This window comes from Saimiri boliviensis, chromosome 13 (assembly GCF_048565385.1).
Source record: "Saimiri boliviensis isolate mSaiBol1 chromosome 13, mSaiBol1.pri, whole genome shotgun sequence".
Lineage (NCBI taxonomy): Eukaryota > Metazoa > Chordata > Mammalia > Primates > Cebidae > Saimiri > Saimiri boliviensis.
The window spans coordinates 40,031,939-41,007,113 of NC_133461.1; the positions used below are offsets into that span (position 1 = coordinate 40,031,939).

Consider the following 975,175-nt stretch of genomic DNA (forward strand, 5'->3'; position numbering starts at 1 on the left):
CAGCTCCTGTGTGAACTTCCTTGCAGTTTTGTTTATAAAGGTATAGTTAGAACTGCCTCAGTAATGGTGATCTACCTCAGTAATGATGGACTCTCTCTGTAATGGTTGACTGCCTCAGTAATTGAGGACTGCCTTGGTAATGCTGGACTGCCTTGGTAATGGTGGACTGCCTCAGTAATGACAGACTGCCTCAGTAGTGGTGGACTGCCTTGGTGATGGTGGACACCCTTTCCCCCACAGAGCTGGACCATAAAACTCTCAATCCTGAGTGTTTCAAATTGCTGGTCTTTGTGGGGGTGGGACCGGCCAAGTCAAATCACCTGGCTCCCTGTTTCAGCCCCCGTTTTTTCAGTTGAATGGGCGACTCTGTCTCCCAGGCATTACAGTCACCAGTTGAAACTGCGCCCGGATTTATATGAGTTTTTGTGTGGAGACCCACTGCACTGGATGAAATAGCTGTGCTGGAGACTCATGGCACTTTTCTGCCCAGGAGTCTCCTGGTCTGTGGCAGTAAAAATTCATTTGGAAATCTGGTGATCACTCATCGTCTGCATTTTCTCTGGGAACTGCAATCTGGAGCTGTTCCTATTTGGCCATCTTGGATCTGAGCCTCCAGAGATTTCTTTTAATACCTTTGGCATCAGGGTAATTCATACCTCATTAAATAAATTGAGAAGTTCCTATTTTTATATTTTCTGGAAGAATTTTTCAAGGATTGGTTTATCTGTTCCTTAAATGTTTTGTGCAATTTTTTAATAAAGTGAGATAGACTTGGATTTTTTTCTTTGTGGTTAGGTGCTTAACTACAAATACATTTTTTTAAAATTCATACAGAAATGTAAAGTTTATATTTTCTTGATTGAACTTTAGAAGTTTGTTTATTTTAAGGAATCTATCTTTAGAAATTATGTAATATATTGGCTTAAAGTTGGCAGCATTTTCTTTGAAATCTTCAAGATCTGTATTAGTGACCCCTCACTGCTGATATTGTTTATCTGTGTCTTCTCTCCTTTTCCTTACTATTACGTATATAAATTTATCAACAACATTGATTGCTTAGAAAACTAGATTTTGGTTTCATTTATTTTTCTCACATTTATTTTCTTACATTTTTGTATTTATTAATTTTAGGTCTTATTGTTATTTGCCTCCTTGTACTTACTGTTGGTTTAGTTTATTATTTATTTTCTTGAGGTAGAAATTTAAAATATTGATTTGAGACCTTTATTGTATTCTAATAAAAACACTTAATGGTATACATTTTCTGGTAAAAATGATTTTAGTTGCACTTCACACATTTTTAATATGTTGTAATTTGATTTACAACCGATTAAAATATTTTCTAGAGTTCCAGTTTTTGGTCAGAGGAAGTTACAAAACTTCACTTTTTCTCTCACTGAATATGACTATTAATATATATACATAATGCATGGAATGATTTTTGATGATGCTAGAATAAATAACAGCAGTAATATTGAGAAAGAAGATAAGAATTCAAAATATTAAGGAAGTGGCAATGAGCCTAATATATTTTATTCTGCCAGTATGCCTGGTGGAAAGAAATATTCCCTTCTCAAAGTTTTAGCTATTGTAGTCTTCTATGGTGATCTCTACAACTGTAGAGGGATTATTTGGCAAATGGGTTGTGAAAAATGGAGTGAGGAAAGAAGAACGAACATTTTTCATGCTTTCTCTGAGCATTGGGAGTTACTTTTCTTAAGTCAAAATTAGCAGACTTGTCATGGTGCTCTGCCTGTTTATACTGCTGTGCACTTCTGAGTTTCAGACAGTATTGAGTTCAGACTGATAGCTATAATTAAATAATCTTCCTGTCCATTAATGCCTCTTGCCAATTTTTTTTTATTTGCCACAGAGCCATTAGCAGTTTAATTATAGCTATTTTAAAAACCTTTCTCTGATAATTTCAACATCTGTGTCATCTCTCAGTCTGGTTACATTGGTTGCTTTGTCTCTTGAATGGATTGATAGGTTGTGTTTTTCTTGTTTTTCTCTTTGTCTTGTAGTTATAACAGTAGGGACTGAGGCAAAAAAGTATTTATTCAGAGAAATGAGATGGTTCTCCTTCTACCAGGCTGTGAATATGGGTAGTTGACTAAATCTAATCAAGTATTGATTGGAATTTGGGGATTGAGGTTGTCATGGTTAACTTCAATAGGACAACAGATTCACATTTCTCTTTTATCAAGACTAGTGCTTAACATTTGCACTGGGATACTGGTGCTATTTTCTCAGAGTTAGTGTTTCATCATCATCTTTCAACCACCCTTATAAACCTCCGCCACAGAAAAAAGTATCATTCTACATGCATTTACATCTCTTCTAACAGTAGACTGCTATTGTTTGGTACTTTTCATTAGCCTCATGTTCATGGAAGAAAAGGTCTCTGTTTTTCTCCAGCCTGGCCTCCATCACTGGGAGAATCTATGTACTAGAGGCTCAGGGTGAAGCTTTTTTAAAGTTCTAGTCTTCTTTCCCTATAGCAACCTGAATCTGCCTTGTATGTTCAATTAATCTTTAGTGATATTTTCCTGTCCCTCTCCCAAAAGACAGAAACTACTATTTGGTATTAGAAGAAAATTTTAAGACCAAGACAGTTTTCTACCTTTTCTACAAAAGGTAAGGAGTTGCTTTTTACACTCTGTTCCCTGCGGGCCATAGTCTTTGCTAACCATCTTTAAGAGGCTTTAGTTTACTGTTTCATAGGAAAGAAAAATTTGGCAAACTGCAGAATATAGTTTGCTTGTTCCTCTACTTAAATAGCTGATGATCTCTGTTTGCGTTACTGCACCAACAACAGAAGCTCTTTTTTTTTTTTTTTTTTTTTTTTTTTTTTTAAGATAGAGCGTCACTCTTTTGACTCTTGTTTCCCAGGCTGGAGTGCAATGGCACTATCTGGGCTCACAGCAGCCTCCACCTCTCAGGTTCAAGTGATTCTCCTGTCCCAGCCTCCTGAGTAGCTGGGATTACAGGTGCCTGCCACCACAGTTTTTTGTATTTTTAATAGAGACAGGGTTTCATCAGATTGGCCAAGCTGGTCTTGAACTCCTGAGCTCAAGTGATCCACCCTTCTCAGCCTCCCAAAGTGCTGAAATTACAGACATGAACCACCACACCTGGCCTAAAGCTCTCTTCAATTTTACATGCTATCCACCATCTTTCCTGTGAACACCTAGTAAAGAACCCCAATAATGAGTTTTTTGGCTAGTGCAAATTCCCTTTTTTCAGATGACCAAGCTATTTTAGACTGACATGCTGTCCACACTTGACCTTTGGTAACTTTTGTAAAATTTTCGCATGTAAATTTTCACCTGCTTAGAGTGTAGCTAGCAGGATGCCTCTTCTCCCTTTGTACTGCCATAGGTGGAAGGGTTTGCATATCCTGTCTCTCCTTGGAGGGGTTAGTATCACTTTAGACTTCTGGTTACCTGGTGGCCTTGTAAATTCAGCATTCTGGGTGGCTTTTCAAGTGTTACTATTTGGTAGTTTAACCAGCATTTTCTAATTTTTATAATGAGAGCATTATCCTTTGCCTTTCTACATTCTAAGTAGAGAAAGAAGACCCTTGCTTTGTTTTTCATATAGTTTCTGCCACTAATATATCTTATATTCTCACTTTTCCATGTATAGAAACTATAAGCATGATCATTTGACTTCCTAATTCTCTGGATTTGGAAATTTTGTCTGTACTGATTATTTGTCAGTTAGCATTTAGTACCTTGTATATTTGTGGTGTTTTTTTTTTTTTTTTTTTTTTCTCATATGTGACTTTACAAGTCCTCTGAGAAAAGAAACTCTTTCTGTATACATTTAATAGCCCCACATCTTACCCACTTGAAATAGGAATGGGCTACTAGTTAGCACATAGAAAATATTTTTGAATGAACGTAACTTTTTTGACACAGCTCGTCAGACTGAGCAAATATAGCTGATATTTCTCTTTCTCTCTCTTCATTACCATCAGGATCTTTCACAGAATTGGATTTTAAAGATGACTGATTGTAATTATGATAGTTGTACTCTGGCTGATGCTCTGAATGAGGAGTTTGGGCTATGGCTGGAATCAGATGATCAATCTCTTTTCCTGCTAGTATCTTATGACCCAGATTAGAGCTCTGTAAGAATCTTGGCCTGAAGTAGGCCTGTGTCTATGTTTATGGGCTTATATTCTATTTATGAGTCAAGGACACCTGTGTTAACACTGTCATCTGTGGTTGGAGTTGAGACCAAATCCTTTTTGGTCCCTACTGAAAAGAGCAAGTTTAGATAATGAGCTTAGAGTTTGACCTCATGATGTGTGCACTTCACTAACCTAAAGCTCTAACCAAATGAATAAACTTCCTCAAATATAACACTAAATGCCATCTATGTCAACCCAGAGAACACAGCAGCACTCTAACAGTTGGAAACCAAATGAGTTTCCCAAGTAAGCTTTCTAATTAAACAATACTTTTAATTTTAAACCATCAAATTCAGGTAATTAAAAATTAAAAGATCTACATATTTATAGTTTTATACTTCATACATTGTATGTATGTGTATATGGGGGGGCAGGGAATCTAGAGGAAGAAAAAGCAACAAATAATGATCTTGTTTATATTTGTTTCTAAAACTGTGCTCTCAATTAATATATCTAAAATTGCCTTAGAACAGTGCCAGAAAAAATTAATGCAAAAGTGATACATTCTATCTTTTATTTCATTTGTGTGACAGAAGTCTTACAAAGTTGAAAAGCTGCTAATTTAGTAGTCAACAGTGTCAAATAAAATTTCTAAACTGTATGTCTATAAAAGAACATCTTAGCAATAAGGCACAGCAAATATGCTTCAAAACAGGGCAGTCAGCAAATCTGCTTCAGGTTTTGAAATATCTAGCAATGACATTTATTAGAAAGAAACTATAATATATCAGTGATATAAAAAGCTGTCTCTTCATCAGCATTGCTTTATTATAGGCACTAATTTTGTGCAAAATCCTTTAGGTTCTTTGCAAAACACCTGCTGAACTTAAAGAAATATGGTGAGTGCTTGCACAGAGACAGATGCAGCTTAATCACATAATACTGAACTTGACTTTGTGGTGCTTAACAATAAATGAACTGAGCATACCAGTACAGAAGGCTTAAATCTTCCTTAAATTTGTATGAAGTTTTCAATGAGTATACTGTTCGTCCTGATTCTTTCTTCATCAAGTTTGAGGATATAAACAAATAGCAATTAGAATTCCATTATGATGGATTTTTTTAAATAAAATTAAATCAAACCAAAGACACTGTCTGAAATTTTACTCCCCCTTTTCAACTCCCCTCTCCCTTCTATTTCAATTTTTCTAGCTGGCTGCTTTCTGGTTACTTTTCTCTTTGTAGTTTCCATCCATGCATCCATCTATTCATCCATTCATCATTCCCTGTTTATTCTATCAGATTATTTGAAAATTTCATGTTATAGATGAATCTGTTTCAAGGTCAGATATGATGGCATTATGGCTCAGTAAAAGATGGAAATAGAATAAGAAATACCATTTTCTCATTCTCTCTTCTGCTGAACATGAATTAGTTTTATATGTTGATTGATTTTTGGTGGTAGGTTAAGTCGATTTCAATGAATTTCACCCACCTAGTGTTGACCAGATTAAAATCCACAGTTGTTTACCCATATCACTATTTTTCTTCTTTCCACAATCTTCTAATTCATATGTTCAGAAGATGTTTTATTTGTACATATATGATATAGTCCCTGTACACATACCTACATGTATTTACATTCTCTAGTGAATTAACTATTCTTTCTTCATTGATTCTTATTTGCATTGTAATGTTAAATAATGGTACTTTAATTTTACTTCTTCAGATAAGCTGTGTGCTTGAGAAAACCATAAAACAATGAAATCTCATGAATATTTATGTCAATGACTACACAGCATTATAGTCATAATCTCTGGAACTAGTTCTCACCAGTTCAGAATTAATTATCAAATTCAGTTTTAATTGCATTCTTCTAAATTACAACTCCTCCCTTCTCCCCCCTCCCCAACACAAAAACTATAATGAATTATCTGGTAAGTACTTTACTGGGACTAATGCATCTAGGAGAGAGATTCCTAAAATCCCATTCTTAATGTCTAATAACCAAATGAAGGCATATGATCCCAAACCAGCATTCTAATCCTTGTTATCCAATGTATTAGACATTTGCGGCTCCTTCTTGGGGTTTAATATATTTCATTTTCACTCAAGATTCAGTAAGAATTTAATTGAGTTTGGGGAAGTTTTTATTAAAAATTAAACGCTAAACACTCATTGTTTTGCTTTCTTATACTTGGGAATCTGAGATAGCATATGGAGAAAAGTATTGAATAGTGCAACCTCTGGAGAAGAGTTGTCCCTGTATTTAAAAAAAAAAAAAAAAAAAAAAAAAGGACATGTTTTGCATGAGGATGTAGAGGCGTTAGAAAAGGAATATTGATATATTTAATTTTAAGTAAATGAGATCACGTAAAACTTTATACTCAGAGTGCTAATTTGTGGGGAATATAGAAAAGAATAACCATAATATTCTTACATAAAAATGCCCTAAAAAATTCAAAATTTTGAATTAAAAATGTTGATTAAAATTTGATGGAGTAAAAACTGTAAACTTTTTATTTTATAAGGTAATACATACTTTGTTATGTCTAAAAACTTTTTTAGTTAGTTTTAAATGAAGACTTGTGATGTCCAGCCTGCATTTAGGTATGATGGAAAGACTATAGGTGAAATTAGACATGTGACAGTTTGACCGCATTTATTCCCAGAACTTTCCCTCATACTCAGTGATTGTAATCTACTCATGGTTGAGAAGGCAGAAATCAAACAGATAATTAGAAGTACAATTTCCATTAAAAATCTAAATTCCTGGGAAGATATCATTGAAGTAACTGAGCCCCACTGATTTACCCAGTAGATTTCCTCGACTCAGCTGAAGGTCCTGTCAAGTTTTAGTGAAGATTTGGTCTTCAATATATCTAACGTTTGAGCTTAAGAAGGGTAGAAAGAAGACGGGAAAAGAAAAAATTCTCACAATGTTAGCATGGCAGAAATACGTCACCAGGCAGGGAAAAATGTGGGGGGAAAAAAAGGGAACAAAGGAAACAAGTAGTCAGTTGAGAATTAATATCAATGAATCAACATAGGACTAGAATACAACCAATAAGAAGTCCTAAAAGATGAGTCTAATTTAAAAAAAAAAAAATCAGGTTCTGGCTTAAACAGAGGCTCAGTAATCATAAGCTAAAAATAATGTTGGAATTAACTTACAAATACATGCAAGCATAAACAGCTACATATATATGAAAGAAATACCTCACACTTGAGTGCCAAATTCTAGAAAATCTGACTTTTTTGAGAATATTTAAAAAGTAATAAGTGCAGCATACATATTTGAAAAACGAAAGAAAAAATGAGATTTTGAGTTGTTCCAAATAATAAAATAAAAATGTATTTGCCTAGAAATCAGAAAGAAGATATTGTCATGTTCCATCTTTATTTTATTCCAGATTGATTCCTAAAATGTTTATTATGCCTCTACTTCTGAAGAAGAATTTTTTTTCTTTTTTATTTATTTATTGCATTTTAGGTTTGGGGGTACATGTGAAGAACATGCAAGATTGTTGCATAGATACACACATGGCAGTATGATTTGCTGCCTTCCTCCCCTTCACCTATATCTGGCATTTCTCCCCATGCTATCTATGAAGCCATTGACAATGACACATTTCATCTTTTGGGTTAGTCAGCTTCCTCACTGGCTTCCTTATAAGGGAGTCTGCCCATCCTAGATAACCCAGGAACTCATAAGACAGCTATACCAACAGGCAGGCTGTTCGTTTGACATTATGTGGCAGCAATTTGGAGTCACAGATTATATCTTTTAAGAAAATATTATTCCTGTTCTCTGGCCGGCCAACAAATGGTGACACTGGCCTATTTCATCAATGTAATTCCCATTGAAGTCAGTTTCAGAAGAAGTGAGCTACAATCATAGAGAATCAGATTAACATTTTTTTCTTAATTCAACCTATTTTTCAAAAGGTGGAAAATATCCCAACCGTGTGATTTTCATCATCTGCTGCTTGAATCCCATCGCTGCCCAAATCAGGCACAAATAACAGCATCAGATCTGTATGATCTGCCTCTTTTAAAATAAAGTTTTAGAGCACGCCACTGTTTTTTGACACATTTATTCCATAATATATTAGACACAGTGGAGCTTCAGTCATTATTAAACATCTTACAAATGTCCAATTAGGAATACATTGCATATAACATATGACACAGCATGTGTTTTTATCACATTGCATTAGAATCATGCCTAAAGTGACAAAGTAGATGTGGCATGCTGTTTTTACACTACAGTGACAATGTAACAACAAGGATCACTGCAATAAAGATGAAGTAAATGTACACAGGACCTGTCTTCTATGGACCTTAGGCAGACAACGTATATGAAAAACAGTTTTGTAACACATACCCTCTTCTTTACCTATCGCCTTCATTCAAATTCTGATATGGCTCAGATGTAAAAACTGTTCCATGAAAAAGCCTGCCACACTATCTTTCAGTGATTAAATGAGCATTCCCTGCAATTGCAGAATGATTCTATATCTCTCAGACCTAACAGAAACGCCATCTTTTTCAAGTGTGATTCAGAAATTCAGGATTAGAATTAAAAGGGATATAAAGAATGTGAAATAATATCTGTAAGAGTAGACTTATATAAAAGACAAAGAACAAGAGAGTAAAACTGATGGCTTCTTAGGCAGTAACTTGTTTATTGTATTTGCTCAATATTAAGTAAAACTTCCTAAAATATTTAAGAAGTCTTGTGTGTTTCCTCTCCAAGAATGCTGTGGGCTATCTTATATCACAAAAAACTAGTATAGCTTTTATTTATTTTTGTACGTTTGCAAATAGTGGTATTCATTGTTTTTGTATATTGTTCTGTGAGTTTAACACATAGTTAGATTCTCATAACTACCACCACAAATAGGCTACAGACCAGTGTCAACACCCTGTGGAATTTCCTCTTGCTGACACTTTGCAGTTGTAATTTCACCTCACTATGCCTCTAACAAAATGATACAGCCACTCTAGAAACAATCTGGCAGTTTCTCACCCTTTAATTTGACCCATAAATTATTACCATATTTACAGAATCATCTAGGATGAAAAGGTGACTTTAACATATTGGATATTGATTTGCCATAGAGAACACCACAGAAAGAGTCAAAAGTGAAAAAGTTAACATTTTTCATGCTGATGAATACTGGAGTCTATAAAGAAAACCATCCCGCAGGTTATCTGCTGTTGACACATACCTATGAGAAAGTGAATGATGAAAAAAACTGAAGCTTAGAAGTCCGTGAAATCATCTTCTTTATATATTCTCTTACAGGGGCTATCTCTCATAACCTGGTGTCTTTAGTTTGAGTTCAATCCACATGTCACCTTACCTGAATATATGATTCCCCCAGCTCTGTGTAATGCTCTTTCTTGATGCATACCAGAGCAATTACTCAGAATGAGTAAACTGGGCATTGATTTGGGGATAATAAACTCCCCCTGCCCCATGCACACTCTGTAGCTGTCCTCTTGACTTTAGCCACCAATCCAAACTCTTATATCGTCATTTTTACCTTTTTCTACATAAACTTTCATTGCTTCATTCTATTTTGAACTCACTGTTCTCTGTATACTTCTCATGTAAGATTGGAAGCTAACTTTTTGAAGTATTAGGAGCAAACATGTGTTGTCTTGCAATTGAAATTTAAGTTCTGAGAAGCTCCTGTATCTAACTTTGGTTACATACATAAGCTAGAAGTGAATGATTAAAAACACCATTAAGACGGTAATGTCTATAATGGCAAGTTTCTTGATTAGATGATAGGTTGGACCACATGATCTTTAAGGTATTTTCCAATTCTTAATGACCAGTCCTGGAACATTACAATCCATGCTAGCCTATGTTAATTTACTGACTGAATTATGCTGTCTTATCTCCCCACGTCACTTGTCCTGTATAGTCCAAACCCCAGTGAGTTTAACAAGCATTTAGCTGCTTGTTAAAATCAAGCTTCTGGAACTTTAATTAACGATTGACTTGTTACTAGTTTTATTTTATTTCAGACTCTGACTTTTCATTTGAGGGCAAATTATGCTCATCATTTGGCAAAACCTCTACTCTTGTTATCTGATGGCAACCTTTTAGGTAGCACATTTTTATGACATGTCACATTGACATGATGATCACTTCTCTATGGCTTTGTACACTTAGGCCTTGGTATTTATACTTTTCACTGGGTTCTTTCCACTTGATATAAAGTATATGGTAATTCAGAAAAATATGAGATGTGAGAAGAAAAAAAAATCATGCAATGTTCTGGCTAAATAAATGCAATGTTAGCATTGAAGTGAGCACAAGATAGGAAGGAAAATAATGATCTCATATGGCCTATGATGAAAACTACGTCACCTAAGAGCCCATACAAAAGTCATCATTCGAAGTCATCTGCTAACACACACACACACACACACACACACACACACACACACACACACACCATACTTTATACTAAATAAGATTTGATGAAGGTATTTCCTTTAAAATTCCAAAAGAACAAATATGTCTGCTATCACCATTTTTATTCAGTATTATGCCAGAAGGACTAACTAGCACAGAAAGGCAAAAAAGAAAAAAAGTGTGGGATTTGTAAAGGAGCTAATATATGCCTAAAATAGTTCAAACACGACATAATTGAATACATAGAAAACTCAAAAATTCTACAATAAATTATTGAATTCATAAGAAAGTTTATAAGCATTGCCAGAATCAAAATTAATACACTATAGTTGTTTTATTTTTATGTAACAGCAGTAAGCACATAGAAAAAGCATAATCAAAATGTCATTTATTACAGTTAAATAAATTGCAATCAATTTTAATAAACTGTATACAAGATCACCATGGAGAATTTTTTTTGTCTTATGGAAAGACATAAAAAATAAGTTATCCTTCCCATGAATGTGATTTATATATACATTCCAAAACAGAGCAATTGGATTAGGAGTGTAGTCACTCTAACCTAGAAAACTGATTTCTGAAATCTGCCAATTTGACAACAATACATTCAGACCAAAAAGAAGGAAAACAACATAGAGAGCCATGTGTCTTAAACATGCAACAAACAAATAAGGAGATATATTCATGGATTGATGTACTATATTTGAAATATTTTACTCATATTGATCCATAGATTTATAAAGTCGATGCATCCCAAATTCCCAATAGTATCATGCATGTAACTTGACATGCAAGTTTTAAAATTTACAAGAGGAGACAACAAGAATAGCTAAGTCACATTGGAAAATAGAAAGTAGAAAAATGTGCTTTGATAGATATTAAGACTTAAAGATATGGTCTTTAATACTGTGTGACAATAATACAGAAACAGACAAACATTTTAATAAAAATTTGAGAAAGATGAAAATTCAAAATAGTGGGAAAGGAGGAAATAACCAATAAATCCTATGTATATTAGTTATCCCTTTAAAAAATAATGACATTTCCTAGCACTAAATCCAAAAACCAATTTTCTGTAGATTAGAATCCTAATAATGAAAGTTAAAACTATAAATAAATTAGAATACAATATAAAAGAATATCTTTTAGACCATAGACTAGAAAATGATTTCTCATGCAAGACATAAAAGTATTAACCAAAAGAAAAAATATTAACATATTCAATTACATTACTAGTAAGAACTTCCATTCATCAAGTGGCATCTTAAGGAAAAAAAAAAACTCAAGTGTTGGAAGAATTAAATAATAACATACATAAATTAGAAAAAGTTTAGGATCTAGGATATATAAAGTAGTCCTACAAATCATGAAAATATCATAAAAATGGTAAACGAGCTCTCTATAAAATAAAAGTAGTAAACATATAAGGGTAACCAATCTTATCAGTTATTAGTTAAATACACATTAATACTGTAAGACAATATCATTTTCTCTGTCCTATTGACAAAAACAAAATCAAGTTTGAAAGTATTGAGCATTTTTAAGTATAGGAGCATCCATATCAAAGTGTTCAGCTTAAAACTACAGACAGCTTTGAGACACCTTATCTATTGTTATTGGGTGTGTAGATCTGAAAAATTATCACCATTATCTAGTTTAAGATGATTTATCCCACAAGTTTGCAACTTCACTTCTTGAGATATACTATTAAAAAATCTCATTGATGTATGCCTCAAAACACATGGCCAATACATGTCTTAGCAGCACTTTTGATCATAGCAAAACTTTTGAAAAATGTGAAAGTTTATCAATAGAAAATTGTGGTATTTCATAGTGTAGTACAGTATAATATAGCATTGAAAAAGAATGATCTGTAGCTACAGACATCACAGATACATCTCATAACCATAATATTAAATTTAAAAGCAAGTTGGAATTAAATATAGATGTTTTCTATATTAAAAATATAATGTTTTCCATTAAGCATGGCTGAAATGTTGAGATTAACTGACAGATGCCTGTGTGTGTGTACACGTTTTGAAGCAGGTCTTGCAAACAAATTACAGGGATGAAGGAAGAGTTATTCTCTGAGATTATAATAGTTTTGACACTTCACCATCAATACTACACACATATCCTCACACGCACGTACACCCGTGGATATGATTAAGGTAGAAGTGTAATATTTGTCTATCAGAAATTATTGTTGGAAAAGATATTGCAATATAAGTTGTTTAAATTTTAATATGAAATTTAGTTTTCAGTCTGTCTCTGTGGTATTTATACTTCAACCCTTCTAAATGCATAGTGTTTTACAATTCACACACACACACACACACACACACACACACACATTTTCTCAAATGATCATTACATCTGTTTCTTGGAGTACTACTATCCTGTTATGGAATAGAGGAATGTGAGACTGATAAATGCAAAAGTGACAGTAAGAACACACAGCTAGTATGTGGGAATGAGAGAAAAACCTCAATTACCACCAAATGACACATTTTTGAATTCTAAAGCACCACTGTTCTTCCCTATGTATTATCTAATCATCACTCATTAATTATCTTTCCATTAGTAAGTTAATAAGGACATCTGAACTTTGAAAGTGTACATTGGCCAAAGCCATCTCATGTCCTCTTGCAATCTTAACAATGACTCTAGAGACTAAATGTTTCAGATATCATGATTCTCATTTTCCTAGGAGACTGAGATCCATACTAATTAACTCATCAAATCACCAGTACTTGGTATTATTATTCAGTATTTTAGTACTATATTTAGATATTTATAGTTTTTTACCCATCAGCAGTCTTTTGCTTTCAACTGACAAAAATATATATTGTAACCAAGAAGTGGAATTGTGCCTTATGTAACAAAACCAAGGAAAGGTCATCTCTCTTTCTTGCCTCTGCTTACCTTAGCTTGCTATTGTTCTCTGTTACAAATTCTACCAAGTGAAACATGAGCACTAGTACCTCTTGTATTTCACTACTAACCCTGTATCTGCAAACAGCCCCCCCACACACACACACAGGAGATTATTTTTCTGTGGTTCCTGGGAACAGCAAAAGATGTACCTTTCTCTACTCTAGCTCATATGACCACAGTTGGAGCCAGAGGGACTGGATATCTCATCTGAAAAAGAGAAGGGAGGCTAGAACACTGTCCTCTACACCTGGTCAGGTACTTCACAGTTTCCCCTCCCATTTCAGAAAAGGCAACTGAGGACCAAAGCCACCCAGTGATTTGAATAGTGTCACACTGTGAGTAGCAGAAACATGACAAAGTTCCAGTTCTCCTGAGTCTCACCACAATATTTCTTAATGCTGATACCTTACCAAAAGTTTTAGATACACCCTCTATTCAGAGTTGGTGCATTCCATTCTTTCCAAAAATGGAAAGCATGGATGACTGTTCCAAGCACCATCATCAGTGGTTGATTAGGAGATTCCTTTTGAATTGGGAAGATAGAAATTGACTATCAAGGTCAAATGGTATCCTGGTCTCCCTGCCCTCTACCACAATAGCATTTGTTCCCACAAGTGCTCTTTATTGCAAATGTTGGACAATGTAGCACTTTCCAGCAGACAAACAGATTAACTCTCAGTGGTAGCTATAATTTTCTTAATGATAAAACCCTGTGGGGGCTAATTTATACATCATCTTATTTTTGGCACTGGAATCCTTCCTAAACATTTCAAAGGGTGTCCTCATGCTAACGTAACACCTGAAGCAATGCTTTGCAAATATCTGGTATTCATTAAGAGGATCTTTATATTGAAATAAATGCAAGTCACAGCTGTATGCATTGAGAAAACAAGCCGAAAATATTTATCAAGCACTGTCTGAATAGTCAGACTAATTTTGTGAAAACTGAAGAAACGTTATAACCCTTCCAGGCAGTTAGAAAGAAATGACTGACTTATGAAGAATTGTTCTAAGTTGAGTTCTGGAGTGCCTGGCACAGATGATGTGCACTGTAGGGACTGGTGAAGGAAGAGTTTGAATTAGAGATGACTACAGTGAAGGATCTGAAGTGGACCTTTAATGAACGATTCAATAGATGGAGAAAGGGGAGCAGGGAATAAAGGATATTTCAAAGGGGCACATTACCAGCAATTGTACTGAGGCATGGTGGCTCTTAATTATTTTGATTTGCTGCTGCTAACTTTATTCAGTATCTCTCATATGCAACCATTCTGAAGAATAAAAGAATGAGGGAGATTTCTATCTTCAAGAATCTCTCTCCCTGAATGCAGAGCTGACAAGAGAAATAATTACACAAAGCTGAAAAATACAAGATAGGAATAGGGATTTCACTGGCTGAGATTCAGAATCACTGGGGAAGTCTTAATAAAAGAGGTACCTGGGCTCACCTAAAAGTTTCTATTTCAGTGAGACTGGTGTTAACCTAGAGTCTGGTTAGAAGGCTGGCCATATCAATATCCAGCTATGATTAGCATAGGAAGGCAACCTATGCTGAAAAGGAATGAAAGATGAAATCAGGCTCTATGTCTGATAGAAATCCCAAAATGTCAATGTCATTAGTTCAGATAGAGATAGTAATGATGTAGTTGTCATGCAGTTAAGAGATGGGCTGATTTCAGAGGGTGTATTCAGATACACTGAAGTCTGAAGAAACCAAATTTGGGGGTTATCATAAGACTCAAACTTCTCAATATCTTTGTAGACAGAGTATTAGAAAAGAAGAGGGAATTATTTAGTATTAAGCCCAAGAGTAAGAAATAAGCAAGAGAGAGAGAGAGAGAGAGAGAGACAGAGAGAGAGAGAATTCTTGCTAAAGTTGGTTGGAGGCTCTGAAATAAGTTTAGTCCAAGCAAGAATCAATAAAGGCAATCATGTACAATCAACTCTTATGTGTATTTAAGTCATGTGATTCAAGAGCTTAAAATAGAGTTGAATTAGACCAGATGGCAGCTTTCAGAGCAACAGTGTAGGTGCAAGAATGCTTTACTTAAAGGAGATTTCACTGAGGTGTTACTGGCAGACAGAGCATTTTACAGCAAGTGAGGCAGGATTCAGAGTAAATCACAGCTAAAGGCAGAAGTAGGTGTAACATAAGCAAGGCTTTATGGAGATGTATAAGTGCTTCTGCTTATATATATGCAGCCTCGAAGAGACAAAAAAAAAATCACTTGAAGATTTTTCTGTCAGGCTGAGCTCCTCTTTCCCCATTCACAGGCAATTTACTTCAAGCTGAATCTTGAAAAGAACATCTTGACATCTAGCAAGGGGGTTAACCTTTTAGGAAGCTTTTCAATATTTATATCTCAGCACACTTGATAAGTTTTCCCCTTTCAGGATAAGTCCTGCATATGTACTAGGGGCCTTTACAACACTGTCCTAAATCGCACTTGCATGTAGCTCTATGTGTTTACTTCTGTGCACCCTCCCTTCTGCTAAGGAAATATCACCTTGCTTTGCCCCCATTCTAAGGGTGGGAGATCTAAGCTAAAAGATTTTGATTGGAATTTCATCAAATACATATATCAGCTTGGGAAACATTGACACCTTATCAATATTGAGTCCTCTAAGCCAAGAGTAGAGTATAACTGCATTTATTTTGGGTCCTTTAAATTTCTCTCAGTAATGTTTTGCAGTTTTCAGTGTACAAAATCTGCAAACTTTCTGTCACATTGTTCAAGTGCTTTTTAGATTTGATGCTTTTGTAAAGAATGTTTTATTTCAATTGTTGATTGTGCATTTCTAGTATATTGAAATACAATTGATTGTGTAGGTTGATCTTTGATGGTGCAAATTTCCTAAACTCATGTCTTACTCATCTTTTGAACATTCCATAGAGTTTTCTAAATAAAAGATAATATCATCTCCAAATAAAGAAGATTTTCTTCTTTCTCAATTTGGATGCCTTTTATTTCTTCTTCTAACCAGTTGCATTGTCTAAAATCTCAAGTTTTAAACTGAATAAAAGTGATAGAAGTGGACATCCTCACCTTCCTCCTGATCTTAGGTGGAAATCAACTAGTCTTCCACCATTAAGTATAAAGTTAGTTGTTCAATTTTCATACTTACCCTCTATCACGGTGAGGAAGTACCTTCCTACTCATAATTTCTAGGGGTTCTATTTTCTTTGTAATAAGGAAGGGATATTGAATTTGTTAAGTTCTTTTTATTCATTTATCAAAACAATCTTGATTTTTTAGCCTGTTAATGTGGTGAAATTTATTGATTAATTGTCAAATGTTAAACCCACCATGAATGTTTTATAGAAATGCCATTTTATCATAGTGTATTATGCTTTTTAGGTATTGTTGGATTAAATTTACTAAAAATATGTAGAAAATATTTGCAACTATGTGTTTAAGACTTTTTGCAATCATGTATATGGTTTTCTTGTAATGTCATCAATGGTTTTAGTATCAGTATAATACGGTATTAATGAACTTGTTGGCGTTTATTTTCTCCTCTTCAATTTTTGGAAAACTTTATGTAGTATTTGTACATTGTTTACTTAAGAATTTGGAACAATTATTAATTAAGCCATCTGGGTATGGAGTTTTTTACATGGCCAACGTAGGCTGAGAATGTTATCTATTTCTTCTTTAGCAAAGTTCAGTACTTTGTGTTTTACAAGGACTTTGTCCATTTCTTCTAAATTGTAGAATACATTGGCATAAAATTATTAATATTCCCTCTCATTTCTGATTTTCATAATTTGATTATTTTTTCATAAGTATGATTAAAAGTATATCATTTTATTAATTTTTTTCTAAGACTCATCTTTTGGTTATATTTTCTATCTTTTTGCTTTTAATCTCATTGATTTGAGCTCTGATTTTTTTATTACTCTGTTTTATATTTCAATTTTTTTCAGCTAGAAGCTGAGATCATTCATTTGAGACTTTCCTTTTTCAAAAATTTTACTTTAAGATCGGCACATGTGCAGATCTTGCAGGATTGTTACATAGGTGTTCATATGCCATGGTGTTTTGCTGCCTCCATCACCCCGTCACCAACATTAGGTATTTCTCCTAATGTTATCCCTTCCGAGTCTCCCCACCCTTGGCTAGTGCCCTGCTCCCCTAGTGCCCTGCTCCCCAACAGACCCCAGTGTGTCATGTTCCCATCCCTTTGTCCATGTGTTCTCATTTTTCAATACCCACTTATGAACGAGAACATGTAGTGTTTGATTTTCTGTTCTTGTGTCAGTTTGCTGAGAATGCTAGTTTCCATCTTCATCCATGTCCCTGCAAAGGACATGAACTCATCCTTTTTATGGCTGCATAGTATTCCATGGTGTATATGTGCCACATATTCTTTATCCAGTCTATCTTTGATGGACATTTGGGTTGGTTCCACATCTTTACTATTGGAAACAGTGCCAGAATGAACATACATGTGCATGTGTTTTGTAATAGATTGATTTATATCCTTTGCGTATATACCCAGTAGTGGGATTTCTGGGTCAAATGGTATTTCTATTCCTAGATCCTTGAGGAACTGCCACACTGTCTTCCATAGTGGTTGAACTAATTTATATTCCCACCAACAGAATAAAAGCATTCCTATTTCTCCACATCATCTCCAGAATTTATTGTTTCCACATTTTTAATGATTGTCATTCTAACCGGTGTGAGATGGTATCTCAATGTTGTTTTGATTTACATTTCTCTAATGACCAGTAATAATTAGCATTTTTTCACGTTCGTTGGCCACATAAATGTCTTCTTTCGAAAATTGTCTGTTGATATCTTTTGCCAACTTTTGATGGGGTTGTTCATTTTTTTCTTGTATATTTGCTTTAGGTCTTTGTGGATTCTGGATATTAGCCCTTTGTCAGATGGGTAGCTTACAAAAATTTTTCCAATTCTGTTGGTTGCCACTTCACTCTAATGGTTGTTTCTTTTGCTGTGCAGAAGCTGTTAAGTTTAATTAAATCCCATTTGCCTATTTTGCTTTTGTTGTCATTGCTTTTGGTGTTTTAGTCATGAAGACCTTGTCCATGCCTATGTGCTGAATGGTATTGCCTAGGTTTTCTTCTAGGGTTTTTGTGATATTAGGTCTTATGTTTTAATTTTTAATCCATCTGGAGTTAATTCTTGTATAAGGTGTAAGGAAAGGGTCCAGTTTCATCTTTCTGAATATAGCTAGCCTGTTTTCCCATCATTTATTAAATAGGAAATCTTTTCCCCATTGCTTATTTTTGTACAGTTTGTCAGAGATCAGATGGTTGTAGATGTGTGGCTTTACTTTCAAGGCCTCTGTTCTTTTACATTGGTTTATATCTCTGTTTTGGTGCCAGTACCATGCTGTTTTTATCACTGTAGGCTTGTAGTATAGTTTGAAGTCAGGTCGTATGATGCCTCCAGTTTTGTTCCTTTTGCTTAGGATTGTCTTGGTTATGCAGGCTCTTTTTTGGTTACATATAAAGTTTAAGGTGTTTTTTTTCTAGTTCTGTGTAAAAGGTCAACGGTAGTCTGATGGGGATAGCACTGAATCTATAAATTACTTCAGGCAGTATGGCCATTTTTACAATATTGATTCTTTCTAACCATGAGCATGGAATGTTTTTCCATTTGTTTGTGTCCTCTGTTATTTCCCTGAGCAGTGGTTTGTAGTTCTCCTTGAAAAGGTCCTTCACATACTTTGTTAGTTATATTCCTAGGTATTGTATTCTTTTTGTAGCAATTGTGAATGGGAGTTTGCTCTTGATTTGGCTGTCTATTTGTTATTGGTGTATAGGAATGCTTATGATTTTTGCACATTGCTTTTGTATGCTACGACTTTGCTGAAGTTGCTTATCATCTTGAGGAGATTTTGGGCTGAGACAATACGGTCTTCTAAATATACAATCATGTCATCTGCAAATACAGACAATTTGACCGCCTCTTCTCTCAATTGAATACCTTTTATTTCTTTTTCTTTCCTGATTGCTCTGCCTCAAACTTCCAATATTATGTTGAATAGGAATGGTGAGAGAGGGCGCCCTTGTATAGTGCAAGTTTTCAAAGGGAATGCTTCCAGTATTTGCCCATTCAGTATGATATTGGCTGTGGGTTTGTCATAAATAGCTTTTATTATTTTGAGATACATTCCATCAATATCTAGTTTATTGAGAGTTATTAGCATAAAGGGCTGTTGAATTTTTTCAAAGGCCTTCTCTTCATCTATTGAGATAGTCATGTGGTTTTTGTCTTTGGTTCTGCTTATGTGATGAGTTACGTTTATAGACTTGCATATGTTGAACCAGCCTTGCATCCCCAGGATGAAGCCTACTTGATTGTGATGGATAAGCTTTTTGATGTGCTGTTGCATTCTGTTTGCCAGTATTTTATTGAAGATTTTGGCATTGATGTTCATCATGGATAGTGATCTGAAATTTTCTTTTTTAGTTGTATCTCTGCCAGGTTTTGGTATCAGGATGATGTTGGTCTCATAAAATCAGTTAGGGAGGATTCCCTCTTTTTGGATTGTTTGGAATAATTTCAGAAGGAGTGGTACCAGCTCCTCTTTGTACATCTATCTGGTAGAATTCAGCTGTGAACCTGTCTGGACCTGAAGGTGTTTTTTTGTTGTTGTTGTTGGTAGGCTTTTAATTGCTGCCTTTACTTCAGAACTTGTTATTGGTCTATTTAGGGATTTAGCTTCTTCCTGGTTTAGTAGTGGGAGGGTGTAAGTATCCAGGAATTTATCCATTTCTTCTAAATTTACTGATTTATGTGCATAGAGTTGTTTTTAGTAATATCTGATGGTAGTTTGTATTTCTGTGGAATTGGTGGTAATATCCCCTTTATCATTTTTTATTGCATCTATTCAATTCTTCTCTCTTTTATTTTGTATTAGTCTGGCTAGGTGTCTATTTTGTTGATCTTTACAAAAAATCAGCTCCCAGATTTATTAATTTTTTGAAGGGTTTTTTGTGTCTCTATCTCCTTCAGTTCTGCTCTTAGTTGTTAACTTGTCTTCTGCTAGCTTTTGAATTTGTTTGATCTTGCTCCACTACCTCTTTTAATTGTGATGATTTTAGATCTTCCCTTGCTTCTCATATGGGCATTTATTGCTATAAATTTCCCTCTAGACACTGCTTTAAATGTGTCCCAGAGGTTCTGGTACATTTTGCCTTTGTTCTCATTGGTTTCAAAGAACTTATTTATTTCTGCTTTCATTTCAGTATCTATCCAGTATCCATTCAGGAGCAGGTTGTTCAGTTTCCATGCAGTTGTGTGGTTTTGAGTGAGTTTCTTAATCCTGAGTTCTAATTTGATTGCACAGTCTCTCAGACTGGTCGTTATGATTTCTGTTCTTTTGCATTTGCCGAGGAGTGATTTACTTCCAATTATGTGGTCAATTGCAGAGTAAGTGTGATGTGGTTCTGAAGATGTATATTCTGTGGATTTGGAGTGGAGAGTTCTGTAGATGTCTATTAGATCCGCTTGTTCCAGAACTGAGTTCAGGTCCTGGATATCCTTGTTAATTTTCTGTCTCGCTGATCTGTCTAATATTGACAGTGGAGTGTTTAAGTCTCCCACTATTATTGTGTGGGAGTCTAAGTCTCTTTGTAGGTCATTAAGAATTTGCTTTAGGTATCTGGGTGCTCCTACATTAGGTGCATATATATTTAGGATAGATAGCTCTTCTTGCATTCATCTTTTAGCATTATGTAATGCCCTTCTTTGTCTCTTTTGATCTTTGATCTTTGTCTGTTTAAAGTCCGTTATATCTGAGACTAGGATTGCAACCCCTGCTTTTTTATTTGCTCTCCAATTGCTTGGTAAATTGTCTTCCATCCCTTTATTTTGAGTCTGTGTGTGTCTTTGCACGTGAGATGGGTCTCCTGAATACAGCACACTGAGGGGTCTTGACTTTTTTATCCAATTTGCCCGTCTGCATCTTTTGATTGGGGCATTTAACCCATTTACATTTAAGGATATTATTGTTATGTGTGAATTTGATCCTGCCATTTTGATACTAGCTGGTTGTTTTACCCATTGGTTGACACAGTTTCTTCATTTTGTCAATGGTCTTTACCACTTGGTATGTTTATGCAACAGATGGTACTGGTTGTTCCATTCCATGTTTAGTCCTTCCTTAAGGAGCCCTCGTAGGGCAGTCCTACTGGTGATGAGTCTCTCAGAAATTGCTTGTCCATAAAGGAATTGATTTTTCCTTCGCTTGTGAAGCTTAGTTTGGCTGGATACGAAATTTTGAGTTGAAAGTTCTTATCTTTAAGAATGTTGAATATTAGCCCCACTCTCTTCTGGCTTGTAGGGTTTCTGCTGAGAGATCCCCTGTGAGTCTGATGGCCCTCCTTTCCTGGGTAACCTGACCTTTCTCTCTGGTTGCCTTTAGCATTTTTACCTATTTCATTTCTGGTGAATCTGACAATTATGTGCCTTGCAGTTGCTCTTCTTGAGGAATATCGTTGTGGTGTTCTCTGTATTTCCTGGATTTGAATGTTGGCCTGCCTTGCTAGGTTGGGGAAATTCTCCTGGACAATATCCTGAAGAGTGTTTTCCAGCTTGGATTCATCCTCCTCAAACATTCAAGTACACCAATCAAATGTAGATTAGGTTTTTTCACATAATCCCTTATTTCTTGGAGGCTTTGTTCATTTCTTTTCACTCTTTTTTCTCTAATGTTGGCTTCTCATTTTATTTCGTTGAGTTGATTTTCAATCTCCAATATCCTTTCTTTGGCTTGATCAATTTGGCTATTGAAATTTGTGTATGCTTTGCGCAGTTCTCATGCTGTGTTTTTCAGCTCCATCAAGTCATTTATGTTCTCTAAGCTGGTTATTCTAGTTAGCATTTCGTCTAACCTTTTTCAAGGTTGTTAGTTTCTTCACATTGGGTTAGAACATGTTCCTTTAGCTCAGCGAAGTTTCAGATTATCCACCTTCAGAAGCCTGCTTCTGTCAGTTCATCAAACTCATTCTCCATCCAGGTGTGTTCCCTTGCTGGTGAGAAGTTGTGATCCCTTGGAGGAGGAGAGACATTCTAGTTTTTGGTGATTTCACCCTTTTTGTGCAGGTTTCTTCCCATTTTTTGTGGATTTATCTACCTTTGGTCTTTGAAGTTGGTGACTTTCGGATGGGGTCACTGAGTGGCCATCCTTTCTATTGATGTTGAAGCTATTTCTTTCTGTTTTTTTTTAAGTTTTCCTTCTAACAGTCATGCCTCTCTGCTGCAGGACTGCTGGAGGTCCACTCCAAACCCTGCTTGCCTGGGAATTATACACTGGGGCTGCAGAACATTAAGGGTTGCTGCCAGTTTCTTTTTCTGTTATCGTCATCCCAGAAAGGTCCCCACCAGATGTCAGCCAGAGCTCTCCTTTATGAGGTGCCTCTTTGGATATACGGGACTCAGGGAGCCACTTGAGGAAGCAGTCTGTCTCTTATTAGAACTCAAGTGCTGTGCTGGGAGCTCCATTGTTTCATTCAGAGCCACTATGAAGGGACATTTCAGTTTGCTGTAGTGGAACTCACAACTGCCTCTTTTCCCAGATGCTCTGTCCTGGGAAGGTGGGGCTTTATTTATAAGTCTGTGACATGCTGCTGCCTTTTTTCAGAGATGCCCTGCATAGCAAGGAGGGAGTCTAGTCATATTCTGCCTGCAGAAATGTTGCTGAGCTGTCATGAGCTCTGCCCAGCCGCTGTGTAAACTTCCTTGTGGTTTTATTTGCTCAGGTCAAGTTAGAACTGCCTCGGTAATGGCAGTCTGCCTCAGTAATAGTGCACTGCTTCAGTAATGGTGGACTTCCTTGGTAATGGCAGACTGCCTCAGTATGGCAGATGGCCTTTCTGCCACGGAGCTTGACCATCCTGGGTCAAGCTTAAACTGCTGCACTGGCTGCAAAACTCTCAAGCCAGTGTATTTCATATTGCTGGTCTTTGTCAGGGTGGACTCGCAGAGCCAGATCACCTGGCTCCCTGCTTTCAGCCCCCTATTTTTAAAGTGAATGGGCAGCTCTGTTTCCCAGGTGTTCCAGGCACCAGTTAAAAGAACTGCACAGATTTGTGCAGGTTTTTGTGTTGGAAACCCATGGCACTAGCTGAAGCAGCTGTGCTGGAAACCCATGGCACTTGTTGGCCGGTGGGCAAGAATCTCCTGGTCTGTGGCCTGTAAAGACCTCTGCAGAAGCACAGTATCTGAACTGGAGTGCTGAAGTGGCTAGAAAAGCCTCCGATGGCTTCCATTGGGTGTGGGGGGGGGTCCTCTGGTTCATTGCACTTCCCAGGTGAGGCAGTGACCCACCCTGTCTTGGCTCACCCTCCTTGGCCTACACCCACTGTCCAACTGGTCCCATTGAGATGCACCTGGTACCTCGGTTGTGAATGTGGAGATCACTCACCCTCTGCGCATCACTCTTGCTGGGAATTGCACTCCAGAGCTGTTCCTATTCAGCCATCTTGGCCACTCTGAATTTTAGAGTCTTTTCTAATAAAGGCACCTGATAATTTACATCTTCCTCTAAATACTGCTTTAGCTGTATTTAATAATTTTGATACGTTTTCCTTCAGTTTCAATTTTAAAAGTGGTGTATATTGTACAGATATTTGCAAATTTTCCAGATATGTATTTTATCAATTTTGAATTTAATTCCACATTGGTCAGAAAATAATCTGTGTAATTTATGCCTTTTAAATTTACTAAATCTTTAAATTTATTAAAACTTCCTTTGTGCTCAGAATATTGTCTATTTTAATAAGTATTCTGTTTGTGCTTAAAATGGATATATATTATATTGCTGTTGGATGGAGTGTTCTATAAATATCAATTATGTCCAAGTGGTTGACAATGTTATTCAAATATTCCATAATACTATTAATCTTCTCTGTTATTCATTCAGTTATTGAGAGATAAGCTTTGTGCTTTCATGAGGTGTTTAGGTCACTTATATTTAATATTATTATATAGTTAGATCCATATCTAAAATCTTATTATTGGTTTTATATTTCTCTCATTCTGTTTTTTGTTCACTATTTCCTCTTGTGCATGATTTTGAATTACATGAGTATTATTTATAGTATCATTTTATCTCCTTTGTTTCTTAAAATACAATTATTTGGGGTGTTTGTATAGTTGCTTTTAGTTCTATATATTATGATTTTAACTCATTAAAGTTTACTCTCCAAGGATATTATACCACCTCACATACATTGTCAAAATCTTTGGTAGTATATTTCCATTTCTCCCTTCCAAGCATTTATTGAAGTACTTTTATGTCATTTATTTTTACATAAGTTATAAATCCACAGTGTATTGTTATTATTTTTGTTTTAAACAGTCAATTTTTTTTAAGAGTTTTAAACAATAAGAAAAAAGTAATTGGATTAATACTCATAATTACCATTTCCAGGGCTTTTTCATATTTCCTTCTGGTATCATTTTCTTACTGCCTGCCGAACTTGATTTTGCAATTCAGGTAGTATATGTGTGCTAGTTTTGAACTTTTACAGCTATTGTATGTTTAAAACAGTATTTCACAAACCTTGGTGAAAGATACTTTTGTTGTTGTAGAATTTTAATTAGACTTTCATTGTTTCTGTTTGTTTTTTATAGTTCTTCAGTGATGCTTTACTTTTTTCTGGCTTGCATTGCTTTAGGCAAGAAGTCCGCTATCATTCTTATGTTCATTTCTCTGTACATAATTTTTCTGTTTTCTCTGGCTGTTTTTAAATATTTACCTTTATTTTTGATTCTAAGCCATTTGACTCCAATATGCCTTTCTCTAGTTTTCTTCATTTTCCCTGTGCTTTGAGTTCACTGATTTTATTCAATCTATTGGTGTTTAGTTTTTATATATTTGGAAAATTTCCAACCATTATTTATTCAAATTTTTTTCAGTCACCATTTGTCTTTCTTGTTAGGACATTTTAATTATGATATGCCACTCACTGTTGTTTCACAGCTCATTGATGTTTTTGATTATTTTTTTCTACTTACTTTCTCTATTTAATTTTTTAAAGTTTCTATTGCCACACTTATAATTTCATTGATTTTTTCTTCTGCAATGTCTAATCTGCTATTAATTCCATCCATTGTATTTTGAATTTCAGATATGACTCTTTCTCTCTGCAGAAATTTAATTTGGGTCATTTTTAGATGATTTTTATATCTACTTATTGAATTAGTTGTGCCTCTTTGTTCTACCTTCTTGAACATATGAAATACATTTCTATGAGTCAAAATTAACTTTTGTACATATTCAATTATCTCTGTCACCTCTGAGCCTGTTTGTATGGATTGATGTTTCTCCTCCTTACGCATAATAGTTCCCAGCTTCATCCATGCCTGGTAATATTATTTTTTTCCAGTTGTGAATTTTATAATACTTTGTGTGTATTACAAATTTTTTGAACAATGCAGTGATTTTTAAAAATTTCCATAAACATTCTTGAAAGTTTTTATGTGATGCAGCTAAGTTACTTAAGAACAGTTTGATCTTTTCAGTTTTTGCTTTTAAGCCTCATTAGGCAAAAGTAGTGCAGAATTATCTCTAGAACTAATTTTGCCTTACTACTGAGGCAAAATTTTGTTGAGACCTCTACCTTACACCCTGTGAATAATGAAGTTTTTTACTATGTCTAAAAGGAACAAGAACTAGCATCAGTTTGCTGTCAGATCCCAAAACTGCTATCTCTAATACTTCCATAGTAGTAGCTCTTTCTCTGGTCTTCGATAATTCCTTCAAATGCATGTACTGACCTCAACTCAGTTGAAGATTCAAGAGGGACCTTCAGCCGATATGGAACTCTGTGTACAATTCTCACATTTATGGTACTATGCCTTACAAACACTTGTCCTTCCTGGACTCCCAGCTGTATCAACTAAACTTAGACTTTACCTTCATTCCTGCAATTTTTTTTTTATGTCCTTAAAGTTCTCTGCAGACAATGAGCTGAATTATCATAAAGTTCACCATGTTTATTTCCCAACGCAAAGGAATCCTGTTCTTTGTTTCCTGGTTCCAAATGGTTCCAAGTCTGAGATCTTCTTTTGGAATGTTGTTCACAGCTATACATTTCTTTCTCAGGACTCCTTCTATGGTATCGTATAAGTTTTGGTATCTATTTTTATTGTCATTTGTCCCAAAGTATTATAATTTCCATTGTAATTTCTTCTTTGATTCAGTGATGGTTGTAGACTGTGTTCTTTAATTTCTACATATTGGTTAATTTTCCAGTTTTCTCTGCATTATTGGTTCCTAGTTTCATTCCACTGTGATAAGAAATACACTCGATATGATTTCAATCTTTTAAAAATGTATTAACACTTGTTCTGTGGACTAACAGGTGGTCTTTTCTAAAGAATGTTTCATGTGCAATCAAGAATATATATTCTGGTGTTCTTAGAGTGTTTTACATGTCTGTTAAATCTAATCCAGAACAAAGACAAAAACAAAACTAGCTAAGTGCATCATATTCAGCTAGCTGAAAACCAAAGGCAATGATAAAATCTTAAAGGGAGCAGAAAAGGAAGACACATTTTCCACAGAAGGACAACATAAGTAATACAAAATACTTATTATCAGGAATGTGGAAGCAAGAAAACAATGAAATAATACATTTAAGTATATATATATATATATATATATAGAGAGAGAGAGAGAGAGAGAGAGAGAGAGAGAGAGAGAGAGCACGAGCAAGTGCTATATAATACTCTTTACTAGGTATGAACAATGAATTCATACAGGCAAAAAGTAAAAAATACCAGTTTGTAGAATTCAGTTTAAGTACTTTTTGAATGGAAAATTATAAAATACTTATATTAGAAAAGATAAAAAGTATAATATTAACCTATGTTTCTACAAAAAAAAAAAACCTAAAGAAATAAGAAATTAAATGTAAAATAAGCAAAAGGAAAGGTCTGATTCTGATTAAGCTAAAATAAATAAAATAAAAATAAATAAATAGAAAGACTAGAAAAAAATATATATATAAATAAAACCAAAAGCTGTTTTTTTTTTGAAAAGATGAATGAAATTTATAAACTTCTAGACAAACTAACCAAGCGAAGAGGACACAAAATAGCCAACATCAAGAAGGAAAAAGGAGACATTAATACTAATCCTATAGTCATTTATAAAAATTAAATACTTTAGTTTATGTATATCAAAATATGTCTAGGATCTATATGCAGATAGGCACAAAGCACTGATTAAAAAATTAAAAATCTAAATAAATTAAGAAATGTACATTTATATAGTTGTAATTCATGGATTGGAACACTCAATATGGTTAAGATATCGGTTCTCTCCTATCCAATCTATCAATTCAACATAATTTGCATCAAAATCTCATGCATTTTACAGACATAAAAAATCAGATTCTAAAATAAAGGGAGGGATGTTGTGATTTTTAAATGTAGATAGGTTCACAAAAAAATTACACCTGTTAATAAATTTAAGCAAACAGATATAAGCCAAAAAAAGCAGCCCTATAGGTGTTTTGAAGAAAAAAAAAAAAAAAAAGGTGTGCATTAGGGGAAGTATATATACAGGCAAAGGAACTTGAACAGCAAAAACATTCCTGAAAAGAGGAACAAAGTTGGATGCCTCACACAACCTGATTTCACAGATTACTATAAAGCTTCACTAATGAATTCCATAGACACATAGATTAAGAAACAGAATGGAGAGTATGTAAATAGATCCCCACCTCCTCCTCCCACCTTACACACACACACACACACAGAGAGAGAGAGAGAGAGAGAGAGAGAGAGAATTGATTTGACAAACATCCTAAGCAACTAGATGGAGAAAGGTTACTATTTTTATTAAATGGTACTAAAAAATGGGCTATTCATATGTCAAACAACCCAGCTCAAATTATACCAAACAAGATAAGTGAAAAAAACTATACTATTAAATATAATAGATATAGTATAGAACCCTCCAAAAGACACAGTCTTTAAAATGGTCAGTAATTCAGAGTAAGGAACTCTAAAAACAGTGATAATTAAATTGCGATTTATTTGGCTTTTCAAGAGAAACAATAGCAGTCAGTAGATTTTGGGAGAAATTATTCTGTTTACTGAAGAAAACATAACTATCAATCTAGAACTGAAAAGAAATGAAGATATTTTTATGTGAACAAAAATTAAGAAAATGTGCTACACCTGCAGAAGAAAATGCTAAAGGATATGCTTTTGGCTGAAAATAATTAATTACAGATAAAATGGCAGAAGTCAAAAAGGAATAATCAGCAAAAGATAAAATGCAGAGGTAAATATATGAATGATATAAATAAATTTTGGCAGGGTCAAAAATAATGTCATACAGCACTAAAATTAGATATATTTAAAATTTAGACCACATGGAGATAGAGAATTCACTGATTACAGATAACATATTCTAGAGTTCTTATATTTTTTAGGAAGAAATTATAATGATTTTAGTTTTAGACTCTAACAAACTAAATAACTTTATTAAATATTTCATGAGAAGCATATAAATAATATTATAGCATATAACTTCTAAAATTTTAGAGTGAAATAATATTTTTAAAATACACTGAGAAGAAATAATATAGAAATTATGGGATAAATAGAAAAAATAGTAAAATATATATAAACAAATGAGTATCTAAAATAAACTTAAATAGACTGTTTTATAGTTATGATGAAATGAAGATCTATATGTATCAATTTAAAACAGACATTGACATATTATGTGGGGAAAGAGAAGGAGAAAGTAAAGGAGAAAAAACTGTATGGCAATAATATCAGATGATATAGATGCACAGGCAAAGAAGTAAAATAATTTATATATCATCAGTTCTCAAAGGAAGAAAAATATTCTAAACATCCATAAGGATAGTAATACAAACTCAAATATTAATAGAAGAATTAGAAGAAATATTAAAAACCGTGGTAGCCTATTTTAATGCAATACTTTCAATAATTAATAGACCAATCAAAAAGGATAGAGAGGATTTGAATAACACATTAGCAAGATTTATCTAAGGAGCATATATAGAACAGCACACCCAGTAATCTCAGAAAACAGGTACTTCTCAAGCACACGTTAACCACATATTTGGCTATAAAGCAAGTTTAAACAAATTTAGTTACTGATATAATCAAAACCGCATTCATGGCCACAATGCACTTTTAACTTACAAATCAATAACAAAAACTAAGTGGAAAAAACACGTTTATTTGAAGATTAAGAAACACATTTAAAATAAGTCAAGTTCCAAAAGAAATAATAATGAAGACTGTAAGATGTTTATAAGTTATCCCCATACCCTAAAATCATGAGATATAATTACTAATACCAATAGTAGTTCTTCCTTGGTATCCATGGAGGATTAGTTCCAGGACAACCCCATGAACCTCCATATGGAAATCTGTGGATGCTCAGATTCATTATATAAAATGTGTAATGTTTGCATATAATCTATGCACATCCTCCTAAATCCTTTAGATTATATCTAGATTATGTACAAAACCTACTACAATATAAATGCTATACAAATAGTTGTTAACTATATTGTTTAGAGAATGACAAGAAAAAAAGTCTGTACATGTTCAGTATAAACATGATATTTTTTTCAGATATTTTTGATCCACAGTTGGTTGAATCCGTAGATGTGGATCCCATGAGTAAGAAGGGCCAATGATATTTATGTGGAAATGTATAACCTTAAATGTTTATTTTGAAAAAGACTAATAAGTATCCATGTTAAAAACAAAAAATATATATATTTCTAAAGAGAATAGAAATAAGTAAAATTTCTTTAAAATTTGGAAATTAATTAAATGGAAAACAATAGAACAAGGATTATCTGAAAAGTTAAATATTTGTGTATACGTATTTAAAAGGCTAACAAAATAGACACCTTTAATGAGACTGAACAAGAAAGAAGAATATATGCTCAAATAATCTATCTTTTAAATGGTTAAAATGAAAAGTATTGTTAATATTAGACAATAAGAGAATATTATGAACAGCTTTATTTCAATAAACTTAAAAGATGGACAAATATTTTAAAAAACGAAAACACCAAAAATTATTAAAAAAAAAAAAAAAAAAAAAAAAAAAACAAAAAAAAAAGAAACCACCCATTGAGTAAAATAGCACAGTGTGTAAGAATCTTCTTATAAAGAAACATCAGGCCAAAATGCTTTACTAACACACTGTTTAAGAGTAAGGAAAACAGGGGAAAAGTGCAAATTTATTTTTATAATTTTTGTCTTGAAATATAGAAGATTTACAAAAATAGCCCAGTGAGGTATCATATACTCTTCACCCAACTTTCACAAATTTAACTTACTTTGCATGATAAATTTATTAAATATTAAATATGAGAAATCAACATTGCTAAAATTGTATTAATGAAATCAAAAACTTTATTCAGATTTCACCAGTTCATACATTAATTTTTTTTTCTGTTTTAAAATGCAGAACAGAATATAACTTTTCATTTGGTTATTATGTCTCCTTAATCTCCTCTGATTTTACAGTTTTCAGTCTTTTCTCATTTTTCACAACCTCAGAACTTATAGAATGTCTCACTTTTAATTTGTATGATGTTTCTCCTAAGTTGTGGCTACTAAGGAAAAATATCAGAGGTAAAATGCCCTCCCCATCATGTCATATCAGAGGGAACATGATATTAACAAGACATTACTTATGATCTTAAACTTAATCACTTGATTAGGGTGGTGTTTGCCACTATCAAATTCTCCACTGTAAAGTTACATTATTTTTTAATTTTGTGATGCAATTTATTAAAAGTTAATCACTAAATCCAGCCAACACATAATGAATGGATTATATCCCAAATGTAGGAATATCAAATAATTTGGAGACATATGTTAAAATCACCCTTATAACTAATCAATATGTTTGGGGTGATATTTTGAGGTTGTACTTCTACTGCACTTCCTTAAAATTTCACTTACTAATTTTAGCAGTGTATTTTCCCTGTAATAATTATTATTTTGGAACTCAAATAATATTTTTCTATTTCCCTCATTCCTGTGAGGGGTTCTTTAAGGAAGATTTGTCCATTCTCATATGTATATATTTGTTCTTTCTCACACACATATATATATATTATGTATATAATATTCTCATATATGTGTTTGTGTATTCATATTGTGGGTATTTTATACTTTGGGTTATATTTGGTGCTATCATTTTTTATGTTGTTGTTTCTCAAATTGTTTCTGCTTTGGCACTTGGCAACCCTGTTAGTTTATTGGATCCTAGTATATCCTTTTGCTATGCCTCCATATATTTGTGTCTTTGTGTGTACTTTCTTATTTTCATTACAAATTATACCTAGCAAGACACATGTGTACTTTTCTTATTTCAGACCTAGAATCAATAATTTTTCCAAGCAGCCCCGGTTCTCATTATTGAAGAATGGTATTAGACACCAAGAACAGGGTGCTAAATGTGCTTGAGCTATTGTGTCACCGCTTCTATGAAATAAATGTATATATACTAATCCATGCATATACACATATCTATACTCATTTCTGGATTTGTCTATGCATTATACATATGTGTTTATATGGAAACATTTATACATATATATATGTACATACACACACAATATGTACATATTCTCCAACTCTAATCCATCAGAGCAGAGATCATTTCAGCCTTCTCAGTAGCTTATTTGTAACTTTTAACTCTGACAGTGACAAATGTGGTTCTCATTATCTACACTTCAGTTATTTGTTCAGCTATAGCATCTATGTAAAGTAGTTGAAGAATTGCCAAGCCATACATTCCCCCATACTCCTGTAAGAAAGAAAAGTGCTAATTAGAGGACATTGTTTCTGTAAAGTTCTTTTTCTCTTTAGTCTTACAGTATTTAGTCAAATCATTATATTTCAAAGTTACTTAGATCAGTTCTCACCTACCACCTTCAGTGATGTTTTGCTATATATTTTGTAATACAGTTGAATTCATTTGTCACAGACTATATTTCATCTTAGAATCTCTGGACAACCCAGATAATTATTTTTCAATGTTCATAAAATTCAATGTTTGATATCTACTGCTCTATGAAATTTGATATGTGTTTTAGCTATATATCCACTACTATGGGGAAAAACATTTCATCACCTTAAAATGTCTTATATAGTCCCTTTTTAGTCACTTTCCTTTTAGCAAAAACTGATCTGTTTTCTGGCCCTACAATGTTTTCCCTTTTTCCACAATGTCATATAAGTAAATAATAAAGTACTGATCCCTTGCATTTATCTTATTCCATGTAACAAAATGCATTTAAAATTCATTTATATTGGGCAAATCAGTAGTTTGTCTCATTTGATTGCTGTGTAGTATTTAATTTTATGTATACTAACACATTTGTTTAAAACATCATCTGTTGGAGAACATTTGGGTTGTTTCCAGTTTTGGGCAATTATGAATAAAACTGCTATACATATTAACATACATGTTTTTGTATGAACATTCATAAGTTTTCAATTCACTTCAATAAATAGCTAGAAATGTGATCATTAGATAACACAATAAATGTATGTTTATAACCAACTACCAAACTGTTTACCAAAGAGGATATGTAATATTGCATTATCATTAGCAATTGAGAGTTTTCTTGTGCAATCATTTGATATTTGTGATGGTTAATTTTGCGTGTCAACTTGACTGGGCCATAGGATGCCTAGATAACTGACTAAATATTATTTATGGATGTATTTGTAAAAGTGTTTCCCAAAATGATTATCACTTGGATTGATGGCTGAGTAAAATAAATGGCCCTCTTCAAAGTAGGTGAGCATCATGCAGTCCACTGAGGGCTTGAATAAACAAAACGGTGGAGAAAGGTTGAATTCACTCTCTGCTTGACTGTTTGAGTTAGTACATCAATTATCTCCCAAACTTGACACTCCTTGTTTTCAGGCCTTTCTTCAGACCCAGACTGAAATATAAACCATCAGCTCTCCAGCTCTCAGACATTTGAACTACACAGCTGGAATTCCTGAGTCTCCAAATAAGAGACAGCACATCATGGGACTTCTCAGACTCCATAATCAAGTGAGTCAATACGTTATAGTAAATCTCTACCATCTATCAACTATGCATCTGTCTTTATCTATGTATCCTATTGTTTTTGTTTCTCTAAAGACCCTGACTAACATCAACTTTCGTAATAGGAGTGGTTCTGGAGGAATAGTATTTTAAGAACAAGTTTCTGAATTGTTTCTAGGGTTTCTTCAATTTTTTCTCTGATAAAATTCGATTTAAAAATAGAAAGACTGTATTTCCAGTAGGAAAGAAAGAACTGATAGTCCATGGTATGAACATGCAATAAAGATTAACAAAATATCACTATTGGATACACCTAATTTAAGGATACTGTAGTATATGACACTTTCAAATGTTTTGGGGGAAATTAGAGAATATAATATGGTGATTGATTATGCCTAAAGTTCCTGGACAAAGTAATGAAAGAAATGGATGAGCTCGGGTATTTGTATCGTCAGCTCAAGGGCCACATAAATATCTTGAAGATTTCTATGAGTGCCATGAAGGAGACCCTTACTTTCCATAGCCTCAGAGCTGAGACTGCTGAAAATCAGGTGCAGAACCTCATTTTGCAATTGTTTAAATTAAAACTCAAGTTGAACTCCTAGCTTTGTAAGGTATTCACTGTTAGAGAAAGTATATAATTTGGGAAAGAATGAGATCCTATAAGTTGGGATGAGGATGTGTGGAATGACCCTAATGAAGCTGGGGACCTTGAGGTCCTGAATACTGATGAGTCTATGAGTCTTCTTTTGCACTGAAAGAGGTCTCTCAATCCCCCATGACAGTGGCCCCTCTACCCCTAAAGGCAGCAGCATTCCCATCCCAATCATGTGTACTTTTTCACCCACATCAAAGAGTATTAACCCTGCATTTCTTGAGAAAACTGTAATCCTCACCACCACCTCCTGAGACAGTTCCCAAGCAAGAAAATGCTTATTCTTATCAGGCTCCACCTTTACCACCCCTCTTTGCTTCTTGACCTATAACTAGACTCAAGTTCCAGAAAACCCCTAAGAATGAGTGAAGTATAAGGTGTGAGCCATGAGGAAGTGTATTATACTCCAAAATAACTACTTGAGTTTTCTAATTTATAGTCAGAAATATGGGTAGATGTGTAGGAATGGATGCTAAAAGTATGGGCCAATGGTTGAAGGATTGTAAAGTTGGATCAGGCTTAATTTATTGATATAGGCTCAGTAAATACAGAAATTCTGCATTTAATTTTGTAACTCAGGAGGTAGAAAGGACTGTAAGTTTGGCTGGTGTGCTGGACAAAAAGGTTACCAACAGTGAGTAAGTTGGAAATACATGATCTGTCTGCAGACTTACGGCTTTAGCTAGATGGTCACAGTTTCCCTAGAAACATAGGAAGCCTACTAAATTTTCACATAATCTGCATAAGGACAAAAGTCTTAATTCAAATGAACAAAAGTCTAACCTGAATCTTAAACACAGAGTTACAGAGCATCAGTCAAGTTTCAGAATTGAGCCAGTTACAGATCTAGAACTCCTTGAATGAAGGAGAGGCCTGTCCCCCTAAGGAAGTCTCTAGCACTCTACCGAAATTGTACACTGTTAACATGTCTCCCAGCCTTCTTCAAAGAAACCTATAGCCTTTTACCAGGATAACTATGCATTTAGAAATAGGAAATGATTGGACTTTTCAGGAACTAAAAGACACAGGCTCTGATTTGACACTGGAGATCCAAGACATGACTATGGTTCACCAGAGTAGGGGCTTATGGAGGTTAGATGATTAATGGCATTTTAATTCATGTCTCACAGTGGCCCCAATGGGTCCTCAACCCCATTTTATGGTTATTTCCCCAGTTCTGGAATATGTAATTGGAATAGATATACTCAGCAGTTGACAGAATCCCCACGTTGGTTTCTTGAACTGTGGAGGGAGGGCTATTCTGGTCAGAATTACTAAATGGAAATAACTGGAATTGTCTTTGCCCAGGAAAATAGTAACCAAAAGCAATACCACATTCCTGGAAGAAATACTGTGATTTATGCCACCATCAAAGACTTTAAAGATGCAGGAGTAATGATTCCCACCAAATCCCCATTTGACTGGCCTATTTGGGCTGTGCAGAAGACAGATGGACTTTAGATAATTGCAGTGGATCATTGTATGCTTAACCAGGTAGTGATTCCAATTGCAGTCACTGTACCAGATATAATTTTGGTGCTAAATTAATAGTCTTTATTTCTTAGAAAAGTTTTATGTTTGCATGTATTTGTTTATTTAAGACAGTGAAACTATTCTATATGACACTACAGTGATGGATATGACATTATAATTGTCAAATTATCATGTTGGAAGTTAAAATCTATGGACCCACACTAGGAGGGTCACAATGTGTGTATCTCCTCAAAGTCATGTAATACACACATTGATTATTTGTATGTGTATGCACTAATGCACTGACTACAACACACGTGCATATATAAATATATATACCCATATATGTGTCTATATAGTCCATGTGTATAAGTATACGTGTATATATAGGTATCTATGTATATATAGCCATCTATACATACATAGTGTATATATAGGTTATTATGTGAATATATGCACACATATATAGCCAATGTATACAGATATATATGTATGTATACATAAACATACACACAGCATAATTAATGAATTATTAACATAGCTATATAATGTATATTAATGAACATAGCTATATAATGTATATATTATATATTTATTTGACAATTATAATATATCCAACCACTGCAGTATCTTATAGAATAGTTTCACTTCCCCAAAGCAATAGCAGTGAAGTAAAATCTAGCACAAAGTGAGACAAAGATCTTGACTAAATATCCAAATACCCACGTAAAACTGAGCGCAGAAGAAAATACTGTGAAAGGAAGGTCATATGCCAAGAAATCCTTAGAGAATATTGTATTTGCCATAAAATGGAAAATTTCTTTTCACTACCATTAAGATCTGAGCTCACCAGTATAATGTCCTTCATCTATATATAACTTTTACTCATTTTTGAGGTATGTTATTAGTGTATCAAGCTAGAAGGACAAAATATTTTAGACAAAAGAGAAAAGAGTTCAGGGAAATGTAATGGTTATCTTTCAAAAATTTTATAGGAACATTCAGAAAGAGGAAGAATCATTATTTTTCTATGTCAATTGGAAAAAATAGAAACAGATTATAGAACATAAAGAAATAGATTATAGAATTTGGAAGTTGTATAATTATTTTATTTTCCTACAAAATAAGTAGCTGCTTATGGTGAAATACAGTCCTGTCACTAATTAAGCCAAAGGAAGTTTAATAAGCACAGCCCAGTCTTCTAGCACTTCATTCATTCCAAATCTGAGGACCTGCATTTCTTATGTGAGCATGTTTGTGTGTATGTATGCATGCATTTGAAAAAGCGTGCTTGTGTATATAGGAAAAAAATACGTGTGTATTAATATATATGTGAATAATTGCCCAAAAGTATACTTCTGATTGCATTTCTATAAAGTGCACTGCACTTTTATAATGTATAAGAACACTGTGATCTTCAGGACCTGCGCTAGCAAATTTATGAAGTATGACAAGACTTTATTTTACAGAGTTTGAGGACTATTTCACAGAACAGTTTTCCTCTTTTTTCTTCAAGGCATCTCTCTAAAAACTTCTTATTCATACTCTTGCAAAATTTTCATAGAATTTGAATGTAACATGTTGGCTTCATAGTATGGATTTAAGGCCCTGTCTTTTTCCCTGCAGGCAAATTTGTTTAGATCTTTTACATCCAATTGAAAAATTAAAGTGTCTGCCCTATCCTAAAAAGTTCTACCAAACCATGATTAGGTACAGAATGGGAGTTAAAGGGATATATTGTGGCATCTCTGAAATCCCAATATCAAGTAGATACTTAGAAAAATATAACAGATTTGTAGAGACAGAATTGAAAGTGTTATGAGTTTTCTTGTCCAAATGCTGTGGACTTAGAAGAGCAGCATTTGAAATGTGAATGGGTCTCTCTCATTCCCTTGTCCCAATCACATCCCAATGCATGTAGGCAAGCAGTTGCCAATGGGTAACCACTAATTTTTCTCCCTTAAACATCTCTCTCCTGAGTCACAGGACTGCCCTGCTAATAGATGCAACTTTCTAAAGTAAATGGAAACATTGGGAGGAAATGAATAAACAGCCTCCTTATTAGCAAGTCTTGATGGGATTTTTTTTTCCATTGCTCCAATCTTCATATGTGAATTATTAGGAGAGAAATGAGTTTTGTAAAGTGAAAATTAAACTCAAAGTCAAAAGAAATCAAAGTTAGGCAGAAGGGTCCTCAGAGAAAAAGAACAAAGGCAAGAAAGACAAAGAAAAAAGAAGAGCAGGGAAATAGAAGAAAGCATGGAGGCCCTAGATGGCCATGGGCAAGAATGAAAATTGCATTCTGCATGGACTCTCATCTTGGGAGACCCTGAGATAGAAGACAGTGTACTGGGAAGTCTCTGTGCCAAGGAAGGTATTTTATTTTGTGATATGAGATTCCTCTGAGGTTTGTTATACAAATGAAATTATAGCACACAATCATCTTTTCTCATACAGTGGCCAAAAGCTAGACACATGTACTTCCTGAAAGCCAAGATCAGTTTAAAAATTGGAAGATTATATTGTCCAAATACTATTTGGAGTATTTGTCTAGGAATCCTTTGAAGCCACACAGCCTCTCATAATCCATTTTATTTCTTCTTAGCTTCCTACTTATGTGAATGTCTTATGAGCAAGGACTATGTCAGGTACCCCTTTCCTTATGGCCTCTTCTTACAAAAGCTAGGAAAATATCCCTCTGCTTTTAAAAGTCAGAGTTCAGAAGGGTAAAATCAGCCTTATATGGACAAATAAGTCCCGTGAAGGAAAAAAGTATGGTTTATTTGTTTCAAATTATTGGCAAGATGTGAATAAAATAAAAGAGAAAGAAGGGTTTGCAACAGTAGGACACATCCATCAATGAGCTGATAGAACTAATTACTCAATGCATAGCATAGAAAAAAATACAAGTGGACCAATGGCCCCTGCGTAGATTAGCTAATAGCAGAGCCACACATTAAACTAAATCGAAGCATTAATATATCCAATATTTCTGGATATGACAAATAAGATATGTAGACCATCTGACTGCAAAACCTGGAGCCTATGTTGTCAACAGTTCACTGCCCTGAGGAGGACTAACTGTTGCAAGGAATCTTGTGTCTCTACAATTGGAGAGAAAGTGAAAGACAGACCTGAGGCTGGTATGAGCATGTTGCGTTTGGAAATTAAGATTTTGTGTGCTGGATGTGGATGGGGGTTAGAAAAGAGGAATTCCTCCTTGTCTAGGTCTTTTAGTGGGATATAGTACTGGAAGTTTATTACTTTCAAAACTTCCCTTTTTATAATTCTGAATTTAAAGGCATCAGATCCTTTAATGTGTGTGTGTGTGTGTGTGTGTGTGTGTGTGTGTGTGTGTGTGTGACTTAACATTTTACCCAGGGCTCTACCTGTGGTTATCAGGCCATCTACTACATGTTTTGCAATTGATTTCCTTCACTCAAGCCTGGCTAGTATTTCTTTAAATACACAGAGATCTACAGCTTGATCTTCTGATCCTTATCAGTCATGTTAGCAAATCCTATGATTTTCCCATCATGCTTTCCCCTGTGGCAGAAGAACTATCAGGGGAGAAATAGCAGTGATGTCAATAGTCACCTTGAAGTCCCCAAACTGGTGTGCATATCACAAGACCAGGATATGCCTCTCGAGTAGGAGATTCAAGTGATAAAAACCATCCAGCTATTCAGGGCTGAGTCAAAGCAACATTGCAACACTAAAGTGAAGCTGCTAGCTTTTCTAAATTATCTCTTATAATGTACCAAATACCATCTTTGGTTCCGGAAATTCTCATGTTTATATATTCAGTTTTGACCTTGTTTTAGAAGATTTAGATTCTTTCAATGATGGGCACACAACTGGAAAACACTTGAATAGATGAAAGGCAAAAACGATGAGTTCGTGTCCTTTGTAGGGACATGGATGAACCTGGAAACCATCATTCTCAGCAAACTGACACAAGAGCAGAAAATCAAACACTGCATGTTCTCACTCATAGGTGGGTGTTGAACAATTGGAACACATGGACATGGTGAGGGGAGCATGACACACTGGGGTCCATTGGAGGGAAATGGGGGAGGGATGGGGGGTTGGGGAGGTGGGGAGAGATAGCATGGGGAGAAATGCCAGATATAGGTGAGGGGGAGGAAGGCAGCAAATCACACTGCCATGTGTGTACCTATGCAACAATCTTGCATGTTCTTCACATGTACCCCAAAACCTAAAATGCAATAAAAAAATTAAAGAAAGAAAGAAAGGCAGAATTCTTGATAATTTCCAAATGAAAAGAAAGCTGCCATGTAGGGCCACACAAGGTATGGCATCTAGGAATAGAGGAACAGAAAGCTGGAAATGTCAGAGGAGGCTTATGTGTGGTAAGTACGGTGAGGTTAGTTAGGTTTCACTGGCTTCCAGAGGATTGAGTACTTCGAGTAATTCTCTGGGACCACTCGAGAAAGGGCTGTCCCTGGATCCCCTGGATATCTGGGGAGCCTCTTAGAGCTGGGTATGTGTGTATTATATCCTAGGAATGCTGCAACCTAATAAGGAAAGTAGTTGGGATAGAGAGTTAGCAAACTTCCTGCAAAGAGAAATTGAGGAATTTTAGCTATGACTTCAAAACTTGGTTAAGATAGAACTTACAAGATATTATGTTACAGACTGCTCCCCTGAACGCCAGTCTTAAATATTTAATTGCCTTCCAGGCATTTCTAATTTGATGTCTAATAGGCACCTAATACTCAAATGTCCAAAACTAAATTTCTCATCCTCCTTACCCAGGCCTGCTCTTTCCAAAATCTCTTCCCCAGTCTTAGTTGCTATAAGATTGACTTTTACCTTGCGAAGTATCAAGACTTTCACCCATCTCTACATCTGTTTCCAAACTTTCTCACTTGTGTCATGCAGTGAGATGACAGTTGAGGTGGCAGTTTGCTATACAGTGAGATGGCATGGCTGGCAGCTTGACCTTCTCTAATATGATGGAGACAAGTGTTGAAGCAACAGAAAACAGGACTCAGACAGGTGGACCAGCTGTGACTTCTGATTTACAGTGAGTGCCATCATAAGTTTTTATAGTATGTCACTAGCTTAGTCTTAGTCAGTGGTGTTAATCTTGGGTGACAAGTCATGAATGATAAGCAGCTGTAACTCTGAAGTTTCCCCCATCACACATTTGACAGGGCTTGCAATCTTGACCTGAGATAAAACACCAGCTGTTTGTTCACTGACTATTTAATACCAAACAGTGCAACATAGAGCACCAAAGACATGTCAAAAGTTCTTCAATACATATCTCATTAATACTAGTCAATTGTTACCATTAATTTTAGAAAACAAAAAGTACCTAGTTGTCTCTGTAGAAGGAAAAAAGTATTAGTATAAATTAGTTTTTTTCCCTAGTTTTTTATAGAGATACTTCCTTTTTCACACTATTGTGAACTCTAGTCCACAACAGCTCTCCACCAATCTTGTTAATTAAAATTGTATGTATGGATAATAAACTTAAACATTATGGTAATAAGATTTTTGGAATTGTCCTTCTTTATAGAATAAAAAAACTGAAGGACTATAAAGAACCTTAGAGTTAATTTGGCCTAAAACCTCATTTAAGCATGAGAGATAACCAGAGCTCAGTAAGGAGATTTCCCAAGGGCCACACTGCTTCTAAGTGATAGAGGTAGAATTTCAACTCATGTCTTCCAATTGTGAGTCAGGTTTCCTTCCATTCATCACACTGTCCTCTCTTTCTGTGTTGATTCAACCATTTGAATGAAATTGCAGGAAGTAAGAAAAAATAAATAAATGAAATTATTTTCCTTGTATTATCTTTGGCTATACTTACAAATAAATAGGCAACTTCATGGTGATGAAATTTAAAGAAAAATGACGAAGAAGCAATTGCATTCAGAAATGATATACTTATGTAGACGTAAAAAGTAAATAGCAATAAATTTTAGGAGGTGAAAAATGATTAACTCAACATGGAGAATATTCTACATTTTAGTAAGCACAGGATACTTTAGAAAATGCACTTAGGGCCCAGAAGCTGGAAACAGTGAGAAAAGCATTCATAGTTAGACACTTGGAAAATATCTTTCTGTTTCTTAATTTAAAATGTGATGATATTTTGATAATAAGAAAAGGAAAATCCCTTTCTGAAGAAAGAAGGCAGGGCATCCAGAGAAGGCCTTGCTGTCATCTTAATTGTCAACAAAAACAAAGCTCCAAATGAGCTCAGTTGCTACTCTCAAATTTTAAGTCTCTTTAAAAGTTAATTTGTCGCCGGGCACGGTGGCTCAAGCCTGTAATCCCAGCACTTTGGGAGGCCGAGGCGGGTGGATCACGAGGTCAAGAGATCGAGACCATTCTGGTCAACAGGGTGAAACCCCGTCTCTACTAAAAATACAAAAAAGTAGCTGGGCATGGTGGTGCGTGCCTGTAATCTGAGCTACTCAGGAGGCTGAGGCAGGAGAATTGCCTGAACCCAGGAGGCAGAGGTTGCAGGGAGCCGAGATTGTGCCATTGCACTCCAGCCTGGGTAACAAGAATGAAACTCCGTCTCAAAAAAAAACAAAAACAAAAACAAAAACAAAAAAACTTAATTTGTCAATACAAGATCTGAATCCAACCCCTGAAATGGGCCCCTTCACCACATAAACTCACTGTGTATTTAAAATAACTTTCATTCGTTCCTGGTTCCTTTTGTGGGAAGATGAGCTGTGTATGCCTGTTCTGGGACAAGCTGGTCCCCATGTGGCCATCCTGCTGACACACTTCCTTGACCAATGGCTGAGGTGAGGCACTGCAGACGTCCACAAATACAGAAGAGTGAGTCCATAAAAAGGACAGAGACCAATTATTCTCATTAGCCAACAAGGACAGAGTAGGAGCTAACGGGGCTTCTGTTTCAACAGAGGGAGAATTTAGGTTAATTATTAGGAAAATCTTTGTAACTATTGGAACTGTTAGGACTCTGGAAACAAGGTACCCAGGGAGAAAGCAAAATCACCTTCATTTATAGATACTTCAGGTAAGATTAATTCACCATTTATCAAATAATATTAAAAGATTATTAAATCAAAACCACTAAAAAATACAAAAACAATATATACTCTCACCTGAGAAGAGTGTCTGGCACCTCAGGTTGTGTCATTTACAGAATGTCAGGCATTAGTTTAGGCATTAGGGAGAAAACAGAAGAGTTAATGAAACCAATAAAAAATCACTGCTCTAAAAAATTTCATGATCTAATGAGGGTGGGGGAAGGCAATGGAGTCCACAATAAATATATAAGTAAACTAAATATTAATAATATGTTAAATAGCTATAAATTTTGAGGAGAAAACTAAAACCAGAAATAGAGATAGGAGGACTAAGAGTGAACATTTTAGATAAGGTTGGCAGATGAAAACTTCCTAAAAATATGGCACTTACAGTTCAACAAGATCACTCTGGCTGCTGTTTGCAGTACACTAAAAAGGAGCAAAAATGCAGAAAATAATCTTCAAAGCTTTTACAATAACTCAAGTGAAGGAAAAATAAACCAAGATGGCTCCAGTGGAGATGGCTTATAGAAGTCAAATTCCAGATGTATTTTGAAAGTACAGTGAACAGAATTTGATGAAGAGTCAAGAGAACATACTGAGTGAGGTATGAAAGGAAGAGGGCTCAAGAGTGGCATCATAAGAGTATAATTCCAAGATAAATTATTAAAAACCAGTGAAAATGATATATTTAAAAGTCCAACAGAGGAATTAAATGGAAACTAAAAATTAGAGGTAAACATAAAAATATCTACAATCATAGCTAAAAATTTTAACATCTGTCTCCCAGTAAGAACCAGATAAAATATCACTGATGACATATAGGATCTAAACAATATTATCAATGATCTTAATTTAATAAATATTTATAAAACACTAAGCCAGACCAAAAAAAAAAAGATATACATTCTTTTCAAGATCAGAAAAAAATCAACAAATAACATACTAAGCAACAAAAAAGAGAAAGTGCCAGAAAGTACCAAAAGCCTTAAATATCACAGAGTATATTCTTTGAACACAGTAAAAATAATTTTAAAATTAATGAAAAAATACACAGAAAGCTACCAATATTTATTAATTAAAACACATTTCTAAATAACCTATGAAGAGTAGGTTGAAAGATATAAAAGAAATCAAGAGGAAAATCAGAAAATTATTTTTGAAATGAACAGTAGTGAAAATCCAACATATTAGAATCCACAGGATGCAGCTAACACAGGTCTTAGAAAAGCAAAGAAGACAAGTTAACTATCTCAGTCTCAAACTAAGGGAGTATATGAAAAGCTATTTAATCACAAAGGATAAGAAAGGAAATAATAAGATAAAAGCAGAAATCTAAGAAAAAGAAAACTGACAAAATACAGACAACTTAAAAGAAAAAAACTAGTATTGTAAAGGATTAATAAAATAAAATCTAGCAAGACAGATTAAGAAAAAAATGAAAACATAAATTGTTAACATCAGTGGATATTATTATTTTGAGGTATGTTTCTTCAATACCTACTTTATTGAGAGTTTTTAACATGAAGGGATGGGTGTTGAAGTTTGTTGAAAGCCTTTTCTGCATCTATTAAGATAATCATGTGATTTTGTAAAGACTAACAGAACTAAAGAGTTCTATTTACATGTACATTTGCATATGTTACTGATTTACTGATTTGCATACATTAAACCAACCTAGTATCCCAGGGATAAACCCTACTAAATCATGGTAGATAAGCTTTTTGATGTGCTGCTAGTATCTTGTTGAGGATATTTGCATCCATGTTCATCAAGGATATTGGCCTGAAGTTTTATTTTTTGTTGTTCTGTGTCTGCCAGGTTTTGGTATCATGATGGTGCTGGCCTCATAGGATGACTTAGGGAGGAGTCCCTCCACCTCAATAATTTGGAATAGTTTCAGCAGGAATAGAACCACCTTTTCTTTGTACGTCTGGTAGAACTCAGTTGTGAATCTTTCTGGCCTTGAGCTTTCTTTTTGATTACTAGGCTATTTATTACTGACTCAATTTCAGAGCTTATTACTAGTCTGTTCAGGGATTTAATTTCTTTCTGATTCAGTCTTGGGAGGGTGCATGTATCCAGGAATTTATTCATTTCTTCTATATTTTACAGTTTATGTGAGTAAAGGTGTTTGTAATAATCTCTGATGGTTATTTAAATTTCTGTGGGGTCAGGGATAATTTCCCCCTTATTGTATCTCATTGTATTTATTTGAATCTTCTTTGTTTTCATTTTTATTAGTCTAGATAATGGTCTATCTATAATTTTTTCCAAAAATCAGCTCCTGGATTCATTGAACTTTCTAATGATTTTTTGTGTCTTAATTTCCTTCAGTTCAGCTCTGATTTTGGTTATTTCTTATCTTCTGCTAGCTTTAGGGTTGGTTTGTTCTTGTTTCTCTAGTTCCTTTAGCTGGAATATTAGGTTATTAAATTGAGGTCTTTCTAACTTTTTGATGTGGGCACTTAGTGCTACAAATTTCCCTCTTAACACTGCTGTAACTGTGTCCCAAAAATATTGGTGTGTTGAATCTTTGTTTTCATTAGTTTCAAAGAACTTCTTGTTTTCTGACTTAATTTCATTATTTACTAAAAAGTCATTCAGGAGAAGTTTATTCAATTTCCATGTAACTGTGTGGTTGTGAGTAAATTTCTTAGTCTTGATTTCTAATTTGATTACACTATGATCTATAAGATTGTTTGTTATACTTTCAGTTATTTTATATTTGCTGAGGAATGTTTTACTTCTGATTATGTGATGAATTTTACAGTAGATGCCATATGGTAATAAGAAGAACACATATTCTTCTGTTTTGGAGTGGAGAGTTCTGTAGATGTCTATCACATCCATTTGATCCAGTGCTGAGTTCAGGTCCTGAACATCTTTGTTAATTTTCTGTCTCAATGATCTCTCTAATATTATCAGTGAGGTTTTAAAATCTCCCACTATTATTGTGTGGGAGCCTAAGTCTTTTAGAAGGTCTCTAAGAAATTTCTTTGTGAATATGGGTGCTACTGTGTTGAGTGCAAGTATATTAAAGACAGATATCTCTTAACAATATAGACATTTAAAAATTTCAATAAAATAATATCAGATTTAATTTAGCAATATATTATATACCTTAAACAGGTGGAGGCGATTCCAGGAATGCAGTATTGATTCAATATTTGTCCAAAGACAAAATTGAAACAAATTTATTTTAAGATATTAATTGGCTTTTGTTTATGGTGGTAGAATTAGGCAACAACTCATTCTATAAGATAGAATGAGTATTTTTATGTGTCGAGCAGAGGAACCTGGCTTTATAGACAAAAACTGGCAGAGGAAAGAAGAAACAGAGAAAAGAAAACAAACTGATGATTTCAAAGTTACTTTTCATGTAAAGATTAAAGCAGAGAAGACTAATCGTGCAGGCTAAAATTGGTCTGTTTGGTGATTTAGCTATTCTTTTTTCTCTTTCTCTCTCTTCTCTCTCTCTCTCTCTCTCTCTCTCTCTCTCTCTCTCTCTACCTCTCTCTCTCATGATTGCTTAGAAAGTCAGATAAACAACTTATTTCTGGCTTGGTGGCATGGAACTTCATGATGAGTAACTCCATTTTGGTTTTATCTATTGGACCCAGTGCAGCAGCTCACTCCAAATGAATGGCCTCCTATAAACTTTATTTAACACATTTTAAAATTGATTAATGTATTTTGGTTCCAACACAATAAAGAAGAGAACTTACATGAGCAATTTAATATTGTGGAAATGATTTTTGACAAAATTAAACAGCCATTCATATTTTTAAAAAAATTCTAGGCAAACTGGAATTCGAGGGGAACTTTCTAAAACTGCTGAAGTTTTCTAAAACAAAATCATACAGGCTCAATGATGAAATTGTAAACTCTTCCCCTGTAAGATCAAAAACAAGGGTACAATTTTTATTTCCATTCCTTCCATTTAGCATTATATTGGAGTTGTTGGCCAAAGTAATAAGGCAAGAAAAATGAATTAAAGTGATAACATTTGAAAAGGGAGACAAAAGTTGTCTTTACTTGCATACTTTATAATTTTCATAGAGAAAATTCTACATGAAAAACAAAACATATTAGAAGGAATAAGTGAGTTACAGGGGCCTAGGTTACATAATTAATGTACAAGTATCAATTATATTTCTATTACCAGCAGCAGTAATTTGGATGTAAGATAAAAATGTAATTTATACTAGCATTAAAAAACCTATAAAAAAACTTTGACTTTGCTAAAAAAAAAAAAAAAAAAAAAAAAAAAAAAAAAAAACCTAGAAGAATTTTAACTATTCAAACCTGCTATATTGAAAGTTAGAGTTGGCAATATTTAGGAAGATCTAAATTGATAGAGAAATATATCATGCTTACAGATTGAAAGACTATGATTTAAGAATTTATAATTTCAAAATATCCAATTTTTCCAAAATTGGCCTATAAATTTAAAGTAATCTCAATTATGATCACAGCAGGCTTTGTTATAGAGGTTTGCAAGCTAATTCTATACTACATGTGGAAAGACAAAGGACCTAAAATAACCAAAATCATTTTGATAAAGAACAAAAAGAAAATTTAAACCACTTAAAATCAAGAGTTAATATAAAATATTCAAGAAAATATAAAATTGGCATAAATATACATGCATAGGTCAACTGATTTTCAACCAAGTTTCCAAAGCAATTTATGGCAAAAAGGTAAGTCAAATTGTTCTGCAGCATACACATGAAATAGAAAAATAAATTTCAATCTTTATGTCAAAACACACAAAAATAAAGACCTACACATAAAAGCTAAAACTATAAAAGATTTCAAAGAAAATACAGAATAATTTTTTGTGTCCTGGAGATAGGAAAAAACTTCTTAGCTAGGATCCGGACAGCAAAACCATAAGTGAAAAATAAAAGGCCTGAGAAATTTAACTTCATTAAAGTTAAGCAACTTTACTCATCAAAGGCAATTAGAGAAAATGAATATGTACAAATAAGGAGAAAATAGTGCCAAAACATTTCTCTTCACAGATGTATGATTCATAGAGTTCATAGAGAAGGTCTGTATTTAGACATACAGCTGAAAGTCAATAGTGAAGAGATTGTAAAGACATGAAATTGGTTTAAATTGCTTAGGGAATTAGTGTACATAGAGAATACTGGAGGTCCAAGAGCAGAACTCTACTAACTGGAGAAAAGGAGTTGAGGAAAATACAGGTGAAAATGTGTTAGTCAAAGAGTAGGAAGCAAATCAGGTGGGTATGGCATCCTAAAAGACATATAAGAAAATATACTTCAATTCTAGAAAAAGATCAAAATACGGGTTTCATATACAAGAAGTTATGTTTTCACATGCGAAACTAAACTAACACACATGGAAGGACATTTATACACAGAAAATTAAATATGAAGTAAGCCATAATATAAGAAATTCCAGAAGGTGTTAAATATGTACCAAATAAATGATTCGAAAAGTCAAGAAGGCACACTTACAGAAAAATTAGACTTTACTATGGATGAGAGTTGCCAGCAAAGACTTGTTAGAGCAAGTCTTTACATTGAGAAAACATCAAGAAAGTACCTTCAAGGTAGCAAAATGGTAAGCAAATAAAGCCCATGTCATGCACAAAAATATTTTGGTGATGAGAATGCCAATAATGCAATACGTAAATAGAACTGGGACAAAAGTTGAGACTTCAAAAATAAGAGAACCGCCCAGATTTCTGAGAATTCTAATTGTCCAGCTAAGTATTTTGACTTCTTCCAAGAAGAGTTTTTAGGGTTCCTAAACCTTGAAGGCATCAGTAATGGCTGCCCCTCAAGAAAAGTTTTGGCAGACACCATTCTAAAACTGTCAGTCCTGACAGTGTGAGAAGGGTTACTAGACTGCTAAAATTCCTATCTATTTATTTATTTTTTTTACATCAATGTGGAAAGATTTCATTATAGAACTTTGTAAGCCAGGTGAAAGAGGGCCACATTTCTATTGCCCTGTTTTTCCTAAAACAAAGAAAACAATTATTAGACATTTTTACAATTTTCTCTTCTCTCCCTTCACTGCAAGAATATGAAGCACCCTCAAGTAGAAATAGAGTTGCTCTGTGAAAGTTTGTCATTCTTGTGCTGAGACTTGATGAGAAGGAGCTGGAAATACAATGCACTGAAGAGGGTTCTGTTTTGTATCATATACCCAAGAAATAGCAATCCTGTGTTCCCCAAGTTACTACTCCCAGGTAGAAGACACTTTCTCTCCTCCCCACTTTCTCAAATCCTTCCTTCCAACACTACCAGCATGAATATACCTCCTTCGACTGCCTTGAAAATTTGCATTTTATTATTGAAAACATTGTGGGCATATACAGCCCTTTAAATGCTTTGTGATTTTTCTCTTTCTAATGGAATGTTTGTTACCTTAACGGAAATGACCTATTCCATCATATAAGTTTCTATTTTCTAAGACCTTTCCCAGGACTGGATAGTGAACAGCTGCTAGAAACATCTTTGTTGAATTGACAGAATTAAACTTGAGTAAAGAAAGTTTCACACAGGAGGAGGTCTTAACAAACAAAGAAGCTGAGCAGCAGCTGTTAGAAGTTATAACGTTAGCATCGATCTGAAGGTTGTTTGGAAGCTTCTTTCATTTTCCTGCTAATGGCATTAGGGGCTCAGCAGCAGATAACAGGCTCTGACATCAAGACCTTAATCCAGGCAGTCTGCAGAAGCCCTGACCTTCAAGGAGTGCAGACATTGATCAGCACTGAGAGGGTGGAGGGTCAGAGATTGAGAGTCATCAAACTACACACAACTGCAAAAAGCAAAGTTGCTCACACTATACTTTGGAAAAAAGGTCTGTATTCAATCCAGCCCAGGAAGAGGCACATCTTCAGGGAGTTCCTTATCAACTTGGCTTGCTGACACCGTGAATAATATCCTGAAATTTCACTGGCGATCTAGGAAGTGTTAAAGTATTGGGCTAGCCTCTCTAGAAGAAGAATGGAATGGAGATTCTGAGACTACATCCATTTTTTCCATTCTCACCCCACTCCTATTTCCATATCCTCAGGTGGAAGCTAAATTATTGAAATTTAGCTATCTTTTATGAGTGATTTTCTTATAGGCATGTTCCCCTTTTGGGTTTTCTTTACACAGGCCAAATGCTCAGACTATAGTGGTCTGGTTTCATGCCATATATCTTTCCAAATAACACTAGGTCAGAGCAGAAGAAAAGAAAGTTTTTACAAACATGATTTCATTTGAGTATCATATGCTACCAATTTTTGTTATCTTTGTCATGATTCATCATCACTATTAGGCCTGCAGTGTTCCCTTTTTGAGTCTATTCTGCCTACAAAAATTGAGAAATATTTTCAGGAAAGTGTCATTAATGTATATGATTTTTTAGAAACTAAGAGGGTGGAAGAAATAGAAATACAATATTGAATGTCTATTATAGTCAAGGATGAGTATTTTATATATTTAAATGTACTTATTTTGTTTCAGAAAGTTGTTCTACATCAAATGTAACTTTTTTCCACCAAGAAGTATTTCAATGAATAACGTTTAGTAAAATCATCACAAAGGTCCATTTGTATTATATGAATTTTCTCTCTCTCTGTCTCACACACACAAACACATTCACTCTCTCATATGTATACAAAATAATGTACTTTAACTTGGACTGTTGAGTTTAGTAAATGTATCTATACAGAAGGAGGGAAAAAGCTATTTCAGTTATGGATTTAATAGACTTTCTCATGAAAGTTACATGTGTGAAGGTTTATCTATATGCTTATGTATATACATATAATTTTACAAACATTAAATGAAATCACTGTTTTTTTGTAAAATATTCAAACCATGCCTAGTATACAATGAAAACAAAACCAGAAAAACTTACTTTCATTCATAACCACCTCCCCACCACTCCACTGACACCCTAGAGCAGACAAGACCAGGTTTGTACACAACCAGAGAGTTGCTGGCAGAGCTTCCATGTACCTATGTAAGAGGCTCCTTAAAGAGCTCAAGGGAGAGGGGTGACTAGGATGGAACTTCAAAGAGTCTGGGAACTGCAAATTTCCAACTGGCCTTCCAGATTTCTATTTAGTTATTTTTGTTAAGCTGATAGAATATATTTCATGTAACAGTATGTTAGCTTGATTTATAACTCTTAAATATTTTGACTTATGATATATGTTCCTCCATTTGTGCTTTTATATCAGACCCTGCCAATGTTTAGGGGATGCCCTAAATATAAAATATAAATTTAAATTTTGTTTAGATACTTCCAATTTACTTTTAAAAAGACGTTTCTTTTTTCATTTTTGGCCACAATAGAGTAACGGGGACTGTATCGAATTTCTGATGTTAAACAAGAAAACTGGAAAAAATATATAAAACAACACTTTTCCAGACACTGGAAAACTAATCCAGTGCAGAACTCTAATCCCTGAGAGAAAGGAATCAAAGTTTTGAGCCCAACATTGTCCTGGCTTTGTTCTGCAGAGAGGAACATTCCATTCTGGGGTGAAGGGAAGCTTCTAAGCACAACATTGCTGTCTCATTGAGTTGAGGAGACAAAGATTAAAGTTCAGGGAGTCAGAGGTGGCCAGAAATTGCAGGGCAGAGTTCCAGAATGGAAGAAAACATGGAGAAAAACAACTTTTAAAATGTGCATATTTTTCCTTGAGCTGAATAATAACACATGCTGCAGATAGTGAACAATAGGTCTGGTAAGCTGTCTAGAGCCTGGAAATCATCCATACCAGGAATTGCTTCAGCTCCTACCAAAAACTGCTCATCCAGAGAGGAGAACCATTACTTACTATATTTAGCAGAAACTATAATAGGGTCATACCCCAATAGTGGGCTAAACACTCCCAGAATAAAGGCTACTCTAGCCTTTGACTAACCAAGCAAGATTCAAAAACATAGAAATGAACTAAACAATCATCTAACTATCTACCAGAATAAAGAGCAAAGTTTTCTTTAGAAGGAAAATAAATTCCATACACTTAATACTCTAAATATCAAATTAACAGGAGAAAACAAATTAGTAAACAGAATTAGTAGGAAAGAGCATTAAAACAGCTATTTAAAAAACAAATCAATGAGGAGAGAAGAATAAAATGGAACATATAGAGATGTAGATACACTATTTGAAATGAAAATCTTATTGGATTTTCTGGACAGTACACCATTTCTACAGACGAAATGTCAGTGGACTTAGTCAGTGATATAAATTATTCAAAAAGAACACAGAAAAAAGTTAAAAAAAATAACATGAACAGAGTGTCTTTGACCCATGGGACCATATTAGGAGGTCTAATATATTAGTAATTTAAGTTCTAGAAGAAATAGGGCACATAGAAATTATTTGAAGAAATAATGGTACATTTTTAAAAGTTTATAAAAATTATAAACTCAGAGACCAGTTACCTCATTAAAACCTAAGCAGGATAAACACAAGGAAAAATCACACCAAGATAGATTATTATAAAATCTCTGTAAATGAATAACAAAGATAAAATTTTAAAAGCAGCCAGAAGGGGGAAAACAGAAAGGAACAAAGAGAATGTAATCACAGATTTTGCAGAAAAAATTATGCAAGACAGAAGTCAATGGAATGTGTTCAAAATGCTGATATTTCAATCTATAATTTGTTCAAATATTAAGGCAAATTAAAGACATTTTCAGAAAAACAAGAAAATGAGAAAAATTATGGCAAACAAAAATGGCCTGCCTGTAAAACATATAAAAAGTTTTTAAAGCAAAAATAAAATAATTCCAACTGGAAAGTATGAGCATATATGAAGTTCTTTATTTGTATGTCTTCTGGATGTTTACAAATATTTGACTATTTAAAGAAAAAGTAGTTGAAATATTTCTAGGTCTTATACATGTAAGTAATTTTTATGAAAAGGCACAAAGGAGAAGAGAAATAAAAGAATGTTGTAGTTAAACTTACATTATATGTGCAATGTTAAAATATCTCAAACAATAATAATTTAAAAGTGTATACTGTTTATTTCAGAGCAGGATCAGCAAACTTATTCTGTGAAAGACCAAGCAGCGAATATTTTAGGCTTTGTGAGCTATGTAGTTTCTATTGCAGCTATTCAGTGCTATTGTTGTAGCATGAAGTAGCTATGACCATTACGTAAACAAAGGAGCATTACTGTGTTTTAGTAAACTTTATGAAACAATTGGCTAGTATTTGTCCATTGGTCGTAATTTTTTCAACCCTGCTCTAAAATGAAAGTGATGCAGCATTTTTAATAACTGAATTTTGTACATAAAATGTAATCTTTAAAACGTTAGAAAGAAAGTGGGAAAAGGGAGGAAAGGAACAAAAACAGATGAAATTGGTATGAAATAAGCAATATGTTGATAGACTTAACCCAACCATCATAGTAACTTCATTTAAAAGAAACAATCTAAATTCTTCAAATTAAAGAAAAATGTAAGTTTGCCTACAAATATTAAGACAGTACCATACATTTTCTATTAAAAAACCCACATTGGGCCGGGCACGGTGGCTTACGCCTGTAATCCCAGCACTTTGGGAGGCTGCCTGAGGTGGGAAGGTCATGAAGTTAAGAGATGGAGACCATCCTGGCCAACATGATGAAACCCTGTCTTTACTAAAAAATACAAAATTAGCTGGGTATGGTCGTATATGCCTGTAATCCCAGTTACTTGGAAGGCTGAGGTAGGAGAATAGCTTGAACCCAGGAGGCGAAGGTTGAGGTGAGCTGTGATTATGCCATTGCACTCTAGCCTGGACAACAGGAGCAAAATTCTGTCTCAAGAAATTTAAAAAAAAAACACATTAATTATAAAGACACATGGGACTATATTAATATGAGACAAAGTTGATTTCAAAACAAGAAATAATACCAGAAATAAAGAAAAGTATTTTTAATAATAAAAGTGTCAGTTCAACAAGACACCACAATTTTGAATGTGTATGCACACAATAACAGATCTTCAAAATGCATTAAGAAAAAAACTAAACTGAAAGGAAAAGTAGAAAACTTAAAAATTGTATCTAAAGCTTCAATATTTTTGGTCAATAACTGATAAACAGAAAATCCACTGAAGATGGAAAGGACTTTACCTCTGTGGCAACATTTGCAAATTTGAACTTTATAGAGCATTCCAACCAACAACAGAATACATATTATATTCCTGTGCTAATTAACATTTAATAATATATACAATGTGTTGGGACACAAAACAACTCTTGATATATTTAAAATATTTAAATCATATAGAGAACTTTTCTCTGATACAATGGAATTAGAAATTAAGAAAAAGATCAGAAAAAAACAAAATAAATATCAAGATATTATAACATCTAATAAAACATTCACACATAACCCACAGCAAACAAAGAAACTATGAAGAAAATTGGAATATGTTATGAAGGAAACAAAATAAATATTTGTGAGATGCACCTTAAATAGATATTACAGATAAATATATAATTTTAAATACTTTATATGCCAAAAGGCAATAAAGTCCAAACATGATTTAAGCTGTCACCATAGGAAGCATAAAAAAGAGCAATGTAAATAAAAGACAAATTAAAGGAAAAAAACAATAAATGTAAAAACAGAAATCAATGACTTACCAACTAAAAACAAAGATAAGCAATAAAATTTAGAGGTTTTAAAAAAATCAATAAAATTATAATAAAGTGTTGTGAAGTTTCATCAAGAATAGTAAGAAAAAAGTTGCATATTATCAATGTCAATAACGAGAGTTCATCATTACAAATTCTATAGCTACTAAATGCTAAGTAGTATCAATAATTTTATATTTATAATTTTACCAACTTACATTAAATTGGCCAAAATAGTTGAAAAATAAAAATCACTAAACTAAACTAAAACTAACTAAAGAAATAAAAAGTAGACGTATTCCTCTATCAAACACACACACACACACACACACACACACACAAACACACACTTTCCCACAGATAATTCTAGGCTCAAATAGCCTCACTGGTAAGTTCTATCCTCTGTTTAAGAATAAAATAATTCTAATCCTATTCGCCTCTTTCAGAAATATAAGTTGAAGGAATATTTTTCAGTTCATTTTTTGAGACTATCCTATTCACCTCTTTCAGAAATATAAGTTGAAGGAATATTTTTCAGTTCATTTTTTGAGACCAGCATTACCTTATTCCAGAGAGAGAGGAGATAGAGAAAGAAAAAAATAAGAGAAAAGAAGGGAGAAAGAAATAAAGGAAGGACAATAATTGATAAAATATTAGCAAATAAGATCTAACATCTAAAAACAGTAATAAAAATTGATTTTAACATAGGTAAGCAAGAGTGGATGAACACTAAAAAATTAGTCAATATAATTTATCTTAATAATAGAATAATTGTGATCCTCCCAATATATTCTGAAAAGCATATGATAAATTTTGACATCCATTCATAATAAAATACTTTGGCAAATAATAAATAGAAAGTAACTTCCTTAATCTAATGAATAGACATCAATGGAGCATCTATAGATAACAACAAATTAATGATAAAAACCTGACTGTTTTCCCTTCAGATCAGAACAAGTCAAGTATATCAGCTCTCTTTATTTTAATGTAATAATGTACTGGTATTTCTATAAATAATTAGAGAAAATAAACAGGATAAAGATTATAAAACTATTAAAATAGATTTTATTTATGAATAGCATGATTGTTTATGTAGAAACACTAACAAATCAACAAGAAAAGTTTCTACAAGTAAGAAAACTACACCAGAGTTTGGAACAAAAGATCAATATAAAAATAGTGTTCATATCCAATATTCTTGGGATAGAAGGGTCAGAAGATACAATACTGTTAAGACCAGACTACTTCTGAAATTCATCTATAGTTTCAGTGCAATGGCTAGCAAAATGACAACTGGTCTTTTATTTTTCTTTTGGGGAAGGGGAAAATAAATCAACTAGCTGGTCTAACATTAGCATGAGGATGCATGAAACTCAAAACAGTCAAATCAATCTTGAAAAAAGAACAAAGTTGGAAGATTCACACTTTCCAATTTCAAGAGTTAACACTTAACTATGATACTCATGATAATGTAATACTTGGATAAGGACAGGAGAGACACAGGTGAATGCAATAGAATTGAAGTTCTGTAAAACAAACAAACAAAAACCTTACATTTATAAATGCATGTTAATAGAGACAAATGCACAGTAGTAATTGAAGATTTCAACACTCCTTGCCCAGCAATACAAATAACGGGTAAACAAAAAGTATCAAGAAGGATAAAAAAATAATTAAATAATACCATTGGCTAACCAGAGCAATTTGACATTTATATAGTACTCTAACAGCAATAGAATATACATGAAACATTCCCCATGATAAATTATATTTTGGGTCATGAACTTTAACATGTTTAAATAAACCAAAATCATACAAAGTATACTTTCTGACCATAATGGAAAGAAATTATAGGTCAATGACAAAAACAACATGAACATCTCTAAATAACTGAAACTTAACACAGTTATAAATCATCAGAGTTCAAGAGAAACTAAAAAACCTTTTGAACAAAAATGACAATACAACATATCTAAATGAGTATGCTACAGCTAAGGCAGGAATTAGGGGGAATTATGTAACATCAAATACTTCTGTTAGAAAACAGTTTCTTTGAATGAATAATCTAAGCTTACACCTCAAGAGAAGACTATAAGAAGAAGAGCAAAATGAACCCAAAGAAACTGTAAAAGGAAGAAAAAATAACTCCAAAACAAACAAAAGAAAAAAAATAATAACAACTAGAAACTGAAAACAATTACATAAAAAACAGAAAAACAATAAAGAAAATTAATGAAACCAAAAACTGGTTCCTTGAAGAGTTCAATTGAATTAATGCACCTCTAGTCAGAAAGCAAAAGTAGAGAAGAAACAAATTACTAATGCCAGGAATGAAAGAGAGAAATCATAGGGACATCCTTTAATGGAAGAATGGCTAAACAATCTGTATGATCAGATAGTGGCACACCACACAACTACAGAATGGAAGAAATCTATTTCTGGGTTAAAATTCAAAGAAATGCCCATCAGAAAAAAACAAATCATTTTTGCTGAATCAATTTTAAAAAACTAATTTAAATTGCACATATTTTACCATTTTTACAGTTCATTTTGAAAGATATTCATTTTGAAAGATATTTATCTTCAAGTTCTCAATCATTAGATTATTTTGCTTTAAAATGTTATCTATCCAATTATCATATATCTTTTAATTTTTATTTTTTCATTAAATGTCAAACCAGAAACTTGATATGTCTATCTTTCATTTGCATTTCTTTTTTGTGACTTTACCTAAATTATTGCCTCTTTTCTCTCCAAATTGTACTATTTTTTCTTTAATGCATCAATTATTCAGTGATTTTCAACATATATCTTTATATCTCATTTAAGGTGGTCTTCTTTTTTTCAGTGTTAAACAATTTTTTGCCATATCACTAAAAATTCTAAATGTTCCTGTAATAGCATTATTTTTTACACTTTGTCTTGTTATCTATCTATCTATATATGGCATGCATAAATAAATATGAAAATTTACTTTGTTTTCCAAATACATTTTCAAATATCCCAAAACATTTTTTAAGAGTCTACTATTTCTAAACTGATTTAAAATATCAGCTATAACTAGGTACATTTCCACAATACTATGAATAAGTTCATGTTGTTTTTCTTTCCCCCCATTCATCTATCTTACATAATATCAGTTATTTTAATTACTAAAGTTTTTAAATATGTGTTACTATCTGGAACATTAGTTCTCATGTTATACCTTTTGGAAAATATATTAAATAGACATTTTCTGTACCATATGTACTTGAGAATTTACTTGGCAAATTTATTTTAAAATGTTGGTTACCATTAAAATAGGTTATTCTGCTTAAGAGTATCAAATGTATTATTTAATTTGGGAAAATGGGTAGTAGTAATCTTAAATCTTCTCATCCAGGAGCGTAAAATGGCTATTTGTAGCTTTTAAAGCCCTTCAGTGAAGAATTTCCAGTGTTTGTAATACGTGTTTTATGATTTTTAATAGAATTATTTCTGTGTATTTTTTCCTTTACTTGTTTGCATGTTTTCACAATTGGGGGTTTAAACACAATGTAATCTCTTGTGTATTGAAGGGCTGTTGGCAGCACCATTGGTTGGCCCCCACCCTAGTCAAGAGGGAAGCTGTAACACTCCATCATCTCTTGCCCACTGAGGTCCAGGCAACTCTGTTGACCAATGCTGATATATTCAGAGGATGTGGTATTTGAGTTGCATGCTCCTTCTAGGCTCATGCTTTTTTTCCAGGTCACTAACAACTTTCTACATTCATTCATCTCCTCAGACACTTCCCAGCTTTTCTTTCTCACTGATCTGTTATCAAAAATACCTTCTATCTTCCTATTACAGAAGCTATCATTATGGCAATTGCTATTTTTTTATACCTCCTCACACTGTTAAAAAGATGTAATGATGACATTATCTAACTCTTTCTAATGTCATTAATAACTCATAGCTATCATACTAATCATTAATTACTACAAATTTCATAGTATTTCACACTGAGCCAGGATATCCAGTTCTATAACTGCAGCTTTAATTGGGAACTGGAACAAGTAGATCAAAGTGGGATTTAAAACCTGGGGAAGTTTTCCTGGCAACTATGTGATTGCAGCAAAACTGCAATTGTGATCTGGGTATGTGGATGGGAAGGGGAATGAGAGAGTGAGGGAGGAGATACTTGTTTGTGATCTTCTGTCCAGATGTCTTCCTCAAGCCAGCCCCTGTTTACTCAGAGCTATCAGGAATCTGATCTTGGATAAAGTCAGCCTGGCCCTTGCCTTCAGGAGACACAATTAAATTGGTCTTGCAAAACCACACACATTTTGTAATGACATTCTCTTCCTCAAAAACCCTTGTAAAGGTCATGTCTAATCCCCAAATGCTAAGCTCAGTCCATTTCTCCAATCCTGTATCCGACATTGCCTATCCTATGCCTCTTTCCCACACAGCTCTCTCATTTCCCCACAAAAGCCCTTGTTCATTACCACAGCTACACTTTCACTCATGCTGTTCTTGACTTCCCCACTGTCTCTTCTGAATCCCTCCAAGGCCAGGGCAGATTCCATCTTCTCTGTAAAATTTTTGTCATCATCCAGATCTGTTCTGCTCTGAAGGTCATATGAACAACTCTCCATTAAAAGCAGTGATTTGGTGGCTCATGCCTGTAATCCCAGTACTTTTGGAGGCTGAGGCAGTGGATCAAAAGGTCAGGAGTTCAAGACCAGCCTGACCAATATGGTGAAACCCCATCTCTACTAAAAATACAAAAATTAGCCAGATGTGGTGGTGCATGCCTGTAATTCCAGCTACTCAGGAGGCTAAGGCAAGAGAATTGCTTGAACCCAGGAGGCAGAGATTGCAGTGAGCCAAGATCGTGCTATTGTGCTATAGCATGGGTGACAGAGCAAGATTCTGTCTCAAAAAAAAAAAAAAAAAAAGGAATGATTTGACAGGGAACAAACACAGAACACATCTTTTCAAAGTGCATATTTCTTGTTGCTTCTGTGAGGTTTACACTCACTGAGGGCAGGGACCATGCATCAGTTTTGCTCTATATACATGAGAAGCATGATAAATTATGCAAGTTACATGAAACAGCATGTGTAAAAGATGGATGAAGAGAATATTTGCCACAGGGTTATCATGGACAGCATTTTCTATTAAAAAATAATAAGCACTTGATATATTCTATTACTTAGCAAGTGTTATGCTCTCAATAAATAACTATTGAACATCTACTCTATGCCAAATAGTATTTCAAATATAGTTTTAAGCCACAGACTATTCTTGTGGAGTTCACATTGTTCTTCTAATAATATCCATGATGTTAATAACTATGGTAATAACAATAGTAAAAATAACAATAAAAGGTCTCATTTGTTCCACACTACCTATATTTTTCAAGCATTTATTAACAGGTATGTCATAGAAACACTAGGAGGTGATTATTATCATGATTTTCTAGAAAATGAGAAACCTTAGAAGGAGAATGGGCAAGTCACTTTTCTCTGGGCACTCCTTGGTGCATCTAAATATTATTATAATGGTTCTAAAACATCAGTGGGTATCGGAGTCAGTTGTGGTCCTTGCTAAAAATGCCAAAATCTGGGCTATAGCTCTCAATATTCTCTTTCAGTTGGTCTGGAGTAGGCTAAAAGGAGAAGCGCATATTAATAGACACTAATGGTTTGATTAAAAGGTATTTGTGTTTGTTATCTCAAGATCCTGAGATTACTAATTGGAAATACTGGAGTTACAGTGTGTCCCTGAATTGTCACTTTATTGTTATAAAGTGACAATTGTGGTATACTGCAAATCATAGCTGCAGGGTTTTGAAGCTCTTCCCAGTAAGAGAGGAAATCCGTTTACCCATCCCTGGCCTTAGCCAGGCCTTTGTACTTGCTTTGTTCAACCAGATGGGGTGAAATGAAGTTGTGTGAGCTCTGGAATCAGGCACATAAGTAGCAGCAACTTCCATCTTGAGTTTATTTTTGTATACATGTAAGGATGAGGTCCATTTTCATCTTCTGTACATGGCTAGCCAGTTATTACAGCACAATTTATTGAATAAGGAGTCATTTTCTCATTGTTTGCTTTTGTCAGCTTTGTTGGAGATTAGATGGTCATAGATATGTGGCCTTATTCCTGGGTTCTCTATTCTGTTGCACTGGTCTATGTGCCTGATTTTGGACCAGTACCATGCTGTTTTGGTTACTATATAGTTTAGTTTGAACTTGTGTAATGTGATGCTTTCAGCTTTGTTCTTTTTGCATGGATTGCCTTGGCTAGTCAGACTCTTTTTTGGTTCCATATGATTTTTAAATAGTTTTTTTCTAGTTCTTTTACAAATGTCATTGGTAGTTTAATAGGAATAGCATAGAATCTGCACATTGTTTGGGGAAGTGTGGCCATTTTAATGATATTAATGTATCCTACCCATGAGCATGGAATGTTTTTCCATTTGTTTGTGTCTTCTCTGATTTCTTTGAGCAGTGGTTTGTAACTCTCATTGTAGAGATGTTGCACCTCCCTGGGTAGCTGTATTCTTAGGTATTTTATTATTTATTGTGGCAGACTTGAATGAGATTGCTCCTGGCTTGGCTATTCTTGGTGTATAGGAATGCTAGTAATTTTTATACATCTGCTTTTTTATCCTGAGACTTAATTAAAGTTGTTTATCAGTTTATAAAGCTTTGGGGCTGAGCCTATTTGGTTTTCTAAATATAGTATTACCTTGTCTGCAAACAAGGATAGTTTGACTTCTTCTATTCCTATTTGGATACCTTTTATTTCTTTTTCTTGCCTGATTGCCCTGGTCAGGATTTCTAATACAGTGTTGAATTAGACTGGTGATAGAGGGCCTCCTTTTTTGTGCTGGTTTTCAAGGGAAATGCTTCCAGCTTTTGCCCATTAGTCAGCTGTGGGTTTGTCATAGATGGCTCTTATTATTTTGAGGTATGTTTCCTTAATACCCAGTTTATTGGGATTTTTTAACATGAAGGTATGCTGAATTTTATCAAGAGCTTTTTCTGCATTTATAATCATGTGGTTTTTGTCTTTAGTTCTATTTATGTGATGAATCACTTTATTGATTTGCATATGTTGAACCAAACTTGCATCCCAGGGATGAAACCTACTTGATAATGGTAGATTAGCTTTTTGATGTGCTTCTTGAATCAGTTTGCAAGTATTCTGTTGAGGATTTTTACATCAGTATTCATCAAGGATATTGTCCTGAAGTTTTCCTTTTTTGCTCTGTCTCTGCCAGGTTTTAGTTTCAGGATGATGCTTGACTCATAGAATGAGTTAAGTAGGAGTTCCTCCTTCACAATTGTTTAGAATAGTTTCAATAAGAATGAGATCAGGGGGCCGGGTGCGGTGGCTCACGCCTGTAATCCCAGCACTTTGGGAGGCCGAGGCGGGTAGATCACGAGCTCAAGAGATCGAGACCAACCTGGTCAACATGGTGAAACCCCGTCTCTACTAAAAATGCAAAAAATTAGCTGGGCATGGTGGCACGTGCCTGTGGTCCTCGCTACTGGGGAGGCTGAGGCAGAAGAATTGCTTGAACCCAGGAAGCAGAGGTTGCAGTGAGCTGAGATCGCGCCATTGCACTACAGCCTGGTGACACAGCAAGACACCATCACAAAAAAAAAAAAAAAAAATGATATCAGCTCTTCTTTGTATGTCTGGTAGAATGTGGATGTGAATCCATCTGGTCCTGGGCTTTTGTTGCTTGGTATACTACTTATTCCTAATTCAATTTCAGAGCTCATTATTGGTCTGTTCGGGAAATCAACTTCTTAGTTCAGTCTTAGAAGGATGCGTGTGTCCAAGAATTTATTTCTCTCCTCTAGGATTTCAAATCTGTGTGGATAGAGGTTTTTGTAGTAGTTTCTGATGGTTATTTTTATTTCTATTAGATGGATTAAAGACTTAAATATAAAACCCTAAACTATAAAAGCTCTGGGAGACAACCTAGGCCATATCATTTTTGACATACGAATGGGCAAGTATTTTATGACAAAGATGTCAAAAGCAATCACAACAAAAGCAAAGGCTGACAAATGGGATCTAATTAAACTTAAGAGCTTCTGCACAGCAAAGAAACTATCAACAGAGAAAACACATAATCTACAAAATGGGAGAAAATATTTGCAAACTATGCATCTGACAAAGGTCTAATATCCAACATCTATAAGGGACTTAAACACATTTACAAGAAAAAAAAAACCCATTAAAAAGTGGGTGAAGAACATGAACAGACACGTTTCAACAGATGACACACATAAGGACAACAAACATATGAAAAAGAGTTCAACATCACTGATCAGTAGAGAAATGCAAATCAAAATCACAGATACTATCTCACACCAGTCAGAATGGCTATTATTAAAAAGTCAAAAATTAACAGATGTTAGAGAGTTTGCAGAGAAAAAGGAATGCTTATACACTGTTGGTGGGAAGGTAAATTAGTTCAAATATTATGGAAAGCAGTACAGCGATTTCTCAGAGACCTATAGCAAAACCACCATGCAACCCAACCATTATTGGGTATATACCAAGAGGAATATAAGTCACTCTACCATAAAGACACATGCACACAAATGTTCCATGCAGCACTCTTCCCAATAGCAAAGACATGAAATCAACTTAAATGCCCATTAATGACAGATTAGACAAAGAAAGCATAGTATGTATATACCATGGAATACCATGCAGCCAAAAAAAAGAATGAGATCATATCTTATGCAGAAACATGGATGGAGCTGGAGGCATTTATCCTTAGCAAACTAATGCAGGAACAGAAAATCAAATACTGCATGTTCTCACTTACAAGTGGGTGCTAAATGATGAGACCACATAGATGCATAGAGGGGAACACTGCACACTGGGGCCTGCTTGAGGCTAGAAGGTGGGAGGAGGGAGTAGAACAGAAAAAATAACTAGTGGGTATGAGGTTTAATAACTGGATGATGAAATAAGATGTACAACAAACCCCTGCAATATGAGTTTACCTATATAATCAACATGTACATGTACCCCTGAACCTAAAATAAAAGTTAAAAAAAGAAGCAACAACTTCTACTTTCTGGGAATGCTGCTGCCATCCTGTAGGAGAGTTGAGTCATATTATGATTAAAAAAAAAAAAAAAAAAAACAAAAAAAAAACATGAGGATCAAAGTCCAGTGCTGAGGCCCCAGAAATGTGAATGAGGTTATCTTGGACCTTCCTGTCATTGTGGCTGCCATCTGATTGCAACCACATGAGTGAGCCCTTGTTTTTTAAACATGAAGTTTCAGAATGAATTTTTTACACAGCACTTGATAACTGAAACCAAAAAATCATCAATTAACAGCATAGTGGGTCGTGTATAAATCTGACCCCAAGCCTGGTCCACATTTTCCTATACACTCCTGTAGGTACCATGCCTCACCACTCTCCCTAGGGTACCAGTTCTATGGAGCCAAAGGAGATGAAACGGTTTGAATAAAAACTAAATCATAAAATGACACAGGAGCACAGTGTATTGAGTATATCCCTTAATTGCCCCTCCTGGGCCTCTATTGTAATTACTCTCTCACACAGTTGTTACAATTTAAGACTTGCTTCAAACTTCTGAGAATCGGCATGCATGCAGTCACAAAGTTAACTTTGGACCCTGAAGCCCACTTTCACATGACGTGCAAATGGACCATTCTTGCAGTAGTTCAATTATTTAGACATCCACTGGGCACCTATAATGTTTAGAAATTTGGCTTGACAGAATTACTGTATTTAAAAGCATGAATGGTTTATATTTTCCCCAGGGACAATTTTCTGAGACCCACAACTTACTCCTGGTGTCAGAAACCAGGGCTGCATCCCCAGTGCTCCGAAGAATGGATTTGCCAGATCATCCCAGCTCTGCTGTGCTTCCTGCTGTGATTCTTACCACAGCTCTGCTTTTACTTCATGTTTCCCATGAGCTCCTCCTCCCCTGACACATGCTGCCTCTTCCCTCAATTTCCTCTCCTGGACCTCATTTTCTGCTGTTTTAACTTCCACATTTAGTTCTACACATGCTTCATCAATAAATCTCTCCCACTCATTTATCTCCTTGAGTGTCTCCGATTCTGTTTCCATCACTCTCGATCTTGAGAAAATTCCTCTTTTAGAATGTGTTTCAGCATCTGGTGGAAACTGGGTTAAACCTCTCTGGTTCTCTTCAATAACATGATCCCATCTGCCCTACTTGCTGGTCACAACCCTCTATAGTTTCCAAGTTACTGTTTTCCAACCCCTAACAGCAGGAACTTCACTAATGCAACATAAGAGTTTGGTGAATTTCATTCTTTCCAGCCTAGGGCTGCATTAACCTCTCCTTCAAAAAAAAAAAAAAAAAAAAAAAAAAAAAAAAAAAAAAAAAAAGCAGCAGCAGCTAAGATTAAAAATAAAACCTTGAAACAGACTCTGTCAAACAATTAGGTGCTTTTAAAACTTCTTTTAGAGTTAATTCATCTATTAACAAGTAATCAAAATTAAGCATCAAATATTGTTTGAGGATCTTTGTCTATAAAGACACTACTGTGTGCTGGGGAATATGTAATGTACAGAAATCACCTATGCCCTCCCGGTACTTGAAAACATAAACAAGGGGGACAGGGAAGACATGTGGCAATATAGCTGACAGTATGCTAAGTTTCTAATGACAAACTTATTGAAAGCCATGAGATAAAATTATTAAACCAGGCACTGGGACCATCAATAACATGAGATCTTATCTGGGCATGTTGCTAGCACATCTTGAGAAAAAAAATTTTTTTTTTTAATTATCTTCTTTGGGTAATTAGAAAATTACACTTCTTTCTCTTTCTTTGAATACAGTTGCTGACCAGTGCCTCGTTTGGCAAATGGAGGATCAGAAGACTTCTGTCATCCCTTTGCTCTCCAGCCCACACTCTCTGTAACATTCATAACTTGCACAAACTTCCTCTGTAATGTTTCTGCCCTGGGTACAAGAGGGAATCCAAAGATGGAGCTTCAGAGGCTCTGAAATTTCCTGAAATGGAATGCAAATTGTAGTGTTTTAGAGATCCTTGCTTGTCCTGAGGAGAGAGATCACAGTTTCCTCTGAATTCTCAAAAAATTCACGGCATAAATGCTTAAGAATCACCACTCCAGACACACAACCTTGTAAGATCCTCAGTCTTAAGAGTTCAGGGACCTGGTTTTGCACTTTCATTTTTCAACCTGTGAGCCGAATGACTTTCCCCAAGTGGATTGAACACTCTTTGCTTTCCTTTTTTGTTGCTTTCATGTTGGTGTTCTTCTTGCTTCATACACATAACACAAATAAATATTCTTAGTGGGTTTAAATTCACAATAATAGCATTTTGCTCTGGTTCAGGCCATTTGAATGCCTAAATATAAACGCGTAACTCATGATATTTTACTGTTTTCATACTTCAAGTATTAAAAAATTTTCTGACTAAAAAGCAAAAATATGCATTTAATAGGTCGGAGAAATTTGTTCTGCCTCCTCCAATTCTGTCTACATACTTTGTTCTCCCTTTGACTGAAATCTAAAGCTTCCTTTTTAAGATTTCCATTTGATTCAGTGCCCAAGGGTAAAACTATGCCTCCCTGCCTACCTCTCTGCAGTGAAGGTGAAAGGACTTCTGCTTATGGGTCCTAAACCCGTCTTCTCTTGTCCGTCTTTCACTCAGGTCTTTACTTCATAATCTACCCAGTTTAATTTCCATGGAACTTAACATGCAATCACTCTCTTGATAAGATCTTATTTCTCTTGCCCTTTCTATCATAGTCAAAGGAGAAATCCACAATCTGGTTGAACCTATCCTTCCACCTGTTTAGTGCCTGTATCTAAGCAACTACAAACCACTACTGGAGGGAGTAAAAATTTCTACCACCAATTTGGGAAAAAACTTGGCACTATCTTAAACTTGTGTCTACTCCATGGGCCAACAATTTCATTCTTAGGTAAATAACTCAGAGAAATTGCATACATACACCAAGAGATATGCATGGGAATGGCCATATAGCATTTCTGTAATAGCAAAAACAATGAAAATCTATACACTGAGTGGAAATAAATGAGTCACATCCCTAAGCAACAATATGGATGTAGCTAACAAATATAGTATGGGACAAAATTAAGTCACAGAAAAACACATTTAATATATTTTATAGCTCAAAGCCAGGCAAACTAAGCAACATTAGGTTTACAGCTACACATGTATATGATGACTGCGCACACACACGCACACGTAGAAGGAGATATAATTCAGAAGACCCATTATATCTTCAAAAAGGAAAAGAAAGTCATGTAATTACTGGTAAGTTTTAAATCAGCTTCTTGACTGATTTCACTTTAAAAATATGATTCAGGTGGACCTTCAGTACTATCCAGAGATCCTCTTACAGCCCACTAGTGAAATATCTCTCCTACTTTTTGAGGTGGATCTAGAGTTTTCTTCCTTTTTCTTTGTATCAAACCACTAACACCTGCCTTCTCATTCTCCCCTCTAAGAGCTTAAAAGTTAAATCAAATATTTATTAATTCTGGAATTTTTCTTTTTAAAGTCCTATACTTTAGCTTTTCTTAAGTCAATCATCTCTTTTGAAGCCTACTATAAAAAATAAAAGTTAAATAATGGTTCAAATTTGACTAGATCTGAGGGTTAGTGACTAGAGGTGACAATTATACCACTCTTTCTTCCCCAAATTTTAATCTATGGAAAGAATTGGCACAAGAATCATTAGCCAAAACAGGACTAAAAAATTTAGTTTTATTATTCACGTAAAAACAATGATTAATAAGTAGGATTTCTCATAAGCTACGCTGAAAGAAATTGCTAAGGTTTGGGGAATCAAATAGGATATCAAATTCTGTTAACAATTAACTGGTTTCAGCTGAACCCACAGGACTCCATAAACCTCACTAACTCACTAATCATGAATGAGGAGGATAAAGGTGTGTTCTGAGGGAGGAGAACCTCCAGTAAGAGGGACGAGAGCAGGTGAGAACCCACTGCTGTAATGACCAATCCAGGAGACTAGCAAAACACAGGGAGAGTCAGGGTAAAACTATTAGAGGCATTTGAACCAGAGTGACTCCATCTTGAACAGGGACTGGATAAAATAAAACTGAGCTCTATTGGGCTGTATTCCCAGGAGGTTAGACATTCCAAGTCACAAGCTGAAATAGGAGGTTGGCACAAAGTACAGGTCACAAAGACCTTGCTGATAAACCATGCTTCAGTAAAGAAGCCAGTCAAATGCCACCGAAACCAAGATGGTGATGAAAGTGACCTCTGGTGGTCCTCATTGCTCATTACCCGGTAATTATAATGCATTAGCAGGCTAAAAGACACTCTCACCAGCACTATGACAGTTTATGAATGCCATGGCAATGTTAGGAAGTTACCCTTTATGGTCTAAAAAGGGTAGGACCCTCAGTTCTGGGACTTGCCCACCGCTTTCCTGAAAAACTCCTGAAAAATCCACCCCTGTTTAGCATACAATCAAGAAGTAACAAGTATAAGCAGCTGAGTAGCCCATGCTGATGCTATGCCTATGGAGTAGCCATTCTTTACTCCTTCACTTTCCCAGTAAACTTGCTTTCACTTTACTCTGTGGACTCGCCCTGACTTCTTTCTTGTGCAAGATCAAAGAACCCTCTTTTGGGATCTGGATCAGGACTCCTTTCTAGTAACCAAACCTGTGCCTCATAGTTAACTCCCAGCAAGCATCTGACTCCGACTCATCTCATTGGTTGCTCTTCCGTCTACGGAGAGACGTCAGTGAGAAGAAAAAGAGGAAGGCAGTGCATCCTTTCTCTAGTCTTCTCAAGAAAGTACGAGAGTTGTGAAAAAGTTCCTCGTCTCTGGTCCAGGGGAAAGAACATTGGTCTAAGGTAAAGAACCTCTTTTATCAATCACACCTCACATCGTGCCTTTATTTGCTAACCAATATCATGTTAATTGTTTTGTTTTTCCTAAAGTCTTTGAGCTCTTCTGAAGAATACTGTAATTTATTAATCCGGAGCCCCTCAGTATATTATCTGGGTTTCAAACATTTTAGTCATAAATGACTTGATCATATACTTTTTCCTATATTAATAAAAATCACAAATGTAATGTTCAGAGCAAGAGATTAAGATGTATATTATTTGGGAGAGGGAGCTGATTGTAAGCTGTTTTCTACCAGTGTTCTACAAATTTGGTTTTGTTAAATTTTATTGCCTCTTACTTTGCTAACTCCTCCATGTGAGTATGTTTTCTGTTCTTTGTGTCTTTCTTCTTAAATAGGGAATGAACAATTCAAATTAAAGATTATGGCTAATTGGGTCCTGGTTAACTGAGGCTTTCTTATGAATTGACAAGTACTTCACTGTCCCTTCAGGCACAAGGTACATTCGCCAAAATGATTTATAAAAAGTAAAGAGGACTTCCGTGCCTTTCAGCCAGAGCTTGTGTGAATTGCATCTGAGAAATAAATAGTCCTCTAGCACAATTCACTCACCCAGCAGGGCTTGGTCTCCTGTGACATCTCAACTTGGGAAAGCAAGCAAGGAAATGTTAGAAGGCAGCTGGAAACCAAGCATTTAGTGCACATTTGTTTAGCACCTACTATGCCTAAGGCAATTTGATTAATTTCAGGCAGGAGAGGAGGGAGACATAAAAAGATGTAAAACATAGACGCTGCCTTCAGAGAGCCTTCTCCTAAAATGAGACGGAAGCACTGCAAAACTCCCACAAAAGGATGGACTGTGGCAAGGGTCATTATGGAAAAGATTTCAAAGATAGTAGAGAGAACTTTCTCTTGTTGACCATCAGTCATTTTCCATCTCAACATTAAAGTGTCCACCCCACCCTATTCCGATGACTCCACTTCTTGGAAGGGGCAACTGGAAGAAAAGCATTGTTTAAACTGCAGCTATGAAGTGGGACTACACTAGTATGCAGTAGCTCAAAAGAGAGGTAGCAATAGTAATTTCTGTAATAGAAGAGAGTGTGTTTTCAAGCCAGGTTCCTTCCACTCATGCACAAGCAATCACTGAGACAGTGGGTTTTACGAAAGAAAATATTTTATTCACAAGGCTGCTGGGCAAGGAGGCAGGAGAGAAAAATCTCAAATCTCCCTCCCGAAAAATAGAGCTTGGGGATATTCATGAGATAGAAAATGGGGTGATAGGAAGTGTGCAGTGGTCTAAAGTGTAGGGCAAGGTGATTGGTGGGTAGGAGAGATGAGGTAATCAAGGTTTCTACATAAGCGTAATTGAGCTGCATGGGTCTTCATAAGATACATGTGCAGAAAACGGCAGCAGTTAAGCACAGGTGGAGGTTTTGGCGTTCTGACTTCAAAAGGTCTGACTTTAAGGGTGGAGGTTTTGGCGTTCTGACTTCAAAAGGTCACTTTCCAGGCCCAGTTGAAGGTCAGTGGTTTCAACCAGTTCCAACTGGACAAGAGCTGCCACTTAGTTCCTAAAAAACAACTTGAACCAACTGTTTACTATAGAGCCCCACAGTTGGAGATGTTATCTGTAAGGAAGCTAGTGGGAGTTTAGTTATGTACTGTTTGGCTATGTGACTTGCTAGTGTTACTTTTAAGATCAACCAGAAGTCAGCAATTAAAAGCAAGCAAGGCAGATTAAGTTGGGCAGGCTTAATCAGGTTAGCCCTTGGCCTCAAAAATGTGACTTAAAGGTTCAGAGAAACAGAAAAAGTTACTGGAGAAGTCACTTAGGAGTGGGGACCATGGCTTAGAGTAGGACCTTCACTAAGACCCCCCAAAAAAAAAAAAAGTTAAGGGTCTGCATTATCTTCTCAGTGTTAGTTTATGACGTTGAAAGCAAAGCTGCATGGCAGATGCTTGAATGTAATTGGCTTTGCAGTTATGGATGGGTGCAAAGGCCCCTTCAGGTGGGCTACTATAATGAGCTGAATTTGTGTTTCTGTGAAGGCAGATAGTATTGATGGGTGAAATTTAATGAAAGCACATGTCACTAATTTATATTCAATTACAAACAAGAAATAAAGCTTGATTGTTAACATCTTTGTGTTCAATTAGAATTGAAATATTAGGCTCTATTAGAATGATTGTGCAGTTTTTAGAAAAATTAGTAAAAACTTTGTTCAGACTTTATTTTAGTTGTAAAAAGCAACAAGCTAAAAAAAAATCACAAAACTTAAACGTGGCTTCCCCTCTCCTAAGCATTTCTAGAAGTATTATCAGTAATAGAAGATTCTAGGATGAAACTGCAGATTCCCACTGGCCCCTCAGAAGCTGTTAATAACCCAAGTCTAAGAACAAGATCAGAAATTACCCGATTGTATATTTCATTGTGAGTGTATTTGCCTAAGAGATCCTGTATGTGTTTTATTTGGGAAGCGGGGAGGAGAAGGGGGTTGGGGTTGAGTGAAGGCAGGTAAAAAAAAAAAAAAAAAAAAAAAAAAAAAAAAAAAAAAAAAACTGCCAACTCACAACAAAACTTAAACAAGACGTGGCCTTTTAGAAGTTAGAGATGTCTTGAGCGACTGGCACTGGTCACTTTTGTTTTGAAATGTCTCGAAGTATTTTACAAGGTCTGCAGGGGCTCTTCACTGTTATCTTTGACTTGGTTCCTGTCATGCAAAACATTTTGGGTTTTTAAATACCTTAGCTCTAATGGATGCCCAATTCATGTTCATTGAGTGATTGCATGAATGAATGCATGAATAATAAAAAGCAAAGTACTGGGAACTAATCAAGCAAGTAATATGGCTACATGAAAATGCTGCCTTTTGTTTATGGTTTATTTCATGTGGAAGAATCTCCTCTTCCTGGTGAGATTTGGAACTACAAGAAGGAATAGGGCTTCATCTGATCCTATGCCCCTTCCCCAAAGAACTTCTCAGTAAATGCAGGTGATTTAGATTGTAAGACTAGTAAAACGAAGTAAAATTCAGTGGTAATTTGCTACTTGTACTTTTTCTTTCCTGCTCTTGTGGAATTCTCAGTGAAAATCTCTCTGTAAGACACCATGAGGCTGCGGGCAGTGTTTCAACAGTGGAATGAAATGGAAGTAAGAGTTCAATTCTAAGTTCTGGAAGGGTAGGATGATGAGTGTCCTGTCCAGGGTGATATTCTCAGCACCTAACAGTTCTCTGTATTTGTTTAATCATTTTTAAAAAGAACAGAGTATGAAAGGTAAGAAGAAAGGAATCGATTTTAGTCCTATATGAAGCAAAGAGGATGTGATTCCTAATATTTTAAAAAAATCTAATGCCTCTGCTCTTTTACTTCTCCTGTACCCTTTCTTTTTGGGAAATTGTGATGACTTCCAAATTATGGTAATCATGGGCGAGAGTAGGTCATATAATTCCTGGAACCAGTATTAACGTAGCAGCTCAACTCTTCTTGTGGGCCAAGATCTCATTTTGTACTAGTGACCTCAGATCTGAAAACCCATCATACTCCAAAAACTATGGGAGAATAGAACATCTCTGTACTTGCTTTGGCTGAGATCAAACTAGCTCCAGATTTGCTTCTAGAAAGAAAAAAAACGCTCCCCTAATACCTTTACAATTATATAAAGATGTAGCGCTTTCTCTAGTTTGGACTACTTCTGTTTGAACAATCATTTCTAGGGCTTTGGAACAAAGTCCAAATGGCTCCATTGTCAAAGCTAAACTTGCCCACCAGTCCACATGCCTCTGAATAGAAAATGAATGGTTATTTGAAAAAGATACATAAAATTCTATTCTCTGATACCTTCCACACAACCCATCACTAAATCATTGGAGCAGGTTTCCTGTTGGCTTGTTTCATCTTCATTTTATTATCTGGGGATGATTGAACTCCAAGAGGATGGATGACTCATTAAGACTTAGGTTTTTCTGGCTCTAGATTTTATAACTTTGTGTCTCTTGTAAACCAATTAATCTTCATGTTATAACATTGAAAATAATGTCAAAAGACAAAATTACAACAAAATTTAAAGATTTTAATTGGCTTTTGTGATTCTGGAATTGGCCAACACCTAATTCTATAAAATAGAATGAGTGTTCCCATGAGCTGAGCAGAGAAGTTTGGTTTTATAGACAGAAAAGGGCTGAGGATAGCAGAAAACAGAAAGCGGATTGTTTGTTTCAAAGTTACTTTTCTTGTAAATTAAAGCAGAAGGGACTTCCTTATCATCCCTGTCTAAAACTGACATGTTTGGGGATTTGGCTGTTATCTACCTCCCTCCTGATTGCTTGGAAGGTCAGATAAATAATTTAGTTGCCACTTGATAATGTACAACTTTAGCATGAGAAGTTTGGTTTGGTCTATTGAGTCAAATGCAAGCAATCAGTCCAACCAATGACCTCCTGTAAATTTTATTTAATAATAGTAATGATTCATTTTTCTAATGTCTATCTTATAACAAAGCAGAATCACGTCATCAAATTAAAAGGAAAAGGTAGCTCAATGATATCACACTCAAAGCAGAAGGAACTGCCAATAGCCTCAGATTAAGAAAAAAAAATAGAAAACTTTAGAAATTTTTACATGAATTTCAAAACACAGCTCTAAGCTTATTAACACTGGAAGCAAATTGCAAACTGTATGAAATTAGCAGCAATAATTATTTTTTAAAGATATACTGTGTTTAAGACATTGGAGATATACAGCATATTTTAACATATCCTCAAGACAAACTTTTTAACATTATGATAAATAATTAACATATTTTACACACTTTTGGCAAATATGTACATTTGCACAATAGTGACTAATCAACACTTTAATATGTAATTTATAACATTATATATGAATTATGTACTATATATATTATATATGTATATGTTATATATATTCGTTCTTCTGTAATTATCATTGCCCTCTCTAACTTTCTGGGCTGAGTTTCGCTTGGATGCTTTCCTTTCATCCATTCTTGGCTTCATTATGCATCCTCTTTAATACACAGTATGGTTTTAATATAGGAATTAAGAAGGAATTACTTAGGCAGATAGTAATGGTATGGGAGTCCTCAGTAAGGCTTTTCCCTTTAAGGAAAAGCAGACCAAATCATTTACTAACAAAGGACAACCTATAAAGTTGAGCTGCAGGCAGGGACAAGCAAGCTGAGAGCTTGCACAGGTGAATGCTTGCAGGAACTAGGGACTAGACATGTTCAAGATGGTGGCTCCATCTTCCCTTTCTGCCAGCCATGTGTACAGTAAGGTACAAACAAGATGGTGCCAGCCAAAAAGAGTTTATTTGCATCATAATATTAGGGTGGGGAGACCAGCCTTCCCACCTCCCCCCGCCCTCCATCGTCCCCTAGCACTATGTAAATGTCACACCTAATCAAACCAATCTGTGAGCCCTAGGTATATCAGACACTGCCTCCTCAAGCCAGACTATAAAATCCGGTGTGTTCATCACCAGCCGGTGTTTTCCACTCAGAAGACCCCTTTCTATATATAGAAAGAGCTGTTTCTCTTTCTCATCTCTTCTGTCTATTAAACCTCCACTCCTAATTTCCTTGTGTGTGTCTGTGTCCCAGATTTTTCTGGTGCAAGACAATGAACCCCAGGGTTTATACCCCAGACAACATAGCTGCTTAAGTTTAAGCCCTTTGGGTGCTAGTAAATACTGAAAAAATAATTTTTTTTAGGAACGTCTAAACCCTGCTGTTTCACTAACTACTTATTTGCCTTTCCTAGTCATTAGAGATGGCCATTCCAAACACAGGATGTCACCAGATATTTAGGAGGATTGCACAGTGGTGTTACTGGTCCAGGGAACAATGGAAAAATTCCAGGTGAGCAGAATCTTGGTGGAAGCGGAGTTTTGAATGCTTAGGTGAATCAGAAGAAATAGGGTTTACCCTGGGGAAGGCCAAAAACAATCATGTAGAACAGAGTTGGAAGAAGTTGCAGTGGAAGGAAGGATAAGGCTCATGACTTGCGTTTTGGGACAAAGCAGAATTTCAATAGCTACTTATGGCACCCTAAAGACTATAAAGTTTAGAACAGGAGATAATGTGGAGGGCGAGGGACATGCCCTGAATTCACTGACAGAAAGGCAATTCTGCAACAATTATAACTTATCTTCCACCATAGAGTCTAAAACCCATAGTTGAGCAATAGATACTGTCCACATATTCCCCTAATGTGCAAAGACACATTTTTGAGTGGCAATGCGCAATGGTTGAGGTCTGCCTTTAGGTTCAGGGGAAGAACAGTTAGTTGGAGCAGAGGAGAGGGAACAGCCTTTTCCCAGGTTAGGAGGTTTCCCCTGCCTCCTACGCCCAACAGTGTAAAGGTATCTACCTATGATGCTAGACAATATCAATGACTTTGATATTCTGAGTGAGTTACCCAAGAGTTAGTTGGCTGCTGATTTTCTTTGCCCTACGGACCTAAAGGCCTACAGTGATGCACAACAACATCCTGCTCTTGAATAGAGTACGCCAACTGCTGTTTGCAGTTTGACTAATCCTAGACCCCTAGTCATAACCAGCTGTCATTTTGGAGAGAACAATTTTAGAATAGGAGCTTGCTGAGAACAGCGTCTATGTTAAAGAAAGAATTTGATTGCATCATTTTTGGTTCTTTAGCCTTTAGAAGCCAGAAGTAATTGAATCATTACAGCCCTTCCTCCTACTCACCAAGTTCTCCCAGCTCAGATATCAACTCCCGTGGTAAGCCTTTCTTTATGTCTAAGTCTATTTTGGATATTTCTCTTCTATGCGCCATGACATTATAGTAGTTCTCATATATTCTTGCAGTTAACTAAATGCTTGTCACACTTTGAATGTCTCTTGTTCCTTACTAAGCTGTGAGCTTCTTTGTGGTAGAAACTGGATCTTTTCCACTGTTGGATCCCTAGCTCCTAGGGTGTGCAATAAATATCTGTTGAATGGGTGGATACCTGAATCAAACCATCTCCATGTCTGCCTGCTCTCTTTCTGCATTCACCATCTGGCCCTGGCCCTGATTCTTAGTTTACTCAGATTGTGGATGATGACACGTGTTATCACACATATGTAACCAACCACAGTCTGCTCCCAGCCTACTTCTTCCTCAAGTTCAGACTCAGTCACCACCTCGTTTAATGAGCCAGGCCTGACTGCTGCAGGCCAAAGTGCTGTCTCTTTCCTCTGACCTACACCACTCATTATTTAAAATTTGTACAAATACCTCTTTATCACACACTTTCTTTAGTGTGAGTCTGGTCTTTGTGAGCCCCTCGCACATAAAGCCCATGTCTTCCCTTTCTCTTTTATCCCTTTGTGTATCTAAGCTCTGAACTGGGCACAAAGAATACTCCAAAGTGGTACCAAATGGCATGAAATTATCCTAATCGAAATGAAGACATAGTTCTGAAGGCAAGGTTTTTGTCCACAGAACTCTACCTGTATTTGTACTACTGAAGCTGCTTCCTGGAAATGAATAGAGCCACTAGGCAATGGATGTAGGAGGAGATGGAAAGTAATTGGCAGAGGCAGAACTGTCCTTTTGTTATTTTGTTATAAATAAACTCCCACAGTGGAAACTTGTTAACCTCAGTCCTTGCCTTCACATCTACTTATATGCAAGACCTCCCTCGACAAATCAATCTTTACACTGCAGTGGCACTCTCTTGACAAGATATGTTTGGCTTAGCCACTGTTGATATTTGTTCTTGAAATCTCGGTTGTGTGGCATGGTACACTCTGAGAGCAGAAATGGAGACGCTTAGTTTATATGCACAGAGGACGGGCAAGATGCAAACAGAAAGAGATGGTCCACAGCAGGGCAGCAGGAGTGGCGGGAGCTGAGCAGCACTTAATATGTTGTGATGTATTGAATCTATGAAACGCCTGTTCAATAGCTAGTCAAAGTAAATTTAGAAGGGCACGGGAAAGGGATTTATTTTTTCACCACTGTATAACTGTTCATTATATCTTATGCTGTTGGTCATGGTCTACCTGTGTCCTTTTGATGTCCCAGTGCCCTTAGATGCTCAAATAGCACCACTGAGAAGAAATAGGTGAGGTTTGTTCAGTACACACACACACACACACTCCTATGTATTTCAAGAATTGAGGCATTATGGGCACTTTGGGATTGAGCTTTTTTTGCTGGATTTTAATCTCTGAAAAGAGAGAGCTCCTCCAAAGTAAATTACTTGATCTTTTCTCTCCTCTTGTGTATAACCTTATTGGAGCATTTCTCAGATTTGACTGAGATCATTTAAATAAATGTCTGTTTTGATCATCAGACAGCATTTGCAAACTAGACTGAATCTTACTCATTTATATTTCCCAATAGAGTAGCAAAATGTCCAGCACATAGGAAACTCTCCTGAAATGTTAGCTGAACAAGAAATCCTAATATCCATGAAAAATTGTATATGCAAGGCAGAAAACAAAAGGGTAAACAAAAACTATTTTGAGCCAACTTAAGAGAAATGCAGACACTATTAGATTATTAATTAAATTTTAATTTTCCTGTAAATAGTCTCCAGAGAAAAATGCTGTTTTAGCATTTTACACTAGTTTAGGATACTGTGTAAATACTTTCTGTGGGTCTACTTTTAAGCTAGATGTCATGGGAGAATAATTGAATAAAATGTGGCCTCTGCTACTAAGAATGTTGGGTGGCATCTGGAGAAGCAAGGGTCAAGAAAGGACCCAAAGCATGCGGTAGATACAGTGTGATGATGGGCCAGATGGAGGAGTGGAGGCAGTGTGGATCAACGGAGGTCAAAATAGGACAGGATGCCATGAGCTAGAACAATTAAAAAAAGGCATTAGGAGGAGGTAAAACTGCATTGCAGTGAAGTTCTAGTTGATAATTGACATGTGGGTAAGCATTAATTGAATCATGCTGCTATTTCATATAAGATTCTGGATGGGAATGTTAGATATTATATCTCACAAAGGAAATGTTTTTCAGTGGTGTTGGTGAATCCTTAGATCATGAGAGTTTCCTTAGGTTTATCAGTGAACAATCTTGTCTTTAAAAAGGCAGTTTGGTGTTCTGTAAAGGAAAAGGGTGCTGAGTGTAGAGACCTTGATGTTAGGTGGCAAGTCTACTTTTAGCTGTGTGACCTTGATAAAGTTAACCATTCTCTGGGCCCCACTTTCCTTTTTTAAAACATCGGCAACAGGAAAAACGTGCCCCCACTTGACCTCAGGACATGGAAAAGACTTTAGATTGTGAGAGAAAGTCACTTGTATAAAGACAAGAAGTCACTTCATCCTTTGGCCTTTTTCAGACCAAGACTCAGATAAAAAGTGAGAGAATTGCATGATTTCCGCTTTTCCTCACGGGCACTTGTGTTTTAGGCATTCAGGACACTTTCTCCCACCCCTTTAATTTATTTCCTTTTGGTAGTCAGAAATTCTTGGAACACATTGAAGCATTTATGCATGTACATTTTAACACATAGAATAGGGTTCTCCACAAGTAAAAAATTCTGTGTGTGGCACAGGATTGGGGTGAGTGTCAGAAGAACCTCGATTAATGGGTGTATTGCCAATTCTATTTTTCTACCCGTCTTTCAATTTGGGAGGTCACTAAGCCAACATGGATAGGAGTGAATTCATATTCTGTAGTAAATCTGCAGTAAATGGATGTCTGATGAGAAGCAAGGACTGAAGTTGGGACTGTTCAGAATATGCATAGGGAAATTTGAAACAATGTACGTTTAGAGCTAGTTCTAAACTACGTGACTAAACTGCACCTTTAAAGATGAGCAAAGAGAAAAAAATAGAAAAAGAAAAGAGAACCTACATGAAAAAACTCTGGAAATTACCTCCTATGGAGTCGAGAGATTGACTTTTTCAATAGGCTACAATAATGCAGGATCTCTTCTAGAAAGAGCAGAGGCCATAAGGGGAAACCAACCAGGCTAAGATGTAAATACTATAATATAAAAAGAAAGATTGATAAAACAATTCTTGTATATAAGGAAATAAAATTAAAAAGCATGGTGGAGCATGCACAATAAAGACCTGATTTTAAATGGCAAGAGATTCAATCACTGTTTTGAAGAACAAACTTGAGAAGCTTCCACAGATAGCAGAGATCGAAGTCCTGAAGTAGTTTATAACTTGCAGTAATAATGGGTGGAGTATGGTGGCTCACACTGGCAATCTCAGAACTTTGGGAGACCAAGGCTGGAGGATTGGTTAAGCCCAGAAATTTGAGACCAGCCTAGGCAAAATGGTGAGACTCCCCCATTTCTACAGAATTTTTTAAAAACTGGCTGAGCATGGTAGCACATGCCTGTGGTCCCAGCTTCATAGAAGGCTTAGGCAGGAGGGTCGCTGGAGCCCAGGAGGCTGAGGCTGCTGTGAACCATAGTCATGCTGCTTTACTCCAGCCTAAGTGACAGAACAATTCTCTCTCAAAAAAAAAAAAAAAAAAAAAAAAAAAAATATCAAAAATGGGCCAGAAATGCATGGATAAAAACATTTCTAAAGAAGAAAAAGAACAATAAATGCAGAGGAAAACACCAAAGATATGCTGGGGGATAAGTCTGCAGCTCTAGAAAGTGTTGTACAAATTGAAAGGCCCAGACGTTTTAGGGCAAAATCAATGAAAAACCTCATGTTTAGATACACATCTAGTAATTTCATTCTAAGTACAAAAACAAGAAAAATAAAAGAACTGGAGAAGTAAGCAACACTCAAAGATATAAAAATTATGTTGCCTCGAACTTGTATTTGCAAAGCAAAATACTGAAGGTGGGGAGTTATAACTGTGCAACATAATTTTGAGGAGAAAAATTTTCAGGACCAACCAAGAATTTCTATGCTTGCCCAACTTGTCTTTCCTTTGTAAAGGCATTCTTGGATATGTGTGTGACTCCTCGAGAAAAAAATAAATGACTTAGAAATAGAATATAACCGATAAAGATAATAAAAAGAAAAAAGTAATGGAGAATCCATTTAAATAAAATTTGGTGAAGGATTGTTGTAAATAGTTATAAAACAGTGCCCAAATATTAATGGATTTTCTAGAAACAAGATAAACAGAGTAAAAAATATAATTTAATAATAATGATTGGTTCATGTATTAATCTGCTCAGGCTGCCATGACAGAATACCAAAGACTTGATGTCTTCAATAATAGAAATTTATTTTCTTGCAGTTCTGAGTGCTGGAAGTCTGAGATCAGGACACCAGCATTGTTGGGTTGTGGTGAGGCCTCTCCTGGTACAGATATCAGCCTTTGTTCTGTGTCCACACGTGGCCTTTCCTCAGTAACTGCACAATGAGAGAGCGAGCTTTCTCCTCCTCTTCTTGTGCAGCCGCCAATCCTATTGGATTAGAACCTCATTTAACTATCCCTGAAAAGCCTTATCCCAAACACAGTCACAGGAGGAGTTACAACTTTCACTTATGCATTTCAAGAGGGACACAATCCTAGTATCATAAAAATTATAGGAAATATGACTAAATATCAAAATCACATTATATTTCACAGCCTAAAAATGGTGAGATGCAGAGGTAGTTTCTTTAGTACAAAATTAGAGAAATGTGGATTAAATAATAATTTTGAAAACTGTAAAGGTAACCATTAGTCATGAATAAAACCTTCCAAAATATGTTAGAATACACAAAAATATATAGTGCATGGAGCAAAATTAGAAAACAAATACAAGGGGAGATAGACTTAACCAGGAAAATACAACAAAAGCAAATATACGTAGAACAACTATACAATTATTCTAAGGGGGGTAAGTTCTCATTAAAATATATAGAATAGACCTATATGTGTTCTGGAAAATGCTTATAAAATATCCTTCAATGTTAAGATAATAAAATAATTGAAACTTAAAGAATGAGTAGAGATATGTTAAGTAAATTGAAATAAAGTGAATGTGAGAATGATAATAAATAAATCTCGCAAATCAAAGAACTATTTCAGAATAATAAAAATGCAGTTCACAATAAAGCAAGACCTAGGGGAAATTCATATCTAGTATAGCAAGGTATTGATACACATCAGCCACATTTTCAAATGGCAAGGAGTATTTTACAGAAATATAGTAGTCTTGGGAGAGTTTACCAAAATATATAATCCTTCATAGATTTACTGAGCAAAATAATAAATAGAAATAAGTATACAGAAGATGGACATCATAACATCTTTTTTTATAAAGACAGGAAATGTTTTATACATAAAGAAAGGGGAATATATACAGTTTTACAATAAACATTGAACATTTGCCAAAATTGGCTATGGCAAATATTATTTTATTACTTGAATTGGATAAAAATCGAGTATGACAATATAATAGTTATTGTGATCACTAGTAATCATTCTGTCTTCACAATATGCCAGGAAACATGCCTTTACATATATTAGCATTTATTCCTAATAACAATGCTATGAAAATTATGCAGTTACCTCTCTATTTGACATATCAGGACATTTAAACTTAAATATTTTTTCTGAGTTAGATGTTAAAATCGGTGTTCTCAAATTTAGTGTGCATCAAAGCCCTGTGGTGGGCTGCTGAGTCCCACACTCCATTTCTGATTTGGAAGGTCTGAGGTAGGGCCCAGTAATTTGCATGTCTAATAGTTTCCAGGTGATGCTCATGCCACTGGCCTAGGAGCCTGCAGGTTGAAAAGCAGTGGGCCAGGTGCTGCCAAGAACAATAGCTTTACTGCTTTCAGAAAGGAGAAATTGTCAGAGAGCAGGTTCTGACAAAAATGCAGTAAATTTAGAAGTTTATAATTAGCGAAGCTAAAAAAAAAAGTGCTTGGAAATTTAATTAAAAATTAAAAGCAATCATTCCCAAGTTAATCAATTTAATGCATTTCCAATTAAAATTCCAATTGGATTTTTTTCTTTGAACTTGGCAAAATGATTCTAAACTCCATGGAGATAAATAATAGAAAATAATAGTCAAGAAAAATTAGAAAAAGAAGAGTATTTGGTGGGAACTTGCCTGTATAAAATAAAACATTGTATATTTCCATACTAGATTGCATACCAAATAGTTTTCACATGATGATTTTTTAAAGTCTCCACTGAAACACTGAAAAGAAAACTTTTAGATATGATGAGGAATAAGCCAGTAATAGTGGTATGGAAGGGAGGCACCAAAGAAGAGAGTACAAAGATTTGGGAAAGATAAAAAGATGAAAATGTATTTGTGATACAATCAAAGGAATGAAACTTCCCTGACCTGGTATAATCCAGAGAGTGCTGGGCTCCATAAAGAATTTTGGCCTTTCAGAATCCTGGATGCAGAAGCCTTGGGCTCAACAGAGGCAGATGCTAGAGAGTAGGTGTGAGAGGTAGGGCTGAAAACAAAGTGGCTGATTAAAGTTCTCTGAATCCAGCAAGTGAACCGGAGACCCCTCCTCCTTTCTATTCTTTCCTGCTCTCCTTCCTTGAGTTAGAGCAAAGGTAGCTTGATATTTATCCCCAGGCACAACACTAGAACATTACTGTCAGCAGAAATGGATTGAATGGTTGAAGACACTGAGGGTGGGTGATACTGACACCTTGGAGTAAATCCTGGCTTATTCTGACATTTGGGAACCCTCACCTTTGGAATGAGCATCATCTTGTTCAGAGAAAATTAGAAAAAAGTTATCTAAAGAAATTGAATATCCCAAGAGATAAAACATCCAATACTGGTATGTGAGATCTCTCTAGTATAACAAAAACCCTAATGCAAAATTGTAGCTCCAATAAAACCAGGAGCAAAAAAGTAAAATTGTGGATCCCACCAAGGAGACCATTTAAGACACAGGTTAAGCTGACAGGCTTGCAGGCAGGCCTAGAGAAGATCTAGGCCAAAATAGACCCTAGGATAAGGGTTTCCAGAGACAAAGGTGCTTGGGGGGGGGGGGGGGAAAGTGGTGATTAACACAATAACTGTATAGCAAACGTTGATTTTTATGAGGTAATCATTGGAAGGAAAATATTTCAAGAGGGACAAAAAAGGTTCATCAGAAACTCCAGTTACAACAAATGTATATCTTCTCCAAGAATCTGATCAATACGCACTAAGTGATTGTTCTGCAAACAATGTTGAACAAAGTACAAATAATACAGCCAGCCTTTACTGAGGTGCATAACAACAGTTAGTAACCACATAGGGAGGATGAAGAGACTAGTGGAAGGTGGGAAAAAAGAAACAGATCTCCACCCATAACAGCAGAAAATGATTTGATAATGTTTACAATTTATAAACTAAAAATAATATGTGCTCTTGAGATTGGGAGTTTATTAGAAATAGACCTTAAAACAGCTAAAATTGGTTGCCTCTGGAGAACAAAACTAGGGGATTGGCAGTCATGGGCCATGGCAGGGTACGTTTATTAGAAATCTTACTATTTCATTGTGGAAAGTTTTTCAAAGATTTTTGTTACTTTATGTTTCCATGCAAACTAAAAACCCACTTTATTTAAAAATCAGGTTGTATTTTCATTAGGATCATGTTAATTTTTAGTTTAATCTGGGAGTATTTCCCTGCTAATGACTTTGAGTGGTCCTGTCCAAGAATGCCTTTCTATCTTTTCAAATCACCTTTTGTATCCCTGAAAGAATTTTGCTCTTTCTGTGAAGAAATACACAGCAAATAGTGAATGAAAACAGAATTAAAGCTATAAAAATAGTTTTTATAAGATAAAGGACAGATCAAGGGCTAAAGAGATCAGTCACTCTCAGTAAAAGTAAATATCTAAGTAGGCAAAAGACTACCGTTCATAGAAACAGGTGGTAGATATCATAAAATAAAACCCAAAACTCTGTTGAATGGCAAACACCTACAAAAGAAGTGGCTTGCAACTGATGAGACTAAAATATGAATAAAGGCAAGCTAGGTTAGTACAGAGGATAAGACTGCTCATGTTAGGCAGGTTTGAATTCAAGGCAAAGAGAATTAAAGGAGATTTTGAAGAAGGTACTTTTTAATGATTGAAATATAAAGAGTCTAATGCATAGAAACTTCAATGGTTTATGTTCTTCATGTGCACAGCATAGAGCAAACACCACTGGTAATATATAACTGGATATGAGAAAACATATTCTTAGCAGGACAGCATAATTTATCTCTATTGGTCTCTGAAAGCCATATACTCTACAAGCCAGGAATGACTCTCCAGCATGGTTATACCAATCTATGTGCTCAGTAAATGTTCAGGAGAGTTCCTGTGTACCCACGTCATTCATCACCCTCTGCTTAAAATTATCCAGCTTTACTCATTTCTCCTGGCTCTAGTAGGTACAAAATATATATTGTGTTTACATTCACAGTTTTCCGATGATTTTGAGTATCCTTTTATATGTATTTCAGTCATTTAGATTAATGGATCTATACATTTTCTGTGTATGTCCTTTGTCCATTTTCCATTTAAGTCCCTGACTTTTTCTAATTGATTTGCGAGAGTCTTTTGCAAGTCTAGATATTACTCCATGGTTAGTTTCAAATATTGTAAATATCTTCCCCATTGTGTCACTTGCTCTTTATTGTTGCCTATGATGTCCTTCATGAATGAAAAACTAATTTTAATTTAGATAAAGTAATCATTTCTCCTTTAGGATTGCTTATGATTTTTAAATTTTTAAATCAATTTTATTTAGGCCTAATTTACATACAATAAAATATGTTCATTCTACTGTACGCTTCAATGAGTTTTGACAAATGTATAAACATGTATAACCTCACCACAATCAAGACATAGACATCAACTCAAGAGGTTCCTTTGTGTCCCAGTGCAGTCATTCACCATTCCCTGTGCAGTCATTCAACATCACCATTGCAGTCAATTTCCTGTTGTGCATTCTTTCACTCTACATTTGTTTTGTTTGTCCTAGAAGTTTATAAATGAAGAATCATACAGAATGTACTACTTTGTGTCAAGCTTCTTTAACTTAGCATAAGTGATTCGACTGTTGTTTTGATCATCAGTGGTTTGTTTCTTTTTTACAAATATGCCACGCTTGTTCATATGATTAACATTTGGTTTACAGTTTTTAGTTATTCTATTTTGAAATTTTGTGGAATCTCCATACTCTTTTTTATAGTGACTGTTCTAATTTACATTCACACTACCAGTGTGCAAGTGCTCCCCTTTCTCCCCATCCTTGCCAATACTTGTTATCTTCTGAATTTTTGATAATAGACATTCTAACAGGTGTGAGGTGATATCTCATTGTGGTCTAATTGACACTTCTCTGATGATTAGTGGTGTTGAACATTTTTTCTTTTACCTGTAGGCCATTTGCATGTTTTTTGAAAAATTTCTATTCAAATCCTTCACCTATTTGTATTATTGCAAGTTGAGTTCCTTATACATTTTGGATATTAACTCCTTATCAGATGTATGGTCTGAAAATATTTTTTCCTCTTCCATAGGTTGTCTTTCCCACTGTTTGTTTTCTTTGCTGTACAGAAGCTCTTTAGTTTTCTGTAATCTCATTTGTCTATCTTTGCTTTTGTTGCTTGTTCTTCTGGGGTCATATCCAAAAACTTATTGCTTAGACCAATGCCCATGGAGTTTTCCCCTCCTGTTTTCTTCTAGTTACATTATAGTTTAATATTTTTCATTTAAGTGTTCAATCCATTTTGAGTTGCTTTTTATATATGGTGTGAGATAAGGATCATATTTTATCTGACTGTATATAGATATCCAGTTTTCTCAATACCATATGACCCAGTAATCTCACTACTGGATATATAGCCTAAGGAAATGAAATCACTGTATTAAAGAGGTAACTCCACTCTCACATTCATTGCAAGATTATTCACAGTAGACAAGATACGAAATAAAACTAAGTGTTCATTAAAGAATGGATGAGTAGAGAAAATACGGTACATATACCAAATGAAATTCTATTCTTTAAAAAGAAGGAAATCTTGCCATTTGCCAAAAATGAATAAACCTGGAGGACATTATGTTAAGTAGAATTAGGCACAGAGAGACAAATACTGCATTCTCACATAGTTTTTTTATTCTTTTTCTTTTTAATGTGAAAACTAAAAAACTCATAGAAGCAGAGTAGAATGGTAGTTACCACAGGCAGAGTAGGGAAGATACTGCCCAAAGGGATACAGAATTTCAGTTAGACAGGAGCAATACAGTTTAAGAGATCTATTAGATCTATTGTACAACATAGTAACTATAGTTAATAACAATGTAATGTATACTCAAAAATTACTGAGTGGTATTCTCATTACAAAAGTAAGTATATGAGATAATGCATATGCTAAGTAGCTTGTCTTCACTCCATCATATATACATATTTCAAAACATGTTGTACACCATAAACATGCATACGTTTTTGTGTAAATTTTAAGAGAACATAAACAATCAGAAGAAAATACAAAAAGGCTGAGCATTTTATACATCTTTTTATAAAAAATAATGTATTATTTTTTGATAAGAGCCCTTAGTGTATGAAAAAAGTGCATGTTTATTAGAAACTACTAGAAGGTTTTCCAAAGTGGTTTTATCATTTTACACTTCTGCTGACAAAGACAGTGGATATTATTTTTCCTATATCATTGCCAGGACCTGATTAGAGTTTGAAATTTTATCACAAATAGTATGTATTTTTTGGAATCTCATTGTGACTTTAATTTGAATTACCCTGAACACTAATAATGCTGAACATCTGTATTAGTCCATTTTCATGCTGCTTCTAAAGGCATACCTGAAACTGGGAAGAGAAAGGGGTTTAATTGGACTTAGAGTTCCACATGGCTGCGGAGGCCTCAGAATCATGGCAGGAGGTAAAAGGCACTTTTTACGTGGCAGCAGCAAGAGAAAAATGAAGAAGCAAAAGCAGAAACTCCTGATAAACCCATCAGATGTTGTGAGACTTGTTCACTATCACTAGAATAGCACATGCCCCGGTGATTCAATTACCTATCCCTGGTTTCCTCCCACAATACGGGGGAATTCTGTGAGATACAATTCAAGGTGAGATTTGAGTGGAGACACAGCCACATCATATCAACATCTTTCTAATGTGCATATGACTATGTACCTTCTTTTGTGCAGTTTATACAAATCATTTGCTATTCTTTCACTAGAATGTTTGTCTTCTTATTATTGCATTGTTAGAGTTCTTTGTGTATTTTGCATATCAGTCAGTGGTTCGATATGTTTGGTCAATATTCTTTCCCAATCTATGGCTTGACTTTGAATATTTTAACACCATTTTTTAAAAAACAGTATTTTTAGAATTCTGATTGTCAAATATCACTTTATTTTTATTTATAGTTCTGGGAAATTATTGCCCTACTACAATTTCATAAAGACTTTCTCTATGTTTTCTTCTAGAAATTTTGTAGTTTTAGCTTTCAGGCTTAAATTCATGAAACATTTAAAGTAAATACTTATAAATTGTATGATGTAAAGGTCAAGAATTATTTCTTTTTCCCAGGGGAATACCCAGTTGTCCCAGCACCACATGTTCAACACCCTCACTTCTTAACATTGATATTGGTCCAGCACATGCATGTGCACACATGTATGTACAATTGTACATATAGGTATATATATTTTCTGATTCTACTGGTCCATTAATATGTTCTTAAACCAAAAGCACATTTTTGATTAATGTGGCTTTATAATAAACTTGAAATCAGGCAGTGTAAGTCTTCTGGTTTTATTCTTTTACTAAAAGTTGTTTTGGTTATTACAGGTCTTTTGTATGTACACATAAATGTTAGAATCAGTTTAATTTATATATAATATATATATATATAAATTATATATATATATATAGTATTTTAGATTCTGGGGTACATGTGCAGATCATGAAGAATTGTTGCATAGGTACATACATGGGAATGTGGTTTGCTGTCACCTATATCTGGGATTTCTCCCCATGTTAACCCTCCCCAACCTCCCTACCTGCCACTGTCCCTTCTCTAAAACCCCACAACAGACCCCAGTTTGTGATGTTCCCCTCCCTCTCTCCATGTGTTCCCATTTTTCAACACCTGTCTATTAGTGACAACATGGGGTGTTTGATTTTCTGTTCTTGTGTCAGTTTGCTGAGAATGATCGTTTCCAGATTCATCCATGTCCCTACAAAGAACACAAACTCATCTTTTTTTATAGCTGTACAGTATTCCATGGTATATATGTGCCACATTTTCCTTGTCCAGTCTATCATTAATGGGCATTTGGATTGGTTCCAGGTCTTTGCTATTGTAAACATTGCCGCTATGAACATATGTGTGCATGTGTCTTAATAATAGAATGATTTATAATCCTTTGGATATCTACCCAGTAATGGGATTGCTGGGCCAAATGGAATTACTATTTCTAGGTCCTTGAGGAATCGCCACACTGTCTTCCACAATTGTTGAACTAATTTACACTCCCACCAATAGTGTAGAAGTGTTCCTATTTCTCCACATCCTCTCCAGCATCTGTTGTCTCCAGAGTTTTTAATGATCACCATTCTAACTGGCATGAAATGGTATCCCATTGTGTTTTTTATTTGCATTTCTCTAATGACCAGTGATGATGAGCATTTTTTCATATGTTTGTTGGCCTTATATATGTCTTCTTTTGAAAAGTGTCTGTTCATGTTCTTCACCCACTTTTGAATAGGTTTTGTTTTTTTTTTCTTATAAATCTGTTTTGTACTCCTTCGTAGATACTGGATATTAGTCGTTTGACAGATGGCTAGATTGCAAAAAGTTTTTCCCAGTCTATTGGTTGCCAGTTCACTCTAATGATTGTTTCTTTTGCTGTACAGAAGCTCTGGAGTTTAATTAGATTCCATTTGTCTATTTTGGCTTTTGTTGCCAATGCTTTTGGTGTTTTAGTCATGAAGTCCTTGACTATGCCTATGTCCTGAATGGTTTTGCCTAGATTTTCTTCTAGGGTTTTTATGGTGTTAGGCAGGTGTCCCTAAACTACGGCCTGCAGGCCGCATACGGCCCCCTGAGGCCATTTATCTGGCCCCCGCTGCACTTCAGGAAGGGGCACCTCTTTCATTGGTGGTCAGTGAGAGGAGCACAGTATGTGGCAGCCCTCCAGCGGTCTGAGGGACAGTGAACTGGCCCCCTGTGTAAAAAGTTTGGGGACACCTGGTGTTAGGTCTTATGTTTAAGTCTTTAATCCATCTGGAGTTAATTTTAGTGTAAGGTGTCAGGAAGGGGTCCAGTTTCTGTTTTCTGAACATGGCTAGCTAGTTATCACAACACCATTTATTAAACAGGGAATCCTTTCCCCATTCCTTGTTTTTGTCAGGTTTGTCAAAGATTAGATGGTTGTAGATGTGTGGCATTGCATCCAAGGCCTCTGTTCTTTTCCATTGGTCAATATCTCTGTTTTGGTACCAGTACCAAGCTGTTTTGTTTACTGTAGCCTTGTAGTAGAGTTTGAAGTCAGGTAATGTGATGCCTACAGCTTTGTTCTGTTTGCTTAGGATTGTCTTGGCTATGAGGGCTCTCTTTTGATTCCATATGAAGTTTAAGGTGGTTTTTTCCACTTTTGTGAAGCGGGTCATAGGTAGCTTGATGGGGATGCATTGAATCTGTAAATTACTTTGGGCAGTATGGCCATTTTCACAATATTGATTCTTCCTAACCATTCATTCCATGAGCATGGAATGTTTTTCCATCTGTTTGTGTCCTCTCTTATTTCCTTGAGCAGTGGTTTGTAGTTCTCCTTCAAAAGTCTTTTACATCCTTTGTTAGTTGTATTTCTAGGTATTTTATTCTCATTGTAGCAATTGTAAATGGAAGTTCATTCTTGATTCATTCTCTTTTAGTCTGTTATTGATGTATAGGAGTGCTTGTGAGTATTGCACATTGATTTTTGTGTCCTGAGACTTTGCTGAAGTTCCTTATCAGTTTAAGGAGATTTTGGCTGAGACAGTGGGGTCTTCTAAATATACAATCATGTCATCTGCAAGTAGAGACAATTTGACTTTCTCTATTCCTAATTGAATACCCTTAATTTATTTTTCATGCCTGATTGCTCTGGCTAGAACTTCCAATACTATGTTGATAGGAGTAGTGAGAGAAGGCACTCTTGTCTAGTGCCAGTTTTCACAGGGAATGCTTCCAGTTTTTGCGCATTCAGTATGATATTGTCTGTAGGTTTGTCATAAATAGCCTTTATTATTTTGAGATATGTTCCATCTATATCTAGTTTATTGAGAGTTTTTAGCATAAAGTTATGTTGAATTTTGTTAAAGGCCTTCTCTACATCTGTTGAGATAATCACGTGGTTTTTGCCTGTGGTTCTGATTTATGTGGTGGATTATGTTTATAGACTTGCAAATATTGAACCAGCCTTGCATCCCCAAGATGAAGCCTACTTAATTGTGATGGATAAGCTTTTGGATGTGCTGTTGCAATTGATTTGCCAGCATTTTACTGAAGATTTTAGCATCTATGTTCATCATGGATATTGGCCTGAAGTTTTCTTTTTTTGTTGAATCTCTGCTGAATTTTGTTATCAGGATGATGTTGGTCTCATAAAATGATTTGGGAAGGATTCCCTCTTTTTGGATTGTTTGGATTAGTTTCAGAAGGAGTGGTACCAGCTCTTCTTTGTATGTCTGGTAGAATTCAGCTGTGAACCCATGTGGACCTGGGCTTTTTTTGGTTGGTAGGCTATTAATTGCTGCCTCTACTTCAGCCCTTGTTATTGGTCTATTCAAGATTTCAACTTCTTCCTGTTTTAGGCTTGGGAGGGTCCAAGTGTCAAGGAATTTATCCATTTCTTCCAGGTTTACTGGTTTATGCCCATAGAGTTGTTTGTAGTAATCTCTGATGGTAGTTTGTATTTCTGTGGAATCAGTGGTGATATCCCGATTATCATATTTTATTGAACCTATTTGATTCTTCTCTCTTTTCTTTTTTATTAATCTGGCTAGTAGTCTATTTTGTTGATCTTTTCAAAAAATCAGCTCCTGGATTTACTGATTTTTTGAAAGGTTATTTTGTGTCTCTGTCTCCTTCAGTTCTACTCTGATCTTAGATATTTCTTGTCTTCTGCTAGCTTTTGAGTTTTTTTGATCTTGCTCCTCTCTTTCAATTTTGATGATAGGCTGTCAATTTTAGATCTTTCCTTGCTTCTTATGTGGGCATTTCTTGTTATAAAATTTTCTATAAACACTGCTTTAAATGTATCACAGAGATTCTGGTACCTTGTATCTTCATTCTCATTGGTTTCAAAGAACATCTTTATTTCTGCCTTCATTTCATAGTTCATCTAGTCAACATTCAAGAGCCAGTTGTTCAGTTTCCATGAAGTTGTACAGTTCTGAGTCAGTTTCTTAATCCTGAGTTCTAATTTGATTGTGCTGTGGTCTGAGAGACTGTTATGATTTCTATTCTTTTGCATTTGCTGAGGAGTGATTTACTTCCAATTATGTGGTCAGTTTTAGAGTAGGTGCCATGTGGTGCTGAGAAGAATGTATATTCTGTGTATTTGGGGTGGAGAGTTCTGTAGATGTCTGTTAGGTTCACTTGGTCCAGATCTGAGTTCAAGTCCTGGATAGCCTTGTTAATTTTCTGTCTTGTTGATTTGTCTAATATTGATAGTGGAGTGTTAAAGTCTTCCACTATTATTGTGTGGAAGTCTAAGTTTCTTTGTAGCACATTAAGAACTTACTTTATGTATCTGGGTGCTCCTGTATTGGGTGCTTATATATTTAGGATAGTTAGCTCTTCTTGTTGCATTGATCCCTTTTCCATTATGTAATGCCCTTCTTTGTCTCTTTTGATCTTTGTTGCTTTAAAGTCTATTTTATTAGAGACTAGGATTGCAACTCCTGCTTTTTCTCTCTCTCTCTATTTGCTTGGTAAGTGATCCTCCATTTCTTTATTTTGAGCTGATGTGTGTCCTTGCATGTGAGATGAGTTTCCTGAATACAACACACAGATGGGTTTTGACTTTTTAGCCAATTTGCCACTCTTTGTCTTTTGATTGGGGCATTTAGCCCATTTACATTTAAGGTTAATATTGTTATGTGTGAATCCTGCTGTTTTCATGCTAGCTAGTTGTTTTGCCTGTTAGTTGATGCAGTTTCTTCATTGTGTCAATGCTCTTTAACATCTGGTATGTTTTTGGAGTCACTGGTACTGGTTGTTCCTTTCTGTTTAGTGCTTCTTTCAGGAGCTCTTGTAAGGCAGGCCTGGTGGTGATGAAATCTCTCAGCAATTTCTTGTTTGTAAAGACTTTTATTTCTCCTTTGTTTATGAAGCTTAGATTGGCTGGATATGAAATTCTAGGTTGAAAGTTCTTTTATTTAAGGATGTTGACTATTGGCTCCACTCTCTTCTGGCTTGTAGGTTTTCTGCTGAGAGATCCATTGTGAGTCTGATGAGATTTCCTGTGTGGGTAATCTGACCTTTCGCTCTGGCTGCCCTTAGCATTTTTTCCTTCATTTCAACCCTGGTGAATTTGACAATTATGTGCCTTGGGGTTGCTCTTCTTGAGGAATATCTTTGTGATGTTCTCTGTATTTCCAGGACTTGAATGTTGGGCTGTCTTGCTAGGTTAGGGAAGTTCTCCTGGATAATATCCTTAAGAGTGTTTTCCTGCTTGGATTCATTCTCTCTGTCACATTCAGGTACTCCTGTCAAACATAGATTAGGTCTTTTCATATAATTCCATATTTCCTGAAGGCTTTGTTCATTTCTTTTCATGCTTTTAATCTCTAATCTTGCCTTCTCATTTTATTTCATTGAGTTGATCTTCAATTTCTGATATCCTTTCTTCTGCTTGGTCAATTTGGCTACTGAAACTTGTGTATGCTTCACAAAGTTCTGTTTTTCAGCTCTATCAGGTTATTTATATTCTTCTCTAAGCTGTTTATTCTTGATAGTATTTCATCTAACCTTTTTTCAAGGTTCTTAGTTTCTTTGTATTGGGTTAGAACATGTTCTTTTAGCTTAGAGAAGTTTGTTATTACCCACCTTCTGAAGCCTGTTTCTGTCAATTCATCACACTCATTCTCCATCCGTCTTTATTCCCTTCCTGGTGTGGAGTTGTGAAACATTGGAGGAGGAGAGGCATTCTGGTTTTTGGTGTTTTCATCCTTTTTGCACTGGTTTCTTCCAGTCTTTGTGGATATATCTACCTGTGGTCTTTATAGTGACTTTTGAATGGGGTCTCTGAGTGGATGTCCTTTTTGTTGATGTTGAAGTTATTTCTGCTTTTTAGTTTTCCTTCTAACCGTCAGGCCCCTCTGCTGTAGGCCTGCTGGAGGTCCACTCCAGACCCTTCTTGCCTGGGGATCACCCACGGGGGCTAAAGAATTGTAAGGGCTGCTGCCAGTTTCTTCTTCTGTCCCAGAAGGGTACCTGCCAGATGGCAGCCTGAGCTCTCCTTTATGAGGTGTCTCTTTGGATATACAGGGGTCAGGAAGCTGCTTGAGGAGATAATCTGTCACTTATAGGAGCTCAGGTGCTGAGCTGGGAGCTCCATTGTTCCATTCAGAGTTTCTGGGCAGCTACATTTAAGTCTGCTACAGCAGAACTCATAAATGCCTTTTCCCCTAGGTGCTCTGTCCTGGGAAGGTGTGGCTTTATTTGTAAGTACCTGATGTGCTGATTCCTTTTTTCAGAGATGCCCTGCCCAGCAAGGTGGTAGTCTTGCCACAGTCTACCAGCAGAGGTGTTGCTGAGCTACTGTGGGCTTTGTCCAGCTGCTGTGTGCTTCCTGTTAGAACTGCCCCAGTGGTGGTGGACTGCCCCAGTAGTGGCTGACACCCTCCCCCCACCCCCCACCCCGAGCTAGACTGTCTCATGTTCAGCTGTGCTTGCTGCAAAACTCCCAGTCCAGAGTATTTCAGATTGCTGGTCTTTGTGGGGGTGGGACCCACTGAGCCAGATCACCTGGCTCCCTGTTTCAGCCCCCATTTTTTTCAGTTTAATGGGCAGCTCTGTATCCCAGGTGTTCCAGGTGCCAGTTGTAATGGCTGCCCAGATTTGTGTGAGTTTTTGTGTGGAGACACAGAGACCTGCAGTGCCAGCTGAAACAGCTGTGCTGGAAACTCGTAGCCCTTATCAGCCCAGGAATCTCCTGGTCTGTGGGCAGTGATCTCCAATTTAGGATCTCCAATCCTAAAAACTCATTTGGAAATACAGTGATCACTCACCCTCTATGTTCTCCTCTCTGGGAGCTGAACTGCAGAGCTGTTCCTATTTGGCCATCTTGGATCTCCTCCAGTTTGTTAATTGTTAAAAAAACTTGCTAAGAAATTGATTAGGCTCATGTTGAATCTATACACAAATCCGGAGAGAAATTATACTTTAACAATATTGAGTATTCTGATCTAAGATATGGTATATCTCTCCATCTCTCCATTTTTTTTTTAATCTCCAATATCTTTTTGGAATTTTCTGCACTTCTTTTTTTTTTTTTTTTTCTTTGAGATGGAGTTTCGCTCTTGTTACCCAGGCTGGAGTGCAATGGCGCTATCTCGGCTCACCGCAACCTCCGCCTCCTGGGTTCAGGCAATTCTCCTGCCTAAGCCTCCTGAGTAGCTGGGATTACAGGCACATGCCACCATGCCCAGCTACTTTTTTGTATTTTTAGTAGAGACAGGGTTTCACCGTGTTGACCAGGATGGTCTCGATCTCCTGACCTCATGATCCACCCACCTTAACCTCCCAAAGTGCTGGGATTACAGGCTTGAGCCACCGTGCCCGGCTTGGAGTTTTGTGGACTTCTTAGTGTATTGATTTTACACGTATTTGTTAAATCCATACTTAGCTACCTGTTGTTTTTAATGCTATAGTAAATAGTAATTATTAAATTTATTTTCCAATAGGTCATTTCAAAAATATAGAAATCCAGTTAATTTAATAGTGAGTTGGTGTCCTGCAAACTCACTAAATTCCTTTATTAGGTTTTGGTAAGTTTTCTTGGAATTTACACATTATTATCTGCAAATAAAACAGCTTTACTCTTTCTTTCAAATATGCATGGCTTTTCTTTCTTTGTCATACCTTATTGCATTTTTTAGCACTATTTATATAATGTAAAATTCAAGTGGTGAAAGCAAACAACTTTGCCTGATTTCCTATCCTGGAGGGGGGTATATTATTCAGGTTTTCACTATTAAACATGGCGTTATCTTTAGATGTTATCAGATTAAGAGATGATCCTTCCAATCCTAATTTGCTGAGGGTTTTTTTTTTTTACCTTTTTTTAACATGAGCATATATTGAACCTTATTGAATGTCTTTCTGTGTCTACCAAGAAGATCATATGTTATAAATCTCTTGTTCCATTAAGGTTGAATTATTTGTTATTTGTTTGATTTTTGAATGTTAAACCAACATATTCCAGAAAAAAACTCCACTTTTTCTTGTGTATTTTCCTTTATAATGGTATGCCTTTCCATCCCTTATGGTTTGTGCTTTTATATTTTTTATTTTTGAAGTATCTGTCAACCATACATCACAGAAGCACTGTGATCTTACACATTTATGGCTTGATCCTTTTATTTTTATATGTAGAATTTTAAACTAGAATCCATATTTGTATGTAAAGTATGAATCCAGTTTTATTATACAAAAAGTAAACCATTTTCCAAAATTGTCTAAAAATTTGTTTTCTCCCCCATTAATTTGTGGTGCTACCTTTATTATATATAATACTCTCAAATAATCTGAATCAATATGTTTTACTTATGATACTTTACTGGTCTATTTTTTAGTCCTTTTAAGAAAACCATTTGTTTTATCATTTTACTATAACTTTATACTACATCTTAATTTCTCATATGATTTTGTACCCTTTCCCATAAAATTCAGGATTTTTTAAACAAATAAACTTCTTTCTAGATTTTCATTTTTCTATATGAATTTCATATTAAAACTTAGGAAGTTTAATAAATCTAATTGTATATTTTTATAGAATCACATTGTAATTGTAGACTAAATTGAGGGATAATTTACATGTATATAATAGTTTATCACCCCATCTAAGATGGGCTTTTCTTCATACAAATTATCTTCTGTGCACTTCTACATGCTAAAGTTTTTCATAGGAAATCTCATTTTTTGTTAAGTAAATACTTAGATATATTATAGTTTTGTTGCTATTGTAAATTGTATTTCATTTTTTACTAAGAATTTCTAGTTGATTGCTGGTATTGTTAAATTTTCACTAGTATTTAAAGTTTATCACATATATAAATTTTACACCTATAATCTCAGCACTTTGGTAGGCCAAGATGGGTGAATCATTTGAGCCCAGGAGTTTGAGACCAGTCTAGCCAACATGGCAAAACCCCGTTTCTACTAAAAATACAAAAATTACCCAGGTGTAGTGTCACACACCTGTAATTCTCACTACTCAAGGAGGTTGAGGCAGAAGAATCACTTAAACCTGGGAGGCAGAGGCTGCAGTGAGTGGAAACTGTACCACTGCTCCCCAGCCTGAGCGACAGAGTGAGACTTCATCTGAAGAAAAAAAAAATTCTGAACTTGCTTAAAAGTAAATTTTATCTATTAGTTGTATATACTTTTTCATGGTGATGAGCACGTTATCTGAAAATATTAGCATTTTTATTTTCTCCTGATTTCATCATTTTCTTTCCAGTAAATTAATTTGCATCTTTAAGTTTTCTTTAGGTATTTTACCTGCTTCCTACTGGTTTTTATATGTTGTGCATGCATCATTCATTATGAATAGTTATTTTCATTTTCATTGACTCTATAATGTGTTATTTAAAGGTGTGTCTGTTTCTGTGTGTGCATGCATGTACTTACAGATGTTTAGTGCTTAATGTCCACGTGTATAGATTTTTATTGGATCAAAAAACCAAGTTGGCAAATCACATTAATGTCAAAAAATGCCTTGATCTGAGTGGCAAAGGGAGCAGATGGTTCTGGTTATTCTCTGTATTCCCCAGATAGTCTTTGCCTTTCTCTCTGCTACTTTCTACCTGTGAGGCTCACCTCTATGGCCTCAGTCACTAAAGATGCTTGCGCCCAGCTTCTGTGTGTGGGAAGGTAGTGTCAAAAGACTAGCCTGTAGGAGGAGAGAAGTAGAGGTATTTATTCCCCCATTCCTTCCTTGCTTTGCTACAATTCTTCCCTGGCTGTGGCCTCCCTGGCTGCTGCTCCTAAAGTGTATTCCTTGACTTTTCTCATCTTAAGGGACAAGGCATACCATTTTCTCTTACTGGCTTTTCAGGCTTTGAATAGTAATTTATTTAGGCTCTTGCTGGTTTCTCATCATCCTTTTCTGATGTCCTTACCTCTTCCCACATGCCTTTAAAAAGTCTCTTTATTAGCTTTTTTTTTTTCAGTTAAACCCGTTTTGAATGTGTCCTTTGTTTCCGCTCCAGACCCTTACCAGTGTATACAGGAAATGTCAAATAACATAATATCAAATAAAAACATTATAGCACAATTTGGAATCATCAAATTCTTGATTTAAAAAAAAAACACCACAAAGGACATATGACAAACTCCATTTCAACATCCCATCTCCTTAAGACTTCAGATTCTTTCCTACATATACCCCCAAGTCTGAAACCTCAACCATAATGACTAAGGAGCATTGTTGAATGAAGGCTTTAAGTAACCAACTCAGTAGCAGTTAACGACACTACCAGGTGCCTGTACTATACAGTAAATGAGGACTCCTAAGGGTGTGCCCCCTATCTGAATAAATTTGGCCTGATCTACCCTTTTGAAATCCAATTTGAAAGATCCTGCAACTCTTTCAGTGCATGTATTACATCTTTCCAGAATAATTGTTTTACTTCTGTGTTTGAAATTTACCTGCTTACAGTGCTAGAAGCAATGAAAGGTGGTACTGGAGGGCTATGAGGAAAGGCATCCATGTGTGGGTCAACTGCTTCTAGTGATTTCACAATTTTTAAAATTTTCTTTTTTTCCCCAAAAGAAGGCTAGATTACTCAGATTATAAGAAGAACTTCCAGAGAGACATGAGAATTCAAAATTACCAGATTTCATCTTTGCCTACCCAAATTTCTTTTCTTTTCTTTTTTTTTTTTTTTTTTTTTTTTTTTTTTTTTTTTTTTTTTTTTTTTGCAGAGTGGTTTATTAGGCAGAGACAGAGAGGAAGAGAGAAGGAGGAAGAGAGCTCCCACACTGCTGTGGGAGGGGATTCAAGGGAGGAATCCCCCCAAATTTCTTTATGCCAGATTCCAGGTCATACTCTTTGCTAGCCAATACCCTTACTTAACATACAAACTTGATGTAGTGTGTATTGCAAGTCTGAGATGTGTCCATGCATATCTCCAGTCTGATTTTCACCCATGCCCTCTTGGTATTTAAAAGGAGAAGGAATTCCCTTAAAGCCACCTTAAAGTCTTTCTGATTCTTTGTCTATGCCTTGAATTAAGAGGTTAAATCCTTAAGCTTCTTTTTTTAAAAACATTGCTTTAGTCCCTTTAGTGCAGTTGAAGCAGTTGCCTCACCACCCCATTGTACGTAATCACCATTATCACTGTAGCAATTAAGTGCCTCAATCACTCAATCTCTCTTTACCTTGCCTGCCATCTGTAATTTACTCCATATCATCACCAGGGATAATTTTAATAACTATAATCATGGATTATCAATGTCTTCATGGAGATTATATATGCTATTCAAAAATATGAGCAGTTCTATCTCAGAGTTTCAGCATTTTAGAGTACAAAGGGGTGTAGTATTCCTGGTAGTAATAATTCTATTGGTTAGGGTTCCTGTTGGAAAAACACAGTACAGTTTAAAAGAATAATTTACAGAAGTGTGGGCAAGGTCAGGTATCACCGGATGACGGTGAAACAAGACACAAGAGACAGTGGAAATCATCTCTCCGGGTCTGAAGGATCAAATAGAGAAAGTAGAGTTAGCAGGAGTTGGAAAAATTGGGTTGCATCATCCACAGGAGTTAGAGCCTTAGAGAAGTATTGCCACTGACAGTTTCATCAAACTGAGGGATTAAAAAGAGACAAACACCTCAACCTCTCTCTCTCCCAGCCCTCTCCTCCCCTACTACTTTCTTCCAAGGGCTGGGCCCAACAAGAATCCTAAGGTGAGGGAAGACTGGGTAATGTATTTTATTTTAGTCACCTTCTAGAAACACTGAAGAGGATAGAGACAGGAACAAAATGGATTTGGATGGAAGTGTGCTGCATCTCTTTATGAAATCCACATAAAAGGTGGTAGTTGTTGCCACTGCTATATGTGAGGCTAGGATGATGAGAAATCTTAGAGACAATGGTATAGCAGCTGTAATAGTGTAATAGTCTAACAAGTAAGATTCCCCACCAGTGAGCATTCCGAGTATGGATGCTTTTCACTGAACCTAGCATTACCACCAAATTAGAGAATTGCCTTTCTCTTCTACACAAGATCTTGTACTTTCTAGTCTAGCCTGGAGGCAAATCTCTCCAAAAGTAATACTTAGCCCCAGGTTAGGTGAATGCTCAGAGTTTGATCAGCCAGGTTACTTCACTGAGATACTCCACCTGATAAATTAGCCTGGTGCTTCCATCTGGCCTCCCCTTCCTAGCTGTCACCAATTCTGGGCATAAATCATCTTATATGTAACTTCCAATCACTACAGGAGAATTTCTTAAGCGTGTCATTAGCTCTAGTTCCCCACTAAGTGTGGTCCTATGACTTTTTCATTAGTATTGCATACTTTGCCTTTTACAGAAAGCCCTCCTTCCTCACTTTTTCCATGGACACACATTCATTTTAATATATCTTATATCATTTTGAGATAATCTACATTTAGTAGATATTCTTCAGTATATTCTCAATCTGTGATCTAGAAACATAAGTCTCAATGCGATGAACATCTTAGTAACTTTATCATAAAATAAAAATCCCTTGATTAGGAAATAAACCTATGATAAAACTCAAACTGTTCAATTTCTCAATTTTCTTCACTTGCTCATCATTTAAATTTATGTTTTTTGGGGGAATGTATCAATTTAGAGGAAAAAATGGCTTAACATGATATTTATTCATGTAACATATTTCTTAAGCAACTACTTTTGTAATGTTTTATTCTGATGGGATTGAGGAAGACAATTGGCAACTACTTTTATAATGTCTTATTCTGATGGGATTGAGGAAGACAATTGCTTTACCCCAGAGCAAGTTCAGAGTGAAAAGGCAAAAGTACTTGTTTTTCTTAAACAGGCCACTTAGAGGAAAACACGTTTCATCGCCTGAAAAATCAAAAGGAATAGAGAGTAAGTTTAAAGTAACATGCTTGCCAATACAACTTGATAAAACTTCCAATACCCTTATCCACTTCAAATCCGTAACATTGGTAGTCCATGTTAGGGTGACAGTGTTTCCCATATTTATAACACTAGTCTTAATCCATGTAAATTTTGACTTCCCTATACTGAAAGCTCAACCAGAGTGGATAATGGCTGAAGGTAGGTAATTGTATCAGATAAATCAAAGGGTATTATGTCAGTATGGATCACATTTTGGGGGTAGCTACAAGAAATTCCCTATTGTGACAGACAACCTCACATTATGATATTTAATATCTAGTATATCAGAAATATGCAGCTGCAATCCTGTTCTATGGAATCTTACAACTTGTTAGTGCAAAATACCTTTTCAGTAAGAATACTCCCTTTACTTGCCTTAATCCTAATTATCCATCAAAGCCCATCTCAAAACTCTTTTTCATTATGAATTTCTATTTGGCAAATGCAGGTCACAGTAATCTCATCCTTCTCCTGGTGCCCAACTTTGTTTTTTGCTTCAGTCTTTTGGCACATCAACATTATGCAGTTCCTTTTATTTTTCTTTTAATTATACTTTAAGTTCTGTGGTATATGTGCGAGTCATGCAGGATTGTTACATAGATATACACATGCCATGGTGGTTTACTGCATCCATCCTCCTGTCACCTACATTGGGTATTTTTCTTAAAATTATCCCTCCCCAATCCCCCCACCTGCTGCTATCCCTCCCCTAGTCCGCCCCACCCCACAACAGAACCCAGTGTGTGATGTTCCCCTCCCTGTCCACGTGTTCTCATCGTTCACCAACTGAGTGAGAACATGCAGTGTTTGGTTTTCTGTTCTTGTGTCAGTTTGCAATTCCCTTTATTCTTGTACTTTTAACAACTTGACATAAGTTTCTTACATCTTAAGTTCTGAAAGGCAGTCAGATAGCACCTGACATGATAGCGTATGCATTGCAAAAACACGAGTGTGGTAAAAAACTGAGTAACTGTTCATCTCATCTATCTTTCTATTTATAATTTCAGTTAGCATCTGAGGTTTGGATTTTCTTGGACATTAGGTTATTTTCCCCAAAATATTATCAAATTACATTTGCTTTGATTTTTTTATATATCTTCAGTATAATTTTAAAATTATTCCCTTCTATAATCTTTCATTTAATTGTCAGTTATGAATACGATTACTTCGTATCTGAGATGATTTAAAATCGAGTAAACTCTTATTTTAACTGTTTCCAACTTTACCCTTTCCAGTTGATATCAAATAAGTTATAAAATCTCGTCCATAACAATATGGTTTATACACCCATATTTATACTTGTGAATATATAGAACACAAAATTGTATCAAAGAAAACTTAGGCCAGGCATTGTGGCTCGCTCCTATAAACCCAGCACTTTGGGAGGCTGAGGTAGGCAGATCAAGGTCAGGAGTTCGAGACCAGCCTGACCAATATGATAAAACCCTGTCTCTACTAAAAATAGAAAAATTAGCCAGGCATGGTGGTGTATACCTATAATCCCAGGAGGCTAAGGCAGAAGAATTGCTTGAACTCAGGAGGCAGAGGTTGCAGTGAGCCAAGATCGCGACACTGCACTCCAGCCTGGGTGACAGAGTGAGACTTTGTCTCAAAAAAAAAAAAAAAAAAAAAAAAAAGGAAAAGAAAACTTAGTCTTTCTAATATTTCTGTGTAGTTATTTTTTCAATTAAGTTACAAGCTCTAAATTGAAGAATGTGTCATCTTCTACACTATCCTTTCTACTCTCATGCTAGATGCATTAAAATGTAGGTGGATTAAAAGGAAATTTCATAAATACATAGAAATCTTATAATCACATCATGCGGAACACATGATAGCTCCTTAGAAGGCAACTACCAGTTTATTTTCATAGAATTCTTATATTTAGCAATGAAAGTACTCCTGGAAAATGTCTAGAGATACCATGTCTGCAGTTAACAGAGTTATCAACCCGGCCCAGTGGTTAGTAGCTCACTGGTTCCTTTCTTAATTTTTCCCACCCAGCGTCAGTCCCTTCTTGTCACTAGGCAGTCAACCTAAAGTAGATACTCCAAGGGCTGAAGTTTCTGCTTTGGGGATCATAAAGTTGTCATCCCAATAATTTAAGGACTCTTTGGAAGCTATTTGGCTATAAGATATAGCTTGATAATTACAGTCATGTAAGGCAGCTAAATGTTGAGCGTATCTTGAAAGTTGGTCTCCAATCTATTACTTCATTTCCTTCCAGTCATATCCATTAAGATGGTCCAAAGACCTGGTTCACATTTTCTTTATGTATTGCCCTTTAATTATACTGGTATTTCATCTCCCATATTTCTTTTTGCCATTGATATTAATAGCCATGTCTGAATTATTCTCCTTCAGACTATAGGTAGATAATACATGAAAAAAGAGGCATGTATAATGTTCTATTTTAATACCAGTTGGAAAGAAATACTCCCTTTTTTCATCCTCAGTTTACTTTGGCATGATCCATTTATTGCATTTTTTTTTAACATCATCTCACTTTCAAGTTTTTGCATCCATCTTTCATTCCCTGTATTTTCAGGCTTCATTGTCCTATGCTACTTCCTCTGCCTATAAAACCTTTTAATAAAATAAACACAACTAAAGATACTACCTTTCAGAGCGATTTACCATCTTAATCTTCTCCAAGCTGTAAATATTTAAGACAAAAGGAATGATTTCAGGTTGGTTGCCCTGGCTCATGCCTGTAATCCCAGCACTTTGGAAGGCATTGGTGGGCAGATCACTTGAGGCCAGGAGTTCAAGACCAGCCTGATCAACATGGCAAAAGCCGTCTCTACTAAAAATACAAAAATTAGCTGGACGTGGTGGCGGGTGCCTGTAGTCCCAGCTACTGGCAAGGCTGAGGCACAAGAATGGCTTGAATCTGGGAGGTGGAGACTCCAGTGAGCTGAGATCATGCCCCTGCACTCCAACCTGGATGAGAGAGAGACTGTCTCAAAAACAAACAAACAAACAAACAAACAAAAAAGAATGCTTTCCAGTGAGAGCAAATGGGAGACACTGAAGAAGCGGTTGAAGAGGGACGTATTTCAAATGTTTAAATGATACTTTAAAAGGCAGTACTTTAGTCTCTCCAGTGCCAATCTGATAGTCACATGGGGATTTCAGGTATAGTGCTCTGATTTAAGAAATCCACAAGGAGGAAGTTTATACATCTAGAAAAAGAGGCTCCCTCCCAACCTGCCTTCCTAGACTCAAATGCAGGAACAGAAGGATGTGTGCCTTTTCTCCACAAGGAGTGTCCTCCATGCACAGTGAGATGGCTATCTGCTGTGTCTCAGAATTCAGGCTCCGATTTGCCATCAAAAATGTTATATTCATGTTGTTTGTGATTTTAATTAGTTTTCCAAACATATGACAAACTAAATTGAATAAATCAAACTGACCTTTAAATTTCCAGAATTATAGCCTATTTAAATGTCCATAATACTGCAATAATAACCCAAGTTAATAACCATTTCACTTTTCTCCCTGAGAGTCTCTCTGGGTGATACACAATGTTATTAATTTTGGCATGATTACAAATTATTCCCATAGTTCAGGTTTAATACAGTATTGATGTTGTTATTAATATAGATTTGTCAGTAAAGATACAAAACTGAGTCAGTCCCAGCTAATGTCAGTTTTAAGGTTAAACAGTAAAAAGAAAGCTAGCTTATATTGGAGGAAGGTTGGGAATACCCATAAGACCAGAGTTTCATTATAAGGATATTTGGCTTGGTATGAGCAAGGACTCAAAATGATAAAACAGCAAAAAAAGACATTGTAAATCTGCTAGCAGTTTAAGTTTTTTAAAGTATATATTGGCAATTTCTCTATTTTTCCAAATTTCTTGGGAGATTGATTAAATCATGTGACAATTTTACGAGGATTGTCAAAAAGTAAGTTTAGAAAGTTAATCATCGGGGTCCAGTGAAGAGGATAATAATAATTCACACCATACTATTTTGTGAAGCATGTGACACATAGCAAAACAAAGCAAACTAGCAATATATGTGTGATTTGGCATGAACAAGAAAAAAATCATGAAAAGTGGTACAGCAAGGCAATCTGACACAGTGGTGACCGAGTTCCAGCTGGACTGAAGTGTGAACTTGGATTTAAGCTTTGGCATTGCTTTGCTTGTGTTCATTACTAAAAAAAATCTTTGTGCAAGATACTTCATTGAAATGTTATGTTAAAAGCATTAAATATCTCAGAAGTTTGCAAAAAGTACTTGAGATAATGCATGAAAAGTGCTTAATGACGCTTGGCCCATAGTAAATGTTCAATGCATGCAAGTTCCTATTAACAGACTACCACTATGTGCGAAAACAGACATCACTTTCATCGCAATAATGTCAGACTGAGAGAAATAAAGTCATTTCCACAAAGACTCATAGTTATTAAAATTTGTGATGGGATTAAAACCGTATCATTTCTAATTACTCAATCAGTTACTGTGCTACCCATTTGCTTTGATTGTTTTCTGAGGTATGATCCCAGGTAATGTGTATATGGATTTTGATTTTTTTCCACATAAAAATTAAGTTTTCAGGACTTCTGCTTTCAGTATTCAAATAAACCCTTACAATACAAAAATTAGAAAAAGTGGATCAAGTACTTTCCTGTTAAAGGTATTAGACAGTTATAATGAAGTAGGAATAATATACGGGTAAAATATAAGGGCAATAGAGTAATTTAGAAAGATTAACTCAGTTTTTGGATCCGCATTTTCCTTAGAAGAGGTGGTAAAGATATTAGAAGAGGTGGTAAAGAAGCTGCCTAATACTATTCTTTCCACTTTGTATGTATTTAAATTTTTTTATGATATATAAAATGAGAAAAATAAGCTTTCCGTGAATGTATCCTAACCTGCTTTTTCAAACCCATCCCCTATTGCCTATTGATCTTTGAAAATTGTTTGCTGTTTCCTTTGCCTGGAATGTCAAATGTTCATCATTTTGCATAGCAAAATATTTTTATTTTCACAGTCTGAAGTTATTTCCTCCGTGAAGTCAAGATTGCCACACAAATGAAAATAACCTCACTGTGTCCTCTTTCCTCTTTCTTTGACTTTCCCACTGCAATGAACCTATTCCCTTTATAAGTATGAATATTTGCATATCCTTGTCCCTTTGGAAGCATTTTTTTAAAGAAAAGGAGCTATGGCATTCTCATAGTGTATATTCCTCTGCTATGACAAACACAGGGGTAAATTAAGTTCTGTCGAACCTAAAGCTCATGCAATTGCAGAGAGGAACTCCTTAGTAATAAGAATACAAAAATACAAATATGAAATTAGATAGAATGCTTGGGAGACTGTCATGCAAGTTAGGATTCCTAAAAACCTTAGCTTCAACATAGCTATGGTAAATCCATTTCAGCCGACACATTACAAGAAGCATTTGGTTTACTGAAGTAAATCCTCATTAAGGGGACCATGTTCACCAATGTTTCAAAATGTTTTCTCTGTGATATTTGAAACCTTTTTCTATTCCTCTACATCTAGACCTCAAAGGACTGTGAGACAGATGAAGTGGCATCAGTGGGTTCTACATCTTACATTCTAGGCTTCTTCATTAATCTTGTGACTTTTTTTTCTTTAAAGATTATTAACTCTCAGACATGTCACCAAATAGAATAAAATTTTCTGAAGTGAACCGATAAATACAGGGCGAAGAAGAGTGTACTATGGACTTTTTACTCCGTGTTTGATAACTGAATTTTTTAAACCTTACTCTTTCCTTTTCCTATTCTGCTCCACATCTGGGCATCCGACACAAAAGCCCATTTGTTCTCTTCCTTGGCCAGAAAACCTAAGCAATAAACACTCCAGCTCCCATCCATATAGCACCCACTCACCCCAGCCTCTTCCCACAACAAAACCCCAAACCGGTCTCCTTTACCTGATCTCAAGATATCAGCCATTTTCATACCTGCCTGGGAATCTGCTTTCATCTTCTTGCTGTGTGTGTGGCAGCATCAGCCTTGACATTTAGATCAACTCTGAGGGGCAGTGGGGTGGTCTGTCTCATTTCTGTAGTATGACCACTACATGGGAACATTTCCTTATGAATGTAGAAAAATGTTGTTTAGTGAAGATTAAAATCTTGAGTATATTCATACAAAATGCAGATTTTATTTGAGAATCAGAATGTTGGAGGTCACATATTCCAAAGTAAAACACACAGATTTTATCTCATAGACAGGAATGTGTTGAAGAAAAGTGACATGATCTTGTTGTGTGCGTTAGGAAGATGTACTAGATAGCTACATGCTAATTTGCAGTAAGAGAAACAGGCATGAGAAAGAACAAGAGGAACTTGACAACATGGAGCCTGGAGGACAATGGGGTAGGATTAGGGGAAACTCTAGGTTGCAGATGCTGGTTCCAACAAGGACAGCAGGTGGTTTGATGCACAGTGGTCAAAGGGCATATTAAGCTCAAGCTGGGCAAATACCATCATGTGAGTGGGACCAGGGTAGTAGAAATGGAAATCCAATCAGTCATCCAGTAAAAGTGTTTAGTGGCACAAGTTCTACCTCATACTCAAGAAATTTTATAACAGTGATTAGACAGATAGTAAACAGGATCTAGGCCTGAGAAATGTGACTTTCTGTAAGCCAGACTAGGTTCCAAATTCCCTACTGTTAGTATGCCATCCTATACAGTGTCTAGGGATCTAAGCAAGGCAAGAAGTAAGACCATGAGAGGAGTATCTAAGTTGAATTCCGTCATGATGAACTGGATGAATAGAAGAGAGCCACATAAAATACATGATTGGGGGCCACTTGTGAAACTGAGCATCCTCTTAGCCATGTTGAGGTATGAGTGACATATGTCTGAAGATTTAGGCAGCAGAAGAAAGAGGAGATGTGAAAGACGTTTAGAGTGGGAAGCACTGGAGTTCTGTTGTTTGCTCAGCTTCAGAGCCATAGGTTTGGAGAACATGGCTGTATTTTAGGATTTAATGATGGTGAAACTCAAATTTAAAAAGGGCTGAATCCCAAAATTCTATTTTGTACATCTTCTGAGGTGAGTATCTTACCTTTAGAGAGCTACATATCTGTCTATGTATCTACCAAATTTCTCTAACTGCAAAAAAACTTCTAATCTGAGGAGATCATTGAACATGACTTGTATCTTTAGATCTTTAGTATTTACATTTAGAAAAAGATAATAGCACAAGGTATGATCAAAGTAGTGCCAACCAAGTGAGACCACAAATGCTGAGGAACACCAAAGAAGAGAGGGCTCATCCAAACACAGTCACTCCTGTTCTCAACTGGAGATAGATTCAAAGGGTAGTAATTTTTAGGATATTTGTGGTAAGTACCAATAGTCGTTGTATCAATTAAGATGTCTAATAAAATAGTGAACTATTAGTGGCTTCATCAAATGCAGTTTACTTTCTCACCCAGCAAAAGGTCCAGCAGTTGATGATTGCTATGTGGATATCAAGACTGAATCAGGATCTTTGTCAGTCCCTTATCCTTCCTTTCATGGTCATAAGATAAATGTAGCCATTTCGGGAATCATTTCCTCTCAAGACCTCATACAAAGGCAGGAATTTGGCAAGTCTGTCACCTTATATATCTCTCCTTTAGCAGAAAGGAAAATTATTTCTGAGAACTTCCTTCCAGCAAAATCTTCCTTGCATCTCTCTGGCCAGAATTGCATAACATGCCCACTCATAAATGAGCTGGTGATATCCAAAAATATTCATCCTATACTGAAACGATAATGGGGTATTGTAACAATAAAAAGGAAAATGGCCTATAGATGAGCAAAGGACAGTCTCTATTCAAGAGGTTTAGGCCTTTCCCTTTCGAGATAGCCTTTATGTTTAATGACGGTGACCAGTGTTTCATTTAAAAAGTTCCTGGTAATAAGAGTTTCTGATACAATGATTGGCCAGCATTAGACATATTTGGGGCAGTGAGTCCTGCCTAAATTCACACTTCAGAAGCAACCATCTGCTTTACTTTGTTTATCTACAAGTGGGGACAAATCTGTCCTCCTTTAAATACTTTCTCAGGATTTGCTGCTTCTGTGTACCTTTCTAAGATTGACCATCTCTCTGATGAACCCAGACCTTACCTCTGTTTCTTTGGTTAGCTCACATTCTGCCTAGCAATACTTGACCAAACACCATCACTCCTACTAAGCAGAGACCTGTCTCCTTGTTCTATCAGGAGGTGAGCCTTTTCTTACGCTCTGCAAATGAATAGTCGACATGAGTTAAGTCAGCCTATTGCTTAGCAGATAACTCAGCTTTCTTCTATATGTGGACCCCAAAAACCACTGCCAAGAGATATCCATGGATGTATTTTTAGGTACTAAAATATTTGGGGAGCTATTTTCATTATTTATTTGCATATGATGCATAGTGGGGAAAAGGAAGAATGTAAAGAGTGTTCTCCTTTTCCCTCTTTCTTTTCTCTCTTCCCAAAGCCCTCTACCCTATAGAATTAAGACTGACTTTTCTATGTGATATTAAAATCCCTGTATATTTCTCCAAATGTGTCCAAAGTGCAGCTTACAAATTTTGAACATAATAAAAGCATAAAAATCTCCATTGTACCCACCTTCCACCATTTAATATTCAATAATAAAGAATCAAATGTGCTTTGTTCTGGTGAATACAAATGAAAATTGTTTGCTTTCCTATCCTTTGTGAGACATCCCTTATGGGAATACCATAGTTAAGACAGCTGAGTCTATCCCTTACTCATTACTTTAAGAGAGAAGCAATGTGAACTCTGCCAATGAGAACTACTGTCTTAAGTTATTTACCTGAGATTGTCTTTTGTTTGTGTGTGTGTATGACTTACATGAGTTGTACTGCATATTGGGTACTCAGACACTAGCGTGTCCAAAAGTATCACACTATATAGAAGCAGTCAGCACTATTTCATTTAGGGTACTTTGAGTAGCACTAGAAGTTACACCCTGATCAAAACAGCAGCTCTGAAAGCCTCATTGCTACTGTCACTATGCGCTAGTTATTATAGCTATCCTATGCATTATGTAGATTAAACATACTCTTCCTAAATCTGATAACATCAAACCCCTGCTCAGAAACCCCTAGAAGCTCCCCATTACAAAAGCTTTTTAGTAACTATATGATTCAGTCCAGTAAATAAATTTTACTATTTTTTGTCTTTCAACTAAACCAGGTACATACATGGTTAAAACAAAAGAGTTAAACCAATTATAAACATGAATGCAACTTAATAGTACCAACATGACCAGAGAAAAAAACTAATTCTACAACAAACCGATGTATCATTAAGGCGCTCATTAATAAATTTTGTTATATCTTGAAGTTTGAATATTTTATTAATTGCTTGGAAGTTACACAATCATAGTCTAAAGATTTATACTCAAGATGCTTAAATTATGGAGTTCTGCCTTTTCTTTGGATGATATCAAACAGGAAAGATGTTTTCCTTATGCAAAGAGAGCTTTCAGAATAATCCAGAGTTTCCAGGACCCTCTGAAGGCCTTTCTAATTCCAATAATAAGAAAAAATAAGAAAAAAAATTAAGCTGTGCAAAGGCAGTATCTCTGTCATTGGCTGGCATCTCTGTGTCTCCAATTTTCATACAAATAAAGAAATAACTTATAATACAAGATAAAAATAGCTTATTTTGAAAATAGCTTCATGTAGTAGGTTAAAAACATACCCTAATAATTTTGTTCAGACTTGCTTTACATCCCTGGATATTTTAATCTAAAACTCACATCATGTAATCCTTCTTCCTCTAAAATAACCTAATCTATTTAAATATTAAAATTTCTTTCCCCATTAGTAAAAATAAAATCATGTAGGTGCAATTTTGTTTTCTTTGTGCTTTGGGGACTAAATTTAACTAATTAACATTTTAATAACATTCCACCATTTGTTCCTGCAGAATTAGGGGACTTGCTCAAGATAGATTAAGATATACTTTGAACCATCTGGAATTCAAGTAGCTTTGATTTTAAATAAGTACTTGTTTTCTTATAAGTTTGTGGACATTTTGGAGTGATTAACATGCAGGCCATAAGGTAAATGGAAAGAATTGAATTTATTTATTTTTATTATGCTTCTCACACTCAAAATATTCTCAATTGCTTCCCTAAATGGTATTTAAATATTGGTGAGTATTCTGGCAGAACAGACATTCAAGATAATATTGTGAAATCTCACTGATCCAGAATGAATTGAAGGAACTCAGTCTGTATAGAAAAGCTTTTAAATTATAAGAGTGTAAAGAACAAATATTTTTATTACCTTTAAATCTACATGCAGTAACTCAAAGTATTATTGCTGATTGAGATGCCAGGGAACCCAGTTTAATGAGTGACTAAGGACTAGTTTTGTGAAAAAGACACACTGAGGACAGTGGTCTGGGTGAGAAATAAATGTCCTACAAGGTAAAATGGAAGGCATTTTAGGTGAGATGAAATTGGGACAAGGAAGAAAGCATTGAATTTGAGGCTAGGCTACATGACTTACAGATTAAATATATAAGCCAGATGGCTTCATTTGATAGGAACCTGAAGCCAGTTTAGGCAATTCCTTGTTATAGGACCGATAGCACTGGCCAAAGTGATCTTTCTTGGCAGTTGTGGGCACAGAATTTTTTTAAAAAAGACATTGAGAAAGGAAAATTGTATAAAATAGTTGGTTTGAGGCCTGACTCACCTGAGAAATTTTGTAGTATGCAATGGCCCAATTCCAGAACTCCTGATTGGGTTTGGTGCTATACCAAACCCACAGCACTAAGTCTCTTAAAATGGAATCCCAAATTCATGGATAGCCCAGAACAGACTCCTTAACTCCCTGGAAAGCTGTGCCAATCCACATGTACCTCACCTCTGTTTGCCTTAACCCATTGATTTGTCATAATTCCTCCTGTTTTTCCAGCCCTTTTTCTTTCTCCTATAACTTCGTTTCCTTACCTTCCTTCTCTCCTTTTATCCTCATTCATCTGTTCTGATTTATATTCTGCAAGGCACAGATGCCCTTATTTTCTGTATTTATAAACGCAGTAATAATACACTCATATATTTATATCACATGTAATAACTTTCAAGTGTTTTTTATTTGTAACCTTACTTAATCTTCATAATAACGTTGGCAACTATCATTTTCCATCATATTATAAGTGAAGAAATGCAAGTTCAACAACTTAACAGGCTTATTCTTAACAACATTTCTTGATTCAACTTAATTGGACATAGGAAAAATTAATTTTAATTGTAGAGAATTTGAGAGAGAAAATGAATAAGAAGGGTCAAAGGCAGCTATGAAAAAGCAAGGCTCTCCTGGAACATTTCTTTAAATTTGAGTTTGTAGGTATTTTCCCTCCAGTAAAAAAAGATTTTGATATAATAAAAGTATCACTTTTTTGCTTAAAATTTGCTTAAAATTTCTGAGTTTTACTTCTTTCCTTACACATACAGCTCATTCTAACAAGTAAACCAATAAGAAATCCTGCAAAGAGCAGGACATTTGTAATTACAAAGTCCTAAATTTCAGTCTTTAGACAAATTACTTAAAAAACTTCTGAGTTGGCCAGGCATGGTATCTCATGCCACTAATCCCAGCACTTTGGGAGGCCAAGGCAAGCAGATCATGAGGCCGAGAGATCAAGACCATCCTGGTCAACGTGGTGAAACCCCATCTCTAAAAAAAATACAAAAATTAGTTGGGCGTGGTGGCATGTGCCTGTAGTCATAGCTGCTCAGTAGGCTGAGGCAGGAGAATCACTTGAATCCAGGAGGCGGAGGTTGCAGTGAGCCAAGATCGTGCCACTGTACTCCAGCCTGGTGACAGAGCGAGACTCTGTCTCAAAAAAATAAAATAAACTTCTGAGTCAATTTGTTCATAACAGAAAGGTGGAAATAACAACTGCTGAATACGGTGGTGGTGGAGAAGTAGAGAAGCCTATACATGTGGAACCCAGAGCTATCCCTGGCACAGAGTACTTTTTGTACACCAGCTGTTAATGTCTCTGCTGACTCAGAAATTTGCTGGGTCTTGATATCACCCTATGGGTTACAGATTGGGCCCCACAATCTTCATCACAATACTTAACTCGGCTGTTGTAGCTGGAAAGCAGCCATAGACAATATATAATTAAATGAGCATAATTGTGTTCCAGTAAAACTTTATTTACCACAAGAAAAAAAAAAATACCACAACCCAGATTTGGCCTGTGGGCCATAGCTTGCCAACTCTCATCCTGGCTCCATGGCTTACAGGGATTTGCAGTGAAGATGGAAATAGCAGACAGAATGGAATGTGATGCTTTAGAAACTGTTATTTATTCCTAATATAAATTTTAAGATATGAAAGTCTGTCTTTGAAACATGCCACTTCCTGCTAAATGCCAAATATCCTTTTTTCCTGCCTGCCTGCCTGCCTGGGCGGAGAGTGCAGTGGCGCACGTTCTTGGCTCACTGCAACCTTTGCCTCCCGGGATCAAGAAATTCTCATGCTTCAGCCTCCCAAGTAGTTGAGATTACAGGTTTGCACCACCATGCCAGCTAATTTTTGTATTTTTAGTAGAGACAGAGTCTCACCATGTTGTCCAGGGTATTGTGGAACTCCTGACCTCAGGTGATCCACCCACCTCAGCCTCCCAAAGTGCTAGGATTAGTCATGAGCCACCAAGCCAGGCCCTAATGCCAAGTTTTTTTAACATGCTTCAGATTAATCTAGGTTAGCCATGACATCTCTGACTTGTATTCCATATTCACAAGGATCAAAGAAAAGCAGTCAGGAATGAACAGACAATAGAGCTTGTGAAGTAGGCAATTTTTCTTTAGAGTTACATGTGTACCTCTCTGAAGTGGTAGGGTAACTTGTACTGTTCACTGTTTCTGGAATCAGTTTGACAAAGTATTACCATCCCATACCAGTTCTGCCATAACCAGGGTTAGCACAGATGGGGAAAATGCTCAACTACGTGATTCCTTAATACTGAAATGTCTACCTTCTTTCCCATTTGAGCAATAGCCATCCAACCTTCCCAAGATTTTTTTAGATAGCACTTTCGGTATATTACTTCTTATAAAAAACCTTCTCTGATTACCCTTGTCACAGATGGGTACGCCTCCTTTGTGCTATTACATTACTTATCTAAATCACATTGTCTCGTCCTTGCTTATATATTGATGCATACCTTTAAATTGTAATATTTCCATAAGTTTTATCTCCCCACTTTGATTGGAGTAAGCTGAGCATAAGGATGGAGACTTTTCCTTCTCTTCCCCTCACCTATACCTAGATTAGGGATGGTAACATAGTCTGTATATAATAAAGCACGCATATTTGATCTAATGGGTTATAATAGTCGGAACTCTACGCTTATTCTTCCCTGGTACTGGTGGAGCCTGGGCTAATGGAGCCCATCCCGTTGGGTGCTAACTGTTGCCTGTTCTGAGTGGAGTTTCAGCAATCATCTGAGCACTGACTGCTGCTGGTATTGTAGCCATAGCTAACCAATGTATGACATCAGATGCAGCAAAGAGAAGGAGAGTATGAAGAAACATTTTCCTCACCTTTTCCCCATCGTGTTCTCAATGTGTTTCCCACAAAAAAGCTGACTTCATTTACCTCTGAATAGACAAATCCCCTCCAAATAGACAAAGGTTGAGATAAAGATCATTTTTGCCAGGCTGTCTTAGGTGCATTTGGAGATGCAGAAAAGCGAGATTTAATTAACTTGGTGACTGACTTGAACAGAGGTCTTTGCCTAGAATCCACATTGCATACATGGTTTAAGATCTGACACAAGCACTTTGGTAGATAGTTTATTGACCCTCCCACTGTTACTGGCCTCTTAACTCTGTCTTCCCCCAGGTGAGAGTTTTGTTGAATAAACCATGAATTAAGCAAAGGCCTTTTGCCAACATTTTATTACCATGCCTTTTATGATGGAAATATTCAGTCCAATGACTTTGGTCAACAGCTATCCAACTTAATAACCTTAAGAAATTTTAATAGTGAGCATCTGTCCCATTTTACTCATTAACATTTCAGACCTTTTAAAGTCTTTTAACATTTTCTCTCATTTGCTCAGCAGTATAAAGTATGTAGGGTAGATTTAATGGTAACTCCTTTTTAAATAGTAATCTCAAGGCTAAAGAAATGTGAACTATCAAAATCACACAGCAAGTTGGCAGTGGAGTCTAGCCTGCTTTTCAAGCCCTGTCCCTTAAACTTATGTTATCCCCAGCACGTTGTACTTCTCCTCCATTACTTACCTGTAATTTTAACTTCGTATAGCATTAGTAGTTACTGTAATTCCTCTCTCACATATGAGATTTTTTTACTTATCTCTATTAACTAGCAAAAATATTTTTTCCTGAGGAAGGCAAACTTATTTGCTGATAACTAATGTAATTTCAATATAGAGCAGAAAACAGAAAGGAACTTTCTCTATGAGAATGTAATTCTCTACTTCCATTTTAGAAAATTGAGTTTATTATAGATTCAATATGCTTAAAATATTTTGAGATTATAAAACATCTTCCCTGGAAGGAAGGGAAGCATGTGTGAAGGTCCTAAACCTAAGTAAGGATTCGAAGAGTATCTGGAGAAAAGAAAGAAGTTGGGGAGGAATAGATTATTCATTGAATTTTGGACATGCCAATCATCTCAGCTCTGAAAGTACATCTGAAGTAGGGGTGCTCAGAAAGTAATCAGATTTTGAGTAGGAGAGAGAGAGAATCCTTTGAAATAGGAAACAGTGAATATCATATGCTAACCCCGGTAGGAACATAATAGCTACTGCAGCATCTTCTGAGATGATGCTTCTCAGCTTTGGAGCCCTAGGGCCAATAATGACACTAAGAATAAGCAGCAAAAAAGGAAATGAGAAAGACTTGTGTCTCTGGAAGGCACTCGCAGAGTCTGTCCCAGAGAACAGGAGTCCGGAGAAATGCTCCTTCCTAAAAAGGTTTTTGGTCAATAATTGGGAAATGCCAGGTGCTATAGCTCCCCTCCTGAAGATTGAAAATTCAAACTAACATATTAAAAATCCTACAAATAAAATGAAATGCAAACATGTTTAACTATTTTAATTAGAAAATACTTCAAACATACTAAAAGTCACATAGTGTAATAAAACACCCATATACTCACCACTCAGATTAAATACAGATTAACATTTTACTTTGTGGCTTAAGATGTTTTTTTCTTCAAGAAAAAAGAGTGTTTCACATATAATGGAATCTTCAAACGTTTCTCTCCTCCCTCTTTAGAGATAGTGTTGATTCACTGTTCAAGTTTTAACTTTGATTAATCCAGCATTTCTCAAACATGTTTACTCACAGAATCATCTTCTTATGTAACATCTATTAACAGACCATGAGAGATCTGAAGTAAGTTTATAATTTTGGAACACTGATTTAAGATTCCCATATGTCTTTTTTTTTTTTTTAAAAAAAAAAAAAAACAAAAAAAAAAAAAAAAAAAAAACCAATCTGGTGAATATACTTCAGACAGAGAGAAATGGGTCAGAAAAGAAGGATATGAGTTTGGGGCCAGATTGAACAATAATTTTAGGGGAATAAAAGCTGCAATGTGAGGTCTCCACTGTAAAGTTTAGCAATCAGGGGTGACTTCTACAAGCCAGATATAAAACTATCTCCCTTTCCCAGGGTATTACCCAAGGGTAGCCCCAAGAATGCTTATCTGGGAATAGATGGGATACTCCAGAGTTCACCCTGAATAAAAGGAGAGACAGCTTCTGAGTAAAAATAAGCAAAGTGTACACTTCTAGAACTAGAAGCAATCCAGTCAGATGTCCAACATCCAGGTAAAATCTGCAAGGTCTCATATAGAAGCAATCCAGATAGATGTCCAACCTCCATGTAAAATCGCAAGGACTTGATAGTCTGTACAGATAGGGTACCTGTGAGAGACTCAGTCTTGTGGTCATCTACCTCAGAAAGCTCTACTCCTGCTCTCAGGAACACATCTCAGTGACCCTCTGTGTTTTCTACTGGTGGGGTGGGGTGGGGGCTCCCCTCCGTATTCCTTAGCCATCAGCTATTTTGGTTGAAAATACTGGCTTACATTTTAAGTACATCTCACCCCTCAATGCAGACATACGGAAATGACTATCTCCCTCCATTCATCTCAGATGAGCCCAATTTTTTGGAACTGCACTGAATGGCAAGGGAGCAGTAACAAGTACATTCTGACTAGAGAGAAAAGAAAGCTGATTTACACTTGCAGCAAATTTGCACAGAGATATCCTACACGCTTAGCTGTGGGAAGTTCTTCAAATGCTACAGAAATTTAGTAAATATAGTTTATCAATTATCTGGAGGAGCTAACTGCTTTGAGTATCTTTGGCAGCCCCTTATTTTCACTAGCCCAGTGTTTCCACATTTGTTTTCCCTGTGCAATGCAGTGTGAGAGAAAAAGCACACATTTAGCAGGTCACAAAGTTGTAATCTGACTTACCACTTAGTAGATATTTGACCTTACACATGGCACTCACCTCTGAACAGGTGTAACTGTGTCTTCCCATAGGTTTAACATAGGATTGAGTCAATGCATGTGATATGTTTATCCTAGTGCTTAGCAAATATTAGATCCACAAAGTTAGAGCTATTTTAATTACTGTTATAAATAACTATAGAACAAAGAGGTCTATTTTTTAGGGATAGTGAGGCATGGTTGTTTGAGGAAGTAGGAGATACTATAGGAACCTGCTTGAAATTTTTCCAGTCAGAAGAGACAGAGTAGAGGATACTGATAGAAAAGGGAGAAAAGGGCAAACATTTGTGACCTAGCAGGGTCAGGGAAGTGAACAGTTTAATTAATATTTAATTAACACTTCACCAGCCTGGGATAGAGATAGAAGCCTGCTGTTGATCTGACACATAATGTTAATGTGTTATTGGATACTACTAAGTATCCCTTTGTCCCCAACCTCTCTTATCCCTGGGAATATAAGAGAAACTGCAAGGCACATGAGCATCTCTTCCAAGGCTCTGTTTTATACTTCTGTGAACCTTCAATATTAGAAGAGTATGCAGCTGCCTACTCTACTGGCTTACAAAAAAGTTCCTGATCACATTCTATATAGCATCATGGAGGACGCTAGAGGGTGGGGATGATGGCAGTGCAAGATACACTGGTCCAGGTGTCCCAGCCAGCCCAGCAGTGGCCCTGAGTATGCTCCATTCACACATACCCTTGTGCCACTCTGAATCTTGTGCACAGGGTTCAAGTCCTCCCACTTCTCCATTCTTGCCTCTTTTCCTTTTCCTTAACCCCTTTTCCTCCTACCTAAGAGTGTTCAAGTCACCCCTCTTCTAGGAATTTCTTACTGAGCCCCTCAGCCCATAAATATTTGTGGATAGCACTTACTGTGGCAAGCACAGTTTAGCACTTAACACCTGCCTGGCACTGGGGTTGAATGATCAGCTTTACCTATGTCTCTTTCAGTAGGATTGTATGCCCTGTTAGGGGAGAAACTGTGTCTTTTAATTTCCTTAAGCTGCTAGCACAGAAGTAAGCACAGGAGAACTAATTAATAAATTCCCATGAAAAGAAATATTTAGAGACCTAAGCTATGGCCAGTAAATTCTCTAGGGACCTAAATAGTTTTAGAGAACTCCAAGTCCAAATATATTCTCCCTCACAAATGCAGTTAGAAAGGGGCCTTCAGTGCAGACCCCAGAGAGCCTTCGAAGATATCTGTCATGTGAGGTTGAAATGCAGCATTGCCATTATTCAGATAGAAAATAGAATCACTTATGAGATCATGGCTCATTGTCAATTCTCTATATATTTGCATTTATTGTGACAGATGCTGTCGAATCTCATCCTTGCTCTATTATTCTACAGAAATAGATTGGCCCTCTTATGCTATATAGTAATAATTAGGATAATATCACCCATTAACTCTTCATGTTCCTTCCTATCTAGAAGGCTCAGAGAAAGCCATGATTATTGCAAGCCTAAACTCTACTCCATCAGTTTCAACGGGACCCTCTCTTCCTCCAAAAATTTTATTTTTTGACTGAAATATTTTACAGGTTATTCACATCCCAAAGGGTTTTTTTTTGAAAGTTTGAGATAATGGGTTTCAGCCATCTTGACTTAGAGCAGAATGAATAAATGCATTTTCTCCACAGAAAATTCATAATGCCTTAAGCTGAGTTTGTGCCTGTGACATATTCTTAACCACCTACAGAATTGCTTTCTCTTCATTTTTGAGGTTAAATGGGAAGCCTGGAGCCTATAGTAGAATTCCACCATATGTGCTGGTGGAAAATTTAAAAAAATAATAAAGAAAAAACTACAGTTCTGTAGTTATCAGGCAGCACAGAGAAAACAGTAAAATTTTCCAAGAACTTACTGCCACGTTTTAGGCCAGGTGCCCACTGGTTACCTGCCATCCACAGGCTTCTATATTATAGAATTATTTGCCCTATACTGAAAATGTAGTGACTGCTTATTTATCTTCTTAGGAGCATTTACATTTTAAGGAGGAAGAAAGCATGCAATATGTTGAACTGGTATCTCTGATTTCTCAATGATGTTCCATTAATGTGTTACTGTATACTACTATCCGATGGGTGGAGACAGGAAGCAAACCAGACTTCACAGGATAGGGGCTGAGGAATATGATCTCATTGTGGGGGAAGATGTATTAGTCAGGATGTCAGTGGTTGGCTTCTCAACATCAAGTTAGAAGACAAGGCTCAGGCATGGCCCAGGTCATGGGGCAATATGCTAATAGTCTGGTATCTAGGAAGTAAAATTGGGAAATATTTTGATCTATGGAAGGAGACTTGGCAGTGAAGAGGAGTCCAGTTCTAGGTCTATCATTATGGAGGAGAACTCAGAGAAGATTGTCAAGCCATCAGTCTTCCAGATGGTCCAAAGCCAAACGTGTGTCTCAAGTGACAAGGTAGAGATTGACTCATGGGCACTAGAGGGCATCAGGTAGAAAGGTCAAGCCACACACCTAGGAAAGGAGGTAGATAGAACTGGAGCTTCAACCAGCAGGCTCTGCAAGTCCTGGGAGAATCAAGTCTGGTTCTTGGGGGCATCAGGACAACTGTGAAAGCAACAGGTTAACTCAGCTGCCATGCCTAGGTCCAGAGACTCAGTCTAAGAATGTGCCCGAACATGGATGAATTCCCCTGCCTTCTGCATTGGCTCAGGAATTGGGTGGGCTTAAATCACAGATCGAGGCTCCCAGGGGTGTTAGCTATTAGGAATGGGTCCTAGGTTGACAATGGGTATAGAACCTAGATTTCTGATAAATCTTTTCAAACTGAGATGTCTATAAAATGGACTTGAAATCTGGAAATAAATTTTTTTAATATATTATCAAAGAAATACATGTCTGTGGTTTAAAAATGAAATAGTAACACCTTATAGAGAAAAACCATAGTCCTTACTTCTTTCTTTGTCTGGTCTTCTAGAGGCAAGTACTATGAAATCCTTAATATATATCTTTTATACAATATATATTTAAATAGCTTTTATATCCTTCCTATTATATGTTAATATTTTTATCCATATTCTAGAAAAGTATACTTATATGTCTTCATTTATAATACCTGTGGACATCCTTTCATGAAGAATGTTTTGACGTCACTCACCCCTCCTCTTCTCTCTCTCTCTCTCTCTCTCTCTCTCTCCCCACCCCCCACAATCTTTTTCCAATACAGTTGTGTTACAAAATTGAATCTTAACATAACACATGTATTAGTCTTCTGCTCTCTGCCTTCTCTCTGTTTGTTTCGATTTGTATTTTTCAGTGTTTGTGGTGGTTGTTTCATTCCTGTTTAGTTTTTGATGTCTTTATTCAAAATTCTGGCCATTCTTGACTGCAACTGTATGTTAAAAAGAACTTGAGAGCTAATGGAAAGCTAAACGCTTGGGTAGGACTTGGCAACTTACTAGAGTTAGAGGGCTGTGGACTTGGCTTCCCAGTGGAAATATCAAACAGATTTGTAGGACTTCTCGCCATACCAAGGTCATTACATTTCTTCTAAGAAATCTCCTGTGTCCTCCTGCATGGGGTTATATGTTGACCTGATCATGTTATGGAAACAGGGCCAAAGTGGGGAAAGAAGTACACAGTTCAACATGAAAAACTCTCTTACAATCATTGAATCACTGTGTTTCAGTCTTTGTGCTCCACTGTACTTGATGGAAAATATTCTATACTTGTTTTGATAGGCCAATGTGGTTTAATTATTTCAGATGTTAAAACTCAGTTCCTCTGCAATTTAGGCAGAAGGGGTGATAATGAAGAGGAAATAGGTGGTCTCCATGAGTAAGAAAGGGGTCTTCAGGTATTATTTGTACCATATAAAATTTTTTTTCAGTTTGTGACCCAAATACACTTAGTATCTCCTATTTCTGAGCCTTTCGAGGGCTTCAGAGAACAAGTGTTTCCACTAATTTGTCAGTATCTCTTAGAAGGTACATGGATTATTTTTCTCTCTCCTCTGAAAAGTCAGTTACTACTTTATCATTTCATTTCCACACTCCAGTAATTTACTGAGGCCTTCAACCCTGCTCTCCTCCTTCTGTGGTTGTGGTCAATTCACCATGCTTAAAAGAATATCTATGGTATTTTTAAAAATCTGTCAATTTCTTCCATCATATTTGCTTTCAAATAGAGAAGCCTCAAAAGCAAAATGTTGTAAAAAAAAAATGAAATGATATGTTAGTAGTGGACATTCTGGACATTGTGGCACCTCACAGCTATTTTAGATTAGGGTTGATTCTAGGAAGCTCTCAAATGATGCCAGTAGGTAGATTTCTATGAAACCATCATGGCCCTAACACAGCACAAGAAAAACTGTTGATTTTCCACATGTATATGACTCAGTGGAACCTCATCTTGTCATCATTCTGCAATACATCTTCAAAGTAAAAAGGATATGGAAATGTATCAGCTACGTGGCTTTCCAGAAACCATTGTAGGACAAACTTAGACTACAGCAAGCCCAGTTTGGCCAGCAGATAACAACCTAAGCTTTACACTGAGAAGTTCATACACACCTGGACAGAGGGTCATCTGGAATAAAAGAATTTCATCATTGTCACCTTCAGTTTTTCCCCGCCCCCACAGACCAACCTAGGGAGGTTCTCAGACCCAGAAAACAACTCTGATATTTCAGTAGTGCCGGCTTTTCTCCTGCCCTGCCCAACTAGTGGTATGAAACTAATCAGAATTCCCCTCATGCCACAGCTATTTCTGAATCTTAGTTTGGGTATCTAGAATAGTAGAAAATGAAATTATACTTTCAGGCTTTAATATATTTCATTTTTGATTGCAAAAGAAGTTATAGAGGATTATTTATGCTTGGAACGATGTCTGAGCTCTTCTAGGAAAGATAGAATTTGATACCACACCAATTCATTTACTTTCTTTTCAACTAGATTTCCAGAATAGCAATTTTTGTATTTATTTATAATGTTTATCATTGCCCTAATGCTAATTTAATCTCTTTGAAAAAAAATCTTCAGGCTGGTAATAAATGATACACTGGGAAATAGGGAATTGATAATACTGATTTCAAACTCTAAAATTCCAGTTTAAATTTACACTTAGGAATTATTTATATCCTCTTATGTCATATCAATTTAAATAATATCCCACTCACTGGGGCATAAAGAATAATGCTAATATTAAAGTTTCTATTTAATATTTGCTAATTGCACATGAAGGGGTTATATCAGCTGCATTTAGGGTGTTTTTTATTTAATTTTACTGTATTAGAAAGTCTATGAGGTTAAGTATCCTGAAATTATTGCTTTTAAATATTGAGCAGTAAGAATATTGTCCCCATGATGCACCCTATATCATCTGGTCTTGAATAAGCTTTCTCCCCTTTGCAAGGGCATGGGGTGGTAGAGGCAGCAGGGAGCTCAGTCTAATCTTGGTATAAATAAGGGTGACTGTAGTCCTCTTTTAAAATAACAAATCTGCATTTAAAAAGCTGTTATCTTTGTGAGATCTAATGTCATTAATGGGAATATAGACTTTATGAAATCAAAATTCCCATGAATGAAATAAACTTTATTGCTATGAAGTTGGATTCTATCCTTAAGGGATGCATATAAACCACATTTAGTGCCCAATCTCAAACCCTTAACACAGTCTTTATTTGTTGGATTTTTCAACAAATAATTGAAAACTTCCAAAACATAGCAAAGTGGTAAGTTTGGAAGGAAGCTCAGACCCTGAACCAAGATATAACCACAAATCTATATGAGCTGTGTGACCTTGATCACATTGCTCAGCTTCTCTGAACCTTGGTGGTTTCTTGGGCTTTAGAAGGGAAATAATAATCCCTACCTTAGAGGACTCTATAATATCAGAAAAAAATACTTTAAAGTTTCTAGTACAGGATAGATCTTGTGGGAAGGTTTCTTATCACAATGTAGTAATAATAGTAATAGAGAAGGTGGTAGGAAACTTTTGGGAAGTGATAGATAACTTTATGACATAGATTGCAGTGATGGATTCATGAGTATATACTTATCTCCAGTCTTATCAGGTTGTATACATTAAATACATATAGCTTTTTGTATATAAATCATACCCCAGTATAGTGGTTTAAAAATAAAGTTTCTAGCCCATAATACATATAAATACATGGTTCTATAATAGTGTTCATAGACCTCACCAGTGTATGGGTACAAATCGGTCACTGTAAAATAATTTAGATTCCATAAGCTCTGTTTACCACCTGCTCAAGGAGAATCTCTGACCCCCCAACAGAGACCTCTCTGGCATCTCCAATGTGCTAATTATTAAGCATGCATAGATACCATGCTGAAATCAATCCCATATCTGCTATCCCCATTCCTGCCCTTCCACCAACATCCACAAAAAAAAAAAAAAAAAAAAAAAAACTATTTTTTTCACAGTTTGTTGTTCTGTACCTGACTCTTTTTCACCCCACAATAATGGTCATTTTTCTCCCTAGAGATTTCCTAGATGTGGGAAGACACACTCATATATCCCTCAATCTACTTAGATTCTAACTGGACTCCCCACAGGATAAGCTGAGCTTTCTTTTGAGCTATGACTTTGTCAAGAATAAATGTTCCCAGAAACAGAAGCATTCACCTTCTGTAAAGGAAATGTCATTTAGACAAACAGCAGCAGTTCTTGAAAGTATACTACAAATGGAATAAAAATTCTATAGGCAAAATTCCTCAGAGAGAGAGAACCCTATGTATTGATACCATGAGGAAGAAGTTCAAGGAAGGTATTGATTTTTATATGGAGCTAAAAAATAAGGTATAATTTTAGCAGAAAACTGGGTAGGAGAAAACCTGGTATCATTGGAGATTGGAGGGTTTTTCTAGAGCAAAAAGAAAGTGTGAAGGGATAGGCAAAGGAGAATTGGACAGAGATAAGGCAGGAAAAAATACTAAGGTGGGGGTGGTGATGTTGAAATACTGTATTCTTTCATCTACCATCAGTAAGACATGAGTTTCCAACATTAAATGTGTTTCTACCCTGAACTGTCCATACTTACTTTTTTGTCCCCTTTATTACTCATAGACCATGTATACTGCATAGCAATGTAGTAGTTGTAAAGTGGGAGTAGAGAGAGGTCTTATCACAATGTTATTACATGTATTACAACCCACTCTTATCAAAATAAGCAGAGAAATTGATGAGAGGCATAGTTTAAGGTAGAACTGGTATGTTCCTTCATAAGAGAACACATACATCTTCTTTGTTTTCATATTAATGAAACATAATATTTCACTCATAAAACAAATTAAAACCATGACTTGTCTCATCATTTGAAAAGCTAGCTTCATGGACCCAAAGATTCCACATTCAGCAGCATTTGGGGAAGTTTTAACGCTCCTCTTCTCCAAGCATTGCCATTGTGTCATCAGGATATGTGAACAGCAGCAGCTAGAAATTCTTATCATTTTATTGGAAGAAGATTGTTGTATCCTCCTACTACCCTTCCTTCTATACTACGGTTTTCCAGAGATCAAAAAGACTCTCTTTGCAAAAACCACTGTTAATTTCTTTTGTCATATGTTTCATGGAAAGATAATCCAGTGAGTCTCACACATCTGTTTGCTTTTTGAAAGAGCAACCAAGGAAAAGAAATTCCAAGAAATGGAATTCCAGTTGTGGAATTATATGGCAATAAGACAATCATTTAAATAACTGAAAATAGGATATTCTAGAAGGTACAAGCACCACCACTGCACAGAAACTGTAGGGAATAAGTTCAGGTTCAGTACACATAAAAAATTTTATACTGAGATCTGTGGGAGGAACATTCCAGGAAGAAACCAGTACTGGGTAGAAATTTCAAAAATATTATCTCAAGGAGATCCGCACATCCATGAATCTCTGACAATTTAGGGTGACCATCAGTCCGGGCAAAGATATTTTTGACTGGAGAACCCTGTGCAAATTTGTCAAACAATAGAAAATAGGAGGGTTCTGTCACACATGCACAGGAATCTTGAATCAGGCACAAATCTCCAACACACAACTTAGTGAAATGTGCCTGGGTCATACTCTGAAACATTCTTTATAAGCAAAAATTGTTAACATTGAGTCAGGTAATTTATGAGCCTAGAAAAGATGTTGAATAAATGTCTCTATTCTTGAGACTATGCAAGAATTCTGCTTTAACATATGGCTAATCAAATGAAGCTCAAGAATGTGTATACACACACATTTATAGCTAATATTTTTTAAATAACTCAATTTGTAAGGTCACAGTTGACTTATGAACAATAACTTAATAAATGCTGATATTGACCAACCAACCAATCAATAGCTGCTTAATAAATTAAAGGAAAATAAAAATATATTGGACTTAGATTATAACATAAAAATTACTTACAAAGCGTAATATTTGCCAAAAAAGTAAAGAACACTGAATATTTAATTCAAAGTATGTTATTAGTGTGACCATTCTTCAGAACCAATCAGAAAGGAAGAAAGGAAGGAAAGGAGAAAGAGAAAAAGGAGGAAAACAGATTTGCTTCTCAACTTAGCACAAACAGTAATGCCTGCAAGAAAGCACAACAAAATTTTCCCTGGGTCTCCAGTACCATGATGACTGTACCCTCCACCCTGCCCTCCAGAGCCACTACTCACTGAGTACTTGCTCCAGTGAAGCCAAGGCACTGCAGGAAGTCGATCCTCATCTCCTTGTATTAAGTAACTCAATTCTTAGAAAAATTCTGCTTAGTGGGCTCTACCTATTAGTACTTCAGTTTTTCCAATGAAAGGATTAAAGATGAGAAAAGGTAAATGGCTGACAAGGCTGAATATAGATGTACGTGAAGGTTTAAAGGGTTTTATAGTTCAGGAGAAAATGATGTGGCCAATCAAGGCAGGAGTTACAGTAAAAAGAGGCCCTAGAGACTAGCAATGGTGGACACTGTGGCCACAGAGTGTGTGTCCGGCACGTGACATAATCCAGGGTGTGGTTCTGGAAGGAGTCATGTTAAGGCAAATAGAAAGGAAAGTCACTGGAGATGGGTAATTTATGTCCTAAGTCCTTCACATGTCTGGGGAAGCCTCCAGCATGAAAGTGAGCTGCTTCCTTCAGTGATGGGTCAGGTCAGGACCTGCCGCTCTTGACAGCACACTGTGCCTTATCCAGAAGGAAGGCCCTCTTCTTGACCCCACTCAGACCTTGCCTGCCCCACTCAGAGTTCACATGTTAAGAGTGCACTCCTACAGCTTCAAGTTGCAGTGAAAGCACCTTGAACCTAAAAGCCAATGTATATCAAAATGGCTGGAGTACTATCTGTAGTCCCATTTGAATTGAAAAATATCCAACTTCCATGTCCAGTAGAACGAATTGATTGAAATGAGCCTGCATAATAAGTCTTCAAGGACAAGATGAGCACTTGGTGACTCCCAGTATTACCCTGTTGCTCACTGTGCCTGTTGTTCTCCCATTGAAATGCATACTTTTAGCTCCAATGGAGTTCTTCTTTGTAACCAAACTGTAAATCTCTCCTGTAAGAGCTGTGGCTTAGACTGATTTTTGTTGCTTATAGCTTGGCATAAATTAGGGATCTAAGAGCAGGTACTGAGAGAGAAAGGAGGACTCTAAGAGAAAAGAGAAATTGGAAGAGGGGTATGCTGGGGCCACAAAAAACAAACTATGCTGATGTCTTCATCCTGCATACCCCTTCTCAGAAGTTCTCCAGCCTTCTTTATTCATTCAGTGCATAGGTCTCTAGCCTCATTCCTGTTTACCCTGGTCAAATGGTAACATTTCTGTTAGACAAACCAAGGAGTTTGTAGGGAGGAGGTTTTAGTCGATAAAATCAATATCCATAACTAAAATTTAGTTTAGTCGTATATTTTATTTCAAATGTATATGGATTAATCTATCTGTTGCCACATAACCCCAGCCTCGGTAAGGATAGACCATTCCTGTATCCTCCCTCCCTCCAGAGAGGGATTATAAAGTTTTTATGGTCATCACGGACCTTCCCTACCCTGGGGATCTGTAGCTTTTTTTTTTTTTTTTTTTTTTTTTTTAATCTTTCAGACAGCCTCAGCTAAAGCTTGGAGGAATCTAAATAAATCATAAAATGTCCCCGTAAAAATAGTTTGTCCTGGTAAATAATGAGGCCAGTTTGGACAAAAGTAAATCATAGGGCCCTTCCTATAGTACTATTATGTCTGGGCTCCTATTTCCATTTTTTGATATGTCCCCCTGTCCAAATGCCAGTGAGTCAACTGCTAGGGAAAAAGTATCTCACAAAATCCCTAAGGCTAGGCCAGGTGCAGTGGCTTATGCCTGTGATCCCAGCACTTTGAGAGGCTGAGGCAGGCAGATTGCCTGAGGTCAAGACTTTCAGACCAGTCTGGTAAACATGGTAAAACCCCATTTCCACTAAAAAATACAAAAATTAGCCAGGTGTGGTGGCATGTGCCTGTAATCCCAGCTACCTGGGAGGCTGAGGAAGAGAATCGCTTGAACCTGGAAGGTAGAGATTGCAGTGAGCCAAGATTGCTCCATTATACCCTATCCTGGGCAACAAGAGTGAAACTCCATCGCAAAAAAAAAAAAAAAAAAAAAAAAAAAAAAAAAAAAAAAAAAATTCTAAGGCTGAGGTGTCAGGGAGTAAAAAGATCCTGTGTTAAGGGAGGTGACATCTGGAAAAGCAATGGTTTGGCATCTGTAAGACCTGGGTTCACCCCTAGCCTTACCAGGTACTAATGTGGGATTGTGAACACTTCACCTTTTTATTAATATTAGTTGAAGTTCTTATTTCCAAGTGATAAAAATTCAGATCTAGCTGTGTATCTCGAAGAGGAACCACTTTGGCTTGTGTGACTGGAAAACCCAAGGGGTGGGTTACTGCATTACTCACAGCTGGACCCAGCAGATCTAGTGACTCTTTCATTTATTCCACAAATACTGGCTGAGGGCCTACTTTAGGTTTGGGAGCTGTTCTAGGTGCTGAAGACACAACAGTGAACCAAACAGAAAAATCTGTAAATATATGGCATATCAGATGGTGATAAATGCTATGGAGAAAAATAGATTACGATCAGGCAGGACAGGAGTGGCTGATTTTTACTGAGTGGTTGGAGAATGCTATGTTTGGGGAGAGATTCGAGAAAAGCCAGGGTGCGAAGCCTTTGAGAAGCTCTGTGATTGCCTCCATCTATGTCATGGATTTTCCCCTGTTTCTCTCCTGGTTCTGTTTTCTTCTGCATTTGGTCTCAGATGATTCATTCCACATGGCATCAGAGATGGCCATGTAAAATCACTGGGTCTGCCTGGCTCTGTCTACTCATCTCTTAAGAGGAGAGACATACTCTATTTCAAAATCTCCCTATCAGTCCCTGAGAAAGGACTTTGGTCACTCCTTCTCATTGCCTCACCAGAAGAGAGTCGTATTTTATTGGACAGCCTGGATCACAAGTCTAAACTTGGGGCAGGAGAAGAGGGCTGGGTGATTGACAGCCTCACCAGGTGAAGAAACATTAGCTGGAATAGAATGGGTGCAGGGACACTGGTCACGGAAAAATGACAGGTGTTCAGTATACCACTAATCCTCAGTATTCTTATTTGTAATAAGAGAATAAACATGCCTAAGTGAAGAACTAAACACACTAGAGGGAGCATATGTGAGCTGTCTTATGCGTAATGACAACTTAGTGAATAGTGACCATTGTCTTATAGATCCCACGGGGCTTGCCACTGCTCTGTGTGTTTCTAGCGGAGGGTAGGTGAGTGAAGGAGGCAGCATCACAGGCTGCTTCTGCTCATTCCTATTCCTAGTGGCTGCCACAGCTGATTCTCTCCCTTAGGGCTTTTCTCCCCAAAGTGGTAAGCACCTTCCCCACTCTTCCTGCAGCCCACTTCCTTATTACCACTGAAAACAGGCATCCAGGCCCCTTACTCATGAGAAATGCATTGCTAATAATTCAGGGGAACAGATGCAGCATACTAAAATGATAAATCACTAAAATCCACAAATATAATCATATGTTACAAAATCTTTATGTCTTTAATCTCAGAAATGAAAGATAAGTAGAAAAACAAATGAAAGTCTACTTTCTGTTTTCATTCCCTACACGGGGCTTAACTTCAACTCAGGTGTTTTCTGAGACCTCATTTTAAACTGGAACAAGTCCCCAAATTCAATATAGCCTCTCTCCCCAGCATGTAGACCTGTAGGTAAACTCAGCATAAAACATATGTCTTTTTACCTCTAAGTGTTGATCTTTGGGATAACACTGAGAATGGACAGGAGGGATAAACACAGAAGATATATCGGAGGTCTTGGTCACTGTAATGATTGCTTTCATGTGTCAACTTTACCAGGCCATGGATGCCCAGATATGTATTTGGTTAAACATTATTTGTGGGTGTGTCTTTGAGGACATTTCTGGAAGAAATGAGCATTTAAATTGGTGGACGGACTGAGTAAAGCAGATGATTCTCCCCAGTGTGAGTGAGCATCATCCAAACTGGCAAGAGCCAGAACAGAACAAAAAGTGGAGGCAGATTCAATTTGCTCTCAACCTGCCTGGTGCAGCTAGGAGATCTGTCTTTTGCCCTTGGTGTTCCTGGTTCTCAGGACCTTGAACTACACCACCAGCTTTGTGGGATCTACACTTTACAGACTGTAGGTAATGAGAATTCTCAGCCTCCATAATGGCATGATCCAACCGCTCATAATAAATCATATGTATATGTATAACCTCTTAGTTCTGTTTCTCTGGAGAATCCTGACTAATATGACTAATACAGTGACTGACTGGATGTGGAAATTGGGGAAGGAGAGGCAGAGATTACAAATGACAACTAGATTCTGACAAACTGACAGGGAAATTGCAGGTAGAAAGTCAAGGTAAGGAACTAATACAGAGAAGTTTAAGGTAATTAGTTGTATGGATAAGTAGAGTGAATTGCATGTAGAACTACAGGTGGACTGTAGTGGTGGCAGTGGAGACAGAGAAAACAAGACTGCAGATAAAAGAGAAGAGGACTAAAGAGAGTACCATAAGGTCTGGGCAGAGGAAGATGGGCCCATATAAAAGAATAAGAATGATTTGCCTTGTTGTAAATGCCCATTGGGAGGGACAACATCCATACAAGATCGGTATGGAAAAACCCTGTCTTTGTCACACTTGGGCCTCCCTTTCCCACACATCCTTCCTGTTCTTCATTTGCTACAGATTAGTGTGGTAATGTCCCTAACCTCCTCTCTAACTTTCGGGATTCTGGAGATCGACTTCTTTCCCTAGGTTACCCTCTTCATCTCTTAGAGTTTTGCACTCTGAGGTCTTCATTTTATACCTGATTTCTTTCTTCTCCTATTCTCCAATTAAACTCTGCCCTGAGTTTATTCTCCCTGTTCCTGCATTCATCTTTCTTATAAGAGTGGGGTATAGACACACAGTGTAAGTTCATGGCAAGGATACTCCCCTGTAGCTTCTCAAATCTCACCATGTTAGCAATTAACTCCTCTTGGTCCACACTGAATCAGTTCCTTGATGGAACTTGGTCCAGGACTAATCAAAACTGGAGTGCATGCAGCATTCAGCTACATCATGGGCTGAGCTGTGGCCTCAGGAGCAGAGCAGTCCTTGTGCACTCCTTTGAAGTCCATTTATTTTCTAAATGATCAGCTTCAGTGAGGTAACCCTGGCAATTGTCAGGGAATGGGTTACTTGGCAACACATTGCTTTTTACAATGTGGGTGATGACAATTTTACATACCAGTACTATTTCATGACCATTGCAAATGATGGTGTCCAAATGGAGGAACAGTGTGATTCAGAGTGAGGCATGGCTCAGGGACAAGCACAGAACCCATTCTGCTGTCCCCCTGCAAAATGTCTCCCCTGGGCTTGAAAGTGACGTTTATCAGCAAACAGTTATTATTACTGTTTTATTATTGCCTCAGTTAGCATTTATATGGCATTTTGTATTTTCAAGGTGCTTTTCAATCATTTTTATTATTGAGAGAGGGCAGATTCTCAGGCACAGGTGGAAGAAGCTAAGAGGCTGGGTTTTCTTAAGAAAAGGAAAGATGTTTCTACAGACAGACAGTCATTCTGCTCTCTAAATTTGACTTTTTAAATGGTGGTTGAGAGACATAGAAATCATTTGTGTGGTAATTATCCAATAAAAAGCCACTAAGCCAACTGAAATGCCAGGAGAAAAATTACAAATGCCGTGCTGCTAGGCAGTCACAAGGAGAGAAATTCATTCATTCATGCATGTATGCATGCAATTCATCCATCATAATTTACTGGAAATGGAACACTTCCCCCCGCCCTCAAACTTTGGCCAGGCACTGCAAGTAATGCACAGAAAAGTCAATTCATGGCCTTTATCTTAAAGTATTTGAAATTATTATTTGGAAGATAAAATACATTAAGTAATTATGGCCACAAAGCAAATAGTACTGAATTAAAATCCAAGAGAGATCTAGAGAAGGAAGATATTTGGGCAAGAATATTCAGAACAGGTTTCCTAAGGCAAATGGGATTTGATTTGGATTCTAGAGAATGAGTAGAATGTGGAAACCTTTTTAAAGTGGTGACCTCAAGAAAACATGGTGTCTGGTTTTCTTGAGGTCTAAAGAATTTTCAGTCTAAATAGTTGATACAATAAGTTTCTTACATTTAATGAAAAAGAGGGTTACACAGGCAGATATTATAATTAGTGGTAAAGATATGACATTATTTAGAATTTCAAAGTAAAGAGATACTTTCCAAACCAGAGTGAATTTTGCTTAATGAGAACTTGTCTCAGCTAACAGTATTGAAGAGGGATTTCTAGAAGAAATATTAATGCTTAGAGTGAATAAGGACCTACTTATATGAGGGTATCTATTTAGGGCTTTTTAAAATTGAACATAGTCTACAATTAGTCACCCAAACAGAGATCTATCATTCAGGATGTCCGAAGACTGTCCAATATATTGGGTATCAGAAAAACTCTATTCATATCTTTCTCTTCAACAATGGAAAAAATTTTAAGCCTGGATGACTGAAAAGAATTCAGCCAATGGGCTAGATTAAATCCAATATTTGGTAGAAAGAAAGGGATTTATGCTCTCAGTCCCAACCCCTTTTATACAATCCATCTATGAATATGTATCTATTAGATGTTTCCAGTCTTGAGCTACTATCTGAAATGGAATTGTAGAAAAAGACCACTTCTGGTTCTTAGAAAAATTATTCTGCTCTAAGTGGCTGATCAGAGTATTAGGAAGATAATGTAAATGACTCAAGATAAAATTAGATAATTGTGTGGGGAGCAGGAGTAGAGAAGGTGACACAAGACATTATGCTTTTCCTTTGGGTGCAAATCACTGAATAGGATCAATGAGGGAATTATGTTGGAGAAAATGGAGATTTGGAGGAATTCTTTTACCTTTCCACCAAATGTACAATATAAGAAAGGTATCAGAACTGAAAAAACAGTATATATGTACAAAGTGACACCTGCAAGTAAAACGTGAAAGAATAGGAGCTGAGTTTCCAATTTACTCTTCTCTTTAAGTTAGCACATGTTTCCAAACTTATCTCAAATACTAAGTTCTCAGATTATGCAATTCTGGTTTCCTTCTAAAACCCAGGATTGGTACACTGTGGTAAGTGCAAGGCAAGGTTACTGAATGCTTAAGACCTTGAGCTTTGAAGACCTCTATTAGATACTGAGGTGACCTTGAGGAAGTAAATTAACTTCTTTAACCTTTATTTATTACTGTATTTTGGGTGTAACTACCTCACTAGGCTATTGTGAGGATGAAATGACAATATATGTATGACATTTAACATCTTCAGCACACAATAAATAACAACCAAACATTCTTTTTATTATATTTCAAATTTACCCAAAGTCCACAGGATTTTGCTGTATAAAATTCTTTCAGAATTTTAGCACATTCCAAAATAATGATGAAATCAATCTTAACCATTAATCTCTACTAATCGAATGATAACATTTACAATAGTTTATATTTCTTTGATGCATTAACATTTACAAAGCTACAACATATACTCAGATAATGTTTAGCTTAGCAGCAGATGAAACTATGATTTACAAAAATTAAACAAGTCGCCAAGTCACACAGCTTGTAAGAGGAGGGTCTGGGCCTTGAACTTAGGTCTTTGTCCTCAAGTCTTCCATAATTTTCACACTTCATACTGTCTCATCATGTATATCAGTATGAACCTGTTTAGAAAGATGAATGAGTCATACAAACAGGGCCTTTTCTCTTTTCTTGGAAAAAAAGTATTTATTTAAGAAGAAACCCATGTTTTTTTAACTCTAAGGAAGAGGTTCTAATGATTATCGTTTTAGAATTTTGGAAGACTGTTGGAAAGGATTTTTTAGAAGACAATGAGGGTTGCAGACACTCAGTTCTTTTGTAATAGACATTGTCAGCCATTACATTTAAAACAAGAGTGGAAACAATTTTCTCTATGAAGTACCTGTCCCTGTCTATAGGCATAGAAGAGAGTGAGATGAATAATCCAAATTGTCCCAGGCACCTTGAACTTTTTTTGAAATTAGAGAAACCAAAGGGCCTAGCCAAAGCTTCCCTAGCATTTCTACATGAAATTTATAGTATTACCCAATGGTCCAATCAATAAAGTTGACTAGGAGCCAGGAAATAAAGAATTTCTGTTTGCTGGAAACTTTTTGATTTGTTCTATTATCATAATTGATGACCTGGAATCAAGAACTTACTGAACCAGAATATCAAACATCTCACTCTCAGACAGACAAATGCCTCTGGAAACCAATTAGGAAAATGTTGTTGATTCGCTTAGCTGTTCCCTTTCCCAGTAAATTTATTTTTTTTCTTTATCCATCTGACTTACATGCTACTCTATAGAAATAAGTGTGTGACCAGGGAAAGGGGAAGGTGTCTGAAGGGGCTATTTCTTAGTGAGTGTGATCACAAAGGCCCAAGTCATGGAGAGAGCATTTATGAAACTTCCCTTTAAAAAAAGTTGACTCCTTCCAAATAGGTCCTGCCCCCTTGGTTGTCAACCACCATTTGGCCTGTGGTATTCAATACAACTCAGATTGTTTCTTGTTCTCAAGAGCCTCTTTTATCTGGCAATTTCTCAAGTTCATGTTTATCTTGGGATTGTGTTACTGGAGTAAGACCCAACTGTGACCTACCTACAGGTTTTTCCATAGTTGGTGCCTTTCAATATTTAGGACTTAATTCAAATATTACCTCTTTAGAGAGGGTTTCCCTGACCTTTCTAGCTAAATTTTATCCCTCTGCCCTTTCTGTCATATCATCCCATATGATTTTTTCTTATAGCATTTGTCACTCTCAGAAATTATCCTAATTATGCACTTACCTGGTTAGTATCTATTTCTCTACACTTGAATAGAAGTCCTATAAGGGCAGAGGCATTTTCTGATTTTCTATACCATATCCCCAGCTCTTAGATTAGTGAGTGACATGCAGTAGATTCTTAATGTTAGTGGAAGTAAAGAAGTGGGGGAAGCATTATGGATTTCATTTTATTCATATTTTGTGCGTATTCTATATTGCTGTAAGATTTATTTCAAATTACTTTTTATGACGTTTTTCCAATTAGTTCTTCAAAAGAAGAGCCCATGTCTTCTATGTTCATTATATCTCCTATGGCTGATTGTAAAACTGGTACTTGGTAGATTCCTAGTGATTGATTCATGGTTGAAAGCCAAAACAAACAAAACAAAAAAATCCTAGTAATCATACGATTCCAAACAAGTCAATCAGACAATGCAGGTAGATAAACAAACATTTGAAGGTCTTCAGTTATTGAAAGAATTAGCTTAGTTTTCTGCCTTGCCTTTGTGTGTACTTTTGGTTAAGATAATACAATAAGGACATGTACAAATGGAGATTGCTAAGGCCTGAATATTGTGTCCTGCCAACATTCATATGTTGAAGCCCAATCCATAACATGGTATTTGGAGGTGGGGCCTTTGGGAGGTAACTAGGTTTAGATGTCAGAGCTCTCATGAGTGGGACAGGCACCCTTACAAGCACAGGCAGTAGAGGACTTGCTTGCTTTCTCTTTCTGCTGTCTGCCCTGTGAAGATACAAGGAGAAGACAGCAGTCTGAAACCTGGAAGAGGGCCATTACCAGACCATGATGGCACTCTGATCTCAGAATTCTAGCCTCAAGAACTGTGAAAAATATTTATTGTTTAAGCCACCTAGTCTATTTGTTATAGCAGCCTTAACTAAGACAAAGATGAAAGCATGGATGTAAAAAGCATCAGAAAGGAAGCCTGAAAGGGACATTGTGAATGGTAAAGGGAGCTGAAAAAGGAAAAATTACTGAGGATACAGCCTCCTAAGTCTGGTGACAAGAATGGCAATGTCTTTGGAAGAAGTTAAGGAGTCAAGATATTTTTAATAATTTGTGTGGGTACATAATAAGTGTATATATTTATGGGGTACATGAGATGTTTTCATACAAGCATGTAATGTCAAATAAGCACATCAGGGAGAATGATAAAGGACTCATTGAAGATAGAAGAAGTGATTAATTTTAGTTTAGAAAAACTGAGCCCAAAATGGTGGCAAACATGCAAGGAGTGGTGCCCAATAGAGAGGGAAAAATGAAGCAAGAAATTGAAGACCTCTTATTAGTGGTTATCTTTGATTTTGTGAGAATGGGTGAAAATTACCAAAAAAGAGGGTAAAAGGGTTGAAGACTCACCCTAGAGAATAAGCACATTTGGAATTGAGAAGGAACAGGAAAGATCAGGAAAGGGAAAGAAAAAAAGAGAGGCAGGGTGGAGAACCCAAAAGGAAAATATTATGGAAATCAAGAAAAGATAATATATCATTTTGTTAAAGTATGAAATATATCTATGACTCTAATTTCTCCAACCAAAGAACCCAAATGTTAATATCTTTGTTTTTATGTGTATGGTGCAGGGTAGAAAAATTTTGGTAAATAAGTTATTTTATTTATGCCCATATCATTTATTTAAATTATTTTTATTTACTTAAATCAGTTACATAAATTTGTTATAAATGTGTGATAGTAACAAGATATGTGCACACTTCCTGAACAGCCCTCTCTTCGCATCCCAGTGCCTTCAGGAAAGTAACTATTTTGTATATGCCACCCCAATCCTCTTCCATAAATTGATATACCTACAAGGTAGAAATGTATAGTTGTTCTTTTTAAGTTGGTTTATAGTGATACCAAGTGGTATTACATTGTAGATCATAATTTGAAGAGTTTTTTTATTTAACTCAACCATCTATACTTGAGACTATTCTGTGCTGATACATGGATCTGTTATTCGTGTTTACTGCTGCATGGACTCCAAAAGAACAGCTGGACTTGCCTCACTTAACCAGAACCTTTGTCATGAACACTGACTCCCCTGTCCATGCCTCCTGTGCATATATGTGTCACTCCTCCTGGTGTGGACACACTGAAAGTTGGAGGGTACAGCCCACTTTTCTTTCAGATATTGCTTCAACTACTCATGGCCTAATACAGGCCTCGGTATAGAGTAGGTGAAATAAATGCTGGCTGCATTGAAATCCCTAGAGTAGAACATTTTCTCTGGCCCTTTCTCCCCTTTCACATTACTACCACTTTGGCTTTGGTGCAGGCATAGAGCAGGCACAAGGCAGTACAGATACTGCAAAGGTAAACGCAAGCCTGTGTCCTGGCCTACCAATGAGCAACTTGTGGCCTTTGCACTCTTGGCCTCTAGGATCAAAAAACTGACACAGAAAGATGGCAAGCATCCTACCAAATATCCCATTGAAAATCAGGCATAAGAAAACTCATGTCTTTCCCTATTGCCAAGGCTTCTATGTGTCCTACCCATAAGCCCCAGAGGATTCACATTGCCAACTTCTCACTGCACTGACACACTGAAACACCCACCACACTCAACAAATTTTATACTTTTCATTTGGTCCCATTCAATCCCATGTGGTGTTTTGAAAATATGTAAAGGGAAAGTGAGGCTCCAATATTTTTCCTTTCCTCATAAATATGGCATTTTAAATAAGTTTCATACATATTCATCATTTGCTCTTTCTTTTTTCTAAATGTGCACCTATAGCTTAAGTTTTATTCATACCCTTTTCTGGTTCCCTGGTTTGAACTGGAAAATTGAAATGTAAAATATTAACCAAATAGTAAGTTGGCTAAAACTCATCTTTCAGTGTGAGCCTGAAAAAAAGTGGAGAAAATATTTTAATAAGCATGGTAGTGAGAGAAGATACACAGCTTAAATAAAAAACAGCCATAGGAAGACAGAACAATCTGTAAACAGAATATTTATGAGGAGTGAGAAATTGATTTGTGGGAGTAATTTGTGATGTCAGTGTTATTAATTTAGAATCACACTTCAAACATTTAATCTTAAGAATTCTCAGGTGGCTTAAGACTTTGCCAAAGTTTCTAAAGAACTTGAAGATCCTTACACATTGGTTCCCCTCAGCTATATGTCCAAATGTGTCCAGCACAGATGAACTCCTTCCAAAAATCATTATTTTTTTTTCTTTTTCTCCCTATCTTTTAAAAAAAGAAACTGAGCAGGAAATCTCACTTAAACAAGCTGTCTCACAACATTTCTGGCAAATCCTGATTCCAACTAAGTTGAAAATATCTCAAAAGCAGCCTGTCATACAGAATTTCAGTGCTTCTGCTCCTGGAAAATGCAGAAATAGATGGCTATGTGGGATTCAGATTCAAAACACCTTAAGAAAACACATCGTGATGTGAACTTCAGGCTGACCTGCTTTTATGTGAGAGACATATGCTATTCCTCATGTATCAGTTAGCTATTGCTGTGTAACAAATCACCCCATATGTACGTGACTTAAACAATAAGTATTTTTATTGCTTATGACTCTAAAAGTCAGCTGGATGATTCTGTTCTTGGCTGAGTTTGATCATAAGTGTTCAGCTCTAGGTAATATAAGCTAACACTGCTATTCTTGGTTGATTCTTTCATATGTTTGCAGGTTGGCTGACTATGAGGTAGTCTAGAATGATGCTAATAAGACAAGTGGGCTGTCTTGCACATGGTCACTTATCCCCCATCGGACAACTACATGGAGATAGCAGCATTCTAAGAGAGAGCACATATATGCAAGACTTCTTATGGCCTAGTCTCAGAAGTGCCACACCATCACTGCCACTTATTTCTTTGTCAAAGTAGGTCACAAGGTTATCCCAGGTTCAAAGGCTAGAGAAATATTTGTGAATTCCTGATGCAGTAACATTGCAAAGGGTATGGATATAGAGATACCATTAAGTAGGACCATCAGTGGATTCATCTATCACACTTCCTTTTTACAGAAACATTTTTGAGGAATTCTATAAAGATACTTTTTTGAGGAATCCTATAAAGATACTTTTAAAGTATACTCTCCAATACTTACCTGATCACAATATCTTCACCAGGTACGCAGACAATGGGACTGAATGAGGGCCCAGTGAATGCAAGATTTATTTGCTAGAATTTGAGGATAAGTGAAGAAAATAAAAAATAGACATTAAAGCACTAATATTGGGAATATATATACATGAGAAGGTTTATGTATATTGTTGTTTATGTTCTCTGTCCTTAAGCATGTTGGTGATGCACTATTTCTTAAAAGACACTTCTACTATTGTATACAGAACATTCTTCCAAACCACTCCCCCTATTTCTGCAAGTTTAGAGGAAAGTGTTTTTTTGATCCTAACAAGTGGTGTCAACTGAAGTTTTCAGAAAAGAATCAACATGCAAATTTCTTCTCCAAATGATCTTTAAGAGATGTAGTGACTGAAATATTGAGAGGTTATGATTACTGAGATACACTATCAAAAATAATAACTGAGTCCTCATATGTGCACATGATGACAATTGGACCTGTCACCTGAGCATTTATCAACCTTCATTAGTTGTAAAATGATGCCAGAAATGTTAAAATGTGAACACTTTTTGTTTTTATACTTCCCAACCCCATCTCAACTCAGGAGATACACTGGGCTCTATCTGAGTTCTTCCTCCCTGCTCCATAGCCTGATATTCTCTCAAGGCAATAATTAGGAAAATGTAGCTCTTACTTCATTTGTCTTTCATCTTTCATCGATCACTGTTGTCAGATGTCCAGGTTTTGGAAATGGTTGCTTTATAACTTTTGTTTCTTTCTTCTTTTTTTTTTTTTTTTTTTTTTTTTTTTTTTTTTTGTAGGAGTAAGTTGTTTCATGTGGTAGAATAAGTCTGGTCCTTGTTACCTACCTTAACCACAAGTGAACACGGTGCACATCTTCCAATTGATGAGCTACAGTATTAAATATCACTACATGCAAAAATATTTTTTCAGAACCTCACTCAATGCTTTTCTACCATTGTCCCCAAACAGTTCCATTAGCCTTGCTATTTTTTTCTTTTTTTTTTTAATTGCATTTTAGGTTTTGGGGTACATGTGAAGAACATGCAAGATTGTTGCATAGGTACACACATGGCAGTGTGGTTTGCTACCTTCCGTCTCCTCAACTGTATCTGTCATTTCTCCCCATGCTATCTCTTCCCACCTCCCCACCCCACCGTCCCTCCCCCATTTCCCCCCAACAGACCCCAGTGTGTAGTGCTCCCCTTCCTGTGTCCATGTGTTCTCATTGTTCAACACCCGCCTATGAGTGAGAATATGTGGTGTTGGATTTTCTGCTCTTGTGTCAGTTTGCTGAGAATGATGGTTTCCAGGTTCATCCATGTACCTACAAAGGATGTGAACTCATCGTTTTTGATGGCTGCATAATATTCCATGGTGTATATGTACCACATTTTCCCTATCCAGTCTATCATCGTTGGGCATTTGGGTTGGTTCCAGGTCTTTGCTATTGTAAACAATGCCGCAATGAACATTCGTGTGCACGTGTCCTTATAGTAGAATGATTTATAATCCTTTGGATATATACCCAGTAATGGGATTGCTGGGTCAAATGAGATTTCTATTTTTAGGTCCTTGAGGAATTGCCACACTGTCTTCCACAATGGTTGAATTAATTTACATTCCCACCAACAGTGTAAAAGTGTTCCTATTGCTCCACATCCTCTCCAGCATCTGTTGTTTCCAGATTTTTTTAATGATCGCCATTCTAACTGGTGTGAGATGGTATCTCAATGTGGTTTTGATTTGCATTTCTCTAATGACCAGTGATGATGAGCATTTTTTCATATGTTTGTTGGCCTCCTGTATGTCTTCTTTTGTAAAGTATCTGTTCAAATCCTTTGCCCATTTTTGAATGGGCTTGTTTTTTTCTTGTAGATCTGTTTTAGTTCTTTGTAAATTCTGGATATCAGCCCCTTGTCAGATGGGTAGAGTGCAAAAATTTTTTCCCATTCTGTTGGTTGCCGATTCACGCTAATGACTGTTTCTTTTGCCGTGCAGAAGCTGTGGAGTTTGATTAGGTCCCATTTGTCTATTTTGGCTTTTGTTGCCATTGCTTTTGGCGTTTTGGTCATGAAGTCCTTGCCTACGCCTATGTCCTGAATGGTTTTGTCTAGATTTTCTTCTAGGGTTTTTATGGTGTTAGGTCTGATGTTTAAGTCTTTAATCCATCTGGAGTTAATTTTGGTGTAAGGTGTCAGGAAGGGGTCCTGTTTCTGCTTTCTGCACATGGCTAGCCAGTTTTCCCAACACCATTTATTAAACAGGGAATCCTTTCCCCATTGCTTGTTTTTGTCAGGTTTGTCGAAGATCAGATGGTTGTGGGTATGTTGTATTTCCTCTGAGACCTCTGTTCTGTTCCATTGGTCTATTTCTCTGTTTTGGTACCAGTACCATGCTGTTTTGATTACTGTAGCCTTGTAGCATAGTTTGAAGTCCAGTAGTGTGATGCCTCCCGCTTTGTTCTTTTGGCTTAGAATTGACTTGGCTATGTGGGCTGTCTTTTGGTTCCATATGAAGTTTAAGGTGTTTTTTCCAGTTCTGTGAAGAAGGTCATTGGTAGCTTGATGGGAATAGTGTTTAATCTGTAAATTACTTTGGGCAGTATGGCCATTTTCACGATGTTGATTCTTCCTAACCATGAACATGGAATGTTTCTCCAACTGTTTGTGTCCTCTCTTATTTCGTTGAGCAATGGCTTGTAGTTCTCCTTGAAGAGGTCCTTTACATTCCTTGTTAGTTGTATTCCTAGGTATTTTATTCTCTTTGTAGCAATTGTGAATGGCAGTTCGTTCTTGATTTGGCTCTCTTTAAGTCTGTTACTGGTGTATAGGAATGCTTGTGATTTTTGCACGTTGATTTTGTATCCTGAGACTTTGCTGAAGTTGTTTATCAGTTTCAGGAGATTTTGGGCTGAGATGATGGGGTCTTCCAGATATACCATCATGTCATCTGCAAATAGAGACAATTTGATTTCCTCCTTTCCAATTTGGATACCCTTTATTTCTTTTTCTTGCCTGATTGCTCTGGCTAGAACTTCCAGTACTATATTGAATAGGAGTGGTGAGAGAGGGCATCCTTGTCTAGTGCCAGATTTCAAAGGGAATGCTTCCAGTTTTTGCCCATTCAGTATGATATTGGCTGTTGGTTTGTCATAAATAGCTTTTATTGTTTTGAGATACGTTCCGTCAATACCTAGTTTATTGAGGGTTTTTAGCATAAAGGGCTGTTGAATTTTGTCAAAAGCCTTCTCTGCATCAATTGAGATAATCATATGGTTTTTGTATTTGGTTCTGTTTATGTGGTGAATTACGTTTATGGACTTGCATATGTTGAACCAGCCTTGCATCCCCGGGATGAATCCTACTTGATCATGGTGGATGAGCTTTTTGATAAGCTACTGCAATTGGTTTGCCAGTATTTTATTGAAGATTTTTGCATCTATGTTCATCATGGATATTGGCCTGAACTTTTCTTTTCTTGTTGAGTCTCTGCCAGGTTTTGGTATCAGGATGATGTTTGTCTCGTAAAATGATTTGGGAAGGATTCCCTCTTTTTGGATTGTCTGGAATAGTTTCAGAAGGAATGGTATCAGCTCCTCTTTGTATGTCTGGTAGAATTTGGCTGTGAACCCATCTGGACCTGGGCTTTTTTTGGGTGGTAGGCTCTTTATTGCTGCCTCAACTTCAGACCTTGTTATTGGTCTATTCAGGGTTTCGGGTTCTTCCAGGTTTAGGCTTGGGAGGATGCAGGTGTCCAGCAATTTATCCATTTCTTCCAGGTTTACTAGTTTATGTGCATAGAGTTGTTTGTAATAATCTCTGATGATGGTTTGGATTTCTGTGGAATCTGTGGTGATATCCCCTTTATCGTTTTTTATTGCATCAATTTGGTTATTCTCTCTTTTCTTTGTTATTAATCTGGCTAGTGGTCTGTCTATTTTGTTGATCTTTTCGAAAAACCAGCTCCTGGATTTATTGATTTTTTTGAAGAGTTTTTTGTGTCTCTATTTCCTTCAGTTCTGCTCTGATCTTAGTTATTTTCTGTCTTCTGCTAGGTTTTGAGTTTTTTGATCTTGCCCCTCTAGCTCTTTCAATTTTGATGATAGGGTGTCAATTTTAGATCTCTCCTTTCTTCTCATGTGGGCACTCATTGCTATATATTTTCCTCTAGAGACTGCTTTAAATGTGTCCCAGAGATTCTGGTATGTTGTGTCTTCATTCTCATTGGTTTCGAAGAACATCTTTATTTCTGCCTTCATTTCATTGTTTATCCAGTCAACATTCAAGAGCAAGTTGTTCAGTTTCCATGAAGCTGTGAGGTTCTGAGTTAGTTTCTGCATTCTGAGTTCTAACTCGATTGCACTGTGGTCTGAGAGACTGTTTGTTATGATTTCTATTCTTTTGCATTTGCTGAGGAGTGATTTATTGCCAATTATGTGGTCAATTTTAAAGTAGGTGTGATGTGGTGCTGAGAAGAATGTATATTCTGTGGATTTGGGGTGGAGAGTTCTGTAAATGTCTATTAGGTTTGCTTGTTCCAGGTCTGAGTTCAGGTCCTGGATATCCTTGTTGATTTTCTGTCTGGTTGATCTGTCTAATATTGACAATGGGGTGTTAAAGTCTCCCATTATTATTGTGTGGGAGTCTAAGTCTCTTTGTAAGTCATTAAGAACTTGCCTTATGTATCTGGGTGCTCCTGTATTGGGTGTGTATATATTTAGGATCGTTAGCTCTTCTTGTTGCAGTGATCCTTTTACCATTATGTAATGTCCTTCTTTGTCTCTTTTGATCTTTGTTGCTTGAAAGTCTATTTTATCAGAGATGAGAATTGCAACTCCTGCCTTTTTTTGCTCTCCATTTGCTTGGTAGATCTTCCTCCATCCCTTTATTTTGAGCCTTTGTGTATCCTTGCATGTAAGATGGGTTTCCTGGATACAGCACACTGATGGGTTTTGGCTTTTTATCCAATTTGCCAGTCTGTGTCTTTTGATTGGGGCATTTAGTCCATTGACATTTAGGGATAGTATTGTTATGTGTGAATTTGATACTGTCATTTTGATGCTACCTGGCTGTTTTGTTGGTTAGTTGATGCAGATTCTTGATTGTGTTGATGCTCTTTTACCATTTGGTGTGTTTTTGGAGTGGCTGGTACTGGTTGTTCCTTTATATGTGTAGAGCCTCTTTCAGGAGTTCTTGTAGAGCAGGTTTGGTGGTGATGAAATCTCTGAGTGCTTGCTTGTTCACAAAGGATTTTATTTTTCCTTCACGTATGAAGCTTAGTTTGGCTGGATAGGAGATTCTGGGTTGAAAGTTCTTTTCTTTAAGGATGTTGAATATTGGCCCCCAATCTCTTCTGGCTTGTAGGGTTTCTGCTGAGAGATCTTCTGTGAGTCTAATGGGCTTCCCTTTGTAGGTAACCCGACCTTTCTCTCTGGCTGCCCTTAGCATTTTCTCTTTCATTTCAACCCTGGTGAATCTGACGATTATGTGCCTTGGGGTTGCTCTTCTTGAGGAATATCTCTGTGGTGTTCTCTGTATTTCCTGGATTTGAATATTGGTCTGCCTTGCTAGGTTGGGGAAGTTTTCCTGGATAATATCCTGAAGAGTATTTTCCAGCTTGGATTCATTCTCTTCATCACATTCAGGTACACCTATCAGACGTAGATTAGGTCTTTTCACATAGTCCCACATTTCTTGAAGATTTTGTTCATTCCTTTTTGTGCTTTTTTCTCTGTTCTTGCCTTCTCTTTTTATTTCATTGAGTTGATCTTTGACCTCTGATATCCTTTCTTCTGCTTGGTCAATTCGGCTGTTGAAGCTTGTGCATGCTTCACGAAGTTCTCGTGTTGCGTTTTTCAGCTCCATCAATTCACTTATACTCCTCTCTATGCTGTCCATTCTCGTCAGCAGTTCGTCCAATCTTTTTTCAAGGTTCCTCTTTTCTTTGCATTCGGTTAGAACGTGTTCTTTCAGCTCACTGTAGTTTCTTACTACCCACCTTCTGAAGTCTGATTCTGTCATTTCATCACCCTCCTCCTCCATCAGGTCTGGTTCCCTTGCTGGTGAGGAGTTGTGATCCCTTTTAGGAGGAGAGGTGTTTTGGTTTCAGGAGTTTTCATCCTTTTTGCGCTGGTTTCTTCCCATTTTTGTGGTTTTATTCACCTGTTGTCTTTGTAGTTACTGTCTTTCAAATTGGGTCTCTGAGTGAGCTTTCAGTTCATGGATGCTGAAGTTACTTCTTCTTTTTTTTTTTTTAAGCTTTCCTTCTAACAGTCTGGCCCCTCTTCTGTAGGACTGCTGAGGTCCTCTCCAGGCCCTGCTTGCCTGGGGATCACCTGCAGCAGCTGCAGAACAGTAAGGGTTGCTACCAGTTTCCTCTTCCGCTATCTTTGTCCCAGAAGGATGCTCGCCTACTGTCAGTCCATTCTCTCCTTTATGTGGTGAGTCTTTGGATCTATGGGGGTCAGGGAGCTACTTGAGGAGACAGTCTATCTTTTATTGGGGCTTAAGTCCTGAGTTGTGAGCTCCATTGTTCGTTCAGAGCTGCTGGACAGGTACATTTAGGTCTGCTGCAGCTGAACTCATAAAGCACTTTTTGTTCCCAGGTGCTCTGTCCCGGGGAGTTGGGCCTTTATGAGTTTCCATTGCACTACTGCCTTTTTTTATTTTTCTTTCAGGTCTGACCCGCCCAACTAGCAGCCCACCTAGCCACTGACTGCCCGCAGAGGCTTTGCTGAGCTGCTGTGGGCTCCGCCCAGCTGCCCTGTACTCTTCCCTGCAGTCCTGTTTATATGGGCGTAGTTGGAACTGTCTCGGCAATGGTGGCCCCGCCTCTCTTATGGCGGACTCTCTCTGTTGTGGCAGGTTGCCTTGGCGATGGCGGCCTGCCTCCGTAGAGGTGGAGAGTCTCAGTAATGGTGGAAGCCCCTCCCCCACCGAGCTGGACTGTCCCAGGTTCAGCTGTGCTTGGTTTGAAGGGCTCAACCCAGAGGGTTTCCAATTACTGTTTTTGTTTTCCTTGTTGTTGGGGGTGGAGGGGTGGGATCAACCGAGCCTGATCACCTGGCTCCCTGACTCAGAGTCTTTTAAGTTGAACGACCCCGCGTTCCAGTCGCTTGTTGAAAAGGCGCCGGGATCTCCCATGTTGCGATTCACTGAGTCGGCTCAAACAGCGGAGCTGGCTCCTGGCGGATTTTTTGCCTAGGAATCTCCTGGCCTGGCTCGCTATTTCAGATGAATGGGCAACTCTGCCACCTCAGGGCTCCGATCGCAAGCTAAGAGGGCTCCCAGACCAGTGGCTTTTCTACGGAGAACTGCAGCAACAGGGCGTGGTCACAGCAGCTGCACAGGCCAAATCAGCCCTGCGAGGGCCAAAACAGCCACACCAGCCAGGACTGCGGCGCTGGCGACCCCTCTGCCTGGGTATCTCCTGGTCTGTGGGCAATAAAAATTCGTCTGGAAATGCAGTGTCCACTCACCCTCTGCACTTTCACTGGGAGCTGAAGTCCTGAGCTGTTCTTAGGCGGCCATCTTCCCAGCATTCCAGCCTTGCTATTTTTCAAGATGAAATGTCTTCTTTAAAGTTTGTCCTTTTTTTTTTTTGGTCTAACTGAAGAATCCTATTAGAATGTTATTTCAATGGCTTCCAGGGGCAAAGACTTTCTTAGGAAGTTAGGTGACATTGTGTCTGCAGATGAACATATGTCTTTCAAAGATCCTTAAAATACTGGAAAGCATGGGGCAAAAAGGACACACAGACATAGCATTCAGGGCACTTTTTGTTCTTTTACTATCTTTACCTTTTCAATAAATTAGTGTCTCAAAGTTTAACCTTCGTCTATAATCCATCTGGGGCTTCCTCTCATAATTCACTCCAGAAGGAACATTAGTGGATGTGAGTTTTCTCCCAGGGATTCACCCTCCTTCTGTTTTAAATCAAAAAATGCTTTTGCAAATTAGCCAAAAGAGACAGGCTATAAGCTTTCTGTAAGAATCCTTCAGTGTGCCCTCTGGACTTTTTGCCTGGCTGTTTCCAAAAGTTGTGCAACTTAGGATGGACATTAAAATCTACATGGAATGTGTAAACATGGCATGTGGGGACAAACACATCTTCCATAAAAACAACAGGCATCTGCAGAGTTGCTGCAATTGAAATGCATGGTGTAAATGCTTACCAATCAGAGGAAAGCTGGTAGTTTTTAGATTTTTATCGTTCAAACAGTTTCTAGAGACCATGCTCGAACAAGCCCCTCATTTGACCTAGGAGGAAACTAAAGCTAATTATTCTTTCATTTAAAACATAATTATTAAGTGCTTACAATGAGGCAGGAACTGTTTTAACCCCAAGATATAGCCGAACTAAGATCAAGTAACTTACCTGGGGGCACATAGCAAGTCGGTGATATCCCTGCCCTAGAAATCCAGTGCCCTCGTACCTTGTCCAGTGTTCTTGACAGTACCTGCACTTTAAATTGACTTAGAATATTTGGCAACAGAGATAAAGAAAAAAAGCATCCTGGCTCCCAATACTCTGATCAAATATTTGTCCTGCTCCAGTTTTTCACTTACCTTTAGGATAACAACAGAAAATCAGTTAACAGAGGGCTAACTGGCAACCTCAGAAACATAGCAGAACTGCCAAATCAGCACCCAGAGACCACTGCATTGAGGCATGAAGGAAATTTGCATTTCATGCGTTTACTCCATTGTTTACACTACACTGACCCTGCACAAAGTCTGTAACAAAATGCAAAAGGGGATATAAGAGAAAGATGCAGCCCCAGTCCTCATAAAACTTCTTTATCATCCAAACTAAAAACAACAGCAACAAAAGCAAGTGTAATAATTTGGAGACAAGATACATTGTAGCATATATCAATTTGTGCTGCAAGAATAGAGTAAGTTCTTACTCGGTCAAAAAGGCTTGTTGGGGAAGACCAATCTTAAGTTTGGTTTTGAAAGCAGTAAAATAACTGAATGAAAATTAAAGTCATCTTTTACTTATGAAAATTGTTTCTCATATTTAAGGATAGTTTTAAATCTAATTTTTTTTTCTTTAGGGTACTATGTTTATGTTTAAGTCCCTTGGTTTGTCTTCCTTATTTGCCATTCCATTATTTTTAATTTTGTTCATTTCATTTTGCTTACTGTTCTGAATCCTGATATTTGTCTCTCAATATTTGTTTTCTTGAACTTTGTTTTCTTCAAAGTCTGTTCTCCTTTATGTTGTATGGGCTTCATTTCTGCAATGGTTTGTTCCTTTCATCATTTTTCCAAGATAGATTCTCTGCCCCTTTCTGTTTATTATGCATCTTTAAATGGGGCAGGTCCTCTAGGACCAGCTTCTGGTAGCTGCAGATTGGAGTTTACAGGGATTTCATCATGGCTGGTCACAGGTTAAGGTACATGAGTTCTCATAGCCACTTAACATTATTTCCCTCCAGCAATGAAGATAAACCCTACAAGGCTTTCCATAATGCAGACTTTTACTTCCCCTCACTTCACCAAATCCTACCTTCCTGAAAATATGACTTACAGTATTACCAAAAACAGCTTGATTTTCTTGTTAAGAGAATTTCTAGGCAAGAAATTGGGTCTTATGAAGAGAATTTCTAGTCAAGACCACAGCGGCATTTATTCAAAGATGAGTTCTCCCTCACTACTAAAGAAAACTCCTCTGAGCACTTCATCAAAACTCCATACATTTTGAAGTGTCCAGTCTGGCTGGTGGGAATAGGAAATGGTTGGGCGCTGTGTGACCCTGGTGCCCTCCCTCCTCATCTTTTCCAGGGATCCTGTCTCTGGCCTCGAGTAGTTTCCTCACATGCATGTGCTGATGAATACTGTGCTGAATTCTTGAGGGTCAGCCTCTGCAGATCTCAGGTTTCTCTCTCTGGGCAGCTATCCTCTCAATCTGCCCTGCAAATTCTAGCCACCTAGACTTCCTCATATTCTCAACCCCATCTCAACTCAGGGGGTTCACTTGGATCTGTCTGGGTTCTTCCTTGCTCCATAGCCTGAAATTCTCTCAAAACAATACTCTTAGGAAAACGTAGCTCTTACTTCATTTGTTTTCCATCTTTGATGGGTCACTGTTGTCAGATGTCCAGGTTTTAGAAATAGTTGTTTTATAACTTTTGTTTCTTATTTTTTTAGGGGTAAGTTGTTTCAGGTGGTAGAATAAATCTGGTCCTTTTTACCTACCTTAACCACAAGGAAAAGTCTAGGTTATGGTATAATTATTTGTTAACTCCAACTTTCTTTCCATTAAAGACTTGTTTCTAAGAGTATTCAGCAGAGCTCCCTCCATATCTATGGTTCTGAACAAAGAAGTATAGATTTTGTTACTCATAATATGTCACTTAGGCTGGAAACCTGGGTGATTGTTGAGATCCTCCCTCAGCATGTTCTGCAAGGCTATTAAATGTTTACTGCATTGGCAGCCCTTCATCTTTGGTCATGTATCATCAGATGTCTCCTAGGTGTGTTTGTCCTAGGAGCAAATGTCTCCTGTATTTGCTTTTCATTAACTTTAATGAATGCTTTGTGGGAGGATCTATCATATTGACTCTGCCTTCTCTCCATCTAATGCTGAGCTTCTCTTAAGTCAGTATGCATAGAAGGCCCTGCTTGTGGCATGTAGCCTGCACAATGGTGACTCTTAAAGGGCATTTGTTGATGATAAAGAGGAATGCAATGAGATTAATGACATCTGAGGAAGCACAAGAGTATGGTAAGGACTCAGCAAAGCAAACGGGTAGCTGAATTGACATACCATTTCTTTGTTCCAACTTGAATAAAAGTCTAAATGTATAAAACTATTTTTAGTTAAAATATGCATTCTAGAAATGTCTTAATAACAATCTAGATAATAATAGCAAGATACAGGGTGACTAGCCAAAGGAAGAAAGAAAATCTGTAGGAAAATAAAGCATATGGGAATACAGGCATGGCACACAATATGTGTTTGTCTTTCTCAAAAACTCAGTAAGAGAAGCAGCTTTCCTCCTTTCTAACAGACACCCCTTATCTTGGCTTCTATTATGCATTCACTAATTGAAATAAAAATGAACAAAACTTAGAAAAATGTGATAGTGGGGGAATGCTGGGAAGATGGCCGCCTAAGAACAGCTCAGGACTTCAGCTCCCAGTGAAGGTGCAGAGGGTGAGTGGATGCCGCATTTCCAGATGAACTCTTATTGCCCACAGACCAGGAGATACCCAGGCAGAGGGGTCGCCAGCGTCGCAGTCCCAGCCGGTGCGGCTGTTTTGGCCCCTGTGGGGCTGATTCCGCCCGCGCGGCTGCTGTGACCATGCCCTGTTGCTGCGGTTCTCCGTACAAAAGCCAATGGTCTGGGAGCCCTCTTAGCTGGCGAGCAGAGCCCTGAGACGGCAGAGTTGCCCATTCATCTGAAATAGCGAGTCAGGCCAGGAAATTCCTAGGCAAAAAATCCGCCAGGAGCTGGCGCCACAGTTCGAGCCGACTCCGTGAGTCGCAGCACGGGAGTTCCCGGCGCCTTTTCAGCAGGCGACCCGAACGCGGGGTCGTTCAACTTAAAAGAAAAGACTCTGAGTCAGGGAGCCAGGTGATCAGGCTCCGTTGGTCCCACCCCTCCACCCCCAACAACAAGGAAAACAAAAACAGTAATTGGAAACCCTCTGGGTTGAGCCCTCCAAACCAAGCACAGTTGAACCGGGACTGTCCCGCTCCGTGGGGGAGGGGCTTCCGCCATTACTGAGACTCTCCACCACTACAGAGGCAGGCTGCCATTGCCGAGAAAACCCGCCGTTGCCGAGGCAACCTGCCACAACAGAGAGAGTCCCCCATAACAGAGGCGGGGCCACCTTTGCCAAGACAGTTCTAACTACGCCCATATAAAAAGGACTACAGGGAAGAGCTCAGGGCAGCTGGGCGGAGCCCACAGCAGCTCAGCAAAGCCCCTGCGGGCGTGCTGCTAGCTGGGCAGGTCAGACCTGAAAGAAAAATCAAAAAAGGCAGTAGTGCAATGGAAACTCATAAAGCTCCAACTCCCTGGGACAGAGACAGACAACAGGTGGATAAACCCACAAAAATGGGAAGAAACCAACGCAAAAAGGATGAAAACTCCCGAAACCAGAACACCTCTCCTCCTAAAAGGGATCACAACTCCTCACCAGCAAGGGAACCAGACCTGATGGAGGAGGAGGGTGATGAAATGACAGAATCAGACTTCAGAAGGTGGGTAGTAAGAAATTACAGTGAGCTAAAAGAACATGTTCTAACCGAATGCAAAGAAAAGAGGAACCTTGAAAAAAGATTGGACGAACTGCTGACGAGAATGGACAGCATAGAGAGGAGTATAAGTGAATTGATGGAGCTGAAAAACGCAACACGAGAACTTCGTGAAGCATGCACAAGCTTCAACAGCCGAATTGACCAAGCAGAAGAAAGGATATCAGAGGTCAAAGATCAACTCAATGAAATAAAAAGAGAAGGCAAGAACAGAGAAAAAAGCACAAAAAGGAATGAACAAAATCTTCAAGAAATGTGGGACTATGTGAAAAGACCTAATCTACGTCTGATAGGTGTACCTGAATGTGATGAAGAGAATGAATCCAAGCTGGAAAATACTCTTCAGGATATTATCCAGGAAAACTTCCCCAACCTAGCAAGGCAGACCAATATTCAAATCCAGGAAATACAGAGAACACCACAGAGATATTCCTCAAGAAGAGCAACCCCAAGGCACATAATCGTCAGATTCACCAGGGTTGAAATGAAAGAGAAAATGCTAAGGGCAGCCAGAGAGAAAGGTCGGGTTACCTACAAAGGGAAGCCCATTAGACTCACAGAAGATCTCTCAGCAGAAACCCTACAAGCCAGAAGAGATTGGGGGCCAATATTCAACATCCTTAAAGAAAAGAACTTTCAACCCAGAATCTCTTATCCAGCCAAACTAAGCTTCATACGTGAAGGAAAAATAAAATCCTTTGTGAACAAGCAAGCACTCAGAGATTTCATCACCACCAAACCTGCTCTACAAGAACTCCTGAAAGAGGCTCTACACATATAAAGGAACAACCAGTACCAGCCACTCCAAAAACACACCTGGGGGGTGGGGAGGTGGGAAGATAGCATGGGGAGAAATGACAGATACAGGTGAGGGGACGGAAGGCAGCAAACCACACTGCCAAGTGTGTACCTATGCAACAATCTTGCATGTTCATATGTACCCCAAAACCTACAATGCAATAAAAAAAATAAATAAATAAATATATGAAAAAAAAAAGAAAAATGTGATAGTGTCAACTGCACTCAAAGAAAAAAATATATAATTACTTAGTCACTCTAATTACACATGCAGAGTAAAGCAATTGCTTGCTATTTACTGGTATATACCAAAAAAACTTATATTAATAAATATATATGAGGAATTACTTGTTAAATTTAATTACTTAACAAAAGCAATAAAATAATTTTTAATTAAATAGTATGTGCACCCATAAGTAAAATGACCCTTTGTGTTCCAATATAGTGGCTTCTTTTGGAGCTGAATGATGAAATTTCCAAGTCCCTAATTATATACAAATCATGAGGGAGCAAAGGGGCTAAATAACATATTGTCTCTTCCCAATGGAAAATTAGGAAAGAAAATTGCCAAAGGAAAAAAAATGAAGATTGAAATAGGTCTTTAAGATATTCTCTTCTTATTTTTAAGGAACATTATTTTTTTTTCTAGTAAAGTAAAAATCCAAAGTTCTTTGGATTGGTAATCTATAACCTTGAAGTTCTGAAAACTACTTTTGTGCTCTTACTGCCATACCAGTCTCCAATGGGCTAACTCATTACAATTCTTAGCGAATGAAGTAATTGATATTTTCTTTGGAAATTACAATCAATTGGTGAAAATCAGCACTAATGACTTTTTCAACAGACACAAACAGTTGTGTAATTCTTATTAATAATTACAACCACTAATAAACTGTAATTGGAAAACAACTTATGCGTGGGGTGAGGGATTAGTACTCTGAGTTGCCCCCGGTATGTCTGGAGTAAAAGGTTACATGAAATGGCCTTACTTTGCCATCTCAGGAAATTGATTCTTCCAACATCCCTAGTATGACAATAGCAAACCATATAAAAAACAGTTTTCCTTATTTCTGATTCATTTATAAAAATTCTACCCCTAACTGGTATATGCCAAATCCTCCTCATTGTAACACAGAAAGCTCAAAGAATGAAATTATTCTAGTCTTCTTTGCAAGTTTTGTAACTAGGTTCTTCTCTGGAATTTTTTACGTTTCTGAAATTCTGGGTAAAACTATCCTTGAGTCTTATTCCTTCTTGATAGAGTCTGCAGCAGCAGAGGCGAGAGTGGGCAATGAAAGGGAGCAAGAAAAGGACAGTCCCTAAAGCAGACTTCTTTTCAAAGAGATGACTTACTAAACGACCTTCTTGGCACAGGCCTCCGACAAATTCCAATCTGAACAAGGAAATACGGTCAGACACTACCAACAAAGTACAACCATAGTCATTCCTCTGATAACAGCAAATTAGCCCGAGAAAGGAACATGTATCAGCCTGAAAAATTCATGAAGATTTGATTCTGCTGCCTAATTAGCCACAGTGGTTGATACAAGAGAAAAATAAAACATAGCCCATAAGTAACAATGTCAAATTAGGAGCATTTGCTAGAACTTTCTATTGAATGGCTGAATCCATTGAAATAGCCAAATGACCAGTTAAATACATGGAATCAGGACCACTAGAAAGTTTTTATGTGCTTATGCAATCACAATGAAGTCACACTCTAACTGTGACTGCACAATGTGATTATATAATCACATTGAAGTCACAAATAAGACATATAGGTGTATGCAATAGGAGGCTTCAAAAATTTCATGAAAAAGTGAAATTAAAAGATAATTTAAAGGATTCAACATAAGCTCTGTCAAGGTCAAATGGCTGATGATACCAACCATTTAAGCCATCTCTAAAGAACTGTCAGTCTTGAGAATTTAACTATGTCAAAGCAGTCTTTTTTACATTACTAACTGAAGAAAAATGGGTGCCCTTAACAGATTCTTTAAGAATAGTAAACAAAAAGAATTCAGAAGAAGGCAAATCAGGACTATAGAATGAATGCCTAATAATTTCTCATCAAAACTATGACAGAATTGCGCTTATTTATAAAAAGAATGAGCAGGAGTGTGGTGTTTGTGGAGAAGGACTCCCTGATGAAGCTCTGACTGGTCCACTGTCGTGTTGACCAGACCACTTCCTACCCTTGGTAGCCATTTTTTTTTTTATTTTGCTTTGTCTTCAGGATTGTATTGGTAATGCCATGTTTCATCTCCTTTGAAATTATTTTATTTTTTATTTTTTTATTATTTTTGAGACCGAGTTTCACTCTTGTTACCCAGGCTGGAGTGCAATGGCATGATCTTGGCTCACTGCAACCTCCACCTCGTGGGTTCAAGCAATTCTCCTGCCTCAGCCTCCTGAATAGCTGGGACTATAGGCGTGCACCACCATGCCCAGCTAATGTTTGTATTTTTAGTAGAGACGGGGTTTCACCATGTTGACCAGGATGGTCTCGATCTCTTGACCTCGTGATCCACCCATCTCGGCCTCCCAAAATGCTGGGATTATAGGCATGAGCTACCATGCCCGACCTCCTTTGAAATTATTTAAGAAATACTTCAGAATCTTAGTTGTGGCAGCAACTAATAGCCTACCAACCAAAAACAGTTCAGGACCAGATAGGTTCACAGCTGAATTCTACTAGAGGTACAAATAGGAGCTAGTACCATTCCTTCCAAAACTATTCCAAAATATACAAAAAGAGGGAATTCCCTCTAACTCATTTTATGAGACAAACATCATCCTGATACTAAAACCTGGCAGAGAAGCAACTAGAAAAGAAACTTTCAGGCCAATATCCATGATGAATATTGATACAAAAATCTTCAATAAAATAATGGAAAACCATAATGAACAGCATATCAAAAAGCTTATCGATCACAATCAAGTAGGCCTCATCACAGGGATAAAAGGCTGGTTCAACCTCCATAAATCTATAAACGTAATCCATCACATAAACAGAACCAAAGACAAAAATCACATGATTATCTCAATTGATGCAAAGAAGGCCTTCAACAAAATCCAACAGCCCTTTATGCTAAAAACTCTAAATAAACTAGGTACTGATGGAACGTATCTCAAAATAATAAGAGCTATTTATGACCAACCCACAGCCAATATCATACTGAATGGGCAAAAACTGGAAGCATTCCCTTTGAAAACTGACAAAAACAAGGATGCCCTCTCTCACCACTCCTATTCAACATAATATTGGAAGTTCTGGCCAGGGCCATCAGGCAAGAGAAAGAAATAAAGGGTATTCAAATGGGAAGAGAGGATGTGTCAAATTGTCCCTGTTTGCAGATGACATGATTGTATATTTAGAAGACCCCATCGTCTCAGCCCCAAATCTCCTTAAGCTGATAAGCACCTTCAGTAAAGTCTCAGCAATGTGCAAAAATCACAAACATTCCTCCTATACACCAATAATAGACTAACACAGAGCCAAATCATGAGTGAACTCCCATTCACAATTGCTACAAAGAGAATAAAATATCTAGGAATACAACTAACGAGGGATGTGAAGGACCTCTTCAAGGAGAACTACAAACTAGTGCTCAAGGAAATAAGAGAGGACACAAATAGATGGAAAAACATTCCATGCTCATGGTTAGGAAGAATCAATATTGTAAAAATGGCCATACTGCCCAAAGTAATTTATAGATTCAATGCTATCCCCATCAAGCTACCAATGACTTTCTGCACAGAACTGGAAAAAACCACCTTAAACTTCATACGCAACCAAAAAAGAGCCCACATAGCCAACACAATCTTAAGGGAGGAAAAAAAACTGGAGGCATCATGCTAAATGACTTCAAACTATATTATAAGGCTACTGTCATATAAACAGAGATATGGACCAATGGAACAGAACACAGGCCTCAGCAATGATGCCACACAACTACAACCATCTGATCTTTGACAAACCTGCCAAAAACAAGCAATGGTGAAAGGATTCCCTATTCAATAAATGGTGTTGGGAAAACTGGCTAGCCATGTGCAGAAAGCGGAAATGGGATTCCTTCCTTACACCTTATACAAAAATTAATGCTAAATGGATTAAAGATTTAAACATGAGACCTAACACCATAAAAACTCTAGAAGAAAACTTAGTCAATACCATTCAGGACATAGGCATGGGCAATGACTTCATGACTAAAACACCAAAAGCAACAGCAACAAAAGCCAAAATAGACAAACAGGATCCAATTAAACTTAAGAGCTTCTGCACAGTGAAAGAAACTATCTATAGAGTGATCTGGCAACCCACAGACTGGGAAAAAAATTTTTTTTGCAATCTACCCATCTGACAAAGGGCTAATATCCAGAATCTACAAGAAATGTACAAGAAAAAGCAACCCCATCAAAAAGTGGGCAAGGATATGAACAGAAACTTTTAAAAGAAGACATTTATGCAGCCAACAAACATATGAAAAAAGCTCATCGTCACTGGTTCAGAGAAATGCAAATCAAAACCACATTGAGATATCACCTCATGCCAGTTAGAATGGTGATCATTAAAAAATCAGGAGACAACAGATGCTGGAGAGGATGTGGAAAAATAGGAATGCTTTTACACTGTTGGTGGGAGTATAAATTAATTGAAGTACTGTGGGAGACAGCGTGGTAATTCCTCAAGGATCTAGAAACAGAAATACCGTTTGATCCAGCAATCCCATTACTGGATATATATCCAAAGTATAATAAATCATTCTATTATAAAGGCACACGCACACATGTTTACTACAGCATTGTTCACAATAGCAAAGACTTGGAACCAACCCAAATACCCATCAATGATAGACTGGATAAAGAAAATGTGACACATATAGACTGTGGAATACCATGCAGCCATAAAAAAGGATGAGTTTCATGTCCTTTGCAGGGACATGGATGAAACTGGGAACCATCATTCTCAGCAAACTGACACAAGAACAGAAAACTAAACACTGCATGTTCTCACTTATAAGTGGCTGCTGAACAATAAGAATACATGAACACAGGGAGGGAAACATCACACACACAAGGGCCTTGAGGGTTAGGGGTTAGGTGAGGAACAGCAGAGGGTGAGGAGGTTGGAGAAGATTGCTTTAGGAGAAATACATAATGTAGATGACAGGGCGATGGATGCAACCAACCACCACCATGGCACATGTATACCGATGTAAAAAGCCTGCACAATATGCACATGTACCCCAGAACTTAAAGTGAAATAAACTTTTTAAAAAAGAATACTTTAGAATCTTGAACCTACTTGTTTATAATCTTCTTGGAAAGCGCTGCTCTTGTCTGAAGCTGATCTGGGCACAACAATTTTGGCACCCATCGAATGAAAATTTTAATGAACGTTAATTTTTCAGTCAGAATTATGCAAGCTTAACTAATTGACATGTCTATGGTTCTGGCTACTTTTCGTGTTGTTAATCACTGCTTCTCTTGGCACCCATAGAATGGAAAGTTTGTTAAACTATACTTTTTCAGTCAGAATTGTGTAGACTTAACTAACTGAGATGTCTGTGGTATTGGCCATTGTTTGTGTTGTTAATTATCGGTCCTCTTTAAAAGGCTATAAACAAGATTAATTTTTCCTTGCAAATTGATGTGGATGATCTACTACTGTGGGCTTCATCTTCAATAGCATCTCTTCCTTTCTTAAAATGAGTTATACATTGGCAAATTGCTGATTTTTTGAGGCATTATCCTCATAAACTTTTCATAAAGCATCAATGATTCACCATTCTCCCAATCAAGCTTTACCATAAATTTGATGTTTGATCTTGCTTTAATTTAGCAGAATTCATGTTGTCCTGATAGGAACTTTTTAAAACTCGTGTCTTATCTTTCTTAGTTCCTCAAACTAGATCCTGTTCAGGGATATTATAACAAGTAAGTATGAGTTGATTTTTGTGCAAAAACATTTTGAAATCCATGCATAATTTTTTCTTAATATGCATTTTCCATGAACTTTTGGAATTTCCTTCATATTGATGTAAATTTCAAATATTCAATAGAGTGACCATATACATGATTTCTTCAGAGACTAAAAATTTGCAGTCCTTCTAATCTTCCTACCAATGTATCAGTCCCTCTCCTCTATCAAAATTAAAAAAAAAAAAAAATAAACATACACTTGAACACTTCTAGTGAAATGTATAACAATATGTCATTAATGGTGTTCATTTCCAAAATCAACTTTACTCCTCTCCAAAATCTTTACCTTAGTGATTTCCTGGCAACACTAACAGATGGTCAATAAGGTGAGTAATAAGAGTCTTTATAGCTACTAAAATCCTCAACAACTTAGATAAGAGTTGGCACAAAACAGACCTCTTCCATCATTTTCTGTGTGTGGACATTCAAGAACTGAGGATGTAAGAGGAATTTTCTGTAAGAAAAAAATATTTATAAGAACTAATGATGAATATTTAGGGACTATTTTATTAGCTTTTCTTTTCTGCACTGGATATGGTTGAACTTGGGGGCCCTGGAACAAAGCTGAATACCGACTAAGAAAGGTGGGACATGGAAACTTTTGCTTGGGATCTAAAGGATTAAAAGTTATCAAAGGGCAGTAAGGATAATCAGAGAAAATGAAACAAACAAAAAAGTCTACTTAACTTTTGTTGCAGGCAGTAGGCTTTACAAAGCAGCAAAGGGAATTATGAGGTTATCTTCTAGGTTTCCAATGCACTTCACCTTGTTAAGAGGAAGAAACTCTGTGCAGGAAAAGAGAAGATGCATTTTCTTTAGGCAATCACATCACGTCACCTCTGAGGAAACTCAGCCTAATGGTGGATGGACAAATAGAATGTACCAAAGCCAGAAAAGGAAAGCCATTTTTCATTATTGAACCATTGTAATTGCTAGTTTCATACTGAGTGTTAGTCTACTTCCCTGTAATGCACTTCTACTGGTTATTGAAGAAAATATATTATGCATCTTTATCTGCATAGATACAGATATAGGTAATATATGTATATATTCTCTAATTTGTGTAAATATGCACACATACATATATATGCTAAGTCATATGCCATGTGATGAAAGGAAGGATCCAAGACAAAGAAAAATGTGTGAGTTTATTTGAATTCTTGAGCCCTGAAATCAATTTATGTAGATAAAAATATACATGTGAATATACCAAATAATGCAGCCAAAAAAAAAAAACAAAGAAACAAAAAAACACTTCCCAGGTAATATGATGGATAGTCAGTGAAACAAAAGTTAATATTAGAGCATCAAATTTTCAGATATTTTGGAAGGGTGTCTTGAGGATATCTAAAGGCCAGAGAGGGTTTGACCCAATGGATGTGAAGGGAAAATGGTGAAAAGGCAGAGGATCAGCATGAGAAAAGGTGTAGAGGCAGGTATGTGAACATTTCCTTGCAGATTAATAAATAGCATGATTGCCTAACTGAGTCAGACCTAAGTTACCTTTGTACAAACCAATGAGAAGGCTGCCTAACTCTATCTGTACCTTACTTTTTCTGAACTCCCACTGCTCCACTCAGGAGTGACTGTACGTTAGAAGGAAGTGGGGACCTCACAAGGCTAACATTTTGCTGAAGGAATTTACTTTCCTAGGCTTGGTGCTATCCCCTTAAAGGACCACTTTGCATACTTTCACTTAAGCATCAGGCATTCAAAAGGGCTCTAATCCTTCCACATCATGTCAATGTTGAAGTTAGGTTTTGATGACTATTATCTATAATAATGTTAATATTTAACACATTTGCACTAAGGCAAAATTTTTTGGGTTGCATTTTAGGAAATCCTGGGTCTCTGGCTGTGCCATCTGTTCAAGACAAGGTGTAATCCCATTGCTTTGGGGTATGTGGGTCTCCCTCTAGTTATCTCTTGAATTAGAGCCCATCTGGATGTCAACTCATGCCTGTGCTTCCTGTAGATCCAAGAATAGCTTTTCAGAAAAAGAATAAATACTGTGATGGTTAATACTGAGTTTCAACTTGATTGAATTCAAAGATACAAAGTATTGATACTGGGTATGTCTGTGAGGGTATTGCTAAAGGAGATTAACATTTGAGTCAGTGGGCTGGGAAAGGCAGACCCATCCTTAATCTCATGGGCACAATCTAATCAGTTGTAAGTGGGGATAGAATATAAGCAGGCAGAAAAATAATGACAAGAGAGATTGACCTAGTCTCCCAGCCTACATTTTTGTTCTGTCTGGATGCTTTCTGCCCTCAAATATCGGACCCCAAGTTCTTTGGTTTTGGAACTCCGACTGGCTCTCCTTGAACTCCCATGTATATACATGTACATATATCCTATTAGTTCTGTCCCTCTAGAGAACCCTGAATAATACAAATACCAAAGTGCTGGGTAAAATTATTTATCTGGTATGGCCACCAACCAGTCTTGCCTATTCTGCTACAGATATTCTAAAGCTAAAATGTGGGCTTTTGTGTTCTTTCTTTGTGTTAGCAGTTGATGAAGGACAGAACTAAGGAGCAAAAGCAAGCAACTTTGTTAAAACAAATTCAACTCATTGAATTTGACATTTTCAGTAATATAAAAAAGATATCTTGATTCAGAACCTTTAAGAAATACAATAACCACTATCTAAAAACAATAAAAGAAAGAAAATGATCTCAGTCAAGAGCAAAGGAACTTGGTGATTTTTTAGCCTATCATTGATGAGTGTTACTGATGACGGCTGGAAGTAGGCAAGTGGGAGTTACTCTAAAGGTGTGAATCGGGGAGAAAAATGGTTCAGTAAGACTAAAACACAAAATCTTGACTGATCAGGATTGGCTAATGGTTTTAGAAAAACTTTTGTTGTAACGTGTGAACCCTTCCAAGAGCTTTTTGCCTGTATACAGCTAAGAGATAAAGCTGCTCAATCCTCTGGGCACTAGGAAGGACCCAAGAAAGCAGAGTGTTAAATTCATCAAGGAGATTTTTCTTTAAGGCTTTGGTTTGGGTTAAAAGCCATGTATTTCTGGGATATATCATGCTAAACTGACATTGACCATGTTTACTTTGAAGTGACAAAAGAATGTCATAGCAGGTTTTATGAAAGAGAAACAGAACTAGGAAGGTGAGAGTGTTTGGTTCTGGAAACCTGAAATAGATGGAGAAGGAACCAGATTGGAAGAAAGATGGGGCATTAGAAACAATGATAGGGCATGGCTTATCACTGCATCACAGTAACTGATGTGGGAGGGCTCACTGACAGTGGGATGCCTGAAAGGTTAAGAGAAATTTTAGGGATTTCACATGTGTCTGGGCTACACTGTCTACCCCAGATGTGGCCACCAAAGCTGACAAATCCTTCCTTTTATTTGCCTTCTTCCACCCCTTAAGAATTGGCGAAAATTCGTTATGAAGATTTAAGACATTGAGATTTCTCCTGTGGTATAAAACGACAGGATTGCCTCCCAGGAAATGCAGAATGAGGCTGGGATGTGCTTATTATTTGTTTTTAATTTACTAAGTCAGCATTTGCCTAATGTTCCATATTTTTTCTGAAAAACATTGAGAAAATCTGACCATCAACATATCAAAACTCCTTAACATTTCTTTCAAGTATTATGCAGCACAGATGTGTACCATCCTTCCCATACCATGTCACCTTGCTATTTTATTTTCCATCACACTAAAACTTGGGGACAGGGAGACAGCCAAAAAGGGAAACACAGAGGGGGCAATGGAATCATATGAGATAATGAATAGACATAGGGATATGAGAGAGACTAAAAAAAATGTATAATGGCTACTCTAGAAATCAAGAAGGAAGGTCTTCATACTAATACCAAGAGATTTATTAAAACTGTGTCTTGTATGATCTTCTCTGGCTTTGCCAATAATAACGAAGAAAGGCAAAAGGAAAGGCATAGCCTCACTGCCATCTTCACCTTTGTCTAGGCATTTGCTCCATCTGGCACTGCAGACACTCCACAGTATGGCCTGACCTGTCTTTGTAGTCTGTACCTGTTCTTGTGTTTGACAAGCTCTAGGCTGCTCTCCATTGCTCATGCCATCCCTGCTTATAAAACACCCTTCCCTCTCATCTCTACTTTCCTCCATTCTATTCTTTACCATGAACCACAGAAGGTTCCTCCTTGGTGAAATTCTCACTGCCCCTTCCAATGAAACATGATGTCTTCTTTCTCTGAATAACCAGAGATGTTTGTTCAGACCATACTTCTAACACTTAACATATTCTGTCTTATTTGATCCAAAAATGTTTATGAAACATACTATGTGCCAAACTCTCTTTTAGGTGCTATTCCTTGCCTTCATGAAATTTAAGATTATTTCTAACCAGCGTTCCTAAAAGTTTTTTAAAGAGAGGTCATTTCATTCCTCTTAAGTCTTCTGCCTACCAGAAGTCTCTGTCAAGTAAGTCTCTGTCAAATCCAGTGGAATATAATTCTAATAGCAAATGTTCTTCTTTCCTTGAATGACTGTGTTCTGTAATATTAGTCCTTGTTCCTATAAGTATGACTAGTTCCCTGCCTCTAGGAGAGAGTTTCTTTCTTTCTCAGGAAAGTAAATGCGTAAGAGATATGCTGGGGATGTTAAGAAAGCCCTTCTGGCTGGAGCACTTCATTAAAGGTCCAGGAATTTCCAAGGTTTTGTGAACCTCCTAATATAGCATGTTTTGTCTTGTTTCCCATATATTCTCTAAGGCATCAGCAAATGCCCAAAGTTGAAAAATATATCAAAGAGAAATTGTTCTTAGTTCTGAGGAGAAAGCTACTGGGTTGCAGAGTTGTCATTTGACTGCTCTCAGGAGTTTCTCTGGAGTATCACCTTCCAGCCTGAAGAATTCCAGTCTACCCTGGCCAGTAAAAATGCAATGAGAGCCATGAGCTGATGGGATCTCAGGGAAAACAGACCCTTTTAACATGTTCATGTTTGAAGCCTTGGTTTTGGGGTTTGTGCCATAAGAGCTCAATGAGTAATACATGAATGGATCAAAGGATAACAAAGTACAAGTTGGGCAAGCAGTGGAAAGATTATGCTGGAACAAAATTAACCACAACACAGCCAGTTTGGCCTGTTCCTGGCTTCTCCACAATGTTGATATCTGCTGATATTGCTCAATGCACCACCATCTTCACAGTGTGTCTGTCTTCTCTCTAGAAGTTTGCCATAAATGAGGGGACTTCATCTTTTTTTGTTTTTAATTAGCCCCATAGTCCTTTTTATTTATTTTGAGATGAAGTCTCACTCTGTCCTGCAGGCCGGAGGGCAGTGGCATGATATTGGCTCATTGTAATTCTCATGCCTCAGCCTCCCAAGTAGCTGGGATTACAGGGATGCACCACAGCAACCAGCTAATTTTTCTGTATTTTTAGTAGAAATGGGGTTTCACCATGTTGGCCAGGCTGCTCTCAAACTCCTGACCTCAAGTGATCCACCTGCCTCAGCCTCCCAAAGTGCTGGGATTACAGGCGTGAGCCACCATGTTCATTATAGCTCCATAGTTCTTTGTGCAGAGCTGAGCACATGGAAGTGGGCTGAAATGAACAAGGGGAAACGGATCTCGTAGGGATACATGTGGCCCAGCCTCTCTACAAAGTCTCTCAGATCCTTAATATCCTAAAATGCATCAGCTGTGTCTTTCTCATAATGTGTAGTCCTAGGCATCAATTGGTCTTTATTCAAGATGACTTATTAAAAATATTTTCCCAATATTCCAAACACACTATCTATGAGGGGGGGAAAGAGAAAGAAAAGACAGAGGACACACATATATAATGAAAATTAACCATTATATGTCATAGTCCCATGGTAACAATGTGAGCTGCTTCCTTCCATCTTTTCTTATCAATATAAACACATACAAAAACATATATAAATATCACATCATTAGCATGGCACAATTTAAGAAAGCTATGCGTTGTAATATTTTGATCCTCTCCTAACCTTGATTGCCCCGGTTAACAGTGAACCCTGATTGAGACCGGTCCCCAAAACCCTGAATCTGAACCTTTAAATTTTACCTTATAGAGACTTACGATTCCTAGCATTTAACTTGGTCTATTAGTTAGAATGCTCTTTGGGAACTTCAACTTGGCATTAAAAATTGCTCTGCTTCCCATAGATGCCTTTGGTACATAAGTTCTGATGAATTTTTAGAACAATGAATGAATGCTTTCATAATCTTATTCTCTACAGTTCAACATATTGGATCTTGATGATGGAGTAGGAACCTGGATGGCAACCAGAAGTCAAGCAGAAGCATCTCACCATGCAAGCTGCTCTGTTATCTCACTGCTCCAAAGCTATGGTGGTCATGGCTGCCAAATGTGTGGTGATAGCCACATGCATGCTGAGACCTTCATGGGGAAATGCCAGTCCATCAGGAATAAAACACAAAGCATGCTTCCTTTGCTTCATTTTAAAAACTATTTTGTCTTGCATAAAAAACTTTTCTTAGAAGAAATTTTCCAAGTTCTCCTAATCAAAGTGTGGCAGGTTACCTTGGCTATTGTCAGCATCAGCTCTAATAACATGAACTACTTTCTGAAAATAAAGTAGGTAATGTCTTCCCAGTTCTAGTTGTTAGCACAAATACTCTCCCACAGATTTACGGGAAAATCAGCTTCCCAGGAGGATAGTTGAGAGACTCAGTGATGGTCCCTCAGGGAAAGAGAGAGAGGCCTAACTCACCTCACTGGATTTGTCCAAAAGCAAAGTATTTAGAATTCAGGAAATCTTCAGAGGTTGGAATTAATTAAGCATGACATGAATAACTAGTAAAGTAAATGGTGTATCTGTTAACACTAACAATAGGTCAAAACTCATTAACAAGGACTGTTTATCAACAAGAATGTTACTGCGGGATGTGGGTAGTGACAGGTCAGTTGTAACAAAGCAGGGTCAGAGATGGCCACCAGCCATAGCAAAACTGATGTTTTTCTGAAATATACCAATATGGAGTTAGAACAGCTAATGGACCAGCTTATCTAGAAGATATACGATCTTTACCACCCATGAAAGAAATGCAACATAAAACTGGGCAATACTGGGTTAAACACTCGTAATTTACAGAAAAAAAAAAAGTCATAAAAACAATAGCGCAAAAACACTGCCCATTTTGCTTTGTAACTTTTTTAGAATATCCCTTAAATTTTTCATTTGATTTTTAAAATGAAATAAATGCTATTAAGACCCTTATACCAAGTTCTTCCTCATGCCGAGCACATAAGACATTCAATAATTTTTAATGTTTGCTAGTTGATCAGTTGCTGTTGAGGACAAGCAAAATCTAGTTTCATACTAAATATTTTATGTCTATTTTATTCTTACGTTATAAACTGAGGTGTATTGTAGTCAGCGTTGTCTCCCACTGAATCACGTGACGTTTAAAATCAAAACGATTTAAAGGGCAGTTAGGAAGTCTTAAAATAATTTATTTAGGTTTTAATATTTACTTAAGCAAATCTCTCTAACTATGTAGGACTCCAATAGTTTTGTGGAATTGGGTTGATTCTGCCTATTCTGTGTATATTACATGTATATTGTGAGACACTATATATGAAAGCCTGAAAAAGGTCAAAATACTATGAACACTGAATACCATCGTCATCATCATCATCATCAAGGAAAATAAACCCTGCAGTGCAAAACTAGTTGTTTTTTTTTTTTAAATATATCACTTCTCACACTTATTACTTCTGTGCTAGAAACATAGCAGACACCTGAACCTACCTTACCCTAAAGACACATGACCATGCATCCCTGACACTATCACCCAATACAGCCTGCACCAAGACGAAGCTATTGGTGCTTGTTACTAGTGTTTTTCACAAGAGCAGCATAAATGTTTCAAGTTTTTATCCTCTCTCCAAAATAAGCAATTGCATCATGTTAACTAAGTATGACACTGTGTTTCACATTTTTCAGAAACTACATTTTCTTGGGAGACTGTTAATTGGTGGCCTGCAGGGGACCACCAACAGAGCTACAAGTCCGTAACTGGAGGACTTAGTGCTGTAGTGAAGCATCCATTGAAGTGAGGGCACAAAGGCATGGCTCCCTTCATGGTGAAAGGAGAGTGAAGGTGGATGATAAATGAATGACCAAGGGGTCAACTTTTTGATTGAGTGCCTGTCCTGTGCCTAACATGGAGGCTAGAATTGCAAGAAAAGACACAGTCCTGTTCTTCAAGACTTATCCAATATAGTTGAGATGATGTGTATAACACATATTTTTTAAAAACACAAAATATAAGATTCTGTCCTCATAAGTGGAGATGGATGGCAGAAAACACATGCTAAGGAGTTCAGAAAAAGTAACCTGAAGATTTCAATGATGGGGGAAATACACACAGGAATTGAACTTGTGCTGTGCCTTACAAACACAGGTGGAATACCTGGATGTATGGAGGATGGAATGGGAAGTAAGGATGCTAGCCCATACCAAGCAGATGGACTGTGTGGGGAATAGTGGGATAATGAAAGGTCTTGACATCTTGTCAAAGTTTAGGTTCACTGCAGCTGGAGGTGAAGATCCACTAGAGATTTTGAGTTGGGAATACTCTGACAATATCAAACAGCCGAAAATACAAAACAGCAATCAGTTTGGGGCTTTTCCCATGGGTACAGAGAACTGAGAGATTAATTCAGGTATGACAGACTACATATTTTCTATGGCCTCCAAAGCATACCCAGCATTTCTAATGCACAACCCTCCACAATCAGTGCAGGTTTATGGGTGTCCAAGCCCCATCATAGGAAAGGGTTTATTCAAGAGCAAGTTGTTGAAAAAAAGAAAGCTGTCAGTATTTAAAATAATAGTGTGATGGTTAATTCCCAAATTAGGTAGTCCTAAACTAGTGAAAATTTACAAAAATACCCTGTTCAGAATTTAAGACAATTAATCCAGAGGATACAAATCTTTTCCCCTGTGAAAGGAACAATGGTTAAAAGCACAGACTTCAGAGTCAGAACAACTTGGTTTGAATCCCAGCTCTGACACTTACTTGCTTTGTGACTTTGGATAAACTTATTAATCTTTCTGGGCCTTGGACTCCCACTTATAAAATGAGCAACCTACTTATGGGTATAACTTATGGGTATGTTACAAGAATTAAAGAAATTGAGGAGAGCTTCACCAAGATGGCCAAACAGGAACAGCTCCGGAGTACAGTTCTCAGTGAGAGCGATGCAGAGGACAAGTGATCATCACATTTCCAACCGAGGTACCAGGTGCATCTCAATGGGACTGGTTGGACAGTGGGTATAGCCCAAGCAGGGTAAGCTGAGGCAGGGTGGGGTGCTGCCTCACCTAAGAAGTGCAGCAGACCAGAGGACCCCCTGTCCTACCCAAGAGAGCCCATGGGGGCTTTTACAGCCACTCCAGCACCCTGGTTCAAACACTGCACTTCTCCCACAGCCTTTACAGCCTACAGACCAGGAGACTCCTGCCAGTGGACAAGTGCCTTGGGTTTCCAGCATGATAACCTGCACAAATCTGGATGGCTTTTTAACTGGTGCCTGAAATGACTGCAAAACAAAGCCACACATTCCCCTGAAAAAGTGGGGGCTGAAGGTGGGGAGCCAGGTGATCCAGCTCAGTGAATCCCACCCCAACAAGACCAGCAGTCTGAAACACACTGGCTTGAGAGTATCACAGCAAGCATAGCAGTTTGAGCTTGACCCAGGACGGTCAAGCTCCATGGGGAGAAGGGCATCCGCCATTACCAAGGCAGTCCGCCATTACCGAGACAGCTCTAACGGTACCTGTGTAAACAAAACCACAAGGATGTTTACACAGCAGCTGGACAGAGCCTGCAGCAGCTCAGTGAAGCCTCTGAAGGCAGACTGTAACTAGACTCCCTCCTTGCTGGGAAGGGCATCTCTGAAAAAAGGCAGCAGCATGTCAGGCACTCATAAATAAAACCCCACCTTCCTGGGAGAGAGCACCTGGCAAAAGAGGCGGTTGTGAGTTCCGCTGTAACAAACTTAAATGTTCCTGCCTAGCAGCTCTAAATGGAACAACAGAGCTCCCAGCACAGCACTTGAGCTCTAATAAGAGACAGACTGCCTCCTCAAGCAGCTCCCTGATCCCCATATATCCAAAAAGGCACCTCATAAAGGACATCTCTGGCTGACATCTGGTGGGTAACTTCTGGGACAAAGATACCAGAAGAAGAAACAGGCAGCAACCCTTACTGTTCTGCAGCCCCCGTGGGTAATTCCCAGGAAAGCAGGGTTAGGAGTGAACCTCCAGCAGTCCTGCAGCAGAGAGGCCTGTTAGAAGGAAAACGTTAAAAAAAAAAAAAAAAACCAGAAAGAAATAGCTGCAGCATTAACAGAAAGGACGTCCACTCAGAGACCTCATCGACCTCATCCAAAAGTCACCAACTTGAAAAACCAAAGGTAGATAAATCCACAAAGATTGGAAGAAACCAGCGCAAAAAGGATGAAATCAGCAAAATGAAGAACACTTCTCCTCCTTCAAGGGGTCACAAGTCCTCACCAGCAAGTAAACAAAACTGGAAAGAAAATGAGTTTGATGAATTGACAGAAGCAGGCTTCAGAAGGTGGGTAATCACCAACTTCTCTGAGCTAAAGGAACATGTTCTAACCCAATGCAAAGAAACTAAGAACCTTAAAAAATGGTTAGATAAAATACTAACTAGAACAACTAGCTTAGATAAGAACATAAGTGACTTGATGGAGCTGAAAAACACAGCACAAGAACTTCACAAAGCATTAACAAGATTCAATAGCTGAATCGATCAAGCAGAAGAAAGGATATCAGAGATTGAAGACCAACTCAATGAAATAAAACTAGAAGGCAAGATTAGAGGAAAAAAGACTAAAAAGAAATGAATAAAGCCTCCAAAAAATATGGGATTATGTGAAAAGACCTAATCTACATTTAATCGGTGTACCTGAAGAGGATGGGGAGAATGATTCCAAGTGGGAAAACACTCTTCAGGATATTATCCAGGAGAACCTCCCCAACCTAGCAAGGCAGGCCAACATTCAAGTCTAGGAAACACAGAGACCATCACAAAGATATTCCTCAAGAAGAGCAACCCCAAGGCACATAATCATCAGATTCACCAGGGTTGGATGAAGAAATAAATACCAAGAGCAGCCAGAAAGAATGGCTGGGTTACCCACAAAAGAAAGCCCATCAGACACAGCGGATCTCTCAGCAGAAACCCTAAAAGCCAGAATAGAGTGGGGACCAATACTCAACATCCTTAAAGAAAAGAACTTTCAACCTAGAATTTCATGTCCAGCCAAACTAAGCTTCATAAATGAAGGAGAAATAAAATCCTTTACAAACAAGCAATTGCTGAGAGATTTTGTCACCATCAGGCCTGCCTTGCAAGAGCTCCTGAAGGAAGCACAAAACATGGAAAGGATCAACCAGTACCAGCCATTGCAAAAATGTACCAAATGGTAAAGACCATTGACACAATGAAGAAACTGTGTCAACTAATGGGCAAAACAACCAGCTAGTATCAAAATGGCAGGATCAGAGACACACGAAACAATATTAACCTTTAATATAAATGAGCTAAATGCCCCAGTCAAAAGACACAGACTGGCCAATTGGATAAAAAGTCAAGATCCATCAGTATGCTGTATTCAGGAGACCCATCTCACCTGCAAAGACACACACAGACTCAAAATAAAGGAATGGAGGAAGATTTACCAAGCAAATGGAGAGCAAAAAAAAAAGAGCAGGTTTGCAATCCTAGTCTGATATAACGGACTTTAAGCCAACAAAGATCAAAAGAGACAAAGAAAGGCATTACATAATGGTAAAAGGATCAATGCAAGAAGAGCTAACTATCCTAAATATATACACATCCAATGCAGGAGAACCCAGATACACAAAGCAAGTTCTTAACAACCTACAAAGAGACTTAGACTCCCACATAATAATAGTGGAAGACTTTAACACTCCACTGTCAATATTAGACAGATCAACATGACAGAAGATTAACAAGGATATCCAGGACTTGAACTCAGACTGGTCCAAGTGGACCTAATAGAAATCTACAGAACTCTCCACCCCAATTCCACAGAATATACATACTTCTCAACACCATGTCACACTTACTCTAAAATTGACCACACAATTGGAAGCAAATCACTCCTCAGCAAATGCAAAAGAACAGAAATCCTAACAGTCTCTGACTACAGTGCAATCAAATTAGAACTCAGGATTAAGAAACTCACTCAAAACTGCACAACTACATGGAAACTGAACAAACTGCTTCTGAATGACTACCAGATAAATAATGAAATGAAGCCAGTAATAAAGATGTTCTTCAAAACCAACCAGAATGAATACACAACGTACCAGAATCTCTGGGACACATTTAAAGCAGTGTCTAGAGGGAAATTTATAGCACTAAATGCCCATATGCAAAGTGAGGAAAGATCTAAAATTGACACCCTATTATCATAACTAAAAGAGCTAGAGGAGCAAGATCAAACAAATTCAAAGCCTAGCAGAAGATAAGAAATAAGTAAGATAAGAGCAGAACTGAAGGAGACAGAGACACACAAAAAACCTTTCAAAAATTCAATAAATCTAGGAGCTGGTTTTTTGAAAAGATCACCAAAATAGATAGGCCACTAGCCAGACTAATACAAAAGAAAGCAGAGAAGAATTGAATAGATGCAATAAAAAATGATAAAGGGGATATCACTACCAATTCCACAGAAATACAAACTGCTATCAGAGATTACTATAAACAACTTTGTGCACATAAACCAGTAAATCTAGAAGAAATGGGTAAATTCCTGGACTGGTTAATCCCAAGATTAACCAGGAATAAGGTGAATCCCTGAGTAAGCCAATAGCAAGGTCTGAAGTACAGGCAGCAATTAATAGCTACCAGCCAAAAAATGGCCAGGACTAGATGGGTTCACAGCTGAATTCTACCAGACATACAAAGACGAACTACTACCCTTCCTTCTGAAATTATTCCAAACAATACAAAAAGAGGGAATCCTCCATAACTCATTTTATGAGACCAACATCATCCTGATACCAAAATCTGACAGAGATACAACAACAAAAAAAATTTCAGGCCAATATCCATGATGAACATCGATGCAAAAATCTTCAATAAAATACTGACAAACTGAATGAAACAGCACATCAAAAAGAGTATCAATCACAATCAAGTAGGATTCATCTTGGGGATGCAAGGCTGGTTCAACATACTCAAATCTATAAACATAATCCATCACATAAATAGAACCAAAGACAAAAACCACATGGTTATCTCAATTGATGCAGAGAAGGCTTTCAACAAAATTCAGCAGCCCTTTATGCTAAAAACTCTTAATAAACTAGGTATCTATGGAACATATCTCAAAATAATAAAAGCTATTTATGACAAACCCACAGCCAGTATTATACTGAATGGACAAAAACTGGAAGCATTCCTTTGAAAACTGGCACTAGACAAGGGTGCCCATTCTCATCAATCCTATTCAACATAGTATTGGAAGTTCTAGCCACAGCAATCAGGCAAGAAAAAGAAATAAAAGGTATTCAATTAGGAATAGAGGAAGTCAAATTGTCTCTATTTGCAGATGACATGATTATATATTTAGAAGACCCCATTGTCTCAGCCCAAAATCTCCTTAAGATGATGAGCAACTTCAGCAAAGTCTCAGGATACTAAATCAATGTGCAATAATCACAAGCATTCCTATACCCTGATAAAAGAGAGCAAATCATGAGTGAACTGCCATTCACAATTGCTACAAAGAGAATAAAATATCTAGGAATACAACTAACAAAGGATATGAAGGACCTCTTCAAGGAGAACTATAAACCACTGCTCAAGGAAATAAAAAAGGACACAAATAGATGGAAAAACATTCCATGGTCATGGTTAGGAAGAATCAATGTCGTGAAAATGGCCATACTGCCTGTAGTAATTTATAGATTCAGTGCTATCCCTATCAAACTACCATTGATCTTCTTCACAGAACTGGAAAAAAAACACCTTAAACTTCATATGCAACCAAAAAAGAGCTTGCATAGCCAAGACAATCCTAAGCAAAAAGAACAAAACTGGAGGCATCATACTACCTGACTTCAAACTATACTACAAGGCTACAGTCATAAAAACAGCATGATACTGGCACCAAAACAGAGATATAAACCAACGTAACAGAACAGAGACCTTGAAAGTAAAGCCACACATCTACAGCCATCTGATCTTTGACAAACTGGACAGAAATAAGCAGTGGGGAAAGGATTTCCTATTTAATAAATGTTGTTGTGAAAACTGGCTAGCTATATTCAGAAAGATGAAACTAGACCCTTTCCTTACACCTTATACAAAAATTAACTCCAGATGAATTAAAAAATTAAACATAATACCTAAAACCATTACAAACCCTAGAAGAAAACCTAGGCAATACCATTCAGTGCATAGGCATAGGCAAGGACTTCATGACTAAAACACCAAAAGCAATGGCAACAAAAACCAAAATAGACAAATGGGATCTAATTAAACTTAAGAGCTTCTGCACAGCAAAAGAAACCATCATTATAGTGAATCAGCAATGAACAGAATGGGAAAAAAATATTTGCAAGCTACCCATATGACAAAGGGCTAATATCCAGAAGCTACAAAGAACTAAAACAAATATACAAGAAAAAAACAACCCCATCAAAAAGTGAGCAAAAGATATGAACAGACGCTTTTCAAAATAAGACATTTATGTGATCAACAAACATATGAATAAATGCTCATCATCACTGGTCATTAGAGAAATGTAAATCAAAACCATATTGAGATATCATCTCATACTAGTTAGAATGGTGATCCTTAAAAAAAATCTGGAGACAACAGATGCTGGAGAGGATGTGGAGAAACAGAAATGCTTTTACACTGTTGGTAGGAGTGTAAATTAGCTCAACCATTGTGGAAGACAGTGTGGCAATTCCTCAAAGATCTAGAAACAGAAATATCATTTGACCCAGCAATCTCATTACTGTATATATACTCAAAGGATTAAAAATTGAGTCTTTTATAATACACATGCACACATATGTTCGTTGAGGCACTGTTTACTTGGAACCAACCCAAATGCCCATCAAAAATAGACTGGATAAAAAATGTGGCACATATACACCATGGAATACTATACAGCCATAAAAAAGGATGAGTTCATGTCCTTTGCAGAGACACTGATGAAGCTGGAAACCCTCATTCTCAGCAAACTGGCAAAAGAACAGAAAACCAAACACCGCATATTCTCTTTCATAAGTGGATGTTGAATAATGAAAACACATGGACACAGGGAGGGGAACATCACACACTTGGGTCTGTTGGGGTATGGGGAGATAGAAGAGGGGTAGCAAGGGGTCGGGAGATTGGGGAGGGATAACATAGGGAGAAATACCTAACGTACGTAACGGGGGGATGGAGGCAGCAAACCACCATGGCATGTGTAAACCTATGTTAACAATCCTGCAAGATCTGCACATGTACCCCAGAATTTAAAATTAAAAAAATAATAATGTAAAAAAGGGGGGAAATGAATTAAAGAATCAATATTTGTAAATCATGTAAAACACTAAGAGTTAAGGACATAGAATATGCTATTAAATGTTTGTTAATAATAAATAACAAACAATATAGAAGAAAGCAGAACTTCCCTAAGCATTAAGGTGGGTCATAGGAATTTGCTTAATCCACTAAGAGATATAAATATTTTAAGAATTCTAGAGAATTAATTATAGTAGTGTATCCCAACATGGATGGATTGGGGGAGTTATGCAGATTTGTATTTTCTGTTGTCACAACTGTGGAGTAAAGGTGTGGAGGAAGTAGGAGCTACTGTCATCTAGTGGGCAAAGACTAGGGATGCTTCTAAACATCATATAATACACAGGATTGCTCCCACATAATGAAGACTTACTTTGCCCAAAGTGTCAATAGCATCAAGGTTCAGAAATCCTGGATTATATGTACTTGTTACTGTTCATTATGAACAAGAGATTCTCATGAAAAACATCATAGCAGAGTAAGAACAAAAAGAAAATCCTGAATTTATCTTCTAATGCACTTCTTGTATTTTTTATATTCCTCTGCTAACCCATTTTTGAACTATGGTTACTGATTAAGGTTTTCCACTATATGCTTTAAATCAGAACAGAAGGAGTGAACATTGAGAAAGTGTTTTCTCATTTCAGTCCAGCACGATGAGCTAGCATCATCAATATGTTCATTTTAGTGCCAAATGGAGTGTTGTAGAGAAAGGACAGAAGCTCTTCCCTCAGGGATCATTCTCTTTGGTTGAAGAACCAAGAGCCACACCTAGGAAATTATTAGGAAGTCTCATATAAACTGTGTGTGACCAAGATTGAGAACACAATTCGAGACCACAAGTGCCCCAACTGGTCCTGGAAAGAAGAAATTGGCATAGCTATAGATTATGTGAAGGCTTGGCAGACACTATCAAGTCTAAGTTAAGCTTGAGAGGTGAATAGGATTTCAGTGGATGAAGAAAAAGTTTTCTTTTGATTAGTACTATGATTCGCGAAAGTGTGGTGGTGGGAATATTTGTGTGTCCAAAGGACAGTGAGGCATTCTCTCTGGAAGGACTATTTCAGAGGCTGGAAGGAGAGTGGAGAGAAGCTTGGTGAGAATAGAAAATAAGTTTAAATAAAGAGGGAGCTAGTGAAAGCATTAATTTTTCTCATTATGGGAAAATTTATGCAAGTTCTTCATACATGAAAAAACAAAAAGGAAAAGGTGTTTAAAAAGGCTGGGCTGTGTATCAGCATGAAGGTAGACTTCAGCAAGGAAAGAACATAGATGAATCCGACTTCCTGCCCTTGCTATGAGGTGAGGAAAGGGGCCTTCTGCCCTGGAGTCCAACGCATAAAGCACAAGCTGCTAAATCAGTTGTGCTTCATGAGAAAGGTGTTGTTTAACCTAGCAACAGTTTTAAGTTTGTACACATTTGCATGCCGAGATGTGCTACCACACAGTGCCATTTACAAACACCACCACGAGCCCAGCCTTTAGCTTGGGGTGGGTATTCATGTTTACTTAGCTATGTGGGTTTCTTTTTTTTCTTTTTCTTTTTTCTTGGTTGCTAAATTATACATGTAAATCAATATGTATCTTGAATTTACATACCAAATGCAAATGGTGTGACTGTCACTTTTTCTCCTGTTCCATATTTGTTCTCTGCAGAATGAATACCATATGCACCTTCACTGAATCACTCTGGGCCTTTGCCCTTCTTGCTTCTCAGAAAATAATCATGGATGAAATGGAAGAAAGATTTCCGCAGGGCATTTCAAACACACAAGCAGTGAGGCTTTACTGCACATACCCTAATAATAGAAGTTCAGAATCAAAATTGGACAGTTAATGTAAACTAAGGAAGCGTGGCCAATATCAGACAATAGCAGGTGATGGTAGCTGCTGTGACTGGAGAATGGAAGCCTGACTGACAGATACTATGTTTAAAAAGAAAACTAAACCTGCTGGGAAGTAGGGAACACACACTAGGCCAAAGGGCCTAAGAGCTACTCATTGGCTGCCATCATCATGGGCAGGCAGCAGTAAGCGTGCAGGTCAAAGGTCATAATTCCTCTGAGGGATCTTGGCCCTTGCCCCAGTGCCCTTGTCAAGCATAAGCCCTTGTACTCCTAGGAGGTGACCAGCATTGATCTGTGGTCCCCAATTCCTCATAAGATGGTTTCCTCTTTTTTTGGCTTACCTGCAATTCTTTGAGGGCCTCAAACTCTAGATGGTATCTCTGGGCAGGGCCCAGCACCTTTTCTGTCCCCTTCTAGCCTGTGCACATGGACTTGCAGACAGCATGGCTCATTTGCCTTCCTGATTAGTCAGGTTAGTGTTTATAATCCAAGCCCCACCAGAAACCCTCTCTAGGAAATCCTGCTCCATCATTAATTTTAAAAAAAATCAAATAGACTCTTTGACATAAATTCCAGGAATATTTTGGAGCAGAAAAACAAATTACCTTTCCTCTGGTGCCCTCTTCTAATTCCAGCTCTAAAATTCTACCTTATTTCTGACATTGTCTTTCTTCATGTGAAATAATTTCTACTATTAACTGCATAAAATTGGCAAGATTAATTCTGAGGGTTTAAAAAAAAACTAAGTTTGAGTTTGATCCTTTTCACTAAATCTCATTGCAATTTTTTTTTTTTTTGCTAGTTCAATACAGTTTCCCATTAAGAGCTATCAAATTCAATCAAGGTACTCAATTCTTACAGTTCAACTTTCCTGAAATTCAGCACTCTTCTCGCCTTCTCAAGGAACTTTGCTAACAACATGCATAGAGTTGTCATTCAACGTTAGTTACATCAAACAGCTGCATTTCAGATCTTTCATATCTAAGACAGGAGCAGTAAGACCTTAATCATTTCCAAATGGAAACAAAGTTCTCCCACCACTGACAACCATGCTGTGTCAGCACCGCAGATTCCGTGGTCCCAACCAACGGGTGGAAAGAGCTCTACTCCTTTCCTTCTGACCTTCCCCCACTCCTCACCTACTGAAGGGCTTCTTTGGGAATCCAGTTGTATTTGAAGGGCAGTGGCTAATTTCAAAAATCAAAGCATTTCAGAATTCTCACTGCTACCTTTAAATATGAGAGTGAATGCTCAGAATACCTTAAAATAACTTAATCTGTGCTTATTTAATTTACTTCCTCCAAACCCACATGCACATATATCATTCTTTTTGTGTGTGCACCAGGAGAGAAAGCAAACCAATGTACACGGTAATGGAACCACTAATGAGCTGATGCTATCTACTGGCCTCTTTAAAATGCTGTTCCCTTCCTGTTTTGCATTTGTTGGGTTATAATTTTAAATTACCTATGCATCCCCAGCTCTCCTCCTTACCCCTCCTCTTTAGTGTTATCCTCCCTCTTTCTGTAATCCAAGAATCATACTTTCTTAAGAACTGACAGATTCACACTTTTATGTTCATACACACATACATATATGCGCACAAAGACCATACCTTATGATCACCCAATTTTAGATTTTAGGTTGAAGAAGGCACGTGTGTGTGCACAAACTCCTCCTCTGCAGCTCCCTTCTTCCAAGCAATGTTCTGAGCTTCAATTTCCTGACACACAGCATTCTTTGTTTGCTGGGGATTCTTTGTTTCTTAAAAGGTGGCTTTTTTGTTTATTAGCTTACGTGTTTGTTTTTACATAATATTCAGTGTCTGGTAAGGGTATATGGATGCAGCTTTCTAATTTGGGAAGAGGGAGAGTTGATGACAGGTTGAGAAGAAAAAGTGATATTTTATGGATAGAGTGATCATATGTCCAGCCTCCCCAGAACAGTCCTGGTTTTCAACTGTTGTTTATTATCAGTACCAGCCTTTTACTCTTAGGTTGTAACCTACTAAAATGGTAGCTACCAGCTTTGAACTGACAAATCACCTCTCCATTACCTCTACCTCATATTCAACAGAAGTTAACTAAGGGAACTGCTGTGTCAGAGCTTTGGATCTCAGCCTGTAGTGTATGTGTGTGTATTTGGGGTAGGGGTTGTTGGGGCATGTTTAGCTGTCACCCAGCGGGAAAGTGCTGGGGAGATACACAGAATATTTACTCTCCAAGGCCCAGTTTATACCTCATCTTTGCCTGTGGTCATTCAGCCCACATGCAACTCATGCATCACTAAACCCAAAATATTTTGAGTCTATAGTTATCATTTGGCAAAGAGCATGAAGGTCTAAGTGACATCTCTTGTCTTTTGTTGTTTTTCATGTTAATGTGGCTCCCCAATTAGACTGTAAGCTTCTTAAGAGCAGGGACAGAATCATCCTTTCAGCACTTATCCACAGGCTGAAAGTTGCTGACTGAATTTTGACTGATAACCACTCTAAGCCACTGGGATGAAACCCTGCAGTTGCACACTGTAGTCACTTCATAACAGCTTCCATGAAGTGGTAATGGCGCCTCAGTCAGCTTCTTGGCCATTGAGTACTTACTCAAAGGGAATCTTGCCCTCCAGGATCATAAATGGTTGAGCTAAATGAATATCATAGTGGAAAGGACTTTAGAGATGGTTGGACTCAAATGTGTTGCTTTACAGATGGGTAATGGGCTGATGCGGTGAAGTAACTCACACCACGAGTTAGTGGCAGGCCTGGATCCTAGAATGCACACTGATCTCCTTTCTTCTCCTGCTATCCCCCTTACAAGCCCCACCCAGCCTTGGCAAAAGAGACTCTGAGGCAGGATATCAATTTTCCTGTCAGGGGTTTTTGATTTGGCCGTGAAATAGAGGCTTATTCTCCCTCAATACCATTTCTTGGCTTTCTCTCTTGTAATTATGTAACTACTTGGATATTTTTTTTTGGGGGGGTGTAACTATTTGGATTTTTTTCTCCAACTTTATCTCCAGACCTGTAATCTCCTGAATTGCTTGTCCACAGTCACTGTCTGCCTTCCACAGGAGGGAATCATCTGCGGAGTGGCTGCCAAAACTCAAGACTGTTCTTCACAACATGCCTCTGCCAAGCGGACCTCTAGACCCACCATCCTGCTCTCCTGTGGATTCTTACTGCATCTTTCTCTGAACACTCAGGTGTCACTCAGCATTGGATTTGTGTGCTGTTACTGCTTCCGCTCCCCCTGCCCCCACCCGCCCTTTCTTTTTTCTCCCTCCCTCTCCCCAAGCAGACATTTGTGTTCAAAGGCATTGCCCTATCTGGCTCCAGTCTTTTCACAGCAAATTCCTCCTCCCCAGCCCTGGATCTTCCCTACAGAGGTTTTTTGGCTCTTTCTTCTAAGACTCAAGGCCCTTCCATGCTGCCTAAGAAGCTCCTTTCTAGGGAATCTCTTTTAAACCATCAAATAAAGTACAATACCTGACTTTGCTGTGTTGCTTAATTACTTTGTATAACATTTGAATACAAATACTATTATATTCTGATATATAATTTGGAGGACATTCCTTGTGCTATATGTGATCATTTTTTAATAAAAACTATTTACATTATCAATCTAAAGGTCCATATCACAACCCTGTATTACAATATTGTACTCAAGGCAAAATCAGATTACATTTGGACTCACGATGCCTCCAGAATGTGGTTTGCATATCGCTTGCTTTTATTTTCTGTAAAACATGCTATTGCAGCACAAAATTTCTGACAGTATCCAGCACTCTGGGCAAGGTAAAATATAAAATTTAAATGTTAAAGAGAAACAAAAAAGTGGTGTCTCAGCTGGGGAAGGCATAGTGTCTGTGCCAGCCTCTTGGTCCATGGACCACATAGGTGCACAGCATTGCACTGTCCTCTTTCAGGAATGAGAGATTATACAGTAATACAAAGGGAACTCTGCCCTCCAGGAGCTCAGAGTCTGGCCAGAGAAAAGGCACATGTACATGGAAGGAAATAAAGATTATAAAATAAAAGCCATTTAGAGTAAATTATGGTATAGGCAGTGGGTGCTTGAGCAAGGAGAGAAAGAACAGGTCCTCATGGGAGAATGGCAGGAAGGGCTAGACAGAAATGGGGGCTTTAGGAGTACTGGAATGCTCATGGCTCAGAAGGGGAGGGAGGGACCCAATGCAGTGCCCTCCACTATAGCCTTCCTCCTTGTACCACCTGGCAGTTTTAAGAAAGCAATGAAGCTACAACAGCCAAGTACAGTCAGAAGGAGGTTTGGGGGTTAATGAGTTTTGTTAGCATGTTACTTTAATTGCTGTCGTTATTTCTGTACATACGCCTAGAGGCTTGCAGTGAATGCATTTTATTATTAATATTAAGCATTTTGTACAACACTTTCTGTTTGCAAAGTGCTTTACAATCATTAATTAGTTATTCCTCCTGACACCCTGGCGAGGTGATCCAGGCCTCATTCACTCCCCTGCTCAGTTATAAATGACGGCCCCAGTGTGTTGAGGTGAAATGACTTAGCCAAGGTCACCAGGCCCATCAGGGAAAGTCTAGGATTAGAATTCCCCCGTCTCCCTTTAGGCTGGGGCTGATGCCACTGGACCCAGCAGCTTCCCTGGACAGTGCTCATAAATGTTGCAATAAATAAATAAATGAAGCCAGAGGCAGGAAAAAAAAAATGGTTCCTAGGCCTCATTGTTAAGGCCTAGGGACACCTCCGTCACAGTGGCAGCAACTAGAAATTGCTGAGAGAAGACCAAAACAGAGCTCCAGTAATAACATAACCTTCCACATGCTCATAGCCAGTTTTAACGCGTCCTCCTGGAGACCCTTGCTGTCCTTGTTGCTGACTCCTTTGAGTCCATTTCCTTTGCACAATCCTTTTTAACTCTGAAGGCATTTACTGCCCAAAAGGGCTCCGAGATGTATAATAACGTGGTGATGCCTGAAAGAGCACCATGTCAATTTAATTTGAACCAATTTGACAAGTCTGATACACTTTCAGGACAGCAGCCCACCACAAGACGACACAAGGCTTCTCGTTAGGTTCTTACCCTCGCTATTTCTCCTGGAGGTAATTACCTTAGATCAAGAGACCGATTGTAAACACATTATGTTTTGCTGACAACACAAAGCTGGGGAGAAGCAGGAACTCCAGTTTGAGAGGCAAGGAAAATGCAACACGATGTGCTTCCCTTTCGAAGCTGCTATGCGGCAAATGAAATTCAGTATTGACAAACGCACATTAATGCCATTGGCCAGGGAGAGGGGTGGACAGGAAAATGCTGACCTGCTGAAGGAACATTATCTAAAAGTGTCCCTGGGCCGCACTGCTGAAAAATTCACAGAGGTAACCATTAGATTCCAGAGACTCTGGGAGTTGTCTTTTTATTTTAAAATAATGCATCAACTTCGAAAAGAATTCCCCCTACCTTACTTCTTTCCCTACACCTGCCCACGCCCACTCTCTGGCACTTCTGCCAACTGGAGTAGCTCCTAAGACATTTTCCAGGGATTAGTGATCAAAGCCGACATCCTGTAAGGAAATAGAGATTCTTCTAAAAACAGGAGTACCCGATTTAAATCCTCTGATGGCAGATGTTTTTTAAAAGAAAAACCTGTTTTGCCTCAATTTGGGCAGGACAAGCCCAGCCTTGATTTATGTTCATTACTCTCACAATCTTCCTTTCAGATGTGAGAGGGGATCATGATTGTTCAGTTTGTAGCACATTTCTCACTTCCATTTTGATGATATTTCCAGAAAAATGTCAGGACCAGATGGGCCACCTTCCCCCGCAACTCCTAAAGTTAGCTTTACCTTCAAGGGGAAGAAAACACCATCAATGGTTTAGCACATACTTCCCAAGATTTCCTTTTTTGGTTTGTTTACTTGTTTTAAGCAATCTTTCCCTGTGCTAAAATGAGCATATACTAAGGATCTGTCACCCTGCAATGTGCTGGATAGTAGAGGTGGGCAGTAGTTAGTGGACACATGAGGAAAAGAGATCACACTGTGTTTTCAGGGAACTTACCGTGGGGGCAAGGAAAAAAAAAGTGGGTTTAAAAATAACAACACTGCTCAGCTGTACTAGAGATGGGTCAGATGCCGACAGATAATCATTGTGACAGGAATTTGTGGGTCAGGGATAAGAATAATCCACTGGGAACTTATAGTGGTAGAAAGGTTTCAGCAAGGCCTTGAAGAATGAATATAATATACCTACACTCACGCGCACAGACACCTATGTTGATTTTTTCCCCCTAATCTAAAAGTCTCATCTGACCTAGAATCACTGATCATTGCTCTTTGAATTCTACGACTGCCCTCAAGGTTCTAGAAGCTGGAGAGGAAAATTGGTTTTGAGTTTATTTGGTTCATAGTGAAGGCATCTCAGGACAGGCTCTGTGTTTATGGTTACCACAGCACATGACCTTATTCCTGGATGCAAAGAACTTGATTTTCTTTTGTGTGGCTTTTTTTTTCTAGTGAGGCTCTAAATGCATGAGCCAACCCTGCTCCCCTCCAACCCAGGGATCCCATGGGGCACTGGGACTCTTGGAGGAGGGCACGTACTGACTTTTCCTTGACGGTGCTTGGTCACTGTCAGAGCCACTGGCAGAGGACAGTCATTCTAGGTGGCTTCTCTCCTTCTGCTGACACTCAGGGCACTGTAAATCCCTGATCAAGTTTTCCAGGGTGGCACTCCCTCACTGTGCACATTTTTGAGTGCCTTTGTGCCAAAGTGTCATTTGTTTGAGTAGTTCTCAGTAGTAATATGGAAATAATCTCTAATATTAATTAAACACATATTGTTACTGTGTGTAAGGAGCTATGCTAAATGCATTGCAGTATTACTTTATAGAATCCCCATAACAGCCCTCTGAAGTAGGTATATCCATTATTCCCATGTTTAACATGAATAACCTCAGGCTTAGAAGGGTTGCTAAGAATTTCAAGCTTATACAACTAGTAATTGATGGTGCTGTGGTTAAAGGCAGCTCTGGCCGACTCCAAGCTTTCTTCTCTTAATCCTCACCTCCTTATGTGAACACAAACGAGATGACAATACAGTATATATACAGAATGGCTGTTCTTCCATCTCAGCTGTTTTTAACCCAGATGAAATCTTGAAATTAAGAAGAAAGATATGTGAACCACCAAAACAGATACCAAAAATTCCCTGTACTGATGGACTTCCTTTTAACTCATTAGAGAGTCATTCATTGACTACTGAATGTTCTTTTACAAATAATTATCTTTTGTTCCTATCACTTACAAATGCAGATCAGACAGAGCAGCCAATCCCATTTTAACCTATAACGAAAATGAAACTGGTGGATATATGGTTACATTCCCAAGGAAATTATGCTGGCAGATGGAGAGGTCAGGATGCAAATCTCAGTTTGTCTGAGTCCTAACAATGACTTTGAGAGGGTTTCTCAGAAACATTCTCTGACGTCAAACCCAAATGTTAAGTTAATCTTCAGGAATCTAAAGAGATCCTCGTACAAAGGGGATCATAAGTCATGGGGTGCTAGAACTGCAAAGAGATTCTTTTAATCAAAACCGTAATTTAAGAGTTGAGCTCTAAGTCTTTGTAAAATGTGAGAAATATGGCAATTGAAGGATTCTGGACTTTTTGATGTGGTTTTACCAACCTAGACTAGAACCTGTCATTACTCTAGAATGTGATTATTCCATGGGTTAGCTATAACTAGCCCAAAGTATAAAAATATATCATCTCAAGCAGCTTTTCATGCCTTAACAGAGCATGCCAAGAATAGCATAGAATCTTAAATCAATAGACTAGTTTCAGTCTTTGACTTTTTCTAGCTTAAGTAGCTAAAAAGTATCAACATAGCACTCTTATGAATATACATAAAAACCTTCAATTGAGAGATCCAAGATGGCCAATTAGACACAACTCCAGCACACAACACCGAGCGAGAGAGATGCAGAAATCCAGAAATCTCCTAGCTCCAACCAAGGTACCAGGTGCATTTCAACGTGATCTGATGTGAGCAAAGCCCACTCAGGGCAGACCAAGGTGGGGAGGGGTGCTGCTTCACCCAGAAAGCGCATCTGACTGGCGAGTCAGAGGCTCCCCTCTGGCATTCTGATCCAGATACAGCGCTTCCCACAAAGCCTCAGCAACACACAGAACGGGATCTTTGCCAGTCAAGCACCAGGAATTACAAGCGCAGAGTTGAAAAAGAGCCTGCAGACTGAGCTATCGCTCCCTCCCCCTGCCCAGAAAGAGAGGGAGCTATAAGCAGGAGCAGCTGGGCAGGCCCCTACCCCATGACCAGAGAAAGAGGAAGCCGAAAGAGGGAGATGGCCGGGTACAGCTGGGCGGGTCCCTACCCTCCCCCACAAACCCCAGAGGGCTGAAGCTCTGACTCTAGTGGGTTGCGTAGCCAGTGCCACAGCCTGAGATGAACTCTGAATGATCCAGCCCAGTGGAGGAAGGGCACAACCCACCATTAGAGGGGTGGGACTGGGCTACATGTTTTAACAAAAAACATAGGAAGCCTACTTAACAACGGGATGGTGTTCTTGACAACCCAGTAGTACCTACAGGTCAGCAGAAGAGGTGGACCTAATCTGCCAGTATAAACAAAAAAGACACAGGAAGCTTCCCTAGTAACCTGAAGGAGTCCCTAGAAACCCAGTAGTGCCTCCACAAGTAGACAAGTGACCTCATCAAGCAGCTCCCTAACAACACAGCCAGGTAAATCCACAAATATGGGGAAAAAAACAGTGCAAAAAGGATGAAACCATCAAAGATCAAAACACCTCTTCTCTTTCAAGGGATCACAGCTCCTCAACATCATGACTGAGAAGCAGTGTGACGAATTGACAGAAACAGGCTTCAGAAGATGAATAATAAAAAACATTTCTGAGTTAAAGGAACACGTTCTAACTCAATATAAAGAAACCAGAAACCTTGAAAAAAAGGTTAGATGAAATGCTAACTAGAATAACCAGCTTAGAGAAGAACATAAATGACTTGGAGTTGAAAAACACAGCACAAGAACTACGTGAAGCAACACAAGTTTTAACAGCAGAATTGATCAAGCAGAAGAAAGGATATGAGAGATTGAAGATCAACTCAATGAAATAAAAGAAGGCAAGACAAGAGAAAAAAGAGTGAAAAGAAATGAATGAAGCCTTCAAGAAATATGGGATTATGAGAAAAGACCTAATCTACGCTTGAATGGTGTACCCGAATATGACGGGGAGAATGAATCCAAGCTGGAAAACACGCTCCAGGATATTATTCAGGAGAACTTCCCCAGCCTAGCAAGTTAGTCCAAATTTCAAATTCAAGAAATACAGAGAACTCCACAAAGATATTCCTCAAGAACAATCCCAAGGCACATAATCACCAGGGTTGAAATGCAGGAAAAAAATGCACAGATTCACCAGGGTTGAAATGCAGGAAAAAAATGCTAAGGGCAGCCAGAGAGAAAGGTAAGGTCACCCAAAGAGGGAAGCCAATCAGACTCACAGCAGATCTCTTGGCAGAAACCCTACAAGCCAGAAGAGAGTGGGGGGCCAATATTCAACATCCTTAAAGAAAAGAACTTTCAACCCAGAATCTCATATCCAGCCAAACTAAGCTTTGTAAGTGAAGGAGAAATAAAATCCTTTATGGACAAGCAATTATTGAGAGATTTTGTCACCACCAGACCTGCCCTACAAGAGTTCCTGAAAGAAGCACTAAGCATGGAAAGGAACAATTACCAGTCACTGCAAAAGCAAACCACTTGGCAAAGACCAAAAATGCAATGAAGAAAATTAGTCAACTAATGGGAAATAAAACCAGCCAGTAACAAAATGGCAGGATCAAATACACACATAGCAATATTAACATTGAATGTAAATGGCCTACATGCCCCAATCAAAAGAAACAGACTGGCCAACTGGATAAAAAGTCAGAACCCATCGATATGCAGGAAATCCATCTCACATACAAAGACACACATAGACTCAAAATAAAGGGATGGAAGAAGATTTACCAAGCAAATGGAGAACTAAAAAAAGCAGGGGTTGCAGTCCTAGTCTCTGATAAAATGGACTTAAAACCAACAAAGATCAAAAGAGACAAAGAAGGACACTACATAATGGTAAAAGGATCAATCCAACAGGAAAACTAACTATCCTAAATATATATACCCCAATACAGGAGCACCCAGATACATAAAGCAAGTTCTTAACGACCTAAAATGAGATTTAGACTCCCACAAAATAATAGTGGGAGACTTCCACACTCCACTGTCAATATTAGACAGATCAACAAGACACAAAATTAACAAGGATATCCAGGACTTGAATGCGCAGCTGGACCAAGCGGACCTAATAGACATCTACAGAATGCTCCACCACAAATCCACAGAATACACATTTTTCTCAGCAACACATTGCACTTACTCTAAAATTGACAGCATCGTTGGAAGCGAATCACTCCTGAGCAAATGCAAAAGAACATAAATCATAACAGTCTATCAGACCACAGCACAATCAGACTAGAACTCAGGATCAAGAAACACACTCAAACCCACACAACCACTTGAAAATGGAACAATTTGCTTCTGAGCATCGACTGGATAAACAACGAAATGAAGGCAGAAATAAAGATGTTCTTCAAAACCAACCAGAATGAAGACACAACTTACCAGAATCTCTAGGACACTTTTAAAGCAGTGTTGAGAGGAAAATTTATAGCAATAAATGCCCACCAGAGAAGAGAAGAAAGTTCTAAAGTCAACACCCTATCATCAAAATTGAAAGAGTTAGAGGAGCAAGATCAAAAAAAACTCAAAAGCTAGCAGAAGACAAGAAATAACTAAGATCAGAGCAGAACTGAAGGAGATAGAGACACAAAAAACCCTTAAAAAAGTCAATAAATCCAGGATCTGGTTTTTTGAAAAGATCAACAAAATAGACTTCTAGCCAGATTAATAAAAAAGAAAAGGGAGAAGAATCAAATAGATGCAATAAAAAATGATAAAGGGGATTTCACCACTGATCCCACAGAAATACAAACTACCATCAGAGATTACTACAAACAGCTCTACTCACATAAACCAGTAAACCAGGAAGAAATGGATAAATCCTAGACACTTGTACTCTACCGAGAGTAAACCAGGAGGACATTGAAACTCTGAATAGACCAATAACAAGGGCTGAAGTACAGGCAGCAATCAATAGCCTACCAACCAAAAAAAGTCCAGGTCCAGACAGATTCACAGGCTAATTCTACCAGATGTACAAAGAGGAGCTGGTTCCATTTCTTCTGAAACTGTATCAAACAATACAAAAGGAGGGAATCCTCCCTAACTCATTTTATGAGACAAACATCATCCTGATACCAAACCCAGGCAGAGACTCAACTAAAAAAGAAAACTTCAGGCCAATATCTATGATGAACATCAATGCAAAAATCTTCAATAAAATACTGGCAAACAGATTGCAACAGCACATCAAGAAGCTTATCCAAAACAACCAAGTAGGCTTCTTCCTGGTGACGCAAGCCTGGTTCAACATATGCAAATCCATAAATGTAATCCATCACATAAACGGAACCAAAGACAAAAACTGCATGATTATCTCAATAGATGCAGAGAAGGCCTTTGATAAAATTCAACACCCCTTCATGCTAAAAACTCTCAATAAACTAGGTATTGACAGAACATATCATAAAATGATAAAAGCTATATGTGACAAACCTACAGCCAATATCATACTGAACGGGCAAAAGCTGGAAGGATGCCCTCTCTCACCACTCATATTCAACATAGTATTAGAATTTCTAGCCAAAGCAATCAGGCAAGAAAAGAAATAAAGGGTATTCAATTAGAAAAGGAGGAAGTCAAACTGTCTCTATTTGCAGATGACATGATTGTATATCTAGAAGACCCCATCATCTCAGCCCAAAATCTTCTCAAACTGATAAGCAAGTTCAGCAAAGTCTCAGGATACAAAATCAATGTGCAGAAATCACAAGCATTCCTATATACCAACAGAGTCAAATCAAGATTGAACTCCCATTCACAATTGCTACAAAGAGAATAAAATACCTAGGAATACAACTAACAAAGGATGTAAAGGACCTCTTCAAGGAGAACTACAAACCACTGCTCAACAAAATAAGAGAGGACACAATAGATGGAGAAACATTCCATTCTCATGGTTAGGAAGAATCAATATCATGAAAATCGCCATACTGCCCAAAGTAATCTATAGATTCAATGCTATCCCCATAAAGCTACCAATGACCTTCTTTACAGAACTGGAGGAAACCAGTTTAAACTTCATATGGAATCACAAAGGACCCCACATAGCCAAGACAATCCTAAGCAAAAAGAACAAAGCCAGAGGCATCACACTGCTGGACTTCAAACTAACTACAAGGCTACAGTAATCAAAACAGCATGGTACTGGTACCAAAACAGAGACAGACCAATGGAACAGAACATAGACCCCAGAAGAAACACCACACATCTATAACCATCTGATCTTTAACAAAGCTGGGGAAAACAAGCAATGGGGAAAGGACTCCATGTTTAATAAATGGTTTTGGGAAAACTGGCTAGCAATGTGCAGAAAGCAGAAACTGGATCCCTACCTGTCACCTTACACTAAAATTAACTCCAGATGGATCAAAGATTTAAATGTAAAACCTAACACCATAAAAACATTAGAAGAAAATGTAGGCAAAACCATCCAGGACATAGGCAAAGGCAAGGACTTCATGACTAAAACACCAAAAGTAATGGCAATAAAATACAAGATAGACAAATGGAATCTAATTAAACTCCAGAGCTTCTGTACAGCAAAAGAAACTATCATTAGAGCAAATCAGCAACCAACAGAATGGGAAAAAATTTTTGCAATCTACCCTTCTGACAAAGGGCTAATATCCAGAATCTACAAGGAACTAAAATAGATATACAAGAAAACAACAAACAACCCCATTCAAAAGTGGGCAAAGGATATGAACAGACAGTTTTCAAAAGAAGACATATATGAGACCAACAAACATATGAAAAAATGCTCATCATCACTGGTCATTAGAGAAATGCAAATCAAAATCACACTGAGATACCATCTCACGCCAGTTAGAATGGCGGTCATTAAAAAATCTGGAGACGCCGGGAGCAGTGGCTCAAGCCTGTAATCCCAGCACTTTGGGAGGCTGAGAAGGGTGGATCACGAGGTCAAGAGATCGAGACCATCATGGTCAACATGGTGAAACCCTGTCTCTACTAAAAATACAAAAATTAGCTGGGCGTGGTGGCGCGTGCCTGTAATCCTAGCTACTCAGGAGGCTGAGGCAGGAGAATTGCCTGAACCCAGGAGGCGGAGGTTGCGGTGAGCCCAGATTGTGCCATTGCACTCCAGCCTGGGTAAGAAGAGCGAAATTCCATCTCAAAAAAAAAAAAAAAAAAAAAAATCTGGAGACAACAGATGCTGGAGAGGATGTGGAGAAATAGGAACACTCCTACACAGTTGGTGGGAGTGTAAATTAGTTCAACCATTGTGGAAGACAGTGCGGCAATTTCTCAAGGATCTAGAAATAGAAATTCCATTTGACCCAGCAATCCCATTACTTGGTATATACCCAAAGAACTATAGATTGTTCTACTATAAAGACACATGCACACGTATGTTCATTGCAGACCTGTGTACGATAGCAAAGACCTGGAACCAACCCAAATGCCCATCAATGATAGACTGGACAAAGAAAATGAGGTATATATACACCACAGAATACTACACAGCCATAAAAAATGATGAGTTCATATCCTTTGTAGGGACTTGGATGAATCTGGAAACCATCATTCTCAGCAAACTGACACAAGAACAGAAAGCCAAACACTGCATGTTCTCACTCATAGGTGGGTGTTGAACAATGAAAACACATGTACTAAGGTAGAGGAACATCACACACTGGGGCAGTTGGTGGGGTAGGGGAGAGATAGTGGGGGGTAGAGAGGGATAACGTGGAGAGAAATGCCAGATATAGTATGTACCTAAAGTAAAATAAATACATTTTTTAAAAAAAACCTTCAATCATCATTTAATAGGCATGAAATAAAATACCATCACAATAATAAAAGCGAGAAGAGCTGTGTGAAGTTTTATAAAGTCTGAATTAGTGACTATCTCAAATAGATATAAAGCTTTATTAAAAAATACTTTGTAGGTATTCAAACTCACAGCTGTCTAGCAAGGACTCCATACATTTTTCCAGGGAATAAATAGCGAACATGTAGTCAATGCAGGTCTTACAAGTAAACCTCTTAAATAGGCTGACTAGCCCTTCATCTCCACTTTCAAACGTGTTTGCAGCCAGGGGCAGTGGTTCATGCCTGTAATCCTAGCACTTTGGGAGGCCAAGATGGGCGAATTGCCTGAGCTCAGGAGTTGAAGACCAGCCTAGGCAACATGGTGAAACCCCATCTCTACTAAAACACACACACACACACACACACACACACATACACACACACACACACACACACAATCAGCCAGAAATGGTGGTGGGTACCTGTAATCCCAATTACGCAAAAGGCTGAGGCACAAGAATTGCTTAAATTCGGGAGGCGGAGGATGCACTGAGCCAAAACCGTCCCACTACACTCCAACCTGGGCAACAAAGTGAAACTCTGTCTCAAACAAAACAAAACAAAACAAAACAAAACAAAACAAAACAAAACAAAACACCCACAAATATTTGCACTATAACTCTGCTTCATCCCTACCTTCTTTGAAAATTAAGTTCCTTCAGAACAATGCTTTTCTATGTCTTTTCCTGGGGCTGTTCATAATTCTATCATAAGGAATTTCCAATTTATGGTATCCATATTAATTCACCACAATTTAGTCTCAGTCATAGAACTTCCCTTTTCCTCTGTGGGTATGAGGAATTTAAGACAGCCTCACAGGACATTGGTATAGCAATCTCGCTTTAAAATCCCCAAATCTAATTTGATTTACTTCAGCATGTGTATGCTAAACATCTACAGTGAATTCAATGCAATTTTTTGTTCTGAGGGATACAAGAGAAAGTGCAGAACATTTTCCTGGGTAAATTTACAGCTTACCATAGAATAAAGAATGTGTAGACATGAAAAAACAAATAACCAGGTAATGAAGAATATGAAATTCAAAAACATAACAAAATGTAGCAATAGTATAGACGGGAACATCAGTGAAGGAGAGGTCAATGTTGAAAATGGTGTTGTCCTGGGAAAGTTAGTGGGTAAATGCCTAGCCAAGTTTGCACTGGAGAGAAAGGTGATCATCTAGAGATGGATGTAGGATTTTCCACTAAAAGGAGGTTATGGTTATGACCAGCATGTGGGCAGGACATAGCAAGATACTAAACAATCTGATGTGAGAGGTACATGTTACAGAGGAGGCAAGGTCAGCTTAGAAAGAAAGTTTGGTGCAGTAGATAGCCACCCCCATGCACCACAATACACAGATCTACAGGACGGCCTCCTGTTCACAGGAGAAACGACAGGCTCAATTGTAACTTAGAAGGACTGGTCGGAGCTCCCTGCAGATTCTCATTGAAATATTTCTCATCAAGAGAACATTTAAGAGGATGGAGAGGGGTTCTAATGGCCAATAGAAGGGCTCACCGAAATGAAAGCAACAAAATAATTTCCCAGATTGCCACTGACTATTAAAATAGGCCATGAGGGTCCATGGTTATTACTTTAACAATTAGTTAATTTTAGCAGCAGGGAGGCCATTAGCTGACCAGCTCACTCTTCAGCCCAGCATATCCTAACCAATGAGCTGTGATTGGGGCAATAAAAATGAGATTGTGCCCAAACAATAAAATATTTAGACTTTTAATATGTTGGTGGAAATGGACTACAGTTTAAAGTGACAGATCATCATATTTTCCTTCACTTTATTTATTTTTCCAAGGCCAATGTGCCTAATCATTGCCTCAGCAGTCTGAGAGAAGGGGTAAAAAAAAAGCAACTGAAGAAGGAAAAAGGAAAGATGCTGCGAAGAAACAAAAATTAATAAAAGGTAAGCATACAAATACATTCTGTGTGCCTCAGTGAGTAGACATACTTGAGTTTTATTTCTAAAAAAGAAAACAGGCTATGTGTAAAATCGCAGCAAAAATATCAAATTGGCATAATTTATAAAAAATATGGAAATTAATGATGTAAACATAACTTTATCTTTGAAGAATGTCTATGGGTAATGTCTTCATCCATAAATGACACTTAAACATAATTGTCAACTTTAATTTGCAGAATGCATGCAAATAACTTAAAATTCTACATACAACTTAATGCAAATATTGTACAACTCCTGAAAATGGAAATGAGTATGCCTAACTTTCTGCACCAGTAAAGTTAACATTTATATTACTATTTTCTTTCAACTGAGGTTTGTTTTTCTACACCAAATGAGTGTAATGTAATTGTGAATTTATCCTGAGGTGAGCATCCTGACTTGTTTCTTAAAATCCTCCATCCCACATACACGCAATAATGACCACACAGTCAGAACTGGTCTCTCTTCACCCATGGTCTACAGTTGAGCATCCTTGTCTCATCTTACTGGGAATGTACTTTCTCGCTCTATCCTAATACTACTCAAACATTACAACATATAATATCCATCCTGAAAAACTGAGCTTCTTGCTTGTAAGTGCACCTGATTTCTCACATGATATTAAAGGTTTTTAGTATTCTGCGGAGATTTCATTGTGGTCTAAAGCAACCAGGAAAGGCTTTGCAAGGAAACATAAACCTGAACAGCCCTTAAAGAACGAAGATTGTTTGGATGGGCAAGAGGAGAGGGTAAAGCCTTAAGTCTAACAGTTAAGACCTAGATGAAGGAGGGTTAAAGGAACACACTTGTTACTTTTCTGAGAGCAAAGGCCACTTGAATGAGGGCAGCGCAAATGCAGAGCAATATCAGAGCCAACTACAGACTACCCTCTATAGCTGGTCCTCCAAACCGGCCAGCCCATCCATGAAACAACCCTCTCCAGGTCGGCTTCCCTGGTCAGGAATTCTTATGGCTTTAGACTAGCAGATGGGTAGGCTTTGCGTTGCTTTCATGGCATTACATCATCATTGAGTTCTTGGCACATCAGTTAACTTCAAATTTACTAGTATTCATTATTTGTTTTAAAAAAAGAAAAAAGGAAAGAAAGAGGATAATTTACATTTCCTGATTCAAAGCCAGGGCCTATTCATCATCGCCTGCACATCGCTTATAAAGATGATAAATGAATGTATAGTAACTGAACCCTAAAACAAAATAATGTGTTTTTCTTAAAGCTTTGTGGGGTTGCATTTCCGCTGTAATTAGTTTACTTTTTTTAATCAAATTCTGTTAAGCGGCAGTCAAAATGAAGGCTGATTTTCAGACTGCTAAAAGCAGTCCAAAAAAGAGAAGGCGAGAGAAAATAAGGATATTTTTTCACATTTAATGGTGCAAAAATATCAAGGTAATGACATAACTTTCAGAAACAACAAGAATATTATCATGTCTCGCTGCTTGTATGATAGTCAAATATAGGATGCTATAAGATAACCTACCATTTCATAGAAAACCTAGTTCAATTGCTATTCTGTCTTTGGAAATTCACATTGAGAACATCTTTAAATTTCTATGGGTCTACATCGCCCATAGGATAAATTCCAAAAGCCAAAATATTACTATTTCAACTTCATACTTTATCCTAAAGTTAATCTGTGTTCTCTCAAAAGTATCCACTTATTTCATCTCACAATTCCCTGTTTTTGAGCCTCGTGTTATTCTCTCAGCCTGCAATGGAGTTGCCACTGCATTCTGCTAGTTTGCTTCCCTTCTGTGTAAAGCTTTCTCTGGCATCTTCACTGACAATGGTAGCTCATTATATAGCTAGATATTTCCATCACTCGCATTTCACTTAACACATAAACACTCTTGACATTGTCTGTATTGTTTTTAGATTTTGAATGGTTATTAATTTCTCAGATGTGTGGCTTGTCTCCCTGACTAGAATTCATAATCCTTGAGAGTAGAGTTTAATATATGAGACTATTGCTGAACACAGACTATCATTCATAAACTGACAATATTGGGAGAAAGAAAGCAAGTTCTTATTGGACTATAGCAGCAGTGCTACTCACTGATGTGATCTCTCATCAATTGCATCCCAGCCTTGGAGGACCTGAGATTCCAGGGTAGTGTTATTGCCTTCCTGTTACCAGGAAAGCAAGTGGAAGGGAGGAATGTGTGCCCACTGTCCTATGTGATATGTGTTGGAGATCTTTTCTACTAAGTCCTGCACATGAAATACATTTGGAGTATGTGAAAATTTCCTGGAGTAATCCTTTCCTTTTGTCTTCCTTCCTCCTTTCTTCCCTTCTTCCCTCTGCCCCTCATTCATTCATATTCATTCATTCTCTCTCTCTCTCTTCTCTCTCTCTCTCTCTCTCTCTCTCTCTCTCTCTCTCTCTCTCTCTCTCTCTCTCTCTCTCTCTCTCTCCAAAGTTTCACTCTTTTTGCCAGGCTGGAGTACAATGGTACAATCTTAGCTCATTGCAACATCTGCCTCCCAAGTTCAAGTGATTCTCCTGCCTCAGCCTCCCAAGTAGCTGGGATGGCAGGTGCCTGCCACCTCGCCTGGCTGGTTTTTGTATTTTAGTAGAGACAGAGTTTCACCATGTTGACCAGGCTTGTCTTGAACCCCTGACCTCAGTTGATCCACCCACGTTAGCCTCTGAAAGTACTGAGATTACAGGTGTGAGCCACCGCACCCAGCCTGTTTAACATTATTTCTTGCCATTATTCTCTGAGGTTCACAGCCACAATCCCCAAGCACATACTTGGTCACACAAAATTTCCCATGAGATTTATGCTTTTTTTTTTTTTTTTTTTTTTTCCTTGACAGAGTCTCGCTCCATTGCCAGGATGCAGTATAGTGACACAATCTCGGCTCACTGCAACCTCTGCCTCCCAGGTTCAAGCAATACTCCTGCCTCAGCCTCCCGAGTAGCGGGGACCAAAGGCACACGCCACCAAGCCCAGCTAATTTTTATATTTTTAGTAGAGATGAGGTTCCACCATGTTGGCCAGGATGGTCTCAATCTCTTGACCTTGTGATCTGCCTGCCTCGGCCTCCCAAAGTGCTGGGATTACAGGCATGAGCTACCACGCCAGGTCGAACATTTATGCCCTTAACCCTCCTCTGCATTTACCACTTTGTCTGGACCTTCTTTCTTGGGAAACATGTAAATGACCTAGACTCTAGGGCCTAGAGTATGGCACCTTCCAGGAAATGAGTTAGGTTCTCCCCATTCCTGGGCTTGTGGTGCTGCAATAACGTGTAATGGCTAGCACTTAAGTGGCCACAAACCATGTTTCAGGAAATCTATCATATGATTTACAAGTTTTCAATCTTGTTTCCAACACTTTGTATATAATATTTCATTCCTTACTGATAGCCTTGGAGGAAAAATTATCCATCTTTCTACATAAACCTAATTTTTTACTTTTTCTGTAGATCTGATGCCTACACAAAGATTTTTAGTCATAGAGGCAGACTTTTCCCCTTCCTTCGTTTCTTGTTTGTTTCCTTCTCTCCTTGCTTCCTTCCCTCCTTCCTTTCTTCTTTATGTCTGTTCTTCTTATGGTACCCCTTATTTCCCCTCAGAATTAATTAGCTGTGAGTCTTCTTGTTGACTTTGCCCATATTACAGAAAGCCTTTTCAATGTGCATGCACAGTTCTTCCCTAACTTTAGAAAATGTTTCTTGTACTTAATTTATATTCATATGTTGCATTTGGAATTCCTTTAATACTCTTATTTGGGAAATCAATTATTTACATCCCTTTCCTCTCATCTTGGGGTGGGGAATCTGAGGCACACATGCTCTCCAACTAGCTGAGCCTTCACATCTGCAAACTTGTCTGGATTTTATATGTCTGGAGCAGTGGCAGACAAGGGATACCTGAGGCAGCCAGGGAAGCTACCTGGGAACACTCTCATTATAGCAAGCAAGTCATTCTCCTAATTCAATGATTCTCAAACTTGAGCAGCATCAGAATTATCCACAGGGCTTGTTAAAGCACGAACTACTTGGCCCCACTCCCAGAGTTTCTGACTCAATAGATTGAGGTGGTGCTTCAGAACTTATATTTCTAACAAGATCTCAGATGCTGCTGCTGCTGCTGCTAGCCCAGTGAGCATATTTTAGAATCACTGTCCTAAATAATAAACCCAAATGATCTTCTCTTGTCAGTGTGAAAGGGATTTGACAAATGGTTCTTTCGTTTTCAGTAATTACAAACAAATATATTTATCCATACCAACGAGTGAGTGTGTGATTGTTTTTAAATCAGCCTCAAGATAGAAGTCAGAGCAGGGCAATGTCTGTTTTGGAAAAGTTTTTCAAGTTCTTCCTTTGCATCACTGATCAATAAAGTTCCAATGCAACATCACATTCCCATAAATGAGGACTTTAGTTTTGGTACTACAGTTTCTATTTTTTAATCTTTATTTTCTTATGCAGATTATCTTCCGACCCAAGTTATTATTCATCACACTGTAGTTTGATTTTAACCTTTTCAGTACTTACAGATTTCTTTCCTTATTGCATATAGACTATGCCTTATATCTTAATAAACATGGCATGTAGTTTTCTGAAAAATTTTCTGGTTATTTTAGTAAGTTATTTTCAAGTCTTAGCTTTCTATTAATGTTTAGAATAATATTTCATATTATTTTTCCTTTAGTATTTTTGTCCTAGGTTCTGGTCTATTTTTTGTATGTTCCTGCATTCTTAAATAATGAGATTTACACATATCAGTTCAATATAGGCATTTAGTATTCCCTTTAGTGATTCCATATTTCAAGGAGTAGTGATATATTTCAATCCAACTTTTTTCAGGAGATGAGATGTGTAAACGTGCTTTGATCTTACTAGTCACCTGGTATTTGTCAAAAAGCAAACAAGAACAACAGTAGCAAAACCTTCCCAAATCTTCAGTTGGATGGCAATTTGATAAAGAATCCAACTAGACCAAGGCTGCTTTGCTGGATATGGATTCTTAATATCTTATTCTATTGCCTGGTTCCTAGAACTGATGCAATCTGTAATAAACAAATATTTAAAAAGTAAATGAAAAATGCCAAATAATAAAACTAGCGTGAACTGTTGTTAAATATGTTCTTATTTTTGTCACTCCCAAGAACACTGTATGTATGGCATTTATCAATCAAAATGCCAGATACCAAAAGCCATTCCTTGTTTGCACCCCATCCTACCTTCTTCTTTCCCTGTTATCTAAAGATAAAAGAGAAACTCTGCTCCAAAATGCTACATCAATGCAGTGAATTCAGGTGATCTCCCAGTGTTATGACCAGCATAGACATCAAAGGCAATAGGCATTTAACCTAACAAAAAGACTCCAGACAGGGTAAATGAGCACCTTTGGGGTGCTCACTAATGTGGGGCTGCATGAAAGGCCACAAATTATTTTTCTCAATACAACCACATGAACCATGTAAGTGTTAAAATATCTCCAAGAATATGACACTGGTTGTCTGCCTTAGTTTCTCCAGAGGTTATGAGTAATCATTTTTTAATTTGCAACAAAATTTCCATTGGCTAATGTGTGCAGACTATTTCAGAGATTGCTAATCAATGCTCATTTAACCAGAAGTCAGAATAAGCTTTCTAAAATAAATTTTATCATCTGTTTTTCACAGGTAAAATCCTTCGCTATCTCCCCTTCAATGGCAAGATAAACCTTAAAATTCCTTAATATGAGACTTGATGTCTTTTACATTCTCATCTGGGCCACCTGTCCAGACTCCTATTCCATCACTTTCTCCCAGTGTTATGGACTGAATTGTGTCCTTCAAAATTCCTGTGTCAAAGCCTAACCTCCCAGTGCAACTGTATTTGGAGATGTGTCCTCTATAGAGGTAATTAAGGTTAAATCAGGATCTCTTAAAGGTGAGATCCTGATTTAAAAGGATTAATGTTCTTATAAGAAGAGTTGCCAGAGAGTTTGTATATTCTCTCCTTCTCTGTGTCTCTGTTTCTTTCTTTCTTCAACCCCACTCGCCACCACCCCTGCCCCTGTGCACATGCACCAAAGAAAAGCCATGTGGGGACATAGCAAGAAGGTGGCCATGAGCAATGAAGAAAAGCCTCACTATAAATAGAATTTGCAGGCACTAAGTCATGGACTTCACAGACTCCAGAACTATGAGAAAATAAATGTCTGTTTATTAAGCCAACAAATCTGTTGTATTTTTTATAGCATCCAGAGCAGACTAAGATACCTAGGATTCTTGTGTTAGTCAGAGCTCATCAGGGAAACAGAGTAAGATAGATGATTGGTAGTTAAGTAAGTGGGTAGATAATTAGAAGGTACTGGTTCACAGGATTATGGGGGCTAAGATGTCCCAATGTCTAAAATTGGGAACCTGGAGACCTGGGAGAGCCTGGTATAGTTCCAGTCTGGGCATTAGTTCAAAGGCAAGGAGAAGAGTAATGTCTCAGTGAAAGACAGTCAGACAGAAAGAGCAAATTCTTTCTGATTCAGCCTTTCCTTCTGTTAAGGCCCTCAGCAGATGAGGCCCACCCTCATTGGGGAGGGAGATCTGCTTTCCTCAATTGTTGATTCAAATGTCATCTCATCCAGAGACCCCCTCACAGACACACCCAGAATAATATTTCACCAAATATCTGGGCAGCCTGTGATCCAGCCAAATGGACAGGTAAAATTAACCATGCCAGTCTCCTTTGGTAGTGGTGATAGTGGTTATCAAACACTGCCATGGATTAAACATAGTTCTACTGATTCAGCAGGATATTGGCTGTCTGGTCTTCTTAGCCTCCATGATCATGGGAACGAGTACCTTGTAATACTCTTGGTGCACGTCATTTATTCCTCTGCCCTAAATGCCTTCCCTCGGCATCCATTCACTGTCCATGTTCACCTAAATCTCCACTCAAGGGCTGATTTCTCTGAAGCCTCTCCTGATTTCCTCAAGCAGAATTGCCACTTTAAGCAACTGATGAGAAAGCCCATATTAGGTACTATTACAATTTTTATTTATAAATATAAAAGGCTTATTTCTCACCAGACTGTGAGCTCCTCCTGTTCAAAATGCATATTTATTTCTCTTTATATTTTTGCAGTTAGTACAGACCATCATGTAGAAAAGTACTTTAATAAGCTGATGTTTGAAGTAATGCATATTTGAAAAAGAGCAAGGTTAGAATCAAAAGACAAGAGTATGAAACTGTGACAATACCATCTCAGGCTTTAGCGAGGGGCACATTGCCAGGACTCCTGATGGCAGAGCATAAGGTGACTTATTTCCCCATGCAAACATGAGCACTCTATCCAGTCTCTGCAGCACCATCCCATCTTCCTCCCTGTTCTCATTCCCTCTATTTAGTTAGATAATGGGTGGGCTCCTTCTGAGAGCTCTGTGGGAGCTCTCAACAATTTTAGCACCCTACACCTGAAGAATATAATTCTCCTGCCTATCTCCATGTATAAGGAGATGGAGTGCAAAGGAGAGCCCAGCTGAGCACCTAAAATGGCATCACTCAGGCCAAATCAGGCACAAAGTCCCCTAGAATCAGACAAGAAAGGTTGGTGATGACTCGTGAACCCTCCAGGATGGGGGAAGACAAAATATGTGGAAGCAGAGCTAAAGGAAGCCTTCCTGTCTCCGACACGGTGCTCTCACACCCTGCCTGGAGGGGAGGAAACCAGGTGCTGAGTTCCACGGTGTCACAATGCTGGAGAAGCTCCCACACTCCTGGTCTGAGAAAGCCCTTCCAGGAGAGAGAATGCTTGCTTGGAGTTCTAGGACAGAGAAAGACAGATAGACTGGGAGGCCAGGTGAGGTACAGGCAATGCCTGTAGTGGAACTCCCAGGTAAAGTGGAGGTAGGGGTTTACTGCCAGAGGATGGAAAGTCCCAAGGGGAAATACAGGAACTCAGTAAGAAACTCTCAATGTGGTCTCCTATCTCTCTGCTGTCTTGATGTCCATGATATTCTGAGTCACAAAAATGCCCAGTCCCCATATGTGTATGCCTTCATTACATGACGGCAGACAGAGGGGTGGCTGCCTTTCAAGAGACTTGAATGCTGTCTCTCGGCTTTCTGTTGCTTTCGAATCACTGTGCCTGGGTCCTAGGAGCAGAAATCTGATTTCTTTAAATTTTAAGAAACTGAGAGCTTGTTTTTTCTCCTAACTAGAAAATTGCAGCCAGGTTGCCTCTGGCAGGGTTTTTTTTTTTTTTTTTTTTTTTTTTTTTTTTTTTTTTTAAGGAACTTATATAAAAATCTGGCTTCAATAGGTAAACCCATCCTAACCGGCAGCAGTATTACACTTCAGGTACCAAAGGGCTGTGGGTAAAGGCATAATTACTCTCTCCCTGCTCTCAATGCAAGTCTTTGTGTTAGGGAATGGAAGAAAAAATACTCAAAGGTAGCTTGAGGGAAAACTTGATGTACAAGTTCATATTCACATTCATACAGACTCACCCTTCAAGTTTTGGGGGCCAGGGAATTTGTATACATTTGCCAGTTATTCTTGAAGTTTTGCTGGAATTGATACAGGAGTGCTGGGAGGAGAAGAGCATGGTCCCTTTAAATGATATGGAAGTGGGGAAAGGAAGTGCTGGGTAGAGAAAGGCGGGTCCCTGGTGAGGGCTCTATTACCACAAACGTAGGTTAGGACGGGCACTCCTGCCTTCACGTACAAATGTTGCATTTTCCAGGACCACCTGGCCTGCCATATCCCCATCCTGGGCCTACAAAAACGCCCAAGACCCTGGCAGGCAGACACACAGGCAGGTAGACATCGAGAGGAGCACATCAGTGGAAGAAGATACAAGCAGCTGGACAGCGAGAGGATGTGGAGGGAGCACGCAGGTGGAACAGCACACCAGCTCAGCAGCAGGCGGTCCACTGGCAGGATGAGGTGGAGTTTGGCAGGGGCGGTTGGAGGCTGCCAAGCACCCTGACTCCAGGGGAAGACCACCTCCCTTCTGATTCCCCCATCTGCTGAGAGCAACTTCCACTCAATAAAACTCTGAACTCATTCTCCAAGCCGTCATGTTATCTGATTCTTCCAGTACACCCAGGCAAGAAACCCTTGAGTACAGGAAGCCCTCTGTCCTTGCAACAAGGTAGAGGGGTCTAATTGAGTTAACATAAGCCACCTAGAGACAGCAAACTAAAAGAGCACTCTGTAACACATGCCCACTGGGGCTCCAGGAGCTGTAAACATTCACCCCTAGACACTGCCATGGGGTTGGAGCCCCACAGCCTGTCCGTCTGTATGCTCCCCTAGAGGTCTGAACAGCAAGGCACCGAAGAAGAAACCCACACCCCCATCACATGCCCTATGAGGGGGACAATGAAACCTTCCCAATTTCAGAATGATTCAAAGTGCTGTTCAAAGTGGGGGAATCTGGTGGCATTGGCCCTGCCGTCCTCTGAGTTTTTAAGGCAATACTGTCAGAGCGGCAGGCAGAGCTCTGAATAGTCCACAGTGACACCATGTAGCTGGTCTTATGGTTGATTCAGTAGATCATCCTGCCACTGGATTCTAACCCACTGATGAGAAATCAGTGCTGTGACCAGCCATGCTTTCTAGTGAGGTGGCAGCTCTGCAGAGCAAGAGAAGATATCATCTCTTTAGGGTCTATGATCTGTAGGTGACATGGTGTTGCATGTCTGTGTTAATACCTGAGGTTCATTGCCTCACATCAAGGAATCAAGGATGCAGACACATAAGGAGTGAGGTTAAGAGCAGGGGTTTAATAGGCAAAAAAGAGAAAACTCTCTCTCCTGCAGAGAGGGCTCCCGAGGGGGTCTCCCAGTCTGCAGATAACGGCAAGAGGTTTTATAGAGGAGCTTCAGGACACAGTGTCTGATTTACATAGGTTCAAAGGATCGGTTGGACCAGGTGTGCCATTTACATTGCAGGTGAAGAAGCTGGCCACCCTGCCCTAATCTTGTACTATGCAGGTGGCTTCTCTACCTGGCTGGTGCCATGTTGCCTGTTCCCTGACTGCATACGTGGTGACAAAGAAAAGGGAAGATGGAACCTCCAGGTTGGATATGCCTGGTTCCTAGGTATTCCTTTTCTTCTGGCACTGCCTCCAGCATTTACCTGTGCAAGCTTCTAGCTTGCTTTCCTGTCTGCAGCTTGATTTTCTAGACAGTTCTTTGTTAGAAAATACATGATTTAGGGGCTGCTTTTTTATTCAAAGGGAAACCTTTCCAAAGACTGTCTTACCCTCAATAACTGTTTAAATAATTTTTTTTTTTAGCTCTTTTATAGCAGGTCCCTCAGCTGCCTCTTTCCTGAGGCAGGAGAAGCTTGGATGTGGGAGAAGCTTTGCCTGCAGACACAGTGAGGGCAGCGTAAGTACTTCCTCTGAGTGCCCTCATCTGGGTGTCAGGGTTTTCTTTGTCCCCAACTCCTGACGTTGTCCAGGGTTATGCAATCCTTTAATAAACAATTAAAAGTTGTTTGAGTCTCCATTATGCTTGAGTTCACAAGAAGTCAAACATTCTATGGAGTATTCATCACCAAGGAATTCCAGGAATTTCCAAGAAATGCTTACAATTTGTCCAACCCTCTGTCACCCCAGGCAAGCAACTGTTTCCAAGGAAAACACTGTTTGCTCCCCTGATATCACCTCTCCAAACCATAACTGAGTCCTGTAGGTGGCTATGGCAGCGCTTTGACTACATCACCAAATGCAGGAATGGAGCCTCCTCTAAACCCTGCCTCAGACCAGGTTGTGGGAGTTTAAATCTCTTCAGTAAAGTTTTTAAGATAATATATAATAGTAAAATTCTTGACACTGATTACAAAATGTGAGGATTTCTAGATTGAATAGGCTGTATCACCTATACAGCCAACCCCTCAATGTATATTTCTTGGACATTGTTCCGCTGTTAGAAGTATGGACCCTTCTCTAACACCTCAAAGCTCAGCACTGGGAAGGGAGAAGTGGTTCTTCTCGTTGTCAGTCTCACATTCATGTCCCAGACTGCATAATAATCTGTGGAACTACAGCTCTGTCTATAATTGAACAGATTTATAAAGGCAACTGACCAATTATCTCCTCCTTGTAAGTTACACACAATCTATAGATTCAGAAAAGTATTCAAGTCATTGAAAAATAATATTAAATAACATTGGCTGCATTTTATTGAAGCATTACTAGACTCCAGGTTTACCATCCTAATGGTATTACCTGTGTTAACTCATTTATTATTATTTTCATTTTGCTGCTTAGTAAAATTAGAAGCAGGAAAGGTAAATACTTTTCCAAAGCAGAAAATGAAGAAGCAACTAAATGTCAAGTGCAAATAAAACAGAGCAAAAAATTGCCACAGTTAGAGAATAGTAGTATTCCTATCTTCTATCATTCCTGTTCCCTGCCCCACCCCAGCTCTGCCTCTAGACATGAAATGCAAATAACAGTGTCTAAACTCAGAGCCTCTGTAGAAGTCTGAGAGCAACTTGCTAAGGTCCTGCCTTGCCATATGACATTTTCCACTGGGTGATGAATGGCCCCTTTCATGAACAGGACATCCTGTCACTTAATCTAGGCTGGTTCTGAAATGCAATGGCACTCCTCGCTGCCAGAAATGTGGTGCAGTTGTATCTAAAGGCAGGCAAATTTATCTACCACTCCTACAAACCACTGACTTCCATCCAGGTTTTCCTTCATTCCTTTTCTGGCTCCTTTAGGAGTGTCAGTGCCCAAGCAAAAATCTTAAGTGTGCGGGGAATACTAGAGGGAATCTCTTTCAGGCCTCTTTTCCTAGAGATAGTTTGTTGATTTGGCTCAACTACAATAGAATAAAGATTTCAGTTTAGCCAGATAAAGCAGAAATTTTCTCTAGATTCCCAATCTAGCTATAGTCCCTCCATTCTCAGAAAGTGGGCATACCTCTGAATCCCTGCATTCCATGCAGTAGGCAAAGATCCTATTAGGTGCAATAGAAAAAGTATTGGAGCCCATACTTGGAGTAGCCAATGTGATCATCATCAGAAAGTCTTTCTTGCCTGACTCTATAGCTGAATGTGCAGGCTGAAGGGTCATAGCTGTGATCCACTGACCCAGGAGAAGGGCAATTACATTTCCAAGGCTTTCCAGCTCACTGCACTATCTAAGCCCAGTTGCCTAAGAAATAACTATGGGTTTATGGGCTAGAGAGAGACTTGTTGGCCTAAGTCTCATAATGTAAGTGAGGGAACACATAACCTAAGGAAGTATCCAACATCAACCAGGGATTCAGAGGTTAGTAGGCTGGATAACAGGTTAAAAACACATGACCTTTTTATTGCTAAACAGTATTTCATTGTAGAAGTAAGCTACATATTCTTGATCTATTCACTAGTTAATGCGCATATGGAAATACCACTCAGCAATAAAAGAGAACAAAGTGCTAATACACACAAGGGCATGCATGCGTCTCAAAATATTAGGCTAAGGAAAAGACCTCGTCTATGGTTGCCTGGCCTGAGGCTGTGGTGGGAGTGGGGGCTGACTGCACTGGTACAGGAGGGAGATTTGGGGGGCAACAGAAGTGCTCTAAACCTTGAAAATTATAGTGATTTTATGACTGTAAACACATACTAAAAACCATTAAAATTTAAATTTAGACGTGAATTTTTCAGGTATTTTCATTAGATATCATTAAAGTTGTGTTTGTGTGTGCAAATATGTGCACACTCACTCCCACACACACAAGTCCAAATTCACGACAAAGTTCTAAACCATGTATCTCAAATCAGAGAATAAATAAAAGTGCTTTAAGAGTCAGATTAAAAAAGAATAGAATAGACTACAGCTATAGGCTAAAAGTGTGCCCAAAGTTCTCTCCTGGAGAGCTAGATGTGGCCCATGGTACTCACGTTCCATTCCAATATGCAAAACTACTGGAAATTCATTTGAACTCACGTGACAGCAAAACCAGACTTGAACTAACATTAGACTACTTATATAATATGACTATTAAGAGGTTTTACTCCAGAATATAACTGTGTTTATTGGTTTGTTCTTAAGATTCCACTGTATATACTATGCTATCTTTGTAAAATCTAACGATTTAGAAACCTATCTGGCCCCAAGATTTTCAGATAAAAGATTGTGGGTCCATATCACATTATGGAAATTTACTAGCCTTAAAGGCTGCAGTAGAGCTTCCGTAACCTACACTGATGAGTGACTGGGATATGGTATGTGTATTCAGTCTCTGACAGCTTTGTCTAGTCACACACACACACAAACACACACACACACACACACACTGTGACAAATTCCAAAGAAGCACAAGGGCACTGGATTAGTAGATGTGATAATGAAGAGTGAAGGAAAGAGGAAGATAAAAAGAGAGGCAGTGGAGGGAGGGAAGATGAAGTAGGGTAAAGGCTGACCTGATAAACATTGCCACAGGGCAGATCTAATTTAGTCCTCCAAATAATGGTCATTGGGTCCTAAATTTTCTAAAGAGCAATGGTGTCAGACTGGAGAGAAAGGCACATTTTGTCTCAATCAGAATCATGATTTAATATATGTCAATTATGGTGCCATTCAAACATGTGATTGACTTTGGTCTCCCCATTTCTTATCTGGTTTCTATTGCGGACTGTATCTCCACAGTTAGAAACAATCTAGCACTTTCACCCACCATGAACGAGATCTGCACTGCTCTCTGTCAGCACTCTGTCGCTTCAAGGAAACAGATCAGATTAGAACATGACAAATGCAGCTGATGGGTAAAACCGGAGAGAGAGCATGGTACAGAAGGAAGCATATATGCCCCACCTAAAACCCTCTCTCTGTCCAGTTAGAAACCGTATGTTGGTGGACAAATCACTTTGTCACTCAAAGTTATAGTTCTCTTGACTGTCCCAAACCTTACTTGAAAATGCATGCTATTATTGTGTAACTGAATTAAATAATGAATGTAAAACTGTTCCCAGTATGTTCACATATCAATTAGTACATATTATACCATAATCTATTCATCCATTTACTTATTTAATGAGCTCTTATGAGTAAAGCTGTTATGAACATTCATGTACAAATCTGAGAAGGTATGTTTTCATTTCTCTTGGGAAAATATCAAAGAATAAAATTATGAAGTCATATAGTATAACTTTATTTTAAAAACCACTATATTTTCTAGTATTATTGTATTATTATACATTTTTCACCAACAGAGTGTGAGTTCAAGTCACTCTTCATCTTCACCAAAACTTGGCATTTTAAGACATTTTGTTCATTTAGCCATTTTACTAGATTGTAGAGCTATCTCGCTGCAGGGTACATTTTTATTTCTCTGATGACTAAGAATGTTAAGCATTATTTTATATGTTTATTGGTCATTCCTATCCTCTTTCTGAAATGTCTTTTCAAATTCTCTGCACATTTTTAACTAGGTTATTTGTCTTCTTAGATTATTTAAGATTTTTATATACTCTAAATACAAATACTCTAAATACAAGTACTTTTTTCAGACATAAGAACTGTGAGTTTCTTAGCCTGAAGCTTGCTTCTTTATATACTTAAATGTGTCTTTCAAAAAGCATAATTTTGATCAATTAATGATACAAATAGATGATAGAGGCAGTTTTATCAAATTTTTGTTTTCAAGTTTTGTGATTTTTATGAGTTAATGAATCTTTGCTTCCTCTGAGTTAGCAAGAATTTTCTGTTTTCATTAATAAATTTTGTATTTTTAATTTGGTTTTTAATTCATTCCACATAAACATTTGTGTATGCCAACCTTTTCCTGCTATAAAAGTCAGAAGAATCAGTAAGAAAAAAATTCTAAACTTAAAATTTTTATCCACCCAAGCTATTATTCAAATATAAAAGCTATAAAAATATTACTAGCCAAATAAGGCTTAAGAAGCTTTGATACACAAACTACCATATAGAAAACAGACATGAAGAATTTAAATAACAGGAAAGACTAATCCAGGTGACAATATCTCACACACACACACACACACACACATGCACGCACACACAAATGCCATATATGAAAAATGTCACACATGAAAAACATAGATATTGTATGGGATATATGTATATAACATGATGTGTGCAATGTGATATATATCTCTTATTTTGATATTGGCAGTTGCTTTTAAATGTAACTAGAGCAAAGCAAAAGAAAGCAAATGTATTCATAACAGCCTACAATGAAAAGCCTTGTTAAGTTCAATATGATAGAAGTTGGAGCAGAGAGACCAAGAGATGTGAAAACACACTGAAGTATTTCATCATGCATTAGAAGATGCAGATATCAGTTTTAAGAAATTATTAAAATAATGCACATATGAGTGAGACAGCATAAAAAAATAAAGACAATACATTTAAACACAGACTTTTGAATTACTGATAGTACAGGTAGATAGCTAAAATAATAATTTGAAAGATAAAAACAATATAATAACTTCAAACTAATGACCATTTATAGAGTTTCACAAGCAACAATTACAAAGTACACATTTCTCTCAATTACTAATAGAACATTTACAAAAATTTAATAATGTGGCAAGCCATCAGAAAGCTTTAATATATTTCAAATAACAAATATAATTCCCATAAGTACATGGTTTTTTATACTTGTATTTTGGTCTTTACGATTCTAGATCAGAGTTCTGAGTCATCAAAAGTAAGGGTAAAGACACTGTTGTTCTCAATATAAGAAGAAGACAGAAAAACATGAAAAATCTTTCACTGTTACTCTCATCATTTTATGTCCTGCAAACATACCTGGTAATCAACAGGCTTATGCCAAAGCCACCACTCTCCCTATGCATCTGTCTAAATAGCCTTGTATGACTTTCCGCAGTTGGTTAAGATAGGGCAACTGCAGCAGAACTTTTTTTTTTTTTTTTTTTTTTTTTCTGAGAGCAACCAAAAATACTGGATAAAATGCTGCCAAACAATATTTATGCAAAAACACTGGAGAGCTTCTGAGGAAGCCAAAACATGTGAGGCCAAGATCTTAGAAGGGGATCTCTGCGAATTTGCTGATTTTTAAGTAGTGAGGAATAAGAGCCTGAAGATCTAACCATTTATCTATCAGAGACAAAAGGCAGTTGGACTTTCAGCAACCTCATGGAGTTACAAATGCCAAAACTGAACATGGGCAATCAAGGCAGCTGGGCTTAGAGGGTTAGAATCCTTGCTAAAAGCAAAAAGAGAAAGTCAGAATGACATCCTATGCTTGCCAATGGATGAGCCGAAAGTAGCTATGAGTTCAGTAGAACATCCCATAGCCTCATGGCTTTGTGGAGGAAAACTAGAGTTCATAAACTTCCTAGGAAGAGGTTCCCTGCTGATCACCCCAGGATCTCAATGGGGAATCCTGGAGAACTACAAGTCAGTCAGGGTGGGAGGCAACTGAGAGACATAGCAAAACTTACGAAGTTTGAAATCAGCTTTCAGTCAGCTCAACTGAAGACGGAACAGAGGTAATGTACTCTCTTACTGCCTGACAAAAATAAGTTTTATTCTCTTTGGAGGAATGTAATATTACGAAGAGCCTCTGCAAATCGTGGGTTTTTTATTTTTATTTTTATTTTTTGAAACAGGGTCTTGCTCTGTTGCCCAGGCTAGAGCACAATGGCATGATCTTGGCTCACTGCAACCTCCGCCTCCTGTGTTCAAGTGATTCTCCTGCCTCAGCCTTCCGAGTAGCTGGGACCACAGGCTGTGTTACCACACCTGGATAATTTTTGTATTTTTAGTATTGACAGGGTTTCACTACGTTAAGTTAGCCAGGCTGGTCTTGAACTCCTGACTTCAGGTGATCTGCCCAACTCAGCCTCCTAAAGTGCTAGGATTACAGGTGTGAGCCACCCCACCTGGCCTTTATTTTATTTTTTTGGCAAGTATTTTTTTAATAAAATTTTTAAAGTCCATTACTCAATCAAAAATTACCATGCATTTCAGGAATCTGGACCAAGAACAAAAACAGACAATATCAATACACATATGGTTATTTTATATATTAGTTATCTATCAGACATGAACATTAAAATAACTGTGATATGTTCAGAAAAAAATAGATGACAGGATGGAGTATTTCACCATAGAACTGGAAACCATAAAAAAAAAGAGTTAAATGAAGATTTTAGAATTGACAATTGTAGTATCTGAAATTCAGAGCTCAATAAATGAGGTTAACAGCCATTGAATCACCACTGCTAAGAATAAAATAAAATGAAAGACAGATTAGTAGAAAATAAGAAAAAAGAATGAATTGAATAGAAAATATTAGAAATGCATCATGATAAAAACATGTAATATATAAGTATTACTTTTTAAGGATAACCTTTTTTTATTAAATTTTCAGTTCTGAGATACATGTGAAGAACGCTACATAGGTATACATGTGCCATGGTGGTTTGCTGCACCCATCAACCTGTCATCTACATTAGGAATTTCTCCTAATACTATTTCTCCCCTATACTCCCACTCTCCAACAGGCCCCGTGTGTGATGTTCTCCCGTGTCCATGTATTCTCACTCTTCAGCTCCCATTTATGAGTGAGAACATGTGGTACTTGGTTTTCAGTTCCTCTGTTAGTTTGCTGAGAATGATGGTTTTCAGCTTCATCCATGACCTTGCAAAAGACATGAACTCATCCTTTTTTATGACTGCATAGTATTCCATGGTGCATATGTGCCACATATTCTTTATCTAATCTATCATTTGTGGGCATTTGGGTCGGTTCCAAGTCTTTGCTATTGTGAACAGAGCTACAATAAATATATATATATATATATATATATATATATATATATATATATATGTGCATGTGTCTTTATAGTAAAATGATTTATAATCCTTTGGATAGATACCCAGTAATGAGATTGCTGGGTCAAATGGTATTTCTGGTTCTAGATCCTTGAGAAATCACCACACTGTCTTCCACAATGGTTGAACTAATTTAGAGTGCCATCAACAGTGTAAAAGTGTTCCTGTTTCTCCACATCCTCTTCAGCATCTGTTGTTTCCTGACATTTTAATGACTGCCATTCTAACTGGCTTGAGATGGTATCTCAATGTGGTTTTGATTTGCATTTCTCTAATTACCAGTAAGGATGAGCTTATTTTCTTATGTTGGTTGGCCACATAAATGCTTTCTATTGAGAAGTATGTGTTCATATCCTTTGCCCACTTCTTGATGGGGCTCTTTTTTTCTTGTAAATTTGTTTAAGTGCTTTGTATATTCTGGATATTAGCTGTTGTCAGATGGATAGATAGCAAAACTTTTCTCCCATTCTGTAGGTTGCCTGTTCACTCTTTTGAGTAAAGAGTTTCTTTTGCTGTGCAGAAGCTCTTTAGTTTAATTAGATCCCACTTGTCAATTTTGGCTTTTGTTGTCATTGCTTTTGGTGTTTTAATCATGAAGTCCTTGCCTATGCCTACATCCCGAATGGTATTGTCTAGGATTTCTTCTCAGGTTTTTATGATTTTAGGTCTTACCTTTAAGTCTTTAATCCACCTTGAGTTAATTTTTGTATCAGGTGTAATGAAGAGGTCTAGTTTCAGTTTTCTGCATATGGCTAGCCAGTTTTCCCAACACCATTTATTAAATAGGGAATCCTCTCCCCATTGTTTGTTTTTGTCAGATTTGTCAAAGATCAGGTGGTTGTAGATGTGTGGTGTTATTGTTGAGGCCTCTGTTCTGTTCAGTTGGTCTATGTATCTGTTTCTGGTTTCTGTAGCCTTGTAGTATAGTTTGAAGTCAGGTAGCATGATGCCTCCAGCTTTGTTCTTTTTGCTTAGGATTCTCTTGGTTATATGGGCTCTTTTTCGGTTCCATATAAGATTTAAAGTAGTTTTTCAATTCTGTAAAGAGAATGGGAATAGCATTGAATCTATAAATTACTTTGGGCAGTATGGCCATTTTCACAATATTGATTCTTCCTATCCATGTGCATGGAATATTTTTCCATTTGTTCGTGTCCTCTCTCACTTCTTTGAGCGGTGGTTTGTAGTTCTCCTTGAAGAGGTCCTTCACATCCATTGTAGGTCATATTCCTAGGTATTTTATTCTCCTCGTAGCAATTATGAATAAGAGTTCACTCATGATTTGGCTTTCTGTTTGTCTATTATTGGTGTATAGGAAAGCTTCTGATTTTTACACATTGATTTTGTTTCCTGAGACTTTGCTGAAGTTGCTTATGAGCTTAAGGAGTTTGGGGGCTGAGATGATGGGGTTTTCTAAATATAGAATTCTGTTGTCTGCAAACAGAGACAAGTTGACTTCATCCCTTGCTTATCTAAATATGCTATATTTCTTTCTCTTGCCTGATTGCCCTGGCCAAAACTTCCAAAACTATGTTGAATTGGAGTGGTGAGAGAGGTCATTCTTGTCTTGTGCCAGTTTTCGAAGGGAATGCTTCCAGCTTTTGCTCATTCAGTATGATATTGTCTGTGGGTCTGTATAAATAGGTCTGATGAATTTGAGATAAGTTCCATCAATATCTAGTTTATTGAGAGTTTTTAGCATGAAGCATTGTTACATTTTATTGTAGGCCTTTTCTGCATCTGTCAATATAGTCATGTGATTTTTTTCGTTGGTTCTGTTTATGGGATGTTTTACATTTAGTGATTTGCATATTTTGAACCAGCCTTGCATCCCAGGGATGACACTGACTTGATCATGGTAGATAAGCTTTTTGATGTGCTGCTGGATTCGGTTTGCCAGTATTTTATTGAGAATTTTCGTTTCAATGTTCATCAGGGATATTGGCCTGAAATTTTCTTTGTTTTGTTGTGTCTCTGCCAGGTTTTTGGTATCAGAATGATGCAGGCCTCGTAAAATGAGTAGGGAGGAGTCCCTCTTTTCCTATTGTTTGGAATAGTTTCAGAAGGAATGGTACCAGCTCCTCTTTGTACTTCTGGTAGAATCTGGCTATGAATCTATTTGATCCTGGGCTTTTTTTTTTTTTTTTTTTTTTTTTTTTTTTTTTTGTAGGCTATTAATTTCGGCCTCAATTTCAGAACTAGTTATTGGTCTATTTAAGGATTCAACTTCTTCCTGGTTTAGTCTTGGGAGGGTGTATGTGTCCAAGAATTTAATCCATTTCTTCTAGATTTTCTAGTTTACTTGCATAGAGGTGCTCATAGTATTCTCTGATGGTAGTTTGCATTTCTGTGGGTTCAGTGGTGATCTCCCCTTTGTCATTTTTTATTGTGTCTATTTGAGTCTACTCTCTTTTCTTCTCTATTAGTCTTTGTAGCAGTCTATTTATTTTATTAATCTTTTCAAAAAATCAGCTCCTGGATTCACTTATTTTTTTGAAGGGTGTTTTGTGTCTCTATCTCCCTCAGTTCTGCTCTGATCTCAGTTATTTCTTGTCTTTCACTAGCTTTTGAATTTATTTGCTCTTGCTTCTCTAGTTCTTTTAATTGTGATGTTAGGATATCAATTTTAGATCTTTTCCACTTTCTCCTGTGCGCATTCAGTGCTATAAATTTTCCTCTAAACACTGCCTTAGCTGTGTCTAAAAAATTCTGGTACATTGTGTCTTTGTTATCACTGGTTTCAAAGAACTTATTTGTTTCTGCCTAAATTTCATGATTTCCCCAGTAGTCACTCAGGAGCAGGTTGTTCTATTTCCATGTAGTTGTGCAGTTTTGAGTGAGTTTCTTAATTCTGAGTCCTAATTTGATTGCACTGTGGTCTGAGAGACTGTTATGATTTCCATTCTTTTGCATTTGCTAAGGAGTGTTTTTCTTCCAATTATGTGGTCAATTTTAGAATAAGTGTGATATGGTGCTGAGAACAATATATATTCTGTTGATTTGGGGTGGAGAGTTCTGCAGATGTCTATTAGGTCTGCTTGGTTTAGAGCTGACTTCAAGTCCTGAATATCCTTGTTAATTTTTTGTCTCACTGATCTGATATTGACAGTGGGGTTTTAAAGTCTCCCACTATTATTGTATGGGAGTATAAGTAAGTCTCTTTGTAGGTCTCTAAGAACTTGCTTTATGAATCTAGATTCTCCTGTATTCAGTGCAGATATATTTAGAATAGTTAGCTCGTCTTGTTTCATTGATCCTTTTTTCATTATGTAGTGCCCTTCTTTGTCCTTTTTGATCTTTGTTTAAAAGTCTGTTTTATCAGAGACTAGGATTGCAACCCCTGTTTTTCTTTGCTTTCCATTCGCTTGGTAAATATTTCTCCATTCCTTTATTTTGAGCCTGTGTATGTCTTTGTATGTGAGATGTGTCTCCTGAATATAGCACACTGATGGGTCTTGAATCTTTATCCAGTTTGCCAATCTGCATCTTTTAATTGGGGCATTTAGCCCATTTACATTTAAGGTTAATATTGTTATGTGTGAATTTGATCCTATCATTATAATGCTAGCTGGTTATTTTGCCCATTAGTTGATGCAGTTTCTTCATAGTTTCAGTGGTCTTTACAATTTGGTATGTTTTTGCAGGCTGGTACCAGTTTCTCCTTTCCATGTTTAGTGCTTCCTTCACTTCAGGAGCTCTTGTACGGCAGGCCTGGTGATGACAAAATCTTTCAGCATTTGCTTGTCTGTAAAAGATTTCATTTCTCCTTCATTTATGAAGCTTAGTTTGGCTGGATATGAAGTTCTGGGTTGAAAATTCTTTTCTTTAAGAATGTTGAATATTGCCCCCCCCCCACTCTCTTCTAGCTTGTAGGATTTCTGCAGAGAGATCCACTGTTAGTATGATGGGCTTCCCCTTCTGGGTAACCTGACCTTTCTCTCTGGCTGCCCTTAATATTTTTTCCTTTATTTCAACCTTGGTGAATCTGATGATTGTGTGTCTTGGGATTGCTCTTCTTGAGGAGTATCTTTGTGGTGTTTTCTGTATTTCCTGAATTTGAATGTTGGCCTGTCTTGCTAGGTTGGGAAAGTCCTACATAACATCCTGAAGAGTATTTTCCAACTTGGTTCTATTCTCTCTGTCACTTTCAGGTACACAAATGAAATGGAGGTTTGGTCTTTTCACATAATGCCATATTTCTTGGAGGTTTTGTTCATTCCTTTTCATTCCTTTTTCTCTAATCTTGTCTTCACACTTTATTTCATTAAGTTGATCGTCAATCTCAGAAATCCTTTCTTCTGCTTGATGGATTTGGCTACTGATACTTGTATAGGCTTCACAAAGTTCTCATGCTGTATTTTTCAGCTCCATTAGGTCTTTTATGTTCGTCTGTAAACTGGTTATTCTAGTTAGCAATTTATCTAACTTTTTTCAAGATTCTTTGCTTCCTTGCATTGGGTTAGAACATTCTCCTGTAGCTCCGAGGAGTTTGTTATTACCCACCTCTGAAGCCTACTTCTATCAATTCTACAAACTAACTCCCTTCCAGTTTTTTCCCTTGCTGACAAGGAGGTGTGATCCTTTGGTGAAGAAGAGGTGCTCTCGTTTTTTGAATTTTCAGCCATTTTGTGCTCGTTTTTCCTCATCTTTGTGGATTTATCTACCTTTGGTCTTTTAACGGCATTGACCTTCAGATTGGGTTTTTGTGTGGATGTCCTTTTTGTTGATGTTGATGCTATTCCTTTCTGTTTGCTAGTTTTCCTTCTAACCGTCAGGCCACTCTGCTGCAGGTCTGTTGGACTTTGCTGTAGGTCCACTCCAGACCCTGTTTGCCTGGGTATCACTAGTAGAGCCTGCAGAACAGCGAAGATTGCTGCCTGTTCCTTCCTCTGAAAGCTTCATCCCAGAGAGGCACCCACCAGATGCCAGCAGGAGCTCTCCTTTATGAGGTGTCTGTTGACCCCTCTTGGGAGATGTCTTCAAGTCAGGAGGCAGGGGGGTCAGGGACCCACTTGAGGAGGCACTCTATCCCTTAACAGAGCTTGAGCACTGTATTGGGAGATCAACTTCTCTCTTCAGAGCGAGCAAGCAGGAACGTTTAAGTCTGCTGAAGCTGTGCCCATAGTTGCCCCTTCCCTCAGGTGCTCTGTCCTAGGAATATGGGAGTTTTATCTATCATCCCTTGACTGGGACTGCTGTCTTTCTTTCAGAGATGCCCATTCCAGAAAGGAGGAATCTGGAGAGGCAGTCTGGCTACAACAGATTTGCTGAGTTGTGGTGGGCTCCACCCAATTTGAATATCTCACAGATTTGTTTACACTGTGAGGGGAAAGTCACCTACTCAAGCTTCAGTAACGGCAGATGCTCCTTGCCCCACCCAGCTCGAGCATCCCAGGTCAACTTCAGACTGCTGTGCTGGCAGCAAGAATTTCAATCCAGTAGATCTTAGCTTGCTGGGTGGGCTCTGTGCAGGTGGGATCCGCTGAGCTATACCACTTGGCTCCCTGGCTTCAACCCCCTTTCCAGGAGAGTGAGGGGTTTTATCATGCTGGTGTTCCAGATGCCACAGGGGTATGAGAGAAAAAACAAACAAACAAACAAACAAACAAACAAACAAAAAAACTCCTGCATCTAGCTCAGTGTCTCCCCAAACAGTCACTCGATTTTATGCTAAAAACCCAGGGCCCTGGTGGCATAGGCACCCCAGGGAATCTCCTGGTCTGAGGGTTGTAAAGACCGTGGGAAAAGCATAGTATCTGGACCAGAATGCACCTTTCCTCATGGCACAGCCCCTCAAGGTTTCCCTTGGCTAGGGGAGGGAGTTCCCCAACCTCTTGCACTTCCCAGGTGAGGCAATGCCCCTCCCTGCTTCAGCTTGTCCTCCATGGGCTGCACCCACAGTTTAACCAATCCCAATGAGATGAGCTGGGTACTTCAGTTGGAAATGCAGAAATCACCCACCTTCTGCATTGATCTCACTTGGAGCTGCAAACCAGAGCTGTTTTTATTCAGCCATCTTGCCAGCCACTTTCATATGTGAATAATTATAATCCAGAAAGCGAATAGGAGAGAATGAGGTAACAGAAATATAAAGGAATAATTTCCAAGAGTTTTCCAAGAATTATTAAAACGTTAAAGGCACAGATTCAAAAGCTCAACAAAATAATCAGAGGAAAAAGGACATTACCTTTGAAAGAAAAATAATGAGTGAACACTGACTTTTCCTCAGAACATATAGAAGCCAGATAATGATACCCATAATAATCTTCTTGAAGTGCCAAAGAAAACACCTGCCACATAAAATTCTAAACTGAATGTAAATGTCCTTTAAAAATGAAGGCAAAAAAGTGAGATGTCTAATCAAACAAAAGCTGAGAGATTTGTTAATGAACACCTGTGCAAAAGGATATATTAAAGAGAGTATTGAATGCAAAAAAGGCCTTCAATAAAATTAAACATCCTTCATGGTAAAAACTCTCAATAAACTAAGTATTGAAGGAACATACCTCAAAATAATAAGAGCAATCTATGACAAAATCACAGCCAATGTCATATTGAATGGGCAAAGCTGGAAGCATTCCCCTTGAAACCTGGCACAAGACAAGGATGCCCTCTGTCATCACTCCTATTCAACATAGTATTGGAAGTTCTGGCCAGGGCAAGTGGCAAGAGAAAGAATGAAAATGTATTCAAATAGGAAGTCAAATTGTCTTTGTTTGCAGATGACATTATTCTATATCTAGAAAACCCCATCGCCTCAGCCCCAAAACTTCTTAAGCTGATAAGCAACTTCAGCAAAATCTCAGGATACAAAGTCAATGTGCAAAAGTCCCAAGCATTCCTATACACCAACAACAGGCAAGCAGACAGCCAAATCATGAATAAACTCCAATTCACAATTGCTACAAAGAGAATAAAATACAGAGGAATACAGCTGACAAGGGAAGTGAAGGACCTCTTCAAGGACAACTACAAACCACTACCCATTCTACGCTATGGATAGGAAAAATCAGTATCTTAAAAATGGCCATACTGACCAAAGTAATTTATAGATTCAATGCTATTCTCATTAACTACTATTTACATTCTTCACAGAATTAGAAGAAATTATTTTAAAATTCACATGGAACCAAAAAAGAACTTGTATATCCAGGAAAATCCTAAGCAAAAAGAACAAAGCTGGAGGCATCATGCTGTTGGACTTCAAACTATACTAAAAGTTTTCAGTAACCAAAACAACATATACTAGTACAAAAACAGACACACAGACCAATGAAACAGAATAGAGAACTCAGAAATAAGACTGCACATATACTACCTTCTGCTCTTTGACAAACCTCACAAAACAAGCAAAGGGGAAAGGATTCCCTATTTAATAAATGGTGCTGGGAAAACTGGTTAGCTGTATGCAGAAAATTGAAACTGGACCCCTTCCTTACAATCTTATAGAAAAAATAACTCAAGATGGACAAAAGACTTAATTGTGAAGCCCAAAACTACAGAAATGTTAGAAGAAAATCTAGGCAATACCCATTCAGGACATAAGCACAGGCAAAGATTTCATGATGAAATCACCTAAAGCAATTGCAACAAAAGCCAGAATTGACAAACGGGATCTAATTAAACTAAAGAGTTTCTGCTGCACAGCAAACAAACAAACAAAAAATCTATCATCAGAGTGAACAAGCAACCTACAGAGTGGTTTGGAATCTATCCATCTGACAAAAGTCTAATATATAGAATCTACAAGAAACTTAAAGAAATTCATAAGAAAAAAAATCTCAATAAAAAGTAAGCAAAGGACATGAACAGATACTTCTCAAAAGAAGACCCTCATGCAGCCAACAAACATGAAAAAAAAAAAAACTCAACATCACGGATTGTTAGAGAATTGCAAATCAAAACCACAATAATATACCATCTCATGAAGTCAGAATAGTAACTATTACAAAATCAAGAAACGGAAGCTGGCAAGATTACAAAGAAATATGAATGCTTTAACACTGTTGCCTGGAATATAAATTAGTTCAACCATTGTGTAAGATGGTGGGTGACTCCTCAAATATCTAGAAGCAGAAACACCATTTGACCCAGTATTGCCATTACTGGGTATGTACCCAAAAATATTTAAATCATTCTATTACAAAGATACATGCATGCATATGTTCACTGCAGTACTATTCACAATAGCAAAGACATGGAATCAACCCAAATGCCCATCAAGATAGAATGAGTAAAGAAAATATGGTACATATACACCATGGAATACTATGGAGCCATGAAAAGGAATGAGATCATGTCCTTTGCAGGGACATGGGTGGAGCTGGAAGCCATTATCCTCAGCAAACTAATGCAGGAACAGAAAACCAAACACCTGCATATTTTCACTTACAAGTGGGAGCTGAACAATGAGAACACATGGACACAGGGAGGGAAACAACATACACTGGGGCCTCCGCAGGTGAGGTGGAGGTAAAGAGCATTAGGAAAAATAGCTAACGCATGCTGGGCTTAATACTCAGGTGACGGATTGATAGGTGCAGCAGCAAACCATCATGGCACACATTTACCTATGCAACAAACCTGCACATCCTGTACATGTACCCCAGAACTTAAAAAAAAAAATTGAGTACAAAAGACCAACAAAACAAACACAAAAGAGAGTAATGGAGAAGAAAACTATTAAAGATGGACTCAAAAAAGAAAAGTACAATAGAAAAGGTAAATATGTGTATAAACATAAATGAACCCCACTTTGTCCCCTTAGATAATTTCTAGACTTCTTGCCATTCTCATGACTATCTTTGAATTGTACTTGTAAATCTTGCTCTTAAAGTGTAAGGTTCACTTGTGGGTAAGATGTGACACATTTAATTTGCCTTGCTGCAATATAGAAACTCTGCCTCACAAATACAGTCTTTATCTGAATGATTTCTATGTTATGTCAAACCTCCTAGTGGCTTATTTCAGGGTAGGCATTTACCTAAGAGCATCAGGTCTTTTAAATGAACTGATGTCAACCTATGACTTCTCACACTGCCACAGCCTCATCACGTGAGTCCCACATGTATATGGTTAGGTTTCTCATCCTGATAATTTCATGTCATTAAGTGTTATTCATACCAACTTATTTCATTTTGGCATGGTTCTATCCCCTTGGTTTTGAGGAAAACTCAAAAGTTTCCAGCATTAACATTACAGACTTCCCATTGCAGCACAGTCTGCTGGAGCACTATCCTCTTTCTCTGTGTATGGTATCCCATCGGAAAAAATGGACACAATTATAAGTCACATAACTAATAAAAATCTGTCCCAAATATCAATTTATTATGCAAAGAATAATTGTGTCAGTTAGTTACCTAGTCCCTCCCAGTCCTACATTGATAGTTCTCTCATCTCTGGAATGCTGATGCTGGGTGTCTTTAATTAAATTTGCAGTTTCCTTTGCCAACCAGTTTTCTATTAGTTTTTTCCCAAAGGAGGCATTAGTTAGAAACCAGAAGAGATGATAAGAGAAGAAATTCTTTTTACTTGATTTCCCTCTGCTCTGGCAGCATTTTTGGAAGTGTATATGCTTCTTCAATGATCTTCATTGGACTTTGATTGATATAGCGCTTGATACCAAGAAGAACTGGTATTTGCAGAAGTTGTAAGTTCTGTCATACTGCCATTTAACTAGTCTTGTTTACTATGAGAAGATGGCTAGGTCTCAGAAATGACTGTGGAGTTCTGGGAAATAAATCAGGTGGTAGCTTAGACTGTAGCTGCTATTCCTGTGTAGTATCTTTCCCTGAACAAAGCAAAATCCCCTGGCACCTGGCATGTAGCTATTTATATATCATTTTCTTCCTCTTATAAAACAATTTCCAAAGACGATGTGAAGTAGGAAGGTTTCACCACACTCTGTAGTAATATTCTTCAACTGACTTGCTCCAGAGCTACATAAACCTTCCTGACCTCTGTCATAATCTTGTTTACAGGGACCTTGAGCATCCTGTAACCCCACAGAACATCATGCTGATTTGACTTGATGAGTAGAAAGTGGCAACTACCTTAGTTGCCTTAATAGCATTCAAAAGTGCCAGAATTTAGAAGATAAACCTCATAAGAATATATGGTCCTGATACCTTGGTAACATTTCTACGAGTCCAGTGGAGTTTCCCCTTATACAGTCTACCACTAAGAAATAAGCACAGTGCATGTTTGGCTTCTTTGGATTTTGGAGGCAACATGTACTTTATTTGTGGGTACTGTTTCAATTTATTTACTGACTTGCTGAAAGGCTTTCAGTTGTGAGTGAATTCTGAGGCTGATCTGGGTTATAATGGATGCTGCTCTGACACAGTGACTTTAGTATCCAGCCTCTCCAAAGGAACACAGAATAACTATGGTGAACACCAATGCTGTAAGAAGTCTATGAAATTCACCAATAAACAAATCATAGTGCAGTTCCCCAAGATTTTGGAACAAAATAATACACCCTTCTAAGTATACTATTAGCTTCTAGAATAAAAAGTTAATACTGGGCCCTGGTAGAGATTTACTATCTGGTCGCAGGACAACTGACCTAGCAACCTGAATTACGTCTTGATCAAGGTGTTTCCTCATTCGCTAAATCACAATTGTAGGGATGTAGAGCAGCACTCTACCATCATGTGTAAGTGTTACCTACTAAAAGAGATTTTAGAAGGGTCTAATGGCACAAGTCAATTGCAGAAGCAGGAGGCTCTGAACTTCCTGGCATCTCCACAGATGCACTATCTCTTATCACTCCTTTAAACTGCTCCTCTGACCTAAAGGAGTGACCCCCACAATCAGTATACAAAGCAAAAAGTAACTCAGACCTAGTTTGCAAACAGTTCTACATAATATTCTGTCACTAGCCATAAGTGTCATTCATCAACCCCAATCAGAAGTAATGCAGACAGACAGCATGAGGAGAAATCTACTTTGTTGTCTTTTTATTTTCTTCCCCTGCCACTTTTTTTTTTTTTTTTTTTTTTTTTTTTTTAAGAGACAGGGTCTAGCTCTGCCAGCTAGGCTGGTACGATCATAGCCCACTGCTGCTTCAAACTTCTGATCTCAACCTCCTGCCTCAGCCTCTTTAGTTGCTAGGATTACCGGTATGAGCCACCACATCCAGCCCAACTTTGCATAAAAGAAAATATGGCCAGAAGTGCGAATCTATACTAATTCACAAACAACAGATAACTATTTGACTTGAGAGTCAGGTATTTATGAAGTAACAAAGATTCAGAGATTAATTGTTCAGGGGCAAAATCATGTGATGACCCTTTCAGGATGAGCATAGCAAAGAGGATATATTTGTTCTATGTTATTGATTACCATAGGGTATTCCAAAAAGAGTAAGTTCTCAGATATTAGGTAGAAAAGATGACTGGGCCAGTTACTGCTCTACTGCCTCTAAGCTTCATGCCTCCCTTCTCAATTCTGTTCAGTCATGGCAAGGCTGGAAGTCTTTTCATCAGACTTCCTGGTCAGTGTAACCATTAGGAGATATTGGTGGGATCAGAGACAGGAGTAGGGAAGAAGCAGCACATCTTCTTTGCTTCTCCCTTAAACTCTAGTGGCAACTCCAGAAGTGTTTGCAACCCTAATTTCAACCAGGAGGCTCTTCATGTTTCCAGCACCGTCCAAGTGGCCTTTGCTCAGTATTTTTGGACTGTGATAACACCACTGCCTCCTTTTCCTTCCACCAGCTCTAGGAGTGGTGGATGTTTCCTACATTCATTAATTCCTGAGCTACCACCCCAACCCCATTTACTCTCTCTCTTTGAAACATACAATGTTTTCATTTCCCTGACCTACCACCCCAACCCCATTTACTCTCTCTCTTTGAAACATACAATGTTTTCATTTCCCTGACTTACCTACCCTTCCTTTTCCCATTCTGTCCTTTTCTCCTGGACCTTTAACTATCTCACATTTTCATCTGAATCAGTGATTGTTGCATGATTTCCTGGGGACTTGGGGGTTTTCACAAGCACCCCCACAACACACACAGGGTTTCTGACAAAAAAAAAAGGAAAAAAAGGAAAGGAGAAAGATGATCTAAATTGTTTGGAAAACACTCACTTTAACCATATTATTTCTGTTCCTGTTTTATTTATTTATATTCCTTAGAAAGATTTTATTCAAACAAAGGATTTTGCTTATAATAAGTGTTTGAAATCATGGATCTTTGCCACTGATACACATGTTAAATAGAACTTGGTCAATGATGAAATTATGGCTATGGCCTCAGTGGACATTGCTTTATTCTAACCAGAAGGAGCGGGGAAGACACTACCTCAGCCTGTTTCCTCCCTTTCTTCCCTTTTATCCCACCTCATCAATTATAATTTTCTTCCATGGCCCTGACCCTCTGCCCTTGCTTCTGGAATATTCTCACCCTCAGAAATTCAGCTGAAAAAAACTCCCTGAATACACTGCATATCAAAGGGTAAATGCATCTAGAAAGCCTGCAATAAAAATAACCCAAACAAATGACTAACACATCACATGTCCTATTAGCAAAGTACTTGTGTAGGAACAAAATGTTGTTGTTGGTTTTGTTTTCATTTTTTTTAATACAGTCAAGGCCCCAGTGGGGCATGAATGTAGAATATCATCCCATTTTATAATATATGCACCATAATCTTCTTAAAATGAGTTTTCACTTCAAGAAACATAAGGACTTAAATATGAGCAGCCTGTTTTGTGCATTTGTGTGTTTGGCATCTCATTACACTTCAGACCATTTTGTCTTCTTAGAACAATTGAATATCATTAGTGGAGGCATATTTTGTTGCCAGAACTTGCTTGGTTGCGATTGCGCTCGTTAAAATGTGTCCATTTGCCAGCTGATGGATGGGAGTTCTGAAGGGTGCCTGGTGGGTGAGCATTTGAATATCAGAAGTTTCATCTCTTTCTTCCAGAGAGCAAAATAGCTTTGCTACCAACCAACACAAAGCATGAATTGTCCTTGACTTTCCCTCCCTCCTTCTATCTTCTTTGTGTAACACTCAGTTTAGCTCACTGACTTTCAGGCACCCAAAACTGTGCAAAAACATAAACGCTTCACAGCCAAGCAAACCTGGGAGCAAATGCAGGTTCCTTAGCATGACTTACACTGTGACCTTGGGCAAAACACCTTGGGCAAAACACTTAACCTCCCAGGGCGACAGAGTTTGAATTTGTAAAATGGGCTTCCAAAGATCTACTTTTCAAGGTCCTGACAATGAAAATCCCCATCCCATTTTGGGAATATAATAGATGCGCAATAACTGGCAGCTGACCAAACTGACAGTGGCCTAAAGCACTGCATAAACAATTAGAGAAAAGGTCAAAAGCAAATGTAGCACACATCCTTAATTAGAGCATAATCAAGTACTAAAATGTAAGGTACCTCAAAACAAATTATTTTAGAGACAAGACCTAGAAGATATCATTGATTCTTATTACTCACAGTTGTATAAAATTGTGTAAAGTCACCAGGAATGCTGAATTGGCACTGAATCAACAAAAACACAGAATCATTGCTCCTAGAGTAAAAACAGGGTTAGGTTCCTGTGAGCCCCTAGCCACAACATTTTCATCAACTAATCAGTATATAGCCTTGTTTCATGTATGTTTCTGTGACATGTCATTTAATATATTGTATTGATTCATTAAAATTGAATTCACAAACAACAGCATTATAACTCATGCCTGAATGAAGCTTACCCAATGCACTTATTTTCACCAAAAGGTACATCCCAGATTTCTTGTCTGACTTGCTGCAGAACACCAGACAGCAACTTTTCACTGTTTTGAAGCCATTTTAAACAGCTAAATCACCACCAAAAAGCATTAAAAAGCACAAAAATGTGAAAAAATGTCACACCAAATAGATAACAACCAAGACCCTTGTTTACAATAGGAAAGCTGAAGCAAGAAGGGATAGTATCTCTTTGTTCAAACTCTGCTGGAAAGTACACATAAGGCCACTAAAATTTTTCTTCACTCTGCATGCCCATGTTCTCAAATGACTACAGAAACGCCATGAGTATTGATTTGGGCATTAAAATAATGTAAGTAGGCAAATTCACAAAAATGGAATCAGAAAATAATGAACATCAGCTGTAAACACCAGAGAGCGTTCTTGAACAAAGGAGAGGTAACTCAAAATGAGTGATGAGAGGAGAGTCCAGGCAGAAAAAAAGCCATATTAGCATAAGGAAGAAGGTAACTAATAGCTGGGAATAGTATATGGGAAAAAGTCATATCGGTTAGGAACCAGCCTGACTTAGATCTCATGTGACATACCTGATCAGTTCCTTCAGATCTGATTGAATGTCCCCTATTCAGAGGGGCCTTCTGTGGCCTCTCCATTTAAAAAGCATCCACCTCTAATCATTTGCACTCTTGCTTTTCCCCCCTGCTTTATTGTTCTCCTGAGGACACTTTTACAAGCTGACATATGTGGGTTTGTTGTTGTTGTCAATTGTCAGCTTGTCCTTGCCAGAACGCATACTCCATGAGGACAGGGATGTTGTCTGCTGTGTTCACAAACCCTGACATCTACAGAGTGCCTGCAACAGCATATCATTATCTACTGAATGAAGACATAAACCTAATGGTCTAAATAACACATTAAGAAATATATCTCTCATCTAAGAAGGAATAGTCATTTGGGCAAAGAGTCCAATCAGATATGGAAGCTTTGCAGTCTCACACTGTATGCAAAATGAAAGAAGAGAAAAATCATTCCTACCCTCACGGGGTAAGCATTGCAGGGAAAGAAGAGAAATGAGCTGAAGATAGAAATGTGGATATTGTTCTAAGCTTGCATCAAGCATTATAGCTAAGCAAGATCATTTATTTAAAAAATTGTTTTGAATGTGATAGGAGTCTATGGAGTTGTGGAGCACAAGGGAGGAGAATGTGGATTAATGTTCAGAATATGTATTCAAAGTGGTGACACCTACATGCCAAAACCAAGTAGGCACAGGTTTCTCTGTCTCAAAATCTTTTAGGATGTTTGCATTTAAAAGCACCAACCCCTCCACCAAATCTCATCATGTAAAGCAAGTCTGATTACCGGTGCCTGCTTATGGTTCTTCCCTACTCAAAATCCCTCACAGAAATCATAGAAAGCATCTATCTTTAACAAAAACATTTTTCTGTTTTCTGACCATTTTTCTGTCTGCCTCAATTGCAACTGCATCCTAAATGATATGATTTGAAGGAAATTGGGAAGCTCTCTGCATTGACAGTGGTGACTAAAATGAGACTGCTGCAGAACCTTTGGGGTCTAAGGACTTTCAGATTTCACTGTTCCTGGATAACTAACAAATTAAGCCACTGTCAATCATTAATACTTGAGTATAAATTAGCTTATTCTGCATTTCGAGCAGTAATGATGTAATTCCAAACTTTAATTTTATAAAATGAGAAAACTGAGATCGATACTGGGAACACAATTTTAAACCTAATTTAGTAATTTGAGACAGAACAAAAACCTACCTCTCCTGTCATTTAATTAACTGTGGAATTCTGATCCAAAATCTTTCCAAATGTGACAGCTTACAGAGGTGGTTGAGACCATCTCCTAATGAAATTTCCAATTAGTGATTCCTTTTGAGGAAAGAGTATAGAACTCCCAATAACAGGCAAATAATTGAAAAAAAATTCAAAAAGCTAGTAAAGGTATTATATTCCATTGGTTTATTAAAGTCATTCTTCCCAGAAGTCAAGTCCCTTCTAAGGGCACAGTATTCTCCTTTGGAAGATAAACTGGTCTTCATTTTTGGTGTTTTTTTTTTTTTTTCTTTAAAAAAAAAATGGATCCCAAGAAAGGACTAGAAAGACTTAGGGCCAATATGTCAAAAAGGCAAAATATAGGAAGCTCAAAAGAGACAGAGAGGAAATCAGAGAGCTAGACTTAAGAGCACCCCAAAACAAACATCAAGGTTTGCCACTTGTCTACACTTGACTGCAGAATGTGCACAGGAGTCCGGGGCCCACAGAGGATGGCCAGCAGTTACAGGGAGCTGGCTCTTCCTAAGCTCATAGTGGCTCTGTGAGTCATGTAGAAGCAACTTCAAATCCTTGTGACAGCAAATGCTAATCTGGAAACTGATTACACCCCACTGAGAGGCAAAAGATGAGCTGATTCCTTAATGGAGGAGCTGGGTTTGACTAAAATGCCTTTGGAAACATTTATTTCAATGCTGCTCATTTCCTTAACACATGCCATCACTGCTTTCACAACCACATCTTACACAACACACACCACACACACACACACAAAGAAAGCCTGCCTAATCTAAACGTTAAATCTACATTCCTCTTCCCTCTGTCCCACATCCCAATAAACCCTTGTCTCACTGAAAAGGACTTTATAAACAATCTCACTTAGCTGTTAATCCTACATGCTAGCCTAGAATAATCTCCATAGTTTTGTCTTCAATTCATTTTTCCTCTCAATAAATATTTCTTAAATTCTCAGAAGTCTTTAAATTGTCAGAGAGAAATTTGTCCTTCTTCCTCCATGAAGGTAGGAATAAATATTCTCTTCTTTAATTTGCATACTATTTGAGGAAACGTATTTTTTGCTATGAATGAAATTGACCTGCTAAAGTTCGAACTTCTAACGTAAGAGCAGGCAAGTGAATGAGTTACTAGGAGAACCAGGATCCGTTACCAGTCTAGCTTCCAAAATAAACAATATGTGCCACCACAGTTTTGTACATTCATCTCTTGACAACATTTAAACATAGAGATATTGAACACCAATAATAACATTATATGCAAAACTATATAGATCATTAAAAGAAATAGCTGGCTTTCTATTTTGAAGCACCATGTTTTGCTAATTTCTTTTCAAAATGCATTAGGTTACTATGTTGGGGAAAGGAATAATACTGTTCTAAACCACGTCAGCAAAACAGTCTTTGGGCTAGTTCTGGCATACTGCCTTTTTTATTTTTATAATTTTATTATTATTGTAGTTTAGGTTCTGGGATATATGTAAAGATCATGCAGGATTGTTACATAAGTACATACATGGCAAGGTGGTTTGCTGCCTCCATCCCCCTGTCACCTATATCTGGCATTTCTCCCCATGTTATATCTCCCTAAACTCCTCACCCCTGCTGTCCCTCCCCTAGCTCCCCCAACAGATCCCAATATAATGCTCCCCTCCCTCTGTCCACGTGTTCTCATTGTTCAACACCCGCCTATGAGTGAGAACATGTGGGTGTCTGATTTTCTGTTTTTGTGTCAGTTTGCTGAGAATGATGGTTTCCAGATTCATCCATGTCCCTAACAAAGGACATGAACTCATATCATTTTTTATGGCTGCATAGTAATCCATGGTTTATATGTGCCACATTTTCCTTGTCTACTCTACCATCTGTGTGCATTTGTGATGGTTCCAGGTCTTTGCTATTATAAAAAGTGCCACAGTGAACATATGTGTGCATGTATCTTTATAATAGAATGATTTATAATCCTTTGGATATATACCCAGTAATGGGATTGCTGGGTCAAATGGAATTTCTATTTCTAGGTCCTTAAGGAATTGCCACACTGTCTTCCACAATAGTTGAACTAATTTACACTCCCACCAACGTGTAAAAGTGTTCCTATTTCTCCACATCCTCTCCAGCATCTGTTGTCTCCAGATTTTTAAATGATTGCCATTCTAACTGGCATTAGATGGTATAAAGATTTGTTAATGGGACACAGCCAGGTTCACTTACTTACATATTATGTATAGCTTTTCTTGTGCTAGGTGAGCAGAGATGATAAGTTGCAACAGAGATCACGTGGCTCACAATGCCAAATAGATTTACTATTGGTACTTAACACAAAAAATTTACCAATTCTTGCCCTAATCCAGTATATTAGGTTTTGTACAAGGACATTTATGTCTTTAACAAGGCTTCCCAGAAAGTCTACTATTAACCGAAGTTTGAGAAACGCCACAATAAAATAAAAAGTGCCAGGCTCCAGGGACAGCCTGTGATGCAAGTACAGAAGGGAGACATTTAGAGACAGTTGCCCAAAGTCAGACTCTAAGGAAATTCTACACCATAGCTTGCTCTTAACTTTTTGAGTCTCAGATACCCTCCAACTTCCTGATTTAGCCTCATATTTCCTGGTACAAATCTTGGTACTTTTCCACTTGGCTCTTGGTATCCTCTTTTTAGACAGCCAGTTTTCATTCTTGGCATCACTCTTTAGTTCCACTCTTGCCACTCATATTGTGTATGTTTATCTGTTCCCGCTCCACTGCTGATCCCAGACATCCAATTCCCATCTCAGTTCAAGTACAAGCAAAACAACAACAAACACTCTTCGCAGTCAAATGATTTGTCTCTCAGGAGATCTCTAACTCTTGATGTTTGATCCCAAGAAAAACAGAAAATTGAGACACTAAAGCCATGATTTTTACCCCATATTTCAAGGTTAATAAGTGCCCAAGGAGTTGTTAAAAGGGACTTTCAAAGGACACATTAATTCCATGGCCTCAGGAAAAGCTCTGTCACCAAGTCACAGAATAGGATACCTGGTGCATTAATTAAATTTATAATCAATATTGTGTTCAGATTTTTAAAAAGCAACCTTTCCCCCCAACTGTATCTATTTTTTCCAAAGACTTGGAACAGAATTCGTACCTGAATTCGTCTGCTGACAATGAAAACGTGGGTGGTAACAGTTTCTCTGCGGATAACCCGTAAAATCTCCATGCAATTGAATGGTCTGAACTTATCTTGGCCACTAAGGTACCCCAACATTTTTTTGACTGGAAATTATAATATACTAAAAACTATAACATTAAGTTGAAAGTATTAATCTTAGAAGATTTATAGAGAATCATAATTAGGAACATACCTATTTTTAATAAACTGAAAGAGGTAGCTTAAAAAGCATATGTAGGCCACCATATATTGTACATAGTCACACACATGTATAAACACATATGGTATTATTGTGAGATATATGTGTATATGTATTAATACTGCAGTAAAGCAATGAAAAGTAGTTGTAAGAAGCCAAGCATCACTATAATTTAAAGTCATTTATGGTAAAGTCAGATAGCCTTTTTTTTTTTTTTACCATAAAGCCTTCCAATAATGCCACAAAATTAAAAATATAAAATAATGTATATTTGTTATGACCTTGAAAAGCTAAATACAAATTTCAATTATGCTCAGTATCTCCTCTTAAAAATTTGAAACATTCATAAGTTTTATGAACATATTCATTAAAATATTAAGAAGGGAACTTCTCTAGCAACAGAATACAGGTTTGCTTATGTGGATTGATTTCCATAATGTTTCCAAAACCAGGATTCTTGTGGATAGCTATTTAGATGGAGGCTGATCATGATGTTCTGAAAGTTCCATGTAACCTGATGTGTGTTGCATATATTACTGCATCACTGATGTTTTGTGTGATACATGGAATCCAACTACTTTCAGGAAATTCTTATAGCTTTGTCCTCTTGGATGGATGCCTTTGGATTCAAACTTCAGTTTGCATCAGGTAGAATTATTTTCCACCTCTGAATGCTGGGCCTTAGGACTTTAGGGTCAACTCAACTACTTTCAAGACTGATCTGTCCCAGCACTAGCTTTCTTCTCATCAGTGAATAGCAAAAGTGTCTCATAACTGTGTTCCTTCAGATATAACAACTCTCTCCTCTGTAAAATTTGCATCATCCGATTGTTACCACCTCTGAGAAACTGTATGAGCCACTTCCAGCAGTTCTTTCCAGGCCCCTGGAGTTCCTCTCAAGGAGGTAATGAAGACATGTGTCAAAGTTAAATGAAAGCAAAACCCCACAGGGTAAGAGCAAATGCAGCCATTGAGAGTGATAGAAATAACAAAGGCTGTAATATAGAGACTGGATGTGCTCCTGAGGGCACAAGGTGATGCAGATTTATGGAGGATCCTGGAGGAAAATAATTAAATTAGATTTTAAAAATTGGATTAAGACTTTGGTTAAAAATAATAATAAAAGAAAAAATAATACAGCAAAAGATGGCAACTCAAGAAAAAATGGTGAAGACACTCCAATCAGTGACAGTGGAAGGGATTCCCTGAACCTTCTATCCAAAAGGAATGCTTTGGGTTAGAAGTGACAAGACAGAACACACTTGTTACCAGAGATGGCCATCGATATGGCAAGTGGGTAGGGAGCATGGCAGCAGCATGGCTGAAACAGAAGCAAAGAGGATAAGATCCAGGCTTGAGGGAGATGGAGCATGTATGTGTAATTACAGGAGTCCATTTTAATCGTTTCCATCAGGTAAGTCTTATTTTCCTACTTAGACTGCCAGTTTCTTCAGGTAAGGAAAAATGTTCTTTAAGTATTTGAAAACACAGCGAAATGGGAAAGTTTATTGATCCCCCTTGCAGGACATGTGACATGGGTGTGGCTCACCTGTTGGATTGCTGCCACCACTCAAACCCCTGAGAGGAGGAGGAGCATAGATGGACAGGTGCAGGAGCCCAGAGAGGTGTGTATTACAGTGTGCCCTTTTAGCCCTGCCATCCTTGGACAGCTTGAGTGTTAACTGGTTCAATGGACCCTCTGCCTTTTCTCAAGGGCAGAGGGCCAATGTGACAGCTTTCTGTATCCCAAGCTCTTGCCCTCCATCCTGAAAGAATTGGGTCACACATGGACCTGAAGGATGAATGTAGGATTTTACTGAATGTGGAGGTAGCTCTCCACAGGATGGATGGGGAGCTGGAAGGAGGGTTGGAGTGGGAAGATGATCTTCCCCTGGAAGTTCAGTCCAGCAGTCAAACTCCTCTTCAACCACCCCCAGCCTAACTCTTGGCACTCAGGAGTTCATCTTCTTTTTCTCTGCGTGTCATTCTGCCATTCGTCTGCTTGTCTCCTCATCTCCTCAACTGCTCATCTGTTTCTGGATCCTGTAGTTTGGGGTTTATATGGGTTTATACAGAATAGGGGGCATGGCAGACCAAAAGGTAATTTCCTGGGTTTGAAAACAGGAATGCCTGTCTCCATTTAGGGTTACAGGTCTCCAGACTTGAGGGTAGGGTCTTTGCCAAGGAATCACCCTCTTCTACTCAGTATTTCCCTTTCTCCTGTCTGTGTCAACAGCACATACAAAATCTTATCCAAATTCATGAACAAACTTGTCCAAAGTAACATGGCTCATGAATATCAGAACCCTTTGACCCTAGAGTTTTATTGACCTACTTAGATCAAATATACCCTTTTTTATATGCTATGTATTTTATATATGCTTCATTCTTGGCTTCATTTTAAATCTCTTCTGTTGCTAATTTTTCTTTCTTACCTTCTCTTAATGTCTTACACAATTATCGTTGATAAATCTCTAAGCCATCCTGTGTCCTTTCAAGTACAAAGCAGTTAACTGAATGAACAAGGAATATAATTTATATGATACACACAGAAACACACACACAAATGCATGTGTGTATTTCCCCTTAGGTGAAATAATTTGCACTGTGTAGTTATAAGTTGGTTAACTTGCCCTTCAATCTCTGGGAATCCTTAAAGCAAAATTCTACCTTTTTACATTGCTTAACAAAAAAAATTACTTAGGAACCCAAGTAAAGGTAAACCCCCATTGAACTCTGGTCCCTCTTTAATATCCTTCTCTTTCAAATCATCTATCCCAAATACTTTCCTGGTTGCCCGCCTGGGTGTCTCCTTTCCGACCAAGTCTCCACTCTATCACACCAAGTTCAAAGGACTTAGAATGAAGACAAAGGGACCCCCTAAGGGTCTTAAGGCAAGCATTTCTGTTATTTAATGCAGTTTCATTACTTTTTTATCACTGGAAGGCATCTTGGCATATGGGAATGGAAATTTAGATTTAGTAACTTTCAGCAATGTCAAAGGAGCTATTAACAGAATCAAATTCTATGGTGTCCTAGTTGCTCTTGGAATATAGGTTTCAGAGTCTCAGCACCACAAGATGACCTCTGAGTTTAATAGAAGTCTACCAATAAAAAATAAATAGGAAATAATAAAAATGACATACTGAGGAATTTAAAATCATAAATGCATGCAAATTCATCTTAAAGATGATTAATCAATCATTAAATAATTAATGAGGACTTAATGTTTTCTTGGAACTGTCCTAGGCACTGTTGTGAATGAAAAAACAGGGGTACTTTAAGGCATAATTGTTGAAAACAGGGAAGCCATATGAAATGTTACATTAAAAGGGTGAAGGGAGAAAAATAAAAGCGCCAATGTACATAGTAAATTTACATATATACATATTATAGACTATATGTGTGTGTGTGTGTGTGTGTGTGTGTATGTGATTATTCTAAGTGGCGTAAAAAAGGTATAAATGCCTTTGAAATGAAACACTAGAACAAGCACTAGATTAGGAAACTGGAGACTGGGACCAGCTCTGACTTGGCACCCAGCAAGTTGTATGTCTCTGGGAAAGTGAGTGTCTATGCCTGGCTCTTTGTTCATCTGTGAAAAGAAGAGAATTGGATTATTTATAAACTGAAATCGTATTTTATGTTATGAATATATAACACATTTCTTTATATTAAACACTGACTTATAGATCAGATGAAATTAGAAATATTTTGGAGTTGCTGCTAAGTTAAGAGGGTAGTGTCAACAGAGGAAATCGTGGTGCTCTGAAAGTGTTCCTCAATAAATTGAAATAGAGCCCACAGCAGAAAGGTAAGGAGAACAACCTCAAGATGACTATTTTTAAAGTGCTTATATTCTGAAAGAGAATGAGTGATGGTATTAGTAAAAAATCAAGGTATTCCAATAGTTAGAATTTTTATAACACACTTCTACATTGCATTTTTCATGGAAGATGCAAAGCATTGTGACTAAGTCTCTAAGACGTGAAGATGAGAAAAGGCCTGGAACCAAAACCCAGCTCTTGCATTTATTAGCTGTTTCACTTGGAGCAAGTTAACCTCTCTAGAAATCAATGACCTGGACAAAGAAACAAAGGCAACATTATCATGTAAATCATCCTTAAATAAAATATTTGCTATACATACTAAGCCTGACACATTTTAGAAATACATCTTAGAAAACTTAGTTGTTATAAATATCTTTAAAATGCTAACATAGTCATACCAGCTGATGCCCATGTAAGAATTATTGAACTTTTATTCCTAAAATTAATATTGTCCAAAAGTTATAGCCCTCATTTTAATCCATCTCTCTAGGAGGAGAAATCTCCATGGTTTTCATATACACATTCACCCTCTGGCCTAGGCCTTACTGTCTCTCCTTAATGCACAGGTAAACGTGATTTCTTCAAATGAATGAGTCCGCAATTCTTTTTTTTTTTCTTTTCCTGTCAACTCTTTGAGGGCATTGGGTTGACATTTCTGGGTCGGACTGAGTTTAATCTTTTTCTTTCAAATCAAATTATGGGGAAAATGCCAGGGAAATGGCTCCCTAACAGCTGGCATTGTTCAGAAATCACTGAGATTGGTGAATTTGTAAGATAAGTGTCTAAATTGTGGGGAGAGGCAGACAGCTTCCCCTCTTGGGCTGATATCTGAAGAACTAATGACTAAATGACTCCATTTTGCTCTCGACACAATGGCCTGTCCTGGAAGACTTGAGAGGCCCTCAGGGTTCAGGGCCCTCTCCAAAAATCAGCCTGCCTAAAAGCTGTCTTGGGATCTTCTCTACTTTCTTTGCTCCCTATTTAATAATGTTATAACTTTTTAAACTAATGAGAATAAAAGAGGATAGTTTCTTGCCTGGAGTAATGTTAAATTCATGAAAACCTCCCTATCAAAATACTCAGAAAAATAGCTAAGAAAACAGAACGAATTCGTAGGACAAAAGCCAAAAAGTGAGAAACAACTTTTAAAATATTACGGGAGGCACCACATTCACATTAAATACTAAAATATTAAAATTTATTGAGGTTGTGAAATAAGTGAATTACTTAGTCTCCCAAGCATTCAGATTAATTTTTCATCTCCTTCTGCAGGCCACTTCCCACTGGCTTTCATTGAGCCCACTTAATATTTTATTTGCTGAAGGGAAAAGGTTTCCTTTTGACATATTGGCATTCCTGAGGTTAGTAGACTCTCTCACTGCCAACTCCATGAGCAGCTTTCTCAGTCCAAGTGAAGCAACAACAAAGAATAAAGTATTTGTTATACATCCTAAGCCTGACACACTTTTTTTCTAACCAGATCCTTCCCTAAATACTTATATCCGTGGATCCACTCCTTTTGCTTGTTATAATAACCCAGTGCCCCCTTTCTGATTCTCCCTCCAACATTCTCAACTATTAGCCTATTAGTAATATATCCAGGAAAAACAAAAAAGAATAAAACAACCAAAAGAGAAGTTGTGATCCCACACTTGAGCTTCTGAAACTAGCTCTTACTTTGTCTCTGTTTTTTTTTTGTTTGTTTGTTTGTTTGTTTTTTTGTTTTCAGGAGACAGGATTCTATTCTGTCACTCAGGCTGGAGTGCAGTGGTGTGATCACAGGTCACTGCTGCCTTGTCCTCCTGGGCTCAAGTGACCCTCCCACCTCAGCCTCCTGAGTAGCTGGAACTATAAGCAGGTACCACCAGGCCCAGCTAATTTTCTGTATTTTTTTGTTTTTTGTAGTGATGGGGTTGTTGCCCAGGCTGGTCTCAAACTTTTGGGCTCAAGTGATTCTCCTACCTCAACCTGCCACCTTACTTTCCTTTCTTGGGGCTCTGGGAAGGGGGCTTACCTTCTTGGAAATTTAGATCAGTCAAAGAATGATAATCACTAATCTCTGGAGCTCAGGAATTAATATGGTAGATCATCTGTAATTAGGAGGTAATTCTAAACTAGGTATCAGAACTGATGCTATAGGAAGAGTGGATACCTGTACCGAAGGAGTCAAACAGGCACTCACTGGGCTTTGGAAACCTACCAGGAAATTAAACATAAAAACCTCAATTTTCCCACAGTACATTCACATGCTGAATCTGGATTCCTTCCTTTAAGAAAAGTTTATGCAAGGCCGGGCGTGGTGGCCCAAGCCTGTAATCCCAGCACTTTGGGAGGCCGAGGCAGGTGGATCACGAGGTCAAGAGATCGAGACCGTCCTGGTCAACATGATGAAACCCCGTCTCTACTAAAAATACAAAAAATTATCTGGGCATGGTGGCACGTGCCTGTAATCCCAGCTACTCGGGAGGCTGAGGCAGGAGAATTGCCTGAACCCAGGAGGCAGAGGTTGCGGTGAGCCGAGATCGCGCCATTGCACTCCAGCCTGGGTAACAAGAGCAAAACTCCGTCTCAAAAAAAAAAAAAAAAAAACAACCAAAAAAAAAAAAAAGTTTATGCTTGTGAGAAAATTAGATCAGAAATTCTCAATGTCTCTTCAGAATAAGAGACATTGTAGGATTTCAAATCCTCCATCACTCTTTAATGCACCCATTTAATTTCTTCATGATCACAACAGTGGAACAGTGCTTTTGTGTACTAATAGAGTTATCAGTGCTAGATCTAGAGATGACTTTGAGCTTAGCCTAGTCTAAAATCCTCCTTCCAAATGTCATGAAGCAGCAGCAACAAAAGATACCTAGCTTTCTCCAGTCAAATCAGAACAAATGCCTGCTTGTGCATCAGCACCCTGTCTTTCAAGTTTCCAGTGTAGGACTTTTGCATATTTAGAAGAATAAAACATTTTCCCCTGCCCTCTCAGTTTCTGTGGCTGGGAGCTAGCAAATTAAACAGAGAAAATACAGATTAATAGAAGAAAAGGCATGTATTTCTGTATCGAAGTTAATATTTTTACATGTGTAGGGGCTTCACAGAAGTAAAGACTCAAAGAGGCAGTTGGTTCTGAAGGCTTATATACCATTGCAACCAATGGTAATAAACTGGGTAAGTGACTAAGTGGAGATAAAGGTAGTTTGGGCTCCTACAGATGTTAAACTATGTGAAGGTGACTAGGAAATGTGTAGCATATAAGTTGTTTGGTAAGGTTCATTATGAAGACTCAGGCTATCTCTAGTGATGAGAGTTGTTCAATACTTCCTGGTATGGGATGAGGAGAGCTTTTTACAAAGGAAAGTTTATGCACTGCTTTTAGGCAGAGAGCTCCTCATGCATCTGCTGCTTCTTGATTGCCTTCAGCTCAAAACAGTCAATATACCAAAGTGACATATTTTGAGGGGCATATCCTGAGCCCCTTCACACAGATCGTTTTTAGGACAGCTGGCAGCCAGAGTATGTCTTCTTATTCTTAAAAGTATTTCTTCTTCTATCAGATTACTCAAGATTGGGGGCCAATGCTAAAACCATATTATTTCACACCACTTGAGTTTAGAGGCAATGGTACAAAGAAATTATCTGCTTATAATATTAACACACTCCTGACCTTGTTCAGTATTCAGACTAAAACCTCAGTGTATAAAACTAGTAGGCATCTCTATATATATGAAACACTATCAACCTGTTAGCTCACTCCATTCCTGTAATGATGGTTTTAGGAGAGAAGACAGGAGTCATTGGCCCCACTCAGCCTATGGGAAAATATTGATTTAGCTTCATTATTTATCCAAAGTTACAAAGTCCTAAGATACAGAGCTCAGCTGCCCCAATGTGAGTTCTGTGTTCTGTCTACTGTTCCCAAATGGGAGGATAAGATACATTGCAGCATTTATTTCAAAGACATCACTTAGATAGAAGATTCCCAAAGCATAAACAGAAGGGAACACTAACCCATGAGAAAATAACAGTGTTTTCAGGAATACAGGGAAATTGCATAACAACTAGTTAGAGAAACTAAGCTAAATAGAACTAAACACATTTTTGTGCTGCAGAAGTTTTGGGAGTCTTTAATATCTTGTTTGGTTTTGCAAGCATATAAGAGAAGTATATACTAGGCCTATCATAAACAACATGACCCTGGAGAGCATCAATTGAGGAGAATTTCAAGTGAATACTGAACCCTGGAATTCACCACAGAAAACTTGAATTCTTGCCTGCAGCATCTCACTATTCTTCATCAGCTTTACCAGGATCCCAGGATGCCAGGTAATAAAAGGAAGCTAAAGGATTACTCCTTTATAACTCTAGTTACTTTTGCTAGTCTATACTCATATCCTCACAATTCTCAAGATTCCAACAATCAGCTCATTGTGAATGTGCTAAAGTCATAATACGCAATTTCTCTTCTCAGACCAGACCTATCACTTCATAACTAAACCTCTTACCTGTTCACAACTTCAGGATTTTTTTCACATTCATTGCAATCATACCCCTTGCTTTGATCATACTTGTCCATTTACTGTTCCTGTAATGGCCATTGTGGTTTTAAGATCTTGTCTTGGCTTATATTGTTCTTCATATCTGTAATGAATTGTTTTCTTTTTCCTCTTGGTCTAGCAGAATCCTCATTTTGGTGTCCTTATAACCTATCGCCTTTTCATGTCAGAAGTGAATTTCTTCTGCTATAAATGTTTACAGTGTCATTTACTTTCTGCCTAGTTTTGCTAGTTATATTTCACAGATTTGGGTTTCCTCTCCTATTTAGTTTACAAAGTCTTTTACTCGTCTTTGTTTTGCTGTCAGCACAGAGCCTGATGTCTGGCATATAAAACATTTCAAGTAATTGATTGTTAAAGTTAAATGAGACATGGGAATTGTAGTTCTATCAATATGTTGAAATCAGATTACAGAGGGCCTTGAAAGCCACATAGAGGACTTTGGCTTAATTTGATAGATATCTGGAGGTGTTCTGGATTTCTTCTTAAAGAGAAGGTATCAGAGAAAAAGCACCATCCCTAGTTGGCCAAGTAATGCAGCTTGGTGGTCATAGGCAAAGCTTTCTGAATCTCAGCTCTTAGGTCTGACTCTCAGCCCTCTCCTGTCCCTGTGACCTTGGGAAAGTTGCACATTTTTCTGGCTTTTGGTGTCTTCATTTGTAAAATCAGAATAGCCTTACTCCTAGGGTGATTGTGAATTTTGGATAAGTTTATCCGCGGAACGCCTTTAAAGCAATGTCTGGTACCTACTGAGCCTTCAAGAAACATTAGCTAGTATTATAATTAACAACAAGGAGAAGTGAAAAGAACATTGCCTTGTGCATCAGAGATCTGAACTCTGCTGCAGTTTGAAGACAAGGTACAAATGAGGTCAAGTATTACCAGTCAAAGAGCCTGATTGGCACTTAAAGAAGATGTATGTTTGGTGAGTTCACCATTCTTTTCATTCCAGGCTCAAAATCAAACTAGTAGCACAACAAATGCATTAATCAAGCTTACAGAGATGATCTATAAAACACAGAAGCTCAATTCATTAATATACAATGAGAATTATAACTATTAAATAGATGAGATGTTGGTGACGGAATGGCACATTCTTCCTTATAGACAAATATATCCAGGAAACCAAATTATAATCCAAGGTTGTTTGATGTAAAGGGAACAGAGCAAGGAGAGAAAGTGGGTGACTTTGAGCACGTGATCAAGCTCATAGCCAGATGTATCCCTCGCTACTGTAGGCACATACCCACCACTTACCAGATGCCCCCAACATACTCTGCACCTCACCCTCCCAGTGGGACAGAGAGCCCCTCTCCTTTGCTTCTAAGATCCCCCTCTATAAAAATCATATATACCATTGTTGTCTTGTTATAATGCATGTTATAATGGATGGATGTTTTCTAAGTGCAATAAAAATATAGTCAGAATTTTGCTTGACTATATTCTTGATGCTCAGAGACCACTTATTAAGATAGTTTTAAGACAATTATCTTCTTAAACTTCATTGGTGGGCCTCTGATAGCCCTAAGAGACTCTGCAGAAAATATTTCTGTATCCTATCCACTTTGAGTTTTCTTAAATTTATCCTTATATAAATCGTGTATCAATTAGCTTGTGTTACATAATAAACTATTCTACCCAAAACTTATTGTCTTAAAATGTTTATTATGAGTCCTTTTGTTTGTTAAAGACTCTGTGGGTCAGCATTTTGGGCTGAACTCAGCTGAGCTCATTTCTTCCTCATCACATGATGTCAGCTGTGCTCGAACATATGTCTGGGTTCAAACACTGCCGAGATAACTGTGACAGTCAGGGACTCTTGCCACATGCCTCTCCACATGTTTCTCATCCTCCCTGTTCTGTTAGGCCAGGCCAGGAGCTGAATCAGGGTGAAACAGACTCCACTTCTTGATGGGAGAAGCCATGAAGAATCTGTAGCCAGATTTCCCTTAACTTACTATGGATGGGAGTAACTTACAAGTGAACAAATTGATGAATAAATGAATATGTCTTCAGGGAGAAAGGTCATAGTAATCAAATACATTAGGCAGGTGAGTTGGCATCTCGGTAACCCATGAGTGCAGGAAACTCACTCATCTAGGTCACAGTGAAAGGGATCCCAGTGCAGCATGCATTATTCTCTCCTGACACTAAAATTTTGTGATCTTAAGAAGGTAATCAGCAGGGAAGGTTAAAGTCCCTGAAAGGCAGCTGGCATCGAGTAACCCTTCCTGAGGAAGCTGACACTGACCACTTCTGCCCAGTGATCGAATTTGATGGATTTCATCATCTTCCTCCCCTGTCCGCTCCAGTTCTATCGATTGCATCGCCTTCAATATCTCTTTTGTGGTTAAAGGCTGCTCCCGAGACTGCCCTGTCTGAGTTGCCTAGTTTTGTCAATTCCAATTCAGCCAGACATCCTTTTACCCTTTCCTAGACAACAAAGCTTTTCGGTCGATGTTTAAAAAAAAAAAAAAAAAAGGAAAGAAAACTCATGGAAGACTTAGAAGCCTCAGAAAGTCTTACTAAACCCTTCCTTCCTTCGGACCAATTCTCCCTACCTGGGTTGAGAGCAATTCTTCTTCTCTGATGAGAGCTCATATTTATCTTCTCTTCCAGCCTTTTACCTCCGCCTTGGGACCTCAGACAAAAGTCTCCTTGTTATTCTTCCCTTTCTTCTTTCTGAAAATTAAAAAATGTGGTGAACATAAAGGTAACCTGTACATTTTAAACTGTACATGTCTTTCACCTTATTTTCCAGATCAGAAAAAATACTGTTCAAGAATTCTCATTAGGCCTAAATTATGGAACGGGGACACTTTGTTTTATGCTTCAAGTCCTACATATTTCTTTAAGATGCTACAGAAATACCTCCTAAACCAGGAGAGTTATGAAACTGACAGCCTCAGAAGAATGTTTCAGTTATCAAGAGTCTTTTGTGCCATCCTGTCTGTAACTTTGTGATAGACATGAATCAGATCATCAAAAGCCAATATTAGAAAAAAGTACTCAAACCACAGGGTAAAATCCAATCACCTTACTACAAATAACAGCTAAAAAATATAGTATCTCATCCCTGCCAATTGGTCCTCCTTTAACCTCAGACACCCCATTCTGTCTCCTCTGCTCAGAAGCCACATCAACCACTAGTCAGAACTCTCCTTTGTCAGCCTCCCTGAGATCACACGGGTTATACCTCTCCTAGAATTTTGTCTACATTAGTTGGCCTGGAAAATTCCTTTTCATATTTTAACACACATTTCAATTGTATCCTTTTCCAGTAAGCTTTTCTCGCTCTTCCTAGTTTTTTATTTATTCATTTATATTATCACTATATGTATTTTACCTCCATTAACTTCACCATAATAAAAATGTTGTGCTTTTTCTATAGATCTATAAATAGAGTCTCTTCTTGAAGAAGTTGCAGAATCTTGTCTTAATGTTTTTACAGATCCCTACCATCCTGTCAGAGATTCTTCTGCTCTTCTAGGGGACTGGTGTTTGGACAACCTGCCTTTGTTTTTGTAGCACTTCCTTTCCATCACCTCTCTACATCCTATTTCCTCCTCATCTTCCAATGTCCCTCTCCATCAGCATACTGCTCTCATACTAGAAACATGTGTCTTCTTTGTGCTAAAATCTTGTCAATCTGTTCTTGCTCTTCCATTAACCTCCATATCATTCTTCTTTACCTGTGTACCTAACTTCTTTAAAAAAAAACAGTTTACACCTGCTATCTCAACTGCTACACCATTCAGATACTCCTTAATTCTTTACAATCGGATTTCTAACTTCACCACTGTTTTTGTAATTGCCTTCAAAAACAGATATAACTGGCTGGGCATGGTGGCTCACACCTGTAATTCCAGGACTTTGGGAGGCTGAGGCAGGTGGGTCACCTGAGGTCAGGAGTTCCAGACCAGCCTAGACAACATGGTGAAACCCCATCTCTACTGAAAATACAAAAATTATCTGGGCATGGTGGCAGGCACCTGCAATCTTTGCTACTTGGGGGGATGAGATAGGAGAACTGCTTGAATCAGGAGGCAGAGGTTGCAGTGAGCCGAGATTGTGCCACTGTACTCCAGCCTGGGCAGTGAGAGCAAGACTCCATCTCAAAAAATGTAATAACTTATTTACTGGCCAAAAATGCCCACCTGCACACACACAAACACACATATATAAATATAAGATTTTAGGCAATTTTTATTATCCTTAATCTTTCCGCAGCACTGGCCCCTTGAACTCTCATTCTTTATGACCTTGCATTCTTCTTTTTCCAGCTGAGAGAGAGTCTAGTGAGAGACTGTAATTAACACTTAAGCACCACACTTTGGATTAACTGATGTCCTCTGTTATGCACAGGCATACTGAAAGTGCTGGGAGCCAGGCCTCGGCTTTCCTACACATTTCTGTTCCCATTCATGAGGTTCATACTCACTGAGGGTCGGTCATCTTTATGACCAAACATATTTTTGCCATTTGGGCTTTCTGTTATAATGACACATTTTAAATAATATGTAGGCCATAAATAAAAATGTAAGCCAATATGAATGCAAGAAATAGAATGATTTCTTTCATGAAAACTAAATGATAAACGTTTGATGAGGGCAATTTGGGGAAAACAGCACAACAAACCCTGTTGAATTAGAGATGTTAGTTGTAGGGAGAAAAACATCATAAAACTTTTAAGTGTCATCTTTCATAACATTTAGCATTACTTTAAAGAAATCAAAATGGGAAACAGTAGATGAGGCATCATGGTTATGGTTTATGCAGAGAAAAACAGCAGAGTGCTTCTTGCCTGAAAGTAAAATTCTAGTGGAGAGAGAGAGATGTTAGAATCCAAACAAAGATTTTTTACTCCTGGAAAGGATATTTAAGTATTTTGATCTACCATGACCAGTTCCTTTTATACCACATAAGGGCTTCTAGAAGAGGTAAGTGCTCATAGCTTATATCAGCCAAGGTGACATTAAATCCAGCTCAGCTGCTTATTATCTGTGTGCTCCTAGGCAAATTACTGACCCCCTCCAAGCTTCAATTACCTTATATAAGTAGAGGAAACAATAATACTTTACTTACAGTACTGTGATAAGGAATTGAAACATAAAACAACCAATCACATAAAAAGATGTTTAACCTCATTAGTATGTAAAGTTTATTACATAGTCTCTGACACCAAGTGTTCAATAGTGTCAGCTATAACTTTTATAGAAAGTACTCAATAAGTTATCATCATCATCATCATCATCATCACTACCAACATGAGTGCTATTCATTGATGTTCTTCCCTTCCCTCCATCTATCTTCATCATGGGAATTCCACATGGTCTGTATTCACTTCTCTCTTCTCTTCATAATAAAATTTCTCCTTTAGCAAGAGCATCCATCGCCATAGCATCAAGGCACTGCTCTGCCCGTCATTCCCCTGCTTGGAAAGGTGTGAATTACATGTCTATTATGGGCAAAGTCTTGAGAGTAAAATGTGGAAATGATATTGACCACAGGAAGCTCAACTTCTCTATGACTTGCTAGCTCAGCCCACAATTATTTCTTGTGACTCTGGAAGTGCTATCTATACCTCTCATTTACAAACTATACTATATCTTGTATTGTTTCGAAACCAGGTATTATATATATGTACATACATAATCTCCTGTTGGTTTTGTTTCTCTGGAAAAGTCCAACTAATACAGAGAGTGTTCAGCTTTCATTACATGTTGAAATTCTTGAGTCCTCTTCTTATTTTTGAAACAAAGCTAGAGTTTAGGACTTGGATCTATTTTCTAATAGGCAGCAACATGGGCCTGTCAACTTTAGCAAAGGGTGCTTCTTTGAAGTTAGAATGAAATTGTATGTATCCCAACACTGGACAAGGCTAGCATCAAATTTGTGGGTTCACATCCACCAGTAAATGACTCTAGACTTGCCTGTGCTACTATGTAGTGCTCCCCAAATACCTGTATGCCCCCTATATGCCTCCCTATAAGCCCCTGCTGTGCATGCTCACTCTCAGTGATGACACCTTAGCTTGGGTTTACAGTACTTCCTGGTGCCTGAGCCTATAACCTCAACCACCTTGTTTTGAATTTTTACTATTTTTTTTATGTTCCTGCCCTTCCAACACTTCATCCCACCACGTACTCCTTTGCTGCTATATGTGTTTCATAAGCAGTGTCTCCAAGAGTCAATACATTTTGGCTTTCTTGAAATAACATCACTACCCAAAATTCCTTACTAATAAGTCCTTTCACCAGACTGAGCCTTTTACATATGAGTTCTGGCCTAAATGTGAAATGAGGTCACTATTGCTTTTTGGATTCCAGATGGAGGACTGCCTGCTCCTTTCATCTAGCTAGGTTGATATTTTGCATTATGATCCACCCTATTTTATTTTCTCCTTCCCCCTATCCCTTGCTGCTTGTGAGGGCACAGCATGACTCTTACCTTTGTTAACTCATGCTATGGTAGTATGCAGCTGTTAAATTTTTGATGAGGAATTGGTTGATCCTATTAAATAAGCCCCAAGGGCAGGTAATACATGGGACAGGTACATAGAACAGCAGGAGGAGAGTGAAAACAGGGGTCAGCTGCACTTGAAATTGCATCAGACAGAAAGCCTGAGATCTTGGTTAGCTCGTGGCAATCTTGAGGGCCGAGAGTTGGGGTAGTGTGGGGGTCCTCAAGGGTCCTCAAGGGATACTATAAAAGAGAAAGTATCGTGCCATCAAAATCAACCAACCCTACAACTATAGGGTATGTGTTAACATTTCCCATTAATAAGAAGACAAAGAAGAAAGAAAGGATGAACATATGGAAAAATCAGCAGGGAAAAAACAGCCATTCTTTCCTCACAAGAAGCTGAATAATTAATCGTAGGAGGTGGGTGTTTTGTTGATGAAGAAAATAGTAAAAAAATCCTTATGGACAGTGTCAGAGAGGTCAGTGATAGGAGATGAAGGGACTTCTAATCAACCCAGATACTCATGGACATTGAAGTCAGGAATAAGAGTTTCGGAACCACACAGAGTGCAATTATGTGTGATACTAATGGAAAAGGAAAAAGCAATCTTTTGGGGGTGATTCACACAGTGAGTAATTGACTCTGGGCTTGGAGAATAATTGCAGCAATGGTGCCTCTGGACAAAATGACGAGGCTTTAGGGGCTGCAATTAGGCAGGTTCCAGATCCAGTGGCTTCCTGGGGGATCCAGGAGAGCTTAGAAGGGCACAGCCATGCTCTATCCTTATCTGTCCTCCTGAACCCTGAGCCTGAAAGCCAAACTCACCGACATAGCCTCTTGAAGGTAGCTCAAGATGGTCATGGGCAGAGGCAGACCCTCAGAGTGGAGATGGAAACAGTAATCTCTGTGTATACAGTGGGGCTGGGTCAGTGCCCACAGCAGCTCAACAACGCATAGACTCCCATGGGCCTCCATAATCTTTGCTTCAGGATGGCGGCACCCCTAACTGCCCTCTGAAATCCACTTAGTACCTCGGCTCACACTCCCCAGTCTAAAATGCACTCCATTCCTCTGGCATGTCTCTCTCAAGGTCAAGCAGAACTGTTATTCCTTCAGTAAGTTTTTTCTAGCTATTCTAACCTACAGATCCTCTCTCTTCCCTGGTTGTCCACAGCCCTGGGGTCTAGTAAACTGTAGTACTGTCATTGATTACAGTTTGAGTCTTATCACCCTAAAAGATCATATAAGCTTCTTAAAAGCCAGAGCTGTATACCAACAATATCCAGCACAGACTAGCAGCATTAATTGCCTAGTGAATACATATTGATCAATTGATTATTTAACTCACTTAACACTTCTACATGACTTGGCCTAGGTATCTGATAGTTAAAAAAATTCAGTGGAAATCAAACAGATTTAATTCTATTTAATGAGGAATAGAGATGAAATAAATGGCTTCTTTGGACAATAAAAATAGACAAAAAATAAAATGAACAATCACATAAAAAGATGTTAAACTCACTAGTAACCAAGAAAATATATTTTAAAACAGTAATGATATGAAACTTTTCACACATTAATTTTGCAAACACTGATGTGGGAAAATGGTTACTAACACACAGTATATGCTTTGGTGGGATATATAGAGATAGAATCTTTATAGGACTTAAACCATTGGCTTTTTAAAAATTAGCAATCCTGTTTTTGTGAACATGTCCTAAAGACAACTATATACTTAATCCAAAATTATAAGTATCAATATACTTTTTAATGGCCATAAGGAAAAACTAGAGACACCTAAATGTCCACCAGTAATATACAGCTTCAATAAATTCTGAGGCTTCCTTATTACAGGACATCGTCGAGCTAAAAGCAATGAAGGCAACTGACAGGGAAGGACCCCATCAAGGTACGAGTTGAAGCAATACATTAAACAACTCATTAGAATCATATGTATATAGATGATCCCATTTAGGTTTAAAATTCATATGAATATATGTATACACTTGAATATGTATCTCTATCTATCTCTGCATAGAAAAGAGCAGGAGGGATACACATCAAATTACCCATTGTTTTTAGTATCCTCAAGAAGAATGCAATTAAGTAGGAGGAAAAGTGAAGAAGTACTCTGTGTGCTTCCATACAAAATACAGAGTTGAACATAAAATAGAAGACTCACTCTAGAGCAATTCAGTCCAAATCTCAAGAAAAGGTTTCTGCATGTCCAATGTGCACATACACAAATGTGGGATGTGTTCTGCTTCAAACAGTTGACTGCATGATTGGGATTATCAAGGAACTGTGACTTCACATCGCCCGGAGGACACCACTGCCTTCCACCTTTGCTGCACTGTTCCTCCCATTACATACTTCAGCACTATTCTTCTGTTAGGGCCCCTTGAGCTGCCTCAATCCACATTGGTCTCAGCCCCTCAGAACTCCTATGGCATATGTCTGTGTCAATCAATTGATAATTAATTATGAATGATTTTGTGACTTTAGTGGGGAAAACTTTCAAATGAACCATAAAGCAATTCCTATATTGTAATGCTTACAGTTTTGTTTGACTTTCTAGCAAGTGGTAGAATTACAGAAGCCTGTTTTCTGTTTCTTTTTTCCCCTTCATTCCCTTTTTTCTTAATTCCCCTCTCTCCTCCCCTATTCTGGAGATGCTCTGCTCAAAATAAGAACACAGAATACTCAGCTAGGTAGAGAGCACGGAGCCTTCTCTCTCCCAGCATACTGTGTCAGTTTCCCCCAAGGTCCAAAGGCAATGTGGCACTTTAATTAACATGAAGGCCTTTTTCTCTGATGGACTTCATGACAATAGAGTAAACACCTGTCTATGGCAAACTGACCTCTACAAATGAGTGCCTACAGTCTCATAGGTGAGCTCAGCTAGAGTTATATAACCATATGAAAAATAAATATTGCAAAAACAAGAGTCCCATTTCAAAGGCTGATTCTGGGTATTGTGCGTCTGTGTTTAAAAAGCTGGGAAAATAGCTCTTAAGCGCCAGTCAATCCATTTGCATCCATTACTCAGTCTCCATTCAAAGGAAGGTCAGGCCATCTAGGATTGCAACTGGTCCCAGGGCAGAGTGGCCTCTGCTCAGTAGAACTATTCCCCAGGGCTTCTGATTGTTGTGCTCTTGGAAATTAAGGGGGGCTGCTTAAGGACTCTCAGAGTCCTCTGGGTCTTCTCTGTTTTCCCATCCTGTCTGCTTTTACTCAACTGTGCCTTCATTCCCCAACTTCTCCAACTCCTAGAATTTCATAATAGATGCACAATACATTTTTAATGAATTAAATTAACATTTTAAGCAACATCACAGAAATAAAAGCTCTGCCTCTGGCTGAATTTGAAAAAAAGAGTTACTGCCTAAAATGTAGGTGTTATAGTAGAGAAAAAGGGGGTGGGGGGATTGAAAGAGAGAGAGAGATGTTTGATTTGAATTCAGGAAACCTATAGTTGAAAAGTAAAAGATAATAGAAAGGTAGCAAAGGAGAAGATATGGAATTTTAAATATACCATGCTGAAAAATATGAATTCATCATACCAGGTGCCAGTGAAGAATTTTAAGTAAGGAAAATGACATGACCAAAGGCTGGTTTTAGAAAGCCCACTCTGTAGCAGTTTCAATGGTAGACTTGGAGCAAACACCTTCCAAAAAAACCAGCAAAGAGCCCATTGCAAGACCCAGGAGTTAAAGCCTGCACTAAGGCAAGTCCCAGGCATTACAAGTGAGAAACAATCTGGGAGATGCTGGATAGCATCACGAGGCCCTGGAACCCAGAGGTGGCAGAGGAAGTAGAGACACTCACAAGATAGTGAGGGCTGGGCGAATGACAGTGTCATGCACAGAGACAGAAAGCCCATGGAGTTGTTTGGATGGAGAATAAGGGGAGTTCTGTTTGAGACATTGTAATTTCCAGGCACTGTGTGGGAATTACAAGAAGGTAGAAGCTGTGGCATGGCAGGGAAGGGAGAAGCCCTGAGCTCTGAAGAGTATGGTTAGCGATGCCAGTCATTGGTTAAGAGATGGGTCTGATGCCCAGTGAGTAATGAGGTCACCCAACAGGTGAATCAAGTAAGAAAAAACTGAGGATGCATTCCTTAAGAAGGCTCAATTTTAAAGGTTGGGCAGAGAAAAACAGAGTCTCTTTTGACTTTTCATTTCATCACCCTCATTTAATTTTAGTTTAATTAATGCCCTGGCTTTCTCTTGCATCAGAGATGAGTCACCTCTTCTTTTAAGTCCTCATGCTACCTCCTGCATTTCTGTCTTGATTCTTTTCATTCCTGCCCAGACACCCTGTCTTGACACATCATTTTTCTTTCTATCCCCTCTGGCATGGCATAAAGCTCCTCTGCATGTTTCCTGGGAGCACTTGCTTGTGGAGGGCATGAGGGTTGGAAACCTATAAGGCTGGGGAGAAGATAGGAAGTGGGCCCAAGGCCTTAGAAATAAGCATCAAATAAAAATTCTCATTAATCCTCCGTGGGGATATTTTAGAGTCAATGATTGCTCAATTGTTTAGGTACCATTATATCTACATCAACAGTTTCTTACCCCAAGGAGCTAAAACCTCCTATGTTTCCAGTGTACTTAAGGTTTTAGACATAATTCCAACACATTCTCTATATAAATGAATGCAATTCATCTCATCTATACCAGTAGGAATAACAAAATTAATAAAATACTAAAATATGTAAAATAAAATGATATCACATTTCAATATAACATTTTAAAATGTCATATATTCAGAAGACACTCAGGAATGTACATAGATCAGAGATTATTCTCTTTCAAAAGAGTACCTGAGGCAGAACCAGGACCAGGACACAAGACCCAAGCATAATATCAAACCCACCCATGCTAATTTCCAGTAAAACAACTTCCGAACATTCTGCCTATGTCTCTGCTTCTCCAGCTGAGAGACAGTATAAGTCTTTCTGTTTCACATGCATCAGAAAGCAGCTAGTATCTAAACGTACTATAATGAAAAAACTTTCCCCTCAGGTGGGCCGAGGAGGTGGAGAGGGGGTGGCAGGAAGCTGTAACTGCAGAGAGGTATTGGCATTGCTTTGTTGGAGTTAAGGAGAAAGAGTGTTTCTAAAGGAAACAGAAATACCAGGACACAGAAGCAAGGAGCAAAGAGAAATCTAAACACAGGATGAAAAGTAGGAAGGTGAGCAAGAGAAAATGAGAAGGACCAGAGAATCTGAAAACCTGATTTGAAAAAGCATTTGGAAATTAGGCTTGTTTCATAGCAAAAAGAAATACACTTTTTGGTAAATAGATATGATTAAAAAATTTTAAATGAGGCTATAAGGATAAAAATATTTCAAGCATGGGCAAGTCGTTGGAAAGTATAAAGCAGTGCAGAATTGCAGAAACTGAAAAAGAGGAGGCTCATTTAGGGTGGAGTCTGATTCCAGAGCCCCAGGGAGCAGCCCTGAGCCCTGACTGAGCCATCTAGGGTTTGCCCTTCACCAGTCACTTAATTCCCCTTTGAAACTGCCTGTCAATCACACCCCTGAGGGAGCCCAACAGTGTTAGAACCATTCTTCCCAAGGCACTCCTTCCATTATCCTCGCTAAACCTGCCTCTGCTGTAGGGATGCACGCAGATTGCTCACATTAAGAAGCAAATTGATTATGAACTGAGTTTTGTCTACCAACAATTTTTAATATGTAATCTTGTCATGAGTGAACGAAAGTCATTAATAATACAGTAAGCAAAATGTGCTACAGTTAACCTTAAATTATAACTTACAAAGAGCATTCTTGCAGTTTCGTCTTTGATTTATGAGCTCAGTTTATTCTATGCAAATTCATGCACAGTTTCTAATAAGAGGGAGGAGGAAAGATAAAGGAGCTTTGAATATTTTATAAGCTTTTCCCACTTACCTTAATTTAGAATTATGAGGCTGAATATGTAAGTAGAGAATAATTACCTATTACCAGTCTCCCACATAGTTTATCTATTTCAGCTCTGAACATCCTGAGCAATGCAAAGCGTAACTGTTTTACTACCTGTACCACTGTGAATATGATAATTAGGCCTCCTTCAGCATTACTTGTTGCTGACACATGAGAAGATACACACTGTAATATAACCAGACAGTCCTGCACTGTTGTTTGATATCCCTTTTAAAAATAATATGCAGGATGTTCAGTATTTCATTCATTGTACATAGTTAGTGGATTTTTTAAAGAGGTTGGGCCCTGAAAAAAAAAAAGATTTCCCTACCTTTCTTCTCCCACTGCTGCATTCTGTGAGCTCCAGGAATATGGGATTAAGTAAATGGAGTTGTTCTATTGCAAGAGGTAAGATTGATGGCCTGGAAGATAGAAAGCTCATTCCAGGAGCAGCATGGGAGCTCTGTTCTTTCTCACCCTTCTCCTCAACGGCCTCCCCACCCACTTCTCACACACCAATTCTGTGCCTCTGATTCCCTACCCACCACCCACAGTCTTAGGGTTTTACACCACATGGATGTTCAGGTGAAGTGGATGAAGAGAAACAGGAAGAAAACTCAGTGTTTAGGAGATATGGCAAAGAAAAGTTGAAACTATGCCTCATGGGACAAAAGTGGCTGCTCAATTGTTAACTACAAGGAAAAGGAAATGGCTTTCCAGGGTCACTAGATCTTGATTAAATCAATAGCAGGACGTGGTGACTATTAGACTCCACAGTGAAGCAATTTCTGGAAAGAAGCACTAATTCTTAGGTGTAGGCTTAGGAACTGCAGCCTGGACCAGGTGGCAATTGGTCATGCCCAGACTTCAGGATTCACACACTTTCCCAGGGAAGTCGCTAGTAATGGTGGCTTTGCTTTTTAAGAAATCTGGACCTGGGTAGAATATTGAAGCTGAGCAGCCCATTTAATTTAGGAAATAGGATGAAACAGATGGCCAGCTCTTTAGTACCTGGACATACAAATGGATTCAGAGCTCACAGGAGTAAGAAGGGGCTAGCCTCTGCCTGCTCATCATTCGAGTCAGCTGGACTCCCCATTTGAAGGGACGCAGGATCTCAGATTTGTTTTGTCTTCTTTTATTACCAACAAAAACTCTTAAGCACCTAGTGATGTGTTGAATTATCTGAAAAACAACATGGATTGAGAGTGAATGGTCCTTTGCTTTAGTTAGGGTTCAAGGCTACTGCGATGCAGTGGTCTCCTCTTCTATCATAGTAAATGCTGATCAAATTTAACAGAGGGAGCAAGCAGTTTCCAATAAAAAAAAGAGAAAAAAGGTTTTCCTTCTCAGTAAATCATATCATTGGATTTCATGATAATTAGCACTTCATGTTGTATTATGGTGATGGTGTCAGCCCAACAGCCAAACAGAACAAATGAGTTAAATATCTGTCAGCAGGATGTTTCAGGTCTGATTAAGGCCACTGCAGGTGTATCTGTCTATGTCTTTTCTTTCTTTCCTTTTTTTTTTTTCATGGTGGACAGTGTATTTAATTGTCTGTCATCATTCTATTAACATCAATTATCAAAGAGTCAAGAAAATTATAGTCCCTTCTCTTGACCATAGGAAGAAAACTTCAGAGGATAGTCATTAATATATTAAGAAAAGGGAAAGGCACACTAAAATGAAATTTTTAAACCTGCTCTTTAGTGTCTAATATAAGTGAATAAAGGAATGAAGTATGCCTCAACTCATTCATTTCTATCCAGCTGCTGCTTTGCAACAGCCAGGTAGTTTTGTGACATAAAAGTCACCGGTGAGTTAATCCTGGGAAATATAAAACTTACAGAGATTTACCAAGTGGCATGCACTCTGCCTTTAACTTTACATACATTGTTTGTTTTTTTCTTTTTCTTTTTCTTTTCTTTTCTTTTTTAAAACAGAGTCTCGCTCTGTCATCCATGCTGGAGTGTGGTGACACAATCTTGGCTCACTATAACCTCCACCTCCCGGGTTCAAGTGATTCTCCTGCCTCAGCCTCCCAAGTAGCTGGTTACAGGGACCTGCCACCACGCCCAGCTAATTTTGATATTTTTAGTAGAGATGGGGTTTCACCAGATTGGTCAGGCTGGTTTTGAACTCCTGACCTCGCTATCCACCAGCCTCAGCTTCGCAAAGTGCTGGGATTACAGGTGTGAGCCAACGCACCCGGCCAGTTCATTTAATCCTTATATTAGCTCATAATATTTTGTTATTCTAATTTTAAGTAAGGAAATGCAACATCAGTGTTTATCTTTTATTATAACAACTAATATTTATTACACACCTCTCTGAGTATAATTACATGCTCAGCACAGACTAAAGAAGACTATAACAGAAGGGGGAAATATCACCCCTATCATAAATGATTTTCGGGTGAAGTTACAGTTATAAAGCAAAAGGTGAAGAAAATAAAAAAAAACACAGAAACTTAAAAACAGAAGAGAGGAATAACGATAGGTTACAATGTAATATCAGAGCTGTCACAATGCATTATATAGTTGATTGTCAAATGAGTGGCAGAGATAGAAACTGCTATTAGTTTAGAAAGGAAAGAGAAAATTATGAGCTAAAGTGGTCTGAAGATTGTAGGAGAAGGAGGGGAGCTAACTTTGGTCATGAGATGCGTAGGAATTGGATACAGCAAAAAGGTCAGTGGGACACGGTAGGGCATTTCAGATGTTTCAAACGGAGAGTAGGAAAGAAACATTTGAGGGAAGTGAGCAAGTACCAGCTCAAACTGAGAGGCAAAGAGATGTTCAGTCAGATTGGGCAGTAAGATTCATATAAACAGACAATGAGTAGTAAGGTCGAAAGGGTTATTCAACCTTATTATTATTATTATTATTATTATTATTATTATTATTCAATAAGGCCTTAAAGAGGAGAGAGAAGAATTTGGATGACATTATTTTTTTAAAAAAATTGAGCTATCCTCATTTTAATTAAATCTGTTGTTGGCATTGGCTTGCAGTTAATTGCCCTTACTGATCATGTTGGCCAGTAACCTTGTACTTTGCCTCTCCACTACTATTTTCTATCATTACTATTATGCTTACAGAAAATACTTTCAAAGGTGGTTTTACATCTGTCCTATAATCCCTTACAAACCTTGAACCTCAAGTCTAGTGGTCTCCAACATTTTTTGGTCATACATATCTATCAGGAAAAAGGCTTATACACACACACACACACACACACACACACACACACATATATTACGAATTAATATGCTACATTCATAAGACAATTAAAATCCAAATTTTAAAACATGAGAAATGAAATAAACAATATTTACATTTTTATTTTATTACGTAATGTAATATTAGCCTTTTTGCTGAAATTGAAATAATTATTCACAACAACATTTTCAATGAATGCAATGAGACTGAATGTGCTTCACATTTCAGAAAGTCTTGCTTTAGTGCCTTGTGATAGAACAATTGTGAGGTCCAGCACTGACTGCAGTTTATTTTGGTCCTTGGTTTTCATGGCTGCTCTAACTAACTGTAAAAGGGACTCCATAAAGACCCATGATGCCCATGAATAAAGTCAGAATTGCCTATGCTGACTAGTCATGAGGTCACTTTCCAATCCTGTGTATCCATAGAAGAAAATTATTTGTTGGAATTTTGCTAGTCAATTTCTAGCTTATTAAATCAAGCAGGTTAGAAAATGTTTTTCTGATGTTTTCAATGGGCTTATAGGAGAGCTTTTGTCATTACTTTTGGCAATAAATCACACAGGTTGGAAAACTGCCTTTCTAACCATTCACTTTCAAATGGAGTTACTTTCTGCTCATTGGCTGACCCCTCTCCAGATCTAAGTAGGTAGCTCTTGTTTCTACCTGGTAATGGGAAGAGAAAGAGGAGGTGTTGGCTCCACCATGTCCTAATGAAACAATTCTCCTGGGCTGGCATTGTGAGTGTTATCTTTAGTCTACAGTTTCCTCACAGGAATATCAGAAGTCATTTGGCTATTGTTTGAAGGTTATTTTAATTAAAAGGAGATTATATAATTTACGAATTCACTTACCTGGATGCATATGAACCACAAGAGAACAAAAGGAAGAGTGGTGGTGCCCCACCAATCTCTGTGTTAAGGAACCTTCACCCTCCCCTCCAGATGCCTCAGCTCACTGTGAATCAGGAGACTGTCTGGCTTAAGCACTGAACGAGAGGTCTTCTATGACAAATTAAAAATTAAATGTTACTCATTTCATCCTTTTACTAGTACAAGTTTCTGATATTTCTATACCTCAGTGGATCATCTTATTCATCCTCTGATTATGAGCATCATTTTGGAAACAATCGTTTTGCACCGTTTTGAATGTACAGCATCTAAAGGCAAAGGAGTTTGTGATTTGACCCAAGTACCACACTCATACCATGTGGATGTTTGCATTAGAAACAGGTCTCTACACTCGCAGTCCCCTCCTCCCCCGCCACTGTGCCCACAACGGAGTGGCTGATAGTCAGGCATTCACAAGAAGTACACTTAGAGAAGTCAGAATCTCAAATGTTATTTCAGATTCATTTGTGTAATTTCTTCCTTCATTCTCTGACCACCTCTCCACAAAACACACAAACTTAACAACATATATGTTAGACTTAAATTTAATCCAAAGCATTTCCCTAGAGTAATGAGCGGTTAACACAAACAAGTGCTTACAGGCATATACACTAACTAATGTACGGATGCAAGTTGTTCTTGAGACAAAAATGTCATCTAAGGGAGCCTTAGCCCAACTATAACCCCTAAAGGCCCATATAATGTCAGAAATGTCTACCATCAAAGTTATTCTTAACAAGCTCTTTTCATTATGTGCTGCTGCTTGGGATATGAGCTTTGTGTACTTGAGGCAACAGTGCCTAACACATGTCATGTTAAAATCATATTGTTAATACCAGCAGAAAGGGTTATATAATTCAGAGTTTAATTTTAAGGCTTAAGTTCTAAATGCCATAGGAATTAGATAAAGAAGGGATGAGAACAGGCTGAAGAACCGAGAGATGTTTTTCTGAAAAAGGAAAAAAATCTGAATTTTGAGGGACTCGCAAAGCTAGTCTGCTTGTCTGATAAGGACTGGCACTTGAGAAAAGCTTGATTCAGGTAGCTCAGCAGCTGTGGTATGATCTAGGTGTGTGTAGGGCCAGTGAGAGGGTCAGTGGGCCAGGATAAGACTCATGGAGTCCAGCATGCTGTGTGCTCACATGGACCTTTTCTCCTAGAGATGGCTTTAGTGCCTACTTCTGATGGAAATACCCTCCTGGAAGTGTCAGCTCTGTCAACTGAATTTTCATATCTTCCCGTTAAACAATCAAGATGTGATTGGGTTGTTATATTTATGAGGCAGTTTTTGAACCTCTTTGAAGATCATTATCAGTTACTGCAGTAAAAAATGCCCTTCATGAGATTTTCCCCTGAAAGCTCCCCAACTTAACAATCTAGTGGGTTTGCAATTATTGGCTGTATTATCATGTCCTATAAAGACTAAAATACAGGGTGATTTCCAGGGGCCCAAGGGGTGGGGCAGAAAATAAACATATGATGTTCTAATTGCTATTTAACAACAGCAATTAGAAGATTAGAAGAGAGAAGGTTATGACCCACCCCAATGCATATGCAACCTTCCTAATTCTGGATGGTTCCCTGGCTTCTTTGATTAACCGCTGAAGGAATGCAGCCTCCTCTGGAGGTTAATAGCATCCTCAGAAGCCTCTTTGCCTACCCTGTGACTAAGCCATAATTTTTACCTGTGAAAAACACACACCCACCCTCTTCTCAGCTTTAAAAATGATGTTTCTAGCTTTTGCCATGCCCCTAGCATGCCCGTGAACATGGCATCACAGGACTGTTTTCTAAGATAGTCACTATGTCCTATGTCCTGTGCCATCATAAAACCAAGTACAAAGAACACCAGCTGAAAAAATATGGCCAGTGCACTTAAGGGAAACATTCTCCAATGTGCTCAAGAAAATAAATTTCATCTTACCCCTAACATAAGCCTGTAGCTAGATCAAGGTAACCCCCATCATGAAAAGTTCCTCTGCTTCTGAGTCCTGTGCACACATATGCATTCACTCAGAATGACTACACACAGTGTTCCCCTCCTTGATAAAATTCCTCAAGGATTAACCCAAGATTCCTTGGACACTCCAATATACCCAGGTCTGGTCTCTCCCTTTGCTCTTTCCCTTGAGCCCTTCTTAGCTAATCCCTTTACCTTCATTTTTAGCCAAAGTCTGTAGTTTCTTTTCAACATGTGTGTTCTTGCTTCCACTCTGTTGCATGTATTCTGAGAGCATATGCAAATTTTGTCTTTTTGGTTCACATTTCTCTGAATCGAGAATACAGCTGAGATAATATATGCAAGGACTCCCAGAGACATTTGTACTTAATGCAGATAATAACATGGACTCCCAACCATATTCATGTGATTACATGAAACTTTTAAGATATTAGAAAGAGTGAGTTTACTTTTTATGTGAGAGTCACGAATTACTGGGACCAGAGGGTAGACAGTTGCAATGGTTTGAATGTGGTTTGCCCCTGCCAAAACTCGTATTGAATTTGATTCCCAATATGGCAATGTTGGGAGGTGGGACCTAGTGGGAAGTGTTTGGATCATAAGAGCACTTCCCTCTTGAATAGATTAATGCTGTCTCTCAGGAGAGGGTTAATTTTCACTTTCACAGGAATGAATTAGTTCTTGAGAGAGTGTATTGTTATAAGTAAATCCAGCCTCTCCTGTGAATCCATTTGTATGCACCAACTTCCCTTTCTGCCATGAGTTGGAACAGCAAAAGACCCTTACCATATGTCTGCCCTATCTTGGACTTAGCCTTCATAACTGTGAGTGAAATAAAATTTTCTTTTATTATATATTACAGTCTTGGGTGTTCTGTACAGCAATGCAAAACAGACTAAGACAGCTAAAATAGATTGTTGTGAATCATGCATCCTGGTTTTCTTGCTCCTTTCTAGTGTTCTTATATATTTATTTTGGCTTTGACATGTAATTTTCTTTGGCCAACATGACATCAATAAATAAGACACAAAGTCTTGAAAAGCTTACAAAATGGGGCTTACTTTCTTGTAATCCTGCCACCATTGCCTTAAAAGGCCCAGAATCATTTATTTGAAGATATATGACCCAGCTGACAGCAAAAAAATAAACACCAGATGTGAGAAGCTATCCAAAATAATCCAGCCCCATTTAGCCATCAGATGACTACAGCCACAGTGAGACCATGTGAGATCAGCAGAAGAATCATTCAGCTAAGCCCAACCCAAATTCCTGACCCACAAATAAAATGGTTGATGTTTTAATTCCCTATGTTCAGGAATGGTTTGTTTTGTAGCATGGATAACTAATGCATATTTTAAGCAAAATGAAGGCATAATCAAATTTAAGTTATAAAAGAATCTCTTGGGCTCCTGTATGGAGACTATGTTATAGAGAAATGGGACAAAAGAAAAAGACATTAATAATACAATTGCAGTAGTTAGGATTGATGTGGGATAGAAGAGAGACTCTTGGACTAAAAGAGACTGAGATAATTCAGAAACCATTTGGCACAACTACCTCTTTGAGGATTAGAAATGTTTCTTAACTGGGACCCAGCTCTGCTGGACTCTAACTAGGATATGATTCTGCTTTCCACCCTTTGAAGTTTGGCGTTCCGAGTTCTATTTTTATTTTGAATTATCTCAAACCTTCTTAGTCCAAACTGGCAGGGCTTTCACTAATTTTAGTAATGCAATTCTTTGAAAAACCTTTGGGGTTTCCTAGAAATCTTACTGATCTTCAACCAATGCCCCAAATCCACATTTAGAATTCTTTTTTAAACAAACATCTCCAAAATTTGGGTGTGTCAAACTACTGTGGGATAACTTGCTTAAGATACTTATACTTTTTCTTACTAAAGTTCTAGAAAGCATTGCCTTAAATGTTTCTGAGGTCTTTACAAAATTTTACAAACTCTTTGAGCTTTACTGCGGCTACTTTTCACTTTGAGAATCACTAGTCAGCTGAGAAACTGTAGATGTGACACTTTATTTTCCAGCCTAAGAAGTCCTAACTCCTCTACATTTCATCAAAATTTTACTTAAAAATTAAATAGCCATTATTTTAGCTAATTTCTTTCTTTCTATATCTTATGCATAGTTAAAAGAAGCAAACTGACACTGTTAAATCTCTGTTTGTAACTATTCTTAGCCAAATCCACAAGGTTATCAGGTACCTTTTCAATCTTTCAAGTTACCACAGGTGATATTTTGGCCAATATTTTATACATTCATAGACCACTAGTTTTTAAGCATCTAAAAGCACTTTCTCAACATTTTTCCAGCCTTAAGTCTTTTGTTTACTTTTCTTCCAAATTTCACCAGAAGATTTCTTCCCACATGTCCAGACCTCTCCTGCTGTCCAACCCAAAGTCAATGCCACATGTTAGGGGTTTTTGTTGCAATAACACCTTGCTTGTAGGTACTCCAGTAAACTAGTAATGTTCCCCTATAAATCATATCCCTGGTATCCATCACAGCCTTATATTGTCCCTTCACACATAAACTCTGGGGTTGGTTATTTGACTTTTTTGGCCAATGGGATATCAACAAACATGATGCAGCAATTTGAAAGTGCTTAAGCATTGCAGATGGCACTCTTAAAATGTAGTTGCTATCATGTGAGACATCTAACTCTTCTATTGGAGACACGTAGCCCAGGTGACATCTCTAGCTATCTAAGAGATATGTGAAACCATCTAAGATCATTCAGCCTGACACAAGTTGTCATATTATTACAGCCATAGCAGAGACCCCAGGCAAAACTAGCATAAGAAATATCCACTTGATTCCCTCCAAAATTCCTGGACCACAGAATCAAAAGTAAATAAAACTATTGTTATTTTAAGTTACTATGATTTGCAGTGGTTTTATAAACAGTGGTTTTTATATACAACATTAAATAACTAAAAGAGAAGTTAGTACCAGAAATGTGATACTGTCATATTAAATACTAAAACACACATCATTGGCTAGGGAACTCGGCAATGAAATCTGGGGAAAAAAAAAAAGAAAAACCTATGATACACAGTGGCAGAACAACTGACAAAAATATTGTTGGCAAGAACTTGGAACATAGAAAATATACTTAATAAATTTGTGGTTCTAACTAAAGCAATCTCAATCTAGAAGGTTAAAAATATCAGTTGGATCTTTCTAGTCGTGTACGATAATGTGTTGCAAGAAAGAATAAGCTAAAGAAAGACTGTTCTGTTTGTCAGCAAATTTGACAGGCATATGGAAGGCGGCATATGGCAGACCAGAAAATAAAACTATCTTTTATCCTCAGTTTCTCTAGCCAGACAAACATTCTTAAAGAAAGAAGTGGTCTCTATGTAAATACCAATTCAAGAGTGTAGTGTAACAGCATTCATTAAAACTTTAGAAAGGTAGAAGTGGCACCTAACAGATCCTCTCTGGTAGAACATGTGTCTTCCAGGAATATAAACGTTGTGCCCCTCACCAGCCTAACATGCCCCAAATAGAGAGAGGTTTACCTAAATTAAACAAACATGATGTGGCTTTTCTCACATATAATGACAGGAAATTAATCTTATACTTAAGAAATCCACAGGTTTTTTAAAGGAATTTTATTAGCTTGTACTAAGTTGACCAGAGACAGTTCAAAATAGAGCCCAGAGGGATGAGCTAAACCTTCAGAGAGAGAGAAAAAAAAAAAAGACAAGGAAACTACTACCACCAGAAGCCGAAATGTTCCCTAATTGAGAAGCTTCTCTGGCCCCAAACAAGCCTAACACCATGTGCCTGGTTCAGTTTCAGAATTACAATAGATTAGTTAGATATTCAGAAATTTTTTAGACATTGTTAAATCATTGGTTGCTTGAAATCAATCATGTTTGGAATATTTATATAACAAACATTAGCAAATGCTATAAGTCAGATATTTTAATTTTTTTCAGAGACTCAACTGATCAGAATAGTATGGCTGCTGGGTGAAGAGCCCAGTTTTATTTATTGGAGGATGAGAGGTCACCTGAACAGAGATGCATGATCACAGTTGAAGCCTGCCTAGATCAAAAAGTCTACCAACTGTAAGATGAGTAAGTGAGGCCATCCAGGATCATCCACACCGAGCTGACCTGGCAAGATGACTTTAGAATGCCCCACCTAGATTGCAGACTTGTGGGCAATAATAAAATGGTCACTGTTTTGGCTACTACATTTGCGGTGGTTAGTTATGCCACAACAGATAATTGACACAGTGTGTTAATAGTTTCTTATCCCACTCAGAGAAATTTATAATTCTTGCCATGATCTAGAAGCCCTACATGCTCTAAACTCCTCGCAGGTCCTAATCTCACTTCTTGCTACTCTTCCCCTTTGCCTTTCCTGCCCAAGCCACCCTGGCTTTTCTATCATTACTCAAACAGGACAAAATGCTTTCCAACTTTAGAGACTGGCTGAACTCCAGTTCTCTCTACCTGGAACACTCTTCCACCAGTTAGCATGTAGCTATCTCTTTTAGGTTTTCTATCAAGTGCCTCTTATCAGACAGGTCTTCCCTGACTACCCCGTATAAAATAGGCCCCTTCACTTCATTTGCTTTTACATTGCTATATTTTCCTTCACAGCATATGTAATTACTTGTATCATTACATAATACACCATATATTATATATTATTACATATTCTATATACATTATACTTTTAAAAATGTACTGTTGCAATGGTCTATATGACTATATGTATTATATAACATTAAATACACATTTATACACAGTTGTAATTACATGTAATATGTTAACCATTATATATTTATTATTTATCTTCCACCAATAAAATATAAATTATTTAAAAGCAGGGCATTGTCTCTTTGGTTTTCTTCTGTATCTTTAGCCCTTAGAATTAACCGGACACCTAGAAGGTGATTAATAAACATTTGTTGCATAAAATGCATGAAACATTAATTACATATGTGTCTGACACTCCACCGTGCACTTGGAAGAGAAGATGGAGAAACAGCAACAATCAGCCTATACTCTGATAAAAATAATAATAGTATACACACATACAGTGCTTATATATACCTTGCATTGATCTAAGTGCTTTACACATACTCACTCATTCAGTCTCCACTTAAGCTGGTATATATACACTATTATTATCCCCATTTTACAGGTGAGGAAAGTGAGGGATGCAGGGTTTAGGTACTTGCCCAAGATCCCACAGCTAATAAATATCAGAACTGGATACCAACCAGCAGCTGACTCCAATGTTCAAGCCTTTTATCACTATTCTATGTATCTCTCAATTAACTTATGGTAGTTGCAGAAACAAAAACAACATCCTTAAAACAGAAAATAGTTAAATGATGCACTGTCAAGCTTAATTGCAATTACAATAATAATTCAGGGAACCCGAATGTCTATCAAAACTGGAATGGCCAGAAGAGGTTTCCTTGAAAAGGCAGGACTTGGCCAGTGCTAAAGAGCCAGTCAAAAGAAACTACCACTTCAGAAGGAAGATTTGACTTGAATAGTGATGCAGCAGAAAGAAGGAACTCAGTAGGAGCAGGAACATGCTGACGACCAGTGGTGACCTAATGAATCGATCTTATATTTGGTTTTAGGGGAATCACAGGGCCTAATGAAACTTGGAGGAAGGTTCAAGCAGATCATGTCCTAAGTGGAGAAATGATTTGGTTAAAAATCAATTTTCTGATTATTAATTTTTTTCTCTAAAAAGAGTGCTTTCTGAGCACCTGCCTAATAAGAAAGACCCTGCTATGTACCTTGGGGAGTATGAAGCAATGTAAGAGGTTATATTCAACTTTGAGAAAATATATCCTAGTAAAGGAGTTAAAGCATGAATTCAAAGACCTGCAGTAGGAGGCAGATGTGGTGAGCATTCTTGAGTCAATCAAGCGGCAGTGCAATCTGACAGAAAGGTGAGATTTCTTTCTACTGAGAAGGTTAGAAAGGACATTTTGTAGTAATAGTACAGGACTTGAGTCTTAAAAAGGAAGTAGATTTCTCACACAATGAATTGAGTGAAGATGGGTTCCAGGTAGAAAGAGGGGTGACAAAATGCACATGGGTCATTTTAGCAGAAGGGGGAAAACGGGTTTGCGGAGCAATGAATAGATTAAGTTTAAAAACAAAAGAAGCACCGGGCACGGTGGCTCAAGCCTGTAATCCCAGCACTTTGGGAGGCTGAGGTTGGCGGATCACGAGATCAAGAGATCGAGACCATCCTGGTCAACATGGTGAAACCCCGTCTCTACTAAAAATACAAAAAATTAGCTGGGCATGGTGGCACGTGCCTGTAATCCCAGCTACTCAGGAGGCTGAGGCGGGAGAATTGCCTGAACCCAGGAGGCAGAGGTTGCGGTGAGTCGAGATCGCGCCATTGCACTCCAGCCTGGGTAACAAGAGAGAAACTCCGTCTCAAAAAAAAAAAAAAAAAGAAGCATTTTTTCAAATTACGGTTTCAGAAACACTAGACTCCCAAGACATTAAAGGAAAGAAAAAAGGGTGTGTTTTTTTTTTTTTTTCCATTGAGTGTGTGCCTGCTCATGAGTTCGTATGTATGTGAGTGTGTTTGTTTTGGGCATGCGTGTGTACCTGTGTATGTTGAGTTAAACACATTAAACACACCGGAAAACAGAAACAGAAGACACAAGTAGTACAAATATGGCTACAAAGGTAAGTTGAGAACAGATTGTACGAGTCCTTGGAAAGACTGTGAACAAAGAGGTGACATGAAGCTAGCAGTACACCAAGATCCACCTGGGAGAGAGACTACAGGAAGAATGAGCTGCTGCTTAACACTCTAGATAGGGAGCAACAAAGGTGTGTTTTTATTAACAACAACAACAACAACAACAACAAAAGTCTTACCAGAGGGTGAAGTAAAGTAGTTTGTGTATGTTTTCATTCATGTCGAAAACCTCATCTCACTCTTTTTTTCCTCCTAAAATAAATGTATTACATAGAATAATGTTTTAAATCCTCATTGCCTAGACTACTGATACTCTGAGAATTCAGATGTTTCTAAGGTTGGTGGCAGTAAGAGATGCCCCTGGAGATACCGGGCCCAAGGCGAGAGATCACTGGTTTCCACTCCAGTGATGCAAGCCTCCAACACAGAGCAGCTCAAATAATGTGCAGCTCCAGAACCTGAAACTAAGAGAACACCTTGCTATTTGGACTTCTCATTCTCAGCTGGTTCTCAAGATTATCTCATTTTCCTCTGCCAGAGCCGTTAATGCTATCACCCTGAATGCCGGTTAAAGGGCATCCTTTGCATGGCTTGGCATGGTTCCCAGATATGTATTTCATCCAAAATATAGAGACCAAATTACCAATAAAGAAATTATGAGTGACTGCCGCTGCTCTGTCTCTGTCATTTTCCTCCACAGTTGAATACTCTTCATTGTTAGGGACTCGTTTTTTCTTGCAATTCAGCTTAAATTTTCCCTCACTTGGCTTCCTGTCATCACTCCTAATTACAGACTAATAAAGCCTTTGGATTACTGTGAGCAATTTTCTTTCCTCACTTCTCCCACCTCAACTTTGCTCCAGAGGTCTTCTGGACCCAGCCCTGGATTGTACAAAATGGTAACAAAACAATACAAATTCATCCTCAGAATTAAGATCTGGAGTTTGAGACTTAACATTCAAAGGTTGCTCTTTATCCTCATTCATTCTCCTTACTCTTTGTTTAAGAAAAGTATCCATTATTAAGCCTATCTGAGCTGAAGGCTTCATAGAACAAAGTGGAAGCACAGAAATGGATCTGTGGATGGTGCTTGCAGGTCAAATTTCCCTGAAAGGGAACTTTCTTCTGTATTGGTGAACCTAGATATTTAGCTTCAGCGCAGCCTGTCTGTCTGCACTGGCTGGAGGGTCATTGCTAGAGACTTACCATAGAATTGCTAGAGACTTACTGGAGGACCCATGAGCTTTTCCTAGCCCCAGAAACAGAAATACAGTTCAGTTCACGTTGTATTCCCAAGCCAGTCTCTAGCCCACTGCAACTCACATCCTTAATGAAGTTTCTTTCCCATCAAGATCAAATTACCCCATGGAATAAAACATTGAAATAGAGCTTAGGAACAAGCATTAATTACTAATTGTGTGATCTTGGGCAAGTTACTGGATCTCTCCACATATTTATTTTGAAGTTTCAGGGAAACATTTTGTAAAAAAGACTCATCAAAGTACAATGTGATAATTGTCAAGCCAAGTGCTATTAATATTCACTAGGGCGGAAGTTCAATAGAAGAAAAGCTAAGGACTGGAATATTAAAGGAGGACTTCTTTAAAGGAAAGGGGATTTAGGCTAGACCTCCAAGGAGGATTAGAATTGAGCACTTGCAGACCCTGAGATAGGGCATTTCAAGCAGGTGAGCATTATAAACAAAGCTTAATTTTTCTTAAAGAATAAGGCCTTAATTAGCCTTGACCTTTCCCCCTCATTTTATGTATATAGCCACAATTAATAAGATGTGAAATCCAACCCTAAACCTTACTAGATCTTGTGTATCACTTCAAGTAATTTGGGAATAAAGGTCTACCATTACCTGCCCTGTTTACACTTCAGTACTTAGAAGTATCCAATCCCAACCTCCCAGCCCTGCCACTGCCACCATCATCATCTACCACTCTCCCCTACTTATCCCACTCAGTCATAAATCATCAAGACCTGCTTAAAGTGTGCTTTGTGGAATGAATAACTCAAGAGAAATAAAGTTAGTTTTATGAATGACCCCAGATTGGGGGCAATGACATGGGCCTTCCAGTGCTATGGAAATCAATCAGTATGGCCTGACTCTGGGGACACCCTGACTGGCTCACAGACACCTCTGGATGACAGAGGAGGTGAAGTGAAAGCCCTCTCATTGGCTACCTCTGGCCTGGAAATCAAACATGATTTATCTACATTAGTGGGCTTCATCTTTGTCTTATTATCCCAGCCACAGCTTGCGACCCAGGCCGACTCTCCTGCCTTTTAATAAACGGATTTAATAGGCCTGATAGTTTGGCAATTTGTAGAGTAAATTAGATTTAATTTGGCCTGAATGCCACTGATTTCTCATATTGTTCAAAACAATCTTATCCAGGGATGCATGTCATCCCAACACGTTCTTTTCTGATGTAGCTGAAAACAGCCAGCTGACAGACTTAAATGAGTATATGTTCTCCAAGAAGGCTGTGGCTTTTCCCTTTGCTTCCTGCGACTTAATTGACTTAGAGATACAGTGCAGTGGGGTATAGTGACTGTGATAATGACAAAACCAGTAATAATTCCATTGTGTCTTCATTGTAAGGCATCTTTGCACAATAAAGACCCAAACAGTGTCCCCTTACATACAGAACATCAACATTTGGGGGATTTGGTATGGAAATAATTTTAATGTCATATAAATGCCTAAACCTTCTTAAAGAATGTATACAACACAATGTTACCTTTCCCTGATGTTGCTACACTGTTCTAGAAAGCAATGAGTAAGTCAAGTCTGTGTGGCTAACCATCTGCCCCTAAACCATATGGCCCAGTCTTACACCTTGACTTCTATCTAGCCTTTTGTTTCTCCCCTCACAAGTGATTGTCATTCTTCAGTGCTGTGGGGGACCCTGACAGCTACCACCTTCTCTCATCTCTGGAGTAATCATTATTTCTGATCACCGAATTTTTTTTTTTTTTTTTGTCTTTGATAACATTGACTTTTCTGGCTCCCTTGGGCTGAAGGAATGTGGCCTGTACCTGTCATTTTTATCTGAAGTATAAGACCACCCCATCAGTTTTTCTTTCTGACATCATGACTGGCAGCATGTAAACAGACTTATCTGAATGTGCACCCAGTATGGAATATTTGTGACCAATCAGAGGTGGCTGATTTGTCAACCAGGGCCCTCAATCAGAGCCCTCAGCCAACTTAACAATGATAGCAAAGAGAAAGAAATGTACTAGGCAATCAGGAGTTTGAGACTGTTTGTTAGTGCAATTTAATCTAGACTACCCTGGGAGTCTCACTTTCCTGCTTCCTAATTTGAATATTCTGAGATGATATGAACATAGATATACAATAACCAAACATGGTTTTTTATTGTACATAAAATTGTAACCTCTCAGTGGGCTCTTATCTATAGGTAAAATGCATCAAAATGCACTAAATTTATGACTCTTGTTGATGTTTAGAATTTTTTTTTAGCTTATCTACTACCCGTGGCAAATTCATATCGACAGTGAATGTCTTTCCCAGTAAGAACAATGTGCTACACCTTCCATGATGGAATTAAGCCAATGTAATCAACCTGCCTCCAGGTAGCTGGCTGGTCACCCTGGGGAATGATGCCATGTCAGTGTTGGTCTGTGCTACTGGCAGATTGAGCACTCAGCAGCAGCCTACCCAGGTCATCCTCAGTGAGTGGGAGTGCATGTTGCTGAGCCTATGTATACCTCCATCCCTGCCACCATGGCCACTTTGTTGATGAACATATTAGGCAATGACAGCAATGGTTAGGGAAGGGAGCTGACTGTTATACACAGAGCAGGTCATTTTATCTGCATGACTATTAAAATCCTACTCTTCTGGGATCACCTTTGGTAAGCATTCACACGGGTCACAAATATTCCATACTGGGTGCACATTCAGATAAGTCTGTCCATGTGCCTCTTTCCCAGACATTGTTATAACAAATTTTCCATTGATGTTATTTTCAAATCCCTGACCAACAAGCTAAACCATTCACAGTCCATGAACTGATATGAACACATAACTCTTGCTGTCTCTCCTTCTGGGCATTGCCCAGCGTTTTGCCACTGGGAAGGTTTCCCTTTATTATTGTTTTCAGGGCCATCTGGAACAGGGCTATAGTGTAGCAGACATATACTTTTTGATGGTGCCTGCATATCATGCAGAATTATCAGTAAAACACAAGGCCAAGATTTTCTTCAATGAACTGGTCATAGAGAGCTCCTTGTGAGGCCGTAGGTTGAGAGAAGACAATGTAGCACGAATAGGGATCCTAGGTGTCTGGACCACTTCCTAATGCAACTTACTTGTGCCTTCAGACCCTGCTTGAATCCAATCATATGTATATCACATCTATTTGATAATGAAGAACTTCTGTGCATGCCCAATTGTATGGCCGGGGTGATAAGGCAGTATCGGTTTATGATGGGAAGCTCAGTTGCATGGTACCTTGGTGGCCCGGGGTCAAGCATTCACTCTCTAATCAGACCCAATAGAAAGTAAGTGTGTATCTCAACAGAAGAGTTGTTACATGAAGAGATAATATGGTTTTATTCCAAAATACCGAGGTTCTGTTTAGTGATTCACCTATAAGGACTTGCCAAAGACTCTAAACAGCATTTCTACATGCCAGGGACACTTCAAGTACTATTGAATCTGTTAAATCAGATGCCCCAAGTGGCAGAGTAGTTTGCATGACAACCTAGACCTGTTGCAGAACCTTCTTTTAGCCTGAGCCCCACTCCAAATTAGCAGGTTTTTGTATCATTCAGTAAGTGGGTCAGAGAAGCACACCCAAATGAGGTATATGTTGCCTCAAAAAACCAAAAAGGCTCTGTAGGCATTGTGCCTCTTTCTTTGTAGGAAGAATAAGACACAGCAACTTATCCTTCACCTTGAAAGAGATATTTTGACCTGCTCCAGACCACTGGACATTTAGAAATTTTACCATGACAGTAGGCCCTTGAATTTTTATACAATTTATTTTATACCCTCTAGCATGCAAGTGTCTTACTAATGTGCATAGAGTAGTGGTTACTTCCTGATTGCAGGGTTCAGTCAGCATAATACTATCCATTTAATGAGCCAAGGGAAAGTCAATCAAAGTCTCTGTGGGCTGGATTATGAAACAGGGATAGAGAGCAATAACAAGTTAGATTGTACAAGCATGAACTACAGGCTATGAAGATAGACTGAAACTCACGTGTGTTCTTCTTGCTTATGACTTTGAGGGCATCATGCAGAGGCCAGGGCCCTGTATCACAGAGCTAAACATACACACTGGTCTAGGATTCAGGGGAAGGAAGGGTAGTGGCAGTCCCAACTATTGTTTCACAACAAGGTGAGTCTTAATTTCACAACTAAATGACTGTTTCTTCCCTTTAGCCCTTCAAACCTCCTGTAAGAATCTCTTCTGTGGCCCAGCCAAACTAGAAACATATAGGAAATACAGTTCAGCCTAATTAAATCGACACGTTATAAAGCCACTGTGGCCTATAAGCAGACATTCTGGGTGTATGTTTTCTTTTCACATGAGTTGGGCAAATAGAGATGCATAGTGTGAAGCAGATTCATTCTTTCTAAGGACATTATCATCATTTCATAATGAAATTTTGTCTTCATTATAGTCTTAGTGACCACCCTGTCAGACTTCAGGCTGAAAGCATGGTTTTTTGGACCACATGGTGGCAACCAAGTTCCCAACACTCATTTAGGATAGTATATGCTGATACTGCCAGCAAAGGGCTATTAGGAACTCTAGTCCCTAGAGTTCTGGATCTGCACTGCAGCACATTTTAATTTATACCAAGGAACAGGTGGCATGCTATTAGAATCTCTTCAAGAGAGACAGAGAGGAAAAGGATGGAAAGGGAAGAGAGGAGGGAAGGAGGCAGGAAGGCAGTGAGGGAGGCAGGAAGAAAGGTAGGAAGGGAGGCAGTGAGGGAGGCAGGAAGGCAGGGAGGGAGGGAGGCAGGGAGGGAGGCAGGAAGGGAGGCAAGAAGGGAGGCAGGAAGGGAGGCAGTGAGGGAGGCAGGGAGGGAGGCAGGAAGGAAGGCAGGAAGGGAGGCAGGGAGGGAGGCAGGAAGGGAGGCAGTGAGGGAGGCAGGGAGGGAGGCAGGAAGGAAGGCAGGAAGGAAGGCAGGAAGGGAGGCAGGGAGGGAGGCAGGGAGGGAGGCAGGGAAGGAGGCAGGGAGGGAGGGAGGCAGGAAGGAAGGCAGGAAGGGAGGCAGTGAGGGAGGCAGGGAGTGAGGCAGTGAGGGAGGCAGTGAGGGAGGCAGGGAAGGAGGCAGGAAGGAAGGCAGGAAAGGAGGCAGTGAAGGAGGCAGGAAGGGAGGCAGGGAGGGAGGGAGACAGTGAGGGAGGCAGGGAGGGAGGGAGGCAGGGAGGAAGGCAGGAAGGGAGGCAGTGAGGGAGGTAGGAAGGGAGGCAGGGAGGGAGGTAGTGAAGGAGGCAGGGAGGGAGGCAGGGAGGGAGGCAGAGAGGAAGGCAGGGAGTGAGGCAGTGAGGGAAGCAGGGAGGGAGGCAAGAAGGGAGGCAGAAAGGGAGGCAGGGAGGGAGGCAGGGAGGGAGGCAAGAAGGGAGGCAGAAAGGGAGGCAGGGAGGGAGGCAGGGAGGGAGGCAGGGAGGGAGGCAGGGAGGGAGGCAGGAAGGGAGACAGGAAGGGAGGCAGGAAAGGAGGCAGTGAGGGAGGCAGGAAGGGAGGCAGGGAGGGAGGCAGTGAGGGAGGCAGGAAGGGAGGCTGGAAAGGAGGCAGGGAGAGAGGCAGGAAGGGAGGCAGGGAGGGAGACAGGAAGGCAGGCAGGGAGGGAGGTAGTGAAGGAGGCAGGGAGGGAGGCAGAAAGGAAGGGAGGCAGTGAGGGAGGTAGGGAGGGAGGTAGGGAGGGAGGCAATGAGGGAGGCAGGAAGGGAGGCAAGGAGGGAGGCAGGGAGGGAGGCAGGGAGGGAGGCAGAGAGGAAGGCAGGGAGTGAGGCAGTGAGGGAGGCACGGAGGGAGGCAGGGAGGGAGGCAAGAAGGGAGGCAGGAAGGGAGGCAGGAAGTGAGGCCGGAAGGGAGGCAGTGAGGGAGACTGGAAGGGAGGCAGGGAGGGAGGCAGTGAGGGAGGCAGTGAGGGAGGCAGTGAGGGAGGCAGGAAGGGAGGCAGTGAGGGAGGCAGGAAGGGAGGCAGTGAGGGAGGCAGGAAGGGAGGCAGTGAGAGAGGCAGGAAGGGAGGCAGTGAGAGAGGCAGGAAGGGAGGCAGTGAGGGAGGCAGGAAGGGAGGCAGGGAGGGAGGCAGGGAGGGAGGCAGGGAGGGAGGCAGGAAGGCCGGATGGTCAGGCCACACAGGTGGGGTGGCTTGCCCAATCCAGTCAGGTAGGTCTGTGGCTCCAGAGCCAGGCCAGTGTTCCTGCTGTTATCCTGGACTTAGTTCGTAGGGCTCCTCAGCTCCTTTATCATCAGAAACTCTTGTCACTTTGACAAAATTAAGTGTTCCAATACACTGTTCGCTTGTTTCCCACCTCCAGGAGTTTCTGGGGGGCCACAGGTGGCTCTACCTCAGGAAAGTGCTCTAGAGGCAGTCTTACATCCTCTGCACCAGAAAAAAGGAGATGGAAATCCTGCCTACCAAGGAGTTAGGGGCTTCTATTTTGCCACCACTCCTTTAGTCACTGATATGGTTTGGCTCTGTGTCCCCACAAATCTCACGTTGAATTGTAAGCCCTACATGTTGAAGGAGGGGCCTGGTGGGAGGTGACTGGATCACGGAGGTGGTTTCTAACAATTTAACACCATTGGCCTAGTGCTGTCTTCCAATGTCATTCTCAAGAGATCTGGTTGTTTAAAGTATGTAGCACTTCCCCCTTCAGTCTCTCTGCTGCCACATGGAAATGTGCTTGTTTCCTCTTTGCCTTCCACCATGATTCTAAGTTTCCTAAGGCCTTCCATTGACGCTTCCTGTTAAGCCTGCAAAACTGTGAGTCAATTAAACCTCTTTTATTCATAAATTTCCCAGTATCAGGTAACTCTTTATGGCAGGGCAAGAATGGACTAATACAATCACATCACAAAATTAAGGTATTTTTCTATTTCCAAACATTGTCCTGTTGAGAACACTCCCTGATGACTTTCTGCTGAGCTTGTGATTTTAGGCGTTAGTTCCAGAAGATGGATTCTTCTAAAGAAGAAGGTGTATAAGAAAGAAACAAATATTGGAAATGATTAAAACAAAGTCAGTGTCCTCATTCATTTTTTTCTTCATCCTTCCCATTCTTCCCTTTATTTATTCACGTGTGTGTGTGTGTGTGAGTGAGATATATAAAACAAACCCTCCCAAGGAAGAGCTCACAGACTCAGATCTATGACTCTAACAAGATGACTACCAAAAACAGTTGTCCAGGTAACATGCAGTAGAGGACAAAGAGAATCAGTATGTATTCTAACACCAAGCTGTGACATTTCAGCTAAAATGAGCTGGGAAGAAAGGAGAGAGGAGCAGCAGGATGGTCTGTGGTAGCTACTGTGCTCAGGCTTACTGAGGGGAATGGCTCATCTAATCATCACGGGGACTCTTAAGGGTGTTTTATTGCTATACGATCCCCACTTTATGGTTAAGAAAGCTGAGGCCCTGTGCCTGCAGCAATCTGCCTAAGGTCACAGTGCATATAGACACAGTAAAACAGGGCACAAACTCAAGAGGTTTGACCTTGACTCCTTAACAGCACGCTGCCCAGTATCCAGGCTAAGAGCTGGGGTGAGGGCAGAATGGAGCACAGTGTAGGAGAGTAGGGACAAGAACAGCGAGGGTCAGATTTCCAGGGCTCTCTGGGAAGCCCAGCTCTCTTCACATTGACTGCTTTGCCTGAGCCTGACCCATTCCCTCTGTGTATGGCTTGGCCCCATCCAGTCTGTCAGCACTGGGAGCAGATGCTCACTTAATCCTTGGGATTAGCTCCAGATCCTGGAGAATAATCAGCAGTCAGCCAAGGTGCAATGCAGGTGGTACCTTGCATGCACACGCTTTCAGATCCAGTTTCCTAAATGTTATGCCGATACCCAGTTTTATCCCTAAATTCTCCTCCATAATGCATAGAAGAAACAGCTGAGACAAGCCTGCCAAAAGTTCAAGCTATCATGCCTGACAAAGGAGATATTGTCTTGTTATTTGGAAAATGCTTCGAAATCTATGAATGAATTACTGAGTATGTCTGTGTCTGTGTTTCTACGTGTATCTGTGTATGTGAGAGAGAGACAGACAGCAACAGGAAGACACAGAGAAGAACAGAGAAAGATGAAAAAAGGGAAGATAAAATACACTCCAAACTTGATAGCACTATATATTTAAAGTATAACTCATCTTTTGATGTATGGAATATATTACACATGTGAATGTGGAAAGAAATACCTATCCTTCTGATGAACCAAATACGTAATTGAGGGACAGATCTACTGATCAATAAATGCCAGCGTTCCTTAATGAGCTATGACCCAGGATGAAGGAACTGCACATTTTAACTTCTTCACTCCTCATCTCCAAGATGGGTTGAGCAGCATCCGACCTTCTGCCTCCTAGGCTTGTGGTGAAGGGATATATGTGTAAGTATTTTAGAAGGTAGAAAATGCCAAGTAAATGAAAGGGATAATTACCAGTAATCACTGTCATCATCATAATGTGATCCTGAGGGTGACAGGATGGTCAGGGAGAAACAGACTCCAATATAATTATCTGGCAGATATAGTCAAAAGCACATTTCAGCCATATTTCCCATCTACCACATTTCCTTCTTCTGTGTTTTCTGTCCTGAATCCCAGAGATCCATCAGGGAGCACTGCTGCTTTGTTACCGTAAGGCTATTATTTGCATAAAATCCACAAATTAAAAAGGCCTTTCTTCCCACTGCATTTGTTGAACTACCTCTAGGCTGAAAATGCTTGCATGGATGTGAAAAATCTGATTTGCCTTATTTGTCATAGAACATGTATGTTTTCCCAGGTACAAAGCCCTATTCAATCTCATCCCTTCCCTCAGGACTTGCTCCCCTTTAGAGACTCTTAGTAATCCCCAGTCCCTCTCAGTAAAACACACCTGTTTGGGAAATTAACCTGGGCTAAGCAAATGGAGATGCCACCAAAATTATGCAAGCTTACTTTTAGACTCCCTTAGGGGGCCACATGCCGACTCTAGCTAAAGTGCACTAGTTAACTAATTGTTGGCTCCTTCCAGGAATTGGTCTCAACCCTCCTTCTCCAGTTGAGTTCCTTGTCTAGAGTTCCTTCTCTGTTTACTTCTTCTCCCAAGTTTTCCACTCACAAATATAGTTTGGATATGTGTCCCCACCCACATCTCATATTGAAATGTAATCCCCAGTATTGGAGGTGAGGCCTCATGGGAGGTAATGGATCATGAGGCAGGTTTCCCATGAGTAGTTTAGCACCATCCCCCTTGGTACTGTCCTTGCTAATAAGTGAGTGAGTTCTCCAGAGATCCAGTCATTTAAAAGTGTGTAGCACCTCCCCGCTTGCTGTCTTGCTCCTGCTCCTGCCATATGATCGCTTGGTGCCCCTTCCCCTTTCACCATGATTGTAAGTTTCCTGAGACATCCCCAGAAGCTAAGCAGATGCCAGCATCATGCTTCTGTGCAGCCTGCAGAACCATGAACAAATTAAACCTTTCTTTATCAATTACCCAGTCTCACACATTTGTTTATAACAATGTGAAAATGGCCTACTGCACCCATCTCAAATCCCTTTACCCCCTCCCCACCCTGAAACTTTCTCTTCTTTCTCCTACTTTTCTAAAGGCTGGGACAGAAAGTCACAAATGAGGCTCTGGTTTTTCTCCGTCTGTCTCCTCCTTTGTCTTTGCTACTTCCTTAGATTTATTTTCTCAGATGGTTTTGTAGGTCCTCTGATCTTTGTAATCTAATGTGATTGCTATTTAAAAAATAAGAAGCCTATGCAGCATTCTTCTCCTTTTCTCTTTTCCTCATTGAATTATTGCACCCTGCTCAGTTACGTTGAGTACTGGAGGGGAATAGACAGAAGCTGGGAACAAAACTTCTGTTTCCAGACATTATGGCTGAGGTAAGGGAAAGGGGATACATGATGACCTAGTCACCATGCTCACTTCTGGGTTGATTCGTCTCCCTGTTGAATGAATATTCCTGGCTCCCTTCCTACTGCCTCCACTCTCACTGGCCTGATACAGGGTCCAGTCATCTCCAAGACTACAGAACACCCTAGAGCAGGCATCCCCAAACTTTTTACACAGGGGGCCAGTTCACTGTCCCTCAGACCGTTGGAGGGCCGCCACATACTGTGCTCCTCTCACTGACACCAAAGAAAGAGGTGCCCCTTCCTGAAGTGCGGCGGGGGGTCAGATAAATGGCCTCAGGGGGCTGCATGCGGCCCACCGGCCGTAGTTTGGGGATGCCTGCCCTAGAGGAAAATATACTGTTAAAGGAGCAGCTATTCCAGGCCTGTGGGCTTGTGGGCAGCCTTTGATTTCTTCTACATCACTTTTATTTTCCAAATATTCTACTTAGAACCTGTGTTGGTTTTAGAGAAAAAAAATACAATAAGGTACATATTTTTAACTTCTCCTTGACAAACATCTCTGCTATTTACTGTACCATTTCTCTCCTTCCCTTCATATCCAGCTGATTTCCACAGAAGATTCCACCAGGACAGTTATTTATACCTCCTCACACTGTTAATTCATTTGAAAGTAATGTTTCACATCAAATAAACCCTCTTTGACCATACTTAATGCTTTTTGCTTTAATTATGCATTGATCAATATTAATATTTACAGGGCTGACTTCCATTGTGTTTTTGTTTTCTCTTTATCCAACTTTTTTATTTCTAACTTTTCTTTCTTAGCCATCTTGTGAAGGTGATTCTTTCTCTTAGATTTATTATTACTGCAATAGGAAAGTTATCACTTTTAATATTGAATATTATGGCATATATAAGTATTGGAGGAACATATATCTTGCCCTAATTTATTTCATCCTATAAGCTATCATTTCAGCATTCTCACTAGAGCTTTGGTTTTCTCTCTTTAACTCTATAGATGCAATCTATCTGCTTATAAGTTGTTTGTAAATAAAAATTATGTTTTTATTTCTAATAGTTCACCAAATATACATTTAAATTTCTCTCTAATTATCAAAGTTGATATCAAATCAATACATTTTGAGCTGATTCTCACTATTCTCACATTCTCTCCCCTTCTTTTTTCAAGAGTTATTTCCCGGCTTTTGCAACTTGAATCCTGTGTATTCTCATTTCCAATATTTCCTTATTTCCGTTTGCTCCTCAGTTCCCAATGTCCCCTGCTCCCATTGTGTGGATGACAAGTATAACAGGACATGTTTATTTCCATTAGAATAAGCAGCAAACTGGAAGAATTAGTGTTTAACTAGGGAATATAGAAAGCATTTTGAGAGGGCATGGACTAGAGTTAGGTGTGGTGGTGGTAGAGAAATAGCTTCTGCCCATGATCTGATTTCAGGGCAGGTCCTGGTCACCTCTGAAGACCTGAAGGGACAGCGACACATGGAGCTTCTCAAGAAGATGTGTGTGAGGTTCTGGGTCAATCTCAGCTGCTTTGGAACCAGTATGGCCCTGAACTAGAAAGGAACCTTCCTTCCTCTGAGTGTGGCCCTTTTCAGGTCTGTGTCTCTGAAGCCTAAAGCACAAGGATCCCCAGACACTGTTGCCTGACTCTGTGTCCCCACAATGGGTGAGGCAGTAGGCATGGACATACCAATGGACATCAGAGCAGAACAGGCAAAGGGGCCAGAAACCACGAAGTGATCCTGAGGCGAGCGACAGCTCTGCTTGCCCATGAGTTACTCTCTTGTGACTCTCAAAAATAATCAGTGACCTTTGCACAGCAGTCTGAGGTTCTACTGTACACACAGAAGGGGATCAATAGCAAGTTCTGGACTGCAAATTTCTTGACTAAATTGTCTGGATTTTTCTAAGTTATTTATCTTTTTCATGTTTAAAATAATATTTATAGCTATGCTGCTTCTTAAAATATTCAAAGCACTATTTGTTATACAATTACAGGCTTTAAACCTAGACACACACACACACACACACACACACACACACACACACACTTGGCAGCTAGTGGTTCCCATTTCCTACATGTTGCTCTGTACACTTTGGCCTCTGCCTTTCCATCAGTCATTTTTCTGGCCCCCATGTGCTCTTGCTTGCAGTTCCTGTTTCCATTGCAGTCACGACCCCTCTTGTTCTTATATGTGTCACTGCTTCCAGCCAGAAGGGCTCCTGCACACTTACATGGTAACACCATAGAGCCACCTCTTCCACAAAACCTATCTAACCCCATTCTCCTCCTTCTTGTACCCTTCCTCTGCCCTAAGCAGACCTCCATGACAGCATCATAGATATTGCTTTATGTGGTTTGGGTTTACATCTTTATATTCTTCTTGCAGGATATTAGACCTTTGAGAACAGAAGCCTGTGTTTTTCTTGTTTGAATGCCCAGAACCTAAGACAGGTATAGTGGAAGAGGTGGTGAACACATGTTTATGGCATGAAGAGTAAAATGAATGAATAAATAAGGCAGATGGATGCTGAGAGAGCACTTTCAAACTAACTGAAAAGGGAAATGGCAGGCCCGGCTAAGGCTCTCAGTTTACTGGCAGTAGGGAGCCACTGAGAGCTCCTGAGAGCAAATGTTCTAAGTATGCTGCATAAAGCACCAATAAAGGGCAAGCTCCTGGGCCCCTGTGTATTCTGACCTCAAGTGCACTTGATGCATGGAAATGGCACCCTAGAAATCAAGCATGTAGGCAACATCCCTTCTCTACAGTCTCCAGTTAGAGGGATAGAAAAAAGTGGGAATCATAGGCTCATGGACCATAGGGGCCTTTTTCTACTATAATCATAGAGGTCATGATCTCAGGAATTGTGTCTAACTGAATAGGAAATTCAAAATATAATACAGGAACTAGGAAAATAATTTAAAACCCCTTTATTTCCACTCCCTTTTTTTACTATAATTACCAATAACCCACTATTAGACTTAAAGGACAAAAATAACTCTTAAAGCCCCAGACAGAGGAGCCAAACTACTCTTTTTCACCCTGGAAGCATTTGAGGAAGATGATTTCTTTGGGCCTCGAGGGTCTGTAATTGTCAGCATCCTCAAGCCATGGAAGCAGGGGGTCTCTACTCTATGATTACGCCTTGCCTGGGAGCCATATTTTGACACCTTTGGGGCTGTCAGTCTGGAAAATATTTTCCCAAGAAGAAGGGAGTGGGAAGGAGAGGAAGGCAGGGGTAGTCTAGGAAAGAAGAGGTTGGCATGGGGACCAGATAAGAAGCTCATGGTAAACAACAGTAGCTGGAGAACAGTGGAAAAGGAAAACAGAAGTACAAGATCATCAAAGACAAGTCCAACCTGTCCCTATTTAAAAGACTGAAAGAGCCACTGTATGCTCACAAACTGCAGGCCTGACTCTCAACTGCTGCTGGGGAAGAGTGGTTGTAGGAGATGCTGATCACTCCACCACCAACAAACTTCTCCTTGTCCCTCTTACACATAGAATTGCTGTGCGAGAAAGGAATCCTTCCTTTCCCATGATTTACAGTGTCTTTCCCCAGCCTAACACAGACAAATCCTGTTCAGTAAGGCTGTGATCATTGCGTAAGTAAGGACTATGTTGTATCAGGGCCACTGGGACTGAGGATACAGGGAGATGGACAGTAAGCAGCAAGGGGCCACATGGCCAGTGGGGATGGCAGTGGTTTAGGAACAAGGACACATGGGGCCTTTTTCCTGGAATAAGCACTATCACTCAGGTGGCAGCAAACATGTCCTCAATATCCGTGATGCTCCAGTTTCCCCTATCACAGGCTTTGTAGCCCACTTGCCAGAACAGTTAAGGGTATATGAACTCAGGAGGCCTTGCATGAACTGTGTAAGCACAACTCAGGCTCTCTGTGAGATATGACTTCTAAGAAGAGAAGACAAAACTTACACGGAGCCAGCTACCAGTATGATCAGGAAAACAGGATTCTCAGCATGAGGCAATGATTGAAGAGGCAAGCGTCTGCCCTTGAGGAGCCCAGACTCTGAAATGGAGAAGGTCAGAAAGAGATTTCTTATGGAAGCTAGGTCGAGGCATTCAACCTGGACCAGAAGGTTTCCTGACTACCTGCAGACTCTGACCTGCACTGTCTCTGCCTCATTTTGTATTCCTGCCACAGAGGAGTGGCTAGAGGTGAGAAGACCTGGAGAGAGGTGGCCCCCAGCTAGGGCATCCGAGAGCTGGATCCCTGCTCAGAATACCTAAATCCACTGGGAAGGTTCAAGCAGCAGCAACAAGCACTGCAATCAGTAGTATGTTTCCCTTTCATTCATGCACCAGTGAGTCCATGAAAAGACAGCACTTGGCTACAGCTTGTTGAATCTGGAGAATACTGTTCTGCGAGGTCCAATTTGCAGAAGACTACTTGCTGATATCATCCTTCAGTATCTGAGGCCAGATCCCAGCTGCTGCACTTTAATCAGACAGAATGACACCAGCACAGCCTCTCTCTCCTCATCCCATACCCTCCCCTGGCCCACAGGAGGTAGGAAAAGGACAGCCAAGGCCAGAGTCCGAGAACCTAAGAGCCAATTAAAATCCTTTTCTTTCAAGAGAGCAAATATAATGAGTCTCTCAACTCTGAGTAGGCACAGGAGAGGAAGAAAGGAAAACACACTGGAGCTCCTAGGTCACTGCCAGGAATAAGATAGGGATAGAAGTGAGGCCACCTGGTTGGACTTGGACTCTCACTCAAACATGCAGAGCCACAAAGTGACTTTGGACTCAGGAAGAACTTTCCTTCTCCATATGTCTTCTCGCTCTGTGTACAGCAAAGCTCCCTCTTTCACACATGATTAGGAACTCTACCTTCACGCTTTATTCATATTATCATGAATTTACAGTGGTACACATTGGAGTTACAGCCATGAATACGTGGGGGTGAACATCCAAGAATGGTTACCTAGTTTGCAACCTACACAACCTTCCTTACTAGTTCAGCAGGGAGGTATCCGGCAGAAAGACCTGATGAATGCTGCAGGGAATGTCTGAACAGAGAACTGCAGGGCTCTTTCTGCCTGAATGACTCAGGGAACATTTCCAAAAGGAGGTGAAATTTGAATGAATAGAAATTCTCCAGGTCACGAAGTGGAAACATACAAATGCAAGGAGCCATGAAAGAGCCCTAAGTGCTTGTGCAAAATGAAAAGTTTGATGGGGCTCCAGCATGGAATGGTGGGGAAGTGGGGGGCTGGCAAAGGAGTGGCACTGCATCATTGGAAGGTAAGAAACCACATCTAAGTATAAAGGGGAAGAGTCCAAGGGCAGAGAAAAATAAGCATGCAGTTTCTTTTGTCAGTGATATAAACAGATTATTAAGTCAACAGCATCCATGTAGCATCTACCAAGTGCTAGATACTGTACAGGGTGTGGGACCATGGAAACAATTAAGATTCAGTCTTCATCCATGAGGAACTCACTATCCAGAGAAGGAGGTATGCAAAGAATCATATAATCCAGTACAATGTGGTACAGGAGCAGACTAACTGGGAAACTTTAGAACCCCTCCATCAATTTTATATTCATTTATAATTTTTTTATTTTAAAGAGGGTCCTCCAATTATAAGCTTCAGACTCTATAAAATCTAGATCCACCCATTATTGCTAAATAATGATAACAATGTCACACAAAGAATGTGCATGTAACTCTGATTTAGGCTGAGAGAGGGTCAAAGAAGCTGTTACAATGAGTCATCATCTGGCTTAATTAACAGACAAGATCATTAATTAAGAAAAAACTCAAAGGATGATGGAATGAAAGGAGGAGTAAAGGAATATTTTGAACTCAGAGAAGAGGCAAAAAAACAATGACATCCCAGACCAGTGGTTTTTAAAGATGGGGGAGTAGGGTCTTCAGATCAGCAACATCAACATCCTCTGTGAAGTACAAGTTCTTAGGGCTACTCAGATGTATTGAATTGGAAGCTCTGAGAGTGGGCCTAGGAATCTGTGGTTTAACAAGCCCTAGAGGTGCTTCTGATGTATGTCAAAGTGTGAGAACCACTGCCTTACACTAAGGGGTGGGAAATGAGGATGGCTTCCCTAAGAACTCTTCTAAAACTGCAGTCTAGTTCAGGTGAGAAGGGAATTCTGTCACCAAGAAAAAGTGATTTCACATGGTAAGGAAGAAAGAGAGAAATCTACACTCAGGATTGTGGTAGATTTTGCAGGGGGGAGAACCCATTAGTATAGTCTGTCAAGACCAAACTTTTCACTGTTTGATCACACCTCATTTGCATTTTTAATAGCCCCCATTAGACAGCCTCTGAGCTAATTAGGCAGGCGTCTATAATAGAAGACTTCTGTTTCCTGTTTTCAGAACTCAGAAACTAATGGCTGAAGCACTGCTAAAACAATTAAGTAATAAGAAAAATACTGTGTAAGATTGGCAAAAGCACAGCTGCCATAAATCATTACAAATGACTCACAGCTCCAAATGTTTAATTAGGGAAGAAAAGTAACCTATCACACGTTGGGATGGCAGGGGCAAGCTGAGGGAGAGGGCCTGGAGCAGAGTTTCTTGCCCTCTGCCAAGTGGGGATGAAGTTGGGGTTTGAGAATCCAGGGATTTTAGAATTGATAACAAAACCTCATGCTTTAGGGGATACATAGAGGCAGCTTTTACTACATCTAACTAGCAGTAAATGAAAACTACAGCAACGCAATAAAATCAGGTTTACTAAAGACTCAGGCTTGAGTCATGTGGGTTAGCCAACAGGAAAAGGACCCCAACAACCTGAGATCCTGGCTGAGGGCAAAGAAAATATGTAATGAATAGGTAGTAAAATAAGGACGTATCAACTACAGGTTCATGATTACTTTCAGAATTGAGAACAGTATTTATTTCCTTTCAGTTTTATGCACATATTTGTACATGTTAATTAGTTTCCTACTCCTTGTTTCCCCTACGTTTTATAATCAGGAGTGTGGGTGATGGTTAGCCTTGCAATTTAGTCTTCAAGTTCTATTCAGACGGAATTGTTACTGAAAGTTTAATACTACTCAAAGATAAATAGGTGATTGATAGGATTTTATGTCTCCACTTTCTAGGAAAGGACCAGCCAATCTTCATTAATGTGAGAGTCAGTTGCAGTCTCCCAGGTGGAAGAAATATGGTCTTAATATCATTACATGAAAACTTAACTATAAGCAGAAGAGGATGGGTGTGGATGCTGAGAAATCAAAGGGGTGGACTGTGCAAGTGAGTCTCTCTTGCTCCTATCTGCACATTTTCTCTCTTCTCTCTCTTCTCTAATTTCATGACAGAGGTTCTGCAAATTACATTTCCAACTTTGCTTTCCCTTCCTTTGTGAAATACCTAGAATGGTTTCTGTTTTTCCTGAGAGGACATTGGATGAAACACAGGACTTGATTGATTAGAATGTAATCTATATGCAAATATATTTTACCTGCTAGTGTCACTGTAAAGGCTCACCCACATTCTAAATGCTATTTATTTGTATTGTTTAAGGGTGAATTCCTGTAATTCATATTGAGTAACTTATAAATTTAATACAATTTCAAGACAAATTATACAAAATTTTAAAAAAAGAATTAATTTGATTGAGAATAAACTCCAATTTGTATTTATTCTTTGTGAATCACATTTACTATTTGTAGACCATAGACCATGTATTCAGCACTGTGCTAGGCACTGTGAGGAAAATAAGGAAGGATAGCATTTTTCTAGGTATTGATTAAAAGAGATATTACAAGGCAATAATTGAATGAAAAGAATAAAAACATGATAAATACACATTTAGGGAGTTATATGTTCATAGGAAAGAGTAGTAACATAACAGCATGTTAGAGGAAAGTAAAAATTCGGCTGAATCTTGAAGGAGCATTTAGAATATAGAAAGAGAAAAGAAGTTTGTCTAGACAAAGTTAACATTTCAAAATGTATTCTCAATTTTACTCACTTTACCCATTCTTCTATTCTCTCATAGTCACTTAACACAGGGGTAAAGAAATTATGGTCTTTGGGTCAAATCTGAACCACTACCTGTTTTTATTCATTCATGAGCTATGAATACTCTTAACTATTTTTGGAAAAAATTAAAAGAATAATAATTTATGATAAATGGAAATGATCAAATTTTAGTGTTCATAAATAAAATTTAATTAGAACACAGGCATACCTATTTGTTTACATATTGTGTATGGTTGCTTTCACCCTACAAAGGAAGAGTTGAATACTTGCAAGAGAAACTGTATGGCCTGCAAAACCTAAAATATTTATCATCTGGTTCTTTACAGAAAAAGTTTGCTTACTCCTGACAATACATTATCTTGCAATTCAATTTCACCATCTCAGTTCAAAGCTCAAAATAGAGAAGGCATTTCCAGAGGCTTTGTGCTTGACATCTAATGTGGCTCCTCACCTGTTCTCATCTCTATCTTGTCATGTACTTGTCTCTTTCTCCCCATTTTTTCCCACTTCCTGGTTCTCACCTTATATTCAACTGGCTGGCTCATAGATTCCTGTACACCAACCAATTCCCATTTTCTTTCCACTTAAATCTCTTCTCTCCTTTTTTATTTTGCTTTGTTTTCAGAGAGTGATAAAATATTGAGTAGATACAAAAGAATAGACATGAAATATCTGTTATAAAGAATAACAATAAAATGAACATGCATCCTCTCTCTAGTTCAAGAGACAAAACAAACATATCCTTTCTCTATTTCAAGAGACAAAACACTATCATTATTTTCATAGCTCCCAGGACACCTGTGACTTCTTTTATATCTTTGATTTTCAAGTCTCACTTCCTTAGAAAAACCCTCCTAGATAACTCCAGCCAACACTGCTGGTGCCGGTAGCTTACCATCAGTACCACACACTTTAGTGATAGCTTGGAAATTTAGAAGTTAAAAATTAGGCTTAGAAGCTCGATGCAGAATTTTAAGTATATTCAAACCCTCCCACAAAATGTATGCAATTTCATATGTAACTCTTTGCCTGTAATATTCTGTATCCCAAATATCCACATTTTCGAGCTCCTTTTCAACCAAGAGAGTAGACAGTTTCAATATGCCAGCTATGAATTTTATTTTCCACTTTTACTGAATCTTTTTAGACATTTGGAAGATGGGTGCTCCTGCTTTTCACATGCTACCATCTAATGGTGATTAAAATCTATGAAAGTACGTGAAAAGGGAACTGGGTCAACTTCACAATTTTATGTAAGTCCAAAGATGACTCTCTATTAAACTACCCAGATTAGTGAAATAAGAATCTAAACACTCCCTGTATCTTCCCTGCTCAAAGTAATAAATGTCAACCTCTTATACATGGAATGGTGCTTAAGCTCAAAGAAACTAATGCAGTCAAAAAAGTTCTGGGCTAACAGCTAGTGGTGTTAAGGTCTAGTTCTGATTCATTGTGAAATCTCTCTGAGACCCTTGGGAAAAAATCACTACTGTCTTGTCCTCAGTTTCTTCATCTGTCATTTCTGAGGTACCTTCTGTCTAACATTCTCTGCATTCATGGGTCATGGCCAACATAAACTGGTAACAAGGCCAAAGCTCCCTCTCTATCCTCCTCCCTTCTAAATCTCTCTCACCAATGCAGCCTTTTACTCTGACAGCTGAATATTACTAATCAAGAAATTGATTTACAGCATTCTATCAGCTGCAGAATTTAGGCTTAGAAATCTATTTCCTCACCATGAACCAGCTGGTCACATGAAGCCCAGCCATTAAGAAATGGTCAGGGGGCCGGGGGATGGGGGGGATGGGGGGGAGGGAGGGAGGGGGAGGGAGAGTGAAAGTGAGAGAGAGAGAGACAGAGAGAGAGAGAGAGAGAGAGAAAGAGAAACTACTGTTGCTCCTGTGAACCACCATGCCAACAACTGCAGCTGTAATGACCATCATGGGGAGAGTGAGGTTGGGTTTGCTATTGCCAAAAGGGAATTGGCACCAAAATTGCTAGCCTCAGTTGCTCATGGAGCACAGAGCCTGCTCAAAGGAACTGCCTGCCTCCCAACACAGTCTCAACACATTGTTTTGATAGGCAGCGGGCCTCCACACTTATCCCATTATTTTGGCGAGACCTTACTTCCTTTCCTCTAGGGTAGGTGCTCTTGGCTATTTACAGGCCAATCATATCACAGTTCTAGCTACATATGCCCTACTCTCAGTTCAGTACTTTTCCTTAGGAATAATGTGAAAAAGTATGTATAGAATGCCTCCTCATAGACTTCTCTCCCCACTAAAAACTTAAATCTGATTCTTCCTTGAAAATGTTGCTTAATCAAAACTTTGGCTATTTCATTCTCCCTTTTCTGAAATGTATTTCAAGACAGTGCTTTCCTGGGTGTTGTCAGGATAAAATCACTCTTTCTCTCTCTCCTCCTTCCTTCCTTCCTTCCCTCCTTATAACAAAATCATTCTTTCTCTCTTCTTCCTTCCATTCATCTTCTGTTCATCCTTCCTTCCTTCCTTCCTCACTTTCTTTTTCCTCGCGCTCTCTCTCTCTCTCTCTCTCTCTCTCTCTCTCTCTTCTTTCTATCAGTTTCTTTTTCTCCAAATGCTTGTGCCCCCACCAAATACCCTGAAACCTAATGTGGGATAATGAATACCTGGGAGTATATGTTTTCCAGAAGCTCCCCAAGTCAAGGACGAAGGTAGGTGAGAAACACTGATCTAGAACATGCATGAGAACCCAGGAAGACACTAAAATGTCCTCATTAGCCAAAACAAATACCTAAACATTCAGTTATTACATGCCTTCTCATGGAAGATGATTTCTTTTCTTATTTTATCATACTTTTTATTTAGGCACATTATAAAAATTCATTTCCCAATTTTCCACAATAAATTTATAAGCATAAATGAAAAGTGTATGCAAGATTTGACTAAGAACAGACATGCCAATCATACAAAGAAGTGACAATGACTCCCTAGAAAAGGTATGCAAAGCGAAAATAAGAGTGTTAAGAAGACTTTTGCATCCTCCCCAGGCCCCTTGCAGCTCTTTTCTTGTCCCGCCAACAAGGGATACTTTGGAGTTTGTTTTTGGTTCTTTTTTTTTTTTTTTTTTTTTTTCTGTTTTAGTTCTTGCCATTTGGGTGGGTAATAAGCATTTGTCTCTTATTTCAACTTCCTTCCTCTATGAAGGTTTATTAGGTTGGTACAAAAACCTGCTATTACTTTTGTGCAACCCTAATAAATGCAGGTCAAAGAGAAATGTAGAAGATTCGACGTAGGCCACAAGCCTGAATTTCAGGCCCCAAAGACCTCTGTCAGAGCTGTCCATAGAGCTGTTAAAACCTGGAACACTGAGAGCCACTGTTCTCTGTGTTTACATTTAGTAAGTTTAGTCAGCATAGCGGAGGAAGAAGGGGCCATAGAGGTGATTAGCTAGGACAGATTTCTGAGTATTATGCCCTCGATGCCAGTAAATCGCTACCATAGCAGTGTCCAAATATGGCTGCCAGAAATCCTTTGTTCCCTATAAAGCATGCCACTTCTCACATCAAAAAGTGGGGACTATTCTCCCTCTCCTTAAACTTGTAGTAACCTTGGGAATTGCTTTGACTAATAGAACGTGACAGAAATGTTATGCTGGCATTCTTGAGCTCAGATGACTTCTGAGGATGGGTGGCCTCTGCTCTCTCACCCTTAAAGCCTAGCCACCACGCTATAAGAAAGTGTAGAAACAGAGGCCCTGGAAGGTGATAGGCCATCTCAGACACCCCAGCCCCAGCCAAGCTCTCAGCTGAAAGCAACTGCATGAATGAGCCCAGCTGGTGTCACATGGTGCTAACGATCTCCCCAGTTGAACTCTGCCTGAACTCCTGACTTACAAAATTGGGAGAAATAACAAACTGTGTCTTTAAGACACAAAGTTTGGGTGTAGTTCATTATATCACAATAGATAACCAAATACTCTGCCTCACTCTGAACTAAAACCTTATGGAGCACAGCAATTTAGATCTTGCTTGGGGCAGGAAAAACAGTGAGAAACTGTGTATTACAGTAGAGTGTACTGATATTAATAACAATAATCTTAAGCCATTGTGATGGCTTAAATGCTACTTAAGGAAATAGGAATACCCTGCCTAAGCCTGTATGATATATTTTAGACATAATCCATTTGAATTTATTAAAAATTTGAATATTAGAATAGCAAATTTTAGACTAAGTATCAGGAATCTGGAACATTGGCTTATGTAGGAAGCTTCATCCCTGAGGAAGTTAGACAAATGATTTGTTGTCATACAGAGGAATTATCCTTGCCTTGAGATCAAAGAGAAAGCAGATGAGTACAGGGCTTGCAGAGGGAAGACCAAACTTACTCTGAAATATATCTGAAGACTAAGGGTTGGAAGGATAAATTTGGAGCCCTAGAGAAACTTCCCTAACAGCCTACTACCTGTCCTGACCTTGTCACTGAACAATGTGCTTTTCACAGAAAACTCAAAGAGGATGTCTGGATGCTAGCCACACCATCACCATTTATTTACTATAGGATTTTGGCTAAATTATCTAACCTCTCTTGAACCTTAGTTAAAGAACATATCTGAATCCCACTGATTGTCCTCTCAGATAAATGCTAAAGACGTGTGTTTGGGTAAAGGAAACCATATTCCTGGTTGGGAACTGGGACTCCAAGAGAGAATAGGTTCATCATTCCTGGGCTAGCTGAGCCTCCTGGTATATTAGTTCTTTAGGCTTACACTAACAAAAGGATACAAACTTAGTGGCTGAAACCACAGAAGATATTGTCTCACCATCTGGAGGTCAGAAGTCTGAGATCAAGGTGTTGCAGGGTGGGTGTTTTCTCCTGAGGACTGTGAGGCAGAATGTTTCGGGCCTCTCCCCTAACTTCTGAGGCCTTGCTGGCAATCTTTGGCACTCCTTGGTTTATAGATTCATTATCCTGATCTCTGACTTCATCTCACATGGCATTCTTCCTATGTGCATGTCTTTGTGGTTGAAATTTCCCTTTTTATAAGGACACTGGTCATATTGGTTTAGGGCCCACCCCAAAGACTTTGCTTTACTTTGATTACCTCTGTAATGACCCTCTCTCCGAACAAGCTCACATTTTGAGAAACATGGAGTCAGGACTTCAACATATCATCTTTGGGGAACACAGTTCAAGCCATAACACCTGAGTTGGTTAGGATATGCTATTTCAACCTGCAAAACCTTAGAGTCACAGTGTCCATGGAAATAGCAAACCCCACCAATGCCTATCCTGATGTCTCCCAGAGGCTGACTCAGACCCCTCATTCCATCTTGGCCTGAAACTTCCAAAGAGTCCTATTACTTGTCCTGACAGCCCTTCCCAGCCTGGACCCCAACTGGGCTTCCTCTATCTGCTGCCTTAAACTCCAGTACCACCCTCATCACTCACCCTTGTCCCCCACTCACTCCACAAGCATCCCCTCAGGGCTGACCCCCTGCTTCCCTCCCAAATCTTGGCCCTTTCCAGGATTTCTTCCACCAAAGAGACTCAGACATTGAAATTAAGGAGCTCATTTGGTTTGTTTTTGTTTTTGTTTTCTGGGTTTTTTTTGTTGTATATATTTTTTCAAGTTTTTTCTTTCCAAAAAAAAAAAAAAAAAAAAAAGACACAATATCTGAATGACAAATGTGTTGTGTCTATCCCCTTGCTTAGGTATTTCAAAGGAAAAGAGAAAAAACAACAACCACCACCACCACCAAGCCTCACAAAGCAGGCAGGAATAACCACTTAACAATACAGTGGCTGTCTTGGTGCACATGCCTCCCTCCTAGTTAATTCTTCTACACTAACAACTGCTTTGGGCACCATAAATTATATGCCTGTTATGACTAAAAGGAGTTGCATGATGAGTGGTGGGGCTTATCAAAATCGAGTCCACATTGCAGGCGCTGTCAGTATGACAGACAGAAAGGTATAGTGTAATCTCAATGACTTCCCAATGAAACACAGACAGAAGCTTAACCTGATCCCTGAAAGAGTGACAAGGAAAATAAGGTGAAAGACCAATTAGCCTCTTTCTACATAATCCTAAACTTATTGGCTGGCTATTTTTACTTCTTCCACTCCCTGACTCACCAGGTGGCAGCCAGGAGGTGACAGAAGTCAATGCTTTCTCTTCAGAGCCCTCTGATAATTTTTGGTGGAAAAGCTACCTGACTTTTACTGGACTAAAAAGTGTGTCATATCAACCTGACCCAGAGCCTTCTTTTTCTTTTAGAGTGTTGAGAAAGACAACACCCGTGCACCTGTTTTTCTAAGTGGGAGAAAGAAGGGATGTGGAGACAAGCAGCAATTCTCTGAAATGTTATCCTTCAGTTGCTGGGTGCCTGCTTTGTGTTCACCCCTTGCTAGACATTGTAGAAGAGACAGGAAAAGAAAGTCACATTCTGCTGGGCGCGGTGGCTCAAGCCTATAATCCCAGCACTTTGGGAGGCCGAGGTGGGTGGATCACGAGGTCGAAAGATCAAGACCATCCTGGTCAACATAGTGAAACCCCGTCTCTACTAAAAATACAAAAAAAAAAAATCAGCTGGGCATGGTGGCACATGCCTGTAATCCCAGCTACTCAGGAGGCTGAGGCAGGAGAATTGCCTGAACCCAGGAGGCGGAGGTTGCGGTGAGCCGAGATCGCGCCATTGCACTCCAGCCTGGGTAACAAGAGTGAAACTCCATCTCAAAAAAAAAAAAAAAAAAAAAAAAGTCACATTCTATGGCCTTTCAAAATTAATTTAGTGGAGAGTAAATAGATAAAACTCCACTGTAGAAAAAGAAAGTCTTAATGATGCTGCTGGTTTTCATGTGTGATGAAATTGTCTCTCCCTTGTTAGCAGGTCAGGTATTACCTTGCGGTTTTTATCCAGCTCTGGGGATGGATGTGCACTGGACACTCATCTTCCTGGAGTCTTTCATTTAGCATCGTTTGTGACCAATGGGATATAATTGAAGGGAAAATAAGCAGGGTTCAGAACAGCATGTGCAGTGGTACTTAGGGGCTGAGACCAGGAATAAACAACCATCTGGCTTAAGCCACATAGTTATGTGTGGTGAGATGATGTCCCCACAATGGGAAGTTGACCAAAGGTCAATGTGACAGAAACTGGAAGAAAACCATGAAGGGTAAGGGAATCACTTAGTAGTTCTAGAACAAAGTTTCCTCCATTTTCCTGGAGGTGATGTTTGCAGTGCTCAAATGTACTATCCTGGCCGCTGCAGCCATGTCCTAACTGAATTTCCCATATAACCTGTCCTGAGAGAGCTGATAAAGCCACCAAAGGTGTTTCACTCCCAGGACATGGATCAGTCACTGAAGGACCACAGCATCCGAGCAACCAGGCAATTCCCAAGAAACGGAGCAAGTACATTCAGGAGCCAAAACCCTTGTTAATCAATTTGGCTGTTGTTTCTCCTCTGTTATCTTTGCCCACATATGCCATGTTCCCTCCAATCAACTTCAATTAAAGTTATCCTAACAAAGATTGATACTAATTATCATTAGTATAGAAAATCACTCTTTCTCTTCTCAGTGCTTTTTTCCTTCGAAACCATTTTCACACACATTAGTGAATTCAGGTTTATCATCTGCTGTGTGCCCAGCCAGGGGCTAGGTACTGTGGCGGATGCAAGAAGCAGGGCTCTGCACACCCACTGAGTGACTAGTGCTCTCTCTCCCTTTGCTTTCGCTGGTCATTGTGATTAAACCATGAAGCACAGATACCAGAGAAAGGGCAGCACTCCAATCCAGGTAGAAAAAAATGGAAATCTGTCACTCTGCCCACACAGAACCTCCTGTTATCACTCTATCATAGTCCATGACTGACCCAGTCCCCCAGCCCCTAAGATTTTGAAGCTACTATTTCTCTTTTCTAGATGGCCCTGGTGTCATATTTCCAATCTTAACCACACCCTCTTCCTACTCGCATATCCTCACAACTTTTCCAGATTCCTTTGTGTTGCATTTTGGCTCTCTGCTGGGTTTGCAACTCCTCCCAATTTAGCAACATCTGAAAATTTAATTAGCAGGCGGTTGTCTCCCTCTTCCACGTAATTAATGAAGATGTTAAAATAAAACTGGATTAAGAATTTATTACACTATAATTTGCAAATCATTGCCACAGTTACTAGATAAGCTCTAACAAGGCAAGAGGGAGCAACTCGAGAGGGACAAGGGTGGCTAAGCCAGCACCCTCCTCCCTCTAAGCTGAAGGCAAAACGTTATAGGGGAGAGAACTCAGATTGGGAAATGGTAGACAGGGTACTGGCTGAGAGTCTATCACTAACTGGTAGACACTCCCACATCATAATCCATCCCTAAACCCCAAGGCAGAAATTAAAGAACACCAAAAGAATCTCAGCTCAAATCACTAAGGGGCCAGGGAGGTTTTCCTGTAAGCTTGGAGCAAATGCAGTGATCCATTAGAAAGGGAGGAAGTGCCATTTATTTCTTTCTCTTGCTTGATTGCCCTGGCCAGAACTTCCAATACGATGTTGACCAGGAGTGGAGATAGAGGGCCTTGTCTTGTGCTGGTTTTCAAAGGGAATGCCTCCAGCTTTTGCTCATTCAGTATGACACTGGATGTGGGTTTGTCATAAATAGCTCTTGTTTTGAGATATGTTCCATCAATATCTAGTTTATTGAGTGTTTTTAGCATGAAGAGGTGTTGAATTTTACTGAAGGCTTTTTCTGCATCTATTGAGGTAATCATCTGCTTTTGTCATTGGTTCTGTTCATGTGATGGATTACATTTATTGATTTGTATGTGTTGAACCAGCCTTGCTTCCCAGGGATGAAGCTGGCCCGATTGTTGTGGATAAGCTTTTTACTGTGTTGCTGGATTTGGTTTGCCAGTATTTATTGATGAGTTTCACATCCATGTTATCAGGGATATTGGAAATTTTTCTTTTTTTGTTGTGTCTCTGCCAAGTTTTGACATCAGTATAACGCTGGACTCATAAAACAAGTTAGGGAAGAGTCCCACTTTTTTCTATTGTTTGGAATAGTTTCAGAAGGAATGGTATCAACTCCTATTTGTACTGCTGGTAAAATTTGGCTGTGAATGCTGGACCTGGCCTTTTTTAGGTTGGTAGGCTATTAATTACTGCTTCAAATTCAGAACTTGTTGGTCTATTCAGGGATTGACTTCTTCCCGGTTTAGTCTTGGGAGGGTGTCTCCAGGAATTTATTCATTTCTTCTAGATTTCTAGTTTATTTGTGTAGAGGTGTTTATAGTATTCTCTAATAGTTTGCATTTCTGTGGGATCAGTGGTCATCTCCTCTTTAACATTTTTATTGTGTCTATTTGATTCTTCTCTCTTTTCTTTTTATTAGTCTGGCTAGTGGTCTATCTATTTTGTTAATCTTTTCAAAAAACCAGCTTCTGTATTCATTAATTTTTGAAGAGTACTTCACGTCTCTGTCATCTTCAGTTTTGCTCTGATCTTATTTATTGCCTTCTGTGAGCTTATGAATTTGTTTACTCTTGCTTCTCTAGTTCTTTTAACTGTGATGTTAGGATGTTGATTTCAGGAAGACAGAAAGTCAAATTATCTCTGTTTACAGATGACATGACTGTATATTTAGAAAACCCCATTGTCTCAGCCCCCAAACTCCTTAAGCTGATAAGCAACTTTAGCAAAGTCTCAGGACACAAAATCAATGTGCAATACTCACAAACATTCCTATACACCAATAGTAGACAGAGAGCCAAATCTTGAGCAAACTCCCATTTACAATTGCTACCTAGAATAATATCCAGAATCTACAAGTAACTTAAACAAATTTATAAGAAAAAAATAAATAACTCAATTAAAAAGTGGGTGAAGGATATGAACAGACACTTTTCAAAAGAAGACATTTATGCAGCCAACAAACCTACTTAAAAAGCTTATCATCACTGGTCATTAGAGAAATGCAAATCAAAAGCACAATGAGATACCATCTCACACCAGTTAGAATGGCAACCATTAAAAAGTCAGGAAACAACAGATGCTGGAGAGGATGTGGAGAAATAGAAACACTTTTACAATGCTGGTGGGAGTGTAAATTAGTTCAACCATTGTGGAAGACAGTGTGGTTATTCCTCAAGAGTCTAGAACTAGAAATACCATTTGACCCAGCAATCCATTACTGGGTATATACCCAAATGATTATAAATCATTCTATAAAGACACATGCACATGTCTGTTTATTATAGCACTGTTTACAATAGCAAAGGCTTGGAACTAACACAAATGCCTATCAATGTTAGATTGAATAAAGAAAATGTGGCACATATACACCATGAAATACTACATAGCCATAAAAAAGAATGAGTTCATGCCCTTTGCAGGGACATGGATGAAGCTAGAAATCATCATTCTCAGCAAACTAACACAGGAACAGAAAAGCAAACAATGCATGTTCTCACTCATAAGTGGGAGTTGAACAATGAGAACATATAGGCACAGGGAGGGGAACATCACGTACCGGGGCCTGTCGGCGGGTGGAGGGTGAGGGGAGGGATAGAATTAGAAGAAATGCCTAATGTAGATGATGGGTTGATGGGTGCAGCAAACCACCATGGCACATGTATAGCTATGTAACAAACCTATACATTCTGCTCATGTATTCCAGAACTTAAAGTATAATAATAATTTAAAAAGAGCAAAAAAAACCCAAAAAACTCGAAAAAACCAATACACACACACACACACACACACACACACACACACACACACACACACACACAAAGAAAGGGAGGGAGTGAAGGATGCAGTGGGGCAACATGTTTCTTTTACTGAATATTGTGTCCTAGTAAGAACAAGCTTTTCTTGGAGACCGAACAAAACAGTAATAAGTCAAATCATTTGACCCAGGAAATCTTTCTAAATATCTATTTTTGGCTAATAAAAACAGCCAACTCTAGACAGAACTGTTCAATCACAATGTTCAAAAAAAATCATAACATTTTAAAATGTTTCTGACATTTAAAAATAATAGACTGGCCGGGCACCGTGGCTCAGGCTTGTAATCCCAGCACTTTGGGAGGCCAAGGTGAGTGGATCATAAGGTCAGGAGTTCAAGACCAGCCTGGCCAACACAGTGAAACCCCATCTCTACTAAAAATACAAAACTTAGCTGGGCATGGTGTTAGGCACCTGTAATCCTAGCTACTCAGGAGGCTGAGGCAGAAGAATCACTTGAACCCGGGAAGCTGAGGTGGCAGTGAGCTGAGATTGCACCACTATACTCCAGCCTGGGTGACAGAGGTAGACTCCATCTCAAATAATAATAATAGACCATGGGGAAAATCCTATACCTTATTTTTTCTCAGTTCATTCCCAACCAGTCTCACTGTCTCTGCTTTTACCTTCTGGTGGCCCTGGCCTGACTTCAGTTCCTATTGTTTCTTCTGAAATGATCTCTCTCAGGTATATCTTTTGCCTTGACTTTTCTCTTATTTTCTTTGACTTTCATGACGTCACACCCTCCTCCAGCCTCTCCTTCAGCCTAGCTCTTTCTGGAACTACATGGCTCATATCTTTCCAGCAATAATAAACAAGTCCCCTGTGTAAGTTCATTTTCACATGACTTATAAAGACATACCTGAGACTGGGCAATTTACAAAACAAAGAGGTTTAATTGGACTTACAGGTCCACGTGGCTGGGAAGGCCTCACAATCATGGTGGAAGGCAAGGAGAAGCAAGTCAAATCTTAAGTGGTTGGCAGCAGGCAGAGAGCTTGTGCAGGGCAACCCTCATTTTTAAAACCATCATATGTCATGAAACCAATTCACTATCACAAGAACAGCACAGGAAGGACCTGCCCCCATAATTCAATCATTTCCCACTACCGGCTTCCTCCCACAACACATGGGAATTGTGGGAGTTACAATTCAAGATGAAATTCATGTGGCGACACAGCCAAACCATATCAACCCCTCACCTGTTACAACACACAGGCCAACCCCACCTCTGGCTCCTGAAATATGCTGGTGCAGATATTCTCTGCTCTTTCATGTTGGATCTGCCATCTGCTCTCTGGCTATGCCTACCCAGTAAGACCAGAGAGCAAACCTGGGAACAGGATTAAATACCATTACGGTGGACAGACACAAAATGGATTATTAAAGGGGTTATTAGTGTGTTTAGGAGAACACCCTTATCTTCACAGAGCAAATGTTAAAGAAGTCGCTATACCTCTGAAACCTTTTCAAGAAAACAAATGTTGAAGAATGGAATTCCTAAATTGAATTTGATTCCAAAGTCATTTCGTTTTGTCCATCACATGATTTGACAAATCATGCAGAACTTGACTTACTTGCTGGCCCTATATTGCGAATTCCAAGTCAAGTTTGGCACCAAATATACTAATTTCAAAATTTGAGTAAAAAAGAAGCCTGTTTTGTTGAAAAAAGAAATAAAAGACAAAGCAGAGATTCACGCAAGGGAATACCTTGAAACGGGTGTAATTTATAAAACAAATTACACTTAATATGACAGCAGTCAATTTAGCCTGATATAAAAGAGGGTCTGTGTTTTCTTTCATTTATATTTTTATGATACGTAATGTCTTTATAATTTCGCCACTCCACATCAAAGCCGCCAACCACTGAGTGCCTAAATAAGTAGCATGTGAAGAAAATGAATGAATTGCTAAATGTCCCATTATGTCCACAGAGAATATCCTTCTATTTGGAGTCAGGAATCTTAAATTGAGACGACAAATGAATGGTTTTCACTCCAATGGAGGGAGAGTTTTGGCAACTTTATTACGCTCAGCATTTGCATTGGAAAAGGGAAAATATAGAGAAATGAAGTTTTAAAAAATAGTAAGTGTTGCTGGTGTTGGGTTCTGGCTCTGAATGTCAGTTCCTCTGTGAGACAGAGTGATAGGGACTGTGGGGGGCATAGCACATGCATAAAAGCTCCAGGGAGATGGAGCAGAGGGCCTGTCACTGTTGTGATTTCTCTGGCACAAAGAAGCTATTTGAAGAATCTTAACAAGTTCCAACATGTTTGGCCCAACACATTAGGACTGACATCAAAAATGGAAAAGCAGAGAATCTGTCGAGCTGGTTAAAGGAAATCACAATAATCAGCAGCTCTTAGGGCACTTAACCACAGACACCCAGGGAGCCCCAAGTCAAGGAGTAAGAAATAGGGCAGGGGAAATGGTGATTGCAGCAACATCCAAGAGCTCGTTGACCTTAAAAATCTATCCAATATGCATCGGTGGAAAACAGGATGAATACTATAGCAAAGATAACACAACTATGGATCTGTTTACGCTGAAGCAACAAAGGCTACTGAGATCCACTTTCACTGGCCCTAATTCACCCTCTTAAAGCCTCAACATTTAAAACTTGTATCTTCATATTCCAGATCTCATCTCTCTTTCTCTTACTATCTGAATATGTCCATAGAAACCTCCTCTGAGCAGAGTGTTTGTGCCATAACTGATGATGGAGAAAAGATGGGCTCACTAGTGTGCTACAGTGTCCTCCATTTCAGGAGGCTAGCCTTTTCTGGGTAAGACACTTAACATACTCATTGAGAATTAACTATGAGTACATGATCAAAATAGGTCAGGTGTACTTAACTTCTGACCTATTGGAGTGATGAGATCACAGTCCAGGGTAAAAGGTTAGTAATCAAGTCAAATGTTTTATTCCCTGAGGTTGATCTGCACATTTGTGACTGTGTGAGAATATATGTGTTGTGCAGTGTGCACATAGTCAGAGCAGAGTAGGAAGAGGCTTGCTCACTGACACTTTTTAGGGTCTATATTTTAAAGAAAAAAAGTTCATACCCAGATAGGAAAAAAAAAAAAAACCCTGAAATTCAAAGGGTCACCTTTCATGATAAATAGAGTAGCATTTTACTCCTTTAACTGGGAAAATCTGCTCTATGTGTAGCAAATACAGTATAAAATTGCAACATAATGCATGTAACTATGAATGTATGCTTTGAAGCTTGAACACCGTTCTTTTAAGACAAAATAATCAATGGACAGTCTGTTCCTGATCTGGTCTGGATCTACGTCCCTGCCCAAATCTCATGTTGGATTGTAATCCCTGATGATGGGGGTGGAGCCTGCTGTGAGGTGACTGGATCATGGGGTCAGTTTCACATGAATGGTTTAGCACCATCCTACTTAGTACTGTCCTTGCAATAATGATAGTGAGTTCTATGAGATCTGATCATTTAAAAATGTGTAGCACTTGCCCCCCAACCCTCTTGCTCCTACTCTGGCCATGTGATGTTCATACTCCCCCTTTGCCTTCCACCAAGATTGTAAGTTTCCTGATGCCTCCCAGAAGCTAAGCAGGTGCCAGCATCATGCTTCCTTACAGCCTGCAGAACTGTGGGCCAATTAAACCTCTTTTCTTCATAAATTACCCAGTTTCAAGTATTTCTTTATAGCAATATGAGACTGGACTAATACAGTTCCTCTCTGGCCTCAGTTTTTTAATCACAGGAACAAGCAGCTTAGATTATATAAATTCTAAATTCCAATCCAGTCTCATATTGTATGGTCTTTAACAATATTAATGACAATGCCACAATTAATACCATAATGGCATATCCTCAACAACAATTTTGTCAACAACTATTTGCTAAACACTTAAGAGGTGTCAGACAGTGTGTTGAGTGGTTTATGTACTTTAACTTAAAATAATTTAACTCACAGTAACTTGATAAATAACTATTCTCATTTTTATACATGAAGACAAACAAATTTCCCAATAGTACATAGTTTATTGGTGGCAATATTAAAATTCTAACTCAAATCTAACCCCACAACCTGTGCTCTTAATTTTTAAAAAGCTGTATTGAGTATTTCAGTTTTACCTAGCATAGAGGGAGGGGAATACAGGCTATAAGAGACTGAAAAGCAGAAATGGTTTCAATAAGTGTTTACAATATTATTGAAGAGAAAAGAGCCACATGGGAAAGAGATAACCATACAGTATAGTATGTGTGTAAGTGCCAGAGTGAATAGATCCGTCAATAAGAACTACAGGACCTAGAGAAGGGAAAATCATTATTAGTTAGATACTAGCAACAACCCTAGCTAGAAAGGGCTTCGTGTCATTGGGCTTTCAAATGGAGAGAAAACGAGGCAGACAGAAAGGCTAGGACAAGGCTTTTTCGTGGGGAAAAGTGCATTAGGAGACGCAAACACTGCGATTGTAGCATGAACAAAAGACAGTGAAGAGAGAAGCTTGCATTTTCTAGTCTAAAGAAAACATGTAAACCTTTGTATTTTGCAAAATAAGTTAATATATTTTCCTTATAACAGAGAAGACTTCAGAAACAGCACATTCTTTGTAGCTAATGGTTAATTCATTCATTGTTGCAAAATATAACAGCATTTTTGGACATACAGTAGTATGGCAGATCAAAGTTTCACCACATGTATGAAGAACAACCTGGGACTCTTGCTGAAGATGAAGAAAAGTGCTTCTCACCACAAACCCACGTGGCAGAACTTCTACTGAATTAATCCAGGAATTTGCATGTCCAAATGCTTCTCAAATTGTTTTTTTTAAAAAAAAAAAAGTCATTGCAGTATAGTTATCATACAATAAAATGCAGATTGTAAATATTTAGAGTGATAAATTTTGATAAATATATCAAATACTACCCTGCGGTAACCTTTATCCCAAACAAGACACAGAACACTTCTATCACCCCCAAAAGTTTCTTGTACCCCTTCTACACTTTTGATATTTGGCCCTCCAAACCTCATGTTGAAATTTAATCCCCAATTTTGTAGGTGGAGCCTACTGGGAGGTATTTGGATCATGGGCCTGATCCCTCATGAATAGCTTGGTACAGTCCTTGCAGTATTGCTTTATTAGTTCCCATGAGAGATCCCCCAAGAACTGGTTGCTGATTGTTTAAAAGAGTCTGTCACCTCCCTCTTCGATCTATCTCTCTCTCTCTTCCTGCTATCACCATGTGATAGATTCCCTTTTGCCTTGGGTGGAAGCTGTCTGAGGCTCTCACCAGATGCAAATGATTCTTATACCTCCATGGGTGAAATAAACCCCTTTCTTTGCAAATTACTCAGCCTCAAGTATTCCTTTATAAGCAACACAAATGGACTAAAACAGCTCCTTTGCCATCAGTCCCCCACTGCTTCAGGAAACTGTAGATCTGATTTTCAATTTCTGAAGATTAGTTTTGTCTGTTCTAGAGCTTCCTATAACCATAATCAGACATAGTATACATTTTGTGCCTGACTTCTCAACATAAAGTCGAGGAGACTCACCACTGTTGTTGTGGGCATTAGCAATTTGCTTGTTTTTGTCACTGAGTAGTATTTCATTTCATGAATATACCATTATTTGTTCATCCATGGTCTTGTTAATACACATTTGGGTGGTTTCCGTTTTTTACTTTTGTGAATGAAGCCATTATAAACAATTCTATAAGTCATTTTATAAATAGTTTTTGTTGCTCTTGGATAAATAAGAGTGAAATTGCTGGGTAATAGGGTGGGTATATATGTTTTAGCATTAAAATAAATGACCAGTCAGTGATTGTGCCATTCTATTGTCGCATCAAAAACATATGAAAGTTTCAGTTGCTCCACATCATCACTAGATACTGTCAAGTTTTTTAATTTCACCCCTCATGACCAATTCTTTTACTTTTGTGTCCATGAGGTCTAAAAATTTTTAGTATTTTCATTCTCATTCATTGAAAATATTTTCTAATTTCTTTTAAAATCTCTTCTTTGACACATGGGTTATTTAGTATGTTTTCTCAATTTCCAAATATTTGGCTATTTTTCTTTTTATTCTTAATGATTTTTAATTTAATTCCATTGTAGTCAGACGACATATAAGATTTTAATTTCTTGAAATTTATGAGACATATTTTAGTAAACAATTAATAATCTTTGTTGTTGAATGTTCCATATGCGCTTAAAAATAATTTGTATTCTACAGTTGGGTGTGATGTTCTGTTAAAGTCAATTATGTCAAGTTGGTTGATACTGTTGTTTAGATTCTCTATATTCTAAATGATTGACTTATTTGTTCTATTAACTAATAAGAGGTAGTTAATACCTTTCAGTAGCTAATACCTTTCAGTGTTAATAGTTAATATTCTATCATAAAGGATAAGAGTTAATATATCATACTGAGAGGATTTATTAACATTATATCAATAATTGTGTTATAGATTTCCATCTTTTTATATTCACTCTGTTTATATTAAATTGTCTCTTATAGACAGTATATATTTTAATTTTATAGTCAGTCTGACAATCTCACCCTTTCAATTTGCATGCTTAGTTCATTTATAATTAATTATTTATATGGTTTGGGCTAAATATATCACCTTACTAGATATTTTGTATTTATTTATCTGCGTATTGTTTTGATATTTATTTCTGAGGTTAAATGAATAGTTTTGGTATTATATTTTCTTTTCTCTACTGGGTTTTTAACTATGCTGCTTTTATTATTTTGTGACCTTACAATTAATATTTTAGCAGTTCACACTTTACACTGCCAACTTCACAAATGTAAAAATCTCAAATCAGTTAATACTAATGAGCTCTACCAACTTTTAGAGAATTATTGTCTTATATTTTATCTCCACATAGGCTTTAAGCAGATGTTATAATGTCATTTTTGCTTTAACAAGCCATTACTCCTATAAAGAAAGTAAAAGAAAAACTAAAAGTAAGTTTTTTTGTTTTTTGTTTTTGAGATGGAGTTTCACTGTTGTTGCCCAGGCTGGAGTGCACTGGCATGATCTCGGCACACTGCAACCTCCACCTCCTGGTTTCAAGTGATTCTCCTAACTCAGCCTCCCGAGTAGCTGGGTATGTGCCACCACACCTGGCTAATTTTGTATTTTTAGTAGAGATGGGGTTTTTCCATGTTAGTTAGGCTGGTTTCAAACTACTGACCTCAGGCGATCCACCTGCTTTGGCCTCCCAAAGTGCTGGGATTATAGGCATCAGCCACCATGCCCAGCCAGTAAGTTTTTATATTAGCTTACTATTTACCATTTTTAGTGCTTTTCATCTCTTCTTGTAGAATTAGATTTTCATGTGATATCATTTTCCTTCAGTGTGATTTTTTTTGAGTATTTCTATAGTCCACATCTTCCAGCAACACATTTTCTCAGCATTTATTTATTTATTTATGAGATAGAGTCTTACTCTTTCACCCAGGCTAGAGTGCATTAGCACAATCTCAGCTCACTGCAACCTCCACCTCCCAGGTTCAAACGATTCTCCTGTCTCAGACTTCTGAGTAGTTGGGACTACAGGCACATGCCACCACGCCTGGCTAATTTTTTGTATTTTTAGTAGAGATGAGGTTTCATGGTGTTAGCCAGGACGGTCTCAATCTCCTGACCTCATGATCTGCTCACCTCGGCCTCTCAAAGTGCTAGGATTACAGGTGTGACCCATTGTGCCCAGCCTCAGCTTTTATTTATAAAACCCAATTTAAAAAAAATACTTTCATTGCATATCAATTCTTAGCAGGTTCTTTTGTTTGTCTTTTCTTTCAGTACTTTAAACATGGCCATTCCATTGTCTTTTGGCCTTCATTGTTTCTGATGAAAAATCAACCATCTTGCATATTGTTGTTCCACTGTGTGTAACGTGTTGTTTTTCTCCCAGCAGCTTTTAATATGTTCTCTATATCTCTTCAATCTTAGTTTTCATCAGTTTGATTATGATGTCCTAAATATGGTATTCTTTGCATTTATTATACTGCAGCCTTTTGTTACAAGTAGGAATTACTGATTCCTATCCCAAATCCATAGCATCAGAGTCACAGTGTAAGAAAGTTCCAAATGTCTAAATACTCCCAAAATTATCTTTACTGACAGTTAAATTTAGATAATCACTAGGCTATAATAATAAAACTCACCTCTAGCCTGAAGACATTTAAAATATTTAATAAACTAAGATATGTACTCAAAAATACATAATATCATTAGGACACAAAGATATTCCATATCAAGAGAGATGATTTGCCATAAAAGTTAAGAAATTAAAAAAGAAATCTACATGGTAAGAAAGAAAGGCATGCTGAAAGGCATATCATTTAAGTAGAATCTTAAAACATCAGTTACATTTTCATTTGGAGAGTTGGAGGGGAGCTGATCATTTCTAAATTCTATTATAAAGAATAATTTTACTGTTCCAAACCTAATCTTGAGACCTCTATCAGAGATGGAAAATAAGGGTTCTAAGTCAACCTAGAGGAATATTTCTGACAGACTTAAAATTAAGATCTGCAAACTTTCAACCTTTAATTCAGAACTGTACCCCTCCTCCCCACCCCTCAGTCCCCCATACACACATTGATAATCCTTTACCAAGCAGAAAAACAGAGCTGAAATGCTTTCCAACTCACTAACAAAATGCAATGGCTTCTTATTTTTTTTAATGCAACATAACCTGCATGTCAGGTTGCATTAAGATTCCTTGGGTTACGATGACATAAATAGTTCAACATAATGAAACATGACACTGAGAAATATGGGCATTGATCTGTGCCACTAATTTAAAGATGCACTGGGTTTTGCCTTGATCTGTTTTTATGTCCTCAACAAGAAAATGACACATGGATAATGGGTATTGTCTGCTTTGTTGTTCCCAGGACGGGCTGCAAAGAAGAGTTTTTTCATTATTGACACATGCATCGTATTGACAAAAGGGTTATCATATCCTCTTTCTCATGGACTCTTGTCAAACGGTCATAACTTACAAAAACAACAATAGAATCATTCTAAAAGACAGTCTTTAGGAAAATATATTCCAACTGTATCGTCCTCACACTTCATTCTGCATTGGAACTGAAATTCAATCTTAATTTATTTATGCAATCAATAAACTATGGGCCAGGTACTATGCTGGGGTTAGAAATACAATGACTAAGATCCTTACTTCATAGTCTTGTCCAGTGTTTATCAAAATATACTTTTCAGAGATGTTACTAGGTGTAGCCCTAAAAACTCTGTGTTTGGGAAACAGTTAAACACACAGCAAGAATTGGGGACCAAAGTGAAATTAAACTGATTAAGAATTGTGTGCCCCTTCTATATCAGAGCAATATAGTCACAGGCCTCTGGTGTATGGGAACTGGAACTGAGTTATAAAATCTGGGAGTTGTCAAGTCCTTTTCTGTCTATGAAATGAAGATTTAAAAATTCTACCCATCAGCCTGGAATAACAGCAAAGAATCAGATTTTAGCCATTATTTATTGAGACTATGGCTGTGGTCACTATAAAGTCGTCAGAGCCTGCTCTAACAAGGAGTTGTCAAGCCTGTTCCAAATATAAGCATGAATTCCAAATCTGTATATATAGCATAGAGACCCCAAATTGGGACTAAATATAATATTGATTTGTAAATAGTGACGCCCCAGAATGGCAAAATAATCATCTGTCATAAAGACCTTTATAACAGTCCAGGAACTGATGAATTCCTACAGAAAACAGACTCTACCAACTGCAGATAATAATGACAATAATAATAAACTAAAAGCTATTTCAGGAAATAGTTCTCTCTGAGAGAAAATGAATACAAATAACAACAACAAAAAAGACCATGCCACTGCATGTTGCACTCCAGCCTGGGCAACAGAGTGAGACTCTGTCTCATGAATGAATGAATGAATGAATGAATGAATGAAAATAAATCCAATTTATTAGTATTTTCCTTGATGTTAGTTCATTCCATGTCATGTTTAACAAACGTTTGCCTATTCCAAGGCGATATACATAGTTTCCATTTTTTCCTTCTATAAACTTATTTTAAATCCGTATGTAAAAAGGTAGTACAGAGTAGATGAAGGTGTTTGTAATGCATATAGTGACAGAAACGTCCTATCCAATATATATTAAAAACTCTTGCAAATCAATAAGAGAATGAAATCTAGTAAAACAGTAGCCAAATATTTGAATAGGTACTTTAAAAAAAAGGATATAAAAGTGACCAATGACTGTTAGAAACAGTATTCAACAATGTTAGTTATTGTGGAAATAAAACTTGAAACCACTACAGGATACAATACACCCTAGAGGATATCTAAAATTATAAATGCTCTTAATATGACAGGTTGGCAAGGACGTAAAGGAACTAAAATTCTTATTTGTTGATGGATTTAATTGCAAATCATTATAACAACTTATAAAAATGTGTTAGCAGTATCCATTAAAGCTAAACACATGCATAACTTATGACCCAGCAATCCAACTAATGGATATATACCCAATTAAAATGAATGTTTATGTCTAAGATATACAGAATGTTTATCACAGCTTTATTCATGGTTATCAAACTGAGAACACCAAAATATTCATTAACAGTAAAATGGATAAATTGTGGTATATCCACAAAATAAAATACTATATAGCAATGAAATTTTAAAAAGCTAACTGCCTCACACAACAACAGACCTAAATTTTACAGACATTATATTGATCAAAAGAAGTGAGACACCCCATGATATGATGCACTGCAGTAGGGAACACCAAGTCTGTTGCATTGTATTTGTTTTGTATATTTAAAAAAGTCCCAGTCTTAGTGGCTTAAAACAGTATTTATTATCTCACAGCTTATTGAATCAGAGGTCTTATTGCATTTTAACTGAGTTCTCTGCAAAGGTGTAATCAAGGTACTGGCCAAAGATTGATTTTCATAGAGAGGTTCAACTGATAATGGATCCACTTTCAAGCTCACTCCAGTTGAAAAAAATTCATTTCCTTACAGCTCTAAGACTGAGGTCCCCAGCTGCTTCTTGGCTGTTGGCCAGAGGATATTCACAACTGGAGGCTGTATGCAGTTTCTCTTAACATAGCACTCTTCCTAGGTCCTCTCACAACATGGCAGCTTGAGTCTTCAAAGCCAGCAAGGAAGAGTGAGTGAATCTGCTAGCAAGATGGGGTCTTACGTAATGTAACATACTCAAAGGAGTTACATCCTATCACTTTTGCCACAGTCTGTTGGCTAGGAGCAAGTCACTGGTCTCATGCACACTAGAGTATGTAACTATACAAAGCATGTATACCAAAACACAGGGATCGTTGGAGCTACCTTAGAGTCTGTCTGCCACAGACAATAATGCATAATCTCGATATAATCATGAGAAAACATCTGGCAAATGCAATCTAAGGGAACGTCTACAAAATAACTAGCTGCCATCAAAAGTGTTGAAGTTATGACAGTTAAGGAAGGAATAAGGAACTGCTATAGACAGAAGGAAACTATGGAGACTTGACAACTAAATGTCACATTGATCTTAGTTTTGGTCCTGGAACAGCAAAAGGCATTAGTGGAAAACACTAAATTCAAGCAATTTTGGCATTTTAGTTATTAGTACAAGGTTAATTTTTTAAATTTTGATAAATATACCAGGGTTATAAGAGCTTTTGACAAAGAAGCAAGCTGAGTGAAGAGTATATGAGAACTTTCTAAGTCTGTGAGTCTAAAATTATCTAAAAATAAAAAGAAAAGTGCTAAAGAAGAGGCCAGACAAAAGTATAAACTCAAGATTCTATATAAGGATTTCCAAAAATAGGCAAAAGTATTCTATGGCTATAGAGGACTCTTTGGTGAGATATTGACGAAGGAGACGTGAAGGAGACTTCTGTGGTACTGGAAATGTTTTATATGTTTTTCTGAGTAGTGTTTATGCGATATATATGTGTGTATATATATATATGTGTGTGTATATATAATGTAAATATATATGTATATATCATATATGTGAAACAGAGTCAAACTGTTAAAGTCAACATACAGTGATAATCCATTTGAATGCAGTGTTAAAATAGAAAGAGATGGGAAATAAGAAAGAAAAGAGAAGTGAAGGACAGAATGAAAAGATCCATCTATATCTAATAGGAATTTCAGAAATAAAATTAGAGAATGGGGGGCAGTAGTATTTGAAGATATAATATCTGAGACAGTTACACAATTTAATAAGGAGGTATCTTTCATTTGAAAGAGCACATTGAGTTTTAAATGGAGTAGATTAAATCAACACGAACTTCCAATGTAGTGAAATAACAGAGTATCACAGGTCAAAAAGAAAATCTTAAACTTTACCAGAATTAAAATTCTTATTGTTGGAGTGGGATTTTACAGATAAGTCAGGGGACAGTAGAATAATCCATGTGGTAATGGATTAGAATTGGCAATGCAATATATGTTTAGCTTAATTTTGATATAGATGGTTACATAAAGAAATATTTGTTGATATCCAAGATCTTTTCCAAGGTCTCATCCATAATAGCACAGTCAATTCAGTCATCATGTTTCATTCAGCTCCTTTGACTATAACAGTTTTTCAGACTTTCCTTGTATTTGGATGATCTTGACAGTTTTGAGGAGTACTGGTCAGACATTCCATAAGTTGTCTTACTACTGAAAATTTTCTAATATTTTTCTCATATTAGAACTGGGCACATGGGCTTCGGGGAGAAAAATCACAGAGATAAAGTGCCATTTTCGTCATATAATATCAAGGTTATACACTATCAACATGATTTTTGACTGTTGATGTTGACCAATCCTGTATATACAGATATTTGTTGATATCTGTATATTCTGGGTTGGTATGCTCACATGTATTTCTTTGCTGTCAGCTCAGAGAGCCTAAATAAAACACACGACAAGCTACTAGTGCCTAAATCTTGATCTCTAATGCCTTTATCTCTTAAGAAAGGCTTCTTGGAGAAATGGATGATTCTAGAATTGGATCAGAAAGTGTACAAGATGAGCCTGAAACATCCTGTAATGCCAGAAAGTAAGGGGGAAAATTATGAGGATATGTCAAAGAAGCTCAGAAGTTAACAGAAAGAGTTCCCAGTGATCAAAGCTGGAAAAATTTGAGCAATAAATTAAATAAAGTACTAGAGGATTATAACCCAAAGCATAAAATATTGATTTATTCATATTTATTGTGAATACTAATATAAATAAATAATTGAATACATTAATATAAGAAAGAGAACAAATCTCTAATGCAGAAGAATTCCAAGTAATTTCTGTCTTGCCCTCAAGGAAATAGAGTACGACTCCCCATTCTTTTTTTTTTTTTTTTGAGATGGAGTTTCGCCCTTCTTACCCAGGCTGGAGTGCAATGGCGCGATCTCGCCTCACCACAACCTCCGCCTCCTGGGCTCAGGCAATTCTCCTGCCTCAGCCTCCTAAGTAGCTGGGATTACAGGCACGCACCACCATGCCCAGCTAGTTTTTTGTATTTTTAGTAGAGACAGGGTTTCACCATGTTGACCAGGATGGTCTCGATCTCTCGACCTCGTGATCCACCCGCCTCGGCCTCTCAAAGTGCTGGGATTACAGGCTTGAGCCACCGCGCCCGGCGACTCCCCATTGTTTAGATGTGAGCTGCACACAGTGACTTCCTTCCAGTGAGTATATTTAAAGGGGGCAAAAAAAGAGTAACTTTACAATGGATAAATCTGAAAAAATCTTAGCCAGGTGATCAAGGTCAACATCAACAGTCAGAAATCATGTTGATAGTGTATAAACTTGATATGATATGATGAAAATGGCATTTTACCTCTGCAATTTTTCTTCCCAAAACCCATATGCCCAGTTCTCATATGATAAAAAAATTAGATAATTTTCAGTAGTAAGATATCTTACAAATAGCTGACCAGTACTCTTCAAAACTGTAAAGACCATCCAAATACAAAGGAAGTCTGAAAAACTGTCACAGTCAAGAGAAGCTTAACAAAACATGATGATGACTACATAGACTGTGTTATTATGGATGAGACCTTGGAACAAAAAATGGACATTAAGTAAAACCTACAGAAATCGAAATAGACTACGAACTTTAGTAATAATGTATCAACATTGGTTCATTATTATAATGAATGTTCCATACGAAGATTTTAATAAAAGGAGAATGTGGGTGCAGGGTATTTGGAACTCTCTGTAATATATTCCCCAATTTTTGTTGATCCAAAACTATTCTAAATAAAATTAAGTCTATCAAAAAATACTACCTACAGAAGAATGCCAATTGGATTGACAGCAACTTGCAACAATAGCTATTAGTGGTCATAGAAAACAGATTATATACAAAGTTTTCATCAAATAAAGAAATATATTGAAAATAAGAGGTGCCAAGTTTCTCATTCTCAGAGAAGCCAATTGCAAATATGGAAGAGGATAAATAAGAGTGAAGCCTGGAGTGTTAGATTGGAATTGGATATATCAATATAAATCCAGAATTTTCTTTTTTTTCTTTTTTTTTTATTGCATTTTAGGTTTTGGGGTACATGTGATGAACATGCAAGATTGTTGCATAGGTACGCACATGGCAGTGTGGTTTGCTGCCTTCCGTCCCTTCACCTGTATCTGTCATTTCTCCCCATGCTATCTCTTCCCACCTCCCGACCCTCCCACCCCTCCCCCATTTCCCCCCATCGGACCCCAGTGTGTAGTGCTCCCCTCCCTGTGTCCATGTGTTCTCATTGTTCAACACCCGCCTATGAGTGAGAATATACGGTGTTTTATTTTCTGCTCTTGTGTCAGTTTGCTGAGAATAATGGTTTCCAGGTTCATCCATGTCCCTACAAAGGACGTGAACTCATCGTTTTTGATGGCTGCGTAATATTCCATGGTGTATATGTACCACATTTTCCCTATCCAGTCTATCATCGTTGGGCATTTGGGTTGGTTCCAGGTCTTTGCTATTGTAAACAGTGCTGCAATGAACATTCGTGTGCACGTGTCCTTGTAGTAGAATGATTTATAATCCTTTGGATATATACCCAGTAATGGGATTGCTGGGTCAAATGGGATTTCTATTTTTAGGTCCTTGAGGAATCGCCACACTGTCTTCCACAATGGTTGAATTAATTTACATTCCCACCAACAGTGTAAAAGTGTTCAGAATTTTCAAGATGATGACAATTGATAAATAGAAAGGAAAGGAAAGAGAGAGGGGAGAGATATCTAAATGTATACACATACCCACCCTCCCACCTCCATGCACATACATGTTCCTTAGCTTTGTTCACTTAAAGGACCTGAAAGAAGTGGCATCTCCAAAGCAATGAATGTACCTTGTTTTCTAAATGCAATTCCCCACTAAAGTGAATCAGTGCTCCTTGTAGAACTGGCTGATTCCAGGACTGAGATAGTAGAAGATGAGATTGAAACATCTTGTACTTTAAAGGAAGGAATGACGGGGATGTGTTATGTATATACTTGTGTATATGTATATTTCTCTTCTTAAGAAATGTTCAATTAATTTATATATATATATATATATATATATAGTGTGTATATATATATACACACACACACTTGTGTATATATATATTCAACAATATATATGTACAACAATAACAAAAAGGAGATATACATATATACAACTGAATACTATTCAGCATTTAAAAAGAAGGAATTCTTGTCATTTGCAATGACATTAATGAACCTGGAGGGCATTATATTAAGTGAAATAAAATAGGCATAGAAAGGCAGACACCATATGATCTCACTTATAGGTAGACTCCAAAAAATGTCAAATTCATAAAAGCAGAGCATAGAATGGTGGTTACAGGGGATTAGGAGGGTAAGGGGAGACGGACTGAGGAGAGGTTTTTCAAAGGACACAAAGTTTCAGTTAGACAGAAGAAATAACTTTAAGAGATCTATTGTACAACAGGGTGACTACAGTTAATTAAAATGTATGCTATGCTTAAAAATTGCTAAGGGAGTAGATTTTAAGTGTTCTTACCACACACAAACAAAAACTGATAAGTAGATGAGGCAAAACATACATTAATTAGTTTAATTTAGCCATTCCACAATGTATATGTATATCAAAACACCATGTGTATACTGCTAATACAATTACTATATTTCAATTTAAATAAAGAGTAACTTCACACAGCATATTAATAATTACAGGAAAAAAAAACTTTATTGTGGAGAAACTGAGCAGACACCAGTCAAGTGATTAAAGCGAGCATTTCCAGTGATGGCATGAATCAGTATCGTGCCATATGAGAAGATGTAATGAGCAGAAAACAGCATTACTTCTGTGACATTCCTGCCAAAGGAATAAAACTTATCTCTAATGATGAGGAAACACCAGACTAGCCCAAATGGAGGGATATTCTTCAAATTAGCTGGCCAGTAATCTTCTGAAGTTAATGAAAGTCAAGATAATGAAAGTCAAGAAAATAACTGAGGAACTCTCCCAGTTTCAAGAAGACCACATAAATGGACATGACAACTAAATGTATGTGATTCTGAACTGAATCCTCTGGCTATCAATGATAGTATAAGGATAATTTTTTAAATGAGAAGGGATATGATGATTACCTGAAATGATGCATTAATGCTATTTTTCTCATTTTGATGGTTGCACTGCTATGTAGGAAAATATCCTAATTTTGAAGAAATACATACTAAAATATTAGGGATGATGGAACATCGTGTTGGTAATTTTAAAAAAGCTCAAAGAAAAAAGTTATTTAAATCATTTTATCAAAAGACACCTGCACTCATATGTTTATTGCAGCACTTTTCACAATAGCAATTAAAATAGTTTGACTGTATCACCCCCAATCTCATCTCAAATTGTAATCTGAATTGTAATCACTCCCCTCCCCCATCACCATGTCACCATGTCCAGGGAGGGACCTGGTAGGAGGTGATTAGATTGTTGGGGCAGCTTCACCCATGCTGTTCTCCTGATAGTGAGTGAGTTCTCACGAGATCTGGTTGTTTGGTGTCTTCCACTCCCCCCTTCTCTTTCTCTCTCCTGCTGCCTTTTAAGGAAGGTGTTCCCCCTTTGCCTTCCACTATGATTTTAAGTTTCCTGAGGTCTCCCCAACCATGCAGACTATACGTCAATTAAACCTCTTCATTTATAAATTACCTAGTCTCAGGTAGTATCTTTATAGCAGAATGAAAATGGACTAATACAGCAATGTCATGGATCAACCTGTGTCCATCAATGGTGAATTGGATAAAGAAAATGTGGTGTATACATACGCTATGGCATACTACAGAGTCACAGTAAGGAATGAAACCATGCCTTTTGCAGTAACATGAGTGGAGCTGGAGGCCATTATCACAAGTTAAATAGCTCAGGAACAGAAAATAAAATACCACATGTTCTCATTTATCAGTGGGGGCTAAACAATGGCTACACATGGACATAAAGATGGAAATAATAGACACGGTTCATACTAGAGTGGAAGGTGGGAGAGAAGCGAAGATGGAAAAACTACCTACTGGGTATTCCCTATCTGGGAGATGAGTTTACTTGAAGCCCAAACCCTAGCATTACTAATATACCCATGTAACAATCCTGCACTTGTATCCCCCGAATCTATAATAAAATAAAAAGAGAATAAAAAAAAGAAAAAGATTCTTTTGACTGTCAGTGAAGTTTTTTAAGTTTTTAAAAAAACAAAAAACAAAAAACAAAAAACAAAAAACAGACAGAGAAAGAAAAAATGAGAGGGCCTGCAAATTTTGTGAGCCATGGAGGCCACAGCCTGGCCCCTATATCATGCTGTGCCCTGAACACACAATCCTACCTTCAACCCAGTCATAACCAGCATCAGCGGAACTGCCCTGCAATCTAGTTTCAACTTGATCAACTATTGAACTTGAAATCTTTAAGAAAAGTGGGAGGAAATTTTTTTTTTTCTGCCAAAGCCCACAAAATTTTATTATAAGCAAACTCTCAGTGAGAGAGCTCCTAAAAGACAGACAATTGGGTATCAATAGCAGAAAGAGGCTCAGGAGAGGTTACATTATGCCAAATGAACAAACCACCACGCAGCTTTCAGTGGATCACATCCCATGTTGCCCAGAGATCACTGGAGGCCCACCCCAAATCCTCTTCACTTAGCAATTCCATTTCCCTAATAGTAAAGTCTCCTAAACCTTTAGCTCAGCAGTGGCATACTTAAATTTGCCCACATTTCACTGGCCTAACCAAGCCTGGCATCCAGGAGGGAGGGAAACATAATTCTATGACAGTAAAAGACAGTGAATGTTTTGAACATAATATATCCTCTACATTTTGATAGGAGTGGCATGCAAGAAAAATAGTAAGCACTTAATAAACTAAACATGTTGGTACATTAAAAGTATTGATGAAAAATAATTAAAAAACTAAACTGAGGTTATAAAAATAAGTCAGAAAATATAGAACAATGAAAATGGAAAAGATATGTATTTTAAACATTCTAAGATCCTTGTTTTTTTTGTATAAGGATAAAGGCATTGATTAACTCAATCATTTTAAAATAACTATACAAGTTACATGAAGCTGTTAAAATAATAGAAATATAATGTATACTTTCTTATTTCAGTTGAAAAAATGGAGGATAGAAATAAATCATGTCCCCTCTAATATAAATCAGAATGGCAGGTTTAAAAAAATAAAGAAGGAAACACAGTAAACCGAAAACACAAAATAAGATGACAAAAATAAGTTCAAATATTCAATGGTGATATTAAATATAAATGGATTAAATGTAAGCATTAAAGACCTATAAACTAAACATTTTTAAGAGATACATAACTGCATCTACATGCTGTCTTTATAAGACAATCTTTCATAAAATGATATAAAAAGTTGAATATAAAAAGATAGAGATATAACTAATATGCGTACAGTTCAATATGAACACAATTCTATTGATACTAATATCAGACTAAGTAGAATTAAGGAAAAGAGCATTGATAGACCCAAAAAGTCTTTAAATGTAGCATAAATTACAAGCAAGATATAATCATGAGCTTAGCTGCACCTAGCGACATTTTCTTGAAATATACAAAGCAAATCAGATAAAATTGGAAAGAAATAAATCACTCTAAAATCAGTGTAGGCAATTTTACTACAACTTTTTAGAAACTAAAATTTCAAACAGACCAAAAAATCAGTAGGATTAAATACAATTTGTATAACAGAACAACAAACTTTATTAGTTAGATAACTCCAATTTCAACAAAATAATAATATTGTTTGCAAGGGTACATTGTAAATTTATAAAAATTGGCCATGTAAAAGACTATAAAGCAAGCCAAAAAATTTTTCAAAATATTTACTGTCATGAAGTTACTTAATTAGAATTTGATTTAGGTAGGAAATATAAAACAAAATTTTAAAAAACTGAATAGTGTAATCCTGAAAAAAATGAGTTGAGAGAAGGTATCAGAGACTTGTGGTCAAATGGAGCAGTATTCGAGAAAAAAAAAAAAAAAAAGAATGGAGCAGTATTTTGACAGTCTATATGCTCAAATCCCATAGCATTGAGAGACATAAGGGAAAAAAGTGAAAAAGATTAAGCTGAGCATGAATACAATAAAAATACCCCTTGAGGCAAGAAATGGAACAGAATACAAGTAGTTATGTGTAAGTTGCAACCAAAGATTTGTGGTTTCCCATCAGGCAGAGAGGGGCTATACAGTTTTCAAAGCCACTAGACGAAAGGCGAGTAGGGGTGTCCCACTCAAAACAGGGGCCTGATACTTTAGCCTGCCTTGCTAAAGCTGTGGTGGAATTTGCTTGCTTGGGAACTAGAGCAAAAAAAAAAGTAACTTAGAATTGCTGTCTTGGATCATGGCTAAAGCAATCTTCAAGCCAAAACAAGTGCAGGAACAGAAACAATCTTTCAACCAGTTACAGAAACAAGATACCTACTGGCTAGCCAACCGAATCTGCAAGAATCTCAAAAGAAAACTATGGAGAAAGGGTAGGAATGAACAATCATGAAAGACCTCGACAATTGGGTGACGACAATCCAGAAAAATCACTAAACAGGAAGGAGTGAACAAGGAGAAGAGAGGGAATATATATACATATTGCTATAAATATAATTGTACACATACACACACACACACATATATTTCATGAAAATAGGCAAAGTAGTCTGGGAAGAAAAATTATAGTCAAGAATTCTGATACTACCAAAGAGATAGTATTTGCAAAAACACTATAAATTTATAAAAATTATTACATGGCATACCAAGGTGTAAACTAGTGTCTGCCAACTCTCTCCCTTTTTAACCTTTTACCCTTCCCACCTTTCTTGGAGGAACTCCCTGAAGCCTGATTATGTGAAGAATTCAGAGATACTCCCAACCACACATGTCCCTCCAGACTAAAGAGTGGGCAGTTGATTCCGGGAACCTCCCCAACAGAGGTCACTTTACAGCTGAGCAAAGATAGACCTTAATGATAAAGTTAGGTTCCAAGAGGGAGAGGAAGACTACCTGTATTATTTTCCTAGGGCTGTCATGACAAATTGCCACAAACTTGGTGGCTTAAAATAGAAGAAGTGTATACTTTCACAGTTGTGGAGGCCAGAAATCCTCATCAAGGTGCAGGCATGGTTGTGCTCCCTCTGAAGAATCTAAGGAAAAATCCTTCCTTGCCTGTTCCTAGTTTCAGTTGGTTGTCAGCAATGCTTGGTATTTTTTGGTGTGGTATCCCTTCAATCTCTGACCCCATCCTCATGTAGGCTTCTTCCCTGTCTTCTCTGGTGTCTCCCTCTCCTTTCTCTTTTAAAGAAATGAGTCATTGGTATCCTTGGATACCAATCTTTGGATTAGGATGGGTGATAATCCAGTGGGATATCACCTTATATTGATTACATCTTTGAAGACCCTGTTTCCAAATAACGTTACATTCAATGAAGGTACTGGGGATAAGGACTCCAGCATATCTTTTGTGTGGATACAGTTCAACTAATAATACTATAACCAATACATATTTTTATCCCTTTCTATAGTTTTGGGCAAAAAAAGTTAAAGTTCTGCACTTTCCCTGATTTTCTCATATCCAGTAGAGATCCCCACCTAAACCTGATGTCTTATTAGGACAACATCACTATTTTAGGCTTCCCTGTCCCAAACCTTAGCTATGACTCAAAGAGTTCTCTCTGTGCTATCAACACAGAAGTTGATATTTAAAGCGGAGGTAATCCCTTAAACTTGGTCAGGTAGGCTGCAACTCTTAAGAAATGTTTTGTCCGCCCTAACTCTAGGATTCTCAGCAGTACCCTAGATGCCTCCAAAGTTCTTAATAAAAAAAACAATATTTGTATTTTTTTTTTTTGAGGTGGAGTCTCACTCTGTCACCCAGGCTGGAACGCAATGGTGCAATCTTGGCTTACTGCAACCCCTGCCTCCTGGGTTCAAGCGATTCTCCTGCCTCATACTCCTGAGTAGTGGAGCCTACAGACACCCGCCACTGTACCTGGCTAATTTTTGTATTTTTAGTAAAGATGGGGTTTCACCATGTTGGTCAGGCTGGTCTCGAACTTCAGACCTCAGGTGACCCATTCACTTGGCCTCCCAAAGTGCTTGGATTACAGGCATGAGGCACTGTACTTGGCCAACATTTGTAATTTTAAGTAAGTGTAACATAGATTCAAGCCAGGTGAAGTTTGTTTTATAAAATGACTTACAAAGACTTCGAATGTTTATGATTCCTAAAAGATACACAAAGGCATAACATGTCCTTTAAAAAAAAAAAAACAAGAAATTATGAAACAAAACTAAGCATGAGAGAAGCAAAAGCACAGAGATTAAAAAAAAAAGAAAGAAAGAAAAGAAAAATATCAAAAATCTTGAAAACAAAAATTTAGTTTTTGAAATTTAAGGGAGGTTTAAAACTCCATCCTGGATATTAGTGAGTTGGAAATCATGAATTTAATAACTTCTAAAAACAGATTTTTTTAATGTTGAAAAATCAGTTGAGAGCCTAGTAAACTGAGAAATTTCTGGGAAAAAAAAAAAACATGAAAAAGGTAGAGAATATTTGAGAAGGTACTATCTAATAATTATTCAAAATATAATAAAACCCTTAGCCCCCAGATTTAAAAGAAACTTTTAAAAGAAAGTTAGAATATGGAGCAATGCATGTATATATGCATATGTGTACCCACACAGACATGTACATAAGACAAAAACATATCACTTGGATTTACAACGGAAGGGATTACTGACCTTAACAAGAGAAAATTCAGGAAAATGATAGAAACAAAAGCCTAACCGAGGCATAAATCAAGAGATTTGGAGATGAGAAGAAGTGAACAGGTTGATATAGACAACTCTCTTCTATTTTCTTGAAAAGACTGTTTTGGTTATATCAATACTAAACGAGTTTATTACCCATGGACTCTCATCATAGAAATTATTAAGGTATTCACTTTTACAAGAAGTACATGTGCTTAGAGGTAAGACTCAGAATGATGAGCACTGAAATGGATTTTACAAATGAGTAAATTTAATTAGCTATGGAATATAAATAAATTTAACATTTACTTTAAAAACTAAAAATAATTTTAAATTAATAAGTTAGAACGGAGGGTTGTTCAATGAAGAAATATGTCATGCTAAAACTGACAGAATTTTCAGAACAAATGACTCATATATAATTATAGAAGAAAATTTAAAACATCTGTCAGGGACTGATACATTAAAATGACAATAAATCTCTACCAATATGGAAGTTTTGAACAATAAATTAAATATACCTATCTGATGGGTTTTTGTAGAATTCTGCTTTGAAATTAAATAAAGATTATGTGATATTTTAATGTATATATAAAATATGTTTTAATTCACTATATATAAATGAAATCAGAAAGCAAGTATCAAGTAATTTTAAGCACTCACTCTTATGAAGGCCATGATTACTGACCAAACTGACATTAAATTAAAAATGATCAGGAAGAAAGTAATAAAAAAAAGTTTGAATTGTTTTAATGATTGCAAAGTAACTTGTGGGTTAAGAAAGAAATCACAATGGAAATTATGTTTTAAAAAGTTGCATTTAGCTGTAAAAGTATTAATTAAAAATTATAATGATTAAAAAATAAATGAATTAAGTTTCCTTGATAAGGAAAAGAATAAACCTTAAAAAGTAGAAGGAAATAACAATGATAAAATCAGAAATTAATCAAGTAGTTGTACTTTAAAATGTTTATAATTAAAAAGAAAAATCACAAAGAAGCAATACAAAGAATCAACAAAATAAAAACTGGTGTTGCTTTGAAAAAATTAATAAGAAAAATAAACTTCTAACTTCAATGTGTAAAAAATATAGAAAAGGCGAAAATAAACATTAGTAATTAATAAGGGACTCCATGAATAGATATATAAGATAAAATAGCAATAGATCAATCTTATAAAAACATTTGGAACAATGAAGGGTACATAAATTAAAATGCCAATATGATTTTTAACTATGAAAAATAATACTTAAACTTTATAACAATGAAAAAGAGACTATAAAATATAGAAAAGTACTCTACTAAAAATAACATGCAGATACTAAGAAAGAGATAGTCTATTTATTACATGATTATTTCAAAGAAGGGGACAAAAACATCCAATTTTTAAAATTATTATATTGGCATAACTTTGACACCAATGCTGACATGTAGAAATAATTAAGCTGTAGACTAACTCTCATAAATATAGACACAAAACCCCCAAATAAAGCATTAAAAACTGAATTTTATGTGCATTTAGACATAATACTATGGTATGCTTAATAGACTACAGTATAGCACAAACATAACTTATTTGAATTGGGAAACCACAAAATTCAGGTGACTTGCTTTGTTGTGATATTCCCTTTATTGCAATGGTCTGGAATTCAACTTGCAATATCTCTGAGCTATGCCTGTAATTTCTATGGTGTAAATTTTTTTATCGACTTTCTTTTTCTTTTGGTGTATGATTCTATGAATTATAAGATGTGTCTATATTTGTGTAAACAACACAATTATCATACTATGTTTATAACAGCCCAAGTATCTCTCTAACGCTGTCCTTTATTAGTCAAACACTCTCTCAATACCTAACTTCAGGCAACGATTGATCTGTTCTCCGCTATGTTTTGTTTTTAGAATATCATATAAATGGAATCTCACTACTGTGAGACTCACTTCTTTCACTGAGCATGATGTCTTTGAGATGCACCCAAGTTGTGGCATGTTTCAACACTTTATTCATTTTAATGTTTTTCTTCTATAGTTTTCTGATAGCTTTATACATTTACAATTACATCTATAATTCATTTTGAGTCAACTTTTATATAAGGTGTGAGATGTAAATCAATGTACATATTTTTGTATGTGGATGTCCAATATTCCAATACTATTTATTGAAAATACCACAATTTCTCCATTGAATTTATTTTTCACCTCTGTCAAAAATCAGTCATATTTTTATGTGTCTACTTTTAAATATTCTATTCTTTGCTATTGATCTACATGTTAATTCTGTCACCAGTACCATAGTGTTTTAATTACTAGACTTATATTATGTCTTAAAATAAGTTAGTATAATTCAAGCCCAATTCTCTTTCACAAGTTCTATTTATAAGTACTATTCTCTTTCAAATTGTTTTAGCTATTTTAGTTCCATCTCTTTTCCCTATACATTTTACAATTGCATTGTCAACACCTATTTTTAAAATCATAAGATTTTGATTGGAATTAGGCATAATTAACATGTTAGCAATTTTGAGTCTTCCAGCCCATGAGCAACATATACATCTCCATACATTTCATCAGCATTTTCCGGTTGTCAGCATGTGGAGCCTGTACACATTTTGTGAGGTTTAGTCTAAGAATTTTCTTTATTGAATGACTTTATATGGTAGAATACCAGTCAATTCTTGGGCAGAAGAAAAAATTATTTCAATATGGGTCTATTCACATCACTGTTTTCCTTCCTACTTTTCCAGGCTCACATTTCAATGCAGTCACTAAGTATATTAACTCAACATTCCATTCAGTACATGTATACAGAGAAAATGTTACGCCCCAAGTACTAACAACACAGTTGTCTTACGAAGCCTGGGGCCTAAAGCTCTGAAGATCTACATTTCTCCTTCCCCTGTCCAGTGGGGATAAAAATACTTGTCCTCAAAGTCTTGTTGTAAGAACCCAATGTCACATAAAAGTACTTTGGAAAGTTGAAAGATCTACATCACCAGTTCTCAATGGGAGTTCATTTTCCCCCTACTCCCTCTACCCCAACTTGCCAGGGGACTTTTAGCAATATCTGGAGACATACTTTTGATTGTCATCACAGGGAGGTGGCATCCCTAGATCTAGTGAGTAGATGCAAAGGATGCTGCCAAACATCCTACAATTATCAGCAAAGCTCTCCTTCATATGAAATTATCTAGCTCAAAATGTCAATAGTGCTGAGCTTAAAAATCCTGATCTAGATAAATGTAAGACATTACTATCATTACATTACATACAAGATTAAAACCTTTTGGCTAAAGCTAAGCTTCACACACCAATAGATCAAATCTCTTAAAAAATATGAAAGAAAGAAACAAACAGAGAATTTTTTGGAAATACTGACTCCCAGATTATCCCATTAAGGAAAATACAACATGGCTCCTCCATGCTTTCACTGAATGGCATATAGGACTGCAGCAAAGCTTCACTCTAGTGAAGAAGACTCACTCATCCTGGAGACTCATTTCATAATGAATCTGCCTCACTTAATTTCTGCAACAGGAAAAAGCATAATTCCATTTTCCTTCAAAGTCTTTCTTGAAATTTTAATCAAATTTATGCCCTTGAAAAGCTACAGAGTGCCCTGATCCTAAAGTAGATATAAGCACAGGACAACTTCCTGCTCAGCAATTCAAGAAGCAATAGGCACCATGAGGGTGCACATTGCCTGAAATGAACAAGACTGCTGCATCTGTGAAATTTCGGTTTGATAGTCATCTACTCAGGCTCCTCCAGACATTTTAATTTCTCAGTTGTAAATGGCCACTTCAACTGATTTGGGTTACATAAGCAGAATGGGCATTGGTGGTGTGAGACAGAAGGAATAATGTTTGGGGCAAGAGAATGGAAAGACACACTATGCTTTATAAGTTTAATTGTATTCATGCAGCTTATTTATCTGTCCTGTGGAGAACCTAGAGCTGAAGTACCTTCTGAGAACTTACCAATGTTTAGTAAATTACGTTTATGCCATGGCAAATCTGGTCATTTTGATCCTGACATTAGTCACCATGTTCATACATAAAATGACCCCTTTAGTTTGGCCATTGTCACTCTCTTAGTAGCAGGCAAGAATGTGGCTATCAAATGGCTGACTAATCCATCCCAGACACACATCAAGCTGGAGTAAGAAGTTCAATACCTTTGCAACTGACCCCATATATTCCTTTCAGTTTGCAAAATTGGGAACTTCTGGTTTTGCTCTCCGGGGTTTAAGAAACGTTACTGTGTTCATCCTCTCTGTTTCCTTCACATATTTAAGCTATATTAGGTAAACGCATATGCCTATACACAGTCATCTTAAAATCATTTGCATTATTGAAGTGTCATTTCTTGAGCCTACTCCCCTTAAAGAAAAACTGTTGGATTTTCCCAAATTTGTTCAAAATGCTTTTTTCATAGAAAATTCAGATGTGGAGAAATTTTCTCCATTATAGCCATAGTGTATTTAAGATGAGTCTTATATTGTACACTTTTCTGAAAGCAGGAAGATTACATCACATCAGTTTAGTGACAGCTGAATATGTTTTGCTTTTAAAATACCAATCATTCCACTTTGGACTTAGACGAAAGGGGAATAATTTCAGCGTTTTCTTTGAGAAAAGTTTCAAAATTATGTTTTTTTTTTTTTTTCACAACAGCTTTTCTTGATAAACTTGAAGACATTTGACAAAGAATTAACCTAATTCTACCAAGCAATAGGGACTTCAAAGATTAGAAAAATCTGTAGGAAACAAGGAAGTATAAGCATACCTTCTTATATGTTGGGCATAGAAATCAGAAGCACATTTGACATAGAGGGAATAAAAAGGCACATTAACCGAAAAACAGTGCACTGGAAGGTAACTCAGAGGAAACTTTGTTTCCTCACACCCAGTGTGCTAACACACAGATGATGAGCACAGATGATGAGGAGCCATCTGAGAGATATTACTAACAGTGCTCCAGCAGCCCTTCCAATCCAGGATTCTAACATAAATTACACCCCTGAAGTATAGTCTCACAGTATGTGTATGGAAGTTACAATTCTTAAAATTATTATTTTTCGAGACAGTGTCACCCAGGTTGGGGTGCAGTCGAACAATCACAGCTCACTGCATCCCTGACCTCCTGGGCTCAAGCAATTCTCCCGCCTTAGCCTCCTGAGTAGCTGGGACTACAGATGCATGCCACCAAGTCCAGATAAAATGTTTTGTATGTTTTGTAGAAACGGGGTTTCACTTTGTCACCCAGGCTGGTCTCAAACTCCAGAGTTACAGTGATCCTCCTGCCTCAGTGTCCCAAAGTGCCGGGATTACAGGTGTGAGTCACCATGCTCTGGACAATTATTTCTTTAAACCAAAAATAAATTTACTCCTCCTCTCAAATCCCTAATGTTTCTTCAACAATACAATTATCATTTAAGAAAACTTTCCTCTTTGAAAAATGGCTTTCATCAATTTATATCCAAGCATTGGAACCAGAACTTGTTGCTATTGTTCAACTTATCTTCACCAAAATGCAAAGAATACTCCTGTAGGATCACATTTGGAAAAGTGGTGAGAAAGTCCACGTTTCTCCCAACTGCCAAATGTTTAAATAGTCCTACTCACCTTAATTTTGTATGGACACATAGCCCATATATATTTATTCATCACTGATTACAAACACCATAACAGAATCAAAATACAAAACACTGTGTTCCCTGACCTAATGTGGTTGGAGGAATATTAGAGAAAATGAGCCCATAAATAAATCATTATACTAATGTCAACATTACTATCATGAAAAGAATGTGCTGTGGGAACACAGTGGTAAGCTGCATAATTTCAATGGGAGGTCAGAGGTGATTTTGGAAGTTTGCTGAAGACTAAAGGTCAGGAAGACCAATAAAAAGCTGGGGGAGAAAAAATGAATAGACACTGAACTAATAATATAGTAGAGTTGTCTGTTTATTGAGGAGAGGTGACATATATATGAGGATAATCCAAGAGTTCTCAGGAATAGATGAGATCGCAAGAAGTTTATGATGACATTCTATTTTTCTAGGACTGAAGACAGGTAATACAGGAAGAGACATGTGATACCACCACTAGTTACTCTTGTTACCTTTAGTAAATTACTAACTTTAGTTTTCTACTCTGATAAACAATAGGCTTCCACCTTGGGTATATAGGCCCTCAAAATATTTTCAGTTGAAATGAGACTGAAAAGCTATTTTCAGCATCTCAAAAACCTACATGAAAAATAGGAACTTTCTTGATCATATCATTTGGGTTAATATTTTGCTCCTTGGGTTGGAATTATAGAAACACTAAGTAGTAAATTTCATTGCTTTTTTATCAGTCCAAATTCTAATAGTAATCAGGTAGGTCTGTGAAGAATATGGGAAACACACAATTACTAAATAAATACATTACTATTGTTAAGTAACATTTTACACAGATCTCATGGAAAAATCTGTAAGGAGAATGTTCTTACAGATTAGGTCAACAATGAAGTCTGTACTTACTCCAGGTTCTGCATGCTTCTTTAAACTTGTTATAAAAACATGCTGTTCTCCCTGAAACCTTAGTCCTCGCTGATTATAAGTACCATAATGGAATCAAAATACAAAACACTGTGTTCCTTGATCTAATATGTTTTGAGGAATATTAGAGGAAACAGACTCATAAATAGATCATTATACTAATGTGGGATATGCATGTACAAACCATTTCTGAAAAGAATTTCTGAAAACTCAATACCAAGGACTAACTGTATGGGTGCATTACTGCTTTCGAAGTATTATATCATGATATGGAGAAATCATGGTGGTATCCATCTAACATGGATAGATGAAAATGGATATAAGAAATTGTTCTCTTCCATAAAGGAAAAACATATTTTCTCTTCTCTTGAATCATATACCTTAAACCATAAGGGACCTTAGCAATTCTAGAATATAGCCTCCTCTGTATGCTTCAAGACTTCCTGAAGATAGAGACATCCACAGATGTTACATGGTTTGCCCTACTGCACATTAGATAATGTGAGGGCAGTGGCAGTAGAAAACTTGGCACAGAGGTGTTTCATAAGATTTTCCCCATTCTGCTTCTGTAATACTGAGAAAAACAGTATTTGGAAAAGAGGGAGGAGGGCAACAGAGAAAAGCGTATTCCTTACAGCCAGTGATTAGGTCACTGTTAAATGAGAGAATATATATTGAAGATAAACTTTGCAAATAACTCTAATAGAGTGGACACATTTTTTGGTTCCAAATAAAGTAATATTGGCCTAGAACCAAGTGTTGGGATTCTGAAATTAAATAAAGGAGCTAGAATTTTCTATCTAAGAAGTAAAAACTAGAAGTTGGTGTAAAAGTATGCATTATACCTCGGACGTAAGGTACAAAGCTTAACTATTACTCTCAAAGACCATACTGAATGTACTCTCCATTTTGTTTTATTTATATTAATCTGCTTTAATATATTCTTTAATAATAATTTACAATAAAGTTTCTTACTGTAATCTGGATAATTGATGCATAACATCAAGGGTATATGACTGAGGCAAATTCTGCTACCTAGTGCCACTACATATAAATTGTAAGCTTCTAGCTTTTCATTTGTTTTTTGTTTTGTAGTGACTGAATTGACAGCTTTTGTAGGTTGAGTGTAAAACCACGTTAAAAATAAATGATAGACACAGGAATTTGTAAATGAATAGACAATGGTTATTTATTTGTGTGTTGGTTCAGTCAGTTAAATTTTGCATTCTTTGCAATACAAACTCTTCAAGGTATCAGTACTCACTGTCTACCTCCCATATCCCTCTCATCCTTCCATAAATTTTGCCTGTATAAAGGCCAAGTATCTCCTCACAATATTAACCAAACTTTTGTAAAAGAACATTAGATAGTACTTCTCTGTCTCTGGGAAAGCAGAAACTTTAACAATTAATCAGCTTTTGTCTTTCCATATAATAAGTACAGAAAGCAGTAATACCTTTTTTTCTTTTTTTTTTTTTCTTTTTTTTTTTAGCTGCAAGACAATAGCTTGTGTCTCTTAAGCTGACAGTGCCACTCCTGCAGAATGAATTTCCAAAGAAGATAAATGGAAAGTCACTCTCGTCATATCTTGGAAGTGTCTGTTAAAGCAATAATAATCGTGGTCTAAGCCACTGCCCCTGGGATTAATGAAAATCCAGGAACAGCTGATAGTCCAAGACGCACAGAGTCATTATGCCCCAGATAACTATTAAGTCTCTGGTAATTCACTGTGGCTGAAGGAGGTGGATGGTGATGCAGGCATACCACAGTGATGGGTCTGGGAGGGACAGCAGGAGACAGGTGTGTTTAGTGAAAAGGTGAATTTCCCACTGCCCATAAAAATGATTGCTTTGTACAATTAAATACTTAAAGGCATATCTTACTTCTCTGACTTCACATCAACAGTATGAAGCTGAATGATTTTATCTGTGTAGTATTCAGTAGAATCACTCCTATTTTCATGGAGTTGAAGTTAATGTCTATTTATTTCTCTTCCTTCCCTGCCTTCCATTTAAAGGTCTATTTCACTTGATTCCATCCTGCAAATACCCATTAATACCAAGTAGTTGGACATTATGAGGATAAACAAACAGCAGCAGACAAAAAGTTAACATTCGTGTCCTACAGTGTGTGGTAAGATCTTTGCCATTTGAACTGAACTAGATGTGTGTTACACTCTAAATGTGTATTATACTCTGGAGCTCAGGAAAAATAGAAATAAGTCTACTCACCCCAAAAAAAGCATGTGCCAGCAAAAGGGTTCTAATGACAAGAGTGAATAAGAAAACCAACACTACCCAAACTGAGATTGGTATCGGTATTAGTTCGTTTTCACACTGCTATGAAGAAATACCCAAGACTGGGCAATTTATAAAGGAGAGAGGTTTAATTGACTCACAGTTTCACATGGCTGGGAGACATCAGAAAACTTATAATCATGGCAGAAGGTGAAGGGGAACCAAGAACCTTCTTCACAAGGTAGTAAGAGAGAGAAAAGTGCTAAGGGGGAAAAGTCCCTTATAAAACCATCGAATCTCATAATAACTCACTCACTATCATAGGAATAGCATGAGGGAAACCACCCCTGTGATCCATTCACTTCCCTTACTCGACATGTGGGGATTACAGGTTCCTCCCTGGACACATGGGGATTACAATTACAGATGAGATCTGGTTGGGGACACAGAGCCAAATCATATCAGTGACTCTGTCACAGCCTCTTATTTTTTATTCTTCAATGTGTTCATTCAACATGATTTCAAATTATTCATTGGAGGGCTACTGTGTGCACAGAAGACACACGGATGAATATAACCTATGGTTTCTGATCTGTATTACTTTTTCTTGAAAGATGGTAAGTTCTCAATAAATATTAGCTATTATCACTATTATTATTATTATTTCCCAGACAAGAAGGGTGAGATCTTATAATCCTACCACGTTATGAATGATGGGTGCCACTCTTAAAAGTATCAATTCCTTTGCTCCCACATCAAACATTCCTCATCAGGGTGGTTTAAAAATAATTATGGTAAACTAATTTTATTTCCTCAGAAATATATTAAAAATGTAGATCTTTTATAATTCCTTCAATTAACAGTAGACACTTCTTGATTACTTTCTAATTAAATCATTTCACTCTAAGACTTGGTAATTACAACAAGAAGTTATTAAAATTAGAAAACATTTGCTAACTCAGTACTTTTGATTATTAAGCCTTTGTCATTTAATATTGCCAAACAGTCTATGAAGATATATGAGCAAAGAAACTGATTTTAATGTCTTTAACTGTGCTAATTAACTACAGGTGTCCCAAACATTGCATGTTTCTTTCCTATCATATATTTTTCTGTAAAATCTGTTGTTAATGTCACCAATTGGATTTTTTTTCCTTTGGCCTATTAACTACATTTCACCTGTATATTACTTATTTCCACAGAAGAGAATTATATCCTTGAATCTCCTTTGCTTAGGAATTTTATCTGTCTTTGGTTCTCTGATGAAAATACATACACAGCTTATTATAGGAATCAGAGCTATACTAATTTTGATGGTTTTATCTGACTGATCACCACATTCCAATCTATTGAACAATAAACTTCCCAAATCAGATACATTTCTAGAAAGAAAACTATCCATATTGCTAGGGCCTGGGAAATTTGCCATCTCAGTATGTCAACAGAATGGCAATTTAGTTTCATCAGATTTCTTAGGAGGTGTGAAATCTTTTATCTTCAGTTGCTGAGGTGGGGAGAAGGGGAGAAAGAAACTGTTTTCTCCTTTAGACAAGATTCAAAGAAAACCAAAGGACTTTTTTCTACCCTGTTCTTTGCAAATCAGTATAGGCAAGGAGTACACACATCATCACTGATAGGAAACAGCTTTTAAAACATAAGATTGGATTCACAGAACCAAATGATCCTTGCAAGCTGTGATCAGTCAAAGTAAATTCCCCCAAATGTGATTCTGAAGCATAGGGTGAGGTGATAATGGCGTCTATTGGAATACTGGTTTGACAAACCGCACCTAGAAAAGATATTGACAAGCTCTTCAGTGTTCTAGCAGGAAAGAGATTCTTGAAATCAAGCCCATTGCTCCTCTGCCTGCCTTCTGCTGAGAAACCAAGGGAAGGATTGAGCAAATTCATCACCCGTTAACAAAGCAATAAGTAAAAACTGATGAGTGTGCTTGATGGAAAGGTAGTATCCTGTTCACAGTGAATAACAGCTCCCTTATACTCCACACTGATCAGAGAACATCTAGGAAATTGTGTTCTATTTGGGGCACAATCTTTTCCCAAAGACAATGAGAAATACCCAAAAGAGGGGAAACACAATGTGAAGAATGAAAGGGAGAATAGAATAGGAAAGCTGAGCCTGGTAATGGAAGATTGGAGGGTGGCGTGGCAGGAACATGTGGTTGTCTTCGAATATGTAAGGAATGTCATGGTAGGGTGGCACTACACAACTGGCAGAGGACGAACTAGGTCACAGGAGTGGGAGTCAAGGAAAATCTAATTTAAGATTAAAATTAGAAACAATATTCCTATGGCAGAATGCGTTATTTCCATCAATGGTGGACTCCATTTATTGGATGTTTGCAAGCAGAGCCTGGCTGAGATGTTGGAAAAGCAATGAAAGTTGAATCAATGCCAGTTTCATATGAAAGAACATAGATTCTGAAAATAACCTGTTAGGAGAGAAATCTCGGTTTGGCCTAAGTATACTACATGACTTTGGATGAGTTTCAAGCCACGGGTGATTGGTTATACCAGGTTCCTACAGAGATTGAAAAGGAGTTTTAAATTCTGTGAACGATCTTTAATAATTCTGCCTGGGTCTCAAGAATGCATTTTTCATTGAAAGGTGTACCTTATAGGTATATAAATAAAACTAATGAAATATTTGTATGTTACCTCAATAAATGTGTACATACTTACAATGTGTATTGCAATTCCTGTGGAATTGCAGGAAGAAACAAAACAAATAATTAAATGAATGGCACCTAAGCCATTCAGATCTCCAAAATGTTTAATTACTTAGGTGGCTTAGGCAACTTCTTATCTCTTGTGCTTTGTAGTCTCATCTGTAAAAAGAGACATCAGATGAGACCATCACTGAGATTGTTGTTGTTTTTTTGTTTTTTTGTTTTTTTTAATATAAGAAGCCATGATTATGAATATGTGCCCAGAATATAAAAGCCTATCAATGTATTAGCTATGTTATGAAATGTAATGCCACAGACAGCTTCCATTGTAAGAGTATTAGTTTTGCCCATGTGCCTCACATTTTTCATCCCTGGGACCCTAGAAGATGAAAGTGTTGAAGAAGAACTTCAGTAAATGCTTTGATCCACTAAGGAGATTCACAACATAAGCTTGATATTTCTTGAGTTTTAACCATGCTGAGATAAGCCCAATATCTCTATTTCTGCATTATAGTTATAAGGAAAACAATGTAAATCTTCCCAAATGGCTTATTTACATACCTTTGAGATACAGACTCATAGGCTATTAAAGCAGCAGGGGGGCTTTGAGGCCATCTAATCCCAACCCCCTCATTTGACAATGAGGACACTGAAACTCTGAAATATTAAATGACTTAACCAAGGACACAGAGTTTTTTTGGCCCAAGGCTAAGAATAGTTACCACGGCTTCTAACTCATCAAATTATATTCTTTTATTAAAACGTGTCTCTTGCCCATTCTTGTTTGTTTTTTGAGACAGAGGTTGCCCAGGTTGGAGTGCAGCGGTGTGGTCTCAGCTCACAGCAACCTCTGTCTCCTGAGGTTCAAAGGATTCTCCTGCCTCAGCCTCCCAAGCAGCTGGGATTACAGGTTCCCACCACCCCACCCAGCTAATTTTTGTGTTTTTAGTAGAGATGTGGTTTCATCATGTTGGCCAGGCTGATCTCAAACTCTTGACCGCAGATGATCTGCCCATATTGGCCTCCAAAAGTGCTGGGATTATAGGCATGAGCCACCATGCCTGGCCTCTTGCCCATTCTTATTAATGACTTTTAGGCTTTTATATTTCTACTAGGGTTATCAATATTAAGTCATAAATTCACATTGAATAGAAATGTTATGCTTTTAGAAACATTCTTATTTAGTTTTGCCCAGAATATTTTGTTTTTAATCTCAACTTTTATTTTAGATTCAAGAGGTACATGTGCAGGTTTGTCATATGGATATATTGCATCATGCTGAGTTTTAGGGTAGGAATCCCATTACCCAGGTAGTGAGCACAGTACTCAGTAAGGAGTTTTTCAACCCTACCTTCCTCCTTCTCTCCCCCATTAGTCTGCAGCGTCTATTGTTCTTCTGTTTATGTTCATATGTGCTTAATATTTAGCTCCCAATTATCATTAAGAACATGTGACATTTGGTTTTTTATTTCTGCATTAATTCTCTTAGGATTATGGCTCCAGCTGTATCTGTGTTGCTGCAAAGAACATAATTTCACTCTTTTTTATGTAGTATTCTCTAGTAAATAAGTACCATTTTTGTTTTTTTTTTTAATCCAATTCACCATTGATAGGCACCTAGGTAGCTTCCATATCTTTGTTCCTGTGAATAGTGCTGCAATGTACATAAAAAGTGACCCTCCATCTGGGTTGAGAATACACAGAGTGATTGTGGAAACAGAACAATTCTCTGTCTGGCCTGACCTGGTGATCCTCTGGAAGTTCTCCCATAACTAACTCTAGTCTCACAAGTAAAGAGGAAGGACAATAAATAAAACCATGTTTGTAAGTAGACCCCTGGCTGGTATGAACACCTCCCCCACATAGCTAAAACTTTAATACTGCTGTCTTTTTGGGAGAATGATTTATTTTCCTTTGGAGGTATACCTAGTAATGGGATTACTGAATCGAATAGCTCTGTTTTAAGTTCTTTGAGAAATCTTTAAACTGCTTTTCACAGTGGCTAAACTAATATACATTCCTATCAACAGTGTATAAGCATTCCCTTTTCTCCACTGCCTCTCCAGCATCTGTTTTGTTGTTGTTGTTGTTGTTGTTGTTGTTTGACTTCTTAATAATAGCCATTCTTACTGGTGTGAGACAATATCTCACTATGGTTTTGATCTGCATTTATCTGATGATTAGTGACAATAAGCATTTTTCATATATTTGTCAACTACTTGTATGTCTTCTTTTGAGAAGTGTCTGTTCATGTCCCTTGCACATTTTTAAAGGGGTCATTTGTTTTTGCTTATATGTTTAAATTTCTTATAGATTCTGGATATTATTAGACTTTTGTTGGATACATAGTTTGGGAATATTTTCTCCCATTCTGTAAGGTGTTAGTAGTTTCATCAGAATAGCATTGAAGTTATAAATTGCTTTGGGCAGTATGGCCATTTTAATGATACTGATTCTTCTAATCCATGAGCATGGAATGTATTTCTATTTATTTGGGTTGTCTCTGATATCCCTCAGTAGTGTTTTGAAGGTCTCTTTGTAGTGATCTTTCACCTCCTTGATTAGCTGTATTCCTAGTTATTTCATTTTCTTTGAGGTTTTAGTCAATCTCCATATTGATAAACAGATGAACCTTGGACTGGAACCTTCTGCACCTTCAGATAAAACTTCTCAGAGGTAGGGTATAGAATCTGTAGGCCTACTCATTAAGGACTTGGGAAAACTAGCTAGGACATCATTTCAACATGAATGGATGGCAGAAAGGACACTCTAGGAGCAGACAACAGCCTAAGTGGGAGCATCTGTGGCCCATGGCAGAAAGCAGCAGCAATCTGGTTTTGCCAGAGAGTGAAAACCATGCATACAAATCCCAAACATTTGATCATTGTGTCATGATGACTTATTTGCCCAGCATCCAATGGGTCTGGCAGATTATGAGAAAATCAGCATTGTTTCTCTGGATAAGGCTCATATTCCATTCTGATAGGACACAGAGAAAACTGTGGAAAATCTAGATGGTTTTCTCAGATTGCCAAAATCAAATAATTTGCAATTTAAATTTTATATCCCTCAAATGCCTTGAATAATCCAAATTTAATTTCTGATACTGTTCTTAATCTTCAAGAAGCTAGAAGCCTTGTTTGTCATAGTGAATTAGTCAGGCTTAATAACAAAAATGACTATTAATGGGTAGAAAAAAAAAAAAACTAGAATTGAGCAGATGGTTTGCCCACATGTAGACACAGTGTTTCAAAGAAATTCTGTGCATCATTTCAAAGAGATTCTATGCTTGTTTGTTGAAAATGACCTGGGGTGGTTGGGAAATGATGTGGGTCTTGGATCAATACAGACACAAATCAGTTTTTTAGTATTTCCAACAACTTGTGACCCTCCATCTGGGTTGAGAATATACAGAATGATTGTGGAAACAGAACAGTTCTCTATCTGGCCTGACCTGGTGACCCTCTGGAAGTTCTCCCATAACTAACTCTAGTCTCACAGGTAAAGGAGAGGAAGGACAATAAATAAAACCATGTTTGTAAGTAGACCCCGGGCTGGTATGAACACCTCCCCTGTGTGACTAAAACTGTAATACTGCTGGAGTCAGAGAGAGTCCCCTGAAATGAATTGTCTTGCAATTTATTGTATGTCTCCAGCTGAGTCTCAGCAGATATACCACTCTCCAACCTGGAGAATGAAGCTTCCTTGTTAATGTGGGCAGGCTATAATATGGTCACCCCTAGTCACTCATCAATCCAAATTATTTGATATGGTTTTAATTAGTCCATACAAGGGACCCAGTATTTACTATAACTTGACTGTAGAAAGGGAAAATCAACTCTTTGTTTACTTCTGGTGCCCCGGACACATAAAGACACACCAAAATAACTGCTATTTATTTTACAAGATGGAAAAAATATTGACTGCCCTCTGGTCATAGAAGGCATTTTCTTTTGGGATTACAAGTGCAGAGATGAATTAGGTACACTTAGGATCAATATCTGTTTCTCTTCTTGGCTCAAGATGGGATTTGTCAAAATTCGAGAGCAGTTTCTATTGAGTGTCAGCTACAAATCCTTCCACTACTGAGTCATACACCTATTCAGGTTGAAATATAAAAGGCAAAGGGCTTTTTCAGCTACAGGATCTGGGGTTAGGATACTGAATCGCTTCTCATCCTTTTCCTTTAATGAGCTTTAGTTTGATGAAGTGACCTTACTGGCAGAGAATGGAAGGGAGTAAAGGGTCTGTGTTAGCAAAAGACAGTAGCTCCTGGGGATGGAGGAACATGCAGGCAGAAGGTCTGGAAGAGTGGAAGACAGGGAGGCAAATTGGTAGAAGAAAATGTAGATAAACTACTCTGGCCAAAGATATGGTGGCATAGATATTATAAAGAACTGTGAGGATAGAGTACAGGAGAAAAATTTGCTTTAGAGCTGCCTAATTTTTAGGACTGCAACAATTAACGAATGCAGTGTTCAACATATGGTGGTCTATCCCTGAGGACTTCAAACCTTGGAAGATTTCCCTTTGCTTGCATAGAGGTTAGGCAATAATGTTGTCAGGGATCCCATGAGAAGAGACAGTGATAAGGGGAGAAAGAATTCTTGAAACTATTTCAGCCATCCCCAAAGCAAGGTTTTGGAGATTTACCTTTCACAGTCTAGGACATATATGGCCATCGACTAGTCAAAAAAGCCCAAATGCAGAAGAGACTGCTTGTATTTGTCTTTGAGAATTCCTAATACTCAAGATACTACCAGAAGTAAATGTGTCTCCGGTGGAATTAGGAAATAGAAGAAAGAAAAAATAGTGTCTGTAACCCAAGGTACCAACCCTTTTAGACAAGGAGGCAAAGCCAACCACCATGCTTTACAGAATCAGGAATGATAAATACCATGGAGTGATTGAAAACAATCCCTTAGAAATCAGCAGAGTTGCCAAAAGTGCTGTAGAAATAGGACAGAGAGGAAAGCCATGTGATGCAGGGTAAGACGTTCTCTGTGAGAACCTGGGTCTTGAGCTAGACCCTGCAGTAGAGAAAGGATTTGGTAGTGTGGACAGAAAGAGGCAGGCACTCTGAGTAAGGAAAACAGCTGAATCACAAGAGATGAGGAAGAAAATTATTGCAGCAGAGGGGAAAGCAGCACTGAGGTGTCACTGGGGGCATAGATAAAATAAGCTGGGAAGAAAAGGCAGGCACTCATGCAGTACCTATACTAATGAACTTCATCTTCATTCATTCTTCAAACTTCAGTTTCCTCTTCTCTAAAATGGGGACACTAATGCCTACTGCACAGAAATGTTGAGGAATTCAACACTGAGATGATATGTGCAAATTATCTACCACAGTTGGTGGCTCAATCTATTAAATTTCTCTATTCTGCACCCACTCTCAGCTCAGGCAAGGAGACTGAATTTAATTCCAGCATTTTCTTATGTCTTGTGGTCACCCCTAATGAAAATCAGTGGTTGTTTCGCTAGCACATAATGATATCTGAGGGGGTCTTGACACCTAAAGCACTGTTAATTCCTATCCTGGTTGATTTCAGACTGCTGTGCCTTTTGAAAATCTTATGTCTGATTTTTAAATTTTTCTTTCTCCCTTCCTCTGTTAGAATATCAGCTGCCACTTTCTGATACTGCCATTTCTGCCTGTGTGAATACTGATCTGCTAAAGACTAGAAAATCATTGTGAGAGTATATTAAATTCATGTAACCCTGAAAATAAGGAATAAAGATGAAAAAGTAAATCCAGAAACCTCTATAAATGTTTTTTCTTATGTAAATCTTAACATGTGGCTAATTTTTAAAAACTATTTTCTGTAGGGTAACACCAAGAGCCTTAGACCAATATGTTAGAATAATAAAATTGCACACAGTAATAATCAAAGCTAACCCTCTGCAAAACTGTGAGGGTGGCTAAGTTGATATGCCCCTTTTTTGCATTAGTTACCCAGCAACCTAATCATTTAGGCTTCTTTCTCCAAAAATGGCCCTCAAACCTCTAATTCTATCTAATTCATCTAATTGATGAATATCATCAATTAAATATGGCACCACTCAGATAGCTTGCATCTTAATGGAGGTATCTTAAGTTGGCAAACGAAAGTTCTACTAGGGAATCTTAGACCTTTGAAGTGGGTGAGATTTTTGAGGGTAAAGAACTAGAAGAACCAACCATGTGAAGTCTCAACAGGTAGATGGTCTCCTGCCTTCCTAGTGCAATTTTAACCACTAGCCAAGTGACTAAACCATTGCAATGCAAGCCACAATGTTGCTGCTTAATAACACACAGCTGTCAGGTATTCCAGAGGTATCTATTCTTTTCCTTCTCTTGGTCTGAACTTCCCCAGATAAATCTCATGATAATTTCCCTTTTTCGTGTTAAGAGTATGTCCCAGAAACAAGTCATTTACTTTCAACAGGATTTGAGACTGTATGGAGAATAATACCATCTGAGGTTAACATGGCTTCCTGGTCTCTCAGCTACCTCCTCTCTGTATTAGACAGTTAAGCTGACTAGGGAATTTCCAATTGAGAAAGACATGTATTTGGGTTAGATTTAACCATACAGGATAATTAATATAAAGCAGCAACGGTTCACAAGCCAGCTCACTCCTCCTTGAAATTTCAGTCGCTGGAAAAATTAGTCTCCTGTTTCCTTTCCCTTCCCTTTTTTTAAAAAAATTATAACTTGCTGAGGCACTAGCTAATACCCTTTAATCTCTTTTAATAACTACCCTATCCTTGGTTTCTCTAATCATCCTTCTCAAGGCATCCACAAATCTAAGAATGCTCTTAAGATTGACTGACTGACTGACTGACTGACTGATCTCTCAGTTCTGTTGACTTACTGAAGCATGGTCTATTCCTCCAGTCTCAGCTCTGTGAGGATAAAAGCAAGAACAAAGATAGTAACCCTTTCTAGACCCAGGAAAAGGCCACCCCTTAGGAAATTCGGAAGGTAGACAAGTGTACTTTTAGACACCCTTGTCCCTCATTTCCTTAATGTTTTTTCTCCCTCAAAGCTCACATATCTCCTGCCTAGCATCTTTTCAATCCTCACTTCTTTTTGGGATCTGGGAGTTAATAAGTTCTCCTTCTCACGGGGATTTCACATATCCAAAGAAGATGAAGGCATAATGAGAAACGCCATCTCTACTGAAGAAACTGCAGGCACCATGTCAGGTCTGCATGGAACAGAGCTATCGCAGTTATCTCAGACAAACTCCTACCAGTCATAATAGGTCAGAAGCCATTGAGTCTTTCTTTCTTTTTTTTTTTTTTTTTTTTTGAGGCAGAGTTTCGCTCTTGTTACCCAGGCTGGAGTGCAATGGCGCGATCTCAGCTCACCGCAACCTCCGCCTCCTGGGTTCAGGCAATTCTCCTGCCTCAGCCTCCTGAGTAGCTGGGATTACAGGCACGCACCACCATGCCCAGCTAATTTTTTGTATTTTTAGTAGAGACGGGGTTTCACTATGTTGACCGGGATGGTCTCGATCTCTTGACCTAGTGATCCACCCGCCTCGGCCTCCCAAAGTGCTGGGATTACAGGCTTGAGCCACCGCACCCGGCCTGAGTCTTTCTTCTTGTAACACTCAGACACATTTTGGGTGAATGACGTTAAGCTTAAAAACAAGCCCCCAAACTTAGAAGGCATGGCACCTGGCCTCAAGCTGCTTGCCATCACTACCCTTCTCCACAAGAGGTACACACTGAATGAGAGGCCCTGGCAAGACAGAGAGAAGCAATGATGCAAACAATCAAGTATTTATTAAAGCATCCACTCTGCTTGGCTCAGTGGGGCATAAAATATAACCTAGAAGACAAGACTTTCCACATGTGACATAAGAAGACGTTAATAGGCAGTGTGTGATCAAAACTATAATTCAGGAACTAAATTCCCAGGAACGAAAATTACTAAAAATTCCTGTAGAAAGGGAAGGTTTCATGAGCCTTGAATAGTGCTGAGTATGTAGAAACAAGTGAGATACTAGGAGTTTTTAAAAAGAGGAGGGAGGAGGGAGAGAGGAAGAGAGACAGACTAGTATAAACATGCATGGAGGCAACAGGAAGATCTAACCAGCCTGTTAAAGCAGAACTGGTTAGAAATACAAGTTTGATACAGAATACGGATCTCCTAGAAAGATGCTTTAGATTTAGAAGACAAATAACTGATTTGATCAATTGGGAAAGTGCCAAGTCATGAATCTACATAATGCATATTTCTTTCACCAGCAGAGACTCCTCTCAGAAGCTAATTCAGGCAGGTTTTGCCCAAGACAGTCCAGAACATGGGTACTTCCAGCACTCACCATAACTCTACATGTAGCAGTCCCATGATTCCAAAGCCCTCTCTGCAGTTCAAAGACCCTCACTGGATGGTACTTCTGTGGGCAGCACTTCAATAGAAACAACAAAAGCTACAAATGCAAGCTGCACATGTAATTTTAAACTTTCTAGTGGCCACATTTTCAAAAAGAAGAAACAGGTAAAATTAATTTTAATATACTTCAATGTAATATATCCAGATTGTCATTTCAACATGTAATCTATATAAAACAATTATCAATGATATGTTGCATTCATTTTTTCATAGTAAGTTTTCAGAATCCACTGTGTATTTTACACTTACATGTCAACTCAGACATTTCAAGTGCTCAATAGTTGCATATAGCTAATGGCTACCATATTGAACAGCTCAACTGTAGACTTGCCAGTCTTCAGTTTTAGCCTCTCATGTCACTGCTTCCTGCAAATGCTCGTCTGGTAAAGTACTCCATCGTAAGGTGCTAATAACTACTCATTATTTGCTGTGTCAGACCCCTTAAATAGCATTTTACTTTAGAGTGGGAATCTGACATTGACACCAGACCCAGTGGGTAGAATCCTGCAAATGAAATTCCCATTATCTTCTGGAATCCTCTCAACTCTAAAAGCCCTGCCACAGGTTCCTCTCCACTCATGGTTTCAGAGGGGCTGGACTGCTCTCTGTGTGATCAGACCTTCCTAGGAGGGCTAAGCCTGTTGTTGACCTCACGATGACCCTGAAGTACTCAGGATACCCAGTGTTACAAAAACTTGTTCACCTCTTTCCTCTGTTTAACAGCTGGTTAGCCCCTCCCTCTGGCCACCTTCTGTGACCCAGGACTGATCTTCACTCACGTAAGCTAGCTTTGGAAATGCCCAAGGGCCCAGATCTGAAATGCAGTGAACTCTGTACTAGGAAGAAGCAGCTCACTGATTAGAGGCAGGTACTAAAAATGTTGTCTGCACTACATTGGAAGAAGGAAAGTGGTCTGACTATAGGCCTGGACACTGACTGGAGAGACTACTCAAGGAGCATCATAGCTGAGGTTGTAGAAGCAATGCTTTAAATGGCATATTGAAAAACATGAGAGTGAATGCACACTGGCCCTAAGGCAGAATCTTTAAAAGCAGACTGTATGTAGAGAGCTGTGCCTGCTTGAATTTGATCCCCTGCGGGGCCACTCACAAGTTGACTGACCTTGGGCAAATTATTCAGCTTTCTAAATCTTGGTTCTTCAAAGTAACCTGAGGTTATAAAGGCAACCTCAGAGAGTTATTATTTAGAAACATTTAACTAGGTGCTTTGCCATATAGTATTTTCAATAAAGTCTGACTGTTAAATAAAAATAGGTAGATAATAAATAGGTAGATAGATATAGACAGATAAAGATTAATAACCAGCAGAAGAGAAGGGGACAGTGGTCTAGACAACAGAGGATATGAACATGTACACAGGATACTCATGTGCAAACACAAGCTTACTCATGTGCACATATGAATGTACACATGTGCATGTGGGCTCACACATAAGCAAGTACAAGCAGCATGTGAGCACAGGTGCTCACACCCACAAGCATGCACACATGCACGTATGCCTGCAGAATCTTGCTGACATTCTGAATCTCAGAAAGTTAGCTTGGGTCTCCAGGCTCTACGCCTGTAGCCGATAGTCTGCTGCTTCAATACATGCCCTGTCCTTGTGACCTCATCGAGTAACACTGCCTCCCTTGTATCCTGCCTCACACTCTGGAAGAGGAAAAATAAAACTGTGACCTTATTGGGAAAAGGAGACCTTGCTCTCCCTCCACTCAGTGTGGCAGACATTTGACTCCCTGATCACATGCTCTCATAGGAATGGATTATGTTGCTTGTGTATAAAATAGTGTACCCCCTCTACAGAGAGCATCCAGAGGTACTTAGTAGAGACAGTAAATTAGTATTGGTTGAAAGGCTTTGATACCCTGGAGTAATCAAATTCTTCTTCCTCACTCACTTCAGTTGCTGCATGAACCATGTGTAATTAATGCTATGACTAGATTTGTTGCTACAATTTATTCCCACAAAACGGAGTGAGCATGTAAGGATCTGTATCAAAACTGCATAGCAGAAGGCAAGGTAATACACTAAGATGTGTAAGAAGAAACAAGAGAGGCAACTCAACAGGGACTTATTAGACCTAGTAAGTGTTAGCTGCAAGGAAGTCCACAAGAAAAAGAGGCATGTTAGTGATCTCTAAAAGATTAAATGTTCAAACCATACAAATGAAAAAACAATACTAATAATATGACACTGCTCCTATTAAGTCTGGGTGGCTGTGTTGTATGCTTCCCAAATATCTGCTTCTGTGCTAGAATTTTTTTCAAGAAGTTCAGTTAAATAATATTATCCCCATTTATAGAAGAGAAAACTGAGAATTAACCGACTTGCCCCAGGTCACACAACTTGATTCAAAAACACCAATGCCCCTGAATAGTAATGGCGCCAAGATTCCAGCCAAGCGTGACTGAGTTAGAGCTTACGTATTGAACCCCTAGAGCCCAAGTCAATGCTGGGACTCCCCCCAGACACATCCCTGCTGGATTGTTTGTACAAATTCAGTCAACCCTTCCAAAGCCAGATCATTCCTTGCCTCCTTCATGAAGTCTCTAAACTCCACCTTCCCGACGTCCTGCTTAAACATTTTCTTGTCTAGCATATTTTTGTTTCTCCAACTAACTGCTAAGTTATTTGAACATTATGTCAAAAGTGAGTTAATAGTATCTTGCTGTTATTAATCCTAGTGATATCGGCCGGTCTGGAAAATGTCCTGCTCATTTAGTAACGAGATAAAAGAGCAGTGACTCTGTCTTGTTTCTCAAAGTAGCGTCAGTGCCTGATGCTGTGCTCAGCATAAGGCAGTCATGAAAAAAAGTTACACATTGTCCAAAATGAGAAAGGCCGTATGCAGTGCATGGGCATAGTTAGGAGAGGTGTGAAAAATAAATCAGATACCTCACTTTCCCTCAAGGCACCCTCAATAAATAGCACTTATGATGCAAACCAGAAAGTGATAAGTGCAATAAGAAGAATGAGATCCAGAAAAGGGAGAGAGTATGAGAACAGATCAGCACTGGGCCTTAAAAATATCTGGCTTAATTTAATCAGTTTACAATACCTGAATCCTTAACTTTTTATATTTTCCACTTTATTTAAAGGTGTCTGCATCAATAAATACAACTGATTTGATCTTGAATCTATAGAGTTCCCAATAAAGAAGGGAGGGAGTGAGGATATTATGATTTGACTGTCGTGTGATCTGTTTTTTTCTTCTAATTCCATTTCATTTTGCAGGGCAAACCATATCTCTCTGCCTGTCATGATGACTTTCCCAGTTTTGCCTACAATAATGTGAGTAAATCATAAGTGTACCTTGAATGTCCCCTGTGGTTGGTCACTCACTGGTCCCTAGATGGGTCATTGTACTGCAACTTGTCCTTAAAGTCACAGAATCAACATATTCACCTTTTAAGAGGGGATCTTGGCTCTGCTCTCCCTCCATGCGTCCCCAGTGGGATGTGGGAAGGGAGCATTCTTCACATTGTATATGGCTGTGACCTAATCCTCTGTTTGTGGCTTTTTGCATTGGTGTAGCCTCGAACCTCTGGCTATGGGACTCCCTGCAGCGGACGGGTGCTGTCCATTTGCCTTCAGCATCCAGATCCTTGGCGGTCATCACTGCTGCTGCTTCCAGTAGTGAGGCACTAAGCTTTGGATCCCAACTCTGGAACTCTCTCTCTCCCTTATCTTATGACCAGACCTATCCAGAAGGTTCCTGACAGCAGTCCAGTGCTGTCTCCCTCCCAGTGAACATCAATCCAGAAGCAGTGGGTCAGGATAGGTTCAGCTGCAGCTTCACATCACCAGACTGCTGTTCAACATCACCCTGACATATCCCTCTCCCTGATGCGCTCTGTTTATCCTCTCTGTTGTTGGCTTACGTCAGGCAATATCCTCATCCACAGGTTATGTCTGCACATGCCTGATCACTAAATGGTGTGGCCAAGGAACCTCAAACAAGCCATTACATTAAAAATGGCTTTGGCTGCCCGGGACACACAGAGGCCCTCCAGGGATGAGAGCTGCTGCCAACCCTGTATATTTTCCTATGTAAGTGGCAGAGTCATGTTGTGAAGAGTCACTCCTATGGACCAAAGGAGGACAGAAATTTCTAACATGACTGGATTGTGAGGTGACCATTTCCTTTTCCTGCTATTTGTTTTATATCCAACTGCATAAGGTAAAAAGATTCAGTTGACTCTCCGCTCATCAAATAAATCCAAGGTAAAATGACATATGGGTAATGGGGGAGTGATTGTAGAAACCTGATAAAGACCCCCAGTACTTCCATTTTTTGAAAAAGTCATTAAAGTATTAAGAAATAATCACTATCAATGCTAATAAAAATAATAAAGTTACTAAGTACCTTCTACATGAGTGCTCTTTGATAAACTATTAGCATTGTTTACATAAAAACCTAAATATTCTCATGTGGGTATTCTGGACTGGGAACTACTGTTGCATGTGATCAAGTTCTTTCTCTTTAAATAATAGTGATGGACAGAGATCTGGGGAGGGGTGAGAGTCATGGGATCAAGTCTAGCAGAAGATCAGGGCAGAACCTGCAAGACGGGCACTGAATACAATCAGAGAGCCACCGAAGACCTTAACTTGCTCAGGATGGAAGAGCTAGAGGAGAACTGGGGTGGAGTTGAGGCTAGGATTCAAATTGGTTTAGGGTTCAGGTCGGGAATGGGTTTGTAGAATATTGACCACAATAACCCAAACAATGGTTTAATATTTCTTCTAAAAGCATTTCCCAGATGCTCCATGAACAAGTTTACTCAGGAATCTTGTTCAAAATATTATGCACCTAGTTCTCACCCCATCACCTGCTGAAGCTAATCTCCAGTGGTGGATGCTGGGAATATGTAGTTTTCAAGAAATTCCCCAGGTAATCCTTACATTCAGTCAGGTTTAGGAGCCAGTTATTTTAACACCCTCAGTAAACAGCCCAGGCACAGGGACATAAGAGTCTAAGGCAAAATAGTCCATCTTTAGACCACTCTGCTTTGATTTATCATAAAATGAACTAAGATGCATCTCTCAATGATCATTGCTGCATTCTGCTTCTATTGCTTGGGACTTCACAAAACAAATTAAACCCCTTTTTTCTTTTTTATGATTTGTCATTTCATCCATAAAAGAGCCAGAATGTCTTCTGATTGCCTGAGCAGCCCAGTGTAGCCTTGGCCTGATTGGACCAGGGCTTTGGGCTAGCTTTGAATGCCATTTTGGAACTCTACTGAACTGCTGGAGAAGCCACAGCTATTATTTTAAGTCTACATTCATGTATACATAACATCTTCTGGACCTGGAGGCTGAGCTACAGTCTACAAACTGGGCCTGCTCCTATAGGCTTTTCTTGTTTCTACTGCTGTTTTTCCTTTGCTCTTCCTGCATCCTTAAAGTTTCTTTGTTTCAGCTTCCCTGAAGCACAACTCTACAGATTTGCACGTCAATAAAAGAGCCAGAAGAGACCCTCTTTCTGCAGATTCCTTCTTGCTACAGAATGGACAAACGGACCGACTCTTCTCTGCACATAAGTACTCTTGGCTTTCTCTTCCACACAAAGCAAAACCACAGGGCAATGGACATGAGCTAGCTCCATGCCACTGGTTATAGCATTCCATTTTATTCCTCTAATAGTAGCTTTGGCGTTTGGTAGAAACTGTGCTTAACTAGCATTATGTATGTATTTAAAAAGTGTTCCATGTTCTTTGGTCCAGTATGCCAAATATATTTAATTTGAGGTATTAGGTACAAGAGCATGAAAAATAATAGTTGTTAACAATGAAATTGTCTCTTGTGCCACAGTTTCCTTGAGGGACATTGAAAGAATGAAGGAATTATTGGCTTGGGTCACTTATCCCCAAACTATCAAACTTCAAGGTACACAGAGAATGTGTGTGATTGCTTTATCATGGTGCTCCACACTCCAGGCAACTTTTCAGACACAGGAAAGCCAAATAAAAGGATGTGAGATAATCAGCATGTATTTGTACTACTGCACTGCTCAATGTTTAAATAAATGTACATCATTTGGGTCATATGTACTCATACCGCATAATCCTTTTTATACAATGACAGCCAATAACTTGAATAGAAAAGATGTCCACAATGTTTTCAGAAAATCTGGAGAATCTGAACTCAGAATTTATATTCAGACCATTGACAACAACATACGCTGCTTGTACCTGAAATCTAGCCTTGCCCCCTGATGACTTGGTCTGTCTCCCTTGAGGAGAGTATACTAGTCCAAGTATCTCCTTGAGGCTTCTGCCTTTGGCTGGCTGTCTGTACCTCTTATCCTGCACAGGTACCTGATGAACAGGTTTCTGATTTTTCACTGTGATTTCATAATCATTTCCTGTATGTCTCCAAATTCCTATGCAGCCTTGCCATCTGCAGGGGTTCTAGTCCCAGGGCACCTGCTTCATTCTGACTTGTCTGACCCATGAGCCCTAACTCATTTCATGGGAAAGAATTTGGGAAAGAAGAAAGTAAGAGTGTGCCCAGGTGAGACCTTGGATTTTGATGTACCAAAGAGTGCTCAGATACACCTGAGTTCAAACATTATCTCTGAAAAACACTGGCTATGTAATCTGTAAGACTACAGGCTCAATAGCATCAACCTCATGGGGTGGATGTGGAAATTAAATGGGATAATACATTTAAGATTAATGGCAATCAGGAACCTCATAACTATTAATTTTTTCTCCCTCTCTTTCTTTTACCCTTCATGTGCATTCGACTTGAGGAATGAGACCTTGTCTCTTCCTAATGCAGCTAAATGATCACACCTTGCATTCGTATAATACTTTGTAAAATACAAAACACATTTCAGAGGGCTTTCACCCTCAAAGCTCTCCTATAAGTGGGTGGAGTAGATGTCATTATTTTCATTTTTCAGATTAAGAAATGGAACCTAACGGGGTTAAGTGATTTGCCCAAGGTTCCATACTGTGATCTCTTGAGTCCAGACAATACATCTTCTTAAGATATTGCTAAGCAATCTGAATATCTGCTAGAGGAGCCACTGCTAGTCATTCCACGCTCCCATCAGACCTGGCATTCCTTAGGAAACAAGCTCTTCTATCCTAGTTCAGTTCCTCTGAGAGCTTGCACACAGCAATCTGACAAATAAATTCATATGAAGGTGCCAGAGGCTGATAATGGCTTAATATAATTAACATTCCACAAGTATTGACATCTTAACAAGGAGAAACTCTGGACAATACCTTAATGCATGGAGAGCAAATAGATTTTGTCCCAAGTGCCAGCTCTGATCAATTAGTAGTGTACTCTCCACATTGTTTTAAGAGACCCTGAGGCTGTGTCTGGGCTAAGAGGAAAGCCTGTATGATCCATTGTCAAGGCCTGCCATATGTGTGGATGGGACAAGAGAGACAGGCTTGCCACTTGACCCCTCCTCCTCCAGCTCTGATCCTGAATGCACCAGATAGCACCAGGACAGCATCCTCATCTTCCACCTTCCCCATTTTGACCTAATCACTTCAAGAGCTGCTATGTGAGCTAGAGATGACAAAACGAGACTAGGTCAAGTCCCCTGCATGAGTCCTATTACCTCCTGAGTCTAGGCTTTCTCATGATGAACACTGAGTGAGATATTAGATACAAAAGCACATTGAAATGATAAAATGCTATTCACATATGACAAGTAACTGCTATTAGTCCAGGTACCACAGCCAGCTGGAGGGGTGGGAGTCTTCTACCATTCCTTGATGGCTCCTTGAAACAGTGAGTGACTTATTTTGCCAGATTGAGGAAGAGGGTTTGGTTTTCTAGGGTGACCTTTTTCTTTGCCTGTCTCTTCCTCACTCCTTTCAACCCTCCAGAAGATAAACCAAGCAAGCTGCCCCAGCAGCATTTCCTCCCTCCTGAGCTGGGTATTGGCATCATTATCTGAATATCAGCAATAACAGATAAGAGCAGCAGATACTGATGTTTCATTACCTTTGGTGCCGCTGGGGATTGCTGTCCGGATATTTGGATTCATGTGGCTTTCTCCCCCAGAGACTGACTTTGAAAAAAAAGTGAATTTGCCTCAATAGGTTAACCACTGCAGGCCTGGGGAATACAGCCCCTCTGGCCTTGGTCTGACTTTGGTTCCCAACCTGGGCCCATGCTTGGTGTCACCTGTTTCTGTCCATAGTAATGCCAGGCTCATATTCCTGGAGTCAATTAATCACTTGCATAAACATAACAGCCTGGCATGTAAGGACCTGCATAGCCCTTACCTGTATTTCCAAATTATCACATCTGCTCCGTGTAACTCCCTTTGCTTCCAGCTAACTAGGCTATGTATTCATCCCCATAAGGGTCAGCCATGTCCTCACCTCCACAGTTTCCCAGGCTGTCTGCTGTCCCTGGCTTCAAGTCTCTACCTGCTAAGTGTCACCCTTGCTTAAAGTCCACCCCAGATGGCACCTTCACGAGGTCCATGATGGCCTCTCCCAATCATGGGTCATCTTCTCTTCTTTCCAGTATTTAATAAACACTAACAACCATGGGGTACATATGAGGGCCCTATTCTATGCTTTACTTTATATCCACAGTCTCAGTTAATCCTCACAGTAGCCCTACGATTAGGCACTACTATTAATCAATTTTTATAGATGATGAAACATGCCAGAGAAATGGGATTTGCACCCAGCAAGGCAGATAGTAAGTGCTTCAGCTGAGATTTAAGCCCAGGTCTCTGTCTCCAGTTTCCATACCTGGAAGTCCCACACTCCAGGGTTCATTGAGCCTAACCCTAAGCCCCAGAAGCATCTCTCTCCTGCCTACATGGATTATATTCTTCTGCATGTGAAAGCTCTTTGTGGTCTTGTCTTCATCCCCTGCCTTGACTATAAATTTTTGTATAACCAAGAGAGGTCATACCTTCCTCAGCTTTATTTCCCGAGTGCATAGAACACGCTGAGGACCTCTTTTTAAATTAACCACCCTCTTATGCCAGTCTGTTCTCATGGGCCCCACATCCTGAACCCTCCTCTTCACAGCCTAATCCACTGATATGTTTCAGCTAGCCAGTTCTCCCTGCAGCCTCCCCCAAAATCATGTTGTTTTTCCTGCATGCTCTTTATTTGTGCTGTGCCATTTACACTCTCCATCCTGAACCACTTTCTCAATTTTCTCCAAACTTCGAAGCTCAACTCTAAAGGTTTACCTCCTCAGGAGAACCCTTCCTAATCATTATAGGTTGCATTGGCCTCTCCCTCCTTGAACTAGTAACACCTTATCTCTGAGGTGTTAGATCCTTCCCCAGGTGTTAGATCCTTCCCCAGGTCCTTCACTAATTGATAATTAGTAATGCCTACCATGTGCTCAGTTACATGTAGAAGGCACTGTGGGGATATTTTAAAAGTATGTCACATATGTAGCCCATGGATTCAAAAGGTCAAAAATACTGGAGAGACAAGGATTGTTCAAATGAAAAGCTAATAAAAAGTCCAGTCACTTAAACATGTCAGGTGGGAAGTTCAGACAAAAATATGTGCTAGGTAAAGCAAAGTGGCTCACATCTGTGATCCCAGCCTTTTGGGAGCCAAGGCAGGAGAACTGCCTGAGCACAGGAGTTCAAGACAAGCCTAGGCAACATTGCAAGATTCCTTCTCTACAAAATAAAATGAATAAATAAATTAGCCAGGTGTGGTGGCACATGCCTGTAGTCCCAGCTACTTGAGAGGCTGAAGTGGGAGGATTTCTTATGCCAGGAGGTGACCTGGAGGAAGCAAGGTTTGGAGGATAAGTTTAATCTGGGCAAACAGAAAGGAAAGGGGAAATACTATGGGCAGGGCAAAAATGCAATCACCTGGTGAGATTATAAAACAAAACTGACTTATGAAATAGGTGACAAGGAGGCAGGTTTGATGGGTGGGAAGATTCGACTTGGAATGAGACAGGAAAAATCAAAGCTATGAAATACACCTATGTGTATACACCAAGCCTAGCTTCTGTGTAGACCACCTCTCATTCCATCTTTTATTCTTTATATGAGATAATGGAGGCCAAGGATGGGGATGTGGCTTGGGAATGGCAAAGGTGGGATTAAAAACTAGACCCCCTACGTTCCAGGTCTGTGCAAGCAAATGGAAGAAGTCTTTAAGCTGGACAGTGCCACAACACCCTGGACTAGCTTGCTGACTCTCAGCCTACATCAGATACAGTACATCTTAGTGTTAAGACCAGGGGTCTTAAAGACTGCGGTCTCTGCCAACAGCCTCATGGCTACCTTGTTCACTTTAGCTTATCAGAGCTTGAATGTCTTCATCTCCTGGGAAAAACACAACCAAAAAAAAAATGCTTAAGGTTAAGCCTAATTTCAGGGTCGTGGTAAAATTTAATGAGATGAACTTTTCTAATGCACAGCTCAGTACCTATCACAGAGGAAATTATCAACACAAATCATCTTTTATGTGAAATGGGGGTTATGGTGCCTCTCCCAAAAGGATATGCAGTCTATGCAATTAAACAACAAAGAAACCAAAACCAAGGGTTCAGGGGACCAGGAATCTATTCCAACTTGAATCTACAAGTGCCAGCACAGTGTCAACCTGCCAGCCACAAATGTGGAAATCTGCACTCTCTAGCCCAGGGCACAATCCATCACAGATGTTTAATAAAGATTTCTGAGATGACTGGATTTAAATTGGATCAAATTTAATTGGATCCTTTGTTTAAGATTTAAAAGTCGGCCTCTGAGAAGAGGCTGAATAGAACACTTGTTGGGTTTGGAGATTGTTCATTTCAGCAGTCAGACTTGACCTGTCTTTCATCATATTGATAATTCCCAACAGAATGCCCTAAGTTTTCCCTCCACCACTGCTCAGAAAGTTGATTGAACATGAAATCCACAACTGTGGTTGGGGTTTTCTGGGAGTTGTCCACAGTGATTACTTCCATGGGATCCTGACTGCCCACATCTACAGGCAAGATAATGAGCTTCAGGATTTCAGGAAGATATCCCTCTCCCAGCCACATTAAATCCTAGGTTTTACTTTCAACAAGGTGTTTAAAATGTGTTTTTCCCAGATGTTATAAGTAACTCATCCTCTCATGCCACCACTGTGTACAAAAATTTTTAGAGCCATTAATGGGTATGTTTGCATACTGACATACAACCCTTTTCATGCACATCAACACAGGCAAGAATGCATGCTTATATATGAAAACATCCACACACATGTGTGCACATAAACCACACAGACACACAGCCAATATTTAAGATAATTATTTACTGTCTTAGAGGAATTTCTATGATTAGAGTTATATATGTATAATATGTACCTCAAAATTTCTTTTTTCAAATGTCACAGTACCACGAAATTCCCACCACCAAAGAGTCCTAAAAGATCTTTGATCTTCCACCCCTCATTTTATGATAAAGGAACAAAGCCCAGAAAGGTGAAGTGACTAGTTTGAGGTCAACTGTCCAATTAGACATAAAACAGAGCCAGGACCTCTAATGTCCCTGATCACTATTCCAATGACCCTGTCTGAACTGGTGTCATGAAGGGCTCCCATTCAACTTCTAGAGATCCTCCCAGGAGCTTCATCCTCTCTGGACAACGTTGTATTTTCTGGCCCACTTGTCGCATACACTCAGTGTGCCAGATAGTATGTACCAATATTCAGACTCAATTCTACCCTACTTTGCTTCCCTCTATTACTGAGCTGAAAGCCTGGAAACTGCCACCCAGAATCCATGGCCAGCATAGACTGCTGCGGAGCAGCACTCACTGGAGATGGGAAGGCAGAAGGTAGGGGGATGTCATGCTTCTGGCTCTGTCAACAACCACTGGGAACTGAGTGCAATGGAAGGCTCTGGCACTAGGGGTTTCAGTATCAGGGCTTAAGCTTGTGGTTTTCTTCTGGCAGCAAAGGTCGGTGATTCCAATGGTAGTGATATCTGCCTGCTGTGGAGCTCCAGCCAGCAAGTGCTGCTTCCTGAGTGCTGCAAAAAACCACACTGTCATTGTTCTCCTTCAGCCATTCCAACACGCATGCAACCAAGTGCCTGCACTGAATCCTCGTCTGCATGAAATGCCTAGAGTTTTCTGTGTTTTTGTCACTGGACGCTAACTGATATACCCTTCTCTCAATTAGTATAGTATTGCATAAATAAACTTTTTATGCAATTAATGATTACCAATTGAGAGAAAGCCTTTTCTCAATTAGTATAGTATTGCATAAACTTTTTATGCTATTAATGATTGCTAAGGAAAAGTTTAGCTCTTCTAACAGTAAGTCCTTTTTAATCATATGCTTAAAGGAAAACATTTCTGAAGACAGAGGATTTCCTTCAAACAGACACATGATGAGGGATGTTTAGCCCCACAGGTCCTTCCTCATGTATTGATAAAGCAGGACAGAAATAGCTATCTGCAAAAACGACGTGAATGGCCAGCCACGAAATGAATGGTCCATATGAAACAGGGCACCATGAGCAGTTGCCACAGTGGCTGCAGATTATGAGATGGAAAGGGAGAAGGCCAGGAAAGTTCTACAGCCCACTGAGAAAACTCCATCCTCACTCACTGGGTTGGTCCAAGAATGGCTCATTCACTGTAGCACTAGCAGGCCTCTGAGGCAAGCAGTACCCAATGGGGAGCAGTGTTGGGATTATGTTTCTGAGTCAAGGCTCCAGGATACCTCTGAGGCTGAGATCATAGAGAACACCAGTGCCCAACTCTGCCGTCTCCAGGCTAACTCCTATACAACGCTCAAAAAGAACATTTCTCTACTAAGTTAGACAGAGTTATGCCCAGGTCTCTAACTCCTTGGCAAAATATGACCTCAGTAAGCATCGGGGATTCCTCTAAGGTAAAATCGCAGATCTTAGCAGCATTCACGGCTTTGAAACGATGTGTGCCTTAAAGTTATTGCTTTTTGCTTTGTTTTGTGTTTAGAGAGAAAAAAATAATAAAAATTCAAACCTTTAAGAAATCTAATTATATGTTTGAGTTATAGACTAGTTTTTAACAACAAAAAAAATTAACAAAAAAGGGGGCTCATTAAGAGGCTTTTGTCTCCAAAACAAGTGTGTTTTCGTAAGCCATAGAGCAAGCAAATTCTAATTGCTGGCTTCATTATACAGAAAAGTCTAAGTGTAACAATCAGAAGCCTTATTACACATACATAATTGAGTTTCATTGCAACTTATGAAAACATAAACTCTCTTAAACACACTTGCAGAAAATGTCGCATCATCAAATCAACACTTTTATTATACAAAAGTAATTGTGTTTAAAGACACCAAACATATGTTACTTATACAAAAAAAATGAGTCGTACTATGATTCAGAAGTCTAAGTCTTGAATCTGAACGCAATGTTTTGTTTGCAAATGCAGGATGAAAAAAAGGCAAATTAAAAACTTTACTAATGAGATGTAAGAGAACTTGCTTTGGAAATATTCTACTTTGGAAAAAATGAAACAAAGTCTCAAATTCCTTTTTCTGGTCAGATCTTCCACGACCTTACATTCTTCTGTGCCTTGCTATTTCTAAATCTATTTCTCATTCTGCGTCTTCACATTTTTCCTTTTGATTTGAATTCTTTCTCTGTCCAGTCTAAGCTGTAATCATTGAATTTCTCTTTTGCTAACACCAGTAGTTCCTTTGCCCCTGCAAAGTTCCACCATTCTCACCTGGTCACACCCATCCCTCAGTTAATTGCCCCCTACTTCCTACACTCTTTCAGGGCAGATGGGCCCACCAGGATTGTGTAAGCTCAAAATCCAGCTGATCTGTAAGGGTTGCCCTGCAGCCCTCTTGCTTCTCCAGGCGATGCTCCTTCCTAGGGCAGGCTACAGAATTTGTGGGGCCTGGCGGAAAAATGAAAATGCAGGTCCCCTTGCACAAACAGCAGAGGAAAGACCTTTTCTGTTTTTTCAAATATTTTTATTTACTATTTAATATCTTGTTCCCTCCACTATAGGAATACTTGCAAATACTTGCAGGGGAAGTGCAGACCCCCAGAGGCACCTCTCAGCATGTGGGATATATGTCAAATCCCCAAATCCTGCACCCAGGCCTCTAGTGAAAAGCAGCAGAGGTCAGTGAGTTGGAGCAGGGGGCAGAGGAGCCATCCTGGGGAGGTGGGACCCCATATGAGCCAGCCTCCAAGCCCTTGCTATGTGCTCTGCATTTCCCCTGGACTCACTTACAAGACATAATTCAAAGATAAAATTATTAAGAATTTCAAATTGCCATCACAAATTATTAAACTCCAATGGTGGGACCCTGTGTGATTGCACTAGCCACTGGCCCTTGAGGCTGGCCCTGATCCTCACCATTCTCATTACAGCATAGGGTTCCTGTCACAAGCCTCCATCCCTGGGTACCCTTCCCTTACCAACTGCACAGGCTGCAGATGAGCTGACCTGCATTTCACAGGTAAGTCAGCAATCATCCTGACTCCCTCCACTGCTCCCCAACCTGCCTCTGCAAACACTGCAAGCCATACAGCTCCATCTCTTTTCTCACAAAAGAAAAATCTTATGCCTCAGCTAAGGCAGCCCCTCTACTGCCACATGGGGCTCAATCGACACCTCCAAACATTTCCTGTCTCAATGTTCTGTTCCTCCTCCAACATGCTGCTAAGGGCTTCACCAAGACTGGCACATATGCCTCTCTACAAACTGGGAGAGTGTGTGCTTTTTTAATCCTCATTTTGCATTTGAGACTTAGGAGTTGAAAGTAATTCACTCAATATTACACAGATACGAAGGCGCAAAACCACCATTTGAACTCAGATTCCAAAACCTAATAATACTTAGCCAGCAAATCATCTGGCGTTTTCAAAATCCTCTCTTACACCACATCCAAAGACAACCACAGAGAGCCAAACAAACACAAACAAAGATTACAAAGTTTTCATGATCCAGCTTGGTTCAGATGTCCCCCTTTCTTCCCTTGGCTACTGCGCTTCTTTATATCATATTACATGATCTCTGCCATTGCTTTCCCCCTCTATTGCTTTTCCCCATCTGCACATCATGAAGATGTCTGCCCCTGGTTTCATCAGTTAGGGATCCTGCATTTTGTGGATTCTTTTTCTCCCTGACCTCTCCTCAGTCTAAAGCACTGGTGTCCTACCTGTCTCTCAGCATTCGCTCATCCTTCACTTGCTTGGATCTAATTCTACCTCTGTCATTCAGGTCACACCCAAATGGCAGTCCCTAAGCTTCACCCTTTGCCCTCTTGTCTTCTGACCTCTTACTACGTAACTCCCAACTTTTGTATAGGTATCTCCTAGATGTCACAGACATGCATAATCTCACACTTATGAGAAAGTCAGAACAATAAACAAATCAGGTATAAATCAGACATTTCATGCATATCATCCTCTTGAATCTTCACCAGCTCTTCAAAGTCATAGATTTGAGTCAGCCTGACATGGTGGCTCATGCCTATAATCCCAGCACTTTGGGAGGCTGAGGCAGATGGGATTGCTTGAGCCCAGGAGTTTGAAACCAGCCTGGGCAACATGGTGAAACCCTCTCTCTACTCAAAACAAAACAAAACAAAAAAAATCAAAAAATTGGTCAGGAGTGATGTTGCACACCTGTAGCCCTAGCTACACTTTGGAGGCTAAGGTGGGAGGTTTGCTTAAATCCAGGAGACGGACGTTGCAGTGAGCCATGATTACACCACTGCACTCCAGCCTGGGTGATAGAGTTCTCAAAAAAGAAAAAATAGTAAGAGAAATGAGAATTTTGAAGCTCATGACATCTAATTTCTCTCTGCAAAATCACCCTGCTAAGCAGTCCAGAGCCAGGATTTCAGCCAGGTCTGCTGACCCCAAGTCCATCTCCCACCACTGCCCAGGTACCATGGCATCTCTGATGTGTCTGTCAAATTTCATAGGTAGATTTCTGAACTTCTTACATTATATCTCATATACCTAAAAGTTAAAATATCAAGATTTCACTAGAGTGCTATCCCCCTAGACTTCCTTTTTTAATTAATAGAATAGATATGTGACCATGCTGTTCCATTTCCTTATTCAAAATTCCAGAGGGGCCCTCTTGTTCCCTCATGATAAAGCTGGAAAATTTCCTCCAGGGCATATAAACTCCTCTGTGACCTGGCTCTTGTCTATTTGTTCACTGGTCTTCAATGGTGCCTGTTGAAAGCATTTAGATGTTCTAGTCTGACTGCAAAACCCCAGTACATCACAGTCGATGGTTCATCCAGTCATTCATTTGAAAAGTAATTATCTACTGAGTGACTACTATGTGCCTGGCTCTATTCTGGGTACTCTGGGCTATATCCATGGGAAATAAAACAGCAAAGACCTCATCACCTTTGACCTTTCAACCTACTGAAGACAGAAAGGCAGACAACAAATGAAAACTAAGAGTAAATTATGCAATATATAAGAAGATGATGAAACAGAAAAGGAAAGCAGGGTAAAGGGGAGTCATGAGAAATTCTGTGGTTTACAATGAAATGGTATGCTCAGAGTGAGCCTCATTAAGAAAGCAAGACTTGAGCAAAGACATGAAGGAGTTGAGGAAGGGAGCCATGCTGCCATCCGGGAAAAGAGTGTCTTAGGTGAAAGGAACAGATCATGCAAAGGCCCTACAGTAGGAGTGGACCCCAAAGAGCCTCAAAGAAGGCCAGCTGTGACTGGAGCAGAGTCAGCAAAGGGGGAGGGTAATAAACGAGGAGGCTATAAAGGTTAAGGGGGGCAGGTACTGTAAAGCCTTGGATATTGTGAGGACTTTGGCTCTACCCTGAGTGAAACAGAAAGCTCTTGTAGGGAACGACCTGCTGTAATTTACATTAAAACAAAAATTCACTCTGTCCACTGAAATTAAATAGACTATATGCAGCCAATGACAGGAGCAGGGAGCCAGAAAAGTAGTGCCGTGAACTGGGTGAGAGATGATGGTAGGCAAAACGAGAGGTGTCGCAACAAAGGTGGTAAGAAGTAGTCTGAATGTCAGCACATGATGTCCCCCTGGCTTGGAATGTTCTTCCCAAGCCATCTAGGCTTCAGACTCGCCTGACCTCCAAAAACATTCTACTGTCTTGGAAATCTTCTCAAACCTCTTATCCTTGGCTAAATTCAGAGGTTCTTCTATTTTCTCTCCCTCTGAATTTTCATGATACTACAGATATTTCATTATTAAAGCATATATATGTCCATGTCAAAATTACTGATATTATTGTCTGTCTCTCCTCCAGGATGTGGGTGTCTTGAGGCCATGCTAATTAACACTTCTTTGTATGTTCAGGTTGCAGGTTTCATAAATGCTCAATAAAGGCTGGTGATTGAATGAATGACAGAAATGTACAGGGTAAACTATCTCCATCTAGATTCTAAACCCCAGTGTTAAGAAATTTATGCACTGTTCAGTACTCAGAAGACAAATGTTCAGTAGTAATCACCTACACAAGAGTCCTCTCAATTGGGAAAGGATAACAGGACCAGATAACAGTCCCATAACCCTATCTTCAGCCACAGAGTGAAGAGAAATCGGGAGGGTCTGCAATTGATATGCAAAGTAACTGGATGGAAAAAGGTATATGTCCTGATCACCTCCAATTCACTCTATTGGTGAGAGAGAAATCACTTTTACTCAGTAATATGAAATGGCAACATAACACCTACATGGGAGAGATGAGACTGACAGCAGTTCATTAGTCACTTATACTCACGGCTTCAGGGAGTAGGACACCACACACCATGAAGGACCACACAGACACTGCACTCAGGAATAGAGGGAACAAACAGAGGCTCTGGGAGGCAACTTTTTTAGTAACAAAAGAATGAAGTTACCCCAAGTTTCCACAAGTGGATGTAATTGGCTTGTTTGAATGACTTCATGGATTGACCTGGTGGTGTACAGCTGGTCCTGCTTATCAGGGAACTAACTGAGTAGAAAGGTTTTCCTACTAATTGGGGGTCATATCTGATGAAAGCAGGGGAATTCGTGGTTAGGCCTTTGGAGCTCTATGAGGCTTAAAGATGTGATGTCAGCATTTAATATTTTATGTCAATTTCAGACCCCACATTACAACATGGAAGCAAAAGAAATGTTCAGTTCTAAGACTAGAAGCGGAAGGATCTAGAAGAAGACAAAATTAGGAATAGTTTGCAAATTGGGGACAGCACTGGAATAAGGAGTTAACACTGATGCAATGAATAAAGAATGCTACTAATAACAAAAGATGTGCTGGTAACAACATGTATCATAGCACAATTCCAGGTCTAGATGGATGAGCTAATTCTAACGCACACTAGAACAACACCTCAGGGAGGCTGCAAATACATTGCCTGCCTTGGTCTGAAATTTCCTGGAAAATGGAGCTGAGCTGATCTAGTAGTGGGGAAAATGTGTGGACCCAACTGGTGGCTGACACAGGACCACCCAGAGAAAATCTATTATAAATTTTAATACTGTATTCAGAGCAATATTCCTAGAACACAGAACTCCCACTACCAATGCATTCATTATCAACAATTCTTCCCCACTGCTGAACAATAAACTCTGAACTCCTGAGTCTATTGGTGAATACCCTATAGAAATCAATTCTACTTACTTATCCTTAGCTTTTATTTCTCTCCTACAAGCACTATCCTTTGTCAAGTCCCACCTTCTTTGTGAAAGCCTTCCAATGTAATGAGTCTCACAGTTATGACTCTTTTGGTAATTAATCTCCAGCTGTAAGAAATACTTACTGGGTACCAATTTGATGACAATACTATGCTAGGAGTTGAAAATACAAAGAGAGAGGAGATAAGCTCTTGCCTTCAAAGGACTGCAAATCTGACTGAGGAACAGAACAATGCAAGACTGAAACAAGTCATGCAGGATGAATGGTAAGAAGTGGAAAGAGGGAGAGATCACTGTTCTAATGTATTTTTTATGTAAATCGGGAGCAAAGAGACATATTTTGCTTGTTCTATCTCATTATACATGGTACAAAAACAAGGTACCACCTTCTACTTTTCTACAGCCAGCACCTAACATGTTTTCATGTTGTTGACTGATTGACTACACAATTGACTCATATTTTGATGTTTGCTTGCCCCTTTGGAATATTTAAAATGTGTCTATTTCTATTCTCTAATCATATCAGTAGCTTTCAAATTAACTCATCTTAAAGGGTCTTATTACCCTTGGAAAATTTAGTATCACTAACTTAATATCCTACTTTTCATGATGAAGGTAGGTATTATTACTGCCATAATTAAGAACATATTAATTATATTTTTCTCAGTCGCCTAAATTTCATCAGACTCCAACACTGGGGGCTGGGTAGCTATTTATGACATGGGAAATGTAAGGCATAGGAAAGTCTCTGTAGTCCCAAAAGATCATGCCCAGTTGGACTCCTGTAGTGGCTAACACTGGAAATCACATTAGATAACACCAATCTTGCCCATTAAGAAATTGTTTTTGGAATGTGAATGCCTCTAGTACAAATGAAATGAACTCAAGTTATTTGTGGAGTTGGGATTTTGTTTGCAATTGTTGAAGATCTTCTCCAGTATACCAGATGTTGTGCTGGGCATCACAGGGATGCAACATTAATCAAGTTTCATTTCCTCCTTTCAGTACATCACTATCTGCCTAGTTGAAGGTCTTCAGTTACCTGGCCATGCAGTGGATATTTACAGGGCAGCAGCACATAATTAAGTGACAATTACAGATTTATTGTGTAAAGAAGACTTGGTTTAAAAGGGCTGGAATCCAGTCTAGATTTTGTCATTAAAGCACTGTGTGACCTTGGGCATCAGTTGCCTCCAAAGATTTGCCCTGGTTCTGATGCATTTTGCTTCCATTAGGTGATCCCCAGCTTCAGGAGTTTAGAACACCCTCAAGGATATCAAGGGAAGCAGAAATCAGAGCCTAGTACAGTGCCTGACACACAGTTGGTGCCATGATCTTAGCTCCCAACTCTATTCTAACCCCAACCCCAGAAGGACTTGGAATTACTATCTCCAAAGCAGAGTGGGAAAAGGAAAAAAAGTGAGCTGGAGTAGCTACAAGAACTTCAGAGATGAGGGGCATAATATGGACTTCAAGGAGAAGGTAGGATTTAGAAGGAGCAGGATGGGAGGGCATGGCAGGTAGGGTGAGAGTCATGAGAAGGCCCCCCTTAACCTTACTGTAAATAATTTTTATCATAGACCTGTGTATGTGATGGCTTTTGATACCTTCTGGAGCTCATCAGCAATCATGCCTTTAGCTATGACAACTTAGAGGTGAAACCGTCAGCATCACAGACACAATCTGCTTCCCATGATTGTGCCCTTGTTTGCTCATTATGGGAAGGAGGTAAGGATTTGCCTTGAAGGTATAGCAAGGCATTAAAACCCTGAGATTTGATCCTATGTTCAAGTTTGACCCTTTGGCTCCTACTACATGTGACAGATCTGCTCACATCTGAGAGATCTCCTGGGATTCATATTCAGTCTCCATGAGAAAACTACAGCCTTTAGCCACTGCATTAAGGTGTTTGTTTTTCATTTGTTAGTTTCAGGTAGGAAGTGTACGCTAGAGATACAGAGATGTTCTCCAAGCATCTCCTCTACCTCTACTTCATGTCCTATTTGTGATACCTCATACCTCATGCCTGCTAGAATCCTGAGAAGTAAGCATTAGGCTGCCTATTTTACAGGTAAGGAAAATAAGGGTCAGTGAGGTAAAACAGCTCACATAGGCCCCAGCTAGGAAGTAGCTGAACACAGATTTGAATCATGTAAAAAGAGCCAGGTCTAGGTGAAGCAAGTGAAGTGCCTAAGGTGCAAAGTTGTAGGAGGTCTCGACTCTCTGGGGTGGACTCTGCATCTAAACAAATGTGAAAATAAATATCTTACTTCACCCTAGTCCTGGCCCTGCTCAGAAGGCTGTCTGGCTCCAAAATCCATATCCTTTTTCTTATACCACATTCAAATTCTGTAAGGCCAACTTTTCAGCATTCACAACATTCCCCTTAGGATCCCAGGAGGAGAAAGGATTCCCAGGCAAACCTAGGCCTAGAAATCTTTACTCCCAACCACATTCTAACCACAAGCCCAGATGATGCTCAGATAAGGTAGACAGGGAAGTAAAGATGATCAGATGACTGTCAACCAGAACTGCTCCTGGAGGTGCCACATAACACTCACCTGTCAAGCGAAACCTGGCCATGATGTAACCCCTGCTGGAGCTAGATGTGGGTACAGGAGCAGTAGGTCTGAATATATCAACTTTCAGAGAGTCAGAACGTCTACAGGAGAAGTTGTACTCTCCAGACATCACAGTTCTTTTAGTTTGTATAGATGCTGCACAGAGCATTCCCTTGATAAAACTATGCTATTGGGTCAGGAAGTTGTTAAAAACCTAAAAGTGACATAACCTTTAGGCCCTAACCAGACACTCCCCAGTAACAGACAGAGTTGTCTTACACAGATGGTCCCAACATCCTTCACAATTTTTGTGCAATTAGGACAACGAGAGACCCATGTGCCAAACAGTAAGTTGTGGATATTCAGTCGGACAGCAGGGCCATAAAGCCATTGCAGCGTTACATTAAAGCAGTATCACAAATCCCTTTGTGGCAGTATTAAGTCTCTGTCAACCCTGGCATCGAGTTGCGCAAAACACATGGAGATCCAAGATGCTCACTGAAGTTATGTTCAGATTCTTCACAGTAAAAAAAAAAAAAAAAAAAAAAAAAAAAAAAAAGACATAGAAGAGTAAAGAAATTAAGAAATGACTCTGTTCTTTGAATGCTATGCATGCCCACCTGGTCTCCATGCAATTCTCTTCTATACTATTCTGTTCCCAAGTTCCCTTGATCCTGTCTCATCCCACCCATCTCACTGTCTCCCACTGAATTAGTCACAGTTTTCTAGAGGGACAGAACTAATAGGAGATAAATGTACATAAAATCTCCTATTATATAATGTCTCCTATTAATAGGAGATATATATATATACATAATAAACATAGATATGTATAGATATATATATATACATAATATACATAGATATGTATATGTATCTCCTATTAGATTATATATCTATAAAAGAAGATATTATACATATATATCTTATATTAAAGGAGCCATTAAAGGATATGTATAATATCTATATAATATATATAATATATATTATATCTAATATAGATATTATATTATATATATTATATATATTATATATTTTATCTATATTATATATTATATATATTATATATATTATATCTAATATAGATATTATATATATATATGTCCTATTATATCTCCTATTATACACACACATATATATATATATATATATATATATATATATATATATATGTGCAGGGGAGTTTATTATTGACTCACATGATCACAAGGTTCCACAACAGGCCATCTGCAAGATGAGGAGCAAAAAAAATCAGTTGGAGTCCCAAAACTGAAGAATTTGAAGTCCAGTGTTCCAGGGCAGGAAGCATCTAGCATGGGAGAAGGACGTAGGCTGGAAGCCTAAACCAATCTAGTCTTTTCATGTTTTTCTGCCTGCCTTACATTCTAGCTCTGCTGGCAGCTGACTAGATGGTGCCCATCCAAATTAAGGGTGGGTCTGCCTATCCTAGCTCATTGACTCAAATGTTAATCTCCTCTGGCAAAACTCTCATAGACATACCCAGGATCAATACTTTCCATCCTTCAATCCAGTTAAGTTGACACTCAGTATTAATCATCACAAGTCCACCCCTTATCAACTTGGACCCATACACATCTCCTGAGATCATACACAATCTTCAAATAAAGACAACAGGGGCCGGGCGCGGTGGCTCAAGCCTGTAATCCCAGCACTTTGGGAGGCTGAGGCGGGTGGATCACGAGGTCGAGAGATCGAGACCATCCTGGTCAACATGGTGAAACCCCATCTCTACTAAAAGTACAAAAAATTAGCTGGGCATGGTGGCACGTGCCTGTAATCCCAGCTACTCAGGAGGCTGAGGCAGGAGAATTGCCTGAACCCGGGAGGCAGAGGTTGCGGTGAGCCGAGATCGCGCCATTGCACGCCAGCCTGTGTAACAAGAGCGAAACCCCGTCTCAAAAAAAAAAAAAAAAGACAACAATAAGGTCATAATTACACCTAACATAATACAACTATCTTTCATACAACTGGAAATGCACCAATCCCCAACCCAAATATGATTACATAAAGTTAAACTTAAATGCTGATATGAAGTCAATAAATCTTATGTCACATGATAAAGAAAAAAGGAAATAAAATGAAGATATTTTCTTCATACAAGTGTAAACATGCACAAACATGTTTTTAACAAAAGAAGGAAATACAACAAGTACAGTTGTTGCTTTTGCAGCTTGTCATGTGGCCATAGCTGGCATTGAGGATTACCTTCTTCTACTACCCATTCTGTATTCCCCTTACGGTCAGAAAGCACTTCAGCAGGTCTTCCTGAAAGCTCTGGGCCATTTGTAGTCCTGCCTGGATTGGGATGTTGTAGTTTCCTATTGATCTTAATCACAGGGTATGGTAATACTCAGAGATGCCCTAATGAAGCTCCTGTATTCCATGCATACTCTTCCTCACCTCCATTGTGTAGTAGTAGACCGTTTTCATCTTGATAGTCTGGATCAATCACCCCAGCCAACATTGTAACTCCCTTCTAAGCATGTTTACTTAAAAGTAGGAAGAGCCCAAAGTGTCCAGGTGGCAATCTTAACTTCCAATTACAGTTGAAGGCAATGTTCCTCCCTTCAGAACTAAAACCTCTAGGCCAGCAGAACGTAATGTTGCAGAAACAGGAAGCAAAAATTTTGCTAGTGGATTAATAGGGGTGATGGTGAGTGGTGCCACTTCACTTCCACCCCTTGATTAATGGACCTGATCTAATCCTGGTTATGGAAGAAACAGTATCATATATTGGACTCTGATTCAGAGCATACACAGCCTTCTGGAGAACTCTGCCTCAGCTCTGAAAAGTATTGCCACCTAGTTGGCATTGTAATTGTGACTTCAAAGGACCATTCAACTGTTCTATCAATCCAGTTGCTTCAGGATGATGTAGAACATGGTAAAACTAGTAAACTCCATAAGTATAATCCCACTGCCACACTTATTTAGCCATAAAGTAAGTGCCTTGATCAGAGGCAATGCTGTGTGGAACACCATGACACTGGATAAGGTATTTGTGAGTTCACAGGTGGTAGTCTTGGCAGAAGCATTGCATAAAGATTAGGCAAAACTTTATCCAGAGTGTCTATTCCAGTGAGGACAAGTCAGCGTAATGTCCTCAATGCAATAGACCAGTATGATATCTTGAGGAAGCAAAAAGTGATCAAGGTCTCTCCAAATAAGGTTATGGCATAAAACCAGAGAGATGATATACCCCTGAAGTAGGACAGTGAAGGTATATTGCTGGTCTTGCCAGCTAACAGGAGTGGAGAAAAAATCTTTTGCCAAGTAAATAAGATACGTTAATTAGCTCAGGCAATGAAACCACATCTGGTACAGCAGCTGCAATTGCAGTCACCACTTGGTTAAGCTTATGATAATCCACTGTCATTCTCCAAGATCCACCTGTCTTCTGCACAGGTCAAATGGGAGAGCTGAATGGGGATATAGTGGGAATCACCACCCTTGCATCTTTCAAGTCCTTGATGGTGGCACTAATTTCCATAATCCCTTGAGGGATGTTTTTGATTTCTGACTTTTCCAGGTGGAGACAGCTCTAATGGTTTCCATTTGGCCTTTCCCACTGTAACAGCCCTCATCCTATCAGTCAGGGAACCAATGTGGGGGTTGTGCCAGCTGCTAAGGATGTCTATCCCAACTATGCATTCTGGCACTGGAGAAATGACCACAGGATGAGTTTGGGGACTCAGCAGACTCACTGTAAGTTGGATCTGAGCTAAAACTCCATTAATTACCTGACCTCCATAAGCCTCTACTTTAACTGGAGGACTACAATAACATTTTGAGTTCCCTGGAATCAATGTCAGCTCAGAGCCAGTGCCCAGTTGTCCCCGAAATGTGTGATCATTTCCCTTTCCCCAGTGCACAGTTGCCCTGGTAAAAGGCCAGAGGTCTCCTTGGGGAAGGATGAGAGAAAGATGAATAGCATAAATTGTTCGTAGTATAGTGGGGCCCTTCCTCAAGGGCACCTGGCCTCCCCTTCATTCAAGGTGTTCTGGGTCTGCAAACTGGCCCAAATGTGGAAATTGATTGAGAGGCTGTGATTCTGTTTTTATAATTCAAATTAGTCTTTTGTCCATTCAACCTAGAAGTTTTCTGCTTATAAAAAATTAAGTAGGAATGCAGTAAGCTTCCTATCAATTTCACTTCTAGGAACATGATAATTAATTAGCCGATGACAGAGCTCTACATGAGTCAGACTATTCTGATTGCTGCTTTGCCTCTGCTGTCCATTATAATAGCTATGCCCACCTTGCTTTTGAAGGTTGAGTGCTGCCACTGGCCCCTGCCACCTAGGGATCCAATTACTGCCATTGTATTTAAATTTTGTAGTTGAGTGACTGCAGTTCCCACTGTTAGATCTGATGTACAGAGAAGAGCAATTACAGGGTCTTTCAAAGATGCAGGTGCTGCCCTGACAAGTCTATTTCACAAGGCATTAGTCAAGGGTATATCTTCTGGACCCTTCCAGCTGGGATGAGTAGTTCTAAAGTGACTAATCCACTCCAGCATCCCAGTCTCCCTAAGCCTTTGGATCCTTTCCCCTACATTAAAGCAAGGAAGATCATGCATTTCTAGCTCACTCACAGTGGGCCACCTTTTAATCTATATTTCAGCTACCAGGCAAGTAAACTATTAGGGCCTTTTTCAACTCCTCAAGCTGCAATATTAAATGTAGAGTCCCTAGTTAGTGGGCCCAAATCAATAAATTCATCTTGATCCAACTCTATGTTCCCTCCACTATTACCCCACACCCTTAATATCCATTCCTATGCCTGTTCTCCAGATTTCTGCCTTTATAAAGTAGAAAAGTCAAGTGGTTTTACTCTAGTATAGTGCATCTTCTCATGGATCACACTCTCCACTCCACCTCTAGGGTCCTGCTGGGACTTTAGTATAGTTATAGGTATAGAAGCAAACAAGAGTATTGCAGGTAGCTCCTGAGGAGAATCAACATTATCTTGCCTGGCAACTGCCTTAGGGGAGGCCATCACTGTTGCCTCAGGAGGCCATCACTATTGCTTTAAGAAAAGACTGGACCATCCCTAGACATTGGTTTTGTAGTGTGATTCAGGACCAAGTGAACTGTAAGATGTCTGTCATCTCTGAAACTTCCTGATTCTGTTTCTCCTCATCTTGCTCATCTGGGAATCCTCAGAAGAACCCAACAGATACCTTAATGAAGCACAGTCCCTGACACCAGAATACACTAGCCTTGACCATCTCTGTATCCTTTGTCTGAGGGTTTATCTCCTCAGACAAAGGTAGAAAGGCTAATAGCAGCATTGGTCAGGGAGGTGATGTTGCCACTACTGGGGATGGGGAAACTGTTTCTTCTGGCAAAATAAGTTAATCAGAGTTTACAAACTCAGTGTCCCCAGCTTCATCAGGGTCTTCCCACAAATCCCCATTCTAAGTTGCAGGGTCCCATTCTTTTTCAATCAATGCCCGCACTTTAACGATAGACACCTGGCAAGGTTGCGTATGCACCTCTCACTGCAGTTCAGCCACTCACGTGATAAGAGCTTGTGTCTATTTCCCCACAATTTCAGCTTTTTCTCCACAGGAGATGAGATTCCTGTCAGGGCAATCTTAGCAGATTTCACAAGACATTAGTCAAGGGTATATCTTCTGGACCCTCCCATCTGCGATGAGTAGGTCTAAAGTGACTAATCCACTCCACCATCCCAATCTCCCTGAATCTTTGGATCCTTTCCTCTACATTAAAGCAAGGAATGAAGCTCAGCATCTGCTTCTGAAGCTGGGAGGTAGAATCCTTGAGTTTGTCATTTTCTTTCATCGTTTTGTCCAGTGAACTTAGGAGCAACCAACCAGCTTCATTATGTTTCTTGGTTCTCTAGATATGGTCAAAGTTATGTAAAGAGAAATTGAACTCCTTGCCTCTCATAAGTGGTGAATCAGGAATGTCAAATGCATTTATTTTGCATAACTATCTAAACTGTTCACACCAAGGACTATCAGCCTTCTCCATACTATTAGAAGTAGAATCCTTAGCATTTTGGGGTCTAATTATATTAAGCAGACAACTCCAGAAACCCTATAACAATGAAAGAATGCATCCTTAATATTCTGTCACTCTAGAACCACTTCTGGTATTAGTCAGGATTAGTCAAAATCTGTGTTAGTCAGGATTCTCTAAAGGAACAAAGCTAATAGGATAGATATATAGGGAGTTTATTAAGTATTAACTCACACTATCACGAGGTCCCATAATAGGCCATCTGCAAGTTGAGGAGCAAGGAAAGCCAGTCAGAGTCCCAAAACTGAAGAACTTGGAGTCAGATTTTGAGGGCAGGAAGCACCCAGCATGGGAGAAGGATGTAGGCTAGGATGCTAGGCCAGTCAAGTCTTTTCACGTTTTTCTGCCTGCTTTATATTCTAGTCATGCTGGCAGCTGAGACAGTGTTCATCTAGATTAAAGGTGGGGCCCACCTTTCCCAGCTCACTGACTCAAATGTTAATCTCCTTTGGCAACACCCTCACACACAAACCCAGAATCAGTACTTTGTATCCTTCAATCCAATCATGGTGACACTCAGTATTAACCATCACACCCACTCTATTCCATTCCAACTCATCTCAAAGTTTACAATTTATATTCTATTCAGATTACAACTATTTTGTTCTAGTTTATCCTGTATTTTGAAATCCAATTCAACTTGAAACCTACATATCCTTATCAAACAAGCCTATCCCATACACAACTGTCATTTCAGTGATATTTCTGAGCTGGCATGCTTACAAAAAAAAAAAAAAAATGTAGACGTGGAGAAATTGCTATTATACTTTAATGAACTTCAAGCCTGCCTACAATGTCCAAAGACTCTAAATTATTGAGTAATATCACTATGAGAGAGATTTCTAGTGGTTTGATTCTTGGCCTTTTTCGATTAGACATCTTTATCAGCATATGGGCTGGAGACATAGAAAAGGGATTTAACATTTGCTGAATACCTCCTATTTACTATGAGCTAGAGCTTGCCTTACCAGCGCTTGCCATTTTATTGTCACTACAACTTTAAGAAGTGTTATTTTTGTCCCCATTTTACAAGTAACTGAGGCTTAATGTCAAGAAACCTTGGTCAAGTTACATAGCTAAGAAGTGCTTTTAGACCCAATTGAGCTGACCATATGGATCCCATCATCTTTCCAGATCTCGTGTGGTTGGTGATATCTGTGCATGGTGCTGGTGGTGGGAGCAGTGGCAGTCCTGGCATTATTGCTATCATTGTCATGCAAAATTGTTTCCCCGTGGTTGTGGATGACATAAAGTATGGAGAAAATATGGAGGCTGAGATACACAGCATATGAAGTAGCAATACACTTTGTAAGAAAAGCTGCCTCACCCAGCTCTCTCATGTTTTATTTTATCCATGCATTGCTAGCTTATTCATCAAGTATTTCTCTCCTGTAACTTGAATGTAAGCTTAAATAGGGAAAACTTACATTCACTGCCACATACTCAGCCCTTAAAAAGTACCTGACACCTAGTTGTTGCTCAAACAGTATTTGTTAAATAAATGAATGAATGAATGAATCAGTATAATATATTTCTAAAGGAAGTTGATATTTGAACAATAAGCAAGAGATCTAAGCAAGGAATCTAAGAGAGACACTGCTCTCCACCAGTAGATGAGAATGATATGACTTCATTTTGTTTAAATTGCTAGCACATAAATATACTAAAATAAGAAGAGACCCCCTTTTGATCCCCCAACACTGCTGATCAGAATTCACTAGCATTCTGAGGGATAGGCAGAGACTGGAGGGTGTGCAGGCAGAACTCAGGCTGGCAAGAAGATCCAGGCCATTATCCTGGAGAAATAAGAGCTTTTACCAAAATAAGTGAAGACATCCCCTGTGGAAGGGTCACAGGCATATCAAGTACAATTCCAAAGGCAGAACAAGAGCCTCTGAATGGAAGTCATATGGAGTCACATCACGGTTAAATTAAATATAGGGATGACAGTTCTACCATGCTAAATTATTCAAAAATTGAATTGGTGAATTCTCCCTAAAAAGCCTTCCACGTGCTGGGAAGTACTAGAGAAAAGGCTGGACCATCACTAGACATTGGTTGTTATAGTGTGATTCAGGACCAAGTGAACTGTAAGATGTCTTGTCATCTCTGAAACTTCCTGATTCTGTTTTGCCTCATCTTGCTCATCTGGGAATCCTCAGAAGAACCCAACAGACACCTTAATGAAGCACAGTCCCTGACACCAGAGTGCACTAGCCTTGGCCATCTCTTGATCCTACTGTAGATGCTCAGAATCCCCTGCTAAACCTGCTCTCAAGCCTCTTGCAGACTCTTGCTATAAATGACCTCCTCTTGCTTCAGCACCTTGCCCTCATCCTTCTATCCCATTATCTACGCATGTCCCGAGTCCGCTCCCCCAGAGCCTGCTCTATGTTGCATGCTCACTAATATTTATAAAGGAAACCAATCCCTGTTTGTGTACTAGAAATATCAAACAGAAAGCCTCATCCAAGTGAAAATGCTCACATTTTTTGAAGGGCATTTATTAAAGAATAAATACCAAATAATCTCATGTATCATCAAAACCCATAAACAAACATAATAAAGAGTAACAGAAACCATAGTAAGGGGTGGGTGTTGCAATCCAATTAGAAGTAAAAACTAGAGGGGCCTGTTTTGAAGTTAAAATTGCCTCACAAGGAAACTATATTCACTTAAAATTTATTTGAATTGGTAGTAGCCTTATGTAGAGTTTACAGAGATAATGGAAAGCTCTAGGTCTCCAAGCCCAATCTTGGTGTTGTGACTGACTTGGAAGTATGGAAAACAGATGTTCCCTAATTCTTATCATGTTAGATATATGGTAAGGGTGTCTGAGGAGAAAGATAAGTCAGGAAGAAAAGGCTAATCGTAGTCTTGAGAAGATGTGAGCATAAAAGCATAATCAATCATACAATATAGAGTTGCCAGAATATACTCCCTCCCCCAGTAAGTGCTTCTTTCAGAAACATGGATCTCAGAAATGCAAGTTTAGGAATACAGAGCTGGGTGTGTTTGAGGAAGTTTTCATAGACAGTTGAACTCAGTAAGCAGGACTCCAGAAATACTCAGTGCCTCAGCAGTGACATAATAATAAGGCAGTCAGGCACAGTGGCTTATACCTGTAATCCCAGCACTTTGGGAGGCCAAGGTGGATGGATCACTTGAGGTCAGGAGTTTGAGACCAGCCTGGCAAACACGGTGAAACTCTGCCTCTACCAAAAATACAAAAATTAGCAGGGCCTAGTGCCATGGGCCTGGTGGTACACACCTGTAGTCCCAGTTACTCGGGAGGTTGAGGTAGGAGAATCATTGAACCTGGGAGCAGTGAGCTGACATCATGCCACTGCACTCCAGCCTACTGAAGACAGAGTAAGCACCTGTCTCCAATAATAATATTATAAGGCCATAGGAATTGTTACTTTGTAATTATTTTGAGCTAACTTGAACTTGTAGGTTGGAGCTATAATTGAAGTATTTTCTCTGGACCCAGTGGGGAACTGGCTGTGGTTGGTGAATTGCATTGTTAATCCACATCAGGTATGGGCTGGAAGAGGCCAAGGAAGCTGCTTCAAGGCCTTGTGACACAGTCACCCAGTTATGCCATGGCTCAGAAAGTTCTATAAACCCCACAGCACTCAGGGCTACAGGCATTCATGCCATGTTAGAGAGGCCAGCTTCTTGCTGAAATTTAATACAAAAATACAGATGTCCCTATGGTCCAGAGGGAGAGTGCGCCAGGGAAAAACCAGATGGTCTGTTTTCTCACTCCTGAATTCCAGGCTGCAGAGGCTGTGAGATGCAGTGAAGGAAGGAGGCTTACGAGGTCTCCAGGCTCTCCTTTCTGAGGCCACAGCTCTCTCCTCATACCACCTGGCCTCAGACTCCTTACCTAAGTTTCCTTTGGAAGTGGCTCAGGTTCTTCCTTTTCTCCTACTCTCTGTCAAAACACCCCACCTAGATTCAAATACTATAAATTTTCTTTTGTCAATGACAAGCTACTGACAAAGAAATACCTGTGACATGTTAATGCATGATATTAGGCAAACCACTCATCTTCGTGAACATTTATCAAGAACTCCTGTGTATCCACCAGAGTTTCTTGTCGTCACTGGGCCCTGCTATTTGGATAGCAGAATAGCAAATACATCTCAACTCTTTTCCTAAATTCTATTTCTGGAAAACTTAGGAATCTTACTGGTAAAGCCTATGGCTAAAACAAACAAAAAGAAGCAGTGTTTGGGGGTCAGGGAGCCTGTGACACCACTCCACTGTGCTGTCATTATCACCACTCACGTGTGTATATTAATTTTCATACACACACAAAACATTCCCAGTTTCTGTATTATGCCAGACTGTGGCAACAGGCTGGAGCTATAACCAGCAAGTTGGTGCAGCCCTCGGCCCTGGGCTCTACCTCCCCATCTTTCTGACTTTAAGCTTAATGAACCAGTTTTTAAATTTTCCTAGCTAGACTGGTCTAGTCTTAAAGCTGAGGTGCCCCTCCTCCCTGTTCAGGGGGTTTGCCTCTACCAATTGAGTTGCATAATTTGATTTAATAAATCAGGAGAATTTCCAGTGGGTTTTGGATACTTTCATTAGGAAAGATATATGTGGTATGGTGGCTGTTTGGTCATGTGTTTAATTAAATTAATGAATTAATGCTTTGGTGGTGAGGATTTCAGGAGCATATACCCGTCTTGTTCTTTACCCCCCAGGCTTCACTCAGGAAGGTTCCTATTTTTAGCACAAATAGATTGTGATGAAAGAGTTGGGACTTACTTGCTGTTCTACCACTGCAAGAAAGAAAGAATGGAACCTGATGACCCTAAGAAAAGAGTTTTCATCAGTTTCTACTTTTGGAGTTAACCCTGCATAGCTCACCCATTCCATGCCCTCATCCCTACCTTGTTCCCTGACCCCTCAGTTTCCTCACTCCCTCTTCCTGCTCCTTACATGAGGACACCTGCTTTCACAACCATAATTTTCACAGAAGAGATGACCCATGATGATAGCTTGACCCTGGAGCCCTTCTGGCGAGACAGGCATTTCAACAAGGACCAAACTCAAAACCTAAGAGACGAATGTTCAGAACATTATGTTATACATAGTAAATACATACAATTTTATCTGTCAATTTGAAAAAATTAAATTAAAAAATAAATAAAACCTAAGAGATGAAACACCAACCTTAGTGATTCAGACCACAAGCAGCAGGAAGTCAAGAGGTTCTGGGTGGGTACAGCATCCTTGGAGCCACTGAGGGCTCCTTTCTCAGGCTGGAGCCAGTGATGCTCAATGGAAGGAGGAGTGAGATCACACAGACAGCCTGCTCCAGCCCCACGGGCCCCACCACCACTTGCTGGAGTCTATTATTCATGTTTACTGTGGCTTTAACTGGCTGCTGGAGTCTTGCATAAAGCAAATGAAGCTGTAATCAAGGTCTTTGTCACTGTCCCACATTTGCATGGAGTAAGTGCTGCAGTTTGGGGACAGCTCATCAGTCTTTGGTCTGCACTTAAAGAGGATTCTTTTTTAAAAAAAGAACAAAAGGAAAACAACTTGAAAAGGACCCTAAGCATTTTTGGACTCTGATTTTGGAGATACAGCAGACAAAAATATTCTAATTCCTCCTTGAAGACACGGTAGACAAAAATATTCCAATTTCTCCTAGTTTACTTTGCATAATATATTGATTCAAACAAGCTAAGGACTGGACACACAGAAAGGGGGCACCTCAGTTCTTGATGCTACTGGATAGCTCCACAGCTGGATCAGAGAGCAGGTTGCCCACAAGACGATGCACACAGCCCTAGAGGCAGGGATAGCATCCTAAATCTAGCTACCACAGTAACTATCAAGAGGCAGAGGGAGAGTCTTCTCATAGAAAGGGAGAGTCTGGGCCACACCATCCACAGGCAGGTATCAATTCAGCCCATAAAGCCTGGCTTTAGGTTTTGGATACAATGTTGCAGAGTCATCAGTAGCCTATCTATATGGTTAGACATATTTAGGGTTTCCAAAAATCTTTCTATAGTGTAATTTAAGTTTTCTAAAAGAAATATTGCAAAGAAGCCCTACATATAAGTCAGACAGAGAAGAAACAAAGGGGAGATCCAGGTTCTCATCCACTCTGACCAAAGCCCTTCCTATAGCCCTCCTGGAGTTATCCCTAGGAAACCTGTCATAGAATGATAGCCTCAGGATCACTGTACAAGACCCTGGATCAGAGAGAAACTAAGGTTTCCTCCAAACTCAACAAGCTGTAACTCTGAGTTACAACATAGGCTTCACAGATGATGTGAAACTTCTTGGATCCTTCTACTTTCTTTCTCAGTTCCTGATTTTGGGGAGAACTGCTACCTTCCATAAAAAGCAATCTGGATTATTGGTTAAAGCCATGGTCCTTGGGGTCTAATCAAGTAGGGGTCTACCCTTAGCCTCAAAAGTTACTGGTTGTGTAATGTTGGGCAATCCAGTTAACACAGCTGAGTTTCAGTTTTCGCACATTTAATAAAAAATAAGGCTGGGCATGCTGGCTCATGCCTGTAATCCCAGCACTTTGAGAGGCTGGAAAGAACAGATAACTTGAAGTCAAAAGTTTGAGACCAGCCTGACCAACATGGTGAAACCCTGTCCCTACTAAAAATACAAAAAAAAACTAGCCAGGCATAGTGGCAGGCACTTGTAATCTCAGATACCCGAGAGGCTAAGGCAGGAGAATCACTTGAGCCTGGGAGGTGGAGGTTGCAATGAGCAGAGATTGTGTTACTGTACTCCAGCCTAGGCGACAGAGTGACACTCTGTCTCAAAATAAATAATAAGATTTCTCTTACAGAGTGTTTGTAGGGATCAACTGAAATATAGTACCTACCACATAGGGAACAATAAAACTGTCAGCCATTATTATGTACATCTTCAAATTTAGTAAGCATCTCAACCACACACTCACATAAATTCTGGAGCATAAGATAAACATTTTAAATTTAGAGACCCATCTCTATATTTTATTTGACTTCAATAAGTCGTACTAGATCCAGTCCCTGGACCATGGACCAGTACTGGTCTGTGGCCTTTAGGAACTGGGCCGGACAGCAGTAGGTGAGTGACGGGTGAGTGAGCAAAGTATCATCTGTGTGTACAGCCATTCCTCATCACTCATATTAATGCTTTAGCTCTGCCTTCTGTCAGATCAGTGGCAGTATTGGATTCTTGTAGGAGTGTGAACCCTACTGTGAACTGTATATGTGAGGGATCTAGGTTGCACCCTCCTTACAAAATCTAATGCCTAACGATCTGCCACTGTCTCTCATCACCCCCAGATGGGACTGTCTAGTTGCAGGAAGAAAAGCTCAGGGCTCCCATTGAGTCTACATTATTGTGAGTTGCATAATTATTTCATTATATATTACAATGTTATAATAACAGAAATAAAGTGCACAAAAATGTAATGCACTTGAATCATCCTGAAACCATCCTCCCTGCTCCCAGTCCATGGAAAGGATTATCTTCCATGAAACTCCTATCTGGTGCCCAAAAGGTTGGGACTGCTGCCTTGGATAATTGTGCATGGAAAAAAGAATGAGGTTGAAGCCAGTCTGCTGGTGGTGGAAAAGATAAATATTATGAAATGATTGTTAACTTCCGGTGGTGGAAAAGATAAATATTATGAAATGATTGTTAACTTCCTGAAAAACTGATCGCCTCTTTCTCAATTGTGGTGGTCATCAGTGATATTCACCAAATATTTACAGCTCTCTGACTTCTAGAAACATGGTATGATTGCCCTTCCTGTTCCTCCCTAATGGTTAGATGGAACTGTGGAGCTAGTTCTGGCCAATGAATTGTTGCCAGTGAACATTCAATTACTGATGTCAGGCCTACAGCACTTTCTTTTCTCTCCAGCACAGCAACCAACAGATGGTGGCTTCCTGAGTGCCTGAATGACTACGGGGAATAACCCCTCTTCCCTCCAATGACCCATGATGACTATGTAGCATGAGGTGAAATAACATTCTGTTGTGTTAAATTGCTGAGATTTTGGGATTACTTGTTACTGATACATATTCTGGCCAATCCTGAATAATACATCCCCTTATGACATCCCCACAATTCCACAAAACAAAGGTCAAATTGATTGGCTTCATATCAGTAAGGCAACCAGCCAGTTTATTAACTAGTATTTACTAAGCCGAAAAAGTGCCCTGCCTCATGCTCATCAAGTATATAAAAGAAAAACAGGTCTCTGTCCTCAGGGGCTTACTGTCTTAGCTGGAAATACATTTTTCATGCAGGGAGACATAGGGAGATATTTCAATATAAAAATGTGAAAGGGTATTTTCTATAAGTGCCAAGGAATGTATACCTTGGAGAGTGTTACAGACTGAATGTATGTACTCCCTCCCCAAAAATCTACATATTAAAGCCCTAACCCCCAGTATGGCTGTATTTGGAATAAGAAAATAATTAAGATCAAATGAGGTCATAAAGGTGTGACCCTGAACTGATAGGATTAGTGTCTTTAGAAGAAGAGACTGCAGAGAGCTCACTCTTTCTTTCTGTGTGCAGGCACTGAGGAAAGGTGTTGTGAGGACACAAGAAGGCTGCCGTCTGCAAGGTAAAAAGAGAGCCCTCACCAGAAACCAACCATCCTGAATCTTCATCTGAGACTTCTAGCCTCCAAAATTTTTTCAAATGAATTTATGTTGCTTAACCCATCAGGTGTGTGGTATTTTGTTATAGCAGTCCAAACAGGCTGAGGCAAACAGAGAAATAGAATTCTGGGCTATGCTTCCAGGAAGATTTTCTGAAGGAGGCAGTACTGGCTCTGGCCTTGAGGAAAGAAGCTGAGAGCAGCTTTTAATGCTAGTTGCCTTACATATATTATCTCCTTTAATTCTAATAACTCTACATGGCAAGAAGAATCATCTCCTACTATAAATGAAGCTCAGGGAGGCAGACAGGAGAAGACATGGCAAATCTACAGGTTGCTCCTGCCCTATCCTGCCTCCCAATGCTAGATGGATGTAGGTTTATTGGCAGAAGGGCAAGGGAGCACTAGCTGGTTGGGGAGTGGCCTTTTCAGAGACAGAGTAGAAAAATGGACCTGAATAGGACTGAGACTGCTTGCCTAGCAGCAGTGGGAGATATAGCAGAGTGGGAAAGCTCAGATGAGTAAGATGCAGGCACATCTGCTACAGAAATAGGTAACTGGAAGTCCCTATAGAAATACCCAATTTATCCATATTTAAAATCTGTTCCTGCAATTTTGTCTAGACTCAGTGGACTGTTAATAATCAGATTTTTTTTTCCTGACCATCTTAAAAATTGATCCAAGTCAGATGGGAAGATGTCCTAAAAAGCTCTCTCCACTGTGTTTTTTTGACTTGATGTATTTCATCATCTTGACACAGCCTCGGGACATAAGCCTCATCCAGAAAAAACTGGACATTAAGGTGACTACTTTCAGACACACAATCTAAAGTGAGGGATAGGAGAGGGGGCACGAGTCGTATAAAACCTCCAAGTCTCATTATTACCAAAGATTTTATACTCTGAAATAACAAAACTTTAGTGCCCCTGATTGGTACTTCTTCAGAGCCTGGGTTTGCTGGAGAGAACAGTAGATTGCCACTCTGCCCAGCAGCTGGCTCAGCCTTCTCTCCTGCTGCTTTAACAGCCTTTTAGGTAATAACCTTTTTTATTAAGACAAACCCCCAAACCCTTTAAGCCCCAGCAGAGATGAGCATTAAAGACGAGACACTCCAGGCAGCCATGGTGAGCTACTGAAACTTCTCTGCCCGTTTTCCTGAATTTTACCCTCCCCTAGGGCAGGAGTTCCTGACCTGGAGAATACAGAACAGCATCTGCAGTCCATTAGCCCTTGAAATTTCATGCAAAATATTGGGTAATATGAATTTTTCCAGGGAGAAGGTCTATGGCTGAAATACCACATCCTCAAAGAGATCCAGGTCTGCAAAGAGTCACAACTCTAGAGATCCTTACCTTGACTCCCACTGAGACCACTAGACTCCAGAATGCCAAAGTGGCTCAGTAGAAAAGGTGTTAAATACAGAGACAGAGAGAAATGGGTTCAAACCCTGACTTAACCATTATCATCTGTGGCCCCAGGCAAGGGATTGCATCACTCTAAATCCAATTTCTTTATGCAAGCCTTACTTTTTTTTTTTTTTTTGTAGATTTGTAAAAATAGGAGATAAAGTACATAATGGGTGCTCAGTAAAACTCTTCCCACTTTAATACTCCTATCCAAGGTGGAATGAAATAATATTATTTATTCCAAAGAGAATCTTTATGCAGCTCCACAAAATTGTTCAGTGTACAGTTCAGTAAACTCTCTTGTATGCATCTGTGATGGTAGGGGGCAACATTCAGTGAAGGATCTGATAGGCATCTAAAATCCAGGAAGGAAAACCAAAGGAAGGAGTAATGCAGTGATGGGATTATTACGCCACTGGTAGGCAAAGACTCACCATTATCTTCTCGCAATGTGATGAGAAGATCAATGTTACAGACCAATGTTACACACCCAGGTTCTAGTCTGGGCTCCAAAGCTATTCTCCTTGAGAATTCTTTTAACCAATAACTTTATCTCTTTGGTTAAATGAGAAAAAATACTACCTTACATAGAATGGTAATAAAGACAAAAGAGAAAGTTGTATTTTATGAGTGTGAAACAACTCTGGAAAGCATCAAGGGCTGTAAATGGAAGGAGTGGTCATCAGTGTCAGTATCATGATTTTCATCATCAACCCACAAAGGCATCTTTACAGGATAAATAAGCAAACTGGGTTAGAGATGAAAGGATAGTGTTGCCCAGAGAAGCAAAATGGTCTGGCCTCAGACAGTGGGAGGCAAGCCATCTGTTCCCTTTATCCTTTTTATTTTTCCCAGGACTTACAAGGATGTGTTGCATGATTCTTTCTGTGGGCACTCATCTCCTCTATGACCAGTGTGTTGATTTTCTTGCTTTATATATTAATAAAATGACACCCATTTACAAGCTCCTTATGCCATTCCTATAATGAATCTCCTCCTCCTTCTCCCTTTTCTTCTCCTTCTCCTCCTGTTGTTACTGCTTCCCCCTTCACCCACACATATGTATTCCTAACTTTCCTTCTCTGTCCATGCTTTTTGACTTCTACCCACAGTGATACCTAGGCACTGACATGTAACCACAATTCCTGCCCATCTTTCAAAGTCCAGCTCAGAAGCCACCATACATAGTCTTCTCTACTCACCCCCTCCCCAGCCCACATTGACCTATCATTTACATCCTTATAACATTTACATCCTTATAACCTATAGAATCTGGGAAAGCTGATCATGCAATTTGATATACAAACTGGAACACTTAATCATAACCATCAGGGCAACAGCTGTAATAGAGCTTGCACTGGGACAAATCTGATATATGGTCACTGTAAGTCTGAGCTATAAAGCTGGCCTTTTGTTGTGTGGTGCCTAGTCTTAACATTGCACTGTTCCTTGTAAGAGTCTGCTCTTCCTGTTTGGGGTCCCATGGGTTAAGATTCATCTTGCTTCTCCATCAACACTCCACCTCCATCAAGCAGATTGCCTTTAATCTGGTTCCATGGGAAAATATTCTGCAGTGAAGATTTGCATGCAGAAACTTCACTGGGACATGCTTTCAAGAGCATGATCCCTCCCCCAAGAAGGAGTTAGGGAAATAGGAAGGGGAAGAGATAGAAGTTAAACTGTTACGTAGCAGAGGCTTTGGACCATCTTACAAGCAGCACAAATGCTGGGATGGCCCTTCAGAGTTGTCACAACTTTTGTAAAGAAAAGAGATCTATTTGGCTTATGATTCTGGTAGATGGGAAGTTTGAGATTGAGCAGCTCCATCTTGTGAAAGCATCACATTGCTTCAATTTGTGGCAGAAAGTGGAAGGGAAGCAGGCATGTGCAGGGATCACATGGTGAGAGAGGAAGCAAGATTAAAACTGAGGAAGCAGACTCTTTCTAACAAATTCTCTCACACAGGGACAAATTAATTCCCATGAGAGTAAGAACTCAGCTCCATTAGCAGGTATTACTATATTCTCGAGGGATCTGCCCTTATGACCCAAAAACATCCCATGAGTCACCACCTCCCAACACTGCCACATTGGGGGTCAAATTTCAACAAGAGTTTTGGCAGGGAGAAACCACATCTAAACCATACACAATGTTTTATTTTCTCTTCATTTCTGTGTAACATTGCTTTTGAACATGCCAGCCTTGTCTTGAAGGAGTTTGCCTTCTTCTGGGTCTGGCTCTGCAGGGCTTGAGGGTGGACAAGTATGAGTGTGGGTGGACAGGCATGAGTGTAGGGACTGACACCTTGGCTTAGAACCCTGGTGAGAACTTGGGATCTAGATTGTTCCTATTGAGGCACATGGCATGAATAGATATCACAGGTGAGAATCAAGTGGAGCGAAGAGAACTTGCAATCATGGCCCAGGGTTTATCTAACTCTGAAGCTCATAGATTGTCAGTAACTGGTTATAATGGATTCTATGGTGAACTAATATTACCCCCTCAGGTTTGTGGGACACAGGGGTCTCAGTCCTACAATTATGGGGACCTGAATTCTTCCAACCACCTGAATAAGCTTGGAAATAAAGCCTTCCTGGAGCTTTCAGATAAGAATGGAGCCCAGCACATACCTTAATTTCAAACCTTGTAAGACTCTAAGCAGAGAACCCAGCCAACCCCAACCAGAATTGTGAATTACGAACTGTGACCTCGCAAGTATGCACTAAATTTGTGCTCCGCTAACTTCTTATGCAGCAATAGAAAACTAATACAATGTTCAAATTGCTCATTGCCATAGTTGTCTGGAGTGCTCAGAAGCATGTCTCACTCCAAAACTCATCCTGGACTGAAGGAAGCTGCCTTGGCCAAGTTATGTGCCCTTACTTGAGGGCAGCCTGCATCTAATGACAGATTGCTACAGAAATACAAAGTGTTGAGCCCCTTGCCCCAAGTTGTGTGTGACCAGCTGTCATTTTACAGTGTACTCTATTAGCCAGTCCCCTTATTAAGCAGGAAATCACACACATGCATTGGGGCAGCAGTCTATCCTTTCAGGGAAAAATGGGTTTTCTGAGAAAATGAAAATCCTTAATTTACCCTGAAATTTTATTGAAGGGAATTATTTTGTATTTGAATACAGATGGGAGATAAAAAGATGCTGGAGCACTCCATTCTTTCTTTATTAATGAAGTAGGATACAAAAAAGGCCTATTAAAATTACATAGAAGCCTCAGAAGCTTCTTTCATATCTTAGTGACTTTCATGTCTTGAGAGCAGCATTTCTGTGACAAGGTGTTACCCACTCACACGTGTACACAGTTTGGTGGTATTTATTCATTTATTTATTCATTCATTACTTCAAAAGGTAGACTTTGAGCTCTGAGGATGAAACAGGCATTGCCCTAGTTATGAGGACTCTAACCATGGATAAATTAAGTTTCCTGCTCTGAAGATACTGACAGTTTAATGGGAAAAAAATGAATAAAGCAAACAAGCAATTAGGGTCAAGGAAGTCCTTGAATCCTAGATGTTTAGGAAAGGAATATCTAGTATTGCAGATGGGGGACAAGAAGATAAGTCAGGGAAAGATTTTAGACTAAAACTTGAAGGAAAAGTAGGATTTACCTGGTGAAAAGGGAAGAGAGACAGAGACAGAGACATAGACCAAAGGAGAGAAAGTGAGCAGAGTATTCTAGTCCAAGAGAAGAGAACCCCAAAGAGCTCATAGAAGGATTACAGTAGTTCAGTAGGACTCAAACAAGGTGTTTAAAGGGAACCAAAGGAGGGTGAGGAGAAGGGAAAGGCTTCACAGAAGGAATAGTAAGAAATAAGACTGGGGAGATAAGAGAGAGTCTGATGATCAGGAGAGCACTGTCAGAGGCAGTGAGTTTTGGTCTGGGAGGTGAAAGTAATGGTTATACCAGATCCACATTAGGGTGTGGTAAAGGTGGCTGCAGCCACAGCAAGGGTACATTCATAGCAAATCAAATGTGCTGCTGACACCTAAAGTTCACTCATTTACTTAACTACCCATTTATCAAATTTTGATTGACTCTCTAGTATGTCATAATGCTATGCTAGGCCCAATAAAAATCTAAGCAAAATCAGACATGAATCCATACCTTTGACTTATTCTTAAGCCCAAAGACAAGCTTTCCTCTTTTGAAAGCTGCACTGTAACTGCAGGGTAGGAAGTGACAGTGGGGAATGATGAAACTTGCAGGGGGCATTCAAAAAGTTGATGGGGCATAAAGACCCCTTTCTGGCATCAGAAGCCATTACCTGGAAAATAAACAAGTGACTCTTGCCCTTTTGAAAACTGTCTGACCTTTCCAATAATAACATAGGTTGTCTTAAGAAAAGAGCTGATTGAGCCACCACTCCCATTGACCCTGGAGTTCCTACTAGTGACACATTTGGACACACAGGCTAAGAACATTCTTTCTTGTATGAGCAGGTCCAGGAGTTCAAATCCCTGTGGTAGCATGCATAGGCCATTTAACTTTGATGTAGTTATTTAACCATTCTGAACCTCAGCTGTTTTCGGTCTCTAAAATAGGAATGGTAATATCCACTTTGCAAGTTTGTTGAAATAAAATGTAACCAATGTTAGCTATTTATAATAAATAACTTTTTAAAAGAAAAAACAAAGTTGCATAGTGAGTTCCAAAAGTTCTACATAAATTCTAGTAAAGTAGGATGTAGGTGAACAAAGTCAATGAAGAGTTTTGAAACATGGTTCGTAGTGGAACCCTGAAAATCAATCAAGGGCTTGTGTGGTTGTTTTAGGGACTGCCTTACATGGGACAGAGCCCTTTCAGGCATTAATTCATTTATTCATTTAATAAATAAGAATCATCTCTGTGCTGACCCATTGTCTGGAGTAGCTGTCTTCCATCTTATCCTACAATGTTTTGTCTTCAGTTTACCCATCTTTCAGCAGCAGACGTACTTTCCCTGACCCCCATGGTAGGATCTCTTGCTTGCTGCATTTACCCATCTTGGTAGCATGGTCATTCTGCAATAGCCGTATGTTTCCTACTACATTGAGATTATTTTCTCTTTGAATATCAGACTCTTCCTGGAAAACAATCCTGTTGACAGTAGGGAGCACATCTCTTTTTCATACCTCTGGTCATATTAGAAGCCTAATAAATGTGTGTTGAGCCAAGTGTGTGGTGCCTTGTAGTTTATAAGATGCCCTGTGTTCCAGAGCTCTGTTTAACTGAGGTGTGTAAACTATCCTTATCCTAAGTAGAAGACTAAATGATGAAATAAACCAATAAAAAATAACTACAACAAATTTTCAAGACATAAACAGTACAATAAATATGAATAGAAACAACGAAAAGTTAAAAAGGGGACAAAGTTAAGATGTAGAGTTTCTGTTAGTTTTTCTGCTTGTTTGTTCATGTAAACGGTATTGTTATTAGCTCAAAATAATAGTTTATAAGACAGTATTCGCAAGCCTCATGGTAACTTTGAACCAAAAAATATACAATGGATACACAAGAAATAAAATGCCAGAAAGTAAATAACACCACCAGAGAAAATCTTCTTGACTAAAGAAGACAGGAAAAAAAGAAGAAATGGGAGACCACAAAACAACTAGAAAACAAATAACAAAATGGCAGGCATAAGTATTTACTTATCAATAATAACATTGAATGTAAATGGTCTAAACTCCTCCATCAAAAGCTCTAGAGTGGCCAAATGAATGAAGAAACAATATCCACGAATCTTTTGCCTACAAAAAACACACACTTTACTTATAAACACATAGACTGAAAATAAAAGGATGGAAAAGGATATTTCATGCCAACAGAAACTAAGAAAAAGCAGGAGTAGCTATATTTATATCAGACGAAATAGATTTCAAGACAAAAACTAGAAGACAAGACAAAGAACGTCACTATATAAAGATAAAGGGGTTAATTCAGCAAGAGAATATAATAATTTTAAATATATATTCACACAACCCTGGAGCACCCAGATATATAAGGCAAATATTTAGAGCTAAAAGGAAGATAGGTACCAATACAACACAATAATAGCTAGAGACTTCAATAACCCCACTTGCAGCATTGGACAGATCTTCCAGACAGAACATCAACAAAGAAACATTGGACTTAATCTACACTATAGACCAAATGGACCTGATAGATATTTACAGAACATTTCATTCAATGGCTACAGAACAGACATTCTTTTCCTCAGGACATGGATCATTCTCAAGGATAGACCACATGTTAGGTCACAAAATAACTCTTAAAACATTTAAAAAATTGAAATAATATCAAGCATTTTCTCTGAACAGAATGGAATAAAATCAGAATTCAATAACAAGAGTAATTCTGGAAACTATACAAATTTGAACAATATGCTTCTGAATGACCAATGGATCAATGAAAAAATTAGGAAGAAAATTAAAACTTTTTTGAAACAAATACTAATAGTGTTAAACACAACATACCAAATCTATGGGATACACCCAACACCAGTACTAAGAGGAAAACCTATGGGATATACCCAAAAGCAGTACTAAGGGGAATGTTTATAGCTATAAGTGTCTACATCAAAACACAGGGAAAACTTCAATCTAATCATGCATTTTTAAAAACTAGAAAAGCAAGAGCAAACCAACCCCAAATTAGTAGAAAATAAAAAGATCAGAGCATAAATAAATAAAATTAAAATGAAGAAAACAATACAAAAAAATCAATGAAACAAAACGTTGGCTTTGTGAAAAGTTAAACAAAATTGCCAAATCTTTACCCAGGCTAAGCAAAAAAGAGAGAGAGAGAGAGAGAGGAGAGAGGGAGAGAGGGAGAGAGGGAGAGAGGGAGAGAGGGAGAGAGGGAGAGAGGGAGAGAGGGAGAGAGGGAGAGAGGGAGAGAGGGAGAGAGGGAGAGAGGGAGAGAGGGAGAGAGGGAGAGAGGGAGAGAGGGAGAGAGGGAGAGAGGGAGAGAGAGAGAACATCTAAGTAAATAAAATCAGAAATGAACAAGGAGGCATTACAGCTGATACTACAGAAATTCAAAGGATCATTAGTGTCTACTAGGAACAACTATATGCCAATAAATTGGAAAATCTAAAAGAAATGGACAAATTCCTAGACACATACAACCTAACAAGATTGAACCAGGAAAAAATTCAAAACCTGAATAGAGCAAAAAGAAGTAACAAGATTGAAGCCATAATAAAAAGTCTTCCAGTAAAGAAAAGCCCAGGACTCAATGGCTTCACTGTACAATTCTACCAAACATTTAAAGAAGTTTTAAAGATTTAACACCAATTTTAGAATTTAATACCAATCTTACTCAAACTTTTCCAAAAAAACAAAAAAGGAAGGAATACTTCCAAACTCATCCTATGAGGCTAGTATTACCCTGATACCTGGACAAAGACACATCAAAAAAAGAAAACTACAGGTCAATGTCTCTGAAGAATTTTTATATGAAAATCATCAACAAAACACTAGCAAGCTGAATTCAACAATACATTGGAAAGATCATTCATCACAACCAAGTAGGATTTATCTTTGAGATGCAAGGATCATTCAACATATGCAAATCAATCGGTGTGACACATCATATCAACAGAATGAAGGTTCAAAACCATATGATCATTTCAATTGATATGGTAAAAGCATTTGATAAAATTCAACATCCCTTTAGGATACAAACCCTTAAGAAAACTGGATATAGAAGAAACATATCTCAAAATAATAAAAGCTATATATAACAGACTCACAGCTAGTGTCATACTGAATGAGGAAAAACTGAAAGCCTTTCCTGTAACACAACAAGAGTGCTCACTTTCACCACTGTTGTTCAAGATAGTACTGGAAGTCCTAGGTAGAGCAATCACAGAAGAGAAAGAAATAGAGGACATCCAAATTGGAATGGAAGAAGTCAAATTATCTTTGTTTGAAGATGATATGATCTTATATTTGGAAAAACCTAAAGATGCCATCAAAAAACTATTAGAGTTGCTAAATAAATTCAGTGAAGTTGGAGGACACAAAATTAATGTCAAAAAATTAGCAGCATTTCTACATGTCAACAGTAAACAATCCGAAAAAGAAATTAAAAAGTAATCCCATTTACAATAGCCACAGATAAATTTAAATACCTAGGAATTAATTTAACCAAAGAAGTAATAGATCTCTATAATGAAAACTATAAAACACTGATGAAAGAAATTAAAGGGAACACCAAGAAATGAAAAGATAGTTCATGTTCATGACATGGAAGAAACAATATTGTTAAAATGTCCACACTCTCAAAGCAATCTATAGATTCAATGCAATCTCTATCAAAATATCAATGACATTCTCCAGAGAAATAGAAAAAACAATTGTAAAATTTATATGTAATCACACAATAACCAAAGCTATCTTTACCAAAAAGAACAAAATTGGAGCAATCACATTATCTTACTTCAAATTACATTACAGAGATATAGCGAGAAAAACAGCATGGCACTGCCATAAAAACAGACACATAGACCAATGGAACAGAATAAAAAACCCAGAAACAAATCCGTATGCCTAGACTGAACTCATTTTTGACAAAGGTATCAAGAACATACACTGGGGAAAATAGTCTTTTCAATAAAAGATGCCAGGAAAACTGGATATCCATATATAGAAGAATGAAACTAGACCCCTCCTTTATATGGGGGTCTCGCCATATAAAAAAAAATCAGTTCAAAATCAACTGAAGACTTAAATCTAAGACCTCAATCTATGAAACTACTACAAGAAAATGTTGGGGAAAATCTTGGGAACTTTGTTTTGAGCAAAAATTTCTTGAGTAATACCTCATAATCACCAAATAGATAAATGAGATCACATGAAGTTTAAATGCTTCTGCACAGAAAAGGAAACAATAAATTGAAGAGACAACAAATTGGAAGAAAATATTTTTAAACTGCTCATCTGTCAAGGGATTAACAACCGGAATATGTAAGAAGCCCAAACAATTCTATAGAAAAGAATCTAATAATTCAATCAATCGGCACAATATTGGAATAGACATTTTTCAAAAAGAAGACATACAAATGGAAAACCAGCAAATGAAAAGGTACTCAACATCACTGATCATCATAGAAGTCCAAATCAAAAACTACAATGAGATATTATCTCACCCTAAGTTAAAATGGCTTATATTCAAAAGACAGACAGTAACAAATGCTGGTAAGGATGTGGAGAAAAGAGAACCCTTGTATACTCTTGGTAGAAATGTAAATTAGTACAACCACAACGGAGATTAGCGTGGAGATTCCTCAACAAGCTAAAAATAGAACTACCATATGATCCAGAAATCCCACTGCTGAATATATACCCCAAAGAAAGAAAATTAGTATACTGAAGCCCTATCTGCACTCCTATATTTGCTGCAGCATTATTCATAGTAGCCAAGATTTGGAAGCAATCTAAGTGTCCACTGACAGATGAATGAGTGAAGAAATGTGGTACATACACACAGTGGAGTACTATTCAGCCATAAAAAAAGAATGAGATCCAGTCATTTGCAAAATCATGGATGGAACTGGAAATCATTATGTTAAGTGAAATAAACCCAACATAGAAAGACAAACATTGTATGTTTTCACTTAAAGAGTCTAAAAATCAAAACAATTGAACTCACAGACATAGAGAGAAGGATGGTTACCAGAGGCTGGGATGGGTAGTAAGGGAGTCAAGGAATGGTGAGGATGGTAAATGAGCACAAAAAAGTAGTTAGAAAAAGTAAGACCTAGTATTTGATAGGACAACAGGGTTACTATAGTCAATAATAATTTAATTGTACATTTAAAAATCACTAAAAGAGTAATTGGACTGTTTATAACACAAAGGATAAATGCTTGAGGGAATGGATACTTCATTCTCCTTTATGTGTTTATCATGCATTGCATGCCTGTATCAAAACATCTCATGTACCCCATAAATATATATACCTACAATACTCACAAAACAAAAAATAAAAATGCTCTGTATTGATCATCTCAGGAAGTTTTAGGTATTCCTCACAACAATCCTTAGAGAAGGCCAGAAAAATCTATATTTTAACTCTGTTTTGGAAATGTGCAACCAAAATGAAATGCTGTGTGAACTTGAGTTACTTCTCAAGAGCATAGATTCATGACTCTACGCTGTAGACAAGTCACTGATTTTACACACTAGGAGACTGAAGAAGGTGAGACAAAGGAAAAGGTGCGTATTTCATAAAAAACACTAAAACACATTGTTACAAATCTTTCAGAGGGGCTTTAGCAAGACAACATGATAAAGGGGAAATAACAGGGGCTGGGTTCAGAAATGATAAGATTCTAAGTTTGCTTCTGCCATTTACAGGTTCAGTGATGTTTAAGAAAGAAAATAATGGTCCAACTGCTTGGAGTCTCCTTGCCCATCTGCAAGAAGACAGTAGTACCTTCTTAGATTACTGTGAAAAATTAAATTTTTAAACGTGTATAAAACATACAAAGTATGTTTTCAAGCAAATATCCAATAAATAATAATCTAGCCATCTCTGACCCTCCCACAGAGTTTAGGAAATGGGGTTGTACCATATTGGAAGAGAATCAGTGGAAGCTTCATGAAGTATGTAACAAAACCGAACTTCCAGAGTCATGGATCCAGAAGGAATGGGAATAAGAGGTGCTTCGGGAGGAAGAAATGGACTGAAAAAAGCTGAAAAGACAGTATGTATAAAGTGTACCATTTAAACAGTAGTTAGAAGAGAGTGAATTTATGTCTGTAGTGTATGTATGTCTGGATGCATGTGAGTATGTATGTGTGTGTGACTGGTATATGGTTATGTGCACACATGTGTTCGTATAAGGCAGAAAAAAATGGGAAATTGGACATTTCAACTTCACTTCCCATTTCTCTGCTTTAGACTAGGGAAACTCCCACATGGACATGACTCACAAAGGTAAGGGTTTACTCTGCAGCATTTGGGGAGACTGGAGCAAGTTGCTAGGCAGGGAAGGGCACGAGCACATCAGCAAAGTAGAATAGCATTCGCTTGGGTGGCACTTCAGAGGAAGGAGAGATCAGACCTGGGAAAAAGAGTGAGCCTGCAATGGTGGGCTGAAGGGAAGGATACCACCCAGGTTGGGAAGCAAAATATAGTCACTGAAGAAGTAAAATGGAAAGTACTTTTCATACAGCTGGTTAATGGCAAAAGCAGTTAATGCCCATTCCAAGATAGGAGGCAGAGTCACTGGGGGAACATGGTGCCACTCAAGGGACTTGTAAATCAGAGAGATATGGAAAGGGTCAGGGCCAAGTAGCCTACTAGGCTTTCTGGTTTGAGGACAAGGGGAGGAAATCCTTTAAAAGCTATGTATTCAAGTTCAAATGCTCATTAAAAAAAAAAAATCCTCCTGTTAAATCTACCATTAGAAGTTTATTCTAAAAGGTCTACAAGGCTCCTTAGTTCCCAGAGAACTTTTGTTAGAAAGCAAATACCAGGAGAGAGGTAACACGTTTTCCTTAGCTAACCAGTGGCCTGAGGAGGAGACAATTCTCATTAGTCATGAGGCCACAAAGCTCCAGGAGGAGGACTGGACCCCACAGAGAGGAATTTGTGCAAATTCCATAAGAAAGATGCAAGCAAAACGCTCTGGTGCTCTGAGGGTGGCAGAGAACTGATGATGTGCCACCCGGGCAATCAGAGACATCCCCATGAGGTCCTCACATTTAATCTGGGGCAGAGGAGGGCTGAAAGAGAAAGCAGGGAGGAGGTGAGTGTGATGGATTTTGCCGAGGGCCCACTTGAGTATATCAGGGACCAACAAAAGAGAAATTTCCTTAATCTTCAGCACATTTTGCAGAGATGTTATAAACATGGCTATGGCTTCAGGCTCAGGCTGAGACAGAGATGCATTATCTCACCTACCCAGAGTGAACTAAGCATGAGGCCCCTTCACAAGGTAGCCTTGTGTCTTTTTGCCTCTTGTTCTCCTCATTGTGCCCAACCACATGTTGTCAATGTTGTCACAGCCACACTTTTCCTCCTGGATGAAACAGACGCTGGATCTTTCTGAGGCAGTTGTTCTATCCACTTGTATAGGAGGGAAGCTGACAGTGACAAGGTCTCTGGGTGCACCTCCCTAAGCTCTCAGCTGAAAACCCTACAAAGGTCAGCACCCAAGGGCCCTACACCACTGCCATCACCACCTCCCTACCCTGTTTCTCTCAGTGCATGTGTGTGTGTTTTAATTTCCTTACACAGCACATATAATTGTGGGGTATTTGGGCCCAGTGCATTAGCTCAGCTGACACACAAACCTCGCCATGTGTGGCAGCACAACCTCATGATCGGAGCCCAAACAATTTTACAAAACTGGCAAAATATCAACTCATACAAAATCACTAGAAGTGCTTCAGTACATACCAACACTCTTGATAAACAGCATGCACAGTAAAGGTATATTTTGGCACTTCCAATAAGAGTGGATAAATCAAAGTTCATTTATTATTGTTTATTTTGCAATTTTCTTTTATTTTATACTGAGTAATATCCATTCATTCAACTGAAATTTTGAGTACCTAGCATCAGTTAAAATAGTTTTAAACTATTATTACATGCTTATTTTAGTATTGGGCACAACCACAAAAGTGAAAGACACATTAACAATGCCTGTAATGGTGAACTCAGGAGTCAAGGAAGGACTTAAAACTGTAGAATTCCAATCTCCTCCTTAAAATTCTAGTGCCCCTTCTAACGTCCCTGCAAGATGTCATAAAACCTCAGCTTCTGTAATCCATGCCAGGGAACATGATCTTTCAACAATAGCCCAGGCTGTTTTCAGACAGCTAGGATTCATGCAAATATTCCCACAGCCCCTTAGAACATCCCTCAAGTATTCTACATTTTTTTTATCTAGAAGAAAATAATAATTATTTTTAAGTACCCAATCCCTCTTCATGTGATGATGGCAATTACTTTTGCACCAACCTAATACAAGAGAGTATCAAGTCTTTGTGATAGAGTAACATTTTGTATGAAAACTTTTGAAGATTTATCAGAGCAACAGGTACTTTGATTTTGGCAGAATGTTTATGACCCGGTTGATCAGAATTGGCCATTTATACTGGGAAAAATTGAAAGGTAAACTCGGATAACAATAACAAATTCATATTCTGGAGAAACTAGGAGAATACTGTTGAAAGTGAGGAGGTCCAAGAGTACAAATATGAACACGTTGCATTAAGAGGATTTAACCTGGAAGCCATGGGCTAGACATGTCTGCTTGGAGTGGAGCCCTTGAGGCAGACAGTTTGAATGAGGGCTTTTGCAATACTCAGACATACCATGATGGGAAGAGGAGAGAGACTTGGTAAACTTAGAGACCAACCCTGTACGGAGTGTGACAGAAGAAAGTAGTTTGCTGTGATCTAGCAAGAGCAAGCCTGGAGGAGCATGGTGAACTGATACAAATATACTTCCATTTACTGATGTTCCAGAGAGTGTGTGTGTAGAGAGGACATCCACAAGTATGCTGAGAAACAGGGGCCATAGATCAGTACTTGAAAGCTCCATTCATCTGGTAAAAATAAAAAGTCTGTTTGCTACTCTACCACACGGTATTGGTGAAAAAAAAAAATAAAACAAAATATGAAACATTACCCTAATCACATTGCAAGGGTGGGGGTAAAGTAGGATGGTTCACAAATGTCTATAAAACCAGGCAGTACATAACATGCATACCCCAAAGCAAAGTGCCTACGAACCCACAGCAAAGCAAATAGCTCTGGCCTGGCGACCTATGTAGGCTGCTAACCACTGCCCCCACTGCCCACCAAGTAATACCAGTATAATACAATGGGAATCTTGTCACTCCCTGGATGGAAATGTAGTGGAGGTCACTTGAACAAAGACAGGAAGCATGAAGCCTAGTTCTCCAGGGTGAGTGGAGACACAGCTAATCCTGGCTGCATTCATCAGTGAGATAGAAGAGAAAAGCCAGATAATGGCCAGGGCCTGACTTGTCTAGCAAGTCCATGCAGCCTTCTATTGAGAAAAAGAGCAACAGCTGCACATAGATCTATGCCTTTTAACTGTGAGACCCCGAACACCAGTAAACTCAACCCAATCAATTATGCCAGACTCAATTAAGGCAATTGGGATAATCCTTCTTCCTTGTTGGGGAAGAGAAGAAGCTAAGAAGAGATGAGTGGAAACAGGCACGCCTGACAGAAAGGATGGAAAGATGGAGGTGTTCGCTCCTCAAATGGTAAGCAGGTCTGAGCAAATTCCAGCTCTCTAAATTCCCCAAAGCCTCAGTACTTCTTGTTTTGGCCTTTTGGGGTTCTTAAGGGGCATAATGCAATAAGAATTCATGAATAACACCTGTAATCTCAGCACTTTGGGAGGCCAAGCAGGTGGATCATGAGGTCAGGAGATGGAGACCATCCTGGTCAACACTGTGAAACTCCATCTCTACTAAAATTACAAAAATTAGCCAGGTATGGTGGCAAGTGCCTGACCTTCCAGCTACTCAGGAGGCTGAGGTAGGAGAATCGTTTGTACCCGGGAGGTGGCGGTTGCAGTGAGCTGAGATTGTGCCACTGCACTCCGGCCTGAAGACAGAATGAGACTCCATCTCAAAAAAGAAAAAAAAGAATTTATGAATAAAATGATGGTGGTAACACAGAGCCCTCAGATTCCCACCATGGCCACATAGCAGGGCTGGGGGCTTACAGCCCTAGTGACAGGTCCTAGACAAAGCAGAAAAGGAAGCAAATGGTGGCCAGAAGTGAGAAGAAGGACTGCAAAGGAAGGGCAGGAGGCAAGGTAGTACAGGTGATAGATAAGGAGTGTCAAGAAATCCCCTTCCAGGAACACTTCATCCTTCCCATCTGATGCAGCTGTAATTGCAGGGGGATTGAGCTGATGAGGCAAAGGACCTTTTCTGCTTATGTTTGCATCTTTCCTCCATAATCATCTTTGAGAAAATCTTAGAGATGGGTAAATGGCTCAGAGGCCTCAGATCATCTGCTTTGTGGGTGTGGAGTCTCTGCAACTGGGCTGTTTATCCAGAACCATTCCACCATCAAAAAATCCAACTGCCCCGTGTGTTCACTTCTCGAAGTACTCAGGCAGATCTCTGAGCAAAACAACAAAAATCTGCCATATTTGCCCCCAAGGCCTCTTTTTGGAAAGTGTTCTCTTCAGAACACTGTAGGCACTGTGGAAGCTCTTTATGAAAAAGGCCTAGTGCCCACCCATAGTGTGGACAGGAGAAACACATCTCACCCCAATGAAGAGTAAGTGATAGTAAAGGGGAGGCTCAGCTTCTGCGGGTACAAAAACTGGGAAGTCAGTGGGCTTTGGCTCAGTGGGGACAAGCTCCCTGGAACAGCTAGGAATTTCACCTTTGCCTTGAAGACGTGCCTTTTAAAGAAAGACATGGAGCAGGGCCTTCCAGGTAGTGTGATGACAGAACAAAGTCTCAGAAACTGAAGTGACCATGGCAAGGGGAATGGGGCACTGGGAACAAATACCTTTGGCAGCCTCCATCCTTTGAGACCCTCTTCTGGGTCCCCTTTATCCATGGAGCTTTCACTGCAAATGAGCAGTGTCTTCCATTTCCTCTGAACTCTGGTAACCTGTTGTTTCCATGCCTTTCAAGGCATGCATCATATATTGCCTTGTGCTGGTGTTATTTACTTGCCTGACCTAAAATGTACTTCACCCATATTAGGAATTTAGTGGCGGTTGCAGTGAGCTGAGATTGTGCCACTGCACTCCGGCCTGAAGACAGAATGAGACTCCATCTCAAAAAAGAAAAAAAAGAATTTATGAATAAAATGATGGTGGTAACACAGAGCCCTCAGATTCCCACCATGGCCACATAGCAGGGCTGGGGGCTTACAGCCCTAGTGACAGGTCCTAGACAAAGCAGAAAAGGAAGCAAATGGTGGCCAGAAGTGAGAAGAAGGACTGCAAAGGAAGGGCAGGAGGCAAGGTAGTACAGGTGATAGATAAGGAGTGTCAAGAAATCCCCTTCCAGGAACACTTCATCCTTCCCATCTGATGCAGCTGTAATTGCAGGGGGATTGAGCTGATGAGGCAAAGGACCTTTTCTGCTTATGTTTGCATCTTTCCTCCATAATCATCTTTGAGAAAATCTTAGAGATGGGTAAATGGCTCAGAGGCCTCAGATCATCTGCTTTGTGGGTGTGGAGTCTCTGCAACTGGGCTGTTTATCCAGAACCATTCCACCATCAAAAAATCCAACTGCCCCGTGTGTTCACTTCTCGAAGTACTCAGGCAGATCTCTGAGCAAAACAACAAAAATCTGCCATATTTGCCCCCAAGGCCTCTTTTTGGAAAGTGTTCTCTTCAGAACACTGTAGGCACTGTGGAAGCTCTTTATGAAAAAGGCCTAGTGCCCACCCATAGTGTGGACAGGAGAAACACATCTCACCCCAATGAAGAGTAAGTGATAGTAAAGGGGAGGCTCAGCTTCTGCGGGTACAAAAACTGGGAAGTCAGTGGGCTTTGGCTCAGTGGGGACAAGCTCCCTGGAACAGCTAGGAATTTCACCTTTGCCTTGAAGACGTGCCTTTTAAAGAAAGACATGGAGCAGGGCCTTCCAGGTAGTGTGATGACAGAACAAAGTCTCAGAAACTGAAGTGACCATGGCAAGGGGAATGGGGCACTGGGAACAAATACCTTTGGCAGCCTCCATCCTTTGAGACCCTCTTCTGGGTCCCCTTTATCCATGGAGCTTTCACTGCAAATGAGCAGTGTCTTCCATTTCCTCTGAACTCTGGTAACCTGTTGTTTCCATGCCTTTCAAGGCATGCATCATATATTGCCTTGTGCTGGTGTTATTTACTTGCCTGACCTAAAATGTACTTCACCCATATTAGGAATTTAGTATAGGTTAGTTGGATTAATTAATGTATTCATGAGTGGTGGGACATATTTGAACTGCCTGGTAGGTGGAGGTCTGACAGCCCCTGGCAAATCTTTTCTGGGTCCAGAAACTTGAAAACCTGGCGATGTGAAGAAAGCTCCATTCCAATCACCCCAGTGCATGGCTGCTCAGTGCCTATGAGTGTTTCCCATTTTTACATGTCTTTTGTAGGCTGAGCACAGGCCACATTCCAACCTTCTGCTAGATTCAATGGCAATCTCTACCTGCAAGTTTCCCTAACACCCATCCCCATGCAAACCCAAAGAGAAAAAAATTGGAAAGAAGTTCTAAAAACTGAAGTCATGGCCTAGCAGTAGCTTAAACAGGAGTCTCTGTTTCAACATATGGAGACTTTAAATAATATAGAACATAAATATTATTATCACAATGCCAAAGGATTCATCCAAATGAAATTCATGATGTATTTTGTATTTGCTTTCCTTTAGTAGAATATTTTTCTTGGGCAAGTATCAGTTGGCCTCAGCTTTCCATTTATCCCTAAATACTTTCCATAATCCCTCCAGCTCCACTACCCACCTTCTTGGTGCTTTGCTCCAGGCTGACTTTCATGGACTGAATTATCCAGACTCTCTAGACCCCGGCTTCCCAAGGCCCTGGCAGGAGGTGAGGGGTGGGAGGAGAGAGTGGTCAAGGCCTTGGTCCCTCAGCTCCCATCCTATAGGACTGTGGGTTTGTAGGAGCTTTGTTCCTCCACCAAAGGCTCCTCTTCTACAGCTTCAGCTATGTGTCTCCAGATCCAGCAACTGTCTTGTTCCATCAGGCCCTAGGCTAGTAATGCCCCTTGCTCTTGCCTTCCTTGGGGCATTCTGACACCTTTTGTTGGTTTTCCTTAATGCTGTCAACACATTACCCTACTTGGGTGTTTCCTATTCCTGTTTCCTGCAAGGACTGTGAATGACACAAGGTCCCATTACCCAAAGAAAAGCCCAGGGAGAAACAAGATAATCACTTTTCTATTTATATTCCCAAAGCCAAGATCAGCCTGATCTTTGAGATGGCTCCAAGTTATGCTGGGTTTTTGGGTATTTGGGCCAGTTGTGACTTGCTCCTATGGACTTGCTCAGAATCCTAAGTTTCCATCTTGACTAATCAAATCAACTCATGAAAACCGCATCAATATCTTTGACGAGTACAGTGAAAAAAATCTCAGAGAAAGCAAACCAGGCCCTACCCTTTAGCACATTGTGTGAGGAGGCCTCTTCTCTGCACTCTGCCCTGGTCTGTGTTCTTACTTTGGAGCTAATAGGAACTTCAGAAAGGGAGGTTTATGCTGACCCAATGAGACCTTTTTTCACTTTTTTTTGTTCTCATATTTTTGAAATAGGAAAAAAGGGTATGCATGTAATTCCAGGTTATATATCACCCAGCCTCTTATTTTTGCAGCAGGAATTTTAGGTTATAGAAGCAGCTTTGTACTTATTTGCTGCCATCAGGGAGGTGGTTTTGCTACAAGGTTTTGTGAGGTTGTCAAAGTCAAGAAGGTTGCTGACCTCACGCTTCCTAAGGGAGAAGCTGACCATGGTGTATGCAACTCACTACATAGTTGAGCCCTTCCCTTCTGTTCCTGGATTTGAGGGACAATCTCTAGGGTCCCATTACCCTCATTATCCTGAGCATTCCTCTCCCAGAAAGACTCTCTCCCCTCAGGCCCTCAGATTCTATACTGTATAAGAAGCTCACTCTTCAATGATTGCTATGATTTGAATGTCCCCTCTGAAACTGATGTTGAAATTTAATTGCCACTGTAACAGTGTTGAGAGGCAGTACCTTTAAGAGGTGATTATGTCATGAGGGTCCTGCTCTTACAAATGGATTAATGTCATTATAGTTGGAGTGAGTTACTTAGCAATAGAGTGGATTCCTGATAAAAGGATGAGTTGGGCCAATTTTCCTCTCTGTCTCAAAAGCACCATTTCTCACCATGGGATGCCCTCTCCCATGTTACAATACAAGAAGGCTCTAACCAGATGCAATGCCTTGATCTTGGACTTTCCACTCTTCAGAAGCATAAGCCAAATAAATCTCTTCGCTTTATAAATTACCCCATCTGTGGTATTCTGTTATAGCAACAGACTAAGACAATGATTGATTTAATGTACACACTGTTCAATGTTTGTTCAGTTGTCAGAATGGCTTTTATGTTTGTTCTTGTCAGGGCTGGATGACAGTCTCTAGACCCCCCAGGGGCAGGCATCTTGCCTTTTCTATAACTTTATACAAGGCCCAAGTGGAGAGGAAAGTGGGGTTAAGAAATAGTGGGATTTTTTTTAAGCAGTAGGCAAATTCAGATTATTAACATCATCATTATTAATAGACAACAGTGATGTGGTAATAGCAGTGATGGTGATTATAATAATCTCTCAAAAAACATTCTTCCCTCCTCCCTTTAGAATACACAAGCTGGCCCTCACAGTGATTCACTACAAACTGCATACTTGTGGAATCCTGGGTAAAAACTTATTCGATTTCCCTGAGCTTCTGGTAAAGTGCACAAAGGGACATGTATGTGGGTATGTGTGTGTGCATGCATGCATGCAGGCAGGCACATAGACTGATTGCCTTATGTCTCCAACGGGAAATAACTCCAGGGTATGGCACAGGGGGAGTCGTTGCCATCTGCAAGCTCCTGGGGTGTAGCCATAACCATAAGGGCTGAGGGTTTGGGGAAAAGTAGTTTGAAGTGTGGGAGATGTTCCTGCATTTGAGGGGAGCATTTCTTCAGGCCATTGTGGACCAATAAACGGTTCAATTTTTTCATTGTTCTAATTAATTTAATTAAGTTAACTTCCAAGGTGTGTTAAGAAGCAATGCCTTGGGTGATTAACTGTTCCCATATTGAGGTGTTTTCACAAACACATTTACCCTGATTAGTGTACACATTATTATGTAATTAAATACCTCACACAGAGGAATTTATTAGTGCCTTCTTGTCTCCTAACAAATAAAGCAGCCCTCCGAATATCTTGGAAAAGATAATTCCAGTTGCTAGGAGAGAGGGACAGACAGATGTAGAGACACACCACGATCTAGATTGGGAGGGAATTTCCATGATTTCCATGGCTGTACCCTGTCAAGATCTCATACGCCTCTGGGCAGTGCTTCCTCCTAGAGATTGCAACCTGACCCATTCCTGAGCTCTTTGTCCTTCCTTTCCTCTTTTCCCTGCTTGGTCCCAGCAAGTCCATATCACTTACCAGAAAGGCCCTTTTTACAAAAGGGAATAAAGACAAGGTCTTTGCACAGAAGGTATGAGGCCTCTCCCTTCATCTGTGCACATCCCTCTGAGTTGGCCTTCAGAAAACTGGTGTTCACAAAGTTGCATCTTAACCTCCTCCATCTCCTCCTTCTCTTCCATCCCCCACATACCACTCTCTGCTGAGCCAGTTTCTCTGGAGTCCACTTCCTATTGGATGGGAAGGAAGGGCTTATGTTTTCAGATACTGAAGTAAGTGCTGGTCAGATACTGCGTTCTGAGACAAGTTAGAAGAATAGTTCTGGATAGGCCAATTTCTGAAAACCTTTTCTCTCATGGCCACCAACTGTATTACATATACAGTCAACTCTACAAATCCTAAGTGTGTTCTAACATTAGCAATATTAATAACACACTTATTGAACATGTCTACCCCCTGTACAACTGTGTGAAGCATTTATGTCTCTTCTTGATGAAATTTAAAAAAAAAAAAACTCAGTAAAAGATTTAAATGGGTTTATTCAGAGCCAGTATGAGTGGCCATGGCCTGAGGTATAGTCTGAAGAGATCCTGAGGCTGAGTGTGGTGGTTTCCACCCGTAATCCCAGCACTCTGGAAGACCAAAGGTGGGTGGATCATTTCCTGAGGCTGAGTGTGTTGGTATACACCTGTAATCCCAGCACTTTAGAAGACCAAAGGCGGGTGGATCATTTGAGGTCAGGAGTTTGAAACCAGCATGGCCAATATGGGGAAACTCCATCTCTCCTAAAAATATAAAAATTAGCTGGGCAGTAGTGATGTGCCTGTAATCCCAGCTACTCAGGAGGCTGAGGCAGGAGAATGGCATGAGCTTGGGAGGTGTAGGTTGCAGTGAGCCAAGATGGCACCAGTGCACTCCAGTCTGGGCAACAGAGTAAGACCCTGTCTCACTAAAAAAAAAAAAAAAAAAAAAAGAAAAAAAAGAAAAAGAGGTCCTGAGAAAGCATCCCTGCAGATGTCAGGCTGTCAGGTTACAACTTAGTTTTACACATTTTTAGAAAGACAGAAGTTATAGGCAAAGACATAAGTCAACATATGAAAGGTATACATTGGTTTCAGGTCATAGGTGGATTCAAAGATTTTCCATTTGGTAATTGGTTGAAAGAGTTAAGCTTTGTATAAAGACTTGAAATCAGTAGAAAGAAGTTTCAAGTTAAGGTACGGGGGTTTGTGAAAGCCAAGGTTCTTGTTATGTAAGAGCAGCCTCTACTAGTAGCAGGCTTCAGAGAGAATAAATGGTTAATGTCTTTTCAGACCTTAAAAGGTGTGAGGCTTAGTTAAATCTCTCCTGGTGGCATGCATCTATGGTCCCAGCTACTCCAGAGGCTGAGACAAGAGGATCAATCACTGGAGCCAAGGAGATTGAGGCTGCAGTGAGCTATGATCATGACGCTGCATTCCAGCCTGGGTGACAAAAAGAGACCCTGTCTCAAAAAAAAAAAAAAAAAAAAAGAAAGAAAGAAAAAGAAAGAAAAAGAAAAAGAAATGTAAATCTCTTCTGGATCTGAGAAAGACCTAGAAAGGAAAGGGGTTTCTGAACAGATATAAATTTCCCCCACAAGATGGCTTGACAAGGCCATTTCAAAACATGTCAAAGAAATATATTTGGGGGTAAAATATTTTTATTTCCTTCAGGGCTTGTGTCTGTCACACGATGCTATCCCAGCGTCTGGTTGGAATTTGGTGTCTATTGACACAAAGAGTCTGTTGTGAGTGTTGTGATCTCTATGTTACTGTTAATGATGGCCACCTGTGTCTAAACACCAAAAGGAAGGGGATGTAATGAGGCGAGTCTGACCTCCCTTCCTGACATGACAGGAAATTTAGTTTTTCAGGTTTTCTTGGCCCAGAAGGGGTCCTTTCAGTTGGCTGGGGGACTTGGGATTTTATTTTTGGTTTATATCTTCATTTAATATAATCCTATAACTCCAAGAGGTAAGTGCTATTATTATCACTACTTACCTGATGAGGAAGCTGAGGCTAAGTGACAGTGACTAGGTACTGTATTCAAGACTGCACAGTCAGGAAGTAGCCAAGTCATGCAAATGAAGCAAGGCCTTCTGACTGACAGTCCTCACCCTTGGCCTCTGTCCTAGATGCCTGCCCCATCATCAGTGTTGAGTGGAAGAAACTAAGACTCTGATTTTCAGGTCTAGGGGCCCTCAGTCCCATGCCTTTGATGTGAGAAGCCAAGCACGTTTTTTTGCTTGCCTGCTCCATTTGATAGTGTGAGGCCCAGGCAACTTAGCCACCTCTGAGAGGTTAAATTAAGTGACATTTCTGGGGGATGTAGAAAATACTACTGAAGGCCAAGTGAATCAATGCTGAACGCAGAACAAAACAGTTCCCACCACTGGGATCAGACTGTTCAGGTTGGTGGCAGGGAGAGAATTATGTGAGCCGGGGGCTACCTCCTGAGGGAGCCAAGATTGATTCTGTATGATTGATGACTCAGGGACAGAATGCCAAGTCATCAATTGCCTCAGCTCATGCCACGGACAGCATCAAGATCACTTTTCCCTGGTGTCCAGCCTGAAAGATTTCTCTTCTGTTTGTTTGTTTGGCCTGGGGCAGGCGCCTGCCGGTCTTCGCTGTGTAACTTTACCAAGGCCTTTTGAGAAAAGACAGGTGACAACATCTGGCAGGAGGACATAGAACTTGAAGGAGAAATAGCAGAATTGGGAGTGGGGTAGAGACTGTGTGTGAATATGTATGTGCCTCAGAGACAGAGAGAGTAGAGAGGCAGCAATAGGCTATGCTGAAAATCTTGAATTCTGGTTCCACATGTACCAGTGTATAATTACTGACCAAAACTAAGATATTTTCTCTGTGACTCAGTTTCTTCATATGATGAATCAGAATAATCAAAGCTATGCCTTCTGTCAGATCAGAATGTTAGGAAAGATTCATAACCCTCACCAAAATTTGCTCATGTTAGCCTTGGGATTTAATATTTCCTTCCTTGCCCTTTATCATGGTTTTTGGGGAAAATTTATAGCTTGCTTTATATAATCTCACACTACTGGATGGCCTATGCTAGCTCTGTATATAAAAGTCCTACCACCCAATGAAAATGGATGTTTCCTAAGGTCAGAGACCACAGCTTTTCTTTTCCTAGATCATCTATAAGCCTGAAGCTTAGCAGATCATAAGATCCATAATTATTTATCCTGATCAGTTTTGGTTTCATGTGCATGTATGAGTAAATATATATGGTCATGTGTGTATTTATGTATATACACACATATTCCACATATATGTGTACACACACACACACACACACATTTGCACATATAACACGTATATACCTCATAAATCCCATGAACTTATATCAATGGTATCAGGGAGGCTACAGCTTAGAAGGATTGAAGCCATTAAACATTTTTACAAAAAGTATAACTGTGATTTTAAAGACATTAGAGGAAGGACAAGCCTACTGGTCTTTGAAGATAATATCAGGTTAAGAGATGATAGTGAAAAATCTCAGTTCCTCACTTCCTATTTTGTCTGTTTCCTCTGACAACGTTAACGAACTTTAACTGGAGCAGTAGAATAATGTGGCTAAGATGAAATTAAAGCCCAACATAACTGAAAGGACGGTGGTAAAACACATAGCCACTTTTAAAAATCTCTACATCTAATTATAAAATGGGTATTTCATACACATGGTAAACCAATTGGAAAAAAAATGTGAAAGGCAGAGAGAAGAAAAAAATAAACATCCACAAACCATAATGTTCAGTGTTGAACATTATTAAATACTACTCATATTTTCTCTAACACTTCATCAATCTGTGTCTGCCTGTGTATGTGTGTATTTAATTAGAATTTTAATATGTAGTTCCTTTAAATTAGTTCAAGTCTTTGGGCTTAAACTAAAATTCTGCCCCAGGGAGGATAAAGTGATTGGAATCTCTTACATCAGAAAGCAATCCCAGAAATCATGTGTGAGTTAGCTAAAAAAAAAAAAGGGGGAAAATAGTCTTATTTTCTTCTTAGATAAAACATATCTTAATTTTTTAAGTGATTTAACAAAATTGTTCATGGTATGAAGATGAGATAGAGAACTATGGGATGGCACATAGTCCAAGGATACAGAAAGCAGATTTATGCCTGAATGTGTTGACCACCCCCACAGAGTGTTGGGGTGGGCCACAAAGGCTCTACTTCATCTACCCATTTACACATTTGTTCTTTCAATTATTTACTTAGGGCCTGCCCTGCCCAAGCACTACTCCTGGGGCCTCAGGACCCAGGGTCCAGCAAGCAGAGTGAATTACAGCAAGCAATCTCCTCAGGAGTCTTCCTGAAATGAATCCAGAGAAGTGGCGAACAGGATAAGCAACAAATACTAAACTGAAGACATTGACCAATGATTAGCAATACTGAGACTACCGAGGAAGAATGTGCAGGCTTCCATCTAAGTTTTAAAAATCAACACCTTGGGAACAGGATTGGAGAAAAGGAATTCAAGAGTCATTCACATGAAGAAGGACTGAGAAATTTTTCTTAATTACAAACTAATCAACAGCTGGATGCAGATGCTAGAAAAGCTGAGATAGTCTTACCCTAGCAAGTATAACCCTTCTGTCCATGCCAGTGGAAGGGCAGCCCCATGTTCTATGTTCATTGTGATTGTGTTAAGTTCTGGGCTTGGAACCTCAAAAGGGACCTGGACAGGTCATCATGATGAATCCAGATGTGAAGCCAAAGAGGTGACAGACTTGGAAACCTAGTCATGAAAGAAGAAAGAAGAAAAGTGAAATGTTTAACCAGAGGAGAAAAGCCACATGGTGACAAGTGAGTAATCAGCAGGGAACATGAGAGATACTGTCATTTAAACCCCTGGGGAGACAGTTTTTGGAGAAGTAACATACTAATCCCTTAGAGCTCCCAGAATAAAGGCTGGAAATTACTGAGATAATCAAAGGTTTAAGTCATTATAAGGAAGAACTTTCCTCTTAGTCAAGATGTACCATGGATGCACTAGTTTTAAAAAGACTAGTGAGTTCTCTTTGTTAAATAAGAATATATGGGAAGCTGTTGTATTGAACTGAACTCCTGCACTAGGCCCCAACATACCAGACCAAACCAGAATATGCTCACTCATACTATGTGCCACCAATCAAATTGAACTTTGAAATGGGCCAGTTAGAGAGAGACAGAGAGAGAGAGGGAGAGAGAGGGGAGGGGAGGGGAGGGGAGGGGAGGGGAGGGGAGGAAGAGAAGAGAAGAGAAGAGAAGAGAAGAGAAGAGAAGAGAAGAGAAGAGAAGAGAAGAGAAGAGAAGAGAAGAGAAGAGAAGAGAAGAGAAGAGAAGAGAAGAGAAGAGAAGAGAAGAGAAGAGAAGAGAAGAGAAGAGAAGAGAAGAGAAGAGAAGAGAAGAGAAGAGGAGGAGAGAGAGAGAGACTGACTCATTGCACCCAATCAGAAGAGGCCCAGTTTACAGGAATCCTCTTGATAAGAAAGGCCCCTCTGTTATAACGCCATAATGAAAGTAACTCTGAAACAATCAGTCCACCTTCGGTAACTAATTTTGCTTTCTTCAGCCCTTTTCTGCCATAAAGTCCACTTCCTTTGCTTAGCTTGTGGGAACACCTATTCTGTTTTATAGAATGAGATGCTGCTCCCATTCATAAAATGATAATAAAAGCCAAGCAGATCTTTAAACTAAATTTGCTGAAATCGTGTCTATTGACAATTTTGATCAAGAGTATAAACAAAATCAGGGTACTATGTGTCAGAATCATGTAGAAAAAACTTCTGTGCTGGTCAGAGACTGGAGTCCATACCTCAAGAAGTCTTTCTGTTGGACATTCCATGACTTTCTGACAGCTACAATTTGGTTATATAGCAGGAACCAGAAAACTGGGGAAAGATCCATTTTTGGCATTTTTCTTTCAGTTCTCCTCCAAATCCCATGATGCCTTACCAGCTCAAGCACCCCTGAAAAACTCTGTTCTCAGTTACTGAATAGGTTAAAAAAAAAAAAAAAAAGAGTACACATCTGCCTCACTGTCTAGGGACTCACTCCCACAGCTGTTAACCCGACCAATGGGGTTAAAGCCTAAACCTAAAAGCCCAACTCCCATTGATGTTGAAGGCAGATGTTGCTGGTAGAATACTGTTCATCAGACAGGTGGGCAGGGTGATAGCTTCCTGAGGCAGTGTGGACTTCCTGAAATCCATCACGTAGCACTACCCAGGCCACACTTGTGATTAAGCTGGCCATGCAGGAATGTAACTTGTGTTAACAAATTACCTCCTACAGTTACATCTCTACCTCTTCCCATAAGGCTAGGACCGTACCAAATATTGAGGCTCCATCCCTTTTCTGAAGCCCAAATAGGTAGCCCCCAACCTAGCCTTTGATGATGAATTCAGTTGAGGAATAAACAATATCTGTTTCAGAGCAGCAGCAGGTCGAAATGTGTTAGAGACACTCACTTTGAAGACCTAAAGCCATGGGGTGTTAGAATGAAAGGGTCCAATCAGCAAAAGCCTTTCTTCACTGAAATTTTACCACAAGGTATAAATTTTTCAAACGAATAAAAGCATGTCTACTCTGAAGCAGTGATTAGAAGTGAAGGAGTCTAGAGGTTCACGTACTTAATCCCCTGCATCTTGCCTGTGTCTCTCAGGGTGACCCCTTAGAAGGATCTGCAGAGCCTAGTTTGAAAACCAGAGTCACTTTGCATATTGGGACATGGTGAGGCAAAGGGCCCAGAAAATAAAAGTGACTCACCCAAATTGATAGCTAATTAGCAATGTACATGGAGTCTCTTCTCTTAAACCCCACAGTGGTCATATGCTATGCATGACTACATGGCTACATTAAGAGAATCAGAGAAATGTTATCACCAACTGCAAATGATGAGTCACTTGCCATCTTTTACTTATCGGATCTGGGATTAGCTACATCATTTCCCCCCCAAAAAAGTATTTTATGTTGTGGTAAAAATGGAAACAAACAAAAAAGGTGGAAGGTGACATGAAAAAAATTCTGCTTTGGCAACACAAATACATATTTTCTGCAAATTTGCTTATAGGCATGAATTTGGCTTCCCCCCGCCCCCCAATGGAATGTCAGCATTTTTAGTCTCAAAACAGCTTTCTCAGCAAAATAAGTTTCTGGCCCATGGAAGTTGCCCCTTGTTTTTGCAAAACAGAAGTTGGAAGCTCATTGAAAAATGGAATGTCTATACCATCTCCTCTCTCTTTCCTGGGATTCATAATACTTCATGGGCTTATGGCCTGGGGGCTGCATCCAGAGAGACGTTTATGAGAAGCAGAGGAGAGGTTTCCTCTGCAAAACCAAATGGTTCAACAGCATGGACATCCACCTGTATCTTTTGTCTGAGAACATAAAAATAGCTCAGAGCAGTCTGAGCTCTGTGAGGAATGCAAAATTTATTAAGCCCACGGAGACTTGAGTATGGGACTTCAGTCACACTTCCCCACTCATGCCTAGGGGCAATTGTTTAAAGGCATTTTGTTCCTGACTAGCTCATCTTCATGTTCCTGGAATTTATGATACAAAGAACGATGTATAGCCAATCAATAGCTTAGGTTATTTTTATGTAAATTCTTGGCAAGCAATTTAGGAATTGCTTCTTCTTTTCCTTTAAAAACCCACTTGTAACTGCGGCTATATTCAGGACAAATGGAATTTATGCTCCTGAGTTACAATCCTCAAACTTGGTGCAAATAAACTCTATTTATAAAAGGATTGCCTCCTTTTTTTTTTTTTTTTTTTTTTTTTTTCATTTAGGTTAACATGTGTGACCCAAAGTCCAGCCTTCTCTCTCCAGGCCTCACCTGGCTGTTGTCCAGCTCATGAGACCACCGTCTGGTGTGCTAACATCCTGCCTATGGTAGGTCCTATTTCATCTGTTATTTTTTTATTTTTTTATTTTTTGAGACAGAGTTTCACACTGTCACCTGGGCTGGAGTGCAATGGTGAGACCTCAGCTCACTTCAACCTCTGCCTCCTGGGTTCAAGCAATTCTCCTGTCTCAGTCTCCTCAGTATCTGGGATTACAGGTGCCTGCCACCATGCCCAGCTAATTTTTTGTATTTTTAGTACAGATGGCATTTCACTATGTTGGCCAGGCTGTTCTTGGAACACCTGACCTCATGATCTGCCTACCTCAGCCTCCCAAAGTGCTGGGATTACAGGCTTGAATAACTGTCCCAGCCTTATCTGTTACTTTAAACTTACCCTCATCTCTTTTGAATTTGTAAACTGTCTTCACAATAGACTTTCAGTTTTCTAAACCAGAAAAATATTTGCATATTCCATGCCCAGCCCAGGGCTGAGCATATAGTTAGCACACAGAGAACAGTACATAAATAATTGAAAGGTAAGTGAAAATAGTGAAAAGTAATTGAAGTCAAGTACACCATGCAGCCACAACCACACTTCCTGGTCATTCTTTTCCTCTCCTTTCTTCTGCAAAGTGTGTGCTACCTTGAGCAAGTTATCTTCTCTGCGCCTTAATTTCTCCACCAATAAATGAGAATACACATACTGTCATCATAGGCTCTTTGTAAAGTTAAATAAGAAGATGTGGGAGTACAGTAAAAACAATCACTAAAGGTTTCCTTCTTCCTGCTTCAGCTTTTTCCTTTGTCAACTGAAGAATTAGGCTCATAAATTTGGAAATGAGAGCTTTTTTTCTCATAAAGGGTTGCAGGCTGCAGGCTGGCAATTTTGACAGGCTGGGAAGCATAGCCTCCGGCCAGAAGCCAAAAGCAGACATTTCAAGGAAGAGGCAAAGGGAACAGGAATTTATGCAGAGATCAGTGGCCAAAAATACATATTCAATAAGCTATAGGAGGAGTCATTAATATTTATTTAAAAAAGATGAAATGTGTACATGTGAAACTGAGCTCCATGCCCCTCCATGGGACCCAAGTTCAAAAAATGGCAGCATTTGCATGATGTGAGGGTAGAGTTTTTGGTCCTTTGACATCAATAGGAGAAGCACAGGTCACAAAAACCCTTACTTTGCATTCTTCTTAGACTGGCCTAAACCACTCTCTAGTCAGTGATCTCTTATCAGGCAGAAAAGGCAAGGGCAGAATTAGGTGGTAGATTGATACCAGCGATGGAATCTTCTGAAAGGGCTGGTTTCTGTTTAACCCTTAGGTAAAAACGCCTAATCATATTGAGCAAGGGTGTGGGTATAATGAGGCACCTCTGATCCCCGTGCCCTCATGACAAAGAATTCAGTTTTCAAGGTTACTCTGCGATCCCTTTGGCCAAGAGTTGGTCTGTTCAGTAAGTTGAGAGGCTTAAAATTGTACTTTTAGTTTACACCTTTATCTTTCTGCAATCTTCTCTAGCACAAATATGTATAAATGCCTGTACTTCTCTGGTTAAGCAAGTAAACACTTGTCTACCCAGGGTGCCTTGACAAAAGGAATGCCCTTCCACCCCTTGTTTTATCTTTGTAGAGGTATCTGGTTGACAGAACATTCAGTAGTCAAACCTCAGGAGCTGAGGCTAAGGGTTAGGTGGAGAGACATATGGGCCAGGGATGCCTTAATAATTGTGGAATCCAGGGATCATTTGTAGCTATCACTTCAAGGAGCAGACAAGGAGCTATATAACCCACCAAGCCAAGCACTCAAAGCAATAGAGTTCAGGAAAATAGTGCATCAGGCCCCCTGAAGCCCTGCCAAAAAAAAAAAAAGAAATGCTAACCACACAGATATCAGAGGAAAGAGCAGTACTGGAGCGCTGAACATTCTTCAAGAACCAAGAGGCATCTGCGGCAGCAGAAGTGGAAAACCCGGAGTAAGTACCAGCATACCCATCCTTTGGCTTTGCCTAGTATCCTTGTCAAACAGGTCATAGCCCCTGGCACTAGATGGGGCATCTTCAGCCAGGCTCAGGTAATCATACCTCTTCACCAGCCTGGTGACATCAGCCCAAGGCTTGTTTGGTACTGTTTATCATTTACTCTAAGCCCAGCACAGTGCTAAACGCTTTGCATGGATCATCCTTATAACCTTAGGAGGGATGTTCTATTCTTAGAATTATTCTATTATTATTCCTTTGTAAAGGAAATTAAAGCAAAGAGAAATTAAGTAAACTAAGTCAAGGTCCCATAGCTAGACTGCAGATGCACCCTAAACCAGGCTGATCAAACTACTTTCTTGGGATTTTTCCCAAGAAAGTAATCAGGGAAAGTAAATTTGTGAAGATTGCACTGCCCAATGCAGTACCATTTGGGACCATTTGCACCTTCCTACTTTTTTTCTGGTTAGCTTGGCAGGCTGTAAGCCAGGATTTGCCTACAGCCATAGTTCTTGCCTTAGGAGAAGGGTGGTTGGGCTATCACCCAAAATTCAGAGACAAGATAGGGAGCTCCAGTGAGGTCTGCCCCTACAACCAGCCATCCCTGTGGTAGGCTCTATTTCAGGCCTGCTTTTCCTTGGGATTTGATGATGTAAGCCAAAAGAGGCAGAACTCTCCCCTGCCATACGCATATGTTATTGTTGACTTAAGCTGGTTTAAGTTGGTTGTCTGTCATTTCCAACCAAAGAGTCCTGATGGATTCAGTAACTCAGAGCTTCCAGTCTATGACTTAGCTGGCTTTAGTCCCCTCACAAGGTGATGCACAGTCCTGAAGGAAGATTATCTGAAGGCCTAGATGCTAGGCACCTGAAAATAGCAGATGGGACAATGCAGAGGGTGCAGGGAGGATGGCAGTCAGCAGAACTTACTGTGGCAGGAACCACACTGGACAGTGGCTCTGACCACCATGGAGAATGGAGAGGACCAGAGCAAAGCCTTTTCCTCTAAGTTGCCCCATTCATTCTGACAGAGCCCTTCGTAACATTCCACATATGCCTGCTCCAGGGTAGCTGCTACCCTCAAAACACCCTAGAGCAGGGTCCCCAAACCCCAGGCCACAGAGTGGTACTGGTCTGCGGCCTGCTAGCAACCAGGCCACATAACAGGAAGCAAGCAGCAGGCAAGAGAGCCTGAGCTCTGCCTCTTGTCAGTTCAGTGGTGGCATTAGATTCCCATATAGCTCAAAACCCTGTTGGAAAAATTGTCTTCCATGAAAATGTTCTCTGGTGCCAAAAAGGTTGGGGTCTGCTGACCTAGAGAATCATTCCAAAGGCCACTATCATATTTACACCTGGAATGTTCACAAATAATTTGGTCAAAGGTTCACTAGCATATTAAATCTGTAAAAAATTTAAAGTTCTAAGTTGTCTAAAAGAAGCTCACCCAAAGTAAGAATCCCTGCTTTGGCATCCGTGATAAAGGGATTTTAGTACCTGCCCGGCAGCTCACAGAGACAGCAAGTTCATTTATTTTTGAGAAAGCACAAATGAGGGCTGGGGTGGCTGGCTGTTAAATGCCCATTACTACTCTTCACTGTTATTTTTCTTTTTAAAATTCCTATAAAACTTATTCACTTACCACATCTTTATCCAAATTGTGATATATTACTAAGGGGGAAAAATCATTTGTATTCCCCACCATCTAGATCTAATAGACATTAATATTTTGACATGTTTTCTTCAAATTGCACTTTTTATGAGAAAATAGATGGTTGCATATGGAAACAGCTGAAGTTTCCTTTATAAATCCTTCAAGTCACATTCACCTGCATCTATCCCCAGGTGTAACCACATCATTTGCTCCTTGTGACTTTACTTTTACTACATGTGCATAGCCATAAAAACATAGACATTGTTTGCAGGTTTCCAGCTGTACGAACTGCATTTTTTTTTTTTTTTGAGATGGCGTCTCACTCTGTGGCCCGTCATCTCAGCTCACTGCAACCTCTACCTCCCAGGTTCCAGTGATTCTCCTGCCTCAGCCTCCTGAGTAGCTGGGACTACAGGGGCACACCACCATCCATCCATACTGGGCTAATTTTTGTATTTTTTAGTAGAGATAGGGTTTCACCATATTGGCTAGGCTGGTCTTGAACTCCTGACATTGTGATCCACCTACCTTGGCATCCCAAAGTGCTGGGATTACAGCACTGCATTTTTTACATGACATTAAGGTTTTCAAATGCTCTGTATGTGTGCAGGCCTCCTAGATCATTCACTGTAGTAGCTGTGCAGGTATATTAGGTGAACATCCAATTTATAATATACAATTTATTTATCTACTCTCATCTTGATAGACATGTGTACTGCTTCCAATCTGCTACCACAAACCATGCTGAAAAAGACTTACTTGTGGGCACCTTACTTCAGCATCTGGGTCGGAGTTTCTTTAGTATATATATACACCAAATAGTAGAATTCTAAGGTCACAAAGCATTAGCATCTTCTACTTTAGTCCACATTGCTAAATTGCTTTGCAAAATCATTGTTACCTACTTATTTGTGTATCAACAGTGTACAAAAATCCCTGTCTCTCCAAAGCTTCCCCAAGACTTCAAATTATTAAACTTTTTACCTGATGTATAAAAAGGAATTTGTTTTCAAATGCTTCTTACTAATCATGGATGCATTTGCACTCCTATTCAAATGTTTACTAGCTGAGTTTTCTTTTTCATTTTCTTTAGCTCAGGTTCCCATTATATTCTTTGGCTTTTCTTATTGGTTTGTAGGGCTTATTTACATATTCTGATTACCATTCCTTTGCTGATTAAAGTTATTGCAAACATCTACCTATGTGTGGCTGTGTGCCTTGTCTTTGAATTTTGTGTTATAGTGTCTTCAATTATACAAAAGATTTAAGATTCAATGTGAGAAAAATATAAAATGTTTTCTTTTTGATTTCTACTTTGTATGTCTTGCTTAAAGAATATTTACCAATATCCATATTATAAAGATATACTTCTATATTATAAGCAATAAAGTTTGCTTTTCCTATTAGGTCTGTAATCTGCATGAATTTTTGCTTTTTCGTATGAAATTGAAATTGGGATCCAATTTATTTCCACATGGAAAATCATTTCTGGCAGTACAATTTATTAAATAGTCTACCCTTTCCCAGCTGCTTTATAATATCATGTACAGAGTTTGGACAGACACTTGGGTCTGTTTCTAGGTTGTGGTTATCATTTGATGTATTTTTTATCTCTGTGCCAAAACCACATATTTTAATTACTTTAACTTTCTACTAATTCCTAATAGCTGAAGGGCAAGATTCACTTATTATTCTTAAAATATTCTTATTTCCATATGAATTTTAAGATCACCTTGTCAAGTTCCATAAACAACACTGTCAAGATTGCAATTGAAATGGATTTAATTATGGAGTGGTGGAGAGTATATTGACACCTTTGTGAAACAGATTCTTCCCCATAAGAACATAGTATATCCCTGCATTCATTTGAGTCTTCTATTTTCTTTAGATAAAATTTCTAACTGTCTCTCTAAAGGTCTACAATTAGTATTTGTTTAATTTGCTTAAGAATTAGAATTTCTTAGTATTTGTTTAAAATATCCTTTTGCATTGCTTAATTTTAAAATCATCTGTTCTAAGCAAAATCTACCTTTTTGCTACTTAGAGGTAGATATGCTCAGAATTTTGTTTCTTTCTGTTAAATCCAGTTGTTGCTATTATTTTTTAATGGTTAACAGCTATATAAATGTAAACTTTATTTTTCCCTATTCCTCCAACATTTTCTCATGACAATGTTTAAACATAGCAAATTTTAAAGAATTTTGCATTGAAAGCCCATATAACCACCATCTAGACTCTACTTCTAATATTTAAACACGCTTATTTTATCCTGTATCTATTGATTCATTCCTCTATATAACTATCTATTCATCTTACTATTTGGTGTATTTCAGGACACATTACATAGATTAGTACACTTTCTGCTTGTTTTCATCTTATAATTGATTATTTAAAGCCATATTTACATAATTACTGGTAAGTTTGAGTTCAGTTGTATCATTCATATTTTTGTTTTGTGTGTGTGTGTGTGTGGCAGCCATTTGGTAGAAAGCTTTTTACTTTTTTTGCTACCTTCTGTTATATTCTACTGATTTTTTTTCACAATAAATTGGTATTAATTTGCTTTATCTGCAATTATTTAAAAGCTTATGCGATTTCTCTCCTTGAAGTGTTAATACAAGTAATTGCTTTGGTCAATGCTTTTATGTTAAACAATCTTTCATTCCTGGGATAAGTTCACTTGCTCATAAAAGATTATTATTTATATATTTTGTTGTATTATTTTGCTAATATCTGGTCAACAATTTTTATGTTTCTGTATTCATTAAGAATATTGGTTTGTAACTTTCATTTTTCATAATGTCCTTGAATGGTTTTGTTAGCAGAGTTACATTGACCTCATGAGATGAATTAGGACATGTCCCCTTCTCTTCTATCTTTTGAAAGAGTCTGTAAACTACTTTCAAAGTACGATACAGTTCATTTAAACAAGCAATCGAAACCCTGAATTTTCTTTAAGGAAAGGTTTTTTGTTTACTTTGTTCTTTTTTACATAGGCTTTTAGAACAATTTTATGCTTTATATTTTATGGGAGGAAGGTATGGTAATTTCTCATATTCCCCGTGCTAACACATGCATAGCCTCTCCTATTACCTATAGCGCCAACAATTGGTACATTTGTTACATTTGATGAACCTGCATTAAAATATCATCACCAAAATTTCATTGTCTACATTAGTATTCATTCTTGGTGTTTTTACATTTTATGGATTTAAATAACTGTATAATGGCATGTATCTGTTACTGTGGTATTATTTTACAGAGTAGTTTCACTGCCCTAAAACTCTGTGCTGCCTATTTATCCTTCCCTTCTGCCTATCCCCTAGCAATCCCTGATTACTTTACTGTTTCCATGGTTATTTCATTTATAGAATGTCATATAGTTGGAATCATATAGTATGTAGCCTTTTCTGATTGGATTCTTTCACTCAGTAATACACACTTTGGCTTTCTCCATGTTTTTTATGGCTTAAAAGCTGATTTCCTTTTAGTGCTAAATTTTAAGATTCCATTGTCTGGATGTGCCACAGTTTATCTATTAACCTACTGAAGGACATCTTGATTGCTTCTCAGTTTTGTCAATTATGAATGAAGTTGCTATAAACATCTATATGCAAGGTTTTGCATAGACATAAGTTTTCGACTCTTTTGGGTAAATACCAAAGAGCACAATTGTTGGATCACATGGTAAGAGTATATTTAGTTTTATAAGATAGTGCCAATTTATCATCCAAAGTGGTTGTACCATTTCTCATTCCCATCAACAATGAATGAAAGCTGTTGTTGCTTCACATCCTCATCAACATTTGGTGTTGTCAGTGTTCTGAACTTTGGACATTCTAATACATGGGTAGCAGTACTTTGCATTGTTTCAAATTGTATTTCTCTAGCAACGTATGATGTTGGAGCATTTTTATATGTTTATTTGTTATTTGTATAACTTCTTTGGTGAGTATTTCTCATTGGCCCATCTTTTAATCAGGCTGTTTATTTTCTTAATGTTGAGGGGTTTTTTCTTTTTTTCTTTTTTTGAGATGGAGTTTTGCTCTTGTTACCCAGGCTGGAGTGCAATGGCGCGATCTCAGCTCACTGCAACCTCTGCCTCCTGGGTTCAGGCAATTCTCCTGCCTCAGCCTCCTGAGTAGCTGGGATTACAGGCATGCGCCACCATGCCCAGCTGATTTTTTGTATTTTTAGTAAAGACGGGGTTTCACCACATTGGCCAGGATGGTCTCGATCTCTTGACCTCGTGATCTGTCTGCCTCGGCCTCCCAAAGTGCTGGGATTACAGGCTTGAGCCACCGCGCCCGGCCAATGTTGAGTTTTAAGATGTATTTATATATGTTGGACAATAGCCTTTTATCAGAAATGTCTTTTGTAAATATTTTCTCCCAGCATGTGATTGCCTTATCATTATCTTGATGTGGCAAGGTCTTTACTTATAAATTATATACCTCTAATGAAAACAGATTTTCAAATTTTTGTTGTATTGGTTTTGAAAGTTATGGTGTTTCGTTGAATATATCTAAACTGTCAACTAGTATGACATAGTATAAATTGTGCCTTTAATATGCTTTTAATATCTGTGACACTTGTAGTAATTCTCTTTTATTTCTAATATTGATAATTTCTATTTTCTATTGTCCTTGAATAATCTTGATTGAGGATTATAGAGTTTATTAATCCTTTTATGAAACCAAGTTTGTTCATTTTCTCTATTGTTTGTTCATTTTGTTCTTTGTTGATATTCAGTGATCTTTATTTCCTTTCTTCTAATGACTTTGGTTGTGATTTGCTCTTCTTTTTTTACTTTCTTAATATGGAAGAAGAAATCACTGCTTTTTATATCTTTGTCTATAAGCATTTGAAGCTATAAATTTTCCTTAGTACTGTTTTAGTCATATTGCACACATTTTGATATATTAGATCTCCATTTTCATTAAGTTCAACATATTTGTAATATTTTTGAGGTTCATTTTTTAGTCCATGAATTATTTAAAAGTGTGTTGCTTAATTTTCAAACATTTGTATACCTAGGTATCTTTGTTATTGATTTATAATTTAATGTGTCTTTAGGAAATGTATTCTACATAATTTCACTTCTTTTAAATTTATTGAGACTTATTTAATTACCAGGCATATGGTCTGTTTTGGTATATAATTCATGTGTGATTGAGAAGAATGTTCAATATATTGTTGGATTTAGGGTTCTATACAATGTAAATTTGGCCAAGTGTTTGACAATGTTATTCAAATTATATCCTTAGTGATTTATTTTCATTTGTTGTATCAATTATCTTGGTTGTAGATTTGTCTATTTATCAGCTTTTTTCTGTTAATTTTTGCTTCATGTATTATGTAGTTTTGTCATTAAATGCATACACACATGAGATGGTTATGTTGATTATGTCTCCCTGATGAACTGACCTATTTATAATTATGAAATGTCCTTCTTTATTTCTGGCATAATACTCTTCATCTGAAAGTCTATTTGTGAATAAAATCTGGATTAAGAGTGTGTCTACAATTTATCTGACATTAAGATGGCCAAGCCAGCCTTTTTTATGGTATATATTCTTTCATGCTTTCACTTTTAACCTATTTGTGGCTGGATGTTTAAAGTGTGCTTATTATAAACAGCAAGTAGCTGGATCATTTTTAGTTATATAGTATGGCAATCTCTATACTTTCACTAAGAGTGATTAGTCCATTTACATATGGTAAATGTAATCTATTAATGTAATTATTGTAATTGTTATATTTGGGTTTAGTGTAATTATTATATCTGCGTTTAATTCCACCTTCTTAGCACTTGTTTTCTATTTGTGCCACTTGATCTTTGTTCATCAGTTCCTTCTTTATTATTTTCTTTTTGGTTAATTGAATATATTTTAGAATTCCATTTTATTTCCTGTACTGGTATTTTAATTGGGTCTTTTTGTGTATATGTGTGTGTTTTAGTGGCTGCTCTGGAGATTTATTATTCATCTCTTACTGATCACAGTTTATAAAACATTATCCTACTTTATGAAAAAACAAACATAAAAAGTAAGGTATATTTTCAATTACCACCCTTCTGCCCTCTGCACGTTTGTTGTCATATGTTTCACTTCCACATGTACTTGTCTACTGGATCCATCTCTTCTCTTCTCCTCTATAATTCTTCTCCATTAACTCTCCCCTCTTTCCCCTGAATCATTATTTGTTTTATTTTTATAGGATCATGTTTATTAGGACATAAACATGCTATTATTTCTCTCATCTTAAAAAAAAAATGCCATTAATGCCACATCCATCTACATGATAGCCTGATTTCTCTGCTCTACCTTACAGCAACATACCTGGAAAATTTTCTGTTCTTAAATCTTCTTTCCCATTTTTTAACCATACACCAAGCAAGATTTCTTCACACAGTTTCTGTAAAAATGCTCTTAACAAGGATACCAATGATATCTACTTTGCTAAATACAGGGAATATAACGATTAATTCTCAGTCCTCACTTTACTCGGCCCATCGGCAGTACTGGACACAGTTGATCCCTCCCACCTCCTGAAGTATTTTCTTTGAATGGATTTCTTATAGATTTTTCTCCTACAATACTTTATTTTCTTTCTCTGTCATTTATCCTGATTTCTTCTCAGCTCTCATATGTCCCAGGGTTCAGCCTTTAGATTACTTCCCTTGCCTGTTTATGATAATTTCCTTGGTGACTTCACCTTTCCTCGTGGCTCAATTCCTAATTTATATCTCCAGTCCAGAGCTCTTCACTGAATTCCAATTTCATACACCCAACTACTTGTTTGACATCTTCACTTTGATACGAAAATGGTATTTTAAATTTAAGGTTAAAACTGAAGTCTTAATTACCTAATCATCCAAAATGTGCTTCTCCTACAATTTTCCCCATCTCAGTAAATGACAACTTCATCCTTCTTATTGTCCAAGTCAGAAATCTTGGAATCATTTTTCCCCTTTCTTTCATGCGCCACAAAATCAGAGGATCCTATTTATTCTGCTTTCAAAGAATATCCAGCTTATCACCACTTCTCACGGTCTCCACTGCTACCACCTTAGAATTATCATCATCTCTCACTGCAGTTGTAATTTGCAAACCCATCTACCCTCCAGTCTGTTCTCTATTCTTATGTCCAAGTAATCCTGTTAAATAGGAAGTCAGGATATATCATTCATCTTCTCAGAGTCCAGTTGTGCCTCATCTTACTTAAGGTAAAACCCAAAGTCCCTATAATGACCTGAGGCCCCATGTGACAGTTTCCTGTAATCTCTGTGACCCCCACCTCTTAAGACTTTTCCCCTTACTCCTTCTTGTTCATTGTCTGTCTCACTGTTTCCTCAATGTGCCAGGCACATTTCTATCCCTGAGTCTTTCCACTTGCCCTTTGTTCTATTAGAAATGCTCTTTTCCCAGATACCCTCATGGCTCAGTATCTTACTTCCTTCAGGTATTTGTTCAAAAGTTCCCTTCTCAATGAGGTCTTTTCTGGATACCCTATCTATAATTGTAATTCCTATTCCCACACATTCTTATCCCTATTTTTTTCCCCTCCTGTGTTAGGGTTCTCCAGAGAAACAGAACCAGTAACCAGTGGGATGGATGGATGGATGGATAGATATTTATTATGGGAATTTTGTTATGCAATTATGGAGGCTGAGAAGTCCCACAGTATGCCATGGTCAAGCTGGAGAATCAAGGAGTCCAGTGGCATAGCTCAGTCCAAGTCGGAATACCTGAGGTCCAAGGAAGCTGTTAATGTAACTCTCAGTTCAAGGCTGAAAGCCTGAGAACCTGAGGAGGCAGGAAGTGCTGGTGCAAGTCCTAAGTCCCAGAGTCCAAAAGCCAGAAAACCTGGATTTCTGATGTATATTGCCAGGAGAAGGCAGTCCCAGAAGAGAAGCTGAATTTGTCTTTTATCTGTCTTTTTCTTCTATCTGGGCCTTCGACTGATTGGATGGTGCCTGCTCACATGAGGTGGATCTTCCTTACTTAGTCCACTGATTCAAATCCTAATTTTCTCCAGAAACATCCTCACAAATATACTCAGGAATAATGCTTTACAAGCTATCTGGGTATCCCTTAACCTAGTTAAGTTGACACCTAAAATTAACCATCAGACCTCCTTATTTCTTCTCTACATACTTATCATGTATTGTCATCTCAGAGATTTTTGCTCTTCATAGCTCATTCACTGCTATGTTCCCGGGGCCCAGAGCACACCTGGTACATGGTAGACATTGGCAGCACCTAATCTCTTTGCATGCTCCACCTCGTCAGTTTGGCTTCAAGTTAGATCTTTAAATATGTACATCCTTTCTCCCATTAGCTACAAACCCCATGACCTCTACATACCTGCCAGTCCAGGAAAAATGGTATGTCTATTTAATAAATATTCATCGAGTATCTACTGTGTGTCAGATATTGTAGGAGATGCTTAAGACACAATGGCCAGCAAGTTATACAGGGTTCCTATTCCAACGCCCAGTGAGTAGGCAGACACCTCCTTCCCCAAAAAATTAACAAGTAAAATAAATATGGTTCAGAAATAAATTGCTGGTTGAGTGAAAAAAACAATGTAAAATGTTTATTTTACAAATGGCACATAACGGATCATATTATGAAATGATCAAAATGATTGCGATGACTCCATCAACAAATTCAAGTACACTGAATTAGTCTGTTATCATGATGCTAATAGACATACCTGATGCTGGGTAATTTATTAAGAAAAGAGGTTTAATTGACTCACAGTTCCACATGGCTGGGGAGAACTGGGAATTATGGTAGAAGGCAAAGGAAGAGCAAAGTCACATCTTACATGGTAGCAGGCAAGGGAGCATGTGCAGGGGATCTCCCCTTTATTAAACCATCAGATCTCATGAGATTTATTCGCTATCATGAGAACAGTATGGGAAAGACCTGTCCCCATCATTCAATTACCTCCCATCAGGCTCTTCCGATGACACATGAGAATTATGGGAGCTGCAATTCAACATGAGATTTGGGTGGGGACACAGACAAACCATATCAAACAGTATATTTAATGCATGGCTCATATGTGTGTAGAGTCCTCTTCTAAGCATCCTAAAATGTTAAGATGCCACCCCTTTTCTTGCTGGGCTTACAACCAACTACACAGCACCAAGCCACATGCATTGTAAAAATAACAAATCAGGGAACATGATACTAACATCTATCCTGTGTATACTGAGCACCTACCTGAGGGCTGGGAGAATTTAGATACTATACACCAAGTATATATTGATTCATTTACTCTTGACTGCTGACATAAGAAGAAGGTATTGCTAGCCTCATTTCACAATGAGGTAACAAAGTATCAGAAGATAATCCCTTCACTTTCAGCAATCAAGTGAGGATTCAAATACCTGATAATCACATCCCAAATCTTATCTATTCAATTAATCTCCTGAAAAACTCCTGCCACAAATTTTCTAGTCCTCACATGTCCTTTCTGCTCAGAGCTAGTCTGCCAAGCTCTGTCAGAACAGTCACAAGTCCTAAGGACTTAGGACCCAGCACAAGCCCCAAGTCTGGAAATTTGTCTTTTCCCACAGTACCAATCTCCCACCACCCTCATTCCTTTCTCCTACCAATCAATATCTATTTCCTGAAATCTTCCATTCTCCCTGAAGTACAAGGGATCAACAACAGCTGAAAATGCAACACTTCCTATGAGAAGGTGTACTGAACATCTTTCAGAATTTTAAGCTAGAGCCAGAAATTTTAATGATGGAATTGTATCTTTTTTTTTTCTCTAGCCACATGAGAAATGTTCATGAATTTGAGTTTTGCCAGTAGTCCCGAAAATCACTCCTCAGGTAAATTTGGCATTGGAATGGACTCCTAAGAAGCTTTGTGAGGATTTTCTGGCTACAGCTCTGAAGCACTGATACTTATTAGGTGCAGAGCACCTAACTTATGTCCCTGAGGTTCCCAAGCATACCTGCTGCCTGGGACAGGAAAGATGCAAGTGTCACTGGCCCTCTGGCCATGAGAACTCTAGTCAGTATTTTCCACATCTGGGGTCTTTAAATGAGTCATTGTGAGGATTCAGAGATGGTTTCTATAAAGTACTAGCACATAGTAGGCACTCAATAAATAGCAGTGGTGCTTAATGGTTTTCTCTATCTCTCCTAATCAAGGGCTTTATATCCACCCATCCCTCCTCAAAACTGTTTAATAAACTCAGGACACCATTTAAATAAAAATGGTGGTGGAGTATATTGCCTAATTAATTGTGCTGGTAATTAAATTGCAATAGAAATGACCTATATGCACTTCACTGGACATTTATTATAGCTGAATAAGGTAACGATTATATAATAAATACATGCCAGTTTATTATGAGGAATAGATGCTCTGAACTTTAATAAATGCTGGTCAAAGGTTAAAACTATTCCAGTTTGTGGAGATTCTGTCACTTAAGAAGGAGGTTCATTAACCCTTTCACATACTTCTTCACTTTTTAATATCAATTGGTTAGACAAACATAATCAAACAATTTGGTAGGTCCTCATTGCTACACGTCATCCCTGCTCCTAGTTTTCTGATTAAGTATGGTTGGCATCAGATGCCACATGGAGTGGTAACGTATCAGGGCTGGTAGGGCTCGGGGAGGCTGGCTGGTTCACCTTCTCATGCAAAATCCAAGGACCAGAGAAGAGGTATGTATGCCTTACCCAAGGCCACACAGGTAAGAGGCTCAGGACAAAAACCCAGCCCTCATGCCTTCTTCCATGTCCTTCACCTTACGTAAATATGTGCTTTTGAAAGGCAGTTTTCTCTTCTTCCCTGGAGTATTTTCTCTCCCTGCTCATTGACATGAAAAGACCTGTTTATTTTCCAAAATGGAAAGACACATTCCCTAAGCCAGTTAGCTCAGGAGCTGGAATTCACAAAGGTGTAAGGGACTGATATACAATCCTGTTCAGATGATGAGTTTTGACACAGATGGCAAGAGAAGCTAACAGCATTGGGGCAGTGATGTGCAGGAGCCAGCCTCTACTGAATCAGATTGCAGGAGTTCAATTTGCATATTCCTTCCCTGCTTCAATGAGACTTCAAGTTGGTAGTTTGCAATCAGCCATTGTGCAAGTATTTCACCACAGAAAAAAGTAAATACTATAAACTGGAGCTTTAAAAAGCAATGTTTTACCAGAAAACCACTGATTAGGGCTTTATGGGTCTGCAGGGAGTGGGTAACAACGGATGAGGGAGCGTGCAGGAGGTAGAGTTCAGTTGTATTTGATGAAGGCCAACAGAGCCCATTTTCCAATTTTGACAAGAGTTGTTCCTGGGCACAGCTTCCATCCCCAGGATCTGTCTGATCCAAGTCCATGTGCACAGATATTTTTTTTAATCAAAAGAAACTGAACACAGAAAGGAGAAAAATAGGGCTACAGAAGAAGATAGTTCAAAACACGCGTCTGCTTGATTAATGCTGATTAGCATTCCAAAAAACATATTTGAAAGAGTTTCTCTATTGGTTGAATATGAATTATAGTGCTTGCCAAAAAGCACTGTAGATTTTTTAAGCTTAACTAAAGTTAAAAAAAAAAAAAAACCTTCAAAAATCATGGCTCTCATGATCACCCGTCATTTAATTAAAACCCAGTAATTGCTTTATTATATCAAAGGAATTTCTTCCTGGATGCATGCAACAGAGAAAAGAACCTTAACTTAATATATTTTATTAAAACCATGCATTTGGTTCTTTGTTATACTAAAAGATGAAAGGACACAATGATGGTATTATCCCAATCGTATGAGCCAGCATTGCAGGATAGGAATTAGAAATTAAAGGAACATTGTATCAAGTGAGAAATCATATGTTTAAATCAATGACTTACCTGCCTTATTGCTAATACACATTAAAGCCCAAGCGATTTAGAGGGCACCCAGCACTGTTTTTCCTTCCTATTATTTTCAGGCTATGATTAGAGTTGATGTCTGTGAAGGTTGAAGCAGCCTTTGCCTCCTGTGACTCTACAATGACCTACCTCCTATGACAGCAGAGAATGTGAATTCTCCCTCATCAGGCCTGGGAGGTGAAGACCAGCTGATCCCAGAGCCCTAGACCATGAACCTTCTGTGGGAAGCAGGTAGACAGGCAACTCCCCAGATGAGTTTAAAATCCCAGATGACTTTAATGAGTAGCCAGGGCTGACAGCCACTGCTCCTGGTCCTTTTCATCATGCCTTGCCCTCTGTTCCAGAGTGAGCACGTCTGTCATGTTTATTATCAAATCACAGAGAACAACCCAGATGCTTCTTCCCCTTTCTTCCATGATATGCACCTGCGCAGAGTAACCTTCTTTATTGTATCACATTATTTCATTCAACCCTCAAAATCATTCTGCCAGGTAGATATTATTATTCCAATTTTATGATAAAGAAGATATGAACTGTTTTTAATCACAACACTTCTGGCAAAATGCATGGATTTTTTTTTTCCCCACACCAAACAATTTTCCAAATCTCTAGACACCAACTGGGTGTCCTAGAATTAGACTTAATTCTGACAGTAACTACTTCTGAGTTTGTGCAGACCCCACAGGTTAAGGGCCAAGTCCCACAAAACTGACCCACTTCAGGCACCAGGTATAAGTCCCAGGTTTTCACCTGGAATTCCAACAAATTGGTTATAAATTGGGGGTTTCTACAATCTTTTTCTTATGTTTGATAATTTACAAGAACAGCTCACAGAACAAACCTGGATGCATCATGCTACCTGACTTCAAGCTGTACTATAAGGCTACAGTAGCCAAAACACATGGTACTGGTACCAAAACAGACATACAGACCAATGGAACAGAACAGAGACCTCAGAAATAATACTACACATCTACAACCATCTGCTCTTCAACAAACCTGAGAAAAAAGCAATCAGGAAAGGTTTCCCTATTTAATAAATAGTGCTGGGAAAACTGGCTGGCAATGTGCAGAAAACTGAAACTGGACCCTTCCTTACAACTTGTACAAAAATTAACTCAAGATGAATTAAATACTTAAATGTAAAGCCCAAAACCACAAAAACCCTAGAAGAAAACCTAGGCAATACCATTTAGGACATAGGCATGAGCAAAGATTTCATGACAAAATTCCAAAAGCAATTGCAACAAAAGCTAAAATTGTCAAATGGGATCTAATTAAACCAAAGAGCTTCTGCCGGGCAAAACAAACTACCATCAGAGTGAATAGGCAATCTACAGAATGGGAGAAAATTTTTGCAATCTACTCATCTGACAAAGGTCTAATATTCAGAATCTACAAGGAACTTAAATTTATAAGAAATAATAAAACATCAAAAAGTGGGAAAAACAAATGAACAGACACTTTTTAAAAGAAGATATGCATGTGGCCAAAAAACATGTTTTTAAAAAGTGCAACATCACTGATCATTAGAGAAATGCAAATCAAAACCACAGTGAGATACCATCTCATACCAGTCAGAATGGTGATGCTAGTGAGGCTGTGGAGGAATAGGAATGCTTTTACACTGTTGGTGGGAGTGTAAGTTAGTTCAACCACTGTGGAAGACAGTGTTGCAATTCCTCAAGAATCTAGAACCAAAAATATCATTTGACCCAGCAATCCTGTTACTGAGTATATACTCAAAGAAACATAAATCATTCTACTCTAAAGATATTTGCACACGCATTTTTATTGCAGAACTATTTACAATAGCAAAGATATGAAACCAACCCCAATGCCCATCAGTGATAGACTGGATAAAGAAAATGTGAGGCTGGGAACAATGGCCCACACCTGTTATCCCAGCACTTTGGGAGGTCAAGGTGGGTGGATCACTTGAGGTCAGGAATTTGAGACCAGCCTGACCAACATGTTGAAATCCCATCTTTACCAAAAATACAAAACTACAAAAACTATCCAGGTGCAGTGGCAGGAACCTGTAATCCCAGCTACTCAAGAGGCTGAAGCAGGAGAACCACTTAAGCCCAGGAGGCAGAGGTTGCAGTGATTGAAGATGGCACCACTAAACTCCAGCCTAGGTGATAGAGTGAGAGACCATCTCAAAAAAAAAAAAGAAAAGAAAAGAAAAAGAAAATGTGGTACATATACACCATGGAATACTATGCAGCCATAAAACGGAAAGAGATCATGCCCTTTACAGGGATATGGATGAAGCTGAAAACCATCATCCTCAGCAAACACACACAGGAACAGAAAACCAAAACCAAACACTGCATGTTCTTATTAATAAGTGGGAGGTGACAGCAAGAACACATGGACACAGGGAGGGGAACCACACACTCCAGAGAGTGTTGTTCAGGAGGTGGGGGATAAGGGGAGAAAGAGCATCAGGACAAATAGCTAATGTATGCAGGGTTTAAAAACTAAATGATGGGTTGATAGGAGCAGCAAACCACCATGGTACACGTATACCTATGTAACAAAACTGCAGGTTCTGCACATGTATTTCGCAACTTAGAGTAAAAACGAAGAAAAAAACTTTAAAAGTCCTGGCAATTATTCCCAAACTTCGATGTGCAGCAATGTTCCTGGGAGAGGTGGGCAGATTAAATGCAGATCCTGGGGTTTCACCTCCAGGGATTCTAGCTCTGCCACTCTAACTTGAGTCTCAGGAAGCTCAAGTTGATTCAAACACCCATCTTAGTCTGTTTTGTGCAGCTATAACAGAATACTTGAGACTGGATAATTTATGAAAAACAGAAACTTACTTTCTCACAGTTCTGGAGGCCGGGAAAGACATTTAAAGTCAAGGAACCGGTAGGTTTTGTGTCTGGTGAGGGTCCAGTGTCTCCTTCCAAGATGACATCTTGAAGTCTCTGCCCTATGGACAGGAGGAATGCTGTGTCCTCACATGATGCAAGGCAAAAGGGTAAAAGGGGATAAACTCCCACCATCACATCCTTTTGTAAGGGCAACAACTCCCTTCATAAGAAAGGAACCCTCATAGCCTACTTACCTCTTAAAGGCCCCACCACGTAATACTACCACATTGGCAACACCTGAATTTTAAAAGGGACACATGCAAACCATAGCAATGCCTGTATTTGCTCTGAATGAGCAAGGAACTCATTCGGAGAAACACTAGTTTTTTTTTTTTTTTTTGAGATGTAGTCTTGCTCTGTCACCCAGGCTGGAGTACAGTGGCACAATCTTGGCTCACTGCAACCTCCTCTTCCCTGGTTCAAGCAATTCTCCGGCTTCAACCTCCTGAGTAGCTGAGATTACAGGCTTACACCCCTACACCTGGCTAATTTTTGTATTTTTAGTACAGATGGGGTTTCACCATCTTGGCCAGGCTGGTGTTGAACTTCTGACCTCAGCCCACCTCAGCCTCCCAAAGTGCTGGGATTATAGGCATGAGCGACCATGCCTGGCCTGAGAAACTCTATTCTTATTGCTAATATAGATCAGAGACAAGAGGTAAGTGTAGACTGCAGGCAGGTTTACAAAAGTAGCAGATTTGAACTACCCCTTGAACCAGGCCTTAGAATATGAATAAGAAAATCCTCCCAACTTACATGTTTTCCTAGACCAGGCCTTCATGTTTAACCAGCTGCCTAATTTCCAGTTAGAAAGTATTCACTGAAGATTTACATGGATCCTGGGCTCCACTCTCTAGACCTCACCCATCCCACTCAAGCACAAGAGTCTGTTTTCAACTTAAATGAGACCCACCCTATTGCTGAACTTCAAGGAGCAACACCTGCTTCATTTGCAAACCCCATCAGGATCCAATCCATGAAAAGGGCAGAGCCATGGAGATGAGCTCTTGCTGGTACACAGCTAAAACAGGGGTGACTCCAAAATCACAAAACAGAAGAGCTTTGGGAGCACAGAATCTGACTCTTTCCCATGATATGGTCCCAGAAGAGACTTTTTACCCTTGTCTAGGGAGATAGGTGCAATTGCCAGGCTATAAGCCAGCTGCCCCTTATTAGCTGTATCTAGCACACATGAAGTATTTAAGAGAGTCAAAAGCCAAGGCATGCGCTCTGTATACTTGAATCTGCAATAATCCAGGCTAGAGGACCTTTATTGATGAGAATGCTGGAAATTATTTTTTCTCTTGTGAATTTCCAGGATCTTGGAAATACGCAAGCAGTCTAAATTCAGTCACTTGGGGATTTCGATGGATTGTTTGATTTGCTTTTTTCCAGATCAAGATGTGGTCTCTTTGAAGAACTGTCCCAGGACTCTGAGGCAGCAAAATTGTCAAACTGACAGACTTTGCTCCTCCTAAAAGGGAACTCTGTCTGACCCCACTTTGACTGTCCTCCATACTGAGCGCTTACCATATATCAGGAATTCAGAGAAGCATAATCTATGTCCTTTAACCAGAAAAGAGGCTAAACACACAAACCCATGGAAATCCTATCCTTGCAGCCTTTCTTCCAAATGCAGAGTACATAAAAGTGAAAAACCTCCTGCTCCTAAGACAATTCTCTAGAGGCTTGGCTTCGTCATAATTCCCAGAACTTTTAGCCTAGGAAAAATTTGAGGCTGACAAGGAGAAAACAAGCCTCACTGAATTCCTCTAAAATTTCCCTCATAAGATACCTTAAAAATTGCACTGCAATCCCAGATGGAGCAGAGTGGATCTAATGAGCCCCGGAGGTGGCCTTCCCCTCACCTGGCTCAGCAGCCCAGAACATGTCCCATACCTTATCTGGGCCTCAGTTTCCCTTCAGACAAAAGAGGGTTAGAAAGGCCTCATGTCTACCCTAGAAGACAGTAAATCAGGATATGATTAAACAAATGTCTCCTCTGAAGGCACTTGGAAAAAAAATCTAATAAGCTCTACAAACAGAGAGTGTCTCCACATTTTCAATGTTCGTATAGTCTTTAATGCTAGCACCCAATCTATCCTGGGAGTGGGGAGTGAGGAACAACATTTGGCAACAATTTACACTACAGATAAATACACCCACCTTGACATTTTCAAAGCCTGGCTCAGAAGAAAAAGTCCTTTTTTTCCCTGAAGCATTAAGAGAAAATGTGCATGATTATCATCTGTCTAAAAAAAAAAAAAATGAGGAAAGAAAGAGGGAGGGAAAAGGAATACAGCTGAACTGACACCGAGAAACTCACCATTTTATTCTGCACAATTGAACTTCATTAATCATAGAAAATCAGAGATGGAAAAGACCTATTAGGTCACCCCATCTATCCCTCTGAAAGCATTAAAAGCTTTCAAATGAGACAGAAATCGGAGGTCCCTGACTGCTGATGGCCATTAAAGATAGTTTTTGTGAAGAAAAATGTTAACCTTCGTGTCTCTGACAAATTACACTCTGGGTGGTTACGGGCTGCCTTTGCCAGAGTGCCCCAGTTCTGGGGTTGGAGGTCACCACCCCTTAACATGAGTGCTGCTAAGTGGCTTCAGCAGGGACCCCTAGGAGAAAACCACCACTCGTTGACAGAGAGGACCCCGCAGGAGCAAGCATGGCCCAGTTCCCTGCTCTTCTCTGTTCTCCATGCACAGAGGAAGGCTGCAGTTTCCTCTCCAAAACACCTTCCATTCAGGTCCTGCTTTTCCCAGGGAGCCATCCTTCTCTAGCTAGCCCACAGTACAGCCCCTTTGCTGAGCCTTTACATCCTTCCATTCTGGTCCTTACTAAGCAGCCCTGGAGTATAGATGGAGCACCTGCTGTTTCAAAATGTCCCAGATCTCTTTGTCCCTTCCTCTGGCAACAGTCCAATCATAGGGAGTTGTCTTTATCCCACTCCATCTGACTGTGGTGAGGTAGAAACCCATTTTCTAGTTCATAAGAGTGTTCACATACCCCAGCCTGTTCATCAGTAGTTCAGCCCTCTGACTACAGTTATTGGCCAGGGATGAGCACATGACCTAAGCTGCTCCAATCTAGGTCATTCTCTGGAAGGAGAAGCTTTCTCTTTCATCTGATGACATGAAGGTGGCGGAATGCAAATCTGAAACTGCAGTAGTGGCCACTCCCACTGCATGGAAGTAGCTCATGTGATCAGAATAAAATGAAGACAACCCATGAGGAGGCAGACACAGGGCTGTATGCACCTCAGGAGTCCCCAAGGACAAGCATTCCTGTTTTTCTCAGTTTGTAGCCAATACATTAAGTTTCTACACTTAAGCTACAATCATGCATCACTTAATGTTGGAATACATATTGTCAAGCAATTTTGCATGAACATTATAGAGTACACTGAACAAATCTAAATGGTATAGCCTACTCACAGGCTGTATGGTACAGCCTATTGCTCTTAGGCTACAAACCTATACAGTCAGTATATTACTGTACTGACTACTGTAGGCAAATGTAACACAATGGTAATGGTACATCCAAATATAGAAAAGGTACCATAAAAATACGATATTGTAATCTTATGGAACCACCATCATATATGTGTTCTATCATTGATAATTATTATGAAGAAAGATCATTATGCAGTATGTAACTATACCTTCAACTTAATTTCTCTCCCTGGGACCTGTGGAGTCCTAATTACCAAATGCCCACTAGGTTCTGTCATTCGACACTTGCTTACATGTGAAAATCTTGAATCCCCAACAGAATGACAGCTCCAAGGGGGCAGAAACCTTGCTGCTTCTTCTCTTCAGTGCCAAAGTCCAAGCTCCACCCATTTGGTCATGATTAAACAGCAGTTCATTGAATTGTATCCAAGTATCTTTGCCCACAGAAACTTGCCTTTACTTTTCTTTCCTGCAGGGACTGCTGGTAGCTGAGAAGCATTATGAGTCACACCCCAGAACTCACTAGCTGAGTGACACCCTGATACATGCATCCTCTTCTAAAGATGCAATAAACATGACACAGCAGGTTGCTCCCAGCACTGGCCTCCCTTTCCCCAGGATATCTTGTGTTGTGGTTTTTCATTGAGGGCTCAATTTGCACTTTAATATATCACACATGACTGTTTATAACAACCAAAGGCTGGTTCCTTTATTTCCTTCCTATAACATCTTCTTGCTATTGTGGTTATGGATCAGGCCCAGGTTGGGGACCTGCCCTTCAGGGCCAAGAACAGAATTTGGTGAGAAGAAATTTTAATAAAAGCAGAGGTGACATCAGAGCTCTTTAGCCCAAAGGCAGAAGGTGACAAGAACAAATTAGTCTTGGTGACACAGAAGAAATAACTGAAGTTAAGACCTTAAACAAAATCACAAAACTTTTATGCCCCTCCCTCTCCTGTGGCATCACCTCCTTCCTGCATCCCTTCTCTAGGGCCCTACCCTCCAAAGTCACCTCACCCCTTGTGTCTCTGAAGGACTCCCAAAACCTTCCCAGCCTCAGATAGCCATCAAGAGATTACCTAATGAAAGCCGTTTTTCATTCATCATCCCGGGGGGAGTTGTATGTTTTGCCTTTGCTCTCTAACAACGATAATAGCAGCACACACTTATATACCACTTCCTAGGTGCCAGGCACCATTCTAACTGCTTTATAAAGATCGACTCATTTCCTCCTCACAAGAACCTTAGAGAAACAGCTAATATAATCAATCACCAGTGAAGTTAGGTAATTCATTCACATCTGCATGACTGATAGACAACAGCACTGGCATTGTATTTTATAAGAAAATATATGTAAGCAACAGAATTAGAAAGATGATGGATTGTTTTAAGTAGGGGATCATTTGGGGTATTGGCAGTTTGGGAACAAGCTGGGTGGGAGAATTAGGAAAGGAAAGTGGGAAAGATAAGCCACAATTGGCAGGCAGTTGGGGCTCACCTTGAAGAAGTGAGCAACCACACAGAATGTGGACCAGATGTCTTTGAGAAGCCTGGAGGGAGATAATACCAGACTCAATGCATCTAGCAAATCAACTGGTGGGTGGCAGGCACTCCCGAAGAAGGGCAGCACAGGCACCAGAGGTGCCTCACAGATGCTTTGGCTCCAAACTGGCCCTGGGCAGCCTCTGGGATGGCCAACACCAGTGAGAATGGCACAGACCAGGAAACAGAGATTTCAATCAGAGTTCTAATAGTTAGGACTCTTTTTGACTGAGACTTTGTCTCTATGTAGAAATATAATTTGAATTTCAAACACTGGTACATACAATGGTGAGAATGTGGGGATTCATATATTATAATAATAAATAATTTTGATAATTTTTATTATACTCAGTAAAACACGTGACTTATATTTAATTGCCTTGCTTAAATGAAATAAAGTGGTTGAACTATAATTGCTACATGCAATATAGAATTCACATTATAAACTAAAATAATTCTATTATCATAAACTAGTACATGATTTTACTAACAATTGCACATTGCAAATGTTTGACCTGAAGGTTTGTTCACATTCAGTTGATGCTAAGGTTTCTCAGGTTGAGGTCTATTTTGTAAAATTCTGTACCTCATTGCCAAATCAGGATGTGCACAGCCCCCACCTGGGTGACAGGTGGGCTGACTGTCAAAAGGAAACAATCTCGTGGTCCTTGACAGGTCAGCCACCTTAAGATAGGCTTACCTACATTTCTTAAAGCAACTTTTTATTAAGGTATAACTTACCTATAATATACCACAAACATTTTGGGTGTACAAGTCAGTGAGTTTTGACAAATCTGTGTATCCACTTAACCATCACCACGATGCATAACCACTGAATTGAAAATAAAGAAATGCAAATAGGTACAGTACAATGAATATTTCTAATGATAAGGAATAGGATAAATCCACATAGATTTAAAACTTTATAAATAAGATTTTAAACTCACACAGATTTGTTAGATAATGGGTTCAGAAGCACGTAGGGCAATGACTGACACTTTAGGCTTACTATAGAGAAAAAGAGTGTAAATCACCAAATATCCAAGAAGAGATAGAGGAATGTGTCAGAAAGTAATCTAGGAGTAGGAAACCAAAAACTCTAAAGATATTCATTGATTCTAAGTCTTGCTCCAGTTAATACTGAGGGTTGATGTGTTGGAATAGACCAAGTATGGGATAGTACTATCTATAGCTGTATTTTATGAATCAAATTAAAAGACTGGGTTCAGTGATCTTGCATGTGACCACACTTCATCACTGACCAAAACGTCTCTCAAAGTCACAGGTCTCTACATGAGCCCCCATCATCTTGGATCGTCAGAGGTTAAGATTTGGCTGCATCACTAATGTGACTGTAAGAAAGCCAAAATTATTAAATACAGTGGGATTAAATGTCTAGCAGCTCTCATGCATTTTATTCTTTCAGTACTCTTCAAACACGGGAAATCTTAACCCTGTGGTTAAGGTTATTCTGGGAGCCAAGGACATATCTTGCCAAAGACCAAGAGTGATAATGTACCATTAGGATGCAACACTTGAATGCAGCTGTTTTCTGAGACTATGTTTCCTACAAGATGAAAAAGCAAACTGCCTCTTTCAGAAGTATGGGTGCAAAGAGGACAAGAGGGTGATGGGCAGTTTGGGCACATGCTGAGACTCTGAAATCTCAGGTCCACTTAAGACATTTCAGATGCTCTCAGAGCCTGATGAATCTGGAAAGCACCTCACTTTAGTCAAGAGAACTCTAAACATTTCCACTCTTCTTGAGTCTTCAACTCCAAGTCTGACTCTGTCAGTCTCTGAAGACTGAGACTATTCTAAACTAATAAATTAAAATACATGTGTTGCTCATCCAATGTGTGCTGACACTCTACTCTTAAGAAACTGGCATATCCATTGAAGTGACAAGACATGGTAATGAAAACATAAACAATGAGTAATGGGCACAACCAGGACTGGAGGAATTCAAAGGTAGCTAGTATTACAACCAATATTGGAGAAAATTTACAATAAGACTTCCCCTTCTCCTTATATTAAACCGAAATTTAAATATTTTATACCCAAATCAAATTTCTCATGCCTTAATTTTCTTTCACAGAGCCCTGTACATATGTGGAGCTAACTAACCAACAGCTAACTCATAAAGTTCATTAATTCCTAGGATACAGCTTTCTTTAGAAAAAGACAGGCAGAAATACATCTTTAAAATATTTATTTCTGGGCTCCTTCCCTAGTTCATTTTTCTTTAGCTCTTTTTTTTCCTCTTAGTCCCTAAATACAGATTTTTGTAAGATTCTGATCTTGCTTGTCCTCTCCATTCTTTTCATACTCTTTCCTGAAACTCTCAAACACCCTTAGAGCATTAGGATGGTAAAAGGTCTTATGATTCCATGGATGTTATGTAAGAATACATTATGTTACAGACACCAAACTGAGGCCCAGACAGAAAAACTGACTTTCTGAGACCATACTAAAACTTCATCTGGGAACAAGTGATAAAACCTCTTTCTATAACAGCAAAACTCAAAGAAGAAAATTGACTTACATGGCTTTTCATGGTTTTCACCAAATTGGCCAATGGGATGTTTTAGGATTCTACAGAAACAAAGTCAGTGAATGACTTTAGTCTAATGATTGGATATTCAAAGATAAGTATCCACCTTATGGGAGAACATATTTCTTCTTGGGTCATCTAAGATCAACACTCCTAAGAATACACATTTTGGGGCTATTTTATTAACAGGGAAGATTCACATTGTCAAACATAAACCCTCATCTCCTTTTCTTTTAGCAGTGAACTAACAGGTGTTACATAGTTTTCAAATTAAAAAAGTATATATAGCTCCCTAGTTTTCTCTTCCTTCTGCTACCTTCATCTCCCAGGTGATACCAAGATCCTTTGAGAGTGATTAAGAGATCTGTGACTCTGTGACCAGTGTTGAAAAGGGGCTCTAGTAAGCAGAATAAAAAGGCCACTGGACTAGACATTTTATCCAAGTTCTACTATTAACTCACTAACCATATTAGCCTCAGCAATACACTTAATCCTTAGAGTTAATTGTAAAACAAGAGTAATATACATCCTGCCCACCTAGAGTGATCCTTCTTTCTAAACCAAATGCCTATGTACATATGTGAAGTCCAAGCACCCCTATATATGCTATAGTTTCTTATTTCTCCACCATCTATAATGGTAGATATTACCTTTATTTACTTAGGTATCAAAGACAGAAAAACTAGGATTCACCCTATAGAAGCCCCAGAATCTATTTTTTCAACACAACCAGTTTTGTGAAATCTTGCTTCTCTATCCTCTTTCTCTATTTAAGACTTTTATCATGTCTCATCTGGATTGTTCCCATGGTTCCAACTGGTTTTCAGAGCTCCCTGCCTCCCATCCTTGTATTCCAAGTCATTTTCCACTATTACCAAAATGACATGTCTAAAACTTATATCTAATTATATCATCCTCTACTTAATATCCCTCAATTGCATTGCCTTCATAAAAACATTAATGGTCTTAGGTAATATTAAAACATCCTTCACCATCCCTATCTCCATAATCCCATCCTTGCTTATACTATTCCCTCTACTTGTGTCTTCATTTTTTTCCTCATTTACTTCTGTCTTTTCTCACCCCACATCCTCACAGACTCAATTTTCCTAGCATTCTTCATACCTCACAATACCATTGCTATTGTACTTGCTCAAACAAGCATCCTTCTTCATATTCCCAAGTAGCATATTTTGAGAACTTTGAAGAGTCTGAGATTAGCCTGTCATAGCTTTATGGATGCTTGTAGAAGACATAAGACTCCTGAATCAGAGAAAAGAGACAATTTATTCCTCATAGCATTGCAGGAACCAGAGCATCAGCATTTGTTCTAGTTTCCAATTCCTAGAATATAACTTGAAGGGGGCTAAAAGGCATCTACGAACACTGTGAACCATGTTGTAGGAGAGGAATTCTGAGTTTATGGAAGCCAAATCTTTTGTAATGGATAGTAAACACACCTGCCTTTTACTCCTGAAGAAAAGACCATCTTTTATCTTTCAAGATTGTCTGTTACACTAACATCTTTGAAAAGACAGTCTAAAACAAAGGATAATTAGCACATCACTTAGATGTGCAGAAACTTGAGAGACCTATACCCCTAGAGAACTAACTTTCAACACACTAAACAATCTGCAGTCATAGTTTTTATAACACTGAGTTTCTGTTAACCCTATAACTGTCTATCACTGTCATTAGATGTTGAACTTCATGACAAAGAAACTGAAACTTGTTATTCTGGGCTTTACTTAGCATATAACACATAGTTGGGGTCTCAAATGTATGTATTGAATAATAATATGAAAATTTAATCTAGATAAAATCTTAAATCTACATCAATTTGGGCAACTTTAAACAGAGAATTCATGTAATTTCAATTAGATTTTTAAAATGTGAAGTTTTCTAGAAAGTTATAATGAGCTATAGTGAAGTAAGATGTTTTTAAATTCTTGAAAATTTTTCTCCAAATTATTTCTTTCTTATATTCAAAATGGAGTAGTCGAGATGGAGTCTCACTCTGACACCCATACTAGAGTGCAGTGGCCCCATCTCTTGGCTCACTGCAACCTCCGCCTCCTGGGTTGAAGCGGTTCTCCTGCTTTACCCTCCTGAGTAGCAGGGATTACAGATGCACCTGGCTAATTTTTGTACTTTCAGCGGAGACAAGGTTTCACTGTGTTGGCCAAACTGGTCTCAAACTTCTGACCTCACGTGATCCACCCACCTTGGCCTCCCAAAGTGCTGGAATTACAGATGTGAGCCGTCGCACCCAGCCAGGAGTAGCTAAATTTTAAGATGCATTTATTGATCAAAACCTCACCCGCAGGTCTCCCTTCTCTCCTATTTCTTTAATTCCTATAAGACAACATATCCTAAACCCACATTGTCTTCAAGGAAAAATTCCTGATAGAAATAGTTATTATTTCTACTTCCATAACTCCCTTCAACTACATGAACACACACACACGCACACAAAAAACCCACAAAAGAATATGAGAAAATTTTTGGAGGTGATAGATATGTGTACTACTTTGAATATGGTGTATACATATATCCAAATCCATTGAAATGCATATATTAAATATGTGCAATTCTTAAAATATCAGATTGTAAAATATTAAATATTTATATCTCAATAAAGATATTTTAAAAATAAAAATATTTTATTTTTAAAGCTCTTCTATTTAATTCCCATACAAAGCCTCCATTCTCCTTCAGCCAAATCTGCCAGGCCTGATTTCTCCATCTTTTCTCTTACATAGAGGCCACACTATGAAGTGCTTCCTTTCTGGGGTCTAGGACAGGGTGGCATTGTCCTCTGAGGCCCAGATTCATGCATGGAGCTAGAATTCTCTGAAGTCATGAAAGTAATGTTCTGGGTGTGTGAAGAATTGAAGGGAGGTTAAGGTTTGGAGATTAGAACTAAATTAATATAAATAATTTTCCTTAGTTATCTGAGAATAGTCCAGTTCAGAACCACTTTAATCTGCAGAAAATATATTTTTTCTTTTTGCATCCCAAATTATTATTCTCACTGACCTGTCTTTTCCTACTTCTCTTCAAAATATTCTTGCCTGAAACACCACTGGATAAATTAGGTACATTGTCTCAAGGATATAATTGTGATAGCACAAATATAATTCAAGAAGAAAAAAAGGAAATTACTGGGGAAAGGGCTCACCTATTGTCCTTTTGCATTTGTACATCATTAAAAACATATGAGTTTTATTGTATTTTATTATCTTTTAATGGGGAAAATTTTTAAGCATTTATATTTATTGCCATAATTGATGTCCTTAGGCTTTAGCACTTTATTTTCTCAGCTCTCTTGCTATTCCCTTAATTTTCTCTCTTTTGCTATATTATTTTAGCTGTATTTAGTTACCTATTTGAAAAGTTATGAATCCATGCTTTTAATTATATTAATAGATAATTTTATTTATTTTTATTTTTTTGAGACAGAGTTTCGCTCTTGTTACCCAAGCTGGAGTGCAATGGCGCGATCTCGGCTCACCGCAACCTCTGCCTCCTGGATTCAGGCAATTCTCCTGCCTCAGCCTCCTGAGTAGCTGGGATTACAGGCACATGCCACTGTGCCCAGCTAATTTTTTCTATTTTTAGTAGAGACAGGGTTTCGCCATGTTGACAAGGATGGTCTCGATCTCTTGACCTCGTGATCCACCCACCTCGGCCTCCCAAAGTGCTGGGATTACAGGCATGAGCCACCACGCCAGGCCAATCGATAATTTTAAAATATTTTTGATGAATTATACATATAGAAAAGCGGATATTATTCATATATTTCTGTTTTCAGAAATACAAAGTTATAGAAATAACAAATGTATCAAGAAACAGAACATGACTAGCATTTCAGAAGCCCCTGTTGATCATTCCAGTCTCTGGCCCTCCCACGGTAACTGCTCTCCTAATTTTCAAAAGCACAGATTAGTTTTGCATGGAATTAGCTAGCACATACTCATTCATGACTGGCTTCCTTAGCTCAGCATTATATTTATGAGTTACAGCCATATTATTTTACATAGTTAAAGTGCCCTCATTCTCATGACTATATAGTAGTTCTTTAGATAAATATGCCATAATATATTTAACCATTTGACTGTTAATAGACACTGTGTCAGTTTCCAGTTTGGGGTCCTAAGAATAGTGCTATTTCTGGCTATTGCTTAAGATGTAGAAAACTAGAAAAAGCATCACTTCAACTGCTGCAACAAAAATGCTACAAAATCCACAAATTTATAATTTTACTTGAACCCATCAGAGATCTGAGCTTACAGGGAAAAAAATAGCTAATCTGAAATCTAAGTATATGCAAGTGTCTGCAAGGAGAGATAGAACATGAGCACTCAGTTACCCAGGACAGATGCTGCTAGACGCTGGTAAGAATTTAGCTAAAATTGTTATTGAACTGTTAAGGCCAAACAATGGGTCTCAGGAAAACAGAGTACTCTTGAGAGTGGAGATATAACAAAAATTTGCACCCATTCACAGGCTTTTCTACGTGCAACTCACCAGTGATCACAAAACAGATTGATGAGGGTCCTGAAGAAGCATCGCCTTACAATGCAAGCCTGAAGGAAGAGAACAGAGGCTGTGTCAGGAAAGGCACAAAACCCCACCCAGATTATCCTTACCTTTTTCCTCTTCATAATAAGGCCAAAACTGCTGGAGGAAAGCCAACAAGCACTGTCACACTCAAGGCAATGGTGAAAGCCTACTGCATCTAGGGTAATAGAACAACAACAACAACAAATCTGCTTTAGGGAAGATGCAGAAATACAAAATTGGGCTCGGAATTATGCCCAGCAGAATCACAGGAACACCATGAAGACCACAGTCCTGAAGCTCAGGTCCAGTGCCTATATAAGGCTGAGGCTTAATTAGAAGAATAGAGAATACACCTGCTCCTTACCACAAGGCTAGGAAACATTGAGTAACAAGCAATAGTGGAGTTCTGCTACAACAGGGACAAGAGCATGGGAAAAAAAACTCTGTCTACTTCTGCATAGCAAAAGAAACTATCATCAGAGTGAACAGACAACCTATAGAATGGGAGAAAAATTTTGCAATCTATCCATCTGACAAAGGTCTAATATCCAGCATCTACAATAAACTTTAACAAATGTATAAGAAAAAGCCAAACAACCTTATTTTTTAAAGGTGGGCAAAGGATATAAAAGAAGACATACCTGTGACCAATAAACATAAACAATAGCTCAACATCACTGATCATTAGAGAAATGCAAATTAAAATCACAATAAGATACCATCTCACATCAATCAGAATGGCTATTATTAAAAAGTAAAGAAAAAAAACAGATGCTGGTGAGGCTGTGGAGAAAAAGAAATGGTTTTATACTATTTGTGGGAGTGAAAGACAGTGTGGGGACTCCTCAAAGCCCTAGAGGCAGAAATACCATTTGACCCAGCAATCCCATTATTGAGTATACAACTAAAGGAATATAAATTATTTTATTATAATGATACATGCACATGTATGTTCATTGCAGTACTATTCACAAAAGTGAAGACATGGAATCAACCTACGTGACTATCAGTGATAGACTGGATAAAGAAAATGTGGTACATATACACCATGGAATACTGTGTAGCCATAAAAAGTAATGAGATCATGTCCTTTGCAGGGACAAGGATGGAATTGAAACTCATTATCCTCAGCAAACTAGTGCAGGAAAAGAAAACCAAATACCACGTGTTCTCACTTATAAGTGAGAGCTGAATGATGAAAACACATAGTCACATGGAGGGGAACAACACACATTGGGGCCTGTTAGAGGGTAAGCGCTGAGAGGAGGGAGGGCATCAGGAAGAATACCTAATGGATGCTGAGCTTAATGGATGCTGAGCTAGGTGATGCTATGATCTGTGCAGCAAACCACCATGGCACATGTTTACCTGTGTAACAAACCTACACGTCCTGTACATGTACCCCTGTACCCCTGAAATTAAAATAAAGCTGGAAACCAAAAAAAAAAAAAAAAAAAAAAACCATAGGGACACTTTTATGTGTTTGCTCCTCCAAATTGTCCATTACAGTTGGAGGTAAATAATTATCCCTTTCTATCTTTGCAGTAGAGTAATAACTTATTATAAAGAAGATATTCTAAATCCAAACATCGTCAAAAATCTCTTACGTTGCAATTAAAGTACAATAAACACACACAAAAATAGAAATTTTAAAAATAAAGACCAAAAACAATCTCTCTAAATCATAGTATAAATGGAACAGCTAAAGCTGAGTGAACTAGACATGGAGAAAAACTATATGGAAAAAAAAAAAAAAAAAAAAAAAAAAAAAAAAAAAAAACAACTCCAGCCTAAAGACAAGGTAGTGTTTGAGCAATTTGAAGCAAGTGATACATCACTAGTAACCATAGCAGTAATTAAACTCAGCTTAATTCCTAATTCATGCAAATTCTCAAAGTTTTAACAGAAGGAGAGTCATGCCTATATTCAAGCATATCAACGGTTTACCTCAGCTTCAGAGGTCCTACACAAGTTGTGTGTCTTTCCACAAAAACTTATTGGAAAAAAAAAAAAAAAAAAACTGTCAAGAGACAATTCAATCAACAGAACCAGATACATTTATGACACAGATGTTGGAACTATCAAACAAGGAATTTAAAATAACTATAATTAACATGTTAAAGGCACTAATGAAAGGAAGGATACCATGCAATATCAGATGGATAATTTCAGCAGAGAAATGGAAACTTTATATAAAAGAATCAAATGGAAATGCTATAAATGAAAACAGTAACAGACATGGAGAAAGCCTTTTATGGACTCAACAGTAGACACGACACAGCTGTGGAAAGAAGCAATGAACTTGAAAATAGATTAAGACAAATGATCCAAAATGAAACAAAAAGAAAAGAAAATAGTAGTAATAGTAGTAGTAGTTGTAGTAGTAAAAGAACCAAACACACAACAGCTATGGAACACTGTCAAAACGTATAGCATATGTACAGGACTCTCAAAAGGAGAAAGAGAGACCATAGGTCAGAAGAAATACTTGGAAAAATAAGGGCTGAGAATTTTTCAAAATTAATGATTGTATGACACGAAACAGGGGAAAAAAATGAAACAAAGCTAAGCATGTCGTATTCAAACAACTTGAAACAAAATTCTTGAGGCAGCCAGAGAAAACTGGATGAAAATGAAATGGTGGGAAAAAAACTGTGTATTTAGAACTCTATACTCAGGGGAAAAAAAAAAATGCCTTTAAGAAACAAGGGAGAAATAATTACTTTGCAAGCAAAAAAAAAAAAAAACCAGAAAACTCATTATCAGAAGAGACCTACATTATAAGAAATACTAAAGAAAGTTTTAAAGGCAGAAAGAATATGATAACCAGACAGATCAGAGACTAGGATCTGCACAAAATAAAATTAAGAGGGATGAAAATAGAATTAATGAAGGAAAAATAAAATTTCTTTCATTCTTATTTTTAACAGCACTAAAGTATCTAAAGCAAAAATAGTAGCAATGTATTGTGTTTACAATGTATGTAAAAGTAAAATGTGTGATAAAAATAATACAGAAGATATAAAAGAGAAATTGGGAACAATATTCATGCAAATAAGCAGTATCTGTTGTATTTAGCAAACATAATTAACTCCATCTTTCCTGGTCCCCCGATCTGTATGGAACTGCCAAGTGGCCAGAAGTGCACTGGACCAGAAGTGAAGTCAGCCAGGCTTCCGGCCCACAGGTTGGTCCTTGCTCACAGGCTAGACAAGGGGAAAACCCGATCAAACTCTAGGAGTAAATAGCCACAGAGGCACCTATAAAACAAGCCCAAGGAGAAAATAAAGCCAACTACTTTTCTGTATTCTTCTTCCTGCTTTTCTTCAGGCCCTGACAGATTTTTCAGACTTGGAGAAACAGCCCATCCACCTTTCTCTCCTGGCTATAACTCAGTTTCTATTCTATCCTATTCTGTTTTATTCAGCCCCAGCTCTTGGGACAAAAATCTTCTCTGTAGAAACCAAAGTCTTCAGGCCACATTGGCTCTGGAAGGAGCAGTTCCCCTGTGGTATTAGTTTTTTTTTTTTTTTTTTTTTTTTTTTTTTTTCTTGCTTGCTTGCTCTCCTTTCCACCATATGAAAGGAGTCCGCTTAGAAGCAAATTTGCAACAGAAGCTGGAAATCCAATCTCTCAGGCAAGAAAAAGCTGGATTTTAAAATAACTCAGGAAGGTAGAATTTGAGAAAGGAATAGCTGCAGTTTTGAGCATGTGTCAAATCTGTAACGGCTGAGTGAACTCCGGGAGCTTCCTGGTACTGCCTGGCTCTGTGGGCTCTGAGCTGAGCAAGAGGTTGGCAGGTAGTGATGGAGACAGGGCGGGACTGCTGTAGGCAGCTCTGATGAGGAGGCAAGGGGCAGGCTGGGGATGTAGCACAGACCCAGTTTTACCTCCAGAGCTGCCTGTATCATTCTATCATGATCCAATAAAACATGTACCTGGAAGAGCTGCAGTTTTAAGGCAGCAAGCAGCTACCTGTGTGAGATCTAGGCCTAAAACACACAGCAAGACTGAATCCTCTAGCAGTGACCAGCTCAGGCTGGAGGGTAAAAGCAGCTGGCACCAAGGAGCTGTTCTGATAATGCCTGCTTTTCATGGGAAGCCTGAGAAGCTACCAAGGGTAAATAATCCACACACAGAGTCCCAAATGTGCCACCATTGTGTTTCTAAGGTGTCCCGTTTCTAAAAGCTGGTCCTAGTACAGTATAACAGTTGAAAGTGGACTCCTCAACACCATTCACACTCTCTCCTTCACCTCCTAAAACTAACCTGTGTCTATGTCCACAGAAGGCAAATCTTCCAAACACTGAGCCTCAGGACAGACTGTCCTTGTGACAAACAAGTTTCGAGAGACTTCCCCATGCATCTCAGCAGGTTAGAAGCCTCAAGACCACTAAGAATCCCAGGACATTAGCTAATGCCACTGTTCCTATCTTCAAGAAAGATATCCTCTGCTCCCAGAAAGCTAATTATCCTTCACAGTTGATGATTTCTTCCACCACAAAGCCTTCTCTAACCATGCCAGTCAAAACCTGATTTCCTACAGGGCTTTATCTAATACTTAGATATGACTTTTTACCTAATAAATAGCAAAGATAAAAATACCCAGTCCTAGCAAAATGAAGGAAAATAAGAAAGGTACTCATTGGTCCATTTCTCTAAAGGCTGGGTCAGCAATGAGCACAAAATGGAGAATGTATATGCCACTGGACTCGGAATTCCTCTTCTAGGAGTTTTTCCCACAGCAAAAACTGTGGGGAAAATATATCTACAGAGGTGTTCACTGAAAGCCAACTCATACTGAGGGTAAGTCTGGAGACAGATTTCCTAGCTCTGGTTCCTGGCTCTGGCACTTAGAATCTCTAACATTCTTTGAACTTCAGTTTCTGCTTGCAGAGTTAATATAAAGATTAGATTATGTAATACACGTAGCCTGATACATCCTGAAAAACCAATAGCTTCCCATTTTTGTTATTTTAATTCAAATATTTTAAATAAACTCATATTGCCATTAGGATTTGATTAGCTACAATGTGATTGATCTACACAATTGAAAACTACACAAGCTTTGTGGTTTTTGTTTGTTTGTTTGTTCGTTTTTAAGACAGGGTCTTGCTCTGTTACCAGGCTGGAATACAAAGGCACGATCACGGCTCACTGCAGCCTCAAACTCCTGGGCTCAGGCGATCCTCCCACCCCCGCCTCCTGAGTAACTGAGAGTACAGGCATGCACCACCATGCCTGGCTAATTTCATTTTGAATTTTTTTGTAGAGACAGAGTGTCTCTGTTTCCCAGGCTTGTCTTAGACTCCTGCTTTCAAGCAATCCTCTCTCCTCAGCCTCCCAAAGCACCAGGATTACAGGTGTGAGCCACTGCACAAGTCTATGCAAGCTTCTAAAAAAATACAAGTTCTATATACATGTTGAATCAAAAGAAGAAAATCAGATTCAAGAAAGCCTATGCATTTATGTGTGGGTCTATTTTTCTGCCATGCTTTGAATATGTCTTCTAAATTTCATGCGCTGGGAATTTAATCCCAAAATTTACATGTTGATTGGAGGTGGGGCCTTTGGGAAGTAATTAAGATTAGATAAATCATCAGAGTGGAGACCCCATGATGGAATTGGGGGTTTTATAAGAAAAGAAAGAGGTCTGGGTGGACACCCATACATGCACACTCCCTCATTCTTGCCATGTCATACCTTCTACCACGTTATAATACAACACAAAGGCCTTCCACACACACCAATACCAAGCTCTTAGATTTCCCATTCTCCAGAATCATGAGTTTAATAAACTTCCCTTCATAAACTTCTGTTTAGCAACACAAAATGAACTAAGTCTTTATGTGTGTACATGTCTGTATGGTTGTGGTTGTGCATTGTCTAGTGTGTACATATGTAATGTGTATGTATCCTGTGTGTAAATCTATGAGGTTTATATGTACATGTGGGTTTTCTGTTTGTCTGAAATGTGTGCATATGTGTGAGTTTTGTGTGTATACCTTCAATATGTGTACAAGAGATCTGTGTGTCTGTGGTATGTGTATGTGTGTGAAGTGTATATGTGTAGTGTATGTATGTGCATTCTGTGTCTGTGGGTTGTCTGCATGTGTCTGTGTCTGCAGTGTCTGCATGTGAGTTCTGTGCATGTGTGGTATACTTGTAAGTTCTGAGTGTGTGGTATATTTATATGGGAGTTGTATGTATGTGTATGTATATATGTATGTGCATGCATCTACAGGGTCTGGGGGAATGTATTTGCATGTAAGTTCTATGTGCATGTGTGATATATTTATGTGTAAGTTCTGTGTATGCGGTGCATTTATGTGGGAGTTCTCTGTGGGGGGGGGTCTATAGGGTGCATTGTGAGTTTTTTGTAGGGAGATGTATTTTCATATGAGATCTGTGTATGTGTCTGTGGGGTGCATATGTGAGCTCTGTGGGGCAGTATATGTGTATGTGAGTTCTGTGTATGTGTCTGCAGGTTGCATGTGTGACCTCTGTGGGTTGGTGTATGTGTGTGAGTTCTGCATGTGTATCTGGGGGGTGCATGTGTGAACTCTGTGGGCTGATGTATGTGAGTTCTATGTGCATATCTTCAAGTTGTGTTTGTGCCTACATACCTAGCCAGTATCAGAAGGTGAATAACAACTTGGGTTCTGAGTGAGAGGACCCTGAGTTGGATTCCTGCCCTGTAACATAGTATTTCACTCTGGACAAGTTATTCAACTTCTCCAGCTCTAGTTTCCTTATCTATAAAATCTCCATGTCCTCCTTCCTATGGGACATGTGAGAATTAGAGGGCAGAGTTTATGGGAAGCACACAGCATTGTGTCTGACACATAGTAGGTGCTCGATAAAATGTAGCAATTGTTCGTCATTGTCATACTTATAGAGAGGTGTCAGAACAGATGTTATCTGACATCTTAAGGCAGCTAGGTTGTAGGAATCATTGTGCTTTTCATCTCCCTTTACAATTTTCTATATTGCTTGGATATTTTGCATGCATATCTATTGTCTCTATAATGGAAAAAACAATACATGTTTCTTTCAACAAAACAAAAACCTGAGGCTGGTATTCGTCTCCTTCACAGTACAGATAAAACACTCCTCAATCCCTGACCCTAAAGTCAAGGATGGAGATCTCCATCTTTCCAAGTGCTTCTCCCACTTCTTCCCTGAAATTCCCACTCTCCGTTGTACCATTTCTGGATTAAAAGCTCAGAATGTGATTTTATGTCCAGAAAGTCCAGCTTTAAATTTCCATGATACCTGGGATTGGCTATCTTAATCCCACCAGAATTGATTTTTTAAAAAATCAGATTAACTTGCTGTCATTTTGGAAGGTATGGCAGTAAGGGACAACTCAGTGTCAGTGTCTGTCAGAGACCGAGGAGGGGAAGCCAGGAGGGAGATTTCCGAGGCACATGGTTGACACCGTGGGCTGGGGCTGGAGCTGGGGACTGGGTGTGGGGGACTGGAAGCCCAGCTTGAGTGGGGAGTGGGCAGGAAGGGGACCAAGAGAAAAATACGCTTTCTTTACAATAGGGTTCAGGTCAGGTGTTCCCACAAGTGCAGAATTCCCCTTCCACATGCATGTCAGAATCATGGGGGAAGCTTGTTAAAACCTGAGATTCCAGGCAAGACCCTTCCCTCTTCCAAGAGATTCTGATCATGGTTCAAAGGGGGCCTGGGCATCTTCCCAGGTGAGAACTGGACTAATGGTTGTGAAGCAATGAGGAAGATCCTTGGTGTTAAATATCCCACTGTGAAAAACCCAGTGCTCGACCACTGTCATGGCTGTGTGGCTTCAGTGCAGTTACTCAACCTCTCTGGGCTCTTCATACCAGTGAAATAGGGTGGTGATCCAGAACAAAATGATGATGGGGCCGTTCAGGTTGGGCAGCTTCCGCGTGACGATAGAATCTTGCTGATGTGAAGCCAATGCACGGTCCTGTCATTCTCTGAGAAGAGACCCGGTGCTCTGAAGATGATTTCTGACCCTAGGGTCGCCCGGCCTGTTTCCCCTGCCACAGCCGCTCTCGCCGCCTTTTCCTGGTCCTGTGGCGGCAGGCAGCCTGCAGCCTGCGCGTGTGCTCCACTGCCCCCTGGTGGTCCCATCTGGGAAGGCGAACAGCGGCTCCTTCCCTATTCGCTTTATTCAGGTCCCCGAGCAAAAACAGCGCCAGCCGCAAGGCCAAAGGTGGAGAGGGGAGGTGGCCATGGGAGCTGACTTCTGAGGCTATGGGGCCTGGACTGCCCCTCCCCACCACCGCCGCTTGACTGCTGATGCCCAAACTGTCACTCTGGAGCAGCACCACTGAAACACCCTTGGCGCTCCCTGACCCTGGGCCAGGCTCTCCTTGGAGCAGAGCAATGGGGGAGGGGGAACGGCTGGGGGACGGGGTGGGAGGCACACCTGTTGCTTCTGGAGCTTGAAGAAAGGAGTCTGACCTATCAGATAATGTAGGAGGCTGTACAGAATTCAGCACTAAAACTGGTTAAAAGGCCAGCCCCTAAGGAGCACACTGCAGACTCTCAGCAGTCCTCCAGCTGGAAGAAGGTGCTGAAGGCTGAACGAGAACTCTGCACCCATGGGAAACCCTGCCCTGAGGCTGGCTCTGGCAAATGTCTAAACTTAGGGCATGAACAGAGGCTCTGCCACGGGCAAGACTGGCACTGGACAAAGTGGACGTAACTAAAAACCAAACTCAGCCCCCACCCTCCTCCAGCCTGGGAACCCGGTTGCCACGAGCCTGACCTTCTGACATTCAGGCCGTAGGCTGCTCCAACTCCAGAGGCCATGCCCCCCATCACGCCCTCTTCCCTTCTCCCCACAATGAAACGCCCCTGCCCTGTACCCTGTTCCTGCAAGCACATACCCCTGGGCGGGGCCTTTGGGCAGGTGATACCTCTACTTGCACCTTCTCAAGGAAAGGCCCCTTCTTGGTCATCTGAGTCCTTAGTGACCCTGCCGATTTCAAGTGGAGACTATGAGGATTGGAGGGTGGGCTCATCGCAGAGGATGGGGCACATCTTTTCATCAAAAACATGCCACCTCGGTTGGGCACGGTGGATCACGCCAAACATCCCAGCACTTGGGAGGCAGAGGCAGGCAGGTCACCTAAAGTCAGGAGTTCAATACCAGCCTGGCTGACATGGTGAAACCCCGTCTCTACTAAAAATGCAAAAATTAGCCAGCATGGGCACCTGTAATCCCAGCTACTCAGGAGGCCGAGGCAGGAGAATTTCTTGAACCCAGGAGATGGAGGATGCAGTGAGCCGAGATCGCACCATTGCACTCCAGTCTGGGTGACAAAAGTGAAACTCTGTCTCAAAAAAGAAAAACAAACAAACAAAAAATGTCATTTGGACATGGTCCAATCATAGGGAGCAGGCATTTTGGGATGTCCATTATGGCACCGTGTTTCTGTATCTGGGCACGTGCTCCATGGATTAAGGACTGGCTTACTTCACAGGCTGTAGTCACCCATCCTAGGTGTCTGCAAGGGCAGAGGACAGGGCTGGAGCTCCCAGAGCTTCCCACCTGCCACAGTCAGCCACAGACAGCATCAGGAAAAAAGGCAGAGATAGTGGCTTCTAAGCACTCCCCTGAGCATGGAGAATAAACTCAATTTCTGCTCAGGAAGCTGTTTCAACTCCAGACTTCACTGTTCCTTCAGTAGGCTATCTGGAAGGGCAAACTATGAGCTGGGCCTTCTTTAGGAGCTCACAAAGCTATGTACAAGTATGAAGCCTCCTCTCTGCCATCACTGTCCTCCTTATGCTGGAAGAGATCTTATTAGGGTTCCAATCACCTTCCTTGTTTGACCCTGAAATTTCCTGAATACTCACTAACCAAAGACTACTTTCTCTGTTCCTTGTTTTTTTCATTGTTGTTTCTCTAGAAAACAAGCCTCCACAGAAAGGAGTAGCAAAAATTACAAAGATGAAGAAGATAAATGCATTGTCCTTTTTTTTTTTTTTTTTTTTTTTTTTTTTTTTGAGACGGCATCTCACTCTGTCTCCAGGCTGGAGTGCAGTGGCGTGATCTTGTCTCACTGCAACCTCACCTCCCGGGTTCAAGCCATTCCCCTGCCTTAGCCTCTCAACTAGCTGGGAGTACAGGCATGCACTACCATGTGCAGCGTTTTGTTTGTTTGTTTGTTTATTTGTTTGTTTGTTTGTTTTGTATTTTGTATTTTAGTAGAGATGGGGTTTCACCATGTTGGCCAGGATGGTCTCGATCTCCTGACCTCATGATCCACCTGCCTCGGCCTCCCAAATGCATTGTACTCTTATAATGAACTAGGTCTCCATAAATTGTCTTTGGTATAGCATGTCCCATTTCGCTTTTACAGAAGTTCAGATAAGGCAAGGAAATACTCAATTTCAGAGGCAAAGGGACAAAGACTCAGAGAGGCCAAATGAGGAAGCTAGATAGGATCCCCAAATTCTGACCTTAAGTTCTTCTTACTTTAGAGAAAAGTCTTGATTGCACCTCTGTAATTTCCTAGTGGTATTTCTTTGTCTCTCACTCTGAGGATGGGGATACATTATTATCTAATGCAGGTGGGGTCTTAGCATTAGATACTAGTGACCCACAGAGCAAGGAGTGTTCACCTCATGTTGCCCAGGTACCCATGACTCCAACTCCTCTGGGAGAGGTCAGCTTGGGGCAATTTCTCAGCTTCCTACCACTTTTCTCCCCACACGTCACACTCACACACACACACTGCTCATGGCATAGCAACCCTGTTCCCATAGGACCAGCCCTGGGCTCGGGGCTCAGAGCTGACATCTCACAGATTCCCTCGTCTCCTACCAAATCCTCCTCCAAGTCACTGTTCCAATTCATCCTGAACAGGTTATGGTAGACCCTGGAAATATTTTTCTCTCTTGGTTTAGGACATCATGTCCCTTGGCTCCTTCCCACCTCTCTGCCTGTTTCTTCTCAGCCTTCTTTTCTGGGGCTGGTCCTTCTCATCTGTAAACTTTGCAGGGCCCAGGGCTCAGTCCTTGCTCTCTTCTCTGTACTCTCTCTCAGAGATCTCACCCTGCTCTAAGAGCTTCCAATACTGGATAGATAGATTGATGATAGATAGATAGTCAAGTAGATAGGGAGACGGATACCTCCTAAAGACTCCTGCTTCTAACCAAATATGACATCTTCACTCAAATGTCAAATAAGAACATCAAAGGTAACATGAATAAAATCAAACTCTTCCATTTCTCCTCAGATACGATTTCCCAACAGTCTCCTGGCACCTCCATAGAGGCAACTCCATCTTCTGGTTGCTCAGACCGTCGAGTCATGTTTAACTCTCCTTTTCTCTCGCAGCCCCCATCCAAACTGCCGGTAAACCTGGTAGCTTCCTAATCAATATGGACCTAAGATCCAACTGCTCCTGCCCTCTGCTGAGAGCCACCAACGCTCCTCAGCCACCCGCAATAAGAGCCAAAGCCTCATACTGGCCTTCATGGCAGGTGGCCACACACCTGGACCTGCCTTGGACCCTGGCGCTCACGACTATCCTAGTGCAATTACTAACAGCACTTCCTTTTACGATATAGGGCCCCGACTGGATGATAAATTGCATGCTGTGCCCCACAACATGCACATGTCCAGTCAGATCCTCATTCCTCTCCACCCTCTCTACTGCTGTCTCCTCCCTCGGGCCACATTGGAAACACCTTCCTCCCCAGCGGGCTGTGTTCAGTGCCTCTATATGGAATATGCTCTCCCTAGAAAGCCTATGTCACATTACTTATTTCCTTCAGATGCTCAAATGCCAGCTTATCTGCTCAGTAATAAGGCTACGCCGCTCTCAGGACAACAGCCTGGTCGCTCTCCACCCCCTAACCCTGCCACACCCTTTTTCAGGGCAGATGTCCCTACCTGGCAGCTACATCTTCACTGTCACCCTCCTCACTGGAAAATTAGCTCCTGAGCCCAGAGCCTTTGTCTTTCTACTCATAGCATCAACTCCAAGGCCTCACACAGCTCTTCAGACGTAGGGGTGCTCCATAAGTATCTGTTAGAAAAATAAATGAATGGCCAGGCTTAAGAAAAGTCACAAAATGTGGAGTTCAGAAAGCTTAAAAACCTGCTACTTCTAGTCACAATGTGCACAGAGGGCAACTTAGATTAATGGAAACTAAGTGTTAGGAATCGTCAGGAGCTCACATACTGGTTTGAGCTCAGAAGACGTGGCATTTGGTTTGGACTACATCACTTGGGCCTGTCTCAGGACTCCCCTGAACCTCAGTTTTTTCGTTTTTAGAATAGAATAATGCCTATAATTGTTTCCAGCACTAGAATTCTGGAATTCCACATGTTGGGCCCCAGAAAGCTGAGAGCACAAAAGAGCAGACTAAATAAACTGGGTCGTCGGGAAAGTGAGTACTTTACTGCCTTTTCGCTGTCCCGTGGACTCCCAGCGTCACCCACCATCTCAAAAGGTACTTCCTCAACATGGCCTGCTCTGGATGCTCTGGGGCCTAGCCAGACACGTGCACAAGGAATCGACCATGTCCTTTACAGTGCTGTCCTCCCAGAGGACACTGACCTTCAAATATAAAGGCACAGCTACCTTATCTGGAAGCAATCTGCATCACCCCATCCAAGCACATGAGCTACTCACAGACCACCTATAGTCACTTCAAGCCATGACACTGGAAACAGGAAATTCAGAAGAAACACACATGGGGCAGCAGGGAACACAGAGTGCCCTTCCCGTGGTCATCTGTGGGCTCCATGAGAGCAGGAGCAGCCACGCAGCTCTTCCTGGGCCCCCACTCCCTGCCTCTGGCTCTCCACATTGAGAGGAACCTTCATGGGAGCAACACTCCCAGCCATGAAAGGACCAGATCAGGGAATCAGGTGGGAATTTGAAAAATTGGCCCCAAATTTGGCAAGCCAGGATTTCCTTCCTCCATCTCCTTGAGGAGATGAACCCTGTTCTCAGGATGGCCCTTATTCTCACCAGTCACCGGCACCACCCCAGTGCCTGCAATATGATGGACACAAGAGAAACAGAAAAATATGTATATTTATGTACTATATATGTATTCTTATACATGTATTATTATTGTAGAATATACATATAAACAATATACATATTATACATTATATATAAATAACACATGCTGAGTAGATGAAGTGAACAAAAAAATGAATTAAACACACGTATACACACACACACACACACACACACACACACACACACACGCACATTTGTTCTGATCTATCTATCCTGTTCCCCAGGAACCTAGGCTCTATCTTGGGTTACTATCTGTCAGTTCATCTGCTTCTTGGAGACTTTGAGACAAGGCTGGTTATGAAAACAATCCTGAGATTTTTCTGCTCGAAAACTACCTCCTGCTGGGGCTCCTCACCCTCGGTCAGTGGCATGCTGTTGCCAAGGCTCTGGTTCACGGCATTATACATACACTGAGTTTGTAATCAGAATCTAGCAGAATCTGGTTTAAATATGTGGGGACTACAGTACATATGAATATGCTAATCAGCTAAGCTTAATAGTTCTCATTTGTATTAATGCAGATTAGGCAGCTGCATTTCCCACCAAATATTTTCCTTGGTATTTACTGACGAAATCAAGGTCCTTCTAATAAGTTCTAATATTTAATCTAAAAGCTCTAAAGAAGGTGCTTTAGTTGAGTATAATCTAATTTCACTGAACAAAATTGCATCTAAAAGCAATATAAAGTTACAATTTGTTCCTTGTCAAATAGTAAAAATGGCCTTTAAATTTTACATGGTTTTGACCTTTGGTTTTTGCATTTCAATTAAACTTCCCTCAGAGCCCAGTGGATCAAATGTTCCCTGAGTGTGAATTAGGTCCCAGCAAGAGATGCCTACCAGCCCTCTGTTTCTTTCCTTTTCAAACTGACATTTGTCTCCCTTTTGATGCAGAGCAGAAACTTTCTCCCTCAATGGCTGGAGCAGAGGTAAACAGAAATATTAGGTCTGGCCAATACTTTGTCTCTGGACACCTGAAATTTCTACAAGTCAATCATCTAAATCCATTCCGGAATCAGCACGCCAACCGGCAAGCCTCCTTATAACTGGTCTGAGAATGACCCAAACTCTCCACTAAGCCATATTTTAGTAAGGCTTTGACTTTTGCAATGTCTGTTACATCTTGTATTATACTCATGCTTCATAAGAACCCAGGGATCCCAAGGTGAGGTCATCATTTGACTTCTGATAGAATCAGATGCTGAGGTCTGAGAGACTGTGATGCCACCCAATATCCATTCTCCCCTCCCTTCTTGGTAATAAAGTCCTATTTTTATTTAGGGCAATGATATCTCCAGCTAAATACTATATTTCCCAGTCTTCCTTGCAACTATTGAAACAAACAGATAGAAAAAGTCTTGTGAGTTCCTGATGGCATTGTAGAATCACCACACTAGCTCTGGCTACTACCTCTAGGCATCCTTCAGATGACTGAAAGAGAACCAGATGTGATTTTCTGTTACATGCAGTTGAAACAAATCTTAACTCTGGAAAAATTTATGTAGCACAATTCCTGGCCCATAAGTACAAAATAAATTATAACAATTTCTCAGGCATGATCAGTTCAAATGATACTTCATGGAAACCAACCAAGGGCTCAGTGACAGAAAGAGAGAGAACAGACGATATCTGCATATCTACAGAGATCAAGCAGAAACTGAGAACTGTATGTATCAATAAGAAGAATAGTAAATATTTACTGGGCTTATAGGCACCAAGCACTATTCTAAACATTTTACATGTATTAGTTCCTCTGTATTCTCAGCAATTAATACAGCACTAGGAAAATTGTGGGTCCACAGTAAATGTGCTGAATAAACAAACAGACAGAAAGCCAGATGACATCTTGCTTATCTGGATCTGAGCCTGACCTGCTGACTACCCTGAGCATGATCAAGATTAAGTGACACATGAACTCTTCAGACACACAGACAGCATATCCTTATGACCATGGTTCTTCAAAGGTCAGGATCATTTTATCTCCAGCAAACTGGGGAATCCGTGTGTGCAAGGCATGTGTCTCTCCCCTCAAAGAGAGAATTTCACCAGAACATCTCTTTCCTGAATTTGAAAAAAAAAAAAATTAGCCGGGTGTGGTAGTGCACACCTGAAGTCCCAGCTATTCTGGAGGCTGAGGCAGGAGAATCACTTGTACCCAGGAGGTGAAGGTTGCAGTGAACCAAGATCACCCACTGTACTCCAGCCTGGTGACAGAGTGAGACTCCAGCTCAAAAAATAGAAAAAAAAAAAAAAAGAAGAAGAAGAAGAAGAAAAGAAAAATATATAGCACTCCTAAAGATTTTGCTATCTCCCTGACCTAGGTGGTTCCAGAATGAAGACATTGTCAGGGCATAGATTTAAGGGAGAGATACCTCCAAAGGCCATCTGCCACACCATAGGGCCAGGCCCAAGCAGGAAGTTCTGGAGTTTCTGTAATAACCGACCAAGAACTAGACACTTGGGAAATGCACTGCCACAGTTCATGGTTACAATGGCCTCATGAGTTATGATGCCATTTCATGCAAAACACAGGAAGAATTAGAGACATTGTGACTTACTTCACCCAAACTTATTAAGCATGTACTATGTGCTAGGCATTAACTTTGGGGAATGTAAGAGAAAATATGGGATATTACTTTTAGGAGCATAGACTTCAGTGAGGAAGATAGACACATAAACAAAAATGATATGTTGTAACTGTTGCTGTAATGAAAGCATCAGGTATTACGGAGACATATTGGGACTAGCTCACAGAAGACTGGCTATGACTGCTGGGACAGACTAGGGCAGAGACAGAAGGCAGAAGGGAGGTAGTCTAGGAAAAGAGGGCAGTTATAGGAAGTATGTTAAAGAAGATACAGTTGGTGTAACTGGAGCATAGGTTTGATGGCTTCATAATGTTTTGATTTGGTAGGCTGAACTACATCTTTCATAATTTTCTTAATTGTATGTTTCTAGTTGTGGGGCCACAAATGAAATTCTTGGGAGAATGGGGTATAGAGAGGCAGAAATGAAACAATAGCCATTTTGTAGCTCACATATGTTATAGCTGAACTGCTGATTTACCTCAATGGAACGGAGCAAGTTCCCTCTCTTCCCTTGGTACTCCTTAGTTCTGCTGGCTCCTCTAGTTGTATTTGCTTAGCTCCATAATGAAGGGCCCAAGCTGCTGCTTGTTACAAAGGTCAGAGGCAACAAGTAGGAACACAGGTTTCAGCCTGTGCTCACAGTCTCAGCTGTGCATATGGGTTGCAGCCTGCTCATGACCTTCTTTTCCCAACTACCTGCTTTTGGACCTCAGTCTCTGGCATTAGAAGAGTCTACAGCCTTACAGAGACCACTTAAACAGTTCCCACAATTGTGCAGCCCTGTAACAAACCCTTATGTATATATAAATTATGTATATATACATATACATATGTATATATATATATGTATAAATGTATATATGTATGTACATAAATGTATATATCTCGTATGGGTTTTTCCTCTGTAGCTGACTAATAAAGAATTTGGTACCAGAAGTGGGATGCTACTTCAACAAACACCTAAAAATGTGGCAGTGACCTTGAGATCAAGCAGTGGGTACAGATTAGAAGAATTTTGAGGAGCATAATAGAGAAAGCTTAAATTGCCCTGAATAGGCTTTTAGCAGAAATACAGAAATAAGAAGCCTGCCAGTAAGAGCTCACAAGTAAGGAAGGAACATATTACTGGAACCTGGAACAAAGAGGGGTCTTTGTTACATAGTGGCAGAAATATCAGCAAAATTGTCATCTGCTTTAAGGGAAAAGCAAAGCTTATAAAGGATGAACCTGGTTATCCAGCTAAAGTGATTTCCAAATAAAATGTTGAAGGCACTGCCAGCAGCATCTTGCTGCTAATAGTGAAATGTGAGAGAAGAGAGGTAAATTGAGGGAAAAACTGTTAAATAAAAAGAAAGCAGGACTTGGTGATTTTAAAACTTCTCAGCCTTTCCAGGTGGCAAAAAATGCTGAAACTAAGAAATGACTTCTGAGCAGTCAGGAAAATATGGCATGAAGATGAGACTACTCCCTTCCTGGAGTTTCCTGAACCACCTCATGATAAACTATGTGTTTCTGATTCTAATTTATGAGTAACCAACCTAAAATGCATCCTTGCTTGTTTTTCTAAATTTCAGGGACTTGAAGCTCAACCACATACTCCCTCAAATTCTAGGCCTCTGACCCTAGTAATAAGACTATTATGCAGAAGCTGGTTACACCATTGTGCAGCTAAAAACACACACCTAGTCCAAGAGCCAGAGGGGCTGAAGTAAGACCCAAGGAAGGTACAGAAATTTCTCACTGACCTTTCACCCTACTCTTGTGATACTCTCTGCCAGTGCCTTTCACAGTCTTTTCCTTAAGTGTATCACAGAAACACTAGTATATTGGCCCGGGCTCCTCACTCACCTCTTCTAGGAAATTTTGTATCATCCTATGCCTTGACACAGACACATTACTAACTGTATTTCAATCCCAGCCCTTCCTCCTAAACTACAGCTTATCTATCCAACCTCCCCCTGGAAATCTACACTATGGTGTTGCAAATGCAGCAACCCACATCAGAACTCATTCATTTTCTCGCTCTGTCTCCCTCTCTCTCTCTTTCTCTCTCTGTCTCCCTTTCTCTCTCTCTCTCTCTCTCTCTCTCTCTCTCTCTCTCTCTCTCTCTCTCACACACACACACACACACACACACACACACACAGAAAATACCTTTTCCAACACACCTGGTCTATGAAACCAGACCACCTGGATTTGAGTCCTGATCCTAGCATTTCCTGACTGTGATACCTTGAACAAGTGTCTGTTTTAACCTCCTTATGTTGCAACTTATTCATGAGCGATTGAGGTTAATGATAGTTCTTACATCATTAGGTTATTGCAAAAATAAAATGAGCTCTATATGTAAAACAGAAGTGACTAGCACATATTATACTCTCCATAAATTTTAGATGTCAATATTTTTACTATCATGATGAACTGTATCACTCAATAATCCAAGGAATAACTCTTGAAATCCCCTACTGCCCTGCAATACAAACGTATCCAACTGATCATTCAAATTCATTGGTTCTACCTCCTGAACATCTTCCTCATCTATTCACATTTCTATATCCCAGCTGTTACCTCTTTAATTCAAGCCTTCATGTTTTCCTCATCAATAAGGATCAGTGTATAACTGTCATGGCCCCTTAGCTGGGTTTTACATGAACCATAACCAAAACAACCCCACCCCTCTGCACCTATGTCCAAATCCCTTCTCCACACTGTAGCCAGAATATCATTCTAAACCAAAACTCTCATCATATGTCTCCGCTTATTAAGAATAAAATCTTGGCTTGATAGGGTGGCATTACCCAATGGCCTCTACACCCTTCCCTCAGTGCTCCCTGCCGTCAGCCCCGCCTTCACCGTCTTACATCCTACAATTCAGCCACATTGGACTCTTGGAAAATTTTAAATTGTTTAAACACTTAACATGTCCTTCCTCCTAGAGTCTTTGGTGCTATTAAAAAAAACTAGAGCCAGACAGTAGTTAGAGCAGTGAAAACAGATTTCATTCAGGAACTACAGCAATAGGGGAAAAGAGACCTCAATATAGAACTGGGCTCAATTCTGAATATAGCAAGGACAAGTGGGGATTTATAGCCAAGGAGCAGGGTGGGTGTGAAAGGTAGGTGGATGGAAAATTACTAACAAGAGGCATCAAGGGTAGGGGAATTCTTTCTAAACTGATCTAACAGGATCCTTGCTGAAGGCAAGTCCGAGTAATCAGATATCAAGCATGGAGGATGAAGAATTTGATCAGACAGCAAAGGTGATCAGATGTGGAGCTGGAGGAGTCCTTCCCAAACTTACTTAGTAGGATTTCTTTTCTTTTTCTTTTTTTTCCGAGACAGTCTTGCTTTGCTGTCCAGGCTGGAGTGTAGTGGCACAATCTTGGCTCACTTCAACCTCCTGTAATCCCAGCTATTCAGGAGGCTGAGTGATTCTGATCACTCCCAGATTCAGGTGATTCTCCTGCCTCAGCATTCCAAGTAGCTGGAATTACAGGCATGTGCCACCATGCCCAGCTAATTTTTGTATTTTTAGTAGAGATGGGGTTTCACCGTGTTGGCAGGCTGGTCTTGAGCTCTTGACCTCGTGATCCACCCGCCCCAGCCTCCCAAAGTGCTGTGATTTACAGGTGTGAGCCACCATACCTGGCCACTTAGTACAATTCTTAATAAAACTGATCTATGAAAGTTCAGCAAAAATTGGAGCCAAAGTCAAGGCCTAGTTGAGAAGAGATCTCAGAGTAGCTTTATCAAAGTCTTATCAAGGAGAAAGTCTTTGTCAGTGCCAAAATAAAACAAAACAGGGAATTATTATGGCAAAGAATACTTCTTCTATAGTATTTATGCCCTCCCTACCACTAATTCGTATATGGAAATCTAATCCCAAATGTGAGAGTATTTGAAGGTAGGGGCTTTGGGCGGTAATTAGGTCATGAACGCAAAGGACTTCATGAATAGAACTAGTGCCCTTATACAAAAAGCCCCAGAGAGATACCTTGCTCCTTCCACCATGTGAGGACATGAGAGAAGAGCTGGCCATCTATGAACCAGGAAGCAGGCCCTCACCAGACACAAAATCTGCTGACACCTCAATCATTGTATTCTAGCCTCCAGAATTGTAAGAAATACATTTCTGATGCTTATAAACCATCAAGTCGATGGTACTTTGCTATAGCAGCCTAAATAAACTAAGACAGAAAATTGATACTCAAAAGTGGGGTATTGCTATACCTAAAAATATGGAAGAAGCTTAGAACCTGGACAATGGGCAGAGGCTGGAGAGACCTGAGACACATGCTAGAAAAAGCCAACATTGCTGCAAACAGACCTTTAAGAGCAATTCTGGTGGTCTGAGACCTCATCAGAAATTAGGAACTTGTTGGACAACGAAGGTAAGGCCATCCATATTATAAAGTGGTACAGACCTTGGCAGGGTTGTGTTCATATCTTAGTGTCTGGTGGAAGATAGAACATGTAAGCGACAGAACTGGAAATGTGGCTGGGAGATAGCTCTACAAGTATTAAAGGAATGGCATAGTTCTTCTTGACTGCTTAGCAGGCGTCCCCAAACTTTTTACACAAAGGGCCAGTTCAGTGTCCCTCAGACCATTGGAGGGCCGCCATATACTGTGCTCCTCTCACTGACCACCAATGAAAGAGGTGCCACTTCCTGAAGTGTGGCAGGGGGCCAGATAAATGGCCTCAGGGGGCGCATGTGGCCCACGGGTCACAGTTTGGGGATGCCTGGCTTAGAGTAAAATGTGAGAAGAGAGAAGTGACTTACAAACAGAATTATTAATCAAAACGGAAGCTGAACTTAAAGAATTGGAACATTTTCAGCCTATCTACTTTGAAAATAATGAGAAAGACTACTCAGGAAAGAATACTAAGGTTGTGGCCAAATAACTATCCAATATAGTCAGCCATCTCAAAAGAAGCCACAAAAAATGCAGAGGAGTAACCACCTGCATTGCTCAACACTGCCTCACATCACTGGCCTCACTCCCCACACTGCAGTTCCAAGCAATTCAGCCACCTCTAAGTTAGGCTTCAGTGGGCCCTAGTGGAAATTACCCTGTAACCAGCGAAGCTTTGGGGATGTGGCTGCCTCCACCTAGATTCCAAAGGATGAGCTGCCTGGAGCTGCTGGCATAGAACCAAGGTGGAGGGCCACTGGGAAGTTTGGGACCACCAGAGATAAACCTGACTAGGGCAATGCCCAGCAGAACTGTGGGGGTGAGGCCCCCTAGAGAACCCACACCTGTAGAGCCTCCAGCATACAATCACAGTCTGGGAGAGCATCAAGCACACAACTCCATCCCATGAGGGCTGTGGCAGAGGCTGTGCCCAAAACTGAGGGGACAGGGCTACTCAGAGCTTTGGGGGCCCAACCCCTGTCCAGCAAAGCTGCAGAGGAAGGACTGCTATCTCAGTGGGTCTAGAAGACAGAACCTCACCACTGTGTGCCTAGAGAGCAAAGCATCAAGCAAAGGAGGCTTAAGGGATAATGTAATTGCCTGTTGGATTTTAGACTTCCTCAGGACCTCTTCATCCTTTCTTCTTTCCTATTTCTCCCTTTTGGAAGAGGATTGTCTATCCTATGTCTGTCCCTCCACTGTATCTTGGAAGCACAGGACATGTTTGATTTCACAGATTCACAGCTAGAGAAGAATTTGCCTCAGGATGACTCATACCTTGAGTCTCACCCATATCTGAATTAGATGATATTTAGAAGATACTTTAGACTTTGGGCTTTTGAATTCATAACATGTGAGAAGTACATGAGTTTTGAGGGGCCAGGGTAAAATGCTATAACTATTTGCCTCTTTCCCAGGGTAAAATGCTATAACTAAATATTTGCCTCTCTCCCAGTGTATGAAACTCTATTCCCAATGTGAGAGCATTTGGAGGTGCGGCCTTTGGGAAGTGATTAGGTGAATTGGGAATGGGATTAGTGCCCTTATAAAAGAAGCCCCAGGGGGACCTCTCACCCCTTCAGCCATGTGAGGTTATAGTGAGAGAACAGCTATCTATGAACCAGGAAGTGGGCCCTCACCAAACACGGAGTGGGAAGCCACCTTGATCTTGGACTTCCCAGCCTCCAGAACTTTGAGAAATAAATTCCTGTTGTTTATAAGCTACTCAGTCTATAGCACACTGCAGCCCAAATGGATTAAGACAACCCCTATACTTGTAAGTGTCCCAAACAGCAACAGGTGAGTGAGGAGGTATGTGGTTGGAGTCCTAGGTGGGAGACGTAGGCTGGGGAGCAGGTGAAGCAGAAGCAGTGTGCTTGGACACTGGACTACCCTGACCTGCTTCAGAGGGCCACTTCCAGCTGACTGTAGCCCCAAACTCTGATTTGCTTGCCTACAAGGCAAGGGATAATTCTGGCAACACAGGTTAACTAATCTAATCACAGCAAAGGTCAGGACCCCAGCAATGGAAGCAGACCCTTCCTGCAACATTGGAGGACATCTCCATTGGACAAGCAAACCAAGACACTCTGATAGAAAAGCTTTTATGTTATAGGGTTTGAGTTTCCTTTTTTCAACCTTCCGGGAGAAAAAAAAAGTAGTCAAGAGGCTGTCAGGCAGCTCAGCGTCTCCATTAGAATTCAGAGTATTCCACGGTAATTACAAAACAGCTGTAATGGAAAATTGGTAGTCAAACCCATTTTCCAGCGACTAGAACGGTGAATGGGCTCCATTATGTTCCTAATTCTCATTAACTTAATTTGCATAGGAAACAATGAAGGAATACATAATGAGGTACAGTGGGTAAGCAGCCCAGCCCTGGCCCCCACGGTGCTGGGTTCAACCCACAGTGACCCACCCCAAGGGAGGGAAGGCCAAGTGCTAGTGCTGGGCTGTACTCCACCAGGCAGCCTGAGGCTGCTGGCCTGAGCTAGTCCCAGACCAGCAAGGTGGAGGATGACTTTTTGCATGTCACTCCTTGCCTCAGCACACCCAACGCAAATCCCATTTCTTCTCTCCACCTCCCTCCCCTACTTTTGGTAAGGCTGAAGAACTGGAGCAGAAGGAGGAGGTAACTTGTTTTCGGGTAAGCAATTCCAGGCTTTGGCTGTGTGTGCACGCGTGTTTCTCCCTACAAATCTGGTTTTAATTATAATTGGCCCTGGCAAAAGAATGAGATCAGCAGCTGGGGAGTAGGGTAGGACTGGGGTGCAGGAATAGGCCCGAGCTGAGCCCTGGGTGCTTTTTGGGAAGTGAGGACAGCAAAGCCTAGTTCCAGTTTTGCTACCCTAAGCCACAGTGACCACATCAAACCAGCTCTTTGCTGGTAGATTAAATGGAACTTGAGTTCAGGTAAAAACAGGTCACACCCAAAGCTCAAAGCTCAAAGAGCCAAGCTATCTCTGATTCCACCTAGCAAGATGTGGTAGTAGTGGAAAGCCAGAATTTCTTTGTGTTCTCTATTTTAACAAATAAAATTACAAACAAACAAACAGTGAGTACATTCAACTCACTGTTTTGGGCATCTTTGATATTTTAGACACTATACTGGACTGTCTAAATGATTCTTTATAGCCAAACCACCAGATAAGAATTATATCAATTTCACTGATAGGAAAACTGAAGCTCAAATAATTTTATATGCTGATTGTTTAGCTCTTCACAGGCAAAGCCTGGTCTTACGGACCAGCTGGTCCAGCTAAGCCGATGTTTCCCAAACTTTTAACTTCATGGCACTCATGGAAAATGATTACATTTGTATAGAATACTCAGGATGAAGGAGGGAGAATGTGGAATCTGAAGAAGGCTGTCATAAACTCCACTGGGTGGAGGGGATCAATATTTCAAGCCACATGAGTTGGAAACCTGAAGTCTAATTCATAGGAAAATGCTGGCCCCTTCCAAGAGCTACTAGGAAGGTGTGTGTGCCAGCAATATCTCAACAGTGTCTCAGTTAATAAAACAGAAATGCCTGAAACACCACTACTCGTTTGGGTTAATTATTGCCCTCCCCATATTTCTTTTTAAATGCATATCTCTGTAGGTGATGTATATGCATCCCATAAAGAAATGCAATGTAAGGAGCATTTAACTCAAAGTAAGAGACCCAGGTTTGTTTCCTAATTCTGCCACTACATAGCTAAAAGAGTTATGCAATTCATTTCAAGGGAACTGGACCAGATAACTCTCCTTCTCTTAAAACTCTGCAAAGATACCTATGTAGGCTTTTGTCTTGAGGTGAGAATGGGAATGGGTCAGTGCTGTGCCAAATGCTGAAAGGAAGAATGGCATAGGCAAAGTGAACGAAAACAACTTTTTTTTTTCAATAATTAATCATTCCTCGCTGCTCCACACCAACCCTATTATCTTTATCATCTCCAACAGCAATTTCCTGAGAATGTACTAAGTTCTGGGCATCACACATGTATCATTCATAATCCCTGTAACAACACTATGAAATGGGTTTCATCATCACCATTAGATATGGTACTGTCACGATAAGAAGTTGAAGCCATACATCTAGGTGTTCCACCTGCTCTTCACGTGCTTCTCTGTCTCATTTCCAGCCTGCACTCTGTTTTTTACAATAACCTGCTGCCTCTCCTTTACCTAAACTCCCTCTGAGCCTGGAGTGGATGACATGCTCTTCAGCATTTCAGTGAATTCTTGATGCTCAGGGTGAATTTGGGAGCACAAGCGTGTCTCATCTCTCATTGGCTCTCAATCTCATCCTGAGAGATACTACCTGTATCCCAAATAACTGGAGACAGTTTAAGCAGAACTTTTGGTTGACTTGACCAATTGTATTGGTTCTTCAGGTGCCATAGCCATGCATCCCAGAGACACCCTTGATAACCAACACGGCAACCCCTGGTGTGCAAGGCCAAGGAAAACACATAGTCTGCGTTCATGTGCACAAACTTCCGTCTTTCTGTTTGTGCCCACCAGAAACCAGTTCATACAGTGCTCAGTGTTTGTTGATTAATGAATTGACTTATTGCCTTTATTAATAACCAAGGTTATTTACTCTGTGCCTGACATGTGTAATCATTGTACCAAGAGTTGTAGAGAATTTTACATTTCTCTACATTAAAGTACATTCAGATTTTCCACATTCAGATTTTCCATCTAAGTCTTCATATGATCCTCAAAACGTCTTGCTTCAGACTAGGCATTGGGAGGTGGTCTTCTTTCTTGATGCCAACCTCATGGCTTAGAGAGTTGCTGTAGGATATGGAAGGAAAAGCCCAAGAGACCAAGTTCAATGTTCTAACGTTGTTCAACTTCATCTCTGACTTTAAAGAGAAATACCAGCTGGCCTATTTAACCAAGCACCAGTTCCAAGCAACTCCCACTCTCAAATGGACTGGCTTTTAGATTAGTTTTCCTGCAGGTTCTCCAAGCACTGTCCCTCATTTCCTATATATAAGAGAGCAAATCTGAAGATGTGCTAGAAAGATTCAGGACTGTCTTGTTTGTTCCCTTCTTGGGTTCACTCAATGGCACTTACACACAGACAAAAACCCACTTGTGGCTGAAGTCTCCCACGCAGAGTTGCAGGCACGCAGCGTTCCCTCAGTAAAGTGCCTCTTGCTGTGTTCCTGGGAACCAGCACCGTGCCACACAGCTCTGCCAACTGCATCACTTTTGGATTCCGGGCTTTGAAACCAAATAAAAATTGATATGTGTGTAATCACATTTGTTTAATTAAAGTAACACATCTGTGCAGTAAATATTCCAGCACGAGCTGGTCAATAGCAAATCCTCAGCATGTACAGTAATAATTGACTAATGTAATTAAATGCATGTCAGAGTTTTAAAAGAAAATATAATGAGATTTCATCATTTTATATGTACAGGTAATTAGTTCTTAGGAATGTGAGTAAAAGCAAATTATCTACAGATTTGAACTATCAGCAGATAATTCAAATGACCTAGTTTGGGAGAGAAAATGGTATCTAAAAACTAGAGAAATTTAAGCCAAAACAAGTGTGTTTTACTATTAAATCAGAAAGCTACATTAAGAAATAACGAATAATTTTGTTCAACATGTTTTCACGGAGCTTTTCTCTTTGGATGAGTTGTGCCATAGTGAGGGTACCAGGTCTCTCCTGGTTTATGCTTCTCTTCCAGTGGTCTAGGTATCCAGGAACTTCCTAGCCCCAAGCTCTGGGTCATTTTAAACAAATCTTTCTTTCATTTTTTTTCTGTATTTAAGGTAACCCACCTCCTGCTACTCCTTAACAGTTCCTGTTTTGTCCAACAGTTATCATCTAGTTCCTGGATAGCACATGCACAGAGAGAGCTTGGGAAGAGCATTCCAAGAGTAGGGAACAATAATGAGCAGATGATGCAAAGGGAGAGAAAAGTACATGTCCTGTTTGGGAAGCAGAGAGCAGCTTGGTCTGGCTAGGGAAGAGTCCAGTAGAAGAGGAGGAGATGAGGCTGTCAAAATAGGCAAGGATATGATGAGCAGAGACTTGAATATCGGCCAAGAAGTTTGAGCATCATTCTCTGAAGGCCATATAAAGTTGCTGAAGATGCTGTTTTTTGCTACTTCACTCAATGCTAATCATGCCAAATGCTTCAAAAATCTCAGCACTCAAATATAAACTAGCTGCTTGTAGAAACAGTCAAGTCCTCATCACCAAAGCCTGGCCATTTTGACCTTAGGGTTTTCTCCACGATTACAGCTGTCTGCACACTTCTCTTTCCCACTGGGTGATGCCTCAATTTCCTTCCCTTCTCTAAACTCCTACAAATGTTGATACTGCCACCTTCATGGCCCACCTTAGTGGCTTATCTTAGCAACTGTAGCTCTGGATTGTGAATCATGTCTTGTGTGAGTTTTATTGCCATAGGCAGACTAAGCATGGGCAAGGACAGCACAAGCCTGTCCTGTGCACATGATTTTAAATTTTCCATATGTACACACAGGCTGTTTAGCTTCATCTTTGCTGCCACAATTCTGTGTCAGGAAATAGCAGTGAGAGAACAGAATGACCACGATAAATGCAAGATTTGGCCATCGTTTGATTTGACAGCCACATATTCCTCACTAGTTGGAGGGCAGAAGCTTTACAGAGTTTCACGGTTAGTGGCTGTACTGAGGGATATGCCACCCACTCCCTTGCTTGCACCCTGTGATCAGAGCTTTCCTTCTCTGGGACAGTTTGTGCTGGTGCATCAGTGACCAAAACTAAGTGTCAGTGTGGTCCCATGTTTAGAGCTTAATAGTTGGCAGTTAATAGTTCCTACAACAGCAACAAAAAATGCAATCACAATAGTGATAAAGAGGAAACCTATAAATTAAAAGAAACAGACATATCAACCAGTAGCAATGCACTTATTTTACAAATAACAAAAAACTTACTTGGATCAAACAGGAAATTTCCACATATAAACAATTGGAGAAATATAATCACTTGCTAGATATTTGTGCATAAGAAATTTTTAAGTTTTAGGTATAACAATTATGTCATGGTTTTAATCTGTCAATCTTTTTTCAAAATTGCCCTTACATTTTAGAGATACAAAGCAAAACACATACAGATGATAGGATATAATGATGTCTACATTTCCTTCAGAATAATAAAGGAGAGGGAGGAAAAAAGAGTCAGTAAGGTTATGAATGAAACAAAAATATACTGGTAATTGTTGGAGCTGAGAAATACATACATAGGGCTCAATATACTAGCTTCTTAACATCTATATATATATTTAAATTTTTAATTTAAAAATGGATAATCCTGATTTGTAGTTAGCCAAAGAGACAAGTCTTTCTGGGTTATTAGTTTATGGCTAGATTTTGAGGTTGGTCTGAGGCTTGAGCTCTAGGTTCCATTTTTGACTAGCATTATAAATTTATAACTTATCAAGTATGGAGCAATCTATGACCAAAAAAAGAATCCAGGAGTGGCCAGACAAAATATAAAGTAGATGATCGTGGTTATGGGGTAACTTGGGTCTGGTCTTGGGATCAGTCTGTGGCCAGCTTTAGAGATTGATCTAAAGCTGGAATTAAGAAGAAACAAAGTAGGAGGTCATTCTTTCTGGAATCAAAGATGGTTTAGACCATCAATTACAGAATTATGTATTTCCAGAGCTAAAATTCAAACATGTGACCAAATGGAGAGAATGTTTTATATTTTCTTTGTGGCAATGTGGGGTGGGTGGCATGTTGGATCTGGCATGACATCATATCAGTGATGGACAAGATTTAGAATCCAGTGTGTTGATGTCAGGATCAGTTGTGAATGATTTCAGGGAGCTTATTTGTGACTGGGGTTAAGGGGATCTACAATTTCTCACTGGTGTTTGAGGCAGTTTTACACTCTAGGATACACAATTAGTATTACTTGAAGATGGAGGGTATCTAACAATGCCAATATCTAGGCCCTAGCTGAGGCCACTGATCCTGGAACTCTGAGGTCAGGGCCAAGACGTTGAGAAGCCCTGAGTTAGCGTGTCAAAGTGACCAGACTAAAGTATCCTTTATATCCGAAGTTAAAAGGTGTTCTGTGACCAGAGTTTCAAGTGTAAGGAGTCAGTCACTGGCTACATAATAGAGAATTATGTGGGCCTCCAGAAGGATGTAGCAAGTATGTTTTATTAGCACTGAGCTAATCCTGGGGTCCCCGATTCAGAGCACCCAAGAAGCACACATAAATAATGTCATGCCTTGATATAAAACAATGCTTCTGACCTACCTATGTAGCACATATCAGAGTCTTTACCTGAAGCAAGAATAGCTTTCTCCACTGAGGAGATCAAGATCCAGAGCCTATCCCCATTCAAGATCATGGATAAATGGTCCATTAGGAAATGGAACCTCAGATCATGGCCTCACTTGATTCCTGTGTCAGTCCACTTAGCTAACTCACCTAGCAAGACCTTACCAACAACAGCCCTATGTAGAGTAAAATACATGATAATCAATGGGGTTGAATGGAGAGAAAGTCATGAGTATTATACATTTAAATGATAGAAAAAGGGTATTTTAGTCCATTTAGTGTTGCTCTAAAAGAATACATGAGGCTGGATAATTTATAAAGAAAAGAAGTTTATTTTGCTGACGATTCTGATGGCTGAAAAGTATAAGCCTAAGTAATTGCATCTGTGAGAGCCTTGTGCTGCTTGAATTCATGGTGGAAAGTGAAGAAGGAGCCAGCATGTGCAAAGAGATCCCATGGGAAGAGAAAAAGCAAGAGAGAAAAATTAAGAAAGTGAGACTCCTTTTACTAACCTGCTCTTATGGGAACTGATACAATTTGGATATTTGTCCCCTCAAAATCTCATTTGGAAATGTGATTTCCAGAGTTGGAGGTGGGGCCTGGTGGAGGTGATTGCATCATGGGGCAAATCCCTCACGAGTAGTTTAGCACCATTCCCTTACTGATAAGTGAGTTATTGCTCAGTTAGCTCACAGAAGATCTGGTTGTTTAAAAGTCTGGGATCTCCCCTTTTCTCTCTCTTGCTCCTGCACCCACCATATGATGCCCCCATACTCCCCCTTTGCCTTCAGCCATGATTATAAGCTTCCTAACGCCTCACCAGAAGCAGATGATTCCTGTACAGCCTTCCTTCCACCAGCCAATTAAATCTCTTTCCTTATAAAACCCAGTCTCAGGTATTTCTTTACAGCAAAGCAAAAATGTACTAACAGAAATTAATTCATTCCCATGATAACTAAAACTCACTCACCCACAAGGGATCTATTCATGAGGAATCTACCCACATGACCCAAATGCCTCCCACGAGACCCTGCCTCCCAGCACTACCACACTGGTGATCAAATTTTAACATGAGTTTTGGTGGCGCAAACAACACCCAAACCGTAGCAAAGGAAGAGAGGAAAGATGTGTCTCTTAACTTTTCCTTAATTGGTAAATGCTTTCTTGAAGAGGTAAAATTCTGCAACCCAACATGTTGCTATGGATTCCATTTAGTTAGTCTATTACATGCTTAATCTGTGGCTATTGTTTGCACCCATGAGGAGGATGTCTAAGTCACAGCTCTGTTCATAAGAAGCTTGTAACCTAGGACAACAGAGGGTCAGGGGCAGCAGAACAGGAAAGACATGAGAAATTATGTGAGTGGACTGGGTTGCAACAGCACTAGGGCGATGGCCCCTGTCGGCTCATGGTTCTGTGAGCTGTACAGGAAGTCCAGGCCAGCATCTGCTTCTGGTGAGGCCTTAGGAGGTTTATAATCATGGATGAAGGCAAAGGGGAAGTAGGTGTTATCAGATGGCAGGAGCAGGAGCAAGAGAGAGAGAGGGGCAGGTCCCAGACTCTTTCAAACAACCAGATCTTTCGTGAACTAACCGAGCAAAACTCACTTATCACCAAGGGGATGGTGCTAAACTATTCATCACTATTCCACGCCTCCAAATGGTCTTCCAGCATCTCATTGAGAAAAGGAGTTAATTATTGTTTCCCTCTGAGATGCCTTCTGGGACCAAGAACTGGTTAGAATGCTTCCAGCATCTCACTGAGAAGAGGAGTTAATTGTTTCCCTCTTAGATGGCTTCTGCGACCAAGAACTGGTCAGAATGCTTTTTACATCAATCCTGAAACCACCAAAAGGTACATTATCATTTCTTTAAGGTGGCCTGCACTCTACTGAGATCCGGACCTGGGTTCTGGCAACAGTGAGAAAAAGCACAGAGAAAAGGTAGCTATGTGATGAAATGTTCCGAGAGAAGGGGGTCAGAAAAATGGAGGGTAAGGTAGGTTAACTGGCATCATTGGAGATGATAAACACTGTAGTTGCCTACCAAATACTATCATTTTTCCTTCCTACAAATAGAATTCCAGTTTAATTCAGGGAGACAATGCGCTCAGTTTCAAAGACCATTTTCTGGCCTTCCTTGCTATTAGATGTGATCATGTAACAATGTAACTGATGAGATATTAGTGCAATTCTGCTGAAGAAACACATAAAGCACTCCTTCCTCCTTTACAGACATACTTCCCAAGTTCCAACCCATTCTTTTCTTGCCACAAGTATAAGAGCATTGAAATCGCCAGTTGAAACACAACAGCATCCTTGAGTCTGTTCCAGAATTGGATGCACTCTTCTGAATCATTCTTCTCCAGCTGATGACAAGGAAAGAGACATTTTCTAGGTAGGAATCTGTCTTAGTCTATTCACACTGCTGTAACAAAATGCCATAAACTGAGTTACCTATGAGTTATTTACACAGTTCTGGAGACTGAGAAGTCTAAGATCAAAGACTTGCAGATTTAGTGTTCAGTGACAGCCTGTTTTCTCCTGGCCTGAACCTTCTCACTCTGTCCTTACACAGTTAAAGTGACAAAAAAGTTCCCTCTTTTATGAGAGCACAAGCCCACTCATAAGGGCTCTGTCTTCACAGTCTAATCACCACCCACCTCTTAATACCATCATATTGGGGTTTAGGATTTCAACCTATGAATTTTGGATATTCAGACCCTGACAGAGCCACTACTAGGTTTGTGCTAGAGCCTTGGATGGTGCTATGACCCCACCATGCCAGCCTGAGCCATTGCACATTGCCATCCAAGCAATCTTGATAGAGGCCCTGAGCATCAGAAGAAGCACCTCTTCCCTTAGTGCTTCCCCAATCACAGCAACAGCAGGAAAAGGACATAAGCAACTCACACCTCACCTTACCTGTGAACTTGTGACATCTACAGTAGAAAAGAGGAAGGGTGTACAGATGACCTGCAGAAGTTTATTTGGGAATGTCAATGGATATGGCAAGGGCTATGGCAAGAGCTAAGACATGCAGGATTCTGGGTTCTGAATGAAACTTTTCCACCTTCCTGTGGAATTAGCTGAGGTTGTAGTAAGTCAAGGATCTAGAAGTACGGCAAGCTTCAGAGTGTGTGCCAATGACATGTGAGAGTCACCATACCATGAGGCTACAGAGGCAGACCAGATACCAGTCCAGAGTTCCTTCTGTAGCCAACAAAGAGGAGGTCTTGGCTGAGTGAAAACTGGCTAAGGGGATAGGACTAGATCTTCATTATCTCTGCTTACCAAGGTTGGACCTCAGAGAATAACTTTCTTTCTTTTTTTTTTTTTTTTTTTTTTTGAGATTTTTTTTATTGCATTTTAGGTTTTGGGGTACAGGTGATGAACATGCAAGATTGTTGCATAGGTACACACATGGCAGTGTGCTTTGCTTCCTTCCGTCCCCTCACCTGTATCTGTCATTTCTCCCCATGCTATCTTTTCCCACCTCCCCACCCCCCACCCCTCCCCCATTCCCCCCCAACGGATCCCAGTGTGTAGTGCTCCCCTCCCTGTGTCCATGTGTTCTCATTGTTCAACACCCGCCTATGAGCGAGAATATACGGTGTTTGATTTTCTGCTCTTGTGTCAGTTTGCTGAGAATAATGGTTTCCAGGTTCATCCATGTCCCTACAAAGGACGTGAACTCATCGTTTTTGATGGCTGCATAATATTCCATGGTGTATATGTACCACATTTTCCCTATCCAGTCTATCATCGTTGGGCATTTGGGTTGGTTCCAGGTCTTTGCTATTGTAAACAGTGCTGCAATGAACATTCGTGTGCATGTGTCCTTGTAGTAGAATGATTTATAATCCTTTGGATATATACCCAGTAATGGGATTGCTGGGTCAAATGGGATTTCTATTTTTAGGTCCTTGAGGAATCGCCACACTGTCTTCCACAATGGTTGAATTAATTTACATTCCCACCAACAGTGTAAAAGTGTTCCTATTTCTCCACATCCTCTCCAGCATCTGTTGTTGCCCGATTTTTTAATGATCGCCATTCTAACTGGTGTGAGATGGTATCTCAATGTGGTTTTGATTTGCATTTCTCTGATGACCAGTGATGATGAGCATTTTTTCATATGTTTGTTGGCCTCCCGTAACTCCACAGCTTCTGCACGGCAAAGGAAACAGTCAGTAGAGTGAATCGGCAACCAACAGAATGGGAAAAAAATTTTGCAGTCTACCCATCTGACAAGGGGCTGATATCCAGAATTTACAAAGAACTAAAGCAGATCTACAAGGAAAAAGCAAACAAGCCCATTCAAAAATGGGCAAAGGATATGAACAGATACTTTACAAGAGAATAACTTTCTAATTCTCCCTCCAAAACAAGCAGGAGCCAAAGGCTCTCACACAGGCTGAGTTAGGTTGGACGCAAGAGCTAGGAATGGAGGAAAGCTGGGTAGCCACTGACAGCAAAAAGAGGAGCAAATGGGAAACAAAGTCTGTCATTTTAAAGGCCAACTCCAAACAGCTAAGTAAGGGCCATGAAGTCCAAATTGGGAGGGGAGAATCAGAGAGATTCTCTTGTCTCCAAAGAGAAAGGACCTCAGCAGAGGGCAAGCAATATGGAAGAATTAGGTTCCAGAGTAGGGAGTGTGTCCTAGCCCATAGAGGGAAGATACTGTGACAGCTAGATTCAAATAACAACAATCCTGTGTCACCAGTATTATTATTACTTGATAAATAATAATATTACTATCTATGAATGCAGATGAAGCTAAATAAAGGTTTGCAAGATGCACAGTCAGGCAAATAGCGAGCAGCATAAGAAAGATCAAAGCTATAGCCTGCATGTTCTGCACATGTATTCTGCTTTCTTTTTAGAAGAAATAAAGAAAAACTAAATTTGAAAAAATAAAATTTTTTAAAAAGAAGATCAAAGCTACAGCTGTAATACCAACGCCCAAATTTGTGTGTGTGTGTGTGTGTGTGTGTGTGTGTGTGTCCATAATTTCATGCTGAAATACATTCAGAGAAAGAGAAAAAGAGAGAGCACCTATGTGTTGGGGGAAGGGAACGAGCAGAAGGAAGAGTGTCAGCCAGAAGAAAACAATGATAATGACAGATAGTCCTGAATATCTACCTGAGAGGTTTTCGGTTGATTTGACAATAGAGAAGATCCATTGTAACTCCTTGAACCAGGGCAGAAACCACAAAAATGGTGTTTGAGGATGTCTAGTCTTTGAGAGAGAAGTGGAAGATAAAAGCTTGGGGAGCAGGGCACTCAGGTTTCCAGAATCAGGGTTACCTGTGTTCCCTCCTTGGCCACTGAGTCAAGAACAACCCAAATTATTTTTTTTGTCAGTTTCCTTTTTCAGGCTTGTTTCCCACTTCCAAGAGAGAATGAAGGTTACCAGCTATGATCATTTGTATTGGGATTCGCACCTCTGAGAGAAGTTTCTCCTTTAAAACATAGTGATATGTTAAATCCTCACTGGTCCTCATTTCATAGGAAAGAGAAATGTCACAAGCAACATTCTCACCAGCTACATTAGGGGGCTGAAGTTAGTCTTCCATATCAAGGGGAAAATCCTACAAACAGCCAAGTGTGGCAGACAGCCTTATATGTTACAAGATGGGATCTTCTTGAATAAGAACTTGGAATTGATATTGCCAGGGTCTCCTCCAACTCTGTGATATTATAAGGATGAGATTCTAATTTTTTTTTAAATGTGTCAGGTCCAGCCTTCTGCCTTTAAGCAGACCTGCACTCCTGGAGGAAGCTCAAATTCCTGTTTGCCAAGGCGTTCTGCATTCCAGGGACTTGGCACTTGCTGATTCCTCTTCCTGGATGGCTTTTCTTCTTGCTCTTTGCAAAGCTGGCTCATTTGATTCTTTCAGGTACTTGCCTGAAATGTCTTTTGCTCAGAGGGCTTTCTTGACCACATACTTAGTTGGACCACCCTGTTTTTTTCTCATAGTAGAACCCCGGTTATTTCTTACATGAATCTTACTACATTATGACAATTGTATATATTTGTTTGCTTTCTTAATGCTTATCTTCACAACTAGAATACTAAACTCCATACTGGATCCCCAGGATGTAGTAGTGTCTGGCACATAGTGGGTAATCAAGAAATACTGTACTTTGGGATGCTGAGGCAGGCAGATCATGAGGTAAAGAGATCGAGACCATCCCGGCCAACATGGTGAAACCCCATCTCTACTAAAAATACAAAAATTGGCTGGGCATAGTGATACATGCCTGTAGTCCCAGTTACTTGGCAGGCTGAGGCAGAAGAATCACTTGAACCCAGGAAGTGGGAGTTGTAGTGAGCTGAGATCACACCACTGCCCTCCAGTTTGGTGACAGAACAAGACTCTGTCTCAAAAAAGAAAGAAAGAAAGAAATGCTGAATGGGTACCTAGAAGTTTAGATGAATGGATGAATAAGTAGATGGATAGATGGGTGGATGGATGATGGGTGGAGGGATAATGGAGGGATGATGGATAGCTGGATGGATGGATGAAAGAATGAACAAACCTTTCATTAAGTATGCCATGTAAAAAGAAGGTTATGAGGTCAAATGGGTTTGGAAAATGTGTTATCTTCCCTTTTTGGAGATTCACATTGCACATTAGCATTTTAAAGGGTATGAAAATTCCCCAGGAAGAAAAGACTTGCTTAATTTTATTTTACCCAGCATTTCCTAAAGTTATTTTAACTCAAAATACTTTTTTCATGGTACACTTCCTTAACATCCTGCCAAATAATGTTCCTTGAAACACCAGTTTGGAAAATCTGCTCCTTTATAACCATTGCCATGTTAAATAGTAATTATTTTTTAACTCTCCTTCAGGCTGTGAGGTCTCTAAAGGATACAGACTGAGACTTACTCTTCATATACTCAACCTATAGCACGGTGCCAGGCACAGAGCAAATGCTCAGAAATAATTGAGTACCTCAAAAGGGAGGAAACAAGGGGGAGGGAGGAAAGAAGGAAGGAAGGAAGGAAGGAAGGAAGGAAGGAAGGAAGGAAGGAAGGAAGGGAGGGAGGAAGGGAGGAAGGGAGAGAATGTAGCTGGGTTAGTCCATAACCCACAAATATTTCCTGATATGTACTTCAACTGACTTTGAGGCAAATAATAAAATGTTAATGATGACCTTACTATGTCAGAATTCAGCATTACATTAACCATCTCAGATAAATTTTAGATTAATAATTGACCTAGGGTTAGGATTTAGGGTTAATTCGCAATAACACCTCCCTGTGTCTCCTACCCCCTCTCCCCCAACACACACACAGCATTCTTAAGCTGAGCTCTCTCCTGTGTCTGAGAGTCAGATAATTATTATATTTAGAGAGCTCTAACAACAGTATTAAATAGTGGTTAATAACATAGGATTTGAAGGCAAATCCAGACTCCACCCTTTACTAGCTGTGTGAACTTAGACAAAGTACTTAACCTTTCTAAGGCTCAGTTTCTTCCCCTGTAAAATGTAGATAGTAATAGTATATAATTACAGTGCTGTTGTGAATATTAACTAAGATTAAAATGACATGAGCTTAGGACAGCACCTATCATAAAGCAAGTAATCAATAAACTACCGCCTGGAGTAAGACTCCCTTTCTGATACTGACATCAGGAGCTAAGGTATTTTATCTCCCAGGTGAATTACCTTTAGAGGAATAGCTAGAGAAATGCTTAACTCAGAAGAACAGTGTTAAAATTGTAACATTTCAGGTCCATAGAAGGACAATTTCAGGGAATGGGGCTCTTCAAATCTTATACCAAGACTCTATATCCCCCTTGAACACCTTGTGAAATTGCACATGATCCTATTTCATCTAGCACTTTGTAGATGCCCTCTGCACCACAAGGTTGGTGGGAAACCAATAATAAGCACACTTTCTCTAGAGAAAATTCAACCAGCACTGTGTAGAAATGCACCTGGAGCCAGCTTTGTCCCCTCCTTCCTTGTAATTATGGAGGATTCATTCCTTTTCTCTTCACCGCTCTTTGGGGTTTGTGAATTACAAACACAGGTAACTTCTGTCTGCAGTGTCTGTATGTACCTCAAGGAAAGGAGGAATTGAAGGGGCCATGAAAGGTAGAACTATTCATGAGCTTGTCCTAGGGTGGGATTAAGGAGGAGTGGGCTAGAGAGGGGTATGGTTACAGATTTAGCACCTATACAGGGCTGAACACAAGCACACTGGAAAGACTGAAATGAATTGAATACAAAACAAAAATACCATCCAAGAATTATTCTTTTTAAGGAGGATTTAGATTCAGAACAAAACCAAAAACAATATTCTCCCTTTCTGATTTAAAATATGCCCCAGTTATGGCCCCAACAGAAGAGTTACCTGCTCCAAAGGCTGAAAGAAACAGAGTATAATATAATCCCCCAGCCCCTAGACAAGATTCACCTTAAATCAGCTCAAATGGTCTTTATCTTTCTTTTAAATAAACTTTAAACTCATCTAGAAAACATCAGACTCTTAGAGGTGGAAGGATCTCTTTCCTGAAATCCAACGTCTTTGACAGATGGCTGTACAGGCTTGGAGGGAGGAGGGGGATGAGTTCAAGAGCTTCATCCCACATCTCTATTCTTTAGAAAGTTAGTTCTTGTGTCAAGCTGAAATCTGCTTCACTGCAGCTTCCATCTGCTATTCCAGTTCTGCCATTTGGAGTCACACAGGACATGTCTTCTCTTTTCCATTTGACACCCTTTCATTCCTGACCTCCACCTCCCATTGTCTCTCTTCTGTACAAAACATCCCCCTTCTCTTTGAACATTCCCCACATGCTGTGGTTTCCATATTCTTTACCATGCTAATAGCCTCCCTGTGAAGCCACTGTTAGGTTATTGTCTGTCTTAAAATGTATCCTCTGCAACTGAGTCCAAATGTCCTAGATGTGTTCAGGCCCACATAGAGCACCAAGAAAATCAGTGGTGAAGAGTAACAGCTTTTTCGGTCAGATACACTTGGTTTCATCATGTCCTAGCTCTGTGTCCAGGCCAAGTTAAACTCTCTGAACCTAAGTTTTCTCCATTCATAAAATGAACATAATAGTGTGGTTGTCAGCAGTTGTAGTCATGTATAAAAAAGTATTAAGCAGAGTACTTGGTACATGGTTAGTGCAGTACAAATGGTGGCCACATAGAATGCTTGTTTTTTGTATTATTAGACTATTACATTGCCAGCATAAAATTTTAAGTTATTCATGCCATTAATTCACAATGAATCAGCCAAAACATAATTTTTTCTACAAATTATTGTCAAGAAACATTTCTCCTACCTTGACTTTGTACAACTTGTTATTTGAATCTGAATTCATAATTTGTCTGTATTTGTGTTTATCTTCTGGCTCCTTACTCCAACATACCAATGTCATCTTTCATGGGTAAAAAAAGACCCTCCCTTGACCGCAAGCCACAGAACTTGACTACACACAAAGTCGGAAGATTTTCTAATATAAATAGAACCCCTGTGTAGTTGAGGTCTTATTGCATCATGGTTTTTTCCCCCCACCTGGGACTCCAGTGTCTAAACTTCCACCATCAGGAATTTGATGAGTTCATTCAACAAGTTACATGTACGTTTGTTGAATGTCTTCTCTGTGGTAATGACTTCTCTTGACTGGAGCTATGTAGTAGATAAGATAGGCAAGACCCCTACTCTCATCAAGTGTACATTCCCCAGGGGGAGGACAAGCTAGAAGTGAATACATCAGATAAGTATAGACCATACATGTTATGTGTGAATAAAGCAGATGGCAAAATGGAGAGGGATGTGGGTGGGGAGAGGACCACTAGACTGGTGGTTCCAGAAGGCACCCCCTGTCTAGATCAAGACCGGGAGGTGTCAGACCCAACAGATGTACAAGTCAGCAATCCCCTGGTTTATTTGGTGGTTCCTTTTTTAACAAATATGAATGACATCAAAATGTATGTCATTAAAGGCAGTAAATTGCTCTATCTTCAAAGCTTCTAAAAGCCTGGCTCGAGTTGTCTACCCACAGCAAGCTCCTCTGGCTCATGAAACAGAGACTTCTTTGCTGTTGCCAGGAATGACAGCAGTTTAGTGTGGTAATCTGGAATATCACACACTCTTTGGAAGTTAAGGGAGCAGTTAAAATGGGAAAACATATTTTTACTAAACTGGTTCACTTGGGAAACAAAATCTTATGATATCCATAAGAAGCTGGACACAGTAGGCTTACTTTGTGGGAAAGAGTCCAGGTGTTGTTTCTGCACAGCTTGGAGCAGGTAGGGCCCAAGCTCATTCCTTGAATTGCTCTCCATTCACGTGAGAGTAGCATCCTCATGGGACTATCCAATTTCTCATGAAAAGAGGCCTCCCTCTTTTCTAATCAAAAGGTTAGAGGTGCACTAGGGGAGGGCTTGTTGTGTAAGCCATTCTCTCCTGGGATTCTGCCATTAATAGCAAATTGTCCTATTTTTTCCTCATGATGGCCTCTTCCTACCTAAGTATAGGACTTCACTTTTTCTAAAGCCCTATTGGAAAAAGCATGAGAAAAGAGGAGACTAATGGTGCTAACTAATACATACACCTTGGTCAGAACCTGGAGAGAAGCTCCACTGGTTCCATGACTCTGGAGCTGAGGAGGTTACTGACTGGGTACTTGAGCCTGATAAGGAGAACAAAGCCACAAGCTTGAAAAGATGGTCTCGTCTTTTCCTATGGAGTAAATTAAGTCTTGAATCAGAAGTCCAAAGTACCTCATCCGACACTGGCCCACTCACTTCCTATTGCAGGGGGGTCTTCTTTCTTAGGTAATCAGGAGTTGTTCTGGGCCCCTACCCCATCCCCCAGCCCCCCAGATTCCTTACTGATGCCTTTGACATATATTCTCGGGTTACACATTCATCAGAATAATACTATGTCCACATTTACAGATATATAGGGGTAAATTCATAGAAAACTTAATGGAAACATTCATACAAAATGCTTACAGTAGTTACCTCTGGGGAAAGGGTTTGAGTTCAGGAAAGTGAATGCAAATAAGAGTTTTTTGTATATCTGTATAGTTTTAATATTTGGAAGAACAATGTTTTCAGAAATTACTTGTGCAATGGAAATTAATTGTGAAAAACAAAAAACAAAAAACACACTACCAGCATCTGGGTAGAAACAGATAGACTACAAGACAAAAAAAAAAAAAAAAAATGAAAGAAAAAAGAACAGGTTCAAACGTTTCCTATAGAGCACTAAATATGAGAAGACTTAAGAGAAATAATATAACTTGGGGAGAAATTCTATAACAAACCCAGTGGTTAATCTGTAAAAACTATGGCAACAACATATCTTCTGAATAAAATTACTCAGAAACGTATCATTTAATCCAAAAAGGAACTGAGTTAAATAATTTAGCATAGAAGATTGCAGTTCAAGAGGAATGGTGTAACAAAAGTACTTAAATGTAGAATTGAGTCTGAATGATAGAAAATGTAAACTCAAAAGAAATGGAAATATTTTAATTTAAAGAATATACATAAGGTAAAAATAATTAATTATTAAAATTCCAGTTCTGGAATTCCCCAATAACAACAAAAAAAGTAGGACATGAATGGAGAGTTGAAAGCATGGCATAAAGCAAAACTGTATTAATGTCTCCTTCCACAGAATAGGCAACTGACAGTTTCTGCTTTGCTTGGGCAAGTCACTTAACTTTCTGTGGCTCCAAACCCTGCTGTGAAGACTAACTTAATGAATATACATGCATTGCTTAGCACAATAGCATGACATATATTAAGAGCTCAATAAACATTAACTGATAATTATGACATAATTATCACTATATTGACTTTTATACTTCTAAAAATATAAGCGCAAGTATATATTAGTCTACTTGGTTTTTAGTAGAATAAAAAAGATGCATCCTTAGCAATTCACAGGAGAAAACAAAAGCAAATAAAATGTCATCTACATGCATGTAACAGAAAACCAAAAACCAAAGAGAAATAATACATAAAAAGCAAGAAATAAAGGTAAAAAGTTTAAAAATGAACATATTGCATGGGTTGGGTACTCTTTCTATAAGAAGCTAAAACCCTGATTTAAATTGGTTTATGGCCAAGCACAGTGGCTCTTGACTGTAATTCCAGCACTTTGGTGAGGCAGGTGGATCACTTAAGCCTAGGAGTTTGAGACCAGCCGGGGTGACACGGTGAAACCTCATCTCTACCAAAACTAAAAAAATTAGTCAGGCATGGTGGTGGACACCTGTGAACCCAGCTACCCAGGAGGCTGAGGTGGAAGGATCACTTCAGCCTGGGAGGCGGAGTTTGCAGTGAGTCATTATCGTGCCACTGTATTCCAACTTGTGCTACAAAGTGAGACCTCATCTCAGATAAAATAAAATAAAATAAATTGGCTTAAACAACAAATAAAAATTGCCTAATTTTATGTAACGGGATCACAAGATGTAAGACAATGACAAGACCATTGGTTTAGAAGCTCAGGGATACTTTCAAGTGTCCCAATTTGTCCCATTTCTTTCGTCTGCTGTCCTTCTGAGGACTACCCCCAAGGCAGGCAGCAAGACTACTATCTACCACATTTCCTTGAGTGCCATTTCAGTGTGATCCAGCTCAGCACAAAGACCATCTTTTCCTGTGGCTTTCTTAGGAGCAAAAAAATATTCTCCAGAAAAGCCTCCCAAGCCATTTCCTTTCTCAGTGTCTTATCCACAATTGAGTTACCTGCCCATTCCTAAGCCAATCACTGACACAAGTTGGGATTATGCTTGTAACAACTGGCTCACCCTGGGAGCTACAGTGAAGTTAGGTTTTCCTGGGAATGCAATGGCCAAATTCCTATAAATATCTGGGCTCACATGAGACAAGGCAGGAGGGAACAGATTCCGGGCAGGGAATGACCATGTTCACTACCCATATCAGTTTTGAAAATCACTGTCAGTGTAATTAACTCCCTCATTAATAGACAAAGGCTTTTTTTGTTGTTTGGTCAAAATACAAAATACTTAAGCTACAACTCGAACAAGGTCAGAAATAAAGGCTAAGCACTTAACCAAGATGTATGCACACAAAAAGGAAACGGATAGAAATTGCAAACAAAGCATTAAACAGGCCAAGAGGGGCATTTTAGATTGATTATGGGTGTAATCCACAATGAAGACACACACACACAAAAAAAACACAACCTCATTTCACATTATGTTACAGCATAATAGAATGAAAGCAAAATCTCTGACAAATGGGAGAAAACCAAGAGTCAGTCATTGCAGAAAAGTTGAACACATTTCTCTCAGGTTATGGCTGACTACACTGTCAGAAAAGGGTGGAAAATTATAAATAATACAACTAATAATGCTTATCTAAAATATTTCTAATTTAAATGTCTTCTAACCTGGCTAGCCTGGTCCAAAATAAAGTTCCATTGATGGCTCCAGTCATGATCATTTTAATCACCCACCTACCCCAGGAGGCAATAATGATCTCATGGTGTACTCTCTGATGTTTCTTCCCCCCCCCTTTTTTTAATTGCATTTTAGGTTTTGGGGTACATGCGAAGAACATGCAAGATTGTTGCTTAGGTACACACATGGCAGTGTGGTTTTCTGCCTTCCGTCCCCTCGCCTGTATCTGTCATTTCTCCCCATGCTGTCTCTTCCCACCTCCCCACCCCCCGCCCCTCCCCCATTTCCCCCCAACAGACCCCAGTGTGTAGTGCTCCCCTCCCTGTGTCCACGTGTCTTACAGAACCTCAGGACTCCTCATCCCAGGCTTGCTTCATCAAACCCCAGGACTGAGCCTTCCTGTTCATCCATGTACCCCCACTGCCTCCAGCTGCCCAGCCACCACCTTTGCTACCCTGCCACCAGGCCTAACGAGGGTCAGCTAAGCTGCCCCTACCTTGGTGGAGTTCTCATTTCCCCCTCCCTCTCTGCACAGGTCTAGAAGATACCTTTCTTTTGGATCCCATGGCCAGGAGCAGATAACAGCCTTTAGCAAGAATTTACTGAGATTTCATAAAGAAGGAAAGAGAGAACCAACTGTCCCTTCCAGCAGATGTATCCACTTCTGGAGGCCTCCTCCAGCAAATCTCCCTGCCCTGCTTCTCTCTGTTCCTGAGAACTGGACCCTTCTGTCCAGCTGTGCTCTAATGCACAATCCAGGCTAAGCTTGGCCTCCCAGCCTTGACTCCTGTTCCAGGCACTGATTGACCATTGGAAAGTCTGACAGTTTCAGATGGAATCATTCATATCTCTAATGGCTGTGCTGTGTGTGCTCCAGCCCAATGGTCTCATCAGTGCTATACAACAACTTTTGCTTTCTATTATGTTTTTGAAATTCTTAGAACTAAATTTCAACTTGGGTATCCTGTTATAGACATATATCTAACTATAGATAACTACCAACGGAGAACACTGTATCTTTTCAAATACACATGAAACACTAAAAAAAATTTTTTTAAATACATTCTATATTAAGTCATAATAAAAATCTAAATAAGTTGCAAAGAGAAGAAATTTTGCAAATGAATAGCAAAGAGAAGTAACAACAAAATACAACCACTTGGAAAATTTAAAGGTATTCTTAAATCACACTAGAATTCAATGTTTTTTAATGATAGTTGAGAAAATTATAATAAATGGAAAATTATATATAAAACTTTTGGTGACAACCAAAATGTTTTCAGTGTGAAATCTGAGGTTTTAAGTGCCTATGAAATTTAAAATGAAATGTGAAAATAAATGAACAAAACATCCAACTTAGTTAACAGAAGAAAAATAAGATAAACTCAAGGAAACCAGAAATTTATAAATACATTTAAAAATTTGAGTTTAGAATGAGAAAATTGATAAATCCTAGATATAGATTTTTGGAAGGAGAAGCTAAATATAGCTAAATATCTAGCATGTGTGCGCAAGTAAATGATAGAGAAGATACAAAATCGAAAAGTTAAAAATGAGAAAGCAAATATATTCATATACTTTTTAAAAAATTGTATAACAATGATGAAATGGGCAATTTTCTAGGAAAACCTAAGTGAATCAAAACTTAATCATAAACAGAAAAACTATCTGAACTGATCAAAAATACAGAGAAAAATCTCAAAAGGCAAATATATATTGCTTCCTAAATGGCAGAGAAATATATGTGAGTTCTTTAAAACTCCATGCCATAGAAAATATTTCAGAATATATTTTTAACAGAAGATTTCTAGATTTTCCATAACCTTAATACCCAAACTTGATGGAGAAAGCACACTCCTAATCACACACACACACACACACACACACACACACACCACCAAGCCCTACTTACTAACAATACAAATGCAAAAATCCAAAATAAAATATCAACACAAACCAAAATCATAAGGATACTGAAGACAGAGATCAATACACATGATCAGGTAAATGTGACTTCAGAAATTTAAAGATTAAAATATATATATGTATATATTTAAATAAAAAATATTTCTGGTTAAAGTCATTTCCATATAAATTTACATAATTATATATATATATATACACACATACGCGCACACACACACACACACACACACACAAAGAATAAAGCTTTCTTGCTTTATAAAAAAAATCTTTCTTAAAACCGGACACTTGGTTAAATAATGAAACCAAAGGTCCCGCACTAAGATAGATATTGCTGCTCACTCTAAGGTAGAAGGAGGAATCTACCTTACAGTGAGCAGCAATAAAAATAATACAGGCGCTGTCCCTGTTTTTACATAATACTTTGAAAGTTCTAACCAATGCAACAAAACAAAAAAATACATGAGTAATATACAGTTTAATGAAATAAGCAAAAAGAAAACTTCAGAGAAGCAACCAAAATATTAGTGGTCAAATACAAAATGCACATAACACACAGCACACTCCGTAATCCACAATAGCTTTCCACCAGCAGTATCAGCAAATATATAAAATATCTATCAATAAATGTAGGAAGTAGGTAGAACTTGACAAAGAAAATTGTTATGCTTTACTGAGGAGCATAAAAGAGTCTTAAATAAATGGTGAAACAAATAGTATTCCTGAGTAGGAAGAACACATTTTTCAAAAGGATGCAATACTGTTAAGTATATCATTTTCTCCAAAAAGAATTTATGTTTCCATAAATCTTAAACAGCAAATTTTTTTCAAAATGAACATAAAAATTCATCTAGAAGAATAAACACAGAAGCTTCTCAAAGAGAGTAATGAAAAGAGACTAACACTATCAGAAATGACGCTTACCACATTGTCAAGCTCAGTAATTAAAGCCATGTGGCACTCAAGCAAAAATTATTAAATGAACCAGTGGTACAGGGAAGCAGCTTCAGAAACAGACTCTAATACTAATTAAAGTTCAGTATTTGACCAAGATCACATTTAAAATCAAGGGAGAGAGAAGAGAATGTAATGGCTTTTAGAGAAATTATTACATTTTTGAAAAAGAAAATCTTAGATTTCTGCTCTATACCATATCCCAGAAGTGCTGACCAATTACTTGTAATATGAAAAAAAAAAAGAAAAGAAAAGAAGGGAGGGAGAGAAAAGGAAGGAAAGGAGAAAGAATAAAACAGAAGAAAATGTATGTTATTTTAAAATCAGACTGAAATCTAAAAACAAAGAAAAAATATTAAGAAATACCTATTTTTTATAACAGACATGTCTGTTTATGGGAGAAAATTACTATTTAATATTTAAACAAAAGCAATACCTAGGGAAAATATTCATAGCATTTATCAGAGCTCTCCAAATAAACTTTAAAAAGCATTTACAGATCATTAGGAAAGGGACAAGAATATAAGCAGGCAATTCACAAAAGGGAAACCAAAAAACAGTAAGAATTTATTTAGTGTTTTATGAAAGTGAAACAACGTTGTAATTTCCTTTTTGTCTGTTTATCAAAATAGTACTTTCTTTCTTTTTTAATTATGTTCTTCAGTGCTGACAAGGTTGCAATGGAAATATATACAAATGTGGTTAATGGGAGTTTAAATTGGTTCAGACTTTCTGGGGGATATTATAGCAACATGTATCAAACACTTTAATTATTTTTTAAAATCTACTTTTAGCAATATTTACTAAGAAAACAATTTAAAATGTGCCCCAAAATATGTGTATAAATACACCCCTATATGATATATCCCTAATTTAAAAATTAATGAAGAACAACTTTTACATCTTCAAAACAGGGCTTTGGTAAAATGTTTTTAAAAGTTTGACAAAGATGTTCATCTTCTAAGTGAAGAAGCAAAATTTGTAGCCTGAATCATGTATAGCATGAATATCAACTTAAATTTGTGAAATCGAAACAAAGATAGATGAGAGAGAGAGAGAGAGAGAGAGAGAGAGAGAGAGAGAGGTGAGGGCAAGAGTGAATAAGAATAAAAGAGAGAGAGAGAGAAGTAGACAGAGAATGAGAGAATAAGCACACCAAATGTTAGCCAAGTGGTGGGAATAGAGATGTGCTCTATTTTCTTCTTAAATTGTACTGGGTGTTTATTTCTTAATTTAATGAATAAGTATTGCTTTTAACATCAGAAAAAAAAAAGGTGTCATTTTAAAACCAGTCATTATTTACATCAGGATTCTTATTTAGGTGGAAGTATTTCAATTAGAATCAAATCTTCTTGAACTCTATTTCTACTTTAAATGTTGTATCCACAAATAATCATCCCTGTCATTGTCATTATGAAGACACTTTTGTTAAGCTTCTCTTTATTTCAGGCAAGGAGTGGGTCCAGAGATAGAGATATATAATAAATTCACTCACTTCAAGGACTTTATAGTCTAGGTTAACCTTGTATATGGAACTTGATGCCCCACTGAAGATTTAATTTGTATTTATTGTGTTTCTCTCTCTGGGCTAAACATAGTGTTGGTCTTTCTTAGGATAAACCAAAATTGAGGAGCAAAGATGACTCTTTCCTTTGCAGTGGCAAAAAGGGCAAATCGTCAGGAAAAAAAAAAAAAAAAAAAAAAGGGCTATAAGCAGACCATGTGCTTCTGTGCTTCTGACAAAGAGAAAGCACCTCCTCCCACAGTGGTCCTGGGGAGGAAAAAGAAACAGCAGGAGAGACACTAGACACCCTGCTGATACCACAGCTGGGGCCTATGGGACAGCTATGAATGGGACTGAGTTAGTTAAGTAAAAGCATTGCAGCCCAGGGAACCACAGCAAAGGGCAAACTTTTCTCCTGATGGCCCCAGAGAGAGAACCATTCTCCACACAGATGCTGCTGGAAGATTCCTTCCTCCCAGGGCAAATTTGACAAAGATGCTCACGACGTAATGTACTAAGTGAAAAAGCTTGACGCAAAATTTTGTCACACCTAGCATGAATATAAAATTAAATTTGTAAAAACCCAATTTCTTTCCATTCAGTAGTGGACCACCAATTTACAAATCTGGGAAAAGGGCTTTCAACACCATCAAAATGGCAGCAAGAAGAAATTATAGCATTAGGAAAAAGAGCCTAATTCATAACCAGGGCACTCCCCACACAGCTTGTCATTTAAAGATGGCACTTTCCCCTTTTGAATTTTGTAAGACTGAGATTTCATGCTTTCTCAAAATATGATTAGACATTCAAAGAATGAGGAAGGAATTCCAGTAAGGAGAACTACATAAGCAACAGAAAAAAAAAAAATGCTATTTTATCTGCAAGAACCAATAAATGGTTGCATTTTCTTTCAGTGTGTTTATTATTACAGTTTGTCCCTGGTACAAGTTTTAAAACAGTTTATCCTTCCTCACATAAGGGTGAATTTTTTTAAAAGACATAAATTGCATTTACCCAGCTGGATTTGTCAACAACAAGAAAAAAATTTTTTTCCTGCTTTCCTTTCCTTTGTTTTACTCAAAATATTTGGTCCTCCTTGTATCCCAAATAGAAGAAAATAATAATCAACAGTTGATTTATTTGTGTGGACAGAATGATTTGATGCTATTGCTTGTCGTTGACAGAATGATCTGGGTAGAATTGCATTCCATTGATAAAACTGTGATGAAATGTTATTTGTTGGATGAATAAAGTTAGAAGTCAAGAGAAATTGCTTTGGCTCACATGATATTTTTTCTGCTGTCAGTCATTTCTTGGCATTTGATCACATCATTGTCTCTGCTCCCATCATATTGACTCCATTGTCTGTTATTAATTGAAGCATGACTTTTCCTTCAAAACTACAAGGAAGAGGACAAACTCTAGAAAATAGAAGTTTCACTTTTACTTTTTCTGTCTTCTTAACTATCTGGTTCTCTCCAGAATACCTCAGCTTCCTTACTGGTAAACTAAGCATCACAGGCAGGGCTCAGTGGCTTATGCCTGTAATACCAACACCTCGGGAGACCAAGAAGGGAGGATTGCTTGAGGCCAAGAGTTCAAAACCAGCCTGGGCAATACAGTTAAGCACCATTGCTACAAAAACCTTTAAACAAAATTAGAAAATTAGCTAGGCATTGTGGCACATACTTGTAGTCCTAACTACTTGGGAGGCTAAAGCAGAAGGATTGCTTGAGCCCAGGAGTTGCAGTGAGCTATAACTGCACCACTGCACTCCAGCCTAGGCTACGGAGTGAGACTCTGTCTCAAAAAAAAAAAAAAAAAAAATTATAATAAACATTTTTAAATAAAAATTTAAAAATTAAATATCACAAACTGTTGTGCCTTTCTTTTAAAGATGTACTCTATGAAATGAAACTTCTCACAATTTGGCTTTATCCAGCATGTCTTCAAATGGCCTCATGAAGATATACACTTTATAACAATACTCCCTTGCTATGCAATAAGAATACCACACAGCACTGAAAAATAAACAACTGATCATGCATAACGGCATGGATGCATCTCACAAACATAATGTTGATTGAAAGAAGTCAGGCACAAAAGACGTATACTGTGAGTCCATTTACAGAAAGTTTAAAATCAAACAAGACTTATCACACTGATGTTTGATTCAGGAGAAGAATCACTTTTGTGGGGCAGTGACTGAGAGGTAACAGGGGTACTTCTGGAAGGAAATTTCTGGGTTTTTATCTGAATGGTGATTATAGAGAGATATATTCTACTTGGGAAAAAAATCCCATCATATTGTGCACTTATGGAAGCTTTTTGCATGGATGTTATACTTGAACAAAAATTTACTAACTAAAAAACAGTTTAATTACTAATTAATTAATTTTAATTAAAGGAGGGGTTTGTCATTAACTGATTAGATGTAGAAGTGAGAGGAAACAAGGCTGTAGGACAACCTCTATGTTTCCTTCAGGTATCAGTGGATTGGGTATACAGAAGGCAAAAAGGACACAAGAGAGGGTCTTTTATTGGGGGGAGTTAGTTTGGAGAAGTTGAATTTGAAGTGCCTGCAAAACAAGACATAAATACTCCAGTATACACTCAGAATGGAGAGCTGAGATGGAGTATATGATCAGGAGTGGTTAGTATAGCAATCATAACTAGAGCCTTTGAGAGGATACAATTGCCAGGAGACATGGGAAAATAAAAAGAGCGGGACTGAGGAAGGAGCAGGAGGAGGCCCCTAGGGTGGGCTACAAATTTCCATCCCAGGACACATGGGCAGGATGGGCTTCCTGGAAACTTAATTTCCATGAACCCATGGGCCTTGGGGCTCATCTCACTCAGAAGGAGGTGGGGCTATGCCAGAACCAGTCTCCTTCCTCAATGATCCTCCTGACCTTCACCTCCACTTTTTACATTCAGACCTAAGCTCCTTGCACATATTTGATGAATGAATGAATGAATGAATGAATGAATGCTTCACAGATAAGTCCTTAGTCATATTGGCATTTATAGGCTTTTAGAATGCCAAACAAAAATGAAATAGAGGCCACAGGCAAATGCAATTGATGTGTATGTATGTTGGCAAAATGAGGAAAGCAATTTAAAGCACATATGGAGGGGAATCAGGGACCATGGATATAGGAGTTTTACATCAACTTTGGCCAGAGCAGTGGGAAGTGGGGTGGAGACAGTTACTAAGAATTCTCCCATTTATATTTCCCTATCCCCCTTCTCCTAGTTCAGTTCAACAAAGACACCCAAAAATAAGTTCTCTTTCGTTCTACAGTCAAAAAATAGCTGACAAGAGGCAGGTCAGCAAAAATGGTAGTTCTATCTGCAGTATGGAAATCACCAAATAAAGCCATTGTTTTGAAATTAATGCCTTTTAGAATCAATAATACATTGCAAAATTGATATTGACTACAATGTGTTTGTGGGTGGCTTTCAGCAGGGTTGGAAGGTCCATCAGCTTTCTTTTTACTGCACAGGTTAAATTAGCAAGTCACAGTGCACAATAGTTATAAGGCCTCTGTCCACCCCATTCTTAGAAAAGAGCACTGTCACCTAATAAGAGCTCAGTGAATATTAGCAACTATTTTTCTATTTGTGTTTTGGATGTTAGTGTTTTATCATTTGTTGGTTTTAAAAATCACTGTTAATTAACAGTAGATATAATGAAGGATTTCGTGTATATGCCACTGTCACCTTATGTCTGGCTCTGTGCTACAGACTCTCAGGAAACTCAGAAGTAAGACAAAGCCCCTGCCAGGGTCAGAACCAAACCCAACTTAACTAAAAAGGTTTTGTACCAGCATCTTTGCCAACCACTTTGTTTTCCAGGTAGGAATCTGAAGCAATAAAGGACTAAGTCTAGAACTCAGTTTTTCTGAGTCCCAGTTTAGGGAACTTTAAATTATAGCATCAGATCTCTTCTGTACTTGAAATTTTAATAATTCTATCAAAGAAAACACAGGAAATATTTACAACAATAGAAACCAATGTGTTTGTGGTTTCTGGTTCAGGGTTTGCTGGCAACAGTGTGCTGAGAAGGGAGGAACCTCAGAGGCAATGTGGTATAATGGAAAGGGATTGTAGTCAAAGAGTCATGGGTTCAAATCCAGCTAGCAGGATGACCAGAGATAAACTACCTAACCCTCATGAGTGTCTTTAAATTGAAAACAAAATAGTAATACCTACCTTAGAAGTAGCTCTCAGGAAGAAACAAAATACAGCATGAAAAATGACTAACAAGGCACTTGGCACATCAGGCAATATTGGTTATATTCTTCCCTTTTTTTCCCTCCTTCCTGTAGTACCCATCAGAGGTTCATAGAGAATACAGACTGATACTGAATCTTAAGCAATATCGTTGTGTTTTTTTTCTTCCCCTGAGTTGGTGTGTTGAAGTTTCCCATCCAATATCCACAGTGCCAAGGCCTGAGCTGTGAATCCCGACTCTTGGGGTAATCACTTACTTGAGTTTGCTTGCCAGGATGTAGGGTATCTCAGCTCCTTCCCAGGTTCACTCTCTAGAGCATAGGCTGGGAAAACAGAAAACAATTATGAAGCAGCCTCCCTTCCCACCTACTGCACGCTTCCCTGCTGGCTATCCAATATGCAGACCCACAATGCAAAACCAAGGTCTCCACAAAGGCTTTCATCTTTATCTCTTCCTTCTGCTAAGAACCTTTGAGAACATCTGGATTTCTTTCCTCAAAAATAACTGAACCAAGATGAAGTTCACTGACTTCACTGAGGTGCTTGCAGGAGCTCCCTGGGCCCATGGGTGATTGTGCACTGACCTTGACTAACTCATCCACTTGGGGCCTTCACTCAGACAGTCTTCATTACCAAGTCTCCCTCCAAAGACTCCATTTCTACTGAGAATGACTGAAACCCACTCAGTAGACCTCCTCCCTGGGCTGTACACATTGTGAAAGCAGACGTATCACAGGAGTAACTCTCCTTGTTCCAGAACTGCTCATGCAGAGTCAAGAAGAGATGGCACAAGCACAAAGACATGGGGTATTATGCCCATATACTCCCTAGGCCAAACAGACACCCCCACAACACACAGATATGCAGGAGCATAGAAAGATGCCCAAGCACACAAATTATGGTACACACATACTCATCCATACAGCTTCACACGAGAACAGTCACACATGTTCTGCATATACACACATACCTCTGCAGAGACTACCATTGACTGTGCATGTCTCTCTGTCTACCCAGGGACTGTGTGTACCCTCTCCCAAGCTTCTCTACTTGAAGCTCCACCTGGCAGGGTAGTTCAGCTCTGGAGTCAGAAGAGAATTGGAATTTCTGTTCTAACTTCTACTTTAGAGCCACGGGCCTAGAGCTTGGGCAGGTTGTTCAACCCTGCAGGCTTCCTTTTCTTTATCTGCAAAATAGGAGAAATGATGGCTTCTACCTATAATAGTATTTGTTTTGCTTTTTCCTTATAGGGCTGCTGTGAGTTTTAAATGGGAACACGTATTTGAAGTATTTGGCACACTGCTCACCAAACAGTTAATGTTCCCCAAATGATGTAGGTAGGTTTTACAAGCCCACAATTGCAGAATCCAAAAAGATTCAAAAACCAAAAGGTTGTTCATAATCTGACCTGGAGAGACATGAGGTTTTTTATAATGCTTATTCATCCCACTTAGGATCAATGTTCATACCTTGCTGCAGAAGTGTGAGTGTGTTTGCTTAAAACACTGCTCCATTCACTACTGGGTTTTTGCTTTATTCACATTATTTATCGCTTTACTTTTGGGAAGTGTGAAAAATTCTATTATGGTCCCACAGACTTGGACAAGAAACTGTAGAGGAGAATTATCATTCATATCATTATACTTTATAGCAAAAATAAGAACATATTATATGTAATAACATTACAATGTGATTCAGTAGTACTGGAATAACAGCTCTCATTACTGTCATTACACTCATACTCTCTGTCTCTCTAGCATATATATTTAAGTGTCAGCCGTGATGGTAAGCTCACATATCGGCCTGCCTTCCTTACCCACTCACAAACCAAGCCACTTTCTCCTGGCATCATTTCCCCATTTCAGGAGGGACTGAAGCTTCTCACAGCTTGCCAGTACAATGAGCATCTGGGCCATCGAGGCTGCCCTTGTCTTGCTCCTGCCCAATCTTACTTGGCTTGCAGCACATCCTGACCTCTCCTTCCAACCCCCACTCCATCACACACACACTGGACTCTGAAGTCCCCAGTCCACGGCTCTATGTAAGGTACTGTTTCAGTACTGATGGGGTGTGGAGAGGAGAAAGCATCTCTCCCCATGTGTGCCATGAGCCCCAGACAAAAGAGGTCTCAGAGCTCGTTTCCTTGAATCCCTCACACGTCTGAGGACCAGAACCATCAAAAATTTACTTGGTGCATCCAAGAAATTTACTTGGCTTTCTTCTGTCTTGTAACCCCGAGTACACTCAATTAATAGATGGCTCTCTCTAAGTCCCTGCCAAGGAGACTTCAGGCCAGACCTGCGCTTTTCTGCATTGGTGGCTTTAAGGGTGGTCTTTAGTGTTAGCTGCTCACTAGAATAATGTGGGGAGATTTTTAAAAATCACAATAGGTGGCCCACATCCCAGACCAATTAATTCAGAATCTCTGGGGATGAGATCCAGGTATCAATACTTTTTTAAAGTCCCTAGTATTTCCACTGTGCAACCAACACAGAGAATCCTGTGTTCTGGGCCACTGGAAGGAAGACCACACCATGTGTGATTAAACCTCACTACATGATTGTTTCTGGGTAATCCCAGGAGCCAGGAATAGTGGGATAAGTACTGTGAGGAGGAGAATCTTCTCCCACAGAAAACCTGCATGTGTCTCCCCGGAATAAGAAACTGGAATGAAAGTGGCACCAGCTCCTTGGAGGACTGGGCAGGGGACAGCCCCAGAACCAGAGCTCCTGAGTGGGCTTACTTGAGGACTATAGAAGGCAGAGTTGCCAGATAAAATACACAGCACCGAGCTAAATCTGAATTCCAGATAAAGAGAAAAAAAAAATTTTTAGTTTAAATATCAAATATTACATGGGATATACTTATACTAAAAATTCTTTATGTGAAATTCAAATTTAACCACACATTCTGTAGTTTTATTTGCCAAATTTGACAATGCTGGGGGTACAAATTTACCCTGACTGCTTCCCACCTGTGTTATTAAAGTTTGTTTATGCAAAATAAAGAAAGCAGTCATGTTATTCCAGACGGCATTCGTTCCATTTGCCAAATAAATAGATTTTGCACTTGCCTTTTAAAAAAATAAAAATAAAGCTTTTCACATTTCTTTTTTTTTCTTCCAGAGACTTGGTCCTTCATTTTATGCTGACACCTTAACTCTTTGTCAAAGGCCATTCCAATCTGTAATGGAAGGAATTCAGGGATGCCTTCCTGTTCTGCCTGCGTTGCATAAAGACAGAATTGAAGATTCACTGACAGAAATCCCCTCAGCTGCCTTCAGCCTCTCTGGTCTTTCCCAGTAACTCCCAGAGGGGCTCTGATCTCAGGGCTCTTGACTGCCCCAAGCCTTTCTGAAAACCTTTACTCAGGGAAAGAGGAACAGAGGGAACTGGGCTGCAACAGAGATGGTGTTAACTGGAGCAAAAGATTTCACCTACTGGAAATAGTAGCTGTAAGCAAGATCAGATCCGAAGAACCCAGTGAAACTCTAAGGGCCTGCCTGCAGCCTGGCTCCCATGGGGAAGACAAGACTGAACCCCCATAGAGGCAAGGCAAAAAAGGCTCAAAATGAATAAATTAACAGCACCTATAAGAGAATAAATGCCTATATATATTTTTTCTTCTGTTTTTGTGTGAAGGTTAAAATCTAAAAGGAGAAATATTTGTTCCATAGCCTCAGGATCTGCCAGTCAGGTCAATTCAAGCTTCAGTACTGAAGGGTCATAGAGGATGGCCTTGGCCGGGAAATGTCACCTTACTGTTTGCAGCCTGCTCGAGCTGTGCTGGCTCCTGGGTTGGGTACTCTGCAGACCCATGAGTGGCTGGTTTTGGTTAAGTCTGGCTTCCTCAAGGCAACATCTTCCCCTATCTCAGAAGCCTCCCAGAGGAGACCATCCTGCTTCTGAACCCCACAGCACAGCACTGCACCTCTCTTACGTAATCTTGCACACCCCAGCCATCATCATTGGTGGCATCAACCCTACCAGACGTGTGCGGGTGGGAGAGATACACAGTGCCCATCCCATCATCCTTTCATCTATGCATTAGCTAGCCCAGTACATCACTCTGAAATATTTGATGGATGAATGAGTGAAAAAATAATGAGTGACAAGCACCTTCCCTTTAAATATACATGCTTGCTATCTTCTTCCTTTTTCCAATTGCCTCATCAGAGTGGAAGGGCTACAATTATTAAGTTTATCTTGCAACCTAGAAAACCAGATTGGATAAATGGCTATCCCAAATGGGTTCCAACTCACTTCTGGCAAAGCCAGATTAGAGGTCCCCACCCTGAAGTCCTTCCTGAGTGCTCTTTTCTGGCATAGCACTGCCTCTTCGCCAGGCTGTGGAGAAGAAGACACACTGGACATAAATCCCCCAATGCTTGAGAGTTCATCAGCAAAAACATGGAGACCTGATATGGTCCATCTCTTCCATAACAAATAAATAATACATAGTAATAGCTGTATCAAAATATTAGGGAAAGGGCAAGAACTGCAATGCATATTATTTGGGTAAAATACACAGACTGAATCCTTTTGAGTAAAAATTGTAGTCAGCTAGAACTGGTTTCCCAAAAAGGAAATCAAAGCTTTCCAAATCAAACAACATCTCTTTGGGGCCCATTTGTTTATTTAGTCATTAAGTAAAGACTTGCCATGTGCCTGCTCTGGGCCAGGCATCACTTTGAAGGCTGGGATAGAGTTGGGGAGTGAATTGAGGAGGTTTTCTGACCTCATAGAGTCTCCATGCTGGTGCAGGGAGAGACTATAAAAAATAAACCCAACAAACAGGCAACACATTGCCAGGGTGTCATCAGGGCTATGAAGAAAATAAAGCAGGGTGGTGCAGGAGAGAGGGTGAGTGAGTGGTTGCTTTAACCTGGTCAGGAAAGGCCTCCTAGTAGAGGTGGCATTTGACCTGAGACCTGCCTGACAGGAAGCAGGCAGCCCTGGGAAGATGCAGAACAAGAACATCCCAGGCAAAGGACACAGCCGGTGCCAAGATCCGAGGTGGGGACAACCTCAGGGCCTCTGAGAAACAGTTGGTGGAGTGGGATGAGCAAAAGGGGAAGCAGAACAAGAGATGATATCAGAGAACCCGGCAAGGGCCAGACCCCAGGAAACCCAACTATGTGGGCCAGGATAAGAAATCTGCATCTTATCCTCAGCGTGATAGAAAGACCCAAGAGGGTTCTGAGAAGAGGAGTGCGAGGTTTCATTTCTGTCCAAAAAATGCCATTTGATTCTGTGAAGAGTGGATTTAAGTAACAGAATTTAATGCAAGGGGATGCGTGAAAAGATTTTGCAATGTTCCTGATTGTGAAGATTGTGGCCTGTCCTGGGTTGAGAGAGAACAATTTAGAAGAATGCAGTATTCTACAGCCTTTAAGTAGTCAGTAGGATTTGTCAATGAAAGCTATCCAGGGAACAGAGGGATGAGATAGATTAGAATTAGGCCTCTGCCTGGCTTGAGCAACTAGGTACATGGTGGTGCCGTTTACTGAGACTGGGAAAAAGAGAAGTTGCAGAAGGAAGCAGAGCCTCCTTTGGGGATGGTTTGAGGGTTGGGATTCCTGTTACACGAACAAGTGGAGGTGAAGAGAAGACAGTTGGATACCTGAGTCTCAAGATCACGGAAAAGCCCAGGTGTACATACTTGAATTTTGAAGTTATTGATATAGGTTAGCAATTAATACCACGAGGTAAAAACATTTCCCTGAAAAGAGGAAGTGTTTGTAAAGGAAAAAAGAGACCCCAGCACAGTGCCCCGGGTATTCCAACATTCGGGTGGGTGGAAGAAGAATGAGTGAGATATGGGGAGTGAAGCAGGAAGAAAATTAGAAGAGTCCAGAATCCAAGAGAACTGGGGAACTAAAGAAATCATGAAAGGCTTCCTGGAGTAAGTGGTATTTAAACCAAGCCTTGGAGACTGGGTGGTGTTTAGATCAGTGTAGGGCAGTTAAGGACATTCTGGGTGGATGTAAAGGTGTCAGCAAGGCCTTGGAGGGGGCCCCAGGCACTGAGGATCCTCATACAGGAAGAGGAAGAGTCAGGTGATAGTTACTAGGATCACTGTCCTTGTGTTGGGGTCCCCAAGTGAGAGACAAAGCCAGGGCTGTGTGAAGTCAGGAGGAAACCAAAGCTGACTGCATCTTCTACAGCCCCTTGTCCTGCCTGAGCTTCAGACACCTTAAATGCCCTGGGAGTCGGGCCTGGGCACCCAAGGCTGTTGCTTTCTGCCTTCTCCAGGCCCATCAGCAAAGGGCCATGTGGCAGGCTGTCCAGGCCCCAGGGCCCTGTGCCCATTGTGCAGCCAGACCATCAGCTTCCCTGGCTCAAACATGCTCCTTTAACTGCTGTCTGCTTTGGGGAGGGATGCCATGGGGAGTCTTTAACCCAAGAAATCAGGAAATTAGCTCTACTTCAAGCTCTACTCTCTCCAACCAACTTTCTATAAACCCCTCTCTGCCCCAAATTAAGGTGCTTTCTTAATTAAGGTGATCTCCTAGTTTCTCTGTAAGCAAGAGTACCTTGTTTTCCAACTTTCCTTCTGATTTACTTCTAAAAGTTCACTTAATGGTCTCAGTTTCTCTAGATGCTTCTTATTTTGAAGAAAACTTAAACTTTTCCCAGACGAAAAAGATGAGTCCAGCCTGGACAAAACACACCATCAGCAGTGTCCTCTAATACTTATGCACTGGAAACATGCTTCTCATCTTGAAGTCTGGAAGCAAGGAGAAGTCCAGAGCCGGACTGGAGCTCCAGCTCTTCAGGAGGAACCTGTATCTCACAGGGAAAGCCAGCCAGACCAATGTGGGGACGAGTTCACATGACTTCACAGGGAATGCTTCCTGGAATAAGAAAGAGAGCAGATTTGATGATTAGTGCATGGGTATCTTCAGCCTTCCCCCAACAGAAAGGAAGCCCCCACAAGTGTAGGCACACACAAACAAACAGGTACATATTCTACACACAGTTATGCTCACAAATCATAAACTCGTGCATACAAAACGCCCAAGTAATGCTGTTAGAGGCCCCTCAAATATGTCCTCTTGATAATTTTCATGCTTTCACGTACATGTGCATACAATTGCACAGTATTCACTTTCAGTATTGTACAGCAGTCACTGCTTGCAATTAGGTAGAGCACTGGGTTTTCTAATATCGAATGCTGTACCTACAATGTACCTCCTCCTGCCTGGAGCTCCCCACTCCCACCCCGCCCTTATCACCACCTGATTTGGCTGAGGGGTAATGAGGGGCTGACTCCACGTGTTTGGGACATCCTGCTCTCAGCTCTGTCTCTCTGTCCTATCTCTTGACACTAGCTATTCACCTGTAACCATTTGCACATGTTAATGTCTTATTTGTGTCTTTTCTTAGGTCTTTTAAACATGTATGTTTGTCCTAAATACTGGCCTGTGGCAGAAACCGCATCTCTCAAATTAGGCCAGGAGGCCTGAGGCTCCCCAGGGTGCAGATCGTTTGTCTTCCACCAGACTTGAGACCCCTGGTGATAATGTGCCTGTCAACCCACTTCTGGAGGCTGCGAGAAGGCTGGGGCCTTCACTTCTATTGCACTGGCCCACACCAGGGCTTGGCCCACAGGGGATGCTCTGCAGGCAGCACGAGACTGTTTGAGGTTAGTGGAGTTATGGCCCTCCTTCTCTTAAGTACTGCTGTACTAGCCATCCTCTTTTCAGCACACAGAGAGGCAGTTGTCACAAAGACCCAGCCCTACTTGTTCTCCATCACCAGATCTGGAGGTGCAGGGCTGCACAACCTCATCTGCACACATCGGTCCACGGAAGTCCAGTGTCAGAAGCACTGGGAGGACCCCTTGGATGCTCCGAAACCTCACCCACCTGCTGGTGGATGACTGTTTTCTCTTCTACCACTTAAGAGACAGGGGGCAAATCTCCCTTGGAGGGTGTCACATTGACTCTGATATTATCTCCCTAACAGGTCAGCTCTCACCCTGGAGCTTCTTTGTGGGAAGGACTGAATATAAGAGCTCTGGGGGCCTGGTCTTAGTGATGGTGATGGTGAAAAGCCTCCAGGGAGGGAAGGGGGAGCCACAGATGAGAGACCCAAACTGAACTCTCAAACTGTATCTGTGTTACTCAAGGTTTGCCAGAGAAACATAACCAAGGGCATGGATGAATGGATGAGTGGATAGATGATTGATAGATAGATCGAGAGAGAGAGAGAGAGAGAGAGAGAGAGAGAGAGAGAGAGAGAGAGAGAGATTGGAGTGTATTTATTATGAGAATTGGCTCACATGATTATTGAGTCAGAGAAGTCCCATGATATGCTGTTGGCAAGCTGGAAAACCAGGAAACCCAGTGGTATAATTCAGTGTGAGGCCAAAGGTCTGAGAAACTCGAGGGGAGGTGGGGGAACTGGTATAAGTCCCAAATCCCGAAGGCCCAAGAATATGGAGTTCTAACGTCCAAGGGCAGAAGATGGATGTCCCAGCTCAGTGACAGCAAATCCACCTTTCCTCTGTCTTTTTGTTCTGTCTGGCCCTCAGTGGATTAGATCATGCCCACCCACATTGGTGAGGCCAAATTTTCTTTACTCAATCCACTGACTTAAATGTAAATGTGTTCCAGAAACAACCTCACAAGCATACAGATAAATAATGTTTTGTCATCTAAGTATGCCTTAAACCAGTCAAGTTGACATCTAAAGTTAACCATCGTGATGTCCTATGTACCTTGGTTCTTTCACTTTTTTCTTTTCTTTGTTTTCTCTCCTCTACTCACCATTTTCTCCCCTACAGCCCACCTAAAGTGAAGTAAAGACTACCTAGAACATACAAGTTTGTAGAGGCAAGCAAGAGCAACTGTTGTTTCAAGAAGAGGTTCAGCCTCCTAGACAGACAGCTAAGAGCAGTTAGAATATATAGACCAGAGTGGCCTTGGCTGCCCTCCTTGGCCAGGACATCAGCATCCCCTTCTTCAGTGCTCCCATATCACTTTTACACTGTTATCACAGCAACTCAGAAAGGGCATTGGAGGTGGCTATTGACCAATAGCTCTGGTAGATGGCAAACCACTTAAGTAAAAACCGGGTTTTATTTCTCTTCATATTCCAAGCACTCAGCACAGAATCCAACACGGTAAGCACTCATAAGTACTCACAAAAGCACTATGAACAGAGAGGAACTTTTACGGGTCAGGTTCCCCAAAACACAGACTCTGAGATTAAAACTGGCAGCAGAAATTTGTTGGAGAGTGTTTTTGGAATCCACAAGTTCCCCCACCATGGAGTGAGAGAAGGAGGGTTGGGCAAAGGGAGCAGTTGAATTTCACTGCAGTGACTACAGGGAGCTCTGGAAGTGAGAGGGCCCTTCAGAATTATCTTGTCTTCAATACATCTTCATCCACCAGTCTCTACACGGTGGGCCAGTGCACCAGCTGGGGGAAGGAGTGCTTTAGTGCTGGACAGGGGGTCTGGGGGCACCATGGCGTCCATCACAGGAAACTTGATGGACTATCAATATTTCAGAAGTGGAAAGAAAGTACTAGTGGAAGAGCCATGGGACCCAAGTCAGGAGCCCTGTGCATTAGTCCACACATGTTTTCTGATCTTGGGCAAGTCATTGAACCTCTCTAGCCTCTGGCTTATTTTATGCTGGCTGCACATTAAAATCTCCTGAGAAGTGATTTTTTAAAATCACTAACTCTGGTCCCCACCTCATACCAGTTCAATCAGGTCTCAAAAGGTGAGTGTCTAGGCATCAGTGTTTTTAAAAACTTCCTGGTGATTTTAATAAGCAGCCAAGTTGGAAAACCAATAGAAAATAGATGGGCCTTAGAGCCTCTCCTAGGTGATTTCTAATGTTGGTAGTACTGGATTTCTAGTGTCTATGCTCTGTGGCCAAGAACTGGCTTCTCTATGAAGAGAAGGACATATATGACTTCTGGTTGCAGAAGCTTCCCCAGATTTACTCCTTGTTATGTCTCAATGGTATCCTCACAAATTTTGTATGTTGAAGTTCTTACCCCTTCAAGTACCTTGAAATGTGACTATATTTGGAGATAGGACCTTTAATTAAGTTAAAATGAGGTCATGAAAGTGGGTCCCAATGTAATATGATGGATGTCCTTATAAGAAGAGGACATAGTTATGTACAGAAGAATGACCATGTGAAGACACACAGAGAAGATGACCATCTACAAGCCAAGGAGAGAGGCCTCAGAAGAAATCAACCTGCCAACTTCTTGATCTCTGACATCCAGCCTCGAGAATGGTGAGAAAATATATTTCTGTTGTTTAAACCACGTATTCTGTGGTATTTGTTACAGCAGCCCTAGCAAACTAACAGAGTCCTCAACTCCAAACCCCTCTGCTTTCTCTCAATTTCTCTCCCCAGTTTATCCTTTGACTTCTCCCAGAGACCAAAGTTCATAAACACCATCAAAGGCTCCCAGCTCAAATGCTGATATCACAGGACAGAGCTTAGGAAACTCTCACCCTTGTGAAAAATCAGTGAAAGCAACAGCAGAACTGTTCCCCTGGTGTTCTCTCACCTTTCCCTCCAGGCCATCAGCGAGGAAAGCTGATTAAAGTCCTTCCAGGATAGCCAGCCCATTGGACCCATTCTCAGAAAACTCATTGAGGGATTTATGAGGAAAAGAGGGCAGTCATAAGAGAAGTTCTTTTCTGTGTGGAATGGTGGTGTTATCAGAGTTGAGGAAAGCCAGCCTGCCCATAATAATCCTCCTACCAGCCTCTGGCCAGTTCCTGAAATTCAACCATCCAGGACAGTCTCGTATTAGTCAAGGCCTCTGCTAAAATGCCAATGCCAAAAAGATGGAAAAACAAAGCCATTATATGCTGTTTATACTTTAGGCTCAATTTGCTATTGAAGTTGCTTCCTATGGGTTGGTTTGATTAATGGTTGTTAAGATAGAATTAAGGCATTAGTTACTTCAGAGAAAAAGCTGGACTTGTAGAAGGCCTGTTGCCTGCAAAAGCTGCCTGCTTGACAGCATTGGCCACTATTTCCTTTCTTATTTGACCATAAGTCCCCCAGCAAATAATCAGGTGGTGTTTCCCAAACTGCATTTGCACTGAGCAATCTTTGACAAGCATTCCTAGGTTTCTGTTATGCTCAAAAGGAGGCTAATCAATTTGTCCAAACACATATCATAAATACAAACTGTTTTAAAAGCAAAGGGGAATGGAAGGAACTTCTAGTCAATCATCTTCCACTATAAATAAATACTGGTTTCCAATCAATTCCCTCAATGACCTAAAAAGTCCTGTGGACACAGCAATGTATTTCCTGGGGAGAGTTTCCCCCTAAGAATGCAATCTCCTAACCCATTCCTTTGCATAAACAGGAATGAAGTGTGAAAAATAAAAACGCTCTGAACAAGAGATGCAATTATTTTAGGTTCTTTCCTACAGGAAAAGAAAACATCATCCTGCTATAATATTCTCTTTACTTCCCTCCCTCATTTTCTCTTCCTCTTCTACCCACTGTTTAATGAGCCCCAGAATTTTCCTCCAGAGAACTTTTCCCATCATATAACACAGCCTTGGAAATAAACACTGGCTCCAGTTGGATGGCCTGAACAAACAGGGTGGGCCTAAAGAGAATGCATTCACTGTAAGGGAATAGAGCAAGTCTGTGCATTGGATAAGCCTGGATGGTTTCTGCTTTTTTCCATTCCCTTATTCAGGCAGTTCCCACATTTAAGAAAACACTCTGAAACTGATGTTCAGCCTTGCCCTAGAATTTGGTCAACACAGAGCTTAGAGAAGGAGTATTTCAGAAGTCTATTACAAGACGCTGGGACTCAGCACTGTGAGCTTTAGTTAGTATGAACCAGACTTTTGAGCTCTGAGAGCTCTCTTGCCTGATTCTGGTCATTTCCTTCTTGCCTTGCTCCCATGTGTGAATCTCTGTCTTAATCATCAATCTAGTATCCAGACCCTCCCTGCTCCAGACTCCAGTGGCCAGCCATGGAGATGGCCCTTGGATTGACTAACCCCATGCTTACCTACTGAGTTTGCCTAAGTCAGCTGTCTGCTGCGTTCCTCAGTTTCATGCAGCCCATCATTAGGGCTGTACTCTGCAGAGAAGCAGTAGAAGGAAGTTGTTAAGGGCATGAACCCTGCAATCAGCTAGCCTAGGGTGAGGTCCCAGTACCATTTACTAGCTGTGTTACCTGGGAATGTTCACTCTGCCTTGACTTCCTCGTCTGTAAAGAAAAGACTTCCTCATCTATAAAAGAAAAATGAGTACCACCTGCCTCACAGGTCTGCAGAGAGGAGAAAAGGAGCTGGCACATGCAGAGTGCCAAGAATAGTGCATGACACACAAACACACATGGGGACTGTGAGCTTCCTCACAGTGGTTTCCCCTTGGGCTGCTTGCTTCAGCAGCCACACCCTCTGAACGCCACATTTTTCATCTTCTGGAGTGTGCTCCACACAGTATCTGCTACACACATATGGGCCCGTCTAATTCCAGGGCGCACTAAGATACTATAAACAGCAAAGAACACATAACATCTCAGCCAGAAAGCATTTATTGAGCACTTACTATGTGCCAAGCACTATACTGGATGTGGGGTATGCAATTAATAACTTATATTCTCTCACCTCCTTAAGGAGCTGGGGGTCTAATAAATTTATAGGATATCCCTAAGATCAATGGAAATTAATAGGAAAAATAATCTTTGCTTCCCCCTGACATGTCATGTGACTACTGCATACAGTTAGATTCCCCAGAAAGCTTGATGCTTTTGTTTTTCAGGACTCAGTTCTCTGGGTTGGATGAGATTCGGGGAATGGAATCACCTATCTCAGCATCCCATGAAGACTGACATTTTCTGGACTGTGGGGTGAATGGATCTCCAGGGAAGAGACCCTGGGGAAGAGGCCCTTTGGCAGTTTTCCAGTTCTTAGATACAAAGCCCTTGCTGCCATCAGAGGATTGTGTTTATTGTGGCTATCCTGGGAGACACAATAGGGTTATAAAATTAGAAAACCATTCAGTTCAGTGATCCCCGCCCCTTCTCTACTTCATTCGATCACTGTCCCTATCACTCCAACCCTTAGGAATCCAATAGGTTCATATGCATTCATGCTTGTTTTCATCCTCCCTTTTAGGAATCAAAGGTGTTGCAGCGAGCATACTCTGCGGAGACAGATCAGAATGCATTTCCTGTGCTGAGGCCTTCAGCCAGCACCAACTGAGGACAGCTCAGGGTCCCAGTGAGGAGCAGAGTCCATGCCAACCTTTAGAGCCCACAGGCAGGGTGGGCACCTGCATTTGTTGCCTTGGCAGAGAAACTCTACTATACATGGAGGGATGAGGTTCTGGGGCTGCAGCATTTCAGTCAGCACAGCCCTATAGGACTGCCTATTTACTGCAATAATCATGTTTCCCATAGAGCCCTGGGAGCCCCAAGGCAGAAAGTAGGGTAGTTCTAGAAGCCTTCCCAGAAAAAACAATGCATAAATTAGACTTAAGGAGGGTCCCATCGAGGGTGATGTTTAACCCAGATGATATAATGTTTAAGCCAAGCAAGAAAAATACCTCAGGCAGCCTTTTACACAGCCAAGACAGAATGATGGGCAGACGCATGGAGCAGGGAGACCTTGCTGGCAGCCCTAAGCCTTGCCACCAGGCACACTGCAAGGATATTTAAGATGGCTGTGCAAACAGACTATGTAAACTGAATGAAAAATCAGAACCTGAGGCACAGGGTGCCCTTTAGGAAGCGTTTTCTCAGGCCTCAGCCTCTAGGGATTTCCCTGTGTGATGTCAGAGACCTAAATGGTCAGTGTGTCCTTCCTGCCTTCCCCTCCTCCAACCTGCCTCTCAGCCCCCAGGAGTTGCCACCAGGTGGGTTCCTTTCCTGGGTCTACTTCCGCAAGATGGGTTTTCAGGAGGCAACATAGAGGCCTGAAAGACTGAACATGTCAACTCTTCTTTGTCTTTTAACATCATTAAAATACGCCTGTCCCTGGGAAGCCTGTTTATCCAGCAGCAGCATCAAAAAGCCATTTCCCTATTTCCCTAATGTTTTTTCTGAGACACGTAGTAGCTCATAGGAACTAAAGCCAGAGCTTTTCCTCCTTCTCTCTGTGATCTCTGTGTTCATGGCATCAGCATCAGCATCACAGAGACTAACAGAAACATAGGGTCCCTCCAGGTACCCTGAGGCTGCCCCTTCCCACAACACACACACACACACACACACACACACACACACACACACACACCACTGATGCGTGTCCATCCTTCCTCTTCCTCTTCCTCTCCCTCCTTCCCTCCTCCCTTCTTCCCAGCACTCTTTTATATGTGACTGTCACTCTCATCATGGTGTATGACAAGTGTCCCTTCACTTGCTGGACTCCCCTACAGATGGCCACAAGCCCCGAGAGAGTAGCACACAAAGCTACCCGGTATAGATGCTCAATCAGTGTCAATCGCTTGTTGCCTTCACTCACCCATCTTCTTCTCAAGGAGATCTTCCTCCTGGAAAAATGGAATCCAGTTTCATCATTCCAGGCTCCTAAGACCTCCAAGCACTAGTGAGAGAGTTTATCCCTTTCACTATATTAGTTTGCCATGCCTCCCTCCCTTTTAGGGTCATATCCCCACATCTAGCACAGAGCCAGCTCATGGTGAGAGTTCAGTATTTGTGGGGTGAATGAGTGAGTGAATGTGTCTTCTATGGCAAGTGGGCCCCCAAGAGAGCAGGGGCACCATTTCACTTTGGTCTTGATCTGCCTTCAGTACTCCTTACATAATTCTACACATAAAGACACTCAACCACAGTAGCTAATGGTATTTGCAAAAGCCATCTGGAGGTGTTTGAGGGATGCCTGTATTTTGTCCTCTCTACCTCTTCAAATCTCACCTATCCCTGTCCTAGCCCATTCCCCACCTACAGAGGCCTGATCACCCTCCTTACCCTCCCTCGGCACTGCCTAGGAGTCTAAGCAACACTGCCACCCTATTAAAGTGTGGGTATTTGGGCTGTTTTCCCTGCACAGAGGACACCACCCCCTCCCCCCGCCCAGTAGAGGTGTGCAATCTCTACTGCCTCTTCTGACCCCAAGGAAAGAGGCATCGAGGGCTCATGATGAACTCTGAAACTTCTGGTTGACCTGACTTGAATCACAGCTGCAATCTACTTCCCACAGGCCCCTTAAAGGGGCCACTTCCGAAACCTGAGAGCTATGGACCTTGGCTTTCAGTAACCACAGACCCACCGCCCCCCCCACCCCTCAACAAGGAATCAAAGGCAACTGAAGAAGTCATTGCTGTGCAGCTGGACTCCTCCTTATGACAGAATTCTGTTGCCCAGGAGCAATGTGCGTTTTCTAAATCAAACCAACCTATACTGCCTTCAGAAGGGCACTCCCTTTTATTGACAGAAACCCAAATTCTGGTCACACTCAGGTTTTGTGTGTCACTAAAGCCTGATGGCCCTTCACTCCCCTCACTGCCACCTCCCATCTCTTCTCCAGACACCCCCACCCTTTTACTGGCTCATCTCTCTTCTGGGGACAAAATATGCCCTCCAAGGTCATGTGCTCTTCCTGTTCTGTCCTCAGCAAGTTCTGACTCACTCTCAAACCTCCCAAACCCCTGAAATCTCCCTCGATTCCCCAAGCAGAGTTTGTTTCTCTCTGCCCTATTCTAAAACTACACCCGATGCCACATTTTCCCATACAGTCATTCATGTAGGTATGGGAAATAAATGGACCCTAACTGTGGCCATGAAGACCTCTGCCTAAAGCAATCCTACAGGGAATTGACAAGGAAACCACCTCTCCCTCCGACATAAACCCACATCGCTCAGGGCTGGCAATGCTGAAGATTCTGCCCACAAGGGACAGGGAGAGGCTGGTCCTTGACCACCTGCACCTGCCACTGAGCCAGCCTGTCCTGGGGAGACTCTCACTCACTAACACATTCACAGCCAGGCTGAGCACATACACGTCTTACCTGCCTTCTGCCCACACTGGGACATAAGCAGATTCAGGGGTAAAATAAGTGAAAAAAGTGAAGAGGTTGGGTACTCCCAGGATAGCCTAACAAAACAGGATGGTGGTGTGAGGCAACAAAGACCACCACATGGGGCCTTATTCAAGTTCACTAGGACTCTCTCCCAAGCTCCATGGCCAAGAGTGCAAGGCAAGAGAGGCCCAGCCCACTCAAAGTTCCCCTTGCCTGCAGAGGATCCACTTCTCTGCAGTCAACACTGAAAATTACGGTGCCCTGCAAAGGGCATCCAGGTGTGTCCTTGCCAAATGACCTCGAGAAACCAACATGTATAATCCAATCATCAATAAGCCCAGCATTTATCTTAAGGGGAAAATACCTTTACTGAGGCAGGTGGAGGGAGGGAAATCATGTTTTAATTTTGTTTTTAATTAAATAATTTTTAGTAAAGGAAATGTTATTTTCTCCCACTAATCCATCAATACAGCTGTCTGCTAACTCCAAACCGCCTGGGGACAAGCTCTATCATGTGAATTTGGGGTCAAGGAAGGAAAGCTGTGGGCTCTGGGTAGGAAACTGCCCACCACGAGGTGACAGAGCCAACAGAATACACGAGTTAGTCTGATTAACTGATGCAGGCTGATATGCTGACAGCCTGGGCCTGGTGAGCCTCCCCACCCCTTCCAAGCAGGATCTGTGCTTGAGTGGGGGGGTCTCTGGAGGGCATCACCGACCTAATCATAATGGGATTGGGTATGAAGAGCAGAGGACAGGACTGGCTGGTCTAGAACACAGGCCTGGTGAGCTGCTGTGTACAGCTTCTTCCATGGCTGGGACATACAAGGTCAGCTCTAGGGCCAATAGGGACACTCAGGGGAAGCATGCAGAAAGAACCATTCCATCCCTCTCCTCCCATTATATAGCATGCGACATGCAGTTAAAATGAACCTATCAAGGGCAGCTTGATCAACACAACTGAGAGTCTAAACATCAGCTCAGACAGAGAAGAAAGGGCATCCCAGATTGGGAGAATGGCCTGAGCAATGGCTTAGATAGAGGAATAACAGCATTCTGTCCTGAGCAGAGAGAAGAATGCAGCTGATTTGGAGAAAAGGTCTATTAGGGAAAAGAAGATTGAATTTTCTTCTTGTACGTTTTTAAAAAGAAATTAAATAGAATTTACTGATTTCCCACAAAGAAGGCCAGTCCTTCCCTTAAGGAGCTTAGCATCTGTTAGTGGGAAGAAGATAATAAACACATATAATCAGGCCAGAACATAAAAACACCACAGGACCTGAGGGTGGGCGTGGAGGGCACAGTTTGAGGGGAAAATAGTTCCAAGGGAGGTCAGAAAATGCCAGCATTTAAGAGGGTCTTGATGTCAGGATCATATCAAAAACAGTTTTCCAGGATTTGAGAATGCTGCCTCAGGGAATAGCTTCTCTATGTTTGGCCCCCAAAGTCCGATGGGCTGTGGAGAAAGCAGGAAAACCATTTTCAGGTAAGACAGGCCCAGAGTAGCTGCTTCAGTGATTCTGCAGGTGGGGACTCATCTCTCTCCTGTCTCTGTGATTTATAATAAATGCCGAGGGTGCCTAGAGCCACCACTCTGCATTGCTAAGTGTGTGTTTCATGGCTCTTTGGGGAAAAGATGGAACAATTGGGCCAGGCTTCCAGCCCATACAGGTGAGTGGGTGGGAGGCTGTGTGATGTGCAAGGTAAGAGCAGAAAGAGCTTTTCTACTCAGCTGGCCAGCTTTTCCCTTTATCCTCCTCCTTTTATTGACCCTTGGAACACCCCCAGCCCATATTTAGCCTCCCCAGTCAGGGGCCCAGCAGAAATGGGTAATGAAGGAGAGCTTGTGCTCCTGGCTTCCTGGCCCCCTGCTGCTATAAAGAGAAAGGAGCCAAGTCTGAACCGGTGTCCTACTCAGTGAGATGCAGGACCTGTCTGGGCTGGATGCTCCCAAGAACCTTTCAGAGCCTAGAGTCAGCGATGCCCAAAGCTGACACATGTGAGTGGTGGTGCTGAAACTGCGGGATACTTTGTCCTTTTCAGAAATCAGCTGCCTGCTTTGGCACTTGTCTCCCTGGTCTTCAGTGATGCTCAGTAATATCAGTTCCTACATGAGAGTGGCTCTTCCCTACCTGGTCCAAATGCCTCCTCTTCTTGTGTTCAGTGCATGTTCAGTCTGCAGCGAACTCCAGAAGACGTATTTAGGCACACACAGACCTGGGTCATCTCAGCGGTGGGTGTCATTTCAGCTGACTGTTCTACGTTGACCTTTGGGACCTTGAGGCAAATGACTGCATCTCTTTCAGTCTGTTTCCTCATCCAGAAGATGGATGTGAGTATGCCAAACTTTTCAGATAGTGTGAGTGACTGAGATCACGCACATAAAGCTCTTAGCTCAATGACTAGTGCATAAAATTAGATCTTACTTTACATCATTTACTAAAATAAGGCCCAGATGGATGAAAGACTTAATACTTTTTAAAAATAGAAGAGAATATTAAAAAACATGTTTGTGATGTTGAAGATAAGGACAGTCTTCTTATAAATAGGATATAAAAGCAAAAGTCATCAAGGAACAGGGTGATATAAATGGGCTAAATCAAAATTAAGCACATGTATAGGACAAAAAACAAATAATGGATAGAAGAAATTAATGTCACCAAATATAACACAGATTACTGTCCAAATTATATATTTTTAAAACTCAAAAAAATTAATGAGAAAAAGAAAGTTAACTCAATAAAACAACAGGCAGCAAACCAAACAGGTCATTCACAAAAGAAAAAATACCACTAGGCAATAAATATATACAGAGACTCAACTTTATTAGGATTAAGGAATAAGAAAAATTCAAATTAAAACCTCAATAAAATTGCATATTTTTGGCACTGCTTAGATTGACAAAATTAAATTTGGCAGTATAAATGGATGGTGAAGCTGTGTTGTACAACCACTTTAAAAATGAGCAAAATGTATAAAGACACATCCACACATATATTTATTGCGGCGCTGTTCACAATAGCAAAGACTAGGAACCAACCCAAATACCCATCAATGACAGACTGGATGAAGAAAATGTGGCATATATACACCATGGAATACTATGCAGCCATAAAACAGGATAAGTTCATGTCCTTTGCAGGGACATGGATGAAGCTGGAAACCATCATTCTCAGCAAACTGCATGGGAACAGAAAACCAAACACTGCATGTTCTCACTCATAAGTGGAAGTTGAACAATGAGAACACGTGGACAAGGGGAAGAGAACATCACACACTAGGGCCTTTCGGCCAGTGGTGGGCTAGGGGTGGGATAGCACTAGAATAAATACCTAATGTAGATGACAGGGTGATGGATGCAGCAAACCACCATGGCACACACGTAACTATGTAACAAACCTGCACATTCTTTGCACATGTTCCCCAGAACTTAAAGTATAATTTAATAAATGAACAAAATGGCAACCCTTGAGAAACCTTTAAGATATATTCATATATTAAGACATCTACAAGAATATTTATGGCAGCACTGGTTGTATCAGGTAAAATTTTAAACAATGGCTAAATTAAATGTGGTATCCTTATAATACGAAATAATATAAAGCTGTTAAAATGAATATGGTGTATCTCTATACTCTAAAATAAAATAATCTCTAAGACACAATGTTGAGTGAAAAATGCATATATTTGTGATATCATTTATAAGACATTTATGTATATTGTATGATTTTTAAAAAGGTACATATATGTACATATAAAAATCATAGAAAGCTGCATGCCAAACTGAAAATGGATAACTGCTAGGGAGCTTGGCAATGAGGGTATTCAAATGATATTTAGTTTCCACTGTAATGTTTTAATTTTTTACAAGGAGAATGTATTCATGAATTCGTTATATAATTAAAATAAATTTTTAATTGTACAAATAAAATACAATAAAACCTATACCTCATTACAAACTTCAAATTCTGATCTAAGGGATGCATAATGATGACCACTAATGTTAATTGGAAGATTATCAAATGTCAGACAGACCCTGTTATAAGTGGTTTCTATTTATGTTTTCCATGTTGATATGTTTCTATATTTCCTGTGTTTTCACCTTTATCCTCAGAACATCACTACGAGAAGGGCTTGTTCTCAATCCTCCTGTGTGGATCGGGACGCCGAAGCAACAAGGAGATGAAGTTAGTGGCTAAGGCTACCAGCCACAAGGCGTTGTAGAGCCAGAACTTGAACACAGGCAGGCAGTCTGGTCAGAGGAGCCTGCTCTGCATTGTCCCTTAGCTCCTTCTGGGCCCAGAGTAGAACAAATGTGGCAGCAGTCTCCTCACCCAGGGAATGAGCAGCACTCCCAGCTCCAGACCCTGGACTTTCCAGAGAAGATACAGTCTGCCATCCCATGGCCTAGGCTCCCCATCTCTGCAGGTTGTGGGAGGACGGCTTGCTAAGGGTTCTGTAGAAGGTGGCAGGAGTGGGTCTTGAAGAGTAAGAAAAACTGGAGAGCCAGTACAGGGAAATGGGACAACGAGGAAAAATAGGCCAGAAGGCCTTGAGTCAAACAGTTCTCAGCAGTGAAGACGGCTTGAATCGGAGAGGGATCCCAACAGCCTGGCCTCTGCCTAGTCTGAGAAACCAGATTTTCACCTCCAGCTCTTGCTGGAATGGGAGAACACACCATATTTAATCCTTCTAAATTGGACATGAATTATTCAAAGACATTAAAAAAGAAGAAGAAAATCTCTCTCCTGGTAAATGTGACTCTTATGGACGCTAATATCTGATGATTAACAAGGGATAAAATGAGGCATTTGGCAGAGGGCAAGAGCAATAAGTGAAACATTTCCACTGAGACAGATCGCGCCTGACTCAGCCTCAGGGCACCAAGAACCAGGCACCTCTCTGGATTGCTGCCCATCTGACAGCCAGAGATGGCTCCCAAATGAAGTTTGCTCATGGAGGTCTTCTCCCAGGGACAAACCTTTGCACAGGTGAGCAGAAGCCTGTAGCATACATATGATTTAAAAGTCATGATGATGTACTGTTGGTCACAACTATGCCCCCACAATCAAAGATTCCATGATTGGAAATTCCACCATAGATCCCACAAGGGTTGAGGCCATTGTCTCAAGAAGCCCCATAAAAGGGTACTCACTTAGAACACCAGAGAAAAGGGTTGTCCTGGGCCATTCCTTAAGGAAATTCCCAGACTCATGGTTTTCAGAAATCCTGCATCAGAATACTAATGGGTAGCACTTACTAAGTGTCTGCTGAGTGCCATGTGTTTTGACCTATTACTTAATCTTCACTGTAATGTAAGACAATGGGTAATGTTACCCTAATTTCACAGATGAAGAAACTGAGGCATAGGGAGGTTAGATAACTTGCCCGGGATCGTGTAATTAATTTCTAGGTGCCAGGGGACGGATTTGAACCCAGGGAACCTAATACCAAAGGCCACTCTGCTCTACTTCCTCTAATCATATAGGATAGTATTAAAGTGGAAACTCTAGGGCGGAACCAAGGAATCTGCATTTGAATAAGCTGCACAGGTGACTCTTACACATTCAAAGTTTAGAACTTCAGAATATTGTGTGCCTTAGAAAAAACAGCTGCTTCTCTGGAACTAACTCTGTGATTTAGCTTATCTCACTCTGTAGACTTTGCACTCCTTGGAGAAACACTGTTTTCATTCTTAACACTTCCCTGCCAGCCCACCCTCCAGCCTCCTTAGCACAGTTCCAGGTGTGGAACTCAGGCAATACTTATTAGTCCAGGGAGAAAACTCTGGACTCAAAGTCTGAAAATCAAAATGTGTATTCCAGCTCTGTTATTTAATTTGCCTAGGCAGGTCCCTGCAACAGATTTAGGCTCAGCATTCCCATATGTTCAATGGAAATAATGTCAAAAAGAGATTTTAAAATACTAATTTTTTGGCCAGGCGCTGTGGCTCATGCTTGCAATCCTAGTACTTTGGGAGGCTGAGCTGGGCAGATCACTTGAGGTCAGGAGTTCAAGACCAGCCTGGCCAACATGGTGAAACCCCATTTCCACAAAAAATTCAAAGGTTACAAAAATTAGCCAGGTGTGATGGCACATGCCTGTAGTCTGAGCTACTCAGGAGGCTGATGCCGGGGAATCTGCCTGAGAAAAAATAATTAAAATGAAATAAAATACTGTTAAAAAACAACAACAACAACTATCTTGTATTAGTTGCTTATTCTGTGATGGGTTCTGTGCTAGAACCTTTGGCATACATTGACTCTGAACCACAGGGTTCTTCAAGGTAAGTTTATTACTCCCACGTTACAGATACAACAACTATCTTGTATTAGTTGCTTATTCAGAGATGGGTTCTGTGCTAGGACCTTTGGCATACATTGACTCTGAACCACAGGGTTCTTCAAAGTAAGTTTATTACTCCCATGTTACAGATAAAGAAACAGGATTTCAGAGAGATTGGGTTGCTTGGATAAGCCTGCACAGCCAGCACTGATGGGAAAAGCCTTCTTACCCAGGTCCCTTTGATTTCACATCACACACTCTTTCCTTGACACCACACGGTGTGATCTGCCTTTTCTCTATCCCATGGACATAATGAGAGGCAAATGAGATCATAGATATATCAGTCAGGATGGGCTGGGCTATGCTGTAATTGAAAAACAGCTCCAAATCTCAGTGGCTTAAAACAGTAAACGTTTATTTCTTGCTCTCACTACATATCTATCAGGAGTCAGCAGGGTGTTTCTGTGTGGCGTAATCACTCAGGACACCAGAGAAAAGGGTTCTCTGGTGTCCTAAGTGAGTCCTAAGTGAGGGTGGAGCAGCCTCCACCCTCAGTGTTGCTCAAGAGAAGTAACACCAAATATTGCGGGCACATAGAAGGTGTCTGTGAAGTACAAATGAGCTGTACATCACATCTACTCATATTCCATTGACCAAAAAAAGTCTTGGCCAAGCCCAGAGTCAATGGGGTGGGAAAGCATGGCAAAGGCAGAAAGGAAACAATAACTGTGAGCAAATATTTAATCTACATAAAGACCATGGATTACAGAAGGCTTTGGAAGGTGCTCAAGTGAAACAGCATGAAGTATGCTTTCTCCCATGGAGGCATGGTGGCGGGCCCCATGGCTCCAAGATGAGCCTCCACATGCTGCAAATTCATGGATATCTCCCCTGTTATCAGGAATCTAATTATTACTCTGCTTTCTGCTCAATTATTAAAGACAAGGCAGTGAAGAGCCATGGAAGAGGAGAAAAGTCTGTTTTGCAGCAATGACAAACCATATTTCATACGCATAAAGGGGAGAAATAAAAGAGCATTGCTTTTACTCTTATAATTGCAATTTCCTGCTCGTTTCCTTTTCAAATTAGTGGATGTAATTGTTTGGTAATAAAATATCAGCATAATATATTAGAGGCAGAGAACAGACGGGCTTAAGGGACAGTTGCCAAGAACAGGAGGGAGAGAAAAGATTGAACAGAATCAGAGTGTTCAAAGCTTGTGGGCTTTTCATAAAATGTATACCAGATTATTCCTGCCACTCTCTCTGCTTGACTCATAATGGAAGCAAATGAATGGTCTAGACAAATCAGTATCTTGACCTAGCTTAAAATTCATGCTGGTCCAGGTTCAGAACAGAAAAGGAGACCGAAAGTGCAAGAGAGAGGAAGAGTACGAGAGAGTGAGTTCAGCAGGAAAAAATGACTGTGGTAAAGACCAACAGTTTTGAGATCATGCTTGGATTTAATACCAGCTTCACCATCCATTGGCTGTGCCACCTTGGGAAGATTATTAACCTCCCTGAGCCTCCATTTGTTCATTTGTGAAGTAGGAATAAAAATACTCTAGCTCAAGAGGCATTACTCCATAAAGAGTAGCTTTCATATTATTAGAAAATTAGAGTATGTGGTTGAAGCCCTGCTGAGGGGATGTGATGGATGGCAGGGTCACCTTTGGCAAAATATCAAAACTGGGGCAAATCTTCTTTGTCGCCTTTAGTTCTACCACTAGCTTCCCTTTCCTACGTCCTGGTGCCCTGCTCCCCTACCTGCCCCATTTCTTCAAGGCCTACCCCATTGTCCTCAGGTCAATATTGTCTGATGCTTACCCCATGGTATTAATGAATACCAATGTGCTACCTGATAAAGAAATCCCGAAGGTGGCCGTTGTGGAGGAATGAAAGGCTCCTGGACTGGCGACATGCTGCTGCCTCCTGCAACACACTGCAGAAGCAGCCACTATCATTAATGCCTGCCCTAATTGAGCGGTTGGACCCCATAGGCGAGCCCTAAATTGGGAGCCATGGGAGGTTAGAAATTAAACAGTAGATTTAGTCTGTAACCTCAGAAGCCTCTCAGACTGGTGCGAGGAGAAGCAGCTAAATCTAGTGTGGAGGTTCTGAGCTCCCTGGGAAGTCACCTTACCTGGCTGTGTGAGTTCTGGGACCTGGGGATCCTCTAAGGGAGAGCCCCTCCAGCTGCTCACAGGGGCTCCCAAGCTTGACATAAGAAATGATTCCCTTATTCAGACAATGATGAATCAGATGCCCCATGAAAAGTATCCTCCAGGCACCCTGTAATTTCACTGCCTGATTCCAAGGGGAAGGAGACCACCAGCACCCTTGTGAGGAAGGTCACAGTGAGGGGAAGCAGAAGGCAGAATGCTGGGGGAGAACTTCTCGGTTCATCCTTGAATGCACCCCAGGGAAGGTGAGCCATGCCAGAAAAGAGGTCACTGGGAAGTTGTTCCACAAAACCAGCAAAAGAGAAATTGACCCTGTTTTAGCAAGAGAAACTTAGTGTGCATATAAAGTAGAACCTTCTGGTAAGGTACTTTTTAGTCACTATCCCCAAAGCCACCTGAATGAAAAATTCCCCTTGTCGAGGCTTTGTGGGAGTTTTAAAACAAAGATAGTAATTTGCCTCCAGAGGGAGAGAGGCTGTAAAACAAATTCCCCAAGGGAGACATCAAGCCAATCCGTGCAAAATGGATAGGAAGGTGGGGAGAACACAGGTCCTCAAAGGGCATCTCTGTCCTGTTAGGGCCACCCTCACCGGCTTGGCCTTGTCTTCCCTGACAAAGCCTCCTGGACTGCATCCTGGTCAGAGTCAAAGCCAGAGGTACCTTGCATCAGCATGACCCCAGAAGTTCCTTCTCAAGCTCCCACTCAATCAACTCACAAATCCCTGGCACAATTACTATGTGCCAGGAAATGTGTTAGATACGGATAAAAATTCTCAGAGTGCTGGACTCTTCCAATGCAGGGGATGGTGACTCAGAGGCCCTGTCAGACTTGCCAGCACTGAATACAATCAGTACCTGTGCATTGTGAGACCCCAGAGGCCATGACTGAGCCTAGATGAGAAACCAGCACTTGCAAGGGGGTGAAGTCCAGGTGAGACACAGTTGGTTGCCAACCTCTTGAGAAACTGTCCTGGATAGACAGGAGCAAAGCATCTCTTCTTTTGCTGAGTTGAACCAAGTACTCTGTGTCTTCACATTCAGATATACTATCCTCAGCAGTGAGTATAGTTATTTGCTGTGTATCTCCCATCTCTTGAGCTACCTGGGAGACTTTAACTGTCTCTCAAAATCTTGAATAGAGTCTTGAGCAAAGTGGTGCATGATGTGTGTCAGGGGTTGGGGAGGTGGGGAGAGAGAATATATGTATGAACAATGATCAGTAGGATGTCTAAGTGCTTCTGCAAAATAAATGTTGTTAATCTAAGTTGACCTCTTCTCCCATGTACTGAGTATCTAAGGAGGCTTCTGGAATTGGCCAAAAAACACATATAGGCTGATAGGACGAGGTTCACATGCACATGGTGCTTATTATAAGTGCTATATTTCATCATCTTCAGCTCCTCCCTGCAGGAGTTGCCGGGACCCTGGATGCATTTTCTCAGCCAGTCATTTCCAGCCAGAAGAATCCTTGAAGCTTGGCTCATCATCTCAGAGTGTTTGAATCTTGAATTTCAAGTAGGAAAGCAGTAGACTGCAACAAGACTAAAACTGAAAGCTTTGAACACACACTTGTGACTCCATCTCATTTCCCCACTTTCTACCACCCGCCCAAACCCTAACCTGAACCATGGAACTCATTGTCTGTATAACTGGGACTTGGGGCTACTTGACTTGTAACATCTTAAATCTTGTCCTGGTTTTTTTAAGCCCCTTCCTATAGACTGTAAGGCCCTTGTGAGAGAGAAGGATGTGCAGCAAGATAGAATGAAATACATTCTGCTTCATTTCAACATCATCCCTTTATGCAGAATTTACAAAAGAAAACAGATAAGCACAGCTTCTCAATGCTTGGACTTCCTCAGCTGTCAGGTATTTAGGTGGGGTAGAAATATAGCACATAGATTTCCCCAGGCCTAAGGAGGGATTATCCAATGGGACCTCTTGCAGAAATTTGAAATGTATTTCTATACTTGAAAGACACAGAGGAATGTCTGCCAACTCACACCTGTGAAGGTCAAGGAGACTGGAACCCGAGCTGACCCCCTCCTGAAAATCTACAGAGTGAAGGTAGAGTTGACCAACTGCCCTGGTGGTAAAGGCTGCTTCACCAGGACTGGCTTTCACTTCTAGAATAGAGGAAGAGATGCATGAGTGTTTCTCATGAACTGGATATGGGTCAGATGGGGAGGGCTACCTGGGCCCTTCTTGGGTACTAACTAATTGAGCTGCCTGGAGGAAGGCAGGCCATCAGCAGAAAGAGGCTGGAGTTATACTACTGGATTCACATGGCAAAGGAAGATGTCACGTGTTTAGCTGAATTATATGGATTAGGGAATCACACACAGGTCACAAAAACCTGAGGTCACAAGACCCAGCAGGAAACCTCTTAAGATCCCATGACAGTGTGCTTTCAAGAGAATGAATCAACTCTATCCATTGGCCACCACCAGAGACCATAATGCCCTTAGCAAAGCAGACACTACCTCATCTGCTCACTTCTCCTTCCTCCCATGCCTCCATCCTTGTGGTATTCACTACAGCAGCTGGTGACCAAGTCGGGGAGAAGATGAGCCAAGAACCAGGAAAAAAGAGAGAGTCAAAGAACCATCCCCCATCTCCCACCACAAGCTTCCAGCCAGAAGCAGTCCAAACCAGGACAGGGAAGAACGTGTAATGCTAATTCCAGTTCAGAGTTTTGACCAACACATGAGACTAGATACACTATTTATTAGCTCTAGCCTGTGTTTGTGGGCTATGATAATGACCACAGGTCTCTCTAGTGTCTACAAATTAGCTGAAAAGCCAGGAGACCTGCCAAGTTTCTTGTTGAGCATAGGGAAAATTATTCCCACTAAATAAGTTTAAACAAATGTCACTAAACAAAAATAAAGTTGCATTTTGATTATGTCTAAATCACTCACATTCAAAGTTCCATGGAACAATGCCACATTTCAAAGTTCTGGACAAAAGTCCAGCTTTTTAAAATAAATAAATAAATAAATAAAAACCAGTCCTAATAGTGGGAAAAATTAGGCACCAAAGAACAAATTTAATAGAGAAAACTCAGAAAATGGTCACCAAGGCCCATTCCAAGCCTCCAATCCACCCAAGAGACCACAACATCCAACTCATGCATAGTCACAGAAGAGTGGCATGGACAGAAAAATGAGACCAAAATTTGTTGTGTCATTTAAAGAGATGAACAAACAAGCCAAGATGTGTGTTGACTAGGAAAGTTTACAAAAGGCAAACAAACAAATATACAAACAAAAAATCCTCTACTTTAAATACATAAAAAATGTAAAATCTCTCCATGTTCCTTAATCCAACTGATTCCTTTTGGTGCCAGCAACTCATTAAAGGCTTCAACAGCTGCTTAAGAGTTACAAACATGGTATCTCTAAGTAGCAGAGTCTCCTTGGAAGGTTATCTGAATACAAGGCTCCACTGAACCACATGGTCCTTCTGAAAAGTCAGGAAAGACTATGCCACACTAATAAGAATTATAAAGTATCCAGGAAGAATATGGTGTTCAGATGTTTGTACTTGGTGATCACCGTTCAAATCAGTCCAGCAATGGGGTTCATAATGTCAAACTCTGAGGCTGGATGGCAACAGAAAAGAATGTTCATGGTCTATGGTAGGAAACTTCTTCTTGCCCAGCAGGCTTTGGAAAAGTGGGAATGTGGATTAGAATTAGAAGTGTGTTGATGGAAGCAGGAAGTTAGAGCCTGGGAGTTGCCCTAACATTGGCTCCCCAAGCCTCCTGCTCCCTAACACAGCTGCTCCCTCATGATAGACCATTCTTGCAGATACTGCCCCTCTCTCAGCCACAGGGTCTCTCCAGAATCCCTGCTTTCAAAGCCCTAGGCAGTCCTCTTAGCTCTCTGATTTGCATCTTAGTTTAACATTCCATGGATCTCAGCTTGCTTAAGTTTATTTAAAAGGCTTTTATATAGAATATTTTCTAGCTTGGGCACAGTGGCTCACACCTGTAATCCCAGCACTTTGGGATGCTGAGGCAGGCAGATCACCTGAGGTCAGGAGTTTGAGACCAGACTGGCCAACATGGTGAAACCCCATCTCAACTAAAAATACAAAAATTAGCCAGGCATTGTGGCAGGTGTCTTTAATCCCAGCTACTTGGCAGGCTGAGGCAGGAGAATTGCTTGAATCCAGGAGGTGGAGGTTGCCGTGAGCCGAGATCATGCTGCTACAGCCTGTGTGACGAGCAAAACTCTTTCTCCAAAAAAAAAAAAAGTGTGAGTGTGTGTGTGTGCATGCGTGTGTATTTATCCCTGATAAAAAACCATTCTGCCTCAATTTGCAAAAGGGGAAGGAAATCTTCATAGACAAAACCAAGAAACCAACCTAAGAAGGAGGCTGGCTTGCCAGCATTGTCTGTCAATCTGCCTGCTTTAATACTACTACCAGTAGGAAAGCAGGCCATTATTAAATAATTATTTTTAAGTTTTCTTTTTACCTTTTTTGACATTAAATTAGTTAATAGAGTAGTCTCTCCTTATTCTTAGTATTAATTTCAAATAATCCTTCCTCAGGTACCAAATCTCTCCTCACCACCCCACACAAGATTTCCTTTACACACAAGAAAATGTCATTCACACACACAAGGGATTTGTGCAGTAAGTCACTATAACTCAATTTCCTTGATAATCATGTGGGAGAAAAAGAAAAAAAAAAGAAAAGGAAAATGAACAGGAGGATAAATGAAAGTCTAGCTAACCTGGCAACTTGAAAGAGAAATACAATCAATTGACTCAGAATTTGAGGGAATCAGGGGCTCTATAACTAAAGGCAAATAGACTCTGAGTAGAAAAATCGTGTGGGAGGCGATGGAGAAGTGGAGAGAGGAAGAGATTTCTTTGGTACTTACCTGTATGGCATCAACTTCAAGTCGTCTTTAAGTGGAACTGACGGTATTACAAACACAATAAGCACTTCTAGACAAACTGGAATAGCAATCACTTCGGGAGCTGGGAAGCATTCACGATTTTGCTGTTGTCAACGCTTTCAGTGGCTTTAATTTTCAGTGGTAAGCACAACTTCTATATAGTGTTGTCAAACCCGCAATGAAGTTATGTCATTGAATATTAAAGGCCCAGCCTGCGGAATGCCAACACACAGATTTGAATTTCATGCTCGCTCCTAAACATCAAGACAAATATGTCTAATTTCATAAAAACCTGGCCAGCCCCAGGGAGGCTGACAATCATATCTATTGTTACCCACGTTTACTAGTATAAAACCTGGGCCTGCTCAGTGTGTGAGGCCAAAAGGAAGCAGGGAGAAGAGGAGAGAGAGAACCAAGGACTATCAGCATAGTGAAAACTGGCTGACTTTGTACAGCACTTGTCAGACATGCAGATTCCTGGGGCACTCAGTGCCAGTGAGTCTCATCCAGCAGGAATGGATCCCTGTTTAATGAGCATCTTTAGGAAATTGTCAGCTAGGTCATGGAATAGATGTTGGGAAGCTTGCAGGAGACAGGAAGTATGACTGGAAGGGAGAAGAAGCATATGGGCCCTCCATTACATTCCAAGGCATTTGGACTCCATCCTGAATGCAGTAGCAATCCCAGTAGGATTTTAAGCACAGATGAGGTCATACTTGTTTCTTAGAAAGATTACTTTGGCTTCAAAGTAAAAATTGGATCAAGGCAAGGAAAGCTGAAAACAAATAGAACAGTTAAGACTCAAACTCCACATGAGGCTCTAACCTGGGCAAATCTAGAAAAAATCAAAACTAGGCAGCTCTGAGATGCAACCAGAAGATCAGGACCCTTGATGGAAGATTAGAAGTGGGGTGAGGAGCAATGAGCAGTCTGGGGTGACATCTAGGTTTCCTGCTTGGACAACTGAATAGTTACTAGTTGACGTTTATCAAGTGCTAGCTGTTGCAATATGGAGGTACAGCCAGGTATGATAAGTTCCCAATTAGAAAGTGGGAAATGGAAGATTCAAAAGCTCAAACCCAAGTCAACTGGGTCTAGAGTTCACACTTCTAACCACTGCACCATGTTGATGGCAGAGTTTGCTCCATGATGGGGAATGATACCCAGATTGAGATTGGGAGTTTACATAGGACAGGAGAAGAACAGAGAGAGAAAGAGCACTGTGGTAAGTAGGCAGAGAGAAAGAAGGACACTACAGAGAAGTCGTGTCCTGGAGATCACAAGAGGAAAGGTGTTTACCAAGATCCCATAGGAGGAGGTTTATGCTCATTTATTGCAGAACGCAAGATAAGAACTGAAAAAGTCCTATGAGTTCAGCCACCTGAAAGCCATGGAGAATTCACCTGTATTTCCAAGAATTGGTAAGGAAGGTGATAGGTGAATAGGAAGTAATGAGAGGAGTAGTAATCCTCAGCATGAAAGAGAAAGTAAAGAAAAATGAACTGTTCAGATTCTGGGGGCAGAGAGGCAGCAAGGTGTTAAAGAAACAGGTTAGGGAGGGACGGAGACGGTGGCAACGATATCGGAGGAGTGTGGGGAGGAGTGTGAGTGAGTCAGAGGTGGGACTGGGCAGCAAATGTCTGAGGAAGGATACGGGTCTGGAGTGACAACCTTCAGGAATGAGAGAGCATCATGAACATACAAATGGGCCACTGGGAAATGCTGAGGCCCTGGTAAGCTTGTGGCTCCACCTTTTGCATGGGCAGGGGGCTTCCTTCAGCTGTGCCCACCAGCCTGAGTATGGGTGCATGGCTGAGTCCACAGCTGAGGATTGGCAGGACAGTTTTGTGTGTATATGTGGTCAGACTGGATAAGAATATAGTAGACAGGTGCATCAATCTAAATTAGTAAGGAAATGTATGGGGAAATGGGTGGCTAGATAGATGGATGACAAGTTTCTGAGTGTAGCCCCAGAGTATATATCCCCATCAGAACAACATAAAGCAAGCAGTGAGGCTGAGCAGAAATGTGACACCCTCATTCTGACAGGGAATCCAGGAATGAGCTCATTAAGAGCTACAAAGAGCCCTTAAATGCAAGTGGCTGTGCCTTAGAAAAGCTCAACTCTGCATCCACACTGTAGACCCTAAACCAGAGCAGCCAAGACCACTGGAGCCCAGGGTCTTAGGGAGAGTCACAAGGCCTGGGAAGCCACTTCCTGAGTTCCTTAAGTCAGAGAGTCATTACTTCTGGACATAGTACTGGCATTTGTGTCCTCATCGCTCTTCACTTTCTCCACATAGCCTCATTGCTTTCCTTTAAGGTGCAGATCAAATCTTGCCTTCTAATGAACTCTCTCACGTCCCACATTGCTCTTTCTGGGTCTGACCTTCTATTGCACACAGCGTTTGAGCTGCATCCCACTGGCACTCTGATTCACATTAACCTGTAAGATTTTATATTTCATGAGTAGACGTGATATAGCTGCAATAATAATCATGGTTTAGAGCCAAAAAAACTTGGTTTTAAATCCAGTTCCAGCAGTATCTGGCAAGTCACCTGGTGTCCTGGGTATCAGGTTTCTTTGTTTCTAAAATAGAGGTTATAATACTAACATTGCAAGGTACTGTGAGAATTAGGAACAATTTGCATACAGTCTACTATATGCCGCCATGCCTAACACATATTAGGTGCTCAATAAATAAGGAAATCATTTTTTCATTATCATTAGTTATATTGTTTTGATGGTATGTGATGTCTTATATCCCCAGCCAGTCTCTAGATTTCCCAAGGCACGGCTCTCACATTCTCATTTCAGCCCCTCACCTCCATTGCCTCAAGCCCACACAAGTGTGCCCTCATTGACAGATGACCTTCATTTCCATCCCTGGGAGTGATATGGTAAAGTCCCCAATCAAACTGTACACCAGAAAAGGATAAGGACAGAAACCTTGGGTGAGATAATAGGGAGAGTCCCCCATATCTATGGCCAAATCTCACCATTACCTTCAGAGAGAACTTCTCATTGATGAGGCCCCAGCAGAAAATGCAAGGCATCCAAGATGGGGTTTTGAAAAGAATTTAATGATGGGATTAAATGCAGATTTAAGGAAGCCAACAAGAGATGTCAAGGCACCCAAATATTTGTACAGCAGGGGCTGTTGCCACCCTTAACCTGAAAGGGCAAGGGTGAGAGGAAAGATATTACCAGAACCCAGAGAGAGCCAGAACCCTGGAAGAGGGCCCAGCTGTTAAGAGCTGCAGGTATAGAGAAATGGTCACACCAGAACCACTGTCCAAAGCCACAGAGCAGGGAAGAAACACCTTGACTTCACCTTCCTTGCTGCAGCTCCAACAGCCTGCTGGTGTCTCACTGTGGTTGAAGCCAACAGGCAGTTAGACAGAGAACTGCAAGGGAGCCTGGGGGGGATGTAGAATGCAAGGGTCAGCATCCCAGAGCAGAAAGCAGGTGGTAAAGGGCAGAATAGGACAGTGGTGGAGCAGCAGATGTGGCGTCATCAGCATAATTAGCAAAGACAAAGCACCAATGGCCGGGGTGTTTGCAACATGCTTGTCAAAGAGTGAATATTCTCAGAAAGGGCTGGACACCTAACTGACAGGAGGTAATTGGTATCATTAAGTATTTGCTCAGTAGTTGCTGGGGACACACTAGTAAAACCAAGCACAGCCTATTCAGGCAGTCAGATGAGTGCCAGCAAGATGTGGGGATTTCTTGACCCTTCATGATAAGGGAAGATTGCAAAACATTCTTAGCCAGTCTTGGTCTCATATCCAGCAATCACCATTACGTGGCAATAAAATAAACAAAAGTAAACTGAGGCCTTGCACAGAGAAGGGAAGCAGCCATCACTGTGGCAGGCCTGAGAAAATGAAACATGAGCAAACAGGTATTAGTTAAAAGGAAAGCCCCCTAAGAATGTTAAGAATGTTTGTGAAGGGTGGTCCACTCTGGGGTCACTGGAAGCATGACACAGGCGTAGCTAGAGACTCTGATGGCATTTGGAGAGAGATTCTGATGTAGTTCACAGACCAGCGGTTATTTTCTTTTTGGAAGAGAAAGCAGTCTGAGAAATAAGTTACGATGCTCAGGGGATTAACGGTGCAGCCCCTGCCGGGAGCAGGTGGTAGCTCAGCAGGCTGGAGAGCTTGTAGCCCCATATCCCTTCCCCACAACAACTGTGAGTTTTATTAAGAGATGATCAGATTCGATGAGAGTGGGGATTATGTGGAACTCATCTCACCACCCATTCGATTCTGTTGATTAAGTTTCTTTCTGTAAGACCTCGTGATGTGAGTGCTTGGTAACACAGGCCCTAAAAACCCCATCCCTGTGGTGGCTGGTCCACAAGGACTCTAAGCACAATTTCCATTTAGGCCCTGTCCCCATAAAGTCCTCCATCAAGGTGACACATAGGAGGAAGATGATAATGGTACTAGCCCCTGCTATCTTTTTAGTTGCTGTTTTGCATCATAATACATGAAAAAAGTTCTCTGATAAGGCAAAAATAAGGGCCAAGAAATGTATCTATATATACAAATGAAAGGTAAATCTAGAGTTTCCCTCTTTAGATTATATGTATTCATAACACATATAGGTATGTATTACACATATATGTCACACACAAAAGTATCCATGTACATGTATATAGACAAAAACACCTCTCCTATTGGCCCTGTTCCAAGCACTATTATCTCTCTCATGAACTATTATTCTCACTCCTGATTTTCTAGCTTATACCTTTGTTTCCTACAATCAATTTCAAACACAGGTCACATCTCACCCATGTCCGTAACCCTTAAACATCTTCCCAATTTATTCACAGGAACAACCAAAGTCCTCCAATGGCCTACAAGCCCTGTTGATGTGGTCCCCATCAGCCCTCCTAACTCATCACTCCTGGCTCGTTCTATCTCACTCCAGCCATAATGGACTCCTTGTTAGTCTTCAAACATGCCACAGCTTTAGGATTTAGCATAGGCTAGTCCCACTTCCTGGATGCTCTTCTTAGAAATACCTGAATGGTTAACTGTCTCCTCTACTTCTTTTTCAATGTTATTTCAGTGAAGGCTGCCTTGACCACCCACTTTAAAATTACTTGCACCCTAATCCTCACAGTCTCTATTATTTTCATAATGCACAGCAGTCTATCATACTATTTAGTTTCTTTGTTATTTGTTATCTGTCCTTCCCTAGAATATAAGTTCCATAAGGACAATGACCATCATTCACAAGTGCTCAGAAGAGTGCCTAAGATAATAAGGCACTCAATAGGTATTTGTTGAATGAATAAACAAATGAATGAATGAATGATCCAGTGCATACCAGGCTTTTCATTGCAGATCTTATTCCTGCAACATGCCTAGCATAGATCTTGTCACAAATTAATGCTTCTTAAGAGCTAATTAATGATGTTATTTATTCAACAGACACTACTGAGAGCCTATTTTACCCAAAACTCATGGGAGACACTAAGAAATATAAGAAATGCAAGCTGCTTTCATAACTTTATCTAATTAGGGATGTGTTCCCCAATATCTAGTTCTTTTCTCCTTCCGGATACCTGGAAATTTTTCAACTGCTGGTAAGTGTGTAAGTTTGTGTGATTAATTGGCCAATGAAAGGTGAGCAGGAATGGTAAGTGTCATATCCAAGGTGGGTGAGTGAAACGTAAGATCTATCCAGTGATAGTGATCAAAGAGGCCCTGTGCTCCAGAGTACAGTTCCTTGATGGAAGAGACTATTTGGCTTAGATCCTTGAGTCACCACATGGAAGTCAGTTGCTTGGAAAATCACCTAGACCTGCAACTGACTTCATGTGTACAGAGTATAAAGCTTTGTGGTGCTGAGCCACTGACGTTTGGGAATCCTTTGTTCCTTCATACAGCAGCCTATCCTGGTGAGCACAGAGACCAGGGGTGGCAGGGAACAGGGAGAGGTGGCAACAGGGTGCAGGGGCACTATGAAACTGATAAGAATAAAGACAGCTGAATGAATAGCTTTCATGAAGCTGGATGTAAAAGGTGGCTAGTAAGAGATATAATCATTGAGGTATTCATTAGAAGGCAGGAATGTCGAAGAACTGTTGGGTAGACTGGATATAAAAACCCAGGGTGTTATAAGAATGAGTAGGATTTAGATAAGCAGGAAAAAACGGAATATTGTAGTTTAAACAAATGGCTTCAAGGAAAGCATGATGATGATGATGATGATGATGATGATGATGATGATGAGCTATTGAGGGGAATGTTCGGTCAGAATTGAAGCCCGCTGAGACTGTAAGAACAGGCTGATCAATTCACCAATCAGTGAGGACTGACTTACAGGAGTGTCAGCACTGGGACAGGCCCCAAACAAGGAGGACATTTCACAGGAGCAAATGTTACTTAAAATTCTATTTACTCTTTTTTGATTTAGGGTGGCTATTTAATTAGTTTTTAGCATTGCACATTGTTTATGGTCATTGTTTCAATAGAAGTTAAAAGTAAGAAACTTTACCATGCCCTTGATTTGTAGACAAAATAGCTAACTATTCCAGATGTCTCTCCTGTTCCCTTGCCACACTTCTGATTTAACAGTGTCTGACCTGGTGAATTGCTTCTAAATCATATCACCAGGTTTCCTGAGATTCTGTTGTATGGAACTTCTCCCATAAGACAACATCACTAGAGCTGAGAAAACACGTCTTCTCTTGTGTCCCAAGTGATAGGTTGTCTGATAACAAATGCATTAGGCCAAACATTTGTGTTATGGAAATGGCATTCCTCAATAAGGAAAATTCCACAAAATTTGTAGCTCACGCTAAGAAGTTCACTTTGGGGTCCACCAAGACTTGTCCCTGAGCAAGCCTAGGACTTGGTCATGAACCAAACCAGACTTGGAAAGGGCTCCAGGAAAGGCCACTTCTTTTCAGTTGTGAATCTCTAATTAATAAATACAAGGTCATCAAATTTGAGCCATGTACAAAACCCTATGCTGAGAGCTACTGGGGTTTAAGAGCAGACCAGGTTCTGGCCCACACTTCTCCCAGCTCAATTCGAGTACACATAATTAGTTCTCAAGGAAAGGAGGCTAACAGGGTATAACAGCAGCCATGGCATTCAGGCTCCCTTCCTGTCTGCCACCAGCCTCACAGCCTGCTTGCCCAAGCACATTTTGTGAGCCAAAAAGAGGAACAACCTCAGGAAGAACTTCCTGAGAGAATTCAAAGCACAGACAACTGATAGAAAGTCAAGATTACCTAAAGTTCTAAAAATGAGACAAGGACGAGGTTGATACAAACTTAGCATATGAAGGAATGGTCTATTTCAGGAATATTCCTATTTGTGGGAATTGCTGTAAGTTGTGAGAGGATGTGCTCTTTGAAAAAGAGGCTTTCCTCAAAGCCCACCAGATTTCTCCCTTTCAGAGCTCCTATTCTTCTAGTCATTCCTAACTTCTTCTCCTATAGTAATGTGGACCCTCTGCCCTTCCAGGTCAGTCTCTCACTAGGCCAAACCCTGTACACACACACACACACACACACACACACACACACACACAGACAGAGAGAGAGAGAGAGAGAGAGAGAGAGAGAGAGAGAGAGAAGAACCCACATGGAAACATAGCACAGTAGTTAAGAGTTTGGATAGGGATGGCTGTGGTATTTATGCCTGTGATCCCAGTGCTGGGAGAGCAAGGCAGAAGGATAGCTTGAGCCCAGCAGTTTGAGGTTACAGTGAGCTATGTGATCACACCACTGCACTCCAACCTGAGTGCAAGATGCTGCCTCTGAAGAAAGAGAGAGAGAATGAGTTTGTGTGGTGGAGCCGGACTGCCTGGCTCAAACCTCAGCTTTATCACTCTTTAGATATGTGACCCTAACACCAAATTACTCAATCTCCCTTTATCTTGGTGTCCTAGTCTATAAAATGGGGTTAGTTATGGTATTTACCTCCTAGGGCTCTTCTAGGAATTACATGGAGTAATATGTGTGAAAAACTCGTAACAGTGCCTGACCTGTGCCCGTGTCATCTGTGGTTATTGTTGTTGTTCTGTGTGTATTTCAATTAAATGGGCAGATAGGAGAGTCTTTGCCACTTGCTAGGGATACGGACTATAAGAGAAGTATTGTGCATTTGACTCTCCCACTCTTTTGACCCAAGGTCTGAGGCTTCCCACTGTGACCTGTGGTGCCTGCAATGCAGAAAACAGGGATTGACAGGTGCTCTTCTCTGTTCTCTAAGCTACTATTTCTTAAACAGTGAAGAAACACTTCAATGTGGCTCAACGTACAGCAGCTTTGGGCTTCCACTTTGCCATTGCTTATGTCTAGAGGAAGGGAAACAAGCAGCATGATGGGTCCTCACCTGTGCTCAGAGCAAAAGGGGGAAGCACCACCTGCCATCCTGTCTGGCATCCTTTATGAGAAACCCACTCACTGCCCTCTTCATCTTAGCCCATCAGGAAACCTTCAATCTCTGTCCTCTTTCCCTACACACTCTCCGACCCCAGGACATTGCAGGGCATTGTATAAAAATATAATAGTTCCTAATTGGTTCAATAATACCAGCCCATCTGTATTCACATTTAAAACAATTCACAATTCCAGCTGATAGCCAGACCCTATCAGCAGATAGGGCTGGGGAGGGAACTTTCCTGAGTCATTCTCTCCCATCACAGGGCTCACAATTCAAAGAAGGGAGGTATCAGTAGTAGCTGGGCAGTCAAGAAATGCTTCTCAAAGGCCAAAGGACTTTTAACAGATGCTTGAGCAATGGCTCATAATAATATGTAAGGCTTGGTTAGAAAGGGTCAAAGTGTGCCAGGCATGAGAATCGGCAAAGACAAAGGTGCAACAGATATTGATGTGTCCCCACACAGGATAGTGCTACCATTATGACAACATGTAAATGAGTATGCAGGGGCATAAATATACTCAGATGTATTTATTTATATTAGAGGACATTTCACACTACACAATACCTCAGCCTATGTTACCTCATTTGATTTTCACAATTTATCTGTTGGATTGGCAAGGTATGATATGATTCTTCATGTCACAGGGAGGAAATTCAAGCTCAGAGAGAGAAGCGACTTGTCAAGTTCTTAAGATCAACAAGTACGAAACTTGGAGGCCAAACCACAAGTTCTAATTCGAGGTTCTCTGCATGCCCTCTCTCGTTTCCCTCTCCCCTTCCCCTCTACTTCTCTCCTCTTTTTCCTTTCTGTCCATCCTGTCTCTCCCGCCCCTCCCGCTTCCCCTCCTCTCAGCAGTCCTGTGCTTGGAGAAAGGTTTTGCAAGTAACTCAGGTTCCTAGAATAAGGCTCCTTTGTACCAGATGAATTCCTATCTCCTTGCAAGTCTCTCTTATGAGGAATGGGTTCCAATGGTTAGAATGCTAGCCTGTCCATGTGTGCCATCTCTGGCCTGCTGCAGAGCTGAAGCTCCCATTTATATGTTCTCTTACCACTGCGGAGTCGAGTATACCTGAGGCAGAGGGGAGTCCTTCTCAGGACACTCATCTGCTCAATCATGCCACATCAGTGACATAATATCCCAGTGTGAGAACAGGAAAAAGAACAAAAGGGCCTGAAAAAATATCCAGCATTAAGAGAAGAAAAAAAAAAGCCAATATGGCTGGCTGGATTGCTTATATTGATGGAGCTAAATGCACATAGGGGCTATAACAATAAACAAACATAAAGAGAAAACGAATTGAATTGCTGAGGAGGCAAATGTCAGGCTGTATGTAGAAATGTCACTATCAGACAGTCATTCCTGGCCACCCAGCTGGACCAGCAATGGATCATATCTTAGCACAAGAGACTTGAGGAGGTGAAGAAAGATACAACCTGGTCTCTGAGATCTCCCTTCCTCAAGCAATTTCTAGAATCTTCTTTGGTTTGGGGACTCCATAGGAATCTTGGATGCAGGTGCAGGTGTCCCACCCCACCACACACACACACACACACACACACACACACACACACACACACAAACACCAACCATCTAGACTTGTACTCACCAAGAAGATCCTGTGCCAAGAACGTCTCTTCACACCAGACCCTCATCTCCTCCAAGATGCCACCTGGAAAGACTTTGATCATCTCATCCCAATACGGGTGACTTCCAAGAAAAGAATTTCCAATGCTTTTTCCTGGATAACATATGTATGCCCATGCCTTAAGCCAAGTAACAAAACTGCAAGCGAAGCAGTCTTCCAGGGAACACCCCTCATTTCCCCACAATGTCCCAGCACAGGGAAGTTGAAAACTATTAGAAGCTCTATCCTTGGCTCAACCTTCAATTGCAGTACTAGAGAAAGGGACAGAGCGGTCCTGGACTCCCTAGTTTCCACTCCAATTTGTACTTCAGAAAGCTCACGGCCTGATGTGATCTCCAGAGTTACCAGGCAGTAGCGCCATTTACTAGCAAATAAGAGTCCCAGGAGGCCTTGCTCACCCACCCCTCCTACTCCTGGACTCCCAACCCTGGGTCTTGAAAGCCCCCACACCTGGAGAGATCTAGGCTTGCCCTTTCTGACTCACCGGCTCTTTTGCACATTTGCCAGTTCTTAGAGATGGGATCCCTCAGAGCCCCTCTGGGAGTCATCAAAACCTTTTGAATCAGTTTCTACCTCCCAACTTAGGAAAACAAGTACCATGCAGTCATTCCTCTGTGATGCAGATTGATTTGTGATTTCACCCTGAACCTCTCTCAGCATCCAGAAATACCCTAGTCTAGATGTTTAAAAAACATTCTTCCTTTCACACTCCTGCCCCATTCTCAGCTCCAGCTTTTCCACATTTTCTTCTTACCCCTAAACGTCCCCTCTAAGTTTTTCTGGACTTTTTCCCTCTGTGCCCTGGGGGAGCTGGTACACAGCAGCAGAAAAAAAATTAGGACAGTAGTACTGGGGCCTCTCTGGAAAATGGAATGAGGTTTACCCTGGTGGGGAGAGAACAAGGGCCTTCCCTCCAAAGGGAACAAGGAACCAAGGTAAGTAAAGGTGTTAATGGCATAAATGACTTTACTGTGAGAAGGACCTAGGGCCACTGGCCTTGCTTAAACCCAAGGGTTTGGGTGGGAAGGTGGGAACATGAGATCAGAGAATAAGAATTTTCTAAACACACTGATCCTCAATGATATGGACATTACCTGGTCCTATGTGGTCTGCCTTGGAGCCCTCACTCCATCATGGGACACTCCACAGGGATGAACTTAATGGCTGCAGGCACTTGTCATCAGAAGAACCCTAACACACGCACCTAACCAAACACTACTTTAAAGAGTGCCATTCCACAACACACTCTGCCTTACGAGTTGTATGTACATTTAAGTCTCATCTGCAAAGAAACTATTAGCTGCTCTAGGACAAGGTACATTTAAGTCTCATCTGCAAAGAAACTATTAGCTGCTCTAGGACAAGGACCAGATCTCCTTTGGCATTGCTTTTCCTCCTCACCACCATCCTCTACCCCAGTGCAGGGCTGGATGCACAGTAAGGAAGTTGCATGGGAACCATGGGAAATGCTGCACTTGTGAACAGGAGATCCAGGCTTTAGCCTTGGATTTGTTTAATTATCTTGTGCTTTGGGAAATTCACTAAAATCCTCTGAGCCTTTGCTAGCTCACCTGTAAAATGGGGCTAACAAGATATTTGGGCCACCTTACTTCTTTAATGGAAAACCAGCTTGAAAATGCTTTAAACTAACATATGCTACTCAAATCGTATATATTGCAAACCCTGGTAAGATTCTCTTACCCCATCTTTGACTGTTCTCATGAAACCCCAAATCATATGACATAAGAGTAGGTTACCCTTTTGCTGGAGTCTGATTTCCATTTAGAGGCTGATAGAGTAAGCTGAGACAGGAGCCTGGAGAACAAACCTGGCTGACTGCCCCACATTCATTGACCCCCAAGTGTAGTTCTCTGCTTTGGGCAGGCACTGCCCCTCTCACTAACAATCTGAAGGTGCCATGTCAGTTCTTATTTGTGCCTCTATATCTTCATAACATATCTAGAATACTTCCAGTTGCCACTTATGCCCAACCCTGGACTATCTAATTTCCCTTGGGCTGTTACAACATCCTTATAACTCATCAGCTTACTCCTGCCTTGTCCCTAATGGACTGCTTTGCCCACAGCAGCTGATATGATCCTTGAAAATCATAAGACACATCCTGTTGTTCCTTCAAACACTCCCATGTCTTCCCAGCCTCTCCATCATACCCAGAACCCTTGGAGGGCAGAGACTACTGTGTCCAGGACATGGAGAGCATTGAATAAATATCTGTAGAATGAGCGAGTGATCATTTTTCTGCATTTATAGAGAGAGGGAATTACACACGACTGTGTTTTTCATGCGTTTGAGATTCACAGAGGCCTCAGGATATAATCTCACAGATGTCAAGACTCTCCCACATAATAGTAAATAATCCATACATATTTAATTGTATATGGAAGAGAATTGAATGACACCTAAATCCACATTTCCAGACAATGCCCGGAATTGGTGAACAAACAAATCCAAGATGTGCACTGAATCATAAGGTTGGCCCATATGCAACCTAAGAGAGGATGGGGTCAGATGACAGGGTGAGAGGGAGAAGGCCACCAACAAGTATAGAGAGCCCCCTGAAGCTGCTCAGGGCAGGACAGTTATCGCTACCCATAGGGGAGGGGTGCGGCACGTGGGTGACTTGCTGAGAAAATTCTGTGGAGTATGTTAATTTCTTTGGGACTTCAGAGGCCCCATAACTCTTGGAGATTAATAAGAATCTGGGAAGTATCTGTCTTTGCCAGCTGCTTTCATTTGTGCAGTAATAAAGCTCTCCTTTCTTGTTTAATAAAAACAATGTGGAAACAAATGGTTCTGTGCACAGAGGAACTTTAGAGAAATGAATTCGGCGGCACGGAGGGAAGTGTTTCATCATGCTGCCGGCTCCCCAAGTCTAAAACATAAGCCATGTTTTCTTTCCCTTCTGCCCCCACCACACTCGCACACCCCTCCCCATGTTGTGATGCCTCTGGACTCAGCCCTGGTACACCAGCCACATGGGCAGAACAGAAAGGGACAGGCAAGTCCCCTGCATCTGTTGACCCACACCTGTTCTGTAAACAGAAAGCCGGGGCTTGGCTCCTGAGGCCCCAGTACCTAGAAGTGCATGAGTGGAGGCCCAGTCCTAGACTGGAAATAAACAACAATGAGGAAAAACTAGCTTTCGTGTAAAGGAAAATCTGCCTGAGAAGAGAAACAGACTGCAGAATGATTTAGTAGTCTCACAGAGATATGAATCGCTAATGGGTCCCAAGAAGAAACTGGATTCCATTGCTCACTGGTTCATTCAATATGAACAAAGGTAGGCAGACAGTCCCCATCTGACTGTCTGAGCTGCTGAGTCCAATCACTAGCTCACCAAGCCAACACTCTGGCTCAGAACAGTGTTCCTGATGCCACCCCCTTCTTTTTTCAGTTGGGGACCCCTGAGCTTGTAACACAGATAGGGCATGAAAGCAACAACCTTTGCTAGAAAGTTGTGTTTCCTCTTCAGGGTCCTGTATGACTGCCTGGGAAATGGCAATAAGGCTGGTGAAGATCTAAACAACGTTTGTGCTGGGGAGAAAGACTAGTGGAGAACCTTCCCACTGCCAGAAAACACAGGATTTATTAACTACCTACTATGTGCCCTGCCCTGCTGGCCACCATCCCGAGGGGGACACATGAATCACAGTAATGAATTAGAACCTCATTAAATTAGACAAGTAGGGGGTCTGGCCTATCTGCATTAATGAAGATCTGATTTATTAACTATCTTTAAAGAAATGCAGTTTTATTACTTTCAAGTGTACGCATTGATTCATATCAAGTGCCAGCAAGCTTTGCCAAGTGGAGGTCCTGACGACCCTGCCTTAACGAAAAGATAAGATTAATTTGTAATTAACGGCATCCATTTGCATGGAAACAATTAATGGGCTAAAGTCCTCATAAAAACAGTGCAATCTATTAACTAGATTAATAATGCCCACCATACAATCTAGGATAACTTATTAGTTTTTTCCAGAAAAGGCAAAGGTCAGATCTACAGGAGTTTGGGTGCCATGCTGAGCTCAGAGAAAATTATAAAGGTGTCCAGGCTTGTTTGCATGGTCCCCAGCTCCCTCATCTCTTTTTCCTTCTGTTTCTTTCAGCAGGCATTTCTTTTGGACAACTGAAATAAATTTAAAGACAGAAGTATAAGATAATTATTGACTTCAAGGAGCTTTCAGCATGTCAGGGAAGATAAGATATATATGCATTAGATACTAGGGAAAAATTCAAGTATGGGATAAAGGCAATGTATAACTAACAAATGCCAACTGTGGTTAAACCCTGATATGGTTTGGCTGTGTCCCCACCCAAAATCTCATCTTGAATTGTAATCCAAATTATAATCCCCACATGTTGGGAGACGGACCTCATGGAGGTGATTAGATCATGAGGGCGGTTCCCCTATCCTGTTTTCATGCTAGTGAGTAACTTCTCATGATATCTGATGGTTTTATAAGGGGCTTTTCCCCACTTCACTCTGCACTTCTCCCTCCTGATGCCATGTGAAGAAGGATGTGTTTACTTCCCCGTCCACAATCATTGTAAGTTCCCCAAGGCCTCCCAGCCATGCAAAACTGTGACTCAGTTAAACTTCTTTTCTTTATAAATTACCCATTCTTGGGTACTTCTCCATAGCAGCATAAGTGGACTAATACAAACCCCTAGCTGTGCTAATCCTTGTGGGAAACCTTTGATATGTATATGTCAATAAGTAAGCAACACTCAGAAACAGCCCTTGTAACTTCTTTTCCCATTCTGTACCTGAAGAAATGGAGGCACTGATTGCTCTAGGCCTTGTCTACATTCACACAGCTAAAACAATGTGAGGTAGCCTCACAATGAACCAAACATACTTCCTAGTATTTACACCACTATGTGGATATTGCCTCTTAAATCTGGGCTGATTTTACAGCTTGCTTTTGACCAATAAGAGTATTCCAGAAGGGGGCCAGGCATGGCGGCTCACACCTGTAATCCCAGCACTTTGGGAGGCCGAGGCAGGTGGATCACTTGAGGTCAGGAGTTTGAGACCAGCCTGGACAACATGGTGAAATCCTGTCTCTACTAAAAATACAAAAATTAGCTGGGTACGGTGGTAGGCACCAGTAGTCCCAGCTACTTTGGAGGCTGAGGCCAGAGAATCACTTGAACCTGGGGGGCAGAGGTTGCAGTGAGCAAGATCATGCCACTGCACTCCAACCTGGGAGAATCTGTCTCAAAAACAAACAAACAAAAAAAAGAGTACTGCAAAAGAGGTGCTGTGTGACTTCTGTGGCTGGATCCTCAGAAGCCTTACAGCTCCGCCTAGGCCTCTTAGAATACTCGTTCTGAGGGAATTCAGCTACTGTGTAAGAAGCCAAGCTATGATGAGACTGACATTCTATGAGGAAGCCCAAGTTAGCCCCACTCAGAGGCTGCTTGGGAAAATAAAGATACCTGAACAGTTCTAGCTATTCTAGCCATCTTCACTGAGATATGAGACATGTGAGTAAAGACTCCATCCTGGACATAAGCCCAGTAGAGCTTTCAGTTGACTCCAACATCAATCAGTTACAGTCACCATAACCAAAGGAAAGACCCCACTCAGGAACTACCCAGCTTAGCCCAGCTGAACTACAGAACCATCATTTCTCATGGTTCTGTGTAACAAACAACCATAACTAACTGGAAAGATTTGAATATGAATGTTCTAATGCCAAAATTAAAAGCTTGGTCACTGTGCCACATCAGCAGTTGGGTAGCACAGACCACTGTGTGATGAGTTCATGAGTTTGCCCACCTTATCTTTTCTTCTTCCCCCCTGGAGAATCCCAAACAGGTTTGCTCCTTCATTCTGATTTTCTGGCCTGTGAAAATGGTGTTCAGTTTGTAAGCATGTCTCAAAGCAGCTGTGACCCTGCCCAGCTCTCATGTATCAGCATCCATGAGACAGGTCTAAAATACTGAGGAAAGGGCAGGGCAGTCTAGACTGTGCCTGTTCTGAAGACAGTTTGCCATATTGTTGTGAAACTCTCCTGAGTACCCTATTTAGACTTCCATCTCTCTGGTATGAGTCCTGGACCCTGGTCTCCACTTTTAAGCTCATACTGACCTCTACCTGCTTCCCCTCTGAATCCATGGAGGTTGGGCTATTGAGCTCTGCTGGTGCCTGATTTTGCTTGGGACCTAGGCATGTGTCACTGTGAGCTCAGATGAATCTGTCCACATCAATCTCTGGAACTTTGATCTACACTGGTCAATCTACCAACAACAAATTCTTGCCTAAGTTTTTCCTTGTGCTCTTCTGGTTTGTGGTCTTCTGGCCTCAATAGTGTCAACCAAAGATGTTGGGACTCATGCACATTAAGGTGGACAAATAATGACAATAGCTCAAAACATTAGACTGTTGTAGCCTGCCCCCAACAAACTTGTATTTTGTCAGAATCAAAATCTGTTACTAACAAATGAAACACTTGTTATAAAATTTCTGACATTCTGACAGTGTGGGCTAAGTACTTTGATGAGCCTCTTCAAAATCCTTGAAACTTCTACCAGGTTGGATGGTCACTTCAACCATGTATGTCTATGACTGGCTTGATCTTCCCCTTGCTGTCTCCACCACAAAGACTTTATTGAAGTTTTTTGTTTGTTTTGTTTTGTTTTTTATGGCTTGAAACAACACAAGAATTTCAGTTGGAGGATGAGGCTGTAACAAAGAAGAAAAATCTTTCTCCCTCTTCCTCTCAGCTGTTCACACCTCTTAGAACTGAAAGAAAACCCCAGTTGGGAAACTTCTGTCCCAGAGATAACATGGGATAAGCAAGTATGCATAACTGAGGGGAGGTGTCTTCCTGAGGACATCCTGGCTCTGACTGTGCCTCACTGAGGAAATCACACGGCCAGGGGCAGGAGCACCAATCTAGAGCCCACACCCTGAGTGTCACTTCCGAACTCTGCGAATTCCAGCAATTTCCTTAACCTCTAAGGCTATTTTCTTCTTATGTAAATGAGAGAGATTGCTGTCTGCTGTAAAATTAAATGAGAAAACACTTTCAAGACTTTTATATATAATACTCAGTAAATGACATCTATTAGCAATAGTAGTATACACAGTAGTATGTCAGTAACAGAAATATGTTCTGAGAAATGTGTCCTCAGATGATTGTGTCATTGTGCAGGCACCATAGGATATATTTACACAAACCTAGATGGCACAGTCTACTACACTCCTAGGCTACGTGGGGTAGCCCGTTGCTCCTAGGCAATAGACCTACGTAGTATGTTACTATACCGAATACCGCAGGCAACTTGTAGCACAACGTCAAGTATTTGTGCATCTAAATGTATCTAAACATAGAAACTGTGCAGTAAAAATATAGTATAAAAGATCTTTTAAAAGGTACACATGTATAGGGCACTTACCATGAATGAAGCTTGGAGGACTGGAAGTTACCCCGGGTGAGTGAGTGAGTGGTGAATGGATATGAGGGCCTAGGCCATGGCTGGACTCTACTGGTAGATTTTATATACTCAGTACACTTAGGCTACACTAAATTAATTCTTTTTAATTTTCTTCAATAATCTATTAACCATAGCTTACTGTAACATTTTTCTTGATCATCTTTTATCTTTTTACTTTTATAATAATACTTAGCTCAAAACAAAAGCACATCATATACCAATACCAACATATTTTCTTTCTTTATATCTCTATTCCGTAAGTTCTTTTCTATTTTAATTTTTTTTCTTTTACTTTTTAAACTTTTTTGTTAAAAACTAGACACAAACACAAACATTTCGCCTAGTCTTCACAGGGTCAGGATCATCAATATCACTGTCTTCCCCCTCCACATCTTGTCCTACTGAGAGGTCTTCAGGGGCAGTAACACACATGGAGCTGTCAACTCCTATGACAACAATGCTTTCTTCTCAAATACCCCCTAAAGGACCTGCCTGAGACTGTTTTATGGTTAACCTCTTCTAATAAGTAGAAGGAGTATACCCTAAGACAACAACAAAAAGCATAGTATAGTGAATACATAAACCAGTAATATAGTCATTTATTATCAAGTATTACATTCTATACAAATTTGAATGTGCTAGACTTTATACAATTGACAGCATAGTTGGTTTGTTTGCACCAGCATCACCACAAACACATGAGTACTGTATGGCCCTATGACAAGATAAAATATATATATATATATATATATATATATATATATATATATATATATCACCCAAACCTTTGAAAGAGGTCATGACCTAGCAGGAGAAGCAAGAGATATATAAGTACAAAAATTATTTTTAAATAAAATTTTTAGCTCCATCATAATCTTTTCTTTTTAATACTTTAAGTTCTGGGGTACATGTATAGATCTTGCAGGATTGTTACACAGGTATATACATGCCATGGTAGTTTGCTGACTCCATTCCCCCCATCACCTTCATTAGGTATTTCTCCCAATATTATCTTTCCCCAATATCCTCCCACCCTGCTATCCCTCCCCTAGGCCCCAACCCTTCAACAGACCCCAGTATGTGATGTTCTCCTCCCTGTGTCCACGTGTTCTCATTGTTCAACACCCACCTATGAGTAAGAACATGTGGTGTTTGGTTTTCTGTTCTTGTGTCAATTTGCTGAGAATGGTTTCCAGTTTCATCCATGTCCCTGAAAAGGACATGAACTCATCTTTTTTATGGCCGCATAGTATTCCAAGGTATATATGTGCCACATCTTCTTTATATAGACTATCACTGATGGGCATTTGGGTTGGTTCCAGGTCTTTGCTATTGTAAATAGCGCCACAGTGAACATGCATGTGCATGTGTCTTTATAACAGAACGATTTATAATCCTTTGGGTATAAATCGTTTTATAATCCTTTGGGTATAAGGCGTAAGGAAGAGGTCCAGTTTCAACGATTTATAATCCTTTGGGTATAAGGTGTAAGGAAGAGGTTCAGTTTCAACTTTCTGCACATGGCTAGCCAGTTTTCCCAACACCATTTATTAAACAGGAAATCTTTTCCCCATTGCTTGTATTTGTCATGTTTGTCAAGATAAGATAGCTGTAGATGTGTGGCATTACTTCTGAGGCCTCTGTACTGTTCCATTGGTCTATGTCTCTGTTTTGGTACCAATACCATGCTGTTTTGATTACTGTAGCCTTTTAGTATAGTTTGAAGTCAGGTAGCATGATACCTCCAGCTTTGTTCTTTTTGCTTAGGGTTGTCTTGGCTATGTTGCTCCTTTTTAGTTCCATATGAAGTTTAAGGTGTTTTTTTCCAGTTCTGTGAAAAAGGTCAATGGTAGCCTGATGGGGATAGCTTTGAATCTATAAATTACTTTGAGCAGTTCACAATATTGATTCTTTCTAACCATGAAATGTTTTTCCATCTGTTTGTGTCTTCTCTTATTTCCTTGAGCAGTAGTTTGTAGTTCTCCTTGATGAGGTCCTTCATATCCTTTGTTAGTTGTATTTCTAGGTATTTTATTCTCTTTGTGGCAATTGTGAATGGGAGTTCGCTCGTGATTTGGCTCTCCGTTTGTCTGTTATTAGTGTATGGGAATGCTTGCGATTTTTGCACAATGATTTTGTATCCTAAGACTTTGCTAAAGTAATAAAGGGTATTCAATTAGGAAAAGAAGAAGTCAAACTGTCTCTATTTGCAGATGACATGACTGTATATTTAGAAGACCCCATTGTCTCAGCCCAAAATCTTTTTTTTATTTTTTATTTATTTTTTTTTTTGAGATGGAGTCTTGCTCTGTCACCCAGGCTGGAGTACAGTGGCACAATCTTGGCTCACTGCAACCTCTATCTCCTAGTTCAAGCAATTCTCCTGCCTCAGCCTCCAGAGTAGCTGGGATTACAGGTACCCACCACCACACCCAGCTAATTTTTGTATTTTTAGTAGAGATGGGGTTTCACCATGTTGTCCAGGCTGGTCTTGAACTCCTGACCTCAGGTGATCCACCAGCCTCAGCCTACCAAAGTACTCAGATTACAAGTATGAGCCACCATATCTGGCCTCCATTATAATCTAATAGGACCATCACATATGCTGCCCATGATTGACTGAAAAATCTTATGAGGCACAAAACTGTACTAGTTTTTAGATTTTTAATTGACTTATAAGTTTTCAATATTGGACCTCAAATTTTATCTCAAGATTCAATATATATAAAATAGAGTAAGAAGCTTTCTTAAATCAGATTTTATTAAGGCCTCACAAAACCACTATCACAGTCACACTTTTTAAAAAATTAAAATGAAATATGAAGCCATGCAGTAGCTTACATTATGCCAATTTTGAGTGAAAGAATTTGAGACTTAGAAAGAGCAATGATTTTGTTAAGGCGGCACAGCCCCCTAAAAAGAGAAGGCCAGGTTTGAAGCCTATCATTTGAACTTGAACTCTAAGCCCATGCCCCTCCACCCTGATCTTGCGGACAGTAGCACTGGAGCTGTAGCCAGCCTCCCACTGAAGGGAGGAGGAACAGGAGGAGCTACTGACTCAGAGAGAGGCTCATGTAGGGCAGACCACAGAGGAGGCAGGGACCTTACAGTGGCAGGTGGAGATGATCCCACAGGAGGGAATGAAGAGAGGAAATACTTTAACCACACTTAAATCCGTCCTTATTGGCCCAAACAGCCAGAAGCCAAGGAGCTCACATGCCCATTGACTTAATTCATACAGGGCACCCCACAGGTTAGAAGGCAGAGAGCAAATGGGGAGTGGATGAGGCATGGGAGATATGAGGTATGGGGGATTCTGAATTGTGGGTGAGATCTGAGTAGATAGGGAAGGAAAGCTTCACACTGAGGAGCCAGTGTTTGAAGGCAGGATGAAGGTGTGAGTGAGACCAGTGGCAGATGGTAGTTGGTAAGAAACCTGGCCAAGGCAGACTGAATGGGCTTGGTAGGAGAAGAGTGGGATTTAAAGTTGGGCCAAACATTCATTTCTTAAATTACAGGTTAAATTTTCAGCACTTGGTAGAATCTCAATGAATCATTTTTAAAGAAATAAATCAATCCAACCATTAAATACATGGGCATGAGAATCAGGGATGCCAAAAAGGAAAGTCTCTTTAGATCTACATGCAGGTAGGAGTGTTATAGGTGAACTGGGAGAACATGCTTGGTGTCTTTCATACATTTTCTTCTTCCTGGCCTTTAGTTTTGAAATCTCTTTCCCATTCTTCAGGTAGAGCCAAGTAAGGTGCAGGAGAGTCAAATTTCCTTCAAAGAGAGTCTAATTCCAGATGTTTCTCCCTGCCCTAATCTCAAGCACCAGTCCAAGGCATTTCTATTAGGATTACTTGTGGGGAGGGCCTATGGATGTGGAGGGTACAGCAGGGCAGAAAAGAGCAAGGGAGGAGCTAAGCAAAAAAGCAAGATCTCCAAACCCCAGCAGAGGCTGGCTGAGCTGATGGGCTGCTGCCATATCCCAGATCCAAACACTTCCTCTCTCCCCAAACCCCACATTAACACTCAGGGCTGGTGCTCTCTACTAGCAATGTAACAACAAGGAAAAAATCTACTTTGTTCATGTCAGTCACCATGGGACCTTAGGCTGATACCATTAAATACTCATGGAATGAACAAAGAGTGAATTGAAAAAAAAAGAGAAAGGAGAGGTGGAAGTAGGGAAGAAAGAATTCTTAAATGGCTACTCATCCGTGGGCATGTCCTTACTGACCACCTGTGTCTCTCCAGAACAGTACAGAGTGCCGTTGAAAGACATGAGAAGAGAACACACTCCAGCTGAGGGATAGGACTGTGTCAAAGGGCAGTCACCAAGGAGAACTGTCAAAGGGCAGGCTAAACAACACAGAACTGGTCATAAATGCAGAATGAATGCAAAGACAGCAGAGGTTAGGGAAGTGGTGAATCTGAGTGGCTCAAAGGGTAGGCTATGTTTCAATAGGATGAGTGGATTGAGACAGGTTCTCAAGTAAAGGGAACAGCGTGAATGAAGACAGGAGGTCAGAATAAGCAAGGCTGGTGTCCAGAACATTGAAGAGACAGAACTGCTAACTCTCCCAATTCACATCACAAATATCGACACCTCCTAACCCAGTACTGCACAAAGCACGGGGGCCCTGGAGATTAGAGAGTCGTGCCCTCCAGAAGCTGCAGGGTTACCTCCAGCTCTGAAAATCTAAAAGTGATGGTAAACTAGCCTGACTTCTTACCCCAAACAAAGAAGATTCCTTCCAGAGAATTCTGGAATGCTGATAGGCTGGCTTCTACTCCAAAGTCCCCAGAGAAGGTCATCTTCATCCACTCTGGGACAATTTTAATTGATAGAATTTCTATTCTACAACTTAAATCATACCCACATGACATTGTTTTCATGATGAAAACCACTATGATTATGATCATGGCTGTCAATCTCTCCACACCCACTCCTCTCTGTGGATTCTTTCTCAGGACTCCACAAGGATTCTGGGACCACCACCCTCCTGGGAGGACCTATGATGACAGCCTCTACTCTTTCTCAGAACAAGGCCCCAGGTCTGCTCCAGCCTTAGATGCTCCCAGGACTCTGGGCCTCTGTGTTTTGGTCATGGCGCAAAACCCATCTAAGCCTCCAGTCTGGTGGTATAGCACACATTTCTGGGCATTAAATGTCCAGAACCATCATAAGAAACGTCCATATCACAAGAACTCCCATCTACAACTGCTCTCCTTCTCTCCCTGACACAATCCTCTGAAAAGTGTTGGGAGTAGAAAATTGCTTTAATCAAGGACACTCTTTAAGATGCTTAAGTACAATACTGTTTAAAAATGGGCAGTTTTATATAAAGGGAAAGGGAAAAAAGTACAGCAGGAACATACAGTAGTATATCAGATTGAATTAGTTTTTCATGCCACAACATGTAAACAAATCTGTTTAATTAGAACACCTTGTTTTTATTGCATTCTGAGCAATTTTTCAATGATGAGAAGAAAACAAGACACTGCAGAAGAGATTCTAAAATAGTCCCAGGGACATCCAGAGATCTCTACTTTCCCTGAGCCCAGCTCCTGGGGGGTTCCCTTGTATTCTCCAGAAGTGCCCCTGGCACCCCATCTTCCCTGTTGCCACCACCCCACCACCTTCAAAATAACAACCTCCATTTATAGAGATTTCAACAAATTTTATGCACAGAGGGGAGATGACACATAGTCAATGACATGATAAAAGCTTGGAACCCCAAGAAATGAAGAGCAGGAAATCCTCAAAGCCCCCAAGGCTCCAAAAGAGAGGAGTGAGCCCTGGACTAGAGGAAGATATCTGGTTCTGAATCTGGTGCTACGGATGGCTCCCGGCTCACTTCCCCAGCTCAGGCCCTTGTCTCCTCAAGAGATAAGCCCAGTCTATGTAGGAGAGAGCTTGACTAAGTACCCTAGCAGCCCCCACACTAGGAATTCTGTGCCTCAGACCCACACATACACCTGACAGACACATGGCCAGAACGTCACACGCACTGTCCAAGTGCCTATCATGTGAACTCCCACCAACTGCTGGGAGTGGAAAGAAATCTCCATTTCTTTCTTGGGTATGCATATATGCACCTGGATGTTGCTCGTGACATGGCTTGTTCTGGCATGATATTCACCTGGACATTCCCCTGTGCTTCAGACCCACACACACGCTTGGCACATAGAGGCCTAAATCAAGGGATCAGAGAAGAATTGAGGAAACATCTGGTTTCCCCTCACCCCACTCAGAGCCCAGAGGATACCCTGACTTCTCCACATTCTCTGCCGTGGTTCTCTCCTCCCCAAAGTGAACACTCTCGGGTCCTTACATCCACCCACGCGTCTCTCCTCACCCCCATCATTGCACTCACACCTGCAGGGGTGTATGTGTTTGTATTTTTGGTTTCTGGTTGGTTTCCTAACAAGCAGAAGATTTAAGCTTTTAATCCATCTGTTGGGTGCAAAGCATAATATATTCTGGGAGTGGATTAGGGGACTAAATTTGGGAAATGTGTTGTCAAAATGTGGATCTGCAATGCAAGCTTATTGATGAGGGTGTCATTTGGAGTCTGAAGGCCTTTTTGGAGTCTCTGTGATGAGGGTTGAAAAGTAGTAGAGCAACAGGTGTACAGAACTCACCCTCCACAGGATGGTAGAGATGAAAATATTTCCTTTGGTGGGGGGGGTACCCCAATCACTACTTTCTGGGTTCTTCTTTTTCTCTCATGTCTTCTCTCATATAGTGAGACCACACACATTTCAGGATCCCTCCCCTCCATAGTACCACCCTCAGGATACTGACTTATATTTAGTCTCACTCAGGAGGGATATCTAATAATAAAACAGAAATCTCAATTTCTGACTTGGGTATGCACATTTTAAGGATGATCAAAGTCTTATGTTCTTATGGTGGTGGGAATATGGGCACCAATCAGCATTTTGGGGATGATACTGGGAGAAATGGAGAGAACAGGAGACCCATCTCAGGAACCCAGAAACAAGCACCCCCTGATGGCATCTCATTAGTGTGACACCGAGGATCAGCTTGGTCCTTAGAACACAGATATCTTCCTGTGCACGGAAGTGGCCAAAAATAGCCTCAGTTTGTTTTGTGACTGACACTATTCCTTGCAACACCCCCAACCCGCTGTGCCATGGGCCTGAACTGAGGCAATGGGCGAAGATAGCCTGGAATTCAGGAGTCAGCTGCAGACTTGGGATAGGTAAGCAGCAGGGTAACTAGCTAAGAGCGTTGGTGGGACTAAGGTATGAGGAGGTGGGGATGTGTACGCATAGGGAGTTATCATTTTCTCATCTAGGCAGGGCTGGTGCATCACAGAAAACCAAAATGGTCCTTAGAGAAAACCTACAGCAATGTAGGAGGCCCATCCACAGCACCCCTCATTGGTAACTACTACCCTCTAGTATACGATCTGCAGCAAAGAAGAGCTCACCACCTCCCATGGAGGTGGAGCATCCAGCTCCAGGTATGGACTAAGTAGGCAGAGGAGAGAAGACTGGCCAAAACTCATTTTTTATAGAGTCTAAATGCATCAGGCAAGGGTGACTGGCTTCCAGCCTCCATGCTACACATTTGATACAAAAGGCTGGGATGAAATCTCCCCATCAGACCCACTTTGGCCTTGTTCCAGCTGACTTAAAGATGGGGCCAAAATGTCATTCTGTTTGTAGGCTTCACTCCTAGCTGACCCCATCATCCCCATCTGCAAACTGCAAAGTGTTACCCCACCTTCTGCCCTGCTCTAGACAAGTGCTTAGTGCACTGGAGCACAGGAGAAGCCCAGTCCTTGGCCGCAGAAATGTCACAGTCCACATGAGGGAGATTCAGAGAGTGTATCCAGGACACAGAGAGTAGGGGAAGATAGTAGGAAGGGATTTTGATGCTAGCTCAGTAAAGCTTTTTTAAAAAAAAATAAAATAAAATAAAAAAATAACAAAAAAAAAAAGATCGTTTAGTGGGAAGCCACAGAAACGAGACCCCACACCTTTCTGTGCCACTGCACCAAACGTGCTTCTGAGTAGGGTATTTCTCACCACACATTTCTCATTAAAATCCCTTAAGCTGTCGACCTGACTTAGCCCCTTCTCCCATGGTTGGTCCCATTTTGTCTCAAAATGACCCTGGGGTATTTAAAATAGAATTTGTCTTATTAACCCAGGGACTAAGGTCAGGGAGCCCAATCCTGCTTCCTCGTGGTCCTATCAGTGCAAAAATACAGAAAGCATAGGAAATGGTTCAGGGTTTCATATTTAGAAAGTAAAAAATGTCCTGGTTCTCCCATTCCCTCAGTGGAGAGATGATAGATGACAACAGAGGAAACACTAAAGCTAACAATGGGACTGAGACTACCGTGGCACTCGATGAAATTGTTGGATAAGAGAGAATCATAATGTAACGGATACCCCTATCTGGCTAAGGAACACCAGGAGTAAAAGTCAGAAAACCTTGGCCAGTTCCTTTGGTGGTTTCCATATCACTGTTCTTTAACCTTTTCTCTACTGCATTATCAATTTTTCACTCTTACTAGATTATTACCATCAGCACATAAACATGCCATTAGGTCTGCCATTAAATAAAACTCACCTGACTGTACTCTCTATTAGCCCGTTTCTTTGTTTCCCTTTGCAACAGACGTCCTCAGAGAGCCATCTACATTCTCTTAAATTTCTCTCCTCTTTTTCTCTCTTAAGCCCCATCCCATCCACTTTCACCCACACCTCTCAACCAGACCTGTCCTCTTTAGAGGAAACACTAAAGCTAATGATAGAACTGAGGCTGCAGTGAGAGTCCACATTACTGTATCCACCCGCCATTTCCCAATTCTCATGCCACTTGACCTACCAGCAGCATTTGATAATGCTGGCCAAACCCCAGGATTCCACAATCGCTTTTTTTGGCGGGCGGGGGCGGTGGGGGCAGGGAGGGGAGTATCTTACTCTGTTGCCCAGGCTGGAGTGCAGTGGTACGATCTCAGCTCACTGCAACTTCTGCCTCCAGGGTACAAGCGACTCTCCTGCCTCAGCCTCTCGAGTAGCTGGTACTACAGGCACATACTACCTTGCCAAGCTAAATATTTTTTTTTTTTTTTTGCATTTTTAGTAGAGATGGAGTTTCACCACGTTGGCCTGGATGGTCTCAATCTCTTGACCTCGTGATCCACCCGCCTCCACCTCCCAAAGTGCTGGGATTACAGGTGTGAGCCACCATGCCCAGCCTGACTCCACACTCTCTAAATGTCCAGTGCTTTGGAATGTTCCTTGGTCCTCTTAACACTCACCGCCTTGCTGATATGACTAGTATCATACACTTCGAATGCTGTTGCAGGATCACGAATCCTGAATTCATCTCTCTGGCCAGGATTTTGCCCCTGAATCAGAGATGTGTATCTCCAAGTGCCTATGTGATGATCACCACTTGAGTGTCTAAGAGCCCTTTCAGACTCCACATGTCCAAAATTGAGCCCCCAGTTTTTCCTCACCCTAATCCTACTCCACCCATAACCTTTCTCTTCTCAGCCGCTCAGCTAAAAACCTTGGAGTCATCATCCATGACTCCTCTTTTTCTGTCATACTCCATAGCTAACCTGCCAGTAGATTCTGTTGATGTGATCTTCAAAACACCCAAATCTGAGACACTTACCACCTTTGCTGACCCCCACAAGTCTAGTTAACTCTTACATCCTTCCTGGATCACTCCTGCAGTCTCCCTTCCTTCCTTGGAGGTGTTCTTAACACAGAGGGCACAGGGATGTTTTGAAATGCAAGTTTCTTGTCATTTGACTTATTAATCATGTCATGTGTCTGTTTAAAACCTCCTAGTGGCTCCCCTTCCAAGAGCGAACTGAAGCCCTAACAGCGGCTTATGAGGCCCTTCCTCCCTATGACCTCTTTGATCTCAACTTCTATTACTCTTCTCCTCACTCATCACCTCCAGTGACATTATCCTCCTTTCTGTGCTTCAAACACACTCTGTACCCCTACCTTAGGGCCTTTATTCTGGAGTACCCCTGGTTAGAATGTTCTTTGCCCCAGTGTCTTCTTGGCTCACCTCATCACCCCCTTTCATGCCTCTGCTCTCACTTCCTAGGGAGACCCATCTTGACAATTCCATATATTCCTGTGCCTGCCTGCCCCATAGGCAGTATGCCCAATCTCCTTACTTTCCTTGGCATTTCTTTCATGGCATACATCAGCATACTCTATCATTTACTTATTTTTATGGTTTTTCTGTTTTCTTTCTTTCTTTTTTTTTTTTTTTTTTTTTTTTTTTTTTTTTTTTTTTTTTCTTTTTGAGACTGAGTTTCACTCTTGCTGCCCAGGCTGGAATGCAATGGTGCAACCTCGGTTCACTGCAACCTCCGCCTCCCAGGTTCAAGCTATTCTCCTGCCTCAGCCTCCTGAGTAGCTGGGACTACAGGTGCGTGCCACCACACCTGGCTAATTTTATATTTTTAGTAGAGACAGAGTTTCTCCATGTTGGTCAGGCTGATCTTAAACTCCCAACTTCAGGTGATCTGCCCACCTCGGCCTTCCAAAGTGCTGGGATTACGGGCATAAGCCACTGTGCCCAGGCTTTGCTGTTGCTTTTTTTGAGATGGAGTCCCACTCTGTCACCTAGGCTGGAGTGAAATGGTGTGATCTCGGCTCACTGCAATCTCCGCCTCCTGGGTTCAAGCAATTCTCCTGCCTAAGCCTCCTGAGTAGCTTGGACTACAGGCGTGTGCCACCACACCTGGCTAAATTTTTGTATTTTTAGTAGAGACAGGGTTTCACTGTGTTAGCCAGGATGGTCTCGATCTCCTGACCTCATGATCCACCCACTTCAGCCTCCCAAAGTGCTGGGATTACAGGCATGAGTCACTGCACTTGGCCCTACGGTTTTTAATATGTATCTTCCCTTGCTGGAATATAGGCTCCAAATAAACAAGAATCTTTGTTTTATCCTCAAATATATGCCAAATACCTAGGGTGGTGCCTGGCACATAGGTGCTCAATAAATACACACTGAATAAGTAGATTCCCCTTTTACTACCCAAACATAGCCCATTTTACCCACTCCTCCCAGCTAACAACTCTGAGTCCTGCTCTTTGGGATAACAAGTGTCAGCATTTCTGACAATAGTAGTTATAACAACAGCTATGGTAACTATAATTTAGGAATTGCTTACAAGGTATACAATCTACCAACCACATGGAAGTGCTCACATTGTACTAGATGCCATGCTAAACTTTTAACAAGAACTATGTCTCTTATTTTTCCTAATAGTTCAGTAAAGCAATGTGATAAAATGTATTAATGAATCCAATATATTACTCCATCCCACCTGCAGCATCCGTACCCTTCAAGTGCCCGAATGGTGAGCAGGAAAGACTTTCTGTCCCCTTGACTTTGAGTGTGGTCATGTGACTTGTGGCCAATGATAAATGAGTGGAAATGATAGTTTCCAGATCCAAATCCAGGATCTAAGAGGCTTTGCAAGGTTCCTCTTGCTTTCTTGTACTTCTGCCACTCCCTTGAAAAAAAACAAACCCTGACTGGGGTGCCGCTAGTGGAGAGAGATGGAAAGACCCAAGGAGCAAAGCCACCCCAGCAAAAACCAGCCCAGATCAGGTGCCCTCACCAATTCCCAGCCACAAGTGCAGTAAAAATAGTGGTCATTTTAAGCCACTGAGCTTTAGTGGGGTTTGTTGCACAGCAATAGGTAAGTAACAGAGATATTCCCATATCTCCCATTTTAAAGGAAAAGAAAATGATGCTTCTCAAAGGGAAGTAATCCACCCAGGGTATCACAGTTGGTGAACAGTGAAAACAAGGTCTAGCTTGGGCCTGACTCCAGAGCCTGAGCACTAACCATTAGGTAATACCACCAACCCCATTTTTGCCTTCTTTGCTCTTCCGTAGCACACATTGCTTAGACACATTCTGAATTCCTCTCCAGATACACTCATTTATTCATTCATGCTTTCAAAAAATTAAAACTAAAAAGTTGAGTACCCCATTGTGCCTGTAAATTGAACATTGCTGGAAATGCTGAGGCAAGATCTGAACTATATAAACAGAAGCATAGCAGAAAAGGAGAAAACATAGAGTGTAGCTGAATAGAGGTGCCCAAAGGAAGCTGAAAACAATCACAAAGAAAGTGCTGGTGGCAACTGTCATCAAGGCTCCAAGAAAGTAGACCCTGATGTGGCTTGGGGCATCCAGCTTAGGGCAGGGTGCTTGGGATGATTGGACAATTTCTATCCTGGGTGCTGTCAGAGCACCACCCTCCCTCTTTTCTTTAGAGATACTCCTTAACCCTCGTGACCTTTTGCTTCTCTCTGCTCTCAGAGTAGGACAAAAGAATCTAATATTATTAGTTACTGCCACTCAACGTTAAAAATAGACAAGCCATTTTCAGGCTTCATCAAAACAATATCACAATGAGTCACTTATTTTTCAGGATTGTGATTATCCAGAAAATATTAAAACATTCCCAAGACAGTGAGACAGTTCTCAATGTAAGCAAACGTGATTCTTTGCAAGAATTTGCAGCCTGTCTGGTGTCACCTGGTTAAAAAGTGGCATAAACCAAATGAGAGTTGGAGTATTTAAGGGTGAAAGGACACAATGAGTGGAGAAAAGAGGAGGTAATTCATTAACCTTGGGTAAGTTGGTTAACCTTTCTAAATCTCTGTTTCTCTATTAATAAATTGGAAATGAGAATACCTAATTCATCAGGTTGTGGTGATGTTTAGGTATGTTAAAGGAAAAGAAAAAGAGCCCAAGAAGGTGTTTGGCACCAATCTATGAGCAGAGATCATCATACCATTCATTCAACAAATATTCAGCCAATGTCTACCATGGCCAGGTTCTACGCTATGTCCTGGAAACACAGTGGTACATAAAATGGACCCATTTCCTCCTCATGGAGCTCACAGTCTAGTAAGGGATACAGACAAGTAAAACTAGCAGATACAATGCTGTGAGCCATGTGCTCTATTGGTCTATGTGCAGTAAAAAGGGAACATTCACCAGTTTACACAGTTTCAGACTTACACAGTTCCCAAACCTGAGGCACTTATCTAAACCTCAGATGAGACATCAAATGGTAATGCAAAGAACATATTCATCAGGGTCTACTCATACTATAATAAGATGGGAAAGACCATTCCTAACATTCCGATGAAACAACCATGGAATGGTGACTTCTAACCCAAAGGGAAATGTTACTGCACTGGTAAAGCTCAGTGAAATTCACTGGTTGCATCCAACCAGGACATACAAACCTATCTCATTACATAGGATTCTTATCTGTTCCCTGTCCTCATTCTGCATTAATCCCACTCATAGATTAAATGCTTACTCCACAACCCCATGTAATCCTCATAACATCCCTGGTAAGTGAGTGGTATTTTTTTATCCCCTTCTCACAGATTAATGAACAGGCACTTAGAAAAATTCAGTAACTTCCACAGAGGTCACAGAGCTTGGAATTGACAGGCAGGAACTCACAGGGTTGGGACTCAAACCCAGGAGCTCTTATGGAGCCAGGGTCCTGCTCTCCCTCTTAATGGGCCTGTCTGATGGGGCAAAAGGATCTCAAAGACATTTTGTAGGGTGCTTGTGCAGACTGAAGCCTATTTATAACTGCTCAGCTACCAAGAACCACAAGAACAAATTGGGGTCATAAACATGAGGGCTGTGGACAATCTGTGCAACTTGAGTTATTAGGGAAGACTCTGAAATAGAGTTAGGACTTCAGTTCATGCCTGGGTGAAGAATAAAAGCACCATCCGTTCAGTAATTCTTTTGATAAAGATGCATGTTCTGTGCACTGAGCTGCAGTTCATTTCTTATTCGTCTGCTTTTGTCCTGTTTCTTAGAACATCTTAGATGCATAAAGAAAACAACCAAGCTTGCTCTATTACTGTAATTACAGCATGACACGGTTGTGATTGAAGAGTAAACCACCTCAGGGGCTGGGGAAAGGAGGGACGAATGCCAAGGGAGTCACCCGTGCCTGTAGGAGGGCAGGTCACAGGGCTTGCAAACAAAGAATGAAAGCTCTCATTACACAGGATTCTTATCTGTTCCTTGTAGCAAGCCCAGCACGATCCTGACTTAGAAACTACTTATTAGTTGATGATTCCATCTGTGCCTGGCCCTCCCAACAGGAAAAGTTCTCTCTTCTCTGACCTCCCCTAACCCATTAACTATGCCTCTTTTGGGAGATTTGACATTTTCCATTTTTTCTAATATTTATGCATGTGCAGGTTATTTCCTTGCTCAACTTTCATCTCTGTGTGGGCAGGGCTGTTTCGATGTGTCTTTGGGTCCTTCATAGCCCATGGTGCAACACATATACCCACCATACATGTCAACAATGTTTATTGATAAATGAAGATACAGCTCCATCCCTTGAAAAAAAAAATTGCCTTAATCATAATGGCTTCCTTCAGGGATCTAGATAGATGGTGGGGGGAGGCGGGACAGATGTATCAACTGTTCTCAATTTATACACGAGAAAGACTGGCCCTTAGAAAATCCTGTTTCTCCAAAGATCAGCTGCTAAGATCAGCTGATAAAAACCACAGGCAAGACCTGAGAGGGACATCAAATATTTAGAGTTAGAGACAAAAATGAAGAAACACCGAGCTGAGCAAACACTGCTCACCTTCCCAGCCATTGCCTGCTCCTCACCTCTCCCTGCCCCTCCTCCTCATCATTGTTCATTCCCTGACCATCACCTTAGTTCAATGCTCACCACAGAGCCTTCCAGCATTTAGGAAACTCCCTGACCCCAAGCATGCCCCTCCTTCTAAACTATACAATGCTTCTGGATTAACTTTCTCAAACTCTTATTTGATCATATTGAGAAATGAATATGCATAGTGATTGAATGCAGAGCTTTGGACACGACCAGATCTGGACTCAGTTCCAGCCCTACTGTGTACTAAGTCTCAATCATCTCAGCTATAAAATAAAGACAATAATAGTAACTGCCTCATAGGCAGAGGTGAGAATTAAATGAGATATTACATATATTTACAGAGTACCTGGCTCCCGCCAAGCCCTACAGCAGGGCTCCCCAAACTATGGCCGTGGGCCGCATGCGGCCCCCTGATGCCATTTATCCGGCCCCCCGCTGCATTTCAGGAAGGGGCACCTCTTTCATTGGTGGTCAGTCAGAGGAGCACAGGATGCGGATGCATCCTGTGCTCCTGGAGTGCTGTATGTGGCAGCGCCACAAAGCACGGCATCGCTCACGTACAGTACTACTTCCAGTGACGCAGGACACATGCGTCACGGCTCCGGAAGCACGTCATATGATGCACATCCGATCTGCAGCTGCAGCGCCCCCACATCACTGGAAGCAGTGTGAAATAACAGCAGAAGTAGGAAGAAAGGCAAAGCACTATAACCATTACTACACAGTACAATGGCCCCCATACTCCCCAAAATGTACAACAACATAATGGCCCCTATAACCTCCCTTTGCCCAAAAGTCTCCCCCCACATTACTACACACCGTGTTTCCCCTATTATAAGACCCTGTCTTACATTAATTTTACCCCCAAAAGACGGGGGCTGTCTTATTTTTAGGAGGTGTCTTATAATAGGGGAAACATGGAGCAGTGGGCTTCCCACAGAAGAGGCCCACCGCTGCTGCAGATGTCCAGGATGCTGTATACACAGTGTCACAGGCTGATCACCACCATCCCTGTATACAGCACTAGAGGCGGTGCTGGGCCTGTGACACTGTATACCGCTGTCTGGGATAGTGGAGGCAGCAGCGCTGGCTGTGAAGGGGGTCACACCTTGCATAGTCCGGCCCTCCAACGGTCTGAGGGACAGTCAACTGGCCCCCTGTGTAAAAAGTTTGGGGACCCCGGCCCTACAGAGATATCAAGGAGTGGGAAAAATAATTTTCTTACTCCCAGTCCTAAAATGGTCCTCAGTGCCAATAAGGCACCTTGCTCTGCTTGGCAGGCCAGGCCCTCAAGCATTCAAATGCAGTTGCCCTGCAGCCCTGACATTTCCAGCACCTACAAGTGACTCTTTACTTCAGCCAGGTTCTCCTCATGCTGAATGTGTGTAGGTCACAGAATGCTGGCCTCTCCCTCTACCAACCTAAATCTCATCTGGGTAGATACTTGGAAAACAGCTTTTGGGAGACCCTATTCAGAACACATTTTAAGATATAGTCCAGGCTGACTCAAGAATTGCATGGCATGTGTGTATGTGTGTGTTTGTGTGTGTGTGCACACATGTGCATGCACATAAACACAAAGGAAAAACAGTAAAATTATCTTATTATGGCTAAGACCTTTCATGAATATGAGCGAAAGAAAAATATACAAATAAAAAAGATTACTAGATTCGACCATACAAATGCTAAGAAAAGTCTCTATATTTGAAAACACACCATAAACAAAGCTGGAAAACAAAAGATCAAATCGGGGGGAAAACATTTAAGCCATATATGCTAAATAAAAGATTAATAATTTATGAAGCACTATTACTAATCAATCAGAGAAAAATAACCAATAGGAAAAATGAGTGTTGGACCTAAACTAGCAAATCACTGAAAAAGCAGCCTAGATGATAAAGATATATACAGAAAAATGCTACCCTTTTAATAATTAGACAAAATCACAGTAAAGCCCAAAGTCTTACTTTGGCCTCTCAAACAGAAAAGCTTCTTTTATGGCCAGTAGCAATTGGTATTGCCAAATCTGCAAATAAACATGGATTCATCCTGGGATGGTGAGCAGTGAGTACAACCTGCCCCTACAAGCCATAATGACAAGACACATACAAGGTTTCTAAAATGTGTATAGCTTTTGACTAGTAATTCTAACTTTAGAAATTAATCCTGAGACTAGTCATCAATAAGCACCAAGATTTCTGCATAAAGATTTTCATCACAGTGTTCTTTGCAATAGAATAAAAAGGAACATCTTAAATTTCCAGTAGTAAGATATTGAAATATAAATATTAATAGTATATTCACATGAAAGAATGTTGTGCAACCATTCAATATTATATTTTAGAAGAATATTAAGGAGTTAAGGGAACTATTTCCAAAACATTGTAAGTAAAAATGTTAGGTAATAGTCCAAACAGGCAATTTTCTATATATTTCCAGAAGGGAAAAACCTGGGAAGGATATGCATGACAATATTAAGTAGTTGTCTCAGTATGGAAGAAGTGCCAATAATTATAATTTTGTTTAATATCACTTCTTTTCTTGGAAGAGATGAACATAAATTACATATAACCAAATGGACTTTACCCAGGTTTCAAAGTCAGCTCAAGGACCTACTTCCTCCATCAAGTCTGCTCTGACTACCATAGACCTCACTGAACTATTTATCCTTCACACTTTCTTAGCCATTATTATCCATGTTATACAATCACCCATTTGATCAGATGCTTCTTTGTACTGCTGTCTAATTACTCTGGGTTTGAAAGTATTAATTCCTCCCACTAATATCTAGATCCACCTCATCCATGGCAGGTTGTATTTTCCAAGATGGCTCCAACAAGTTCTCCCATCCCACATACTCTTCTCACTGCTGACATGGATACTCTTGCTATGAACAGGTACAGCTGCCACACTGTGAGGAAACCCAGACCACATGGAGAGTCCACTTGTAGGTATTCTAAGATCCCACCTGAAGTTCCAATAAACAGCCAGCAAAAAAAAAAAAAAAAAAAAAAAAAAAAAAAAAACCACCAATATGCAAGTGAGAAAGGTGTTAAGCTGACTCCAAAACCATCATCTGCCTGCAAACACAGTAGACCCTGTACAAGAACTGCCTAGCTGAGCCTAGTCAAGTGTGTGACCTTTGACAGATAGTAACAATAAAATAATTTCTGTATTTTAAGTCAATAAGTTTTGGGGTGTTTTGTTACATGGCAATTGATAACTGGAACTTATTCACATTATCTTTTTTTTTTTTTTTTTTTTTTTTTTTGCTGCCTCACAGATACCCTCTCTGGGCCACTTTCAGTCCTCAATCCTTTAGCTTTATAAAAACTAATCCATGTATATTTATTATACAAATGAATGAATGAGAGTTCTAACCTTCACTTTATTCCTTAGATCCAAACTTGTACATGTCAAAAAGTCTTCTTAGTAACTTGCTCACCTAAGAGAACCAGAAAAAAAATCTTTTATACAAATATTAACTTTATATTTCCTTCTGAGTAAATCCTTTCAATTATACCCTTAGCTACCCAGCATGCAGAAAAATTTTACTTATTAAAAAAAGAACAGTGCATAAAACAAATGAACCAGTGAAGAGACTGACTTCTCTGGAAGTCAGTTTACCCACTTCTCAGGAAGAAGCCACTGCCTAGGAAAATGAGGACCTGCTTTGGTAACCAATATGATAGTAGGATACTAATACCTTCATACCCTCAGTAAATAAGGAGGCCAACTACAAAACAGCAGTCCCAAAGAGCAAACAGACCTCTCAGTAAGTCACTATTACTATACCCTAATACCTGGTGCCACCTATGTGGTGTAGTTTGACAAACAAAGGGTCTTCTCTATAGTAACCCACCATGCCAGATCCACTCATGGGTTAAGCATTTTCCTCTCCAGTCATTTTTGGTTTTGTGTTTTGTTTGTGAGACAGTCTTGTTCTGTCACTCAGGCTGGGGTGCAGTGGCACAATCTCGGCTCACTGCGACCTCTGCCTCCTGGATTCAAGCAATTCTTCTGCCTCAGCCTCCCGAGTAGCTGGGACTACAGGTGCACACCACCACACCTGGCTAATCTTTTTGCATTTTTTTTTTTTAAGTAGAGACAGGGTTTCACCATGTTAGCCAGGATGGTCTGGATCTCATGACCTCATGATCCACCCGCCTCAGCCTCCCAAAGTTCTGGGATTACAGGCATGAGCCACCACACCCAGCTGCCTTTTTGGTTAAGAAAATCCCCCGGGGAGGGAGCACACATTCACAGAATGCAACAGAATACAGTGCAACAGAATCAGCTGCAGTACTCTTGTTATTTTACCTGACATCAACATTGCATGAATGTGTTCATGGGAGTTTGTCCCTGGACTGGAGGTGGTAATTGTGCACAACCAAGGCAGGGGCTCATGGGTGAAGATGTCCACCAAAAAGAGAAAATTAAAAGAACAGAAATCCAAGAATTCCAAAATCAAGCTTCTTATGTTTTACAAGCTTCTTATGTCTTACAATGGCACCAAAATCTTACTTGATGGGAAGTGATTAAATTTGGTGCATCTTTTATTTTTCTGCTGAATTTGGTAATCAGTAAAATTGGGTTTACCAGGAACTAGTGTTGCTCACCTCATTTATGAAGCCTCAGAGACCCTCAAATTGTCCTGGACCATTGGGGTACCATCAATGTCATGCCCAAGAGTCATCTAGACATCAAAGTTCCTTTGCCTTAATGCTGTCATCTTACCAGTTGGACCCAGTGACTCAGACAGGCAAGGAGATCATGACTCAAGAGAGGAAACAGGGAAGAAGAAAGACCTATTCCAAGCACAGCTTTACATGAATGCTCTTCAAAGACAGGGGGATTGTCTCAGATCCTGAAACATAGTTTGATGATCGACTTTTTCATTCTACCTCTCCAGGTACTGTTCAAAGCATGGAAATTAGGAAGATTGGCACCTTTTTGTATTAATCTGACATTTTAGAGGTTGCTTATTTGTTTTGTGGCCACTCATATCAGCCTGAGTTTGTATCTCCATGTAAATTCTCCAGGATCACTAGCTGTCCCCCTAGAAAGCCAGGGATATGGTACTTGATATACCTGACATCACTAGATGTGCCCCTAAAAAGCCAGTGATATGGTACTTGATATGCTTCATTTGCTTTGACAGGACTGACCAGAAGCAAAAGGTATTTTTGCTTTCCCCTTTCCCAGAGGTAGGTATTTTTTCTGCCAATAATCTATTATGCCAGACAAAAAAAAAAGTGAAGTTTATGTTAAGGTTAGTTCCCTGGATTTCTCAACAAATTCTAAAATTGAGCTACCTGCTACTGCCATCACCATCACTATCCCCACCCTGACCATGTGTTCACCTACTCCATCTTTCCCAACACCTAAACAGGTTGGCCTCATTACTTTTACTCTCTCCATGATTAGTGCCAATTTATCACCACCACAAACATCATCAGAATGGCCTCTGCAAATCCCACCTGGGAAAGTCCTGCTCCCACAGCTGCAGGAATGTACGTATTAAGGCTTTCAAGCTGGAAAGCTCGAAAGCTCTGGAATATGCTAATGGAGAGAAACCATGTTGGAAAAGACCCCTGGGAGAGGTAGAGAGGTAAAGTGTGCCCCAGTCACCTCTCAAAATATCCAGCAAGCAGCCATCAGGGAGCATGTGCCCGTTCTTTGAACTCCCTCAAAGTACCTTTCATCTGTTCTAAATCCAGGATCATCTTTTGTACAAGGCTTGCTGTTTCTGGATAAATCCTTGGCCCTTGTTCAAGTCCTGGACTGTGTCAGGATGTTCCATAGACCCCAGCAGGAAATCATTGCTAAACGAGCCTTTCCAGCGGGACCCCTTTCTTGTGACACGAATTCCAAATCCCATCCCAGAGCATCTGCGTTCAGAGTATCAATGACAAGGCAACATCGTTGTGTTCTCGTTTCAACCCCAATTTTCCTGGAGGAGGGCCCCACACCTCCACCAGAAGATAGTCATCAGTTGGTAGTTTCTTTCCTGAGGCACTCTATTTTCAGCTTCGTATCATATCACGGACTCTCTTTCCCTGTGGAGCAAGCTGGTGAAACATTTTTCCTTGCCTAAGCATTTGCCTCATCTCTGACTCAAATCTCTAACCTGGAAATGAGGGGGAGAGCAAGCTAACATGGCTCCAAGGGAAGGCCTCCTGCTCTGCCAGCAGACGGCACCTCAGTCCTGAGAACTGCTGTGTGAGGCTAAGCTGATATCCTCTCCTCTCTGAGTCCCCATCTCACCTCCCATCATCAGAGAAAATTTGGCACCATCTGCTTCCTTGGGTGTGGCAGAAGACTAACACTATTTTCCCAAGTGCATTTCCAAAATTAGACACTTTCTCCTGGTATCTTTTTTTTCCTGGTTGTCAAATGATTCTTTATTGAAATATTTTCCTTTACAGGTCTAAACTAGTAGGGCATTCCAATGCATCACTGTTGACGTCATCTGTGATATCATGAAGGTGGTAGCCACCAATATTACAGCCCACAAATTGTGCAGTACTCCGAAACTCTTTAATGGTTCCAGAGTTCTCTAATTAAAGAGCAGTGCTGCATCTGTTGGGCAATCTTGACAATGTCATCAAAAGTCATACTGTCACTGTGCTTAATGCTTTTCTGCTTCTGTCTCTGGTTGGTTCCTTGGGGTCTTTGATGATCAGGACAGAAGCAAAATGTACCACTTCAATCTGGGACTGACTGTTCTGAATGGTCAGTTCCACTGTAATACTTAGACCAGTCTAGTCACCAGTTGCCTTGGTGATGTTATCACCAACCTATTTGAAGACAGAGAGATCCAGGGGGGTCAAGGTCAGACCTGGCACCAACTTCCCCACTGGTGCACCTCAGGTACAGACCCATAATCTTGCTGGGGTCAAATATGGGCAGAATGGTGGATGTGGCCAGTGTCAGATGAACCTGGATGTGGGATGACTGAAGAAAGTTATAGCTTGGCCTTCTCCCAGCTAAAAGCAGAAAGCTTCCCTCACATTTTTAAATAGTCTCTATCTCTTCATTGCATTTTCATTTAGTGTGTTTTCTAAGTCACGACCAAATTTATGAGCAAAAAAAGGTGATTTCATTCCCATTTTGCAGGTGAGAAAAGGAAACCAGAGGACTATAGCATGTCTTTAAGGTCCTTAGCTAACTGCATAATTGCCCATTGTGAGGCTGGAACCCAAATGATCTAACTGTTGGAGCTCAACTCCTCACACTTCCCACCCACTGGCCTGTGTGTAATAAACACTAAGCCACAAAAACAAACCTGAAACCAGTAAAAGGGTGCATGAAAATTATGAATAGACTGTGAAATGTGAGTGGACTATGAAAAGTAGCCATTCAAATATGCCTCACACTCCCCTATGAGGACACTTTCACCCTAAAACACACAAGGCCCACAGCTTATTTAAGAGACACAGATATTCCCACCCTAAAACACACAAGGCCCACAGGTTATTTAAGAGACACAGATATCCCACCCAAGATATCTATGCTGGAAGAGGACTAATGAGTCAGCTCATAAAACACTTCCATTTTATAAATGAGAAGACTGAGGCCCTGCCAGGTCACTGACTAGTCAAGACCACTCCAGGACTCAGACTCATTGGATGCCCGTTTCCAAAAGCTCTCCTTTCAGAACCTTCCTCTGCCTTCTATGAGAAGGGAATGACCTCTGGTAGAGGCCTAGGTATTTCACTGTGAGCCAGGAGAGTTGGCCCACACCCATGGACACGGGCAGAGTAACCGAACACCCAGCCAACCAACTTCAGAGGGACCAGGAGGAGGAGCATCTTTAAAACCATCCCTTCAGCATCCTGCCTCAGCGCCTGAACTTCTGAAACAGGAGTTCCCTTATCCCCCCTCACAGGGCATGAGATAGGAGTGTGGCTTGCTTCACTTCTTCGGTGCCCTTTGCTCAAACCCTTACAGGGAGCAGGCAGACAGGCAGGTAGTGGGGAGCTTTTTTGGGCTCTGATCCCATGGCAGAGTCTAGGGTTGAGTGTTTACAGCTCCCAAAGCCCCAGTCGGCGTGTGTTAACAGTGCACTTTTTCAGCTTTGCCATCTGCAGGCGGTTTGTGTTAATCAGCTCAATTAGACCCTCTGCCTTATCGCAAGGACAGAGGGATTTCCCAGGTTCTTGCCACGTTGGTGTACTGGAAAAATCAGATCACACATGGGCTTGCAGGATGGATGCAAGGTTTCATAGAGTAGAGGTAGCTCTCAGTGAGGTGGATGGGGAGACCAGAAGGAGAGTGGGGTAGGAAAGTGGTCTTTCCCGAAGGTTGGGCGGCCCAGCAGGTGGACTCTCAAAGTTCCCCTTGGCATCTGCATTATTCTGCAGTCCATGGCCTCCCAGTGTCTGCTGGTGTGTTCTTTTGCTGGTGTGTTCCTCTCGACGTTCAGTCACCTGTGTGTGTGCCCGCTAGGGTCTCAGGGTTTTTATAGGCACAGGATGGGGGGCATGGTGAGCGAGAGTGGTCTTAGAAAATGCAATATTGTGGGGGGGGGAAACAGGAGTGCCTGTCCTCACTCACTTAGGTCCGTGGGCACAGGCTCAAGGGTAGCGCCCTCACCAAGGACCCCGCCCGTCTCTACCCAGAACTTCCCTGCCCCACACCTGCATCACTTCCACTGTTAGGTATCCAGTTTCATAAATTATGGCATAAAGGACTATAGCCCAAATGTAAAAAGACCACACAGGATCACTGATACCTGGAGCAATTCGTAGCCATCAATACCCTGATGTAACTTAAATGATCACTGGCAGAGAGAAGGGCCCTAAAGAGACAACACAGGACAGGTATGTTTTAACAGAAAGAAAAGGGAAGAAGGTGGCCCCTGGTCTGAAACAGGGCTCTGACTAAGGAATGCTTAGTCTAAGCTCTGGGTCCTCAGTCTGGAGGCCAGACTTGGAAACCCGAGACCCAGAGGAGGGGAAAAGTGATGAAGATACACGGATAGAGAAAACCTGCGCCAAGCGGTAAAAACCTATGCAAGCTAGCTTAGCATTACATTGTTCAAATTTTTGTTTTTAAGATACGTATTGGCTTGTGAAACCCAAAGGTCAGAAGGTGCTCTGGCCTCAGGCCCAGCCTGCTCTCTTACCTGCCTGGCCCTGATTTGCCCTGGGCTGGCCGTATTCTCCTCAAAGACAGCAGGCACAATCCAGCGCGGCCCCAGGCTCACTGGCCAGGGCCTTAGCCCCTCTCAGCTCAAGGAGAGCTCCTTCTTTCCAAGGTACAAAGCTGGCTTCTGATTGGCCAATCTAAGATATGTGCCCCTCCTTAACTAATCCTTGTGCTCTGATTGGCCAGGTGTAGATCACGAGCTTTTCTGACTGACAGCCACAACTTTCAATAAGGAGGCTGGTTTAGTCAGGTCAGAGCCAATCACACGCCTACCCCATAGGCTGCCGCACAGTCGGTGTCACGGGAGGCCAGCCCCTCACCCAGGTGCTCCAGGTTGTTGGCCCTCGTGGAAGGGCACACGGAAGGACTGCTGGAGGGAACCTAGGGCCCTCCAACGCTGAGCAATACCGTTTCCTCTGGAAGGGCGCTGTCAAAAACGCCATCTGAACTCACGTCATTCTCTAGTTGTCTGATACGTGCTGCCCGCCTCCTCCAGTGTGAATTTTAGCTCTCTGAAGTCAGAGACTCCGAATTTTTCTTTCTTGCGGAATCCCCAGCACTTGGCACATGGTGCAGGCTCAGTAAATGTGTACAGGGTACAACTGAAGCCTGGAGTGTGCCTGGGGATGCCCTGTGAGTCTCACCTCTGCTCAGGTTGGCATTCCCACTGCCCTTTCGGGGCCCAGAGACAAGCTCAGGCCAACGGAGAGCAGTCACCCCTTCCCCTGGGCCACCTGCACGCAAGGGAAATGTACCCGGGGTAGCACCTGCCTCTCCGGCTCCAGGTACTGCAGGGTCCTGCATTCCTTACCCCTGCCAAGGCCTGCTGACACTTTGCTAAGGTTAAGCCCTGCAGGTGTGATGGAGGTGTGATGCCCCTAACCGGGGAGCAGCTGAGGGCAGCTCCACGTGAGGGCTTAAGGGCCTGGGTGGGTGTGCCTGGGGACTGTAGATGGCCAGAGCAAGTATTCTAGGAGCTGCATGGAAGGAAGTTCTGCTGGTGTGAGGAGAGAGCAGAAGAGGAACGGGAAATGGCAAATGGCCTAAGCAACGCTCTGCTCCCAAATCTCTCACTGCATCTGTCTCTGGGAGGCAACAAGGAATGAGGAAATGTTGCTGCCGTTGTCTTCCTTTCTGCACAGACACCTGTAATCAAGGGCTCCATCAGACTTCCTGTCCCTGCATGGTAGCTGCTTGCCACAGTGAGAACCTCAGCTCCAGACTGGAGTTGCCTAGCAACTCGGAATCCTGAAAAGAAAGCAAGAAAACAGGAGCCAGACAGAAAGGGCAGAGGGACGTAGGCCTGGCAGAGGAAGGAATTAATCAGGAACAAACAGCCTTATGCACAGGCTCAAAGCACAGGACAGCTTCACAAGTCCTTAGGACCTCTCCACCCCAGCCTCTTGCTGGCTTCTCACCCTCTGTTAGGTGCCCGCCACTGAGGATACTTCCTTTCAAACTGCCTACCTCCCTTTAAAATGCAAATCCTCTGAAGAGGGTTGTCCTATTTCAGTGTGGGAGGAGCTTATCAGGCCCTTTAGGGCGGCGAGAAGAGGAAATGAGAAATGTTTCTAATCCCATTCTAACCCATCCTGTGTGTTTTACTCTATTCCATAGCAATTCGGTCCATTCCATTCTTCTCCATTCTTAGTCTTTCCACTGGTGCAGGGCAAAGGTGTCAGATGTGGGTGTCTGGCAGCCATCTGTGTGGCACTCAGTGAGCTGCTTACTTCAGGGAGCCTCTCAGTTCTGTCCAAAATAATCCGAAGTCATGGGTTGTTGTGCAATCCATTAAGCAAAATCCTGTAATTGAGAATATGTGGCACAATATTTTACAGGTAGACAGCACACAGTACATGCTGGTTTCCCCTACGGAAGAGTGGAGTCATAATGTCATCATCACTGGGATCCCCAGGGTCTGTGTATCCCTCCTACTTAGGCGCCAATTAACCAGACTCTAAATTTTGGAGGTGAAATGTAGTCCTGGAACCCAAAAGTGACTTTAGTCCTTACTCTTAGGGAACACTCTGTGGGCAAGGTAGAACCCCAGCTGCCAGGAGAGTCAGAGAACGGTAGGCAATGGCACAATATTCTGCTCCTGAATTAATCAGTTGTTCCATTGTCTTTCTTTTTCCAGCACTGCTGGGACTATTCTTAAATCCAGTTGCCTTTGATGGGTCCTTTTGGTGAACCTATGGTGGTGCTTCTGGTGCATCTCCCTGTCGTCATGGCTGCAGGACTCAGGGCTGGGGTTAAGAATTTGTCTGGAATTGGGTTTGCCATTTTCCAGGTTGGGGGTCAGGCCTCTGGATGAAACCGGGGCTTCATCTCAGAACCTTGAGCCCGGGCTTAAATTTCACTGGCAAATGGAATTAAAGTATCAATGTTCTGTTCATTCTTCCATCTATCCTGCACTTACTGAGTTGGGCCTAGCACTGTGCTAAATGAATGGAAAAGAGGATATGGCCAGGAACAGCCTGAGTTTTCTGCCCAATAAGAGAACATCGGAGAATCACATATTATTCAAATCCAAACAGAACAATTCCTTTTGTCAGGGCAGGAATAGCTCAGAGAAACTGGAGATGGCTGGTTAAGACAGAGGTCTCCTGAGGCAGAGGGAATTTTTGGAAGCTCATCATCCTTTCCCAAACTGATAAAAACAGTTTGTAAAGGTAATATGATCTTTTCTAAATTTCACATTCCTGGACCCAACTGAATCCTGAAAAACAAGCATACCTAAGAATAGAGAGAAAAGGCATAGGCAAACAAGGACCCCCAAAGCTTGAGGGATAATTAGAGCTGATGGAGAATTAATAGGAGAGGAAAGAAGAGGGGACAAGAATGTCCCAATGTCATTTCTACAACTACCTGTATGGGTGTTTGATGAACAGTGTCATATAGAATCTTGTCCTGAGTCTTCATTTATTCACTGCTCTCAAGTTAGAGCAGTTCTGTCATCTATGTTGCCAAGGCATGTGTGATTTTTGAGTGTTCACGTGTGCATGCATGTATGATGTGTTGTGTTGGGGTAGACATCTTTGTGCTTGTTAAGGGAATGAAGGGACCCCTGCAGTGCAGGCAGGTGGAGTCTGAAGTGTATAGATGTGTAATACTGTGTGGATTCATAATCAAAAACACCCTGATATTAAAATAAGAACTGGCTTGAAAGCCAGATGTTTCCGAAACCTTTGGAAATGTCCAACAGTTTTTTTCTTTTGGTGCCTCTGTCCAGATGAATTCCTGGGACAAGCCTTTGAGCAGAGAGATGGTCTGAGATAAGAAACCGTCTTTTCTGAGCTGCCCAGAGTTGTCCTGATGATTATCAGAGCTACCTACACCATGGTTGTCGTTAGATTTCATGTTTACTTCAAGTGGGCTGGTCTCATCTATCCATGGGTGACCTACTTTCAGGGCAAGGCAGAAAACAAGGACATCAGAAGTTGGATCTCTGTCTGATGGTTAACTCCTAAGGAAAGATGCTGCCAAGGGGAGGAACCCCCTGGGCTGCCCCTCCCTGCCCTTCATTTCTGTCCTACTTAGGAATGTTCTTAATACCCCCTGAATATGGCTTCTCACGTCCATTCCTAGCCTTTCTCTGTGCCATGCACTCCACCAGGAATGCTCTCCCTGTTCTCTGTCTCTCCAAACCTCTGCATCCTGCTAGGCTCACACTGCACACTGTCTCCACTGTCTGCTCCTGGACTGTCTGTGTGAACCACTCCTCCAGAATTCTATTCTGTCTCTAATTGTTTCTGTCTGAGTTTTGTCTTGCCAATTGAGGCACCTCCTCCCCCGCCACACTCCCTGACTTAGGCCGAGCTTTTAATAAAACCTGCTTCCCTTGAATTAACTCTGTAGCAGTGCTGTAGTGTTTACAAGAAGCCACTTCCCATGAATTACATAACTCAAGCTTCACAATACTCTTTTGAGGAAAGCAAGAAAGAGCTTGTTATCCCCATGTTACAGGTAAGAAAGGTGAGGTTCAGCGAGATTAGTGATGTATTCTAAAGCCATGTAACCAGGCTAGCAAAGCCAGCCAGCCAATCCCAATGCTACTGTCTCACTACAGCAGTATTGAGATGGCCAGGGCATTTCCTAGATACCCCCTACCTCTTCATCTCAGCTATTTGTTCTCATAGCTCAGGGCTGTCTTGGTAATATGCCTTTCCAGCTGCCTTCTACCTGTGCTGAGTATCCAAAACCCCACCCATAATGCTAAATCTTTGGCTTGTATCTACCCCAGGCAGATCGGAAAAAGGTTTGAAAAATTCACTGTTGCTAAAGGTTGATGAGGAATTAAAACAGAAACACTTAAAAGTTGACATAGAATGGGTGACAATACCCTAATCTACTCCCCGTCCACTGAAATAGCAGAATATCAGAGGAGAAAGGGCTGTTGGAGCTGTGTTGTTCAGTATGGTGACCGCTAGCATTTGAAACAAAGCTCATTCCAATTACAAAATGCTTTAAGCTTAAATAGACGTGGGATTACAAAGATTCTGCATGAAGAAAAAGATGTAAAATAGCTCAATAATTTTTATAACATTTTGTTAAAATTTGGGGATTTTACATATTAAATTAAAAGTATATTCATAAAATTAATTTCACCTGCTGCTTTTTACTTTTTTAAAGTGGCTACTAGTACATTTGAATTATGTATGTGGCTCACATTACATTTATATTGGAGTCTTAGTGTGAACAATAAGGCTTTTCTAGTACTTCAAATAACTCCACACAGGTTATTTGAAGGTATGCTCAGATTATGCTTGAGGTTCCATTATCTGCAGCAATAAGAATTCAGGACAGAGTTCTTCTAGAAGATGGTGCTTGCTTTCTCCCAAAATGAGCCACCAGCTGTCAGCTTCTTGGGCCCCCCAGGGTTGATGGTCTGCCCCACCACAGAAACACCCAGTATCCCCAGTTGAGCCCAGACTGAATTCCCTGAGCCAGGCTCCCCACCTGAGCTGGGAGTCTCTCTAATGCTCCTGTCTTCCTGGCTCCTGCAAGAGGGCCTCTAGTTAAAATCATGCCTAAAACTCTCAAAGCCTCCATGGAACACTGAGAGGCTGTACTCTCTAAGGAATCTTCTGAGAGATTGCTAGCTTTGACCAAAACAAAAGAGATCATAATTAAAGACTGTTTAAATCAAAGTTAATGTCATTTAATTAGAGTGGAATCTGGGGCCTGCATTGATTGAATCCTTGCAGGGAAAAGCCACCTCCCTTAAATAGCATAACCCAAACTTCCTAAGCTGGCACTGGAAAGAGAATCTATTTATAAAAGCAACTTCTGCCTAGGGTCTTAAGTATGCCCCTAAACCTTATCTCCACTTTAACAATCTGTCATTATTATCAGCATGCTGGCCTAAAGAGAATGCTACTTCCCCTTTGGAGAGAACGCTGCTAGACTCTGTGCCAGTTCAGGGGACTAGAACCATTGAACTGAAGTCAGTGGTCAAGTTCTGGACAAAAAAGTCCCAGCCACCTTTTCTTCATAGACCACTTTCAAGGGGACTGCTCAAGCTCGTGTCCTTGTCACCTCTTGAGGGGATGGGGAAAGCCCCTGGAACTACAGTGTGTTTCCAAAGATTCCACATAAACCAAAGGAGGCCACCCTCAGAGGCCACTGCTGGCCTCGGCTGTGCCAAGAAGCTCTGAATGAAGAAAAACAGAAACACACAATCAGCCATTTTCCAGTAGAGGAAAGCCTGCGACCCCCTGGAAACATGAAGTCACAAAGCCAGGAAAGCCTGAAGATCTCAGGCTGCCCCTCACTCCAAGGTGGGGGTAAGGGGCACATAATGATGTCATTTCATATGATTAAAACTATATTGCATAAATAAGGCCAAGGAAAATAGAATAAAATATAAACTAAAAATAAATGGTTGAGTCAACTCATCTTTAATGCTTTTCCGTGTAACATCTATTTTGTATAATGGAATACGACTTTCATACTCCGACTGCAAATTTAACCTTGGCCACAAGTTATGATGTACATTACAATACACTTTTATTATGTTACACAGTATTGTGGTGGTTTTTTTAATCTATTGCTAAGCCCCTAACAGTATGTCTGCGTCAGTGAAGCCCATCTGTCACAACCACAGTGGAGACATTATTATGTAAATAGTTCTAGGGCCTCCTTTTGGGGGAATTTAATATACTGTCCTAATATCCCAGCTGGAAAAAAAATGTTTATGAAAAAAATTTTTTTTTGGTTTGTTTCATTTGTAGAGAAAGGCAGGTTGAGTTGCTCAGGGTTTTGTTTTTTTTGTTGTTGTTGGTTTTTTTTTTTTGTTTTTTTAATAGTCCAAATCTCTTTTCTTCTGTCTCTCACTCACAATGCCTTTAAAAGCTAATGTTACGGCTCCTAATAAAATAAAATAAAATACATGAGAGACTTCTTTTAAACACACCAGCTGAAGTATAGGGCATTAATATCACGCAGCCTAGTGCATTAGCTATCTTTTCTATATTACAGTCATATTTCAATAAACTTTCTTAGCAGGTGCCATCTTGGATTATTTCTTTATTAGACTGAGTTATAAAATATGCAGAAGGGTATGCTGAATTTTTGTGATTTCTTGCCAATTTTAAGCCTTTGCCAAAATCCATACATCAAAATTTTCCCTCTTATAGGTGGAGAGCAACACCTGGACAGGACAGACAGACACTCGTGCTTGCAGGGCTGAGTGGACAAGGGCATGACCGAATGGAGTGTGGCTTGCAAACAGAAGATGCCAGTGTCCCAGACTTCTTATTGCATCTTAATTAACCAAGCCAGGACTTTAGGACAGCACAAAGAAAGGGGCTAATCATTGGTGGGAGCTGGGCCACCTGGACCTCCCAGCCCCACATCAGCCAAATCCTGACTTTAAATCAGACCTCAGACATTCACTGGGCTCTGGCCAAGCAGTGCGTTCTTTCAGAGAATCAAGAGAAGTTAATTACATACTCAAGGGTGTACACTGCAGATGAAGAAAGAATAATGTGAGGATAAAGTGATCACATGATGGTAAGGGTGGTTTGGACTACAGGCAGCAAGAGTTGAACAGAGGAAACTACAGTGCAGAACCGAATAATCAAGGGAAGCTTCTCTAGGCAGTGAGGGCTCAGCTAGGCCTTGAAGAAGGAGAATTTAAATAGTTGGAGTGGAGGGAAAGTGCCCCCAGGCATCACAAATCAGGCATGCATTTCTACCTGCTGTGAGCAGGAAAGAAGACACAGTGAAGGCCTGGAGGCTAAAGGAACCCAGGTGCATTCGGAGTGATACGGTTTCTACAACCATACCATCCCAAATGCACCTGGTCTCATCAGAGGGCTTGATAAAGAAGCAATGGGCTTAGAGAAGCAGATTCTTCATCTTAGCTTGCTGGGATCAAGACAAGTCTGGCAAACAGACGAGGTAATTCCGTTGGGCAACTATTTTAGAGAATCCTCTTAAAATAAGCAGAAGTCAGGAAACCAAGGACAGAGAAAGAGTGGTCAGTGAAGGAAGATCATTCTGAGGGCAGCATGATGCTCGTCCCTCACACATACCTCTCAGTCCAGCCATGTCTCAGGTAGAAGGGAGAAAGGGGACTATAAGGCAAATCAAAAAAAAGGCACTTCACCAACTTGTGACCTCCTACTTGTGACCTCACCAAGAGCATGTCACACAGAGGGTAGTGAAGCACACTCTGACATGTTACCCTTAACTCCTCACAGCTTACCAGAAAGTCCCTATGAAACACCACCTGGGAGGCTAAGTGTCATAGCAGAAGCTGTCAGAGTGCATCAGCAACTGGTCATAGTGACTGTAACTCCATATACCCACCCGTGCCATGTCCTCAGTATACATAGATCCAGGTAAAGGAAGGAATGGCCAGCATGTTTCCTGGGGCCCGGGTTGAAGACAGAGGTCTTGCACTAAGAGCATCAACTTTCACCCTCATGTGTGGCACATGAGGACCATGTGGGTGACCAGCCATTCCTCTGCTATCTGTTGTCCTCAGTAAGGATCCAGCTAAGCCCTCTAAGCAGAAGCTCAGCCTGTGCCTCCAGACAAAGCTGGTTTATCTCAGAACCAGGCAAATGGGAGCTCAGAAAAAGGTCCTGTGGCTTGGCTACACTGGTTACTCAGTCTCTCCACATGGACCACGGCAGAGAGGAAGAGCAGGAAAGGCCCCATCTACGCCGGCCAGGAGCACCAGTCCAGACAGAGGAAAGAGTCCCACATGGAGAATTAACTTACTCGATTCTTCCTGCACAGGCTGTAGTAACTCCAGGTGACCAGTGGAGAAGAGAGGGTGCAAGAAGGAGGTATACGAGAACTTCCCGAAGAACTGAGCCTGGACCTGGCTTTGAAGAGTCCTAAGAACTGGACTTGGGAAGAAGGCGGAGCTGAGGATGATCAGTGCCTGGGTGCCCCTTTCATCTCGCTCCCTAGAGCAGTCAAGAGCCAAGCATGCCTGGTCCCCCTTACCTGGGTTAAAGTCTCAGCTCTGCCAGTTGTGCTATGTGTGATCCTAGGCTAATTTCACAATCTTTCTGAGCCCCCATGTCCTCATCTGTAAAGAGGAGCAATGATGCTTACCTGTTAGGATTGTTGTGAGGGGTAGATGAATATCAAATGCCATATAGTAGGTGTTCAACAAATGGTAATCTCATTCCTGCCTTAAAGGTCCACTTTGGTGGCTGGGATTTATAGTCCATGGATCTAGTTACATTTCAACCTGTGTTGCCCCTGGGGGTAGCAAATCTCACACAACGACCCCCATTCCAGGATCTCCTGCTAGAGCTTCCTCAGTGCGAGACGCGCCTGCCCAAGTCTCCGAGTCCCATGTTCTCCTGAGAACACATTAACTCCCTGAGTCTACAGTGAGCTTTTAGGAGGCCAAGTCAGGGATGAAAAATGGTTGATTTAAAGAGGCCATATGAACTTAAGCCTGGTGCCACCACAGATGGAGACACAAAATTCCAGAAAGGGACCTTCATCTTTTTAGTTTAGATCCTCATAAACCTGCAAGGCTGCAGAGGAAGAGCACAGTGTCCCTGCCCAATCACTAGCCCCTTGGGGAGAATCTTAGCAGAGTGGGTGGGAGTGGAGAGCCTGAGTTGGGAGAGGTTCTACAAGAGGACAGCTTCACTAGCCCTGTGGCTAGCTCCAGAAGATAAATGACAGGAGCCACTCAAGGTCACATTCAACAACAGGAGCTGAGGACTGCCCACGTCCTCCCAGGTATCTCCCACCGGCCAAGCCTTCATTTCTGCCTCCTGTTCTCAGCAGGGGGCCAAGTAGGTCCCCTGCAGCCCCCTTTCATCCCCACAGAAGTAAGGCCATGGGAGGTGGCCCAGCCCCACCCAGCTGCCCAGGATTCTGTCCCCAAGGCTATCGTCCTCAGGCATCATGGGAGTCAGGGAAAAGAAGGTGGCAAGAGGGGGAGACAGGAGATCAGCTGTCTGGGGAAAGGACAGTGACCTTCCAAGTGACATTTCCCAGGGAAGACCTACACAAGAACCTCTTTTCATCTAGTAGCAGTTAGAACCTTCCAGGCCATGGGGAAGCTTCACAGTGATTAATTATCTGTCAGCGGAGAGTCAGTGGTACAGTTGCCTGAGGGTAACAACCAGGGATAGGACCCCAGAAGAAACTAAGAGGACACCACAGTGGCCAGGGAAGCCTAGCGGGCATGTTTTTCCTCTTGTTCCAAGCTGAAGATACCCTCTGACACTTGAAACTATCTGGCAGCCCCTCTCCAGGATAGATATCATTTCAGGACCCCTCCAGTCAGACCCTACCACAAATCTGAGATGCTACAGAAAGAGGAAAGTCAGTGAGGAGGGAATGACAGCTTCCAAATTCCATCTAAACTCTCTCTATCCAAGCTCAGAAATCAGATAACCAAAAATACTGCAGTAAGATTGCATGGCCTGTCATCTCTCCCCAAATTATTCAGAAGGGTCTTCAATGCCTTATCTTACAGATGATGAGACTGGCACTCAGAGAAGACTCACAACTTGCCAAGACCACACAGGACTCTGTCCCCCTGACCCTGACTCCTATTTCTGTGTCCATTTAATAACCCCAGAGTTATTCAAGAAGAGGTTGTGGAAGCATGAGAGCAGCTGTCGGCTCCTCCTGAGCCTGGAATTGTGATGCCCAACAGCAAAGCTGCTTCTCCTGGCTGAACCGGGGTTGACCACGTCCAGAGCTGAGTTAGCTGTTTGGGCACAAGTGGCTTATTAGTAAGAGGAAAGCGAGCACTTTGGGAAAGGCCTAACGGGCAGGCACGCGGATGCATGTGGAAGAAGTCAGGGGACGAGGCAGCTCCATTTGGAAACACCCCACCAGGATGCAGATGTTCCAGCAGCTTGCTGGGCAGCAGGCCTTGCAGGAAGATGCTCTGGCTCTGACCTCAAAATCCCCTTCTCACCCTTTCTCTCTTTTCACTCTGCCCTCCTCCCTCCCTCCCCCATTGCCTTCCTCTCTCCAGGCTCTTCCCACCCCCAACTTCTCTTCCCTTCGTTGCATTTCCCACTCCCTCTGCCCCTCATACTCTACCTGTCCTTTCTCTCCCTGACATTTGTGAGGATGATCTCCCTCCGTCTCTTCCTCTCTCTCTCTCTTCCACTTCCTCCACGTCTAGCCATTCTGGTCCTGAGTAGTTCATCTGGAAAGAATGGCCAATGTGGCAATCTCTTCATATCTTGATCTTTTTCTTCTGGCCAAAACCAGAGAGTGCAGACACAAGCAAAATGTGCCCAAGAGGAGAGGAGGAAGAGAAGAATCTTATCTAAGAACGTGTTCCATTTTCATATTCCCTCCGTATGACAGATGGATTGAAAAAGAGAAAGAGAATCAGCCCATTAATCATTCAGAACTCACAGGGACAGACATGAAATGATTTGCTTTTTCTCCAATCCCTGTTTTCAAACAGGCCCTGTTAAATTCCCTTTTCCATCCTTAATGATGATCTAAGCATATCTCATTGCCGAATAATCACTTCCAAATATTAAAAAGTAGAAATGAATGGAGGCATTCTTAGAACTCCATGGTATATCCAATATAGGTATCATTTCCTCCTCTCCCCAGCATTGGCCAAGCCATGGCTCAAAGGACAAAGAGATGAGAGAGGGAGCTCTGTTACTCTTAGAACGCCACCAACTCCCTCACTCTTCTGTATGTTGTGACAAAAAAGGATAGATAAAAAGATGGAAAGTGACAAATGTCTTTTACGTATATAGTGCTGGGGTGGTCCTTCCTTGAATTCACTGACCACTACTGTCTGCTGGCTTCTAAGCCTCAGCTCACTGGCTCTCTCATGGTGGGCATGTTGAAGTCTTTGAAGACTACCCACAGGGCCTACCCCTACACATTGCCATAAGGTGCGAGATTCAGCTCCACCTCCACCTCTCATAGCCTCTCATCACCGCCTCTACCTCTGCAGTGGAGGTTTCTTCCCCAGGCAGCCAACTTGCTGGTGGATCTACCAGACAGTGGCAGGTACTGTAGACAAGAGGGTATATGTACTGGGCAGTACACATAATGGGCAGTACAACCCACTGTCTACATTTTGAAACATGCTCTGGTGGGGACATCCAGGACTCTGTGTATGCTAGTCCCCCATGAGCTAGCTCTATACGTCAGTTGATCTTTGAAGTAGGGCAGAGCTGAATTCAAATTCCAGTTCACAACATTCTCATTGAGTGACTTGGAGCCAGCTATCACCCTCTTTTGTACCCCAGTTTCATCAACAAAATGAGGGTAATCATATCATCCATCCAGTGATGCTAAATATGATCACACTTAAGCATAGGGCTGGCACAAAATTAATATTCAGTAAGTAATAAGAACATTCTCTTACCTCTTGCAGTCTAACTTTCCCCATATTTAAAATAAAAATGAGGTGATGAGTTCCCAAGCTCCTTTTCAGCTTTTGATTTTATGGAGAGTGTACACATTTCTCTTCTCTATTGAAGTATTAGGTATGTTTATGCAGGCAGGGACACAAATCCCCTTCCATGCGTGCTCAAATGTGCATCCTGAGCTGAAAGGCTGGGGGACTCAGCTGTGAAACACCCATTCCCTTTATGGATCAGTTAGCATCACTCAGGAATTGGGCTATACACCTAGGCTGGACCTCTCACCAAATCTAAAAAGTAAGCTCAATTCAGTATTGTACATGACCAGCGCTAGAGATGGGATACCCAGTAGACACATCACCAAAATAATCAGGACTGTCATCTGTGTATCTGGAAAACAATAATTTCTTACTGTGATATTTTTGTTTCTTAAAGTCGCAAACCACACATTAACCACACAAGCCATCTCTAGGAGATGGATCAAGAATTGCAGTATCATTCTCCTACCACATTTTGGGGAATTGGAAAATAAAAAATAAAAAAAAATGCTTTTGCTCAAGGTCACAGTGTCTGGAATCAAAACTCTCTTTGTCCTGAACTTAGTCTCCTGGCCAAATTGCCTCTGAAACACTTTCTCCCTCCCCTGGGCCATCCCTCCGACTCTGCTAGGAGAAAGGACAGGATATCTGAGATCTCAAAGATGCTTTCTACTTTGTTCTTTTTCCAACATTGTCAGACTCTGGGAGCCACTGAGACTACTGGAGGAAAGAGCAGAGCTTTGCAAGTTTGGAATGACTACCGTTCAGAGCATTCTCCACACTCCCTGGGTTCCCAGTGAAGACAAAACTCAAGAACCCTGGGATACCAAAAAGATCTCAAGATTATGTTGGTATTTCCTGAAAACTCACAGAGAACAGGGCCATGCAAAGGACATGTCAACAGCTTTTTTGATGACTTCAATGTAAGTGAATCAGAAACAGATGGATTAAGTCTCCCTTCAAATACAGATGTGCTGGAGAGTTGCAGCTGAGAAAATGCTTAGACCCATGCATTTCCAAGGCCTGGTCAACTCCAAACAGAGTGGGATGTTTTGCTGAGTCCCAAACACTGACTTATCTTCCCGTCCCTAAAAATAACTGAGCTGTCCAGCTGTTGGATGGATATTTTCTCCTTTGGTTTTTGTTTCATTTGATTTTCTCACAAAGTATCAGGGTGATAAATGACTTTAAAACCTGGTCGAATGTTCTTGGGGAATTAGGCATTCAGAAAAGTAAAAAGTAAAAGTAAAAAAAAAATCTGCCACGATCTCACATTATTGCCCTCACCAGACATTCTGTCCTTTGAACATTACCTGTCATTACTTACCCATCCATCAATGTCAACCCCAAGATCTGTTTCCTCTGGGAACTCTTTGGGATTATTTTTGTTCTCATGAATATAGAAATCAATCATTGAAACAAGTTTTTGAGCACCTAGCCTGTACCCATGGTGAATGTCTAAGACAAGGTCCTTGCCCACAGTGGGTTTATGACATAATTAAGAAGCTCTTACAAACCCATAAAGGAATTAAGAGAACAACAGATGGTAAATAAAAATGTGTGATACAAGCATAGGGGCCTTCGGTCTTCAGAGAATAGAGAAGGCACTCTGTGTTTCAAAGAAGGTTGGAAGTCAGAACCAACATTCACTGACCATTGTGTTTTGGGGAGTTTTACACGTGTTTTCTGTAGAGCTCCACAAAAGCCCTTTAATATAGACAGGGTATTGGTCATATAGATGGGAAATAGAGACTTGGGAATATGAAGTGTCTTCTTCAAGGTCATTAGGAAGTGGTGGAGCAGATGTAGAGCCAGACTAAAGGCTTATTATTCAGGCACCTGTGCCTTACGCCACACCGGTTTTTGAAACAGTTTGTTAAAATTTGATAAGTAGGTAACTATGGCCTTTCCTGCAGATGACTGGAATCTCTGTGACATTTCTAAATATATTCAAAGTTGACTTGCACACCCTCACTTCTCCATTTTGCTAATGAATGACACCCATCTGGAATTTTCTCCTCCTTTCTCCCATTCCTAAAGATTCAGCATAAGTTTGTGCCTTGGATTTCCCCGGCCTAAAATGTTTTCTCCTTCTTTGGAGTAAGTAGGGCTTAATAACTGTATCTCTTACATGTCAACTAATTATGCGCTGGGAGTCACATCACTTCTGTTCTCTTGTACTTAAAGAATCTTAGGTTGTTGTTTAGTACATCCATGTCTCATCTTCTGCAGAGATTAGCTGCTCACTCAGGAGAGTTCTTATGCATGATACATGGTCCCAACTGTTTTGAGGGTGGTCCAATACTATGCTTAGTAAGTATGTGTTGATAGGAGTGAAAATATCCACCCTATGCTGAGTCCTGCAACTGCAGGTCCAGCTCCCATCTTGGTGTAGAATGCTCCATCTGCATGTACTACATTATTCTCAAGCTCCTTTTGTTGAAAATACTACCATCTTCCCCTAAAACTAGCTTCTTTTTCAGAGGTTTCTCTTGCTGCCAGTAGCAATGAAATTCTCCCAGTCAGCCTCCAAAGGTGATCATCAGTTTTGATCTTGATGCCCTGGGGTCCTGTTGATTGTTCATTGAAGTTTCTTGGAAATAAAAGGTGCCCTACCTTGTGCTGGATGCTCTGGCAGAGATCAAAGGAAGAGAAATTCCTAGGAGAGCTCCCAAGCAAAGAAAGGACAAGATACACAGGGATCAAATTACACAACAATGCAGGCTTTTGTGCAATCAGTTCACACTGCCAATGCCATACTTCAGAAGTGGGGAAGATGATCTTGTGTTGAAGTAGCACATAGATGCTTCCTGGGAAAGTATTTGAGTGATTCCTGGAGGCAGGGAGGACTGAGCTGAGAGGAGAAGGGGAAGTCTCTGGGGGCAGCCCTGTGGGAAGAAATGAGAAGATAAATGCATGGTCCCTACTCTCAGGCATCAGAAGTTGTCCAGTAGCCATGAAAAAATACTTCCAGGGCGGGAGTGATGCCTCACACCTGTAATCCCAGCACTTTGGATGCTGAGGCAGGTAGATCACTTGAGATCAGGACTTTGAGACCAGCCTGGCCAACATGGTAAAACCCTGTCTCTACCAAAAACACAAAAATTAGCCAGTCGTGGTGGCAGGCACCTGTAAACCCAGCTACTCGGCAGGCTGAGGCACAGGAATCACTTGAATACTGGAGGCAGAGGTTGCAGTGAGCCGAGATCGTGCCATGGCACTCCAGCTGGAGAGACAAAGAATGAGACCCTGAGAAGAGGAGAGGAGAGGAAAAGGGAGGGGAGGGGAGGGGAGGGGAGGAGAGGAGAGGTTCCATATCAAGGAAAGAGACTCACATAAAGCATAAATGACTGAGGGTTCCAACTCCTAACTTCTTATATTCATTCATTCCTTTTACTGAGGGGCATAAGGCAGAAAACAGAGAATGAGGCATGTTTCAGAGCAGGAGTGGAAGTTTATTTTAAAAGGCTTTAAAACAGAAGAAAGCAAGGTACACTTGGAAATAGACCCAAGTGGACGACTTGAAGAACAAGTGCCCCCAACTCCTACGACTTTAAATTCATCTCAGCATTCACACTGAGTTGACAGTTCCCCAAGGCTGCTCCTCACAGTGACTAAATGTGGTGGGGATTCTAAGGAAGACCTGCTCCTGGGAAACAAGGCTCTCTTGTTGATAGACTTTGGCTCACAGATAACCTGCAGCTTTGCAGAACCTTCCTTAGACTAATCCAGGACATTTCCACCTATCTTCTTCTCTCCACTAAGTCAAACATGCAACAAACCAGTTCTGACAATTCTCTACTTTCCCCGGTTTCTTCTCTTTTTCCTATCACAGAGGAAACTCCCTACTTCACCTCTCCCTGGGCTCAGAGAGCAAGCAGGGAAGAGTGTGTCAATGAATTTATCCTTGCAGAGATGCCAGGCAACATCCACCAGACCTGTCTATGTCTAAGCAGGTAGGTAATATTCCTTAATCCAAGAAGAATTCAAATTATTCATATCACTGTGAATAAGGGGCACTTAAAAAAATCTCAGCCAGAGTTTATTTCCTACCATCAGAGCACCAAACCTCCGAAGAGTATTGCTCCTCCTGTCCCCACAGCTGCAGAGACTAACAGAAAGGGTAACATAACTCCAGACCAACCCTGAGGTGACTAATGATTTGTCTGCGCTTTCGTTTTAACATGTCTTCCAAAATATGTTGCTTTGGAGAACAAAATAGTAAAAAAAGGAAAAAAAAATTGAGGGAAAAAATATTTGTTTTGCTTTTACATAAAACAGTTCTGAAATGTGTAGACCTAGATGGTCAGGGAAAAAAAGAGCGGTGGGGAGGAGATGGGGACAAGAAGGAAAAGAGAAAAACTAGTGTTTTTTGTTTTGTTTTGTTTTTGAGATGGAGTCTCGCTCTGTCACCCAGGCTATAGTGCAGTGGGTGCAATCCCGGCTCACTGCAACATCCGCCTCCCGGGTTCAAGCAATTATCCTACCTCAGCCTCCCGAGTAGCTGGGATTACAGGCCAGCTAATTTTTTGTATTTTTAGTAGAGACAAGGTTTCACTGTGTTAGCCAGGATGACCTCGATCTCCTGACCTCATGATCCACCCGCCTAGGCCTCCCAAAGTGCTGGGATTACAGGCATGAGCCACCACGCCCGGCCAAGGGTTGTTTATCTCTCAACTCTGACCCACCTCTTTTGCACTGCAAAATTATATCACAGGTGCAGAAAGGAACCTAAAATATAAATGTCTACTTTAATAAGTAGTTACAAAATGAGCAGTCATGTAACTACTACCCAGCTCAACGTAAAAACATGTCTAAACATTCCTGTTTCGTTTTCTTTATAATCTTATCACCTAATTTGCATTCCTGAACATTATAGTTTAATTTTGCCTGTTTCTTATATACAACGAATCACGCATGTATTCTTTTGTGTTTTGATTTATTGGCTTAACGTTTGATTTGTAAAATTCACCTATGTTTTGCATGTTGCAGTAGTTTACTCATTTTCATTGCTCATTTCATTGTATAGTATGCCTGTATCTGAAGAGACTATATATCCATTCCATCAGTAATGGATATTTGAGCTGTTACCAGCTTGAGCTATTGCAAATCATCTCTTGGCATATGTGTGCATGAATTTGTGCTGATTGTATACTTAGGAGTAAACCTGGTAAGCGATAGGGCATGTATATCTTCAACTTGGGGAGTGTAATTTTCCAACATTGTTGTATCAGTTTATACTCTCACCAGTGGTGTATAAAAGCTCTGCTGCTCCACAGCCTTATGAAAACTTTTTTTTTTTTTTTTTTTTTTTGAGGCGGAGTTTCACTCTTGTTACCCAGGCTGGAGTGCAATGGCGCGATCTCGGCTCACCGCAACCTCCGCCTCCTGGGTTCGGGCAATTCTCCTGCCTCAGCCTCCTGAGTAGCTTGGATTACAGGCACACGCCACCATACCCAGCTAATTTTTTGTATTTTTAGTAGAGACGGGGTTTCACCATGTTGACCAGGATGGTCTCGATCTCTTGACCTCGTGATCCACCTGCCTCGGCCTCCCAAAGTGCTGGGATTACAGGCTTGAGCCACCACGCCCGGCCTGAAAACTTATTATTAATAGGCTTTTAAAATTACCTATCCTATTGTTATGTAGTGTTACCTCACTGTGGTTTTAATGTTCATATTTCTCATTATTTCTGATTACTAATGAAGGTGGATACATGGCCCTGTGAACACATTGTTTTTATGTGGAATCCCTGTTTAAGTCTCTTGCCCATTTTTCTATTGCACTATCTTATTTTATTGATCTGTAGGAGTACTTTATTCTAGAAACAAGATTTTTTTGTTACTTATATGTATTATATATATGTGTCCCTCCCAGGGTTGCATCTTCACTCTCTTGAGGGTTTGATGATAAAAATTCTACAGTTGAATGTAGGTAAATTGACAACCTTTTTCTTTATGATGGGTGTTGTTTGTTTCCTGTTTAAAAATCTTTCCCTCTTCTGCAATTATGAAGATACTCTCTATCTTGTCTTTCATAAGATTTACTGTTTGGCCTTTTACAAATATATGCTATTAATATTTAATATATTAAATTCTATACACAATTTTTATAATTTATAGGTTGTAAATTTATAACAAAGTTATATATGCAATCTATATGTTATTGATTTTTTTGAAGTGTTAAGTAGGGGTCAAAATTTCTTTTAATTATATGGAGATCTATTTTGTTCCCAAAGCACTTATTCAAAACACCATTTTTTGTCTACTGCAATAGGTGCCATATTTGTTATAAATCAAATAATACAAGCATGGGTTTGCATCTATTAGCCTCATTATTACTACAGTACTATACTATCTTAATTATTATAGCCTTAAAATAAATCTTAATATTCAACCAAATAAATCTTCTTACCCATTCTTCTTCAAGAGTGTCTTGGCTATTCTTAGCATAACTTACATCTTACATAGCTTTTTTTAGATTTATTCTTAGGATTTTATTTTATATGCTAAAAAAAAGTGCTAGATTTTAAATTCTATTTTGTAATTATTTATACCTGGTATTTAAAAATCAATTGGTTTTTGAATACTGTTTATTTTAAAAAGTGCTAAACTTACTTGTAAATGCTAGTAACTTATCTGTAGATTTGTTGAGATATTTTTACATAAAAAATAATATAGCCAATATATAAATACTTAACAATTTTATCTCTTGCTTTCCAATTCAAATGATACTTTTTTTCAGCTTTTCTTGATGCATTGCCTAGGACATGCAATATAATGTTCAATAGAAATTATAATAGTGAGTACCTTGGTTTGGTCATAATCTCAAAAACAAAATCTGTCAACATTTCTACAGAAGTATTATTAAAGGTGGTTTTTGTACATATTCTTATCAGAAAGATTACCCTTTGTTACAAGAAAGTTTATACTTATTCCTAGTTTGCAAAAGACTTATCATAAATTTTATTAGACATTTTTCCTATACCTATAAAAATAGTCAATGTTTTATCTAGTGTATTCTACTAATATGGTGAAATATATTAATTTATTTTCAGATATTGAATCAATTCTGTATTCACAGAATAAATTCACATGAGAGATGACAAATTTTTTCTACATATTGTTGGATTTTGGTTTGCTATTATCTTATTTATGATCTTTGTCCAAATGTTTAGCAAAGGTACTAACTTGCAATAGTTCTTTTTTTTACAAGTTTTAGTGTCATGTTTATGATGGCCTCATAAACAAGGTAGAAAATATTTCTCCCTTTTTCTGTCCCTCCAAGAAGAGTTTGGTTAAAATCACTACTATTTCTTTTTTATTATACATATTTGGTAAAATTTGCTAGTAAAATCTTATTTCAGAAGTTTTTCTTTTGGGGAATTTACAAATTAAATTTATTTTTTAGCTAATTTACTAACAATTCAAATTTTAAATTTCTTTTTATATTTAGGAGATGTCGTTTTCTAAATATTTGTCATTTCAAATAAACTTTCAAATTTATAATATATTCTCTTTGTTATGTTAATTAGATCCATAATATCCCCCTTTTTTATTATTTGTGACCTTTCTCTTTTTTCATGATTAATCCCATCATGAGTTTATCAATTATTTTATTCTTTTCAAAGACTGATTATTTTATTTCCAATGATCCCCTATTCTGTGTGCTTATTTTTAGTTTTATGTTTCTATTTTATTTTTGACTTTATTCCTTTTACCTTCTTTGTGTTCATTTTAAAGTTTGTTTCTTTTAAAATGGATGCTTATATTATTAATTTTCAGCCTGTTTTCCCCTAATATGTACATTTATGGCCATAAAATTTCCCCAGTAAATAGTTCTTTTACCATACTCTGCAACTGTTGATGTATTTTATATTTATTATATGCCAGTTTCAAATATTTGCTATTGTGCTTTGTGACTTCTTCCTTAAACAGTGGGTTATCTAGAAGTACATTTCTTTCTTCCTTTTGTTAACCTTTATTTCAAGTTCAGAAACATATTTGCAGGTTTGTTAAATAGGTAGACTTGTGTCAACGGGGTTTGCTGCACAGATTATTTCATCACTCAAGTATTAAGCTTAGCACTTACTCATTAGTTATTTTTCCTGATCCTCTTCTTCCTCTGACCCTCCACCCTCCAATAGACCCCAGTGTGTGTTGTTCCTCTCTATGTGTCCATGTGTTCTCATCATTAAGCTCCCACTTACAAGTGATAACATGCAGTATTTAGTTTAAAAGTACATTTCTTAATGTCCAAACAAATGAGTTTTTCTAGTTATCATTTTATTTGTCTGGATTATTCATGTTTTTATCAGAGAGCATAGTCTATATGATTTAAATACTTTGAAATGTTGTGACTTGTTTGATGGCTCAGAATGTAGTCAAATTTATCAATGTTTTTGATTGCTTGAAAAGAATGTACATTTTATAGATACAGTGTGTCATATACGTACATATACACAGTTACACATTTTTATGTAAACATTAATATCTTTCAAAAATCTTTAATATCCCCACTCATTTTTTTCTGTTTGCTCTTTCAGTTAATGAGAGGTAAGCTAAAATACATATTACAAGAGTATATTTGCTCATTTCCCCTTTTAGATTTGTCCATTTTTATTCTAGTTTAAAGTCATATTTTAGCTGTATTTAAAGGTAGAATTGTTATTTTTTTCCTACTAGGTTGAATCTTTTATCACTAAGAAATTTTTACTGTCTTTAATAATGTTTTTGCCTTTAAGTCTACTTTTTCTCATCTTAATATAGTATATATTTTCATTCTTTTACTTTTAACTTTTTGTTATCATTATATTTTAGTTGTCCATCTCAAAAAACAAATACATTTTTTAACCCTGTCTGACAATCATTGTCTTTTAGTTGGAGTACTTAGTCCATTTATATTTAATGCAATTATTGATATATGTGTGTTTAAATCCACCACTTTACTATGTGTTTATGCCAGGCATTCCCAAACTTTTTACATAGGGGGCCAGTTCACTGTCCCTCAGACTGTTGGAGGGCCACCACATACTGTGCTCCTCTCACTGACCACCAACGAAAGAGGTGCCCCTTCCTGAAGTGTGGTGGGGGGGCTGGATAAATGGCCTCAGGGGGCCACATGCTGCCCGCGGGCCGTGGTTTGGGGACACCTGGTTTATGTTTTCTCTCTCTTATTCTGTTTCATTTTCCCTCTTTCATTTCCCTCATGGTTTGATTTTTTTTACTTTTTTTCAGGGGATTGTTATGTATTCATTGGCTAATCAGACACTTATTTTTCTATTCTCTTAGTGATTAAACTAAAAACTAAATTTATATCTTTAGCTTACCAAAGTCTAATCTTAATTGGAAGCTTTTCCTGGAAAAGAAAAAGACATCAGAGATTTATAATTGTATTTATTCCTCTGCTAATATATAGACCAGTGTTTTATTTATTTTACTTCTATTTTAATTTTAAACCCCAGAAGGCAATATTATCTTTGCTTTATAAAATCATTAGTCATTTAGGTTTAATTGTGTATTTCTTATTCCTCATTTTTCTCACATGAGGTCATTTTTTTTTCTGCCTCAAAGATTCCCTTAGCTTTTTATTTAGTATAAAATTCCTGATGACAGATTTCCTTTTGTTTGGCCAAAAATGTCTTTATTTTCCCTTCATTTCTAAATGGTATTTTTGGGGGGGAGATAAAATTCTAGATTGGCAGTTCATTTTTTCAACATATTAAAAATATCATTGTATTGTCTTTCAGCTTTTTAATTTTTTTCTATTGAAAAGGTTACACATCAGTCTAATTGTTGCACTTTAAAAGCAATCTATCTTTCATTCATGACTGCTTTTACAGGTTTCTTTTGTTCTTGATTTTATGCAATTTTAAAATGATGGACTGGGTAGGGTTTTAATTTTCACTTGTAGTTCATAGCAGTTTTAAGTCATGGCTTAATATTTTCACATTGTTAGAAATTTCTCAGATGTTATTTCTTCCATAGTTCTTCTGCTCCATTCTCTTCTATTTCTGGGACTTCAATTAAACATATGATAGAACTTATCACTGTTTTCTCTTTGTTTTTTACCCTCTTTGCTGGGCTTTTTTTTTTTTCTTCCATCTTTCATATGATTGAGCTTCATTGAGATATTTTCTTCTACCCTATATTCCAGTTAACTAACTCCCTTTTCAGCTATGTCTAATCTTTAAGTAAACCATTCCATATGTTTTTATTTATATAATTTTTATAGAACTAGTTTTTGAAATCTGATATGTCAATTTTATGGTTTCTTGATCTCTGCTGAAACTTCAATCTTGTTTTTAATTGCTTGATAATAGTATATATTGTTATTTTAAAACCTATAGTATATATTGTTATTTTAAAATGTCTAACATTTTCAATACCTGGAGATTCTGTGGGTTTTTCTTTAGGCAAGTTCTTGTTCATTTGGGTTTTTTTCCTTATATATTTGGTTATCTTTGATTGTGTGCCAAACAGTGTATTTGAAAAAAAAAATTGTAAAAATAATTTGAGACATACAGTGGAATTATCTTCTGCCAGAGATTATTTCTACTTACTTTTGTCATACTTCTGAGGTTAATAACAACCTTGGGTTACCTTAATTCACTTTCAGATATCAGAAATTTCTCGCCCACCTAGTGATTCAAGCTAGGATAGAGTTTTGAGAGGATGTGTTTATTTCTGATTCACCTGTATTACTAGGGTATAGCCTTTCAGAGTCCCAATCCAAGTTGAGGGTGGTTTGCCAGTATTTACATCTCTGTGTTTTGATCTCCTGAGAAATGCTTTACTACTTTGTTAGATTTCCACTGCCTTCAGGCAGCTGGTTATTATTGCTGTTGTTTTTCAGCTTTTCTAGTCCTCAGCAGAAGAGTTGGTCCCAAATTAACTAGTTCTCCTATTTTGGCAGTGTCCCACATTTGACACCCAGGAATCCTATACTAGCCTCTGACTCCAGAGAGACCTCTGCCCACACTCACACCCACATCTACCCTTTCTCTGAAGACATGTTACTAGCAAAGGGCACTGAAAGACTTACAGATTGATACCCAGAGGATCCACTTTCAAGTTGCCTCTGCCCCCATCTGGCTGTGCCTTCATGTCTCAGTACTAATAACTGGGCTACTGCCTTATTCCTATGACCAAGTAATACCCATCTTAATCCTTAGAAGCTCAACCATCCTTTTCTTTGTACCTAGAGACATGGTCTATTTTCTAAACCCTCTAGCACTGGGGCGCCATATTATTTCTTTTCACCTACCCTTTAACTGCAGCATCTCTGTGTCTATAAGGCGAGGACCACAGGACCTAACAATGTTTTTAGAATGCCACTTGCTGTCCAGATCCTCCATTGCTAACATTTGATATTCTCCTCTTTTTGAGACACTCTGTGTCCCTTCTAGGACTTTTCTGAGGATGACCACTTCCCAGGGCACCATCAGTAAGTGCTCCTCAGCACTCACCATAAAAGTTCCTCCTGCAAAGCAGAGCTTTCCCCTCCCCCTGACCTTGGGTTTATTCATTCAGAGCAGTCCTTCCACCTAACTAAGCTCCAGCTGTAGCCACGCCTGTGCAGCCCACCAAATCCTACCACAGCTTCCATCTCTGCACCTAGTCCTACCAGGAGGCAACCTGGTCACAACATGAGGAGAAAAACTTGAATCACAATGAGTTAAGCAGTACAGCCTTCACTCAATCATTCATTCATTTATTTATTTAATCATTCATTTTGTTCTTTATAACCTGTGATCTCAGAATGAGGGAATTAGTAAATAAATGAATGAATTATTGAATAAATGCCTAATTATCAGTAAGTTAGCTACTCAAAACCAATTGTTTTTAATCTTCTTACAAAGTTGCCTTTACAGCCTTTACTCTACAGTGGTAATACCAGGTCTGGGAGAAGAATTTGTTCAGGACTTGGCTAAAATCCATAAAACCTTATTCCCAGGATAATACATGTTTGTAATGAACATAGTACTTATTTTTATGTAAAGACTGTTTCTGCAGAAGCTTTGCTTTATTTATGCATTGGAAAACATTTATTTATGCAGGTTTTGAGCTGGAAATACAGATAAAAAGGACTGGGGTCATCATCTTCAGGGGGCTCCCATCTGTTGTAGAATATTTACAATGCATTGTGCTAAGGGTCATGATGGAGGGCCACATGCACAAAAAACACCCTGGGTCTCAACAGGTATAACAAGCAGGTCAGGGAGGGCTTCCCGAGCACTGGTATGGGACCTATGATTGGTGGTCAGTAACAAACTGAATCCCTCACCCCTGGTTCCCTTCTGATGCTGTTCACTGACTTCACACATATACTTTTTAAAGTGCAACAGTAAAATTCAGCTCTGTAGGTCTGAGTAATTGCTAACTCTAAATTAGAGCTTGAGTTAATGAGGTTTAAGAAGATCATTCTTTTTTCCTTATAGTGAAGTGAGTCCATGCTTTGCTCATGAAACTCATAGAATAAGACTTTATTCAGTTTCTTATCGCATATGCCCAGTTTCCTCACTTAAAGGTCTAATCATAAATATATACCATTAATACCAGACAAGCTGGCCCAAAGACCTCCAAAAGTCCCCAGCTGGGATGGCTGATAGGTCATACCCTCTAATATCTTTCTTATGCTCTTATGTTTATTTACCAAGCAGTAAATCAGTAAGTATTTAATAACCTCCAACTGTGTGCCCGGTCTGTAGTTATTGTAGATTTTTTTCACATAGGGTTCCTATGCTAAATTTGCTTAGAATCTAGGTGAGTGAAAAGGAGATGTTTTTCATGATAATCTAGGCAGCATGTACTTATATATCCACAAATCATTACTGGATACTAAGGATGTGCTGAGCATTGCTCTAGACATCAGAAGCCCTCAGCCAGTAGGAAAGATGGACAAGCCAGAAGAGGACTGCAGTGTTAGATACAGGGAGCCATTGAAGTCCCCTCAGCACAGTAAGTAGATGATCACTGACTCTGACTGCTATAGAAGTTGCTGTCACTTAGCCAGCCAGGTGTATGGATCAGGCTAAGGTTTTGGATGTCCACCACCCCTTCCAAGGGATCTTCCCACATAGGTCCCCCAAACCCCTGCCATAACTAATTATATCAGATCCAAAGTGGCACTTAACTAAGAAAACCAACCTCTATCTTAGTCACCAGACTTTGAAGAAATGGGCACTCATATTGTGACCAAATAGAGGCAATGGTGCCCAGCTGGAAACATTTTATTTTCTTTGTTGGAAATTTTTTAATGGGGAGAAAGTGAACCAGTTGATAATGGGACCACAGAAATCACACCAAAAGTAGCCAGTCTGCAAAGGCCTTTAGTCTTGGACTTGCCCAAATGAGCAGAAGCCACAAGTAAACAGAAATTCTTAAATCAAGTAAAAATAGTAGGGGAGGCAGCTTGTCATTAATGGAAAGAACAGGAGACTGTTAGCTTCTACTTCTAGGAGGGCACCAAGATATCCTAGGCACTAAAGTTGGGCCTGGCTTCTGAAAGTCACCCAGGCACCAACTCCATCAAAGCCCTGGCATGGCCCTGTCCTCCTGGTTTCCTATTCCTGGGAGGTCCAGCCTGTGCCTGTTATGGCCTCACTTGATATAAACTCAAACTCTTAATGTCAACTGGGCATCTGCACTTTCACCTTAAAGAGCCTGAACAATGTACAGGAGAGGCCCATTCCTTGGAGCTCTGGACTCTTGGGAGAGGTTCAGGGAGGCCAGGCCTCTGCATGTCCCTAGGTACACATCTCTTTGATACATCCTGTAGAGCTGAATCATCCACACAGTGCAGGCTGCTGAAGGAGATGTCCGAAACAAATTACTTACAGTGAAAAGGAAGGTGTTACTCAGGGGTGCATGGCTATATGCAAGGGCTGATAGAGCCTGGAAAGAGGAAGAGGAAGGCAGGATGCAGGCCCATCTTGGTAGCCCAGAAGACAGAGCCACCCATCCTCACCCTTCAACCTCCTCCCACGCTCAGGTCTCCCAGATCTAGGTCAGGACAAGTGGGTGGGTATGAAGGAAGGGCGGTGTAAAATGACAAACCTCAGGTGACAAACAGGCTATAGGCCACAGGACAGACTGATCCTCCAGGGGACATTGCAAATTGTGCCTACACTTTATACAAATGTAGCCCATGTTTATGCAAATACCCACAAGGGCTTTATTAATTGCCAGAGGCAAAAAGACCACATAGCAGGCTGAGAAAGAAAACGCAGGTCTCAATCAGGTACTGTCTCATTGCTCAAGTTCTCTAAATGCAAAAGAGATTGTGACCTCACTACCTTTCTCTTTGACTAAATAGATTAAGGAACAAGGCCTCAAATGCTGGGTCCTTAGGAAGTTCACCCCACATTACAAACAGACATGCCTTTCTTTAGCAGGACGAGGGCCCCTTTTTGGGGGTAGCCATCCTCACCTCTGCCTTACAGACAACAAACCCAGACACCCCATGAGCTCTGTCTGTCTCTCACTGGGTCCACCCTGGTCTCTCTCCCACTTGCAGTGCCCCACGCTACAAATCTTTCTCCCTCCCCTGCTCTCTACCCAGCTTATTCTCTCCACCTCTGGGAACTGAGAGGCAATTAATGCTAATGATGCCTAGTTCATGCTAAAACAGCCAAATTTCATACACATTTGAGGAGGTAACCCCAATACTTTGACCTAAAATATAAGTAGTTCATAATAAAGCTTCAAGCAGATATTTATTTTGAGTGGTGGGAGGCTGAGGTCTCCCTTGAGCTTCCAAAGTCAGTTGCACAAGCAACCCCCTCCCTCCTCCCATCACTGAACAATTAAGACCCTACTTCATGCTGACTCACTCTTCTCTTCCTGAGAATCCTCAACTTTGCATGTTATAGTTTCTCCTTCCCAAATGGTCATGCCTTCTAAGGCAACTCTCTTGAAGGAAAGAAAAAGGCTGAGTTTTTAGGAACAAATTCCCTGGAGTTATGATCAGGGCTGGTTTCTGGAATTCATTCCCCAGCTAAGCACTTTAGAACTGTGTTTCTTGTGGTTATTAGCACAAGTGACAACAGCCTTTTCCTCCCTGAGCCACGCAGATTAAGGAAACCTAAGACTACATTTCTAAAATTGTTTCCATTTCAACCCACAGAGAATCAATACAAGAGAAGAGCATCGCCTTAAACGCTAATGTTATCCAAACTCAAATTCATTTTTGATGGATTGGTAGCCGTGTTTTCTTAAGGCCAGTCCAGGATAAATATATACATTTCCTGATTTTTTTTCTCTCTCCACCCCTACCCCCTACATATGAAAAATGCAGAGAATGATACACTCACACTCAGTTGTCCCTTCAGGACACAATCTTTGTGTGGGAAAATTGTGAAACCATTTCTAGTAAAGAGATCCTGGGGTTTTGCTAAGGCCATTGACTAGCACTGAATACATGACTCAGGAGTTCCCAGTCTGAAGAGAGAGTCATGGCACAAGCTGCAGAGAGCCTGGGTGTAGGGTGCAATACAGACATCAGGACTGTCTGCATCCACTGCGAGACCCAGCCCCATCTCTCCTCACCCCCATTGTTAGGGCCTCTGGATTCTGATTGCCACTGCCAGTATGTGTTCAAGCCCAGCCCTGACCCCAGTGCTCAGAGCTAACTGTGGTTTGAAGCACAAGACAACTGTAGTTTGAAGCACGAGAGGAAGCATGACACATAATAGATAATTTTTAGAAGGAGGAGAAGGAGGGGGGAAGGAAAGAAGGACGGAAGGAGGCAAGGAAGGAAGGAGGGAAGGAAGAAGAAAGGGAGGGAGGGAAGGAAGGAAGGAAGGAAGGAAGGAAGGAAGGAAGGAAGGAAGGAAGGAAGGAAGGAAAGGAAATTGAATGAAACCCCAGCTTGGAGTAGGCACCCAATTAAAAGAGTTTCTGTTTTCATTCCTGAGGTTATATTGAAAAATGGGGAATTAATATTTCTTAGATGCTGCCATCAAGAGGTGGATTTTTCTAGACTTCACTTCCAGAACTTGGCCATGTGACTTGCTTTGGCCAATGGAACATTAGCCAATGGAACACAGAGGCTTGGAACACCCTTACTCAATGGATTTTGCCTTCTCTTGCTGCTGGGAATCCAATCCTCTAACCATCATCTAAACAAGCCTGGGCTTTCTATAGAATGATGAGAGACACCAAGAGAGGCCCAGCCATTCCCACCATGCTTGCCATTGTAGCTGAGACCCTAGACATGTAAGTGAGGTCATTATAGATCATCCAGCCCTGTCCAAGCAAGCCCAGACCAGAAGAAACCCACGGAATAATGAGATTTAATGAATCACTGTTGTTTTAAGCACTAAGTTTTGGGATTGTTTGTTTTGTTGCAAAAGCTAATACAGTTCCCATAATAAGCCCCTCTTCTGTAACTTGTTTCTTTCTGCCTTGCCCATTCTCCAACCATACAGATCCCTTTATTTCCCTCAATAAGCCAACACTTTTCTGATCCAGACCTTTGCACATACTGTGCATTGCTCTCTGTTATGTGTTGCTCTCTGTGATGTTCTGAACCTGGCTGGCTCCATCTCATTCTTCAAGTCTTGGCTTTCTTGACCATTCATTCTAAATTGTGTTCTCCAACCACTTCCCAGTTCTTTGTTAGCACTGGTTTATTTCATTCATAGTTCTTTTAACACTTTGTGGTTATTTTGTGTATTTGTTTATTAGTTTTAATCTATTTCCTCCCAAGCTCCATGGAATTGCCTTATCTGTTTGCTTACCAGATTGTTCAGTAGAGCTACTGTAGCATTCACTAATTATTTGATGAAGGAAAGAGGAAGATAAAGAGGAATAAAGTCATCTCAGTCCCTCCTAGAATGGGGTGCTTCTTAGCTCTTGGCATTTAACATCTAGATACCACAGGGTGGGTCCCTTGCTATCAGCTATCACAGTGTCCTGAGACACATTTTTCATCTGTGCTTATAAGGGTTACCTATTTAAGGTACTCTATTGCTGATCCAGCCCCTATTACTAAAATGTGGCCTATGATTTTACCAGTGGGGCCCTGGGCTTTACTCACAGGCCTGACTTTCCTTCTAGAACTTTCAATGGAGGTCAGTTTCCCCAAAGCCTCTGTTCCCATTCCCTTCATGAGCAGCTTTCAAGGCTTGATTATGTACTAGGTCTTCCTCATCCTGATATGTCCAGCCCGTACCTGGCTAAGCCTTCAGATATGTTACTAATAGAAAAATGATTCAACAGAAATTACAGACATCATATGCAGATGAAACCAATTCTGTGCTCAGAAGGGCCAAGGCACTATTGGTATTTTTGATACATCAGAGTCCGTACGGGCTAATCAAAAAGGCAGTTTGAAAAATCAGCACCCAAAAAGTGTTCTAATGCAAGACAGAAAAAGTACATCATACCCATTTTCTCCTTCCCCCACAACTGTCATGAGAAATTCAGGGAAGGCGGGGGATGAATATGGTGGAAAGGGGAGGACAGAGGACCGACCATGGGCCAACCTTGTGATCCCCATCTGAGAAAATACAAAAGGAGCCAAATACCGGCATAACGAGGAAATCAGAGTCACCCAGAGAACAATGAGCAACAAATCTAAGCTCCCTGTGATGCTGTCCCATATTGTGGGAGCTTCAGGGAGGATCACACAGAGGCAATGAGGCAGGACTGCAGCAGGTGGATGGGGCTCACTGCAGGAGAGGTGATAGGACAGCTAAGTGAGCAATGAATGCCCAGAGCCGTGCTGGGCCGGACCCTGGACAGGAAGCAGTCAGTTTTGGTGTACACCAGGGAATAGCGGTGGTCGAACAGAACCAGCCTGGCCCCAAACCTTAGGTGCTAACCCTGTGATAAGAGAAAGCTGGAATCTAGCTCAAAAGACAGCTACTGTACCCCAACAAATGAAACTTAAGACCAAATCTATGTTGTTCCCACATTTTATCAGCACCATAGCATGACTGGGAAAGGCTCACCTGGCAAGATTCCATCCACGAAGATGATGTCCAACTGCCCTCTTTCCCCCGACTCTCCTGGTTTGGGCTCCATACACAGTTCTAGTCCTGGAAGTTGTCTCACTCACTCTGGGCATCTTCTATTCAACACTGGTGAGACCAACACCAGTAAGGCCCTGTCCTCATTGACTGGGCTGGGTCTGACTTTGTCCACTACTTCTCCAATACCTATACAGGCCCTGCTGCCTCCCATGTTATCTTACTGGGTGTTTACTGGAATATAAAATCATCACAAAGTTCAGCACATCTGCTTTACCCTCTTACAATCACCCAGTAAGAGCAGACTGCTGGATTGCCACAGTCATTGTCAACTCCATGGTGTACTTCTTGGCCTCTCCAGGCATGGTGGCAATGGTCAATCTAGGCCACTGGCATTTGATGGGCAGGAAACAACCTGAGCAATGACACTGCAAATTGGAAGGTCAGCTTCTTGGGAGTTTGGCAGAAGTTTAAGTATTCTGCTTTCCTGGTTGGGTGGAGACAGGAAAAAGGGTAGGGAAAAGAACAGATTAGAAAAGCATCATAGTGTTGGTCCCAGTTCCAGATTCCCCTTACATGGCTGGGAACTGAGCTGTGAAACAGAACTGATCCACGATATGGTGGACCCTGGGGGGATCTCCAGAATAAAAAACTGACCTTTGGAGCCTGTGGACCCACTGATACAGCCTTTTGTAAGCTGTGAACTGCACATTCAGTCACCTGCCAGGGCTTTAGGGGATGTTTGGGCCCATGGGCTCCCATGGAGATATTTAATCATTGCATCCCTAACACAGAGACCATAGTATTGGTGCTATAGTGAAGAGCACATTATCTGCCTGATCTTTGACAGGTGGAGGGGTCCATGGCCACAGAGAGTATTAAGAGCAGGTCAGGAATATCTAGTCCTCTTTCTCAACTGGTTCACCCTCAGAGAGAATGTAATCTAATGAGAAGCCCCAGCATCGACATTTATAAAGAAATGTCACTGTTGAGCGACTAATTTTATGATAGGCTAGATCTAAAATTCCTCTTTTCCTAAATAAATTCCTCACTTTTCATAATATAAAATTAAGTACTAATTTTATGTTCTTAGAGGGCAAGGGTGGCATCTTTTTGGCTTGGTTATGTCACAGCATCGAGCCATGTAAAAGGAAGAATCATTGCTGTGGCTGAGTTTGAATGAGGCCATGTGAATGCTCACAAGAGACAGAGAATGGGAAGATTGACCAGTGATGGAAATATAGCATTTGTTATTATTAAATCTCGTCCTTTCCAGCTTCAGATTTGGGATAAAGCAACTTTAGTCCAGAAGAATCAAAGTCAAGATCCTAAAGTAGCTCAGCCCAGCAGATGTGTTCAACACTATTTATGATTCATTTGTTAATTTATTCAATACATCTATTAAGCACCTGCTCTGTGTAGGCAGAGCATTATGCCTCCCCACAAAGTTAGTGGGGAAATTGGGCAGGAGCTAGAATATTCAAATGAGAGACGGACATTGCTAATAAAGAATAAAGTCAGATAGGTAGGGAAGGGAAGAAAAGTGAGGACTTTCTCTTTGCCTCAGTGTCACAGAATTCACCAGTTTCCTTCTAGTTCACACAAGTCTTTTGTTTTCTCCAGTTCCCGCAGTGTACCCAATTTTTTTTCTTTTGCAATATTTATTCTCTACTATTCATTCTGATATTTAATCATATCAACCTCATCTGGGCAATTTCAAGAGTGAAAATTCAGGGCAGATATTCGGTCCTCCATGGAGCTAACCTCAGCCCCATCTGTACCTGCTTCATTCAATATCTATCTGCAGCTACTTCTGTATCATGTGGTCTAGCTCCCAGCTGTAACTTATCTCTGGCATGCTGTATTGTTTCATAGGAAGAAGTCTAGGTCCTCAAGTGACCAGTTCTTCTCCTTCTCTTGGGCTCCCTATATAGGACAGAGTACATAGTTGTTAAAAAAAAAAAAATCTAAATGAGTAAATTAAAGGCTCAATAATAAAACTATCTATTTGGGCCAATTAAATAGTTCTTCCAGATGGGGAGACCTATGCCCTTGGTAACTGAGTCTTCTAAAAGGTCATTTATACTAAAATGTAAATGACTGATAATGAAAAAGTCATTTCTGCCAGAAAATATTTGCATTTAGTCAGAAATCCAGAGCCTCAACCCAAAGAAAGATGTTACAGTCAGTCATTAACTTTGATAGCTGTGACCTAAAACTTATGGTGCTGTCACTCATTTAACCCACTGTCAAGCCCTGGTTCCCCTTCACAATATCATCATTGTCCCCAATTGAGTCAATAGTAGTGACTTTGTGTTTAATGAGGCTTAAAACTGGGGGACACATAAGTAGCCCCAGCCCCTATTAGCGAGCTCTGACCTCCCTAAGGTAAATGGTAAGTGAGAAAGTAACTGTCACCAACCTCCCTACTGCCTACACACACATACATACAACCATCCCTGGAAGTCTCACAGCTCCCCGTAGAACAGCTTCTCTCAGGAGAGAGTGGGTTTTTAAGATAAACTCCTCTAAAGGTTGTGTGCCTGCCAGCCACTGATGCAAGGAGCATAATTAAGATGGAAAACAACCAAATACTGCAAAGAGCAGAGACAGAACAAGACTGGGCCAACTCAGTGAAAAGGCCTCTCTCCCCTGTGGCTCTGTGCTCAAGAGCTCTCCACAGCAAAGAAATAAGGGAGGGTGGAAAGGAACACATGAATAAAACAAAAGGTATATTTATGGAGCACTGCTGAGCAACCCCTATAGCACCTCCTTCTGGCTAGACCCCTGGGGTCACCTTCCAGTCCAGGGTTAGATCTCCATGTCCCACTCCATTCTTTCCCACAGGCCTCAGATGTGGCAAGTCAGCTGAACTCAGGTGGAAATCATGCTGAGTGCACAGGAGCAGGGGAGGTGGAGGAGGACGGAAGCCCAGAGGAGGGCTAGGAAAATTGTGAGAACTATAGGGCTGACCTCAAATCAGTGACCAACAGCCCTAAAGGTTGGTAATGAAGTCAGCCCTGGCTCCAGCAGGCCCTTAAACCCTACATCTCAGAGGAGTGACAGCAGGGTGAGCCAGATGGGAAGCATTGTCAAATTCAGGTGGGGGACAGCATCACGATGTGGGTGTTTGGTTCATTAAGAGCCAGACACAAACCACAAGCTTGGGAGGCAAGGAACAGAATCCAGGCTCACAGAGTCTACACAGAATCTTGCCAAAGAGTCAAGGCCAAACCCAGGGGCCTGAAATTTAAGCCAGCATTCTGTTCCTTCCACAGAACTGGATGGCAAGGTAGAAATGAACAACAGAAAACCAGTCATAATGATTGCATCATTAGGACTTAAGGGATTAAGGGAATGGGTTTTGGAATCAGGTCAACATGGCTTGTTCATCCAGTTGGTTCCTCATTTGAAAAATAAGGGAGATCACCTTCCTATGGAACTGTTAGGAAGACTAAATGAGATCATGAATGAAAAGCGATTAGCACAGAGCCTGGCACACACACTATTATGATGGCACTGATGGCAGAGATAGGGCTGCTGGTGTTAATGGAAAAATTATAACAGTGGCATCTAGGGTCACAATCATACTATCTATTTCAGCCTCCACTGGTTTATGGGGCTGAGGTGCCTAAGGCACACCTGCTGTGTCAGGGTTGATACAGAGATTGAAGCATTGTGGGCTGAAGGCTGCACCAGCTTCAGGCATCCATTGCTGGAGCTGGCAGGAGCTGGGCCCAGGGACACAATCAGCTTATCTCTGGCTAATTGTAGGCTTGAAAGATGTGTTTACAATCTACTAGCCCACTTGCCAGATCACAAGGCACCAAGGTCAACCAAATGGTTTGCAACAGAACAAGAATCAGAACTGAGGTCTCCTAACTCAGAGATCAGAGTTCTTGCCATTCTACTGGGGCTTTTTCATTCCCATGAAACATCTTTACCTAACGCCCTCCTGGCCTCACTGCCCCTACTATCAGCAGACAGATCTCTCCCTCTAGAGTTGGGTGGCACTTCCCATGGGAAACAGGCATGTGCTAACGAAAATGTCAGGCATAGAGAAGCGACACACACTGCATGAGTCTCCTCTTCCCGGATGTGAAAGCCACCTGCTCACTGTGGCACAGGGAATGGAGGCCAGGGTATAGATTTTATGGTGAGCCCACCATAACAAAGGGTCAGCTTTCTTCAGGAATTGAGGTACTGGTCTTGTCCTCTTTTCTTCTGTATCTTTCTTAGTATCATGAGACACCAGCTACTCTATTCCAAACATGAGGCATGAATCAGAACTAAAATTCTGTTTCCCAAATTCACAATTGAAAAACAACAGCATTTACATTAGTTATTTTTATCTAGAATACCAGGGTAGTCTATGAATAAAATACACACAGTTGGAGAGGAGGAGAATATTCATCCTACAGCTCTCTGCCAACCCAAAGGCCAGTTGAACCATCTTCATTACTTTTCATAATTAAGAGCATAGTAACAGCCAACTAGGGGTGTTTAATCGATGTTTAGGGTTTTAAATTCAATTCTCACCTGAGCTGACTTGTCAGGTTGATTTAAAGTAGTTAAATAAAAATTAATTAATGTAATTTCATAAATTACAGAGTTGAAATGAGTTATTTGAAGTAAAGCAAAATGAAGTAAATCTGGGTTGGTTCATTTTTAGTCTCAGTACTCAGTACTGAGTTGCTGGCCAATGGATATGGGTGTTGGCCTTAAGTAACTGAGAATTCCAGAAAACTGGCTTCAAGAGATGGCCTGGTGCAAAACTATTGCTGGGTCCTGCAGGGTAAGGACATTTGGGGCAAGGAAATCCAGATCTGGCAGCAGAAATTTCATGCATCATCCTGGAAGCCCACAGATTGAGGGGATACAGGAACCAGAGGTGCTACATGGGTTGAGCAGGTCCTATAAAATGTAGGCCTTGGTCATACACTGACCTCTTAATTTAATGCCAACTTCTATGTTACTGTAGAATTTGACTATTTGTCTCAAAATTAAGAACCATATGCATAAGAAGTGGCTTAAAGAGAGGTCCCATGGGGTGGACCGCACAAACCTGCAGAATATTTTAGGCATTCTCTCTGTGTCCTCTACTCTCCTTCTAAATAAAAATGAATGTATTCTATACAGCAAATGTTCACATCTTCCCCCTCTTCCCCACCGAGCACATGATTCTACTTCTATCAATTCTTTCTTCCAATTCCCATTGTTACGTAAGCTGAATGTCTTGGAAATAGGCATATGTCTTAAAAATAGGCCTATGTATATAATTTAGCTGTGAATGTGGTATTCAAGCAGCCTCCAACTTAAGAGCAGGCTCTGTTCCAAAAGTTTGAGTGTATGTCAGTTTTCTAGTACTCAAAATGCATTTTCCCATAGAAACCATGTTGTGCGTGGTAGTTAGGTCCCCCAGGCAGCCCACAGATGCCTGTTGAAGCCCATGAAACTGGAGTGCAATACGGTCCTAATAGAACCCTAGACCCCCAACATGTTTCTGTGGGAGAGCACATATGGAGCTCTAACCCAGGACTCCTCCTCCCCTTCAAATCCTACCCTTGCTGGTTGTGGGAATGGTCACACGGTCTCACCACGTTCTCAGAGAAATGGACCCTGCATCTCAAGTTCCAAACACGCCCTCTGCAATTCATCAGTTTTTCCCTTTTTTTTCCACAGCTTTTCAGTTAACAGTCAAATTATGCTCTTCCCCACAACACATCGGTGCAAAGCAGGGAAGCAGACAGACTCCCACCCAGGTTGTCCTGCCTTTGGGAAGAGAGATCCCCAGGGAAAGCCTTCCCTGGGAGACAACCAGGGTCAACCTTTACATCCTCTGCAGGCCCTTGGTGGCTGATGGAGAGGAAGAGAGAGGCCCCAGGAGGGCTGGCAGGAGAGTGCTGAAGACTCACTTCATTGTCTTATGGAGCCCCCTTAGTGTGAGAACTGTGTCAAACACATCCAAGAAAAAAGAAACTATAAAAATATAGATTCAAATTCAAAAAAAAAAAAAAAACACACACACACACACACACCTTATATAAGTCCCCTTTAAAATTACTATTATCCCTAGGTACATTATTAGGTGAAAAATGCAACAAGCAAAACAAGACAGGATGAGAAAAGTGGAAGGAGAAGATACCCCACTCAAGTGATTGAGTGCTCTCTCAGAGCACCCAAGAGCAGCCAGCCAGCCCGGCACCCCAAGGGATCCTGAGCCCACTGGCAGTTCAGACACCCTTTTACCAGAAATCGAGTTGAAATCCCCTTGAGCTCTCTAGAGCAGTGATTTTGCAATTGCTCCTGACCACACTATTTTAATTTCAGGTTATGTTTTTTGTTTTCAGCATTTAGCCTGAAGTCACCTACCCAATGAAGAATTGATATAAATAATGTTTGGAAACAGAGTCCATTTTTTCATTATTTATGGAGCATAAAGTAGATAACTCATCCACGCAGCTTCCACTAAATTATTTCTACCTCTAGCTTTCACTGTAGTACTTGGAGAAGGAAAAATAACTTCATACTCAAAGTTTTTGGGCTTCCTCTAATTGTTCAGAGTTTTCTCTCACTTAGCAAGTGGTCACCACAAATCTGTGAGAGAGAAAACTTGGTGGCTCTTACTCATCAGGAGGAACATGATGGGGGATGGAGTCCACCTGCCATCTAATACACTAATGCTTTGGGCATCATCCCTGAAAAAAATACGGCCTTCCACCATTAACAAATGAATGGATAACATAATGTGGTATTATATACCGTGGAAATTCTGACCCATACTATAAAATGGATGAACCTTGAAAACATTATGCTAAGGGAAATAAGCCAGACACAAAAGACAAATATTGGATGACTCCACTTACACAAAGTACCTGGAGTAGTCATATTCATAGACACAGAATGTAGACCAGTGGTTGCCAGGGGCTGGGGGAAAGGGGAAATGAAGGGTTATTGTTTAATGGGTTGAGAATTCAGTCTGGAACGATGAGAAAGCCCTAAAAATGGATAGTGGTGATAGTTGCACAATATGAATGTGCTTAATGCCACTGAAATTTACACCTAAAAATGGTTAAAATGGCTAATTGTGTTATACGTGTTTTACCACAACTTGAAAAAATATAGGGGCTTCCAGCCTCTGCTCAAGCATTTCACCTCATTCCAAAAGCATGATATATCCCAGGAAACTATATACCAAGCATTGCTCATGCCCTTTGTTGGGAGGAGGGTTGCAATTTTAATAGCATGACCAGAAGAGAACCTATTATGAAGATGAAGTCTGAGCAACAACTTAAGTGGAAGAGTGAGTCAGCCATGCCAATATACAGGGAGAGCATTCCTGGAGGAGGGAAGAGCCAGTGCAAAGGCCCTGAGGGACTTTCTGCCTTGATGTCTGGAGAGCAAAATGATGCTGATGGGACTTGTGTGGGATTGTATGATTGTGAGTGCTGTAATGCTGGAATTTCCCAGTGGGGACGTTCTGCACTCAGGTAATGCTGGATCAGTGAGCGTTCAGGGATGTAGATGACCGATTAAGATCTCATCCACATGGGAGCAACATGAGCCATGACTTTAATCGCTGTTTGCCCTAAAGCACAACCCCCTCACACCCACTTTATGGCGAATGATGCAGAATTTTAACCTCTGTAGTTCAATTTATTGAGAGACTAAACTTCCCTCTTCCTGTCACAGTGTGGGGTTGAGTACTGGAGGGGTTCTGAGGGACTAACAACTCCTCAAGCAGACTTTCAACTAATCCTCTTTTTAGCCCACTTCCTTACTCTTGGTTTCAGAGCACCTGGGACCCCCATTTCTTTGCCATTGAATAAAGGAATGAATGGATGAATGAACACTATACTTGAAACAGAGGAGTATCCAGCACTGAAATATGTAGTTCCTGTTCCATGGGCTGTATGGGGTCAGATGTGAGGGAGAAATCATAGGAAACTTTAGAAGCATTAGGAATAGTCTATAAGGACAGAGACTGCTGCAGATGGAACACATTAAGGGACCAAGGCCCAGTGTCTGGAAAGGTGGGGTTTACTGGGGAGGCCCTATTAAAAGCATGTTCAAGATGCCAAAGGGCATCCCATGCATAGCCTGGGATTGTACTCAAGAACCTCTTCTAGTTCTAAGCCTTCTGTACTTCTTCTTAAACTTATTCTTTCTTGTTGAAGCTCTGATTGGGATAGAGGAAATGAGGAGTCCCTAAAAGTTTCCAGGAATCCTTGCTACTTTGGTGAGAAATTTTGTTGTATGTGGTACAACATTTGGTATCTGGGATCCCAAAACATTTTGAGGACATTTCAAAACATTTAATACATTGTGTTTCACTGTTTCCAAACCATCTGACTCATAAAGACCATGGCCTCATCAAAGGATTTCTCTTTGTTGCTCACGTTGGTAACAGCATCTGACCATAACTGGTGCTCAGTATTTATGGAATAAATCAATGACTGACCATTATTGTTGCTACCAGAATAAGGTTTCAGTATTGAAATGCATCTAAACAACTCCATGTTTCCTGCTATACTTAGGAAGACTGGCGGGAATAGTTCCATCTTATAGATTAGAGCCATAAAAGGTATGTTAGTTTATTGCTACATAATAAATTGCCCCCCAAATTATCATCTTAAAATGACACACATTTATGATTTATTATTATTTCCCAGATCCTGTGGGTTGGGAATCTGGACATGGCTTAGCTAGGTCCCCTGCTCCAGAGTCTCTCACTGGCTGTATCCAGGTATCCACTGGATCCAGTCATCTCATGGTTCAAACGAGGCAGGGTCTGCTTCCAAGCTCACACAGTAGATGTTGGCAGGATTTGGTTCTTCATTGGGCTGTTGGACTGAGGGTCTCAGTTCCCCACCGGCTATCAGCTAGAGGCTACCCTCAGTTTCTTGCCATATGATCTCTCCACTATGATAACTTGATTCATTAAAGCCCTCAAGCCAAGAAGGCAAGAGAAAGAGTGCCACATGATGAATGTCACAGTCCTTTGTAACTATGATGGTTAATATTGAGTGTCAACGTGATTGGATTGAAAAATGCAAAGAATTGTTCCTGGATGAGTCTGTGAGGGTGCTGCCAAAAAAAGATTAACAGTTGAGTCAGTGAACTGGGAAAGCGGACCCACCCTCAATCTGGGTGTACACAATCTAATCAGCTGCCAGTGTAGCCAGAATAAACGCAGGCAGAAGAATGTGGAAAGGTACACACCCAGGAACAATACTTTGTAGCTTTCAATCCAATCAAGTTGACAATATTAAGGATCATGATGCCCTAACCTAAGAAGTGACAATCCACCCCCTTTGTGGTATTCCATTCACTAGAAGCACATCCGTAGGTCCAGCCCATACAGGGCATGAACACTGGGAGGCAGGGGCCACTGGAAGCTGAGAGCTGTGTGCAAAGCAACCAAACACAGGGTCACTAAGCAAACCCAAGTCCTTCAAGATCACACAGCAGACTTGGTGTCAGAGCCAAGTAGATCTCCACTGTTCTTCTCCCTCCGTCTTGGGCAGTGCTGTAGGGCAGGGCTGGTGGCAAGGGCCCCAGTGAGTTGGCAAGGAGAGAAGAGGAGTAGTGAAGGAAGGAGGGCACCAATCCATTTATCCAAACTTATTCTGGAACAGAATTTGTTTTTCAGGTTATCAAAAAGGCATAAATAAGAAGTGACTGCCGGTATGGATTTATTACCACTAATGCAAAAGCTGTTCCTAATAATGGTTTAAAGTATTTTCATACACTGCATCTGTTCAGTTCAAAATTTATAAATGGGGCCTAGAAAAGAACGCAGCACCCAACAGGGAGCACTAAAGAGCCTCGTTAGCCTGGCATTTTGCGTATAGGTTTTTCTGGTAGGGAGGGATGTTGTTTGGGCTGATTGTGGTCCAGAAAGCATTGCAGGTAGGTTCAGTGGCTGACCAATCCCCCCACTCTGTGATGCTGCTCAGCTGCTCGGCATTCCTATGGAAGGAGATAAAGAGCTTGGGACACAGCAGTACTGGGCCACAGTAATGGAACAGGGCTCTCAAATCAGAAATCTGTGTGGGTGGCTAATCCAAACGATCCCAAATACTTCCCCTCCTTCAGCCGTAATGCTCAAGCCTTCCGGCTGTGTGCTCAGTTCCTTCTTCTGGTGGGTTTGGCTCCTCTCCATGCACAAACCAGGCTTGACTCAGGGAGGACAAGGCATCGCCATATCATCTCCACATCTCCATCCAGAATGTGTGCATGTGTGTTTGTGTGTATGTGTATATGTATGTGTGTCAGCATGGGGGAAAAGGGTGCTGAAAATAGCAACATGTTATTTCTAGGCTCTTTGGAAAGAAATGAAGCAGAATGAGAACAATGAGAGAAAAGTATGGAAAACTGAGTTAGAAAGGGAGGGGAGAGGCAAGTGGTGCAGGGAGGAGTAGAGAGCTACACACCTGCTGTCTTTTCCTCACTCTTCAAATTAGCCTTCCCCATTTGAAGAACAAGAAAACTAAAGCTCAAAGAGCCACAGTAGTTTCGCTAAGGTGGCACATGGGTGCATCCAGAATGCAGCCCTATAGCAGCCTGCTGTGCAAAGCCTGGGATTGGTGACATGGCACACAGAGCAGCTGGCCTTGTGACAGGTGGTTGGCAAACTTCCCCTTCCATCTTACAAATTACACATACATACCCACACACAGACATACACATATATACACACGCACATACACACACATGCATATATATGGATTCTTGTTTCCATTGTTCACACTATTTTAAATGGCAAATTCTCACTCTAGGAGGTCATTCCCAGGAGTGGAATCCTGGAGGGTGTCATAAAATTCCTGTGGGGTGGGTGCAGAGTGCAGCCAGCAGCAGGATTCCTCCTGATGTCAAGGCATATCAGCCTCTTGGCCACAGCACTGTGCCATGAACAGAGGCTTCCTCAGACCAGAAATATGACCTAAGAGTGAGGTCTTCAAAGGACAGGGGGTCTTTGAAGAGTCTTCTGGTTACTGTGGGAGGGAGCTTCCCAGAAAGTTGGCACCTGTCAGGTCCTTATAAGAAACTTAGGCCAGTGTCTGTCCATGTAGGAACTTCAGGTGACAGGTGAGAAAGCCAGCTTTACCTGGAGTTGGAAGCTGTCTTCAAATCTGATATTTCTTATATTAGGAGGAAGGGACAAATTCAAGATGCAGAAGTCAATTGTAACCAGTTATGATAGAAAGAAAACTGCCCCCCAAAAGATGTGCAAGTCCTAATCCCCCAAACCTGTGAATATGTTCCCTTACATGCTAAGGAGAAGATTAAATTTGTTGATGGAAATAATAGTAATTATTATAATGCTAATCAGCTGACCTTAAAATAGGGCGAGTGTGCTGGATTATTCAGTTGGGCCCAACATACTCACATGGGTCTTTTGAGATCTGGGAAAGACTCCATGAGCCTTGGATGGCTTTAAAGACAAAGGGGGCTATGATCCAAGGAACGTTGGCGGCCTCCAGGAGCTGAGGAAGGCAAAAAAGAAGGATTTACCCCAAGACCGTCTGGAAAGAAGGCCACCCTGCCAACATCCCAATTGTAGCCCAGTGAGACTGGGTCACATTTCTGACTTCCAGAATTGTAAAATAAACAATTTTTGTTGTTTTAGGCCACTGAGCTTGCATAATTTGTGATAGCAACCATAAGAAACTAACAGGAGGCCAGGCATGGTGGCTCACGCCTGTAATGCCAGCACTTTGGGAGGCCAAGGCAGGTGGATCATTTGAGGTCAGGAGTTCCAGACCAGCCTAGCCAATGTGGTGAAACTCCATCTCTACTAAAAATACAAAAATTAGCCGAGTGGGGAGCTTGGCACCCGTGATCCCAGCTACTTGAGAGACCGAGGCAGGAGAATCACATGAAGTCAGGAGGCAGAGGTTGCAGTGAGCCGAGATTGCACCATTGCACTCCAGCCTGGGCGACAGAATGAGACTCCACCTCAAAACAAACAAACAAACAAAAAAATACATGAGCATGGAATGCTTTTCCATCTGTTTGTTTCCTCTCTTATCTCCTTTAGCAGTGGTGTGTAGTTCTCCTTGAAGAGGTCTTTCACATCCCTTGTTAGTTATATTCCTAGTCATGGTTAGGAAGAATAAATATTGTGAAAATGACCATACTGCTCAAAATAATTTACAGAGTCAATGCTATCCTCATCAAGCTACGAATGACTTTCTTCACAGAATTGGAAAAAACCACCTTAAACTCCATATGGAACCAAAAAAGAGCCTGAATAGCCAAGACAATCTTAAGAAAAACAAACAAACAAACAAACAAAGCTGGAGGCATCATGTTACCTAAATTCAAACTATATTACAAGACTACTATAATCAAAACAGCATGGTACTGGTACCAAAACAGAGCTATAGACCAATGGAACAGAACAGAGGACTCAGAATGAATGTCACACAACTACAACCACTGATCTTTGACAAACCTGGCAAAAACAAGCAATGGGGAAGGGATTCCCTATTTAATAAATGGTATTGGGAAAACTGGCTAGCCATATGCAGAAAGCTAAAATTGGATCCCTTCCTTACACCTTATACAAAAAATAACTCCAGATGGATTAAAGATTGAAACATGAGGCCTAACACCATAAAGACTCTGGAAGAAAACCTAGCAATACAATCTAGGACACAGGCATGGGCAAGGACTTCATGACTACAACACCAAAAACAATGGCAACAAAAGCCAAAATAGACAAGTGGAATCTAATTAAACTTAAGCACTTCTGCACAGCAAAAGAAACTATCAATAAAGTGAACCGACAACCAACAGAATGGGAAAAAAATTTTGCAATCTACCCATCAGACAAAGGGCTAATATCCAGAATCTACAAAGAACTTATCAAATTTACAAGAAAAAAACAACCCCATCAAAAAGTGGGCAAATGATATGAACAGACACTTTTCAAAAGAAGACATTTATGCAGCCAACAAACATATTAAAAAAATCATCATCACTGGTCATTAGAGAAATGCAAATCAAAACCACATTGAGACACCACTTCACAACAGTTAGAATGGCAATCATTAAAAAATCAGGAGACAACAGATGCTGAAGAGGATGTGGAGAAATAGGAATGCTTTTACATTGTTGGTGGGAGTGTAAATTAATTCAACCATTGTGGAAGACAGTGTGGTGATTCCTCAAGGATCTAGAAACAGAAATACCATTTGACCCAGCAATCCCATTACTGGGTATATGCCCAAAGGATTATAAATCATTCTATTATAAAGACACATACACACATATGTTTATTGCTACACTGTTTACAATAGCAAAGACTTGGAACCAACCCAAATGCCCATCAATAATAGACTGGATAAAGAAAATGTGGCACATATACACCATGGAATACTATACAGCCATAAAAAATAAAGATGAGTTCATGTCCTTTACAGGGATGTGGATGAAACTCAAAACCATCATTCTCAGCAAACTGACACAAGAACAGAAAACCAAACACCACACGTTCTCACTGATAAGTGGGCATTGAACAATGAGAACACACAGACATAGGGAGGGGAACATCACATTGGGGCCTGGCGGGTGGGGGGCTAAGGGACAAATAGCAGGAAGTGGGGGGATTGGAGAGGGATAGCATTAGGAGAAATACCTAATGTAGGTGACGGGGTGATGGATGCAGCAAACCACCACCATGGCATGTGTATACCTATGTAACAAACCTGTACAATCTGCACATGTACTCCAGAACTAAGGGAAGGGAAGGGAAGGGGGAGAGGGAGAAGGAGGGGGAGAGGGAGAAGGAGGGGGAGAGAAGGAAGGAAGGAGGGAAGAATGGGAACCAGTGTAAGGTTGTCTAAGTCCAGGGAGAAAATCTGTGGGGCCCAGAGAAGCAGCCTAATTCCTCACCTGATGTAGGTTGCTGGGGAGGTGAAAATATAACCAGCCCCTACAGGACTTGGAGGTCAGGGTCATAGGTGAGAGTTTGAGCAGACTCGTTTCACTTCTAAGTGGTCAAGGGCTGTCAGTGAGACCCCAGACATGGCTAGAGAGGCACTCAGCCCCCTTCTTTGGAACCTTTGAAGTCATCATTTAAAAAAGAATACAGGAACCACCAGCCAGTGACAGCCACCGAGAGAACTCTGCTTCTTTGACCTCTTCACAGTCTTTGCTGTTTTGTTTATTTTCCCCATAGTGATTGACAGCTGAACCCTTTAAGGAAAAGGCCTTGTGAATTGTTTCATGAACAGTAAAGGAAAAAAATAGAACAAAACAAAAAAGAACACTTCCTATTTCAGCCAGGGCGGCCAGAAACCTAGGTTGGAGAAACAGATGTTGGCAACAGGGAGAAGCAAAATCCTTGTGGCTCCCTGAGGCAGACAGGGGAGAGAAAGGCTTCAGAGGCCATGAGAAGGTCATCCACACACACAGAGCCAGGACTCATATGAGGAGGCAGTGGCTGTGCTCCCAGGGAGGACTGCTCGACTTAGCATGGAGTTGGCACTCAGCAAACATGAGCTGCTCTTATTATCATATAAGAAAGAATGTCAGATTATCCATTCATTAAAAAGAAGGCATTACATTGCACTCCTTCGTACTCATTAGTTTATCTAACTTCTCCATAACCACGTTGACATGGTGAGATAGATGGCATTTTCCTCCACCACTTTATAAATTTTAAAATGTCAGAGTGAGACACATTCTCATTTTGAATAAACAGGAGGAGGAGCTCAATAGTCAACAAGAGACTGCAGGCCACAGAATGACAAGACTCAGCAGGGCATGAAGGCAATGGGCACAGAGCTTCTGGGAGACACCCTCTGTGACCTCCAAGACTAGCTGGGGAGACCAAGAAGCCAGAAAGACTGATCCACTGTCTCCAGACCTCAGCACTGGCCACCGACTTATATCCAGCTCCCAACTCTCCGCTAAGGCTCAGCACCACCCTGCTCTGAGACTTCCTAACAGCCTTGTCTCTAACTGATTTGATTGGGAACAGGGCGGAAAAGGGACAAGCCACTTGGCAGGGCTCTCACCCTCCCAAGGTTCATAGCTGCACACTGGCAAGTCTTCCAACTACTTCTGCCTTCTAGTTACCAAAGAAAAAAATACTGATTGTAAACATCACTTTAAAAGCATGCTGTCCGACAGCCGGCTCAGCTGCAATACATCAGCCTGAATTGTACTCATTTATGGTGAAGCATTTTATATTAATGTTTTCATTGCTTATCACAGACACTGGCTTTAAAGTGCTTAAGCCAGCTGTACCGAGTTATTTATTAGGCTTTTCTTTTCTCCAAGTTGCCTTTTCCTTAAATAAAGTGTTTGTTTTACTTTCATACATTTAAGAATCAGTCTTGTCTCCTGCCTATCACTTCTGATGGCTCAGGTGCATATAACCCCTGTTTCTCTAGAATTTACTCAGTCCCTCCGGAAGTCAGGTGAACTGAGGCCAGCAATGGCCACAGAAGGAAAAGGTATAGTGAGGCAGAGTTCAGTTTCTGCAGGACCATCTAGCTTCCCTTCCTCTGTCTTCCTTCATTGTTCAAGTTAGATTCCACCTCCCCTATACTATGAAAGATCTTCAATGATAGCCCAAAGTCAACTCATTTGACATGTGGGCTACAGTTAATGCTGCTAGTCATCTCCCCTTCCATGGTTCTCCTCTTTCCATTATGACTACTCCTGTGTCCCCATCATTAACTCTGCCTTCTTCTTCATTCTTAGTGTGGGTGGCCTAAGGGTCAGGTCTCAGGGCTGTCTCCTTCAGAACCAGCACCTACATAAAGCAAAGTCCTCTAACTAGTGGACACCCACTTTCCTTTACCCACTGGGCTCCCAGAAAGCTGACAGTAAGATAGAAAGCTGGAGGGTTGGTCTCTAGAGAGTCAGTCTATCTAGTCTTGTGACTTTGGAGTTGCCTAACAAAATTCCAGGACCCAGTCACTCTATACTGAAGCCCATTAGTCAACAAAGTCCACTAGTAACCATAGAATTCCAGCCAGTAGGGCTGGGCGTGGTGGCTCACACCTGTAATCTAAGCACTTTGGAGGCCAACACGGGCAGATGACCTGAGGTCAGGAGTTCAAGACCAGCCTGACCAACATGGTGAAACCCTGTCTTTAAAAAAAAAAAAAAAAAAAAAAAAAAAAAAAAAGAATTCCAGCCAGCACTGCAGTTCTTCATTCTGAAATACAAACAGATAGCCAAGCATCAGCTGACACTTAAGAAGAACTCTAACAACAACAACAACAAAAATATTGGAAACAAGGGCCTTGTAAGAAATAAAAGAAAAGCAAGAAGAAAATGAATTATTTTTAAAAAACTGTAAATATATTCAGGAAAAAATAAGATAGGTTTCCATGTAACAAGAACAGAAAGTTATTATAAAAGATTAGAAAAATTTAATAAAGAATATGTGGGAATTAAATATGGAATGCCCATAATAAACAATTAAATAGATTCTAGAAGATAAATATAAGCAATCTCTAGAACGTAATATAATCAACAAATATTATTGGAAGTAGACAAAGGATAATGTGATGGAATGCAGGAAAGAAAAACTAAAGCATCTATCAAGCAGGTTCGATAGTCTCTTAAAAGAAATTTTAATAAGAGAGCTGAGAGAAAACAAGGGAGGCAATTACAAAGACAAAATTCCAAAAGATTTCCAGAACTGAAGGGCATGAAATTCCAAATTTAAAGAGTCCATCAAAAGATCAAACACAATGAATGAAAAACAGAGGCAAACCTAGATATAGCATTGTGAAATTTCAACACACCAGGGATAAAGAATAGAAATAAATACTTTCAGAGAAAGATAAAAAAGAGATCATATAACAAGAGTGGAAGTCAGGGAGGGACCAGACTTCTAAGTAGGAATACTGGAAGCTAGAACACAGTGGAGCAATGCCTTTAGAATCCTGTGGAAAAACACGTTCATCTTCAAGTTCTATATCTAGTCAAATGGTAAATGAAATGTGAACAGCAAATAGATATGCAAGAATTTTAAAAATTTACCCTGGTTCATGTTTTTATGAGAACTGGAAGAGGCGCTTTACCAAAGCAAGAGAGTAAAGAAAAGAGGATATAACATCCTGGAATTAGGCAATTTGAGGAGCTCAGGGGAGACCAAGGCAGCAAGCCCAGAGAGAGCCAGTCCAAATCAAACAGGCAGGAGGTTGGGACCCAAGGAGAAGTGGTACCTCTGACAGAGATTTTGGGAAAGAATCAGTGACAGGTACATAGAAAACTAGGCACATTTTTAAATTGAATGATTATTAGCTCATAGAAAAACAAACAATTGTTTAAAAAGGAAAATCATATTTGTATTTCTTTGTGAATATTTTTATAGATATAAATATGAAAATCCTAAAAATTCACTAAGCAGAAAATAGCAACATAATTGTGTTAGGAGGATGAAGGAAAGAAAAGGAATGGTATGTTAGCTTAAAAAGAGAAAGCCTAAATTTCTGTGGATAGAAGGTAAAAAATAATAGCCTATAGATACAATAATATCATATTATTTAGAAGTAGGAAGTTAAATGCCAGCAAGAATTGTTCAAAATTTGAAAACGGTGTTTCTAGGGAGTAAGACCCAGGAATATTGAAGAGTGAGCCAGAGAACTGCTAGGTTTTCTTTTTTATTTTCCTAAACCTTGTCAAAAATTTGAATTTTATAATTCTGTACATATGCTAGTTTGACAAGTAAAAGTTTAATTCAGGTATATAAACTGTAAGATATACAGATAGCTATATATTACAGAAAGTGCAAGAGTCCACTATGAGAAGGTGTTTAATGAAGAGCAAAACAGATGCAGCCCCTGCCTTCTGGGAACTTTTCTCTAAACATGGCATGCCATCTCTTATCTCTGCATCCTACACATACCATTCCCTGACTGTCTCCCTGGAATATGGTAACTCATCTATCAAGTCTTCTTTCACACCTTCTTTACTCTCCCAGGCAATCAGGCCTTTCCTGGGTCCTACTGCCCTTTTTGCAAACAACCAATACAGCAATTGCATCATTGTATTTACAGGACATGTTTATTTGCAGGGCTCTCAGCTAGTTCATAAGTTCCTAAAATTCCAGGACTTCATTTTACCCTAAGTGTGTCCCTAGTAATGAACACAGTATCTGATTCTATATCAATATCCAGTAAGTGGTTGTCAAATAAATACATGCATGGATATGTGCATGGGTGCATATCTGGATGGATAAAAGAACGGATACATGGATGGAAGAATGGAGGACCAGGCTGTGTTTCCTTGTTACCACCTAAAAAGGAACAATACTGGTTGATTAAATCAACAAAGAAGACTGAGAGAGCTGGAAATATCCAAGAAATTGATTGTATCATCCTCCTTAGGCCAGGCATGCATAGGCCTATATAGTGTTAGTGGTTCACTGCCTCAGTGAAGCTTCAGTGAACCACTAGTTCACTGAGTTCAGTGGTTCACTGCTTCACTGAAGCCTCAGTGGACCCCTGACGCCTCCCTATTGCTACCCACTACATTATTGCTTCCGTGGCCCAAAACAATGTACATGACACAAAAAGGGGGCAGGAAGGAAGTGTCATGGAAAGGGGAGGCAGGGGTCCCTAATGACATGCCTTGATGGCAATGGCACCTGTCTCTACTTGTGACTTTCAGCAGAAAGATCAAATGCCTCTTGGGTGCTGCCAGATATTGCTCTCAGCTAGAAGTGCCTATAAAGAAAGAAACCAGGGCACCCACAGTAATGATAGCCACGTCTAGTACTAGGGGCTGGCTGAGCTGGTGAAGCTCTTCTCAGGCCTATCCTGTGGGTGATATTGACCCTGCTTAGGCTAATAATTTGCCTATTTCCACAAAGATCTCCAAGCAAGTGGATGACAAGATGTAGAGGATCATGTGCACAATGCTTCTTCCAGCCTCTGCCCCATCCAGTACACCCATTTCCTAAATTGGACGGTAAGGGGAAGAGAAGACTGAGTCTGAGTCTGAAGAGGAAGGGATATTGCCAAAGACTCAGAGGGAGCTTCTAATGCCTGACTGATGCCACTTCATCCCCACCAAACCCATCTTTAGCAATTGAAAATTAAAGTGAATTTCTCACCCATTCATCCAATCCAGGATGGTAGCTGGTCAGCACTGTAGCATGATTTAAGGGCTCTGAAAAAAACCACACTGCCCCCAAAATATCTCCCTGGCCTGAAATTCATTTCACTTCATAACCATGCCTGAAACTCCACCAATTAGAAATTCATTTACAAGCCCCTCTTGTAAAATGTGCAACAGTGATTAGCTTTATTTGATTCTGCTCCAGAATCTAAAATTAGGACCAATGGCTGGGCCTAATAAAGAAAAATTGATTGGCTTTAGTTTAACTGAAAAAGCCTCTTCTGTCAGTTCTTGCTCTTCAGCAATGGGACCAACAACTCCCATGAATGACAGATAAGTGATTAGTTAAGACAAAAATCTTCTTCTGGACAGCTCAAAAGGGGTAGAAAGTTCTTCTCTGAGGTGGATTAAAATGGGCTTCCCAATGCTCTCAACAGTTTGCCCTAGTTCTGCCCTCAGCAACACAAAGGGAGTTTAATCACCAACCACTTGTCAAATATTCTAAGCTAGACTTCCTCTCCCACGGAGTTTCTGTGGCCCTTTCTCTGTTTCTAACAGCTGGGCAGTATGTGTGCATTGATTTGGCTAAATAAGACATGACTTCAAGGCTCTGCTTGCCCACCAGCAAATGTCCTTTCATAGGGTAGAAATTTTAAGGGTGTGTGATATGCAATAATACCCTTGTTTTCTCTGCTTCTCACTAAGCACTCGAACCTACAAGAGCATGTAGGGGTGGAAGCATCACATGGCTATTGCAGGCATCAAGCTATGGGCAAGGAAGTCAAATCAGAGGGAAGGGCTCAAGAAGATACCAACACCTGGCTAAGGTAAGACTTTCTTCAGAGTTCAGGAGACCGTGAGGGTACAACCTGATATCATGCCAGAGGCTGTTTGTTCTATTTTTCTCCATGAAAGTTCTGCTCCTGCAGGCTCATGACCTGGACTTCTATCCTAGATCAATCCTTCATTAATTGACACTTTGAGAAAGTTTATTAATTCCCATGAGCCTATTCCTTCAGACTTTTCTATCTGGTTATCTGGTGGAGTTTTATAATTCCATGAGATGATGAACATAAGAATGCTTTGAGGTCTATATAGTGACGTGTTGGCAATGGCCAGTGGTGGAGATCATGGTTGACTTCCGGCTTGTGGGGATAGCCCAGGTCCACAGCTGGGAATTATGGCCAGAAGGAGTACCAGCATGCTATAGTGAAGCACATTTCTAGTTCACACAGAATCCAAAGGCCAAGTATTTGGAAACATTTTTGCAGCTACACAGTATCTGATAAAATTTTCTGCATGGTTGTATCTTTTTCCTAGATTTGTTGAGGTATAACTGACACACAAAATTGTATATATATTAATATATGTGCATATATAGTGTATGTATATATATACAAATTACATATATACAATGTATATATACAATTTTGTCTATATACCATGTTTATCTGTCTATATATATTTCGGGTGTACAATGTGATGATTTGATGTACATTGTGAGATTATTGCTACCATCAAGCAAATTAACATATCCATCAGCTCACATAGTTACCACATATAAGTGAGATCATACAGTGTTCGTCTTTACGTGTTTGATTTATTTCACTTGGTATAATGTCCTTCAGGTTTTATATTCTGACATGTTGCATGAAGCATGGATATTGTGGATTGGTCAACCTATAGCATGTCCAGTTGCATAGAGGTACCTCGTTGGCCAAAGGAATATACAGGGAACACACTGAGCTATGAGTGGAGACCTGTGTTTCAGTTATTCACCAGCCAATCCTAGATCAAATTTTCACTTGTATAGATATATAGAAGTTGAGGGTGGAAGGGAATGTGGAGCTTCTCATAAGGGAGGTAGAGTCAGAAACCTCAAGACAAAACATAATTGGATCTGTGAGTAGATATTCCAGGGAGCCTTCACTTAGATGTATCTGTTTGATCACCTAATTCCTGGTGCAAATCAAGACCAGATGGTCAGAAGGCCTAAGTTCCTGCTCTTCTGTTAAATGTGAGTGCAATTGGGAGGGTCTCCAGGCTTCACTGTAATTAAGGGAGCAAGACTGGGTGATCTTTTTCTATACCTCCCATTTTATCCTTGCACTCATTTCCCTCTACTCCCAAACATGGGTAACTTCTACACACCCTTCATGACTTAGCCTTAAATTTGCTTTCTCAGGGAGGTCTTCCTATTATCTTTAAAGCCCCTGCCAGACAGACACAGCACTTCTACCCCTTTTTCCATTTCTCCCTGAATACTCTGTGACCACCATATCTTTTGTGTCCCTGGCACAAAGTGAGTATGTAATAAATTAAATTTTTTAAAAAGAGAGAAAACTCTTAGCACAGGAGAAATCATCAGCCCTGTTAGAATGCAAATGGAAACTAAGAAAGTGCCCACTGCCATAAGAAAATGTTTTAACTGCTATATAAACTGCAAATAACCACAAAATCTTAGCAGCAAAGCATCTTCCATCAGGCAATGCAGATGATCGATAGAATACGCAAGTTCTAAGCCTAGACCTCAAAGGCCTTGTGACTTCCTATTTTGCCACCTTTAAAACCCTGAGACAACCCTGTGAATAGGCCCAATTTGGCCTGCTAGAAATTGAGAGCCCTTGTAGAGAACTAAGACACCCCAGCTGACAGTCAGACAATTCCTGGCCAAGAGCCTGTCAACTTCCAGACACATAAGTGAGGCCACCCTCGGTCATCAAACCACTAGCCAACCTGCCAGCCTCCCAGAGATAGTTTCAAAAGCCCTGTAAGTGACCACTGAACCAGTCCAGAATAGATAAACTGCCCACTGAAACCACAGATAAATGGAGGTTGTTTAAAGCCACAGCTACACAACAAAAGCTAACTGAGGCAACCTTCCCTCTTACCCTTTTTGTTTAACTTAGAAGGTCCAACTCTTGCTAAGTGGCACTGGAGGCAAAGGGCAGAAGACTCCTGGAGCCCTAATGTAATGTAATAAATACAGCTGCCTTTGGAGGAGGGGATAACCCATGTCCTAATCCCCACAGCACAACCTTCATATTAGAGAAATCCATCCATGTGAACCACAGGAACCACGATCAGTCATTCAGTCAGAATAGAAAACAGCTAATAACACCTTTAGTGCTTGACCTATGCCAGACACCCTTCTTTATATCTATTATCTCATGTAATTTTTATAGTACCCCATGACATGAGACCATTTTTATTTCTACTTTCCAGATGAGAAAGCTGAGGCACAGAGATGCTAAGTAATTCTCTCTAGGAAATGGTGAAGCTGGAATTTGAACTGAGACAGGCCAACTCTAGAGTCATTTCTCCTACTCAGAATGCTAATCAGCCAAGTAAGGATAACTGGGGCCCCAAGGGGGACTTCCCAAGAGTAAAAAGGGGATGTGAACTTGTGACTAGGCCTGGAGCCCATGAGATTTTCTGGAGACAAAGTGATTCTGACACAGTACATGGTAGAAATGGGAAATGCCTCAGGCCCCAGTCAATCTGGAGAAGCTTTGGGGAAACAGGGGCTCAGCGCATGACAGTGTGTGAGTGAGGACCCAGGTGTATGAAACCCAGCAATAGCTGCCGGTACAGGGATTTGGACCCACAAGGGCATGATCAGGGTGCCAGGCAGGGGCCGAAAGACAACACAGGCCCTGTGAACTGGAATGCAGCAAAGACACCCCTCCCCGCCACCAAGCCGCAGTGTCATAAACAGAGGAGACTTTCAATTTCTTCTCCCTCTGCTTTTGGGGGAATGTAAATGGGGGAAATGAAATGAGAAGCTAGACTTCCTGACAATAAGAACAGTTGAGGTCTTAAGTTATTGATCAAGAAAATGAGGCCTCAGTGGCCATATTTACACCCAAACCAGGTGAAGTGATCTTAGTGGCTTCATAAGTATTTCTTGAATTGCACAGTTTATAAAGTGCTGTCAGATAGTTTATTTGCTTCTCACACAACCCTGCAAGGTGAGTGGAACAGGTGTCATTGCCTCTGCTTTAAAGTTGATGGAACTGCAGCTTGGGGAAGTTCCTTGCCCAGGGTGACAGAACCAGTGGGAGCAGAGCCAGGATGCCAGTGCAGGGCTTCCCCCTGCAGACCTGCAGTTCCCATCCTTGGGTCATGGCTTATCTCCATACACATGGTAAATCGCCTAACAATCAAAGATAAGTCAGAACTCAAGACGGGAATCCAAGGGAATGGACATTGGTGACTCATTATCAAAAGAGAGATTCCAGACTCTTAGAGGAGCTCAGAGAAAGACACTGTATCCCAAGGTAATCAGCACTGGCTTCAAGGAAGAAGTGGGGGCTTGGCTTTGATTTAGTTCATTCAAGCAACTCTTTGTTCCCCAGACAAACTGTTCTTTGAAAAGTTGCTGATGCATTCAATCCAGTCATTTTTTAGCAACAAGCTGCTTGGGGCTGATCTGCAAAATAGTTGGCTACCTCATGTCATCCATTTTTACCCAAACTGTTTTATGTGTTAAACAAATCATGGTGGATTTTTTGTGTGTTTGTTTGCTTGCTTTTTTGTTAGCTTAAAAGAAGGGACTGTTTCTCGGGCAGCAGCCCTAGTTCTCAAGCCTCAACACCTGTCCACTCTGGGCCAGGTCCCAGCTGCTGCAGCAGCGTTGACAATACAACTTTCCGTTGCTTCCTGTTGAGCAACTGGAAAAAGATGAGAGCAAGAAGAAGACCCTGGCATCAGACGTCAACACTCTGGAAATGGGATTTTACTGGGGACGGAAAGACAGAAATTGCTGAAATGGAAGGAATTATCATTTCTAGAGTCATCTCTGGATAACAAATTGCTGAGGCCTAAATATCCACAGATTATTCTGAGTTTATCTTGTTGCAACAGATCTGCATGCTGTAATCAATCACGCTGCGTATCCATAAAACAGCTTGATAGTACACATGTATTCTCCTCAAAATAAAGTTGTAACATTTACACATAATAACTTACTGGGCTGCAGGCTTTGCCTGACGTATGCTCAATATCATCTCATGTTTTATTGGATCCCACACTAACTTTTGCCTAAAACAGTCATTCTACAGAGAAAAGTTAATTGGAAGTCTTGATTATAATAAAGAAAAATTTTTTTAAAGACAAGGACTTTTGACAACTACTCTGGGGGCTGCAGCAAGGCCAAGGTGGGTGGAACATTGGGAGAGAAGAAGGACAAGGGTGGATTCGAAGACCCCCACTTGCTGGCTGTTGGCTCTGGAACAGTACAGTTCAGCTGTCCAGATCTCAGCTGCCTCACCTGTGAAATATTTGGCATTACCAAATGCTAAGGTATAAATCATACAGAGAAAGCGAGAGAGGTGGAAGAGGATGGTGAGATCACGGGAAGGGATTCCTGGCAGGAAATAGACACAATTAGCCAGTGTAACCCAGCACACAGAAGGCCACTTTCTCTGATTCGATATGGGTTTGGGTAGTGGCAAGAGTTTGAAGAGCAGTTTACAGCTATTTCTGAGGACTGTCATTATCAGTCACAGCTGTACTCTGTTCATCTCTCTTACCACACTCACTAAAACTTGTATAAAAGTTATTTGTTGACTATTTATTATCTCTATCTCCCCATTTCAGACTCTCAGATGCATGAGGCAGAGATGTGGCTATCTTGTGCACTGTGGTATCTGCAGTGCTTAGCATGTACTAGGCACTCACCAAATAACTGACAAATGAATGAAAAATAAACCAGTGAATGAACAAATTAGGCCAGTAATTCACCAGCTCCAAGTCTAGCAGAGAGCAAGCGTGTAGGACCCCTGGGGTCCTACAACAGCCCCTCTGGTTAATATCCTGTGCTTTCCCTCTCCTCCACCTTCATCTAAACTCCCCATCCAGTACCATGCTCCCAGCAATATAACCAACCTAAAAGCAAGGGCCAGTGGGCATTCTGCCCTTGTGGACAACAAAGGGTCCCTCTGCTCTCCACCCTGATCTGAGGATGGTGAGATGTGGAAACTGATTTGGGGACACACTTTAAGAAACCAGAGAAACTAGCAAGTGCCATATAAATAGGTAACTCTCTTTATGCTGTAGAAGTTCCAGTGGACAGGGTGACATGCAGGCCCATGCATAAGGACCATTCTCAGAACATCAATATCACCTAGGGAGCTTTGTCATTTTTCCACCCTGAGTCTGCTCTTGGAAGTCCTGATTGAGTAGGTTTGTGCTGGGGCCTGGACCCCTAACATTCTTAAAGTTTCTAAAGTTTCACAGATGATTTTGACCTGCCCTAAAGATTGGGAACACCAGGACTGGACAATGGCTTAGATCCCTTCTTTCCTGCTTCCATGTTAAGTGCAGTTTTATCCAAGACTGACTGAGTTTTCTTTGAGGGAGGAGAAAGAGGAGCAGTGAATATTCATACAGTTTTCTTAAAACTCAATCAGTCTCAGATAAAACAAGTGATGCAATTAGAGAAAGTTTAATATCTGGCCTTCTAGTTTAGTAAAAATTAAGCTAGAGTTTTCATTGTCCAGTGAGCATGCCATGTTCCTCTTCTGCTCCTATCTTTGGTTTGTAGAATTCTTCAGCCACCACCATTGTCCTGTCCTTCCTCTAAAACCTACCCAAATCACACATATGGCTAATCATGTAAAAATCAACTGACAATTGGACAGAGAACTTACCACAGCCCTGTCTTGCTGAGAGCTTTGAAATTTGCACTGGGCTAGCCCACTCCTACTCACTCATTGAACGGACATGTTTGACTCAGCTCTATCAGAAGCAGTATCATAAGCTCTGTCATAAGACATGTTTGACTCAGCTCTATCAGGAGTTCTATCATATTTGACATAGCTCTATCAGGAGCTGTGCTAGGTGCTGGGTTCAGAGTAGTGAAAAAGCTGATATGGAACATGATTTTTGCTTCATGCTTCAGCATCATTGCTTAAGAGCAATCTGCTGTTTGCAGCTTGGGGCTTTGGGAAATCTGTAGTGTTGACAGTTTCTAAGGGTTTAAGAAGACATAACTCTCATGAAGAATCACAGATGTTATCAAGAAGATTATCCATTCAATCATCAAAGGTTTTATTCCTATACTCTGTGACAAGTAAAAGGCTAAGCTTTCATGTGACTCCCTCTATATGGGGCTACTCTGCCCCAGCAAAATCCACAAATAAGCAAGCTGATTTTAACTATAAACTTGGGGACTTTTGCCTTGAAAATCTAGTCCCTTGGCTCTTCTATACAAGCCAGATAGACCTTGCTGAAGTTGGGCTCCTGGTCTTCACAAGCCCATGCATTTGGTCACCATGGCCATGAGGTGGAGAAGGAAACCCAGGAGCATGCTGGATGCAGGAAGCAGCAGCAAATCAGCCTGATGAATCCATGCTGCTGAGATAATCAAAGATATTAGGGGAAGAACTCTTCCCTTCTTCTCAGGCCAGTTCTTATTCCTTATACAAAGCAGCTGGAAATGGTTTGCATTGTCCTGAGCTGGGCTGGGTGACTGAGTTGCAAGCACAGACTCAGGGATGAGGACATTTCCCATGACAGCCTGCACTCATTCTCAGCCACGAGGGCCCTGGGTTTGCTCCCACCTTTCTCAGCTCAGCCCATCCTGTCTCTCTAGAGTGGTTTCAGCAGCTCCAGGAGGGCCCCTGGACCTGGAAAACATCCCAGATCAGAAGGGATTAATCACTGTGTGATGTTCAGCATCTTCACTCCCCAATTCCTGTTGCCAGCAAGTCTCTGTTCTCCCTGCCAGGACCTCTGCTATATTCAGGGTACACAAAACCCCCAATCTACCACATTGCACACACTCTTCCCTTTTAGTTAACCCAAAGTCAGGCTAGGACTTTCAAAAAGACCTCTTATTAGGAAACCCTGAGAGCACAAAGAAGAGAAATAGATGATTGCAATAATGCTTCACATTTGTATAGCACTTTGCAGTTTGCAAAGCACTTGCACATTCATTACCTCATTTACCCAGCATGAATTCCCTCCCCTAACTTAAGCAAAGCCTAGCTAGAGATTGGCACTGGCTCTTCTAGGAATTTCATCCATGCTTGCCTGACTACCATTTCCCCAATCCAACCTTGACATCTGGCAATACCAACAGCCTGTGTAGAGAGTCCTGGTGACTCCTAAAAGTCTGATTCCTGGTCCCAGGTCTGATTCAGATTTTCTCGTGGCCTACCCACCCCACCCTTCTTCCAGACGTTGTGTTCCGGAAGCATTTTCACTAACTATTTACTAATGATTATTCTAACCACGGAGAGAAGTGCTTTCTTGTTTCCAGAACAGTACTGGGATGGGTCACTCTCAACTTCTTTGTGCAAAATAATAGCTAACATTCACTGAGCACTTTTGGAGTGCCAGGCACTTCTTTTTAAGTGTATAGCTCACTTCCCCCTCACAAAGAGCAACAGGTGGACTGTATGATCTCCACTTTACAAGTGAGAGAAGCTTGGCAAATGCAAGTCATATTTTATGTTGTAGAGGTTATCAATAGACTGGTTGGGCTGCGGAACAATGAAACTGACCCCATTTCCTTCACTGAGTCATCTCTTTATGAGTGCATGAGTTCAAGATGCATTTACCAAGCTCCTCCCATGTGCTGACCTCATGGATGCTACAGTGAACCAGGTATGGCTCTGCCCTAAGGGGCCCATGGGCTGGCCGGTCATACTAGCGTCTCCTGCTACTAATAACATAATAAGTGTTATCACAGAGGCTCAGACACAGTCTAGGGCCAGAGAAACTGCCTAGAGTCTATGACTTGGATGAGGAGGGGCAGAGGGGGCCCCAAGTGGAGGTAAGAGAGGAAGAGAGCATAACATATCTGGAAAACGCAAAAGTCTCAGTACCACTGGTCAAGTAGGGTGTGATGAGTGATATACTAAGTTATGAGACTTGGGCTTTATCCTGAAATCGCTAAGACACTACTGATGGGTTTTAAGCAGAGAAGTAACATGAAAGAGACTTTCCCCCAAAGTTATTTTTTAAATTAAGTCTCTGCTTCTCATCTTGTTTTCCTGTGGTTGCATCTTTCCAAAAAAAAGTGAGTTCAAATGGGGGAACTTGTTAAATAAGCCTATCTGGTGACTGGTTACTAATTAGCTAAAGTTTTAGTGCCGTCTATTTATGAGAGGTGAGATGATTCTGCCCCTCCCTCCCATGCTCACTCTCTCTCCAACCATGGTGGACTTGAGGGAACTGAGGCCGCTTTAGTCCAACAGGCTCACGGGGCAAGTCTGGGCGTGAGGCTAATACTTATAGTTTCTGTTTCTATTCAGTGTCTTTTACATTTTTATGTCTGTCTACAAGAGTCAACTGCTGTCCACATAATGCTGTCAGAATTCACATATTGCCCATCCATGACCATTATCCCATTTGTCAAGCATTGAAGAGTTCGTGTCACACTGACTTGCTGACTGGCTGTGCTGATGTCCCCTCACCCACCCACCCACCACTCCAGAACCAGGGCCAGGCTTGGAAGAACCCAGATGATGGCACCCCCTCGCCTTCAGGGAGCATTCTTTATTCAGCCCAGGATGCAATTTCAGTGGGCATCAGCACAGAGAAGAGCAGGAGGAAGAGACCATGACTTCCCAGCCAGTCCCATCATGTCAATTTTGATGATTGGCAGGGCTACAGGTGGCACAGCCGATGCCTTCTCACAGATAGGAATGTGTCTTCTGTAGGTTCAAAATGTCCAAAACCCCAGGACACAACACATATCTGAACTGGCCTTTGTCTGTTTTCCTCTTTGGAACCAAAGTTCTGTTTTATTCTGTTTTATTCAGATGCGAGAGGCCTCAGAAACTGGGCTTTGACAAGTATGTGCTATGATCTGACCATGGGACACCAAGACAATGAGTAGGGACCTTTACCTCTGGATCATAAGAGGGTGAAAGACCCAGAGAGCTACTGAGATTTACACGCAATTGTACAGGGCAGCTGTGGACACTGCTTTTATCAAACCCCAATGGGGGTTGCAGTCTCCTGAAACGTTAATAAACCCTGATTTGGAAGGTGCTTGCTGATCTATACACATCAATCCTATCACACACCTCCAAGCTCTAGACCAGCCTTCCCCACAGCAAGTCTGCCCAATCACATCCAGTTGACCCAACTAATGCAAACACGGCAATAATTTATTTCAGTTCAAAGAAATGCAAATTGGGTTAATATTCCTTTCTCTGAACCATCACATATTCAATGTAAACTAATTCATTTCCACAGCAGTGAATTTTTCTAGAAACAAATGATACTCTGTTCTGCACAATTCAAACTAGCACATTTTTTAATGCAACAAACATTTATAAACCACTCATCCCTCCCCCCTTCCCTCCTTCCTAAAAATACCCATTGCAGCACCATCTTCGAGCCTACAGCCTGTCATCCCAAACTGCTGTATTGTATTTATATAATGGGACTGTTTCCATCCCAGTCATCAAATAACCCTGTTTATTATTATCCCCATTTTACAGATAAAAGAACTAGGACATCGAGAGGTCAGCTGCCCCTGCCAGCCCCAAGCCCCACAGCCGGGCTATAGTGGAGCAGACGTGTTTCCAGGTTACGGCAGCCTTGGGAGAGCAGAGGCCAGCAGCCTGGCTGAGCTATGCTTCTAGAGAAAGCAAGCACTTCAGGGAGGATGATGCTTGTCGTCCCTCAGCACAGGCCAGTGCACAGGTGACCATGCCCAGAAACGTGGTGAGAGGCACTCTCAGCCACTCTCGCCTGTATGCCGGCCATGCTGGACAAATTGTGTGACTACTTACAAAGGCAGGAGTTCCAAGAGAGGTGAGAGGGAAGCTACTTGGAGATGCCACTCAGGACCTGGAGCCTGAACCGTTCAGGAGCGTCAAAGGAGTTTCACCTACATCCCACACAGTGCTTGACCTCTACCCAGCCGGCACCTTCACACTAGGGCTTCTCCCATCAGGAAGCACCCCAGGCCTCCTGTTGTAGCCTGTGAGGCCTGCAACAGGCCCCTGAGATGTTAATAAACCCTGATTTGAAAGGTGCTTGCTGATCTACACACATCAATCCTATCACATACCTCCAGCAGGCTCAGCTGGTCACCACTAGAGGCAGATCATGACTTGGCATCAACCTTTCTATAGACACAAAACTTCATAAACACACATATATAATTTTCCTGGGGATATAGCTCTTCATTTAAAGAACTAACTTCCAGGGGTGGGATTGTTTCTAGCCCCCTCTAGTAGCATAAGGAAGGAATGTGGGGATTTCATCCTGGTGACCATCAAAGTGCCAGGTGCGTATTCCCTATCCAAGAGCTGGCTGTGAACTGGCTGGCTATAGGGACCCAAGGGCAAAAACTACTCCATTTGCCTTGGATCCCACACTTGTACCCAAGCACACCCAAGTGCACCCCTGCGGGTGCCCAGCCTGAGGTCCTGACACTCCAGGCCTCGGTGGGGTTGGGGCAAAGGCTGTCGGACCCACAGCATCAGCACTCCCCTGCAGCAGGACTCGTTATTAATAAACACGCTGCTTCGAGCATTTGCTCACGATTGTTTGATATTTCAGTTTTCAGTAATTTTCTCAGTTAATAATTTATTAAATGGATTATTTGTCATTTCAATTTATTAAAAATTGATAAAGGGCTCATTTCTTTTTTCCCAAGCTAGGACACAGGGAGAGATGCACAGGCCAGAGAACAAATTAAAGGCTTCCTACTCCCTTCCCTTCTCCTGTCCCTGTGAAGTCACCTGCAACCAGTAAGCACCCTCGGGTCCATTTCCTGGTGTCTTTGCACACAGAGCCCTGCTCCCTAGTCAAATGATGAAGCAAGAGAGGCTTGCCCTCACTCCCACCCAGCCACCTTCACCACGCAGCCCTGAATCACGGCTTTTTATCACAGCCAGACCCCCAACCATGCCAAAAGCAGTGCACATACCTTGCACTGCCCTGCTCAGCAAAGAGAACACCCTCCCAAATCCCTCAGCCTCTGAAGACTGCACAGCCCCATTTGAGGTGGAGCTGTATTTTAAAGAAGGAGCTTGGAATCGTGATGGGGTTTCAGGCACTGTGATGAAAGTAGGAGGGAAGTGTTTACAGCAGCAAAAGAACTTGCAGGGGCGCTCGAAATGGCTACCTGCTCTCTCCGTGGGCAACACCAGCCCCGTCAGCCAGCTCCCTTGTCTCTGGTGCTCTCAACTATTTCACTGTTTCTATATTCTAATCCTGGCTTTGCCTGTGTTTACAGAACAAGCATATAAAGACATTTGAAGAAAAAACAAAAAACATAAGCAGGCTGTCTCCTGATCCTTCTCCTCTTTTTCCTCCCCACCCTTCTCCCTGTCCCTCTACCATCCTTTGGCTCTGATCTGCTCCTTCTCTCTTGCTCTTGACTCTCTTACCATCTTCACAACCCTTCCTGCTTCTCTCCCTCTCTCTCTCTTTTCGTGGTACTTGCTCTATCCACTTTCTGGCTGACTTTCTTCCCTTTGGGCCCTTCCTTTCCTAAGGACTTGAGGTTCACAGGCTGGTAAATACCTGGATTCCCCTAGCCATGGGGGTGGCCTGTGAGGTCTCCTTAGAGCCATGATGGAGCTTCATCCCCAGGGCCCTGGAGTCACAGCTGTTCTGTGGTTGTTTCTAGGCTGAGAGTGAAACCCCAGGACCATCCCACATGCCCAGGTCCCAAACTCAGGTTTCAGAGTGCCCACCCAATTGCAGCAAAAAAAAAAAAAAAAAAAAAAAGACAGTGCTTTGTGAATCCAAGATGGTGCCAGGAAAAGTCACCCCCTCCAACTCCAAGCACTGCCAAGGGCAGAGGAAAGAGAATAAACTGCAGATGGACAGGTGGGAGCCTGGAGAAGCAGCAGCCCCTCAGAGTTACTTTAGCCAAGAGCATCGGCCACAACTCTGCCGTTTCTGTCTGCCTTCACAGGCTCCTCGAGACCCCATGTATCACTGTTTTCCAGAGCACTTTTCCCCGAGATGAGTTTAATGGCCTTATAAAAGTCACATTGTGCACAAATTGGGAAGTTTCTGAAGCAACGTGCCGGCTCTCATGCATATACGCTTGCGAAGTTCCCGCAGCCGGGCTGGAAAGGCATTTCAAGGCACAAAAACATCCTTGGGTAAATTACTTCCTATTAGTATGTCACATATTTCTTAGATACGACTGTAGTTCCAGGAGGTGACAGCAGCAGTTGACAATAAAACTTTGCACTCTTTTTTATTTATATTTTCTCTGCCTTTCTATTTGTTTTATTTTTTCTTTCCCCTCAAAGTTACATAACATTGCATGGAGCGCATCATCTCCTTGCTCCTAAGGAAACAACGCCCCCTGTGGCTTTGCTTGACACCCTCTCTGTGGAGTTGCCCAAGAAGACATCTAACTTCAAGTACCACAGAGGAACCTCAAAATGGGTGTCACAGCATTATTTAGTCACAAGTTCTGGGAGTGGCACTCCCTCAGCCCCCAATAGTACTCTTCCCCAATTTCTTCACTGACCACAGCTTTCCGCCTAGTGAGGAATAATACAGATTTCTCCACTGAAGACCAGGCATGGTGGCTCATGCCTGTAATCCCAACCCTTTGGGAGGCTGAGGCGTGTAGATCACTTGAGGTCAGGAGTTTGAGACCAGCCTGGCTAACATGGTGAAACCCCATTCTACTAAAAATAAATAAATACATACATACATACAAAAAATTTAGCCAAGCATGGTGATATGCACCTGTAATCCCAGCTACTCGGGAGGCTGAGGCAGGAGAATTGCTTGAACCCGAGAGGTGGAGGTTGCAGTCAGCAGAGACAGTGCCACTGCATGTCATCCTGGGTGATAGAGTGAGATTCCATCTCAAAAAACAGAATTCTCCACTGAACAACTACCATATGCCTAGACCAGAGCTAGATGATCTAGAAGAGGCAGGAGAAGATGGAAATTCATGGTCTAGTTCCTAAGTCCCACACAGTGAGACAACCTATTCAAATGAAAAGAAAATTTATGGCAAGTGACAAAATGAACAGACAAACCTGAACATGCTAACGGAGCTGGGCTGGAAGGGATCAAGGTCAGGCTTAAGGAGGTTGCAACCCACAGCTAGGCTTCCATAGACAGGTAGAGGACAGAGCCATTGGGAGCAGGGGATCTCCATTCCATCTTTGGAAAAATGAGGTTTCCCTTAGGCTGTTCTTTGCAAACACAACGGCACCTTGGCATTTAACAGTACATCTGGATGAGAAGGGAATTGTATTAGCTCGTTTTCACCCTGCTGATAAAGACATACCTGAAACTGGGCAAGTTACAGAAGAGAGAGCTTTAATTGGACTCACAGTTCCACGTGGCCGGGAAGACCTCACAATCACTTGCAAGGAGGAGCAAGTTACATCTTATGTTGGATGGCAGCAGGCAAAGAGAGCTTGTGCAGGGGAATTCCCCCTTATAATAGCATCAGATCTCATGAGAATTACTCACTGTCACGAGAACAGCATGGGAAGACTTGTCCCCACGATACAGCTACCTCCCACCAGGTCCCTCCCGCAGCTTATGGGAATTCAAGATGAGATTTGGGTGGGGCTGCAGCCAAACCACATCAGAAATGCTCTAGTGAGTCTCCAGCAGGGAACTGAAACTCTTCATCAAGAATCTTCTCTTCATTGTCCCAAGACCTTAAAAAATCCTTCAAGCACAGGGAGGACACAGTTTGCCAGCTTTTGACCTGGGGGTAGATGAGGCTCACCCCAGCTTCAGCTTTCTGGCTTCCTAATTCCCTTCTGGCTCCAACATTGCCTCAGGAGCCTGATTCTTGTGGTCAGCGGCCAAGCTCAGAGCCATGGAGAAATAAATGACAGCCCCTTTACTTGCTCCCTCCCAAAAGCACTCAGCTCCTTTTTATTCTCAGAATATCATGTCTAGAAAGTCACCCAGCTTAAGTTTGTAGCTGAAGAAAGGGTTCGGTTGTTCTGCCAGGGGTATTTTAATCCTGTCTCTATAGAAAGATGAGAATCCAGACCCTTAAAAAAATATAGGGACCACAAAATTTGAGGAGGGCTCACCCCAGGATGTTGTTTAGTGTAAATTCCATAATATGGTGAATTTAATTATTTTTAACTTTTCAGCTAAAAGTTTGATATTGCCTTCACAGTCATTGAAACAATGGGAAAACACTATCACTAAAAAATAAAATAAAAGATACATCCTTAATTGCAAATTGTCCTGTGCCTCTTTTTTTTTTTTTTTTTTTTTTTTTTGGTCAATGCAGATATGTGCTGAATATTTTAGGACTCTTTGGACCTCAATTCTCTACCACTTACAATTCAAAATTGCATCTCCCCCTGCCTTTTCCCAGGACTCTTAATTTCTCTTCTCTCTCCACCATTATTTATTTAAGCCTCCTAACTGTATTATTTATTTTAACACCATATCTGTATTATTTATTTTACTGTAGCTCCATAACAATATTATTTAAGTCTATAAAATAAAGCTTTTTCCCTTGAACTCTCTGTGCAAAATAAAATTGTATTGTACTGAAACATTCTTTGAAATGCCCTTCTCTTCTACCACTGGATAATAATAATAACACTTTGCATATATATAGTACCTTTCATCCTGGGATTATTTAATTCTGCAAAAGCAGTCTGTCTGAATTCTCTATGCAAAAATCATGTTATATGATAATATTATTTGAAATGCCCTTTATTTTTCACCATTGCTAGTACAGAAATGCTCTGTCTTTATGCACAACTTTTCACCTAGGAATTCCCAAGTGGTTCTCTTATTAATGCTCGTCTACTTAGAAGTGGCTGGGTTAATATTGCTCCCACTTCCTAAGTGGTGAAAAGGAAGCAGCAAGAAGGCCTCCATAGATAGGAAATGTGTGTGACTCAGAGGATATCAGGAGGAAGGGTGTCCACATCCCACAAGGTTCCTCTCTGCCATGGAAACAGCTTCTCACAGCCTATCTCCTCCTGCCCATCATTGGCATTTATCAAAGAAACATAGACTGAACTCTGGAGCCAGATTTTCTGGGTTTAAATGCACTTACTCCCAAGTGGCATATCCTGGGCAAGTCTCTTGGCCTCTTGAACTGTCAGCTGGCTCACCTCTACTCAGCATCCTCCCACACTCACACCCTGTGCTTGCTTGGGCCTCTCTCACATCCCAAATTGTCCTTTCTACCCCTGGCCACCTATCCATCCATTAATGTCCAACTCCAGGTCCATCTCTAGGAAGAGTGTCCTAGTCCATTCACGCTGCTATAGCAAAGTACTATAGACTGTGTAGCTTATAAACAACAAAAATTTATTTCTCACAGTTCTGGAAGCTCAGAAGTCCAAGATCAAGGTGCCAGTAGATTTGATGTCTGGTGAGGACCCATTTCCTGCTTCATAGATGGTACCTTCCTGTATCCTCACATAGTGGAAGAGGCAAACAAACTCCCTCAAGCCTATTTAATGAGGCTACTAATCCCATTCATGAGGGCTCCACCCTCAAGACCTAATGACCTCACAAGGGGTCCTACCTCTTAATGCCTTTAATTTAAGAGTTAGAATTTCAATAAATAAATGTTCAGGCCACACGAGCATGCAGTTCATAGCAAACAAGCAAATGGAAGCCCATTATATTCTCCAAGAACAACATCCAGTACCTGTCATTTTCTTTTTGAATGGCCCTTGGATCTTAAGGTCTGGTAAAATTTCCTGGAGCTACATTTTGTGTTATTTTGCACAATTTTAACTGTCTCTTATGATTAAACTTACATTTACTAGTGGACTCATTCAACAAATATTGAGTATTCGCTGTGCAGTGGGCACTCTTTTTGGCTCTAGGAATACAGTTGTGAACAACACAGTCCAAAACCCCAGTAATCTCACAGTTTAAAATCTTGTGGAAAAATATATCCATTACCAGATCTGTAAAGCTAAGCCACAGCAAAACCCACACCTTCTCTCATGGCTTTCTAAGGGCTGAACAGAGTATGGTGTACACTGCTGGGGAGCAGAAGGTACTTTTAATCTGATTTTTAAATTTTTAATAAGAAAATACAAGACTTTGAAATAATTGTAGCAATATTCTCTAGTTTCAAAAAAATTTTTATAAAGTTGCCTTCAGCCCCAAACTGGTTACTAACTTCCTGACTATCCTTATAACATTTTATATAGTCAATGTAACTCTTCCCAGAGTTACCCATCACTGTGACGAGGATCAAGTCCACAACTTCTAACCCTTAAGTTACTCAACTGCTGAATGGGCTGGTGACTTCTGGTCTTATTGAGAGGAAGAAATCAGACAGTCATCCAAAAAGCCAGCCAGTAAGAGCAGCTAAATAAACCACAGTACCACACGCTTTCCCTTCCTAAGGCTCTGGTACTAACTCCATGTGATGCCTGAGGAGCTGAAATGTTTGGGCTGATGCAAAGGGCTGTCTGATCTCCCCAGCAAGTTCCCTCCTTCAGAAGACATGGCAGCACAGATTTTGTCTCCTTCCTCTTACAAATTATGTATCTGATAAGAAGTTCATAACTAGAGTATATAAAGAATTCCCATAACTAAAAAACACAACAAACAAACACTTGATTAGAAATGGACAAAGGACTTGAATAGACATTTTTTTCAAAGATGATATATAGTCAACAAGCACATGAAAAGATGCTCACATTGCTAAACATTAAGGAAATGCAAATCAAAACCACAAATGAGGTATTACCTCATACCTATTAGGATAATCACTTTCAAAAACAACAGAAAATAACAAGCATTAGCGAGGATGTGGAGAAATTGGAGCCCTTATGCACTGTTGCTGGGAATGCAAAATGGTGCAGCTGCTATGGAAAAGAGTTTTGTAGTTCCTCAAAAAAATTAAAAATAGAATATTATCCATATGATCCAGCAATTTCACTTAGGGTTACATACCCATAAGATTTAAAACAGGGTCTCAAAGAAATATTCGCACACTTGTGTTCATAGCAGCATTATTCATTATGAGCTCATGTTCACAGCAGGAGTATTCATGTTCACAGCAGCATTATAATAGCAAAAGGGTGGAAGAACACAAATATCTACTGATGGATAAATGAATAAACAAATGAATTTAAAATGAAATATTATTCAGCCTTAAAATTTGGAAATGTTTAAGAAAGGAAGTCTGACACTTGCTATAACATGGCTGAGCCTTAAGGACATTATGCCAAGTGAAATAGGCCAGCCATAAAAAGGCAGATATTATATGAGTCCACTTGTATGAAGGACCTAGAGTAGTCAAATAGAGACACAAAAGGTAGAACTGGGTTGCTAGAGCTTAAAGGTGGGGGGTATAGACAGTTGTTGTTTAATGGGTATAGAATTTCATTACTGCAAGATTAAGAGTTCTGAAGATGGGCTGCACAGCAATATAAATGTACTTAACACTACCGAGCTGTATACTTAAAAATGGTTAAGGTGGTAAAGTTTATGTTATATGTATTTTACCACAATTTAAAAAGAATTTAATGCAACTGAGAATAAAAACATTCTAAAAGAATTATCCTGCTGTTCAGCTTTTCTCCCAAATTTCAATGTTGGGTCATTTTATTCTCTAGTACAATGTTAGGCATGTCAGCAACAGGCTTTCCCCCCCAGTTCACTCAACGACAATTGAGAGATAGACATGGGAATCCAATAAAAGAACAAAATATCAGCTCCAAGGAAGCTAAGAACTGATTGGAGAGCAGAGCTTCAGCCCTGTGGCTAAGTGGACTAGCCAGTCCTTGACCCCTAAATTCAAGGCCCTGTAGCTTCCCTTCTTCTGCTTTGTATAACATGGTGGAGGGCGAACAGGGGTCAGAATCCTGCAGACAGATTCTCATCAGAGGGAGAGCAAGAGGCTAAGCTCAGCATCTTCCTTCCCCACCCCCCAGAGCCTCATCTCCATCCCCTAACCTGGAGGAGAGAGACTGGGGAGAAACCAGGGATACAGAGATCCCTCCACTTGGAGAGAGAGGAGCATGTGTTCTCCCCAGTGAACTACTAGGCAAATTAGGGATTGGTCTAACCTGAAGTTTTGAAAGTTTTATACTGAATTACCCAAAGAGTAAAAGAAAGTAAAGGGACTTCCTTATCACTCCCCCAGTATTCCCATCTCTCTCCATAGGATCCGGGAATTAGCCAAAAACCCTGGCACATGGCAAGCAGCACATTTTCCTAGAAGTCTCATTTGAAAAAAGTGTCCCCTCAAAGTATTACTCCTCATTATGACATAGCTGTTGATGGGGTATGGGGTTTGCTGGTAATGAGGTTTTCTTAATCCTAATGGGACATCTGTTAAGAAAGTATTTTATCTTTGAGGTTGAAGGATTCCAATAAGCTGAAGGACCTGTGCATGATGGAAATCTGTGCTTTGCTCTGGGTGGGTGGGGGGAAATGTGTGAAGGAATCTTTTGCCTGGATGGTGGCTTTCATTGGTAGTGAACTCACTGGAGCTGGGTCTTGTTACCGCCCCCCAATTCCCCTCTCTTTTGCACTTGGAGCTGGAGAGTGAGGATGAGGGTCTGGCTATATTTGTATCAACACGTCTGGGCCTTGGGAGGAAACAGATGGAAAACACCAACTCCTCTTTGAAGGCTGAAGTTACTGAAACACACTAGATGGACTAGAGCAGGCCACACCTAGGCCAAATGGCAAAAAGGAGAACAAAGTCCTCAAAAAAAAAAAAAAAGAAAGAAAGAAAGAAAGAAAGAAAGAAAGAAAGAAAAAAAGGTGGGAGGGGTAGGGTTCCATCAGGAGAGAGCCTGGGTTCCAGAGTGGTTCTGGAGGGTCTCCTCCTGATGACAGGCCCGACTGCCAACTCATTCTCCCTGATACAGACCTGCAGGATGAAACTGTCTCCACAGTGTGACAGACAGGTTATGTTGGCCAGAGTCGGGGTTCTGTGAGGTGCTGGTGTCTGCCTGATGAAAAGGCACCCTCTCTCATACATCATCTGGGCAGCCCACAGCTTGAGCAAGCTCAAGAGGCACACCACAGCAGACTTAGGAAAACACCAAGAAAAACTGACTTTCCTGACCAGAGCTCCAGGAAAGGGCTGCACACTTTAAAAATACACAAACTGAACATTGCTATCAAAGTCAGTAGGGCTTTTCTTACAACCCTTCAGATTCTTCAGGTAGATATACCACCTTCTCCCTAGGCTTGGCATCCCCCATGCGTCAGGTCCTCCCCTGGTAACAGACGGGCCTTGGTTACAGCAGGGAAGTGGAGATCTAACACGTGGGTCTTGACATCAGCATACCAGCGGACTTCTCCCTATGGTGCAGCTTCCACCCCATCCCATGCCACAGAAGCAATTTGTGGACTTTTTACCATGAGAAATATTTTCAGTGCAGATCAAAACAATTCAACTTATTCCCAACTTCCACTCCAGAAATCCAGTTGAATTCCACTCACAGCAAATAAAGTATTCCCCCTCTGGAGCCATAGGAGTGGAAGAGAGAAACACAAGACACGTGCCAAAGAGCAAAGACACTGAGCTCATTGGTGCAATTGCAGGGCTTTAGGACCAGGAAGGCTCGTGTATGCAGAGTCAGTTTCTGAAACTGAAACAGCAGACACAGGGCTGGCTGCCAGCATGGGTCACAGGCCGAGGAGTGGCTTTCTGAAGAGCTGAGTTCAAAATCGATTAAGCAGCAGGGCTATTTATTGACCACTTTAGATTCCATAGGAAAGGAAAAAAAAATTCACCACGAAAATGAAATCCTGTCAGTAACCCCAATAGGCTTGCCCACCGACTAACGAGAACAAGGTAAATTTGAGCTCAATTTACTCAGATGGATAATAAAACTTTCAATTATGGTTGCATTATTTGTTGCTATATGGTTGAAAGATTAGGTGACAATATGCAAAAAATAGTTTCTTCCTATTATAATATTTAGTAATGTCATTTTATTTTTTATATGTTTCATTAAATTGTTTTGTGGCTTTATTATCTACCCAGATGCACAGCCCAGAAATACAATTATTCAGATTTAGAAGCAATAAAATTTGGCATGCATTTTCTCGTATTCAGAATTCCTGCATGTTAAAAAGAAATTATAGCATTCTTCCCACATTGCACTGCTCTGAGGCCCTCACAGACCCATTCATTAACCGGAGACATTACAGAAAGCACACCATTTAGGTTAAAGGGCCCTTCGGATAACAGATATGCATGCACGAAGCAAATATTTCACAGTAGCCCCGCCTTTTGATTATGACAATAATAGCGGCGAACTGATATGCGTTTGCTATAATGTGCTGCTCAATGATGGATCCATTGAGTGGTGAAAACTCTGATTGCAAAGCAGCACACAGAGAAAGCATTATGACAACAAAACCTATCATTGTAACTATCCGCAAGTGGGAATTTTACTACTTGGAGAAAAATGAAAGCTTCCTGGGAAATTGCATTTCAGAAGAGTTCTCTAGGATGTGAATCCTGAACACGTTTCATGGCCCACGGAGTGGTGGGTGTGGACAAGTATGAGTTGAGAGATGGCAGCCCCTCTGCCCAGAAATATTCTTCTACTGACAAGTCACAGCTCGTGGCCTCAGAACCAACCAGTCAAAGTGCAAATAAATACTGTGGGGATATTTATCCACCTCTGGGACCCTAACATTTAATAGATAACTACTTGAAATCTTGGAAACCAAAATGAAGATTCATTAAGGAATTTAACACAAGACTGTCAAGAGTCATTTTTATTTTAGGAACAGTTGATGGTGTTAAATGGAAAGGGTGCCAAAAGAGGGGTAAGAAGGTGTCAAATGTGATCTTAGACCACTCAATAGAGGAAAGGATAACTTAAAAATTGGAAAAATATATTTGCAGTACATACCACCAAAAAAAGATGACTATTGAAAATCTACAAAGAACTACCATAAGTCCATTAAAAAGGAGCAAACAAAATGATCGAAAAGAAGGAATAGAAGACATGAACAACCATTTCACAGAAAAGAAAACACATACAGGCAATAAGCATTTGAGAAAATAACACAGCAATGCACAATGATGCCCTTGATAACAATTTGATTGACAAAATTAAGAAAGAATACATCATAAAGTATCAGAGATGATATAGAGACAGAGGATCTGCAGGGGGAGAGAAAACTGGTGAAACCTCATTGGAAAAGAATTTGGCATTATCTTATAAATAGTCCTAAACCCTACAATCCCTAGATTCTAGTTCTGGGTATATACTCAAGAAAAACTCCTACATGTGTGCACCAGGAAGGATGTACAAAAGTATTCATAGCAGCACTATTCTTGGGAGCAAAAATCTGGAAAAAATCCCAAATGAATAAGTAAATTCTGGTGTACTCCACAATGAAACGATTGTGAGGTACTCAACACTAACGAACTGCAGCTACACACAACAATATGGCTGACTTTTGGCAACCAATATTGTTGAAAATAGTTGGCTCCGGGAGACTATAGGCAACATGATTTCTTTTTCTAAAAAATTAAAAATAACCAACCAAGCAATATAATCTTAGGAATGAACATATATAGTAAAACTGTTATAAAGCAGATGATGAGTGTAAGATTCAGGAAAGTGACTAGCTCTCATCAGGGAAGCCAGAGATGGGCTAGAAAAGCTGATGAAAGGGTAGGAAAATTGTGCCAGTGTCTAGTTTCCTGTGGCAGATGTGAGCTCTTGAGTCCTTATGACATCATAAGTACACACACAAGGTAAAAGGGGGAGATGCACAGACAGTGAGGGGAAAGAAGCAGGGACCAAAGATTAACCCAGTTCTAAGCACTGAAAATCCTAGGTGATTATTTGGTGTTCAGGCACCGTTCTTATGTATGTATGTGAGTATGTATGCATGTATGTATACTTCATCCACATACTCACTGAGAAAAATGTTAGTTGTTTTTAATTGAGAAATTAAAAGTAATCTATTATTTCTAAAATGATGATCAAGAAGCAATAAAACAGGGTGTAGTGACTCACACCTGTAATCCCACCATTTTGAGAGGTTGAAGTAGAAGGATCACTTGAGCCCAGGAGTTCAAGGCCAGCCTGGGCAACATAGAAAGACTCCATCTCTACAAAAAAAATAAATAAATAAAATAACATATATTTTTAAAAAGAAGCAATAAAACAGCTATTCTGTGCTGAAAATGCTAATCACGCAAAAGATGAGGGATAGAGACTAGAGGAATAGGACAAGAACAGAGAAAGCCATAAAGACGCAACTCAGGGAATTTACTTGCGGGGTCAAGGCTCCCCTTGGAAGAAAAGCCACAGAGAGTAAAGGGAAGCTTCAGCAAGACAGGGGACATTGTCCAGTGTGGTAGTCCTCAATTCCTATTGGGCCTCAGAAAGCACCTGGTGAGGTTTGAAAAAATACAGACATCTGGACTCCACCATCTGAAATTCTAAATTCATTTACCTGATTCAAACCTGAGTATTAGTAAGTTTCAAACATCTCCAGGTGTTACCAAAGCTGAGAACCACTATCTTGTGGGGAAAGCATTAGATTTGAAGTCATATCTAGGTCTTCTGGACCCATGTCCTCCATTAGCTAGAGAAAACTTGGTCCAACAGTTTTATCTCCCTGAACTTCTATTTCCTTAACTCTAAAGTGCGTGATATCAGGAGCAAGGAGGGGATACTAAAGGCCCTCACAGACTGATTTCAGGACCTCCTGTCTTATTTATGTTGTAGGTAGGAAGGAGGGGAATCTCAGCAAAAGAAACTACATTATCTTCAACCCAGGGAGAAGAGAACAGGCTGTCAGTCCCCAGGCTGATCAGATAGTACCCCTAGGCATGATTAAAGAGGTAGTGTAGTCCAGTGGTTAAACGCAGGGTGCTGGGGAATTTCCAAGCATGATGACTCAACAATTTCTTGCTCTAACAACCCAAAAATTGTTAGCAGTGTTAGTAGTTGGGTCTAACAACCCAAGAGTTGTTAGCAGCTCTCACAACTGATACAAGCACTTAAAATTTTAAAGGAGAAAAATAAAAACATATCCGAGCTCAAAAATAAGGTATCAATTACTGTGGACCAGAAAGAGAACAGAATATCAAGGGATTAAGTGGACTCATGGGTCTCCTGGGCTCCGGAGATGGAGGCATGATTTATAGTCCTGCAGTTTGGCTTCCACAGGTCAACAGAGACCCTGGGAGCCCCAAGTTAGCAGAAAACCAGGCAGGTTCACTGAGTGAGGCCAGGGCTGGGGAAAGGGGCTCCCATTTGGGAAAGGGAGGCCTGGGAAAACAGTAGCCTACTGCAGGAGGCAACAGCCCTGTGAAGACACTGGATAGTGAAATTGGAGAGATGGGGAAAAAGGCATAGACTATCGGCTAGGAAGTGAAACCAGGCAATCACAGGTTCTGACCAGATATGAGATACCCATACCCCAGTATCACCCCAGAATGAGAGACTCAAAACACACATCAGGCTAGAGGCAACCATAAAATTTACATGAAATGTAAAGTTTCCTAGAAAACTATGAATTATCAAAGTTGACTCAGCAAAACAGAAAGCCTACACAACTGGTAATTGCTGAAGAAATGGAATCAGTTATCAAAACCTCCCCCCCCCAAAAAGCACCAGATGCCGGCAGTTTTAAAGGTAACTTAGCAAATCTGTAAGAAATGGATAATTCCTATTTTACAAAATATTTGAGAGAAAAAATAATGGAAAGTTACCCATCTCATTTTATGGAAACCAAAATATGACAAGGACAGTACAAGTAATAAAATTATAAACCATTCTTGTGAATACAGATATAAAAATCCTAAATAAAATACAAGCAAATAAACTTCAGGAATATATTTTTTGAAGTGTGACCAGGTACTCTTATCCAAGGAATATAAATAAAGATGCTCTAATATAAAAATAAAACAGAAATATCACATGACTTTTTCAATAGGTATACAAAAAGCATCTGTACTAGATGTTCTAGCCAAGTAATATTACCAAGATTCAAAGAATTGGAAATAAAGACTCAAAATGGCCTTATTTGCAGTAATATATGTGTATATATAGAAAATCTCAAAGTATCTATCAACTATTAGAATAAATTTAAAAGTTAAGCAATCCTTATGTACAAAAGATAATTTTTAAAAACTAATGATGCACCTATATGCCAATTTGAAGAAATAATATTTAAAAAGGATTCTATTTACAATAGCAAGAAAAACTAGGAGGTTTCTAAGAATACAAATTTAAAAATCTAAATAAAACCTTTATAGAGAAAATTTTCAAAATGTTACTGAGAATCATAAAATAAATAAAAAGATATACCATTGTCATGATTGGGAAGACTTGCCTACCTAAAAGTGTAATTACACTCCCAAATTAATATATAAATGCATTGCAATTACAATCCAAATTTTGACAGGGTTTTCTAAGAAGCTACACAAGATGATTTTTAAAATGCATGTGAAAAGAGAGTAAGAGGCCAAAATTACCTAAGGACAAAATTGAAGAACAATGTGAAGAGATGTGACCTGCCTGTATCAAGTGTTATACTAAAGGAACAGCATGGTCCTGGCACAACAATCAGCAACAGAACAATGGTACAGAACACAGAGCTCAGAAAGAACAGATTTCATATGGCACAAGAATGGATTCTAAACAAGGGCAGAGATAGGACTAATGAGTGAAGCATGCTGAAGTAAGTCATTTTCCATTTGGGAAAAATGAAAATAGATTTCTACCTCTTTCCATACACAAACATTAACATCCAGACATATGTGAAAGCTAAATGAGAGGAAACTCTCTAGAAATTGAAATAAAAGGAGAATATCTTGATGACACCAAAGGAAAATATTTCAAAAAGAGGACCCACAAATTAGTATAGCCATTAGGAAAAACAGTATTCAGGTTCCTCAAAAAATTATAAATTGAACTACTATATGATCTAGCAAGCCCTCTGCTGGGTATATCTACAAAGGAAATGGAGTTAGTATGACCAAAAGGTATCTGGACTCCCAGGTTCACAGCAGAATTATTCACAATAGCCAAGATATGGATCAACCTAGTGTCCATCAGTTAATGCATGGATAAAGAAAATGTTGTATATACTGATGCTTCTCAACCTCTGACAGGATTAGGTCCTGATGAACTGATCATAAATCAAAAATGCATTTAATGCTGGCTACACAGCATATGATCCCTAATTTACAATCATTCAACTTATGATTCATTGAATTTATAATAGTGTGAAAGCAACATGCATTCAGTAGAAACTAACTCCATCACAAGTTGTAAGGAGATCCTTGACATACAAAAGGGATGCCTCCCAATAAACCTATCAAAAAAGTCCAAAATTGTAAGTCAAACTATTGTAAGTCGGAGACTATGTATATTTGATGGAATACCGTTTAGCCTTTAAACAGAAGGAAATCCTGTCATTTTTGACAACATAGATGACTCTGGAAGACATCACACCAAATGCAATAAGCCAGCTACAGAAAGAAAATTACTGTATGATCTCACTCATATGTGCAATCTAAAATAGTTGAACTCATAAAAGTAGATAGCATGGTGGTTACCAGGGTGAAGTGTGGCAGGGAGGGGATTGGGGAAATGCTGATCAAAGGAAACAAAATTTTAATTAAACAAGAGAAATAAATTCAACAGATTGATTGTACGAAATGGTGATTATAGTTAACAACAATGTACTGTATACTTGAAAACTGCTTTAAGTAGATTTTAAGTGTCCTCACCACACACAAAAAAAGATAACTATGAGAGGTAATTCCTATGTTGATTAGCTTGATTGCACATTCCACATGTATATGTATTTCAAAACATCATGTTGTATACCATTAATGTATATAATTTTTAAAAATTTTAAAACTTACATGTGATATTTATCAAATAAATGAATGACGTAAATGACTAAATGCAATAATAAATTAAAAACTAAAAAACACACAACTAAAAATCACACAACTAGCTCACTACAAAAAATTTCCTAAAACGCTCCACAACATTTGTTTGTGAATTGTTAAATTTAAATAAATGAAAATTTCTGCTTGTTAAATACCAGCATGAGTAAACTGAAGATCGTGTAATCCACAGAATTTATATTCAGACTCTACACAAAAAAATTCTATACATACATTTTTAGAAGACAGATATCCCAACTTTAAAAAAAAAAAGTGGGGCTATGGAATATAAAGCGGGCGTAGCAGAATATTAAGATCTAGTAAAATTGGAAGATAGGCACGTGGATGATAGTTGTTCTCTGAAGTTTTCTGTGTGGTTGAAATATTTCATAATAAACTTAAATAAAAATTAAAACTGCTTTCACATTACCTGGACCTGTTGTGCTCATGTTTCAGTTCTGATACTTACCAGAAGCCAGGGGCAACACACCTGAACTTTGCAATTAAGAATCTCAGTTTCCTTATCTGGAAAATTGGAGGTGTAATAATATACATCTGTGGGTGGCAGCTTCATACACGGCTTGACAATAGCTAGTACTTAATAAAAGCTTGTTTCTTTTGTATTAATAATATTAATCCCATTCACTCCTATCTTTTTTCTCTCACACACATAATGTCCTTAAGTCTACACCAAAAAAACCTAAGTCATGTTAAGCCTTTGACCTAATTGACGTAGCACATTCTTTTGAGCAGTGTGTGAGATGCATTTATTTCTAAGAAGGCTGGGCAGGCCCAGGTCTGGATAAATGCTAAAGTATGAAATATAATAAATGCTTGGTACCCACATACCCATTAGAATCCCCTAACAGCTCTAAAGCATCTACCCTCTGCCTTAAACTCTGTTATTTTTTATTTAGATGTTAACCAATAACAAAAGTGTTCACTAGTATTCCCATGTTTTAAGAGAAGGCTCAGAAATAAAATATCTTTCAGACCCAAAGTACATATTAACAGCAGATTAATTCTTTTCTAAACCCCCTGAATCACACCAAGTAGGAATTTCTTGTAAAGTCAGACAGGGGCTGAAGCTGCAAAAGTCATGTACCCTCACTTCTAAGCCAATATTTTTGCATCTACACATACACAGAGAGAAATTTCTTCACCCATCCTCTGCATCTATATATTAATGAGTAGAGCAATATAATATAATCATCACATCCTAATATCCTGTTGTGGTCTGTAGGGTAAAGGTCTTGGCCCTGGAAGTACTTGTGGTCTCCCTTGAGAGGGACAATTATCCCTAGAGTCAATTATCCAAAGAGGTGGCAAGTTCCCGAAAGGCAGGCCTCAGGCAGGGAAGAAAATCTTATTTCTCTCAGAGTCTCATATTATAGGAGCTGTTCTTCAAGGAGTCAAGATGCCTGAGGTGAGCTCCTAGGCGAAAAGATGCTAAAGAGATGCCCACCCCATGGAGATAGGCTGGGAGCTGGGATAAGATGAATCCTATCACTTTCAGAGACCAAGCCATAGCTTCTACAGCAGATTATGCAGTATAACATCCTCCCTGGTTTTGCTGCTCTTGTCTTTTCTCCCAGTCCTCAGTATTGTTGGAGCATGCCAGCACTCTCATCTGGGGCCCTTACTTATCTTGCTAATGTATATTTCTGTGTGAGAGTTAATGATAGGTCCTCCAATAAAAATTAATTTTTATGTCTTTAAACTTATAAGGTGAGTCCAGAATTATAAAGAATGTCTGAACATGTATTTACATGTCTTCTTAAAATTTATGCCCACCACACACCACTTTCTCCAATGAAGAGATTTTTCCTTCTATTACCACCTAGAGCAGTTCATTAGCTCTGTTTGTGTGACAAACCACTCCAAAATTTAGCTATTTGGAACAACAACTAATTTTTATTAACTCATGATTATATAGGTTAGCAAGCAGGGCTGAGCTCAGCAGAGAGGTTCTTCTGCTTGGCTCCCTGGGGCTTAGAACTCACAGGTAAGATGGAGGCTACTAGGTCTAGAATTGCCTCATTCACATGTCTGACAGTTGGTCATGGCAGTTAGCTAGAGCAACAGGTGTGACTGGGTCATATGTTCAGCAGGCTAGCCCAGGATCATCAATATTGTAGTGGTTGAGGGTTCCCAAGAACAGCAGAACATGACTTCAATATGCAGTTCTTTTTCAGATGTTTCATGTTACCTCAAGTCATCACCTCCCACTTGGTAATATGCTACTAACTAAAGAAAAGCCCAGAGTCAATTTAGGAGGGCACTAACACAAGAGTATAAATACAAGCAAGGGGATTATTACAGCCATTTTTTTCACATAATCTATGCCAGCCTGAATATCCTGGATGTTATTTTATGATGCAGGGAAGAATTTTTCTAAGACATGTAATATATATCCACAAACATTCACACACTCATCCATATATGCACATATTCACTGCATATTCTCACACAAAAGCACATGTACACACACAGTCACACTTGTACTCACACACACACACACACACACACATGTATACCACAAGGACAGAGTTACATAAAACCACTTACATGTATAGGCACAAAAGTCAATGTACGAGGCAAGGTTTTTGCTATACACACTGTTTCATTTTAACTACCAGCTTTTCCTTGACAAATCCTGCCATGGCAAATTCTAAAGAAGGACTCTGCTTCTACAACCTATCCTTTGATATGAAGGGTTAAGCAATTAAGGATGACCCAGCCTGCCAGCTGCAGGCCCGTCTCTGTGGTCCGATTTCTCAAGATGATACAGCTCACTTCCCAGCAGTGATTGCAAGATTTAAATCTAAGTCAGGAGAGAGAAAAATGCACTTCTTAGTACAATGTTGGTTAGAGCACAGATAGAGACAGCATAACCAATGAACAGAAGGAGTTTTACAGAATTGTTTCACCATTTGACTAGATGGAAAATAAAGAAATGCATTTCCACAGGGCGTCCGAGCTCTAGAGGTCCCCCAGTCCAGTTCCCTGAGTATCTAAAATGAATGTGTTATGTTCTAAAAAAGATCTAGCTTTTAAAATAAAGACCTCTTTATTTTCTACTGAAGCATATGACTTTGTTCTATGCATTATCAACATATGTATTATCAAAAATTTATAATTAATGAGTATTTACATTCATAAATTTTTAAGTGACAATATATTAAAATGTATTAAAAATAGATTGCATATATTTCCACTTCTCCCAAGTTTCTTATGCCTTTGGGGGAAAAAAAATTTCTTTCCTACAGGGGCAAAATTTCTGTAGAATCTGTATCAGAACAGCAAAGTCATCTGCATGACTCTGACCACCAACCCCACCCCCTGAAACACTATTTAAAGCTGATTGCCCCCACCCCTGCTTAAAGCTTCTCTGATTCCAGCCAAGTACATCCCTACCCAAGTTCATTGACTTTAGATCACATCCATACTTGAAAATATAGAGGAGATGCTGGGGAGCTCAAAACAGGTGAGAAATTACTGTTTTGGTTTCAGAAAACTGGCTGTGATTGGCAAGGACAATAGTCTGAGGCGCATCAATGTAAGACTACTCACAGAGACCCACCAGTGCAGCTGACTACTCCAGGGATGCAAACTCAAGGGCTTTGAGGCTCAGACAGGTGACCCGAGCTGCAAAGGCAGGTGGACAGCTTGTGTCTTGAGAGAGTGCAGGGCGCCCTCTCTGCTCAACCCCAGGAATCAGGACCTAACTTGTCCAGACCTTCTGAAGGTTCTCACTTTTAAATGTTGGCAACTAATTCAAATTACATCAGTCTGCAGGCCAGGGCAAGCAATTAATCAATCAATCCATCAAACCAGGGGAAAAAAAGGCTAGTTTCAAAAGTGCATGCTCTGATCTTAAGAATTCCAGTGAAACAGGAAAGAGTAAGAATGAGCCTCAGATCCCATTATCCTAAGACATTTTTGTTCTGATTCCAAAAGGACTCAATTCCAAAAGTGTACCCATTAGTAAGGTCCCTTCCTCCCACTTCAGCTCTAGTCTGAGGTCTGCAGACAGCCTTGTGTTCTACAGCTGGGGAAAGAGGCCAGACCGGAGCACAATGAGTGTTTAGGAACAAACACCTACTTCCCAATTTAAATCTTGTCTTGGGTTAAATTTCCAAGGCTTCTAGGGCACCTCCCTCTAAGTTCTGCCTTAAACTGCTTTTGAAAGTGATGGGATAGGGAGCTACAAAACTCCTGATGAACCTCAACCATTTCCAGGTTTCTTTCTCAGCCAGAAGTGCCCATGGTGCATTTCCCCAACACACACACACACACACACACACACACACACACACACACACACACAGACACTCTCTCTCTCTCTCTCACACACACACACACACACATACACACACACTGTCTCTCAAGGTTAGGGTCCTGATAAATTGGTATTGCTTCATATTATAATAATGCATTAACCATAAAACTACTCCATGGTTAAAAATCTAAAAACTTTTCAAGAATACAACCCACCCACCAAATGACCTGTGAAAAAAGATGGTGAAGTTTACATTTAGTGAGGCAGTGCTGACATCACCCCTCACTCAGACACTGCCCTCATCCTCAGAAAAGCATTTCCTCTCATGTAACGCCAGGCCATTGTCCCACAGTCCTATGGGCCAGTAAGCAGTTGATTATACCCATTTGGCAGAAGAGAAAATAGAGGTCCAGTGAGGAGCTATCACAGAGGAGTTGTGCCAGAGGCAAGACCCAAAATAGGCCTGACTTACCCGGGGCTCCTCGCCCCCACCTAGAATGGCTCTCCCAGGCCTCCCTGTATGTCCAAACCTCACCATCCTCTGAGACCCACCACTGCCCTTGAGACAGTATCCCAAGCTTTCAAAGGCAAAGGATGAGAACTTCTGCTTCTCCCATCTACACATAGAACCTAGGACGGACCAAGCTGCACACTAGACCCTCAGGGATAAAACGTAAAAGAGTTTCTCCAGTTTTGCCAAATACAGTCCAGAGAGAGGCAGTCCACAGAGGAAGGGGTGGGTGAGGGTCTGCCCAGAGGGCTGGACACACCCTGCCTACAGGTTAGAATGCAGCAAATGCCTGCATAGGGCCCTTTAAATTCAAACGCTGGCATTTCACACTTGATCCTCTACCAAAAAGAGTTATTCTGAAGAAAACAAAGTCAGAAGAACAAAAAAGGACACTCTACTGATAAGCTATTCTAGCTGGCAACCACTCCTGTGGCCTGTCCTGTGTGGGCATCTCAGGGAAGACAGGAAGTGAGAAGTCCCCACATTTTGGAAGCTGATAGGGCAATGCAGGAAGTCTCTGTGCCAGTGGACGTGAATTAACAGTGACGTAACCATCTGAGTTCTCAGACCCTTAGATGCTCTTGGGGCTCCCAGTTCTAATCTCTGAATATGTGAGGCCACAGACAGCAAGAAGGGCTATGGCCAGGGGTTTGATCCTGGGCCTGGGCCTCCAATAATAAGCAGTCCAGGCTGGGGTGCAGGGTGGCGCTTGCGGGGGCAGCGAGACATGACAGGCAGAGGCAACCTAGAGCTGCAGGCTCAAAGGAGCCCTGTTGGAAATGAGACAGAAGAGATGGCCCGACCAGGGCAAAGGGTTTGAAATAGGAAAAAGAGAACTGCCACTGGAGAGTCACACCACATGGACCCTTGAATGCCATGAGGAGGAAGCTGGCCTGTTCAGTCCTCAGCAGTGAACATAACATCAGTGATTTCCCCCATAGTGCTTTGGTATTCAGTGCAAATGAAAAGGAACAGAAGCCGGATGGGAAATGAAACAAAAAAGTGAAAAACAAAGACCTACCCCTGTCCCAGATGGCAGGTAAAGCCGTGTGTTGGACCAAAGGCCCCTGCAAATGGACCCAGGGGAGGTGCCGTCTGTCCTATGGTCGCTAGTGCAGTTCTGGGAGCTGGCAGGGCTCTGATACCTGAACAGTGCCTCCACGTTCATTTCTTCAAGCTCCTCTCAGACAGCCATGCTACGGCCATCTCCTGCCATCACGCTGGAGTGGCACCAGTGCTGTGGGCACCATCAGAAGCACTGGCCTCTCAGAGCCCTAGGTAGGTGGAAGATGTGGGAAGGGGCTGTTCAGGTCTCCTCAGCAGCTATTTAACAGCTGTCCTGCCGCCCTCTGCCAAGGTTAGGAGACGGGGCACAGGTCATACTCTGAGCTGATGAAGCCAGAAACTCTTTGACACTGAATACCCCTCTCCAAAATAAAAAAAAATAAAAAATAAATTAAAAAAAGACCCAAGAAGATCAGGATACTGAATAGAAATCTAGGAAAATAAAAGCAGCTATTCATTTTTCACCTTAATGTCACACCAGGAAATACAGTGCAGAGCTTGAGTGTAAAGACCAATCATAGAAGAAAGTGGTGATGATCTGGGAGGGACTGAGGAGCACATGGGTGGCCCATTAAAACATATCCCCAGTCCACCTGCTCCAGTGCCTTTTTCCCACTTTTTCCACAGTTAGACCCTTTGCTGATACACAAATGCCCCATTAGAAACTCCACAGTCTGGGTTTCACCAAGCCACTTGCGGCTTCCCCAACATACTGTGTGCCAGTCACCCCTCTGTTCAGAACACCTCCTTCTCTCCTATGCCAGGTGTTCCTGCTCCTTCCCAATTCAGCTCAAAAGTAGCTTGGTCTGCTCTCACAGCAGGGCACCCAGCCCTTCGATGGCCTGTCTCACTGTTCTGTGATTATCTATGTAAATGCCTGTACCTCCTCTCCCTTCATAGGAATTCTCCAAGGACAGAAGCCATGTTTTATTTTGCCTCCTAGGTCTTTACACAGTGCATCTAATGAATTAGTCCTAATAGAAATGTGAGCACCTTCACCTACTGGTATTCCCTCTGCAGCAGTTGTCAAAATGGGCAGGATTTAATGCAAGAGAACATCAGGAACGGTACAGGAATGAATGCCTTGGGAGAACATATATGTGTTTCTTTATCCCATCAGCGAGGCAGGAGGCCAGGCACAGGATCTGCTAGCAAGGGCTTAGGAAAGGTAAGGTAGGAAACCCACACAAAGAATCCCTCCCACCCTGCTCTTGCATGCCTGAAAGAGTAATAACAACAAGAGTTAAACAGTCTATCTCATACTGACTGTCCATCAGGGTGCTTCCTGTGCCCCACGTGCTACACTAAATATGTGGCATATATGATCTCAATTAATCTGTAAACAAAGCTGGGAAGTCAATTATGCTCATTCCAGCGCCACAGGCATGAACCTGGAGGCTCAGAGCAGACAGGTAACTTGCTGAAGGTCATGTAGCTGGCAGGTGGAAGAGCTGAGATTCAAACCCCTTCCTCTCAACTCTGGTGCTGTGGAATAAGAAATCGGGCTGAAACTGTGGGCTCCATTTGATGGAAAAACATATTTACATACATTCACACTAGCTCCCTCAAATCCTTTTAGACCACAGGAAGGCATTAAATAATAACTTATAAATAAATAAGGATCTTAATAAATTCATATCCACACAACTGCCTAAAGTCAATCCTCCCCCTGAGCTAGAGTCTCCCCGTGGGGTGGGAGATGCAGGAGCCAGACTCCCCAAGTTGTTGACATTATGGAAGAGAAGGTGATAGAAGAAGGAGAGGAGGAGGAGAGGATCTCAGGACAAACCCCTGTGAAGGTGGCTCCCAGTCTTGCATGATCTGAGACTCTCTCTTCACACTGCCCCTCTGCCACCCACTGCTACTGTTGCGGTTCGTGACCCTGCTATCCCCTGACCCAATTTCCAGTGTTTGCCTCCCAAATACTCTCTCTACTCACAGCCCTTCCATCCCAACAGGGCCTTTTCGCCAACATCAGCCTGACCTTCCTGAAGTACAGCTCAGAGCATGTCCTGTCCCGTTCCCACACATTCAGGGACTTCCTTTGCCTCTGACGGAAATCTAAAATCCTCAGCTTAATTCAAGGACTTTCATGCTCAGCCTCTAACCAACCAACCAGATTTGTCCCCAACTACTGGCTCAGACACCTCAGGCTTCAGCTTCAAGTTGAAAATACAACTCGCTGAACCCTAAATGAGCCTTGTCCTCCCTGCTCTCCTGTTTCTCTCCCTTTCCCTCTGCCCCAAACACCACTGTCTTCTCTCAGACTGCCAGCAAACATTTGTGGAGCACCTCCTAGGTATTAGGCACAGTCCTGGCTTATAAGATCAAACTTCTCCTTCAACACTTTATCCAGATGCTGACTCCTACAGGAGGTCTTCATCAGTCTCCTGATGAGAAGCAACTTCATCCTTCTCTATGTGCCCAAATATATATTTCCAGATTTGGCCTTAAATCACAGGCATGCATCTGCCTTGCCCAGCACTAGGAGCTCCTTGGGGCAGGGAGGATGGCACGGATGGCTGGTAGTCCATCACTGATCACGATGAGCTCCAATCAAGTCTCTGCTAGACTCATGGACAGTTACAGAGTTCCTGGATTATCATTTCCTGCTGACATGTAAACCACAACAAAGAATGTGTGTTTTCAAAACAATTATCAAAATACAAGGTACGAAATCTCTGAAGCATCTAATTATTGCAAAAACTAAATCATCCAGTCTCAATTTTGATTTACCTAACATTTTCATACTGCATACCTAAATAATTAAATAAACTGTCTAAATCCATAACACTTTGTGCTGTCAGAAAAGGACAATACAAGTCATGAGAAAGAGGATTTATTCCCTCCTGGGGTTAGATTCTAACCTATAATATTAAAAATAAAAGTGGATGTCAAGCTTAAGACCCATTCACTCACTCAGCAAGTTGGAAGAGTTTATTAAATTCTGGCTGCATGGACTCTTGTAGTTGGGCCTGTAAGTAAATGGACTCAGTTTCTCCCTCCCAGTATTTCTACTATTGTCAGGAATACAAGACTTCCTCACATGAAAAAGCAAGATGAAACAGTACCTAAGCAAGAGACAGGTAATGTAAATTACTGACATGAATGTTGAAAAAAACATAAAAGAAAAATCCAAACAAGTTGTGGATCATCAGAAAAGATGCATTTGAACAACCTTTCTTTCTCCATAGAGTATACTCTTCAAGCTTCAGAAAAGTCCTGCACTAGTTGTCTTAGCGTGTCAGGTCCAGATAGCTCTCAGGGAGGAAGGAGATTCAGCCTCAGGACACCCAATCCTTTAGGTCTTTCATTTCCTCATGTATTCGCCAATTCATCAAATATTTATTGAGTGTTTACCATGTGCCAGGCCCCTGTGCAAGTGAGCAGATGCAGTGGTAAGTGAGAGTGACATGGTCCTTATGAACTAGTGGGGTTTATAATCTACTACATGAGAGGGTCTCTTTTACATTCAAGCTTCATACCTTAAAAGGAAGGTTGATATTCAAGTGACTTGAATGACTAGACACAGAATGGATGATGGGGATGGAGGGGAAGTGGTACAGAGGCAGGATGAATGGCAGGAGGAAACCTTACTGGGAACAAAGACCTGTCATCATTTACAGCATTCCAAAGTTGAAAAGTCTAAGATGGGGCTGATGTGGTGGGGCGGCATGAATGATAGTCATGGGCAAGAAGAAAGGAAGCAGCTCTTGTCCAAGAAAGGGTAGCACACAGGGTTCTGCATCAGGGTCAGCCCTCTCCCCCACCCTCAAGCTGAGACTTGGCATTGCTGCCATGGAAAGCAGAGCCAAGAAGTGAAAAAACAATGAAATGGGCCTGCCATCAATGAGGAAGCATCGTGCAATGCCAGCACTTGATTTGGAAAGTATTCATAAGGCTTTCTTGGCTAGGATATTTAAGACAAAAATAGAAATATTCTCATCAATGATTTATAAGATTGCTTTAGAAAGATGGGGCAGAACCCAGTATATAACAAAGAGCAAAAAACCATACTCCCACTTGTCACTGTGCTGGAGAGCATGGGTCAGGGGAGACAGAGCCATGAGAGGGTGCTTTTTGTTCCTGTTACAGAAATGAGAGCTGGGAAAAGCGACCAATTTCGCCAATCTGAGCCTCAGAACCACAACCACTTTTTAGACTCTTCCAACTGCAATTTTATTCTTCCCTGGGGTTGAAACCTCCAGATAAGATATCTGAACATTGCATCTGTGTTGAAGAGACTAGCAATAATATTAACAAATTAGCAGCCAATTAGATAGGAACATTAGAAAGCATCCTCTTCTGGATATAGCCCTTCGAGGAGAAGATGATGACCAAAGAATGAAATAAGAACAGATTTAGAAAAAAATAAACAAAAAAATGAGGGGAAAAAACCTTCTCACAATAAGGTAAGGTCATTTCACAGCTATGGGCTGAGTTTATTATATTCCTGGACTCTTCATTTTCATTTATGCACACATTGACTACATCCCCCAGACTCTTCAATGGAAGTATATGGGAAGGGAATGGAAAAGGTATCTCACACCTGTACTGTTGCCAGCACCCCAGTTCCCAATACTACCTGCCTCCACCCAATCCTGCATGAAGCTCCCCAGCCAATCTTTGTAAACCCAAAATTTGATCAAGTCATCATCATACTGGGGACAAATTTCAGCACCCTATTGCTCACAGGATCAAGATCCTACTCAGGCTGACATTTGAGGCTCTCCAGCCACCCAGACAGACAACGAATATTTATTGTGTACACAGGGAATCAAGCCCTAAAGATACCGAACTGAACAAGAAAAGCATAATTGTACCCTCATGGGCCTACAAACTACTGGGGAGGGAGGAGGTCAACAGTAATTAATTAAACAATTGCTATTAGGCAGATGACTATAAATAGCATTGCATACCTTAAGAGTCCACAATGGGTTACCTGTCTTAGTCTGGGCAGTCAGGCAAGTAAGGCCTCCCTGAAGCAGTGATGTTCAAGCAGAGAAGTGAAAACTGAGCAGGGATTAGTGAGCAAAAGAAAGAGGGAGAGGATTCCAGGAAGGGCAACAGGGTGAGAGATATTGTGGATGGCTGTCAAACTGGATGGAAGCTGAGAGGGTGAGGATGACAGCAGTAGGAGCCAGGGCAACCTGGAGCCCAGGACAAGGGGAGGGAAGAGGCCACAGGAGAAGGGTCCAGAAAGGGTGGCAGATGGGACAGGGTGAGCAGTGAGCATCCGGGAAGACCAGGTCAGTGAGCTGAGCTGTATCCTGGAGTTAATGGGAAGCACGGAAGGCTTTTAAGGAGGAAACTGGCAAGACCAGATCAGCGTGTTAGGAAGGTCATTCTGTGCAGACTGAAGTGTATTTGGGGCAGGAAAGGGAGGGTCAATACAAAAAAAAAAAAAAAAAAACATTTAGCTGACTTTGGCAACAGTGTAGGAGAGAATGAGAAAGAGGTGAAAATATGGGAGAACCAAAGGGATTTGCTGACCAAGGGCGTCTCCAGGATGAGAGAGAGGATATGGTCAGGAGTGATGCATGTCCAGGCTGAGATAACTGGGTAAAGGATGGGGTCACTAGCCAAGGCAGGGACTTCTGGTCGGGGAGATTCTTTTTCTCATGAGAAGAGAGACACCCCAAATCTAGCATTCTTATCCTGGAGCTCTCCAGAGGCTGGGAATGAGGAGCTGAAGTTCAGTAAGAAAGATTAGACATGTTTCCACATACAGAGAACTGCTACCCTGTGCAAGTAGATGGGGGCCCTCAGAGATTGTGATGCCTGCAAAGAAGAAAAGTTCAAAAATGGGACAAAGGTAATCCAGCATTAAAGGACTGCACAGAGAAAGAGGATCCAGCTGAGGGGACTGGTGGAAAGTAGTAAGTGAACAAAGGAAGAACAATGTATCCTGAAAGAAAAGAAAGAGATTTCCGAGATAAAGTGATTAGCAGCATTAAGATGAAGACTTAAAAGTGACCACTGGATTTGGCCAATAGGAAGCTACTGAGGACTTTCATAAAAATAATTCTGATAAAGTTGTGGGGTTGGGGTTGGGGGGAGCAAAGGCCAGCTCTGAGTATTACAGAACAATGAGAAACAAAGAGGAAAAAGCAACAGTAGCTGTCTGTTTCCTGAATGGGTGTTCTGGGAGGAACACATGCCAGCTGGAGTTTGTAGAAGTGCCGTTGTGTAAGGAGTGAGCTCTCTTTCGATGGAGGTGGTTAAGCAAATTGGAGAAACAGGAATGCCAGAAGATGGGTTCCTCCAATGACCATAGGGGTGACAGAGAGGCCCTCAAAGGGCCATTCCAAATCCGAAATGTCATTGCTCTGTGGAAAACAAGATATGTCAAAACTGTCATTTCCACAGAGCCTGTTTAGGATCAAGAGCCACACTTCATGATCAGGATACCAGAATTAGAGGGGGTAAGAGCAGGAGAGCATTTCCTTGGGCTTTTTGGATATGAAGCAAATAGCATTACATCTTCCCTAAAGGGAAGGAGGCTATGTAGCTTGGGCTAGAGAAAAGGATTCGGGAAGAAGTGCCAAGGAGGAAACCCCATTTCCTCCCCTTGGAGGGAGCCAGGAAGAGGGAATCTCACTGGAAAGAGACTGCATAACAATGGAGGCATCTGTCCTCCTTTCTCTTTGCTCTTCCCCAGGACTGAGGTAGTGCTCCCTTATGTTCCTGACTAATAGGGAAGCCAGGGAACTCGCTGTGCCTCCATTTCCCAACTCAGGGAGGAGGGAGGAGTCGTGGCATGGCCAGCTGCTGGGGCAGCCTTCCTGGGAGCTCGCCTCTACATGCCCTGTGCCACCCTCAGCTGCCAGCCAGGACCACAGAGCAGAAGGAGAGGAGGAAAGGAGGCACAAGAAGAGAGGAGGGGATGAAGAGAGGAAATGGCCATCCATTACTGTTACCAGACAATGAGTATGGATGTGCTTGTGTGCGTGTGAGAAAGAGAGAGAGATTTACGTTCCCTATCTAACCCTGAACAAGTTGCCTCATCTCTCTGGTTGTTGCCAAAGGTTTAAAATGAGAGAAGTAGATTAAAAAATACCTACAGTTCCTTCCAGGTTGAAAATTCTGTTTCTCAAATTCCGTATCTGTATATATATAGCACCCCCAGAGGCCAAAAGCATTAGCAGCACAAAGAAAATAAAATAAACCCCAGTGAAGAAGACGTGCTCTCACACGTGTCGCTGACAAACACGTGCATGCTGCACGCGCCTACACACACACACACAGTGGAAGGAGGGCGCTGTGTTGAAGGGCGTGCCTATACGTGATGACAGTGGCTACAGCATCTACACATAAAACTTGTCTGATCAGTTTACAGTCACATCTTTTCTACACACTAGAACATGCTTAATCTTGACTAACCTAAATATTTGACAAATGAATCCTTTTGGATTGTCAAGCTCTCTAGGTAGCTAAGAATTTACTTTTCAGATGAGCAAAACCAGTTTAAAAAGTCGCCCCAGAGGGAAATACTTAATTTGGGATTTGGTTTGGGGGTTTAGGGGTTTGGGATTTCATTTATATTACAAATGTCTTAAGCAAATTTAGTACTCGGTGGCACTGGTTGTTTTCTGCTCTTTTAGCCACGGTGCCAAGCACAGTTCTGGACTGGCTCACAGAGCAAATGAGCTATAGGACAGCCCTCCAGTCTCCATGTGTCTGTAGGAGGGGCATAGTAGGGAACAGAGTGCAGAGGCTGCCTTGATCTGGGGAGGATGAGGGCAGAGCAAGCCTCCTGCTGCACCCCAGCCAGCCAGTCCTCCCATCTCAGAGCTGAACCTTAAGCAGTGAAGGTGGGGGGAGGAGAAAACAGGCACATTTCAAACAAAACTGAAAGCTGGGCTCCACCTCCTGTTTGGATGGCTCTGGGCTACCTGGGGCCACTGCCCAGAGGAGTAGAAGCAGAGTGGGTCTAGGCAGAAAGATGCGTTTAAACAGATTCATCCCCCTCCCCTCCCTGTCCATCCTAGCTGCCTGTGGTGCAGGAGAGTTCCAGAAGTGATCATTGTGGGATGCATGAGAAGAAAGCTAGAAGCCAGGGTGTGTCCCAGGTCCCCTCCCTGAAGGGGTTGTAGGAAGGTACAGGGGGACCAGAGGATACTTGCAAGCACAGTGGCCACCTGGGGCCTGGTGAGCCGGGCTCTGGGGCTCCCAGGAGCCAGACAGTGGTGGTCATACCCCACAGAGCCCACCGAGGCCCCGGAGGACACAGTCTGAGGGCAGCTCGAGGCCCCTCTCCCACCCAGGACGTATGTGTTTCCCCTACCTCAAATGCCATCTCAGCTAGAGGGGAGAGGAAGAAAACCTCTGAAGATGGGAGATTTGCCCATGCAAGACTAGTTTGCCCTGAAAAGAGGGTGCGTTACCTTTAACTAGCAGGTCTGAAGTCTTCCTTTCCCCTAGGCATGGGTGTGACTGGGGCCAGGGAAGTAAATGGCAGTTAGAGAAAGCGAAGTCGACTGCGGAGTGGAAGTGGATGCTGCAGAGGGGCAGCTGGTATGGCAGGTTCTGGCCCCTCTCCTCACCTACACTGCCCCCAGCAGAGGACCCCTGCTCAGCCTCATCCTGAAAGGTCCCACTTCAGGGCTAAAGGCCAGGGATCCGACTGACAGGGGCATTTCCAGTCCAAGAAACATAACAGAGCAAGCAGAGCTGCCAGAGCATCCTGGTCCACTGAGGGAGCAGTGCAGTGAGGGTGAGGCAGGAGACAGGGCCCTCTGCCTCCCTCAGCTCCAAGTTAGGGAGGGCTCCCCAGCCTCCCCTGGTGGCACAGAAGAGGGAAGGAGGCCCCACACAGCCCTGTGGCAGTTCACCTTTGGGTCAGCCTCAGACTTAACTTGAGGGACCAGAGAAGGCCCCAGGCTGCCTCAACACTGATTCCCAGCAAAGGCTTCTTGTTGAGAATCTGTTTGCAAGACAAAGGACCAAAAAACCGCAAGTAGCAATGAGGAACTTTCAGGCAAAGAGTGAGTGAGCCCAGAAAGGGAAAGGGTGTTTCCTGTGAGCTGGGCTGGGGAAGCATTGGCCTGGGGCCTGGACAAGAGGGTGGACTCACCAGACACGGGACTGTGGCTCTACTCCCTTTCTGCTGACAGCCTAGAGCCCAGTGTGACTGCCAGTGGAGGAACCTCCAGACACAGTGTCCTTCAGAACCTCCCTTGGCCCGCAGCCTCCTGGTCACTCTGGACTGTCAGTCCAGCAGACTCCAGGTTTTATTTATCACAGGCCCTGGTGGTCCCCAGGCCCCAAGGCCCATCCTAGCCACTGTACTCTACACCATGTGCACACACACACTCACTGACCAGGACAACCAGCCTCCGTTAGGGTCTAGACACCCTCTTTTGTCCCTGGTCATTTAATTATTAGATTCAGAGTGACATGAAAATGCACCCTCAGATTTCACCATCTCCCAATGATAGCAAAGAACATGGACGTATTTTTACAGCCTAGAAATCTTTTATCATCACCATCATCATCCTCACCACCATCAGGGCTAGGTGGTAGCACAAAGATAACTCAAATGTTTACCAAACAGATGGGCGAGGTCCCTTGTCAGGAGCCACAAGGACCAGGCTCTAGTAGAGATGTTCATGAGAATGTGAGTCTAAGCTAAGGAGGTGAGAACCTGAATAACAGTAAAGGCTCAACTTTATCCAATTTGCATATTGATAGTTTAGGAATCAAATGATGGGAGAGCTCAGCAGGGGAACTTATGCTCTTCCCTCACCGAACCAAGGGAACCTCGCATACTCTAGGGCTATATGGGTTCACAGCCAGAGAGGCCACGGTCGCTGCAGTGCTGGAGCTGGCTTTCCAAGAAAGGTGGCACCCAGCAGCCCCACCAAGATGGGTAGGACTTGATAGGAAGACAGGAAACAGCATAGCATCAGCCTTAAATATGTGGGCCATGGAAACAGCCAATTGGATTTTGTATTTTCAGTCATTTCCTGGCTATGTGACCCTAAGAAAGAAACTTAATCTCTCTGATCTTTAGTAGTCTGGTATGTGAAAAGCCAATGCCTCCCGTATAAGGAAGCAGAGAACTTAGCCGGGAAAGGGACTGGCCTATAGTAATCAGTAAAATGGACACACAAGGTAAAAGATAAATAAAGGCAGAGTAGCTCGTGATTAGAGGCAGGGCATACAGGAACAGCCCAGAGGGCCAGGCCCCAGCAAGGCGGGTTCCCGGGTTGGATGAGGCTGTGGCTAGAAAGGGCTGTCTCTGAGGCCCCATCTCCTACGAGGCTGCAGCCTGGGAGGTGGTAGCCCTGCCAAGGCATTGTCAGTCTAGCCCTGTCAAGGGCTTTCTTTCCATTGGCCATGACTCTGACAGGGAAATCAGCAGGCCGGCGGTAGAGGCCTGGGCAGCGCAACAGACAAGGCTCTGGGGACAGCTTAAGTGGACAATAATTGCAGGTTATTATATACCGGGCTGCAGCCAAAAGCCAGGCAGCTATTAAGTGTGATTGGGAGAAATAATCCGGAGGAAGAGGATGGATGAGAGTGCCAGGCTGCTTTCTCTGTGCCAGGGCTGCTCTGAGGCTGGGGGCTGTGCAGAGACAGGGTCAGGGACAGGGTGAGTGGGGAAAGGAGCTTATTCACAGCATAAGCATCTTGCACTCTGAGAAGAAGTCCATCCTCACTCCTCCCCACAAGGTATGCAGAGCAAGGATATGGTCCCCATCTCATGAGTCAGGGAATGAGGTCCAGAAAGGGGAAGCAGTGACCCAGGACACACGGCAAGTCTTGGCTGAGTCCCTCCAGAGCCCAGATGGAGCCCCTTTTGCTGTTCAATGTCCAAACACAGAACCCACTCTCCTGAGGCAGGAAATACCTCAGCAGCGCAGCATTGATGTTGAGTAGGGAGCGCCTCAGAACTGGGACTGGAAGCAGAGATCAAGACCCAAAGGGGGCACAGATCCCATCACATTGCTGCCTGCCCAGCAGATAGGATGATGTGAAAAGACTAAAAATCAGAGGAGGGGCAGGGTTATGACAATAGGGTTATTTCTCAGAGCTTTATCTATTCATTAGATACCTAAGGAGAATTTTACGCACATTTTATAGATGAAGACACAGAAGCCAACAGCAGTGGCATGGCTTGTCCAGGGCAGGGTGGTGATGTCCAGACCAGCTCTTGTCCAGACCAGGTCTTGTCCAGACCAGCTCTTGCTGGTCTAGGGACCCACACATCCCACCCCAGGTCTGCCTGTTAGAGAAGCTCTTGGCAGAGGTGACCCTTACCCTGCCCTCTGCCACCAGCCTGGGAGGACTTGTGGTTTTATCCTTGTTATCCAGGGTTTCTCATTTCTTTAGGAGGAGAGATGGTTCTTTTTTGGGACCAGAAAAGATTGGATTGACCCCCACAGTGTAACACTGACTTTAATGATGTGTGGATCACATATCCCTAATTTCCTACTCTCACACCCTCAGATCTTTCAAGCCCACAACTCATTTTGGAAACAAGGAGGCAGCACCCTAATCCCAGACACACAAAGACCATGGGAGTCTTCAAGGAGATTCCCGAAGACCAAACCATGCCCTTCATTATGGAGATAGTCCCACAGGGATGAAAACATTAATGGAGGGGATATGTATCATGGATCAGTGGTGGTCAGCCCTGACTCCTACAAACACAGCACCTCAGCAGACATTCAGGAGTGTCACGTAAAAGGCTCAGGGCCATTGCAGGTTCTGACAGCCTGCCCCTCCCTCCTGGGATCAACTCTCCGACCCAGCACCCCCGGAGCCCCAGCCTAGATTCAGCCTGGCCCAGTGACCCTGCTTTGGGTCACATGAGAGTAGAAACCTGGCGCAGGGAGGGATCAATTACACTGTGACTCAGCGAGAGGGCACAGGGCCAGGGAGTGAGTCACAGCAGCGTGCCCACCCTCCCTGGCAGGGAGGTGGGGGGATGCAGGCCTGCGTGGGAGCCTCCCTGTGTCTGGGTGTGGAGGTGTGTAGGTACAGGCTCCCCGGATAATGAAGGCAGGGGGTACTAGGTGTATATCACAGGGTGAGCGCCTCTCTGAGCCTGAATGCAGGTGTGCATCAGGAAGCTGTGGCATTGAAAGAAACTCTTGGGGGCTCCTCCCTGACAAGGGCTTCTCTCCTTCACACCCCCACACAACTTTGCACCCAACTGGAGATGTCACCCACTTGCTGTAATGTGGAAGAGGCCAAACTAGCTTCCCTCATTTCCCTAACAACATTGGGAGGGCCACTGAGAAGAAATCCCAAATGTCATCTTTCTTAGAACATCTCCATGTTACAATATATTACACACATTCCAAAGTTGTTTTCTGCAATAGCATATACCTGGAGACAGTTTATTGAATGAATACACTCAATCATAACCAACATGTATTGGACACCTGCCATGTAGCCGGCTCTATGTACGTATTACCTCTTTTAGTCATCACGACATTCACATGCACTGTAATACTCAACCCACGTTTCTGATGAGGAAACTGAGGCCCTGGGAGTATGATTTACATGGATCATAAGTTAAAGATCTGTCTAGTTTCAAAGTCCAAACTCTTTCTAAAAACAATGCATGTACCTATGCACGTATGTATATAAATAGTACAGTAACTTAAGTCTGATAAATACTTTTAAGCAATAAATGTCCAGTTGTATTTATAGACTTTCTTTATACTCTTTGAACAAAATTTATATTAATGTATCTTTTTAATAAGACACCAGAATGTATATATACAACTTTCCATGTACACTTTGGAAGACTTTAAACTTACTAAAAGACTGCCATCTGGAAATTCTTGCAGGGCGGGAGGTGGTGTGGCGATTTTCTTGAAAACTCTGGCATCATCTCTTAAATATTTCTAATGACAGCAAATTCTCATTCTCTGACAGCAGAAATGATTTATGGAAAATGGGCCCAATATGGTGGCCCTCCCCCTCAGCATATGTGTGTTGGGGGTCAGAGGAGTGATTTCTCCCTTCGCATCCTTCCTAAATACCCAGGCATCTTCTTTGTCCTGGTATTGTACTATTGATTACCCTCTTCTGTATCAGCCACTCAGCATATGGTCATTGAGTCCCCACCCTAAGCCCTTCCTAAGAGCTGGCCCTACTGCAAACCTCCCATCCAAGGCCACCTGCCACCCTTGGAACACAAGCCTAGATCCTTCCATAGCTGCAGGCCCCTAGTTGACTATGCCTGTGCATCCTCCATCCTCAGCCTCTCCCTCTCTCCCCAGGCCATGAAGTCAAGCACCCAGCTCCCAGGTGAGTGACCAGGAGGGTCCACCCAGCTGGGGAAGTCCGAGATCTCCAGACAACGGCTCTTTAAAGATCCGGCATGGTGCAAAGGTCCTACAGTCTCACCTTCCAGAGACTCTGTCCAATTGGTGTCCCCCTGGCCTCATCCAGCCACCTCACTCCTTCATGTCACTTGCAGAGCCTGCAGGCATTACATTATCTGAAGGACTGTGTGGGAGCCTGGAGGCAGTGGGGAATGTTAGGATTAGAGAGAGCCCAGGTAGAAGCTGTCAATCTCATGGCATTATCAGAGAAATTGTGGCCCTGCTGAAGTGACGTTTACCCATAGCATTGTGTGTGTAATAAATACAACTTCCTATTCCAGTTTCCAAAGAGAGCCCAGTGCCTGAAAACCTCAGGGCTCATGTACAATAAATTAACATAATTAAAAACTAATTAGTAAAACATCACAATTAAAAGGACTTGCTGAGGCAACACCTCTCAGGTAAGAAGAAGGGACTGCCAGAGTGCTGGCAGCTAGTTCACAGAGCAGGTCCTGAGAAGAGGCTCTGATGCAGGACTTGCCCTCCCGAAAGCCCTCCTTCTCCAAGGAGTACCTTGAGAACAGTGGCTCAGCTTGTAAGGACACCCACAGCATGTCTAACTCAGGCCTGGACACCAAGCACAGCCCCAGCCAGAGATGGACGTCCCCCCTCCTCTGTAGGACATAGGAAGGGGCTTTAGCAGGACCCCAGGCCCCAGTGGCCTGTAACACTCTGATAATATTGGCTGGCCAGACATTTATCTAAGCACTTTACCTGCATTTACTCATTTAATCTTCATAACACCTCTATGAGGTAGTTTTTATTTCTCTTTTTATTTTACAAATGAGGAAACTGAGCCACAAACAAATTAAACAACCTGCCCAAGGTCATAGAGCTTAACAGTGGGAGAGGCAGAACTTGAAGCCAAGGAGTCTGGCTCCAGAGCACAGGCTCTGCCAGCTTTACCTAAATGCAGCTGAAGCCACATGCTTGTGCTGGATGGAGCACTGACCTTTAAAAAAAAAAAAAAAAAAAAAAAAGTCAGTTCTTTGGGGAAGATAAGGAGTAAATTTCTAACCCCTCAGTGCAATTAAGTTCATCAGATTTATCTGCATCCTTCTATAGCTCATTTAGATCCCCAATCCCCACTCCGTCACCTTAATTTTTACATGAAAACTGATTAGTCAACCTCATAGACATGGCACTGTCATCTTTTTTGGTTGTGATCTGAGGAAGAAAAGGAGGGTAGAAGAAAGGGACCCCAGTCTCCACTTGACAGAAGAGAAAGCTGAGGCCCAGGAGAGTGATGAGTCAGGTCCTCACTGCCAAGTTCTGGTTCTCCTGGCCACACCACACAGGATGCCCCTGTCTGTGACTCTGGGGTACCTTAATTCTACCTCTCATGCTGCCTCTACATTTCCTGCCTGTCCTCAGCACCATGAGGCAAAGCCCCGAGGTTGGCATGGAAGTCTGGAACAGGAGCTGACCACAGACTCCCAAAACCATTCCCTGCCAGAGCCAGGGCTGCCCTCACAAGACCAAGGTAGTATGTCCCTGAGGCTCAGCCAGCAAGAAAATACAGCTCAGAGACCCTTCTTCTGCCAATCCTGGCACCTGTCTGAGCCCTGGAGATGGCTCAGTCCTTCTAGGGAGCCCCTGTGTTTCCCAAACACAAAGCATTCTCCCTCCAATGGGTTTCCTTCATGCCCAGACCTGCTGTGAGCTCAGAACAGGACAGGAGATCCTTCAATTGTCTACTTGGGTAGCAGGAGGCTGCCAATATTAACTAAAAGGCAGTAGGGATGGTTTTTCTCTCCTTCTCTTATTCCAATTATTGTTTTTTATATGACTGAACCTTCCTGAAGTATTCCAGGTCAGAGATGCCCTGGGTTTGTGGAGAAGACCATACTGCTGAGGCTGCCTGCAAAGCCCCATCTTGCCTGTCAAACTGATAACCACATGGGAGCCTGCTCTTGCCGGCTGTCATGCAAGAATCCAGAGCCCATCACTCACTCCAGGCCTGGCAACTCCAAACACCACTTCAACCTGAAAGGCCACCTCTTTCCTTTCTTCCCGAGCTGCAACACCCCTTCCCACAGGGCCAGCAGGGCCCTCTCCTCCAGAAGGCCTTCCCTGAGAGCCACAGCCCACACAAGCTCCACCTTCTCTGGAAGCCCACGGCCCACACAGCCTGCTCCTTTCACTCTGCCCCTCGGTCGAATCATGCCCTTGGTGGTCACTCAGCTCTTTGAGTCCATTTCTTTTCCCAAACAGCACATGGGCACTATGCACAGCACAGGGGAGTCTCCCTTCCTGCAGCCTGCCCTCACTGCCCTCTGCAGGTCTGGGCAGAGCAGTTGCTCCACAGAGATGTTTAATTGGAGGTCTTGTCTGTTAAGGAGCCCAATGTAGATCTCAGCTGTTTTCAGCATGGTCTCAACATAACCTTGGAACCCTTCCCACTTTTTTCCCCTTCTAGTTTTAAATCCTCAGCATCGCCCAGCTCACCACCAATCTGGCTCCCTCTGCATCCTGCTTTCTTCACTGCCTCTTTCCTTAAGGCTCCTACCCCTTCACAGATTATCACAGGCAACTTGGATTGTTTTCTATTTTCTCCAATGTGGAACTCCTCAGGCCTGGAAGACATTTAACCATCTGTTGCCGTTTGCTGTTCTGGGGCTTTTCACTTGGTATGACTTTGGCCTAACTAGACAGTGAGTTCTTTGCAGGTTTGTCCTTTCTCAGCTGCTTCCAGAGGGAGATCAGAAAGAATGGATGAATGTAAGAATGACTGAGTGAAGCAGTCAAGCAGTGCAGACCCCAGGAAGCTGAACTGCTGGGGGTCTTCTAAATGCCTGTTCTAAAAGTGTCCACCTGGGGCCCTGCAGCTTCCCATCCTTAGAGCCCACTTGAATATAGTGTTGACACCACTCCCCAAGTCAGATTAGCCATTAGTGTCTATCAACTACATCTTAAGCACCTACTGTGTGCCCATCACTGCCAGAAGGAGTTGCAGAGAAGGAGAAGAGGGCAGATTATTGGGTCTTTGCCCTCCACGAGCTCACAATCTAGGTGGAAAGAGAAGATTCACAGGCAGAAGAGCCAAAGCAAGCCTGAGGTTGTACAGCAGTGGCCAGGGCTGCTGGTTTACTGAGTGTCAGAGAGGAGAGAGTGACCAGTGGCTCAGCTGGAGGGAAGTTGAGCTTAAAGAGGGCTCCCTCCCCTCCTTGAGGAAGGAGAGGAGAAACAAAAGGAAGAGGGGGAAGAGGAGGTACTGGCAAGACCTGAGTAGCTAGCCCACCTGAACTTAATTCCCCACAGGACTTTCTAACACCCCCAAAGATGAATCAGCAACAAAATGTAAACACCAAACCCAGAAAGAAAACGAGAAGCAATTGTTCCAGCTCCACTTTCATTTGCCAGCCTTCTCCCTCTCTCTGAGAATGAAATAATTGTGGCCGTCAAGTGGCACTTGGAGAGAAAGTTTTAAATCTGCTTAAATGTCACAGTGAGTAATACTTTGCCCCATCTTTCTCTAATTACATTTCTCTTTGATGATCTAAGGTTAAAAAATTTTTTTAACTCAAGTCTTCCTAGAATATCAAGGGTGAGGATACCAAAGAGCTAACCTAATCATGTTTCACACTATTCTCTTAGCAGTCCTGCTCTTTTATTGCATGAGTCTGAGACACCTGTTATTTTATCCCCAAAACTCTGCTATGGAGGCAAGGTAGGAGCCTAAAAGATCCAGCTCTACACCTTTAAAAGACTGATGCCTCAACAGAAGCTGCTTCTGCTGTTTACACTGGGTAGCTCATTTAGACAGGACTTAGCATCCTGGGTCAGAAGCTGGGAGGGAGGACATTTCACCATATACCTGCCAGAAAGATGAGAGGTGAGGGCTGTGCCACCTGCTAAGGGGAGATAACCCAAATCCAAAATAAGCCATCATCAGGTGGGAGAGAGGAAAGAGTGGGGATCTCTAAGGAAGAAGGAGCTCTCCACAGCTTTGAGTCCATGAGTGGAGAGACACGAGAGGGGCCGTGGTGCACAGGGCAGAGGAGCAGTCCTGGAGGGAATTGGCACTGCACAGAATGGAGGAGTCTTCACAGCATCTAAAGCAGTCCGTGCCCCCTTTCAACAGCAAGCCCACTCCCTGACTCACTCCTGCCCAAGGAATGCTTTTATTTATGTATTGGCTATTATTAATAACATGAATAATTAAGCCCCTGTGAATAATTTACTTGGACCTGGGGGTGGCTGGGGTGGTGGCAGGAAGAGGATGGTGAACTTCAGTGGCTCTCCCCTGAGCAGTTCCCTTCTTTTCCAGCTGCCTTTAGCTGGCCCCCTTCCCTTTCCGTTGTCCGGGCTTTGCTTTCAGGAGTTGGGGGGCAAAGAGAGAGAGACCTCAAGCAGAAATTACTCTCCTGAACTCCGATGGCAGAAAATACATGCCACTCAGCTGTTGGAGCCATGCACCAGCACCACAGGATGATGTTGGAGGAGATATCTTGGACAGTTAATAGCCTCTGCTGATGTGTCCTAGGGGACTGAAAGGAGGAGGTCTCAGCCTGGTAGGGACACACACACACACACACACACACACACACACACACACACACAGTGTGGATACACGCAGGGTCTGTGCACAGACCTACGCTGCATCCACACAAGCAGGTACACACCGCCAAACCACACACACAAACTCTCCAAGTGCTTAGCAGGGACATGCCCCCTTTATGAGGGGACTTCACAGGCACACCAAATACACAACCACCAAATGGCAGAGGCTCTATATGTGAGTTTCTGTTCGAGTCCATCTACTTGGTCGATTCTTAGACCAACATATAATACCGGATAACGTAAGCCAGGGAAACCAAGTGACGAATTAACTATACTTACATCCGATTCCAGCAAGCAACGACAGGAGAAGCTAAAATGAAAGGAAGAAGTTCCACAGTTCTAAAAATCATACTTGCTCTTTGGTTTGGGCCCGGGATCCTCAGAGAGAGGCGTTCTGAGCCGACTGGGGCCTGGGGCTGCGAACCTCGGGCCTCCGGGCCTCCTTCGGCGCTGGAGAGCTCCGTATTGTGCTTGTACCAAAATGGGTTTGGCCTGGGTTTTCAGACAGCTGGGGTCTCATTTCTTTAATTAAAATTGCAAACATATCTTCTAGTAACGTAATGTAATCCGAGGGCAAGAAAAGAGAAACCCTGAAACCCGAAAGTAGCCGAGGGCCTGCGGGGCTTAGGCCAGCCGCTCCGCCCCGCTGCCCCAGCTCCCAGTCCCGCAGCCCGCGGGGGAGCGGGCGCGTTATTTTAATTTGCCAGGCTTCTGAAGCGAAGAGGCTGCCCTGAAAAAAGCGAACGTGAGAGAGGACGGCGTGCAGGTAAACATCATTAACGTGAAAATATGCTACCCTAGCCAAGTTCACCACCAGTATTCGCCCCCAGACGCCGGGCTGCTCCGACCCAGCTCCAGGCTCCGCGCCTGCCACTCCCTCTCCCGCGCAGCCGAGGTGCCAGCCCCAGGAGGCCTGGCAGGGAGTCCGGCGGGGTCCGGACGGGGCGGCTGGACCCCCGGTTTCCCACGGCAGGAGCGACTCCGCCTCGTACCTCGGGAGCTGTAGGTGCCGAAAACGAAACCCGCGGGGGCAGCGCACGCCGCGCGAGTCTCGGTCCGGCTGCAACCCAGATAGCTACTCCGGGGCTTTCTTTTGATGGTGATTTTTTAAAAATTATTCTATTTGAACCCGTAAAGCAGACGAGGGCAACATCAAGCAGTCCCCCGCGCTGGCTCAGCGGCCACCGCGCCCAGCGCCTTCCTCCCCCTCCGGCGGGCGAGCGGGCTGGGGCGCCCGACTCCTACCTTCCTCCCGCCAGTCGCCGGCGGACCAGCCGCGCTCTCCCGGGCGGGGGAGGCTGCCCGGGACCGAGACCCCTACCTTCCGCCTTCGGAGGCGGGCTGGGGTGGGGGTTGGACCGCGAGTCTCTACTCCCAGTCCCTCCGCCCCCCGCCGCGGCCCGACCGCTCCCAGCCCCATCCTGGCAGGTGGCTCTGGTGGCGGTAGATGCCGGGCGGGAGGGTGCTGTGGGGCTGCTCTGGCAGGTTGAGGGTGCGAGGAGGAAAAAAGCAGAGAAAGAGACACACACAGAGAGACTGGGAGAGCGCGCGCGCGAGAGAGAGCTCTTGTCTACAGATTTATCCACATAATATATATTTATGTAGCTTTTTTTTCTCTCGACACTGATGAATGTGCGCTCGGATTCCCGGGCGGACTCACTCCAAGCCGGCTCGCTTTTCTAGTCTAAATAAATAAATAAATAAATAAATAAATAAATAAATGGAGCCAGATGGAAGAAAAAAGCGCCCATTCCACCTCCGCCGCCGCCCCGCCCGCCATCCCTGCCTTTGCTTCGCCCGCCTGGCGCCCTAATAGAGCATAGCTTGGTGGATAACGCCCCCCTACATACCCACACGAAAATAAAAATCACTGTTTTTAAAATACAAAAAGTTGCACCTGCTGCTATTACAAAAAGAACCCTCAAAAGGCAGAGACAGGAGGCCGGCTGCCCAGCGCCTCGCAGACACCCGCTCCCCGCGGCCGCCGGGCCCGGAATCTCAGCGCCTCCCAAAGAGCCATGCGCCTGGCGCTATTTATAGCCGGGGGCAGTCTTGGACTGTACCACCGCCACCGCGCGGGGCCGCCGACGGGGGAGGCGCGGTGGGGCCGGCGCCGCCCCACGCCGCCCTGCCCCCGGCCGCCGGCCGCCGCCCGCCGCGGCGCGGGCCCCCACAGCGCGCCCATTCCCGGCCCCCCGCGCCCTCCTCCGCGCGCGCACACTCGCCGCCTCCACCCCTGGTCTGGCTGGGAACTTGAACCGGTCCAGCCTGTTTAAACGGAAAGGACAGAGATCCTGTCCAATGTAAAAAAAAAAAAAAAAAAAAAAAAAAATCAGATCAGACCTAGAGAGAGGAGAGAGAGAGAGAGAGAGAGAGAGGTGGGGGGGAGAGCAGAGAGAGAGCGCGAGCGCGAGCGAGCGAGAGAAGAGGAGAAAGAGAGAGAGCAGAGAGCGAGCGGAGAGCGAGGTGTAGAGAAACCGAGGGGGAGAGAACCCGAGTGTGTGTATGCGTGTGCGTGTGTGAGCGCGAGCGAGCGAGAGGAGCGAGAGAGTGCGAGCGAGAAAGAATAAAAGGAAAGAAGATTTTTCTCTATGTATATAAAGATGGCCACGTTAGCAAACGGACAGGCTGACAACGCGAGCCTCAGTACCAACGGGCTCGGCAGCAGCCCGGGCAGTGCCGGGCACATGAACGGATTAAGCCACAGCCCGGGGAACCCGTCGACCATTCCCATGAAGGACCACGATGCCATCAAGCTGTTCATTGGGCAGATCCCCCGCAACCTGGATGAAAAGGACCTCAAGCCCCTCTTCGAGGAGTTTGGAAAAATCTACGAGCTTACGGTTCTGAAGGACAGGTTCACAGGCATGCACAAAGGTGAGTGCACCTTTCCCTCCCAACTTTGCTGGGGAGCAGGAGCGGGCGGGCTGGCCGACCGGCCGGCAGGCGACAGACGAGCGGCGGACGGAGCCAGAGGAAGCCTCGGGCGGGCGCCGTAGAGGGAGGCGCTCGGGCAGCGGAGACCAGAGCTGGGGTGCGTGGGGAGCTGTTCGCTGGGGCAAGGCTGGGTTTTGGGCGAGGTGCTGATAGGAACGATGCTGTGGAGAGAGCAGCGGGCGCCGATGAAGAGAAAGAGAGAGGAGATCGGGGAGGAGATGAGGCTTGGGTTTTTGGGTACAGCGACTTGAAAGATTGGGTTGGGGAAGGATGCACCGGTCGAGCCCAGGACGCTGAACAGACTGACTCGCGGGCGCCGGGCCGGCAGGGGACCTGGGGTGCTGTCCATCGCCGTGGTGCTGAAAATACTCAGAGAGATGGTCTCCTCATCCTTCGCTCCCGGCCAGAGTAGCAGGAGCGCAGCCGTCTAAAAGGGAGAGAGGTGACAAATTCGAAGAGATATATTTATTTAAATGTAACAGTAAACTCTCCCTGTCGAGCTGTGTGCCTCAATAATCTGATTGTGGTGTGAGTGGTGGTGTGTGTTGAGGGTGGGAGGTGGATGTTTGAAGGAACCAGTGATAAAACCTAAGGCAAGAATTAGCAAGGAACCAGCCATCCCCCTGGGTGGAGTTGGGGGTCTGGCAAGCCTGGATAGTCCCCTTCCCAGGAAAGCGATGCTTTGGGAAAAAAATGTGTGCGTGCAAGATTTGCGTTTTGAAAGGTGTACCCTAATTTATCCCAAACTCACCATGCAAAGAGCTTTATAGTACATTATTTCTCCCTTGAAGAGATCATTGCCAGTGAGTGCTTGGGGGAGGGGGAGGCAGAATAATCAAAGAATTAAAACCCAGCAACTTTTTAGGAAAGTGGTCATGGGAATTGTCTGCAGCCTGGCTGTTTTCTCCTTGTTTTATTATCTTTAAAGCAGATCCCCAAACGTGTTCAGTTGTAGAATGTGTGTGGGTGGCTGGTGGGTGACGAAATTAGCCCAGTGCTCCGCTTCCTAACAGTAATGTATAGGCTGTGCAGCGGGGATAAATCGGTGCTGAAGCTATGTGGGCAAGTTAAATGCTTTCTGAGAGAGATTGATCGCCAGACAGGGAAGGAGCACGGGGCTAAGGAAGTTGTAGGGGATGTGTATGGATGTTCCGTTTTTAATAAACAGTAGCGTGGAGAGCCGCCGAAGATGCTGTTACAGCTGGTGGTTTTAAAGATGAAAACACACACGCACACCCACCCCCACATAGAGAGCAGCCTCATCCTTGGCCACAAATGAGCTATGGACACAGCTGATCCTCCAGCACATTAGGTGCAGAGCGCGGAGCTGTCTGGCTCTCTAAGCAGCAGCGATTTTCACTATCACAACCACCCTCTTTCTCCAGCCCTCCCTTCGTTCGAATACTAAACAGAGCTCCAAACTCTTCATAGTTGGAGTCCCAGAGAGCAGTTTTTATTGGCTTTAGCATCTTCCAGCTTGCCTGCTGAGGAGTAAATCTTAAAGTTAATGGCATGTTGAGTAGCACAAAAACACAGCAGAATGGAAATATACTGGGTTTGTTGGGGTGGGGTGAGGGTGGGGGCTGTAATGGAGAGAGAAACCAACCTTTATCCAATATGGAGAAAATGTCTGTCTGTTCAAAAGATAGATTGGAAAGGTGGAATGGAGAGGAAGCCTTCAAAATGATATTCGAAGAAAAAAAGAGAACACTTTCTTTTTCCCCCTTCCCTCTCAAGTCAACCATATCTTTGTAGTTTTCCCCCTTCCAATCAAGCTTCCTAGAAGCTAATCAAGGTTTGTATCAAACCTTTGTTATTCTGAATGTCCTCATTTTTTCAAATAGTAATAATAAAAATTTTGAAAGCATAGGTAGGGAAGTCTTTTGCCCATCTTAATGATCAGTTTTTGTGGTGATTTAAGATTTTAAAGTTAAAAAAATTAGAACCCACTAAAGGCAAAAGACAGTTGTGAGGAGCTGGGCTTCATATGGAATCTGGATTAAAGCACTTTACTTGCTTCTTCATTTCAAATGAAGATAAACTTTAACGATATTCCTTGGTTTCTTTTCTACAATCCCTGATATCATCACTTTGCTTTTGATGTAATTTGAACTCTCTCATATAATAGCAAAGAAGTAGAATTTTCATCATTTGCAATAGGGAAGTAGAGAAGGTTATGATTATATCTATAAAATATATATAGATAATACATATATTACATATGTGTCCCTCTGGCCAGAATTCCTAGAACAAACAAAACTTCATTTTCTAAATAATTTCTCCCCTAAACTGTCTCAGTCAGTGGCAAGCAGGCCCGGTGGCTCCGGCATACTGGATTCCTCATTGTCGCAGCTCACCCTTTGGAGCCCGAGCATATATTTTTCTCAGTGAAACTTCCTAGCTCTCCATCCTTCTGATTTTTTTTTAATTGAGGTTGGGCCACAATGTCCCTAACAGTTCTTGGAAGCTCTCAGAGAGCTGAATATATAAGACAGTTTCCAAGGTCTGGTTTATTCAGTCCTAGAAGAGTTTCAACTCCTTCAGTGATGCAGCCTGATTTATTAGCTAATCCTGATAAAATAAGCCTCCGGCCACCTTAAAAAATTACTCTCGCTTGCCATTGGTGATTAATTACTGTTAAGTCAAAAAGCATGATGAGGCTTGAGGAATGAGGGTTGCATTTTGTTTCTAGATTTCCCCATCTCTAAATTGACAACATAAGGCTAGAGATAGAATCATGCCTTTGTTAAGCCTGGTTTCAGGGCATATTTGTGGCTCTTGTTCTCCCCTTCTTGAATTTCGAACTTCTAATTAATCGTATGGGATAAAATTGAGAGACACAGAACACTGGCCTCCAGTTTGTTGGATGTCATGTGTATGTTACCGGCAAAAAAAAAAAAGAAAGAAAGAAAGAAGGAAAGAAGGAAAAGAAAAAGAAGTAAAATAACATGGGGAGAAATGCCAGATGTAGGTGATGGGGGAGGGGGATGGAGGTAGCAAACCACATTGCCATGTGTGTACCTATGCAACAATCCTGCATGATCTACACATGTACCCCAGAACCTAAAGTTCTCTCTCTCTCTCTCTCTCTCTCTCTCATATATATATATATATATATATATATATATATATATATATATATATATGCTGACCCTAAACATCCTTTAAAAAAAAGCAAACTAAATTAAACACATGAGATTTCAGGTGGGTCTCCATTTGTTGGCCACCTGCCATTTCAGGTATCTAAAGAAAGAAGGAGTTCTAAGGGTTAATGGAACACCTGCCCTGCGTAGACTGCACCTTAAAAGGCAATTACTCCAGTCAAATTGGGAGTCTGTGGAGGAGGGAGTGGGTGGGTGTTGTGGAGCAAACCCAGCCATATCAGAGAAAGGCTTTGGGCTGGGGAGGCAGCAAAGAGCAGCTGTGGACTGGGATGATTACTTTAAAGGTAAATTTACCCCCTGGAGGCCAGAAAGCAATTGGAGAGAGGGGTATCTGGGTGCTAGGGAGAGAGAGACGGGAAGAAAAAAAACCCAGAATGAAAATTCAAAGAAACAACACCCAAGGAAGAAAACCGAGTTTAATGCGAACTCTCCCAACCAACTCAGTCTTTTCTCTCCCATTCGAATCACTTTGGAAAAGATTGTTTTTCCAGGCTCCGAAGAGAAAGACATTGTACTATTGATTAAAGAGAAAAGAGAGGAATTCCTTGGGTAGCAGCAGAACTGAGCTGAGGACTAATTTTGCCCCTTCTTGTAGAATCTTTCTCCATTGGAGAAGGGAGCAGGTCACCCAGTAGTCTAATTCTTCCTTTCTCTCATTTTCAATTTATTTCTCTTTTCTTCTTTACATTACCTGTAGAACAAAAAGAGGCAGTGAGTGAAGACACATATGCACACATACCCATGCTCGCTAACACTCTCATACGCAGTGGATCACACATGAAGAAATCAGCAATCCATTCATAACTTTGGTCCTGTCTAGCTGGATAGGAGGCAGCAAAGACTGAGTTACTGGGAGACATAAAGACTAGTGCTCTCTGGATAGCCATATTATAAGGCATTATCTTTGAAGTCATTTAAGTCCAATAGTCCAATTTAAGTGGTATTTAGTATAATATTTATGAATTAATGTAATCTAAACATAGGGCTGTCCCCAAAGGTTTAAACAGCCTTTACTACTGATGTGTGCTTGTTCCCAGAGCCTGTGATGCATTTTAATCTAAACAGCCAAGTCCACATCATAGTCCCTCTTGTTATCCAGTCAGAACAGATCTGTGCCTGGGTAACCACTCTGCTTTGAGATTTTCTCCACTGCATGGAGGAAAATCTACTCTACTGGCAGCCTGGGGGTCTCTCAGCCCAGGAGCCACAGCTGCAGGGATTTCAGTCTCTCATACTTCTGCGCTACATCCAGAATGAGGGTGGGGACACAGTAATAGAATCTTCTGTGGATTTAGCTCTAGAGAGTGTATCATTTTAAAATATACTCACCACCACATGAACAACCTTCTATTTCAACTGTACCTGAATAGGAAATGCCTAAAGCCCCTTGATTTGGGATTTAGTTGTGAGAAAGAGGAAGGATGAATGTATGAATATGTTTTGGTTATTTATGACCATCTTCATAAAATTATGTCTTGTATTTGTGCTTAAGATATAATAATTCTCAGAACACTGATTTTCCACTGCTTGACTTTACCCCAGATGGCTCGTTGTTTTGTGGGGTTTGGGGGTTTTAATTTCCCCTGTAGATAGATGAATTAAAACCATGAGACACTATGTGATTTCCATTTTCAAATGAGTCAAAGAAACAGTGAAGCTGAAGTATTAGCATGGGCATGAGCTCAATTAAGATGAACTTTTTAAAAATTACTTGGAAAAATAAAAATTCAGTTCTGTCCAGGGGAAGACCAGCAGAATGGCTGAGTAGACACCTATAGCTGTTAAAAGAAAGATTTGCCTTGTCAGAGATAGGGAAAACTGAATAGCCAGAATAAGAAAACAAGAAAAGATTTTTTTTTAATTTCACCAAAGAAAATGATCAATAGCAATCATTACAAACCTAAAGCACATCAAAGCAACAATCACTATTAAAACAAACTCCAGATTCCAGATGTTGATATGTGTCCTACTTAAGAGCAAAGAAAAAAATTATTGGGAAATGATTAGCTTATTTACAAGACTAATGGTTATTTGCTGGTTATGCATAATTTCATTTGTCTTTTAAGCAGACTTGCTCAGAATCAGCAAACACAGAAATAAACATGTACATATGCACGTATATGTTTCCATGTGCAAGCATGACTAAGCACATCCCACACATATGGAAACCAGGGCTGGCCTAGATTTCAGTGCAATTCAACAGGGAGACTTTAACAACCTCCCCTCCCCATCCCCAAACACATGCAGTTTTAATGGGAATTCTAGATTGGGTTGAAAGAACCCCCTTCGCATACTTTCACTGCCTTTATCACCTGCTCCAATTGGCTGGATGTTTGTGGCTTCTCAAATACAACAAAATAAAGTCTTTTTTTGAATGAAATCACAACCGTGAAACAACCCAAAGGAAAACAATTACAAAACTATATTGCATAGTGATGCCCCCTACACAGTCATGTAGTAAAGTTCTCAGAGATCTATAAAGGAGTTCATGTCCAGGGGCATTCCCGCTGCCCAGTGATCTTGCCACGCTCCAGCAACTTGAGCATGGCCATTATTGTCACTAATATTAGCATCCTCCTCCTCATTACAGCATCTATATCAGGAGGGGAGAGAGGCTTCTGCTCGAGGCCTTAGAAGTTGTCTAAGACACCATATCTTTTTGCCTGAGACAAGAGCTGGTCTCAACTTTGCCTCTGTCCAGAGCTCACACCTTCTATGTCATCAGGAGAGGGTCAGTTTCCAAATTGACCCAAGAGGGATCTCACCTAAAGAGAATCTGGGATAAGTAGGCTCTAGAGGACAGAAATTTAACAGAGAATAAGGCCCAGGGTTGCAGGTAGAGAAAAAAAGTAAGAGTGATAGGGTCAAAATGCCAGCTAGAAGCTGGGAGTGCCCCTTTACAGTGGCTAAAACCACAGCAGCTCTTGAACTTGGAAGGGAAATCCCATGTGACATGCAGAGAGAAGAGCTCAAGGGTGTGAAAACCTATGTGTTGTAGGTAGGGGGAGGGAAGATGCTGCAGCCTGTGTGGGTGTTGGAGTGAGCATGTTTGTGTGTGCATACACACACACAGGGAAGAGATGACAGATGCAAGTAGCGTGGAGATGATATTAGGGACAGTTTAATCTTGCAAGGCTATAGGCAGGATCCAGGAGAAGAGTGATAGAGAAAAGGAGAGAATCTGAAAAGAATTAAGTTGTCTTCATCATTACATCCATGATCCACCTCAGAACTCCTGGCTTGAATTTGTCAATGAACCAAGGTCCTGGTATGGAGGTGTGCTTTTTGTTTTATCTGCCTGATGCCCCCATCCAGAAGTCCTGGTTTGGAGAAGAGTTCCATCCTCATTCCCCGCCCATCACCCTTTTAAGGCTACCTGCTTCTGCTCACCCACTGACTCATTTTAGCAATGACTTTCGATCTGGAATCTGAGTATCTAGCCACAGCTAATTCCCTCCACCCACTGCATTTCCTAACCTACTCACTGCCCCTTGGTGGCCCAGGCTACTTTCCTTTTATAGTGTTTACACACACAAACACAAAACACACACACACACACACACACACACACAACCTGACATCTCAGTCAAACCAGGCCCTCCAAGCAGAATGCTGCATTTTACCTAAATCCAAGCAGGGTGTGGCAGGGAGCCGGTTGCCCTCTTTCTGGGCTCTCCATAACAAGAGCAAAAAATCCATTCCTTTTACCTCTTCCTTTCCTGCAGGCCTTTAGATACATAGCCTCTCCAATAATCACAGAAAGCATCCAGTCCTACTCAAGGAGCCTGGGGGAGTAGAACAGAACCCCCCCCCACAATTCCCCACACCCTGCAATTTTGTTGAAGCCCTTTCATCATCCTTCCTCTCCTTTTCTTTCTTCTCTGCCATTTAAGACATCCACCCAAACTCCAAAGTGGGGCCTGAAGGAGATAAGTGTTCCACTTGGCAGCATAAGAGAAGTCGAAGGTAACAGAACAGAAAAAAACAGTTACAGGGGTAGAAAAAGCAGCATCCAGTGTTGATGTACTTGCCCTCAGAGCTTCTTCCATCTCCACCCATCAAGTTCCCTGTAGCCCCAGGTGGGTATAAAGCCCAAGCCACAGCCCTACCCACAGGAACCAAGAAGGAAGTCAGGTAGGAAGCCCAACGTGATTGCCTTGATTTTTGAGTCCTCAAAAGTAGAAGGGGAATTAGTGGGGCATGATGGCACAAGCCTGTAGTCCTAGCTACTCAGGAGGCTGAGGCGGGAGGATAGCTTGAGCCTGGGAGGTGGATGTTTCAGTGAATTGAGATCGTACCACTGCACTCCAGTGAGACCTGGTCTCAAAAAAAAAAAAAAAAAAAAAGAGTAAAAATGTATATTTTCAGGACCATCCATTTAAGAGTTTCTCCCCTTCTACTTGTTCCACATTTGGTTTTTCTTATCCTCCCTTGTACCTCTCCTCCAGCATGAACTCACTGAGGATTTCAAACAGCGATTCCCCGCAGCTCAGCTCAGGAACAAATCCTATGTGGCCATCTGCAAGATAGAAATAAATGGGTGCCCTCATGGAGACAGACATAGTTCTGCTTCTGTGAGGACACAACAGCCAAAAATATTGATCAAACTCAGGAAAAAAAAATTGATAATGAACTGGCCTCCAACAAGAGTTTAATTGACAGAGACTTCCGAAGGCCGGCTCTGGACAACGTAAACTGACCACGATGTTACTTTATTGCAATACACTCTGCTTTAATTAATTATCACCTTTGTTTAGAGTGGCTGCAGATCAAAGGTTTCTAGATACTTAACACATCTTTCGAACAAAGCCCCGATGTATTAGGCTATTCCACAGCTGGCCAGCAAGGCAAGCTAGCTTTCCATTTTCTTCCCTCTTTGCTGCTGACTTCCTCCTCTTTGTTAAAGGCAAACAATCCTTTCTGCACAGCCACAGTGTCCAAGGACCAGGATTGTGAGAAGTGTTGTCCACCGAGGGCAGGGCGCTGCAGTTCAGCAGCTGTGCCTAAAATTACACAACTGAGACTTGGCTTACCCTTGAATCGGTCTGACTGAAAGGGGGAGTATCAGCAGAGAAAAAAGGAGTTCATGGAAACACAAAAGGGGGGTGTGCATGCGCAAATGCACGTGCACAAGCGACTATGTGCACATCCACATAAATATTATGAGATCAATACATTTCACATCCGCTGCCCACACCTCTTAACTTTTCCCTCCCGTCTCTTGAGCAGCTGTGCTACTGTCGTATTTCACAATGAGAAATGCTCGCAGCTGAAGCGTGCATAGATGATGCTGTATTGAACCAAGTCATTGTTTGGATTCAGTTGTGGAGTCTTGGTGCCCACTGAAGAATAGTCCTCACCTGGTGTAGGTAGTGCCTAAAGAAGCCAATTCTTAAGATGTGACAGGAACCTCACTCTCTGGAGTCCCCAAAACCTACAAACTGACAGGTGACTTACTTGAAAGCAACCCTTGGCATCGTTCTAGGCAGATTTGAATGCCATACGTGGCTGTTTGTTCATTATTCTAATTTAATGATGCAGTCACACCTAATTAATCCATGTCTGGTTTATTCATACACTATGTCTGAGGATCCAAAAGATCTCTCTCGCTAGCCAGTTTCCCTTTACAGGGACAAGCAAGGGGGCATCCCTGACAAGTGAGGTTGTCTGACTTCAAACAGGATGGGATCACTGCAGACTGAGCCGACAGAGGCACTGACACTGACACCACCTTCCATGCAGATAGGCACGACAGCAGCCACCGAGATGCACAGCAGTGAGGTCTACGTGACCGTGCACAAACACATACATGAGCCCAAAAAGCACGCCTTCTACTACAAACTTACACAAACCCATTCTCCTCTGAACATTAAAGGGCCACATCCCATGATGTAATCAGTGAGGCCTGCTGGCATGCCAGGCTTTCATATGATTGGAAGTTTGGGTGTCGAAGGTTGAGAGCCTGAGCTCAGTAAACTTCTCTCTGGTCTTTAGAAAGTAAAGCTGAACTAACTGTTGCCACTGCACAGATAAAGAGACTGAGGCTGGGAGTAGCATATGCCCAAAGTCAAGCCTGCAGCATGGTCTTCAGCGTACATCCCAGAGGCTGGTTCTGGCCAGACTACTCCCAGTGAGTGCTGTCTATTGCCTGGCAGGTAAATTGAGAGAATGAGGCATCAACCTAGTAATATCCTTATAAAGCCAAGCCTCCTTGCGCAAGTCCTCAGAGACAAGAGGCATCTAAAGATCAAACAGTACATCACAGTGTATTTGTAGGAACTCTGTGATTCTACTACCTCCCTACAATGCTGTAATTGGCTATTTGATCAGCTCTAAAAGGGACGGTGTTCAAGACAGACTCACACACACTCATACACACACTCGCACACTCATGTACACATCGACACACTCGCATGCACACACGCATACTTTCGCCACACAAGCATATGCAGACACATTCTTTTGCACACCACATGCATGGTTCCCACACCAGCTCATGCGACAAAGGTCGATTTTCACAGGAGATGCTTGAAGGTGAGTGAAAAGCACACACCTAAGATTGTATGTGCCCTTCCAGTAATGGGCTTATCAATACCTCTTAAAGCAATGTGACAGCCAGTCCAGAGTGATTCAGTTGTGTGGACAAAGGTCAGCATATAGATATCCATTATTAATAATATCAATATCTTGGTTGACCAATATAACCAGAAACTGTATCATGTCGCTGTTGATGGGTGAGGCTGGGAGGACTCCACAGCAATAGCCGGAAATTATACCCATGTAAAATTAATCATATTGACTGGTTCTAAGAATATACAGCGAGGTGAAGATCTTGGGAGAGCTTGTCATGGTGGGAGAGGGGGTCCTTGTTCCCAGAGGCTTTCTGGTTTTGAACTCCTGCAAGGAGACCAGGGAAACGGTGTCCCTGAGTGACTGGCGAGAATACTCTCTCTCATCCGGCCTTTGCTTTTCAGCAGGCTAAGGTGGAGGAGAAGTGTTCTCCGAACAGGAAAAGAAGGAAATAGGATCCCCTAACCATTATGCATCCAGCATATCCATATCTTTCTGTCAAATCAATATGTGGCTTGGCTTGGTCTCACCGGATGAGTCACAGAAAGCATCCTTGCCCCCACTGTGTGAAGAGGTCTCTCTCCAAAGAGGTGGTATGAACCTGAAGCCACATCCCATTTCCAGGGTGGGATGCTGGTTCCAGAAGATGCCAGTGTGCACTCTGCAGTCTGGGTATCCCAGGAGGAAAGGAAAGGCACCCAATCAGATCAATCACTGTGATTAAATTCTTGGGATCAGCAGAGCCAGGGACTCAGGGTACTGCTCTGTTGGCATTGCTGGTAGGGTGGGACTGTCTTGGACTTCAGAAAGCCATTTTTCACAGAGGCTCACTTTCAGCCCCAGTGAGTGAGAAGGAAAGCCTTTGCATTCTTCCAAGGGAAGGCTTGGAATTCCCTTGGGGCAGTCCTGAACCCCTCGCTCTCTTGTTCATAAGAGCCGCGTCTCAGGACATCCTTGGCCCTTCTTGGCAGCCATAGATAACACCTGAAAGAGTGACTTGGGGAAGAAGCGAAAAGGAGAGAATCCCCGTGTCTGGGGGCTCCTCAGAATGGAAAGAGGGCAGTCAGAAAATGTCTCTGGTGACAAACAAAGGCCCAATAGACTTTTTGATCATTCCGTTTCTGTTTTCAGAGTCGTCAAGGCAACTAAAAGGGAGCCAGCCTTAGCGTCCAGGCACCATGGTGGGTGTGATGATGAATATTTCTTATTCAGGGCTGCTAAGATGGGGGGCGGGGATGCCTTTGATTGTAAAGGAGGGCAAGTAAATGGTCCCTGTCTCTGGGATGGGAGATGCGGCTGCTTGGGGTAGGGTGCTCTCCTTCTTATAGGAAACAGCGCAGGCCCCACTAGACCGGCCACATCCCATCCTCCCTGGATTTGCTCTCCCACTCACCCAGGGTCACCAAGTGACAAGAAGGTCCAGTGATCTCTGCGCAGTCAGGGTACCCACCCAGGTGCTCACAGCCAGCTCACGGACGAAGAGCCCTGCGGCTCACTGCCGCTCCCTCCCCTGTGCACACACCCAGCTGTCCTTGTGGAGCTCCAGCCCCTGAGGCTGCCCCAGACATTTCCCAGACCTTTGGACTGGCTCCCATCTCTGCCCAGGCTGGGCACAGCTCAGATGGTATGTATGGAGTGTGGGTTCTGGCACCAGAATTCAGTCCTCCACCCAAAGTGTCCTCTCCCCTCCTTGCCACAAGGCCTGGCCCTAGGTAGCTCGAGGGAGAACAGCAGAGAGTCAGGAAGCTAGACCACCACTCCTTTACACCCTTTTCATACCTGGGGAGGAAGCCCCTAATTTGTGTGTTGGGGGAGGGTTCCTCTTTCCTCCAGCTGTCGCCTGCCCTCTGACGGTGAGACGAAGAACTTCTTACACACATGCTGTGGGCCCCAGTCTGAATTGCCCGGCTCCTGGAGCCGCCCAGGCCCGGCCTCACCCCAAGAGCTCCAAGCCAAACCTCTCCTGCACCCTGCCCCTTACCCCAGCCAGTGTTGGTGACTCCTTCTGCAAGGCAGCTCCCTGCATGGGTGGGGGACTCTCCAGGTCATTTCCCTCACTCGAAAAGCCAGGCCTGAGCCTGGGACACCAGCAAAACAGGGACCACAAAGCCAGAGGATCAGAAAACCCAAAAAGTATTGTCATTTCTGTATCCATGTGAGTTTTTCATTTCAAAAATTAATAATTACAGTCTATGATTTAGTATTATTTTTATTCTTAATTCCATATGTTGGGGGCTTATTAGAAAAGCAACAGAATCTTCTGCATACTTAGGAGCTGACATGGGTCCAACTCCAAATTGCGGTGTCCCTCAGCTTCTGCAAAGGAATCTCCAATGACCCCACAAGATACATGTGGCACACTCACACGCTGTGTGTGATGAAATGGATAGGCCTGGGTGGAGAACCCCAGAACAGTGATCAATTGGTCCACCCACCACCCAGGTCCAGCGGAGGCCCCAGTAGAGCAACCTAAGCCCCTTTTATCATCAGAGTGACACAGACACAGAATAGGACTGGCTTATTTTCAAGTTTCATTATCTTATCTAATTTTTTTAAAAAGTCTTTTTATTGATAAACAAGACCTTCATCTGTACTGTCATCTTGACTATTTCAATAAGCAAATGATTAGATTTATTTTAGAGTAAATTCTGTTGACATTCTGCTGGGCAAGTTTGGAAATCTCCTGGAATGAGGAACAAATGAGGAAGCCTGGGACCCAGCAGCTGAGTTGGGTCCCCAGGCAAAAGAGAGGAACAGCAAGTTAAAGGGTGATGTCTTGGTGCAGGAAAATTGTGTTGTTGAGCTGTGGGAAATGAATACTGGACAGATCAGGTCACAACAGCAAGAGAGCACACTCCTAAGGGCTGACCAGTCACACACTGGCTGCAGAGGACATGCTTCCTCCAGGAAACCCTAGCTGAGATAGGTGGGAAGCTGGGCAGGAAGGGCCAAACACGCAGGCTTAACCACCTAGCTGGAGCCAGCAGAAGGCTAGGCTCCTATGCCCTTTGGATTCAAGTTCAAGACCCCATCTGCCCCTTATGCCACCACCAGGGCTTTGATTTGTTTCTCCCTTCGTTTCTCAAGTTTCTCAGCAAAACATTAACTTGGAATGTTCTGACCTTGTCTTGGCTGAGCCAGTGATTAAGAGGGCTGGTCCACAGCAGAGGCCACACAGCCAGGAGGAGAGCATCCCTGCAGACCAGCAGAGGCTGGAGGAGGGGCCTGTTGGGGCGAGAGTTGGGGAGTCACTGAACCAACTGCCATTGACCTCTGGGACGCCCCCACCTCTCTCCACACTCATCCTCATCATGCAGAGGCAGGCTTCTGCAGAGCAGGGAGCAGGTATGAAATCATAGGCTGGGGAAGGCATATTATGGCCCCCTGCAGGAAAGCCTCTAGGTCTGATGGGAAAGACACAGGCCTCCCTCATGGAAGTGAAGGTTCATGTCCATCTCAGGTGCCCTGAGTGTCAGGTTCTGTCCTGGCAAGGTGGGGGACCCACTTTCACTGCCACAAGATAACTTGAGATGCAATAGAAGGCAGCAACCCCACAAACATAAAACTGTTCCTTGTAAATGCCTTGTTGGGGGTGACGTGGGAACCCCCGAAAGATGAGTCCTCAGGTAGGGGTACTGGCTCTGAACCAGATTCCCACAAAGATAAAGACAGCATAAGCCCACCCTGGCAGATTGGAATGGGACAAAGCAGGAGGGCTGGAGAGCTGACAAGTCGGGAGTTGTGTTTTGTTTCTTTCCATTGTATTTTGTTTTTGTCCCTCTGCAATGAAGTCTCATTCTCAGGCTGCTGGACAAAGGAATTTCTCATTTTGAATAAATCTGGACCTGCCACCAGCCTGGCTGAGGGAGAATCAGTCGGGGTGGGTGGGTGTGTTGCCATTACTACTCCAAAGAAGTCAGTGGCACATGCCGAACCTGCCAGGGCTGTCCTCACCTGCTTTGGGGCTGCAGTGTCCTTCAGCTGTCCCAGTTGCAGCCCACTTGGGCTGAGAAATTACTCATGGAATATTTAAACCCGTGGCCATGTTTGCTGTCACCAAGGCAAACGTCCAGATTGTCCCCACATACTCATTCAGCAGAACGTCCTGAGAAATACACTATAGGGTTCCAGGGTCTGGAATCTTCCTGCAACTTCCGCCCCCCCACCCCCCTCCACTCCTGCCCCCAGCACAGGAGTGGCTGGATGGCAGCCAGGGCATGGGGGATGAAGCCAGGGACAGAATTTCCTGGGGTGACACTGGTCTTGCAGCTGGAGAAATCTTGGAGGGTCCCAGAAAGAACTGCCCCCACTGTGGACAGCACACCTGGACAAGGGTGCCAAAGGCTCCTGGGCAGACGTTTTTACTGCAGGAAACAATGGAATGGACACACTTCTCCCATCTCAGGAAGAGAAACTCAGCCCAGGGGAGCAGTCAGGGATGAGGTGGCCTCTGGGGCTGGCTCTTTAGGGGAGGGAGTCTCCCTTTTTATAGGCCTTCCACAGACCACAATGCCTGGCATCTTTCTGACCCCAGGGATTTCTCAGGGGACAACAGAACTGGGCTCAGTCATAAAGCTGGAGTGACTGAAAAACCCAGGTCGCTGCAGGGATATGGATGTCACTAGTGTTGGTCTTCCAGTACCCTCCCAGTACTGGTAGAGGTACCAGTCATCCACCCTCTACACTCCCCACTCCAAGTCTCAGCCCCCAACCCTCAGGCCACCAAACCAGGACCGAGGGCTCTCGGGCAATGGTGCCCAACCAAAAGTGACCTCCTTTTCCTATCATTTCAATGTCTTGCCCCTTGCTGGTCTGACAAATCAAACTGGGCAGATGTGTCCCTGGCGGCTAATGGACATTAATGTGTTACCATCTCTGTTGCCACGTGCCTTTTAACAGGGACCTTTGAGAGCCCAGTCCTTAACCCGAAGAAACATCTCTAATCGCGGGGGAATTTTCTGGCACAGGCCAGGCCAGAGGGAGCCAGCATGAGGCAAGGACGCCTCTGGCTACTGGGAGGCAGCAGAAGTCTGTCTGGCCTGGAGCTCCGTTACCTGCGCAGAACTCCACCTCCCCTGCTGCAGCAGAGAGGGACCCAGGCAGCCAGTGGATGGGCTGATCCCTCTGCGGTCCTCCCAGCGGGGCCTTTGGATCACAGAGGCTGCCATGCCAAACGTTTAATCAAATATTAAACATGGTCCGTAAACTTAAACCAACGTCATATCTGGAACACCATGTCCCTCCTTAAGAGCAGCCCAGCTCTGGGGAAGTTTCAACTTAGCTTGGCCTGGGTGTGGGGCAGGGGCTTCTTGCTTCATGCCCCCTTGTGGGCAGGAAAAAGGGAAGATAGGTAGGGACCATGGCAGGGGTAAGACGTGTGGCTTTCCTCCTCCATTCTATTATTAATTTCCCCTGATTTTTATCTAATCTCTCCCTGATTGTCCTGGTGAAACTTAATAGACAAAGTGAATTTTTATTACATCATCAATATAATCTCCAGCTAATCAGCAGACACAGGGGCCACTGCAAGCCCTATAGCTCCTCATCTGGCTTCATAAATAGTAGGAACAATCACTGCCAAGCCAAATTCTTCCAGCTCCTCCTGGGAGGCCCCTCTCCCTGCTGAGCCCCCTCCCCAGACCTATTCTTGGGATTTCTTTCTTCCTACGGATCCCCCCCCCCACCCATTGGGCCACATTGCCGGTTGATGGAGATATCTTCCCCATTAGTATTTTTAGTTTTCTTCCTCCCAGCTTCAGCTGTTAAAATCACAAATCTGGGGCTTGTGTTTCGAATGCCAAAATAGCCTAATGTCGACTGATTTTGATTCTGCTTTTCTCTGAGCTGGGAATATGATATGTCATAAGATATTCTATAATCGTATGGATTAAGGATATACTATCAACCACATGATATGCTAGATTAAGTTATACGTTATTCTGCATATATATAATCTATACATCAAAGTGTTTTGGTCACTTAAAGTTGAACCATGCATTCTGTGTACTGTAGCATAGATGTTAAATTATGTATTTTATTTATATTATAGTATGCCTTCTATTTATATAGCATTTTAATCTGTAAAATACTTTCTTATTTAGTACCTCTTTTTTCCCTATTCCAACCAGGTACAGTTGATACCTTTTTTATAAAGAAAAATGAAAAAGGGATCATGAAGGAAAATTACAACCTGATCCAATCCTGCCAGGATACGGCAGAATGGCTCAGCTCAGGAAGGGTGCCAGCAAGGCAGGGAAGTGGGCACCAGTGAATCAGGGATCAGGGGCGAAGGTGTACCTGCTGACCAGGCAGGCAGATTCGTGGGGCCTGGCCTGCTGGGCAGCCCCTGGTCAAAGGGTGACCTTCATTCAAGGAGTAGGAGTTTTTCCCCCATCACAAACCTGCCCAAAGTTAAATGTGCAACTGAGTGCACCCCTTCCAAAGCCTCTTGCTATGACACTAGGCCCATGCAGTAACAGGAGGCTGCCTTCTCCTCTCCAGGGTCCTGGTCATACTGCTTTATGATGGTTTGGATTTCAGAAAACCAGCAAATGCCACTTACAGTCAAATCCTTTCAATAAAATGAGTGATGAGGCTAATAAATCTGGCCTTGGGCACCCACAACAGTGTAGACCATTTGGGAGAAGGGTAGTCTGCTTTCTGCAGGCAATCAGGACCAGCTCTGGGAGTGACTGGCCCCTGTTCCCCAAGTCACCCCTCTGACTCCTGAGAGGAGGGCCATTTCCACGAATCTGATTCAGTGGGTGATCCACCTGTGTCTGGGGCTCATGCACAGACCCTTCCAGCATGGGCCTGATCATTCAGGGGAGGCCTGGATGTTACAGGGCTCCTGGGGATGGGCAGTGTTTAGTACTTTGGATGCTCCTTGCTACAGAGGTAGCTGGCACAGCAAGGATGCACTGCACCTAGGAGCCATGTGCCTGGGTCCTTGCCCCACTGGGCTCTGGCTCCCACATGGACCCAGTGTCCTCACCTCATTGCTTAGAGCCTGGGCATTCTCCTCTCACATCACTGCAGCAGCACCTGCTCGACCCATTGCTTAGGGTCATTGTGAGAATCACATGAGAAGGGAAAACATGGTGTAAAAGTGAAAATGTCCAGGGTCACTGTCATGCATCAAGGGCCAGCACCCCCATCAGCCCACTGAGCAGCTCTGAGGGTCCTGTTCACTCTCGCAAACAGGATATAAGGGGCGGCACAAAGGTCCAAGAATGTGTGGGAAGGGATATTAGCAACGCACCTACTATGTGACAGAGACACACACGCAGCCTCTCATTTGTTTTATCTCATCACATTCTCGTGACAAAGCTTTGATAGAGATGTCACTGTGCCCCTTTGAATGCCAAGGAAATGGAAACTCAGAGAGCAGTAACTCGACTGAGGTTATCCACACCCAGATTTGTCATATTCTCAAGCCTGCCACACTTCCTTGACTGCATGTGCCCTTTATGGAAGTAAATAAAAAGATCACCTCTTACATCTCCCTCATTTTGCAGATGGGGAAACTGAAGCCCTGGGACATGACTGGCTTATTTCTTAAACTATCACACACTGTTTTGTATGGAGGATCTGAAAACACATACACAGAGAGAGAGAGATGTGTACACATTTATGGATACACAGAGATAACTCACACAGACACACCCGTATACATATACACACATACAGAGATTCAAAAATAAGTACACACAAAGATAGGAACAGACTCAGAAAGAGGCATTCATACAAATACCCATATATGCAAGCGCACACACACACACACACACACACACACACACACACCAAAATGCAGATACATTCACAAACACATTCACAGACACACACATATAGAAACATTCTGGCATCCATAAAGAGGTACACATAGAGATACACACATGGACCCAGATGCATACCCTCACACAGACATACACACTCACATACCACTCCTTAATGACAAGGCTTAATTAACCACAAGGCCAGAAACACAATTTAGCCACCTAACTTGTCGCAAGAAGAAGTAAAAGCTACTGGTTTGGAGAGAGAAATGACGGGAGCCCCACTTGGAAGGGAGGAGCGAATACAGGGGCCCCATGAAGGCGGCGGCCAAATCCTCATTACAAGTCAACAAATAAACAGAAGGCATTTGCTGAAAGCACTCCCCCTGCAATCTCCCTTCTGCGTCAACCTGCAGGATCTTGGCCAAATTTCTGTTCATCTTACCAAGACCAAAGGCAGACCTGGAAAAATTTGGGGCAGACCTTCCAAGAGCTTCCCAGCCCCAGGCCCTGGCTATAGACAGCTCTCATGTAGGTAAGGGGAGGCCTGTGAGCAGAAAAGGCAGCCTCCAGGAGGTGGCAACTGGGAAGGAAGGAGAGAAGGGTAGGTCTCCAGCCGCAGCCTCTCCTCGAGACCAGCACTCACTCAGGCTGCCTCCGGCTATGGCTGAGTGAGAAAGGTTTTTGTACACCCAGTCCTCTGCCATCAACCCAAGCCTGCTCCAGCCTGGGAGGCTCATGTTGGCTCATGGGAACACATTTGGAAGAGAAGGTGGCCCTGCTCAGCTGTATTAAGAGAACACACACCATCTCTCTCTCTCTCTCTCTCTCTCTCTCACACACACACACACACACACACACACACACACACACACACACAGAGAGAGAGAGAGAGAGAGAGAGAGAGAGAGCAAAGGGTTAATAATGGCAAGGAGTTCACCAGGGAACAGGAAACGTATGGTTTTCTTTAAAATAAAATCCTGAGGATCCAGGAATGAGTTCTTTGTTTCCTCCATCTGATGGATAAGCTGACCATTTGGAAGTGGAGTCTGTCCCGGGATGATGGGGCAGCCTACTTTTGCAGTACTGACTTGAGCTACATGTGCTGGATGGGAGATGTGAAGGTTGTCGCTGGAGGTACCGCATGTGTTGCCCTGTCCATAGACTCTGTGCCAACCAGCTGCGAGGGGTGAGGTTTGGTGGACACCTCTGGGGACTACGGCACAGAGCAGGCTGTGGTGTGACTGCTAGAAGTGTGCCCTGTAGATTTGTGTTGTAGCCGTGGGTTTTGCATTTACACTGCATCCTGTGGTTCAGCTGGAGCATGCACATTGGTGTTGGTGCTGTGTGGGTCAGCATGTGTCATGTGTGGGAGAGCTGTGTTTTCTATGCTGGTCTAGAAAAAGAGGGGAGGGTGCCTGGAGGGCTCTCTTCATTCCTCCAAGGCTGCAAAGCTCCCTCATCTTGGGACTTGCTATCTCGCAGAGCCCTACCCTTTCCCTCCCAGTTCAGGCTCCAGGGGTATCTCACACCAGGACCACGATTGTTCACAGCCTAAATGAAGTGCTCTGAGTCCAACCAGGATTCTGGAATCAGGAGCCTCTCACTGCAGCTGCAGTGAGAACTGTGTGTGTATATGTGCACATACATGTGCGTGGGTACAAGTATGTAGTGTGTGTGTCCACCTGCCCACACACCACTTCCATGTAAGTGCACTCTGCTCCCGGGCTGGGAGACCTGGGCGAGGAGATGAGGAGCTGTGCAGACGTGTATGCCCATACGTGCTGAGTGTATGCAAGTGTGTGTGGGCTGTGATGGGCTCGGGTGGGCCAATTTTTAGTGACAGATTGTGTGTATGTCTATGACTACAGTTTCTACCAAGTGCATGTAAAAAACAGAAGAGATGAGTCCAACTCCCTGGGTGGGCACGCCTGCAGTTCTCTGCAAATGTGTGTGAGCGTGGGTGTCTTTTTGAGGGGCCTCTGGCCAGTGGTGGGGGAGGAGTGTGGGAAAAGTGTATGGGGAGAAAGGACTCCACACACGTGTGGTTGTGGGCCACCTAATTGGGTGGACACTAAGTCAGTGTCCTCCAGAGACCTCGCCACTTTCTTGGACGCACGGCTGGGCCATCTGTGGCATTTTCTCACATTCTGCCCACAGATTCCCTGGGAGACCGGAAGAAGAGGGGGTCAGCTCCCCAGAAGGTAGCCCTGAGGTCTCTTCTTTGAGGCAACCACAAGTGCAGGGACGTGTGTATGTGTGTGCGTGCGCGCGTGCACGCTTGTGTGTGTGCATGTGCATGTGCATGTTTGTGTAAGAGAGACAGGAAGAGAGAGAGACAGGGCAGCTACAGGAAAAGAGATGCCCCTGCCCCACTGCCTCCATCTGGGCTGGAGCAGATGGTGCTCAGACCCGACCAGCGAGGCCAGAAGCAGCACTTGGAAGCAGCCTTTTGTAAGGGAAGGGCCAGGGTGGGGCCGGGGAGATGCTCTCTGGCCAAATGCTTCTCTGCTTTCCTGGGCCTGTCCCTCTGTCCAGATACACAGAGCTCCTGAGCCTAGCCCATGTGTCCAGCTGCAGATGTTTAGTCTCTTTGCCTCGTCTCTGTGCCCCTGGAGGCTGAATCCAGCTACTTGAGAGTACAGGCACAAAAGGTAGGCCATCCCCAAGCCTGGCCCCAGCCCACCTCTGGCCCCGGCACAAGCCATTTTGCTCCCAGGCAGCAGGAGAAAGGCCAGTCGTACCTGCCCAGGAGTCCTGGGAGCTCAGGCACAGATCTGGCAGTTGCCCCATTTGCTCATTTGGAAGCACCACCACTCCTGCCACTGAGGACACCGTCCCCTCCTCAAATACAGGGTTTGGCGGTGTGCTTTGCCCTGTGCATGTGCAGCAAGCCCCTGTTGGGTGCTGGTTCCCTAAGTAAGTCCTAAGTGCCTGGTCTTCCTGCAGCTGAGGCCAGACCCTGACCCTCTCCAGCCTCTCCCAGAACCCATGTATCAGAATCTCCTGGGATTCTGGTGGAAAACAAAGCTCCTGACCCCACACCTTTGAATTCCCTGAGGAAGAGGCCAAGGAGTCTGCAATTTGGAAAGCAGCCTCAGGGGTCTTCACACATGTCACGTTGCCTGTCCCTGCAGCCCCAGGGTCAGCTCCCTCTCTAGGTTGTCAACAATGCTGCAGCTTCCTCTGGCCTCAACCTGACACGCTCCTGGGTATCCCCTAACTTTCCGTGGCTCTCCTCATGGCCCTGGGGCTCAGCCTTCCTCCCCGGGAGAATGACAGCCTACATTTTTGGAACCATCTGCTTACACCATAAAACCGATTCCTTAGGCTGTTGTTACAACTGTTGTAACAGACATGTCTTCCCCACTTGCAGGAAGTGGGTCCAGATCTCACACTCTTAAATCCTCATCCCCACATAGTTACACACACACAGATACACTTACACACATGCATAGTGCAAGTGCACACACATACCCATATTCAGGCTAGCCAACACCTCTGGTGACACATGACGTGTAAGCTCTTTGTTTTCAATGGTGAAGCTATTCTGTGCCCAGCTGTGGAGTCGTCCCCTTGCTCAGCACCTCACACATCTTCCCAGCCCTTCCCAGAGTCCACTCAGTGGGAGGTGGAGGCTCTGAAGGCAGCACAAGGGCCGTGCAACCGGCAGCACTGAGGTCCAGCCCTATGGCTCCACGACAAGCTGTGTGAGTTGGACAAGTCCCTTTCCCTACTGGTTAGCCTCAGTCTCCCTGTCTAGGAAATGGGAATCTACACACTGCCTAGATGAGTTGCTTGTGAGCATGGAATGCAGTGATTTCAGTAGAGCATCTGGCAGTGCCTGGAATGCAGTGAGCCTGAGATAACAGTAGCTATTGAACAAATGAGAAAAAAAAAAGAAGAAGTCAAAAGAATTCATGATCTAGGACATCCCTGGCCTTGCCTCCCTTGCCCTTACCTCAGCTCTCCCTTCCTGGGAGGTAAGTTCCATCTCTGCACTTCCGCTCAGGCTGTTCCCCTTACCTGGGGTACCCTCTTCACTCCTGCTTTCCCAAAACCAAAGCCTGCTCCTCTGCACAGACCAGGCTGAGCCTCCTTCAGGAAGCCTCTAACTGCTGCAGCCTCGTCAGTATCTCAGAGTCCCCAATGCTTCAGCCTCCCTGGAGCTTCAGCCTCCCCACCCAGCAGCACAGACCACATGGTGATCTCTCTCATTCATCTGGAGGGAATGGAGGGGCCATCAGCTGATCTCCAGAAAAGACCAGTTGCTTTTTCAATACTAAATTTATTGTAAATGTTTTCATTGTCAATACTGTTTGTAATAGAAAAAATAAACAAGATAACAATGTAGCAAGAAGAGAAGGACACCCATATTCCCACTCCCCAACGATAATGACTGTGAAGGTCTTGGTTGTTGTCCTTAAGTCTGGCTGGTGGTTCTAGCCGGGAGCCACATGCAACCCAGGCTGGGCTCTTATTCACCCATACTGTGCCCAGTGCTGGGCTGCACATTATTTGAGGAGCAGAAGTAAACACAGCCCTTCCCACCCACCACTAACAGCCCAATTTGAGGTGCCCTGTGTCCCTCACCTGCTTCTCTAGTGACTGGGGAGATGGCCGGGAAGATGCCCAGCTTTGGGGAGGTAGGTCAGGGTGTGACCTGGGTTTGGAGGAGGGAGGAAGCCTTTCATTCTAGTCCATCCAGGAACTCCTTTGAGTAAGTCACTGGGCACCTGTGCAGCTCCATTTCTTCTTCTGGGGATGGGAATAAAATGGGTCCCCTCGAAGAATGCTTCCTGTTTCACAGTCTCTAACCCTTTCACATAAAGTTCATGCTGGATTGAGTTCAGATTCCAGGGTGGTGCAATCCCTGGGGAGCTCTTGAAGACTGAGGATGGGAAGGCATAGGAAGATTTCAGGGGTCACTCAGAGACCACAGTCAGAGGTGCCAAGTCTATGGAGGGATTGAAGAGTTAAAATGGAGACGGGTATGATGGAGCGTCCTTGTCAATATCAGGCTCTAACCAAGATCAAGGGAGGCAGTGGTGATGCCATAGAAAGATCACTGGATCTAGAGCCCAGAGACTTGAGGTTTCATATCTGAGAGCCAGGCGACGACCGAGGGCGGGGCCAGGCCATGACGGGGGCGGGGCCATGGGGGTGGTGACAAGGAGTTTCATTCCTGTAGCTTGGAGCGCCTCCTAACCTGTAAGTCAAGAATAACAACACTGGCTTCATAAGTGATTATGGCAATTAAGTGAGAAAACACAGAAACATCTAGAATAGTCTTGTATAATGGTAATAATCATAATCATAAGAGAGGAATTGTTAACATGTATTTATCGTTTACCATATCCCCAGCATGACGCCAAGTGCTCTAATGCGCTATCTCATTTAATGCTCCCAGTTTTCCTAGGAGGACATTTCCATTTCTATTTTACAGACAAAGAAATAGAGGCACAGAGTTTAACTGCCCTAACTTCCCAGGGCACAGAGCAAGTAAGTGGCACAGCCAAGATGCCAAGCCATGCTCCTAAGAGTCATATGCTTGGGGAAGAGCGCCTGTACCTATTGTCGTTAAGTAGCCACATTCGGGGAGTAGCAGGTCTTTATGACTGGACCTCAGCCTTCCTAAGTATAGATGCCACCATGCAAGATCAGAGCAGCCAGCTCGTGAAGTTCAGTGGGTGCACAGCGAGCACTCAATAACGAGTGTTTATTTATTGCTTCTGTTTACAGCTCTATTCCCAAAGTGAATTGTTTGTTTAAGTAAGGAGCATTTACCTTTATTACAGTCATTGGTAAATAAAATTATATTTGCATTTCCACAAATATGTATGAGTTTAATTAGTCTTGCAATTCGTACACAAGAGCCAGTCCAGGAAACACATTCATGAGCTCACACTTCTACCCTAAGCAGAAGGCCTCCTCTGACAAACACTGTCAGGATTAAATAATTCACTCATTCACACTTACTGATCACCCACTCTGTGCCTCTGCTGGAGTCGCAACGATGACCATGGCAGAGAAAACGCTGGCTGTCCTGGAGCTTACATTTTCACCAGAGAGTCAGATGATAAATTAAAAATTAAAACTAAAAACCTGATCATAAGTGTTGCGCTGAGAATATAAATGTATGGATGAGGTGCGACTGGGGCCGCTGTATACGTGTGAGTGGGGAGGGTTCCCCTGAGGAACTGACAGTGATGCCAAGATCCAAACAACAAGCAGACATGGCGGGAGAAGGCACTTCCAGCAGAGAGAACAGCAGGTGCAAAGGCCCAGAGGCAGGAATGGACTTTGTATATTCAAGGGACAGGAGGAAGATCAGTGTGACGGGATCATCCTGGGGTGATAGGGAGAGTGAGGTGGGAGGGGCTGGTGAGGGCAGCTCGTGTCAGGCCTGGCAGGCGTGTCTGAATTGTTTCTAAGGTTAGCAAGAAACACTGAAAGAGCCATGTTCTGATGTACATTACACAGAGATCTTTCGGCTACTGTGTAGAGCCAGCTGCTATAGGAGAGCAGACATGGAGGGGGCAGCCAGAGGAGAATGATGGGGCATGGATTAAGAAGGGCAGTGAAGGTGCCAGAAACAGATAGGGTCAGGATGTTTTTCAAAGATAGGGGTCCCAGGACTTGTTGATGGATTGGGTGTGGTGTGGGGAGAAAGAAAGGAGCCCAGGACGATATGAGGCACTCAGTGCTGAGTGGGGCCATTTACTGGGAAGGAACATGTTTTAAGGGTGGGTGATCAAAATTCTGATTTGGCCTTGCTAAGAGCGGTAGGCCTGTTAGATGTCCAAGGAGAGGCATTAGGTAGGCAGGTGGATATATGATCCTGGAGTTCAGAGTGATGATCTGGGCTGGAGGTATAAATTTCAGAGGCATCAGTATGTCATGGTATTTAAAGTCATTTATAACAGAACAAATTAAACAAGATTTCGTAGATGTGATTGTTTCTCCTCAGTGTGGACTGAGCATCAATTAGGTCACAGACTGTGTGATGCACACTGTGAGGGCATGCATGCGTGAAACCTGGAACAGAGGCTGCTGGGGGTCCTCCTTCTCCATGCCCCCACCCCACTTCCAGGCAGGTGCTCACCCATGCTGACACTGCCAGCCCTCACTTTGTCATTAATGGATGAGACAAAGGAAACTATTCTTCCTGCCCTGAAGTGTCCAGCACCATCTCACAGAACTTAGCCCAGGTCTGTCCCCCCCATGATCCCACCTAAATCCCTCATGCTGTAGCTTCATTCCCTCCAGCCTTTGCCATGGCCACTGCTGCTGCCCTTCTTGGAGCGTCTTTCCCAGGATGCCAAGGTTGCATTACATGCAGCAGGGAGAGCGGGAACTGCTGTCCAGGGGTGAGTCAGCCAGATTCACAGTGGTGATGTAGGTCATAGAGCTCCCTCCTCCCTGCCCCATTGCTGCGGCTACAGCCTTCCCACCCAGCCTGCCCCAGGATCCATGTCCCTGTGGCCCACACACCCTGACCCAGCTACCCCCCACCAGCCTGACCATGCCAGCTTGTTTCTCTGAATGCCAGAAGAGCCCCTCGGGAACTTCTCTTTGGCCCCCAGAGCTACCACCAAATGCCTGAGGCAGACCGCTGGCCCGTTTTCCCTGTTTTAAAGTAAAAAACTAATAAAAGCGACACACAAAGAGAGATGCTGCTGTTTTAGAATGATTACATCTAAAATCATTTCTAAAATGAGATGTAATCATTCACGCAGGTACCTGGGAGGCTCTGGGCTGGGGCCAGGGAGCCAGTGGGTGGGAGGGAGAAGGGCCACAGCTACCTTCTCCACACCCCGCTGGGTACCAGCAAGTGAGAGAGCCATTTGGGTCCCCACCCCAAACTTCTCTCACATCTCAGAGCCAAGTCCTTCCTTGTCACGTTGAGAGGTACTCTGGGGTCTAAGGCCACTGTCAGGAGGGTGGTATTCAAATGCCCTGAAGAATGATGGGGTGTCTGACTGCAAGGCCAGGTGCAGATAGGGAGAGCTGCGCACACATCAATGCATGCGCACTGTTGTGAGTAGTTATTAATAAAGCTCTGTCTACTGTCCCGCTCTCTAACGTGCCAGCCCCGCGCTGCCCATGAGGCCTGAGCATCACCTCTCTCCATCTTCACAGCAAGCCCATGACAGCATGAGCAATTCGGTAGCTAACAGCGGTGTGTGGCTATTTACCTTTCCATTTACATTAACTTTATTCCGATGTAATTTGAAAATCCATTCTTCACTCTTACTAGCCATGTGCCCAGGGTTCAACAGCCACTAGTAAAGAGTGGCTACAATGTTAGATAGGCTGTGCTGTCTACATAGCACATTTTCTGCATGCTGGAAAGTTCTATCAAACAGTGCTGAGAGCACTGCATATGCAAGGACTCACAACAGTGCATGAGTGCAAACACACACACGGGTGTGTGTGAGCGTCACTGGAATGTTCACACATGCACAGCACAAGGGGTATAGCTGTGCATGTGTTTAGGCTGTGTGTGCATGTATGTGTGTGCACATGTATTTGCACATGTGTGTGCATGTGTGTGCGCATGTGTGTGTGCGTGTGTGTCTGAGAGGTGCCCAGCTCTTGTCCACCACCCCAGGCATCCTGCTGCCTGAAAGAAAGTCAGGAATCAAACTGTCCGGGTTGGAATGTGGACTCTCCCAATCTCTAGCTGGGTGACCTTAGGCAAGTGGCTTAACTTCTCTGTGCTTCAGCTTTCTCTTTAGAAAATAAAGGTAATAACAGAAGCATCGTCGAGGGTTATTAGAAGCATTACATGAGATAATATGTGCAAAGCTCTTGCAGAGACTCCCAGCACACTGTGAGCTATTAATAAACATTAGCTGTTACTGTCGTTTCCAAGAGGCAGTGTGTTTGCTGCGCAGGAGAAGCCTTGAAGAGTCTGCCATATCAGGGAGAGTGTTGAGAACCCCGATGAGACTGAGGATGGTTTCATTCTGAAGGCTGCCACCGTTTCCTGAGAGCAGCAGGGTGGGGTGGGGAGGGAGCTGCTGGGAGCAGCAGGGGTCCCCGACTCCGCAGAGATGGGTGCTGCAGTGAGGAGGTGCCAGGAGGGGAGGCACAGGGGAGGTGGCAGGAGGGACGGAGCAGGAGTCCCGCTCTAGCATGCTGTTTGCAGCCTGGATCTTCCTGTCAGGCCCTGGGAAACGTGCTGCTGAGTGAGGGAGAGAGAACCACGTGCATAACTGATTCACAGTGTCAGAATTGCTTCCTACATTCGCTCAAGCACCAGGCCAGCTATTCCCTCACACTGCCCTCTAGGATCTAAAGTCTCACCTGGGAATGAGACCAACCCACAAGCGACAATTGGAATGAAAAAGAATCAGAGCAGAGGAGGCACCTGAGGGAATCACTAGTCCCAGGCAGCCATTTTAACACAAATCAATTCAACAGGTATTTGCTGAGTGAGTGCCTGCTCTGGGTAAAGACAGCGCTGTGGGTGCTCCGGGGATTCAGAAGAGCGGAAAAAGCAGGAAGGAGCCTCTGCCCTCAAGGAGTCAGTCGGGGGCCAGAGAGAGAGGTTCCAGAACTCAGCAGGCAGAGGAGAGATGGTTTGGGAGAGGATTACGCACAGGAACTGGCATTTGTAATGGACTTTGAAGATGGGTGAGACCTTTCAGAGAGCAAAACAAGGTCCAGAGAGGTTGGACAGCTTGCCCAGGGCTACACAGCCGGTGAAGACTCGAGCCAGGTGCGAGGTCTTTCTACCATGGAGGCGCAGGGAAAAAGCAATACATCCCTAGGCACACAGTGCAGAGAGCGGGGCCTCACAGGTGCACACAGGAGAGACCGAGGCCATTGCCTGGGATGAGGGTGCCGCCCTCCCACCTGTCAACCCTCCAGCCTCCCGGAAGGTCCGCCTGATGCCGCGAGAGGCCGCCTGTGTTTTCAGATGTGGCCAGCAGAGGGCACCAGGACTACTGCACAACCCGGAGAGCAAGGAGTTGGCCGCCCCCAGTGCTGGATTCGGCGCCTGGGACTCTCTGGGGCCCAGGGCACAAATGTCTGCCCACTCCCACAGCCCCATAGGGTGAGCCCATGATGGGACACCAGGTGGGGGAGCTACACGCCTTCCGTGTGAAGGATAGGGCTCCACGGAGGCAGGCCTGGGTAGACGAGACAAATCCCAAGACCCTCCCACATGCGGTGGCACCTCAGGATGAATGAAAAAGTTTTCCCCCAGGAGAAGCTTGTGTCTGGTGGCCATAAAATGAGTGTATTTTCTTTAGTTTCCTCCCAAAGAAAGCAAAAGGAGGGGTCTCTCCATCTGTCACCACCTCCGGGGCTCATCCCCAAACCCCTACAAGCCAAGCAAGGAAATAATACAAGCAGCCCCTGTCAGGCTTACATGTGGAGTTGGGGTGGAGAGAGAAGCATAAAATGGTCCCCAAAGACCTGTAATTTTCGTGTCCTTTTGCAGACACATGACAGAGGAACTGCGTCCTTTTACAGAGACCCAATCAGGAACTGGCCTTCCTGCCTTAATCATAAAGGCCCGTTGAAGTTAGCACGTGGGTTGCCCTTTTGCAGAAAGACACCCCAAAGGACTTGCTGGGAACCCCTTCTCTTGGATAGAGAGCACCATTCTCCTCTGAGAAGCCCAGGCCCTCAGCATGCACACCAGGCCCCTTCAGTCCAGCCTGGGTGAGATTTCCCAAACTCCAAAGCAATGGGGTCCGAATTCAGTTTTTCTTCTTCCTGCTCCGAGAACCAGCCTATGTTTGGTTTGGACAGTGACAGTTTGGAGATTCAAATGAAAGTCATGATCAAGGTGGTGAGAACCAACTGCACAGCAGAAAATGTAAGGGGAGAAGACAGAGACAAGGAGGAGGAAACACACACCCGGGACAAAGAGGCGAGGGTGCAGGAGAAAGCCCAGGCGAGGGCTGAGTGGCCAGAAGGCTCAGGAAGGCCAAGCTGAGGATGGATGACCTATGACCCCCGCCAGCCGCGCTGTGGGACAGTCCCAGGGATGTGCTACATCAGCTCACATCTGTCCTCAGCTGTATGTGTAGGCATCTTGTGAAGTGAGTCAGCCAGCACCCCCTGGCAAGGTGGGGCGCCTCCTCTCTCCCTCTGCAGAACACCACTCACACCATCAGGAGGTGTCGAAGCTTCCCTATAGGCCCGGGAGCTTTGTGCAGGTGTGTGAAAGCCTGGGCCGCCTGCACAAGAGCCTGTGGCTTTGGGAGGTGGGGGTGATGGTGATGGCAGGAGGTGGGAGGGAGCACGTGCAGGATGTGCAGGGACTTGCCGCCTGGGGACCAGGGCCCAGGGCTCCTCCTGTCTCTGCCACTCACTCACAGTGCCATCTCAGGTGGGCCACCACCTCCCCCCTGCTCCCTATCTGCATCTGTAAAATGCAAATGGCAACCTCTGCCTCACCCATCCCACACAGATGTGGTGATGCTTAGATTAGGCAAAATGTGGAGAAAAGGCACTAACAAGCTCCATGCAGGTGCCCTGCGTAGACCTGTAGCTGGGGGCCCTTGCCCAGGACTGAGGAGATGGCTGCTGCTCAGGAAGTTCCCCTTTTAAGAGGGAGTGGGGGAGACAGGAAAGTACATAGAAGAGAGTCAGACTCTAGAGAAGAAAGTTTCCAGTCCTTCGGGTTCCAATGCACCACTTGCCCTGACGCCTGTCCCCTGGGAGTCTGACGACCATAAGCCTTACCCCACAACCACTCTGGCCTGTGCAGTGCTCAGCTTTCCCTGGGGAAGCCTGTTTGCCACCCCACCCCTCCCATCACCCCTCCAGGGAATATCCTCCCACCTCCCCCCATTGCTCCAAACAGCTGTGATTCAGAGAGAGTCATTTCCAAGGAAACCAAAAAAAAAAAAAAATTTTCCAGGCGTCAGGGGAAATTTCAACCACAAAGCAAGTGGTTCCAGAGGAGCATTGACGGCACCCAGGACGCAGCTTGGGCTCCTGGCACTGTTGGCACCATCCTCAGAGGAAGAGACATAAACAGGACATACGTGCGGGGGCGTGGGGAAGGAGATGGATGTTTCCCAAAGCGGGAATCAAAGTTTTCAATAACATTTGTTGTTCAGCCACAGGGCCCTCGAGACTAGAGGAACCCAAAAAGAGGCGAGGAAAGGTTAGCAAGGGCCTTTTTGCCAGGAAGTGAATCGTGTTCTCTCTTGCTGCATGGCCAGTGTGGATCCAGGTAGAGATCCCTGCACTCTGATGGCAGGGCTCACCTGAGCAGGCTCCTCTGTGGCCTGGACTCCTGGTGGATGCCCCACTCCCTAGGGGTGCTCAGGGCTGGCTTGAATCCCACATTCAGGACGTGGCTGTTTACTGTCCCTTCAGAGCTCACCATACATATACATGCTCTTAAAATACTTGTGTAAATTACCTAACAACCCACGTGAGCACACAAGGGAGCGTGTACCGTGCCAAGAGATGGGTTACATGAACTCCTCCTGCTACTCTCATGATCACTGTATGCTAATATGATGAAGGCGGCTCCAGAATTTTGCCATATGGATCTCAGAGTTGTGTGGGAACTGGGAGCTGCTTGGAAAGTCTGCAACCTCAGATCCCCTGGGCCACTCCTCTTTGGAAGGGGGGCAGTTGTCTTCAGAATTTGTTGCAGACAATGAATTCAGTCTTATTTTAACATTTTGAAATGACTGGCTAGGAAAAAACAACAAAAAGACAATAAATAATGCCAGTAAGCTATGTACTCTGGTGTAACTTTTAATCTAAAGAGTCAGATTCTGCCTGGTCCAAATCATACAGAGAGTACTTTTAATTCCATAATCACCAATTGAATGATCCTCCATAGGAAGGATTTCCAGCATGGTTCTATTGTTGAAGACCACCTGGGTACAGGGAGGCCCACCTCTCATCTGAGGCCACATGGCAGCCTGGTCCCTAGGACTAACCATGCCCTCAGACAGCTTCAAGGGTGAGGAAATGAGCGCAGAGGACAGCTTTCCATCAGCCCACTGTGTAGACAATACAAGCCTTCGGGACATGACGCCTCAGTTTCTCTTGCTTCAAACAGTGCTGTGCAGCCCCCTCCCTGCTGGCTTTCAGAAGAGGTTCTGTAAACACCCAGCTCTGTGAGGCCAGTCGTCTCTTCTCAGAGGCTGAAACCGACCAGACAATAGGCCAGAGCGGGAAGTGTCTGCATTCATACCCAGTCCTCTGCCTTCCCTCCCTTCTCTTCCCCTCCCTCTCTTTCCCCTCTGGCCCTGGGGATGTATTTTGCATCCTTTAAATGATCTTGTTTATTCTATGTGTCGGAATATAGTTATCTGAATATTAATTATGGCTTTAGTGAAGTTCATCGGTTGAATGCAGGAATGGAGAATTCCTCCTTCACTTTCAGCCACCTGCTTTGATTTCTCTGTTTATCTGCTTGACTGAGCTGAAATCAGTTTCTGTAAGTGAAAGTCGGCTGCTTGGAGCAGATGTTAATGCTCAGAAATAGTGTACGGTCTGCTATTAGCATAAGTAGCATGATGCTAATAAATAGAGGTGTGTGGGGCTGGTGGCAGTGGTGCCGGTGGGGACTGAGGGACAGCGGCCTGCCCAGTGATACAGCCCGTGCCCTACCAAGAGGAAGATGGAGAGCCCCAGCCTCGGTGCTGGACACCTTCTGCCCAAACCAGCCCCACCCTTCCCCATCCCCAGCACCCCAGTATGCAGCCAGCTAGGGGCTGATGATTAATGACAGTGAGGACTGTAACCAAATTGTAGTACCATTAGCACCAAGTCACAACTGACAACTAGATACATCATCTCCGAGGTTTCTATCCAGCTAACTAATTTAACTATGTGAATACGGGAAATGCTGCTCTGATGCCATAAGGCAAATATTGCCAATCCCCGGGAGCCTGTCAGTAAGGAATGAGAGATGGGGAATCCATCACGGCCCAGTGGCCAGGTCCACAGCCTCGGCTGGGTCAGCAGATCTGTCTTCATGGCATTTGCGCTTTAAGGCTCTGAAATACCTCCGCCACACACCCCACAGAGCCAGGACTCAACAATTTGCCAAACCAAGCCCCCAATTCCAGGACCACCCGACTGCAGTTCCCAGACATGGATATGGCAAGGTTTCCTTCCGAGTCAGAGAAGGACAGATTTGGTCACGGCAATGCCTTTCTCCCCATCCCCCGAGTTTCTCCCCCATCTCTGCAGCTCCCTGCTTTCTCCAGGAGAGGGACTTGAAGGAGCTCCGATGAGATACAGGTGGGCCTCCGTTCTCACAGGAGCTGCTCCTGAATAGTGAATGCAAATTGTTATTATCTTCTTATTTGTCATTTTACAATGAATCTTATTTGAAATGCGCTGTGTTTGCTCATCAGAAGAGCCTTATAAGGAATCCTTTTAGACATAAAAGAATCCTTCTGCCATGTGAATAGTTGCCCTTTAATTCATCTGGTTTATGAGCTTGGGGGCTGCACACAGCCAGGTTCTTAAGCCAGCCCCTGAATTACCAGATGATTTCTCTTCTGAATCAGAAGGGCGCCCACTCAAGTCACCCCCTTGCTGTATGGCCTGGTGGCTGTGAAGGTTGGGGGGCCAGGACATTGACTCCATGTTAGAAACTCTGGATTCCCAAACTTCTCACCTGCTATAGTGGAGGCGAAAGAGCATCTAATAGTTTCTGTGTGGCTCAGCAAATCCAATCCCTGCTCTGGGGTTCCCTACTCACACTCAGGGAATTGAGGACAAGCTCACAGGATAATGTCTGTGAGCCAAGACAAGAAGATTCCAGGCTCCCCAGCGATGGAAGGAGACATTCCTGCGTAAGCAGTCATGTTCCCGCAGCCATGTGCCTGGCTGAAGCACAAGGGCATGGTATCTGGAGTGGCTGGGCCAGCTTGCTGGAAGGCTCCGTTCTGGAAGTAGCCGCCCACGCCAGTAAGCTCAGAAGACAATTCTGAGCCCAGATAATTCTGGGAAATTTAGCTTCCATGAGAGATATCCAGATAATGGAGATGGGAAGAAACACTTCCCATCTCCATTATCCGGATATTCGGTGCCTGAATAACTGTGCAGCACCCCTCTTTCCAGGGCAGCCACTTAGACGAGAACGTTAGGTCACTGACAGTTACCTAAATAGATCATTCATGCCTCATGTAAAGAGCACTTTCTCCTGAGAGAGGTTCTCTCTTCTCTTTTCTCTCATGTAAAATTGCAACTGCCTTATGAGTGCAGGAATTCTCCCGTTTGGGAGATGAGAAAACTGAGTCTGCATATGTATTGAATACGGGCCTGTTACTTCTACAGACAATGTGCTAGGTTTATTTTTGTCAGAAAGTTAACACCATGTCACCTCACCATTTTTTTTTTAATTTTCTACTTTATCTTTCAGCACCTAAAAAGTCAGATCCCCAACCCAAGAGTTCTAATCTGCTTCTCTCAGGTGCCTAAAAGCAAATATTTCCCTCAAAGAGGCTCTCATCATTTCCCTTAAATGTCTGGTCTTTCATCTGAATGCTGTTTCAGAGGTAAATGTGGTACGGTCTCCCCAAAAGATAACATCCACTCTCCATCCATTATTCCACAAACCCTGGGCAAGGGTTACAAAGGTGACTGAGATGCAGTCCCTGCCCTCCAAATGCCAACAAAGAAATCAAGTACAAAGCCACGTTTCCCCAAACTGACACAGGAACACGCATTCAAAGTGCTGGGATGTTCAGAAGAAGAAAGCTGTCTCCTGAGGGGGTGACTTGGGGAGCTGCTGCACGGGGTGTCCTTCGATCTTGGCCTTGATGAATGGATATGACTGTGAAATGCAAAGATCAGCATAAGTGCCCTCTGCAAGGAGAAAGCAATTTGAGTAACAGCAGAGAGGTGCTAGGGAAACAGTGTGAGGCCAGGTAGGCCGGCGGCAGACCCCCAGTGGGCACGGTGGACAGAGAGCTAGCATAAGCTGTCAAGGGTCTGGACCGAAGGCCAAGGAATGTGGGTCATAGGCGATGGACAGGGACACACACTCATGCCCTTCCTTGAGTAGATTTCTGAGTTAACAGACCAGAGATTAAGACCAGAATTAACAGGGAGATTCTGTTGTGGGGGCAGGGAAGGGCCTCACTCACTCACTACCCTGCCCTCTCACTGTCCTGCACCAAGGACCCTAACTGCACCAGAATCTCAGGGTGCTAGAGATCTGGTCCCATCATGCTCAGCTGCATCCTACTTCCTGAAAGCCATGATGGAACAACCCCTCTGTCCTGGCACAAGAGAGCACCACTTCCACGACGGGACTCCTCCATTCCCAAACTTCTCACCTCCAAAGACGCTATTAGTTACACCCACCCCACCCTCAAGTCCTCTACTTTCTTAAAGGTTTTGCCTTTAAAACAAACTGCTGTTATTAAATAAATAATTGATTCCCTTCCCCATTTTTTATTAATCAAAGGCTAATCAGAGGTGCAGATCGGCATGCAGCGACCAGTGTTAGCCACACGGAGTGGATATAATTCTTGCTAAAAGCAGCGAGGTGCTATTTTTGTTTTCCCCGTGCAGCCTCATCAAGGGGACATGTGCAATTTCCATTAGGCTTTGTGAAGCACCGAGAAAGAGCTGGGACTCTGGGACTCCAGGGCGGCAAGCTCAGCTAAACTGTCCACACCCTCAAGGGACCTTGGGAGGTTGTAAAGAGGCAATAAGAGGACCGGTTTCCTGCAGTGAGGAGTAGCTGGAGGGGGCCCAGCTGAGGCTGGAACCTGGGATAGAAGGGTCTCCCAGTACCTGCGGAGGTTCCAGGACAGGCAGCCCGGGCCTCAGAGGTCTGCTCTGGGCAACGATCCAAGATGAACTTTGTCCGGGCCTGAGACTAAGCATCTGGGGAGCCACCAACAAGCCAGTGACCTCACCCCATCTTGCTCTCCCACTGGTGACCCCCGCCCCAGCTCTCACCTCAGCAGCTAAGACGCCTGCTCACCCCACCCCTCCCTCACCTGTGCCACCCCTAGCTTACTGATAGCACTGGCAGCATCAGGGTTCCATGACCTGGACCAGATTCTTATCAGTCCTTTTTTCTTTTCTAATCCTGCTGACTTTTTTCCTTCCTTTCTCTCTCTCTCCTTCTCTGTGCTTATTGATCCCAAACGAGGAAAAAGTCTATTAATCCTAAACCCAGAGAAGATTAGAGATAGGGCCGAAAGGGCTTGTCAGGACAGAGCTGTGCGGGCATTATCTCCTGGGAAGGTGACCACGTCACCAGCAGGAGGAGGAAGGGGAACAAAGGAAAGGAACAGAAAGTGAAACACAGAGTGGCCACCCCAGGAAGCAAATGTGATCCTTACTCTGTTGGACTGGGGGGAGCTCTCCAATCCCAGGTGTGTACCCACCTCCTGACCTGGGAGATGGAGGCTGGGGTGGCACGGGGTAGGAGAGTGGGGAAATACGATGATGATTATAACTCACCCCCATTCCTAAAGTGTCTTGCTGGGCAGACAGGAGCTGGTGGATTTTCTTCTCCCCTGAAGCCACAGAGACGTTGGCTCTTGCTCAGAGTCACCCACAATCAAGGAAACACGGGGTGATGGCATGCTCCTACACAATGTGCAGCAGCCTACTCTGACTGCTAAGGCCAGATGCCCACCAGAGACCTTAGGCAAGTTCCTTAGCCTCTCTCCGCCTCAGTTTCCTCCCCCATAAAATGGACACAATCATTAAAAGAGCCTTATGGAGTTGTGGTGAGAATTAAATGAAATCGCCTGTATGAAGAACCTGCGTACATGTCAGTCTTATGATGAATAAATATTTTTTATTATTCTTTCACAAGAAGTACAGGAAGGCTAGACAGTGGCTGGAAGAGATTCTGACCCGCTCTCATCTCTGCAGGATGGCCTGGGTAGTGGGGTCTCTAGGGACAATACAAAAGGTCAGCATTGTGCCAATGCTGATGTAACCAAAGTGTTTGGTTCTGTGGTGTGGCCGCTGTCCATTCCGCGAGTGGGTCATACAAAACACCCCAAGGACCATTCACGGCAGCCCCTCGGGACCAGGATCACAGGTCTCAGCCCCTCTGGGTCTGGCTCTGCACAGAATCAGAATCTCTATGGGTGAAGCCCAGGCAAGGAAAGTCAGATTCCAGTCCAAGCAAGCTCCAGTGGTTGTTGGGTGGTAGCTGGTTGCTGATCCCCCCAGGGAATAGAACCCAGGTTCCTGCCCCCCTACCAGCACCACACCATATTTTCCCTCAAAACATTCCTCCCTGCTTGTCTAGAAGTCTGCCAGTTCCAGTTGCTTGCAATGCAAATCCAAAACTGTTGGCTCCCCTTGGCTGTAGGAAGGCCAGGCAGCAGACTGTCTCCCCTATTGGAGCTTCCTTCCTGCTGCCAGTCCCCCAGCCTCCCTTCCACTCACCAGCTTCCTCACTTTGGGAGCTGGTGCTGAGCTGTTGGGCACGCTCTGGTTTGCCTGCTCCTCTGTGAGCTCCCTCATGCAGTAGGTGTGGTGTGCTACATCCAACCAGACCTGAGCTCCTTGAGGTCAGAGACAGTGTCATAAGCACCTCAACCCACGCAGTCTGGGTCAGAGCACTGGACAGACAGTGTGCTCCTGTGTCCTGCTCAGCAGGCACACCTCTCACCACTCGGGCCCTGAGCGGAGGCCCTTGAATCCAAGGAAGAAGTCCAGGTTATCCGTTCAAGCACCTCCTGAGAACCAGATACATGTACGGTTGCATCTATTCTCCCACAGATGCTAGGAGGCTGGTACTATTGCCATCCTCATTTTACTGATGAGGATACCAAGGACAGAACACCTAAATCCCCAGTTTGAGACCCTGGTTCTTAATCCTTTAGTACACCACCTCCACGTGGGTTGTTCTGCCCTAGAGCCTCCATCCCCTGGGAAAGTAGCAATTTGGGGGTAAAATAATAAAGGAACGAGCTAAGAGCAGATGGTTTGTTTGCTGTTTATTACCTACTTGAAATTATGATAATTAGCCTCCAAGTTACCAATTTACAGAAGAATAACAGCAAAAAAGGATACTACTGGTACCTCCACCTAGTACAGTGGAGAATGCTGCTGAGCTAGGAGACTGTGGTGTTGAGGTTTTTCCATTATTAGTATTGTTATTGTAAAAATAATACATGCAGTCAGTAACAAGTGCAAAGGGGTATACCATGAAGTGTGATTCTCCCTCCCACTCAAGACCCCATCCCAGTCTCCAGAAGGTACAGTTTCCTGTATATTCTTCCAAAAATATCTCACACATACAGGCAGGCACACACAAACACACCCACACACACTTTCTGTTGTGGAAACTGGAATGTGCTCCCCACACTACCAGGCACCTTGATTCCTGGCTTTGCAACATGTCTTGGATCCTTCCAAATCAGCATGTATGTAAAGCTACTTTATTCCATTTAGGAGCTGCACAGCATTTTGCTGTCCAGAAATTCACTAATTGCCATAGCCAGACCCCCGCTGATAAGACATTTAGGTTGTTCCTGCTTTTGTGTCTGATTTTACTACAAACCACACAGTCAATATCTCCATGAGCATCCATTGCATACATGTATAATTCTACCTATCGAAATCAGTCTTGTAAGGAAAATTATTTCAATAGATGTAAGCATTCTACATTTTGATTGATATTTGCCTCCAGAGAGACTGCACCAATTTAAGCTCCCATTAAATCTTCTTTGTTGGATTTTCTGTTTTCTCAAACTCTTTGCTCACATTATGTATTATCAGAAAATGCTTAATATTTGCCATGATGCGAGTTTCAAATTCTCCCCTTACATTAGCTAGCTGTAAGGCCTTGAATCAGTCTTCACCTGCAAACTGAAGGTCAGGACCCTTTTAGCTCTTCCTGTGATTTTAAGTATCTACTAAGTGTCTGCAGGTGTTAAAACTCTGCTAGGACCCATGAGTTAGCCTAGCCTAAAGGAACTTAAAATCTGGTTGGAGAGCTACAGCATACCCAGAGAAGATTTAAGGAGCAACTCGGGACAGCCCGAAAGCAAATGCAATGCAGCTTAGTCTGTGGGCCTGTAGAAGGTCATGGGAAAGCGGTCAAAGGCCCCGGTGGCCAGGGCTCTCATTGGAGGAGGTAAAGCATGTGTGGAAAAAGAGAAAAATGCACAGAGGGGGTTGACTGGAAATGAAAAGAGGAAGCATCTTGTCCCACCTCCTAGCCAGAGCCTGGCAAGCCAGCCTGCATTCTCTCTCCCCAAATCACCCCACAGTCTGCTTGTTTTCTCACCACTGACTGAAACCAAGTGAAACATCAGGTTTGTCTCAGAGCATGGTTTGATATTCTGGTTCAGTGAGGATCAGTTCTTGTCCTAGCAGCTTCAGTAAGTACTGAGTTCTTCGTGGAAGCATCGGTTCAGTTTGCTGTTCTGGGGGTGGAATTTACTACACACGAACCTTGATTAACCCAAGTTCTTGGAAAATGGAGGATTCTAATTAATTTAGTTTTCTGCGTAATGACGGAAAAAAGGGGTTTGGGGGTTCAGTTTGTTCTAAGAATGACTTTGGAAGCTAGAACTCCTCTCCTGCTTGGGTCAGCCTGGGCTGGTGACCCTGCTCCAGTGCTGGATCCAAACTCACAGCCAGCACTTCTCAGGTCGTTCTGTGGTGGCTAAGCTGCTATCAGGAATTGCAGCTGGCGTTTTTGGCTTCTGGCCGGCTCTACAAAGCACAGGTCTTGCTGTTTTCTTCGTGATCATTGTGCTTGTCTGCAGGCAATTTAGCTTATATTCCTGCAAAGAGGATGGGGGCAATGGAAAAACCATCGCATTGGTTGAGAGTCCTGCTAAATTGATGTTATGTTACTTGGAGTTTACGTAAATGACATTAGCCACAGTTTGTTACAGCTGGAAGGGCTCCTGGTCTACTGCCCATTTTATAGATAAGGCAACAGGCCTGAACATGTTGGGTGGCTTCAGAGCTCTCAGAGAACTGGTGTGGTGACCACACCTTGCAAATCCTGGCTTTCATAACGGACAGGTTATATGACTTACTCAGGGTCCCACAGCCCATGAAGGGCAGAGTTGGAATTCAGACTATGCCCGGTTAACACCAGAGCTTCTCCCAAGAAATTCCCAGAAAGCACAGGGACCCTTTCTCCCTGCACTTTGGAATCCCTTTGTAGAGAAGGTTCCCCGGAGTTTGCATTTTAAACCTGACATGATCCTGAGACAGGTTGTGGTGTGACGGGAGCTTCTCTGCAAAAAGCTGCATCCAACGTTTCTGTAAAAAACATCATTCTTATAGCAGCATCCTACTTTCACGCAGGTGGCTCTACACAAGGTAACCCACCTCCCAACTGCTGAGTAGTACTCACTAGGGAAACCTTGAAAATCTAATACCTTTCCGGCCCCTATAGGACAGAAAATCAAAATACCTTGAGACAAATGAAAACACAACATACCAAACCTATGGGAAGCAGCAAAGAAGTACTAAATAAGAAGTTTAGAGCAGTGAGCATTTACACGCTTACTCACAGCCACGCAAATGCAAGTCACCTCTCCAAACACGATTTTTGTTTCTTTTAAGGGTTGCTTGTGGGTTGAAAGAAAGCCCTTCCAGCTGTAACAAACTGTGGCTAATGTCATCCTCTAACACCCTTACAGGATGCCTCACACTGAGACCAGGAAATAGTCCCGGCCTTGGCCCTGCTGCCATCTGGCCATGTGACATTTCTTTGCTGCTGTTCCTCCAGAGGTAAAGAGATACAATAATTTCCACCCCACCTACCTCCCTGAACTGCAGGGATAATTGAGGTCACTGGTGCTTAAACTTTAGCGAGCCTCAGAATGCCCCAAAGTTCTCGTTAAACACAGTTGGCTGAACCCCACTCCAAAGTTTGATTCCAAAGGGGAGTGAGGAAGGTTTAAGACTTTGCTTCCCTAATAAATGCGCAGGTGATCTCCACAGGGCCCTCGTGCAGGCTGCGGCCACACTTTTGAGAATCGTTGCTCTATGAGTCTGGGAACAAGGTATCTTGTGAAAGGGGTATTTAATCATGATTTTGGATTTTGTAAAATGCAGGATCCTTCTTTAACGGGAAAAAGTACCATTTCCTCCCTTCAGCTTCATGTCTGATCAAGGTGCATGCTCATGAATCTCATTCTCTTGTCCAAGAAGCTATGTAAGTTTAAGGAAATATTGTATACCCTTCAGCCAGTCAGCAAGGGATCCTAACAGTTCTTTCCTTCCTGCCTCTCCTCTCCCCTCCCTTCCCCGCTAAGAAAGGTCAGCTTTAGAAACCAGAAGATTCTCCCTGAGAAATACGAAAATATTTGCTCAAGTTCACAACCTGCTTGTCCTACACCCTGCCTGGGCCACCTGCACAAATCTAGCCACAGACACAGAACCCACACCTATGCAGACACGCCTGGCAGCTCCCACTCCCCTCCCCGCACCCCAGAAAGCCTCCCCCAAGAGCGCCAGGAGCACCACTGGCTCCCAGTCTAGGCGTGGTCAAGCCTCCTCTAACACGGGGCTATTGTCTGGAGTTGGAAACGCAGTACAGCTGGAAAGGATTCCCAGAAGTCATTAACCCCAAATAGGAAGGACCTGTTGTTAGTTCCCGCTGAAGACAGATCTGAAAGGGCAGGGCCTCTGAAGGGAACAACAGGCCACTGTCCCTCCAGCCGGGCAAGGGCAGTGCCATCCTCAGAGCGCGCCCAGGGGGCAAGGAACCGCAGCCACCCTGTGTCCAGCTCAGGAGGAAGGGAAGGAAGGGAGAGGCAGAAAAAGGGATACCAGAGGGTGGTCGGCCGCCGAGCAAGAGGTCCCTGGCAAAGAGAGGTAGTTAACAAAGGAGGAAGGAGGAGGGCGGCGGAGAGAGGAGAAAGGGAGGGCCGAGGGCGGGGCGCTCCAGGGAGAGGAAGCGGGGCGCCGAGAGCAAAGCGGGAAACCGAGCGCGGGACTGGCGCAGCCGCCGCACCCCCCGCGCCCCGGCCCAGCCCAGCAGCGTCCCCTTCTCCTGCTGGGCGCTGCGGCCGCCGCCGGGAGCCGCGGCCGGGGGGGTGGGGGAGGGCATGGGGCGCAGCTGCGCACCCCAGCGGCTCGCGGCTCGGGCTCGGGGGACGCCGGGCTGGGGAGCCCGGGCTGTGGGCCGCTCCCTCCGCGTCCCTGCCCTTAATGGCTCGGTAATTGATTGGCCCCGCGTCCTATTTTCACCGCGGGCGGCCGGCGCCAGAGGTCGGCTAATATCAATATTTCCCACTGCTGCTCCGCGGTGTGGATCCTCCCGCTCCGGGGCTGCCCCGCCGGCCGAAAATTTACCTTTGGTTTAACAAGAAGTGGGAGCTGAGTCAGGGATTAGGGCGCGACAAGTCAACATAAATGAAAGAAACAGGGAGGTGGGAGCAGGGGAGAACATTCGTCACTGCGGGGCGGTCAAGACAGACTGGGGTTAATCGTGGGGAAGAGGAGAGAGGAGAAGGCAAACAGGAATTTCCAAAGGCCTTGGACTCCCTGTTCCTGGGGTTGGCATTCAAAGCCGTCTGAAACCGGCCATTTTCCTTCTTCCCGCCCACCTCATCACCCTCGTCCTAACACTCACCCGCCACCAATCAAGACCACAGGCCCCTTACAGCCTGATTGGCTTCCCCGCTGGCCCTCCTGCAGATTGGTATCTGGTCCTATTTTTTTTAAGTGGCCCTTTCCCTCCAACCAGATATGACTCATTCAAGGCACAGAGAGGAACTAACATTTATGGAGGTACCCCTGTATGCCGGGCACTGTCCCTGGTGACAGTCAAACATTATCTAACCTCCTCTCGGAGGCTCCATTGGGTGCAGGGTACGGTGTCTCTCTGGGATATCCACAGCACCCAGGCAGCCAGTGAGGCTCACACACAGGAACCATCTGCTGGGAGGCAGAAATCATGGACAAATGAGCGGCAGTGACATGCAAAGGACAGACGTTTTGGGGGCTCAGTGAGCCTGAGTTGCAAGAAGCCACACGCTTATTTCCCCACCATCACCTCCCACCTTCACCTCTGTTGACTGATGATCTGTAAATGGATAGATCAGTGGTTCTTTATTAGAGACGATATAGAGACTCAAGTTTCACGGAGATGAAGGACTAGAAAGGACTGGTAGCATGAGCATTTGTGAGATAAGGGGCTGGGAAGCCTGGAAAGCTCCATAAGTGGGGCTCAACTTAGCAAGCCATGAGGTCTCAAGCCCTCCCTAAGACCCATTCCACTCATACTCTGAGCTGCAGGATTCGCTGATGGGCATCCCACGATGGGCCTGAATTTTCCAGAGCCAATCATGGATCCGAGTCTTCCCAGCAGACTGTTCCCAGCAGTGATACTCCCGGACAAACCAGTCTCCCCAGCCGGGGTCACCAAACTTCTTACCCTTGGTCAGGATTTCAGGCCTGTGGCTCAGGGTCCCAGGGTTAGGGGCACATGGCAGGTACCAGGTGCTGAACGACAGAGCTTCTTTCTTCAGGCCTGTCTGCCCCTGGAGGAATGGTAAGAGATGCGAAGGAATTTTATAATCTCCCAAAAGAACATTTAGGGCCCGTCCAAGCCCCTCTCCTGGCCCCAAGAGAGACCTGGGGGAGCATGAGAATGGATCCATGTCAACCGTCACTTTGCAAGAAATGCCCAATGACTGAGCCTCCAAAGACTTCTGGATCCATGTGGTCCTGGCGTCTGCTCCTTATCAGATATGGGCTATTGAAAGGTCTCAACCAAACCCATGTGGACGTGTGCCCAGCCAGGTGGTGAGCCCCTCAGAAAAACAGAAAGAGGAAGCACAGCAGCGCCTACCCCACCATTCTCAATCAGGTTGTGGGAAACAAACCTCTCCACTGCCAAGTGATCACAGAATGCAAGGAGGTGTGACGAAGAACGTGGCCCTGTGACTCTCCACACTGGAAATTCTGCAGTTTAGAGACAGAAACATTCCGAGTCAGGGGACTGATGGAGGATGGTTTCATGGGGGAGGGTGGACAGGTACAGAAAGTGACAATACAATGCCCAACTCTCTTGAGGCAGCCAAACCGATGGGAACACCCAGGAGATTGGCTGCCACCCCACAGGGTGGGCTCAGAGAGAATAGAAGGAAGCCAGGGAGAAGAGCTGTGGTGCAGGGCTTCCAGCGGGTTCTGCTACCCTGTTAGCAGGTGTGAAGGGGTGGTGGGACCACTGGAGCTTGTCTCAAGCAAGCAAGCCTGCACCCAAGGAAATTTCCTCACATTGTTTCCTCAGCTCTCCTCTCAACGTGTCTATTAATGTGATAAGGATATTGCATTTAACAAGCTTAGTTCATTGCTCCCATCTGACATGCACGTGTGCACAGGCAACACACACATATACACATGCATACAGCTATCCAGTCTATCCAGTCAGACCAGGCAGGATCTCAGTGGAGAGATGACAAGACTTTCCCCTTAGAGCCAGTTCCTTAGTCCTAATTTCAATCCATCTTCCATCTCAGCTCCAGCTGGGTCCTGGGCTGGGGCTGGGCCACAGGGAGATGCATGGTCCCTGTCATCTGGAGCTCATGTCTGGCACAGGTCAGAGGCAGAGAAGGATTCATGATGGTCACTATGCTAACTCTTTGATTCTGTATGACAAGATAGGGAGAGAGAGGAACAGGAAGGAGCATTTCGTGTTGTACCAGTCAGGAGGAGGTGGGACTCATTTAGAAAATAATTTAAGAGCTGTCTTTTATTGAGGTATTACTGTGTGTGCTGGGCATCTGGCTTCTTTTATCTCACTCAACCTTCATATGTCCACCAGAAGAAAGGCACCATTTCTCTTCTCTTAGACAGATGCAGAAACTGAGGCTATGGGAGGTATGAGCAGGGGTTAGCAGGCATTCCCCACTCTTAAACTCACTGGGTGCTAAGTGACGGTAACCTGCTATAACCAGGCACGGTGGAGGCAGAGGAGACAGCAAAAGTTCCTTTGAGACTTAAGAGAAATAAAGAGGGAAGCTGGCTTTTTCTGTGTCTACCAAGAAGGTGCATGAGATGGTGTTCCCTGCTCTCTGTGACTGTCACTCCTCAAGCCTTCCTGCCTGCGTGGCAGGATGAAGGACAGGCTTTCACAGGCAGACAGGAGAGGCCAGGGTCACCGCCGCCAAAGGCTCACCCAGTGCTGCTCCTGCAGCCCAGACGGCTGCTCTGATCCTCTGCTGAAAATGTCACGCGGGAGACAGGCACGCTCTGATCTTCAGAGGGCCGTGGTGCATCTGTGATGACATGTGGGCATCAAGATTTGCATATTTATTATAGATAAGCTGTCAAAATGTATGTTGTCAATTTCACCTTATACTCCAGATTTAATGGTGCGCGTAGAGGACAGAAAATCTTTAATATTAATATTAATATGATTTTAGATTATAAGACCGCATTGTAGATATCAATCAGCCAACCCTTAAGGACATGTCACTCAAGTTGATATAGTTTATAGAAAATTAATGTAATCCATCCTGTATGATCTATTGCAGGGGGCATGAGGAGAGAATAGAGAGTGTGGGGGCTTGGGGCGGAGGGCTGGGGGACCATTATTACTTGCCACAGTTCTCCATACGTGCTAATTTGTGTTCGTGCTTTGAAACATCAGAGAAGGGAATCTGCCGATCTTAGACTTGGCACGGACCTCAGAGATCAGCAGCGCCAACTCTTCCTGTGAGGAAATGAAAGCTCAGAAAGAATGTCAGGGCCATAGTTACTTGGCTAGTTGGTGGCAGGTGTGGCTGAAGGAGGCTCCAAGCCCCCCCCCCCGATATATGTCTGTGCCCCCACCCCCAATACCTTCCCGTTCCCCCATATCCCATCCCCTAGGCTGCTGGGCAGATTGCTTCTTCATCTGTTTGAAAGGATCCCACGGGACCCCTCCCCATGCCAAGGGGTCTGGAGGGCCTTGGCAATGTGCAAAGGGCTTTCCTGATGATTGCAGAAGTGACAGGAAGACCCCAAAGTCCCCAGGGTCCATCAATCTGCATTCCAAAGCCCGAGGCCCTGGCATTGGCCCTCTACTGAAATCATGGACTGAACACCTACTGTGAGCACAGCAGTATGATAGGGACAGAGGGACAGCCCAGAAATACATGATATCATAAGACAGTCCCTTCTGGTTAAGAAGGGATAATCCCCAAAATGTCTTAGGGTCCAAGTGCTCTGCTCAAGCCCTTACAGGCCTTAAGGGCTTTCAAATGGGCTCTTTGGTTACAGGAACCAGCCAGCTAGACAGACAGAGCAGTGACTTATAGGTTCCCAGCTCTGCTCTCAGGATCTGTTCTACACCTACCCACTCACCCACTCACAATTGGTCGCTTATTTTCCATATAGCGACCTGAAGTCTGTTACCCTCTGCCATCGGGGTCAAGCAGTCACCCAGAGACACAGCTCCAAAACCTGCTCTTTGAACGAAGCAGCTATAGCATAACGCTTGGCCCAGCAGTGCCTCTCTGGGCCTTCGTTTCTACATCTATGAAATGGGAAGGAGAAGACAAGCCCTATATTTAACTCACGCCTTCCTGGGAATGTGCTCTAGAAAGCGTCAAGTGCACACAGCACTCTGGCCTGGTTTCTATGGCTCTGGTCTGGACCCCTGCTCTCCTGGCCAGGCCCAGGACCCAGCCTGTGAGCAGAGAGGAGACACTTCCCTGAGCTGGGGCCAGAGGAAGGAGCAGCCTATTCTTTGGGAGTCAGGCTCAACCAATTTAGGGGCTCAGAGCTTGGGGTGAGAGAATACAGCCCTGGCAGCATGGGATGGCCTCCCTCATCTGTAGCCTCCCTGCCTTGCTTGGGCGATGCAGGCTGTCAGGAAGCCCCAGTCGTCCCCAAGGGGAGGGTGGTGACGTCCTGGTGCTTGAGTGATGACAGCTACCTTCTCCCTCCAGTCTTCCCAGGCCTTAACAAGGAACCCCTTGACTCCCGCCAGTCTGCCAGTTCGGGAATCTGCCTCTGTCATTCCAGTTCTCTTTCCCTGCTCAGGGCCCTGCCTCACTCCCTCCCAGAGGACAGGGAGCAGGAAAGTCCTGGCTGGGCAGTTCATGACCACTGGAGTTTATGCATATCCACACTGCTTATCTGAAGTAAGACCATGCCCAGCCAGCCCCATAAATCACAGAGGTGCACAGCATATGTGAGCTGAGGCCTAGACCACTATGGGGGACGCTTGTGGCAGGGGCTCCTCAGCGACTCCTAACGGGCCCAGCCAGCCAGAGGTACTCCTGGCTGCCCACACATCTTATTTACATACTGCTGCAGACTGACGAACACCTGAAGCATTTTTCATCCTGTTCAAACTACAAAAGCCTCCTCGGGTACTTCTGTGTTAGTGCTTCCGTACAACGGCAAAATGCTGATAGGAGGAATTTTTTTTTCTTTTTTAATCTTCCACTGAAGCCTCCAAGAAAGATGACCCGCAGAAGGGGGAGGAAGGCGCAAACAAAGCCAGATAAAGTGAGGAGGGCATGCCATCCTTGAGCATGCTTCTTTCTCCCGGGAGATGTAGCAAGTCGGGCGAGGGTTTCAGTCCGGGAGGGCATGACCACCACCCATCCTGCTGGCTCGGGAACCCCTGGCTCACCCCCACACCTCTCTAGGGACAGCTTCTTCCCAGCCACCGTTCTGGGTCATGGCTGCTAGAGATTTAAAGCTGGTGAAGGCAAGCCAGTGTGTCCAAGAAGAAATGAAAGGCAGGTGGCAGGGGAGGGGATCCCCAGCTGTGGCCAGGCCCTTGGAGGCTCCCCGTCTGCCTGTGAAATCTCAGGACCTCCAGGTGGAAGCTCCTGGGAGACAGATCTTGCTCAGTTCGATTAAGACTCAAGGATTCTTAATCTTATGCTTTCAGTCCCACAGAGGAGGGGGCGGAATCCATGATCAGTTTTCAGAGCTCGGACAACCCCCTGTACCTATAGGCAAAATTACTTCTGGGTGCACGTGTGCATACATGCATGTGCATGAATGGCGGCATTTTTCTAGAATCAATGCATGTTAGTGTCCATCAGATTCTTAAAGGACAAACAACATGTCTACAACTGTAGGGAACCACACTGTGCCACCGCTGGAGCTGCTCAGCTGTAGAGCTGAGGATCTCAGGAGGCAGCAGGCTGCCCAGTATTGAGACCACACACACAGGACTCGGTACGTAGTCAATCAGACTCCAACCCCAGCAAGGTCACATGGCGTAGGGCGTGGGGATGGGAGGGGTGCTATTCAGGCCCCAGCAGCCTTCGGGAGTCTACGGGTCTTTGTGGCCTGGGAGGGAGGCCAGGAAGACGTCCAAGCTCACTGTGGCTCTGAGCACGTGTGTTCGTAGCATCTGATTCTCTGCTCCCCATTGCCTGCCTGGAGATTGTTTTCTCTCCCTGACCCCTGTCTATCTCGGTGTCACCAGTATCTGTTTTTATGTATTTTCGAGTCCCTTCCCTTTGTTTCCTCCATTAATACTTCTCGTTCAAGGGAGGATAAACAGGGTCATAATCACGCTATAAAGCGAGCCACGGGCTGTGTGTCACTTTTTGCCCAGGGGTCTGCTAATTGGAATTTATAAAGTTCAATAAAAACTATAATCCAATAAGGGCTGAAACTCTTCTTCATTTATCTTAGGGGTAATATTGCGCCTGCCCACCCACCCGCCTGCCTGCCTGCCAGCCAGCAGTCAGAAGCCAGGGAGCAGCCACCCAAGGGGTCTTCCCAGGGGGCCACAGCATTCCCTAGAGTGACCAGCACTGTATCTCGGGCTGGGTGGCCTGGACAGAGAAAAGAGGGAGGCTTACCGGTCAGATCTCTCCATGGCCCAGTGCCACCTACCAGCTCTGGTGGCTGTGCTTTTGAGACCTGGGAGGGAGGGGGCCCCGAGTGTTCTAACCTCACCTCTTGCATCATTACAGACTCACCCCCAGTTATAGGTGCCCCCCTACCCCCACGCAACTGCCTCTCACACACGCTGAACTAACACAGCCTTTGAAACACAGATGATCTGCCACCAGGAATCCTGTGTAAGTGCAATAAGCCCTAAACCTAGGATGAAGGTGCCTCCTTCTCTGACCCTAGGAGGTCCCACAGAGTGAGGTGTCACCATGAGATGCATGCCCCAGCCAGAGTTGGAGCCATCTTTGTCACCCAGCAGTGCCTCATTAGACACCCACCAGGAGCCCTTTCCCAGACTTGACAGTGAGGGAGACAAGACAAGGCGGGGAGAGAGTGCCATGGCCACACTGATGAGCTGTGCCCTGGAGACAGTTAAACAGGTGCGTCAGACAAGGGGTGACCAACTGTTCTGGTTGGCCTGGGGCTGAGGGGCTTCCCAGACATATGACTTTCAGGGCTAAACCTGGGCAGTGTAAGATGAGTGTGACAGAGGGAACTGCCCAAGCAGCGGGCTGAGTGGTAGGGAAGTGGATGGAGCTCAGCCCCAACAGACAGCTCCTGGAGGACCAGCCCTGACCCTGCCCAAAAGCCACCCTTTGAACCACATCACTACTTGCCAAATGCCTGTTTGCAAATCACCTTGCGGTTTTCCATTACCTTCCAGAAAGCCCGCACTTGAAAGGTAAGATAAATGCTCTCCAACAGGAATCTGCCTGTGCCCCAGCCCCGAATGCCAAAGCAGGCCTCTTCCTCAGACTTGCCAGAGCTCTGGGCATTCTCTGAGTGGGGAGACGGGGCAGGACACTCAGCCCAGTCTTCCAAGCAGGGCGGGGGTAGGGGGCCACCAATTCCACAGCATTCCTGCTTCTATCAGTGCTGAGTAGAAGGCAGAAGCCTGCAGAGCCAGCTGCCTCACCCACCCCAGTGCTGGGATAGGGGCATGCACGTGCGTGTGTACATTTGTGAGGGGTGTGTGATACCCAGAGTTGAAGGCACGGGCCCGCAGCCTCTCAGGGCTTCCCAGTCTGCAGAGAGAGAGAGAGAACACAAGCCATGTTATTGTCCTAATGCAGCTTCTTGGAGAGGGAAGTTGTGTCAAGTATTAAAATGGGGAGGAGATCCCAGCCATGTGCCTCGAGAGCTGACCTACGCAGCTAAGCAGCACAGCTGTTGGAGCCAGCGCCCCATGCCAGGTGTGAGGGTGAGCCACCCTCTCCGAGCCCAAGACCCTCAGAGCCAGCAACACAAGGGAAATAGCTAAAGCCTCAGAGCCAGACCTGCCTGGGTTCTGAATGGGCTTTCTGCCACATACATGTTTTTAGCCTTGAGTAAGTCATTCATGGTCTTCACATCTCAGCTTGAGGAATAATGCCATAAATCATATAAAATGCTGACCACAGTGCCTGGTCCATAGTAGTTAATTCCTGGTCCTGGTAGTTAATTCTAGCTACTATTAAGAGTAATTTATATTTTCTGTGAAAGACCCAAATGGAGATAAGGGTCAGTCTGTGGCCGGGGCAAGGGCTCTGTCTTCCCCAAGCTCTCTTTGCTGGCCAAGAGCCAGGCTAGTGTTGGTGTAGGGATAGAAGAGTTAGTGAAGACTAGAGCTAGCAGGGCCCCTGACTTGAATTTTGGTGTCAAGAAGAAATTCCAAGATGAAGGGATGCTTAACAGTGGTGGGATGGGTGGTCCAGGTGGACGGAAGGAGAAGCCTCCCAGCAGAGGCAACAGTATGTGCACAGGCCTGCCTCAGGGCCGAGAAGAAAGCAGGGATGAGGCTTGGGCCACCAGGGGACAGAAAAGGATGTTGGGCTGTATGATTAGGATGATGGGAAGCCAGTAAACAATATTTTTTGCCAGAAAAAGAAGTCTGCTGTCTGAGACTGAAAAGATCTAATACCCTAAACCTTCTGGATCCATCTCCAGCCTCTCCACACTCTCATCAAACCCTCATCACCCACATTCATGCGTTCACTCACTCACTTAACGCCACCGAAGCGCATTAGGTGCCTCCAGGTACCCAGCCCAGTCTAGATGCTGGGATGCCACAATGCGGAAGGCACGTCCTGCTTTCACTGGGATGAAGCACCCTCACCCGGCCTGGGCTCCTCCTTTGCCTTCCACCCAGTCCAGCCTTTCAGGATCTGGCCAAGGTCCCCAGCCCCTCTGCAAAGCTCAATCTGTCCTTCCCAGTCATCACTTCCTGGCTCTTCTTGGTGGAGAAATAAAAGAAGCAGGAGACCACATCCATGCCCCCAGAGATCCCCGTGCCCCAGCTGGAGGGCACTGGATCCACCATCACCGTCGGTACCATCCCTCGGGTGGGTCTGTTCAGTGTCCTGGTCAGCCTGTGAGCTCTGTGAGTAGGGAGGCCTGTCTCCCTCCAGTGCTATGGTCTTTACGCAACCTCTTCTAGCTAAGAGGAAAGCAGAGTGTGACCATTGCTTTAGGCCTCTACCGGAGGGTAGGCCAAGAAATGCCAGTTCCTACCACTTGTGTTCAGGAAGCCTAGGCCTGCCAAAGATAGAAGGGAGGAAGACCTTGATAGGATGGGATCCTCAAGGAAAGCACTGCCAGCAGTAGCCAGACTGGGGAGAAGCTCAGGGACACACGCTGCAGAGCAGCTAGGAGGGGAAAACTTGTTGCACCAGGGAGGGATGAGAAGCAAAAACAGAAAAGAGAATAAGGAAAGGCATTTGGGGAGGCAAGATGCAGTGTAATCTGAACTGCAAATCCCCCTCCTCCAGGCTCCTTAAGGCTTTTACTGTACTATAAAAACCACTGCCGAACAGCAAGCCTGCTTGATGACAAAGAGAGATAATTGGCTCTCATGCAGATTTAAGCCCAAAGTTATCAAATAATAATAGCACTCAGAAAGAGACACAGGCAAATGGGCCTGGAGAGCCCGCTTCTTCCAAAGGATGAGGATTTGTTAAAAGTATCTAAATTATGTTCCCGCAATGGAACAGGGAAATGGGGCATTTTTTTAAAAAAAGATTTTCTTTTAATGCTTGGATACATTTTTAAAAGTTCCTTTATAATTAGGGCTGTAATTTATATAATTTATTTTTAAAATATCCTTTTTTTAATTTCCACCCGGTCCAGTTAAAGTTGAACTGAAAAGCCCACAGTAAATGATTTTTTTAATAAACCCATTTAAAGGAGCCCCAACCTGAAGCAGAATAGATACGTGGATTTTCAAAGGAGAGGGGGAAAAATCATATATTGAAAAAATAAATTTCTGAACCCATTTTATACCCCAGATTTTATTACCACCGGAAGGTTTTTAGAATTCTAATTCCCTTTGCTTTTCTTAAGCTGTTTGTTTGCCAGCCAGGGCTCCTTGGGCTTGGGACCAGGAGCTCAATTGGCTGGTTTCACTCTCCTCTGTCTGCTAGTGTGTCTGCTTTGCTCCTCAAGGGGGCTCTGAGCTCCCTGAGGTCAGATACCAGGCTCTCAGAAGAAACTCCTTTTCTTCTCCTCAGCATCCAGCACAGAGCCATGCATACAGTAAGTGTTCAATAAATGTTTGCTGATGACATGCCATACTGTGAAGATGTCCTAACCCATGAACTCCATGGAAGCCCTGGGCCAGAAAACAATGCTCCTTTCACAAGAAGCTTTGATTCCTGTTGTAATGCCCTCCTCCTAGGAGGGAGAGGGGAAGAGGGCCACACTTTCAGCTGTTAGTTAAGGGCCCCTCCGGTGGCAGGAGCAGTGGAGCAGATTACCTTGAACACCAGGGCCAGACAGCATCAGATTCACTGTTTGTCTGAGACAGGTCAGGGTAAGAGAAATGCAGAAAGAAGTACCAGGGACTCAGTGCTCTGCTGACCAGCAGACCAGAGAGATCAGTGTCTCCACGTTTCTAGGGACTTGCCCTGAGCATCTATGTTTGCAGGACTTAGTAGAGCCATCACCTCAGAGGTGGCCATCCCACACCTCTACGGGAAGGCCACCACCCAGAAGGGAAGAGGGACAAAATTAGGGCCTCATGAACCAATCAGAGGACAACACAAGAGAGGTAGTTAGGACTATAACTGCTGGAGCAAGACAAAGGATGAAGTTCACGAACACTTCAGGGAAGCTCCTTAGAGGAGGGAGCTTTTGGGATTGGCCTGAAAGTACAGGTTGGATAAAGACAAGCAGAAAGTGCTAGGGAGGATATTCCAGGAGCTGGAACCAGTATCAGCATGGACGATGTGGTAGGGATGAGCAGGTGTGTCTCAGGAACAGTAAGAAGACGTTCTTGACAGAAGCTTAGTGCGTAGAGCTGGAAAGAGAAGGTTGGTGCAGACCAAGGAGGGCCTGGAGTCTGTGGAGAAATGGAGACATCAAATCCATTCCATAAGAATGGTCCGTGCCCCTACCTAGTGGTTCTCAATCCCTTTCTCTTTGGGAAGTAAAGCTCAGACCAGAGGAAACCCACACTGCTGCCCATTCATGGACACACATCTGCTGAACACCTACTGGACACAGAGGAGCCTGTAAGAATGAGGCTTTCTCCAACTTCAGTTTGCTCACACTGTGCCTGGAAAGCCATCCCACCTCCCAGAGGACAGACATGGATTGAAAGAGAGGGTCCTGCATGTGGCAGAGTTGCGGCCGTTAGAGTCTGCAGAACTGGGAGATGCTTTCTAGAGTGGGAGATACATAGAGCTTCTCCTTGGAAGCTGGAGAGATCCATATTGAGGCAGGGAACAAAGGGCTGTTGTTCCGTTCCCATTTCCCACAGCAGCACCACACACGACTGGACCAGGTGGTTGGTGGGTGCTAGGGAAGGTCGTGGGTTTCACCTCTTCTCCAAAACCTCTGGAGAAGGCACTTGTCTCACTTTTGCCTGGGTCTCCTGTGCCCTGAGATCCACCATGCCTCTTCCAGCCTCTGAGACCCCACACTCCTCAGAATCCCCATTCCCCAGCTCCCTGCTCTCTCACCCATGGGACCTGAAGGCTGACAACACCTGCAGAGCTCCTGAGAGAAGGGCGTTTGTAGAAAGACAAGGGCAGAGAGGAGAAGGAGGAGGAGAGAAGAAAGAAGAGGAATAGAAAGAGGAGGAGGAAGAGGAGAAAGGAAAGTAGAAGAGAAAGGGTAGAAGGACTAAAGGGAATAAGAGAAAGAGAACGTGGGATGGGAGAAGGAGAAAAAGGAGAAAGAAAAAGAGAAATGAGTCAAAGAATAGAAGAAGGAAGAGGAGAAGGAAGAAGGAGGAAGAAGACAGAGGAAGAGGAGAAAGAGAAAGAGGAAGAAGAGGAAAATGAAGGATGAGGAGAAAGGGAAGAGAAAGGAAAAGAAGGAAAAAGGAGGAGGAAGGAGAAAGGAAAGAGAAAAGAAGGGAACAGGAGGAAGAGAAAGAGGAGGAGGAAGAGAAGATAACGCTGCCTTAAACGCCACCTGGACTTTCAGAGGGTCTGCAGCTCCGCGGAACTCTTTTCGGAGGCTGGGGGGCTGACACGGCCCCATCACGCTCAGCACATGGACATTGGCCTGGACATTATTAACTGCAGCCAAGAGACCAACAGAAAACAAGAAAGGGGGCCAGAGAGTGACTCAACAACAGATCCTCTTCCAAGGGCCACAGGAGGATGGAGACACTCTCGCCCCCACCCCACCCCACCCCCGACCGTCCCTGGCCCTCCCAGCCCAGTGAAGGACAGCAGAGCACTGGGCCCCAGACTGCCGCTTTGTTGCCAAGGAAACAGCAATTACTCTGTGAGTTGTGTAGGGTTTTTTCTGCCTTTCTTTCTTTCTTTTTTCAAGTTCTAGGCCTGACGAACTGCAGTCGTGGCTGCCCCCTCCTCCACCCCCGCCCCCAGCCCCTGCCGCTGACTCTGCATTAAAGGTCGTAAGGGCTGGAACAGTTGCTTTCCAAAATGACAGATGCCCCTGCTTGGGGTAAGCATGGCAGGAGAGAAACCATTTGTCAGAGTATTTATAAAGTGGGAGGAGATACTGAAGTTGTATTCCCTCCTTTGTAAAAAAGAAGAAAAAGAATGAAAGAAAAAGGGCAGAGGGTGTGAGGCAAAGGATGACCAGCAACTTTTCCCATCGACCTTCTTCCTTACCACCGGGAGAGGCTGACTGAGCTCTAGGTCCTGCTGCGGAGGCAGAGATGAAGAAGCGCGTGCTCACACCCTTTTGTGCTCACAGTTGGAGAAGATTCACACCTGGGTAGTCAGTGGCAATGTAAGGAGTGAGTCAAATGGGTATGTTAGACCAAGAGTGTCACAGGCTGAGTTTGGGGAAGGGAGAGTGAGGTGTGGGTGAGCAAGTCTAGGACTCAAGTCCCTGAGGGAGGCTCAGGCTGAGCTGGGCCTGAAAGGAGAGCCTGGGGCATGCCAAGGCCTTTGGTGCTGACTTTGTTGGGTTAGAGCATTGTGCAGGGGGCCCAACCATGCTCCAGGAAGCTTGGCTTGCCAGAGGCATCAAGGCTCACACACTCATGGAGGCAGCACACAGTGGGCACCTGACCAAGCACGGAGCCTGCCTTCAGAGGGCAGCTGACGCATGTCTGTGGCAAGATGGCTGAGTAACTAAGGACATGTGTAGTTGCGGCTTCCAACACTCGAGGATTTTAAGGAAGGGAGAGGTTGGCGAAAGGTCCTGAAAGAGACCATCTACCCCTTTATTTATTCATCATTCACTCTTTCAACAAATCATTACAGAGCACCACTCAGGGGCAGAGGACACAGGAAGGCACCTTCTGGCGGGGATGGTGGTGACCAGGAGGTGGAGTGATGAGTGACAAACAGTGCCCTGGGCAATGGCCTAGAGGCTGCACAGGTTTACTCTGTGGAACGGAAGACAGATCATCCGGGAAGGCAGAGCTGACTCCAGGAGGCCACCTCCAGTCTCACTCTCGGGCACAGCCCCTGGGTTGACACTGACTGTTGACACAGCTTCCTGGATGTTCCTGTTATGTGGTGAAAGGGGGAGCATGTGCATGGCCCACGTGGGAACACCTGGAGAAGGAAGGGGAATGTTTCCAAAAGAAGCCCTAAGAGTTGAGGAGAAAACAGAAGCCCAGGGCAGAGAAGTTACTGCTGGACCACCCTACAGGGAGAAACTTTGGCATCATGAAGTCCACCCCCTCAGACCACCAGGCATGTAGAAAGGCTGGGCAAGGGCCAAGGGCAAGTCTAGTTTTATTCTGTAAGGGTGGAGCTCACAATGGGGCTACAGAGAGAAGAGATGGCTTGCACAGGGCTGCCTTTAGAAGCGGGGGAAAACTCTGGCTGAGGGAAGCCTGCTGGGGTCACCAAGGAAGCCCAGAGAAGCAGGAGAGCTGAGGCACTCCAGTGCCAAGGACACCTGTCTGCACAGTGGATCAATGCCAGCTTCTGGGGAAGAAGGCTGGGGTCCCTGCAGCAGATTGTCCAGCTGGGTCCAAGGAACATTTGGCCAGGTTGGGGCAAGGAGAAGCCTGGCATGCACTGAGGAACTGTGCACTGAGGATGCTGGGCTGGAATATTGCAGCTCCTGGGGCAGGGGGAGGGTCATGGTTTTGTGCATTTCCCCCCTGCTTTCTTTTCTTTACTCTTCTTTTCTCTTAAACATTAACCACTTTAGAGTGTACAAGTCAGTGGCATTTAGTACCATCTCTGTGTTGTGCAACTATCATGCCTCACGTTCCGAGACATATTCATCACTCTAGAAGGAAACCTCCATATGCATTAATACCCCATTCCTACCTCCTCCCAATCCCTAGCAACCACTAGTCTTCCCTCTATCTCTGTGGATTTACTTATTGTGGGTGTTTCCTATAAATGAAATCATATAATAGGTGACCTCTTGTGTTTGACTTCTTTCACTGAGCGTAATATTTTCAAGGTTCACTGATGTTGTAGTGTATGTCAGAATTATCTTCCTTTTGATGGCTGAATAATCCATTGTATGGATGTACCCCATTTTGTTCATTCACAAGTTAATGAAAATGTAGGCTGTTTCTACCTTGGACTTTTGTGAATACTGTTGCTGAGAAGATACATGTGCAAGTATTTGTTTGAATACCCATCTTTAATTCCTTGGGGCATATACCTAGGAGTGGAATTGCTGGACCGTATGGCTTATGCCACCTTATTGTTTGCCAGTGTCCAAGCTGACTTGTCTGTCTCAAGGTCCCCACCTTGATTCAGATGAATTCAAAACTTATTGAGTGCCTGCTGTGTCATGCAATGTATCCTCTCACTAATCCTAGAAGCAACTGTGTCTGATCAGTTTTATTCTCATTACCATTGACAAAGCTGAGGTTCATATAGATCAGTTATTTGGTCAACCAAATGAAAGATGCCAGAAACACAGATGCCAATTCCAGGATTTTTTCACCACACAGCACATGGCTTTCCCATATGGGTAGAACACCCAGTGCCTGGATGTCCTAGCTTCATGGTGCTTTATTGCAGAACTCAAAACACCTAAATATGCTACATTTAGATTAATTCCATGTAAAAATGGTATTCTCTAGATTCTACTATAGATAAGTGGTTGCAGGTGCTAATCTTCGTTTTCTTTTTATTGGAGGAGGGGGACATAAAGTTTGATAACATTCTTCCTTTAAGTTAATTTTTGTGCAAGTGCACTGGGGAAAGAAAAGCTGAAGTCCATTTTGATGGCTGAACCCTTGAGCCCTGCCAGTGGGAGGGAGACTGATGACATCCCAGATCAATCGAGATGTGCTCTGAGGTAGGAAGACCATATTAGGTCAGGAGTGGTACATGCAGAAGCCCCAGGAGGCAGAAGAACAGGTTGAGGCAAAAGAGAGGTAACCCTAGTGACTGCTGAGCTGCCACAGCAGAGATCACCCTTCTCTCTCCAAGCATGTAGATGCTAGATCTCAGGGTTTGGCATGTGCACATTTAAATTGGCTTGGCTCAGAGGGAAGAGACCTCCCCACCACCCTTCCTGCTACCCCAGCTAGAAAGGGATGGTTAGCTAAGGAGACCAACCAATGGCAGCAAGGGGGCTTCAGGCCTCGGTCCACTTGAGCTCACAGCATGACCTTGAGCAGCATACACAGAGATGTGATGGGAGCAGCTGGCTCATGTCCCCTGCAGCTGCACCTGTGGCATTTGTCAGCCTGGAGAACAGGCATGCCCTACCTATGCATGCCTAGTGCCATCCATCAGCCCAGCAGGAGGTGAGGGGGGTGCCTCTCCACGCTTATCTCCGTAGCTCTCCACCCAACCCCCACTCTGCAAAAGACCTCCACTGCTGAGTGTATGATGAGACCATAGCCTAAGACCTGGACACCTGCCCTGTAATTCTGTCAGGCAATTAGCACAGCAAATGGGCCCAGAGGGGCCTGCCTCTGGGGAGTCACCCTCCTGCCTCCACATGCTCTCCCCTGGCTCATCCCATGTGCTGATTCCAGACTGATGATAGGACAGACATGCCACTGCCTTGCTGGCACTTACCAACCACAATCTCCACTGGCATCCACAGCTTCCAGTGTCTTAGTCTGGCCTTAGAGATGCCCTGTTCAAGCCCAGCCTGTCTCATATGCCATAGCAACTCAGTACCAGACTTCAGCCAAGCCAGGGAGAAGAAGTGGGAGAAAGGAGAGGCCCAGAGGAGCCTGGCAGGGAAAACTGGAGAGGAGTTAACAGCTCCCAGGAACTGCAGGAAACACAGGCTTGGCAAGTGATGGCAAGGCCTGGAGCTGGGCAGGGGCAGGGGCTGGTGGAAAGGAGGAATCTGCTTTGGAGATGGCTGTGAGGTATTTTAGGATGAAGGAGGAGGAATTGAACTGCTGGGCTTCTGGCTCAGGGGATTCTGATCTCCTGTGTGGCAAAAGCCAGGAGGATGGGCAGGTGTGGGCACATAATGGGGACCTCTTTGCACAAGTTAAATGTGAGGGGTCCTGAGCCCCCAGGCATGGTGTTCAGCAGGTAGCTGTGTGTCTGAGATGAGAACCAGCCAAGCCACAGTGGTAGCTGCTGTGATTGCTGTGAAAACAGTGAAGTAGGGGACAAGCAGCCAGCTACAAACCCAGGTTTGCTCTCTCAGAGCTGCCTTCTCTAGGAGGAGCCAGATTCAAAGTGATCCCTTGAACACTGAGACTTGACTAAGGAGGATGGCAGACAGCAATATCACACAGCAGGCAAGCCTGGAAGTGTGTGCTGATTTTAGAGGAAATGGAAAGTCATGGAGGATTTCAAAGCAAGGAAGTGACACATCAGAACCTGGCCTTAGGACAATCACTGTGCTGGTCTGAAACAGAGACGCTGGAGGCCAGAGGATGAATTAGGAGGTTATCAGACCAGAGAAGATAAGTGAGGACACAGCAGACAAGAGCTTGCATGGAGTGAGGTGAGATTTTGTCCCAAATAACAACCTAGTAAATCAGTTCTAGACAAATACAAATGCACCTGTCTAAGGTGAGGGGCAGCAGGAAATGGGAGGGGCTTTCTCCCCACCCTGTGCCTAGCACTCACTCAGATGACAGTCCGGGGTCTCTGGGCCTTGAGCAGTGACTGAGGGGAGCATAAGACACCATGGTGATCAGCTGGGATCATGGTGAATGCCTTGAGTGGCCAGACACTTCTCCAGCAGGGTAGGGAAGGCAAGATGCAGCAGGGGACAGAGAGAGCCCTGGGTCACACCCTGAGCCACCCTCCTGGCCACTGTGGCTTTTTAGGCCAATGATTCCAACTCTCCGACCCTCGTTTCCCTCACCTGAAACCATCCATTCAAGAATGTGTGTGTTTCCTCACTCCTTTTCATCTGTCCCAAGGAAATGAGGGTGCCTGAACCCCCACCAAATCCCAGAAAGTGAGGAGCAGATGAGGCAGAGGATGGAAGGGAGTTTAGGAGGCGGAAAAGTGCCCAAGGAGGAAACAAACTTTCAAAGTTAGGAGAGCCATAAAACGCAAGGCGCGACGTTTCCCCCCATTTCCCAGGGAAGCGCCACATTGCGTTTAATGGTGCTGCTGCCACTAGGCTGATGTGCAATGGGTGTCTGTTGGGGCTGGAGAGTTGAATGGCAAAGGCAGGCAGGCAAGGGAATAGGAACATTCCAGGCCTGACAGATATGGGGGCTGTGCAGGCGACTCCAGTTCAAGTTCAGGGAGGACACCAGGCCCATGTGACCACAGGAGACCCTTCCAGGTGGCCCAACCTCCCTCTCTGTCTGCCTTCCTGGGACAGCGTAGATGGGGTGTAAATGTATCTTGAGAAGTCACCTCTGTGCCCATGAGGGCACTTGTCCTGGCAACAGCATGGGCCAGCCCCCTCTCGGAGGGGCAGATGTAAGGTTAGCAGGTCCCGAGCTAGGGGACCGTGTGAGGGGCCCTGTGATCACCCATGGGCTTGACCTACAGGGAGCTGGCTGGGCTGTCCACATCTCCCTACACTGTGGGTTTTTTGGTCGGCTGTGTTTTCCCCAAACAAGCTTATACAATTAGTTTCTTCTTGTTTCCTAAATTATTTTTGCCACTGCTAATTATTTCACACTCCATATACAAGAGTTATTGGGGTGGGTAATGGGACGCAAGGGATGGCTTCGCAGGAGCATCGCGGGCTTCAAGACACGAAGGCAACTTTGATTTGTTTTTCTGCTCAGCCGCCCGCCTGAGAGAAGGAACGGAGAATGCCAAAAGAACAGGAGGGCGGCGTTGGGGATGGGAGGGGAGGGGGGAGAAACAAACCAGGGCTAAGGCTTTGAATGGCAGCTCCTACCCCCTATTCTGCCTGGGCCTAGGAGGGGCACCTGCCCGCAGATCAAGGCCACCACCCTCCTGTCCCACAGAAAGGGCATGTCCCAATGTGGCTCAGGGAGGACTGGGCACTCCAGAGGACACTTCTGCTCAATGCATCACAACAGGGACACATGTGGGGCCTGGTTGTGTCCTGGGAGCTTCACATGTGTCACCACAGGCCTGGGGCACAGTTCACACTCTCAATACCCCTGTACAGTCTGGGCAGTGGGGCTAGAGAGGTTAAGGAACCCCACCAACATCCCATAGCCAGGAAGTGGTAGAGCCCAGATGGGATTCCAGGTCTGTCTGACACCAAAGCCCATGTCTCTAACCACCCTGCTTCCCTGCCAGCCACGGAGGTCCTCTGTTCACCTGAAGGCTGGGGAAGATTGCCCTGGGAGAACGGCACTCACCTTAGACATGAAGGACTTGGCTCCCACAGTCACCCCACCTGGCCCTGGACCCACCGAGGTTTTGGCTCCCAAAAGCCCACAGTGCCTGAACTCCAGCCAGGAGAGTTGTGGCCATTTGCATGTTCCCCTCTAGGCAGACCCCATGGTGGATGTGGCCCTTTCAGCTCAGCTCTGCTGAAGAGTGATTGGAGCTTTTCCAATGAAGTTTAACCAGGAATCTAAGTGGAGAAGCAAAACTAGAAAATAGAAAAGTTGCTGAAAGAAAGGGAGTGTGGAGCCCAGCCTGCTTCTTGGAAGCTGCAGATCAGCCTGGCTGTGGCCCCGGTCACCAGGCCCATGGGTCACGCAGTTGTAAGTTCGTCATTCATCTGGTCCCAGCCATGTAAGGCACCAGTTATATGAGGACGTCACTTCCCTCTGGGACAGCTGCCCCCTGCCCCTGCTTCTCCTAACCAGGGAACCCAAAGTTACTTCCCCTGCCTTGCTCAAGCTTAGACTTGGTGTCCTGCAGTGGCCGGAGGAAGATGGGCTCTGGCCAGCCCTAGGACTCCTCTTGGCGCCCCCATGCTCTGGACCAGGCCTGGCGGTCAGCACCCTCGCTGGCGCTCAAGTTGTCTGTGGCTCAGACCCTTTTATTTTGTAAAGAAGCCTCTTGCCCCAGCCAGATGCTGAGACTTACTCTATAGATGCCAAATTAGATCCATAATTCCAGGTGGCACTCTGGCCTCACCTCTCGGGGTTCTCCACATTTCTCACGAACACACAAAAAATGAAAACAGAGCGAGTGTGCTAAGTGAGAAAATGTGCGCACAGTGCGGAGCACCGCCCCTGGCCGAAGGCAGTGCGTCATTGTGCTGGCGGTGACTGGTACTCTCTGTTTACTAAGAGCCAGCCCTGCCCATGCACCAGGCATGTGTGTTCTCATTTAACCCTCAGCAAACCAGGAAGGTAAGTATGTGCTGCTAAGACTCCTATTTACAGATGAGGAAAACAGCTAAGAAACCTGCCCCAAATCACATGTTCAAAGGAGATTGAGCCAAGCAATGTGCAAGCCCCATTCTTAACACCGCCCTACACCATCTGAATGGAAGGGGCCAGGCTACACAGAGCAGCTTATCCAACTCCATTCTTCCCTATAGATAAGGCCACAGGCACCCCAAGAAGAAAAGTGGCTTAGCCCTCAGCATAAAACCCGTGTTCGTGATTTCCAGCCCAGGTCTTTTCTAAGACAAAGTTCTTCCAGGAACTTCCATCCCCTCTTGGCCCCCGGGAGGAGCACTCTGGAAGCCACTCTTGGCCCTGAGTCTGGTTCCTTCTTACTGGAGAGGAGGGCTGAGCTCCGGCCTTACTTATCCCCTCCAGATGCGGGCAGGGAAGGGACAGGAGAGTCTCAGGAGAACATGAAGCAGAGTAAATGGAACAGGGACCTTGAAGGAGATTGCCTGACATTCAAGTGTCTCTCAGTACTCCCTGCTGCCATCTCATTTGAAGCCAGCACCACCCACCCACATAAGACAATTAAGGCAGGAATCAGCATGCCCATTTGATGGAGGGGAAAACTGAGACCCAGAGAAGCGAGGAGATTCATCAAGCCTTGGTGGCAGAAGTGGTGCTAGAACCCCTTTTAGTGACTTTTCTGAGAATGCCTTGTCCTGCATGCATGAATCTCAGAAAACAGATGCTAAGGGTTCTGGGTATGTGACTTGCGAGCTGGGGCCCTGGCTTGGAGTGTCCCCGGGCACAGAGCTAGGCACAGGATGTGGAAGGGGCTCTCGCAAGGGAGGGAGTAGCTCTACTGCTGACTGGGCAAGGTTGGGGCAGCACTCATGACTCCATAGCAGGCTCTGGGCACGACTTGGGCTTTGTTGGCTCAAGTGCCCAGGACCTGGCAAATGGCCAGGGTCATAAGAGCTCACTGAGCCTGCCCGCAGCCTTGGCAAATCTCATGGGGAAATATATTCTCTTATTCTGTGGCCGCAAGTGCTCTTAGAACAGGGGCTGAGTGCAGAGCCCTGGGCTGACCTTTGAGGCAGACAGGTGGGGAAGAAGCAGGCGCTGCCCCAGAACCATCCCAGGGGAGGCCAGGGAAGAGAAAGGGCAGTATCTGGCCTTTAGACACAGACACATGCATTTAAATCCAAGCCCTGCCTCCTGCTAGATAGCGAATGACCATGAGCATTCCATCTGACCCCTCTGCACCTCAGGTGTGTCCTCTTCACTATGGAGGAAATGGCATCTGCTCACAGATATGTGATGATGCACCCACCCAACTTGGTACTGAGGCTCCGTCCCTCTAGTGCCTCCCCTTCTTTGGGCAGCTGATGCAAAGGCTCAATTAGGAAGCAAGGAAAGCAGAGCTGACCCCAGCACTGGGTGCCTGGCACAGGCCTCTAGAGTCGAGAATGAAGGGGATCAGTGCTACCTATAGGGTTTGGGAGGACCTGGACAAGGTGAAATGTTACCAAGGCCTTGGCTGATTGGTGAGAATTCAGGCAGAGAGAGAGATGGGACCCATCCTTAGTGAGGTGAGACGGGGAGCTAGGCATGGGCCAGGGCTTCAGAGGCTTGAGGGAGATCAGGAAGGAAAGGAGGGAAGAAACCCAGGAGCCGGCAGAGGCTGCCTCGGCCGCCCAGTGGTGCCCAGCAGTGCAGTGGGGGCCTGGCCATGCTCAGGCCACCAGGAGCAGATACTAGCCTTGCAGGTGGCCTGAGCCATTCTCATGAGACACCTGTCACTTTCCCAGTGAGAGATGATTACATCCTTTTTGAAAAATAAAGAACAGGAGGAAGAAAAGAAGCCAAGTCCTCCCTCTCGGTTCTCCCTCCCACTCTCCCTGCCCCCTCTTCCTTCCTCCCTCCCGCTCTTGCTCTCTGTTGCTAAGTAGATGGTAGGTTTATTTGCTGCTGTCGGTTCCCAGTAGAAAAATTTCGTCTTGGAGAGCCGCCTGGATGGAAATGGCTTCAGCACCGATTTCATGGAGAAGGTCTGTGCGGTAATTAGTGTTCATGAGGGAGGAATTGGACTGGCAGGCTCCCAAGAAAACTACTCCCCAAAAGTTAGCTCGAGTCCAGAGGGCTACATCAAATCTAATTCCAGAGTGCGCATCTCAACCGCTATATTTAGACCCACAGACGAAGCGGGCAGCTCAGTGGCTGGAGGTTCACAGGGGGCCTGGTCGTGGGAGGCAGAGGCAGCCCATGCTGCTGAGACCACGGGTGATGCAGAAACGTGATTCAGCTGAGGATGACTGGTTCTCACTTAGCCCCATGTGTGTCCTCTCCCTTCATGCCCCAGCTTCCCCAGAACAGAACCTTGGTGAGAGAGGGGGAAACATGGAGAGAGAAGAGGAATGGGAGGAGAGAGGACGGTGGGAGGCAGTCCATGCTGGTCAGTGCTGGAGTGCATTTATTTCTACGGGGCACACCGGCTGACTGCAAATGCCCACTGCCCCTCTGGGTCCCAGGCATAACTTGTTCACTCCGACCACTGCAAAGCCCTCCACTCCTCCTGCTTCCTACCTATCCCCATTAACCCCAGGCAACCTGCCCTGCCTCCAGGAAGGTTCTCCAGGTACTCCCGTTTCTGTCCATGGCTTATTCAGGCCTCTACAGACTGAAGCTTTGTTACTGGGCCACATACCACCTTACCTGGCTTCCTCCATATCCCTCTGTCTCTGGCCCATCAACAGGCTGGATGCCCCTGAGATCAGGTGGTCTTTCTTCTTCTCTTTCCCTGCCTTTTCTCCCCAGGCCACAGCTGAGCAATTAGGCACCCCCAGACACTTAATGATGGAATGGAGATCTGCAGGCCCCAGAGGGATACCAGGGGCTGGGGCTCCACCTTGTCCCACCTGGGCCTTCCACTGAAGGAAGAATAAGTAGAAGCAAGAGTAAAATCCAGAACTCTGACTCATCCTTCCCACTTTCATTCTCTGGAATTTTCCCATGCCAGCCTGCACTTATGCAGAGATTTTATCCAAAAGGTGGCTAGGGTCCCTGGAAGTCCAGGGACTTGACAGAGGACCGTATCCTGGCCTCTGAGCTAAGGTGCAGCTTCCAACCTAGTGTCTTGTCACAATGCCATGCTGTGGGGGCCTTTGTGCCCAGGGTCTCCCTCTGGTTCTGCATCCCGGCCACCCCCACCTTCCCTCCCTCCAGTCCTGGACCTCTGCTCTCGGCTGGCCTGACTCCTTGGCCATGGCCCACGTTTCTGGCACAACGAAGGTCTCTGTGATCCGCCCCACACCTCACAGGAAGGGTAGAGCTGGGGGTGGGCCTCTGCTCAGCCTCAGATTCCAGGCAGGAGAGGCCTCAGCTGGACCTTCCATCCACCCCACCCTTCTTGCCTCAGCCTCCCCAGTGGGGCTGGAGTTCATTCCGCTCAGTTGAGACACAGAAAGGCTCTAAAGAAAATGAGCTAGGAGGCCAAGAGAAGGGGTAAACTAAGGGCACAAAGGCAAGATGTACTCCTCTGCAGGAGTCAGAAGAGGTGCTAATGTCAGGCTGCAGGCTGGCTCTGCCTGGCACAGCTCACTAAGTCTGGGCCTGCCTCTCCACGATGCCCCCTCCTCTGCCCTACTCCTTCCCCCCACCCACAGACCCTCTCAAGGTCAATGAAGACAGAGAATAGAGCCCTACACAGCTGTAGCACTCATGAGAATTGCACCTGCACCTCTCTCTCTCCCCAGCCCTGGCTGCCACCCGCCGTCCACTCAGGCAGGGGCAGGGGCACTGGCTGCACTCCGCCCACACCTCCTGGCATGAATCTGTTCTCCCAGATACCTTCCGTTTGGTGCACAGCCTTGGAGACACACCTCCGTCTGTTGACTCACAGTCAGCTTCCTACACAGTTTGTCTGGCTTGTTCTCCCCTCGCCAGGCCTGCACTGGGCTCCCCAGCCTTACTCAACCCAGGAGGCAGGCAGTGCACCTGAGCTCTAGGTACCTTAGCTACCAGATGTGTGGTCTTGGGATGATTGACTCAAGCGCCTTTCTCCTGGTCTGTCAAAGAGGGACATGTACTTCCCATCCCCCTCTCCCCCACTCATTCATTGATGAGTCTGTGCCAAGGACCTACTTGGTGCCAGGACTGTGCTGGATGCTGAGGACCCAGACTCATGGGTAGGGATCATCAAACCCACTTTACACAAAAGGAAGCTAAAGCCCAGAGAGGCCTGTTGACCTGTTGGAGGCCTCCAGTCAGCACTGTCATGCAAACCATTGACCATGCCTCATCCCATGCTCCCAGTCCTCATGCCAGGCCCTGTGCCAGTAGCAGGGCAGACGAGAGGCATGCAGAGGGGGCGCCCCCCCAGTTGCAGCTCACAGGGTCTGCTTGAGAGGTCAACAGGTAACACAGATAAGGGTGCTCAATCCACATTCCTCCCCTCCACTTGCCACCCTCTGGGGGCTCCCCATCCCTCCCAAGCTGTCCCATCTCAGTGCTGCCAGGACCCTGTTCTGCTCCTGCACAGAGATCTGCCTCCTCTAAACCTTGTCTGCATTTCCCAGCTTTCCTCTCTCCAACCCTCCCCAGCCCACATTCCCAGGTCTTGACAATTCCTCTCACGAAAGAAACAATTGACACTGAGGTGCCTCTTTGGGGAAGCATGAAGCCAGCTCTTTGTCACCCAGGCCCCTGCCAGCTCATTACCACCTCCTGTCATTAGCATCTTAGACACACACACACACACACACCTGGGAAACAAGACACACTGGCATCCTAGACTGCGCGCAAACCCTCTGTCACTGTGAGCCCCCCCACACACACTGGCCTGTGCTATGCAGAAAGTGCAAGGTGGTCTCTGTCCCCTACAAGTGTGTATGGGAGTGGTTATAACCAAAGAACATGCACAGGTCCAACAAAGGGAAGAAGACAACAGACAGTATGAAGGCCAAAGCCATTTTTCACACTGTAGGGAATTTAAGCATCACATCACAACTATTACTGCTGATAACAACAAGAAGAGTAATACTCCCCATTAATTATATCCCAGTACTCTGCTGGGCACCCAGAACCCCAGCAGGTGAGTGTCATCATCCTAATTTCTCGGGTTGTGGAAGAGACTCTGTAAACTACCCCAGGGCTCCCAGAAGAAAGCAGAGGCTACTATCACAGTGAGACTGACCTCCCTCCTAGGGCAGGTGCAACCCTTTCCCAGGACTCCAGACACCCTGTGGATGGCAGCAATCAGGCCACAGGAGTTGGATGGCTTTCTCAGAGTCACCAGCTGGCTGGTGACAGGAACCTCAAGGTCCTATGTTACTACTGTGTAGGGATGGGAAAAATGGTACAGTCTTGAGTGGTCAGGAGGAAAATTAAGTAGGTGGACAAGAGAGAATATAGGTGCTAGTCATGAGACAGAAAGAGAATGGCAGGAAGGGAGGGAGGGAGAGGGGGAGGGAAGAAGGACGGGTGGGGCAATGGAAAGAACATAAAGAGGAAATAGAAAAGGAAGGGAAGAGGAGGGGAGGGGAAATGAGAAAGAGGGGAAGGGAGGAGGGGAGGAAAAGGAGGCAAGAGGAGGGAAGGGAGGGAAAGGGAGAAAAGGGAAGGGAAGGGAAAGGATGAAGAAAGAGGAGAAGGGGGGGAGGGGAGAAGAGAAGAGGGGAGGGGAGAGGAGAGGATGAAAGGGGAGGAGAGGAAGAACAGAAAGGGAGAAACCCAAAGAAAGATATTAAGGAAGGCATCTGGGGGAGCTTTGAGGGGATGATGTTCTTATAGGCTCCATCCCTTCTAAATCTCTCCAGGGCCCCCAAACTCATCTGCTCAGTCTTTACACATGCAGAGCCTTGCCCTGGCACACCCTTCCTTTAAGGCCACTCTGGGTTAGAGATTCACTCAGGTGTCCCTGCACTGAGTTCTCCCCCAGGCAGAGTTAAGTAACCACCTTTTCAAGGCTGCAGAGTTCCAGGTTCAGGACATGGGCTGTGCAGGCAGCCTGCCCACCTCACACGCTGACCCAATCAGGGACCTGGTCACAAAATCTCAGCCAAGTCTTTAAAATTTGAGTGACTCCATTTCCTCACCTGTGAAATGGGGATGATAAGTCTATTTTGTAGACTTACATTAAATGAATCAAAACATATAAAGCCCTTAGAACAATGCCCAAAATACAACCAAAACTCAGTGAGTGTTTGCTGTTATTTGTGCCACTAATAGGGCCTGCACAAACTTTGGCTTGGTAGGCATGTTGGCTGCACACTCATCACCTGGCCTTCCAAGCATGCTTACTGATTGTCTCTTTTAAAGCAGCGGGGGTATGTCTTTCATGCCAAATTGTGGGCCATCAATACATTGTTGTGAAATGAATGAATGAATGACGATCTTTTCACTCCATCCACAGAAGACAGCACCTCCAACCCCAGTCACATGGTTTGTTGGGTCTTGTGTACCAGTCTGCTGATAAGTTGGCTTCATTTCTCTCTTGGTGGGCTCTGTGGCCATGTAGGTGGGTCTCTGGGAAGAGAAAAAGTAGAGCTGAGTGCTGGGCTCTGTCTTACCCCATAGGCCAGGTTCCCCATTTACCAACTCCTTTCACCCACCTTGGGCACTCCTTGTGAGTCAGCGAGGATGGCAGGATGACCTGAAATAGCTCTAGCCCTCCCAGGACTGGGGCTAGCAGCTCTAGAGCAAAAGCCAGAGCCCCTGCCCATCTGAAAAATGAGAATGCTGCTTCCTTAGGGCTCTCATGGATTTCAAGGATTGGCTCGCTGAGGCTGGCATCCCGGTTACAGTTGCTGACTCCCTCTTCACAGCCCTCAGGTTAAATATTGCTAAATGCCTGTGATTGAACTTATCATATTGATGTTGGGTGCAGCCCAAAGCCCAGCCAGAAGAGTGGCTTAAATGGCCAAGATCATGAAAGAAAGGCACCCTCTATCGAGAAGCTGGACTGTGGCCTGCCAGGACGGTGTGAGATTGTTTTTCTGCTTTTAAAAAGAAAATCACATTTTCCAAACATCAATCCTGCAGTATGGGACTCCTGGCTATGGGTCTTTTCAAAATAGCCTGTCTTGGATGCTGAGGTTGGAATTTCTCGGTTGATGTGCTTCTTTTTTTAAAAAAAAAAATTTTGTTGTTGTTGTTTAAGTGAATTAGGGCCTGTTAGGAAGAAGCCAAAAGAGAGATGTGAGATTATTTCACATCACCAGGCAGGTCCTGAGTGCTGCCATGTGACCAGACCCCACAATCGAAGAGGGGTGGATACACCCTCCCCTCCTGAATTTTGTTCACCTCAACCCAACCACTCTTATGAGACCCCATCCTGGTAGAGGGTCTCCAGAGCAGAGGTCCAGCCTAGGAGCTATGGTCTACTTGATGGACAGGATTCTCACAGATGAGAACAGCAGAAAGCTGCTCAACCAGACATTCATTCGAGGGCATCATACATATTCGAAGGAGACCCCGCAAGGGCTGAGAAGCTGGGAGAGTTACACTGGGGAGCTGCAGCTTGAATGGGGTTCAAAGGGTTGGAGGATCTGGTGGAGGCCCCAGGAGTGGGAAGGCCCCCCAAGACACGGGGAGAGAATGAGCAAAGGCCCACAGTGATATGGCCACGCACTGCTGGTGGAGGGAGGCATGGCTTAGCAGTGTGACCCAAAGGGAGGGTCTATCCTAAAAAGCCACAGAAGGACTCACAGGTCCACTGCCTTGCTAGTATGATCTATTCTCCTTTCATGGGAGAAAAGAGTCAGAGAGGCCCATCGCACTCCCACCGAAACACACACACACACACACACACACACACACACACACACACACACAAAATCATGAGGGCACAGAGCTGTCTCTGTGGATATATCAGGGAGAGCTTCAGGCCTAGGGATAGGTATGGGAGCTTCCAGAGTCAGCCCAACAATAAAGTCCTCCGAGCTTCCCTCTGCATGGGAAAGGAGCTCCCCCTGTGAAAAATGACCCCCACCTCCACTTCACCAGTCCCACAGCCACGGAGAGCTCCATCCAGGGGAATTCTCTGTCACTCACGCAAGTATTTGCTGGGCTTGCTGTGCAGGTATAAAATGCACACACAACCCAGCAAATGACACTAGCCACTGGAGCCTCAGATGATTCTTACGCGCTGAAGAGGTCAGGGTGTCAGACTGGGGCTGGGCCATGCGGCTGAGGTCAGCTAGTGAGGCTCTGAAGTTCTGACCAAAGAGGTCAAGAGGGAGAGGGAATCCGGGCAGGGGTGGAAGGAGTGAGGCAGAAGCTCAGAAGCTGTTAGAGAGGAGGGAGGTGGTTTCCCTCTCAAACCAGTGACGATGCCTAGCTTCGTTGGAGGCCCTGTCTGTCACACACATCACGCAATTTAGTGATAGTTTTGGTCTTGCCAAGGAGATCTCTCTAAGAGCCCCTTCCACTGTGGACCATCTCTACTGAGTTCAGCCTGGTTTCTCACCCTGGTCTAAGAGAATTCAAACAGGAAGATCTAAACTCCCCTACCAGGTTCATTAGAAAGGAACATAGTTCAATTTCCAGGTTCTAGCAAAGAATTTATTCTGGCACTCGTATGAGTATGAATGCCCCAGATGCATTTGAAATCCAACCTTGATGCTCAGCTAGAGACCTCTGCAGAGGAGCCCAAGGCGTGCCGCCTTTGACATTTGAGAGGGCGCCTGTGATACAGGAAGGCCAGGCAGCACCTCAGCTGACTCTACTTAGGTCCCTGCAGGAAGAAAATGAGGTCGCTCTTGAATCCCTTACCCCAAGAGAAGGCCACAGGATGGAGAGGTGGGGAGGGAGGACTTCTCCCTTCCAAGGACTCTAGTGTCTCCCTGAGCATGACCAATCCACACACCGTCCTCAGACACTGCTTAGGGCTCCTGTAGGGGCAAACAGGAACTGAGCCCAAAAATGCCATCAGGAGAGCCAGGGTCTCTGCTCTCCCACTGTGGCCACATCTCAGAGCCTCTCCCAGTCTCAAGCTTCTGAGCTGTCAGACGCTGATAATATCTCCCCCATCCCCAGCCTATGCTGAGGTATAAGAATGGTGAGATCGTGCACATGACAGCACTCTGGCAAGCCAAAGCCCTCTGCCAAAGACATACACACCAGGGAGCACCCTCATGCTCTCCTGGGGACCAGTGGGAGCTGTTGGCCAGAGAAGAGGTACAGGAGCAGGCCCCTGGCTACAGGAACAAAACCCAACAAATACGGTCAGCTGAGCAGACTTAACTTCTGCAGACCCAGGTTGGAAAGGCTGACACCTGCCCTGGACCAGTCCCTACTTCCCTGAGCTCATGGGCCCATCAGCCCTGGCCTGAGATGGAGGAGCTCCTCGCTGAAAAGAGAGGCAGGCCATCAATATGTCATGTCCACTTTTGGTCTTTTTTCACAGTGCTATAAAGATGGAGCAGCTGACACCAGACAGGTAATTCTCAAGCGTTTAGGACATAAACAAGGCCAACTGGCAGGGAGGGACAGTTGGCAAAGGACTCACTGTCTGGTCTTTTAACCCCCTCTGAGGTCTGCAGCTCCTTGTCCAGAGCCAGTTAGGTCCCTCGGTCTGAACATGCTGCCCTGTACTCAACAAGAAGAGAAAGAGAAGGGTGGTCCCTTTCCTGGGAGATTCAAGTCTGGCTTGAGGAAGATCTCTGTCTTGTGGGTACAAAGGGCAGAAAGAGTCACAGTGAGCCATTTATTTTCCCATACCACACAGCAGAGTTTAACTCAACAAAACTCATTTGCCCTCTAGAATGGGCCGCGTTCTTCTCTGGAGTTTCTGATTTAAAGAGAGGAGACTCTGGAGGGCAGTGCAGAGCCTGCAAGAAGAATGCATGGCCAAGGGGATTTCAGCACTTGGAGAGCCCCTAAAGAGGAGAGCAGGCTGCAGCCCCTGATGCACTGGCTTAGGGGACCATCCATCTTCCCCCTCCCCCACCTCTGCAGTCCCCAGTACACCCACCCCAGGCTCCCTCCTCTGAGGAAGACGGATGGCTGCTGCCACCAGGGGCCTGAGCGATGTGCTGACTTCCCCAGACCTTATGGCCCACCTCCCCAACACCCGTATCCCTGCGGCAAGCCACTTCTCCCTGCCACCACTCTGCTCATTCTCACCAGCCAGAGGCAGAGTGGAGCTCAGCAGTCTCTGCATGCTGTGCTGCCTGTCACTGGTGGAAAGGGGCTCCTGGGGTGGAAAGGCTCCTATAATAGAGCATTTGCATACTGGGTGAACACACACAAATGCAAGGAGACAAAGACGAGTATGAGTCTAACTGCAAAATGAGAAGGACCATCACCAAGGGCTATGAGAGATGTTGGAGCTAATGTAGCCAGGGAAGGCTTCCTGGAGGAAGGAAAACTTAGATACTCCTAGAAAGTTATGTGGGCTCCAAAGGAGTGAGGCATGGGGGAAGACAGCAGAGGAAAGGATGATGTTCTCAGGCTTGGGTTTACCCCATGGGGGTGGAGAAGCAAGAGGAAGTCAGAGATCTATTCTGTGGGTGGGGAATTGCTGTGTCACATGGAAAGAAGACAACTGCCGGAATTGCTGGAGTACCCGCAGGGAGTACTCGAGGAGTGGGAGAGACAGGGAAGAAGATCCAGGTGGAAAGAACCAGGGAAACAAGAATGGCCAGGAAAGGTCCTGGGAAGATGGCAGGAGGGTCAGCCTGTGGCTGGACACAGAGAAGGGCAGAGAGAGTGGCACAGCCCCATGGGGTCTTCCTCCTGCCTGGGACTCAGTCCTGATGAGCCCCAAGGGCCCAGCCTCAAGTTGTTCATGGTTGAGGAGGGAAAATGAGGCTCATCCTTGAGGCAGACCATGGGCAGAGTCCACACGTCAATTCATAAAAGGTGAGGCCACAGTGGCTGAGGTAGAGGCTCAGGGCTTCACCTCGGAGGAGGTCCTAAGAGGTGGGTCTTAAAGACTGTGTAGACTCTGGCGGAGCACTCGAGGTGGAAGGATGTTTGCAGAGGAAGAACATGTAAATAAAAAGCTGCTCTGTAGCTGCCTCTCCCTCACGTGGCAGCAGAACATCTGCTTCAAAAGGTCCCAGGAAGATTGCCTTTGCCCACCCAGACCACAGAAGACAGAGGCTGGATGGGGGAACAGATGTGACCTCAAAACACCAGTAACCCTCTTCCCAGGGAAGCTGGCGGACTTTCCCTCCCTCCCTCTCGCTATCCACTCCTAGAGATGCTACTGTAACTTCTCTGCAGTGGCCTGCACCTGTTTTTTAAATCCTCCAGGTGAGTCTCAGGTACAGCTGGGGATGAGGATCACTAAGGAATGGAGCTCTGAGGCTGTGACTTCAGGTACTATGGCAGGTGGATGAGTGGAGATTTGGGGCACCGGGGTCCTCCTGGACCCCCCTAGGAAGATCACACTGGTCAGGGAGCCTCTTCCTTAGGCCTTAGGTCTGGCTAGTGGGCCTCCTGTTCCCTTCCCATTCCCCACCCCCCAGCTTTCTCCCACTTCCTCCAGGCCAGCCAAGTCCAAGGCCTAAAGGATCTGATGTTTTATTAAAGTCCAGACCTTCCTATTCTCGGGCCACCTTCCTCTGGCTAATTCTGTAATTCAATTAGTAGGAAGGCAAGGCCCAGCTGGGATGGGAGGAGGGAGAGCATCGCATCGGGAACCTTCCCTTCCACGATGATTACGCCCCAGGCTTCGGTGCTGTTCAGAGTTGGGCAGGAAATTGTACTTCCTTCACTTCATAGTGACAAGGACCTTTTATCCTGGCACATGGGGGCTTTGTAAATTACTGCCATCTCCATGTAATTAATTCTGCTGCACTGTGTTTTTCCCCCACATGGTAGAGGGCACTGCCCACCTTCTTGGGCACAGCAGCACTCCTTGCACCATGGTCTGCAGGCCGCCCCTGCCGGAGAAGGGCATCTGCCATCCCTGCGTGCACCCTAGCCCGACAGCACCCTCCGGCTGCCCATGCTGCCTGCCTCTCCCTGGCCCATTGCACCTCTCCTGCCGCATGCTCCTTCTCCCTTCCCTCCTCACTCTGCCAGCGTTTCCCAATCTCCCTTCAGTGCCCCAATCTTGGGTCTCTTTCCTCCCCCCCATAGTCACTCTCGGCCTCCAGCTCGCAGACACCTGAATGAGGAGCTGGGCTCTACATTTAGCCCTATAGACATGGAAGAGGCTGTCCCCTCCCTCACCGAATTGAAAGTCTATTCAGAGACAAGACATCAAGCTGGTAAATGGAAGGGAAAGTAAATAAGAATGGTAAGTGGGAGAAGGTGATATGGCTGAATAGGAAAACATGCGTGCAGGCCAAAGTGTTCAGCCTATGCGATAGAATCTCGAGTATTAGAGGACAGGCAGGTCTGTGCTGGCCAGAGGAGATGGGCACAGGGATCCTCTCGGGTGAGGAGAGGGTGCTGTAGGCAGCTCAGGGCTCAGCTGCTGAGGGCAGCACTGTGCTGTGACTTCTCACCCCACCGTTCTGTCACCTCTCTGCCCCCACCCCACCTTGGATGATTTCCAAAGCTGCCTCTGCTCCAGAACAGGCTGCAGTTCTAACCTGCTTGATCTCATGACTCAGGAATAGGTGGGACAGGGTGGTAGACCCCGTAATGAGCTGGTGCTGGGAGAACCATCCCAGACACTGGGACAGGAAAGGGGGCAGCTCCGGGTGAGGTCCTAACACACTCAGAGAGCCCCTGGGTCACTTGGGTGGCTCCTCACCTCAGGTCCCATCAGAATCGCACAGATGTGAGGTCCCTCTGAGAATGGGAGGGAGAAGATGGGGAGGTTTCTGCACCATCATGGATTCCATCCCCCAAACACCAACCCCTAGAATTCAAGGTCAAAGACGCAGAACCACGCCCATATCCAGCTTGCCGAGTCAAGAGCGTCTGTGTCAACTCCCAGCACCGCAGCAGCCAGTGCTGGCTCAGAGGAAGCTTTGAGGCAGGGCCACAGCCACCTCACCAAGGATAATTTCCCTCATGAAGTCTTTGCCAAGCGGCAGATGTGCAATGATCTTTGTCTCCTCAACACAGGCTGTGCATCCTGTCGGCCTCACCCATTCTCACCCACCTCCTGTTCATTCCATCCTCCTCTTTTAGCAAAGATTTTTTTCCCTTTATAGTTAATTATGCAAGTGATACATGAATACATTCTGGGTCTAAATGTGTCAAACAAAACAAAAAAAGTGAAAGTCATAGGAAACATACCCCCCACTCCCCACCCCATACTCTAGACTTTGTCTTTCGTGTGTAAATACAGATATGAGTACATAATGGGTGACTTGATTCTGTCTCCCTTGTATGTACATATGTACATGGCATCTATTATTTCTCAACTTGCTTTTCCTATCTGACCATGTGGCATTCCATGTGGGTACATTGAGGATCTTTTCGTCTTTTTAACTGCTGTTGAGTATTCACAGTTTAAAAATGAAAATATTTCCTAGGGGCATTTAGGTGGCTTTTAATTTTTTTTTTTTTTTTTTCTATTCCAAGCAGCCACACTGGATCCTTGCTGACTCCTCTGTGAGCATGAGTATGTGTGGATCGGAGGATCAGGACTTGATGGGGGGATTTCTGTGCCACTGGCTGCATCCCCAGGAAGGATGAGGCACCCTCCACAGACCTTCTCAAGCCTTGGCATCCAGAGCCCGGTGCTAGCCACTCTCCCATACTGTCTTGTGTTGGTAGGCAGCTGCTCCCTGAGAGAATACTGTTTCCCACCTCAACTGTGAGCTCCCAAAGGGCTCCAGCAGGGATGTCTCTGGGGACACCTCAATACATCATAGGAGAGTGAGTTTGGCAGATTAGTGGCTGCTGGGGCAAGGCTGGCACCTCCACCTCCCCCTGTTTCAGCTGGACAGCCTCACAGCCCACATTCCCTTCCTCAACCCCTGTGAGATGTGGAAACAAGCCACAAGAAGCAAGGCCAGCTGTTCTAGCTGGGGGTTCTGCATGTGCCACCCCCGTTCCCTCCCCAGGAGAGAGCAGTGAGTGTCCAATGGCTGAGGCTTGGGCACCCTTTCTTCCCCACCCCCTGAGCCCCACCTCAGCCTCCACCCCAGGCCTGTCCACAGCATCCTGTGATGGTAAACTCTCTTCCTGCAGCCCCTCACCACAGTCACCATTCCCCCAGGGCTCTGCCTTCAGCCAGGAGCAGACTGGTCCCTTCCTTCGAACCCCAGAGTCAGCGGTAATAACTGCTTATCCGCATTTGCCTTTCTCAAAGAGCCTTAAGAGCGGACTAATCTGCCATGCTGACGTGTCAGCGGCTACATCAGAAGGGCTGGAGATGGACTGGGAAGAGCCTGGGGTGGGACTGCCCCAGTCAGCCTCCAAGTCCAGCTGCTCCCGCCTCACAGAGGTGCAGAGGGAGAGAAGGAAAGGGCTTTGGCACCTCTCTAGCCCCTGCTTCCCCACAGTGAACTGCTATTGACATTGCAGCCTGCACTTAGTGGAGTCTGCAGAGGCTGTTCATACTCACTGGCAAGTAGGTCTCCCCACAAGCTTCTGAGGGCCACTCCTGTTCCCATTTTACACATGAGGAAACATGGGTGGGCTCTGGCTGGGAAGGGGCTCTCCTGGGCTCCTCTCCCTGCTTCCTTCTTTCATCTCCTTTTGCAATTATCTTCCCTTTCCACCTCCTCTCTGAAGCCAGAAAGGGAAGGGAGGCAGGAGGAATTTCCACACTGGAAGGGGAGGAAAGGGGTTTTCACTGGGTGCAGTGGTTTATCAGCCTTTTCTGGGATCCGCTTTGGGGTGAAGGGGGAATCGTGGTGAGAGTGTACACTGTCAGATTCAACAGCCTCCTGGGAGCTCTGGAGGCAAAAACCCTCCCATCAAGGACCTGATCAACCCTCCGGCAACCTCAGGTCCTATCACCACTATGGAAGTCCAGCGTGCCTCAGTGTCCACAGATCTTGGACAGCTCTCAGTAGCCTCTGAGCACCATTTCTGTGCCTGCTGCCCCCACCAAATTAGCTGAGGTGTTCTGGCATTCAGTGCTTTCAAAGAATACATATTAGACTCCAGCCATATGCTGGGCACTGGGCACCAAGCAGAAACAGAACCAAACCAGGCTCCTGACCTCATCGGAGCATGGGGAGCCTGCCCATCAATGAACAAATATACGTGACTCTGTCAGGGAGTGATGGGTGGCAAACAGGAAACACGAGGGGTTAGGGTCTACGTGGGAGCAATGGGGTGATCAAGGGAGGTGTCTCTGATGAGGTCTCATTTGAGCAGACACCTGAGGGAAGGGAAAGAGCACACCATGCTGATAGCAGGGGTGGGGTAGGGGCCGTTTTGGACAGAGGAAAAACCAATGCAAAGACCCTAAGGCAGAGTATGCCTCATGGGCTGAGAAGTAGTGAGGGGGCCAGTGAGGGGGACCAGGGGAAGACTGTAAGGAGATAAATTCAGGGGGTGGATATGGCAGCAGGGAGGTCACCCAAGGTCTGGGGGAACCTGAAAGATTCTGATTCACAATAAAGTTGTGAGCTCTCTCAGAAACTGTTGCAGAAATCCCTGGAAGCTGGACAAAAGCAACAGATTCTTTTCCCTCTAGAATCCCTTCCTACTTCTATTGGGCCATGGAAACAATATGGTCATTTCCTCCTCCTACTCCTCCTCCTCTTCCTCCCTCCCCACATCCTCCTCCCTCTCCAAACTTGCCCCTGACCTTGTCCCAAGCTGGCTTGCCTGCGTGCAGCAGAGGCAGTGGCCGCCTCCTGGTTGCAGGCAGAGGACAAGGCCAACAAGGGGACGGGAGGAAAGACGCCCCCGGGAGAGGCAGGCGGCAGCACGAGGGACGACGTCACGGGGGCCTCTGACCGCTATTCATTTCAGTCCCCGGGTGTCTCCATCAATAACCGTCTGCCAGTGACCAGGAGGGAGGAGGACGGGAGAGGGAGGGAGGGAGGGTGATCTGGGGTCTGGGGCAGGGGAGGGATGAGACAGAGTGGGAGAGAGGCTCCTTGGAAGCTCCTCCAAGCCTGGGGCAGGAGTTGGAGGTAGGGAAGGCTGAGGGGGCACTAGGAGCTGAGAGTTTCTGTCTCCCAGGCTTTTCTCCCTGCTTCCTTCTTTCATCTCTGATCCTTTCACAAATACATTCCCTTACCACCTCCTCTCTGAAGCCAGAAAGGGAAGGGAGGCAGGAGGAATTTCTACATTGGAAGGGGAGGAAAGCGGTTTTCACTGGGTGCAGGATGGATGGTGGAGGAGTCAGAGCTGCAGAGGACACCGGGAGCATTCTGTGCCTGGCAACAAGAGGCTGGAGCAAGCCTGGTGACCAGAGCTGGCGTAGGTACCAGACTGGCACCAGTAGCCTGTGGGCCTCATGAGAGGAGGGCCTGGGCCACGAGGTCTGGCACAGAGCCTGGCACAGAGCGAGCACTCAGGAAATAAATGGCCATGGCAATGACCAAATGGCTGGCTGTGGAGATTGGCCGGGGGTGGACTAGACCAGCCAAGGAGGGCTGCCTGGAGGAGGTAGAGCTTGATCAGATTCTTGAAAGATCAGTGGGTTTGGGAGAAGTGAACATGGGGAGAAGAGGCATAGCAGCTGAGGAGGCGGTGAGAGCAGAGGAATGGGGGGCAGAGGGGAGCACAGGTTGTTGGGGATGTGGTCTTGGGTAAGGTTTTGGGAGAGAGAAGAACAAGAGAGGTGGCCACTCCACAGGGTGCCTTCTCTGGGGCCATGGGTGGCTTGAAAAGCTCTGAGGTCACTGTTCCCCGGGACATTCAAGGCTGCTTTCGCCATATTGAGCACTCGTTTGGGCTTTCCCCATGGTTTTGAGCCTTGCAAGCCCCCCAGTCCACCTTCAACCACATCTGCAGGCAGAGGAAGAAGGCCTGACACAGGGCGTACTGGGCAGCTTGAGGGAACTCCCAGAAAGACTCCCCCATCCCCACTCTCTCGGACTTGTCAGCACACCTAAAGGACAGCACTGAAAAGTCACCCCTTGCGTATATTGCTCTGTCAAATCCAGATTCCCTGGCCAGTGGGTGGGGTGTGGCCCATTTAGAATCACTGCTAGACTGGGCCTTCTCAGTTCACAGGTGGGGAGACTGAGGCCAGAAAGAGGATGTGATTTGTTAGGGTCACCCAGGGAATTAAAGGCCGAGCAAGAGTGGCCTAGTGCTGTGCCTCGGTGGCCTCGGGGGTGTGAAGACCACCTGTCACTGCAAATCAGACAACAGGGATGGGACGTTGGGGACACAGTGGGTGCCTTATTAGGTGCTGAAGTCCTCCCTACAGACTGAGCCTTTATTTGGAAGGTCTAGAGGAGCCCTCTACCATTCCTGATGGAATAACGCCCAGCACTCCTACTGGCCAGAATGAGAGTCCATGGTCAAGTGTGGCCAGAGGTTCTGGGGGTGAGGGGTGGAAGCTGCCCCTTCTAGGAAGCGTAGGGGGGAAACAGGGCAGAGAGGTCTGAGGCACCAGGGCACGGGGTAAAGAGAGACCCGTGGGGAGAGGGGGGTGTGGTGGGGGAAGATGCAGGGTGGGGAGACTCCGCGGAGGGAGCAAGATAGAAAAGCAAAGGGAGGGAAGAGAGGCAGACAGCCGGGAACGCCGAGAGGCAGAGAAGCTCCGAGAAGAGTGCACGGGAGAGAAAGAGAGGTGGGGAGAGGGACTGAGCGCAGGGAGGGGCGGGAGCCTGGAGGGCGGGCGGCAGGGCGCGTCGGCGGGCCCAGGGGCGCCCCACTGACCCTTCTCGGCGCTTGCTTCCCTCCCCAGGCTGCGCCTTCCTCACCTACTGCGAGCGTGAGTCAGCGCTGAAGGCCCAGAGCGCGCTGCACGAGCAGAAGACTCTGCCCGGGGTAAGTGGCGCCCGCCGCGGCGCGAGCGGCCGATGCGCCGACAGGGGGCGACTTCGGGAGGCCGGGCGGCGGCGCGGCGCGCGGGGAGAGGGCGGCAGGGCGCTGGTGAGCCCGCACGCCCCGCTCCGCGCCCCCCGAACCGCCGGGCTCTCGGCCGTCCAGGCCCGACGGGATCCGGGGCGGGGGCCCCGCTTGGCCGTGGCCGTGAAGGTGGAGCCCCGCCGCTGTTCCTGCGCGGGCAGCCTGGGGCGGGGGGAGCGGCGCGTCCCGGGTCCCGGGAGCGGGGAGCTGCCTGCGCCGGGCCCGCGGGCCGCGTGCGCGATCGAGTCCGCCCATCGAGTCGACGCGAGCCGCTCTGGGGGGGCCGGCGTGGGAGGGGGCGCCGCGAGTGAGATCACTGCGGTTTATTTAAGGAGCCAGCCCTCGTCTTTGATAAACTATCGCGCCTCGGCCCTGGTTTATAGCTTCTGTGCGGGGGAGAAGAGAATTATTTATGGACCCCCTAACTGGGTGTGATATCAGCCATGGCTATTATCGAGGCTAGTTCATCACCATAAAATAAGAAGTGTTCTTTGGGTCAAGGGTCTGCGCGGTCTCTCCTGTGGGTTCAGAGAGATGGGGCGGTGGTGAGGGAGGAGAGATATACGGCTGCTGAGTATCTAAAGATAAATGGAAAGATGTGTGTTTGTGGGCATAATTTAAAGAATTTCTAAATATACAGTGTTGACGCTTATACAATGGACCCTGCAGGGAAGCACGTGTGTTCTATAAGTATGCACACCCATGCTTACACATGCATGTTTACATTCTTACCAAACCAACCGTATGTAAACACACGTTTTCATTTCTGCCCCACAGCGGGAAAGGTTAACCAGGTAGACGGAGAGAAAATGCAACCCCGGGCGGGGGCAGCCTTCCTTTGCATCAAAGATCTTTCTTTACTCGTTTAGGGCTGGGGAGTGCTGAATTACACAGGGCCTTGCTTCCATTAAGACAGCCTCTGTATTGTATTTTGGTATTTGTGATTGCAAAGCACGGGGCTGAGTCATCTTAATAACATACCCACAGATGCAAATATATGGAAATCGAACATCGCACAGATTTTGTGTGAAGCCCAGCTCTGGCAGGGTGGCCATTCCCCAGTTGTTTTTTCAGTGGCGCGCCTACATGCACATATATTATAGTAATTACTTTCTGGGTGCCCTCTGAAAGATGGCAGAAATATGCTCCACATCGCCCCATGTTATGTGTGAAGCATAAAGCCATATTGTAAGATAATCAAAGGCTTCTGAGAAAGGTTTGTGCTGATTAATAAAGTGTTTATGGTACTTTGTTTTGGGGGAGATTGTGATAGATATTTTAGAGTCACCCAAATGGAATAGAAAATACCACATTGTTATGGGAGGCCCTTCATCAGCTTGAGAGAGATTGCTGGGGAGTTTCATGATGGCTAAAAGCCGGAATCAGATGGAGAAACAGAAAGAGAGAAGGTGGGTGGGAGAGGTTTAGGATTTTGAAAGGGGAGAGGCTGGGAACTGAGAGTATTTCAGTAGTAGCAAGTGTGGATTGTTGAGGATCTAACATTAACTTGTGGTTGTTTATTTTACATTTAATAGAATATCTGAATGATGGAGTGTATTAGTTCTTTAATAATTTATAGAAATACTTTGATGTTGCAGTAATTACATTAAAGGTCACATATCAAAGGTAATTTGGTTGAGCAGCTGTGATGGTTTCTCAGAAGCAATCAATATCACTGTCCGTGGTGCTGATTTCACCAAGGGGCCTGCCAGATTAAAGAAGGCTTATTACCAGGCAGAAAGGCTCAGGGGAAATCAGGAGCACATTGGAGCGACGCGCCAGCCCCCCTTCCACCGATAATTAACACTGTTCCCCATAATCTGTGCTAATCCTTCATACTGGGAGATTCAGTGGCGTTTTTCTGAAATCAGAAAGACAAGTTGGATAAGTTTGAGGGAAAGGGCAAAAAGAAACGTGAATGTATGTTGGGACGGGGAGCGGGGAAGATAGAGGCCAACAGTAGAGCTGAAACATCGCCTAGAGTCCCCTCGAACACCTTCCCTTCTTCAAAGGCTTCACAGGGAGACTCATGGCCTCAAAAACCTCATCAAACAATTCTCCGGGCAGGCCCAGCCCACTGGAGGGAGGGGCAGGAAAAAAAGACCTAATTGCAGCTCAAAGTTCCGAGAGCACACTGTCTTCACACAAACCTACATGCAGATGAATGAAACACAAAATGACCAAGTAAAATTATTCTTTAAAGTAGAGTCATTTTGATTCCAGAAAGCAGACCTGGTGTTATCATTGTCGATTGGTTCTCTCTTCTAAGATCAGAGAAAGTGTGCCACTAGCAAATGCAGGAATGGGACCAAGCCAAATGCTCTCACCAATCAAATAATAGGTGCCCCTGCCGGCTGAGGCTGTGTTCATGGCTGCCTGTTTGGGTGGGAGGGGGACCTCTTCTTGTCTGGGCTGACCACAGTGGGTGCCCCAGCAAGCACACTCTATGTCTAACTAAGGAGAATGAAATTGAAAAAAAAGAACCTGGAAAACTGGTAACCTCGGCAATTTAGGTACTTTTCCAGACTTCAAAATCCATTAAAATCAATCCATTTAAATCATCCCTCTACTTTCTCGCTGAGGAAAGAAAGAGGGGAAAAGATAGTACAGGCAGCCTATGCTGTTTCTAGCAAGTTACGGAGCTCACATGGTGCTGCCAGCAAGAAAAATAATCCCATCGCTGTCATACACACATTCCACCACCACCACCATGAGCGACAATAACAAAATGACAGAAGCAGAACTAGAGGCACCCTTAGCACATGTCTTCACAGGGGGCCTGAAAAGGGGACTGACCTTTCTCTTGGGATCAGTGGAAGCTCAGAAACCACACCACAGTGGTTGTTCTTACACATCAGTGGTAAGTGATTCCCAGTATCCCTAGGAACCAGCCTAAGCAGAGCTCTCTGATGGCTGATGGAGTCATCCCTGGACCAGTGTCACAAATGGATTATTATTTTTGAGTTTGGCATGTTTTCAGTAGAATTAGATTAGTAAACTATGAAGCTTCATCTGGATCCTTTTGAGCACTGCCTTCTGCCAGAATCCAGGCAGAGTGACTCCCTTCTTCTAAACTCTCTGCCTCTCTCTCCTGCATACTCTTGATCTTACTCTTTCCTGTTCTTCTCCTGCCCGTGCCCCTCTATTCACAAAATTTGTTTCACTATTCACAGGAGACAGTCAACACGGGGCAGTTTCTCAATTCACCAGCAAGTATTTCCTGTGTGCCAGGTGTTCTGTAAGATACAGAGATAAGAAAAACACATCCACCTCCCTGCTTGGAGTTGTCCACCAAGTTGGGGATAGAAGTCATGCACACAAAAATATCTATGTAGTCAACAATATAAGACAGCACATGCTATTATAAAATGGGTAGTGTGGACAGTTGTTGAATCATCACAATATTTTTAAGCACTTTATCTACCTTGCCTCATTTTATCTTCACAACCACCCTATGAGGAAGATGTCATGATTATCCCCCCACAGAGGAGGAGATTGAAGTTTGCTCAAGGTCGCAAAGTTGGTAAGTGGCCAAGCCAGGACCAACACTGAGTCTGCTACCAAAGCTCAAGATACCTACCTTTGCCAGCACCACCAGTTGCTTTAGGAATTTAGAGAGGACCAGGATGACCATGGAGTGCAGGAGTGACTCAAAGTTTTTGTTCAGGACACGGGCAGAGTGGGAATAGAGTTGGGAGTAAAATGGGTCAGATGGGAGCACTGGGCTAAGAAATGGCCCAGAGTTGAGGCACACATGGCAGGCCAGGAGCTGGGTGACACAGGGCAGCTGGGTGACACAGGGCACCCCACTCTGAGAACCACCTGGGCCTGTGTGTGCACAGGAGGCCTCTTGGAAGAAGTCCGTTTCTTAAAATCAAACCCTGATACTTTGTCACAGCTCCTCCAGCTGTTGGGACTTTGTGGGGAATTGTCTTCCAGGAAGAGCTCATCTGTTTCCAATGTTGGGAATACAGGGTCTCAGGGGAGATGCTCAGATAAGAGAAGACCAGGTGCTATGATGAGTGGTGGCCAGCACTTTGCTCTTCTCGTAGCAGAAAGGGCTTCTCACCGGGGCTGGCAGGGAAAGAGCTGAGTCCATCAGTAGGAGGCCAGGAAGCAGTGGGAATTAGAGCTGGCCGAGGATGGGGGTGGGGGGAGTGGGAGCTGTATCTGCTTGGTAAACATTAAAGTTCCAACTCACTAGTTAAAGATTGGCTTTTGTGTCCTCACTCCAACAACCCTAGAATACAAAGCAAACTAATACACTCCTCCCTGCTGTCTCCCCATTCCCTCCCCTCATGTCAGCCTGGCAGACACACGGAGTCCCGCCATCGCACCTCCTGACGCAGGTCACCACGACTCAGGATGGGTCACTTCCATGGAAATTCAATGTGACCTTCTTCGAGTTTACCAGGAAAGATGTTGAAGTGGAAAAATTCTTTTTAAAAGAGTTCAGTTGGATTTCTAGCACCACTCTCTCACTGTGTCTCCTTTCTATCCCTTCCTCTCGTTCTTCTCTTTCTTAATCCCATTTTTCCTCCTTTTTTCTCTTTTTCTTTTCCTCTCTTTCTTTGTGCCCGTTTTCTCCTCTCTTCTCTCCCTCTGCACAGTTTCCCCTAGTTTTTCTCACCAACACTTTCTTCTTTTATCCTTCTCACTTGTCTCTCCTTTCTCTCTCCTCTCCTCTTCCTTCCCTCCTACCCTCCCTCTTTTGACTTTGGCCCACCCCACCTCTACCCTGACACCCATAGCAAGCTCTGTTGGGGCCTCCATCACCATACGGGGGCTTCCCTGGTAAGACTCATCTCCCTCCCTGACAGTTCTGCCATTGAAGGATCCGTCTAATTTTATGTACAACTGTAAAGATGAATGATAAGTAGAAAGGATGCAGGCAAGAACAAGATGAATAAATTATAAAGGGCAAATGATGACAAGACAGGGGCCCCCAGAGACAGTGATATGATAACAGAAACTAAAGATGAATTTATGATGGCTGTAGTTAGCATGTATGGAGGCTGTTAATTCTTCGGGGTAGTTTTACAACTTCTAGTGATTGGTGCAATCAAAGAGTTTCATTTTAGAAATGGGATGTATTTCCACTTGTCTTTCCTGTAGGCTGTGTTGGTTTTTGTCTCTGAACAGTGAGTCTGGGTTCCATCAGCACCTGCATCCTCCTTCCCAGCCCCTGCCACCTTCTGTGTCTCTGCAGAGATCATCTCAGCCAGACCCACACACTCCTCCAGTTCCCCAGTCCTGTTGTCCTTCCTCTTGCTGAGTGTACTAGCATGGAACTGCTGCAACAAAGTACAACAAATTGGGAGGCATAGACAATGGAAATGTATTGTCTCACAGTTCTGGAGGCTGGCAGTCCCAAATCCAGGTGTTGGCGGAGTTGGTTCTTTCAGAGGGTTGTGAGGGAGAATCGGTTCCAGGCCTCTCTCCTCACTTCTACGAGCCTCAGGCATTCCTTGATTGTAGACAGTGTTCCCTCTGTGTCTTTGCATCGTCTTCCCAATGTACATTGTCTGGATCCAAACTTCTCCTTTTTATGAAGACAGCAGTCATATCAGGTTAGGGCCTGCCCTAATGGTCTCATCTTAACTTGATTATCTGCAAAGACCCTATTTCAAAGAAGGTCACCTTCACAGGTCCTGGAGTTAGGAATTCAGCATCTGTGAGGGGAACACAATTCAACCCATACCACTGAGAAAGGGACTGCCCAGTGGCTCTTCCACAGCAGGGAGGATAAAGGCCTGTAGTAGTGTCTGAGTCACGGGGATCCCCCAGGCTTTCCTCTGAATCTCACCTAGATTCATGCTTTTTTTCTTTCTCTCTTGGAGGAATGGATAATATATCTTTCTTCTTTCTCATATTTTCTGAAAAGAAGTACTCATCCTTCCCTTTAGGGAAGTGGTTCTCAATTTTGCCCTGTAGTGGACATTTGACATTGTCTGGAGGTTTTACTGACAGGCATCTACTGGGTGGAGCCCAGCACTGCTGCTGAATGTCCAACAGTGCCCAGGACAGTCCTAGATCTGGCCCCAAGTGTCAACAGTGCCAAGGTAAAGAAATCCCAACCTGGTTCTAGGACAGGTAGAAGGCAGGACAGTGAGGCCCTGGGGCAGAACGTTCCTCTCTTACTTGCTGGTTCTCATTCATTCAGGAAATGACCCCAAAGGTCCTTAGAGTGTTACAAGAGGGAGGACTTGTGAAGAGGCAAACGCTCCAATGGTGTGAGCACAGGATGGGGGTACAGGCAGGAGGAGAGGGCAGAGCCCGCCTCCAGGCATTAAGGATCATTTGTCACATGCCATTCACATGCACTGACATCTGCAGGGCAGTCTTGACCCAAGGGCTTGGCACTTTCAGCACCGACTCCAGCTCAGCTCTCTCCTGGGTTAGGTGAGTGGGGACTTTGCTCATAACAGAGCTAAGACCAGAACTCAGGGCTCAAGATCCACTCATGTGGGCATTTCTCCAGCCCATACTTTCAGAAAAGTCCCCACCCCAAGAGCAAACAGGCTTGGCAGGCATGTGCCCCAGCCAGGCTTTCCAGCCCGACAGCACCTTCCCCACAGGACCAACCTGGGCCAATTATACAAAAGGGAATACGGAAGTTTTAAGAGGGAAGTCCAACATGCTTTAAATCCAGGTACTGAGGGACAGATGGGCACAGGGGCTACATCTGTGGCACCTTTGAAACTTGCCTCTTCTCTTTCACATTAGCCCTTGGCCCAGCCCCATGTCCCACTGTGTTCAGACAAAATCTTTTCAATCTTCTCCCCACAGAGACCTCTCAAAGTCCTCCTTCTCTTTGGGGCTGTGCCCACAGTCTTCCCTCTTAGACTGCCCAGTTTATCTGAAAGAACCAGAGAACCTCTGTGCCCGCAGTCATCAGACTTGACTTGAAGGAAATAAACAAGAAGGCACATGAGATAATGAACAGAGGGAACCTGGGCCAGGTCCAGCCAGCCACCAACAAGCCATGTGGCCTGGGCAGAGCAATAAGCTCGGCCCCTCCCTGCAAACACCATCTAGCCCACGAAGGAGATGATGGGCCACACTGCCTCTCAAGCCCCTTCCAGCTCTGACATTCTTTATATTTCTAAGAATAATGAGCTCAGCATTACTCACATTACTTAAGACGACAGGGAGATGAGAGGAGAGGGGGAGAGCAAGGATGATAGTGTCTCCTGCTCTCCACTACCCGACGCCATTGGTGACAAGTGTAATAAAGCGTGGGTCAGATATGTCTCTCCCCAATGCAGAGCAGCCAGACTGCCTGCCCTCCCAGGGCTGGAGCTAGATTCTGATGGCATCTACACCCGTGCCCTCTGCTCAGGTCTCATTCTAAGGGCACCAGACAGGCGTTTTGCAATTTTCACACTGCCCCAGTGTGGCTTGGATCACGATTGCCATCACCCAAGTCATCGGCGGCAGATAGCCTGCCCCCTGTGGAGTTTAGTTGTGGGAGGCAGGGTGTCTGGCATCGGACAAAAATAAGTAAGACACGGCCTGTTGCAGAAGGAGTTTATAATCTGGTTTGGGAGGCAAGTGTGAAGACAGCTCATGGTCCAGAAAATATCTTTAGGGGCCCCAAAAATGGTAGTGATGGGAAGTGCTCAGGAGTTCAGATGAGAGAGATGGTGGGTTAAGCCAACGTGCCCTGGAGGAAGGAGCCCAAACCGCCACGGTGGCCTTCTGCTTCCAGGCCCTCACCACTTGGATGCATTCTTCAGAGGCTGGCCAAGGATGGCATTGTAAGATGAGGATCCCACCACCTGCAAACTGCCCAGGCTTCTGTTACCCACAAGATTCAGTCAGGGCAAATGCCCTCGTGGCCACAAACCCTCCAGATGCACATTGCCTTCCTGCAAGCTCCTCTCTTTCCCTGTCATTCCCTCTGCCTGGAGAGTTTCCATTCATCCCTGGAGGCCCAAATCCAACATCACTTCCTCTGAACAGACTCTCTGCCCTGCTCAGGGAGCTTTCCAATCCACCCCCATCCAAGCACCCAGCACTGCCCTTGGGACCCAGGCTGCTCCGTTAACTCCAGAGTTCCCAACTTGGATTACCAGGCTATACCTGCTTTCTTGTTTCTGTGCCTGTGTCTGGAACTGGCCCAGAGCAAGGATGGGTGGGAGGGAGGCAGCTCCTGCTCTGCTGAGCGACCTCACTGGCCTTGGCATTTCCAGAGGCACCAACAGATCATTCTGGCAGCTCCTATTTTAGCCCTATCACCTCCATGCCCCTCCAGAAAGTCTTCAGCCTAGCTCACCCTGCGGGGGTACATGTGGAAAGAGGAGAATACCTCACTCTCTGGTCATGGGTGTAGGAGGGAAGTGCTGTGTGGAAGGTGCTTTGGCCCGGGCAGTTGCTGCCATCGCAGGTGTGAGTGTGGGTGCATGTGGAGTGAGGTGTGTGTCCACCGGAGTGGGAATGTGAGGCTGCCGCGGGGGCTGTGCCTGCGTGAGTCCGTGCGAGGCTGCAAAGGGTTTGTTGACCTTTCACCAGAAAACGAGGCTGAGAAACAGAATGTCTGTGTGAGCTCCTGCTCCGGGATGGATGTGTTTTAGGATTGGAGGGTTTCTGCTGGGGCACATGTGTGTGGGCGAGCAGAAGGACACATGTCTTTGTTGCTGACCTGCAGGGATCCGGAACTGTGGGCTGCCACGTGCCATCAAAAATGGGCAAGCCTGGGTGATGATAGAAAAAAGCGGGATTGTTCTTTATTCTTTAATTCCTCATGAAAACAGCTGTTGTAAAGAGGAAAGGGCTGGAGTTCAGGGGAGATGAGGTCTCTCCAGGGCCCCGAAGTTTACTGTGATTCAAGTGCCTGTTTTTTAAATCAAAGGCATTTGTGGTATGTTCCCAAAAGCCCAGCAGGGGGCAACATGCAGGTGGTATCCTCTTCTGGTGGCTGAAGGGTCACAGTGTGTTTAATGGTGTGCCTGGTGTGCCCAACCCTGTGCCCAGAACAGAAGAGACAAAATGATGCCTAATGTGCTGCTGTACCCTTCAGAACACCGTCAGCCTGTCCAGAGGACACCGACCAGCTGGATGACTTGGGGCAGCCATCCAGCCTTTCCAGGTCTGAGTTCCCTAATCACCATCATGAAAATCACATGTGTAAGCCCTTTATATGCTGTGGATTGCTACAAATCATCCAAGTCGTGTTACTAATGACAAAACAATGATGTGAGTGGGGATGACCTTCAGAGTCCTTTGCCACAGTAAAGTCCTGTGACCCCTAATTCACATATGAAACAATTAAGTGGATAATAGAAATATAGAATGGCTCAAGTATGCAGTTTGGACTATATGTCCTTATATATTTGAGAAAGAGCTGGGATGAGCAGAAAGGACTCCATGGAGCAGGAAAGACAGAAGTTGGTTGTGTGCGTAAAGGGAGAGGAACTTGGGAAATGAGTAAGAGGAGAACGGCTTGGGGAGCCGAAATAGTCTGATTTTTCCTGCTGGAATTGAGGACGAGAACAGGGGAAATGCGTCTGGAGATGGAGGAGGCTCTTCTCACATGATGTGCTTCAGAACCTCTAGCCCCTTACAGCTTGTGGGCTCCAATCAACCCCGTGCAGATCAGTTGCTCTGAAATCCTGCACGTGCTGGGCATGGCTTTAGGTCCCAGCAAGTCCCCAGCTTCCCTCTCCCTAGAAAGGCCCTGTCTCCTCCCAGCTTACCCACCAGAATCCTCCCAGGGCATCAGAACCTAGCCCCAAGCTCCCTTCCTCTATGAGGCTCCCCTAGGCAGCTCTAACCCACACTGATCTCCCCCTTGCCTGAGCCTCTGCAGGTCAGCAGCACCGGAACTCTAAACCCTGCCTAAAGTGTGGACATCAGATCTGCATTACTGGATCTGTTACAAATGCAGAGTCTTGAGCTTACTCCAGATCATCTGAGCCACATCATTCAGACTGCACCCACCACCCTTTAATTATATCCCTGGGAGATTCGTGGACACAAGAAGTTCAGCCACCACTGGCCTAATGTTAGGCTTTAAAGGATATTGTCTTAGTTGGAGCACCCCCAGAAGCCAGCTCTAGAAAAGCATTTGAGCACAAGTAGTTTCTTTGTGGGGGTGACCCCAGGAACTTGGGTCAATAGTGGAGACAAGGAAGAGAGGAAATCAATAAGGGGTGCCTTATCAGGCAGGCTAGCTTCCATTGCAGGGGGTGCTGAATCCCACTGGCACTCTAGAGCCAATGTCAATTACACTCCTTGGAGTCATCCCACCCAAGGGGCCAGAGAGCTGGGGTATTCGTGCACCACTTTCCACCAGGCTGTGGCTGAGGATGTGCCCTGAGGCATTCTGCTCTCTAGCTTTTCTGGCTTGCTGCATGGGTGGGCAAAGTGGGCTCCACAGTCAGAGGAAGCCCTCAAGCTGAAAGGGCCAGTGCTGGCAGTTGGAAGCCAACCCACTGTCACTGAGGTGGGGAAGAGGAGGGGTCATGGGCAGGAGACCACCTACATATACTGCAGATCTAGCCCAGCAGCATCGTCTCAAACAAGAGAGCAGATCAAAGACTCCTGTCTCTCTAACCCCAATGACAGCTACCATTCACTATGTATTCACTATGAGCCAGACACTTCACAAATATCATCTCCTTTACTTAAGACAGCATCACCAGCCTTATTAGTGCTATTGTATAGAAGAGGAAACGGGCCAAGGGGCTTGCTCAGACCAGAAAACCAAGGAGAGATCTGGCTCCAGAGCCCACGTTCCTCCCTCCTTATCCTAGGGCACCAGCCCTGTAAAAAGCCAGAGCTGCACAAGGGCAGGAACCATCCCTGTCACCCCAGCACCACACACCAGACTCTTCTGGCAGGAGGCTCTGCCATGATTGCTAGACAACTGGGGGGCCTATGGGGCAGAGCAGTGGTTCCGGAGGTGTCACCAGACAGCTGGCCTGTCTCTGCATTGTAGTCCATTACTCCAGGATAGAGGCTGGACTTCCTTTTCCGAATGGAAGGAAGAGTCTGATTCCATCCACAGCTCTGCCTGGAGCCTTACTGTGTGCCCTTGGGGAGCCACTTAACCTCTCTGAATTGCAATTTCTAAGTGGCCATCCTTTGACTTAGAGATTCATTTGGCTGCAATGGCCTCAACAAATAACGCTTTGGGTTTTTTGCATATCACAGAATCTGGGGCCTGGTGTTGCTTCAGCAATATAACCACGTGAGGCATCGGAGTCCCTCTCCTCACCGCCGTCGGAGGGCATTGCATCTGTCATCAAGCAGAGCAGCTCCAGCTGCCTCTGTCCCTTCTATCTGGAATGCAAACGTTTCCAAGAGGTCCCTCCCCAGGAGACATCTAGGTATGTCTCATTGGCCAAAACTATGTCACAGGGCCACCCTAGCTGCAAGGAAGTCTGGGAAAGGGGATATCTTGCCAGAGTCTGCACGTGTCTGCTGTGAACACATCTGTGCTTCTGTAGTGAAGGAAAAGGGCCGGATAATATTGGTAGGACCTGGAAGAGTCTGCCCTGACACAGTCTGGTAGAGATGGTCAGGGATTACAGAAGAGCAAGCTGGCTGCAGCAGCAGCCACCCCCACCTCCACACATGCTGCATTTGCCTTCAGCTCAGATCACACCCTGATGCTTCCATGAGGACGCTGAGTCAAGAAAGCTCTCTTAGGGTGTGGTCCAGAGGAGTTTGTTCATGCAGTGCTGCTAACTCTGCATGTTTATTCCAGCTACTGACATGGTTTCCAATTCTGTGAGATTCATAAGGGGGAAGAGAATAAGATTTCAGCTACCCTTAGGTAGCATATTTGTGTCCTCTGTGTCTTTCTCAAGTGTGTACCCTTCTGTGCCTTTGTGTGTGGCTTAAATATTGAAGAATCAAAGGCCGCCATGCCGGCAGACAGCTGTGCCACATCACAGGCATTCCACAGGCGATTCCCCAATCCCGCTTTTTTGACAGTTGCACCAGTGGTCTCACACCCTCTGAAAGTGGGTCGGTCGGCTTTCGGGGCCAGCAGCAATGGCACCAACTTTATTTTCAGACACTGAAGCAGAACCTTTTTTGTAAAGGGGTGGGGGTGAGGCAGGGGTGCTCTGTGCAAAGCCTGCCTCAGATTGACCCTCCTGGTAAGCTTCAGCATGGCCGAGAGCCAGGAAGGAGGGGACCAGGGACAGCCCGGCTGGCCTGTGCTGCCCTCTACTCCTGAGGCCTCCCTCACAGCCTCAGGGTTGTCCCACAAGGTATGAGTCTGTGGTCACAGACATGTTCAAACAGTCTGAGTTGTGGCATTCAGGGGTTGATGCAGGTAATTCCAACATTGGACCAAATCAGTTCTGGGGTGGAGGCAAGTTAAAATCCCATGATTTTACCTAAGTTTTACTATCTTTACTATCATAAATGCCCCCATGGCACCAGTCCCAGTCCTCAGCCCCAGCCAGTTTGCCTAGGTCACAAATTCCCTAGCCTCTATCCTGGAGTAAGCCTCATTTCTGCTTCAGGCCCCCCAATCTCTCCCTTCTCTGAAGACCTTCAGGCCTTAAAGGCCAAACCCTCTGTGCCAGTGGGCAGGCTCTGGCCTTAAATTTAACAACCGAGCCTCCAATCCAAGCTCCACCAATCTGAGCTGCGTGATGTTGGTCTAATCACTTAACTTCTCTGTGCCTCTGTTTTCTCATCTCAGCCCTGGGGTCCCAATAGTTTCTTTATCCGGGGGCTGTTTTTGGATAGCATGAAGCATGCAAAGCTCTGAGCACCCTGCTGCTCCTGCACACAGGAAATGTGCACAATGACAGTCTCTCTATGGCTGCCACTCTTTCTGCAGTGATACTGTCTCCAAGAAAGGAGTGAATCTTTCTACCTGGCTCCTTCCGATTCATTCCCAGCCCCTGGCTGCCCAGGTCTGGAGGGCAGCTGATCCAGGGTGCATAGCAGCAAACCTTCCAGCTGGATAGCCCAGTGCAGGGCTGGCCACAGGGAGGGACCAACAAAACCCACTACACTGAATGGAAGCTATTGTGGGAGTGGCAGGCAGGTCCATAAGGATGCCGGAACTGGCCCTGCCAAGGCCTGGCTGTGCTGGAAGAGGAGGGCTCAACATCACCACCTTCATGCCCCCGCAAGAGTTTAGTTAAGTTTGTCCTCATGGTTTGCAGAACCCCCCACATGAGAACTGAATCATACCTCCCTTTCCACTCCTTGTTCACCATTCTTCACCCCAAAACAGGGCAGCACCCCTGGAACATGGGTGAGCACAGCCCAGAAGATTAAAAATCCTAACCATGATGAGAGCCAGGGCAGAGTCATGCCCTGGACACCCTCATGGACTAAGATGGTCCAGGAGGCCCTTCAGGGCCAGGAGACAGAGGGTCTGAAATGAATATGCATTCAGCCTCTCTCAGCAGCCCTGACAGCTGGCATCCAGAGGCTGGAACGGCTCAGAGCCTGGGAGAAGGTTTGTAATTCAATTCAGTAAGTGTTTCCTGAGCACCCACCAGGAGTATGGCCCTGCGCTAGGTGCTGCTTGGCAGGTGGAAGTGAAGAGAGGGTGAGAACCCTGCTGCCCCTGGGGCTTCCCTCCTGCAGAGGAGAAAAGATGTACATGCCAAGCAATTAGAGGACAAGGGATAGAGACCCCCAACTGCAATTTAAAGCTGGGAGTGGTTTGGGAGCGCTGTGAGGCAGGACTGCCCACTGAGTGTCCTGCCTAGGCAGGATCGGCAGGATCTAGGTGGATGGAGGGTCTCGGATGTCACTCCAGTGAGGTGACAGCAGGGGCAAAGGCAAGAAGAAAGGAGAGCTCAGGGAGGGCTGGCTGGAGTTCAGGAAGGGCTTGGGGGCAGGAGTTAGTGTGAGTTGAGACGAGTGAGGAAGAAGGCCTTACACATCCCACTAAGGAGCTTGTTCATTTTCTTTTGGGTGCTTGGGAGCCCATGAAGTTTCCTGAGTAGGAGAGTGTCCGCCTCCACATGGTATGTGGCATGGTCTGGATGGGGAAGGCCTGTGCCAATCCTGGTGAGAGGACTGAGGTGGGGAAGTGACATCAGGAACAGGCGCTGGGGACAGTGGAGAGCCTGCCTCAGTTTCTCTACCCAGAAGCAGCCTCAATGGTCACAGGCTGGCAGGAGCTACTCACTTGGTTCGGGGCAAATCCTGCTGGCAGAGGCTGAAGGGAAATTTGGCTCCCTCTGGACCCTGAAGCTGGTGACAGAACTGGGCATTGCTCTGACCATTTTAACACTGTTACCTGAAGGAGAAAGTCGCCATTCAGGGCAGGCCGCACAGTGATGGAGAGGTTTCCAAACCACCATCTCACTACCGCACCTAGGGATTTCTTTGACATTCAGATTTATAATAAATACAAAGAAAGAGGCTCCATCTCTCTCTCTCTCTCTCTCTCTCTCTCTCTCTCTCTCTCTCTCTCTCTCTTTCTCTCTCTCTCTCTCTCTCTCTCACACACACACACACACACACACACACACACACACACACAGAGAGAGTCATGAAGAGTCAGGATCTGCCTGAGAGCCATTGTTGCAAATGCTCCCTTCGTGATTTCACTGCCCCTCCAGCTTCAGAAACCCTGAGTGTTCCTCCAGTCTTTGTCCAGCATTGCCAGAAAATACTGATTCCTCCTCTTGGGCTAGAAGAGTTTGATCTATGAGGAGGATCCCACTCTGCTGTTATGTTTCCTTCCTGAGGGTCAGGGAACCTGAAAAAAGTGGAATGGGAAGGGACATAACCATCACTTGCCTACACATTGGACACAGTGCGGCTGAGATGCCACATTTGGGTCTGTTCTCATTTGCAGCATGGCCTTTATCTTGAAAAGGCTCCATGATTGATAACCAAGTAAACCCATCCTAATTCAGAAGAGCTGGGGAGGACACCCATTTCCATTAGCATCCGTATTATGGGGTGTGCTCAGCGAAGTTTTATTTCTTTTCAGTAGACAACCCAACAGTGCTTCCAAGTTAATGTCCAGCCCTACTTTAATGAACAGATGCAAAGCCTGTGTAATTAGCACAGTGATGAAGTGACACAGAGGATTCATAAGCCACTTGCAAACACTGCTCTTAAGTTGACAACATATTCCTGCACATAGAACTTTGTCTACACTATTTCTTTGCTGATCAAAATTTTTGAGAGATTTTACAAAGGGAACTTTACTCCTAAAGTCCAAATTACCCTCTATTCTGACTCGGTAGGGTTGAAATCTACAGACTTCAGTCCACTTCTTAAGTATTCAGTATCTAACAGATGCAATGAACTTGCAGTGGCTAAAGCACAGAGGGTCAGAGTTCTTCCAGAAAGCCTTTCCTGATGGGCTTCAACCCTCATTCTCTAGCTGCCCCACAGGGATTCATTGGTGGCTGTCCTGCATTATGAGGTGGCGGGGTGGGCTACCTCCCACTGATGCCCCTTAATACTCTCAGACCCCATGGAGCTTTGCTATTGGTTTGTGTGCTGTAGCCTGTGCCATGCCTGGATGTTCCTCAAACTCTTCTAGCTCCTATTAGGTCAGCGGGCAAGAACGTGATCCATCACCGATAGATAAATCAATGGAAGCAAACTCACTATCTGGCCACTGTTTGAGCCCTCCCTTGCTCCTGCCCACAGGTTCTGGGAAAACAGTATGTGCCATCTTCTTCTATTCTTATTAAACGATTTATCTGGGGGAACTTAATATTTTCTTTTAGGATAAACTGAGCTAATGCGATGTGCTTGTTTTAATTTGTGAGGTTAACTGATCTAATTATCTGCAGCATTTAGTTAAATCCTTGTGCCTGGGCCGGCTGCAGGTGTGGGCTTTGAATCCTGCCAACAGGAAATCTCTTAAAATGAGATGATCTAACTCAGCGGGTCTGCTGGTATGAGGGATTTTCTAATAATGCATGAATTTATTAACAGCCAAAGATAAATAGAGGATGTATTTACATTAAACAAATTCACAAGGAACTGTCTGCTGCTTCCCCCGCCTTGCTCCCAACAGATGCATCCCCCAACTCAGCATCACTGTCTGTGCCACACAGGTTGGGCAAAGAATGACCCTGAGTCACCCCATGCAGCTACAAGTAGATCCCCCTGCCGTCATGACATGAAGGGGTAAGCAGGTCAGGCAAGGGTTAAAGATCTAGAATTTTAGCTGGCCACAGACTCCAAAGGAGCCAGTGGTGTTGCCCTGCTCCCTAAAAGCTGACAGTCTTGCAGCTAATAAGTACCTCCCTCTGAAGAAGGAAAGTGATGGTCCCATTTTCCCTAGGCTGGGAAGATGGCACAGGAAACCTGAGTTTGGAGCTGACTGCTACACTTTCAGGGAAGTATGTCCAGAGAAGGTGGCCAGGACAGCTGACATGGTTTGGCTCTGTGTCCCACCCAAACCTCATCTCAAATTATAATCTCCAAAATCCCTGTGTTGAGAGCAGGACCTGGTGGGAGATAATTGGATCATGGATGTGGTTTCCTCCATGCTGTTCTCGTGATAGTGTGTGAGTTCTCATGAGATCTGATGGTTTTATAAGGAGCTCTTCCTCCTTTGCTCATTCATTATCTTGCCTGCTTCCCTGTTAAATGTGCCTTTGCCTCTGCTCACTTTCCACCATGATTGCAAGTTTCTTGAGGCCTCCCCAGCCATGCAGAACTGTGTGTCAATTAAACCTCTTTTCTTGATAAATCACCCTGTCTTAGGTATGTCTTCACAGCAGTGTGAGAATGGACGAATACAACAGGAGAAGGAAATTCTTCCTCCTGAAGCTAGTTAAATGGCTGACGCCATCCATCTCCCAGAAAACAGCCTAGATAAATATAGGTGTGGCCGGATTAAGGCAGCAGGAGGAGAATCTTGGGAGGCAGGTAGAGGGAACTCACCATACACAGGTGTCCTGAGAGCCTTCTGGCTTCCCAACCCCTGTCCTGCCATGGCCCTGACCTACTAGTAGCTGTCCCAACCCTCTTCTGGGGCTCCAGAAACCCTTGCAGAGGCTAAGCCTCCAAGGCCGACACTGTTCAGGGGCAGAATTATTACTCCAGAAATGCACTTTGCTTGAAATACCATTCAGCTGTATTGTTTGAAACACAGCTTCAGGATCAGGCCAAGCAGCCAAAGACACATTGAAATGCATTTCCCATTACCTAAGGCCCAGACTCCCTGACAGCCCGAGTCATTCAGTACTGACCTGTTTTCAACTAGCGTGGAGCTCTCCTCTACAACGTGAACGATCCTGGATAAAATTGTACTTGCAAAGGCCCGTGTAGAATATGCACACACGTGCAAGATGTACTTGTGCACACACAGATGCAACTGCACTCTCATCACCCAAACACATGCACACACATACACCAGAGTGCATGCCACATAGGTGCCCACAAATGTATGTGTACATAACAGGTGATCTGGGCATGTAACACACATGGGAGACACATGACATCCTGCATATGTCCATATGTGGGTACACGAACACACATGTGCAACACTTTGTTTTTCAGACTCCTTTGGAATTGAAAGAGAATGTAGCTCTTTAGGGACAGCTGAAGATAAACTCTTGATTTCTGATTTCTAGAGCAGTTTGGACAAGGTCCTCTGAAATGCATTAAAATGCTAATCACAGCATCTGTCTGAACTATGGCAGCTGTGTGACTTGGGGGAAAATGGAAACAGAATGGATTCTGAAACTGGGACTCCTTTTGACTCGCCTTCTCTTGCGCTCTCATTTGTCCCTCCACTGCCCTCCTCTGCCTGCTCCTCTGTGGGCTCCACCCAACCCCGGCCTCTGTGCCACATTGTCCTCAGCCTGGTCCACAGTGGCTGTTGGCTCTGCCCGACTTTCCCGGGTGCGTGCCTCCCAGTACTAACAAATAAAGCCACCGCCCTTCTGGCTGTGCCCAAAACTTCCTGCTGTGGAGTTGCCCAAGCCCACGTACAGGATGGGCAGGGGGCAAGTTCCAGGCATGGCCTGCATCCCAGAAATGGCCTCCCATCCTCTGGGACCCCTGCTTTCCCCAGGTGAGAGCAGAGAAAGTACCTGCTAACAAGGTACCTGTCCTGTAACAAGGACAGGTGGTAGAATTACTCTAACCTATAAGAATGGCACTCTGATGTGGAATGTCAGGCAGGGCAGGGAGAATGTTTTAACCAGGGTAGCTTTCTGACACCCCATAATGACCCATATGTGAGCAAGGGATGGGATCAAGTGGGATTCTGAGACTCGCACTCCTGAATACCCTTCACTGACTCTCCACCAGCCATAGGTGACATCTGAGCCCTGCATCAAGCTTTTGGTCACTCATCTTGTGACTGTTAGCTCCTTCCCACTCCCCACCGCCTCCCACTTTGACCTCAGGATCCGGGACCATGCTGGCTCCTGACTCCCCCACCCATGAGCATATGGCTCACACCCCCTGAGTGGCTCCACTAGTTTCCTTTGCCTGGCATCCTCCTATGTCCGTCCCAAGCTCCTTCTGCCAGGCCAGTCCTTGGCCAACATTCCAAACTCAGCTCACATGTCACCTTCTCCAGGAAGTCTTCCCCAGTCTGGATAAGGCTGGATAAGATGCTCCCTCCTGCATGCCTAGAATTTCTTATGTCTACCTCAGTTTACCAGAGTTTATCATGAGTGTTCCACTCTAGACTGTGCCCTCTTTGAGGGCAGGGACTGGGTCCTACCTATTCATATGAACCCAGCATTGGCACAAGGCTGGCCTGCTAAGTTCTCAGCAGCTGTGAGATTGTTGGAATGCAGCGGGTGTCTGCATGAGTATGTGAACCCTTGGGACTAGACCCACTTTGTGGGAGTCCCTAAGCAGACATCTTGGTGGTTGTCTGCCCTTTCTGCTGGGACCTGGAATGGGCTCTAGTCAGGCTGGTGCAAGTACAGGCCTCATACCGGGCTTCATGCGCCCGCATCTCCCACCCCCCACCCCATGAAGATCGAAGCTCCCAGCATACCACAGTTCCCTTTTTCCTCTCAGGCATCAAACTGTTGTTTCACTAAACACCATCTGGAGACTCCTGGCCTCAGCCCCTCACTTCTCCCAAACTCTTATTAATGTGATGGGTGTTTATTCCTTCTTTTTCCTCTTCCATTTCCTTCAGAACATCTCAGCTCTGTGGCCTGCAGACATTCATCTTATCTTCGGGGAGCTCAGCTCCACTGGGGAGGGCGGCTGTCTCGCGCTTGGCTTTAGGCAGCTGACAGTGATAAAGAGCAGACAGAAAGAGCAGGCGCGACTTAGCCGACCCCTTGTGGAGCCTCATCCCAGCTGGCCTGTAAAGGGGGAGGGCAGAAGCAAGCTGAAGAAGGAACCTGGTTAAATGTGGTCCACAGTGGCCTTTGACTCTGCCAGCACTCCAGGACCCTCTGTGGCTCCCTGGTGCTACCAAACAAAGCCAGGATTCCTAATCCCAGCTCCTAGGCTCCCATCATTCTGCTGCCAGCACACTGAGCTCTCCTTTCCTTCCTGTTCCCATGTTGTGGCTCTCACCTGAATGCATCCCCTGCTCCAATTCTTGCTTGTCCTTGAAGGAGGAGTTCATGTGTTCCTACTCCATGCAGCCTTTCCTGACTACCCCATGCATACCATTTCCCTTCTATGGCACTTACTTCGCCCCAATCTGCATTGCACTCTGTTTTATATCATGAACCTACACAGACTCCCCTGATGGTACTCACAGAGCCATCCCAGGTCTGGGCACACAGTCAACCCCCACTGTCTTCAAGCAAAGAGGATCTGCAGCAGCGACCCTGCTGAGACAAACCTCAGCTCTTTGGGGGTTGCCCAGTGGCCCTCAAGGTGTGGCACACAGAGCCCTCCTACAGTGTCCACATGGAGGCTGCCCATTCCCATCTTCCACCGTAGCCCGGCTGGCACCCAGGACCGGCTTTCTTCCCCTGGTAGAGCATTAAGCTAATGCGTGTTGTGTCTCATTAGTGGCATTCTGTTTGTGCCAGGGCCAGGCAATTTGATGGGTGGTTGATTGGATATTCTGTTTATTTATGGCAGGAAAAGCATTCTTTATTGAGGACTGGGCAGCACATTTCTGTCCCCGTGGCACTAAGATCCTCTGGAAATCAAGCAATTGTAAATTAAGACTAAATAAATAATATATAATCAGCAATAAAGATTGCAGGCCTCCACGCAAAGAGCTCTCCTTGGGCATCTCCCCAACCTGAGAGACACCAGCCATCCAGAGCCTGGAGGAAGGTTGACAGGAATCGGCATCTTTAATTGGTAGGTGGGGAAACTAAGTAAGGCCTGTGGAGGCTAAGAGGCTTGCCCAGAAGCAGGATGATGGTGATCCAGCATTTGGCAGTGTCCTGAGGACTTGGGAGACCCAAGGAGACTCCTCATAGACCTGTCTATCTGCTGAGATTGCACACAAGGAAGTTGTTATCCCAGCAGTGCATCTGAGAACACCAGGTTGGAGTTCCTTCTTCCGTCCCTCTTTGGGCAGCATTACCAGTGTGGATGGGCCAGACCGGCTGAGTTTAGAGGTCTGGAGATAGCACCGTGGCCCTTGCTCCCTGTCAACCAGCCAGGGCAGCCTACAGTCCGGGCTTCTTTACTCCCCATCTGGGAGATGCCTCCCCTGGCAGAGCTGCTGCTCTGTGACCCAGAGAGTGCCAGGGCTCTGAGATTCAAAGGGCTGTGATTCTCAGCTAGCCTGTCTGAGAAATACACCTCCACGCCTAAAACAGTGGGTCAACCAGAGCACCCAAGCCCACCCCAGCCAGAGTCCTGAGTCATAGGACACATATGGACAAAGCTCTGATGTCTCCCCGAGGGTGCACGTATGGTCCAAGTGTGTCACCACTCAGCCCCAGCCAAGGGCCTAGAAAGGGCTACCTGAGTCATCCTGCAGCCAGAATAGTGGGAGAGGAGAAGCTGGGGATTGATGGAGTCTTTAAGAGGCCCAAGCTAGAGGCATCAGAAAGGCCTTCCAGATAGAAAGGCAATGTGTGGAGCTCAGCTATATAGATGTAATCTATGTCTCACTCAGCCCAGGCGCCCCTCCAGCTAACCTTCCCACCTTCCTTCACCCCTTTTCTGCTCCTCTTCCTCATCCTCACAAAAACTAATTGTCTCTCTCACCAGCCTGAGCCCCGTGCTTTCCAGAGGTTTATGCATGAAACTAATTATGCACCGCTAATTTAGAAGCTAGCAGCTTTCCCGTTACCGTTCATTTGATTTGGGTTGTTCTGCTGAGTGGCATTTCTGTAAATATGCCACAAGGCTGGGGGTCTGTCAGGGAGGGCAGCCTGAGTTTGGGGTCAGGAGGAGGGGCCCGGGAGTCTGAGGGTGGCAGGTGTGGTACACTTCATGTAGGAGAGGGGACAGGAGGGTGCCATTGCCATAAGCCAAGGAAGGCCTCATTAGCAGCCCTGGATGGCCCTGCCAGGAGGTAGGAATGTGACTGTAAAATGTCACACTCTGTTGGATGGGGACAGATTAGAAAATGTCCACAAAGGTAAGGAAAAAAAAAGCTCCAGGTTGGCGGGAGTGTTTAATGGGCCTGGACACTGCAAGCCAGGAGCTGGGACCCACTGAGCAAAGTGGGAGCTGGAGACGGGCAGTGATGAAGAGCATGGTCATTACCCCGGGAAACTCCCTCCAAAGAAAGTTCTCAGGCCCAGCTGGGGGATGACACTGCAGTCCCAGCGGGCTGGCATCCTAGGGTCCAGGAGGGAACAGGGGCGGGCAGGACCCTTCGGCCCAAATCCAAAGACTTCTGTTTCCACTTCCAGTTATAGCTTCTTTTGTGACCTTAGAGAGACAGTTTAATCTCCCCAGGCCTTGGAATCCACTTCTGAAAATTGGGAAGAATCAGTTCAACGTGGATCATGGGGTTCAGTAGCGACCCCATGAAATGAGAGAGTTAAAGAGTTCTTTGTGAATTACCTGACACGTCCACAAACATGCAGGTGCCTCTGAGGGCCCAGCAAGGGCTCTCTGGGGAGCTGCTTGAGCTCTTAGTTCTCTGACCTGCTGCAGCAAGGCCCAGTGCCATGGGCAGGTGCCGCTCAGTTACCCAGAGCCCTGCACTCTCAGGAGGACCCTGTTCTTGGCATGATGCTCTGCAGTCACCATCTTGAAATTCTTAGTCATTTTCAAACTAGGGACTCCAAATTTCCAATTTGCACCTGCAAATTACATCAGACCCTGTCTTCATGGAGGAAGTTCTCTAGGGACTTCTGTGCATTCATTGTGTCTTCTGGAAAAGGAGCTCGCTGAGGACAAGTGCTGTGTCTTCTCCTATGATCCCACAGAGGGCAGGTCCACAGAGTGCTCAACAGAGAACCCAGGCATTCCAAATGGTTCTTACACAGGGTGCACCTGGAATTGTCTAAAACAAGGGTGCCTAATCTTTTGGCTTCCTGGGCCACATTGGAAGAAGAAGAATTGTCTTGGGCTATGCCTAAAATACATTAACACTAGTGATAGCTGATGAGCCAAAAGAAAAAAATCACACACACACAAAAACACCTCATAACGTTTTAGGAAAGGCCCAAATTTGTGTTGGGCCAGGGGTTGGGCAAGTTTGACTAAGTTAAATCTTATTTATCTGTCATACCCACTGCCCCTTTACTTCCCTTCATGGGCCTAGTAAGCATCTTCCAACAACCCTACTCCCCTCTCCCCACAAACGTGGGGGCCCCAGCTCTAGAAGAGTGGATGTCATCACCTGCTGCAGCAGTGACTCATTGATGGTGACAACCCCACTGTTGACTCCAATCTCTTGTGGCTGGGAGCCCGCCCAGCTGGTGGCTCAGGGATCTCAGGGTGCATCCACCAGGAAAGGATTAAAAGGAAAATCAGACAATGTCTGCAGGACTTGTGGATGGCCAGCCAGACAGGAAGGCCACCAGAGGAGCAGACACAAGGGTGAGGAGAGGAGCCAGCAATGGGAAGCCCAGCTTGCTGCCTAAAGGGAAGCTGGACAAACTGCTCTCTAGAGGCTACTGAATACCCAGGAGACCAGTGATGCTTGCTTCTCCTTTTTCCTGCTCAAGACCTCCAGGTAATGCCAGAGAAGCCTTTCTGGGTCAGGGGTGGGCAAATGGATACAAGGGTAGCCCCCAGATCATCCTCCTAACCTCTGCCAAGCTCTCAGGGTGCTCCACGGAGTCCACAGGGCTCACAGTGGAGTGCAGCTCATCACCTGCTCTGCTCTGCCACCCATTTGCTGTAAACCAAGTATCAGTTACTTACTGTCTCTGTGCTGTACTTCCCTCATGGGTAAGATGAACTTGGCCTCCCAGATGCCCTTTCAGCAGTACCATTCTGATCCCCCTGCCACATTTCCCCCAAATCATGCCTTGTCCTCCTCAGCATCCTCACCAATAGTCAGACATACCTGACTTCTAATTTCAATCCAACCAGAGCACCCATGTGGCCTTGTAGCTAGTCTCCTACCTGCACTGGCCTCTACCTCCATATCTGCAAAATGAGCATGACAATACCTTCCTCTGCAGGGCTGCCAAGGAGAGGGGGTAATGGTAGTCACTCACTGAGCAGAAGCTACTGCTGGGACTCGGTGACCATTGACCATTCCGGCATAGAGCCACATTGCTTAGCAGGACAGCCCTGGCTGCCTGAGATGCCATGCTTCCTTCCACAAGCACTAAAATCCTCCCCACATGTCCCCACCCAAATCTCATCTTGAAGTGTAGTTCCCATTATCCCCACCTGTTGTGGGAGGGACCTGGTGGGAGGTAGTTTAACCATGGGGGTGGTTCCCCCATGCTGTTCTCACGATAGTGAGTGAGTTCTCAGAAGATCTGATGGTTGTACAAGGGGCTTTTCCCCCTTTTGTTTGGCACTTCTTGCTGCTGCCATGTGAAGAAGGACGTGTTTGCTTCCCCTTCTGCCATGATTGTAAGTTTCCTGAGGCCTCCTCAGCCAAGCCGAACTGCCAGTCAATTAAACCTCTTTCGTTTATAAATTACCCAGTCTTGGGTTTGTCTTTATTAGCAGCATGAGAACAGACTCCTACAGCACTCTTGACAGCAAAGCCCTGCCTCCACCCTAGGGCCTTGATAATTCCCATAGGACTCAATGGGGAATTAGCCTCCATACCTATGGTGAATTAGTTGCTTCTGTGGGGTGGCTCCTGTCTTAGATATCTTCTCCCAAGCCCCTCATGCTCCAGGCATGCAATAGACAGCAGGGAAGAGCTGTTGAATGAAATGGACATACTGTGTGCATTACATTCTTGGTCATTCACACTAGCATGTAATGTATTATATGGCATTCTTTGTCTTTGGTGCTGGTTTTTCCTTCCCCTAATGGAATCTGAGTGTCATTTTCCAGCAGGCTTTTTCCTTTCGCATAGCAAACCTTGAGAGACCCACCTCCCACATCCAATCAATCCACAGCTGTTACTTGGTGTTGATGCCAAGTTTCCAAGACTGCCAGAGAGACAGGCCTCATGCTGAGCCATAGTGACCAGACTTCTGTAAGAACCAATGCTGAGTAATGGTTCAAATGGTAACCAGCATTAGCAAATAGTTCCTGTGATAATTGCGGCCTAATTTGTGTGTGTGCACATGAATTAGCATGCATCTGTATGCCATTAGCACTCTGAATTACCTCCTGAGCAGCAGCGCTTGCCTTGGGGCCCTGTGGACAAGCCAACAGTGGGACATATCTAGAGCTCAGTTTCTTCTAAGAACAAAGGACAGAAAAGCAAGATTTAAAGGAAGGGAAAGAGCGTGCTTCCAGACCATTCTGTGCTCCGTCAGCTGAACCTCAGTCCCTTCCACGGCACAGAAGCAGAGAAAGTCAAGAAAATCCAGACCTCATCACTGTTAGTAGTTGGGCTGCATGATGTCCTCAGCTGGAACCTCCTGGAGAAGAAACAAGGGTAATTCAGGAACCCCTCGCTCAGCATAAGAGCTGTGTTCCTAGTTGGACTACAGTGAGGAGTGTGTTCCATTTTAAATGTGTCCAGGGAGTTATTTGGAGAACTTCTTATATAAAGTGGGTGATCATCTCTGGACTTGAGTTTTCATATCACAGACTTCCTAAGTGCAGAAACTTTTAGGGTTAAGATCACTACATAGACCCATTCATGTTCAGACATGAGTGATTCTTAGGAAGCTTCCCGAAAAAGCACCAGTGATACTGGGTCTATTCCTTCGACTTCCTTCCTCTTTGCCAATACTGCCCAACCATTCCGAATTTGAACTGCTAGGTTTTTGTAAAAAGTACCTGGGGATTGCTGTTTGATCTTCCTTTTTGTTTTCTGAAAAGTCTTTCAATATGATAAACCACAAATCATGCCATTCAGACCCTGCCTTCCAGGGACATATGTATTTAGAAGAATACATCTTCACACACACATACACACACATGCACACACACACACACATACACACAAAAGTTGGTGTGGTGTTAGGAGCTGCATGTCCAAAGCTGATGAGGCTAGATTGGGGTGTTCCAGCAATGGCCAATGACAACCTTGCAAAACAAGTGGCAAGACCTGCACCCCCTCCCCACTGGGGAGGCAAAAGCTGCAAGACAGAGCTGCTGGAGATAGGCAGGCACTCCTCTGAGGCCAAGGTCACATGGCCCACAGGCTCATGTGTGACTAGATTTTGGGTCACACATGAGCTTCACAGAGTTGAGCTCAAACTCCCGTCCCAGTCCTCATTCCTCCCAGCTCCAGCTCATCACCTCCATGAATTCTGTGGATGACTCTGGATATGAAAACATGAGGTCTCTGTGCTAAGGAGAGAGTGAGTAGATGGAAAGACACAAGATGATCCCACTGAGACAGAGATGAAGAGAATTCAGGTAACTGACTGGAAGTTCAAAAGCTCTGAGCAAACGAGATGAGAGAGTTATCTACATAGACCATTAGCTCTGGGAGAGAGAGAACACAGAGTGTTTTGGCTTTAGAGAGGTGACTGAGTCTAAGCATGGAGCCAGTGTCATGGGGACACACTGGGACCAAAGAGAATGATATGGAGCATGAACTCAGCAGCTCAACCCAAAAACCTGTGAGTGAAAGAAAACACTTTAAAACCCTGTGGTATGTGGTATGGCCCCACGTCCTTGAAAATTCACCACAAGGTAGGTAGTCCAGGCACAGGAGGTAGGATCAGAAAGTGTCCCAGGGCTCTGTCATCAGTGATGAGCCCTGAAAGCAATAACAGACTCACAAATAGCAGGAAGTTCTCTGACCAAGGCGAGCTTTGCAAGAAATGAAGGCTCTGCAAGCATAGCCAAGCCTTCCAGAGAGCAACGAGCTTTGTGGATACTGATGAGCTCAGCCTACAAACCTAGCATCTGCAAAAGACAATAGATTCTACAAACAGTAACTGGTTCTAAAACCAGTGAAGAACTCTGCAAGCAAAGAGTGACTGCAAACAACAGGCTCCACAAACTGCTATGGGTTCTGCAAACCTTAATGAGCTTTGTAAGCAGTATCAGGCTCTGCAAACCCCAAGAAACGTTATAAGTGGCAGCAAGCTTTGCAGATAGTGATGAGCTCTGCATGTGATGCCCAGTTCTGCAAACAACAGACTCTACAAACAGCACAGGCTCTAAAGCCAGTGACGAGCCCTTCAGGAAACAGCTGGCTCTGCAAACAGCAATAGGCTCTACAAATGTCAGCCAGCGGGAACGAGCTCTGCGAGTTAGAACAGAGACACTGCAAACTGCAACAAGGTCTCCTATGTCTTGGTCCCCAAAAATAGCAGGTGGAAGAACCTCTTTCCATGCCAGGAGGTGAAATACCTGGCCACGCAGCACTCCTTCTACGTAAGCCCAAAGGTGATCATGGAGCCCTCTCTTCAGCAACATTTGAATGGGAAGCCAGTCCCCATCAAGGGGAAATCTCCACTAGTGGTGCATCCTGACTAGGACAAAGAAAACTCAGAGGTGACAGTTCTAGTGTACAGCTGGAAAACTCAGAGGTGGTGCCAGAGATGGCAGTGGAAGTGGCCAAAGCAGATACATCTGCAGAGAGAAAGCAGGGCCCTAATAGGAAAAAGAGCTCTAGAGACAGGACAGCTTCAGCCACCAGCACAGAATGCTGCCACCCCCACTTCATGACCTTAGCAGTCCCGGGAAAGGGCTCCTTGCTCAAAATATCCTGCTGTCTGGCCTGTCTTTGATGCTCCAAGTCCCATCATTAAAATTTACACTGTTAGAGTTCACGCATGACCCTTATTGGAATGAAATCACCGCCCACCCACCCACTCTGCCAACACCCTCAGCCTGACACCTCAGTGTGAATCAGCTCGTCACATCCTCTGCCTGGTGATAGACATCCAGGAGCAGCATTTGAAGGTGTGTGGGAGCCAGATTGTGCCTGGATCCTTGGAGCATCGGATATTATGCTAGAAAGGACTGGAGGAGGAGTGGGCAGGGATGGAGGACAGGAAAACAACTTGGGGGTCAGGCTCAAAAATGGAAGGGTCACATTTCACAGTCCTGCCAGGCCAGAGCCTCCTGGGAACGCTGGGCTCAGAGGATGGAACAGGCTGGTGGGCACCAGTGAGTGAGAGAAAGGAAAGGAGGAGGAACTGGACATGGTCTTCGGGCTGTGGGATGTGAGGTCTGCTCCCAGGCTGAGCTTCCAGACCCTGTCAATAGCAGGAAGCCTTGCTCGGTTAATTAATGAGGTATTCAGGCTGACCCTTGATCTCTGGAGCAAATCAAGGGCTTTGTGTGGCTCCTATTAATTGCCTGGATTTGTTCAGCAGCTGCCTGGGAAGTAGGTTGGTGGAAGACTCTATTTCTTTTTCCTGATGCTGGATGGACATTTCCATATTGATGGGTGGTCATAATACAACATATCATCATGGTTGTCCCAAATACCTTGCTTATTGGGGTGTGAACAAAGCTGTGGGCAAACACAGGGAAGATTAAACTACATTCCTGCCTTCAAGTGCTTACAACAGATCAGGTCATAAGATGCAGACTAAGGACCATGTGGAGGCTACCTGTGAAGGAGTCAGCAAAGGGTTGGCTGTTCCGCATCCAAGCAAGACAGGGTGACTGGAGGAGCCTGGGTGTCTACCTTGGGTCATTTGAATGGGGTGAACTTCACTGGGCTCCCAGGCCTCCTTTATAGAACAGAGCCCACCTGCCTCCTGGCATGGAACCCAGGAGATGCACAGAGTTCAGATGCATCCTCTGGTTTCTCCCAGCACCTTTCAGGCAATGGGAAACTACTTCCCACCTGTTGGGATGCAAAGGGACGTGATTTGCTTTTCTGCTTCCCAGTGCACAAATCTTTCCAAAGCTGTTTTTAGTTATTTTTTTTACCTTAATTATAACTTCCTTTTTACAAATATGATAGGTCTGTCTGGAAGCAAGGCAATAGGGTTTTTTTTGGGGTGGGGGGGGATTTTGGTTTTTGGCTAGAAAGACAGATGAGTGGAGAGGAATGCTGGCTCTTTGGAGAAGGCAACTCAGTCCAAATCCAGGCAAAACCCAAGGTCAGCCTGAGAGACAAGACTTGGGTTAAATCAAACGGGCTGAGGGGTGGGAGGAGTGGGGGGAGGGAAGAAGAAAGTCATCTGCAGCTTGTGGGGCTCTCTTGAGTCCTGCTGGAAAAATAAGCTTCTTTATTTTACCTTATGTATTATTAGGTGCCAGGGCTTGACAGAGGCTCATATCGGCATTTTCTATTTGGACTATTCCTGTTCCTAGGCTGCCAGCCATCCAGTGACTGCAGTCTGCCTTGGAAGTCCTAGTGGGTCATCTGCACCCTGCCCTCAGCCTGAGCTCCACCCCAGCAGGCCAGCCTCCTCACCACTGACCCCCAGTGCTCTGTACTGAGTCCCACCTCCTTGCCATTGCTCCTGAGGTTCCCTCCACCTGAAATGACCTTTCTCCATCGAAATCTTTCCCAGTTCTGCAACCCCCTTCTCTTAAATCCCATAGCCCTTCAAGTCAGGACTGCACCCTCCAGCCCCAGTGAAGGTCTGTGGTAGGGACCAGTTGCCCCAGGAGTGTCACATGGTCAGTACTCACAATCCCCTACTTGGGAGCTTTCCGGAAAGTGACCCTGAGGGTGCTGGGGCTGGTTAGAGAATGTTCATAAAAATTAGCATTGGGCTAAAGGTTAGGGAGTACCCCACACACAGAAGCTGTTTTTCCTGAACTGCCTTATCATATTCATTCATCCATTCAGCAAATGGCAAGAGCATACACATAATGTGATCAGTTTTGTAAAAAAGAGGCCAGTGTCTTTGCAGGCTGGGAAGAGGTTTCCCAGAAGTATGAGCGAATATGTTGGACCTTTAAAAAAAAAAAAAAGGTATTGCTACAGGCAGAGAAAAGGAGGGGGCCATTCCAGGTAGAGGAAACCAGGAAGCAAGTCAGAAGCCAGATGTAGAAGTGTATTCTGTGTTGGAGGCCCTGGTGGGTCATCTGCAGATGTGTGAGGGGCAGCTGGGGGTGGTACCTCATGTGGAGGGCCTGGAATGGCTGGCAAGGCCAGGCAACATGATTCTGCAGGATGGAGAAGACTTTTGCACGGAGCAGTGAGGTACCAGCCCTTAGTTTCAACTCCCTTGGAATGTGAGGGCTAAGAAGGGGTGGGGGGCAGCAGGCACTTGGCTTAGGCTATGCTAGGATCACAGCCAGAGAGGTGGCTATGCAGAGACGAAGGAGATGAGTTCTGGAACCATTTGGGAGTTGAGAAAAGAGAGAAGTCAGAGTGATGGATTAAGATAAGAACCACTCATATGTCACACCATTCCTTATTTACAAATACGTATGGAAAGCCTACAAACCAGGGGTCTGTAAGAGACAGAGGATGATTCTTTGAGCAGTGTCCAGCAGGCCTGGGGAAATGGTGGCATGGTGCTCCAATGCAGGGACACTGTGGCACAGACGCTCAAGCAGAAATCCTGCCCCAGAGAGTTCTGCCTCCAAAACAATGCATGAGGTGACATTTTAGTCCCTCAAGCCTATGGCCCTACCCCAGGCAGGAGGTGCTGGGGTCTGACAACCCAGGGAAAGAGAAACTGCTTGCCAGGGCCTTAGGAAGGGCAGCCATGGGCCTCTGGGTCCACCTTGGGGTCCTTTGAGCTTGGCCACCAAGAGCTGAGTAGCCTGGTTGGGCAGACACTGCCTGTTTCCCCATCTGTGCAGAATGACTGTCCTGGCCTCAAGGATTGTGACAAGATGCCGTGGTGAGTTCTGCAGTTCTACCCACAGCACCTGGCACGTGGCGGCCACTTAATAAGCAGTAGCTGTTATTACTCCTGCTGCTATTACTGCCATTATTACATTACCAAGCGTGGCTCAGGGTGGCATGCATTCAGCCAACACCATTGCTGGCAGAAAGCGGGGCATCAGAGATGCTCCACTGTGCAAAATCTTGCCCCACACCCCATTGTTCCTGCCTGCTGGCCAATGGGCAGGCAGCACAGGCCAGCCCAGAGAAGGGGCCCGTGGAGGCAGGGAACCTTGCCTAGGTGCTGGGCAGAGGAGGGTTGGGATGCCAAGAATGGAGGGGTGGCCAGAAAGTGCTGGGATCCCCTGCCCTGGGCTCATCTCTAGGTTGCTGGTGGAGGAGGGAATTAAGCAGGCCCATCAGATGCAGGATATGAGAAGCACACTCCATTCCAGGGCCCCCTGGATGGACGGCTGGTGGTTGGGCTGCCCAGAGGATGGAGTGGGTGATGCCAGGGAGCAGCCCCAGCAGAAGGGCTTCATGGGCTGCTCAGAGCTGTCCCACACCATGTCTGATGGCTCTTCAGGGTGTGCTAACTGGGCGCTAAGTACGACTGCCCTCCCGGAGACCCCTGTCAGGAGCCACTGAGCTGTGAACACATGCTACTGTGTGGCCCAGCATGGATGCCAGCAGAGGGTCCTGTGGAGAGAAGTGCAAGGCAGGGATATGGACCAAAGCACAGGCGCGCATGCACACATGCACACATGCAAACACACACACAGTGCACACAAACACACGTGCACACACATACAGTGCACACACACATGTGCATGCAGACACATGCACAAACATGCCTAACACACACGCACACATCTGCACAAATACATACCTGCATATGCACATGCTGCACATGCACACACACACACCACACACATACAAAAGACACATGCATACACAACCACATGCACAGAGACGCATGCACACACACATACACAAAGACACACAGAAGCATGTATACACAGACACACTACGTTCACACACACAGATACACAGAGCCCACACCACACTCGCCACCTCCCTTATCAGGCTCTCGTACCTGGCCCACAATGGGCCTGTCCCCATTAGGATTTCCTCAGAGTCCTCCTCCTCCTCCTCCCAAGGTACCCAGGGAGCCACCACTCTGCCCCCTGCTCTGCAGTGGGACAGGAGCAGCTGGACCTGCCAGTGGTTCCATTGCAGAGCCTGTTCTCTGGAGCCCTACCCTCCACCAGGGCCACCACCACCTCCCTATGCCTGGGGCTCCTTCAGATCTAAACTGCAACATGTGGGCTGCTATGCATTGACAAAGGCTCCCACAGCCACACTCAGGGTGCTCAGTGGGGCTGTGGCAGGTCCACAGGTGAAGGGATGAGGTCCAGAGCACAGCCCTCTGAGCCAGGTCCCCTCCTTCCCACTCCTGAAACCCTGGGCCAAGGCTAGTGACAGAGGAATGCATTGTCCCTTTCTAGGAGCCTGTGCATTGTTACACTGGACCCAGGAACGTCCCAAGGAGTGACAGGTACCACTGAGGCCCTGCAGGCACAGAGATGGGCAGGGCACGGGTGGGAGAGGGGAAGGCATCTGGGGAGCCCACAAAGTGAGGCGGGTGTCCTGTAGGGTCAGCATGGCTGTGATGCCCGGAGGCCCCAGCGGGAAGATCGGGAGGGCAACATTCCAGCCATGGAGATCATCAGGGATCGCCATGGCAACGGGGGTGCAATTAAGGCCCGTTTCAGCTGGGAGCAGCTGTGCGCACTTTATCTGCCTTGAATAAGGAGCAAGAGAAAAAACCTGGGGAGGGAAAGGGGGCGGGGAGGCAGAGGGAAATGGCAGTCCTTTGCAGGCCTCTTCCTGTTCTGAGAGAAAGAGCGGGGTGTGGGGGAGAGGGAGGGAGGGAGAGAGGAGAGAGATGCCGAGAGAGACCCGGACACGGAGACAGACACAGGTGCAGAGAAGATCGACAGAGACAGACATAAACACAAAGACAGGGCACGAGAGAGAACATGTTTTTTTCAAGTCGCAACGGGACTGCTCAGCCTGCTTCTTCCTCCCAGCACTCACACTCACACACACACACATACACACAGACACGGACACACAATACTCACATAACACACAAACACAGACATAAATACCCACATGTACTCCCACACAAACTCGTACCCTCCCACACGCACACATAAATACACACTCCCTCCAGGTGCTGACCCTTCCCTCCTCCCTTGCCCTCCCCCCACCTCCTCCCACCTGGAATTTGCCCTCCCCCCACCTGGAATTTTCTTCCCCCACCCCTGGCCCTGCCATAGGCTTGCACTCCTGGGACTCCTCCAGGAAAACCCTGTGTCCCTCAACTCCCAGAGTTGGGTTTTCTCCTTGTTAATGCAGGGACTTCAACACCCCCAGCTCTCACTGCCTGTCCTGGGCCCAGAATCTCTGCTCATGGCATCCTGGGTTTGGAAGACTGAAAGGTGGGTGGGAGTTTGGTAGCCAGAGCCAAGGGCCTCCAGCTAAATGAGGGAGACATCTTGAGGTTACAAGTCCTGTCCTGTTTCCCATATGCCCCAGGGCCTTTGCACATGCTCTGCCTCTGCCTGGAAAGCTCTGCTCCCTGACCATTCTATCTAAAATAGCTGTCCCCTCCCCCTTACTCTGCTTTACTCTGTGACAGTCCAATCAGTTACGCCCTGACTTGCTTGTCCCTTGTTGGTCTCCCTCCACTAGACCGCGTGCATCGTGAGCAGGGCCTTTGTTCACTGCGGTATCTCTGGATCTGGAAGAGGACCTGTCACTCAGTGGCATAGGGCTACTTAAAGAACCCTGCAAACTGAAATGAGCGGGTGGTAGAACTTCTCCCACCTGCCTAGAGTCACACAGCCAGCCTCGTAGCAGAGTTCAGATCCAGCTCCCAGAACTTTCATGTTCCTTTATCTGGGCTGCACTCCTCTTCCTTTCCCTGTCCCCCATGATCAGACTGTCCCAGTCACACTGGTCTAGTCACTCTCATTTAAAGGCGACCCATGCTTCCCCATGCCTTAGGATGACATCCTTCCTCTTCTCTCCCAAATCATTCTAAAGCATTCAGATGCCTCCTCCTCCTTGCAGCCCTCCCTGACCACCAGTCCCAAAGCCATCTCACCTAGGCTACTGAGCTGGGCAACCAGCTGTGGGTTGGTGGTCTGGTTTTGCTTCCGGCAAACCGTGACTCAGCAAGTCATTTCATCTCCCTGGCATTGTTTCTTGGCCAAAAAAGCAAAGGAGCGTGATGCTGTCACTAAGGTTTTCCTGCTTGGACAAACCCTTTTTGAGGGGGGTGCTCATGAGGCTTGGGCCATGCTGGCATCAAGCAGTCAGCCGCCTCTGTGTCTGCTTGGCTGGTCAGTGGCTGTGGCTTGTGGACCCCAGCAGGACGGCATCTGCTGGGCAGTGCTATGGGAAGGTGAGTGGACACATTCTGAAGAGCAAGGTCCCAGTGCCAAGCGGAGCTTTCATCCCCAAGGAAACAAGCAGTGAGCTGAGCACTTCTTGGGAAGCACAGAGTCTGGAGATGGGGCACTGGAGGCTGCCAGACCCATTCAGGCAGTGGGGTGGCCACATCTATTCCTGGCAGTGCCCTTGAAGGCGGTCAGAGCAGCTAGCGGCAGTTCCCGCCAGCCTCCCAGATGCCAGAACACTGTCAGAGGCCAGCACCGTGCAAGACAGAAAGGGTGGAGATGGCTGCCACTCCCATCCGCAGCCAGCCCGCAAGTGCATCAGAGCTGGACATGCCCTGCCGTGGCACTGAGGTCACAGCCGGGAGGTGAGGTATAGGGCGATGCTGTGTGGAGGCAAGGCCTCACCAGGGGGGCTCAGCTATCAGTGCGGCTGCAGTCACGGAGGCTTCCGGGCAGCCATGGGCTGGAGGCACACCTCAGAGGACTGGTGACTGATAAGAAATGGAAGACTTCCTCTGTCCTCTGCCGGCACCCAGGGACCTGGCCCCGTCCTCCTCAGAGAACTCACTCCCAGAGAACCACCCAGGCTTCAGGCTCTAGTCATCACGTACAGGCCTCAAGCCCTCAGTGACAAAAGACCCACTCCCTCCAGTTTGAATCGGGAAGCAAATTCCTGCTGATGTCAGCAACACTGAGCATCCAAAAGTTACCTGCAATGACTCTGCGATGCTGTGTCCAATTGACCATTCAACCACCTTGTGGCTCTAGATCATTTTAATTTGGGAATCACTGAATGCCACCATGTACTCAGACCTAGGCTTACACCAATGTGGCTCTGAGGAGAGATACGTTCCGTTCCTGCCAGCAAGATAGAGGCAAGGGAGCTGCAGGGAGCCCTGGAGGGCCATGGAGAAGGGGTGGTGCTTGGGGGTCACCACTGGTGACCGTCCCCCATCTGGCTGTCAGGGTGCTCAATTGGCTCATGTGAAATGAATGAACAAAGATGGGAGGAGGTACTGAATAAGTGAGTGAATCTCCCCATAATAGACAGGCAGTCAATAAAATTAACTCAAGAACATTGGCCCAAACTCGAACACCAGGGCTGGTACAAATCAGAAAATAAAGTCAAGCCCCAGAGGTGTAGAGGGTGCAGACATCCACCCCCAACCCAGGCCCATGTGGCATCACAGCTGAGCCGCAAAGAAGGCTCTGAGCCCTCTAGCAGCCAAGCATGCGCTGGGTGGGCCAGGGCTCCTCGGGAGCTCCTGGAGGCTGGGGAGAGAGCCTGCACAGAGAGAGAAAACCAGTTGCTCCCCCCGCAGCAGGAGAGGAAGGCCCAGGGGGATTCAGTGGGGGTTGGAAAGGGTGGTAAAGGAGCATGGGGTGAGAGTGAGGCCCTGGTGCTGACAGTGAGCACGAGGAACTGTGGGAAGTCACCGCCCTTCCCTGCGAAGTGTCTGTAGCGACAACTGGAGCCTCTCCCAGGGCTATAGGGAGGATGCAACAAGAAAATGCATGCCGGGCGCGGTGGCTCAAGCCTGTAATCCCAGCACTTTGGGAGGCCGAGGCGGGTGGATCATGAGGTCAAGAGATCGAGACCATCCTGGTCAACATGGTGAAACCCTGTCTCTACTAAAAATACAAAAAAAAACTAGCTGGGCGTGGTGGCGCGTGCCTGTAATCCCAGCTACTCAGGAGGCTGAGGCAGGAGAATTGCCTGAGCCCAGGAGGCGGAGGTTGCGGTGAGCCGAGATCGCGCCATTGCACTCCAGCCTGGGTAACAAGAGCGAAACTCTGTCTCAAAAAAAAAAAAAAAAAAAAAAAAAAAAAAAGAAAGAAAATGCAGCACCCAAGCCCCTTCACAAACCAGCGAGTGAGGGTGAGGCTTGTAATCCAGGGCGAGCCTCTCTGTGACGTGCTCTGGATCACGTGAATTTGGATGCCAAGTGTTTGGTGATTGGCTTCTGGGCTCCAGAGCCCCTGGCCTGTGGCACAGGCACCCACTGTGGCATTTCATTGGCCTCACAATAATGAGACCCTGCCCTTTATCAGATTGAATTTTTTTTCTTTTCTTACTCCACTTTTAGCACTATGGCAGGATTTTACTGCAGCTCCTCATTTCTGCAACTGATCACACACTGCTGGATAGTCAGTGAAGGATATTTTAATGGTGAGTGAGTGAATGAGTGAGTGAGCGAGTGTGAGTGAAGTCACTCCTATACTTGCCAAAGGTCTCCTATTTGGCAGAAGCTCCTTGAGGGAAAAAGAAAAGCCAGTGTGTCTTGTGCAAATTCCAGGGCTTTGCACATAGAAAATGCCCAGTAGTGTGGCACTGACTCAATCATGCTGCCCGGCCACACCATGGTCTTCTCATGTGTGGCTCCTGAGCCCTGACAGACCTCTGAAAACAGGCTTGACAGTGAGGGGAGAGGGGAGAGGAGAGATGGAGCTCAGAAGAGGGGAGAGGTAGAGAGAGGAGGAAGGGTGAGAAACAGATGAAGAATAAATGATTTGAATGATTAAAAAAGATTAGCTAATATTTACTGCAGGCCTGCTGTGTGCCAGGAACTGTGTCCAGTGCATGACATAGACTCTCATTTAATCCTACACCCTGGAGGCTGTGACCATCTTCCAGGTGGTGAAGCTGTCACAAAGAGACCAGGGACCTTAATCAAGGGTATACAGCTCATGGGTGGTACAGCCAGGACTCAAATGTGAATCTGTGGAACCTGCAGCCCGAGCCTTTCCTGCCCACCCTCACCCCGGGAACCCGACAGCACCCCCAGATGAGGACGGAGGGGTGGGGGCTGCATCGATTGCCCAGGCCTGGCCTGGCCCCTCCACGCTGAGGCTGTGCAAGGGAAGGGTCGGTCTAGCCCACCTCACCTGTCACTGGTCTGGGGAGCCCCGGCCTACAATATGAGTTCCTTGATCTCCAAATCCATCTGTTTCTTGCAAGTGGGTAATGAGGATTCAGAAGTGTGGCATGGCTGTAGCATTTGTGCAGTCTGCACACCCTCCTCGTCACATGCACAGCCCACCTGGATGGAGCCCCACCACCCACGCTGGTCTCCTCCTGCTGAAGCAAAGCATCCCTGTCTGTGACCTTCTCTGGAGCAACCGCAAGCATGTGGGGAGGGTGGCGCTAGCAAAGCCCAGGTCACAGTCTGGGTTCTCGCCACTCTGAGCCCCGTCTCACTCTCTGTAAGGTGGAGATATTAATACCTGCCTTGAAGGGCAGTGAAGAGGATGAAAGCTGGGTCCACGTGGGGCCTGGCATAGCATAGACACTCAAAGGGTAGAAGATAAGGAGGAGGAGGATGGCAGTGGTGGGAGACAGAGAGAGACGCACTGCCACACAGGCAACAGACCTGAGGCTTCCAGGCCTCCCGCAGCCATGTCCCCGTCTGCCTCCTCTGTCTCTTCTCCTCTTTAGCTTCTCGGGGGAAGCTCTATGGGAGACACAGAAGGTATCTGACTCATGCCTCCCTTTCTCTTCTGGAAAGAGTTGCCTTCTTTCCAACTGCCCCGTCCCTCTGCCCCTCCCCGGGCCTCTGCATCCCCATCCTCACGGGCATTGTCTTCAAGCCTGCTTCTCTCTCCTTGCTCCCTCGTCCTCTGCTTAATCATCTTAATCATTGTGTCCTTGTAACTCAGCCCCGGGCTGTCTGGCAGCAGCACTACCCCATGAGGTGACAACTCTGAGTCACACACACATTTGGATGCTGGCACTGTGACTACAGACCCCAGACTCCAGCTGCAGACCCCAAAGCCCCCTCAGGGACTCAGCCTGCTGAAACACGGAGAAACCCTTCCAGGCTCCGTTTCTGTTTCCCTGGGGGAGAATAGAGAAGCCCCTGGCCGTGCTCACTGGGGCAGGATGCCTAGCACAGGCCTCGGACCGGCCCCTCCACTCTGGTTCCTGCAGCCCGGGTCTCTCTGTGGTGTGGTAGGGAGGGAAGGTTGCAGGATCATCATCTCTCACCAGCCTTTCTCAGTCTGTCCTCAGCATCAGGCCACCTAAATCAGCCAGCACTAGAGGTGCTGGTTAAAAGGCAGATTCCTGGGTCCCGCCCTCAGGCTGTCTTTAACAGTGCACCAAAGGTGCAATTACGGGCCCCTTCCTCCTTTTCGAGCAGCTCCACCCAGCCTCTGTCTGCACCTGTGCTGGCGGGCTGCGTGTGCCCTTCTGCAGGCATCACGCACACAGGATGTTCCAACAGCACCCTCTCCTGGAAACTCCCTTTATTTTCTGAGAGTCAGCTCAGGTTGCTTTTGTGACCATACCTAGTATCTCTCAGAACCTTACTCTGGGAGGGAAGTGCAGGGAGGCAGAAGGCAATGGGGGGCCTCGTCTGGAGGGCCCCTCCTGAGCCTGTGGGGGCTGTGAACAGTGCAGAGAAGCACTCCATCCCCAGGAACCAGCCCACCCCTGCACCTCCCCACGTCCCTCCTTCCTCTTCTGAAACCGCATTATGTGTGTGTGTCTCTGAGTGCGCGCGTGAGCACGCTAGAGAGAGAGAGAGAGAGAGAGAGAGCATGTTTCTCTTGGAGAAGGGCAGCTTTGTTTATTACGGCTGTAACCTTGGCTTTTGGCTAGAGCAGGGCAGTGGGAATCTTCGGAGCCTGGAGCAAAGAATTTAATATTCATAAGTGACCTCACCATAAATGGAGTCCAGCACCCCCGAAGGACTCGCAGATGATGCCTGCTGCCTCCCCCCGTGGTTGCCTCTCTCAGGGAGTTCATCAAAGCCTCCAGACACAGCTCATGCCCGGCTGCCCACAGTGTCTCCAGACCTATCCCGGGCACTGGCATCCTGAGCTACACCCCGGGAGGGGGATGCTAGAGGGGACTTAGCGCTGCCCACACAGGGCATCTATACAGGTGCCTGGACACCCAGTGTAGGGTAAGCACTCTGGGGTCAAGACAGTGGGCTCAGGGTCAGTGTCTTACACAGAGTAGGAACATGGGAGATGATAGTATAATAGGTTCTGATCCAGCGTTTTGGATATGTTAACTCCTTTCATCAGCACAGCAGCCCAAATTACAGACAAGAACGTTGAGGCAGGGAGAAGTTAGTAACCGGCCCCAGGTCACACAGCCAGTACGCGGCAGTGCTGAGATTCCAGGCTGAGGATTGCAGAGCGTGAGGAGAATCTCACAGATACACGTCAGGCCCAAATTCAGTTACAGAAACCTCTAAATTTTTAGCATCTATTTTAGGGCTCGACACTCAGAATATGCACACTGAATATTTGTTGAGTTGACATCTCGCTGGGCAGAGTGAGCAGTAAATATCTGGCGAATGGAGAACGGATGAATTGTGCCCAAAAGGGATTGAGCTTGTGAACACAGAAGGAGGCTCAGGATTCCACGTCAGTGACCACTCGCAGCCCCGACACAGAGAGGGTTAAGGAGCCCAGGAATGGGCTCTGCTCCCCACCCTGTCCTATCCATGAAGATGTGGGCAGGGGAGCCTGGACCCTCGTCCAGAGGCCCTCCAGGGAGAACCTGGGAGCCACAGAGCCATTCTCCAGCCATTCAGGGATGAGAGCCTTCACCCACACTGATGATGTCATTGGCCTGCTTTGGGAAACACTGGCTGAAGCCCCTCTGCCAACACACTTCGCCACAAGTACACATTTCGGGGGTGGGAAGTTCCTTCAAACCTGGCAGCAGGCCATGGGGCACCTCTCCTGCCAGCCCAGAGCCTTTATGCAGAGGGAGTGAGCTAGAATCAGGATGGGGTAGGGCAGGGTAGATGGTGCCATTGGGAGACCCCCACACACACACTCATCTGTTTCTCTAACCCAGAGCCAGCCTCTTGTTTTTATTTTTAACAAGCAGAATCATGGCCCAGGTCTTTTCTACTTTTCCACTTCTATAAACAAAAGAAGGAGAAGAAATAAGTCTTAGGAGGTCAGGCCAGGCGCAGTGGCTCAGGCCTATAATCCCAGCCCTTTGGGAGGCCAAGGCGGATGGATCATGAGGTCAGGAGATCGACAGCATCCTGGCTAACACAGTGAAACCCCATCTCTACTAAAATTACAAAAAGTTAGCTGGGTGTGATGGCACGTGCCTGTTGTCCCAGCTACTCAGGAGGCTGAGGCAGGAGAATCGCTTGAACCTGGGAGGTAGAGGCTACAGTGAGCCAAGCTCGCATCGCAGCACTCCAGCCTGGGCAACAGAGTGAAAGTTCATCTCAAAAAAAAAAGTCTCAAGAGGCCAAGAGACAGAGACCGACCGGCTAGAGCTTTGCCCGCTTTGAGGCCCTAGGATTTGGCTGTAATCCACAGGAGACACGCCCCCTCCCAATCCCACCCCCACTCCCATCAGGTTCTCACAGGAGCTCCTATTTGGGAAGACAAAAGCTACGCACTGGAAGCAAGTCGTCGCCCCTTGTCTGGCCATGTGTGCAGAAGTCAGGGGAGGCTTAGGGCTGGGTAGAATTTTGAAAGCAGAAGGTAGTGGGAAGTAAGGTCAGAGACAAGACTGGGAAAGCAGGTGCAAACTAACCCAGAAGGCAGTGTGGTTGGTAGCAGATACTGTGTAAGGAAGTAGGGAGAGCTTACCAGGACAGAGAGGCGGAGATTGTGGAGCCCTGCCCAGATGCTCCCTAGAGAACTCTGCGATTCCAAGGCGCCTCCGTAAGGCATCTTGTTCATTCCAATGCAGGTGGCTCGGGGTTACAGCCCTTCTTGCAGACTGTGCTACCAGCGGCCGAGCCTCTTCTTAGCAACTGTCCAGAGACGAGGCACAGCACAATCTGTTTCCTTGTATTGGAAATGTACCCTGTGGACTGAGCACAGCCGTCCTGGGAGTCGCCACGTGGCCTTCCCAGGGGCTCACGGTGCTGTTTGGGCCAGGCCCCCTCAGCAGAAGCATGCACTGTTGATGACCCTCACCCCAGCCACCCTCCCTTCCTGAGGCATTGACACCAGCCACCCCTTCTCCCTTTCTAGAGGGTATCTTGGCCCACCCAGCCATTAATTTGCAAATGGACCATTTCAGCTTCAAAGGGAAAAAGAGTTTGGGTTTTTTTTTTTTTCTGCGATCTCCAGTTTTTAAGTATTCTCAAATGACTAGTGAGAATCAATCTGAGATCTAAGAGTTTGGTGCGTGTTGAGTGTGAATTCTCAACTTCCATCTTTATTTCCTTATGGCACGACTTGGCAAGCAGGTGGATGAATGTGGGCCTGCAGGCATGGGTCCCTACAGAGGCCATGTTGGTCATGATTTTTTTATTTGTTCCTTCCACTGAACTACTGCTGCTGATTTTTATTCCTTTCTTCTCCTCCTCCATTCACCCTCCCAAAGCCCCGGGGTAATTCATCCTCTGTCCACAAGTCTGGTCAGGCCCAGCTTTGTGCCAGCAGGAGCCAGTGGGGCACCCAACAAAGGAAATGCCCCACGTAGAGGGTGATGCACCGTGTGATCCAGGGTCTTTGCGGTTCGGGTGTGGAGATCAGGGGTGTTCCGAGGAGGGGAATGGGTGTGAGTTGCAATCGTCAGGAGGACTCCCTGAGGGAGGAGGGCTGCCCCGGCCTTTAAGAATGGAAGGCTCCCCAGGGCCACAAGTCTAGTTAGTGGTGGGTGAGGGGCAAGCTGGCTGCCACTCCTGAAACCCCGGGTGGACAGGTGTCCTCTTCTGTTTTATGTGCACCTTCCCCAAAAGAGGGTGACCTTGCAAGCTAGAGGGTGACCACAGGCAGATGGTCTGACTCAAGATAGTGGTCCCTGGCTGCCACCTCGTCCCCACAGGGGCCAGACTAGGCTGCCCCAGACAAACCACCCTGACTCTTTCTACCCCTCCTACCTAATTGCCCCATTACTGTAAATAAGATCTTCCCATCTGAACAATTTGCCTCCTCATTTTGAAACCCTCGTTTGTTTGTTTTTTTCTGGTTCTGAGGCCTTAACATTGGAAAATACAAACATATCCAGCAGCTGTCTGTGGTATCTCTGCAACCATCCCAGCCACTAATGCACTTACAGCCCCCACAGGACTGCTCTCCAGTCCCCGTTCCCCCCGTGAGTGCACACACACACACACACACACACCCCCCACTACTGAGTTCTGGGAGCCAGGGAGGAGCCAGCTTCCTGGCATCAGGCAAACAGACAGGGGGCTGGCTGGCTGGAGCTTCCTCCAGGATCTGCCCCACTCTCCATGGCTGGGAGGAGATCTTCAAAAACTAATCCCAAGCCTTCCTTCGGCAGATGTACAGTCACTAGTCCAGTGGGGAGAGACAGTCTGAAAGTGATCTCAAGACAAGAACAGTTTAGGTTCAGCAGCGGCAGATACATTGTCGTGGTAGTAATGTTGACAACTAAAATAATGCATCTACTATCCAATGTTCATATTCCTTACACCACTTTACTGATCATCTATAAGTCCATCCAATCCTTTGAACAAGCTCAGGAGATCAGGGGAGAATTGTTATCTCCATTTGCAACAGGGAAACCAAGGCCCAGAGGGTCTGCAGTTTGTCCAAGGTCCTTGGAGGATAAGCAGGTGAATGGCTAGTTGGGGAGACGGGTAGTTAGATAGGCAGGTAGGAGGATGAGTAGGGGATGGGGGTAGTTAGACAGGTTGACAGAAAGTCTGGATGACTGCAGCCAATATCCTCTCTCCCCTCTAGGCCACTCATTGCAGTAATCGCCTGCCCCATCAGATGCCGTTAGTTGCATTTTAAATTGAACTGGCACCATTTATTATTTCCTGTGGGCCTCACCTCCTCCTAGAAAGGAGACACCACTTCTCCCCTGTGCCTCCCTTCCCTCCTGTGGCTGTATTTTTGGAGCTGAAGCTCAGGACATTGGTCTGACAAGGAGGAAATGCTCCTCAGATGGTAGGAGAAGTGAAATCAGGGCTGCCCTGGGACAGTGGGCTGAGCCTGGAGGCTCCACACTGGGCCTGGAGGAACTGGGCACCCAGCCATGGCCGGCAAGGCCGGCTGGGGCTGAACAGGAGCGAGGACGTGCCTGCCCTTCCTCCTCAGTTCTCTAGGATGTCCTCAGAGCTCCAGGGGGAGAGCGCAGCCCAGCCTCCCCTCCTCTCCACTTGGTTGTTAGTTCCAGCACGTTCCCCCTCACAGAGGCCCCCCAGCCAAGGCTGCCTGGAAAACTCCACCGGGAGCATGTACAGGACACCTTGGGTCTAATGTAACATTTAATGGCCAAATCTCCCCAGGTCCCTGCATTAATACAAAACTACTTTACTCGTCCTAACCAGACAGAGTAACATGGCTAATGGCTCCAAGGCCAAGCCTGGGCAACAGAGAGGTGATGAAGGAAGCAGCAGCCATTGACACCTTGCTGTGGCCTTGAATGGTAGAGGTGGGCCATTCCCAGGACCAGAAGTCATCGTGTAACCCCTGAGGACAGGACCCCATAGTGTTCACATCTACATCCTAGGAGCCTAAGGCAGGGTTATGCTACACATCAGTCATTATTTAATGCACAAATCATTGTCTTAGGGACAAATGTTTCCCCAAAGACGTACCAGACAGGAATACACTACCCCTTGCCCAGCATAAACCAGAGATGACATGATGCTATCCAGCCACACAAACTGAACCCTGCCTCCAACACTGGCCTCAAGGGCGTCAATTGGTTCCTACCTGGGAGCTTCAGGGATTTGGGGGACAAGAGAGCTGGTGGGAGAGAGCTTCCCAGAGAAGAGCGATCAGGCCAAGTGTGGAGGTCCCCAAGGGTTCCAACATGGCCGTAGCCCGTAAGGTCCTTGGAGTGGTCAGGAAGATAAGACTTCTTAGGAGAAGAAGGCACACAGTGTCAGAGGAAATAAGGTCAACTGGGCACTGAGAGCAGGACTGTGGCTGTCCAAGGCTGTGGTACAACCCTCATGAGCTCCTAGATATTTCACACACACACACACACACACACACATGCATGCATACGTGCACACACATGATCAGAAAAAAGCCCTCCAGAAATTGAGCTAACTTGGTTCTACTTTCAATTTATGTAAACCCCACTGTCATGGACACTGAGAGACCAGAGAGACTGTCCCATGGTCATCTGAGTACTTCCAGATCGTATCCATGTGCCCCCGCCCAACCCCTCTCAGGGTAAAGCAGAGTTATCCTCACTTTAGTACTAACTGCAGCCAGGCCCAGGTTCAGCTCTGCTCCGCCTCTGGCCAGCTGCAAAACCTGGTGAGAGTCCCTTTGCTTCTCTGGGCCTCAGTTTTCTCATCTGTAAAATGAAGGGCTGGGCCTAGAAAGTCCCTGGGGCCCTCTGCAGCTCCGGCATCAGGACTACAGAGGCTGCTGGGCTCTCAGGTGGAGGCAATTTCCCAGATCACTGAGCCCCACCTGGCCACCATTGTGTGAGGACTCCCGTGGGCATTCGCCATCTGGAAATATTGCCATCCATCTTTCTGAATATCTGGTTAAAACACTTACCTAATCCTAACCTAATCCTTTCAATTTGGGGAGAGAATTGAAGAAAAAAAAAAAAAAAACGCAAGCAGCCTGAAGCCTGAATGCTAACAGATGGGTAAAAAGTATGTATAAATTACACCCGCGGCTGTCAATTCCAGCTCTCCAGATAAAGTGATATGAAAGGTGTTTCATTTATAGGGGAAATTAATTGCCAGCTGTATGACTGGATGGTGTGAAGAAACCACAGCTACACGATGTGTCCCATATATTTTTCCTGGCTGGATTCAGTACCTTCTGTGCCAACGGCTCCTGCTCTACTCCAGACCCGGAAGGCACCAGGGTAAACATGACCCTGAACCACTCTTCCAAAGTTAGGATCCAGCCAGGGAAGCTTCAAACATGGTAGGGTGCATGACACTGGGAGGTAGTGTGCCAGCACCTCCTGCTACCAACCCTGGGTCTCAGTGTCCTCACCAGTCAGGACAGCTGCTTAAACTGCATCTACTCTATCTAGTCTGTCAGCATCCTGGGCACAGGATAGCAACCCAGTCTTCTACATGCCTTCATCTTGCCTTGCCAAGCACCTTGCCCCACCACGGACACTCAGTCCACATCAATGGTAACACTGACATCTGGAACACCAGTCACACCATTTAGTCTGGGGCCAACCCACTCTACACTGAGAGTCAATCACGACCTCTCAGGCTTTAGTCTCTACATCAGCATAGTGAGGCTGTCTTAGGCAACTCGGGCTGCCTTACCAAAATCCACAGACTGAGTGGCATATGAAAAAGACAATGATTTCTCACAGTTCTGGGGGCTGGAAAGTCCAAAATCAAGGTGCTAGCAGATTCAGTGTCTGGTGAGGGCTATTTTCTGGGCTTACAGACAGCCGCCTTCTTGCTATGTCCCCTCATGATGGAGGGAGACTGAGCTCTGGTCTCCTTCTCTTCTGATAAGGACGCTAACTAATCCCATCATGAGAGCCTCACCTTCATGACTTCATCTACACCTAATTAATCTCCCAAAGGCCTGCCTCCCAATGCCATCAACTTGAGAGTTAAGGCTTCAACATATGAATTTGGGTGGGGGGGACACGAACACCAAGTCCTTAACAGAGGCACTTAGCTGGAAGGTCCACGCCTCCCAGTGCTGGTGTATATTCTGGCTGCTAAAGTTCTGATTATCTCTGTCTCTGGCTGTGGAGATCAGGAGGCTGAGAAGACAACTCTACAGGGAAACAGAGGCAGCCAGGACAATTCTTCTGCCTGCCTGCCTGCCTGCCTGCCTGCCTGGATGTGTCCTTGCTAGAGATCCTTCTTTATGCAGAGGAAGTGTGCATTGCAGGAAGGCATGGCAGCCACTCCAATGCCTTACCCTGGTCCTCCAGGACACAAGATGGGTGGGAGAGGAGGAGCAGAGTGCTGGCAAAGCAAAGACAGTTTCTGCCCCCTATTACCCCAGTTTCCATAGTATCTCCCCTACAACCAGCCTCACCAAAAGGGCTCTCTGGATCATTTGGTGAAGATGTCTGTATCCTCAGAATGATTTCTGAGAAGGGCAGACTGCAGTGCTAAGAGGCTTCCAAGCTCTCAGACTTCAGGGCCTCTGACACTCAGACCTTGGCACCAGTGTACTTGCCCATCCTCACCTTGTACCCACCAGCCAGGAAGAGGGGTTTCCCCACAGACTCCAGCTTGGGAAATTGCTTCTGGTTCCTGCTTCTCCCGCCTTCTCATTCATTCTTTGTTGGTCACAGGGTACGTCAGGCAGGGCTCAAGGTGGGGCCTGCATTGAGAGAGTCAGTTTGGAGGTACATGCTTGCAGCCACCTGCCACCTGCTGGGGAGCCTGGCTCCCAGCTATGCTGCATGCAGCCACTCTGCCAGCTGCTTGCCAGGCCCCTGGGGTCTTTCCATTCCGACTGGGGAGGGGGCGAATGGGAAGATTTCTATCCTGTGCTCCCCCATTATCAGAACTGTTAAGACAATGAGCTAATACTCTACTCAGATTTAAATAATAAATTAATCTGCATTATATTGAGGAGGCCTGAGAGAGACTTAATTATCTGGTGTACTTTTGGGTGGAAATGAAGGTTGGGAATCATGCTGGCAGTAGACAAGCTCCCTGCGCTCACATTGGTGTGGGAGTCTAGATGCTAGGGCTCCTGGGCAGAGGTTCAGAAGTGCCCCCACTTCCTTCTAGCCTCAGACACTCCCTCTAACAAGGGGAAAAGGCACCTCTATTTCTGACCATCCCTTCAAAGGGCTCCAGGAACAGTTTCTGAATCGCGTGTTCTCCTGAGCAGGCAGCCCAGGAAGTGAAGAACCAAAGCCTCTCTGTAGCATGAGCTGTTTGCCAGGGAAGTGCTGGGACCACATGTCCCAACTAAGCAAACAGGAATAACAGATCCTTCTCCAGAGGGTGGAGGTCAGCCCTGGCTCTGGACCCCACGTCTGCAGCTTCCTCGCTGTGTGACCCCAGGCAGCCTCCTTGATTTACTCCAGCCTCAGTTTCCACATCTGTGTAAGGAATGTGATACCAGCTCTGCCCGGGGTCTTTAGAGGATTAGACACTGCAAGGCGAGGAGCTTTTAGCACAGCACCCCAGGCAGGAAGCCCTCAGGAAATGGTAACCCCGCACGCCTGCAGATGCTGTCTGAATGAGGGAGCATTTGAGAGCGCCTCAAGCTGCTCCCGACTTCATGGTTACTGTCTTAAACAAACGTAGCGGTATGCAGCACTGGAGAGTTAAGCTGTGTTCTTCTCTTAAGCAAGCCAGCGCCAGGCCTGTGGTTAATTTTTCTCCCTGACTGGTTCCTGCTGCTCCCTGGGAACGGAGCTTTTCACACCCTGAGCCAGCCTGCCCGAGAAAGGACTATTTTCAGCCCAGCAGCTACAGCAACAAAAATGTGAAGTCATTCCTGCTGCCTCCAGCTCTCCCCTCCCGAGAGAGGTGAGCAGAGAGGTGTGTGCCCAGCAGCTGGGGCCCTGGAATGCCTACCACCCACCCCAATCTGTAACCCTAGAGAGCCACTACAGTGTCCTGGGTTGATTCCTCATATCCACTAGTTCACCTCCTCTCCTCCCTCTAGGCCCTCTCAAGGTCTGGTGTCTTGCCAGGCTCTGCCTGGGGGTGTGGTGTCCCACTGGGCTCTGCCCCTCTGGAAGACACACTAGGGTGGGCTAGAGTGCTGAGGACTAGGGTGTGAACTGAAGCTGAACCGACAGGGTGCAGCCTCCCCTGCTGAGAGTCGCCTGGGAGCCGGTGCCTTGTTGGGATGTGATGACGTGGGGGCAGAAAGAAGGCACCTGAGTGATGAATCATCGCAGAGAACCCAGGGAAGTGGGTGTTGTTGAGATCCTGAGCTGAGAAGAGCTTGATCATTTGTTAAGTTCAAAACCTGGCAGTTGTCGCAGTCTGCTCTGCAAGGAAAACTGGGGATCAGAGACCCTAAGCAAGAGAAAGTCTAGTCAAGAGAGCTGAAGCCTAAAGAGAGATGCCAGGAGCCAAAGGGGGCAGCCTCACCCCACACTCAGACTAGAAGCATCAACAGCAGGGCAGCAATGTGTTAGACACACCCAAGACACACACACACACACACACACACACACACACACACGTGCATACACGCGCGCGCGCGCGCACACACACACACACTTGCATACACGCACACACGGACACACACCTGCGCATGCGCACCAGCCAGGCTGGAGAATGGGCTGCAGGCTGGTCACAGGTCAGCCAAACAAGCCCTGGGCCTCCTGCAAGACATGTAATCCGTGTGGCTTCCAGATGCTCACCAAGAAGTAGAACTAGAAAAAGTCCACCTGTCTCAGCTAAGCTTAAAAATTCCACCTGTCTCAGCTAAGCTTAAAAATTCCACCTGTCTCAGCTAAGCTTAAAAAGGGGGTTTGTTCACAGTCAGGCCAGAGTACAGTCCTAGGAAGTGGGACGTGGCAAGGAGCACCTTTCTCTGGTTCCCTACCCCCGCAAAGGGGAGCCCAGGGAAGCCCAGACACGGGCTGGAAGAGAAGAGAACAGTGACTAGAGCGGATAGGTGACCTCCGTACATCCCCTGGAGTCCTCCCTCCTGTGGACTTGCCGCTTTTCTCCCCTGAGAGTTTTAGAGGGGGTGGTCAAAAAATCTGACTCTCCCCCTACAACAGGGAAGACAAGATGCCCATTTTGTCTGCCCGGGGCTTCAACTGGGAAAAGAGGGGGTGCAGGAGGAAGGTGTTTGGGGGTGCATTTAGGGGCAACATCACAAACCAAACATTGGGAAGACAGGGGGTTGGCAGGGAGACCAGAGTCTCCTCCCCACTCCCTATGCTGAAAGCGCCATGGGACGGGCAGGATGCCCTGGGTGTGTGTTGATTGCACCTCTGGCTCCCCGTGCACTGCTCATTCACCCCAACAGGGAGGGACAGCCCGGCAAGCCCCGGCTCTCCTCCAGCTCCTCGCCACTATTCGCTGGTGTAATAAGGTGGCTGCACCTCACTCCCAGAGGGCATCAGGCAAGGGAAACCATGGCACAGACCCCGTTTTGTCCATTTCTGCCCTTGGAGACAGGGGCCACTGAAGCCCTTTTGCCCCATGAAGGTGACTGGTACCAATCCCCTACCAATGAGCTGCAGGATTAGCTCTGGGATTCTGGCCCTTGGAAGTCAAATCTCAGTGGTCACAACAGCAGTTAATAGACCGAAAATGCCAGAAACCAGCCTCTGGGGCTTTCCACAAGCCCAGCAGCCTGGGGTGGGTGCTTACTCCTCAGAGTAACCCAAAAGCCTCATTGTCTGTACTCCTCACTAGGCAGCTAATCGTGTATGGCCTTGAAACATCACTTCTCTTTTTACTCTGAACTATTAGTTAACTCTTGGAGTATTAATTTACTTTTTATGGTTTCTGTTCCAGAGTTTACGTACAGCTTCCCTTCTCCCCAACAAAGCGATCAGCTCACCGGAGTCGGACGCCAAGCCTTATTAGTCCGGCCTTGGGCACCCAGGTGTCACCCAGGTGTCTGCAGGGCCTTAGGTGTAGCGAGCGCTCAACTAAGATTTCTCTGTTTAAAAACTTCTGCCACATAGGCCGGGGTGTGGGGAAAAAACTAAATGAAGAAAAATAAGACTTCCCAACTTTGCCTCTTGCAGGGATTTCGAGGTCTGGGGAGCTAGACCAGTGACCACAAAGCAAGCCATCTTCCTGGGCTGTCCACACTGCCACCCAGTCTACTTCCCCGTCTCTCCTTTCACTCTCCAAGGGACAGAATCGTGATGGCTTAGAGGGAGGATGAAACTTAGGTCGGACCCGCTCTCAGATCCATCTCTCCATCTTTGTTTACACATTCCTCCCACCGGGGAGCTCCCCCTTGCCAGGTGACCCCAGCCCGTGGCTGGCCAGTGACAAGAGGCTCCAAGACAAAGCCAGTTCATGGCCCAGACCTGGCACTTGGAGATAATTTCCAAAAACAAAGGCTCAAATGAAAATGGTTCTTAAGTTAATGGTGCCGTCATTTGTCCACCATGTGCTCTGTGCTGTGCTGAACACCATAGGGGCACAGACAGGCAGAGATGTGATGCTTGTCCTCAAGCAACATTCAGTGTCATTGGGGACCAGAAAAATGTACAATAAAAGAATGATGATCCCACAGAGAAGACATCAACTGCTGCATTGTATTGGCAAAAGCAGGGCACAGGACATCAGGCCACAGTGTCCCCAGGCCACCTTTAACCATGGGGAGGCCTGGAAAAGCTCCTTCCCTAGACAGGCCCATAGTCACTTTATCTGTGCAAAAAAGAGGGTGGGCCTGAATGATCCCATAAGCGCTTTCTACATTCCTCGGGACACAGTCACTTCTTGGGGAAGAGGAGGTCAGTGCGGAGGCACTGAACTTAGAGAGGCGAAGGGGGCGGCACCCCACTCAGGGCTACATCCCAGCCACACCTCCCTCCCTGCTCACCTCCCACAGGCATTAATCCACTCATTGGTTTTGTATCATGTTGAGGATAGGTGCGTGTGGCAATAAGATTCCTGTGCTGTGCATACCATGGATTGGGACAGAAGACAGACATTAGAAGCCTGGTGGTACTTGCAAGCTCACTTCCGACCAGGAGCAAATCAAAAGAGCACAAAATAGAAAGAGGATGAAGGTGCTGAGAGAGCATAATAAGAAAATCATTCAAGGCAGGGCTTCAATCCAAGAAGGCTTCCTGAAAGAGGAGAACATTGAGGAACTTGGAAAACAGGAAATGTGAGGCACCAGCCAAGTCTCCAGGGTGGCAGTGCTAGTCTCTCCAGTTCCCTACCTTCAATAATGTTACTAGCCCTGAAACAGTAAGCAGCTTCTCTGTTCTCAAGTATGAGATGGACACATGATGAGGTCCTTGCACAGACATTTTTTGCCAAACCACATGAGTGAGAATATGGTGTATTCTCTGGGGCATCTTTCATTTCAAACATCTTTGCTTGGAATCTTTCAGATCTCCCCAGTCCCTCTGCCCCGGGATTTGCTTTGCTTGGTCCGAGTGCAGCCTTCCTTGCCTTTGTTGTTTATAAAGTTGGAGCATAGTGTGGCTACCATGATTTCTTCTATTTGTTGCACTCCTATTTCTCTAATTTGGTCTTTTCAAATAAATCAGTAGAACAAATGTCCTCTTTCCCATCTCATCTCCAAGCTCCTACTCTGGGCCCAGGTGGGATGTGCTGGGGGTGGGGGCCTCCTGGAATGGGGACCACTCTGTGGGCCTCTGGAGACTGCACTCCGACATTGGGGGCAGCCCTCACAACAGCACCTCTTCTGCTGCCGGATGGGAAGGTGGGATCCACCTGAGGGGCAGAGACCATCAGTGCTGGCTGCTTCTCAGCCCCTGTGTATGACCTGGAGACTGAGGACCCAGCAGGAGTGAATCCAAAGAGAGGACCAGGTGGGACCCAAGGCAAAGCTGCCTGGGCTCCCAGCCTCGCAGCCTCCCAGCTCAGACCAAGAGACAGCAATAGACAGGCATCTTTCGTGCTTCGCACTCCTTGCAGTCACTGGAAAATTAAATAAATGTTTACGGTGGGGAGACCTACTTCACACTTTTACAGCTTTTCTGCAGAACGAAAGCCAAGGACTCATGAGGCCTAATTATGTGGGCATGGAAAAGCTGCCTCCTGGGACCTCGGTTTCCTTATCCATAGAGTGGGCATGCTGGTACCTGCCTGGACAGCCTGGCAGATGCATTCGGAGAATGAGACCAGAGATTAATACTATGGCATTTTGAAAAATGTGAAGTCCTGTGCTCACCTGCCAGGAAAGTTTAACAATTTCATCTTAATATGGTGACTGTGGCTTATCGAGGTTTCATATAATGTGAAAGGAGACAAAGGAGAAGGTGGCTGCGTAATAGAAAAGAACACAAAAATAAGGAGATGATAAGACCGCCAGGAAAAGAAGACGAGATGATAAGACCACCAGGGAAAGAAGCAATTGTTTCTGCCACAATGGCTTTGTAATCAGTCAGTTGGTCAGTTTTAATTGGGCATCTACTACTGTATGCCAGGGAGTGAACTAGATGGCACATTCAGAGAACAGAGCTGTCCCCAAAGGAGAGCAGGGAGGGCTCAGTGGCCCATCATCGTCACTCCTGGCTCACCCAGAACATCCAACCATGGTGGCATGTAGAGTCCCTTCCTCCCTATACTTGTCCCAGGACTCAAGCCTAACCCAGAAGCCAGGCCTAAGGCCAAGTTCTCCAGAAGCAGGGTTGCAGGAGGGAAGAGGCAGGCAATGAACAGGAGTGTGGGGGAAGTGGCCTTACCCAGAGACACCTACAGCTATAAAAAGCTCCAGCCCCACCTCCAGACCAAGTGAGACCTGCTAATGTGCCAGATCCCCATGGGGTGAGGAGAAGCAGCAAACACTTCTCCCGGGGTGGGAGTGCACTTTTGCTCAGCCCTGGGAGGCATAACTGGAGGGGGCCTGACAGGCCACTTCCTTAGCTACCAGGGCGCCCGAGCCAGGAGGAGTCCTCTCACAGCTATTTAGGGGTGCCCTGCTCAGTGCTCCCCACATTCTGCTCAGAGGAAGCTAGATGTATACACTGCTTCTGCAGCCTGTCATTTGCAAAACCCAGGCCCTAAACCACAGTTCCCCAGTCATTTCTGTGCTGGGCTGGGCTTGTGCCTGGCTTTAGGTTTTGTTTAAAGCCCCAGCAGGCTCTAGCCTGTTTTTGTGCTGCACACCATCCTCGCTGGCTTCACCCTCCCTGCCCGAGGTTTGTGTGGAGTGGGGGTGGGGGGCCAACTGCAATGCTATTACAGTATTTGCATTTATATGAGGCACAGACCCCAAGTCTCCAGTCTCTGGGTGCTTTTACAACTCTGTGTATACATAATTTATTTTTGTTGCTATTTAATCAGTCTCCGTGTTGAGATGAAAAGTTTCCAAGGGGCCCCAGGTTATTATGCAACTTGCAATTCCAGCACTGACTGAGTGGATGGGGTCCCCAGTCCATGCTTAGCTGCAAAGGTAGGGGACACAGTAATAGGCAGGAGACCGTGTGGTTCCTGCCCACAAAGCCAGCTCAAGCTGAGGTGGGGTGGTGGATGGCAAGGTACAGAGCCAAGGTCTACCTCCCCAGAGGGGTGGCCAGGAGAGAAGTGGGCAGTGAGAGCCACACTGTTCATAGGGAGAAATGCTGAAGGAGGAGGTGCCTGAGACAAAGGGCATGGCCAGTAAGAGGAACCAGCTAGCCCGGACTTCCCGCTTCAGAGTCAGGAGGCAGGTTGGAGCTGGGCAGGGATTGGAGCAGCTAAGCGGAAGGCAGGAAGTGCAGGTATGTGCCTGACACAGCAGTCAGGCAGGGCAGGATGAGCCCCAAGTGTGGGGTCTTCTGTAGGGATCAGTCCTAAGAAGAGATGAGGTTGTTCTGTGCTCCTCAAGCAGGCCTCAGAGGAGATCCCCTGCACAGGGCCAAAGGGAAGCCCCAACCTCACCAAGATCACTCAATTCATTTTTGGAATGGAGTGGGTTATAAACAAATAACCGAAGAGGCAGTGGTGTGTACTGAAGTTCTTGCCCGTGTCTGCTAGAGCTGAGGCGAAGGGTAAGAGCAGTCCCTGCATGGAGTGGCACTGCCCACTTGGAAACTCCAGGACCCCCGACATAGACATGCAACAGATGCTGCATGAAACAGACACACCTAAACATACAGAGAATGAGTGCAAACACACAGGTATGCAAAGGCACTGGCACACATAGGCACACATACACACAGACATGCACACACAAATACAGCTATAGACACACAGACACAGATATACAGAGCACACATAGAGGCACATACGCATGCTTCCCAACACACACACACACAGACTCACACATGCACCTTCCCAGCCTTCAGGCTCACCTCTGATGGCCGCACCCCTATGGGGTCCATGTTACAAGAGAAGGTAGGTTGTCAGGAGTCAAGGTAGAGAACTACAATTTCAGAACAGGTATTCAGAGGAACACCTTCCACATAGCCAGTGGTGGACCCAGCCCCTGCTATAAAGTAAGCAAGCACCCAGTGTTCCAACATTCCATACCATGGCAGGAAGGAGGTCTCCCTCACCATGGTGCAGCAGCAGATGCAAGGGGCACCCATGTCTCCCCAAGGACACAATTGCTCAGGCCCCTGCAAACATTTGCGGGGAGCCACCACATTAGATCCTGGGTGCCCCACTGAATAAGACCCAGTCCATGCCCTGGAGGGGTCACTGGGTTCAACAAGCACTTGCTGCATGCCCTCTGGATGTCAAGATGATGTTTATGGAGGACAGACAGAAATAAAGAAGGCCTGGTCTCAGCCACCAAGGAGTGCAGGGTGTGGGCTGGAGCATCAGGCACACTTCCTCCTGCAGGGCGGCCGCTGCTCAGACACATGGGGGTCCTACTTTAGGAGTCTCCTTCAGGTCCTCCTGCCTCACACAGCCCTACTGACAGGCAGTCTTCCTCTGAGTGCTGATTTAAAGTTGGTACGTAACTGAGATTCCCCAATCCTAAATCCTTTCAAAGGCTTTTGTGTCCCATTAGCTGTACTGGAGTTGCTGCAGCCCCTTTGAATGTGTGAGTTCTGATGCAGCTACTGTGGGGTGACTCCTTGTAGACCCCCTTGGGAAACACAGCCACACTCCAAAGGATGCACTCCCATAGGAAAACCTCTTTGCTGAGCACCTCTGTCATTCCTTACAGAGAGCAGGAATGTGACTGCACCTTCTTCCCTCATTCCCTGCCTGCCCTGAATCATGACCCAAATGTCAGCCGGTCAGGTTCAAGTTCCATTTCCCCACCGCCCGCCCGCTCCTTCCCCACTCCGTGCATTTCTGAGGATTCAGCCACTGGCCAAATCTTTTTACTTTCCTCTCATCACCCTGATTATTCCCTGTTTAATTAAAATTTGTTTCAGCTAATAGGCCTTAAATTAGTATTTTCAAATATTGACATCTACAGGACCCTCATTCATTATTTTCGAAAGCTCTAGGGCTAATTGCTTTATCACCCACCAATTAATTACTCATTCAGTGGACAGGTAGCCGCTGCCCCCAGAACATGGACGGACATACTTCCAGGTAGGTGAAGCTGTACAAAGAACAAGTACACACAAGCATGCATGCCTGAGCATGCACACACACGCACACACACTAGACACTTTCCCCAGTAGAAGTCTGGTCTAGTAGAATCCAGTCACACATATATTTGGGGACCAGGAGGACAGCAAAGCATTGCATGGGAGACCCAGGTCTTCAGTGCCAGGCCATCCCCTGTCTGTCTGTCAACCACATGGAGAACTCTGCAGGACTGGGGGACCTCAGGGTTCCCTCCTCTTTGTTCTTCCTTCAGTTCAGAGAATAGAAACACTGCAAGGAGGTGATCAAGGCGGAGGAAGGTCCCAAAGATGGCAGCTGGAGCTAGTAACCCAGGGCCTTGAGCAGGGAGGGAGGCCCTTGGACAAAGAGAGTGATGTCTTCACAGTGGGGAGCCATGCAAGAGGAGATAAGGCCAGGGTTGGGGATCAGGGCTGGGAAGCCTGCAGAGAGGGACAGGCCAGGGCTGTAAGGGTCCCCAGAGGCCACAGAAAGGGCACTCAGGTCAGGCCCAAGTTGGCTTCCCCCACAGTTCCCCAAAATGACCCAGCTGTGGACATCAACAGATCTAGCAAAGGTCTAGGGCAGTCCACAGAGTATAGCCCCCAGGCAGCCCTGGGAGGAGATGGGTTTGGAGAGTTGGGTGCTTTTTGCCTGTGTCAGCCCCCATTGGGATTGCCACAGCCCCAATGTTGTTCACAACCATAGCCACCTGTGCTATTTCCTGCCTGGGCTATTGAGAATTTTACAGAAAAATTAGAATGTGTTCAGGATGCCACCCCAGAACCTCTCCACCTCCTACCCCAGGCCAGTGATCCTGCACATCTGCTTTGGGTTGGAGGAGGTGAGCCCCACTTCCAGCTGATGAGAGAAGCTTTTATTCAAACAAGGGCCTTCTTGTTCAGGCTCCCGCCAGACCGCGCTCTAGCCTGCTGCCACTGTGGGCTTCACCCACGGTGCCCAACTTCCCCTCTGCATCCCTGCTGCTGCCAGCACCCGCCAAGGCTGAACCTCAGCCCCCTTGACCATTTTTTTTTTTTTTTTTTTACTCCTTGTAAACAGTCTGGAGTGATTGGGATTAAAGTCTCTGCAAGTCGTTGGTATCGCTTTTCAGGAGAGCCGAGTAATCCATGGGGATTAAAGAAGCAGCCGTGCTCATCTCTCACAAATGCATATCTGTCAAAGGCATTGACCTGTTAAAATAATGAATTTAATGTGCAGCAAACCGCACACGGCAGTGGCGACGCAACATGGCCTGGCAAATTGTTTTTCATGTGTTCTAATGAGACTTTTAAGGGAACAGGGCCGCCTGGGCAGGCTGCCCCACCCCCAGCCCTCCCGCACCGCACCCTCTGCAGTCCCACTCCTCCAAGGAAGAAGGAGGCTGGTGCAGAAGCCATCAACCCTGCCCACGCCCACCCTACTTAGGAAACGCAGTCGTCCCACTCAATTTCTGCAGGTTGATTATTGGCTTTGTGGGCCATTTGTGGCTTCCTCCAGTGGCTCTCCCACAGCTCAGCCCCTGGGTGGTCATTGATACGGCCCTGTGTGACCCTGGGCCTCTCTGTAAGTCTCAGTCACAGGACAGTCTGTGTCCTGTCCCCAGCCACTGGAGGAGTAGTCTAGCCTCCAACTCTTAGAACCGGAGCTGGGGTCTGGCAAGGCAGGCATCTAGCCCAATACTCTCTTTTTACATAAGGGAAAAACTGAGGCCCATAGAGGAGACATGACTTACCCTTCATCACCCAGAATGTCTGCAGCAGAGGACCACCGTCCCGTTATTCTTCACCCTACCCAGTTCTTTTTTTTTTTTTTTTTTTTTTTTCTGAGACAGAGTCTCGCTCTGTCGCCCAGGCTGGAGTGCAGTGGCACGATCTCAGCTGGCTGCAACCTCTGCCTCCTGGGTTCAAGCAATTCTCCTCTGGAGTAGCTGGGATTACAGGCACCCACCATCACATCCAGCTAATTTTTCGTATTTTTATTAGAGACTAGGTTTCACTGTGTTGGCCAGGATGGTCTCGAACTCCTGACCTCGTGATCCTCCCACCTTGGCCTCCCAAAGTACTGGGATTACAGCCTTAAGACACCTCCCCCACCTACCTTCCCCTCCCACCCCCAACCCCCGCCACCCAGTTCTTGATCCACTTCCGCCTGCCCCCGTATCATGCTCCCCATGGCCAGGACCTGTGCTTGGGGCCAGGTCCAGCTGGAACCTGTGGAGCTGTCCTCTGCTATTTCGGGGAAAGGCCCATTTAGAGTTGGGACCACACTGATTCCAGGGCAAGGGCAAGGACTGGGGCTGGGGCTGGACCTATGTCCTGGTCTGACCCCAGTGGCCACTGTCCCTCACTACCAGTGAGCCCATTTCCTCTCCAGGCACTGTCCCTGGCAGACTTGGCAGAGAAGACTCTCCCTGCCTGGCTGATGTCTTCTCTGGGGAATGGAGGCCCTAGCTCCAGCACCTAACAGAGAAACAACTCTCTTGGGGAGCACAGGTCCCTCACCAGGCAGACCTTGATGGTAATATGTCCATCTTCCAAGGCATCTCCAGATGGCAAGGACCATGGCCCAATGGCTTTTGCCAAGCAGCTGTAGCTTCTGCAGATGCCAAGGGTCAAGTCTATGCCAGGAGAGCTGGCTCCTGGCACCAGAAGTCTCCCGAGGAACCAGCTTTTTTTCTTTCTTGAATCTCCATGAGCTTTCTCCCTGGTTGCCAAGTGCACAGTGCTGGCTCTAATGAGAAGTGCCTTCTCCTTCTCCTTCATTCTTTTATTTATTTATTTTTTTTTAAGAAATCATTTGATTGTGAATTCCTTGGGTCCCGGGTATTCTAGCATGCATTAATAAACCCACAGTTAGGGGGCAATCTGGGAGGCAGGAGGGCTTACTGCAGGAGCTACCTCTCAGAGACCCCTCAGGCACCCTCCCTGCAGCAGGCTTCCTGTCTGTGGCTGGCTGAGCAGGGAAGAGTTAGAGCCTTGGAGGGGCCTTGTCTTCTTTGTTCCAGAGCGAGTCGTTAATGGACACAGCATCCCCATTTTAACCTGCAGGCCTACGATCCCATCATCAGCCCACACATGAGGCCGGTAGCATCATGGTCAGATGATCTGTTCGTCCAGTCATGGCTGAGCACCTTCAGGTCGCCCAGCCCTGGGCCTGGCAGGACAGGAAACCCAGAGAGTTGGAATCAATTGTTTCTCTCCTCCAGAATCCCAAAGTCCTGCCAGGAGTCACACATTCACAAATGACAATTGGGTCCCACAGCAAGATAAGATGTGACCAAATGCCCAGAGAGGGGCAGAGGCTTTAGGAGTGTCAGGAGCTAAGACTCTGCCCTGGGGACCACAATGGCCAGAGAGCACTATGGGGGTGGGGTGGGAGTGTGACAGGTGCAGGTCGAGGGCCAGATTCGGGAAAGAGGATGTGCTTAGGACTAAAAGAACACAGCATGGAACAGCAGGCAGGCAGCAAGAGCGTGGCAGAGTCAGGAGTGTGTGGAGCCCAGTCCCCTGGACTTGGGAGCTTCGATGCAGAGATTGGGCTCCTCATCTATCCAGAACACAAGAGGATTGAGAAGAGGTAGGGGGGAGGAGGCAGACAGAACTGGGCTGGGCTTAACACTGGTAACCATGTGGCCAGGAAACCTGCAGGGAAGGGCAATGGTGCGCCCTCGGCCTCTGATTCTGTGTGACATAGGCATTGCTGCTAGCAACTGAGAAACCTTACCTCAGGCCACGGTATAACTGCACAAACCCTTATTAACAGCATGCAAAATATGGCTTGTAAATGCTATCAGGTGCTCAGAGTGCCTCAGGCAAGAGGTGCATGGTCCTGGAGCCAGGACATGACCCTCCAAGGCAGGCCGTACGGCCACACGGGGTAGAAGGCTGGAACTCTTCCCCCTCCTTCTGCTCTCTGGCTATTGCCACAAGCCCAGTACCTGTTCTGAGCCCCTTAGCACCCCTTTCTCCTTGGCAAACCACTACCATTTCATCCCTTCTCAACTGACCTCTGCCCCCAGCCTCCTGTGATAGCCCACCTCCCCTTGGCTCCATATACCTGCACAGAGGTCTCATTATTTAAGGTAGTCTCCCACCATGTTAGAGAAACTGTCTTGGATGAATTCAAGAGCCTCTCATTTCTAGGTCAAGGGAGCTAACAGCAAATCAAGTCCTTGCAGGAATCACATCTTAGAGAAGGGAGCTATTAGGTTCATGCAAACGTAATTGCAGTATTGCCATTGAAAATAACGGCAAAATCCGCAATTACTTTTGAACCAACATAATCATTCCAAGTTTATGAAGCAGAATGTTGTCTCAAAAGGCTGGACAGGATGAGTCCTAGAAGGCTTAGGTGTTGACCCCTCCCCAGGACTTAGAAGAGTAGAAGAGGAAGAGACTCAGAGACAAGGAGGAGACAGCATGGTGCACAGCCAGTCTATCCAACAATCTGATCCCTATGGAGCGAGGAGGTGAGAAAAGCACGATGAACCCTTGGTGAAAGATCTGTGAGCCTCTCAGCTATGGCGCATCTCCCTGAAGCCTCCCAAAGCCATTCTCCTGAAGGTTTTAAGTGGAGGCAAGGAGGAGAAGGAGCATAGGGGGCCTTCCTCCTCTTTTCTAGTGGGCTTGGGGACAAGTGAGGTGATAGCTTCAGGTGACCAAGGCCATGGCTGTCACCAGGACTTGGGTATCTCCACCGTTTTGGTTTCTCACTAGAATAGTTTCGTTCACCTGCCATTGCTGGGTTGCCCCTGTAGCCCTGAAGAGGAATACCCAGCCAGGGACCTGGGAAGAGTGGGAGGACAGTCACCCCTGCTCTCTGCCAAGGATGACTTCAAGGGTGCCTCCCCTCAGTCCCCTCCTTCTACCAACCATGTCTCTGAGCTCCTCCTAAGCCCACCTTTGACCCCACATTTTCCAGGCAGACTTCCATCCCATTCTGGCCCCACAAGGACTCCTTTCCCTGTGAAAGCCAGTGCCCCGAGGAGTCAGCACCACACAAGACCCGAGGACCCTGGTTAAGCTCCCAGTGCTTTTTATTTCATGAGAAAGACCCTGGCAGCCTACCCGGACCTGGATGAGCCAAGGACAGGGCACACCTGCATCTGCTCCCCTTGTTCTCAACCCACCTTTCTAGAACTCTCAGCACTGCATTGGGCATTTCATTGACTTGTCCGGAGTTGATGAGCAAGTCTCTCTCTCTCTAACTCCCTCTCTGTCTTTGTGTGTGTGTGTAGAACAGGCGTCCCCAAACTATGGCCCGCGGGCCGCATGCGGCCCCCTGAGGCCATTTATCCGGCCCCCTGCCGCACTTCAGGAAGTGGCACCTCTTTCATTGGTGGTCAGTGAGAGGAGCATAGTACGTGGTGGCTCTCCAACGGTCTGAGGGACAGTGAACTGGCCCCCTGTGTAAAAAGTTTGGGGGCACCTGGTGTAGAACCTGCAAAATGTTTAGGGACCTCTAGTTGCTCCCATACCCTACCAAACCCCATGAGAAAGTGGCTTTGGAAATGAGTTGGAGGGACAGGCACTGTGCTGAAAAAAATAGGGAGATTTAGGGGTGCATTGTGCTCATGGCAGAAGCCAGAAGCATTTGTGGGTCATTTCTGCTGGGGAAATAGAATGAGGGATGACTTCATAGCCCTTTCATTAAGAAATCAGGAGTTGGGGTGGTCTCTGGCCAGCTTCCTTGGCAGAAAATGACAAGGCATGACTTCACTATGGCCACAAATGTAACAGGGCAACTGTACAAAGGCAGTGTGCCCCAAACCCAGGGCTCTCTCTCACTTTCATCACATGCATGCATGCACACACATGCACACATCCTGGCTGGCTCTTTCTCAGGCACATACTCCCACATGCTTAACACATGCCTCCATCTCTCAGTTCTTCTTCAGATACAGCTGCTCCCTCCTTCAGGCTCCCAGGCTCCTCTCCTGGTTCCCCCACTTATTCCTGACACTTGCAGGGCTGACTTTGCCTTTTGAATGTTGCATTAAGAAGTGCAGGAGCTTGGGGTCAAAGCTACAAGGATTATGCAGGGGAGGGGAACTGGAGCCAATGGCTCTTCCTTCCTCCCTGATAAATGTCTTGTCTATTTCATTGACCACATGGCTGAAACAGGGAAATGCAGCTGTGTTTCTCATGCCACTACAAGGGTGGCCCCTGGCTGGCCGTCATAGTGGGGAGGCAGCCACCATTCCCCCTAATCCCTTCTCAGGGGGAGGAGAGGAGGCAGCAAGTGCTGCCTGGGGCCTGGAATCCGGTCCCCACACGGGCCCTTCTCAGATGCTGACCCCTTCTGTGATCTCCTGAGAGAAGTTGGCTCCCCGCCACACTCAGTTTCCTCGTTTGTCTAACTAGTGTCATAATTTGTTGCCCCAGCACGCAACTGAGCTCTGTGTCTTCCAGCAAGAGGGATTTGAGTTAGACAGGAAGGACCAGCTTTTGAAAATGAGAGTTCTTAAGGGCAAGGCTCCAGGAATATCTTTTCTCCGTGTTTGCTCACATTCTGCTGCTTTCTAAAAAGACACCGCGTGGGTGACCAGAGGGAGGTGTGAGGATTGCCTTCCGAGGAGAGAATCAGGCCATGCTAATCCATGCTGACTGAGGAAGGCTTGAATTCACATCCGGTGTTTTACAGCTCACATTTCACAGGCTGCGCGTGACTGTCCTGGAATTGGCTTGGTCGTCCATTTGCTCCACAAGCCCACTCTCAAAAGAGAGAGCAAAGATCGAACTCAGTCACCCTCATGCCTGAGCCTCCGATCTGTTTATCACTTGGTGGGCTCCCATGAGCCCCTGCTGTGTGCTCAGGCCACAGGGACTCCAAAGAAAAGGGGCACGTGCCCATGGCAGCAGGCAGCGGGTCGCTGTCTGGCTGGGAGACATGACTCACACGCATGACACAATCGAGGACAGGGGTGGCCATTAATCAGGGCAGGAGACTGGGGTTAGACTCAGGGCTGCCTTCCTCATTGTAGGCAGAGATGCATTCATCTGGCCTACCGCAGCTAAAGAAGAAAGCCGTGTGGGGCCCAGGGTGTTGATGATAAAACCGCCCTGTGTTTAAGGAGGCTGCACAGCCCCACAGACCCTATGGCCAGGCCAGCCAGCAAGCAAGAAGGGAGAGAAGGCAGCTAAGCAGCAAATGCTTTGGCCAGAGAGCTGGGAACCCTGTGTTCTAATCCCAGCCCTACTCATAACATGCTTCGTGTTCAACCTCTCTGAGCCTTAGTTTCCCTCTCTACAGACTGAGAGTGTGGGGTTAGCCCTGCCCCATGCCCTGAGCAGGGGACTGTGAGACTCTTGGCAGGATGTGGATGGGCCTTGGCAGGATGCTGGGGAGACAGTGGGGAAGAGGCAGAAAGATCAGGACCAAAGACCCAGCGGCTCCAAACGAGTCAAGTAAGGGAAAGGAAAGAAGAGGAGGAGGGAAGAACTTTGGCAACAGAGACTTGGAATGTCTTAGGTTCAAGCCAAGTTCTTACCTGAATTGGATGGGAACAGGACTATAAAACACGACATAAGGCTCTTAATGGGAAAAGCGAAGCCATTTGGTCCCGGGGGGCTGCCAGGAATATCATGAGTCAGGACTTCCAGGGAACGGAGCGTCTCTGATCCACAGGAAGGCAGGGCACGGGAGAGGTTGGTGGCTTGTGCCTGGCTTGCCATTTGTGCTCGGAAAACTCTTTGTGGGAGGCATGAAGCCTGTGGCTTCACCTGCGTAGTGAAGCAATGACTCCACTAGCCAGGTTCCAGGACCCCTGTTCTCCAACAGAGGCTGAGCTATCCTGCAAGCACCTGCACCCTCTCCCTGCCACAGCCTGCCAGGCAGACATCCCCACAGCCAGGAGGTAGACAGAGTTGCCCCTCCACCCAGGGCTCCCAGCACGGGTCCCACCCCCACACGCTGGCTCACATAGTTCCATGCACTTCCCTCTCTCGCCACCCAGTTCAAGTCCCACCTCCTACACAAAGCCTTTCCTGAGGATTCCCGTTCACAGCCATTCTCAGCATGCCGCACTATTTCATTCACTCCTCATCGGAACTGTGAGCTACGCGCTGTCATCCCCTTACCAGATAAGGAAACCAAGGTGCCAAGACATTCAGTTGCTGCCCAGAGTTCCATGGCTAGTGAGCGGTAAAGCCAGGATTTGCAACCCCCAGGGTCTGGCTGCAGGGTCTGCGCCCTAACCATGAGGCCGCACTGCCTCTCCCAGCTACTGCCTGCTATCAGACACTGGACTTGAACTAGCCCCTGTAGCTTCTTCTATTTTGAGGGTCAAGGTCCCCCCGCTGCATACCAGGCCACTTTTTGGCCAGGGCTTAGATGGCCTCAGTCCACCCTTCCCACCCCCAAGCCTCCCAGCAGGGTGTCAAAGCATGTGGATCAATGTGTTGCTGGATACCAAGAGCAGATGGCTCACATGATGACTAGATGTAGCTGCCAGAACCCCGGAGTGGCCGTTTTGTGAGTCCTTCGCAGAGGACGCCCTTCCTGCTGACCTCGGGCCACCACAGGGCTAGATTCCTCCCCAAGATTCTCACTATCAGCCAGCCTGGCCTGAAGCTAAGGGTCTCCTGAGGAGCAGATGGGCTGTTAACCCAGACAGGACTGGTTCTCTCTTTGTCCTTAAAAAAAATCCTGTCAGGGCCGAGAACGGTGGCTCATGCCTGTAATCTCAGCACTTTGGGAAATCGAGGTGGGCAGATCACGAGATCAGAAGTTCTAGACCAGCCTGGCCAACATGGTGAAACCTCATCTCTTCTAAAAATACAAAAACTAGTTGGGCATGGTGGCATGCACCTGTAGTCCCAGCTACTCAGGAAGCCAAGGCAGGCTAACGACTTGAACCTGGCAAGCAGAGATTGCAGTGAGCTGAGATTGTGCCACAGCACTGCAGCCTGGTGACAGAGTAAGACTCCATCTCAAAAAAAAAAAAATCCTCCAAGAGTGGAGCAACCCTCATCTTCCCCTGGGTCCTCTATTTTGGGTACCAGAGAGTGACCCTGAGGTCTGCCCTCAGCCCTCTCCACCCTCTTAGGAGAGGAAGGCCAGGCTGACCACCTGACCATCATAGTAGAATGTACATCCACACAGTCACCTCCTTCCCCTCCCCCAACCACACCCTGAGGCAGTTCCTCGTCTCTCCCCATCCATCTTCCAGGAATGCCACCATCCTTCCTGACCTAATGCCAGTTCCCATTCCATCTCCCAGCATTCCTGAAGCAGGTGCTTGAGGGTGAGGTTTCCCTGCAATCACATACCTCAACTGTGGCCCCATCTCTCCTGCCTCTTTTCCTGACTCACACAGTGCCCGTGGTTCTCTGAGCAGAACATTCCAGAAGGACCAACCTCTTCCCTAATACATTTTTCTTGAGTTGTGACCCTGAAGATACTTCTGGAATTATTTTTTAAAAATCCAATTTCACAAAGTGAAAGTGCAATTCATTTGTAAAAACCATGTAATCAAACAAAAGAGTAAAACCGATATTGAATAACAATCAGTCTGTCACATTGACTGACCATCCCCTCCTGGGTGCTTGGCTCTGCACTAGGTGCTGAGGAAATAGAGAGGAACAGGGCAGTACCTCACCCTTGAAGAAGTTGGGTCCTGTATCTATGAGTTCACTGCTGGACTCCCCAGCTCCAGCCATACCAGAGGACACCAGCGAGTACCCCAGTCTTTGTCCCCAGAAATATACCTACCATGTGCCCCTATGCTAGACTAGACACAGGCACAGCATGAAAGGTCAGCTAAGTTTCCAGAAGGAATTGTCAAGCACACCTAACCTTTGCTCAGACAGAAAGCCTGGCTCTCAGGGAATGCGCACATCCCTGACAGCAGGCACCCATTCAGTGATTTGAGAAGCTATGAACCTGTGGCAAGTTCCTGAATCTCTCTGAGCATTAGTTTTTCCTCTTAGAAAACTGATCAATGATCTTCCTCCTGTCTGACAGGTGCTTTACAGTATTTTTTTATTATCCTCAGCAATTCTATGAGACAGGAAGAGTATATGTTATTATTTTAGAAATTAAGAAAACATAAGCGAGGCCAAGTGACTTAACCTAGATCACACAGTGGGAGGAACACACAGCCAAAACCCAAACCTCCTGGGTCCTTCTTCCCTGCTTTTTCCAGAATTGAGCTAGGTGATTTCCAAAGTGTCATTCACTGTGAAAATGCCATGACATTGACAGGTTGAGGCAGCAGGGTGCGTATGAAGCCAGGTCTAGGAAGGCCCCAAAACTACAGTTGGAAGCTCAGTGGGGGGCAGGTGGTCCTGATAAAAGAGAGCAGAGCCACTAGGGAGACCAACACCAAGAGTGAGCAATGGGGATATGCTGACTGCTTGTGGTTCACAAGGGTACGGAAATCAGACCTGCCCATGCTTGACCAAGGTTGAAACCTCCATACTGCAGTCATTTGATTTTTTTGCCAATGACCCCACTTTCCACCTCTGGTTTCTGTATTCAAAAACAATTGTCACCAGCAAAGCTGGGTAGTGGGACTGCTCACCTTCCATAACCATTTGGATTTCTAGCTTGGTGGGGAGAGGGCAGAAAGAGAACTGAAGAGGAGAGACAGTTGGAGCCTTTGATCAGATCACTTTTGCCTTGAAGGAGAGATGGATTTTCATGATGCCCTTAACTGATTGTGCTTCCAGGAGAGAAAGCATACCAGGAAAGTAGGTAGGTCCCTGTCTTTGAACTGAGGGTTAAAAGCAAGTATTCAGGAACCTGAAGCTCAGTTGACTCCAAACATCCTTCAGATCCATAAGCAATCAACCACATGACCCGTTATGAGCAGGTGGTGTTTCTTACCCCACCCCTCTGTGGGTCTTGGCTCTCAATGGTCTTTGTAGGGAATCTAGGATGTCCAGAGGGTCTAACAGCAGCTACAAGGCATCTGGATGGGGTTGACACGATCAGGAGCTGGCCAAGATTAGAATTAGACTGACTTTCATAGTCCTGGTGAGGATGGCATCTGTAGGATACTGTCCTACTGACCCTGTCTCTCTCCTATTTGAACTTGTGGGCCCTGGAGCGGTAGTTTTCCTGGGAGAGCTGGTGTTTCCAGCTACTGGTCAGAGCTGTAAGAAGCACCTCCCCGGATCACTGCAAGACCTGCCCTACTGGCTCCCAAAGGGAGACAGCACCACTTGACCAACAGAGGGACTTCACTGAACCTGCTGTATTCTTCTGGGAAGAGTCCTGAGAAGATGTGGGGAAAGATCCTGAATGTAGAGAAAGGGAGACCTGCCCACAGGTCAAGTCAGAGAAGTTGGCAGGCAGGAGTGGAAAGGCAGGGGAAGCCCAGTGCTCTGTCTCTGGGCCACTGGCTGGAAAGGAGCTGTGGCTGGAAGAAGGAAGGGGTTGGAGGCAGCTACCTGCTCCCTGGTAACTGCTCATTGCTGAGCCATCTGTATGGATGGGCATGTTTACCCCCAGACCCAGCTCCCCAGCTGCTCTATCTTCTGCCTTTGGAGCCCAGCCAGTAAGTTCTCCCTGTCCGTAAACTACACAGAGAGAGGTGCAGCTGTGCACACCCAACAGAGTGCATGGGCATCCATTAATACTTGCATCCATCCTCCGTTTTCCATCACAGGAAGACTTCCTTCTTTGTTTTCTTTTTCCTTTTTTTCTGCTTTCTTTCCTTCCTCCTCTCTTTAATATTTTCCTTTCATTCTTTCTTCCTTCCTGCTTTCTCCTTTCCTTTCCTTTCTCTCCCATTCTCCCTTTTGCATCTCTTCTTGTTCTCCTTCCTTTCCTCCTCCTGTGTCTCTTTCCCTTTCCCTCCCTTCTTCCTACCTTCTCTGTTCCCCAGAGAAATTCTGCCACTTCTAGCTTTTCCACCTGTCTTGCTTCTGAGCCTACCTGATTGCAAAAGTGAATTCCCGCCTCCTCAACTCAGGGCAGATGCTACAGAGAACATGCAGCGCAAAGAGGGAGAGGAAGGCCACAGCCTGTTCACAGGGCCTGGACACACTGGAGTCTCCCAGTCTCCAGCTTCCTGAAGGCCCAGCCCTGGGCTTGATGCATGAGAAGACAGAGAGGCCTCCCAGGCTGGCTGAGCAGTGTGCTCAAGGATCCCCTGGGTCCTCTTTTTAAAGGCTGATTCCAAGGCCAAGGTCCCAGGATTCTGATTCCATATGTCTGTGGTCGGGCTCCAGCACCTTCCTTGTTAAAGAGAAGACCAGATAATATGAAGCAGGTACCAAGTTACTTTGGGGAATTTGAGACTAAAAGACAAGACACTCACATGAAAACCATATCCAGTCAACTTAAGGGCTGGGGATTTCCAAGATGGAAGCTAGAGGCTAGAAAAGCTGGGGGCTCCAGGAGGTGAAACCCAGGAGCTGGGCTCTGACAGGGGGAGGATCTGCATGGGTTGTCAGAGAAGGGAGGATTGCAGGCAAGCACAAATTATTTGAGTCAGATACTTCAAATGACAGGCAATATATTAGATGGATGGATGGATGAATGGATGGATGACTTCAAATGATCCCAAGGGACCACTGGGCTCTGCCTTGTCCTGTGTATTGGGTGTCTGTGGTTTCAGGCCAGGGCTCTAAGTGCACAAGATGCTCCCTAACCAGACCTCTTGCTCCTCCACTTTCCACCACCCTTTGCTGTTCTGCCACCTCTGAAAGAGACAAAACCAGGGAATGAAGTTTAAATCTGACCCTTCCCCCTCCCTGCCCCACCCTGGGCCCAACATTCAGAGAAGAGTTAAGTGACAGGGACTCATTCTCCTGCATGAATTAATAATTGATTCAGTAACAAATCACTAATATTGCAGTAGTCGTGGTGAATAAGATAATGAATGTGTTCTGTCCGGGGAGTGTCATGTTGTGAGGATTCTGCTGAAATTATTCATAAATGTGCTACTTTTCCTCATCTCCAACTGCTGCTAGTTTAGCTCCTCTTTTTAATCTTCCCAACCTGTCACATTCGATGGTAGAAATCGTCAGGCTCCATATACAGCAGAATATTAAGGGGAAACTGCCAAGGCATTATGTCAAATTTCAATAGGTAATAAAAACAAGACCCTTTCCCACTTCCCTTAAACTTAAAAAAAGACTTTCAAAAAACTTTCTAGATGAGTTTCTTCTCCTATCACTAGGGAAGAAACACCTGAGGTCAAGGAGTTCAGAAACTTGGGTGTGACCCCTACTTTACCACAAACTTGCTGTGTGACTTTGAGCTAGTTCTCAACCATCCCAGACTAAGTTTTCAATCTCTAAACAAGGAGTGCCTACCTGCTTTTCTCCTGGGTGTCCTGAGAGAATTGTGAGGTGATAAGAAAGAAAGTGCTCTAGACCACTAACAGGCAGCTAGATGGGAATTTCTCCTCTATCACGCCCTACACCAGCCAAGTCAGCTGGTTCACTATCCTCTAAACATGCCTTCCACGTGGCCACCTCAGAGAGGTCCCTGCCCTGCCTGTTCACCCTCCATGTCTCTTCCCTTCTCTGTCTGGCCCAGCCAGCACTCTGAGCTCAGTTCAGCCACCACTTGCCTCATGAAACCTTTCCTCACCCTGCCTGTCAGATATATTTTCTCCTTTTCCACATCTCCCCAGATGGCCCACTCTCACACTGCTCTCTACATACCATCTTCCCTAGTAGGCGGCAAGCATCTCAAGAATGGAAGCTGTCTTCTACATCTTTGAGTACAATAAGAAAGGAAGAAATATTTGTAGAATGAGTCCACTGGTGGATGAGTGGGGAGATGGATAGATAGATGAGCAGGTGGGTGGATGGGTGGTGGATAGGTAAGTGGATGAGTGGATGAATGAGAGATGGATGGATGAATGAGTAGATGGGTAGATGGATAGATAGAAGAATAGATGAATAGATGGTTGGATGAGTGGATGGGCAAGCTGGTGTGAGTGAATGGGGTGAAATAGTATACATGGGTAGATGGATGGGTGGATGGACGGATGGATGAAAGAATAAATGGTAGGTGGGTAGATAGGTGAATGGAAGAGTAAATGGGTAGATGGAGGCATGGATGCAAGGATGGATGGATGGATGGATGGAAAATGGATGGATGATGGATGGAAAATTGAAACAGGCATTTTACTGTTTTCAGTCAATGAGCAAGTGTTTGCCAAATCCCCGCCCTGCATTGGTGGTTATCTCTGCTATGTCAGGTTGGAGAGCAGAGAGAAAGTGTCAATGATTTGGCACTGAGGGTGCTTAGGACGGGATGATGGTGATCAGACTGGGGTGGAGAGTGGAGGTTATGACATCACAGTTGACAGACCCTTAGGATGGGCCTTTTGGAGGCCTTAGTGTGGCCCCTCACCCTACAGAGGAGACCTATGGTACTAAAAGTATAGACACTTTGGTCAACTCTACAGCAAGTTGGAAGGGCCAGATCCTGGGTCTCCAGACTACCATATTGCAGTTCTTTCTTCACACCAGAGGGCACTGCACATAAGGGAGGACAATGGACTCCCTGGAGAAGAGGAATGGGGCTCTGGAAAGACATGGGACTTGACCAGGAAAAAAATGCTGTCCCAAGTGGTTAATCTTGATTCTGCCAAGAAATGAAAGAGGATGAGGTGCCCTCTCAGGACCCAGCCAGCTTCAGCTGACAGATTTTTTTCCACAGCTGGTCCATAAGGTCATCTAGATTAGGAGACCAGATTAAAGAGGGACTATAGTACAGGCAACCCCCAAAATAGATGTCACAGGAGTGGAGGGCATGAAGGAGTGGGAACAAAAATGGTCTCACTTCCTGTGTGGCCACTTGTTTTAAGCCCCTCTGTTCAAACACACCTCAGTTAAATAAAAACCTTTCCAACATACCCTTACACAGCCTTAACCACAGAGCTCCAGAGCAAATGAAGACACTCCACCACCCCCTACACACACGGATGCTTACCAACACAGTGAACACACCTACAGGAACCCCCATGAACAAACGCAGAAATGCACCCCTTAAAACACACATGTCTACCTACCCATGAACACACACAGACACACAGACATGAAGAAACAGGCATACTCATCCAAGCCTTCATTCTGAGTAAGTTATTAAAAATGTAGACATCGCTGGCTCCCAGGGTCAATATGTTGTTTTTAAATTTAAACATGAATTTCCATTTCATTGAGCCTCCAGGGCTAACAAGATGTGCTGTGACAGGAGCAGCTAGCTGGAAAGGCATGATTGAAGAGCGAGCCAATAGTGTGTGTGCACAGCCTGGGCAGGGAGGGGAGCCCCTCTGCCCAGCCCCCACAGCGTGCTATGAGCCTTGAGCAGGCAGTGAGTGTCACTGCTACCACTCAGCACTGAGTTCTGACCCAATTCACCAACCCATGTTTCCAAAGCTAAGAGAGCAAAATGTGATGCAGAAGTATATTCATCCATTCACCCATCCTACACACATGCACCCATCCATCCATCTATCCACCCACCCATCCATACATATATGTACCTGTTCATCCATCTCTTCACCCATTCATACACATATGCACCCATCCATCCATCCATCTGTCCACCCATCCATACACACATGCACTCATCCATCCATCTATCCACCCACCCATCCATACATATGTGTACCCATTCATCCATCTATTCACTCATTCATACACACATGCACCCATTCATCCATCCATCTGTCCACCCATCCATACACACATGCACTCATCCATCCATCTGTCTACCCACACATCCATACATATATGTACCCATTCATCCATCTATCCACCCATTCACACACACATGCACCCATCCATCCATACATACATATATGTACCTGTTCATCCATCTCTTTACCCATTCATACACACATGTACCCATCCATCCGTCTGTCCACCCATCCATACACACATGCACTCATCCATCCATCTGTCCACCCACACATCCATATATATATATGTACCCATTCATCCATCTATTCACGCATTCACACACACGTGCACCCATCCATCCATCTATCCACCCACCCATCCATACATATATGTACCCATTCATCCATCCCTTCACCCATTCATATGCACATGCACCCATCCATCCATCCATCTGTTCACCCATCCATACACACATGCACTCATCAATCCATTCATTCACCCATTCATTACACACATGCACCCATCCATCCATCCATCTATCCAACTACCCACCCATCCAGACACTTATGTACCCATCCATCCATCTCTTCACCTATTCATACACATATGTACCCATCCATCCATCCACTCACCCATCCATACACACATGTACCCACCATCCATCTATTCACCCATTCATACACACATGCACCTATCCATCCGCCCATCCACCCACCCTTATATACACCCAGGCATGCATGTATCCACTCATCCATCCACCCATGCATGCATGCATCCATGTATCCATACATACATATTCTGTGAAAACTCAGGCCTGGACTAAGGACTGTGGACGTGAGGACAAGAAGAAACATCTGTCCCTGCCCCCTGGAGTCTCCACTCTGATTGGGATTAGATGTGTGTCTCAGTGAAGTCCAGCTGTACTCTCTGTATCCTCAGACAGTGCCAGATACTCTGGTTTATAACTATGCCGTAAGCAGTCTACCTCTCTGGGCTGGAAGTTCTGCAGCAGAAGGTATCATATCTGTCTTGTCCAGCAATGGACTCTCGGCACCTAAGCCACAGTAGGTTCTCTATGGATGCCTGGCAAACTTGAATGGGTTTGGATTCATATCTGAAAGGCTGACTCAGAGGTCTTATGTGGTTGTATTCTTCCTCATTCCCCAGCATGAAGGAGGGAAAGAAATAAAGGAAACACCACAGTGAAGAAAAGGGTGCTGAGTGGTCAGGACCTGTTCCATGGAAAAGGTGGACAGGGAGGTGCCCGTGCTCTTGGTATGCCAAGTGGCTGGAGGGCACAGTTATCCTCCTACAGGAGAAACAGTGATTAGGAGCAGAGTCCCTGGACATAGGTCTGGGCTGGGAGGGAGGCACAGTTGGCACAGCTGAGAGGGCTGTCTAGGCTAGCAGAGAGCTGCACCATTTCCGCCTGCAGCCCACCTCATCTCCTGCCCACCACTACCCCTCTCGATAAGACTGCTGAGCTGCCCATCTCTGAAGCCTGGTGACAGTCCTGCCTGGTATTGTCTGCTCTTTGGGTTTCAGGGGACTTTGACTAGGCTGGACTTGGTGGATTCTGTAGGATTTTAGGTATCTTGTGTGTTTTAAATGCCAGTCAATACCTAAAGTTCTTCAGCCACCAGAGAGTGAGAAGGAAGTAGCAGCAGTGTCCGTCATGAATAAGTCACCCCACAGTCTTGCCTCCTGGAGATGGTTTGGCCAAAGCCAGACCCCCATTTTTCTTGCCATGCACACACACATACACAGATGCCCATGGGACCAGGGGCCATTGGCTAATGTGGGACCAAGTTCCCTCACCCTCATGCAGCCTCACCCATGCAGCTGCATGCCCACATAAACACACACATCTCCCACACATTGGGACAATCTTTCACTCTCTTTGAGACTTTTGAACTCTGGATAAATTTTGAAATTCTTCCCTTAAAAATCAGGCTATTTGGGCTGGACATAGTGGCTTATACCTGTAATCCCAACATGGGGAGGCCGAGGTGGGAGGATCACTTGTGCTCAGGAGTTTGAGACCAGGTTGGGCATATAGTGAGACCTCATCTCTACAAAAAAAAAAAAAAAATACAAACATGATCTGGGCATGGTCGCACACACCTGTAGTCCCAACTACTCAGGAGGCTGAGGTGGGAGGATTGCGTGAGCTCAGGAGCTTGAGGCTACAGTGAGCTATGATAGCGCCACTTCACTCCAGCCTGGGTGACAGAGTGAGGCCTTGTCTCAAAAAAATTTTGACTATTTGGTCTCTGCCTTTGGGAAGCAGCCTCTTCATCTCTGGATCTCATGGATGCAGAACGCCAGGACCAAGGAAGCAGGGCCCCTGTAGGTCAGCCAAACCATTCATTTCCCCTTCAGGCCATGAGGACAATGGCAGCCCAGCCCTGGCAGGGATTTCACAGGCACATGTCCACCTCAGGCTGCTTGCATGCCCTCCTTGCATCTGCAGTGACGGGGGTGTACAGGCTGACTCATGCACCCTAAGTCACTCGATCGTACACGCACACAGGCATACAATATGCGATTGCTCGGCACACCCTCGCCTTCACACGCCACATCCGTCTATTCCAACACTCATGCCAAAAGTATAGATGGCCTGTGTGCAGAGACAGCCCTCATCAGCAAGCACATGAAGGTGGCTGGCGCAGTGCAGGGATGCCCACATGCACACATGAGCACACAGGCATGATGTCAAGCCCCATAGTCAGGTTTGCCAGCCAGAGGTCCTGGCAGCCCAGGTGTGGAGTGGGTGGGTCGGGGGATGGCTGCCCACATGGGCCTGCAGCCCTGGACCTTCATGTGCCCAGGAGTGGAGGCCCAGGCCTCTGGCCCTTTAAACATCCATTTAAAGTCTCATCTCTCAAATAATTCAGCAGAGGCATCAGCCAAAAGGGCACACTCTCCTTTCCTTGTCTTCGGGAGCAGAGAAGAAGGAGACAGAGGAGAGAGTAGATTAATTGGGCCTGGAACAGGAGCCAGGGATTGTGTAAGCCCAGGCTGCCAAGGAGGCAGGGACGGGGGTAGGGAGAGTCCAGCTTAGCTCCTCTCCTCTTTCTGTCCTTTGCATGTCATGTTCTCCTGAGAACTTCACACACATCGGCTCGGGGAGTGGCAGCCGCTCAGTCCAGTCAACACCTGAAAGTGGCCCTGAGGCCATCTCTGCCTCCATCATTCTCACTGGCCTTTCTCATCCCAATATTAGCAGCCAGTCAAAATTCCTGGGAGAGACGAGCTTTCAGGCTGGGCCCAGCAGGTGTGCCTGGCCCTGAGGCACTGTATGTGAAGGGTCACTTTGCAAAGCAAACTGTCTGTGGTGCCCCGGGAAGCTGAGAATGGAGGAGTGGCAGGTGGCTGGGCCTGGGCAGGTAGAGCAAGAAACCCATCTGTAAATGGAGCCCTGTCCCTTCACTAGGTCTCAAGTGGAAACTGAGTCTTGACACTTCTGTCCCCGCCCTATCATGTCCCTTAGCTCCCCCTCCTGTCTCTGTCACCTGCCAGGTTCTGCCACCCATTCTCTCTACCCTCCCCAGGGTCTCCCGTACTCTGCACACCCCCTTCCCTGATGTGGGCCCCTGCCTTTGGCTTTCTGGACCTCGACACCAGGATCTGTCTGCCTGGGCCTCTTTTTAGAGTATCTAAGAGTAAACCAGACACATGAGGAATGAGCAGACAGATTTCAGCTTAGCGAAGAGCCTGCTTACAGCAAGGGATGCCCTCAACACAGCGACCTACTCTGCAGAAGCTGTCTGCCCAACCTTCCCCACAGTGAGGCATCCCTGAGGGACTGCAGTGCCCCCAAGATTCCTCCCAACTCAAACACTCTGAGTTTGCTCCTCAGTAGGAATCAGCACATCACATCCCAAGGGGACCCTCCCCACTGGCCACCCCTGGCTCCCGGTTCTCAGGCCAGTCACCCAAGGGGCAAGAGGCACCAACCCCATTCCAGGTTTTGGTCAGTCATCCCAGAAAGCCAGTGGGAAAGTGTTTATTCATGTGGGAAATCAAATTGCTGGGAAGAGCCACATTTCCCAGCACATGGGTATGTAGGTCAGGCTCAGGGTTTCTTCCGCATGGCCACCCTTTGGGTATCTGAGGACAGTCAGCAGTCCTGGCCCCCACCCCCACCCTCTGAGGCTTCACTTGGAGTCATTCAGTCAACCCATACATTCTGAGCACCAGTGTGGGGGATCCCACGGTGAATCGACAGACCTCTCTGCCTGCTGTCTGGAGAGGGACCCATGCAGGACTAGGACATGGCATCTGCGCTCCCTAGGACCAGAGCTAGGAGAGAGGTGGGCAGGTGGAGTGGAGACAAAGACTCCCACACATCACAGAGCAGGCGGTGACAAGGACCTTGCACCCTGAAGATCTGAGCAGTGGGACAGGATCAAAAAGAGAAGCCTGTGTTTGGGGGAGGGTGCCACAGTGTGCCCAGCCTGAATCCAGACTCTCAGACTTGGGAGCCATGGCTGGGACTCAGCAAAGGGCAGCTGGGAAATTCCGAGAAGAGCCAAGGGGAAAGGAGCTGATAACTGGGTCTTCCCAACTCTGCCTCCCATTCTAGGAAACGGGAAGAATCATAAAGTGAAGTGTGATGAGGCCTTCAGATTTGCCAAACTTGTATGGAATCTCCAGGCTTCCTCCTCTCACATCCTTCTGTCCAAAAAAAAAAAAAAAAAAAAAAAAAACCTTCTTGATTTTTTCCATGTGTGTAGTCAGGGGAGCTGAGAAGCAGCAGATTTTTACATTCCTGAAAAGTTGGGTGCTTGGTCCCTTGCAGTCCTTTGAAGGATGTGGCTCAGAATCTTCATAAGAGAAAGTCAGTAGCCTCAACTCAAAAAAGGAGGCTTCCCAAAGCATGGGTACCTTGCTTGTGATTCCCATCATGGATGAGGTAGAATTTTAATAAATAGCCCTGTTTCCTAATAAGAACAAAGGAGCCACTTGTCTTCCTGAGTCCATCAGTCTAAGAGCAGCAGGCCCTGGCAGGGGAGAGAGGAGAGCAGTGAGGCGGGGAAGAGGGAAGGTAGGCAGAGGTAGCGTCCCAGTGATTCAGTGTTCCAAATTTCACTTTCTGCCTTCCAGCTGCATCCCAGCCACTTCCCCTCACTAGTATTCTGTGAAAGCCAAATTTCAGTACACACAGGGTTGTGATTTTACCAGTCCTTTTTAAAAAATCCTTTTTATCCCCAAATCAATGTAAAAATATTCTGTGGTACAGAGCAGATTTGATTAAAAAGGGAAAAGGTTGCCTGAAATATGCCCCCAAAAAATTGAGCTAATGGGAATCTCATTCATTATTTAATCTTCTGCTTATTCTAATAGGACCAAAATGGAATCCAACATGGCATGTGCATGGTGTTGTCCTGGAGAGCAGACAGAAGGCAGGGAGCCGGGGAGGGAGGGACGGATGCAGACCTGCCATTGCACTTCACATATTAAATTGGGCGGCAGGCTGTGAACCAGGTAAATAAGCGTAGTAAGCCTGAACAGCCTAACATGTGCATGTGTGTGCATGTATGTGTGTGTATATATCTACACACACATACACACATACATATACACATATTCATACATGCATATACACACATGCGTATGCATATATTTATCTGGTATCCATTCTCTTGTGTTACAGTGTGACTCATGAGCTGCCACACCACTGAACTTCATTAAACACAGATAAAATAAGTCTCCTCCATCCAGGTGCGGTGGCTCATGCCTGTAATCCCAGCACTTTGGGATTCCCAGGTGGGCAGATCACAAAGTCAGGAGTTCAAAACCAGCCTGGCCAACATGATGAAACCCTGTCTCTACTAAAAATACAAAAATTAGCTGGGCTTGCTGGCATGTGCCTATAGTCCCAGCTACTTAGGAGGCTGAGGCAGGAGAATCACTTGAACCTGGGAGGCAGAGGTTGCAGTGAACCAAGATCACACCACTGCACTCCAGCCTGGGCAACAGAGCGAGACTCAGTCTCAAAGAAAAAATGTGTCTCCAACAGCAGCCCATGAAGTGATGGGACCCAGGAATGGCCAGGCAGGTGCTGTGTCTGCCCACTCATGCTGGGCTGGCAAAACCTGCCTTGTTCTAAAAAGGACCTGGCAGGAACTGGAGCAAATATCCAGCAGCCCTCTCCCTGGAGTGGTGGTGTGGGGTAGGGACAATGTTTTTGGAGAGTTGCCCATGTGCCCAGCTTTATGTGTACTGGTGCCTTTAACCCCCACAGCAGTTCTGCAGATAATACCATCCTGTCTGTCTTGCAAGTGAGGAAGGTGAAGCACAAAGACGTAAGGAAACTGACCCAGGTCCAAAGAAGAGTAGCAGTAGGCCTATTAGACCCTAAGGTTTGTTTTTCTGTTTCAGTAAACCATGCTGCCTTTCCTAAGGTCTAACCAAGTGGGGTCTGACATTCCACCTTTGCATGGATGGGTGATAGATATCAGCAGTCTCCCAGACGTCCCCCTTTGTTCAGACTGGTCTCCTTCACCCCCACCTAGACAGACCCACCTTGAATTCCTGGCTCTCCCCATTCCCCCACTTCCCCATTACCCCACAATACCTTTCCTGGCTTTCTTCCAAAGGTCCAATTCTTCTACCTGCCCTACCCAACTTAGATTCCCTGAGGTCCCGCTGCTGAACACCTGCTGAATACAGGGCCCTGCACTCAAAGAGCTGCCTATCACAGGCCACATTAGAGGGTTTTCCTTTTCTTCAACCCTGACCCACAATGGAGCATCCAAGAAAATATTTTCTTCCTTCAATGTGCTTTGTGCCTTGGTAACAAATGGGTCAGGTATATTGGGACAACAATTGCTCAGCAAAAGGCCACCTAAGTTGTCTATCTGGTGATGATTTATCATGCAGGTCCTCAGTGGCCCCACAGCCCAGGTTCCCCCAAGGTCCAGCAGCCCATGTGCCCTCTTTTCCATTCCAGCAGGCCCATAGCACAGGACCGTCTGCCTAGACCAGACAGATAGGAACGTATGTGGGAGGCAGAGAGACCTTTCCGGTAGAAGGCGTGTTTTCAGTGAGGTATCCTGCGGCCTTATGCTGGGGAATCTCTCCTTCCTCTTCTGCAGTCCCACTGACCGAACTGAACTGGGGTACATATGTGGGCTCAGAGGATAGAGATGGGGTGGGCGTGTCATCCCATTTCGGCTGACTGCTTTCCCTCCTTTAAAGCCAACCAGGGACAGCTTTGCTTTACTCCTCATATTCTTTGAAATTCAGTTTGGGCTGCAGGGGAGTTTAAAAAAAATTAAAATGGAGCAGGGCACCAAACACCCTATGAAACAACTCAGCGAGGCAGTTTCTCCAGCGAACCTGCGTCTTATATCTTCTATGACAAAAAGATTTATAGCAATTTTTTATTAAAAAAGAGAGAGAGAAAGAGAGCTGCAGATAATCAGATCTGAGACTCAGAAATGGGAGCGTGGGGGTGTTATGCATGTAAGTTATTTTAAAATATATGTTAGGTTCGTGATGGATTTTTCCACTCCCAGCTGAAGGGGGGCCAGCCCAGCCCCCCACCACCACCCCATGCCTGCCCTGAAGTGATGGAAATGATGTGTGAAGGGGACGGACAGGGACGATGGGACCTCCCCTGCTAATATCTCACCAGCAGTCTCCCTCCACAGCCACAGCCCACCACCCTCTTCCCTCAACAGGTAGACAGGGGACTACTGCATTTAGCGGGAAGGATATAGCCACAGGTTCTTAAAACTGGAAGCAGTCTTACAGACCCTCCAGAGTGGAGCTCCCAGCCCTGTTTTATAAATGAAGTAAATGATGGTTACATAGAGACGGCTTCCCTGCATTTTGGAGCACAGAGATGGGCCTCGCTGGCCTTGCTGGTAAGGTGTACATCTCTCTCTGCTAGTTCTCCAAACCCACTTGGTCTCCTGGGTCCCCAAGCAGAGCCCTCTTTGAGGGAAGGGTAGAAGCAGGAAGTGGCATGTACAACACAGGGAAAGAACTGGGCAGAGGTGGTGGGATGGTGACCCTGTCCTGAGGCAGAGCAGAGCATGCCTGGGGTGCAGAGATCTGAACTAGCAGAGGAAGGGGCGAGGGCAGGAGGGTGGGGGAGATGCGATCATCCCCGTGGCTCATGCCTTTGCCTGAGGACACTCCTCCCACACAGGGAGGCCCAATTCCATAGGACCTGTGGACAGCACTGTCAAATGACTAGACACTCAGCTTTCAGTGAAAATGACAGGATGACAACATGGAAGTAGTGTCAGGAACATAGATCCTATGAGGAATAGCTGGAGGAACCAGGACTCTGAAGGAAAGGACAATGGGGAGGTTAGAGCCTGCCTTCAGACCCCAGCCCAGCCAGCTCAGAGCAGGGAGTGACACCATGGGTGAAGGGCTGGGTGCAGGTGCGTGATGGATTTTTTTTTTTTAAACAAGGAAAGTTAGCTTGGTGGGACAAATAGCAGACATTTCAGAGAGTGGAATAGAACTAATAAGAATGCTGAGGCAATGAAAAGCATACAACAAAGGATGGGCAGTGCTCAGCCCCAAAAGGAGTGCTAATGCTGGCATGCCAGCCACCAGAGCAGATTAGAGGGAAAATGCTGGAAGGAAGGGCTTTCTGATGCCTTGGGCCTCACTGTTAAGGCAGCCACACCTCCACACTGGTCTTGGTCATAAGATATACATTCTCCATCATTGCTCTCTGTGCTTTCTTAGGGTGCCTCTGAGTCCTCTGTGAGCTGAGCTCCCCAACAACCAGAGTGCACGGGGTAAGAGTGCTGGGGCAGGCCTGGCTGGAGTGACGTCTGGGCCTAGGCACAGCCCCCGTGTGAGATGTCCCATGGCTTCGGAAGGGCCCTGGGCATCCAGGTGTGCACGTGCCACCTCAGGCAGGGCCCGGACTCCTGCTTTCCAAGTCCCCTGCCCTGCGTCTATTCCCCAGATCCTACTCCACGTCTTTGCCGGTGAGTTAATAAACTGAAACCAACACTTAACTCTAGAGGCCCCCTGCATGAAGGCACTCCAGGATTTGGAAATGGGGGGGCTCCTCTTCTGTGGGGCATAGTCTGGAGAGCAGAGAACCCCTCCACTATGTGACCGAGACCCTCTGCTACCCTTTGAGACAGAGAACCGGGTATGAGTTGAGCAGGAGCTCAAGGGGTTGGAGGATGTGCTGGAGAGCATGTGCCTCGACCTCTCCAAGTTGTAGCTGTCTGTCTATGATGTAGGGTTAATAAACTTGCTGACTCAGGCCGGCCCATGGAGGTATTGGAGGAGCAACCGTGATGAGGCATGAGAAGTCCTGGCCAAGCCCCAGGAGGGAATCCAGGAATGGTGGTCAAAGATCCCACTTCAGGTAGAAGATGCTGACTATAAAATTACCCCAAGTGCCTCCTGGATAGACGGCCTCATGGTAGGGGGCAAGGCCAGGCCAAGGCCAGCCATGGGTACCAAGAGTCTTGAGGTAAGAAAGTTGACCTCTGAGAACAAGAATGAGAATTGGGGCCAAATCCAGGGGAGTCGGTGTAGCTGAGATCATCTCGGAAGAGGGGATGAGCAGCCCTAGCCCAGGAGGTCGGTGTCTCCGTCCCAGACACTGTGTCCACATGACCCTTCACACATGATTTACTGTGCGCTCTGGAAACTCCGACACGTGTCACTCACGCTTTTGCCCAGGGCCACCCTTCTGGGAAGGAGAACACACACCTGCACTGTCCTGCCTGTCCCAAGCCCTCTCAGCCCCACCTCTAGAGGACTACACACCATCAGGCACAGCTGGGTCAAGCCACACAGCAACCGAGGCTCCTGCCAGCACACACACCCACCACCCCCTCGCCACGCACTGTCACACGGAGTCATATGCAAACATGGAGTCACACGGCCCCATGCCTCCACTCCAGCCATTTGTCCCAGCCCTCCCTGTGGGCCTTGTGCGACACGGGGAGGAGCACAGAGAGCCTCAGGGGAGGGGTGGCCTCGCCTCCACGGAGGGCGACTCCTCGCGTTATTTTTAAACATTCCCCTCATTTGCTAAATGAGGCTTTCGCTCCCAGGCTCCCTTTGAAGCGGCTGCTCGTCTCATGGAGGGGGGCAGGGAGACAGTGGCCTGACAGATGCTTAAGAAATTATAGATGAAACTTGCTGACTCAGGCCCGAATGATGTGCTGTCCCGGGACTGTGTTTGGTCCAATGAGGGCTGCTGGCTGGCCCGCCCTCCCCTGACCCCAGCCCTCTTCCTTCTCTCTCTACCTCTCTCCCCTCCTCCCCCAGCTCTCCCCTCACTCTCACTGTCTCAGCTCAGGCATCTTTGCCACCTCCTCCTTCTCTTCCTCCCAGCCCTCCTCCCTGGGGCTGGAGAGCCTGCCCAGTGAGGGAAAAGATGCCAACCCCCACGGAGCCACGAGAAGCCACGTGGGGCCACATGCGTGCCAAGACCAGGGCCTGTTCAGGTCATGCAGGGAGAGCGGGGAGAGCAGAGAAAGGCTGGAGGAGAAGGGCCCAGGGAAGGCTCCTGGGAAGAGGGGGTCTTGAGCTAGACCTGCTGGGACCTTGAACTTGATAAGCTGTGGAAGGGCACAGGGCTGCCCAGAAGAGAAGGAACAGCCTGGCCAGTCCCCAGGGCAGAATAAGCTGGGCGTGGGCAAGGTGGGTAGCTCTGTTATGGGGAGTAAGACATTTTGAATTTTAGAAGTTCCTCTTGGCTTGAACTTTTACTTCCTCTTTGACTTACTTGTCTTTCTTTTTCACCTTTTCCACATTCAGACTCTGGCTCTTTGCTGGAATAAAGAATGACAGGGAGCTTCTACCCCCACCCTACCCTACACCCACTTTCCACCTGCCACCTCCAAGCTAGAAGGATTGAGACAGGGCTCCCACTCAGAACACAAGGACAGAGGGTGGGGTCCACCCAGGCTCAAAGGGGTGAGAGAAGGAGCAGCTCCCTGGGGTCCCCCCAACCCTGAGTCCCTGGACAGGTGCATGGAGGTGGGCAGTGGTATATGTTCTGGGCAGGTGTGATAGGAGCGTCTAGGAGCAGGAGCAAACATCCTTGGGGCCCCGATGCCTCTTCTCCCCTGTGGGCAACCTGAAAGATGGATGGTAATTAAACTTGAATGCAAATTACAGTGGTTCAGACCAAACACTTACAGATTCACCTCGGCAGCCTCCCTGCTCATTCCCACCGGATCGTGTGTTCACTGCCTCAGCACGAGAAGGGGCAGGTCCCCTCCAGGTGGCCTCGGAAATAAAAAAGGAAAAAAGCCCAGAGGCAAAGAGTCCAGATGCCTGGGGTTCGGGTGACGGGGTTGGAGGCCCAGAGAGCTGCAGTGATTTGTCCCAACTTGGCCAGCAAACTGATGGTGTACTCAAAGTTAGGTTTTAAGGTCAGACAGCCCCAAAGAGACACTGGGCCATAGCCAGAGAGTGATGTGCCTGAACAGGCAGGAAGACCTAGGGTCTGGCCCAGGCCTCCTTATGGATCATGCTAGGCCCAGGTCACGCCAACGCAGAGCTTGAAATGCAATATCCCTTTTTGAGCTGAGTAACACCTTGCAGCCCCAGGGAGGTGAGAGGCCGGCCCTGTGTAAGTATGCCTGGGTGGGAAGAATGCTGGATGGTGTCCTTGTCAGTTTCCCCATTCAACTACAAGCTAAAGGCTGAAGGATTTCCGGCTCATGGCCGGTGCCAGGGAAGTCTCAGATCCATGTCATGTCATGGAGGGGTAGAACACCGCCTGAGCTGGGACCTGTGGCTCGCAGGCTGGGAAGTCTTGGACAGGCTCCTGGATGTTTCTGTGTCTTGGTTGCACTGTCAACAGAACTGGCTCATAGGGCTGTTCTGAGGACCAGATGAGTGAATGCATGGACGGCCTTGACCTGTGCTCAGTGAACTTAAGTTAGTATTGCTCTGTAAGATGGCCAGATCACACTCTGAAAGGCATTTTCCTGAGTCCTTCCCCCGCAAATGCAGAGCTCGCTGCCTCTTCCATGACGCAGTAATGCTCATCAGGAGCCCAGAACAGGGCCTCCACACACTAAGCTGCCGACACAGCCAACCATATGAAAGGCTTCATCAGCTGGCCTTGCAGTTTGATTTTAAAGGAGAGGATGACGTGGTGGGAGAAGGGAAGTTGCAATGAACATCTCCGTTTCCATCGCTTTCTTTTCTGAGTGAAGAAGACCTACCTACAACCATCTAGGGGTCCAGCAGAGGGGCCGCTGGAGCCTGAGCATTCATCCCCACTGCCAGTCCAGGCCCTCGCCTAGGCCCTGCCTCCAGCTCTCTGGAAACCAGTGGAGCCTAGCAGAAGCAGCTAAGGAAGGACCCCCACACGTACCCCATTCTCAGAGCCAGCCCCCAGGGCCCCTGTCAGGCCCAGCACTACATCAGAAGGGCCTAGGCCCCGCTGGGATCAAGCTGTTCCCATAGTGACACACAAATCAGCCGCCCTCAGCCCTGTCATTTGCCAGAACCCAATTCATGAGCCTCTGATCAATAATTCAGGCATCTCCATCTGTGGAAAACTTGGATTTGGCCTAATTTCTCTCATAAACAAAGAGCATCATCTGCTCATGACAGTAAAATAGACACCAGTCAAATTTCTCAAAAACTAGAGGTTCCCGTGAACCACTTCCCTTCAGAGTCTGGAATCGCAGAATCCAGCTTGCCTTTGTGAATCCCATGGGCAGGCTGGCTGGGTTGAGAACACTAAGTCTGGTGTGGGAAACTGGGCTGGGCAATTGGTTCAGTGTATTTTAACTGCTCCACTATATGGTTTGAATACCAACGGATGGACCTAGCTACAAATGATTCTTCTCCGTTTAGTGGAATTAACCATCTGATCTAGGTAGTATTTGCTGAAAGAACATGAATGCAACAAACACATTTCTTTGGAGATATTCTTGAGCCAGGTGTCTCAGTCAGGGTTCTCTAGAGAAATAGAAGTTATATATACATGTGTATGTATATATGCGTGTGTACACACATAAGTATAAATATATATACACATACACATATATCTATATGTACCTATGTACATATACATATTTATATGTACATATATAAATGTGTATTTCAAGGAATTGGTGCATGTGATTGTGGGAGCACTGGCAAGCCTGAAATCTATAGGTCAGAGCAGCAAGCTAGAAATTCTCAGGCATAAGTCGAAGCTGCAGTCCTGAGGCAGAATTTCTTCTTCCTCAAAGAAACCTGTTTTGCTTTTAAGGGCTTTCAACTGATTGGATGAGGCCCACCTACATACCCTCCTTTACTTCAAGGCAAATACTTGTAGATGTAGACTGTACACCTATATTGAGGTTTGGTTAAATAAGGTGCATGCCACAGCCTAGCCATGACCATACATAAAACCAACCATCTCACCAGCTTGCCTCTGGCATCTGCTTTTCCCTGGGCATCTCTCTCCCAGTGGACCTAAATCAGTGAGGCTCATCTGCATGGGCAAGAAGCAAAACATCAAGGAATGATCGAGCCAGAGCAGACCCTGAAAATGGTGTGCTTGGGGAAATTGGAGCCAAAAGAACTGAATTGATTTGCCCAAGGTCACATAGCTAGTTAGATGGGCAAGTGTCTTCCTCAATCAGGACCACAGTAGGCTCACCTGCCATGTGGACCAACCGTTTTTGCCTACCTGCCTCCAAATCTAGGCAAGGTCACGTACTCCAGGTGTGCAGCTGTTACAAAATAATCCTGGTTGTGGACACCTGGCAGGTGTATCTCAGGCACCTTGTGTTTCTGTTATGTGGGCCCTTCTAGAGCAACTGTGGTCCAGCCTGTTAGTAAAAGCCACCACAGGATACCAGGCATCGTGTTGGTGATGGTCATCATCCATTTTTTGCTGCTGTAACAGAATATCTGAGCGTGGGTCATTTATAAACAGTAGAGGCTTATTTGGCTTACAGTGGAGAGGCTGAGAAGTCCAAGGGCATGGAGCCAGCGTCTGCTGAGGGCTTTCTTACTGCATCATCCCAAGGAGGAAAAACAGAAGGGGAAGCAAGTGCATGAGGCAGAGAGAAATAAGGGGGCAAGCTCATCCTTTTTATCAGGAACCCACTCTCACAGGAACATTCTCATGATAACGGCATGAATCCATTCACCATGGCAGAGCCCTCACAACCTAATCACCTCTTATAGGTCCCACCCCAGCCACGCACGGTAGCTCACACCTGTAATTACAGCACTTTGGGAGGCTGAGGCGGGTGGATCACCTGAGGTCAAGAGTTCGAGACCAGCCTGACCAACATGGAGAAATCTGTCTCTACTAAAAATACAAAATTAGCCAGGTGTGGGTGCATGCCTGTAATCCAGCTACTCAGGAAGCTGAGGCAGGAGAATCACTTAAACCCAGGAGGCGGAGGTTGCAGTGAGCCAGGATCACACCATTGCACTCCAGCCTAGATGACAAGAGGGAAACTCCGTCTCAAAAAAAAAAAAAGTCCCACCCCTTAATGTCACAATGGCAATTAAATTCCAATGTGAGTTTTGAAAGGGGTAAATATTCAAACCACAGCAGTGATCAGCAAGTATTTCTGAACAAAAAACGACTGTGAGCATCTCCGTGGGTTATTCAGCTTGGGCACCCTATCATCCGGTACAGTGCCTACTACAATAGAAACAGTGCCTTGAAAGGGGTTTCCTAGAGTGAGAAGCAGTGGGCAGGCCTCACCCACAGGTGGGAAGGTAATTGGCAGGGCAAAGCAGTCACGTGTGAAGCATGGGCAGTTTGAAATCTACATGCACACCTGGGATCTCTGTAAATCCTCAGCCACTCGAGGGGATGTAGCCACCTCCATCTTACAGTTGAAGAACCTAGGACTTGGCAGGTGAAGGGGTGTGTCCAAAGTGGCTGGGCCCATGGTGCGATCTCGATTGACTGCAAGTGCAGTGCCCTGCCTGCTCAGGTCCACCACTCTCAGGGATCCCCACACCTTGGAGAGAGACAAAGATCAGGGGCTTTAAGCAATGTCAGTGGCTCATGCGTGTCCCTGGCCCTCTCACCGATGGGCCTCCTTGGGAGGAGGAGGAGGGTGAGATGGAGACGGAGAGAGGGGCTACAGCCTTACTTCTCAGCAGAAGACCCCTCTGAGGGGCCAGTGGCCTCACTCCTGGGCCACGGCAGGAAGCCTCCTCCCACTGGCCCAAGGCCAGGTACTTCCTCAAGATCAACTGGATGTCTGCTCCTCAAAGCCCCTCACATGCCAGAGCCACATCATGGAGCAGCCACATGTGTGAGGCCACAGGCCACAAAGGGAGCTTTCTTCTCTCTAAAGGTCATCATTCACAATAGAACAGTTCTCCTCCCGAAACCCACCCTCGTATGGGACTGTCACTGTCATCCTGGCCCTCTTTTGCCCACTTTTCCCCACTTTTCCGGCCCCCTCTGCCTTCTGACTCCAAATTCCAGAACTTTGGAGGAGAAAGTAATTTGGCCTGGCCTATTACTGAAAGGAAATGGGGGAAAGGCTCACAAGGCTGTAAAAGCTCTCCTTCCTCCCTCCCTCCCAGCAGCGAGGGCCAGCAGCTCACTGACACACCTGTCCTCCCTGAAGCACCTGCCCTTCACATTCCAGATGGGCTCAGAGCCTCTCTACAGACTCACTGCCATGGCTGTTGCCATTGACCCAGGCCCAGGTGTGGGGACACTAGATGGAGGAGGCAGCCCTATCGTCAGTATAGAGGGTGGGAGGAGCCCCTGCTTGAAAGAGCAGAGCTGACCTTGTGTTGGCACAAAGCACATCCAAGGAGCTCCCCGGGATCTGGGGACAAGATTCCTGGCAGGTACAGGGCTCAGAGACAGAGATTTGGGTTCGAGCCCTAGCTTCACTCTACCCCAGCTGAGACTGGACTTCTTCTTTGATAAAAAGCCAATATGCCTGCCTCACAAGGTTCTTCTACAGCGAATGTTATTTACAAATATAGAGTGTGCTGTAAGCCAGGAGCTTACATGCATCAGGCATGGTTTGCCCACCCTAGGCCTGGTTTCTGGGCAGCATGACTTGTGCAGCTGTGGAGGAAGTGGCCAGGAGAAGCTCAGAGCCCAGCCTGCCCAGCCTCCATCCCTCCCCACCCGTGGACTCTCCAGGACTCCTCAGTGCAGCTTAGGGATCCCAACCAATCCCTTCAATCTGCAGATGAGAAAACCAAAGCCTGGAGCTACCCAGATGGTCCTGGGTACCCAGGGCAACCCAGATGGTCCTGGACCAGCCCAGCCCAGCTGCAGTTTAGAATGGAAACTCCTGGGGGGCAGGGATCATGGCTTTGTCCAGCCTGGCCCCAAGCCCCAGGCCTACCACAGGGTCTGGCAAATCTCCCTGAATAAATGAAGTGTCTGCCAAGATGCCCGGTGCACAAATGCACCCAGGCTCTTTAAATGGAGGATGAGGGGCTGGGTGTGCAAGCATTGCAGGGAGTTCAGAGAGTCGAGGAGCAGAGCTGAGCACAGAATAGCTGCTTTGCATCTGCAGAGAGGACAGCAGCAGTCCTTACACTGTCTGGGAGGCATGAGGGTTTGTGGGGAGCTGGGAGGTGACAGGGGCAGTGGGGAGGCATGTGGGCTGAGCTGCAGTTTGCTCACCTCCCCCCTGGGCTCCAGGAGGCCCAGCATCCAGCTGCCACACAGGCAGGCACACCAATAGCTTGGCCAAAATGAAGACATCCAGACACAAGCCTGCACCCTCTGAGACGGAATCCTGGCTCTTGCTCCTTTAATTAAGAAAAACAAAAGATATGAGCAGGGTGAGTGCCTCGAAGATGCTGGAGAGGTAGAAAGGATAGGTTCTTGGCTCCCTCTAGGAGGGCTGTCTGGGAGGAACACACGTGGTAGCTTGGCTGTGCTGTCAGTGAGACTGAGGGCATGAGTGTACATTCTACAAGGTGTGGGGGAAAGAATACAAATCCCCCAACCCAGACTAAGCCCAATCACAGACTCAGAGTGATCCCAGTTGATCCCAGTTTTGTCCAGTCACCCTGTCATGCTGTCTCTCTCTCTCTCTCTCTCTCTCTCTCTCTCTCTCTTTTTTTTTTTTTTTTTTTTTGATGGCGTCTCGCTGTTGCCCAGGCTGGAGTGTGGTGGTGCAATCTCAGCTCACTGCAACCTCCACCTCCCTGGTTCAAGCAATTCTCCTCCCTCAGCTTCCTGAGTAGCTGGGATTACAGGTGTGCACCACCACGTCCAGCTAATTTTTGTATTTTTAGTAGAGACGGGATTTCACTATGTTGATCAGGCTGGTCTAGAACTTCTGACCTCATGATCTGCCCGCCTCAGCCTCCCAAAGTGCTGGGATTACAAGCACGGGCCATGGGGCCCAGCCACGCTGTCTCTTACAAGGGCACAGGCAAGACAGTGCAATGTAGCTGCATTCACTCAACCAGGATTTACTGACCACCTACTATGTGCCAAGCTTATTGCAGAGGACACGGCCGTGAGCAGTAGAGACACCTTACCCTCACAGCTGCTCACCCCATCAGCCTTTATCTGTGACTCATTCACCCTGCTCTTTTATTTGTTTCTGTTTGTCTGTTTTTAATACTTCTGAAAACCTATTCCCATCTACCATCTTGAGGCATGTTTTCAATTGCCAAAAATTTACAGATGGAAAAAGGGCAGCACAGCTAGGACAAGAATTTGGATCTCTCATCTTCAACAACACATGCTTCAAGCCCTGTCACATGTACTGTGTGGTCACAGGCCTCACAAGAGTACTGAGGCCAGGTGTCACAGTGGCGTGTGGCTGCTGGCAGGGCAGGCAGAGGAACTTGCAACCTCACATCCCACAAGCACATCCAAATGCATCTTTGCTGGGTCCTGATGGAAATGTGAGAAGTCAGAGGCTTCTTGTGGTCTTGTACTCATGGTGGGAGAAAAAGAACCCACAGACAAGACAGAATCCTTAACCTGGCCTGGGACCATGGGTTGGATATTCCCAGACAGGCAAGAATGGGGAGAATATCAGAAAGGGGACCTGTGAAGACCAAAGATGCCAAGGAAGAGTGAGTGAGACAAAATTACCAGGGTCCAAGAAGGGAGCCGGGCAAGAAGAAGGCAGGTGTGGCTTGGATCAGGGAAGTTAGGTGGATCGAGCTGGCTGGAGGGGGCTGGGAGGGCTTTGAATCCCAGGCTGGAGAGTTCACACCATGGGGAGCTGGGTGCCCCGATGCCAACCTCCTTTCTCCTCTGGCTGCCCTGTGGGGGCATCAGGACTGGGTCTGGTACTTGTGTGTGCATTTGGAGTTCTCAGTGCCTGGCAAACTGGGCCAGCCCCCAACAACTAAGAGGTCAATTGGATTGGCCTTCAGCATCTCTACCACTTGAAAGAGTCGTACCCCCAGGCAAGAAGCAAAAAACAACAGATTCACTCTGTGAGATAGGGACCCTAGCGTTGACCCCTCACTCACCTGACCTCTCAGGGGCTCAGTGTTTTACAAGAAGACCCCAGAGAAGAACTACTGATCTCAGAATGACAAACCACTATAGTGGACACCAAGCTATTGCTGTTCCCTTCCCCTTCAAACCTCCAGTGAGCACCTGCTATGCGTGAAGTGTGTGGTGCAGGAACAGGAAGGGTGCGGAGGGGTCAGCTCAGACGGCAGCTTGCAAGAGCCTGGGAGAGAAGAGGGAATGTGTCTGGCCTTTAACACACAGCCCAGCCTGTTGTGGGAGCAGCCATCACCCACCCAATGAAGCAGTGCAGGAGGAAATGGTGGGAGAAGCACACAAAAAAGCATTCTCACCAGGACCGTGGGTTGTAAGTGCCACAAGAGAGGTGCAAACAGAACTGCAGGAGGAAGTGAGCCTCTGCCTCCTTGTCCACTCGCCTGTGCCAAGGAGAGTGAATGTGGCATAGTGGAGGTGACATGGTGAGGGCCTATGTAGACAGAAATAGTGATGGAAGCCCAGGCAGATATGGGAAACCCCATGGCCATGGGCCTTAGACGGAGTTTAAGGGTTGCCAGTGGACAGGTGAGACTTGGATCTGTAGGTGTGGGTGGCAAACTTACTCTGGGAACAGAGAATGGAGGCCAAGGGGGAGCCGTGGGCATGGTAGGGAGGCTGCAGAGTGATGGCCACCAGACAGGCCTGCTCCAGCGGGAGAGGGAGTGATGCTGGAGCGGCCACACAGCCCAGGACCTAGGAGGTGGCCCCAGCGGCCACTGCAAGAGCAGGTCAGGGGCTGCTGTGGTCTGGGGGGCATGGGCAGCTGCCACTTGCATCCTGGAGATGGCAGGCCTCCTCCTGGACCCTTCAGTCCTCCCACCCTCTCACCCTTGTGACACCCCCATGTCTGCAACGGAGCGGAGGGGTGCTGGGGCTGCCGTGGGAGGGCCCTGGCATTGCCTTATGAAGACATCTGTGTCTCTAATGAAAAGTTACCCGTTGCCGGGCAGGGGAGAGACACAAATCATTAGGAATCAATTTAGCTCTGGCCAGCCATCTGCCTGGGCCTCACGTGTGGGGAGCCGGCCACTGCCTCATCACGCTTTCCCCCTCCCAGCCCAGCCTGGACCCACACGCGGGCAGGAGGGGGCCCGGCTGCTGGACCGAGGGCAGCTCGCGGCCTCCCTGGTGCCCGCGTGGTGTGCCCGTGGGCACCAGCCGGGTCTAAGGTCAGGATGGCTGCACACAAGCAGTAGGGAGAAAGCGGCCCAATTCCGTCCCTCACCAGCCCCGCCTCCTGCCCCCGCATCCCTCTCTCCGCTCTGAGCGCGGCCGGCGCCCGGCCACTCGCACCTGTCCCGAGTGGGAGGTGGAGGTTGCCGAGCCACCTCTCCGGCCACGGTCATGGCTCCGTTGCTATGGAGGCCGGGTCCCCCGCTGCCCCGCCCCCGCCGGGCCTGTCCCCGAGCATCTGCCGCGGGCCCCTCCCGCGGGCCCCGGAACCCAGCGCCGCCCAGAGGAACACGCCAGGTGTCGCGCGCGCCCTGCGGCCCCCGACAAGCTGGCAATTTGTTGTTGTTTGTCGAGTGCTTTTGTCATGCAAATCCCAGAGCCGACCGCTGGCGCTCCGCTCGGAGGAGGTGGGGTGTTTTGCCTTTTTTTCCCTTGGCCTTTGCAGTTGCAATTGTTGGTGTTGCTTAAAATTTAAAAAAAAAAAAAAAAAAGAAGAAGCCACGTAAAGGAATATGACTTACTTAATTTCATTTGCGTAGTGTTAGTTGCTGCCAAGTGTGCTTCACACTTTCAGAGGTTGCCCAGATTGGGGATGGATTGTGGGTTAGAAGGTGAAGGAATCTGCCTAGATGGGCACCTGTCACCAAGAGAAACTCAGGTACTGGGGCTGGGGCACCAAGTCCCAACTCCAAAAGCCAGCTCCACCCAGTGTAGCCCACACCTCCTCTCCCAACCCTGAGACCAATTGTGCCTTGGCACCCTCGGGGAATGTGGGGCTGTAGGCTGCTGGCTGAGCCCCCCTCCATGAGCAATGAGTTCCCTGCAGCACTTCCGGCAGCCCAAACCCAGCCTTGCCCAGCCACACCTGAGCCCAAGTGTCCAAAGGGCTGCTTCCTGAAAACCCGAGCCACTCCCAACACACACACGTCCCTGAGCAGCCCCTCCTGGGGTGAAAGTTGGGCCCTAGCCTCTGGAGAGCAACAAAGGAGTGACTCCTTTGTGTAACCTTTACCCCATGCCCTGTTTCCATGGCTCTGAGTAGCTTTGAGCAAGTGCCAGGTACATCCCATCAGGAGGTCTGTGTCTTGGTGAGTCTTCCCCGCTGGGTGCCAGGCTAAGCTGGGCACCTCTTGACCAGGAGGTGCAGGAGGGCATCAGGGTCTTCCCAAAAGAAACCGAGCCATCTCCTCCACCCTCTACCCTGTCCCTGCAATCTCTGCGTCTGTCCCACACACTGTGCCCAGGCATCAGCTGGTGTCAGGCCCAGGGCTGGGTATGGGGCACTACAGGGAACAGACAAAAAAATATCTGCTCCCATGGACTGGAATAACGTGGGGGAAGGCAGATAATCCGAGGGTGAACATTATCAATGGCAGGCACTGATAAAAGCTTTGAAAAGAATGAAGCAGGTGACAGGGGGGAAAGGGAAGGGGCTGTATGAGAGGGGCTGGCAGGGAGGCCCCCACTGAGGTGACTTTGAGCTGAGACCCGAGGGACCTCTGAAGCATGCTCAGTAGCACAACAGGCCAGTTCTCTCCTACAATGAACCGAATCTATCAGAGTTTGTGAATTGCAGAATGCGTTTTTAAGCATTCGGGTTCAGTGCTTTGGGGACCAGGAATTAAATGGCCCACTAGGGAGTGCTGCCATACTGTACTAGGTAGCATCTCTGCTCTGCTTGTGAGCACAAAGGAGCTTCGGAGGTGAAAGAAACAATCTGTTGTTTGCGGGAAGGCAGACCGTGGCCTTGCAGTGAGCCCTGCCTCCTCCCCGCTCCTCTCAGCTCTGGGCTCATAGTTCATCAGACTGGTCAGTAGTGAGATCCAGCTTGACGACGAGCAGTACGCTTCATCACATCGTCTTTCACAAGCTGTGCGCATAAATACAAAGGGTTCAACAGTGCTTTCATGCAAAAGATGGCCCAGTGCAAGCACAGAGCAATGGAAGCAAATGGGGATGTTTCTGAGTGGCTTTCGTGGAGGTACCCTGGGGTGCAGCTAGGTCTTGGCTCCATGACAGAGTCCGTCCTAGCTCACAACTTCCCCAGAACTAGCCTGTTCCTGGGGGAAAACTTTCTTTCTCCCACTTCCCGCACCATAGTGATGAGCAGATATGGGCGCGTGAAGCTGAGTCATCGTCACAGAAGTGTCCATTGGAGGGGAGCAGAGGCTCTCAGCCCCCAGGGTCTCTCTGAATTTGGATCTGGTGACCTAGTTTCAGGCAACATGGTTTACCCCTCTGGTTCTTAGCCCTGCACACTAAAAGCCACCCTGAGACCAATTGTGCCTTGGATCCAGGCTCTCGGGGTGGGGTAAGACAGGTGAAACACCAAAGCTGAAAATGCCTGGCCTTAACCTAGCTGGGCCTCTCTTGTCTCCTGAATCTCCCCCCAGTACCACCCAGACCCTCAGTGTCTGCCCCGGTAGCATCCTCTCAGACAATCAGAAAACAACTGCTAGCTCCATGCAAGGCCGTGAGGGGATTCAGGCAAGAACTCACTACTTGCAGTGGTGAGACCCCGACCTAGTCGCCACGCCAGGAGTGAGGGCATCAAGACAACCAAGGGAAGGTGTGGTCTGATGGTGAGATAGACAGACGAACAGATCACAGCAATGACAGGGACATGGAGTAGAGGGTGCCCAGCCCAGAAGACAGGACCACTCTCTAGCACAAAGACCGTTCGACCACATGGGACCTTGGCAAGGGCTATCTGGAGCCAGGAGGGCACAGCCTGCGTTCAGACCCAGCCGAACAGGCTGCTGCTGCTGCAGGACTCCAGAGAGCAGCAGGACGGGCATGGGTGCTTCCCTTCAGAGACAGGCAGCTTTGCCTGAGCATGTGTCCATGTGTCCTAGATGGTTAAGAAAAGGTTTGGGGTCCCTGCCCCTCTGCCCCTCAGGAGACACACATGAATTAAAGGTAGGAGCCTTTTGCCAAGAGGCCTCTCCCTGCCTGCTCCTTATGTTCGCCCCCTACAGGCTGTGGGTGAGGGGCCCCTCCCAAGGGGGTCCATCCCTGTCCTCTCCTCCCTATGTCTCCTGTCTGGTGGCAGCTCAGGCAGGCCAAATGAGACCAGACATGACTGAGGCGGGCAGCCTCCACATTCAGGGCTGCTGTGACAGCTGACAAAGTTACAAGGACGGAGACATGAGGGAGGACGGGTGGCCCGCTGCCTACGGCGGCTGCCCCTCTGCTCCATTCCATTAGAATTGATCAGGCTGGGTCAGGGGTCTGCTGGGCCTGCACCGGGCACCTGGAGCTTTCACAATGACTAATGGCAGTGCTGCCACCACTGTGCTGGCCAGCAGCACCGCCCCCATCACCACCACCAACCCTCACGTTCACCCAGCTCTTCAGCAGGTAGTCCACCTCCAGGTGCCACCCATGCCTGGCTCTGGTCCTGGCTGCTGCTTTATGCATCCACCCATTCACTCAGTTTGTCAGTCAGTATTTACTGTTACCTCCCTGCGGTTTCTGCCCAGCCCCCTGCCCCCAGCTTAATTCTGCTCACCAGCACCATTGCCAGGGCCCCTCCACCCTAGCACATGACAGGTACTCTCACCATCACCTGGACAGCAGGATTGCCCCAGTCAAGAAACTGTGCCTTAGCCAGCCCAGCATGCCCAGCAGAGGGAAAAAGAGGAGAAAATCCAGTAACTGCCTTGAAAGAGCTTCCCTCCAGCCGGAGTGAGGAGAACCACATGCACACAACTACAAGGAAATCCCAGCCAGGGCAGGGCCAAGAGATGGCTGAAGTGACAGGCCGGGGGCTGTCACACGTGGCTCCCAGTCCTCTCATCCCCAGTGCTCTCGGAGCTGTCGGGGGCGTCCTGGAACTGAGAGGAAGAATCAAGTGGAGAAACTGACACGACACGCAGCCACACTCCTTCAGGCGCCTCCGTAACCCACGCTGCAGGCTCCCATGTGGCGCACGCTCATGGACATATGCCACCTACAGCATGTGGTAGGGAGGGGGCGTGGACAAGGCATTCTAGAAGCCATCCTGGAGCCAGCAAGGGCAGAGGGGTCATCCCAGCAGGGCTGGCTGGCAGAGAGCTGCTGTGCCCTCACTCCTGGGCAGGACAGAACAGGCTGAGGCCCCAAACCCTATACAGAAGCAAGCCTGGAGCCCCAGAATGTTCCATGGGCCCATCCCTGAAGGATCTGTGCAGTGTGAGTGAGCGTGAGGAATCCAGACTGCCTGCCTCCTGACAATGTCCCCGAGCGAGACAGCCGTGCGTGACTCTGTGTCTTCTGTGTGTGTTTGTGGCCAGGGTGGATTCGCTATGCATGGCTTTATGCGCCGGATTCTGTGTGGGTAGGGGCAGCATTTTGCTGTGTACTGGAGGCTGTGTCTGTAAATGTCTGACTGTGTGCATGCTCACACTACTGCATGTGTGACACTCACAGTGTGACAGTGAGGCTGCAGGGAGGGCAGGGGGCGGTCACCATCCTCAGGGGTGTGTGGGTGCTCAGGGGAGTGGACATCTGTCCTGCTTTCTGTGCTTCCCGCCTCCCCCGAGCACACCCAGAGGTCCAGCCCTGGGGAGCAGACCACAGCCCAGCACCCCTCCCACACACACGTTTCATCAATTTGGTGCTTTCTCATCAAGAAGACAAGCTATTTGCTTCCTGAAGATCAGATGGTGATGGATGAAATATAGGGAATAATTAAATTAGCAGTGTAATGGTGGTGCAAGGCTCAATTAAAAAAATATTTCCATTGTTATAAAGTCTAGCCATAAATTTTAGGAGCCCTACATGCTGGTGGCCTGCAGTGCTTGACAGCCCCACTGGCCGTCCTGTGGGTGTGGACTCCGATCAGATCTGGGGAGGTCCAGGGAAGGGCTGGGCTGCTTGAGGGAGATTGGCATCAGCAATTGGAAAGCCTCCGCATGCCCCACCCCAGTCCTCATCTCGTCACAGCCGAGCAAGACAGCAACAACCTGAGAGTGGCCTCTGGTGCCTGCTCCCCTCTTCAGGTATGTCTCCAATTCTCAACCACAGCCACCTCTCATTCCCTCTGTGTTTCTTCTCGCTTTAAGCCAACCATGAGGAACTTGGGGTGCAGGCTAACTCCCACCCCGTTTCACCAGGGCAGGACCTCAGTCTGTTCACGAGGTGCTGGGTGGTGCATCTAAGAGCCGCCACTGGAAGCCTCAGGAAGAGCCATCAGGAGGTGCACAGGAGCACCCACAAGTCCCTGGTAACTAACTGATGGATGGCATGACCCAGATCACCCTCCAGGGCACTGCTAAAGGTCTCCTGGACAAGAGGGTCCAGGGTGACAAGGCTGAGGTGGTCCAGGCAGAAGCAGAGGGTGCAGGGCTTAGACTGGAAGGGCATGCTCAGGAGGCACCCTCAGCGTGTTCCGTGGAGGCTCTGGGAGGCCCCCACTCCCGTGTAAGTTGGACTCGGTGGCTTCTCCCTCCCCCTGCATGTATTGCAATAACTGCTCGTCTAGCCCCTTATACTCATGAATTCCAGCAGCCGTCCTAGGTCCTAGAAGGGTGTTTGCTGTGTCTCGAGCTCATCAGTAACCCAGAGGAGCCCCATGCAACAGGGAAGCTGGAGAGAGGGTGGTGCCAGGGTTACCCAGGCCCAGGGCAGCACTGACGCTGGGGAGGGAGAGGAGGAAGAGAAGGGGGATGGGTGAGGCTGGAGAAGGAAGACAGAGAAGAAGGGAGAGGAGGAGTGGGGAAAGGAGGAGAAGGAGGAGGGAAGCGGGGAAGAGAGAGAGAGAGGAGGAGCCGGGAAAGGAGGAACAGAAGGGTCGGAGTGCAGTCAGGCTGCGGGTGGCCTGTGTGTGGAGAGGGAACAGCGCCCCCTATCGCTTCTCTTAGTGCTCGACTTCTGGCACTGTTAGGACCCAGCCTGGCAGATGTGCTGAGCTTGGCAGTGAAGCCTCAGCCTCACCTTTCTTTTTCCCTTTAGAGAAGCCCCTCTCACACCTCAGGTGCTCCCTCCTCTTCTCTCATCCCTCAGTGAAATCTGCCCCAAAGGACTTACCTATCACACTGTGCTGTACAACGCCCTCCCCTCCCCCCACCCCTGCCTTCCATGCGTGTGGCCCTAAAGCTGGGACAATGACAATAAAGGCCACAGAGGGTCACAGAGCATCATTAGCTGGTGGGAAGGAGGAGGGCCTGGACCAAAGTTAGGGAGGAAGCTGGCTTCCTCCAGCCCCAGGCCAGGTGAGATGAGGCCCCACTCTGCTCTGCTCTGATGAGAGAGTGCAGAGGGCTCCCTGCCCATGGCCCCTTCACCGGGATTGGGGACGCTGTGGGCCAGTACCAAGATCTCCTGGGATTCCAGCTGGAAGGAGTAAAGGGTCAGGCTGGAAAGCAGGACGTGGAGATCTGCTCAGGATGCTACAAAACAGAGTCCTGCCTGCAGGGGAGCTGCTAGGATTCAAGGAGGACCTGCAGCTTCAGCCAGCCCTGGACTCTTCCACCAGCCTCCTGAGCCCAGAAAAAGCCCCAGACCAGAGTCCCCAACTTGACGCCGAGACTCTGGGCTTGTCCAAAGGAGTTGGAAGGAGCAGCTGAACCCAGTCCTCTGGGGGTGGAGACTAGCAAGCCGGGCTTGGTCTTGGGCTCGGCACAAGGTAGGTCCTGGATCCTGAATCTCCGGGATTGAACCAGAGCCTCCCGTGACAAGAGGGGCTCCGGAGGCGAAGGAAGCGGCTGGCTGGCTGTGGTTCTGAGCATCCGGGCCTCATCCCACCAAGGCAGAGGTCAGGCAGGGCACCAGGGCAGGTTCTGAGGGCCCCCTGCCACTCTGCTGGTGTGAGGAGCAAGGCCTGGCCCAGAGGCATGGGCACAATTGCACCAGTGGGTTCAGTTGGCCCAGCCCCCCACTCGAGTGGCCCTGGGCGCCTGCAAGGTAGAAGCCACTGGAAGGCAGGGAGGGAGGGGCGGCACAAAGTAATGCCCAAGACAAGGAGCCAGAGGAACTTGGGGGTCATCTGTCTCTTTGAGCTGCCAGAATCTGTACCGTGGGCAAGGATCAAAGCAGAAGTCCCACATCCTCCACCGAGGCCAGCGGGGCTGGGGAGCCCCCTCCACAGCACCGTAGGTTCAGCCTTGCGCCTACCATCTCTCTATCGCCAAGAGAGCCCCAGGACCAGTGAGAGGCACAGTCCATCATTTCTGTCTGCCGGTGGCTGCATCTTCAGGTCACTGAGAGAGAGTACAAACTTGTCCTACAGAAGGCAATAAAACCTTTTTAATGCAAAGAGAATCCACTGAGCCCCGCTCTGTACACACCCTGAGGTATGAGAACAAAGTGAAGAGGTGAGCGTGCAGTCAAGGGCTTCTTCTTTGAAACCCTAGAGGGAAAACTATTTAGGAAAAAAGAGACTATTTAGGACCATAACAGTTAAAGATTATTGAGAAAGGGACTGAATTGTACCTAGGTGTTTTTTCTTTATAGGCTTGTTTTATAAGACTTTCCAATCTCTTGTTTAATGGCACCGTGTTCGAGTTAATTTAATTCAATCAAAAGTTCTATTTTGACTTGTTCTAAGGATAATTAGTGGGAAGCGTGTGTTCTCGAGCTCAGTTAATGGCAGCATCATCTAGACTGTCTTCAAATCAGGATGGCTCTCCACCTCACTCGCCCCTCATCCCATCAGCCGATTCTCCCTCCAGCCCGCCCCTCCACACAGCACTGCCTTCTTGTCCCTCCCCACGACCCCAAGGTGTCCTCGCTCAGCCCCTACCATCAAAGGCCACCACCCTCGCCTTCTTTCCTCCTTACTTCCCTCATTCTGATGTTGCCGCCTCTGTAAAGGCTTCCTCTTCATTGAATTAATTCTTCCTTTCTCTAAGCTTCCAGAACACTTAGTTTATTTCAACACATCACGTAATAATTGTCATCCTCCTTGTACATCAGCAGGTCCAACTAGAGCAGATATTCTTTGGGGGGACAGAGGGACATGTGCCCGGAATATAAAAGCAGGCAAATTACGATGGCAGAAAAGTGAGAAAGATCAGTACATTAATTCATGATCTCCAGGTAATATGCTCAAAGCAAAAAGAATATACCAAGGTAGATATCACCACCTGGTGGCCATATTTAGAATTGCAAGTATAGTTTATTTGGATTAAATTAATTCTTAAATCTAAACTTTTGAAGTTTCAATAAATGTCACACTTGAGCACTATGAGTGTAGGATCTGAAAATAACAGACTTGTCATTTAATATGTTTATATGAGAGTAAAATATGTTAACCGATGAAAGTAATTTGGAAAACCAATACATATGTATTGAAAATAGTCCACAAGTCAGGTCTCTGCCAGGTACTGTGGAGCAGAGCGCTCCCATGTAGATGGGAAAACAGGATTCACACACGAAACCATTAGAGAAACAAAACTGTAGGTGTGTGGCACAATATCATAGAAAAAACATTCTGGACAGGATGTCAGGGAGGGTTCCATTCCCAATGCAGGGTTTGCAGAGTGAATCAGATTAGAATAGAGCCAGTAGGCAAGAGGGTGCTGTGGGCTGGGAGAGTTGGAGGGGAGGGGAGACACTGACTCAGTTAACTACTGTCCCAATTGGCTGCTGACTAATTGATTAACCAGTGGCATGGACCAGCTAAGATGGGGAGAAACTATAGCCGATAGCAACCCCAACCTCCCTTGACATCCCTATCACCACCACCACCACAGTGCCAACCTCATTAGAGGTGATCACATTTTCTTTCTTCCTTTTTTTTTTTTTTTTTTTTTTTTTGAGAGGGAGTCTTGCTCTGTCACCCAGGCTGAAGTGCAGTGGTTTCCAGGTGCCCACCACCACACCGGGCTAATTTTTTATACTTTGGTAGAGATGGAGTTTCACCATGTTGGCCAGGCTGGTCTTGAACTCCGGACCTCAAGTGATCCGCCCACCTCGGCTTCCCAAAGTGCTGGGATTACAGGTGTGAGCCACGGCACCCAGACTAGTGATCACACTTTCTTAACAAAAAAAATCAGACACACAGCCTGAAAAATGTAAGCATGTATTTATGAGGACAAAGGGAGAAAAGGTTTGGAATGGGGACTGACCCAGCAAATCTGAGAGATATATGGTTCTGTACTCATTAGTAAGTTTAATGAGGGATATGAGTCCACTGAGGGAAGCAGGTGGCTCTGGGACAGGCAGGAGAGACCACCTCTGTGGGTGACTTGTGTGAAGAATGGGTCCTGGGCTCCTTTGCTGTTGCACTAATGGGTAAAGGAGCTCATGACCATGAGCAGAATGACAGCAGCCACTCTGGCCAGCTGAAGTGACCTGTGATGTCCCCATTTATTTCTCCTACTACCTTAACTTTGCTCTGTTTTCTGGCACCATCAGCCTCTGTAGCTAAGCCTTCTGCAGAGTCCCTTTCCTGGCAAGGCTCCCAATATGGCCCAGGGGACCTCCAGGCCAACGTCCCAGGCCCAGGTCTTGATCACACTCTGAACCTGCTAAGCCTCAGTGCTTTCTAGTTCCTGAAAGCTGCAGGCTGGCTTCGGTCCCTGCTAACCCCGGTCTGGACCAGCCACAGGCCCTCAACAGGGCCCCTCTGCACCCTGCCCCACCTAGGTGTCCTCCCTCCTCGGTTCCCATCCCCAGCCCCTCCGCCTCCCTCTCCAGAGCGGAGGCCGGCCTGAAGACAGATATTAATGTGCAAATTAGCACAACCCGACTGGGTCCAGATTGCCACTTAGAATTTGCATATTAATAAATGTTTTTGTGACAGCATTTAGCAGCTCAGGAAGGACAGAGAGTCTCCCCTCCCCCAAGCCCCATAAAGGAGATAACAAGCCTGGGGAAGCCAAATTTGTCCCCCTCCCACTAGCCAACCTGTATGACTTCCTTTCATCAATCAATCAATCAATCAATGCATCTATCTATCTCCCTGTCACCTCCGCATTGAGCATCTCTGCCCAGTCTCCCAATTAGCCATGCAGGAGGCAGGAGGGGCTCAGCGCCATGGGGAGCAGTGTGGGAGCAGTCAGTGCAGCAGGGTGTCTTGAAGGAAGAGGAGGAACCAGCCTCTCCCCCACCCCACAGGGCAGACGTGGTGGGTTTAGGGAGAATTCCTGCTTTTCCAAGTGTCCGAGGGTGTGCCGCCTTCCTAGCCAGCAGGGAGGGCAGCTCTGGAGTCCCTGGACTGGCCCACCAAACCCCTGGCCCTGTGGCTAGTCCCAGTCATAACTTGTAGAGGACACAGCACCCCTTTGGGTCTCTATTTCCTCTTCTGTAAAATAGGGTTAATACCCGACTTCCCCGCCTCACAAGACGATCATGGGAATCAAATGAGATGTGGACGTGCTTGGAAAAGAAAGGAGTGGTTTACAGATGCCACATGGCATTTGGCATGGGAGGAAAAATTCCTGGGGCTGCATATTATAGACTTCTGTATTATACATGAACCATCTGGAAATTAAGTATTATGTATAATAGAGTTTTCAGCTGGCTGAGGATTGCCTCCTTCAAGCATCAAAACTTTTAAACTTTCATTTTAACTACTTGGAGGAAACATCTATCTAAAATGCACTCCAAGCTCTTGCTTTCCTTATTCAGTGTAAAGCCATGTTTTCCTCCTGCCCCCAGTTTGTCTCCAAGCAGGGTGGTGCTTTCAGGATGCCCAGGACAGGGACAGGGCTGCTGGCTGCTGCAGCCCCACCCACAACCCCGTGCCACCTTCCTGAGCCCCCCGCTTCCCCAGAGCCGTCTGCTCTGCTGCTCTGCCAGGCCGCAGCCTTTCTTAGCGCCTCCTGGCCCGTGTGATTAAATCAGTGGCTGGGTGTGGTGGCTCATGCCTGTGAATAATTCCAGCACTTTGCAAGGCCAGATCGTGGCTTGAGCCCAGGAGTTGAAGACTAGCCTGGACAACATAGTGAGATCCTATCTCTACAAAAAATCACACATACATACATACGTCACTGGCAGGTCAGCTCTAACGATGGGAACCGGGATGACCAGGCCACCCAGGAGTGGGAGTGGGCCACGCTCCATCCAAAGCCAGGGTCAGGGCGCTTATGTTTTTGTGGAGAGGGGCAGGTGAGCAGCTTGTCAACACTGTTTGTAAACTGGCAGTTAATGACTCTAGAGTGCGTTTTCTATGAGCAAAGTGCACAAGAGTTTTAATACACGGACCGTAAATATTTTACGTTGGTTGAATCAATGAAGGGATTAATAAACCCTAAGGGCCTCCATGACCTACTTCTCAGTTCCGTATTCATTTGTGTTCTAGGGAGAAAGGCAGCCTGCTTGCTAGTTTTGTTCCAGATAGAAAAGGCATGACTCGGGCACGTGTGTATGCATGTGCACTGTGTGAATTCACTGCCTTCGCCCGGTTGAAAGTGGTAAACAGGGCCTCTGGAAGCGGAAGGCCAGCAGGTCTGCGTTCTCCTGTGCTCAGGATACAAGGTGAAGAGGGAGGAGCCCCAAGTCTGGGGTCATGGTACCTAAGATGGAGCCTGGTTAGGTTTAGGACCTGTGTTTCCCATTCTCTAAAAGGGCTCCTGCTAAGAGAGGCAGAGCGAACAAGTGGTGAGAACAGGCTTAAGAGCCAGACTGCACATGCTGACTACTGATGCCCGCTCTGTGGGCCTGGGCCAGCTGCCTGTCCTCTCTGTGCTTCGGCTCTCCTCTCTGTAAAATGGGACGGTAACAGTCCCTGCCTTGTGGTGAAGTGGACCTCTGCCAACACAAGTCAAGCACTTAGAACAGTTGGTGCCAGCACATGATAAGCTCTAAGTAAATGTTTGCTGTTTTTACTTCTACTTCAACTTCCCTACCAGGTCAATTTAAGGACCACCAGGTTTAGCATAAAGAGTGGGCCTTGAATGTTAGTTACTACTTTGGGGCCACCTTCCAAGTCCAAGGCTCCTCCTCCCAGGCCTAGAGCACAGGAAGGCCTCCTTTACAATCCCTGAGCTGCCTCTCCTTCCCTGCTTGGCCCCACTGGGCCCATCAGTATGTATTCAGTAAGAATTTGCAAGACTGTTGCCATCCCATTTTATAGACGGAAAAGCTGAGGCACAGGGAGGACAGGCAGCTGGCCCAGGCCCACAGAGCTGGAATCAGCAGTCAGCACGTACCGTCTGGCTCTTGAGCACATTCTAACCACCCTCCTGCTCTGACTTTCTTAGCAGGTGCTCTTTTAGAGAATGGGAAACACAGGTCCAGAGAGATTCAGACCTGCCATCCCAACACCCACATAGCAGGTCCAACCCCAAGCACTCAGTGTGAGCCTGGGACCACACAGGGTCTTGCTACAAATTCTCTGTAGATGCAGGTAATGGGCCAAGCTGGGAGCGCTGGGGCCAATAGGAATCTGAGCCTTGACCCAGAGGGCAGCAGTGAGGCATGAAGATCTCCTTAATCAGCAAACCAGCTCAAGACATCCTTCAATCTCAGTTGAAAAACTCCAGCATCCGAGAACTGACCTGGACAGTGGGAAGAGATGAGGACAAACGGAGAAAACCACCCCTGCCATCAGAGAGACTCCATTCAAATGGGAGAGGCAAAACCCTCCTCTATCTCCCATTCTAAAGGAATGCTCATGTGAAGGAGTGTTCAGTCTCTACCTACCTCAAGGAGCTTCCTGCCCTCCAGGCACCCACCTTAAGGATTTCCTGCCCTCCAGAGCCCCCATATAATGTGATGCAGACATCAGTATTCTGGGAGTTCAGAGCCCAGAGCCAGGGGGCCTGAGCCAAGCACAAACAGAGTATGAGGCTCTCCTCCATTGCCCTTTAGAGCCCACCTTAGAGAGTACCTCCTCCAAGAAGCTTTCTCTGATTTGGGGACAATTAATAAATTGCCTACATTCTTTACTTCTACCTGGCCCCCTGAAGCCTAGGACTGGATTTTATTCCAGTACTAGGGTAGGGCCTGGCATCAAGTATGCCCTTAATACTTATTGTTGAGTGGATGAATGGTAGGTGGGTGGGTGGGTGGGTGGATAGATGGATGGATGGATGGATAGTGGATGGTAGGTGGAGGGATGATGGATATATGCATGGAGAGATGGATGGAGGGATGGATGATATATGCTAAATTGATAGAGGAATGGATAGATAGATGGTGGATGGTTTATGGATGGATAAATAAGGACAGATGATGGGTAGATGATGGATGTATGGATAAAGGAATTCATGGATGGATGGATTGATGGATGAATGGATAGATGCATGATGGATAGTGGATTTATGATGGATGGGTGATTGGATGGATGGATAAATGGATGGAGGAATTAATAGAAGGATGGATGGTGGATGGATGGATGGATGAATGGATGGATAACTGGATGGATGGATGGATGCATGGATGGATAAATGGATGAAGGAATGGATAGAAGGATGGATGGTGGATGGAAAACTGGATGGATAAATGGATGGAGAAATGGATAGAAGGATAGGTGGTGAATGGATGAATGGATGGATTAATGGATGAATGCCTTAACTCAGGGGGTGGATAGATGGATGGATAGATATATGGATGAAGGAATGGATAGATGGGTGGATGAATGGATGGATGGATAGATGGATAAATAGATGGATGGAGGATGGATGGATGATGAATGGTGGATGGATGCTGGATTAATAATGATGCTAGATGGAAGAATGACTGGTGGATTACTTGTAGAAGGGTGGCAGGAGTACCAGAGGCCAGAGTACAGAGGAGGACATGAATGTGCAATTGGGCAAAGACACCATGGGAATGGGTTTGAGAGAAGTAGTGGGGAGAGAGAGCTTGAACACAGACCTTCAACCTGAAGCACAGGAGAGAAGACTCAGCGGCACATGAGCACTGGGAAGGCAGAAGTTTCCCCGGAAGGATAGCAGTAGATAAAGTGGGGAGTTGGGGGAGTGGTGCTTGTCAGGATGTGGGAGGGATGGCAGCTGGTCCAAGAGGGAGGTGAGGGCAGGTGAACTTCTCTCTGCATCTGAAAAATCACAGTAGTGTTGGCAGGGCCTGCCTGTCACCAGTAATTCACCCTTGGGTTCAAATCAAATACAGGACAACTAGACGGAAGAATGGAGGTGCCAGCCACGAGCTGAAAGGTCTGGGCTCTGGTTCAGTGGAGAACATGGACAGGAGGTCTGGTCCTGAACTCACAGGTCCCTGAAACCCATCCGCCCTCTGAGTGGAAGGGTGGGTCCAAGGGTGAGGAGGCCCAGAGCAGGAAAGCATCTTGGTCTCCCTCACTGAGGTTCCCTGAGTGCCAGATGTTTAATACACTCCTCTGGCTCTATCCAACACCATGCTCCATACACACACAATGGGGAGCTAAGGGAGAGAAAGAGTGGGTCACCAGATCTCTCAAGCACTCTTTGGAGAACCTTTCCAGTTCTGCTCATGTTCCAGCATGAGCAGGAAGTCCTGCCCTGAGTCTAACCTTCATTCTTCTTGGTGCATTTGTGAGCAAGGAAGCAGAGAAAGCCCAGTTTGAGGTCTCAAACGACAGTTCTGAGTTTCTTAGAATTTCTCTAGGCTGGAGATACATCGAAGGGTTTCTCTGGCTTCCATGGGACCCCGCATCTTGCTGGCATATTCAGGAGCAAAGGATGGTACTTTTTTTTTTCTCATGGCCTCTTATTTGTGATGCCAGAGCCAGCCATTATGGAGGTGATTAAATTTAAAGACACTGCAGTAAACTCCAGCCTACAAAAGGCAGCCAGCATCATTAACACGTAATTGGAAGCTAAGCTTGACGAGGTAAGAGAGAAAAAAATAATACCCCCAGTCCCTTTTAGGATGGCAACCCACCTGAGCTTCCACGCTAGCACCTCAATAGCATCCCCACGCCAGGGCCAAAGGGGAAATACAGGGTGAAGACAGCCTCTGCCTTAGAGAGCTCGCCGTTTATCCCTGCTCTCATCCAACCCTCCATTCAACTAAGAGTTTCACAGCACCTACCAGGTACCTGCCCAGGCCAGGCCCGGGGAAGGCGGGTGAACACTGGGCGAGGCCCCAGACACCTTGCTAAGGTCTGCAGGGAGGCTGGTCTCCTACACACTCAGGAAGAGCACCGTAAGCCCCCAGCTAAGGAAGAGCCAGCAGCATGGTCAGACACAGAGACAGGAAGACCAGGGAGGGCGAGGAAGAGAGCAGGGCGGGTGGGAGCTTCGGGGAGACTTTCTGGAGAAAGGCAGGTATCCGCCTTGCAGAGGACAAAAGGAAATTAGACGTCAGGGATGCCGGCTGGCTGGAGTCCAGCCCAGCCTTCCTGCTCCCTCCCATGCTGCCCTCAGGGTCTGCTTTTGACTCGGGGCAGTGCACCCCCACAGCGACTCCTTCCCCAGTGAGCCTGGGCAAGCCCCACTGTGGTTGCACAGAAGCCACTCAGCTCAGACCGGCTTTCCCAGCATTTGTGGGTTTTAATAAGACCCTAAAAAATAAATGCACGGCTTACCCCCAAGTGCTCTTTCCCTTTAATTTGGGGTTTATAATATATACGTGTTTATTTCATAGCAATGAATGCTTCCGCGGGACTTGCCAGTCGCTAGCGTTGTCTGATTTATTTCCTCTTGACGCTCTGAGAAGGATGCGGTTGTTAATAACAATAATGCCGCCCATCTTACAGCACTCTCTGCTTTTCGGGGCATTTTAAAATCCATTATCCTATTTAATAGAATTGTAGACTCACAGGGAAATTGTAAAGTCAGGGGAATTTGTCCTTGGCCACCCCTATGGCCCTCTCCGTGCCTGCCCCCTCTCTGGGCTCCCTGGCCTTCCTTCTGTGGGGGTGGCCCAGCCCTGTGGAGCCACTATTGGGCCAGATGCTACCTCCTGTGACCCAAGCAACAAGCAAGGGGTGTCGGAGAAAGCGCCTTCTGCTCCCTGGGTGGGCAAGGGGTGAGCAGTCCTCTCTCCTAGCCTCTGTCCAGGGAGAGCTGCTCTCAGAAGGAGGGGGTCCACCATGGAAAAGAGCTGGGGGGAAGGGCAACCCATGGGCAAGATGAGTGGGAGCTGCCCTCTTTCGTGTCTTACGGTGAGGACCAGGGGTGTGGCTGTCTTCCCCTCCCAGCACAGGCTCCCAGTCCACCCCAACATAGGGGCGCAGGGAAGCAGGCCCCACCGGACTGAGGACCTCTGCTCTCCACTGCCTTAGAGGCTCACTCCTGTTGCCTCCTCTGTGGCTCTCCTGCCCCCCTTCGTCCCACATCTCCTTCTGAGCACACTGCCTATCCTCCCTTTCTGCCCTTCCATATGCCAGAAACCCACTTTCCTCCAGCGGCATCAGCCCCACCCCAGGACGAATGCATTCTTCCCAGCAGGGTCCAAGGGAAACCAAGCGCACTCTAGAGGAGGGTCCTGCCTCTGACCTCAGCCCCAGAGGCATAGTTTGACTTGAGTAACTCAAGCCATGTCCCCAGGACCATACCTGTCTCTTCCCTAAAGTCCAGTCGCAAGCTTCTGGTCAGAAGCCAGATCTGTGCACATTCATTTCATGTTCTCCATGCTCTCTCATCACCAGGTTCCCAGCCTCCCTCTCATTTCTAAGCCTCAGGAACGACCCCTCAGCTGGCACCTGCCCAGCCTGCCCTGCATTACAGCCACCCAGGAAGCTCATAAGAAGCATCCCATGCCTGGGTCCCACTGATGAGTTCTGATTGAATTTGTCTGGGAAGGGGGGTTTTCTTCCTTCTTTTTCTTTTTTCTCGTTTTCCCTTGAAGCTGTCAGTAGGTTCTAAAATGCAGCCAGGGCTGGAATCCACTGAGGCAGGTCTTTGGGTTGTGTAGACCTCAGGGTCCTGCAGAAGGAGGAGGCCGTCCTCAGGCAGTCTTACAGGGCTGCTGCTCCTGCCAGCTCTGCTCCCCCAGCGGGAGTGCTGCCTTCCTGCATCTCAGGATGCCTTTGTTTCCCTGGCCGCTCCCTTCTCTCCCTTTTCTCCCCACATCTCCTTTTTGTCCCTCTCCTCCGTTTCTTCTCCATTTCTTTCCACTTTTGTCTTGCCTCTTCTCTTCCTTTTTTATTTCTCCTCCTTGCTTTAGGAATCTTCCCCTGTTCTCCCTCCCCCACCTCTCTTTCCCCCTCCCCTCCCCCCTTACCTGTGCCTGCTCCTCCATCTCTGGATGCCCCCTGCTGTGCCCCCTGGTGAAAGCAAAGACTCTGTATTAACCCAGGGGTACCCAGAGGTCGGGAGGGGCTCTCCTCTGCTCTGCTTTTGAACTGAGCAAAGCTTCTCTAATGGAGCACACTCCAGAATTCATCCACTAGCATGAACTAAACTCCAGTTCATGATCCCGACCCTTGCCAGGCCAGAGGAAAACAGGGCTTACTCTCCACTTGCACCCTGAAAGGTGAGCCTTGCAAGCACTACAGGCTGCTTTGCAGGGGCCTCAGGGCCTTGCCTGTTTTCCACCAAGGGGAGGCCAGACCCCAGGATTCCTGTGTTCTCCACCCAGAGCCCCAAGCTCCTGAGGATGATGAATTATGGCAGAACAGAAATGAAGTGAGGACCCACTGGACTGAGGACCTCTGCTCTCCACTGCCTCTTGGGGTTCTGAACCCCTCAGCTCTGCAGACACAGAAGCCTTGAAGGCCAGAGGAAGACTGAGCTGGGACCAGAAGAGTGGGAGGAGTGGGGAGCACACCCAGGGGAGAGCAGTTCCAGAAGAAAGCAAGAGGTGGGGATGGATGCCCAGTTTGCCGGGCAGAGAAGTGGCCTGGCTGGGCTGCAGTGTCCTGCCCAGGGAGAGAAGAACACGAGGCCAGGCAGGGGCTTGGAGTAGATTACAGAAGCCTCATGTGCCAAGAGGGAGGACTGAGCTTGATCTCCTGGGGGACAGGGAGCCAGAGGAAGGTAGGTGGCCTCTTGAAAGGTAGGTGGCCCAAGAGGGACATGGCCTGAAGAGGTGGGAGGCTGCCATTTGGGAAAGGGCTGGCCAGGCCCTGCCCTTATTGGGAAAGGGTGAGGGCTGATCAGGAAGAGGAGAAGGTGAAGGCAACCCAGGATGGATGCTTCCAGCTCCCCCATCATTAAGAAGCCTGATTCTGCTCCTGACAAACCTGCCCAGGAGCCTGTGCTCAGTAAAAGAAATTGATTACTTTCCATTGCAATTAACATCTGGTCCCAGGTCACATCGTTAGGATAATTTGTTACAGGAAAAGCAAAGGAACTAGCTACCCAATAATACAGTTCTTGTGGACCCAATTAGAAAAGCCTCCTCCAGCCCATGGGGAGGGGCTGGAATGGGGAAGGCTCCCCAGGCCAGGGTCTGGGACCTGGGATCACGGAGAGAGCAGTCATTAGAAGTAGATGCTTGGGGTGGAAGAGTTGAGGAGTCGGCTGTAGCCTGGCTGCATCCCACACTCGGGCCTTGACCTCCCAGAGGCCAGGTGGGCAGTGGCACAGGATGCTGGTAGGAGCTGGGGCTCTAGCTCAGACTCAGATTCACATCCTGCCTCTGCCATCTAGGGAAGCCTCTTCCCTCTTTGGGCCTCAGTTTCCCTCTCTGCAGTCTGGGAATATTAAGTCTCCATCTCATGGTGGTGGGAAGGGTTAAATAAGCTACAGGGGCCAAGTTCTTTGGACAGCATCAGCCTAGGAGGTCAGGAAAAGCTGGCTCTGGTGGGGTGATTCAGGCTTCCATCCCACCCCAGCGGGGGGCTCCCTAGGATGTGTCCCTGTCCCCTTGCTGAGGGAAACAGCCCTGAAGGCCCCGTGGTGACCCGGCTGCTTCCCTGCTCCTGCTCCTGCTCCGAGACAACATCCAGCCAGCGTCATCGCTGACTTCCTTTGGTGGTCTTCAGCCCCATTACTGAGCACCTTTGTAGATGCCCCCCTCCCACCACACAAAGTTACCTTTGCAATTCATTTGTTTGCCAGGCAGGCAGATTTATGGCAGGTATCTGTATAAATATTTATACTCTGCGGCAAGGAGGCCTTGGAGGACGCATGAGCACACACACATACACACACACACACACGCACGCACACACACACACACACACACACACACACGGGCTCTCGTGCCACCACCCCACCCTAGACACAGCGTCCTTTGCCCAGGCCAGCTGCAGCCAATGGCAGAGTCTCTCACCCCATACACACACCCAACCTGAGGACACACATCACAGGCTGGACAGGCCTATACACCCCAGGCAGGCCGCACGACACAAACCCAGATACACTCACGTGCACACCATGCTCCATCTCTAAGAGTGCCTGCTCACCTGGGCCCTGTCCCAGGACTGGCTCTGAACTACATGATCTCATAACTACCCACCAGCCCACTCCTCCCACCATTCAGAGGATTGGAGGATGGGGCTGCAGCTCCCAGAGGCAGGGCCATTGGCCAGGAGTGGGAAGCCAGTAAGAAGCAGAGGGGAGATTTGAACTCAGTGCTGGGTAAGGACAATGCTCCTCCACTCTGTGCCTCCCTTCCACAGGGGAAGGAACCAGGCAAGAAGGGATATGATGGTCTTCCTAAGGGTTTTCCATCATAGACAATGCCCCAAGTCTTTTGGAGTGCCTGGGATTGCTCATCTGTGTACACATGGTGGGCAGACCAGGGGAGACCCTTCTTCAGCACACTGATATGTCACTGTCAATATGCAGACCTGACCAGCCACAACTTGCAGTGACCCCTCAATTGCCAGAGAAGTTACAGATCAGAAACAAGTGGGCTCCTCAGGAGGCTTCCAGGAGGGGAGGGAACATGGGTGTCCCAGCCCCAGCTGTGGAAGGCTGGAGCCAGATGTCAGAGTGGAGATGAGCTGCATGAGTCCTGTCGCCAGGCAGTGCGGACCTCCCTGTGCACTGCACAGGCACTGCAGACCCCAAACTCGCTGGGTGCAGGGCTCCAAGCCTGACCTCCTGCCTGTAAGATTAGTCGAGTTGAGGCTTCAAGGGGCTGAACTAAGGTCGCAGGGTGGGGTGGAGAGTGAGGAGGTGGGGACCTGCGGGGATCTTCGGCCCAAGCTGCGTCTGAGACGCCGAAGCCACCTGTGATCTCAGCAGCTGGGCGGTGGAGCAGGCGCCTTGCTGGCAAGTGAATTGCTGTGGATTTAGGTAAAACGTCCACTCCCGGTGCATCTCTCACCTCCTACATTCTCCTTGCAAATTTCTCATTTGGCAGGAGCCGATGTATGGTGGCTCCTCCCTCCCCAATATCATTATGCAATTAAAGCACACCTTTAAGCCAGCAACAGTAGATCATCTGGCTGCTGGGAGTCCGCAGGCAGCTAGACTGAAGCCGTGGCATTGGGAATGGCCCCTGTACCTGACCACCCAGGCCTCTCATGTGCCTGGCAGCAGCACTTCTGCAGGGGACCCCCAGCCTCTGCACATCGCTGGCAGGATGCCCTGCCTGGGCAGCCTCCCTGGGCCCTCCCCAGGCTGCTTTTCACCCCCTCCCACTGTTAGAGTCTGAAACCTGGCAGGATGGTGTTGGGACACAGGCTGCTCTGGAACTGGGTGGCCCTGGGCACATTGCTGACCCTACCTGGACCAGTTTCCTGATCTGCAAAATGCAGGTCCTAAATGTCCCTCTCAGGACTGCAGTGAAGATCAAGTGGGGAAACACACACACCTGCCAGTCATCAGTACCACTAACCATCACCATTGCCATTAGCATGTTCTTTGTTCCAACAAAGTTTCCCAAGAATCAGAGGCTCTGTCTTGAGCATCTTCACTGCCCCACCATTCAGGGTCTCAGGTAGGGAGGGGCCAGGATGGGCTGTCTGCGGTCAAGCTGGGCAGGGTGTATGAGAGCCGGATCGTCTCCTCCGCATCTGAAACGAGAAGGGCAGGGCTATGGGCACAAGGCCCGGCCTGCGAGAGGCCCTCAGTTGGGACTAGCTTGCTGATGCTCTGATTGATGGGGACCAGTAGTGAGAAGGAGCTGGTCTTCCCCTGGCTCATATTGAAGCTGGCAGTGACATGCGACAGAGAGTAGAGTCAGTGGCCCCAGCTCTGCCACCACTCACCAGGGCGGCGTCCACTCCACCCTCAGTCTCTCTGGGCCACCTTGGTGTCTCGCCTATAAAATGGGAATCAACTTTTCCCTGCATATCTTCCCCGCTTGTTGTCAGATGTAAGATGCATTAGCAGGTGAAGGGAATGTAAGGGTGTCGGTTGTTGAATGGAGTCTTCTTGACTGAAACCTTTAATGATGGGCTCTTGCCCCTCCCCCAGCATATTCCTCACCCCAGCCCTCAACAGGTCACACCAATTCACATGCTCAGGCAGGACCCTGCCCTACCCAGAGAACACGTTTCTCTTTCTAAGGCTCTGTTGTCTGTTATTGTTCTTACAAACTCCAACTGCACATGGAAAAGCAACCATGCACACATTAAGAAGAGTGTACTTGGCCGGGCATGGCGGCTCATGCCTGTAATCCCAGCACTTTGGGAGGTCGAGGCGGATGGATCATGAGGTCAAGAGATCAAGACCATTCTGGTCAACATGGTGAAACCCCATCTCTACTAAAAATACAAAAATTAGCTGGATGTGGTGGCACATGCCTGTAGTCCCAGCTACTTGGGAGGCTGAGGCAGGAGAATCACTTGAACCCGGGAGGTGGAGGTTGTAGTAAGCCAAGATGGCACCATTGTACTCCAGCCTGGTGATACAGAGAGACTCTGTTTTTAAAAAAAAAAAAAAAAAAAAAAAAAAGAAGCGTCTACTCAGAGCCACTGAGCTGCACCGATGCCTGAGCTAGTCGTGTGGCCTCTCCGGCCTGAGAACCTTGTTCTTCCTGGGCCCCTAAATCAGGCATAAGCCTCAGTCACCCTGTTGCCACCCCAAGGGCCTGGGCACTGCTTAATACCTGCCCCAAGCCCTCTCTGGCTGTTTTTATTCCATCCTGGGCCAGCCCTGTGCTCACACTCACAGGGGTAGCCAAGGGCCTTGACTGCCCCCTCCCAGCTTGCGAGAGGCCAGCTCCTGGTGGCAAGACCACATGCCTCTTCTCTCCCTTTCTCAGCAATAATCAGGAAAACCTACACTAGGTGCCCGGCATTACTCACAGGGCTTCTCTAGAAGCAGATCATGAGACGCCCCACTCTTCAGTCTGAGGATGTCTCTGGAAAGGAGGGATCTTTCTATCAGGAGAGGTGCCGGTACAGTCCTGCAGAGAAGGACAAGTCCCGGGCAAGATGGCCACAAAGGGCTCATTCCTCCTGGATGGTCCATGCACATCCCCTGAGGCCAGGATCCCTGGGCTTCTAACCCAGGGAAGGTGGGTTCTAACCCTAATGGCTTCTAACCTATTAGGCCCCAAGGATAACCAGAGCACCCCTGGGGCCTTGGCTACCTGTCAACAGCTCCAGGGCTGGCACTATGAATTTTTCAGCTTGGTCCTGCCATAATCCACATTATCAATGACTTGGCTAAAGATAATGTTAGTCGGATCGACTGAACCTTCAGATGACTTAAAACTGAGAAAAATGGTGCATCCCTTAGACGGCAGAATAAGAATGCAATGAGATCTCCACAGATGGATGTGATGGGTAGAATCCAACAATAAGGAATTCAATAGGGGGAAATATGGGGTCTTTCATTCAGGGCTGAGGATCTTAGTACAGAAGCAGGGACAGGAGAAGGCATGGCTCAAATGCAGCTGCTGTGCCCGAGGGCAAGTGCTACTTCTGACAGCTCAAAATAGGAGGCTCCAACCGCATTTGGCTGCCCTGGACGGAATTGCATTTGAGACTGCTTGAAGACACATGTGATACCCAGGAGAAGGAGGTGTCGGTCACGCCTGCTGTGTGCTGTTCCAATCAGTTCTGGGAATAACTGAAGAACTGGGTAAAAATTATACAAAAGCTAAGTTCAGAGGAGAGTGGTTAGCACGCTGAAGGACTTTACATGCTTGACACGTGACTCATGGTTACGGAGCCAGCACTGTGAAGCTGAGGAGGGGGCCAGCTGGGCAAAGGGGCCATCCTAAGGAAAAGGCTTGTTTCCTGTGTCTCCAAAGGATGACAGAAGGGCCACCTGTGGAAAGCACCAGACTTTAGGCCAGGCGTCCCCAAACTTTTTACACAGGGGGCCAGTTCACTGTCCCTCAGACCATTGGAGGACGGCCACATACTGTGCTCCTCTCACTGACCACCAATGAAAGCGGTGCCCCTTCCTGAAGTGCGGCAGGGGGCCAGATAAATGGCCTCAGGGGGCCACAGTTTGGGAACGCCTGCTTTAGGCAAACATGAAAAGCCTGCTACTTTTCATTGCTGTGCAGAGAGTATGTGGCAACTGGCGTGGGGTTAGATTACCATAGGCAGATAAACGGGATGCCACAAAGCAGGGCCATCACGTGGGATTGTGGTCAGGATGTGGGAAGGCTGGATGGCCTCAAATTTCCTTTGGAGAGGCATCTGGGTTCTGTGCTTCCTTCTGGGTCTGGAGAATGCAGGACACCTCCATTCTGCTATCCCCTTCTAAGAGTAATGATTTCAGTAACACTCAAGACCAAGGTGGGAAGAGTGGAACCCTCCATTTCTGAGCAGTAGAAGGGATCTGAGTAATGTAAGCCTGGGAAAATGGCCCCACCCAGGCACAGAGGCAGCCATCCTCTCCTCCTTCTCCTTGGGCTCAGGAAAGCAGGGCAACTGGTCCCTCAGGAGGAATAAAAGGACACTAAGGCCAGAGAACCCTTGTGGGATAGCACCTATTGGATTGGGAGCTGGGAACCGTCTGGGGGGGTAGGGTCTCTCTTGCTTGCTGAATCTCTCTGTCCCTGTCCCCGTGGTTTCAGGCTGTAGGTGCCTCTGCTTTAGAGGAACACTAGCTGAGGCAAGCCAGAGGACCGGGCTGGGCTCTGGGGAGAGGGAGCAAGGCCCCAGAGCAAGGAGGAGGCAGGCACAGCTCTCATGCAGAGGGCACAGTGCACAGGCGCATTTTCTGGGCAGCATCTCTTGGGATCTGCTGTGTTGGCTGGGCACAGAGAGTATGAACACAGCGATGGGCACATGGCCTGGCCTGGCTGGAACAGGAAGTAAATGGGGTTAGAGAAAGCAGTGATGCTAGGAGAGTCACTGGGACCAACTGTGAATTCCAGTCTGTAGGATTTAAGGCGAATCCTTTGGCACTGGGGAGCCATAGCATGTCTTTGAGCTGCTGAGTGATGGAATCCAGTGTAGGTATAGCACTATAAAGAACGAGGGCAGAGACGGTGAAACTAGGGAGGAAGGAGCAATTCGAGTGTCTAAAGAATTGTACATTCTTTCAATGTGCCTGTCCCTTAAGTATAACAGGGAGAGGGTGTGGACAGGGTGCTGTTGAAGTTTCAGAAAACCTTGGAGTCAGCCAGGTGCAGTGGCTCACGCCTGTAATCCCAGCACTCTGGGAGGCCGCAGGTGGATTACGAGGTCAGGAGTTCAAGACCAGCCTGGCCAACATGGTGAAGCCCCGTCTCTACTAAAAATCCAAAAATCGGCTGGGCTTGGTGGTGGGCACCTGTAATCCTAGCTACTTGGGAGGCCAAGGCAGGAGAATTACTTGAAACTGGAAGGCAGAGGTTGCAGTGAACCAAGATCGCACCACTGCACCCCAGCCCAGGCAACAAAGCAAGACTCTATCTCCAAAAAGAAAAGAAAAGAAAGCCCAGGAGCCATCCCTACATCCCTCATCCACCTGAGCAAAGGTGACAAGTGGTCCCCAGAGCCACTCAAAGGTTCCTCCAAAGACCCAGAAGATACTGTAACCACAGTGAACTAGGGCAAGGAGGCCCTGGAGGCAATGACTGGGAGAGGGTCTGGGTCCCAGTAGACCCTGGTAGAGAGCCCAGACTCCCACTGCCCCTCCCCCCCATATACTGCAGTGTTCTGGGAAAGACAGTTATACGTTTACATGTTCAGGTGTTGGGAGCCCCATGGTGGAGGCTGTGGATGAGGAAAGGAAAAGAGCATTGGCCTTTTGGCTGCTGGGAGGGCTGGGGGCAGGAGGTTTGCATCTCCTTGGGGAAGCATCTCAACACGAACCTTACTCAGCTTGCTCCTTCCTCCCCACCCCATTCTGGAATCTGCCTTAGAGCTGCCTAAGCAAGCACCCAGCCCCCAGAAGGCAGACACCCCAGAGGTTTACAGTGCCCGTGTGGTCATGTGTGCAGGCTGGTATGCACCAGGAGCACACATCTCCCCCAAACAGGGATGCCCAGGTGTTCACCCAGGTCCGCATGTTTGCACACAAATGCATGCCCACCTGCTCAGCCACAGGCATGGACTGACTGTACAGGTGTGCATGGGCTGCTCACCTGTGTGTGCAGGGCTGTTCCGTAGGGACACAGGCTAGACAGACCTGGGCTCATGCCCTTGTGTGGAAGGGGAGGAGGGTGCTGTAGCTGCCTGCTCCTTGCATGTTGAGGTGGCCCCAAACCCTGGGGTCAGGCTGGAAAAATGACTTTGCTGGCTGAAAGTGACAGAGGCTCACCGCCAACACAGAGAAGGAGGAAGTTTATGGCAGAAAATTGGATTTGATATCAAACTAGGCCCCTGGGAAGAGGTTCGGTCAGAGACAGCAGCTGCCAAGACGGGACAGGACCTTGGCATGGGCAGTGGGAGGGGAGGCCAGCCAGGAACCACGCGGGAGGGAGACAGGGCCCTCCCCACTCCCTGAGGAGCCACCAGCCCTCTGCTGTGTGCTGTCTCATCACTGTGGGGAGGATCAAGGCCGAGGGCTGACAGGCAACAGGGGATGTAGAGAATTTCCCCTGAGTTGTGGTCTAGAGTAGGGAGACGGCAGGGAGGAGGGAAGGATGGGCCTGAAGAAGGAGATGAGATCAGATGGTGGATTTCTCTATATTGTGCTCGGAGGAAACCAAAGCCTCACAAAGTTGGGCTTGTGGGTAGGAGAAGGCTGAGTTCTCACCTGAAGGACTGATGAATACATGAATGAATGCCTGTATCCTGGGACATAGCTGGGACATAGATAGTGTCACCCTACGCAGCTCACATGCAGTGTCACCATACCCAGGTCTCCTCCACAGATGGAGTCACTGAGACCCACATGATGCACAGGCTGTGTTCAGGTTGGTGCTGGAACCTGGCTCTACACCCAGCGCTCCTTCTCCTCCCACCTCCCCGGCCCGAGTCCCAGGGCTGCACAGCACCGTGCCTCCTCCTCAGCAAGCCCACCCTCCCCCGACTCTGTTGGAAGACTGGCTGGGTGTAGAGGGTGTTAACACAGCCAAACAATTAACTGAAGTCGCACAAAGGAAGGGTGGGGAGAGGGACACTCTTGGCAACGCAGCAGCGTAAGGAGAGATGGATGAACTTTCCCACTTCGCCGGCGCCACGGAGCTGACAGTAAATATCAGAGGTAATGATATTGACTTTAAGGTATTATGGCTCCAAATGTCACTTGTGCTTTCGTTCTCTTTCTCTCTTTTAAGAAAAAAAAAAAAAAAAAAAAAAAAAAAAAAAAAAAAAAAAAAAAAAACAGTCTCCCAGACCTGATTTGCGTTTTTCCTTCCTCCACTCCTGTGTTCCTACAGCAAGAAAGGAAGGTAGAGACCATCCTGTACATTGCGCCCGCCAGCCACCCAACACCAGGGCTCCTCAGGAAAAGTCAGCTGTGGCCTTCCTGTCCTTTCTGTCCCAAGCATCTCATGCAGGACAAGAAAGGCCTCCCCTCCGGGAGCATCCTTTCCCTCTGTCTTCCCCACCTGCACCCTGCCCCAGCTCAGGAACCCACTGCATCCTCTCAGGGCTGGGAGAATCAAGCAGAGACTCAGGAACCCACAGCTCCTGCCCCCAAACGAACTCTTTCCAGCGGCATCTCCCCACTCCCCCATGTCTGCCTCCAGTCTGGCTGTTGCATCATTCCCACGCCCTCTCTGACTAATGCTACTTCCTTTCTGTCCACCTGCTCCATGCTCTCCATCTCTCTCATCACACTTCCTCTAGGTAGCCACCGCCACCACCATTGCCACCACTACCGGAGCCCCATCTCCTCCTCTTCCTCCCACAAACACCCTAGCACATGAAGCCTGCAATGCCCCCTCCTAAGGTGGGTGCTGGCCCTATGGCTTGCCAAGTTTCTTCTCCCAGATCTCACCTCTAAAGACAGGTGAAGGCTCCCAGGAGGCCAGCCTCCCCAGTCTCCCACTCCTTTTCAACGTGATCCTACAGAGCTTGGCTTTTTCAATGGTGTTTTCTGTAAATACCTCCTAGAGGAGAAACCAAGAAGGGGCCACCCAGAGGAGCTCCAGGGGGCAGGGGGAGATGGGTGGAAGCAGAGAGAAGTGAGGAGGGTGGGATGGGCATGGAAGGCTCCACCCAGACAGGGAGGCTCTGGGTGTAGTGGGAAGAATAGAAGTGTGGAAGTTGGACAGGTCTGGGTTTCAAATCCAGGTGTTCTGTGATCCCAGCGATGCTACGTACCCTCTGAAAGCCCAGTCTCCTTGTCTTCCAATGATAGTGGGGATGCACCCCTCCCTGACCCTCCTTGCCTAATGGAGAATAGGGACTTCACATACACATGAAAAACTCCACATTCTCCCAGGCTCCATCTCCATGGGAACCAAGCCTCAGGTCCCACTGAACAGGGAGAGGACCAGACAAGGACCCCAAATAGGAGTGTGGGGAAGAATGGGGTCTGAGTCAGGCACACCGCAGCCTCTGCACCTTTCCTGACCAGGTGAGCCTCCCACCTCTCAGCCTCAGTGCTTTGTTTGCAGAAATGGAATAGGGGCCGTCCTGTGGGACTTGCGTGAGGTTTGGAGCTGGAAAATGGAGATGAGAAGCAAGGGCCTGGACACAGTAGAGCTGACATCTAGGGGAGACTTGAGTGTCTTTGTGGATGTTATGCGTAACTACAGTGGTAATGAAGACCTGGCCCCACTGCTGCTCTGTGCAGTAGCAGCTTTCTGGGTCCGCTCTACAGCTTTTCCAGCCCCAGTCTGGAATAGGGCACTACCCTATTGAGTGCCTCAAGATCTGGTTTGAGAAAGCAGAGACCCTCCTCCGCAGTACGGTGTACACAGGGCAGGAGAACATGGTGATAGGTATTACCTCTCCTTCATGAACATCTCCAGTGACAAAGATCACGGCCTTTTCAAGATGTTCTATTTCATGGTCAGTCTCTTTTCTTTTTCTTTTTCTTTTCTTTTTTTTTTTTTTTTTTTTTTTTGAGATGTAGTTTTACTCTTGTCACCCAGGCTGGTGTGCAATGGCACATCTCGGCTCACTGCAACCTCCACCTCCTGGGTTCAAGTGATTCTCCTGTCTCAGCCCCCCGCATAGTTGGGATTACAGGCATGTGCCACCACGTCTGGTAAATTTTGTATTTTTTAGTAGAGATGAGAGTTTCTCCCTGTTGGTCAGGCTGGTCTCGAACTCCTGACCTCAGGTGATCCACCCGCCTTGGCCTCCCAAAGTGTTGGGATTACAGGCGTGAGCCACCACACCCGGCCATGGTCAGTCTTAAGAGTTAAAAGTTTCTTCCTTAGGCTGAGCTAAAGCCTGACTCCCTCTAATTTCCTACTGAAACTTCCAGGTCACATTCACACAAATCACTGTTGATAGGGGTTCCTCATTCCTGATCACTCAATTGATTATTTAGGCCCAGAGGCAGGACTTTACTATTGTTCGTGTAAAGTATGAACACTATGTCCATCATCTTTCAAGAGTTGATCTGGTGTTCGGCTGTTGACTTAGTTTCACATTTGCCCCATCCAGGCTGGGCGCGGTGGCTCACGCCTGTAATCCCAGCACTTTGGGAGGCCAAGGTGGGCAAATCATGAGGTCAGGAGTTCGAGACCAGCCTGACTAACATGGCAAAACCTCATCCCTACTAAAAATACAAAAATGAGCCAGACGTGGTGGTGGGCACCTGTAATCCCAACTACTAGGGTGGGTGAGGCAGGAGAATTGCTTTCATCCAGGAGGCAGAGGTTGCAGGGAGTTGCGATCACGCCATTGCACTCCAGTCTGGGTAAAAGAGCGAGACTCTGTCAAAAAAAAAAAAAAAAAAAATCCCCTCCACCTTCAGGGATCTGTGAAGAAATTCTCTCTCTTCTGCCTCATCCAGATCCCTCCCCAGTCCTTGGCTCCCAACCTCAATTCATAGAGGGTTGGGGGACATGCTTCTCCCTTTGAATGAGGTTTCATTACATTCACCCCATTGGGCTTTGTAGAAGGGTGTTCAGAAAGGGCTCAATCAACTCTTCATTGCCCAACTTTGCTTGAGACCCACACTGCTACCTTCCATGGGCTACTCCCCTGCTCAAGAACCTGCAGCAGCTGCCTATTGTCTTTGTGCTGGGCCTTCAAGGACCTTGATATTCTAGCCTTACTCTTCCTCTACCTTTAAGGTCCCTTTTGCTCAGCACCCACCCCTTAGTAAGATCATTCTCTGCTGTCTCCCATTCTACCCGATAAATCATTCTTCCAGCAACTTCTCCCATCATTGCCATCTTCCCAAATCTTCCTCCTGCTTTAAGACCCAGCCAGATTCCCACCACACCAGGAGATTTTTGGTAACTGTCCTGGTCCCTGCCGACCTTCCCTCTCTCCTGCCTCCTCCAGCACCCGTTGCCTGCCCATCTCCAGCTTCACAGTCACTGCTACAGCTTTCTCTGCCTCTCCCTCCAGTCTACAGAGGGCAGAGGTTCTGTCTTCTGTTCCTCCTATCTTCCCATACCCCACCACTGAACTGCAGAGAAATCATTCACATTTAGCTTTGGAAGACCTTATGATGCGAGCATTTGAGTCTTGTCCTACTATGAGCTGTCTGTTTCTCTTCCTAATTCTAAGTTCTTTAGGCCCAACCAGAAATGATTGGGCAAATCCTCTCCATGGACTGAGCAGACACCTGGGCCTGGTAGACAGTGTGCCCTGCTGAGTTCGGGGTCCACAGGGAGATGGAGCCCCACGAGAAACCCCATCCAGGCTCATGGTTGCAGACCACAGCCACACCTCTAGACCACAGCCACGCCTCTAGACCACAGCCTGGAGCCTGGAGCCCCAGTGCCGGATCCTCGAATTACTCTCTTGAGATCCTTGTGTTCCATGCTCTCTTCCCCAGCCCCGGTCTGAGTGCCTGACATTCCAGGGTGTGATCTAGAGCCACTGGGAATGGGGCCAATTCCTGAGGTGGCTGCCAGGGAGAAGTGAAAGGACATTTGTCATTTCTCCTGCCCTGGGGAAAGGACCTTGGGTTGAGAAACAGAGCAAAAACCAAGAAAACTGTGCCTGTAGAGAAGCTGGTGGTGAGTGGAGAGGAGAGATAGCAGCGCAGGAGGGCGGGAGGTGGGTTGGCAAGGGATGGGGCAGGGGCACCACTAACTGCTCCCCAAGCCTAAGTGCCAACAGAAGCTCACTTGGTGCCTCACTGGAAATCCCCTGGAAACATTCCTATTTAAAGGAATCCGAGGATGAAGTATTGTGTAGAACAAAGACCTCCACCAGCAAAGAGGCTGTGCCTGTATCCCTTTTCTCAGGGGTCTCCCGAGAGGGCCCCTGGGTCTTAGAAGCAATAGATTCCTGAAGACACAGAGATAGATGTGGTCCCCACCTGTCAGTCCACACCACTGGCCACCTCACTGCAGACACATGGGCGCATCAAGGACCAAGCAGAGGCGGCCAGAGAGTGACCAGGTCCTGACAGGGGCTGGAGTGGGCTGGGCGCGGTGGCTCATGCCTATGATCCCATCACTTTGGGAGGCCGAGGCAGGTGGATCACAAGATCAGGAGATTGAGACCATCCTGGCCAATATGGTGAAACCCCATCTCTACTAAAAATGCAAAAATTAGCTGGGCATGGTAGCACATGCCTATAATCTCAGCTACTTGGGAGGCTGAGATAGGAGAATCACTTGAACCAAGGAGTTGGAGGTTGCAGTGAGCCGAGATCGCACCACTGCACTTCAGCCTGGTGACAGAGCAAGACTCTGTCTCAAAAAATAAATAAATAAATAAAATAAAAGACGAGCTGGAGTGGAACAGAGAAAGGCACAGAGGTGGGAGGGAGGAGCACGTGCATAAAAGGAACCAGGCACTCTCCAGGGGCCCTCATCAAAGGTCCAGTTCAGCACAGGACAGCAAGCTCAGAGCCTGCAATCCCAGCTATGAAGACGCTGTGCTAAATAATGTGCTTTGATTAACCAAGGATCATTTAGATCGCTGAAAACTCATACCCTATGATACCAAAATCTTACGTTCTTTCTATCATCCTCTTGTAAGTAAGGTGGCTGGCAGCTGACAAATTCTACTTCTACAAGCATAACTCTCTAGTGACATCTGCCACCTGTCACCCCTCATTGCGTCTAGATTTTGTGTGCTAGGACCCCGCAGCATCAATAGGGTTAGAATTCTGCCTTAAATAAGAGTTGTAAGCCTCTAAGAGAAGGCCTGAGATGTCTCTCGCGTGAAGAATGCTTGTACTTATTTTCATCATGTTCATTTCGAATACCTGGAAAAACGTTTCCTCCCTTCCTATTTCTTGTCTGTGTCCTGGTAGATGACACATTTCTGTACATGAAAATATTGCCTGGATGGGAAATTCCTTCCTTTGTCAGGAGGCTACTAATGGCATTTTTTTTAGCACGAAAGCCTACTCAACACCTCCTAACCTCATGACCCTCGCCCCCTCCCCACACAGGCCCCAAGGCTCTCTCACTTTCAAGAAGGCTTGCACCAGGAGGGTCTTTGCTTAGGCAGGTACCTGGGGTGAATTCTCTGCATGGGTGTGCCCAAGACAGACAGGGAGGAGAAAGAGGGGGAGAAATGAGTTTCAGGGAGAATCAGAGCAGAAAAGCAAGGAAGAAACCAGAAGAATCTAGAAAGGGCCTACTGTGTGCCAGGGTCCTTCCTGTTATCTCCTGGGGGCCTGAGAGGGAACAGCATCTCTCTGGTCCAGACCAGGAAGCTGCCCAAACCAGTACCTGACCACCTGACCCCTGAACTGAGGTGTGCAAATATGTGGAGCAGATTTGTCAGATTGAGAAGGGAGGGAGGTCCCGAGAGGCAGCAGATCCTCAGGGAGAGCCGAGGTGAGAGCAGGTGACCGGCGAGAGATGGAAGGAAAGGCCACAGTCAACACAGGATGGGGAGGAAGGTTTGGAGAACTCAGCGCAGGCAGGGAAGCCAGCAGGTGCCCCAGGGACCAGTTCAAGCTAGGGGACCCACAGAGAAGTCCAGAGCAAGCCTGTGTCCCAGGTTACAGCTTGGTCAGCCCCCTGATCCTCCCCGTGTCCTAGCAGAAGGGTGCCCAGCTGGGCAGCGTCTGCACGGTGCTCTCTGACCACACCTAGCCCGTCCTCCAGCCCCTCAACCCTGTCCTCGTCCTGCTTTGTCCTAGGAGCCCCACAGCTGGCCAGTCCCAAGCCGGGAGCTAACAGGGCTGCAGAATCACCAATCCCAGAAGAGGTGGGGCTGCCTCCCAGGCTTGGCCTTGACCTTCGGCTGCCGCCTGGGAGTGGTGCGTCCGCAATCCTGACTTGATTAACATTTAAATGCCATTTGGTGAAAGGAGGAGGAGGAGAAGGAGCGGGTCTGGAACAAACAAATCTCGGAGCTGGAGCTGGAGCAGGAGCTGGAGCTGGTCAGGGCGTCTGGGCTGGGTAGCCTGTACCTCGGACGCCAAGTTGAAGATCTGTACTGGTCCCGGTGGGTCAGGGTGATGACAGGGCTGGGATGTGACCAGGCTGTCTATGCCTCCTCACAATCTCCTCCCCTGATCTGCCCTGGGCCCTTTGCTTATTTCTCCAAGACCGAGGGACAGCCTTCATCAGTACAGGCTGGACCACAAGACCCAGTGGGGGTCAGACCACAGGGCTCCTCTGACCGTCCTTCCCTGCTCCAGCAGCCCCCTGGCCTGGCCTCAGTGCCCCCAGGCACCCTCTGAAGCTTCTTTTAGCCTCCCCTCCTGCCTCTGTCTTCCTGGTACTCTCGAGCGCTGGGAAGGAATCCCCCGCTCCCCTCCCTAACGCCTCCCCAGCAGGGGCTGCCACTAGAACAGCTCTAATGGGCCAGGTTGCTCCCCTGGCTGGGCATCTCCGAGGGTAGTCTTCCTATTGAGGCGGGAGCAAAGGCTTTAAAAGCCACTTAAAATGTCCTTGATGAGCAGGAGTGACCCCTTAGGAAGAAAAGAGGCCGAAATAAAGCAGAGGGGAGCCACAGGGCAGGTCCACCTCCCCGCCTTCGCATTTGGGTGGGGCTGGGGCACTGGTCCAAGCCACACCCAGGAGCCGAGCAGGGGTGCAGTTGTAAACGAGGTGGCTAATTTTGTTAACAGCCAAGGCTCTTGATTTGCATATTCAGGAGGAGTGCTGTCTTCAGAAGTCGTTAACACAAAAGTCTAAATAACTTCGCTAATGGGGCGGCCACCTGCGGTGACCCCAGGCTTGCCAGCCTAGCCTGCCTGCCAAACCCCACCCTAGCTTCCCTGAAGGAGCAGGAACCAGTCAGGCAGCTGGATGCACCAGGCAGAGCTACAGGGAGCAGCAGGCACAACCAAAAACCCCATTTCACGACTTTACTCCTGGTGCGTCTCTAACTCTCCACACCCAAGTTTAGCTCTTGGTTTAACTCTGCCCTTTGGGTTGATATGTTTGCTGAGCCAGATCCAGGGCAGAAAATGCGACACTTGCAAAGATCAACACCCCTGTGGAAACTCCAAATTACCTGTACAAATGACAGCTGGCTTTCCTATATGAATGGCCTTCACAAGCAGAATTGCCAAGGCTTAATGTATGTCCAGCATTGCTGGGGGCTCCAACATGAGTGGGGGTGGGGGTGCTGCTAAAAGCAACTAGAGTTTAATGAACACCTACTATGGACCATGACTGTGCTAGGTCTTGTTTTATAACATGTGCCTTCCTTGACCCTCACAACCCCGAAAGGACAAAGATAACAGGCTTGAGTGCGGTGGTTCATGTTTGTAATCCCAGCACTTTAAAAGCCAGGCAGGCGGATCACAAGGTCAGGAGTTTGAGATCAGCCTGTCCAATATGACGAAACCCCATTTCTACTAAAAAATACAAAAATTAGCCAGGCATGGTGGCACATGCCTGTAGTCCCAGCTACTCGGGAGGCTGAGGCAGGAGAATCACTTGAACCTGGGAGGCGGAGGTTGCAGTGAGCCGAGATAGTGCCACTGCACTCCAACCTGGATGACAGAGACTATCTCAAACAAAACAAAACAAAACAAAACAAAACAACAACAACAACAAAAAACAGAAAACAGGCTTATATGTGAATAAACCCCATGGAGACCAGGCAAGGGTAGGGGATTTTGTCACAATCACATAGCTCCATGCATTAGAACTGAGATTCAATAATGGGCGGTAGGTATCTGGCTACAAATCCCACCCCCTACTCTGTTCCACTACTGGTGCTCCTGAACTCACCCACACATCTGCAGATGCCTGTACAGAACCCAATGTCAAGCTAGCGGAGGAGCCTTCCCTGCCCAAAACCTGCTGGCATGAAGAGTATAGCTCTGCAACAGGCTGGCCTTTCTCCTGACAGGCTCTGAGCAGAGCAGCTGCATAGCTCTGGGCAACTGATTTCACCTATCTGGACCTCAGTTTCCTCATCTGTCCTCATTATGGGAATGATATCAGTAGTACCACCCTGCTTGTCATTTGAAGGGCTAGAATGGGGCCTGGCACATGGTAAGTGCTCACTCATGTTATTAACTGGGGATCCCACCACTCAGGGGCTTCGCCACTTGAAGGGCTCTGCAGAAGGCCTTGCTCACAGGTTGTGCTCAGCAGGCTGGTTCTTGTGCAGCTAGTGGGTGCCAGTGTCAGGGGAGGTCCCTGGCCCAGCAGTGATAAAGTGATGCTTGCCCAGAGCCCTTAGGCCTCTGGAGCCTCCTGAGACTCCATCCCTGGATCAAATGTTTAGTGTCCATGGTGGCGGTGGCCAGAGATTGCAAAGGGACCTTGAGCAGGTAAAGCTGAGCAACCAGAAATAGGCAGCTGCAGATTAAAAGGCAATAACTGCCGGGCATAGTGACTCACGCCTGTAATCCCAGCACTTTGGGAGGCCAAGGTGGGCGGATTGCCTGAGGTCAGGAGTTAGAGACCAGTCTGGCCAACATGGTGAAACCCTGTCTCTACTAAAAATACAAAAAAAAATAGCTGGGCATGGTGGCTTGCCCCTGCTGGGGTCACATTGCATGCAGTCTCTCACCCTCTATATTTAGTCTGTTTTCATGCTGCTGATAAAGACACACCCGATCCTGGGCAATTTGCAAAGGAAAGTTTAATGCAGAACTCACAGTTCCACATGGTTGGGGAAACCTCACAATCATGGTGGAAGGCAAGGAGGAACAAGTCACCTCTTTTGTGGATGGTGACAGGCAAAGAGAGAGCTTATGCAGGAAAACTCCCATTTTTAAAACCATCAGACCTCATGAGACTTATTCACTATTAGGAGAACAGCACAGGAAAAACATGCCCCCATGATTCAATTACCTCTCACCAGGTCCCTCCCACAACACGTGGGGATTTGGGGTGAGATTTGGGTGGGGACAGAGCCAAATCATATCATTCCACTCCTCACCCCTCCCAAATCTCATGTCCTCACATTTCAAAACCAACCATGCCTTCCCAACAGTCCCCTAAAGTCTTACCTCATTTCAGGATTAACTCAAAAGTCCACAGTCCAAAGTCTTGTCTGAGACAAGGCAAGTCCCTTCTGCCTGTGAGCCTCTAAAAGCAAAAACAAGTTATCTACTTCCTAAATACAATGGGGGTACAGGCATTGGGAGATGCAACCACAACCATTCCAAATGGGAGAAATTGGCCAAAACAAAGGTGCTACAGGCCCCATGCAAGTCTGAAATCCAGCGGGACAGTCAAATCTTAGAGCTCCAAAATGATCTCCCTTGATTCCATGTCTCACATCCAGGTCATGCTGATGCAAGAGATAGGATTCCATGGTCTTGGGCAGCTCCATCCTGGGGGCTTTGCAGGGTACAGCCTCCCATCCGGCTGCTTTCATCGGCTGTGTTGAGTGTCTGCAGCTTTTCCAGGTGCATGGTGCAAGCTGTCAGTGGATCTACCATTCTGGGGTCTGGAGGACAGTAGCCCTCTTCTCACAGCTACACTAGGCAGTGCCCCAATAGGAACTCTGTGTGGAGGCCCCAACCCTACATTCACCTTCTGCGCTGCCCTAGCAGAGGTTCTCCATGAGGACCCCACTCCTGCAGCACACTTCTGCCTGGACATCCGTGCATTTCCATACATCTTCTGAAATCTAGGTGGAGGTTCCCAAACCTCAATTCTTGACTTCTGTGCACTCACAGGCTTAATACCATGTGAAAACTCCAAGGTTTGAGGCTTTTGCCCTCTGAAGCCATGGCCAGAGCTCTATGTTGGCCCTTTTCAGCCCCAGCTGGAGCAGCTAGGATGCAGGGTGGGGACACAGCCAAACCATATCACCCTCCTTGCCTTTGTATGAGCCTTTGTGTTTCCTCCACGTGGAATGTGCTCAGACCTTCACAGGCCTGCAGGCTCCAATCTCAAACATCAGCTCCTCTGGGAACTTTCTCTAACACTGCTAGACCCTCTTCCAAGGCTTCCACTGGGCTTTGTACAAACCAACATAGTCCCCATGGGCATTTCAGGCTAAAAGGCATGGGTGTGACCCAGTGAAGCAAGTGTTGGAACCTGGGGCAGGTGGAAAAATGGGTAGGAGAGGGGCTGGAGGCAGCTTGGGCCTGGGGTCCTGTGAAAGGGGCAGAGTGCAGGCCTGTGGGAGAGGAAGAGTGTAGGAAGAAGGCCCAGGGGAAGCTGCAGAGTAGTGTGGGGTGAGGTGACACCTGAGGCTGAGCAAGGTGCCAAGTGTCTGGAATGAGCCCAGGCTGCCAGTAGAGAGATCTGGGTCAGGGTCAGAGAGACCAAGGTCAGAAGGCAGTCTAGCTGAGGACTCAGACAAGTTACTGAAGCTCGCTGCACTCCGCGTGTCTTTCCTGTAATAGCTTTTGGGACTATTGAGAAGATGTGGAAAAAACAGATGTCAAGCATAGCCACTGCCAGCCCCTGAAAGTTCCTCCACTGTTGGTTCCTGCAGACACCGGGGTCCTCTGAGTGCCCGGGGACCTGTATCCACTTCTCCCTCTTTACCCTCCATACCTCCGACCTTCCCAGCACTCTGACCCTCCCAGCGCTCTGACCCTCCCAGCACTCTGACCTTCCCAGCACCTATTTCATGTCCTTGTCTCTCTCTGGGCTGCCATCCCACACCCCACCATCCTCTCTCTCTTTGTGCCCTCCTACCCACCCTTTTGTCTCTCTCCCTTCAATTACTATAACACAGAACAGAAGAATATTTTATTATTTGGTGTCTTTATTAAATCAAGTTTTATGTTCACTGGTTTTCATTTTTAAAGTGGATGAATGCCACACTATTTTTTCTTATTAAAGAGCAGAAACTCAACAGAGCGGCTTTGACGGTCCCATGGTGGTTCTGTCCATTGGTCAGTGGCTCCTCATAGAAAATGAAAAGGTGTGAGTATTCTCCTTGGTCACTGGGCTGCCACCTGAGTCAGAAAATAAGGGGCCTCAGCACACCCATACTACCATTTCCAGAGAGACCCTGGGGCCAGTCCAGGGCTGGACTGGGCTGGACTGGGCTGGGTGCCTGGGGCTGAAGACAGAGACTGCAGTGATGGCTCAGAACACAGGCATCCAGGCCATTCTGAGGTCCCACCTTGTGTGGGTATCCCCACTGTAGCTCTCTAGCAGAGGCCTGCTGAGTCCTGGCTCCTGGCTTGTTTGACTCCAAAGGGCAGTGTCACAGAGCTCAGGGAAGCCAGTTTTGGAAGTATGGCTGAGTACAGGTCTCAGAAACCACCCCCTCCAAGGAGCCTGCCTGGACTGACACCACCCAGTCTTGTTCATGACACTCTCGCTCTTCAGATGTTTTCTGTTCTTTTCTTTCTTTTTCTTTTTTCCTTTTTTTTTTTTTTTTTTTTTTTGAGATGGAGTCTCACTGTGTCACTCAGCCTGGAGTGCAGTGGTGGGTTGCTCACTGCAACCTCTGCCTCCTGAGTTCGAGTGAATCTCCTGCCCCAGCCTCCCATGTAGCTGGGATTACAGGCTTGCACCCCTGCGCCCAGCTAATTTTTGTATTTTAGTAGACAGGGTTTCTCCATGTTGGTCAGGCTGGTCTCAAGCTCCTAACCTCAAGTGATCTGCTCGCCTTGGCCTCCCAAAGTTCTGGGATTACAGAGGTAAGCTACCACACCAAGCCAGGTCTGTGTTTTCAGTTTAAAGCTTTCCATGTGACAGCACATGTACATGCACACACACAAATACACAATACCACATGCATTCCTGGACACAATTAGGCAATCTTGGGATTCATCTTCTCAAACTTATTCACATGTACACACACAGATGTGCAGACATCAGTAACAAGGCGCACACTCACAGACACAACTGTATGGCCTGTATGTGCACACCTTACATCCCCAAGCAGGCTCACATTGTCTCTCTCCCAGAACCACGTACAGATCCCATTGTGTCCAGTGACAGATCAAGCATTTTCAGGCACACACAGGCACAGAAACATGAATGCACATACGGGTACACATATACACACATGCACATACGCACAATAGGCACACGTGTGATCAGTTTCATACCCTAGGAGCCCTGCCCTCAATGTCTGCAGAAAGAGCTCTGAAAACAGAAGGCTTCTTCCTTATGGAAATCTCTGTCTCCATAAGCAGAGGCCTCACTGGGGCCTAAGTGCTACTTTCCTGGCTCCCACCACAAACCAGAATTACCAAAATGATCTGAACAGCAGAGTGAGCATTTAGAGCTTTTGCAAACAGGTTCATCAGCAGCTCCTTGCAGGGCAGGAGGGCTGAAGAGAAGGCATGGCTGGAAGGCCTGGAGGGCCCTTTTCCTCCTGGAGTCCCCCACCCTGGGCCTCTGCTCACCCCAGAGCATGCCCACCTCCCCTGTAAGCCACAGGGTAAAGAGTCAGGGGAGCAGAAACCAACATGGCGCCACCCCAACCTGAAAGGGCTCCGATTTTAGAGCTGGCTCCCAGTTCAAAAGGGTTTGCTGAGAGAATACATTTTTACCTACCTACAGGAACCAGAATGCTTTCAAGTTGACATTTGTATGCAGCCAAGCATGGGCCAGTGGAGGAAATTTCCTGGCCTTGTACTAAGAGAGGTGGCTCTCAGTTCTCCCAGGCACCCCAGATTGGGACAGGAAAGCCCAGGCCCTCTGCACCCCCCCACCAGGTCCCACATCGGAAGCATGGGCTTCATGTCCCCAGCAGTGAAATTGGAGGTCTGGCAGCACTGGGACAAGGCTGAGCTTGCTTTTCCTTACTCTGCATGGCCCTGGAAGGTCACTCACTAGACTGTTTGGCCATCTGTAAAATGGGATAACGGAGCTTCTTCATGCAGCTGCTGGGAAGGGACGTGAGCTCCTGGTACACTCCTTACAACATAGCAGGTGCTCAACATAGTTCGGTTCCTCCCCTAAGGGCCCAAGTCCTAAGGGAAAAAAGTTAAAACACAGCTCCGGCTCTGACCTTTGTCCTAAGAACTGGTCCCCTGCCACATCACCCCACTGGTCTGTTTGGCATTTCTACCTTAGGTCCGGGCAGAGTTAAAAGTAAACTCGTAATTCCCCTTCATCCCCAGTCCCCCACCTTTCCCCCAGTCCCACCTAACATCCTCATTACTGTCAACAGCATCACTGTCATGGAAGCTTCACGTTCCCTTGGATGACTCCTGACCTCTCCTGCTTGCTGACCCAAGTCCCCACAGTTCTTCCCCTGTGCCCTCGGGCTGCCGGCCGCCTCCAGGTCCTTTGCAGGATGTTCCAACTGGTTCTCCCAGCTCCGCACCCTGCTGTCCAACCTCCCCTTTACCCATATCAACTGCCCTCCTCAGTACCCACCCCATCACCACAGAATCTTCCACTGGGGCCAGCCCCATCACTCCATCGCTTACCCCTGGGATTGCAGCAGGGTGTTTAACTAGAAAACCATATTCTCACTTGAGCCTACCCCTGATCCCTAAGCCCCTCAAGAAAGGGTCTTATCTTACGTTCTTGTAACCCCAGCCTCTGGCGTATTTGGGCACCAGTGACAAGGCGCTGTTCCACCCTATCCCACTCTGCCTTGACATCTGTCTTTCCCCAGATTCCCAGCTGCCTCCTCTCAGCTGAGTCCTGGCATCTCCACCCTGGAGCCTTTCCTACCTAAACTCCCCCACCCACCTCCAAGTGGCAGCTTTTATCCTCTGCTTCCAAAGCTGACCTCCAGATTCTGACCTAATTTGGTGGCTGAGAATAGCGACAAAGGGAACACCAGATCCGGGGCCAGGCTGCCCGACTCCAAAGCAGATACTTTAAAAATTTTTTTAATTTTTGATTTTCGTTTTAGAGACAGGGTCTCTGTGGCTCAAGCTGGAGTGCTGTGGTGCAATCGTAGCTCACTGCAGTCTTGAACCCCTGCCTCAAGGGATCCTTCCTCCAGGCTAATTATTTTTTGTAGGGATGGGTCTCACTATGTTGCCCAGGCTGATCTTGAAATTCCTGTGCTCATGTGATCCTCCCACCTCACCCTCCTGAAGTGTTGGGATTACAGGCATGAGCCACAACATCTGGCAATACATTTCTTTTCTGCAGAATGGGGAGGAGGTAACACTGAGGACGAAAGTGGTAGTGTGTGTAAGCTCTCAGGGCTGTCCCAGCAGCCATCGTGGTCCCCCTTCGTGGTGGCTGGCACTGATGTTCTTGTCCTCACCTTGCCCAGAAGGAGGGACACCTGCAAAGGTATGGTCTGGGCTCCTGCCCTTGCACACCCAGAATAAAAATTCCCAGTTTTCAGAATAACAAGATGTTGAAGACGGAAGGGAGGAGGATATTGGCAGCACCACACTGCACGCACCCCGGTTTGAACTGTGATTGTGGACCAAACGTTTAGAGACCCGTGTACCCAGGCAGATTTCACTATGCTAACTTCATCTGCTGGCCACCCCCTTGGCTACCTAAAGCTGCTTCCCCTGAGTCATGAAAATTATTCTTGAAAGCTTTGTTTCTGGACCAGGCGTGGTGGTGGCTCATCCGTATGATCCCAGCACTTTGGGAGACTGAGGCGGACAGATCACTTTAGGCCCTGGGAGTTCGAGACCAGCCTGGCCAACATGGCAAAGTCCTGTCTCTACTAAAAATACAAAAAACATTAGCCAGGTGTGGTGGCATGCACCTGTGGTCTCAGCAACTCGGGATGCTGAAGCAGAAGAATTGCTTGAACCTGGGAGGTGAAGGCTGCAGTAAGCCAAGATTGTACCACTGCACTCCAGCCTGGGCAACGGAGTGAGACTCTGTCTCTAAAAAAAGAAAAAAAAAAAAAAGCTGAAAACTGTGTTTCTGGACACTGGCTCAAGATTTAATGTAATATCAGTGTAAAACCGGTCCCTTCATATCAAAGGCAACCTGGCAATTAGGGTTGAGGTCTCGGATGACCATTGAGAAACAAGGGCAGAAGGTTCAGGGCAAGTAGAGTCATTCTGGTATAAGGTGGGCTGTGGGCCTGAGCATACAGGCAGGAGGAGAGGGGAGAGGCATCGCTTCTTGGAGAGGAGGCCACATGTACATTATGTGTATAAATGTATATAATAATCATTAGCAGCGATTCAGCTGTCTGCTGCTGGTATGCAAGATAAATTGCATTAATCAACACGATGCCTTCAGAACTTTTGGTGAGTCGTTTCTTATGCTAATTGGGCCACTTAAAGTACACTGTCATTGCACCAGGATCTCAGGCTGTCAAGACAATTACTGGCGTGTGCAAGCACCTCCCTTCCAGCCCCCTCTCTACCCGACCAGCACCTCTGCGTTTTTAAATATAATATTAATGAGAAGAGCTATACTAATTACCTGGCCAAAAATAAAACCCTGAAAGAAGAATGGGGGATGTGGGTAGAAATGTGACCGACAGGGAGACTTGGGTCACCTTGATGGCAGTATGAGAAGTTCTCTGAGTGGGGGCTCTCTGGAGACCAAAGACTGGCCCAGGCCAGAACCCCAGGTCTGCTCCCCTGCTGATGTGGAATCCTAACTCACACCCTGTTCTCTTGGTGACCTTTGGGACTTCAGGTCAGATGTACCATGAGCCCCCTGGAACTGGGAATCCCAGAATCCTGGGATCTTGGGTGAGAGAAGCCTATAGTCCCGGAATCAGACATTTGGAGCCTATTAGGCTTAAAGAAACCCTTGTGAGATCATCTGATTTTAGCCTCATTCCGAAGAGACCAGCAGAATAATCCACTGATCAGCAAAGCCAAGTTCAGATTGCCTAGCTCGATAAGAAAAAGCACCCCCACCTTGGTGGCCTTGGGAAATTTCAGAAGAGGGGAGGTTAGGGATCTGTTTGAAGGTGGGTCCTGCAATGTGCAGTACTAATTGGGATCAGATAGGCTCCGTGACATAATCCTTTAGAAATTGGTGGACAGAGCAGGGCCAGGGTTTTAGCAGGTGAGGATGAGTAAACAGCCATTCACAGGCCAGCAGATGTGTCTGGGTGAGTGAGCTGTGGTTTACGAGGAGCACAAGTGGTCTATTGCTGAGAAACGTGGATTTGCAGGGAGTTCTTGGAACAAAGTTATTTGCATCTTTTTCTTCCTGGATGAGCATTTTCTGGATAGTCAAGTCATGCTCACGTAGACAGTCTTGGTCGTCATACGTGAAGCTGTGTGCTGTTGGCAGTTTGGTAAAATGTCTGCATGTGTCAGGGGAGAATGGGGGCTCTGTTCCTGTCCTGTGCCTGTCCCTGGTGGCTAAGGGCCCCTCATCTACCTCACTGGACATAATATTCTATGAATTCTTGCTCCTGTATCTGTCCCAGGCACATCCCTCTCCCAAATTCCACCCCCACAGCCTGCTTCGGGAGCTCCTTGCCTGCTTGTCTCCGCTCCTCCTGGAGGCTGCCAGGGTGTTTGCTAAAAAGCAAACCCAGCATGGGCACAGTGACTCACACCTGTAATCCTCACACACTTTGGGAGGCTGAAGCAGGCGGATCATGAGATCGGGAGATGGAGACCATCCTGGCTTACATAGAGACACCCCATCTCTACTAAAAATACAAAAAACACTAGCCGAGCTTGGTGGCGGGTGCCTGTAGTCCCAGCTACTCAGGAGGCTGAGGCAGGAGCATCGCTTGAACCCGGGAGGCGGAGGTTGCAGTGAGCCGAGATGGCACCACTGCAGTCCAGCCTGGATAACAGAACAAGACTCTGTCTCAAAAAAAAAAAGCAAACCCAGCCACATTGCACATGATCAAGGGTCACTGCCTGCCTCTCCGCTCACCCACGCCTTGCCCTGTGAAAGCGGGCCGCTCCCCTTCTCGGCAGCCCCTCACCCTCTACTCCACTTACCTGCTTCTGTCTCTGAGCCTTTGCACCGCTGTCCTGCTGCCTGAATGCCATTCTCAGCCTCATGGTTCTGGAAAACTCCTGTTTGTCCTTCAGGAATCAACTGCATAAGTCACCCTAGAGCACGTCCTCGGTCACTCACAACTCTGTGGTTCCGACGGGCCGGCCCACGCTGCTGTCTGGGTCTCAGCGCACCTACATTGCTGGTTTACAGGTAGAGCCTGTGTCCTATTCAGATACACCCTAGTGCTTGGCATAGGGGTTGTCCTTCATGCACAATAAGTCCTTTGGAGTAAGTGAGTGTGTCTTTTCCATTGCCTTCTGAATAAAAAAAGATTTTTTTTTTTTTTTTTTTTTTAGATGGAGTCTCGCTCTGTCACCCAGGCTGAAGTGCAGTGACACAATCTGTGCTCACTGCAACCTCCACCTCCTGGGTTCAAGCGATTCCCTGCCTCACCCTCTCAAATAGCTGGGATTACAGGTGCCTGCCACCACACCTGGCTAATTTTTGTATTTTTAGTAGAGACAGGATTTCACCATCCCAGCCAGACTGGTCTTGAGCTCCTGACCTCGTGATCCACCCACCTTGGCCTCCCAAAGTGCTGGGATTATAGCCATGAGCCACTGCCACTAGCCAGAAGAAACAATTCTCTGGCCTGATGTAATCTGTCCTGCTTTAATTTAAGCCTATTGTGTCCTCTCCTGGTTCCCTCCTTCCTCCCTAAACCCACCCTTGAAAGAACCCAGCCATGGTAAGGGAGGCATCCACATCTCCAGGCTAATAGGTCCCTCCAGGGCCTCTGACTTGGACAAGGAAATATCCGGTTTCTCCCATCAACTTTCTCCCTTCTTTGAGAGCCTACACAGAACCATCAGATAGGAGGGACATGCTGGTTGCTATCCTTTCAGGTTGGGAGGGCAGGGCCCACCTCAGAAAACGGAACTACAGAAACCACCTGCGCTATCTCTGAGTTTCTGAACTTTGTTTCCTTGAAATGTGAGTTACGCTCAAACCGTGTCCAGCACCTCCCCTGCTCCAGCTCTGCCTTTCCCCAGGCCCTCTCCAGGCCCCTTGGATGCACTCTTGCACCCTGCAGTCTCCAGCTCATTTCACTGTCGGAGAGTTGCTTCATCAGCAAAGCAGGCAAGGTCAGGGGCCAGTTTGATCAGCCTGCAGCCTCTCCCAGACCCCCTGAGGGCATGAGAAAGGGGAAGAGAAAGGGGGACCCTCCCCAGTGCAGCTCCCCTGGGGCAGTCCCCCAGGGTGGCCTTGAGTGACTGTTTTCTCCTATCTGCTCTCCCTGAGGCAGAGGGTGGGCTGGGCCTTGCCTTAGGGAGTGTGTGATAATAAAATCTCCTGGAAGGAAAGAAGAAAAGGAGGGGTGAGAAAGTAATGGAGGAGTGGGGAGACCAGAGACCAGGACTGATTCCTGATGAGTGTTCTTTTTTGAGGGGGCTGATAGAAACTATGAAAGCCAAGACTAGGAGGGGGGAATTTGCTGACCCAAGACTTTCTAGGTCATGGTCCTGTCCCTTGCCCCTTGTGCTCCAAATCTGGTCAGATAGAAAATGGGAGATCCCACTTGAGCACTTGGCCCCAGAGGCTGTGTCACAGAGAAGCAGGGTTCATGGAGCAGATGGTCCGTGCCCGGCAGCGCCTGATGTGATGTGGGGTGGACAGCACCCAGCGTGCACTGGCCCAAGGGAAGAAGCAAAAGAGGAAGGGACCATAGACGCACTTCTTCCTGGGTGAACTGAGAGTGCTCCAGCCCAGGAGGCTTTCGATGGGCCCAGTGTGTGTGTGTGTGTGTGTGTGTGTGTGTGTGTGTGTGTGTGTAGCTCCTGAGCTTCACCTCACCAGGTGAAGGGCATTTGACCCTGCTTAGCAGGTGGGGGAATTGTAGCTGAGGGGTCAAATAGTAATGATCTCTGTGCTCTTTCCAAAAGGCTGTTTAGAGAAGGAGCCACAAGAGAGAAGAGCAAAATGCAGAGGTAGACAGAGGCAGAGAGGGAACTGGGGATGCAGGGCACAGGGCCAGGCAGGCAGGGCGGGCAGGAGATCAGAGGCCAGGCCTGGAGAAGGGTCAGCTGCCGACCTCAGGCACCGAGCCCTCCCATACCCACCTGCTTGTGTCTCTTGGGGGTGGAAACTGAGCCACCTGATTGGCTCTTTCTGAGCTTGGGAGCTTGGGAGGAACAATGGAGCTCTCCAGAAGGCCCATCTTGGATTGAGCCTTAATCCAAGGTACAGGCCACAGCAGCCAGGCCAGTGGGGCCAAACCAAGCTCATGCTCCTCCTCCCTGCAGCTGGCTCCTGGCCTGTCACCTGCTGCAGCCCCCTGTGTGGTGTGGGGGGCTTGTACCCAAGTCCTTGGGTACCCTGGACTTGGTACCCCTCAGCTTGGCTCCTCCTGCTGGGGTGCCCAGGGGCAGGTGTGGGGCTGGCTCGATGCCCGCAGCACGTGTGCTCAGGAGAGAGGGAGGTAAGGGGCAGAACTGCAGAAGAACCTGCAGCAGAGGGTGTGCGGCCGGCCGCCTCGGGTCCTTCGTGCAGGTGACAACCTGCCCTGAACTAGAGAGGCAGGCAGAGACCAGAGTGGCTGTGAGGCAGGGCCTCTCTGGGACATTTTCCAGAATAAAAGCAGACTCAGACACAGAGAGCCAAGTGCAGGGGCAGGCATGGGCCTGCAAACCCCTTAGCAATAAATGAATAATTAGCCCAGCATTTCCCTGATGGAGGGGTAGGGCAGCATGCCAGCATCTCCCATGCAAGGGCCTCGGATGAATCTTCCCTGCATGACGGCTGTCACTAACCCATTTGGGCAGGGGGTAACGGGTGGCAGGGAGGCACTGGAGACTCCCTGTGCACCCCTGCTCCATGTTCTGGGGCTCCCTATTCTCTTCCCTGTCTAGCCTGCAGAGAGACTTCTCACTCAAAGGGTCCCCTGAGGTATCGGGCACTGTCTGCTCAGACTTCGCTCTTGTGAGCCTGGGCCTTTCACCTCCAACACCCTCCATCAGCAGGTACAATAGGCGCTCTCTCCAAGGCGCTTCCCGGACCCACCCACTGTCCCACCCCCTTTAGCTTGGCATCAGCCCTCACTCTCCCACTCCCCTCCTTCCCCTCGTCCCTGTTCTGAGGTTCAGGTCAGGCAGTCCCTTCTCCAAATCCACCAGACACCCCATCCACCACTCCCCAGGCTGTTGGAAGACAGGCACCCTGGGATGGGATCGTGGGGCTGCTGACTTTCTCAGGCCAGCCATAGCATGAGACATGCTGCCCCCACAGCTGCCCCAGGCTTCCTTCTTCCTGCCAGGCCCTGCCAATCCCCCAGGGCTTTGGCACAAGCAGCTCCCATTGCCCAAAGCCATCCCACATACTCCCCCCCAACACTGGCTCTAATTGCAATCCTCGCCCTCAGTAACCCCTCCTCTGCAGTGCTTTCTCCAACTGCCCATTTAACTGGGCACCCCCTTCTTCCCTGTCCCGGTTCATGCAGCAATTCCCAAATTGACTGTGGCTCATGTACCAGCCCCCGACCTCTTGGAATATCTTCATCCACACAAAGAACCCAGACTGGGCAGTCCATCCATAGCTGGTATGCACTGGGTGCTCGCTGAGCCCCAGTCACTGAATGACTAAAACAAGCCAGTTCTAGGATACCAGCTCTGCAGCTGGCAAGCCCGCTCTTCTGTCACACTCTGCGTTCATTCCCCGCCTCTCTCCTGTGGCCTAGAGCTCTTTTTTCCCTCTGGGGCGCCCCACAGAGGCTCCTTCCCAGTGACCTAAAGCATTCTGGGCATGTCCCCTCCCAAGGTATATGCACATGGGGCATGGGAAGGGGACCAGTGACTCTTCCACGAAGGTGTTACTGGAATGCTGCTGCCCTAGACATTGGGGGGGCCAGTTGGAGGAGATGGAGGCGGGCACTGCTCTTGACATAGGGAGACCTCATCCCCCGGCAGACATAAAAGGAGGCTGCAGGCTGGTCCCCGCTCCACACCCCAGAAATGGCCTCCGCAGAGGGGCCAGCGGGACAGGCACAGCACGGTTCTCCCCAGGAGGGCACCATTTGGAGTAATCAGTTTTTTAATTACTAGTAATTAAATGTGTGTAACCTGCCCAGCTGCTGCTCCAGGAACTGGGACAGAACTCCTGGGGGCTCTGGGGGTCAGGCGTGCGCTGGGAGCCTCAGAGCCTGTTCAGCCACCTTGGCTTGAAGAGGGTGGGTAGAAGGGTGGGTTTTGGAATGCCAAGGAACATGGGAGAGGCCCAGGAGACTGGAGAGACCTCAGCATCAGGGTGGGCTGTACCCTTCTGTCTTGGGGGTCCCCAGCCTCCCTGAAGCCTGTTTCCATTCTCCCTTCAGGCTAGAGCAGCAAGACATCTGCTCAAAAGGGTCTTGACTGGGGTTCCCAACCTGCAGTTTCCTCCCCTGAAGCCTCCCAGGCCCTCAGCCACTCCCAAGGGAGTCCTCCACTGACTTCCGCAGGCTGCCACTCCACCCCACCCCAAAACACTCAGTTCATTCGAACATCTGCTGAGCATCAACCATGTGCTGGTTGCTGCGACAGAGGTCTCCAAGGCCATGCAGCCAGCCCTTCAGGGAGCCTGCCTCCCCTGACCACCCGCCGACACCCCAGGCTCAGAGACGCTGGCTGTGGCCAGGGCCCAGGTCTTGGCTGCTGGTCTTGCCTCTGTTCTGCCCTCTCCCTGTCCCTCTCTGCACCTCATCTCTCTCCCACTCCTCCACCCTATGATGCTCTCTTGAATTTAGGATCTTTTGTGGAACAATTAAAATGAGTGAAAGCAAACTTCTTGCTTTCTTGCAGTTCCTATTCAGGGAATGGGCTGGTGCGGGCAGCCCCTGATCCTTTAATTAAACCCATCCTTATAGGAGCTCTGCCCACCACCAGTCCTGGGGACTCCAGCCTCTCCAGAGACAGAGCCTACTGAGGCACCCAAACTTTACTGCCCCCTCCACCCCCACTCTCCAATTCTCCCCTCTCCACACATTCTACACCCTGCAAACATGGACTTGGGTCATCATTGGACAAACAGGAAGAGGGTTCCAGCAGGTGGAGGAGAATTGGGGGCTACAGGCATTGATGGGATCAAGGAGGGTGCACTCTCCTCTCAGAGTCTGCAAAAAGGGCAAGGACTTTTGTGTGCATCCCTAGGGAATGAAATCCCTAGGGATGCTGCAAGGCCACCAGCAAGCTGGGCTGCCAGGGCGTGTTCCCCTCATCTGTCAAACAGGAATGGTGACAGCTCCTGTATTCGGGTTCATGAGTGTCTGCATACTTCTGAAAGCCCTCTGCCAACATGTAACACAGGGTTAGTGCATGGATAGCAAGACATAATAAAAAGCACAGAAAGCTGTGCACATATGCATGGTGACTGTGGCTTCTTTTAACTCCAAGGGAACAAGCTTTTGTGGCTCACACCAGAGCCTTTCCTTACCTTGGCAAAGACCAGTTCTTCCAGAGTCTGCCTGTAGCTTCTCCTGCTATAGCCAAGGTATAATGCCACCTTTTGATACTTCCTAGAAAGCAAATGGCTCACCTTTGGATCTTAAAAACAGACCCAAGAAGCCACTATGCTCAGTGTTATTTCTTTCTCGCCTGAGCCCTCGCCTCTGCCCGATGGCACCCCAATGCCCTGCTAATGCCTGCCAAATTTCCAGGGAGTCACTTGTTCTCTGTTTCATGGGCTGCTTGCCATGTGTAAGCCAAGTGTGTCCTCAGCACTTGCTCTCTGGACCCCATGGGGCAGGTCAGTGAGAAAATGTGCTCCTCAATGATTTGTTTTTGTTTCTTGAGACAGAGTCTTGCTCTGTTGCCCAGGCTGTAGTGCAGTGACCTGATCTCAGCTCACTGCAACCTTCCCTTCCCGAGTTCAAGAGATTCTCCTGCCTCAGCCACCTGAGTAGCTGGAATCACAGCCACACACCACCACACCCAGCTAATTTTTGTATTTTTAGTAGAGACAGCATTTCACCATTTTGGCCAGGGTGGTCTCAATCTCTTGATCTCGTGATCCACCCACCTCGGCTTCCCAAAGTGCTGGGATTACAGGCGTGAGCCACTGTGCCTGGCCTAACGGTCTGGTTTTTACCCAGTGCTTACTATGGACACACCCAGCCCCATCCTGCCCTGCAGAGCATAACGTCTCTAGGAAGGTTCATGAATGAGCCACATCAAGCCAGCAGTGGATGAGCAGTGTGGAGCTCACAGTTCTGGGCAATGGGTAATCAGAAAAGGAGCAAAATGGGAGTAAAAGGTTGATGCTGGGAGAAGTGGGCTCTTAGATAGAAGTCTTTAAAGAATGCGTAGGAGTTTGGTTGCAGAGATACCATTCCCAGCAAAGAGAATAGTCAGGGTGAAGGAGGGAGGGAAGAACAAGCCGTGGCAAGGGGTAGCAGACAGTTGGAAGTGGACAGCCTGGCAGGAGTGACAGGTGAGGTTTGGGAGTGGGGAGTCTGGACAGGGTCTGCCGCAGCACACGTGCACACAGCAGCTTGTCAGCACACGTTTTCTTAGACAGCCAGGGTCCACAGGGCATGGAAGACGAGCAGCATTCAGGTGTTCATGGCAAGGAAGTGGATGCGGCATGCACAGGCCGGCCACTCTGAAAACATGCACCGGTGTCCAGCTTACAGTCAGGCAGTTCCTTCCTCACCCCCGCACAGACACACACTCCCCATCTCCACCCAGGGGCTGGGTGGGAGGCGGGGAGGCTGAACACAAAGCCCAGCCTGGCCTGCAACCCTTAGACTGCACCTGGGTGCCATCTGGTGGCTTTATGGAGTTCTGCACCCTCCAAGAGTTCAGGCTTTTGGAGCCTTTGGGACGTCACACCCAGAAGTGGCATCCCCCTCCCCACCCTGCATCTACACACACACACACACACACACACACACACACACACACACACACAGAATCAACACCCGTTCTCAACACAATGGCCCACACCCAAATGCACGCAGGGCTTCAACAAAACTGCTACAGGCACAGGGACACAGATGCCGTCATTCCCACACACCCTTCTTTTCTACCTCCTCTCACCGACTAAAAATCAGGAAGTAAGGGTAGAAGACACTGCTGCTAGCCCAGCACGTTTTCCTGTGTTTCCAGAGGCCTTGGTCTCTTCTCAGAACACCAGCGATTCTCACCTGCGGTCACACAGCACACACCCTTGCAGCTCCTATGTCCGCCGGCACCCACACGTTTCATCTTCAGGATCTCTTCCCTCAGTGTAAGGGCAGGAATGGCTCGGCCAGTAACTCCCATGGATGTCACGTTTCTATAGACACGCACACACGCCATGGGGACCACCAGGGACATGACACACGGGTGGAGGGGTGCCACCCACAGAATTTTTCCCACTGCCACTCAGGGGGCTTCCTTGCACTCATGGGAGTGGTGACATTCAACTTTTCTGCATTGTTTTTTGTCCCATGTGGCTCATGACCCATCTTTATCTACATTAGCTCAGTATTCACTATTATGATTCCCCCGTTTTTTCCCAGATGGAGGCACAGAAGTTCAGGGAGGTTAACTGGCCTAGGGTCACACAGCTAGGAGACACCTGCAGGGACCCCAGGCTCCCCCACTCTGCCTCGACCCTGACCTGCCCTCCCTGCAGGGCCCTGAGGCTCAGTGGAGCTGTTTCCAGTCTGGGATGAGGAAGGGGCACAGCTGCAGAGCACAGGGCAGCGTGGTGCCCACTCCTCACTCCTGCCTTTCACTGCCTCGCAGAGGCCCCCTTCCCCACTGGGCTGCAGCAGCAAGAAACAGAACAGAACGGGGATCACTCTAAGCCCCGCTCTCAGACTCTCCCACCCTTGCACTTTCCAGGCTTAACCTGCTCAGAGAATGTTGCTATCTTTATGGGGCCCTAGAGACTGCTGGCAGGAACAGAAAACTGGGGAGGAGGTGGAGAGGCTGCCATGTGCCTGGTGCGTGCATGTGTGTGTGCGTGCATGTGTGTTTGTGTGTACATGTGCTGTTATCTTTCCCCAGACTAAATTCTTGCATGGATACAAAATGGCCACAGCCCTCCCAGGACACAGTTGCCAGGGATGGCTCTAAGAAACCAGGTTGAGGGGCTGGAGGAGGAGAAAAGTGTGTGTGTGGCACCAAGGATGCGCTCCACTGTCCCGCTGTCCTCCACCTGAGAGGAGACTGGGACACACACACGCACATACACACACACCCAACACCAGTCCCGGCAAAGGAAATAGCCAGGCATGCAGCCTGCAGACATCCATTTACAGAGAGATCACAAACAAGGAGAATATGTGGGTCTTAGCAAAGGGACCAGATGAGTCAGACAGTTGTGGGATTAATCAGGAAAGACTTCCTGGAGAAGTAAGATCTGGAGCCTAATGGCATCAGGGATCCATTAGAATGACAAGTGCCTGATGTGAGGCAAGTATTGTTGGATTGAAAGTTTCACCTTCCTAGCTCCTAGGAGCACTTCCTTTTGTCATCATACAGTCCTAGAGCCAGAAAGAACCTACCTGGGGCTGGGCGCGGTGGCTCACGCCTGTAAACCCAGCACTTTGGAAGGCGGAGGCGGGTGGATCACGAGGTCAAGAGATCAAGACCATCCTGGCCAACATGGTAAAACCCCTTCTCTACCAAAAAATACAAAAATTAGCTGGGCATGATGGCACACACCTGTAGTCCCAACTACTCGGGAGGCTGAGGCAGGAGAATTGCTTGAACTTGGGAGGTGGAGGTTGCAGTGAGCCGAGATCGTGACACTGCACTCCAGCCTGGGTGACAGAGCGAGACTCTATCTCAAAAAAAAAAAAAAAAAAATTGGTCACTGGCCCAACTCTACCCCAGGCAGGGTCCCCTCTGGAGCATGGTAGACAGCAGCCCACAGGCTCTGCTGGATGGAGCATAGTCATGGAGCAGAGGACACTTGGAGCTTCCAGGCAGCCTGTGCCCTTGCTGGACCAGGAGTTGCTGTGTGAACCGTCTGCACTGTCCTGACCCCAGAGCCAGGTGGAAAGCCCTAGGCCTTCTGTTTGCTGCATTCCAGTGGGATGCCTCTGTGCCTGCTCAGGCTGAGTGGCCCCCACTCCTTTAATCCTCCTCTGGTAAAGTGAATATACTTTCCTGTGTCTGAACACGCTGCACAATTTGACCTAAATGCCACATCCCCATGTGGGCTCCAGCTTAGACCACCCCTACTGTCAGCAGCACGTTGCATGCTGAGCTGGCTGCAGTGTGGGCACTCTGCCCCTGTGGAATGCCAGGGCTGCTGATTACACAGACCAGAGCCCGGCCTGCCATCCCCTGCAAGGCCCCTGGGAGGACACACAGCCACACCCATGGAGCCTGGTGATTCAAACCATGATGGATCCATTTCCTGCACGCAGTAGCCAAATCCTTCCCTGAAACCTCACTTCCTATCTAAGTGCCCTACTGAACCCATACTAGTGAGTCTCAGTGGCTGGGGCACTTCCCTGCTCACCAAGGTGTTTCTCGTCACCATCCCTACTTTAAGCAATTGTTCTAGAGAAGAGAAATTAGGCATTTCCTGTATGAAGCGCTGGGGACTGAGCAGTGGAAGCTACAAGTGTCTCAGACGTTAGCTTGATGCCACTGAGAGAATGTCCAATAGACAAAAACAGCTGACTCATGCATGGAGTGAGCCTCCAGTCAGTGGAGACATTCATGCCACAGTTGCCTGTGAGATGCTGCCAGCAGCTTGTACCTGGTAGGATTAGAGCCCGTTTGTCTTCTCTGAGTCTGTGATTCACTGTCATTGTCATCTGCATCAGCATGGACATGTAAGACTTCTTTAGCGTGGAAGCTACAAGTGTCTCAGACGTTAGCTTGATACCACTGAGAGAATGTCCAATAGACAAAAACAGCTGACTCATGCGTGGAGTGAGCCTCCAGTCAGTGGAGACATTCAAGCCACAGTTGCCTGTGAGATGCTGCCAGCAGCTTGTGCCTGGTAGGATTAGAGCCCATTTGTCTTCTCTGAGTCTGTGATTCACTGTCATTGTCATCTGCATCAGCATGGACATGTAAGACTTCTTTAGCGTGACCATCTGAGAAAACCCAGCACACCTCTGCTCAAGGATCTCAGGCTGGCTGCCCCTGGTGTAGAAGATGGAGAGCCCACTGACCACTGGGATCCACCCTCAGGCCTGTGGGACTGGGAGACAAGAGAGAGAACTCAGCCCAGGGATAGTTGTTGAGTGAATAACAAGAGAATTAATGAATGATCAGCCACAAGATCGTGTCCCCACTGAAGCTTCTTCCTGGCCCATGTTCATCCTCAGTTCAGAGAACCTGCAGGCTCTCCTTGGACTCTCCCACTGTATGAGGACCCAGCCCAGGACCTCATGAGAAATGCTGTAATGTTGACCCTGGGACCCCAGCGACATTATCACCTGCTTGAGGAGCCCCCACTCCGTGAGGGCTAAGCCCAGTGCAGCTGGCAAAGGCACAAGCCTGAGAGCTTGGAGAGCCGCTAACCAGCTTCTCCCTCTCACTGACGTGGTGTTTCTGAGGTCAGAATGGGTGCCCCAGACTGGGTGTTGGCTGCACTTCAGGAAGATTTCCTGAGGCTGGGGTTGGTAGGAAATTGTATACAGACATCTACCATGCACTGCCAGGCTGGGCATTGTGGTGGGAGTCACAAAGGGGAGACCCCATTTCAACTACATGACAGTGGAAGCTGCTGAGGCTGTTAAGGAGGAAAGGGCTTAACAAAGCCGTGCTAAGTAAGGATTAATATGGCGATAGCATGTGGGGTACACTGTATGGGGGAAACAGCAGGACACACAGGATCCCAAGTTACTGGCAATCCCAAGACTGGGAGTGGCTGTGCCTTCGGAAGCTCAGTGCTTACCCTCTCGCCTTGGCTTTGCCCCCTGCCCCCTCTCTGCCATGTGTTCATTCACTGGCAGGTGCATGGCCATGTGTCCACACACAATAAACCCAGCAAGATTCCTTTCAGGCCCCCCCTTTTTTTTTGAGACAGAGTCTCACTCTGTCACCCAGGATGGAGTGCAGTGGCGTGATCTCAGCTCACTGCAACCTTCGCCTCCCAGATTCAGGCAATTCACTTGCCTCAGCCTCCCATGTAGCTGGGATTACAGATGCATGCCACCACACCTGGTTACTTTTTGTATTTTTAGTAGAGATGGCATTTCACTATGTTGGCTAGGCTGGTCTGTAGCTCCTGACCACAAGTGATCCACCTGCCTCAGCCTCCCAAAGTGCTGGGATTGCAGGCATGAGCCACCATGCCCAGCCGCCTCTCAGGCCTTTGCACACACATGGCTAACTGCATGAGCACACTCACACGCACACAAATGTATCTACGTATCCATCTGCGTGGACCCACATAGCCAAGCTCTGATAAACATCCTGCCTCCCCCAGGCACAAGCCAAGCCCCCACTTTCTGGTCAAGGGATCCATCTGGGGGACAAACACTCTCCCTCCCCCATACAGAAGCAGTGGCTTGGCAGCAGGGTAAAATTTATCATCATTATCCTAATATCATCTCCAGGCTTGGCAGTGGCAGTAGCTAAAGAAAATACCAAGGCTTAACTTGGGGTGTGCAGGAGAGAGAGGCAGGAGATAGGAAATATGATTTATGATGGAAATCAATGCAATCATAATACTTTGTGCTTATAAAATTGGGCTGCGCCTCCTGTGCCCACACAGCCCGCTTCAGCTCTGCCTGTCAGAGGAGGCTGGGAATCCTGGGCTCTGGGATCAGGACAGATGCAGAGACCCAAATGATGGCCACTACCCATCCCCTTGCCTGGTCTTCCTTGGGGCAGTGGGAGTTCAAGGCATTGTCCAGAGAGAAAGGTGGAGGGAAGCAAATGGACATCAAACTGGCCTTGGGGCATGGTGCTGGGCATGGTTGCCATGTGGCTTATTCTGCTTTCAAAGCCAGTCTGTGAAGGTAGATCACACACACACACACACACACACACACACACACACGGCTCCTGCATCTTTAAATCCATAAAATGAAGCAAGAGCACAGAGAACTTAAAATCTTTTATTTTGAGTTCAAGTCACTGGTAGTCATGGCCGAGCTAGTCTTGACATCACATGGCCTGGTGCACAGTGGAGCCCAAAGATTGTAGGGGGCTGCCATGACATGGGGTGTGAGAGGCCCCAAGAAGGCTCCACTCCACCCAGAACAACCCACCGCCTGCCGCCCCAACACCCAGAATTCCACCATTAGCAGTATCCTTTTGAGCTAAGCAATGTTTTATTCGGTGTCCCTGTCCCTTTGTGACACTGACAGGTGCAGATAATGGTGACAATGATAGTAGTGATAGTGGTGGCAGTGGCAGTCATCGTGACAATGGTGATGGTAACAGATGGTGGCAGTGGTGGCAGTGAAAGTGGTGGCGATGATGATGATGGTGACATGGTGGTGGTGATGGTGGCAGTTTTCCAGATGTTTATTGCAAACATGGGGCAGGGGTCAGGTTAAACACAGCCAGGCATTTCAGGGAGAACCGGAGATAAACTTGTTTCTGCTTCACAACTTTTCTAGAGGAACTGAACCAAGAATCCTATCTCTGGCATGGTGGCCTGCAAGAGGGTAGAGGCAGAAGTGGGTGGAGCGATCTGCCTTTCTGGTAGACTTGGACATGAGCATGCTTCTGCCACCAGGAAGCAAATTTTGCACCTGCACCGTGTGGCAAACCATTTGTGCTGAAGATAAAGGGGCCCAGGTGACGGGAATGTGACTTCCGAGGCTGGGGACGCTGCCACCTGGAGTTGAAGCCGTGGTCACTGAGGGAACTTCCCTGCAGGGACATTTCCTCCTCAGACCCTCCTAGAACATGCCAGGGCTGGGGGCAGAGGGGTGAATGAACGAATGAGGGAGGGAATGAATGAAATGCCATCCGGAACAGCTGCCTCCTGACTGCACCTGCCGAACTCAGTGGCTGGCCGGGGAAGACATTAGACCCTGGGGAGGTGGGGTCTGGTGAGAGAACCAGGTATCTGGGGACACAGGAGCTGTGCTGAAGGTGGGCAGTGTTGAGGCCAGACCATCTCAGAAAAGGCCCTCAGGCAGCTCTGAAGATGGGAGGGTGTGAGGCTCACCATGGGAGGCGGTGGGTCTCGGCAGTCTCCCCACCATATCCTCCCTTCCTTCCGTTTGCGAGGCACTGGAGTCCAGGCCAGCTGGGTCCACACTGTGAGCTTCCTGTCCTGCCCGCCAGACCCCAGGGCCACCAAGGGCCCGTTTCTGACTAGTGCCTCTGAGCCACTGACAAGGAAGCAGAGACAGGAGATGCTGCCCAAGCAGAAAGGCTATAGCCTGGGAGGATCGACAGACAGACCACCAGGCCTGCAAGAACCAGGGCACAGCCAGAGATGGTTGGGGTTCGGGAGGGACAGTGAGACGGAAAGAAATGAAGTGGGACGGGGCCAGAGCCTCAGGTCATAGGGCCAGCCCGACAGCCCCACCTGGGGTCGGGGTGACAGCGCTGGCATTTCGAAGGACACCCCAGGGCCAGCACCTGCCTTGAAGAGACCTCAGGAGCTTGATAGACTTTCCAAACCTAATTAGTGTTTAATGGCCTGGAGAGACACCGCATCCACCGTCATCGGCTGCGCACGCCATCCAGCTTCAGGTTCTTAATTAACCTTTAAGGAGATGAGCTGCTGGTGGCTGCCTCAGGAGGCCACATCCATCCCTGCTGGCATGCATGTGTGCCAGGGCCCATGGGCCCTCTGGGTCCACTGTCACACATGTGAGTCGGAGGGTGACACCAGCCACCCTTCAAAGCAGGTTTTCAGAAATGGCCAGTGGACAAATTTCCACTGAGGTGTCCTGGACTCCTGGGTGGGGACCTGGGCTTATGGAGGGGAGACAATGCTAAGACCTGCACAGGACAGGCCACCTGGGGTGGCTCATGACTGTAAACTCAGCTTTGGGAGGCCAAGGTGGGAGGATTTCTTGAGCCCAGGAGTTCGAGACCAGCCTGGGCAACAGAGACACCTTCTCTACAAAAAAATGTTTTTGAAAAATTAGCTGGGTGTGGAGGCACATGCCTGTAGCTCCGGCTACTTGGGAGTCTGAAGCAGGAGCCTGAGTCTGCTGCTCTCTAGCCTGGGTGACAGAGCAAAGCTCTGCACGGGATAGAGAAAAGGAGAGAGGAGGAGACTGGCACCCACCGCAGCCATGACGGGCGCATTCTGGCTGTGAGTGCTCCCTCAGTGAGGCTCCTGGGGCCGGCCATGGGATGTGTGGCCAGCAGACTGAGCAGATGGGCTGTGTGATCTGGGGAGGTGGCAGCTGCTCCTCAGGGCTCAGAAGTGTGCGGCAAAGAATGTCAGAGGAGGCCAAATGCAGGACCGTAGCACTGAGATTATGAATGCCTGGAACAGGGCTGGAGTCCAAGCTGGGGAAGCAGAAGGTATTGGAGGGAAGGAGTTGGGCCCCTCGGCAGTGGCAGTGATATTCCTGCCACAGCAGGCTGGGGATGTCAGGCCTTGGGCTGGAGGCTGTGCCAGGGAGAATGACCAGAGTCATCCAGCATATGTGGTGGAAAGGGGAGAGGTTGGCAGTGGAGATTCGGAATTACCTCCACGGGAGTGCAAGTTGAAGAAAGAGCCACAGGCAGAGTCTCTAAGGGGAGAGGAGAGGGGGACAGCTTCAGGGGCAGTGCACCTGTGAGAAGCCTGATGTTCAGGAGTCAGGGAGGACCTGAGCCACCTGCCCAGACACAGGCCAGGGAGGACAGGGAATTCAGAGGACAGCTAGAGAAGACACAGTGGAGGCCACATACACACACACACACACTGCATGCACTGAATTGCATACTCACACGAGAACATGCACACGCATGCATTTGCACGTGCAGCACACACCTCACACACTTGTAGTCACCCGTTTACATGGCCCACCCACACCCTTGCACACCCACTCACACAGACCTCTCACCACACACTCCAGCCCTCACGCACACACGCTCACACCCACACCTGAGCCTGACACCCTTGCAGGCAGTGCCTGTGACCCAGAGACCCTGGCGTGTTCCAGGAGGAGGGCAGTGATCGATGCTTATTAATGAAGCTGCCCCGGAGATGGCTAATTGATGGCGGTGCACGGCTGTTGTCTGGAATTTAACCCGATTCATCATTAGCCTGTTGGAAGCTGGAGAGCTGTGTTAATTAAGGCCAGGAAAAGAGACTTGGACGAGCTGGCGGTACAGGCTCATGTTAGAAAACGGGAGAGCAAGGGGCAGAGGGAGGGAGGGGGAGTAGAAGGAGGGAGGGGAAGAGAGAGAGTGTGTGTGTGTGATTAAATCTAAAGCCCAGAGACAAAACAAATTCCAAAAAGCAAATGTCGGTGCCATTTCTAGGATGACTCAGGTTTGCGCTTGGCCGGCATCATCAGGCTGTGGCGTGGGGATTAAGAGCAATTTCCTCTCCATTTGTCATTTACTTGGTGTGGGCCTTGTTTTTTCTTTTAACATGCCTGGGGACTCTCTGCTGCTCTCGCCAGGCCTAGGACTGAGGCCCGGGAGCCACAGGAGAGAGGAAGGAGCCGTCCCTCAGGGTCAGAGCCAGGTGGGGATGCAACCACAACCCCTCTCCTGGCCATGGAGAGGCTCAGCTTAGAAACAGAGTCCTGGGGGAGTCGCGGCAACAGTTACACAGGGGCAGTCTGGAAGGTAAGGGAGACTGTGCCCTTGATAGCACAGACAAGGGTCTCCGCCCAGCCACCAGGGGCCACAGTGCCACCCCCTCTCACTCCCACCCAGCCAGTGTGCTCTAAATCGCCAATGGCGGTGGTCCTACTGTGGGCTGGGAAGGGCCAATCACAGCTGGAGAGAGCCCCTCACCAGGCCCAGGACCCCACATCTGAGGGCTCCTAGACAGGTGTGAGCTGTCAGGGTGTTGGGCCCAGAAACCCAGTGGTGAAGGGAGACCTGGGAGTTTAGATGGAAGACCCTGAAACCTCAGGGCTGCATAGTGGCCCAGCACTGAGGGCAGACCCTGGAAGATGGGCTTGAGTTGCCCAGTGGGGCACTGGTGGCAGGCAGGGTGGATGAGGGAAAATGCAGGGGAGATGAGCTGGGGCTAGAAACACCTCCTTTCTAATCATGAGAGCTGGCCATCATAGGTTAGGACACCCCACGCAGGAGGGAGCTTAATTCCAACACTAAGTGTGTGAGCAAATACCCAAGAGCCACAAAGGAACTTTCAGGAGAGTGGAGGCCAAGTGCAGGACTGCGTGGCTGGGCATTCAGGGAATCAGGCTATAGTGCACAGCCAGCACCTGGGAAGGATGGACCCAGTGCCTTCCCAGCAAGGCCCTTCTGGAGACTGGGTGGTGGCTCCAGAAGGGAAGAGTCACTCATGTTTGCTGTGCCATCCAATTCTATAGAACAAGGCCTGGCACACAGAGGTGCTCAGTAGATGAATGGATGGATGGATGCATGAATGGATGGGTGGCTGGATGGATGAATGGATAGATGAATGGGTGGATGGATGGGTGGATGGATGGATGGATGGATGGATGGGTGGATGGATGAGTGGATGAATGGGTGGGTGGGTGGATGGATGGATAGATGGATGGATGGATGGGTGGATGAGTGGATGAATGGGTGGATGGATGGATGGATAGGTGGATGGATGGGTGGATGGATGCATGGATGGATGGGTGGGTGGGTGGATGGATGCGTGGATGGATGGATGGATGGATGGGTGGATGGATGGATGGATCGGTGGGTGGATGGATGGGTGGATGGATGGATGGATGGGTGGATGGATGCGTGGATGGATGTGTGAATGGATGGATGGGTGGATGGATGTGTGGATGGATGGGTGGGTGAGTGGATGGGTAGATGGATGGATGGATGGATGGATGGATGGGTGGATGGATGCATGGACGGATGGGTGGGTGGGTGGGTTGGTGGATGGATGGATGGATGGAACGATGGATGGATGAGTGGATGGATGGGTGGGTGGATGGATGCATGGATGGATGAGTGGATGGATGGATGGGTGGGTGAATGGATGGATGGGTGGATGGATGGGTGGGTGGATGGATGGATGGGTGGATGGATGGGTGGGTGGATGCATGGATGGGTGGATGGATGTGTGGATGGGTGGATGTGTGGATGGGTGGGTCGATGGATGGATGGGTGGATGGATGAGTGGGTGGATGGGTGGATGGGCAGATGGGTGGATGGATGGATGGGTGGATGGGTGGATGGATGGGTGGATGGAATGGGTGGATGGCTGGATGGATGGTTAGATGAAAGGAGTGTGTGGCCCATCACAGCAACAGCTTCAGTGCAGGTAGACCAACCAGAGGCATGGCCTCCCCACCCCATTCTCAGCTCTTCCCCAGAGATGATCCAACATCTTCAGTTCAGTAGAGCCTGAAAGAGCCTGAGGATTTCAGAGTGGAAAGGAAAAAAATCAAATGTTAGGTATTCCTCAAAATGACAGAAATACTAAGACAGGCAGGGAAGAAGTGAGAGGAGGAGGAGAAATAGGAAGAGGGGATAGAGGAGAGGAAGAGGAGGGGGAGGAAGGAGAGAAAGAGGAGGGGAAGAAGGGAGAGGAAGAAGAGAGGGAGGAGAGAAAGGAAAAGGAAGAGGAGGAGGAGGAAGAGGAGGGGGAGAGGGAGGAGAAAGAGGAGGAGAAGGGGAAGGAGGGGAAGGAGGGGGAGAGGAAGGAGGGAGAGGAAGAAGAGAGGGAGGAAAGAGAGGAAAAGGAGGGGGAAGAGGAGGAGGGAGAGGAGGAGAAGGAGAAGGAGGGGAAGGAGGGGAAAAGAAGGAGGGAGAGGAAGGGGAGAGGGAAGAGGGCGAGAGGAGAGGAAGAAGAAGGGGAGGAATGGGAGGGGAAGGAGGGAGAGGAAGAGGAGGGGAGGAGAGAGAGGAAGGGGAGGGGAAGAAGGGATGGGAGGGGTAGGAGGGAGAGGAATGGGAGGGGAAGGAGGGAGAGGAAGAGGAGTGGGAGGAGAGAGAGGAAGGGGAGGGGGAAGAGGGGAAGAGAGAGGAAGAGGAGGGGGAGGAGAGAGAGGAAGGGGAGGGGGAAGAGGGGAAGAGAGAGGAAGAGGAGGGGGAGGAGGGAGAAGAAGAGGAGGGAGAAGAAGGGAGGATAGCTGTCACTTATTTTCTGGGCTTTCACTAGGCGCCAGACAGGATACTCAGAGCCTGGCAGGATCAATCACATTTAATCCCCTCCACACCCCATGAGGGGATACGTGGATAGGCCGCTCAGAGGTTAAGAAACAGCCCTGCCTTGTATGAGCAAGTATGAGGCAGAGGTAAGACCGAAATCCAGGTCTCACAACTAAATCAGGGCCTGTTTCATCTAAATTATCTATTCACCGCTGTTATTTAAAAAATTGCACGCCCTCACTCCTCCACCCTGAAGAGGGTTAGCGACCCAGCCCGGCCATTCCGGCTAATTAGCTTGGTTGCCACGGCAGCAAATCTTAATTAAGACCACAAGGATCCTCCCACCCTTGCCAGTGCGGCCCTAGCGCATTCTCAGGAGCAGGACGGACCTGGGGCTTGGAGACAAAGAACCCTCTGCCCTTGGCAGTGCGGGCCTTGGAGAGCCCTGGCTGAGAGGTTCGGGCACGAAAGCCCAGCGGCAGCAGGGTCACGGGTCCACCAGTTCCATCTTGGTGATTTTCACTGTGTCCTTCCACCTTACCTGCCACTGGCGGGAAGCATCTACCCACAAATATGGCTCCAAACCCATAGCAGGGAGCGGCTCCCTCCTTCCCCTTGGGAAACCAGCACTGGACTTGGGGCTGGACCTCTCGAGGGAACTTTGACCACTGTGAGGGGCACCTCTTTCATTTGTGCCAACCCAGCCCTGCCCCTTAGGTGCAGGGAAAAGCATTTTGTAGAGAGATGGGAGAGGATAGAGGCTCAGAGAGGGATGGGAGAGAGTGGGGAGAGCAGGGAGGAGGAGCGGCAGCCCCGCCGGCCCACCAGGCTCTGTCACGGCTGCTCACAGCTTCTCTCTGGACACTGCCGAGCAGAGCAGCCTGTTGCATAGCAACTGCCTGGGCTTGTTTGTTGGGGGCTGGACCAAGGAGGCTACATGGGCTGCAAAGGGTGCTGCCTGGACCGAGCCACTGCGTCCCACCCCACATCTCCCAGACCCTTTGCAAGTGAAAGGTAGACAAGGTCAGGCTTGGACTGCAGTGAGGAGTCATTCTACCAACCAAGAATAAAAACCGATCTGGGGAAATTTGGGTCAATTCATCAAGCACCTCCTATGCCCAAGCCTTAGGCTCCTGTCATCCCACGCGGGGTAAGGCACCTGGTGCCAAGGTAATGCTGGCCATTCTTGGACTAAACAAGCATTTGCCTGGTGTTTTGGTCAACTGTGTCCAGCCACCTTTGACCTCCTGCACACACAGCTGCCTCCTTGCTCTTTCCAAATGCGGTCCTAGGGCAATGCTGTCTGCAGACTAGCAGTGGCTCCCACTGCCCACTCTACAAGCTCAGGGCCTCCTCGGCCACACCAGGTCCTCCCGGCCTCCACCTGCCTGCTGTCCTCCACCCTCGGCGACTTGCTGCACGTGCTTTCATACCCTGCTGGCCCTTCCCTCCACTCTCCTCCAGGTCCTTGGTAGTTATTCCCACCCCCACTCCATCCACATCCTGCCCACCCCATGCGTTTGCTCACCTGACATGTTAGCTTTCAGGAAGGACCGAAGGACTTGAGCCCCGTCATGAGGTCATGGAAGGTCTGGAGCATGGGAAAAGGACTTGAAAACTCTCTCCCACTACAGCTCACTCATGCCTCCGAGCCCCAAGTGCACACCCCTGGCCAGGCACACAGCACCAGCCCACACGCCTGACTCCTTCCATCCTGACTCAAAGCCGGCATGCCCAAGTCCAGCCTGACTCCCCACCATGCCATTACCATACTCAGGAGCCTGTGCGGCTTCTCTCAGCGACCTGCCCATCATCTCTTTGAGGGCTACTTTCTACAGAAAGTGAGTCCAGAGGTGATGCCTGGAAAGGTGATAAGTGTAACTGAGTGGACCCAATCACAGAAGGCTTGCTGGAGGAGGCAAAGGCCTGAGACTTCACTTTGCAGACAGCTATCAGAGGAGAGGTGAATAATGGAATGCAGCCAGTATGGGGACTTAGTGAGACATGTCTGCAGGTTACCGTGACACGACCTCAAGTGCTCTGTCCAAGGGACAGGGCATCGAGGGCAGAAGGGACAGCCAGCCCCACCGAGGCAGCCCAGCACTAGAAGTCTGAATGAGGAGAGGGGTGAAGAGCTGACAGGCCCTACATGCCGATATGTGTCCTGACCCGACAAGCATCAGATGGCCTCCTCAGAGTGGGGAGTGGGAGCAGAGACCAGATTTATTAAAAAATCTTATCTGGAGGGTTTGCATTTTAATGGGCTCTGGATTTGCATATTTTAACAATAACCTCTGGTTCTTCTGTCTGGTCGGTGCTCACTGGCTGTCTCTCTAAACGATGATCACCGCCGCTTCAGTAAACCCTTCCTAATCCAAAGGTGCAACACGCCACTTTGCTGGAGGAGGGAGGATTAAAGGGCCTTTTTCTTTGGGCTGGAAAAAAGGCTGTCCGGCGGTGACCCACTTCTGGCCTCTGGACACTCTTGCTACAAGGGCACAGCTAAAGCAGGAGGGAATGAGGGCCGTGACAGGTGTGATGGGGGATTCAGTCATCATTTGGTCAGTACTTCCTGACCACCTACTGTGCATCAGGGCCATGCTGGGCTCTGCATGGACATCGGTAACTTCTCAGAGTAAAGACAAACATTGGACAAATAAATCCATAAATCTGTGCCATAGTAGTCCAAATCACAGCAAGACAATGAGGAAAGACAAGGGGAGCTTGAAGGGGCACCTAGTTTAGATCACAAGGGCAAGAGGGGCAACTGAGGCCCGAGGGAGGCTCAGGAGGTAGGCAGGAAGGAAGAGGCGAGAGCTGCTGTACCCGCAGGCAGCCTGGCGATCTGCCCCTCGTGCCCTAGAAGGGGTGCCACCAACTGGCCTGCCAGGGAAGGCCTCAGAATCTGGACCACGGTGGTGAGTATGGTGGTATCCAGGTGTCTCTGAGATCACCACAGAGAGTGTCCTGGAGTCAGAATTTTATGCTGACAACAGATGAGATTTCTTGAATCTCTAACCCCTCTCTATGGAATGCACCCTATGCGATTTATTAAGGAGGTAATTAAAACATTAATATATTTACAACAAGCTACAAATAATGTGTGGGGCTTCTGCGCTTCCCCTGGGATCCAGTCTCACTAGGGTACTGCAGAAGCCCTCAGGCAAGGGTTCATTCTTTTCCTCCCACAGCAACTCCAAGCCTACTAAGCACAGGCCCTGGAATTCAGCAGGGCCTGTGATGCAGACTCTGCCCTCCTGGGGCTTTAAACAAATAATTTCATCATTAGTTAACTTGTTAATCAGAATTTGCTAGGCGCTGGAAAGGCAAAGTTCTGGTGGAGGTCAGGGTCTCTGGAGAGCAAACCCACCTTTGGTCCCCACAAGCTCACTGGTGATTTCTCTGTCCTTATCGAGTTGGTTGCATCACCAGGCTTTCATCCCTATGGCTGAACATTCTGGGCCTATCCTCTCAAAATGGCACAAAACTTATCTTTAAAAAATGGAGTAATGATCTTTCTGGGGACAGCACTAGTGCACAGACCTGGGCAATGCTTAAAACACCTGATGATCCACAAAACACCTGATGTCTTGTGTGGGCAGATGAAGATGGGGACCCAGAAAGGCATCCCTAGGGCAGTGTCATGGGCAGGTAACCCCATGCAGTCACACAGAGCCCCACACTCAGAAGGATCCCACGCTTGAGTTTTGGGCTCGGCAGTCTCCTTCTTGAAATCCATTTTTTTTCTTTTTTGAGATGGAGTTTTGCTCTTGTCCAGGCTGGAGTGCAATGGTGCAATCTCGGCTCACCGAAACCTCCATCTCCTGGGTTCAAGGGATTCTCCTGCCTCAGCCTCCTGAGTAGCTGGGACTACAGGCACCTGTCACCATATCCAGCTAATTGTTTTGTTTTTGGTTTTTTGTTTGTTTGTTTGTTTTTGTATTTTTAGTAGAGACAAGGTTTCTCCATGTTGATCAGGTTGGTCTCGAACTCCCAACCTCAGGTGATCCACCCAATTCAGCCTCCAAAGTGCTGAGATTACAGGCATAAGCCACTACGTCCGGCCCATCTTGAAATTCTTAACACTTTATCTTTGAACGTGTACTTTGCAAGCGAAGTCCATGGGGCTTGGAGTCTCTGCTCCTGCACAGTTCTGCCTCTCTCCACCTGCCCAGTCCACCCATGTCCAGGGTCCCACCTGCAATCGCTGCTGTCCTTTGTACCAGCGAACAGTGGCCTGGGCAGAGGCTAAGAGGGTCAGGGTTGATCACATTCGCCCTGCAGCAGTCCAGGCTGGCTGTGCTGTGTCAGGTCTGGCCAGCCAAAAGAGGCCATGACTCAGCAAAGATGAGTCTCTTGCCCAGATACCTCACACGTCCCAGGCACAGGGTTTACAATACCCTTGAAAGTTGCCTGTCCACTGTGGGTTAGGGCTGAGGGCCCATGGGAAGAGGTGATGTCTGGCTTGACATCTCAGAACCCACCCTCAGCTGGGGCATGACACATTAGTCTACAGCCAATGAGAAGGGGAGCCCGGCCATCCTCAGGCCCAAGCTGCACCCCAGGCTGCAGGTGGGACTCCAGCAGCCTGTGAGGGTCCCCGTATTTGAAGGAGACATCCCTTGGGACCTGCTTCCTGCCTGGAGAGCCTCTCTTTCAGCCTTCCTGAGTTTGGCTTGTGTTTCCAGCTGAAGGCACCCTCCAGGCGTGAATCAGAAAACAGGAACTGTGTAATTTTGGTGATTCTGCATAGGAGGTAAATGCTCTGATATTTGCACTTAAAACTGGCATTGCACAAAATAAAGATGAACTGTAAAGTCCATGCTAATAATTTTAAATTTACAGTTGTCTTTACTTAAAATGACATCAAATAGCAAATAAAAAAAAATCATGATAAGTTGAGAGAGCAAGCAAAACCATGAGAGAAAGGAAAAGCTTTTCTATTTTAGCACTTTAATGACACTTTTTTTTTTTTTTTTTTTTTTTTTTGCGCTTGGAACAAGGGGTCCTGCAATTTACGTTTGTTTTCTCAAAGCAGTGATGCTGGCAGGATCAGGGCACAGACCCTCCCAGTGAGCTCTGATGTGCAGGCCTGCTGTTTCACTGTTTCCATGACCATCGTGTGTGCTGGGACGGGGATGGGGGGCAGAGGATAAAACCTGAGTTTTCTGGGTGGACACGACCTGGTGTTGTCCTAAAAGAGCAGGGTAGATGATGAGCAGGGCCAAGTCCACACAAGCATGCCCACGAGTAGGTGGACAAGGACTGCCCTCCTCAGAGACCACACAGCAGTGACGAGGTAAGAGCTGCCCTCCTGGTGAAGGCTGTGGGTTTGGGGAAGATACGAATCTATGTCTCCAGTGATATTTCTCAGAAGCTTGGTGAGGTGAGCCCTTCTGCTGAGCAGGGAGCAGGTATCTCCAGGCACCAACATGTCCCGAAAGAAACCAGAAGGACCCTCATCTCTGACGTTTGTTGTTTAGATGGAGTCCTGCTCTGTCACCCAGGCTGGACTGCAGTAGTGCGATCTCAGCTCACCAAAACCTCTGCCTCCTGGGTTCAAGCAATTCTCCTGTCCCAGCCTCCCGAATAGCTGGGACTATGGGTGTGTGCTACTATGCCCAGCTAATTTTCCATTTTTTAGTAGAGATGGGGTTTCGCCATGTTGGCCAGGCAGGTCTCGAACATCTGACCTCAGGTGATCCACCGGCTTGCCTCCCAAAGTGCTGGGATTATAGGTGTGAGCTGCTGCGCCAGCCAGCTCTGAAGTTTGAATACTCAATCTGTACAGCATGCTGGCCACCCCACAGGCCAGTCCCCTCGGCTGTCAGCGCCTGCTGCCCCCAACCCCCGCTAGCTCCCTGCGGGGCATTGGTCCCCACCTTCCAGTGCAGGCTGGCCTTTGTTGAGAGCCTGCTCTTGCACGTCTTCCATTATCTCTTCAATCCTAATCCCCTGGCTCCTGCCGCAGTGAATTCTTTGAAGATGTCTGTGATGTCACATAGCACTAATCAGGTGTACACACACACTCCAGGGAGGAAGCACAGTCCTAAGGGTGGCTCTGGGGATGCAGAGTCAGTAGGGGCCCTGGTCTCCACTCTTGCTTGTGAAGTAAGTCTCTCTCCATCTCCATCTCCCTTTCTCTTTCTCTCTCCCTCTCTCTTTCTCTCTGTCACACACATGTACACACGCACACACGAGAGAGAGAAAGGAGGGCAGATTCGTGTGTGACAATCAGGAAGCCTCCTTGTAGGAGGTGAGCTTCAAACCTTGACTTTGGAGGGATAGGAGGGTTTGGATGCAATGAGGATTGACAGGTAAGCTTTCCAGGTGGGGAGAAAGTCAACCCCATTATTTCAGAGGTAGCACAGGTAGGGGGGCCCTGCTGGGACCCAGCATGAATGAGAGGGCACAGAGGTGGACCAGGGGCCAGCTCCAAGGAGGACCCATGATCCTGTGGGCAGTGACAGCTGTCCCTAGGAAGAGTGAGGCAGGGTGAGTGCAGGAGTGGACCCCCTCCGCCTCAGGCTTCTCCAGCTTTGGCTTTAAGCAAGCATCAGGCAGTGAAGGACAAGGGAGGCTCAGCTCCATTCCAAACCTCCAGGCCAACCCTCAAGACAGTGTTTGCTGCTGAAGGGGAAGCCAGGTGAAGACTTTCCCCTCCTTTGGTGGCAGAATGCAGTTGGGCACCACCACCCCCAAACAGGCTGTCCCTGCTCTGGCGAGTACTCATTTCAGCCTAGGGAGCCCTAGTAAGGTAGGGGAGAAGAGAAGTGTGGAGGCAGGAAAATGTCACACACCAGCCCAGTGAGCCAGCCCAGGTGGTACCAGGACCAGGAGAGGAGTAGCGGGAACTGGTGTGGTGAATCAGGGCCACCTACCCAGACAGGGGTGGCCTGCACCTTGGTCCTCGGGGAGGGGGGCAGCAGAGACCTGCAGAGGCTGGTGGGAGTGGCCTCAGCAGCACAGAACCAGAACCAGAGGCGAGAGGAGGCAGGGGAAGGAGGGAAAGCAGCGGGGTGGTTGCAGGAGAGTTGGGAAAGGGCAGCTTGGCCTGTCTGTCTGTCTGTCTGCCCACGAGCCACAGGCCTCCCCTTCCACAGGGAGCCACACTGGACAGGTGAAGCCTTTCAACCAGCTCAATCATCGTATTTATTCTAATTGTATCGTAATCGTCCCCAAGGAGGCTGGTTCAAATGAGCTTGACATTATTAAAATTTTAATGCCCAGTTTTCATAGCTGAATGAATATTTAAAGGGTATGTCCCAGCTTAAGTTATGATGATGAAGAAATTAATGGAATGTCTTGTTTAATGCATGGATATGTGTTGATGCAAAAAGTGGCAGAGGCATGGGGAGGGGGAAGGGAGGCAGAGCCTGAGCGGAAGGGAGGAGGGGAAAGGGGCCATCCACCTGCCCACTCCCTGCAGCAGGTGGGAGCGGACAGCTCCAGATCTGGGCCAGCCCACTCGCTCCCCCGGAGGGGCACCCGGCTGGAAATAAAACACAGTCCACAAGGCTTTGTGATGTCCACAGAGGATGGACCCCAGAAGCCTCCAGGGAGGCTGCAGGGAGCTGTTCCTGACCCAGGAAGGGCAGGCCTGGCTCGCCAAACCCCCTTCAGGCACCTGGAGGGGGACATCCACTAAAGCCATGGGGCCTTCATGGGGATGCTGCGGACATCTCAGAAAGAGGGTGGCAAGGAAGGCTCCTGTGCCCTAACTCAGATTCCCAGCAGCCACAAGCCCCAGGACCCTCCAGGGAGGGCAGTGTGCTGGTGGAGAGGAATGGCTGACAGAGGAGCAGAGACAGGGGCAGAAAGGGCACCAAAGGGGTCCTGAGGCCATGGCCAGGGTCCTGGGGGCAAAGTTACAGGAAAGGCACGGAGATGGTAACCGGCTCTTCTGGTCTTCCTCCTGGTCTCATTTCTGGCTCTTCCCTCCTCTCCCGGCTCTTCACCTCTGTTCGCCCTCGCTCTCGCCCTCGCCCTCTGCTCTCCCTCGCCCTCGCCCTCCCCGTCTCCAGTATTCTCTCCGCCTCTCCCCTCTCTCTGTCTCTGCCTTGTTCTTGTCCCATCTCTGCAGCCTGGCCCCGCCTCCTCCCCCAGGACAGATGTGTTCCATCCTCCTCCCTCTTCAGGGCAGAATCAGGGCTGGGTGAGGCTAGCCGAGGACTAGGGGAGGGAGGAAGGTCTCCCTTCAGGCCGGGGCCACCTGTGCAGAGCCTGTTCCAGCTGAGAAATCTTCCCGACCGAGCCTGACACTTTATTTCTGCTGAGAATTAAGAAAGCACAGGGCCGTATATTATCTCACCATCTAGCCCGGCAGCTCTCTGACAAGTCCCGCAAAGGCTGTCTGGATGCTGACCACCATGAGATTATAATGGGACATGAAAAATGACCCAGAAGCTATGGCTGCATAAGAACCAATTCAGTTCTACTTTACCAGTCTGCCTAGAGCACCCCGTAGGTGCCCAGGCCGTGGCTGAGGCAGGTGGGAGGCTGAATAAGACTCCATGTCCCCACTGTTAGAAAGCCCACAGGAAAACTGGAGAGAAGCCGAGGGGCCTGTGTGTAAGGGGTGAGCCCAGCAGCACACTATGGAGGAGGTCTGCCTACACCATCCAGGACCTGTCTGGTTGGGAGGGCTCCTGGGGCATCACAGCTGCCAGGCGCCAAGGGCAGTGGTCTGGCTGCCTATGACTGGGGTGGCCACTAGTGTGGAAGCCTTCATGCACAGGGAAATTTCATTTGCCATGGAAAATAGGACCCATCATATCAGAAATAGCTCTACCCTGGCCATGCCAATCCACAGGACTCACCCCAGCTGTTCTCAGGCCCAGATAGAGAAGACTGGCCATAAAACACAGAAATGAGATGCCAGGGAAGGAGTCTCCTCCAATGGTCCCAGCTGTTCGCTCACACGGGATGAGGCCCCTAGGCACATGGGGTCCTCCTGGCATGCTCTGGCCCCAGGAATGGAGGCTCCCGCCCCAGGAATGGCCTCGTTCCCCAGTTGGGACAGAGCAGCAAAGCCCAACCGGTTCTGGTTCACACCCCCATGTCCGCCCCTTCTCAGCCAGGCCTTCTTTCCATCCTTGCAGGGGAAGGCTCAATTCTTCATCTGGCTCCCTGCTTCCCTCTCTTTCCCTGCACCCCCCTTGCCCTCTGCCTGGAACTTTCCTGGACCATCCCAAGCCTATTCCACCTGTTCCCAGCATCGCCTAAATAAGCAGGCAGATGTCAGGAGTCCTGGGTTCATGTTGATATCACCATTTACAACCTTTGTGACCTCAAGCTAACTTCTTAACCTCTCTGAAACTCCATTTTCTTGACTGAAGTTAGATAGTCTATCTGCATACATCATAGAAGTTGTGATGATCTAGCAATGTGATGCATATATCAGCTATTCCCATTCTCAGGGGTTTGTGGGTCCTTGTGGAGGCCTGGGACACCTAAGCACCATTCCCACCTGCAAGTCAATTTCCAGCCTTGTGTATACCTTACAAACGGAAAATGAGGAGCTCCCCATAGTACCCTTCCCAATGGGGTTCCAACCAGCCTTCGTGAACTAGGGGGCTTTTTTGTTTGCTAGAGCCATCACAGCAAAGTACCACAGACTGGGTGGCTTAAACAAAGGAATCTATTTCTCACAACTCCAGAGGCTGGAAGTCCAAGATCACGGTGTGGGCGGTATTGGTTTCTGGTGAGGTTTGAAGATGGCAGCTGTGTCCTCCTGTGGTCTTTTCTCTGTGTGCACATCCCTGATGTCTCTTTCTCCTCTTGTGAGGCCAGCAGTCATATGGGATGATGGCCCTACTCTTATAACTACATTCAACCCTAAGTACCTCCTTAAAGGCACTATTTTCAAATACACTCACATTGGGAGTTAGCGCTTCACCATATGAATTGTGGGGGCACACTTCATAACAGAAGCCAAGTGGACTAGGCTTAAAGAATGAATAGCTGTTGAGAGGAGAAGGTTTCATGGCACAGCAGGGAGCGTGCAGGCCCAGGGAAGGGACTTGGGAAGGAGGATGCCGGGATGTGGGGTGGGAATGGTGCAAGAGGCAGTGGGGCCAGATTTTGGGGAGGTCAGGCAGAAAAGATACTTGATTTGATGGCCCAAAGAACCTGGCCTCAATCTCCCTTTATGGGATGAGTATTTTACTTCTTCCTTGGTCCCCTTCCTCCTGGAGCAGCTGGGGTCAAATGAGATAAAATATGGCGAAGCCAAAGGCCATTGCATGAGCAACACTGTACCTACTCATTCTGGCTGAATCCCAGCTCCGCCACTCCTCAGAGCTTTGTTCTTCTCATTGAAAAGATGGATATAATAATCCCTACCTTAGAGAATTGTAAAATTACATAAGCAGGAAAGCTGTAGAAATATGTCAAAGAGAACATCAGGGTTGGAACTGGGTCCAGATCAGTCCTTAAAATCTGGTTAGGGGAGAAGAACGTCACAGGTTCAGGGGAAAAGAAGCCTAGAAGGACTGGGCATTGCAGGAGGACAGGCACCCAAGAAAAGGGTGGATGCTGAGTCCCAAACAGCACAGTCACCTGGCTCCCTCCTGGAGTCCTTCTCCCATAGCCAGATGTCTGGTTGGCCTTCTGGATCCTTCCCTCATGGACTGGGAAGGAGCTGGTTCATGGGGAAGCCAGAAACTTCATTACGTTCCTCCTCCTTCTCCTGGATTGGAGTTTGCTGTACCATGGCAGTGTTCTCTGCTGCCGGGGCTTGGGCACAATGCACCTTACCTTCCCTCAATTCCATAAGGGATGTCCAGTGGGGACCTGGTGGCGAACAATGACACCTCAGCCCCTCTCGGTGGGATGACCCTGGCACCATCCCCTGCCACCTCCGGCTACCTATGCCTCCTTCCTTGTTGACTGCGTCCTGCCTCCTGTCTCTGTCCTTCCCGGCCACGGCTCTGCCCTTCCCATAGCCTCGTACTCACCTTGCTGAGTCACGGGCACCCATACTCCCCCATCCAGTTGTCTTGACGCAGCCAAAACTCACTTCAAGTCCTAGACCAGAAGGCAGGAGGAAGCTTGTGATGGCTGGTCCAGCTGCTCGCTGTACGGGAGAGAATTGGCAATGGAAGGTCTCAAGGCACGGGACAGACAGGCAGAAATCACCCTGCAGGCCCCGCTTCCCAGCCGTGCCCTACCACATGGTGGCCTTGGGAAGCACCTGAACACCTCTTGGCCTCAGTATCTCCATCTCTAAAATGGGGGTTTATCTGCTCTGTTGCCTCTCTGAGTCTGAGTTTGTGAGAGAAATGCAGATGCAAGAAGGGCTCAGGGAGGTGCATAAGGGCAGAAGCACTGGCAGAGACATCAAGTTGAAGTTTACTTTTGTGATCCTCCTCATGTTTACTGCTTAAAACACGCTGGGACCTCCGCACTGGAGAGCCCACCCTGGTGCCTCCAGGTGAGACTAGAAGCCAGGCAGCAGATCCTGGAATGCTTGGAGTCCAGAGACCCCTAGTGGCAGGAACAGGCCATTGACACGGATCCCCAAGAGGGAAGAGAGGCCGGCAGGCAGGGGAGTCAGGCCTTGCCCTCCTGTCCTCCTGGCACCCAGACATCACAGGGGCCAAATAGCTGTGCCCACTCTATGCACTGTCTGAGAGGACGACCCTGGCTGCAACCTGGAGCCCCAGCCCTGAGCTCTGCTTTAACCATGGAGCTGGGCGGCCTGGGGCCTCAGCCACCTCTCACCCACAGGCCACGTCTGCCAGCTGGCATGGGTTGGGGTGAAGCTGGATGCCCTGGCCTGGGTGGGGTCCATCTGCAGCCAGCGACCAGCTCATCTCCATAAAGGCAGATGTCTGGAGTGAACTAGAGCTGAGCGAAAGGTGTGCTTTGGGGACACAAAGGCCTTGTGTGACACAGAGAGACAAGGCCAGCGTGTCCGTCAACCTCAGAATCTGATAACAAAGGCTAGCAGGAACTGCTTGGAGTCAGAGGAGGAGGCACCCTAAGCTCTCCCATCCAGACAGACCCCCCAAAAGAAGGGGACCTCGGGCTTGTGCGTCGAGGGGAGATGGGCCGAGCTTTGTAAAGGTGTGTGCGCCTGCAGCAGCATGTGGGAGCGCGTGTCTGTGGGCGCAGTCTGCATCCCTGCATCCACCTGTGCACCTGAGCATTGGGTGTCTGTCTCCTCATCCCCAGGCCTGCTATAACGCTGTCCCCCTGTGCTCTGTTGCAGATGAACCGGCCGATCCAGGTGAAGCCTGCGGACAGCGAGAGCCGAGGAGGTAGTAGCTGCCTGCGCCAGCCCCCTTCACGTGAGGGCCCACTTGTCTCTGCCCCGCTCCCCCCTCACTCCTCCCTCTTTTCCCTGATGCAGCCCTGCGATGCAGCGACTCCCCACCTCCTCCTCTTGCCCCTCTGGGGATCTCGTGGTTGAGGGTTGGGGAGAGAGCTTTGGAGCTCTGGGTGACTGGTGTGGAGAAAGAGAAGAGGGAAGGAGAGCAATTGGGGTCTTCCACATGGTGGGGCTTGTGCCTCTCTGAGTAAAGAAGTGCCTCGTCCTGGGGCATTCTTCTCCCCTCCGTTAAAACACCCAAAAGGGTGTGCCCACCTGGGTGTTGCCAAGGAAAACCCCACCCTGATGGGACTCATGCAGTCGCAAGGGAGGCAGGAAGTGGTCACAGCTGTGCCATAGGAGGATTCAGGCCACAGGAGGCAAATCTGAGTGGCCCACGGGGGTGTGGGCACTCAAGGCCAGCACTGAAGCAGAGATCCTGGAGATAGAGGTAGGCAGTTGGGCAGATGTCTGGAAAGGGACAGAGGGGAAGGTCCACAGACGCTTGCCCCAGAACATGGACTCCCTGGAGCCTGGCCGTGGAGAGCCTGGGTGAGGGAATGCCGCACCTTGAGGCTCAGCCCTGGAAGGACCAGGCAGATGGCCAGCCAGGAGCAGCTGAATCCCCAAGTGACAGCGTCCTCCTGGTGCAGTGCCTGCGTGGCTGTACTGCTACCTCTCACTCCAGCCCTGGGGGTGATCGGGGCCCACCCTGGGCACAGCCCTGTCCCTAGGCTCCTCTAGATGAGATTCAAACATTAAAAGAAAATGACATTAAAAGACATTAATACTCTGACATTAAAAGAAAATGAAAGGAGAGAACATGGCAAAGAAAATTCATCTAGCATCCAAGATCAGGTGTCCCTGACCCTGGCACCAGCTCCTCCCCCAACAAACTGTCCCCATGATATGGAGCCCATCGCACCTCACTTGTGGGAGAGAAAGAGACTCACCAGCCCCACAGGGTAGAATAATGTGCAGGCACTGCCAGGTGCCCCCTTCCTGACCCGCCACCTTGGGGAAGGTGGATTGCCCTTCCCAATCACCAGCCGCTGGGCTCTCACACTGGGCGCCATTCCCACTGGGCCCTGCTCAGAAGCTGCTCTGAACTGAGCTCTCAGCCACTTCTCCGGGTAGGTGACCAAACGGAGGCTCCTCCAAGCAGGCGAAGGACCCCCAAGGAGAGACTCTGTCCTCTACCAGCAAGGGGCCCCAGCCTGAGTTCCCGTAGAAGCGCAGCCAGGCAGTGAGCCAAGCAGCCATACAGAAGTGGGACACTTGCAGAGGACAGACAGACAGTGGCTCCCTCCCTCCAGCCTCCTCCCACAATGGAGAGACCTTGGAAAAATTGAGAACACCCATGAGGACACCAAGGGGAGCATAAGGAGTTGGGGCCTTTTTTTTTGCCCTGAGAAGGTGACATCGGATACAGCCTCCAAGGTGACCCCAGCCTACCCTTCCCCTAGCCAGAGCTGGGGTGTCCAGCATGAGGGCCCCTGCAGTGAGATGGGACAGCCAGTGGCAGCTGTCCTCTGCCTCCCGGCCAGGAGCTCTTGGCTTCTGCTAACCCCGCCATGCCCTGGGTTCTGGCCTGGGTGTCCGTGTTCAGCACGCTCCCCCAGCCCAGGCCCGGGCCCAGTGCTCCAGGTTTCTTCCCGCTTGTCACGTCAGCCAGGAACTAAGGAATTTCTCTCTCCCTCATCTCCTCAGAAAGTTTACTGGGAAATTAAGGGCAAAAAGTCAAGTAGGCAAAAGCTACTTGCAGGTTTGGAGAGCGAATTGTCCTGGAAGGAGCTGCAGTGTGGCCACTGGTGACCTGCTGAGCCCTGGAGCCTGGGCCTTCCCAGAACTCAGGACCCCTCCCAACCCAGACCTCAGATCCTATCCCCCAGGGCTTGGGCTGGTGTCTCGGTGCTGCCTGAAGGGACCCGGTGTCCCAGGGTACAGACACACCTCCTGACGCCCACTGAGTGCTCGGCCCTAAGGACCCGAGTAGTAAAGGTCCAGTTGGTTGAGGGGTAAAGATGCTTTAGGTGTGAGGGGTCCATGTGAGTGAAGCCCACCTGGTTTGTGCTGCCTGCTCCTGTCCCTTCCTTGGCAGTGAGAGGAGTGCCATCCTCAGCCTCTCCTGGGGCTCATGAGGCACACAGCAGTGCGAGGAGGGGCGTCTCCTGGAGACCAGCACCCACCCAGGCACACAGTGACTCATCTGCAGCCCTCACTCCACACGGCCCAGCCAGAAGGCAGCGGCGTGGGGAAGCTCTCAAGGACAGGCAAGAAGCTGGGGCAGCAGGTGCCAGCCACAGTTCCGGAGAGGGGATTCCCAAGGTGGGGGCTGCCAGAGGGCTTGGGAGAGGTGGCACTTCTGCCCTTGAAGGTGGGGGATCCCACAGCTGGAGAGGGGGGGATGGCATGAACAAGGATCACAGAGCCAGGCCTCTGAGGGCCACAAGGAGGTGCCATCTGGCACAGAGCAGTAGGTCAGAGTCCAGCCGGTTTTCTCCAGCATGGCTGGAGAGGGGTATCTGGAATCCCCTCTGCCCAGCAAGGCCATCCTGGGCTCTAACTCAAACCTTTCTGTCCCTGAACTTGCCTCAGAGGCAATAGCTCTCTGACTCCAAGATGCTAACCTCATCGGCTTTCCCCTATATATCTCCTGCGGCTGACACTTGCCCCAAACCAGATTAATCAGCTCTTTTATTCTTCTCGCAGTAGAAAGTAGGGGGGAGCCAAACCTAAACTCTATCTATTAATTGCATATTCAGTATTAAACAGCGAGATGGCCCTGAGTCAGCACTATCACCAAGCTTTTTTTTTTTTTTTTTAAGAAAGTTAGTTTAAAATAATTTAATAGCCATTAAATACTTCTGGGGAGAAGGAGAAGGAAGAGAAGTGAACATTTTAAAAGATTAAAGAAATGGGCAAAAGGAGAAGGGAATAGAAAGAAGGGATGGGAGAGGGATGGAGGAGGTGGGTGATGGCAGCGGGCAGGAGGAGAGGAGAGAAGGAGGTGAGAAAAATAGACAGGTGAGGGGAGAAGAAGCAGGAGTGGGGGTGGGGAGAGAGGCCTTGAAGACAGTGGGTGATGGAAGACTGGGGCACAGTGGTGCAGGGGGAGGGGAGCAGAAGCAGGCAGTGGCCACAGAGGGAGAGGGAGGGTCAGCCCCAGCCCTGGCTCAGCAGCAAGCCAGGTTACAAGTCCCCAGAACCCAGAGGACACAGGATACCTGTCCCCAGCTGCCTGTCCAGGTGCACTTGAATGCTCATGAGCAGCACAGAAAGATGTGTTTTCTGCCTAGGATTTGTCCTGGAAGGAACATGCAGGGGTCTTTGGCCAGGGGACAGGAGGAAGGCTTCTCTCCACCTCGCCCAGCACAGAGCTGGCTGCGGCCCCCTGCACGGCCATATCATGGTTCCACTTCCTCATCCCCAACCTCAAGCTTCTAGACACGTGCCCGGTCACATCCACCACACGCATGAGGTATAGGGGTGTCTGGGGATGGGCCTGGGCAGCGTGTTGGCAGGTCTGTGTGCACAGGAGCGCTTTTTAACTTTCCTGTCTCTGACACACATGGATTGCTGGCTGAGGCTGACTGGCCACTGTCAGGAGTGATTCAGAGAGCTCAGTTCATTTTTTTTTTTTTTTTTTTTTTTTTTTTTGAGATGGAGTCTCACTCTGTTGCCCAGGCTGGAGTGCAATGTCGTGATCTCAGCTCACTGCCATCTCCGCCTCCCAGCTTCAAACAATTCTTCTGCCTCAGCCTCCCGAGTAGCTGGGACTAAAGGTGTGTACCACCACACCCAGCTAATTTTTGTATTATTAGTAGAGATGGGGTTTCACTATATTGGCTAGGCTGGTCTCTAACTCCTGACCTCGTGATCCGCCCACCTCAGCCTCCCAAAGTGCTGGGATTACAGGTGTGAGCCACCACGCCCGGCCTCAGTTCTTTTTCCTTTGGTGTGAGGGCAGTGGCAGCCTTGCCTCTTAATGGGTGGGCGTGGAGACACAGGTACAGAAGGAAGTAGAGCTGGCTGGGTGCTTGCCTGGAGCACCCAGCAAGAGTGTAGGAGGCAGTTCTTGTTTCGATGGAAGGTTCTTGTCTGGAATGAGCTCCAGCTCAGGCCCACCTCCGTCTCTGGGCCTCCTATCTCCTCACATGGGGGGCTCAGGAGTCATTATCCATAAAGTAGCTGTTTATAGAACACTGACTGAGGGCTGGGGATTTTGTGGAAATACGTTTTTTTAATTGTTGTTTTTCGTTTTTAAGATGGAGTTTCACTCTTATCACTCAGGCTGGAGGGCAGTGGCACGATCTTGGCTTACTGAAACCTCCGCCTCCTGGGTTCAAACGTTTCTCCTGCCTCACCCTCCCAAGTGGCTGGGATTACAGGCACCTGCCACCACATCCAGCTAATTTTTATATTATTAGTAGAGATGGGGTTTCACCATGTTGGCCAGGCTGGTCTTGAACTCCTGACCTGAAGTGATCCACCCATTTCGGCCTCCCAAAGTGCAGGGATTACAGGCATGAGGCACTGTGCCTGGCTGGTAATATGTTTAATTTATACAGCAACCTCAAGGTATGGATGTTCTTGGCTCCACTTAAAGGTACAAACCAAGGCACAGAGAGGCTAGATAGCTTCTTTTAGGGCATATAGCCAGAAAATGGCAGAGCCAAAATTCCAACTTCTACCTGTTAGCCCTCAGAACCCAGGTTACATGTATTCTTGTCACTCCCAGGAGGGCTTCTCGGACTGTGTGGCTCAGGGGCAGTGGGAAGGAACCACAGACATTTGTCTCACCTTTAGGCCCATTCTCAAGGCAGCTGAGGTGAGAGGAGGAGGGTTCCAGGTGAGGAAGGCAGGATGAGACTGGACAAGGAGCTCCCAGACCTACCCATGAAACATGAATGACCAGGGAAGGAGTGGATCAGAGAACAAAGAACTGACTGTGGCCTAGAGCAAGCAGGAAGGGCTTCCTGGAGGAGGTGGGAATTAGATCAAGAGGTATAGATATGCTGGGATACAGTGAGGACACAAAGTTAAAATGGGGCCTTGAACACAAGGCCGAGGGTTGTCACCATTGGAAGCAGGAGCACTGATCCTGGGTAAGAGATCACAGACAGAGAGAGGGCAGGAATCTCCTGGGCAGGAAGAGAAGAGAGTGCCCCTGCTACGAACACCAGGAGCTGGGGCTCCAAATAAGTAAGGAAGGAAGGCCAAAGGACAGCCTCCCCAGGAGCTATTCCTCGGCCTGCGGGATCCAGCCATCCCCCAAGAGCACACTGGAACAAGCTGATTTACCCCCAATATAAGCAAACTAATTCATTCACCAGTGATGCTGGCTGGGGACAGAGAAGAACCAGAGGGAGGGCAGGCCCATCCCTGCCTGCCCTGACCACGGCAGCTGGCCCCTCAGGGGTGATGATACCTCCCCAGGGCATATGCTGCCGTGTCCTGTGCCTCCTAGCAGCAGACACACCCCACCCCAACACCCCAAGAGCTGACTCCTGCTCAGCTTCTAAATGGAGTGTCCATGGGTGTCCCTAGGGCACCACCTGCAACCCTGACCACATCCTCTCCCCCAGCTCTCAGTCCAGGTGACAGGACAACCCCCACCAAGATGCCTCCTGCAGCCAGGTTGTGGGGCCTCCTTCCGGGGGGTCGGAGATGAGGAGGTAGGAGCTCTGACTGCCTTGGCCTCAGGCAGCCAACTTGCTTGGGAGCTCCTGGGCTGAACGGAGGTGTTTGCCCACCCCCACTGTATGAGCCCAGGAGGATCAGTGGCCATACAGGGACCCTGAAGGAGGGGACGAGTGGCTGAGACCTGGGTCAGGTACAGACAAATGCAGATGTGTGCCATCTCCCCTGTGTCCCTGGGAAGGACGTTTCTTTCCCACCTTCCTAGGAGCATGTGTAGAACTGGGAGTGTCGGCAGTGCCTCTGTCAGTGACCATGAGTGCGTGGCACACCAGGGGGTGCTCCACAGGCCAAGCATGTGACAGCACCCTGGGCTCCTCCAGACACCGTGCAATGAGGCCCACGTTGGCTAAACCCCAATGTGAGGGTTTAGCTAGAAGGTGAGGATGGGCTTTGATGAGACTGGCTGGGGTGGGGCACAGACTGGGGCCACCAGGTTTATCTCATCAATATGAAGTGATAGAAAAGCCAGCAAGGTGGCTGGCTGGGGAGAGAAGAGTCCTGGGAAAGAGTGGACTTGGGGGCTCCCTAGGAGCTGCCACCTGCCCGTGCTCATCTTGTCCGCGTGTCAGGGCCCGTGTCTGCCTCTCTGCCTGTCCTGTGGGTTGCCTTTGTCTCTTTCTACCGTCAGCCACGTGAGAACCAAGTGGAAGCTCGGTTCAGTAGGGCCTCGGGGGTAACAGGCCCAACTCTTATCTCCCAAGGCACAGGCTTGGGAGGGGACAGGCCTGGCACTGGGGAGTCCATCCAGAGGGAAAACAGCAAGAAAGAAAACCACCTTCTAGGGTCTGCCACCCTCTCCAGGGACCCAGAACTGAAAAGCACATGACACACAGACACACACAGGTGGCCACCTGCATAGTAGAATCAGGCCCAATTGCATAGAGAAGCTGCCGGATGAAGCCACCAGCCGACAACACACCTCCAGCTGTGGCAAATGAGGCCCAGGCTGGAGGTCCCACCCCTGAGGGGCTCCCGAATCTCTCCCTGGCCAGTAGAAGCCTGTTTTCCTCCAGGCCTGGGGGAGATCAGCAAAGCAGGCAGCTGAGAAACAAGCCCAGAAGAAGTGAGGGCAGCAAGTGAAGGCAGGCAGGGCTGAGCTGGCTTTAAGAATGTCCTGTTGCTCCCCGACACGTGCAAGGGAGGCTGGAGGAGGGAAAGGGGAGGGGCCCCAGGCACCAGCCAGGAAGACGGCCTTGGCAGGATGGTGGCAGTAAGCTATCTGCAGATCCCCTGGGAAGTTTCTGAGGGTGAAGGGACCTCTTTTTTTTGAGACAGAATCTTGCTGTCACCCAGGCTGGAGTGCAGTGGCACAATCTCGGCTCACTGCAACCTCCACCTTCTGGGTTCAGGCAATTCTCCTGCCTCAGCCTCTTAAGTAGCTGGGACTACAGGAGCCCGTCACCACACCGGGCTAATTGTGTGTGTGTGTGTGTGTGTGTGTGTGTGTGTGTGTGTGTGTGTAGAAACAGGGTTTCACTATGTTGGCCAGGCTGGCCTCAAACTCCTGACCTCATGATCTGCCCACCTCGGCCTGCCAAAGTGCTGGGATTACAGGCGTGAGCCACCACACCCTGCCAGGGACCTCTTTTATTATCCCCTACCCTTCCCAAGCCCTGTAGAATTGCTCTTCTTCCTCCCTCAGCCTCTGTATCTAGACCTGGGAACCAGTGCCCATGTTTCTTTCTTTCTTTCTTTCCTTTTTGAGACAGAGTCTCACTCTCTCACTCAGGCTGGAGTGCAGTGGTGTGATCTCAGCTCACTGTCACCTCTGCCTCCCAAGTTCAAGCGATTCTGCCTCAGCCCCCGCAGTAGCTGAGATTACAGGCGTGGGCCACCGCATGGCTGGGAGCCAGTGTTTCTTTCCTCCCTACACTCCCCATATTGTGTCTCTGTGTCCGTGTCTCTCAACCTGTCTCTAGCAGGACCTGGGCAGGGTGAGGAAGGCATGGGAGGGTTGGGGGTCAGTGTGACACCTGGGAGGCATCCCTGAGACAGCTGCTGGCCGAGTGTACCACGTTCCTGTATCCTTTAGCAGCGCCCAGCACACTCCAGTGTCTTCCGGGCGCCCCCCTCGCCTCGCCAGCATTGGTGTGGCAGTGGAGTCCCGCTGGGCCAGCTAATGAGGTTGGACACAATGTGAGTGACTGGGCTCCCAGGCCTTCCCTGAGGCCACGTTCCCCACCATAAACCCGTGGCCAACTGCATCCTCCCAGCCCCTCCACCATCTGTAGCCATATCAGTTCCTGCAGCTTTTAAAATCCTATTAAATTCCTCATTACTCCTCCGAGCATTATTTTATTTCTAAACAGACACAGACAACGTGTTGTCTGCAAGGGCTTCAAGGGGCTGAAGGCCCGCTGTGGAGTGCGGGCCCGGGTGGGGGTGCTGCTGTGGGACAGGCCTGGGGCGTGGCTGGGGAGACCTCCGAGCCACAACCGCTGACTCTTGGTGTGGGGTTTCTCCCTTGCAGACTCTTCCAGCTATTCTGTTCCACACTAGAAAGGCAGTTTAGCGAGTGTGCAGATGAACTAGACGTACAAGCTGGTCCCGCTTTACAAAAATTCAACATACAGAAATGTCAGTTTCCCAATCTCAGGAGTCAGTGAGTGACTCGCTGGACAAAGCTTCTGGGCGCACAGAAACTTGTCAGGGCTCTGCTGAGGAAGCCCCCGGCCCAGGCAGGAGGGGCTACAGAGAAACATCCGGAGGGCTGGACCACAGCACGCTGAAAATTAATCTGAAATTACACTGAAAATTAAGAAACTAAGAGCCTCCTTACCAGCTGATTTGGGGTTGGTTTGTACTCTGCCTGGGAGACCCCGGGATGACCAGAGCTAATCCTACCCCAGCATGGAGGGTGCAGTCTGGGAGAGAGGGCGTTCAGTGACTGAAGGAAAAGGAGTCTGCCCCCCAGAGCCAGAGACCCCCAACCTTACCGTCCCACAGGCCTCCACGCTTCCTATCCCACAGAGGCCTCTGAAAGGTGGGCTGGTTGTGGGCTCCACTTGTGGCCCCTATATATGTGTTTTGGGGGCTTTGTATCCTTGTTCCAGACACTGCTCCAGACCTGGACACCCACAGTTCATCACCATAGCCCTTCCACAGCCATGTCCTCGGCCAAGGGTCCTGGGGAAGCATCACAGAAAACCAAGGGAACTTTGGGTTGGGGGATAGCTACCTCCCGGTTGGCCGGGACACAGCACCTCCTAGGCCTGGGGGGCGGGCAGCAGCCCTTGTGTCTACTCTACCCCCACCCTATAAATTAGCCTCTCACCCAGCTTCCATGTAAAAACATGTTTTTGAGTGGGGGGATGGAGCTTTGCTCTTGTTTCTTGTTGCCCAGGCTGGAGTGCACTGGTGTGATCTCAGCTCACCACAACCTCCACCTCCCAGGTTCGAGCGATTCTCCTACCTCAGCCTCCCGAGTAGCTGGGATTACAGGCATCCACCACCACACCCAGCTATTTTTTTGTATTTTTAGTAGAGACGGGGTTTCTCCATGTTGGTCAGGCTGGTCTCAAACTCCGAACCTCGGGTTATCTGCCCGCCTCAGCCTCCCAAAGTGCTGGGATTAAAGGCGTGAGTCACCACGCCCTACCTAAAAATTTTTTAACAAGTAAAACAACTGTACAGCATCTCTCCAGGCCGTGGGCCCCTGCTTTGTCTGTCTGTCCTGTCCTATCTTCTCCCTGAATTTCTCAGGCTATAAGTGGGCATGTTTGCCCTTGAACAGCAACCAGCCCGAAGTGCATGTCCTGGCAGGTCTTTTGTATATTTGGTCCCAGATTTATTAAGGGCTGATGTTTAAGAAATGACATATCAGCACAAGAGGTTAATGTGAGACATAAGGCAGTATGGCCAGACAGTCGGAGGTGCTCACACACACCCTGTGCAGGGGCCTTAGAGATTAGGAAGGGCTGAAGGATTAGATGCCTCCTGGCCAGGCCCATTGCTCACCCAGGATAGGGCTTCCCTGATGGTCAGGAAGTTCTGTCACATATCTGACCACATTCCCTACCATTTTTGCTTTTGCATTTCCAGCCATTAAGTTCCCTAGATCATGGTGCAGTATTCCTCTGCCCTGGGGTTTTATTCTCAATAATCCCTGTTCCATCTGACTTAATTTTTTTCTTTTCTTTTTGAATCTTGCTCTGTCGCCCAGGCTGGAGTGCAGTGGCATGATCTTGGCTCACTGAAGCCTCCGCCTCCCAGGTTGAAGCAATTTTCCTGCCTCAGCCTCCCAAGTAGCTAGGATTACAGGTGTTCACCAATATGCCTTGCTAATTTTTTATATTTTTAGTAGAGACAGGGTTTCACCATGCTGGTCACACTGGTCTCGAACTCCTGACCTCATGATCTGCCTGCCTCAGCCTCCCAAAGTGCTGGGATTACAGGTGTGAGCCACTGCGCCCAGGCTTTTGTCGTTGTTGTTAAGACAGTATCACTCTGTTGCCTAGGCTGGAATGCAGTGGCACAATCTCGGCTCACTGCAACCTCTGCTTCCCAGGTTCAATCAATTCTGCCTCAGCCTCCCAGATAGCTGGGATTATAGGCACCCACCACCATGCCTGGCTAATTGTATTTTTAGTAGAGACGGGGTTTCACCATGTTGGCCAGGCTACTCATGAACTCCTGACTGCAAGTGATCTGCCCACCTCGGCCTCCCAAAGTGCTGGCATTACAGGCATCAGCCACTGGGCCCAGCTCTTCTGACTTAAAATTTAAGAGAATGTCTCCTTTCTTTCTCCAGCCCCTTTGTAAAAAAAAGTTTTAAAAAGCCAGGAATCCTCTTCTATTTACACAACTGGACCCAAACAGCAGCTGCGTGCAGAATTGGTCTTTGTGGTTGGGGAGGAAGTTGCTGGTGGGGAGGAGTCCCCAGGGAGGGCCCCACAGAGGCACCCGCAGAGCAGGCACACATTATAAATACGTCTGTAACTCCTGCCATAGGCGCGAAAATATAATTAACTGCAAACTTGCAGAATTTAAATGGACTTTAGATTTTCAGCTGTGGGAGGGGGTGTTGATTGATCTGCATTTTGTTTTTGAAGTTTTTTTTAATCCATTTGGAAAGTTAAGTTGAGACTCGCAGCATCTCGACAAATTCCCTCTGGCCCCGGCTAATTTAGCAAAGGATTGTTTCAGGGGAAATGGGGTATTAATCATAGCAAATGGGCTTCTGGATGATATTTAAAAGCTGCCTCATGCCTGTGTGCCCAGGAATAGGAATGACAGAGAGAAGGTACCGTGGCCCTCTCGTGTCCCATCCCATTGCCACTCCCACGTCAGTCCCATCCCAGCCCGGCCACTATGGCCACTATATGAGTGTGGAGGAAGGAGACCCCCACTTCCTTGGGAGATGGGCGAGAGGAGAGAAAGTTCCCAGGCAGTCCTCCCAGGCCCGGGTGGTGTCCTCTGCACAGCACAGGGTGAGCCCTGATGTACTGAGGACTGAGCAAGCCCTGAGCGTGGTGTATCCAGCACCTGTCAGCCCCAACATACCCCACTGGGAACAGCCTGATGACAACACAGGAATGGTGGGGTGTGCAGGGAGGGGTGATCATGGGGGAGGGACAGGGAGAGGGATGAGGCAGCACGGATCAGAGACATCAGAAGGGTAGTGCCTGCCTGGCGTTTGAAGGGCAGGAGGATCTGGGCCCAGACGCACTCAAAGAGCAGAGCTTCCTGAGTGGGAAAACAATCCAAACTAAGGCAGGCTTGGAAGACCCCAAGAGGCCAGATTGGGGGGCCTACTTTGGAGAAAAGACAAGGATGGGAGCACTGATTTCCAGAAACTGCTTTAAATGGATACATTTAGGTAAAGGGAAGCCATGTAAAGCTTTTGGGCAGGGGAGTTAGGTTATAGAATGGGTGTTGGAAGCAGTCGTCTAGGGCTACTGAACCGGATGGAGGGAGGGAGCGAGAGCAGGCAGACAGCAGGGACCTGGCTGGGCTTCACCGCCCGCCAAGCCCTCTGATCCCCATTCCATCCCCTTCCCACAGTGCTGTCGTGACCTGAGAGCTGCATCCTCCTGTTGCAAAGTGGGTGGTGATACAAGAGTAGCATAGCTGGTGAGCTGTGGAATCTTCCTTGATGACAGCTGTTGAGGTTGTCGTTTTACTTTATAGTCCAGTTCACGGGAAAGGAGAGGAGGAGGCAGGGGTACCTGCAAATGGAAATCATACTGCCCAGGGCCACAGCTATACTGAACATGTGAAAGGACAAGGAAGACTTCCTGGAGGAGGTGATAGTGGGAATGACAAGTCTACTGAGAGGACAAATCTGGGCTGTGTCATAGGCAAAGGCCTGAAAATAGAGACCAGCAAGGCAAATATGTGGCATCCTAGATATTTCAAAATAATGAAGAATTGGTTTGACTGAAGAGCAGGGTCCACTTTCTGGAATAGGAAGACCCGGATTTGGTACACCATGGGTCTCATTGCTGCTCTCAGCCCAGGGTGCGCACACCTCTGCTCGTGCACACCCACACAGCATCTGCACCTGGGGGACGCCCGCTCCTCTCCTCCTGCAGACCAGCCTCACCGGGCCTGTTCCGGACTCTTGATTGTCTAGTTCGTTCTCCCACTCGGTCTTCTGATCAGACATGCCCTGCCTCCTGTTAGAGGGCTCTGCCTTTTCCCTACCCAGCCCAGGACAAGGTACATAGGGACCAGTGACTACTTGTAGCAGCAGCTGCGAGGGCTCTGGAAGTAAGGGGGATAGAGCCAGTGGGGCCTCCATCCTCCCAGTAACTCACTCCAGGGCCTCCAATAAGAGTGCCTGAGTCTTCCAGCAGTCCTGCACGATGGGGTGAGCAGCACTTCTATTTTATGGAGGGGGAAACAGAGCTTGAAGAAGAGAAGTGACTTCCTCAACACCACATGGCTAGTAATCAGCCCTCGTCTCCGTCTTTCTGGGCACGCTTCCAAGCCTGGCTTGGGTCTGTGCTGGGGTGCTGACACCTAGAGGAAGCTCTCGCAGCATCAACACCATCAGATCCACAAGGGATGAGGATGGGTCTTGCCTCAGTCTTCAGGCTGGGCTCTCCAGCTCCTCACCCCAACCCCAAGTGCCCTTTGGCTTTGGTGGGTAGTAGGGGTCCTCAGAGAGAGTCTGAGGCTGGGCCTGCCCAGTTGTAAGCCTGACCAGCAGCAGGATGAGCCTGTCTGTGCTACCTAAATGTCAGCTGGGAGGAGCAGGTAGAGAAACTCCATGTACGCCCAGCTTGAGAACCACCCTGACCAGTCAGGGCCTTTTCTGGGGCCTGGCAATGAGAAAGGCTTTGCAGAAATCTCAAGGTCAGCCAGGACCCTTATCGGGGACAAATACATGATCCCAACATCCTGGACACCAAATCCTGGCACTGGATAACTGGCCCAGATGTCTTAGGAGGCTTGAGGCCTGCACATCAATGGCCAATTGCAAAGGACTTTCAACTTCGAGGGACAGTCCTTGCTCCTGGAGAGCTGATGGCCCATGACAGACAGGTAGATGAGGGAGATGTCTTCAAGCCCCTGCTGAGCTCTGGGCTCTAGAGAAGCTTACAATCTGGGAGCAGGGAGATCAGCCAGCAGCAGGACGGGCATCAGATGAGTAGAGGAGATGGCACATCATGCATGACAGAGGCATGGCATGTGCCCACGGAAGCAGTCAGGGAAGGCTCTAGAGGACAGTGTCTGCTAGAGTGTGTTCCTGGCTGAAAAGCTTCTGAGACCAGGCATGCAGGCCCCATGGCCTAGAGCCTGCCCAGGAGAAAAGGAGGAAACCAGTTGGCCAGAGGAGAGGGCCCCAAGGAAGGCCAGGCAAAGGAGTTGTGGGGCGGGGAGGCAGTTCCGGAAGATGATGGGGAGTCTTCGAGACCAGGGATGGAGTTGGTGATTGACAGAAGCTGGACTTAGGAAGACAGGTCACCTGCAGGGAGCACTGGACAGGGAATTAGGGGAACCAACCAGAGACCAATGCAGCCTCCAGCCATGAGGGGCTGGGCAGGGGTCAGGAGAATTAAACTATAGGTTCAAGTGCCCTTCATTGCTATGAAATGTATGCCCCAAAGATGCCCCTGCCCTGCCCCGGACCTGCTGCCTCCAGACCTCCGGGTACATGCACACTCTCAGCACATGTCCATCCTCAGACAGTCATCTCTGACCCTTCCCACCTGCCCAGCTTCATGCTGTTGGTCAGAGGGCAGGGAAGGGGTTCAGAGCTGGGAAGGCTAGTGGGGACCTCTGAAGAAAGCTGGGTGTGCTGGGAACCCCTTCCCTGCCTCTGTCTGAGCCTTGATGTCAGTTAGTTCCTATTTCTCACGGAGACTGTGCCCTCCTTGAGGGCAGCCAGGTCTGGCCCTCCACAGAACCCGGCTGGGTACCAGGCCCCACAGCCTCCTTGTGCCTGCAGCATGAGGCCCGTCTCTAAACAGACATCTTCCCCCACTTCGGGCTCTCTGCCGGTCTGAAAGCAGCCCCCTCTGTCATCTCCCCACCCCTAGCCCACAGGCATGGGGTGGGCAGTGGGGCTGGTGCCACTGACATTGGCATTCTCCTTGCAGCACATCTTAATAATTTAATGGCTATTAGCAGGGCCGCTGTGGTGGTGGGGGAGGGGGGTATAGGGGGAAGATTTATAGAGAGAATTCACTCCAGGTTGGGGTTTTGTCTTCCTCTGTTTTCCTGGCATTTATCATGCATGTTTTAATTTGGATCGGAGAGTTGCTACCATCTGGCCATTATCACAAAGAAATATTCATTTTCGCTGAGTGACACAGGCTCCATTCATCACGGAGCGCGCTGATTGCCCCGCCAGTGTGGGGCTGTGCTTTCTCCTTCATTTGAAACGAACCTTGAGCTACGAGTAGGTCCAGTTTGCCCAGAGCAGAGGCACAGGGCAAGTGGCTGCCACTGACCCTTCCAGCCAGGTGGGCCGGGAGCACCCTGAGGGACAGCCAGGTGGGAGTGGAGGACAAGCCCCCTCCTGCCGACACAGCCACCTACCCTCCCTCACTGCTCCTGGGGACGTCTTGGTGGCCCCCTCTATCTCACCCAAGGCTTCTGACAAGCAGCTTTCCCACCTGCCCCTATGCCTAGAGTGGCCAGACCACAGAGATGGCAGAGGTGGCCCCTCTGCCCTCACCCTGGGCTCCAGCATTTGAGAAATGTATCAGTGCTGTCCTGTCAAGCACAGAATTTGCTTCAGCAATCTAGCCCTGACAAAGTATCACACTATCGGTGCCATTTCAGGTCAGAGCTGTGTTGGGGACAGAGGGCCCTCCCATTCTCCTCTCGTTACTTTACACTTTATGGTGGCACTGTCAGCACTGGGCCCCATGGGAACAGACCTGTTGGCCTCCAGCTGGGACATTTCCTTTCATCTACTGGCCACTCACTGAGGAGGCATGCCCTCAGGGCCACTGAGGGGCTCTTGTCAGGGACTAGCCAGAGCCTAGGCACAAGGCTGGGACCCCCTGGCGGGGGCAGCACAGACCACCTCTTGACTAGGCTGGGCCACACAGGAAGCCATTCAGGGAGCAGCCACCCGGATCCGGATCCGAAAGGCAGACAAAGGAGGAGACAATCTCCTTTCACACATTCGAAGTGGGGAGTCAAAGCACTCTGAATCTGTTGGGCCCTTCTGTGTTCCCTGTCCTGGGACAGGGGTAGGAAGTAAAAATCAACACATCCCCAGCAAGTCACCCACGAGCAAGGTGGAGTTGTTCACGAGCTTGGAGACAGCAGAGCAGTGCCCCGGCCCCAGCATTAGACGTGAGAGAAGGGGAGTAAGGCAGAGTCCAAACCGACTTCCCAGGACCCCTCTGCTTTGCCCACAGGCCCAACCTGTCTACAGAAGTCCCGCTGCCCCAGGGCTTGACAGTCAGTCTTCAGGGGCTGCCTGCCAGTCTCTGTCCTAGAAACCACGGCCACGTCCTGACCCTGAGGCCCTGGCCCCCCACCAGGACCAAGATTTGCTCAAAACCCAGGGGACTGTGCGAGCTTTGGTGCCTCTTCCTCACCAGGGCAGAAAGTCCCGGGGTCCTGTCCTTCCAGTCCAGTGCACCAACTTGGCTGTAAGCAGGATGGGTGCCCCACACCCCCACCGATGCCAGGAGCAGCGTGATTCTTGGCCTCAGGGAGTTTACGGTCTGGCTGGAGCCGAGGGTAAAAACCAAGGAAACAATTAGAAGACAGGGACAGACTTAGAATCAAGGCACTAAGTTGACAGTCAGTGACGGCCATCAGGTTCAACACCAGAAACCAGCTGACCTTAGTAGCCCCCTGGCATGGGCCAGTGCCTCCCTATGGGTCAAAGTGTTTCTTTTTCCCCCAGACCGTGACTTGGGTATCGTTGCTCCATTTTATAGATGCGGCCACTGAGGCCCACAAGCTCACTTGCCAGGGCCCCCAGCTGGTGGGTGGTGCACTTAGTAAGGAGCCCAGGCCCATCTGATTCTCAGGCCATCTGCCTCCCAGCAGCACCCCACTGTGGGTCTGGGAAAACCATGCGTGGCTGTGTAGGAGTAGGCATTTCAACCAGAGAGGACAGCAGAGCACAGAGGCCCGCACAGGCCAGGATGGGAGCTGTTACACTCTAAACAGAGGAACGTGCCTGCCTGTCCTACACCCTACTTTTCTATCCCGGCACTTGCTGACCTAATTCACTGTCCACAGTCTGATCCTTCCTCCTTCCAGCAGACTGGATGAGTCTCCACTGCGTTGCGGAATGTGGAGCAGAAACATTCACTAAGAGGGACAAAGGAGGGTGCTTGGCGCCCCAGCCCCGACGAATGCTGGTGCCACCCCCACTCCTCTGAAACTCATTCAGTGACACCAGCAGCTCTGAAACATCTGCTCCTCCATCCCGGACCCGCAATTTGAATAAATTATCCCGACGTGGCGGCAGCCTGTTATTAATGGCTCGAGTTTTATAAGATGCTTTAGTTTAATAACACTGTAGCACAGCGCTGCGCTTCTCCCGGATATTTTTGTATCTCACCCCTTCCCCTCCTGCTGCTCCCCTCCACGCTGTGGCCACCTCCAAGGCTCTGGGCCACATCCCCAGCAGTACCATCGCCACCACCATCCCTGAGTCCTGCTCACACCTGGGAGCCCCATTCCTGTGGAGGTCAGTTGAGACCACTGCTGGCTCCTGTCTGGGACTTCCAGCCCCCATCCCTCCCCCTCCCTTCTGGACCCTCAGTCTTCTTTGCGACAGCCTCCTTTTTGCAAAGAGCCACCCCAGGGCTGGTGGAAGGGGGAGCACTGCCAAGCTGGGTGCTCCTCTTCTACGTTCCCCCGAAGGAAGCCCATAGCGGCAGGGCAGCTGAGGGCTAGGAGACGCCACACAGCATGGTCCCCAGGCCTGGTTCTGTGCTCCTCATCCCACCTCCAGGGCTCTGCTGAGCTGGGGACACAGCAGATGCCTAAGAATTAACCTGCCTCTCCCAGGTGGACTGGCAATGGCCGAGGCTTGAAAGAAGCTGAAGCCCGAGCTCATTTCTTTATTCTTGGCTCCTGGTTCTTCATTCTTTGGTTGGTTTGTCCTTGAGTTCATGCCCCACACACCTCCTGCATAAAGTCCTCCCAGGTTACCTCCACCCACTGCCCCCGCCCATGGGTCCTTTTGGCTCTTCCTATAATCCCAGCTACACCCCCTCCCTACTGCCCTCTGCACTGTTTTCTCCCCATAGTCTGGGAGCCTGCCTTCTCATGGAGCCCCCTGGGACCTGGTCAGTGCCTCAACCACAGCCAGCCCTTCTAGAATGTTTCAAGTCTGGCTAATAGCAGGTGCTCATACGTGTGTTTTCAGTGCGTTGCTCCCACAAGCATGTGTGAGGCGTCTGTGTGGGTGACGCTTCCAGCAAAGAATGGATGCTTTCACTGAGGGAGAATGCAAGCCCAGGGTGCGTGGGTTTGTAAGTTGGGGATATAGGGAAGAAAATGGTGAGGTGCAGACAAGTAGCTGGTGTATTCATGTCCCCAACCTGTTCAAAAAAAATACAGAGCACAACTGACAGGCCAGAAACGCATGATGACTGGGCATGGTGGGGACATGCCTATAATCCCAGTTACTTGGGAGGCTGAGGCAGGAGAATCACTTGAACCTGGGAGGTGGAGGTTGCAGTGAGCCAAGATCACAATTGCACTCCAGCCTGGGCAACAAGAGTGAGACTCTGTCTGCAAAAAAAAAAAAAAAGAAAGAAAGAAAGAAAGAAAGAAAAGAAAGAAACACATGATGAAGGCTCCTTGCACCATTGGCCACGGTCAGGCAGTGGCAGGTTCAGGCCTCGGCAGGTGTCTGGCACTCACTGTGGGGCTGGGGGCCAGGGCAGCCTTTCTCCTATGATGCTACCTGCGAGGACTTGGCCCCAGGAGGGCCCCAGAATGACAGTGTCTGGAAGCAGAAGGAAAGGACATGGGGTGGGGTGGGGAGCGGGTAGAATGTGCCGTCAGGCAGGAGGCCAGACCCGCCTCATCAGAGGGTCCTGTGAATCCCCTGAAGCCCACATGGCAAGCCTGGGAGGGATCTTAGAGGCTTCCATGCCAGGCCAAATTGAACTGTGTAGTTCCCTGTTCCTGGGGACCTGGACACCCAGCAGTAACCAAGATGTAGCTGTAAAAAGGAGGATGTGTTGCCTCATTTTTATCTCCCCACCCCCTCACCTCCGTCCAGCACAGTGCTGAGGCTATCAGGAGATCCAGGCTCTCCCGGCTTCCCGTTTGGTCTGATATTACTGTGGGACTGCCTTTTGCTAAGAGCCCCACCATTATAACGTAATTACTGCTGAAAATGACCTTTAAAATATACTTTAAATTCAAAATGTCTTTAAACCCTTCACTGAGCACCATTTTTCAATTTCAACGACTGTTTTCCTTCTTGTGGGGAAGTGCAGGGTGGGGAGTAGAGGAAGGAGCCTCCGCCAGGATTTCAAATGTTAATCTCTCCCTGTTGCAGAGCAAGCTTTGCAGGGGGCCTGGATAGGTGAAAGGAGGGATCAGAGCCAAATCCCCTTAGCCCTCAAGCCTGGGGGCTCTGGGCCTCCCGAGGCCACAGCTCTGCGGCACCTCTGTTGCGCCTCTTGCCAGAGCATGCCCTCACTTCAGGGGACTCAAAAGAGCCAAAGGAAGTGCTGAGAACAATGGCACTTTCATGCCTGGTCCTTCTCTCTTCCACCATCTTTGCTTCGTCCTTTCTCCCCTCCTCCAATGTTCAGTTCCCTGCCTGCTCAGCTCCCTCCAGAGGGCCCCAATTCCTGCAGGAGGTGGAGTCCCCTCCTACTCTCCACACCTCCTCTGTGCCTGGCCTGGTTGATGCACCCTGTCCCTCCGAAAGCCTGTGCTCCCGGCTGCTCCTGACTACTCCACAGGAAAAAGTGGACCAGGAAGCAATGCTGGAGGAGGAAGACGGTACAACCAGCCGGCCCGCCCCCTTCGCTTACCCTCTGCCTCCCGAAGGCTCACCCTGCTGGTCTGGGAGAAAGACACTTTCGGAACATATCACACACCCCAATAAAGCTTCAGGCTCACACTCTCCACCCCTTGCAGTCCCCAGGAAACTCTGCTGTGCCGCCCACCGGGAAGCCTGAAGAGGCGTCCCTCCTTACCTATCCATTTCCCTCCCTCCACCTTCCCACGTCCAGGAAAGCCGAGTTCCCAGTGTAGCCCCAGCGTCTTCGGATGTGGTCACTGATGTGCATCCTCCCTTGTAGGTGTCCTCATGTCTGTCCTTTCTTTGTGCAGCATGTGTCCTCATCAGAAGGGGCTCCCAGAGGCCATGTCTCTGGCTGATAATGGAAACGATAATTCCCATCCAATAAGAGGGGTGCCTGCCCCAGTGATCAGGGGACAGAGGCAGTGTGAGGCCTTCCAGCTGCTTAAAGGAAGCACTCTGGGGACTCAAGTTGTGTGGGTACAGACAGGAACCCTATTCTGTCTGGAGAGTAGGATTGCACTCCAGCCTGGGCAACAAGAGTGAGACTCCGTCTCCAAAAACAAAAACAAAAAACAAAACACATGATGAAGGCTCCTTGGGAGCCTGGGACTTAGCCAACTCCAGTGGCAGAAGAGGATAGGAGAAGGGGAGGGGAGGGGCTCTGATGAGGTGGGGCATCGGGCAGCTAACTCCATCCCCCTGTGCCAGGAAGGTGTGGCCCGTGGGCATTCTGGACAGTTCTTCCAGTATATGCTTGGGAATTTTACTTAAATGGCCCAAATTCCCATAAGCATCCAGCTTGTTAGCCATGAAAGTCAGCATATATTCCAAAACCAACCAAAGTGGTTTGCATGCTGTTCAGCTCTTCAGATGGCCTGAGTTTTTAGATGCTCCCCAGTTTTGAATGACCCCTGCACCAACAGCTCACCTCCTCCTCTGCCTGTCCAGGCTTGGAGCAGGCGGGAGTTCCAGAGAGCAGTGTGAGGCCAGCAGAGCAGGGGGAAGGTGGAGCTGGGTGGCATGGTGTGCTGTGCCAGAGACCCACGTGCTCCATGGACAGGAACTTTCCCACACTGTCATATGTATTGTGTGGATAACATCAGTTAAGGGCTAGCGACTGAAATCACTTGTGGTAGCAAAACAGTCACTCAATGAGCCATTAGCAGAATGAGGCCTTCCAGCTCTTTAAAGGAGGTAGCTTCAGAGCCTTCACACTCCCAGCAGGGACAACAGAAGGCGGTGGCTAGGCCTGGGCTCCAGCTCTGAGCACCTCTGCACCTCCAGGCTCATGGAACCTGAGGAAGGGCAGCCCAGGGCAGGAGAACCCCAACCTGGAGCAGGGCTGAGCTGGGAGAAACGCATGGTCCCACCCCATGCCTGGGCACAAGGCAGCCCCCAGGGTAGTCAGATGGAGGGAGACACCTGTCCATGGGACTTTTCAGTAGCTGTCCTGCTTGGGCAGGGCTCCTCCTGGGGCTGCAGGGAGGCAGTGTCTTTGCTGGGTGTACTGAGCTGGACATGAGTCTTCACAAGGACCCATGTCCCCACCTCTGCCTTCTTGTAGTGTCTGGTCTGGTGAAGGAAGGATAGAAACAAAAAATCAGGCAGGGACAAGTGGCTGTGTCAGCACAGACAGTGGCCTCTCACTCTAGCTAGGGCAACAGGACCTACCGGGATGACAGGTGGTCGCACTGACATCCTCTCCAGCCCTCACCTCCTCCATACACTCTACCAAGCTTGGCTGCTTTGGTGCCACAGTTTTTCTCCTCTGAGCTCTCCCCCATCCCTGCCCACTTGGAGCATCTTCTGTCTTCTGGACAACTGCCCCTCTCCTTTCTATTTGCCTGCCTCCTCCGGTGTCCCCTACCCCACCACTGCATTCTCAATCAGAGGCTCCGGCCATCCTTACTCACATGGCAGTCCGAGCCTTTTACTGCCCTCAGCCCTGCTGCCTCAGTGCCTGCCTGAATCCCTTACTCCAGTTCCCTGGCCTCATGGCTGTTCCTCAAACTTCCCTGCTGTGGGCGTTTGCACTGGCTGCTCCCTCTGCCAGGAACCCCCAGATGCCACTCCTGCTCACCCTGTCTCAGCTCCTGTGTCCCTCTCCCTGCGGCCTGTCCTGACTTCCAGCCTAAGGCAGCCCCAGCTCCTCCATCTGCCTCCTTATTTTATTTTATTCACAGCATATATCACTACCCTGACTTTGTCTTATGCATGATCCACTCTTGCTATTTGGAGATGAGCTCCATGAAGACAAGGACTCTTTGTTCTTCTCTGTATCTTGGTAATTTGCACAGTGCCCTGCCCAGAGCAGGAACTCAGGAAATGAATGGCTGAATGCATGGGACAGGGACCCCAGGGCAGTGCCATAAGAACGTGCTGGAGCATGGGATCACATACAACAAGCATGCACAAGAGAATGTGATGTGTTCAGTGAACGCCTACAACAGCAGGGCTTATGCGGACAGGGCCCCGGGCCAGATGCCCAGGATCAGAAGTGAAGGCAGAAGGCCCCACCTTTAAGGAACCTCAAGTACCATGGGGTGGGGGCAGTTTCTGGTCTGCCTCGTAGGCCCAGGATGCTGGAGAAGGATCCTGGAAGGGTGAGCAGGCGATGATCCAAAGAGCTGGAGGCTCTAGATGGTGGGGGTTGTGGCTCTGCGCTCCAGGCCCTGGGACAGCCTGACCAAGCTGGGGAGGAAGGACCCAGGAACTCTGTTCAGCACAGGAGAGATGGGGATGGGGACCAGGCCGGCTGGCTGGACCCTGGACAGGGAAGGGAGAAGGCACGGGAGCACAGGGCAGGGAGAGTGACTCACTCAGCCTGGCTGGCTTCCAAAAAACCCTGTGCAATCAGCCAGAGAAACACATTTGAGAAAACAGAATTGTGAGAGTAACTTTGAGGCTTCAGTTGCCATGGGAACGTATCTGTAAATACTTAACTCAAACATTGAGTGGCACACAGGGAGGAGCACGGCAGCAGTGCTCACGCCGCGGGAGACAGCCAAGCCACAGCAGCAGCCTCTGCTGGTCCTCATACCTTCCGCCTGGGGCCTCTGGCTTGGATCCCTTGACCCTGTGAGCCTGACACTCTGAGTGGGAGGGTTCCAGTCCTGTCCCAGTTCTGCTGGGTCCCTGGTTCCCATACTGGGCCCCGGGACCTCACTCCCAGGTGCATCCTTGCCCAGAGGTGACTGGGCCCAGGCCATCCCTTATTCCCTCCCTCACTTCTAAGGGATGGGCACAGTGAAACAACATATATATCAGGAAATTATTTGCAACAAATGAGCTTAAGAGACCCAAATGTCTTGCTTTCAGGGGCCCGCAGCCTGGCTCATGGACGGAGCCCAGCCTCCACTGCAGTGCCTTTTCTGGTTCTCCTCTGTTTAGGACCCTCCCCCATGGCGTGGTGACAGTGTGGAGGCCTGGGAGGGAGTTTATCCCAAGAGCCCTCTCTGCCAGGCCCAGCAATGTTCGGATCCTGCCTACTTGCTCTTAGCCTTTCTGGGCCACGAACCCCTTTTGGAGACTGAGGAAGCTTTTCCTTCATCCATTGAATTACTCCACAGAAGGTTAGCGAGCACAGCCATCTGCCAGGTTCTGTGCTAAGTGCTGGGTGACCTCTGACCTCCCGGGACTCACAAGCTAGGGAAGGGAGCAGAAATATGCTAGAACCCTAAAGAAAAGCAATGACTACAGCATGTTAGCCAGTGTTCCTCGTCAGGTCCGAGCCCGACTTGGCTGGAGCAAAACTGGGGTTGAGGGGACAGTAGCAGGAGAAAAGGGGAGAATCCTATCAGATCTTGTAGCCCATTGTTAAGACTGGATTTTTGTTTTTTTAGACGGAATCTCACTCTGTCATTCAGGCTGGAGTACAGTGGCTCAATCTCAGCTCACTGCAACTCTGCCTCCCAGGTTTAAACGATTCTACTGCCTCAGCCTCCCAAGTAGCTAGGATTACAGATGCATGCCACCACGCCCAGCTAATTTCTGTATTTTTAGTAAAGACAGGGTTTTACCATCTTGGCCAGGCTGGTCTCGAACTCTTAACTTCAAGTGATCCACCTGCCTCAGCCTCCCAAAATGCTGGGATTATAGGCAGCCAAGACTGGATTTTATTCAGAGTGGAACAGGGAACCACCAGGGGGCTTGAGCAGAGAAGTGACATGTACCGTCTCACTCTGACTGCCGTGTGGACACAGAGGGCAGTCAGAAGGCCACCGCAGTCACACGGGAGAGATGGACATGGCTGGGACCAGAGTGGTGGCTGTCATGGTAAGAAAAGCTATGATCTTTCTCCCTGGAAGAATGAGCACCTGCAGATCCTTGGGCCAGTTTATGCACACTCTCAAGATGTTCCTGGACCCCAAGGCTCAGCCATCACTCCTTAGGGTCCCGCAGCCCTGGGTTGAGACCCCAGCCTCCTGGGCCTCTCACCCCAACTCTAGAAGACATCTTTAATCCTTAGCCCATTTGTGGAGCTGAGGGCAGCAGATCCCTTGAGCCCAGGGCAGACCACAGGAGGACAGTTCGTAGTAGACCATGCACCATTTGTGGCTGTACCTCTGGCCAAGGGACTCCTGCTTCCCAAATACCCAGCAGGCTCTGCAGAATGCCTGGAGAAGGCAGCCTGCTGCTGGATGGCCAGAGGGCACGGTGCCTGGTATCTGGGCCTTTGCATGGCCCAGGCCCCACCAATGAATCTCACAGAGATTACACTGAGTGAAAGAATCCAGGGACAGACAAGTAGATTAATGTGTGAAGTTTTAGAGCAGGCAGAACCAAACAATGGGGAAAGTAGTTCAGAGCACTGGGTGCCTTTGAGGAGGTGGGGACCCTGCCTGGGAAGGGTCATGAGGGAACCTTCTGGGGAGATGGAAATGCTCTATATCTTCACATGGGTATGGGTGTCCACATTTTTCAAAAGTTATTGCATTATATCCTTAAGATGTATGCATGTCATTGTTTGTAAATTTTATCTTTAAAAAAATGGACCCGGTTGGGCATGGTGGCTCACGCCTGTAATCCCAGCACTTTGGGAGGCCGAGGCAGGTGGATCATGAGGTCAGGAGTTTGAGACCAGTCTGGCCAAGATGGTAGAACCCTTGTCTCTACTAAAAATACAAAATAAAATTAAAAACACAAAAAAAACAGCCAGGTGCAGTGGTGGGTGCCTGTAATCCCAGCTACTTGAGAGGCTGAGGCAGGAGAATTGCTTGAACCCAGGAGGTGGAGGTCGCAGTGAGCAGAGATCATGCCACTGCACTCTAGCCTGGGCTATAGAACAAGACTCCATCTCAAAAAAAAGAAAAAAACAAAACCTAAAAAGGATGACATGTCCCAGGTAGCGCTAAGAGAGCCGGCTGCCTAAGAGGACATTTTTTCCTCCTTCCTCCCCGGGCCCCGCACCTTGTCAGGGGTTCTGAGGCAGCTGCTACAGGAGAACCTGACTCCAACGGGGAATGTACATTAAAGTGTAAGAAGTTGACTGCATGGATAAAGTGATCTTGCATTTTAAACGAGAATTCTGAAGACAGCAATGCTTACCCCGAAGAGATGAAGCTCTAATGATGGGATTCAAGACCCCTTGGCAGATGGTGGGTAGCAGCCTCCTGGTGCCCTCGCCACCTGCTACATTTCACAGATTGCAGGTGATCTGCTCATAACCATGATGGGCCAGGGAGAGGAGAGGGAGGGAAAAAAACCATATACCCATTCCGCCCTTTCCAGTGGCCTTTCCACTAGCCTCTCGGTTCACTGTGCCCCCTGCTTCCAGGCCTGGCCTTCAATCTTTCCCACTCCCTCTTCTCTCCCTGCTTGCTGTCTGCATCTCCCTAGTTGATTTCTGATTGTAGGCCTGAGCTTCTTGCAGAGTCTGGCCTCAGTCTGCTGTTCCTCACCTGGCTCAGTTGAGGCCTCTGGGTGGGAAAAGGCTGAAGGGGAAATTCTGCTCCCTGATGTGGCCCTTCGGGGTCAGGGGGGTTCTCCTGTTCACTGCTAACTTACCAGCCCCAGAACTGCCACCTAGCCCAGACTGATATTTCAACAGCTTCCCTTAGGAAACAGGAGGACATAATGCTGGGCACGGTGGCTCACACCTGTAATCCCAGCACTTTGGGGGGGGCCGAGGCAGGTGAAATCACAAGGTCAAGAGTTCAAGACCAGCCTGGCCAAGATGGTGAAATCCCGTCTCTACTAAAAATACCAAAAAAAAAAAAAAAAAAAAAAAAAATATTAGCCAGGCCTGGTGACTGTATCTCAGCTACTCGGGAGAGAGGCAGAGAATTGCTTGAACCTGGGAGGCAGAGGTTGCAGTGAGCCACGATCGCACCACTGCACTCCAGCCTGGGACACAGAGCAAGACTCTGTGCCAGGGAAAAAAAAAAAGGAAACAGGACGACATGGAATGATGCTGGACTGTGGGTGGGGCCCAGGGGTGGGGCGCTGGTGTACGCTGGAGCAACAGGCAGGGCAGTTAGGGTTTAAAAACTAGGGAGGACTGCCATCAGCGGGGGAGGGCAACAGGATGAAACTAGGATGCCCGCAAGTCTCAAGGTGTCAGGACAGGGCTGGAGTTGCCTGTTGTCCTGGGTTAATTGTTAATAGTGTTTCCTTTCAAACTAATGAGGATCCCAGTTTGGGCAAAACATAATATGTCACCCAACACATTAAAAACAAACAGGCTGGGCGCAGTGGCTCATGCCTGTAATCCCAGCACTTTGGTAGGCCAAGGCAGGTGGATTGCTTGAGCCCAGGAGTTTGAGATCAGCCAAGGCAACGTGGCGAAACCCTGTCTCTACAAAAAAACGCAAAAATTAGGCAGGCGTGGTGGCATGCACCTGTAATGCCAGCTGTGGTCTTGGGAGGCTATAGTTTCTCTGTAACTCCTGTAGTCTCAGGAGGCTGAGGTGGGAGTTCGGCTTGAACCTGGAAGGCAGAGCCTGCAGTGAGCCATGATCATGCCACTGCGCTCCAGCCTGGGCAACAGAGCCAGACCCTGTCTCTGAACATGCCGAGGGCTTCAGAGCTTCTCACAGAGCTCCTCCCCAACTAAGTGAGGCTCACCAATTTCACACTACCACATCTGCAAGTGAAAGCAAAGACCCAGACAAGTGACACCACTGGGCACAGGTCACACAGCCTGCTGACCAACCAGGACCGAACCCAGGCCCTGACGCCCAGCCCAGTTCTGCTTCCTCTCACCGCCAATGCTAGAAGGATCAACTGTAGATGACAACTGGGTGTCTCCCTTCAGAAGCTGTGTGTTGGAGACTCCCCAGGCCCACCCCAGTATTTCGAATGGGGATGTGCAGTACAGATCGTATCCCATTACTAACTGTTCGATTGTAGGTGAACTTCTTAACCTCTTTATATGCCTCCGATTCCTCTTCTGTAAAGGAGCAATAACAATAATATGATTTCTGATGACTGGTACATTGTAAGAGTTTCAAAAATAGGTGTAGTCTTCTTCCCAAACGCCAGAAGAACTTTCCCCGCCTCCGGCATGCTCTGAGCCCTCTTGGCACGGAGTGGTCTCTGACCTGGGCCAATATTTTTACCCTCATCACCACCCAACGTGAGTCCACTGCTGTTGAATTCAAGGAATAATGTATGTCTCGTTTCAGAAACAAACCCCTTACCTACCTGCAAGCCATAATCCTTTTAGCTTGCTAGCCACACCATCCCAAACTAGATCAAGTTCTGCCAAATCTGGGCTTCTCACGCATCAGCCAGGCCTTTGGCACCAGTGACCACTAGATGACATTTTTGAGGAAAACAGTAAGAGGAAAGGGGGACGTTAGCAGCCTTCCTCATTCATTCCAGCAGGGGCAGGGATCTGGGATGGGAGGAGCTGACCTCTAGGAGAGACCCAGGGACTGGTGCTTCCAGGGCGCCCCCTCCTGGCGGAAGGTGAAGCACAAGCTTAGGGAAATGCCTCCTGCCTGCTTTCAAGTCAGAGCCCCGGAGATAGAAAGAGAACTGCAATTCACTTACAGGTGTTCCACTTGCAGAGCTGCTGCAGGTCACTTGAGGCACTGTGGGACCCAGAAATGAACAAAGATCCAAGTATTTAAAAGGTGAAGAGGCTGGATTCTAAAAATGGGCAGGCTGGTGATCTTGAAGACAACCTTTGGCCAAGTTCTAGAATAAATTTGTCAAACTAATGGCTTGAGAAAGAAAATGATGGTGACTTAGGAACCACAGTGCTTCCCCCAGGATGAGAGGGGAAGGGAAGCTGGGTGTCTGTGTTGGTAACTGGGTGCCACATGCATAAAAGCAGGGCCTAAGTTGGCATCGTGTCACCTACTAGGGGCAGATGGCAGAGTTGCCCAGGGTAACTCAGGCCGGCTGGACAGAAAGGGAGGTTCCTGGTGACATTGCTGGCCATGGCCCTTGTCTCTGGTACTGTCCTGTTGAACATTTTTATCAAGAACTTCTCAAAGATGGGAAACATAGAAGGTAACTTTAAAATGTGCCGGTGACCTGAAGCTGGCCCGGAAGATAAGATGAAGGACAATGCATTCAAAATCCAAAGATACTTCCCCAGTGAAGTTCTCATCCTAGACACAGAACCATGGGAGAACCTGGGGCTGCCCCCACCCTCATTTGTGCCACAGTGGAAGTGTAGAGATTCAACAGTTTCCCTTCTAAAGCCCCGGAATCTGCACCTCTTTTGGGATAGGAGGGTACTGGAAGATTTCTGAAATTGGAAACTTTGTGAAATTGTTTATCTGGAAGTTCTTTGGCAGTCAGGTGGTTGCTGGGTCAGCTGGTTGGTTAGGTGGTTGCTTTTGGTGATCTCCTCCTCCCTGACCCCCCATATGTTTCATGTGGTAAAGAGATTAGCACACTTTGTGGTGCCAGGCTCCTCTGAGAATCTGATGGGAGCTCTGAACCTCTTCTCCAGGAGAAATAACCATAGACATGAAATGGTGCTGACCATCTCAAGGACTCCACAGTCCCCCTCTAGACCATCAGATAACCTCTTAAGGTACCATAGGTTTCTAATAAGCAGCCCCTGCCAGCCAACCCACCTGGAAGTCATTGGACCTCAGCATGACTCGGTCTGTTCCTTCCTTCCTGCAGAAGTAAGGACAGTGATCTCACAGCCTACAGCGTCTGGAGTGGGTTAAAGAGTCTTCTCCCCAAATCCACATCCACCTAGAACCTGTGAACCTGGCTTTATTTGGAAACAGGGTCTTTGCAGATGACATCAAGTTAAAATGAGGTCATACTGGATTCAGGTGGGCCCTAAATCCAATATGATTGGCATCCTCAGAAGAGGAAAGAAAAATGGACACAGACAGAACATGCAGAGAGAACACCACATAGGGATAGAAACGGAGGCTGGAGTGACGCAGCTACAACTAAAGAAATCCAAGAATTGCTGGGAAACACCAGAAGCTAGGAAGGGGCAAGGAAAGACCCCCCACTGGAGCCTTGAGGGGGAATGTGGCCCCATCAGTATCTTGACTTCTGACTTCCAGCCTCCAGAACTGTGAGAGAACAGATCCATGCTGCTCTAAGCCACCCAGTTTGTGTCATTTCCATATGGCAGCCATGGGCTGAGGATGCAGGTCCCCAGGGTGTTTCCACGAGCCCAGTGGAACCATGTCTAGGCTTCCACCCCTCCCTCACCCTAACCACCTTTTCTGGGTCTTGCTGGTCCTTCTATCCACCTGAGCCGCTGGCATCAGACAGCCTTGAGTTTTGCCTATGAGAGGGTTACAGGCCACTTGAAGAGAAGTTAAAAATCCCAGCACATCCATCGTAATACATTTTATTACAGCCTGCCAGTTTAGACTAATGACTAATTTACTGTTTAAAATACCAGCAGTGTATTTTTGTATTTTGTTTATTAATTATCTCAAACAAAGGTGAAATTTATAAAAGTGTCCAGAAATGGTGCGCATTGCAAAATCGCCTTGTGGTAGGAGATGAAATTATTACCAACACAGGATCAAGTTATTACTGTATTGACTTAGTTACTTTATGGCTTTGTAATGGATTTCTTCATTATTTTCTTGGGATTGTGGCACTCTGATCGCGTTAAAGTCTGTTAATCTATGCAAATATCATTAGGCACCACTAATACGCACAGCAACTTTCCTGCGTTCCAGGGACTGTACTAAGTGCCTGGCCTGCCTGGGTCACTTCCGGTGGCGGGAAGGAAAGCCAGGCAGGAGGAAGTTCTCCTGGGACGTCCTCTCCACACACGTCTTTCCGGTGCTGAATGAGCGGGCACTTCTGTAGGGTGGTTTGAAGGCCCCAGGAAGGTCTCCTTGCCCTGAGCCATCTCACATCTGCCCCCACTTCCCCCAGAATGTTACCATAAACCTCCATCTCTTTGGATTAAGGCTTCGGACAGCCTTGTTAAAATGTACCTGTACTGAAATGCAAACCTCATTGATGCAGTATCCACCGTTAATGCCTGGGACTGACGAGGTAGTCAGTGGGAGTGTCGTAGTTCATTTGGGCTGATAGAACAAAAATGCCATCAGCCAGCTAGCTTATCAACAATGGAAATCTATTTCTCACGGTTCCGGAGGCCAGAAAGTCCAAGATTAAGATGCCGGCAGATTCCATATCTGGTGAGAACATCTCGCTGTAATTGCACGTGATAGAAAGGGGCGAACAAACTCTCTCAGGCCTCTTTTTGGTTTTTTTGAGGCGGAGTTTCGGTCTTGTTGCCCAGGCTCGAGGACAATGACATGATCTCAGCTCACCGCAGCCTCCGCCTCCTGGGTTCAAGCAATTCTCCTGCCTCAGCCTCCCGAGTAGCTGGGATTACAGGATTCGTCACCACACCTGGCTAATTTTGTATTTTTAGTAGAGATGGGGTTCCTCCATGTTGATCAGGCTGGTCTCGAACTCCCAACCTGAGGTGATCCACCTGCCTCGGCCTCCCAAAGCGCTGAGCTTACAAGCGTGAGCCACCTCGCCCCCCCGCCCCCACTTTTTTTTAAAGGGTGCTAATCCCATTCACCAGGGCTCTGTGAAGATGATCCAGTCACCTCCCAAAGGCTCCATATCTTAATACCATCACCTTGGGGGTTGGAATTTCAGCGTGTGAATTTTAGGAGGGCACACACATTTAGACCACAGCAGGGAACATGGGCCTTGCTGTGTTGAGACAAGGGACTGGTCAGTTTTACGAGGGTTAGAAAGAGGTTGAATCTAATTATGGCTATAATAGAGTTGGCCAAACTCAGATGTTCTAAGAGACACCTGTGGACCCTGGAGACTTAGAAGGGATGTCCCAATGTGGTGGGACAGAGGAGGTTGATGAGTAGAGGGAACCACCCTGTGAGCAGCCGCCGATGATTCAAAAGGATTCTAAATACCCGTGGCCTCATGCCCAGGCTCTCAAGTCAGCCTTGCTGCAGGCAGGGCTGGGGTGGTCCCTGCTGCCCTCCCGCCAGGACCCTTCCCTCTAGATAGGTGATGTGTGCTACTGTGGGTGAGATGGGCCAGGCCTGGGATTCAGCTGTGGCACTTTCTCCTCCTCAAGCTCCTGCTGCCCTTCTTGGATCAGCATTTCCAGACTTCTCAAGGTTAAGGAGCCATTTTTAACATCAAAAATTCATAAGAGCCCCCCTTGACAGATGTTTTACTTGGAGTATCCATTGTTTGAGAGAATGCAAAATGACAAAATTCCACCTTGAATTCAGCAGTGCTTTTAAATGGATTTGTATTTTTAAAGTCACAACAGCATCTAGATGCATTTGAAAAATAGTCACATATACCTGTGAATGAAGCTTTCTGATGCAGTCAGCAGGCAAAACTTGAGGGTGCCTGGGACCCGCATTCAGGGGTCTCCACTGCCACGGGCCATCCAGCTGCTGTGCATGGAAGAAGAATGGGGGGCTGGCAAGGAACATCCCCCTCTAGCCATGGAGTGGGGCTTAGCCGGAGAGCCTTGTCTTCCCCTCTTTTCCTCTTCCTGTTCCTCCTTTCTCCATCAGCCTCTCCAGCCTCTTCTTCCTCCCCCTAAGCCTGGGGTGTGGGGAGTGGTTCCCTGCTGGAGCTGCTAGAGCCCATGCCTCTCACTGCTCAGACATGCCTGGTCCCATGCTGTGTCCTGTTACGATTACAGTCCCTCCCTTCCAGTCCAGCCACTTCTTTGGCCTCCCCAGCTCAGCACCATCACCACCCACCCCTCAGACACCAGGCTGCCCCTCCATTCCCCAGCATCTAGCCGTCTCCCAGCCACGCCCCTCCGTGCTGCCTCCTCCACTTCTCTTCCATTCTCAGGCACTAGGGACCTAAAAGCTTATCAGGCCCTTCTGATCACAAAGGACATTTTCTGGCAAAATCAAAATCAGTCATATGGAGGTGACCAGAGCCACCACATTTCAAAAACTTCCCTGAATAGGGCAGTGCCCAGTCCACAGGCATAGAACCCAAAAGATGAAACTCCAGGGCTGTGTAATACTCCATGTCTCACAACAGAGAAGGCAGGTGCAGCCGCCAGAGATACCCGTGCCAGCCCCACCTGTGCCAGTTACTATCTGGGGGAGTATCCGCCAGTTTCTTAGCTTCTCTGAGCCTCAGTTAACTTATCTATCAAATGGGGCTCTCATTAGACTGTATTGGAGCATGGTACTGAGAAGTGGACAGGATGTGTGGAGATGGCCAGCTGGCACAGAGCCCCCTGTCAGGACATCCAAAGGGCAGCTGACAGCATCTCTGATAGCAGAGCCTGGCTGTGGGGGAAGGGAGGTTGGGGATGGACTGGGGTGTACCAGCTAGCAAGTGGGGCCTTCACCTCCCTCCTTCCCTCTCAGACCACCTGCTCCCGACAGAGCAGCCCCACAGTGCTTGTCACCCCTAGATCCCCGCTGGAGACTTGTAGGTGGAAGGGCTAGTTCTTGATTTTCAAAATACAATTCTCCTTGGCACTTGAGCTGAGTAATGAAGCGCTTTGCATTCTCTCCTCCGAGCTCCCATCCCCAGGTTTCCTTCCTTCTCCCCACCCTTCCCCAGAGCAGCCTGACCTCAGTGCCCTGTGGCCTCAGCCATGAGGACGCTCCAGCCTGGCAGACTCCCTGCTCCACCGTGTACTACCCGCTCTGCCAGCCCCCATCCCCTCTCCCCCCAGGGTGCCCCATCATGGTCTGCCCTCCACAGCTGGGCCACCCTGGCCCTCATTTGGAAGCACTTTTCCTGAAGGATCAAGTCTACTTCCTGTATCTCCTGACACAGTCCCTCGTGCATGGTCTGTCAACTGACTGCCTGACTGACTGGTGATAGCAGGAGGGATACAGGGCAGCTCCAGGGCTGGCACGCAGGTTTCTGAGACAGAAATTTCTCTTGTGCCACTCTGTACAAGGAATTTCATGGTAACCAAATATTGCCACCCTTCAGAGGCAATATTTCTGTTCTCTGTTCTCTCTCTAGCAACAGAGAACAGGCTCTTCTGTAATTAGCAATGCCAGCCACAAACCAACAGTTAATATGTTGCCACCCTTCAAAATAGTTTGTTCTCTCAAGAAAGCGAACTCTCCCCGTCACAATCTCATTAGTCATTAGACAGAATCAAGGCTTGCAGATGGTGCAGCCCTTCCCAGTGCCCAGAGCCGCCTGCTCTCCTGAGCTCAGCAGGGCCTCACGATCATTTCTCTAGTGAGCAGGGCAGGTGGCTGCCTTCTACGTGGTACACGCGAGCTGGAGAGCTGGGCCACCTGGTTCAAAGCCTGGCTCTGCTGCGTTTTAGCTCGGGGACCCCCAGCAAGTTGGTTGCCAAGCTTCTCTGTGCCTTCGTTTCCACACCTGTAGAATGGAGAACAGTGGTGCCCACTTCGTAAGGTTAAAGTGCTCTGAGCTGTGCCTGACCAAGAGAATGAATGGATGGAGCTCTGCATAAATCATGTGGGCCGACACCTGCCATCTCACTGCAGGGGCTGAGGAGCAGTGCTCCCTTAGGAGCAGGTACCTATAAGGGAGACATCCCTCCATGCAGGAAAGAACCTCACTGGGTACAGTGGAGGCTTGGGAGGTCATTTTGGCCTTCCAGTAGATTCAGGAAAACATCAAGGAGAATCTTCAGGGGTCCACAGTAAACCAGTCCAATTGCAATCTATGTTAACTGCAAATCCATTGGCAAATGTGGAGATACAGGGACCTGGGTTGAAAGAGAAGCAGGTTCAAGATAAGTCTTGAGTAGAGCAGCGTTCCTTGTTCTTTTGAGAGTCGGTGTCCCAGCAGGTGTGGGTGGTCATGACTAGTTTTCTGACCTTTGCATTTAGACCCCGTTACCTGAAGTCCTCAGAAGCATCCTGGCTACCCATCCATCCACATTTACCTATTGCTATTTATGTGTCATCCATCATAAATCTATCTGCTTTCTGCAATCATTTTTCTCTCATCTGTGTATCTATCTATCATCTAACATTTAATCTGGATATCTAGCATCTATTAATCATGTCTACCATACATCCATCTCTATGTCTATCTGCAGTCCATTATCAGTCATGAGTTAATACACCATGTACTTAAGAGCCCTCTGAGTTCCACGGGGGTAGGCAGCAGGGAATCCAGGAAGGCCAGGTGGCTGGAACAAAGTGTGATAGAAAGCAACCTGGAGGCCTAAGAAACAGGGGCCTGGGATTCCCCACTCAGAGAAGTGCTGGCCTGGTGGATGGAGGGGGAAGGGGCACAGAGGAGGAGAGAGAAGGAAGAGGAGGGGGCTTGCAAAGCCCTCAGGGGGTTAGCTAGGTGCTGACCTAGAGAAGTCCCTCATCCTGCCTCCCAAAATTAGTTCAATAGCTTTACAGGGTGATTCCTGAGCAATGGGAAGGAGGGCCAGGCTCAGGCAGGCATCAGGGCATACAAGGTGGGTGCTGCCATCCCTGCAGGAACAGGGCCCAGAATTTTGCAGACTGAAGGGCCCAGAATTTTGCAGTCCAGATGCAGTGCCTGAGGAGAGACGAGCAGCCTGGAGAATACCGATCTGATCGTATCCCTTCCCTGCTCTGGCTGCGTGTTGGTATCACCTGAGAAGCTTTAAAAAACCAAAACCAAAAATACTGACTGACATCTGGGCTCTGGACCAATCACTCAAATCTATATCTCGGGGGACAGCCAAGGCACCTGGATTGTTGAAGGCCTCCAGGTGATTTCCATGGCAGCCAGGGCTAAGGACCTCTGTCCCATGAGATCTAAGACACCTGCTGTTCATCCCTGAAGGGCTGTCCTGAGGGTGCAGGGGCAGCCGCTGGTGCCGCAGAGTGGGACTCAGGCTCCAGAGGCTCATAAGACAACGTTCTTCTGGGCTTCCTCCTGGGTCTCGAAGGGAGGCCAGCGGGCCTTCTGCAGGTGTTCAGGAAGCATCATTCCTGCAGCTGGGTGGCAGTGCAGGAGGCTAGGCGAGGTGGCCTATGAAGACCAATTCCCAACCCAGGATCACCAGAGGTTCTGGGCGCAGGGTCAGGTGTGGGGGATGGACATGGTGGCTGCAGCTTCCAGGTTAGTCCCTCTTGATTCCCGTGTGACTCCCCTCGGGTTAGACAAGTAACAAAGATGCTGAGGCCTCGCACCTCCCCGGGAAGAGGGACAGCGGGCTGGTAGGCAGCTCCTCCATCGCTGTCCATCCACAGAAAGCAAAGCCCCACAGTCAATATTAAAAAGGGGCCATGGGTCAGAGGGTCAGGGGGTTTGCACCAGTCCCCCAACAATGAGTTTTTCTTTGTGCCTCTGACAGTGGTGGGAGGCACCAAGGAGACCCATGCCTACCCATTCTCCCTGTGCAGCTGCAGAAATTTGGGTCACTACTGGGAGGATCTGAGGCCCACTGAGGGTCAGCCCGTGGCTAGGGTTGGAAGTCTATCTGTGGCCAGGTCGTCTGCAGGCAGTGACCACCGCCCCGCACACAGCCTTATCACCGTGCAGCTCTGCCACCCAGCTAGGAGCCCTGCTCCATGGTTAACAGAGACAAACAGCTCTAAATGGGTCTTTTATTTATTCCCCAGCATTTGTGGCCACCTGGAGTAGATGCTTTGCCCTGTCAACGAGATGCTTTTAACACCATTCCTTGTTCTCTCCTCTTCTTGCCCCTCCTGTCCTGTAGACCACCCTGTCCTCACCCTCCCCTGCAGAAACCTCCCCCCTCCCCTTGCTGGAATAGCCTACTTTGTCTGTCTCCTTGAGAGCCGAGGACAAACTGGCCATAATTTATGCTCCCGCATGATATAAAGGAAAAAAAAAGTCCCCATTATGCTATAAATTATCCTGCGATGGGTGAAATGCAGGAGAGTGTGCCAGACGCCAGCAGAAACCCCATTAGACAACAGAGTTCGGCTGCGAAAAGTCCCCACAGAACTCCGGGGCCGTCTGTCGTGTGCCGTGCGCCTGGTAAGGATAATGTAGCAGATCAAATGTATAATCAGTTACCTGGGGAGACGGCTGCACACCACCACCCCAGCAAAAGGTGACTTCTACATAGAGCCACCGTGGGATCCCGGGCTCCTGCTGAATGGCCTGACTCAAACTCACAGGGCAAGAGTCCAAGGGCCAGAGAGGGAGGCAGCAAGGGGGCAGGTAGAGACAGTTCCCGGACCCCTCACCTGTACTGAATCCCAAGGCTCAGCTCCTCCTGACTCAGGGTCCCTAGGCCTGCTCATCCCCTCTCAAAGTGCAAGGGATGAGAGTGAAGGAGCCATTCCTGGCCCCTCAGAAGGTGGCAACAGACCCCCAGTTCTGGCTGGTTCTGCAAAGGTGCTGCAAGTCCCCCAAAGGCACAGCCACCCCTGCAAACCCCCTTCTCAGGAGCCACACCTCTGCCTAGAGCAGGCCCCAGGGGACAGGGAGGGGCTTTGGGGGATGGAAGGGATATTGCAGTTAGAGGAAAGTCTGCCTGTAGGGCAGATTACTGTGTGATGAGGAGAGAGGACATTTTCAGCCCACGTTCAAGGGAGGGGAAGGCCTGAGGACTCAAAAGGAGAAAGCTTTGCCTCCTGGAGCACCTAGATGACTTCAAGACAGCCAGGCTGTGAGCAGAGGGATTGGCAGGACTGGGGAGGGACTGTGAGGCCAAACTGGGACCCTGGGCAATGGGGACTCCCATGAGCCCACTCCTTTGCAGCTAGCACCAGGCTAGGGGTGTCCCATCCACTCTCCCCTCAGGGCTCTCAGCCAAAGCTCTAGCCCTCAAAAAGCAATGTGGTTACTGGGCGTTTTGCCAGCGGTCTGTGTGGAGATGGAGGGGTGGAGAAGGAAGGGAGGGAGAACTCCAGGCAGTATCCTCTGCTGCCCGGGAGAAGGAAGATCCAGCTCGGTCCAGAACAGCTGGGCTGAGTCCTGGCTTCACCAATGACCAGGTGTGAGTTCTTGGGAATGATATTTAACTTCTCCGTGCCTCAGTTTCTTCATCTGAACAGTGGAAATAATCAAATTCCTGCCATTCCTGCAAAGTGCTGCTCTCGATGTCTGAATCACAGTAACTGAGGAGAAATGAGAACGAACCCCTGTGGTTCTTCTTGTTGCTCTTACAGCCACCACCTGGAGGAGTGAGTCAGAGCCGCAGCCATGGTCAGGGCACCTGGAGCCAGGGGAGGGAGGTGGAGGAGACCAGGCTGAGCAGCGCTGATGGGCAGGAGGGGTTCTGTGATGTGGGAGTTGGGTCCTGCAGGCTCTTGTCATGTAGGGCCTGGGTGCTGTTGCACTGGGCCACAGCAGCAGCCATGGGTGCTGTGAATGAGGAGCCAGATGGAGCCAAGGGAGGGCATGGTGCACTGTGCGGCCAGGTGAAGGTGAGCAGAATGGGCCCAGGGTTGGAGGCCAAGGCCAGGCTTCCAGAGGTCAGAGGAGAGGAGCCAGGCCCTGCACCTTCGGGAGGTGCTTAGATCAGGGTGGGTGGGAGAGGAGGAAGGGGTGTGTGTGTTGTTATGTGTATGTGTATGAGCATTAGTGTGTGTGTCTATGTGTGTGTGTTGAGGTGTGTGGTGTTGTGTGTATATGTGTTGGTGTGTATATTTGTGTGTGTGTGTATGTGCATGAATGTTGCTGTATGTGCATCTCTCTGTGTGTGTTGGTGTGTATCTGCATGTATGTGTATGTGTTGGAGTGTGTATGTGTGTGTATCTGTGTGTGTATATGTATCTATGTGTGTGTATCTGTGTGTGTATATGTATCTGTGTGTATCTATGTGTGTGTATCTGTGTGTGTATCTGTGTATCTATGTGTATCTATGTTGTATCTATGTGTGCTGATGTATGTATTGATGTGTGTGTAGGTTAGTGTGTGTGTATCTATGTATGTGTGTGTTGGGTGTGTGTGCATGTTGGGTGGTTGGTTGTGTGTGTTGGGATGTGAGTTGGGGTGTGTGTCTACGCATGTTGGGGTATGTATGTGTATATGTATGTATGTTGGGGATGTGCCTGTGTTGGGGTATGTGTTAAATGTGTGTGCATGTGTATGTGTGTGTGTGTTGAGTGTGTGGGGGTGTTGTATGTGTTGGGGTGTGTGTCTGTGGTGTGTGTACGTGTATGTGTGTTAATGTATATGTTGCTGTGTGTGTATGTGTGTATGTTGGGGTATATGCATTGGTGTGTGTTGGCGTCTGTATGTGGGTATAGGTTGGGTTATATGCATTGATGTGTATTGGTGTATGTGTGTGTGTATACTGGGGTAATGCATTGCTGTGTGTGTGTGTGTGTGTGCTGGAGTATACGCTTTGGTGTGTGTCGGGGGGGTGTGTGTGTATGTGTGTGTTGGGTATATGCATTAGTGTGTGTTATGTGTATATGTTAAGATATATGCATTGGTGTCTGTTGGTGTGCATGTAGGTATGTTGGGGAATATGCATTGGTGTATGTGTGTGTTGCAGTATATGTGTTGGTGTGTGTTGGGTTGTGTGTATGAGTGTATATTGGGATATATGCATTGGTGTGTATGTTGGGGTGTGCATGCATGTGCATATTGGGGAATATGCATTATTGTGTGTTGTGTGTGTATGAGTGTATCCTGTGTATGTGTGTATGAGTATATGCATTGGTGTGTATGTTGGGGTGTGTGTGTGTGTTTGTGTGTGTTGAGGTATATGTGTTGGGGTGTGTGTGTGTGTGTGTGTGTATATGACTGTATGTTGGAGTATATGTGTTTGTGTGTGTGGTTTGTGCCTGTGTGTGTATGTTAGAGTATATGCATTGGTATATGTTGAGGTGTGTGTGTGAGTGTATGTTGGGGTATATGTGTTGGCTGATGCATGCATTGGTGTGTGTATGTGTGTGTGTGTGTGTGTGTGTTGGGTGTGTGGTACATGTATTGTGTGTGTGTATGTTGGGGTATGTGTGTGGTGTGTGTATTGGGGGTGTGTGTGTGTGTTGGGGTATGTATGTGGTGCATGTATTGGGGGTGTGTGTGTGTGTTGGGGTATGTGTGTGGTGCGTGTATTGAGTATGTGTGTATGTTGGGGTATATGTGTTGGTGCATGCATTGGTGTGTGTGTGTGTTGGGGGGTGTGTGTATGTTGTGGTATGTGTGTGGTGCATGTAGGGGGGTGTGTGTGTTGGGGTATGTGTGTGGTGCATGTATTGGGTGTGTGTGTGTGTTGGGGTATTTGTGTGGTGCGTGTATTGGGTGTGTGTGTGTGTGTTGGGGTATGTGTGTGGTGTGTGTATTGAGTGTGTGTGTATGTTGGGGTATATGTGTTGGTGCATGCATTGGTGCATGTGTGGTGCATGTATTGGATGTGTGTGGTGTATGTAGGGGTGTGTGTGTGTGTTGGGGTATGTGTGTGGTGCATGTATTGGGTGTGTGTGTGTGTGTTGGGGTATGTGTGTGGTGCATGTATTGGGTGTGTGTGTGTGTGTTGGGGTACGTGTGTGATGCATGTATTGGTTTGTGTGAGTGTGTGTGTTGTTACCTCTCCCTCCTACCGTACATCCTTTCACACTCCCTGCTTTTGCAGGTGCTGTTCCCTGGCCTACGACGCCCACCCCTTGCCTTGCCCACAGTGCAAACCCTGCCCATGGATCCTTCAGGGTCCAGCTCAAGCCTTTTAGGTCTCTCTCAGCCCCCCGTATATACCTACAGGTCTCGTCACTCCATGCTCTGTGCCTGCACTATGTCCAGTGCCTACTCATCTCCAGGGAACATTCATTTCCTACTTTCTCAGGATTCCTGAAGGTCAGCGCCTTGTCCCCTGTACCCATCAGCATGCCAGGTTTATGGTAGCCCCACCTCCAATGCTAATTGGACAAATGGATTCATTTATTCATGGCAACACGTATTTATTGAGCATCTACTACATGCCAGGCCACTTAGACATTGGACCTTGCTGCATGAATGAACAAACATGGATGTCTCATTCATGAAGGAGAGAGGTCAGGGGGCATGGAGTGGGTGCCTGTGTAGCCCCTTACATGACATTACCAGACTTGGCTTGGTCTCAGCCTGAGGCAGAGCCACCCCAGGGTTTCAGCAGTGGAGAGACAGGGTCTGCCCTGGATTTTAACTGCCCCCTCTGCTGTTCTGTAGAGAGCAGACAGCAGGGGCTTGGGTGGGTGTCAGAATTGAGGAGGTGATTGTCGTGCCTGGGTGGCTCCAACCTTGGGGAAAAAGGAGGAGAGACAGCAGACCCTGAAATATCTGGAAGGCAGCACTGGTGAAGGGGTGCACGTGAGGGGGACTCCAGTCTCCGGCCTCCTCCACCCCAACATCAAACAATGCCAGACCCAGAGGAAGCCAAGCAGATCAAGGACAGGCACTGCCTCCTGGGGGCGGGGCAGAGAGGGTGAGGGTCTTCATTTGCATCCTATTGCAGGCTCCCACACATGTCCTGATCCCAGCAGCCTTTGATCTGGTTTGATGTCTCCTTCAGCCTTCTTCCCAAGCAGGAAGGCTTTTATCCTCAGAGGCAGCTCCCAGCCCAGCTGTGCCCAGCTCTGTCTCTGACACAGTGCGGTGGAGGGAAGGGGGAGTGTGTCACTCTCTACTGGCTCAGGCTCAGAGCCATCCTGAGGCCTGGTCTGCGGTGACCCTGTGTCTCAGGTGAAGGGACTGGCTCTCGGGAGGATGGCAAACCTGGTCACACAGCTGCAGGTTCTTGACTCTGGCATGAACAGTGGTGCTGGAAACTGTCTGCACCAACCCCCTGGTGGGTAATCCCTGGGTTCTCAGGCTCCACGGATGGGGGTGCAGACCCCTGTCCCTATCCTCTGCATTCCTATTTAGAAGGCAGTTCTGATGTTGTGTGCTGCCCCCCGGGGCAGTGAGCTGGCTCTACAAGGGCTGGGAAAGAGGAAGAAAAGGAAGCTTCTGGGGTTTGGGGTGGAGTGGTCATGCAACCTCAAAAACTGCACATATGGGGCAGGGAGCGGTGGCTCAAGCCTGTAATCCCAGCACTTTGGGAGGCCGAGGCGGGTGGATCACGAGGTCAAGAGATCGAGACCATCCTGATCAACATGATGAAACCCCGTCTCTACTAAAAATACAAAAAATTAGCTGGGCATGGTGGTGTGTGCCTGTAATCCCAGCTACTCAGGAGGCTGAGGCAGGAGAATTGCCTGAACACAGGAGAAGGAAGTTGTGGTGAGCCGAGACGGCGCCATTGCACTCCAGCCTGGGTAACAAGAGTGAAACTCTGTCTCAAAAAAAACAAAAACAAAAACAAAAACAAAAAAAACTGCACATATGTAGATTAGGATGAGTCACTTTGGTCTCTCGTCCCTTAGGAGCCATGGCCGCCTGATAGATCTGGATTGGGAGAATTCGTGGAAATGGCGCGTAGAGACTCAGTAGCTTTGGGGGAAACGTCTGTTCTCGCTCAACCCATGTAGATCTCCTGGTAGGGGCTGGAGAGCATCTCGGTGGTTCCCCAAATGCTGCTGGCTTCTCTGGCTGGACTGGGCTGGCATGACTTTGCTCAGTTCAGTGTCCCTGAGGGTCCTCTCTATACTCCCAGGGTGGGAGTGGGCAACACCGTCCTGCCAACCGGGGTCCCCTTGGGTGAGCAGTAGTAATGGTTAGAACAGCCACAATAATTGGCACTTACGGAGCCTTTTTTCTGTGCCTTGCACTGTGCTAAAAACCTCATTTAATCCTGGACCCACCTGGGGGGTTATATGCCTTGCCTGAGCCTGCACAGCCCAAACGTGGTGGAACCACGATTTGACAAACAGCCTGAGGTAGTATCTGGAGGACATGCTTGGCCCAGCCCTCCTGTTAAGTCGGGTGTGTCTCCCCGTCCCTTGCTACTGAAGGTCCTCCCTGATCCACAGATGAAGTTATAGAGGGGGACATGTCCTTCACCCTCAGAGTCACTGCTTGCGGGCCCAGAGAGATCAGAGGATCCTGGGATCCAGGAAGCACCCTGGGGGGACCCCTGCATGGGATGACCTCTGGGCTGCAGCCTCTGCCTGGCAGCTGAGGAACAGATTCATGGGGTGCTCCGGTCTCTGGAGTCTTGCCCAACCCCTGTCTCTCCCCAAAACCAAAGGCTCCAAAGCACGAAAGAGGCCTCGGCTCTGCCATGGTATCAGGCATTTTCTCCACACCCCTAAACTGCTGCCTTTGAGTTCCAGGTCTCGTAGCAGCCTCTCTGCCCACCCCACCAGCCACTGGACCTCAAAGCCATGTACTCCCCACCCTGGTCCCTGGCCCCAGGGTTCTCCCTAGCTCAGTAACCCCCAACCTTCCCTCAGCAGCTGGAGGGAAGAGAATAGTAAAAATCTACTGCGGTAGTAAAAGGCATTAGCCATCTGAACGCTCGCCCACAGCACTTCTGTAACCGTCTATCCTTAAGCGAGAAACATTGTTTAATGCTGATGGTAATGAGTGAATCGAATTGTGAAAATTAAACCAGAATTTGAGCGTTAGCGCCAGGACACTGGCATTTGGTGAGTCAAGTGGTACTGCTGTCACCTCCCTCCTCACTGCTCAGGGGCCCCCTCACCCTGCCCAGCCAGCAAGATGCTCCCCATGTGGCTACAGTGGGGGGAGCAGCGAAGGCAAAGCCCTGAAACATCCCCCTTAGGAGTTTGTCCTAATCCTGAGGTTCCACTGAGGGTGCCCTGGGCTCTCCTTTTAAAATACAAATCCCTCCAGCCCGAGCCCCATCCTGCCCTGACACCCTGAGTAGAGTGAGCTCAGAAGATTTTGTCTCCCTCACAGAGGAACCCATGGGAGGATGCAAGAGATTCTGGCAACCAGATTCCACTGTCTTTTCATAAGCACTTGTCGCTGCCCGGGGTGCCACCCAGTGCTTTTTACAGGCTGTGAACCAGAGCTCAGAGTTAGACTGGGGTTTCAGGAAAATCAGAGGGTCCTGAGTCAGAGGAATGGGTGATTTTAGTATGCGCTGGTGGAGAGAAGCAGGCAGGAAGCAGGTGAAGAAGCAAAGTCAGGCTTCCTCGGGGTCCCCTTCTTACAAAGCTGCCACAGCCAGGGACCACATGGAGCAGGTGCAAAGGGCAGCCAAAGGTGTCCCTCCACCTCTCCGCCTTTGCTCGAATTCTGGTGTGGGCCTGTTGCCCCTGCACATGTCCCATGCACATCATAACTCCAGCCCACCTCCTCCTGGAAGCCATCAGGGTGTAGCCACTTCCTCCTCCCCGTCTAGCCTCTTCTGGCCTGCATCCTGGAGTTACTGGATGTGTCTATCAGGCCTGTTCTCTGTTCTCTCACCAGGGGCTCCAAGGCAGAGGCTCTGGGCCCACAGACCATGGACTCTGGATTCTCCAGGGATCTCAGAGCCAAGCACAACTCTTTCTCCCCAACTGGGTAAAAGAGAAAACCCAGAAGCGCTCCCAAAACTCATCTCAGATCTTCTGTTCTGACAATTCCCTGGGGCACAGAGTGAGTGCTCAATCAACGCTTGCTGAAGGGGTGGCCAGAGGGGAGACCCAAAGAATGGCAGGGGCTTTGTCCAGCCCCTCCTGAGGTGGCTGTAAGCACCTTCACCTGACACAGAGCTGCAGGCTTCTCCCATCCACAGTTTTATTGGCTTCCCCCAGCCCCGGCTCCTACGCAGATGGGGTGGTGAGTGCAGACTCTGCCTATTCCCTCATGGTGGTTAGACATCTGGGCACAAAGAGCCAAGTTACCCTCTCTGGGTCCAGGCAGGGCTTGGATGAGCACCCACCTCCTGTTGCCCAGCCCTTTGGGGAGTCACACTCCTGTTCCACAGAACAGATGCTCCCTCACACCTGCAGGCACAGGCATTCAGTTTAAAAGAGCAGATGGCAGCAGCAAGGGCTTTGGGATCAGGAAGTCAAGGAACCCCACAAGGCTGGGTTGAGTTTAGGCTCCAGCTGTGGGCAACCTCCTGTGCATCCTGGAGCTGCCTCTCCACCCCAGCTTCCTCGTCTGAAAAAGTGTGAAACCCTTGGTGTTATCCGGGATCCTGCCCAGCACTGCCATTCTATGACCTTGTTCTTCCAGGTTCAGGGACAGCAGTTCTTGGGGCCACTGTATGGCAGCCCTACTGGCCTTCGTCTTGTTTGGATACTTGTGTGTTGTGGATGGCCTGTCTCTCCACCCAGATGGCAGCTCTGGCGAGCAGCTGCGTCTCTCTTGTTTACCACTGTAGAAGCAATGCTTGGAACGGTGTCTGGCACAGAGAAGGCGCTCAGTGAATGGCTGCTGAGTGACTGTAAAACATGCTCCCCTTGCTCTGTCCCTTGACCAGGAGAAATCCGTGAGGTCTCAGTCCCCTCAGCTCAGGTCAGCGGATTTTGTGATCAGTTTCCAACTTCCAGAGCTGAGCCCCTGACCTGAGCTGGGCTCTGTTAAGAGGAGAATCTGGGCTCCCAATGCCAGCCTCCAGTTGCTCACCACGTCTCCGTCTCCAAGCTCCCAGGGGTTCTCAGCGACCTCCCACTCACTCTTCAGCCCCTCCCCACACTAGCTCTGAGGCCACTCCTCACCTCACCACCTTGGCCCAGCACAGCAGCTCCTGCCTGAACATCTCTTTACAGGGGCAGTTCCCGACACCCCAACTGTGGGAAGCAGTGGGCTCAGGGCTGAGGGCTTGCCAAAAAAGGGGGACCACCAGAGCCTCTCCATTACCCTGGGTCCCAGCTCAGGCAACTGGGCAGTGATCAGGGCCTGCTCTGCCTGTACCAGAAGTTAGGGGCTGTGTAGATGGAGGAGGATGGGCACAAACTGGGGAAACTGAGTCATTCTCCAAGACTCTTGTGAAATTGGCATCAGATTCAAGACACCAGCCAAATCGTACCATTGTTTATCTGACACAGCTTGAGACAGTGCCTCAGGAAAGTGGCCAGAAAGGAGGTGGGCAGAGGGGGTAGGAGATGGGGATGTCGTCCATCTCAGTGGGTCGCCTCAGCCTCAGAATCTAATCCAACCTGTTGCTTCAAGTACGTTCCCCATCATGAGATGTGGATCCTCTGCCTTCTCCTCTCACCCTCTTTGACTTCTGCCCCCTCACAGTAGGGGTGACCTTCCAGGCCAAAGCAAGGCAGGGTGAGCACTGCATTTCCTCTTCCTCCTGCACAGAGAAACCCAAGTAGGGACCATTGCCATGGTAATTACCTCTGGGCAGGCACTACCCCTGCAGCAGCTCTTGGGTCCCTAGCCACTACCATGGCAGGAGTATCTCATCACACCCATTTCATAGATCCTGAAACTCAAGTGTGGAGAAGGGAGTGGGAGTGGGAGTCAGTGGGCCTGGCCCAGAAGGAGGTCCACCTGAGAACTCGAAGTCCCTCTAGCCCCTGGTCTGAGAGAGAAGCCTTAGAATCACTTGCACAAGTCACAATTCCCAACTGGAGGACAGTGCAAACTGAACACATTTGAGGATCCTGGAAGCAGACATTTGCGTTGGGTGCAGTCAGTTCATGACTATCTGGAGGAAGTGGGTCTGAAGCTGAGTTTCTCTGGTTTCTTGCAGTCTTCCAGAAAGGTAAGGGTGGCTGTCGTTTCCCTAGGTAAATCCAGATGGGGAGGAAGGAAGAGGTGGAGCCTGGCCGCTTATATGTTTAGAAAGGCCTCGAGCAGGAGGCTCCTTACTGAGAACTGCACAGTGAAGGGAGATTTCAGGGGAGGAGAACGAGGAATTAGGAAAAAACAAAAAACCCAAAACCGGCAAAAAAGGAAGTGGCTGGATAGAAAGGCACGTGTCGATGAATTTTAATGCAATCAGAAAACTGTCATAGTGATAATAAAGGAAGACATTCAGACGTCAGGAGAGGCGAAGGCGAGGAACTGCGGTCCCCGAATGTAAATCAAGCTTGGGCAGAGGAGGTGCCTTCCCTTTCTTTCCTTTTTCTGTCCAAGTGAGGAAATGGAATTTTTAGCAAGAGGGCCAGAGATTAGCAGGGGCAGGTTTCCATTTCTTAGTCTTTCTGAAAACCCTATTCAGTTGAGCCTTTAAAAGGCACCAAAGGTTGAGAGGGAGGTAGGGGGAGTGGGGTGGGGAGGGGGAACTGTTTTAATTACTCCACAAAAGAAGGAAAAGTTCCCATTTCACTTACAGTAAATTGCTGTTGCTGCTTCCAGGAGTCAAACATAAGGGCTCCCCATTCTTTCCTCTGTCTCTGTCATCTTTCCCCGACAGCCTCTTCTCCCAGCTATTTCCAGCTATTCCCCTCTAATGCTCTTGCCTATGTTTTCTGCCAGTTTCTCTCCTCCGCTCCCTTTCGGTTCTGAACTCTATCTCCTCCCATCCCACTTCAGTTTTCCGCTTCCACCCTCCCTCTCTCTCTTCCTTCTCCAGAGACTGGGGTTGGTGGGGAAGGGCTGCACAAGGAACTCTGGACATGAGGTGGGGGTGTGCCCCAAAGTTTTGCCAAGCCACAGGAGCCAGAAGAGCAGTAGGAGACAGGCAGTGGGGCTGGGGCTCTGGGGTCCAGAGCTTCAGGTGAGGCCCACCCAGTTGGAGGGCAGCTGGTGTTTCCTGATCCAGAGCTGGTAATAGGATCAGCAACCATGCCCTGCAGGTTATAGGAGGAGCTGGGACACCAGCACCACGTCATCATTGAGAACTGGCCCAGTGCTGAGTGCATCTGGGTTTAGGAGTACCAGCAGGGCAGAGGGCAGGAGGACTGTGCAGGTAGCTTTCGGAGCGCAGGAGCCTGGAAGCTTCCTCTGCTTTGCTTCAGACCCCAGGACAGCCCCTTAGCTATAAGTGAACTCTCCTGGCAATATGGGCAAGGTGGGGGTTCTCTAGGAGAGTAGGTACCAACCACCTTGAATACAGAAGGACACAGAGTCCCTGAGTGCCTGTGTGTTCAGAGGAAACCATGAACACATGGCCATTTGCAGTTTTGGGGTCTGCATTTCTGCAGCTTTGGCTGTGTGTCAATCATGTAATCATCCACAAACATCCAGTGAATGCCTGCTGAGTGCAGCCACCTCTGGGACTATGTTCCAGTTCCTATGGCTGCATACCAATTTAGGCCGAAACTGAGTGTTGTAAAACAACCGTTTATTTTGCTCATGGATTCCGTGGGTCAGGAATTCACAGGGCACAGCATGGAAGGCCTGTCTCTGCTCCAGGATGTCTGGGTCTCAGCTGGAAAATTCCAAGGCTGGGAGCTGGCATTATCTGAGGACATTCACATGTCTGCTGGTTGATGTTGGCTGTCAGCTGGGGCCTCAGTTCCTTTACATGGGGACTCTTCTACATGGGCTAATTGGGGGTTCACAGTATGGTGGCTGGGTTCCACAGAGCCAACACTCCCCAAAACAGAGCCAACGGGAAGCTGATCTCTTTTATGACCCAACCTCAGAAGTCACCTGGCGTCACTTCTGCCATTTGTTATTTGTTAGAGCAGTCACAAGCCCCACTGAGATTCAAGGGAAAGGAAGATGCCCCCCAGCTCTCAGTGAGAGGAGTGACAGTCACACTGAAGTCAGAGCATGTGGGCTGCGGGCATCTTCTGCAGTGATTCACCAGCGGCTGCAGGCCGATACAGCCCCATGCGCGCCTTGTCACCCTGAGCACACAGCGTGAGGTCAACAAAGCACTTGATACTCATCACAGGTGTGTGGGGGCTGCTGAGGCACCTTCAGGAACAGGCACCCCCAAAGTGCCCAGGGCAGAATGTTGCAGCGTGAAGAAATAGAAGAGCCAGACCATGGAGGGGGGCATGCAGATGGAGGAAAAACCATGTGAGATACCAACGAGGTGTGCCTGGGATGGCACAGGGTGGGCAGTTATTCACTTTGTTCACCCCATCACTGAATGGAGGGCCTGCTGTGCGCCAGGCACTGCCGCTTCAGCAGAGAGGCCTGGTCTCTTTCCCCAGTGAGCATCCCAGGGAATGGGCGGGAAAGGGGAGCTTTCCGAAACCCAGTCATTGTCCTTTGACATTCCAGCCACAGGGATGGGGGCTGAGACAGAGTGAGGGACGGGTAAGAAGGGGCTTGGGGGAGGAAGCAATACTGGAGCTGAGAGCTGGAAGAAAAGGACTGGACCTTTTGATGAGGGCGCTCCAGGCAAGGGAACAGCAGCTGCAAAGGCCCGACGGCAAACCTGACAGTTTTGATTCATTCTGGCGCCTGTAGAGCAGAGCGCGTGAGAGGAGGGAGGAGGGGAACGCAGGCTGCCAGAACGACCCGTGTGCTCTCATGAGGGGCTAGCCCAGGGGCTCTGCCCTTCAGGGTGCCGCTTGCCCTGCAGGCGGGAGGAGGCCGAGTCGCTGCCATCCAGCTCCCGCCTGCCACAGCTTCCCCCGCACCTGTCCCGCGGCTGTGCCCTCCCTCTCCTACCTCACCCGCTTCATCCTTTGCCTCTCCAGCTCCGACTAAGCCTCACCCCGTCACCCTCCCCGTACCCCTCTTCCCCTGGCTCCGAGCCCCGGCCCCGCCTCCCTGGCTCCTCCCTCTCCCTGCCGCCCTCCCACCTCCGGCCGAGCCCTGCTCCCCGGGCCGCCCCTGCGCAGCCCGGTCCCTGGCCCGGGTAAGCATCTCCTAATTTTGTTCCAGAAGATAGAAAACTCTTCGTGGGCATGCTCAACAAGCAACAGTCAGAGGACGACGTGCGCCGCCTCTTCGAGGCCTTCGGGAACATAGAGGAGTGCACCATCCTGCGCGGGCCCGACGGCAACAGCAAGGGTGCGCGGGGCGGGGCGGAGCGGGGCGGGGCCGGGAAGGTGCCCGGGCGGGAGGGGCGAGGCGGAGGGAGACCCGAGGGCACCTCTGAGTCTCCGGTGCCGTCGCGGTCTGTCTCTGGGCTTTTTGGTGTCTCTTTCTCAATCTCTGCCTCACCCGTCTGCGTTCACCTGAGATGCGCCCTCTCCTCCCGGCCCCTCCCTGGCCCTGCTTCTGGGTCCCAGCTCGGCCTCTCGCGTCCCGCAGGGTGCGCCTTTGTGAAGTACTCCTCCCACGCCGAGGCGCAGGCCGCCATCAACGCGCTACACGGCAGCCAGACTATGCCGGTGAGTGCTGGCCCCTTGGGGCGGGGACGAGGGCAGAGGCGGGCCGATACCCCAGCACCCGCCACGCCCGCCGGCAGCCCAGTCTCCCCGAGAGACAGGAGAGCATGACCCTTATCCCCGGGTCTCAGACGAGGACGCTGAGACCCAGGGATGTTAAGGAACCGGCTCGAGGTTACCCAGGTAGAAAATGCCCGCGGTGGGGTTCACATCTCATTCCCCTGGGCGAGCGCTGATGTCACCCTCTCCAAAGCGCCCCGAGGAGCGGGCGGGTTGGGCCCCGGGCCAAGGGCACCGACAGCTGCGGGCGGAGGCTCTGGAGCAGGTGGGTCTCACGCGCCGCCCCGGCCGCAGGGAGCCTCATCCAGTCTGGTGGTCAAATTCGCCGACACCGACAAGGAGCGCACGATGCGGCGAATGCAGCAGATGGCTGGCCAGATGGGCATGTTCAACCCCATGGCCATCCCGTTCGGGGCCTACGGCGCCTACGCTCAGGCAGTAAGTGGCAGCGCGCACCGGCAGCGCGGTTCTCAAGCTCACTCCCCTGGGAGCCCCAGAGAGCGGGACACCTAACCGAAAATACTGCTCTAGCCCTCGCCCTCGCCCTCCAGAGTGAGAAGGGGCCCGGAATGAACCCATGAACCCAGGAAGTGTAACTTCAGAAGGGACTGAGAGAAGGCTGGCCCAGTGGGGTGGTTGCCAGGAGAAGGTGAGCTTGGTTCTAAGGCGCAGAGTTAAGAGAGGCCCCCAGAAACGTTACTCTGAGCCTTTTCACCTCAGCCAGATCAACGTCGAACTCCCAGAAGCACAGATGAGAAGGGGAGGTTCAAGTCTTTGGTTGCAAACCACACCCACTCCGTGGAACGTGTCTGCAGGCCTCCTGGTCTCTCCTGGCAGGGGTCCTGTAAGGCACCCTAAAGCCCTCCACACCCACACTTCTGATATCCCCTTAGGCCTCTGGCCCACCTACTTCTTTCTTCCACGTTGGGGCTCACTCTGTCAGCCTCTCCCAGAGCTGCCTCCAGATGGTTACCACAGCCCCCATGTGGGTGGCACGGAGGCAGGCCACCGCTCTGGGTCTGAAAACACAGGTGCACCTCACTTGTGCAGTGCTGCCCACCTTGGCCACATTCTGTGGCCTCCCCTGTTCACACTCACCTTTGTGACAACACTGGTGGTGCCTGGGGTTCTATTCATAATTCTCCTGTCACTTCTACCAACAGACTCCAAATTAAAACTATTCTGGACAGAAATCTGTGCTAAGGAAGTTCTGCAGAGGCTCAGAACTTCCTTTGCATGTCTCTAGTGCTGTGGATGCCGCATCCCCACGAATGACAGGCCTTACACAGGGCTGACCCGCACCCATGGAGCCAGTCTCCTCCCCTGCCCACCACAACAACTTCAGAATTCCAAAGACCTTACTGTTACTTTTAAATACAGTCACCTCTCAGGGCGGTGGCTTCTAATAGCTGTTGAAATACAGGGCAAGAATGGGAGAGGCATCAGGGCTTTCTGGGGTGCTGGCTGGGAGAATGTCTGGGGTCTCTGGGGCTCAGAGCCTGGGAGGTTAGTCTCCAGGAACTGAGGCCCTTGTTGGGGAGGGATGCCCTCTGGAAGCACGTGATATTTTTTCCACTCCCTCTGCCCCAGCTGATGCAGCAGCAAGCAGCCCTGATGGCGTCTGTTGCGCAGGGTGGCTACCTGAACCCCATGGCTGCCTTCGCTGCCGCCCAGATGCAGCAGATGGCGGCCCTCAACATGAATGGCCTGGCGGCCGCACCTATGACCCCAACCTCAGGTGAGCTGGCAGGTGCCTACACAGGGTCTAGCCCGGTGGGAGAGCAGCTGGTCCAGGCTGGGACCTAATTTCAGCTACCAGCAGACAATTCTGTGGCAAGAAACCATAGCGTCTGAGCCCAAGAGGCCTTGCCTTCTGACAGTTTGTCTCAAAAATGCTCTAATCCCTGGGGATCCAAGGAAAGATGAGACGTGGCACCCACGCAGTCAGTCCACCGTGTGATTTCAGGGTGGGGCAGATTCCTCTCAAGTTGCTTAACTGTGTCAGGAAACAGTGTGTCTTAATCTCTATTAACAATAGAGATCTGGAAAGAAATTGACATGAAGACATCGCCCTATAGTGTCTATGAGGAAAAGAGCCTTGTCTGTGGCCTTGTTCAGTCCCTGGCCCAAGCACAGAAGGAACTCATTTGGTTTTTTGTTTGCTTGCTTTCATTTCCCTTTAACCCAACCTAAACTCACTGGCTTTTTTTGAGACAACTCTGCAACAAGATAGAGAGAAACACAAGAGTTATCAAGGGACAGGAGCTTGGAAATGATCCAGCTTACAAGTCATGTTTTTTATTGAATCTTGGCTATTGTCCAGTCCAGTGAGTCTCAACTGTTGCAGTTATTCCCCCAAACTCCCAGGACATCTGTAGACATTTTCAACTGTCACAACTGGGAGTGGGGATTGCTATTGAAATCTAGTGGGTAGAGGCCAGGGATATTGCTATACATCCTATAGTGCACAGGACAGCCACTACAAGGAAATTTCTGGCCCCAAATTGTAATAGTGTCAAAGTTGAGAAATGCTCCTGCACCCCAGGCACTGATTCACTGAGCTTCCTCAGCTCTCTGTGCCCAGGCCACAGCAGCAACTTTCCTAACATCTCAGAGCCGTTCCTTTCCCAGTCGAAAGCCACAATGACTGCGCCATCTCTGGGCTCAGCTGGAACACTACCCTCCGCCTCTGATCCCCATGTGTACCCCCTTCAAGGGATACACATGAATCCAGGCAGTGGGCCAGACTCAGGTCCATGTTCTCAGAGGTACCCTGGTTCCTACGTGAGAGGAAGGCCCTTTCCAGCCTCTGGGACCTCAGTGCAATCACCATAATATCCACATCTCAGGTTCCACCCACCTGGCATAGGGAGGACACAGGGTATTGTCATTTGACCCCAACTTTATCCTCACCATCATGACCACTACCATTGCTTCAACTGGAGGAGACCGAGGTGTCTACTTTGTGTATGAGCTAGAGCTGAGTCTGGGCTCTATAACAACTTCTCTGCCTCAGTACAAGAGAATGCCAGAATTAAGACCTACTCCATCTGAGCAGAAAAACTTCCTGGAGAGGTATATCAAGCCCCCTACTGACCAGGTAAAGACCAGCTAATTCTGCCTTAGCTGGAGAGAGCAAGAACACTGAAAAAGACTGAAGGAAGGCCAGGCACAGTGGCTCACACCTTTAATCTCAGCACTTTAAGAGGCTGAGGTGGGTGGATCACTTGAGGTCAGAAGTTCAAGACCCGCCTGGCTAACATGATGAAACCCTGTCTCTACTAAAAAATACAAAAAATAGCTGGGTGTTGTGGTGCATGGTGGTAGTCCCAGCTACTTGGGAAGCTGAGGCAGGAGAATCTCTTGAACCTGGGAGGCGGAAGTTGCAGTAAACCACGATTGCACCACTGTACTCCAGCCTGGGCAACAGTGCAAGACTATCTAAAAAAAAAAAAAAGAAAGAAAGAAAAATGGCTGAAGGAGGAACAAGTGTGGTTACAGTCAAGGGCATTGAGAGTAGTCTGTGTGCTAAGGACAAGCCAAAAGGGTCAGAGATATCTTCCCTGGGCAGGTGGAATTTGGACTCTGCCTGGAAGGATAGATGCAGTTGGGATATGTGAAGTCGCTTCATATAGGGAGATAAGCCAAGGCATGGGTCATAGATAAGATTGAGCTGGTATGTGAGGTCCAAGTCTATCCACAGGTCCTTGGAAACAGTTGAGTAGAGCTTTATGGGTGGACCTTCCTCACGTCTGTTCTGCTTGCCTCCCCTCCTTCATTACTCCACATCCCTGGAACCAGGTGGCAGCACCCCTCCGGGCATCACTGCACCAGCCGTGCCTAGCATTCCGTCCCCCATTGGGGTGAACGGCTTCACCGGCCTCCCCCCACAGGCCAATGGGCAACCTGCTGCGGAAGCCGTGTTCGCCAATGGCATCCATCCCTACCCAGGTAAGCACATCTAGTAGCACTTCCTTCCCTGTGCAGCACTTTCTTTATCCATGCTCTTCCTGCTCTTGCTGTTATAACAAGATGTGGCTCCTGCCCTCTTTCCATTTCTTGATGAAACTCTATGATCAGAGGGGGCCAGCCTCCCATCTTCCTTCAGGGAGCCCATGATGGCAGAAAAGAGACCAAAATCCTGCCCTTGGGGAGATGTCATTCTAATCAGGGAGACAGAACCCCATTCCAGGTACTCTCTTAGCGAAGAAAGGAGACTGAGTGCAGTTGTACAACCATGTAGAGAGGTGAGTAAGTGCAAAATAATTGAGTGTGAATTTAACCTACAAGAAGTAAGGGGATAGAAACTAGAAGAACAATCAGGGTTAGTGTTAAGTAGGAAAAGACTCTGGGAAAGGAGTGGAGGGAGGTATAATCATTGGCAGTCTGGCTAATAGAGACCAGTCCTGTCCCTTGTTGCACATAGAACGCGATCAGCACCCTGGACAGCTCAGCACTTCAGACCGCCCAGCATCTTGGACAGCTCCTAAACCCTCTTTTCAAAAAGCCTAGAACACAGGAAGATCCAGGAGGCCTGCTCCTGATTAACTTTGTTCCTCAAACTTAGCCATCCTCACACGGTAAGAGTGTCCAGTTGGTCTGAAGCAGCTCTTCTCCCTGGTCTGGAGAATGGGCTACTATCAGGGTAGGGAAGCTGGGCCCAAAGCCCTGTAGTAGGCTCTAAGGCCAATGTTCTCGAGATGTGAAGAGTGCCGCCTTCCTGGAGGGCAGAGGATAAGGTTAAAGTCCTTGTAAGTATCAGTAACTGCCCAGTTTGGGGTGGGAAAGGGGGGCCCAAAAAGGAGGGCGGGACATGGACCTATCATTTGGGAGGTCAGAGTCCATTGAGAACACAGTCTAAGTCTACACAATGATGAGACAATAAGGCAGAATTAAGTTTCATCAAGAGTGAATGTTCTCAGATTTAAAATGCTAAAGGATCCAAATGAATGGAGGGTTCTATAGGCTGAAGAAGCCCAAAAGAGCCTCCCCAGGGAGGAAGCTACCATTGAGCTTTAACAGATGGGCAAGAATTGGAAAGGTGAAGATAAACAGGGAACACCCTCCTGTAGAGGGGCCTGCCTGGCAAGAGTGGTGGTGGTAAGGAGGTTGGCGTACAGGCAGGCAGGCCAGCCCAAAGTGGATTGGCAGCAGGGGCTGGGTCCTGTTCCCCACTTTGGGTACCCATCAGAATCTACTGTGGGCCTTTATATAATCACAGAAGCCCAGACATTCTCATTTCCCTGTCTGGAGTGCAGTTTAGGCATTTGTAGTATATAAAAGTCCCACCAGGGCTGGACATGGTGGCTCACACTGTAATCCTAGCACTTTGGGAGGCCAAGGTGGGTGAATCACTTGAGGTCAGGAGTTCGAGACCAGCCTGGTCAACACGATGTAAACCACTTTTACCAAAAATACAAAAAATGAGCCAGTCATGGTGGTGCATGTCTGTAGTCCCAGCTACTCAGGAGGCTGAGGCAGAAGAGTCACTTGACCCAGGAGGCAGAGGTTGCAGTGAGCCTAGATTGTGGCACTGTGCTCCAGACTGGGCAACAGAGCAAGACTCCATCTCAAAAAAAAAAAAAAAAAAAAGTCCCACCAGCAGCAGAGTGCAAGGTCACTGTACTAGAGAGAAATAGAGGAGAATTTTCTGACTTTGAAGTTGGAGTTGTCCCATTCCCCATTCCAGGGCTTGCCCCATGATATACCCCTCAGTCCATTAAGAAGAGGCCATAGGAGTCTAGAGAGTGAAGTGATGGGACTCTAAGGATCTGGGGTATTGTTTAAGGATGATGGCCCCAAGCTGGTAGGGTGGTAGGGGAGGGGCTAGGCAAGCTGGAGGTACCGGGGGAAGAGATCCCACCAGTCTCAGGTTCATGGGCTGGGAGATGGGATCCCCAGCACATCTGGCGGCTTCATTTCCCACCTCTCCTTGCCCACAAGCCCATCTGGATCGATCTCTGGATCCTGATAAACCTGCTCCTTCCCCACCCCCTCCAGCATCTGTGAGCTATTTCCCTCATGGAATTTGGAAATGTTTCTTTCCCCTATTTGTAACAATCTGCCACATCTCATAAACAATTCCCTGCCAGAGCAAGAGGGAGGGAGGGAGGGATGGAGGGAAGGAAAGGAGAAAAGTAGTACATTTAAAAAATTAATTTACCATCTTTAAATGCAGAGTTTGGATCTGCTGTAATGAGCGAGATCCTTCAAAACGTTCACTCTTTGGCAGTTACTAACGAGGTCGTTAAGCAGAGAAGTAGAGAGGGGTCTCATAAATGCTTTTCTCTGCTTCCTAGCCCCAGGTAGTTTTCTGATCTCCCCTCTTGGGTTCTTGCTGGATGCACACAGTGTGGCCTTTACTGTCATATAAATACCCTTGAAGGGGTGGCTCTCACAAACATTGAAGATTGTTCGTTCATTCTTTTCATCGTCCTCTTTGTCAGATGCTTATGATGTTCCTGGCACTGTGCTGGAGGCTGCCATGCAAATCGTGCAGGTTATATTTTGCATGAGGGCACCAAACCGTGTACCCAAAGGAAGGGGCACGCTTTTCTAATTTGCATAAAGACACAGCATGGGTGAGCCGCTGGAAAGACCAAGAGCACAATCTGGACACGGTTCTCCCTCCATAGAGCTGAGAGGCTGGCAGAGCAGAGGGGCAGAGGGAAGGCAGGGAGGAGACCACCCTGCCAAGCACATGACACTGGGGAGCCCTTTGTTCCAGCCTTACCATGGGGGAAACAGAGAGACAGGGTGTGGGACTGGGACAGCCCCAAGCAAGAAGGAACCTGCATTGTAGCCCATCTTCAGCTCCCCACAGCTGAACAGAGCCCTCATAGGTCGAGCTCCCTTGCCACATCCTGCTTCTGGGGGCTGTGGAACCTACTGTCCCACTGTCTCCAGGGACCTCTGCACCAGGCTTTTCCCTGGGCACCTCTCAGTTCCAGGTGCTCTCTTTCTCTCTCTCTCTTTCTTTCTTCCTTTCCTTTCCTTTCTTTTTTTTCTTTTTTTTTTCTTTTTTTTTTTTTTTTGAGACAGAGTCTCACTCTGTCACCCAGGCTGGAGTGCAATGGTGAAATCTTGGCTTACTGCAACCTCTGCCTCCCGGGTTCAAGCAATTCTCCTGCTTCAGCCTCTTGAGTAGCTGGGATTACAGGTGTCCACTACCACACCCAGCTAATTTTTTGTATTTTTCGTAGAGACGGGGTTTCACCATGTTGGCCAGGCTGGTCTTGAACTCCTGACCTCAGGTGATCCACCTGCCTTGGCCTCCCGAAGTGCTGGGATTATAGGTGTGAGCCACCACACCAAGCCCAGATGCTCTTTTTCTAATGGAATTTTACTGAGATAGGGAAACGTGCTTAGAAGGGAAGTTGGGGCACTCTCCCTAGACCAAAGGTCCCAAAGCCTGGGGCCAGTTAGCTTAGCTGGCCTGAGTTGACAGGCAGATAAGCCCAGATAGTTCCTTCCTGCCACCTTGTGTTATCCGGTTTTCCCTCAAGCCATCTTAGGGCTCCATCCTCCCTCTGGGCAGCCGCTGCCTTTACCACCTCTCTGGGCCCCCAAGGCCAGCCCACTCCCACATTAGTCACCACCAGCCTTGGTCACCAAAACCAGTGCCTACTGCTGGCCCATGCTTCAAGCTTTTGCCCACAGCCTCTGCAGAGACAGCAAAGGCAACAGAAGGGAACCAGGCCTTTCCCTCGGCCCAGCTTCCCTGAGTTTCTTGCCAAAGTATCAGTTCAGGGGACCTCTCTTCCCACTAGGCAGGAGACATCGCAGGGTCACAGTGTCAGAAGACAGGAGGAAGGTCCTTGGTCTTCTGGTTCCTCGGTTCTGTGGGCAACATCCCACTCCCGGTCTGCTAGGAAGACCTCCTTTGTGTGGCTGGTCCCTGCTGAGAGGACTTGGCCAAGGGCTAGGAGTGGAAGACCTACATGCCTCATGTAGCTTCCCTGACAGTGAGGGTGGGTCCCTCTGTGGCACAGTGGCCCAGGAGGACAAAGTGGTAGGGTGAGGCCTTCTTGCCCTTTCTTTCACCCACCTGGAGCTGCCAGGCTGTCCCTTCATTCACTGTCCTCCACTTCCACTGAGGATCGTGAAGAATAAGCCCACCACCCGGCAACAGTCTCCAGCTCCTGTCCCCTTTCCCCACAACCCTTCTGCAGTGCTGGGGCCCTCATGCATCCCCACCAGCCTCAGTGTTGAGGCTTCCTTGGCGTCTCCTCCCCAACCCTCCACAGTGCTCTTCGTGAGCCCCCATCTCACCCCAACCCTAGGCCAACTGCAGCCTGCATCCCCCAGCCAGGGTGGGCAACTCTCTACCCTGCCAAGGTCTAGGGCGGGCAACCCCCAGAGGATCCAGGCACTCAAGGTGTCTGTCTCAGATGCCCTACCCCAGAGCAGAGCCTGCAATAGCCAGGAAAGGTGGTACAGCTGCATCATTGTCCCCATGGGCATGGGGGGAAGGGCCAGTGTGGTGGGCACTGCTGACCTCTGTCCCCTTGGCTCCTTACAGCGCAGAGCCCCACCGCCGCGGACCCCCTGCAGCAGGCCTACGCCGGAGTGCAGCAGTATGCAGGTCGTTAGTATCCACGGGTCCCCACGGCTCTTTCCCCAACTTCGTTTCTCTCTCCATGCCTGTGACACCAGTGCCCCCTCAGAGCTGGGCCCAGCACTGCATGGGGTGGGCAGAGAGTGGAAGGAGGGAGGCCTGTGCTGGCAGAGACCCTCCAGGCTGCCTTCTTGTCAGCGGGGCACCTAGAGTGCCCCTGCAGTGGGGGCTGGTGGAAATTTAGGCACGTGGGGAGGCCAGGCGGAAGCTTCACCCTTGCTGGGTGTTACTTGTCTTTGAGGCCTGATTTCCCTTCCCTATGGAACTAACAGGGCCAGTTTGCCCAGGGGTACCAGGTCTGACACCAGGCCAGGCTGGACCCAGGTGCTGCCCACCATTGGTCACCGTCACTGGCCCAGGAAGCACAGATGCCTGGTTTGAGAGAAAGAGGGCCTCTAGAAGAGATGCCGTCTCCCCAGCCCCCACAGCCCTCCCCACAACAGTCAGCAGGATGGGGCCCCAGCAGGTGGGACAGGGAGCAAAGGAGGAGAGGTGGGAAGGGACAGCACTGAGTGAGCAGAAGGCCTGGGGTCACCGAGCCCAAGCCGAGCTGTCAGCCAAGCCTGTCTTTCTCTCACCCTGGGACTGCACAGCACCCCATAATCCTCCCTGCCTAGCCTGTGTCCTACTGCCTGACCCTGTTAGGGTCTCTCTTCCCTGTGCTGTCTCCCATGAATGTGTGGGGCTGCCTGGAGAGGGGTGGGGGGACTGAGGTGAAGCTGGTCTGGCCCATCTAGAGCCCAGAAGAGGTGCTGTCACTTATTGGGTCCCTTGAGCTCTGTCCTCAGGCTCCGCTGCTGTGGGAGCTGAGCCAGACAGAGGAGGGAGCTGGCCACTCCTGTCACACCCCAGGCCCTTTACAGTTGGACAATCAGGTTTATCCAACTCAGTCCTCTGTCCCTGGGACTACCCCTTGGCAGCCTTCCCAGAGGCTAGTTCCATACCTCTGGTGACCCCCCACGTCCCACACAGGTGCCATCTGAGTGGGAATGAAGGCCTGCCAACTGGAGTCAGCTGTGGCTCAGAGAAGTGGGGGATTACCAGGTGGTGTGGGGAGATCTTGTCCAGGCCGTTTTGGTGTTTCTGATTATCCATGATTGTGTGTTATGCACACGTGGTTTATCCACTATTTCAAATTAAACTTGCCACCCCCGAAACACAGACACATGCGCATGTGCATGTACGTATGTAATGTACACACACACACACACACACACACACACACACACACATTTCCAGTCTTTACCCTGCAGCTCCTCTATTAGTCCGGGAACTGAAAGCTGGCTTTGTCCTAAGTGGCTGAGGGGCAGGGCGCTTTTGGCTGGTCTGCTTTTACTGCCTGCACTGAAATCTCTTTTTCTTCCTGCTTCCACTCTCTGCCCTGTCGCCGGCTCTTGCTTCTTGTCTTGGGCCTCCAGCAGCCGCCTACCCTGCTGCCTATGGTCAGATAAGCCAGGCCTTTCCTCAGCCGCCTCCAATGATCCCCCAGCAGCAGAGAGAAGGTGAGTCTGCAGGCCAACTCCTGGGCCCCTCCCCTCCGTTCTCCCCAAAGAGGCTGCTCACCTGGGCCTTGGGCTGGGGTGTGTGAAAGGTGGCCACGTTTGTGTGCTGTGTTGAAGTGGGCAAGGGAGGACAGCAGGGTTGTAAGGAGCGGCTCTCCAACCTGAGGGTGGAGGTGCGCTTCCTGTGGGCAGCTCTGCACCTGACCCGGGGGCAGGGGCCTGGAAAGAATGCCCTAAGGGCCAGCAGGTCCCACATGAGCTGGCTTTCCTACTCCCCTCCATCATTGCTGCTGGCCTGCCACAGCTCACATATCCATACCTTGGTCTATAAGAACCCCTTCTGAACGGTTGGGTTTGTCTTTCTTCCTTGGCAAGCCCTTGAACCATCCCTTAAACAGAACCTAGCAGAGGTTAGACCTGTGTGTGCCAGTAGAGGCCTTGTCCCTGTCCCAGGGAGTTTCTAGTCTTCCAGAGGAGATAGAGGCTCATCCTTGGGGTCTTCATTGGAGGGCACACCACTGTGTTCCCAGGGGGCACAGCTGGGAGGTGAGACTCCAACAGTATGGTGGAGTTTGCAGAACCAGCTCTGATAGCTGTGCGCATTAAGGAAAAGCTGGTAGCCAGGCTGAGAAGGTCAAGAAGGGGAGGCCCCAGAGGAGGTGAGGTCCAAGAATCCCCCTCCCGTGGTGGGCAGGATTTGGCCAGAGGGGAGGATGGGGAGAAGTGGGAGTGCTCATGGTGGAGGGGAATGGGACAGGGAGATGAGTTTATCAACCACAGAAGCTGTGCCCTCTGAGTCACCAGGAGAGGCAGGTGGAGCTCCCAGGGCAGGACGACTGCCTGGGCAGGATGAGAAGAGATGAGAGTGCCCCAGTGCAGTGGAAGAAGGGGATGCTCCTGGAAAGCTGTGACCCAAGGCCCTGATGTGAACAGGGAAGGACAGCAAGATTCTTGGGTCGAATGGCAGGGACCTCAGAATGCAAGTCAGTGTTCTCCCATCCCAGTGCCTAGAGGCCCACATAAGCAGGAAGACAGGAGGCTGAATGAATAGGCCCACCCTCTGGGACCCTGTGAGCCTGGCACAGAGAGCCCAGCTTGAGGGCCAGGACACTAACAAGGTCCTGTCCTCTCCATCCCCATGGAAATGGTCACTAGGTATCGAGGCACGGAAGCTGCCCCAGCAGCCCGTGTGCTCAGAGCCTTCCAGTGGCCTCCAGAACCCTGCCTCGTAGCCCCTGCAGCACAGTGTCCTGGAGCTCTGGGATGTAGGTTAGTCCTGGGAAGGAACCAAAGAGTGGGCTGGCCAACATCACTTGACAGGCCCAGTGAGGGACCCCAAACAGGTGCCAGAGCCTGCCTGGCTGAGAGCTCGGGCTTCAGAGAACACCCTTCTGGGTGAGACTCTGCCACCTCCTTCCCCTGTGACTCTGAAAAAAATCACTCCATCCCTTCAGCCTCAGTGTCCTCACCAGAAAGTGAGGAGAGTGGGGAGCTTTCGGCGGGGGCTCTGAGGACCAAGCCGGCTGAGTCTGCCCCCAAACTCCATTCCGCAAGTGTCTGTGCGCACCACCTTTCCTTTACCAAGCTAGCACCCCTTCCAAGGCTGTGCATGAGACATACTGCCCCAGCTCACACCCAGCAGGCAGCTTCTGAGATCCGGGACATCAGGGCTTCCCACGCCCAGGAGATCCAAGCTACAGGAACTCAGAGGGGTGGACAGGAAGGCCCAACCTGTCCCCTGCCTCACGCTGCTGCAGCTGAGGGACACTGGGCTACCGCTGGTGAAGTGGGGGTGGGAGGTCCCCTCATTTGGCTGCAGCCCTGGGCCTGCCCTGCCCTTTCCTTCTCCCCAGTCCAAGCCTTTATCAGTCAGACCAGGGCCACAAGGGGTGGGGTTCAGGAGTCCCCATGTTGCTTGCTCCAGGTCCAGAACAGAATGCTGTGCCCACAGGCCCTGCTATTTTTTCTCCCACTAGTTTCAGGCCATCGTCAGCTCCCTGAATCACCTGACCTGTTGACTCAGGGGTCTCTAAATCCTGCCCCAACCCCCACACAGCTGCAGGTCAATGCCACCCTGCCCAACAAACATGACAGCCCCTACTGCAGGCCTTAAACAAACTCAGGCCCTCATGGACCCTCCTGCCCCTCTCCTACTCCATGCTCTGCACTACCCCATGTGCCTAGCTCTGAACTCCTCCTCATTCCTTCTCTCCGGCTCTGAGGAGCTACAGTTCCTGCTCCCCAACCCTGCTCCCTAGTCTAGGCCCTGTGCGGCCAGTCTTGGCTCCAGCCTCTCCTTGGGGTGGTGGGATCTGCCACGATTGTCCCCATTTTCCCAGGCCATGGTGCATGGGTTGAGCCACCTCAGGGAAGCAGGGGATGGAGAAGGGTAACACACGATACCAACAGAGCCGCTCGGCATGAGTGGGTGAGAATGTGGCACTGGGATTGGCTTGTCAGGAAGGCTTTTGTGGGTCTGGAAGGATGGGCAGAGGCTGGCAGCTCATAGAGCTGGGGAGGCAGGCGGTCCAGACAGGGGGAGCAGTGGGAGCAATGGTACAGCTGCTGCAGAGTCCAAGGTGAGCGCAGGGCCAGGGAGAGGCGGACGCAAGGTGGGCTGGAGTCCCAAAGCTGTGTCCCACAGAGGTGTCCAAGGCTTGGATAAGAAAGAAGGCTGTGTACCTCAAGCCCTGCCAAGAGTTGGCCTCTTTACATCATGGTCCCCTCCCCATATAGAATGCCATGGAAATATCAGGATATTCTTTGAGCAGGGGAGGACACTTCTGCTGACTCCTCATCTTTGAGCTGAGCCTGAAAACTGACAGATGCCTGAATCCCCCAGAGGCCATCTGCCCCAGAGATGAGACGAGGTTGCCCTCAGGGATGGCTGCCACAGCGGCTCTGCCAGGGCTGCAGGGTGGTCAGGGGTAGCTGCTTTCTGATGCTGCAGCTCCACTTCACCATTTCTCAGAAGGCTGGAGTGGACCAGATTGGTCTCTAAAGTCCTGCCAGCTCTGCCATCTGCACGTTCTGTAATCTGTGAATGAGGGAGTACAGAAGGGTTTGGCGGCAGCTGGAGTTAGACAGTGTGTGGGCTCACTGTCCAGGGGAAGGGTCCAGAGTGGCTGCTCTGGCTTCCCGGTCAGGCCTGGGCTGGACAGTCTTCCCTGGGGCTCCGCCACACACCCTGCACCTGGGACTGAGCCTGTGAGCCCTGTCTGTCAAGCCTCCTTGTTTCTAAGGAGAACAGATGCAGCTTCCACATAAAGCAGCTTGCAGAACTTGAACTTGGAGCCAGGGCCCCAAGTCAAGAGTCAGCATGGGGTGGAGCAGTCAGGGCCTGGAAGAGTGAGGATGGGAGAGGAAGGAAGGTGTTGGCGGGGCTGGAGGGGGACTGGGCAGGAGGACATGAAAAGGTGCATGTGCCTGGGAGCAGCCAGTCTGGTTGGAGAGAAAATCTCCAGACATAAAGGAGAAAGAGCCCCTCCCGCAGAGGATGGAGTATGGACTTGGGGCATGAGCAGGGAGAGGCTGGAGGTCCTTTCAGATAGGGAGGCTATGGGGAGCTGGGGGCCATCAAGGGCACATTCACAGGGCGTGAACCAGTGGGAAGACAGCATGGTTGGAGGGGACAGGGTGAGGGGAGGGCCACCAGAGCTCAGGGGTATCCAGCACTAGGAACCCCTGGAAGAGGGTGAGGGAGCACATTTGTGTCTGGATCTGAATGCGCCGTCACCTGGCAGGATGCCTGGGAGCCAGTTGTCCATGGAAGGGAGGCCAGAGGGCTGGGGTGGGCAGAGGGCACAGGGTGAGCACCAAGGAGGGAGAAGGCCAAGCGGCTCCTTCAGCAGCTTTAGGGGTTGGGGAAATTTTTGCTGTAGGCTGTGGACCCCGAGGGGATAGAGACAGATGGAGAAAAGGAGGAGGAGAGTGGAAGGTAGAGGAGCAGAAGAAGAGAAAGGGCAGAGACTCTAGATAGAGCCTTTGCTCCACAACTGGGTTGCTTGGCAGCCTCGCTGCTCCCAGAGAACAAGGATGGTTGATTGTGGCTGTAAAAGCCATGGAGCGGCCCATGTCGGTGCCTTACAGCCTTCACTTTTAAGCTCATGCCTGGGTTTCCAGCAGCTGCTGATCAGAACCTCGCTTCTTACTCAACTCTAAGTGCAGCTGTTTCCTTCCCCTTCCCACTATAGCTTGGATGCCATCACTGAAATGACCACAAGTCACTTTAAAAAGTGAAATTACATGTGGCATTATGCTATCTAGCATGCATCTTGGAATGATTTCCATTTCAAAGAGTTAAAATTGAGCATTTTGACTCTTTAAAAAGAAACAGGTAAATAGCTAGTGGAAATTTAGAAAGCTAAAGTCCTCCACAGTGTTCAGGGGGCCGGGGGTATTGAGATTTTTGGTAGGAAGAAGGAGAGAACTCACACCATGGAGACAGACAGTCCGGGCTCATAGCCTGGCTCCAGCCCTCTCCCAGCTGTGTGGCAGGTGACTTAACCTCTCTGGGCCTCGTTTCCTCATCTGTGAAGTGAGAATGACGATAATAAAGCTGCTGTAAGGATGAAGCGAGTTAGCTCAGAACAGCCCGACACATAGTTCGTGCTGTTGAAGTTTGCAGGGCTGTTACTGTGGTAACGAAATGAAGAATCTTCATGTCGTGAGGCTGGAGGGTTCCCTGGCTTCTCATAGAGCCTGGGTTGCAGCCCTTCCCACACACCCACACAGGAGGAGGCAGGATAAATCCTGGTTTCCTGGGTATGAGGAAGCAGACAGGACAGTTGGGCCATCAGGGCCAGATGGGAAGGAGAGGCTGCAGGCCAGGGGGAGGATTGCCACCCCCTCTCCTACAGTCTAAGCCTGGCCTGCGAGAGGGGAAAGTAGAATGTCTCCCAGCGTAGGACATGGCTGCCCCAGGGGATGTCCTGGTTCCCCCAGAGCAGGGGCTGGGCAGCCGGATCTTCTGGGCCTTCCCTCTCCTCTCACCTGGTTTCCAGAGACACAGCAGGAGGTTGACTCCGCCCCTGGAGCCCTATGGTTTCCAAGCCTTAGTTAGGGATCCATTTTATAGAAAAGGTGACTGAGGCACAGAGAGGTTCAGTGACTTGCCCAAGGGCAGAGCAGAGACTGGAGCTCAGACCCGGAGCTCAGCATCCCTGACTCTTCCGGGACACCCTTGGATCTGGAATGAGACCCCCCCTCCTAACCTTGCCCCCACCCCTCCCTGCTGCGCTGCCTAACTCGCTCACCTCTCCTCTGTCTCTCTCTTCCCCTACCCCGCCATCCCTCCTCCCCCGCCCATCCCCTCCCCTCACCGCAGGGCCCGAGGGCTGTAACCTGTTCATCTACCATCTGCCCCAGGAGTTTGGGGACGCTGAGCTGATGCAGATGTTCCTCCCTTTCGGTAATGTCATCTCCTCGAAAGTGTTTGTGGATCGGGCGACTAACCAAAGTAAATGCTTTGGTGGGTAAAGATAACAAACCAATTAGCTTCACCTAGGACAGGGCGGTGCTCGCACCAACCTACCGGTGTCCGACTGCTTTTCACCTGCTCCTTCACATCGCCCGCCCCAGCTGCTCCCTGGTCCTTGCCAGCCTCATCTCACCGTTCTCTCTCCCACTGCTCTTTAGGCTTCTTGGCTTTCCCTACCTACCCCACCCGGCTCCCCATCTCCCACTCCCAGTCAATGGGTTTCCTCTTCCAGCCAAATTCCAACCGACTGAGAAGGGAAAGGGTCCACTTTGAGCAGGGGCAGGAGGGGCAGTAGGCAGAGCCCAGCAACACCCATTCCCCTAGTAGTCCCTCTCTTCTCATGGTCTGACCAGGAGAGCTGGCCTGAGCCCCCGGGAAAAGCAGAGCATAACACCTGGGCAGGGCAGTCACCTAGCCAGCCTCCTCTCCTCCCCGCCCCTTCGCCTCCTCTCTCCAGCTCTGTCCTGCCCCTACTCCTCCTCTCGGTCTACCTTGCTTTTTGCTCCCCTCCTGCCCTTCCCATTCACTTGCCTCAGGCCACCAGAGCTGGGCATTGTTGAGGAGTCAGGAAGAGGAGACTGGTCCCTGCCCTCAGGAAGCCTAAGCACTGAGCTTAGATAAAAATTCTGTTTACAGCAGTGAAATCTGCGAGGCACCAAATAACCGAGAGATATGAAAGGCAGCTGGATGTAAATACACAAATGGAAGGGAGGGAACTCCAGGTGGGGAGACTTGGATAAGGAAGGCATGGGGCTGGGGTGAGGTGAGCCAGAGAACAGCAGGAGGGAGACCAGGCACTGGGTGGGGTGTCTGTGCTGTGGGGGTTCTGCTATGCAGATGAGGATGTCTCCTGGGGTGTGGTAGGCAGTGGAAATAATGGGAGGTCCTTGAGCTGAGTAATAAGAATATAGCTTGCAGGAAATGTGCCCAGGGCACGGTGTAATATTGGAGAGGGAAAACTTGGAAGCATCCAGAAGTATGGCTGTCAGATAAAATACAGGATGACCAGTTACATTTAAATTTCAGATAGAAGAAAGATACATTTTTAGTATAAGTGTGTACTTATAGTAAAAAAGTATTTCTTGTGGATCTGAACCTTAAATGTAACTGGCATCCTGTGTTTTTATTTGCTAAGTCTGGCAACCCTATCCGGGAAGCATCAGACCTCCTCCTGGAATCTCATTTCACCCTCTCTGCTTCACTCCTCCCTGTTCCTCTCTGACCTCCTCATCGTTCTCCATCAGCCCTTCCTTCCGGGCCAGACCCACGCCTAAGTCGCGAGGAATGAAGAGTCCAGTCCCCAGAGAGCCACACATGGAACCAGAGCTGAATCTGCCGGAAACTCAGTATCTCTAGGCTAACCCCAGATTCTGGGGCTGTGAGGAGAGAGTAGGAGGCTGTGTTGCCAAGGAACCCAGGTCACAGTTAGGGGTGGTGGAGGGGAGAGGGGACAGGAGTGGAGCAGCATCAGGAAGCACATGTTAAGGAGTTTCAGTCTGGAGTCCAACTTCCTGGAATCATGAAGGGCCTGAGGATTCAGAGCACGTTCCCCAAAGTAGTCAAGATCTTTGCACGGTCTTCCCTTCCCCTCTGGAGCTGCCACAGGAAACTTGTGGTCTTTCAATGGCATGGATTTGCCACAGTAGCTCATTTCTCTCTGGGGGTGGAAAAACAAAGCAAAAGCAATAGACAGGTTTGCAGCCCTCTGCTCTTTGGTATTTCTCTGTATGAATTACAGTTATGTATGTAAAAACAGCAAGCTGGAAGTCAGTTGCATCTGCTCCTTAAGTAAGTCCCAAATGCTACATCAATGAGAATAGCACTGCTGAGAGCCCAGGCAGCTCTGGGCACCTCTGCTGGAACAGGTTTAGTCTCCAGCCATAGCCGGGCTTGGCTTATTTGCACTGTCCCAGTTGTGGGTGCAGCCCGGCTTTCTGAAAGCATTTCCTAGCAGTCTGCTCCAGGCACTACCCTCTTTAAGCTATTAGCCCACTTAAATTAGCCAGGACCACAGTTTTTTTCCCCCTGCTTTTTAAAGGAACATCCTCTGTATATCTCTAATCTAGCTCTCTCCTCTTGAACAAACTTCTGATGTCAAACATACCAGCCCTGAACAAAGGACAGACTCCCAAGATGCTGGTTGAGCCTAGCTGTTCCTGGTTAAGCCACTTGGGTTCTCTCTCTCACACCAGGCAGCTGAACTTTCTGCCAGTATCCCAGAACCCTTGAAAGTGAGAACTAGGCTGGGTGCAGTGGCTTGTGCCTGTAATCCCAGCACTTTGGGAGGCTTAGGCAGGCGGATCACTTGAGGTCAGAAGTTCGAGACCAGCTGGTCAACATGGCGAAAACTGTTCTCTACTAAAAATAAAAAAATCAGCTGGGTGTGGTGGTGGGTGCCTGTATTCCCAGCTACTCGGGAGATGGGGGCAGGAGAATCTCTTAAACCGAGGAGGCAGAGGCTGCAGTGCACTCCAGCCTGGTGACAGAGCGAGACTCTGTCTCAAAAACAACTAACTAACTAAATAAATAAAAACAAAGTGAGACCTAACCTCAGCATTCCTGCAGGGACAATGGGCCTCTCTCTCTTCCTCTGTGAAAAGGGGATTTTAACTATTGCCCCAGGGCTGCTGTGAGGGAGCTTACCCAGGGTAGACCCTCAGGAAGCACTAGGTCCCCTTTGTTCTTAAAGTGCTATTTTTGCTGTAAAAGTGGCCCTATGTTAAAGTGAACTCCTCAAAGGCCGCTTTCACTCTTCATAAGCACACATGAACATTTATAAGCAGAATCTTCCAGAGACCTTCATCAGGACAGCACAAACTGTTCCTATGTTGGAAGGAGGGCTGTGGGGACACCATGGGGAGATTCTACCTGTGGGCCTTCTCACAGGGCCTGGGAGCAGAAACTTTCTGAGGGTAGGAAGAGAGCAGGAGAGGTAGCTCTGGAAGAAGAAAGACAGTCCTGGAACCATGAACATGGGAGACAGTGCCCAGAGCCCTGCCAAAGGGGCCTCTGGTCTGTGAGGGAGAGACAGACCCTGCTCTGACTGCTAGCCAGTTACTAAGAGATCAAGGGAAGAAGAGTTCCCTTGAGCCTGGACTCCTTCTCAACTCTCAGGGTTCCAGGGACCTCAAAACTCTTCCAGGAAGGCTGAACTTCTGCCGCCTCCAGAATTCCTTTCTGCCCTTCCCACACAGTGTCTCTGCCTCCCTCTGCCCTAGACAGCTCCTCCAGCCCTTTGTATCTTCTTTATTCTCCCTTCTTTGAGCTGTTGTGGATGATGAGAGGAATGAGGGGCAGCATGTCCCCCACAGTCAGGCTGCCTTGTCCTGACAGGGACAGGCTTTTGTTCAGCCACCTTCCTTATTCTGGGGAAAGCAGCATCAATACACAACTCACATATTTGAAAACTGCTCTGGTTTATGAAGGACTTGACTTTAGTGGTTAGACATACAGGTCAGCGGAGGTGGGGATGGGCCAGGAGGGGCTAAGAGGAGCTGGTGGAAACATCACTGGAAGCCAATCTCCAACTATGGATCAGCTGAAATCCTCCCCATTTATTCTGGCATCTATATTTATACAGAGGTTGGTTTTGTTGCTCTGGGCCCAGCTCTGACCAATTGTTGCCCTCTTTCGGCTGCAGGAGCAAACTTGAGCAAGGCAGGAAGGAGAGGAGAGAAAGAGACGGTGGAGGCAGCCTCTGGGGCAGAGGGAAAGAGGGAAAAAGAGCCACCAGGTTGGGAGAATGGGGAAGGGCTGTCTTTCTTGGAGAGAAGTCCGAGGCAGGCCCCAGGTAACACGGACATTGAACTGAGAAGACGGCTTCTACTTCACTCGGGGATGGCTCTGTCTGCTTCTCATACCTAATGGCCATTTGGGGACCAGCACGCAACGGGCACGTTGATGGGAAGGCCTCGGTGTCTCGCCAAGATTTCACATAGTTCGCAGGATCTAAGTCATTTTTGCGGGAGAAAAGGCCTCTAACGTCGAATAAATTCAAGGAAATACTAGATTAAACAAAGCTATAAAGGTTTATTTACTAAACTCGGGGCGGGAGGGAACGTTGTTTGCTGGTGCGCTGGACTGGCCCACTGGGCCTGGCTCTAAGCCTCCTGACCACACAAGCCCTTTCTCAGGAGCACTTTCGAGGGCCAGTTTGGGAAACGCTGATGTAAAGTGTTGTCTGTATAAGGAGATGCATTCAAAGTTCCTCAAAGGTGATTTCTGACCTCCTTTTGGGAACATGATCCCTGCCCATCTGGGACCTGCGCAGTTGGGCCTGGGAGCCGCCAGGTTCCGCATCTGGGCACAGGAGTGGACGCGTGGGAAGCGCTCTGCACGGAGGGCTCTGGCCTGACTTGCACTGACGGTCTTGTGACTTGTCACGGAGCTCTTGAGGGGATCACGGGGGACCTATCAGCTGGTGCGTGCTTAGTCCACGGCGCAGGGCGTGGAGGAGAGAGGTGCTGATGGCGCCCGGGCTCCCCGGAGCCTGGCGGGGCGGGCAGGGCCGGGAGTGGGGGCGGAGGGACCGCGAAGGCTCAGCCTCTGGGCCTCCCCCGACGGCCGGGCGCCCGCGCTGGCGAGGGGGGCGGCTGGGCCGGCGGTGGAGAAGTTTCTCGGCGGCGCCTCCCTCCCGGCCCCTCGCACTCGTCTCTCTCCCCAGGCCGGCACCCCGTGCCCTCGCGCTGCCAGGCCCCCTCCTGTCAGGGAGGACAGTGTCCAATAAACTCCTCCACCCGCAGGTGTGTCCGCCCTCTCCCGCCGAGGCGAGGGCTGAGGTGCCGGGGCCGGCCGGGGTGGGGGGCGGGCGCCTCTCTGAGCCCCGCCCGGCCGCGGGCCCCACGTGGGGGGCGGGCGCCCAGCGAGTGGCGCGGCCGGAGCCGAGGCGCAGGTGCGCTAGCCGGGACCCTGCCAGCGCCCGCCCCGGGAGGGGCCTCGCTAGCGCGCGCGGGGCTGGGCGGGTGCGGGCGCCGGGGCGGGGCCGGGTGCGGGGCCCGAGGGGAGGAGCCTCAGGCCCGCCCCGCCCCGCCCCCTGTCCCCCTCCCCTCCCCGCCGGCAGCGCCCCGGGCGGCCCCGTGGAAACCCAGGCCCTCGTCCCTCGTGTCTCGCCAGGCTTCGTGAGCTTCGACAACCCGGCCAGCGCGCAGACCGCCATCCAGGCCATGAACGGCTTCCAGATCGGCATGAAGAGGCTCAAGGTGCAGCTGAAGCGGCCCAAAGACGCCAATCGCCCGTACTGAGCGCCGGCGGGAGCGTCCCCCGGGGGAGACCAGGACTCGCACAGGTAACCGGGGGCGGCCGGGGCGCGGGGACGGGGGGTTGGGAGGGAACCAGACGGACCCGCCGCCTCCTCTGGCCTCGATGGGCCGGACCCTCACTGGTGCCTTGGACCCGCTGCGCCCGGCTCAGCCTGCTCCTTGCCCTGCGCCTCCCGCCAGGCGCAGAGCTGCAGTCAACCCGGCAGAAATGGGCCTGGCCATCTCCCTGGGGCAGGGCCAGCAGGGGAGAGAGGGTGAGGTGGGCCTGCGCCTCCAGGTCTACCCTGGCAGTCCTGTTGGCCAGAGGACCCTGGGGTGAACAAGTGGCAAGCTCAGGCCGAGAGAGGTTGGGGGCAGAACAGGCTTTACCCAGGAGAGCTGCGGCCGCCCATGGGGCCTGCTCCCAGACCCCCTGGCTCTCCCCTTCCCAGTTCTCCCAGGAGGGCTGGCAGCCTTTAGACACTTGACCCCTGCACCCCTTCCTTTCCCCATAGCTCAGTGAAGAGAGGAAGGACTGGATCTTTCAAAGGAAACTTTGAAAACTGAGGAGAGTGTTGGTACAGCACTGAGATCCCGGGCCCTGCCTGCCCCGCATGGGTCATGATGAGTGGTAGTTGTTACGTTTTCTGGTGGGCTGGGTCCTGCTTAGGAGCTGGAGACACAGCCGTGCCTCCTCCAGGTCAAAGTGCTTCCTGCAGAACCAATGGGGGGAGATATCCCAGGCCATCAAAAGTTAACCTTCAGTTTGGTTTCCTCCAGTGCTGTGGCTCCTGCAGCCTCGGCTTCTTCACAGAACAGAGGTTAAGGCTCCCTTTGGGCCCTTCCAGCTCAGCACCCTGCTGCCCTCTGACCACCCCCTCCCTGCCCACGGTCCTCCATTTATTCAGTAGTACTGTGTGCCAGCTACTGTGTTAGGTACTTGGGGTTCAGCAGTGAGCAAGATTGAGCAGCCAGAGACAGACAATAAACAATGGCATGTGATCAAAGAATATGATTTAGTGCGTCAGGATTTTTGGCTACAGTTAAACCCTATGGTCGGTGTAGACCTCATTGAGGAAGTGAATTGGAACACAGAAAGTGAGGGGAGCAGCCATGCCTTCCCTCTGAGGGAACAGTCAGGGTGGAGGCTTCGAGGTGGGGCTCCAGAGTGGGGTAGGAACAGCAGGAGGCCAGGTTTCTGGGAGAGTGAGGCGGGCCACCTGTTGTGTGGCCTTGGTCTCTTCTCTGAAATGGGAGATGGAGGGGGCGTTGGAGAGTTCCGAACACAAGAGTGATGGGTAACTTGCATTTCAATGGGGTCACCCTGGCTGCTCTGTTGATAATAGCTCGCAGGAGCCAAAGCATAGTTCTACTGCACTGACCATTCAGTCCAGGGCCACGGCAGTTGATGAGATGTGAAGGAATTCATTTCTAGATGTATTTTGAAAGAGGAGCCAATCATGAGTCCCAGGCTTTTGGCCCAAGTCACTGTAAGAACAGAGGGTTTGTGAGAAAGATCAGGCACATGAGAATTTCATGTTTAGGTTGAGTTTCAGAGTCCAGAGTTTGTGAGGGAGGTCTCCAGCTTCTTCAGTCTCCCCAAAAATCTTCTACCCAGTGCTGGGGTACAGAAGGGGGCCTTCTCTCTGGAGAAGTGTTTGTGCCTCCACTCTCTGCAAGCTGGGAAAAGTAAAACCAGCCTTTCTTGCCTCCTGGTTTCCCGTCCTTGCCCATTTCTGGCTTGTGTCCAGATGCAAACACACGTTTTTCAGAGTTGGGGCACTTTCTTGTGCCAGGCACTGGGCTCAGTGCTAGGGATGGAAGGATGAATGAGTCACCATCCCTGTCCCCAAGGAGCTTCTGGTTCTGTGCACACACAGACACCGGGAGGCAGCCTGCAGATGGGGACATTTCCATAGAAATGGAAGGATGGTTTCGTGAAACAGCTTTTTCTATATATAGAACACTTTTTCTTAAATCAGCATAGCTCTGCCATTAAGGTGTGACCTGGGTTAGGGTGCTTGTCGTCTTTGGGCTTCTGTTTTCTCATTAATAAAACTAAGGTGTTAGAGTCAACTAGGGGATTTGGGGGTAGGGGGATATGCATCAGGCAGGGTCATGCCCCAAGATTCCAAGGGCCTCCCCCACTCAAGGCAGCTTGTCTTAGCATCCTTGACTCAAGCCAGGGTAAAATCGCTAGGTTAGAGGAATTCCCAGATGAAGGGGTGAGAAGGCAGGTTGTTTAGGATCTAAAATCAGAAGTGCCCACAGGGTTGAACCAGTTGCAATTCAGAGTTGGGGTGGGGCTTGGGAAGAGTGGTTTAAAACACAGTGGGGTTCCAGCAAGGCAAGCAAAGAGCAGAAAGATGAGGACCCTAGACCTTCACACAGTGCTTACCATGCACCAAGCACTGCTCTGAGAGGTAACGACTAGGAGATGTAACTGCATAGCTACAACTACCTATCAGGTAGGTAGTATTAGTATTTCCATTTCACAGATGGGGCACAGAGAGATTAAGTAGCCTGCCCATAAGCTAGTGAATCACAGAGCCAAGCTTTGAAGCCAGGGAGCCTACTCCCCTTCAAGTGAAGAAAATGAGTAGCCACACCCTACCTTCACCCCAACCTATCACCCCAGAGTATCCTGAATATCCTGAGGGAGCATCAGGATACTCTGGGGTGAGCATTTTCTGGGGTCAGCCATCTAATCATCTCCTTTCTACTAAGCAGCCCTTTAAAAAACTATGATGTGACCTAACTCCTACAGTAAAGTTGACCTTTAATTTTCTTTGAGACAGCATTTTAACAAATGGTGCTGTCAGGCATCCCAGCCCAAGACTGTTGGGAGCTCCGTTAGAAAGAGGGTGCTAGGAAGAGATAGGGAGCTTCTCAGGGCAGCCTTGGGGACTGCAGTGAGAAGTGGCTGCTCCTGGACTGCCAGCGAGGGAGGCAAAGGCACAAAACAGCAGCTAAACACTGCCTGGTATCACAGGCCAGTAAAGGATATTCATCTGTGCCGAGGCCTAAGCTGCAGGCCCAGGTGCTCAGAATGGCAGGCAGCCTGAACAGGGGCTGAGGGACCAACCATAGCTGGGAACAAAGGAGGAGGTGGGGGGGCGGTGTCGGTAGTGTGGCTGCCCCCCCGGGGGGTGCCGGTTTTCCAAGGCCAAGTCAGAAGGGAGTGGGGCAGACCTGTGGGAGGAAGAGGGGCCCAGGCAGGGCAACGGTGGGGAGCGCAGCTGGGCTTTGGTTCCATGAAGTGAGGTCCTGGATCAGGATTGGAGTCAGTGGCTCTCCTTGCTGGCTGGTTTTCTGCTTCCCCACTGCCCTACCCCTCTGGCAGATTGGGTTTGTTGTCTTGTGCTAAGATGGTAGTTTCTCTAAGCAATCTTTGCCAGGAAACTAAAAGGAAGGAAGCAAAGGCAGGAAGAGTAGGCAAAAACATGCATGTGGCCAGGTCCACAGCCAGCAGGCAGAACCCACCCAGCCTTGCCCCGCCCAGCTCAGAGGTTGGCCTCTGAGCCCCTTGTTCTGCCAGCACTTACCGCAGTAAGTGCAAACTGGGCCCCAGCAGCAGGCCAGTTCAGACTCCTAGCACTGCAGTTCTATGGCTGGAGAGTGCACCAACCATCTTGTCCTGAATCCAGTGAGTCCTGTGACTCTGGCTCTGAGAATGCTTTTGGAAAGTATTGGGTCCAGGCTTTGCAGGCACAAGTGCTTTGGGTCTAACCTGTACAGGGCTGGACTGTGGCTTTGGACCTGGCCCTCCCTTGCTTGAGTCCAGCTGATTTTAGGGCCTGATATCTGATTTGGTTCAGTCTGGCCATAATTTCCTCACCCAGCATGGTGAGTTGGGCTTCACCATACTGGTCAGTGATCCCACTGCCACACCTAGGGCTGTGCTCTGTGAGCCCCACCCCGGGAGTGGCCAGGAAGGGATCACACTGCAGGCAGAAGAACAGCTCCTCCCTAATGAAGAGCATAGCCAACTGTGCCCCGTGGAGTTCTGGGACCTCCTCAGGGACTGAGTGTGAGGGTGTGTTGTGTGTCTAGGGAAGGCATCTCCAAACTACGGCCCCGCGGGCCGCATGCATCCCCCTGAGGCCATGTATCTGGTCCCCAGCCGCACTTCAGGAAGGGGCACCTCTTTCATTGGTGGTCAGTGAGAGGAGCACAGTATGTGGCAGCCCTCCAACAGTCTGAGGGACAGTGAACTGTTCCCCTGTGTAAAAAGTTTGGGGACGCCTGGTCTAGAGCTTCAAATGTGTGAGAGACGAGGGTGTGTGTGGGGATGTTCCCTAGACTGAGCTTTGGGGACAGGGGCTGTGTGCTATTCAGGTTTGTGTTGCAGTACCCAAGACAGTGCCTGGCCCTGACAAGTAGCCACACTCTCAAGCTAGGAGAGGAGCAGGCAGAGTAAGAAGGAGTGAATGCCCATGAGGGGCTTAGGGCTGGAATGGAGGGGAGAGAGGAGAGTCCCTGGGAGTCCCTGAATTGCACTTGTCGCATAGCCCCCATCTGATGGCAATACCCTCCTTAGTTCCTTAGGCCTCTTCTCCCATGCCAAGGGGACCTGCCCACTGGCTATCCTGGGTGGGACTAAGGGCTCCTTGGGGGGAGTTGGAAGTGGCATTTCATGACTTGGTGGGCATGGGACGAGCCCTGATCTGAGGGAGGGAGATCTAATGTTGGAAGAACAAAGAACCCAGCTCTGGTGGGCAGGCAGGCTGGGGTCTGCACAGGAGGAGTCTGGGGTGCTTCTGTGAAGGCTGAGCTGGAGGCTGGGCTTGGGCTCAGCAACTTGGCCCCTCATCCACAGTGACATTTTAAGATCCCAGACCTCCCTTCCTCCCTCCTTGAAGGAAAGCAGAAAGCTGACAGGGGAAGTCCATTGTGTGTAGAAGCCTGTGGACTGGAAAGCCCGCAGATCAGCCTGGCGCACAGGCTTTGCCCAGGCCTGAGTGCCACAGGGGAGCAGGGCCTATTGGCACAAGCTCAAGATCACCATGAGGAGGGGTGGAACTAGGGACCGCCGATCCCAGGTGCGGCAGAGGACTACTGGAAGCTGAACCATCTGTTGATTCCTGATAGGGAAGAGAACCTCATTCTCAAGCACTTAGGGCTCCACCGGGAAAGAAAGCTGAAGGTTGGGGTTTTGTGGTAGGCCAGGCTGGAAAGCTGTTCATGGAGGGGTGTGGGGTGAGGGGGTGGGAAAGGAGGATGGGGTGGTGAGCAAGGGAGCTCAGCAGAGCATGGGTGGGAGCAGCAGAGGCTAGAGGCAGGGCATCCTCCATCCTTCCATGTGGCCCTTGGATGGGTCAGCGCTGCAGAACCTTCGAAGGGCTTTGTGTGCCCAGATGCAGCCTCAGTTTGGCTACCCAGGCCACTTGGGAGCAAGGCAGAGTGTGAGCAAAGAAAGGGCGTAAGGCGATTGCAAGATGAACTCAGTAGTGCCAAGGCATGTTTCTAGAATTCCAACATTGATGAAATTTACCCTAAATCGCAAAATGAAGGTTCTGAGGAAAGTAACTTGAGGTGGAGCTGAAGCAGGGGAGGCCCGTAACCTCCATGGTGGGTGCCCTTGCAGCCTTCTGTAGGATAGTGGCCAGGGTGAGTCCACAGGTTGAGGGCTGAGTTGCTGCCAGCATGGGCGGTACTACAGCAGCAGAGCTTTTTGTAGATGGACACTGTGGACACAGCAGTCACCGTAGCAAGCCTTGACCTACCCAGCTGACCAGGGCCACCCTGACAGACATCCCCCGCTGGCCCACAGGCTGCAGTCACAGAAAGCTGAGTCGGGGTGGGGGGAGCACCACCCCTAGGGGAGAGAAAGAATCAGGGGTGATGAAAACCAGAGCGCTTGCTCCCCGAGATCGCTTGCCAGCCAAGGTGGTTTGAGGGGCTGTTTTATTTTTTTTCTGGCCCCCTTGACAAACCGCCCATGCCCCTCTCCCCAACGCATGATGGATGCCCTTAGTGGCCCTGTATGAGGTTCTGCTTCTGTTCACAGTGTATCATGTGTCTGCATAAACAACCGTGTGTGTATGTGTGTATGTGTGCGTGTGTGTGTGCGCGCGTGTGTGTTGATGTGCCCATGTTTGTCTGCCGGCTTCCTCCATCCTTTGAGTTCTTTTCAGTTCTCTTATGATTTGACTGCTGTTCTCTCATCCGAGCTTCTAGATTGATGCTGTGGTCTGGTGCTGTATAAATATATTTTCTTTTTAATTTTGTTTTAACTTCTTCCTTGCCCTCCTTCACCCGAATCCCAACCTTCCTTGCCCTCCCACACTCCCAACCCTACCTGCCCTGCCCCACCTCTTCCTTCCCCCACCCACACTCTCTTGTCCTCTCTCTCTCTCTCTCTCTCTCTCTCTCTCTACATATATAAATATATATATAAATCTTTTCTTCTTTTGTCATTCAATCAAATTCCAACAACCCAACCAGGGCCAGTCAAATCCACCACAGTCTCGCGCTGAGCTAGGAATAAAGTTCACGTAATCACATGAGAGTGGAGAAAAGTCCCCCATCCGTAAGTTCAAATCAACTCAAAGTTCACAGTGTGACATGATGGCGTCATGTAACAAGGCTAAGAATCGGTTGCATGACAATTGCCGTCAAGTTTCGTGGAGGTGCTGTGATTGGAGCGTTTTTCTTGGATGTTGTATCAGTTGATGATTGGCCAGTCATGATCACACGTGCATTTTCTTGACTTTTGTGCTGCCACAATCTTTTTTGCTGTGCTCATTTTCGTTTCGTTCTTGGTGCTTGCAGTGGTTTTACTTTCTGTTGTTTGGTTTTTCTTGTTCAGCGTTTTTTTATGCTTCTCTAGATGTCACATAGAGAAAAAAACAAAACAAAAGAATAAAAAATAGTCAAAATAAAGATGAATTCCTGAATTATCAAACATGGGATCATTTACCTGTGCAAACCATTATTTTTTTTCTTAAAAATAAGGAAAACATCTTAAAAATATCTATGCGTGGTTGATTTACTTGCACTTGAAAATATTGTGATTTTATTTTTTTCTAGAAATTTGGGGGCCTTTTTCAATTGACACTTTCCTAGGTCTGGTCTTTTTCCAGTTAGGCTATTTTCAATCTCACTTCAAAGGGAAAAATACAAAAACAAAAAAAACAAAAACAAAATATCTACAGTAACAGAATGATAAAAAAAAAATTCTAAACCAAAAAACTAGAGTACAAAGCCAGAGGCCTCTGCGAGAGAGCCCGGTAACAATTGTAAGGTTTGTATTGTAGCTACTTCTGCTAAATTAAATGTGGGGAGGGGAGGCTTGGGACTGGGGGCTTGGGGGGTTTTTTTGGTTGGTTTGGAAGAAACAGTACTAACAAAAGCAAAATGCACCTTTTTGTTTACAACTGAAAAAGGGTCCTTGACAAGTGTTTTTTAATTTTATTATTATTTTATTTGGTGTTGTAATTGTTTAGACTGCTGTGTACGGTTTGCTGTTTGTTGAATCAACAGTGTGAAAAACCTGCCAGCATGGATTGATATACGCATGACGTTGTCCCCTCAAGTGGGGGCTTTGCAGTTCTAACTTTCTTGATGTAACCAGTCACCCCCATGTATAAGTGGAAGCTGCTTGCTAGAATGGAGATGAGTCTCATTTGTTAATTCACAATGATTAAGCATTCGCCTTCTGATTCTAGTCAGATCATGATTTTTTTAAAGCAAAAAACACCAAAAAGCCACCATTCAAAACAAAATCAAGCACTGTCTGAGTTAATCTATTTAAGTTTCATAATTAAATCTCTTCTGACCTTTTTTAGATTTTCCCATTCACTCCCTTGAAGTTCTGAATTTCCTCTAAATTCCCTGGCATGTATGAGAAAAGTATTATGTGTGTGTATGTGTGTATATATTCATATACATACACACATATCCATGTATATCCACATATGTGCAGGTGAATATATTCTACACATATATCCAGATATACATATATATACACAGCCTCGCAAATAGTTACTGACCCCGGGAAAGAAGTGGTTGGCTGGAAGCTGGGCGAGGATTCTACAAAATTTGAGTCACGGATATGTCTTCCTTCTTTTCCTCGAGCTGGGAGGAGTGGGCTGGGCAGCTAGATTTTTCCTATCTTGTTTGCTAGGCTTCTGTATACATATTGTATCTGGGCTAGATCCCTCAGAGACAAGTTTAATTATGAATTCATATCCCAGAGTCCCAAATTCTCCCCTTAGATCTAGCTACCCCCAATCCAGAATGCTAAAGTAACCCAAATCAAGAACCTTCTTCCAACAACGAAACCTCAGCTACAACTATCACCACTAGACCTCCCAGTGGTTTCTACTCTGACTAGAAGAGTATATTTCTTTTTAATGTATCATGATCATGACTAATTCTCATACTGGTCTTTCTTCCTTCCCTCCCACCATGCCCTAGAGCTCCCATCCTAGCCCCTGAGGCAGGTTCCTATTGGTGTTTGGTTGTTTTTTGTGTTTTCCCTCTTGGCTTAATCAGCCCTGATTTTCTTCATTTTAGGGCAGGATGCTGAACGGGCTACATTAAAAAACAAACCTCTCTCTATATATATTTATAAATGAGAACTGTTGGATGACACCTTTGACATATCAGCCAATATCAATCAAGCTGAAGACTCCAGACACTGTCTGTGTGACTGTAACATTTCTTCAAGGAAAGTATAGCGTCTATGGAGTTCAGAGGGCACGTGTTTGGGGGAACAATATATATGACATAAAGAAGAAGAAGATGAAGAAAAATGAGAAAAAAAATCGCAAAAAAAGGCAACTTTAAAACAAAATATCACAAGACCAGACGGGGAGGCTGAAGGGCTGGGAACTGGGAGGAGACGCTGCTTACCGATCCCGGGGCTTTTCTAGCCCACGGGTGCCTGAGGCAGGCTGGGGCAAGCGGTGTGTGGGGCCTGGTCCCCAGGGGGCGGCTGGGAGGCCGCCACTGAGCATCTTTATCTGTCATTCCTTTAGCTATTTAGGGACCAAAGGACCAAACTTTTTATTGCAGATGTGTAGCTCTATGTCAAATAGAGGAGGAATGGAGGGACCCTCCTTCCTGCCTCATGGCTGTTCTTGAAACAGCTTAGAGCGATTCTATGAAAAATGTAATAAAATATTAAAAGAAAAAAAAAACAAAAGAAAAAAAAACAAAAAAAAAAAAAGGAAAAATAACGCTTCAGTGCTTTTAAAACAGCAAGATAATAGTTCTTTGATACTTTGAGAGGCGCTTTGATGACCCTCATCCAAGTCTATGACACTTTCCTATGGTTTTCTGTATTCTATGTCTGGATGGAGCTGTTAAGATGAACAAATTGGTGGATATTTGGGGAAAGCAACACAAATCTTAAAACTCATAAACCGTGAAGTGTGAGAAAACAAGGAGGGGAACAAACGGGACTTACCAGGCTTCAAGGTCATTGTTGTGAAAAGTCTGTAAATGCTTCTAACTCTTCCCCCTCTTAAAATCATCATAGTTGTACAGAATTTTAAAAAGGAAAAGTTTAAAATACCTATATAATAGAAGAAAAATTAGAGGAAAGCAAAAAATAAAAAAATAAAAATAAAAAAGGAAAAAAAAAAAAAACTATAGAAGTTAGCGTTACTGCTAAAATCCCAGATGTTGTAGGACTGTACTTTTGTAGAGTTTAGACTGAGCATCAATCCCTTCTCCCCGCGAGTGCTGTCGGATGCCGTGGTCCCCGAGGGCCAGGCCAGGCCGAACTCGCCCCAGACCTGCGGGCGCCTGGCTGCCGGTCGCCGGTGGAGGCCACACCATCGGCCGGGACCGGCCGCGTCGCCTGGGACGCCGCCGCCGCCGCCCTCGCCTCTCGCTTCCCTCCGGGAGCTGCGCGCGCTTCACTCACCTTCCGCTTCACTCGCCTTCCACGCTTGCTCCAGAGACTTTCCGGGCAAGGGAGAACTGGGAACTTTCATCTTAAAACAACTAGACAACACACACACACACAAAACCTTAAAAAAGAGAGAGAAAATAAACAATCTTTGAAGAATTTCTGAAACTGTTTACAAGGAATTTTGAAAAACAGGGATGTTTAAATGATGCCGGCTCTGTTTTTCTGTAAATAAATTTGCATATTTTGTAGGACTTTTAATTGTAATGATAGAGAAAAAAACAAGGAAAACTATTTAATGAAAGCACGATATTTATCTTTGGTAAATGACTTTAGAGCAGTTAAAGACATTGCTTAAAAAAACTCAGAATCAGAAAAAACACTGAATTATTTAAGAACACATATATTTTAAAGTATAACATATTTATTATAATTTATTTGCACCCTTGGGAAGATTGCTTTGGCATTCTGCCTCGACTCCTCATTGATGTCCAGCTCATCTGGAGGCCGGGGGGTTCTCAGACCCACCATTTTTTCCCTTTAGAAGAACAAATTTCCAGTTCCTCGAGGGCCTCCTGCCTTTCCTTTCTTTCTGTCAATTTTGTTGTTGTTTTTCATTTTCTTTTTTTCTCTTGACTCCTCCTTTTAGGATGTCCAGATGTAAAAAAAAAAAAAGAAAAAAAAAAAAGAAAAAGAAAAAAAAAAAGAAAACAGCTGCAGTTCAGTACAACTGCTCTTTTCACACTCAACTCCCTAAAACTCCTTGTAACCTTCTGTAACTATTGGATGACGCTTTCTCCAGCTTAGCCCTAAATAAAGCACAGTTTAAAAAAAAAAAGGTTTCTTCACTGGTCTGTGCCTCTCAGCCCCAAGGCTTGCCCACTGGAAGCAGCTTTGGTCCTCTTTATGGAATCTGTCTGCTACACAGGTCCTCTTTCTGAGCATCAGCATGTGAGGCTCTTTCTGGGACGTGATGGGAACAGTAAAAGGAGGTCCTCTCCACTCTAGGAAGGATCTCTCTGGACTGGTGTGTGTCTGAAAGTCCCTGTTGCAAATCCATTCTTCTGGGTCCCTGGCAGGGGTGGCTGCAGTGCCAAGCAGAACAGAAAGGAGGCCACCCAACATGAAGGCCGAGGGAGAGTTGGGTTGGGGGAAAGCTGTGTGACGCCTTGGGGAAGCAGGCAGTGGAGGGAAGAGGCTGCAATAAAGGAAGAAGGATGAGGCTGCAACTCCAAATTTGTCAGCAAGCCCCTTGCTCTTGGCCCTGCACCTCCTGCTGCTTTGGCAGTTTGCAGTCATGGAGGAAAGAGGATTCTGGGCGGTGCCCTCAGTCAGGGGCCTGTTGGGGGCAGGGGTGTACAAAAAAGAGAGAGAGCAGGCCCTCCCGGGGGTTTTTCCTGACATGCTGCCTGTCCTACACTTAGATACCAGCTGGAGAGAGGTGTCCAGACCCTGAATGTCAGGTGGGAGGGAAGAGCGTTCCCCGAGGAGGAAGGCCACCACGCAGGCCTTGGAGAGGAGCGCCGAGGCAGCTGCACGCCAGCCGCATGGCTTCGCCCAGTCCCGGCCTGGGACAGACCTGTCTCTTAGTCTTGGCTCTCCCACCTCCTCCCTTCCCCTGCCCTCAGCCCTGCAGTCTGGTCTAGGAACAGGCAGACTCTTTCCCAGGGCCTCCACCTCTTGCCACTGCTGAGACAGGAGAGCTGCCAGATGAGAGGCAGGGAAGGTGCCAGGCTTCAGATGCCTGGAGGAGAGAAGACAAGCCCCCAGAGACAAGGGTCCCTGACTGCCAGTCCGTCTGTGCCCTGCTGGGGAAGATGGGGAAAGGGCTTCCTTCACTACCTTTCTCCTCCGAAGGAGGGTATGGAGAGCAGAGCTCAGTGCCCCGGCTGCAGAGCAGTGCCTGGCCCCATGCTCCGTCCTGTCCTCCCAGCTCTCTTCTCAGGGCCGGGGGCCAACTCTGTGCTTCTGACACTAGCCTACGACGCTAGGCTGGAGAGACGCTCGTGTGTCAGCAAATAAGGGAAGGCCTCCAAGCCTTAACCTAAATGTGGACATGGTTCCAAGATAGAGGAACTGACGAGATCCCTAAACTAACCCCGCTTCGCTGCTCAACTGGGCTGCAAATCCTAGTGACAGCCTGCTCTGTCCATTCTAGGGAGCTGGACTTGGAAGAATTAGTGTCAAGGGGCTGGATGTCAGATTGGGTGTTATTCTGCCCTGAGAAGAATGGAAGGTGTTTTCTAAGAAATTCTCTGGGGAGTGGGGAGGTGTCTTTAGGTTTTG

General features: G+C 44.2%; 2 protein-coding genes and 3 long non-coding RNA genes across 55 annotated transcripts; 1 reads left to right on the forward strand and 4 right to left on the reverse strand.

Moving 5' to 3' along the window:
- Positions 1-131,216: 131,216 nt before the first annotated feature.
- LOC141580791 (uncharacterized) lies at positions 131,217-149,932 on the reverse strand. 2 transcript variants are annotated; one of them, XR_012513118.1, is made up of 3 exons: positions 145,662-149,932; positions 137,489-137,562; positions 131,217-132,279 (listed from the first exon to the last, which is right to left on the reverse strand). It is a non-coding gene; the product is annotated as an uncharacterized LOC141580791 (long non-coding RNA). The 2 variants fall into 2 exon arrangements; XR_012513119.1 differs by having other exon boundaries at positions 131,217-133,750.
- Positions 149,933-153,010: 3,078 nt separating this feature from the next.
- Positions 153,011-650,304, reverse strand: LOC141580899 (uncharacterized). The gene is made up of 9 exons (XM_074384229.1): positions 650,206-650,304; positions 649,164-649,959; positions 485,090-485,410; positions 478,812-478,877; positions 428,148-428,206; positions 416,001-416,113; positions 394,376-394,539; positions 237,711-237,831; positions 153,011-157,326 (listed from the first exon to the last, which is right to left on the reverse strand). The coding sequence occupies exons 1-2, from the start codon at positions 650,302-650,304 to the stop codon at positions 649,264-649,266; spliced, it is 795 nt and encodes a 264-aa protein (XP_074240330.1). The 3' UTR covers positions 153,011-157,326; positions 237,711-237,831; positions 394,376-394,539; positions 416,001-416,113; positions 428,148-428,206; positions 478,812-478,877; positions 485,090-485,410; positions 649,164-649,263.
- LOC141580792 (uncharacterized) lies at positions 535,709-592,398 on the reverse strand. Its single transcript, XR_012513120.1, has 2 exons — positions 579,187-592,398; positions 535,709-543,641 (listed from the first exon to the last, which is right to left on the reverse strand). It is a non-coding gene; the product is annotated as an uncharacterized LOC141580792 (long non-coding RNA).
- Positions 650,305-650,461: 157 nt separating the features above from the next.
- LOC141580794 (uncharacterized) lies at positions 650,462-650,988 on the reverse strand. The gene is made up of 2 exons (XR_012513127.1): positions 650,782-650,988; positions 650,462-650,568 (listed from the first exon to the last, which is right to left on the reverse strand). It is a non-coding gene; the product is annotated as an uncharacterized LOC141580794 (long non-coding RNA).
- A 249-nt stretch (positions 650,989-651,237) lies between these two features.
- CELF4 (CUGBP Elav-like family member 4) lies at positions 651,238-973,727 on the forward strand. Of its 50 annotated transcripts, none has more exons than XM_074383559.1 (15): positions 651,238-651,761; positions 729,933-730,015; positions 893,572-893,650; positions 941,684-941,812; positions 942,056-942,135; positions 942,487-942,630; positions 943,783-943,930; positions 945,994-946,143; positions 950,714-950,779; positions 952,228-952,311; positions 957,638-957,721; positions 962,454-962,532; positions 962,903-963,074; positions 969,475-969,559; positions 971,548-973,727. In XM_074383559.1, the coding sequence occupies exons 1-14, from the start codon at positions 651,476-651,478 to the stop codon at positions 969,526-969,528; spliced, it is 1,638 nt and encodes a 545-aa protein (XP_074239660.1). In that variant the 5' UTR covers positions 651,238-651,475; the 3' UTR covers positions 969,529-969,559; positions 971,548-973,727. The 50 variants fall into 50 exon arrangements, 44 of the variants coding, with proteins under 44 accessions (XP_074239660.1, XP_039319594.1, XP_039319582.1 ...); XM_039463648.2 differs by having other exon boundaries at positions 651,322-651,761; positions 941,687-941,812; XM_074383551.1 differs by having other exon boundaries at positions 651,322-651,761; positions 893,572-893,620; positions 941,687-941,812.
- Positions 973,728-975,175: the final 1,448 nt, after the last annotated feature.

What these genes read in the sequence shown, in the direction of transcription:
- LOC141580899 (XM_074384229.1), bottom strand. Translation starts at nt 650,304, where the DNA reads ATGGGGCTGGGAGCGGTCGGGCCGCGGCGGGGGGCGGAGGGACTGGGA. An exon ending in CCCGCCTCCGAAGGCGGAAG is followed by an intron (nt 649,960 to 650,205) that starts GTAGGGGTCTCG and finishes GCCCCGGAGTAG; the next exon opens with CTATCTGGGTTGCAGCCGGA.
- CELF4 (XM_074383559.1), top strand. Translation starts at nt 651,476, where the DNA reads ATGTATATAAAGATGGCCACGTTAGCAAACGGACAGGCTGACAACGCG. An exon ending in GTTCACAGGCATGCACAAAG is followed by an intron (nt 651,762 to 729,932) that starts GTGAGTGCACCT and finishes TTCCCTCCCCAG; the next exon opens with GCTGCGCCTTCCTCACCTAC. An exon ending in ACCTATGACCCCAACCTCAG is followed by an intron (nt 943,931 to 945,993) that starts GTGAGCTGGCAG and finishes CCCTGGAACCAG; the next exon opens with GTGGCAGCACCCCTCCGGGC.